This window comes from Saccostrea echinata, unplaced genomic scaffold (assembly GCF_033153115.1).
Source record: "Saccostrea echinata isolate AGI-Se365-2 ecotype Australia unplaced genomic scaffold, CSIRO_AGI_Sech_v1 ptg000025l, whole genome shotgun sequence".
Classification (NCBI taxonomy): domain Eukaryota; kingdom Metazoa; phylum Mollusca; class Bivalvia; order Ostreida; family Ostreidae; genus Saccostrea; species Saccostrea echinata.
This window is the reverse complement of record NW_026889774.1, coordinates 16015001-16892500: the sequence shown is the minus strand read 5'-3', so window position 1 is coordinate 16892500 and position 877500 is coordinate 16015001. Positions and strand designations below refer to the sequence as shown.

At 34.0% G+C, this 877500-nt stretch overlaps 7 protein-coding genes and 3 long non-coding RNA genes across 11 annotated transcripts in view; 6 read left to right on the top strand and 4 right to left on the bottom strand.

Moving 5' to 3' along the window:
* The window catches only part of LOC133192068 (protein-associating with the carboxyl-terminal domain of ezrin-like), a 474471-nt gene extending 413657 nt beyond the window's left edge, over positions 1-60814 (bottom strand). The window contains exons 1-2 of one of the 2 annotated variants that reach the window (XM_061327911.1): positions 60579-60814; positions 8011-8196 (exon numbers count right to left, since the gene is read on the bottom strand). In XM_061327911.1, the coding sequence (XP_061183895.1) occupies positions 8011-8196; positions 60579-60752 (360 nt within the window). In that variant the 5' untranslated portion in view covers positions 60753-60814. The remainder of the gene's footprint in view (positions 1-8010; positions 8197-60578) is intronic. The other variant, XM_061327912.1, reaches the window with a different exon arrangement.
* Positions 60815-95851: 35037 nt separating this feature from the next.
* On the top strand, positions 95852-99450 carry LOC133192663 (uncharacterized). Its single transcript, XR_009721853.1, has 3 exons — positions 95852-96506; positions 97799-97898; positions 98371-99450. It is a non-coding gene; the product is annotated as an uncharacterized LOC133192663 (long non-coding RNA).
* A 136706-nt stretch (positions 99451-236156) lies between these two features.
* On the top strand, positions 236157-743012 carry LOC133192081 (uncharacterized). Its single transcript, XM_061327935.1, has 25 exons — positions 236157-236211; positions 248161-248192; positions 295929-296046; positions 296198-296258; positions 351382-351453; positions 361549-361627; positions 362913-363005; positions 363938-364009; positions 365203-365356; positions 385077-385159; positions 385261-385497; positions 391164-391311; positions 396898-396974; positions 447574-447640; positions 465564-465677; positions 465793-465860; positions 492444-492502; positions 492612-492689; positions 549879-550402; positions 574161-574172; positions 594723-595485; positions 611605-611645; positions 621415-621542; positions 674092-674306; positions 742897-743012. The coding sequence occupies exons 1-25, from the start codon at positions 236186-236188 to the stop codon at positions 742978-742980; spliced, it is 3405 nt and encodes a 1134-aa protein (XP_061183919.1). The 5' UTR covers positions 236157-236185; the 3' UTR covers positions 742981-743012.
* On the top strand, positions 288779-290825 carry LOC133192351 (piggyBac transposable element-derived protein 4-like). The gene has a single exon (XM_061328368.1). The coding sequence runs from the start codon at positions 289350-289352 to the stop codon at positions 290823-290825; it is 1476 nt and encodes a 491-aa protein (XP_061184352.1). The 5' UTR covers positions 288779-289349.
* On the bottom strand, positions 337338-339265 carry LOC133192662 (uncharacterized). The gene is made up of 3 exons (XR_009721852.1): positions 339158-339265; positions 338713-338891; positions 337338-337525 (listed from the first exon to the last, which is right to left on the bottom strand). It is a non-coding gene; the product is annotated as an uncharacterized LOC133192662 (long non-coding RNA).
* LOC133192660 (piggyBac transposable element-derived protein 4-like) lies at positions 355766-358019 on the top strand. Its single transcript, XM_061328655.1, has one exon. It carries the CDS (start codon positions 356024-356026, stop codon positions 357842-357844), a length of 1821 nt encoding a protein of 606 aa, XP_061184639.1. The 5' UTR covers positions 355766-356023; the 3' UTR covers positions 357845-358019.
* On the bottom strand, positions 418738-426420 carry LOC133192350 (tigger transposable element-derived protein 4-like). Its single transcript, XM_061328367.1, has 4 exons — positions 425685-426420; positions 425204-425645; positions 419910-419980; positions 418738-418998 (listed from the first exon to the last, which is right to left on the bottom strand). Exons 1-4 carry the CDS (start codon positions 426249-426251, stop codon positions 418738-418740), a joined length of 1341 nt encoding a protein of 446 aa, XP_061184351.1. The 5' UTR covers positions 426252-426420.
* Positions 588210-589241, top strand: LOC133192349 (tigger transposable element-derived protein 4-like). The gene has a single exon (XM_061328365.1). It carries the CDS (start codon positions 588210-588212, stop codon positions 589239-589241), a length of 1032 nt encoding a protein of 343 aa, XP_061184349.1.
* LOC133192659 (uncharacterized) lies at positions 653537-654448 on the top strand. The gene is made up of 3 exons (XR_009721851.1): positions 653537-653649; positions 653956-654114; positions 654346-654448. It is a non-coding gene; the product is annotated as an uncharacterized LOC133192659 (long non-coding RNA).
* On the bottom strand, positions 670322-671162 carry LOC133192658 (putative nuclease HARBI1). Its single transcript, XM_061328654.1, has one exon. The coding sequence runs from the start codon at positions 671111-671113 to the stop codon at positions 670358-670360; it is 756 nt and encodes a 251-aa protein (XP_061184638.1). The 5' UTR covers positions 671114-671162; the 3' UTR covers positions 670322-670357.
* Positions 743013-877500: the final 134488 nt, after the last annotated feature.

The window sequence follows — 877500 nt, the reverse complement described above, 5'->3', positions numbered from 1 at the left end:
GCACCTCGGGGAAGTGTCCGACTGGGCTAAACAAACACCATGAACACGGTCGTTGATCAGCGACTATGCTGTGAAGCGTGACAATGAAGAGTCAATTAGCTGATGATCAATATCTTGAGAGTTAATTATCCTATACACATTTAATTTCGGGGAATTCCAACGTGTTCACTATACGAAAACCGATTTACAAAAGATGACATAACGAGCAGTAACAACATGATAATCGACACGCATCCGATTCAAGTTTCTGTGCCCAGAAAAAATTAACCCTTTCAAAATTTCCTATTCTTTGTATTTAATCAATTCCTCATGCTTTGTTTTTAAGTATTAACTTGATTACATATATATGTATCTTTCTGATAAAATGTTCATAAGAGCCAATCGTCGTCTTAATTTTAGAGTTACCTCCCGTTTTAGGAAACGTCGCGTGGTGCTGTTTTTAGCACTGGGGCACGTGGAGAAGTAAACAATGCAGAATGCAATACATGTATGTAAAAAAAAAAAAAAAAAAAAACGAATAGAGAAAGCAAAATTACAGTTATGTCAACTACATGCCCCTGGTTATATTAATTTACTTTTACCATGGATGTATCAGTAAGTTTTCATGCAGTTAAAAAGCTTAGACATAGGATGTCGGTGTTCGTTCGTCTGTTTGTTTGTGTGTCTGTAACTATTTTTTTTTCAAAATACTTCCTTTTTATCAGTTTTAGTCATATTTAAACAAAATGTTTCATACAACAGGCAACATCAATTCTGTATATCAGTTTTTCAATAATGTTGCCATGGTTACTCTATCACTGAAATATTTTTTTTTAAATTCCTTCAAAATGTTCCTATAGTTTTGGGCCAATTTTGATACACATTTGTAAAGGAAGATACATAATATTTTATATTATTTTTTTTTAAGCTTTAAAAATTACTGGTTATTTCAACTTTTTGTGTTTCAGTGGTTATTAGTTTTGTGAAACCAATCATTGATTAATGAAGGTTAGGAAGTCTAACACACATTCATGTTTTCGGTCACATTTTGCCTTCACGCAGCTTCCTCCATGGTTTAATTTTCAAATGTGGAGAACCCTGCTATGTATTCCTTTGATTGCCCATATTGGCCCAATTCTTTATTTGAACAAAATTGAATCTACACTATCTGAGGATGCCTCCAAATAAATATGATTAATCATGACTTTACTGTTGTTAAGAAGAATTTCTTCGTCGCCCACGTGGCGCAGTGGTTAGAGCATTCGCTCTAGAGTCACAGAGTAAGAAGTTGATCCTTATGTCACGAGTTTGAATCCCACTGTGGGACGTGGAGACCGGTCCTTTGGATGAGACCGTATAAGCCGAGGTCCCGTGTTGCAGTAAGTGCTGGCAAGAAAAAAAATGATCCCTCACTGCTCAATGGCCCTGAGTGCCTAGTATAGGACAAAATTTGTAGCTCTCCACTGGCAAGTGGTGGCATCTCCATGTGAGTGAAAAATTCTCGAGAGGGACGTTAAACAATAAACCAACAAACAATCAAATAAGAAGAATTTTCAAAATTTTTCCTATATATCCTATGTAACACTTTGATTGTGCATAGTGGCCTTACCCTACCCCTGCGGGTTCATAATTTCTACAAAACCGAATCTACACAAACTGAGGCTGCTTCCATATCAATATAACTAAGTATGACTTTGCTGTTCTTGAAAAGAATTTAAACTTTTTTTTCTATATATTCCGGTGTAAAACTTTGATCACTCATAGTGATCCCACTCTAGCCCTGAGGTCACTATTTGAACAAATTTGAATCAACACTACCCCAGAGAGCTTTCACATGAGTATCTTTTTTTTCTTCCCCTGTGGTTCTTGAGAAGATTTTTAAATAACCCCACCCAATTTTCAATATTTCTTAATTATCTCCCTTTGGAAGAGTGCATGGACCTTCATTTGAAAAGAAAACAACTTTAGTCCCCCTTACCCATGGATACACTTTACCAAGTTTGGTTGAAATTGGCCCAGTTGTTTTGAAGAAGATGAAATGTGAAAAGTTTACAACCCCAACAACAAAGACAGACAAAAACAACAATGACGGACCACAGACAAATTTCGATCAGAAAACACCAGAACCCCTGACCCTGGGACCACTCAAGTTTTAAAAAAATTTTCCTATGAATTCCTATGTAAGATATTGATCACCCATTATGGCACCACCCTACCCTGGGATCATGATTTGAGTAAACTTGAATCTACACAATCTGAGTATGCTTCTTTATAAATTTGAATAATCCTGACTTTGTTCTTGAGCAAGAAGAATTTTAAGATTTTCCCCATGCATTCTAATATATAACTGATCACCCATAGTGGCCCCACCCTACCATGGAGTTTCATGGTTTGAAAAAAAACAAGAGGCCCAAGGGCCTTGAATCGCTCTTCTGATAAACTGTACAACCTATCACTTCTATTGAAGCCTCTAAGTATCCTGTATACTTAGATAAAGCCTTGAAATTCCAAATGTAGTTCATCATGACCTACATTTTAGATAAAACACTCTGCGAACCCAAGATGATTCTAAACCAATCAGTACCTGAGAGTTGGTCATGGTGACCTACTTATCACTTGTCATTCTCTGAGGACCCAAAATGCATCAACTAAGTTTGATGATTCTAAGCCAATTAATACTTAAAATATTTTTAAAATTATAACCATAAAATTTCAAAAGTAGATCACAGTGACCTACTTTTCAGATGCATACTTTGAGGACTCAAGATGCATCAACTGACAAAGTTTAATGATTCTAAGCCAATAAGTACCTGAAATATTTAAATAAAGCCATAAAATTTCAAAAATAGGTCACAGTAACCCCCTTATCAGTCGACTAACTCTGCCGACCCAAGATGCATCAACTGACATTGTTTGATGATTCTAAGCCAATTAGTACCTGAAATATTTAATTAAAGCCATAAATTTTCAAAAGCAGGTCATGGTGACCTGCTTTTCAGTCGATCTACTCCAAACACCCAAGATGCATCAACTGACAAAGTTTGATGATTCTTAGCCAATTAGTACCCAAAATATTTAATTATAGTCATATTAATTGAAAAGTAGGTCACGGTTACCTACTTTTCAGTAGACCTACTGCGAGGATCCAAGATATATCAACTGACAAATTATGATGATTCTAAGCCAAAGGTCACCGTAAAGTCTTGTGTATTGGCCACAATGGTGTAAAAGACGCACCCCCAAAGTTGGGGTGAAAATCCTGAAAAAAATGCAGGTCCTATGTAAAATCCCAAAAACGCATAATTGGATGTGACTTTAATTTTTAGTACAGTAACTTAAGATAAAAGTAGGAAAATTTATGAATCTCAAACGAAAGTAGCAAGTCAGCTTTTTTACTCTACATATTGTAAATGTGCATAATCTTTAATTTAATCTTTTTAATAATTTATTTAACCAGAGATAATAAAAGAAATACCTGATTATTTTCTTTTCAAATTAATTCCAAGCATGTTATGAAGTCATGCTTACCGGTATAATGCACGACAAGCCATGTCAGTATTTACGTAAACAAAAATCATACCCAAGCGATATTAGTGTCAAAGGTTTGGCTTTGGGTAATTAAACAGTTCTTGGTATCCATCGATAATTATTTTAGTTAGCTAGTGCAATGAACAATCAGTGTTGTGACCATGATGACGTGCTTAAATGAACATTTTAATATCTATGTCTTATGAATATTTTCTTGAATGTGCTTGATTGTATTTTACAAATATGTTTTTATATGTGCTTCCGACTGAAATATGTTTTAATAGAGTTCTTTTAAAAAACGTGTTGCTTTCATTGCAGTTGTTGAGGTGATAATTGTTTAATAAACAATGGTCATCCTGTCCTATGTGACAACATAGACTGAAGTTATATATAGCAATGACGTGACAATAGAATCCCTAACGATTTGCACCTCTAACTATCTGAAATTTAAAAAAATAAAAATAAAATACAGAATTAAGGATAATTCAGAATATATCACAAAGATTATAGTTGTTGACTCATTTATAGGTATTAATATATCTATGTCTTAAGCGACATGCAGTTCTTGTTTATGATATAAGTATATGAAATGGCGGAATATGCAATGGAAATAAAACAAAACAAAGATTGTTTTTCATTATGATTTTATTTATGAAACGATTATCTTTTTCCAACAGGTAGGGTAGATGTATATGACTACAACAGGTAGGGCTGATGTATATGACTAATAAACTTTGACGTAATTGGTTACAAAGAGTAATCAATTCAAATGGATCGGGAAAATGGTCCTCAGCACTGAGAAAGTGACCTGGAAAAAAGGGGGTTGTATTTTGTTCCAATGTATTAAGCGCATCCCTAATTTTAAACAATTTGCTGAAGAAAAAAAGTGCGGCCAATACAAGCGATTTTACAGTACTTTTCAGTTGTCGTACTCCAAGGACCCAAGATGCATCAATTGACAAAGTTTGATGATTCTAAGCCACGCAAGTGAGTTAAGGCTAAGTATAGACTTTTCTATGAAAAGAAACTAATAAAAACGCATATGGGCTTTACTTATTATACAGAAAAGGTTCAAACTTATTTTCTAATGCAAACTTGGTACACAAGTGATAGCCAGTACACATTATGACGTCATATTATGACGTCATTGCTCTCTACTACACAAAGTTATAAAGAACATCAAGAAAAAAGCTTCGGCGCAAGGGCATACCCAATTTATTTTTACAGAAACAGGGTCTAATTAGAAGCAGAATATTCCAAGGATTTGTGATATTGCTGCACAAATGTTGACAGATCAATTGTTTAATCACAGTCCAGCGTAAGTTTCCTCAAATTTTTATCAAACGAGAAATTACATAGGATTTGTGCAGCACTTTTATTAATCTTTAGAATATTCTTCGCAGAATTATACATTATTTACTTAAAATTAAATAGGGTATGCCCTTGCACCAAGGCCATTTGCTGGTGTGTTTTATTACTTTGAGTACTAAAGAACAATGACGTCATAATATGCATTAGCTATAACATGCCTTGGGAACTAAGTATGTATAAGAAAATGAATTCAAGCTTACTCTGTATAATAAATATACCTCTTTTGCATTTTTATTAGCTCATTTGCATAAAAACGCCTATACCTAGCCTTAAATCACTTGCGCAATAAGTACCCGAAATACTTAATTATAGTCATACAGATTGAAAAGTAGGTCACAGTGGCCTACTTTTCAGTTGACCTACTCCAAGGACCCAAGATGCATCAACTGACAAATTTTGATGATACTAAGTCAAATAGTACCCGAAAATATTAAATCCAGCCATAAAATTTCAAAAGTAGGACATGGTGACCTACTTTTCAGTTGTCGTACTCCAATGACCCAAAATGCATCAACTGACAAAGTTTGATGATTCTAAGCCAATTAGTACCTGAAATATTTAATTAAAGCCATAAATTTTCAAAAGTAGGTCAGGGTTACATTCTTTTCAGACTTACTCCGAAGACCCAAGATGCATCAACTGACAAAGTTTGATGATTCTAAGCCAACCCTTAATATTTAAATATAGCCATAAAATTTCAAAAGTATGCCACAGTGACCTACTTTTCAGTTGACTTTTTTCGAGGACCCAAGATGCATCAACCTACAAAGTTTTATGATCATAGGCCTTAAAATGTCCAAATTATTCCTCTAAAATGCTTTGAAATTGAATGCCAGCAAAGTTCAAAAAGTAGGTCACTGTGACCTACTTTTTATTAAATATGTTTTATGGCCCAAAGATGCATCATTTTACAAGATTTAACGATTCTAAACCTCTCAGTATTTGAATTAATGACCTTAACTGTTTTGGAAAAGATTAGCCGTAAAATTCAAAAAGTAGGTCAAGGTGACCTACTTTTTAGTTGATGTACTCCGAGGACCCAAGATACATCATCTTCCAAAGTTTGATGATCATAGGCCTTAAATTCTTCAAAATATGCCCCTAAATCATTTTGAAAAAGAATGGCTGCAAAACTTAAAAAGTAGGTTATCATGACCTACTTTTGAGTCAACATGATATGAGGTCCTTAGATGCATCAACTGACAAGATTTGATGATCTAGTCCTTATAGTAAGCAAAATATCAACATTTTAATAAAATGTAATTTTTGGTCAACTTTGAAGTGACCTTGAGACCAAACCCTTTGCCCCAGGGCGATTCCTCATGGAAATTTTAACCTACAGCATATCCTCATCCTTTTGTGTAAGTTTGGTGATAATCTGCACAGTGGTTCTTGAGAAGAAGATTTTTTAGCAACCAGTACTTTTGTTTCTATTTTCCTAATTATCTCCCCTTGTTTAAGGGTCACAACTCTAGTTTTAGTACAAACAGGAGCCCTTGGGCCAAGGATACTCTGTGACAAATTTGACAATAATTGGCCAAGGGGTTCTTGAGTTATGGCCCATGTTCTAAAAAGTTTATGCTCACTGCACACTGCACAAATGGCCATAGCATTAGCTCTTTGAGCCTTTGGCTCAGAAGAGCTAAAAATGAATTTATATTACCTGAGGATGCCTCCATGTAGATATGATTAATCATGACTTGCTGTTCTTGAGAAGAACTATAAAGATTCTTCTTTTTAGATCTTTTCCTAAGTAAAATTTTGAACACCAGTAGTGGCCACGCCACCCTTGGGTCATTGAACAAATTTGAATCAATATTATCTAAGGATGCTTTCACAGTGATTCATTTTGGTCTGCGTCCTGCGAAAATTACGCACAAATTTTGCTCAGGACGCATTATTTCAATAAATGTGCATCCCAATGGACGCAATAAATTTATAGAAGGGCATGTATTATTTTAAATTATTTCGGTATAATCTGATTCAAAACTTGAACGACTGCATCATATCCATGTGCTAAGCGATATGCATGAACAATTTTAACAGGTATAACTATAAGGTTGCCATCAACAGGTCATATTTCACAATTGCAGTTAACAAGCAATTATCAGAAAATATTTGAAAGTTAGACAGCATTATAGTCCAATTATCACTGATGATATCTATACTGTGGAAGATTTCTGAAGCGTATAGTATACCTTTGTATTTAAGCTGTAAACTGTATAATTTTTTTTTTTCGTTTTTTCTTTAAAAGCTAAGAAGCATAAAATTTAATCATTTTTATTTCTGACTATATTTCATTTCTTCTTAAACTTTCTTTACTTCATTCTGCTTCTGTGCATTTTATGACTGATGACTGATACAATGTGTGAGGCCGTATGTACAATCTAAAAATAGAACTGAAGTGCACAGTTGACAATATATTATTTTTATGACACAAAATCATGTACTCTTACTTGGACAATTGATAGTAAAAGTATAAACCACTCACAGCTACAATAAAACATTTGCACTTTCATGCAATACCCTTTATATTTCACCAGAATTTCCTCTGTAATATCTTAGATATGGTACCCTTGGATTTGGATGCATTGAGTTTGGCATGGGACTCATTGTTGTCATTAAAAGGGGTCCTCTGGACCCATGATAACCATTTTCAAAATGAATCACTGCTTTCCTAATAACTATTAATAACTTTGCTGTTCTTGAGAAGAATTTTAAAGATATTTCCTATGTATTCCTATGTAAAACTTTGATTGTCCAAAGTGGTCCTACCCTCCCCCTGGGGTTATGATATGAACAATTTTCAATCTACACTACCACAGGAAGCTTTGACATAAGTTTCATCTTTTCTAGCCCAGTGGTTCTTGAGAAGAAGATGAAAATGTGAAAACTTATAACAATGAGAACGTTGACAACAGCGAGTCAGGGATGACAAAGACAAGACAGGCAATAGAAAATTTTCAATCAAAAAACCTCATTTTAGCCTTTGGCACAGGTGAGCAAAAAACATAAAACCAAACACAGAACAATTTAATCCATTGTAAAGTTTTTCCCATCTGACACCATGCACTGTACATCAGTCAGGTTTGATGGTCTAAAATCTTTTGCAAGGACTGAAAAGCACTGTACCTGTTCATGGAGAAAAGACAATCCTTCCATTACACTGTGAATTCCAGCAGTGATTTCTAAAGGTTCTAAAGTGTCTAGGAGAAATGTAAGTGGTGTGGATCTTTCAATAACTAAGTGAAGTTCAGTGGACAATTCAGCTACACTCAAATACTTCACAATATACGGATGTCTGAGACTCTTCATAAACTGAAAGTACAGCAGTAAGCAAAACATCAAAAGACTGAAAGGCTTCAATGGGGTCAAACATGAAAAACAATTTCAAAAGTTCTTTTAGAATTTGATATAAAATTTTAACTTTTCACAAATTGTGATAATTTCAGTTTTGGTGCCTTATGTCATGGTTCAAAAAGAGTAGGTTCCGATCGAATACACATGTTCAAACATGTTCATGCTGAATATTTAAATCATCTCTTTTCAGTCAGTTAAAAAACTGTAAACGATTTAATGAATTGATATGAAATTCTAATTGTCAATGTCTAAGCACTGATTTAGTAATTGCATCTAAACTAAAACCAAGTTTCTGATGATTAAGTAAGGATCAGGCATGGTATATGGTATAGAAAATGGAGAAATACAGTAGAGAGGTTTTGCAGACCAACGTGTACATGTACATGTACATGTAAGTACAAGGTAGAAATACAATATAAAATATATATATATATATATATATATATATATATATATATATATATATATATATATATATATATATACAGTCAAACTTGTCATAGCGGTCACCTCTATCCAGCGGTCACTTGTCCTATGCGGTCATTTTATTTCCTCCCAATGAAATTTCCTATATTAAGTAACTCTATTAAGCGGTCACCTGCGTAACGCAGTCAGCAGTCATCAAATTTCAAACGAAATTGCCATTTTTCCCTGTCTTTAGCGGCCATTTTGTCCAATCACGTGACCTGATCTAGAGTCAGCTGATTCCCAATTTCTGTTACTAATGTAAATAATTGGTCAAGCATTGCGTGATCATGAATAAAAATTAATAAATGTACTTTATTTAATACCAGTTATATTATTGGATAAGCATATGAATTATTTTATAAATTAACTGCTTCTATATTTTACAAAATTCGAACAACGATGCTATTGACAAAAAAAGTCAGCAGGAAAAAACGAACATTATCGATAACTGATTATGAGGTACTTCTGGATTTAAAATCGAGTTTAAAAAAACAATGTAACAATATCTATCTATTAATGGATATGATATTTTTGTTTCCCATTTACAGTGTATGAATTAATTACGATATCGCATGCCCAACTCTGAGAGCTGTAAATGTTCTTACCCATGATTGGCATTTTAATTTTCACACCTAGGAAACTTGTATCATTTGTTCAAACCATAATTATGGTTTATATACACAATGTGGCTTGAGTTGTCGTGAATTTCACAAAGGAAAATGACCGTAAGGGATTAGTAACGCTTCATTGCTCAGGTCACCTGTGCATCTCTTTGATCAACTGAGAGTAACGTTACAGTGACTTGTCTGTTTATTAAACAATAATTCATGTACATGTATTTAAAAAAATACATGTACAGAGGTTAATTTTAGGAATCAAGTTTAGATAAAATAAAATTTGATTGATTTTATTCATTGCATAAAATAATCATCATTCCTTACACAAGAAAAAAAAAATGTTGTTTTGATGGGGGGGGGGGGGATAATGCAACAGTTACACCCTATAAGATTCAATATAGAGGTATTTTATTTTCTTGGATTCATTAAATTTAGTTTGAACTCATCCTCAAGTCATGCATCTACTGAATAAAATTAAAAAAAATATAAGTGAGACCATTAATGCCCAGTACCTAATTTTCTTCTATATTCTGTAGTGTAATACATAATATAAACACAAAACTGACATATTTGTATATAAATTCCTATAAAAAAGATGAACCTCTATCCAAAGGTCACCTCTCTATAAAGGTCACTTTTAATGCATCCCGTATATATATATATATATATATATATAAGGGATGTCAAATCGGTCAATTTTTGATAATCGGTTACTCGGATGCTTTTCCGATCGAGTACCCAGGTACTCGGTAGAAATAAAAATACAAGTGTGTTAATTTTCTTGAGCCCCATATTAAAGCTAAACATGACTCGTAAATAGTCATTTTCGATATTATATCTATGATACATCAACACCAGGGTATACTCTTCGCATTCGTTACACCTGACTGCTTTATTGTCACAGGTATCGGCGTGGAATGGCGACCCGTGTTCGTGCTGGTTACCTTACATTACCTTTGTTTACATTTTATTGTGGTTACGTGTATCTGCGTTTGTTTTGTATACTGCACTGACCTGTACAATTATATAATTGTTGAGACTTCCAGTTGACAAATGGTGGGGTGAGTGGTATTTTTGAGCTCCTGGGATATTTCCAGTTGTATTTGCTCTTTCACACGTTTGTCTGGCCTATATGTGCACTGTCCAATTATCAATTGTATTTATGTTAGAAATTTAGAGTGATAAGCAGGAAGCAAAACTCTGGTGCTAAATATATTATCCTAATAATTTGACTACTACCCGTCACGCACGATCTCAATGGCGGACAAGGAGTTCACCTTTAGCGACCCTAAAATGGAAGTGGACAAAAGCCCATCTAGTAATCATAATCACGCTTCCCTGGATGAATTAAAAAAACGATTTGAAGGAAAAGATCTTGCGGAATGCTTCACTATCATGTCCATGGACATAAAGGGTGTTCGAGGAGAAATCCAGGATGTAAAGCGACGAGTCAGTGATCTGGAAACTGCATGTGAAAATCTAAATCAGGACATTTCAGACATTCATCAAACATCTTTTCCTGAGGTGAAAGAGGCACTTAAAGGTGAGCGAATCGAGCGACTTAAACTTGAAATATGGGGCAGAAAATGGAATCTGGTCTTTCGCGGTACTGATGGGTCAAATGACGAGCGTCCGAGAGAAACGGAAAAGAAGGTGAGACAATTTTTGAACACAGTTTTAAAGTTTGAGGAGCCGTTTGCTAATGGAGTGCTTTTTCAAGCTGTCCATCGCTTGCCGGGTGGGCCAGAAGGAAAAAGAAACATAATCGTAAGATTTAACAGCCTTATTGAACGTGAGGAGGTACTTGAAGGGGCTAAAAAATTAAAGAGTGGATCAGGATATGGAGTATCGCCGGACCTCCCCCGTGAAATAAGCGACCTAAGGGCAAAACTCTTAAAGGAAAGATTCGCAATGCCGCCAGAGGTTAGAAGTAGGACAAAACTTATATATATCAAAGAATTCCCCTTTGTGATGCTAAAAAAATAGATCGTCCGGTTCAGTGACTCCGATACCCATGTTTACCAGATGTGTATGCACTCAGTTACGTGGAGAAATCTGACCTACATTTTCATTGATAAATATCACTGCTATTTTTAAGAATGACGATTGAGTTGTAATCACCAATGAAAACAGTTAACTTATCTATGAGTTAAACATTATATGCTCATATTATCGTTTTGTTAAGTATAAGAGTGTGAAATATGTAAATTTAACGTATGTTTTTTTTTAATATCCTAGGGCTTCAAAAAGCGGAAGTTTCTTTTTGGATGGGAGGGAGTTTATATCAGAATGCAGGAGGGTTTTACACTATGAAAACTGTCTACATGTATATACAAACAACCATCAAACTGACTGCAGAAATAACTAACAATCTCTTCATCTTCTTCTTGTTATTATATGAATGATTTAATTATTGGTTGCCAAAATTGTCGGGGACTTGCTTCAAATAACATTAAACGTAGAGATATTTTTAATAGATGTCGAGATAAATTTGATATTACTTTCTTGATAGATACACATAGCACGACAGAAACACAAGCCATCTGGAAAACTGAATGGGGATTTAAAGGGGTGTTTAGTTCAAACAGTAGCAGCAGCAGAGGAGTTGCAATCTTATTTAAAAACTCCTTTGAATTTGAAATATGTAAAGAAACTAGAGCAGAGCTCGTTGCAAAGCAATGAGTAGGTCTTCCGTTGGAGCTGCGAACAGGAAGAAGTGACCTTGAGTCAAGGTCATGCCACATTCTAAGGTTATAAGCAATCTTGTAAAGGGTATCAACTTGCAATGTCTCACCAGTAGAAAGACAGTTAAGGAATGTTGTTTCTCCGTTGATGACCTTGAACTCGTTCAAATGACCTTGCATCAAACCATGACACACTCTGGTTATAAGCAAACCCCATCTATGTGTTACCGACTCGACAAGTTAACACATGTTCTTTCAGACCATTCATCCAGTCAAAACATTCTTTCCTTAGTGACCCTAAATTTAATCAACATGGCCGTAGGAACCGAGGGAGGGGGGTGCCCCCCAATAATTTGCCGATATATAGATTACTATAATAGACATAGATACTATAGCTTGTGCCACCTCAATAAAAACGTCTGATAACCTTCTTTTTTTTGCTTGTCAAGGAATTTTTGGTAGTTGGTGACCTTTTTTTTTTTGCTTGTCAGGAAGTTTATGGTAGTAGTGCCCCCTCAACTGTCAACTGAAAATGTATGGCTGTGCCCCCCCCCCCCCCCAAAGAAAAAAAAACCCCTGAATTTGCTTCCTATGGGCCTGATCAAGGCAATGATACACTCTGTATGATATCAGCGATACCCTTTTGTGTGTTTCGGAATTGACAAGTTCACAGTTTGCATTTATTGCATGATAGTGAGGGAGACATGAAGATTTCTTCGCCCATAAAAAATCATATTCCCCGAGGGCAACATGAAGATTTCTTCGCCCATGAAAAATCATACTCCCCGAAGGCAACGCCCGAGAGAAATATGATTTTTCATTTGCGAAGAAATCTTTATGTCTCCCTCACTATTATGCAATAAATTGTTTATAATACCGAATTAACCAAAATGCAGGAATTACAAAGGAGATCCAATGAATAAAGCAAACATGCATTTGATGAGAACGATATGAAAGAGATGTAAGTTACAGGTACACCAATAGCCTCGTTTCATTAAAAAAAAAATCCTACGTGACAAGTTTGTGTGATCAAACCAGTAACATTCAAACACCATTACATTTTTACACATTTAAATCGACACAATCAATCAACAATAATATGTTGACGGTGCGACCGTTGGGCGAGTGCATTGTTCACTTAATTTTAAGATCCGCCTCTTCAAACAGCACGAGACATTTGGAACGTCTAGACTGTGACGTCTCATGACGTATGTTAGCTGTATTTCCATAAACGAATTTTGAAAAGTGCAAACATTTTAACAAAGAACGTTTAATCTACTATCTGTATGCAATTCCATTAATTAAGGTGATTTTTTGGGGGTGAATTTTTTGTTGTTGTTACCGCGCAAACGAAGTTAGCAGCGTCGCTATAAACAATCTAACTCCTCACTCGTTTAATTGTGATGTCACAATCGTGAAACACGACGTTTTGTTGCAGGGCAAACATGATGGACACGTGACTTTCTCGGCCAATCAAATTCTATTTTACTAGTGATTTTTCACTTGTAAGCTAGTTTTCACAGAGGTATAATAAACGTTTTTTAGACCATACATCGAAATAAATTATCATAATTTCTATAGTCGTAATTTATTAAGTTCAACTCACTGCTTTAAAGGATCATTGTAAATGTTTTATGCCCGATTTGGATACTGAACAACGTGTGATTTTTGAAACACTGATGCCCCCGTATGGCATCTTATGGCAAAAGTTAAAAGTTTCTCAAATGCAAGTCAAACTCCATGGTCAAGATCAAACGATAAAAAAAAATGTTATTACCCAAATAAAGGTCTTGAACAAAGAATATACTGTGAAATATATACTAGTATAAAAGCCACAGCAGCAACAGTTTAAAAGTTATGGCCAAGGTTAATTTCTTTAAAAGGTCAAACTCCAAGGTCAAGGGATCATAATTGTTTGTACTTGAGGGAAGGTCTTAATTGTTACAAGGAATACACATGTGGTATTAAAAAAGCCTTAGCACCAACTGTTCAAAAGTTAAAACCAAGGTTAAAGTTTTTCAAAAGTAGGACATACTCAAAGGTCAAGGTAAAATGGTCAAAATTAAAAGTATGCAATGACAGGCCTTGTCACAAGAAAATTACCTATGTAATATAAAAGCCCTAGTACTAGTCATTCAAAAGTTATTGTCAAGGCTAAAGTTGTTAAAAAGTTGGTCAAACTCCAAGGTCAAGGTCAAATGGTCAAACATATTTATACCCAAGGAGGAGACTTATCACAAGGGATACAGATGTGAAGTATAAAAGCCATAGCACCAACTGTTCAAAAGTTTTGGCCAAGGTTATAGTTTGGTAAAATTTTGCGAAAGAGGATCAAACTCCAAGTTCAAGGTCAAGAGGTCAAATATGTTGGTACCTGAAGGAAGTCCTTGTTACTAGGAATACACATAAGAAATATGAAAGCAGTAGTTCCAACCAATCAAATTTTATGGGCATAGTTAAAGTTTTTGCAGACAAAGAGGCTAACACAGTCTAACAGACAAATAGACAGGTGGACAGGACAAAAACTGTATGCCCCCCGGATCTTCGATTACAGTAGCATAATAAAATGTCGGCGTCTTTGGGTTTTCGCATTGGCCTTGAATCTGAAAATCCAAAGGATTACAAGGTGCATTACGATACGCTTTCACATCATGTTCTATAACCCAGAGCATATTGTCTGCAAAGATAAATATTTAATTCAGTATTTAATTAGCTATGCATAATTATCTATGTTGTTTTAAAAAGGAAATATAAAAAAAATATTTGTTTTGTATTTTTCAATGTAGAGATATACAGAAAATGTTTTCCAATTTTAAGTCCTATCGCAATACACATTTAAAAAAAAAGTGTGTGTTGGGGGGGGGGGGGGTCATTACATTTTTGCTGGGATTCGCCTATGTATGACCGTAGAGAAACGAAGAGTGGGGAGGGTGCAAGCAGCAACTAAATCAAAATTTACATATTAAAACTACAACAAAAGAATATTTTCAGAAGGTTTGCCCCCCCCCCCCCCCCCCCCCGCCCCCGTACAATCCGTACAACGGACCTGTGAGAAAAATACTGATCCTACTTTCAGAGTCCCAGGGCACCAGGAAAGAGTGCCAAAAAGAGAATATCGGTTTATTTCAGTCTATAAGTCGAATCAAAATATCTTTTCCTCAAGAGTCTTCTTTCTTTGAGTTCTTCCCAGTGATCGTGTGATTTATTTCATTTAATTTACGTTCTGTACTGGACTTGGAAAATGAGGACATCTTTAGGTTCCTGAGCTGGCCTTGAGGCCCGCAGAACAGATTTTCTGCTTTATGATAAATTCAAGTGATATGTAATTCGGTATTAATTTTGTGTTGATTTTATTAATGTTAATTTCATCAAGAAATATGAAAAATTAATGTTTTAACTATACATAGTGAGGCATTTTTTGTGTGGAACGATTATTTTGGGGTTTTCACGATTTGTTCATATGGTACACATGATGAGTAAGTGCAATAAATATAATTTGTGGAAAAAATGTCCAACAAGCCCCGGGGTTGAATATCGGGGGGGGGGGGGGGGGGGGGGCTGTCCACAAGTACCTGTTGTCAAGCCCGTAGAAAACAATTTCAGTTTTTTTGGGAAGGGGGGGGGGGGCAAATAGAAATTTCCACAGGTACTTGTACTCGATTTTTTCCTATGGTACACATGATGAATAAGTGTAATAAATATAATTTGTGGAAAAAAATGTCCAACAAACATTGGGGTTGAAATTGGGGGGGGGGGGGGGGGGGGATCCTGTCCACAAGTACCTGTGGAAATTTCTTTATACATAAACAGAATTTAAAAGCATGTATTAGACATCTTTTGAAGGGGAGAGGGCACGGCCGTAATTAAAAGTTATATAGAGACTAGGAAGGAATGAACTGTCATTAAATTTTGGTTAAGAACTATTACCTAAACTCTTCACTTTCACATTTTCAATTACAGATTCTTGTTTTTAAAAAGCTATACATGTACATTTATATGTATCTATTAGATGCATAAATTATGTTATTAATCATTTTATCTTAAAGGAAAAGTAAAAATCTCAATCAAACTTGTTCCGCATATTATGCTCTCTGATTCATTACTCAACAGATGCTTCATATACATGTAAGAAGGGAAGACTGCAGACTGCAGGTGTGATAAATTCACAGCATGCAGCTCCAGCCTTAATTCCAACTTTGTTCCAAAATATTATTATTCAACGCGAAAAATTAGAATTAGCCGATAGAATATTTTGAATCACTTCGGAAATGCTGCCGTAACACCAGACTGAGTTCACAATATCGAGTGATTTTGATTGACAGGTGTAGCGCCATTGTGCATGGATTTCGTGTAACTATACATGTACTGCAGGTTGTGGTTGAAAATAATAAACAAACAGATCTAAAGAAAAGATATTGTATACTGTATATATATTTGTTAAGAACCAGTTCATTCATGAAAGGAATTTAGTTGTATTATGTGGGCCCATGTTAGATTTGACAGGTTGATTTTCTAGTAGAAATTCAATGGACCACAGTCATTTACGGTATTCCGAATCACCCCGCACATCGCGACTCTCGGAAATTTACCTTACCGCTGTACCTCGCAAGACACATGCACAGGTGTGACAACCAAACAATCATTATTAGTTAGGTCTATACTTATTGCATACAACAAAAAAAGAGGTAAACATAATGCGTTAACTAAAAGAATTAATTATTTTAATTCATTAACTTCCTATCCTTTTCGAAGAAAATGCCCGTGTAGAAACGTATTTCTCATCGATGTCATGGCGTTGTTGGTGGATGAAACATGGCATATAAGGTATCGATAGAACGGCAATTTTATAAGCTTTTGTGAGTATTATTTGTTTTTTTATAACACCTCAAAAATATACTAGTTATGGCCGCATTTGTAGCCCCCTACAGTTTCGAACCACGTGTGTACATGCCCCTAGCCAAATAAATTGCACACGCTACATGTACATGTATACTTGTTATATGTCAGATTATTATTTTTTTTTATAACATTGTTTTTCTTAAATGCAAGGGGTATGAAAGTAATGATTTGACAAAGCAAGAGCTATAATAAGACTATCCCGGGTACCGGTATACACTTGATCAGTGTTGATCAATGTTCATATGTACGAGTACACGTATGCAAATAATTCGATAGCTTTTGAAGATTTCAACATACATTTTTGTAACACGCATATTTGTAATAACCACTTTATATACAAAACAAAATTTCATTCTCTTATATGGTAATATGGACGTCGTAATAGATCTGACTGAATGCTTGACATGCCTGTTTCAAAAACGTTTCCTAAGTTATCTTAAGATATGCCTAAGTTATAACTTTAGAAGCTCCTAAGATTTATCACAGCTGTATCGCGAAACAATCTTATCTAAAAAAAATTTATAAGTCATTTCTTAAGTTGTGCCTTAAAGGACTAATAAAATAACATTCCCGCTCTATATACAACTCTCAGTATGGTATATATTTTTAGATTCAAAAAGGAAGGGTGCGAGGATTGGGGATTGCCCCCACTTTTAAAGGATTTGGACACAAGTATGCTTAACTTTGCGAAGTGTGTTGCTAGATCTAAGCATTCACAGACATACCCTTTCAAGCCATCTTCCCTTCCGAGCACACGATATTTGTATTTTAATTTTTAAACATTGTTCTAGGTGTTATACATTTACTTTATTTTGTTCTTATAAGGTATCTACATGTAAATAAAATTTTAAAATGAATGCTTCGTAGCGAACACATGCGAGTTTATATTCTTCAAACAATCTTTGCCAATTACTACACTGCATGTACACGTTAGTTGTTTGTGCGGTGTAGAGCAACTATCAGAGTACACAATGTATTTCAACATCGAGGTGCCCGCGGCTCTCTGTGGCCACGTGTATGTAAACGAGGACTGGACTACAACACTTAAAGACACAAAGCGGCAGAGATGGATGAAACTGTTTGCTATATTACAAAGACTTGAATTATAGTACATGTATATTTGAAGGAATTTTTATTTATGTTTAGCTAATGTTTATTTAATTCTATAAATAATAAATGGACATTCACAAGAGTGATGGTAAAAATAATATGTGCGTAGCATGCGTAGTAATTACAATTATTTACCGAAGCCCCCATTCAATTACAATTGCAGATGAATTAAAATACAACAACACGGGATAGAGCAATACTTTTTTTAAATGTATTGTTGCGTGAACAGACAAAAACAGCGATTAAAATTCAAAATGATTTTTATGCACCAGTGTTTGGAATTAAGATTATAAAAGATCGGTAAAGTAATCTTACTGATTCGATATAATTAAAAACATAACTTTCCATTAATTAATAGCTCTTTGTACAAAATTGACATTATACGCGATCACAAATACTAGCTTTGTTTATGGCCACAGGTGGCTAGTACACTGGTGACCTCGATCAACAGCGTGGGATTCGCGCGTTGGGTTACATAACTAAACATCGAGCTGAACATGGAGACCGTAATATGCATACAGCTAATGATCGTGAATTATTCAATGCATACAGTTTAAAATCACTTACAAAGTTTGTTGTAATAATAAACGTAGAAAGATAGATTTAATATTCTCCGCTTTTGAACACTATTAACCTAATTTAAAAAAGAAGAAAAGAAAGACTAGTTGTAATAAATAATTTAATAGTGAACCATAAACCACGTTTTAAACCTTATTAAAAAGAAAATTAACATTAAATACCGCAGGGTATATTATTGATAGCAAGTCTGTTTAAGTTATACACATGAAGAGGTCTGATTTCCTTGCCGAATGAAAAACGTTACCCGTTTACCTGGCCTGCTTTCTAATACGTATTACGCAATACTCATGGTATACTCGAACAAAACAACATTTTCATTAGATCAAAAAGGTGTTAAAGAACAATTTTGTTCCCAAGATCCAGATCGAAATATTTACCGTTTTTGAGTTATAAAGCAAAAACTTTTAAGGGCCCAAGATCCCTAATCATAGGGGCTAGCCCCTTTTAAATAGTATAATATGAAAGCCCTTGCAATTATGCACAACTTTTGTTCTACATGTCTTAACAAAATATTTCTAGTTTTCAAGATATAAAGGAAAATATGTCAAATAATTTTTTTGCTGTTTTCCGCGTTCTAACTTTTGACCCCTCTCTAGCGCCATTTTTAATGCAAAAATCAAAAAACAAAAACCAATGTGCACAACTTCAATGCTTCCTCTTTTCAATTTCAAAGGGTTTTGTGCTCCAATTATAACCATTTCTGAGCCTTTGTCTGGAAATCGGAGGCAAGCAAAATTCAATCAAAGGGGAATAACTCGTGAACAGAAGGTAATTTCCGAATTGTATTACGGTATTCTGACAGTGTTTTGTAAAGTCTAAAAGCTCTGAAAATTTGAACAAAATCTGTTTAAAAATGAGGAAGATATGAAGCGTCAAAGTTGGCGTCTAGGAAAAAAAAAAAAGAATAATAAGAATAATCTTAATCATCACAATCAGTAAAAGGTCTTCCGTTGGAAACGGAAGACCTTAATTATTGACACAAATGGGAATTTCATTATTTTAGATTTAAAATGTTTCAATAAAAATTTAACCTTAGTTGCTTTATACGGTCCGAATGAGGATAATCCAAACTTTTATACTTCAATTCACCGCAAGATAGAAGCAATTGGGAATGACTCTATTATAATCGGGGGAGACTTTAATGTACCGTTAGACTATCAAAAAGATACTAGCAACTACAAACATCAAAACAATCCTAACGCCAGAGAACGTATTTTAGAAATGATACCAGATTTGGATCTGATTGATATATGGAGGGAAAATAACCCTGATATATCTAGATTTACATGGCATGGCCCGAAGAGCAAGCAGGCTAGATTAGATTACTTCTTAATCTCCGCTGATCTCCAACCTTGTACGATGAAATCCGACATCGGGTATGCGTACAAGTCTGATCACTCTTTTATTGAAATTTGCTTCAAGTTCACAAACCAAATTCGAGGAAGAGGCAGCTGGAAATTTAATAATAGTTTACTATATGATCAGACCTATGTCCAAATTGTTAAAGAATGCATTTCAGAAACTATTTCTCAATATGATACAAATAATAGCTGTACAATTAGTGATCAATTACTTTGGGAAACTTAAAAATTAATGATAAGAGGCAAAACCATATCATATACCTCATTTAAGAAACGCAGTAGAGATAAAACAGAGGTAGGGCTTGAGAAAAAATTACAAAGTCTGTATGAAAAGCCCCTTTCAGAGGAAATTAAATTAGAAACCGTTAAAACAGAAAATGAGTTAAAGCAAATAAGAGAAGACAAAGTGAAAGGTATTGTTATCAGGGCAAAGGCAAAATGGAATGTAGAAGGGGAGAAAAGTACCAAATATTTCTGTAACCTGAAGAAACGAAATTATACAGAAAAAATCATCCCCAAAATTATAATTGATGACTTTGAAATCACACAACTTTCGGAAATTTTAAAGGCTCAGGAAATTTTTTATAAAGAGTTGTATACTGCTGGTGATCACATAATAACAAAAGAACATGATGAAATTTTTTTTGACAATAAAAATGAGTATATTGAAAAGCTTACAGAAGATGAAAAAAATGAACTAGAAGGACTAATCACAAAAGAGGAACTTCTTTTTGCATTACAAAATGCAAAAAACGGAAAATCACCGCGACTTGATGGTTTTACATATGAATTCTATTAATTCTTCTGGAAAGATATATATAAGTATTTACTTAACTCTATAAACAGTTAACTATGCATATTCTATAGATTCCCTGTCGGTTTCACAAAGACAGGGAGTGATAACCTGCCTTCCTAAAAGTGGCAAATCAAAACTGTATTTAAAGAATTGGCGACCGATATCTCTTCTTAATGTGGATTATAAGTTAACTTCTGCATGCATTGCAAACAGGGTTAAAAAATACATTTCAAAACTTGTAAGTCAAACACAGGCGGGTTTCATTAAAAACAGGTATATCGGAGAATGCACTCGTCTTATTTATGATCTGATTCAAAAAACAGAAGAAGAAAATATTCCTGGCATACTTTTATTATTAGATTTTGAAAAAGCTTTTGATACCGTCAATTGGAACTTTATTTTTAAAACTTTAGAATTCTTCAACTTTGGGAGATCAATAATTAAATGGTTCAAACTACTCTATCACGATATATCTAGCTGTGTGCTTAACAATGGTCATTTTTCGTCTTTTTTTACAATAGGAAGAGGTGTAAGACAGGGGGACCCTCTTTCGCCTTATCTATTTATTCTAGTGGTAGAGCTCCTCAGCGCCTCCTTAAAAAACAATCCAGATATTAAGGGAATTAATATTAATGATTCAGAATATCTAGTCAGCCAATATGCAGACGATACCTCTCTAGCGCTCGCAGACGATGAAAAATCCCTTAATTTAGCATTAAAATGTATAAACTCCTTTGCTGCTTGCTCTGGACTAAAACCTAATTTTGAAAAAACACAGGAAATTTTAAGTCAACCACTATGGCTTAATAATGATATCAAAGTAGGGAAAAAATACGTATTTAAACGAAAATGGATAGCCAATGGTATTTTTTTCATTAATGACTTAATCATGGAAAATGGCGATTTCATGAATTTCATCCAATTTAAAAATGCATACAATTTAAACATAAATTTCGTTGAATATAACGGACTATTATCAGCAATCCCTAAATATTGGAAGCAAACGATTAAACATCACCAAAAATTGAATGAAATTAAAAGTGAAAATATTTTGAAACTTAAAAAAAATATGAAAGTTACAAAACACTTTTATAAAAAGTTTGTTGAAAAGATAACAGAGTCCCCCTCAATGGCTTTAAAGAAATGGGAGGAAAAACTTTCAATACATATTAATGAAAATAAATGGAAAGACTCTTTTTCTTTACCCTATTTAATAACAAAGGACACAAAGCTTCGATGCTTTCAGTTTAAGCTTTTACATCAAATAATTTTTACAAATAGCAAACTTATGAAATGCAAATTAGCCGAAACAGAACTTTGTTCTTTTTGCCATGATACTAAAGAAACAATTATTCATCTATTGTGCTTGTGTCCATATTCCGTTACTTTATGGTCTAATTTAAGAGATAAACTTCGAAATACATGTGGTTTAATTATTAAATTTACTGCTGAAGAAATCATATTTGGATATAAAAGTTCTAGTGAAACTGAATTCAGAACTTTGAACATAATCATTCTGGTTGCAAAGCAATATATAATGAATTGTAAATGGAAAAATATAACACCGTCTTTTTATGCTTATTTGGAAGTACTTAGATATTATAGAACTATAGAGCTTTTTTCCTCCTTTTCTCTCTCTCATAAGAAAGCAGACATGATAAAGCAAAGTTGGGATTTTTTGAAAACATTTCTCAGTCAGTGAAGGTTTAAATGTTACGAAAAAAAAATGCTGTCTATTTTTCAAAATTGTTCAAATGGATCTCTTTTATCTATCATATAGAATATTTGTTTTTATGCCATTTTATTGTAGTTCTGTAATGTATGTATAAAAATGCATGTTATGACGGAAATAAAAATATGAATGACAAAAAAAAAAAACTATATAATTGTTAGTTTCTTTTGTATCTTTCTTTCCTGCATTAGACGAGGTATTAGTTATTTTTGTCGCTACTGAGTGCTGTATAGCATATGTCCATCTACACCGGTGTTGACTGATTATACTGAACAGTGTCCAAGTCAGGCCCTTTATATAGGGGTCCTCAGATATAGCGAGAATCCAAACAAAAATGGCGGACACATTGCTTTTACGAATCATGTTCAGCTTTAAGCTCTGTTAAACCCCAAAGTTGATTTTATCACATTTATAAATGTATATAAACAATCGAATCCAAGGGAAATGATTTTTTGGTACTAAATTTATTTATAAAATAAACACAAAAGACACAATTAATACATCAAAAATTGCAAATGGTTTACAGTTCTTGTTTAGGATCTATTTCATCAACGCAAAAGGAGGACAATCTGTTGCCCAGGTTTGTGGTGATTAGACTAACGAAAGAGAAGGAACAGTCGTTGTTGGGATCACTAGTCTAATATTATTCTATATGTTTGTCGTTTCCCCCATATACACTAAACTTACTGACTTTCAACATTTTTTGAATCTTTAGTTATTTCTAAATATTTCTTCACTTTTGAAGTGGGTAGCAGCATTTCTATGCATGTCCGATTTCGCTGCCATATATTAATTAAATAATTTAATAATGATTTGAAGATAAAAGACCAATCATTAAAGCCATCCAAAAATTAAGGACCACAAGAGGTGAGAACAGCTGTGTACCAGGTGATTGGTCACTAATTAATGTATATACAAAGCCACAGGCTATAACGGGTGTTTCACAGTTGTAGATGACTAAACGCTAACTACTGTATGCATATTTAAGTTATTTTTTGATAAGTTTTTGATAAAAATATGTATTTTGAAATAAGAAAAAATACACTTCCGAGTAACCAAGTACCATTTTTAGTATTCAACACTCGGATGTTCGATCGATTGACATCCCTAATATATATATATATATATATATATATATATATATATATATACAGGTGACTCTCGATGGCTCGAACTCCGATCTCTCGAAGTGAACCTCTTGTCCCGTTTTTTTCCTTATGTAACTAAGCAAATTTACTCCTGATTTCTCGAATTTCCCATCTCTCGAAGTTCTTTATCTCTCGAACCAAGACCTGGGTGCCGTACACTAATTTCGTTGTTTTTTTACTCTCTATCTCTCGAAGTTTTGATTGCGCATGTATACACGCCAAACAAGCGTAAAATTAATGCAGCTGTGACTTACCTGGATAACAGTGAAGCCTTGGGCTGGCATGGACGTGTTAATTGGGTGTTTATATAGATGGCACTACACCTGAGAGTTGTCCGATTGTTGATATAATTATGTGGTTAATTTGTAAATTGTAAATAAATCGCTTCACAACTTATTTGGTCGAGACAGCAATGATAATTTTGAGAAAATAATTTAGAGACATGTCAATAACTTTCAATAGATTATGAACTTTTACTAGAGTCTACAAAATCCCAGTAAGGCAAACATTATACAAGAAATCCTATCTGAAGATTATTGAATACTGATTACAAGCAATCTGGTGATGGACCCAATCAAGATTGGGGGATAGCCACATCGAAAATTGCTATTCAGATTTCATGTAATCATAAAAAATGAGAACAAATAAATACTGAAACTTAAAGAAATCATTTTAATATTCATTCGAAATACGTTCATTATTGAAATCAAGTGAATTACATGTACCTGTAAAATATGAATGAAAACATGCAATAACATAATCAACTATACTTCCGGTATCTATAATAGTTGGAACAAGGATGATCAGAACTGAAAATTCTAGATATTATTTACTTTCTATCTCTCGAACCCCTTGATCTCTCCAACTTTTCTTACGGTCCCTTGAACTTCGAGAGATATCGAGTCACCTGGCACTGTTTTAATAATTGCATCTAAACTAAAACCATGTCTCTGATGGTTAAGTAAGGATTGGGCATGGTATACGGTATAGGAAATGGAGAAATACAGTAGAGAGCTTTCGCAGACCAAGGTGTTCATGTACATCCATGTGCATGTACAGTACAAGGTAGAAATACAAGTTCCTGTTTACATCACTTTTCTATTTTATCAACATAGCTTGTAGGTGTACTTGTAAATGCTTTAAAGACAATAGTCTTGATCGTTCGGATAATTTCAATTTTATCTTTTATCTTCTTAAATTAATAATATTCATCTCTAATTTAGTTGATTATATGCAAATATTTATAAAAATAAATTTCAAAAAGAATACCTATACCCTTGATTCATAAAATAATGTTTTGAAAGTCAAGATTAGTGTAATAAACGCTTAATAAAACAATTTTTTACCATAAAAACATGAAATTCCTTGTATCAGTACTTGCAATTTAAATCTTCAGGGTTTAATTAGAAAAACACAAAGGAGTTGTCCACTTAAGTATAGTAGCGTGGTCCCTTTTTCACCCTTAGATTTACTGTTTAATATAAGCATACAGTATATTTTATAACTTTTCATTGAGTATAACACAGTATTTCTAATTAAAGTATTGTGTATTTATGATGAATTATTCAACATACCCAAAAATATGTCAATTTTTAACACCTATCACACTTAAAATTCCGGAACATTTTCCCCCAAACAGACTGCAGTTTCTCAATTACATGGAAATGGGCGGAGACATTTAAATTAAATACTATAAAAATAATATTCTTGAAAGTACACATTGCAGAAAAAATATGATTTTACGATCAAAATAAGAGAACATTGTTTATAACTTTGGATCAAAGATTTTAATTTCTTTTCTGTTTTTGTATTCTTTCATATCATACGATTTATTTGTACATTTTTTTTTTTTAGGAAGGGGGTGTTGCACTGTTATTTATAAGTATTTTTGTACATATTATACATTTTAGTGTATTTTGGCAAGATGAATTGAAGAGTCAGGAAATTAACAATAGTCACTGGAATGAAAAATGCAAGGTATATTGAATTACATGACAAAAACAAACAAAGGACTTTTAGTCTGAAGAAAAAAAAATTATGCCTCAAAGAGGAGATGTTAACACAAAGAAATATTGTTGACATTTTTCTTGCAAACAATTATATGTTCAAGATTCACAATCAACTATACAGATACAATTTTCTATTTACAAAATGTTTTGCAATAACATGCTTAATAATGAGATGAACTTAACAACTCCATGCTGACCGATATAAAATTGAGTACGTTACAACTGTGAACTAGCACGTTTACTCTGGGCATTTACCCGTGATGATACAATTTAAATCCATGTGGCTTGTTATGATTCTAAACAGGTCATGAAGAGGTTAATCGCATGTAAATGAAGTGAGGGAAGAGATTCAATTTGAAAATACAATACTTTTAATCAGAAAACACAGAGCACAAGGTTGTTCAACAAGGATATTTCCACTCAACCTTTATACATATAATATACACATTATATTTCGAACTCGACTCTGAACACTCCTGTGCTCGGTGTTTACGAAAGCTTTGAAGTGTGCACCTGTCACCGATTATTTTTGATATTCATGAAAATCAAGGACCCCACCTTCAAAATGCAGCTTCGTTTGTTGTCTATATCTATTATTTAATATTTTCAGATGTTGACTCAAATAATACAGACATACTTAATAATATAATTTAATTCTAAAGGTTTTTAATAAAGGTTCAGAATTTGACCAGTAACCGGGGACCACAGGTAAGTCTTACAGGGACTTGTTCTTTGATTAAAATAAACAGCAAACAAGAAAATATACATACAAGTTCGCTCTTACGGGTATTCAGCGATTTACACGTACGTAGATATGTGTAGAATCTTATCATTAGCAAAATTGATAACGTAATGCACATATTTTACCTCCTTCAAGTACTAGTACACATACACATTGGTTTCTGAAACCTCTCAATAACTTCTGTTTTTATGTTGAAATTGGTTAAAAATTGAAAAAAGTAAGGTTGAAAGTTGGAAATTCAATGTTTTCTTCTAGATTCGCATTTATGTAACTTTGATTATTTTATCACCTCCTGGGTTGTTTCTCTAAAATGTTATTAATGTCATTCGACGCATTGGTATCTTTAGAAATTCATTCGCAACAACTTTCAAGTTTTTTTTTGCCCCAAAATAAGCAAAGTATCTGTGTTTTATAACAGAAATAATTGTAGATGTAATTCATACAATTTTATTAAGGTCTTCCATCTTCAGCGGAAGACCTTCTTGTTAGACCCTTCTATTATTCTTGTTTCTTTTTCAAGCTTCTTATTAGGGTCTTCCGTCTCCAACGGAAGACCCTTCTATTATTGTATTGTTTCTTTTCACTTTTATTATTAGGGTCTTCCGTCTTCTGTGGAAGACCCTTCTATTATTCTATTGTTGATTTTTCACTTTTCTTTTTATTATTAGGGTCTTCCGCAGAAGACGGAAGACCCTTCTATTATTCTATTGTTGATTTTTCACTTTTCTTTTTATTAGTTATTATTATTATTTTTTTTTTTTCCTTACCGATTTTGAGCAGAAGATTTCTCATCGATCGCTTGATCAATTTGCTTCAAATTTTCAGGGTTAATGCGTTACTATCTGAAGATTATAACGGCATGTCAGTATTTGAAAAATCACTTCAGGTCAGAAGTTATCGCCCTTTGATCGATTTTTACATTGACCTTGTGTCTGCACAAAAACTCAAGAACGACAAATGCTAGAGTGTTGAAACTTTCAGTGGTGATAGAGGACATGTTCTAGATGTGCATCTTGGTTTTCAAATTTTCCAGAAGTGGGAAGTATGGAAGCTTGGTTGGGGTCGAAATTTAGGACGTGATTTATGAGTGAATATTAGAGACATTTCTTATAATAACATTTTAAATAGAAGTATTTTGTTAAAACATATTAAACAAAAAGTCTTCAAAATCACAAGACCTTTTATTTGATATCAAGAAAAAGGGGCTGACCCCTCAAATTAGGGGCTCAGAAGGGCCAAAAGTCTTTCATCTATAACTCTTTAATGATCAATATTTTGTTATAAGTTACTGAAGCAAAAATGTTCATCTTAAAATTCTGCAACTATATATTATAAAATTTTGATCAAACGTTACGTAATAAGGGGCCATAAGGGGCCAGAATGCTAAATCTTTGACACTTTATATCTCGAAAAGGGGAAATATTTTGATAAGCAATATTGAACAAAAAATGTTCAGAATAATGTTCTAAACATTATACACCCTTTTAATTTTTGCAAGACATCCCCATTAAGGACTTGGACGGGTGGCCCCTAAATATTTTTATTCTATATATCTCCAAAACAAAAAAAAATTTCTAAATAGTTGTTGAACAAAAAGTCTTTAAAATCACAAGACCTTTTATTTGATATCAAGAAAAAGGGACTGACCCCTCAAATTAGGGGCTCAGAAGGGCCAAAAGTCTTTCATCTATAACTCTTTAATGATCAATATTTTGTTATAAGTTACTGAAGCAAAAATGTTCATCTTAACATTCTGCAACTACAGTACCCGCACCGTTATTCTTTACAGGATACACGATACGATAGGATACACGCACGATACGATAGGATACACGCACGATACGATAGGATACACGCACGATAGGACAGGATACACGCACGATAGGATAAACGCAAAACACGATAAACGCAAAATATGATAAACGCAAAATACGATAGACCTGATAAACGATCTTCATGATAGGATAAACGCAAAACCTGATAGGATTGTTTCAAAATGCGAAACTTTTTTTAACAAGACGAAAAGTTTCCTTTGTGATATACTGTAGTATGATAAATTTAATTACTTACAAAGCCGCAAATTGAAATGATAAAACATTTTAAATTTATCATGATGAAACATCTGAAGTAATTATGCTTTGTAAAAGATACGTTTTTTTTTTTTTGTTTTGTTTTTGTTTTTTTTTTTTGTCAATGAAATTGATCGTTATCAAATTAAAACTGTAATTATTTTAAGATTAATTCCACTCTATGATGGAAATTAGGCGATTTTGTGTGTAATTATACAAATGTCAAAATTCCTTCGAATCGTTAAATTTGAATTTTTAGTCCACAGACAAGCGAAGTTTTACATCTAAGTGCAATAAATTCACGAAACGCTATAAATATATTCATTATTTAAACAAATAAAACCCTATGAAATTCATAACAAACATTGATTATTTTTACGGAAAAACATGTAAAAAAAAAATGAAATATTTGGATTCAATAACTTTTGCTAGAAGTCTGCGAAGTATCCAAATTCGCCTTTAATAGTGTGTATTTAATAATTCAAATCTTACAAAAAAAAAAAATACTAGTTATAATTTGGGAGGGGGGGGGGGGGGAAATTGAAAAATTATTGTTGTAACTATTTTAAGGTTAATGCTTTCTCCTCCAAGTTTTGATGAATATTATTTATATTTTATATAAATTAATTATTTTTTTTTACGTTTTAAAATTGCCGAAATTGCTAGTTGCATTGAGACAGACCGTGCACTGGACTGTCGTTAATTAATCTCTCCTATATATAAATATATATGTCACACATATCCCAAGCATATAGAAATTATTTACATATTCCAAGTACATACATTGTATATGTATATATGGGGAAGGAGACCGGCGAAAGAAATCGAATTTAATAAAATTAATAAACGTCACTAGTTCTGTCATCATCTATTATCCGAAAAAATATCGCATTTCTATTCCTTTGTATTTATTTTGGTATTTTTAATGTTATAGGGCTGTAAGATTAAGCTAGAAGGGAGCATGCAGTCATATAAATAAAAAAAAAATGTAACAGGGTACCAACATGTGTAGTATACAGTAGTAATATAATGCTTATATAATATTGCCCATCGACAATAATAATGTCTTTAGATATTTTTGTTTGCTTTTCAAAACATTTCTTTTTAGATCCCCCCCCCTCCCCTGCCGCCCCCAAAGAAATGATATTGCTTTCTTAGCGTGTACTGATTAGGCAGGTAGGTGTCAGTTCTCTTGTCACGGGAGCGCTTCCACCTGTCACTAACTTATGGTATATATTACTTCATTTCCGCGCCGAAGTAGGTAAGATGTATAATAAAAATTTGTGTGGTTTTGTTTATTTATTCATTTATTTATTTATTTTTACATCTTCTAAATGCAGTAGTTAAATATGAATGGCAAACATCTATAATATAATTATAATATATACTTATCAGATGATGAATTGAATGGAGCATGTTCGTGTATATAAATTGTCATTAAACTTGTAGATACATCATAGAAACGAATGAATAAAAAATAATAATACAAAGGAAGAACAAAACTTGCACGCATAGACAAAATTTATGTTTCCGTCATTGATAAAAAGGATAGACTTAATAAAGATACTGATATTTTTTTATTCATAATTTATTCTTTGCACACATACCTAATGTTTTATGTTTCTATAATTATGAAAACAAAGTTAATAGAGGTATTGCTTTTTTGACTCTGACTGTGTAAAGGGATTATAATATTTCTATCTTTGACAAAATATTTCTTACATATCGACAAATAAAAAAAAACGAATGACTCAAATAGTAGATCGATTATTTCATGTACAAAAATAGAATTTGACTTTTGATTTATGCTCTCTGCTTGGTCCTTGCTGCTTGGTACTTGACGTTTATTTATTTATTAATTTATTTATTTTCTTTAAAAAAATATACAAGAGTTAGAGTATTAATTTCTCTTTCTGTTCAATAGTTAGATTAATACTAAATAAATTAACAAAATGAAAAATGAACTCGGGATATCTCGGGTGTTTCTTTACAAGGTAAAGATAACAAGAGGCCCAAGGGCCACATCGCTCACCTGAGCACTGTGGCTAGGAAAAAAGGAAAAATCAGTTTAGTATTGAAAAGCTTAAATGCATAAGTGGTCCCAGCCTACCCCTAAAAAGGGAGTGGGGGGGGGGGGGGGGGGGGTCATGATTTGAACAAACTTGAATCTACACTATATGAGGATGCTTCCGTATAAATATGACAAACCGTGGCTCTGCTGTTCTTGAGATTTTTAAAGATTTTTCCTATATATTCCTATGTAAAACTTTGATCGTTCATTGTGGCCCCGCCCTACCCCCGGGGGTCATGATTTGAACAAACTTGAATCTACACCACCTGAGGATGCTTCCATATAAATAAGACCAATCATAGCTTTGCTGTTCTTGAGAAGAAGATTTTTGAAGATTTTTCCTGTATATTCCTATGTAAAACTTTGATCGTCCAATGTGGCCCCACCCAACCCCCGGGGGTCATGATTTGAAAAAACTTGAATCTACACCACCTGAGGATGCTTCCAAATAAATATGACCAATCATAGCTTTGCTGTTCTTGAGAAGAAGATTTTTCCTATGTACACCTACATGTATGTTAAACTGATCGTCCATTTTGGCCCCACCCTACCCCCGGGGTCATGATTTGAACAAACTTGAATATACACCACCTGATGATGCTTCCATATAAACATGACCAATCATAGCTTTGCTGTTCTTGAGAAGAAGATTTTTGAAGATTTTTCCTATATATTCCTATGTAAAACTTTGATCGTCCATTGTGGACCCACCCTATCCCCAGGGGTCAAGATTTGTACAAAGTTGAATCTAAACTATATGAGGATGCTTCCAAATAAATATGACCAATCATAGCTTTGCTGTTCTTGAGAAGAAGATTTTTGAAGATTTTTCCTATGTACACCTATGTTAAACATTGATCGTCCATTGTGGCCCCACCCTACCCCTGGGGGTCATGATTTGAACAAACTTGAATCTACACCACCTGAGGATGCTTCCATATAAATATGACCAATCATAGCTTTGCTGTTCTTGAGAAGAAGATTTTTGAAGATTTTTCCTATATATTCCAGACCTATGTAAAACTTTGATCGTCCAATGTGGCCCCACCCTACCCCCGGGGGTCATGATTTGTACAAACTTGAATCTACACCACCTGTGGATGCTTCCAAATAAATATGACCAATCATAGCTTTGCTGTTCTTGAGAAGAAGATTTTTGAAGATTTTTCCTATATATTCCTATGTAAAACTTTGATCGTCCATTGTGGCCCCACCCTATCCCCGGGGGTCATGATTTGAACAAACTTGAATCTACACTACCTGACAATAATTCCACATGAGTTTCATCTTTCCTGGCCCACTGGTTCTTGAGAAGAAGATTTTTCAATAATGCCATTAATTTTTTGCTATTTCGTAATTATCTCCCCTTGGAGGAGGGCGTGGCCCTTCATTTGAACAAACTTGAAACCCCTTCACCCAAGGATACTTTGTGCCAAGTTTGATTGAAATTGGCCCAGTAGTTCTGGAGAAGAAGATGAAAATGTGAAAAGTTTACGACAACAATGACGACGACGCCGACGACGACAGACAACGGACAAATTTTGATCAGAAAAGCTCACTTGAGCCTTCGGCTCAGGTGAGCTAAAAAGCGAGGGTTTCCGAATGCACACGATAAACGCAAAACACTATACACGATAGAACCTGATAAACGATCTTCATGATAAACGCAAAACCTGATAAACGGAAAACACAATACGATAGGATACGATAGGATACATGCACGATACGACAGGATACACGCACGATAGGACACGATGGAATTGTAAAGAATAATGATGCGGGTACTGTATATATTATAAAATTTTGATCAGATGTTACGTAATAAGGGGCCATAAGGGGCCAGAATGCTAAATCTTTGACACTTTATATCTCGAAAAGGGGAAATATTTTGATAAGCAATATTGAACAAAAAATGTTCAGAATAATGTTCTAAACAATATACACCCTTTTAATTTTTGCAAGATATCCCCATTAAGGACTTGGAGGGGTGGCCCCTAAATATTTTTATTCTATATATTTCTTAAACGAAAGAAATTTTCTGAATAGTTGTTGAACAAAAAGTCTTCAAAATTATAAGACATTTTATTTGATATCAAGAAAAAGGGACTGACCCCTCAAATTAGGGGCTCAGAAAGGCCAAAAGTCTTTCATCTATAACTTTTTAATGATGAATATTTAGTTATAAATTACTGAAGTAAAAATGTTCATCTTAACATTCTGCAACTATACATTATAAAACTTTGATGATATGTTACATAATAAGGGGCAATAAGGGGCCAGAATGCTAAATCTTTGACACCTCGAACAAGGGGGAAATATTTTGATAAGCAATATTGAACAAAAAATGTTCAGAATAATGTTCTTAACAATATACACCCTTTTAATTTTTGCAAGATATCCCCATTAAGGATTTGGAGGGGTGGCCCCTAAATATTTTTATTCTATATATTTCTTAAACGAAAGAAATTTTCTGAATAGTTGTTGAACAAAAAGTCTTCAAAATTATAAGACATTTTATTTGATATCAAGAAAAAGGGACTGACCCCTCAAATTAGGGGCTCAGAAAGGCCAAAAGTCTTTCATCTATAACTTTTTAATGATGAATATTTAGTTATAAATTACTGAAGTAAAAATGTTCATCTTAACATTCTGCAACTATACATTATAAAACTTTGATGATATGTTACACTGTACATAATAAGGGGCAATAAGGGGCCAGAATGCTAAATCTTTGACACCTCGAACAAGGGGGAAATATTTTGATAAGCAATATTGAACAAAAGATGCTCAGAATAATGTTTTAAACAATATGCATCCTTTCATTTTTTTAATAGACGAATATCTCAGTCAAGATTTTTACTAATCTCATCCAAAATCAGACGGAAGACCCACTCGTTGCTCGCAACGAGAACCATCTAGTTATTATTCTTTTTTTTTCCTTACCGATTTTGAGCAGAAGATTTCTCAGAGATCGCTCGATCGATTTGCTTCAAATTGTCAGGGTTAATGCGTTACTATCTGAAGTTTATAACGCCTCTTCAGTTTTTGAAAAATCACTTCCAATCAGAAGTTATCGCCCTTTGATTGATTTTTTGATAGACCTTGTGTCTGCACAAAAACTCAAGAACGACAAAAGCTAGAGTGCTGAAACTTTCAGTGGTGATAGAGGACATGTTCAAGTTGTGCACCTTGGTTTTCAAATTTTCCGGAAGTGCGAAGTATGGAAGCTCGGTAGGGGTCAAAATTTAGGACGTGATTTATGAGTGAATTTTAGAGACATTTCCTATAATAACATTTTAAATAAAAGTATTTTGTTAAAACATATTGAACAAAAAGTCTTCAAAATCACAAAACCTTTTATTTGATATCAAGAAAAAGGGGCTGACCCCTCAAACTAGGGGCTCAGAAGGGCAAAAAGTCTTTCATCTATAACTCTTTAATTGATGAATATTTTGTTATAAATTACTGAAGCAAAAATGTTCATATTAACATTTTGCAACAACATATTATAAAATTTTGATCATAGTCAAGTAATAAGGGGCCATAAGGGGCCAGAATGCTAAATCTTTGACACTTTATATCTCGAAAAGGGGAAATATCTTAATAAGCAATATTGAACAAAAGATGTTCAGAATAATGTTCTAAACAATGTAAACCCCCTAATTTTTGCAAGACATCCCCATTAAGGACTTGGAGGGCTGGCCCCTTATTATTCTTATTCTATATACAGTCCCTGAAACATTCTACTTTCCCACTTGAACGGTGAGCAAACGCTAAACGAACGGTGAACAAACGCTGAACGAACGCAGAGCGAACGGTGAGTGAACGATGTGTGAACGCTGAACGCAACTTGGTGAACGATGTGTGAACGGTGAACGGTGAGTGAATGCTGAACGCGAACGGAGCGCAAACGCGAACGCAAAGTGAACAGTGAACGAACGGTGAACGCAAGATGAACGATATATTCGGAATGCCTCTGATCTTTTCCTTGCATTGAAACTATTTTTTTGTATTATAATGTCAGGCGCCAAATAAATAAATAAATAAATAAATAATAAATAAGTAAACCAATAAATGAATGAATAAATAAGTCAATAAAATAAATTCTCCAAAATTGTCCTAAGAAAGACAATGCATGCACATTAAAGTTTTTAATCGCACGATTTTTATCGCATTAAAACATTGCAATTGTTGACGAACGCTGAAGTATAAAATATTTTTTTAGTTGGAAAATAAAAATGTTTATTCCCATTTTATATCAAATCAGAGAAAACTTCTGACTTATAGAATGAATTAAAGCGGTTCTAATTCATTCATATATCTCCGTGTCAAGGCGATTTCGTGTAAAGTTTTGAAAAAAAAAAAATTAATTACAAAGGTCAGTGGACGTTTTGCATTTATACACTCGTATTTTAAATTTTTAATACAATAATATATTATATGTCATTTCTATTTTTCATGATGATTTATTGAGTAGACTTCTACATGTATATGTAGATGGCCATGGTTATACTGGGACAAGATAATACAAAGATACATATTCATATTATTAGTTATAAATTCAATTTTCAGAACTTGGGATTTAAGTAATATGCTGTTATAGTTATTAAACAGACAAATGAGAGAGAGGGAGAGAGAGAGAGAGACAGAGAGAGAGAGAGAGAGAATTATTCCGTTTTAGCCCCCCCCCCCTCCTTTCAGGCTTCACTAAATGTTTGTAAAATAACAAACAAAAACTCTGAATTTTTTTTTCTCCAAATATATCAGACAGTGAAAGTAACTTTTTTTATCAACAAATCATATCCATTTGTTTGACAGTCACACTCGTTTTTATGTTCCTGCTTAAGTTCACCCGAAGTCCACGTGCTTGTCCTGTCAATCAAAATCATTCGACACTGTGCAGGTGTGAAAGTTTCGTCACATCGAAGACAAGTGCGAGTATTTCCAACAAGTTATAACATTTATTTTTATCATTTCTTGATTTGATTCCAACATTTGAATAATAAATGAATAAAATACATTGGGCATTAACACTTGAATTTGAAACATACTCTCTGCCAATTTCAAATACCACCGCTGACACGTGTACATTTTGAACTACTATTGTTTTGTGACATTTATAGACGCATGTTTGTTTTTGAGACTGAAATTTTTGTTCTAAAAAAGACCTGAACTTTTTTTAAAAATGTTAATTAAAATATTCTGGAAATGCAGTACTGACTAAGTAACAGATTTAGGGGGAAAGGGGGTATTAATCATATCGAATGGCAAACATTCAAAGTTACGGTGAAGAGAGAATTTTTTTTCTCTATAACTATAGACTTTACATATTATAGTAGAGAAAATTCTGTAGTGCAGTACATTTTAAACAAATATTTCCTTTAACCACAATATCAATTTAATTCGCTCCAAAGATAAATTAACAGGATATCCGCAGTACTATGTATAACTCTCAGAACTAGTTCTATCATATTTTCTGTAGTAATTGAAAAAAATAAAACGTGTTACAAATAAATATTTTCGTAATTTTACTGCGTAATATTTTGACTTGGATAATTACATCACCATTAACGATTTGTTGTCTTTCATAAAACAACAAATTGTTGCAGTGCTTGAAGTATTTGCACATTGCCCTTAGTTAAATTTAATATTTCAGCATTGTTCTTCATAGGTGCAGAATGTGCTTATAACAACATTTATTGTCCAGAGTAATTTAATAAATAACCTAACAGCTAAGTTGTATAATAAAAATATATATTGTAGATATTTTCCCCCATGAAATAATGATTCTTCAAACACGATATGTTAGTTATTAAATTAAAAAACCTGTAACTCCTTCCTACAAAAAGATAAGTCCTTTCACTACGGAGTTCCGAATGAAATGAAAACTGAACGATAGGTGAACGCTGAACGCAAGGTGAACGCAAGGTGAACGCAAAGTGAACGGAACGAAGAGCGAACGCTGAACGCTTTGTAAACGGTGAACGCAAGGGCACGGTGAACGCAAAACTGTGAACGGAGAGCGAACAGTGAACGCACGGTGAACGAACGGTGAACGCACGCTGAACGAACGGTGAGCGAACGGAAAAATGGGAAAGTAGAACGTTTCAGGGACTGTATCTCCAAAACGAAATGAAATTTCTGAATAGTTGTTGAACAAAAAGTCCTCAAAATCACAAGACCTTTCATTTGATATTAAGAAAAAGGGGCTGACCCCTCAAATTAGGGGTTCAGAAGGGCGAAAAGTCTTTCATCTATAACTCTTTAATGATCAATTTTTTTGTTATAAATTACTGAAGCAAAAATGTTCATCTTAACATTCTGCAACGACATATTATAAAATTTTGATTATATGTTACGTAATAAGGGGCCATAAGGGGCCAGAATGCTAAATCTTTGACACTTTATATCTCGAAAAGGGGAAATATTTTGATAAGCAATATTGAACAAAAGATGTTCAGAATAATGTTCTAGACAACATACACCCTTTTAAATTTTGCAAAACATCCCCATTAAGGACTTGGAGGGCTAGCCCCTAAATATTTTCATTCTATATATCTCCAAAACGAAAGGAAATTTCTGAATAGTTGTTGAACAAAAAGTCTTCAAAATCACAAGACCTTTCATTTGATATCAAGAAAAAGGGGCTGACCCCTCAAATTAGGGGCTCAGAAGGGCCAAAAGTCTTTCATCTGTAACTCTTTAATTATCAATATTTTGTTATAAATTACTGAAGCAACAATGTTCATCTTAACATTCTGCAAATATATATTATAAAATTTGGATGAAATGTTGTGTTATAAGGGGCCAGAATGCAAAATCTTTGACACCTCGAACAAGGGGAAATATTTTGATATATTGAACAAAAGATGCTCAGAATAATGTTTTAAACAATATGCATCCTTTCATTTTTTTATAGACGAATATCTCAGCCAAGATCTTAATCTTATCCAAAATCAGACGGAAGACCCACTTGTTGCTCGCAACGAGAACCATCCAGTTATTATTAAGGTCTTCCGTTTCCCCAACAGAAGACCTTCTACTGATTCTGTTGTTTCTTTTCCACTTTTATTATTTTTTTTTTCTTACCGATTTTGTGCAGACGATTTCTCGAGAACGCCTCCATAGATTTTCACGAAACTTTCAGCAATGATGGCAAATTATCTGAACTTTATGCGTTTTTTTCCATTTTGTCGTCATCACTTCCGGTCGCGAGATATGGCCAATTTTCCATTTTTAAAATGGCATTTTGTCCGTGAGTGTTCTCAAAAACGGTTGGAGATTGAGTCTTCAACCTTTCAGGGATGATAGATTGTGACTAGTAGATTTGAGAAACCTGTATAGTTTTTGTTGCCGTGACGTCCGTTGTCCACCGGAAGTAGTTTAAAAATATGCAAATTTTCATTTTTTTCTTATTGAAATGTTTTTGACAGAGGCAAATAGACTGTTTCAAGTCATATTATTTCCACCGGAAGTTATTTCTTCTGAACCGGAAGTAGTCGAAAAAATGCTCATTTTTCCTCGAAACTTTGAGGGATGATTCCTCCACACTCAGTGAAGAGTTAAAAGTCATTTTGACTACTTCCGGTCATACCGGAAGTGAATAAAAAAGACCGGAAGTTGTTTGAAATTAATAGATTTCACTCCTTTATGAGTTGCTAAACAATTCTGAAGAATTGATATGAAAATTTTTTACATTTAAAGTTGTTTTGCTTTCTTCTTTCAATCAAAATTTCCCAATCAAGATTTTATCAGAAATCTAACGGAAGACCTACTCATTGGTTGCAACGAGATCTCATCTAGTTAAGGTCTTCCGTCTTCAGCGGAAGACCTTCTTGTTATTCTTAGGTTTCTTTTTCACTTTTAATTATGTTCCCCAAACGAAGTTTGGGAACATATTGTTTTTTCTCTGTTTCTTATTATTATTATTATTATTATTCTTTTTTTCTACTTTCTTCTCCGGTACTTTTTTGTCCGGGAGTGTTCTCATAGAACCACTCATCCGATTGACATGAAACTTTTTTAGGGTTTATAGGCATGTTGTGTAGGTGTTCGGAACGAAGGTCATTTTGCGCGCACATGCATGCACGTGCGCGCGCGTGCAATGAGTGAAATGACTGATATACTTGATGAAGCCATAACTTTTGTATTTCTTGATGAATTGCTTTGAAACTCAAAATATAAAGATATATTAGTAGTCTAGACAAGATAACATGGTCAAATTAGCGTGAACTCACGCGCATGCACGTGCGCTCTTCTCTGATTGGCTGATACAAAAATCTCAATAATTTCCTTGTTTTTTCACAAAACACTTTGAAATTTAGAATATAAGTATATATTATAAGGTGCTACAACATGTTATGTAGGAAATTTCTTGAAAACACGCGCATGCAGGTGTGCTGCAATCTGATTGGTTGAAACTTTAAATGTCTATAACTCCCTTGGTTTTCAACAAAACAGGATGAAATTTACGACATGGATAGGCACACAGAGCTAATACAATATGATACTATCAAAATTGAATGCAAGGCCATGCATGCGCATATGCTGATTTCTGATTGGCTAATACTTAAAGGGTTACATCTCTCTTATTTTTCAATGAAATTCTTTAATATTTAACACAAATATATGTATTGTGAGACACTATAAGAAAATTAATGTGAAAAATGTAGAAAACATGTGCAAGCACATGCGCTGAAATTTGATTGGCTAATACCCATATGGCTATATCGGAGTAGTTTTCCAATGAAATACCCTTAAAAATAAAGTATTCATTTATATTACAAAAGTATTGTCTAATTTACTGAAGCTTGTAGGGAATGGGGCATCATAAGGGATTGGGTAGCCGTTTGGGGAACATCTGTAACGGTTCCCGTTACAATTAGCACTAGTATTATTATTGTTTTTTTTTCTTACCAATTTTGTGCACGCGATTTCTTGAAAACGGCTCGATGGATTTCCATGAAACTTTCAGGACATATGTAACATCAGTTGAACCTTATGCGTTTTTTTCTGTTTTGATGACGTCACTTCCGGTCCGGAGTTATTGCCGATTTAATGGTTTTCGAAGGGTCGGGATGTCCGCAGATGTTCTCATATACGGCTTTAGTTAGAAACATGAAACTTTCAGGTATGGTAGACCTATCTCTGTAGATATGCGGAAGGTGTTTCATTTTTATCGGAAGTGCCGCGCGTCGGCGCTTGCTATGGCCCGAAAAAAGTCCTATCAGGAATTTTAAATTTTCTAACACTTTTTCTATAATATCTTTTTACCTGTAAACAGGGTATTATTTAATCTCGGACCTATTATTTGGCTCGGACTTTCAATAATTTTCAACTTTCAGTGTAGAAGATTTATTTAGAAGTTAGAAAAACAAATATTGATGATTTTTTGTGTAGAACTATGTAGTTAGAAATTAGTCTTGAAATTAACTCATATTTTTCTTTGTAGAAACTGGTCTTCCTAGGTATAAAGTTATTATGTGCATGTTTTGATTTAAATTTTGTGTTTTTTTTATTTGTAATAATGTATTCTTGATTTATTTTGTTCTTATTCAGTGCTGTTTTTATGTTTTGGAAATTGGGTTAGAACTTTGAAGTTTGTGTATCAAGTTCTAAGAGGGTTAGTCGTGCGGCGCACGGACTAACCCATTTGCGCATGCGTCGAAATGGTACCTAACCTAGGCCCTTGATTTCTTCATATAAACCGTTTTTCAAGCCAGGGAGTGTGAATATTCCGATCTATAAAGAAATCCCTGGCGCAGTGTCACTAAAATCTGCCAATAATGTCACGATACCGATAAAAGGCCGAGATCACAGCATAGCGTTACCTTGTGCACAAGTCCCTCACTAGACTAGCCCTGCGCTCCATATTTCACGTTTGGCCTCCGTAAAATAGTAAATATTATATTCCGTAACCATAAATTATGGTTCTTTAGTAAGCTCCGGTAAAATAAAACATTGTTTTCAGCTTAAACGTTACGTAAACACAACCTCCCTATCAGCTACCTATCCACTTCACAAGAAAACAGCAGAAGATTCCATGGAGGCGTCACTTCCGCTTCTGTGACGTTATGACATTCGGCAAATCTCGGATGATTCCGTCGCTTTCCGTTCTCAACACAAGCATATTGCTATATTTATTTTTGTCATCTGTCTCACTCCAGTTTATTCATTTATTGTAATAAATGTGAAAATTCAGGATTAGAATATGCATGTCTACATTCTTTAATACATACGTAATAATTCATGTGCATAGCATGCAGATATGTCATAGATCTACTAATCAACATGTATTACATGCCTTCATAATTTTGATAAAAGTTCTCATTAACCTTAGTAAGCAAATGTCACAAGGGGAAATGAAACAAGTAATTGTTCCGTATTGAAATCATGCTGCAAACTTTGAAGAATCATGATCCGCCTCTTTGTTTTCCTCCAGCTAAGAGGTGCATTTTTAGTGTGCAAATCTCGAGTTTTCAAGCCGATGTGACGTGAAATTGTTTGTTACGTCATAATGCCCAAACTGAAGTCGATGTTATAGACAAATCCTCTTCGCTTTATGCAGTGTGTTGAAAGGGGGGGGGGGGGCGGTTGATCTCACATAGATTATATCCGTCTTCTCAGAAGGTAAACCAAATGTTGACCCCATCTTTAAGTGCGATAATACTCATGTAGAGGTGCTGCACTTAATTGAAAAATCCTTCTACACTGTTTCCAAACAACACCGATATCATGAAATGCATTTCACTTTATTTTTATTAGTTTTAAATAATACTGACTGACGTATGAATACTTACTTTAATGTAACGTTATAACGTATTGTCTTTGATCATAATTTTTGTTCATGGTACCTTGAGAACATGATATATATTTCCTACAAAATAATTTGCTTAATAAATATTTTTTCGAAATGAATTAAGATCAATTTATTAGTAGTACATATTTCATGTGAGAAATGATCTTGTCGGGTACAACGCAAGAATTCTTTAAAATTTCAATTATTTGGATGGGATTCCTTGAAAAGTTTTATGTCAACAGATCGTTATTCACATAATAAATCTGAAACATTTCTAAAAGGAACACCTGAACAACCATCGGACAGAAGAAAAAAAGGAAAGAGCACTCTAAAGCTTCAGATACCGCCTACGTACAAACCTCGTTATCTAGAACTTGATCGAGAAAATACTTCGAGATATACGAGGTTTCGATATATTCAGGGTAAAATACTATGGAAATAACGATTTAAACTGTATTCTGTCGACCAATCAGACAAAGCCTAACATATCAAACCTCCTGCAAGGCTGTCAAAAGATAAAAGTTTATGTGTGCAATAAGTCGTCTGATTACAGCATATGAAACACTAAAGATGGGGTTTAGAAATAAACGAGTAGGAAAACATCTCCCCAACAGATATGATAGGTAACACTGTTAGCACCTTGGAAATCAGCCTCGAAGCGGGAAACCCCCTGTTGTTTATAATTTTTTGTTTCTTACCTTGTGTAATTTTATTATACCGTATATGGCCAATTTTTAAACCTTAAAGTACATTGTACAAACCAATTGCACAGAATGACACACAAATAGAATTGACGGAGAAATTACACATTTTCGAGAAAATAAAGACTCCTTATACTTTATTAGTTAGTTGGGAGGGGGGGGGTCCATGCTTCAGGTGCCTGTGATCATACTAGTTGATGTTCAGCAGTCTTATATGCATGTACTAGCTCAGTAACTCAGAACTATTTTATACAATATATGAAAATAATTATACGTAAAAATAGTAAGGGGACGACCATTTGATTCTGAGGGGAGCCTGGTAGATTTTGGAAATAAATAATCTGTCCTCGAAAATGTTGGAAATAAATAATCTGTCCTCGACTTGCAAGAAAATAAATAATCTGTCCTTGACTAGTGATACCCCCCCACCACCACCACCACCACTACGAAATAGAGTTTTGGGCGTTTTCCTTTTAGGGGGGGGGGGGGGCTTGTCAACTTTTTTTCAGAGAAAAGAAGAAAATAATTTGTCTTTGATCATCTTAAAAATAAATCTGTTCTATTGCAAACAGTGCACATGTATGCTAAATAACATAGACTTACCTCTTAAATGTCAAGATATACTGTATATCGGAACTATTTTGAAAAGTAGGTCAAAGGTCACGATACCATGGTACTTTACAAAAGCCAAAGTGCAAGGCAATGTGTGTACAAAATATCAAATCCATACCTCTTATAGTTCTCAAAATATAGGATGTGACAGATGGATACACGGAAAGAAAGACAGACACTGCTTCTGGAGGATAGATGGATTAAAACACACCTACATGTATTTACATGTATCTTGTTTTTAAATGAATAATGAATATTTCTAATACGTAATTTCAATTACCAATTATTATTAACTCTAGCTTTGAAGGTTGGGGAATCATATTTCTATGTGAATGTCAGATTTTATATGATAAATGCTATTTTATCGATCTTAATATTTGTGGATTTTTTTCTTTGCTATTATAAGTCATAATAATGCTAGTAGCAAATAATTAACTGGCCACCCTTCTTTAATGCTATAAAGCAGGCGACACTTGTTCCTTGGCACACTCTAGTTCACTATCGAATCCAGCGCTCTCTACTGTTGCTAATTGGTGGATCAGAATTATTATTGTAATATGCCTTTGAGATTCTAAGTTAAGCGTTTTAATAACATTTCTTCTTGATTTAACTGTTTTTTTTCCTTAAAATAAAAAGTATTTTTTTTTTAAAAAAATCTACCTTTCATGATTTTATTTTCGTAATGTGCTTTATTAAAATCAAATCAATCATCTCCGAAACAATTTTTTAGACAGCTAGGCACGTACATGTAGCATCGGGAAAAAGGGGGGGGGGGTCTGCCCCTTTTCTGAAACCTAAATTTTTACTGTTCCTTTACTATGAAAATGTTCATTGAAAGGCCGGTTGCCCCCTTCCCCCAGCTTTGCAGTTTAGTGAAATCCGGTCATGTTAATCTTAAGAAAAAAAATTATGATAAAAAAATTTGACCCCCCCCCCCTCCCCAACAAATTAGGATTTTCGACTTTGGGAAATTCATCCTATTTCCATTTTTATTTATTTAATTTTTTTTATTTGTCCAAGACTATTCAGATAAGTTGTATTTCGTTTCCGGCTGCCCCCCCCCCCTTCCCCTTTCAAAATCGATACTACGTGTCCGTTAGGTGAACATCCTAGCTTGTGATTTGTCTTAGTAGTATCTTCGCATCTGCTTGCCTTTCTTATTTTTGTATCCTGTAATACCAAATTTTACGACTTTCAGAAATTCAATGATATTAATTGTGGCTTGTACGGATGTCGTAATTTTATTTAAAAATCAACTAACGTTTAACTCAATATTTAAATATCTTATATATCAATATCAACTCAATCTGGATCAACAGCACACTAAAAGTTTTGATTTACGTATTCTTTCGTTTTCTATGATTTGCTCTTGCGCGAGTTCAAATCGCCGTATAGTGTCATTGTAGAAAACAATCATGCATACACTTGTTATAAAAACATTATACACAAAGATAGAACATTTATCAGTTTATTGTATTAACCTAGTAATAAGATTTTCTTAAATTTGGTAATGCACCTGTTTTTCTAGAACATTTAATGCAAAAATTATTCGATACTGGCATAGAAGCAATTGATAAAATGCTTCGAAAACAGGAATCTACCAAGTCTAACTTGATAATATGAATGAGAAATCGCTTTTGTTCTTCAATACAGGCTTGTTTTATATTATGCAATTAGTTGCAGCGTGTGTACACAAACTTGTATAAAAAACCAGAAGTCTCTGATGAGACTGTAGCTCTACTGGTCTGTTTGTATAACAAAAGAAAAGTAGCACTTGGATTTGAAACATTGCAACATGCAACAATAAATAGAATTATGTATCTCAATGTAGTCTACTTTTGTGACAAGTTATATTGAAATCAAATGAAAACTAGGAGTAGTAGCGTTTTGAAAGTATTTCACTAAAATTTCTATTTTTAGTAACCATGACAACACCATTCACCCAAATAAAAAAAAACAGAAATACATATTATGTATCGTAGTGTATTCTAACTGTGTGCCAAATTAGATTGAAATCAGACCAAAATTGTAGGAGGAGTAACGTTTTAAAGGAATTTCAAAGAAATTTCTATTTTAAGTAACCATGGCAACACTGTTCATTGAATTCAAAAACCAATGCAATAAATTATGTATCTTAGTATAGTCTTCTTGTATGCCTAATTATATTAGAAGCAGACTAAAACTGTAGCAGGAGTAGTGTTTTAAAGGAATTTCACAGAAATTTTTATTTTTAGTAACCATGGCAACACCGTCAATTGAATAAAAAAACCGATGCAATAAATTATGTATCTCAGTGTAGTCTACTTGTGTGCCAAGTTATATTGAAATCGGACCAAAACTGTAGGAGGAGTAGCGTTTTAAAGGAATTTCACAGAAATTTCTATTTTTAGTAACCATTGCAACACCGTCCATCGAAATCAAAAACCGATGCACTAAATTATGTTTCTTAGTGTAGTCTACTTGTGTGCCGAGTTATATTGAAATCGGACCAAAACTGTAGGAGGAGTAGCGTTTTAAAGGAATTTCACAGAAATTTCTATTTTTAGTAACCATGGCAACACCGTCCATCGAAATCAAAAACCGATGCACTAAATTATGTATCTTAGTGTAGTCTACTTGTGTGCCGAGTTATATTGAAATCGGACCAAAACTGTAGGAGGAGTAGCGTTTTAAAGGAATTTCACAGAAATTTCTATTTTTAGTAACCATGGCAACACCATCCATCGAAATCAAAAACCGATGCACTAAATTATGTATCTTAGTGTAGTCTACTTGTGTGCCAAGTTATATTGAAATCGGACCAAAACTGTAGGAGGAGTAGCGTTTTAAAGGAATTTCACAGAAATTTCTATTTTTAGTAACCATGGCAACACCGTCCATCGAAATCAAAAACCGATGCACTAAATTATGAATCTTAGTGTAGTCTACTTGTGTGCCAAGTTATATTGAAATCGGACCAAAACTGTAGGAGGAGTAGCGTTTTAAAGGAATTTCACAGAAATTTCTATTTTTAGTAACTATGGCAACACCGTCCATCGAAATCAAAAACCGATGCACTAAATTATGTATCTTAGTGTAGTCTACTTGTGTGCCAAGTTATATTGAAATCGGACCAAAACTGTAGGAGGAGTAGCGTTTTGAACAATTGTTTACAGACAGACGGACAGACAGACAGACAGACAGACGGACGGACGACGGACACCTTACTATCGCATAAGCTCTTCTGGTCTCTGACCAGTAGAGCTAAAAAATGGACACCAGACCGATGCTTGGCCAAAGGTGGGCATGGTAGTTGAGTCAGTATGGTTTCTACAGGAAGAGAGTCGTTAAAACATGACTATTAAGTGATAATCTCGAAAATGATTTAATAATTCGAAGTTTTAACTGAAACATCAATTTTCATAAAATATACTATCATTTTAAATACAGTGTAATTTATGTATTGCAAATCTATAGCAACCGGCAGTGTAGTACACCGGATACGGATGCCAAAGCATTGGCTGGAAGCAGTCACAATGCGTGCTCACAATCATTCTCAGGAAGCCTTGGCATCACTTAAGGAAAATTTGACTTTGCAAAATTGAAGATGTCTCTATACTTTTAAAGTACATATACTTTATATGTGATTTTTTCTCTCTCTAAAAATAGGATGTTTCTTATGCATGTCAGACTCAGTATATATTATTCCTTAGAATTCATTGGGACTCTCATATGGGGTGAAACTAGAATTTATTGAATGACCATGACACCCTCATGTATGTTTTAAAGAATTGTATGTATGTCACAGGTACTTGTGGACAGAATCCCCCTCCCCCAATTCAACCCCGATGTTCGTTGAACATTTTTTCACAAATTATATTTATTGCACTTATTCATCACGTGTACCTTAGGAAAAAATCGTGAAGACCTCAAAATAATCGTTCCACACAAAAATGTATAGTGGGGTATTTTTGTGTGGAACAATTATTTTGGGGTTTCCACGATTTTTTCCTATGGTACACATGATGAATAAGTGCAATAGATATAATTTGTGGAAAAAATGTCCAACAAGCCCTGGGGTTGAATATTGGGAAGGGGGGGGGGGCTGTCCACAAGTACCTGTGGTGTATGTGTCCGAAATGGTTTTAACTGTATGTGCACCTAAACAGCTGCTTTAATTTTAAACCACTGGAAGTCAGTGTTCAAACACAGCTAGTACATGTAATTGTGTTTGTGACCATATTCTTTGGAAGATGAGATTGGTATATAGATTTGAAGCTGACTTTTCACTCCCTGTAACTGTTTGAAGGTTACCAAGTTTACCCCTATTTCACTGACCTTGCAAGTAGTACCAGTTCTTTTAAAGTTTTTTTTTCTTATTTCTCTGGATGTATATGAGGTGGAATAGCTTTATTTCATGACATAGACTGAAGGGAGAGGGTCTAAAAAAAATATAAAAATATTATATAATGGGTAATTATACTCCTTGTTACACATGAGAAGGGTGTAAAGAGATCCGCATTTACCTGCTTCTCAAATGTCTATATTTCTCATTGGTTTGATTTGTTGATTTTAAGTTCTGATCAATGCAGGCCATGGAGGATGTCATCGATGCAAAGAATCAAATCGGCCGCAAACTTGCAACACTAATGCAGATCATGATTCCTTGAATCTGTTCGACGTGAATTTGCCGATGATTTCTACAAATGCTGCTGCACGGGGCGAGAATGGACATCAAAATAACTATAAAGTGTCGAGAAAATTATCGCTGTGTCATAAGCATCCGTAGCAAATTTTGTACCAACTTTACTCCAAATTTGTTTAGTACTGTAATTATCCGTCTGGGGAGCATTTCATGTAAAAAAAAAAAAATAATAATAAATCACAAAACAAACAATCTAATTAAAATGAGGAAAAAATGAAACACATTAATAACAAGATAAACTAGAAAGTCTGCTATTGCAAGCAATAGTTTATGTCACCCCCCGAACTAAACCATAAGCTTTAAGATTATTAAAAGCTTAAAGACGTAGAAATAGCCCCCCCCCCCACACACACACTTTCACACACAAACGAAACTAGTTACGCTCGCTAGGTTTGGTTGAACCAAAGTTAAGGGAAGAGAAAGTAAAGCTTGCAAAGTCGTTCAAGGTTCAAGTCAAAACATGGCTGAAGCAAAATAATTCCTGAATTTTCCTCTTCAATTCGGACATTTCTGCATTGGACAGGGGCTGATTTTTTTTATGAAATGACAAACTATGCGTAAACTTTCTTAGTGTAGCAGAATCATGAAAATTTCCGACGTGCTGATTGTTTTTTCTATAGTAGTGATGAGGCCTTTACCCACCTGCGGGAGCGGATCCAAGGATATTTTCAATTAATAAAAATGATGGAAATTAAGTTTCAATAATTCTAAATATCATTCAATGAAATTATTCACATGAAAGTAATACATTCACAAGAAAACTCAAAATGCTAATGAATTCAGCTAACAGTCGCTACTTTAAAAAAAAAATACATGCATTAAATATAATAATTTTAAATTCTATAGATAAACAGAAGAAGAATGAATGCTGGTAAAATATCAGATCACATCACCGGCACTGAATTTTATTCATGAAACCCTCAAGATCTTCCCTATCAATTATATCTGCATATTCTAGCTCGCTGTTTCGAGGGGGGGGGGGGGGGGGGGGGGGGGGTATTGAAAATTCACATGTAAATTAACCATCATTTTGTAGTAAGTGTGGAGCCTTAGCATTTTGAAAACTTTATGACGAAGGGTTTGTAATTTGAAGGTCAAGGTCATTTTATTTAGAATCCAAGATTTTAAACAAAACTTGCTTTGTTAACAATAAGATAAAAATGACAGAGAGGAAAGGGGGGATGAAATACTAAATATGTCATTGTCTTCTTTATTTGAAAAGAGGTAAATACAAATGCGCCCACTAGACGTATACCATATACAATCCTTTTTATTTACTAGAAACTCAATGCTATGACAATATGAAGGTTTTCCGTGTCTTCTATGTCACCAGAGAAGTCATACATCTACACTTCATACTATGTGTATAACTCCAGTAGAGTCCCCGTAAACTACATAAATGAAAATAAAATGAATAGTTTGTAGTATATTTAAGGAAACGTTGGTTCTACGTTTCTCGGCTACTTTTAATTAAATTCTTAATCAAATCAAGAAATTGGTAATATATAAAAGCTTCATAGATGGGCCTTTACGTACCCTAGGATTATTACGGAAAAAAGAAATTAGGAAGACAAAGAAATTCTTCTTTAAAGTTTTAAAAAATTTAATTAAAAGTAGCCGAGAAAGATGAAATTTAATAAATACCACTTTTTATCAGTTACCATGGGAACGGTTGCTATTTTGAAAATTTTGAAGAAAGATTACACATCTCTAGTTAACGATCATTATGACAGTGGAGTTTCATCAAGATTGACAGAGGCATCTTCGAGATATTGTCTGAAAAACGCTGTTGGAGTTAAACCAAGCTACATTTGTACATCGTGTAACAAAAATAATACAGCCAATCAGTAAGATTGATCTCTCCCAGTCATTTTTTAACTAAAATGCTCGGCTTACGTGATACTGAAATTTTAGTCTGCACACAATCAGGGGCTATCATACATTACAAAGTACATGTACCAGTAGAAGCTATGAGCATACATCGTGGGCAACACACTGAAATGGGGGTTCGTGCAATCGCATCTTCTCGGGCCTTTCCGACAAGCTACGAATCACTTTTTTCCCACTTGTCGGAAAGGCCCGAGAAGTTGCGATTTGGGGTTCGTGTATACAAATGATCCAATGCGGAGATGTTCAAGTGTTTGGATTTGTCCCCAGCTACAGCAGTGGACAGATTAAAAGATGAAGAGTCTAGTATATTTATCATACATTGAATATTTTACAATATCATACGATTTTATAAAACAAAAATGATTGAAGACATCTGAATGTACATGATTTCTGATTCCCGAGAATTATACTAGTAAAGTATGTTTGAATTACAGTAGTATTTATGTAAAATTTATTTATTTTTTGTATTTGTAATAAAATATCTTCAAGCGAAGGATACAGGATAAAAACGGGAAGTCTTTTTAAAAATATATACACGTATACATACTAGTATATAACTTATATGCTATATGTAAATGTTTTTATCTACCGATCAATAAAAAATATTCAATTAGGATGATACTCCAGTCATGTGACTAAAGTGATCCGTGCAGATTGAGTGTATCTTGATATAGACAGTCAACAGTGTGATGCATGGTCCATTGGTGCTGAACATTCTGAAAATAGAATACTACTATTTATTACATTTTCAACAGTGAAATACTGTGATTTATTTATTGAATAAAAGTGATATTCTCTCACAGTGTGAAAGGATACCAAAAGTGATATTCTCTCACAGTGTGAAAGGATATCAAAGTAAGTAAAAAATAATTTCTGGCCTTTCATAAGATAGAGATAGTAACTAAGCATCTTGATAGAGCTAAAACTGCAAATTTCTTCCTAAATATGTTGCTAAAATCCATGCTATGTAATGTTTTCAATCAGACACACAACTTCTAAGCTATGACGTCTCAACCGCTCAACTATGACGTCAAGCCTATGACACTGTGTTAAGAAAAGACAGAGGTAAAGGGAAAATGAAAGAAAATGTAATAAACAGAAAATTCAATGTTTTGTAGATAAATATGGAATTTATTTCACTTGTGAGACAGGATTTTTTTGATATTTTCACTCGTGCTTCGCACTCGTAAAAATATCAAAAAATCCTGTCCCACTCTTGAAATAAATTCCATATTCATCTACAAAACATTGAATATCCTCTATATATGCGCGACTGCATCTTATACCAAAGTGGAATCGACATCGTGAGCAGGACACAGAAATAGAGGTTCGTGCATACAAAAGATCCAATGCGGAGATGTCCAAGTGATTGGATCCGCCCTCGGCTACAGCAGTGAACAGTTTAAAAATATGCATGTATCAAGCGTGAATAAAGAGAAAATATGGAAAATCATTCAAAATTGATCTTACAAACTTGAATAGTGGTTGGGCATTTTTCATCAGATATTTTAAGACAGTATCAAAATATATCAGATTATTTTGCATACGTTTTCTTTTACTTTGCAGTGTGTCACTAAACAGAAAATTGAGAGCCTCTTCTGAACTTGATCAAAGTAAATTTAAACCAAAAAAGTTTGGTACAGTATTATAATGTTTTTTTGATATTGTATTTAAATCATTTTAATAGCTCTGTTTTAGTGGAAATGAACACATTCAGGGCACTAGCAATTCCGGTTTTGAGGCACGTTCAACAGATAATTAACCAACAGAAAGGGTGGGGAAGGGGGGGGGTCAGTGGAGAGCAACTGTTGAGTAGTTTTGTCTTCTATGGAAAAGTTTACATTGCCCCCCCCCTTTCCCCTCCTGCTCCTAGGGGCCTGCATTTACATGTATTTATGAAACCACAACTGACTGACAATTCAAATTGTACAAAATTAACCTGAATTTCAAGTATGTATCATTTACTAAAGTAAATGATGTCTGTATTTGAAATCGAAAATAATTTTTTGGAAAGAAAATAAGTTTTGTAGGTAAAATTCATCCAGAAATCTGCAGTATCAGTAGTAAAGGGCACAGGAGCGTTTTATTATGCAACATTTCCTAGTACCATCTAACATACATCTCTCCAACCCCACCCCCACCCCCTTCCGAGCGTAACTACCAAAATATTTTTCGAGAAAATATTGGCTCATTATAATTTGGTACGGGGGGGTGGGGGTGGGGGGTATGAAGAGATTATGTTATCCATGCTTCGTTTGCCTTTGATAACAATGAAAACATATTGTGAAGGTTGCTGATTTACGATAAGCTTCAGAGCATATGTTTCAGTGTATTGGTAACTTTTAATATTTTTTCAAGTATCGGGCTTTTTTTTTAATCTTACGATATTTCGTCAAAGAGTTTCATTTCAAAATACGGTAAGCTGTTAAAATTTCGAAATCATTTTAATATTTAACTTGTACTCTTACTTATAAATATGTTAAAGTTGATAAAAACAACTTGACTGTGTTATTTAATATCATAGCGAAGTGGCAATTCGGCCGCGTATATATAAAACATGTATAAAGCCAGAACGTCTTATTGAGTTCTTTTCAGTGAATATTGAGTGTTCTGAGAAAATATGTTTTTCAAAGATACTACCATGATAAATCATAAATAGAAAGAGGTTTTCTTTAAAGTCATTGCATGTCGCTGTCCAAATTTCATTTTTCCATCTCTTCTGTTTGACTTTTTATCTATGAGATAATTGAAAAGGGGGTGGGGTGGGGGGTAAAGCTATCTACCTAGAGTTAAAATGCGTGCATCAAAGAAGACACACATTACATATAAAGGTATCTTTCTGAAAAAAAGTATTCAGAATATTGTGTTAGAAAGGCATGGTGTAAGCTGAAACACATATCTAAAAATATATTTTGCAGTATGTTTTATTCAAACAGGAAAGGAAGATCTTCTTCCAATAAAGTGCGACATGAGTATTATCGCACTTCAGATATTGGCAACTTTGTTTTTTTACCTTCTGAGAAGACGAGTATAATTTATTTTTTTCCTTCACATTGCACAAAGCGAAGAGGAGCATCGACGCTAGTGTTGGCATTATGACGTAACAAACAAATACACGTCACATCGGCTTGAAAACTCGAGATTTGCACACTAAAAATGCACCTCTTAGCTGGAGGAAAACAAAGAGGCGGATCATGATTCTTCAAAGTTTGCAGCATGATTTCAATACGGAACAATTACTTGTTTCATTTCCCCTTGTGACATTTGCTTACTAAGGTTAATGAGAACTTTTATCAAAATTATGAAGGCATGTAATACATGTTGATTAGTAGATCTATGACATATCTGCATGCTATGCACATGAATTATTATGTATGTATTAAAGAATGTAGACATGCATATTCTAATCCTGAATTTTCACATTTATTACAATAAATGAATAAACTGGAGTGAGACAGATGACAAAAGTAAATATAGCAATATGCTTGTGTTGAGAACGGAAAGCGACGGAATCATCCGAGATTTGCCGAATGTCATAACGTCACAGAAGCGGAAGTGACGCCTCCATGGAATCTTCTGCTGTTTTCTTGTGAAGTGGATAGATCTAGGTAGTTGATAGGGAGGTTGTGTTTACGTGACGTTTAAAGCTGAAAACAATGTTTTATTTTACCGGAGCTTACTAAAGAACCATAATTTATGGTTACGGAATATAATATTTACTATTTTACGGAGGCCAAACGTGAAATGTGGAGCGCAGGGCTAGTCTAGTGAGGGACTTGTGCACAAGGTAACGCTATGCTGTGATCTCGGCCTTTTATCGGTATCGTGACATTATTGGCAGATTTTAGTGACACTGCGCCAGGGATTTCTTTATAGATCGGACTATTCACACTCCCTGGCTTGAAAAACGGTTTATATGAAGAAATCAAGGGCCTAGGTTAGGTACCATTTCGACGCATGCGCAAATGGGTTAGTCCGTGCGCCGCACGACTAACCCTCTTAGAACTTGATACACAAACTTCAAAGTTCTAACCCCATTTCCAAAACATAAAAACAGCACTGAATAAGAACAAAATAAATCAAGAATACATTATTACAAATAAAAAAAAAAACACGAAATTTAAATCAAAACATGCACATAATAACTTTATACCTAGGAAGACAAGTTTCTACAAAGAAAAATATGTGTTAATTTCAAGACTAATTTCTAACTACATAGTTCTACACAAAAAATCATCAATATTTGTTTTTCTAACTTCTAAATAAATCTTCTACACTGAAATTTGAAAATTATTGAAAGTCCGAGCCAAATAATAGGTCCGAGATTAAATAATACCCTGTTTGTAAATATTTTGTTAAAACATGTAGAACAAAAGTTGTGTAGAATGTTACGATCTTTCAAAGGATACCAACAATAAGGGCCTGGCCCCTAACATTCGGGAGCTAGAGGGGCCAAAAGTGTTTTCTTGATATCTCAAAAAGTATTGAGAATTTGTATAGCTTCGTAGAAGGAAAGTTGTTCAAAATGATAAGTAGCAGCTGAGGAGACTATTAAAAGTCGTCAAAATGACGTCACTTCCGGTCACACCAAGAGTAATGGTAAATGGCTCATTTTTGCACATATGACCGTAGGAGTCTCTCGATCTCAATCTCATCTCCTTCAAATTTAGACGGAAGACTTATTTGTTGCTTTGCAACAAGCTCGTTTAGTTAAGGTCTTCCGTCTTCACGGAAGACCTTATAGTGATTCTACTGTTTCTTATTATTATTATTAAGGTCTTCCGTCTTCACGGAAGACCTTATAGCGATTCTACTGTTTCTTATTAAGGTCTTCCGTCTTCACGGAAGACCTTATAGTGATTCTACTGTTTCTTATTATAATTATTATTAAGGTCTTCCGTCTTCATGGAAGACCTTATAGTGATTCTACTGTTTCTTATTATAATTATTATTTTTTTTACCAAATTTTGTGCAGGCGTTTTCTCGAAAACTGTTCAGTGGTTTTCAGTGAAACTTTCAGGAAAAATGAGTCATTAAATGAACTTTGTTCATCACAAAGAAAATTTGGTAAATTCTCTTTTGGTTCCAAGTTATGGACTATTTCCTGATTTTTAAATGGACTTTTGTCGCTGAATGTTCTAAAGAACGGCTAAAGATATGAACTGGAGACTTATTGGAGAAGATAGATCATGACCTTTAGATTTGCAGAATCATCTTTTTGTGCGTCGTCACCACTTCCGGTTGCTACCGGAAGCGAATTTAAAAAAGGGCATTTTTTAACTTTTTTTGTTTTTCAATTTTCTTTTTATAATTTTAGTAAATTTAAGAGAGACTCTTTTGTAAATGCTTAATATGCAATTTGTTTTAAAATTGATCAATCCAAACTCTAGATATTCGCATTTAAAAATTTGAAGCGGGTCCAAAATGGCGGCTGTCTACGACGAGCAGGTTGGCACTCGGAGCTCCTCGGGTGGATCGTTCCTTGCACACTAACCTCGGACGTCAATGGTTTCTAACATGTTGCTGATACAGTCATGTGATCTTATTTGAAATTCCTCCAAATGTTATACTTTTGAAGTCTGAGTTACTTTGAAACACGCCCAACACTATGTTTTGCTTTCAAAGACTACTTACATGATGTTGTGATCAAAACCAATATCCAAGGAAGAAATAGACAAGAGAAAAAAAAGTTTGAAGAACTTTATGTAGAGTAAAATATGAAATGAGTTACAAGGCAGTTTCCGGCGGGGAAATGTAATCGATTTGATGGATATTTCTCCACCAATTACTTCCGAGGTTTGTATGGAGCGTAGCGGAGTCAGTCGAGGATTGCCGATTGGCAGATTGGAGTTTACAGAGACATCCGAGCGTCTTGTTGAACAAAACTACCATAAGGATCAATGAAATATGAAGGAATTGATGGATCTTTCAGATTATGAAATGGATAATCTGTCTTTGAAAACATAAATACTCTGACCTCAAAATGCAATAAAATGAGTAATTTGTACGGTATATACAATAATATACATGATAACGGAGACCATTCAATAGAGCATAGTCAGCATACATTTCAAAGAAAAGGCGCGAAGATTTACTCGTGACATAATGTATCGTGACTCTTCTTTCATAGTAGAAAAATGTTCCGATGCAGAAGTACAGAAAAAGATTACAAGGACACGTTTGTATGAAATACAGGTACATGGAATTGCATGGAATAAAAAGTTGATACACAAAGAATAAAGGAAGTAAACAGTATCATCAGTTCATCAGTAAAAGATTATTTGTTATTGTTTAAACTCAAGTAATAAATTCCAATGTGAATCTGCTTGCACAAAATTTGGCTAACTAGCTCTCATTCTATAATTCCGCACTATATAAAAAAACTTTTAACCTCCCTGACGCTCGTTACTTCAGGCAATGATACAAAGTTAACATTGATGATGGCTGGTAAAATTGCGCTTGTGCAGTGGCTTCCATGTTGAATTTCCACAAATTTCTTTTATCTCTTTTTCGGCTTGAATTTTCGTGTGTTTTTTCAGAATTGGACGGAAGACCTCTCATTGCTCGCAATGAGTTTCTAGTTATTATTCTTATTTTTAGGACAAATTTTGTGCACGCAATATCTCGAGAACTATTCAGTGGTTATTCATCAAACTTTCAGGGGTAATGCACTTTAAAATGCCATTGTTACATTTGAAAGAATTTTGGAGAAACTCGCTTCTGGTTCCAAGTTATGGACATTTTTCTGATTTTAAAATGAAATTTTATCTGCACGAGATCTAAAGAACGGCTAAAGATATGAACTGGAGACTTGTTGGAGAGCATAGAACATCACTTCTAGATGTGCGGGTTTGCCTTTTCGTGCCTAGTCAGTACTTCAGGTCGCTACCGGAAGCGAATTTAAAAAGGCAATTTTTTCAACTTTTATGTTTTCAATATTTTTCTTTGATCTTAATAGGGGTAATAGAGACTTTTATCATAATGCTTAGTATATAATTTGTTTTTAAAATTGTCCACCAGAAGACATTTTAAAAATAGATTTTTTAGACAAATCTTGTGCACACAATATCTCCAGAACTATTCAATGGTCCTTCATCAAACTTTCAGGGATAATGCGCCATAAAATGCCATTGTTACATTTGAAAGAGTTTTGGAGAAATTCGTTTCTGGTTTCAAGTTATAGACATTTTTCTGATTTTGAAATGAAATTTTATCTGCACGAGATCTAAAGAACGGCTAAAGATATGAACTAAAGAATTGTTGGAGAGCATAGAACATGACTTCTAAATATGCGGGTTTGCCTTTTCATGCATCGTGAGTACTTCCGGTCGCTACAGGAAGCGAATTAAAAAAGTCATTTTTTTCAACTTTTACGTTTTTTAATATTTTTCTTTGATTTTAGTAGGGTAATATTCCTTTTTTAGATGCAAGTTACTGAACATAATAGGTATCAGATTCCTTGAGCGTCATATGGCGAGACGTGTTTTGTTGCGAAGCATTCCAGTCTTTTCATTAATGTGTTACTTATTGGAATAATCCACTTTGGGGATAAAGAGGAATATAAAATGTGTATGAAAACTTAGCGCTGCCTTTGTTACTTGCCCGTATACGATATGTTATATGTACAGTGTGATAAATATACATTCTTAGGCTCGAAAATCAGGCTATAGCAACATATTTTTTATAAATTTCATTGAAGCTATCACGTACACTTATTCAATTGAAGACATATTCCAAAGAAAAGGCGCAAAGATTTACTGATGATGTTTGGAGCAAAATAATGTATCTTGACCCGCCTTTAACAAATGGTCTGATGCAGTAGTGTAGAAGTACAGAAAAAGATTACACAGACATGTCTGTATTTGGAATTGCATAGAATAGAAAGTTGAATGCATAAAGAATAAAGGAAGTAAACACAATAGTTTTTTTTCTTAGTTTTTATCAGTAACAGATTATTTTCTCTGCTAACCGTTATTTTTAAAACTCATGTAACAAATTCCAATGTAAATCTACTAGTACTTGCACAAAATATAGCTGGCTAGTTTTCATCCAATAATTCCGCACTATAAGAAAAAAAAAATTAATCTGCCTGACACTCGTTACTTCAGGGAATGAGCGCATGGTAAACATCGATGATAGCTGGTACATTGCGCTAGTTCTAATTATTTTTTTTCTTACTGATTTTGTGCACACGATTTCTCAGAAACGGTTTGCTCGCATTTTCATGAAACTTTCAGGTCTGATAGAACATTAAAAAATCTTGATACATATTTTTTATTTTGATGACATCACTTCCGGTCCGAAGATTTTTTGCAATTAAGTGAATTTGGGAGGGTCAGTTTGTCCGCAGGTTTTCTAAGAAACCATTCATCAGGGGAATGTGAAACTTTAAGTGAAGACAGAGCAACATATGTAGATCTGTAATACGTAGTTAACTTTCACCAGAAGGCCACATGTCGACGCTCGCTATGGCCTGAAAAAAGTCATATCGAGAATTTCAAAATTTCAAACACCTTCTGTACGATATCTTTTTACTTGGAAATATTTTATTAAAACATATAGAACAAAATTTGTGCAGAATTACAAGATTTTTAAAATGATATCTCGAAAAAAGGGCTGGCCCCTAAAATAAGGGATCTAGAGGGGCCAAAAGTTTGTTCCTGATATATCAAAAAGTATTGAGAATTTGTAATACTTCAAAGAAGCAAAGTTGTTCAACATGACAAGTAGCAGCTTGTGAGATCATCAAAATGCATTGAATGACGTCACTTCCGGCCAAACAGGAATTAGTAGAAAATTGCTTATTTTCACAGATATTGGTATTGAATTGAATTATGCATATTGCAGACAACGTCTGATTGTATTTCCTGTTGAGTATCGTCACTTTTGTCAACTTCTATTTAAACCGGAAGTAACTATAAATGATGTATTTCTGCAGATATCAACATATAATCAAATGATTAAATTCACCCAAGACTTCTGACCCAATTTTCTGTCGATTGGGGTCACTTCCAGTCAAACCGAAAGTAGTCTTGATTTGCTTTATTTAAAGATAATCAGCATAGATTTCAATCATAAAAAAACTAAATACAGATCGACATTATTTTTGGTCTGGAAGCCTTCTTTTTAATGAATACTTTACTTTCATTTATCCATCTTACAAGCAGTCTTCTGAAAATCGGACAGAAGACATACTCGTTGCCTTGTAATGAGCTTTGCTCAATTTATTATTCATTGCGAAAATTTTCGAAAAAATTTATTAATTGCTATTTTCTTTATTTACTGACACTTTTGGTTGCATAACTTCCAGTGGCAATTTAACTGGATGCTGGCTAGATGGCATTTGAGCTCTGCTCGATTCCATAATAAGAATATAATCCACTTTCCTGACTGACCATAAATTTTACCCCTACTTGTCAATAAAGTGCTCCACCACAGCATGATACGCCTGTAAAATATTGTTCAATTATCATAAACATTTTAGAGTGCATAAAAGTCAAGTCAACCTTGATAATTTAAAGATTTCAATGATTTTTCCATTCCTTATAATGTTTGATGTACGCATATCTCCTGTGGTGTAGGTATTAATATGGAGATAACAAACAGTGTTCAAGTCCATATAAACAATACAAATCAGGATCAGAGCAGACACAGACCTCCAAAAACATCAGAGATCGGATCAGGTGCCATGGAGGAGTAAGCATCCCCTGCCGACTGGTCGCATCCACCATGATCAGGAAAAATGGGAAAATCAGTAGACAATTCAGTGTGTACATAATGGCCTAACAATTAGTATGAACTAGAACTGTCCAAAATGGACAAATACCCCTGCTGGGTTTTTCAGAGAAGCTGCCAAGTCACTTATACTAGTATTTAATGGATCTAAGAGGTGTTCATAGTTTGTTTAAACATTTTGAGGGAAAATTTACAGGTTATTGCACATTATATTTTTTTACATTGTAATGAATGAAACCATGTATATTTGAATATGGACCAGACTTGAATTACAAAATGTTTCTTTCAGTGACCTTGAACTTGCCCAAATGATCTTGGGTCAAGTTCATGACACACCCTCAGGTAATGAACAATCTTTGTGCGAAGTAGTAGATTCTAATGTTTCTCCATAAGAAAGATATGGACCTGACACGTTTGCAAAGACATACAAACAAACAGACAAGGTGATTCCTTTTACCTCCCAGACTTTGTTTGCAGGGGTTTAAAAATCATTAGTAAGTCTCAGACACATAATTTTATTTTATTTCTTTAAATCAAAGGGAATACTTAGAAGAAGTCACTTTTAATGTTTTTCATACAAAGTCTGCAAAAGGCATATGGTCTTCTTTCTAACTTTTCTGAGCCACTCCTGAAATTCTGCTAAAAAGCTAACAGTTTGTACTTGCAGACCATCTTTTAATGTTAGATTTTGAAAGTGTCTTTTTCATTTATCCTTAACTTGAAAACCTTCTATAAACGGCTTATACGTATATTGTCAAATTTTGCTGTAAAGTGTGAACTCTCACAAGTTTGTATCCTGTCATGTGTATTTCTAAAATTTCTACATCTGGTATAATTGTCTAGGTTAATATACACTGTTAATGAGAACCTGAAGCAATTAAAACCACAATAATGACTGATAGCACAGTTGACACCTTGTTGATTACCAGTTATCCAGCAGCAATAAACAGATAAATACTGATAAATATTTGAACTGCCATATTTTTACACACAGAAATGCAGTATTATTCAAAGCGGATTGGTAAAAAATCCGGAATTCCTAAAAATAGGTGGAAATGGGATTTTAAAAATATATCAGTAGATAGGGCTCAAAATCGGTAGACTCCTGAAAAAATAGGGAAAGTTGGCATGTATGAAATTGACCTATGTAGCATATTCTCGTATTACATTTTGATATCTTAGCCTTATAAAGTGCACTTATTTATAATAATTCACACAAAACAATAATTGAATATGGTTTAATCACATGTTTCTAATTTATTTTGTGTATTAGAGTAGACAGTCTAGATTTTAATTTTTATTTATAGACAAAAAGTGGACTGGTACCGTCATGAAGTTTCTATATTTTGTGTTTCCAGCCAAGAGGCAATAGCAGTGATATAAACAAGATAACATATATATTTTCTTATGTCTATCTACTGCTGGGATGTATGACTATCTTATAAAACCAAGTTTTTCAAGATCGAGCCCTAGCCCATTTAGTGAAGAGTAATGCAAGTAACAGAGTAATGCAAATCATTTTTTCATTTTTTTTTTTTTTTTTTGAGAGAGAGAGAGAGGCTGCAACAATATACATTTCCTTCTGGTGAATAACAATGACTTGGATATTATATAAGACCAGTTAACATTTCGCACCTTTATATTTTTCTGTAGCAAACTCCATTTCTGCTTGTTGTTTTTTGCCTCCGACAGGACGGTGACGTCGAGTTCCTCATTGTATATCCCGTGTCGTAAAGACCAGGTACAGTTTAAAGTATCTGCTGGTTCGTCTAACTCACATTCTTCAAATAAACTTGTTTCTGCACCCATTTTCTTGGTTAGAATTTGGCTGTCAATTGTCCAATCATCATCATGCTGTGCCTGATAGGCTGATGCCGTTATGGTCATGAAACCGGAAATTTAACATCTTACATAATAATAGAATATTAGGTGACATACATATTCCGGATAGCTATAGTAAATGTGTACTCAGACTCGTAGGAAGCAATTTTTTTTGGGGGGGGGGGGGAGAATTGTCAACTACCAAAAATTCCCCCCATTTACAAAACACGGACAGGTCACAGAATGTACGGAAATATAGAAAATAGTACAAATCATTAATCACGGATTGTTTTTGCACGGATGATAAATTCGTCCGTGCATCTCCGTACATTTAAAAAATTATACCTTGTATCATTTGTGAATATTATTCCGTGAGTTCTATAATTAAAAATAAAACAATGCACGGAATTTATTTATCCGGAGAAAATGTTAACAAAATTACGGAAGTCTATTAGTGCCAATCTGTATATATAAAGGAAAAGCAATATATAAAAGCAAACCGATATATATAAAGGAAATGCGAAATATATAAACAAAACCTGGATATATATATAGGATCTCCCATGATTTGTAGTTGGATATGATTTTTATCCAACGAGTTGTGTGTTTTTTTTTATCCCCGAGCCTTGGCGAGGGGATAAAAACACACAACGAGTTGGATAAAAGTCATATCCAACTACAAATCATGGGAGATTCTTTTTATCCCATGTTTAATACTTCACAACCAATGTTTTACACTGTTTTATATAGGACTCCACTTTATTTTACTTCATCGCGCTAACGCAAAAACCATTGTGACGTCACAACTGTGGATTATGAAAAAATTATCCAATGAGTCATATCCACGGGATAAAGGGGTAAACATGGGATAAATAAAGGAAATGCGAAATATATAAACAAAACCTGGATATATATAAAGGAAATGCAAATATATAAACAAAACCTGGATATATTTAAAGGAAATGCGAAATATATAAGCAAAACCTGGATATATATAAAGGAAATGCGATATATAATATGTTTTACGGTGTGACCGTTGGGGCGAGCGCAGTTGTACCATCAAAAAGCTATATAGCAGCTTACACTTGTAACGTTGATCCGTCTCTTCAAACGTCAAACCTCACGAGACACAGTCTAGACTGTGACGTCACATGACGTCGGAATTTACGGAGACAGCCGAGCGTCTGGTTGAACGAGACTAAAGATCTTGTGCAATAGTAAATGAAATACGTTGTAGAGTAGATGTAATTATTTTTTGTTTCTGTTAAGCTCTCTGCAAAGAAAGAAAAGTAAACGTATCTCTCGGTAATGAATGATTATCCTTGGTATTTTGTATGTTTTTGTAAGAATTTCGCATGGAACCCTGGTAGCGAAGGAATTCTGGGAATGTTGCACCAGAAAATTTGCCTGACGTATGTACAGATTTCATTCAGAATTTTCTCTGTTCTTACACGTTAGTCTACTGAGCTCGCTTCGCGAGCGGCGCTTCGCGCCGCTCGCTGCGCTCGCTATAAACAAAACCTGGATATATAATATGTTGACGGTGCAACCGTTTGGGCGAGCGCAGATACCTTTCAGTTTTAATTTAGATCGGGCTCGTCAAACAGCACGTGACATTTTCTGCGTCTAGACTCTGACGTCATATGACGTCGTATGTATGTTGCATTAGCAAAACGAAGTCTGAACAGTGCTAATTTTAATCAAGAACGTTTGATCTACTATGTATCTGCTTTATATCCATTATATCAAGGTGATTTTAATTTTTGTCGAGTTTTTATTGCTACCGCGAGAACGTTGTTTGCGGCGAGATGCAATTCGCTAAGCATTATGGGACCACAGGTAACTGCGGAAAAAAATTCAATTGGATCAATGTGTAAAGTCCGAATTTTCTCTTCGCCCAGGCGTTGCTTTAAGAGCTCGCAGTGACGAGCGGCGCTCGCTATAAAGGAAATGCGAAATATATAAACAAAACCTCGATATATATTAAGAGAAATGCGATATATATAAAGAAAAAAATTTTCCACTACGTGACCTGTATCGCTCAGCTGTCCATCAAGATTATATACAGATTAACTCTTGACAGGGGGAAATCGTTTTTACAGTACTCTTGTATTGCTTTCCCAGAATCAGCAGAATTGTGCTATTTGATAGTGTTTGTTTATTTATACATGCGTATATCGATGAACTGTACATGTAATTGTAGAATTACTTAATATAATGCATTTAATTGAGTAGATGAGCATTTAATTATATATTCATGAAATATAAGTATGTTTATCGTATTCTCTGTGTATTTATTGGCTTTACATGTATTTTGATCAACTTCCTTTTTACAACTACCTTGTTTACTGTTTTACAAAATTTAGCCGTATTACGTTTGGTTTCACAACCGAGAATTTATGAAAATAATGTTCAACATGGAGTCTTAACAAGTTCAGTTATTTTTTTAATGCCAATTAATTTAAATTTATTATAAAAAATAATATACTAGTATATGCCCATTGATTGTAAAAAAAAAAGGAATCGGAATGGGAGAGAGGGGAAAAATGAAGGTGCTAGTCCCCCCACGCCCTTCATCTGAATGCGAGGGAGGATCGGATTTTGAGAGAAGAAGGCGACAGTTACAACTGTAATAATTTAAGTTTAAGAAGTATTTTATTCACGATATACATAGAAGTATATACAATGAATATAGATTGAACAGCAGGCAAAAATGGCCTATATTAGTTCTCTCCATTAAAGATCAAGGTACAAATCATGAAATAATTTACAAAGACATGTATTTTAAACTAATTTTTAAGGAGGATACAACGTACAAAATACGTGTAATAATTTAAGGATCTTTGGTGTGAAAAATATCATGTATTTGGGAATGAATAAAAGGAAACGAGTTAGTGCACACTTACATAATTATAGTGCGGATTATTGTTCCACGTTTTTAATATTACTAAACATGTAAATAGAATAATGGCGTTATAATTTAGTAACAAAATGTCGGAAACAACCCCTGTCAAAATCTTGTAATGTTATCAATTTTGAATTCTCCATGCAATCATATGCAAAACAAAGTAAAATGTGAACATACTTATATTTACATCCACTGAATATTTTCTCCTTTATTTCTTAAGAAAACCATTGCCGTTTATCAGTTCATGAACAACACTAGGCATATCACATGTACAGATTTCTTGAGCAATGGCTGTTCCAGTAATGAAACGTACTATGACGTACATATCAATAATACAACAATTAATCTTTTTAATCCTACTTTTAAATTATTATTTATACAGATATAGATATAAACAATAAAAATGTCTTTCTTTGGTTGTTAGTACTGAAATTAACGTCGCAGCTATTGCAGAAAAAAATTACATAACCCGCTTACGCTTGTTATGTTTTTTTTTTCTGCAACAGCTGCGACATTAATTTCCGTACTAACATTTTATTGTTTAGATAAAATATGATATCACAGACATGCATTTTTGCACTGAATTATATTTCAATTGAAATACCCCAAAGTTTTATTGCCATGAAATAAACATATCGAGCAAAAAAGTTTTGATTTTATTCTGCCTCACACGTTTGAAATGTAAGAATAACAGCAGTCATATTTATAAACTTTAGTTTAAATCATCATATTAAGACACACAAAGAAAACGCACTACGTACACTGAAAACCATCCTGAAACTGAGCCACATCTACCGTTTTCACTCAAACAGTACCCCAGGGAGCCGCTTATCAGATGTTGGCGAATCACGAAGGTCATTAAAGGTCAGGCGATGGAAATTTTTTCTTTATATATATTGCATTACCCTTTATGTATACCGATGTTTTGTTTATATATTTCGCATTTCTCTTTATATATATTGAGGTTTTGTTTATATATTTCGCATTTTCTTTATATATATCGAGGTTTTGTTTATATATATCGCATTTCCTTTATATATTGAGGTTTGCTTTTATATATTGCTTTTCCTTTATATATACAAGTTGGCACTAATGGGCTTCCGTACAAAATTGAAAAACAAAGATTTATAGGATAAATATCATTTATGAACTCTTACAATCCATACATTTGATTGTTTTAGACTTTCTAATTTGTTCTTCATTAAGTGTCGTATTTTGACATCGTGGATGAAACCACTGGCGGCACTTGGTACAACATTATAGTAGTGAACATTATCCAATGTTGACCACCACTTTTAGGGTGTGTATTAACGATCTGAATATAATTGTCAACAACTGGACGGAAGCACGGTTTTTCAGCATAGACACAAGGCTGAAAGCCGGCAATGAAGGGGAAATTTTTCTTTTTTTAGAATACTTTGAGCAGCATCGATTACGATGTCATCGAGCCATCCGTTATCTACGGTTCCGTTAATCCGTCCAAGTGATTCATCCGTGATTGTTACACCCACGGATTCAACACTTGCACGGATATCACGGACATCAGCTGTTTCCTCTCTCACGGAATGGTCGCCCTGCTTCATGTTTTGCTTTTTTGCCAGCACTATCTTCAGGATAGTCATATTCTACATCCCTAGGCCTTGGCTGCTTCCTACGAGGCTTCTTTTTACCGCGGGCATTTTTCCGTAAAACTGTCAAGTTAACGGATTTTGTAGGAACCTTTCCGTATTCCGTACATAAAAACTCTATCCGTGATTTCTCCGTATTTTGTAACATTAATTTCGTATTTCCGTGCATCCGTATTCCGTGACTTATTTATCAGATTTATGATTTGACATAACTTCATAGTGTCTGTACACATTTTTTTTTAAATAAATAAATTTTTTCTTCTTCTTTTTCACTCAAAAATAGCTTACAAAGTATCCATATCTGACCACCGACATGTGGCATGTGACTTAATATTGCCATTACACATGCAGGGTTCGAAATTAACTTTTGTAAGCACTAGTCCGTACGGACTAGTGACTTCCAGTTTTCACTAGTCCGTAAAGCATTTGACTAGTCCACCTTTTGTCTTACGATAATGATAACATACCCGTGATAAACATTCTTTGTAATTTTAACCCCCCCCCCCCCCGATCTATTTTATTAGATAAAATTATTTTTTTGAATACAAAATTAAATTCTAATTCATCTGTAGCTACTGAAAAAAATGCAAGGTATCAAACATATAAATATTTTTTTAATTACATCATTATAAAAAAAAAATACTTAAACTTAGCAGTGATATACTATAAAAAAATTTCCCAGAAATTTCAATAAACGGAGTATCAAAAAGTGTCAATAAACAATTAAAACAATGAATAAATGTTTTTATGAATTGTTTGTATCACTGAGTGAGAAAGAAAAAATGGAGAAAAAGGTTGGTTGACATTTTTTGGGCATTGCTGGTATTAGTCTAACCCCTGACCTAATTATTACAGATTTACAAATATCTTGATATATAACTGTGATCTGTGTGTGATTAAATAATTTTCTAATAATGTTTATTGCATTTGTATCCTTACAATCATCTGTGATCATTTACCCGATGTGTTGCAACAATAACTTAGTTATAACTTTTTATTGCTTGAATAAACGATATATAATTATATATGTGTTACGTTTTTGGGAACTTGCAGGCTGTAAAAACAGCTTTAAAACATAGGAAATTTTCAATACATTTACTATTTAAATAATTTAAGACGATTTTGTGAATGTCAATAATAATGCATAATTATGCATATTATATTAAACGGCCACCTTCTCGTGAAAATCTGTCGTTTTAATTTTTTGGCAAAATCGTCCCTGGTAATGCTAGCAACTTCAGCTCTCTAAAGCTTGTTATTGTTTACATTGTTTTAATGTGAAACTGCAGACTCTTTTGCTTAAACAGGCATTCATTTGAAAGAAAACATTGAAAAAAGTACTAAGATTAAACTTATAGTCGGATTTTTCACTAGTCCGTACGGACTAGTGCTAGTCTGACACAATTTTTACTAGTCTCGGACTTACGGACATGAGCTAATTTCGAACCCTGGGAGTTAGACAGTGGTAACAGGGGCAAAGTCAGGGGACGTCAGGGAGTAGACAGGATAGTCTGGAACAACGACAGATAGCAGAAAGTCAGGGGGAAACAGGAAACAGTCAGAGACTGACAGGGGAACGTCAGGGATTTTTGTTTTATTTTGTTTTGGGTTTTTTTTTTGGGGGGGAGGGGGGATCTAAGGGGAAAATCATTACAGTAGTGGGTCCCCCTAATGATGTACAACATAAGGTGACCTCTGGTCTCCCTTATGATGTTCACTATAAGGTGACCTCTGGTTTTCCTAATGATGTACACTATAAGGTGACCTCTGGTCCCCCAATGATTAACACAATATAAAGTGACCTCTAGCCCCCCTAATGATGTACAATATAGGGTGTCCTCTGGTATCCGTATTCATATACAACTTTAGGTATCCTCCCTTATGATGAACAATATAAGGTGACCACTCGTCTTCCTAAAGATGTACAATATAAGGTGACCTCTGGTCTCCCTAAAGATGTACAATATAAGGTGACCTCTAGTCTCCGTATTCATATATAACTTTATGTGATCTCTTGTCTTCCAAAAGATGTACAATATAAGACGATACCAAAGGTCACCCTATATTGTACATCGTTGGGGAGACCACAGGTCACCTTATATTGTACATTTTTAGGGAGACCAGATGTCACCTTTTATTGTACATTATAGGGAGACCATAGGTCATCTTATATTGAGCATCATTAAGGAGATCACACGTCCCATAAAGTTGAATATTAATAGAGACATCGTTAGAGAAACCTTAGGTCACCTTATTTTGTACATTATTAGTGAGACCAGAGGTCACCTTATATTTTACATTATTAGAGAGACCAGAGGTCACCTTAAATTGTACATTATTAGGAAGACCAGTGATCACCTTATATTGTACACCATTTTGGAGACCACAGGTTACATAAAGTTGTACATAAATACGGAGACCAGAGGTCACCTTAAATTGTACATTATTAGAGGGACCAGATATCATATAAAGTTATATATGAATACGGAGACCAGGCTCCGGGGCCATAAAACTGAGACGAGCTCACTTTTGTTCTCAGTCTCACTTTTCCACTATATATTCCTTTTATAAAAGTGAGACTAAGATCAAAAGTGAGCTCGTCTCAGTTTTATGGCCTCGGAGCCAGAAGTCACCTAATATTGCACGTCATTAGAGGGACCAGAAGTCATATGAAGTTGTATGTAAATTCGGAGTACAAAGGCCACCTTATATTTTACATTATTAAGGAGAACCAGAGGTCACCTAATGCTGTAGATTATTAGGGAGACCAAAAGGTCACCTGATGTTGTAAGGAGACAATAGCTTAGAAAGGTGGTATATGAAGAATTATTTCCCAAACTCAGACTCTGACTTTGATGACATGCAAAAACAAAAAAGTACACAATTTCTTCATATTCACTAAATTTATTTCGTCGGAATGGGGGTGTGTGTTTGGACAATTTGCTTGTCTTCATATACATGTATATGATTCTAAGAAGCAACTCTCAAGGGGTCCCTGTTTTCTAAGTCTATTTTTGGCAAGTCTCTTTTTGGTTAGTTTTGTTTCCCCATTTGCAGATCTAGCAGGGGTGATGATTGGAGTTCAGCATCTCCCTTCCATTAAAATTTCACTCATAAAATGCAAGGGGAACACCCGTTTTGTAATATCAATAAGGAGGCCAGAGTAATAGCTAGAGTATTATATTAAATTGATAAGGTCGCCTATTGTGGTATGATATATCATTTGGGAGACCAGAGGTCACCTAACGTAATTTACTACCAAATCATTATACCATTATCTTAAGGTATCAGTGAAAAGTTCATTAAAATGATTCCCCCTTCCTGTTAGATCTGCGCTTGCAGAGACAAAAGGACCCATACTCTGACATATTAATAAGGAGACCAAAGTTAGCTAGTGTATTACTTTTATACGGTCGCGTAACGTGGAGACTACGGGTCACCTAACGTAATTCATTTCTAAATAATTTATATATCTTAAAATATAACAGTCAATGTTGCTTGCTTTACCCTCCTATTGCATCTTTCCTAACATCAGATGATTATTCTTTAAAGGAAAGCATTTTCTGTTTGTTGCATTACATTTGTAAAGGCTTCCCGGTAGAAAGATGTATTTTACTTTCACTTTACGATTGCAATGCACTATATTTTGTAGCGGAGTAAACAGGTTTGATAGGTGTGAATGAGCAGGTGACCTTAGGTCCTTGTTGAGCGTTCGTTTTATCCTTCTGCTACTGTAGATTCCTAAATATACACGAGGAATAAATTATCGCGTAATTACGCGAGGAGCACCACTCGCGAAATAAAATTACTCGCTTTTATTTTTATGGTGCTCTAATATATGTAAAATCTCTAGATAAATCACCGATTCGCAAATTATTGTTCCCGCGATTTGACGCCCTTGGGCCATTTCGTGACATTAAGTACTCGCGTAAAATAAGGAATTTACAGTATTCAATTCTGCAGCATAAATATTGGATTATTTCAGATTTTTAAGCTTTTCAGTTTTTATTGGTTTTACTTTCGTTTTCATTTAAAGCATTTCGATCCCGATGTTAATTACCAAATTGGATAATATGATTTGTAAAAATATGCAATGGATAGATCGGGAGAGAAATAGCTTGCTTCGCCTGCTATATTCTTTTTTTTTTAGCTTACCTGAACTGAAACCTCAAGTGAACTTTTCTGATCACCCGTTGTCCGTCGTCCGTTCGTCCGTTCGTCTGTAAACTTTTCACATTTTCAACTTCTTCTCAAGAACCACTAGGCCAGTTTTAACCAAAGTTGGTACAAAGCATCCTTTGCTGAAGGGGAGTTTAAATGGCCCATGAGCATCTTGTCTATATTTGAATTCCTTTTTTGTTCATCTGTCCATTATCAAATTAGAATATCAGGCTGTGAAAATTCAGGTTGGCTTGTAATTATATAGTTATAAGTATGAAAAGATTGGTAATAAATTTGTAAAAGTGTTTTATTTTATTTTCAAATTTTATATTATTTCAAATGTCAAGTAAAGCATTAAATTTAGTTAGGTAAAATAAGAAAAAGTCGATAGACTAAGATATAAAATAAAACGCAAAGTACAGGCTCTAACAAAGCTTAATATATGTTTATGATGTTACAAGCATGATGCTGCGATCGATGTTCAGCAAATATTTATTTTTTATATTCTAAAAGTTACAAGACTATTTTGCAATTGTCATTTATTTATAATTTTAATTAGGGGGTTCAGTATGGCTGTTAAGGATAAAGGTGTCTCCTCCTTTGTCTGGGTGCAGCAGACCGAGACAATCTCTACCAGAGAGCATGCACTTTGCAAGTTTCACTAATACCTGTGTTAGTGAAGTTTGCAAAGCTACTTCTGGAAGAAAATGACGACGTGAATACTTCAACGCTCTTTTTCTAATAATGTAATAAATGACCAGATTAGAGGGCGGATCCAGGAGGGTGGTGGTCCAGGGGATTCAGACTTATGAAAGTCTTAAAATCAACGAAAGTTGTCCAAAAAAAATTAAATAGAAAATTAATTAATTACATGTAATTAAGTAAACTGGCTACAGAATGTTACGTATTAAAGCAAAAGTAGTGTAAATGGGGTGCGAGGTTAGTTTAGGGGGTTTTGAGAGCTGCCTAAACGTCTTTGTGGCGAATACGCCCCCCCTCCTTTCATAAAATCCTAAATCAGCCTGATGTGAGAGACTACTGACTTATAATGGAATTATACTATGTGAATTTGAACATAAATAATGAAACTTTTCGTTTTTGTATTTATTTCACAAAATAATGCGAGAACCTGTATGCATTTGGTTCGTTTTAACCCCAAACTCTCCGCTCCCATGCTGAAAACTGGATCAACTGGCCAAATCGGCTAAAATAATGCTGAAATTATTTTTTCTTACACAAAATTTCGGTTTCCTAATGTACGAAGAGCCTATTAGGATCAATCTATGGAGAAGAAAAATTTTAAAAGGCGTTATAACGCCCTTCAAAAAGGCGTAATAACGCGAAAAAAAGCGTTATTAGGCTTTTTCAAAAGGCGTTATTACACCTTTCCAAAAGGCGTTATTACGTCTTTCTAAAAGGCTTTATTATGCCTTTCAAAAAGGCTTTATTACGCCTTTCAAAAAGGCGTGATTACGTCTTTTTAAAAGGTATTATTACGCCTTTCGAAAAGGCGTTATTACGCCTTTCAAAAAGGTTCGCCTTTCAAAAAGGCGTAATTATGCCTTTCTTAAGGGTGTAATTACGCCTTTCAAAAAGGCGTTTTTACACCTTTCTAAAAGGCGTTATTACGCCTTTCAAAAAAATAAATAAATAAAACAAGCTACATCTGCTTATATCCTGGATTTTCACAGGTAGAGTGTCGACTTCTCGTAATACGCATGCCCCCAGTATTTGGGAGAATAGTCTTGCTATAGTTTAAATATAAAAAAATTATTTATTGGCTGCTTGGTCCCTGAACATTTTGTTGCAGCATGTAAAAAATGACGACACAATCACACTCGTTTACAAACAGCGCGGAGTTTCGTCAAATGTTCAGTGAAAATCTACCGTCTGGTTATTTTTTTAGGGACCATCTCAAAATACAGGTACATTTACTATAGGATTATATAGGAAAATACTATTTTTTCGCACTTCGGAGCAAATTATACGAATGCTACTGTAGACCTTTTGCTCAAATTATAATATTTGATGAGTCATACTATATTGTACATTTTATGCAAGGAACACAAAATTCTACCGTCTTGTTTCCAGAGAGGGCACTTCAAAATGTTAAAATTCATGATATTTTCCAGTTTTTATGGAGTATAACATGCCAGATATCACATATTTATATAAAAAATAATAAAAATGATTGTGAGATTCTCAATTTCCTATGTTTAAAATTTCATTAGTATCTATTTTATACTTTTTATTTTATTACATAATTAATGACCCCTTTAAAGAACTTCGGTTTTTGATAAGGTCAAAAACACACTAAAAAAATCAGTTATTTAAAAACGTAATTAGATTTTTAAACCTGAGATTTCCTACAATGTAATTTTATTAATTTTTATAAATTTTGTAAAAATAGTTGCTTTAAGGTTAGACGACACGTTCCTCAATAATATATAATTTTTCTTGATAATGTGTCATTGAAGTAATTCTACTTTAACAAGTTTCTTCGCAAAAAATTGAGGCACCTTACCAGGCATTTGTGGAAGGTAACGGAGGATGGTGTTTCCTATATAATTCTTTAGAAAATAACTTGAATTGCTTATATCACAATTTTTTAGTCTTTATTTTTAAAAGATATTTTAAAGACAGTTTAGAAATAGCAAGATAACAATAATCATAAATATTTTCGGTAAATTACAAAGATACAAAAAGCAAATATTTGAGGAACGTGTCATCTGACCTTAAAAGAGTAAATACGCTTTATTTTACTATGCTGCGCAAAGTATTGCGCAATGAAAACCACAGTCGGCCCCCTTAAACACTTTGAATCAAATTTCCTGTTCACACGCAGAATTGGACCGTCAGGGTAGCTCAGTCGGTAGAGCGCTCGCTCCGTGATCGGAAGGTCGTTAGTTCGCATCTCGGCCGCGATAGATCCAAGTCGATAAAAAAGGTAGGTAGCAACTGTTCCTTCGCCAATCGCTCGGCACTTTGAAGTGAAAGTTGCGGGTCCTTAGGATGAGACCTTGTAATCCACCATATTTCAAGTTGAAGTCCACACCTTGTATTTCTTATAAATATACATCGACTATTGCTTCAAGACATTTTAATTACAAAAAAAAACTCTACAATGCCTATAGATATCGAACAACTGATACATAATCATCCTACATGTTCATGTTCTTCTTTACCCTTCAACTATAGTCCTGCTGGACACGTCATTACTGGTGATGTAAACATAGTTAATAATGAGGACCTTGTATCCCTTATTTTAAAAGGGCCAAAATTTAGGGAACCCCGTTCTTTCAACTGGCGTCATAATTTTATAAATATTATGAATTCTGTGGAAGATTACGACAGGCGATGGGCCAAACACGAAAAAGAAGACCTTGACACTTTGTCAGAAGGATTATGAACATCAGATGGATGTTGAAATCTCGCATTAACGATTGAGGGGCTGTATGAAAACTATTCTAAGGAGGAAATTCTTCAAAATCTTATGTCCGTTGGAGATATTTTTAAAATTCCCAACAATTAAAGTGAAATTAAATTACCATACCTTTACTGGATTCCTAAACTTCATAAAAATCCTTACAAAGAAAGATACATAGCGGGTTCCAGTAAATGCTCTACGAAGCCTCTTTCTTTACTCCTCGCTAAAATATTTGCTGTAATGAAGGAGAAAATTCAGGAGTACTGTACAACAGAAAATTCGAGAAGTGGTATAAATCAGATATGGATACTTCAAAACTCCAAAGAGCTTTTGGAAAATTTGAAATCACAAAATTTTACTAAAACCAATAGCATCAAAACGTACGACTTTTCAACACTTTATACAACCATTCCCCACGATAAATTGAAGTCCAGGCTTTTAGACATCATAGACAGCTGCTTTTTCAATAAAAATGAAACTCGTAAATATACTTACCTTGTCATTGATCATTTACAAAATTATTTTGTTAAAAAGCACTCTTATTGTATATACAAGTACTCTGAAGTTGATATTTAAAAGATGCTTGAGTTTTTGATTGACAATATCTATGTAGTTTTTGGAGATCAGGTCTTCCATCAATCTGTCGGAATTCCCATGGGTACCAATTGCGCCCATTTATTAGCAGACCTGTTTTCGTATTCATATGAAGCAGAATTTATCCAGAAATTTCTACATGAGAAGAAGAAAACACTTGCTGTGGCCTTCAACTCGACATTTCGATATTTTGACGACGTATTATCAATTAAAAATAGTTACATGTACTTCCATTCATATGTCGACTCGATATATCCCAGTGAGCTTGAAATAAAAGATACCACATATTCTGACACATCCGTTTCATATTTAGATATTTTACTAGAAAAAGACGTTAATGGTAACCTATCAACAAAGCTTTATGATAAACGTGATGACTTCAACTTTTCAATCGTCAGCTTCCCTTACCTATGTAGCAATATACCCTTATCACCTGCATATGGGGTTTGGTCTCTCAGCTGATTCGATACGCAAGAGCATGCTCTACATTTTGTGACGATCGGGCTCGGGGTTCAATTAATAACGGGCTTTATTGTTAGGGGTATGATGGAAGCCGAGGTTAGTCCGGGTGTCGCTAGTATATATAAGAGCGCATCCGAGGTAAAATGGACATTCTGTGTTTGGCTGCCAAAGGAGAAGGTTGCTAACAGGTACGGTGGTTAGAGTTAATAAAAAGAATTATAGTGTTAAATACGACTGCCCAGTGTTGTATTGTGTTTTCTAGCTTGTTACGGAAAATACAGTGGCATTTAACTGTATATACGAACGGTGGATATATATCTAGTACCTGGCTGCAGCCTGTGTAAGATCAAAGGGATACAGCCGTCTTGGGACACAGCCTACAGAACACATCCCTGAAACACGTCCCACGGATAGATACCCAGGACAGAGCCCGGTCCGATATCTTGATCATTGTTTTTGATTTGTTTTTATAATCAAGGATAGATAACCCTAGATATATGTATGTGTATATTTTGAGTCGTTCCCATATTAGCTTTTGTACATAATTCTTGTAATTTTAATCATTTTTATACATCCTCCCAGACTGGTCCAAATCATCGGACCCAAACACGTTATAAAAATTGGCGGCAGCGGCGGGATTTGGATCAGCCATATTAATTTCATTGATAGCATTTAATTACATCCATAAGAATGGCAGATTTACAGCTGATGTTGATTTTTTTGGAAAGGGAAATGATTCGTTTAAATAGAGAGATACATTACTCTGTCATGGGTAGGAATTCCCCTGGTACACGGACTCCTGGCGTCCCGAGACACAGACCAGGCATGAGTACCAGTACTCCACATGAGAGACGGAGAGATAGTGTGAGTGGATATGTCAGTGATGATGTTTGTGAATGTACCGATGATGATGATGGTTCTGTACCTTATGTTCGAGCTCCAAGCCAAGGACGCAAAGAACGGATACAAAACCTGGACAAGCCCGATCCAGAAATTTTATAAAGCCAGCTACATATGATGGGTCAGGTTTGTTGAACGATTATCTGTCGCATTTCGAATTAGTCTGTCTTTTAAATGAGTGGACAGAGAGAGAAGGGATTATACTTGGCAGCATCCCTTAGAGGTCAAGCACAAGGAGTATTAGGAAATCAGCCTAGAGAGGGACGACAGAACTACCGTAAACTAGTCAAAGCCCTTCAAGACAGGTTTGCGCCTCTAAACCAGACAGAGCTATACAGAGCATAGCTCAGAGACAGAAGACAAAAGGCATCTGAAAGTTTGCCAGAGATGGGTCAAGACATAAGAAGACTCATAAATTTAGCCTACCCAACCGCTCCTGATGGCGCCCGGGAAATACTCGCTACAGAACAATTCTTAGATGGGTTGCACAACTCAGAGATGCGTCTCAAGATTAAGCAGGCGACACCTATGAACTTAAATGATGCGATACAGAGAGCTGTTGAACTAGAAGCATACAACAGAGCAGAAAGTCTTCGCATAGATACAGTCAGGGTGATGAGTGAGAATACCGAAGACTCGTCTAAGACCTCGAAACTCCATCATTTCATAGAAACAGTTGAAAAGAACATGCGTTCCTTGAGAGAACTGAAACAGTGGAAGTTTCAGTCACAAAGTCAGAGACGTATGCCTCGTCCAGAGACGCATACAGATGATAAAATTCGAGCTAGGAAATGCTACAGGTGTGGATCTGATAAGCATCTGAGAAGAGATTGCCCACAGCTGAGGAGAGAGCATGAACACAAGTTGAGGGACAATACTAATACCAAGAGGGATGAGCACAATAAACCTGAATCAGGTTTAAAGAAAGATCATACTGTAAATGATGAGTACTCTAGATCTGTAAACTCTATTAACAGGAGAGGGGTTTATGTTGCTGTCCGTATCCTTGGAATGGATGCATACTTGTTGGTTGATACAGGTGCTACAGTATCTTTGCTGTCTACAATATGTTTTGAGAATATTGCAAGGACAGGGAATTATGCATTGACTGAGGTAACGAGAGATGTATTATCAGCTAGCGGAACAACATTAAAGGTGTTGGGGAAAGTAACAGTGGATTTTAAGCTGGATGACGTTGAGTTGCAACATAAGATGATTATAGCTGACATAAATGTAGATGGAATACTAGGTCTAGATTTCCTGGTAAAGCATGAGGCAATAATTGACATGCTTAGGCATCAGATATCAATCTCAGGCATAGAGCACCCTATTCAGCTGGAAGGGTCGGCGAGTTCATATAAGGTAGCCATTGTACATAGGATCACTGTACCACCTAGATCAGAAGTGATGGTAGAGGGACAGATATGTGCTAGTTCGGATGGAACACTTCCAACTAAAGTTGGTTTGATAGAGCCAGCTGAGAAACTTCTTAAGTCAGATTCTTGCTTGCTAGCTAAAGCACTTGTCCGGAGACAGGAAATGGTCCCCATCCGTATCATGAATATTTCAGATGATAGTAGAACCATGTACCCTGGAACTGTTGTAGGAAAATTAACCTCAGTTGATGAGGTTGTGTCTTTGATACCGTGGAAAAACTATCATCCTGATGAGAACAGTGACATGCCATTACATTTGCAAGAGCTTTATAGAAGGAGTACTGGTCATTTAGATGAGGAAGATAGACAAAAAGCCAAACATTTTTTTACTGAAGTATGCATCACTGTTTTCCAAGACTGGTGAAGACGTAGGACGAACTGCCAAAGTCAGACACAAGATAGAAAAGGTAACAATGCACCTATTAAACAGGCACCAAAGCGTCTCCCATTCCACATGCAAGAAGAGGTTCAAGAACATGTTTCTGACATGCTACGTAGAGGTATTATTGAACCATCACAAAGCCCTTGGTCTTCTGCAATTGTTCTAGTAAAGAAGAAAGACGGATCTACAAGATTCTGTGTAGACTACAGGCGCTTAAATAGTGTTACAACAAAGGACGCTTACCCATTACCTCGTATTGACGAGTCTCTAAACCAGCTGCGTGGTGCCAAGTGGTTTAGTACTTTGGACTTAAATGCTGGTTACTGACAAGTTGAGCTAGAGCCATAGGATAAGGCTAAGACGGCATTTGTTACTCGCCAAGATCTGTACGAGTTTAATGTCATGCCATTCGGGCTTTGTAATGCCCCAGCTACGTTTGAACGCTTGATGGAGTCTTCGGAGAACTGGTCTTTGAAAAGCTTCTAGCAGCTGGACTGAAGCTGAAGGCTAGGAAGTGTACTTTGTTTGCCCAAAAGGTTAAGTACTTGGGACATATAATCTCTGAACAGGGGATCCAGACAGATCCGGAAAATATTGAGATTGTAAAGCAGTGGCCTGTACCAGTGAACAAGACCGATCTTTTATTGGTCTTTCTAGCTACTACAGAAAGTTTATAGCCAATTATGCTCAAATTGCCCAAACGTTACATTAACTCACAGAGGCATTGTTCCATTTAAATGGACTGATGAGTGCCAAACTGCGTTTATCTCCTTAAAAGTCGGTTGACTTCTGCCCACATTCTTACGCACCCAGACTTTACTAAGGCTTTTATACTAGACACGGACGCAATTCAGTATGCCATGGGCGCTGCTCTGTCACAGATTCAAAATGGTCAAGAGAGGGTTGTGGCATACGCAAGCAAAGTACTCGGTAAGTCAGAAAGGAAATATTGCGTTACTCGGAAAGAGCTTCTGGATGTTGTTACCTTCATTAAGCATTTTCGACCATTCTTGTATGGACATAAGTTCTTAGTAAGGACTGATCACAGCTCACTCAAGTGGTTGCTTAGATTTAAAGATCCAGAGGGTCAGTTGGCTCGTTGGCTCGAGGTCATATCAACTTATGACATGGAGATAGAGCATCGGGCTGGTAAACTGCATGGAAATGAAGATGGACTCAGTAGAGTACCTTGTAGCCAGTGTGGATACTTTGATAGCTGGGACAAGACGGATATGTCTGCAGATCATTCAAGAGTGATAGAGGATGAAGCTCAAGCAAATAATGAACCATCTGACTGGATTACTTTGCAAGATGTATGCAAGGATATAAGACTTGTAAAGTCTTGGTTACAAAACGAGAAGCGTCCAGAGTTTAGTGATATATCCTCGGAAAGCTATTTTATGAAGTCACTTTGGGCTCAGTGGAGTAGACTCACAGTAAAAGATGATCTGCTGTGTAGAATGTGGGAGATTGAAGATAGTGATATGACCACATATCAGATAGTGGTTCCCCTATCCCACAGAAGACTTATTTTAGAGCAGATGCATGATGCAAAGAATTCAGCTCACTTAGGGGTGACGAAGACACTCAATAAAATAAGGCAAAATTATTATTGGCCAGGTCTACAGAGTGATGTGAGAAGCTACGTGTCAGGTTGCGACATATGTTCCAGAAGGAAAGCTCCTCAGAAAACGAAAAGAGCCCCTATGCAACCTTTACAGATTGGATTTCCGTTTGAAAGGATAGCTACAGATATCCTAGGTGAGTTTCCCAAGACAGAAAACGGAAACAGATACATCTTAGTCATCTCGGATTACTTCACCAAATGGACCGAGGCCTTTCCAATGCAGAATATGGAAGCAAAAACGGTTGCTAAGAATATCACCAACGAAGTAATCTGTAGATTCGGATGCCCAAATATCATGCATTCCGACCAGGGAAGACAGTATGAGAGTCTCCTTTCTACCGAGGTATGTTGCCTTCTCCAGATCCGGAAGACAAGAACCACACCATACCATCCGCAATCTGATGGTATGGTGGAACGTTTCAACAAAACGCTAGCATAATGCTAAGTGCCTATGTGGATGAAAACCACCAGGACTGGGATGAAAGCATTCCCTACGTGATGATGGCATATAGATCATCTCAGCATTAATCCACGGGCTACAGCCCTAACATGCTCATGGTAGGTAGAGAGGTGACGACACCTCTAGATATTATGTATGAGATGCCTGCATCTTGGAAAGAGGTTCCTAGAAATGAATGGGTATGGATCATGAAAGACCGGATGGAGAGAGCACATTCTTTGGTCAGACGTCATGCAGAAGGTGCAATGTTTAGACAGAAACACTACTATGACATGAAAATGTCATATGAAAAGTTCAAAGAAGGGGATTTAGTTTATGTATACTTCCCTCAACGAAAAGCTGGATGCTCGCCAAAATTCACATCTTACTGGCGAGGACCGTTCAAGATATTGGCTAAAATATCAGAAGTTCTGTATAGAGATGACTGTGGTCGCAACGGAAAAGACCAAATTGTACATTGTGATCGCCTCAAAGCATGCAAATCGCAGGTCTTGAGAGGTGAGGACGACGAACGGATTCGTCCTGGGCCTGATACAGAAGTCAGTACAGAACTGCCACCAGATGATCAGTTTGAGACCGAGATTATCAATGACAGTCAGTCAAAAATAGAGATCACGGATGAGTTGGCTGAAAATGTTAAGCCAAAGCGAGATAGACGTGCTCCAGCATGGATGAAGGACTATATCCCAGAACAATTTGCTAAATAAAGCAGTGAAAATAAATCATATGTATATAACTGTTTGATTTACTGATAGGCACCAAACCCAATGCTTTATATAGTAGTTGTTTCTATATAGTAGCAGTTTAATGTCAGAGTCTTAGATATTTGTAGGAAAAGTTATACATATAACTTATATACATATATATTTGTTCTAAAATAGAATATTTAATTTTACAGAAGAAAGATGGCAAACACCAAGCTAACTCCCAGAAAGGCAAAGGAGATATGCCCAGTATGTTTTTTAGGATTGGACAGTAAAGAAGCTTGGACAGAGCACGTGGTTAGTTGTGCAAGCAGCACGTTAGTATGTAAAGCATGCCAGGTATCCTTTAAGAAAAAGGAGTATGTGCAGAAGCATATGCGGACAAAACATCCCGATGCTCCCTCCCAGTCATCAAAGGAAGTAGCAGAAAGCGAGGATAGTGACTGGGATGTGGATCCCGAAGTACAGATTGGGGAGGATGGGATCGAAACCGTAGAGAAGGAAACGGGGGCTTGACCATCTTCTGTCCATAGTGAGGAGTTAATCACAGGTTGCATTGTCCGCAAGAGAACAGTTCCAAGTCCAGTCCAAACTTTCAGAAAAGTTACCCATCAAGAGAAGGAATTGGTACAGAGGAAGTGTGTAGATGTAGGTGTCCAGACACTTTCTACCATACCTGACCCAGTAATAAGGCAGACCAAACTTGTAGATCAGAGTACTCAGACAGAGGGATATATAAGTACAATGAGAACGGACAGAGAATCAAGCGTATTAGAGAAAGTGAAGAACTTTTTGATATGTAAATGGTGAATAGTCATCAGAGAACATTTGTAGACATTCTGTATAATTTCATGTTTGCTAGTTAATGATACATAATCACCAGGAAGGTGATAAATACTAATCACTCATCATACATCTCATGTTTGATCATTTATCTGTTATATAAAAAAAGGGAAAAAAATGTTTATGTTATTATTTTGTCATGTGGGGACACATGATACATTGAGGCGTGGGTAATGTGACGATCGGGCTCGGGGTTCAGTTAATAACGGGCTTTATTGTACATTATACGGGGGTATGATGGAAGCCGAGGTTATTCCGGGTGTCGCTAGTATATATAAGAGCGCATCCGAGGTAAAATGGTGGTTAGAGCTAATAAAAAGAATCATAGTGTTAAATACGACTGCCCAGTGTTGTATTGTGTTTTCTAGCTTGTTACGGAAAATACAGTGGCATTTAACTGTATATACGAGCGGTGGATATATATCTAGTACCTGGCTGCAGCCTGTGTAAGATCAAAGGGATACAGCCTTCTTGGGACACAGCCTACAGAACACATCCCTGAAACACGTCCCACGGATAGATACCCAGGACAGAGCCCGGTCCGATATATTGATCATTGTTTTGGATTTGTTTTTATAATCAAGGGATAGATAACCCTAGATATATGTATGTGTATATATTGACTCGTTCCTATATTAGCTTTTGTACATAATTCTTGTAATTTTGATCATTTTTATACATCCTCCCAGACTGGTCCAAATCATCGGACCCAAACACGTTACAATATGATCAATTTCTAAAACAAGGCAAGCCATTGACGAACAAGTTGAGGAAACAAGGATATCAAGAGTCTTGTTTGAAGTCATCATTTCGCAAGTTTTACGGTCGATACAATGACCTTGTCAGGGTGAAAATGAAAATCCCTAAACCTTATTGCACATCATATTGAGTGAAAAATTCTCAAATGGGACGTAAAACAACATACAATCAATCAATCCTACCCTACCCTACGGCTAATTTGTACTTTTTTAGACAGGTATATAATAAAAGTTACACCATGACAGACAAACGGGAAAATTGACAAAAGTAGAATTTTTACAAGACACATGCAAATTTTATTCAATTCTTGAAAGTATTAGGTTTCAGAAAATTACAGGTTTCAGAACCTAAAAAAATCTACTTTTATGGAGAAAAACATTAGAAAAAATAATTTTAGTTTGCCCCAACACGAAAATATTGCTTCACTTCTTCCTCTTTAAGGTACACATGCGCAGAAAAGTTGAGGTAGTTACCATGGTGTCAATTCCATAGATATAAATGTCGAATGACCGAGGATTTCTATATAATCTTCATAAAAGATGATCAGAACTTATTCCTCACTATGAATTGCTCCAATTCAATGTTGTTTACAAGTTTCACGCTAAAAATAAGACACATGACCTTGACATTGTTGACATTGACGATAACAACCACGCCATAGATACAACTTTTCTTTTTCCGGCACTTACATTTTGCAGTCTTTTCTTGCTTTTACTGTGCAGTTGAGATCTCAAAACTTCGCCTTGTTCATATTTCTCATAAATCTTTAGCTTTGTGATACAATTATCTTAAAAGAAACACATGCTATTGACTCACTATGTAACTTTAAGCCATTATTTGCGTCCGGCCGTAGAAAATTCTATGGTCAAAATTAAAAAAATAACAGGAGGTTAAAGATCAATCATTAAAATCTGACCATAATAATGAACATATTAAAAAAGCTTAAGGAATTCATAAATTTTCTCGGATTTTGCAGTTAAATTGTAAGGAAATTTGATTAATACAGTGAAAATATCAATTTCATCGAAAAACAAGGAAAATTTGAACTATAATGTCCGTGTGTCTGTCCATAAAATTAATTGTCTTGGAGTAGATTTAATTCAGCGCTGATGTACAGTTTTTTTTTTTTTTTTTTTTTTTTTTTTTTTTTTTTTTGTTTGTTTGTTTGTTTGTATGGGGTTTTTTTTGGTCATAAAGTACAATCAGGCAATATTGAGACAGGTACATGTATAAACAGTAATTAGGAAATCAAAAAAGGACCACCATACCCCTTTCACCCAACCCCCAAAATACGGAATATGACCAAATTTTGAGTTTTGTTGCTTTGAAGTAATATTTTTATTTAAACATTAAACATCAATAATTTCGAATATATTGAACTCTAAAAAGACATTTTCTGTTCCTGAAGCATATTAATCATCTATATGACGTCATATACGTTAAAGCATAATAATTAACCTTTTTGTTTTGAACCGTCATTTCGTGACCTAATCACGCGGCGCAATAATATCTACCGATACATAAAATGACTTGCTCTTCTTAGCAACGAGCATGCTTTTTAAGTATAAAAAATGTAAAAAATACAAAAGTAAAATAATAACTGTTTTAATTAATTTGACGTCATAATCTGCTGTTATAAAGTCATAAAACATAGTTGTACTAATCCTTGGTAAGCAGGTCCATTAGACCTTTTAATAAAATCAAGTGTTCCTCTGGAACCTCAGTAACATCAAGCATTTGCCTGAGAATGTCTACTTTGTTCTTACTCCTGTCATTGGTACTTACCTGATAAACTTGATAATCTTTAAGCCGTTTCGGTGGTCTCTTTTCTCTTGTTGATCTTCTTACTGTATGTTCTTCATTCTCATTGGCCTCAGAGCCATTACCCTCATCAGCTTGGGGTTCAGGGATTTCCCGGGTTACCCTATCAGGCTCAGGCCTCTGGTTCTCTGGTCTCTCAGCTCCTTCAGCTCCCTCTATTTCGATGACATGTGGTTCATCAGCTGGAGCTTTTCTAGCTGGTGGTACCGGTACCTCAAAATAAAAGTCAACTTCCGAGTCACTGGAACTTTCTTCTACTTCATGTACTTCTCTAGATTGATCTGTTTCTACTCTTGGTGTGTTCTGTGGCTTCTTTTTCCTGGGTTTTGGTTTTGGTCTGTTAATAATCTTTTGCTGCTCTTCAGGATCAATACATCCAATTGGCAGTAATAGATTCCTATGAAGGGTCTTAGTTCTTCCAATGCCATCTTCCCTCTTCACCACAAAAACTGGGATATCTGGATTTGGCTGGTCATGAATCAAATAGGGCTCCTCTTCCCACCTATCCGCTATCTTGTGCTTTCCATCAAATGTAACAACTTTAACCAAAACTCTGTCACCAACCTGTAAATTTGCACCTCTTTAAACCTTCAAATCATAGTACTTGCCTTGTTTTCTCCTAGCTTTCTCTGCTGTGTCCATGGCCAACTTGTATGCTGTACTCATTCTGGTTCTTAAGTCAGCCACATACTTTGTCAATGACTTGCCTTCACTGTTGTTCAATCCAAAAGCTAAGTCCACTGGTAATCGGGGTTCTCTCCCGAACATCAGGAAATGTGGTGACTGTCCGGTACTTTCATGTCTGGTGCTGTTATATGCCTGGACTAATGGTGACAAATAGATCTTCCAGTTGGATTTCTGTGATGGCTGCAGTGTACCCAGCATATCTAACAGTGTGCGATTAAATCGTTTACACATCCCGTTTCCCATGGGATGGTACGGTGTTGTTCTGGACTTCTTCATTCCAGTTATCTGGCAAAGTTCTTTAATAATGTTTCCATCAAAGTTTGCCCCTTGATCGCTGTGTATGCGGGTAGGAAATCCATATTTGGTAATGAAGTTCTGGTATAAAGCCTCAGCTGTTGTTTTCGCCGTCTGGTTCTTGGTTGGTATCGCCTGCGCAAACCTTGTAAAGTGGTCTGTAATAATAAGAATGTGGTGATAACCTCCCTTCGATGGCTCTAATGTAAGGAAGTCCATACAAACCAACTCCAGCGGATACGATGTTCTGATGGGGATGAGAGGTGCTTGCTGGTTAGTAGGTACCTTTCTTCTCAAACATCTATGGCATCTCTTTATCCACAAGTCGATATCTTGATTCTGCCCATTCCAGTAGAACCGGTCTTTGACAAGGGAGATAAGCCTATCTCGACCAGGATGACCAAAGTCGTTATGTAGACTCTTTAGGATCACTGGAATCAAATCTACAGGTACTACTAACTGCTTCCTAGTGGTTCCGTCTATTTCCACTTTCCTCTTTAGCACTCCATCTTCTATAATGAAAGAGTTAAAGTTCCTGATTAATGCTAATGAATGATGACTAGGTGGTAATTCATCCATCCTTGGCTTCCTTCCTGATCTTACATGGTGTATCCAATTCCTCAGTATAGGGTCTTTGTGCTGAGATGTCTCCCAGTTGATTACCTGAAACTGAAAATTACCTGTAGGAGAATTAATTTGATTCAAAATACTTAAATCTAAAGAAAAATTCTCTACATATGGAACCTGAGCTTGTACGGAATGACAAAAAGCTTTGAAAGAATCTGTGGATATAGAAGAATTTTGAATGTCAGAATTAGTAAGTCGGGAGAGTCCATCTGCATCCGAGTTGTTTCTGCCTGGTCTATACTGGATTTCTAGATCAAAGTTTGCTAATGAGGCTAGCCATCTGTGCCCTGTGGAATCTAATTTAGCAGAAGTTAGTACATAAGTAAGAGGGTTATTATCAGTTAGAACTTTGGTCTTACTACCTAACAAATAGTCCTTAAACTTGTCGCAGACTGCCCATTTTAAAGCTAAAAATTCTAACTTGTGTGCTGGATAATTTTTCTCTGCTTTCGATATCCCTCTACTGGCGTAGCTTATGACCCTCTTCTTGCCTTCTTGCTCTTGATATAACACAGCACCTAAAGCATGATGACTTGCATCTGTGTGTAATTCAAAAGGCAAGTTATAGTTGGCATATCCTAGTATAGGTGGGGTTACTAAAGCCTCTTTAAGTTGATCGAATGACTTTTGTTCTTCTGCATCCCATTTCCATGATTTTGGTGTTTTCTTCTTTGCAGCTCTCTTGCTATCTGTGGGTATTGGCATTAACTGTGATAGTGGTCTTGCTATCTTGCTGAAATCTTTAATGAACTTCCTGTAATACCCTACAAATCCTAAGAATTTCCTTACCTCTTCAGGTGTTGTTGGTGTTGGCCAGGTTAGTACTTTACTAGTCTTGTCTGGATCTGTTTCAATGCCCTCACTGGATACAATATGCCCAACATACTTTACTCTTTTCTGGAAAAATGTACATTTCTTAGGTGAGAGTTTGAGACCTGCTGTTCTTAGTCTGTCAAAAACCTGTTGAAGTCTATCAAGGTGTTCCTGGAAAGTTTTAGAGAAAATAATAATATCATCTAGGAAAATGAAACAAATGTTGAGATGAAGTTCTCCAAGGCAGTCCTCCATAAGCCGTTGGTACGTGGCTGGACTATTGGAGAGGCCAAAGGGCATTCTGTTATATTCAAAAAATCCAAGAGGACCCACCGTGAAGGCTGTTCTCTCCTTGTGGTCTTCTTCGATTTCTATTTGATGGTAACCTGACTTTGCATCCAGTAAGGTGAAGAATGAATTACCTGATAAATTGTCTAAGATTTCTTCTATTCTAGGGAGAGCGTAAGCGTCTTTCTTCGTTCTGCTGTTTAGTTGTCTGTAGTCGACACACATTCTTAGATCTCCATTTTTCTTCCTCACAAGGACTACATTACTGGAAAAAGGAGACTTAGACTTCCTGATTACTCCTGTATCTAGTAATTGTTGCAGATCATCTCTGACCTCATTAAACATTGCTGGTGAGATTCTCCTACGCCGTTGCTTGAATGCTGTTGGATCGGTCAGTTCTATCTTGTGTTTAACTGATGTTACATGTCCTAGCTCTGTATCTTTCCATGCAAAAATGTCTCTGTTTCTAAGTATCATCTCTTTGGCTACTGCAATTTCATCCTCTGTCAAATTATCCTCCGCAATATTTAACACTTCTTTCTCTGTTGTAATTTCTGCAATTGGTTGCTCTGGTAATTCCTGTAGAGTGACTGGCTGAATTTCGGCTATCATGGAATTAGGCTGAATTCTCACTGTTCTTGTTGTTACATTGCTGACTGCTACTGCAACTGGTTCTCGAATCTGATAATCAAAGTCTATAATCTTTGGAATAATGTCCAAGTCCTTTGGTATGGCTGATTTCTCAGTGGCCTGAATAAGAGCAACTGTCTGATGGTAGGGAACTATTCTATCAGCAAAACCTTCTATGGTCACTTCACAGTTTGGTGGGATAGTTATTGGCTCCCTCTCAGCAGATTTGATGACTCCTATTCTGTAGTCATTTTTCAGTAATTCTCTTTCTCGGACTGTCAAACACCTAAATGTTGAGTACCAAGTAGTGTGAAGATCTGTTTTCTGTAGGAACCGCTCACCATGAGTCTCCTTACAACAATCCATAATCATGTTTAGGATATTGGTTCCTAAGAGAACTGGAACATTCCTATGGTAATTGGTATCATCTACGAGGAGGAAGCATCCAGAATGTACTGTGTTGTTTTCCAATCCTGGTGATGATATTTGTAATTCTATAACTCCTTTGTATGGTAAATGACTTCCATCTGCACACTGAAGTTGAAATGTTTCTTGGATACTCTGAATGTCAACATCTTGTAAATATTCATCATAAAAGGACTGGCAAATTGTTGAAACTGTTGATCCAGTGTCCAACAAAGCATTTGTTTTAATGCCATTTACAGTCAACTCTACTTCAGTCGGGTCTCCAATGATTCCTCTCTTGTGACGCTCAGTATTACCCTGGCCTACCGTCTGCGTCTCGAAGCAGGCCTGGTACCATTTAAATGTTGCTGGTGGTCTAGTCTGACTCTACATCCATAACTCAAATGACCTAACTGACCACATCTGTAGCACACTATTTCTCTTTCATCTTTGTTTCTGTTCCTTGGGTCTCTAGGTACTTGTTCAGACTCTGTGTCATTTCTATTGATTCTATATCTGTCAGTGTTTCTTTCTCCATCACGTCCTTCACCTCTGCCTCTGTTACTGAATCTTCCTCTTGATCCAAAGTCTGAATATTGACCTCTTCCTCTCCATGTATATTCATGACCATACTGTCTTGTCCCAGAGGGCTCCATTTCATACTTGTTTCTGACATCATTTATATCATCCTTCATTTGGTTCATCTTTGTGTCCATCCTCTGAATCATGGCTTTCAGCTCATCTATTTGTGTGTTACTTGTTGTTGTTTGTTGTATTGTTGCTTTCTTTCCTTCTTTTCTTTCTAACTTATCTTGTTCAACTTTCCTAATCGCCTTTCTAAGTTCATTAAAATCTGTGCATTGTTTAAAAATATGCCCTGTGATGTCCTTCAGGTTTTCTGTGAGCCCATTCCAAAACATGTTTCTCAACATCTGGTCTGTTTTTGTTGGTGTTATTTCTCCATTCTGTATTACTTTGTTCAATAGGTCTTCCAGACGACAACTCCATTCAGAAACATCCTCATTTTCCTTTTGTGTTGCACTATAAAACTGGGAAAGTAGATTTTCATCATCATCCACAGTACCATACACACTATCAAATCTGTGCAGAATATCTACAATGTGTGCATCTGTTCCCAGTCTCATAAGAACTCGAGCTGCACCACCTCTCAATGAGCGTCTTATACTCTGTAGTATAGTTGAGTCCTTTACTTCATCCTTCCTTAAACATTCCACCTCATAGCGCCATAGGTCATAGGTTGTCTCACCCTTCTTATCGCCTGAAAAAACTGGTAGTTTAGGTGGATTGTTGATGATGTGGTGCTTTTCGCTTGGTGTTTCCTCGAAATGAGCATGTGAATATTCTCCTTGAGACAGCTTTGGTGTCGTCCAATGTGCGTAGCTCACCATCCATGCTTTAAGATCCTTTGCAGTTTTGGCTTTTGGTTTAACACCTAGCTCTTGGAATGCTTTTCCTATTTCCTTAAGTTCCTCATCAGTTATAGTACCCTGATCCTCTGTGACACTCATAATGGTAATGTCGAGTTTGTACTTAAATAGTATATGCTAACTATTCTAAGAAAAATAAGCACTACTTCTTACTTAACTGAGTAACTTATCAACTAAATCTATTCCTGTTGTTGATCAAAAGTAACTGTCGATTCTAATGTACCTTAAATAAATGATCTCATGACCATTAATTAATCTCTATATCTAATTAATCTCTTACAGTCAACCTGCAAAAAATATTAGTGGTAATGAACACTATCAAAATCTACGAAGCAAAGTTGTAATGTAATCTGCAAAAAATTTGTAAAATAATTATCAAAATACAGTAATGAAAATGAACTTCCTGAAATGCAAGTGAATTTCAATTAATATTTTCAGTAATTAATTCTATACCAATAAATAAGTTTGAAAACCAATTTCAGCAAAATTCTAAGTTGAAATCCAATAAGTCTACTAATTAATTACTAAGACTAATTAACTAACTAATTAAGTAAATAATTAAGACTAAGTAACTAAGTAAGACTAAGAGCCTAAATGTATTTATAAATAAATAAACTAACAGTACAGTTTAAGAAACCGACACGTAGATAAATACAAGAAACCGACACGTATTAATGAATGCAGTTATAAAGAAACCGACACGAAAAACAACTGAAATAGAAAGATTTTGTTTTTTAAAGGTTTGAAAATTATGAGCTGAAATTTCACACAAACTTTGTAATAGCAAGAATAAATCTACAATGTGAGTTTATAAACTCTGGGGAAATAAGTGAACACAGTGATGGATAACAATGACCACAGACAAACTTCTCTCAGTGATTCTTACCTGAGGTCTATCACTATCAGAAGTGTTTTCACCAATATAATTCTATTGCACCTTTGCAGAAGTCTTGCACTTGGAAAAAAAAATCACCTACTTAAACAAATCAATACAAATCTATGTAGTAAATCTTCTACATGATAATAATGATGAGTGATTGATGTATGATCGCTGCAAGCAAGCGCAAGTTTAGTAAACACACAAGATAAGACAAAAATATTTCAATGTTGTTGACTGGAAAATTATTTGACCTACATTTTTATAAAAGATGCTAAGTTTGGATTTGATTCTAATCTAATGCAATAAACAATCAGCTGTCAACCTTCAACTAAGAACTAGACGAACAAACCTTATTATAATACTACTGCAGTAAGGAATGATTGAATGAAACAACTATTTTCTTTCAAGACAACGTGTGTTTGTTTACACAGGATGTGGCTATGGAATGTCAAGGGCAAATAATAAAATGTAGTTTAAGACGAAAGCTAACTTCCGGATATAATTGGAATAAGTTAAACCTTTACGTTTAGAGCAATATTTACACTTTCACAACCCGCTCTCAACTTTCCTTCAAATAATAAACAACCACAAAAACAAAATGAATTAGACACACAAATAATAAACACAAATGTAAAAAAAATAAACAATTAAAGCAAAATGACCCAGTTAATCTAAATTTAGAATCAGCTGATGTCAGTCACGTTAGTGGGCAAAATAAATCTGTCACTGCAGTTTCACGCACAAATTTTGAGCTCTTAAGTATGAAATGTCTTACCAGCTGGTGTTTTTGTAATCCATTTTACCGATCACACGTACTGCACATTAAACACAACACAGGAGTCACAGTTTACAGCACATGGGACGAATACACAGAACACGTGCACAACACATATATACACAACCTGTTCGTCGTACTCCAGAATGTTACTTCCGGTGAGTAGTGGGTAGTAGTCCACCAATCGGCCGTCTAATCACGTTGGGCGCCATTTTTTGTAAACGTTTCTTGGGTTGATAAATAACAATAAAGACGGTCTGGGGTGTGGATCCAATGTTGTATTTGGTATAATTATGTATTTCAGGATCAGTATATATATTTATACACCCTACAATAATTACAACAAATAAGCACACACAGACATACACAAAACAATACAAACAAATAAACACATTTTAACACAATTAATTATAGGCCATTTACATTTACACCTCATTTAATATTTAAAATACTTAGGTCGCACATCACTCAGATAATTGATAAACTTATAGCTCTGCTTTTATAACTATTATATTTCTATTCCTACTTTGTAGAAATATCTCATAAGTAATATTTACATTAATTACAAGATTTATATTAATCCAATATCATTATATCTATCACATACCAGTTTATGGAACCAGGTGATTCCTATATCTATCTTGGTTCAGCTCCATATGAATATACGAATGACCTAATTAACAATTATTTAAAATTATAACAAATTCACAAATCCCTTATTTAGGATACATGAATAAATTAAAATGTTACTTGCAATTATAACTCTTGCACATACATATTTTATCAATTCATATATATACATATCTTTCAAACACTCACACTTTATTTAGCAAGTTTAGATTAAAATAAATTATTTAGATTCCTCATTCATAAAGAAATTATTTAGGTGCTTATTTAATAGTTTAATTATTTATTAAATTTACTTACAGGAGTAAGGGTAGTTTCCAGCACTATGGAATATGTATATCTATATGTATAAAGCTTCACACCCTTCAAAACCAGTTCTCAAAGTGTAATAATGAAATCATGAATCTAATTCCCGCCAAAACCATTCAACCACACTGACCAATAGAAATCAGTGTAACAATCAATAATGGAATAACCCATTCTACAATACCTGGTAGTCTACCTGGAATGCTACATTATTTAAAATAGGGGTGTTTAGGTTTATAACAGACACTGAACAAAGACAACATAGAGTGTTAGCATATCGCATTGCGCAGCGCTGAATGAATGAGTGAATGAATAAATGAATAAAATAATAAATGAGAATAATCTACACAATAATTAAAATAAATATCCTAAAAATAAAAAGTACAACTACCACATATTTACAATGTAAACAAGTATTTGATACAGTTTTTGGCGATCGATTTCATAGACAATAGAAAACTAGCCTATGTGTATAAGTTTTATGACAGCTGCACTGTCTCTACGTTTACCCTTATTTTTTGTAGACCTTTACTGGCTTTAGTTAAATTCTCATCATAAACTAAATATTCTTTTCATTTCAACTTTACTCACGATGAAGTTGTTAATCTGTTGGAAAATATAAAGACATGATCAATGTCTTGCAATCAGGCAACGAACAGCTGACAAATATTTCGGCGTTGTCGTAACAATGTAAGCTGTGGCCAGTGTCTCTGTGTCTACATCTGTACATCATAATAAATATTTCTCTAGTTACTGAAATCTTAGATTTGATGTTTTTGATCAAATTTTATACTTGATTTCAAGTTAAATGGCTCGGACAAGTGTCTCCATCCATCCCGTTCAGATCGAAATTCCTCCAACTTTTTATTATCAAACATCGGACGTGTTTCTTGTTTTTTTAACATCAAATATGGGTTCTCATGAATACAAAAATTCCCAGACACCAACCAATATGCTCACTATAATTGATCACAAGTAGCCTTTCAAAAAATATTCCCTTTGAAACAGAATCCTTTGAATTCGAAGCGTAACCGCCTTTCAAGCCGATTGGGTACCATCATAATTGACCTTTTGACCTTGACATTGGAGTTTGACCTACTTTTGCAAAATTTTATGAGACTTTAACCTTGACCACAACTTCTGAACAGTTGGTGCTTGGGGTTTCAAACTTCACATGTGTATTTTTTGTGACAAGACCTTCCTTTGGATACCAACAACCTTGACCTTTTGACCTTGACCTTGGAGTTTGACCTACTTTTGAAAAACTTTGGCGATAACTTTTGAACAGTTGGTGCTTGGGGTTTCAAACTTTACATGTGTATTCCTTGTGACAAGATCTTCCTCTGGATATCAACCTCTTTGATCCTTTGACCTTGACCTAGGAGTTTTACCTACTTTAGAAAAACTTTAACCTTGGCCATAATTTTTGAATGGTTGGTGCTAGGGCTTTCATACTTCACATATGTAATCCTTGTGACATCACGTTCCTTTGGATACCAACCACTTTGACCCTTTGACCTTGACATAGGAGTTCGACCTACTTTTGAAAAACTTTAACCTTGGTCATAACTTTTGAATGGTTGGTGCTAGGGCTTTCTTACTTCACATATGTAATCCTTGTGACAAGACCTTCCTTAGGATACCAACAACTTTGACCTTGTCCTTGACGTTTTACTTACTTCTAAAAAACTTTAACCTTTGACATAACTTTTGAACAGTTGCAGCTAGGGCTTTCAAATTTCACGGGTATATTCCTCGAGAGAAGACCTTCTTTGGGTACCAACGTTTTTTATCTTTTGGCCTGGATTTTGACTTGCATTTGAGAAACTTTAACCTTCGCCATAAGCTGCCATACGGGGGCATCAGTATTTCACAAACACATCTTGTTAAACTTGTTATTTATTTCTTAAATAAATAGCATAAATTTGCAAGAGGAATTACGGATAAGGGATGTCCACCCTAGCTGAGTGTGCAGGATATACTGATGGCCAGATACCCCAATCACTTTAATGACATTTATATCGTTTTTGTCTTTCTATTTCATACAACTTAGCATCGCATTTGCATTGCTTACGATGCAGAAAAGCAATCTCTAATCATGCAAGATGCTTTTTTTTTCAAATAGAAACATGAAGCGAAAGTAACAGGCTTGACCTTTACGTCTTCTTTAAGGTAAATCGCGGGTTTACTGTCTGTCTGAAAACAAACGCTAAAAATATGTCAGCTAAATCCATTCGTTTCAAATTTTTATTTCTGAATTTTTTTCAGATTCGTCTGCGTTGGTATATTGTAATAATATTTCAAATGCACTAATGTTGATGAGAATAAGTGACGCTACCTCAGTGAAGTATTTAGTAAAATGCGCCTTTCACACCGGTATACGCATTTCAAAACCATGCTCAAAATATTAAAATAAATCAGACGAATTTTAATTTACTCAACACAATGAATGTGAAATGAATTTAGAGTCGTTCTAGTAAGAGAAATTAATATGTATTCAAGCTCAATATTTGGAGGGGGGGGGACTTTAAAATTTTACAATTTTCCAACAAACGTATTATATTTTCATCATGACGTTATATAATGTTACTGCGACGTAATTTTTTTGTATGCCTGCGCGACCAGAAAAAAATATGAATCAATTAACAACTCATTCAAAATAGAGCATGTAATCCGTAAATTCAATTTTTATTGATTGATGATAATGTTCATGTAAAAGTTGCCATAGTTTACCCACAGCGTGGCACTATTTCAATGAAACACAGGAGAGAAGTCATTTGATTTTTGTCTTCAATAAACTCAAGCAATGCGGAAAAATTCTACAAAAAAGGACGCCTTATCCAAGGAGAAATTTTGCCAATTTTTGATCAGTTTAGTATGTTTGTTTTCAGCAGATGACTTCTGACTAAATCAAGTATTTCAGTGGCGGATCCAGAAATTTCAGAATCAGAGGGAGCAACTCTTGCCTCTAACCATCACCCATCCCACCCACCCACACGCACAACACCATCAACAGGTCTAAGGTGAATCACTATTGGATGTCATGCAAGATTAGGGGGGGTTATAGATGGCAATTTAGAACATACATATATTTTATTTTATGGTGTTAACAACTTGTAATTCATTTTTAGAATCGATTCCTACACATAATAAAAAAATATCACGATGAACGTCTCCCTTGTTGAGAATTATCTAATTCATCACTAATACCCCTCGCCCCCCCCCCCCCCCCAAAAAAAAGGAATTACATGTAGATATGATAGTTCAAGAAGCATGCTGACGTATCATACTATTTTTCCCCTCATACCTGTCCGTGGCTCAGACAATAGTGTTGATCTTACTGTTGATCCTAGTGTTGATCCGTGGCTCAGACAATAGTGTTGATCTTAAATAAATACTTTGTAACGATGATTTAGAGATGTGTAACCTTATGTGTAAAACAAAGTATCTAGTCACGTAAAGTGGCAGATGAAATGAAACAAAACAACTTTTACAAAAGTACAGAATAAAAAATCAAATTGGAAAGCAGGCGCTTGACACTCCGGCGCTGGATCAACATTATGACATCTTAGAAGGGTACACATGCAGATATCAAATGAATGTGAAAAAGACTATGTAAAAGACCGCCTTGACCTCAACATCGCTGACACGCCATTCCGGGGGTGAGGGGGTTGTTGTTGTTGTTGTTCATGCTTCCAATTTGGGAATTTTAATCCGTATTAAACTGAAACAAGAGGCCCATGGGTCAAACGCTCACCTGAGTAACTTTGGCCTTGCTGTTTTTCACCTGATCCCCCTCGTAGTACTTATTGTGGCCCCGCCCTACCCCCAGGGGTCAGAATTTGCACAACCCCAGGATGCTTCCACATAAGTTTCAGCTTTTCTTGCCCAGTGGTTCTTGAGAAGAAGGTTTTTAAAGATTTTTTTCCTGCATATTTCAATGTAAAACTTGGATTCTCTATTGTGGCCCTGCCCTACCCCAGGGCATCATGATTTGAACAATTTACAATCTACACTACCCCAGGATGCTTCTACACAAGTTTCAGCTTTTCTGGCCCTGTGGTTCTTGAGAAGAAGGTTTTTAAAGATTTTTACTACATATTTCAATGTAAAACTTGGATTCCCTATTGTGACCCCGCCCTTCCCCCGGGGGTCATGATTTGAACAATTTAGAATCTACACTACCCCAGGATGCTTCAACATAAGTTTCAGCTTTTCTGGCCCTGTGGTTCTTGAGAAGAAGATTTTTTGATGACCCCACCCAATTTTTGTCTTTTCTTGATTATCTCCCCTTTGAAGGGGACCAAGTTTGGTTAAAATTGGCCCAATGGTTCATGAGATGAAGTTGAAAATGTGAAAAGTTTACAGACGGACGGACAGGTGGACGGACGGACGACGGACAACGGGTGATCAGAAAAGCTCTCTTGAGCTTTCAGCTCAGGTGAGCTAAAAAAAAACCTGCTGCCAATTTGGTGTTGATATCAAAGCAACAGACTGGTCATTTGCCATATGTGCTTTGGCGTTTTCCTGTGGGCAAGGAATTCGTCTGGGGGTATCTTCCGTCTTTTCTTTGTGTTGTGTTTTGTTATTCAAGCTTGCTCTTCTTGTCTGTAACACAAACTTTCCTTTATATTCATTGCGAAAAGGATTTCATGGTTTGTTGATTGTGACGCAATTTTTCTTTTAAAAATGATATAATTTTTTAATTCCGATAAAATAAATTGAATGACAATTATATATGCAAAGAATGATGAATTATTGCGTTTTACTTTGATAAACAGAATTAGTTTTAACCCTTGCATTTTCCAACAAAATGAAAACTCTTAATTTAATTATTAGTCCATCCTTTATTTTTAATTATATATGATAAAAACATTTGACAGACCACACAGGCTTAAGGACGACGGACCTAATTCGAAATTTCGCGCCACTGCGCAGAAAACCGCGCATATGCCTTGAATCAGATTGACGTAACTATGTATCGCAAAAGATAAAAAAAAATATACATTTCTAATTCTTTTGAAGAGTTTTAAACGTTTCCTCTCAATTCCAGAATATTGTAAACATTTCGATTTATATTCATTTGTTGATTCTATAAATAAATTATTTTTTACGTCATTTACCGAAAGCGCATATCAACAATAGCCTGGACTGGAGGTTATAAAACTTTCTGAGTATGTACTCAGTGCTCAAACTCAATCTCCTTACTCCAAAACCATACTCATGCTAAAAATTCCTCTCTAATTTGTATACAAGTTTTGAGTATGAGTAAGGTTTTAGAGAACGGAGTATGAGTTTGAGCACAGAGTAACCTCCAGGCCTGCCCTGGCTCATCCTTGCAGCGACGCGGAGTACACGAAGCAAAACGGGGACAGGGAACCAGGCTAGGTGTACAAAAACACATATGTATGATGTTAATAAAAAAAAGAAAGAAACGACGAGAGAACGGTTTGTGTATACTACGGCCTAAATGTACGATCCTCTCCCATTCTTGGTTCTATGCCTATGAGCGGACTCTGAATGGTAACCGTGGCTTGAGACGATGATCATGAAGTTCAAGTTGATGTTTCTGACGAAGACGATTAACTGTGGTACCCGTATTATTTTTGAAGACGTTTTAAGACTCAGGGGTATGTCATCGATTTGAAAGAACGATCTTTTCTGAAGAATGTCTAAGATATATTGGCATCTCATTCTGGAGTTTAACTTAATTAACATAAAAAGTTTTTAAGTGCATGTTTGTAAACATGTAAATGAAGTAGAAAACACACCAAGAACCAGGAATGCCAGGACCTAAGCTAAAACTTTCTGATTGACCATGTTGACATCAACACTGAACATTTGGAACAGGTAACCGTATTTAAATATAGGCCTATATATTTTTTCAATGTTACATTTGGTATTATTTATTCATAAATATTAATACAGTTTTTCAATGCAGACAAATCTTATCAATAACTTTTTAAAAAGGATTTTGGATGCAACATAAATTGCATTAAGGACAATTCCTAATTAGGGTAGCCTAGTTTATAAGCATAGTTGCTTCTGATAGAATTTGACCGAGCTGAACTAAGCCAGATAAACCTGGCTACATGCTAATAGAATCAAATAACCCAGCTTATGTTGTGAGCAGTATAAATAGAAATATTGTAGTTCTATGGTAAAATATAACTAAGATAGAAAGGACTGCAAATATATAATAGTTCACTGTCTTCACCAGAGTATCTCCATCAAAAGCTTCTTGTCATAGAATAAACCACTTTCAATACAAATACAATGTATCTCCAAGGACACAATGTCGAAGCCGCCTGACATGCCTGAGCCTTTCAATTTTTTTTTGCTCAGTCAGTCCTCCAGTCTTGATGCGAGTGCAATACCATCTCACAATATACATATATTATTGACTGGGTTCAAAGGAAACGTGTTAAGATGAAGGCAAACAGTTTGGTTTTAGAGTTCAACAAAACGTTTTGCCTGAGAAAACAGTTACTCAATAAATGTTTTGTTACTGTACCTTTTATTTTTTAAAATACATGTATCTTGTGCTGGCTTCCTTAATCTAAATTTCCTTTACCAGCACTTTGATGAAACTCGTGATCGGTCAATTCCGTCACTGTCAAACACAAATGAATGCTAATGAGATTTAGCTGATCCTGTCCATTGTGTTATGTAACCGGTCCAATATCTCATCGGCAGGTCCAATATTTCACTCCGAGCTCAAACATTGATTTTTTTAATGACCACTCAGTAAAATATTGGAAATGTTAGACTTTTTAAGTGTAGATTTAAATAGGAACTGGTCATTCCCTGTTTTACCAAAGTGCTGAATCATCAGAATCAAGTATGCTATTATGTGCCATATTATATAAGTGAACCCTTGAATCATTTGTTTTAACTATGATAATTATATTTATCTGAATTATCTCACAAAACTGTTTCCTCCAAAATTATAAGTTGCCTTCATATCTTTTACAGTGCACAAAGCTTTGAAAAAATTAACATGATTAAACAGCTTTAAAAATGTGTATACTTGAATCACACTGATCATGCTAATTGGTCGTTATGATGCTATCTTGTACATCACAATATTCACATGTATTTTGAATTTCAAATTTAATAATTGATTTTTTTTTTTACCACAGAAAACAATCTACAGAGATACATGTACTGAAGAAATACCTGCTGTTGAAAAAAAACCCTAGCTAAGACATGTTTGTTTTTATTTACAAACAACATGATCAGGTAAGTTGAGTGTGTTGATACTTTTGAAAAATGAAAACATCACTCTTGTTTAAAAAGGGGATAAATGTGAAATATGTTCTTATTTGCTGCTCCTGTTCTTTATACACTGCACATGCTCATTAATCATATGCTTTATTAGGGTTTGAATATGCATTTTGACTTTGAGTATATTCATGTATTTTTTACTATCTATTTATTCACCTAACTTTGAAATGTATGATTGTACTTAATTTTATATATTGTTTGTATCATGTAAATCCTAATTTGGTTCCCATATTGTGATTATATTTAAACTACAATATTTAATAATATGTTTTATATTTTTTCCCTCAGAAAAAATACATAAAAGTCAAAGTTTTGGACAATGAAAAAAATCATCATAACTAGTTACATGTGTAAACTGTATACTTGATAATGATTAAATATTTATTTATCTGAATATCACAATCATTTTTTGTGGATTTCTTTCCAGGTAGAAACAACAATATAACTCAAATTGCTGCATCTGTTGGAGCACCCATCTTTAGCAGAAATTTTACTTGAATTTACAGCATTTCCATCAAGGCATCAAAGCATGAATTGATCGTTGTAACTTACATGTAACATCCCTTGCAAGATTATTTAACCCTTATGAGAAATCACAAAATGCAGTGAATGACTTGAAATTTAGACCTTTGCTCAACACTAAGGCCCAGTGAGGAGTGAAGGTTCTTTAGCGTGCCAATGCCTGCTCTTACATGGGACCTCAACTTTTACTGTCTCATCCAAGACCTCCAACTTTCACTTTATTGTGCCAAGTGCTAGTGTTGCTGTTTGGGCTGGAACCCTCGACCCAAGAACCAGGAGGGAGCGTTCCACAAAATGGGTGATCACAACACCCATACAGTGAAGATTCTGAATTGTTCAAATCATGACCCCCAGGGGTAGGGTGTGGCCACAATTGGGAACCTCCAAGCATAATTAAGAGATGCAATTACATGTATTTTATAATGGCTCGTTGTGTACTTGTACATAGGAAGAACAATGAAGACAGAAAGGTGTATGTAACAAAAGTAAATGAAAACTTAGCTCAAGCAATGTTCGGGAAGAGTGATTTTGTTTTTTCAAATACATGAGCATGTCATAATGATTTAAAAAGCGTTAAAAGCTGCTTTTTTGTACATCTTCCACAAATGTATTGTTACAGCATCAGAATACATGATTAGCCACTGAGAAAACTATTCATATAAAACAAATTGCATATTGTTGTTGTACATTTACACAGCATGTACATTACTCATTACATTTACAGATGTGATGAAATATTTAGGTACTCTACATGTAGTTACTTGTACAGTTGGTGTGAACCGGTTTTACCAAACATGAAAACATTTTTGTTATTTCTCATCAGAAAAAAATAAAACTGTAATAAAATTTTGGTTAAAAAAATTAAAGTTTGTATACCTAATAGGTAAATGAAGTGAAATCATTATAAACAAACACAAAATATTTTTGAATATTTCAGCACATTTTGATACTGATTGGTACTTTTTCAATACTTCATAGTTACATCTTTTATACCTGTCATCATTTTTTCCTGAATTGTGAAATACTTTATGAATAAAGTATTATATCTGTGTGTTAACTCCTTATATTCTTTACAATGAGAGCAGCCTCAGGGTAAAATAACACAGGTGCATGATTGTAAAATGTTTTTTTTTTTTAAAGGTTGTAGAGTTTACTACCCATAGCATGCACGTCCTGTAAAAAGACACATGAATTCTCAATTGAAATAATATCTTTGTAAAGATTTTGGGTAGGAATTCCCAAATGACAAGCTGATGAATATTTTCTTCCCTATTTACATGTATCACTATCAAAAGTCTTGGAATTTGTAGATTATTATTAATTTATAAAGATAAGAAAAGAGGATACTCCTACAATTTAAATATTTATTCTACAGTTTATCATAGTTCATTAACATGATTAAGACATCAGTATTCAATCATAGATTTTATATTTTGTCTTTTAAGTTGACTATTAAAGCATATTTAGTGGAAAATGAGTCTATCAGAGTAATTAAAAATGATTTTGATTATGAATGCCAAATTTTGCCATATTTCAATTTAAAACTCTTAGTCCAAAAAATACAGAACCCTGTACAAAAAAGACTTATATAAGCTCTAGTTTATATAGATAGTAAAGACAGAGTAAAGTGTCAGAACAAGACAGAAACCAAAAAGTCCTATCTTGAAACAATTCCTTAAAATTCACTTGGTCTTTTACCATCTATGCATATTTATAATTTGATAAACACTGTATCATATACATGTACATGTATTAGAGTTTAGTTTGCTCAGAAAACTTTAAACTTCTGAAATGAACAGGCTTGCAGATAATGATTTGTTACATCAGGGACCTATAGGATGCGGATCACGTAAATCATACTTTGAGACCATCTCTAGAGTATTATACGCGCATAAGTCACGTATATCATACTTGGACACCATCCTTAGAGTTTTTTTTAAATTGGCAAACCACTTTAAATTATTATCATTATTTAGTGTTAAAGTAAGTTAAAGAATAAGTACATGAAACATCAGAATTTATTTGGCCAAGGTATTTTCAATGATAATTTTTCCCCAAAATGTGCCCTACACCAGAGTTTGACATGCCCCCCTGAAAAATTAAGGCCGATGACCCATTTATTTTTTGGCATAATTTGCTAGTAAATTGTCTTGTTTACATAATCCTTTAATATGAATAAAAATTCTATTGCAGAATTTTTTTAATGATCACTTTTATATTGTACACTGGCAATTTCCCATTACTTTCTATAGTAATTATTGGTTTCCATCACCAACTTTTGAAATGCTCCCCATTAAAAATCTACATCGATGACCATATAATTTTTTTATTGATTTTAACTCACCAAAAGTCACTTTACCTCATATCAAAATTTAAATAAAAACTCTATTGCAGAAATGAATTAGGTCCGTCGTCGTTAACTGTACATGTATGATTCATTTTATACTGTATACTGCTGAAGATATTTTTTGCTTGCTTGTAGTTTGATACTGTAAACACAGTAGCCTTTCTACGTCCAATCCTATTGTGACGTCAGCAAACCCGCGATATACCTTAATTGAAAAATAAAATATAATGATTACATTCAAATGCTTATTGGTTGAAATCCAGGCTTCGTTTGGTGTCTTTAGGAGAAAATATGAAAGTTTGTCAAAACTTGCATATTTTCTCCGGAAATTGAGTGCTTTCGTTTGAGCTTTCATTTAGATTTGAATTGTAGTGAAATTGCATATGTAAATATATTCCCTATGACCTTTCACCCTGAAATCATAACAACCCACCCGTGCCGGTGTAAAGACGAATAATGACCCCTGTAGAAAAATGACCGGGAGGTCATCGAAAAATAACCCCCTAGCCGTAGAAAAATTTAATTTTTTGTAGAAAAAGAAACCTAGGGGTCAGTTTTTTATATGTGCAACCTATAAGAGATTGACCCCGTTGAAAAATGACCCGCATCCCAACAGAGTGATAGAAAGTTCAAAAGAGATGATTAAAAGGTTTGGATCTCAACGGATAAATCTCTTGCGTTTTTCTGATTAACACCAGGCGAATACGCAATGAAATTTGTTTAAAAACATTGCACCTGTTTCTTTCTATTAGCGAGCGCAGCGAGCGGCGCAAAGCGCCGCTCGTCACTGCGAGCTCTTAAAGCAACGCCTGGGCGAAGAGAAAATTCGGACTTTACACATTGATCCAAATGAATTTTTTCCACAGTTACCTGTGGTCCCATAATGCTTAGCGAATTGCATCTCACTGCAAACTACGTTCTCGCGGTAGCAACAAAAATTCGACAAAAAATAAACTCACCTTGATTTAATGACTATATATAGCAGACAAATAGTAGATCTAACGTTCTTGATTAAAATTAGCACTGTTCAGACTTCGTTTTGATAATGCAGCAAACATACGACGTCATATGACATCAGAGTCTAGACCTAGCAAATATCACGTGCAGTTTGACGAGCCCGATCTAAATTAAAACTGAAAGGTATCTGCGCTCGCTCTAACGGTCGCACCGTCAACATATTAGACCTATTGTGTTCTCAGCACAATAGATGCGTCATAGTAGCTATTGGTTAAGGACATTGGCAAGGTTCCTGGTTATAGTATAGAATTTTTCAAGAACTCTTGAGTAGCTTTAATTGTACTAAACAGGCTATATTCTGGATTGTTTAACCTACCAAGCCAACCTTCTTTTTTAGATTTTGTCAAATCAGTGTTTTTGCAATTCTCAATGCATTTCCTATGTAAAATGTTGATAAAAGGGAGCTACGTAATTTTTCACCATAATATTTTTCAAAAACCCACTTATTTCATATAGTTTTTGTATTATATACATTATTGTATCTTCATTTCCTATGACTTCTAGATATTTTGGCTGAAAACGTATATATAGAAACAGGACAAGAACATACCGGCACCGATCTTTATTTCTGAGTTACTTCCCTTAACAGCTATAATTACATATTAATCATAATGGTCAAGAGAGTCAGACTCGTTGATTGATTCTATCATGTAATTGACTGAATTGATTGAAACACATTGTCATAAAAATATTGGCATGGATTTATTTCAAATTTTATTCGTAGTTACTAAATGCTGCTTCCTTCATACAACCTGAGAACTGATCTCAGTCGGTCTACCTTTCAGCGTATGTCACATCTTTGCCCTTCCCAGCATACTGAGCATAACTATGGTAAATGACAACCTGTTGGATCTTGGTCCCTTGAATACAATTCACAACAAAGCCATTACTAATTTTCTTTCTTGCTGTATAGATGATTCTACCCGTTGAAGGAAGTACATGTGCTTTTGTTTACCTCTGTAAACATATGCTTTATTGGTTTTCACCGCTTAGAGAATTCTACACGGGAGATCACTCTCAATCACTATTTCATAAGTGAAAAAACCCATGTATTAAACCTTTTTTCTCCGGAAAACCTTGACTTGCCAATGTCCTTAAAGGTAAGTCAGGTTATTTACATTTGCAAATATTTTTCTTAGATGACTGACTATGAAATCAGAAAACATTTAATAAAGAATGGGTGTGACCGATATAGAACTAATTTTTGGTCTATGTAAATGGATAGGAGAATCGGGATTAAGAGGGAATCTCTCTCTCTCCCTCCCTCTCTCTCCCAGACGTAAATTGAACATTTCATAATGACAAATCTACCACCGTTCACGGTAGCTCAGTCGGTAGAGCGCTCGCTCCGTGATCGGAAGGTCGTGAGTTCGAATCTCGGCCGCGACAGACCTAAGTTGATAAAAAATAGGTAGCAACTGTTCCTTCGCCATGCGCTCGGCACTTCGAAGTGAAAGTTGCGGGTCCTTCGGATGAGACCTTAAAAACCGAGGCCCCGTGTCACGGCAGGCGTTGGCACGATAAAGATCCCTCACTGCTCAATGGCCCTGAGTGCCGAGTAAAGGTCAAAATTTGAAGCCCTTCACCGGTATATTGTGACGTCTCTATATGAGTGAAAGATTCTCGAATGGGACGTAAAACAATATACAATCAATCAATCATAGATGAACCTACTGAAGAGAAAATATGTTCAATTCTGTATGAACTTATTAGGGGGTCAGAGGTCATGGTGTTACCGAATCACACAGCGAGATGATATCTTGTCTACATATTTCTGTCACGGTGACACTGGTTTCGGAACTTCTAAGCCGTTAAAGCGATGAAAAAGATAAAATTATTGAAACATATGTGTTTTTTCGTTAAAAAAATGATCATTAGTTCTTTCTTCGGTGTGAAGAATGTTTTTATTAGCCTAAAATCAAGCTTACCTCTTTAACCGAGTGGGGTCTGTCAGCTAACATCCGCAACTGTACTCGACAATGCTTGTACCGGTGTAACCGTGATTTCTGTCGCTAGTGCTCAGGGTCGCTCTTAATAGAATATATAGGGAAAAGAGCGACTCAAATCACTGGCCTCTGCGCATGCCTGGGGATTTAATCGCTTCAAATCAAAGCGGTGCTCTACTGGTTTTAAATCCACGGTAATAGTATCCGCAGTCTTAGCTTTTAGTGTTTTATTTATTTATTTTAATCCTAAAAGTATGCAAAACAATTATATATGTTATTTAAAACTTGATATTGAATTTTCTTCGTATAGGATTTAAATGATGTTTTAGATTTCTAAAATCTATTCATTTTCTAAAAGAAAATAAACGACTTCAAATTTAATTAAAAATTTTGTAAATTGAATATATATTTAAAAGGAAAAGAAGGGGGGAAAACATGCTACGGTTAACAATCTCTCAGTCATCTGTTTCAACAGGTGTGAACCATGCCCAGGGCGTTATCTTAGACAGGTGTCAACAATTACCTATATGTTAATAACTCACAAACACAGCTCCCCGTGGTCAATTTTTACCAAAGGTGTGAAGTGTGTTTTTATAACCACTTCATTATATACACTTGTATTTTGTCTTCAATGAACCATAAATACCTGTATTTCACCAGAATATAAAGTGATAATTCTTATCTCATTTCGACCTATTTTTTATTTAACAGATAAATTAAATGACGGGAAAATAATTCTGAACAAATAAATAATGACGACATAATAATTTTAAATACGTTTAGGGTGGTTGGCCACTTGTCCGGCGAAATGATAAGAAAAAGTGAAAAAAAATGGATGTGGTTTTAATTTTATGTAGCTGATATAAATTTTGAGTTTAATAAATCTGAATATGAAGAATTGAAGAAACATTATCTTAAACAAATCAAGAGCGTCGGTGATTCCAGTCGCTCTTCAAAATTACGGTTTCATGTTCAATTGTTTTAAACGAACCGACTAGTATGCCTTCTGTTACAACATTAAATAGTAAAACGGGATGCAGTTTTGATTTAAAGTAGATTATCTGAGTGTAGTTCAATATTTCTAGGGAAAAAATCGGAAAACGTTATTTTAAATTTATTTAGTTATTCGGTCGCTCTTCAAAAGGGGGTTTCATAACCTACCAGAATTATATTTCCATCTCTAACAACTTAAAAAATTGGATGCAGTTATGACAAAGAGTAGATGATAAAAGGTTAGTTTAATAATTCTAGAGAAAAAAATTCGAATAATAATTATTATGAATAAATTATGAGCATCGGTGATTTCTGTCGCTCGTCAGAAATCCATCAGAAGCTACTAGTTCACGGTCTGTACCAACTTAAGGAAATTAAAATGGATGCAGATTTAGCTTCAAAAAGAAAATCGAAGTGTAGTTTAATAATTCTAAATAGAAATATTTGGGGAAAATAATTATTTTGAATTAGTCATGAACATCAGTGATTTGAGTCGCTCTTCAAAATGGCGATTTCAGAATTTATCAGAACTAACATATTTATCGCCTGTAAAACCAGTAAAAAAGTGGAATTTGATGCCGCATTGATTTGAAATAGATAATCTAAGTGTAGTTTAATAATTCTACATGAAAATATTCGGGAAATAATTATTTTGAATTAGTTATGAGCATCAGTGATTTGAGTCGCTCTTCAAAATGGCGATTTCAGAATTTATCAGAACTAACATATTTATCGTCTGTAAAACCAGTAAAAAGTGGAATTTGATGCCGGTTTCATTTGAAATAGATAATCTAAGTGTAGTTTAAGAATTCTACATGAAAATATTCGGGAAAATAATTATTTTGAATTAGTTATGAGCATGAGTGATTTGAGTCGCTCTTTAAAATGGCGATTTCAGAATTTATCAGAACTAACATATTTATCGTCTGTAAAACCAGTAAAAAGTGGAATTTGATGCCGGTTTCATTTGAAATACATAATCTAAGTGTAGTTTAATAATTCTACATGAAAATATTCGGGAAAATAATTATTTTGAATTAGTTATGAGCATCAGTGATTTGAGTCGCTCTTCAAAATGGCGATTTCAGAATTTATCAGAACTAACATATTTATCGTCTGTAAAACCAGTAAAAAAAGTGGAATTTGATGCCGCATTGATTTGAAATAGATAATCTAAGTGTAGTTTAATAATTCTACATGAAAATATTCGGGAAAATAATTATTTTGAATTAGTTACGAGCATCAGTGATTTGAGTCGCTCTTCAAAATGGCGATTTCAGAATTTATCAGAACTAACATATTTATCGTCTGTAAAACCAGTAAAAAGTGGAATTTGATGCCGGTTTCATTTGAAATAGATAATCTAAGTGTAGTTTAATAATTCTACATGAAAATATTCGGGAAAATAATTATTTTGAATTAGTTATGAGCATCAGTGATTTGAGTTGCTCTTTAAAATGGCGATTTCAGAATTTATCAGAACTAACATATTTATCGCCTGTAAAACCAGTAAAAAGTGGAATTTGATGCCGGTTTCATTTGAAATAGATAATCTAAGTGTGGTTTAACAATTCTACATGAAAATATTCGGGAAAATAATTATTTTGAATTAGTTATGAGCATCAGTGATTTGAGTCGCTCTTCAAAATGGCGATTTCAGAATTTATCAGAACTAACATATTTATCGTCTGTAAAATCAGTAAAAAAGTGGAATTTGATGCCGCATTGATTTGAAATAGATAATCTAAGTGTAGTTTAATAATTCTACATGAAAATATTCGGGAAAATAATTATTTTGAATTAGTTACGAGCATCAGTGATTTGAGTCGCTCTTTAAAATGGCGATTTCAGAATTTATCAGAACTAACATATTTACCGCCTGTAAAATCAGTAAAAAGTGGAACTTGATGCCGGTTTCATTTGAAATAGATAATCTAAGTGTAGATTAATAATTTTACATGAAAATATTCGGGAAAATAATTATTTTGAATTAGTTATGAGCATCAGTGATTTGAGTCGCTCTTCAAAATGGCGATTTCAGAATTTATCAGAACTAACATATTTATCGTCTGTAAAACCAGTAAAAAGTAGAATTTGATGCCGGTTTCATTTGAAATAGATACTCTAAGTGTGGTTTAACAATTCTACATGAAAATATTCGGGAAAATAATTATTTTGAATTAGTTATGAGCATCAGTGATTTGAGTCGCTCTTCAAAATGGCGATTTCAGAATTTATCAGAACTAACATATTTATCGTCTGTAAAACCAGTAAAAAAGTGGAATTTGATGCCGGTTTCATTTGAAATAGATAATCTAAGTGTGGTTTAACAATTCTACATGAAAATATTCGGGAAAATAATTATTTTGAATTAGTTATGAGCATCAGTGATTTGAGTCGCTCTTCAAAATGGCGATTTCAGAATTTATCAGAACTAACATATTTATCGTCTGTAAAACCAGTAAAAAAGTGGAATTTGATGTCGCATTGATTTGAAATAGATAATCTAAGTGTAGTTTAATAATTCTACATGAAAATATTCGGGAAAATAATTATTTTTATGGCGATTTCTGAATTTATCAGAACTAACATATTTATCGTCTGTAAAACCAGTAAAAAGTGGAATTTGATGACGTTCACGCTTGCAGGTGGATGGAGATTTCCAAGACAGACATTTCCAATGAGGACCCAACCGAGAGCTAGCCTCCGAGCGAAAGGGGTTCCTCGTGGTCCTGTACGTTGATCCTCTATGTGATGGGCCTCTGGCAGATCCCGACCAATCAACAATAGAACTTGGGCCTTTGGATCCAGAGGAGGAATATCTACCCCACTGAGGTGCGAATGAAACTGAACAATTTCTGGTGTTGCTATTTCACTCTTTTCCTCTGGAATTTGCTCACACTCTGTAACCAGCGGAAGCTGTAAAATACAGGAACTGTCTTTTGACTCCACCATAAGTCCAAGGGCTTGTCTTCCACTTCGTTGAAAGGTACCAGCACATGATTTCAGTGAATATGTAGTAACTGAAGACATCGGAATATCCAATGCATCAAACAATTCAGGCCTCGCGAGTGTATGAGTACTCTGGTCATCTATCAAGGCATATACATTGAGGGATTTTTCTGGATGGTTCATTGGGTAGACCTTGACTAATAGAGTCTTAGAACAAGATCTCCCTGTAAAGTTTTTGCCGCACAGTTCTGTACAGAGTGAACTCATATTTGATCCCTCCCCGTCGTAATGTGACCTGGTTGAGATGTCTAATATCCTGTTGGATTTCTCCCCGCCATGATATGACCTCCGTGCAACATCCGACTTGGTAGACATATCACCAATGTGTAGAGAAGTAGGATGATTCTTGTTTCCACAAATGTCACACTTCACAAATGCACTACAACTTGCATAACCATGTCCTGTGGAATCACAACACTTAAAGCAGAAGTTGTAATCCTTTAGCAGTTTCTTTCTTTCATTTAGAGTCAATTTCTGGAAAGTCTTGCACTGATTAAGTTTATGTCTATTCACATGTAAAAAACAGTTGTTTCCTATGCTGACACTAGTATCTTCTTCTGTCGTTTTCACAGTCGTTTTCTTCACCTGAACATCATTCTTGCGATAGGCGTCCCTTCGTCGTGAATCAGGGTTGGAGCGATTTACGGTGTCAGCAGCTGATTCACACGTGCCTTGGTAATTAAAGCTTGGATCATTACGGATCCTACTCATTTCCGTCACAAACTGGACCAGGTAGGTAAAAGGTGGATATGTGACTCTGTGTTGTGAATTATAACTTGTTGCACGCGTCGTCCATTTTTCCTGCAAATTGATTGGAAGCTTTGCAACAATTGGACGCATGCCTGTGGATAAATCCAAGTAGAGAAGAGATCGATTTAAGGCAGGGTCCTCCATTCGCAGCTGCACTTCGCTCAGTAGATCTGCTAATTCAAAAAGCTTTTTGTTGTCTTTCACTGTCAGTTTGGGGAAATTCGACAACCTCGACTTTAATGATGTTTCAAGCAGGACTGGGCTTCCATACCTGTCATCCAGACGACTCCACAGCTTCTCCAAAGCTTTCTGTGGGTTACTGATATTGGCAGTCCGTATGCTAACTGCATGTTTCTTAGACTCGGGTCCTAGATATCGAATTAATAAGTTCAGCTCTTCTCTCGGACTGGCATTAAGTTCTTTTGTAAGTACATCAAAACTATCCTTCCACGACGCAGCAGGTCTTTCTTATTCATATAGTTAGCAAATTCACTTAGTAAGGCAGGTTGAGTAACTTGTGGCTGTACTGGACTACTATGATTGGTTGGTTCGATGGTAGGTGGGCATCCATTTGACCTTGTGGTTGGTGACATAGCTGGTTGTGTGGATGACGCAACTTGGTCCTCATGACTCGGCCTCACTTCTGACAAAACTTGGTCCTTAGGCCTTGCACTCGTCAGACTAGACTGTTCAGGTGTAAAAGCTTCATAGACTGTCTGTACATGTTGATTGTCTAGGCTCGTATGGAAAACTGGTACACTATCAGTTATCTTAACAGTGTCAGTGACAGCATTGCACTCACTATTCATTGGTTGATCACTAAAGTATTTGTTAAGAATGTCAGTGTTGTCTAGGTCATCACTCACAGAATGATCTTCGTCCCACATTCCGAATTCATCTTTCATTCCAAGGTATTCTGCATCAGCTACTGCAGCTTCCTTTTTCACTGAATAGGTGATATCACCTATTGGAAATGAATAGGTTATATCACCTATTCGTGCTGAATAGGTGATATCACCTATTCGAATAAGTGATATCATCTATTCAGCTTCTGAATTTATAATGAATTATTAAGAAATGGTTTTGTGTTTCAAATATCTATGATAAAAAAAGTATGATATAAAACTGGTATGATAAAAAACGAATTGTACTGTATTACCTATTCGAATAGGTGATATCACTTATTTGAATAGGTGATATCACTTATTCGAATAGGTGATATCACCTATTCAGCACGAATAGGTGATATAACCTATTCATTTCCAATAGGTGATATCTCCTATTCGAATAAGTGATATCACCTATTCAAATAAGTGATATCACCTATTCAATTTGAATGAGTGATATCACTTATTCGAATAGGTGATATCACCTATTCGTATAGGTGATATCACCCATTTGAATAGGTGATATCACTAAATGGCAATACATACCAAAACGGCGCCTCATACTTTGCAGACATAGCTAGAAAAAAAAATAGGCCTATAATTGTTAGTATTTTCGGGGCTTCCTTTGTTTTTAAAGATTGGAGAAACATGTGCTTGTTTCCATATATAAGGTAGACATTTATTACTGAGTGACATATTGAAGAGTCTTGTTAGTGGTTTATAAATTGAGAATCGTATTTCTTATAGGATTCTTGGAGATAATCCGTCTGGCCCTGGTGGTTTTGAGGTATCCAAGATTTCTAGTTGATCAAGAACACCCTGTTCAGTTATTTCAAAACCATCAAAGCAATTAATTGGTGGACCGGGTCCGTGTTCAGGAAGATTATATGTGAGATGTTTACAAAATAAGTATTAAATTCTTCAGCTTTATCAATAGGATGAATAAGTATTCTACCATCACTAGATTTAAGAGGAGGAGGGGAGGTATTCTGTTTTTTAAATCTTGAGACAGATTTTGCAATATGCCACCATTTGCCTTGGGGAATAGTCTTATCTATAAGCTGAGAGGCCAGTTTTATTTTATAATCATTTCGAGCTTTTCGTACTAAGTTGACTACTTCGATATGAATTCCCCTAAATTTTTGCCAGGGAACAGGATTATCTGTACGTTTTGCTTTATAATGTATTCTATTTCTTTTCCTCATTTTCCTACGAATTGCATTTGTAATAAAAGGTTTGTCAGAGGATCAAACAGTTATGACCTTTGTAGGGATATACATATCAACTTAGTTCATTAAATTAAAATTATTACATGTATTCACTTCACTAATATTCTCACAATTGAACACAGCCTCATCCCATTTAACTTGTTTTAAATCGTCGTTCAAGCTTTGGTAATCGGTTGAATTATAGTTTCTTATGGTACGTTTATATGCCTTTTAGTTTGTAAGCCTTAAATGATATATTTATTATAACTAGGGAATGAGAGCTGTATATGGGTGCATTAGCCTTTACAGTTTCAATTTTATTTACATCGTTTGTGAGGGCTAAATCTATACAGGTTCCTGTATTTGAAGTAAAATTGGTTGGTTCATTTAACACATTACTGATATTCAGTCTTTGTAAAAGATGCTTAAAGGTATTATAATCAGAGACTAACATATTTACATTAAAATCTCCGACCAAAAATATTGACATTTCAGTATCTAAAGCTTTTTCCACGGTATATAAAAACTTATTACAATGTTCAGAATATGAATTAGGAGGCCTGTAGATTACTCCTACTAAAAACTTTTGTTTCTGAGTACAAACTAGGATACTTCATGATACATGTATTATACCTGTTAACTATACTAGGAAGCTTTAATTTGCAACTGTAACCGGTGGGGAGCCTTATAATCTTGTACCTGTTACTGACAGGTTGCTATATTATCTATAATTCCTGTGAAACAGGAACTGAGGAAATATATGGCTGGAGCGGGTATCGAACTCAGGACTCTTGCATCACTGGTCAGGCGCTTTACCAACTGAGCTATCCACAAACCACTACATTCCTTCCTCCTTACATTGTCTTCGTCCTGGAAGACACAACCCAAATTCTTATTGCCTCTTGCAGGACTTTCACCTGCAACTCCAGAGATGATCAAAGGCACCAAATTATGTAACAGAAAAGGTATAACTGGACTGGTAATTGAACCCCAAACCCTTGCATCAATAGTCAGGGCATTCTACCAACTGAGCTATCCGTGCCGATATCATGGTCCGAACCAATATACCGGGTACCTTTTACCAATACTTGGGTGCTTAATAAATTGCACCTGTTTCAGGTACATGTATATATGGTGCCTAAGAATCTGATTCCTGTTACAACCACAAGTATTCAGGATTTTTATTTTATTTATTCTGTTATCAAAGAACGAGGGCGCTTTTGGCTGGCATTCCGCAGGAATCTGGGCGTACTTGAAAGTGAAAATTCCATTTATCTGTCACACGAAATTTTAGCATTCTTTTGATGTATCCGATTCCTGCAAAATAGGGAAAGGGGAATATTTTCCCGATATTGTATTTTGATTTGCTAAAAAAGAACTTGAAAATTAACTAGATGAGTCATTTGATACAAAATGCTACATTTTTAAACATTTTTCCCTAAAAACTTGTTATCTCTGGGTTATCTCTCCATGATTTTGAAACGTTATTTGAGTGCATTTTAATTCAAAGAAACTAACAAGCATTTGTTTAAAAAAAAAATCCAACATATAAATGCGGTCCTCGTTTTAGAAAACCCGTATAGTTGCTATAGCGGTGATAGCTCAGTAGTATGCGTTATCCGTCCAGTGCAATGAAAAAGAGAAAAATTTTGGTTCGATCCCCACACGGAGCGTTAATATTTTTTTTGAAGTACAATCAATCATTTTTTTTATCCGTTTAAATTCATGTACTGATTTATTTTCAAATAGATAAATTCTGGTTCTGTTGCACCGAGAGCGACAGTAATTCTTCCAACCTACTGATACTAACTTTAATATACACATGTACTTGTAATTCCATTTTATTATTTATGTGAAGCGTTACTAAGATATATATGTAGTAATTATTAAGATAAGCGGACTTAAATATTAAATTTGACAAAGTATTTCAAACTAAATGTAACATTTTCCCATGTGCTTAACTTTGTAAAGTATGTCCAGCTGTGGTCAGCCGACCAAATCGTAGGCATTTAAACAATAAATGTTCCTGCAGATCACACGCCAAATACGCCCATCTTTTTTTCTGGTTTTAAAATTATTTACTCGTAAATAATGCTAACGGTTGTGGCTGCAAGCTATTTGTTAAGGTGCCCTACAATTTCCATGCATTTCTCTCAACTTAATACATCAAAATCAGGCTGTCGTGCATTATAATTATTACAACAATCTGGCTCGAATCTGGTTCTGAGTAAAATTGCCTCAACTTTCATCTGCAAGCAAAGTCAACCATAAATCAACCTAAGTTCAAGCCATTTTCAACGCCTATTCCACGTTGATATTTGACGTTGAAACAACGGTTGAGGTCTCAACATTGCCTCAACTTTAATATGCAACCAAAATTCAACGTTGAAGAGCAACGTACGTTGGTTCAACGTTGAAATAACTGCTGGGACACCAATTTAATTTTTTTTTTTTTATTAAGACTAACACGTTAACCACCACGCTACAACTTGTGACAAATTGTGGCAATTAATTTAAGGACATAAGCAACGTAGTTCGAACTTCATTGTCTTTTTCCCTGGAGTTGAAGAGTTCCAACACTTGAAGGAACGGTGTGCTACAATTTAATGTCTATATATGCTGTTGTACTTCTTCTAAAACAAGTTTGGATAAACAAAACATATAGAATATATGTTTAGTAATTTTTGTATATTTTTCTTTAAATTATACAAGAATTTTCATCAATTGATATCTTTTCAAGACCCTTGGTAATACATGCTAATTTTTTGTCTACGAACATCTGATGGCACTATAATCTTATATTAAGAACATCTTGAAAAATTATCAGTAGGTAAGGCACGTTGCCTATATCCTTCAATCATGCATGACATTTGACTTAATGGACTCCGAATAATTCTCGGAAATACAGTATAATACAAGTATACAATTATAAGTTTGTAAATGCGACCTTGAACTTGCTAAAAAACTTGATTATAAAAAGAAACACATCTTCTGATCATAAGTAATCTTCTATTGAAATATGGACATTAAATGTTTCTCTGTTAATTATTATAAATTAATCAAATTAATTATAGATCTGTCATGAATTTTATACTTTTTTATACCAGTGACCTAGAATTTGCCACAATGAGCTTGGGTCAAGGTTATGGCACACACTCAGGTCATAACTAATCTGTGTACAATGTATGAGCTTCTAATGATTTGCCAGTCAAAAGTTATAGTCTAAACAAGAATTTTATGCTTTTTCTGCCAGTGACCTTGAACTTGCAGGAATGGCACTTGGTCAAGGTCATGACACACCCTCAGGTCATAAACAATTTTTGTACCAGTTCTGAGCTTCCACTGATTCTCTAAGGGGCAGAGAAAACATTTAGAGAATTTACGCATTTTCAATATCTAAAGAGCCCTGCCCTAACAATAGAACTCCTGATCTAGGGGCCAAGAAATTGAAAATTTTAGTAGGGGCTCAATGCTTATTACAATTATGCCAACAGTTTGACTGCTTGCTGTCTGGGAGTGAAAAAGGATAATTTTTAAAGATAGCACTAATTTTGCCCTACCCCCCCCCCCCCTCCCCCCAGAGCAGGGACACTGAAATTCACTATTTTTGTACCCCTTCACCCATTGAAATCTGGATGAAATAGGTTTTGGGGTACAGAAGAAGGAGCTGAAAATGTTCAAAACAAATGTGAATCTACACTACCTGAGAATGCTTCTGTATTTTAAATATGACTAACAATGGCTTTGCAGATCGTGAGAGATGATTTTTTAAAGATATTTCCTGTATCTTCCTATGTAAAACTTTGACACCCTGTTGTGGCCCCGCCCTACCCCCACGGGGCATGATATGAACAGACTTGAATCTACACTACCTGAGGATGCTTCTATATTAATATGACTGATCATGGCTTTGCTGTTCTTGAGAAGACTTCTTTAGATATTTTCTATATATTCTATGTAAAACTTTGACCCCCTGTTGTGGCCCCGCCCTACCCTTGAGGGTCATGATATGAATAAACTTGAGTCTACAGTATATTAATATGACTTATCATGGCTTTGCTGTTCTCAAGAAGATTTCTTAGATATTTCCTACATATTCCTATGTAAAACTTTGACCCCTAGCCTGTTGTGGTCCCGTCCTACCCTTGAGGGGCATATGATATGAACAAACTTGAATCTAGTACACTTTGTAATGAAGCTCTCACATAAGTTTCAACTTTTCTGGCCAAGTGGTTCTTGAGAAGATTTTTTAAAAAATGGCACCAAATTTTCATGAATTCTTAACTATCTCTCCTTGAAAGAAAGCATGGCACTTCTTCTGAAAAAACTTGAAAACCCTTTACCCAAGGATGCTTTGTGGCAAGTTTGGTTGAAATTGGTCCAGTGGTTCTGGAGAATAAGTCGAAAATGTGAAAAGTTTACAGACATCAGACGACAAACACTGGGTCGCCCACATGGCCTAGTGGTTAGAGTGCTTGCTCCAGAGTCACAGTATAAGGGTCACGGGTTCAAATCCACTGCGGGATGTGGAGACCAGTCCTTCGGACGAGACCATATAAACCGAGGTCCCGTGTCACAGTAGGTGTTGGCACGAAAAAGATCCCTCCATGCTCAATGGCCCTGCGTGCCTAGTATAGGTATAAATTTGCAGCCCTCCATCAGCAAGTGGTGGCTTCTCAATATGAGTGAGAAATTCTCAAGAGGGATGTTAAAAAACAAACAAACACCAAACACTCTTAATTAGATCAGAAAAGCTCACTTGATCCTTCAGCTCAGGTGAGCTACAAAGGAGTGAAGACCCACTCATATGAAAAAATTGACGTGTTAGAGTATGAAGAAATGATCAGCATTTTTGCCCTCTATGGTATGTGTTTGCTACTTCTAGACAAATAATTACAATCTTTGTGAGATTTTCTGTAAATTTTGGAGATTTTACATATAGTATATGTTAATGTTTGATGAAATATCAAGGAGAATTTTGTTATAATTGAGATTTAATTTTTCACCTTCGTATTTGTCACACCATCGTCATTTTGCTCGCTCATCTTCTTAAATTGCATTTTATGTTTTATGAATGCTGAACTCTGCTACACCTAGCCTATTAAAACATCTAAATATTTATTAGCATGTATTTTAGAGTGAAAACTTTAAAATTGCAACCATCTTTTATCTTAGTAAGACAGACATTCTGCACTGTGGTTGTTGATCGAAATACGAAAAAAAAAATTAATTAAAATATTTCATACAATAGCAAATTGATTTTAATAATTCTATACCAAATTCATTTTGAAAACAAGATCTGGGGAATGGTCATCTAGAAGTTTGAGGGTGTTCATCCCTTGATGCATCATCCATGCAAGTTAGGTTCAGATAGGCCTTATAGTTTCTTGGTAATGGACCTGCTAAATAAACTTTAACCTAATTACTCATCTGGAAAATGTAGGTCAAATTCAGCATCTGAAGCAACTCTGGTAGTGTGCATCAATAAATGTATCTTCAGTGCAAAGTTGGTTAGCATAGGGCTTAAAGTCACTTTAGAAAGAAACTGCTCCAAAAACTTTAACCTAGTCGCTCATCTGGTAGTGTGCATCAATAAATGTATCATCCATGCAAGTTTTGTCAATATAGGTCTTAAAATTAGTGTTACTTGGAAATGAGACCTGCTTTAAAAACTTTAGCCTGCTCCAAAAACATTAACCTTGTCATTCTTCAGCTGAAATTGCAGCATCTGAAACTTGACTGGTACAATGAAACACACTAGAAGCATCCTCCATGCATCTCTGATCAATATACGGCATAGAGGTACTTGAAAAGAAATCTGCTCCAAAAACTTTAACCTGGGATGCCTACACCATAATAATACATAAGCCTCAGAACTGAGAGAACTTGAGAAGTGTTACTGGCTGACTTGATATTAGGCTTACATATTACTTGGGAGAATGGCTTTTGTAGAATACCTGGTTTACTGATCTCGAGACCTTTGAACTTTGACCTACTTTCCAAAATACACCAGTGCTGATATAAACTTTGATCCTTTATTGGGCTCCCAGTCTATCCCTGGGGGTCATGATTTGAGCAAACTTTAATCTGCATTATATAAGGATACTTGCAAACAAGATTTAAGGTTATCTTCCTAACAAACACTTGCTAGGAAGGTTAAGGTTATAGGTTATCTTCCTAGCAAATACTTGTCCATATAAAAGAGATCTAAAATTATCCTTTACCTCATTACTTTATATCCTATCTTCACATTAGATGAATGATCCCTTATTGTAGCCCTACAATCCCCATGGGCCATAATTTGAAAAGAATTGAATCTGCATTGTCTGAGAATGCTCTCATATTGTTACCACTTATCATGGCCCTGCTTTTCAGTTTGAGAGAAGATTTTTCTGACATATTCCTGAATAAAGCTTTTATTCTTCAAGAATATTGCCACTCCAACTCTACCCTGGAGATATATTCAAACTGCCCTACTTGAGGATGCTTGCATATTATTTAATATCACTTATAGTCCTGATGTTAATAATGTCTCGGTTTAAAAGATGTGTGAAAGTTGGTCAATATATGGGGTCTCACTTGCTCAGTGGTTAGAGCCAAGGTACATGTATGCCAAAGACCCTGGGTTGAGTCCCTCTTGAAACTTGATTTTTCACCACCTGTTACATTTGGCACCCAATATGATAAGAATATTTAAAAAAAAAAAAATCCTGAATTTTCCTGTATATTCCTCTATGAGATCTTTCATATGCACCTACCATCCTGGGCATGATCTGAGAAGAGTTGAATCCATACTACTGGTAGTGGTACCTGATGATGTTTGCAAATCAGTATGACTAACTGTGGCTCTGCTATTTCTTGATATATTTTTTTCTTAAATATGTAACAGGAAAGGAGAAAAATCTGACAGACCAGACAGGGATTCAAACCCGGGCCCCCTGAATCTCCAGTCAGAAGTTTTACCAACTGAGCTATCGAACCCACCTGACCTCCACAAATATTTCTACTATTAAATTAAAATAAAAATATTCTTTTGGATGTTTTCAACAGTTTAAATTTTTTCAAGGTAAGGGGCTGACATAGGGCTGGTGATTCATAACCAGTTTCTTTAGTGCTAAGCAGATGAAGATCATAGAGTTAGAGACTCCCTATGGAAGGGACATAGATCATCAGAGGTCTATTACTTCCAACTTTCAGTATACCGGTACTCATTTTCAGCTGGGTGAACTGAGACAAATAAGACATAAGAAGCTTTAATTAATTAAGGTGTTCAATTCCTAATTGGACAAAATTCTCTATCTTTAAATATCAATCTGATATAAAATACTCTTGCATTCATCTAAAGTAGGGATTGATATGAGGAGAGAATTTTCAAAAATGTTACTACCTCATAAAGATAATCTCATTTTAATCAATATACCCCTGTAATCTTAAATACAGGTACTAAGAATACAAACAAATGTTGTAGTGAAAAAAAAGTAATTTAATTATTAAATTAGGAATAACACTACAGTTAAACTACTGGATAATGACTCCCATCGTCAGTTTGATTAAGTGCATCAGATTTAACAATTTATGGGAGAAGAGACTGCATCGAACCATTTAATTATTAACATTTTACATTTTCAGGGAAAATTTATTTATTGTATCTGTATTCTTTTTGTGCCCTTTCTTTTACTTTTTTCCCCTGCTTTTGATTTCAACTTTTAAGACATTGGTTGTAATAAATTATCATCTTAAGCACCATGTTTCTAACAGAAATTTTACAATCAAAATGTCGCTTTGTTAAATTAAGCTGTTTTAAATAAACAATATTGGTCTGGATATCAAATGTTCATCAAATCCATTATTCATAGTATGTAGTCTTGACATATAACTTCAGAATGAAAAGGAGGTCATCCATGAATCACAATAAAATGATGTAATCTATTTTGCTTTAAGTGTAGTATAAAATAGCTACAAAGCGCTCGAGTTGTCTGAGAAGGTGGAAAATTGTCCAAACAGTGGCCAAGTTCTTTGAATCAAAGGTGGTTGTCAATGTGAATTGTTCTACAGGAGAGCTGTCTTAGGGGTGACTCGGTGCTAGGAATATCAGGAATCCCGGGATTTCAGGAGAATCCCGCTACAGGAAGAAGAATCCCCCACAAAAAGGTAGAATCCCCCTAAAAATGAATTAGCTGGGATAGATAAAGGGTTTAGGTGCTGATTACTAGAATGATATTGTTATCCGTACACTTTTATAGCCAATTTTACCTGAGAATCGACAAAAATTCACTATTTCTTTAAATAAATACAAAATGTTACAGGTAAGAGAAAGGTAATAATTTAGACTTTAAATTTCCTATACAACCATCTATATGTCTAGCAGAGTAGGAAATAGACAAAATGAATAAGAAAAACAACATGCACATATATTTGACATGTACATGTATACGAAATATCTTTATCAGTCATTCTACGATAAGATTCCAAAATTTAAAAAAAATATCGATATACCTAAAAAAAAAACAACCCTGAATTACAGTTACGGAAGTTAAATTTTAAGAGAGACAACTGACTTTGTCTAATTCATTTTATTATATCGAAAATCTAATGGTCTAAAGTAGCTCGGAAGATGTTGAAAATAATCGATTTTATTCATTTATTTTAATTAGAAAAAAAAATTAATCCCTCGAAAGTTCCAAAAATTCCCGCTATATATATGATGAAAAATGGCAAAAGACTAAGTACACAAATGTTAGAGTATCTTTGGTGTAGTATATGAAAATTGTTAAAATTTGTCTGAAATGATATGGATGTCTGAATTTATGTTTACTGTGTATACACAGACTGCAAATTTCAATGAAACTAAATTATCGATCTTCATGTATACCCGACAAGTGCGTAATATTATGTGGTATTACATAATTAGGTACATGACAAACATGAAGTTTTGCACGTGCGCTGTACACACTCCATGATGGACTAATGAACCATAAAATCAGAATTAGTAAAAAAAATTTTACATATTAAGTTAAATAAATGAATTTAAAGAAAAATAGAGGGATTTAATCATGTTAAATAAATACATTTGCATCTTTTGAAAACTATAGAAAAGATCGCCGATTTACATCCGAATGCTGCATTTTTGACCTGACTGAGATTGTATTTAATCCATTAATAAAATCAATATAGATCAATGAAAAAATTAATAATGACTACTTGACGTACATATATTGAAGAACAAATATAATTAAAAAAAAAATTAAAATCATTCCCATTTTTTTCGACTAGGTCGTAAACAATGGTATATATGTCCTTGTTTTTTTTAAATCTATATCTAAAACTATTGTAGGTTTATTTCAGCAAAATTTATACTAAGCTAATTGAATTTTATTGCATGCTAATATAGCTAGAATATGTAAATGAATCATGTCTATAAAACGCATCCTTTACAGAAAAAAAACAACATTGTCATCAAACATGTATTTACACAATCCATTTCTTTATGCTTCTTTTTACCCAAAGAATATTGTTTTGACTAGTATGTTTAGTATGAAAATTTTCATTCAAGCCCCTCCCCCGGCAAATGTTTTTACCAAAAGAATGAGGAACCACAGTCCCAACCCCAAAACACACACATACACAAAAACACACACACGAACGAACATTATTATGCCTCTTCTTCTTCAGATTAGTATTATAGAGATTGTTGTAATGGTTACACAATCTGTATCGTGAATCAATTTACATATATCTTCATAAATGGTTTCCGAAACTTTCCTTGATTACGATTCGTTCCTTTTTTTTGGGGGGGGGGGAGGGGGGTGAAGACAGAAATGAGAATCAGAAACGTGAAAAGAAATTCAACGTTTATTAACAATGTCACATCACGATCTCATAACTAGATGTTTAGACTAATTTGATTCAACCAAACTTTAACAGTTCAATTGCTACCAGCATGAAACATGAATAATTTATTGCACAAGTTGTGTCTAACAAATTAATGTACACACCATATGAGAGACAATTTTATTTTATTCCTAAAGGTGATTTCCAAATTCTCAAAAAATTCATTAAGTACTTGATCCATCTGCATGAAGTTGATAAACATGCAATCTTCTTGTTCAAATTAATATATATTGCATGTATGATATAACTGTAAATTGTCTCAATTTATTTGTTATGACAATCATATTTTATACACTGTTTGTATAATGAGGAAAGGATCTTTTAAGTTGAAATAACTTGCATCCTATCCTTTTCGAAATTTATTTCATTAATACAAAAAATAAATAAATAAATAAATAGATAAAAACAAAGAACAAAATCCCATTTCCAAATATCGTTTGCGATATAAATTTATCAATTATATATCAATAATAATCCATTGATATTCACAATAATTTATAATTGATAATCATATTTTTAAATCATTTAATCTTTTATTCTTGAGAAAAATATTATATTTCGAAGAGAAGATAATTAATGAGCATTTAGAAATGATTGTTTAATGATTTATTCTATATAATTTCAAATATTTTTAAATGTTTTTTCTCATAAATAATAATAATTGTATAATGAATGAAACATTTATAACAATATCTGTACTTTATAAGACAAAAAACAAAAAACAAAAAAAAAAAAAAACAATCGGGCGTGGTATACGGTATACTATGAAACCTGTCAATGGCGGCTGACTTTCTCCAATATTTACGATAAATGGGCTCTAAAACCTCAGGGGTAAAGATTGACCTCAAAAAGTTTATGTTTTTGAGGTATTAGTATCCGTATCAATTGATATCCACAGTCATTGCAGAATTTCATCAGTCATTTCGGCGCATTCTACTTACATTTCGGCAGAAACCCGACATTTCGGCGTTTCGATGCACCGGGGATATATTAATGAAAATTAGTCGAAGGGAATCCTTCTATAACCACAAAATATGATGAAAAACTGCTTTAAATTCATAATTAATTGCAGAGAATTTTAATTTAATAAACACTTAAGCACCTATTTAGAAAAAATCACCAGTAGTCCTAAATTATATGAAAAAAGTCAGTGCTTTTTAGTGTTATAAACACAATAGAGGAAATTCGCGTCACAACTTTGTTTCGAATTAGCATTAGACTTGTGTGATCAAGATTTAAATTTATTCGTGCTTACAATGAACTTATCGCTAATAAAATAAGATAATTATTCTTATTTTATCTTTTTATAACACTGTCTTACTTACAATAAATCGACTTTACAAATCATAATACATGCCGATTCGTATGCGGTTGCCTATTGCCTAATAAAAGTTGGATGCCGATCTCGACGATTCAAAATATAATTCCTCGTACGATTCTGTTGTTGCCTTTTTTCAATAAGAGGTTATAAACTGTCTAAATATTTAATTTAATTAGTCAAATTGTCCAACTTCTCACGTAAGAGATGAAGATAAACGAAGCCCACATGCCGATCGCGATGTCAATTAAGAAATGACCATACACTTATTTTCAGGATTTTTGAAGTAAATATTGAATAAAACAGAATTGTTCAAGAGTGTTATAACTTTTTTTGCTTCAAAATGTTTCATTTTAAACACCAATAACATCTATATTACGTGGTTATAACTATCTTTGGGTATAATTATACGAGTGGCGAATTGCAAGGCTACCGCTTGGGATTTCTATTTTTAGAGCGACTCTGAGCACTAGCGACAGTTTTCACTGGTACACCGGACATCCATGACTGTACCTGCTCACTAATATCAAAAACGGAATGTCAGAGCAAGATTTTCCGGATTGTTCAAAGTTGTTAAGTATGGATTGTTTTTAATGAAAAATACGAATATGGAGGAAAGAAAATTTCTGATTTCAATAAATCTACTTTATGGAAGGCTGTAATCGCCAAAAGGTACCGATAGCTGTCTTAGTGAATATATCGAGGAAAATATAATGTAAACTTGACTATGCCTAAATCCATTGTATGGATCGCTATAATCTCTAAAAAGTAACATTTACTACAGCGTACATTTTTGTATATCTATGACTGTATTCCTGTGCCTGATATATAACATATGCAACTGTACCTGTGCCGTACATACACACAACCACTGACTCAACCCGCGCTTGATTAATAACATCCACGACACGAAATTCTGTGGATTTCCTCGGATTTAGATTTAGACTGAATTCAATCAACCCGCAATTAACGCTAATCTTTATATTACCCATGGCACTGATACCGAGACAAACGATGTCAGCAGTGATTAGGGAAGGATCCAAACCTTTTACAGATTTAAAATTAAAGCTATAAAACTTTATGTTCAGTAAACAATAAACAAAGTAAAATAAAAAAGGAAATTAAAATAAATATTGGAATTAATTTGTAATCCTTAATTTTATGTTAGAAAGTATAAGTACGTCACAGTATTATTAATTTCACCCATTTCATTGATCACGCAAGTGGTGTAAATGAAAAACACAGGATTCCTCCCATAAATATATGTCTTACGATATATACGGGTGGAATGGGCTGATCCATGCGTTTTCAATGTGTTATATATAAACATCTCAAGTGCACTCTAGGAAGTAGCCTCCTATGCCCTGAAAAAGAATAGTCCCTGACGAAAAAACCTTTATTTATTTACAAAGTACATAAAATTTACTAAGCACAGGTATCAAAGTTGTAAAAATAGGCTGGAATGACCCCCCCCCCCCCAAAAAAAAATCTCAAAAGAAATAAAAATTAATTTTATATGCATGGAACAATTTACATCTTGACTGGTAACCGTGGTGTGATACCTGAAATATGCAGGGTATGGTATTAAAATAATTGATCATATTAAAGGAAATTAATGCTATAATTATCGATAACATCCGAAGAAAATATTTGTATAAGTAAATATTTTTATTAGATCCACCTCTCTAAGATTCTGCAATCAATTGTCTGGAATCAATCTATAGGGAATATCGGTGAATAGCGTTAATAGCACCTTTATTGAGTTCAGGTCAAAGAAAATCATAAGGAATTTCTTGGGATGCAACATCCACAACTGTACCTGTCCTGACAACTCTAGAAATTTTACACCATGGCTGTACCGGTGCCTGATTGACAACATCCACGACTGTACCTGTCCAGTACACACACTTTATTCTACATCCATGACTGTACCTGTGCTTATAAACAACATCCATGACTGTACCTGTCCAGTACACACACTTTATTATACATCCATGATACCTGTGCTTATAAACAACATCCATGACTGTACCTATCCAGTACACACATTTTATTCTACATCCATGACTGTACCTGTGCTTATAAACAACATCCTCGACTGTACCTGTCCAGTACACACACTTTATTCTACATCCATGACTGTACCTGTGCCTTATAAACAACATCGCTGACTGTACCTGTGCAGTATACACATCTAACTCTACATCCATGACTGTACCTGTGCCTTATAAACAACATCCACGACTGTACTTGTCCAATACACACACTTTGTTCTACATCCATGACTGTACCTGTGCCTTATAAACAACATCCCCGACTGTACCTGTCCAGTACACATGCTTTATTCTACATCCATGACTGTACTTGTGCCTTATAAACAACATCCACGACTGTACCTGTGCAGTATACACATCTTACTCTACATCCCTGACTGTACCTGTGCCTTATAAACAACATCCCCGAGTGTACCTGTGCAGTATACACATCTAACTCTACATTCCTGACTGTACCTGTGCCTTATAAACAACATCCACGACTGTACCTGTCCAGTACACAAACTTTATTCTACATCCATGACTGTACTTGTACCTTATAAACAACATCCCTGACTCTACCTGTGCAGTATACACATCTAACTCTACATCCATGACTGTACCTGTGCCTTATAAACAACATCCATGACTGTACCTGTGCATGTGCACATACTTTATTCTACATCCCTGACTGTACCTGTGCCTTATAAACAACATCAACGACTGTACTTGTCCAGTACACACACTTTTTTCTATATCCCTGACTGTACCTGTGCCTTATAAACAACATCCATGAGTGTACCTGTCCAGTACACACACTTTATTCTACATCCCTGACTTTACTTGTGCCTTATAAACAACATCCTCGACTGTACCTGTACATTATACACATCTTACTCTACATCCATGACTGTACCTGTGCCTTATAAACAACATCCACAACTGTACCTGTCCAGTACACACACTTTATTCTACATCCCTGACTGTACCTGTACCTTATAAACAACATCCACGACTGAACCTGTCCAGTACACACACTTTATTCTACATCCATGACTTTACTTGTGCCTTATAAACAACATCCTCGACTGTACCTGTACATTATACACATCTTACTCTACATCCATGACTGTACCTGTGCCTTTTAAACAACATCCACAGCTGTACTTGTCCAGAACACACACTTTATTCTACATCCATGACTGTACTTGTACGTTATAAACAACATCCCTGACTGTACCTGTGCAGTATACACATCTACCTCTACATCCATGACTGTACCTGTGCCTTATAAACAACATCCTCGACTGTACCTGTGCAGTATACACATCTTACTCTACATCCATGACTGTACCTGTGCCTTATAAACAACATCCACGAGTGTACCTGTGCAGTATACACATCTAACTCTACATCCATGACTGTACCTGTGCCTTATAAACAACATCCACGACTGTACCTGTCCAGTACACACACTTTATTCTACATCCATGACTGTACTTGTACCTTATAAACAACATCCCTGACTCTACCTGTGCAGTATACACATCTAACTCTACATCCATGACTGTACCTGTGCCGTATAAACAACATCCCTGACTGTACCTGTGCCTTATAAACAACATCCACGACTGTACCTGTCCAGTACACACACTTTGTTCTACATCCCTGACTGTACCTGTGCCTTATTAACAACATCCTCGACTGAACCTGTCCAGTACACACACTTTATTCTACATCCATGACTGTACTTGTACCTTATAAACAACATCCCTGACTGTACCTGTGCAGTATACACACCTTACTCTACATCCATGACTGTATCTGTGCCTTATAAACAACATCCACGACTGTACTTGTCCAGAACACACACTTTGTTCTACATCCATGACTGTACCTGTGCCTTATAAACAACATCCACGACTGTACCTGTGCAGTTTACACATCTTACTCTACATCCATGACTGTACCTGTGCCTTATAAACAACATGCACGACTCTACCTGTCAAATACACACACTTTTTTCTACATCCATGACTGTACCTGTGCCTTTTAACAACATCGCTGACTGTACCTGTGCAGTATACACATCTAACTCTACCTCCATGACTGTACCTGTGCCTTATAAACAACATCCACGACTGTACTTGTCAAGTACACACACTTTATTCTACATCCCTGACTGTACCTGTGGCATATAAACAACATCCACGACTGTACCTGTGCAGTATACACATCTTACCCAAATCCATGACTGTACCTGTGCCTTATAAACAATATCCACGACTGTACCTGTGCAGTATACACATCTTACTCTACATCCCTGACTGTACCTGTGCCTTATGAACAACATCCACGACTGTACCTGTGCATGTACATAAATACAAAAGAAGGAGTAACGTGTTAGTAATCTTTTTAAAAAAGATTCTTTTAAAATTTCGCAAGACTCTCAAGAATATGTACAACGTATATTATGCAGATAAATTGACTGGCACATAATCTTAAACTTGTAGTATATGAACACCCTCGAATAAAAACATTCTACACAGAATACATGTATAGATAACGTAAAAAAGAATGCATATTACCAGTTGTGTGTTTAATTGTTGGATTTTTTAAAATATGTCATTCCTCTGTATAGCAATTTCTTTTGAAAGTTTAAAACAATGACATATATGCCTAAATAAAAACAAGCATTCTGAGAGTATTGCATTAGCAATACTAGTCCCCTACCGGCAGGTGTAATCTGGTTCCCGTTAAAAATTGAAAAGGCCATAATTCCGTCAAAAATCAATGAAGCGGGACGAAATGCAAACTTGATCTATAACTAATCAAGGTAAAGTCACATACCAAAAATCAGCTCAATAATCTGAAAGCGTTTAGAAGAAAATTGTGGAAAACCCTTAAAAATTGAAAAGGCCGTAATTCCGTCAAAAATCAATGAAGCGGAACGAAATGCAAACTTGATCTGTAACTCATCAAGATACACTTACATACCAAAAATCAGCTCAATATCTGCAAGCGTTTAGAAGAAAAGTGCGGAAAACCAAGTGGGACAGACAGACAGACGGACAGACTCAGAGGAAACCTATAGTCCCCTCCGGTTTCACCGGTAGGGGACTAATAACATGTGATATACATGTAATACAGGAGAGTTAACAACAAATCAAAACTCTTCTCCTCCACCACCCAATGAGTGTACTTTTGGTAATAATCAAGGATGTACATGCGTGACCTTTTCATACAGAGATCCCTCCCTGCTGGTTCTGGAACTAAATACACCTGTACGCTGATCGATTTATAGCTATTTGACACACCAATAATACCTTTTGATTAAAGATTATATTACTAGCTATTCATACGAAGATTTTGAAGCAATGTTGCGATCATCTGGGTTGTGGAATTTGACCGAAAACTTTTTGGGAGTCAACAGTAAAGAAAATCGAGCAAATAATAGTACAACTTAAATTTTAATTTTGAAACGCATATCTCACTTTTTGATATATGTATGTAATAAAGTACATGTAGTCTTAACTTTTGAGCAACGTGTGGTGATTTCATAAAACTACACGAAAATGTAGAAAAATTATACCTTCGTTTTACTTATGTGAATTAAAGCTTAATTTATGTTGTTTTTAATGTACCGGCGGTAGTCTATTTTGAATAGTTAAAATGCATATAAAGGAGTTAAGAAAATTCAAAATTATAAAATACAGGCACGTAGTATCGTTTTTGAAAGGCACGGGTGCAGCCAGATTTTTTTTTTTTGACAACTACCCTGCAAAAAACCTTGACAAGCAAAAAAAAAAAAGGGGTAAAGTGTTCAAACTCAAAAATCCTATTTCGTTGGGGGGGGGGGGGGGGGTTCCACCTTCCACTTTCTTTTCGAAACACATTATACCAAACTACTTTGATTTAAACTATCCTCCTACAACAAAAGGGGGACCAGCTTTTCAGTGAACATTTACAAAAGAAGTAGGTTAATTATGCTTGGAAAAAAGCGGGGGGGGGGGGGGGGCAAGCCCCTACTGATGCTACGTGCCTGATATATTTTCTAAGAATTTAAGGGTACATATAATAGTCTACGGAAATCAGGATTGAAATTCAACTGAACTGTAACGATATTGTAAGACCAAATTCAAGAAGACATACAAGCTTAAGATGAACTTTATTAGCTGGGACTTGGCTACACATGCATATTTATTTTCAATACAGATTTTGTCAATAATAAATTTGCACACGGTAATAAAACAAAGATTTCTTGAGGTTTATATTCATCACATGTTTTCTTATATTTATTCGTAGTCATGCTCGAAGTAAAACAAGACCTGGTTGATGCCATTGATGCACATGTACAATATTGTTATAAACCAAACTTTTTAATTACTTGTACATGTATACGTACAAAATACAAATTGCATAGATTGGGCTTTTTAACTCATAACCTGGATTTTCAAAAACGTTAGATATGCACATGAATAATCTTTTAAAAAGTGGATCTTGTATCAATATGTTCCTTGAATGCTATTGAAGATTATTTTCATTTTATACTTATACAGTCTTGTTCTTTTTATAATGACTATTGGGTAAAAAAAGTGTTATTACAAAAACTTAGTGTTCAGGAAATAATTAAAATTTTATGCATACGAATTCGAAATGTAAAGAGAAATTGTTATCTTGGAAAATATTTGTCAAACCTCGAGCTCCATAAAGAACATGATTTATTTGCATTATTCAAGAGTGATAAAACACATTCTATGTTCTTTCTATTTATTATAATATCCATTCCCATTTTCTTAAGTAACAAAACACAAAACCGCATGTACTACAGCACATAGAGTATATATATTTTCCCTTTATCTGGTCCTTTATAGCCGGGCTCATTGCTCATAGAGCAATAGCCGGCTTTTGTTACGGTGTTTAACCGGAAATGCTGCTTCCTAACCACCAAATCTAATTAAGGAGTAAGAATATAGTACGTACATGTAAGCTCAACCACCTTTGAGGCAATACAAACACTAAACTAAACAAAGGATGAATCTTCATAACACTGCTTTCTCGCCCCTTTTTAAATGCAGAATTTTACCTTTTCAAATCTGAACATGGTTATATTGTAGCTTAAGTCTTCAAGCATAGTCTGTATAGATACTTATAAAAGATTTTTTGGGAAGGAGACTTTCATTATATACATTATATCGATTAAATAAAACCGTATACTTCACTGTAAAATCCCGGTTTCGTCATTACAACTATGTAGGTCACTGTATTATTTGAATGAGAAGGCGGAGCGTCTATCAAGCGTGCGATTAGTATGAATACATTAGCGTGTGTTCGAGGTTTACTAAGTTTTATGATAAATTGACACCTAAAAACCATCTTTTTTCGTGATAGAGACCGTCAAAATATAAGCATACATTTTTAAATTTGGCAGGCTTAACTTTGATTTTTTTTCTGCTTAACTTACGAGTTGTATTTGAAATGATTTACTGGAAATTCGTTAAATTATTTTTGCATTAAATACACAATGGAATTTGTAAACAGAACGTATAACGAAGGATACACTATTTTTCATACTTTAAAGAAACTTTTTTTTTAAAGAAATGATTAATCCATATAAGCTTATTACATAAATAGAATTTATTTCACACATATATATATATATATATATATATATATATATATATATATATATATATATATATATATATATATATATATATATATATATATATATATATATATATAATTTTGCAAAATCTGAGTGTTACAACAAATACACATAGGCGGTTGAATTATGATATAAAACTACACTCTGTGCATGTATAAAAAATAAATCGTTAAGAAAGTGAAGATTAAAACGTCAATAAACGTCAGTTTCATCGCTGGTGAATAAAGAAACATCAGAATCAGTGTACATGTACTTTGTACAGTCCAAATTACATTGTTTCAAAAAATCCTGTTTATTCATGCCAGACAAGTTACATGTAATATGATCTTCCTCAGTTAGAAATTCATTAATTGTCGAAATCTTGATTTTATCAAACTCTCTCCCTGTAGTAAGATAAACAATAAATCGCTCCGAGGTATTTTTAACTCCCTTTTTCATTCGACTGATTTTTTTCCCTTATATCTAAATCTTTAATGATACGTTGATCGGACATGTGAAAGAGTCATACAAGTGCATGTTCTTGCTTTAAAATATTATGCTTTAAAACTACCGGCATACATGGACTTTTTAACATGATCTGCAATGTGTATATATATATATATATATATATATATATATATATATATATATATATATATATATATATATATATATATATATATATATATATATATATATATATATATGATATTTTGTGCCGATGTAAGAAGTTGTAGCATTAGCAGTGTCGTCAGAAGAAATCTGAGGCTTCCCTCTAGTCAAATTAGGGTCGCATTTTGGGAAAATGTATTCATCCAGTGACTTTTCATTCGATTGATTGATTGATTGATTGATTGTATGTTGTTTTCAATCAATGAATCGAATGAAAAGTCACTGGATGAATACATTTTGCATTTTTCATTCGATACACAGGTCCTTTTAGCGCTCCGTACTTCAATTGGAAGTATGCATTTGTGCACTTGTAACAAACAGTTTATTTTTCCAAAGATATGATGAAATGTATTTTTCAAATAACGGTCTATAAAGTTAATGACAATTTTAAGTGAAAAAAATCTTTTATATCTTCCAAGAGTCAATGAACGTAGCACTGAATAAGATGTATATTTAGGAACAAAGGCAAATTCTATATTTATGAGACACAGGCAGTAAGTGCAAGCTATATGCTACAGGCCTTCAATATAAATTGATAGATACAAAAAAACAACAACAAAAAACAGACACGGTGTCGCATAGGTGAGCTCAAAGAGTGAAAGTGAATAGATTTGAGTCACGTGTTCAGTGCTTTGTTATTCATGAGGTCAAAGACGGGTTGGAATTTGTAAACAAGGTGCCTTTACTATAGAGATAAGTACCCGTGATTTTGCACCTTTTTGGAAAATAACATATGAGTGCAAGACTGTTTCAATTTCTTTCATGAATGTAATTGACATATATAACTCTTTACAATGACCGTATTTACGACAACTTGAAACATCCATGCGCTCATATAAAAAATGGGCTTGCAAAATGGGGGTGTGGCCTTAAGTCTACGGGAAATCGATGTATACAACGTACCCCTGCTATATTAATCACATAAATACCTACAGTGCAAGGATGTAAAAATTGAAATTGAATTTAATAAACTACAATGTTTGATGGAAAGATTGAGGCAAAGATATGTAGAAAATCTTGAATTTTAATTTTTTGTAAATTATCGGGGGCCAGATTTGGACGTTTAAACGATTCATTCTTTAACTTAACTAAGAATTTCTCTAAATAAACCAAAACAAAACATTAATGGTAATATACTTTCTCCATTCTTCTTCGATTAATTATTTGTTAGAAATATGCGAAAGGTTTTCATCAGGTCTCCCTGTCTGCGTCACATTCTATAAATAAAGGTTGTGTTACCAGGCTAACACTAATGCGGGGAGCACGTGACCCGATGTACACCTTGATGCAAAACTCCCCGCTGAGGACTCATCTGTACATAAACGTTTGACCTTCTGCATCAATGTTCATTTACTTATGTATTAAAGTGGTATAAGACCCGAAACAATAAAAAAAAAATGTTAAATTCAAACTACGTTTTATTTAATTTTTTTTTTAAACATTTTTAATTTATACCATATGCAATGTATTTTTGTGTTACATATTCTTCCAGTGTCTGAACTTGTTGTTTATCTGTTATCACAATGTGCATGTATGTTTCATATAAAACGGTCTTGGTTCACTATTCTGTAAATGAGCCCGGCTCTCTGTACTTCTGAGTACTTTGATTATCAAAAGTGAAAACATTTATCAAGTAATCGCCATTACGAATGAGAGTAACGCTTACCCTTAGGAATGTCTTGTTTTTTAGTCCCCTACCGGTGAAACCGGAGGGGACTATAGGTTTCCTCTGAGTCTGTCCGTCCGTCTGTCCGTCCGTCTGTCTGTCTGTCTGTCTGTCTGTCCGTCTGTCTGTCTGTCTGTCTGTCTGTCCCTCTGTCTGTCTGTCAGTCTGTCCCACTTGGTTTTCCGCACTTTTTCCCTAAACGCTTGCAGATATTGAGCTGATTTTTGGTATGTGAGTGTATCTTGATGAGTTACAGATCAAGTTTGCATTACGTTCCGCTTCATTGATTTTTGACGGAATTAAAGCCTTTTCAATTTTTAAGGGTTTTCCGCAATTTTCTTCTAAACGCTTGTAGATATTGAGGTGATTTTTGGTATGTAGCTTTACTTTGATTAGTTATAGATCAAGTTTGCATTTCGTCCCGCTTTATTAATTTTTGACGGAATTATGGCATTTTCAATTCTTAACGGGAACCAGATTACACTTGCCGGTAGGGGACTAGTATTGCTAATGCAATACTCTCAGAATGCTTGTTTATTGAGTAGTTAATGACTGAAAATATGCGGTATCACGAAAGGAATTCATAATAGTGTAGGCTGATATCCTCATATTTTATAAGTAAAGATACATTAATAATTAGAAATAAATTTTTTTATGTTTAGGTAATCCCCACTTTTTAATCTTTTTGAAAATAAAAAAAATATTGAATAATTTCCTATTCCTAAATGAAAAAAAACTGCCCAAATGAATTCATAATTAGTACGAATGAGAAGTACCAAAATAAATTATAATCAGAATTAATTCTGCCATCATTTTCATGAAGAATCCACTTTATTAATCGTTTTACTATACATGTGTTAATTTTATTTTATACAAGTACTTTCCGTTAAAGTTGTATCTATCAGCTAGAGATTTTTAAAAGACCATAGAGCGTATATTTGAAAAAAAAAAAAAAACTAAATAATTCTATCATTTTTTTAAAAAGCAAGATATGTTAATCGTTAGGAATTTAGAGTTTGCTGTGTATTACTTTTAGTTCGAAGTCGAGTGCATCATATGCAATGGTACTTTTTTTCCCCCGCATTAACACAAACATGCGATTTCTTTTTTGCCACAATTTATGTCCGGCATCATATAATACCTCCATATTTTGGCTAGGATCTAGGTCAATATAAGAAAAATATATCTCCGAACAGCTTTTAATTTTTTTTTCACACAGTTCACAAGAAAACACATCATCCGTTCGATTGGCATTAGCTAGAAATCAGACCGAGTTTTAGCAAATAAACATGCATATCATCGTCAACGCCATTTTCTCTCGATTACATCCAGCATTCATGAAGAGATAAAGAGTACAGAAAACCAAGAACACAATGAATATTCTATGTGCATAATTATGATATGCGCAGTAAAATTGTTTGTGTAATTTTTAGTTTCCTCTGCTCGTGCAGTTTTTGATTTTACGTTTGTGCATTTTGTACCCCTTAATGGTGTTTCGGATTCGTGTATTTTTCGTTATGTTTGTGTAAAAATCTTTCAAACTATGTGCAATTTTCACCGATACGTGCATTTTTATTTTACTCGTGTATATTTTTCATCAAACTCGTGTATAAAATCATGATCGTTGTGCAGAAAATAATTTTGACGCAATCGGCGTGCCGTATATTTGCCGTATATTTGGACCATCCTACCATAAAACAATTTTATTTCACTCACAAATTTTGATCTTTCAGTGTGTCCTTGACTCTTAAGATTTGACCTTGAAAATCAATTAGAATCAAGTTCGAGACACGAATAATCATCAGTGTACAGGTGGAAAACTCAAAGCTATAAGTCAACTCATAGCCAATTACTATTATTAATTTTAATTAATTTTAATAAACATTTGTCGTATACGTTTGACGTATAATCAGTTGTAAACTATGTTAATAATCCCCGCAACTTTGGGGTTGGCACAGAAGAAGGTGTAAAAATGTTTTCATAGTTGACATTTTAGGATCGAATGGTGCATTTTATCGTGTTAACAAAGAAAGACCTATTGAAAATAATTATTGCAGTACATGTAATACTACATGTATCTACACTTCACAATTCAATGTTTAAATGACATTCAAAAGAATTAAAAAATAACCCAATGATGAAACATGACATAAACAGGAGGGGAAAATGAGGAAAAAGTTGGAAATTTTTTTTTCATGTGCTTAAGAGCCCTCTATACACTGCACACTAAAGAGTTCTGATTTTGTGGTACATTTATGTAAATAGAGTAATCTGCCCTTTCATCAAGAATAAAATAAATTGAAACCGGAGGGGACGATAGGTTTCTCTGAGTCTGTCCGTCCGTCTGTCTGTCTGTCCGCCTAGCTGTCCCTCTGTCTCTCTGTCACTTTGTCCCATTTGGTTTCTAAACGCTTGCAGATATTAAGCTGGTTTTGGTATGTAAGTGTGTATTGATGAGTTACAGATCAAGTTTTTAATTTCGTTCCGCTTCATTGATTTTTGAGGGAATAACTATTTTTTTAATTTTTAAGGGTTTTCCACACATTTTTTTCCAAACGTTTGCAGATATTGAGTTGATTTTTGGTATGTGAGTGTATCTTGATGAGTTACAGATCAAGTTTGCATTATGTTCCGCTCCAATGATTTTTTGACAGAATTACAGCATTTCCAATTTTTAATGGGAACCAGATTACACTTGCCGGTAAGGGACTAGTACTGCTAATGCAGAAGGCTTGTCTTAATAGCTTTAATTAATACGTATGCTTGAATAAACCATATGATAGCAAGAATGATAGTAAAATTCTGCCACGTATCGCAGAATTAATTTAGGAAGTTAACATATTGGAATGATTTTTCATATTTATATACCGAATATTTATGTGAATTTCATCAAAAAACATAACTTATTTGGGAAAACAAAGAGAGACAAGTCATTGATGTAGAGTTAGATGTGTATACTGCACGGGGTACAGTCGAGGATGTTGTTTATAAGGCACAGGTACAGTCATGGATGTAGAGTAAGATGTGTATACTGCACAGGTACACTCGTGGATTTTGTTTATAAGGCACAGGTACAGTCATGGATGTAGAGTAAGATGTGTAAACTGCACAGGTACAGTCGTGGATGTTGTTTATAAGGCACAGCTTCAGTCAGGGATGTAGAATAAAGTGTGTGTACTGGACAGGTACAGTCGTGGATGTTGTTTATAAGGCTCAGGTACAGTCATGGATGTAGAGTAAGATGTGTATACTGCACAGGTACAGTTGTGGATGTTGTTTATAAGGCACAGGTACAGTCATGGATGTAGAGTAAGATGTGTATACTGGACAGGTACAGTCGTGGATGTTGTTTATAGGGCACAGGTGTAGTCAGGGATGTAGAATAAAGTGTGTGTACTGGACAGGTACAGTTGTGGATGTTGTCAATCGGGCACCGGTACAGTCATGGTGTAAAATTTATAGAGTTGTCAGGACAGGTACAGTTGTGGATGTTGCATCCCAAGAAATTCCTTACGATTTTCTATGAGCTGAACTCAAAAAAGGTGCTATTAACGCTATTCGCCGATATTCCCTATCGATTGATTCCAGAAAATTGATTGCAGAATCTTAGAGAGGCGGATCTAATAAAAATATTTACTTATACAAATATTTTCTTCGGATGTTTTCGATAATTATAGCATTAATTTCCTTTAATATGATCAATTATTTTAATACCATACCCTGCATATTTCAGGTATCACACCACGGTTATCGACCAGTCAAGATGTTAATTGTGCCATGCATATAAAATTAATTTTTATTTCTTTTGAGAATTTGGGGGGGGGGGGTCTTCCAGTCTATTTTTACAACTTTGATACCTGTGCCTAGTAAATTTTATGTACTTTGTAAATAAATAAAGGTTTTTTGTCAGGAACTATTCTTTTTTAGGGCATAGGAGGCTACTTCCTGGGGTGCACTTGAGATGTTTATGTATAACACATTGAAAACGCGTGGATCAGCCCATTCCACCCGTATATATCGCAAGACATATATTTATGTGAAAAAAGCTTTGTTTTTCATTTACACCACTTGCGTGATCAATGAAATGGGTGAAAATAATAATATTGTGACGTACTTATACTTTCTAACATAAAATTAAGGATTACAAATTAATTCCAATATTTATTATGATTTCCTTTTTTATTTTAATTTGGTTATTGTTTACTCGTATATTTTCAATAATTATACTAGCATGTTTCATTCTTAAATTCATCATTATTATTGAGCACGTAGGAAATTGAAATCATGCCCCCCCCCCCAAAAAAAAAAAAAAAAATTAAAGACCTGGCTCATATTGTTCTCTGAACATAAAGTTTTAAAGCTTTAATTTTAAATCTGTAAATGTTTTGGATCCTTTCTTTATCACTGCTGATATCGTTTGTCTCGATATCACTGTCATGGGTAATATAAAGATTAGCGTAAATTGCGCTTTGATTGAATTCAGTGTAAATCTAAATCCGAGAAAATCCACAGAATTTCGTGTCGTGGATGTTATTAATCAAGCGCGGGTTCAGTCAGTGGTAGTGTGTATGTACGGCATAGGTACAGTCGCAGTTGCAGCTGTTGTATATCAGGCACAGGTATACAGTCATAGATATACAAAATGTACGCTGTAGTAAATGTTACTTTTTTGGAGATTATAGCGATCCATGCAATGGATTTAGGCATAGTCAAGTTTACATATATTTTCCGCGATATATTCACTAAGCTAGTTATCGTTACCGTTTTGGCGATTACAGCCTTCCATAAAGAAGATTTATTTAAAATCAGAAATTTTCTTTCCTCCATATTAACACATTTCGCATTTTTCATTAAAAAACAATCTATACTTAATATTAACAACATATAGTTTAATACGTTGAACAATCCGGAAAATCTTGCTCTGACATTCCGTTTTTGATATTAGTGAGCAGGTACAGTCATGGATGTCCGGTACCAGCATTTCCGAGTATAGTTGCGGATGATAGCTGACAGCCACTGTTGTTTTAACCCGAAATTCCTTTGAAAGTATGTAAACTGAAGACGATACAACCGCTTTTGACTTCATATATTAAGAACTCATACAATAAAAGTAAGATTATTCTCAGTAGCGATCATTGTTTTTTTTTCATTATGAACAGATATTTCCTGAATGTAGTGGATTGATATTATCTAAGGGAAGTAACTCTGAATGTGTATTGTATGTAAGAGTTTGTGTGCAAGAGTTATGTTTCTTAGTGTTGGTCATGTGTCAGTGTGTATTAGCATGTAGATATGGCAAGAAATTGGTACTGCGTTTTTAGGTGATACTTTTGTACCCTAGGGTACATCCTTATGAAATGTATGGACAAAAGGTTACAAAAAGGGTACGCTATATATTCCTACTGAAAATGAAAGTAGATATTCTGTAGTGTTTTTGTAAACTAAATTATAAAAACAAAGCTGAAGCACAGGGTACAGGGGTTACATAGGGTACACTTGGGTACAGATGGTTACAACACTATTATAAAGGGATACAAGGGTTCTGAAGTCAATATTTTCTAAGTTAAAAAATCAAACAAGAGAGCTGAAGCACAGGGTACAGGAATTACAAAGGGTACACTTGGGTACAGATGGTTACAACACTATTAGAAAGGGATACAAGGGTTTAGAAGTCTAGTTTTTTTCTAAGTTAAAAAATCAAACAAGAGAGCTGAAACACAGGGTACAGGGGTTACAAAGGGTACACTTGGGTACAGTTGGTTTCGACACTATTAAAAAGGGATACAAGGGTATAGAAGTCAAGATTTTCTAAGTTAAAAAATCAAACAAGAGAGCCTAAGCTCAGGGTACAGGGGTTACAAAGGGTACACTTGGGTACGGATGGTTACAACACTATTATAAAGGGATACAAGGGTTCTGAAGTCAAGATTTTCTAAGTTTAAAAATCAAACAAGAGAGCTGAAGCACAGGGTACAGGGGTTACAAAGGGTACACTTGGGTACAGATGGTTACAACACTATTAGAAAGGGATACAAGGGTTTAGAAGTCTAGTTTTTTTCAAAGTTAAAAAATCAAACAAGAGAGCTGAAGCACAGGGTACAGGGGTTACAAAGGGTACACTTGGGTACAGATGGTTACAACACTATTAGAAAGGGATACAAGGGTTTAGAAGTCTAGTTTTTTTTTCAAAGTTAAAAAATCAAACAAGAGAGCTGAAACACAGGGTACAGGGGTTACAAAGGGTACACTTGGGTACAGATGGTTACAACACTATTAGAAAGGGATACAAGGGTTTAGAAGTCTAGTTTTTTTCAAAGTTAAAAAATCAAACAAGAGAGCTGAAGCACAGGGTACAGGGGTTACAAAGGGTACACTTGGGTACGGATGGTTACAACACTATTATAAAGGGATACAAGGGTTCTGAAGTCAAGATTTTCTAAGTTAAAAAATCAAACAAGAGAGCTGAAGCACAGGGTACAGGGGTTACAAAGGGTACACTTGGGTACAGATGGTTACAACACTATTATAAAGGGATACAAGGGTTTAGAAGTCAAGATTTTCTAAGTTTAAAAATCAAACAAGAGAGCTGAAGCACAGGGTACAGGGGTTACAAAGGGTACACTTGGGTACAGATGGTTACAACACTATTAGAAAGGGATACAAGGGTTTAGAAGTCAAGATTTTCTAAGTTTAAAAATCAAACAAGAGAGCTGAAGCACAGGGTACAAGGGTTACAAAGGGTATACTTGGGTACAGATGGTTACAACACTATTATAAAGGGATACAAGGGTATAGAAGTCAAGATTTTCTAAGTTAAAAAATCAAACAAGAGAGCCTAAGCTCAGGGTACAGGGGTTACAAAGGGTACACCTGGGTACAACAGGTTACAGCACTTAAAGAAATGGATTCAAGGACCAAGAGGCCAAAAGTTCTTGATATAAAATTTCAGGGACAGAACTAATGCTAAGGGGTACACAGGTTACACAGGGTACACATGGGTCCGGCAGGGTACAAGCCCTAAGAAATGGGTACAAGGTTTTAGATTAGGCTGAACTTCTCTTAAATATCTGTATTTACATCCAGCTAAAAGTTTTGCACAGAATATGAAATTACTGCCGATTCCTTATTTTACGCGAGTACTTAATATCGCAAAATGGCCCAAGGGCGTCAAATCGCGAGAACGAAAATTCGCGAATCGTTGATTTATCTAGAGATTTTACGTACATTAAAGCACTATAAAAATAAAAGCGAGTAATTTTATTTTGCGAGTGGTGCTTCTCGCGTAATTACGCGATAATTTATTCCTCGCGTATATTTAGGAATCTACAGTATAAGGTGATAAAGAAATACCTTGTCTATTTCTTCTTTGGATATTAAAGGATGATGAGAGATGGCCACCTTAATCCATAGCCAAAGAAATTATATGATAAAATAATTTAATTAACCCATTTATGGATATTGGGTCCAAACTTCATGGAAATTAATTCTTAAATTTGGTTTAAAAATCCATTAAGCAGTATTGAAAGTTACCGGTACCTCAAAATCAATCAATAGGAAAAGACCAAGCATCTGAGACTTTCTTTTCAGTATACTGCATAATATGTCATAAGTTAATCTTGTGTTTTCCCTTTGTTAACCTATAACTTATAGATGAAACCAGTTTTATCAGGACTGATAAGATTATCCAAATATTTGCAACGATACTACAAGCTATTTTATATATAATATTAAAAAAAATAATTAGATGCCAATTTATTGTCTATAGGTCTGTATCCTATAGGTAAAATAGTGATTATTCCAATCATGCCTCTGTGTATGTATGGGTTTTTTTTATTGTTTTACACCCTTCTCGAGAATTTTCACTCATATGGAAAAGCCACCACTTGCCGGTGGAGAGCTGCAAATTTATACCTATATACTCGGCACTCAGGGCTATTGAGCAGTGAGGGATCTCTTTCGTGCCAACTCCTATTGTGACACAGGACCTCGGTTTATTCGGTCTCATCCTAAGGACATGTCTCCAATTCCGCAGTGGATTCGAACGCGCGACGTAAGGATCAGCACCTTACTCCGTGACTCTTTAGAGCAGACGCTCTAACCACTGCGCCACGAGGGCCTCTGTGTGATTGAAACACTATCATTTTCATACATATGGATACATTATATACTAATGGGCCTGATAACAAATATTTCGAGATGTTTCAGAAATTAAAATCTTTAAAAACTCGATCTCCAGAAAATTAAATTAAGCCATCAGTACCACGTGCCTTATTGGCCTTCATTTAGTTAAGTTATAGAAGCCACTAGTAATATATAATTTTACTTTCTATAAAGACTAGATTCCCCTAGCTGCAGAACTGTAGCATTATGGTTTTATATACTTGTATTATAGTCTATGACCATAACGCTATAGATGGTGCAAAGATGGTGCAATTTACGGTGCAACATATTTTTAATGCAAACTGTATATTTTATCCACCTTCTAACCATTTATAGTTGCATGTCATTACAGACCAATTAACTTATTTGTTTTGAATTTTTGTCGGATATGGCAGCTAGATTATTCAAAACAAGCGAGTTTATTGGTCTGTAGAGATGATTGTAAAAGGGTCAGGAGGTGAATAAAATATATACAGTTTGGTTAAAAAAATTGTCCAGAATTAGGGAGTAAAAGGTAGTTGATTGACAAATGCTGGAAAGTAAAGAAATTCTCCCCAACCGTGTGCAGAAAATCTTGTGCCATAAATTGCACCTAACCACAAAATTAATGAGATGGTTTTAAAACTTCCATAATTTCTAATACTATTTTTTTTGGGGGGGGGGGGGGGTCATGAAGAAATAAATATTATTATTATTTAGACTTTAGAGAACCAGAAATTTGATAATCAAACTTTAAAGTTCATTTTGTACAACCATGCTCTTGAAGTATAATTCACTCATGCAAAACTTTTGTTTATTAATTTTTGCCATATCTGAGCAGTATATATATATACGTGATCAAAGTCTGTACATGTAATAATACCCCATGCTAAGGAACATGAAGTTTAGGAATCATATTAGAATTGATATCAGCATGTCCGTCAGAGTGTATGTAAACATATATGATCTGGTCCAGACTAAGTACTACATAGATTTGTCTGAAAATTTATACACTCCTTATTCATGTACTGCATGAAGATGTGCACCTAGTATTTCCAGCTGATTGGACAATTTTTCTTCTTTTTACATTTTTTTTTATTTTTAAAATTAGGTCACTGTAAACTTTTATTAAATTTAATTAAACTTTAATTTTATAAGTTGATATGGCCAAATATAGAAAAAGCTGTCAGGCTCATAACTGGAAAATTATTTGGCTTATAGAATTATCAAACTTGATTCACAAATGCATCTTTAGTAGAGGGTGTGTTGCACCCTACCTGAAGTCACTGGTGACTTTAATTTATAAATGTAAATGATATGACTAAATTTGTCCAAACCCTTTTTTGGGCTGATCTAGATTAGAGAACTAGAAACAAAAAATTTTTTTGTCAGTCAATGGTGCATAATTTGTAGAGAAATGTGAAAATGTGATCTGGCTTGGTCATTAAAACTTAAAAAGTGATAAACTGCTTTTTAAAAATGCAAGTTTTAAGACTGGTGACTTTAATTTATAAATATAAATGATATATGACCAAATTTGTCCAAACCCTTTTTTGGGCTGATCTACATTAGAGAACTAGAAACAAGAAATTTTTTGTCAGTTGGTGCATAATTTGTAATGTAGAGAAATGTGAAAATGTGATCTGGCTAGGTCATTAAAACTTAAAAAGTGATAAAGTGCTTTTTAAAAAGGCAAGTTTTAAGAGACGTAGTCATCAAAGTAACCTTATCAAAAATGCCGTATGATCAATAAATATAATAATGTATTACACTATCGATGCCATCTTTTTTTTATTCCAAGTGAAACAAAGAATAAAGTAATTAATTCATTTAAACTGACCTCAAGCTATTTATCATAAAACATGTTAATAAGGCCTAAAAAAAATATGTACTGTAAATTAGAAATTTAAGACACAACACGTATATTGAGTGGATGGAAGTGGGCCAGGGGTACCCGTTTGTAATGAACAGCTCACGAGCATCTCTTATAAACAGATCGATAGACAGATGAAAATATGTCAGCATCTTTGAAGTCTTGTTTTCTGTGATATGTCGAATCAGAGATTGCAGTATAGCAATATACAGCAATAAAATTACCTGAATCTATGACAACATCATCATGATTCTACTATATGAAAAGAAAATAACAGGAAGAAATTGTTAATTCAAAACAAATTGACATTATGATTATATGTATAATCTGTCATGTTACGGTGCCAAAACTTCCTGCAATTTTGATCAGTTACTGCAATTTTGAGTACTCTAGCTGTACATGCAGTTCGTACACAAACTGATCTGTTAAAAGAAAATCAGCGGCCCATCAGTTGTGAGATTGATCTTCATCATGATGACAGTTAAATTCTTAGAATCTTAATATTTTTTGCAGTTTGTCATTTTGTTATTACATCTTTTATAGAATCTTTGTTAAAGCAAAAACAAAATTATTGTAAAACTAGTGCTAATTGTAACGGGAACCGTTACAGATGTTCCCCAAACGGCTCCCCAAATCCCTTATGATGCCCCATTTTCTACAAGCTTAAATAAATTAGAGAATACTTTTGTAATATAGATGGACACTTTATTTTTAAGGGTATTTCATTGGAAAACTACTCCGATATAGCCATATGGGTATTAGCCAATCAAATTTCAGCGCATGTGCTTGCACATGTTTTCTACATTTTTCACTTTAATTTTCTTATAGTGTCTCACAATACATACAGTTGTGTTAAATATTAAAGAATTTCATTGAAAAATAAGAGAGATGTAACCCTTTAAGTATTAGCCAATCAGAATTCAGCATACGCACATGCAGGTCCTTGCATTCAATTTTGATAGTATTATAATGTAGGAGCTCTATGTGCCTATCCATGTCATAAATTTCATCATGTTTTGTTGAAAACCAAGGGAGTTATAGACATTTAAAGTTTCAATCAATCAGATTGCAGCACACCTGCATGCGCGTGTTTTCAAGAAATTTCCTATATAACATGTTGTAGCACCTTATAATATATACTTATATTCTAAATTTCAAAGTATTTTGTCAAAAAACAAGGAAATTATTGAGATTTTTGTATCAGCCAATCAGAGAAGAGCGCACGTGCATGCGCGCGAGTTCACGCTAATTTGACCATGTTATCTTGTCTAGACTACTAATGTATCTTTATATTTTGAGTTTCAAAGCAATTCATCAAGAAATATCAAAGTTACGGCTTCATCAAGTATATCAGTCATTTCACTCATTGCACGCGCGCGCACGTGCATGCATGTGCGCGCAAAATGACCTTCGTTCCGAACACCTACACAACATGCCTATTAACCCTAAAAAGGTTTCATGTCAATCGGATGAGTGGTTCTATGAGAACACTCGCGGACAAAAAAGTACCGGAGAAGAAAGTAGAAAAAAAGAATAATAATAATAACTAGAAACTCATTGCGAGCAATGAGAGGTCTTCCGTGTGATTCTGAAAATAAAAAAGAAAAGTCAAGCTGAAAAAGTGATAAAAGAAATTCAGACACTCTGGAGATTTAACCCTAATCGTTAGCATGAAAATCCAACGTGCTAACCATTAACCATTCACTTTCTTACATCACTTCCTTTCACGACCGGAAGTAACGGTGATGCAAGATTTTCTCACGATTTAAATAAACTGATGACTGAATATCAGTCCTGAAAGTTTTAGTCCTCAGTCGTTTACTGTTGCCGAACAATATTGTGGGACTAAATTCTAATTCTGAGAACAGGTAAACACACAACCGGAAGTGAATTTTATAAAAATCTCTGACTGGTCTCTAGACATTTGCAGTATCTACAACATGCATGAAATCATTTCAGGTACTTCATTGATACGGGATATTTATGAGAAAGTTAAATATAAGAATAACGTAGTTTATCTCCTAAAACCGGAAGTTGACGTTTTTGTTTCCGGTGGAATCTAACATATTTCAAAACAGCAAAAGAGATGCAATAAAGTCATGTAAGTTTTAATTTTAAAAAGAAAAGTTAAAATTTTTGTTATCTTTGATCACTTCCTGTGACAAGCGGAAGTGACGACTGACGCGTTTAACCCAAATGGTTTCACCTACCCCTCAACGTCCATTACTCTTAAAATTTTGGTGTTTTAATCTTTTACCTGTTTTTGAGATCTCGCTCAGACAACTTCTCATTTTGAGGACAGGAAAACACGCGACCGGAAGTGAATTTTTGAAAAAATAATTAAGATTACTCTAGACATTTGCACTCTGAATAGCACATTTAAAATTCATTTCAAATACTTTATCTATATAGAATATTTACTGGAAATTAAAAAACTCAAATTATTTAGTTTTTCTCTTCTAACCGGAAGTTGTCGTATTTGTTTCCGGTGGGACGAACATCTTTCGAATCTACGAAAAAGATGCAATAAAGTGATGGAATTTATAATTAAAAAAAGAAAAGTTGAAATTTTCGTTTTCTTTGATCACTTCCTGTGACGACCAGAAGTGACGACTGACGCTCTTAACCCAAATGGTTTTGCCTACATCTTAAGGTCTGTTGTTCATAAAAGTTTGGTGTCTTAATCTCTTACCGTTTCTGAGATCTTGCTCACACAACTTCTCATTTTGAGGACAGGAAAACACGCGACCGGAAGTGAATTTTACAAAGATATTTGACGTTACTCTAGACATTTTTAGTCTGAATAACATATTTAAAATTCATTTCAAATACTTTATCTACAGAAGATATTAATGGGAAAGAAAAATACTCAAATTATGTAGTTTTTCTCTTATAACCGGAAGTTGTCGTTTTTATTTCCGGTGGGACCAACATCTTTCGAATCTGAGAAAAAGATGCAATAAAGTGATGCAATTTTTAATTAAAAAAAGAATTGTTGAAATTTTCGATTTCTTTGATCACTTCCTGTGACGACCGGAAGTGACGGCTGACGCTCTGAACCCAAGTGGTTTTACTTACATCTTAAGGTCTGTTGCTCATATAACTTTGGTGGCTTAATCTCTCACCGTTTCCGAGATCTTGCTCAGACAACTTCTCATTTTGAGGACAGGAAAACACGCGACCGGAAGTGAATTTTACAAAGATATTCGAGGTTACTCTAGATATTTGCAGTCTAAATAACATATTTAAAATTCATTTCAAATACTTTATCTACAAAGGATATTAATGGGAAAGAAAAATACTCAAATTATGTAGTTTTTCTCTTATAACCGGAAGTTGACGTTTTTGTTTCCGGTCGGACCAACATATTTCGAAACTACAAAAGAGATGCAATAATGTGATGTAAGTATTGATTTAAAAAAAGAAAGTTGAAATTTTACGATTTCTTTGATCACTTCCGTAAACGACCGGAAGTGCCGACGACGAACGAAAAGGCGATTCTGCAAATTTAGAAGTCACGTTCTATGCTCTCCAATAAGTCTCCAGTTCATATCTTTAGCCATTCTTGAGAAAAAGGGACGACAAAATTTCATTTTAAAATCAGGAAATTGCCCGTAACTTGGAACCAAAATGGAATTTTCCAAATTTTCCTTGTGATGAACAAAGTTCATACAATGACTAATTTTCCCTGAAAGTTTCATTGAAAACGACTGAATACTTTTCGAGAAATCGCGTGCACAAAATTTTGTCAAAAAAAAGAATAATAATAATAATAATAAGAAGAAGAAGAAGAAACAGTAGAATCACTATAAGGTCTTCCGTGAAGACGGAAGACCTTAACTAGATGCGTTTCTTGTTGCTAGGGCAACAAGTGGTCTTCCGACCGAACTTTTCTCCAGATCGCTGTGCTACCTCACTTCATTTAATACTTTATTGAAGGTATTTTTTGTTTGCGTTTATGTAACACAGTCTTTCAACATAGATCATGATTATTAAAGGATTTCTGTAGAATCTCTGTTAAAAAAGCTTTAAAAAATAAGCAAAAACTATCACACATGTCTTCACAGAGAAAAATATCATTTACAACTGAAAAAAAGAGAGAAACAATCTCCCGCCCCAGCAGGATTCGAACCCGCAACAATACGAGAAAGTTTGGATCGGTCATATCTTTGCAATAAATGCGGTCATATGAAAGATATGGAGATAACGAACAGTATTCAAGCTCAAAAGTCCATTAAACAATACAAAATAGGAGCAGAGCAAACACGGACCTCCAAACATCAGAGGTGGGATCAGGTGCCATGGAGGAGTGAGCATCCCCTGCCGACCGGTCACTTCCGCCGTGTGCTCCTTGTCATGATAGGGAAATCACGGAAAAATCCGTCGACAATTCAGTGTGTAAATAATGGTCTAACAATTAGTATGAAAAACGTCAGTCAGCATTTGACTCAATGATAAATTGTATTTGCTGACAAGGTCATTGTATCGACCATAGAACTTACGAAATGATGACTTTAAACGAGACAGCTGATATTCTTGTTTCATCAACTTATTTGTCAATAATTTACCTCGTTTTAGAAATTGTAGATACGTAGAGCATGCTCTTGCGTATCGAATCAACTGAGAGATATATACCCCGTATGCAGGTGATGAAGGTATATTGCTGCATAAGTAAGGGAAGTTGACGATTGAAAAGTTAAAGTCATCACGTTTATCATAAAGCTTGGTTGTTAGATTACCATTAACATCTTTTTCAAGTAAAATATCCAAATATGAAACAGATGTTTCAGACTCTGTGGTATCTTTTATCTCAAGTTCACCAGGATATATCGTATCGACATAAGAATGGAAATAGCCATTGTTAATTGACAATACGTCGTCGATATATCTAAATGTCGAGTTGAAGACCACAGCAAGTGTTTTCTTCTTTTCACGTACAAGATTTTGGACAAATTCTGCTTCATATGAATACAAAAAAAAGGTCTGCTAATAACGGGGCGCAATTGGTACCCATGGGAATTCCAATAGATTGTTGGAAGACCTGGTCTCCAAAAACCACATAGATATTGTCAATCAGAAACTCAAGCATCTTTTTAATGTCAACTTCAGAGTACTTGTGTGTACAATCAGAATGTTTTTTAACAAAATAATTTTGCAAATGACCAATGACAAGGTAAGTATATTTACGAGTTCCATTTTTATTGAAAAAGCAGCTGTCAATGATATCAAAAAGCCTGGACTTTAATTTATCGTGGGGAATGGTTGTGTATAAAGTTGAAAAGTCGTAAGTTTTAAAGCTGTTGATTTTGGTAAAATCTTTTGATTTCAAATTTTCCAAAAGTTCCTTGGAATTTTTAAGTATCCACATCTGATTTACACCACTTCTCGAATATATTGTTGCACAGTACTCTTGAAGTTTCTCCTTTACCACTGTTAATATCTTAGTGAGGAGTAAAGATAGAGGCTTGGTTGAACATATACTGGAACCCGCTATGTATCTTTGTTTGTAAGGATTTTTATGAAGTTTAGGAATCCAATATAAATATGGTAATTCGAATTCATTTTGGTTGTTTGGAATATTAAAAATATTCAAAACTGACATATGATTTTGAAGAAGTTCTTCCTTAGAAAGGGAACTATGAGTATAAGTTGGATTACCACTTGTAGAATTAAATCCAAGTTCCTCTAAAATACATTTAATATAATGAGTCTTACAAACAAAGACAATGTTGTTACCTGCTTTGTCAGCAGGGACCAGTACGTACTGATCATGTAATCTATCTTTGTATTACATATCTTTGCAACAAATGCATCAATCAAAATGATAAAAACAAACTTAGAACTCTTCGAAGACTTTCTATTAACCCTGTAAATCCCAGAGAAAAATATTGAAAAACAAAAAAGTTACAAATTTAACATTTTTGAATTCACTTCCGTTTGCGACCGGAACTTCGAACGACGGTAAATAATGGTCGATCAACATATCTACATTTGATGTTCTATCACCTCAGCAAGTTTCATATTCATATCTTATCATATATATCGAAAGACCTTAATAATAACAAGTAAACTAATTGTTCAGAGAACAATTAGAGGCCTTTCCACCATTTTTAAGTGTTTTCGTGTCGTTTAGGCCGAAAAAAAGAAAAATGCCAAAAAAGCAAAAAAAAAAAAAAAAAAAAAAACCTCCTCCACCTGGGATCGAACTCAAAACCCTTGGTTTGAAAGGCAGGTGTTCTAACCACTGCGCTACACATTCCGATAAAATTGAGTAAGTTAATTGTTTAAGACTATAGAATAAATACAAGCGTATTTTTAGAATCGGTAAGGGAAGAAAGAAGTTCCGTAAAAGGAAATAGTTCCTGAACTTGCAAGCATTATATAAAATAACAAGGGACGGGTGTGCGTGAGAAAACGTTAACACTGTTCCCTTGTTCCCTAATGAAAATGTATTAATGGACTGTAGCCCGATTCATCGATATTGTGAGCATGCTGAATTTTTTGAAAATAGCTTTGTTGTAAGCTTAAAAGATCGGGTTCGGATTTTAACATTTCTGACTGAATATCCTGAAATAAATATGAAACATTTAAATAAAACAGTGGGACGGACAACTTCGGAATGGACATTTTTCCGAACTTGCACACCCTTTTCCTTTAAAGCTATTATCTTAGGATTTTTTTTAAATGGTGGGGTTTTTATATTTAAATTGATTTATGAAATAAAAAATCCAACATTTTTAGCTAGTTTTTGAGATATTAAGTGGCAAAGATAAAAATCCCATGGGGAAACATGTACTTAAAATTACCCCATGAAAAACCCCACAAAAATCCCATGGGGTTTAAAATTTTCCCCATGGGGGAAATAAACCCATATAATCTTTCGTGGGGTTTTTAAACCCATATATGACTAAAATTTACATGTGGGTTTTTTCCCCCCACTTTTTTGTTACTTAGGGTAAAAAAAAACCATGTAATCTTCATTATATATCTTTGATTTCATGAGAATTGGAATGGAGACATTAATCATTGTTTTGTCTTATTTTCAAACTTATTTCCAAGATATAATAATTTCAGACATGTCTGCTCCTCATTTTTTTTTTCAATATTTTTGAAACCTTGTTAGTATAGCAAAATCATTTGTTCTTAGAGATAACAAATTCTGTTTATTAATTAATTCATAAATTATCTTGGTATGTCCCACTTCCCTTGGATCCCCAACTCATAAGAAGAGACCGTTGAATCCACCAATAAATTCTTTGAATCTATGTATGATTCATGTTATATAGATATATTTTCTATATGACTTATTCATATAAAGAATAAACTTTCTTATCTCCCATACAGAAAAGTACCATTGCTATATATATTTCAATATTTATTTCATATTTCTTTTTTTCCTTCAAATTTCTCCTTGGATCCCCAAATAAACTGGATCCTTGGATCCATCACTTAATTCTATGGAGCTATTTAACTCATTCATGTTAAGCTTAAGTTATGTACGTGTACTTGATATCATTTTGTTGAAATAAAAAAATAATTTATATTATCAGATAAAGGTATGTTCCTCTCACTTTCAATCAACAGCCTGAACATAAAACATTTATTCTTGAGACCTGATTAACATATTAAAATCATTTACTTTAAAATAAATATACTTTTAATATCTCAAACTTTATAATTCATAAAATATTCCCCACTCCCCTTGGATCCCCCTCTCAAAAGATTAGACTCCTGGATCCACCACAAAATTCTCTGGATCTATGTTTGAACATTTTTTTCTTCAAATTAAATCAATACATATGTGATTAGATAAAGTTCTTCTTCCTTTGGATCCACAACTTAATTAAAATTTAATTGATCCCTATTATTTGTTATCAAATTGTAAACACATGTTATATCTTTGTTTTCAAATATAAGGATGTGCAAATGCTGTTTATAAATTAATTAAAAAGTTATGTCCCATTCCCCTTGGATCCCCCACTTAAAAGAATAGACCCTTGGATCTACCACTAAATTCTTTGAATCTATATATAATTCAAACCTATATAAAATATATGACTCGATCATTCATATAAAGGATAAATTTTCTTATCTCCCATACAGAAGAGTTACATAGCTATATTTCAAATTTTCTTTCATGAATATCTCTTTCTTTTTTTTTAAATTGATAAAATATTCCCCACTCCCCTTGGATCCCTCATTCAAAAACCTGGATCCTATGATCCATCACTTAATTCTTTGGATCCATATAACTCATGCACTTATATTGAGCTTAAAGTTATGTAACTTTGACATTTTGTTTAAAACAAAACTTCATATTATAAGATAAAGCTACATTCCTCTCCCTTTCGATAAAGAGCCATGAACATTAGACATGCCTGATGTTCTCAATTATTCATAGGTTTAACATATATATCAAAAATCATTTACTCTTAAATATAAAATACTTTTAATATCTCAAACTTTTTAATACATAATATATTTCCCACTCCCCTTGGATCCCCCTCTCAAAAAATTAGACCCTTGGATCCACCACAAAATTCTCTGGATCTATATTTGAATATTTTTTCTTCAAATTAAATCAATACATACATTGTATGTGATTAGAAAAAGTTCCTCTTCCTTTGGATCCACAACTTAAGATTTTTATCCCTAATACCTGTTATTAAATTGTAAACACATGTAATGTATTTTTGATTTTAAATATTATAAGGAAATAAAATTAGAAATTTAAAAAAGGCAGATGAAAGAATTCATTATCATGTACTCTCATTAATTCCAGCATCTACACTTGTTCGTTATGCACTAACAATAGCATAAAATTTGAGAGCAGTATAAAAAAAATTAGGTTAACTTAAAAATCACATCTAAGCCAACAGCATTGATTCAGTTGTTTCCTTGGAACCAGCACCTAAATGAGTGTATGTTGAAAATGGCAGCAGAAGAAATCAAGGGTTAAACAAAACAATTTGTAAAAAAAAAAAAAAAAAAAAAAGATTAATTTCTGGTTCTGTCAGTGGAGATGTTCATACATGTACAGCCTACTAATAATCCTTCCATTTACATCTCCACCTGATAATATTTTATTAATGCTAACTTTTTCAAACAATTTATATTATTAAAAAAAAATTAAATAAAATTAAATCTGCTATCAAAAACTGGATCACTCACAATTACCCAGACTGTTCACAAGTATAATCTGATTGTATGATATAGGTTCTCCTTTCAATGTAAAGAATTAACTTCTGTAAAAAATTTGAAAATTGTTTGACTTATCGTGTAAAAACAAAGTGTTGATGGATGGACAATGTGATTCTAATTGTTTTCCCGCATTCCATGAAAGGCCCTAAATATCACAAAATAATAAGTATACTACTTCAAAGAAATTAAGGCATATTGACTGAATGCAGTTAAGAGGGCTGGGTGGTTGTGGCCATTTTCAGACTACATTGATCTCTTTTAGAAGAAGAGCTCCATATAAAGATATACAAAAATGATCAAATTTTAAAACTAAAATGTATGAAATTTTTGTTTGCCAAATGATAGTTGACAGCTTAAGATATCATATCTAAAAAAAATTAAGTTATATATCTGATGGTCAATTTGTCGACCCCCCAGCCTCCTTAAAAAGTATAGCTGCATGATCAGTTGCTTGATTTCTGAAACTTTTGAGGGTTTGAGATAATGAAGATGACAATCATATCTTTAATTCCAAAAATTGTATGTATTAATCACTTTAAAATATCCCTTGTATATTACATTTTTTTTAACTGACCAAACCTCAACAGCAATCTTTGTACATGTACATTAAAAAAAAACCATGAAACCCAACACACCTAATGACAGTTGACCTAACTAATAAACACCATTAATTTCATTGTATTATAGAGATTGCATGTATCTATTGCTATGTATACATGTGTATATATCTGATGCATGTAGGTCCATTAGAAGCCAGCTAGGACCCAGTCCCAAACAAATCCTTTTAAAATTACCCAAAAATCAAGATGAAAATTCATTGACAAGCACTGTGTAATTCATCAGAAATCTAAATTTTTGTATTGTAATACTTAATTTATAAACTGAGATGTGAATATTAAAAATTAGGATAAACTTTCAATCTATTTTTAGAGTCTTTACTTTGCAGCAGAATGTATATAAGCTTATTCAGGATATAACTTTGGGCAATACAGCCCATCAGTTTACAAAAATAACATATATTAATAACATACATTACAAAATTTAAGACTCTCAGAGAGCCTAAATTGGGGGGTGAAACTTGCAACTTGTACAAGATGTCAATATTTCTCCATTTGTCAACTTTTTGAATCTAAAATTCTAATTGAAATGGTATAGGATTTAATTTGTACTAAAAATTGTCAATTAAATCTTGGTAAAAAATTAGATCAACATGCAGTTCTTAGTTAATGTAGATACCCAGGTATTATAATAGCAATATCCAATCAAGGAAATTGTCTTGCATGTAGCAGAGTGAGCTGTTGAGTTACTTGATATACCTGCAGTCAAACCTAAATGTTATCTCGAACTTGATAGGACCAAATTAAAATCAAACCTAAAAGTATCCAAAGATTTGAGATAACTAAATGTAAAAAAACATTAAGAACATGGTTGGGACAGACAACTTGCTTTGACATATCCCTGGTATTCAAGATATTGGTGTTCGAGATATCAAAGACAACTAAATTAGCCATATAGACCCTGTTTCTTCTTATTTCAATTTACTTTCACTTATTTTTCTTCTTAATCATCAATTATTTTAGTAACAGGTTAATTAGAGTTGTTGGGTTAAGCAGTCAATAATATATTTTTTTCATAACTTAACTTTTGATACAGAATTATAAGGCTTAATCCATGTGCGACATTATGTGTTAGTAAAGGACACACAAATCTTTCCTTACACATGTTATAGATGGACTTTTCTTTGAAATCATTTTTATATCTATGAAATCATTTGATAAGTATGAAATTTGCTTTTATTTCAGTAGAATAAATTTCGTCAACAACCCTAAGCCTCTTACCAATGAAAACGACAGTGAATGTCACATAAATCACATTGTCTTGCCCCATGTATTGGTATAATTTCACCATGATATTAATTATTGACCATTTAATCATGTTTAATAATCTGCACTATATAACTGCCTTTAGAAATATATTTTTATACGTAGGCCCCCTACATTACATGTACTGTCAGTAGGAGCAGTCAATTGACCATATGTTTAAAATCATGTCTGATTTGTACATCCTCCCTCTCTCTCTCTCTCTCTCCCTCTTAAATGGGCCCTTGGCTTTCTTTAAAAGTAGAGGAATTAACCCACACCTGCGTTCGTTTAAAGCAACATGCATGTTTAATTGGTGCATGAATAAACTAATTTTATAGTATACATGTAGATATTTTGTATTTTGTAAGGACATACGCAACGTAGATTGAACTTCATTGTCTTTTTCTCTGGAGTTGAAGAGTTCCAATACTTAAAGGAACTGTGTGATACATTTTAATGTCTATATATGCGGTTGTACACTTCTTCTAAAAGAAGTTTGGATAAACAAAACATCTAGAATATATGTTTAGTAATTTTTGTATATTTTTCTTTGAATTATGCAAGAATTTTCATCAATTGATATCTTTTCAAAACCCCTGGTAATGCATGCTGATTTTTTGTCTATGAACATCTGATGGCACTATTATCTTAAATTAAGAATATCTTGAAAAATTATCAGTAGGTTGCGTATGTCCTTAATAGGTTGTGCGTGACAATGTACTACATGTACATGTATATATCTGTGACTGAGGACCGCGTGTACAGTTCTACATGTAACAGATAGAGTTTGTTTATGTGTATATACACACTGATACTTACATCGTGGACAGCTGGTGAATGCGCACGCGAAATATATCTTGGAACGGAACAGCTGATCACTGAACAGTCGCCTATGACGGCGTCGAAGTAGGGCTTAGTTCCCTATACCAACCAATAAAAAGTTCTTAATCACATATATCACATAAATCACAAGTTCCAGCTTCGTATTTAATCCACTGAGAAAACACTAAGCAGTCTAAATTTTGCATGCTTAGTCGCCAATCTTGGTAGTCGGTGCACGTGTTTTTAATTGTCCGATTCCCGGGTGCGTTTGATTTAATGCAATTGTAAGATTACATTTTGAATGAACGATTTATGAATATATGTTACTGTAGACTTCATACAATTTGATGACAGTTCCTAAAATACTGACCAGGTCTATAGAATTTATTGTATACTAGAAAACAAAGCTACTTTATGGATACATGATGGATATGCCCCTCATTATATGACAATAATATTACATATATTATATAATTATTATATATATATTCATTTTGCTTCTCGACAAGGTATTTTTGGTCGGTAGTGCCCTGAAAATGTTTGGATTCCCCCCTCTTTTCCAAATTAAAATTGCTTCCTTCGGGCATGAATATATGCGCGGATCCAGGAAATATCCGCAGGCACAGATACAATACCGAACTGAAAAATTATTTTGTCAAGCAAACAACTTTCCTTACTATTTCACAAGGGGTCTGTGTTTTCTATGAGGAGGGGGTTTCCAACAGTTTAATTAGACTGGGGTTTCAACATTTCCTTAACCACCCCCCCCCCTTAGATCTGCGAAGGCAAACTTCATCATATTATTATAAATTTTACGTTCTTGACGTTGTTTTCAGGTTATATTGAACGTGCTGGAATAAGTTTTTTTAAAAAGTCAACTCCCCTCCTCACACAATTGTTTTCTTTTTTGTAAAATGAGATTTCAGTCTTAGACTAATTAAAATTAGCCCTTACGTTGTTTTTTTTTTTTTTTTTTTTTAATTATTTAACATTTTAATTGTTATGCCACAGTCTAATTAAAATTAGCCCGCCCAATACGTTTTTTTTTTTTTTTATTGTTGTGCTATAACAAAAATTAAAACAAAGAAAACGGAGGGCTATATTTTAATTCGAGTGAATGAGAGTTTTGTATGCCTGTCAGGTATCTAATTACTGAATAAGTGGTAAATATGACAATACATTGTGCTTATTATCATATAATTGCAATTAATTGATTAAGGGCATTTTGGGAGTGCATGATCATAAGATCTTTTTTCGGATTCACCCCCTTGTAAACGTATTTCGAATGACAGGAAATATGTACTGGATCCGCCTCTGTTCGGGCACCTGCAACCGCTAGATACAGTAATCCTGTGTGATTGTACTATGTATATACCACGGTATACAGTTCCAATCGATAACAATAGAGGGTAGTCTGAAGATGTATACACGGTCCAATTCATTACGGCCGAAACACTGAAAAGGGCAATCATGAACTGAATCTCTCATTCTTTCTTTCAAACAGACACTTTCACATGTTTTAATTTGATGAAAAAGCATACAGATATAAAGTAGTATCTACTACTATATTTATATAAATATGAGCAAATTTGAGTGCGACTGATAATTTTGATAAATTATCGGGGGCAAAGGTGCAGTGCTTGTTTAAAATGCAATTGAAATTAGTTGTATTACTATAATACAACCAGGGACCTATATACTAGTATATAAGTCCCTGATACAACACCATAGTCACCATATTGTTACTTAATGCAATTTTTTGTTAATTTTACCACTTCAACCTTTTTATCGCCATGATCACCACAAGCATGCATTACACCGTGTCACATATGAAAACAATTCCTAACAAATTAATAAAATAATATTCCATCACACAGGAATAAAAATTATGCTATGTGTATATTATTTACAAATGTGTGTAATTAACAATTGTCGTTGTTACTTAGCGGACATATTAGCTTAACAGCCTGTATGCGACTGACACCTAACTTTTCTTCTTTTTTTTTAACTTTTGACGTTTGGCCTTTGTGCTGTACAATGACCCGATGACCTCAAGACTGACAGTGAAAACACTGATACAAGTTTGTAATCATTATCATTAACTGAACCATTTGTAGTTCACCTGGTCCTAACTGCTCAAAGGAGGCCTACCATTTACTGTGAAAACAATACGATACTACTATAGATATGTTATTTTAAAAACGTTACGTCACTGCCAATTATCTTATTTACTGTGAAAACAATACGATACTACAACTATGTTATTTTAAAAACGTTACGTCACTGCCAATTATCTTATAATGAAGAAAAAATAATTTTACAAAAAAAAAAAACAAAAAACTCTCGCTTTGAAGACATGCAAGTGATCATTGGATTAAAGAAAACCACAAATATCATGCAATTATTTTAATTCTACTGGCTAAAGCTTTAATCATGTTAATGAAATGATTAAGAGAAACCTATAACTAGATGTTGACCCCCCCCCCCCGCCCCACTATTATAGTCTTTCGGTTTGGTAAATTTTCATTCAGATGCTGGTTAGCCCCCCCCCCCCCAAACACACAGACACTTCTTGCTGTGTAAGCCCCAACACTGGCAAATTTTCAGGATTTGAAAAACAAGGTACCAAGAAGTAAGAGGAAGGTCCCCCCCCCCCCTCAATAGGATTTAGATTTTTTTTGGGGGGGTAAGTATTTTTGGGAGGCGCCCCTTTTAAAAAGAAACATTAGTACGGATCCGAAGAATATTTAAAGAAGATGAAGTTTTGATATGAACAAAAGGACAATGGCCACCCTGCCAAGCCCCCTTCAGGGCTTGTCTTCTTTTTCACTTCTGGCATATCTGCTAGCCGTGAAATTTTTTAATCGGGTTAATATGTCTCTGATATTAAGGAGTTCGTAAAGGTTCTAAAAACAAATATTAACATTACAGAAAAAAGAGCATTTCAATGACAAATATATAGATGCTTCGAACTCAGAAAATTTAATCCAACCATTGATAAGCTTGGATAATCATTACTAATTATAAATTATGTGTAATTTTAATCGTTGGTTATTTTTATGTAGTATGACCGTGATTTCAAAGTCTGAAATTATACAACATTAATTTTGAGTTCACGTGTACTCTCTTATATTACACAGCCTTCGTTATTTTTGCAATGCTACCGTGCACTTGAATGAATACAGGACTACCAATATCAGGGTTGTCTCCAAGAATTAAAATAGCAGGGAACACTGAAGGGGGTCTCGGGTTCCTCCTCTACATGTAACAGGGATTTGAGTGGGAATGCCAGATTAACCGCGCGGGACATTATGTCTTTAAAGGCGGGGAAATTCCCCGGCTCCCGGGTCTTAAGGACAACCCTGTCAATATTATGTAATGACAGGTATCGATTGGTGTGAAGCCGAATTCTTGAATATTTGTCTTGGTTTCGATATGCCGCTATTAGCCGGTAATTCTATAAGGTGTGAATTCAGCCCTGCGGGTGAATTTTGCAATCGATTTTCAATCAAAGGTGTGAATTAAAAGATCGATAGCATGCAGTATTTTTAATCACTGATTAATTGTACCCCCTATTACATGATTTCCGTTCATTTGCATGGGATGAAATAGTATTTAACGGTTTCAAGAATAAAATACAAATTAATCTACCGAAATGCCAGTATACATGTACGTACCATGTCATATAGTTTGCATATCCCGTACCACAAAAGATTTGTTTTGAATACATTAAATGGATTGGAAACAAATTTATATAACTTCGTAAGTTCCTCTTAGCACAACATTTATTAAAGGCAGATCCCCCCCCCCCCAAAAAAAAAATTAAAAAAAATCAATGGCTTTATGTATTAATGAATCAGTTTAGCCATATAGTTTAATTTTTCTAGTCAACAAAAGAAATTAACGAACTTATTATGAATTATTTCATCATGATTGTAAATCATTGTCAATTCTTAATATTTGTAACCCTGACCTTCTTGGAGAGGACTTATACAGCTGTTATATAGGTCATGCCTGATGTCCAATCCAATTATGTATACTGACTTTACATAATAAAATACTGATTAAATTAATAGTTTAATTTTTCATTCAAAGTTTCTCGAATAAGAATTTTATACATAGCTAGATTATTTTTTTTAAAATATGTACAATTTTGTTTAATGTTTGATGTGTTTAGAAATTTGATATTTCTATCATTTACAAACAATTAAATGATTAAATCCAAAGTCTTTTGGAAGTCCGATTTCCTTGTCTCAAAGTTACAAATAAAATTAATGATCCGATTGGGAAGGGGTGGCAGATCACAGTCACGCTTTCGTGAACTGTGACAATGGCTGATTATCGGGTGTAAACAGAGGTGAACATCGATAGCAGATATATACACATTGTAAGTTCATCGATGTGTAGCGGATGTGTTCATATAGGATAGGACTATACATGCTATAGGGGAAGGGGTGCTTTATGCGATCTAATGCGTTTGCCATGCTGAATTAATTATTTTTTCTTTATTTTCACATTAATTTTCGAACGTCATTTTTCATAGTCTTCAGGTTTCTTCGAAAGATATAGATGTCTTGAACAAATGTGCTGTAAAAACAATGATTACAAAAGAATTCACTGATTAAGTTTTTGTTTGTGTACTTTGGTTTGTTGAAAGAAAAAAAAGAAGCAAATATAGACCAGAACTATAAAGGGTCCAGTTTTTCTGTTATATATATAGTCACAGTCTACGATAATATGAAAAGGTTAGAAAATATCCGAACCCCTTCTTTATCTGTTTATTGTTATGTTTGCTAATTGCTAATTGTTCTACATGTAATTAGGAGCTCTCGAGGATTCAGCCCCGTATAATAAAAGATTCTGAAAGCAAAAATCTATTTAAGAAAGATAATCAAAAAAGGTTGGGGGGGGGGTTAACTTCTTTGGGCTAAATAGCCATGTATGCGGTACGTGCGTGTAAACGTGAATAAATCAAGGCAATTAATTGATAGCTATAGGAAATTGTGTTTGTATAGAAAAAAATTGGATGCATCATTTATGTCAAATTAACAACATATCACTTTTATTGGGGGGGGGGGGGAGAGGGAAAAGGAGGGACGGAAATATTTCGATCTAACTATAAACGATATAATTGTTTTCTCGAAACTTATTAATTGCAAATAAAACTAAGAAGTAAAATCAGAGCTACGATAAAACTGTGTTATGAACGTGTTAATTCAGTTCTTTATTCCGTGGCACTTTATTCCGTGTTATAAGCAAAGTCACCCAAAACATCATCTTAATAGCCCACGCAGCTACTCAATAATCAGATAATTATATAGCCATGCAAGACCGCCCAGGTTTTCCACTTATATAACATTTCAGCATGTAGCTTTCAATGCTTTTATTTAGCTGATCAGGCAAAAAAAAAAAAAAAAAAAAAAAAAAAAAGGGGGGGGGATAACAAAACACAGGGAACGATTTCGCAAGTATCATATTATAAGTAAAAAAACGTACTAAATAATTGTCATTATTCTAAATTAAAAAAAAGGTACCAGAAAAAAATACTTTGGATTCCGATTTAAGATTTCTCTGTGTTGTTCATGTTTTAGTCAACACTTGGTCCAAGTCAGAAGAGCGCTTTATGAACAGAATAGAAACATCACCTGTCGGCTATCCCTATCGTAGAAGTCTATTGTAACAAGGATTAATTCATGCAAGTTTTAAATCAATCTATTTGATTTAGCATGTGTGAATTACTCCACTAACATCACCAGTTGACCTGTCCATTCTGCTGTCATTACAGACAAGCAACTTTTGTTTACATGTAACTGATGTAAGTTATTGGCATGCTATAAATTCTGGCAAGTTGAATGGGGACCTATATAACTTTATTTAGGCCTGTATATACCTGAATGGAACATGACAAAAATATTTAGTTTATTTTTGACACATGTATGTACAATTTGTTGATATTAATATAGTACATTAGGTTGTGAGCATTTTAAATTAAACTGTAAAACACTTTGTTTATTGTACAGTTGCATGATTGACTCTGATCAGTATTTTATGAGGTGAATATTAGGGGAGGGGTGTAATTTATATTAGGTTTCTGTCTTACCGGAGGCAAGTTTAATAGATGATCAAGATCCAAAAATTGATGGTGGATCCAAAGGTTTTGAAGATATTTATTGATTATTTATTTTAAATGTAACCTCAAATATCAAGACTTTAAATCAATATGAATATTTTTAATGAGTGACTGGGATCCAAAATATTGGTAGGTGGATCTTGGGATAATTTCTTTTTCTTTAATAATTATGTCTAATTGACTTCAAAGTCATGTGTGAACAAGATCCAAACTTATGAATGGTGGATCCAAGGGGAGTGGACATTAAAAATTTTAAATATATGTGGTGGATCAAAGGATTTTTATATTTTATTTCAGGGTATATAACTGTATAGGTTTAGATATAAAACATTTAGCTTACTAGAAATGGATGACCATGATCCAAAGTTATGAGTGGTGGATGTAAGGGGAGTGGGGATGAAAATTTGCCAACAGCTAGAAATGATTAAAAAGAGTTAACTATTTTCTTGACTGTTTCATATGAAACTTTTTTAAACACGTTCCCATGAAATTAAGGAATAGATACACAAATAAATGAAAATATATATTTGTAATAACTACTAACTATTATAGAAAGACAAAGAAAAAAATGATGCATTTAAAAAGACAGTCTTTAGGAATTATCTTAGAGAAAATAAATATTGATATATGGGTTTTTTAACCCCTTGATGAAGAAATGTGGGGGAAAAAACCCCACATTACAATATAAGCAACACATGGGTTAAAAAACCCCACACTGAATTGTATGGGTAAATTTTCCCCATGGGGAAAATTTTAAACCCCATGGGGTTTTTGTGGGGTTTTTTATGGGGTAATTTTAAGTACATGTTTCCCCATGGGATTTTTATCTTTGCCACTTAATATCTCAAAAACTAGCTAAAAATGTTGGATTTTTTATTTCATAAATCAATTTAAATATAAAAACCCCACCATTTAAAAAAAATCCTAAGATAATAGCTTTAAAGGAAAAGGGTGCGCAAGTTCGGAAAAATGTCCATTCCGAAGTTGTCCGTCCCACTGTTATAAGCATTTCTTTGGGTTAAATTAAATATGTGTAGCACAAATTAAACTCCCAACATGCATTTTTAGAAGGGAAACACGACAATGAAAGCGAGAATTGTTTTTAATATACAGAAAATCGCTATTTCTGGAAACTGATTAATTCTAAATAAAAATCAAATAAATTCCAAATGTAAAAGAAAGAGAGAATGCTTGGTATTAAAATGTCGTATCATATCAGGAAAATCGAATGCTACTAACGACATCTGAAGAAATAGCCAATAAAAGGTTTAGATCATTTCTTCGTCCACCTGCACTTTAATTTCAAACACAACAGAACTTGTAGTTCTTGCCGTGAAACTTCATGACTTCTATAAACTTATAAGACTCACCGTAAAACTCTCAAGAAAGTTTCTCTGAGGTCTATGCTACATATGTACCAAATATGTTGTCGATCCGAGGTCTGGTTTGAATTTTACAGAAATATTTTACGTGGTTGTTGATGTGATTTTTTTTAAGAAGGGGGGGGGGGGAATGAATTATTTATTTTATGCCTCTTATAAACTAAGAATTGTAACTACTTTCACAACTTTAAGCCTGATTGTGACCTTTGGGTCAAGATCAAAGGTCAAGGTCATTTCCAAAAAAAAAAAAAACCCAAAACAAAACAAAACAAGGAAATCTTTACTTTCTATGTTTTTACCTGATACTGGAGCTGGATGCATGTCCTTACTTTTCATTTGACCCAATGTCAAGGCCAAAGGTCAAGGTCAAAGTTCAAGGTCATTTGGTGAATTGCTATATTTTACAAATATATAAGGAATTTCTTATGTTTTTAAATGACTTTGACCTTGACCTATATTTTAAGGTCAAAGTCAAACATGCCGATGCAGTTGGTCCCATGTCTCTAGGATACACCGTTTTAAAAAAAGTTCATTAAATGTAAGCAGCATAAACTTTCAGGGGCAGTAACTCATACAAGGGACCAAAGAATGCTTTTGCAATGATAGAATGAAGAGAGTATTAAATGAGTCGAAGACACTGCTGAAGGCTTGGAATCTCTACGTTTTACGGTTTCGGAGGAGTAGCGATAACAAGGTTTTATTGCAAAAGGGGTGACAACTTTTGAATGGGTCAAGCTTTGGGGACAAGAATGAAATCCTTAAAATAGTTTTAGAAGGACATATTATAGATGCAAAGATATTCAGTATATGTCGAAAGGTTTTCTACAGAATCTCTGACAAAAAAGCTTTTAAAAATCAGCAAAAACTACCATACATGTTTTTAAAGAGAGAGAAGTCATTAGCAACTGAAAAAAAGAGAAAAACAAAGAAAAAAAATTAACTACCTCCAGCAGGATTCGAACCCCAGACAGTGGGACAAAGTTTGGATAGGTCATATCTTTGCAATAAATGCACGCATCAAAATATTGAATACATATTTAGAATTTTTGTAAAACACTCTATAAACCCTGTAAATCCTAAAGAAAAATATTGAAAAACAAAAAAGTTGAAAAATTGGACTTTTTGAATTCACTTCCGTTTGCGACCGGAAGTGGCGACGACGAAAAATAAAGGTCGTTCCCCATATTGGAATTTGATGTTCTATTTATTCATTTAGTTTCAACTTCATATCTTTAGCCGTTGTCGAGAAAAATTCTGGACAAAATGCCATTTAAAAAATACAAATTTCCCCAAAAATCGCGAATGGAAGTGAATTTTGAAAAAATGAAAAACACGTCTGGAGATATTTACATGATGCATCTTCCGCGAAAAAATCTCTGAAATCTACTCACTCACAGCTGAGATATCGCCATAACTATGAAAAAAAGAATAATAATAATAACTAGAAACTCATTGCGAGCAATGAGAGGTCTTCCGTCCGATTCTGAAAATAAAAACGAAAATTCAAGCTTAAAAAGTGATAAAAGAAATTCAGAAATCCTGGAGATTTAACCCTGGTCGTCAGCGTGAACATCCAACGTGCTAACCATTAACCATTCACCTTTTTGCATCACTTCCTGTCACGATCGGAAGTAACGGCGATACAAGATTTTCTCACGATTCAAATAAACTGATGAATGACTATCAGTCCCGAAAGTTTTAGAATTCAGTCCTTTATTGTTGCCGAACAATATATCTTTAAAACAAATTCTAATTTTGAGGACAGGTAAACACGCGGCCGGAAGTGAATTTTATAAAAATCTCTGACTTTTCTCTAGACATTTGCAGTATCTACACATACATAAAATTATTTCAAGTACTTTATCGATAAGCAATATTTATGAGAATATTAAATATAAAAATAACGTAGTTTATCTCTTAAAACCGGAAGTTGACGTTTTTATTTCCGGTGGGACCAACATCTTTCGAATCTGAGAAAAAGATGCAATAAAGTGATGCAATTTTTAATTAAAAAAAGAAAAGTTGAAATTTTCGATTTCTTTGATCACTTCCTGTAACGACCGGAAGTGACGGCTGACGCTCTGAACCCAAATGGTTTTGCATACATCTTAAGGTCTGTTGCTCATATAACTTTGGTGTCTTAATCTCTCACCGTTTCCGAGATCTTACTCAGACAACTTCTCATTTTGAGGACAGGAAAACACGCGACCGGAAGTGAATTTTACAAAGATATTTGACGTTACTCTAGATATTTGCAGTCTAATTAACATATTTAAGATTCATTTCAAATACTTTATCTACAAAAGATATTAATGGGAAAGAAAAATACTCAAATTATGTCGTTTTTCTCTTATAACCGGAAGTTGGCGTTTTTGTTTCCGGTGGGGCCAACATATTTCGAAACTACAAAAGAGATGCAATAATGTGATGTAAGTATTGATTTAAAAAAAGAAAGTTGAAATTTTACGATTTCTTTGATCACTTCCGTAAACGACCGGAAGTGCCGACGACGAACGAAAAGGCGATTCTGCAAATTAAGAAGTCACGTTCTATGCTCTCCAATAAGTCTCCAGTTCATATCTTTAGCCATTCTTGAGAAAAAGGGGCGACAAAATTTCATTTTAAAATCAGGAAATTGCCCGTAACTTGGAACCAAAATGGAATTTTCCAAATTTTCCTTGTGATGAACAAAGTTCATACAATGACTAATTTTCCCTGAAAGTTTCATTGAAAACGACTGAATACTTTTCGAGAAATCGCGTGCACAAAATTTTGTCAAAAAAAAGAATAATAATAATAATAATAATAATAATAAGAAACAGTAGAATCACTATAAGGTCTTCCGTGAAGACGGAAGACCTTAATAATAATAGAAAACAGACGGAAAACAATAAGGTCTTCCGAAGGAAGTCGGAAGACCTTAATAATAACTAGATGGTTCTCGTTGCGAGCAACGAGTGGGTCTTCCGTCTGATTTTGGATGAGATTAATCAAGATCTTGACTGAGATATTTGTCTATAAAAGTGAAAGGATGCATATTGTTTTAAACATTATTCTGATCATCTTTTGTTCAATATTGCTTATCAAAATATTTCCCCTTTTCGAGATATAAAGTGTCAAAGATTTAGCATTCTGGCCAATTACGGTCCCTTATTACGCAACATATGATCAAAACTTTACAATATATAGCTGCAAAATATTAATATGAACATTTTTGCTTCAGTAATTTATAGCAAAATATTGATCATAAAAAAGTTATAGATAAAAGACTTTCGGCCCTTCTGAGCCCCTAATTTGAGGGTCGGCCCCTTTTTCTTGATATCAAATGAAAGGTCTTGTAATTTTGAAGACTTTTTGTTCAACAACTATTCAGAAATTTCCTTTCGATTAAGAGATATATAGAATAACAATATTTAGGGGCCAGCCCTCCAAGTCCTTAATGGGGATGTCTTGCAAAAATTAAAAGGGTGTATATTGTTTAGAACACTATTCTGAACATCTTTTGTTCAATATTGCTTATCAAAATATTTCTCCTTTTCGAGATACAAAGTGTCAAAGATTTAGCATTCTGGCCCCTTATGGCCCCTTGTTACGTAACATATGATCAAAATTTTATAATATATAGTTGCAGAATGTTAAGATGAACATTTTTGCTTCAGTAATTTATAACAAAATATTGATCATTAAAGAGTTATAGATAAAAGATTTTTGGCCCTTCTGAGCCCCTAATTTGAGGGGTCAGCCCCTTTTTCTTGATATCAAATGAAAGGTCTTGTGATTTCGAAGACTTTTTGTTCAACAACTATTCAGAAATTTCCTTTCGTTTAAGAGATATATAGAATAACAATATTTAGGGGCCAGCCCTCCAAGTCCTTAATGGGGATGTCTTGCAAAAATTAAAAGGGTGTATATTGTTTAGAACATTATTCTAAACATCTTTTGTTCAATATTGCTTATCAAAATATTTCTCCTTTTCGAGATATAAAGTGTCAAAGATTTAGCATTTTGGCCCCTTATGGCACCTTGTTACGTAACATATGATCAAAATTTTATAATATATAGTTGCAGAATGTTAAGATGAACATTTTTGCTTCAGTAATTTATAACAAAATATTGATCATTAAAGAGTTATAGATAAAAGATTTTTGGCCCTTCTGAGCCCCTAATTTGAGGGGTCAGCCCCTTTTTCTTGATATCAAATGAAAGGTCTTGTGATTTCGAAGACTTTTTGTTCAACAACTATTCAGAAATTTCCTTTCGTTTTAGAGATATATAGAATAACAATATTTAGGGGCCAGCCCTCCAAGTCCTTAATGGGGATGTCTTGCAAAAATTAAAAGGGTGTATATTGTTTAGAACATTATTCTGAACATCTTTTGTTCAATATTGCTTATCAAAATATTTCTCCTTTTCGAGATATAAAGTGTCAAAGATTTAGCATTTTGGCCCCTTATGGCACCTTGTTACGTAACATATGATCAAAATTTTAAAATATATAGTTGCAGAATGTTAAGATGAACATTTTTGCTTCAGTAATTTATAACAAAATATTGAACATTAATGAGTTATAGATAAAAGACTTTTGGCCCTTCTGAGCCCCTTATTTGAGGGGTCAGCCCCTTTTTCTTGATACCAAATGAAAGGTCTTGTGATTTTGAAGACTTTTTGTTCAACAACTATTCAGAAATTTCCTTTCATTTAAGAGATATATAGAATAACAATATTTAGGGGCCAGCCCTCCAAGTCCTTAATGGGGATGTCTTGCAAAAATTAAAAGGGTGTATATTGTTTAGAACATTATTCTGAACATCTTTTGTTCAATATTGCTTATCAAAATATTTCTCCTTTTCGAGATACAAAGTGTCAAAGACTTAGCATTCTGGCCCCTTATGGCCCCTTATTACGTAACATATGATCAAAATTTTATAATATATAGTTGCAGAATGTTAAGATGAACATTTTTGCTTCAGTAATTTATAACAAAATATTAATCATTAAAGATTTATAGATAAAAGATTTTTGGCCCTTCTGAGCCCCTAATTTGAGGGGTCAGCCCCTTTTTCTTGATATCAAATGAAAGGTCTTGTGATTTTGAAGACTTTTTGTTCAACAACTATTCAGAAATTTCCTTTCGTTTAAGAGATATATAGAATAACAATATTTAGGGGCCAGCCCTCCAAGTCCTTAATGGGGATGTCTTGCAAAAATTAAAAGGGTGTATATTGTTTAGAACATTATTCTGAACATCTTTTGTTCAATATTGCTTATCAAAATATTTCTCCTTTTCGAGATACAAAGTGTCAAAGATTTAGCATTCTGGCCCCTTATGGCCCCTTGTTACGTAACATATGATCAAAATTTTATAATATATAGTTGCAGAATGTTAAGATGAACATTTTTGCTTCAGTAATTTATAACAAAATATTCATCAATTAAAGAGTTATAGATGAAAGACTTTTGGCCCTTCTGAGCCCCTAATTTGAGGGGTCAGCCCCTTTTTCTTGATATCAAATGAAAGGTCTTTTGATTTTGAAGACTTTTTGTTCAATATATTTTAACAAAATACTTTTATTTAAAATGTTATTATAAGAAATGTCTTTAGAATTCACTCAAAAATTTCGTCCTAAATTTCGACCCCTACCGAGCCTCCATACTTCGCACTTCCGGAAAATTTGAAAACCAAGGTGCACATCTAGAACATGTCCTCTATCACCACTGAAACTTTCAACACTCTAGCATTTGTCGTTCTTGAGTTTTTGTGCAGACACAAGGTCTATCTAAAAATCGATCAAAGGGCGATAACTTCTGACCAGAAGTGATTTTTCAAAAACTGAAATGCCGTTATAAACTTCAGATAGCAACGCATTAACCCTGAAAATTTGAAGCAAATCGATCGAGCGATCTCCGAGAAATCTTCTGCACAAAATCGGTAAGGAAAAAAAAAAGAATAATAATAATAACTAGATGAGATCTCGTTGCGAGCAACGAGTGGGTCTTCCGTCCGATTTTTGATTAGATGAGATAAGAATTTGACTGAGATTTTCGTTCGAATATAATGATATAAATAAATTGTTAAGACAAACAATTTTGCTTTAATAATGTTCAACAAAATATTGATCATTAAAGGGTTATAGATTAAAGACTTTCGACTCTTCATATGCAAAAGAAATATTAAGGGATGGCCCTTCAAGTCCTAAATGGGGACGTCTAGCAAAAATTCAAAGAGTGCATATTGTTCAGAATATTATTTTGAACGTCTTTTGTTCAATACTGTTTGTCAAAATATTCTTCCTTTTCGAGACATATTGCGCCAAAGATTATGCAATCTGGCCCCCTAAAGACCCCTTATTGCGTAAAATATGATATCAACATCATGTTATTTAGATAAAGTGTGTAAAGAAGAACTATTTCGCCTCAGTAATATATTACAAAATATTGATCATTAAAGAGTTATTGATTGTATACTTTCGGCCCCTCTCGGCCCCTTATTTAAGGGGTCACACCCTTTTCCTTTATATCACCTTAAAGCTCTCATGATTTTTTACACTTTTTGTTCAACAACTAGTCAGAAATGCTTTTTCATTTCTAAAATATTCGCGGCCCTTCAACTCCTTAATGGGGACGTTCAGCAAAAAATGAAAGGTTGCATCTTGTTTAGAACATTATTTTGGACATCTTTTGTTCAATATTGCTTATCAAAATATTTCCCACTTTTGAGATAAAAAGCGTCAAAGATTTAGCATTCTGGCCCCTTATGACCCCTAGTTATGTAACATATGATGTGAATATCATAATATATAGTCGTAAATAGTTGAGATAAACATTTTTGCTTCAGTAATGCATTACAAAATATTGATCGTTAAAGAGTTATTGATTAAAGATTTTCGGCCCCTCTCAGCCCCTATTGTGAGGGTCCAGCCCCTTTTTCTTCATATCACTTTAAAGCTCTCATGATTTTAAACACTTTTTGTTCAACAACTAGTCAGAAATTCTTTTTCGTTTCTGAGATATTTACAAAAGAAGTATTTAGGGGCCGGCCCTTCAACTCCTTAATGGGGACGTTTAGAAAAAAAATGAAAGGTTGCATTTTATTAAGAACATTATTTTGGACATCTTTTGTTCAATATTGCTTATCAAAATATTTCCCACTTTTGAGATATAAAGCGTCAAAGATTTAGCATTCTGGCCCCTTATGGCCCCTAATTATATAACAAATGATGTGAATATCATAATATATAGTTGTAAATAGTTGAGATAAACATTTTTGCTTCAGTAATGCATTACAAAATATAGATTGTTAAAGAGTTATTGTTCAAAGACTTTCGGCCCCTCTCAGCCCCTTTTGTGAGGGTCCAGCCCCTTTTTCATCATATCACTTTAAAGCTCTCATGATTTTGAACACTTTTTGTTCAACAACTAGTCAGAAATTCTTTTTCGTTCCTGAGATATTTGCAAAAGAAATATTTAGGGGCCGGCCCTTCAACTCCTTAATGGGCACGTTTAGAAAAAAAATGAAAGGTTGCATTTTATTAAGAACAATATTTTGGACATCTTTTGTTCAATATTTCTTATCAAAATATTTCCCACTTTTGAGATATAAAGCGTCAAAGATTTAGCATTCTGGCCCCTTATGGCCCCTAATTATATAACAAATGATGTGAATATCATAATATATAGTTGTAAATCGTTGAGATAAGCATTTTTGCTTCAGTAATGCATTACAAAATATTGATTGTTAAAGAGTTATTGTTTAAAGACTTTCGGCCCTTCTCAGCCCCTAATGTGATGAGTCAGCCCTTTTTCTTTGATATCATATAAAAGATCTTGTAATTCTACACAACTTCTGTTCAATATGTTTTAACAAACTACTCATAGTTAAAAAGTTATCGTAATAAATGTCTATTAAATTCACTCATGATTCGCTTCCTAAATTTTGACCCCTACCGAGCTTCCATACTAGGCACTTCCGGAAGATTTGAAAACCCAGGTGATCAATTGCAACATGTCCTTTATCATCGCTGAAAATTTCAGCACTCTAGCTTTAATCATTTTTGAGTTCCATTGCAGACAAGGGGGTCCTCTGAATTTTGATTAAAGGGCGATAACTTCCGACCGGAAGTGAATTTCAAAAAAATGAGAAAAACGTATAAGGTTCAGACAAAGACACATCTTCCCTGAAATTTTCAAGTAAATCGATCGAGCCAACTCCGAGATATCTTCTGCACAAAAATTGTAAAGAAAAAAAAAGAATAATAATAATAATAATAAAAGTGAAAAAGAAACAATAGAATAATAGAAGGGTCTTCCGTTGGAGACGGAAGACCCTAACTAGATAGTTATTGCCTAGGCAATAACAGGTCTTCCGTTTTCTTGACTTCTTCGGAAAAAAAACCACAATCTTGTCAATAAGATTACTCTAAATAATTAACAAAAGTTATCTCAAGGTTTCCAAAGATATGTAAATACAATAAAAAAAAACGGAATTACTTTCCTGTTTTCTTTATGTACTACGTCATGATTGAAAGTGCTCCAAATGAATAAAATGTTCATTCTACACCTAAATTATTCACAACTGATCCTCCCTAAAAGTTTCTATGAAAAACTACTCATGTTTGAGACAACTTCCGGTTTTTCGGTTGGGCCTTCCGGTGAAAATAAATTGCATTGTTACAGTCTATCTAACATCCGTATTAGCCAAACATTTCTGTAAAAAGAAAGTAAAACTTTAAAAATTTACTTTTTTCATCGCTTCCTGTCACGACCGGAAGTGACGGCAACGTACGATTTTTACATTATGCAGATGAACTGAGGACTCTCTATCAGTTCTGAAAGTTTTAGACTTCAGCAATGTACTGTTTCTGAGCAATTTGGTGAACAAAATCTCAATTTGAGGACAGAAAAACACGCGACCGGAAGTGCACATTTTTCTAAGATGGTTGACTTCACACTAGACAATTGCAGTCTCAATAACATAAATAAAAATCATTTCAAAAACTTTATCTATAAGCGATATTTTTGGGAAAGTTAAAAATCCCATTTACATAGTTTTGTCTTATAACCGGAAGTTGTCGTTTTTTGTTTCCAGTGAGACCAACACATAGAGAAACTGTGAAAGAGATTCAATTATATGATGCAAGATTTATTTCAAAAGAGAAAAGTTGAAATTCGTGATTTCTTTGATCACTTCCTGTGAAGACCGGAAGTGACGGCTGACGCTATTAACCCAAAGGGTTTTGCCTACTCATTAAGCTCTATTACTCATATAAGTTTGGTGTCTTAATCTCTTACCGTTTCTGAGATCTCACTTTGACAAGTTCTCATTTTGCGGACAGTAAAACACGCGACCGGAAGTGAATTTTACCAAGATATTTGACGTTACTCTAGACATTTGCAGTCTGAATAACATATCTAAAAATCATTTCAAATACTTCTTCTATAAGCGATATTTATGGGAAAGTAAAATGCTCAAATTATGTAGTTTTTCGCTTGTAACCGGAAGTTGACGTTTCTGTTTCCAGTGGGACCAACATATTTCGAAACTGCAAAACAGATGCAATTAAGTGATACAAGATTTAATTAAAACAAGAAAAGTTGAAATTTTCGATTTCTTTGATCACTTCCTGTGACGACCGGAAGTGACGGCTGACGGATTTAAACATGTTCCACAAACATACTTGTCATGATCTATAATCCCTGAAAGTTTGAGGTCTTAATCTTTTGCCGTTTTTGAGAAAACGTCCGGACATGAACTCTTTTGAAAAAACGGAAATCGGACATATCTGACGACCGGAAGTAAATTTTGCAAAATCCTTAATAATGTTTTTAGTTTATTTTATTTGTCATAAACCCTGAAAGTTTCAAGAAAATCCATTGAGCCATCTCTGAGAAATCGCTTGGACAAAAAATGGGAAAAAAAAAATAATAATAATAATAATAAACAGTACAATCACTATAAGGTCTTCCGACTGAAACGCAAGACCTTAAAAAGAAAAGTGAAAAATCAACAATAGAATAATAGAAGGGTCTTCCGCAGAAGACGGAAGACCCTAATAACTAGATGAGATCTCGTTGCGAGCAACGAGTGGGTCTTCCGTCCGATTTTTGATAAGATGAGATAAGAGTTTGAATGAGATTTTCGTTTAAATATAATGATATAAATAAATTGTTAAGACGAACAATTTTGCTTTAATAATGTTTAACAAAATATTGGTCATTAAAGGGTTATAGATTAAAGATTTTCGGCCCTTCTTGGCCCCTAATGTGAGAGGTCAGCCCCTTTTTCTTGATAACATCTTAAAGCTCTCATGATTTTGAACACTTTTTGTTCAACAACTAGTCAGAAATTCTTTTTTGTTTTCGGGATATATGCAAAAGAAATATTAAGGGCCGGCCCTTCAAGTCCTAAATGGGGACGTCTAGCAAAAATTCAAAGAGTGCATATTGTTCAGAATATTATTTTGAACGTCTTTTGTTCAATACTGTTTATCAAAATATGCTTCTTTTTCGAGACATATTGCACCAAAGATTATGCAATCTGGCCCCCTAAAGACCCCTTGTTGCGCAACATATGATATCAACATCATGTTATTTAGATAAAGTGTGTGAAGAAGAACTATTTCGCTTCAGTAATATATTACAAAATATTGATCATTAAAGAGTTATTGATTGTGTACTTTTGGCCCCTCTCTGTCCCTTATTTAAGGGGTCAGACCCTTTTCCTTGATATTACCATAAAGCTCCAATGATTTTTTACACTTTTTGTTCAACAACTAGTCAGAAATTCTTTTTCGTTTCTGAGATATTTGCAAAAGAAGTATTTAGGGGCCGGCCCTTCAACTCCTTAATGGGGACGTTTAGCAAAAAATGAAAGGTTGCATCTGGTATAAAACATTATTTTGGACATCTTTTGTTCAATATTGCTTTTCAAAATATTTCCCACTTTTGAGATATAAAGCGTCAAAGATTTAGCATACTGGCCCCTTATGGCCCTTAATTATGTAACATATGATGTGAATATCATAATATATAGTTGTAAATTGTTGAGATAAACATTTTTGCTTCAGTAATGCATTACAAAATATTGATCGTTAAAGAGTTATTGATTAAAGACTTTCAGCCCCTCTCAGCCCCTATTGTGAGGGTCCAGCCCCTTTTTCTTCATATCTCTTTAAAGCTCTTATGATTTTGAACACTTTTTGTTCAACAACTATTCAGAAATTCTTTTTCGTTTCTGAGATATTTGCAAAAGAAGTATTTAGGGGCCGGCCCTTCAACTCCTTAATGGGGACGTTAAGCAAAAAATGAAAGGTTGCATCTTGTTTAGAACATTATTTTGGACATCTTTTGTTCAATATTGCTTATCAAAATATTTCCCACTTTTGAGATATAAAGCGTCAAAGATTTAGCATTCTGGCCCCTTATGGCCCTTAATTATGTAACATATGATGTGAATATCATAATATATAGTTGTAAATTGTTGAGATAAACATTTTTGCTTCAGTAATGCATTACAAAATATTGATCGTTAAAAAGTTATTGATTAAAGACTTTTGGCCCTTCTCAGCCCCTAATGTGATGAGTCAGCCCTTTTTCTTTGATATCATATAAAAGATCTTGTAATTCTACACAATTTCTGTTCAATATGGTTTAACAAAATACTCATAGTTAAAAAGTTATCGTAAGAAATGTCTCTAAAATTCACTCATGATTCGTGTCCTAAATTTTGACCCCTACCGAGCTTCCATACTAGGCACTTCCGGAAGATTTGAAAACCCAGGTGATCAATGGCAACATGTCCTCTAGCATCGCTGAAAATTTCAGCACTCTAGCTATTATCGTTTTTGAGTTCCATTGCAGACAAGGAGGTCCTCTGAATTTTGATTAAAGGGCGATAACTTCCGACCAGAAGTGAATTTCAAAAAAATAAGAAAAACGTATAAGGTTCAGACAAAGATACATCTTCCCTGAAATTTTCAAGTAAATCGATCGAGCCAACTCCGAGAAATCTTCTGCACAAAAATTGTAAAGAAAAAAAAAGAATAATAATAATAATAATAACTAGATGAGATCTCGTTGCGAGCAACGAGTGGGTCTTCCGTCCGATTTTTGATAAAATGAGATAAGAATTTGACTGAGATTTTCGTTCAAATATAATGATATAAATAAATTGTTAAGACGAACAATTTTGCTTTAATAATGTTTAACAAAATATTGATCATTAAAGGAATATAGATTAAAAACTTTCGGCCCTTCTTGGCCCCTAATGTGAGAGGTCAGCCCCTTTTTCTTGATATCATTTTAAAGCTCTCATGATTTTGAACACTTTTTGTTCAACAACTAGTCAGAAATTCTTTTTTGTTTTCGGGATATATGCAAAAGAAATATTAAAGGCCGGCCCTTCAAGTCCTAAATGGGGACGTTAGCAAAAATTGAAAGAGTGCATATTGTTCAGAATATTATTTTGATCGTCTTTTGTTCAATACTGTTTATCAAAATATTCTTCCTTTTCGAGATATATTGCGCCATAGATTACGCAATCTGGCCCCCTTAAGACCCCTTACTGCGTAATATATGATATCAACATCATGTTATTTAGATAAAGTGTGTGAAGATGTACTATTTCGCTTCAGTAATATATTACACAATATTTATCATTAAAGAGTTATTGATTGTATACTTTCGGCCCCTCTCAGCCCCTTATTTAATGGGTCAGACCCTTTTCCTTGATATCACCTTAAAGCTCTCATGATTTTGAACACTTTTCGTTCAAGAATTATTCAAAATTCTTTTTCGTTTCCGAGATATATCCGAAGGATATATTTAGGGGCCGGCCATTCAATTCCTTAATGGGGACGTTAAGCAGAATATGAAAGGTTGCATATTGTTTAGAACATTATTTTGAACATCTTTTGTTCAATATTGCTTATCAAAAAAATTCCCTCTTTTGAGATATAAAGCGTCAAAGATTTAGAATTCTGGCCCCTTATGGCCCTTAATTATGTATTATATGATGTGAATATCATAATATATAGTTGTAAATTGTTGAGATGAACATTTTTGCTTCAGTAATGCATTACAAAATATTGATCGTTAAAGAGTTATTGTTCAAAGACTTTCATCCCCTCTCAGGCCCTATTTTGAGGGGCCAGCCCCTTTTTCTTCATATCACTTTAAAGCTCTCATGATTTTGAACACTTTTTGTTCAACAACTACTCAGAAATTCTTTTTCGTTTCTGAGATATTTGCAAAAGAAGTATTTAGGGGCCGGCCCTTCAACTCCTTAATGGGGACGTTTAGCAAAAAATGAAAGGCTGCATATTGTTTAGAACATTATTTTGAAGATCTTTTGTTCAATATTGCTTATTAAAATATTTCCAATTTTTAAGATATAGAGCGTCAAAGATTTAGCATTCTGGCCCCTTATGGCCCCTAATTATGTAACATATGATGTGAATATCATAATATATAGTTGTAAATTGTTGAGATAATCATTTTTGCTTCAGTAATGCATTACAAAATATTGATCGTTAAAGAGTTATTGAATAAAAAGTTTCGGCCCCTCTCAGCCCCTATTTTGAGGGGCCAGCCCCTTTTTCTTCATACTACTTTAAAGCTCTCATGATTTTGAACACTTTTTGTTCAACAACTATTCAGAAATTCTTTTTCGTTTCCGAGATATTTTCAAAAGAAGTATTTAGGGGCCGGCCCTTCAACTCCTTAATGGGGACGCTTAGCAAAAAGTGAAAGGCTGCATATTGTTCAGAACATTATTTTGAACATCTTTTGTTCAGTATTGCTTATCAAAATATTTCCCATTTTCAAGATATAAAGCGTCAAAGATTTAGCATTCTGGCCCCTCTTGGCCCTTAATTATGTAACATATGACGTAAATATCATAATCTATAGTTGTGGATTGTTAAGATAAACATTTTTGCTTCAGTAATGTATAACAAAATATTGATCGCTAAAGAGTTAAGGATTTAAGACTTTTGGCCCCTGTTGACCCTTAATGTGATAAGACAGCCCTTTTTTCTTGTTATCATATAAGAGACCTTGTGATTCTACACAATTTTTGTTATATATGTTATAAGAAAATATTCATAGTTTTGAAGATACGATAAAAAATGTCTTGAAAATTCACTCTTGTTTCGTGTCCTAAATTTCGACCCCTACCGAGCTTCCATACTAGGCACTTCCGGAAAATATTCAAACCCAGGTGCAAAATGGCAAGATGTCCTCTTTCATCGCTGAAAATTTCAGCACTCTAGCTTAAGCCGTTTTTGAGTTCCATTGCAGACATGGAAGTCCTCTAAATTTCGATAAAAGGGCGATAACTTCCGACCGGAAGTGAATTTCTCTATATTGAAATGCGGGTACAAACTTCAGATGGTAACACATAAACTCTGAAAATTTGAAGCAAATCGATCAAGCCATCTCCGAGAAATCTTCTGCACAAAATCGGTAAGGAAAAAAAAGAATAATAATAATAATAATAAAAGTGAAAAAGAAACCGAAGAATAATAGAAGGGTCTTCCGCTGAAGACGGAAGACCCTAATAATAAAAGTGAAAAAGAAACAATAGAATAATAGAAGGGTCTTCCGTTGGAGACGGAAGACCCTAATAATAAAAAGAAAAAGAAGAAACAGTAGAATCACTATAAGGTCTTCCGTCTGAAACGGAAGACCTTAATAAACCGTACAATCACTATAAGGTCTTCCGACTGAAACGGAAGACCTTAATAACAGAATGCCGTATAAGGTTCACGTCAAAACATGGCTGACGCAAAACAATTCCTGAATTATCCCCTTCAATTCGAGCATTTCTGTATTGGATAGGGTGATGTTTGTTTATGAGATGATAAACTATGTGTAAACTTTCTTAGTTTAGCGGAATCATGAACATTTTCGGCGTGATGAATAATTTGTTTACAGTAGTGATGAGGCTTTCGCGCACCTGCAGGAGCGGATCCAAGGATTTACGAATTTAATAAAAACGATGGAAATGAAGTTCTAATACTTATATATGTTATTTAATGAAATTATTAATATGCAAGTAATAGATATACAAGAAAATGCTAAGGAATGCAGTTGACAATCGCTACTTTCAAAAGATAAATTAATTCTAAATAAAATAATTATAAATTCTTTAGACGAAACAGAAGAAGAATGAATGGTAGCAAAATATCAAATCACATCAGGGGAACTGAATTTTATTAATGACACTCTTAAGAAGTTCCTTATAAGTTGTATATTTTATATAAGCCTATTCCACCTGGCTGCTTCGAGTGGGGGAGAGGGGGGGTCTAGAACATAAACATGTAAATTACAATTATTATGTAGAAAGAATTAAGCCTTATCATTTTGAAAACTTCAAGAAGAGTTGCTTGTGATATGAAGGTCAAGGTCATTTTATTTATAATCCAAAACATAAAAGCGACATTTGCATTCATTACAATAAAAGAGAAGGGGGGGGGGGGGTCTGTAAAGATGACAATGTCTTCTACAGTTGACAAAATAAGAGAGGGGTGAATAAAATGCGCACACATGATATATATCATATTCAACCATTTTAATTTAACATAAACTTGTTTCCATGGCAACAGGAAGATTTTTCCGGCCTATCTCAATCACCAGAGAAGTGTTACCTCCACACTTCATCCTAAGCGAATGAGCCCTGAGCAGTCCCCGTAAACTATATATACAACAAAAAAAATCAATATTTTGTAGTGTTTAAGAAACGTTGGTCCTACGTTTTCAGAAATTCTAAGATACTTCAAGATATTTAATTCCTTCTTAATCAAATCAAGAAACTGGCAATACGTAAAATCTTCAAAGAGGGGCCTTTACATACCCTGTGAATATTACAGAAAAAAGAAGTTAGAAAGACGAAGAAATTGAAAAAATCGACTTTTAAATCCACTTTCTGTGACGATCGGAAGTATTGACGACGGAAAAAATCTTCATGGTGACATCTACAAGTCATTATCTATGATATTTGACAGAGTTAACTTCCATATGTTAAGCTGTTCTAAAGAAATGGAGCGGACAAAGTCCTTTACAAAATTTCGTCTATACAATAATATTAAGAATACTAGAAACTCATTACTAGTCATGAGAAGGTCTTCCGTTATACTACTTCCTGTTTGCATCATGAAGTCTTTTCCAACGTCGGTATTAGCCTAAAACTTATGTAGAAACAAAATAACTTAAAAAATTTCTTTTTTGCTTGGTTTCCTGTCACGACCGGAAGTAATGACGACACACGAGTTTTACACGATGCAAATGAACTGATGACTGACTATAAGTCCTGAAAGTTTTAGACTTCAGTCTATTACTGTTGTCGAACAATTGTGAGAACAAATTCTAATTTTGAGAACAGGAAAACACACGACCAGAAGTGAACTGAATAAAAATCTTTGAATTTTCTCTTGACTTTTGCAATATCTACAACATATGTAAAAAACATTTCAAATACTTATATATAAGTGATATTTATGAGAAAGTTAAACCACGAAATAACGTAGTTTATCTCTTAAAACCGGAAGTTAAAGTTTTTGTTTCCGGTGGAATCTAACATATTTCAAAACAGCAAAAGAGAAGCAATAAAGTGATGCAAGTTTTAATTTTAAAAAGAAAAGTTGAAATTTTTGATTTCTTTGATCACTTCCTGTGACAACCGAAAGTGACGGCTTACGCGTTTACCCCTATGTGTTTTGCCTACTCACCAAGGTTTATTACTCCAGACCTATAAGTTTGGTGTCTTAATCTCATGCCGTTTTTGAGATCTTGCTGAAATAACTTCTCATGTTGAGGACAAGAAAACACGCGACCGGAAGTGAATTTTACTAAGATTTTTGACGTCACTCTAGACATCTGCAGTCTCAATAACATATATAAAAATCATTTAAAGAAGTCTATCTATAAGCGATCTATATGGGAAAATTAAAAACCCTATTATGTAGTTTTTCTCTCATAACCGGAAGTTGTCGTTTTTTGTTTCCGGTGGAACCAACACATATCGTAACTGTGATAAAGATACAATGATATGATGCAAGTCTCATTCCAAAAGAGAAAAGTTAAAATTTTTGATTTCTTTGATCACTTCCTGTGACGACCGGAAGTGACGGCTGCCGCTCTTAACCCAAATGATTTTGTCTACTCCTCAATGTTTAATACTCATATAAGTTTGGTGTCTAAATCTCTTACCGTTTCTGAGATCTCACTCGGACAAGTATTTATTTTGCGGACATTTAAACGCGCGACCGGAAGTGAATTTTACAAAGATATTTGACGTTACTCTAGACATTTGCAGTCTTGATAACATATTCAAAAATCAGTTCAAATACTTTATCTATAAAAAATATTTATGGGAAAGTAAAATACTCAAATTATGCAGTTTTTCGCTTATAGCCGGAAGTTGACGTTTTTGTTTCCCGCGGGACCGGAAGTGACGGCTGACGTTCTTAACCCATTGTCAAATGGATTTGCCTACTCCTCAAGATCTATTACTCATATAAGTTTGGTGACTTAATCTCTTACCGTTTCTGAGATCTCACTCGGACAAAATATTTTTGAAAAAAAAGAAAATCGGACATATCTGACGACCGGAATTGATTTTCGCAAAAATGAAAAAAACGTCTGGGAGTATTTTCATTCTCCATCATCCCTGAAAATTTCAAGAAAATCCGTCCAGCCATCTCTGAGAAATCGCTCCGACAAGAAAAGGGGGGAAAAAAATAATAATAATAAAAAGAAACAGTAGAATCACTATAAGGTCTTCCGTCTGAAACGGAAGACCTTAATAAGAAACAGTAGAATCACTATAGCAAACTAACTACCTAAATACCTAACTAGAGCAAAGCTCGTTGCAAAGCAACGAGTGGGTCTTCCTTCTTAGCTTGTAAGTTGATGTCGTAATAAAAGGATAAATATTTGTTTAATTTCCACCTAAAGGTTACATGTTTCTGTTTAGATTGTCAACTTTGCTAACATTCTCTTTCTTCTTTGACCAAAATATCAAGAGACCTCATCTCCTGAACTCTGAATCTGGAGTGAGCATGAGGATATACAATTCAACTGTACTCTCTCCAACAGTACTCCTGAAATTGTATCCAAAACACTAATACTCCCAGACCCTCATTTCTTGAACTTTGACTTTTGATTTTTAATTTCTAGACTTTTCTATTCATCTAACATCTCTGATGCAATCATGTTAGTAACATGTGTCATACTACAGAATCATCAGTGTTTTGCTACATCACTGTCATAATAATTGCTTGACAAAACATTTACACAGCATAACTACATAGTAAGTAATCCAAATGTGTAACTGATTGAGGATATCCATTCTTTGACAATCAGAAGAAAGTAGAAAAATACTCTTACAAGAAATGCACAGGGATGATTTCAGTAAGACACGGTGTCACTTGTGGAAAATTTTAACATATGTTTTTTAGCCTTTAACTTAAAAGTTAAACTTCATTATCTCAAAAACCGATATCTAAATACATGTACCATTTATATGGTGAAGTGAGTTGCTACTCCCAACCCCTTATTCTTTAAGTTTTTTACCCTGCATGGTTATCTGGAGTCATTGGATATCTTGATGTTTAATCTTGGTCCAGTTGAAATTGAGAAAAAATGGTTTTACTGTACTTCTTGGGTTCATTTATTCAAATGTTTTACAAGGGGGGAAAAAGACACATGTATTTAATTTTTGTAACATGTTAAAATAATCTTTTACATGTACATGTATATTACACATATATTCAAGTAAATTTTTTTAATAAGAATTCATTAAAAATATTTGAATCCATTGAAGTTGATTGCAATAGATATAATGTGAATTATGAGCCTAAGATACAACAAGCAAATTTAAAGAATAGTGGTCTCATTCTGTCATTTGTCAACTAAAAAAGTTTGATGATAATAGGCCTGAAACTGTTCAAAATATGCCTCTAAATCATTTTGAAAAAGAATGGCTGCAAAATTTAAAAAGTAGGTAACCATGAACTACTTTTGAGTCAACATGATACGAGGTCCTTAGATGCATCAACTGACAAGATTTGATGATCCTAGTCCTTATAGTAAGCAAAATATCAACATTTTAATAAATGTAATTTTTGGTCAACTTTGAAGTGACCTTGAGACCAAGCCCTTTATCCCAGAGCGATTCCCTGTGCAAATTTTAATCTACAATATATCCTCATCCTTTTGTGAAAGTTTGGTGATAATCTGCCCAGTGGTTCTTGAGAAGACGATTTTTTAGCAACCAGTACTTTTGGTTTTATTTACCTAATTATCTCCCCTTGTTTAAGGGTCACAACCCTAAGTTTACTATAAACGGGAGCCCTTGGGCCATGGATACACTGTGACAAATTTGACAATAATTGGCCAAGGGGTTCTTGAGTTATGGCCCATATTCTATCAACGCTCACCTGAGTTACTTTGGCCCTGCTGTTCTTCACCAGACCCTCCCTCCCTTGTAATATTTATTGCGGCCCCACCCTACCCCCGGGGGCCATGATTTGAAAAATTAGAATCTACACTATCCCAGGATGATTCCACATATGTTTCAGTTTTTCTGGCCCAGTGGTTCTTGAGAAGAAGATTTTTGAGATTTTGCCTATATATTTTAAACTTTGATTCCCTATTGTGGCCCCGCCCTACCCCCGGGGGCCATGATTTGAAGAATTTAGAATCTACACTACGCCAGGATGCTTCCACATAAGTTTCAGCTTTTCTGGCCCAGTGGTTCTTAAGAAGAAGATTTTTAAAGATTTTGCCTATATATTTCAATGTAAAACTTTGATTCCTATTGTGGCCCCGCCCCACCCCTGGGGGCCATGGTCTGAAGAATTTAGAATCTACACTACCCCAGGATGCTTCCACATAACTTTCAGCTTTTCTGGCCCTGTGGTTCTTGAGAAGATTTTTTAATGACCCCATCCTATTTTTGTCTTCTCTTGATTATCTCCCCTTGTAAAGGGGGTTGGTCCTTCATTTTAACAAACTCCCCTTCACCCAAGGATGCTGTGTACCAACTTTGCTTAAATTTGGCTCAGTGGTTCTTGAGAAGAAGATGAAAATATGAAAAAATTACAGACGGATGGACAGACAGCTACACAGATGGACAGACAACGGACAACTGGTGATCAGAAAAGCTCACTTAAGCTTTCAGCTCAGGTGAGCTAAAAAGTTTACGTACACCACACAAATGGCCATAGCATTAGATCTTTGAGCCTTTGGCTCACAAGAGCTAAAAAGATAAAAAAGAATTATGTATCTTAGAGTTATCTATTTGTAATCAAAGCTATATTAAAATCAGACCAATTTCTTGAAATAAAAAATTGCACTGTTGTAGTGCAAAAAAATTAATGATATTTTACATGTCGCTACAATATTCAAAGAGGGCATGTTGCAAAATTTTGAATTAAATTAGAGGGGTTATGACTGTTTCTTCGCTAATTATAGATGATCAATGCGAAAACACATAGTTGAAAACTGCAATGTCATTGAAAGTCTTGGAGAACACCGAGCTATTAAAAAATTATTTCTTCAGACAGGTCATTTTTCAAAGTGCACAGTAAATTTTCCTTAAATCAATGTGTCCGCAAACTTTTCTAACAATCCTCGTTCATGTACATGCCCTTAGCACTGAAGTCATTTGAAATATGCACATATGTCAACATTTGTTGTTGTATATGCCAAAATAGCAGTTCTCTCTAAATTTTTTTGTAAAAATACATATATTACAAGTTCTTAATGTATTAAGGCCTGATGTGTCCATAATCCTAGATGGAAGGACTTCTATCCTTGTGTGACTGTTTAAATTTCACTATGCTGCTTATTCTTCGTCATCTCCAAACAGATGCTCTTCTGGCAAATATGGTCATGCTTGGTATCAAATTTCAGTTATCAGATGGCAGTCACACCTATCCAAAAGAAATTGAAATTTCTCATTTAAAATAAAAAAAAAAAACTGTACAACTTATAAATGATAAATAGCGATGTTAATTTTACTCGGACAGCTAAGTCGCACAGTCAGAGGCTTTAGTCAAATGAAAGTCGAGTACTCATTGAAATTTAGATTAATTTTTCATGTCATTTTCCTTTTTGTCTTTAAGAGACTGCTAGCCTGTACAATATTTAAGCTACGTTATAACCATTATACAACAAATTATTGAATCATTAACATTTTTGTAGTAATAAATATATGTATCAAATGTATTTGATTTCAAATATAATTTTTACTGCCAGTGTTTTTTTACAGTACTTTGGGATTGGGGGCTGGGGCCCTCAGAATTGGGAATTTCAGCATCAATTAGGCTAAATTGGGAATCTCCCAGAAAGCCCAATCACTTAAAAAGCATTGTCAAAAAGCTTTGTTTTTGTCTTTGTATTACTTTAACAAACAATTGTTATAACTAATCAAGCTATTCTTGGTATGGATTATCTAATTACCTACTTGCATCAAGAACAAAAGTGGTATGAATTATCTAATTATGAAGAAATCCAACTTGGCTGAGGTGGCAGAGGATAGTTTTTTTTAATGCCAAACATGTGCCGAGAGGGTACACATATACATGCGATCCATAAAAACATGTACATGGGGACAGTTTTCCAGGGGCTAATTAATTACACTTCATATGCCCATGGCTCACAAATTATGTCAACAAATTACATGTAATTTGCTAGTAGAGTGCACATGTACCAAAAATACACCTGGGGTCTCCCCAAATTTTGGCTTGTTTTTCCAAGATTTGGGCCTCAGTCGCACCCATACAACCCACCCCCAGGCCCGAGCGAGCAGGATAAAACACCCAGTAGTCTGTAAATCAATGCATGCCCTAATGAAAATTCACCAATTGATATGGGGCCATTCATCTTCCCTCTGAGATACACACCTTCTTCTAAGGCCTACTGCTTTTCAGCTGAATTTCCTCTGCAACTGACCACGTGTCTTAGGTTCGCATTTACAACTCTGTATATGATAAGCCTCATAGTGACACCTACAAGTTGCACATCATTTTTTTCAGCAAGCACTTTGCTACACTGCAAATGTGTCCCATAATTATTCTAATCATTTTTCTACATAAAATATCACATCAAACAGGGGATATCTCAATTTTTTAAGAAATTTGACCGGGTCTTTAGTACGAAACTATCCCCTGCCACCTTTAACTTTCAAAGTTTGCTTTTTAATTAAAATAACTTTCCATATTTAGAAAGTGCAATCAATTCTGAGTAAAAATATACTAAATATGTCTTATTTCAATGAAAAATAAAAATGTTAGAGGCAAATAAGTGACCCCACCAATTGTCGGTCAACCACCTTAACCCCATATTCTTTGTGTTACTTCAAAAATGACCAACTCCTACAATCCAAAAGAATCTATTTCTTATCCAAACAGTGTTTAATGGTAACTTTGATCAATTTCAAATGCAGCTACATATAAAAAATTCAATAAGAATTGCATGCCTTCATGAAATGTACTCACATGAAACACATACTCTCCTATTTTTGATGTTTTGAGAAATCCCATTTTACCTCTTAATTGCTTGAATTTATACATCTATAGCTTGTTTCCAAAAAGAAAACCTAATCTATTTTTCAGGATATTTATTGTAATATACAAAAACCCCTCTTGCATCAAAGGTTCAAGAAGAAGTGTCCTGAAAATTGCAGTTATCTACCCTGCCCCTCCAACCATTACCTGATTCTATAGAAAATATACTGTGGAAATCTGATTTTACTGAACTGTCCTTTTTCTGAGTATATTTCCATTTAATTTCAATGTACCTGAGTGATCAAATACATGCATTTGATTCCCCTGAATAATTAAAGTGATCATCCTGTCCTTACTTGGCATTTGTGAGTAAATTTCAGGTGTTTAGTAGAATCCAATAATTACATGAAAATGTACATATTTCTGATATTTTGTTCATTAAATATGCAAAAAGACCATCTGTTTTGTTATAATTTAAAGAAAAATATATAATCTATATGAAAATAATGAAAAGTTTAAGTTCTATCACATTATAGAAGACAAATGAGGGGGAAAATGAAGGGGAGGGGGGTATTATTTTTTATGTAATTATCAATAGTAAGATGGGTCTAATTTGAAAAAAAAATTAAAGCACAGCAATTCTTTGAATAAATGTGGTTCTGTGAACTGATATTTTTTGCATACTGACTCATTATTTTCTCAAAATGATGATATTTAGTGAAAATACATGTAAAAAAGAGTAAGTTTATAATTTGTAATTTCAGTGATATGGCAATAACTGAGCCCCTTTAATTTTAATTAATACTAAGTGATTGCATCAAAATTTGATAAAATATATGTGACAGTGCCCAAACTATTAATATCAAACAAATAAATTTTTCTCAGACAAAAATTGCCTTACTCTGTTAAGATTTGTTATGCTGATGCTTCAAACTCTTTGAAAATGTGTACTGGGAAAGGTTTACCCCCCTTGTGTTTAGGTCTCTCTACCTAAATGAATAAGAGTCAAATAAAAGAAATATGGTGAGTTTTGAAAATGGCATACATCAATAAACTTATTTAGAGAAGAATTTACGATGGCCGATATCAGACTGTCTAAAATAAAATACACGGCCTATAATTTTGTCTTTTGTACATGTACATTTCTTACATGTACAAAAATATAAAAAGTTACAATTTCGCGAAAAGACAAAATGTACATATACATTTCTTTAAATTTGTACATGTACAGACAAAAAAATCTGTAGCAGGTGCATTTAGGCAACATCCATCAGCCACGCCATTCAAAATTTAGAGGACCCGACACAGTGCTGCGATTATTTTATTTCCTTTTTTATATTGACTGTATTAATTGTTATGTGACAACAATGTGTTTCGGCGGTTTGATATCGTAATGGTGTATTAAAAATATATATCACGGTTCCGCCTTCATCAGGGATCAAACCGTAATTTCTATATGGCAAAATAGCTATTGTCAGCAAATTACCAATACTTTTATGTATAGCATATGCAATCATTAATTATGTTTGAAAGATTTATTTGCGTGTTTCATCTTTTAAAACCAATGACCAGTATTTTGATAATTTGGATTTCAGACCTTTGATTCTTGGGTCATACTTTGTTATTGGAGCATTCGGTATTTCCTTTGTTTTCTTGGTTTTATGTAGCGTTATGACTCTGTTTAAAGCCAAGGATTCATTAATAATTGGGTCAGTCTCAGTTACCTCCTATTCTCTGTTTGAAGGTGTGATCTGAACTCAAGAAGTTCTTTTATATACCGCTATAGATTTTTTTGTCTGTACATGTGCAATTTTAAAGAATTGTACATGTACATTTTGTCTTTAAGCAAAATTGTAACTTTTTATATTTTTGTACATGTACAAATTTCAAGAAATGTTCATGTACAAAAGACAAAATTATAGGCCGTGTAATTTTATTTCAGACAGGCTGATATCGGCCATCGTAAGAATTAGACTAGATTACATATTTCTGAAAATTGGTGTTTTCTTGAAGGTGGCAGAGGATAGTTTTTTTAAATGCCAAACATGTGCCGAGGGGGTACACACATACATGCGATCCATAAAAACATGTACATGGGGACAGTTTTCCAGGGGCTAATTAATTACACTTCATATGCCCATGGCTCACAAATTATGTCAACAAATTACATGTAATTTGCCTAGTAGAGTGCACATGTACCAAAAATACACCTGGGGTCTCCCCAAATTTTGGCTTGTTTTTCCAAGATTTGGGCCTCAGTCGTACCCATACAACCCACCCCAGGCCCGGAGCGAGCAGGATAAAACACCCAGTAGACTATAAGTCTGTAAATCAATGCATGCCCTAATGAAAATTCACCAATTGATATGGGGCCATTCATCTTCCCTCTGAGATACACACCTTCTTCTATGGCCTACAGCTTTTCAGTGAATTTCCTCTGCAACTGACCATGTGTCTTAGGTTCGCATTTACAACTCTGTATATAAGCGTCATAGTGACACCTACATGTTGCACATCATTTATTTCAGCAAGCACTCTACTACACTGCAAATGTGTCCCATAATTATTCTAATCATTTTTCTACATAAAATATCACATCAAACAGGGGATATCTCAATTCTTCAAGAAATTTGACCGGGTCTTTAGTACGAAACTATCCCCTGCCACCTGAACAACAAAACCTGCTTGAAAAACATGCAATAAACAAACTAAATTTGATCACATATTTTGTAAGTTTTTCTTTGGGAAAACTTCCATTACATTTTGGGAAAATACAGGCATATTTTCAATTGGGACTGGGGCCGAATTTCGGCCCCAAGTCGGCTCTAAAAAAATCACTGACTGCACATTTTATCTATATACAGAACATCAAATGCTCGTATTTATCCTTTCTTTTCCTGCTGCTAGTACATGTACCCGTTATTGATTTCTTACCTGAAGCCATTTGAATGTGTCTTGTCAGTGACCCGTGATTGTTAAACAATTAAAGTGTAACTCATAAAAACAAAAATTTTAATTATGAGATTTTTTGCATTCAATCAATACAATTTAAAAATGATTGATATTAATATCAGAAAGAAACACCTTTGAATTATGCTCATAACCATTCCCCAATTTACATGTATTTATAAAGTTTTATTATTCTTCATTAATTGGTAGTTGCATTATATGAGATCTGAGATCTTACGAAATTGCAGGTTGAAACTTTACAATTTGGATCCGACATCTTTTAAAGTATGCCAATGCATGTTTGTCGAACAACAAAATTCCTTTGAACAATTAACAAAGACTGGTTAAGCCTTTCCCTGAGTTTGAACACTGATACGTTAATAAATGAACTGAGCAGATCCAATTTTTTTTTACATTGAATTTAAGAGTAGCAAATTTTAAACGAACAACCAACTTAACAAATTTTAGTCGATAGTCAATATGATTGAATGATAGTCGAGGACTCGAATATTCATTGACACCCCTAATGAAACCATCAAACAGAGTTCAAAGATACTGTCATATTTTCCGTGTATTATTTGTAAAAAGTACTCTATTAAATAGATGTTTCCATGCAGTCAATTTTGAGGATGTAATTACAAAATATAATATAAATAGGGATTAGTTAGTTTTTTTTTTATGATTTCACAAAGGAAATGCACATAACTTATACATGTAAAAAATTTATTAGGGATGGCAATGGTCAACTTACTAACCATCTAATCAGTCAGAAATATAGTAACCGGTTTAGTATGGGATGACGGGTTATGATTTTCATAACCGGTTAGTCGGTATTTTTTGTATAATATGTACTTTTTAAATAATATACCAGTATACATATTTTTTTTAAAAAAAATTACCACTTAGATCATGTAGATAGCATGTGTAAAACTAGTCTCATTCAAGCAGATGCTCAACTGTCTCCATAAACTCCTGCTCATTGGAGTTTACGGAGACAGACAAGCATCTGCTTGAACGAGATTAATTAAAAACTGAAAAGTTGCTATCGACTTATTAAATTATTCACAATATACAGCCACTGTGAAAACAAATCCCCATTATTTTGTCATTACAGTAAAACATGCTTATAAGTGCCAGGGACAAATAATTTTGATTCATTATAAATGTATTCATTTTTCAGTTTAGTTTTCAGTATGTTTTAAAACCACAGGGAATGAAAATCACTTCACTATATGCTTCAATTCCTTATTTAAGTCTGTTCACAGTAAGCGTGTTTTACTGTATAACCCAAATACCACTCTAAGTTTACATACCCCAATCATAAAAAATTCTATTTTCTAATTTCAAGAACTAATTTTTTACTAAACAATGTTTTACATGGTAATTAATCTAGTTCATTATCTGTAATGGTAGCCTAGTTGTTGGGCATTCATTTTGTAATCAGGAGGCCTGGGCTTGATTCTCATTTGCTGTGTCAAACCTAAGACATAAACATACAGGTAATGAAGGTTCCTTCACCAAGCGCCCAGCATTAGAATGAAAGTCAAAGGTTTTTCAGATGAGACCTTAAAAACCTCACAGTAGATGTTGGGAAAATAAAGAACCCTCACTGCTCAATGGGCCTTAGTGCCAAGTATTAAGGTTTATGTTTGAAGCCCTTCACCAGTATGTGGTAATGTCTCTATACAAGAGAAAAATTCTCAAGTAAGATGTAAAACAACACACAATCAATCAAAGTGTCAGTAAGAAGCTGATCCTTACGTCGCAGGTTCGAATCCCACAGCTGGATGTGGAGATAGGTTCCTCGGACGAAACCGTATGAACCGAGGTTCTGTGTCACAGAAGGTGCTGGCACGAAAAAGATCCCTCACTTCCCAAAGGCCATAAGTGTCAAGTACAGGTCTATATTTGCAGGCCTCCACCAGCAAGTGGTGGCATAATAATATGACTAAAAAAAATTTGAAGGGGCAATAAACAAAACACAAATCAATCCTGCAGTCTTATCACAGAAATAATTCAAACTTTTATGTATAAATATATTTCCAAATTTCTTTTGCAATTTAACTCATAACTGAGTGACATTTTTCGGTGCATCGAAACGCCGAAATGTCGGGTTTCTGCGGAAATGTAAGTAGAATGCGCCGAAATGACTGATGAAATACTGCAATGACTGTGGATATCGATTGATACGGATACTAATACCTCACAAACATAAACTTTTTGAGGTCAATCCTTACCCCTAAGGTTTTAGAGCCCATTTTATCGTAAATATTGGAGGAAGTCAGCCGCCATTGAGGGGTTTCATAGTATACCGCATACCACGCCCGATTGTTTTTTTTTTTTTTTTTTTTTTTTTTTGTCTTATAAAGTTTATAAATGTTTCATTCATTATACAAATATTATTATTTATGAGAAAAAACATTTAAAAATATTTGAAATTATATAGAATTAATCATTAAACAATCATTTCTAAATGCTCATTAATTATCTTCTCTTCGAAATACAATATTTTTTCAAGAATAAAAGAATAAATTATTTAAAAATATAATTATCAATTATAAATTATTGTGAATATCAATGGATTATTATTGATATACGAGGGGTTATCAAAAAGTTCGTGGACTAGCGCCATAAAATTAAAACCGCTTTAGGTACATCAATGAATTTTTACACATTTAGTTAGCGTCATCTTTTCTATCTATAGGATAAACCATAAATCATAAGTTTTATTTTTTAATGAATTGTTAATGTTTTTGTAAGGAATGGTATGTCCAGGCGGCGCAACCTCAAATATGACGTTTTTTCTACTTGAGTGTTACTAAAAAAAACTCTTTTGATATGAGCATTTGTCCTCAAAAAATCCCGTTAATTCAGATATTTGGTACGACGCAATTGTTCCGTAAAATTTGCAATTTTTACCCCATTCTGTAAGTTCTATGAAATTTTATCGTAAGTTTTATATGGAGTGTCTAAACAATCAAGGGCTTGAAAATGACGTCAAAAAGGGGGAGGGGTTTCTTTTTCCTACATTCTATATTGTTTCGCACCTGGAAAAACTGGTATAGACCTAGGGAATGTTTAAACAGGCTACAGAAAAATAAAATGCATCCAAAGTACTCGTTTTAAATACCCAAAAAGATTCAGAGAGATGAAAGATGCACAGTTAATGTCGATTTGTAGTTATTGTGTCAAAAGTCAGTCACGTCGAAAAGTGACGTTGATCATGTGTGGTAGAAAATGAACTCCAACAAGCGAAGTATTCTGGCATAATCAAGTTCGGATATTTCCCTATGTATAGATCCATTTACAATATTATATGCATTGAAAGTAGCTGTTCATGACATTGTAAAGTCATATAAACAAGACGGGATTAAGTCTTACTTATTACTCCAGGTAATTTCATCAAGATAAGTGTATGAAGTAGATAGAGCGGTCATTGAGAAACAATGACGTTGTCGGACGTCATGAAACAAAACGGCGACAGCGCCGGGTGATCATATAATGTCTTTTTTATTTTAGAATAATTTGGCAAATTATCAATATATCGAGCTAAAATTTTCAACATTTCTTAAACTTTTGTTGATTTATGTTCCCTATAAATTTTGTAAGCACAGACTACATAGTATTAATTTTATCGAATCAGTCCACGAACTTTTTGATAACCCCTCGTATAATTGATAAATTTATATCGCAAACGATGTTTGGAAACTGGGGATTTTGTTTTTTGTTTGTTTTTATTTATTTATTTATTTTTGTATTAATGAAATAAATTTCGAAAAGTATAGGATGCAAGTTATTTCAACTTAAAAGATCCTTTCCTCAATATACAAACAGTGCATAAAATATGATTGTATGATTGTCATAACAAATAAACGTTTCTGATTCTCATTTCTGTCTCCCCCCCCCCCCAAAAAAAAGAAACGAATCATAATCATGGAAAGTTTCGGAAACCATTTATGAAGATTCATGTATATGTAAATTGATTCACGATACAGATTGTGTAACCATTACAACAATCTCTATAATACTAATCTGAAGAAGAAGAGACGTATATTCGTTCGTGTGTGTGTTTTGTGTGTGTGTGTGTGTTTTGGGGCTGGGACTGAGGTTCCTCATTCTTTTGGTAAAAACATTTGCCGGGGGAGGGGCTTGAATGAAAATTTTCATACTAAACATACTAGTCAAAACAATATTCATTGGGTAAAAAGAAGCATAAGAAATGGATTGTGTAAATACATGTTTGATGACAATGTTGTTTTTTTTTTCTGTAAAGGATGCGTTTTATAGATATGATTCATTTACACATTTTAGCTATATTAGCATGCAATAAAATTCAATTAGCTTGGTATAAATTTCGCTAAAATAAACCTACAATAGTTTTAGATATAGATTAAAAAAGACAAGGACATATATACCACTGTTTACGACCTAGTCGAAAAAAATTGGAATGATTTTATTTTTTTTTTTTTAATTATATTTGTTCTTCAATATATGTACGTCAAGTAGTTATTACTAATTTTTTTATTGATCTATATTGATTTTATTAATGGATTAAATACATTCTCAGTCAGGTCAAAAATGCAGCATTCGGATGTAAATCGGCAATCTTTTCTATAGTTTTCAAAACATGCAAGTGTATTTATTTAACATGATTAAATCCCTCTATTTTTCTTTAAATTCATTTATTTAACTTAATATGTAAATTTTTTTTTTACTAATTCTGATTTTATGGTTCATTATTCCATCATGGAGTGTGTATAGCGCACGTGCAAAACTTCATGTTTGTCCTGTACCTAATTATGTAATACCACATAATATTACGCACTTGTCGGGTATACATGAAGATCGATAATTTAGTTTCATTGAGAATTGTAGTCTGTGTATACACAGTAAACATAAATTCAGACATCCATATCATTTCACACAAATTTTAACAATCTTCATATAATATAACAAAGATACTGTAACATTTGTGTACTTGGTCTTTTGCCATTTTTCATCATATATAGCGGGAATATTTGGAGGGATTAATTTTTTTTCTAATTAAAATAAATGAATAAATCGATTATTTTCAACATCTTCCGAGCTACTTTAGACTATTATCGATATAATAAAATGAATCAGACAAAAACAGTTGTCTCTCTTAAAAATTTAACTTCCGTAACCGTACTTCAGGATTTTTTTTTTTAGGTATATATATATTTTTTAATTTTGGAAGCGAAATGCTTCATACTTAATTTTGATTAACATCTTAAAACAACAGTTATTTTTAAATAATGTCGAGATTTTTAACTTTTACTGCTGGAAATTAACTTCCGTAACGATTAACTTCCGTAACGATATTTTTCACGAAATTTTAACTTATCGAATTCACGCGAGACTTCATGAATCAAACTTCAGTGTTCTATACTGAACATCAGAAAACAAAAATTGTTCAAAATCAGCTTTATTTAAAAATAATAAGACTTGTTCAAGCATTAACTTCCGTAACATTCCTTGAAATCAATGTTATATTGAAATTGTTGTAAAAAGTTAACGATAGCCGATTTGTGAATAATTTTTTTTTAAGGTAACTGATATGTTCTTTAGAGAATTATGATGTTCATTTTGCTATTTGAAACAATTTTTTTTTCATGTTTTATACCCTGAATTGGTCCTCTTATCGTAGAATGACAAAGATATTTCATATACATGTACATGCCAAATATATGTACATGTTGTTTTTCTTATTCATTTTGTCTATTTCCTTCTCTGCTAGACATATAGATGGTTCACCGTTGTATAGGAATAGCCTAAATTATGACCTTTCTCTTACCTGTAACATTTTGTCTATTTCCTTCTCTGCTAGACATATAGATGGTTCACCGTTGTATAGGAATAGCCTAAATTATGACCTTTCTCTTACCTGTAACATTTTGTATTTATTTAAATATAACTTTGTTGCATTTAACCTGAAATAATAATTATACATTAATGTTAAAAAAAGACTACATTGAATATTTCAGATTCTGATTCAAAACGACTACCCGTAAAACGCATAGCTTTTACTGACATGTGCAAATGTGCTCCTGAGCCTTCGTAATTCTGTAAACGAATATGAAATCAAATACCTTAAGTTTTTATTAAAATGAAAGAAAAACACGAGGTACGTGGTTTACTATTGTCAAGTAAGAGTTATCTCCTTTAATATTGCAAACTCTCGTATCAAACGCTTATTGAATCAAATATAAAAAAAAAAAATATTTTTGGAATTAATGTTTGGGCAAATGTTAACCAAATACTTTATTAAAGTAATATATCAAATATTGTATAATAAGAAGTACATAAATTAATTCCTAAATTCCCATTAATTATTTTCACTTCCTTATAAGACATGTACGAGGGGTTATCAAAAAGTTCGTGGACTGATGCGATAAAATTAATACTATGTAGTGTGTGTTTACAAAATTTATAAGGAACATTAAACAACAAAAGTTTAAGTAGTATTGAAAATTTTAGCTTGATACGTTGATAATTAGTGAAATTATTTTAAAATAAAGAAGATATTATATGATCACCCGGCGCTGTCGTGTTTTAGTTTCATGATGTCCGACAACGTCATTATTTCTCAATGCGCACTCCCTCTGTCTCAGTACACTTATCTTGATGAGATTCCCTGGAGTTAAGTAAAACTGAAATCTGTTTGGTTTATTTGACATGACAATGTCATGAACAGCTGATTTCAATGCATATAGAATTGTAAGTGAATCTATACATAGGGAAAGATTCTCGCTTGATTATGCCAGCATGTTTTGCTTGATGGACTTCAATATCTACCACACATGATCAACGTTACTCTTTGACGTGATTGACTTTTCACACCTTGACTACAAATCGACATTAACTATGCATCTCTCATCTTACTGAATCTCTTTTGGTATTTAAAAACAAGTACTCTGGATGGATTTTATTTCTCTATAGACAGTTTAAACATTCCCTAGGCTCATACCAGTTTTTTCAGGGCAAAAACTTTACAGAATGTTGGAAAAAGAAACCCCTCCCCCTTTTTGACGTCATTTTAAGCCCTTAATTGTTTGGGCACTCCTTTTAAAATATACCATAAAATTTCATAGAACTTACAGAATGAGATTAAAATTGCACATTTTGTGGAACAATTGTGTCCCGTCACATGTTTGAATTAATGAGATTTTTGGATGTCAAGTACTCATATCAAAAGAGTTTTTCTCAGTTACACTCTGGTTGAAAAAACGTCCTGTTCGAGGTTGCGCCGCCTGGACATACCATTGCTTACAAAACCAATACTAATTTATTAAAAATTAAAACTTATGATTTGTGGTTTATTCTATAGATAGAAAAGATTATGCTTACTAATTATTTTAAAATTCATTGATGTACTTCAAGCGGTTTTAATTCTATGGCGCTAGTCCACGAACTTTTTGATAACCCCTCGTATACTAAGTTTTATGTATCTTTGAAAAAGATTGTGTATTGGGGAACTGTGTTTGGGCCCTGGTAGGGCGTTGTGTTTGACACAATAAGAACAATTCTCCAAATACAATCTCATCCTTAGTATTATTAGTAATTCCTATGGTTTTCTTTGGTTTTAATTAAGTTTTAATGTACATATTCTGTGCTATTGTTTAGTTCAATCTTTTATAAAATGCTATTGACCAAATTGACCAAATAACCTAGCTTTATGCATTTTACAAAGTTTTGGTGTTCCTTGTGTATGTATTTCTTTATAGTTTCCATATTTTTTAAAGCTCTAATTCCAACTTTTCCAACTCATTTTTACAAATTTTCTTTATTTTTCTCATTCATTTCTAAAAAGATTAAATGTTTAAGTGGAAAATAACAATATTTTTATTTTTCCCCATATGATATCCAAAATATGTTTGTTTGGCTTTTCTTTAGTGGTTAATTTTCCATTTTCTTTTCTTTTTTTTTTTAAATATTTATTTTTCAAATTCAAAATTACATGTATTTGGGGTGGCCTCCACGTGGCAAGAGCTGGGCAACGTAATCAGACTTTTCTTTTTAAAGTCTATTTAAAACGGCTAACTGTCCCAATATTTGATAATCTAAAAGTATTTGATAATCTAAAAGTACAATTTTTTTCTTATATTAAGTCAAAAATTTTTAATAAGAAACTTATGTTATAAATTTTTCTATTAATATTATTAGTTTAAACATGTTAAATACTTAATTATATGGGGGGTTTTTTCTTAGCTAATATTCTAATATTCATATTATCCTTATGATCAACATCCTCATTAATTTTTTTTTTTTGTTAAGGTATATAATATATCATTTACAATTTTAATAAAAACGTAATACGAGACTGACATATTACAAAGCGGATTTTAAAAAAAAGTTTGGGTCTCAAAGCTGGAGATTTTTTATCGACATTTTTTTCAAATCGCTAAAGACCATCCAACCCCCTAAATTCAGGAAAAAATACCTTCTCCCAGTTTATTACTTTACAAATTTTATTTTATTAAGTTGTTGTCTAGTTTTAAGAAAAATATGATAAAGTTTTTATTCAAATGAAATGAAATTCAGTATTCAAAATAAATTGGTGAAATTACATGCTCTCATGCATTTAAATATAAGGAAAAGCAATGAGGATTTGACAATGTCATGTCAGGACTAACAGACAGAGACTGAACCATAAAATAGATAACATACTTCAGTGTTTGTGCGTACATTTATACATTTGCTGGCATATACATGTAAACATCAGTGCTGTAAGCAGCTGTTAAATTTTAGATAAGAAAAATTCTAACCTTCATTTCCATGGTCCACGCCAATCATATATTAAAATGTCACCGTAAACTCTTTCATCACTCGCTACATTTATCACAGAAAACTCCGACACAAGACTGTTCATCGCTGTTAATGTGATCGTCAGAATTTCCTCGTAAACAATTTGCGCAAGAATATATATATCCCTTTAAAACTAATGCTCCCTGTACGCAACCAAGGATTTTATGTGCTTCGTAGATGTGGATTAAACGTGCATTTCTACATACGGCTCGTACGTTAAGAAAATGTACAACTGTCAACTTCACATATTTTCTGTAATTCCGACTTGCATGGCTACTTCCGGGGACGTACTAAAGACTTGATATACTAAAGAACCTGATATTCGACCTGATGATTTTTCAAAAAATAAAATAATCAGATTGAGTGTTATACATGATTTATTTTTTAAAAATTATTGATTATGAAGCATTATGCTATACTAAACTACACTTTTTTTTAAATATTTGCCAACAAAGCATCAGATCAAATCACGTTTTCCGTATATCGGGTCTTTAGTGTCTTCTTCCCACAATGCCGCTCGTGATTGTTTACATCTAGGTTACAAACAAGAGGCCCCGATTAGGACTTTCTATACGGATGCATTTGTAAATGTTGATTTACCTTTACTTGTGTAAATAACTTGCATTTATAAACGATTTAGATAACAGAAAACAGAGAAATCGAATCAAAACAATTTATTTAAAACACAACAACTATCTAAAACCGTACAAGCATGTGTTACGATGCCCTAAAAGGCGTGGCTGGTTTGTAGACAACTTGTTCCTGTACGATTCTCGAATAATTATTATATAAAATAGAATAAAATATAGCACGGAGCTTGTTTATCTTTATACCACATGACAAGATTTAATATGTTAGAAATTATGTCATTCAAACTTTTTCATAATGTTTTAATATTTTTAGCTATCCAAAAAATACTTTTATGACCTGCTGTCCCCTGAATATAGGGGCCAGCCCCTTTTTCTTGATGTTATCTGAAAGCTCTCGTAATTACACACAACTTTCATTCTATATGTCTTACCAAATTTTTATCAGTTTAAAAGTTATTAAACAAAAAGCAGCAAAATTTCATGGAAAAATAATTCCTAAAACTTGCCGTCACATAGCTTCCAAACCTAAAAAAAATTAGCCTACAATTTTAATGTTCTGCGCATCTGCAATGTATTAGTTACATGTTCTCCAGTGTTCATGCAAATATCATGTGTCGTTATTGAGAATTCTACTGGACAAGAGACCCTCCAAATATCGATTAAAGGGCAATAACTCATGAACGGAGGTATATATCAAAAATTTGAAAAAACCGTTTTTAGGCAATAATACATTGTATCTACCCTGAAAGTTTCATAGCAATCGGACAAAAGGTCTCCGAGAAATCGCCTGCTGAAAATCGGCGGGAAAAAAAAATAAAATAATAAAAAGAAACATTAGAATAACAGTAGGGTCTTCCGAAGGAAGCTCGGAAGACCCTAATAATAATAACAGGGAAAAAGAAACCGAGCGAAAACAATAAGGTAACGGAAGACCTTAATAATAATAGGGAAAAAGAAACCGAACGAAAACAATAAGGTCTTCCGTTGGAGACGGAAGACCTTAATAATAAAAGTGAAAAAGAAACAATAGAATAATAGAAGTGTCTTCCGTTGGAGACGGAAGACCCTAATAACTAGACGAGGTTGTTGCAAAGCAACAAATAAGTCTTCCATCTTAATTTCAAGGAGATGAGATCGAGATCGAGAGACATCTACGGTCATATGAGCAAGAATGAGCCATTTACCATTACTTCCGATGTGACCGGAAGTGACGTCATTTTGACGACTTTTGATGATCTCCTTAGCTGCTACTTGTCATTTTCAACAACTTTGCTTCTATGATGCTATACAAATTCTCAATACCTTTTGAGATATCAGGAAAACAATTTTGGCCCCTCTAGCTCCCTAATTTTAGGGGCCAGCCCCTTATTGTTGATATCCTTTGAAAGATCGTAACATTCTACACAACTCTTGTTCTATATGTTTTCACAAAATATTTACAGGTTAAAAGCTATTGTAGAAAAAGCGGTGAAAATTTTGAAATTTTCGATTTGCCTTTTTTCGGACCATAGCGAGCGCCGACGTGCGGCACTTCCGGTAAAAATGAAATGCGTTATGCATATCTACAGACATAGGTCTACCATACCTGAAAGTTTCATGTTTCTAACTAAAGCCGTATATGAGAAAATCTGGAGACAACCCGACCCTTCGAAAACCATTAAATCGGCAATATCTCTGGACCGGAAGTGACGTCATAAAAACAGAAAAAAACGCATAAGGTTCAAGTGATGATACATAAGTCCTGAAAGTTTCAAGGAAATCCATCGAGCCGTTTTTGAGAAATCGCGTGCACAAAATCGGTAAGAAAAAAAACAATAATAATAATAACTAGACTCTTGTTGCCATGGCAACAAAAAAGTCTTCCGTTCTTCTAAATCTGTAAGAATTTGCTTTTTTCTGTGTCAAAAACATACATATATTAACTGTGAAAGAAAAAATAACTGGAAAAAAGTCCTTTCAGTACTTATGGTACTTTGATTTTCATGATCAATCTTGTATAATGCATTTGGCACCTATGAGAGATATACGTATATCATAGAGCAAGGATGATTAGCAATTTAAAAAAAAAATGTTTGCAATCATTACTAAGACAAACAAACAGACGAACGAACACCGTACTATCATAAACTTCACTGTGTATATGTTCTGGCATAATTGTGATGGTGTTATAAAAAAATATAATGAATTAAGTTAGTATCACATTAAACGTAAAGTCACTGAGTTTTGTAAAGCTATCAAGATTTGACAGCATACCTATAAGAAAGATTATTCAATAACAGCAATTATTCAGCAATCGATTAATTGATTGATTTATTATATGTTGTTTACGTCCCTCTCGACAATTTTTCACTCACATGGAGACGCCACCACTCGCCGGAGGAGACTGCAAATTTTTTTTTATAGTTTGGCAGTTATCACCATTGAGCAGTGAATAATCTTTTTTGTGCCAGCACCTTCGGCGACACGGGACCTCGATTTATACGATCTCATCCCAAGGACTGGTCTCCACGTCCCACAATCGAAGTTCATAATACCGAGATATTTTATTTCTATTTTTTTTTTCACATGTTTGTTGCATCACATGTACTTTAAGATCATACTTCAAGATCATTTCGAACTCAGGCTACCTTTTTGCAGTGCATACAGCGTCAGGTTATTTTGATTGACAGGTCAACACACGTGCACTTCGTTTAATACTTTTTAAGCAGAAAAATATACAGGATGTGACCATGACTGACTATGAAATCAGAAAACATTTAATAAAGAATGGGTGTCACTGATATAGAACTAATTTTTGGTCTATGTAAATGGATAGGAGGATCGGGATTAAGAGGGAAGCTCTCTCTCTCCCTCTCTCTCTCTCAGACATGTAAATTGAACATTTCAGTATCATAATGACAAATCTATCATTATAGAATAGGAAATTCTGTATACATGTAAATGTAATTATAACCACATATTCCAGATTTAAACGAATATATAATTCAAATACCTAGCTGCACGAACATCTCCAAATATTAATCAAGACCGGGGGGGGGGGGGGGGCTTCAAAGGAATTAGATAGTTTTATGTTTTGTAAATTGAACATTTCAGTATCATAAAGACAAATCTATCATTATAGAATAGGAAATTCTGTATACATGTAAATGTAATTATAACCACATATTCCAGATTTAAACGAATATATAATTCAAATACCTAGCTGCACGAACATCTCCAAATATTAATCAAGACCGGGGGGGGGGGGGGCTTCAAAGGAATTAGATAGTTTTATGTTTTATGTTTTATATCGCCTTTTCACATCTTTTATAATTCCTTGGGTATATAGAGTATAGATCATGTGTCATAAATAATTTAACATTTTATCAATTATACATGTAATAACCAAATCTAATCTATAGATTGATTTTCTTTCTTTTCAGTGGCAGATATCAATTTATTTATAAAGGCTTTAAAACAGTACTGTATTACAATTTTCTATCGCTTAATTCCTTTTTTTGAGTGTATGTAATATTTTTTGATATCGAAAGTAAAACTCGGAAATCGGGATAATTTCGCATTCAAACCATAGAGAATAATAAATCGTCTGCATTACAGAAGGCTTATAACTATCGTATTCTGAACTTAATATACGAAATAGATAAAACTGCATGCCTGTCCATCACTATAAATGTATATTCAGTGCTTATATAATATATTTACTTGAATTAGCTACCTAGCACATATATTAATTTTTTTAGATATATTCATGTGTAAATCAATTAACTGTCAATACAGACTTACACTACACTGGCAACTTCAAACTTTACATGCACTGGAAGCGGTAACCAACGTACTCTTAAATTTTGAAGAGTGAATATAGAACGTCTAAATATTTTGATATGGAGAGTGTATATGTCTCTGACGTCATCGATACTATTTCCGCCTTTATCTCGAAAGTTCTATTCTCACTTACAAGTCAGAGTTATCTTTCTTTGCCCATTGTCTACACACTAGGTAAATAGGGAAAATGAGGGTACCGAAAATCTACAAAATGTGGAATCTGATTTCAAAACAAATTATATATTTAGTATTTGTAGAATAACCTCTGTTATACATAATAATATCTTGAAAAAATATTAAAAAACAAAAAAGTTGAAAATTGACCAAACACAAGTTCACTTCCGGTTCGGACAGGAAGTACCGGAAACACACGAAAACAACTTCGAAACAAAGAGAATGTCATGATCTAATACCCCTGTAAATTTCACATCTTTATCTCAAACCGTTTCCGAGAAAAATTCCGGACAAAAGTCCATTTAAAAATTGGAAATTCGGCCGTAACTTCGGACCGGAAGTGAATTTTTCAAAAAACGGAATTTTATATAAATTTCATATATCAGCCTACTATCATGTGAAAAATTGTGAAAATCTATCCAACCATCTCTGAGTAATCGCGCTCACAAAATTTGGGAGGAATAATAATAATAATAATAATAACTAGACTCTTGTTGCCATGGCAACAAAAAAGTCTTCCGTTCTTCTAAATCTGTAAGAATTTGCTTTTTTCTGTGTAAAAAACATACATATCATATTTACTGTGAAAGAAAACAAGAGGCCCAAGGGCCTTAACGGTCACCTGAGTATGATAAAACAATTTCAAGGATGCATAGAGTATAAAATGAACTGAAAGGTGAAGCTTTGTTGCCCAAAAGCAAGAAAAATAGGGTGATCATGATCAACAAAATAATTGGTCTTAATATTCATTAACAGTTCATAAATTAGGTTCTAATCTGTTCCCCATTTATCACTATCACTATACAGTATATTAACAAATTATCAATGCTTCTGTACTATTTTAATCCTTTGTTGAAATCTCTTACATTGGCATCTCTTGGTCTTTGATGAATATTTAATAAGACAAGTTATTTTTATCTCATTTTTATTTATCTACTACATGTACTTACAAGTCTATCTGATCATTAAAACTATGAAAGTACTTTTGTATTATACAATAAAAGTTTTTGCATAATTCTCTATTTACCTTTCAAGTACATTATTTACAGTGATAAATTATCAAAAGTAAATGGCAAAGGGGAATAACTCCTCTCAGTAGAATACAAACTAATAGAGCCCTGGCCAGGACCAGAACACTTGACCAAATGGTCCAGATGTTCAAAAATCTGGTAAAAATTCCCTTCCTTATAAAAACTTTTACTCTGTTTGCCTCAGATATGCCCAGGTGTGGAGAAGATTTTTAAATAAATAATGCATTTTTACTACAGATTCACTATATTATCAATAGAGCCCCCCCCCCCACCCCCCCCCCAACCCGAAAACACCAGAGCTTCTGACCCTGGGACCATATGTTTGCTCATCATCACTTTGTTTATCTGCTTAACACTAAGGAGCAAACAGGATTATTTAATAGAATTAATGCATTTTCACTATATTATCAAGAGCCCCACCCTCACACCAGCACATCTGACCCAGGGGTCATGAAATTCACTACTCTGGAAGAAGCACACTTGCTCATCATAACTATACCCTTAGCTTCTTTGCTTTTTTAACCAGAAGAAGAAAAGAATATTTTCAAAGAAATTTTGCTTTTTCACTTTATAATCAATAGAAGCCCCCCCCCCCCTCACCAGAACCCTTAAATTTGGGGTCATAAAATTCACAATTTTGGAAGAGGCATCCTTGTGTATCATAACAATGTACTTTAGCCTGTTTAAGCAATACCCAGGGGCAGAGAAGAAGATTTTCAATTTTCAAAGAAATAATTCACCTTCACTATAGGATCTATATAGCCCCACCCTAGCACCAGAACTCCTGTCTCCGGGGCCATGAATTTCACAATTTTGGAAGAGGCATCCTTGCTTATCATAACAATGTACTTAGTTTGCTTAAATAATACCCAGGTGCAGAGAAAAAGATTTTTAAAGAATTAAAACATTTTCACTTTATAATCAATAGAACCCCTGATCCTGGGGCCACGAATTTCACAATTTTGAAAGAGGCATCCTTGATTATCATAACTATGTATTTAATGTGTTTCAATAATACCCAGGAGTAGAGAAGAAGATTTTCAAAGGATTAATGCATTTTCACTATATAATCAATAGAGCCCCGCCCTAACACCAGAACCCCTAACCCAGGGGCCATGAAATTCACAATTTTGAAAGAGGCACTCTTGCTCATCATAACTATGTACTTAGTTACTGAATTTAATACCCAGGAGCAGAGAAGAAGATTTTCAAAGGATTAATGCATTTTCACTATATAATCAATAGAGCCCCGCCCTAACACCAGAACCCCTGACCCAGGGGCCATGAATTTCACAATTTTGGAAGAGGCACTCTTGCTCATCCTAACTATGTACTTAGTAAGTTTATTTAATACCCAGGAGCAGAGAAGAAGATTTTCAATGAATTAATGCATTTTCACTATATAATCAATAGAGCCCCGCTCTAACACCAGAACCCCTGCCCCTGGGGACATGAATTTCACAATTTTGAAAGAGGCACTCTTACTCATTATAACTATATACTTAGTTAGTTTATTTAATACCCAGGAGCAGAGAAGAAGATTTTCAAAGAACTAATGCATTTGCAAGTTATATAATCAATAGAGCCCCGCCCTAACACCAGAACCCCTGCCCCTGGGGACATGAATTTCACAATTTTGGAAGAGTCACTCTTACTCATCATAACTATATACGTAGTTAGTTTATTTAATACCCAGGAGCAGAGAAGAAGATTTTCAAAGAAATAATGCACTTTCACTATATGATCTATATAGCCCCACCCTAGCACCAGAACCCCTGACCCTGGGGCCATGAATTTCACAATTTTGGTAGAGGACTCAATGCTTATCACAATGATGCCAACAGTTTGACTGCTTGATGTCCAGGAGTAAAGAAGAAGATTTTTAAAGATTGCATTAATTTTGGTGGTTTTAGCCCCACCCCTCAGGCCCCAGGGGGGCAGGGACCATGAAATTCACAATTTTTGTTCCCCTTCACCCATAGATGCTATATGCCAAATTTAGTTGAAATTGGTTGAGCGGTTTCAGAGAAGAAGCTAAAAATGTTCAAATGTTAACGCACATCGCACGACGCACGTCGCACGACGCACGCCGACGGACAAAAACGGATAGCAATAGGTCACCTGAGTGACTCAGGTGACCTAAAAATAACTGGAAAAAAAGTCCTTTCAGTACTTAAGGTACTTTGATTTTCATTATCAATCTTGTATAATGCATTTGGCACCTATAAGAGATATACGTAATATATCATTAGCAATTAAAAAAAAATTGTTTGCAATCATTTCTAAGACAAACAAACAGACGAACACCGTACTATCATAAACTTCACTGTGTGTATGTTTTGGCATAATTGTGTATGGTGTTATAAAAAAAATATAATGAATTAAGTTAGTATCACATTAACCTAAAGTATCTGAGTTTTGTAAAGTTATAATATCAAGATTTGACAGCAGACCTATAAGACAGATTATTCAATTACAGAAATTCTTCAGCAATCGATTGATTGATTATACGTATGTTGTTTAACGTCCCTCTCCAGAATTTTTCACTCACATGGAGACGCCACCACTCGCCGGTGGAGACTGTAAATTTTTGTCCTATACTTTGGCATTTATCGCAATTGAGCAGTGGGGAATCTTTTTTTTTGCCAGCATCTTCTGCGACAAGGGACCTCGATTTATACGATCTCATCCAAAGGACCGGTCTCCACGTCCCACAGTCGAAGTTCATAATACCGAGATATTTTATTTTTTATTTTATTCTATTTTTTTCACAAGTTTGTTGCAGCAGATTTACTTAAAGATCATACTTCAAGATCATTTCGAACTCAGGCTACTTAATTGCAGTGCATACAGCGTCAAGTGATTTTGATTGACAGGTCAACACAGGTGCACTTCGTGTGATACTTTTTAAGCTGAAAAATATACAGGATGTGACCATGACTGACTATGAAATCAGAAAACATCTAATAAAGAATGGGTGTGACCGATAAAGAACTAATTTTTGGTCTGGATCGGGATTAAGAGGGAATCTCTCCTCTCTCTCTCTCTCTCTCTCTCTCAGACATGTAAATTGAACATTTCATAATTATAAAATATGAAATTCTGTATACATGTAAATGGTAATGTTATTCACATGTTCCAGATTTAAATCTAAAACGAATATATAATTCAAATTCAAGACGGGGGGGGGGGGGGGGGGCTTCAAAGGAATTAGATAATTTTATGAATTACAAGGAAAAGTACGGACGTCAGTTGCATGTACATGATTATATATCATTGCATAAAATTGTGTTCATTCAGATATACTTATCCCACATATCAACAGACTTGTACAATTTTTTTATCATGTTTTTTTTTTTTTTCAAAAGAAACATATAGCGTACCATTATTTCACACACTCTTCAACTCTTTGAGTATTTCACAAAAATCCAAGAGTCGCCTTTTCACATCTTTTATAATTCCTTGGGTATATAGAGTATAGATCATGTGTCATAAATAATTTAACCTTTTATCAAATATATATGTAATAACCAAATCTAATCTATAGATTGATTTTCTTTCTTTTCAGTGACAGATATCAATTTATTTATAAAGGCTTTAAAACAGTACTGTATTACAATTTTCTATCGCTTAATTCCTTTTTTGAGTGTATGTAATATTTTTTAATATCGAAAGTAAAACTCGGAAATCGGGATAATTTCGCATTCAGATCATAGAGAATAATAAATCGTCTGCATTATAGAAGGCTTATAACTATCGTATTCTGAACTTAATATACGAAATAGATAAAACTGCATGCCTGTCCATCACTATAAATGTATATTCAGTGCTTATAATATATTTACTTGAATTAGCTACCTAGCATATATATATTAATTTTTTTTATAGATATATTCATGTGTAAATTAACTAACTGTCAATACAGACTTACACTACACTGGCAACTTCAAACTTTACATGCACTGGAAGCGGTAACCAACGTCCTCTTAAATTTTGAAGAGTGAATATAGAACGTCTAAATATTTTGATATGGAGAGTGTATATGTCTCTAACGTCATCGATACTATTTCCGCCTTTATCTCGAAAGTTCTATTCTCACTTACAAGTCAGAGTTATCTTTCTTTGCCCATTGTCTACACACTAGGTAAATAGGGAAAATGAGGGTACCGAAAATCTGCAAAATGTGGAATCTGATTTCAAAACAAATTATATATTTAGTATTTGTAGAATAACCTCTGTTATACATAATAATATCTTGAAAAAATATTAAAAAACAAAAAAGTTGAAAATTGACCAAACACAAGTTCACTTCCGGTTCGGACAGGAAGTACCGGAAACACACGAAAACAACTTCGAAACAAAGAGAATGTCATGATCTAATACTCCTGTAAATTTCACATCTTTACCTCAAACCGTTTCCGAGAAAAATTCCGGACAAAAGTCCATTTAAAAATTGGAAATTCGGCCGTAACTTCGGACCGGAAGTGAATTTTTCAAAAAACGGAATTTTATATAAACTTCATATATCAGCCTACTATCATGTGAAAAATTGTGAAAATCTATCCAACCATCTCTGAGTAATCGCGCTCACAAAATTTGGGAGGAATAATAATAATAATAATAATAATAATAAAAAGAAACAATACAATCACTATAAGTCTTCCGTTGTGAACGGAAGACTTAATAAAAAGAAACAATACAATCACTATAAGTCTTCCGTTGTGAACGGAAGACTTAATAAAAGTGAAAAAGAAACCTAAGAATAACAAGAAGGTCTTCCGCTGAAGACGAAAGACCTTAATAAAAGTGAAAAGGAAACCTAAGAATAACAAGAAGGTCTTCCGCTGAAGACGGAAGACCTTAATAATAAAAGTGAAAAAGAAACAATAGAATATTGTACTTTTGCGAGGAGCGCTGACTTTTACAGTTGACGACTTACTTTTACACTAGGACAATGTACGGAAGCTCTTTTCCGATATAAATATTTAGCTCAACATTTAATTCAACGAAAATAACGAGTTATTTCAAGGCACAAATAAGTCGTCCTTGAAGGAACCGACAACCACCGTTCCCTCAACTTTCGGCCTTCACATGTTAGTGCCCCTAACACCATACCTATGAACACTAGAAAGGTTTCCTTATCTATTATCAATTCTGTACCTCCGTACATAATACAAGTTTAAATGTCAAAGTAAACCGTCAACTGTAAAAGTCAGTGCTTCTCGCAAAAGTCCAATAGAAGGGTCTTCCGTTGGAGACGGAAGACCCTAAATATAAATCTCTCTACAATATGCCTTCATAAAGAACAAGTGTTTGTACAATAATTGATACAATATTGAGGGTTGACTCTTGTTTCCTATTATAGCAACAATGGTCTAAAAATAGATTCCTCGAATAATCGAGAAAATGTAGATTCTTGCATTTTCTCAGGTAATGTCGGATGGAAAAAAATGCAGACTAATTGTTATAAACATATTGTAACTGACATGTACTGGAAACCATTTACTGAAATACACACTATCTGAAGGGGGTTCCCTTTTTTATTTATAGCACCAGACACCCATAAATAGAAACATCTCAGCATATGAGGAAAATGACAATTTTCCACCAGTTGTAAGCTTCATTGAAAAAAGTATTTACAGAATATACTACTGTCTACAATATGTCATGAACAAGAACATTTGAGCAATTAATAATTACAAAAATATAGAAGATGGACTATCTTTTCTTTATATGGTAACAGTTGTCTAAAAATAGATGCAGTGAGTTAATTAGAAAATATACATTATTGCACTATTTTAGACATTATGGATTGAAAATTTGAATACTCTCTATTATAAACATAATGTGACTGACAAGTACTAGAAACCAATGACTGAAATGCAAAATGTGTCAAGGGGATTCCCATTTCTATTTTTAGCACAAAAATTTAAAAAAAACTTAGATACCTCTTAGTATATGAGGTAAAATAAAAATTTTCCACATACTAGAAGATTCATAAAAAGTATTTACAAACATATTCCTATCTACAATATTTTAACAACAGGAACTGACAAGTACTAGTGACCATTCACTGTAATGACCTGTATTTAAAGGGGTTTCCTATTTCTATTTATAGAATCAAACACCTTAAAATTTACATATCTCAATATATGAGAATAAATAATAATTTCCCAGTAAGAACCTTCACAGAAAAAATATATTAACAAAATAAACTGCTCTTTACAATATGTCATTAACAAGAACAGATAGTCAATTAATATTTTAAAACTATTTATTTTGACACTATTTTAGGGGTGAACTCTCTTTTTTATAATAGCAAAAATTGTCAAAAAATAGCAAAATGTTGTGACTTATTCAGAATATGTAAATTATTGCATTATTTCACACATAACAGATGAAAACTTTGCATCCTAACAGTTACCGTTATAACCATTATGTGGTTGACAAGCACTAGTGACAATTTACTGAAATGTACACTATTTGAATGAGGTTTCTTTTTCTATTTATAGCACCAAACACCTAAAAAAATTCTGTCTTAGCATATGAGAAAAAATGACAAAGTTCCACCAATAATAACCTTCATCTTAAAAAATATTTACAAAATAATACAACTGTATACAATCTGTCATGAACAAGAACATTTTTACTTTCATTTGTTTTTATGGCAACAATTTTCTGAAATTAGAAACCCTGAATTATCAAGAAGATGTAGATTCTTGCACTATTTCAGACATTAAAGATAATTTTACACCAATCAGAAACTTCATAGAAAACGTGTTTACAAATAAATTGATCTCTAGAATCTGTTAACATCAAGAACATGTAGTTAGACAACACTTTGTATATTATTGAAGGTATGTTCTCAATTCTTTTTATAGCTATATTTGTCTGAAAAGAGATGCTGTGAATTACAGTAAAAAATGTCAGTCCATATGTCTGTCCGTCTATCAGTCAACAATTTTTCAAAATGCTACTACTCTTACAGTTTTGGTCTGATTTCAATATAACTTGGCACACAAGTAGACTACTTTAAGGTACATAATTTTATTTATCGGATTTTGATTTCGATGAACGGTGTTGCCATGGTTACTAAAAATAGAAATTTCTTTAAAACACTTTCAAAACGCTGCTCCTCCTACTGTTTTGGTTTGATTTCAATATAACCTAGCACACAAGTAAATTACACTAAGATATATACAATTCTATTAATTGGTTTTTGATTTCGATGAACAGTGCTGCCATGTTTAATAAAAATAACAATTTCTGTTAAATACTTTCAAAATGCTACCTCTCCTACAGTTTTGGTCTGATTTTCATATAACATGCAAGTAGACTACACATAAATACAAATTGTCTTTATCCTTTTTTTTATTTTGATGTTGCTATGTTTACTAAACATAAAAAAAATCTGTATATTTTTCTAAAGGCTACTCCTCCTACAGATTTATAGTCTGATTGCAATAATTCTTGCCACAAAAAGAGACTAAACCAAGGATCATTATTCTACAGAATGCTGTTCCAATGTTTCATGTCAAGGTGCTTCTTGCCTCTTCCTTTGTTATAAGTAAATACCGGTAGAACTACATGTACAGTGTAGAAGTTGAAAATGTGAAAAGGTTACAGACGGACGGGCAAACAGCTAAACAGACAGACGGACAAACGGACGGACGACAGACAAGAGAAAAACCACTGGGCAGATAATCAGCAAACTTTAACATCACCCTGGGGCATTATTATATTGCCCAATATAATGACTGGAATTACGATTTTTTTATCAATTCATGCATCCTATTTTAGATACTGAGAGGTTTAGACTCATTAAACCTTGTAAGTTGATGCATTTGAATTTTGCTGGTATTTATTTTCAAATCATTTTAATGGCATATTTTGGACACCGTGAAACTTAAAATCATCAAACATTGTCAGTTGTTGCATCCCGAGTCCTCGGAATGTATCAACTAAAAGGAAGATCACCGTGACCTACTTTTAGAATTTAAATATTTCAGAGACCAATTGGCTTAGATTCATCAAACTTTGTCAGGTTATGCATTTTTAGTCCTCCGGATGAGTCAAACAAAAGTAGGTCACTTGTAGTTTTAAGGGAATATCTAAATATTTGAAATAGTAAAAGGCTAATAATCATCAATTTTCTCATTTTGTGCATTTGGGATCACGGACTATGTTAACCTAAAAGTAGGTCACAGAGAATTAATTTTGGAATTTCACAGCTAAATCTAAATATTTCTGATAATAAGAGGCTTAGACTCATCAAACTTTGTCAGTTAAAGCATCTTGGGCCCTCAAAATGTGTGAAAAAAATGGGTCACAGTGACCCAGATTTGAATTTTTAAGGCAATATCTAAATATTTCAAATTATAAAAGGCTTACAATCATTAACTTCACAGAGTTGTTATCCAAAAGTAGGTCACAGAGCTACTTTTGGGATTTCAAGGCTTTACCTAAATATATAAGATGCTCAGAAGCTTAGAATAGAAGTGATATGGTTGTAAAATTTATCAGGAGAGCGATTCTGGCCCTTGGGTCTCTTGTTAAATTGCTGTTTCATTGATCCGTTACTGGGTTATTCTCAGATGACTGTTAAAGCCCTCTGGTCTCTTGTATAATTTTGTTGCTATAAATAGAAATGGAAATCCTCACTGATTTTGTGTATTTCAATTATAAATAGAACTGAAAATCCTCATTGTTTTTGTGCTTGTCAGTAAATGGTAACTGGTACATGTACTTGTCAGTCACATTATGTTTTCAACATTCAGTTAGTCTGCAAATTTTCCATCCATGATATCTCAAATAGAGCAAATAGTACAGCATCTATTTTTAGACAATTCTTGCTAAAGCCTAACCTTCAATAATACATGTATTTATGTGGACATTTTTTATTTAACCTCAGATACTAAGACGTATCATAGTTTTTATTTTTTGTGCTATAAATAGAAATGGGAATCCCCTTGAAACATTTTGCATTTCAGTCATTGATTTCTAGTACTTGTTAGTCACATTATGTTTATGATAGAGAGTATTCAAATTTTCAATCCATAATGTCTAAAATAGTGCAATAATGTATATTTTCTAATTAACTCACTGCATCTATTTTTAGACAACTGTTACCATATAAAGAAAAGATAGTCCATCTTCTATATTTTTGTAATTATTAATTGCTCAAATGTTCTTGTTCATGACATATTGTAGACAGTAGTATATTCTGTAAATACTTTTTTCAATGAAGCTTACAACTGGTGGAAAATTGTCATTTTCCTCATATGCTGAGATGTTTCTATTTATGGGTGTCTGGTGCTATAATTAAAAAAGGGAACCCCCTTCAGATAGTGTGTATTTCAGTAAATGGTTTCCAATACTTGTCAGTCACACTATGTTTTTAACAATTAGTCTGCATTTTTTCCATCCGACATTACCTGAGAAAATGCAAGAATCTACATTTTCTCGATTATTCGAGGAATCTATTTTTAGACCATTGTTGCTATAATAGGAAACAAGAGTCAACCCTCAATATTGTATCAATTATTGTACAAACACTTGTTCTTTATGAAGGCATATTGTAGAGAGCTTTATATTTGTTAATACTTTTCTATGAAGCTTCCAATTTGCATAAAACTGTCATTTTTCCTAATATTCAGAGACATATCTATATTTAGGTGCTTGATACTATAAATAGAAATGGGAATACCCCTCAACCATTGTCCACTTCAGATAGGGGTGTCCAGCTGCTGTCATTAATATCTTAAATTTTACTATATACGTCCTATTTATCCAGCAATGACATCTAAAACTTTGCCAAAAATTGATTTTTTACATTTTTCTAAAATCTATCTATTTATAGATACATGTTACTAAAAATAGGATTAAAAGCCCACCGATATTTTTTCATGAGATGACACTTCGTATTCTCAAGTATAAAAACACACATAAGTTTTGTAAATTTTCCACAGACAATTTTTCTTTTTTAGACTTAAAGATTCCAAAAAATACTAAATTCCTCATTTTTCAAATTTTCAGAAACCATGTCAGTTTGCATGACTTTTTTCTTAGAGTGGGGATATTTTTAGAATAAATGATTATATGCCCTGTGTACCTTAAAAGTTCATGTTATCATATGATCCAATGATTTTTGGTAGAGTGTATTAGATAGCGATAAATATTCATTTACATTTCCTCAATTTTCATGTTTTCACTTGGTCAAAAAGGGCCAAAAATGGCCAAATTCAATGGATCCGTCTCCATGGCAACCGCGTGCACGTGTGGAACTTCCGACACCATATTTGCTAGTTTTGTACCAAGACACACCTGTGGTGCAAATTTCATCAAAATCCGAGACATGTCGTTTCCGATTTTTTGGTGCTTACAGAGAATGCGTGTTAACAGTTACTCGCATTATAAGTAATATCTATTACATCTAAGGGTATTCAGTTATTTATCATTACCAGTGTAAATGTTATTAGTTATATTTTAAGACCCATATATATACTTAAATACTTTGCAAAAAACCACAGTTAAACTAGTACATAACTATTAGTAAGCTACTCAGCAATTCTCTATACACTTATGTCATACAACATACACAGTAGTGAAATATATCGCTAATAGCTCATGTACTTATAAGTAAGCTTTTGGTGGTACTTTTACATTTAATAGTGTTTGATATTTACGCAGTAGAAGAATAGTAATTATTAAGAATTTCTTAGTTGTGCAACGCACATGGAATGAAGTTAAATAGTGAACATATATAATTATTGCTCAAGCAAAGCAAATTAAATGTTGATTAAAAGTACTGTATTGTAGTCACAAAGTACAACTCTTTATAAGGTAATACTTAGGCTTTAATTAGTATATCTAGGTCAAAATCTGAGTGAAGCATATTCAGGCAGTAAAAGTCATAATTTTGCAGTGATCTACTCTGTTGCATGTCTTTGACCCAGCTCCTAAGGATGTCCATGAATACTTCAACCAGGACTGGTGTGAGCATGCAACATATGCTTTTCGTTGGATATACCTGGCTGATATTTTTCAGTGATGGTATATCATGGTGGATCGCCTAATGTAAATAGTCCACGCTTTCCGTTAGATACCCGGCTGACCATTCTCGGTGACGGTATTGGTGCGGATTGCTCTATGTAAATAGTCTTCTGCTTTCCGTTAAGATACTTGGCTAAGACCTATTTCAGTGACAGTATTGGGGCGGATTGCTTTACACTTTTTGTATATAGTTATATTTCCTAGTTATTACTTAGACAAGACAATATTTTCTGTGTCATACCTGGCTTACTAATCTTAGAAAGTGACGGTATTGATGCAGAATGTGTTTTGTAAATATGTTTCCGCTTGTTATATTTCAAAGTTAGGTTATTTCTAGTAAGGAATAAAGGATATATACATTCTTCAGTTAATTTAGTACTTAGGCTAGGAAATAAGATAATACATTTTTATGCCCCCGTATCGAAGATTCGGGGATATATAGTTTTTGCCTTGTCCGTCCGTCTGTCTGTCTGTCTGTCTGTCTGTTTATCTGTTTGTCTGTTTGTCCGCAAAAACTTTAACATTGCTCATAACTTTTGATTGGTTAGAGTTATTGCTTTCATATTTCACATGTGTATTCCTTGTGATAAGACCTTTCTTTGGGTATCATCATATTTGACCTTTTGACCTTGACCTTGGAGTTTGGCCCAGTTTTGCAAAATTTTACCCAACATTAACCTTGGCTATAACTTTTGAACAGTTGGTGCTAGGGCTTTCATATTTCACATGTGTAATTCTTGTGACAAGACCTTCCTCTGGAGACCAACAACTTTGACCCTTTGACATTGACCTAGGAGTTTGACCTACTCTTGAAAAACTTTAACCTTAGCCATAACTTTTAAACGGTTAGGGCTAGAGCTTTCATACTTTACATATGTAATTCAAGGCCTTTCTTTGGATATCAACAACTTTGACCTTGACCTACGAGTTTGCCCTACTTTTGAAAAACTTTAACCTTGGCCATAACTTTTGAATGGTTGGTGCTAGGGCTTTCATACTTCACATATGTAATTCTTGTAACAAGATCTTCCTTTGGATACCAACAACTTTGACCCTTTGACCTCGACCTTAAATTTTGACCTACTTTTGAAAAACTTTTAGCTTGGCCATAACTTTTGAACAGTTGGTGCTAAAGCTTTTATTTTTGACATGAGTAATCCTTATGACAAGACCTTTCTTTGGATACCAACAACTATAGCCCATTGACCTTGACGTTTGACCTACTTTTGGAAAACTTCAACCTTGGACAATACTTTTGAACAGTTGGTGCTAAGGCTTTCATTCTTCACATGTGTAATCTTTGTGACAAGGCCTTCCTTTAGATACCAACAATTAAAGCCCTTTGCCCTTGACCTTGGAGTTTGACCTACTTTTGAAAAACTTTAACCTTGGCCATATCTTTTGAACGGTTTGTGTTAGGGCTTTCATAATTCACATGTGTATTTCTTGTGAGAAAGCCTTTCCTCGGGCACTATTAATTTTGACCTTGACCTTGATGTTTGACTTACTTTGGAAAAACTTTAACATTTTCCATATCTTTTCAATGGTTGCTGCTAGGGCTTTCATATTTCACAGGTATATTCCTCAGGACAAGACCTTACTTTGGGTACCAACATATTTGATTTGCGTTTGAGAAAGTTTAATTTTCGCTATAAGTTGCCATACGGGGGCATCAGTGTTTCACAAACACATCATGTTGTAAGTTAGTTTAAGTTAAGGCTTAAAGTTAGTATAGTTATACAGTATTATGCATCGTAGTTAAAGTGACGAAACACATCAAAGTATAATAATCAAAATATAATGTTATTATCAGTATACATCACAACAGTGCAGTAAATTACATATTATTTATATATCTGTTGTAAGGTTCTAACATAGATTGCACTCCTGCACAATTTAATTAGGCAAATCAGTTGTATACATGATTAAGTGATCATATATATTAACCTTGGTACAACTGAATCTCACTAGACTAAACCATATGTCATAACATCATTCGGTTTCAGGACTCTCGTGGAAGTAGGTCAATGTTAGGTCATAGTTAAACAGGATTCTTTTTGATTATATGAATATAATTTAATTTTGTTTGTATTCTAGTCTCTGATTGGTTAATATCCAAAAAGAAACACAAATTATTTCTGTATAACCTGGTTTGGTATGGGGACACCCCCCCCCCCGACAACCAGCTGAATCATCTGTATCCATACAATCCTCTCATTTCCAGTCCTCGGGATTCATGGAAAATTCCAGATTTAATAAATGTACCTTTAACTTAACAATAATTCGATCTTACCACATGTAAACAAACAACAAGGCTGCCGCTAGGCCTATGCATCAGTTTTTACCTCCCCTCGCTTCCCATCACTTCCGTTACTACGGCAAATTTGAACTAATAAAAAGCAACGAAATTTTACACCCTTAGTTATTTAATGATTTTAAAATTAAATTATAAGAAATGACTCTAATTCTTAGCCAAATTATTCGAGTATAACCTGGTTTGGGTCAGTTAACTCTTTTATAATCCGCTTCGCGGATTATAAAGCGTAAACTGACCCAAACCAGGTTATACTCGAATAATTTAGCCAAGAATTAGAGTCATTCCTAAATTATTACAAATAAACCCACTAAATTTATAACAGACAATATGGAATGCGTATGGCTAAAACACGATTATTAATTTTGATCCAATGTGGAAGATGCATGTGAATAATTATGATTCGCAAGTCAAACCATATTCAATCTTGCCACATACATATGTGCGTACATGTTTATCCCGCAGAACTAAGGCGCTAGAAGTAATTCCGGCCAAGTTCATGTGGATACATTGATACATAGTTCAAATAGGACACAAATACATAGTTCATACGTTTTCCATGCCATATTAAATAATAATCATATATTTTTGGTTTGCATTCCTCTAAGTAAATTACAGCATTTGCCCCTTGTTTTATTAAATAAAACGGGGAGGAATGTAGTGAAATTGCATATGTAAATATATTCCCTATGACCGTTCACCCTGACCTCATAGCCACCCACCCGTGCCGGCACGCTTCCCAAGTCAGTCGAGTCCTGCCAGTCTACCTATTATTCACCACGTTGTTTCCTGTTTTGTTGTATGTTGCATGTACCCGTGTTTACCCAACATGTAAACCCGTGTGCCTTCGTCGTTACCTTATACTAGGCGACATTATTAGTAAAATCCCCTATATTTTACTACAGAATTTTGTCTTTTTAAAACTAAGTTAAATACAATGAAACCTTTTAGCTTTTTTTGATTAAGAGAAGAAGACAATTTAATATGTTTAACAAAATTTTGATCGGTAATCAATCGGTGCCATTATCACAGGTGGTGCTGGGATTCTATAATATTCGTTTCCGGTTACATAAAACGTCTACAATTTCAGATCAAGGAGAATAAAAAACTTAGTATGAAAATCTCCATAGATCTAATTTGATCATAAAACATCGTTTGCATAAATACCTTTAAAATATTTAGTAAATGTTCGTAATTTACGCAATCACGTAATCTCTTTTAAAAAAAATCCCAAAACAAACAATAATATTCATAATTAATTTGACAATATTAACTAAGATAGCTATAAGTATCCTATCACGTACAAAGAGTTACTTTTTTATGTAATTCAAATGATAACTTGTGAAGAATGATATCAGCTGACAAAATATACCCCCTTTCACTTTTATTCGCAATTTTATTTCCAAAATTAACTCGAGAAAACTCTACTATCGGGCGAAAATGCATCTCTTTTATAAAATATAACTTTCAGCCGTAGGGTATGTCGGTGCATGAAACTCGAAATATAAGCGTCTTTTTCTAGGTTTGTCACCGCACTCTACACTACAAGACCAGTTTTGCCTTGTTACATGAAATAAGGGCTTTTCAATTTTAACCACATTTTTTGTAAGTCATATTCAAGGATATTTTAATAATAATGCTGGAAAATTAATCATTTATCATAAGTAAATCAACCAGACCAATTCAAGCGTTTTGTTGCATTTATACTCTTCATTAATAAAATAGACATAGAAATAATTATATACGTAAACGTATTTTAAAGTTCAGATGTAAGTGTAGGCAGCGTGGTCGTCAATCTTCATAGAGAACTTTATGTGCATTGAAGCTTTTTTTCCCGTACAATGTAGATTAGTACCTCTCATCATTGTACATTACAGAGGTCTATTTACTATTTCAGTATAAGATTAATATTTACATGGTATTTGGCTCCTTATGTTCTCAATCATTTTCCTTTTAGTTTTTTCCTGTTAAAGCTTTCATCAGTTCGCTTTCCTTATTTTCCTCGGGTTCTTTTTTCTCATGAACCATTACAAGTACCGTAAATACGGAAGCAAGTAATACGGACATGTAAGGACAAATTTCTTTACTTGGGTCGTAGTCTGAGGGATAGAAGAATTTAAAAGTACAGGAAACTTTCCTCTGAATAGGGATCCACATGTTTAGGACGAAAAATACTGGTGTCGTGGCAAACAAAATGATCTTGGCAAAGTTTCTAAATTTTCGGAACCACACTCGTCGAGAAATCTTTAGGTTCTTAAGGAAATAATAATATAGAAGTAGCACCGACATGGAAAATAAGAAGAGTCCATTGTTCAGCTGTCTTACCCAGGAGGAAACATGTCCTCTCACAACTACAATCAAAATCGAGGACCAGACAAACAAACACAGATGCCAGAGGGTTCCAAAACTCTTGACCGCTTCCATGCTTTCTCCAAGTATTGTTGATACAAAATGTCTATATACAATGTATCTCCAAAATATCATTATGATTTGAGAGAGACGTTATTAACGTCACAGTCCATTAATGACGTCAGTTTACGCGAAAGTTTTTCATGTAAACTGCTTCCACTTGACCTAATATCATGAATATGATTATTTTGCAAATAGAGACACATAGTCTATGAATTCTTTTCAAAACGATTGCTTTCTTTTTCTTGCCATCATTGAATGCAAAATCGTTAACAACGTCACACAAAAGGCATGGAATGTTCTTGTTTTGTGAGAAAAATAAGAACTGTAGATTCATTTTTGAACACTCTATCCAAGAAAAATGTGCGATCTCTGCTTAAAAGTGTAACGGGTAACATAATTAAATTATCTTTATTTTGTGCTGTAAAATTCTATATTTTGCATGAATCTGTTTAAATGTTATTTTCTGACTAAAAATGGGTAGTTCTATTCAAAACCTATTGATTCATACCAAAATCATTCATATTGCGAGTATTGTTTTGATACCCACTTTGCGCGTAACGTAACTGCGCTCACCTAGGTAAACATAGCCATGCTGTTTTGAAGATACTCTCATTAAAAAAGCTGAACCCATATTGTGGCCCATCCTACCATCCTCCTTTACTTTTCTGTGCATTTTTTAAAAATACTTTAATTTTCGGTTAATTGTTAACTATTAATAAAAATCAAATTAATTCATGGATATCGAAATCAACCATAAGGAATAGGATAATATCATCGTCAAATTATTTATTACAGACGAATATCTCAATGACAAAAAAAGACGTGCTGTGTCTATGGATCTTTGTCACGTGATGGTGTTTTCGTTGCGATAGACATGTATCACAATAAATGCCAAGTGCAGAAAAAATATCAGTGTGTTATTTGCAACTGTTGCATTTGCTTATATATTTTTTCCCCAATATTTATTAATCATTTTATCACTCTAATTGATATCCAGAAACATTACGCTCTGTGTTTTTTCTTGTACACGCTCCCACGCTGGGGAGAAGTTCATGTGACAACTTTCTATAAATCATAAATTAATAAGTATGAGAAATGAAAAACTAATTGAAACGTAACTAAAACCATTTAGAATTATTAATAAGCAAATTTTAAAAACTATAGCAAAAAACTATACTAAGAAAAAGTCCCCCCCCCCCCCAGCGTTCTTTGGGTCTTATACTAATCAATTAACAACAACACATTATAATAAAGAAACTGATTAGATATATGTAAAATTAAAATAAAAGTAAAATACTAAATTTCAAATTTAAATGTAAATCAGGCTACCTAGCTTTAGTGATTTGAAAATTTGCCCTTTAAAAGCCCAGTATTTTATCTAGATCGACCCGTTTAAGAAGGATGTGTGAAAAATTTTAAAATTTATGTTATTGTAAGTAAATTTCTACCTCGCTACCACATCCTATTTTATGATTATTTAAATTGAGTAGTTCTTCAAAGAGAGAAAAAAAGCCAAAAATAGAAACAAATAATACAAGAAACACTTCTTTTGCAAGCCGAAACATAAGTATGTCCCCTCGACCCCAATTTTTAGAAATAAATAAACCATTTTTTGTTCCACGGCAACTGCAGGTATTTTGGATATTCAAACTCGAGAGTGAGACAATTACATATTAATACAACATGTGCATGTATTATAATTAAAATCAGATATCAATCTCAATGCACTTTCACTATGTAATCAATAGAGCCCCCCCCCCTTTCTCGAAGAACCCCTCAGCATGGGGCCACAAATTTCACAATCTTGTAAGAGGCACCATTGATCATCATAACCATGCAATTAGTTTATCTGCTTTATATAATGGGGGAGGGAAGAAGATTTTTAAAGACTTAATGCATTTTCAGTATATAAACAATAGAGCCCCACCCTAACACCAGAACCTTGACCCAGGGCAAAGATATTCATAATTTCGGAAGAGGTGCCCATGTTCATCATAACTAGGAGCAGAGAAGATTATTAAAGAAATAATGCAATTTCACTATATAATCAATAGAGCCCTCCCCTCCAACAGAATCTCTCACCCTGGGGCCACAAATTTCACAATTTTGGAAGGCACCCTTGATCATCATAACCATGCACCTAATACATCGGCTTAATCAGTTAATGCTCAGATGAGAGATACAGTTATATAAGTATTAGCCAATCAGAATCCAGCACTTATGCATGCATGTTCTTGCATTCAATTTTGATCAAAACATAATGTTGGAACCCATTATCCCTATCAATTTTCTAAATTTCATCTTGCATTGTTGATAACTAAGCATGTTACGGCCATTTAAAGTTTCAGCCAATCATATTGCAGCACACCTGCATGCGCGTGTTTTCACGACATTTTATATATATCATATTGTAGAACCTCCTATTGTATGTTAATGTTTAAAATTTCAAAGAATTATTAAATAGTAAGAGAGATACAGCCTATAAACTATTAGCTAATCAGATTTCAGCACATGTGCATGCATGTCCTCGCATTCAATTTTGATAGTGCCATTATGTACTTATTAAATGTTCTGAACCCTATCCTCTTTTGTTGAAAACTAAGGAAGATATAGCCATTTAAAGACGTACAACACACTGGGGGAAATAACTCTTGGGATTTCAATAAAACGTTTAACATAACGTTAAATTTGACGTTAATTACGAAGCGTCAAAATGACGAACGATACGATCCCGATGTAATTAATGTAAAAAAAAAAAAAAATAGAATACAGGTTTTTACTGTGGTTTCTTTAGGAATACCAAATCCTATCCTTGATCATTTGCGCAACTGCAATAAATCTCCCCCCTTCATAAAAAAGAAAAAAAAGACAGGTTCCTTCTTTAATTCAAATTTAGTTAATTAATTCTTTGATATTGTATTTATGATATACACAAAGGCAATGTTTTAATCTAAAAATGTTAATGCTACTCTACATTGCTTTTTCCCGTTACAATCGGCCGCATAACATTGAGAATAAATATTACCGGTATTACCATATTACGAAAATAAACATTTTCTAGTTTTTCTTTTCTTTGAAAAAAAAAATGAAAATGAGTAACCGTTTTCAGAAGGTCACTGATCAAAGAGAAACAACTCTAAAATGTAGAGGTGTATGTCTTTCCTCCCCTTAGCTGAGTTATTCCTCCTGTTTTCCGAAGAATTATGTTTTTTTTAATTTCCATCACAATATACACAGATACATTTACAGTGTGTTGCAAGGAACACAAAAAAGGAAAGCCAAAGTTTATACAAATTAAAGTAAGTATCAACAGTGAAAAATTAATACAACGGTTGCACCCCATTGAGAAAATCTTTTACTGTAAACAGTTTCAGTTCGCATTTCCTCGAATAAAACCAAAACGATTGATAACAATGTAGATGATACCATTGTAGATGATTCAGACACAGGAATAATTTTAACATTGATAAATAATTTACAATTTGGAACAATTAAAGTTAATATGGACGAATACATCATTTCCATTTATTGAAACAACAGAAGGATACGATATCGGGGGGGGGGGGGGGGGGGGCTCTCGTTTGAAAACAGAAATAATTTAAAACCTATACGTATATATATATTCCATGTTCATCACAAGAAAGCTGTAATACACCACTGTTGGTTCACTTAAAAAATAATAATCAATGCAAGTAGAAGTCAAATAAGGTTTGAAACTGCACCCGAGTGCATGAACTCCAAACCGGACACGTGGTCATAAAATCCTTAGAAAAATAGTTTTACTAAATATAAATCTAAAAAAAAATAATATTTATAGAATAACAAAAAATATTAGTAGTCAACATTTAATCTGTATACACGAATGAATAACATTACTTTAGGAGTTCAATTAATATGCCAATTATATATATTATGCAGACGTAACCGATGTTGTTTTTTTTTTTCAAGCTCGAATCTACTCGAATGTCCTGCATTGCAGAGAATAATGGGGGGGGGGGGGGTCTTAAAATTTCAGATATTGCTTATTCATCTTCATTTAAATGCAGATGTAAAGTTTTATATTTGTGATAAATAATGTACATTACATTTTTTAAGTAAAAGATATTTTCCAGCTAGGAATTTTTATCTGTATTTGTAGATTCATAGCATTACTTTCGTCCCAAGTCTGAAAGACGCTGTGAGAAACGTAACTTACGGAGAGAGGGGGAGGAGAGATTTTCCGCTATAAATTCAAAACGCGTCGTTTAAAAAAATTTCAAAAAATTATCAAGAACATTTTGATCATCAGTTACAAGAAGTAATTATTTTTTTCAAAATTAAACGACAGATTTTTTCATAAAAAAATATTTCATTTGAAAATCACGCATTTTTCAATGCAAAAATGAACCATAGTTTTTCAGTTTAAATTCTTCAAAATCGTTTTTCTCGAAGTGTATCTCTACAAATTCACTTTGTTTGCGTGTTTAATAGTTAAACGAACGATTCGGCAAATTTTGACAGCTAGGTTAACCTTAAATATTTTAAAATAAGGGATTTTATAATAAGTTGGTTGAAATTTTTTTGTACTCGTGATCAGCCAAAGGGGGGTAACTTCAGGAACTTCCTGTCCGAATTCGGCTTCGGCTTTTTATGAGATGATAAAATATGTGTAAACTTTTTTTTTTTAGTTTAGCAGAATCATGAACATTTCCGGCGTGCTGTATGAGTGGTGAGGCTTTCACACACCTGCAGGAGCGGGTCCCAAGATTTTCAAATTAATAAAAAGATGAAAATTAAATTGAAATAATTCTATCAATGAATGAAAGTATTCATATGCAAGTAATCCATTCACAAGAAATGCTAAAATACGGCTGACAATCACTACTTTTCAAAGATAAAAATTCTAAATAAAATAATTATAAATTCTATAGACAAAACAAGAGGAAATTGAATGCTGGGAAAATATCGGATCACATCAGCGGAACTGAATTTTATTCATGAAATTCTTAAGATCTTCCCTGTCAGTTGTAATTTTTATATCTGCGTTTCTACTTCGCTATTTCGTCGCCCGCGTGGCGCAGTGGTAGAGCGTCCGCTCTAGAGTCGCGGAGACCGGTCCTCTGGAGACCGGTCCTTCGGATGAGACCGTATAAACCGAGGTCCCGTGTCGCAGTAGATGCTGGCACGAAAAAGATCTCTCACTGCAACCCATACCTGTCCGTATTCATGCATCTACACCAGAACGGAAACCAAAACAAAGTGAAGGAAAACCCTTTATCCCACTTAGAGTACTAAACCATCACAAACATATAAAACCAGATTGAGAATGTTATAGATAGCTTAAAACCTGATATAGAAATAGCAACGGAGACTTGGTTAGATCCGAGCATCGAGAACAGTCAGTTTTTCCCTACAAAATATAACAAATATAGAAAAGTTAGAACAAACCATGTAGGTGGAGGTCTGCTCAATGCTATTTATAACAAATACCTGAACCCAGAGATGCCGAAATTGGACATTGATAGGGAGATTATAAGGGCCCATATACAGCAAAGTGGACAGAAAAATCTCAGAATTTGTGCATTTTACAATCCCAATCCTAAAGCATCAGAAAACTTAACAGCTTTTGAAACCTCAGTTCAACATGCGTGTAACCCAAACTCACAGATCCCGATTGGAGTGATTTCAATTTGCCAGGACGGGATTGGAAAGGAAGATTTTTAAAATCTGGAACTCAGCATATGAAAAATTGCTACCATCTAGCAGATACATTGGATGATAATGGACTCTCAAAATGGTGAAGATACCAACCAGAAATGAGGCAGTTTTGAACCTATTTATAGCAAAAATTCCTAACAGGGCTGAACAGATAGAAACACACCAAGCATTTCTGATCATGAGATAGTGTACATGGAAAATGACAAAGATATAAAAAGGAAAAGACGAGGCCTAGAAAGATACCACTCTATAAAAAGGCAAATTGGACAAGCATGGCAGAGGAAGTGAAGACTCTCTATGAAAACATCAAAGGAGAAGATGAAAAGGGGGAGATATAGAGAAGCTATGGAGAATGTTTCGATCAGGTTTAGAGAAAGCAATAGATAAACATATATATTCCAACTAAGCAAGACAAAAGGATAGAGTTTAACATCTAAACTAACTTTCTTACATATTGTGGTTTACAAAAATGTATTACAAATAGTCTTAAAAGTGAGGATATCGCTAAGGAAGAAATGAATATTAGACCAATACTAGTGTACCATTCATACAAGATTATTTTGTTCAACTAAAGAGACTATGTATGACACATTAAGTACAGAAAAAATTTCACATCTTTTAACAAGTCAAAATGGGGGAGATATCTCAATTTGTCTAAATTGCAGTAGTAATCTTTTTATCAGGTGCCTTTCATGAGTACCAAATTACAAACCTGCATGGTTATGTATAGGACTAATCATCATATTTTAATTTCTAATGTATTTCTCTTCAAAAAAGATACTAGAATGTGCAGTTTCTGTGATTCAAAGAAATTAATTAGAAAAAAAGCAATAGATAAACAAATATGTAATACATAAAATCATGGAGCACATTGTAACAAGCCATATTATGAATAATGCAGAAAAGAGTAACATCTTGTATCCACTCCAGCATGGATTCAGAAGTAAAAGATCATGTGAAACACATGCAGTTGCTAGAATGTGTGGACGACTTAACTAAAAATCTAAAAAATGGAAAGCAGAAGTGATCTGTTTATTTTTTCTAAAGCCTTTGATAAAGTGTCTCGTAGCCTACTTCTTCATAAGCTCCCTCAATATAATTTCTGAAAAAACACACATCGTTGAATAGAAGCTTTCCTTTCAAATAGGAGCCAAGTTGTGGTGGTTGACAGGGAAAAGTCTGATGTTGAGAGGGTGGAGTCTGGAGTGCCCCAGGGATCAGTCTTAGGCCCAGGTCGATTTCTCTTCTACATAATGATCTGCCAGACCACCAAACCAATACAGTTTGGTTCAGATGATACCATAGTATATCTTACAATTTCTTTGAATTTAGATTGTCACTCCCTTAAGAATACCTTAATTAACAAACTCTCTCTTTGGGAAACAAAATGAAAACGGAATTTTACCCGAATAAGTGTACAAGTACTAACAATTTCAAAAATGGAAAACCCTATTATTTACATCTACACTCTTCATAATAATATATTTGCCCACGAAGAACCAACAAAATATCTAGGTTGACTATAACATCCGAACTAAACTGGGGACTACATATATCTAATATCTGTAAGAAGGCAAACAAAACTTCAGGATTCCTGCAATTCAATCTCCACATATCATCCAGTTCAATAAAGGAGAGAGCATACATGTCTCTAGTTAGACCCCAGCTGGAATACGCTTCGACGGTGCCTATGGGGTCCATGCCATCCATATAGATATGCTGGAAAAGATACAAAGAAGAAAGGCACGATACGTAATGGGAAATTATAGACTTAAATAGATCTACCGTAGGAGAAATGATTGAACTTCTAGAATAGAAGAACTTAAAAATGTAGAAGGACAAATACAAGATTGATTATGATGTATAAGATAATTAATTACAAGTAGCCATTATACCGAAGGATCACTTCACTAAGCCTGTAAGAAGATCGCAGCACACAAAACAGCACTCGTTTCCTATACTATCTGCAACCAAAGATTGTAGAAAGTGGTCATTCTTTTGCAGAACCGTTAAAAAATGGAAAAGCCTGCCAGAAGACACCACAGCAGCAAAATTACTTTTTAATCTCAAATCTCAAGTGACGAAGATTTTGTCAGTTGCATGTGCGCATGTTTAAAAGAAAGTTTTTTTTTTAACTGGATAAAAATCAGTTACTTTTTCCTAAACTTGATGAAGGAGTCCAGACAGAAGAAGATCTTTGTCTGATCTACGCAAATGGTTGGAAAGACGACAGGGATAAAGAACTGCGAATGATAGTATTGTTCTGACGCCTACCTCCAAGTCAAATTTCAAAAGTTAACATATTTGAATGATTTTAGCTCACCTGAGCCAAAGGCTCAAGTGAGCTTTTCTGATCGAAATTTGTCCGTTGCCTGTCGTCGTAAACTTTTCTCATTTTTAGCTCTTCTGAGCCAAAGGCTCAAAGAGCTAATGCTATGGCCATTTGTGCGGTGTGCGTAAACTTTTTAGAATATGGGTCATAACTCAAGAACCCCTTGGCCAATTATTGTCAAATTTGTCACAGGGTATCCTTGGCCCAAAGGCTCCCGTTTGTACTAAAACTAGGGTTGTGACCCTTAAACAAGGGCAGATAAGTAGGAAAATAGAAACAAAAGTACTGGTTGCTAATAAATCTTCTTCTCTAGAACCACTGGACATTATCACCAAACTTACACAAAGGGATGAGGATATGCTTTAGATTAAAATTTGCACGGGGATTTACCCTGGGACAAAGGGCGTGGTCTCAAGGTCACTTCAAAGTTGACCAAAAATTACATTTTACTAAAATTTTGATATTTTACTTACTCTAAGGACTAGGATCATCAAATCTTGTCAGTTGATGTATCTAAGGACATCATATCATGTTGACTCAAAAGTAGGTCACGGTGATTTACTTTTCAAATTTTACGGCCATTCTTTTTCACCTTGACCTACTTTTTGAATTTTATGGCTAATCAAAACAATTAAGGCCATTATTTCAAAAACTGAGAGGTTTAGAATCATTAAATCTTGTAAGATGATGCATCTTTGGGCCATAAAACATATTTATTGAAAAGAAGGTCTCAGTGACCTACTTTTTAAACTTTGCAGGCATTCTATTTCAAAGCGTTTTAGAGACATAATTTGGACATTTTAAGGTCTGTAATTATAAAACTTCGTGAGTTGATGCATCTTGGGTCCTCAAAAAACGTCAACTAAAATGTAGATCACCATGACCTACTTTTCAATTTATATGACTATAATGAAATATTTCAGGTACTACTTGGCTTAGAATCATCAAACTTTGTCAGTTGATGCATCTTGGGTCTTCGGAGTAGGTCGACTGAAAAAAAGGTCACCGTGACCTACTTTTGAAAATTTATGGCTTTAATTATATATATTGGGTACTAATTGGCTTTTAGGTACTGATTGTCTTAGCATCATCAAACTGTGTCAGTTGATGCATCTTGGGTCCTTGGAGTACGACAACTGAAAAGTAGGTCACCGTGACTTACTTTTGAAATTTTATGGCTGTATTTAATATTTTCGAGTACTATTTGGCTTAGAATCATCAAAATTTGTCAGTTGATGCATCTTGGGTCCTCGGAATAGGTCGACTGAAAAGTAGTCGCCGTGACCTACTTTCAATTCATATGACTATATTTTAAAATATTCCGGGTACTAATTGGCTTAGAATCATCAAACTTAGTCAGTTGATGCATCTTGGGTCCTCAAAGTATGTCATCTGAAAAGTAGGTCACTGTGACCTACTTTTGAAATTTTATGATTATAATTTTAAAAATATTTTAAGTATTAATTAGCTTAGAATCATCAAACTTAGTTGATTCATCTTGGGTCCTCAGACAATGACACGTGATAAGTAGGTCACCATGTCCAACTCTCAGATACTAATTGACTTAGAATCATCTTGGGTTCTCTGAGTGTTTCATCTAAAATGTAGGTCATAATGACCTACCTTTGGAATTTCAAGGGTTTATCTAAATATACAGGATACTTAGAGACTTCAAATAGAAGTGATAGGTTGTACAGTTTATCAGAAGAGTGATTCAAGGCCCTTGGGCCTCTTGTCATCTTCTTCTCAAGAACCACTGGGCAAATTTCAACCAAACTTGCCGTATAGTATCCTTGGGTAAAGGGAATTCAAGTTTGTTCTACTGAACTGATTTCTGCTTTTTCCTAGCCGAAGTGCTTAGGTGAGCGATGTGGCCCTGGGCCTTCTTCCAAGGAGAGATAATTATGATTTCGTGAAAAAATTAATGGCATCATTTAAAAATTTTCTCAAGAACCTCTGTGCTTGAAAGCGTGAAACTTATGTGGAATCATTGTTAGGTAGTGTAGATTCATATTTGTTCAAATTATGATCCCTGGAGGTAGGGTGGGGTCACAATATGCGATCAAAGTTTTACGTAGGAATACATTAGAAAAATCTTTAAAAATCTTCTTCTCAAGAACAGCAAAGCCATGATTGGTCATATCTATAAGAAAGCATCCTCAGGTAGTGTAGATTCAGTTTTGTTAAAATCAGGACCCCCGGGGGTAGGGCGGGGCCACAATGGGTGATCAAAGTTTTACATAGAAATACATAGGGAAAAAATCTTTAAAAATCTTTTTCTCAAGAACAGCAAAGCCATGATTAGATATATTAATATGGAAGCATCCTCGGGTAGTCTAGATTCGAGTTTGTTCAAATCATGACCCCTGAGGCTAGGATGAGGCACAATGGGTGATCAAAGTTTTACATAGGAATACATAGGAAAAAAAATCTTTATAAATCTTCTCAAGAACAGCAAAGCCATGATTGGTCATAATAATATAAAAGCATACTCAGGTAATGTAGATTTAAATTTGTTCAAATATTGACCCCCCTGGAGAATAGAGGGGCCATAAACAGGGGATCATAGTAATACAAAGGAATATAAAGAATACATCAATAAAAATTCTCAACTTAAGAACAGCAAAGCCATTATGTGTCATATTAAATCAAAAGCACCCTTAGAAGTGTAGATTCAAGTGTTCAAATCATAACACCCCCCCCCCCCCCGAACCATTTTTGTATTTAAACTTTTCAATACTGAACTGATTTCTGCTTTTTCCTAGCCAAAGTGCTCATTTGAGCGATGTGGCCTCAGGGCTTCTTCATATTTTTATAGATATTTATGTGAATTTTCATAAAACATAACTTATTTGGGAAAACTAAGAGATAAGTCTTTAATTTTGGTAAAAATTGCATTTTCACTATAGAAATCAACGGAAAACAAAAAAATTTTTATAACCCCCCCCCCCCCCCCCCGTGAAATTAAAAAAAAACAAAACTTTTTATGGGTTTTATGAATTGTTATTTGACGAATTCATACCAAAGATTTTGTTGCTTCCTGGAATATATTTGAGCAGGGACCTATATACTAGTATATAGGTCTCTGATTTGAGATTTGATAATTTTCCCTATATAATATGGTTAACTATAATGTTGAACTTTGAAGAAATACCATGGGTAAATTCACGTTACTCTGTGAAATCAGAGACATTTTTGTGAGCATTTTCAATTACTTAAAAGCTGATTTTCAGAACCTGAGGATCGGACTACCTTAATCTGTTAATGAAAGGTGTTTTTACCATGTTTACTAAAAAGCAATCCAACAATGTTTATAATGATAAGTATTTGTTCAATAAAAATCGGTTTGTTCAGAGTGGTTATTAAGCTGTTAAAAATGCCGAGTACTAACGAATTTACGCCCCCTCCAAGATACGGTACGTATCACGATACTTGTGTCACAATTCAATTTTTTTTCGATACGATACATTTTAGAAATGAAACAAATCATAAGGTTAAAAAAATCATGTATTCAGATTTCAAAAGGCATGTAAAAGGTGGTGATACAATAAAGAGCACTACTTGTGCTTCTGTAGATTAAAAGAGCACTTTGTTTGTGTGAATACTAGCAGTCGCAACCTGCTCTGAAACTTTCTCCATCGCAATTTTCTCCCTCGTTTGAAAGAAAAAGAAGAGAAAAAAATCAAAATAAAAAAAGGGGGCTCTGAGGTAGAACCATGTTCACGTCGTAGATCCTGGGAACACAAACATGTTGTGGCAAAGTTCTATAAGAAAAAAAAAGTGGAAAAATGTGCATGCAAATTAACTAGAATGTAAATGAGGTTTCCCTCTTATTTCTTTAAAAATTTATATTTCAATTTGTTGTATTTAATCGTGATTCAACGAGAACGTCTTTGGTTTTCGCATTTATAACAGAGTACCAGATTTACCGCTTTTTGGAAGGTGATACTGCTAATCCAGTATTAAATACGTAAATTTATTAAGGTTTTTATGTATTAATGAATTCATTTAAACTTAGAAAAGGTGCCTGAAAAGTTTGAAGAATTTCTGTGCATCGATAAAAAAGAAATCGCCAAAAAAAAAAAAAAAAAAAAAAAAAAAAATCCGGGACAGTCGGGAGTCGGGAAGACTAGATTTACCGCTTGCCCTCGTGTGTGTCAAACTATAACAACAATAGGTATGGGTTACCCCCATATCCAAGATATTCGACTTTTAATTTATTCGAATTTTCATTGTGCTCAGATAATTTCTAATAAAAAAAAAACAAGTATTTACTGACAAATCGATACTCAAGCTGTAGAAAGTCAACTATGAAAGTGCCATAAATATCCTAAAGTAACATAATATTTAGGCTACTGAGTTTCAACATCTTTTGTTGAATAAAAATATGCATGTACTAGGAAACAAACTGCATGTACATATAACGTTACATGCATGTAGTGACTTTATCACAAAGTTGCACATGCCTAAAAAAATAGTTTTAATTTCACATAGAACATAGACTAAATATTATTAATAGTATAATTTTAAAAATGTATTTAACACTTCACTCATTTTCAGGAATATTTAATCCAAACAGCATGTTACAGGCCTGTAGCAACGTTTTCAAAGTGAAGGGGGGGGGGGGCTCCGAAAAAATCCCGCGTACTATGGGCCTGTGCTACATGTGTACCATCTAACATTCCAATTATAGAATCTTCTGTAAACAAGTCCAAGCCGTTATGGATTATCAAAACTTGTCCTTTTTTTTAAATAGCAAAACTATAGATCTATCAAGGATAGATTTTAATTTATTTTTTAATTTTGTGCTATTTAAGTACAATCACTCAAAGTAAAGGCAGATGTTAAAGATGGGCCCGGTCAACCTGTCACCTTTTAGAGTAATCAATGAACTCGTCCAGAGACGGCCGTTGTTAAACGCAAAGGAAAGCTTGAGATCGGTTGCGGCTGTGGAGCATCATTGAATATTCCTTCGTCATAGAATAGAATCCGACATTTAACACTTAAGGAATAACTGTCTAATTTTTGGATTCATGATGTGATCAATCGAGTGGCTTGCGTGATAATTTGCATAAACGCCGAAGGCGTTTATGCATAAAATTATCACGCAAGCCAATCGATTGATCATCGTCATGAATCCAAAAAATCTGACAGTTATTCCTTATCTTTACATGCTCCTGATTCTGCAAATTCCCGTGCTAATAACCCCGCTTCTGTCTTTATTTGTCCCGCCCCGCACGTGATTTTTTTTTTACCGCGCCTATCAATGAACTAGTAGATTTATGTAGAAATAAAGTATTTTTACAATTTGTAAATTTTATCTCGGACAAAGACATTGGAAATGTAAATATTAAATATAGATTTTGCTGATCGAATATATTAAAAATGAGGTCGATCGAACCTGATCTATTTCAAGGAGTTACCAAACCCGATTATAAAATCAAAGTACTGAAAGTACTGGAAAGCGCTAAGCAATGTTTACAATTTGACATTCATCAGAATTATTTTGAATTTAAATTGCCTATTGTATTGGAATAAGTAATATGTTGACAGTGCAAACGCTAGGGCGAGCACAGTTGTTTGATACACAATTATTTAAACCGCACGAGGATATATTTGAAGATTCGAGACTGTGACATCCCATGACGTCGTATATACGTTGCTATTTAAGGTATGTCACTCGTTAGCTTTTAAGAAAAGTTCAGTAATAACCTCTCACTTCAAAACTATTTATTACAATTTCATTTTCTATAACATATTTGAATTATACAAATTATAAAACATTCAATTTAAAAACTGGCCATAAAATCATAAAGAACAAGATTTATGGGGGACTGTTTCTTGTGGTGGAAAGATATTTAATAGAAAGTTCTACAAATCTACAAAATCTAATATCTTGGAATGTTAGCCCTACATATTTTTACTCGGAGCATTTTCCCGTTATCATACACTAGGACTTTGAAATGCAGGTGTCAATTAATATTTTTGGAACAAATTTTACATGTTCACTCAACAGAATTTGCCAAAAAATGAATATATATTTAAAAAGTCAAGATAAAATTCACACAGTTTTTTGCCTGAGCGTCAAAATTTACTATCTTTCAGCAAATTCGATTAAAGCAACTCAGTTACTTTTTTTTGTTTTTGAAGTTTAATTTATTTATGGCAAGAAAGAGCAATACCACAGTTATGGAAAAACTATCTATTTGTGTTAAATTGCAATTCCGGAATTATTATAGAAAAAAGTTCATTTTGGAGCAATGTGCACAGTCCAAATTTTACTCTTCGTCTCGGCGTTCCTTTAAGAGCTAGTTTGCCGTTATGAGCAGCACTCGCTTCTAGTTTTCTTTTTCTTTAACATCATTAAATCTATGCAGATAGAACAAATCTGACCTCTCTAGGCTTTTCGTGTAATTCCGAGGCGCCTCTACATTTTACGTTATTAAAAATCGTCACATCCGTTGCTTTCAGTTTCAGTTTATTAGACTGAAACACTACAGCACTGTGATAATTTTTAATAATAAATTCATTTCGTGTTCACGAGTGTTTCAAAATGAAGATTTGCTGTTGGTGACATAGGCGCTTGGTTTCAGGTGCATGGATGGTGTATTTTGTTTATTATGTGTTTTTCTAGGTGTGTCTGAATACACTCATTAAAATAAAAATCGAAGACCGCTGAAATTAGCACGTTTTAAATATATCATATAACTGTATATAAAAAAGAACCAAGGTACGACAGTTGCCACCTAAGATTTCAGGGGGTGTCTCGGTTCACACTTGATTTTAATCAATATCTACACTTTTCCTACCGTTGTCGGATGAGATCTAGCTTCAAAAATGATTGAATAACGCCCTTCAATCGTGTGCCGATTTGAACTGAAACCAAGCGCCTATGGTTGGCAACTGTCATTTTATTTGTTAGAAAATGTAGATGTTATTTCTTATTGCATACAATACTGCATATCGATAAAAAAAAATCCTTATTGATAACATTTATCAAAGTTATGAATAAAAGATCTTTAAAATAACGAAAATATTATTCAGTCTGAATTGGTTTTTTTTTTTCATATCTCAATTTATTCTCATATTCATAAGCGATTTATAAATTTACGATTTCATAGAAAGGATTTTACAAGAAGTACATTCAATGGAGTGTGTAAGTTATTTACACAATCGCCGGTATTAATTAATGATAAATAAGACTTAGACTATTACATTTTGTTTTGAATATGCTACAGCTGTGCCTTACACATTTTTAACACTTCACATTCATCGCGCTGTGCAACATATCGGCATCAACATGTGACAAAATCTAGGAAATTAGCACCTGAAGAGTTTTCGTAGTTTTGTCAAAGATAATAGGTATATATACAATTTGAGTATAAGTATATTATATTTGTCTTCTTCGTTTGATGAAAAAACATTCAGTGCTATTCTTTAATCTTTGACTTTCATATACATGATTAATAATGTATTTGCGTCGAAAATTAGTCTTTTCTGTTGATCTCACAATATGTGTAGCTGATTTGTAAATATCACATTTTTAAATAAAAATTTTATACTTTTTTCTTCGGAATAAAAATATGTCATTAAAAACTCGAGTATTTTTTTTTTAACTCTTTCTTGTTAAAATACTTTAAAATGAATCGGTATTTTTTTTTTTACGGACATTTGTTGCTTTAGCTTAATCTTAACTTGTTTAGGTATGATATCAACTACCACTCAACACAAAACATGCTGATAGGAATAAAATAAAATATCCACAGCACTGGTGTGTTCCTTGAAAAGAAATCCTGAAAATAATTGACCAGTAATTTTTGTGCTAGTTCCATGATAAATAATTCAACAACCCAAAAAAGAAAAGATAGTATATTAATCTCAAGTATGAACAAATATGAAACCCTATTTTCTGATTTTCATGAAGATATACAACATTGTTTCATTCTGTTTTTATTTAGTGCTCATAAAGTTGCTAAGCAGACAAATCGGCAACTCAAACATACCTGTCCCGTTACTGAGAACGTTTAAGTAAGGTTTTACATTTTCGACATATCTTGCGCACAGCACACACAAAGCGCCATATTTGTCATCAATATTTCCGAGAAATTAGTTTTCGTCTCGAAGTGGATTCAGCCACTACGTGTTCTACATGTACGTACAGTCGTAAACTGCCTTTCCTTGCGAAACAAGGCTATATTACACGAATATAGACAGTTCATGAATGCATTTACGTCTGTTAATAATTGATACTGAGATGCGAAAATCAACATCATTGATAGCTCTCTGCATGGTGCAATGGTGATAATAGAAAGACTAGTCTTGTTTTTAGTTACATTGTCTGAAATAAGGGTCTAGAAGAAAAAAAAGTTAGTTAATATGGATATGTAGTAGTTACCGTATAAGTTTTTATTGGTTTTCTCTAGATACCCTATAGAGAGGTTAAAAGGTCACGAGAAGGCTCAGCTTTCGAGTGACCTTTTAACCTCTCTAAAGGGTATCTAGAGAAAACCAATAAAAAAACTTATACGGTAAGTCACATGTACCATAGCACTCTCAGATTTCCTAATATGGCAGAGAGATGATGTATAAGTTGCAAATAAATTTCCTAATATGGTTTGTCACCTGACATAATTATAATTTCACGCGCTATACACTGTGCATATATATTACATTTTATTGCACATTTTGTGCACTTGCAATCAAAGAGCGAAAATGGACAAACACAGCGCAATGAGCATGGATCTGTATTTTCTTGAACTTCCGCAAAATTTTGAATGGGACATTTCTATCGATGATCAAGCTCTCTCACAGATAGGCCAGCTGATAGAGGACGAAGTAAACGTGTTTGATGGTACTGTGGATTTATCTCTTACTCGAACGGATTTTAATTTGACCCAGGAGCCGGTTAGACCTGAAAATGTTATACAGCAGTTGGACCATTCTGACGATCGATTTGGAAAGTTTAACGATGACGACGATATGGAAAAACCTTCTAAAGTCTACCGAGAATAAACTAAAGATTTTGAATAAAATTTAATTGATTTTGTATGCAATTTAAGACATGCACCGCCTATAGGTTATGAAGGACCCGCCCATGGGTTATGGTGTATAGATAACCCATAGTTAAAACAATAGAAAATATGGCGGTCTATGGTACATAAATTATATAGATCATAAGAACATTGTATATCAATTTTATGCGAAATTTTCCATTAAATAACTTATTTCCAGTTTAAGTTTTAAATACTTATTAAAATCCCATATGAGTTTTAAACAATCACTATATACATGACATATAATAAACCGTTTTTAAAGTATTTGCACCATTGATGTTTTTTTTTAATACTTCTTCGATACATGTATTATCACTGCAGCAATTGTTAGCTACATGTTACACAGTGCCGACATATTTTTTTAATGAACTACAGTGTATAGAGAGAAGAACCGCCTTTATCCACTAACAGCAGATTTTCGTACAATGTATACTACCTACCTCACTTATTGACACCTATTATTAGACATGTGCGTAACACAGTTTTACTCTAAAATAGCCGAAAGCGAGTTGGGGATTTCCAGTTGCATATTTTTAGAAGACTCGGTGGAGTTATCTTACTTGCTAAGCAGTCTAGACGAACTCTAAAAACGGCGTGAACTCCGAAAATGAAGTCTTCGGCTCCATCATGCATTGCGGCAAAATGGCGTCCGATGTAAACAAACGATGGATTGTCGTTCGCTTTCTCCAAATATACGGGTGCATGATGGCTGTATTTAGTGCATTGTGACTTTATTTTAATTTTTGTTGAATGGATAATTATATTTATTAAATTATTTTGTGGATATTGACTTATTTATTGCTTCAAACTCTTGCATAGTAGTAAATTGGATATACGACATTGAATTCAATACTACCGGTAAGAATTATTTTCTTATTTGATTTATTGTCTCCTTGATTTAAATTTTATGTTGTTCCTACAATATAGGTGCTTTTATTTGTTTTTGAAGACACCCAACTTGTATTTCTTTTAATTAGAAAATGCGTATTTTTCACCACGGAGCAGAGATATTCACAGGTTCATTTTTAGAAGATATGTTGTGACCTTAATTTCTAGAAGAGTGGTTTTTAAAGATTTCATATTGATAGCCAATAGTTTTAAAAATGTTTTCATAATAATATCTGTTCGTATGTGACAAAAAATCGGTAAATAACGATGGTAAGAACTTACGCGTTCAATTCAGATGTCGTACACAAATAAAAATACCGGAATGCTAATTTATGTGTAAAATTCAGTCAAGTTTTTAACAGTTACAATATATATTATTCCATTTTGCATATATATCCCTTTTATTATGCATATTTACTTCTCAAACGTATCATTTTCTCTGTAATTGACCTGACTTCGAACGTCAACTTTGAAAGTAAATATCTCCTTTTTTGCAAATAAAATAAAAAATCTGACAAATACGATCTCTTCCAAAGTCTTTTATTTAGCATTTCTGAGTACTGGCATAATTGCCATACTTTCCAAAACTTTGCACAGACAGTTTTTGTAGACCCATCATTTTTGCCGATAAATCGCCATTTTTTGTGCGTATGCGCATGCGCGGACTCTTTTTTCGGAGTCTTTTTCAGTCTCAATTTCTTACTTCCGGAAACGCTGTTTTTGGAGTTCGTCTAGACTGCTAAGTGGCGCTGGATCACGAACGGAAGTAGTATTAAGATGACAGTAAGCGTTTTGCACTGCGCTTAGCATGCTTAGCGCTTAAAAAACGTACCGAACCGAGATAGTGAATCGAACATTGAACCGAGAAGTAATATTGAACAATATCGATATTTCGGTGAATCGTTTCAGCCCTGCATTAGACTTTTATCAGATTTGTAAATATTTATATCAGCCAAAAACTGTTTTTTTTTCTCTGAGTAACATTCAAGAGTTCTAAATTTTGATAAGTACACATATTGTTTGTATATTGCATCAAGGAAAACCTCTTGATTGTTGCAAATTGTTTATGACATTCGTTCACACGAATTTTATTTCTTGGCGAATTTTATTTCGTTCCCACAAAACTTATTCTTTCAGAGTTATTGTTCGTTCCGCTCTTACATGCTAGGATCGGGATCGATATGCTTCGAATTATTGTTCCGGTAAAAAGTCGAAAGGCGAGATAATATTTCGCCAAAGCAGTTTCAAAGCTAAACATTGTTATGATTATCAAACAATGAGTTCAGTACTTCAAGTTTTGAGGTAAGCAAGAATATAAATGTAAAGATGAATCAGTTAAAATTATTCTGGTTAGTGCTAACTTCTGAAGTACGACTTTCGAGATGGCATCATGGTTCATGACAGACATTAGGCATGGTAAAGGATTTTTTTCATGAAAAAGAAATCACAATTACTTTTACACAGGCTGATTACTTTACCTTTTACAAATCATTTATAATTACAGCTTTATATAGGCTTGGAAAAAAATATGTTTGTTTCCGTTTTCAGCAGGTCCAGGAAAATCACTACATGTATATTTAGCTATATAGCTTAATTTACCTATATAGCTTTATTTACCTATATAATAAAGCTTTATTTAGCTATTTTAGAATAAGTTTCTGTTTTATGAAAAGCAAACAAAAAGTCGCATGGAAAATATGGCTGATATTTTTTTAAAAAGGTTTGATAAAAACAACCTAGGGCATAGATAGTAAAAACATTGCGTCTTTTAAACACTTTTTAACCAAAAAATGCATCTCTATTGTTTGGATAGCTGTCCATTACTGGAAGTGCGATGAGGCATGACTAAGTGTGATTGCCTTGCATTGTGCTGAATTATTACCAATCAATTATCTTGTTGACCAAAACTGCTTTTCTTTGTTAAAGTAGCTGCTTATTCACAGATTAACTGTTATATATAGCCCCAAAACTTTCAGATCTTTGATTGCAACTGCACAAAAGGAGAAACATTTTTAAAAGTGGGTTTTTGGTGAATTGTTTTCAGCCCATTTCAAAGTTGAAAACTAACACTGCCTCATTATGCGACTTTTTGTCTGCTTTTCATAAAACAGAAATTTACTCTGAAATAGCTAAATAAAGCTATATTATATAGGTAAATAAAGCTATATAGGTAGATCTAGCTATATAGCTAAATATAGTGATTTTCCTAGACCTGTTCAGGCTGAAAAAAATAAGGGTAGGTAGATAGGCAATTTTTTTTTTGATTTTTTTTTTACTTACTTCTTTAATCAAAACATCTATAGAAGTAACACTAATGACAAAAGAAATGGTGCTTTCAAGCATTTCTGTGACTTAAATTTATAGTAGAATTTTTTCATACAATTTGGGTGCACAATGTTTTGGGACCCCGATGTTTCGGGACCTGACTAAGACGACGTTTTGGGACTAGCGACAAGACGGTTCGGGACTTGAGTAAAGACGGTTTGGGACTTTGGTTAAATTTTCGGGATATCAACCAGGGACCAACCTAGACCCAAACTTTAGGGAGACTTCACTTCTCCCTCAGAGAAATGTAGGGAGAAGTTTTGAATTCTAGGGAGACTTCTTGGCGCGCGTGGGAAACACTATGATCATTATTAAAGTTTTTAAAAATAAAAAAATTTCATTGTTTATTACTTAAATACATTTCAATAATTTTTTTCCGTATTATTTAAAGATCCTAGTAAAAATAATTAAAAATATTCTTTAAAAAAAAAATTATATTTTTCCTATTAAAAGGTATCTAAATATCTAGCAAAATATATAAAACAATAACAATGTAAAAGTTTCTAATTGATAAACTTGTTTATCAAACTTTTTATAAATATCTAGCAAACATATAAAACAATGACAATGTAAAAGTTTCTAATTGATAAACTTGTTTATCAAACTTTTTTTCATTTCTTGCATAATAGAATGCACAGTTAACTTTTAAATGATTCAAACATTTTTCTCTCCTCTCAGGGTTAGATTTTCAGGCTCTTGGCATAGTCATAATTTTTTTATTTTCTCTTCAAAATTTGTTTTCAATATTAAATTCTTTCTCTAAAAAATCGTTTTGGTGCAACTACTGCATGCTGTTTGAACTAGTTATGTTTATCAGACATGTGTAATTTCTTAGACAGTTGATAACTCCACAATTTAACAGTAAAAATGTGTCTGTATTCACAGCATGTATTAATTATTTGACAATAAAAAGATCTAAAATCATCTTCAACATCTTTGGCATGACATCGATAGCTGTCCAGCTGTTTTGCGTCTTGTTGTGTATAACTTGTAACAATGGACTTTTTCATACACGGAAGCGTAAAGTCTAGAGGAGTTCCGACAGAGTATTCGATGCATTGGTCATTAGTAGCAAAACAGGTGTAAGTGCCCTGCTGTTTCACTTATTTCAGCAGTAATAACACCAGATTTATAAAATAGTGATGATACTACCACGTTTCTTAATAGATTTTTATGATTTTCAATAAAGGAGGTGCAAATATTAAGGCGACTTAAACTTCTCTTTCGTGATAATTTACGGCGAAGTTTGGGGCTCAAAAGCGACTATTTCGCCTCAGTCGCCCCCTAGGTTGGTCCTTGATCAACAAATTATTTCATTATGGTGATATATACAGTATGTTTCTCAAAGTACACATAGCACATAATATATCAAGCTAAATCCACATTATATTTTATTTATATAATAATATGAAGTCATAAATTTCAATGTTTTATTCACAACAGATGAAGAGAAGTAAAACTTTAAATATATTCTCTCTCTCTCTGCACCGAAATTGAATCAAAATTGAAAGATTTCTCACATTCGTGAAAGGTAATTTAATTCATGTTAAATGATAATTAATAATTTTAAATCATTAAGTGATCTCCAGCTACCGTCCAATATAGTTAACACAACAAGTCAGTAAATTGTTAAAACAACAACTGGGATCACACACACATCCCGACAGATAGTTCATAGGGATGTGTTAAATGTATGAACCTGCTGCCAATAAGATTGAGTGTCTCATGGTTTCTCATTGAAATTCTTTAAAAAAAAAGGTTGTAAAAATATGGAGGAAAAAATTATTGCTCATGATTGTTGTTTGGTTATTGGTAAATGAAATAATTCATATGATATTTATAATGGTATTTAACCTAGATATCATAAAAAAATAAACAAAATTAAAACATTTTCAAAATGTTTTAATTGAATTTTTTTTTTGGAAAATGTATCAGTCTTGTGAATTAATATATATATTTTTTAAACGTTTTAAATTTTTTTCAAAATGTTTTAACAAAGTATTGTTAAAAGATCTTCTTCCATAAAATGTAACAAAAATATTTTAGAAGTTTCTAAAACATTTTCACCGAACGTTTTTACAAATGTTGAACATTTTCCTTAATGCTTTTCTTAAAAAAAAAAAAAATTTGTCTAATTTTATAGCATCATTATGTTCCCCAAACGAAGTTGGGGAACATATTGTTTTTAATCTGTTTCTTATTATTATTAAGGTCTTCCGACTTCCTTCGGAAGACCTTATTGTTTTCCGTCTGTTTTCTATTATTAAGGTCTTCTGTCTTCACGGAAGACCTTATAGTGATTCTACTGTTTCTTGTTATTATTATTGTTATTCTTATTTTTCCTCCCATATTTTGTGCACGTGTTTTCTCAAAAACCATTCAGTGGTGTTCAGTGATTTTTTTCAGGGATAATGGACATTATTATGATCTTTGTGCATTTGAGGAGAAAATTCAAAAATTCTCTTTTGGTTCCATGTAATGGCCAATTTTCTGATTTTGAATTGGATTTTGTCTGCCTATCTCCTCTAAAACGGCTAAAGATATGAACTGGAGACATGTCAAAGATGATAGAACATGACTTGTAGATGTTCTGACCAATTATTTGTGCGTCGTTGATGCTTCTGGTCACCACCGGAAGCGAATTTCAAAAATGGATTTTTTTTAACTTTTTTGTTTTTCAATATTTTTCTTTGATATTATTAGGGTTAATAGAAGCTCTTCTAAAAATGCTTAATATATAATTTGTTTTAAAATTGATAAATTCAAACTCTAGTCTAGATATTTGCATTTTAAAATTTGAAGCGGGGTCAAAATGGCGGCCGTCTCGGTAAACTCCGACGAGCTGGTCGGAGTTTACGGAGACAGCCGAACGTTCTTGTTGAACGAAACTAGCATAAGGATCAATGAAATGTACAGGAATTATTGGATCTGGCAGATTTTGGAAATGGATAATCTGTCTTTGAAAACATAAATACTCTGACCTCCAAATGCAATAAAATTAATTTGTACAGTACATACAATAATATATATGATGATGGAAACCATTCAATAGAACATACATTTCAAAGAAAAGCGTGAAGATTTGCTCGTGACGTTTGGAGCGAAATAATGTATTATAACACCCCCCCCTTTTCATAGTAGACAAATGGTCTGATACAGAAGAGCAGAAAAAGATAACATGGACATGAAATACATGTATATGGAATTGCATGGGAAAAAAAGTTATATAAAGAATAAAAGAAGTAAACAGTATCATCAGTTCATCAGCAATACCGTATAACGGGTATTTTCTGTGGTTGGAAATTTTTGCAATTTTAAAACCCCTAAAAGACAGCAAATTAATTTCTGCGTTTTCAACTTCTGCGGTTGCATTATACCGCAAAAAATTGCTTACTGGGTATGATCACCAATCACTAAGAATTATTAGATAGCTGCCATGTTTACATTTTATAAATTCATTGAGACATATTGATCAAAGTTGCATGAGAAATGGTATTAAGCTATTAAAGCTTAATTAAACTACTATCTTTCAGTTAGTCTTTGTAAAATTTTGTTCTCGATCTCTCGAAGTGAACCTCCGGTCCCGTTTCTTTCCTCTGTATAACTAAGCAAATTTACTCCTGATATCTCGAACTCCCGATCTCCCTCGCTTTCTATCTCTCGAACCAAGACCTGGGTCCCGTTACACATATTTCATTGTTTTTTACTCTCTATCTCTCGAAGTTTTGATTGCACATGTATACACGTCAATCAAGCGTAAAATTAATTCAGCTTGGACTTATTTGGATAACAGTGAATGCCTGGGGCTGGGATGGACGTGTTAATTGGGTGTTTACATAGATGATACTACACCTGTGAGTCGTCCGCGTGTTGATATAATTAATTGGTAAATTATAAACAAATCACTTCACAACTTATTTGACTGGACAAGACGATAATTTTGAGAAAATAATTTAGGGACGTGTCAGTAATTTTCCATAGATTATGAACTTTAATATTATTAGAGTCTACACAATCCCAGTTTGGCAAACATTGCACAAGAAATCCTATCTCAAGAATTGTATACCGATTACGAGCAATCTTGTGAAGAACCGATCAAGCCCACGCCCGGGGGTTAGCAAAATCGACAATTGCTATTCAGGTTTCATGTAATCATGAAATGAGAACAAATAAATATTGAAACTTAATCATTTTATTTATTCAAAACACGATCATTGTTGTTGAAATCAAGTGAGTTACCTGTAAAATACGAAAAAACATGTATATAATGACATTATCAACATATACTTCCGGTATGTATAATAGTAGAACAATGATGATTGGAACTGAAAATTCCGGATTTTATTCACTTTCTATCTCTCGAACCCCCCGATCTCTCGAACCTTTCTTACAGTCCCTTGAACTTCGAGAGATCGAGAGTCACCTGTATTTGAAATAAACTTTTTTTTTTAAAACTACAATGTTTTTTGCTTCCAGTAAATTTGTTTTTTTAGGTCACCTGAGTCACTCAGGTGATTGGTATAAAAATTTTTATTTGTGATATATTATGAAGAGATAGAAAAACAGACACATGAGCAACGTGTCGTCAGACCTTAAGTGGCCAAGGTTAAAGCTTTTTAAAAGTAGGTCAGACTCCAAGGTCAAGGTCAAAAGGTCAAAGTTGTTGGTATCCAAAGGAAGGCCTTGTCACAAAGAATACACATGTGAAGTTTGAAACCCCAAGCACCAACTGTTCAGAAGTTATGGCCAAGGTTAAAGTCTCATAAAATTTTGCAAAAGTAGGTCAAACTCTAAGGTCAAGGTCAAAAGGTCAAATATGATGGTACCCAAAGAAAAGTCTTGTCACAAGGAATACACATGTGAAATATGAAAGTCATAGCTCCAACCAATCAAAAGTTATGGGCAAGGTTAAAGTTGACAACAGACAGACAGACAAACGGACAAACAGACAAACAGACAGACAGGACAAAAACAGTATACCCCCGGGATCTTTCGATCCGGGGGCATAAAAATATGTTAGAAGTAGTTGAATTTTTCCAAAAAATTTCAGTTTGGTGGTTATTTTTTTTTAATTCACCCACCTCTCTAAGTATGATTTCTTAGTTTTGGACCATGGAAAAATTGATCCTTACACTGCCTGACACTGTGGCATCAGGCAATTACATGTTACAGCTAATTATAAAAATACAAATTCATAGGCCTACACCTCAAAAATTTTCCACAGTAGCCATAATCTAACTAAGCTATCTAACTTCAAAAGATTTAATTTTCTGATAATTGCATGATTGTTAACTGCAATTTAAGGACCCTCTATACACTAGTGGAAAATATTTGTTGGACATTGAGAACTTTGTAGTGTGTAAAGGTGTAAATATTGAGCTTATCTATCACATTTTCAACATAGGGTGCCTTGCATTTACCCCCAGGAAAAATGTTCAAAGACAATGAAGTACTGATGAACGGAAATCAATGTTGTTTACTTAAGGTCAGACGACATGTTCCTCAAATATATATAATTTTTTTTTGAAGAATTTGTCATTAAAGTATTGCTACTTTAATAAGTTTCCTCACAAAAAATTGAGGTACCTTACCAGGCATTTGTGCAAGATACCAGAGGATAGTATTTACTATGTAATCCTATTGGAAATCACTAGCATTGCCAGTATCACAATTTCTTGGTGTCTTTATTTACTTAGAAATTTACAAACAGTTTAAAAAATCACAAGATAACGGTAATTATGATTTATTTGTGATATATTATGAAGAGATAGAAAAACAGACACATGAGCAACGTGTCGTCAGACCTTAAGTAGACAAAATACCTACAAATGAAGTATTCTATCTATTCCTCTTGGCCTATTAAAGTGTTATGAATGCTTGATTTGATCACAAATTAAGGAATAAACTGTACATTCCAATTTATTTTATTCTTGATCAAAGGGCAGATCACTCTATCTGCATAAAAATACCACAAAATCAGATCTCTTTAGTGTGCAGTGTATAGAGGGCTCTTAAGGAGGGATTCTTGTCTAGTTTCTAACTAGATGAAATATTCAAAGTATATTTGCTTATATGTCTTATATATTTAGATGTAAGGAATTTAAAATATCATATTTTTCTTTCCTCATCATATTTGTACATGTACAACTTTAAATAGAAATGGTAAACTGAACTGTGACAATGAATTTAGTTAAAACTTTTAAACAATCAGAGACTTAAAGAAATTTTCAAATGTTAGTAAAATTAATAATAATGGACTAAAGTTTTAAAATATATCAAATAAATATGATTTGCCAAACAAACTACAATTTTATTAGCTTTTAAAAGCTTCCATTCTAAGGGTAGATTTGAGCAAAAAATCAGAAGTTTTTTTTTCTCTCTTAGTAAACGGTCAAAACTTCTTGTTTTTGTATCATTTTGCATCTTTATATGACTACTTTACCATACGTAAAAATAAGAAAAATTTCAATATACGACACTAATAAAGATAACTAATATATCCTAAAATTTAAGAAAAATAGAGGAAATTCGGATTAGCCAATATCTATTTTAGTTAAATTATTGATGTCAGATAGACCCTATATGTTAAAATATCTTTTTAAGCAAAAAGAAAACATTTAATCTTTTGAAAAAGAAGTAGGCATCCAATGATTGGCAACTGTAATTTTTATTTTTAATGTCAAGGAAAAAGATAATGATCTTGGCCTGACCTTGCTTCTAAAATAAAACGGTCAAATTTAATCTAATTGATACCATCACTTAGTGATGTTGTCTCCTTGAATCTGAAAATTTCATTAATTTTTATGTGAAGAATCTCTCTTTAACAGTGAAGTGTGACCTGTTGCTTGGGACCTTATACCTGTTAAAATCACTCATGCATATCACTTAGCATGTGGATATGATGCAATCAGTGAAGTTTTGAATCAGATTTAAAATAGTACATAAAACTAGACTTTGACCCGTGCTTGCACGGGTTGACATTGTTATGAATGCATCCATGTGCATATTGGAAATTTACAAAATAGATACATCGACACATTCATATTGTAAGTACTTTTGAAATAAACAATGAATGTGAATATAATTCTGTTTTTGTTTTTGTTTTTTTGTTTTTTTGTTTTCTTTTGCAAAATTGTTGCGTAATGGCATAGCTCAGAATGGCTTTGACCACCAATTAGCTATAAATCAAGTCATGAGTTAGAATCATGCCGGAGCTTACATAAATTTCACCTTTCCAAACAAATTTAATAAAAGAAATTATGGATATTTATTTGAAAATATGACAACAACAAAGAGTTGAGCACTGCTGATACATATCAAGCAAAGTAATGAAAATGAAGAAATGTGCCAAGCTGGTATTTTTATGCCCCCGGATCGAAAGATCCTGGGGGTATATTGTTTTTGTCCTGTCTGTCTGTTTGTCTATTTATCTGTTTGTCTGTTTGTCCATTTGTCTGTTTGTCCGTTTGTCTGTTTGTCTGTCTGTCTGTTGTCAACTTTAACCTTGCCCATAACTTTTGATTGGTTGGAGCTATGACTTTCATATTTCACATGTGTATTCCTTGTGACAAGACCTTTCTTTGGGTACCATCATATTTGACCTTTTGACCTTGACCTTGGAGTTTGACCCACTTTTGCAAAATTTTATGAGACTTTAACCTTGGCCATAACTTCTGAACAGTTGGTGCTTGGGGTTTCAAACTTCACATGTGTATTCCTTGTGACAAGGCCTTCCTTTAGATACCAACAACTTTGACCTTTTGACCTTGACTTTGGAGTTTGACCTACTTTTGAAAAACTTTAACCTTGGCCATAACTTTTGAACAGTTGGTGCTTAGGGTTTCAAACTTCACATGTGTATTCCTTGTGACAAGACCTTCCTCTCGATATCAACCACTTTGACCCTTTGACCTTGACCTAGGAGTTTGACCTACTTTTGAAAAAGTTTAACCTTGGCCATAACTTTTGAATGGTTGGAGCTAGGGCTTTCATACTTCACATATGTAATCCTTGCGACAAGACGTTCCTTTGGATACCAACCACCACTTTGACCTTTTGACCTTGACCTAGGAGTTTGACCTACTTTTGAAAAACTTTAACCTTGGCCATAACTTTTGAATGGTTGATGCTAGGGCTTTCATACTTCACATATGTAATCCTTGTGACAAGACCTTCCTTTGGATACCAACCACTTTGACCCTTTGACCTTGACCTAGGAGTTTGACCTACTTTTGAAAAACTTTAACCTTGGCCATAACTTTTGAATGGTTGGTGCTAGGGCTTTCATACTTCACATATGTAATCCTTGTGACAAGACCTTCCTTTGGATACCAACCACTTTGACCCTTTGACCTTGACCTAAGAGTTTGACCTACTTTTAAAAAACTTTAACCTTGGCCATAACTTTTGAATGGTTGGTGCTAGGGCTTTCATACTTCACATATGTAATCTTCGTGACAAGATTTTCCTTTGGATACCAACCACTTTGACCTTGACCTTGACATTTGACTTTTATTTAAAAAACTTTAACCTTCGCCATAACTTTTGAACAGTTGTATCTAGGTCTTTCAAATTTCATAGGTGTATTCCTCGAGACAAGACCTTTCTTTGGGTATCAATATTTTTTATCTTTTGGCCTGGATTTTGACTTGCATTTGAAGAAACTTTAACCTTCGCCATAAGCTGCCATACGGGGGCATCAGTGTTTCACAAACACATCTTGTAACACAATCAGTTATTGAACTAAAGGTGTAAAAATTTTTGTAATAATTTTAACACTGCAGATCTCAACTTGTTCAAAATATGACCTCAACAATAAAAGAGTTAAGCACTGCTAATACATATACTTTATATATACACAGGTAATAGACATGTATATAATCTGTAAAAGCAGAGATGAAAATGGACAAATGTGCTGTACTGGTATTTTTACATAATTTAGCAGATGTGAAGCAGAACAGATTATCTTGCAAGTGCCCCCCCCCCCCCCCCCAAAAAAAAAAAACATACTGGTTGTTCAAGAGATCATAATAAAAATTAAGAATATCAAATGTACTAAGTCTTTATATATGATATAAGAAAATGCTCTCAAGACTGTCTGTTTTGATAAAAATTAATAAACACAAAGGCATACATAAAAGACAGAGGGTAGTGTTGTTGACTACATGGCTATAGGATTTGACTGGTTATACCTGGGCCCAAGGTAACTCAGGGGGTGTTCACCGTATTGTTGACAGACCAGGGTCAGAGGTCATTAGATGTATTTACATAACAAAGCTATAAGCCTACAATAATGCTATTAATTTCACTACACTCTCCTAAGAAATATAATGTGAATTTTTTGCATGGAATCAAATATTTCTTTGCCCTTAGGTTATGTTTCATATTTACCACATTATAAATCTCAGCAGTGAAGGTAATAGTAAACATGGTGAACAAATTCAAGTTGCAATCATTTAGACATTTCAAATTGAAAATATGGGTTATATTGACGTTATTCAATTATTTCGATTTATTTCAAAGTTAAGAATTGAAAATAATGTTATTGTAATTTTTGGCGGAAAAAGAATGCGTACTTCACTAAGATGTGATTCTAGCTGGAGTTGTAACCCCCCCTTCCCCTCAAAAAAGCATAAAAAAAAGGAAGGATAAAATAAAATTGGGTAGTTACATTAATATTGCTCCTACGATCATGAGCTTTTTGCCTCTGTTGAGATGGCCAGAGACATAAATAACATACATGTATAATAAATGTGTCTCCGAGATGGCAAATGATTACCCACGTAGATAAACTCAGAAACGATAATACAAATACGTGTAAATTTTCATTGGAAATTTGCTATATATTCTGTTCATATATATTTATGATTTCTTATTAGAGAAATTATAAAATAACAAATATACATCTACTTAGTAGCTACTTTTCTCTTCTCTGATTTGAACACCGTGATTTAGCATGAATGTAATACGCACGCGCAAGATTGTAGAATCCAAAAAATCCAGATGATTTCCGGAATTTTTTGAGGAATTTTCGTTGATTATTAATTAGCGAAGCTTAACTGAGAAAAAATAAAAACAAACTGGTAATCTTCAAGTACCAATGATGTATAAAATATATAAAACAAAAGACAGTACTCTTCCGATTTATCGGTATTGAAGGCCAAAAATTTGAGTCTATAATTTTAATATAGTAGTATAGATAATCCATTTGAACATCCTTCTATAAATTTATTGCATCCATTGGGATGCACATTGAAATAATGGGTCCTGAACAAAATTGATTCATAATTTATGCAGGATGCAGACCAAAATGAATCACTGTCAGGGCTCGACATTAACTTTTTTTCCTACTTGTCCATTCGGACAAGTGACCAAGACATTTACTTGTCCGAACTTCAACGTCACTTGTCCGAAAAAATTTTCAATAAAGATCTAATACTGTCAACTTGAAAACTAAAATGAATTCCATTACATGTGCTTGATTGATTCATGATGTTATTGATAAATACAACAAACACATAACACAAAATTTTATCTAGACTTTCTGTCCTAACAACAACATAAATGGGACTGTCAACATCAAACAGAATCCAAACTTCATAAATTCCAGGCCTTTGCAGTAGTATGCAATTAGAAAACCTCAATCCCAATCAAGTGTGAACTCAACTACATAGTGATCCATATTGGAATCTAAGTTTGGTATTAGGAACATACTACTTCCGTCTTTGAACTTACCGGTAAACGATCGACAGTCGTTCTTTTTATTACTTTGAGACTTCTTTACATTTAAATGCACTTGTCCAATCAGACAAGCGCCCAGCAATATTCACTTGTCCGTAATTTTTTTTCACTGGTACCAGACAAGCAGACAAGCGTTAATGTCGAGCCCTGACTGTTAATATTAATCAATTTAAATTTATCTTCCAGACAAGCAGATGCACTGAAAGCAAGTATATCAGGTAAGTAAGAATAACTTACTATATCTGTAACTGGCCAAGTACTTTTTATGAAGGGAAAACACCTTTACTTAAAAAGATGCAAAAAAGAAAGTCCACAAATATCATTATTACAATAGATTTTTTTTAGAGTACTTTTTAAAATCTCTTTTCAGTTTGAATATTTTTAGGTTAGGTGACCTATAGTCCGAAATACTATTATAAGTTGTGAATTCAGCATTTAATTTGGTTCGCAAGTATCGAAAATCAACCCCGAGAATGCCGCCTCCAGTTGGAGGCGGCGAATTTCCAGTTTTTGTAATGGCGCCGGTTCTGACGTTTTCCTGGCACGTAAAATATCAAAATCGTGAAAAGAGCCTGGAAAAGGTCAGATATTTCGGACTAGGTGACCTATTGTTATTTGTTTTCAATCAGTGTTATGTGGCACATTGCATCAACTGTCATAAAAATTTATGCCATCTTTAAAAATCTTTTTTACTCCTGGACATTAAGTATTTAAATTGTTGGCATGATTTTGATAAGCTAAAAACCATCTACTGAAATTGTGAAGTTCATGGTCCAAAAATTGACTATGCATTACGTCTTATAAAATCTTCTTTACTCATGGATATTTAGCAGGCAAACTGTTTGCATAATAATATTGAGTACTAAACCTTTTACCAAAATTATGTATCATGTACTTGGATCCATGGTTAATGTCTTAGGGTGAGGCTTAGCTGGCCACAAATATTGAAAATACATTACAATTTGAAGTTTTTTACCTCTTATCCAGTGATTTTCTTTTGCTTTTGCACTTAGCATATGGAACTACTTGGCTGCTTTTTCATGTATATTTCCCACTTCCAGAAAGAAAAATGAAATATTTTAATACTTTAACTCTATTTTCCTGAATTTCAAAACTTGTTCCTGAGTTATTTTCTACTTTCGTTTCTTTTTGAATTATTCACCTTTGCTAAACAAATCAGATCGTCTGCAATGACAACAATGCAGTTGCGGGAAAGAAGGAAAGAAATTGTCATACGTGTGTTAAATGTTTGTCTCAGAGATAACTGGTATGAACAATAGAACTGTGGAGAAATGTTTTTATGCCGTTCATCTGTTAATTCTTAGGAAACAAATGCATGAGAAAAACGACACTGAGTGAGGACGGAATTCTTTCAATGTTAAACGGCATTGGACTCTTCTAGATTTTACAGCATGCTATGTAATGCTTGGACAGGTTGTGATATGTATTCATATGTTTGGTTTGAAATTCAGATGAAGAGATGAGCAAATGAAATCTAAAATTTCTGTGACCTGGAAAGAGTTGTTAGGGTTATGTTTGAGTAGCTTCCCATTATGTAACATTTACGAACCTAAAGATATCAGCTTATCAGGAAAAATATACCCATTGGGATATAGCAAAAATAAATAACACAACAGGTAAGCTTTTTGTGTTAAAACTATTATTGTTAGAAAGAGCTGGTAATGACACAACAATATTTGAGAATGTTGTTTCTTCGTTATGTATTACTCTGCATCTGAAAATTTAGGTAGCATAACTAAAGTATATGTTGGACAGTCATTTGTTTTTAGATTAAATCTCATCATTGAAAAATAAATATTAAATGTAATTAAAGTTATTGCATATTGGCACACCCTCATGGTACAAAATTTGTCGATGTTATTTGTCTTTTCTTTGATGTGGTTTCCTTCCTCCTTGATTTACATCATCTGTATTCTTGCTCACATTCTCTAAATACATGGAGGTGACGTGTTGTAGAATTACAAACATCACGTGAATTCACATCTGCTCCAGCAACAACTCGTTTGAGCAATTCTTCATCCCCCTTAGACCAGTCAATTAGAATCTGCTTTTGTTTTAATGTGATGGCACATTTTGCTGAAAACAGCTTATGATACTCGAAAAACTTGGTAGGCCAGATGTTGTTAATTTCAATAATATGTGCCAAATATCCATCATGTTCATTTTGTCTCCAGGGGTAAGCTGTACTGGGGCACACATGATCCTTTTATAACCACACAATGCTGTGACTAATTCACTTATGGTCAAATTCCTAGACAAATGTTTATCAGGCTTGTCATCCTTTTTCTCCGTTTGAATCTCAAAGGGGGGAATCAATAATGCACACATATTCACATCGTCACCTTTAAGGATTTTCTCACGCAGTTCTGGGGATACCAAATCCACATGTCCAACTTCCTTTTTGAAACCCCTATGTTATTGTGATACATGTTAAGAATGTTGGGAGTACCTGAAATTCCTGGAGATACACTGGTCGTAGGTACAGGCAAAGGATAGGCACTTCCGATTCCATTCCCAGTACACAGAGTTCAGGGATTTATCAGTACCTTCTCAGGGGCCGAAATTCGGCCCCATTCCCAATTGAAATTGAGTTCAGTTTTTCCCAATTTGGCAGTATTTTTTCCCAATTGGTGAACAATGCTTTTATATTTAATTATCTTGTAAAAACACAAGGAAAATTGTCAGATTGTCTGTTATTTTCATCTATTTAAGTCATTTAGCAAAGCTACAGTCATAAAACGTATAAAAACACTGTAAAAACATCGCCAACTTTTAATCCGAATTTCCTCTGTTTTTCTGAAAATGGTGATATTGTGTAATTATTTAGATTTATTAAGTTATTTCTACATACTCAATTGATCTATGAGTGAATGGTAAGGACTGTAGGCATTATTTCAAATAGAAAAATATATTTTCAATGCATTAATACATATTAATTGAGAAAATATAAGAACATACATTTTGAAATTTCATTGAAACCATCACCATTCAATAGAAAATACATTCCGAAGGATATGCACGAATATTTACCCGTGACATTTCGTGTGAAATAATGTATCGTGATCAACCTTTCGTAGTAGACAAATGGTCTGATGCAGAAGTATATAGAAGTGCAGAAAAAGATTACATGGACATGCCTGTATATGGAATTACATGAAATAAAAAGTTGAATACATAAAGAATAAAAGAAAGTAAACAGTATCAACAGAGAATGGCTAAAGATATGAATATGAAACTTGCTGAGGTGATAGAGCATCAAATGTAGATATATTGATCGACAATTAATTTTCGTCGTTCTTACTTCCGGTCGCAAACGAAAGTGAATTCAAAAATGTTAAATTTGCAACTTTTTTGTTTTTCAATATTTTTCTTTGGGATTTACAGGGTTAATAGAGAGTCTTCTAGGAGTTTTATGTATGTTTTCATCTTTTTGATTGAAAAAGTTTGCAGAAATTTTTTATAAAATTCACTTCCGGTCGAGTGATTACCTGTCCTCAAAATTAGAATTTATTCTCACAATATTGCTCAGCAACAGTAAACGACTGATGTCTAAAACTTTCAGGTCTGATAGTCAGTCATCAGTTTATTTGAATCGTGAGAAAATCTTGTATCGCCGTTACTTCCGGTCGTGACAGGAAGTGATGCAAAAAAGTGAATGGTTAATGGTTAGCTTTCTTGGATTTTCACGCTGAATTTCTTTTATCACTTTTTCAGAGTGAATTTTTGCTTTTATTTTCAGAATTGGACGGAAGACCTCTCATTGCTCGCAATGAGTTTCTAGTTATTATTATTATTATTTTTTTCCCCAAAATTTTGTGCAGGCAATTTCTCGAAAACTATTCAGTGGTTTTAAATGAAACTTTCAGGAATTATACGTCGTCAAATGAACTTTGTTCATCAGAAGGAAAATTTGGAAAACTCGCTTCTGGTGCCAAGTTATTGACAGTTTTCTGATTTTAAAATGAAATTTTGTCCCCCCTTTTTTTCAAAAATGGTTTAAGATATGAACTGGAGACTTGTTAGAGATGATAGATTTTTATTTCTAGATGAGGGGAATTACCTTTTTGTGCATCGTCAGTACTTCAGGTCATTACCGGATGCGAATTTAAAAAAGTCGAATTTTTAAACTTTTTTGTTTTTCTATATTTTTCTTTTATATTAGTAGGGTTAATAGAGGCTCTTCAGAAAGTGCTTTATATATAATTTATTTTAGAATTGATTAGTCCAATCTCTATATATTCACATTTCTAAATTTGAAGCGGGTCCAAAATGGCGGCTGTCTTCGTAAACTCCGACGAGCAGGTCGGCACTCGGAGCTCCTCGGGTGGCTCGTTCCTCGCACACTGACCTCGGACGTCAATGGTGTTCTACCATTTTGCTGATACAGTCATGTGATCTTATTTGAATTTCCTCCAAATGTTATACCTTTAAAGTCTGAATACTTTTAAGCACCCCAACTCTATATTTTGCTTTCAAAGACTACTTACTTGATGTTGTGATCAAAACTAATATCCAAGGAAGAGTTAGACAAGAGAAAAAAATGTTTGAAGAATTTTATGCAGAGTAAAATATGAAATGAGTTACAAGGCAGTTTCCGGTGGAGAAATGTAATCGATTTGATGCATATTTCTCCAACAATCACTTCCGAGGTTTGTATGGAGCATAGGAGAGTCAGTTGAGGATTGACGATTGGCAGGTTGGAGTTTACGGAGACAGCCGAGCGTCTTGTTGAATGAAACTACCATAAGGATCAATGAAATATAAAGGAATTGCTTGATCTTTCAGATTATGAAATGGATAATCTGTTTTTGAAAACATAAATACTCTGACCTCCAAATGCAATAAAATGAGTAATTTGTACGGTACATACAATAACATATATGAGAATGGAGACCATTCAATAGAACATACATTTCAAAGAAAAAGCGCTAAGATTTACTGGTGACGTAATGTATTGTGACTCTTCTTTCATAGTAGAAAATGATGCAGAAGTGCAGAAAAAGATGCGTGGACACGTTTGTATGAAATAGAGGTACATGGAATTGCATGGAATAAAAAGTTGAATACACAAAGAATACAGGAAGTAAACAGTATCATCAATTCATCAGTAATACTAGTAAATTATTTGTTATTCTTTAAACTCAAGTAACGAATTCTAATGTGAATCTGCTTGCACAAAATTTGGCTACCTAGCTCTCATTCTATAATTCCGCACTATAAGAAAAAACTTTTAACCTCCCTGACGCTCGTTACTTCAGGCAATGATACAAAGAAAACATTGATGACGACTGGTAAAATTGCGCTGGTGTAGTGGCTTCCATATCAAATTTTCATGAAGGCAATCTGGGTTTAATCCTGAATTTGTTTGCTTAAATTTACGTTTTCAACTTCATAAATGATGTTGAGTGGGGTTTTTTTTGTTAGAGATAATAGAACATCGAATTGATAAATCCAAACTCTTGATATTCGTCATTTTCACTTTGAAGCCGGAGTTGAAATGGCGTCATGGTTAGTACGTTGGATTTTCATGCTGACGACCAGGCTTAAATCTCCAGAGTGTCTGAAATTTTTCTTCACTTTTTCAGCTTGAATTTACATTTTTATTTTCAAAATCAGACGGAAGACCTCTCATTGCTCACATTGAGTTTCTAGTTAAGGTCTTCTGTCTTCACGGAAGACCTTATAGTGATTCTGCTGTTTCTTCTTCTTCTTCTTATTTTTTTCCCGAAAATTTTGTGCAGGCGATTTCTCGAAAACTATTCAGTGGTTTTAAATGAAACTTTCAGGAATAATGCGTAGTCAAATGAACTTTGTTCATCAGAAGGAAATTTGGAAAACTCGCTTCTGGTGCCAAGTTATTGACAGTTTTCTGATTTTAAAATGAAATTTTGTCCCCCCTTTTCTTCAAAAATGGTTTAAGATATGAACTGGAGACTTGTTAGAGATGATAGGTTATGTCTTCTAGATGAGGGGAATCACCTTTTTGTGCGTCGTCAGTACTTCCGGTCATTACCGGATGCGAATTTAAAAAAGTCGAATTTTTAAACTTTTTTGTTTTTCTATATTTTTCTTTTATTTTAATAAGGTTAATAGAGGCTCTTCTGAAAATGCTTTATATATAATTTATTTTAGAATTGATCAATCCAAACTCTAGATATTCGCATTTCTAAATTTGAAGCAGATCCAAAATGGCGGCTGTCTCTGTAAACTCCGATAAGTAGGTCTGAAATTAAGGAGTCAGCCAAGCGTTTGTTTGAATGAAAGTACCATAAGGATCAAAGAAATGTGAAGGAATTGTTGGATTGTCACATCACAATTACATTGCAATTCTGTTTTGAACTAGAGTTTTAATCAGGGGTTTCCTCAAAGCAGGCTTGTGTCAAATTAAATGAACAGAAAAGACAAAAATAAGAAAACCACTTTTTTTTAAAGATTGTTTAATGAAGTTGATATAAATATTTTTTTCTAAAAGATGTTGTTATTGAACATAAATGGTATCAGATTCCTTGACCGTCGCAGGACGAGACGTTTTTGGGCGAAACATTCCAGTCTTTTCATGAATGCGTAACTAATCGTGATAGTCCACTTTGGGGGTAAACAGGAAAATAAAACTTGTAGAAAATCTTACTTAAATCACTGCTTCAGTGTTACTTATCCATACGATATATAATAAGTACAATATGATAAATATACTTTCTCAAACTTGATATTCAGGTTATAAGAACATACAGTGGCTGCAACGTTATTGTTGACAACTTACACGAACGATCACGTTACACGAACGATTTCGCACGATTAACGCACGATAAAATCTGTTACACGAACGATCCTTCACGCACACGATTCTACACGTTACACGATCTTACACGATTGAGAACGCAAACGCACGATTCTTCACGCAAAATAGTTCAAATTCTTTAGGAATGGATATTTTCAAAACGAAATAAGGCTTAATACTTATTTTAGATTTCATATAATTATAGATATTATTTCATCGACTTTGAAAAATGAAAAAAAGAAATGGATATTTCTGGAACTTAATACATGTAAGACTTGTTAATTATTTTAGATTACAAATAATTATTTACGTAATTCTCCAACTTAAGAATTTTTTATTCCGTTATATCAGAAGATGTACATGTAGATGGACATTGAGTTTTGATTTCATAATATGCAGAAAGCGATAAGTTTGAAAAAAAAAATGGCATAAAAAATAATTAAATTATAAGTTATATCCATGTTTCCATTTGTGAATCTCCAAAATCGACAATTATTTTACAAATCATTTCTTTGCAGAAATTATGAAAATAATTAAAAGTAAGCTCCAGAGATAAACGCTGATAAACGAAACCCCGACAATCATGTCGTATACATGTACATTCGCCGACTAAATATAGGTTAGAATTGAGAATTGTTTATTTATTTATTTGTAAAAATATCTATTTTTGATCTATTGATTTGAAAAACATCTTGGCCATAATTAGCAGTAAACATAATTACATATAACATCAGAGAAAAAATTCTTTAACATTCAAGTACGGTTTATCACAAAAAATCACGCTATTTGACGAGAAAACAATATTGTACGAGTTACTATATTGCTTATTTCCAAGCGATAATTAGTTCGTTCTCTTTCAATTATGTAAATCGCGCTTCATTTATTTTATTTGGATTGAAAAAAAAAAACAACAGACAAGCGAAATGCTCGTATAACAAATAACATTCCGATAAAAACTTACAAAACGAAATTTACACGTTTCTTAAGGCACGATCACGCACGATTAAAACCGCAAACGATTGAGTCTGATACACGCACGATCTCGCACGTTACACGAACGATCACGCACGTTACACGAACAATTCTACACGATTGGTTTGTCAACAATAACGTTGCAGCCACTGTACATTTTGAAATTTCATTGAAGCTATCACCATTCAATAGAATACATTCCAAAGGATATGCGCGAATATTTACCCGTGACGTTTCGTGTGAAATAATGTATCATGATCAACCTTTCGTAGTAGACAAATGGTCTGATGCAGAAGTATATAGAAGTGCAGAAAAAGATTACATGGACATGCCTGTATATGGAATTACATGAAATAAAAAGTTGAATACATAAAGAATAAAAGAAGGTAAACAGTATCATCAGAGAATGGCTAAAGATATGAATATGAAACTTGCTGTGGTGATAGAGCATCAAATGTAGATATATTGATCGACAATTAATTTTCGTCGTTCTTACTTCTGGTCGCAAACGGAAGTGAATTCAACAATGTTAAATTTGCAACTTTTTTGTTTTTCAATATTTTTCTTTGGGATTTACAGGGTTAATAGAGAGTCTTCTAGGAGTTTTATGTATGTTTTCATCTTTTTGATTGAAAATGTTTGCAGAGATTTTTATAAAATTCACTTCCGGTCGAGTGATTACCTGTCCTCAAAATTAGAATTTGTTCTCACAATATTGCTCAGCAACAGTAAACGACTGATGTCTAAAACTTTCAGGTCTGATAGTCAGTCATCAGTTTATTTGAATCGTGAGAAAATCTTGTATCGCCGTTACTTCCGGTCGTGACAGGAAGTGATGCAAAAAAGTGAATGGTTAATGGTTAGCTTTCTTGGATTTTCACGCTGAATTTCTTTTATCCCTTTTTCAGAGTGAATTTTTGATTTTATTTTCAGAATCGGACGGAAGACCCCTCATTGCTCGCAATGAGTTTCTAGTTATTATTAAGGTCTTCCGTCTTCACGGAAGACCTTATAGTGATTCTACTGTTTCTTATTATTAGGGTCTTCCGTCTTCAGCGGAAAACCCTTCTATTATTCTTAGGTTTCTTTTTTACCTTTATTATTAGGGTCTTCTGTCTCCAACGGAAGACCCTTCTATTATTCTATTGTTTCTTTTTCACTATTATTAGGGTCTTCCGTCTTCAGCGGAAGACCCTTCTATTATTCTATTGTTTCTTTTTCACTTTTATTAGGGTCTTCCGTCTTCAGCGGAAGACCCTTCTATTATTCTTCGGTTTCTTTTTTACCTTTATTATTATTATTATTATTATTAGGGTCTTCCGTCTTCAGCGGAAGACCCTTCTATTATTCTTCGGTTTCTTTTTTACCTTTATTATTATTAGGGTCTTCCGTCTTCAGCGGAAGACCCTTCTATTATTCTTCGGTTTCTTTTTTACCTTTATTATTATTTTTATTCTTTTTTCTTCTTACAAAATTTGTGCAGACGATTTCTCGGAGATGGCTGGTTCGATTTTATTCAAATTTTCGTGAAAGATGCGTTGATATCTGAAGTTAATTCCGGCAATTCCCTTAAGGGATATCTACTTCCGGTCAGAAATTATCGCCCTTTTATAAAAATTTAGAGGACCTCCTTGTCTGCGATGGAACTCAAAAACGGCTTAAGCTAGAGCGCTGAAATTTTCAGTGATGATAGAGGACATGTTGCCATAATGCACCTGGGTTTGGATATTTTCCGGAAGTGCCTAGTATGGAAGCTCGGTAGGGGTCGAAATTTAGGACAGGAATTATGAGTGAATTTTTGAGACATTTTGTATCATATCTTTTAAAGTATAATTATTTTGTAAAAACATATTGAACAATATTTGTGCAGAATGACAAGATCTTTAATATGATATCAAGAAAAAAGGGCTGACTTATCATATTAGGGGCTGAGAGGGGCCAAAAGTATAAAATCAATAACTCTTTAACGATCAATATTTTGGTATATATTACTGAAGCAAAATTATTTATCTTAACAAACTACAACTATATATTATGATTTTTACGTCATATGTTACATAAATAAGGGCCACAAGGGGCCAGAATGCTTAATCTTTGAAGCTTTATATCTCGAAAAGGGGAAACATTTTGAAAAGCAATATTGAACAAAAGTTGTTTAGAATGATGATCTGAACAATGTGCATCCTTTGAATTTTTCCTAAACAGCCCCTATAAGGACTTAAAGGGACGGCCCCTAAATATTTCAAGTCTACATATCTCGAAAACGAAACGAAACTTCTGAATAGTTGTTGAACAAAAAGTCTTCAGAATTACAAGACCTTTCATCTGATATCAAGAAAAAGGGGCTGACCCCTCAAATTAGGGGCTCAGAGGGGCCAAAAGTCTTTCATCTATAACTCCTTAACGTTAAATATTTTGATATTAATTATTGAAGCAAAAATGTTTATCTTGACAATCTGCAACTATATATCTTAAAATTTTTCTCAAATATTACGTAATTAGGGGCCACAAGGGGCCAGAAAGCTTAATCTTTCACGCTTTATATCTTGATAGAAGGGAATATTTTGAAAGCAATATTGAACAAAATTTGTTTAGAATGATGTTCTCAACAATGTGCATCCTTTGAATTTTTCCTAAACAACCCCTATAAGGATTTAAAGGGACGGCCCCTAAATAGTTCAAGTCTACATGTCTCGAAAACGATACGAAACCTCTGAATAGTTGTACAAAAAGTGTTCAGAATTACAAGACCTTTCATGTGATATAAAGAAATAGGGGCTGACCCCTCAAATTAGGGGCTCAGAAGGGCCAAAAGCCTTTCATCTATAACTTTTTAATGATCAATATTTTGTAATAATTTACTGAAGCAAAAATGTTTGTCTTAACATTCCGCAACTATATATTATAAAATTTTGATCATATGTTACGTAATAAGGGGCCATAAGGGGCCAGAATGCTAAATCTTTGACACTTTATATCTCGAAAAGGGAAAATATTTTGAAAAGCAATATTAACAAAAGATGTTAAGAATAATGTTCTAAACAATATACACCCTTTTAATTTTTGCAAGACATCCCCATTTAAAACTTGGAGGGCTGGCCCCTAAATATTGTTAATCTATATATATCTCTAAAACTAAGTGAAATTTCTGAATAGTTGTTGAACAAAAAGTCTTCAAAATCATAAGACCTTTCATTTGATATCAAGAAAAAGGGGCTGACCCCTCAAATTAGGGGCTCAGAAGGGCCAAAAGTCTTTCATCCTTAACTTTTTAATGTTCAATATTTTGTTATAAATTACTGAAGCAAAAATGTTCATCTTAACATTCTGTAACTATATATATTTTAAAACTTTGATCATATCTTCAAAGTAATGGGCCAAAAGGGGCCAGAATGCCAAATCTTTGACATGTCGAACAAGGGGAAATATATTGATAAGCAATATTGGACAAAAGATACTCAGAATAATGTTTTTTGAACAATATGCATCCTTTCACTTTTTATAGACGAATATCTCAGTCAAGGTCTTGACTAATCTTATCCAAAATCAGACGGAAGACCCACTCGTTGCTCGCAACGAGAACCATCTAGTTATTATTATTATTCTTTTTTCTCCTTACAAAATTTGTGCAGAGGATTTCTCGGAGATGGCTCGTTCGATTTTATTCAAATTTTCAAGGTAGATGCATTGACATCTGAAGTTAATTCCTACAAGTCTGTTAAGGGATATTTACTTCCGGTCGAGAGTTATCACTCTTTTATCAAAATTCAGAGGACCTCCTTGTCTGCGATGGAACTCAAAAATGGCTTAAGCTAGAGCGCTGAAATTTTCAGTGATGATAGAGGACATGTTGCCATTTTGCACCTGGGTTTGGATATTTTCCGGAAGTGCCTAGTATGGAAGCTCGGTAGGGGTCGAAATTTAGGACACGAATCATGAGTGAATATTTGAGACATTTTGTATCATATCTTTTAAAGTATAATTATTTTGTTAAAACATACTGAACAATATTTGTGCAGAATGACAAGATCTTTAATATGATATCAAGAATAAAGGGCTGACTTGTCATATTAGGGGCCGAGAGGGGCCAAACGTATTAAATCTATAACTCTTTAATGATCAATATTTTTGTATACATTACTGAAGCAAATATGTTTATCTTAACAATTTACAACTATATATTATGATATTCACATCATATGTTACATAATTAGGGGCCATGAGGGGCCAGAATGCAAAATCTTTGACGCTTTATATCTCAAAAGTGGGAAATATTTTGATAAGCAATATTGAACAAATTAAAGATGTTCAAAATAATGTTTTAAACAAGATGCAACCTTTCATATTCTGCTAAACGTCCCCATTAAGGAGTTGAAGGGGCGGCCCCTAAATACTTCCTTTGCAAATATCTCAGAAACGAAGAAAAATTTCTGAGTAGTTGTTGAACAAAAAGTGTTCAAAATCATGAGAGCTTTAAAGTGATATGAAGAAAAAGGGGCTGGCCCCTCAAAATAGGGGCTGAGAGGGGCCGAAAGTCTTTGAACAATAACTCTTTAATGTTCAATATTTTGTAATGCATTACTGAAGCAAAAATGTTTATCTCAACAATTCACAACTATATATTATGATATTCACATCATATGTTACATAATTAGGGGCCATAAGGGGCCAGAATGCTAAATCTTTGACGCTTTATATCTCAAAAGTGGGAAATAATTTGATAAGCAATATTGAATAAAAGTTATTCAAAATAATGTTCTAAACAATATGCAACCTTTTGATTTTTGCTAAAAGTCCCCATTAAGGAGTTGAAGGGCCGGCCCCTAAATATATCCTTCGGATATATCTCGGAAACGAAAAAGAATTTTTGAATAATTCTTGAACAGAAAGTGTTCAAAATGATGAGAGCTTTAAGGTGATATCAAGGAAAAGGTCTGACCCATTAAATAAGGGGCGGAGAGGGGCTGAAAGTATACAATCAATAACTCTTTAATGATCAATATTTTGTAATATGTTACTGATGCGAAATAGTACATCTTCAGACACTTTATCTAAATAACATGATGTTGATATCATATATTACGCAGTAAGGGTTCTTTAGGGGGCTGGATTGCATAATCTATGTCGCAATATATTTCGAAAAGGAAGAATATTTTGATAAACATTATTGAACAAAAGACAATCAAAATAATATTTTTAACAATATGCACTCTTTCAATTTTTGCTAGACGTCTCCATTTAGGACTTGAAAATCTCAGTCAAATTCTTATCTCATCTTATCAAAAATCGGACGGAAGACCCACTCGTTGCTCGCAACGAGATCTCATCTAGTTATTAGGGTCTTCCGTCTCCAACGGAAGACCCTTCTATTATTGTATTGTTTCTTTTTCACTTTTATTATTATTAGGGTCTTCCGTCTTCAGCGGAAGACCCTTCTATTATTCTTAGGTTTCTTTTTTACCTTTATTATTATTATTATTATTATTATTATTCTTTTTTCTCCTTACAAAATTTGTGCAGAGGATTTCTCGGAGATGGCTCGTTCGATTTCATTCAAATTTTCAAGGTAGATGCGTTGACATCTGAAGTTAATTCCGGCAAGTCCGTGAAGGGATATTTACTTCCGGTCGAGAGTTATCGCCCTTTTATTAAAATTCAGAGCACCTCCTTGTCTGCGATGGAACTCAAAAACGGCTTAAGCTAGAGCGCTGAAATTTTCAGTGATGATAGAGGACATGTTGCCATATTGCACCTGGGTTTAGATATTTTCCGGAAGTGCCTAGTATGGAAGCTCGGTAGGGGTCGAAATTTAGGACACGAATCATGAGTGAATTTTTGAGACATTTTGTATCATATCTTTTAAAGTATAATTATTTTGTTAAAACATGTTGAACAATATTTGTGCAGAATAAAAAGATCTGTAAGATGATATCAAGAAAAAAGGGCTGACTGATCACATTAGGGGCCAATAGGGGCCAAAAGTCTTTAATCGATAACTCTTAAACAAGCAATATTTTTGTATACATTATTGAAGCAAAATTATTTATCTTAACAAATTACAACTATATATTATGATTTTTACGTCATATGTTACATAAATAAGGGCTACAAGGGGCCGGAATGCTTAATTTTTGAAGCTTTATATCTCGAAAAGGGGAAACATTTTAAAAAGTAATATTGAACAAAAGTTGCTTAGAATGATGATCTGAACAATGTGCATCCTTTGAATTTTTCCTAAACAGCCCCTCTAAGGACTTAAAGGGACGGCCCCTAAATATTTCAAGTCTACATATCTCGAAAACGAAACGAAACTTCTGAATAGTTGTTGAACAAAAAGTCTTCAAAATTACAAGACCTTTCATGTGATATCAAGAAAAAGGGGCTGACCCCTCAAGTTAGGGGCTCAGAAGGGACAAAAGTCTTTCATCTATAACTCCTTAACGTTAAATATTTTGATATTAATTATTGAAGCAAAAATGTTCATCTTTACAATTTGCAACTATATATCTTAAAATTTTCTTCAAATATTGCGTCATTAGGGGCCCTAAGGGGCCAGAATGCCTAATCTTTGAAGCTTTATATCTCGAAAAGGGGAAACATTTTGAAAAGCAATATTGAACAAAAGTTGTTTAGAATGATGATCTGAACAATGTGCATCCTTTGAATTTTTCCTAAACAGCCCCTCTAAGGACTTAAAGGGACGGCCCCTAAATATTTCAAGTCTACATATCTCGAAAACGAAACGAAACTTCTGAATAGTTGTTGAACAAAAAGTCTTCAGAATTACAAGACCTTTCAAGTGATATCAAGAAAAAGGGGCTGACCTCTCAAATTAGGGGCTCAGAGGGGCCAAAAGTCTTTCATCTATAACTCCTTAACGTTAAATATTTTGATATTAAATATTGAAATAAAAATGTTCATCTTCACAATCTTCAACTATATATCTTAAATTTTTTTTCAAATATTACGTCATTAGGGGCCATAAGGGGCCAGAATGCCTAATCTTTGAAGCTTTATATCTCGAAAAGGGGAAACATTTTGAAAAGCAATATTGAACAAAAGTTGTTTAGAATGATGATCTGAACAATGTGCATCCTTTGAATTTTTCCTAAACAGCCCCTCTAAGGACTTAAAGGGACGGCCCCTAAATATTTCAAGTCTACATATCTCGAAAACGAAACGAAACTTCTGAATAGTTGTTGAACAAAAAGTCTTCAAAATTACAAGACCTTTCATGTGATATCAAGAAAAAGGGGCTGACCTCTCAAATTTGGGGCTCAGAGGGGCCAAAAGTCTTTCATCTATAACTCCTTAACGTTAAATATTTTGATATTAACTATTGAAGCAAAAATGTTCATCTTCACAATCTGCAACTATATATCTTAAAATTTTCTTCAAATATTACGTCATTAGGGGCCATAAGGGGCCAGAATGCCTAATCTTTGAAGCTTTATATCTCGAAAAGGGGAAACATTTTGAAAAGCAATATTGAACAAAAGTTGTTTAGAATGATGATCTGAATAATGTGCATCCTTTGAATTTTTCCTAAACAGCCCCTATAAGGACTTAAAGGGACGGCCCCTAAATATTTCAAGTCTACATATCTCGAAAACGAAACGAAACTTCTGAATAGTTGTTGAACAAAAAGTCTTCAAAATTACAAGACCTTTCATGTGATATCAAGAAAAAGGGGCTGACCTCTCAAATTTGGGGCTCAGAGGGGCCAAAATTCTTTCATCTATAACTCCTTAACGTTAAATATTTTGATATTAATTATTGAAGCAAAAATGTTCATCTTCACAATCTGCAACTATATATCTTAAAATTTTCTTCAAATATTACGTCATTAGGGGCCATAAGGGGCCAGAATGCTTAATCTTTGACGTTTTATATCTCGAAAAGGGGAAACATTTTGAAAAGCAATATTGAACAAAAGTTGTTTAGAATGATGATCTGAACAATGTGCATCCTTTGAACTTTTCCTAAACAGCCCCTATAAGGACTTAAAGGGACGGCCCCTAAATATTTCAAGTCTGCATATCTCGAAAACTGAATAGTTGTTGAATGAAAAGTCTTCAGAATTACAAAACCTTTCATGTGATATCAAGACCCCTCGAATTAGCGGCTCAAAGGGGCTAAAAGTCTTCCATCTATAACCCTTTTACAATAATGTTCATCTTCACGATCTGTTACTATAAATATTTTAAAATCTTTATCAAATATTGCGTTTTTGGTGCCATAATGATCAAAATTTTCTTAAACATACCTGAAGCAAATTGTATGTTTTCATTATTTATATATTTATGAACGAAAATCTCAGTCAAGTTCGTATCTCATCTTATCAAAAATCGGACGGAAGACCCACTCGTTGCTCGCAACGAGATCGCATCTAGTTATTATTATTATTCCACTTTTTCTTTACAATGTTTGTGCAGAAGATATCTCGCAAACGGTTCGATCGATTTTCATGAAATTTTCAGGGGTAATGCCTTTTGATCTGAAGATGATCCTTTTTTGTTCAAATCCTTAAAATTCACTTCCGGTCGGAAGTTATCGCCCTTTAATCGATTTTCAGATAACCATTTTGTCGACACAAAAACTAAAAAACGGCAAAAGCTAGAGCGCTGAAATTTTCAGCGATTATAGACGACATGTTGAAGTTTTGCACCTGGGTTTTCAAATTTTCCGGAAGTACCTAGTATGGAAGCTCGGTAGGGGTCGAAATTTAGAACATAAATTAGGAGTGAATTTTCGAGATATTTTTTATCAGATCTCTAAAACTATAGAGATTTTCTAAAAACATATTGAATAGAAATTGTGTAGAATTACAAGATCTTTTATTTGATATCAAAGAAAAAGGACTGACTCATCACATTAGGGGCCGAAAGGGGCCGAAAGTCTTTAGTCAATAGCTCTTTAACGATCAAAATTTTGTAATGCATTACTGAAGCAAAAATGTTTATCTCATCAATTTACAACTATATATTATAATATTCACATCATATGTTACATAATTAGGGGCCATTAGGGGCCAGAATGCAAAATCTTTGACGCTTTATATTTCAAAAGTGGGAAATATTTTGATAAGATATATTGAACAAAAGATGTTCAAAATAATGTTCTAAACAATATGCAACGTTTCATTTTTCTCTAAAGGTCCCAATTAAGGAGTTAAAGGGCCGGCCCCTAAATATTTCTTTTGCTAATATCTCGGAAACGAAAAAGAATTTCTGAATAGTTGTTGAACAAAAAGTGTTCAAAATCATAAGAGCTTTAAAGTGGTATGAAGAAAAAGGGGCTGGCCCCTCAAAATAAGGGCGAGGGGGACCGAAAGTCTTTAATCAATAACTCGTTAACGATCAATATTTTGTAAAACATTACTGAAGCAAAAATGTTAATATGAACGATTTCCAGCTACATATCATGATATTCACATTATATGTTACATAATAAGGGATCATAAGGGGCCAAAATGCCAAATCTTTAAGGCTATATATCTCAAAAGTGTGAAATATTTTGATATGCAATAATGAACAAAAGATGTTCAAAATAATGTTCTAAACAATATGCAACCTTTATTTTTTGCTTAACGTCCCCAATAAGGAGTTAAAGGGCCGGCCCCTAAATACTTCTTTTGCTAATATCTCGGAAGGGAAAAAGAATTTCTGAATAGTTGTTAAACAAAAAATGTTCAAAATCATAAGAGCTTTAAAGTGATATGAAGAAAAAGGGACTGGCTCCTCAAAATAGGGGCTGAGTGGGGCCGATAGTCTTTGATGAATAACTCTTTAAGGCTCAACATTTTGTAATTCATTACTGAAGCAAACATGTTTATCTCAACAATTTACCACTATATATTATAATATTTACATCATATGTTACATAATTAAGGGGCTACAAGGGGCCAGAATGACAAATCTTTGGCACTCTATATCCCGAAATTGGGAAATATTTTGATAAGCAGTGTTGAATAAAAGATGTTCAAAATAAGGTTTTAAACAATATGTAACCTTTTCATTTTTGCTAAACGCCCCCATTAAGGAGTTGAAGGGCCAGCCCCTAAATATTTCTTTTGCATATATCTCGGAAGCCAAAAAGAATTTCAGAATAGTTGTGAACAAAAATGTTCAAAATCATGAGAGCTATAAGAAAATACCAAGAAAAAAGGACTGGCCCCTCAAAATAGGGGCCAGGACGGGTCGAAAGTCTTTAATCTATAATTTTTTAATGATCAATATTTTAATACATTCTACTGAAGCAAAATTTTCGTCTTAATTTATTTTTATCATTATATTTGAACAAAAATCTCAGTCACTTATCAAAAATCGGACGGAAGACCCACTCGTTGCTCGCAACGAGATCGCATCTAGTTATTATTATTATTCTTTTTTCTCCTTACAAAATTTGTGCAGAGGATTTCTCGGAGATGGCTCGTTCGATTTTATTCAAATTTTCAAGGTAGATGCGTTGACATCTGAAGTTAATTCCGACAAGTCTGTTAAGGGATATTTACTTCCAGTCGAGAGTTATCGCCCTTTTATTAAAATTCAGAGGACCTCCTTGTCTGCGATGGAACTCAAAAACGGCTTAAGCTAGAGCGCTGAAATTTTCAGTGATGATAGAGGACATGTTGCCATTTTGCACCTGGGTTTGGATATTTTCCGGAAGTGCCTAGTATGGAAGCTCAGTAGGGGTCGAAATTTAGGACACGAATCATGAGTGAATTTTTGAGACATTTTGTATCATATCTTTTAAAGTATAATTATTTTGTAAAAACATACTAAACGATATTTGTGCAGAATGACGAGATCTTTAATATGATATCAAGAATAAAGGGCTGACTTGTCATGTTAGGGGCCGAGAGTGGCCAAAAGTATTAAATCAATAACTCTTTAACGATCAATATTTTGGTATACATTACTGAAGCAAAAATGTTTATCTTAACAATTTACAACCATATATTATGATATATACATCATATGTTACATAATTAAGGGCCATAAAGGGCCAGAATGCCAAATCTTTGGCACTCTATATTTCGAAAGTGGGAAATATTTTGATAAGCAATATTGAACAAAAGATGTTCAAAATAATGTTCTAAACAATATTTAACCTTTCAATTTTTGCTAAACTTCCCCATTAAGGAGTTGAAGGGCTGGCCCCTAAATATATCTTTTGCATATAGCTCGGAAACGAAAAAGAATTTCTGAATAGTTGTTGAACAAAAAGTGTTTAAAATCATGAGAGCTTTAAAGTGATATGAAGAAAAAGGGGCTGGCCCCTCAAAATAGGGGCCGAGAGGGGCCGAAAGTCTTTGATCAATAACTCTTTAACGATCAATATTTTGTAATGCATTACTGAAGCAAAAATGTTTACCTCAACAATTTACAACTATGTATTATGATATTCACATCATATGTTACATAATTAGGGGCCATAAGGGGCGTGCCATGCTAAATCTTTGACGCTTTATATCTCACAAGTGGGAAATATTTTGATAAGCAATATTGAACAAAAGATGTTCAAAATAATGTTCTAAACAATATGCAACCTTTTGATTTTTGCTAAACGTCCCCATTAAGGAGTTGAAGGGCCGGCCCCTAAATATATTCTTCGCATATATCTCAGAAACGAAAAAGAATTTCTGAATAGTTGTTGTACAAAAAGTGTTCAAAACCATGAGAGCTTTAAGGTGATATCATGGAAAAGGGTCTGACCCCTTAAATTAGGGGCTGAGAGGGGCCGAAAGTATACAATCAATAACTCTTTAATGATCAATATTTTGTAATATATTACTGAAGCGAAATAGTTCATCTTCACACCCTTGATCTAAATAACATGATGTTGATATCATATGTTACGTAATAAGGAGTCTTTAGGGGCCAGATAACAATTTTTTGCGCAATATATCTCGAAAAGGAAGAATGTTTTGATAAACAGTATTGAACAAAAGACGTTCAAAATAATATTCTGAACAATATGGAACCTTTCATTTTTTGCTAGACGCTCCCATTTAGGACTTGAAGGGCCGGCCCTTAATATTTCTTTTGCAGATATCCGGAAAACAAAAAAAAAGAATTTCTGAATTGTTGTTGAACAAAAAATGTTCAAAATCATGAGAGCTTTAACATGTTTAAGATGATATCAAGAAAAGAGGGCTGACCTCTCACATTAGGGCCTGGCGCCAATAAGGGCTGAAAGTCTTTAATTTGTAACCCTTTAATGATCAATATTTTGTTAAACAAAAATTTTCTTAAAGCAAAACTGCTTGTCTTAACAATTTATTTATATCATGGTTTTTGAACGAAAATCTCAGTCAAATTCTTATCTCATCTTATAAATAATCGGACGGAAGACCCACTCGTTGCTTGCAACGAGATCGAATCTAGTTATTATTATTATTCTTATTTTTTTAGACAAATTTTGTGCACGCGATATCTTGAGAACTGTTCAGTGGTTTTTCATCAAACTTTCAGGGATAATGCGCTATTAATAATTACTCTTATTTTAAGACAAATTTTGTGCACGTAGTATTTAGAGAACTTTACAGTAGATCTTGTTGCAAAACGTTCCAGTCTTTTTATTAAATGTGTAAACTAAACGGAATAGTCCACTTATTAGGTAAATAGGAAAATAAATCATTTAGGAAAACATTGCAAATGAAATGCTTTAGTGTTACTTGCCCATAAACGATGCGTATAATTCCATAAATGTACATTCTAAAGGTAAAACATCAGGCTATAACAGCATATTTTTATATTTTATTGAAGCTATCACACCCATTCAAAAGAAAACACTTTCAAAAGAAAAGGCGCAATGATTTGCTTGTGACGTTTGGCGTGAAATAATTTATCGTTCCCGCCTTTAATAGTAGACAAATTGACTGAAGTACAGAGAAAGATTACACGGATACATCTCCATTTGGAATTGCATGGAATAAAAAGTTGAATGCATAAAGAATAAAGAACGTAAAGACATCAGTAGTTTTCATTAGTAACAGATTATGTCTTTTACTAAAAGTTTTTGTTAAACTCATGTAACAAATTCCGATGTGAATCTACTTTCCTAAAATTTAGTTGGCTAGCTTTCATCCTATAATTCTGCACTATGAAAAAAAAATTAACCTTCTTGACGCACGTTACGTCAGGCAATGAATGCAAAGTTAACATCGATGAAAACGTGTACATTGGTGTACTAGTTTCCATATTAAATTTTCATCAGATGATCTGTGTTTAATCCGTCCTAATCCGTTTCCCCCCTTTTTATATTATGTTTCTTTTCTTTGTAAATTCTACCCTATTTTCATTCAATAGAAGTCTTTAAAATCCTGGCATTTAATCTTTGAAAGACCTATATGTATGTTATATTTTAGGTGTTTTTACTAAGAGCATATATAAATGTAATTTTACATGCCAAGAATATCACACATAAGGATAGTTTTTCGGACGGAAGACCTCTTGTTGCTCGCAATGAGTATCTAGTTATTATTATTTTTATTCCTCCCAAATTTTGTGAGCGTGATTACTCAGAGATGGTTGGATAGATTTTCATAATTTTTCACATGATAGTAGGCTGATATATGAAGTATATAAAATTCCAGTTTTTGAAAAATTCACTTCCGGTCCGAAGTTTTGGCCGAATTTCCAATTTTTAAATGGACTTTTGTCCGGAAATTTTCTTGGAAACAGTTTGAGGTAAAGATGTGAAATTTACAGGAGTATTAGATCATGACATTCTCTTTGTTTCGAAGTTGTTTTCGTGTGTTTCCGGTACTCCCTGTCCGAACCGGAAGTGAACTTGTGTTTGGTCAATTTTTTACTTTTTTGTTTTTTAATATTTTTTCAAGATATTATTATGTATAACAGAGGTTATTCTACAAATACTAAATATATAAATTGTTTTCAAATTGGATTCCACATTTTGTAGATTTTCGGTACCGTCATTTTCCCTATTTACCTATTGTAAATACAGAGGGGAAAGAAAGATAACTCTGGCTTGTAAGTGAGAATACAACTTTCGAGATAAAGGCGGAAATAGTATCGATGACGTCAGAGACATATACACTCTCCATATCAAAATATTTAGACATTCCATATTCACTCTTCTAAATGTAAGAGTGCGTTTGTTACCGCTTCCAGTGCATGTATAGTTAAACGATGCCAGAGTAGTGTAAGTCTGTATTGACAGTTAATTGATTTACACATGAATATATCTAAAAAAAAAATTCCAATGTATGCTAAGTAGCTAATTCAAGTAAATATAATATAAGCACTGAATATGCATTTATAGTGATGGACAGGCATGCGATTTTATCTATCTCGTATAGTAAGTTCAGAATAAGATAGTTACTAAGCCTTCTATAATGCAGAAGATTTATTATTCTCTATGATTTGAATGCGAAATTATCCTGATTTCCGAGTTTTATTTTCGATATTAAAAAATATTACATACACTCAAATTTCCGAGTTTTATTTTCGGTATTATAAAATATTACAGACACTCAAAAAGGAACTAAGCGATAGAAAATTGTAATACAGTACTGTTTTAAAGCCTTTGGAAATAAATTGATATTTGGCACTTAAAAGAAAGAAAATCAATCTATTTATTAGATTTGGTTATTACATGTATATTTGATAAAAAGATAAATTATTTATGACATGATCTATACTCTATATACCCAAGGAGTTATAAAAGATGTGAAAAGGCGATTCTTGGATTCTTGTGAAATACTCAAAGAGAAAAAAATATATGTGAAAACGCGATTCTGTGTGAAATAATGCTACGCTATACAGGTGACTCTCGATGGCTCGAACTCCGATCTCTCGAAGTTCTAGATCTCTCGAAGTGAACCTCCGGTCCCGTTTTTTTCTTCTATATAACTAAGCAAATTTACTTCCTATCTCTTGAACTTCCGATCTCTCGAAGTTCTCTATCTCTCGAACCAAGACCTGGGTCCCGTTACACACATTTCATTGTTTTTTACTCTCTATCTCTCAAAGTTTTGATTGCGCGTGTGCACACGCCGATCAAGCGTAAAATTAATGCAGCTTAGACTTACCTGGATAACAGCTGGCATGGAGGTGTTAATTGGGTGTTTACATAGATGACACTATACCTGTGAGCATCCGAGTTTTGATATAATTAATTGGTTACAATTGGTAAACTATAAACGAATTGCTTCACAACTTATTTTGACTTGACAGTGAGACGATAATTTTTAGAAAATAATTTAAGAGACGTGTCAATAATTTTTCATAGATTATGAAGTTTTATTAGCTCACCTGAGCTGAAAGCTCAAGTGAGCTTTTCTGATCACATTTTGTCCGTAGTCCGTCTGTCCGTCTGTCCGTGTTTACGAGAGTGCATTTATTGGGTTCTTTTTATACACAGTTGGTACTTATTGGGTACTTTTTGCTAATTGGGTATACCCAATAAGGAGTGTCGCTAAATTTACTTAAAATGACTTAATTGGGTATTTGCCGGTTAGTACCCAACACGACTTGGACACGATGACTTGTCCAAAAAAATGTCTGAAAAAGTTGTTTCTACGGACTCACCGTATTTCGATCTCAGTTTTATACTCGGAACGCTAAATTTAACATAAGTAACCCCCGAGAGTTCCGAAAATCAACTTCCGTTAGTCTTGATCTTTGCGGCGTTTTGTTTTGACCAAAAAATATGGCGACTTAGAAGCGCTCGAGGTCAACTCAACAAGAGCAAAAGTAAGTATCTTCGATTTATTTACCCATTGATAGATGTTTTGCTTAGGTAAATTTAATTTAAATGTAAAATTGATTAAAATGTACTATTTTTTTACGTAAATGTGTACAACAGTAGGATAAGTATCAGAACAATTAATTTAAATGGTACTTGTATGTATTTGGAATTTCCTCTGTCTTCATCGACCTGATATGGCCCGAGCTGCATTTAGAAAACTATCGTATACATAATCTTTGATAAATCAGAAGTGTTAATTATTAAATTTTATATAATAATAAACTTTTGTATGTTTTGACGAGGTATATAGGAGAAGATAATAAAAATTTTGACAATCGTTTGTCCATAAATTGTTGGGCATCATTTCATGTAGTGTAAAGATAACAGAGATGATGATAGATGGGGGTAATTGACAATAACTAAATAACTGTATATAAGTTAATCACATCTGATATGTAAGGAAATCAAAATTGCTGTATAATTAGTGAAGATCTGGCACACAGCCTCTCTACATTTCACTACATACAGGGGTGTGCAATTAGCATCGCCCGACGCCTGGGGCTACCATTTTTTGGGGTCGGGCTAGTAGTTTTCTGCACAGAGGTAGCCCCTTGGGCTAGTAAAAATTAAAACTACCAATGTGACACATGAAAATTACTATTGGTATTTTCACTCGTTATTTGCTATTAAATTCTCAAAATATGAAAAAATATATTCGGCAGCATGTTCCTACTGTTCGTTAATCTCCATAATCTTATCCATTTTGCAGTGCTACCTGACTTATTTACTTCCAAAAACGATCGTTTTTATCTTATCCGAATTTCCTCTATTCCTCTGTTTATGGTAAATACACATGCAGATATCTCATTAAATTATTTACGATCACTCAATCAACTGAAAGATAAGTGTTATGTGGTTTACATAAAATATATTTCCAGCGTATTTAATGATTTAAGATGAAAAAAAAATGATTTTCATTTCATTGTAGATAATTTATTTGAATTTATTTTTATTTTCTGTCATAATTATTAATTAATACATGATTTAATTTTACTAGTTAGAATTAAACTTTAATTTTAAAAAGAATGACATTAAAACCCTGACTTTTTCAACAATAAACTATTTTCTGTTACCCCCCCCCCCCCCCCCCCCCCTTACATTTGGGCTAGTAACTTTTTACTTGGGGCTAGTAACTTTATTGCTGCCACTAGCCCGTGTGCTAGTATTTATTTTTTTTAATTGCACACCCCTGACATACCTAACATATTCCCAACATGCAATCACAGGCACCTGACTGGCTGAAGTTATTACTTTTCTTTTAATGAAGAAAAAATATACCCCTACCTATTAAGGTAGGGGTATATTTTTCTTAAAAGAAAAATAATGACAGGGCTTCTGCATGTTATGTAGTAAGGTTTATCTAAAAATATAGAGATAAATTTCTTATTTTACCATTGCACAGGTGGATCAATTACCAAATGATGTAGAGATGTGCCAAGGTAAGAGAACTTAATGTGTTGCACATAAAATTCACAACATTAATTTTAAAATGAACAATGACATGACAGAATACCCCTATCAATTACATTCTCTTACCATTTTTTTTCAGTCTCAAAAAATTCTTTCTGTTAGATTTTTACAGTATTGAATGATCAGTTCTTATCAATTCAAGAAATCTATTTGGGATAAGAAAGGAATGAACATTTTCCAATTTTAGGTTATGAAAAGATATTCAGGATATTCATTCATGTAATTGCACAAATGTGGATGAGTGTATCCTAGTCTACTTGGAAGCCTTGGCTTTTTTTCTGAACTTGACATAGAATTGTGACTGAGGGGATTTAAAAAAGTCTGAAAATAGAAATGGTAAAAATTTAAAACGGTAATAAACAATCATGAGGTTGCATACAATTTTTTTTTAAATAAACTAATGTTTTCTATGGTAATTATTAATGTTCTGTCAAGTTTTTATGTAAAGCAGTAGCCATCTTCATAGCAAAATTTGAGTACATAGACTATTTATAAAAATGAAATTTACCAGAAATGGAAGTTAAAACAGAACAAAACACAAGACATATTTCAGAGTGCTTGCATGTAATGTATTTAATAACATGTACTTTATTAGACTTGTGTATGAAGAATACTGTGCATGTAGCTTTTTCCATCTGGTTCATCATTTTGCTTTATCTGACTGTGGTAAAAAAAAAAAAACTGCCAACTTCCGTAGAAATCATTGAAAATCAACTAAATTGCTCAGTGTTTTTGAAAAAAAAAATTAACACTGGACATTCGGACTGACAGTCTGATGCATTTCACAGGTCCAAATGAATTTCTGCAGAACCGAAATTTTTTATCACCAAAAAGCCATTTATTTTTATCAGCTGTTTTCCTAGACTTTCAGAAATTTAGTTGCGTTATGTGCATTATGGTTTGGCGACCTATTGCTGTGTTTATTTTCGTAAACAGGACAAACAATAGTAAAGCAACAAAATAAAATAACAATATCAAATACACTATTTATTAAGTTGTATTACTGAGAAACTTAACCTAATGAATAAAATTTAATGTACACCATGGTCCACCTTGTCTGTAAACTTTAACTTTTCAATCCTATTGTGAGCCATTGGGCAAATTGAACCAAACTGGACAGGAACTTGACAAGAATGTTTCTTTGTGGATTCTACACAGTAATTGTTTTTTTTTTTTTTTTTTGTTGATTTAAAAGTCAACTTGGCTGACCAGTACAGACTAGTATATTTATTTATAGCTTGATACACTTCAGTCTACATAATAAACATATAGCTCAGGAATTCAAATAGTTGTTTGACTTTGATAAATTTCTTTACTTGAAAATATAGGATGTACAATAGTTTCTAGAATCTTGACGAGACTGCTTTTGTGTTTTCAGGTATTTGACATATCACCCCAACAACAACAATGGCTGACAAATCACTTGGGTCATACAGTAGACGTCCATAAAATACATTATAGGCAGATCTCGGGGGTCATTGAGCCTGTGGACATTTCCAAACTTGTGCTGTTAACAGTGTATGGCTTGACTGTGAAAAATGCTTGCAGAAAATTGACAGATATCACACTGGAAGGTAGTGATGTTGAATTTTTTAAGAGCTTATTATAAATTGAATTGTCTGTAAATCTGAAATGTTATGAATACTCCTATTTAATTATATCTGTCTTTGGATGGGGATGAAAATGTCATTTATTTAAAACTTTGTATTATATAAATCTTGATTGATTACATTTATTGAGTGAAAATTTCCATTGTATTCCTCTTGAATAGAATATGTAATTAAGTCTAATTGGTCCCCTTCATTTTTGCATAAGTTTACTGTTTTTTAGGTCACTTGACTCACTTAGGTGACCTATAGCTATTTGGTTCCCGTCCAGTGTCTGATAACACTTTGAAATTGAATCAAGAGTCAAATACAAATGTGTACTGATGATCTAATTGCAGCATGAATAAAGTGGATGGAGGCAAAACTGAAGGAGGTGCATGAATATTTCAGAGAATGTCTGAACACAAACACCACTCCAGGAAGGAAAGATTGCAATATGGCAATAGAGAAGAACAGGGCCAATGAAGGTGCCATACAGTATAGGCCATGGGAGTCCCTGAAGAAGAAAGTATGGAGCATAATCCAGAAACAAAAATTAAACCATTTTGACATTTTTTATTATATAGGATTAAAGCCCTACCTGTGAAATTTTGTCACGGAATGATGTTTGACTCTTCCCCTGCTCTAATTTCAGTGAATATTTGATTGAATATTTTGATGCAGATTTGCAGAAAAGATTTGACATAGTGCATAAGTTTTTAGTTTTTAAACAAAGTAGTTTATTAATTGTACTTGCTGAATTTGAGTTAATGGTGAATATCACAAGTCATTTCTTTTATTACAGGGAATATATGCATTGTATCTGTATTGTACAGGAAGCTGTATGATTTATTTTACAGTAGCATGTAATCAGTTTGAGATTTTTTTTTTATATGACAGAAGAGAATTTTCATTAACCTGAAGAATGTTTGGTTTAGGAAGATGCATGTATATAAACTTTTTTATGGATTTTCTGTACATTTGATGAGAATTTTTTTGTTTTATCAGAGCAACTGATAGAAAATATGCACTCAAGGGTGCAATCTATTTAGCAATGTGGCACTAGAGAATATATAGCAATTTCATGGATTTTCTTCTGTTGATGAGAATTCATTTAATCATAGCAACTGATAGCAAATATTTACAATTAAGGGATCTGATTTATTTAGGGCTACTTGGGCCTTTTGTCATTAAAGAGGCATTGGCACAGATTTGAAGCTAATATTTTTCAAAATTGTCAGTATAATATCATAACTTTAATAGCATTTCAGACTGACATTGTTAAAGCGTGTTATGAAACTTCATTTATCATAAAATTATAAAAGAATGAATTTTGGGTGTGTATGATTGCTGTACATTCTTGCATTTTCTCAAACTGAAATTCATCCTTAGTATTTAAAAAAAAGTGGAAATTCTGTGGCATATCAATAGAACATATTAAAACTGTAATCAAGAAAAGTGATAATAAAAATGTAGAAAGCAAAAACGGATTCACCAGTGTTGTCGGTAAGTGTGCAGTGATGTGTGCAAAGTTAGCAAATCTAACAAGTCCAGTAAAAAGTAAACAAAAACAATAACAGACCTTGTGCCATGTTTACAAATGCAGGTGTTTGATGTAATGTTATGAAGAATATTGTTGTCGCTGAATTTTAAGAATTCCTGCAAGTTCAAACCATTAAACTGATTTTTTTTTAAATTAAATCAGAAATTTAAAATAAGAAACAAAACTGCAATATGAACTGTTGGTTGTATTCTGATGAAGGGATTCAAGTAACCTAAGAAGAATTGGACAAGTGTCCATTACCTGTTGGGTTGTATTCTAAGAGAAGGGATGCAGATAACCAAGAGGAGTTGGACAATTGTCCAATACCTGTTGGGTTATATTCTTATGAAGGGATTCAAGTAATCCAAGAAGAATTGGACAAGTGTCTATTACCCTGTTGGGTGGAAAGTAGGTATCCAAGAGGAGTTGGACAGGTGTCCAATACCTGTTGGGTTATATTGTGATGAAAGGATTCAAGTAACCCAAGAAGAATTGGACAAGTGTCCATTACCCTGTTGGGTGGAAAGTAGGTATCCAAGAGGAGTTGGACAGGTGTCCAATACCTGTTGGGTTATATTCTTATGAAGGGATTCAAGTAACCCAAGAAGAATTGGACAAGTGTCTATTACCCTGTTGGGTGGAAAGTAGGTATCCAAGAGGAGTTGGACAGGTGTCCAATACCTGTTGGGTTATATTGTGATGAAAGGATTCAAGTAACCCAAGAAGAATTGGACAAGTGTCCATTACCCTGTTGGGTGGAAAGTAGGTATCCAAGAGGATTTGGACAGGTGTCCAATACCTGTTGGGTTATATTGTGATGAAAGGATTTCATTAACCCAAGAAGAATTGGACAAGTGTCTATTACCTGTTGGGTTGTATTCTAAGGAAGGGATGCAGGTAACCAAGAGGAGTTGGACAATTGTCCAATACCTGTTGGGTTATATTCTTATGAAGGGATTCAAGTAACCCAAGAAGAATTGGACAAGTGTCTATTACCCTGTTGGGTGGAAAGTAGGTATCCAAGAGGAGTTTGACAGGTGTCCAATACCTGTTGGGTTATATTGTGATGAAAGGATTCAAGTAACCCAAGAAGAATTGGACAAGTGTCCATTACCCTGTTGGGTGGAAAGTAGGTATCCAAGAGGAGTTGGACAGGTGTCCAATACCTGTTGGGTTATATTGTGATGAAAGGATTTCATTAACCCAAGAAGAATTGGACAAGTGTCTATTACCTGTTGGGTTGTATTCTAAGGAAGGGATGCAGGTAACCAAGAGGAGTTGGACAAGTGTCCAATACCTGTTGGGTGGAATGAAGGTATCCAAGAGGAGTTTGACAGGTGTCCAATACCTGTTGGGTTGTATTGTGATGAAAGGATTTAATTAACCCAAGAAGAATTGGACAAGTGTCCAATACCTGTTGGGTGGAATGTAGGTATCCAAGAGGAGTTGGACAGGTGTCCAATGCCTGTTGGGTTGCATTCTAATGAAGGGATTCAAGTAACCCAAGAAGAATTGGACTAGTGTCATTTCCTTGTTGGATGGAATGTAGGTATCCAAGAGGAGTTGGACAGGTGTCCAATACCCGTTGGGTTGTATTCTGAAGAAGGGATTCAAGTGACCCAAGAATAATTAGACAAGTGTCCATTACCTGTTTGGTTGTATTCTAAGAGAAGGGATGCAGATAACCAAGAGGAGTTGGACAGGTGTCCAATACCTGTTGGGTGGAATGAAGGTATCCAAGAGGAGTTTGACAGATGTCCAATACCTGTTGGGTTGTATTGTGATGAAAGGATTTCATTAACCCAAGAAGAATTGGACAAGTGTCCAATACCTGTTGGATGGAATATAGGTATCCAAGAGGTGTTGGACAGGTGTCCAATACCTGTTGGTTTGTATTGTGATGAAAGGATTTCATTAACCCAAGAAGAATTGGACAAGTGTCCAATACCTGTTGGATGGAATGTAGGTATCTGAGAGGAGGTGGACAGGTGTCAAATGCCTGTTGGGTTTTATTCTGATGAAGGGATTCAAGTAACCCAAGAAAAATTGGACAAGTATCATTTCCTTGGTGGTTGGATTGTAGGTATCCAAGAGGAGTTGAACAGGTGTCCAACACCTGTTGGGTTGTATTCTGATGAAGGGATTCAAGAAACCCAAGAAGAATTGGACAAGTGTCCATTACCTGTTGAGTGGAATGTAGATATCCAAGAGGAGATGGACAGGTGTCCAATACCTGTTGGGTTGTATTCTGATGAGGGAATTTAATTAACCCAATAAGAATTGGACAAGTGTCCAATACCTGTTGGGTAGAATGTAGGTATCCAAGAGATGGACAGGTGTCCATTACCTGTTGGGTTGTATTCTGATGAAGGGATGCAGGTATCCAAGAGGAGTTGGACAGGTGTCCAATACCTGTTGGCTTGTATTCAGATGAAGTGATGTAGATATCCAAGAGGAATTGGACAGATCCATACCTGTAGGGTTGTATATGTTTTAAGGGATGTAGGTATGCAAGAGGAGTTGGACAGGTGTCCAATACCTGTTGGCTTGTATTCTAATACAAGTTTATATGTATCCAATAGGAATTGGACATGATTCAAAAGACTTGCTGGGTTTCTCATCAAATGCTTGTTTTAAGTATCCAAGAAGGGTTAAACAGGTGTCTGAGATGTGTTGGGTTGTCTTCGTATATGTATTGCATTTAGGTAAACACATTCCAGTAAGAGGTATTTTTAAATATATATCCTAATTTGCCAGGAATAATGTGGATGATAACAATATTTACTTCTCAAAAAAGCTATATTACAGAAAGTATGAAAAAAGTGTGTTCAAAATCAAAGGTTTACAGTCTTGTCTAAATTTACCTGCAAACAATTAAACAGCCACAAATTTGGTATGAATGAAGAATTATAAGAAAAATCTCAATAAAGTTTTGGACATAAGCATTTATACCCAATAAAATTTAAACAGTTACTACCCAAAGAATGCTCTCTCGTATGTACACTTTTTTTATATCCAATAAGCAATATCCAAGAAGACTTGGACTTGACGTACCCAATATATAACCTAATGTATGTCTGTCCGTCTGTCCGTCCGTCCGTCCGTCTGTAAACTTTTCACATTTTCGACTTCTTCTCCAGAACCACTTGGCCATTTTCAACCAAACTTGCCACAAAGCATCCTTGGAAGAAGGGGGTTCAAGTTTGTTCAAATGAAGGGCCATGCCCTCTTCCAAGGGGAGATAATTAAGAATAAGTGAAAATTTGGTGTCTTTTTTTAAAAATCTTCTTCTCAAGAACCATTGGGCCAGAGAAGTTGAAACTTATGGGAAACCTTCATTACATAGTGTAGATTCAAGTTTGTTCAAATCATGACCCCCCGGGGTCGGGTGGGGCCACAATGGGGGATCAAAGTTTTACATAGGAATATACAGGAAAATTCTTTAAAAATCTTCTTCTCAAGAACAACAAAGCCACAAATCATGACCCCCGGGGGTAGGGTGGGGCCACAATGGGGGATCAAAGTTTTACATAGGAATATATAGGAAAATTCTTTAAAAATCTTCTTCTCAAGAACAACAAAGCCACAATTAGTCATATTGATATGAAATCATCCTCAGGTAATGTAGATTCAAGTTTGTTCAAATCATGACCCCCGGGGGTAGGGTGGGGCCACAATGGGGGATCAAAGTTTTACATAGGAATATATAGGAAAATTCTTTAAAAATCTTCTTCTCAAGAACAGCAAAGCCATGATTTGTCATATTGATATGAAATCATCCTCAGGTAGTGTAGATTTAAGTTTGTTCAAATCATGACCCCCGGGGGTAGGGTGGGGCCACAATGGGGGATCAAAGTTTTACATAGGAATACATAGGAAAATTCTTTAAAAATCTTCTTCTCAAGAACAGCAAAGCCATGATTTGTCATATTGATATGAAATCATCCTCAGGTAGTGTAGATTTAAGTTTGTTCAAATCATGACCCCCGAGGGTAGGGTGGGGCCACAATGGGGGATCAAAGTTTTACATAGGAATACATAGGAAAATTCTTTAAAAATCTTCTTCTCAAATACAACAAAGCCACAATTAGTCATATTGATATGAAATCATCCTCAGGTAATGTAGATTCAAGTTTGTTCAAATCATGACCCCCGGGGGTAGGATGGGGCCACAATGGGGGATCAAAGTTTTACATAGGAATATATAGGAAAATTCTTTAAAAATCTTCTTCTCAAGAACAGCAAAGCCATGATTTGTCATATTGATATGAAATCATCCTCAGGTAGTGTAGATTTAAGTTTGTTCAAATCATGACCCCCGGGGGTAGGGTGGGGCCACAATGGGGGATCAAAGTTTTACATAGGAATACATAGGAAAATTCTTTAAAAATCTTCTTCTCAAGAACAGCAAAGCCATGATTTGTCATATTGATATGAAATCATCTTCAGGTAGTGTAGATTTAAGTTTGTTCAAATCATGACCCCCGAGGGTAGGGTGGGGCCACAATGGGGGATCAAAGTTTTACATAGGAATACATAGGAAAATTCTTTAAAAATCTTCTTCTCAAGAACAACAAAGCCACAATTAGTCATATTGATATGAAATCATCCTCAGGTAGTGTAGATTTAAGTTTGTTCAAATCATGACCCCCGGGGGTAGGGTGGGGCCACAATGGGGGATCAAAGTTTTACATAGGAATATATAGGAAAATTCTTTAAAAATCTTTTTCTCAAGAACAACAAAGCCACAATTAGTCATTTTGATATGGAATCATCCTCAGGTAGTGTAGATTTAAGTTTGTTCAAATCATGACCCCCGGGGGTAGGGTGGGGCCACAATGGGGGATCAAAGTTTTACATAGGAATATATAGGAAAATTCTTTAAAAATCTTTTTCTCAAGAACAACAAAGCCACAATTAGTCATTTTGATATGGAATCATCCTCAGGTAATGTAGATTCAAGTTTGTTCAAATCATGACCCCCGGGGGTAGGGTGGGGCCACAATAGGGGATCAAAGTTTTACATAGGAATATATAGGAAAATTCTTTAAAAATCTTTTTCTCAAGAACAACAAAGCCACAATTAGTCATTTTGATATGAAATCATCCTCAGGTAATGTAGATTCAAGTTTGTTCAAATCATGACCCCCGGGGGTAGGGTGGGGCCACAATAGGGGATCAAAGTTTTACATAGGAATACATAGGAAAATTCTTTAAAAATCTTCTTCTCAAGAACAACAAAGCCACAATTAGTCATATTGATATGAAATCATCCTCAGGTAATGTAGATTCAAGTTTGTTCAAATCATGACCCCCGGGGGTAGGGTGGGGCCACAATGGGGGGTCAAAGTTTTACATAGGAATATATAGGAAAATTCTTTAAAAATCTTTTTCTCAAGAACAACAAAGCCACAATTAGTCATTTTGATATGAAATCATCCTCAGGTAATGTAGATTCAAGTTTGTTCAAATCATGACCCCCGGGGGTAGGGTGGGGCCACAATAGGGGATCAAAGTTTTACATAGGAATACATAGGAAAATTCTTTAAAAATCTTCTTCTCAAGAACAACAAAGCCACAATTAGTCATATTGATATGAAATCATCCTCAGGTAATGTAGATTCAAGTTTGTTCAAATCATGACCCCCGGGGGTAGGGTGGGGCCACAATGGGGGATCAAAGTTTTACATAGGAATACATAGGAAAATTCTTTAAAAATCTTCTTCTCAAGAACAACAAAGCCACAATTAGTCATATTGATATGAAATCATCCTCAGGTAGTGTAGATTTAAGTTTGTTCAAATCATGACCCCCGGGGGTAGGGTGGGGCCACAGTAGGGGATCAAAGTTTTACATAGGAATACATAGGAAAATTCTTTAAAAATCTTCTTCTCAAGAACAACAAAGCCACAATTAGTCATATTGATATGAAATCATCCTCAGGTAATGTAGATTCAAGTTTGTTCAAATCATGACCCCCGGGGGTAGGGTGGGGCCACAATGGGGGATCAAAGTTTTACATAGGAATACATAGGAAAATTCTTTAAAAATCTTCTTCTCAAGAACAACAAAGCCACAATTAGTCATATTGATATGAAATCATCCTCAAGTAGTGTAGATTTAAGTTTGTTCAAATCATGACCCCCGGGGGTAGGGTGGGGCCACAATAGGGGATCAAAGTTTTACATAGGAATATATAGGAAAATTCTTTAAAAATCTTTTTCTCAAGAACAACAAAGCCACAATTAGTCATTTTGATATGAAATCATCCTCAGGTAATGTAGATTCAAGTTTGTTCAAATCATGACCCCCGGGGGTAGGGTGGGGCCACAATAGGGGATCAAAGTTTTACATAGGAATATATAGGAAAATTCTTTAAAAATTTTCTTCTCAAGAACAACAAAGCCACAATTAGTCATTTTGATATGGAATCATCCTTAGGTAGTGTAGATTCAAATTTGTCGAAATCAAGACCCCCGGGGGTAGGGTGGGTCCACAATAGGGGATCAAAGTTTTACATAGGAATAAATAGGAAAAATCTTTTAAAATCTTTTCAAGAACAGGAAAGCCGTGATTAGTCATTTTGATATTGAAGCATCCCCAAGTATTGTAGATTCAAGTTTGTTCAAGGCATCCTCCAGTAGTAGGGTGGGGCCATAATTGGGGATCAAAGTTTAACAAAAGAATATATATAAGAAATATCTTAAAAAATTTTCTTCTCAAGAACAACAAAGCCATAATTAGTCATATTGATATGGAAGCATCCTTAGGTAGTGTATATTCAAGTTTGTTCAAATCTTGAACCCCCCCTCCCTTCCTTCCCCCCAGGGTAGGATGGCAGACATCTTTAAAATTCTGTTTCAAGAACAGCAAAACCATGATTAGTTATATGAATATAGAAGCATCCTCAGAAAGTTTAGATTTAATTTCATTCAAAACATGGCAAATGGGGATAGGTTATGCCTAGAACAGTTGATCAAAGCTTTACGTATGAATATATAGAAGAAGAAATCTGCTGACAAAGAACAGCAGGGCCATATTGACTCAGGTGAGCGTTGTGGCCCATGGGTCTCTTGTTAGAGTTTACATAATCCCAGCATGACAAACACTACACAAGAAATTCTATCTGAAGAATTGAATACCCATTTAATACGAGAAATCTGTTGAAGGAGCCGATGAAGCCCTGGGGGTAGCCATGCCGACTATTGCTATTCAGGTTTCATGTAATTATGAAATGAGAACAAATAAATACGATCATTGTTGTTGAAATCAAGTGAATTACCTGTAAAATACGAATGAAAACGTGCAACGACATTATCAACATATACTTCCGGTATTTATAATAGTAGAACAATGATGATCGGAACTGAAAATTCCAGAGTTTATTCACTTTCAATCTCTCGAACCCCTCGATCTCTCGAACTTTTCTTGCGGTCCCTTGAACTTCGAGAGATCGAGAGTCACCTGTATGTTTCTTTTGAAAAAAAAAAAAAAAACATGATAAAAAAATTGCAGAGGTCTGTTGATATTTGGGATAAGTATACCTGAATGATCACAATTTTATGCAATGATATATAATTATGTACATGCAATTTTTCCTTATAATTCATAAAGCATAAAACTATCTAATTCTTTTGAAGCCCCCCCCCCCCCCCCCCCCCCCCCCCGATCAATATTTGGAGATGTTCGTACAGCTAGGCATTTGAATTATATAATCGTTTTAAATTTAAATCTGGAACATGTGGTTATAATTACCATTTACTTATATACAGAATTTCATATTCTATAATGGTAGATTTGTCATTATGATACTGAAGTGTTCAATTTACATGTCTGAGAGAGAGAGAGAGAGAGAGAGAGAGAGAGAGAGAGAGAGATGCCCTCTTAATCCCAATCTCCTATCCATTTACATAGACCAAAAATTAGTTCTATATCAGTCACACCCTTCTTTATTAAATGTTTTCCGATTTCATAGTCAGTCATGGTCACATCCTGTATATTTTTCTGCTTAAAAAGTATCACAAGAAGTGCACGTGTGTTGATCTATCAATCAAAATCACCTGACGCTGTATCCACTGCAATTAAGTAGCCTGAGTTTGAAATGATCTTGAAGTATGATCTTTAAGTAAATCTGATGCAACAAACTTGTGAAAGAATAAAATAAATAAAAAAATTAAATATCTCGGTATTATGAACTTCGATTGTGGGACCTGGAGACCGGTCCTTTGGATGAGATCGTATAAATCGAGGTCCCTTGTCGTAGAAGGTGCTGGCAAAAAAAAAAGATTCCTCACTGCTCAATGGCGATAAATGCCAAAGTTTAGGACAAAAATTTGCAGTCTCCATCGGCGAGTGGTGGCGTCTCCATGTGAGTGAAAAATTCTCGAGAGGGGCGTTAAACAACATATAATCAATCAATCAATCGATTGCTGAATAATTACTGTAATTGAATAATCTGTTTTATAGGTATACTGTCAAATCTTGATATTATAACTTTACAAAACTCAGTGACTTTACGTTTAATGTGATACTAGCTTAATTCATTCTATATTTTTTTTTATAACACCATCACAATTATGCAAGAACATAAACACAGTGAAGTTTATGATAGTACGGTGTTCGTTCGTCTGTTTGTTTGTCTTAGAAATGATTGCAAACAATTTTTTTTAAATTGCTAATTATCATGCCAGTATACAAGATTGATCATGAAAATCAATGTACCTTAAGTACTTAAAGGACTTTTTTCCAGTTATTTTTTTTTCTTTCACAGTAAATATGATATGTATGTTTTTACACAGAAAAAAGCAAATTCTTACAGATTTAGAAGAACGGAAGACTTTTTTGTTGCCATGGCAACAAGAATCTAGTTTTTATTATTATTCCTCCCAGATTTTGTGAGCACAATTACTCAGAGATGGTTGGATAGATTTTCTCCATTTTTCACATGATAGTAGGCTGATATATTAAGTTTATATTAAATTTCGTTTTTTGAAAAATTCACTTCCGGTAAGATATGGCCGAATTTCCAATTTTTAGGTCACCTGAGTGATGAGTCACTCAGGTGACCTATTGCTATCTGTTTTTGTCCGTCGTCGTGCGGGCGTGCGTCATGCGTAAACTTTTCACATTTTCGACTTCTTCTCAAGAACCACTGGGCCAATTTCCACCTAACTTGCCACAAACTATCCTTGGGTAAAGATGATTCAAGTTTGTTCAAGTGAAGGGCCACACCTTCTTCCAAGGGGAGATAATTAAGAATTAGTGAAAAATTAATGGTATCTTTTAAAAATCTTCCTCTCAAGAACCACTGGACCAGGTAAGATGAAATTTATATGGAAACATCCTCAGGTAGTGTAGACTCAAGTTTGTTCAAATCATAACCCCTGGGGGTAGGGTGGGGCCACAATGGAGGATCAAAGTTTTACATAGAAATATATAGGAAAAATCTTTAAAAATCTTCCTCTCAAGAATAGCTAAGCCCTGATTGCTCATATTTATATGGAAGCATCTAGGGTAGTGAAGATTCAAGTTTGTTCAAATCATGACCCCCGGGGGTAGGGTGGGGCCACAATGGATGATCAAAGTTTACATAGATATTATATAGGAAAAATCTTTTAAAATCTTCTTCTCAAGAACAGCAAAGCCATGATGAGTCATATTTATATGGAAGCATTCTCAGGTAGTGTAGATTCAAGTTTGTTCAAATCATGACCCCGGGGGTAGGGTGGGGCCACAATGGGTGATCAAAGTTTACATAGAAATTATATAGGAAAAATCTTTTAAAATTTTCTTCTCAAGAACAGCAAAGTTGTGATGAGTCATATTTATATGGAAGCATCCTTAGGTAGTGTAGATTCAAGTTTGTTCTAATCATGACCCCCAGGGGTAGGGCGAGGCCACAATGGATGATCAAAGTTTACATAAAAGTATATAGGAAAAATCTTTTAAAATCTTCTTCTCAGGAACAGCAAAGCCATGATTGGTCAATATATGGAAGCATCCTCAGGTAGTGTAGATTCAAGTTTGTTCAAATGCTGACTCCCTGGGGTAGGGTGGGGCCACAATGGGGAATCAAAGTCTTACATAGGAATATATAGGAAAATTTCCTCTTCTCAAGAACAGCAAAGCCATGATTAGTCATTTTGATATGATCAAAGTTTTACATAGAAATACACAGAAAAAATCATTAAAAATTTTCTTCTCCAGAACCAAGAAAGATAAAACTTATCAGGAAACATCCTCAGGTAGTGTAGATTCAAGTTTTTTCAAATCATGACCCCCTGGTGTAGGGTGGGGCCACAATGGATGATCAAAGTTTTACATGGGAATACATTGGAAAAATCTTCTTCTCCAGAACCACTGGGCCAAAAAAGATGAAATGTGGAAACATCTTCAGGTAGTGTAGATTCAAGTTTGTCAAAACCATGATCCCCAGGGGTAGGGTGGGCCACAATGGACAATGAAAGTTTCACATTGGAAAATGTAGGAAAAATCTTGAAAAAATTCTTTTCTCAGGAACAGCAAGCCATGATTGGTTATATTTACATGGAAACATCCTCAGCTAGTATAGATTCAAATTTGTTCAAATAATGACTATGGACTCTGGGGATAGGGTGGGGCGGCAACGGACAATCAAAGATTTACAAAAGCTTCTTCTATGAGTTTATTTTATACTCTATGGATCTTCTATGGATTGTTGTTTTATACTCAGGTGACCGTTAAGGCCCTTGGAATTTTTCTCAGAAACGGTTTGGGGTAAAGATGTGAAAAATACAGGAGTATTAGATCATGACATTCTCTTTGTTTCGAAGTTGTTTTCGTGTGTTTCCGGCACTTCCTGTCCGAACCGGAAGTGAACTTGTGTTTGTTCAACTTTTAACTTTTTAGCTCTTCTGAGCCAAAGGCTCAAAGAGCTAATGCTATGGCCATTTGTGCGGTGTGTGTAAACTTTTTAGAATATGGGCCATAACTCAAGAACCCCTTTGCCAATTATTGTCAAATTTGTCACAGGGTATCCTTGGCCCAAGGGTTCCCGTTTATACTAAAACAAGGGTTGTGACCCTTGAACAAGGGAAGATAATTAGGAAAATAGAAACAAAAGTACTGGTTGCTAAAAAATCTTCTTCTCAAGAACCACTGGGCAGATTATCACCAAACTTGTACAAAAGGATGAGGATATGTTAAGGATTAAAAATTGTTCAAGGCATTACCCTGGGACAAAGGACGTGGTCTCAAGGTCACTTCAAAGTTGACCAAAAATTACATTTTATTAAGATGTTGATATTTTGCTTACTATAAGGACTAGGATCATCAAATCTCAGTTGATGCATCTAAGGACCTCATATCATGTTGACTCAAAAGTAGGTCATGATGACCTTGCAATCCTTGTAGTTGAATTTTTTCACAAAATTTCAATTTGATGGTCATTATTTTTTAATTCACCCTTAGGACTCAAAGTGAAATGCTACTAAAATTGCGAGATTTTTGTGAGAAATGCAGGGATTTAACAAGTGGTAACTGATTAATAGTAGTTGGTTGATTGAATTGTGCATCATCATCGATTTGAAAGAAAAGAATATTTAGGGATTTAACTAGTGGTAACTGATTAATAGTAGTTGGTTGACTGAATTGTGCATCATCATCAATTTGAAAGAAAAAAGTATTCTGATTATGGACATTAGGAGGTTAGGATATTGAGCTCAAGTAAACGGTAAGTCTCTTTTACCAATAACTTGCGTAAACTTAGTGCACAATAGTGGGTATGTTTCAACATTAGATCTAGGCTAATTCATCCAAGTTTCAGTCACAAAACTTTCTTCTTTTTTTTGTAAGCAAAAATTGCATGAATAAGCCCAAAGTGAAGGAGATGCGACAATGGATGCATAAAACAGTTACAATATCCAAGCTATATATATACTTTAACCCTACCAATTCGTAGATCGCATACAACACACCCATATTTAATTAACAGTTTGCTTATTTACATGTTTCATGCTTTACTCCTGTAAGATAATTTGTCTTTTGTAAGCAAAGATTTAAGGATGCGATTGCAAGGTGTCACGTTATCGAATCATGTGATGTTTGAAAAAAGAAAATTTATGGTAATGGTAATGGGGGGGGGGGGGGGGGGGCGTGTATTGAAATGCATGTAGCTTCAAAATGAAAGTGATGACTGTACTTCATATTTTAATCATAAGTCACCTACAATAATAAGTACAAAATATATTAGGTTCTGGAAAATTCATTGGGTAATTTTTTTGTCAAGATGTCGAAAACTGTTCTTGGGGTGAAAATATTACTGTAAATTTACAATGACTACTCCCCAAAGCAACTATGGCATCACTACAACTATGAATAGTTTCCAATACAATTTTTATTTTCAATGAATATAAAGCATATTATTTAATATGTGGTGTAATTTATTTACTTTGTTTCAATTTTGATACCTGTATGGCATACTTAAAATTTCACCACATATATATCAAAATATTGGAAAACTATTGTTACCATGGCAACCATATCATCCTTATAACCCTGATGATCATGGTTGACATTTTCTTATTATGATACCATTAATGTAAGGCAAATTATATATAAAAATGAGAAAAATCTTAGAGCGGATTTTTTTCACGGACCCTTGCAACCTCTTCCTTAACCCTTTCAACACAGTAGACCGAAACATCGGTCAAAAAAAAAAATATCACTGATCACTGTAGACCGGAATATCGGTCTCAGGCACATGGTGAAAGTAAACAAGTTATTCTTAGAAATAGAAAGTTTTCTCTGCGCAAAATCTTTCGCAATGAATTCTGGGTAGATAGACATAACATCCATTACCAAATATGGCAGACCACATGGTAAGAATCGCAGAGAAAATAAGAAATATGAGACGAATCTCGAAGAAAGAAAAGAAGAAAGCAAAGTGGCGAGTGACGGCGAAGAGTCAGATCTTTCTGGGGACGAAAACTTTGATGATGTTGGAAATTTTGACTTAGTCAACCTTCCCAGATGACAACAAAATGCACTCGAAAGGCAGTTCCGAGATTTAGTTGGCGAAAGTGACGAGGATTTGGACTTTGAAGGTTTTGAACCTGAGGACGCATACAGGACCCCCGAGTTTGTTGACTGGGAGAAGACAGAAAACAGAAGAGATATTTATCCATTTCCTGGGTGTGTTGGCCCTGTCTGCGTTTTGGATGTTTCATGCAAAGCTGTAGACTTTTTTCAAATGTTTTATTCCCAGGAATTATTTGAAAAAATAGTGGAATATACCAACCTAAGCGCTGCAACAAAACGAACCGCTGACCCAGAATATCACAATGGGTCTTGGACTGATGTTACTGTGGAAGAGATGAAGGCATATTATGGAATTCTACTACTGATGGAGGTCATGACATTTGAAAGAGATGAACTTTATTGGTATAACAATGAGAAATACTGGGTGATTGGGTCCAAAATTGGAGAAATAATGACCAGAGACCGCTACATTCAAATCAAGCGTTACCTTCACTTTAGCGATGACAGAAACAACAATGATGACAAACTACACAAAGTAAGAATGATTTTAGACACCCTAAGATCATCATTCCAGCAGGAATACATCCCACATCAACATGTATCTGTTGATGAAGCTATGATTCCATTCAAAGGGCGACTTGGCATGAAGCAGTACATGAAAGACAAGCCTATAAAGTTCGGAATCAAAATGTGGGTAGCAGCAGACGCAGTAACAGCCTACTGTCACAATTTTGAAATTTATGTTGGGAGGAATAACGATGTCATAATCAACAGGAAACTGGGACTCTCCTCACGAGTAGTCATCGGAATGACAAAGCCACTGGAAAATAAAGGGTACGTCATTTACACGGACAATTTTTATACTAGTCCGACTTTGGCTGACTATTTGTATAACACTTATCTCTGTGGTACAGTTAGGCCCAGCAGAAAAGGATATCCCAAAGCCATGATTCCTACAGCAAGAGATGCACGGAGAATGCCACGAGGTACGTCGGACTGGCTGATGTGTGGACCGTTGTTGGCACAATATTGGAAGGACATTCGCCTCATGTATTATCTAGCGTCATACCACAGACCAGAAGAAGATGATCTCGTCACCACCAGAAAGAACAAAGATGGCACTGAAGTTGAGATTCCTGTCACACCAACAGTGAAGGGTTATGCTGCATACATGGCTGGTGTTGACAGACTTGATCAGATGTCGAAGATGAACAAGTCCAAGAAATCCCTTCGCTGGTACCGCAAGATTGAAATCCGCCTGCGAGAAATAGCTCTGTACAATTCATATATCTTAGAGGGAACAGTTTTGGACCACAATCCAAGAAACAAAAGGAAACGAGACATGCTCAGCTATCGACTTGATGTTGCCCACCAACTTATAGGGGATTACCGCCAGGAAAGGAGAGGATTCAAACGTGCGCGTTCACTTGATGCACAACCAGAGATTCGACTTGACGAAAAATCCCACTGGCCTGCAGGTACTGGAAGTGGCAATACAGTGTGTGTTTTGTGCAACAAGAAACATGTGTTGTACAAAAACAGTCATCCTGGATGTTCTGTGGCCGAAAATCCAATGAAACGAACAAAAACCACCATGAAATGCGAAAAATGCAATGTTTCTTTGTGTTGTAATGCAAGACGCACTTGCTTCAAAGACTACCACACAAAAGTCTATTACTGGCAGTAGACTATTGCAATAAAAACTTGAAGAAACTAAAGCTAACTAGTGAAAAGTGTACACATTTTATTGACTTGTGACTGGTGATGAAAAACTCTGATTTTTAGAGAAACGGTGACATCATTCATTTGAAATTTTTTTGGACTTGTGTTGATAAAACCTTATCATGTTTTATATCATTTTGTTCAGGAAATATTTGTCTTTCAATTGAGAAAGAATTTGTATATTTTTAAAACTTCATAGCAGCAAATTAATCAAAATTTATTAAAATTTAAATTTTCAAATGATTTTTTTTATAATTACATTATTATTTTAATTTTACTTGTAAATAATTGTTCATGAAATTTACATATCCTCAGAGAGAATTTAATTGCCTTTTAATGCCCCCGGATCGAAAGATCCCGGGGGTATATTGTTTTTGTCCTGTCTGTCTGTTTGTCTGTTTGTCTGTTTATCTGTTTGTCTGTTTATCTGTTTGTCTGTTTGTCTGTCTGTCTGTTGTCAACTTTAACCTTGCCCATAACTTTTGACTGGTTGGAGCTATGACTTTCATATTTCACATGTGTATTCTTTGTGACAAGACCTTTCTTTGGGTACCATCATATTTGTCCTTTTGACCTTTTGACCTTGGAGTTTGACCCTCTTTTGCAAAATTTTATGAGACTTTAACCTTGGCCATAACTTCTGAACAGTTGGTGCTTGGGGTTTCAAACTTCACATGTGTATTCTTTGTGACAAGGCCTTCCTTTGGATACCAACAACTTTGACCTTTTGACCTTGACCTTGGAGTTTGACCTACTTTTGAAAAACTTTAACCTTGGCCATAAGTTTTGAACAGTTTGTGCTTGGGGTTTCAAACTTCACATGTGTATTCCTTGTGACAAGACCTTCCTCTGGATATCAACTTCTTTGACCCTTTGACCTTGACCTAGGAGTTTGACCTACTTTTGAAAAAATTTAACCTTGGCCATAACTCTTGAACGGTTAGAGCTAGGGCTTTCATACTTCACATATGTAATCCTTGTGACAAGACCTTCCTTTGGATACCAACCACTTTGACCCTTTGACCTTGACATAGGAGTTTGACCTACTTTTGAAAAACTTTAACCTTGGCCATAACTTTTGAATGTTTGATGCTAGGGCTTTCATACTTCACATATGTAATCCTTGTGACATCACCTTCCTTTGAATACCAACCACTTTGACCCTTTGACCTTGACATAGGAGTTTGACCTACTTTTGAAAAACTTTAACCTTGGCCATAATTTTTGAATGGTTGGTGCTAGAGCTTTCATTCTTCACATATGTAATCCTTGTGACAAGACCTCTCTTTGGATACCAACCACTTTGACCTTGACATAGGAGTTTGACCTACTTTCGAAAAACTTTAACCTTGGCCATAACTTTTGAATGGTTGGTGCTAGGGCTTTCAAATTTATATTTTTTATCTTTTGGCCTGGATTTTGACTTGCATTTGAGAAACTTTAACCTTCGCCATAAGCTGCCATACGGGGGCATCAGTGTTTAACAAACACATCTTGTTAATGATGTATTACTTAATAAATTTGATGAAGAAATAAAGATTTTATGATGATTTTTCTAACGTACCCATTTTGGCTACTGATGAGCAAAGTTACTCAGTGTACCAGGCTCTGGAGATCTTGAGTTACTCAGTGTTGAAAGAGTTAATAGTGAATTTATAAATAAAACAGTTCCAATCTTAAAACTATATACCCTAACCCTAATCACTCAATCAAATGCATTTTGTTTAAAGTGAGGGGAAAATGGCAGTTTGTTTACATTCTGCCTAGCAACAGCAAGGGAAAAAACCACTCAGTCGTGTGATTCTAGGAACCGACATACTATTGTTAGGCCATTATTTATACACTGAACTGTCTACGGATTTCTCTGTTATTACCTGGTCATGACAAGGAGCACACGGCAGGTGTGACCTGTCAGCAGGGGATGCTCACTCCTCCATGGCACCTGATCTCACCTCTAAATTTTGAGGTCCGTGTTTGCTCTGCTTCAAAGAGCCATAGCTGCCTCTACGACGACACGGCCGACTCAAGAATTTAAAAGGAAATCACCTGTTTCTATTTATAGATATACCTTTTCAATTCAAGATCAAACTATGTAATATGATTTGAGAACGAGTGTTATATTTTCATAGTTGCAAGTATGTCAAATTACAATCATTTAATTTGTTCAGTACTCTAATTTTGAGACAAAAGATTTAGAAAATCAATTAAAATAAAACAAGTAGCTATGAATTTGCAAGCTTTAATAAAATAGTTTAGGACTGTCTTTTCCCGAGATACTTTCAAAGTGTAATGTGTATATTATAACTTTCTGAAATTATGTATATTATAAAACGTAATAAAGAAAAACGTAGAAAAGATGCACAAAAAAAAAAAAATTAAAGAAAAGCATAAATGGAAAAATGTGGGGCTCGAACTCGCAATCACCATATTTACATTCCAGCAATCATACCACTGCGCCAACGAAGTGAATGACGTCGGATGGATAGATTTAAGACAGATTGCTAAATCTTACGATTATATGAGAATTAAGAAAAATTGAATATATATTTTCATCATTTTGAATATGAAGACCACCTTTAACCAAAATTATCTAAATGTAACGAAGTGCAGTCAAATCCAAATAAAATTATCCAAAAGTTGTTTTTCTGGTTAAGGGTGGTCTTTGGCAACAGTGTGTCATCTTTAGGTGGATACCTCAATATTTACTACCGTATATACTCGCCTATAAGTCGGTTTTTTAGCTCACCTGAGCTGAAAGCTCAAGTGAGCTTTTCTGATCACCCGTTGTCCGTCGTCCGTCCGTCTGTCCGTCTGTCCGTCTGTCCGTCCGTCTGTAAACTTTTCACATTTTCAACTTCTTCTCAAGAACCACTGGGCCAATTTTAACCAAACTTGGTACAAAGTATCCCTGGGTGAAGGAGAATTTAAATTGTTAAGATAAAGGGCCAAGTCCCCTTACAAGGGGAGATAATCAAGAAAAGACAAAAATAGGGTGGGGTCATTAAAAAATCTTCTTCTCAAGAACCACTGGGCCAGAAAAGCTGAAACTTATGTGGAAGCATCCTGGGGTAGTGTAGATTCTAAATTGTTAAAATCATGACCCCCGGGGGTAGGGCGGGGCCACAATAGGGAATCCAAGTTTTACATTGACATATAGAGGAATAAATCTTGAAAAATCTTCTTCTCAAGAACCACTGGGCCAGAAAAGCTGAAACTTATATGGAAGCATCCTGGGATAGTGTAGACTCTAAATTGTTAAAATCATGACCCCCGGAGGTAGGGCGGGGCCACAATAGGGAATCCAAGTTTTACATTGAAATATATAGGAAAAATCTTGAAAAATCTTTTTCTCAAGAACCACTGGACCAGAAAAGCTGAAACTTATGTGGAAGCATCCTTGGGTAGTGTAGATTCTAAATTGTTAAAATCATGACCCCCGGGGGTAGGGCGGGGCCACAATAGGGAATCCAAGTTTTACATTGAAATATATAGGAAAAATCTTGAAAAATCTTCTTCTCAAGAACCACTGGACCAGAAAAGCTGAAACTTATGTGGAAGCATCCTTGGGTAGTGTAGATTCTAAATTGTTAAAATCATGACCCCCGGGGGTAGGGCGGGGCCACAATAGGGAATCCAAGTTTTACATTGAAATATATAGGAAAAATCTTGAAAAATCTTCTTCTCAAGAACCACTGGACCAGAAAAGCTGAAACTTATGTGGAAGCATCCTTGGGTAGTGTAGATTCTAAATTGTTAAAATCATGACCCCCGGGGGTAGGGCGGGGCCACAATAGGGAATCCAAGTTTTACATTGAAATATATAGGAAAAATCTTGAAAAATCTTCTTCTCAAGAACCACTTGGCCAGAAAAGCTGAAACTTATGTGGAAGCATCCTTGGGTAGTGTAGATTCTAAATTGTTAAAATCATGACCCCCGGGGGTAGGGCGGGGCCACAATAGGGAATCCAAGTTTTACATTGAAATATATAGGAAAAATCTTGAAAAATCTTCTTCTCAAGAACCACTGGACCAGAAAAGCTGAAACTTATGTGGAAGCATCCTTGGGTAGTGTAGATTCTAAATTGTTAAAATCATGACCCCCGGGGGTAGGGCGGGGCCACAATAGGGAATCCAAGTTTTACATTGAAATATATAGGAAAAATCTTGAAAAATCTTCTTCTCAAGAACCACTGGACCAGAAAAGCTGAAACTTATGTGGAAGCATCCTTGGGTAGTGTAGATTCTAAATTGTTCAAACAGGACCCCCCGGGGTAGGGCGGGGCCACAATTGGTATTACAAGGAGAGGGGGATCTGGTAAAGAACAGCATGGCCAAAGTTACTCAGGTGAGCGATGTGGCCCATGGGCCTCTTGTTGGGAGTTAAATTTTGGTCCAAAACTCTATGTCCGACTTATAGGCGAGTTATAAAAAGATCGGTATTTTAGAGGGTCAAGCCCTCTAATATAAGCTTAAAAAATACAACCCACTTATAGGCGGACCGACTTATATGTGAGTATATACGGTATATACTCCATACAAACTGGATAATTTTCATATTTATCATATGAGGGAACTATTAATACTGAAATATCAATATTGTGTGGTTTGGTTTTATGCATGTGTAAACTAAGATTGTATGACAAAATTTTGGTTAAACAATGAATTTCAGAAATCACTAGTAGAGTAGGCGAAAATGCCTATCAAATGCGCTATGGCTCTTTGTATCGTTTCATTGGACTTCTGAGATTGAATACTGTTCGTTATCTTCATATTTCATACTAGAAACTTCCCTTTTTTACCAACATAAAGGCATGAATGTCTAAACTGAAACTTACATTTATGAAATAAGAAATAACGTAGAAACATGACAAAAAAAATTGGTAAGACCATTATCCATGAATTTTCATATTCTCTAAACTGCATTTTATTAAACCCACAAAAATTGTTGCCCATGAATATTGATAAAACCACCATATTGTCATTCATTTTGAGGATTATTGCTATTCAGAATCTCTTTCGTAATTAATTTATTAGGACAGTTATATATTGAGAGTTAAATTCTTTGCAGATTCCTCTAAATGTGTGTCTGAGACATGGGTTGTGAGACAAAGGTTGGAGGATCTGTACAAGAAATTACTCCTTATGGATTTGGAGTATGCCCTGGATAAAAAAGTTGAACAGGACTTGTATGCTTAAGATTTATAGTATTTTAACATGAATTTATTTAATCTACTCTTTCATTGTTAACTAATAGCATAATATGTCACAATGTCTTTCCTTGCTAAATGATTACAAAGAAAAGATAATTACAGGAAAAATCCAATTTATAAATTTCAGATGGAACTATGCATTCAAGAATCACATCAACATTTTACAGATACAGACAAAGGATAGACAGGTAAATTTAATATTATGATAGAAAATTTCCATTCAGTTTTTTATACATTAATTAACCCTTTGTGTGCTGACTTGTTTTAAGTGAGTGGTAGCCTCAGTACTGAGTTGTTTGGAATATTGACAAAATTGTCACATTGGCATACTTGAATGCAAGTATCTCAAAATTTTGACAACCAATTTGCATGAAATTTGGCAAATATGAAGGAAATATTGTGTTTTTTGAATTAATAAAATTTTTAGCTCTTCTGAGCCAAAGGCTCAAAGAGCTAATGCTATGGCCATTTGTGCAGTGTGCGTAAACTTTTTAGAATATGGACCATAACTCAAGAACCCCTTGGCCAATTATTATCAAATTTGTCACAGGGTATCCTTGGTCCAAGGGCTCCCGTTTATACTAAAACTAGGGTTGTGACCCTTAAACAAGGGGAGATAATTAGGTAAATAAAACCATAAGCACTGGTTCCTGAAAAAAACTTCTCCTCAAGAACCACTGGTCAAATTATCACCAAACTTGTACCAAAGGATGAGGATATGTTGTAGATTAAAATTTGCATGAGGAATAGCCCTGGGGCAAAGGCCGTGGTCTCAAAGTTACTTCAAAGTTGACCAAAAGTTACATTTTATTAAAATGTTGATAATTTGCTTACTACAAGGACTAGGATCATCAAATCTTGTCAGTTGATGCATCAATGGACCTCATATCATGTTGACTCAAAAGTAGGTCATGGTGACCTACTTTTAAAATTTTGCAGCCATTCTTTTTCAAAATGATTTAGAGGCATGTTTTAAACAATTTAAAACCTATGATCATCATACTCTGTCAGTTGATTATCTTGGGTCCTCAGAGTACGTCAACTAAAACGTTGGTCACCTTGACCTACTTTTTGAATTTTATGGCTAATCTTTTTCAAAACAATTAAGGTCATTAATTCGAATACTGAGAGGTTTAGAATCATTAGATCTTGTAAGATGATGCATCTTGGGGCCATAAATCTTATTTATTCAAAAGTAGGTCACAGTTTCCTACTTTTTGAACGTTGCAGGCATTCAATTTTGAAGCATTTTAGAGGTATAATTTGGACATTTTAAGGCCTATGATCATAAAACTTTGTAAGTTGATGCATCTTTGGATCTCGAAAACGTCAACTGAAAAGTAGGTCATCATGACCTACTTTTGAAATTTTTTGGTTTTATTTAAATATTTTGGGTACTATTTGGCTTAGAATCATCAAAATTTGTCAGTTGCTGTATCTTGGGTCCTCGGAGTAGGTTGACTGAAAAGTAGGTCACTGTGACCTACTTTTCAATTTATATGATTATAATTAAATTTTTTGGGGTACTAATTTGCTTAGAATCATCAAAGTTTGTCAGTTGATGCATCTTGGATCTTCAGAGTAAGTCAACTGAAAAGTAGGTCATCGTGACCTACTTTTGAAAATTTATGGCTTTAATTGAATATTTTCAGGTACTAATTGGCTTAGAATCATCAAACTTTGTAAGTTGATGCATCTTGGGTTCTTGGAGTACAACAACTGAAAAGTAGGTCATCATGACCTACTTTTGAAATCTTATGGCTGTATTTAATTATTTCGGGTACTGTTTGGCTTAGAATCATCAAACTTTGTCAGTTGATGCATCATGGGTCCTCGGAGTACGTCTACTGAAAAGTAGGTCACCGTGACCTACTTTTCATTCATATGGCTATAATGAAATATTTTGGGTACTAATTGGCTTAGAATCATCAAAATTTGTCAGTAGATGCATCTTGGGTCCTCGGAGAAAGTTGACTGAAATAAAGGTCACAGTGACCTACTTTTGAAATTGTATTGCTTTATTTAAATATTTTTAGGTAATAATTGGTTTAGAATCACCAAACTTTGTCAGTTGATGCATCTTGGGTCCGCAGAGTTAGTCGACTGAAAAGGTCACTGTGACCTATTTTTGAAAGTATGATTCTCTATAAGTTCAATGATAAAATCACTTAAAAATGACATTTTATATACAGTCAAACTTGTCATAGCGGTCACATTTATCCAGCGGTCACCTGTCCTATGTGGTCATTTTATTTCCTCCCGATGAATTTTCCTATATAATGTAACCCTATTAAGCGGTCACCTGCATAACACGGTCAGCGGTCATCAAATTTCATGTAAAATTGCCTTTTACCTCATATATAGGGCTATTTTGTCCAATCACGTGACCAGATCTCCCAATTTTGTCACTAATGTAAATAATTAGTCTAGTATGGCGAGATCATGGAAAAATAATTAGCCTAATCAAAACCGTTTAAAATATTTGATAATTTATTTATTTTATTTAAAGAAAACTCAGACAAGGGTGTTACACATGTAATGACCGAAATGGTTATCAGGAAAACGAACTTATGAAAATCTTACATTACGGAAATGGAATCTGGTTTAAAAAATTCTGAGTGATATTAAAAAAACAATGCATCCTTATTTATCTATTAATGGGTACAATATTTAGGTGTTTCCTAATTATTAGTTCACATTTGGCATGCCCAACTCAAATAGGTGTTATTGTGTAAACGTATGGCAGTCAGTTTTTAACACCTAGGAAATGTATTATTTGTAGAAACCCTAAAACTGTTTTGTATACACAATGTGTCCTGATTATCTCGTGATTTTCACCTAGGTAAGACGATTGTTAGGATTAGTCACACTTCATTGCTCATAACACCTGTGAATTTGATATCAATTTGTATTGTGCACTGCTTTGATCAACTGAGAGTACATGACTTGTCTGTTTATTACACAATGATTTGTGTATTTTTAAACATATAATTGTTAATTTTACGTAACTAAACGTGATTTTTTAGGATACAGTTTAGATAAAAATACATTATATTTAATTCATGGCATTGCATGATAATTTCTTATAATAAAAGAAAGTTTTGTTGTTGTTTGGATGGAGGATAATGCAATGCCCTATTAAACTCATATATTTTTTGTCTTCAAATTTAGCTTGAACTTAATCTTGAGACTATTAAAAATTTATTTAAAAAAAAAAAAACTTAGTGAGACAATTGATGTCCAAAACACATCCTTCTTTAATATTCTATGATGTAGTATTGTAAAACACGGAACTAACATAAATTGGAAAAGAATTTTCTTGAAAAAGATGAACCTCTCTTCAAAGGTCACCTCTCTATAAAAGTCATTTTTAATGATTCCTGAAGGTGACTGCTTAATACAGGTTTGACTGTAACTTTAATCATTCTATTTTATGATTCTGATGTTTGTTTTTCAACATTGATCACCTAAGTCACGTGATTTAGAAATAATAAATGGTGGTCTAGGAATGAAAAATTGAGGGTATCTCTATAAACATCAGGTTTCTATGCATGTTTCTGAATTTAAATGATCAAAAATTGTCTATTTATGTCAGACATATAACAAATAAAAGTAATGAATACAAAGAATGTTTCATTTAAGGATTAAGATAATTTTTATGACGTGAATTTTGATACATTCACATTTTGCATATTTTGAATGTAAATCTTTATAAAATGCACATCGTGTGGTGTTGAAAAATGTTTAATTATCATTTAATTTAAAAGTATTATTTCATATAAGTTTTATTTGTAATTGTGTATTATTTTCATAGATGTCCTACCTATTTTAAGCATGAAATTCTCATATAAGAAATATGATTTCGTAGTATCTATTGAACTTACACAGTTGTGTATCAATTGTTGAAAACATTGAAGGACTTTTTTTTGTGAAAGAACAAAAATTGAGTTGGTATTAATAAAATAAATTCTAAATTAAAAAAATAAAGACTCCATTAACATACAGGATTAAAATATTAATGCAATTTCATGTTGATTAATCATATGAGTAGTGAGTGTATAAAATTAAGAACAGCTGTATTAAAAATATATACTGGTATATAAAATGAGTTAACATCGTTAGAATTGATTTGATTCCATTTTATTTCGCATGTATAACAATAAATTTAATCAAAAATGCTATGTAAAATAAAATACACAAATGTATATATAAAAGTCAAGTCTCTGCCCCCTTTTAATGGAACTCCATAAAAACGGGGAAGATTTTCAACAGCTCTTTTCATTATGCTTATCAAAAGTTTTAGTATATCCATGGACTAACATCTCATGTATAAAATGGACCCTAAGGGTTTGACGCTCGCTTCGAACTCTTGAGGCCAAAGGGTTTAATTCTCATTCCCAGTGCTGCGCGGCTAGTGACTGTTTCTTTGCTAAGTCTTCAGCGTTAAAATTAAAAGTCATGGGTCTTTTGGATATTGCCTTAAAAAAGGAGGTCGCATCAATAATGAAACCATGCATAAATCAAAATTATGACACTTCACCTAAAGCGGATAATCTCTTTATTTGTGTGAATAAAATCTAAAGTGGCGTAAAGCAACACTCAATTATCTAACACATATAACATTAGGAAACTCCTGGCCCCCTTGGCATTTCATTTTTTAAGACAGAACTGCTGTTCTTGTAGTTAATAAAGTTACCAAAGATGTATGTTCTTCGTGAAATCCAAATAGATTGATTCCTCTCAACACCTAGGTAACACAAAATATTTGATCTTATGTCACTGATACGGAAAAATATGAGGGTCCTTCTGAAAGGTTGAGGCGAAAATTCACATTATGAAATCATCCTATTAGTAATTCCCTATGTATAAAAGTTACGTATGTACCCATAGAAAAATAAGCTAATAACACAAATAGCAAATGGTCGCCGGCGTGGCGCAGTGGTTAGAGCGTCTGCTCTAGAGTCGCGAAGTAAGGAGTTGATCCTTACATCACGGGTTCGAATCCCACTGTGGGACGGGGAGACAGATCCTTCGGATGAGACCGTATAAACCATTGTCCCGTGTCGCAGTAGGGTGCTGGCACAAAAAAGATCCCTCACTGCATTGTTTTTTGTTGTTTTCTCTCTCTCTCTCTCTCTTGTTTGTTTCATTTTTGTTTTCTTTCTTGCTTTCAACATATAAACAACATATACCTTGGTATATGTGAGAGTTTATGTTATTTGATATTTAGAAATAGACAATGAATATCACCAACTCGTCAATATACATTTGCACTATTTTCAATAGCGTATTTAGAATCAATATTGTGGAGTCCTTTGTTGCCACAGTAATCAAAAGAAAGTATTGGGGGTCATCAGCAATGAGGCTACATCGCTGATAGCGATGCGCCTCAAAAATGATAAAAGAAATTCAGACACCGTGAAAATCCAACATGCTAACCATTAACCATTTACTTTTATGCATCACTTCCTATCACGACCAGAAGTAACGGTGATACAAGATTTTCTCACGATTCAAATAAACTGATGAATGACTATTAGTACTGAAAAGTTTAGACTTCAGTCGTTTAATGTTGCCAAGCAATATTGTGAGAACAAATTCTAATTTTGAAGATAGGTAAACACGCGACCGGAAGTGAATTTTATTAAAATCTCTGACTTTTCTCTAGACATTTGCAGTATCTACAACATACACATAATTATTTCAAGTACTTTATCCATAAGCAATATTTATGAGAAAGTTAAATAAAAAAAAATAATTTAGTTTATCTCCTAAAACTGGAAGTTGACATTTTTTTTTCCGGTGGAATTTAACATATTTCAAAAAGCAAAAGAGATGCAATAAAGTGATGCAAGTTATAATTCAAATAAAGAAAAGTTAAAATTTTTGTTTTCTTTGATCACTTCCTGTGAGAAGCAGAAGCCTAATTTGAGGGGTCGGCCCCTTTTTCTTGATATCAGATGAAAGATTTTGTGATTTTGAAGACTTTTTGTTCAACAAATATTCAGAAATTTCCTTTCGTTTCGGAGATATATAGAATAAAAATATTTAGGGGCTAGCCCTCTAAGTCCTTAATGGGGATGTCTTGCAAAATTTAAAAGGGTGTATATTGTCTAGAACATTATTCTGAACACCTTTTGTTCAATATTGCTTATCAAAATATTTCCCCTTTTCGAGATATAAAGTGTCAAAGATTTAGCATTCTGGCCCCTTATGGCCCCTTATTACGTAACATATTATCCAATTTTTATAATACATTGTTGCAGAATGTTACAATAAAAATTTTTGCTTCAGTAATTTATAACAAAATATTGATCATAAAAGAGTTATAGATGAAAGACTTTTGGCCCTTCTGAGCCCCTAATCTGAGGGGTCAGCCCCTTTTTCTTGATATCAAATGAAAGATCTTGTGATTTTAAAGACTTTTTGTTCAATATGTTTTAACAAAACACTTTTATTTAAATTGTTATTATAAGAAATGTCTTTAAAATTCACTTATAAATCATGTCCTAAATTTTGACCCCTACTGAGCTTCCATACTCCCCACTTCCGGAAAATTTGAAAACCAAGGTGCACATCTAGAACATGTCGTTTATCACCACTGAAAGTTTCAACACTCTAGCTTTTGTCATTCTTGAGTTTTTGTGCAGATAGAAGGTCCATCTAAAAATCGATCAAAGGGCGATAACTTCAGACCGGAAGTGATTTTTCCAAAACCAAAATGCCGTTATAAACTTCAGACAGCAACGCATTAACCCTGAAAATTTGAAGCAAATCGATCGAGAGATCTCTGAGAAATCGTCTGCACAAAATCGGTAAGGAAAAAAAAAAGAATAATAACTAGATGCGATCTCATTGCGAGCAACGAGTGGGTCTTCCATCCGAATTTTGATAAGATTAGATAAGAATTTGATAGAGATTTTCGTTCAAATATAATGATATAAATAAATTGTAAGGACAAACAATTTTGCCTCGGTAACATGTAACAATAAATTGATCATTACAGAGTTATAGATTAAAGACTTTCAGCCCCTCTAGGTCCGTATTTTGAGGGTCCAGCACCTTTTTCTTGACATCACTTTAAAGCTCTCATGATTTTGAACAATTTTTGTTCAACAACTGTTCAAAAATTCATTTTTGTTTCCGAGATATTTGCGAAAGAAATATTTAGGGGCCGGCCCTCCAACTCCTTAATGGGGATGTTTAGCAAAAATTAAAAGATAACATTATTTTGAACATCTTTTGTTCAGTATTGCTTATCAAAATATTTCCCACTTTCGAGATATAAAGCATCAAAAATTTAGCATTCTGGCCCCTTATGGCCCCTAATTACGAAACATATGACGTAAATATCATAATATAAAGCTGTGGATTGTTAAGATAAACAAATTTTCTTCAGTAATGTATTACACAATATTGATCTAAAAAGAGTTATAGATTAAAGACTATTAGCCCCTTTCGGTCCACAGTTTGAGGGGCCAGCCCCTTTTTCTTGATATCACCTTTAAGCTCATGATTTTAAACATTTTTTGTTCAACAAATATTCAGAAATTCTTTTTTGTTTCCGAGATATTTGCGAAAGAAATAATTAGGGGCCAGCCCATCAACTCCTTTAGGGGGACGTTTAGCAAAAATTGAAAGGTTGCGTAGTGTTAAGAACATTATTGTAAACATCTTTTATTCAATATTGCTTATCAAAATATTTCCCACTTTCGAGATATAAAGCATCAAAGATTTGACATTCTGACCCCTTATGGCCCCTAATTACTAAACATATGACGTAAATATCATAATATATAGTTGTGGATTATTAAGATAAACATTTTTGCTTCAGTAATGAATAAGAAAATATTGATCTAAAAAGAGTTATAGATTAAAGAATTTTGGCCCCTTTCGGCCCATAGTTTGAAGGGCCAGCCCCTTTTGCTTGATATCACCTTCAAGCTCTCATGATTTTAAACACTTTTTGTTCAACAAATTTTCAGAAATTTTCTTTCATTTCTGAGATATTTGCAAAAGAAACTCCTTTAGGGGGATGTTTAGCAAAAATTGAAAGGTTGCATATTGTTAATAACATTATTTTAAACCTCTTTTATTCAATATTGCTTATCAAAATATTTCCCACTTTCGATATAAAGCGTCAGAGATTTAGCATTCTGACCCCTTATGGCCCCTAATTATGAAACATATGACGTAAATATCATAATATATAGTCGTGGATTGTTAAAATACGGTAAGTTTTGGGGTATATGTCGATGGGATGTATAGGTCGAAAGGCTCATTTTCAGTCGTAATTTTAAAAAATCCTTAGATAGGACGAATTCGGAAGATAGGACGCAGCTTTGTTTATCGATTTCTAGAGATTCTTTCGTAGATACTACGTATCAGAACATGTAAACCTCTTTAACTTAACCCATGATATTAACGTATTGAGAAAATAAAGTAGTATTTTTATGAGTACAGTATTTTAATAGTGTTTCATACAAACGTAGTTAAAACTTCCTTGAATTGTGATATAACGTATTTTCTTGAACTTGCCTGTTCAGTGCCATCGTAGTTTGACTCTGTCGTTAAACACATAAATACGGTAGTATGAAACAGCTATAATATATAACAGCTATAAATAATAACAGCTATAAGGGAAATACCCGAAATCAAACAATAATCATTTCCATTTTAAAACATCGTGGACACATTCTTTTATTCCGACATTATTTACCGGGGTAAAAAATTAACTTTGATGACCGCCATTTTTATATTTTCTTGTCCAGGGATTTGCTAAAACAGGCAAATGACTATTACATGTAACAGTGCGCAAATGAAATTAATCATATTAACATGCTATAATTTTGCATGAGATATTGTTGTAAAAAATTAATTTAATGGAGAGTAATTTAACAGTCATCAAGAATTTCACAGTTTTGTTTGTTCAATGTTGATAGCACTAATACCCCTGTAACGGCACGTGGATCTGTTAATCATGCCCCGCAGGTGTTTTAACCAACACAAGTGTTAACACCTTTGTGTACACAGTGTATATCCCTTTATCTGTCAGACAACTAAAATTCTATTAGAAGCCAATCTTTAATCTTTGTATAATTCAGTGTACCCCATTGGTACGAGGAAGCTTTCAATTCTATCATTTAAAAAAATATTTATTTTGTAAAACAAAAAAAAAACAAAACAAAAAACAAAAAAAAAACTGTGAATAAAAAATAACATATCGTGAATAAATGAATTTATAACTTCCAAAAACGTATAGTATATTCAAGATAAGTTCGTTTTATTATAATTAATTGAGATATAAAACAAAATAATTATTACTAGCGGTATATTTGGTAAATAAATTTAGGAATTTACTGGAAACAATTTACTTCACGCATTTTACATTTAAATAAATATCACAAGACAATGAACAAATATTTAGGCATACTATTTCAATTAATCGTTACAAATAAATGGTAAAAAAAAAGATTACAATTGCAATTGTGAAAACTCTTCCGAATTTTAAATTTTGATACGGCTGCGGTTTTTTTTTTTTTAGTAAACGATTGCAACTTCCAACTTCACAAGATGGACACAGCATGTTGTAAATATACTTTGAGACATTAATTACTAGATGATATACCCGAAATAAGTTTTTTTGGTACATCGACGGATATTTAATGGAACTTATTTTGTAAGAAATCAATGGAATAAATATTTATTTCTATGTTGTTTATTATTTTTTTCTCGGCAAAATGATTTTTAAAAAATACGAAAATGGCACAGATTTGCTTTAAAATTGACGTAAATTTTACTGATTTGGAGGCATTTTTCATAAACTTGAGTCTTAGATAGGTCGATTCGTTAAACAGGATGACCCCAGAGATTCTGAGGAAAAAAAGTATCGTCTTATCTTCCAAAACTTACGGTAAACATTTTTGCTTCAGTAATGTATAACAAAATATTGATCGTTAAAGAGTTAAGGATTTAAGACTTTTGGCCCCTCTTGACCCTTTATGTGATAAGACAGCCCTTTTTTCTTGATATCATATGAAAGATCTTGTAATTCTGCACAATTTTTGTTTTAAGTGTTTTTAGAAAATATTCATAGTTTTGAAGATACGATAAAAAATGTCTTGAAAATTCCCTCTTGATTCATATCCTAAATTTTGACCCCTACCGAGCTTCCATACTAGGCACTTCCGGAAGATTTGAAAGTATAGGTGCACAACTACAACATGTCGTCTATAATTGCTGAAAATTACAGCACTCTAGCTTTTGTCGTTTTTGAGTTTTTGTGTAGACAAAATGGTCACTAAAAATTCGATAAAAGGGCGATATCTTTCGACTGGAAGTGAATTTTCAAAAATTAAAAAAATGAATAAGGTTTAGATCATGATACATCATCCCTGAAAATTTCAAGTGAATCCATCCAAGCATCTCTGAGAAATCGTCTGCACAAAATATGTAAAGGAAAAAAAAAAAAAAAAAATAATAATAAAAGTGAAAAAGAAACAATAGAATAATAGAAGGGTCTTCCGTTGAAGACGGAAGACCCTAATAATAAGAAAAGTGAAAAATCAACAATAGAATAATAGAAGGGTCTTCTGCAGAAGACGGAAGACCCTAATAATAAAGGTAAAAAAGAAACCTAAGAATAATAGAAGGGTCTTCCGCTGAAGATGGAAGACCCTAATAATAATAGGGAAAAAGAATCCGAACGAAAACAATAAGGTCTTCCATTGGAGACGGAAGACATTAACTAGATGCAATCTCGTTGCCAGCAATGAGTGGGTCTTCCGTCCGATTTTTGATCAGATGGGATAAGATTTTGACTGAGACTTTTCATTTAAATACATTGATATGGATAAATTGTTAAGACGAACAATATTGCTTCAATAATGTGTTACAAAATATTGATAATTAAAGAGATATTGCTTAAATACTTCTGTCCCGTCTTGGCTCCTATTATGAGGGGTCAGCCCCTTTTTTTGAAATCATCTTAAAGCTCTCATGATTTTGAATAGTTTTTATTCAAAAGCTTTTTTAGAAATTCCTTTTCGTTTTCAAGATATATGCAAACGAAATATTTAGGGGCCGGCCTTTCAACTCCTTTATGGGGACGTTTGGCAAAAATAGAAAGATTGCATATTGTTGAGAACATATTTTGAACGTCTTTAGTTCAATATTACTTACCAAGATATTCCTCCTTTTGGAAATATATTGCGCTAAAGATTCGGCAATCTGGTCCCTAATGACCCTATCGCGTAACATGATGCCAACAACATGTTATATAGTTATAGCTTGTAAAGAATAACTATTTCACTTCAGTACTGTGTTACAAAATACTGATCATTAAATAGATATTGATTGAAAACTTTTGGTCCCTTTCTGCCCCTTTTTTGAGGGATCAGCCTCTTTTTCTTGATATCACAATAAAGCTCCCATGATTTTGAATACTTTTTGTTCAAAAACTATTCAGAAAATTCTTTCTCGTTTCTGAGATATTTTAAAAAGAAGTATCAAGGGGATGGCCCTTCAACTCCTTAATGGAGACATTTAGTAAAAAAATGAAAGGTTGCACATTGTTTAGAACATTATTTTGAACATCTTTTGTTCAATATTGCTTACGCTGCTAGGACAAGGCTGTCCATAAAATATCAAACTGTTCCAACTGAAGTAACTTCTCTGAACTACCTAGATATGATGGCATACCGGTAATAGCTTATGATGTCAAGTTACCGCATACTTGAGCTGACATGAAGGGGAAGTGTCGTAACTTTCACAATCCTTTCACATGACATGTAAAGATTTTTTAGCATTGTTGTTTGATTCAAGTGTCTGGATTGTTCTTTAAGCTTAAGTGTGATGTTGAACATGTTATTCCTTTAACTTGTCCGATATACATATATTCAAACAATAACAAAAAATTTACTGTGAAATGAGGGGCTAGCCCCCTTTTCTTCATATCACTTTAAAGCTCTTATGATTTTGAACACTTTTTGTTCAACAAGTATTCAGAAATTCTTTTTCGTTTCCGAGATATTTGCAAAAGAAGTATTTAGGGGCCGGCCCTGCAACTCCTAAATTGGGACGTTTAGCAGAAAATGAAACATTGCATATTGTTAAGAACATTATTTTGAACATCTTTTGTTCAATTTTGCTTCTCAAAATATTTCCCACTTTTGAGTTATAAAGCGTCAAAGATTCAGCATTCTGGCTCCTTATGGCCCCTAATTATATAACATATGAAAAGTATTATAATATGTAGTTGTAAATTGTTGAGATAAACATTTTTGCTACAGTAATGCATCATAAAATATTTATTGTTAAAGAGTTACTGATTAAAGACTTTCGGCCCCTCTCGACCCCTATTTTGAGGGGCCAGACCCCTTTTCTTCATACCACTTTAAAGCTCTCATGATTTTAAACACTTTTTGTTCAACAAGTATTCAGAAATTCTTTTTTCGTTTCTGAGATATTTGAAAAAGAAGTATTTAGGGGCCAGCCCTTCAACTCCTTAAAGAACATTATTTTGAACATCTTTTGTTCAATATTGGTTATCAAAATATTCCCCACTTTTGAGATATCAAGCGTCAAAGATTTTGCATTCTGGTCCATTATGGCCCCTAATTATGTAACATATGATGTGAATATCATAATATTTAGTTGTAAATTTTTGAGATAAAAATTTTTGCTTCAGTAATGAATTACAAAATATTGATCGTTAAAGAGTTGTTGATTAAAGACTTTCGGCCCCTATCGGCCCCTATTTTAAATGGCCAGCCCCTTTTCCTTCACATCACTTTAAAGCTGTCATGATTTTCAACACTTTTTGTTCAACAACTATTTAAAAATTCTTTTTCGTTTCCGAGATATTTGCAAAAGAAATATTAAAGGGCTGGCCCTTTAACTCCTTAATGCGGACATTTAGCAAAAACTTAAGGACTGCATACTGTTTAAAACATTATTTTAAACATCTTTTGTTCTACATTGCTTATTAAAATATTTCCCACTTTCGAGAAATAAAGCATCAAAAAGTTGGCATTCTGGCCCCTTATGGTCCCTTATTATGTAACATATGACATAAATATTATAATGTATAGTTGTAGATTGTTAAGATAAACATTTTTGCTTCAGTAATGTAGTACAAGATATTGATTGTTAAAGAGTAATGTATTAAAGACTTTTGGCTCCTCCTAATGTGATGAGTCAGCCCTATTTTCCTGATATCATATAAAAGATCTTGTAATTCTACACAATTTCCATTCAATTTGTTTAAAGAAAATATTCATAGTTTTGGAGATATGATAAAAAAATGTCTCGAAAATTCACTCCTGATTTATGTCCTAAATTTTGACCCCTACCAAGCTTCTAACTAGGCACTTCCGGAAAATTTGAAAACCCAGGTGCACAACAGCGATGTATCATCTAGCATCGCTGAAAATTTTAGCTCTCTAGCTAATGTCATTTTTGAGTTCCAGAGCTGACAAGGAGACCCTCTAAAATCCAATAAAAGGGTGATAACTTCTGACCGGAAGTAAATTTTACACAATTGTTTTGCTGGTCCAAACTTCAGATGACAACACATAAACTCTGAAAATTTGAAGCGAATCGATCAAGCCATATCCGAGAAATCTTCCGCACAAAATCGGTAAGGAAAAAAAAGAAGAATAACTAGACTCTTGTTGCCATGGCAACAAAAAAGTCTTCCGTTCTTCTAAATCTGTAAGAATTTGCTTTTTTTCTGTGTAAAAAACATACATATCATATTTACTGTGAAAGAAAAAAATAACTGGAAAAAGTCCTTTCAGTACTTAAGGTACTTTGATTTTCATGATCAATCTTGTATACTGCGTTTGGCACCTATAAGAGATATACGTATATCATAGAGCAAGGATAATTAGCAATTTAAAAAAAAATGTTTGCAATCATTTCTAAGACAAACAAACAGACGAACAAACACCGCACTGTCATAAACTTCTCTGTGTATACGTTCTGGCATAATTGTGATGGTGTTATAAAAAAAATATAATGAATTAAGTTAGTATCACATTAAACGTAAAGTCACTGTGTTTTGTAAAGTTATAATATCAAGATTTGACAGCATACCTGTAAGAAAAATTATTCAGTTACAGTAATTATTCAGCAATTGATTGATTGATTGATCATATGTTCTTTAACGTCCCTCTCGAGAATTTTTCACACACATGGAGACGCCACTACTCGCCGGTGGAGACTTAAATTTTTGTCCTATACTTTGGCAATATTCGCCATTGAGCAGTGTTGAATCTTTTTTTGTGCCAGCACCTTCTGCGACACGGGACCTCGATTTATGCGATCTCAAAGGACCGGTGTCCACGTCCCACAATCGAAGTTCATAATACCGAGATGTTTTATTTATTTTTTTATTTTATTTTATATTTTCACAAGTTATTTGCATCAGATCTACTTAAAGATCATACTCCAAGATCATTTCGAACTCAGGCTACTTTATTGCAGTGCATAGAGCGTCAAGTGATTCAGCAATCGATTGATTGATTGATCATATGTTGTTTAACGTCCCTCTCGAGAATATATATGTATATGTATTTGATTAACAGGTCAACACAAGTGCACTTCGTGCGATACTTTTTAAGCAGAAAAATAAACAGGATGTGACCATGACTGACTGTGAAATCAGAGAATGGGTGTGACTGATATAGAAATATATTTGGGTCTATGTAAATGGATAGGAGGATCGGGATTAAGAGGGAATCTCTCTCTCTCTCTCTCTCTCACAGACATGTATATTGAACATTTCAGTGTCATAATGACAAATGTACCATTATAGAATATGAAATTCTGTACACATGACATGTAAATGGTAATTATAACCACGTTTCAGATTTAAATCTAAAACGAATATACAGTACAATTCGTTTATTATCATAGTTTATTTGTCAGGCCAAAACTTTATAATAAGCGACTTTTATAATAACCATAGTCGGCTGAAATTCATGTCGGACGGCTGACGATACGACGTTTGTGTAAATTATTGGATGTATTATACATCTTACGTTACATATAATTTCGATTTTTTAGGTTTATTTGAAATACAAGTCAACTGACATATCATTTCACAATATTTACTTACTGTTTCAACTTTTTATTATAAATAAATTCACTTAAATAAAGCTTAATACGCTTCAAACTTAATCTTCTAGATCCCTTGGCATCCATCTTGTTTATTTTGATCTACTTTCATTTTCAATTTATTGTCAATTCAAATTACCAATGTTTCGTTTCGTTTCGTTTTTTTTTTTTTTTGGTCACATATTAAATAAATGAACACAGCAACAAAGCATGCATTCAAACTGTTTCTTTTATTCATCCAAAGTAGACATAAAAAAATTACCTATTTACACTTAATGTCGCCGTATAATTAAAATTAATTGATACACTGATGAGCATATGCATTCAAAGCCGCTTGGACAGACTGGTGAAAGAGTTAATTTCACTTAATTATTCCTTAATTAATTGGGTAGTTTTGTAAACGTAATTAACTATGAACATTGATCCAGACACCAAGCGTAAGAAAGCTTGGGTTAATATTGACACTAAATTTAGTTCCAACACATTTGGTAAAACGTATTTATTACGAACGTACAATTCAGGATTAACATAGGAAGAAAATAAGTTATGAAAAAAAAGAGTTCGTGTTATCCTGTCATGTACTTCATGAAATAAACAGACTCCCTGTCAATCGCTCAGGTAAGTGCACTGAAGTGTGACTAATCTCCCCAGTCTTTCACTATCGGCAAATTTCAAAGTGAAAGTCAAGCCATTGTGTATAGACAAGCGACAGTGCATGAACCACAGGTGTAGATAGGTGTTATCTTTTGTTTTGTTGATTGCCCCAAGAGTGAAAAGGTGTGAAAAAAATATTACAGACGGAAATTTTCTATTATAGTAAGCGAAGTGTATACTTTTACCTATGATAATAACAGACGAAATTTATAATGAATTATTAAGAAATGGTTTTGTGTTTCAGATATCTATGATAAAAAAAGAAGTATGATATAAAACCGGTATGATAAAAAACGAATTGTACTGTATAATTCAAATGCCTAGCTGCACGAACGTCTCCAAATATTAATCAAGACAGGGGGGTTCAAAGGATTTAGATAGTTTTATGTTTTATGAATTATAAGGAAAAGTAGGGACGTCAGTTGCATGTACATAATTATATATCATTGCATAAAATTGTGCTCATTCAGGTATACTTATCCCACATATCAACAGACCTAGGCAATTTTTTTTATCATGTTTTTTTTTTTTTTCAAAAGAAACATATAGCGTAGCATCATTTCACACAGAATCGCGTTTTCACATTTTTTTTTTTTTAACTCTTTGAGTATTTCACAAGAATCCAAGAATCGCCTTTTCACATCTTTTATAACTCCTTGGGTATATAGAGTATAGATCATGTGTCATAAATAATTTAACTTTTTATCAAATATACATGTAATAACCAAATCTAATCTATAAAATGATTTTCTTTCTTTTAAGTGGCAGATATCAATTTATTTCCAAAGGCTTTAAAACAGTACTGTATTACGATTTTCTATCGCTCAGTTCCTTTTTGAGTGTATGTAATATTTTTTAATATTGAAAATAAAACTCGGAAATCGGGATAAATTCGCATTCAAATAATAGAGAATAATAAATCGTCTGCATTATAGAAGGCTTAGTAACTATCTTATTCTGACCTTACTACTATACGAGATAAATAAATCTGCATGCCTGTCCATTACTATAAATGTATATTCAGTGCTTACAATATATTTACTTGAATTAGCTACCTAGCATATAATATAGTAATTTTTTTAGATATGGAAGCGGTAACTAACGTACTCTTACATTTAGAAGAGTGAATATGAAACGTCTAAATATGTTGATATGGAGAGTGTATATGTTTCTAACGTCATCAATACTATTTCCGCCTTTATCTCGAAAGTTCCATTCTCACTTACAAGTCAGAGTTATCTTTCTTTGCCCACTGGGTAAATAGGGAAAATGACTGTACCGAAAATCTACAAAATGTGGAATCTGATTTCAAAACAAATTATATATTAAGTATTTGTAGAATAACATCTGTTATACATAATAATATCTTGAAAAAATATTAAAAAACAAAAAAGTTTAAAATTGACCAAAAACAAGTTCACTTCCGGTTCGGACAGGAAGTACCGGAAACACACCAAAACAACTTCGAAACAAAGAGAATGTCATGATCTAATACTCCTGTAAATTTCACATCTTTACCTCAAACCGTTTCCGAGAAAAACGCCGGACAAAAGTCCATTTTAAAATTTAAAATTCGGCCATAACGTCGGACCGGAAGTGAATTTTTCAAAAAACGGAATTTTATATAAACTTCACATATCAACCTATTATCCTGTAAAAAATTGTGAAAATCTATCCAGCCATCTCTGAGTAATCGCGCTCACAAAATTTGGGAGGAATAATAATAATAATAACTAGAAACTCATTACTAGTAATGAGAAGGTCTTCCGTTATACTACTTCCTGTTTGCATAAACATGTCTTTTCCAACGTCGGTATAAGCCTAAAACTGATGTAGAAACAAAATAACTTAAAAAAATTACTTTTTTCTTCATTTCCTGTCACGACCGGAAGTAATGACGACAGACGATTTTTACACGATGCAAATGAACTGATGACTGACTATAAGTCCTGAAAGTTTTAGACTTCAGTCTTTTACTCTTACCGAGCAATTGTGAGAACACATTCTAATTTTGGGGACAGGAAAACACACGACCGGAAGTGAATTGAATAAAAATCTCTGAATTTTCTCATGACATTTGTAGTATCTACAGCATATGTATAAAAAAAACATTTCAAATACTTATCTTTAAGTGATATTTATGAGAAAGCTAAACATCGAAATAACGTAGTTTATCTCTTTAAACCGGAAGTTTACAGTTTTTGTTTCCGGTGGAATCTAACATATTTCAAAACACGAAAGAGATGCAACAAAGTGATGCAAGTTATAATTTTATAAAGAAAAGTTGAAATTTTCGATTTTTTGATCACTTCCTGTGACGACCGGAAGTGACGGCTGACGCGTCTAACCCTATGTGTTTTGCCTACTCCTCAAGGTCTATTACTCATTCAAGTTTGGTGTCTTAATCTCATGCCGTTTCCGAGATCTCGCTGAGATAACTTTTCATTTTGAGGACAGGAAAAACACGCGACCGGAAGTGAATTTTACTAAGATTTTTGACGTTACTCTAGACATTTGCAGTCTGAATAACATATCTAGAAATCTTTTCAAATACTTTATCTACAAAAGATATTTAAGGGAAAGTAAAATACTCAAATTATGTAGTTTTCCTCTTCTAACCGGAAGTTGTCGTTTTTGTTTCCGGTGGGACTGACATATTTCGAAACTACACATAAGATGCAATAATGTGATGCAAAAAAAAATTCAAAAAAGAAAAATTGAAATTTTCGATTTCTTTGATCACTTCCTGTGACGACCGGAAGTGACGGCTGACACGCTTAACCCAAATGGGCTCGCCTACTCCTCATGATCTATTACTCGTATAAGTTTGGTGTCTTAATCTCTAACTGTTTCTGAGATCTCACTCGGAAAAAATATTTTTGAAAAAAACGGAAATCGGACATATCTGACGACCGGAAGTGAATTTTGAAAAAATGAAAAAAACGCCTCGGGGTATTTTCATTCTCTATCAACCCTGAAAATTTCAGGAAAATCCGTCCAGTCATCTCTGAGAAATCCTGCCGACAAAAAAAGGGGAAAAAAATAATAATAATAATAATAATAATAATAATAATAAACAGTACAATCACTATAAGGTCTTCCATCTGGAACGGAAGACCTTAATAAACAGTACAATCACTATAAGGTCTTCCGTCTGGAACGGAAGACCTTAATAACTAGAAACTCATTGCGAGCAATGAGAGGTCTTCCGTTCGATTCTGAAAATAAAAACGAAAATTCAAGTTGAAAAAGTGATAAAAGAAATTCAGACACTCTGGAGATTTAACTCTAATCGTCAGCGTGAAAATCCAACGTGCTAACCATTAATCAGTCACTTTTTTACATCACTTCCTTTCACGACCGGAAGTAACGGCTATGCAAGATTTTCTCACGATTCAAATAAACTGATGACTGACTATCAGTCCTGAAAGTTTTAGTCCTCAGTCGTTTACTGTTCCCGAACAATATTGTGGGACAAAATTTTAATTTTGAGGACAGGAAAACACACAACCGGAAGTGAATTTTATAAAAAAAATCTCTGACTGTTCTCTAGACATTTACAGTATCTACAACATGCATAAAATCATTTCAGGTACTTCATTGATAAGCGATATTTATGAGAAAGTTAAATATAAGAATAACGTAGTTTATCTCCTAAAACCGGAAGTTGACGTTTTTGTTTCCGGTGGAATCTAACATATTTCAAAACAACAAAAGAGATGCAATAAAGTCATGTAAGTTTTTATTTAAAAAAGAAAAGTTAAATTTTTTTTTATTTCTTTGATCACTTCCTGTGAGAAGCGGAAGTGACGACTGACGCGTTTAACCCAAATGGTTTCACCTACCCCTCAACATCCATTACTCTTAAAATTTTGGTGTTTTAATCTTTTACCTGGTTTTGAGATTTCGCTCAGACAACTTCTCATTTTTAGGACAGGAAAACACGCGACCGGAAGTGAATTTTTGAAAAAATATTTAAGTTTACTCTAGACATTTACACTCTGAATAGCACATTTAAAATTCATTTCAAATACTTTATCTATAAAGAATATTTACGGGAAATTAAAAAACTCAAATTATTTAGTTTTTCTCTTCTAACCGGAAGTTGTCGTATTTGTTTCCGGTGGGACGAACATCTTTCGAATCTCCGAAAAAGATGCAATAAAGTGATGCAATTTTTAATTCAAAAAAGAAAAGTTGAAATTTTCGTTTTCTTTGATCACTTCCTGTGACGACCGGAAGTGACGACTGACGCTCTGAACCCAAATGGTTTTGCCTACATCTTAAGGTCTGTTGCTCATAAAAGTTTGGTGTCTTAATCTCTTACCGTTTCCGAGATCTTGTTCACACAACTTCTAATTTTGAGGACAGGAAAACACGCGACCGGAAGTGAATTTTACAAAGATATTTGAAGTTACTCTAGACATTTTTAGTCTGAATAACATATTTAAAATTCATTTCAAATACTTTATCTACAAAAGATATTAATGGGAAAGAAAAATACTCAAATTATGTAGTTTTTCTCTTATAACCAGAAGTTGACGTTTTTGTTTCCGGTGGGACCAACATATTTCGAAACTACAAAAGAGATCCAATAATGTGATGTAAGTATTAATTTAAAAAAAGGAAAGTTGAAATTTTACGATTTCTTTGATCACTTCCGTAAGCAACCGGAAGTGCCGACGACGAACGAAAAGTGGCGACCCGGCTAGTACCTATCACGAACTATAATCCCTGAAAGTTTGACATTAATATCTCTTGTCGTTCTTGAGATTATCCGCGGACAAAATGTCATTTTGAAATCAGAAAATGGTCTGTAACTTGGCACCGGAAGGGAATTTCCAAATTTTCTCTCAGATAGATCAAGTTCATGTTACAACACACTTTTCCTGAAAATTTCATGCAAATCCATCCAATAGTCTTCGAGAAATCGCGTGCACAAAATTAGAAAGTCAAAAAAATAAGAATAAGAACTAGAAACTCATTGCGAGCAATGAGAGGTCTTCCGTTCGATTCTGAAAATAAAAACGGAAATTCAAGCTGAAAAAGTGATAAAAGAAATTCAGACACTCTGGAGATTTAACCCTAATCGTCAGCGTGAAAATCCAACGTGCTACAGTCCCTGAAACGTTCTACTTTCCCATTTTTCCGTTCGCTCACCGTTCGTTCACCGTTCGTTCAGCGTGCATTCACCGTTCGTTCACCGTGCGTTCACCGTTCGCTCTCCGTTCACTGTTTTGCGTTCACCGTTCACCGTGCGCTCGCGTTCACCGTTCACAAAGCGTTCAGCGTTCGCTCTTCGTTCCGTTCACTTTGCGTTCACCTTGCGTTCACCGTTCACCTATCGTTCAGTTTTCATTGTCATTCGGAACTCCGAAGTGAAAGGACTTATCTTTTTGTAGTTAAGGAGTTACAGGTTTTTTTAATTTATTAACTAGCATATCGTATTTGAAGAATAATTATTTCATGAGGAAAAATATCTACGATGTATATTTTTATTATTCTAACTTAGCTGTTAGGTTATTTATTAAATTACTCTGGAAAATAAATGTTGTTACAAACACATTCTGTACCTATGTAGAACGATGCTGAAATATTAAATTTAACTAAGGGCAATGTGCAAATACTTCAAGCACTGCAACATTTTGTTGTTTTGTTAAAGACGACAAATCGTTAATGGAGATATAATTATTCAAGTCAAATAATTACGCAGCAAAATTACGAAAATATTTATTTCTAATACGTTTTTTTTCAATTACTACAGAAAATATAATAGAACTAGTTCTGAGAGTTATACATAATACTGCGGATATCCTGTCAATTTATTATCTTTAGAACGAATTAAATTGATAGTGTGGTTTAAGGAAATATTTATTTAAAATGTAATGCACTACAGAATTTCTCTACTGTAATATGTAAAGTCTATAGTTATAGAGAAAAAAAAATCTTTCTTCACCGTAACTTTATATGTTTGCCATTCGATATGATTAATACCCCCCCCCTTTCCCCCTAAATCGGTGACTTAGTCAATACCGTATTTTCAGAATATTTTAATTAACATTAAAAAAAAAGCTACGGTCTTTTTTAGAACAAAAATTTCAGTCTCAAAACAAACATGCATCTTAAAAAAGTCACAAAACAATAGTAGATCAAAATGTACACGTGTCGGCGGTGGTATTTGAAATTGGCAGAGAGTATGTTTCACATTCAAGTGTTAATGCCCAATGTATTTACTAATTTATTATTCAAATGTTGGAATCAAATCTAGAAATGATAATAATAAATGTTATAACTTGTTGGAAATACTCGCACTTCGTCTTCGATGTGACGAAACTTTCACACCTGCACACCTGCACAGTGTCGAATGATTTTGATTGACAGGACAAGCACGTGGAGTTCGTGTGAACTTGAAGCAGGAAAATAAAAACGAGTATGACTGTCAAACAAATGGATATGATTTGTTGATAAAAAAAAAAAGTTACTTTCACTGTCTGATATATTTAGAAAAAAAATTTCAGAGTTTTTGTTTGATATAGGTACAAACATTTGGTGAAGCCTGAAAGGAGGGGGGGGGGGGCTAAAACTGAATATTACTCTCTCTCTCTCTCTCTCTTTCATTTGTCTGTTTAATAAAAACTATAACACCATATTACTTAACTATCAAGTTCTGAAAATTGAATGTATAACAATAATATGAATATGTATCTTTGTATCATCTTGTCCGAGTATAATCACGGCCATCTAGAGATACATGTAGACGTCTGCTCAATAAATCATAATGAAAAATAGAAATGACACATAATATATTATTGTATTAAAAGTTTAAAATATGAGCGTATAAATGTAATTATTTTTTTTTTCATAACTTTACACGAAATCGCCTTGACACGGAGATATTTATATATGAATATAAGTTACAACGGCTTTAATTCATTCTATAAATCATAAGTTTTCTCTGATTTGTTATCAAATAAGAATAAACATTTTTATTTTCCAAATAAAAACAATATCTTTTATACTTCAGCGTTCGGCAACAATTGCAATGTTTTAATGCGATAAAAATCGTGTGATTAAAAACTTACCGGTAATGTGCATGCACCGTCTTTCTTAGGACAATTTTGGAGAATTCATTTTATTGACTTATTTATTCATTCATTTATTTGTTTACTTATTTATTATTTGGGTTTTTTTGGTGTGTTTTTTTATTGGCACCTGACATTATAATACAATAAAATAGTTTCAATGCAAGGAAAAGATCAGAGGCATTCCGAATATATCGTTCATCTTGCGTTCACCGTTCGTTCACCGTTCACTTTGCGTTCGCGTTTGCACTCCGTTCGCGTTCTGCGTTCGCTCACCGTTCACCGTTCACACATCGTTCACCAAGTTGCGTTCAGCGTTCACACATCGTTCACTCACCGTTCCCTCTGTGTTCGTTCAGCGTTCGTTCACCGTTCGTTCAGCGTTCGCTCACCGTTCAAGTGGGAAAGTAGAACGTTTCAGGGACTGTAACCATTAACCATTCACTTTTTTACATCACTTCCTTTCACGACCAGAAGTAACGGCGATGCAAGATTTTCTCACGATTCAAATAAACTGATGACTGAATATCAGTCCTGAAAGTTTTAGTCCTCGGTCGTTTGCTGTTGCCGAAAAATATGGTGGGACTAAATTCTAATTTTGAGAACAGGTAAACACACGACCGGAAGTGAATTTTATAAAAATCTCTGACTGTTCTCTAGACATTTGCAGTACCTACAACATGCATAAAATCATTTTAGGTACTTCGTCGATAAGCCATATTTATGAGAAAGTTAAATATAAGAATAACGTAGTTTATCTCCTAAAACCGGAAGTTGACGTTTTTGTTTCCGGTGGAATCTAACATATTTCAAAACAGCAAAAGAGATGCAATAAAGTCATGTAAGTTTTAATTTAAAAAAGAAAAGTTAAAATTTTTGATTTCTTTGATCACTTCCTGTGACAAGCGGAAGTGACGACTGACGAGTTTAACCCAAATGGTTTCACCTACCCCTCAACGTCCATTACTCTTAAAATTTTGGTTTTTAATCTTTTACCTGTTTTTGAGATCTCGCTCAGACTTCTCATTTTGAGGACAGGAAAACACACGAGTGGAAGTGAAATTTTGAAAAAAATATTTAAGTTTACTCTAGACATTTGCACTCTGAATAGCACATTTAAAATTCATTTCAAACACTTTATCTATAAAGAATATTTATGGGAAATTAAAAAACTCAAATTATTTAGTTTTTCTCTTCTAAACGGAAGTTGTCGTATTTGTTTCCGGTGGGACGAACATCTTTCGAATCTGCGAAAAAGATGCAATAAAGTGATGCAATTTTTAATTAAAAAAAGAAAAGTTGAAATTTTCGTTTTCTTTGATCACTTCCTGTGACAACCGGAAGTGACGACTGACGCTCTTAACCCAAATGGTTTGCCTACATCTTAAGATCTGTTGCTCATAAAAGTTTGATGTCATAATCTCTTACCGTTTCCGAGATCTTGCTCACACAACTTCTCATTTTGAGGACAGGAAAACACGCGACCGGAAGTGAATTTTACAAAGATATTTGATGTTACTCTAGACATTTGCAGTCTGAATAACATATTTAAAATTCATTTCAAAAACTTTATCTACAAAAGATATTTATGGGAAAGAAAAATACTCAAATTATGTAGTTTTTCTCTTATAACCGGAAGTTGACGTTTTTGTTTCCGGTAGGACCAACATATTTCGAAACTACAAAAGAGATCCAATAATGTGATGTAAGTATTGATTTGAAAAAGGAAAGTTGAAATTTTACGATTTCTTTTATCACTTCCGTAAGCGACCGGAAGTGCCGACGACGAACGAAAAGTAGCGACCCGGCTAGTACCTATCACGAACTATAATCCCTGAAAGTTTGATATTGATATCTCTTGTCGTTCTTGAGATTATCCGCGGACAAAATGTCATTTTGAAATCAGAAAATGGTCTGTAACTTGGCACCGGAAGGGAATTTCCAAAAAATCTCTCAGATAGATCAAGTTCATGTTACAACAAACTTTTCCTGAAAATTTCATGTAAATCCATCCAATAGTCTTCGAGAAATTGCGTGCACAAAATTAGAAAGTCAAAAAAATTAGAATAATAATAATAACTAGATGTGATCTCGTTGCGAGCAACGAGTGGGTCTTCCGTCCGATTTTTGATAAGATGAGATAAGAATTTGACTGAGATTTTCATTCAAATATAATGATATAAATAAATTGCTTAGTAATGTTTAACAAAATATTGATCATTAAAGAGTTATGAATTAAAGACTTTCGGCCCTTCTTGGTCCCTAATGTGAGAGGTCAGCCCCTTTTTCTTGATATCATTTTAAAGTTCTCATGATTTTGAACACTTTTTGTTCAACAACAATTCAGAAATTCTTTTCTTGTTTTCGGGATATATGCAAAAGAAATATTAAGGGCCGGCCCTTCAAGTCCTAAATGGGGACGTCTAGCAAAAATTGAAAGAGTGCATATTGTTCAGAATATTATTTTGAACGTCTTTTGTTCCATACTGTTTATCAAAATATTCTTCCTTTTGGAGATATATTGCCCTAAAGATTATGCAATCTGGCCCCTAAAGACCTCTCATTGAGTAACATATGATATCAACATCATGTTATTTAGACAAAAAGTGTGAAGATGAACTATTTCGCTTCAGTAATATATTACAAAATATTTATCATTAAAGAGTTATTGATTGTATACTTTCGGCCCCTCTCGGCCCCTAATTTAAGGGGTCAGACCCATTTCCTTCATATCACCTTTAAGCGCTCATAATTTTGAACACTTTTTGTTCAACAACTAGTCAGAAATTCTTTTTCGTTTCTGAAATATTTGCAAAAGAAGTATTTAGGGGCCGGCCCTTCAACTCCTTAATGGGGACGTCTAGCAAAAAACGAAAGGTTGCATATTGTTTAGAACATTATTTCGAACATCCTTTGTTCAATAGTGCTTATCAAAATATTTCCCACTTTTGAGATATAAAGCGTCAAAGATTTAGCATTCTGGCCCCTTATGGCCCCTAATTATGTAATATATGATGAGAATATCATAATATATAGTTGTAAATTGTTGAGATAAACATTTTTGCTTCAGTAATGCATTGCAAAATATTGATTGTTAAAGAGTTATTTTTCAAAGATTTTCGGCCCCTTTCAGCCCTTATTATGAGGGGCCAGCCCCTTTTTCTTCATATCACTTTAAAGCTCTCATGATTTTAAACACTTTTTGTTCAACAACTAGTCAGAAATTCTTTTTCGTTTCTGAGATATTTGCAAAAGAAATATTTAGGGGCCGTCCCTTCAACTCCTTAATGGGGACGTCTAGCAAAAAATGAAAGGTTGCATATTGTTAAGAACATTATTTTGAACATCTTTTGTTCAATATTGCTTATCAAAATATTTCCCACTTTCGAGATATAAAGCGTCAAAGATTTAGCATTCTGGTCCCTTATGGCCCCTAATTATGTAACATATGATGTGTATATTGTAATATATAGTTGTAAATTGTTGAAATAAACATTTTTGCTTCAGTAATGCATTACAAAATATTGATCGTTAAAGAGTTATTGATTTAATACTTTTGGCCCCTCTCGGCCCCTTATATGACAAGTCAGCCCCTTTTTCTTGATATCATGATAAAGATCTTGTCATTCTGCACAAATATTATTCAGTATGTTTTAACAAAATAATTATACTTTAAAAGATATGATACAAAATGTCTCAAAAATTCATTCATGATTCGTGTCCTAAATTTCGACCCCTACCGAGCTTCCATACTAGGCACTTCCGGAAAATATCTAAACCCAGGTGCATAATGGCAACATGTCCTCTATCATCACTGAAAATTTTAGCGCTCCAGCTTAAGCCGTTTTTGAGTTCCATCACAGACAAGGAGGTCCTCTGAATTTTAATAAAAGGGCGATAACTTCCGACCGGAAGTGATTTTTCAAATTTTGAAATGCCGGTACAAACTTCAGATGATAAGACAAAAACTCTGAAAATTTGAAGTAAATCGATCAATTCATCTCCGAGAAATCTTCTGCACAAAATCGGTAAGGAGAAAAAAAAGAAGAATAATAATAAAAGTGAAAAAGAAACATAAGAATAATAGAAGGATCTTCCGCTGAAGACGGAAGACCCTAATAATAAGAAACAGTAGAATCACTATAGGTCTTCCGTTGAAAAAGGAAGACCTAATAAAAAGAAACAATACAAACACTATAAGTCTTCCGTTGTGAACGGAAGACTTAATAAAAAATAATAAAAAGTGAATAAAGTACCCCGCCACAGCATGATACGCCTGTCAAATATTGTTCAATTGTCATTAACAGTTTAGAGTGCAAGAAATTCATGTAAACCTTGGTACAAGGATTTCAATGATTTTTCCATTCCTTTTAATATTTGTTTATACATCTCCTGTGGTTCATTATAACAAATAACAAACGGCGTGAACTCCAAAAACGAAGTCTTTGGCTCCATCATGCATTGCAGCAAAATGGCGTCCGATGTAAACAAAAGATGGATTGTCGTTTACGTTATATATATACGGCTGCATAATGGCTGTATGTAGTGCATTGTGACTTTATTTTAATTTTTGTTGAATGGATAATTACATTTATTAAATTATTTTATGGATATTGACTTTTTTATCTCTTCAAACTCTTGCATAATAGTAAATTGGATATATGACATCGAATTCAATACTGGTGGTAAGAATGGTTTTCTTATTTGATTTATTGTCTCATTTATTTAAATTTTATTTCTTTCCTAAAATAAATGTGCTTTTATTTGTTTTTGAAGACACGCAGCTTGTATTTATTTTAATCAGAAAATGCGTATTTTTCAACACGGAACAGAGGTATTCAAAGGTTCATTTTTAGAAGACATGTTGTGACCTTAGTTTCGAGAAGAGTGGTTTTTAAAGTTTTCATATTGGTAGATTATAGTTTTAAAAATGTTTTCATAATAATATCTGTTCGTATGTGATAAAAAATCAGTAAATAACGACAATAAGAACTTATGTGTTCAATTCAGATGGCGTACACAAATAAAAAACCGGAATGCTAATTTATATGTAAATTTCAGTCAAGTTTTTAACAATTACAATATATATTGTCCCATTTGCATATATATCCCTTTTATTCTGCATATTTACTTCTCAAACGTATCATTTTCTCTGTAATTGATCTGACTTCAAACGTCAATTTTGAAAGTAAATATGTCCTTTTTTGCAAATAAAATCAAAAATCTGACAAATACGATATCTTCCAAAGTCTTTTATTTAGCATTTCTGAGTACTATCATAATTGCCATACTTTCCAAAACTTTGCACACACAGTTTTTGTAGACCCATCATTTTTGCCGAAAAATCGCCATTTTTTTGTGTGTGTGCGCATGTGCAGACTCTTTTTTGGGAGTCTTTTTCAGTCTCAATTTCTTACTTTCAGAAACGCTGTTTTTGGAGTTTGTCTAGACTGGATACCACAAAATAATATTTAAAAAATTGCGAGGAGGACATATATTATAGAACTAGAGTGCACTAGCTAAAAGAGATAATTCAACAAATTTAAGATCATGATTAAATCTTTAAGTTATTATTTGAACCTGGGGTGGGGAAGTCTCAACTAACAGAGCAGATGGAACCCATGTTACTTGTCAAATATTCAGGTTCTCTACATGAAAGTATAATTTTAATTGCAAGCACTGACTGTATTAAAGATGTTTCCTAAAATTTTTAACGACAGTACAAATGCACGCGGAAAAAATTACGAGGTGGGATTTTTTTTAAAAAAAACCTTTGTGAATTAAATTTTTTTTTTAAAAGTACCTGCATAGGTAGAGTAACCACTGCATGAACCCCCCCCCCCCCCCATTTCAGATGTTGACAACAAAGGAGAACTATAAAAATAAAGGAAAACATAAACATTTATGATCTAATTTTTACATTAAGATGTAAAAAAATAATAATAAAATAAAAATAAATAAATGAATAATGAAATGTGAAAACAAATAATTCATGTGACTCTTTCATTTAGAATTTAACTAGTAAGTAGACTGTAGTGAATTTTGTTGATGAAATACTTTCTTTAGAATAATTACTCAAGCTTTTTAGCACCTTCTCAGCTAAAGAACAATGACCTCAGTAAATCTCAGCATCGACAGCACATCAACAGTATTTATCAGTATTTATCAGACTCAACAGTAAAGACGACAGTAATTATCAGTATTTATCAGAAAACTAAAATTATCAGTAACAGCAGTAAGAATAACAGTAAATATCAGTATTTATCAGCAAGAACAGCACAGTATCAGTAATGATCAAACATTATCAGTAAAATTTGGGATTCTCAGCACTTTTTTCGTCCAGTAGTGAAACTATCGTAAATTTACGTCTTGATTGTGATATCATATAATCCTTTACATACATAATTAATGCTTTATTCTGTCATATAAATAATTTATATGATGTTTTATTTTATTCTATATTTTTGATACAAAATATAATTTAAAATATTTGCATCTCAAATACAAATCAGCAGCAGCAAGGAATCTGTTTTTCTAAAATATTAAGATGAAATCTACCTTAGTCAAATTAGAAATTATGGTCAAAATATAAAAGAAATATTTTTATTTAGAAACAGGTATTATAGAAAATACCATAACTCTATGAGAATTATTTTTGTAAGGCAGTTTTCACATCTCTTGCAGAGAAATTATTTACTATGCACTCCCCTTTGGGTCTTTGGGATCACAGCCATGGAGACAAGATAGGTTAATCTTCTTTTTTCTTAATCTTGGAATTATTTTTTTTTCTACCAAGATTTTATCAGTGATTTTGATGAATGTTTTGTTTAATATAATTTCAGATGTTTCCATACATTGCTGGAATTTTGATACTGATCATAAGCTGATTTTTCTAAGCTTCCAAGTTAACATGGATGTTGCCATTCTCGTGTTTTCCTAATAAATCTATGAAATTTTTACACTATATATATTTTCTTTTTTCTGCATAAATGCTTAAAGACAGAAAATAAAAATAGCAGAATCAGAAAGAGCAGAACTTTTTCAGTCAGAGTACCAAGTTTTATCAAAAATCGGCCAAGGAATGAATAAATTAGATGGAAATAACTAATTATTTTGGTATGCCAGGTCCATCAGCAAGCACCTTGACCCCTATCATTTATATAGCAAAAAATTCTAGAAAATGACCAAAATTTCATGACTTTAAAGTGCCATATCTCTTGTTCTAATTAAGATATTTTTATGAAATAAAAAAATTATACAAGTTTTAATAAGCTCTTTCCAATGACATAGAATTTGTATACAGTTTCCAAACAAAAAAAAAATTAGTTAGGTTTGCTAGACTAGATTCAAGTTTGTTCAAACCATGACCCCTGAAGATAAGGTGGGGGGGTGGGGATCAAAGTTTTACATAGGAATACATACGAAAAATCAGCAACAACCATTTGTGTCATATTAATTTAAAAGCATCAGTTCAAATCATAGCCCCCCCCCCCCCCCCCCACCACCACTTTTATATTTAAGGTCTTCTGACTTCCTTTGGAAGACCTTATTGTTTTCCGTCTGTTTTCTGTTATTATTATTACAGTACAAGTCGTTTTTTATCATACCGGTTTTATATCATACTTCTTTTTTTATCATAGATATTTGAAACACAAAACCATTTCTTGATAATTCATTGTAAATCTGTTATTATCATACGTAAAAGTGTAGACTTTGCTTACTATAATAGAAAATTATCGTCCGTAATATTTTTTTCACACCTTGGGACAATCAACAAAACAAAAGATAACACCTATCTACACCTGTGGTTCATGCACTGTCCCTTGTCTATACACAACAGCTTGATTGGGGAGATTAGTCACACTTCAGTGCACTTACCTGAGTGATTGATACGAAGTTTGTTTATTTTACAAAGTAGATTACATAACAACACAAAACCATTCGCAATCTTATTTTCTTCTTTTGTTAAAATCCTGAATTGTACATTGATAATAAATGTGTTTTACCAAATGTGTTGAAACTAAACTTTGTGTCAATTAACCCAGTGACCTATGTACTAACGTTCGTATATATTGGTCCCTGATTAACCCAAGCTTTCTTACGCTTGTTGCCTGATCAATGTTCATAATTAATTACATTTATAAAACTGCCCCATTAATTAAGAAGTGATTTTTTTTTATGTCTACTTTAGTTGAATAAAAGAAATGAATAAAAAAATGAAATATTGGTAGTTTGAATTTATCATATATTTAAAAATGAAAGTAGATCAAAATGAAAATAAACAAGATGGATGCCAAGAGATCTAGAAGACAGGTCAAAGTTCTTTTAGTTCTAGAGAGTTTGAAGAGTATTAAGCTTTATTTAAGTGAATTTATTTATTACAAAAAGTTAAAACAGTAAGTAAATATTGAGAAATGATTTTCAAAAAACCTACAAAAAATTGAAATTACATGTAACATAACATGTATAATATAAATACATCCAATAATTTATACAAACGTCATTTCATGTCAGACCTCTGACATGAATTTCAGCCGACTATGGTTATTATAAAAGTCGCTTATTATAAAGTTTTGGCCTCACAAATAAACTATGATAATAAACGAATTGTACTGTATTATTAGCTCACCTGAGCCGAAGGCTCAAGTGAGCTTTTCTGATGGAAATTTGTCCATTGTCTGTCGTCTTTGGCGTTGTTGTTGTCGTTGTTGTCTTTGCCGTTGTTGTCGTAAACTTTTCACATTTTCATCATTTTCTCTAGAACTACTGGGCCAATTTCAACCAAACTTAGCACAAAGTATCCTTGGGGTAAGGGGATTCAAATTTGTTCAAATGAAGGGCCACACCCTCTTTCAAGGGGAGATAATAAAGAATTAGTGAAAAATTAATAGCATCTTTTTAAAATCTTCTTCTCAAGAACCACAGGGCCAGGAAAGATGAAACTCATGTGGAAGCATCCTCAGGTAGTGTAGATTCAATTTTGTTCAAATCATGACCCCTGGGGGTAGGGCGGGGCCAGAATGAAGATTCAATTTTTTACAAAGAAATATATAAGAAAAACCTTTAAAAATCTTTTTCTCCAGAAAAGCAAAGCCATGATGAGTCATATTTATATGGAAACATCCTCAGGTACTGTAGATTCAAGTTTGTTCAAATCATGGCCCCCGGGGGTAGGGTGGGGCCACATTGGAGGATCAAAGTTTTACGTAGAAATATTAAGGTAAAATCTTTAAAAATCTTCTTCTCAGGAACAGCAGAGCCATGATGAGTCATATTTATATGGAAGCATCCTCAGGTAGTGTCGATTCAATTTTGTTCAAATCATGACCCCCGGGGGTAGGGCGGGGCCAGAATGGAGAATGGTGTAGTTGATAGTGTCCCCAACTGAAAATGTATGGCTGTGCCTCCCCCTCCCCCTAACTGAAATTGCTACCTACGCCTCTGGGATCTATAATAAATTTATGCAATGACCGAGTCACGAAAAATCAATCTTTTTTTAAATAAATTTTTATCAAGGAGATTGAAAAAAAAATGGAAACTGCTATTGAATTTATTTTTTATACTATATATACAAGGACTAATATAATTGGCATTGTAATTTAGTCACTTAACTACTTTCTTGTTTAAATGGCAGCAGTAATTGGTCGAACTGTCCCACGTATTTAATGAGTGAGGGTGGGAATCCCGAAACCCCCCTCCCCTAATAAACCCTGTCTTTTTTTTCCTTTTCTTTTCTTTTTTTCTTTTTCTTTTTTGTAAATGTAATAGATTTTTTTTTTTGCTTCTTATTTTATATCAATGCTCGAATTCCCCCCTTTATGAATTTACACTACTACATGTATAAACATGCTTACTAATCTTGGTTGCCCTCTCTCCCTTGGGCCTGTTACATTTAAGCAGAGTAACTCAAAATAGAAAGAGATAGCAAGTAGCCTTCCTTTGACATTTTTTTTTCATGTGTTGGCTATGTCACATCATGCATGCAATACTGAAATTACTTAAAACCTTAAAGAGTTGTCCCTGCCTTGGTAGAACGTTATTCGTTTATACAATATAGGACATTTTTCTTATAGAGGCCTATCACAAAAATTACACCCGATCTGTAAAATCAATCTATTGTTTATTTGATTTGTCAACTCGAATTTTCTAGGTTCAGTACTTCGTAACATAATTTATGTTAAGAGGTCTCGGATCAGTAAAGGTTTTCACTGATAAATATCATAGGCGTCGGAACCAAGGGGGGGGGGCTTAGCCCCCCTCCCACTTTTTTTGCAAAGATAGACATGATATAGGCATTGAAAATTGGGGCTTACCTTTTTTCATTGGTTTAACCCCCACTTTCAATTAGCCACCCCACTTTCAATTGCTTCCGACGCCTATGAATATTAATTAATCTTTTGTCTTAAAATGCCACTGGCGATTTCTGAAACGCATGTTGGGTATCATGGGTATGGGTTATAATTATAATACATGTAGTTATGATAGACTCTATTAACCATTTGTACATGCTGTCGATGCAGACTTCACGACATTTATGTTTTGTAAGGTGGCAAAACAATCATTATAAATACGTCTTGGTAGTTGCATCCGATGTAATTTGTTTAATATTCTAGGCTATTCCGACACGGCCACTCGGGAGAAAATAAAGATGAAGCCTACATGTTTCTCAGGTGATCTCCCTTTGATTACATAGTGACCATGGTGACGAGGAGCCAGGAGTTGGAAAACAAATTCAAAGCATAAATAAATAGGCTGTCAGAGGAAAAGAGTACACATTATTTTTTTTAAACATTTCAGCATAATGATGAGTTGAATATAGATCAGCTACTTGAAGGAAAAGTCTTGGTTCAGGACTGAGGCATGTAGTACACAAAATGTCGACATTATTGCATCTACATGCAGTCATGCTTAGCGAGAGTTTTTCGTACTTTTTTGCACCACAACACAAAATAACTTATAATAAATATAACAATCGCATTTTGAAACTTTTTAATATTTACAAAAACAATATAGACTAGACCTTTTTTGTCGTTCAACAAAAACGGAGGGCTTTTCGGCGCTTTAAATCTCAAGGACCTTAAAGAGCGATAACTCTAAAAATATGAAAAACATAAAAAAATAATAATCAGACCGGATCGAGTTTTAAGAAGCTTATAAAAATGGAAACCTAAAGAGTATGTAATTCTCACTAGAGCTCTGCAAAGGGGGATAACTCTTACATTGTTATTTTTGAAATTACTAAAAGTTACTATATTTCAGGTCTCTAAAACACCTATAAGGGGTCAAAAAATGACCCCACAGACCATAATTTTTAAATTGTGCCTTTTATGCTGAACTCAGGATCGAAAACTGTTCAAAAATACATTGAGAAATAAAAAGTTACATTGGAAAATCAATTTTCAATATTAGCCCCTTGAAATCCCTTATTTTTCAGAATTTTATTTTTCAGATCCTAATGGGGTTGAAACAATATTAAAGTCATTGCATCACTCAATTTTCACAAGAATATCTTGTTTAGTTTATGAGATATCGTGACATGTGTATTTTTCCATTTAACATGGGAACTCCCATAGACAAATACAGAGATTAATAAAACCGGAAGTACTTGTCATATGCATACCAAACTTGAAACCTAAATAGTATGTAAGCCTACCTACAGATGTGCAAAGGGAGATAACTCTTACTTCATTATTTTTAAAATGAATAAAAATTACATTATTTCAGTCCTCTGTAACTCCTATAAGGGTTCAGAAAGTGACCCCACGGACCATAATTTTCAAATTGTACTCTTTATGCCTAATTCAAAACCGAAATCAGTTTGCATGCTTCCATTTGAGATAATGGAACATTTTCAATTAACATAGAAACTCCCATAGACAATTTTAGGAGACTATTAAAACCGGAAGTACTTTTCAGATGCTTTCCAAAATGGAAACTAAAAGAATATGTAAGTCTCTTAACAGTTGTGCAAAGGGAGATAACTCTTACATGATCATTTCTGAAATTGCTAAATTTCACTATTTTTCAATTCTCTAAAACTCCTATAAGGGGTCAAAAAGTGACCCCACGGACCATAATTTTTAAGTTGCACTGTTCATGCTAAATTCAAAACCGAAATCAGTTTGAAGATTGGTTAACAAATGAGAAAGTTACAGGGAAATAACTGTTTTTTGTACTGGCCCCTAAAACCCTTTAAGTTAAACCCTTTGAAGAATCAATTCCTAAAATTTGAATGAATTTCCATATAAAATAAGAATTTTGTAAGCTCCTAAAGAAATCTGAGTTTTCTACTTGTAAATACCGGAAGTGATGTTTCCCGAAGAACAAAACCTTACATACGCGAGACATTTAGGAATGCAATCTGATGGTTCTAATATAAAATACATGTATCCAAGGGTTCTGCTTAAATCCATGACGAAAAAGTGTTAGGTATAATAATAATAATAATAATAATAAAAGATGAAAACAATAGGGCTTTTTGCCTGAAAGCGAAAAGCCCTAATAATAATAATAAAAATAAAACAAGACGAAAACAACAGGGCTTTTCGCCAAAAGTCAAAAAGCCCTAAATATTTTTCTTTTTAGGTCACCTGAGTCACTCAGATGACCTATTGCTATCCGTTCTCGTCCGTCGGCGTGCATTGTGCGTTGTGCGTTAACATTTGAACATTTTTAGCTTCTTCTCTGAAACCACTTAACCAATTTCAAACAAATTTGGCATATAGCATCTATGGGTGAAGGGGGACAAAAATTGTGAATTTCATTGTCCCTGCCCCCCTGGGGCCTGAGGGGTGGGGCTAAAACCACCAAAAATAATGCAATCTTTAAAAATCTTCTTCTTTACTCCTGGACATCAAGCAGTCAAACTGTTGGCATCATTGTAATAAGCATTGAGCCCTCTACCAAAATTGTGAAATTCATGGCCCCAGGGTGGGGCTATATAGATCATATAGTGAAAGTGCATTATTTCTTTGAAAATCTTCTTCTCTGCTCCTGGGTATTAAATAAGGTAACTAAGTACATAGTTATGATGAGCAAGAGTGCCTCTTCCAAAATTGCAAGAGTGCCTCTTCCAAAATTGTGAAATTCATGGCCCCGGGGTTAGGGGTTCTGGTGTAAGGGCGGGGCTCTATTGATTATATAGTGAAAATGCATTAATTCTTTGAAAATCTTCTTCTCTGCTCCTGGGTATTAAATAAAGTAACTAAGTACATAGTTATGATGAGCAAGAGTGCCTCTATCGAAATTGTGAAATTCATGGCCCCAGGGTCAGGGGTTCTGGTGTTAGGGCGGGGCTCTATAGATTATATAGTGAAAAAGCATTAATTCTTTGAAAATCTTCTTCTCTGCTCCTGGGTATTAAGTAAAGTAATTAAGTACATAGTTATGATGAGCAAGAGTGCCTCTTCCAAAATTGTGAATTTCATGGCCCCAGGGTCAGGGGTTCTGGTGTTAGGGCGGGGCTCTATCAACTATCTAGTGAAAATGCATTAATTCTTTGAAAATCTTCTCTGCTCCTGGGTATTAAATTAAGTAACTAAGTACATAGTTATGATGAGCAAGAGAGTCTCTTCCCACATTGTGAATTTCATGGCCCCAGGGTCAGGGGTTCTGGTGTTAGGTATGGGGCTCTATCGACTATATAGTGAAAATGCATTAATTTTTGAAAATCTTCTTCTCTGCTCCTGGGTATTATTTAAACAAACTAAGTGCATGGTTATGATGCATAAGGATGCCTTTTCAAAAATTATGAATTTCATGGCCCCAGGGTCAGGGGTTCTGGTGTTAGGGTGGGGCTCTATTGATTATATAGTGAAAATGCAATGATTCTTTGAAAATCTTCTTCTCTGCTACTGGAGATTATTTAAACAAACTAAGTGCATGGTTATGATGCATAAGGATGCCTTTTTAAAAATTGTGAATTTCATGGCCCCAGGGTCAGGGGTTCCGGTGTTAGGGCGGGGCTCTATTGATTATATAGTGAAAATGCATTGATTCTATGAAAATCTTCTTCTTTGCTACTGGAGATTATTTAAACAAACTAAGTGCATGATTATGATAGGCAAGGATGGCTCTTCCAAAATTTTTAAATACATGGCCTCAGTTTTTGGGGTTCTTGAGGAGGGGGGGAGGGGGGCTCTATTGATTATATAGTGAAAATGCATGAATTCTATTAATTAATCATTAACTAATCCTGTCTGTTCCTTAGTGTTGAGTTGATAAATAAATTGCTTAGCTATGATGAAGATGGGAGCTTTGAACAGAATTTTTAAATCTTGTGGTCCTAGGGTCAGGGGTTCTGACATAACGAGGAAGGGGGGGGGGGGCTTTTGATAATATAGTGGAAAAGTGTTAATTCTTTGAAGTCCATAGTTATGATGATGAGGGTAACTCTTCCAAATTTGTAAATTTCTTGACCTTTGGTCTTGGGTTCTGGTGTTAGGGTAAGGCTTTGTTGAATCTGTAGTGAAAATACATTGTACCTGTGAAATTCTTCTCTGCTTCTGGGCATATCGAAAGCAAACTGAGTAAAAGTTTAAATGATATAAGTAAGTGTATTTCTACCAGATTTTTGAACATCTGGACAATTTGTCTAAGCATTCTGGTCCTCAACAGGGCTCTATTAATTTATATTCTACTGAGAGAAGTTATTCCCCTTTTCCATTCACCTTTGATAATTAATCACTGTAAATAATGTATTTGAAAGATTAATAGAATAAGATAATTATGCAAGAATGTTTATCATATAATTCAAAAAGTACTTTCTTAGTTTTAATAATCAGGCAGACCTGTAAGTAATAGATAAATAAAAATGAGACAAAAATAACTTATCTTATTAAAAGTTCTTCAAAGACCATAAGAGAGGTCAATGCTAGAGGTCTTAATATGGGTTTAAAAATAGTACAGAAAGCACTAATAGTTTGTTAATAGTCTGCATGGTGATAATATTAAGTGGGGGACAGATTAGAACTTAAGGTATGAGTTGATACTGAATACTAGACTAATTATTTTGTTGATCCTGATCTTCCTACTTCTCTTGCTTTAGGGCAACAAAGCTTCATCTGTCAGTGTATTTAACTTCTAAATTGTTGTATTATACTCAGGTGACCGTTAAGGACCTTGGGCCTCTTGTCTATTAATGTAGGGTAATCCCAGCTATTTTCACTGTGTGAGTCGGTGCTAAGATACTTGAATCGAACGAAAAGTATTAATTTCGATGTGGCAACACCCCTCGAACAAAATAAAAATATACTTTATTTATTCATATTTTAATCCTCTTTTCAATGGTATGAATTTTATTTTGTTCGAAGGGTGTGGCCACAGCAAAAATTTGAACAAAAGACGAAAAAATGCTTTATTTTGATAAAAACTAGCAAAGTGCACTTGTTTAGACGTTTTCTGTACAAATATTACGTCATCAAATAAAAAAAATTGGCATATACTATTTACGTTTGATACCCAAGGATAATATTTCTATTGTTAATTTTCTTCTTCCCCTCACTTTAATTTTCCTGAAAAAATAGGCCGATTTAGCCCCTTCATGGATTTAGCTCTTTCAGTGAGAAAGATTTATATGGTTTTCATTTGCATAAATTGTATTAAATTATTTTTAAAATGCAGAATTGAATTTAAAAGACAATAAAAAGATATTAAAATCTTCAGATATAGAATTAAGCAATTAATTTCTTTAAAAGTATAGATTTATTATGGAGAAAAAGTGACGTCTATCCAAAAATGCAGCATTTTCAACTGCAATTTTTTGTAAAAATGGATGTGGTCGCACTTTTGTAAGGTCATTTATTCTCTTTAATATAAGAAATCAAGTTATATTTGTTCTTTCTGTGAAGTTTTGCATACATACTCGGATGCGGCCATATCGAAATATAGACGAAGAGGTGGAAAACGTCCAAATTAAGGAAATTCCGGAATGTAAGACCGGTTTTGAACGTTATATAAATGAGAGGGTGCTTGAGTTGAGAAAAATTGTTACCAATTTCACTCACAGGGAAACCCCAATGGTAACTTAATACATTTGATAAAATGTAAACCTGCGTTTAATTTTTGCAGATTTTACAGGGCCGATTATTGGGCTTACTGTACCCAGTTCTTTAAGGTCATGAATTTCCTTAACTTAAAAAAGATCCCTATTGAACATAGGCCTTTAGATCACTTTAATTGGGAAAGCTTGGGTCTCTGACCAATTTACACTGAAGAGGAGACAAAACAAATTTTCCTTAGCTAGTTTTGAGTAAAGAAGTATATGTCAATTTTTAATTGATTTCAGCATTTCTTAGGAAGTATTTGGAATTTTAGTGAGATTTTGGTTAAATGAAGTGGATAATTATGCAGCACAGCTAGGAAAAGGTAATGGGGATATGTTGACCAACATTTCTTGACAGCTGTACAGTTAGCTAGTGACCCATTATTAAAAAATACTATGTGTGAAAGAAAGTGCAATTCCGGTGTGGGGGGCTCACACTGTGTATTGAAACTGTTCGCTATCGTGGAGAACCAATTCGAGACAGAATATATAGTCTTTTCATTTTGAGGTCCCATTATAGTCATTTTTCCATTTTTTATACGCTCGTCTTAAGACGGGACGTATTATGTTGTAGCGTTCATGTCCATCCGTCCGTTAGCTTTTTCGTGTCCGGCTCATAACTTTAATACTATTAGGCCTAGAATTGTCAAACTTTGTCAGCTGATACATCTTGGGTAGAAGGTGTGTCGCGCATTAAAAGTAGGTCGCTCTGACCTTTAATTAAGGAGGTTCGGTCCTGAGCTTTTGAGCAGATTTTGGTCTGGAGCTTTATTTCTAAAATTCTGCATTATTTTTAAGTTCTAACATTAAATCTGGATTCTACAATGCAAATTATACTATATCCAATGAAAAAAACGCGATTTAATTCCATTCAAATAGGATTAAGCCAGGAACTACATTTTGTGGCGGAAGATTTTTAGAAGAAAATGATCATTTTTTCCTTTTTGAAATATATACAGTACTGTTAAGTTTAGATTCCTATTTTTCCATGCTGGTTGCACACAGAGCTATTTTGTGCATTGAAATGTTTAATGCTGGTTCTAAAATATTAATTAAATCAGTTTTTGTGAATTCTATCATCATATTGTGACAAATATAAAAAATATATTCTGAAACTCCAGGAACAAAAATGAGCCAATTTTATCACAAAATTAACAGTTTTTTAGTAATATCTAAAAAATAACATAATAGACCTCCACTTTTGATTTTCTTTTCTGAATATATAAGATAACTCTGATCAATCTACTTAGATTCAGCAAAAGTTTAAGACTTTAAAATATTTTTCTTGCTTGTTAAATTTTTAATGCCCGAAAAATGACATTTTGTGAGTGCAGAAAGGTCAAATAATTGATTATGCGAAGCAATTTGAAAATTTTTCTTTGTCACAATTTTAATGTGTCTTTTTTAAGAGAGAATAATAGCATACTTTGTCCCATGATTTATTGGTATAAAAAATATTGGAGGGAAAACGTCGAAGATGTTATTTTTGATTAAGACACAAATTCAGTGCAAAAAGGTCATTTTAAATGTACTGTAGCGCCAAAAGAAGCATATTGACCCCCATATTTTGTTTTGATTTTTAATTAAGCTATGTGTGTACAAGCTAAAAATATACTTGACAAAAAAAGTTTAAGACTTTAAATATCAGGATCCAACGTCGTTAAGATGCTATGGGCAAATATGGAAAATCCTGTCCGGCTCATAACTCGAAAACGATTAGACCTAGAATCATCAAACTTGGCCAATATATGCATCTTAGGTAGAAGGTGTGTCGCAACCTATTTTAAGGTCACTGTGACCTTTAATTTAAGTGAAATTTAAAAAAAAATTATTTCTTTTAACTTTTAAATTACACAATCCCAAAAGATGTAAGAGTATTGCAGTATCCTTATTAAAAAATGTTAAATCAAGAAAATACTTATTTTTTTCATTATATACTTTACAGCAATCTGTAACAAATGTAATGTTATAACAGAAATTCCACCTCTCCCATGGGTGTAATTATCAAGCACTGGTCAAGAAGAAATTTGATAACAGAAAATAGCATGTCAAATTAGAGAGAAATTAGTGAGTTTAGTGTAAGGAGATAACTGGTAGAGCATCTCTGATCAAGCAGGTGTTATCTGCATCCATACCTGTCAACATGGCCAAAAATTTTGGGGGGAGAAAACGCGTGACGACCTTTTACAAATACAAAAAGTCAAGCATTTCACTGTATTATAAAACAAAAATAAACAACTTACAAGATAAAACTTTTTTTATTAATATTATTATTATAATTTATTCATAAAATTTACTTTTTATTCATACATTGTTTAGAAACTTGTACAATGTGATTTTTGAAATTATAAAAATACATATTCTTCAATGTATATTCTGCCTGGCCATAAGAGTGTCATTTGAATAATATTCATGGCAAATGTCAAAGTTTAACTTGGCAATTAGAAAAATTAATAAGGTTCTGCAGACAGTCTGAGTTTCCAGCTTTTAATAGATGGATGAATGGATTTTTCTCACTAAGTCTAAGGAGCAAGAGTTGTGTCCTGGATTTAAGGATCTGAGATTGAAATAATTGTCAAAACTTAATGCTTATATTCTTTAAAATAATGTGTAATCTAGTATAAATGAAATACATGGATTCTCAGACCCTGTGTTTTTTTTTAATCTCATAACATATATCAGAATTTTTATGCCCCGCCATGAATATGGCCGGGGCATATAGTGTTTGTCATGTCCGTCTTCCGTCCTTCTGTCCTTCCGTCCTTCTGTCCTTCCGTCTGTCCTTTCGTCACACTTTGCGTTTAGCTCTGTTCAAAGCTCAGTTTCAAAGATACCATTCAAGATATTTTTATCAAACTTCATATGCTGATAGATATTGATGAGAGCTATGCAACTGCATCAACATTTTTTGACCTTGACCTTTCCTTTGACCTTGACCTCACTTTTCTTAAATTAGTGTTTAGCTCAGTTTTAAAGATACCATTCAAGGTAGTGTAATCAAACTTCATATGTTGATGCATACTGATGTAAGCTATTCAACTGCATCAACATTTTTTGACCTTGACCTTTCTTTTGACCTTGACCTCACTTTTCTTAAATTAGTGTTTAGCTCAGTTTTAAAGATACCATTCAAGGTAGTGTAATCAAACTTCATATGTTGATGCATACTGATGTAAGCTATTCAACTGCATCAACATTTTTTGACCTTGACCTTTCCTTTGACCTTGACCTCACTTTTCTTAAATCAGTGTCAAACTTCATATGCTGATACATACTGATGAGAACTATTCAACTGCATCAATATTTTTTGACCTTGACCTTTCTTTTGACCTTGACCTCACTTTTCTTAAATTAGTGTTTAGCTCAGTTTTAAAGAAACCATTCACAATATTTTTATCAAACTTCATATGCTAATACATACTGATGTAACCTTTTCAACTGCATCAACATTTTTTGACCTTGACCTTTCCTTTGACCTTGACCTCACTTTTCTTAAATTAGTGTCAAACTTCATATGCTGATACATACTGATGTAAGCTATTCAACTGCATCAATATTTTTTCACCTAGACCTTTCCTTTGACCTTGACCTCACTTTTCTCAATTTGTGTTGAAATGTTGCATTACTAATATACCCTCGGCGGGGCATTCATGTCCTATGGACATATTTCTAGTTAAATCTAATGCTTTATTGTAGTAATGTTCTAATATGCTAATTCTATATTTTAATTTAGAAATTTATTACCCTGTTTAGCTATGTAAATTCAAAGAAGTCTTCTAAAGGCACTGTCATGCTGCTCTGTAGTTTCAGGGGCTTTTATATGCTGATGTTGATGCAGGATTTACTAAGATTTTGAATCTCAAAATCTGAGGGGAACTCTTCAGACTCTTCATTATTAGCTTCCATGAAATTGTTCCCCTCTCCTCGTTAAATTAATAATAGAGTACTGTAGTTATATCTCTCCTGATCACTGTATTGTTTATGGAGGAATTGTAATGTCTTGGGTACTTGTAAACTTATTTGCAGCAAAGTATCAAGTACATGTATCCATATCGTTATTTACCGTCATTTTTTGCAAAATTTTTACATCTGGCATATCTGTCTTTGATAATATACACTTTTAATGAGAATAAGGAGCAATTACAACTGCAATTACATCTGGTAGCACAGTTGACACCTTGTTGATTACCTGTTATCAGTGGCAATAAACAGATTAGCTACCGATAAACAGTGCATGACCTCCATTTTTGTGTTGACATGTCGGTATTTTACGAACCCAAGTAGGTAAAAAATCCGGATTTTTTTCGAAATCGGTATAAACGTCAGTCTAAAAAAAATTCGGTAGACAATCGGTAGGGATGGTTAAAAATCGGTAGACTCCCGAAAAATTCGGGAGAGTTGACAGGTATGTGCATCTCTTTGGAATTGGGCAAAGGAATCAGCCTCTTTATTGAATAGTTTTGTTGGCTAGTCTCACTTTCAAGATAAATTTGATGTAAAGTAATTAAAACTAATTTGATATTGTATAATATAATTAAAACAAATTATATACATGTATAATATTTTTTTTAATTTTAAATTTTATACATTGTATTTTAACAACAAATTTCAGAGTGTCATGTCTCACTAAGATGACAAATTTATAGTCTAAAGAATAAACATAATTTGTTTTGATGTTTTATTAGGCTGTAGTATTGTTAATCAATCATAAAATATACAATAAACAAAGCTGCAGATGAGCATTTGTTAAGCTCTAACAAAAACCAGTGGAGAAATATGATGTATTATTTGTTATAATTAATACCTACACCACAGGAGATATATGTACATCAAACATTATAAGGAATGGAAAAATCATCGAAATCTTTGTATCAAGGTTAACATGATTTTCTTGCACTTTAAACTGTTTATGATAATTGAACAATATTTGACGGGCGTATCATGCTGTGGCAGGGCACTTTATTTTTGTGTGAAATGCTTTTCATAAAGCATCTGAACAAAAGGTAACCTGGGTATACATCTGTTCATGAATATTTCTTAAAATTTGATGTACAGTCACACCTGCCATTACAGCCACCTAAAACCAGTGGCCACTTCTTATCAACAGCCATTTTGAACCCTGCCTATTCAATTTTTACGATATTTTAACTCTTTTAAAAGGTCACTTGTCTAATGTTGTCAGTTGCCAGTGTTTTGAAATCTGTCTTGTTCTGACAACATATGACTTCATATCTGATGTGAGTATATTTGTTACACTTAAAACAGGATCTAGTATGGACAAAGCCATGTAGCAACTGCTAATGATAAAATGCCACTTAATGATACAAATATCATTAAGCATTGTAATTGCAACACTTAATGCCATAAATTATGTTGCATTAATAGTTGATATTCTCAACCATTAATGCTAAATCGCCGCTTAATGATAGAATTATATTAAGCGTCACAAATGCAGAGCAACACTGACACTAAATGAAAGAAGCAAATATCTACATAATCTATGGTTAATGATAAACTAGTGTATCATTAAGCATTGCAATCGAACCCTTTAATGATATAAAATTTAGAAATGGCTGCCAATGTCGAAGAGAAACACACATCCATCTTTCCTTCCATTACTTGCCAAAACATTCATATATGCCCTTGTGCTATAGAATATTGTAATTATTGGAGTTTTCCCATGTTTTCTAATCAAGCAACTTCTTAAAGCTTTGAATATCCAAATTTACATCTGCCATGCAGGGTCTTAAATGAAGTGTTTTCATGCAAGGAATTGTTTATTGATATAGAAAAAAATATAAAGTAAATAAATGTCATTGCAATAAGAACTCTTACTTGTGCTTATTTTTGCAAACTACAAAGCACACAGAAAGAAATGTTCAGATATTTCTGTGTTTCTTTTCTTTACTTGCATTTATGCTTCTTTAAAAACATTGAATCAGAAGTAATTGATAAAAAAGTAAAAAATGGGATAGGTCATTTAAAAATCTTCTTCTCAAGAACAACTGGGCCAGAAAAGATGAAACTTATGTAAAAGCTTCCTGACATAGGGTAGATTAAAGTTTATTCTAATCATGAACCCCGGGTTAGGGTAAAACCACTTTGAGTGAAGAAAGTTTTACATGGAAAAACATAGGAAAAATCTTAAGAAATTTTCTTTTTATGTGGAATTCTACTACAGTTATTGCTGAGATCAAAGAAATGCTGCGGACATTATTCTCCAATTAATCACAAATGTCATCAAAAAATTATCAGATCAGAAACACATATCAAACCTGTAGAGTTGAAATGAATATTTTTAGATTCTAATAAATATAAAGATCATATTGATATGTCGTCTTCCACAATCTAAACAGTGTGTATTGCTTAAAGCAGCTGACAAATTTTATAGCTAAATAGGGCTGTTCCACGGACCTCCCCACAACATTTACATTCAGTGATTTTACTGATAAAACAATAAAACAGACGAGTGTTTTAGTTATTTCACATTCATAAAAACTAATCAATATATATGTTACAGACAAATTAATAAATGATTAAAGGATATTTTTAATCTAATGAAAGCTGAAAACGAATGCAATCCTTTGCAATCGATACACAAGTAAACAAATTGAACCTCTGGTGTTAAAGAGAACAGTCTAATCGCGACATGGTGACGTAATTTGTTTCTCTATAAAGGAAATGATCAGTCATATTTTAGAGCTATGAGTAGAGTAGAAATAAAGTTCTTGCATCCTGAATGTTGCAGGATAACCTCCGAGGTCGAGAAATGTTGTTTAAGATATAAAAGCCTTGGCTTTTATATTTCAAACAACATTTCTCGACCTCGGAGGTTATCCTGCAACATTCACAAAAGTGTGAGCTTTATTTCTTAAATAGAAAATAAGAAGTCTAAACATTCAGTGAAAATACAAGTTATCGATAAATGATGACTTGAAGTGGGCTTAATTTATTTCTATAAACTAGAAGATAGTAACCCACGAGACAAAGGCGCAAGTTGCCATTGTACTTAGCATTACAAGTAATTTCTTGTATGCGATGTGATGCAACTAAAATTTCTCCACCCTTGTGGATTGATTGAGTCAATCAGATTAAATAAGAAAGTTATTTTAAAGATAAAACATAAAAAAATATTTTCATGCTACTAATTTAAAGCATTTTAGGTGTTTTAAGGGTCACAGAGATAAAAAATGTCATTTATACATTCTGTTTCAAAATACTGTTTGTCTGATGCATGGTGAATATTGTCTGATCCATGGTGAATTCTGGCTCTTTCCAAAAAATTAGTTTTTTAATGATGTTTTCTCAATAAATAGCATTTAATAGTGTCACAAATTCATATGTATTTTGATCACAGGCTACATGTTAAACTTCATTTTAGTTATTAGCTCTTCTGAGTCAAAGGCTCAAAGAGGTAATGCTATAGCCATTTGCGTAAACTTTTTTGAAAATGGGCCATATCTTAAGAACCCCCTAGTCAATTTTTAGGTCACTTGAGTTTACTCAGGTGTTGAACTCTAATGATTACGTAGTGAAAATGCATTAATTCTTTGATAATCCTCTGTTCTCTTTCTGGGTATTAAGTTAGCTTACTAAATGTAAAGTTGTGATAAGCAAGTGTGCCTCTTTTGAAATTGTGAATTTCATGGCCTCTGGTTTCAAACATGAACAGGTTGGGGGGAAACGTAAATTTCGCTATAATAGTGGTATATCACTATTATAGTGAGATTCCGCTATATTTTCAGCCGTAGTTACTCTCGATTTCATAAATAACATATTTGCTGATTAAAGCGCAACTTATGATGGGTATAAAAATGGACAATAATTTGAATCCTTGCATGTTATGAATTTTATTTAATTTTCTGCCGATGCGTTTTATAATATGAATACACTTTTTAAAGTGGAAGTTACATTTTTAACATAGCAACCAGTGATTGCAGTAGTATTGAACAAAGACTGACTCTTAACCCTTGTAGTGCCGGGGGTGCTATAGATAACAGCATCTCTGAGTGCCGAGCTGATAAAGAGCTCCAGCTGCTGACTGTGCCAGGCTGATTTATAAATTTCTCTCTAATTGCATATGCTGCAGATTATCTTAATTATCACCATTTTATAATAACTTTTTCTGATAACAATCTACACAACTTTTTTTCAGAAAAAACAAAAGAAGAAAATTGTGAAGAAATTTTTTTAATATTTCAACTCAGTAAAAAACTACAAAAGCTTTAAACTAAAATTTTACATTTAAAATGTTAAAAAAGGGAAATTATTGGTATTTTAATGTCATTATTTATTTCATAGTAGATTTTTGCGATTACTATATTGTAAGAGTCCTTCATGTTACTACTGGCTATACTTTCACAGCTTGAAACATAAAATTATGATTGCTACAAGTCCTTTTTTGACATCTGTTTATTGGACATGGAAAACCGATTGTGGCTCTCTGTTTCTTTCTTGTGAAGTATTGAATATATCTGCCGTATAGTAATTTTTTTTAACCAAAACATCTTCAATAAAGTAATCAGAAATAATAAACTTTAAATGTCAATCAGTTTGTGATCATTTGACACAGTTGTATCGATTTTTTCACCTTTGAAACTGGTGACGCTCATCGACGTTTTTTAAATCCATGTGTATTATTCATGTCCATGGAATCAAACCATCAGAATTCTTCATCGGAATCTTAATTTAGATATATTTCACAAAATAAATCTTTTATTTTCTGCAGCTATTGCTGTAAAAGTGTATTTCCATCGAGCGTCTTCACAGCGACCTCCATCTTGTTTTCAAACTTTCCCCAAAGCACGTGATCAACAAGTTTCATTTTCTAAGAATACATGTAGGAATTTCCCATCAAGAGCCAATCGTATCATTAAACAACTGGAAAATCTATCTATTTTTAGTAAACAACATTGAAATAAATGGATTCCCTTTATTTCATTGGTTAAAATACGAAAGAAAACGTCATGTGTGTAAAGTCGATATACTGACGACCGGCACTGAACGGAAAACATGGCGGCTCTCACATTATCGACGACCGGCACTGTGATGGCGTTATCTGGGTCGTCGCTTTATCGACGACCGGCACTACAAGGGTTAATATCTCTCACACATGTGCACAAATTAGTGCTTGTAATAACTTTGAACCCACTTTGGAATAGGTTTGTCGAATTTACAGAAGAAAAGGTGATTTTTGCCTGCATAGTTACTGGTGTGGAAGCCCGTTATGACAAATGAAAAAAAAAGCTCAGCACAAGTTCACTTTAATGGAACCGATTTGTGTCGTCTAAATCGTAAGCAATATATGTCACTTTTACATGTAATCTTAGGTACATTTATAATGTTTCTTCTCTTGATGATGAAACCATGAAATAAAATAATTAATCTTAGCAGGAAAAGGGAAAAAGTTGTAAAAATTACCTGTAGATGTGACGTCTTATAAATTCTGCACAATTTATTGATTGTGTAAATTGCATAAAATTTTCTATTTAACTACGTTATGCACTAAAAAGAGACAATGAAATCCTAATTACCAGAAGTAGATTATTCTGGTATAAATGAACGAAATGCAAGGAGAAACAGATATATGAAGATAATGAAAAAGGCCATTTGAACAATAAAATTTTTCGCAGAGCGAAAAGGTAGGATCAGGTGCTATGGAGGAGTAGGCATCCCCTGTCTATCATGGATTTTGTGAAATTCATTTGTTAATGGTTAGCATGAATTAGTGCATCGTTGTCTGCGCCAAAGCCGCTAAAATATCAAGCCTGCTTTTTTAAGTACACATAAGCCATTATTTACACATTGAATTGTCTACGGTTTTTTCACGATCATGACAAGGAGCACACGGCGGATTTGACCGGTTGGTAGGGGGTGCTCACTCCTCTATGGCACCTGATCCCACCTCTGATGTTTGGAGGTCCGTGTTTGCTCTGCTCCTATTTTGTATTGTATAATGGACTTTTGAGCTTGAATAATGTTCGTTATCTCCATATATTTCACTTGAACTTGTTTTTAGGGGTGCGTGTTTGCTATGTTTAATTTTTCTATTGTTTCAATGGTTTTTTGAGATTGATTACTGTTTGTTATCTTCATATTTCATACAGTAGTTTAAGCTTAAGCAAATTGGAAAAGAAATTGAATCGATTTACTTAATTTTCTGTCTTAGATTGTACGTATTCAAGGAGTAAAAAATTGAGTGAATTACATAATATTTTTCCTTAAAATCTATTTATTTATTTTCTGTACAAAATTAAGTGAAATATATCATTGCATTTTCATCGATTTATTAAATGTATTTTCTGTCTTAAAGTGTATTGAATTGTAAAAAAAAAAACCCACCTAAGTTGAGATGTAATTAACATAATTGTTATAAACACAAATGAACTTTCAACACAAGGCAAGATCAGGGAGGATAGATTATGCGATGTTTACGATACTCATCAAATTGAAGACGAATTTAATTTCATTCTTCAGTGCCATAAATATCTAAATTTAAGGAAAAAATACATAAATAAATATTATTACAAATCTCCAAGTACATTTAAATTACTTCATTTATTCGGTTCACATCGCATATGTACCCTTATAGTTGGCTTAGGGAAATTTATCCATCATGCTCTTATATTACGTTATGATGATCTGTCAGGTTGACCCAATGTCTATTTGTTCAAGGTTAATTTTCAAATGTTTATATATAATACAACAGCATTGCTACATATATTGTAAAAATATTAAATTGTTTTAAAGTATTCTTTCTTCTGCTTTATATTATAGCATATATTATAGTCTTCTATACAAGTGAATGGAACTGTGGGGCTGAGGAACACTTGATCAGGGGTCTCACCCCACTTTTAGACTCTGTGAGAGTCTTACTTATTGTAAAATATGTGTAGGTTATAAGTTATTCTTGTAACTGATGGGCTGTCTGTCCAAAGTTATATTGCTGAATAAACTATATCATTTTTGCAAGTGGAAATATGTGGACTTGTGATTTTTTTTTAAAAAAAAAGTGGGAATAGGTGGAAGACACCTTTAAAACCGAGGCCCTTTGTTGTTCGTATTGTTAATTTTGTTTAACATTCTCAAAAAGAATGTCAAACAATGTGTTTGTAATTACCTGCAGAAATAACATGTTACATCATTGTTCACGATTTATTGCATTTAAACAATAAAAATCGGTTTCATCAGAATAAAGTGAACATGGAATGAGCTTTTTTTCGTTTGTCACAACGGGCCTCCATACCCGTTACCATGCAGGCAAAAATCATCTTTTTTTCTGTAAATTCGACAAACGTATTTCAACGTGGGTTCAAAGTTATTACAAGCACAAATTTGTGCACATGTGTAAGAGATATTAAGAGTCAGTCTTCGTTCAATACTACCGCAATCACTGGTTGCTATGTTAAAAATGTAACTTCCGCTTTAAAAAGTGTGTTCGTATTATTAAACGCATCGGCAGAAAATTAAATAAAATTCATAACATGCAAGGATTCAAATTATTGTTCATTTTTATACCCATCATAAGTTGCGCTTTAATCAGCAAATATGTTATTTGATGAAATCGAGGGTAACTACGGCTGAAAATATAGCGTAATCTCACTATAATAGTGATATACCACTATTATAGCGGAATTTACGTTTCCCCCCAACCTGATGAATCCAATTTAATTGTGGCAAAGTTGTTGCAAGATACTCAGGTGACCTATAAGGCCCATGGGCCTCTTGTTTTTAAATTTGTCCCAGAGTATCCTTGGCCCTTGGCTCTTATTTATCTAAAATTAGGGATGTGACCCTTAAAGAAGGGGAGATAATTAGGGAAATAAAAACAAAAGTACTGGTTGCTAAAAAACTTTCTTAAGAACCACTGGGCAGATTATCACCAAACCAATCTAATTAAAATTAGATGTTCCGAATCCGCTACCGCTTCTCAAACATCTAACAACGTCCCATTCGGGGTCACGTCAGAGCGACCTTTCGATTACCCAATGAAATCGCCGTCATCGATATTTTGGCTTATAGTTCGGATGCGTTTCTTTTTTTACTGCCAAACCTAAACGCCCGAGGGGTTTCGTAGTAAACAAAATATGCATGGTAAAGACCGTGCTATAAATGTATGTGACGTGCGGGAAATATAGTAGTTTGTGCATTTTCGTTTGCGTTATTCAGGTAAGAATGCCAGATTGGCGGACTATACGTTCAATTTATACCAAAATTACTTTAATTCAACGTAAGACAGTCTACTGGGCATCAATAATATAGAGATGCAGCCGTGGAACTAATTTTAGAATTGTATACGGAAGGTTGAATCTGATTGGCCAAAATTTTTATGTTTATTCATAATCGAAAGGTCGCTCTGACGTGACCCCGAATGGGATGTTTTAGATGTTTGAGAAGTGGTAGCGGATTCGGAACATCTAATTTTAATTAGATTGTCACCAAACTTACATATAGGGATGAAAATATGTTTATGATTAAAAATTGTTCAAGGCATCACCCTGGGGCAAAGGGCGTGGTCTCAAGGTCACTTCAATGTTGACCAAAAAATATGTTTTGTTAAAACGTTGATATTTTGCTTACTATAAGGACTAGGATAATCAAATCTTGTCAGTTAATGCATCTTAGGACCTCATATCATGTTGACTCAAAAGTATGTCACATTGACCTATATTTTGAATTTTGCAGGCATGTTTTCAAATTGATTAAGAGGCATATTTTGGACACTTTAAGTCCTATGGTCATCAAACTTTGTCAGTTGATGCATCTTGGGTCCTCGGCGTATGTCAACTGAAAAGTATTTGTAGGTCACCTTGACCTACTTTTTAGCTCACCTGAGCCGAAGGCTCAAGTGAGCTTTTCTGATCAAAATTTGTCCGTTGTCTGTCGTCATTGTCGGAGTCGTTGTTGTCGTAAACTTTTCACATTTTCATCTTCTTCTCCAGAACTACTGGGCCAATTTCAATCAAACTTGGCACAAAGTATCCTTGGGTAAAGGGGATTCAAGTTTGTTCAAATGAAGGGCCACTCCTCCTCAAAGGGGAGATAATTAGGAAATAGCAAAAAATTAATGGCATTATTGAAAAATCTTCTTCTCAAGAACCAATGGGCCAGGAAAGATGAAACTCATTTGGAATTATTGTCAGGGTAGTGTAGATTCAAGTTTGTTCAAATCATAATCCCGGGGGGTAGGGTGGGGCCACAATGGATGATCAAAGTTTTACATAGGAATATATAGGAAAAATCTTCAAAAATCTTCTTCTCAAGAACAGCAAAGCTATGATTGGTCATATTTATATGGAAGCATCCTCGGGTGGTGAAGATTCAAGTTTGTTCAAATCATGACCCCTGGGGGTAGGGTGGGGCCTCAATGGACGATCAAAGTTTTACATAGGAATATAAAGGAAAAATCTTCAAAAATCTTCTTCTCAAGAATAGCAAAGCAATGATTGGTAATATTTATTTGGAAGCATCCTCAGGTGGTGTGGTCCAAGTTTGTTCAAATCATGACCATCAGGGGGTGGGATGGGGCCACAATGGATGACAATTAAAGTTTAACATAGGAGAATATAGGAAAAATCTTCTTCTCAAGAACAGCAAAGCCATGATTGGTCAAATTTATATGGAAGCATCTGCAGGTGGTGTAGATTCAAATTTGTTCCAGTTATGACCCCTGGGGGTAGGGTGGGGCCACAATGGACAATCAAAGTTTTCATGGAGTATATAGGAAAAATCTTCAAAAATCTTCTTCTCAAGAACAGCAAAACTATGATTTGTCATATTTATTTGGAAGCATACTGAGGTGGTATAGATTCAAGTTTATTCAAGTCATGACCCCCAGGTGTAGGGTGGGGCCACAATGGATGATCAAAGTTTTACATAGGAATATATAGGAAAAATCTTCTTCTCAAGAACAGCAAAGCTATGATTGGTCATATTTATATTGGAAGCATCCTCAGGTGGTGTAGATTCAAGTTTGTTCAAATCATTACCCCCAGGGTAAGGGTGGGGCCACAATGGATGATCAAAGTTTAACATAGGTGTACATAGGAAAAATCTTCAAAAATCTTCTTCTCAAGAACAGCAAAGCTTTGATTGGATATATTTTTTTGAAAGCATCCTCAGGTAGTGTAGATTCAAGTTTGTTCAAATCATGACACCAGGGGGTAGGATGGGGCCACAATGAACGTTCAAAGTTTTATATAGGAATATATAAGAAAAACCTTTAAAAATCTCAAGAACAGCAAAGCCACGGTTTGTTATATTTATATGGAAGCATCCTCAGAATGTGTAGATTCAATTTTGTTCAAATCATGACCTCCAGGGGTAGGTTGGGGCCACAATGAAAGTTCAAACTTGTAGAGAAAAAAGTCACAGTCAAAAAATTATGTAAGCAGTGTAGATTTAATTTTGTTCAAGTCATACCCCCCCACTCCCTTTTAGGTGTAGGTTGGGACCATTTATGCATTTAAGTTTTTCAATACTAAACTGATTTTTCCTTTTTTCCTGGCCACAGTGCTCAGGTGAGCGATGTGGCCCCTGGGCCTCTTGTTGAATTTTATGACTAATCTTTTCCAAAACATTTAAGGTCATTATTTCAGATACTTTTAGGTTTAGAATTATGAAACCTTGTTAGTTGATGCATCTTGGAACCTTAAAACATATTTATCAAAAAGGAGGTCACAGTGACCCACTTTTTAAATTTTGCAGGCATTTGTTTTCAAATAGTTTCAGAGGCATATTTTGGACACTTTAGGGCCTATGATCATAAAACTTTGTCAGTTGATGCATCATGGTCCTTAGAGAAAGTCAACTGAAAAGTATGTCACCATGACTTACTTTTGATATTTTATAGCTATATTTAAATAATTCATGATCAGGTACTAATGGGCGTAGAATCATCAAACTTTGTCAGTTGATGCATCTTTGGACCTTGGAGAACGTCAACTGAAAAGTAGGTCACTGTGACCTACTTTGATATTTGATGGCTATATTTAAATATATCTTGTATTAATTGACTTTGAATCATCATACTTTGTCAGTTGATGTGTTTTAGGTCTTCAGAGAACATCAACTGAAAAGTAGGTCACGGTGACCTTTGAAATTTTATGGCTATATTTAAATATTTTCAGGGACTAATTGGCTTATAATCATCAAACTTTGTCAGTTGATGCATCTTGGGTCCTCTGAGAATGTCAACTGAAAATGTAGGTCATGGAGACCTAGTCTTGAAATGTAATGGCTATATTTGATTATTTTCCGGTACTAATTGGCTTAGAATCATCAACTTTGTCAGTTGATGCATCTTGGGTCCTAGGTGAGTGTCAACTTAAAAGTAGGTCACCATGACTTACTTTTGAAATATTATGGTTATATTTAAATATTTCAGGTACTAATTGGCTTAGAATCATCAAACATTATCAGTTGATGCATCTTGAGTTCTCAGAGTAGGTCAACTGAAAAGTAGATCATAGTGACTTACCTTTTGAAATTTATAATGATATTTTAATATTTCAGATGCTACTTCTCTTAGAATCATCAATTTTTGTCAGTTGATTTATCTTGGGTTCTTAGAATGTTTCAGCGAGAATGCAGGTCATGATGACCTTTTTTTTTGATTTTCAAGTCTTGATTTAAATATACAAGATACTTAGAGGTTTCAAATAGAAGTGACCGGTTGTACAATTTATCAGGAGAGCGATTCAAGGCCCTTGGGCCTCTTGTACTCAGTCGGTAGCAATATCACGAGAACTTGTTCAAGTACGAGGGTGTCCGATGCATGGTGAATTCATCCCATATGGAAATTTCCTTAAGTAGTGTAAAATCTATTTTTTTCAAACACTGACCCCTGGGTTAGGGTGGATCTAAAATGAGTGTTCAAAGTTTAAGATAAGAAAACACTTTAAAAATCTTCTTCTCAAGTACAGCATTTTTTTTTCTCAATTTATGGTTTGGATAAAGATCTTAAAACATGATATGTAGGGGTTTTGACAAACAATAGTTCAACAAGAAATGGGGGTCAATGCGCTTCTTTTGGCTCTACGGAGCATTTAGTATGACCTTGTCACACTGAAATTATGTCTAACACAAAAATTAATTTTTAAAGTTTATCCTCCAATATTTTTTTATTCAGATAAATTATGGGAACAAACATAGTCTTATTTCATCTTAAATAGACAAATAAATAGACCTTCAGCCACAAAATATAGTTCCTCACTAAATGCTTTTGGTTTGAAATTTAATCATGGGGTCTTAACTGAATATAGTTTAATTTGCATTGTAGTATCCAAATTTATTGTTAGAACTTAAACATTATGCAGAATTTTTTAAATATAGGTCAAGAGAAAAATCTGCTCAAAAGCTCAGGAATGATCCTCTTTTTAAGTTTAATCGATTTTGTTTAAATGATCTTTGCAGAATACTAAGAGAGGTGAAACACATGCTACCCTCAACCTCTTTCTTGAAACTGCAAGTGGATTTTACCTACAGGTAACAAACACTAACACATTGTTATTGTTGAAAACTGTGACCATTTCTGTATGAAGTAGGAATAGCAATTTGTAATCGGTTAACCGGTTACTTGGTCAGAACGATGGTAATTGGTTAGAAAATCTGTAATCGGTTAGTCAGAAAAAATTATAAATCATTGTAAATTATTTTAGACTCAGTTTCTGTTTATGACAATGCACAATGACCTTGTGTTGTAACAATATCAATTTCTGCAATATTTAAGAGATGTTTCATGGTTTCCTTATTTTTTCTTGCCGTTCGAAATTGAAATAAAATATAATACATAGCGTACTAATCAAGCATTAACACCTTTTTCAGTTTTTTTGTGTATATACAGTCCCTGAAACGTTCTACTTTCCCATTTTTCCGTTCGCTCACCGATTGTTCACCATTCGTTCAGGGTGCGTTCACCGTTCATTCACCGTTCGCTCTCCGTTCACAGTTTTGTGTTCTGCGTTCACCGTGTGCTCGCGTTCATCGTTCACAAAGCGTTCACCATTCGCTCTCCGTTCGTTCACTTTGCGTTCACCTTGTGTTCAGCGTTCACTTATCGTTCAGTCTTCACTGTCATTCGGAACTCCGAAGTGAAAGGACTTATCTTTTTTGTAAGTACGGATTTAAGGGATTTGAAATTTAATGATTAACATATCGTATTTCAGGGGTTCAAAATTCCTCAAGCCCGACGTCCCGGACTAACAAATTCCGGATCCGGACTCGGCATTTAGAATCGCCAAAAGTCCTGGGACTTGGCAATGTTTCTTGTTTATCTTTTATTTAAGTTAAGAAAAAAGTTCGTAAAACTAAAAATAAAGCAAATTCTCAAATGTATTGAATAAAAATGTGGATTTTTTGGCGTTAATATACCCACAAAACATTACGAACGTCTCAAAAATATAATCCGTCTTTTTATGTTCCGTTGCGGTTAGACACCTGCTTTTACGCAATTTCTCATGTTTCCTCCCATATGACATGAGTTTGTTAAATTTTGGTTTTACCTGGAAAGGAACGAGAAATAAAAGACCCCATGAGGAACATGAAGCTGGGGATCAAAATAACAATTCCAAAGACAGAACCTATGACAAGAAGAGAGTTCGCGAATTCCAAAGCCACTGGCGTGATGATAGGCTGTGGCTTGATTAAAATGACGATATGAAAACGATGTTTTGTTCATTTTGTCAAAGTTTTCCGATTACGGCGGACAAGTCAAATGCATTGATATATAAAATATAATTTTATCTATCATGAAAATATGGACTCAGAAATTTCTTCCTCGGACTTGCCTAAAATTTACTCTTTAAGTCCTGGACTTGACCATGATAAAAAAAATTTTGAACCCCTGGTATTTGAAGGATAATTATTTTATGTGGATAAATTATCTACAATATGTTTTATTATTATTCTAACTTAGCTGTTAGGTTATTAATTGAATTTCTCTGGAAAATAAATGTTGTTATAAGTATGTACCAATGTAGAACTATGCTGAAAAATTAAATCTAAATACGGGCAATGTACGGGTACTTCAAACACTGCAACAGTTTGTTGTTATGTTAAAGACAAGTCGTTAATGGAGAGATAATAATCCATGTCAATTAATTTACCAACTGCAGCAATATTACGAAAGTATTTATTACTAACATTTTTTTTTTTCAATTATTATAGAAATACATTATTAGAACTAGTTCTGAGAATTATAAATAGTACTGCGAATATCCAGTTAATTAAATATCTTTGGCGCAAATTAAATTGCTAGTGTGGGTAAAAGATATTTATTTAAATGTAAAACACTACAATTCATATATAAAAGCTATTGTTAGAGAAAAAAATTCCTCTCTTTACCATAACTTTATATGTTTGCCATTCAATATAATTAAGACATCCCCCCCCCCCTTTTCCACATAGATCGGTTACTTAGTCAGTATTTCCAGTATATTTAAAATTAATATTTAAAAAGAAGTTAATGCGTTTTGTTGCACAAAATTTTCAGTCTCAAAACAAACATGGATCTAAAAAAGTCATTAAACAATAGAAGTTCAAAATATACACACACCGACAGTGGTATTTTAAATTGGCCAGGGAGTTTGTTTCAAATTCATTGAAGTGTTTATGCCTAATGTATTTTATTTATTTATTTATTTATTGGAAAAAATTGGAATCAGATCTAGAAATGATAAAACATGTTAAAACTTCTTGGAAATACTACAGCGTAGCACTTCGCCTTTGGTGTGACGAGACTTTAATTCACACCTGCACAGTGTCGAATGATTTTGATTGACAGGACAAGCACGTGGACTTCGGGTGAACTTGAAGCAGTAAAATAAAAACTGACTATGACTGTCAAACAAAGTGAATTTGTTGATAAATAAAAAAGGTTACTTTCACTGTCTGATATATGAAATATATGGAGATAACGAACAGTATTCAAGCTCAAAAGTCCATTAAACAATACAAAATAGGAGCAGAGCAAACACGGACCTCCAAACATCAGAGGTGGGATCAGGTTCCATGGAGGAGTGAGCATCCCCTGCCGACCGGTTACACCCGCCGTGTGCTCCTTGTCATGATCGGGAAATAACGGAAAAATCCGTCGACAATTCAGTGTGTAAATAATGGCTAACAATTAGTGTGAAAAACGTCAGTCAGCATTTGACTCAATGATAAATTGTATTTGCTGACAAGGTCATTGTATTGACCATAGAACTTACGAAATGAAGACTTTAAACGAGACAGCTGATATTTTTAGATAAAAATTAAGACTTTTTTTATGCAGGTACATGTACATGCATTTGTGGAGAGGGGGGCTAAAACGGAATCTCTCTCTCTCTCTCTCTCATTTGTCCATTTAATCAAAACTGTGACACGTATTACTTAAATACCAAGTTCTGAAATTTTAATATATAACAAATAATATGAATGCTTCTTTGTATCACCTTGTCCAAGTTTAATCACGGGGAATTGTCTACAGATACATGTAGAAGTCTGTTGAATAAATCATCATTAAAAAAATGAAAAGACGCATAAATATATTATTGCATTAAATTTTTTTAAATACTAGTATATACGTGCAGTACGTCCACAGACTAGCAAAATATTTTAATTTTTTTCTAATTATTTTACACGGAATTGCCTTGACACGGAAATACATGTGTGGTTGTTACAACCGTTGTACAGTACCGACCAGACACAACCTAACACCAGAGCGAACCCAAAGCGGACCCCGGGTTGGCTCGGGGTCTGCTGCGGGTCCACTTTCAGAAATTTTGGGTTCACTCTGGGTTCGCCTTGGGTGCGCTTAGGGTTCGCTTGGGGTCAGCTCTGGGTCCGCTAGAGGGAACCCGGCGTTCGCTTTCTGGGTTCGCTTTACGCACTCATGCGTGAAGCAGACCCCGCTTTAATCTTGCCGCCAGTAAGCCCCGCCCCTTGTATATTCCAAATACAGTAGTGAAATCGATCATTGTTGTTTGTAAGGCAATCGATACATGTGCATGTACAATGGCTGCAGCGTTATGTGTTGACAACATATAGGAATGATCACGTTACACGAACGATTCCGCAAGATTAATCCTTCACTCGCACGATTCTTCATGTTACACGATCATTCACGACTGTTAAGGCAAACGCACGATTTTTGTACGCAAAATAGTTAAAAATGTTAAGGAGTGGATATTTTTAAGATGAAATTAGGCTTAATTTATTTAATAGATATTTTAGATTAAAAATATTTACTGCTGAAAATCATCGACTTTGGAAAACTGAAAGAAAATAGAAATGAATATTTTTGAAACTACATGTAAATAAGACCTAATAGTCATTTTAGATTACAAATAATTATTTATGTAATTCTCAGACTTAGGAAAATTGTTTTTTTTTTTTATGTTTTTGACATGTAAACATGTAATTTATGATCGAATGCTGAATTTTCTATCACATGATATAGGTTGGTGGTGAATTTTGATTCCACTGGATTTTATGATATGCAGTAAGGGGGTAGACTTTTAAAAATGGCCTAAAAATGAATTAAACTATAATCATCTTTCCATTTATGAATTTCAAAAATCAGTGATCTTTTTTAAAAAAAAACTCATTTATTTGCAGAAATTATATATATAAAAATAATAACAAGTATCAGGGATGAAAAGTAACCCCGACAATCATGTCGTGTACTTTGCCGACTAAATAATTATATGTGAGTATCGGGAATTCTTTTTTTTTCTTTCTTTCTTTTTTTTTTGTGAAAATATACATTTTTGATGTATTGATATAAAAATACCATGACTACAATTAGCAGTTTACCCTTTGACTGCTACGCGCGATTATAGTCGCGCTGTATTTACCAGGCCTCCACTGCTGAGCGCGACTTTTGTCGTTTTCATACCTGAGTAACTTTGGGGAATTTCCATTCGCTCGGGTTGTGTATGTTGACTGAATAAATTTGTTAGAACGTTTCTGATTGGTCATTTTATTCGTTAGGAAGGTTTCTAGAGTTTTTATATCAATATAATGAGAAATACAGAGGTGGAATGTTTATAGAAAAAAATCGATCGAAAGTAAAATGGCAAATGTAAATTGGAGTGACAAAGAGGAAGTATTGCAGTTTTTTAACGATGATAGTGACGACGAAGCAGAGTTTGAGGGGTTCGAAATTGGAGATATACAATTAGGAAACAGAAATACACTTGCTCAAGTACCGATGGGGGACTTTGTACCCGACAATGACCAGGATTTACCCACAGATTTGGAAGAAGGTTGGTCTTGGGATGACGCCGCGCCGATGCATGCACCCTTCATTGGAGAAGAGAAATTAAACATAAACATGGATGATTTTCAGCCTTTAACTTTTCTGAAACTGTTTGTGAATGATGATTTCATAAATTTGTTGGTTGAACAAACAAATTTGTATGCCGAAAGACGTGTAGAAGCAGAAAATGTTAGCCAGTTCAGTCGGCTGAAACAATGGCGTCCTGTCAACATGGCGGAGATGAAAGTTTTCTTAAGCTTGGTTATTTGCATGAGAAGGAATGACGTTCACGACTACTGGGCGACAGAGGATGTTCAGGACACTCCATTCTTCCGAGAACAAATGTCCAGGGATCGTTTTTTACTCATTTTGAGTAACTTTCACATCACAGACAATGAACTCCAGGTACCCAGAGGACAGGTGGGCTTTGATCCGTTGTACAAGGTGAGGATGTTTGTAAACCAAGTTTTGGATGCATTCAGTGATGTTTATTCCCCTGACAAAGACTTGAGTTTTGATGAAGCAACTTGTGCTTGGAAAGGGAGGTTGAGATTTAGAGTTTACAACCCAGCCAAACCTACCAAGTTCGGAATCAAACTTTACCAAGTTTGTGAGGCAAAGTCGGGGTACTGTATTGGTTTCGATATTTACACAGGAAGTACACCTTGCATACAGTATGCAGATGCAATTGGAGTAGATGAAGACTACATTATGACTACTCGAACAGTTATGGGTCTGCTTACAAGATGTGGACTTTTAGATCGAGGACACCATGTTTACATGGACAACTATTACACCTCACCTGAGTTGTTTGAGGAGCTAAGACTTCACAATACCTATACTTGTGGGACACTCTGGAAAAACGGAAGAGGTGTACCAGAAGCTATCAAAAGAAATATAAAACTGAAACCTACCCAAGTGATTTTCAGAAGAAAAGAATCGACAGAAATGCTGGCTGTAAAGTATCATGATAAGCGAGACGTAAACATGCTGACCACCATTCACGAAGCCAACATGTCCGTGCTCAACAAACGTGACAGGGCAACAAATGAGTATGTTGTCAATCCAACCTGTATTGTTGAGTATATAAGTCAGATGGGAGGGGAAGACTTGTCAGATCAGATAAGTCAGTATGACACTTGTTTGCGGAAAACAACTAAGTGGTACAAGAAATTATTTTTCCACCTGTTCAACCTGTGTGTTGTTAACGCCTACCTTTTGTACCGCAAGTTCAACGATGACGAGAAGAAGCTTGACAGTCATGGATTCAAAATGGCATTAGCAACAGCACTTATAAATGAAGCTCCTGATGTTCCTAAACCTAACACCAGCAAAGGAAGAAAGCACACAGGAGACAAAGCAGCCCGCCGTACAGAACGCCACTTCCCAGATCATATTGCAGCAAAGCCAGGTGCTAAACGAGCAAAGCCATGCAGGGATTGCTATGCCTGCAATCCTAAAAAAACCAATAGACAAGGGTTCAAAAGGAAGCAAACAACTTTCTGGTGCCCAGACTGCAAGAAACCACTGTGTGTTCCAGACTGCTTCCGTGCATACCACTCTCTGCAGAATTACAGAGGTGTATTGTTACCTGGTGCAGGTAATGAGGACAGCAGTGACACTGATAGTGACTGAACATTGTCATGTTTGATGATTATGAAAGTGATCAATATTGCATTGATTTTAAGTGAAAAATAACAGTAAAGAGACATTCTCTATGAAATTTTATTTCATGTTCTTAGTATTATTTTACCTTGTTTTGAATTTTGTAACCTGTCTGTCATACATGAATAAACTTGATAAAATGTTGTTTTTTTTTTAACTTGCATATATATAAACAATTTCTCATTCATTGTTGGTTTATAAAGATAAAAATGGTGAATAATTAATCTTTTAATCAACCCTAGTATTTATTTATAGTGTTTTTCACCTTTAGACTTACCTGTACAGGTAAATATAAAAAAAATCTGAGGAAATGAAACTCATAATTGAAATCCTTGACTTTTTCTGATAAATTTTCATATAACTTTTATGTATGTATTATGAAAAATAACTAATATATAAGGTTTTGAAAAAGTCAAGCATTTTTCTGTGATTTCTCTAAATTAATTCAGCAGTAGCAGGCTCTGTAGCTAAATTTATCTCGGTAGCCTAAGGGTTAACATAATTAACATCAGAGAAAAATTGTTAAACTTAAAAACGCTTTATCAGTAAAAGTTACGATATTTTAAGAGAATACAATACTGTACGACTTACTATTTTACTTAGTTATTCCAATAAATTAGATCATTCAATTATATAAAACACGCTTCATTTTTTCTTTTTATTTCAGTTTAAAAAAAAAACAAGCTAAATCAAGATTTACATTATTTTTTGTAAAAGATTAATCAAATTAATACCATAATATAGTAGTTTACGATTGGACATACATGTACATGTACATTTATGCTGTACATTCATTTTTTTGAGGCGCATCGCTATCAGCGATGTAGCCTCATTGGTGTCGACCCCCAATTCTTTATGCGGCGACAAAGGACTCCACAATATTGATTCTAAATACGCTATTGAAAATAGTGCAAATGTATATTGACCAGTTGGTGATATTCATTGTCTTTTTTAAATATCAATGACATAAACTCTCACATATACCGAGTTTTATGTTTTTTATACGTTGAAAGCAAGAGAGAAAACAAAAAAGAAATAAACCCCCAAAAAGAGAGAAAACAACAACAAACAAACATGTGCGCTACGCGGAGTAAGATCTATTTGCATCACAACAGCTCGTACTTTAAATTATTAGGCCTTGTAAAGTGACATTGCTTGTACGAATATCTGAGGAAAATATACAATAATTTTATTTTTCAAAACATCACCAACAACAGGAACAAGACGGTTGGGTTTCTTTTTATAGAAATAGAAGGGATACTATTATTTTTTCACTCGATGAAACGAATAGTAAGATGTCCAACTGAATAAATGATTGCAACTAGCGCCACCTTTCGGGGAAAATCCACGAGGGTGACATGAAATGGTGAAATGGCTTTTTGGTAAAATATCGGTTGAATATGATTTAATGACATATAAAAAACTGCAATGACTGTGGATTTCAAGTTATAGGATTAATAATACCTTATTAACATAGACTTTTTGAGTTTAATCCCTACTGCCAAGGTTTTATAGAGCCAATTTTATCGAAAATATCGGAGGAAATCGGCCGCCATTGATGGGTTTCATAATATACGGTATACCACGCCCGATTGTTTTTTTTTTTTAGTCCCGTATTACATGTACATGTATTTATATGAACATTTCGTGTATCCCACTATGGTTTACGTATTATGCCATTTTGATTGAGAAAACTAATCTAAGACAAAGTATTGATATTAAAAAAGTGCACATAATGAAAGAAACTAAAAAAATTCAGAATACGATATTATATAGAATTATTCAATAATCATTCCTTTCTAAATTCTCATTCATTATTTCATCTTCCTACTATGATAATAATGAAAGAATAAAAATAAAAAATAAAAATATAATTAAAAACAGCAATTATAATTCATTGATATTTAAATTCATTTATAATTGCATTCATGCAATTATAAATTAATTTAAATATCAATGAATTATAAATGATATATCGGACTATCTTAAAAAAAAAATGATTGTTTGAACTCTCCCGACCGACTGGCTAAAAATGCCAAGACTCAAAACGTTTTTTAACCTCAAAGAAAAGATATTTTACATTTTATTTTTATTCCTGATTTACCCTCAACATGTAAGTTTAATTTTACTGAGAAAATTTTTTTGTTGAGTTTTCTATCTTCAATGCGATGCGCCTCTCAGGCCTTCAGGCCTTTGATTTTTTATTTTCAATTAAGAAGATCAATTATTTTGATATTGATCTGGATTTATACGAAAATATACATTAGAAGTATAAAAATAAAATAATTGAATAATAGCACATACATAAACATAATCTTGTACAGTATCTTGAGATGATGAAATGCTGTAATTTGTCAAAAACCTTTTTTTTTGTTTTATTTTTAGTAACAATTGTAATAACCATTGCTTTCTCTTTTTTTTTTCTTTTATACATTAGGGTATGTTTTGTCTGATAAATTTACGCAATGTAAATTAATGGATTTTGAAAATGAAAAAAAAAATAAATGTGTAAATATAATATGCTACCTAGATATTTAAAATATATTAATTAATTTTTTTTGATAATGTTAAAAATAGTTTCACACTGTAAATTTACATGCTTTGCTTGTACAATGTTTTATTTACATCGAATGACAAACTGGCATGCTGATTGGTCGACCCGCTGATTGGTTAACACGTTTTATCACTAATCCTGATTGACAGCTCTGTTACGCAACACCGAACGCGCGTTTGCTCTCTGGGTTCGCTACTGAATTTGGGGTTCGCTTTCGACGTTCGCTCTGGGTCCGCTGCGGGTTCGCTTGGGGTTCGCTCGGGGTCAGCTATAGCGAACCTGAAGCGAACCCGGGGTGCGCTTTGGGTTTGCTTTCTGTTAGGTTGTGTCTGGTCGGTACTGTAATTCATTCTGTAAGTCAGTAATGTATTCTTCGAAAATCATTATTTATAATGGTTTTAAATAACAAATAAGAATAAACATATTTATTTTACAACTAGAATATTTTTTTCTTTTAAACTACAGCGTTCCGTAACAATGACAATGGCAGCGATAAAAATCGTGTGATTAAACAGCTGAATTTAAACATCATACATATGTGCAGAAAATATTGTAAGAAACTTAATTAATAGTTTTACTAAATATGCATGTTTCATCTTTCTTAGGACAATTTTTGAATATTTATTTATTCATTTATTTTCCACCTGACATTAGAATACAATAGAATAGATACAATGCATGGAAAAGATCAGAGGCATTCCGAATATATCATTCATCTTGCGTTCACTGTTCACTTTGCGCTCACGTTCGTGCTCTGTTCGCGTTCTGCGTTCGCTCACCGTTCAGCGTTCACCTTCCATTCACCAAGTTGGGTTCAGCGTTCACACATCGTTCACTCACCATTCGCTCTGTGTTCGCTCACCGTTCGCTCTGCGTTCGTTCAGTGTTCGCTCACCGTTCAAGTGGGAAAGTAGAACGTTTCAGGGACTGTAACTAGAGTTTACTTGAAAAATAAAATATAAGGAAAATGTGTATTTTGATATGATTAACTGATTAATCGGTTGGAACGTCTTTTGGTTGACCGATTAGTAATTCTGTATTCGATTGCCATCCCTAGTATAAAGAATAGCTAATTCCATATATAAAGGGTAATTGATATGCATTTATTTTATTTTTCTAGTTAATACAATTGATTTGTACAACTTTCAAGTTGGATTTGCCATTTAGAAGAAAATCATCATGTTTTGGGATAATGAAAGGTAAATGCAGCTAAAACAGTTGAATGAAAATGTTTATCAAAATACTGTATGTGTACATAAATTGGTGTATTCAAAATTTAGTGCAATCACTGGGTATGGAGTTGTTGGAAAAATCATGAATTAGCGCTATACATGTCCATGCCCTATATTGTATTTATAAATGATTTCTTAGTGGTATTCATGAATTAGCGCATCATTGTCTGTGCCAAAGCCACTGAAATATGTAGGTAGGTTTTTGAAAGTTTTGAAACTTGGAATGGCCTAATTGAGAGCAAACATTGACCTTTTAATACTGACACCATATAGTTTAAAAGGAATGTCTTAAAGATCCATCAAATCAAATAAAATTTTGGTAAGGCATTCCTCTGTAAAACCTCTTCATGAAATATATGGAGATAACGAACAGTATTCAAGCTCAAAAGTCCATTAATCAATACAAAATAGGAGCAGAGCAAACACGGACCTCCAAACATCAGAGGTGGGATCAGGTTCCATGGAGGAGTGAGCATCCCCTGCCGACCGGTCACACCCGCCGTGTGCTCCTTGTCATGATCGGGAAATAACGGAAAAATCCGTCGACAATTCAGTGTGTAAATAATGGCCTAACAATTAGTGTGAAAAACGTCAGTCAGCATTTGACTCAATGATAAATTGTATTTGCTGACAAGGTCATTGTATCAACCATAGAACTTACGAAATGATGACTTTAAACGAGACAGCTGATATTCTTGTTTCATCAACTTATTTGTCAATAATTTACCTCGTTTTAGAAATTGTACATACGTAGAGCATGCTCTTGCGTATCGAATCAACTGAGAGATATATACCCCGTATGCAGATGATGAAGGTATATTGCTGCATAAGTAAGGGAAGTTGACGATTGAAAAGTTAAAGTCATCACGTTTATCATAAAGCTTGGTTGTTAGATTACCATTAACGTCTTTTTCAAGTAAAATATCCAAATATGAAACAGATGTGTCAGACTCTGTGGTATCTTTTATCTCAAGTTCACAAGGATATATTGTATCGACATAAGAATGGAAATAGCCAGACAATACGTCGTTGATATATCTAAATGTTGAGTTGCAGGCCACAGCAAGTGTTTTCTTCTTTTCACGTACAAGATTTTGGACAAATTCTGCTTCATATGAATACAAAAAAAGGTCTGCTAATTTCATTCATTGTCTTCAGACTGTTTACTTTTAGAAATGATCAATCTTGGAGCATTTGTGTTTATCAAACATGGCTTGTTTTTTTTTTTGTTTTTTTGTTTTTGTTTTTTTAGAAAAATCTACTCTTAGAGTAAAGATTGTGCCACCAAAAAAGAGTTCATGCCTGTATGTCTGCCAGTACTGCTTAGTTCACTTAGGTGATATAGGTAAGGAGTATATATAAGATTTCTTCTCCCCAGCTAGATCCTCTATGTCAAATCAGACGTAATTATAGTACCCGCATTGTTATTCTTTACAGAATACACAATATGATAGGATAAATACATGATATTATAGGATACATGCATGACAGGATAACTGTAAAATACAGTATATGCAAAACACGATAGATCTGATAAACGATCACAATAGGATAAACACAGAACCTGATAGGATTGTTTCAAAATGCAAAAACACTTCTGACAAAACAAATTTTCTTTTATGATGTACTGTAGTATGATAATTTTAATTGCTTAAAAAAGCCACAAATCTAACTGATAAATTATATATTAAATGCACCATATGATAAAACAATTGAGCTGCTTGTCTATCCTTTTTTAAAAAGAAACTTGTTTATTTTCTGTCAATAAAGTGGATTGTCATCAAATTCAAACTGTAATTATTTTAGATTAATTCCACTTTATTGCCTTTTTTTTAGGGGTAGGTTGGGACCACTTACTCAATTTTACTTTTTATTACTGAACTAATTTCTGAACTAATCACATGTATATCCATGAAGAAATGGTAAAATTATCTCAATAAAATACGGTAAAATTGCACTAGGTCTAATGCATTATTTACATCAATGGGTCTTTGTGACATCATAAAACCACAACTTCAAGAACGATAAGACGGTAACAAATTTATCAAGTGCACAAGTTTACACCTTCATTTCAAAGTTAAGCAAAGGAAATTTTTTTGTACTAAACGAAATTTGACATTCTTTATTCATGTATGAAAAGTAAAATCCTAGTGTTAAGAACCATTTTGTATGACCTTTAAGCTTTTGAGTACTTACTTGTTCACATACTGACTTAATACCATTGTTCCAAAAAATGTAAGTATAGTTAAAACTTAACAATTGTTTGTTTTTCTTCAGCTCGGTACAGACAACAGGTGGAACAAGCCCAAACATTTTACTGGCATGCTGCAAACCTTGTGCCATTCAATGGTTAGTTCTCAAATGAAGATTGATTGATTGTTAGTTATTTTACTTGTTCAAGAATCAAATGAAAAAGACATGATATATGTTGTTAATCATTGAACATCAGTTCTACAGATTCACTTGGACAGTTTCGAACAAAATTGTCAGGGAGGTGTTTAGCTATTCCACGGTTTTTAGGTCACCTGACAACTATTTTTAGCTCACCTGAGCTGAGGGCTCAGCGCTTTTCTGATCAAAATTTGTCTGATGTCTGTTGTTGTAAACTTTTTATGATTTGATCTTTCTTCTTCTGCATAACCCCTGGACCCTTTTCAACCAAACTTGGCACAGAGTATCCGTGGGTTTAAGGGGATCCAAGTTTATTCAAATGAAGGGCCAAACCCTCTTCCAAGGTGATATAATTAAGAAAAAGTAAAAAGTATTTGAAGTCATTTAAAAATCTTCTTCTCAAGAACCACGGGGCAAAGATTAAGAAACTTATGTGAAAGTTTCCTGACATAGTGTCAATTTAAGTTTGTTCAAATCATGACCAGAAGGGATAGGGTGGGGCCACAAAGGGAGGTCAAAGTTTTACATAGGAAAGAATAGGAAAAATCTTTAAAATTCTTCCTCTCAAGAACAGCAAAGCCGTGATTGTTGATATTTATATGGAAGCATCCTCTGGTAATGTAGAATCAAATTTTCTCAAATCATGACCCCCAGGGCTAGGGTGGGGTCACAATGGGCAATCAAAGTTTTACATAGGTATACATAGGAAAAATCTTCTTCTCAAGAACAGCAAAGTCATGATTGGTTATATTTATATGGAAGCATCCTCAGGTAGCTTAGCTTCAAATTTGTTCAAATCATGAACCCGGGGGTAGGGAGGGGCCACAATTGGCTATCAAAGTTTTACATAGGGATACATGGGAAAAATCTTCAATTTCTTCTTTTAAAGAACAACAAAGCCATGATTGGTCATATTTATATGGAAGTACTAGTATAGATTGTTTTGTTAATTTCTGAGTATCTTATTTCTCTTGCTTTTAGGCAATTTATCTTCATCTATCAGTTTGTTTTACTTTATACTTAAATCTATGAATCCTTTACAATGTTGTATTATACTCTTTCCTAACTACACATTTCAATATTAATATTAACAGATAAAATGTAAAGTGAAAATTTATGATGAATGACTGGTAGAATTTTCTATTTTTTAGGACAACCATACAATCAGCTAGCTATTGTAGAGGCTGCAAGGGGAAACAAGTTAACCACAGTTTTTTATTATATCCGCAGCCTGGCTCTCCGACATCCTTTTCCTGCTGCTGCTACTAATTTGGAAAAAATGTACACAAAACTCACAAAAGACATGTAAGACTGAAGAGGCATATTGTCATATTTGTATAATCCTTCGTAATTAATTTGCATTCAAGAATTTTGAAACAATAGTGCAAAAGTCAAGAAATGCTGTAATGAAAAATAATTTTAAATTTCAGTGTCTTTTTAGCTCGACTAAGCTGAAAGCCCAAGTGAGCTTTTCTAATTGCCCTATGTCCAGTGTACATCCTTCTGTCTGTCCATCTGTAAACTTTTCATATTTTCAACTTCTTCTTAAGGGTCCTCCACACCCTGTGACTTGTGACATATATTGAGAAAAAAATACTTTTACTTCCGGTTTTATATAGTTTGTGCACTGACGATTTGCCTGGCACTGCCTGTAAGGGAGTCTTAGAAATATTAGCGCTTTAGAGATAAAGGTTTCATCAAGTGGAAAGTATGCAGTAAACTGAGAGCAACACCTTATTCATAAACAATTAACACATGGCGTGATCAAGGCGTGAACGAAAGAAAAAAAGGTGTTGATTTTTTCAGTAAAAGAAGCAGACCTTTGGGTTTATGTTGCATAATAATTCGTAATTAACAGGTATATCTACGAGAAAAGTTTTAGATTATTCATACAATCCATTGTGATATCGTCAACAAAGTCTTTAATGTGAAAGTTAATATTTTTGCACACAGATTTGTGCATTTCAATAATACCCATCTTGTTGTGTGTTTATAAATTTTGATAAATAGTGTGCATTTCTAGCTTTGCTCATTTTTAGGTCACCTGAGTCACTCAGGTGACTTATTGCTATCCGTTTTTGTCCGTCGGCGTGCGTCGTGCGATGTGCGTTAACATTTGAACATTTTTAGCTTCTTCTCTGAAACCGCTCAACCAATTTCAACCAAATTTGGCATATAGCATCTATGGGTGAAGGGGAACAAAAATTTTGAATTTCATGATCCCTGCCCCCCTGGGGCCTGAGGGGTGGGGCTAAAACCACCAAAATTAATGCGATCTTTAAAAATCTTCTTCTTTACTCCTGGACATCAAGCAGTCAAACTGTTGGCATGATTGTAATAAGCATTGACCCCTCTACCAAAATTGTGAAATTCATGGCCCCAGGGTCAGGGGTTCTGGTGCTAGGGAGGGGTTATATAGATTATATAGTGAAAGTGCATTATTTCTTTGAAAATCTTCTTCTCTGCTCCTGGGTATTAAATAAACTAACTAAGTATATAGTTATGATGAGTAAGAGTGCCTCTTCCAAAATTGTGAAATTCATGGCCCCAGGGTCAGGGGTTCTGGTGTTAGAGCGGGGCTCTATTGATTATATAGTGAAAATGCATTAGTTCTTTGAAAATCTTCTTCTCTGCTCCTGGGTATTAAATACAGTAACTAAGTACATAGTTATGATAAGCAAAAGTGCCTCTTCTAAAATTGTGAATTTCATGGCCCCAGGGTCAGGGGTTCTGGTGTTAGGGAGGGGCTCTATTGATTATATAGTGAAAATGCATTAATTCATTGAAAGTCTTCTTCTCTGCTCCTGGGTATTAAATAAAGTAACTAAGTACATAGTTAGGATGAGCAAGAGTGCCTCTTCCAAAATTGTGAATTTCATGGCCCCAGGGGCAGGGGTTCTGGTGTTAGGGAGGGGCTCTTTTGATTATATAGTGAAAATGCATTAATTCTTTGAAAATCTTCTTCTCTGCTCCTGGGTATTAAATAAAGTAACTAAGTATATAGTTATGATGAGCAAGAGTGCCTCTTTCGAAATTATGAATTTCATGGCCCCAGGGTCAGGGGTTCTGGTGTTAGAGCGGGGCTCTATTGATTATATAGTGAAAATGCCTTAATTCTTTGAAAATCTACTTCTCTGCTCCTGGGTATTATTGAAACAAATTAAATACATAGTTTTGATAAGCAAGGATGCCTCTTCCAAAATTGTGAAATTCGTGGCTCCTGGATCAGGGGTTCTGGTGTTAGTGCGGGGGCTCTATTGATTTAATGTGAAAATGTTTTAATTCTTTAAAAATCTTTTTCTCTGCCCCTGGGTATTATTCAAACAAACTAAGTACATTGTTATGATAAGCAATGATGCCTCTTCCAAAATTGTGAAATTCATGGCCCCGGGGACAGGAGTTCTGGTGCTAGGGCGGGGCTATATAGATCCTGTAGTGAAGGTGAATTATTTCTTTGAAAATCTTCTTCTCTGCCCCAGGGTATTGTTTAAACAAACTAAGTACATTGTTATGATAGGCAAGGATGCCTCTTCCAAAATTGTGAATTTTATGACCCCAGATTTAAGGGTTCTGGTGGGGGGGGGGGGGGGGGGCTTCTATTGATTATAAAGTGAAAAAGCAAAATTTATTTGAAAATATTCCTTTCTGCTTCTGGTTAAAAAAGCAATGAAGCTAAGTGTATAGTTATGATGAGCAAGAGTGCTTCTTCCAGAGTAGTGAATTTCATGAGCCCTGGGTCAGATGTGCTGGTGTGAGGGTGGGGCTCTTGATAATATAGTAAAAATGCATTAATTCTTTTAAATAATCCTGTTTGCTCCTTGGTGTTAAGCAGATAAAGTGATTAGTTATGATGAGCAAACTTATGGTCCCAGGGTCAGAAGCTCTGGTGTTGGGGGGAGGGAAAGGGGGGGGGGGGGCTCTATTGATAATATAGTGAATCTGTAGTGAAAATGCATTATTTCTTTAAAAATCTTCTCCGCACCTGGGCATATCAGAGGCAAAAAGAGTAAAAGTTTTAATAAGGAAGATTATTTTTACCAGATTTTTGAACATCTGGACCATTTGGTCAAGTGTTCTGGTCCTGGCCAGGGCTCTATTATTTTGTATTCTGAGAGGAGTTATTCCCCTTTGCCATTTACTTTTGATAATTTATCACTGTAAATAATGTACTTGAAAGGTAAATAGAATAAGATAATTATGCAAAAACTTTTATTGTATAATACAAAAAGTACTTTCATAGTTTTAATGATCAGATAGACTTGTAAGTAGTAGATAAATAAAAATGAGACAAAAATAACTTGTCTTATTAAATGTTCATCAAGGACCAATAGAGGCCAATGTAAGAAATTTTAACAAAGGATTAAAATAGTACAGAAGCATTGATAATTTGTTAATATACTGTATGGTGATAGTGATAAATGGGAATCAGATTTATGGAACATAATTTATAAACTGTTAATGAATATTAAGACCAATTATTTTGTTGATCATGATCACCCTATTTTTCTTGCTTTTTGGCAACAAAGTTTCACCTTTCAGTTCATTTTATACTCTATGCATCCTTTAAATTGTTGTATCATACTCAGGTGACCATTAAGGCCTTTGGGCCTCTTGTTATACACTCCTGATCTGTTGCCAGATCTTGAGTATGATGACGTATATGGAGACTTAACAAAGTTTTTGAATCCCGGGCAACAGGAAAGATAACTCTAAAAAGGAACTTCGATACCAAAGATTTTGAAAATAATTTTTCTACATCAATAAATTTTAATTCAATTTCTTTTTGTAAATTAATTTATTAATGTTTCTTCTATACTATCAGGAGTCTTCCTTTATTTTTTCTCCATGATCTTTAGAGAAAACGAGTTTTATTTATTTTTTATAACTTTAATTAATTTCTTTAAAAAATATGTTGACTGATAAAATTAAGTGTTTGTGTTTGTTTTGTGAGCTTGATGATATACGATAGGAAAAAACAAAATTTGTTGCACTACGCAATTTTGAATCTCAATGGAAAAAATATCTTGAAACTTATGACATTAAATTTTTTAAAAATCAGTATAAATTATATTTCAATTCCTGGCCAGATTTTAAAGGTTGATATGCTTGTTAAAAGTAATGCTCAGTAATATGAGAACATAGGCTGGGGGTTTGTGGAAGACCCTTAAAGTTTGCACAAAGCGGGTTAAGGGGATTCTGAATTTTTCGAATGAAGGGCAAAGCTCAGATCCAAGGGAAGATTAATAAAGAAAAGGCAGAAATAGAAATGAAAAATGAAACTTAATTGAAATATCTGGAATCAGATTCTAAATTGTCTAAGTCATCACCCTAGGTAAAGGGGGCAGCATAGGGGATCAATGTTTTACATTGAAATAGGTTAGAAAAATCTTTAAAAGTCTTCTAAAGGACCAATGGACCAGTAACAAAGAAACAAGTAAAAGCATCCTGAGGTAGTATTGATTGTAAATTGTTCAAATTATGGCCCTTAGAATCACAACATGGGAATCAAAGTATTACATTAGACTAAATTTTTTTAAGAACTAGACCCAATTGCAAAAATTGAAACTTATATGAAAGCTTTCTGAGGTAGTGTAGATTTTAAATTGTTTGCATTTTGGCCCCCAGGGGGAAGGGTAGGGCCACAATGGGGGATCAAATTTTTACATTGGACTTTAAAGGATTTTTTTTTAGCTTAACAGAGCTGGAAGCTTATTGAAGCTTTTTTTTCTCACCCATTGTCCAGCATCTGTCCATCTGTACATTTGTCCATCTATCTATAAATTTTTCACATTTTCAACTTCTTCTATAAACTTTTCACACTTTCAACTTCTTTTCAAGAACCATCTGGCCAATTTAAAGTTGGTAGAAAGATCTGCTGGTTTAGGGGATCCTAAATTTTAAAATGTAGGGTCAAGCCCCCTTCCAATAAGATAATCAAGAAAATGCAAGTAGGGTGGGTTCCTGAGGTAGTGTAGATTGTAAATTACTATATACAGGATTATTTTCACCCCATCTTATTTTCGCCCTTTCACGCCTGCAAACAATTTCCCCCTGTTTTGAATTCACCCAGACACAGTTTTGAAGAGATAATGCCATTTTCTTTGAATTCGCTCCATTTTCAAATCATCGAACTGCAACAAGGTGAAAGGCAAAAATAAAACGGGGGCAAAAATTTCCATGTATACATTAATGTAGATTCCTAAATAAAAGCGAGGAATAAATATCTGCGTAAAAATGCGAAAAGATTCACTCGCGGATTCAAAAATCACGCTTTCATTTGCTCCAATATTGATGTGTTCAGTGGAATTATTATGCACGAAATGTATGGTTGATTGAATTAAGTGTTACAATAGATCGACCAAGCTTGTGTAGTTAAACAATTTTAAAGTATATTTCACTTAGATCTATTTATATGAAAATAATTATCTGTTAAATGTTTAATTATGATTATTTACAATTCTAAACTTTCAATGTAATCACAATATACTACTTTAAAAAAATTGATCGACATTTCACAGTTTTAAGAGAGATAACTCCCGATTCAAAAGACAGAAAAATAAAACGACTTTATTTTAATGTACATGCATATATACCGTATATACTCGCCTATAAGTCAGTCTGCCTATAAGTCGGTTGTATTTTTTAAGTTTAAATTAGAGGGATTGACCTGCTAAAATACCCATCTTTTTATAACTCATGTATAAGTCGGATATGGAGTTTTGGACCAAAGTTTTACTCCCAAAAAACCGACTTATAGGCGAGTATATACGGTAAGTAAAACCAATCATGTAAACCATGCAGTGATTTGATAACTTTTTTTTTTCAAATTATTGAAATGAAGTGCCTTAGTCACTTAATAGTACATAACTGATCAGTTGATACCAGCCATTGTCCAAGTCTTTCTGATCAGGTCAGGATTTTTGGCTATTTCTTGGGAGGCTTCTGTTATCCATTTGGCATGCAGGGGTTTCAGGTCAATCAGGTCTGAGGTCAATCTTAAAACTCTCCACTGACACATTTCACCTAATTTCAAAGGACATCCCCTTGAAGATTTTGGTACACTTGTAATTTCAGAATTGATTTTTAGTTTTTCATTAATTTTTTTCACTTTTTTGTAGGCCGATTTCATGACGCGGACTGTGCATTCATTTAAATTTATATCAAGTTTCGCTGGAAAATGACGTGCAGCTGCAGTGTTTCCATGTTCTATTGTGTATTTAGCAATTTTTGCTCGAGAGTTCGCCTGAGTAATTGCCATATTTTTTTTCCTTTTTCTTGATCCACTTGTAGGTGTTGTGGGGGTTGATGGAGATGTAATTATAACCTCTCTTTCGACATTCTGATTTACAGCTTCTTGCAATGGAGAATTAGCAATAGGAATAAAGTTTGTCCTTTGTTGGGTAAAAAACGTCTTGATCGATGGGGTGGTCATTTTCAATACTGAGTTATAATTCTCTAAGTACCTAGTGCTTAACTTGATGAACTATACTCATGTTTCCACATGACTGATCATCTTGAAATAAGACCTTGACCATTGATTTTATAATTATATATTTTTTCATAGAAATCCAAGAAAGATCACTCTTGAATAATACATCTAAAATTTATTATCCGGAGTTGAACCCCCCCTTTTTTTTGACGTGAAATATAAGTCCAAGACATTTTTGATTTGCGATTTTACATTCTTGCGATTTGATGCAAAACGGCTAGATCGCAGAAAAAAGTGCTTGCATAAAATAGGGAATCTACAGTATTCATATCCCTAGTGTAGTATGAGGGAACTTATAGGGGATCAAAGGACAAGATAGGCTAAGACCCCCTTTTGGCCTCTGGTTTGGGGCACTGTCTTTTAGAGAGATGCAACAGTTTACAAATAAAAACCTGTTGTCACCTCTGCCACAAAATGAGCATCTAAGTTAGATTTTAAAATGTATAATCATGTATACAGGATTATTTTCACCCCATCGTATTTTCACCCTTTCACACCTGCAAACAATTTTGCCCTGTTTTGAATTTGCCCAGACACTGTACAGTTTAAGAGATAATGACGTTTCCTTTGAATATGCTCCATTTTGAAATCACCCAACTGCAACAAGGCAAAAGGCAAAAATAAAATGGGGCAAAATTTCCCTGTATACATTATTAAGATCCCTAATGGTAGTAATCAAAGTTTTACATAGGAATTCATGGGAAAAATCTTCAAAGAAATTTTTTTAAAATTTGGTTATTAAGGTTTTACAAAGGAATCCATAGAAAACATCTTGAAAAATATTCTTCTCTAAAATGGCAAACCCATAATTGGTCATATTTATGTGGAAGTATCCTCAAATCAATATCTCTGGGGATAGGGTGCGGCCAAAAAGGGCAGTCAAAGTTTTGCATAGGAATACATAGGAAAAGTCTTTAAAAATTTTTTCTCAGGAACAGCAAAGCTATGATTGGTCATTTTTATATGAGAGCATCTTCAGGTAGTTGTTAAAATCATGACCTATAGGGGTAGTGTGAGGCCAATGCAGCAGATCAAAGTTATATATATATCAATCAAAAATTTCTTCTCAAGAACAGCAAAGTCATGATTAGTCATTAATTTAGAAGCATCCTCATGTACTATAGATTCAAATGTGTTCAAATCATGACCCCATGGATAGGGTAAGGCCAAAATAGATCTAAGATATAGGAAAAAATGTTGAAAAAATCTACTTAAGCCATGGTTAGTCAAAGGATTATGGAAGCATTTTCAGGTAGTGAATATTCAAGTTTATTCAAATCATCCCCATGACCACTTTTTAATTTGTTTTCAATACTGAAACGATTTCTGCATTTTTATAACCAAACTGCTCAGGTTAGCAATGTGGCCCATGAGCTTCTTGTGTATTTATTTTTGGAATTCAAAAAATATTTTTCTTCCTTCTCCTAATTGTACAACTTGAAATAGAAATGGTAAACTGGGTTTGAAATCTAGCAGGTACTATATTTTTTGGCAGAATGGTGATGAAAATATTTCTTTCCTTTTTTTTTTATTTTTGCTTCTCAAAATTACTGCTCAAAAATTAAGTTAAAATTTTTAAGCAATCAAATTAAATTTTTATATTATGGAAATTATTAATTACCTCTTTTACCCTTGTGTGTCTTTATTCCCCCTCCATTAGTTATTTTGATATGGAAGCATCCTCAGATAGTATAGACTCAAATTTGTTAAAATCATGACCCCTAGGGGTAGGGTAGGGCCACAAAGGTTGATCAAAGTTTACAAAGGAATATATAGAAAAAATCTTATTCTCAAGAATAGCAAAGCAATGATTAGCCATATTGATTTGGAAGCATTTTCAGTTAGTTTAGATTCAAGTTTATACAAATCAAGACCCTAAGGGATAGGATTTGGCCACATCTCTAAAAATCTTCTTAAGAACACCATAGCTGTGATTAGTCGTATAAATACGGAAGTCCTATGATAGTTTAGATTCAAGTTTGTTCAAATCTTGACACCTGGGGCTCGTTTCTCAAAAAGTCGTAGATTTGGGCCTAAGTTAGTCCAACTAAGTAAGTTACGATAAAATTTAGATGGGCCTAAATTGCGTTTCAGAAAGCGGCGTAAGACTAGGCTTAAGACTAAGACCTCTCCGCTAAGTACAAAGCATGCGCAGATCGTATTCTATTTGGTTTAGAGACTACAATTACATGTGGCAGATCAAATTACATGTAATATCAAACTTAATCCTAAATACAGAAGTAAGGCATGGAAAGCATCAGCGCGCGTGCATGTTTTCTCTCTTCACCATCTTTCAAACAGATATATTACGCAAACCTATCTGTATTTTCAAGGTCAAAACATTAAAATTAATTAAATAACTATTTTTGTATGCTCAGATAAATTTTAAAAAATCTATATTAAGTACAATTAAATTACATTAGAAAAGCATAAATGTGCATGTATTTGATTGTAATATTTCGATATACAAACATTAAAACCCAAACGATGTACATAGCATACAAACGAAAAATTGGAATGCATTAAGCATGAAGAATTTTACTGAAGTAATTTCCTTTGAAATAAGCCATATTGTCTTTTCACTTATGTTTTACATTAAAATAAATACACATAAGGTAATGACAAAGGCCTTGAACAGGTTCGTGGCTACAGTTTAAAAAGTGGGGGGAGGGGGAGGGACCCCCCAAAAATCTGACAATCCAAAAAAACCCTAAATTACCAAAAATTGGGGGGGGGGGGGGGGGGGGGGGGCAACTTCCCAAATTAATGTGACAAGAAAAACTTCATTATCTGTCCAAGCCAAAAACCTAATTAACTGTCCAAGTCATGGAATTTGCCACATCAAAAAGCTAATCAACTGTCCAAGTCATGGAATTTGCCAGTGCTCGACCTTACAGCGACAAAAAGTGGGAGGAGGGGAAGGGGGGGGGGGGGGCAGACAGCATCTGAAGGAAAATTTAATATAGCAAAAAAACTACACTCAGAGAAAGTGGAGGGCCGGGGCCCCCTGGACCCTTCCCTCTCTACAGACCTGTGGAAAATTTAACAATTATGAAATCATATATTATTTAAATATGGATATGAGGTTTTTGAAAATTTATCAGTTGTATTGAATTTTTAATTTCATGACAGAATAATCAATTCCAACTGAATTAGATTTCTTGGCATTCAAGCTGATACATGTATTATAATACATGTACATGTATACACTTTGGACATACAGTACAACATTGATATCGATATGATAATTTACACAGTCCATGTAAAAATATGCATATACAACATTTCCATTAGCACACGCATTCTCAATAAAGGTTTGCAAAAGCTTATTAATTAGTTTTTAATCAATTTCTTGTAATCCATATTATAGGCAAGCAATCTATTATTAGGGCCCCGCAAGGATTTGCGGGTGCCCTATAGTAATAACTCTGTCTGTCTGTCTGTCCGTCTGTCTGTCTGTCTGTCCGTCTGTCATTCTTCTGTCCACAAATTTTCTGTTTTTTTCTAATAACTTTTTTTGTAGTTGACCAATTAAGTTCAAATTTGGTATGTTGGTTGAAGAGGCAGTAAGACATATTTTGATGCTAAGTTTGGTTCTCTATGTCATCCAATTTGGAGCTGGGGTGGTGGGGTAGATGCCTTAACTTTACATTAGAATGAATGCCAGGGCAAAGAGAGATAACTGCTGAGAATGTTCCTAATGTAAACTATGAAAGCTGCAACTAGTCCCATGGGATTAATTAACTTTCCTCTTGAAGAAAATTCAAAGCATTATCTGTTTCTGTCAAATTGAGATTAATTAACACCTCTGTCTGCAAATGAAGTTTGTTTTGAAGTTAAGGTCAATTATGAATAATGTTTACATTCTCTGAAATGTGGATTTAAATAATGTTCATACTTTATTTTGGTAAAATATACAATGAGTTATGATTTTATTGAATTCTAAAAACAAGATAAACATAAAGATATGGTTTTTTAAAAATTTTTTTTGTTTTATTTATTTTATTTATTTATTCATTTTTTTGGCTGTCATATGTAAATTCAAGAAATCTATTAATTATAATGGGTAGTCCAATAATAATCTCATTCTATCATTACTGAAAGAGTTCTGATTGTAAACTTGGAAGAAAAGGATAAGAGGGCAGTACAATTAATCCCTTGGGATTAATTATCTTGTCTGGGGCAGAAGATTTTCCAGGCTTATCTTTAGTTGTCACTTTAAGATAAATTAACCTTTGTCTGCAACTGATGTTTGTTTTGAAGTTAAGGTCAAGCCTGGGTGATATTCGAAAACACATGCTGTATTCTTGTTTAAATATACATTTAATTGAGTTATTATAGATGTGATGTTTTTTACTGCCTTATGTAAATACAGGGATACTCTTTACAGGTTGTTGGATATTTAGAAATTATCTTGAAATTTTATAAATACAGTTGTTATTGCATATTCTTCTTCATATATTTTAAATTTTTGTAATCATTTAAAATTCTCATTCTTTTAGCTGCACCCTTATATTTCTACCCCTCACGGGGCCCTTGCTGACTGGTCAGTTTTCTAGTTTTTATAAATTTCTGAAATATTTTCATTTAATATATTTCCAATCGGGATCAGATTTATTTAGATCGGGAAATGTACATCAACATCCACATCTTCTTTTAAATCTAGTAATTCCGTTTCAATTTCTTTTAAGAATATGATCATATAATATTTCTTTTATAGATGTAGAATGTTTCTTGAAGATTTTATCTACATTTAAAGATATTAATAGTGGTGGATCCAGGAATCTTGAAAAAAGGGGGGGGGCGACCAGTTTGGGGTCAGAGTAGGGACCCACGGCAACACCGTTAAAAAATTGATTTATTAAATCTTATGTATATTTTGGAAACAAAGTGGGGTGCGGGCCCCCTGGGCCCCCTCTCAATCCGCCAGTGACTAACAGTCATGATTTTCATATTCATAAATATTTTTAGATAAGCAACATTTCTTCTTGATATGTTTTATGAGTATAATGCATTAAATGACAGCAAATTTGAAACTCTGTTTCTCATTTAGTCACAAAAACATTTTTAACACGTTATTGACCACTTTCTTTTCAAATGCATGTAATATAAAGTGTTTATCTCTTCATAAATCCATCAAAAGACATTCTCAAACAAAATTCGTCAGAGAAAAGTACGATAGATTGTAAATTAATTAAAAAGAAGTGCCTATTTTTATAAAATGATATACCCATCTGCACATCTTATATGCAATGACAGTTACTCCTTTGAAATAGGAAAAAACGGTATTACATACAAAATAATTTATTGCTGGAACATTTTACGCATTTATATTTTCTTGTTCTATAAATTTTGTATTGAATAAAAGGGGAAATTAAGGTAAAAGGTTCGTTAACTTGGCATAATTATCAAATTTTTCTTATTACCGAAAATATATTAGATGTATATTGTTTGAGGAGTTTTTTTTTCAAAAACATCATCCATTTAAAAAATTAAAAAATATCAGGAACCCAGTGTGTGGGGGAGATGGGGAAGGGGGTAGGTAATTGAGTAACCAAAATATTCAGCAAACTTTGACATTGCAAGAAAACAAATACTGAAAGTGTAGGTCAGCCTAAATTAAAACGTAATTTTTAACAGAAAACACCATCACTGGTAAAAAGCGGGAGGGTTGCAGCCCCCTCCCGATACTGCGTGTGCCTGCTTTTTTTTTTTAAACTCGGACACTTCTTGCTATCTTAAGCTTAAGTTTCACAATTCAAAATTCTTACTTACAAATTTCTAGCTCATCAAACCTTTTTACGGAAAAAAATCTGCATCCTCGATGGATTTTTGCTACCTTTCTATTTACCTACATAATAATTGTATATATCTCAATTTTTCGAATATCATATATGTACATGAATAGGTATTATATCATTTTCGTACAAAATATTATTCTTTTATCTCTTTATGATAAAAACACTTGCCACTTTTTTCAAGTTGAATATGGATAAGAACTTATGCCTACTCATGAGCAGGCCTAGATTTAAGCTTAACTTTAGTCTCGACTAAGTCTGCACCTTTTTGTGAAACGCTACTTAATCCGATTTTGGGGTTTAGTCACTGACTTAGTCCTGACTAAGCTTACACCTGGTCGTAGGCCTTTTTGAGAAACGAGCCCCTGGTGTTAGGGTGTGGATACAAAAGGGGATCAAAGTTTCACATAGGAATATATAGGAGAAAAGAAATCTTCTGATGGTTATTGGCTCAGTTGGGTGAGCATTGTGGCTCATAGGCCTCTTGTTTTAGTCTCATTTGAATTTATTCAGTGTAAATAAAATAGTTGAAAGGTCAGTCAAATAAAGACTTCATGCAAGGATTTTTTAGTTACTTGAATAATTCAAAAAAGCTATCTGTTTTTAGCTCACCTGAACCAAAGGCTTAAGTGAGCTTTTCTCATAAAATTTGTCAGTTGTCTATTTTTTAGGGCGTCGCCCGCATGGTGCAGTGGTTAGAGCGTCTGCTCTAGAGTCGCGAGGTAAGGAGTTGATCCTTACGTCACGGGTTCGAATCCCACTGTGGGACGTGGAGACCGGTCCTTCGGACGAGACCGTATAAACCGAGGTCCCGTGTCGCAGTAGGTGTTGGCACGAAAAAGACCCCTCACTGCTCAATGGCCGTAAGTGCCGAGCATAGGACAAGATTTGCAGCTCTCCACCTGCAAGTGGTGGCGTCTCCATATGAGTGAAAAATTCTCGAGAGGGACGTTAAACAACAAACAAACAAACAAACAAATTTTTTAGGGCTGGATATCAGCTGGGAAATTTTATTGGTATATACTGCAATGTTTTTAACTGTATTATTTCATTAACCTCCAGTTACAAGTAGGATGTATATTACTATTATAAATACATTGTTGATTTCACTACAGGTTTGCAACCAAATGCAACCATACAACAGCAAAATTATTGTTTGGTAAAATTGAAAACGTTTCTGACATTTTAAATTTCATATTTTACTTTAAAAATCCTGAGCCCAAGCATTTAGCTGGTATATTGGCACTGAGAAAATGTGTTTGCAATACGATTTTTTTTTTCAACAAACCACAATATACTGGAATTAACACGGTTCTTATTGTTTTTCAGTTTAGAAGGAGAATGGAAAAAAATAACACCCCTGAATATATATATATATATATATATATATATATATATATATATATATACATATATATACATATATATATATATATTTTTAAGGAATGACTTTAATGGCAACCTAAGTTACACTGGTATAACCTGGGTTGGGGCAGTTTACGCTTTACAAACCGAGAAGTATAACTTGGGTAGCTATTAAAGTCATTCCTTATAATTTAATTTCCCATCATTAAGTGTAAAAAAAATAAAACAATTTCTTCTTTAAAAATGCCTTTAAATTGTACGTATTTTAAATGTAACTTCAAGCGGATTGATACGTTTTTGACGTAAGTCATTGTGACGTAGGCAACCCAGGTTATACGCTATATTCTAATTTTTTTATCCATTCAAATGACGCTTTACAACCAAAATTAAATTATATATATATATATATATATATGTTTAAGGAATGAAGTTAATAGCTACTCAAGTTATACTTGTATAACCTGGGTTAGGGCAGTTTACGCTTTATATACCGTGAAGCGGTTTATAAAAAAGCGTAAACTGTTCCAACCCAGGTTATACCAGTATAACTTGGGTAGCTATTAAATTCATTCCTCATAATTTAATTTTCCATCAATAAATGTAAAAAAATAAATGCCTTCAAATTGTACGTATTTTAAATGTAACGTCAAGTGGATTGATACGTTTTTGACGTAAGTCATTGTGAAGTAGGCAACAAAGGTTATATGCTATATTCTAATGTTATTATCCAATCAAATGACGTGTTACAACCAAGCCCTTAGTGAAGAAATAATAATATAGAAAGCACAAAGAAATTCCCTTTTATAAGGATACCCACTTCCGCCCCAGCCTGGGGTTGAACTCTCGACCTACGGAATCTGTCTCCTAGCAGTACAGGAACAGCGCGCTAGACCACTCGGCTATCTAGGCAAGTCAAAAAACTTGCTTTTGATGCCGATGGAATTCTCGTGGCGCTGCTCTACACTTCACGGTCATTGAGAATGGAAGTGAGATACAGTTATTTGGACATTAGTTTTATTAGAGGATTGTTACCAATACACGTTGTAATGAAATTAATTTTTATTTATAAAGCACATTTTACAACAACTCTTAAACTAACATAACTGCCCCAAGTAACTATAAGCCCTACCTTGACCAAACTTGCATGGATGATGCATCTTGGGATTTTCATTATATTTTAACCAAATTAGCATGGATGATGTAGCTAGGGATGGTCACTTCCAGACTTGCTTTGGATTCTGAATCTGACCTATATTTTCCAGATGAGTGACCAGGATAGTTTTTTTTGGAGTAGCTATACAAATGTATAACATTATGGCCTGTTATGATTAAACTTGCATAGATGGTGCATCTAAGGATGAAAAATTCCAGACTTATTTTGGATGTTGGAACTGAACAAAATTTTCTTGATTAGTAAACAGGATAAACATTTTTTGAACAGGTCTATTTCCAAGTAACTACAAGTCGTACTTAAACCAAACTTGCATGGATATTGATCTTGGGATGTACACTAACTAAAAAAAGAATATGCTGTGAAATTTGCCTTGCTTAAAGATAACATTCATCGAGGTGAGCTTCGTAATCTTTGATTACCTATGTTTTTTGTAAGCAGAAAGTGTATTGAAAGAAGTTTTTTGAAATGCCTGTGTTCAATAACTTTTTATCATTCGTATATTTGCCTTCTTCATATTGTTCATGATATGCTAAAAAGAATTCGCTTTTTATTTGTATGGGAATATTTATGATCTTTCTTTACATACGTATATTTGTATATTTTTTATAAATAATATTTATACATGTAAATTGACAATGAAATCAGGAACAACTTAATTCTTTGTAAAATTTGTAAAATGTTTTAGTTATTAAAGGAGATAATCTGGTAGTTTAAACGTTGCATCCTAGACTCTGAATAACAACTGTTCTTTCTAAAACAAATAGATATTCTCTCTAGATATGAAGAGTATATATATATATATATATATATATATATATATATATATATATATATATATATATATATATATATATATAGATGTAAATACAAAACTGTCTTCAAACATGTTAATTAAATTTAAATGTATATATTTTTAATTAATATCCAGGAATAAAATCATAGCGGCACAATGTTCATTTTATCTCAAATTATCAATAAATGGCTATTTTATTATTTCTTACCCGAACTCAAAAATGTAGTTATGCAAGACATATATACAGAACAATCCACATATAGGTTTTTTTCCTGTATGTCAACATCACAACTTGAATTTATCCGCCATGTTCAGTGACCTTGATCGATTTTATTTTGGGACAGCCAATAAAAATTCGGGATCTAGGGAGCAGATCTATTTAGGAATTCCCTTGTTTTAAGCATAAATATCGCTGTTTATGAAAAAATCATCACATGGAATGGTTTTATTGCTGTTTTGTTATCATTTACATGTACAACCACCGACATTTGCTTTATCAAGTTATTCTAAATTTCAAGCGCAAGTCTCAGTACATCACACAACAACTGTCATGGGTGCTGAGGAGAATGACTGGTAAACACGCAGATTTATTTTACCTGGTTTTCGCATTTAAAGGGCTATGTTGTTTACAGGGAATAAAAATTTTATCTTATTAGGGCCCTGCAAGGATTTGCGGGTGCCCTATAGTAATCGCTCTGTATGTCTGCCCATCTGTCTGTCCGTCTGTCTTTCTGTTTGTCTGTCATTCTTCCATCCACAAATTTTCTGTTTTTTTTCTAATAACTTTTTTTTGTAGTTGACCAATTAATTTCAAATTTGTTATGTTGGTTGAAGAGGCAGTAAGACATATTTTGATGCTAAGTTTGGTTCTTTATGTCATCCAGTTTGGAGCTGGGGTGGTAGGGTAGATTCCTTAACTTTACATTAGAATGAATGCCAGGGCAAAGAGAGATAACTGCTGAGAATGTTCCTATTGTAAACTATGAAAGCTGCAACTAGTCCCATGGGATTAATTAACTTTTCTCTTGAAGAAAATTCAAAGCATTATCTGTTTCTGTCAAATTGAGATTAATTAACACCTCTGTCTGCAAATGAAGTTTGTTTTGAAGTTAAGGTCAATTCTGAATGATGTTTACATTCTCTGAAATGTGGATTTAAATAATGTTAATACTTTCTTTTGGTAAAATATACAATGAGTTATGATTTTATTGAATTCTAAAAACAAGATATACATAAAGATATGGGTTTTTTTTAAAAAAAAAAATTTTTTTTATTTATTTTATTTATTTATTTATTCTTTTTTTTTTTTTGGCTGCTGTATGTAAATTCAAGAATACTATTAATTTTAACAGGTAGTCCAATAATAAACTCATTCTATCATTACTGAGAGAGTTCTTATTGTAAACTTGGAAGAAAAGGATGAGAGAGCAGTACAATTAATCCCTTGGGATTAATAATCTTGTCTGGGGCAGAAAATTTTCCAGGCTTATCTTTATTTGTCACTTTAAGATAAATTAACCTTTGTCTGCAACCGATGTTTGTTTTGAAGTTAAGGTCAAGTGTATTCACTGAAGGCTGGCATTTTATAAAACACATGTTTTTTTCTTGTTTAAATATACATTTAATAGTTATTATAGATATTATGTTTTTACTGCCTTATGTAAATACAGGGATACTCTTTACAGGTTGTTGGATATTAGGAATTATCTTAAATTTTATTAATACAGTTGTTATTGCATATTCTTCTTCATATATTTTTAAATTTTTGTAATCAATTAAAATTCTCATTCTGTAAGCTATACCCTTATATTTCTACCCTTTGGCGGGGCCCTTGCTGATTGGTAAGTTTTCTAGTTAGAAGTAAGTTGAATGTAAAAACAATTTATTTTGCTTGCAGTTCACCGTATTTAAAAAATCTATTTGCACCATTTAACGTAGATGCTGTGGAATTGTAGCCCTCTCCAGAGAATATCAGATAAAAAAAATTGGAGAGATCGAGTTACATTATTGCAGTCAATTGAAACTAAATTAGCGAAGATGTTTTGAATTTCCTGAGATATGGATAATTTTTAACAGAATTTTTAGGACCCGCAAGAATTTGCGGGTGCCCTATAGTAATCAGGCTGTCTGTCCGTCTGTCTGTTTGTCATTTTTCCGTCCACAAATTTTCTGTTTTTTTCTAATAACTTTCATTAGGGTTGACCAAATAAGTTCAAATTTGTTGTGTTGGTTGAATAGGCAGTAAGAGATATTTTGATGCTTAGTTTGGGTCTCTGTGTCATCCAGTTTTGAGCTGGGGTGGTGGGGTAGATTTCTTAACTTCATATAAGAGTGAATGGGCAAAGAGAGAGAACTGCTGAGAATGTTCCTATTGTAAATTATGAAAGGCTGCAATGAGTCTCTTGGGATTAATTAACTTTCCTCTTGAAGAAAATCCAAAGCATTTATCTTTATCTGCCACATTGAGATTAATTAACACCTTTATCTGCAAATGAAGTTAGTTTTGAAGTTGAGGTCAATTTTGAATGATGTTTACATTCTCTGAAATGTGGATTTAAATAATGTTAATACTTTATTTTGGTAAAATACACAATGAGTTATCATTTGATTGAATTCTAAAAACAAGATATACATGTAGATAAAGATATCTTTTTTATTATGATTTTATTTTTTTATACCCCCCGCAAACGAAGTTTAGGGGGGGTATATTGGAATCACCATGTCCGTCTGTCTGTCCGTCTGTCCGTCTGTCTGTAGACAAGATTTTGTCCAGAGCGTTTCTCGGAAACTATTGCATAGATCTGTCTGAAAATTTGTACACTTATTATTCACCATATGAAGGTTTGCACCTGGTATTTTCATCATGATTGAATAATTTTTCTGCATTTTACAGGTGTTTTTTTCATTTTTATTATGTGGTTTTGTCCTGACCTTTTCTCAAAGACTATTTCATAGAATTGTATGAAAATTTGTACACTCATTATTTACCATATGAAGATGTGCACCTGGTATTTTCAACATTATTTGATAATTTTTCTGCATTTTACAGATGTTTTTTTTTTCATTTTTATTGACTTAGTCATTTTGGGTTTATTTCTAAGGTTTGAGACACAGAATCTAGAACATCTGTACAAAAATGTGAACTACAGCTTAAAACTATTCATTAAAACAAAAAAAAAAAATCACCAAGTATTAAAAACAATTTTTACATTACACAGCAGATAGTGTAAATCCATTTGTCCCTTGGGAGTAATGAGTGGACATGCATCCAGTTAAAGATTAATTAATGAGTTCAGTGTGGGAAGCTGTTAGGGCATCTCTGATCAAGCATGTGTTATCTATATCTCCTGGGAATCTAAAGATCTCTGTTCTTTAATTCTCTTCATTGTAATTTATTGTCTGTCATAGTACATAGTTAAAGGATGACCAGCCTTTCATTTTTAAAATGAATTTGATATAAAGTTATCAAGATTAATTTGATTTTGTAATTAATTGATCTTTTTTTTTCAAAAAATCAATTTGCAGAATGTCATGTCTCAAAAAGATGACAGATAGTTGCAATTTATTTTTTCAATGTATTAAAAACAATGTAATTACAATGTATTGGTATTGATGTTTTATTAGGTTGTTCCTTAGTTTCATTCTTAAAAAAAATATAATGAGCAATTATTTTTTCACTCTAAATGTTAATAAGAAAATTGTGAACACCTCTTTGATCCATAAAATATTAGTGATTTGGCACCTTTGAAAAACCCAGCGGGGGGTATTTGTCCCTTTTGGACAGTTCTAGTTTCTTTTTTGTTTTCTTTTTTCCTGCCTCATGTAAATTCAGGAATACTATTTATTTTAACAGGTATTCAGATAATAACCTCATTCTATCATTGCTGAAAAAGTTCTTATTGTAAACTTAGAAGAAAAGATTTAGAGAGCAGTATAATTAATCCCCTGGGATTGATTATCTTGCTGGTTTGCAGAAAATTTTAGAGGGTTATCTTTCTGTCACTTTAAAATTAATTAACACCTTTGTCTGCAACTGATATTAGTTTTGAAGTTAAGGTCAAGCCTGGGTGATATTTGCATTCACTGAAGGCTGACATTTTATAAAACACATGCTTCATTCTTCTTTAAATATACATTTAATTTAGTTATTATAGATATGAGGTTTTTTACTGCCTTATGTAAATACAAGGATACTATTCACAGGTTATTGGGTATTTAGCAGTTGCTGTTGCTTATTCTTTATATATTTTTAAATTTTTTGTAATCAGGTAAAATTCTCATCCCCTAATCTGCACCCTTATATTTCTACCCCTCGGCGGGGCCCTTGCTAACTCATCAGATTTCTAGTTTTTTTTTAACTTGAGCTTATAATGATAAATACTTGATATTTTTTCATGTTGTTTTAGACCTGAACTGAAAGGAAAGCTCTCTGTGAGTGAAATGATCACATCGTTTCTCCAACTTCATGCATGTATTCATCTTTGCACTGGTTTGTATGATTTTGAAGTAATACATGATTCATTTCTAAAATATTTCTACATTTTGTATTTTTATGTAAGCCATGACATATTTTGATTAAACTTCCTACAGAACTTGACAGAGCAGCAGCATTGAGTTCTAAACTCCTGGCAGCCTTACCAGCCCATGTAACATCCCAGAGTTTTCCATCCCTTATTCTGGTACAAATTGTGGCTATAAATATCTTCTCCATGCACCATGCCCAACGTATGACTCAGTATCAGGACAGTGAGGAACAGTCTGATTCCTTCAATGAAGAACTTGGCAGTGAAGAGCTCAGATCATTTTCTTTGATGTTCAGTTTTACAAGTAATTCATTCCCTATATTTCCTCAAAGAAGTATTCTTGTGCATTGGTAAAATGTCAATTGTCTGTGCAACTATATACAGTTTTATGTGGTACACAAATGTGCTACAACAAAATACATAAATCATTAATGGCCACGTGCTTGTCCTGTCAATCAAAATCATTCGACACTGTGTGGGTGTGAATCAAAGTTTCGTCACACCAAAGGTGAAGTGCTACACTGCAGTATTTCCAGGAAGTTGGAACTTTTTTTTATCATTTCTAGATCTGTTTTCAACTTTTCTAAAAATAAATAAATAAATAAAATACAATGCCTAAACACTTGGAATGATTAAGCTGCATGATTTTGAAACATACTCCCTGCAAATTTAAAACACCATCCCAGGAACGTGTATATTTTGAAATACTCTATTGTTTAATGACTTTTTTAGATGCATGTTTGTTTTGAGACTGACATTTTTGTGTTTTTTTTAAACCACACTTTCAATTTAATTCGCTCCAAAGACATTTAATTAACTGGATATCTGTAGTACTATTTAAATTTCTCAGAACTAGCTGTAATATGTATTTCTTTAGTAATTAAAAAAAAAACATGTTAGAAATAAATATTTTTGTAACTTTGCTGCAGTTGGTAAATTAATTGACATGGATTATTATCTCTCCATTAACGATTTGTCGTCTTTAACATAACAACAAAATGTTGCAGTGCTTGAAATATCTGTATATTACCCCAGGGATTTATCAGCCTATTTTGGGAAACGCCATTTTTTGGGAATTGAGAAAAAATTATCGGCTTTTTGATGAAATTGGGAAAAATTAAAAATGTTGCTTAAATCATGTATTCAGGTGTAATTTATTTAACATTTCAGCATGAACTCTAATTTGGGCAACCAAACAGACAATTAAATCATGATCCAACTTCATACAAGAACACGCAATTATGAATAATAGACTAATAAAAGTAAAATTGACTTCAATGAGTATAAAGTGTTTATACAACTTAGGGTAGTCCAAGTGTGTATGAGATTCCAATTTAGGTCATTATAGAATCTGATTATAAACCTCCTGCAAAAAATTATGAGAAGTACACATTTTTTCAAAGTCCTCTTTTAATATGTATTATTATACATTGAAAATATATTTTTCTATTTGAAATAATGCCTACAGTCCTTACCATTCACTCGTAGATCAATTGAGTAGGTAGAAATAACTTATTAAATCTATATAATAACACAATATCACCATTTTCAGAAAAACGGAGGAAATTCGGATTAAAAGTTGTCGATGTTTTTACAGTGTTTTTAAACGTGTGTTATGATTGTAGCTTTGCTAAACGAGTTAAATAGATGAAAATTACAGACATTCTGACAATTTTACTTAGTGTTTTTCCTAGATAATTAAATATAAAAGCATTGTTCACCAATTGGGAAAAAATACTGCCAAATTGGGAAAAAATGAACTCATTTTCAATTGGGAATGGGGCCGAATTTCGGCCCCTGAGAAGGTACTGATAAATCCCTGTGCCCGTACTTAGATTTAATTTTTCAGCATCGTTCTACATAGGTACATACTTATAACAACATTTATTTTCCAGAGTATTTTAATAAATAACCTAACAGCTAAGTTAAAATAATAATAAAACATATTGTAGATAATTTTTTCCCATGAAATAATGATCCTTTAAACATATGTTCATTATTAAATTTCAAAACCTGTTAACCCTTACTTACAAAAAGATAAGTCCTTTCACTTCGGAGTTCCGAATGACAATGAAGACTGAACGATAAGTGAACACTGAACGCAAAGTGAACGAACTGAGTGCAAATGCTGAATGCTTTGTGAATGGTGAATGTGAGCGCACGCTGAACACAAAACTGTGAACAGAGAGCGAACGGTGAATGCATGGTGAATGAACAGTGAATGTACGCTAAATACGGTGAGCGAACGGAAAAATGGGAAAGTAAAACGTTTCAGGGACTGTAACAAGCATTCATGTTTTTGGTCACATTTCACCTTCGAGCAGCTTCTTCCATGGTTAAATTTTCAAATGTGGAGAACCCTGATTATAATATGTATTCAACTTTGGATTAATTTTGTCTATAGAATTGTACAAATTTAAGAACAAAGGCAACTTTCATGTAGGTATATATTGACAATCTAGCAGCTTTGAATAAGAAATAAAATATTGTTTTTTTTATGTGTTATCAAGGTTATTTGAGTGATTTTAAGAATATTTGGAAATTGAATTTGACACACATATATCATCACATCATCGATGAGTTTAAGTCAACATTGTTTTGAAGTGCCTTAAGGACATACGCAACGTAGTTTGAACTTTGTCTTTTTCCCTGGAGTTGAAGAGTTCCGATACTTAAAGGAATCGAGTGCTACATTTTAATGTCTATATATGCTGTTGTACACTTCTTCTAAAATAAGTCTGGATATACAAAACATCTAGAATATATGTTTAGTGATTTTTGTATATTTTTCTTTGAATTATACAAGAATTTTCATTAATTGATATCTTTTCAAAACCCCTGGTAATGCCTGCTGATTTTTTGTCTACGAACATCTGATGGCACTATAATCTTAAATTAAGAATATCTTGAAAAATTATCAGTAGGTAAGGTACCTTGCGTATGTCCTTAATTATTAAAATGCTCATATAATAGCGAAAAATTGATATATTTTTTTAAGTTATGTATATTTGCATTCAGAAAGTGTTGGGCTATTAAGATTAACAAAAATGTTAATTTGTGAAATTTTGACCTTAACCCATTTTGCTCTGCAGCACTGCCAGATGTTCTTATCTGTATATCGGAGAGTCAGTCTCCTGCTGCTGAGATAAGCCTAGCATTCTGATGCATGTTGATAATTAGGCTAATTACTCTCTTATCACTGGAGTAATGTATGTAAAAGTATACATTTTCTGATAGCATATTAATTTCTCTTTCAGGTGATATAACTTTCATATTGCAATCTGGAGTTTAACCATCCCATAAACATGGATAAACTTGGAGATGTAAAGAAATAAAATTGATTCATTTTCAATAAATTTAATTAGTTGCCATTTTTCTCAATAAAAGTGAATGTAAACAATATAATATCAGCACAAGTTTTTAAAGATCAATTCCTCTTCTTCAAAATGCAATTTACAGAATAAAAAAGTATGCATTATATCTGAAGTTATAAAGAAATGAATGTCACTAGGTATTTCCCTGAAAAAAATGTAAACAAGTCACATTCATACCTGAGGTTTGTGTCAGTTTTCCAGTAAATTATGTCCATTTTTTCCTCACAAAAATACAAAGAACTTTCAATAACACATGAAATATTAAAATCTTCAACTAATTTTCACATTTTAACACTGACAGTAATTACAAATGTTAATGAAAGTCACCATATTTGGAAACATATGAATTTCCATAGAAAAAGTTTTTCAAATTTATTTTGCACACTTCATTGTCTCAGCATTCTCATTATGTGCTTACTCTGGCACTCCAGATGTACAGGAACTTTGCACTGAGTACATCCAAACAAAGTTACACCTCTCCTTTCTCCTGGGCCTTTGGTTAGTGAGCACTCGCGGCACACTTTTTTCTTCTCAAACAATTTTACAATAGTGTGCTCTGTGGCATGGCCACCACAGTCAACCTTTGCTGGCTCTCTTGCAGACCTAGTGTCCCCAATCAAGTCACTGACAATTTCCTCAACAAAATCCTGAAAATTTGGCCACCGATCCTTGATGATGTCTGGGTGCGTGTCCTTTGCTATAATGTACGCGTTGTGTGATGACACCATCATCAAATAGAAAAAAATCCTTCGCCACCACTTCCTTGACCACTTGATTTCTGTCTACAGCTGTCCTCCTTGTCACGTGTCCGACATGCTGTGGATCATGGAAGTTTGACAGAACACAAACTGGCTTTGTGTCCTGCCATACACAATACGTGAGAAGGTCGTTCTGTGCGACTTTGTATTGGTGTCTGTCGAGACGAACTCTCGCTGGCAGTAAGTCCTTGGGTAGACCTTTACGGTTTGCACGAACTGTCCCGCAGGCCATAATTCCTCTGAGATGCAGATCTCGTAGAAGGTCTGGGCTAGTGTAATAATTGTCCATATACACTGTCAGATTGCTTCCAAACATATGGCTGCATAGATCCATAACTACTCTATAGGAGAGCCCTTTTTCTTGCCGACCTTCTTCCTTTCCTGTGTAGACTTGAAAGCAGTGTAGATATCCTGTGTCGCTCTCAGCCATGGTCCACACTTTCACCCCCCATTTCGTCGGCTTTGCAGGTAGATACTGCCTAAATCCTAACCTCCCTTTGTACTTGATCATACTTTCATCAACTGTCACAGTTTCATACGGCATATACAGTTCTTTGAATTTTTTATTTAGAAAGTCTAGAAACCATCTAACCTTCCATAATTTATCTGGTCGCTGGGGCTGTTCTGTGTTGTTTTGTAGGTGAAGATATCTCCATATTTGCATGAATCTGTCCCGTGGCATAACTCTTCCAAAGGAGGTTGTGAAAAGCCATTTATTCTGTCTCCAATAGTCAGACTTTGTAGGCATTCGCATTACACCCATTGCAAAACAAAGTCCAATGAATGCCTTCATTTCACTTTTGTTTACATCTGTCCACTTTGGTGCATATGGAGGGGGTGGGTTTTTTTCACGCTCTTGTCCTGCGTACACATTAGTTTCCTGGACAAGTCTGTCCCACATTTCTTCTGTCCATATTAAATTAAAATACTGTCCTGCCGTTGCTTCCTCTGGATGTTCAATGGTAGCACCTGCAACCTTCCGAAATCTTGGTTTTACACGGCCTGTGAAATTTTCTGTAACCCAGCGATTTTGGAATCCGTGAAACTCGTCATCTTCGTCGGATTCCTCGTCAAAAATATTCAAAATCCAATCATCTTCGTCACCAGGTTGAACTTCACGATTGATACCATCTATTTCTTCATCACTTGCATCTACTCCTTCTTCTATATCACCATTATTCGCCTCAATATCGCTACCATCACTGAAATCATCTTGTCGCGCCGCCATCTTGTTTCTGTTTGTCAAACCACGCTCTCGTTTCCTTTGTTTCAATGCAAATTTTCCCCTCATAAATAAGTATCTAGTTTCACTTTTTATTGCGCATGAGGCAATGGAATTATTCCTGATCATAGTCATGTAAAAGTTTTACTTCATACCCCTATACTTTATTTTGTACAAAGCGTCAAAGTGACGATGTGTGTTTCTACCCCTCTAGGCGAATCCCGTACGATAAGGTAGACTACGCCTGCAGGCGTACCTCGTGAAAAATGGGTTAAGGGCCCTTTTCTCATGACGGCAGTCAGTGATGTTAAAATAACATTGTTAGAAGATGAAGATTGTGTTCTTTGATTTTAATGAAAGAAAAATATATTCAACAAATTGTTTGAAAACTAGCTAATTGATTTTTTGCGCAGATTTGTTCAAATTATATTTCAATTATTAGTCTGACTGAAGTGGTTACATAATGAATTAATTTCAAGCCTTGTTTCAACATGATTTGCTCTTATGAAAAGTTCCAGTACCAATTTCTCATATTGCAGATGTAAATGCATGCTTTAGATGGTTATTACCTCTTAATTGCGTTGTATAATTAAAATTTTTCATATTTTTATTGCAGTTGGCATTTTGGATTTGCTCTTACAAAACACCCCGAAGCAAGAACAGAAACTTAAGGAGTTTTTCACTCTGCCAGCAGTCAAGCTGTTGCTTGACTGGTTCAAGTTAAATCCTTTGCAACTTCAAAACCCAATCCTAAAATCTTCAAGGTAATTAACATGAATTTCAAGAAGAAATAAATGGATTAAATATATATATATATATATATATATATATATATATATATATATATATATATATATATATATATATATATATATATATATTTAAATTATATATATGTGAGACTCAAAATGGACCTCAAACCCTGATGATTTGACATGTCAAACCCTGATGATTTGACAGACCAAACCTTAATTATATGACACCTCAAAACCTGATGATTTGATATGCCAAATTCTGATGATATATGACACCCAAACCTAAATGATTTGACATGTCAAACCCTGATGATATGACAAGCCAGACCCTGTGATATAACTTGCCAAAGCCTGATAACCTTAATTTGTTGGAATGATGATTTGACAAGACAGTCCCTCATGATTTGGACACAAGTGTGATGTTGCTGTCATACTGTAGATTGTATGTCTTATTTTAATTCACTAAAACCTAAACTCAAGTTTAGTGCAGTGTTAACTCTAGTCAGTTGGTGCAAGACTAACCATAATTGGTTAAAGAGTGTTTGATGAACTAACCTTACTTGGATGGGATTGATACTAACCAGTGGAATAGTTTACAAGGACCAACCCTTATCAGTTGGATAGTGTGCGAGATCTTACATTAAATCTCAACTTACCTAGTGTACAAGGCCTAACCCTAATCAGTCAATTGGTATGAAGATTAACCCTTATATAAATATAAATTCAATAATTTAATTTTTATATTCAATTTTTATTTTTAATTTCAATAAATTTAATTAATAAATTTAAATTATTTAATATGTAGATATAAATTTCATTATATCTTGGGTGGGTGTGAGAACTAAACAAAGTCAGCATGGTCAGTGGAGTAGTGTGAAGATTAACCTTAAGTTGGAATTTGAAAGCTGACGTTAGTATTGATGTCAAAATATTTGACATCATAAACATTGATTTTTTTCCCCCATCATTGTTTGTCAGACCGTAGGACTTTGGTGAAACCATTAGTCTTTAGCACAACTTACCAACTTTGGAGTCTTACATATATGTATATGAACAAGTCCATCTAGAAAACATTCTATTGAAAAAAGTATTCATATTTAATTGAGCCTGAAATTGATGTGTTTGTGAAACACTGATTCCCCCATAGGGTATATTAGCTTTATTCCGGACAACAGTGACAGCAGCGCTGTTCGTAAAGAAAATCAACGCGAAACTGACTAATAAGTAACCTAATTTGGAATCAGTGACTGAATTTTATGCGTAATTATTGATATATCAATGTTTTAGATTGTTTTCCTCCAGATTTTATTCAGATATTAGCAAAATAAAACATATTAGCAGAGTGGGGTAAATCCGGACACATCGCGGGTAAATCCTGACAAATCAATCTTGTTGTATGGCGGCGTAACCGTGCAATGTGAAATAGTAGCATGAATAAGGAAATAAATTGTTTGTATGGTTGCAAAGATCCTTTTCACAATTTGCTAAGTTGTTAATAAGTTTTCATCCAGATAGATTTAACAATTAAATTTCCGAGTATGTTACATTTTATATATGTTATTTTTTTTCCGAAGGGACTTCAAAATCTTTGACAATGACCATTTGATTTTGAAAGTGGGCTTGCAAAGAACTAAGCACGCTAACTCTCGATTCCCGCCTACATTTTACACCCATGTAATTCAATACTAATGACAATTTGGCCGTAAAATCTTTGTTGAATGCAAAGAACAGTTCAATGGTAATTGACTGATAATTTCAATACCAGTGTTAAATAGTTAATTACCCCTAATTCCAGCTCTTTAAATAAGGGGGTTAGACGATATTTTTCATTAAAAATCATGCTTTAAAGCATCACCGCATTTTAAAATATTCTTGGATATGAATGAATGTTCCTTAAATCTCTTCTTAAGTTTACTCATGCAAAATTAAACATATATTATTAATAAAATACTATGTTTTAGTTGTAAACCCCTTTGAAATTGGTGAAAAAATAAGCATTTTTGTAGTTTTTTGTCCTGTAAAAAGGAATTTTTGTTTTTGGGGGGGGGGGGGGGGGTTCTAAAAATATTTTCCATTTTCCGTTGATTTCTATAGTGAAAAACACAAGTTTTACCAAAAATTATAGAGTTATCTCTCTTTGTTTTCCCAAAGAAGTAATGTTTTATGAAAATTCATATAAATATCTATATAGATATGAAAAATCATTCAAATTTGTTATCTTTTGAAAATTGACTTGGAGGTAGGCGGGAGAACAATTCTATCGTTCGCAGTTCTTTTGGCATTCAATGAATTATGTCCTTTAAAATATTAAATATAAATCATATGTCCTGAACTGGGAAGGGCATAAATAATCTGACCCTGTGTGATATATTCAACCCCCCCCCCCTTCCCCCCGCAAAACACGTACACATGAATGTACATGATCCAACTGCAGTTCTTCATGTATCCCTTTATTTATATGGTGTGGCTTTGAAGTAATTGAACTTAACGTTCGAGCTTAAATATTTGAATTCTTTTGATAATGCTGAAATAATCAAATATTATAAATATTAACAACTAAGCAATTATGTCAGTAGAAATGGCACTCATATACATTTACATATAGACACAGCTCAAGTGGAGTTGTTTCATGTATTCATATGTAAAAACCTTTTTACATTCAATATATGCAACATCAATGTGTGTATTCTGAATAAAATATTAGAACTATATTAATCATTCTACATATTTTGTGTGGAGTCGATGCTATATATTGAGCCGAAGGCTCAAGTGAGCTTTTCTGATCACATTTTGTCCGTCGTCCGTCTGTCTGTCCGTCCGTCTGTAAACTTTTCACATTTTTGACTTCTTCTCAAGAACCACTGGGCCAATTTTGACCAAACTTGGTACAAAGCATCCTTGGGTGAAGGGGAATTTAAATTGTTAAAATGAAGGGCCAAGTCCCCTCACAAGGGGAGATAATCAAGAGAAGACAAAAATAAGGGGGGGTCATTAAAAAATCTTCTTCTCAAGAACCACAGGGTCAGAAAAGCTGAAACTTATGTGGCAGCATCCTGGGGTAGTGTAGATTCTAAATTGTACAAATCATGACCCCCGGGGGTAGGGTGGGGCCACAATAGGGAATCCAAGTTTTACATTGAAGTATGTAGTAAAAATCTTTAAAAATCTTCTTCTCAAGAACCACTTGGCCAGAAAAGCTGAAACTTATGTGCAAGCATCCTGGGGTAGTGTAGATTTTAAATTGTTCAAATCATGACCCCGGGGATAAGGTGGGGCCACAATAGGGAATCCAAGTTTTACATTGAAATATGTAGTAAAAATCTTTAAAAATCTTCTCTAGAACCACTGGGCCAGAAAAGCTTAAACTTATGTGGAGCATCCTGGGGTTGTGTAGATTCTACATTATTCAAATCATGACCCCCGGGGTCAGGGCGGGGCCACAATAGGGAATCCAAGTTTTACATTGAAGTATGTAGTAAAAATCTTTAAAAATTTTCTTCTCAAGAACCACTTGGCCAGAAAAGCTGAAACTTATGTGCAAGCATCCTGGGTTAGTGTAGATTTTAAATTGTTCAAATCATGACCCCGGGGGTAGGGTGGGGCCACAATAGGGAATCAAAGCTTTACATTGAAATATGTAGTAAAAATCTTTAAAAATCTTCTCTAGAACCACTGGGCCAGAAAAGCTTAAACTTATGTGGAAGCATCCTAGGGTTGTGTAGATTCTACATTATTCAAATCATGACCCGCGGGGTCAGGGCGGGGCCACAATAGGGAATCCAAGTTTTACATTGAAATATGCAGAAAAAAATCTTTAAAAATCTTCTTCGCAAGAACCACTTGGCCAGAAAAGCTGAAACTTATGTGGAAGTATCCTGGGGTAGTGTAGATTCTAATTTTTCAAATCATGACCCCTGGGGGTAGGGTGGGGCCACAATAAGTACTACAAGGGGGATCAGGTGAAAAACAGCAAGGCCAAAGTTTCTCAGGTGAGCGTTGTGGCCCATGGGCATCTTGTTAAAATTAAGATGTTGTTCCTGAATTCATTGATAAAAGATGGAGAATCAGACACAATGGTAGTGTCTAATAGGCAAAAGAACTGAAATCTTTTTAATTTATTTGCACACAAACCCTATACATGTGTATATGTGGTAAATTGTTTAAATGATTTTTTTAATCTGTATATTAAAGATAATTCATTAAATCGGAAAATTGTACAATATTCATTATTGTTCAAACGATGTGTCCAAATTATGATTTAACACAGTTATCAATTTATTGCAAATGATTTGTCCGAATTATAATTTAACACAGTTATAAATTTATTGCAATACAATCTTAATCCTACAAATTTACATTGTTTTAAAAATCAAATAAAAAGTTAAACAAATAAAAAAAACAAGGATGAAAATGATTATAATTTAAGTTTTTGTGCAAATTTTCTAGCATGCCGTCATATTTTTTTATGTCTTGCTGTCCGGCATTACCTGATTGTAAGAAAAAAAAACTGTGGGATAATTCCGGACAGTGTTTTCTTCACAGTTTATCCAATATTTTCAAACATTCTTTGTTTGTTCATCTTGATTTTTTTATTTTCAATTACTTTATGACCTTCTATCAGTCATTCAATACATGTACATCAAAACTAGAAAATACTTGCATTTATAATCGATTTTAGTTTTAACCTTAGAGACATTGCGTACACCTCAGAAATTTGTAGAGTGCAAAGGTCTATAAGTTCAAAAAGGAATGTATTTTTTTTTAAAAAATACATCGATATGTTCAGAGGGTAATACATGTAAAATAACAAAACAAAAACATCAGAAGATTCCAATAATATTGAGTTTATGAGTAAGTACGCAACTGACAACAAGAAAGCAATCGTTATTTATAAAAAGTTCTACACTGTCCGGAATTACCCGGTGTCTGGAATTACCTGGATATACCCTATAGCAGCTAAAAAGTAAAGTTTTTCATACGTAGGTCAAACTACAGTGTCAATAGTTCAAACTTGTTCTTGCCCAAAGAAAGATCTCGTCACAAGGAATACCCTTGTGAAATGTGTATGCCCTAACAACAACAATTTAGAAAATCAACCAAGGATAAAATTTTCCAAAAGTAGGTCACTCCAAAGTTAGGGCCATGAGTTAAAAAATATTGGTACCAAAGGAAAGGTCTTGTCAGAAGAAATACATAGTTGAAACATGAAAGCCACTGAAGAATTTATTCATATGATTATTTCAAATGAAAAATTTGTCAAACTCAAGGTCTTGACTCAAGGGTTTGACACATGGAAAACGTATGCAAAATATATAAGCACTTGCACCAAGCATTCAGATGTTTTAATAGCCCAGGTTAAAGTTTGGTGAAAAATGTGCAAAAATAGGTCAATTTATATTAGGTCAATTATGTTGGTATCCAAAGAAAGGTCTTATCACAAGAAATACCTGTGAAATTTGATAGCCCTAGCACCAGCCATTCCAAATTTATGGGCAAGGTTTAAGTTTATGGAGATAGACATTAGACAGATGGACGGACAGACCAAGAACTATATGCTCCTAAATCATTACAGTGGCATAAAATACTACATTTCAGTGTAATGACAAACTTGAGCAAGGTTTTGAACAACATCAGACTGCCAGATAGTGAAGGAAGTCCAAATATTTCCAAATGTAAGTACAGTTGTCTCATCATACAACAAATAAAAACACTCGAAGTAAAGGATGAAATTTACCATGTCTATTTTGGTCTTGTAAATTTTGTTATTTTTATGCAAATTAAAAATCTGTTGTGACTGAAAAGCTCTTAAATCATCACATGTTTTTAATATGACTAATGTATAAAACAGCAATACCAAAACTTTCCTATTAGCGCCTTCATTATAATGTCACAAATTGAAAGTCTTACAGTAATTTTTTCCAAGCACATAAAAAGTTTCAAAGTGGTTAAAATTTTAAGTGAAGAGATCCACAAAGCTATAACATGGGACATATTACCCCTCAGGAAATATGAGGGTTGTCCCAAAATTCTGTATACTGAGCTCATAGTTTTTACAGAAATTGATTTATCTTTATAAATATTTTCTGAGCGGATAAAGTATGTTTTTGGCAGAAAAATTTCTAAGTTTTAACATGATCATCTGAGAATAATGGGAGTTATTAGATTTTAAGTGTTATCCTTCACCAACACCCAGAGCAATTTCCAACATCAAAAAAAGATAAATATGAATGGTTCAGATTTTAAAGGGAAATACACTACCGGTAATTACCAGAATCAAATTCTTTAATTAACCATAATGATTATAGATATAAATTTGAAATATCTTAATCATTATGATATGATATGAATAGATATTAAAATATATGAAGTATTGCGTGTATAAGTAATAACACCATGGTTCTACGGGGGTTTTTGTCTGTCCTAAAAATTCGTTAAAGGTCCTGCTAAACCATTCTTAGGATTTTACTTTTTACGTCACCTGAGTTTACTCAGGCGACCTATTGCTATCTGTTTTCGTCCGTTGGCGTCCGTCGTCTGTCGTCCGTCGTGCATTAACATTTGAACATTTTCAGTTTCTTCTCTGGAACCACAGAACCAGTTTCAACCAAATTTGGCATATAGCATCTATGGGTGCAGGGGAGAAAAAATTGTGAAATTCATGACCCCTACCCCTTGGGGCCTGAGGGGTGGGGCTAAAACTATAAAATTAATGAAATCTTTAAAAATCTTCTTCTTTACTCCTGGACATCAAGCAGTCAAACTGTTGGTATGATTGTAATAAGCATTGAGTCCTCTACCAAAATCATGAAATTCATGGCCCCAGGGTCAGGGGTTCTGGTGCTAGGGTGGGGCTATATAGATCATATAGTGAAAGTGCATTATTTCTTTGAAAATCTTCTTCTCTGCTCCTGGGTATTAAATGAACTTACTAAGTACATAGTTATGAAGAGCAAGAGAGCCTCTTCCAAAATTTTGAATTTCATGGCTCCAGGGTCAGGGGTTCTGGTGTTAGGGCAGGGCTCTACTGATTATATAGTGAAAAATAATGCATTAATTCTTTGAAAATCTTCTTCTCTGCTCCTGGGTATTAGATAAAGTAAATAAGTACATAGTTGTGATGAGCAAGATTGCCTCTTCCAAAGTTGTGAATTTCATGGCCCCAGGGTCAGGGGTTCTGGTGTTAGGGCTGGGCTCTATTGATTATATAGTGAAAATTCATTAATTCATTGAGAATCTTCTCTGTTCCTGGGTATTAAATAAACTAACAACATAGTTATGGTGAACATGGTTGCCTTTCCAGAAATTGTGAATTTTATGGCCCCTGGGTCAGGGTTCTGGTGTTAGGGTGGGGCTCTACTGATTAAGTAGTAAAAATGCAATAATTCTTTGACAATCTTCTCCTTTTCTCCTGTGTATTAAGCCGATGAACTACGAGTATAGTAATGATGAGTAAGGGTGCCCCTTCCAAAATTGTGAAATTCATGGCCCCAGGATCAGGGGTTCTGGTGTTAGGGCAGGGCTCTGTTGAATATATAGTGAAAATGCATTATTTCTTTTAAAATCTTCTTCTTTGCTCCTGGGTATTTAGCAAACAAACTGAATGCACAGTTATGATGAGAAAGGATGCCTCTTCCAAAATTGTGAATTCCATGGCCCCTGGGTTAGGGGTTCTGGTGTTAGGGCAGGGCTCTAATGATTACATTGTAAAGAATGCAATAATTCTTTGAAAATCTTCTCCTTTTCTCCTGGGTATTAAGCTGATTAATTAAGAGTATAGTTATGATATGTAAGGGTGCCTCTTCCAAAATTGTGAATTTTATGTCCCCTAGGTCAAGCTTCTGGTGTCAGGGCAGGGCTCATGGCAAAGTTGATACATGATACTCAGGTGACCTATAGGGACCATGGGCCTCTTGTTAAACATAAAGATTAATTGGTATGAAAGAATGTCAAATTTCGTTTAGTACAAAAAAAATTGCCTTCGTTTGCTTTACTGAGAAAGGAAGGTGTAAACTTGTGAACTTGATAAATTTGTTACCTGCTTATCGTTCTTGATTTTGTTTTTTTATGACATCACAAAGACCCATTGATGTAAATAACGCATTAGACCTAGTGTAATTTTACCATATTTTATTGAGATAATTTTAGCCATTTTAATGGATATAAATGTGATTATGTTTTCAGATGAACTTTCTGATTCTATAGTGCAGTTGACTCTGTTCGAACTAGTCATAAATAAGGCACAGCAACTGAAAACGAGAGCTTTTCATTCGAAGATGATCTTGATGAATACCTCATAGAAATCTAGATTTTCCCCCTCCAACTATGATTACTTATTGTCTGCCACTTTCACTGAAAGTGGGTGATATTGATTTGAGTCTGTTTGTCCATCCATCCATCTGTATTTCTGTCTGTCTGTAACACTTTCGTTTCCGTGCGATATCTCAAGAACCTTTTGAGCTTTCGCAATGAAATTTTGCATAGCAACTCCCTATGGCCTAAAGAAGAACCTTATCGATTTGAGGTCAAAAGATCAAAGGTCAAAGTCATAAATTCATAAATTCTGTCTGTTTTAACACTTTTGTTTCCGCGCGATATTTCAAGAATCCTTTGAGCTTTTACAATGAAATTTTACATAACAACTCCCTGTGGCCTAAGGAAGACCCCTATTGATTTTGAGTCAAAAGTCAAAGTTCAAGGTTGTAAATTCATTCATTCCGTCTGTGTGTAACACTCATTTCCGGGCGATATCTCAAGAACCTTTTGAGCTTTTGCAATGGAATTTTATACCTTAACTCCCAAGGGCCTCTCTTGCCTCTCTCAAAGTGTCCCGCCCCATTTTTAAGTCACCTGAGTTTACTCAGGTGACCTATTGCTATCCGTTTTCATCCGTTGTCGTCCGTCGTGTGTTAACTTTTGAACATTTTCAACTTCTTCTCCAAAACTGCTTAAACAATTTTAACCAATTTTGGCATATAGCATCTATGGGTGAAGGGGAACAAAATTTATGAATTTCATGGTCCCTTCCCCCCTGGGGCTCTAGGGGTGGGGCTAAAATCACCAAAATTGATGCAATCTTTAAAAATTTTCTTCTTTACTCCTGGGCACCAAGCAGTCAAACTGTTGACATGATTGTAATAAGCATCGGGCCCTCTACCAAAATTGTGAAATTCATGGCCCTAGGGTCAGGGGTTCTGGTGCTAGGGTGGGGCTATATAGATCATATAGTGAAAATGCATTAAATCTTTGAAAATCTTCTTCTCTGTTCCTGGGTATTAAATAAACTAAGTACATAGTTTTGATGAGCAAGAGTGCATCTTTCTAAATTGTGAATTTCATGGCCTCTGGGTCAGGGGTTCTGGTGTTAGGGTGAGGCTCTATTGATTATATAGTGAAAATGCATTAAATCTTTGAAAATCTTCCTCTCCAATCCTGGGTATTAAATAAACTAATTAAGTACATAGTTATGATGAGCAAGAGTGCATCTTTTTAAATTGTGAATTTCATGGCCTCTGGGTCAGGGGTTCTGGTGTTAGAGTGGGGCTCTATTGATTATATAGTGAAAATGCATTAAATCTTTGAAAATCTTCCTCTCTACTCCTGGGTATTAAATAAACTAACTAAGTGAATGGATATGATGAGCATAGCTGCCTCTTCCAAAATTGTGAATTTCATAGCCCCTGGGTCAGGGGTTCTGGTGTTAGGGCAGGGCTCTATTGATTATATAGTGTAAATGCATTAAATCTTTGAAAATCTTCTTCTCTGCTCCTGTGTATTAAATAAACTAACTAAGTACATAGTTATGATGAGCAAGAGTGTCTCTTCCAAAATTTTGAATTTCATGGCCCCTGGGTCAGGGGTTCTGGTGTTAGGGCTGGGCTCTATTGATTATATAGTGAAAATGCATTAATTCTTTGAAAATCTTCTTCTCTGCTCCTGGGTATTAGATAAAGTAACTAAGAACATAGATGATATGATGAGCAAGGGTGCGTCTTCCAAAATGTGAAATTCATGTCCCCAGGGTCAGAGGTTCTGGTGAAAGGGAGGGGGGGCTCTATTGATTATATAGTGAAAATTCATAATTTCTTTCAAAATATTTTTTCTACTCCTGGTTATGAAGCAAGGAACAAGTGTATAGATATGATGAGGAACAATGCTTTTACAAAATTTTTAAAACTTGTGGTCCCAGGGGTTCTGTTGTGTCTGTGAAAGGGGAGGGGGCTCTATTGATAATATAGTGAAAATGGATGAATTCTTTGAAAATCTTCATCTACATGTAATTGCATAGTTATGATGATGAGGGTACCTCTTCCAAATTTGTAAATTTCATGACCCTGGGTCATGGGTTCTGGTGTTAAGGTAGGGCTGTGTTAAATAGTGAAAATGCATCATTTCTTTGAAGATCATCTCTGCTCCTGGGCAAAATGGAGGCAATTTCAGAGTAAAAGGTTTTCATAAGCAAGGGTATTTTTACCAGAATTTTGAACATCTGAACCATTTAGTCAAGTGTTCTGGCCAGGGCTCTATTAATTTGTATTCTACTGGGTGAAGTTATTCCCCTTTGCCATTCACCTTTGATAATTAATCACTATAGCTAATGTATTTGAAAGGTTAATAAAATAAGAGAATTATGCAAGAACATTTATTGTATAATACAAAAAGTACTTTCTTAGTCTAATTGGTCAGGTAGACTTGGAAATAATACATGAATAAAAATGAAACAAAAATAACTTATCTTTTTAAATGTTCTTCAAAGGCCAAGTGAGGTCAATGTGAGAGGTAATAGAAATTTTATTAAAAGTCTGCATGGTAATAGTGATAAATGAGGGACAGAAAGATAGATATTAGAACAATTATTTTGATGATCTTAATCATACTATTTTTCTTGCTTTTTTGCCACAAAGCTTCATTTGTCAGTTTATGGATCCTCAAAATTGTTGTACTCAGGGAACCGTTAAGGCCCTTGGGCCTCTTGTCTTTTTTAATTATTTATTGTATTAAAAGTCGCTTGACACTATTTTTAGCACAGGGGCATGTGGAGAGTTATTACGTATAATACAGGTTGTCGGCGGACTTTATATTGCTATTATATCTAGTAGAACTGTTTAGTAAAGGCTAAATTAGACACCATGTATTGTGTAAAATTTTGACAATATCGAACGTGAATATAAACATTATATGTGACCTAATGTTTGCATTTAATTTGCTATATAATCATGTGCCGACCGTGGTCTAGGGGTATGACTCTCGCTTAACATCTGAGAGGTGCCGGATTCAAATCCCGGATGATCCTTTTTTTTTTTTTTATTGGATTTACTAAATGATAGTATTCAGCATGTGCAATGAAAAACTTATGATGTCTGGCTTGTACAAACTCATAAAATCATTATTACAGTGTGATTTAAATATTCTATATAAAAAGAATCTTCTATACGCATATTAAAGAATAAGCAATCAAATCTTTATATCCATATTGGCATTTTTTATTTGCTTCACTATACATGTATACATTTAATAATTCCACAAATCCAGGGGTGGGGGGGTGGGGTGGGGGTGGGGGTTGGAGGGGGGAGTCGGGGGGGGAGGGGGATTATAAAATTCTGTAATATAAAGATATGGAGAAAAATACCTACGTTATAAGTACTTCACCCCCTCCTTCAAATAAACATAATAATAATAATAATAATACTTTATTTAAAGAAGGTAACCTTGTTAGTGCATGCACTAATCTTCCCCAGGGCCTTCTAGATATTAAGTACAGATACATATAATTGTATATATACAAATATACAAATTAACATATTGCAGTCCATACATGTATGATTACAGTCTCAGAAGTATGAATACAGTGTTTGTCTTTGTCCGATAATAATTACATATAAATAAGAAACAATCATAAACACAAATATTTAAATATAAATTGTAATATATATAAATATATATATATATATATATATATATATATATAAAAATTATTGAAATATTTGCTCAGATATTTATTCGACGGCTAACAATGTAATTTTCTACCTTTGTTAGCTGTCGAATAAATATCTGAGCAAATATTTCAATATTTTTTTTTTTTTATGAAATTTTCTTCCTTACATTTAAAGGCTTGTAGAGACTGAGAAAGCCTGATTTGTTGTGGTAGTTTGTTCCATAGATGTACATCTGAGTACTTAAAAGAGGTCTTAAATATGTTTGTACGGAATTTTGGTAATCTAAGATGGTAGTTTGATTCAGATCGCAGATTATAAGAAGTTGAAGAGTGAAATTCAAATAACTCGCAAAGATATTCAGGAGTCATACCATTGAATATTTTGAATAATAAAATGTACTTGTATAGATCAACTAGCTCATAAACTGTCAGCCAGCCAAGTTTCTCAAACAATGGTTTAGAAGAAGAATCAGCACTTGCATCGAGAATAATCCTGGTGGCCCTTTTGTGTAATTTAGATATTCTTTCAATATTGTTTTTGGGTGCATTTCCCCAAACAGTCTAACAGTAATTAATTGAAGGTAAAATATGTGCATTGTAGTACAGTTTTCTGGTATGTAAGGGAAGAAATTTTTTTATCTTGCGTAATGTAAATAAATTGTAGTTTAAGGTTTTGCAAACTGAGTCTACATGAACAGAGTACTGTAATTTATCATCAATGTGTATACCTAGAAGTTTCTCAGTCTCAATCATCTCAATTGTTTTATCTGAAGCATACAGTTGTAAATTTGGATTGATTAGTTGGATTTTCTTTGCTGCTTGCCCATTAGCATACATTCTGTTTTATCTACAGCATAGTGCCATAAATGAGTCAACTTTTTTAATGGCTGCCAGTTGAATCATATAAAATCAACATACCTGAATTCCTTGCCAGCCTCTTATATGAACTGTAATCACTCTAATATTTTGTGATGTCACCTTTCTGGATCAGTACCTCTCTGCATCTTCTTGGAAGGCTTGCATAAAGTTTTTGAATATAAAATAAAGGGATTTCATTCCAAGCCCTCAGTAACTGAGTTTTCAAGTCATTTATATTGTGGATCAGGTAAAGTCTGTTTTTGACTTTGTTTTTCATTAATAGCCAAACATTCTCGATTGGGCTCAAATCGGGAGACTGGGGAGGCCAACTTATCTGTGGAATTCTGTTCTGATGTTTCCAATTTTCAGATTCATTGGACCGATGACATGGGGCATTGTCATCTTGGAAGTACCATGTACTATTACCAAAATGTTTAACAACAACCTGCCAAATATTGTCATCAAGTGTTTGTATATATTTCTGAGAGTTCATATTTCCATTTATGAATGCTAAACTTCCTACCCCATAGTAGGTAATACATCCCCATACCATTATTTTAATAATAGCAGACGACATTGGTGCGAAGTGGCCCAAACATTCAGGTCTCCATTTTTCAGATGACTTCCTCCATACTTTAAACTTTCCATCAGGTTTAATAATAACCATCATTTCATCGGTAAACATCACCTTCTTCCACTGTTTATTGACATTCCAGTGTAACTTCCCTCTGCACCAAGCTATGCGTTTCTTTTTGTTTACGATCCGAATTCCTATAGACTTCCGAGAAGATCGCCTTGTATAGCCCATTAAGTGAAGGGTCCTTTGTACTGTGTGACGAGAAACTTTAACCGGTGTACTGTTGTTGAATTCTGCCGTTATATCCTTTAAAGTTGTCCTACGAGAATTTTTAACAAGGCGAGAAAGTGTCCGTTCTCCTCTGACATTAACATATCGGGGTCTTCCCTTCCGTGGCTTATTTTCTATGTCTCCACGTTCCCTCCACCGCTTTAAAAATTTCGAAATTGTAGACGTGTTTATCTTTAAACATTTTGAAATTTCTGATGCCCTGTGTCCACTTTCTATTAATTGTACGATCACTTTTTTAGTGTCGTCTGACATTTCATTGCCGTGTTTTTCCATTTTGTAAACAAGGAAGTAGAGTAATAACAAAATCAAATTCGCTAACGAAAATCCGGAAATTAAAACTCAGTAAGTGTGACTTCCCTTTGATCATGAAAAAATCGATACCTTATCGTTTATATTTCTACAACATAACTTCGAAATATTGAAGCGGCGTTTGTAATTGTGCGCCATTAAAAAAGTTGACTCATTTATGGCACTATGCTGTACATTCAATACCATTTGATTCTGAGAGCACCATTTTTCAATTTCGCAAATATCTGAGTTCAACACATTTTCTAGATATTTTGGACTATGATTGACATGGGGGTATTGAAGTTCATGATAAATGTGGTGCAATGAAAATTGTCGGTGTCTTTAAATGCGCACTTTCTGCAATCTGAAACCCGAGGACTGATAAAAAATGATATAGAAATGGACTACCCAAGTTTTTTATGGCATCATCAAAATTCTGCTATAACCAAAAGAAAAAAAAAATTAATGATTTAAAGAAAATATGGCCAAACACATTATGGATATGTACAGTGAAACCTGTCTAATCCGACATGCACTGGGAGACAAATTTTGTGTCGAAATAGACAGGGTGTCGGATTGCACAGTGTAAAAAAATACACATGGAAAATAGTTAAATGGGAACGAATTTTAACATCGGAATTCACAGTGTGTCGGATTGCACAGGTGTTGGATTAGACAGTTTTCACTGTATATACATGCCCTGTAATGTTAATGTTACAGTGGAGATACTTGTAACAGTTTGGCTCAACAACTGCAATTTGAAAAAACTTATACAGTTTGTGCACAAATTGATCAGTTAAAAAATCCATACCCCAACTGATCCTGATCAATTTTTGATATTAATATGTTTACAGTTAAACAAAATTTTAAAATCAGATCTTGTATATAATCCCTGTTTAGGAGGCTGGGGGCTCCAAACAAAAGTTTCTTCAAAATTGATCAAATTGGCAGAAATGCTTGAATTGATATAATCATCAGTTACTGTACAGCAGGAAATTAACTTGCGGAGTTAATATTCGCTATATTCGCAGAATTAAAAATTCCACGAATTCAACATACAGTGAATAATTCTTCAAAAATTGATAAGGATAAATTGAAATATTACCGATATCTGTGATTAGATAAGTTAACTCTATTTGTGTTTCCTTGCAAAGTTAACATAATAGCAGTAATTAATATATAGCGGAGATGTAGACTGTCTTCCTAATTATGCGGGTGTACGGATTAATTACTAATACATAGTTGTTGGGTTTTTTAAAGCTTAATTGATAAATAAACATCTATAACTAACATTTAATTCTGCCACCAAGTAGAGGTGCGATGTAATTATCTACAAAACATGTAATGTTGGATTTCACTTGTGCGTATCACTCAGTCTTATTATCTTTAATCAAGGCACTTACATAGTAAAGACAACACTGTTACACATTAATCCAATTTTATTAACAGTTCAACATTCTGACTATTGATACTGACAACTGATTTAGATTCAGAGGGATTTAAATGTACTGCAGTAAATACTACTCTACTCTACTCAAAACATACCTATGAAAGAACACCTACCAAAGTTCTTCTTTTTTTTCACATGAATGTTTTGGATACGACTTGAAATCTTTTGAATAAATCATTCAAGTATAGACTCGTATGTATTTCAAAAATATTTAATGAAAAGAAAGAAAAGATGAGAAAGAAAGAAGAAAATCTTATCTGAATGTGTAACATTGTAAATCGTACAACATTTTGTCTTCTAATCGGGGTCAGTACAGTGATTTGTTCTATTTAATCGTGTTCAGTAACATGCAAGGAAAATATTTGCAGTGCTGAAAAAATTTTTGTACAGTGAAAACTGTCTAATCCGACACCTGTGCAATCTGACACACTGTGAATTCCGATGTTAAAATTCGTTCCCATTTAACTATTTTCCATGTATTTTTACACTGTGCAATCCAACACCCTGTCTATTTCGACACAAAATTTGTCTCCCAGTGCATGTCGGATTAGACAGGTTTCACTGTATAATTTTTCCTTTCTGTGAATTCAAAATTCAATAGCGGTCCCAGAAAGCACATTTGGTGTTGCGTAACAGAGCTGTCAATCAGGATTAGTGATTAACCAATCAGCGCGTTGACCAATCAACATGCCAAACAGGTCTGTCAATCAGGATGATGATAAAATGCGTTGACCATCAGCTCGTCCATCAGTCAACATGCCAGTTTGTCATCTAAACATTGTACAAGCAAAGCATGTGAATATACAGTGTAAAAATATTAATACTAGAAGAGATCTGGTTGCGAGTGATGAGTAGGTCTTCTGTCTGATTTTTGATAAGATGAAATGTGATTTTGACTACGATATTCGTTAGAAGATAATGATATTAAGACTTCCCTCATTAGATTTCATTCTTTTGATTTATATAACATTATCTTAAACATCTTTTGTTCAATATTGCCTATCAAAATGTTTTCCACTTTTTTGAGATACAGACCCTAAAACATATTACTACACCACTTGCACGGTTCGGTTCGTTTTGCTTTGTGAACGGTACGGTTTGCTTTGTGCACGGTACGGTTTGTTTTGTGTACGGTACGGTTCGCTTTGTGCACGGTACGGTACGCTTCTTGCACGGAACGGTTCGTTTTGTGAACGGTACGCTTTGGTGAATGGTATGTAAATTAAATGGGCAGAGCCTGTATGCTTTAGTTTATGATTGGCTACATCATAAAGTCATTTATTTCTTTATTATAATCTCTTTATTTTATATAAATGGAAGGACGGTATCGCAAGCATTTTTAATAAGTTGTTTTTAAGTTAAAGCTGTTATAATTATTTCCTTTTTACAGCTGTATTTTCGTTTTTACATCTAACTATTCGTCTTATTAAATGTATCTTTTTTAATTTACTTTCTGGATGAACTACTTTCAATTTTTAAAATAAAATAATTTTAGTTGTCTATGTATTATCTTATTTTGTACACCTTATGGTTCAATTACTTGGAAATAAATTGAACATATCAACAAACACTGCATAACAAGGATGAAAAAAAAAATATTTTGGTTGCGTTGCCATAGAGGCCTTTCTGTTTTTTTTTTAAGAATAAGCGTACATATGTTTTTTTTTCCTAATTGAATCCAATTATTATTTTGAATATTCACTTATCACACTTTTGAACAAATGAGTTTAATTTTTTAAATCCCTCATGCTTTCATTTTGTCTATCATTCTTTTTACGTTCTTGTCGCTGTTGCTTCATTAAAAAATAACAAACCAACAAATTTTTAGCTCACCTCGACGAAGTCGAGATGAGCTTATGCTATACCCCCGGCGTTGGCGTTAGCGTCGGCGTCCCGGTTAAAGTTTTAGGAGCAAGTCCCATTCCCAAGTTACTATAAGCCCTACCTGGACCAAACTTGCATGGATGATGCATCTAGAATGGACACTGCCACACTTGCTTCGGATGCTGGATCTGACCTAGATTTTCCAGATGAGTGACCAGGTTAAAGTTTTTGGAGCAGGTCCATTCCCAAGGAACTATACGCCCCACCTGAACCAAACTTGTATGGATGATGCATCTAGGGATGGACACTACCACACTTGCTTCGGATGCTGGATCTGACCTAGATTTTCCAGATGAGTGACCAGGTTAAAGTTTTTGGAGCAGATCCATTCCCAAGTAACTATAAGCCCTACCTGGACCAAACTTGCATGGATGATGCATCTAGGGATGGACACTACCACACTTGCTTCGGATGCTGGATCTGACCTAGATTTTCCAGATGAGTGACCAGGTTAAAGTTTTTGGAGCAGATCCATTCCCAAGTAACTATACGCCCTACCTGGACCAAACTTGCATGGATGATGCATCTAGGGATGAACACTACACACTTGCTTCGGATGCTGAATCTGACCTAGATTTTCCAGATGAGTGACCAGGTTAAAGTTTTTGGAGCAGATCCATTCCCAAGTAACTATAAGCCCTACCTGGACCAAACTTGCATGGATGATGCATCTAGGGATGGACACTACCACACTTGCTTCGGATGCTGAATCTAATCTAGATTTTCCAGATGAGTGACCAGGTTAAAGTTTTTGGAGCAGGTCCATTCCCAAGTAACTATACGCCCTACCTGAACCAAATTTGCATGGATGATGCATCTAGGGATGGACACTACCACACTTGCTTCGGATGCTGAATCTGACCTAGATTTTCCAGATGAGTGACCAGGTTAAAGTTTTTGGAGCAGATCCATTCCCAAGTAACTATACGCCCTACCTGAACCAAACTTGCATGGATGATGCATATAGGGATGGACACTACCACACTTGCTTCGGATGCTGGATCTGACCTAGATTTTTCCAGATGAGTGACCAGGTTAAAGTTTTTGGAGCAGGTCCATTCCCAAGTAACTATAAGCCCTACCTGGACCAAACTTGCATGGATGATGCATCTAGGGATGGACACTACCACACTTGCTTCAGATGCTGAATCTAACCTAGATTTTCCAGATGAGTGACCAGGTTAAAGTTTTTGGAGCAGGTCCATTCCCAAGTAACTATACGCCCTACCTGAACCAAACTTGCATGGATGATGCATCTAGGGATGGACACTACCACACTTGCTTTGGATGCTGAATCTGACCTAGATTTTCCAGATGAGTGACCAGGTTAAAGTTTTTGGAGCAGATCCTTTCCCAAGTAACTATAAGCCCTACCTGAACCAAACTTGCATGGATGATGCATATAGGGATGGACACTACCACACTTGCTTCGGATGCTGGATCTGACCTAGATTTTCCAGATGAGTGACCAGGTTAAAGTTTTTGGAGCAGGTCCATTCCCAAGTAACTATACGCCCTACCTGGACCAAACTTGCATGGATGATGCATCTAGGGATGAACACTACACACTTGCTTCGGATGCTGAATCTGACCTAGATTTTCCAGATGAGTGACCAGGTTAAAGTTTTTTGAGCAGGTCTATTTCCAAGTAATTATAAGTCCTTCTTAAACCAAACTTGTATAGATATTGATCTTGGGGTGTACACTAACTAGAAAAAATATGATGTGAGATTTGCCTTACTTATAGATAACCTTCGTCGAGGTGAGCTTCGTAATCTTTGATTACCTATGTTTTTTTTCTCTTGACCGAATGTACAAACAAATGATTAAAAAATAAGTTATTATTTTCATATTTATTTGCGAGGATTTTTATTATTCTTTTTTTTTTTTACATAGATTGCTTAGGTGTTTGGCTCAGTAGGAATAATACATTGAAAAGTAATCGGTAGAAGTGCACACAATTAGTGCAAAATATTACTTAACTTTTGTGCGCGTAATTGTTTTCCTTTTTACATAAATTTTCCATTAATGTGTAAATGTTAATGTGTAAAATGCTTTTTAAAGGGAAGTTTAAAGGGAAGGTACAATCAAGAAAAAGGTTAAGACAACTTCATTTCCATCTACAATGTATAAATGTTTATAATAAATATTGACTGCAAAGAAAAATTTCCGAAATAAATATGTCAAAATGTTAGAAATAAATAGTCCGTTTTCAATTACCTAGAAAATAAATATGCAGCCATGCATGTCCTCAAAAACTTTGAAAATAAATAATTTGCCCATGCGGGGTGCTACTTTTTGACAGTATGTTATATTAGCGAGGTTGGTCAGAAGAGTGTAAACCAACACATGTTATTTATATATACATCACTTTTATTTATTTTTTTTCCCTAGTGATTGAAAGGTGTTTTAACATTTTAACATGTCCGGTTTCAAATTGACAATTTAGTTCATATTTTTTAAATTTATTTATTTATTTATTTTTTTGCTAAATCTGTAATCATTTCTCCCTAAAACTATTACTTTCATGAATAAAAAATGATTTTAAGGGCTTGATTTCGGAAAATAGCACAGAATCCTAATACATTTTTCAATGTGTCTTAAATTGGTTTCCAAGAACGTCCATAGAGACAAGAATAGGGTATATAAACGCGATAGAAATAAACGATAAAGTATTTAATTCACTTTTATTTATAATAAATTGTACACGAAAATATTACGATGCTGCATTTAATATGGAAAAAAGTTAGTCAAGCGCAACCCGATCATGCATAGCGAATAAGGAATTGCCTCACACTCTGTCGAGTTGTTTTGAAGTCTTAACTAGTTTTGAGTAGTTTCCTTATATTAGCAGATGTAAGTCCAGATGCATGGTACTTAAAGATAATATTTTGAATCTCTAGGGTTATTTTCCATCCTTCTTTAACGGGTGCTGCTTCGAAAGAAATAAAAAAAATACTTACTGTAATTGGTCAAGATCGGGGTGGGGCTTGCATAATTATTTCAAAAATTATTCATGAACAGTACGGTTCGCTTTGTGCAGGTTACGGTATGCTTCTTGTACGGAACGGTTCGTTTTGTATACGGTAGGGTTCACTTTGTGCATGGTACGGTACGCTTCTTGAACGGTACGGTTCGCTTTGTGCACGGTATGGTATGCTTCTTGCACAGTACGGTACGCTTCTTGCACGGAACGGTACGGTTCGTTTCTGAGGTGTAGTAGCACGTTTTAGGGTCTGTATAAAGCTTCAAAGATCTAGCATTCTGGCCCCTTCTGGACCCTTATTACGTAATATATGATCAAAATATTATAAAATGTAGTTGCAACTTGTTTATATGAACATTTTTGCTTCAGAAGTTTATAGCAAAATGTAGATCGTTCAAGAGTTATACATGAAAGACTTTTGGCCCCATTGAGCCCCTAATTTGAGGAATCAGCCCTTTTCCTTGATATCAAATGAAAGGTCTTATGATTTTGAAGACTTTTTGTTCAATAACTATTCAGAAATTTATTTTGGTTTTGATATATGCTGAAGTGAAATTTTTAGGGGCCAGCCCTTCAAGTCCTTAATGGGACTGTTTTGTAAAAATCGAAAGGTTGCATATTGTTTAGAACATTATTTTGAACATCTTTTATTCAATATTGCTTATCAAAATATTCCCCCTTTTTGAAATATTTAGCATTCTGGCCCCTTATTACGTAACATATGATCAAAAGTTTAAAACATATAGTTGCAAATCATTAAGGTAAACATTTTTGCTTTGGTAATTCATAACAAAATATTGGTTGGTCAAGAGTTATACATGAAAGACTTTTGGCCCTGTTGAGCCCCTAATTTGAGGGGACAGCCCCTTTTTCTTGATATCAAATGAAAGGTCTTTTGATTTTACACATCTTTTGTCATATATATCTAACAAAATATTTAAAGGTATAAATGTATGAAAGAAAACGTCAATTTTGTGAGATGCTTGTGAGCCTATTTTTTGAGCCCTGGCAAGCTTTGGTGCCTTTTGTGCTGGGAAGATATAGACACAAAAAAGCACATCTACTATCCTTCCTTTACCTTCACTGAGAATCTCAACTCAATATCTTGAGTCATTTAGGAGTGATTGCCAGGACAAGCCGACCATCTGAAAATCAGAAGATCGTCCATATCTCACGACCGGAAGTGACGTCATCGAGGACTTAAATTTCCGACAAGGTTCAGATGAATGTCTATCAGACATGATCCCACCTCTGATGTTTGGAGGTCCGTGTTTGCTCTGCTCCTATTTTGTATTGTTTAATGGACTTTTGAGCTTGAATACTGTTCGTTATCTCCATATATTTCATCTGAAAGTTCGGTGAAAATCGACTGAGACATTTCTGAGAACTCGCGTGCACAAAATCGGTAAGAAAAATAATAATAACTAGAAACTCATTACTAGTAATGAGAAGGTCTTCCGTTATACTTCTTCCTGTTTGCATGAACATGTTTTGCCCAACATCGGTATTAGCCAAAAACTGACGTAGAAACAAAATAACTTAAAAAATTACTTTTTTTGCTTCATTTCCTGTCACGACGGGAAGTAATGATGACACATGATTTTTACACAATGCAAATGAACTGATGACTGACTATAAGTCCTGAAAGTTTTAGACTTCAGTCTTTTACTGTTGCTGTGCAATTGTGAGAACAAATTCTAATTTTGAGGACAGGAAAACACACGACCGGAGGTGAAACTGAATAAAAATCTCTGAATTTTCTATTGACATTTGCAGTATCTACAGCATATGTAAAAAACATTTCAAATACTTATCTGTAAGTGATATTTATGAGAAAGTTAAACATCGAAATAGCGTAGTTTATCTCTTAAAACCGCAAGTTTAAAGTTTTTGTTTCTGGTGGAATCTAGCATATTTCAAACAGCGAAAGAGATGCATAAAGTGATGCAAGTTTTAATTTCAAAAAGAAAAGTTGAAATTTTCCATTTTTTTTATCACTTCCTATGACGACCGGAAGTGACAGCTGAAGTGTTTAACCCTATGTGTTTTGCTTACTCCAAAAGGTTTATTACTCCTATAAGTTTTGTGTCTTAATCTCATGCCGTTTCCGAGATCTCGCTCAGATAACTTTTCATTTTGAGGACAGGAAAACATGCCACCCGAAGTGAATTTTACTAGGATATTTGACGTTACTCTAGACATTTGCAGTCTGAATAACATATCTAAAAATCATTTTCAAATACTTTATCTTTAAAAGATATGTTAAGGAAAGTAAAATACTCAAATTATGTAGTTTTCTTCTTATAACCGGAAGTTGTCGTTTTTGTTTCTGGTGGGACTGACATATTTCGAAACTACAAATGAGATGCAATAAAGTGATGCAAAAAAAGATTCAAAAAAGAAAAGTTGAAATTTTCGATTTCTTTGATCACTTCCTGTGACGACCGGAAGTGACGGCTGACACTTTTAACCCAAATGGGCTCACCTATTCCTCAAGATCTATTACTCATATAAGTTTGGTGTCTTAATCTCTTACCGTTTCTGAGATCTCATTCGGAAAAAATATTTTTGAAAAAATCGGACATATCTGACGACCGGAAGTGAATTTCTTTTTTACTAATTTTACTAAGATATTTGACGTTACTCTAGACATTTGCAGTCTGAATAACATATCAAAAAATCATTTTCAAATACTTTATCTATAAAAGATATTTAAGGGAAAGTAAAATACTCAAATAATGTAGTGTTATTCTTAGAACCGGAAGTTGTCATTTTTGTTTCCGGTTGGACTGACATCAGGCTTGGGGTAATGCTAAATGTAATGGTAATGCATTGCAATGCATTACTTGGACTCAAAGTAATGCTAGTAATGTGTAATGCCAAAAAATTTGCATTACATGTAATGATAATGTAATGCATTACTTTATCAAATCCAGAGTAATGCTGGCATTTCATAGCATTACAAAGCATTATTTTGTATTTACTTTTTTTTTAAATATTACAAATGGACAAAGAAATTATTGTTTAGATATTTTTTTTTCAAATGATAGAAATGAATGAAAAAAGTTAACCTATTTAAGGTGGTATAGGATACCAAACGAAATTTCTCCTACATATTTATGTACCCAAATTAGAAGGATTTGAAATACCCCCACCTTTCAGTATATTAAAGTGTAATTTTAATAATTCTTTTATTATTTTAATGAGAAATATAAAAACGATTTTTTTCTTGCATAATTCTTTTTTCATAAGCTTAATATTATAGGCAGGCGTTTGCTAATATAAAGTGTTTATAAAAACAAAAATGACAAGAAATATGTCTTAGTATTTTTTTAATTTTCAACAAAAAATAAGCGTAAAAAAAGGGAAAACTTTATTTCTTGAAAACAGACGGATAACATTTCATGAAAGTCTACAATAAGAATGTATCTTAATATGTTAGCAAAGTGAAATAAACAAATTGAAAATATATATATAAATGGAAAATATAAAATGCATTAAAATTTTTTTGAATTAAAAGATCCGAGCGGAAGAGTTATCCTTCTTTATTTTCCAAGGGTTGAAAAAACCTGGGTGCTATTTTAGAAATGATGAGCATTTTTTCCCAACCATAAAAAAATCGCACTTTGTAGTTTTCAACTTTGAGCGGTTTTGAAAACAATGCATGGACAATCGCTTTCCAGGACGTGTCTTGTTCAGAGCAATTGCATTCATCTGAACGTTTTGGGACTATATACAACAGCTAGCTGATTTGTGACCAAACAGTTACTTCTTGAATTGAATAACAAAAAAGTCCAGCTCTGGTTAACGTGATAATTGATTGGTGATATTCAGCATAATGTGAAGTAATTGCACTTATCCATGCCTCACCGCACACAAGGTGCTGTACAGTTACTCAAACAATTGAAATACAGCTTTTGCTTAAAAGTGTTCAAAAGCAGCAATGTTGAAACTACCTTTTACAGGGGTTTGCTTTTTTAAATGTCCGTTGTACAATTATAAGTAAATTTATATACTTGCGATTTTTTTGTCTGTTTTTACTTAAAATGCCGACTTGTGAGAACTTGCATCGAAATAGGCTTCAGAGTGTTCTTTTCAACGGTGTATCTACAAATTTTGACCCGATAATAAGCACTCATGCAAATCAAAACAATACTTCAAACGGAAATACGTCATAACGTGGAGGTATCCCATACTACCTTAAATAAACTCTCTGTATCTATTTAAATACAAATTTTATTCTGTTGAAAGTACAGTTACCACACATTTAAATTTTCATACTTATTTAAGATTAAATATAACTTTCTAAGAACATTTTAAAGAGATTTTTTAAAATATCCTTTAAGAAATAATTCCGGTTTGAGGGGTTTATTCCCACTTAGCCAACATTTTGAAAAATCCTATTCCCACATAGCCAACATTTTTATTTTTACACCTGAGTGATCAACAGACTATAGTTTGTTTTCAGGTATATATGTGATTTAGCTGAGAATTACTCTTTTGAAAAAAATATTGTAAAAATAAATTCAAATGAAAACTTTAGTCAAAATATAAAAATAAAATTTAAATTAAAAAAAATATGAAGTTCTAGAAAAAAAAAAAGAATTAATTTATATAAATGTAGTAAAAAAATAAATATAAATCTGCATTTTTTAAATTAAAAATTGAATATTGATAAAAGAAAATATTGAAAATTAATTAAGAAATAAAGTATTTTAAATGATACAAAAAAAGTGTATATTACATTGTAGAAACAATTTTGAATATTCTAAAATATTTTTAACAGTTGTGATTAAAAATATTTAATGTGTGATAAATAATGTGATGCAAAAAAAAATTCAAAAAAGAAAAGTTGAAATTTTCGATTTCTTTGATCACTTCCATTGACGACCGGAAGTGACGGCTGACACTCTTAACCCAAATGGGCTCGCCTACTCCTCAAGATCTATTACTCGTATAAGTTTTGTGTCTTTATCTCTTACTGTTTTTGAGAATTCACGCGGAAAAAATATTTTTGTGTCTTTATCTCTTACTGTTTTTGAGAATTCACGCGGAAAAAATATTTTTGAGAAAAACGGAAATCGGACATATCTGATGACCGGAAGTGAATTTAAAAAAAATGAAAAAAAAAAACGCCTCAGGGTATTTTCATTCTCTATCAACCCTGAAAATTTCAGGAAAATCCATCCAGCCAACTCTGAGAAATCCTGCCGACAAAAAAAGGGGAAAAAATAAAAATAAAAATAATAATAAACAGTACAATCACCATAGTCGCCCGCATGGCACAGTGGTTAGAGCATCTGCTCTAGAGTCGCGAAGTAAGGAGTTGATCCTTATTTCGTGGGTTCGAATCCCACTGTGGGATGTGGAGACCGGTCCTTCGGATGAGACTGTATAAACCGAGGTCCTGTGTCGCAGTAGGTGCTGGCACGAAAAAAGATCCCACACTGCTCAATGGCCCTGAGTGCCGAGTATAGGACAAAATTTGCAGCTCTCCTTCGGCAAGTGGTGGGGTCTCCATATGAGTGAAAAATTCTCGAGAGGGACATTAAACATACAAACAAACAAACAATCACCATAAGGTCTTCCATCTGGAATGGAAGACCTTAACTAGAAATTTGTTGCCATGGCAACAAGAAGCTCTTCCGTCCCTTCTCCGTCATGAGAGAAGTTGATTCCTCACTTGTTACACTATCTGTATTATGTTGTGCATTCTTTTTAACTCCTTCATACATGAAATACTATAAAACGTAAATTGTAAAATATGTTGCGTAATTCAAACAGAAAATTATACCAGATATCATTTCAAAAATACAGTATTATATTTCAGCTGAGAAAAGGTACAAAAAAATCCAGACATTCTGGGGATTGAGTCCATGTCGGCTGCGTGAAAATTGAACACGCTAACCATTACGCTAGTGGGACCATTTCTTATAAGAATCTCTATTATCCCTAGTAAAATCATTAAAAAATATTGAAAAACAAAAAGGTTGAAAAATTCGACTTTTTTTATTCCCTTCCAGTAGCGACCAAAACTATAAATGATGCACAAAAGGCAATTCTGCAAATCTAGAGGTCATGTTCTATCATCTCTAATAAGTCATTTAGATCTGCCGGGGAAAAAAATTTCATTTAAAAATCAGGAAATTGCCCATAACATGGAACTAGAAGTGAGTTTTCCAAAACTCTTTCAAATGTAACAATGGCTATTTCCCCTGAGAGATGATCATGAATAATTCATGATTTTCCTTGAATTATTCATGAATTTTATTCATGAAGTGTTCATGAAATGTTCATGAAGATCCTATGAACTTATTATTGGACATTTTCAAATCATGAATTTTTATTCATGAAAGAAAGTTGATGAATATTCATGAATATATTTTTTCATGAATAATTCATGAAGAGTCATATTCATGAAGATTCATCATTTTAAGAATTGTCCAATAATAAGTTCATTGCATCTTCATGAACTGTTCATGAATAATTTATAAAATTTATTCAGGAATGTTCATGAATGAATAAAATTCATGAACTATTCATGAATATTCTTGCTTATTTGTATACAAAAAATGCAATATTATTATTCACTTTTATTCATGAAAATGCAAGAAGTCTAATCAAGCAAAAAACTGTAAAAGAAGATATTTTATAATACAGCATCTTGAAAGATTTCAGAAAATATCTGTTTGTTTTCCAACAATGGCAACAAAATGTTTTTTTTAAAGTAAACAACTCTCAGACTGATAAGTTGATAACCATAATTATGTATACATGTATATCTTATTTTGCTCTTATTTAAAGTGACAAACTAGAAAGAGTTGAAGTATCTTGAAACACTGTTTACAGACAGACGTAAAGAACTGATATTAGCTGAATTTGAGCTCCCTCTTCTTTTAATAACAATAAAAAAAACAGCATTCAAATGGCAACACATTTTCATAGTATTGAAGGCTTTGCAATTGCCTTACCACTTACTTGCAACTTTTTGAATGTTTTGAATTTCTCATGTACATGTAGTTCATTCCTGGTAAAATTATGAAAAATTTCAAACACGACTCTGTGCAGAATCCTAAACCTTACTTGGTAAAGAGGAGGGCGGGGTCCTTCCTCAGCATATTTCAAAGCGGGTTTTTTTGGCCAGAAATGGAACAGTTTTTAATTCCAGTCTAGGAGAAAAGTCTGTTTAGCAATAGGGCAACAGCTTTGAGGGCTATCAAGCATTTTCGAGCAGAAATGGTCAATTCCAAGATTCTTCTTGGTTCTCCATTTGGAATTTCCAGAATTTCATCATTCGGATCCTTTGATCGAATATCATTCATATTTTCATTTCTTTCTTTTGTTTTTTCAAGAGCCCGGATTTTTTTGCCGAGTTTCTTATCTTCTGATCTCAACTCATCAACATCATTTACGAACTGCTTCTCTTTTCCCTACAAGAACAAGGATTTTCTGAAAATGCCCATGAAGATTTCTGTTACATTTCTTAACTAATGAGAATCAACAAATCTTAAACTTTAACATTTTTACACTGAAACATGGTATTATAATGAAGGTTGCCAAGAACATTCACCTTAAAAAATTCATCTATAAATATCTAGTATACTCTTTATTTAGCTGAAAAGTGTAGTATTAAAAGCAACTTTTGGTGTGTAATGCTAAAAAGTTACATTTACCAAAACAGATTGACATAAAGTTGCAAATGAAACTGCAAAGGGGATCATAAATTTACCGAGGACTACCGGGGTAGGTCATCCAATATTAAAACAATGATTCTTAAAAGTTTATCATGGCTTAAACACTATAACATAATTAAATATGAAAAATACTAATTTGTCCTTGTCTAAAGATTCCCTGGACCTAAATTAATGGTTCAAATCTTCAGTGTCACTTTCTGAAGAAAGTGTGCCTATTAAAACAGAATTAAAAGAAATTTTCAGGCAATTTATAACAAAAATAAGATTTTTTTCCCTAAAAAAAAAAAAAAAAAAAAAAAATTAAAAAGGTAAGTGCAGAGAGATGCTGCAAACAGTTCAAAGGTTACTAGGTACATTAACCTGCTTGATTTACCTGTAGTATTTAGTGATGTGGCAGGTGGTGACTGCCTTTCTGTTGCTGAATCAGATGATGAAGCTGGTGCTCTTTTTAGGAGCAAATTTGTTTGCCTTGAAAATAGTTTGCTGGAACAGGATGCTATTTAGAAAAAAATATTTTCATTTTTAATGATAGACTATTTGTGTCTGTGTAATCATTTTAATTTGTGAAAGTATAATTATTCTAATAGATTAACTTAAGAGAGTTGAACTGTTTGGCTTACACTTTAAAAGAAACTTTTCATACGTACTGATGCATCCTGAAATGTATGGTTAAATTCTCCAGTTCCTTCTTTTATTTTCTCAAGATGTTTCTTGTCATCTACAAATTTACAATAAAACAATTATATGACTTTTAACTTAGAATTTTCATTTTACACAACTCTTATTAGCATCCACAGTCTTGGGTCAAAACATTTTGTATGTGCCTTATCTAATCAATTAAAGCACCATTAGATTACAAGTGTAAAAGTGGTCAGGACCCCCCCCCCCCCCCTTCCAAAAAAAAAATTCATACTCTTAAAGTTTTGAATTCTTATTGTAAATTTACCAAAATTAGGTTTTATCCCCTTCCCTGCCATTAGCTAAAGATACAGGAAAAAACTTATACTTTTCTTGCAAGTTTTATTAATTTTAGTTTTATGCATCATAAGCAGATCTAGAAGGGGTGGCAGTTCTTCCATAGAGCAGTCTGAGAGGAAGTTAGCCTTTTTCCCTCGGCTGTCATGTTGTACCCGTCAATAGGCCTATGAATGTTTTGATAAACTAGCCTATCTATAATTAATGTATATTACTTTGGTTGGATCCCCACTCAAAGCAAAGTTTGGCAAAGTCTTCATTTTAAAAAAAAACAAAATAATTTAACAAATAGAGTAACATCTACTGACAGATATCTGATTAAATGATTAAATCAGTGATTGCCTACCGTTTTTTGTAACTCACCACAAATCTCTGAAGTTATGGCTGCAAAGTAGATTGATCCTCTGAATATATATATTCTTCCTTCTTCGTATTCTGTTATTTCCTTAAGAGGCTGACAAAGAATGACTACGCTAATTATAATACTTTAATATCGATCCTCCTACTCTATCAATTCACATTTCCAACGTCTTGCGCGTTTCAAGTTTGCGCCTTTCGTCTTGACCAATGGAAACTTGGGTTCTTAAAAATGTAAGGCAGAGCTAGGATGTAGTTTCGAATCCCCACAACCATGCAATCTGTGTTGTATCATTTAAACACGATGCATGGAAAAAGTATGACTTTTTAACTACATCAATATTTTTGTACGGGGATAAAGCGTTTCGACCCAAGAATAGTACGGTACAGTACGGATAAGACACATAATCTTTTAGTTGTAAATAAATATATGACGTGTTTTAACGAAGATTACGAAGTTTTTTCTTAATTGTTTCAGTTTCTCACAACTTGCTTTAATTTTGACTTTAGAGAAAATTCGGTCGAAGAAAGTACGTTGCGTAGTGAAAAATGAGATTATTTAAAGCACATTTTCAATGTAACTGGTTAATTATAATAATAATAATAATAATAATAATAATAAAATAATAAAGGAACATGGGTAATTTAATAAAAAAAAAAATTGCTGGGCTATGCAATGATGATGCAGTGTTTGTTTAATTATAATCAAAACACGAAATGTTTACAGATTTCATGATTTATATTTTTTCAGATAGTAGATAAATGAAAACATGTAATTAATTATCAGGTCCAGTACAAAGACTATTAATAGCTACGTAGGTATTTAAACCTACCCAAAGTAGCTATTTTTACCTACTTTTTGCATTACTTCCATAATGCATAGGCGCTCCCCAGCTTAATTGTTAAAAAATATATAACTACTATACTATAGTAGTTAAATATTTTTTAACATTTAAGCTGGGGAGTGCCTATGGCATTTTTTGGCCAAACTGCGCAACATGGTACCGTGAGTACCAAATTTCTAAATGCAGTCACACTGATGATGAATACAACCAAATTTTGGCCACAAATTGATAACGTCTTAAATTAACAATTTTGCATTAATTACTATGCAAAATTCTTAATTTATGAAGTAATCATTTTTTGGTCAAAGTTTTGTTGTATTCATCATTAGTGTGACTGTAGCAAGAAATTTGGTACTCACCATGTTGCGCCGTTTGGCCATTTGGCCACAAAATGCAAGTAATGCAAAAAGTAGGTAAAAATAGCTACTTTGGGTAGGTTTAAATACCTACGTAGCTATTCATAGCTACGTAGGTAGAAATAGTCTTTGGACTGGACCTGATTATACCAGGGGCTTGTTCAACAGTGCATGTGCATGCAAAAGTTGTATTATGGGAGTTATGAGTGTTTTCTGGCAATCGCTTGTGTCAATTAAGTCTTCATGAAAATTCATGAACATTCATTACCTTGAACTAAATGTTTTTTTTTCTGTTTTTAAACTGAAAATTACCTATATTCATATATATTCATCATTTGTTCATGAACTACATTTTATGAATATATTCATGAATAAAATTCATGAACCATCTTTATGAACCAGTCATGAACCAGTCATGAATACATCATGAATTTTCATGAATGATTCATCAAAGTTCCTGAAATTATGAATTTCATCTCGCAGGGGTTAAAACGCATTATCCCTGAAAGTTTGACGAAAAACCACTGAATAGTTTTCGAGATATGGCCTGCACAATATTTGTCTAAAAAATATTAATAATAATTACAATATTTATTATCAATTTTCAAACAAATTATATATTATGCATTCGGAAAAGAGTCTCTATTAACCCTATTAATATCATCAAAATATATTGAAAAACAAAAAAGTTGAAAAATTTGACGTTTTAAATTTGCTTCCTATAGCGACCGGAAGTAGTGACAACACACTAAATGGCAATTCTGGTAATCTAGAAGGCCTATTCTATCATCTCTCATAAGTCTCCAGTTCATACCTTTAGTCGTTCTTTAGGTTTGCATAGGTTTAGGACAACATTCCATTTAAAAATCAGGAATTTGCCCATATTTTGGAACTGGAAGCAAATTTTCCAAATTTTACTTGTGATGAACAAAGTTCATATGATAACTCATTTTTTGTGAAAGTTTCTTCGAAAACTACTGAATAGTTTTTGAGAAATCGCATGCAGAAAATTTTGGTCCAAAAAAAGAATAATAATGAGAAACAGTAGAATCACTATAAGGTCTTCCGTGAATGCGGAAGATCTTAATAAATAGTGGAAAAGAAACCTAAGAAAAATAAGGTCTTCCGCTGAAGACGGAAGACCTTAATGATAGGGAAAAAGAAACTGAAAGAAAACAATAAAGTCTTCCGTTGATGAAAGACCTTAATAAGGAACAATAAAATCACTATAAGGTCTTCCGTGAAGACAGAAGACCTTAATAACAGAATGCCGTGTAAGGTTCACGTCAAAACATGCCTGACGCAAAATAATTCCTGAATTTTCCCCTTCAATTCGAGCATTTCTGCATTGGACAGGGCTGATGTTTGTTTATGAGATGATAGACTATGTGTAAACTTTCTTAGTTTAGCGGAATCATTAACATTTTCGGCGTGATGAATAATTTGTTTACAGTAGTTATGGGGCTTTCGCGCACCTGCAGGAGCGGATCCAAGGATTTACAAATTTTATAAAAACGATGGAAATGAAGTTCTAATACTTATAAATATTATTTAATGAAATTATCAATATGCAAGTAATAGATATAGAAGAAAAAGTGAAATGGTAATGAATGCAGCTGACAGTCGCCACGTTTTTAAGATGAATTAATTCTAAATAAAATAATTATAAATTCTATAGAAAAAATAGAAGAAGAATGAATGGTAGCAAAATATCAAATCACGTCAGGGGAACTGAATTTCATTAATGAAACTCTTAAGAAGTTCCTTATAAGTTGTATATTTTATATCTGCCTATTCCACCTGGCTACTTTGAGGGGGGTGGGGGGTCTTGAACATAAACATGTAAATTACCATTATTTTGTAGAAAGAATTGAGCCTTATCATTTTGAAAACTTCAAGAAGAGTTGCTTGTGATATGAAGGTCAAGGTCATTTTATTTAGAATCCAAAACATAAAAGCGTTCATTACAATAAAAGAGAAGGGGGTCTGTAAAGATGACAATGTCTTCTACAGTTCACAAAATAAAAGGGGGGCGCACACATGGTATATATCATATACAACCATTTTTATTTAATATAAACTTGTTTTTATGGCAACAGGAAGGTTTTTCTGTCCTCTCTCAATCACCAGAGAAGTGTTACCTCTATACTTAATCCTACGCAAATGAGCCCTAAGCAGTCCCCTATATATACGAAAAGAAATATCAATATTTTGTAGTGTTTAAGAAATGTTGGTCCCACATTTTCAGAAATTTTAAGATATTTAAAGATATTTAATTCCTTCTTAATCAAATGAAGAAACTGGCAATACGTAAAATCTTAAAGAGGGGCCTTTACATACCCTATGAATATTACAGAAAAAAGAAGTTAGAAAGACGAAGAAATTGGAAAAATCGACTTTTTAATCCGCTTTCTGTGACGACCGGAAGTATTGATGATGGAAAAAATGTTCACGGTGACATCTACAAGTCATTATCTATCATATCTGACAGAGTTTACTTTCATATCTTAAGCTGTTCTGGAGAAATGGAGCGGACAGTCCTTTACAAAATTTGGTCTATATACAATAATATTAAGAATACAGTACAAGTCGTTTATTATCATAGTTTATTTGTCAGGCCAAAACTTTATGATAAGCGACTATTATAATAACCATAGTCTGCCGAAATTCATGTCAGATGTCTGACATGAAACGACGTTTGTGGAATTTATTGGATGTACATGTATTATACATGTTATGTGACATGTAATTTCAGTTTTTTTTACGTTTATTTGAAATACAAATTAATTGACATATCATTTCTCAATATTTACTTACTGTTTCAACTTTTTGTAGTAAATAAATTCACTGAAATAAAGCTTAATAGTCTACGAACTCTCTAGAAGAATTTCGAACTATTCTTCTAGATCGCTTGGCATCCATCTTGTTTATTTTCATTTTGGTCTACTTTCATTTTTAAATAAATGATCAACTCAAACTACCAATATTTCGTTTTTTACGTCGCATATCAAATAAAAAACTCAACGAAAGAGCGTACATTCAAATTGTTTATTTCTTTTATTCATCCAAAGTAGACATAAAAATGTACAAACGAAAGAGCGTAAAAATACACATATATCACCTCAAAATCAAACAAAAACTGTACTTACCAATCGGAATATATTAACGGTATCAAAATAATTTTACAACAACAGTGCATGCATTCAAATTGTTTCTTTTATTCAATTTTTTTGTTAAACCAAAGTAGACATAAAAAACATACAAACTAAAGAACGTTTAAATACAGATTCAGCATGTCAGTTCAGCATTTCACCATCTCACAACATACTTACCAATATACGTACGGTATCCAGTTGATGAATTTGGTGATTTTCCGTTGTATTTTCAGGAGTTCAAAGATCTTCTTACACTTGTCCTCTAATTCGTAAAGTTGGTCGAAATCATCACAGCTGTTCTCCTCCATGAATCTTCTAATGATTTTTAGCGCTTCTTCGACTTCACCTCTGGTTACGGGTAGTTGAAATTCCTCGTTCTCCTCAATCTCTGCGTCGTCCTCCGGATCTCGTGACTCTTCTGCCATGATGTCAGCACAGATTTCTTCTTCGGTCGTAACATGATGACAGTGAATATCCTCTTCGGCTCTCAATAACTCGTTGAACTGTTCTTCCGTCACACCCTCTGGAATCTCACTGTTTTCTTCGTCAGAATCTGCCTGGTGTTCATCAGCTGTAAATCCGGCCTTCCTGAAGCAGTTCTGTATAGTGGAAGATTTCACGGCGTTCCAGGCTTTCCTAAGCATGTGAATTGCATCCAGCAGTGTTACACGCTTGGCAAGGTCGTTTGCAGAGAGCTCCGAGTTGTCAATGTCACTGATGATTTTCTTTACCACTTCACTCCTGTAGCTGGATTTTAAATTTCTTATGATGCCTTGATCACATGGTTGAATCAATGATGTAGTGTTGGGAGGCAGAAATTCCAGGCGGATGTTTGATAGTCGCTGTGCTGATTCCTTGGGATGGGCGCTGCAGTTATCCACAAACAGGATAACTTTTCTTTTCTGTCGACACATATCACGATTGAAATCACGAATCCATTCACTAAAAATCTCACCAGTCATCCAAGAATTTCTGTTAGCTGCATACTTCACTGGAAGACTCTTCTTTCCTCGGAAACACCTGGGGTCTTTGCTCTTCCCAATCACTAATAATTTTCTTTTATCCGTGCCTGTCATGTTGGTGGCGATCATGGCTGTCACACGCTCTTTTGCTTTCTTGGATCCGCTGGTCTGTTGATTTTTGAAAGTGAGGGTTCCCTCTGGAATTGCTCTGTAATAAAGACCTGTTTCGTCTGCGTTGCACACATCATCGGGCTTGTATTCTCGTAGAATTTCTGGTAGAACGTTGACTTTCCAGTGGTCTGCAGCGTTGGTGTCAGCATCTTTCTTTTCCCAGTGCATTCGCTTAAATCCTATGTTTCCCTATCCTTTCCAATGGGAGAGCCAGCCGTCTGTTGCTTTGAAGTCCGTCACATTGAGGCGTTCCGCAAGCTCTGTCGCTTTTTCTTGAAGGATAGATCCCGTGATTGGAATATCCCGGTGCCTGGCTGCTTTAAACCATTCCTTCAATGCTCCCCCAACTTCCGCAGTTTTTCCACCTCTTTGCCGTTTTCTGTCGGAATTGCACACGACTCATAATCTTCTTTAATCTTTAATCTGTTCTTTGAGATGAGGCTCACTGTTGATTGGGAAATTCCGAGACGCCTCGCCATTTCTGACTGTGATTTTTTCTGGTCTAGAAGTTTCACTATGTTGAACTTTTGAGAAAGGTACATGTCATTTCTCTTCCTTTTGTTGGCCATTGTCGAAATAAAGCACAATATTATTCACATGTGGAATCATAAACATGAATCACAGCACAAAATAAAAAAAAAAATAAACAAAAGCACTAATCACAAAAAACACAGATACACAGCACTATAGATGGAGAACAATTACGGCAAACTTATAGGAAGTGCCGTTAGAAGATTTTCAGAGAATATGAGAGAAAATAGCACTAGAATATTATTGGGGGGAATGCTCCACGAAGCTTGTGCTCCACGAAGCAACTGATGAAGTGGGACAGTTGTGATCGTATTTATTGGCTGGAAGTGAACACATCCAAGCTAAGTGTCAGGGGAAAAATCTGTTCAGACACAAGCCCAAAGATTTTCTTCTTCTTTGCACCCAAGCAGCTTGCGCCAATTTACACTTAATGTCGCCGTATAATTGAAATTAATTGATACACTGATGAGCATGTAAATTCAAAGCCGCTTGGACAGACTGATAAAAGAGTTAATTTCACATCACTTCTTAATTAATCGGGCAGTTTTATAAATGTAATTAATTATGAACATTGATCAGGCAACAAGCGTAAGAAAGCTTGGGTTAATTGACGCTAAATTTAGTTTCAACACATTTGGTAAAACACATTTATTATCAATGTACAATGTCAAGATAAAAGAAGAAAATAAGATTGCGAACAGTTTTGTGTTGTCGTGTGGTTGTGTAATGTATTTCGTAAAATAAACAAACTTGGGTGTCAATCGCTCAGGTAAGTGCACTGGAGTGTGACTAATCTCCCCAGCCAAGCCATTGTGTATAGACAAGAGACAGTGCATGAACCACAGGTGGATAGGTGTTATCTTTTTGTTTTGTTGATTGCCCTGAGAGTGAAAAGGTGTGAAAAAAAATATTACGGATGAAAATTATCTATTATAGTAAGCGAAGTGTACACTTTTACCTATGATAATAACAGACGAAATTTACAATGAATTATTAAGAAATGGTTTTGTGTTTCAAATATCAATGATAAAAAATGAAGTATGATATAAAACCAGTATGATAAAAAATGACTTGTACTGTACTAGAAACTTGTTGCCATGGCAACAGGGTCTTCCGTCCCTTCTCCGTCATGAGAGAAGTTGATTCCTCACTCATAACTATCTGTATTACGTTGTGCATTCCTTTTAAGTCCTTAATACATGAAATACTATAAAACAAAAATTGAATGTAAAATATATTGTGTAATTGGAGCGGAAAATTATACCAGATATCATTCTAAAGAACCATGTTGTAGCCCGCATGGCACAGTGGCTAGAGCGTTTACTCTAGAGTCGCGAAGTAAGGAGTTGATCCTTACTTGGTGGGTTTGAATCCCACTGTGGGATGTGAAGACCGGTCCTTCGGATGAGACCGTATAAACCGAGGTCCCGTGTGGCAGTAGGTGTTGGCACGAAAAAGATCCCTCACTGCTCAATGGCCTTAAGTGCCGAGCATAGGACAAAATTTGCAGCTCTCCACCGGCAAGTGGTGGCGTCTCCATATGAGTGAAAAATTCTCGAGAGGGACGTTTAACAACAAACAAACATTTCAAAGATACAGTATTATATTTCAGCTGAAAAAAGGTACAAAAAAAAAAAAATCCAGACATTCTGGGGATTGAGTCCAGGTAACCTGCGTGAAAATTTAACACGCTATCCATTATGCTTATGGGACCATTTCTTATAAGAATCTTTATTATCCCTAGTAAAATCATTAAAATATATAGAGGCAAAAAAGTTGAAAAATTCAACTATTTTAATTCGCTTCAGGTAACGACCGGAACTATTGACGACGTACAAAAAGGCGATTCTGCAAATTTAGAAGTCATGTTCTATGCTCTCCAATAAGTCTCCAGTTCTTATCTTTAGCCGTTCTTTAGATCTGCCACAGAAAAATTCCATTTAAAAATCAGAAAACTGCCCGTTACATGGAACCGGAAGTGAATTTTTCCAAAATTTTTTCAAATGTAACAATGTCTTTTAAAAATGCATTATCCCTGAAAGATTGACAAAAAAACACTGAATAGTTCTGGAGATATCGTGTGCATAGTATTTGTCTTAAAAATATTAATAATAATTTTAATATTTATTATCAATTTTCAAACAAATTATATATTATGCATTCTGAAAAGAGTCTCTATTAACCCTACTAATATCAGCAAAATATATTGAAAAACAAAAAGATGAAAAATTTGATTTTTTTTATTCACTTCTGGTAGCGACCGGAAGTAGTGACAATGCATGAAAAGGAGATTCTGGTAATCTAGAAGTCATGTTCTATAATCTCTTAGTCTCCAGTTCATACCTTTAGTTGTTCTTTAGATATGCTGCGGACAAAATTCCATTTAAAAATCAGGAATTTTGCCCATAATTTGGAACCGGAAGCAAATTTTCCGAATTTTCTTTGTGATGAACAAAGTTCATATGATAACTCATTTTTTATGAAAGTTTCATTGAAAACTACTGAATTGTTTTCAAGAAATCGTGTGTACAAAATTTGGTCAGAAAAAAAAAGAATATTAACTAGTGCTTATTGTAACGGAAACGACTCCCCAATCCCTTATGATGCCCCATTCCCTACAAGCTTCAATAAATTAGACAATACTTTTGTAATATAGATGGACACTTTATTTTTAAGGGTATTTCATTGGAAAACTACTCCAATATAGCCATATGGGTATTAGCCAATCAAATTTCATCGCATGTGCTTGCAAATGTTTTCTACATTTTTCACATAAATTTTCTTATACTGTCTCACAATGCATACATTTGTGTTAAATATTAAAGAATGTCATTGAAAAAGAACAGAGATGTAACCCTTTAAGTATTAGTCAATCAGAATTCAGCATACGCGCATGCATGGCCTTGCATTCAATTTTGATACTATCATAATGTAGAAGCCCTATGTGCCTATCCATGTTGTAAATTTCATCTTGTTTTGTTGAAAACCAAGGGAGTCATAGACATTTAAAGTTTCAACCAATCAGATTGCAGCACACCTGCATGCGCATGTTTTCAAGAAATTTCCTTTATATAATGTTGTAGCACCTTATAATATATACTTATATTCTAAATTTCAAAGTATTTTGTCAAAAAACATGGAAATTATTGAGATTTTTGTATCAGCCAATCGGAGAAGAGCGAACGTGCATGCGTGTGAGTTCACGCTAATTGACCATGTTATCTTGTCTAGACTACTAATATATCTTTATATTTTGAGTTTCAAAGCAATTTATCAAGAAATATAAAAGTTACGGCTTCATCAAGTATATCAGTCATTTCACTCATTGCACGCACGCGCACGTGCATGCGTGTGCATGCAAAATGACCTTCGTTCTGAACACCTACACAACATGCCTATTAACCCTAAAAAGATTTCATGTCAATCGGATGAGTGGTTCTATGAGAACACTCCTGGACAAAAAAGTACCGGAGAAGAAAGTAGAAAAAAAGAATAAGAAGAAGAAGAAGAAGAAGAAGAAGAAGAAACAGAGTAAAAACAATATGTTCCCAAACTTCGCTTGGGGAACATAATAATAACTAGAAACTCATTGTGAGCATGTGAGGTCTTCCATCTGATTCTGAAAATAAAAACGAAAATTCAAGCTGAAAAAGAGATTAAAGAAATTCAGACAGTCAGGAGATTGAACCCTGGTCGTCAGTGTGAAAATCCAACGTGCTAACCATTAACCATTTACTTTTTTGCATCACTTCCTGTCACGACCAAAAGTAACGGCAATACAAGATTTTCTCACGATTCAAATAAACTGATCACCTTCTATCAGTCCTGAAAGTTTTAGACTTCAAGCGATTACTGTTGCCGAGCAATATTGTGAAAAAAAATTCTAATTTTGAGGACAGGTAAACACGCTACCGGAAGTGAATTTTTTGAAAAGTCTTTGTCTTTTCTCTAGACATTTGCAGTATCTACAACATACATGAAATTATTTCAAGCAATTTATCGATAAGCAATATTTATGAGAAAGTTAAATAAAAAAGTAATGTAGTTCATCTCCTAAAACCGGAAGTTGACGTTTTTGTTTCCAGTGGAATCTAACATATTTCAAAACAGCGAAAGAGATGTAATAAAGTGATTCAAGTTTTAATTCAAAAAAAGAAAAGTTAAAATTTTTTATTTCTTTGATCACTTCCTGTGACAAGCAGAAATGACGACTGACATGTTTAACTCAAAAGGTTTCGCCTACTCTTCAAGGTCTGTTACTCATAAAAGTTGGTGTTTTAATCTTTTACCTGTTTTTTGAGATCGCGCTCAGACAACTTCTCATTTTGAGGACAGAAAAACACGCGACTGGAAGTGAATTTTTGAAAGATATTTAAGGTTACTTTAGACATTTGCACTCTAAATAACATATTTAAAATTCATTTCAAATACTTTTATCTATAAAGAATATTTATGGGAAAATAAAATACTCAAATCATTTAGTTTTTCTCTTATAACCGGAAATTGTCTTTTTTGTTTCCGGTGGGACCAACATCTTTCGAATCTGCGAAAAAGATGCAATAAAGTGATGCAATTTTTAATTCAAAAAAGAAAATTGAAATTTTCGATTTCTTTGATCACTTCCTGTGAAGACCGGAAGTGACAGCTGATGCTCTGAACCCAAATGGTTTTGGCTACATCTTAAGGTCTGTTGCTCATACAAGTTTGGTGTCTTAATCTCTTACCGTTTCTGAGATCTTGCTCAGACAACTTCTCATTTTGAGGACAGAAAAACACGTGACTAGAAAGTGAATTTTACAAAGATATTTGACGTTACTGTAGACATTTGCAGTCTGAATAACATATTTAAAATTCATTTCAAGTACTTTATCTACAAAAGATATTAATGGGAAAGAAAAATACTCAAATTAAGTAGTTTTTCTCTTATAACCGGAAGTTGACGTTTTTGTTTCAGGTGGAACCAACATATTTCGAAACTACAAAAAAGATGCAATAATGTGATATAGGAATTGATTTTGAAAAAGGAGAGTTGAAATTTTACGATTTCTTTGATCACTTCCTTAAGCGACCGGAAGTGCCGAAGACGAACAAAAAGTAGCGGCCAGGCTAGTATCTGTTACGATCTATAATCCCTGAAAGTTTGACATTAATATCTCTTGTCGTTCTTGAGATTATCCGAGGACAAAATGTCATTTTGAAATCAGAAAATGGTCTGTAACTTGGCACCGGAAGTGAATTTTCAATTTTTTCTCTCAGATAGATCAAGTTCATATTACGACACATAATTCCTGAAAATTTCATTCAAATCCATCCAATAGTCTTCGAGAAATCACTATAAGAATTACTATGAGCTCTTCCGTGAAGACGGAAGACCTTGATAATAATAATAGGAAACAGTAGAATCACTATAGGTCTTCCATTGAAAGCGGAAGACCTAATAAAGTACAGTAGAATCACTATAAGGTCTTCCGTGAGGACAGAAGACCTTAATAAGAAACAGTGTAAAAACAATATGTTCCCAAACTTTGTTTGGGGAACATAATAACTAGATACTTACAGAACAGCTCACAAGGTTTTTCCACCCCACCATGGGAAACACATGGTGGAAAATACCCGTGTTGCATCGTGTACACGGAGTTCCACCATGTGCATCTATTGCGATTACACTAAAGACGCACCGTGTCACACCGTGGACATTACTGTTTCATTGGGTGACCCTCCGTGTTCCACCATGCAAGAAAATTACGGAAGAAAATGGTGTGTTTTTTTAAAAATAATTTTAGAATTGAAATCATAGGTATGTTGGTTTAATTGCTAGAAAGAAATAGTAAATGAAAAATTATTTAATTCAAACAGCTCACTATCATACATGTAAGGTCATAACATAACAGCGGCGTTCAGTGTAGACTTTGGTTCACCGTTGACGGTATACATGTATATATCAATTGAATAAATTTATTTTGATTTCTGTTGAATTCATATTTCATATTCATTTGAAAACAAAAACAACTACATGTCAATTGTGCAAATTAATATATTTCTGACGTATGCTATAAATGCGCAGGTACAAATCCAAGTACAAGTACATTGTCTTTAAGTTTAATGATTATTCAATGCCAAACATAGATACGGATCGATAATTTTAGTTGTTATTTTCTCTGTGAAATAATATGGTATTAAAGGTATTGACAGTAAAGGCATTTACAAATAATACCTATGATATCAGATAACTAATTTAGCATCATCTGATCACTACATCATAAATAATAATAGTGAAAAAAAAATGTCGAGTCAGTGCAATATGATATTCATATGGTATATGAATAAAGTCTTATTTTGTAGAAATAAAATAAAAAGTGTAGACCACTTATCAATGAAGATACTATGTAGCTACATGTGAGGAAGAAAAAGTACATGCAAGAAAAAAAAACCACATAGCATTCACTAAAAAATCTTATACGCAGTTTGGTAGTCATACAATCAGCAAATTCACATGAAAATCAAGCAGTTGTATGCATCCATTGATTAAACTTGACATTAAGAGACATAAATGTAAAAAAAATTCAATGTTTGAACGTTTATTTCTGTCGAATATGTAAAGTGTCAGTATTTCTATCTGGGTATTTTTTTTTATTACTACTTAATCTTCTACGATCAGTACGAAAAATAAAAAAAAAATCGCTTGAACTGCCAATGCAGCATTCTAAAAATTCTTTTACAAATTATATACTATTCACTTTTTTCGTAATAATTAAAAATTATTTTGAATTCCATATTTTGTAATGTTAAGATATGAGAGAGAGAGAGAAAGAGAGAGAGAGATTTTACTTTCAGGTTCATCCTTCTGTTCTTTTTTTTTTTCTCATATACATATAATGTATCTCTCTTATTTTTTTTAAGAAATCATAGTTCACCTCCAGTTTTTATTAATTGAAACGAAATAGAATCGGCACAATTTAGGTACAAGTTCAACGCATCACACATGGAATCCACGTTCAAATACCGGATATCGATGAATTGCAGAAACTTCTCATGTATGAATGAAGTCGCTCCTTGGCTAATATATTTCACACCTGTTCAGAAGAAAAATATATTGGGACATTCAGTTGCTGTGGCCCTTGTGACATTATTCACAAGTTGAAACTCTAGACGAGTGTATACTATACACCTCAACTGGCTTCGAAACTTACACGTGTTGGGAAGTTAATTGGAACTTGAAAAATAAACAACTATTTATTTATTATAATTGTTTAAAGAATTTTTAGTACTGCAACATATTTTTAAAAAACAAGTTACAGTTACAAACGAATATTATTCGAATATTATTCAACTGGATCTAGATTATATAAAGTCGTTATATACTGTAACTTAACTTACTGGTGAAATGAAGAAAAAAAGAAATCATAACTCTCCATGTCGTAAAATTGTCTCTCTTTCGTTGATTTTATTTATCATTAAAATGCTATTTTTGAAAAGGATTAGAATAAATCCTTAAAAAGGACAGGTAATACAATAAATAGGCATATGTAAATATTGTTCTTTTTTTAACATGTCCATGTAGAAATTATCCATAAAACTCATTATGGAAAGGGGGGGGCTGTTATTACATGTAGGGAGAGCACATATACAGTATGCTTGCTTTTATTTAATGGTTTGAAATATCTTTGCTAGGTACTAGTAAAATATAAAATCTTCAATCTAGTTTTTCATGTCTCCTATGCATATGCCTAGTTAGGCAGTGAACCTATTAACAATTATAGAAGACTTTTTTTCATACACACTACGGAAGAAAACTGATTGGCTTTTTACATCATTGTTTAACATAGAACATATTGCAGAAATATCATTTTCATTGAATAGTATCATTGGAAATTTTTTCCATTATCGACGTCATTGACAACTGTTGAGCACAATTATAATGTTTTACATCTTATCGTTTACATATTGTGAATATTCTTGGCGACAAGTTTTGTGAAAAATGTTGTGCCCATAATGCTTTGATCTGTACACAAAATGCAAGTTAAATATTAAGGTCTATATTTTACACATAATTCTGAACAATTACAAACAGACACAGATGAAAAAGGTGGGCATCTTCAATACCTGAATATCAACATTTCATATTTTCTGATGGGCTGGGCAGAGATTTACTCATTACACAGAGACTACATTGGGTCTCATCTCAATATGGGTTCTGTTATGGGACGGAAATTTAAGTCAATCTTTTCATAGCTATTTTTTTTTCATCCGATTCAAATTAAAGTAAACAATATATTTTCTGTGTCGTATTTTGATGTAGTAATTATTTACATATACACCAGTTTCTACAGTAATTTATAATTCAAAAAAAGTACGTCGGATAAGATAATCAATTGACAATTCCACATGGATTTCCTGAGCATAGTACAAATGCAAAATATTCCTTTCTTATTTTTTTTTTTTAAATTTAGATTTAGCTTTTGTTTTACAATCAAAATAATCTTTAAGAAGGTATCTTCCAAATAACACAAGATTGTTGACTGCATGGTAAAATTCCGTCTTTGTTAAATTCATTGACACGTCAGTGCAATATCGAAAGTAGGAAAATGCATAAGGTGGATGATATGCATTTCAATGATTTTTATTCTAAAATCTTCAATGAATTATTTTAAAGTAATTTCATGAGCAAACGCACTGTGTTCCACCGTGTACACACCGTGTTGCACCATGTGCCAGCTTAGCGCTGAAAACGAAACATCAAAGACACCGACATTTTTCAAAGTCCACACAAAAGTGTGGACCAAAGGTCCACCGTGGCCGGTGTTTTCCGGAAGATACTCGTGAGCTGTACTGTATTGCCTAAGCAATAACAGGTCTTCCGCTTTCTTGATTCTTTGAAAAAAAAGAAACAAAATTTTGTCAATATGATTGCTCTAAATGAATAACAAAAGTTATCTTAAGGCTTCCACAGATATAGCTTCCACAGATATATAAATACAAGTAAAAACTGCTAAACTAATTGTCTCGGACCAATTACCGTATATACTCGCCTATAAGTCGGTCCGCCTATAAGTCGGTTGTATTTTTTTATGTTATTTTGGAGGAATTTGCTATTGACCCGCTTATAAGTCGGTGCAGTTGTCAGTTGACAATTTCAGATGAATGCTCTGTTTTAACCTGGTTTCGATTAATATTTTTAGAAATGACACCGATATTTAGTTTTAAATCTTTAAGAAAAATACTAAATGCACACTTAAGATAAAAATAAAGTTATTAAAATATGTAAATACTTGTACTTTATGTATAATCTTAGAATTATTAGAATTATTATATAATTATATATACATAAATGATATAATATATCCAGACTCTGTTCAACGATGATCCTTGGAAATGTTTATAGAATACTTCATTTCGCTGTCCAAAAAGATACTAGGCTAATCTTTTATGACTCGCCTATAAGTTGGAAACAGAGTTTTGGACCAAAATTTAACTCCCAAAAAACCGACTTATAGGCGAGTATATACGGTAGAGGCCTTTCCATCTTTTTAAGTGTTTCCGTGTCAATTGCTTTGAAAAAAAGGAAGAAAAATGCCCCAAAAAAAGTTCTCCCGGCAGGGATCGAACTCAAAACCTTTGGTTTATAAGACAGGTGCGCTAACAACTAGACAATGTATTCCGATGAAGATGGAGGTAGTAAATTAATTGTTTAGGAATAAATGGGAATAAAAACACGTGGAGATTTGTTTGTTATGGAATGTAGTAATGAGTATTAAATAATTTTGAGAAACAAGATTGGGGTATAATACAGATTTTCGGTTTAAAAAATTATTTTAGTTGGTCTATATTTGGAATGCATTGAGTTAATCATTTAGAGTCTATGATGCATAAGAACTGCAGTGTCGAGACTTTATTTACAAATATATGAAAATGTTGGATCGGGTTCGGATGTGACTGAATATCCTGAAATAATAGGTAAGATTAAAATAAGCATCTCTGAGTGGATTGAATTAAATGTAAGTAGCATAAATTAAAATTTCAGATATGCATTTTAGGAAGAAAAAGGTGTCAATGAGAATATGAAAATTTATTTGCTAGGAAAAAACCGCTGTTTTCGACATTCATTCCATTAATATTAATTCTAAATAAAATTGAAATAAATTCCACATACTAGAGAAAGCAAAATTTTTTTTTTGAAAAGAGGATTAAATAAATTATTGATTCTGACCTTTTGGTCAAAGGCCAAGGTCATTAAAGTTCAAGGTCAAATGTCAAGGTCAAAGTCATTGTGAAAATCCCAGAAATAACTCCTAACTTTCTATGTTTTTTTTTACTTCATCATGACCGAGATTACTCCAAACAAATAAAATGTTCATTCTACACCTTAATTACTCACAACTGATCATCACTAAAAGTTTCCATGATAAACTACTCATGATTGAGACAACTGGCATTTTTTTGGTCAGCACTTCCACTGAAAATAATTTGCTTAGTTATAGTCTATCTAACATCTGCATCACCCAAAAATTTCTGTAAAAAGAAAAAAAAACTTGGAAAGTTCACTTTTTTGCATCGCTTCCAATCACGACCGAAAGTGACGGCAACATACGATTTTCACATGATGTGGAAAAACTGGTGACTGACTATCAGTCCGGAAAGTTTTAGTCTTCAGTCGTTTACTGGTGCTGAGCAATTACCGTATTTGGCTGATAAAATACACACTTTTTTTCCAAAATAATTTTCTGTGAGAAAGGGGTGCGTATTTTACACCACAATGGGATTTTGATAGGTTTTTCTTTCATGTGAAACACGGCTATCATATGCACATACCGTAGTATTACCTAGAGACTTACGCAATTTTTTGCTGTTTTTCGCCGTATTTAAAACTTCGGAAAGTTATTGTTGGAATGTAGGCTTGTTAAAAATGTTATATTTATAACCTTTTGATAGTTAAATTAAATTTAAAAGCAAGTTAAAATTAATTTGAGCTGCATATTCATCGTCTCCGTGTAAGCCGCCATTAACGATGTTATTTATAGATGTTGACACATTCCTTTGCCACGTGCTTCCGTAATCATAGTACAACATGTACCTAATCAGTCAGACACTTGGTCAAAAAAGTAATAAGTCATTTTTTTAATGAAATACAAATAATAAAATTTATTTTAGGTTTTAAATAACTCAGAGAAAATTCATTTCAACATAAACATCCCTCTATACGTCCCAATGAATGGAAGCCAATGTTGTGAACACGTGCGCTTGTCACTTGATAATTACCCCTCAACACCCCTCCAGGCAATTAAATTGTTTTCCGACTCCAAAGCATTGTTTTTACAGTTAGAGCACTGATCATTTACTGCCCTTATTAATGGCTTTGATTATTTTCTTTGTTATAAATCGGGGGTTGGTTTATGGTCATCGTATGTATAAGCGTGTGTTGATTAATACACATTAAACAGTTAAACGCTTGTTAAATGTAATTTTATACTTTATCTTATATCGGCCTCGTGTTAAAATGATTGAGATTTAAAAAAGGAAATATGAAGTATGTTGAAACTTAAGTGTTATCATTTACTCGTGCTCTGTAGAAAATAAAATATCCACGAAGATTACCTCGATGTATGAAGACATACATCCCATCTTTGTACATCATTTTTCACAGCTTTGGAGGTGTGTTGATAACTACACTTTACACGCTTGTTAAATTTTGATTTTATTTTTATAACATCAGCTATTTATTTAATTAATTAATTTCAAGTTCAAAAGAGGAAAATCGTAGTCTGTGAATACTTTGATGTTGCAATATCGCTTGCCCTGTTAATTTTACATAATTTTCAACATCATTACCTTAAACTAAAAATAAATATGACAACTGTTAAACTTGCAACAATACCTCGTGCTTTGTTGAAATAAAATTATTTCCACAAAGAATAGTTAGAATACGGCGACGTCTAATTTCAATATCACTGTATGCTAAAAAAATTAATAATAAACTGTTAATACTTTAATTCAACATTATCTCGTGCTCTGTTAAAATAAATAATTTCCTCCGGATTGCCGCGATATGGAAAGTCAAGATTAAGAAATAAAAAAAAACGCATTTGAATAAAATATCTTGTTCTGTAAATTTTCGGCACTTTATCTCCGCGCCGATTTTCATAGAAAATTACCGCGATTTTCAAAAGTTCAGAACACCGCTTGGTAAAATTTTCTTCTGCGTATAATACAACCGAACTGCATTTTTCCCCCCAGTTTCAGCTCAAAAAGGGGGGTGCGTATTTTACACCAATGCGTATTATATTCGGCCAAATACGGTAGGTGAATAAAATCTCAATTTGAGATCAGGAAAATACGCAACCGGAAGTGAATTTTACTAAGATGTTTGACGTCAATCTAGACATCTGCAGTCTCAATAACATATTTAAAAACTATTTGAAGAACTCTATCTATAAGTGATATATATGGGAAAATTAAAAACCCCTACTATGTAGTTTTTCTCTTATAACCGGAAGTTGTCGTTTTTTGTTTGGGTGGGACCAATACATCTCGAAACTGTGAAAAAGATACAATTATATGATGCAAGTCTTATTCCAAAATAGAAAAGTTGAAATTTTCAATTTCTTTGATCACTTCCACGTCACCTAAAAAGTAGGTCACCTTGACCTACTTTTTGAATTTTATGGCTAATTTTTTTCAAAAAATTAAGGTCATTAATTCGAATACCAAGAGGTCTAGAATCATGAAATCTTGTAACCAGTACAAAAAACTGGTCTTCGACAAATTATAGAATTTCATTATCTCAAGATAAAGTATAAGAACATGTACATCATTTAATTTAATTATTTTATTTTTAGCTCTTCTGAGCCAAAGGCTCAAAGAGCTAATGCTATGGCCAATTGTGCAGTGTGTGTGTAAACTTTTTAGAATATGGGCCACAGCTCAAGAACCCCTTGGCCAATTATTGTCAAATTTGTCACAGGGTATCCTTGGCCCAAGGGCTCCCTTTTATAGTAAAACTAGGGTTGTGACCCTTAAACAAGGGGAGATAATTAGGAAAATAGAAACAAAAGTACTGGTTGCTAAAAAATCTTCTTCTCTAGAACCACTGGGCAGATTATCACCAAACTTACACAAAAGGATGAGGATATGTTGTAGATTAAAATTTGCACGGGGATTTACCTTGGGGCAAAGGGCATAGTCTCAAGGTCACTTCAAAGTTGACCAAAAATTACATTTTATTAAAATGTTGCTATTTTGCTTACTATAAGGACTCGGATCATCAAATCTAGTCAGTTGATGCATCTAAGGACCTCATATCATATGGACTCAAAAGTAGGTCACGTTGACCTACTTTTAAAATTTTGCTGCCATTCTTTTTCAAAATGATTTAGAGGGATATTTATACCCCCGCTCCGAAGGAGAGGGGGGGTATACTGTTTTACCCTTGTGTGTCTGTCTGTCTGTCCGTAACAAATTTTGGTCACAGTTTTCTCAGGAACTACTCATTGCAGATGCTTGAAATTTTAGCACAATTTTTGTTTAGGCATGCCATATGGTGGGATTCATTTTTGTACGAATCCGATGTCAACTTCCTGTTAATTTATCCGTGCGTCTGTCCGTTCCATACATAAAAAATTTTGGTCGTGGTTTTCTCAGCAACTACTCATCGCAGATGCTTGAAATTTTAGCACAATCTTTCTTTAGGCATGCCATATGGTGGGATTCATTTTTGTACGAATCCGATGTCAACTTCCTGTTTATCCGTGCGTCTGTCCGTTCCATACATAAAAAATTTTGGTCGTGGTTTTCTCAGCAACAACTCATCGCAGATGCTTGAAATTTTAGCACAATCTTTTTTTAGGCATGCCATATGGTGGGATTTATTTTTGTACGAATCCGATGTCAACTTCCTGTTTATCCGTGCGTCTGTCCGTACCACACATAACAAACTTTGGTCGCAATTTTCTCAGCAACTACTCATTGCAGATGCTTGAAATTTAGCACAATCTTTCTTTAGGCATGCCATATGGTGGGATTTATTTTTGTACGAATCCGATGTCAACTTCCTGTTTATCCGTGCGTCTGTCCGTACCACACATAACAAACTTTGGTCGCAATTTTCTCAGCAACTACTCATCACAGGTGCTTTAAATTTTAACACACTCTTTGTTTAGGCATGCCATATGGTGGGATTCATTTTTGTACAAATCCGATGTTAACTTCCTGTTTATCCGTGCGTCTGTCTGTATTATACATAACAAATTTTGGTCATAGTTTTCTCAGCAACTACTCATTGCAGATGCTTGAAATTTTAGCACAATCTTTGTTAAGCCTTGCCATATAATGGGATTCATTTTTGGAACAAATCCGATGTCAACTTCCTGTTTATCCATGTGTCTGTCCGTACCATACGTAGCAAATTTTAGTTGTAGTTTTCTTAGCAACTACTCATCGCAGATGCTTGAAATTTTAGCACAATCTTTGTTTAGGCATGCCATATATTGGGATTCAGTTTTTACAAATCCGATTTCAATTTCCTGATTATCACTGTGTTTGTCCATAACCGAACTTGTGTATTCACATCAGAGCGGGGGTATTATTAGTGAGCATTGGCTCACAGACTTCTTGTTTGAACAATTTAAGGCCTATGATCATCAAACTTTGTAAGTTGATGTAACTTGGGTCCTCAAAGTACGTCAACTAAAAAGTAGGTCACCTTGACCTACTTTTTGAATTTTATGGCTAATTTTTAAAAAAAAAATAAGGTCATTAATTCGTATACCAAGAGGTCTAGAATCATGAAATCTTGTAAGATGATGCATCTTGGGACCATAAAACATATTTATTAAAAAGTAGGTCACAGTGACCTACTTTTTGAATTTTATGGCTAATTTTTTAAAAAAAATTAAGGTCATTAATTCGTATACCAAGAGGTCTAGAATCATGAAATCTTGTAAGATGATGCATCTTGGGACCATAAAACATATTTATTAAAAAGTAGGTCACAGTGACCTACTTTCTGAACTTTGCAGGCATTTGATTTCAAAGCGTCTTAGAGACATAATTTGGACATTTTAAGGCCTATAATCATAAAACTTTGTCAGTTGTTGCATCTTGGATCCTCAAAAAATGTCTACTGAAAAGTAGGTCACTTTCAATTTATATGACTATAATTTATATTTATGGTACTAATTTGCTTAGAATCATCAAACTTTGTCAGTTGATGCATCTTGGGTCCTTGGAGTACGACAACTGAAAAGTAGGTTATGGTGACCTACTTTTGAAATTTTATCATGGTTCCTTTTGGTTCCTGGTGGAACATAGGGCCTCGGCAACAGTCCTCCATCGCACTCTGTTTTGAGCAGCCTTTTTCAATTGTTCCCAGCTATGTCCACACTGTCTGATTTCCTCTTCACGTGACCTGGGTTGTCCTGGGACGCCCAACTCGCCGTTTGCCTTGGGGGTTCCACTCGAGTGCTTGGCGTGTAATGTCTCCCGATGGTTTTCGGAGGGTATGTCCAATCCACCGCCACTTTCTACGGGCTATTTGTTTAGTGATTGGGTCTTGGTTTGTTGTTTCCCACAGGTTCTTGTTGTTTATATTTTCTGGCCATCTGATGTTTAGTATGTGGCGCAGACATCTGTTTGCGAAGGTTTGTAGTTTGTTGGAGGTGGTGTTGGTGACTCTCCATGTTTCAGACCTGTAGAGGAGCATAGACTTGACATTGGTGTTATAGATGCGGAGTTTTATGGGTGTGGACAGTGCTGTTGATTTCCACACAGGCTTGAGGGTGATGAAGACGTGTCTCGCTTTATTAATTCTTGCTTTTATGTCTTCATCTGTTCCACCAGTGATTGTGACGATGCTGCCTAAGTATGTAAAGGAGTCTACATCTTTCAGTTTGTGCTCTCCAAGTGTAATTGGTGTTTGCTGTTTGTTTTGGAGCCGCATTACCTCTGTCTTGTCGATGTTCACCTGTAGACCTGTCTTTGCTGCTTCCTTTGCAAGCCTATTTGTCTTGAGCTGCATATGCTCATACTTCTGGGACATAAGGCATAGATCGTCTGCAAAGTCGAGGTCTTCCAAACACTGAGTGAAAGTCCACTGGACTCCTGTCTTGCTATCTCTAGTTGTTTCCCGCATGATCCAGTCTACTACCACTAGAAAAATCATTGGTGACAGTAGACAGCCTTGTCTAACCCCTGTCTGCACCTCAAACGCTTCTGTAAGCTTTCCATTGTGGATGACTTGGCATGTAGCCTCGTCATACAATTGTTGTATGAGGTTGATAAAGGTAGGAGGCGTTCCATAATGCTGTAGTAGCTTCCAGATGACTTTTCTATCAACACTATCAAAGGCCTTTTCAAAGTCGATGAAGTTCAGATACAGTGTTGACTGCCACTCCAGTGACTGTTCGATTATTATACATAGAGTGACGATCTGGTCTGTACAGGACTTGTCCTTTCTAAAGCCTGCCTGTTCTGGACGAAGTCGTTCTTCTATAGCATCTTTGAGTCTTTCCAGTATTATTCTTGTCAGGATCTTGCTTGGACAAAGAGGAGCATGATGCCGCGCCAGTTCTTGCATTGTCCCAGGTCTCCTTTCTTGGGTAGCTTCACTAAATGTCCTTTTTTGAAATTTTATGGCTTTAATTAAATATATCAGGTACCAACTGGCTTAGAATCATCAAACTTTGTCTGTTGATGCATGAAATGTATGGAGATAATGAACAGTATTCAAGCTCAAAAGTCCATTAAACAATACAAAATAAGAGCAGAGCAAACACGTACCTCCAAACATCAGAGGTGGGATCAGGTGCCATGGAGAAGTGAGCATCCCCTGTCGACTGGTCACACCCGCCGTGTGCTCCTTGTCATTGTATCGACCATAGAACTTACAAAATGATGACTTTAAACGAGACAACTGATATTCTTGTTTCATCAACTTGTTTGTCAGTAATTTACCTTGTTTTAGAAATTGTACATATGTAGAGCATGCTCTTGCGTATCAAATCAACTGAGAGATATATACCCCATATGCAGGTGATGAAGGTGTTTTCTTCTTTTCATGTACAAGATTTTGGATAAATTCTGCTTCATATGAATACAAAAAAAGGTCTGCTAATAACGGGGTGCAATTGGTACCCATGGAAATTCCAATAGATTGTTGGAAGACCTGATCTCCAAAAACCACATAGATATTGTCAATCAGAAACTCAAGCATCTTTTTAAATGTCAACTTCAGAGTACTTGTGTGTACAATCAGAATGTTTTATTAACAAAATAATTTTGCAAATGACCAATGACAAGGTAAGTAAATTTAGGAGTTCCATTTTTATTGAAAAAGCAGCTGTCAATGATATGCAGCTGCAAAATGACATTATCTTTTGTATACATATAGTACACTGCACAGCGCTGAACAGCAACTGGGTCTTGCTGACGGTAAACAAAGGGAGATGAGCCGCATCAGTTGAAGTTTATTTTTGCAATCAAGTGATTTAGATCGACTCTGCTGCCACTACCTTGCATAAAAAATCCAAAAAATATTTACAGGCTTATTAAAGTAGCTCAGATGAACGCATTTCTATGTATAAATCAAAATGCTCAGGACATTGTTTCGTATGACCTTCAATGGAGTTGCACAGTGTCACTCTTGATCGATTCTTCAGCCAGTCTTTTTTTGTGTTTTCCCTCTTCACATACTTGGAAAAACCATTTCAGTCATTAGCTCACCTGATGCGAAATTTGTCCGTTGTCGTCATTGTCGTAAACTTTTCATATTTTCTTCTTCTTCTCAAGAACCACTGGGCCAATTTCAACCAAACTTGCCACAAAGTATCCTTGGTTAAAGGGGATTCAAGTTTGTTCAAATGAAGGGCCACACCTTCTTCCAAGGGGAGATAATTATGAATTATAAAAAAATTAATGTCATCATTTAAAAATCTTCTCAAGAACCACTGTGCTTGAAAATATGAAAATTATATGGAAGCATCCTCAGGTAGTGTAGATTCAAGTTTGATCAAATCATGACCCCCCGGGGGATAGGGTGGGGCCACAATGGGCAATCAAAGTTTTACATAGGAATACACTGGAAAAAATCTTCTCAAGAACAGCAAAGCCATGATTAGTCATATTTAAATGGAAGCATCCTCGGGTAATGTAGATTCAAATTTTGTTCAAATCATGACTCCCCAGGAGAATAGAGGGGCCATAAGAGGGGATCATAGTTATACAAAGGAATACAAATGATATGTCAATAAAAATTGTCTTGTCAAGAACAGCAAAGCCATTATTTGTCATATTAATTCAAAACTATGAAGTATAGATTCAAGTTAGTTCAAATCAACACCCCCCCCCCCCCCCTTCAAACCACTTTTATATCAAAACTTTTTTCAAGTCTTAACTGACTTCTGCTTTTTCCTAGCCAGAGTGCTCAGGTGAGTGATGTGGCCCCTGGGCCTCTTGTTTTAATATACTAAGGACCAGAAATCATTTCCATATATATATCAAACATTTATGACATGCGTATCTGTAAGCATATCTGTAAGAGTGAATTAAGGATCAAAACATTTGACACAGTCAGGTGCATTGTCTGTGTCAATCAAGCCACTATTTTTAGCTCACCTGAGTTGAAAGCTCAAGTGAGCTTTTTTGATCACCTGTTTTCCATCGTCTGTTCGTCCATCTGTCTTTCTGTCCGTCTGGAAACTTTTCACATTTTAAACTTCTTCTTAAGAACCACTGGGCCAATTTTGACCAAAGTTGGTACAAAGCATCCTTGGGTATAGGGAATTTTAAATTGTTAAAATGAAGGACCAAGCCCCCTACAAGGGGAGATAATCAAGAAAAGACAAAAATAGGGTGGGGTAATTAAAAATTTTCTCAAGAACCAATTGGCCAGAAAAGCTGAAACTTACATGAAAGGATCCTGGGGTAGTGTAGATTTTAATTTGTTCAAATCATGACCCCCCCCCCCCCCGGGGTAGGGGGGGGCCACAATGGGGGAATCAAAGTTTTACATTGAAATATATAGGAAAAATCTTTAAAAATCGTCTCAAGAACCACTGGGTCAGAAAAGCTGAAACTTACAAGGAAGCATCCTGGTGTAGTGTAGATTTTAAATTGTTTGAATCATGATCCCCAGGGATAGGACGGGGCCACAATATATATTACAGGGCCAATGTTACTCAGGTGAGCGTTGTGGCCCATGGGCCTCTTGTTCAACAAGTGGGATTTCAAACTGGTGGATATAAAACATTATAAAATTCATATTCTTTAAGACACATACACCAAAATTTAAAGAAACATAGTTTATAATACAGTTGTAAGGATTTTTATTTCTATTCCCCAAATTTTGAGTATTAAATACTTTTTCATGAGGTTTTAAATATAATATACTAATTTTAATTGCAATTTTGGGTTACTCCTTACACCAGACAATGAACTTTTTTTTATTTAAATAGGGTAAATCAGTGTAATAACTCCGTGTTTGTCCATAAAATTTTTAGTTATTGTTGATTTAATCTTTGTACAAAGTTTCATTAATTTATAACACAGGGTTCCTACAAAATACACTTGTCTATGGAATTTTGGGACAACTCTCTTATGTACATGTAGTTGCCCATGTGGTGCAGTGGTTAGAGCGTCTGTTCTAGAGTCGCGGAGTAAGGAGCTGATCCTTAGGTCACGGGTTTGAATACATTGCGGGAAGTGGAGACCGGTCCTTCGGAGGAGACCGTATAAACCGAGGTCCTGTGTCGCAGTAGGTGTTGGCACTAAAAAGATCCCTCACTGCTCAATGGTCCTGAGTGCCGAGTATAGGTATAAATTTGCAGCCCTACTCTGGCAAGTGTGGCGTCTCAACATGAGTTGAGGGATGTTAAACAACAGATAAACTAATAAACAAACTTACGTACATCTATATAATGAAATGCAGGCTCTGAGGGAATGGTTCCTGTCACGAGTATGATAAAAGAGCCATCCCACTCACAACCAGTAGATAAGGGTGTAATGTAGAAATTATAGTGAGTGCAGCAAGCGGTGCTGCTTGCGTAGCATGCTCTATAGACAACATGTACGAACAGAGGAAATTCAGGTTGAAATTTGCACATTGTTCAAAGAAATTTTATTGGGCCACATGAAAAAATTCTAAATTCCCAGTAACCCTATGCAGTGCATAGCAGCATGGTGGCTTAGGCATAGCAACAACTTACTAGGACAAATATTCAAACAAGAATATAATGCATTTTCCATACAACAAAAGTATCATTTGCATCCTCAGTAAACATAACTTTGTACGTGAGGTCATATTTTTGTCACTTCAAAGGCTCGGGATGTCCGATTTTGTTGGAAAAATTTCAAGAAGTTTGGAATATTGATCCCAATCGATGTATGGGAAGTTAGGTAAAGATAAAAAATATTCCTTTCAAGTTTTTTTAAATAAACTTATGATGTGGAGAAAATGCAGACTAAATTTTTAAGGAGTTTACTGAAGAGTGTAACATTATAAGCAGAATTCAAATGATATTTGAGAGGTGAAGGGAGCTGTACAGTAAATAGATATTTTTACAAAAATGAAACTGGTTAACTACGCTTGCCCTAACTGTTTTACCGTCGGGCATATTTAAAATTACCAAAGTTTTATTTTGATTTACCAGAGGCAAAGGCTCAATAAATATTCTGTTCAAAAAATGTTGCTTTGCCTTTCATAAAATGTCATCTGTGAACTTTTCACATTTTAAAATTTTTCTCAAGAGCAACTGGACTTATTCAGACTTGCCACAAAGACATCCCTGGGTGAAAAGGATTCAAGTTTGTTAAAATGTAAAGCCATGTCCTCTCTTAAGGGGAAATCATTAAGAAGTAAACAAAATATGGTGTAGTCATTACAAATCTCAAAAACAACTTAGCCAGAAAAGACAACACATGAAAGCTTCCTTTATGAGTGTAGATTCTAATTTTTATAATGATATGTTTGTAGATGATGATCTGCCATTACCAGAGGATACTGAATTGAGATGTTTCCAATACTTGGAAAAAGCACATAGGTAAAATGCTAAGCTCATTTTTAGCTCACCTCAACGAAGTTGGGGGAGCTTATGTAATGCCTTTGGCATCAGTGTTGGCGTCGGCGTCCCAGGTTAAGGTTTTTGGAGCAGTTTTCTTTTCAAGTACTTCTATGGCTTATATTAGTCAGAGATGCATGGAGGATGCTTCTAGTGTGTTTTATTGTACCAGTCAAGGTTTCAGATGCTGCAATTTCAGCTAAAGAATGACCAGGTTAATGTTTTTGGAGCAGGTTAAAGTTTTTGGAGCAGGTTAAAGTTTTTGGAGCAGGTCTCATTTCGAAGTAACTATAAGCCCTATATTGACCAAACTTGCATGGATGATACATCTAAGGATGCACACTACTGAACTTGCTTTGGATGCTGGATCTGACCTATATTTTCTGGATGAGTGACTAGGTTAAAGTTTTTGGAGTAGATCTCATTTCCAAGTAACTAAATGCCCTATATTGACCAAAGTTGCATGGATGATACATCTAAGGATGCACACTACTGGACTTGTTTCGGATGCTGAATCTGACCTATATTTTCTGGATGAGTGACCAGGTTAACGTTTTAAGAGCAGATGTCATTTCCAAGTATCTATAAACTCTATATTGACCAAACTTGCATGGATGATACATCTAAGGATGCACACTACTGGACTTGCTTCGGATGCTGGATCTGACCTATATTTTACGGATGAGTAACCAGGTTAAAGATTTTGGAGCAGATCTCATTTTCAAGTAACTATCAGCCCTGTATTGACCAAACTTGCATGGATAATACATCTAAGGATGCACACTACTGGACTTGCTTCAGATGCTGGATCTGACCTATATTTTCCAGATGAGTGACCAGGTTAAGGTTTTTGAAGCAGATCTCATTTCCAAGTAACTATAAACCCTATATTGACTAAACTTGCATGGATGATACATCTAAGGATTTACACTACTGGATTTGCTTCAGATGCTGGATCTGACCTACATTTTCCGGATGAGTAACCACATTAAAGTTTTGGAGCAAATGTCATTTCCAAGTAACTATAAGCCCTGTATTGACTAAACTTGCATGGATAATACATCTAAGGATGCACACTACTGGACTTGCTTTGGATGCTGGATATGACCTGGATGAGTAACCAGGTTAAAATTTTTGAAGCAGATCTCATTTCCAAGTAACTATAAGGCCTATCTGAACCAAACTTGCATGGATGATGCATCAAGGGATGAACAATCTCAAACTTGCTACGGATGCTGGATTTGACTTGCATTTTCTGGATGAGTGACTAATTTTAAGTTTTCAGATAAGTCTATTCCCAAGTAACTGCAAGCCCTATCAGACCAAAATTGCATAAATGTTGCATCTAGGGAAGCACACTCCAAGATTATTAGTTTAGTGTGGGACTTTGCCTTACTTAAAGACAATATTCATTGAGGTGAACTCTGTAATCTCTGATTACCTATGTTTATCTCAAAGATGTGGTAGATAAGGTGAAATGTTAAGCTCATTTTTATCTCATGGATATGGTAGATGTATGTCCCTACCAAAAAAAGTACAGATAAGCCATGCCTGTTTTGGATGATAAAAGGCACAAAAAAAGTATGCCATAGGTATCAAGATTGGAACCACTTGTTCAAGTATAGGTACCAGATTGGTACAAAAATTAAACAGGTATATTTAAAGTATGCCTATATATGTGCCTATACAGTACTTATATTTAATTATGGGCACTATTTAGGTATCAAAAATGCACAATATTGGCACATTATCACATAGGTACCTTTTAGGCATACCTAAAAAGTACCTAAGTATCTAACTTCAAATTACCTTTAAGGCTGTGCCAAAAGTATTCCTAAAATCCTAAAGTATGCTTAAAATGTACCTATGTTTAATAATGGACATAGTTAAGGTACCAAAAAACCACAATATTGGCACACAACTTGAGGCATACCTAAAATGTGCCTACAAGTCTACCTAACTTATGCCTACATGTATACCAAATTTGTACATAAGAATCTGTGCCAAAAAATATATTTCAGGTATGCCTATAATGTACCTATCAAACATGCACATCCCAGGTAGTTATACAGGTACATTTAAGGCAGTTCCATATGAAGAAAGATTTTAACAATAATGATTAAAGAACAAAATAAAAATATATTGCGTGATGTTACATGATAATATTCGAAAGACTGCTTTTTAAAAGGTCATCTCGATGAATGGGGAATCCAAGTTTTACATTGAAATATGTCCGTCAGTCTGCCATCCTTCTGTCCATCCATCTGTCTGTCCGTCTGTAAACTTTTCACATTTAACTTCTTCTCAAGAACCAATTGGCCAATTTTAACCATACTTCGTACAAAGCATCCTTGGGTAAAGGGGAGTTTATGTTATTAAAATGAAGGACAAAGCCCCCTTCCAAGGGGAGATAATCAAGAAAAGACAAAAATAAGGTGGGGTTATTAAATAATCTTCTTCTCAAGAACCACTGGGCCGGAAAAGCTGAAACTCATTAGAAGCATCCTGGGGTAATGTAGATTCTAAATTGTTCAAATCATGACCCCCGGGGGTAGGGCGGGACCACAATAGGGAATCCAAGTTTTACATTGAAATATGTAGAAAAAATCTTTAAAAATCTTCTTCTCAAGATCTTCTGGGCCAGAAAAGCTGAAACTTATGTGGAAGCATCCTGGGGTAGTGTAGATTCTAAATTGTTCAAATCATGACCCCCGGGGATAGGGCTGGGCCACAATGGGGAATCCAAGTTTTACATTGAAATATGTAGAAAAAAAATTTAAAAATCTTTTTCTCAAGATCCACTGAGCCAGAAAGGCTGAAACTTATGTGGAAGCATCCTGGGGTAGTGTAGATTCTAAATTGTTCAAATCATGACCCATTGGGGTAGGGAAGGGCTACAATAGGGAATCCAATTTTTACATTAAAATATTTAAGAAAAATCTTTAAAAATCTTCTTCTCAAGAACCATTGGGCTAGAAAAGCTAAAACTTAGAGGGCATCCTGCAGTAGTGTAGATTCTAATTGTTCAAATCATGACCCCTGGGGGTAGGGCGGGGCCACAATAAGTACTTCAAGAGGGGAAATCAGGTGTAAAACAGCCAGGCCAATTTACTCAGGTGAGCATTGTGGCCCATGGGCCTCTTGTTTCAGTTCATTTTCATGTTCCTATACATCAAAACTTTATTTTATATTTGAAAAAAAGGAAAAAAAAATTATTGTTTCATTTACATGCAATGTGTGCAGGTAACAAAAATATATCCTTCATCGACAAGAAAATTAAAGACCTATTAGTATTCACAGTGATTTCCATTATAAGTATGGATCCTTTTGATTTTTTAGCTCTACTGGTCAGAGACCAGAAGAGCTTACGCATTAATAAGGTGACCATCGTCCATCTGTCTGTTTGTCTGTAAAAAAATTTTCAGAACGCTATTTCTCCTACAGTTTTGGTCCGATTTTTAGCTCACCTGAGCCAAAGGCTCAAGTGAGCTTTTCTGATCAAAATTTGTCCATTGTTAGTCGTTGTCTTCCATGTCATTGGTGTTGTTGTTGTTGTTGTTGTAAACTTTTCACATTTTCATCTTCTTCTCCAGAACTACTAGGCCAATTTCAACCAAACTTGGCACAGAGTATCCTTGGGTGAAGGGGATTTAAGTTTATTTTAATGAAGAAATGAAAGGGCTTAGCCTTCTTCCAAGGGGAGATAATTACGAATTCATTAAAAATTTATGGCATCTTTCAAAAATCTTCTTCTCAAGAACCGCTGTGTTGGAAAATATGAAACTTATGTTGAAGCATCTTCAGGTAGTGTAGATTTAAGTTTGTTCAAATCATGACCCCCAGGGGTAGGGTGGGGCCACAGTAGGTGATCAAAGTTTTACATAGGAATACATAGGGAAAATCTTTAAAAATCTTTTTCTCAAGAGCACCAAAGCCTTGATTGGTCATATTTACATGGAAGCATCCTCAGGTAGTGGAGATTCAAGTTTGTTCAAATAATGACCCCCATGGGTAGGGTGGGGCCACAGTGGGCCATCAAAGTTTTACATAGGAATACATAGGAAAAAGCTTTAAAAACCTTCTTCTCAAGAACAGCAAAGCTATGATTGATCATATTTATATGGAAGCATTCTCAGGTGGTGTAGATTCAAATTTGTTCAAATCATGACTCCTGGGTGTAGGGTAGGACCACAATGGACGATCAAAGTTTTACATAGGAATATATAGGGGAAATCTTAAAAAATCTCCTTCTCAAGAACAGCAAAGCCATGGTTGGTCATATTTATATGGAAGCATCCTCAGATAGTGTAGATTCAAGTTTGATCAAATCATGACCCTCAGGGGCAGGTAGGGGCCACAATGAAAGTTTAAACTTGTAGGAAAAAAGTCACAGTTAGTCCAAAAAAATATGTAAGCATCCTTAGTTAGTGTTGATTCAATTTTGTTCAGATCATACCCATCCCTTTTAGGGGTAGGTTGGGACCACTTATGCATTTAAGCATTGCAATATTAAACTTATTTTTGCTTTTTTCCTAGCTAAAGTGCTCAGGTGAGCGATGTGGCCCGTGGGCCTCTTGTGATTTAACTTGGAACATAAGTAGACTACACTAATAAACATAATACTGTGTATCAGTTTTTGATTTCAATGAATGGTGTTGCCATGGTTACTAAAAATAGAAATTTCTGTGAAAAACTTTCAAAACACTACTCCTCCTACTGTTTTGATCTGATTTCAATACAACTTGGCACTAAAGTAGACTATAATAAGATACATAATTCTATATTTACATTCAGTGTAATTTTTTTTATGAAATCCATTAGAAATTTACGACGTTCAAATTTCTGTAACACACGCGAAACCTTGTCACCACGTGGTAGAATACACCTGTAAGAACTATATGCATTTTCAATATTTGGAACACCAAAATGAATTTTGTTTTGACTCAATTTAATATATAAAAAAAAAAATTTTAAAAAAAAATGAGCGTGTTAAATTACTTAAAATACTGTTCACAACAACTGTGCGTTTAAAATTGATTTGTGATTTTTTTTTCTCTCGCAATGTTCAGTTGCGTTATTTAACTTTCCAATGGCACAAATGGCTCTTACATCAATTAGGCACACAAGTTCTGAGGGGCGCTAAATTCATAATAAAGATTAATGAAATAAACAATTATGAAGTGAGAAAATTAGAGAATGTAAATATAAGCATTGAATTCTTATTTTTGGATGTTGTCGGCCCTGTAACACACCTGGCCGTGCCGACAAATTATCATACCGCGCTAAAGTGGAAGTGTGTTGGAGGACAGACGACATCCAAAAATAAGAATTCAATGCTTAAATATATCGGTTTTTGATTTCAATGAATGGTGTTGCCATAGTTACTAAATATAGAAATTTCTTTGAAATACATTCAAAACACTATTCCACCTACAGTTTTGGTCTGATTTCATTATAACTTGGCACTAAAGTAGACTATAAAAAAGCTAATTAATTCTCTGTATTAGTTTATGATTTCAATGAACGGTGTTGCCATGGTTACTAAAAATAGAAATTTCTGTGAAAAACCTTCAAAACGCTTCTCCTGACCTATGGTTTTGATCTGATTTCAATATAACTTGGCAAACAAGTAGACTATAAGATACAGAATTCTGTGTATCAGTTTTTGCTTTCAATGGACTAAGAAAGGTAATTAAGAATAGAAATTTCTGTGAAATATGTTCAAAATGCTACTCCTTCTACAGCTTTAATCCGATTTCATTATAACTTAGCAAACAAGTAGACTACACAAAGATACATAATTCTCTTTACTAGTTCTAGATTTCGATGAACAGTGTTGCCATTGTTACTTAAAATAGAAATTTCTGTGAAATACTTTCAAATCGCTACTCCTCCTACACTTTTTGTCTGATTTCAGTATAACTTGGCATACAAGTAGACTACACTGAGATACATGATTGTCGTTTTTGTTTTTTGATTTTAATGAATAATGTCGCCATGGTTACTTAAATCCAAATTTCTGTAAAATTGTTTTAAAAGGCTACTCCTCCTACAGTTTTAGTCTGATTGCAATAAATCTTGCCACAAAAAGAGAGTAAACCAAAGATCATTATTCTATTTATTGCTGTTGCAAAGTTTCAAGTCCAAGTGCTACTTTTATCTTCCTTTATAAGTACAACAAGTAGAGCTACAGTCTCATCAGAGACTTCTGGTTTTTTTATTGTGACAGTTTTTTCATCTTTTAATCATAAAAAAATAAATGCTGACTGCGTGTCACTTTAATAAAAATGCACTTTTCTTTTCAAAGTATATGTACATTTAAAATACTAGAAAAAGGCAAACTTAAAATATTGTTTAAAAGAAAGATTCATATACAGACACGTGCCATAAGTATTCGGTCAACATGGCGGCTTGTTTACATATGAAAACGAAAGTATCAATTTTCAAACATTCGCTATAATAAAATAAACTAATAAAAACATAATTTATGTTAAACTTACTTCTTAATACTTCGTTAGATGTCCCTTGAGCCTGATTACATTTAATATGTGGCTTGGTATGGACTTGTAGAGGTTTTGAACATACTCAGGTCTGATGCTTGTCCAAATGCCCCGAATTTCCTCCACGAGATTGTCTTTAGATTTAATAAAGGATAAACGTCCCTGAAGCTTTCTTTTCACCAGTAACCAAAGGTTCTCTATAATGTTAATATCTGGTGACTGGGCAGGCCAACTTAAGCAGTTTATGCCATTCCGAGCAATATATTCTTGGGTAGACCTGGCCCGGTGAACGGGGGCATTGTCGTCCTGGAAGAAATATCCACCCCTAGGAAAATGTCTAGCTATCACTGGCCACAGGTTCTCTTCCAGAATGTCCTGATATTTTGCTGCATTAATGTTTCCATTTACCAGGGTAACTTTCCCCACACCATTCCAAGAGATACAGCCCCATATCATTACTTCGTACCTGGGTTGCAATGTCCGGGGTTGAACAAGATTGGGTCTCCAACCTTTGTTTCTCTTGCGCCAGATGTGAACTCGCTGGTCATGTCCAATCATAATTTTGCTCTCAGAAAATATTACTTTATTCCAGTTATTCTGAACTGTCCACCTCCTTTTCTCCACCATGCAAGTCTTTTTCCTTCACTACGAGTTTCTTCTTACTCACACACCTTCTGTATTCGTGTTTATGTAAATGACGCTGAATAGTCCGATTACTTACAGTTTCAGTCTTGCCTTCGTTAAACTTTGATGTAATGTCACTCAATGATTCCCGACGATGCGTTTTCACGAGCCTTTCCAAACCACGATAATCCCTTTCCTTCACTTTCGCTGGTCGCCCACTTCTTGCTTTGTTTTCCACTGACCCTGTGGTAAAAAACTTTCTTGCTACATCGATAACTGTTGATTTTGGAATTTTCAACATCTCACTGACCTTGTGACGGGAGAGACCATTCTGTATCAAATCTATAATGATATTTTTCGCCTCCATCCCAAGCTCTCGCCCTTTTCTACCCATATTTTCAAATTCGTGATTCTGACAACTTACGTGGAACTACAGACGACAACAAATTATCATGTGATACATCATGTGACTAAAAATCTAAATCTGGAACACTTCGTTATCAATGACGTGTATTACGAAAAACTGGAGACTCAGAGTATGTACTTTTGTTTTCAAACGTAAACAAGATGCCATGTTGACCGAATATTAATGGCACGTGTCTGTATATGCTATATTTTTTTTTCATTTTTAATAATAAATTTGAAAATAAGGAAAATGGTAAAGTTATAAAATAATAAATCTGTTCCATATATTAAAGAAGTCAGTTTGTTTCACACTATGTCCATAAATGATTTCATTGTGCATGTAAAACATCAAATGACGTCAAATATCTCTGTAACAGATGCACGTACCTTATAATGTTCTTAATAAAAAATGTAGTTAAAATGCACATCTTTCTAGTAACAGCATTCATTTTTATTTTATTGTGTGTTGTAATTAAGATAGAACCAACAGAATATAGCACAAAATCAGTCATTTATGCTTAATTTTATCAATTTCCTGCAATGATATGCAATATTCACTTCAAGTTTACGATAATTTCTTAACATTGCAGAGGAAAAAAATATTTAGTTTCTTCTCTAGTTTCAGAAAATATCAATCGTTTTGTTGTATCCCAATTATTTACAAAACGCCAACAGTTAAATATCTGTGATGATGAAAAGGCATCAAAAGGTGTCACTGGGAGTTAAAGGGTTAAACAGTCTTTTGTATACAGGCAAAAAAATAGACACTGTTGAAAAAATATGTTCATTTAACAATAGATCGTAGCCTGCAGCCTTATTATTTTTCATTTTTTAACAGCTAGTAAAATTTCTTCTTCACTAATCTCAGTATTCAAATAATTATCACATATGTGGTTGTTTGTGGGGAAACTTAAGACATCAACATCTTCTTCATCATTATCAGAACATTCATTAATTCCCTTTAGGTAATCAAACATAGCATTAATAATGACGGCACATTGATTTAACATATTTGGGCCATTTAAAATTGTCCAATAATCTCTACTATTTGTAGAGCATAATGATTTCAATTTTTTAGTTGTGTCTTTCTTATAATCTTTTATACAATATCTTTTTATAGTTTTTGCTTTTTATGCCCCCGTATCGAAGATTCGGGGGTATATAGTTTTTGCCCTGTCCGTCCGTCTGTCTGTCTTTTTGTCTGTTTGTCCGCAAAAACTTTAACATTGCTCATAACTTTTGATTGGTTGGAGCTATGGCTTTCATATTTCACAGGTGTATTCCTTATGACAAGACTTTTCTTTGGGTACCATCATATTTGACCTTTTGGCCTTGACCTTGGAGTTTGACCCAGTTTTACAAAATTTTTCTCAACTTTAACCTTGGCCATAACTTTTGAACGGTTAGAGCTAAGCTTTCATACTTCATATGTGTAATCCTTGTGACAAGACCTTTCTTTGGATACCAACAACTTTGACCCTTTGACCTTGACCTTGGAGTTTGACCTACTTTTGAAAAACTCTAACATTGGCTATAACTTTTGAACAGTTGATGCTAGGGCTTTCATACTTCACTTGTGTAATCCTTGTGACATCACCTTCCTTTGGATACCAACAACTTTGACCCTTTGACCTTGACCTAGGAGTTTGACCTACTTTTGAAAAACTTTTAACATTGGCTATAACATTTGAACAGTTGACGCGAGGGCTTTCATACTTCACATGTGTAATCCTTGTGACAAGACCTTCCTTTGGATACCAACGGCTTAGACCCTTTGACCTTGACCTAGGAGTTTGACCTACTTTTAAAAAACTTTAACACTGGCCATATTTTTTGAATGGTTGGTGCTAGGGCTTTCATTCTTTACATGTGTAATCCTTGTGACAAGACCTTCCTTTGGATACCAACGGCTTAGACCCTTTGACCTTGACCTAGGAGTTTGACCTACTTTTAAAAAACTTTAACACTGGCCATATTTTTTGAATGGTTGGTGCTAGGGCTTTCTTTTCTCTCATGTGTAATCCTTGTGACAAGACCTTCCTTTAGAAACCATCAATTATAGCCCATTGACCTTGACCTTGGAGTTTGACCTACTTTTGAAAAACTTTAACATTGGCTATAACTTTTGAATGGTTGGTTCTAGGGCTTTTATACTTCACATATGCAATCTTTGTGACAAGATCATACTTAAGATACCAACAACTTTGACCCTATGACTGTGACTTTGGAGTTTGACCTACATTTAAAAACGTGTATTTCATGTGAGAAGGCCTTTCCTTTGGCACGATTAATTTTGACCTTGATCTTGATGTTTGACTTACTTTTAAAAAACTTTAACCTTTTCCATATCTTTTAAATGGTTGCTGCTAGGGCTTTCATATTTCACAGGTATATTCCTCGGTACAAGACCATACTTTTGGTACCAACATATTTGATTGCATTTGAGAAAGTTTAACCTTCGATATAAGTTGTCATACAGGGGGATCAGTGTTTCACAAACACATCTTGTTAATTTGATATTTGCTTTATTTTCTAAACAGGAGTTTTTGTTACATAATCGCTTTGCCAAATGAAAATTTTTTTTTGCCAATCTGCAGTCTCTATTGAACCAGGATTTATCTCATTTCTTTTTAGGATTAATTTTTCTACGATTGAAACCATATGTTGATTCAATTGTGTTTAAAAGTATACCTCATAGCTTATTAGTAACATCATTTATAATGTTTTTACAAATATTGCATGTTTCCATACTATATTGGTCAAACTATCTAACTGAGTTTCTATGTCCTTAACCTTAGATATATCAACATTATTTTGGAAACTCTTGATCTGAAGACCATAGTTTTACACTTGACAATACCTTCATACTTGAGTTAATTTTAACAAAAAGCAGTAGGACGGAAGTAAAATAAGATTGTGTACATCCATATACAAGTTACAAAAATCAGTGATATTACGGTAAAATCTAGAATAACTTCAAACATATGTGCTGTGGCAACTACATAGTCAACTGTGCTGGTACCTTTGAAAGTTAAACCTCCTACAGATTTATCACTGCCAGCACAACCATTAAAGATATAGATATCATTGTTTTTTAAAAATTCAATCATTTTATATCCAAAGTTATTATTATGAATGTCTTTTACTACCCTGTTGAGAAGAATTTGAGAATTATCAAATATAATATTTCTGGTCTCAATGTTTGTCTTAAAAATGTCTTCACATTTACGTAGTTGTAATTGAAAATAATCAACTTCAAACCAGTCAGGTAAGTTACCCAATCTGGCGTTAAAATCACCCATTAAACAAATATTTACTATCTTAAGATACAGAAATAAGCTCACTCTCTACTTCTAAAAAGCAATCAGGAGATGCGTATTTATTGCCTTCCGGGTGTAAGTACACAATACCAAATATTGCATCTCATCAGTATTAAGAATGCATTTACTAATCTTTAACCAAAAAATATATTTACAAGTAGCATTAAATATTTTCACGTTTTACCAGAGTATCTCTTACGCTAAAATAATTCCACCTGACCGAACTTTTGACAGCCTATGTCTATTTTTCTTAAATAACGTAAAACCTGGCATCTGAATTTCATCAGCATTATCTGTTTTTGTTTCTGTGAAGCTGATAATATCATATTTGGAGGGGAAATCTAGAAATTCTCTATAATTGAGTTTTTAATTCCACAAACATTTAAACTAAGAAATTTGATGGAATTGTTTGCTGACTTCTGGCCCTCCGCGCTCTCCTATTTTATTGGTGTGTTTTCACGAGGCGGTGGTGTAGTGTTGTCTTCATGGACAGGTCCCCCGCGTGCTCTGGACATCCATGGTATGTTTCTTGAGTTCATGGGCATCCTGTCTGTTGAATAGTTCCGGGTGCTGACGTTTTCATGCGTATCATTTGGTTTATAGATCTTGCTATCAATATACAATTTGTCCACAACAAGTATAACATTTGTTTTGTTTTTTCGCTCTCCCTATAACTGGGTACAACTTGCCTTATTTTTTTTTCTACCTCCAAAGGGAACTGTTCATTTACCCAAATGTTGAATCCCTTCAGTTTTAGAGGGGCATGTGGGCGAACAAATTCGCAATCCTTATAAAAACTGAAATTAGCAACAATGTTCCTTGGTTTTGTTCTGAACTCCTCTGGTTTTCCTAAACAGTGTACTCTCTCAAAAGGGATTTCTTCATGAATTTTCAGTTGGTTTTCAAGAAATCTCGTAGGACTTCTTTGCAGTTCTCCGCTGTGTTCTTTGGAATGCCAGTGAATACCAGGTTATTTCATCGATATGCTTTTATAATCAATCCTTGATTTCTGTAATTCACTTTGAGAGCTACTTAACTGTGTAATATAATCTGTTAATTTTTTAGGTCACCAGAGTCACTCAGGTGACCTTTCGCTATGCGTTTTCGTCCGTCGTGTGTTGTGCAACGTGCGTTAACATTTGAACATTTTTAGCTTCTTCTCTGAAACCGCTCAACCAATTTCAACCAAATTTGGTATATAGCATCTATGGGTGAAGGGGAACAAAAACTGTGAATTTCGTGGTCCCTGTCCCCCTGGGGCCTGAGGGGTGGGGCTAAAATCACCAAAATTAATGCAATATTTAAAAATCTTCTTCTTTACTCCTGGACATCAAGCAGTCAAACTGTTGGCATGATTGTAATAAGCATTGATCCCCTACCAATTCATGGCCCCAGGGTCAGGGGTTCTGGTGCTAGGGCGGGGCTATATAGATTATATAGTGAAAGTGCATTATTTCTTTGAAAATCTTCTTCTCTGCTCCTGGGTATCAAATAAATTAACTAAGTACATAGTTATGAAGAGTAAGAGTGCTTCTTCCAAAATTGTGAATTTCATGGCCCTAGGGTCAGGGGTTCTGGTGTTAGGGTGGGGTTCTATTGATCATATAGCGAAAATGCAGTAATTCTTTGAAAATCTTCTTTTCTGTTTCTGGGTATTAAATAAACTAACCAAGTATATAGTTATGATGAGCAAGAGTGTCTCTTCCAAAATTGTGAATTTCATGGCCCCAGGGTCAGGGGTTCTGATGTTAGGGTTGGGCTCTATTGATTATATAGTGAAAATGCACTAATACTTTGAAAATCTTCTTCTCTGCTCTTATGTATTAAATAAAGTAACTAAGTACATAGTTATGATGAGCAAGAGTGCCTCTTCCAAAATTGTGAATTTCATGGCCCAGGGTCAGGGGTTCTGGTGGTAGGACGGGGCTCTATTGATTATATAGTGAAAATGCAGTAATTCTTTGAAAATCTTCTTCTTTGTTCCTGGGTATTAAATAAACTAACCAAGTATATAGTCATGATGAGCAAGAGTGCCTCTTCCAAAATTATGAATTTCATGGCCCCAGGGTCAGGGGTTCTGGTGCTAGGGTTGGGCTCTATTGATTATATAGTGAAAATGCAGTAATTCTTTGAAAATCTTCTTGTATGCTTCTGGGTATTAAAAAAAGTAACTAAGTACATAGTTATGATGAGCAAGAGTGCCTCTTCCAAAATTGTGAATTTCATGGCCCCAGGGTTAGGGGGTTCTGGTGTTAGGGCGGGGCTCTATTGATTATATAGTGAAAATGCAGTAATTCTTTGAAAATCTTCTTGTATGCTCCTGGGTATTAAATAAAGTAACTAAGTACATAGTTATGATGAGCAAGAGTGCCTCTTCCAAAATTGTGAAATTCATGGCCCCAGGGTCAGGGGTTCTGGTGTTAGGGCTCTATAAACTATATAGTGAAAATGCATTAATTCTTTGAAAGTCTTCTTCTCTGCTCCTGGATATTAAATAAACTAACGAAGAACATAGATATGATGGACATGGCTTCCTTTTCAGAAATTGTGAATTTCATGGCCCCTGGTGAGGGGTTCAGGTGTTAGGGTGGGGCTCTATTGATTATTTGCATGAATTCTTTGAAAATCTTCTTCTCTGCTCCTGGGTATTAAATAAACTAACTTAGTGCATAGTTATGATGAGCATAGTTGCCTCTTCCAAAATTGTGACTTTCATGGCCCCTGGGTCAGGGGTTCTGGTGTCAGGGTGGGGCTCAATTGATATATATAGTGAAAATGCATTATTTCTTTGAAAATCTTCTCTCTCCTGGATATTATATAAACTAAGTACATAGTTATGATGAGCATGGCTGCCTCCTCAGAAATTTTGAATTTTTGGCCCCTGGGTGAAGGGTTCTGGTGTTAGGGCGGGGCTCTATTGATTATATAGGGAAAATGCATAAATTCTTTCAAAATCTTCTTCTCTGCTCCTGGGTATTATTCAAACAAAGAAAGTGCATGGTTATGATAAGGAAGAATGCCTCTTCCAAAATTGTGAAATTCATGGCCCCTGGGTCAGGGGTTCTGGTGAAGAGGGGGGGGGGGCTCTATTGATTTTGTAGTGAAAATGCATAATTTCTTTCAAAATATTTTTTCTACTACTGGTAATAAAGCAAAGAAACAAGTGTATAGTCATGATGAGCAAAGTGCTTCTTCCAGAATTGTGAGTTCATGGCCCCTGGGTAAGATGTTCTGGTGTAAGGGGGGGGGGGCACTTTATTTATTTAATAATATAGTGAACATGCATTTCTTTGAAAATCTGCAATGCTTCTGGGCATATTCGAGGCAAAAAGAGTAAAAGTTTTAATATGCAAGGGTATTTTTACCAGAATTTTGAACACCTGGATTATTTAGTCAAGTGTTCTGGTCCTGGCCAAGGCTCTATGAACTTGTATTCTGCTGAGCAAAGTTATTCCCCTTTGCCATTCACCTTTGATAATTAATCACTGTAAATAATGTATTTGAAAGGTTAATAGAATAAGAGAATTATGCAAGAATATTTATTGTATAATACAAAAAGTACTTTCATAGATTTAATGATTAGGTAGACTTGGAAATAATAGATGAATAAAAGTGAGGGAAAAATAACTTATCTTTTTTAATGTTCTTCAAAGGCCAAGAGAGACCAATGTGAGAAGTAGTAATTTGGGATTAAAAATAGACATTTTGTTAATAGTCTGCATGGTAATAGTGATAAATGGGGGACAGATAAATTCTATACCAATTATTTTGTTGATGCTTATCATACTATTTTTCTTGCTTTTGGGCAACAAAGCTTATTTATCAGTTTATGGATCCTCTAAATTGTTGTATTGTACTCAGGTGACCGTAAAGGCCCTTGGGCCTTTTGTTCTCTAACTCGGCTATGTCATTTCTAATTAATATCAGATCTCATTGATTTTTTTAAGGGTCGATTTGGGGCTGAAATTCGGCCTCAGTCCCAGTTGAAAATATGCCTGTATTTTCCCAAAATGTAGTGGAAGTTTTCCCAAAGAAAAACATGTTTTTCAGTGAAGTTCAAGCAGGTTTTGGTGTTCAGCCATGTTGGATTTCTTCACAATTAGATAATTCGTACCACTATTGTTCTTGATGCAAGTAATTTGATAATTCATACCAAGGATAGTCTTGATTTGTTATAACAATTATTTGTTAAAGTAATACAAAGACAAAAACAAAGCTTTTTGACAATGCTTTTTAAGTGACTGGGTTTTCTGGGAGATTCCCAATTAAGCCTAATTAATGCTGGAATTCCTAAATGCTGAGGGCCCCAGACCCCAGTCCCAAAGTTTAAAAAAAAAACACTGGATCTCAGTCTGCATTTGCTTTGACGTCCTCGAACATATCATTCATGTACTGAGCACTGGCCTCAATGGACAACACGGTCTGTCTCACATCCTTGACCTTGCCCTTAAAATTGTTTAGTCTTTCATTCAATGCTGATATAGAGTCAGTTATAGTCTGTAAATGTGTCATTTTATTTTCTATATCACACAGTCTTTTGTTGAGCGCTACATTTTTGTTCTCGATGGTAGCTAATCTTGAGTTTATTTGTAGGAGAAGTTTGTGAAGTGTTCCAAGAGAAATCTCTTTCTGGGTTGTTTGAGACCCATCATTGCAAGGCTTGGTACATAACAGAATGACTCTGAGATAATATATTCACAATATCTGCCATGGATGTTTCTGACATGATTCTATATAGTAGTCTGATCATCAAACACATTATGAACTGTACACGCACAGTACTGATAGCCGGTAGCAGCTAGATATGGTTTATTCTACCTATTCCCACTTTTAGAAAATCAGGCAGGAAAAGGTAAATTTTTATGTGGGAATAGGTGGAATTTATGTGTAAAAAAAATAATTAACTGCATAAACATACAATTACTGTAAAAACAGTGATTAATTAACCCCTGTTGGAATAGATGACTGGTAAATCGGCTTTTTTTCAATTATAAATCTGACTTTTTTACTTATATTGGAAAGAAAAATTAGACTTTTTACTAATATTTGAAAGAAAAAGAAAAAAACGAAAGGCAGATATTTAAGTGAGTTAAATCATATTTTTCCGTTAATCTATTTTATTTTTTAAAATTCATGATATTTACATGCATTTTTACGTAAATCTATTTATTTTAAGTTTTAAAATCAAGATAATAAAATGTTTCTTTTGAAACCCTCTTTATTATATTTTCTAAAATCCATATATTTAAATGAAATAAATTGTATTTTTTTCATGAATCTATATATTTTCTGTCTTAAAATGTACAAAATACAGGTAAATCTAAGATGGGATGTAATTAGCCTAATTACTACAAAAACAAATAAAATATCAAAACATCTATTGTTATTTGCAAGTGGGAATAGGTGGAATTGTGATTTTTAAAAAGTGGGAATAGATAGATTGATTGATTGTTTGTTGTTTAACGTCCCTCTCGAGAATTCTCACTCACATGGAGATGCCACCACTTGCCAGTGGAGGGCTAAAAATTTTGACCTTTACTCGGCACTCAGGGCCATTGAGCAGTGAGGGATCTTTTTCGTGCCAGCACCTACTGCGACATGGGACCTCGGTTTATATGGTCTCATCTGAAGGACCGGTTTCCACGTCCCGCAGTGGGATTCGAACCCATGACGTAAGGATCAACTCCTTACTCCACAACTCTAGAGCAGACGCTCTAACCACTGCACCACACGGGCGGGAATAGATAGAAGACACCCTAGATATATGTATACATGTATACAATTGGAATATGGTCAAGAATGACCACTGAGCACTAATCAGTGTTTCCAAGTGGTTGAAAGTTTGAGATTTGTAATAGAACACATCTGAAACTCACCCCAGAATGTCCCAGACTCCTGTCAGCCTGTGTTGATCTATGATATCTATGATACCTAAATAGTGTTTCCCACAGATTTTCACTTCAGACTGCATTAAAAGCCACAGATTTCACACAGTTTCCAAACATTTTTCAGAGAAGATTCAAAACACTGCCAAACTGCTCGAGTCAGGTGGTTCCACTCAGGAATATAAATGCTTAGATGGCAGCTTGGATCGTATACTACATGTAACACAAATGCAGCTCGATGGATCATGCTATGTAGTCTTTCTTCATTGCATGAACACATGGAATTAAATTCTTCGGACATTAAAAATTTCAATAAGAATTATAATTTTAAAAAAGTAACTAAATAATTTTACAAAATCTGGGTGCACAATAAATTCAAAACTATCTAAATTTTCTGTTACCGGTATTTAATCATACTACATATGTCATTAGTATGATTCAGAGCACAGTCAATGTCTTCTGGATTTTAAAATGATAATTATAGATATAAATCAAAGTGATTAATTGTTTTTAAATTTTAAAGTTTTTTATCAGAACCAAACAATTTTTCTCTGTAATGTTATGGACACGGTGTGGTACGGAGGGAATTTCCTAGGCACGGTGCGGTAAGGGGAGCATTAGCTGGGATTTTTGTAGACACAGTGTGGCACAATGTGCCTACCTGTGTATTTCAAATCCACACACACAGTGCTACACCGTGAACATGTAAATTATTCAGATCATGGGCCTCAGGGGTTGGATGGGGCCACATTAGGGATTATATAATGAAAAATCTTTAAAATTCCTCTTCTCAAAAACAGCAAAGCCATAATGAATCTTAGTATTGTTAAAGCATATGCTGGTAGTGTAGACTTATGTTTTATTTAAATCAAGGCACCTGTGTATTGGCTGGGGCCACAAAAGGGGATCAGAATTTTACATAGAAATGCATGTTTATTAGTAAAAAATATCTGATGCAGAACAGCAAGGCTTTAAAGTGATTCAGGTGAGCATTGTGGCCCATGGGCCTCTTGTTTGGTAAACGTTAATTAGTTTAGTTAACTAACAATTAATTTGTCAAATATTTTTCAAACATGGTAAATCTTTATTATGACAATATATAAATTATCCATTCAGATTTGCACAGGTTTTCATTCAGTTATCATAACCTTTAATATTTCTTGATCTTTAGCTCCTATAGTTACAGTCGATTACCAACAGAAGGCCTGCCATTAGAGGTGGAGTCAATGCTACGATGTTCAAGAATTTATGCCCATGGGAAATGGTTAGCAGAGGAGACAGAAAGGTTGATATCTACTAGAATAATTAAAACAAAAATTATGTTTGTAAATGAATTTTTACTATTATAACCTTATTCACTACATTGGTTTAAAGCTCTTGCTTTCAATGTTGATAAATAGTCTGAATGCACAACCAGGCAAGTCTGGAAGACTTCAGTTTACTGCTCCACTAGTTCAAAGAGTAACAAGTAAGTAATTAACAAAATAATATCTTGTACTACTTAATTTATGCAATTTGGAAAAAATTACAGTTAACAGTCCTCTACATGCAAGTCACTAATTTGAACTATTGTTATTCTTTCTGTACTTTATTTTAGACATATTACATTTACTTTTTAGCTCTTCTGAGCTAAAAGCTCAAATGAATTCTGATCACCCCTTGTCAGTCATCTGTCCATCAGTCTGTCTGTAATCTTTTCACATTTTCAACTTCTTCTAAAAACCACTGGGTCAATTTTAACCAAAGTTAGTGTTGGCATCCTGGTTAAAGTTTTAGGAGCAAGTCCATTCTCAAGTAACTAATATAAGCCTTTCCTGGACCAAACTTGCATGGATGATGCATCTAGGGATGTACCACACTTGCTTTGGATGCTTGATCTGATCTTCAATTTCCAGATGAGTGACCAGGCAAAGTTTTTGGAGCAGGTCCATATGCAAGAAATAATATGCCCTACCTGGTCCAAACTTACATAGCTGATGCATCTAGGGATAGACACTACCACAATTGCTCCCCATGCTGGATCTGGCCTCCAATTTTAGGTGACCTATTGCTATCCGTTTTGTCTTTCGTTGTCCGTCGTGTGTTAACATTTGAACCAATTTCAGAGCTAATTTTAGCATATGGCATCTGTGGGTGAAGGGGAACAAAGTTTGTGAATTTCATGGTCCCTGCCCTCCTGGGGCCTGAGGGGTGGGGCTAAAACCATCAAAATTAGTACCACATTAAAAATCTTCTTCTTTACTCCTGGACATTAAGAGTCAAACTGTCAGCATGATTGTAATAAGCATTAAGCCCTTTACCAAAATTGTGAAATTCATGGCCCCAGGGTCAGGGAATCTGGAGTTAGGTTGGGGTTTTGTTGATCATATAAGTGATAATGCATACATTCTTTAAAAAATCCCCCCCCCCCCTTTAAAATCTTCTCTGCTCCAAGGTAGATAGCAGACAAAACAAAGTATATAGTTATGGTGAACAAGGGTTAGCAAGAGTGCCTCTTCCAAATTTGTGAATATATTGGCCTCTGGGTCAGGGGTTTGGTGTTAGGGCAGGGCTCTATTGATCATATAGTGAAGAAGAACAAATTCTCTAAAAATCTTCTCTCCCCCTGTGAAATTGTGTTAATTCTTTGAAAATCTTCTCTGCTTCTGGGTATTTAGCAGATAAACTAAGTGCATAGTTATGATGATCAAGGATGCCTCTTCCAAAATTGTGAAATTTGTGGCCCAGGGTCAGGTGTTCATGTCAGGGTGGGGTCTTTTTAATATTTAGTGGAAATGCATTTTTTTGAAAATCTTCTCTGCCCCTGGGTATTTAACAGGTTGGAGAGAATACTCGAAATCGGGTATTATCTGTGAAATCGCGTATAGTCCTCGATATCAGGGTATCGCTGAATCCGCGAAATCGGGTATACCGTGCAATTTTCTGTAAAAACAGAAAAATAAAGCAACGGCGCATTATGTCAGTTAGTGTTACTTGTACATCAGTATCTTGGGAGTTTATTTTTATTGAACTCAATTTCAATGGTTGTCTGACAAGTTTAAAATCACACGACAAACACTGCTGGGGTAGCAAAGAAGGCACAGTGGCGTCATTATTTTTCAGTACAAGTTCTAAAAACAAATAACTACATGTCATCTGTGTTTATTTCCCTGTAAATTATTCCCCAAGCTTAATTTCTTAACCTGTGCATTATTCACAAAATGTAAAACTTTGAAGAAATCTAACGACTAACACTGTGTTATGTATTTTTTACTTAAAAATGTATGGCATCCCTTTCACGTTAAATTTAAATTATTCCTCAGTTGGTAAGTACATGTATTTCTCATCGATATAGAATACCGACCTTTTCGTAATTGAAAAAAAAAATAAAATAAAAACAAACAAACAAACATAAAAAAAACAACAAAGGGAAAGCAGGTTGAAAAATAATATAAAATGAAATAAATTTAATATCTACATGTGTACATGCATGTAAACTTAAATACATTTTTAAAAATTAATACAGTGTATATTGATAAAGGTAAAGAATCTTAAGTAAAATCAGCAGTTCCTCCAATGGTGTATGTATACAGTCCTGCAATTCCCGCAGGGAAACGAGGAGGTGCGTATTTTTTAAAGAAAATATTTTAATGTCAGTTTACCATGAAAATTTTCATTCAAAGAAACCGCCAATGTTTTGGTTGCATTTTGATTGATGCAAGCAACGTTATTTTACCTGTGTGTGTTTGTGTGGAAATTGAGAACGAGATGTCTTGTTAAAAGGATTTTCATTTAGCTGAGGTGGGGGTGGGGTGGGGGGCTTGGTTCATATAAATAAATTTTAAAAAATCCAATTCGCACATCTTTTCATGTGCTTATTATGCATTCTCAATAAACAGCTAATATTCAAATATGAATTATATATTAAAGTTTTCACATATTATACTGTTTTTACTTTTTATACATATGAACAAACTGAAGTGGAGTGTTCAATTGCGTCTTAGCTTAAGTCTTGAGCTGCATTGTTTTTAATTAATCATTCATACAGATTGGAGACACTTTCTTTTATTATTATTATAGTATTGGATAGACAGGGTAGATTTTCCCTTCGGAGTCTGTAGTTTATTTTAGGTTACATCGCTTTAAACCTCATTATAATATGCTAAAATACGTTATCTGATTGATTCTAGACAGTACATCACGTGACAGGGAACTAAAACTTCATAATTCCCTGTCTTTTCTGTAATCTGTGATACTTATTACTCATGGTTATCACTTTTTGTTATTATTCATCTATGGTGAAAAATGTGTTAAAAAATAAACATGAAGTTTAGTTATTTTTAAAACTTGTCGAATGTGGTAGAAAATAACTGGTTTCTATTTTAACCTCATATTGTTTCGGTATATAAACAATTATTGCATGAATGTTTTGGAGATATGAAGAATTCTATTCACTCAAGAGGGCAAAATAGGGAATCAATATGATTTTTATTAGATGAATAGATCTTCTCTCTTTATCATGCAATGAATATATACCATTCAGTGACGTTTAGCACAAAACTCTGCAATAACATTTTACATTTAATTTGATTATTTTGAAAGGGGAGGGATGTTTCTCTTGGACACATGCATAGCACATTTGAGGTTAATTTTCGCTTGACCGAGATAGTCCAGACAAGGAATAATTAATGTAAGGCAGCTAGTAACAACCGTTATAGCTATTCGCTTTCGTCCCCTGAAGTCGCCGAAAAATGGTAAAATATTGCCAACTGGGCGAAATTAATTGATCAACAGTTATTTTTTCTCACAAGCTATGTTGCTGAGAACATCATTGTCTTTGCTAAATCGTTGGAGGCATGTTGAATCCAAAGGAAATTTTAATAATTTAAAAAAAAAATAAGAAAGAATATGTCACCTTTTATAACTTCTGGAAATAAGCTTTAATTGTCATTCTCTGTTTATAAATCAACTGATGAAATAGATTCATAACAACAACAACCCCTCCGAAAAAATACTAAATAATATACGTGTTATATTAGTTTTTGTCATAATTTGAAACATTTTAACCATTAAATAGTTTATACATTTTGTAATGAATTATTTTTATGCACAAGATGAATGTTAAAGCAATTAATGACGCATAATTAAATACGATAGAAAACCCTCTGTTTAAATGTCAGATTATTTTGTGTGTGAAATGTGTTTCCGTATAAATTGAATTATTTACAAAATGTTCATGTTTGTCGTATTGATGAGGAAATATTATAAATTCCAGACTTCTGATATTTAATAGTTCTGTTGTGTTGGGTATGAACATGAAGAAGATGCAAATACATTTAACATTATATAACATATAAAAGCAGAATGAACGTTTGTTTGGGTGCAGATCATGAAATGTACTAAGCTCCACGGGCATTTGTTGTCATATGCGCATTAATTCAGACTTCCAAATTGTTATTTGGCTAGTGATACCTTTAGATAACATTTGTCTCTAGGTGAAAGTTGACACGGCAAAATGCGCCATCTCATTGTTTAAGTTTTATAAGGTGATTACACCGCCTATACCCGATTTCGCGGATACAACGATACCCCGATTTCGGGGACTATACGCGATTTCACGGATAATACCCAATTTCGAGTATTCTCTCCAACCTGTTTAATAGAAAAACTAATTGCATGATTATGACGAGCAAGGAATTCTTATCAAAAAGTTTGATATTATAACCCTTGGGTCAGGGATTTTGTTGTTTGGGTAAGGCTCATTTGAATATATAGTAGAAATGCATTATTATTATTACTATTATTTTAAATCTTTTTCTCTGCTCGTTGTTATTAAGGAAACAGACTAAGTGCATGGTTAAGATGAATGAGAGTGCCTCTTCGAAAATTGCAAATATCAGGGGCTTTTGGTATTATGATGGGGCTATATTGAACCTATAGTGAAAATGGATTATTTCTTGAAAATCTTCTCTGCTTCTAGGCATCTAAGAGACAAAGTTGTAATAAGCAAGGGTGTTTTTACCTGATTTTGAAATTCTGTACCCTTTGGTCAATTTATTAATTTCTTCTGAAAGAAGTTATTCTCCTTTGCTATTCACCTGTGACAGTTCATCACTTAACTTAAAATGTCAATTTAATAACAGAATTATTCAAGATTTTTTTTAATATTTAATACAATAGTTTTTAATGGTCAGATAAACTTTTAAAGAATAGATAAACAAAAATGGGACAAAAATACTGTATCTGTACAATAAATAATCTTCAAAGACTAAGAGAGGCCAGTTTGAGGGGGGTATGAAATGTGAAACCTAATTGTGCTCTAGAACTATCGTTTTGGTAAGTCCACATAAGGATAGTGACAAATGGAGGAAAGTACAGGCAAATAAATAAATCAACTTTAAGATTTATTATTGAGTTCTGAATTAATATTTTGCTGATCCCTGATCATCCTATTTCTATTGCTTTTGGGCAACATAGCTTTATTTATCAGGTTATTTTGTTTTTATCTATGGATTGTTACATTATACTCAGGTGATCGTTGAGGCCTTTGGGGCTCTTGTTTAGATAAGTGACCAGGTTAAAGATTTTGAAGCAGGTTCATTCCCAAGTAACTATAAGTCTGTACCTTGACCAAACTTGCATGGATGATGCATCTAGGGATGGACACTACAAGAAGTGCTTCGAATGCCAGATCTGACCTACATTTTCCAGTTGAGTGACCAAGTTAAAGTTTTTGGAGCAGGTTTATTCCCAAGTTACTTTAAGCCCTACATGGACAGGACTTGCATGGATGATGCACCTAGAGATATACACTACCACACTTGCTTTGGATGCTGGATCTGGTCTCCATTTTCCAGATGAGTGACTAGGTTCAGATTTTTGAAGCAGGTCTATTCCCAAACAACTATAAGCCCTAGCTGGACCAAACTTTAATGGATGATGCATCTAGGGATGTACAACACCCAACCTGCTTCAAATGCTTGATCTGACTTATATTATCCAGATGGGTGAATTTTAACCATACTTTAGCCAAATTAGCATGGATGATGTATCTAGAGATGGACACTTCCAGACTTGCTCTAGATGCTGAATCTGTCCAACATTTTCCAGATGAGTGACCAGAGTAATGTTTAATCTATAATTATATGGGCTGTTATGATTAAACTTGCATGGTTCTTGCATCTAAGGATAAAAACTTCCAAACTTGCTTGGGATGTTGGAATGACCAACACTTTCTTGATTAGTGAACAGGTTTCAATTTTTGGAGCAGATCCATTTCAAAGTAACTGTAAGTCCTACTTAAACCAAACTTGCATGGATATTGATTTTGGATTGCACACTAAGTAGAAAAAAAATATGAGGTGAGATTTGCCTTATTTAAAGATGTTTGACAAGGTTAGCTTTGTAATCTTTGATTACCTATGTTTGTAAACTCACTCATTTTCGTGGGGTCAAATTTTCATGGTTAGAAGAAACAAAAATTAAATCCTCTTAAAAATTAGTGATTCCACAGTAAGAGCTGTTGCTGGAGATATTTGTTTTTTCCTATTCTTTTGTGGTTAATTTAAGAAACTAGGATCATATGTGGCCATAAATATTTGGCAAAATTGGATATGTATGTATGTATGTTTATTGTTTAACGTCCCTCTCGAGAATTTTCCACTCATATGGAGATGCCACCACTTGCCGGTGGAGAGCTACAAATTTTGACCTATGCTCGGCACTCAGAGCCATTGAGCAGTGAGGGATCTTTTTCATGCCAGCACCTACTGCGACACGGGACCTCGGTTTATACGGTCTCATTCAAGGACCGGTCTCCACGTCCCACAGTGGGATTCGAATCTGCGGCGTTAGGATTGACTCCTTACTCCGCGACTCTAGAGCGAACGCTTTAACCACTGCGCCCTGTGGGCGACAATTGGATATGTGATAGAATGGTTGTAAATACAAAATTTAACTCTCAAAAGTACAAAAAAAAAAATAAATTTTTGATATGTAGAGCATTTTTAGGTCACCTGAGTGGCTGAATCACTCAGGTGGTCTCATATTGCAATCTGTCTTTATGCCCCTGGATCGAAAGATCCCGGGGGTATATTGTTTTTGTCCTGTCTGTCTGTTTGTCTGTGTATCTGTCTGTTTGTCTGTCTGTCTGTTGTCAACTTTAACCTTGCCAATAACTTTTGATTGGTTGGAGTTATGACTTTCATGTTTCACATGTGTATTCCTTGTGACAAAGACCTTTCTTTGACCTTGACCTTGGAGATTGACCCACTTTTGTAGAATTTTATGAGACTTTAATCTTGGCCATAACTTCTGAACAGTTGGTGCTTGGGGTTTCAAACTTCACATGTGTATTCTTTGTGACAAGGCCTTCCTCTGGATACCAACAACTTTTACATTTTGACCTTGGAGTTTGACCTACTTTTGAAAAACTTTAACCTTGGCCATAACTTTTGCACAGTTGGTGCTTGTGGTTTCAAACTTCACATTTTTAATCCTTGTGAAAAGACCTTCCTTGGGATAAAACCACTTTCACCTTTTGACCTTGACCTAGGAGATTGACCTACTTTTGCAAAACTTTAACTTTGGCCATAACTTTTGAATGATTGATGCTAGGGCTTTCATACTTCACATATGTAATTCTTGTGACATCACCTTCCTTTGTATACCAACCACTTTGACCCTTTGACCTCGACAAAGAAGTTTAACCTACTTTTGAAAAACTTTAATCTTGGCTATAACTTTTGAATGGTTGGTGCTAGGGCTTTCATACTCCACATATGTAATCCTTGTGACAAGACCTTCCTTTGGATACCAACCACTTTGACCCTTGACCTTGACATAGGAGTTTGACCTACTTTCGAAAAACTTTAACCTTGGCCATAACTTTTGAATGGTTGGTGCTAGGGCTTTCATACTTCACGTATTTAATCCTTGTGACAAGACCTTCCTTTGGATACCAACAACTTTGACCTTGACCTTGACGTTTTACTTACTTTTAAAAAACTTTAACCTTCGCCATAACTTTTGAACAGTTGCAGCAAGGGCTTTCAAATTTCACAGGTGTATTCCTCAAGACAAGACCTTTCTTTGGGTACCAACATTTTTTATCTTTTGGCATGGATTTTGACTTGCATTTGAGAAACTTTAACCTTCGCCATAAGATGCCATACGGGGGGATCTGTGTTTCACAAACACATCTTGTTTCCTTTATTATGCATCTTGCCTAGTCTGCCATGTGTCAGTTGATAACTTCTGAAATTTTTATTTTCTTCTCTGAATTGGCAGAAATGATTTCAATCAATTTTGGTAAATAGCATCTATGAGTAAAAGATACAAATTTCATAATCTCTGCTTTTCTGGAGTCTGAGGGAATCAAAGTTTTACATTGAAATATAAGGGAAAAGACTAAAAATCTTCTCAAAAACCACTTGGTCAGAAAAGCTCAAACTTAAATGGAAGCTCCCTGAGGAACTGAAGATTCTTAATTGTTCAAATCATGATTACAGGGGGTAGGGTGGGGAACAATAGGAAATCCATGTTTTACTTTGAATAAGAAGGGATAAACAGGTCCAAAGTTACTCAGGTGAGTATTGTGGCCCATTGGCCTCTTGTTTGAAATATAATACTTTCAGGAAATGAACAAAAATGTGTACATTCATGCTAAAATTCAATTTTTTTCATTTGTATATCACAGTGTATCTTAAACTATGTCTCCCCTTCTACGGAAGACCTTCTTGTTATTCTTCGGTTTCTTTTTCACTTTTATTAAGGTCGCCCTCGTGGCGCAGTGGTTAGAGTGTCTGCTCTAGAGTTGCGGCGTAAGGAGTTGATCCTTACGTCGTGGGTTCGAATCCCACTGTGGGACGTGGAGACCGGTTCTTCGGATAAGACCGTTTAAACCGAGGTCCCGTGTTGCAGTAGGTGCTGGCACAAAAAAGATCCCTCACTGCTCAATGGTCGTAAGTGTCGAGTATAGGACAAGATTTGCAGCTCTCCAACGGCAAGTGGTGTTGTCTCCATATGAGTAAAAAATTCTCAAGAGGGATGTTAAACAACATACAAACAAACACTTTATTAAGGTCTGTCTTCAGCGGAAGACCTTCTTGTTATTCTTAGGTTTCTTTTTCACTTTTATTAAGGTCTTTCATCTCCAACGGAAGACGGGAGACCTTATAGTGATTCTACTGTTTCTTCTTATTATTATTTTTCTAATTTTGTGCACGTGATTTCTCGAAGACTACTGGATGAATTGTAATGAAATTTGCAGAAACAATGTGTTGTAATCTGAAGTTATTTTATCCTAGAAAATTTTTTAGAAATTCTCTTTCGGTGCCAAGTTACGGACCATTTTCTGAATTTAAAAAGACATTTTGTCCGCGGATAATCTCAAGAATGGTAAAAGATATCAATGTGAAACTTTCAGGGATTATAGATCGTGATAAATACTATACAGGATGTTACCTTTCATTCGTCATCAATACTTCGGTCGTTACCGGATGTAAATTTAAAAAGTTGATTTTTTAAACTTTTTTGATTTTCAATATTTTTCTTTGATAGTAGTAGTGTTAATAGAGGCATTTCTGAAAATTTAATATATAATTTGTTTTCAAATTGATAAATCCAAACTCTAGATATTTGCATTTTAAAATTTGAAGCAGTTCCAAAATGGCGGCTGTCTTCATAAACTCCAACGAGCAGGTTGGCACTCGGAGCTCCTCAGATGGCTCGTTCCTCGCATACTAACCTCGGACGTCAATGGTGTTCTAGCATGTTGCTGATACAGTCATGTGATCTTATTTGAAATTCCTCCAAATGTTATATCTTTGAAGTCTGACTTACTTTGAAGCACGCCCAACACTGTGTTTTGCTTTCAAAGACTACTTACATGATGTTGTGATCAAAACCAACATACAAGGAAGAAACGGCATCTTTCGAAAATCTTTTTTCTCGAGAATCAAAGTTGAAACATTGAAAGCTTCGCAATCAGGTCAAGGCGGCCTTTATTTTTGAAGGAGATTATAAGAAAGCGGTCTCGCCACCTACCGGTCTTTTCAAAACAAAGGGCATTTAACTCTTAACTAAACAAAGAACAGAAACTCTTTCATTCAATTTCTTATGTATCTCAACTCTTGCATAAAGAGCTAAATCCACGAAGCGGCTAAATTGGCCTATTTTTTCAAGAAAATTAAACTGTTTGGAAGAAGAAAATTAACAATAGAAATATTATCCTTGGGTATCAAACTTTAATAGTTTATGCAATTTTTTTTATTTGATGACATCATATTTGTACAGAAAACGTCTAAACACGTGCACTTTGCTAGTTTTTATCAAAATAAAGCATTTTTTCGTCTTTAATTCAAATTTTTGCAGTGGCCACACCCTTCGAACAAAATAAAATTTATACCATTGAGAAGAGGATTAAAATATGAATAAATAAAGTATATTTTTATTTTGTTTGAGAGGTGTGGCCACATTCCAGTTAAATGCAAAACATAACAAAGGTTGCTTTGTGAGGAATCAGCTTCCCTGATGACAGAGAAGGGACGGAAGACCTTCTTGTTGCCATGCAACAAGGTTTCTAGTTTGACTTTCTAATTTTGTGCACGCAATTTCTCAGAGACTATTGGGTGGATTGGGATGAAATATGCAGGGAAAACCTGTCGTAGGCTGAAGTTATTTTATCCGGGAGCAAATTCCAAAAATCACATCCGGTGCCAAGTTGTAGACCATTTCCTGATTTAAAAATGAAATTTTGTCCAGGGATAATCTCAAGAACGGCTAAAGATATTGATGTCAAACTTTCAGGGATAATAGATCGTGATAAAGACTTGTCGGGAAGCTTATTTTTGTACGCCGTCGGCACTTCCTGTCGCTACAGGAAGTTGCTTTCAAAAATCGATTTTTTCAACTTTTTTTTTAATACTTTTGTGCGATATTAGTAGGGATAATAGAGCGTCTTATCGGATTACTAAATATTTAATTTGTTTTAATGTTGATTCAAACATACTCTAGAAATTCGCTTTTTTCATTTTAAGTCACTTTCTAATTTTGTGCACGCAATTTCTTAAAGACTATCAGATGGATTTACATGAAATTTTCAGGAATAGTGTGGTGTAAAATGAACTTCACCTATCTGAGAGAAAATTGGGAAATTTACTTCCGGTGCCAAGTTACAGACCATTTTCTGATTTCAAAATGACATTTTGTCTGCGGATAATCTCAAGAACGACAAAAGATATCAATGTCAAACTTTCAGGGATTATAGCTCGTGATAAATACTACCTAGGTCGCTACTTTTCGTTTGCCGTCGGCACTTCCTGTCGCTTACTGAAGTGATCAAAGAAATTGTAAAATTTCAGCTTTCCTTTTTTAAATCAATACTTACATCACATTATTGCATCTCTTTTGTAGTTTCGAAATATGTTAGTCCCACCGGAAACAAAAACGACAACTTCCGGTTACAAGAGAAAAACTACATAATTTGAGTATTTTTCTTTCCCATAAGTATCTTTTGTAGTTATTAATGTCTTTTGTAGTATTTGAAATGAATTTTAAATATGTTATTCAGACTGCAAATGTCTAGAGAAATAACAAATATCTTTGTAAAATTCACTTCCAGTCGCGTGTTTTTTTCTGTCCCATACCTGTCAACTCTCCCGAATTTTTCGGGAGTCTACCGATTTTTAACCATCACTACCGATTGTCTACCGATTTTTTTTTAAACTGACGTTAAAGGCCTACCTAATTGAAGACCTACAGGTAATTGAAGACCTACGGAAGACCTCAATTACCTGTAGGTCTTCAATTAGGTATTCCCTTGCAGTGTTTATCGGTAGCTAATCTGTTTATTGCCACTGATAACAGGTAATCAACAAGGTGTCAACTGTGCTACCAGATGTAATTGCAGTTGTAATTGCTCCTTATTCTCATTAAAAGTGTATATTATCAAAGACAGATATGCCAGATGTAAAAATTTTGCAAAAAATGACGGTAAATAACGATATGGATATACTTGATACTTTGCTGCAAATAAGTTTACAAGTACCCAAGACAAAACAATTCCTCCATAAACAATACAGTCATCAGGAAAGATATAACTACGGTACTCTATTATTAGTCCCCTACCGGTGAAACCGGAGGGGACTATAGGTTTCCTCTGAGTCTGTCCGTCCCTCTGTCTGTCTGTCCCTCTGTCTGTCTGTCAGTCTGTCCCACTTGGTTTTCCGCACTTTTTTCCTAAACGCTTGCAGATATTGAGCTGATTTTTGGTATGTGAGTGTATCTTGATGAGTTACAGATCAAGTTTGCATTTCGTTCCGCTTCATTGATTTTTGACGGAATTACGGCCTTTTCAATTTTTATGGGTTTTCCGCAATTTTCTTCTAAACGCTTGTAGATATTGAGCTGATTTTTGGTATGTGGCTTTACCTTGATTAGTTATAGATCAAGTTTGCATTTCGTCCCGCTTCATTAATTTTTGACGGAATTATGGCATTTTCAATTCTTAACGGGAACGGAACCAGATTACACTTGCCGGTAGGGGACTAGTATTGCTAATGCAATACTCTCAGAATGCTTGTTAATTTAACGAGGAGAGGGGAACAATTTCATGGAAGCTAACAATGAAGAGTCTGAAGAGTTCCCCCCAGATTTTGAGATTCAATGTCTTAGTAAATCCTGCATCAACATCAGCATATAAAAGCCCCTGAAACTACAGAGCAGCATGACAGTGCCTTTAGAAGACTTCTTTGAATTTACATTCATTGCTAAACAGGGTAATAAATTTCTAAATTAACATATAGAATTAGCATATTAGAACATTACTACAATAAAGCATTAGATTTAAAAATTCTGATATATGTTATAAAAGAAAAAACACAGGGTCTGAGAATCTATGTATTTCATTCATACTAGATTACACATTATTTTATTTATTTTTATTTTATTTTCGTCACAGAAAGTGATCAAAGAAATAAAAAATTTTAACTTTTCTTTTTTAAATTAAAACTTGCATCACTTTATTGCATCTCTTTCACTGTTTTGAAATATGCTAGATTCCACCGGAAACAAAAACGTCAACTTCCGGTTTAAGGAGATAAACAACGTTTTTTTATATTTAACTTTTCATAGATATTGCTTATCGATAAAGTACTTGAAATAATTTTATGTATGTTGTAGATACTGCAAATGTCTAGAGAAAAGTCAGAGATTTTTAGAAAATTCACTTCCGGTCACGTGTCTACCTGTGCTCAGAATTAGAATTTGTTCTCACAATATTGCTCGGCAACAGTAAACGACTGAAGTCTAAAACTTTCAGGACTGATAGTCAGTCATCAGTTTATTTGAATCGTGAGAAAATCTTGTATCGCTGTTACTTCTGGTCGTGACAGGAAGTGATGCAAAAAAGTGAATGGTTAATGATTAGCACGTTGGATTTTCATGCTGATGACCAGGGTTAAATCTCCAGAGTGTCTGAATTTCTTTTATCACTTTTTCAGCTTGAATTTTTGTTTTATTTTCAGAATCAGATGGAAGACCTCTCATTGCTCGCATTGAGTTTCTAGTTATTATTATTATTTTTCTGCCCATCTAATATTAAGCACGCGATTTCTCAAAGACTACTTGATGGTATTTAACAAAATTTTCAGGAACAATGTGTTGTAATCTGAAGTTATTTTATCCGAGAGATTTTTTGGAAATTTCTTTCCGGTGCCAAATTACAGACCATTTTCTGAATTTAAAATGACATTTTGTCCGCGGATAATCTCAAGAACGGTAAAAGATATAAATGTGAATTTTTCAGGGATTATGGATTGTGATAAATACTAGCCAGGACGTGACTTTTCGTTCGTCGTCAATACTTTAGGTTGCTATCGGAAGCGAATTTAAAATAATCCAATTTTTCAACTTTTATGTTTTCAGTTTTTTGAAATGAAATTTACAGGAATTATAGAGATTCTTTTCAACATGCTTAACCCTAGTCATGCTGTATATAATACATAGTGAAAGGGCTGTGAGCTGAATATTTTTGCCTGGTTTTGAAAGAAAAAGAGGTGGTTTGTTTAAATGAAATTTATTCAGTAACAGTAATAGTAATATAGACATATTATACATCAAAATGTTCAGCAGACTTTCAGCTACTATTTTAGACATGTTATAAAACAATATAATTGCACAAATTCAGGTAATCATCAGGTGAACACAGGTAAAAACATAAAAAAATAGATTTTACATTATAAATACTAATTTTTAAATCAAAACAATCAATATTTCATGAGAAAATTATAAACTGATAATTAATTGATAATTTTCTTCATTCAATTACAGTACAGGTATGTATTTTCAACAGGTATTTTCAATTTTATCACACAATGAAAACGACTGAATAACTTTAAACATGCAACATAATAAATACAGATAAATAAATAAATAACTTAAAACATATAATACATTGAACACATGGAATGTCATAATAAATAATTTTGGATGGATTTACTGTATCCGCACATAATTTGCACACCTGGACAGGTAGGTTTACTCGTCGATCATCACACGGGTTTTGTAGGCAGCTATGTAGTCCTTATGTGTGTGGAAAAGTTTGAAACAGGGTTCAACACACAAGGCAGTTAGACACTTGTCACATTGGTAACTAGATTCCTTTCCTGTCCTTTTCCTTTTCTCTCCAATGGCTTCAAGTCTCTGCCTCTCGGCCACGGAGCACACAACACACGCACGAGAAATGTTCCTCTTTTTTCCCGTCCCAACGATCTTTATGGGGAAGTGCTGTCCCTGCAATCTCATTATTGGCTCTGCTGCTGTGCTTGGCCTCCCCACAGGTTTGGTACACATCCCTGGAACACAAGCTCTGTTTACGGATTGTAAGAGTTCAGTGACTAGTTGTTTTCGGAAAACTCTGTGAAGCATAGGTTTCCTTGGAGTTACAAATTTGTAGCACAGGTAAGCATTCAAAGTCGCTAGTGAAATCACATGGAAAATCACACGCTTCCACCACTTTAGGGTCCTGGCGTTAAAAGTTGCGTAAGACACCATCTGATCGGAACGATCTACACCTCCCATATATTTGTTGTAGGCATTTACGATTGCAGGATTCTCGATGGGTGTTCCTGTTCTCGGTGCTACTCTTCCATTGGGGGCTTTGGCTGCTTCCTCGATGGTTGACAAAAGATACACAACTTTACGGTCATGGTACTTCACAAGAACAAGTTCATCATTGCACATACTGAACATATCACCTTTGTCCACCTTTTTGTCCTTTATCCGCTGTGGAATTCTTTTCCGGTTTACTCGTAATGTTCCCGTTGCTCCACACCCAAGCACAAACAAGTCCGTGTAAAGCTTTGGTGAACTATAATAATTGTCCATGTATAGAATGTAACCTTGTCCAAAGTATCCTCGCATCATATCCATAACTAAGTCGTATGTGGCCCCATTTGCACTAGCAGGTGTATCAGATTTCCCAGTATAAAGTTTGAAGCGTGAACAGTACCCAGTCACTGCATCGCACAACATATAGGCCTTGATCCCATACTTCTTCGGTTTATCTGGATTGTACACACGGAAAGAAAGATTTCCTCGCCACGGTACCATCCCTTCATCCAAAGACAGATGTTGGTGTGGACGAAACACAGTCCCAAATGCACAAACAATGTTCCTGTATAGGGATCCAAGTTTGTAAAGTGGGTTGTGACCCGCCATTCCTCGACGCACCTGTTCGTTGTTGTCTGCCAAATGAAAAAAACACATAAGGAGCCAAAACCTGTCCCTGGGCATCACTGATGGGAAAAACGGTGTGGAATTCACTTCCGAAGTTGTCCAGTATTCAGAAATGTCCAACTGAACCACTAATCCCATTGCAATAGTCATCGCGATAAACACCTTCATTTCCGCCATTGTTGTTTTGACCCAGTTCCGAAATCGAGAAGATGGCTTCAAGTTTTCCTCATTTCGTTGTAGATACTGCTCCGCATAACGATTAGTTTCGTCTGCCATGGTCTGAAAATCTTCATCCTTGATGAATAGGTTGAAAAAATCAAGTGGCGAACGTTGATCTGCTGGCATATCGACGTTTAGTCCAGGCACACCTGTGAAACCCATGTCGGTGCGAGGTCGGTCGCCATCTTGCCAATTTGCCATGAAATTAACAGGATTTTCGTTGTCTTCTTCATCGGAACTGTCGGCCAGATCATCAGGCTCAAATCCCTCAAACTCCTCGTCACTTTCGTCGTCGTTAAATATCTCGTTGAAGAAGTTTTCATGTTGTGGTAAATACGTCGCCATTTTGGTTCACACCTAATTAAACTTTCAACTTCACACCTGATTTAAATAACAACCAATCGGATTTGAACTACGTCACTGAGCTAGTTTTTACCCCCAATATATTACCAAATAAGGAAAAGGTTTTTATTAGACTTTATTTCCATTGGATGTCTAAAAATACGGTATAAAAATAGGCTATTGATCAATATGTCGTCACCCGGAATATTCCGGGTTCAGCTCACAGCACATGCATTCGATTACCGGAATATTCCGGGTTCAGCATGACTAGGGTTAATAAATAATTTGTTTGAAAATTAATAAATCCAAACTTGAGATATTTATCTGTTTTCAAAACTGGATTGAAATGCTTTTTGAAAGTAGAATTTCAATCCAATGTTTTCGCAGATGTCCGTGTGAAATTAAAGTGTGGACGTCCGAGAAAACATTAAATTGAATTGAATGTTTTCTCAGTTGTCCGCATTGAGTTTATTGCGGATGTCGGAGAAAAAATTGGATTGAAATTTTTCTCTGCAGTTGAATTTCAATCCACCTTGGTCATTCTCTTAGGCAAAGTATTAATGATTCATCTAATGGACAAATGATATTATTTTAATTTTAGTTTACCGTATTTGGCCAAATATAATACGCATTGGTGTAAAATACGCACCCCCCTTTTTGAGCCTGAAATGGGGGGAAAAATGCAGTTCAGTTGTATTATACGCAGAAGAAAATTTTACCAAGCAGTGTTCTGAACTTTTGAAAATCGCGGTAATTTGCTACGAAAATCGGCGCGGGGATAAAGTGCCGAAAATGTACAGAACACAATATTTTATTCAAATGCGTTTTTATTTCTTAATCTTGACTTTCCATATAGCGGCAATCTGGAGGAAATTATTTATTTTAACAGAGCACGAGATAATGTTGCATAAAGTATTAACAGAGTTTATTATTAATTTTTTTTTAGCATACGGTGGTCATATTGAAATTATACATCGCCGTATACTAAATATTCTTTGTGGAAATAATTTTATTTCAACAAAGCACGAGATATTGTTGCAAGTTTAACAGTTATCATATTTATTTTTAGTTTAAGGTAATCATGTTGAAAATTATGTATATTTAACAGGGCAAGTGATATTGCAACATCAAAGTATTCATAGACTATGATTTTCCTCTTTTGAACTTGAAATTAATTAAGTAAATAGCTGATGTTATAAGAATATAATCAAAATTTAACAAGCGTGTAAAGTGTAGTTATCAACACACCTCCAAAGCTGTGAAAAATGATGTACAAAGATGGGATATATGTTTTCATACATCGAGGTAATCTTCGTGGATATCTTATTTTCTACAGAGCACGAGTAAATGATAACACTTAAGTTTCAACATACTTCATATTTCCTTTTTAGCTCACCTGAGCCGAAGGCTCAAGTGAGCTTTTCTGATCAAAATTTGTCCGTTGTCTGTCGTCGGCGTCGGCGGCGTCGGCGTCGTTGTTGTCGTAAACTTTTCACATTTTCATCTTCTTCTCCAGAACTACTGGGCCAATTTCAATCAAACTTGGCACAAAGTATCCTTGGGTGAAGGGGTTTCAAGTTTGTTCAAATGAAGGGCCACGCCCTCCTCCAAGGGGAGATAATTACGAAATAGCAAAAAATTAATGGCATTATTGAAAAATCTTCTTCTCAAGAACCAGTGGGCCAGGAAAGATGAAACTCATGTGGAATTATTGTCAGGTAGTGTAGATTCAAGTTTGTTCAAATCATGACCCCCGGGGATAGGGTGGGGCCACAATGGACGATCAAAGTTTTACATAGGAATATATAGGAAAAATCTTCAAAAATCTTCTTCTCAAGAACAGCAAAGCTATGATTGGTCATATTTATATGGAAGCATCCTCAGGTGGTGTAGATTCAAGTTTGTTCAAATCATGACCCCCGGGGGTAGGGCGGGGCCACAATGAACGATCAAAGTTTTACATAGGAATATATAGGAAAAATCTTTAAAAATCTCAAGAACAGCAGAGCCACGGTTTGTCATATTTATACGGAAGCATCCTCATATAGTGTAGATTCAAGTTTGTTCAAATCTTGACCCCCCCACTCCCTTTTTAGGGGTAGATTGGGACCACTTATGCATTTAAGCTTTTCAATACTAAACTGATTTTTCCTTTTTTCCTAGCCACAGTGCTCAGGTGAGCGATGTGGCCCTTGGGCCTCTTGTTTAACTCTCAATCATTTTAACACGAGGCCGATAAAAGATAAAATTAAATTAAATTTAACAAGCGTTTAACTGTTTAATGTGTCGTAATCAACACACGCTTTTACATACGAAAGATCATAAACCAACCCCCGATTTTTAACAATGAAAGTAATCAAAGCCATTAATAAGGGCATTAAATAATCAGTGCTCTAACTGTAAAAACAATGCTTTGGAGTTGGTGAACAATTTAATTGCCTGGAGTGGTGTTGAGGGGTAATTATCAAGTGTCAAGCGCATGTGTTCACAACATTGGATTCCATTCATTGGGATGTATAGAGGGGTGTTTATGTTGAAATGAATTTTCACTGAGTTATTTAAAACCTAAAATAAATTTTATTTTATTGTATTTCATTAAAAAGATGACTTATTACTTTTTTGACCGAGTGTCTGACTGATTAGGTACATGTGTACTATGATTACGGAAGCACGTGGCAAAGGAATGTGTGATTGATTGATTGTATGTTGTTTAACGTCCCTCTCGAGAATTTTTCACTCATATGGAGACGCCACCACTTGCCGGTGGAGAGCTGCAAATTTTGTCCTATACTCGGCACTTGCGGCCATTGAGCAGTGAGGGATCTTTTTCGTGCCAGCACCTACTGCGACACGGGACCTCGGTTTATACGGTCTCATCCGAAGGACCAGTCTCCACGTCCCACAGTGGGATTCGAACCCGCAACGTGAGGATTAACTCCTTACTTCGTGACTCTAGAGCAGACGCTCTGACCACTGCGCCACGCGGAATGTGTGAACATCTATAAATAACATCATTAATGGCGGCCTACACGGAGACGATGAACATGCAGCTCAAATTGCTTTTAAATTTAATTTAACTATCAAGAGGTTATAAATGTAACATTTTTAACAAGCCTACATTCCAACAATAACTTTCCGAAGTTTTAAATACGGCGATAAACAGCAAAAAATTGCCTAAGTCTCTAGGTAATACTACGGTATGTGCGTATGATAGCCGTGTTTCACATGAAAGAAAAACCTATCAAAATCCCATTGTGGTGTAAAATACGCACCCCTTTCTCACAGAAAATTATTTTGGGAAAAAAGTGCGTATTATATTCAGCCAAATACGGTAATATAAAATCAATACAAATAAGAATTTACTATCCAATTTCAAAAAAAAATTTATGACTTTCTTAGGGGTAATATGACAATTAAGGACAGGGGAGATAGCATATTTGGAAATGAACAATCCGTTTACGAAAATATAAATACTCTGTCCTGCAAAGGCAATAAAATAAGTAATCTGACATTGAATTATGGGCCTTCAGTCATCTGATCTGATTCCAACTCTTTGCTAGAAAAAGAAAATGAAAAATCGAGTTCATGAGTATCCCTCCTCCTTGTTTTGTTTAAATGATAAAATATGTTCCTGGTCATCTCAGGAAAAATTATATTGCCTGCAATGGCATAAAATGAACTTTGAACAATAATTTTGATCCAATGTTTTGTCTGGAATTCTATCCACCTTTTTCATTGTGATATTTTCCTTGATAATTATTTCTTTTAAGGTGCACATTTCCTGTGTGTTACACTATTACAGGCATATATAAATATGTTTAATTGCACACAATAATACAAGGATGGAGGAAAGGACGGAAGACCTCTCGTTGCTAGCAACAAGTATATAGTTAAGGTCTTCCGTTTCAGACGGAAGACCTTATAGTGATTCTACTGTTTCTTATTAAGGTCTTCTGTTTCAGACGGAAGACCTTATAGTGATTGTACTGTTTATTATTATTAGGTCACCTGAGTCACTCAGATGACCTATTGCTATCCGTTTTTGTCCGTTGTCGTGTGTCGTGCGTCTTGCGATGTGCGTTAACATTTGAACATTTTCAGCTACTTCTCTGAAACCGCTCAACCAATTTCAACCAAATTTGGCATTTAGCATCTATGGGTGAAGGGGAATAAAAATTGTGAATTTCATGGTCCTTGCCCCCCTGGGGCCTGAGGGGTGGGGCTAAAACCACCAAAATTAATGCAATCTTTAAAAATCTTCTTCTTTACTCCTGGACATCAAGCAGTCAAACTGTTGGCATGATTGTAATAAGTATTGAGCCCTCTACCAAAATTGTGAAATTCATGGCCCCAGGGTCAGGGGTTCTGGTGCTAGGGCGGGGCTATATAGATCATATAGTGAAAATGCATTATTTCTTTGAAAATTTTCATCTCTGCTCCTGGGTATTAAATAAAGTAACTAAGTACATAGTTATGAAGAGCAAGAGTGCCTTATCCAAAATTGTGAATTTCATGGCCCTAGGGTCAGGGGTTCTGGTGTTAGGGCGGGGCTCTATTGATTATATTGTGAAAATGCAATATTTCTTTGAAAATCTTCTTCTCTACTCCTGGGTATTAAATAAACAAACTAAGTACATAGTTAAAATGAGTAAGGATGCCTTTTCCAAAGTTTTGAATTTCATGGCCCCAGGGTCAGGGGTTCAGGTGTTAGGGTGGGACTTTATTGATTATATAGTGAAAATGCATTATTTCTTTGAAAATCTTCTTCTCTGCTCCTGGGTATTATTTAAACAAAATAAGTACATTGTGATGAAAAGCAAGGATACCTTATCCAAAATTGTGAAATTCATGGCCCCAGGGACAGGGATTCTGGTGCTATGGCGGGGCTATATCGATCCTATAGTGAAGGTGATTTATTTCTTTGAAAATCTTCTTCTCTGCCCCTGGGTATTATTTAAACAAACTAAGTACATTGTTATGATATGCCAGGATGCTTCTTCCAAAATTGTGAATTTCATTGCCCCAGGGTCAAGGGCTCTGGTGAAAAGGGGGGGGGGGCTCTATTGATTATATAGTGAAAAAGTAGAATTTCTTTGAAAATATTCTTTTCTGCTTCTGGTTAAAAAGCAAAGAAGCTATGTGTATAGTTATGATGTGAAAGAGTGCTTCTTCCAGAGTAGTGAATTGCATGAGCCCTGGGTCAGATGTGCTGGCGTAAGGGTGGGGCTCTTGATAATATAGTGAAAATGTATCAATTCTATTTAATAATCCTGTCTGCTCCTTAGTGTTAAGCAGAGAAACAAAGTGATTACTTATTTTGAGCAAACTTCTGGTCCCAGGGTCAGAGGCTGTGGTGTTTCTCGGTGGGGAGTGGGGCTCTATTGATAATATAGTGAATCTGTAGTAAAAATGCATTATTTCCTTAAAAATCTTCTCTGCACCTGGGCATGTCAGAAGCAAAAAGAGTAAATGGTTTAATAAGGAAGGGTATTTTTTCCAGATTTTTGAACATCTGGACCTGGCCAGGGCTCTATTAATTTGTATTCTTCTGAGAGGAGTTATTCCCCTTTGCCATTTACCTTTGATAATTAATCACTGTATATAATGTACTGGAAAGGTTAATAGAATAAGAGAATTATGCAAGAATTTTTGTTGTATAATACAAAAAGTACTTTCATAGTTTTAATGATCAGTTAGACTTTTGAGTAATAGATAAATAAAAATGAGACAAAAATAACTTGTCTTGTTAAATGTTCATCAAAGACTAAGAGAGGTCAATGTAAGAGTTTTCAACAAGGAATTAAAATAGTATAGAAGCACTGATAGTTTGTTTATATACTGTATGGTGATTGGTGATAATGGGGAACAGATTAGAACCTAAATTATGAACTGTTACTGAATGCTAGACTAATTATTTTGTTGATCCTGATCATCCTATTTTTCTTGCTTTTGGGCAACAAAGCTTCACCTTTCAGTTCATTTTATACTCTATGGATCCTCTAAATTGTTGTATTATACTCAGGTGACCGTTAAGGCCCTTGGGCCTCTTGTCATTTTTTTCCCCCCTTTTTCATGCCCCCCTCGATTTCTCAGAGATGGCTGGGTGGATTTTCTTGAAATTTTCAGGGACGATAGAAAATGAAAATACCCCCAGACGTTTTTTTCATTTTTTCAAAATTCACTTCCGGTCGTCAGATATGTCCGATTTTCATTTTTTTCAAAAATATTTTGTCCCAGTGAGATCTCAGAAACGGTAAGAGATTAAGACACCAAACATATGTGAGTGATAGACCTTAACGAGTAGGCAAATCCATTTGGGTTAAGAGCGTCAGCCGTCACTATTGGTTGTCACAGGAAGTGATCATAGAAATCGAAATTTTCAACTTTTCTTTTCTGAATTTTTTCTTGCATCACATTGTTGCATCTTATTTGTAGTTTTGAAATATGTTAGTCCCACCGGAAACAAGAACAACAAACTCCGGCTATAAGCGAAAAACTGCATAATTTGAGTATTTTAGTTTCCCATAAATATTTTTTTATAGATAACATATTTGAACTGATTTTTAGGTCACCTGAGTTTACTCAGGTGACCTATTGCTATCTGTTTTCGTCCGTCAGCGTGCGTCGTCCGTCGTCCATCGTGCTTTAACATTTGAACATTTTCAGCTTCTTCTCTGGAACCACTGAACCAATTTCAACCAAATTTGGCCCATAGCATCTATATGTGAAGGGGAGTAAAAATTGTGAAATTCATGACCCCTACCCCCTGGGGCCTGAGGGGTGGGGCTAAAACCATCAGAATTAATGCAATCTTTAAAAATCTTCTTTACTCCTGGGCATCAAGCAGGCAAACTGTTGGCATGAATGTAATAAGCATTGAGCCCTCTACCTTAATTGTGAAATTTATGGCCCCAGGGTCAGGGGTTCTGGTGCTAGGTTGGGGCTCTGTTGAATATGTAGTGAAAAGCATTATTCTTAAAAAAAATCTTCTCCTCTGCTCTTGGGTATTTAGGAAACAATATGCATAGTTATGATGAGGAAAGGTGTCTCTTCTCAAATTTTGAATTTCATGGCCCAAGGGTCAGGGGTTCTGGTGTTAGGGTGGGGCTCTGTTGAATATATAGTGATAATGCATTATTTCTTTAAAAAGCTTCTTCTGTGCTCTTGGATATTATGAAAACAAAATAAATACATAGTTATGATGAAAGGTGCTTCTTCCAAAATTGTGAATTTCATGGCCCCAGGGTCAGGGGTTCTGGTGACGACATAATTTGGGTATATTACTTTCCCATAAATATCTTTTATAGATAAAGTATTTGAAATGAATTTTAGACATGTTATTCAGAGTGCAAATGTCTAAAGTAACGTCAAATATCTTTGCAAAAATCTCTTCTGGTTGCGTGATTTCCTGTCCTCAAAATGAGAAAATATCTGAGCGAGATCTCAGAAACAGTAAGAGATTAAGACACCAAACTTATATGAGTAATAGACCTTGAAGAGTAGTCAAAAGCATTTGGGTTAAACTGTCAGCCATCACTTCCGGTCGTCACAGGAAGTGATCAAAGAAATCAAAAATTTCAACTTTTCTTTTTTAAATTAAAACTTGCATCACCTTATTGCATCTCTTTAGCTGTTTTGAAATATGTTAGATTCCACCAGAAACAAATACGTCAACTTCCGGTTTTAGGATATAAAAAACGTTATTTCGATATTTAACTTTCTCATAAATATCGCTTATAGAAAAAGTATTGAAATGTCTTAATACATGTAGATACTGCAAATGTCTAGAGACCTGTCAGAGATTTTTTATAAAATTCACTTCCGGTCGCGTTTTTTCCTGTCCTCAAAATTAGAATTTGTTCTCGCAATTGCTCAGCAAAAATAAACGACTGAAGTCTGAAACTTTCAGGACTGATAGTCCGTCATCAGTTTATTAGCATCGTATGAAAATCGTGTGTTGCCATTACTTCCGGTCTTGACAGGAAGTGATGTAAAAAAGTGAATGGTTAATGGTTAGCACGTTGGATTTTCATGCTGACGACCAGGGTAAATCTCCAGAGTGTCTGAATTTCTTTTATCAATTTTTCAGCTTGAATTTTCGTTTTTATTTTCAGAACCAGACGGAAGACCTCTCATTGCTCGCAATGAGTTTCTACTTAAGGTCTTCTGTCTCCACGGAAGACCTTATAGTGATTCTATTGTTTCTTATTATTAGGTCTTTCCACCTTTCTGTGGAAAGACCTATTGAAATTGTTCTGTTTATTATTATTATTATTATTTTTCTTCCGAATGATTTTTTGTTTCATAAGTTATCGAAAAGATTTATAGTTACTGTCCCTGAAAGTTTTCGCTGCTTACATTTCATGAACTTTTTTTTAAAACGGTGTATCCTAGAGACATGGGACCAACTGCATCGGCATACTTGACCTTTGACCTTGAAATATAGGTCAAAGTCAAAGGTCAAGGTCATTTAAAAACATAAGAAATTCCTTATATATGTGTAAAATATAGCAATTCACCAAATGAGCTTGACCTTTGACCTTGACCTTGGGTCAAATGGAAAAGTTAGGACATGCATCCAGCTCCAGTATCAGGTAAAAGCATAGAAAATAAAGATTTTTTTTTTAATGACCTTTGACCTTGACCTTTGACCCAAAGGTCACAATGAGGCTTAAGGATTTGGAAGTAGTTACAATTCTTAGTTTCAAAGAGGCATAAAATAAATAATTCATAAACTTAATTTTTGTATTTAAGGATTTTATGCAAGTCTCTGACATTCTCTATGTTTTCATGTGTTCTAATTGTCTGTTCTTCCAATTTTTTCCTTTTCTTTAATCAACAACTTTTGACATGTTCCATAAGCTTCAAAGTTTTTAACAACTTTGTACAACATCCATAATGTTAATTATCATAATAAGATCTTTGAATTCTGGATACCTCATCTTTATTGTCCTAATCACAAGAACTGGATACATTCTTTGATAAAACAGTTTCAGAATTTCTGATGTTTGCCTCTTATCAAAAATGAAATCATCTGTTTTTAGCTCACCTGAGCTGAAAGCTCAAGTGAGCTTTTCTGATCACCCATTGTCCGTCGTCTGTCCTTCCATCCATCTGTAAACTTTTCACATTTTCAACTTCTTCTCAAGAACCACTGAGCTAATTTTAACCAAACTTTGTACAAAGCATCCTTGCATGAAGGGGAGTTTAAATTGTTAAAATGAAGGGCCATCCCCCTTCCAAGGGGAGATAATCAAGAAAGACAAAAATAGGGTGGGGTCATTAAAAAATCTTCTTCTCAAGAACCACTGGGCCAGAAAAGCTGAAATTTATGTGGAAGCATCCTGGGGTAGAGTGGATTCTAAATTGTTCAAATCATGACCCCCAGGGGTCTGGCAGGGCCACAATAGGGAATCCAATTTTTACATTGAAATATGTAGAAAAAAAATCTTTAAAAATCTTCTTTTCAAGAACCACTGGGCCAGAAAAGCTGAAACTTAAGTGGAAGCATCCTGGGGTAGTGTAGATTCTAAATTGTTCAAATCATGAGCCCTGGGGTAGGACCGGGCCACAATAGGGGATCCAAGTTTTACATTGAAATATGTAGTAAAAATCTTCTTCTCAAGAACTCGGACCGTTCACGGTAGCTCAGTCGGTAGAGCGCTCGTTCGTGAGGTCGTGAGTTCAAATCTCGGCCGCGACAGACGTAAGTCGATATAAAATGGGTAGCAACTGTTCCTTCGCCATGCGCTCAGCACTTTGAAGTGAAAGTTTCGGGTCCTTCGGATGAGGCCTTAAAAACTGAGGCCCTGTGTCATGACAGGCATTGGCACAATAAAGATCCCTCACTGCTCAATGGCCCTGAGTGCAGAGTGAAGGTCAAAATTTGAAGCCCTTCACCGGTATATGGTGACGTCTCTATATAAGTGAAAAATTCTTGAATGGGATGTTAAACAACATACAATCAATCGATGAATCTCAAGAACTCCTGGGTCAGAAAGACTGAAACTTATGTAGAAGCATCCTGGGGTAGTGTAGATTCTAAATTGTTCAAATCATGACCTCTGGGGGTACGGTGGGGCCAAAATAAGTACTACAAGGGGGGAAATCAGGAGAAAAACAACAAGACCAAAGTTACTGTAGATTTCTAAATATATGCAAGGAGTTAATTATTGCGTAATTACGCGAGAAGCACTTTTCGCGAAATAAAATTACTCGCTTTTATTTTTATGGTGCTTTAATGTATGTAAAATCTCTAGATAAATCACCCATTCGCGAATGATTGTTCTCGCGATTTGACGCCCTTGGGCCATTTCGCGATATTAAGTACTCACGTAAAATAAGGAATCTACAGTACTCAGGTGAGCGTTGTGGCCCATGGGCCTCTTGTTCAATGATGTCAAATATGACATCATAATTATTTCAAATGGTAATTATTTCTCAATCTCTTGTTATTGATAAAAATTAAAGCCTTTTTAGAATAAAACTTTTATATGATTCTGTGCGTATATCAATTAAGTGAGGAAAGGTAATGGTTGCATGTTTTCTGAAACATCCTGTATTTGAATTTCAGTAACTTTAACACCATTAAACACCAAAACTTAATACCATGGATATGACCAAGTGATTTTGAAGTCTAACCACTTATTCTTTAAGTTTTATACCCTGAGTATCTTGAATCCTTGGATATCTCTCAGTGTTTTCTTGGTCCCATTGAGTTCAAGATAACAATGTTTGACTGTAATCGTAGCTATTTAAAAATCTCTGATTTCAGTGGACAGTGAAGTGCTGTTTGTAGAAAAGAAACCAGTTCGACAAAATATTGCTATACAGGTATGAGTCATTATTTCATGTGAAAAATAGTGAAACAAAAATTACATTATATGAATCAATATGATAACATTTGCTAAATGATACCCATATTCTTCATTGGATGTTGCAGGCAATAATTCAAAAGAAAGGCCAACATCAAGCTACAGATAAAAGTCCTAGAGTTGTTCCAACTAAAATTCAAGAAAGAGTGGGTATATTTTCTATACGTTTTGTCTAGATGCTTTATAAGCAACCTTTAACAATTAAAAGAGAAAAAAAAACAAATAGTAGTACAGTGGTTCCCGTTTTATCGAATAGTCAAGTTGTCGGCCTAGTTTTATCCGAATAGCCGAAAATTAGAATAGCCGATTGCTCCATACCGAGTCCAAAGATAGATGTATAGAGCTACATGTATTGATAATATATCGTAGCAAATTTCAAGCTTGCACTTTCGTTTTCTTTTGACACGTTTACTTAATGACTTTACTAAAAATTATTTATTTCACTTACTTATGAATTTAATATGAAATTTTTTTTCAAATAAATTGACATATAGAATATATTCTTTGATAGTTCTTGCCATCTTTCTTCAGCACATGTTTACATTCCTTCTTCGATGGTCGCCATTTTGGAAACGGAAGTAGACTAAATGCTTGACTAATAACCGTAAACTATTTTTCCCTGGATAGATTGTAAATTAAAAATAAACAAAAATATTAAATATATGTAATTGTTTCGTTTAATGTGTTTCTTTAATACGGTTACGTATTTTATACTGTGTGTGAGTTTACCAGTCTCGTTCTTGTCTGCTGAAGAGAGATTTTGAGAGCCATGTGGAGAAAGATGGTATGAATTTTGAGACGTATTTTTATAGAACGGGCCATTTGTGATTTTTACCATAAATTTTGCACTGAAAAGTGAATAAATATTAAGCCAATTGACCAAGTTAAATGATTGAATAGGTTTATTTCATTATCCAAGGAAATTGTCATACACAAGCTAATCAGTTCAATAATTAAAATTTCACGCCGAAAAAAATTGCAAATAATTGTCATAATTAACAAGTGCATCATTGAACCCAAGCTGATCACCACAACTGTAATCAAAACATATCTATTTACTATGCCCACTGTTGACACAGGTAAGGTGCCTGTGTGCGTCCAGGCGTAACTAATCCGCTCATTGTCGTACTCAAGCCAGTCAAGGTAATTGGTGTCAAACTGTGTAAACAAAGGCTTCACATACGAAGTTGGAGGTGTGAACAAGGTGCTGATTATCAAAAAACACTATGATAGTCCAAATTTTTGTATCGGATAAAACGAAATTCCAATATTTTCTCATCAGAATATCAGGTGAAATTATTAATAAATATATAAGAAATGGTTTTGTGCTCTGATATTATATTGAAATAGCCGAAATATTCGTTAAACCGCTATCCGATAAAATGGAAGCCACTGTACTATGTGTAATCTTATATTTATGTTTTCTATTTGTCAAAGTTTAATTATTTTAATGGATGAAGTAGGCACATAATACAGCTGAACTTAGGTATCTTGAACACAGATATCTTGAATGCCATGTATATGTTGAATGAAATATGAAGATAACGAACAGTATTCAATCTCGAAAGTACAATGAAACGATACAAATTTGAAGCAGAGCAAACATGGACCTAAAAATTTAGAGGTGGGATCAGGTGCCATGGAGGAGTGAGCATCCCCTACCGATCGGTCACACCCGCTGTGTGCTCCTTGTAATGATCGGGTAATAACGGAGAAATCCGTAGACAGTTCAGTGTATGAATAATGGTCTAACAATTAGTATGAAAAACGTCAGTCAGCATTTGACTCAATGATAGGTTGTATGTGCTGACAAGGTCATTGTATCGACCGTAAAACTTGCCAAGAGATGACTTCAAACAAGACTGTTGATATCCTTGTTTCATCAACTTGTTTGTCAATAGCTTGCCTCATTTTAGAAGTTGTTCATAGGTAGAGCATGCTCTTGCATATCGAATCAACTTAGAGACGTAAACCCAATATGCAGGTGATAAGGATATATTGATACACACATGTAAGTAAGGGAAGTTGACAATTGAAAAGTTGAAATCATCACGTTTATCATAAAGCTTTGTTGTTAAGTCACCATTAACGTCTTTTTCTAGTAAAATATCTAAATATGAAACAGATGTGTCAGAATCTTTGGTATCTTTTATTTCAAGCTCACTGGGATATATCAAGTTGAAATAGGAATGAAAGTAACTATTGTTAATTGATAATACGTCGTCGATATATCGAAATGTCGAGTTGAAAGCCACAGCAAGTGTTTTCTTCTTCTCATGTAGAAGTTTCTGAACAAATTCTGCTTCATATGAATACAAAAATAGGTCTGCTAATAAGGGTGCGCAATTGGTTGCCATGGGAAATCCAACAGATTGTTGGAAGACCTGATCTTCAAAAACTACATAGATTGATTGATTGTATGTTGTTTAACGTCCCTCTTGAGAATTTTTCATTCATTTGGAGTCGCCACCACTTGCCGGTGGAGGGCTACATATTTTGACCTTACTCGGCACTCGGGGCCATTGAACAGTGAGGGATCTTTTTCGTGCCAGCACCTAATGTGACACGGGACCTCGGTTTATATGGTCTCATCCGAAGGGCCAGTCTGCACATCCCGCAGTGGGATTCAATCCCACGACATAAGGATCAACTTACTCTGCAACTCTAGAGCAGATGCTCTAACCACTGCGCCACGCGGGCGACAACTACATAGATATTGTCGATCAGAAACTCAAGCATCTTTTTAATATCAACTTCAGTGTACTTGTGTGTACAATTAGAGTGCTTTTTAACAAAATAATTCCGTAAATGACCAATGACAAGGTAAGTATATTTACGAGTTCCATTTTTATTGTAAAAGCAGCTGTCTGTGATGTCAAAAAGCCTGGACTTCAATTTATTGTGGGGAATGGTTGTATAAAGTGTTGAAAGTTGAAATGATTTGGAAGTCCAAAAACTTTCTTTAAGTATTTTACCCTCATTTTCTCAAACCCTCTGATAATGAGCTTTTAACATAATATGATTATTTGATACAATTAGAAGCTTATCACTAAAATGTTACTCTAATTGCAATAAAATGGGGACTCCTTGTCCCCCACTTTCATGAAAATGAGGGGACATTAAATCTCATTTGTCTGTCAGTCTGTCCATCTGTCTGTCTGTCACAAAAAGTTTGACCTTGGTCATAACTTTTAAATGAGAAGAGATAGGGCTTTCATATTTTACATGTTAATTACCTGTGACAAGACCTTTCCAAATATACTATGATTTTTGACCCCATGACCTTGAAGTTTGACCTACTTTTCAAAAGTTTTATTTGCTTATTACTTCAGAAATATAATCTTATAATCTTGAGAAAAGATAAGGCTTTCGTTTTTGACATGTGCATTACCAGTGACAAGACCTTTCCATATATACTATGACTTTTGACCCCGTGACCTTGAAGTTTGACCTACTTTTCAAAAAATTCAATGTTACTTTAAATTGGTCATAAAATTTGAATGAGAAAAGATAGGGTTTTCATATTGCACATGTACATTACCTGTGACAAAACCCATCCAAATATTTGACAATTTTTGACCCCATGACCTTGATTTTGAAGTTTGACCTACTAAAATTTCATCTTTGCTTATAACTTTTGATTGAAAAAAGATAGGGCTTTCATATTTGATATGTGCATTTTCTGTGACAAGACATTTTGGAGCATGCTATAATTTTTGACTTTTTGATCTTGACCTAATTTTCAAAAATTTTAACTTTGATGATTTTTTGAACGAGATATGATAGGGTGTTCATATTTGACAAAATGCATTACTTGTGTGAAAATGTTTCCGAATGTGCTATCATAATTGACCCCATGACCTTGACCTTCAAGTTTGACCTAATTTTTCAAACATTTTATCAGTATTCCAAACTTTTGAAGGAGTGAAGACAGGGCATTCGTATTTGACACATGCATTGCCTGTGACAAGCATTTCCAAATGTTCTTTAATTTTTAATCCCATGATCTTGACCTTGAAGTTTGACCTAATTTTTAAAAAAAATTGAAAATTGCTGATAGCGTTTGATTGAGAGAAGATAAGGCATTTACATATGACATGTGCATTACCTGTTTCAAGAAATTTCCTATTGTATACTCTTGTTAGCTCACCTGAGCCAGAGGCTCCAGTGAGCTTTTCTGATCACTTTTTGACTAGTGTCCATCTATCTGTCCATCTGTCTGTCTGTAAACTTTTCACATTTTTGACTTCTTCTCGAGAACCACTGGGCCAAATTCAACCAAACTTGCCACAAAGTATCGGTGGGTAAAGGGGATTTGAGTTTTTTTTTCAAATGAAGGGCCATGCCCTCTTTCAAGGGGAAATAATTAGGAATTAGTGAAAAAATAATGGCATCATTTAAAAATCTTCTCAAGAACCACTTGGCCAGGAAAGATGAAACTTATGTGGAAACATCCTCAGGTAGTGTAGATTCAAGTTTGTTCAAATCATGACCATTGGGGTTAGGGTGGGGCCACAATGGGGGGATCAAAGTTTTACATAGAGATATATAGGAAAATATCTTTAAAAATCTTCTTCTTAAGAACAGCAAAGCCATGATCAGTCATATTTATATGGAAGCATCCTCAGGTAGTGTAGATTCAAGTTTGTTCAAATCATGACCCCCAGGGGTAGGGTGGGACCACAATGGGGGATCAAAGTTTTACATAGAAATATATAGGAAAATATCTTTAAAATCTTCTTCTTAAGAACAGCAAAGCCATGATTGGTCATATTTATATGGAAGTATCCTCAGGTAGTGTAGATTCAAATTTGTTCAAATCATGACCCCCGGAGGTAGGGTGGGGCCACAATGGATGATCAAAGTTTACAGAGGAATATATAGGAAAAAATCTTTTTCTCAAGAACAGAAAAGCCATTTGTTATATTGATATGAAAGCATCATTAGTTAGTTTAAATCCCCCCCCCCCCCAGTAAACTTTCAATACTGAACTGATTTTTGCTTTTTTTTCCCTAGCCAATGTGCTCAGGTGAGTGATGTGGCCCATGGGCCTCTTGTTTTTGACCTTGTGACCCTGACCTTAAAGTTTAACCCACAGTCTTATTCAACTTAATTTTTCATTTGAAATAACATTTGATTATGAGAAGATAGGGCTTTCATATTTCTACATATAAATTACCTATGACAACACCTTTCAGAAAAGTTTCATTTTTGACTTCATGACTTTGACCTAGAAGTTCAACCTAATTTTAATCTTGAACATAACCTTGATGCTCCAGAAGGGATAGCGCTTTCATATATTTTTTTCACATATGTATTACTTGTGACAAGACTTTTTGGAATGTATTATGATATTTGACTTCATGACCTTCATCTTGAAGTTTGATGTAGTTTTGAAAAGCTATAAGCTTTGCCATAACTGTTATTAATTTAATAATTTATGTTTTATGCATACACACAAACAAGACAGTTACAATATGCCATAAATAAAGGCATCATATCTACTAAGACACCAAAAGTGGGGGACCACAAAATTCTTTGAATTTGCTTGTTATGTTTACTTTTTACAACATACCCTGGTATGCACATTTATTGAAATGTGCCAAGGGTTTTTTTGACTTAATAATAAATTAAAACTAGTTCTAATTGCAACAGAGACCATTACAGATGTTCCCTAAACTCTTCCCTTACTCCATTTGGGGTCCCATTCCTTATAAGCTTCATTAAGTTAAGCAAAACTTTCTATTATACACTTTAACAACTTTTTTCAAAAGTATTGTTGGAGAAATAACAGTGCACATATAGCGCAATGAGTATAAGCAAATCAGATTAAAGTACACACGCATGCATATGATTTCGAAAATTACATATACATATACATCATCTCAAAGAATGCCATAATAAAGAGCTCCATTTTATAATTCAAAGAATTTCCCTGAAAACTAAGAAAGTTAAAGCAACATGAATATTAACCAATCAGAAATCAGCACACATGCATGCATGTAAGTGTATTCATTTCTGATGATTGAAAAATGAAGGAGCTTGTATTATTTTTATATACTCTGAATTTTCCCTTCTTTCGTTAAAAACTAAGAAAGTTATGAATACTAACAACCTAATCCAATCAGATTTCAGCACATGTGCTTGCTCATATTTTCTATCACATATATATATATTCTTATAGTGGCTTGCAATATATACCAATGTCTTAAATTCCAAAGAATTATATTGAATAGTAAGAGAGATGCAAGCTATAAAGTATTAGCCAATCAGATTTCAGTACACATGGATGCATGTTCTTGCATTACGTTTTGATAGTAGCTATATGTAGGAACCCATTATACCAATCTTTATTCTAAATTTCATTTTGTTTTGTTGAAAATAAAGGTGTTATAGCCATTTAACGTTTCAGCCAATCTAATTGCAGCACAAGTGCATGCGCACATTTTCAAGAATTTCCATAATAATCATATTGTAGAACTTTATAATATATAAATACTTCATAAATTTCAATGTTTCTTGTCAAAAAACAAGTGAGTTATTGATATTCTTTATTCAGCCAATCAGAGCGAAGCATACAAATGAGTTCATGATAATTTGACCATGTAATCTTGTCTATACTACTAGTGAACATTTTTTGGAATCTCAGACATCCGACAGTTGACTTCAGACAGCGGACTTTTCACGTAAGGGAACGTATCAAATAGTGAATAATATAAATAATTTTTGTAGTCTTGATTAATTGTACTCGATAATCACATTTCGTTCTTATTTGTACAATTAACACTACTCTATATTGTACAAGTGTGCACACGCACGTGGTATTGAAGGGGGATGCCTTCCCCAACTTTTCCTAAAATAATGATTTGCCCCCTTTCCCAAGAGATTGTTTGATTGTTTAATTCCAGTTGCACCATTTTCCCAACAACAAATAAAAAGCAGAAATCTCAAAGAACTAAGAAAATGTAAAGGAATTGCATCTTGATATAGGTACGTTAATGAGCGCATGATCTTTAAATAAGAAAAAATCTGTCAAAGTAAGTTATGGGGTCACTGTATAATATGTATTATTTAGAGTACGAGTTTCTTATTGTATGAGAGATACAGGGCGGGGCTTAAGGCGAGAGCGCTAGCTCGAGCCGCACCCCGCCCTGTATCTCTCATACAATAAGAAACGAGTATTCTAAATGACTTGTGACATGACAGTTCGGTTATTTTTTTAGATTTTGAAGATTCTGTATCTGTGTAATTTTACAGCAAATCAGATTTTGTAATGATAACTAATTTGAATAAAGTATAAAAAGTTAAAGGTTAAGTTGACGAAGTGACCAATCAAAACACAATGCATTTTGCGCTAGCGCGAATTGTGCTTATGAGAATCATTTAGATGGTGATGCAATGGAAGTCAGATGGATATGGATGTAATGGATATCGATATTCTTGCTGCGTGGGACAATGATATAGACGATATTACACTATCTCAGATATGCGAAACTTTAGAGAATGAAAATTTAGCATTTGAAGGAATATGTGATTTATCGCTGAATCTGAAAGAAGAAAATGCAATTGCGAATGATTATGGCGCTTTTGATGTAACGTTAGGTATGGACACTAACCCTATCGTCAAATCCGAGATACAGGATGAAGAAAATTCTACGCGCTTTAGGACGCCGGTAACAGACGAAGAGCTAAACAAACTCGTGTCCGACCAGGAGAATGGGAACACAAAAAGCAATACGAAATGGGCAATGAATGTATTCGAGAAATGGCGAGAGAACAGGGATGAAAACATTCCTGAACTTCATGTTATGGACTCCAAAGAAATGGGTTACTGGCTTGAAAGGTTCGTGGTAGAAATGAGAAAAAAGGACGGGACGGAGTACCCACCGAAATCAATTTATCTGATATTATGTGGACTGTTAAGGCACCTACGAGACAAAGGAATATATGACAAAAATTTTTTGGATGAGAAAAATACAGAATTCGCTGGATTTCAGAAGATTGCTGATGCACAAATGAGAAATCTCATTGATAAAGGACTTGGCTGTGACATAAAACGTGCAGACCCAATACTTCCGGAACAGGAAGAGAAACTGTGGGAGAAGGGAGTCTTTGGACAAGAGAACGGAGAACAATTGCAGTTGACAATGTTTTTATGCTAGCATATTATTTGGGCTCAGAGGATGTGATGAGCACCATAGTTTGACAGCTGAACAATTTTTCATCGGCGCTGACGAGTATGGAAAATATATTAAGTTCGTGGGACGATCTTCCAAGACTTATAAAGGAGGATTAGGCCAGTTGAATGTTCAGAACAAAAAACACTACTCTGATCCAGGTATGTTAAAATCTCTCTATCTCTCTCTCTCTCTCTCCATTTATGGCCGTTTTGTTCAATACATTTCCAATTTGAAATAACAGCGAAAATTGGTGCTAGAACTATGTATTATGTTTGTTTATCAACTGTAAACCCCCCTTCTCTCTCTCTATTGTTGGTTGAATTTGTGTTTCAAATGAAAACTAGTTTTTGTTTACTTATATAGGAGAAAGATGCATAATTGATTTCTTCGATGCGTATCTAAAGGCAATTGGAGGGGGATCGTTCTATCGGTGCCCACTGCCACCACTGGGAGATGTAAAAATTCGTTATTCTCACCAAAACGTCGGCATAAACAAACTTAAAAATTTCATGAAGGTGATAGCAGAAAAAGGTGACTTGTCTGGAAATTTCACAAATCATAGCGGAAAACGCACATGTGCAACTCAAATGTACATCGCGGGAGTCCCTGAGCAAGAAATTATGAAAAGGACCGGACATCGATCCAATGCAGTGAGATAGTACAAATATTGCAGCTTGGGAATGCTAAAAAAAGTGTCACAAGTTCTAGATCCGCCACGTAAATCTGAGAAGAGGCCATTGGAACCTGAAAATGATGACCCGCCTTCCAAGCACTTCCATGGTGATTTACAGTTAGGTGTCGACAAACCCCTGTGCAATGAAACCAGGAACGAATCCGCAATGCGTGAACCATTCAAGGAGTTAAGTTCTATGCCGGCATTGTTTAATATGTGCAATTTTACTTTTTCTATGAAGTGATATTTGTCAACAGTATAAAGAAAATGTTTACTGTTTTTCTCTGTTTCTATTTGAGTTTTTATTTTGTAACGAGATAAAAATCTAGTCATTTTGTTTGTTAATTTCTAAAAATAAATTTGATTTACCCTGATACCCTGAGTGTTCTCTATTTTAGTTATTGTACAGTTGGGGTCATTTGCATAAGGACCGCCCACTAAAAACTGTTCTGTAATTTAGTTATTGTACAGTGAACTTCAAAGGAAAACATTACCGGTCATGTCACAAATATTATATGATGAATTTTGTTTAAGGAATTGTTAGTGGACATACAACATTTAATTTTAAAAAAAAGTACTTTCTCTTGAAATAAATAGATTTGGACTATAAAACATTATCGGTGCCTTGAACGTAAATAACATATCACATACAGCTTATTCCGTACTTCACATATCAGGCGCAGATCCAGATATTGTAAAGGGGCACAAGCACTGGGCTTTGACATATAACTACTGATTTGAAACTTTAATTCATAAGCATGTTACCTCTAAAAAAATAAAAATATTGAACATTTACATTCTTGTTGGAAAAGCCGCGTAAAGTGTGATGTAAATTAGTCAGGATACCTGTTTGGAATCTGAGGCCACCTGCTTGGGGTTTCCATTGGGTACAGGTAAAATTTGAATTTGACACCTTGCTGGGGGTCCAGGAAGTTTCTTAATTCTGGGATCTTGAAAGACAGCCTTTTTAATATAAACATATAAATATTATTGCATCGATGAATTTTAATACCGAATTTGTAATTACATCATGGCCATGATAAAAATACAATTTGAATTATCGAGATAATAACATGAAACTTTTAATTCCATATAAATGTATATATATACGCGAATTTATATTCAACCAAGAAGTGGCTTAATTAATGTGCTAAAAATAATTCAGAATTTTTGCACGTACAAGTGTTATCTATATCGAGTATTTTATCTTTTAAAAATGGAGAGAGAATCTTTCTTCATTGTTTACTTTCATTAAATTTTGAGTTCTTAAAATCACTCAATAAAGTCAGATTAGCAATGTACTTTTTGTTATATATTTTTGTCTTTACAATCCTCATTTATTATTTTTTATTTCTTCCAAAATCAAAGGGAGGGGGTTGCATTTCCCATTACCCATCTGAATCCACCATTGCATATTATGTAAAGATACACATATTTTATTATGATCAATAAATGTGGTAATTCAATTGTTTGCAAAATGTGCTAAGAACGAACTATTTTTAATCTCTACAATTCTGACCTATTTAATTTAATTGTTTTTAATTTATTCGTTTTGATAGATATCAGAGATAATGAAAGAAAATTCTCAGGTAAATGTTAACAAGAGGCCCATGGGCCACATCGCTCACCTGAATAACTGTTGTTTACCAGATTTCCCCCCTTTTAATATACCTATTGTGGCCCCGCCCTACCCCCGGGGGTCATGATTTGAACAATTTAGAATCTACACCACCTCAGGATACTTCCAAATAAGTTTCAGCTTTATTGGTCCAGTGGTTCTTGAAAAGAAGATTTTTAAAGATTTTTCTTATAAATTTCAATGTAAAACTTGGATTCCCTATTGTGTCCCGCCCTACCCCCGGGAGTCATGATTTGAACAATGGATGCTTCCATATAAGTTTCAGCTTTTCTGGCCCAGTGGTTCTGAGAAGATTTTTTAACATTTTTCTTATATATTTCAATGTAAAACTTGGATTCCCTATTGTGGCCCCGCCCTACCCTCAGGGGTTATGATTAGAACAATTTATAATCTACACTACCCCAGGATGCTTCCATATAAGTTTCAGTTTTTCTGGCCAAGTTGTTCTTGAGAAGAAGATTTTTAAGGATTTTTCTTATATATTTCAACGTAAAACTTGGATTCCCTATTGTGGCCCCGCCCTACCCCCAGGGGTCATGATTTGAACAATTTAGAATCTACACTACCCCAGGATGCTTCCATATAAATGTTTAGCTTTTCTGGCCCAGTGGTTCTTGAGAAGAAGATTTTTAAAGATGTTTCTTATGTATTTCAGTGTCAAACTTGGATTCCCTATTGTGGCCCTGCCCTACCCCCGGGGGTCATGATTTAAACAATCGATGCTTCCACATAAGTTTCAGCTTTTCTGGCCCAGTGGTTCTTGAGAAGATTTTAAAAGATTTTTCCTATATATTTCAATGTAAAACTTGGATTACCCTATTGTGGCTCCACCCTACCCCCAGGGGTCATGATTTGAATAAATTAGAATCTTCACTACCCCAGGATGCTTCCATTTAAGTTTCAGTTTTTCTGGCCCAGTTGTTCTTGATCGAGAAGAAGATTTGTAAAGATTTTTCTTATTTATTTCAATGTAAAACTTTGATTCCCTATTGTGGCCCCGTCCTACCCCCGGGAGTCATGATTTGAACAATGGATGCTTCCATATAAGTTTCAGCTTTTCTGGCCCAGTGGTTCTGAGAAGAAGATTTTTTAACATTTTTCTTATATATTTCAATGTAAAACTTGGATTCCCTATTGTGGCCCCACCCTATTTTTGTCTTTTCTTGATTATCTCCCCTTGTAAGGGGACTTGGCCCTTTATTTTAACAATTTACATTCCCCTTCACCCAAGGATACTTTGTACCAAGTTTGGTTAAAATTGGCTCAGTGGTTCTTGAGAAGAAGTTGAAAATGTGAAAAGTTTACGGACAGACGGACGGACAGACAGACAACGGGTGATCAGAAAAGCTCACTTGAGCTTTCAGCTCAGGTGAGCTAAAAAACGTATTTGTATACACTCCCCGTAAGTTGTCTTTTGTTCACAAGTCCGCTGTTTGTAGTGCGATATCAGGTGTCTGAGATTCAGAAAATGTTCAATATGTCTTCATCTTCTGAGTTTCAGAGCATTTCATCAAGAAATACAAAGGATGCCTATATCAAATATTTGCTTATTTTACTCTCTATGCATGTGCACACAAGCATCAGACCTGTTTTTGTATGATGGACAGACAAGACTGGACACACAAACAAGAAAGTTATAATTAAGGTCTTCTGTTTCCAATGGAAGACCTTCTACTGATTCTGTTGGTTAAGATTATTCTTATTATTAGGGTCTTCTGTCTCCAACGGAAGACCATTCTATTATTCTATTGTTTCTTTTTATCTTTTATTATTATTTTTTTTTTCTTTACAATTTTTGTGCAGAAGATTTCTCAGAGATGGCTCAATCGATTTACTTGAAAATTACAGGGAAGATGTATCTTTATCTGAACCTTATACTTTTTTCTCATTTTTTTGAAATTCACTTCCTGTCAGAAGTTATTGCCCTTTAATCAAAATTCAGAGGACCCCCTTGTCTGCTATGGAACTAAAAAATGGCTAAGCTAGAGCACTGAAAATTTCAGCGATGATAGAGGATATGTTGCCATTGTGCACTGGGTTTTAAAATTTTCCAGAAGTGCCTAGTATGGAAGCTTGCAAGGGGTAGAAATTTAGGACAGGAATCATGAGTGAATTTTCGAAACATTTTGTATCATATCTTTAGGGATGTCAAAATATTTATTTTCTGTTGTCGAACATTCGATTGCATTATTCGAATGATAGTCGAATATATTCGAAACTTGTTCGGAAAGTAAAATTTTATTTCAGGCTTCAATGGTACATGACATATTTAACCTGAAATCCCCTTTTCTTAAAATTATTAAAAAGTAACATCAAATGTTACACACAGATGTTTACATGGACCTGAAATGTATGATTTCCCCGTCAATCATGTTCATAAATCGATCTGTAAAGTCGGTTTTTAGGAAGCATAAAAAATGACAGTATGATATATATTTTAAAGCTTATTAAAATGATGGAGGGGGGGGGAGGGGGGGGGGGGGGGGGACACACACGGTAAATATGTGATAATGTTGTACTGTTAAATATTTGAATATACTTTTTGTATCAACTATCAAAATGTCTTTAAAATATATAAAAGAATATTAATTTTATAAGAATTATCTTAGTGTCCCAACATGTCACGGCTATAATGGATACATGGTATGAGATCAAGTCCAATTAATAATTTTATAAAGAAAGCGCAGTATAACGAGATAATTTTATTACAAAAACAACACATTAATTGACAAATAATACTCGAGGAAGTAAAGCATTTATAATTACTGTACTTTCTACATATAAACCCAGCAGTTTTTAATGAGGAAAATTATCTTATTGACTGTGTCTGAGGAAACCGGTTTCTCAATTTTAGGATGAGAATTCCATCTCTTTATCACTCTTTCATTGAATTTATTTATTCGAATGTCATTTCGTTATTCAATCGTCGGTCCATTCGACTGATGGTCGAATAGTCGACTATTCGTTGACATCCCTACATATCTTTTAAGCTATAATTATTTTGTTAAAACATACTGAGCAATATTTGTGCAAGATATTTAACATGATATAAAGAAAAAAAAGGCCTAACTTCTCAAATAAGGGGCTGAGAGGGGTCAAAAAACTTTAATCTGTAACTCTTTAATCATCAATATTTTGTCATAAATTACTGAAGCAAAAATGTTCATCTTAACAATTTGCAACTATATATTATAAAATTTTGATCGTATGTTACATAATTAGGGGCCAAAAGGGGCCAGAATGCTAAATTTTGATGCTTTATAGAAGGGGGATATTTTGATTAGCAATATTGAACAAAAGATGTTCATAATAATGTTCTAAACAATATGCAACCTTTCAATTGTTGTAAAAGGGCCCCATTAAGGAATTGAAGGACTGGCCTCTAAATATTTCTATTTCTATTCAGCATATCTTGAAAAGGAAAAGAAATTTCTGATTATACCCCCCGCAAACGAAGTTTAGGGGGGGTATATTGGAATCAGCATGTCCGTCTGTCTGTAGACGAGATTTTGTCCGAACCATTTCTTGGAAACTGTTGGAAGGATTTGTCTGAAAATTTGTACACTTATTATTCACCATATGAAGGTGTGCACCTGGTATTTTCATTATGATTGGATAATTATTTTGCATTTAACAGGTGTTTTTTTCATTTTTATTATGTGGTTTTGTCTGGATCTGTTCCCAGAGACTATTGCATAGATTTGTATGAAAATTTGTACACTTATTATTTACCATATGAAGATGTGCACCTGGTATTTTCAACATTATTTGGTAATTTTTCTGCATTTTACAGGTGTTTTTTTTTTTTTTTTTTTTATTGACTTAGTCATTTCGGGTTCATGTCTAAGGTTTGAGACATAGAATCTAGAACATCTGTACAAAAATGTGAACTACAGCTTAAAACTACTCATTAGAACTAAAAAAAAACCCACAAAGTATTAAAAACAGTTTTTACATTACACAGCAGATAGTGTAAATCCATTTGTCCCTTAGGAGTAATGAGTGGACATGCATCCAGTTAAAGATTAATTAATGAGTTCAGTGTGGGAAGCTGTTAGGGCATCTCTGATCAAGCAGGTCTTATCTGTATCTCAGGGGAATTGGGCAGAAAGAAATAAAGATCTCTGTTGTCTAAGTCCCTTAATTGTAATTTATGTCTGTCAAAATATATAGTTACTAAAACCAGCCTTTTATTTTTAAAATGAGTTTGATATAAAGGTATTAAAATCAATTTGATTTTCTATAATTAATTATGATATTTTTTTTTTCAACAATCAATTTGCAGAGTGTCATGTTTCACAAAGATGGCAGATAGTTGCAAACTATTTTTCAATGTAATAAAAAACACTGTAATTATTAGTGTTGATGTTTTATTAGGCTGCACCTTAGTTTCATTCATTAAATAAAGTGCCCCACCACAGCATGATACGCCCATCAAATATTGTTAAATTATCATAAACAGTTTAGATTCAATTGTTCGAATGACATCTTAGCGAGACAAGGCAGTCTGCAATTTGTTGTAAAGATATAAAAATTCAAATAAAAAATGTACAATAAATAATTAGTTTAAATTATATTATACAATATCATATAAGTTTTAATTATTATATACAATATCAAATTAGTTTTAATTACATCAAATTTATCTTGAAAGTAAGACTAGCCAACAAGAACAATTCAATACAACAAAAGCAATTAATTAAGAGACTGATTTGCTTGATCAGAGATGCTCTGCCAGTTATCTCCTCATACTAAACTCATTAATTTGTCTCTAATTTGACATGCAATTTTCTACTATCAAAATTTTCCTTGACCCATGCCTGATCATTACACCCATGGGAGAGGTGGAATTTCTGATGTTGCAGATTGCTGTAAAGAAAATAATGAAAAAAATAAGACTAGTATTTTCTTGATTTAACACTTTTTATGCCCCCGGATCGAAAGATCCCGGGGGTATATTGTTTTTGTCCTGTCTGTCTGTTTATCTGTTTGTCTGTTTGTCCGTTTGTCTGTTTGTCCGTTTGTCTGTCTGTTGTCAACTTTAACCTCGCCCATAACTTTTGATTGGTTGGAGCTATGACTTTCATATTTCACATGTGTATTCCTTGTGACAAGACCTTTCTTTGGGTACCATCATATTTGACCTTTTGACCTTGACCTTGGAGTTTGACCCACTTTTGCAAAATTTTATGAGACTTTAACCTTGGCCATAACTTATGAACAGTTGGTGCTTGGGGTTTCAAACTTCACATGTGTATTCATTTTGACAAGGCCTTCCTTTAGATACCAACAACTTTGACCTTTTGACCTTGACCTTGGAGTTTGACCTACTTTTGAAAAACTTTAACCTTGGCCATAACTTTTGAACAGTTGGTGCTTAGGGTTTCAAACTTCACATGTGTATTCCTTGTGACAAGACCTTCCTCTGGATATCAACCACTTTGACCCTTTGACCTTGACCTAGGAGTTTGACATACTTTTGAAAAACTTTTAACCTTGGCCATAACTTTTGAATGGTTGGAGCTAGGGCTTTCATACTTCACATATGTAATCCTTGCGACAAGATCTTCCTTTGGATACCAACCACCACTTTGACCTTGACCTAGGAGTTTGACCTACTTTTGAAAAACTTTAACTTTGGCCATAACTTTTGAATGGTTGATGCTAGGGCTTTCATACTTCACATATGTAATCCTTGTGACAAAACCTTCCTTTGGATACCAACCACTTTGACCCTTTGACCTTGACCTAGGAGTTTGACCTACTTTTGAAAAACTTTAACCTTGGCCATAACTTTTGAATGGTTGGTGCTAGGGCTTTCATACTTCAAATATGTAATCTTCGTGACAAGATTTTCCTTTGGATACCAACCACTTTGACCTTGACCTTGACATTTGACTTTTATCTAAAAATCTTTAACCTTCGCCATAGCTTTTGAACAGTTGTATCTAGGTCTTTCAAATTTCACAGGTGTATTCCTCGAGACAAGACCTTTCTTTGGGTATCAATATTTTTTATCTTTTGGCCTGGATTTTGACTTGCATATGAAGAAACTTTAACCTTCGCCATAAGCTGCCATACGGGGGCATCAGTGTTTCACAAACACATCTTGTTCAATAAAGATACTGCAATACTCTGACATCTTTTAGGATTGTGTAATTTAAAAGTTAAAAGACATAGTTTTTTGATTCTAAGTCTAATGGTTTTCTAGTTATGATTTTTCCATATTTGGCCATAGCGTCTTTATTAAAGGTCAGAGCGACCTGGTTTTAATGTGCGACACACCTTCTACCCTAGATGTATCAGCTGACAAAGTTTGATAATTCTAGGCCTAATAGTATTAAAGTTATGAGTCAGACATGAAAAAGCTAACAGACGGACGAACATGAACGCTATAACATAATGCGTCCCATCTTCAGACAGACGTATAAAAAAATATAATGAGTAATTAAATTTTCACTGTAAATGTTTAAGGAAATTGTGAACACCTCTTACATCTAGAAAACATTAGTGATTTGGTACTTTCTCTGAAAAACCCAGCGGGGGGTATTTGTCCCTTTTGGACAGTTCTAGTTAGTTGTTGAACATAAAGTCTTCAAAATCACAAGACCTTTCATTTGATATCAAGAAAAAGGGGCTGACCCCGCAACTTAGGGGCTCAGAGGGGCCAAAAGACTTTCATCTTTAACTCTTTAACAATCAATATTGCTATATATTACTAAAGCAAAAATGTTTATATTAACGATTCGCCACAATATATTACAAGATTTTGGTCATTTATTGCGTGATAAGGGGCCAAAAGGGGCCAGAATGCTAAATCTTTTGACGCTTTATATCTTGAGAAGGGGGGATATTTTGATTAGCAATATTGAACAAAAGATGTTCATGATAATGTTTTAAATAATATGCAACCTTTCAATTGAAGTAAAAGGGCCTCATTAAGGAATTGAAGGACTGGCCCCTAAATATTTCTATTCAGAATATCTTGAAAAGGAAAAGAAATTTCTGAGTAGTTGTTGAACAAAAAATCTTCAAAATCACAAGACCTTTCATTTGATATCAAGAAAAAGGGGCTGACCCCTCAAATTAGGGGCTCAGAGGGGCTAAAAGTCTTTCATCTATAACTCTTTAATGGTCAATATTTTGTCATAAATTACTGAAGCAAAAATGCTGAATGTAACAATATGCAACAATATGTTGTAAATGTTTGATCTTCTATTATGTAATTAGGGCCATAAGGTATGTTGTTTAACATCTCATTCAAGAATTTTTCACTCATATACAGAGGGAACCAGAATGCTAAATCTTTTACGCTTTATATCTCGAAAAGGGGAAACATTTTGATGAGCAATATTGAACAAAAGATGTTTAAGATAATGTTATATAAATCTACAGAATGAAATCTAAGGAGAGAAATCTTTATATCATTTTTTAACAAATATCTTAGTCAAAATCACATCTTATCTTATCGAAAAATCAGACGGAAGACCACTTGTTGCTTGCAATGAGATCTCATCTAGTTCTTTTTTTTCCCTAGATGCAAACTTTGAAGCTTCATATCTTCCTTATTTCTCAATGGATTTTGTTTAGATTTTCAGGGAGTTTAGACTTTACATAACATTTTTTTAAAAATACTGTAGTACATTTCAGAAATTCCTTTCTGCTCATGAGTTATTCCCCTTTGATTGAAATTTTAGGAGCTTTGGTTTCCAGACAAAGGCTCCAAGACTATAATAGATGGAGAACGAATACTATTGAAATTGAAAAGAAGAAACATTGTAGTTGTGCACATTGGTTTTTGTTTTTTGATTTCCGCTAGATGGGGGTAAAAAATTAGATTGTCTAAAAGAGAAAAAATTTAGACATATTTTCCTTTGTATCTTTTAAACTAAAAATATTTTGTTAAGACATGTAGAATAAAAGTTATGCATAATTTCAAGCGCTTTCAGTTGACACCATCAAAAAGGGGCTGGTCCCTGAAATTAGAAATCTAGAGCCCTTGAAATTTTTCATTTAATAACTCAAAAATAATAATATATCGATGTGGCTTCCAATACAAAAGTTATTCTTTAACATCTTAATTATCTCCTGAAAATATTATTTTGTTTGAGCATTGTGTAGTATGGGAGCAAAAAAGCTAGACGTGTACACAAGTAATTGTTTTCATTCGACAAGTAAACAAGAGCCCTTCGTGCATTTAATTAAAATTAACTATAAACTAGGGCTAATTGTAATGGGAACCATTACAGATGTTCCCCAAACGCTCCCCAACTCCCTTCTGGTGCTTTATTCCTTTTGAACTTCATTTAATAAGGCAAACTCTATGCATTTTAGAATTTAATAACATTTTCCCCGAAGTTAACCAAGTATATTGCAAATTTTAGCATTGCATGCGCGTGCACCGCAGCACTGTTAAGGCATACTTCAAAGAAATCAACAGAATATAAACGTGCATAAATACATACCTTTTTAGCTCACCTCGACGAAGTCGAGATGAGCTTATGCTATACCCCCGGCGTTGGCGTCGGCGTTAGCGTCGGCGTCCCGGTTAAAGTTTTAGGAGCAAGTCCCATTCCCAAGTAACTATAAGCCCTACCTTGACCAAACTTGCATGGATGATGCATCTAGGGATGGACACTACCACACTTGCTTCGGATGCTGGATATGACCTAGATTTTCCAGATGATTGACCAGGTTAAAGTTTTTGGAGCAGGTCCATTCCCAAGGAATTATAAGCCCTACCTGGACCAAACTTGCATGGATGATGCATCTAGGGATGGACACTACAACACTTGCTTCGGATGCTGGATCTGACCTAGATTTTCCAGATGAGTGACCAGGTTAAAGTTTTTGGAGCAGGTCAATTCCCAAGTAACTATAAGCCCTACCTGGACCAAACTTGCATGGATGATGCATCTAGGGATGGACACTACCACACTTGCTTCGGATGCTGGATCTGACCTAGATTTTCCAGATGAGTGACCAGGTTAAAGTTTTTGGAGCAGGTCCATTCCCAAGTAACTATAAGCCTTACCTGGACCAAACTTGCATGGATGATGCATCTAGGGATGGACACTACCACACTTGCTTCGGATGCTGGATCTGACCTAGATTTTCCAGATGATTGACCAGGTTAAAGTTTTTGGAGCAGGTCCATTCCCAAGGAATTATAAGCCCTACCTGGATCAAACTTGCATGGAGGATGCATTTAGGGATGGACACTACAACACTTGCTTCAGATGCTGGATCTGACCTAGATTTTCCAGATGAGTGACCAGGTTAAAGTTTTTGGAGCAGGTCAATTCCCAAGTAACTATAAGCCCTACCTGGACCAAACTTGCATGGATGATGCATCTAGGGATGGACACTACCACACTTGCTTTGGATGCTGGATATGACCTAGATTTTCCAGATGAGTGACCAGGTTAAAGTTTTTGGAGCAGGTCCATTCCCAAGTAACTATAAGCCTTACCTGGACCAAACTTGCATGGATGATGCAGATTGGGATGGACACTACCACACTTGCTTCGGATGCTGGATCTGACCTAGATTTTCCAGATGAGTGACCAGGTTAAAGTTTTTGGAGCAGGTCCATTCCCAAATAACTATAAGCCCTACCTGGATCAAACTTGCATGGAGGATGCATTTAGGAATGGACACTACCACACTTGCTTTGGATGCTGGATATGACCTAGATTTTCCAGATGGGCCACTAGGTTAATGTTTTTGGAGCAGGTCCATTCCCAAGTAACTATTAGCCCTACCTTGACCAATCTTGCATGGATGATGCATCTAGGGATGAACACTACCACACTTGCATCGGATGCTGGATCTGACCTAGATTTTCCAGATGAGTGACCAGGTTAAATTTTTTGGAGCAGGTCCATTCCCAAGTAATTATAAGCCCTACCTGAATCAAACTTGCATGGAGGATGCATATAGGGATGGACACTACCACACTTGCTTTGGATGCTGGTTCTGACCTAGATTTTCCAGATGGGTCACTAGGTTAAAGTTTTTGGAGCAGGTCCATTCCCAAGAAACTATTAGCCCTACCTTGACCAAACTTGCATGGATGATGCATCTAGGGATGGACACTACCACACTTGCTTCAGATGCTGGATCTGACCTAGATTTTCCAGATGAGTGACTAGGTTAAAATTTTTGGAGCAGGTACCCAATTATAAGCCCTACCTGGACCAAACCTGCATGGATGATGCATCAAAGGAAGGACTCTACCATACTTGCTTCAGATGCTGGATCTGACCTAAATTTTCCAGATGAGTGACTAGATTAAAGGTTTGGGAGCAGGTCTATTCCCAAGTGATTATTTAAGCCTTACCTTGACCAAACTTTCGTGGATAATGCATCTAGGGATGGACGCTACCACACTTGCTTGGGATGCTGGATCTGACCTAGATTTTCCAGATGAGTGACCAGGTTAAAGTTTTTGGAACAGGTCCATTCCCAAGTAACTAAAAGCCCTACCTGGACCAAATTTGCATGGATGATACATCTAGGGATAAACACTACCATATTTGCTTCAGATGCTGGATCTGACCTAGATTTTCCAGATGATTGATCAGGTTAAAGTTTTTTTGGAGCAGGTCCATTCCCAAGTAAATATAAGCCCTACCTGGACCAAACTTGCATGGATGATGCATCTAGGGATGTACACTAACTAACCTGCTTTGGATTCTGGATCTGACCTAGATTTTCCACATGAGTGAATTTTAGCCATATTTTAACCAAATTAGCATGAATGATGATGTATCTAGAGATGGACAGTTCCAGACTTACTTTGGATTCTGAATCTAATACTGATGGATATTAATCTTGGAATGTACACTAACTAGGAAAAAAATATGATGTGAGATTTACCTTACTTATAGATAACATTCGTCGAGGTGAGCTTAGTAATCTTTGATTACCTATGTTTAAAATAAATTTTAATTTTGTAAGGTGCTGTATTATCTTATGACTTTTACATTCTTTGAAATAACATTGCATACCCTGATCTGTACTGAATTTGGTTTGGTCACATTATTTGATAGTCACGTGATAAATGCATGTAATGTGTACTGTATGTAGGTCACAAACAAATTTCAATATCGCAAGGGCATACCCTGGTTAAAATTAAAAATTAAAGAAATAGATTGTTTCTACATAACTTGTAGTTTATGGAAAGTGCTGCTGTTTTAAATAGAATTCGCATTTTATTAGTTTAAATTTCAAGTTATCTTGCTAATGTCAAAATATGTGTGACCTTTACCAAGTATTTTATGTATTTATTAAGTTATGCTATCGATTTCAGGAAAGCAGCAGCACATTTCAAGTTAAGGAATATGTCCAGTATGTGTATTCAATAAATGGTCAAGATCTATTAAGTGTATGCCCTTGCGAAAAGGCAAATTAATGAGGCACCTCGGCGTGAAACATGCACACCCTGTAGACAAAAACATGGTAGAATTAATTCAATACATTCTCTCGATATTTTTTAAATTATGGCACTAAACAAACATTTCAGATTAATATTAATGGTCTACCTAAGATTTTCAAATAATATTCTGTTTAATAATAAAATGCATTTTTCACTGTGAAAAAATTACTTGATCATCCTCTCACTGCACATAAAATGTGTCAAACTTTACCATGATGACGTCATGTCGACAAGTGCATTGCGATCAGTGACTTGTTTATATCTTGCTGTGTGTGATTTAACTAGCGACAAAAATGAATGCAGTGGTAAGTGTTGATGTAGTTCATAACTCTTATGCAGTTTAGATTCACAAATTATTTCATTTTTTAGCTCTACTGGTCAGAGACCAGAAGAGCTTATGCGATAGTAAGGTGTCCGTCATCCGTCCGTCTGTCTGTCCGTCTGTAAACAATTTTTCAAAATGCTACTCCTCCTATAGTTTTTATCTGATTTCAATATTACTTGGCACACAAGTAGACTACACTAAGATACATAATTCTGTGTATCGGTTTTTGATTTCGATGAACATTGTTGCCATGGTTACTAAAAATAGAAATTTCTGTGAAAAACATTCAAAATGCTACTCCTCCTACAGTTTTGATCTGATTTCAATATTACGTGGCACACAAGTAGACTACATTAAGATACATAATTCTGTGTATCGGTTTTTGATTTTGATGAACGGTGTTGCCATGGTTATTAAAAATAGAAATTTCTGTGAAATACTTTCAAAATGCTACTCCTCCTACAGTTTTTATCTGATTTCAATATAACTTGGCACACAAGTAGACTACTGTATAATAAGATACATAATACCTTCAAAATGCTACCCCTACAGTTTTGGTCTGATTTTAGTATTACTTAGCACATAAGTAAACTACACTAAGATACATAATTCTCTGTACCAGTTTCGGATTTCAATGAACAGTGTTGCCATGGTTACTAAAAATATAAATTTTCTTGAAATACTTTCAAAATGCTACTCCTCCTACACTTTTTTGTCTGATTTCAGTATAATGTAGCATACAAGTAGACTACAGAGATACATAATTGGTGTTATTGTTTTTTGATTTTGTTGAATGATGTTGCCATGGTTACTTAAATCAAAATTTCTGTAAAATTGTTTTAAAAGGCTACTCCTCCTACAGTTTTAGTCTGATATAATAATAAATCTTGCCACAAAAGAGACTAAACTAAGGATCATTATTCTATTTATTGCTGTTGCAAAGTTTCAAGTCCAAGTACTAATTTTATCTTCCTTTATAAATACAACCAGTAGAGCTACAGTCTCGTCAGAGATTTCTGGTTGTTATTGTGAGGAATTGCTATATTTGTGTGATGTCACAGTAAACTTTTCCGGCATAAATTAGGCCCCGCCCCCTTTATGCAGCCTTAACAGAGCTGTGACATGAATGCATACGCATGATGACCATATCATCTTGTCTTCACTATAAATATATTTTAATATACCAAGTATTAAAGCATTTAATCAAAAAGTAGAAAAAATACAGCTAAATCAAGTATATTGGTCATTTGAGGTTTTGCAAGCGTGCACACGTGCATGCATGAGCGTAATGACCATATCATTTTGACAGCACTATTTATATATTTTAATATACTAAATATCAAGGCATTTAATCAAAAAATATTTTAAAATTCGCTAAATCAAGTGTATTTGTAATTTTCGCAATGCACGTGCGCGCACGTGCATGCATGTGCATGATGACCGTACCTTCCTGTAGAAATCGATAATGTCCATCTCTGCTTTAAATTTCATCCTGTTTTGTTGAAAACCAAGAGATTTATAGCCTTTTAAAGTTTAAGCCAATCAGATTGCAGCGCACGTGCATGCGCTTGATTTCATGAAATTTTTTATACATCATATTGTAGGACATCCTAATGTATGACTATATTTTAAAATTCAAAGTATTTTGTCAAAAAACAAGAAAGATATTGAGATTTTGGTTTCAGCCAATTAGAGCAAAATGCACGTGCATGCGCATGAGTTCATGCTAATTTGACCATGTCACCTTGTTTACACTACTAATATGTCTTTATATTATGAGTTTCAAAGGATTTCATCGAAAAATATTAAACTTACAGCTGTAATAAATATATCAGTCATTTCACTCATTGCACGCGCCCGCACGTGCATGCATGTGCGTGCAAAATGACCTTCGACGAGCACATCTGCACAACATGCCTATTAACCCTAAAAAGGTTTTAACTCAATTGGATGAGCAGTTTCTGAAAACACTCACAGAACAAAAAGTACCGGAGAAGAAATAAGAAAAAAAAGAATAATAATAAGAAGAAACAGAGTAAAAACAATACGTTCCCAAACTTCGTTTGGGGAACATAATAATATACCTGGCTACATTAGATATTAACCCTAGTAGTGCTGAACCCAGAATATTCTGGTAAACAAAGCCATGTGCTGTGAGCTGACCCCGGAATATTCCGGGTGATTGCAACGATATTTTTAAACCGCTATTTTAGGCCGCCAATGGAAATTTTGTCTAATAAAAGCACTTTCCTTATTTGGTATTAGGTTTGAATGAATAATGGAATTTTTTCCATTACTTAGATGAAATGTGATTGGTTGTATAAATTTAGACAAGTGAAAAGGTCATTTTTTTTCCGCGCGATTCAAAATGGCGGCGTATTCAAGAAAATATTTTTTCAATGTGCCAGTTAACTTGTTTAGAGACTAAAATCTCGGTAAAAAACTTGATAAATATTTACTACAAGATGTTCTTTGACATTTTCTAAGAAGATGATCATGCTAAACATGTTTTAAATGTGAAATTTGCTAGACGGTGATCGGCCATGCCAAGGTTGGATTCACTGGTGTAGACTTTGATATGTCTGAGTTAAAAACGATCCTAAGTATTTTATTTCATATAAACTCAACAAAAATAAAGGCAATCATATCATGACTAATGAAAACAATAGTTTAAAGAAGCCAGATTAAGAGAGAAATACGGCAAATCTTGAGATTCCACATCAAGGTAAAATCAACAACGGCTGACACCAACGAAGGTATTTCTTAAGATGTGACTACACAAACGTTGAAAAGTTGAACCAAAACTATGACCCTGTATTAAAAATTATATGTAATATTACCGTCAGTAAGCATCTTAGTGAATAATTATGAATAAAAGTTTAGTCCCATGAAGAAAAAGTCGTGTTTTTTATAATATATTCACTTTACCTGTAAATTACCTATTTGTTTACGCAAAGAATGAAAACTGGCTATCAAAATATTGAAGTCCTATCTCTGCTGAACATTTTGATGTATAATATGTTTATGTTTTTTCAATAAAATCTTAATTAAATTGCTTAAACAAATGCACCCCAACGCAGGCAAAAATATTCAGCTCAGAGCACTAACAAGGTGTATTTTATATACCAAAAGTGATAACCTTTTCTTCATTAAATATTTAAAAAAAAACACAATATATACAGAAATAAAACCAAAACTTTTTAGCATAGATAAATCCACAGCCATGAACTGCATGCTTTTTACATTCATCTTGTGTGTTTACAATTATGTAACACCTCCCTTGATAGCACGTGGCATAGGAGGTCACTGGGGATCAATCAAAGTGTGAACCAGTGACCTGCTGTCATACACAAAACAAACCCTAGTATAGCTGTTCCAAATTTATTTTATAAACAGAGCTTTGCATGAAAGGGTACATGGTTTACACAAAAGCCTGCATGTAACGCTTTGTACACGTTTCTAACACACTTTGTACACGATTCTTGCATGCTTTGGCCTCGATCTGGATTTTCTATTCAGAATCTCTCTGTCTTTATTTAAATTATTACGGTAAGTTTAGATTAGTTAAGAATTGCAATCATTCAGATTAATTTAAAATACTCAATGTTCAGTTGTAATTAATTAATAGTTGTTATTGAGTATGTGACCCGGCCAGTGAAATGCCTATCATCGTCTATGTACATGTATTCTAAATTACGCACTGAAAAAAAAAAATTATTTTTGTAATTCTTAATCTTTTACAGCATTCGATGTTTTTACAATTATGGTTTGATGTCTAAAAGTCGTTTTATTACTGACAAATAAACTCAGTTATTGATTTGGAAAAAAAAAATTATTAAATTGCGTATGATTTCTGTAAACGGATTGATTTTCTTTTCTTTATTTTTTAATTATTGATTGATTTATTTATTTTTTGATTTAGTGAAAAATAATTTCATTTGATTAAATTAGGTTATGTTTATAATTTGCAAAGGTAATATGTACACGGCATCAAACAGGAACGTTGTGCAGGAAAAGGGGGGTGTAGATTACCGAGATTTTACTGTTGTATCTTCAGATCTGTACATGGTTAAATATAACAGCCACTTGTTTCAGTAAGTATACTATTGGAAAAAAAATTATTATAGAAACAAGTGCTCGTTCTAAAAAAAAAAAGATATTCATATATCTCCAGGGGGACCAGATACATGTAATTCAATAAATGCGCTTTATTCAGAATAGTAAATATATCATTTCATATCATATCAGAGTTAAACTTTAATTTTTTAATATGTTGACGGTGCGACCATTAGGGTGAGCGCAGATACCTATATTCAGTTTTAATTTAGATCGGGCTCTTCAAACTGCACGAGACATTTAGTACGTCTAGACTCTGATGTCACATGACGTCGCTTGCAAGTTGCATTACCGAAACGAAGTCTGAACAGTGCTAATTTTAATTTTAAAAAAAGGTTTAATCTACTATTTATCTGCTATATTTCCATCAAATCAAGGTGAGTTTATATTTTTCTTTAAACTTCTTGTTACCGAGAGAACGTTGTTTGCGGCGAGAAGCAATTCGTAAAGCATTATGGGGCTACAGGTTACTGTGGAAAAAAATCTATTTGGATCAATATGCACAGTCCGAATTTTCTCTTCACCCAGGCGTTGCTTTAAGAGCTCGCAGTGACGAGGGGCACTTTGCGCTGCTCGCTGCGCTCGCTATTAAAATTTATATGGTAGAGAAATCGGGGGGGGGGGGGGGGGGGGGGGGAGGATAGGTATTATAATTCTTTAGATCTCTTTTGAGGCATTGAGTTCATCAAATAATATATCCGAGTACCCACCACCTGGAGGTGTAAAATCCTTGATTTTAAATGCCGTCTAGATAAAAAAAATGTATACAATAGTTGCGGCTCTTAACAATACATTCAATATACAGGTATACATGTCCAATGTCCTAAAAAACTAAAAATTATGCTCTAGAACTGCGTGATTAATAAAACAACTAAAATATAATTATTCATGATTTATTTCTTTATATTTTTTATTCACGAATACATCAGTCTGGCAAATTAATTCACTGTTTACAGAATATCGGATAAATTTAAGAAATGAAATCCACGGGTATTTATTTGTACCCATAAAATACTTATTTAAAAAAACATTTAATTTCAAAAATTAAAATTCAATCGATATGTATTGTTGGGTGTCTTCAAGAGATAATAGCAGAACAAGTTTTCAGTTCCCGGCACGAGGAGCCCATGATCACTGTTGTAATGACCTTGATCACAGTCGTAAGAAGTGTTGGAAGTGTAAAGAAAATTACAAATAATTTTTAAGGGGTGCTTTGGACGCATCCCGAAAAAATCAGTAATTTTCTTTTAAAAGAAAATAATCTATAAAACACTTGTTTACAACAAAAACTCAAAGTTTGTGTTTTCATTTGAACACCCTCTCCCCCCTCTGGAAAAATTTTGCCAATGCATGTGAATTATATCTCATTTATATGACAATTATTAATTAACCAATTTTCTGCATAAAAAGACTATAAATGACTAATCGTTTCAAAATTATTTGTATCACAATCTTGTAATATAAGAAAATTATGTTCGTTTATAAGGAAAATAAATTAACTGTGCTCCCCGGCACAAAAACGAAAAGCGCACGAAACGAAAAGCGCACGAAAGTCGCGCTTTTTTGGGGTAGTAGCACGTTTCAGGTTCTGTAATTCCTACTAGTGATGGAACTTTTGAAACTTAAATGTACATGTATGTAAACTAGTATATATATGTTCCTTTGCCAATGCCCTTCCAATGTACAAGTGTATATGCAAGAGCGCCCCAAATATATTCATATCAAGCGTTTAGAATACAGAAAAATACAAAATCCCACATGCATTGCTCTGATGTTTAGAGGTCCGTGTTTGCTCTGCTCCTATTTTGTATTGTTTAATGGACTTTTGAGCTTGAATACTGTTCGTTATCTCCATAATTTCATGCATACGCGCTTCAAAATATGTGGAATGAGAACATACATGTATAACTGTATTTGAATATTACAAATTAACTAGACACATTGCCATGAAAAAAATATTATTTTCTACTAAGCGTGTTATCAGGTAATTGTATGCGAACAGGATGATATGATTATTTATAGGTTCCCGTTATTTCTTCTAAAAAAAAATTAGAACACACCATTAACAGCTCTCTTAAAGTTTTTTGGATACATACATACATGCATGGAAGTACAGAACTTTTTAGCTCACCTGAGCCAAAGGCTCAAGTGAGCTTTTCTGATCAAAATTTGTCCATTGTCTGTCGTCGTTGTTGTCATTGGCGTTGTCGTTGTTGTTGTTGTTGTAAACTTTTCCCATTTTCATCTTCTTCTCAAGAACCACTGGGCCAAATTCAACCAAACTTGCCACAAAGCATCCTTGGGTAAAGGGGATTCAAGTTTGTTCAAATGAAGGGCCATGCCCTCTTTCAAGGGGAGATAATTAGGAATTAGTGAAAAAATAATGGCATCTTTTAAAAATCTTCTTCTCAAGAACCACAATGGGGGATCCAAGTTTTACATATAAATATATAGGAAAATATCTTTAAAAATCTTCTTCTTAAGAACAGCAAAGGCATGATTGGTCATATTTATATGGAAGCATCCTCAGGTAGTGTAGATTCAAGTTTGTTCAAATCATGACCCCCGGGGATAGGGTGGGGCCACAATGGGGGAGCCAAGTTTTACATAGAAATATATAGGAGAATATCTTTAAAAATCTTCTTCTTTAGAACAGCAAAGCCATGATTGGTCATATTTATATGGAAGCATCCTCAGGTAGTGGAGATTCAAATTTGTTCAAATCATGACCCCCGGGGGTAGGGTGGGGCCACAATGGGGGATCAAAGTCTTACATAGAAATATATAGGAAAATATCTCTAAAAATCTTCTTAAAAACAGTAAAGCCATGATTGGTCATATTTATATGGAAGCATCCTCAGGTAGCGAAGATTCAAATTTGTTCAAATCATAACCCCCGGGGGAAGGGTGGGGCCACAATGAGGGATCAAAGTTTTACATAGAAATATATAGGAAAATATCTCTAAAATCAGTAAAGCCATGATTGGTCATATTTATATGGAAGCATCCTCAGGTAGTGATTATTCAAATTTGTTCAAATAATAACCCCCGGGGGTAGGGTGGGGCCACAATTGGGGATCAAAGTTTTACATAGAAATATATAGGAAAATATCGTTAAAAATCTTCTTCTTAAGAACAGTAAAGCCATGATTGGTCATATTTATATGGAAGCATCCTCAGATAGTGAAGATTCAAGTTTGTTCAAATCATTACCCTGGGGATAGGTTGGGGCCACAATGGGTGATCAAAGTTTACAGAGGAATATATAGGAAAAAGTCTTTTTCTCAAGAACAGAAAAGCCATGATTAGTCAAATTGATATGGAGGCCTCTTTGGGTAGTGTAGAATGAAATTTGTTCAAATGAGGGCCCCCGGGGGTAGGGTGGGGCCACAATGGGGGATCAAATTTTTACAAATGAATATATGGGAAAAAAATCTGCTGCTCAAGAACAACAAAGCCATTTGTTATATTGATATGAAAGCATCATCAGGTAGTTTAAAATTCAACGCCCCCCTCCCTGTAAACTTTTCAATACAGTACTGATTTTTGCTTTTTTTCCTAGCCAATGTGCTCAGGTTAGCGATGTGGCCCATGGGCCTCTTGTTATAAGTACAATCATGAATGTACAAGTGTATATGCAAGAGTGCCCCAAATATATGCATATCGAGCATTTAAAATACAAAATCCCCGGTCTCTGTTTTTCATTATCTTTGCAAAAAAATATTGGGTAAACTGAAATAGATTTTATTGATTTATAGCTTATTTTTAAGTAAATTATCGCTCCGCTGAGTTGATAATGAGTTGTTTTCATAATGGGTATTGAAGTCCTCCTGCATGGCCAGTCGTCACTGTTGATGGCATCATACTTACACAGGTAGATACTAAGGTGTCAGTCTATATATTTTCACCAATTTTTTTTCATAATAAGAAATAAATTAACAGGAGATATCTCATTTTCTCTAATCATATATTAATTGACAGTCTGTATGCTTTTATATGACTGTACAACACCTGCCTGTGATACTGTAAATGGCTAAATCACAAGAAAGAACTAGAGGTGTCTCAACGCCATGAAGGCAGCCAAAATTTCAAATGCCATATTTACTTTTAAATTTATTTGCACAAAAGATTTTTTTTTTTTGAGTTGTTATGCACAAAATGTGCATTTATAACTAAGATAATAAATAGAAACTGCAAATTGTAAATTGCACATTTGTAGCCGAGATAATGATTAGAAATTGTGAATTTTTAAATCTTTTTCCAAGTTCAAGGGGGATAACTCAACAAGAGGCCCAAGGGCCTTAACGGTCACCTGAGTATAATACAACAATTTAGAAGATCCATAGAGTACGTATAAAATAAACTGACAGATGAAGCTTTGTTGCCCAAAAGCAAGAGAAATAGGATGATCAGAATCAATGAAATAATTAGTCTAGTATTCAGTAACACTGACATACATTAAATTCTAATTTATCCCCCATTTAGCACTATCACCATGCAGACTATTAACAAACTAATAGTTCCTCTGTACTACTTTTTAACCCCACATTGTGACCTCTCACATTGGCCTCTCTTGGTCTTTGAAGAACATTTAATAAGTTATTTTTGTCTCATTTTTATCTTTTTATTATTTGTGTATCTGATCATTAAAACTCTGAAAGTACTTTTTGTATTATTCAATAAATTTTTTTGCATAATTCTCTTATTCTATTAACTTTCAAATAATTATTTACAGTGATTAATTATCAAAAGTAAATGGCCAAGGGTTCCGAATAACTTCTCTCAGTTGAATACAAATTAATAGAGCCCTGACTAGGACCAGAAAACTTGACCAAATGGTCCTGATGTTCAAAAATCTGGTAAAAATATCCTTGCTTATTAAAACTTTAATTCTATTTGCCTTCGATATGCCAAGGAGCAGAGAAGATTTTCAAAGAAATAATGCATTTTCACTACAGATTCAACACACCCCTACCCTAACACTAAAACCCATGTCCCAGGGTCATGAAATTCATAAATTTGGTAGAGGTACCCTCATCATCATAACTATGCACTTAGTTGAAGTTTTTCAAAGAAGAATTAACAGATTTTCTTTTTATTAATAAATATAATTTAATTTAACAGAATGAATGCATTTTCACTATATTATCAATAGAGTCTCATCCTTACACCAGAACATCTGACTTAGAGGTCATGATTCATGAAGAAGCACTCTTGTTCATCATAACTACACACTTAGTTTACTTTACAACCAGGAGCAGAAAAGAAGATTTTCTAAGAATTAATGCTTTTTCACTATATAATCAATAGAGCCCCCCCCCTCCCCAACCCTGGAGCCATAAATTTCACAATTTTGAAAAAGGAATCCTTGTCCATCATAACCATGCACTTAGTTTGTTTAAATAATATCCAGGAGCAGAGAAGAAGATTTTCACTATATAATCAATAGAGCCCCACCCTACACCAGAACCCCTAACCAAGGGGCCATGAATTTCACAATTTTGGAAAAGGCATCCTTGTGCACTTTTACCATGCACTTAGTTTGTTTAAATAATATCCAGGAGCAGAGAAGAAGATTTTCAAAGAATTAATGCATTTTCACTATATAATCAATAGAGCCCCGTCCTAACACCAGAACCCCTGACCCAGGGGCCATGAATTTCACAATTTTGGAAAAGGCACCAATGCTTGTCATCACCATGCATTTAGTTTGTTTAAATAATACCCAGGAGCAGAGAAGAAGATTTTCAAAGAATTAATGCATTTTCACTATATAATCAATAGAACCCCATCCTAACACCAGAACCCCTGACCCAGGGGCCATGAATTTCACAATTTTGGAAAAGGCATCAATGCTTGTCATAACCATGCACTTAGTTTGTTTGTATAATACCCTGAAGAAGAGAAGAAGATTTTCAAAGAATTAATGCAATTTCACTATATAATCAATAGAGCCCCCCCCCCCCCTCCCTAACACCAGAACCCCTGACCCAGGGGCCATGAATTTCACAATTTTGGAAAAGGCATCAATGCTTGTCATAACCATGCACTTAGTTTGTTTAAATAATATCCAGGAGAAGAGAAGAAGATTTTCAAAGAATTAATGCATTTTCACTATATAATCAATAGAGCCCTGCCCTAACACCAGAACCCCTGACCCAGGGGCCATGAATTTCACAATTTTGGAAAAGGCACCAATGCTTGTCATAACCATGCATTTAGTTTGTTTAAATAATACCCAGGAGCAGAGAAGAAGATTTTCAAAGAATTAATGCATTTTCACTATATAATCAATGGAGCCCCCCCCCCCCCAACACCAGAACCCCTGATCCAGGGGCCATGAATTTCACAATTTCGAAAAAGGCATCAATGCTTGTCATAACCATGCACTTAGTTTGTTTATATAATATCCAGGAGCAGAGAAGAAGATTTTCAAAGAATTAATGCATTTTCACTATATAATCAATAGAGCCCCGCCCTAACACCAGAACTCCTGACCCTGGGGCCATGAATTTCACAATTTAGGTAGAGGGCCCAATGCTTATTACAATCATGCCAACAGTTTGACTGCTTGATGTCCAGGAGTAAAGAAGAAGATTTTTAAAGATTGCATCAATTTTTGTGGTTTTAGCCCCACCCCTGGGGCCCCAGGGGGGCAGGGACCATGAAATTCACAATTTGTGTTCCCCTTCACCCAAAGAAGCTATATGCCAAAATTTGTTGAAATTGGTTGAGCGGTTCTAGAGAAGAAGTTGAAAATGTTTAAAAGTTAACGCAAGACGCACGACGGATGACGCACGACGACAGACAAAAACGGATAGCAATAGGTCACCTGAGTGACTCAGGTGACCTAAAAATCATCAGACCAGGATCAAATTTGAACTTGAGCTGTATTTTCTGGTAATATACCTGCATTGCAATATCAACCTTATACATATATCCAGGGTAAAAAAGTTAGAGATCAGAAACTGAAAATTTCTTATTTTTTTCTAAGTTCAAGAGGGATAACTCTGTCAAAAGTCATCGGACCACGACCAATTCAAACTTGACTTTAGTCCTATGACATATCCATATATCAAATGTGAATTGCATGTGTGCAACTCTTGCCGAGATAATGAATGAAAAGTCAATGATGACAGAATGACGGAACAGAGTAACACTATATGCCCCTGTCATTTTATGGTGGGGGCATAAAAACCTGAAAGATAAAAAACATATGTCTCTGGAAATAACATTGTCTTTAGATAACTAAAATTATTTTTTTTTATTCACATCTCTTTTACATTATTGTACATTGAAGTTAATACAATATGATGTGTTTTTTTAAAGAATAAATAGAGAGATAAAGGAGAGAGAGAGAGTTAAGAAAAAAGCTGTTTCCATCTGTTCCACTGGGCATCAAACTTTTCCTTTCCACCATTTTTATAAGACATAAATTTGTGTGTTTCATAATAAAGATTCATTTGTGATATTGCAGCACATAAATTCAAACGTTTCTCAGTACATCTTGCTGTATAGATATAATACTTAAGCCAAAGCATAATAGTATTTTGAATATCAGTATAATTATCTATTTAACCTAAAATAAAGGATTTCTTCATAATATTTATCACTAGACCAGTCTTATCTTCCAGAAACATTACAAATTCTTCTAGAAGTAATTGTGTATATTCACATTCCCATAAAAGGTGTTCTATTGTTTCTTCTTCCGAGTGACAAAAATTGCAGTATTTAGAGTCATTTTTTTTAATTTTAAACAAAAATGAATTTGTTGCTAAAATTCTGTTTATAATTCTATACTGAAACCATTGGAGTTTGCAGTCTTTTGTCACTTTGAAGGGTATTTTGTGAAATTTTTTCCATTCTTAACATCGACCTGTAAAATCTCACTCCACTTTGTTTTACCTGTTGACACAGAAGAGTTTTGATTAAGAATTTCATAAAAACATTTGGATTTACGACATTTCATCACCTTGTAAATATTTGACATAACTAATGGATTTTCTAGCTTTTTGATAGGTTTGTCAAGACCAGAATTTTTTATCCAAAATTTAGTAGCATGAATAATACTACTATATTCTAAAAAAATAATCTTTATTTTTGGATAAGTATTACAAAAAGATTCAAAACTTAAGAGTGAGCCATCTTCATTAATGATATCATTAATTCGTCTAATGTTGCTGTCAAACATTTCTTTATTATAAAAAGGCTTTTTTATAATATGAATCATTGGATGATAAAATAAAGGCGAGTCACCAGTAACCTCAGATGTTTTCTCATGATTTTGTAATATTAACCAGGATTTGAAAACATCTATCCAAAATTTATTTTTCAAAGTTTTCAGAAAAGTTGTGACTTAATCAGTCCCACAGTTTATAAATTTCTCTAAGTTGAAATTTGGGATGAGGTGTTCCATGCCCCTATTTGTAAAAATGAGATGTCTTATCCAAAATAATTTCAAAGAAGATATAAAAGACTTAAGGTTTAACATTTTCAATCCCCCATCTTCATAGTTTTTAACAATAACTTCTTTTTTAACCCTGTGAATTGAATTATTCCATAAAAATGAGAAGAATGTTTTTTCTAATTCTTTACAGTATGATTCAGAGGCATAATTAATGTGTAATCCAGATATTTCTGAAAAACTCTTTAGTGTTTCCAATGTTTCTGTAAGGGATTCTTTACTGCCATCAAGAATAAGAGAAGTGTCATCAGCTAATTGAGAAATCTTTTTTTCAACATTGCTCACAGTTATACCTTTAATATTTTTGTTTAATCTAATTTGGATTGCTAATATTTCTGCACATATAATGCATATATGAGGGGACAATGGGTCTCCCTGTCTGCAACCCCGCTGGATGTTAATTCTATCAGAGAGATTACCACCTTGATTTATTGCAGATGTAATGTCTGTATTAAAAAGCGATACCCAATTCCTAATTGAGGGGCCAAAGTCGAAAAATTTAAGTGCTCCTTGAATAAAATTCCATGACAAAGTATCAAAGGCTTTTTCAAAATCAATAAGTAATAACAACCCAGGTATATTTTCTTCTTCGGTATAATGCATTATATCATACATTAACCTTGTATTTTCACCTATATATCTATTAGAGATAAAACCTGTTTGATCTTGGTTGATAATATTCTCAAGGTATCTTTTTAGTCTATTTGCAATAGTGCCAGATGCAATTTTATAGATGGTATTTAACAAAGTGATTGGTCTCCAATTCTTTAAATATTGTCTTGGCTTATAACCTTTTGGTAAAAGTGTAATAATCCCATGTCTTTATGTGATAGAGAGACTCCCACTCTTATAACTGTAATTAATAGATCTAACTACAAAAGAACCAATATATCTCCAAAACATCTTAAAAAATTCAGCAGAAAAAACCTGGGGATTTATTAGATTTCATTCTGTAATGTGTATCCGAGGCTTCTTCCATAGTAATTTCACCTTCTATAGATTCTGCTTCTTTACTTGAAAGCTTTTGTATTTCTTCATTATTTAACTCATTAAATAAATCAGTATTTGGGTTGACTGCACTTTTTTTATATAGTTGTTCATAAAATAATTTTGCTTCCTTTAAGACTTCTGATTGGTCATAAATAACATTACCATAATTATCCTCCAATTTAGGTATAATCTTACTAGTAAAATTTCTAGATTCTAATGTGCAAAAATAGTGTGATGGTTTTTCACCTTCCTCAACCCATTTTGCTCTACTTCTGATATAAGTACCTTGCAATTTATGTTTTCTAATGTTCTCTAATTCTTGTTTTTTACTATATTATTCATCAATATTATTTTCACAAACATTTTCTTCCAACAATTTAATACTATCTATTAAATCTCTCTCCTTATTTTCTCTTTTCTATATGATGCATACAAAATAGTCTTACCTTTTATTTCTAAAAGCAGAGTTTCTAAAAATAGTGATCATTAACACTGAAAGAAATATTTGTGTCTGGAATATTATCTATGTTGTCAAAGTTATACACTGGGATTGCATATTGTTTCTTAACCTCTAAAATAACATTTTTAATACAATCTAGATAATTTTCGTCATGAAGTAAAGAATTATTAAACTTCCATAACCCCCTACCTTTCTTAAAGTCATTAAAAGCTATAGATAAGGATATTATGGAGTGGTCTGATCTATAACTAGCATCTATAGTGCACTTTTCTAATCCTGACAAGAGGGTTTCAGATATTAAAAAGAAATCTAGACAGCTTTGCTTCAATGGAATTTTCCTTCTCCATGAATATCTATGCTCATTTTCATGCAGTTGTCTGAAAGGGTTAACTAAAATTAATGTCCAACGATTTTGGGATAAATCCGAGATTTCACTGATGTGTACTTGTACAAGCAGCATGTCACTCTTTTTGAAGCCTCCCTCGAAATGAACAATTATTATAAATCTTGAATGAACAATCTATTTCATTTCACTGTTCAAGTGTCATAAATTTAACAGTGTATTTGGGTTGGGTTTGTAAACATGTTCAATATCAGGATTTTAAACTGTCTTCATTGGCCAATATTAGAAAATTTAAAAGCATGTTTCGTCGATAACATTGCACTGATTCTACTACATGTTTCTAGGAGAAAACCTTAATAATCTAAATTAAATTCTAAGGACCAATCTCACTTTAAAACAAAATTAATTGAAATATCAATAATTTAATGACAAAGGAATTTAACATGCATTCTCTGTAAGCACCAACAAATTTACTATAGGGCAAAAATGACATGTCTCGGATTTTGATGAAATTTGCACCACAGGTGTGTCTTGGTACAAAACTAGCAAATATGGAGTCAGAAGTTCCACACGTGCACTCAGTTGCCATGGAGACGGATCCATTGAATTTGGCCATTTTTGGCCATTTTTGACCAAATGAAAACATGAAAATTGAGGAAATGTAAACAAATATTTATCGGTATCTAATACACTCAAACAAAAATCATTGGATCATATGATAACATGAACTTTTAAGGTACACAGGGCATATAATCATTTATTCTACAAATATTCTCCCTCTAAGAAAAAGGTCATGCAAACTGACATGGTTTCTGAAAATTTGAAAAATGGGGAATTTAGTATTTTTTGAGATCTTTAAGGCTAAATAACAAAAATTGTCCGTGGAAAATTTCCAAATCTTATGTGTGTTTTTATACTGGAGAATTAGTAGTGTCATCTCATGAAAAAATATTGGTGGGCTTTTAATCCTATTTTTAGTAACGTCAGGGCTCGACATTAACGCTTGTGCGCTTGCCCGGTACCAGTGAAAAAAAATTACGGACAAGTGAATATTGCTGGGCACTTGTCCGATTGGACAAGTGCATTTTTATGTAAAGGAGTCTCTAAATAATAATAAGAACGACTGTGAAAGATAATCGGTAGTTTCAAGACGGAAGCTGTACATAAAAACCGGACTTCGATCCCGATAGGGATCGCTACTAATTGAGTTCACATTGATTCGGGATCGAAGTTCACTAATTGCATACTACTGAAAAGGCATGGAACTTACGAACTTAACGAAGTTTTGTTCACTTGTGGACATTTATGTTGTCAGGACAGAAAGCCTCGATAAAATTTCGTTTTATGTGTTTGTTGTAAATATCAATAACATCACGAATCAATCAAGCACATGTCATGTGTAATGGACTTTATTTTAGTTTTCAACTTGACAGTATTAGATCTTTATTGAAAAATTTTCGGACAAGTGAAGTTGAAGTTCGGACAAGTGAATGTCTTGGTCACTTGTCCGAATAGACAAGTAAGAAAAAAAGTTAATGTCGAGCCCTGAACGTATCTATAAATAGATTTATTTTAGAAAAATGTAAAAAATCAAATTTTGGCAAAGTTTTAGATGTCATTGCTGGAAAATTAGGAAGTATATTGTAAAATTTAAGATGTTAATGACAGTAGCTGGACACCACTAGCTGGAGTGGACAATGGTTGAGGGGGATTCCCATTTCTATTTATAGTATCAAGCACCTGAATATAGATATGTCTCTGAATATTAGGAAAAATGACAGTTTTATGTTTTATGCTAATTGGAAGCTTCATAGAAAAAGTCTTAACAAATATTAAGCTTTCTACACTATGCCTTCAAAAAGAAAATGTGCTTGTACAATAATTGATACAATATTGAGGATTGACTCTTGTTTCTTTTTATAGCAACAATGGTCTAAAAATAGATTCCTCGAATTATCGAGAAAATGTAGATTCTTGCACTTTTTCAGGCAATGTTGGATGGAAAAAATGCAGATTAACTGTTATAAACCTAGTGCGACTGACAAGCACTAGAAACCATTTACTGAAATACACACTATTTGAAGGGGGTTCCCTTTTCTATTTTTAGCACAAACACCCATAAATAGAAACACCTCAGCATATGAGAAAAAATTACAATTTTCCACCAGTTGTAAGCGTCATTGAAAAAGTATTCACAAAATAAACTGCTGTCTACAATATGTCATGAACAAGAACATTTGGGCAAATAATAATTGACACAATATTGAAGATGGACTCTCTTTTTTTTATAGCAACAGTTGTCTAAAAATAGATGCAGTGAGTTATTTAGAAAATATAGATTCTTGCACTATTTCAGACATTATGGATTGAAAATTTGAATATTCTCTATTATAAACATTATGTGACTGACAAGTACTAGAAACCAATGACTGAAATGCAAAATGTTTCAAGGGGATTCCCATTTCTATTTTTAGCACAAAAAATAAAAACTTAAATATGTCTTAGTATATGAGGTAAAATAAAAATTTCCACATACTGGAATCTTCATTAAAAATTTTTACAAAGATATTGCTATCTACAATACTTCAATAATAACAGGAACAGTTGTTTATACAACACTTTACATATTATAGAAGGTAGCTCACAATTCTTTTTTTAGCAACAGTTGTCTAAAAATAGATGCTGTATTATGTAAATTCACACTATTTGAGATATCATGGATGGAAAATTTGCAGACTAACTGAATGGTGAAAACGAAATGAAATATGGAGATAACAAACAGTATTCAAGCTCAAAGTCCATTTAGACAATACAAATCGGAAGCAGAGCAAACACGGACCTCCAAAAACATCAGAGGTGGAATCAGTTGCCATCGAGGAGTGAGCATCCCCTGCCGACCAATCACACCCGCTGTGTGCTCCTTGTCATGATCAAAAAACAAAAACAAAAAAACCCGGAAAAATCCGTAGACAATTCAGTGTGTAAATAATTTCCTAACAATTAGTATGAAAAATGTCAGTCAGCATTTGACTTATTGATAGGTTGTATTTGCTGACAAGGTCATTGTACCGACCATAAAACTTGCCAAATGATGACTTCAAACGAGACTGTTGATATCCTTGTTTCATCAACTTGTTTGTCAATAGCTTGCCTCGTTTTAGAAATTGTTCATATGTAGATCATGTTCTTGCGTATCGAGTCAACTGGGAGACAAAAACCCCATATGCAGTTGATAAGGGTATATTGCTACATAAGTAAGGGAAGTTGACGATTGAAAAATTGAAATCATCACGTTTATCATAAAGCTTTGTTGTTAGGTTACCATTAAAGTCTTTCTCTATTAAAATATCCATAATAAAACCGACAAGTACATGTACAAGTTACCATTAACTGACAAGTGCAAAAAACAATGAGGACTTCCAGTTCTATTTATAACTGAAATACACAAAATCAATGAGGATTTCCATTTCTATTTATAGCAACAAAATTATACAAGAGGCCAGAGGGTTTTAACAGTCATCTGAGAATAACCCTGTAATGGATCAATGAAATGGCAATTTAACAAGAGACCCAAGGGCCTAGGATCACTCTTCTGATAAATTTTACAACCGTATCACTTCTATTCTAAGCCTTTTAGTACATGTATGTTATATATTTAGATAAAGCCTTGAAATCCCAAAAGTAGCTCTGTGACCATCCTTTTGGATAAACTGTGTGAATTTAATGATTGTAAACCTCTTATAATTTGGAATATTTAGATATTGCCTTAAAAATCCAAAGCTGGGTCACCGTGACCTATTTTTGTTTACACATTTCGAGGACCCAAGATGCTTTAACTGACAGTTTGATGACTCTAAGCCTCTTATTATCAGAAATATTTAGATATAGCTGTAAAATTCCAAAATTAAGTCACTGTGACCTACCTTTAGGTTTACATAGTCTGGGATCCCGAGATGCATCAAATGAGAAATTATTAGCCTCTTACTCTTTCAAATATTTAGATATTCCCTTAAAAATCCAAGTGGCCTACCTTTGTTTGACACATCCTGAGGACCCAAGATGCATCACATGACAAAGTTTGATGAATCTAAGCCAATTACCATCTGAAATATTTAAATATCATCATGAAATTCTAAAAGTAGATCATGGTGATCTACCTTTTAGTAGGTACATTGGGAGGACTCAAGATGCATCAACTGACAATGTTTAATGATTCTAGGTTTCACAGTGTCCAAAATATGCCTCTAAAATGATTTGAAAATAAATACTGACAAAATTTAAATGCAACTTACAAGGTTTAATCAGTCTAAACCTCTCAGTATCTAAAATAATGACAGTAATTTATTTGAAAATGATTAGCCATAAAATTCAAAAAGTAGGTTTCAAAAAAAATGGTGACTTACTTTTCTACTTTTTTGTTGACACATTTTAAGGCCCCATGATGCATCGACTGATAAGTTTTGATGATTAGAGACTTCAAAGTGTACGAGATATGCATCAAAATAAAATGAAAGATGAATGCATGCAAAATTCAAAAAAGGTCATTGTGACCTACTTTTGAGTCAACTTGACATGAGGTCCTAAGATGCATCATTTGAAAAAATCTTAATTCCAGTCATTATATTGGGCAATATAATAATACCCCAGGGTGATGCCTTGACCAATTTTTAATCTACATCATATTTTCATCCATGTTAGCGTATAATTAAGTTTTGTGATAATCTGCCCAGTGGTTCTTAAGAAGAGGATTTTTCTTTTTAGCAACCACTACTTTTACCTAAGCTGATCACCTGTTGTCCGTCATCCGTCTGTTTGTCTGTCCGTCTGTAAACTTTTCACATTTTCAACTTCTTCTCAAGATTGTGTATTGTTTTACGTCCCATTCGAGAATTTTTCACTCATATAGAGACGTCACCATATACCGGTGAAGGGCTTCAAATTTTGACCTTTACTCGGCACTCAGGGCCATTGAGCAGTGAGGGATCTTTATCGTGCCAACGCCTGCCGTGACACGGGGCCTCGGTTTTTAAGGTCTCATCCGAAGGACCCGCAACTTTCACTTCAAAGTACCGAGCGCATGGCGAAGGAACAGTTGCTACCTATTTTTTATCAACTTAGGTCTGTCGCGGCTGAGATTCGAACTCACGACCTCCCGATCACGGAGCGAGCGCTCTACCGACTGAGCTACTGTGAACGGTTTCTTCTCAAGAACCACTAGGTGAATTTTAAACAACCTTATTACAAAGCATTCTTGAGTGAAGGGGAGTTTAAATTGTTAAAATTAAAGGCCAAGCCCCATTGCAAGGGGAGAAAATCAGTAAGGAACAAAAATAGTATGGGGTCATTAAAACATATTCTCAAGAACCAGTGGGCCAGAAAAGCTGAAACTTATATGGAAGCTTCTGGATCGAGGTAGTGTAAATTCTAAATTATTCAAATCATGGCCCCCAGGGGTAGGATGAGCCCACAATAGGGAAGCAAAGTTTTAAATTGAAATATATATGAAAATTTTTAAAAATCTTCTTAGAACCACTGGGCCAGAAAAGCTGAAACTTATGTGGAAGCTTCCAGATGTAGTGTAGATTCTAAATTTTTCAAATCATTTCATGACCCCCAGCTGTAGGGTGGGCCACAATAAGTATGACAAGGGGAGGGGGATCTGGTGAGTAACAGGAGGGACAAAGTTACTCAGCTGAGCATTGTGGTCCATGGGCCTCTTGTTTCCCTAATTATCTCTCCTTGTTTAAGGGACACATCCCTACGTTTGGTATAGCCAAGGACGCTCTGTGACAAATTTGACAAAAATGGCCAAAAGGTTCTATAGATATGGTCCATATTCCAGAAAGATGACGCAGACCACAGAAACAGCCACAGAATAAGCTCTTTGAGTCTTTGGCTAAAAAGAATTATAGAGAGAAAATAAACTTTGAGATGAAAATACATTGCTCAAAGACAAGAATTAGGACAATCAGGAATTGGAAAAATAATTAGTTTAGTAATCAGTAATTAGCAACAACACTGAAAGTAGATGCATATGGTCCATATTGTCTAAAAGAAAATTCCAATGATAATTGATGTTTTCTGCAAGTTTTAATTAAAATACAGAAAAATGCACAGGTTCATGACATCACAATTGGTAATTAGGAGATCATATATAAGCTAGAAGTATCTGATGAGACTGTAGCTCTATCGGTTTGTACTTATAAAAAAGGAAAAGGGAAGAAGCATCTTGACTTGAAACATTGGAACAGCATTAGGTAGAATAATGATCCTTGGTTTAGTCTCTTTTTGTGGCAAGATTTATTGCAATCAGACTAAATCTGTAGGAGAAGTAGCCTTTAGTAAAAAATTTCAGAAAGTTTTATTTTTATTAAGCATTGCAACATCATTCATCAAAATCAAAAAAAGAAAAGGATAGACAATTTGTATTTATGTTTAGTCTACTTGCATGTTATATGAAAATCAGACCAAAACTGTAGGAGGGTAGCATTTTGAAAGTATTTCACAGAAATTTTTATTTTTACTAAACATGGCAGCACTGTTCATCGAAATCCAAAACCAATTTATAGAATTATATATCTTAGTATAATTTATTTGTGTGCCAGGTTATATTGAAATAAAAAAAACAGTAGGAGGAGTAGCGTTTTGGAAGTGTTTTAAAGAAATTTCTGTTTTTAGTAACCATGGCAACACCATTCATCAAAATCAAAAACTGATGAATAGAATTATGTATCTTAAAGTAGTCTACTTGTGTGCCAAGCTATATTGAAATCAGCCCAAAACTGTAGGAGGAGTAGCATTTAGAAACATTGTTCACAGAAAGAGGGACAGACAGAAGACGGACACCTTACTATCACATAAGCTCTTCTGGTCTCTGACCAGTTGAACCAGTTGAGCTAAAAAGTGTATGATCTTTCTGCATGTGAATTTAAATGGTTGAGAAAGCATTTATTTAGTTTCTGACCATAATTTCATATTAAAAAAAAAATACAGGGCTAAATTTGCATTTAAAGTGTACCTTCTTCTTTGCCCTTTACAATATCTGATATAGTGCAAGAATCTACATTTTCTCTACAATTCACAGCATCTCTTTTCAGACAATTATAGCTTAAAAAAGAATTGAGTATCTACCTTCAATAATATAAAAAGTGTTGTCTAGCCACATGTTCTTGATGTTAACAGATTGTAGAGGGCAGTTTATTTGTAAATATGTTTTCTATGAGTTTCTGATTGGTGGAAAATTATCTTTACTGTCTGTAAATAGTGCAAGAATCTACATAGTAAATGGTCACTAGTGCTTTTCTTTTACATATTGGTTATAACAGTAACTGTTAGGATGCAAAGTTTTCATCCATTATGTGTAAAATAATGCAAGAATTTACATATTTTGGATAACTCACAGCATTTTGATGTTTTTTGACAATTTTGCTATTATAAAAAATGAAAGTTCACCCCTAAAATAGTGTCAAATTTTAATTGACTAACCGTTCTTAATTGTTAATGATATATTGTAGAGAGCAGTTTATTTTGTAATTTTTTTTTTCTGTGAAGCTTATTTTCTGAAGAATTGTTATTTATTCTCATATATTGGGATGTAAAGAACTGGGTACGTTAAGTATAACAGAGCGGCCCTGTCTCCAAATTTGATTTCAGTTTTTTACAAACATGCCTACGATGTGTCCTTTCAAAATCATTTTATTTTTTTTAATTATCACAAACCGTTTTTTGTCAGAGGTCTCGAAAAATGGGGAGTTTTCTTTAGAAATTACAAATTTTGACGTGATAACGTCATCACGGCGTTACTGATTTTAATGTTGCGTTAAAAGAAATATGTAAATTCTCTGAACCAGAAACTATTTACTTTAACCTGCCTTATGTTCCAGAAAACAATTCTGAACTTTTATTTCAATTCATCGTAATGTATCTTTGCTTGATAGCTGGAAGGAGCATAATAATTTAAAGGAAAATATAATTTTATTACAAACGATTTCATCAGACAAGTAATGAAGCTTGATTCATCCATACAGACGACACAAGGTAGTACTTCTTTTAAAACTGTGCTCGTATCAAATTTATCATATTTTTATGTAAAAATGTCCTAATGATTTTTTCAATCATTTCCGCATATGAAGTTACATTAAAATTTTTAAACATACATGAATCAGTATAAAAAGAAAATTGGAACGTCCCATATAAAGTTGTCAAAACTGGATTTTTGGCAATGAAAAAGCCATCAACACCACTCCCCTTTTCCATTCCAACAAATGGCAGCGCTATTAATTTCGTATTTTTTTTTTTTTTTTTTGATAAACGTATAAATTACTCGCTATTACGGGGTTACGAGGTGTCTTAAAATGCGTTAATTTTTTTTTTCTCTGATGTTAGGATTTCTTTTATAGATCGTTATTTATTTATTCCAGTGGATCCGCTTTACTGCATGGTTCATGTCAAATACCCTAACCAGGAACAATCGCCAATATACTTACACACAATCACTTTCTATGTTAAAACCCCAAGAGGAGACCGGTTATAAGAGTCCTGATTGATGAGTCCATTCCAAGTTTTTTCTTTGTTTAGCGTCCATCCTAAATTCGAAAACCTATCTTCCTATCCGAGAAAACACACAAACCAAAAGGGGGAAAACGCAGCATTTTCAGAACAGTTCTAGATTTTCTTATTATCATTTGAGACCTCTCCTCGCCATAAAACTTAGTTAAACTATTAGTTTATTGAAATAAAAAAAATTAAAACACCACTTAAAAAGAGAGATGTCAATCCTAAAAGAGTAAAATGCATTTCAGAGATTAGTATTTGTTGATTTTAATTTGAGTTAACTTTGTGTTTGCGTTTCAAAGCTTTGTATCTATCAATTTTAATTTGTGTTTGTTTTTAATTTCATAACCTCAAAACCAATTCGTCCGCGTGCACTGCACAAAGAAAAAAAAAAAAACTTGGAATGGCCTTATCATAACTTGCGTTACAGACCTTGAAAAATTTTGCTTCAAATAAAAACCGTGAATCTCCGAAGGCTTAAAAAAGGGTGTGCGATTTGTTTAGATCAATTTTTCGATGAAATATTTTATATAGCCAATGCTAAAAATTTAATTTTAGAGACAAACACAGTACTTTGCATGTACATACTCATTTTTTGATTAACAAAATCGAAAATTATATGCCCAAATCTGCATAGTGAATTCGACAGGAAATGCACACGAATTCTCGGGAAGGGATTCAGAAGCCTGTAGTACACTCTAACGGGCATAATTCCCTAAAACTAAAATTTATAAAAATAAGGATATAATATTATGTGTATGATTTGCATGTAGAGTTTATCCGCGTCAGCTATGAAAATATGCGCATGTCGTCTTCAAAGCATGAAACGGCAGACACTTGCATTGATATTGATCAGTAAAAGATTGATCAACGGTCACAGTCCAGTGGGGAGCCAAAGGAAATTGGAAAGGGATGTACTCGTATTTAGTTTTAAATCAAATTCTTGATATAATTTTTTTATTGGTACTCATTACAGTACATGTATAACTTGATTATCAGTAACCCCCCCCCCCCTTCTATTTACATAGAGACAAAATACAAATAATCGATACGCAGAATAACAGAACACTTACACAGAAGAATCAAAATTCACTTTCATGTCCGTTTTTATAAGATACATAGAGGTTTTATTTCTAGTTCAGTTATCAAATTATACGAAATCTTATGTTATTTTGTGACTTGTGGGAACAATACGCAAAACATGTCACAGTGCTTCTTTATAGAGTTATCCTTGCCATTCCCGGATTATAACGCTAGCTTGATTATGTTTCTTTTTCATGTTAGTGTCTGATAAAAAAAAATCTTTAAAAATATACTTAACAAACTGCTGACATGAATTGCAAGACGATACATCACGTCATCTACTAAGACAAAAACTGCATTAAAATAGATAAAGATTTTCTTTAGAACTCCTCCCTATGTTTACATGTTACATACACAGCCGTAGGTAAGATACATGTATTTGATATATTTCGGTGACAATGATAATTTTATCACTTCCTTTGGATACATTAACTCTCTGGGGCATTTCCTTGTACATTTGTCCTTGTAGTAACGATAAAATACTTTTATTAAATTTGTTTTGTTTTTTTCTGGAACGGATTATCATCACAGACGGACGTTGAATCTTTAAAATTTAGCGATAATGTGCACCGCCGTTTTCACAGAGGAGATATTGGACAGGACGCTCCTCCAGCCCCGATGAACATCTATTGGAATACTAAACATTTTTCCTATTTCCTATGAAATATATTACTATTATTTTATGGATAATCTGGATAAAATCCTTTTAAATAGATCGTGTTTGTATTTCTTACAGAACTGGGAACAGATAATCTTTATTTATAGACAATAAAAAAGGTTGATTGTATCATGTTTCACCTAAATTTTCGTAGAAAATACCGAAAGCGTACACCACTGCATACGTTTTTTAAGCCTTATAAACTTGGTCAACATAATTACATGTATCTAAAATTCCTTGTAAATTATAAATTAAACCCAATTTTACTTGAAAACACTGATGTCAATATTCCGATCAGCATGATAAATGTATATATAATTAATAAATGTAAATAGGACTTTTTCCATTCCCAGCTGCTGACCTTCAATAAGTAAATGCAGGTCGGCAGTGGCAGATTTAGAAGTATTTAGTCATATATGAAACACTTCCTGATTCTGCGATAGAACACTAGAATCTTTTCTGACATAATTAATCTGCAACATTACAGTGACAAGGATAACAAGTTTTGAAAAGAAATGTTCAAATGGTGACTGCTGTACATGTAAACCAAGCTTCCAATCTAAACCCCCCCCCCCCCTAAAAAAAAACGTTAGCCATTGTCTTTTGGCATTCATGAATCCCAGACATATATAAATTGAAAACATATAAAACATACTTAAAAAAGCTGATATTTTTCAAGAAAAATGTTAAAAATAATCTTTTCTTGAAGTCAAATAAAGTCAATGTCCACTATGAAAGAGACGCGCGTTTTAATTGGAGGTACATTGTCGGATTAAATGTAAATTGATTGTCTGAACCATTCCAACTTATGTCGTTAAATTACTTTTTCACGCTGTAAATATTGATTGAATATTTATCATAGTTGCGAAGACTGAAGACATTGTTTCAAGTACATATTTTCAACATGATTGCTCTTTGTGACGTCATTTTTTTCAGTGCATTGCGTCACTAATTTACATGTAATGTCCCATAGTAAATTTCACTGAGAAAGGTTCATATGGTTTTCATTTGCATAAATAATTGTATCAAATTAATTTTTTTCAAATGCAGAATTGAATTTAAAAGACAATAAAAAATAATAAAGCCTTTAGATATAGAATTAAACAATATCTTTAAAAATATAGATTTTATTGTGGAGAAAAGGTGACGTCTATCCAAAAATGGAGCATTTTTTACTTCAATTTTCTGTAAAAATGGATGTGGCCGCACTTTTGTAAGGTTATTTTTTCTCTTTAATATTAAAAATCGTAGTGTATTTGTTCTTTCTGCAAAGTTTCGCATACATACTTGGATGCGGCCACATCGAAATATAGACTTGAAGAGGAGGAAAACGTCCAAAATAGGGGAATTCCGGAATATAAGCCCGGTTTTGAACGTTATATAAATGAAAGGGCACGTGAGTTGAGAAAAATTTATTCCTATTTCACACACAGGGAAACCTTAACAGTTAATTGATACAATTGATAGAATGTAATCATGCGTTTAATTTTTGCCGATTTTACAGGGCCGTAAATCGGTCTTAACGTACCCAGCTCTTTTAATGTGTTTGATTCTATAAATAGAAATGGGAACCCCCTTCAAATGCAAGGCATTACAAGTAAATGGTCATTAGTACTTGTCAGTTCCTGTTGTTAAAATATTGTAGATAGCAAATTGTTTGTAAATATTTTTTATGAAGCTTCCAGTATGTAGAAATTTTTATTTTACCTCATATACTAAGACATATTTAAGTTGTTTTTTTTTTGGTGCTAAAAATAGAAATGGGAATCCCCTTGAAACATTTTACATTTCAGTCATTGGTTTCTAGTACTTGTCAGTCACATAATGTTTATAATAGAGAGTATTCAAATTTTTAATCCATAATGTCTGAAATAGTGCAAGAATCTATATTTTCTAAATAACTCACTGCATCTATTTTTAGACAACTGTTGCTGTGAAAAGAAAAGAGAGTTCATCTTCAATATTGTGTCAATTATTAATTACCCAAATGTTTTTGTTCATGACAAATTGTAGACAGCAGTATATTTTGTGAATACTTTTTTAATGACGCTTACAACTGTTGGAAAATTGTAATTTTTCCTCATATGCTGAGATGTTTCTATTTATGGGTGTTTGTGCTAAAAATAGAAAAGGGAACCCCCTTCAAATAGTGTGTATTTCAGTAAATGGTTTCTAGTACTTGTCAGTCGCACTAGGTTTAAAACAGTTAATCTGCATTTTTTCCATCCAACATTGCCTGAAAAAGTGCAAGAATCTACATTTTCTCGATAATTCGAGGAATCTATTTTTAGAACATTGTTGCTATAAAAAGAAACAAGAGTCGATCCTCAATATTGTATCAATTATTGTACAAACACATTTTCTTTTTGAAGGCATAGAAAGCTTAATATTTGTTAAGACTTTTTCTATGAAGCTTCCAATTAGCATAAAACTGTCATTTTTCCTAATATTCAGAGACATATCTATATTTAGGTGCTTGATACTATAATCAGAAATGGGAATCCCCCTCAACCATTGTCCACTCCAGCTAGTGGTGTCCAGCCATGTCATTAACATCTTAAATTTTACAATATACTTCCTAATTATCCAGCAATGACATCTAAAACTTTGCCAAATTTTGATTTTTTACATTTTTCTAAAATAAATCTATTTATAGATACATGTTACTAAAAATAGGATTAAAAGCCCACCAATACTTTTTCATGAGATGACACTACTAATACTCCAGTATTAAAACACACATAAGATTTGGAAATTTTCCACGGACAATTTTTGTTATTTAGCCTTAAAGATTGCAAAAAATACTAATTTCCCCATTTTTCAAATTTTCAGAAACCATGTCAGTTTGCATGACCTTTTTCTTAGAGGGAGAATATTTGTAGAATAAATGATTATATGCCCTGTGTACCTTAAAAGTTCATGTTATCATATGATCCAATGATTTTTGTTTGAGTGTATTAGATACCGATAAATATTTGTTTACTTTTCCTCAATTTTCAAGTTTTCATTTGGTCAAAAATGGCCAAATTCAATGGATCTGTCTCCATGGCAACCGAGTGCACGTGTGGAACTTCCGACTCCATATTTGCTAGTTTTGTACCAAGACACACCTGTGGTGCAAATTTCGTCAAAATCCGAGACATGTCGTTTCCAAGATTTTTTGGTGCTTACAGAGAATGCGTGTTAAGATTTACTGAGCTTCAAAGTTAGACTTTTAAGGGTGAACACCTTAGCAGCACGAAGTGCATGCAGTGGTTAGAGCATTTCACTCTAGTACGGAGGAGCAAGAGAATTGATCCTTACATCACTGGTTCGAATCTCAATGCGGAGGTCAAGACTGGTATAAGTCCCTTGTCATAGTAGACAGATGTTTGTTATGAAATAAATCTTTTTCTGTTCTATGTCCACAAGTGCCTAGTACAGATCTAAAGGATCCCTCAATAGGCAGTCAGACGTGTTCAAGCAGCAAACCAACAGACTTGTGCATCGTGTATACATGTACATGTAGCTGACAATATTTCCCTTATACCTAAAAGAATTATCTTTACTTTTTACGAATAGTGGAATAAAATGCATACTATTCAGTATGTCCATCATGTTTTTTTTATACCCTCCCAAAAACGAAGTTTAGGAGGGTATATTGGAATCACCATGTCCATCCGTCTGTCCGTCTGTCTGTCTGTAGACGAGATTTTGTCCAGACCTGTTGTCGGAGACTATTGCATGGATTTGTCTGAAAATTTGTACACTCATTATTCACCATATGAAGGTATGCACCTGGTATTTTCATCATGATTGGATAATTTTTCTGCATTTTAAAGGTGTTTAATTAGGGCCCCACAAGAATTTGTGGGTGCCCTATAGTAATCACTCTGTCTGTCCGTCCATCTGTCATTCTTCTGCCCACAAATTTTTTGTTTTTTTCTAATAACTTTTTTTATAGTTGACCAATTAAGTTCAAATTTGGTATGTTGGTTGAATAGGCAGTAAGACATATTTTGAAGCTAATTTTGGTTCTCTATTTCATCCAGTTTGGAGCTGGGGTGGTGGGGTAGATTCCTTAACTTTACATTAGAATGAATGCCAGGGCAAAGAGAAATAACTGCTGAGAATGTTCTTATTGTAAACTGTGAAAGCTACAACTAGTCCTGTGGGATTAATTAACTTTCCTCTTGAACAAAATCCAAAGCATTATCTGTTTCTGTCAAACTGAGATTAATTAACACTTCTGTCTGCCAATGAAGTTTGTTTTGAAGTTAAGGTCAATTCTGAATGATGTTTACATTCTCTGAAATGTGGAATAAAAAAATGTTTATACTTTATTTTGGTAAAATACACAATGAGTTATGATTTTATTGAATTCTAAAAACAAGATATACATGATGATATCTTTTTTTATTTTTTTTTTATTTTTTTTTTTATTTATTTATTTATTATTTTGCTGCCTTATGTAAATTCAAGAACACTATTAATTTTAACAGGTAGTCTGATAATAACCTTATTCTATCATTACTGCAAAAGTTCTCTTTGTAAACTTGGAAGAAAAGGATGAGAGAGCAGTACAATTAGTCCCCTAGGATTAATTATCTGCCTAGTGCAGAATATTTTAGAGGCTTATCTTTCTTTGTCACTTTAAGATAAATTATCACCTTTGTCTGCAACTGATGTTTGTTTTGAAGTTAAGGTCAAGCCTGGGTGATATTTGCATTCACTGAAGGCTGGCATTTTATAAAACACATGCTTTATTTTTTGTTTAAATAAACATCTAATTGAGCTATTATAGATACGGTGTTTTTTATTGCCTTGTGTAAATTACGATGGCCGATATGGGCCGGACAAAAAGTAACCACGAGTTGTGTTCGATTTGCCGGCAATTCTTAGATACTGGCAAAAAGTAACAACGAGTTGTGTTTGATTTGCCGGCAATTCTTAGATGCCGGCAAATCTTAGATACCGGCAATTCTTATTTTAAATATTTAATTAAAATACTAGAGGATATAGAGGTCTCAAAAGTCAAGTTATCTTAATTGGGAAAACGGTTTGACAAAGACAACAGTTTCACTCGATACGTGGCATTATATATGACATATCAAAACGAAGTCAAGCTATTTAAATGGCTAGAAAGCAGCATCCCCCTCCCCAAAAATTAAAAAAAAAAAGTCAGTAAGGGGGGGGGTATTTAACACTGGTCTGGGTTACATTCACTGTCTTTTTACAAAATGTTTGAAAATCAAGTATATTAGAGTAATGTATATCGGGCCTCTTTTATGTATGAGGTCCTGCAGATAAACATACGCAAATCGCCAAGTGTAAACTGCTCTTCATCCTCAGGGTAACAGAGGTTTCGTTTTCCGGTTTTTCATAATATTTCATTAAGATATGGCAGGGCCTAGATTAAAATGGACAATACAAATTCAGAAGTTTTCTGTATTCTCATATCACCCTCCTAATTGTTTATGGTAGTTTAATAACCAGGCAAGTTTTTTAAAACATATAATCAGTTGACTACGTGTAGCTGGGCCGTCAATCAACAGGCAGAGTGCACAGCGTATTTGGTTTTTGAGGAAACACTGGCTTTGATATTAAAAAAAAATAACACAACTATTGAAGATCAAATAAAATATGGGTTGGTAATGAATTTAAAAGATATTAATATTCGTTTATGTGGAGTGCACAGGTCTGGAAACCCCTTAAACATTGTCTGTATGCGGTTTTCCTCCTCACTTTTCTCAGTACTCTGTGTTTTGTCAAACCTTTTGTCCTGTTCAGTTAACTAGACTTCTGTGACCTCGATATCCTCGGCATTTTAATTAAATATTATATATAAGAATTGCTGGTATCTAAGATTTGCCGGCATCTAAGAATTGCCGGCAAATCAAACACAACTCGTGGTTACTTTTTGCCGGCATCTAAGAATTGCCGGCAAATCAAACACAACTCGTGGTTACTTTTTGTCCAGCCCATATCGGCCATCGTAGTAAATACAGGTATACTAATTACAGGTTGTTGGATATTTAGGAATTATCTTGAAATTTTAAAAACACAGTTGTTGCTGCATATTCTTCTTCACATATTTTTAAATTTTTGTAATCAAGTAAAATTCTCATTCTGTAAGCTGCACCGTTATATTTCTACCCCTCGGCAGGGCCCTTGCTGACTTGTCAGTTTTTTAGTTCATTTTAATTACATGACTTTGTCCGGACCTGTTCTCAGAGACAATTGCATAGATTTGTGTGAAAATTACACCTATTATTCATCATATGAAGGTGTGCACCTGTTATTTTCATCATTATTGGCTAATTTTTCTGCTTTTACAGGTTTTTTTTTTTTTTCATTTTTATTGACTTAATCATTTTGGATTTATATAGGTTTGAGACATAGAATCTAGAACTGCCAGTTGGTACATCTGTACAAAAATGTGAACTGCAGCTTAAAACGACTCATTAAAACTAAAAATAAAATCACCAAGTATTAAAAAAAGTTTTTTGATAGATAGTCCCTACAAATCCAAGAGTCATGCAGTACCCTTATTAAAAAATGTCGCATCAAGATTACACATTTCTTTTTTTTTTCATTATATAAAGCTTTTTAACAAAAGAAAAAATTCTTTGTTTTCAACAGAATGACATAGATATGCCTTTTCTATTGTACACAGTGCATTTCAAAGCAGTTAGCATAAATCCATTTGTCCCTTGGGAGTAATGAGTGGACATGCATCCAGTTAATAATGAGTTCAGTGTGGGAAGCTGTTAGAGCATCTCTGATCAAGCAGGTGTTATACATCTGTTGACCTTGACCATGGAGTTTGACTTGCATTTGAGAAACTTTAACCTTCAGCATAAGCTACCGTATTTGGGCATCAGTGTTTTGCAAACACACCCTCTTCAATATTCAAATTGGGCATAAAAAATTTACAATGAACCTTTAAACCAGTGAGTTGAAGCTAATAAATTATGACTATAGAAATTATGATATTTTTTTTCGATGTATGGTCTGTGTGTGAACTTGTCAAGTTGGAAACACACAAAAGGGTATTGCTGATAACATGCAGAGTGTATTATTGCCTTGATTAAATTCAGGGTCACTAAGGAAAAATGTCATGGTTTAATGCAAGGTTATTTGAACAAGTTCAAGGTCACCGATAGAGAAACTATACATTCCTTAATTACTGTCTTTCTTTTGGTGAGACATTGCAAGTTGATACCCCTTACAAGATTGCTTATAAACTTAGAATGTGGCATGACCTTGACTCAAGGTCACTTCTTCCTGTTCACAGCTCCAATGGAAGACCTACTCATTGCTTTGCAACTAGCTCTGCTCTAGTATTCTATAAACAATTGCATCCCAACCACTAAGACACTGAAAGCAGGGGGCCACAATTCTTTGAATTTGCTTGTTCTAGCCTCTATATATATTCTTCTAAATTGAGTTTTGAAAAGTATTTAAATTACACATTTAATGAGGCATTTAATCATTCTTAGATCAAATTATTCCTTGTTTTAGCTAAATTAGGATTAAAAGGAAAACCAAAGAAAATGCAATAAACTAAAAATTCAATGTTTAGAAGTTGGATGTGGCTTTATTTCAATTTTGAAACAGGAATTTCTGGTATTTTTACTCAAGCTTAGCACTGAATTCTGAAAATAAAAAAGATACTGTCCCATTTGAAAATGATTCCATATCCACTTAGAAAACAATAAATTTGAATATCCTCTACATAGGGTTCATTGGAAGAAAAATTTATTCTACAAAAAGATGTTTCTGAAGTATAGAAAACCAAAAGATTCAAAAATTTCAAGTCTATAATTCTTTTAATGTACATTTTAAACCTAAATTTGTAGTTTGTAAATCAAAATTTCATTATTTTTCAATTTCCAGTTGATAAATTAAATTATTTGTAAACCATTGTCAGTTTTTACAGAAAGTTTATGTTAAATATTGTGTGAAGTTTTATTGAGTGTGCTTTGCAGCAATCAAACAAAAACAGAACCTAGGGAAAATTATCTAGTCTTTACACTACTTTATGATTTTTTTTTGTTCTATCCCTGATGCATTCCTCTGTAAATAGTGAAAATGTCTTATTATTAAAGCTGAACACAATATGTAAAAGTAAGAGATCTATCTTTGTTTACCATATTTGTCTTGATTGCATTAAGTTTTGAGCCCCTATATATATGCCATTCTTTTGGTCTTGGTTCAGTGTTAAACATTTTTTAGTTTTCACTTGTGTGGATGTAGTCATTGTTAATACTGGGTAGCAACAAAAGTAAATGTGTGCTTCTTCCAAAGCAGTACAGTAGAAACAAACACAAATACATGTAAACTGCAATAAAATATAAGCAAAGGTAATGTTAGATAACCAACACATCCACATGTCATCCATTCCATCCAAGTATCTTTGGCAAGAAAGCAATCAGGTGTAACAAATGCAAAGCTAATACTTCAATGCTTATATTGGAGATAGGAAAACTAATATGGCATATGCCTATTTATGAGTCATGTTCAGCTTTTATTTATTAATTCATGGTTTTATTAATAATACTGAAAGGGGTATATATTGTTAGCTCACCTAAGCTGAAAGCTCAAGTGAGCTTTTCTGATCACATTTTGTCTGTAATCCGTCTGTCTGTCCGTCTGTAAACTTTTCACTTTTTTGACTTCTCCAGAACCACTGGGCCAATTTCAACCAAACTTGCCACAAAGCATCCTTGGGTGAAGGGGATTTCAGTTTGTTCAAATGAAGGGCCACACCCTCATTCAAGGGGAGAAAATTCAGAAATAGTGAAAATTTGGTGGCATATTTTAAAAATCTTTTTCTCAAGAACCACTGGCCCAAAAAAGTTGAAACTTATAGGAAACCTTTTGTTATATAGTGTAGATTTAAGTTTGTTCAAATCATGACCCCTGGGGGTAGGGTGGGGCCACAATGGGGGATCAAAGTTTTACATAGGAATATATAGGAAAAAATCTTTAAAAATCTTCTTCTCAAGAACAGCAAAGCCATGATTTCTCATATTGATATGGAAGTATCCTCAGGTATTGTAGATTCAAGTTTGTTCAAACCATGACCACCAGGGGAACGGTGGGGTCACAATTGGGGATTAAAGTTTTACATAGAAATATATAGGAAAAAATCTTAAAAAATCTTCTTCTCAAGAACAGCAAAACCTTGTTTAGTCATATTGATATGTAAGCATTGTCAGGTAGTGTAGATTTAAGTTTGTTCAAATCATGACCCCCTGGGGGTAGGGTGGGGTCACAATCGGGGATCAAAGTTTTACAGAGGAATATATAGGAAAAAACTTTTGAAATCTTCTTCTCAAGAACAGCAAAGCCTTGTTTAGTCATATTGGTATGAAAGCATCGTCAGGTAGTGGTAGATTCAAATTTGCTCAAATCATGACCCCTGGGGTAAGGGAGGGGCCACAATGGGGGATCAAAGTTTTACATAGGAATATAGGGAAAAAAAACTTTTAAAATCTTCTTCTCAAGAACAGCAAAGCCTTGTTTAGTCATATTGTTATGTTATAAGCATCATCAGGTAGTGTAGATTCAAATTTGTTCAGATCATGACCCCCGGGGGTAGGGTGGGGTCACAATGGAGGATCAAAGTTTTACATAGGAATATATAGGAAAAAATCTTTAAAAATCTTCTGCTCAACAACAGCAAAGCCATTTTATATTGATATGGAAGCATCCTCAGGTAGTTTAAAATTCAAGTCACCCCTCCCCCTCCCCCGGCCCCATGTTAACTTTTCAATACTGAATTGTTTTGTGCTTTTTCCTAGCCATTGTGCTCAGGTGAGCGATGTGGCCCATGGTCCTCTTGTTCCTTGTTGGAGGGTCATACATGTGAATTGTGAAGAAAAGGCTTGATTTGAAGTAAAGACACAACTATATGGTTGGACATTCACTTCATCAAAACTATTTTAGGTGAAGGCCGTTTGAATCTGAGGAGTGGGGTGGGCCTAGCAGATTTGGGTAATAAATAAATTGTCTGTGAAATAATATTAGAATGGTGATAATCCTGTATCCAACCATTCTATTTTCAATTGTTTTTGAGACAGCTTAGGGCATATGTACATGAGGGGCATTTTTGGCTTTGAGACAAGATAACTTGTCATCTGTACACTGCCCTCTTTCATCTTAATAGATGTTAGCATAATGTAGCCTTGCATAATTTACAAATCATGAAAGTACAGTTTACTTTCCACAAGTTGGCAAATTGCAAAACTACCAATTAAATTTCAGAGTTGGAAATTTGATCCTGTTGGCTTTCCATACTCAAATCCAAAGTAATTCATTTTCAGCATGTACATGTTATACAAAAATTTTCTCTGAGCTTTTCTTTCTAAGTGACAAGTAGGTTTAAATTCAATTATAAAGTAAGGATTTCCATTTTAACTTCTAGGTAAAACCTCCACTTGATGGTGCTGAGCCTGTAAAAACAACTGTCTTGACTGCAGCTTCAGTTCCGAATTCTCCAAAGTATCTGCTAGGAGTTCCAACAACTGAACCTTTGTTCATGAAGGGCACCAGTAGTGGTGTCACAAGTAGTACACGACCTGGAACTCAGAGTTCAAGAGTACCCGTAACACAACAACCACCTAGACTGCAAAAACAGATAATGGCCCAACAGGGGTCATCCCAGCTATGTTTATGGCAGGAGAATGTAACACCACAAATACTTAGCAAACAGGTGTCAGTAACTCCACAGCAACAGCAAAAATTATTGTGGCCATATTCTGTCCAACAACAGCAAGAACAAAATACATCAAAGTGTGACAACAGCTCTTCTCCTCAGTTAACACAAAATGATGCCAGTCCTAGTAAAGTAGGACAACAATCAATTCAGCAAACAACAGACAGTCAAAAGTCACAGCTTCTTGAAAAGCAGACACAAAATGTTTTTCTGAATATGAATTCTGATTTCAGGTAATATTAATAGAGTGTATAATAGCTATCAATTTTTAGATCACCTGAGTCACTAAAGTGACAACTTGTCATCTGTTTTTATCATACCAATCTGATTTCTGTCCTCTGTAAAAGTTCTAGCATTACTGATTCTTCTACAGTATCACAAAGCCAAAGTAAACTGATCTTCTGATCATTCTTGGGTGAGAAGAAGGTAATTTTTGTCACAATACCTGCCTTCACTAATGCAGATAACTAGGAAATAGAGGAAGTAGAAGATGTTGTTGAATATAAAAATCATTTTGAGAACCTTGAGGCCCAAATTGAAACCATGTAACTGTGGAAAAAGTGTAAAGTGGCAATTAAAATGAACAAAAACAAGTTCATAAGCTCTTCTGGTCAGAGACCAGAAGAGCTTTTACAGTAGTAAGGTGTCAGTAGTCCATCTGTCTGTCAGTATGTAAACAATTTTTCAAAGCACAACTCATCCTACAGTTTAGTTAGCTCACCTGAGCAGAAGGCTCAAGAGAGCTTTTCTGATCACTTTTTGTCTGTAGTCCGTCTGTCTGTTTGAAAACTTTTCACATTTTCGACTTCTTCTCCAGAACCACTGGGCCAATTTCAACCAAACTTGCCACAAAGTATCCTTGGGTAAAGGGGATTCAAGTGTTTGTTCAAATGAAGGGCCACGCCCTCTTCCAAGAGGAGATAATTATGAATTCGTGAAAAATTAATGTCATCATTAAAAAATCTTCTTCTCAAGAACCACTGTGCTTGAAAATATGAAACTTATGTGGTAGCATCCTCAGGTAGTGTAGATTCAAATTTGTTCAAATCATGACCCCTGGGGGTAAGGTAGGGCTACAATGGGCGATCAAAGTTTTACATAGTAATATATAGGAAAAAATCTTTAAAAATCTTCTTCTAAAGAACAGCAAAGCCATGATTGGTCATATTTACATGGAAGCATCCTCAGATAGTGTACATTCAAGTTTGTTCAAATCACGACCCCAGGGGATAGGGTGGGGCCACAATGGGCGATCAAAGTTTTACATAGGAATACATAGGAAGAATCTTCAGAAATGCTCTTCTCAAGAACAGCAAAGCCATGATGGGTCATATTTATTTGGAAGCATCCTCAGATAGTGTACATTCAAGTTTGTTCAAATCTTGACCCCCGGGGGTAGGGTGGGGCCACATGGGGGGATCATAATTTTACATAGGAATATATAGGAAAAATCTTTAAAAATCTTCTCAAGAACAGCAGATCCATGATTGGTCATATTTATTTGGAAGCATCCTCAGGTAATGTAGATTCAAATTTGTTTAAATCTTGACCCCCGGGGGTTGGGTGGGGCCACAATGGGCAATCAAAGTGTTACGTAGGAATACATAGTAAAAATCTTTAAAAATCTATTTCTCAAGAACAGCAAAGCCATGACTTGTCATATTTATGTGGAAGCATTCTTTGATAGTGTAGATTCAAGTTTGTTCAGATCATGACCCCCGAGGGTAGGGTAGGGCCACAATGGGTGATCAAAGTGTTACATAGGAATATACAGGAAAAATCTTTAAAAATCTTCTTCTCAAGAACAGCAAATCCATGATTGGTCAAATTTAAATGGAAGCATCCTCAGGTAATGTAGATTCAAATTTGTTCAATTCATGACCCCCCAGGAGAATAGAGGGGCCATAACAGGGGATAATAGTTATACAAAGGATATATCAATAAAGATTTTCTTCTTAAGAACAGCAAAGCCATTATTTGTCATACTAATTCAAAAGCATCCCTATGAAGTATAGATTCAAGTAAGTTCAAATCCCCCCCCCCCCCACCACCACTTTTATATTTAAACTTTTCAACCTTCAAGAGTGAACTGATTTCTGCTTTTTCCTAGCCATAGTGCTCAGTAAGGGTGCAACGATAAACCGTTTGACGGTATATCGCGGTATATTTTTCCACGGTTCAATTCACGATACGCTAAACTGATATCGCGGTTCGGTTCCATCGGTCCAGAATTATCCGAATCGTTCGTTTTGTTTCCTTTTTTACAATTTCAAAATGGCTTCCGCGCAAAACGTGAGGTCGCCAATATAACGCATTAACGGAAGTTAAACTCATCTCCAGCATCTTACAGACCTCAGATTTAACACTGAGAAGGACTTAATGTGACTATATGTTATAGATGTTAAGACAAATGATAAACCCTTTAGATCTAAACGTATTCTTTGGTAATACACGATATTTCATCACGTGTGTATTTCGATGAAAATTCACTGTCTTGTTGACTAAAACGTGTTAACACGAGAAATATGACAACTGGTTTTCTACGTAAATAAAAGGAATAAAAGAATGAATGTCTTCCTTTTTCATTCCAATTTAAAAGGAAGATTATAAGGAAAGGTTCCCGTAGTTCCCTGTAAATGTTCATCATTGGTTTAGAATATTGTCAAAACTCAAAGATGTACCCAACAATCCAATGCAAGTTAACAAAATTTTATTTTAATTATTATCAAAAAAATATGAACATTTTATATAACCCTGTCAAGTTTAAAAAAAATATGACAAACTTGAAAGTCTTTTTAACCTTGTCATGTATCGTGATACGTATCGTATCGTGAACTGAATACCGTGATACGTATTGTACCGTGAGGTTAGTGTATCGTTGCACCCCTAGTGCTCAGGTGAGCAATGTGGCCCCTAGGCCTCTTGTTTTGATTTCATTATTACTTGGCACAAAAGTACACTATACTATGATACTTAATTCTATGTATCTGTTTTTGATTTGGATGAATTGTACTTGTTGGCATGATTACTAAAAATAGAAATTTCTGTGAAATTCTTTCAAATGCTACTCCGCCTATAGTTTGAGTCTGATTTCAATACAACTTGGCACATAAGTACATACAATGTACTTCATGTATAAGACAAACCAACTGTAAGTCCCCCCCCCCCTCCACACACACACACACCCACAAACACACACACACACAACTTAAAAAAAAAATAAGTACAATTTAAAAAAAAAAAACCATATATAATATTCTTGTATCACTATCTTCAAGTTATACATATATATTAAACCTTGATATTTTTTGTGTATATAACTTTATGTTTTACACATGCTCTGAAGAGCAGAGGAAACTCTGTCGACACAATCGATCTACAGTAAATTTGCTGTGATTTTTGTCAGCTGAATTACAAAACTTGTAAAAAAGAAACATATATTTAAAATATGTTTTTAAATTTTGAAATAATATTTAAAAATGCAACTAGCAATTATACGGTTACATGGAAGTGTTGTCTTTCTTCCTTCATGCATAAAGTCCAGCAAGGGTCTTGGAGATAATTGATTATGCAAGGTGAAGCAAGACAAAGTGCCTTTATCAGGAGATAATTAAGTGCTCTGCCTTAAAATTATCTGATTATCACAGATCTTATTGTATCACAAAATATTTACTGCGTCGCATAAAGTTTGAATCGTTACTGTGTTGGGGAAAATTTTACTGTGTCGGGGTCAACACAGTAAAACAGCTCATGGAAAATCCTGGGAAAATTATTAAATCTCAAATATATTTTCAGGAAATGTAAATCAAAGTACCTGCTATGCATTTTCTAATTGAAAAATTGATCAACGTCATACAGTGTGTTTAGAAACCTCTCTAAGGTCAATTAGAGTGACATTTAAACAAATTAAATTTTTCAAAAAATTTAAATTGCACTGAAATGTTAAACAAAAGTCAATTTCCATATTTTGAAGGAAGAGAACAGCATTTATTGCGTTTTTAGGTTTGTGGAAGCAATTTAAATTTTTTTGAAAAATTTAAATCGTTTAAATTTCACCCTATTTGATCTGTGAGAGATTTCAAAACACATGAAGATTTAAATGCTGTAATAAAAATTCATCAAGTAGGACCTTTCCGCTTTAAACATTTGAGAATATATCAAAATCTTACGATTTTAAAGGTTTTAAAATTTGAAATTATACAGTACAGGCCACGAGTTTTCCCCAAAAAACACGGGGCCCCATGGACCGTAAGGCGTGGACCTCGATCAATGTTGGCGTCTTTGAAGTTAGGATGTCTGCACACCATGTAACACGGTGTGCACACGGTGTATCACAGTGTCCCATTACGATATCACGCAGAACTTTAAAAAACCTTTTCATTTGTCTTTCTTTAATCAATTATATCAATTTCTTTTGAAATAAGTTTTTTTTTTACTTTTTTCTTAAATGTTAGTTCTTCATTATCGATATACAGATGTTTGAACAAATAAGATGCCCTAAAATCTAAGATCCACGTGCTCGTGCCCTGCACTGAAAAGACAAAGTCTTCAAATGTGTAAGCGCATCCATGTAAGTCATGTTTCAAAACCTAGTTAATATGTTCAGTAAACTATTATAATGCTTAGAAGGAATAGTGACTAGACTTCCGTGCCTTTGCTTTCGATTATAACTGTGTTCATTTTAATTACAGTCATTTTCAAAAAAAGATTTTTTTGCCATATGTATGCATTCATATGTCGTATTTATCAGATGCATGGTTTATTTTATAAATCATTTCTACACAAAGAGGATTTGAAGAAAATGTATCTAAAATAAAATTAAAAACGTGTCATATACATGCACATAAACTCTCTGATAATTTAAGGATTATTGCAATCTGTAATCTTGTAAAATATGGAGGTAAATATCACACACACACACACAAAAAGTCGAATTTTGGTAACTCAAATCTGCTGTTCAACTACTGCAGAAATATTATCTTATCCTGAAATTATTTAATGAAAAATGTGTTGTCCAACGGTTTGCGAAAAAAAATCAATTATCGAATGCAGATATATCTGTTATTTACAGTCCCTGAAACGTTCTACTTTCCCATTTTTCCGTTCGCTCACCGTTCGTTCACCGTTCGTTCAGCGTGCGTTCACCGTTCGTTCACCGTGCGTTCACCGTTCGCTCTCCGTTCACAGTTTTGCGTTCAGCGTTCACCGTGCGCTCGCGTTCACCGTTCACAAAGCGTTCAGCGTTCGCTCTTCGTTCGTTCACTTTGCGTTCACCTTGCGTTCAGCGTTCACTTATCGTTCAGTCTTTACTGTCATTCGGAACTCCGAAGTGAATGGACTTATCTTTATTTAAGTAAGGATTTACAAATTTAATAATTAACATATCGTGTTTAAAGAAAATATTATCTACAATATTTATTTTTATTATTCTAAATTAGCTGTTAGGTTATTTATTAAATTTATCTGGAAAATAAATGTTGTTATAAGTACATGTATGTACCTATGTAGAACGATGCTGAAAAATTAAATTTAAATACGGGCAATATACAGATGCTTCAAGCACTGAAACATTTTGTTGTTATGTTAAAGACGACAAATCGTTAATGGATAGATAATAACCGAGGTCAATTAATTTACCAACTTCAGCAGAAATACGAAAATATTTATTTCTAGCACATTTTTTTTCAAATAATACAGAAATACATGTTAGAACTAATTCTGAGGATTATAAACAGTACTGCGGATATCCAGTTGATTTGATATCTTTAGAGCAAATTAAATTGATAGTGTGGTTTGAAAAAAAAAAATTAAAGTGACAGTACGGCGCATCTCATCAAAAAACTGACTAAATAAAATTTTCCGACAAGATTTGGAATTTTTTTACTACTCATAAATGTATAAACTTTCAGAAAATTACAACTTTTACAATTAAATAATTTGGATTATTTCATTAAAATTAATAGTTATTTATGGGACGTAAATATATACATCGCAACGTGTTCGGGGTTCCACATTCCATGCTATGCACGCATGCGTAGTTTTCATAAACAAAACAGCATGGTTAGAGAGGGAATCCCGGTAGGCCTGCTACATTGACCAAGTCGACCAAAAAGAAAAAGAAACTGAAAATAGAACTTGAAAAAGCAACTTTCATGACTAAAATTTAGTTTGGGGATTAATAAAATCGCTGGATAAGGAAGAAACGGGAACTCGGCGACACTCACGCAGGGCTCTCGAAGGTTCTATTCGACAGGTTTGTTGATACTTGTTATCATTTCTCATTTTTTCCGTCGCTTTCAAAGAAAAAAAAATAGTGTAAACTCAACATTAAAAATACATCTTTGACTTATAAACATTGTTGCCATTTGAAATGCTAATTTTTTTTTAACTGTGCAGAAAAATATTTTGTTTGACATTTGCCGCGATAACGTATGATTAGTTGGTTTTCCCTTTCTCGAACCCCAATACACAAAACGTAAACATTTGTACTTTTAATTCTGTTAAATTCGCCTGAATGCAGACTAAAATCTTTACGATTATTATTTTAGATTATTTTATCAGAAAGTTATGATAATTTGTGTTTTTGAAAATTGCTTTCACCTAATATTCATTATAACTGTAAACTCTACAGTGTAGGCACGTGCCGTTTTAGAATTCACGTGGTACAAATAAACAGATCTAAGATTGCTCCACTTCGTACGACCCTTGATTTTCCGGCAGATTCTAATTACGTTAATTTTGTTTGAGTAGAGAATATTTCTGTTTCTCAAACTGCTTACATCAACTTTATACCTTATTTCTTAATGACATATTGGGTAAATTTGGATGAAATAGCACACATTTTGCAGCCGTACTATCGCTTTAATGTAATACCTTATAGAATTTTTTTCCACTTTACATATATAAAGTCTTTAATTAGAGAGAAAGAAATGCCTTTATAACATGATTATCGTTAATACAACCAAAGTGATTCTCCAGAAATGATATTTATATGTTTGCCATTTGATATAAATAAGAGCCCCCCCCCCCCCTTCCCGTAAATCGGTGACTTAGTTAGTATTTTCGGTATGTTTTAATTAACATTTAAATAGAAGTTAATGTGTTTTGTAGCACAAAAATTTCAGTCTCAAAACAAACATGCATCTAAACAAAGTCATTAAACAACAGTAGTTCAAAATATACATGTGCCGGCGGTGATATTTTCAATTGGCAGGGAGTAGGTTTCAAATTCAAGCGGCTTAATCATACTGAGTGTTTATTCCCAATGTATTTTATTCATTTATTATTATTATTATTTTTCTTTAGAAATGTTGGAATCAGATCTAGAAATGATAAGAAAAAATGTTAAAACTTCTTAGAAATACTTAACACTTTGCCTTCGGTGTGACGAGACTTTCACACCTGCACAGTGTCGAATGATTTTGATTGACAGGTCAAGCACGTGGACTTCGTGTGAACTTGAAGCAGGAAAATAAAAACCGATTACGACTGTAAAACAAATGGATTTGTTGATAAAAATAGTTTCTTTCATTGCCTGGTATATTTAGAAAAAAAAATTAAGAATTTTTATTTGATACACATGTAGGTACAAACATTTGAGACGGGGGCTGGGGGGCTAAAACCGAATATCTCTCTCTCTCTCTCTCTCTCTCTCTCTCTCTCTCTCATTTGTCTGTTTAATAAAAACTATGACAGCATATTACTTAAATATCAAGTTGTGAAAATTTAATATATAACAAATAATATGAATGCCTCTTTGTACCAACTTATCCGACTATAATCACGGCCGGGAAATGTCTACAGATACATGTAGAAGTCTGCTCAATAAAGCATCATAAAAAATAAAACTGACTCATAAATATATTATTGCATTAAAGTTTTAATATACGGGTGTATTTATGCAATACGTCCACGTACCTTTGTAAAATATTTTAATTTTTTTTCTCATTATTTTACAAGGAATCGTCTTGGCACGGAAATATATGTAAGGTTGTTACAACCGTTGTAATTCATTCTATAAGTCCGTAATTTGCTCTTCTAAAATCCATATTATTTGTAATGATTTTCTATATCAATTAAGAACAAACATATTTATTTTACAACTAGATTGATTTTATCTTTAATACTACAGCGTTCGGTAACAATTACAATGTTTTACAGCGATAAAAATCGTCTTATTAAAAAGCTTAATTTAAACATCGTACATATGTGCAGAAAATATTGTAAGAAACTTAAATTAATAATTTTACTTATTGTGCATGTATCTTCTTTCTTAGGACACTTTTCATTGATTTATTTATTTATTTATTATTCATTTATTTTTTTAGCACCAGGCATACATACAATAGAATAGTTTCAATGCAAGGAAAAGATCAGAGGCATTCCGAATAAATCGTTCATCTTGCGTTCACCGTTCGTTCACCGTTCACTTTGCGTTCGCGTTTGCGCTCCGTTCGCGTTCTGCGTTCGCTCACCGTTCACCGTTCACACATCGTTCACCAAGTTGCGTTCAGCGTTCACACATCGTTCACTCACCGTTCGCTCTGCGTTCGTTCAGCGTTCGTTCACCGTTCGTTCAGCGTTCGCTCACCGTTCAAGTGGGAAAGTAGAACGTTTCAGGGACTGTATGTCTCTGGCGAATGTAGAGCAGGGATGTACACGTATAGAATAAAGTTTCTCTTATGGTCAAAGTCTTTGTAAAGTTATTATTATGGTTTTAGAGAAAAAAAATTATGAAGTTAATAAAATCCCTAGCCTTTTTCAAGCTGTTGTGTTTGTTACCCCCCCCCCCCTTCTAAATTAATCGAGAGCCTGTAGATTTTTTTTTATATGTTACATTATCAACCATATCTTACAAGTTACATGTTTATATGTGTCTGAAAAGGGATTATTTACAAAGTAATCTTGTAATTAAGCCAAAGTACACATGTGGTGGCATAACCCGGTAGATGAATTTGGCTGGAAGTCAGTTGAGTGTGTTATACACTTGATTTTGTTAAGGACGAAAGAATTTGAAAGGTGTGATAAACACACACCGCCCCGGCCCTCCGGCAGTGTCCCAATATATTTTAAGAAAGGTGTGAACTCCGAACTGACCATAAGAATGTTTCAAATCACAAGACTTTCCGCGTAAACAGACTTTCTGGGCCGTCTAGTGTCGTGCGATTTTGATTGACAGGTAAAGCATGAGGATTTCATGTGTAACCGAGAATAGCATGTTGCAACTGGGATGACTCTGAAACAATGTTACGGAATTTAAGTAGTATTTTAGAGTGGTTAATTCTGACTTTGGTAATGTAAATAAAAAGAAGGGTTTTTTTTGTTTTGTTTTGTTTTTTTAACAGAATTATGTGAAAGGTTATAAGAATCTCTCTCTCTATCTCTCTCTGACATTGTTTTTTTACACACTTTTCAATTAAAGAAAAACTTATTAAGGGGGCCGACTGGGGTTTTCATTGCGCAATACTTCGCACAGCATAGTAAAATAAAGCGTATTTACTCTTTTAAAGCAACTATTTTTACATAATTTATAAAAATTAACAAATTTAGGAAAACTAAGGTTAAAAAATCTAATTACGTTTTTAAATATTAACTGATTTTTTAAACGATTTTTCAAGTGATGGGTAGATACACATCGTAATAGCGTGTTTCTGACGTTATGAATAACCGAAGTTCTTTAAGCGGGGTCATTAATTATGTCATAAAATAAAAAGTATAAAATTGATGCTCTTGAAATTTTAAACACAGGAAATTGAGAATCTCACAATCATTTTTATTATTTTTTATGTAAATCTGTGGTATCTGTCATGTTTTGTTGTACTCCATAAAAACAGGAAAATATCACGATTTTTGACATTTTGAGATGCCCCCTCTGGAAACCAGACGGTAGAATTTTGTGTTTCTTGCAAAAAATGTACAGTATAGTATTACCCATCAACTAATATAATTTGAGCAAAACGTCTATAGTAGCATTTGTATAATTTGCTCCGAAGTGCGAAAAAATGGTATTTTCCTATATAACCCTATAGTAAATGTACCTGTATTTTGAGATGGTCCCTAAAAATAACCAGACGGTAGATGTTCACTAAACTTGGCATATATACTTAAGTCAATGTAAGGTATACAGTGATCCCCCGTTATAACGCCAACATTTGTACCTTGATCATTTTGGCATTATAACGGGGGTGGCGTTATATCGGGGGGAGAGAAGTGACGTGCACAAATAAATGAAAACAAATTATTATCAATGTACTACATGTATTTCAAGATTTTAATATAGGAACACGCGGAGCTTCTTCTTCACTATCGTCCTCTACCTGGTCTGTATTATCGTTTGAGTTCGCCACGGTTGACGATATTTCGTCATCAGTAAGTGATTGAGAGGACTCGGCATTTTTGTCCAAATTCAAAAATTCTCGGACGGTCAACCTCATGTCTGGATCCAAATCTAGCGAGTCTTGAACTTGTGACAAAGACACCGTAAGGTCATAATCGTCGACAGGTGTGCTATTTATAGATCGATTTTCATCCATGACTAACCCGCTGTGGATCCAACAATTTCTAATCGTGTCAGGCGTTACACTTTCCCATGCTTGTTTAATAAAGCGAATACCTTCACTAGCTCTTTTTCCCGATGTTTGAAGAATATCACCTACACTCCGTCTTTTCACATCAATTTTCCATAGTTCCGTAAAATAATTTGAAATTTCTTGCTGCGAACGCTTTGGATTTTTTTCGTGATATTTAATGATTTCCAGTTTTTGTTTCAATTCCAAGATAACATGCCTTGATTTCAGCGAGTCAGCCATATTCAGACTTCAAAAAGAAGAGTAAAGATTTGAATCAAATAATTATGTATGTAACTTATTATCTACTCCAAACTTTGATACCTGGAAGACTAATGGCGGATAATTGCTTAAGACTGTTCACTGAAATTCTCTCCCCGAAGATATAATTGGCGGTAATTATCGGGGGTGATTATAACGGTAATGGACAGATTTGTACCTGAAATACGTTGGTGGATGGCGATAGGCGGGGGATGGCGGTAAAATGGGGTTTTATATAGCGAGAAAATCGGGACTTGACTTTTTTTGGCGGTAGGCGGGGGTGGCATTATAACGGGGGGAATTATAACGGGGGAGCACTGTATATGGTATAAAATTAAAGAGTTTCTCTATAGTAGTTTTCACACAATAAAACCCCAGTCGGCTCCCTTAAATACTTACACTGAAAGAATTTTAAAACTTAAATACTTACTAGTTTATAAAAAGAAAAAAAAAATCTGTTACTATAAATATGCTTCGACATTATTAAACGAAGAATTAAATGGTTTTTTTCTTCAAATTTATGCAAAAGGGGGTTAAGAGCAATCTCTCTCTCCTTTCTCTCTCTAACATTGTTTCTTTACATAATTAAGGAAAAAACGTATTTAATTCTTACAGTGAAAGGATTTTTAAAACATAATTTATACTTACTAGTTTATGTAAAGATTTTATTCTGTTACGAAAAATACGCACATTATTGTACACAGGAATTTCGTGTTTTTGCTTCTCACTTATAAATTCAGAATAATGTAAGATTAAGAAAATAATTGTGCTTTACTCTGGAATATAAATGCTTGGTTTGATACTAAAACAAATACAGCTCAGATCGTATACCACATGGAACACAAATGCAGCTTGATGGATCATGCTATTTCTTCATTACATGAGCACATGGGATTAAATTCTTCAAACATTAAAGATTTCAATCCAAGTAATAATTTTAAAAAGTAACTAAACAACTTTAAGAAATATGAACTTCTGGGCGCATGGTAAATTCAACTCCATTTAATTTTTCTGTTACTAATATTTAATCCTTCTACAGGTATCATTAGACTAAGTACAATTCAGAGCAAATGTCAATGTCTTCTAGATTAGAAAACGATAATTATACATATTAATCAATGTAGTAATTGTTTTAAAATCTTAAAATATTTTGTCAGAACAAAATGATTTTCTCTGTAATATGGACACGGTGCGGCACGGAGGGAATTTTCTGGGCACAGTGTGACACGGGGAGCATTAGCTGGGATTTTTCTAGACATGGTGTGGCACGGTGTGCCTACCAGTGTATTTCAAATCCACACACACCGTGCTACACCGTGTACACAGTGTGACACAGAGCATTTCACACGGTTTGTTTTCCACCGTGCGACGGGAAAACTCCTGGACTGTACTGTAGTATTGAAAACTTTTTTTCAATGATTTAAATTGAATACATAAATTTTCATAACCACAGGTACATTATGAAATCACTATTTCAGACTTAATTGAATGACCTTCCTTTTAGGTCACTGTGTATTAAACGTCGCTGAAGAAAATCAACTTATGCATGGGCCGTCAAAATTCTCTAACACACCTGAGCTCATATTTTCTTTAAAATTGCACCTAAAATCAAAACAAATATACTGTAAGAAAGGTCACAGGAAGACCTATCAGACAGTGTAAAAAGTTTTAAAATCAGTCTAGAAATGAAAGAGTAATGATTTTTTAAAGAAGAAATGATAGGATATCCACCAAAGATCGAAGAGTACGGTCATCCATTTGATATGTTCTGTCAAAAAAAAAGCTAACATACCTGAGCTCATATTTTCTTTATTAGTGCAAATACAAACAAAAGAAATATATTGTTGGAAAGGTCTCGTAAAGAGCTATTTGAGGAAGTAAAAAGTTTTAAAATCGGTCTAGAAGTACGAATAATGATTTTTTAAAGAAATCAAAGGATATCTGCCAAAGATCAAAGAGTACGGTAATACGCAAGTATCCTTGACAATGATTTTGACATGTCCTGTCAAAACAAAAGGCTAACTTACCTGAGCTCATATTTTCTTTATTATTACAATAAAAACAAATATACTGTTGGAAAGGTCTCGTAAAGATCTATTTGATGGTGTAAAAATTTTTAAGATTTGTCAAGAAATAAGAGTAATGATTTTTTTAAAGAAAAGTTCTAAAAGTACACTTGCACTCAAGTGTCCTAACACACCTGAGCTTATATAATGTTTATTAATGTGCTCACATGCAAAACAAATACATTTTTGGAACGTTCTTGCCAAGATCTAAATGACATTTTAAAAAATTTTAAAATTAGATTAAAAAAATTTTTTTTGAAAAATTTAAACACCTTAAAATTTCAAAAGTCAGGTGCACATGTCAAGGTCACATTCTATCATTCCTGAAAATTTCAGACTTCTATTTTTGTGCAGTTTCTTTGGAGTAGGACAGACCAGAATTACAAAAATACGTCAAAAATACGTCATATTTCGCGACCGGAAGTGAAATCATCAAAAATTAAAAAACATCCTGAGGGAACATCGTTCCCTATCATCTCTGAAAGTTTCATAAAAATCCACTGAACTATTACTGAGATACCAGTGTAGAAAAAAAAAATAACTAGATGAGATCTCATTGCAAGCAATGAGTAGGTCTTCCGTCCCACTGAAAAGACAAGATTAGACATGATTTTGACTTAGATATTGAGATATGAAAAATGATATAGAGAATTTGTTTCTTTTTATTTATTCAACATCTATTCAGAAATTTCTTTTCGTTGTGGAGATATGCTGAATAGGAATATATAGATGAAAATCATATTAATGAACATTTTAATTCAGTAATTTATACCAAAATATTGATCGTTAAAGAAGGATAGATGAAAGACTCTTGGCCTTTCTGAGCCCCTAATTTGAGGGGTCAGCCCCTTTTTGTTGATATCAAATGAAAGGTCTTGTGATTTTGAAGACTTTCTGTTCAACACCTATTCAGAGATTTCTTTTCATTGTGGAGATATGCTGAATAGAAATATTTAGGGGCCACCCCTCCAAGTCCTTAATGGGGCATTTTTACAAAAAATTGAAAGGTGGATATTGTTTAGAACATTATTCTGACCATCTTTCATTCAGTATTGCTTATCAAAATATTTCCCCTTTTCGAGATATAAAGCATGAAAGATTCAGCATTCTGGCCCCTAAAGACCCCTTATTACGTAACATATGAACAAAATCTTATAATATATTGTTGCAAATCGTTAAGATAAACATCTTTGTTTTAGTAGTTTATGTTCAACACCTATTCAGAGATTTCTTTTCGTTATAGAGATATGCTGAATAGAAATGTTTAGGGGCCACCCTTCCAAGTCCTTAATGGGGCCATTTTACAAAAAAAAGGAAAGGGTGGATATTGTTTAGAACATTATTCTTACCATCTTTTGTTCAGTTATTTCCCCTTTTCAAGATATAAAGCGTCAAAGATTCAGCATTCTGGCCCCTAAAGACCCCTTATTACGTAACATATGAACAAAATCTTATAATATATTGTTGCAAATCATTAAGATAAACATCTTTGCTTCAGTAATGTTATACAAAAATATTGATCATTAGAGAGTTATGGATGAAAGACTTTTAGCCCCTCTGAGCCCCAAATTTGAGGGATCAGCCCTTTTTTCTTGATATCAAATGAAAGGTCTTGTAATTTTGAAGACTTTTTGTTCAACAACTATTTAGAAATTTGTTTTCATTTTCGAGATATGTAGAATAGAAATATTTAGGGGCCAGCCCTTCAAGTCCTTAATGGGACCATTTTGCAAAAATTAAAAGGGTGCATATTGTTTAAAATATTTAATGAACATCTTTTGTTCAATATTGCTCTTCAAAATATTTCCCCTTTTTGAGATATAAAGCTTTAAAGATTGAGTATTTTGGTCCCTTCTGGCCCCTTATTATGTAATATATGATCAAAATTTTAAAATGTATAGTTGCAAATCATTAAGATGAACATTTTTGCTTCAGTAATTTATAACAAAATATTGATCATTCAAGAATTATACATGAAAGACTTTTAGCCCCTGTGAGCCCCTAATTTGAGGGATCACCCTTTTTTTCTTGACACCAAATGAAAGGTCTTGTGATTTTAAAAACTTTTTGTTCAACAATTATTCAGAAATTTGTTTTTCATTTTCGAGATATGCTGAATAGAAATATTTAGGGGCCAGCCCTTCAAGTCCCTAATGGGGCCGTTTTGCAAAAATTAAAAGGTAGCATATTGTTAAGAAATTTATTCAGAACATCTTTTGTTCAATATTGCTTTTCAAAATATCCCCCCTTTTTGAGATATAAAGCGTCAAATATTTAGCATTCTGGCCTCTTTTTGGTCCCTTATTACATAGAAAATGATCCAAATTTTAAAACGTGTAGTTGCAAATCATTAAGATGAACATTTTTCCTTCAGTAATTTATAACAAATATTGATCGTTCATGAGTTATACATGAAAGACATTTGGCCCCTCTGAGCCCCTAATTTGAGGGATCAGTCCTTTTTTCTTCATATCAAATGAAATATCTTATATTTCTGCACATCTTTTCTTCTAAATGTTTTAACAAAATGTTAACAGATAAGAAGATATGATAAAAAAGTTGTCAAATTTTGTGAGATATTTGTGATCCTATTTTTTGAACCCAGGCAAGCCTCCGTGCCTTTTGCACTGGAAAGATATAGATGCAAAATGGCACTTCTACAATCTATCCTCTACTTACACTGAAAATCGTAAATCATTATTTCAAGTCATTTAGAAGGAGTTTCCCGGACAAGCGGATCCGCTGAAAATTTGAAAATCGTCCATATCTTACGACCGGAAGTGACGTCATCAATATAAAAAATTTCCAATAAGGTTCAGATCAATGTCTGTTAGATCTGAAAGTTTAGTGAAAATTCTCCTAGCCATTTCCGAGAACTTGCATGCACAAAATCGGTAAGAATAATAATAAAAACTAGAGCCGAGCTCATTGCAATGCAACAAATAGGACTTCTGTCGGAGCTCCGGACAGAACATAGCGACCTTGAGTCAAGGTCATACAACATTTTAAGGTTATAAACAATCCTGTAAGGGGCATCAACTTGCAATGTTTCAACAGTAGAAAGACTGTAAAAGAATGTAAAATTCCCCTGTCAGTGAACTTGAACTTGTCCAAATAATCATGCGTCAAGCCAGGACACATTCTGCAGCTGGTTAAGAGCAAACACCATCTGTAAATCATCGACATAAAAAATTCACAGTCACATATTCTTTCAGACTATTCATCCAGAACATCATATTCTAAGTGACCTCGAATTTAAGTCAAGGCCATTACACACTCTGGATGATATATTTATCATCTATTCAGTGAAATGCAAATGCATGCAATTTTTTCTATTACAAAATTATAGACCTTTTTGTTTGTATGTTGTTTAACGTCCCTCTCGAGAATTTTTCAATCATATGGAGACACCACCATTTGCCGATGGAGATCTGCAAATTTTGACCTATACTCGGCACTCATGGCCATTGAACAGTGAAGGATCTTTTTCGTGCCAGCACCTACTGCCAGATGGGACCTCAGTTTATACGGTCTCGTCCGAAGGATCAGTCCCTGCATTCCACAGTGGGATTCGAACCTGCGACGTAAGGATCAACTCCTTAATCCACGACTCTAGAGGAGACGCTCTTACCACTGCGCCACGTGGGCGACTACACCTTTTTGAATTTTACACTTATTATATCAGTGACCTTGAACTTGCCTAAATGACCTATGTTAAGGTCAAAAACAACCTTTGAACAAATTATGAGCTTTCATTGATACTCAATGACAAAGATATTCCTGAAAAAGAATATTGCACTTTTCTGTCAGTGACCTTGAACTAACCAGAAAGACCTTGGATCAAGGTCAAAACACATTCTTGGATCATAAGCAATCTCTGTATCAAGTAAAAGCTTCCAGTGATTTCATATTACAAAGTTATAGCATGGAAAAAAAATATTTCTCTGCCAGTGACTTTGAACTTGCTGGAAAAACCTTTGTTCAAGGTCAGGACAAACCCATCTCAAGCAATCTGAGAAAAAGTTTTCTGTGTTCCTCCCACCCCTTATAAATTTATAATCCAGGCACGAATTTTGCCACTTCTTCTGCCAGTCTAGTACTATGTTGTCTCAAACCGGTGGATCATAAGCAATCTTTGTTCCAAGTATGAGCTTCCAAAATTATAGCACTTACAGTAATCTTACACTTTTCTGTCAGTGACAGAATGAACTTGGGTGAAGGTCATGGCAAACCCTTTTGTCATAAGCAATTCCTGTATCCAGTGAGCTTCCGATGACTCTCTATTACAAATAAATGGGTCGGACAAAACTTTGCTATTTTTTTAAGTGACCTTGAACTTGCCGGAATGATGTTGGATCAAAACCATGACACACCCTAGGATCATTAGTAATCTTTGTACCAAGTATGACCTTCCAGTTTCTTCATAACAAAGTTATATCCTCGGCAAACTATCACGTACAGACGGACAGCTAGGCAGACGGACAGTGTGATTCCAAAAGACTCAAAACACCCCCACCCCAAACCCACACACTTCCTTTGGGGGGATATATAAATTCCTATATTAAATTATGAACACTCTTTCTGACCCAAACCATCTCCCTGGAATCAAGATTTGAAAAATAAAATGAATGTATGCTATGTTGGAAATTTTCTTATTCTAGTCCAGGGGTTCTTGAAAATACTATTTTCAAATGACCCCATGCGCAGATCTAGAGGGGGCTGGGGGCAGTTAAATGTATATACTAAACCAAGTTAAAGTGACCATGGACCCCCCACCCTAGAAAACGTGGACCCTTCCTCGAAAACGTGGATCTGTGTTAAAATGGTATGAAAAGTCTTAGGTATGAAGCTTTAAAAGTCAATGACCCCCCCCCCCCCCCACACACACACACACACACACACAAAATAGGTTTTTCACATTTGTGAAGAGTTTCTTTTTTTAGCTCGTCAAGAAATTTCTGGGTTGAAATATTTTTTTTATTGGGATCCCCCCCCCCCCCCCCCTTGGAAAAAAATTCCTTTATCCATGCCTGGACCCCATCTAATTTTAACTACATGTATCTGTTAAAAGAGGATGTGACCCTTCATTTGAACAAAACTTTACCAAAAATATTCTATGTTAATTTTCGTTGTTATGGCCCAGTGGTTCTTGTTTACTTGGGCCTTTGGGCTTGGGAGTTGAGATACTTATTTAAGAAATAAACAACAATGTTAAAAAGTTCTCTGGGAAATGAACTTGGTTGGTCATGTGATCAAATCCTGTGAATCCCGAAGGGCTTCTCAGAAGATTTGATCACGTACCAACCAAGTTCATTTCCCAGAGAACTTTTTAACATGATTGTTGTTTATTACTTTTATTTACATTTGAGACAAATTTTCTGAAAAGAACTGCATTTATTACACGAACGGCCCGCCATATTGCTATGTTGTGACGCGAAGTGACCTAGAAGCTGTTTGGTCTTGTGAGTTTGCCTCGCACCAACATTTGAATACTTACCTTGATGTTCAGCAGTCCAGTTAAGGAAATATCTATTCATAATGAAAAAAAAAAAAACAATGATCGCTACTGAGAATAATCTTACTATTATTGTTTGAGTTCTTTATATGAAGTCAAAAGCGGTGGTATAGTCTTCAGTTTACATTCCTTCAAAGGAATTTCGGGTTAAAAAGGTAAGCGTGATTTTAGGCTAATTAAAAACATTCTTCACACCAAAGAAAGAACTAATGATCATTTGTTGAACGAAAAAAAAAACATTTATGTTTCAATAACTTTATCTTTTTCATCGCTTTAACGGCTTAGAAGTTCCGAAACCAGTGTCACCGGGACAGAAATATGTAGACAAGATATCATCTTGCTGAGTGATTCGGTCACGCCATGACCTCTGACCCCCTAATAAGTTCGTACAGAATTGAACATATTTTCTCTTCAATAGGTTCATCTAAGAAAAATATTTGCAAATGTAAATAATAAAAATTGAAATTATTTTGTCATTTTCTTACGATCGACAGGCCTGCATTTCAAAGAGAGAGAAAGAATTTCTAGCTAGGTCTTTGAATAACAGTGATATCGGTTAAGAAAACCAGGTCCCTAGGAATGTACATGTATATAAAATAGGCAGTGCCTTTCTCTCGGAATTCATCACCTGCTTCTGTAAAGCTCCATCCTCAAAATATTTGCAAATGTAAATAATAAAAATTGAAATTATTTTGTCATTTTCTTACGATCGACAGGCCTGCATTTCAAAGAGAGAGAAAGAATTTCTAGCTAGGTCTTTGAATAACAGTGATATCGGTTAAGAAAACCAGGTCCCTAGGAATGTACATGTATATAAAATAGGCAGTGCCTTTCTCTCGGAATTCATCACCTGCTTCTGTAAAGCTCCATCCTCACTTGTACTAACATAACCGACTGAGAAGGAAAACATTCTATTTATTTCGGGTATGGGGGTATACGTATAGTGATGAGAGGAAATTTATTCATCTATCCGTTCATTAAATATGAAAGATTGCTTCTGAGTATTTATATATGATCGCACGACTTTCGTGTTAATTTATAAAAGTTAGATTATGTAAGCAAAGAACTAAACTAACATTTGTTTAGTGAATTAAATAATTATTTAGCCGTTTATAAGGTGTTTTTTTTTTAACATTTGTAAGAACCACTTTATTTTAAAAAACAAATAATCGTCCTATTATGGGCGCCCATGATATATTACACAGGATGTTTAATTAAAATATAATTCAGATATCGACATCCAAGAGAACAACACATTCTTTTTCAGTGGCGGATACAGGAATCTTGAAAAGGGGGCCCGACCAGTTTTGGGTCGGGGTAGGGGCCCAAAGCCACATAAAAAATTGATTTATTAAATCTTGTGTATATTTTGGAGACAAAAAGAGGGCAGGCCCCCTGAACCTCCTCTAAATCTGCCAGTGTTTTTTTTTTTTCATTATAAAGACTTGCAGAATAAGCGAAATAATCCAGACATTTAATAAAAATCTCGAACCCGATCTAAAAGGCGTTGACAAAGTCAAACCAGACGGTTTTAGTTTTTAGGGCATTTTTACAGTGATATGAGAAAAGTCTGATAATTGCTGTTGATTTTAAGAAATGAAGTTCGTCATTTTTCAACCTCGTTCGATATAATATAATTTACTGATAATTTTTTCCGTTAAGGAGGAATACATGGACGAATGATTAAAAAAAAAAGCAGTATTCTGCATGTGCATGTACACATCATTGCTATTGTGTACTCAGATTAAACAGAAAATCCTTCGTTACATTGTATTTGGGTATAATTTTCACATGTTCTCAGGCGGATATTCATTTATTTTTATCTGTCTAAAGACAATAATTTCAGTTAATAGAGAATTATTTTTATTTCATCGTTTTTTTCCCATCCTTTTGAATTACGTTTGATTTGTATACAAAAGCGTGTGTTCATATACCACGGTTTCTAGGGGCTATTGATGTGATCAGGGAGAACATGATATTCTCCAGCAATTTACTTTTTATGAAAACACTCAATGAAAACATATTAGGTGAAAATATATATACCGATAGTATCTTAATATCTCAGTATATACCTGTTTAATTGTAATGTCAACAAGCGTAACGATCGCTGGCCAGGACTTGAATATAATTTATTACCATTATTAAAACTTGTCAGCTGAGCGGACCTATGATTTAAACAGTAAAATAGGGAAATTCCAGAGTTCGAAGTGTATTTATTTTGGGCGCTCTTCCACATACACAAATAAACCGCATTTCCACGTACTTACATGCATGTACCAGTAATTCGTATCATGGGTAAATTCAGTTTATTAGATGAAATAAAACAAATGCATAAGATTAATCTTCCTAGACAACACGTTTTTAAAACTATCTAATATAACTGACGGTATAAAATAACAAAGAAAAGAACGGGATTGTGTAAACAATACAATGTTTATAAAACAACAATACAATGTTTATAAAAATAAAATTAATATGCAACTTTCTTGTAATTCAGCGAATAAAATATAAATTGAAATGTACTAGCGACTTAATCAAAGATATTATAAAATAATCTGAAAGATTCAACATATTTATCCACTCATCACTTAGTTTACAAAATGTATTTGGAAAGGCCATTCTATGGTTTGTTTTGTGTATGACCTTAGGTCGCTGGTTCACACGCCGATTGATCACCGGTGACCTCCTTTGCCACGCGCTATCGAGGGAGGGGTTACATAATTATAAATATACAAGATGAATGTAAAAGGCTTGTACTTAGTGGCTGTGAATGGTCTATGTTTAAAGTTTTGTTTTATTTTCTAACTTTATTGTTTGTTTTTATATGATAAGAAGAAAAGGTTATCTTTTTTTCCCTGTAAAGTAGACTGGTTTATCCAAATTTGAAAACAAACGAAATAAAAGGGAAAGTTGTCAGTAAATAATTTGGAAATAAAGCTCAGAACACTTCAAGAACCCGATTCTAAAGAATATTAGCATCTAATGTAGCTAGGTTTATTATTTATAGTAAGTTTATTTTAATTACACGCATGAAGAGCTCTTGTTTACTTGCTGAATGAAAACACTTACAGTGGCTGCAACGTTATTGTTGACAAACCAATCGTGTAGAATCGTTCGTGTAACGTGCGTGATCGTTCGTGTAACGTGCGAGATCGTGCGTGTATCAGACTCAATCGTTTGCGGTTTTAATCGTGCGTGATCTTGCGTTAAGAAACGTGTAAACTTCGTTTTGTAAGTTTTTATCGGAATGTTATTTGTTATACAAGCATTTCGCTTGTCTGTTTTTTTTTTAATCCAAATAAAATAAATGAAGCGTGAGTTACATAATTGAAAACAGAACGAACTAATTATCGCTTGGAAATAAGCAATATAGTAAGTCGTACAATATTGTGTTCTCGTCAAATAGCGTGATTTTTTGTGATAAACCGTACTTATATGTTTAAAGATTTTTTCTCTGATATTGATTATGTTTACTGCTAATTATGGTCAAGATATTTTTAAAATCAATAGATCAAAAATTGATATTTTTACAAATAAATAAATAAACAATTCTCAATGCTTACATAAATATATAGTCGGCGAATGTACATGTACGCGACATGATTGTCGGGGTTTCGTTTATCAGTGTTTATCTCTGGAGCTTACTTTTAATTATTTTTATAATTTTTGCAAATAAATGATTTGTAAAATAATTGTTGTCTTGAGAGATTCACAAATGGAAACATGGAAATAACTTACAATTCAATTCATTTTGATGCCATTTTTTTCAAACTTATCCCTTTCTGCATATTATGAAATCCAATTCAATCAAAACTCATGGTCCACCTACATGTACATCTACTGATAGAACGAGAAAAAAAAACCCAGTTTTCTTAAGTCGGAGAATTACGTACATAATAATTTGTAATCGAAGATAATTAATAAGTTTTATATGTATTTAGTTCCAGAAATATCCATTTCTATTTTTTTTTTTCATTTTTCAAAGTCAATGAAATAATATCAATAATTATTTGAAATCTACAATAAGTATTAAGCCTTATTTCGTTTTGAAAATATCCATTCCTAAAGAACTTGAACTATTCTGCGTGAAGAATCGTGCGTTTGCGTTAGCAATCGTGTAAGATTGTGTAACGTGTAGAATCGTGTGCGTGAAGGATCGTTCGTGTAAAAGATTTTATCGTGCATTAATCGTGCGGAATCGTTCGTGTAACGTGATCGTTCGTGTAAGTTGTCAACAATAACGTTGCAGCCACTGTACCTGTATATGTGATATGCTTCTAGCTCATTTAGAACATGACTCAAACAAAATAACATTTTCTTGAGATCAGTAAGATGTTAACTAACAACTTTAATTATGGCAGCTTTTTCGAAATATTTACCGTTTTTGAGTTGTAAAGCAAAAACTTTTAAAGGGCCCCAGATCCCTCATTTAAGGGGCCAGACCCTTTTTAGTGGTGTCAAATGAAAGGCCTTAAAATTGTGCCCAACTTTTATTCTACATGTTTTATCAAAATGTTTTTGGTTTAGAAGATAAAAAGGAAAATATGTGTAAATTTTCACTCTTTTGGGCGTTCTAATTTTTAACCCCTCTCTAGCACCATTTTGAATACAGAAATTGACAAATAAAAACCGATGTCCACAACTTCAGTGCTTCTATTATTTAAATTCGGTAGAATTTCTACTCCAGCTTTTGTAGTCTCGGAGCCTTTGTCTGGAATTGAAGCCTCCTAAATTTTCATTTAAAGGGAGATAACCCAAAAGCGGAAGTGGATTTTTGAAATGTTACACAGCATTCTGATAGAGTTTTGTAACGTCTATAAACCCTGCAAATTTGACTAAAATCCGTTGAGAAATGAGCAAGATATGAGTTCTCAAAGTTGGCGACTAGGAAAAAAAAAAGAATAATAAGAACTAGACGAGCTTGTCGCAAAGCAACAAATAAGTCTTCTGTCTAAATTCCAAGGAGATGAGATTAAGATCGAGAGACATCTACGGTCATATGAGCAAGAATGAGCCATTTACCATTACTTCCGGTGTGACTGGAAGTGACCTCATTTTGACGACTTCTGATGATCTCCTTAGCTGCTACTTGTCATTTTGAAGAACTTTGCTTCTATGATGCTATACAAATTCTCAATACTTTTTGAGATATCAGGAAAACACTTTTGGTCCCTCAAGCTCCCTAATTTTAGGGGCCAGCCCCTTATTGTTGATATCCTTTGAAAGAACATTTTTCGGGCCTTAGCGAGCGCCGACGTACGGCACTTCCGGGGAAAAAGAAATGCGTATGTCACATCTACACATAATGCTCTATCATCGCTGAAAAATTTCATGCTTCTACCTGGAAGCGTATTTGAGGAAACTGCCAGACAACGTGACCCTCCGAAAATCACTAAATCGCGGAAAGCTCGGAACCTGAAGTGACGTCATCAAAACAAAAAAAATATATATCTAGATTTTTTGATGTTCTATCAGACCTGTAAGTTTCATGAAAATCGAGCAAGCCGTTTCTGAGAAATCACGTGCACAAAATCGGTAAGAAAAAAAAACAATAATAATAAAAATAGTGGAAAAGAAACCTAAGAATAACAAGAAGGTCTTCCGCTGAAGATGGAAGACCTTAACTAGATGCGTTTCTTGTTGCTAGGGCAACAAGTGGTCTTCCAACCGAACTTTTCTCCAGATCGCTATGCTACCCCACTTCATTTAATACTTTATTGAAGGTATTTTTTTTTGCGTTTATGTAACAGTCTTTCAACATAGATCATGATCATTAAAGGTTTCTGCAGAATCTCTGTTAAAAAAGCTTTAAAAAATAAGCAAAAACTATCATACATGTCTTCACAGAGAAAAATATCACTTACAACTGAAAAAAGAGAGAAACAATCTCCTGCCCCAGCAGGATTCAAACCCACAACAATACGAGAAAGTTTGGATCGGTCATATCTTTGCAATAAATGCACGCATCAAGATATAGAAAACATATTTAGAATTCTTGTAAGACACTCTATAAACCCTGTAAATCCTAAAGAAAAATATTGAAAAACAAAAAAGTTGCAAATTTAACATTTTTGAATTCACTTCCGTTTGTGACCGGAAGCACGAACGATGAAAAATAATGGTCGATCACCAGATGCTCTATCACCTCAGCAAGTTTCATATTCATATCTTATCATATATATCAGAAGACCTTAATAATAACTAGTAAACTAATTGTTCAGAGAACAATTAGAGGCCTTTCCACCTTTTTAAGTGTTTCCTTGTCATTTGGGCTGAAAAAAAAAGAAAAAATGCAAAAAAAAAAAGAAAAAAAAGGCTCCTCCAGCTGGGATCGAACTCAAAACCCTTGGTTTGAAGGGCAGGTGCGCTAACAACTGCGCTACACATTGCGATAAAATTGGTAAGTTAATTGTTCAGGACTATAGAATTAATACAAGCGTATTTTTAGAATCGGTAGGGGAAGAAAGAAGTTCCGTAAAAGGAAATAGTTCCTGAACTTGCAAGCAGTAAATAAAATAACAAGGGACGGGCTGCGTGAGAAAACGTTAACACTGTTCCCTAATGAAAATGTATTAATGGACTGTAGCCCGATTCATCGATAATGTGAGCATGCTGAATTTTTTGAAAATAGCTTTGTTGTAAACTTAAAAGATCGGGTTCGGATTTTAACATTTCTGACTGAATATCCTGAAATAAATATGAAACATTTAAATATGCATTTCTTTGGGTTAAATTAAATATGTGTAGCACAAATTAACTTCCCAACATGCATTTTTAGAAGGGAAACATGACAATGAAAGCGAGAATTGTTTTTAATATACCGAAAATCGCTATTTCTGGAAACTGATTAATTCTAAATAAAAATCAAATAAATTCCAAATGTAAAAGAAAGAGAGAATGCTTGGTATTAAAATGTCGTATCATATCAGGAAAATTGAATGCTACTAACGACATCTGAAGAAATAGCCGATAAAAGGTTTAGATCATTTCTTCGTTCACCTGCACTTTAATTTCAAACACAACAGAACTTGTAGTTTTTGCCGTGAAACTTCATGACTTCTATAAACTTATAAGACTCACCATAAAACTCTCAAGAAAGTTTCTCTGAGGTTTATACTACATTTGTACCAAATATGGTGTCGATCCGAGGTCTGGTTTGAATTTTACAGAAATATTCTACGTTGTTGTTGATGTGATTTTTTTTTAAGAAAGGGGGGGATGAATTATTTATTTTATGCCTTTTTTAAACTAAGAATTGTAACTACTTTCACTTCCTTAAGCCTGATTGTGACCTTTGAGTCAAGGTCAAAGGTCAAGGTCATTTCAAAAAAAAAAAAAGATACAAAGGAAAATATGTGTAAATTTTCACTATTTTAAGTGGTCTAATTTTTTACCCCTACCTAGCCGCATTTTAAATGCAGAAATCAAAAAACAAAAACAAATGTGCACAACTTCTATTCCTTATATTCAGTGGTATATCTGAACCAGCTTGTGTAGTCTTGGAGCCTTTGTTTGGAAATCAAAGCCCCTAAATTTTCATTTAAAGGGAAATAAATCAAAAGCAGAAGTAGACTTTTAAATGTTTTAAAGCAATCTGATAGAGTTTTGCAATGTCTATAATCTCTGACAATTTGAGCAAAATACGTTGAGAAATGAGCAAGATATGAGGTCTCAAAGTTAGTGTCTAGGAAAAAAAAAAAAAAATTAGAGCAGAGCTCAATGCAAAGCAACGAGTAAGTCTTCCGTTGGAGCTGCGAACAGAAAGAAGTGACCTTGAGTCACTGTCATGCCACATTCCAAGGTTATAAGCAATCTAATAAGGGGTGTCAACTTGCAATGTCTAACCAGTAGAAGACAGTAAAGGAATGTACAAGTTTCTCTGTCGGTGACCTTGAACTCATTTAAATGACCTTGCGTCAAGCCATGACACACAGTGGTTGTGAGCAAACCCCAGTTGTGTGTTACCGACTTGACAAGTTAACACATGTTCTTTCAGACCATTCATCCAGATAAAACATTTTTCCTTAGTGAGCCTGAATTTAATCAAGGCAATGATACACTCCACATGATATCAGCAATACCCTTTTGTGTGTCTTCAACTTGACAAGTTCACACATGTTTTTTTCAGACCACACCTCAAAAATATGTATCATAATATCTGTAGTCCTAATTTATTAGGTTCAACTCACTGGTTTAAAGGTTAGTAGTAAATGTTTTATGCCAATTTGGATATTAAGCAAGGTGTGTTTGTGAAACACTGATGCCCCCATATGGCAGCTTATGGCGAAGATTAAAGTTTCTCAAATGCTAGTCAAACTCCATGGTCAAGGCCAAGAGATAAAAAAAATGTTATGGTATTACCCATAGAAAGGTCTTGACACAGAGAATATAACTGTGAAATATATATGACAGGTATAGCAGCAACCATGTAAAAGTTATGGCCAAGGTTAATTTTTTGAAAGGTCAAACTCCAAGGTCATGGGCAAAGGGTCATAATTGTTTGTACCCCAAGGATGGTCTTGTCACAAGGAATACACGTGGTATAAAAAAAAAGCCTTAGCACCAACTGTTCAGAAGTTATAACCAAGTTTAAAGTTTTTCAAAAGTAGGACATACTCCAAGGTCAAGGTCAAAATTGTTGGTATACAGTGAAAGGTCTTGCCACAAGAAATACACCTGTGAAATATGAGAGCCCTAGTATTACATGTAGCCATTCAAAAGTTATTATCAAGGTTAAAGTTGTTTAAAAGTTGGTCAAACTCCAACGCCAAGGTCAAATGTTCAAACATATTTAAATCCAAGGAAAGGTCTTATCACAAGGAATACAGATATGAAGTATGAAAGCCCTAACACCAAATGTTCAAAAGTTATGGCCAAGGTTAAAGTTTGGTAAAATTTTGCAAAAGTGGGTTAAACTCCAAATTCAAGGTCAAGAGGTCAAATATGTTGTTACTTAAAGAAAGTCCTTATTACAAGGAATGCAAAAACCATAGTTCCAACCAATCAAAAGTTATGGACAAAGTTAATTTTATGCGGACCAGCTAACAGATAAATAGACAGATGGAAAGGACAAACACTGTATGGCCCCAGATCTTTCGATTATGGGAGCATAAAAAATGTCAGCGACTTTCGGTTTTCGCACTGGCCTTAAATCTGACAGGATTACAACGTGCATTACGATATGCTATCACATCATCTTTTATAATGCAGATCATATTGTCTGCAAAGATAAAGAAATGTTTAATTCAGTTTTTAATTATCTATGCCTAATTATCTATGTTGATTTCATAAGGAAATATGAAAATCAAAATACTGAAAGTACTGAATTGAGGTGACGTCTTCCAGTAAAATGTGAAATCTATCCCCAAGTTAACTGGCATATACAAAATCTTACATCAAGAGAACCTCAAATGAAAACCATTGGAAAGCAAAAAGTGAGCAATACGACAAATGCATTTTGCATCTTTTTTGATCTGTAAATCTAGTTACTTTAAAAAAAATGCAAAAATACTAACAAAAGAATCTTTGCCATATGAATGTGTAAAAAAAAAAAAAAAAAAAATGGGGGGGGGGGGGGGGGGCATGTGTCATATGTCTTTGCCCCAGGGTCATCAACTTACATGAGCTCACTCTTGATCTCAGTCTCACTTTTCAACTAATAATTCCTTTTGTAAAAGTGAGACTGGGATCAAAAAAGTGCTTGTCTAAGTTTTATGGCCCCGGAGTCACATTAATCAATAACGTATATTTGGGATGCTCTTGCTCATACACTTGTACATTGCGAGGAACAAATATTAATTTACATACATGTCATTTAAGTTTCAAAAGTTCCATCACTAGTAGTAAATATTTAAGGTAACATCTTTTTAACTGTATCTGAAATAAAAAAGAAAGTAACCGAGATTGAGAAATTAATTGTTTATAAAAATAATTATGCAGCCTTGTTGTAATTCAGCGAATAAAATATTAACTGTTGTAATGCACTAGCATTTTGGAATAAGACTAAATCAAAGATAAGATAAAATAATCTGAAAGATTCAATATATTTATCCATTCATTGCTTTGTTTACAAAATGAATTTGAAACAATATTTTGTGCAGGACCACAGGTCGCTGGTTCACACTCCGATTGATCCCCGGTGACCTACTTTGCCACGTGCTATTGAGCAAGTGTTACATAATTGTAAACACACAAGGTGAATGTAAAAGGCATGCAGTTCATGGCTGTGGATTAGTCTATGTTAAAAAGTTTTGATTTTATTTCTATATATTTACATTTCCAATATGATTCTTTACAGAATAGAGTACAGTTCATTTTCTCATGAACTACCATGAATGGGCATGAATATCTCCATTGCTATGTCATAATACCTTACTTGACATCAAAACTATAGTAAAAACTGTTTTGCTTTAAAAATGACAGTTGAATTTTGTTATTTGTGGCAAATTATCAGAAAAATAATGTAAATATAAGAAATGAATTTAATTTTTGAAAAGGTACATGAACTACAATGCTTCACGCCGGCATATTTATCATGAAGCGCTAACGCGCTTCATGAAATATGCCAGTGTGAAGCGTTGTAGTTCATGTCCTCATGAATCTTCAAAAATTAAATTCATTTCTTAAATATATTGGGTTTTTTTTAATATTTAATGAAGAAAAGGTTATCTTTTTTCATTTTTTTTTTTTGGCAGACTTGTTTATTTGAATCTAAACAAATAGAAAATAGGGAAAGTTATCAGTAAATAATTTGTAAATAAAGCACAAAACATTATATGAACCTTCTTCTAAAAAATGTTAGCATCTAATGAAGCCAGGTATATTATTTATAGTAAGTATTTATAGTAAGTCTATTTAAGTTAAACGCATGAAGGGCTCTCATTGACTTGCTGAATGAAATGGTTACTCGTGTACAGGTCTAGCTTTTCTGCTCCGACACTACACAATACTCAAACAAAATAATATTTTCAGAAGATTAATAAGATGTTAAAGAAAAATTTTTCTAGTGTAAGTCATGTTGAAATATTTACCGTTTTTGAGTTATTCAATGAAAATTTTCAAGGGCCCTAGATCCTTAATTATAGGAGCCAGCCCGTTTTTATGGCGTCGAGCTCTTGGAACACAAACAACCCAACAGGCGGTAAAAAATAATTACAAAATAAACACGAATACTACAAGACTAAAAAGATTGAATTTCTAAATCTTAGCTTTACTTTTATAATCTTCTAACAACTTTATCCTAAAAACCGATGATATTGACCAGTATTACTGTATTTCTTCATTCCCCAGTATACTATATACTATGCCATATCGTAGCTTGATCGTACTTGTAACAGAGCAGAGTCGTTGTAGTTTAGATGGCATGCAATCACTAAAACAACGCTTTAACATCTGGCAATTAGAAAGAATGTTATATAAATTCATGAAATCCTTCATAGTTCTTCAATTGACTGAAAAGAATTTAGCATGAACGTGTTCGACGGTGTCTGGTCAATTCGAACCCTGCTCCATTCGGACCATGATATAAGGAAACCAAAGCTCCTAAAATTTCAATCAAAGGGGAATAACTGGTGAGCAGAAAGGAATTTCTGAAATGTACTACAGAATTTAAAAAATGTTTTGTAAAGTCAACGCCCTGAAAATTTGAACAAAATCTGGTGAGAAAAAAAGGAAGATATGAAGCTTCAAAATTGGTGTCTAGGGAAAAAAAAGAATTATAAGAACTAGAATCTCATACAAAGGACCTATATTTCAAGGTCAAAGTCAAATATGCCGATGCAGTTGGTCCCATGTCTCTAGGATACACCGTTTTAAAAAAAAAAGTTCATTAAATGTAAGCAGCGTAAACTTTCAGGGGCAGTAACTCATACAAGGGACCAAAGAATGCTTTTGCAATGATAGAATGAAGAGAGTACTAAATGAGTCGAACACACTGATGAAGGCTTGGAATCTCTACAGTTTATCGTTTCGGAGGAGTAGCGATAACAAGGTTTTATTGCAAAAGGGGTGACAACTTTTGAATGGGTCAAGCTTTGGGGACAAGAATGAAATCCTTAAAATAGTTTTAGAAGGACATATTATAGATGCAAAGATATTCAATATATGTCGAAAGGTTTTCTACAGAATCTCTGACAAAAAAGCTTTTAAAAATCAGCAAAAACTACCATACATGTTTTCAAAGAGAGAGAAGTCATTAGCAACTGAAAAAAGAGAAAAACAAAGAAAAAACTAGTAGACTAATTGTTCTCGAACAATTAGAGGTCTTTCCACCTTCTTTAAATTTCATATATTCTTCACATTTAACTCTCTACTTCTTATTTTTATATAAAAGAAACCAGAAATGGCTTGAGAGATGGAAGAAATGAAAATTTTAAAATTTTTGAAACGACCTTGACCTTTGACCTTGAACAAATATTCAAGGTCAAAGGTCAAGGGTCACATTGCAATTAACCCCATGCTTCTACGACTTTAAGTTTTAAAGTTATAAGGTTTACTAGTAAGCGCAAAGACGTTAAAGGGCGATAACTCATATAAGGGGTCACCGGATACTTTCGCACTGATAGATTGAAGTTGTGTCTAAAGACCCTGAAAACATTAGTGAAGGTTTCATGTCTCTGCGGTTTACGGTTTCGGAGGAGTAGCGATAACAAGGTTTTTCGCACAAGGGGCAATAACTTTTAAAAGGGTTAAGCTTAGGGGACAAGATTGAAATCTTTGAAATAGTTTTAAAAGTACATATGAAAGATGCAAAGATATACTGTATATGTTGAAAGACAAAAAAGCTCTAAAAAGAACTTAATTTCTCATATTTGGAGTGACCTTGACCTTTGACCTTGACATAATCTTCAAGGTCTAGGGTTAAAGAATCTAATGCAGTTGGTTTCATGTCTCTACGACTTATCGTTTTGAAAATTTTTCATTATTTGTAAACTTCAAAAACTTTCAGGGGCAATAACTCATAAAAGGGCTCAACAAATCCTTTCGTAATGAATAGATTGAAGAGTCTTCTCAATTAGTCGAAGACATTGGTGAAGGTTTCGTAACTCTACGGTTTACGGTTTCGGAGGAGTAGCGATAACAAGGTTTCTAGTGAAAGGGGCAATAACTGCAAAAGGGGTCATAGGTTATACGCGTTGGGTCAAATTTGTTCATAATTTTTTGTGACCTTTACGATGAACAAAAAATCTTTTCGATAAATGTCGAAACAAAAAATCAGCGGAAGAAAAATAATAATAATAAACAGAAGAATATCAATAGGTCTTTCCACAGAAAGGTGGAAAGACCTAATAAATAACTGCCTCCAGCAGGATTCAAACCCCAGACAGTGGGACAAAGTTTGGATCGGTCATATCTTTGCAATAAATGCACGCATCAAAATATTGACTACATATTTAGAATTCTTGTAAGACACTCTATAAACCCTGTAAATCCTAAAGAAAAATATTGAAAAACAAAAAAGTTGAAAAATTGGACTTTTTTAATAATAATAACTAGAGCAAAGCTCGTTGCAAAGCAACGAGTAGGTCTTCCATCCTGTTTTGACCGGAAGTGACGTCAACAAGAGAAAGGAATGAGTTTAGATGTCTCCAGTGACTTTAAAATTACAATTTTGCATCAAAACCTGCAAAATAAGCTATTTCTGGCTACTTCGGTTTGACCGGAAGTGATGTTGAGGGATGATAAATTTGGTTGGACGCTTCTGGTTACATAAATTAACTAATAACATGTCGAAAATGGCAAAAATATGCATTTCTGACTACTTCCATTTTGTCCGGAAGTGACGCTATTTGACGACTTTCGACAATCTTATTTACTTCTACTTGTCATTTTGAACAATTCGCTTCTTTGATGTATCACAAATTCTCAATAGTTTTGGAGATGTTGAGAAAACACTTTCAGCCCCTGTAGATCCCTGTTTTTAGGGGTCAGCCCCTAATTGTTGATATCAAATTAGAGAGCTTGCCATTCTGCACAACTTTTGTTCTTTATGTTTTAACAAAATATTTACAAGTAAAGAGATATTCTTGAAAAAATGCTAAAAATTTTGATATTCTCAATAAGACTATTTTCGGAGCATACCAAGCGTCAAAGTGCGGCACGTCCGGGAAAAATGAACTACCTAGTGCTGATTTATGAACATTGCTCTATCATTGTTGAAAATATCAAGTTCCTAATTTAAGTGTTTTTTTAGAAAACGAGCGGACAAAGTGACCCTCTAAAAATCACTTAATCGCAGAAATCTCCCCCTCGCAGAAGACACACCCTAGGATTATTGGCAATCTTTGTACCAAGTATGAGCTTCCAGTTAATCCAAAAAGTCATAGCCTGGGCAAACTTGGAGGGACAGACGGGCAGCTAGACAAGCGGACAGACAGACGGACAATATGATTTCTAATCCCCCTCCCTCTGGCCCAGACACTTGGTTTGCAGGGGATATAAATTCCTTTGTTAAATTTTGAACACCCATTCTGATTTGAAAAAAAATTAAATCTTTACTATTTCAGGGAGATATTATAAGTATGTTTTCTTATTCCGGCCCACAGGTTTAGAGAATAATTTTTTCAAATGACCTTTCCAATTTTTACTACTTGTATTTCTTAATTATCTTCTGTTGGAAGAGAATGTGGCCATTCATTTGATCAAGAACGTTTGGTAGATATTGACTCAGTGATTCTTGAAAAGAAAAGCTTTTGGCATGAGAGATGGGGTACTAATTAAAAATTGAAATTATTTTTATATAGTCAATTTTTTTTTTTTACGATCGACGTTTTGAACCCCACCCCCACCCCCCCCCACCCCCCCAAAAAAATGATTGAAAACTTCGCCTCTGAAGGGAAGCATTTTATCTATTTACGGGGGGAGGGGGGATATACTGATGAGAGGAAATTTAATCAACTATCAGTCCTATAAATATGAATGATTACTTCGGAATATTTGGTTACAATTACGTGGCTTTTATATTTATTTATACACATAAGTTAATGTCAGCTAAGAACTAAATTAACATCTGCTATAGACAAAACCAATAAATTTTTAGCTATTTAGGGTTATCTAAATATATAGATCTATTTGTAAGAACCACTTTTTATAAAACAAATTTTCGTCCATGATACTAGTATATTTGGCACTCTATTTAATTACCATTTTATTCGGATGTCAATCAACACATTTTTTTTCAAAAACCCCGGAGTGCAAAATAAGCGAAACTGGCCAATGAATATGTTTAAAAATCCTGATTCTGCAATTGCATCATCTCAGGCGTTTCCGTCAGAGGTTGGAAAAACAACCCCGAATGTTTTAACATTACTGGGTGTTAAAATTTTATACAAGATGGAGTCGCTTCCTATTTATTAAGGATAGACGGAGTTGAAAGTCCCTTCTAGCTAATTAGTATATTTTAGGTAATATCTTTACATTCATTAAACTTGAACTCAATACTCAACAGATAAAATATCTTCGCTCTTTGAGGGAAGATCTTTTATAGTCATTTATTTCAAAGTTTGGGAAAGGGCGGGGGAGTCTACGTAATACAGTCGAAGTTTTTTTTCCGTTAGTTGGAAAGGCTCGTGAAGTTGTGACTGACTTATCTTGGTCTAAAATCACTTTGACAAACCCAAACCACGCAGTTTTATTCAGGACACGTGTACAGTGAAATGAAAAAAGTATATTCAATCCAGTTAATTTGAGAAAAAAAATAGTCCGGCATTTTTTCAACCTTGTTCGGTTAATTTATTATTTAATGTTTTTTCCGTGAAGGAGGAAGGCATGGAGGAAGGATTAAATAAAAAATATTTCCAGGTGTACAAAAGCACCCGTGCATGGACTTCATTTTAGTACTACATATTGTGATTGAAGTTGAAAATAATCAACAAATAGATTTACAGAGTAGAGAGATTATGATTGATATTGTAAATAAAATTAAGAAAATTGAACAATATTTGATACAGGAACTACCTGGTATATATGTACATGAGCAAATGAGTCTCTCTCTCTCTCTCTCTCTCTCGATCGTATGTTTTAAAACTAACCCAGAAAATAATGTACGTAAGTTACAAGTCAATTATTTGAAAGAAAATACTCCATTCTATACGGTAAACGATACAAATAGTTTAATAGTTTATGATACAAAGGCTGCCAATTATGACTTTAATAATTGAAGTAAAGTTGTCAAAGTGTATTAATTAAGAATGATAAATTTGTGATATTCAGTAGCTGCACTGAAGTTCACTGGTCTGAAAAAAAAAAATGGGATGGATGACCAGAGACTCCGATCCGTCAATAAATTATTTTTTTTTTTTCGGAAAGCTACATGTACAGTCCTGCAGTTAGATATTCAAGTGATAAAAAAATCTACCTTTTCCTTCCCAATTGATATTTAAAAAAAAATATGTTATATGCATTCTGAAATTTACAGTTCTGGACATATGATATAGGTTTATTGTTATCTACATGTATAACCCGCTACCGATATTTAATCCCACAACAAAATTATGATGTTAGCTTACTATACTTAAAAAAGATCATTTACGGGTTTTGAATTAATTATAAAAACAAAATTCATTGCTTTAAAATCTTGAGGTATTTTATTAAAATTTTACTATCAACCCTGTAATATAAATAGGCATAGTGCACCACAGAAGTCACTTATGAAGTTCAGACCTTGGCCATGTGACAGAGTTACCTATCAATGTTTAATCCATTTCATTGTTTACTTTTCAATAAAATAACGAATCATTTTTAAAGTAAGACTGGTCACCCTTATGATTCAGAAGATTCTCTTTAAAAGTTTAAAGTTGGTATAATCATGATAAAAACCTGTGATGGAAAAAATATGACTTGAAATATTTGTGTTGAAAATGGATTAATTTACTGTTTTAAAACGTAGAGAAATTGTTTGTGTGCTTGTGTGTTTAATGGTTAAATTAAAGTAATTGCAGATCGCTAGTCCATATGCAATGAATCACCAAATTAAAAGTAAAATTACACACGGTTGGGAAATAAATTGTTGGTAACATTAAAACAATTGAAATATGGAGATAACGAATATTTAAAATTTAAGACTGATTAATGCTTAGCGTTTTGTACTTAAATCAAATCTAAGATATTAAGATAGTTTATTTGAAAGATTCGATTTACTTAAAGAAAATAATATTTTCCCGTAAGTCGTTGTGTTTGTAAATTAGATTTAGAACAACAATGTTTGATGACTGCGCACTGGTTTACATGCATACGATGGACTGCTTTGACCACGATCGAAGGAATGATTAATGGTTGCGTAATTGTAAACAAACACAAAACCTGGCTAGACGTTTTGGATTAAGGCTACATGTATCATGATCAAATTTAAAACAAAGATAAACTAACATAATCTCAAATATTCGATATTAATAATTGTCCATTAATTGTCGTGTTTACAAAATAGACTTAATACGCCAATTTTTATTTTGTTTACGACTGTGGGTCAATGGTTCACACGCAGTGGATCGCTTTAGAGCTTCTCGGCCGCGTGTGATCGAGGGATGGGTTACGTAACGTTAAACAGAATAGAATCTGGGGTTCAGGTGAATGTAAGAATCACGCAGTTAATGATTGTGAATTATTTGACTCTTAAAATTTTTTTGCATTTATATTGTTTGCTTTCATATTTAAACAAAGAAAAGTTACTTGTACTTTCTTCTGTTTCTCTCTCTTTCTCTCTTGGAAGATTCTTTATTTTAAAACACAATATAAAGAGAAAGTTTTCACCAAATAATCTGAATAGGAACCAAAGAGCACGTTTAAAACCTAATTTTAAAAAAATTAGGATACAGCGTTGAAAGATATATTATTTATGGCAAGTTTATTTCAGTTATACACATAAAGAGTTCTTCTTAACTAGCCAAATTAAAACGGGTCATTGTTTACGAGTCTAGCTTTTTTTCCCTATCATACACAAGACTCGAACAAAATAATATTTTCATGAGACAAAGAAGGTATAAAGGAACAACTTTTTATTGACAGCCATGTCGAAATATTTTCTCATTTTTGAGTTATAAAGCAAAAACTTTCAAGGGCCCTAGATCCCTATTTTAAGGGGCCAGCCCCTTTTTAGTGGTGTCAAATAAAAGGTAATTAAATTGTACACAACTTTTATTCTACATGTCTTAATAAAATATTTCTTATTTAAAATATACAAAGGAAAACGTGTCAATTTTTGCTCTTTCATGCATCCTAATTTTTGACCCCTATCTAACGGCAGTTTGAACACAGAAATCAAAAAACAAAAACCAATGTTCACAACTTCATTGCTTCTGTTTCTTATATTCAGTAGTATTTATGTTCCAACTTTCGTAGTCTCGGAATATTTGTCTGGAAATTAAAGACCCCAAATTTTCACTTAAAGGGAAATAACTCGAAAGCGGAAGTGGATTTTGGAAAAATATTATATTATTCTGATAGAGTTTTGTAATGTTTATAAACTCTGAAATTTTGATTAAAATCCATTGAGAAATAAGCAAGATATGAGGCATCAAAGTTAACAAGTAGGAAAAAGAAGAAAAAATCTTGGGCAGTAGCGGACGTTGATGTTTGGTACTTCGGGTAAAAATGAACTTCCAAGTACAAATCTACGTATGTTGCTCTATCATCACTGAAAATCTCAAATTCCTGTGTTAAGTGCTTTTCTTGAAAATGCCCGGACAAACTAACCCTCGAAAATCACCAAATCTTGAAAATCTCCAGACCGGATGTGACGTCATCAAAATAAAAAATATATATCTAGATTTTTTAATTTTCTATCAGACCTGAAAGTTTCATGAAAATCGGGCGAGCTGTTTCCGAGAACTTGCGTGCACAAAATCGGTAGGAAAAAAAACAATAATAAAAATAGTGGAAAAGAAACCTAAGAATAACAGTAAGGTCTTCCGCTGAAGTCGGAAGACCTTGATAATAGAAAACAGACGGAAAACAATAAGGTCTTCCGAAGGAAGTCGGAAGACCTTAACTAGAAACTCATAACAGTGGCTTCCATTTTATCGGATAGCGGTTAAACGAATATTTTGGCTATTTCAATATAATATCAGAGCACAAAACCATTTCTTATATATTTATTAAAAATTCACCTGATATTCTGATGAGAAAATATTGGATTTTCGTTTTACCTTATACAAAAATTTCGCCAGTCATAATGATTTTCATAATCATTGACTTGTTCACACCTCTAACTTCAGTGTGTAAACCCTTTGTTTATTCAGTCTGACACCTTTAACCAGGAGAACGACAATAGGGGATTAGTCACGGCTGAACGCACACAGGAATCTTACCTGTGTTAACAATGGGCACGGTAGATCAATAAGTTTTGATTACAATTGTGATGATCAGCTTGGGATTCAGTGCTGCACTTGCTAATTTTGATTATTGGCTTGTGTGCAATTTAGTTCGGCATGAAATTTTAATTATTGAACTGTTCAGCTTGTGTATGACACTTCGCTTGGACATTAAAATGCACCATAATTAGACTACATGTATCTATTAAATCATTTCGCTTGGTCATTTATCTGAATATGTGTTCACTTTTAAGTGCAAATTTCAGGGTTAAAATCACAAGCACCCCATATAAATATACGTCTCAAAAATTTTATTCATCATTCTCAATATGGCTCTGAAGAGGAAAAGGACAGATCTCTCCTTGGCAGACAAGTATGAAGTGGTTAACCTCCTTGACCAAAAAGTCCCCCAAACAGAAATTGCCAAGAAGTTAGGTTGTTCACAACCTCAGATTAGCGCTATCTCAAAAAATAGAGACACAATACGAAAAGATTACGAAACTAGCGCTAATCCAGAAAGAAAAAGGCACAGATCTGGGAAGGCACCGACAGTCGAGGGGGCCCTTACAGAATGGTTTACAAAGGCCCGCAGCAAAGATCTCCCTGTCTCCAGCGCAGTGCTAACAGAAAAGGCAGAAGACTTGGCAGCACGAATGAACATTGAATTCACCGCAACAAATGGCTGGTTGTCCCGCTGGAAGCAAAGAAACAACATAAGTTATAAGAAGATGCATGGAGAGAAGAAAGACGCTAACACAGATGCTGCCGACCACTGGATCACAGATGTTCTACCACAGCTTATGAAAGATTACGAGCCGCAGAACATCTATAACGCCGACGAAATGGGACTTTACTACAGAGCTCTCCCTGATGGAACACTGACGTTCAAGAAAGATAAATTGGCTGGTTCAAAAAAGGCAAAGAACAGAGTGACAGTGCTAGTGACAGTGAACATGACTGGAACAGACAAGCGTCGGCTGCTGGTAATCGGGAAAAGTAAAGACCCAAGATGTTTCTGTGGGAAGAAAAGTATACCTGTGATCTACAAGAGTTCCGGAAATGCCTGGATGACTGGTGATTTGTTCAAACAGTGGCTCGCAGACTTCAACAGAGACATGGTTCGTCAGAACCGAAAAATTCTCCTACTTGTGGATAACTGCTCAGCTCACCCTAAAGACACTGCCGACCGACTTGCCAACATCAGACTAGAGTTCCTGCCAGCAAACACAACATCCATAATTCAACCATGCGATCAAGGCATCGTTAGGAATTTGAAAACCCTGTACAGATCTCAAGTGATTAAAAAAAATGGTGATCGAGATCGACAGCGGCAGCATCTCAACAGTGACGGACCTTGCTAAAAGACTACTTGACGCAGTGCATCTTTTGAGTAAAGCATGGCGGGGAGTCAAAGAAACTACAGTGGTGAATTGTTACCGGAAGGCAGGTTTCCAGACCGAATGCACAGAAGAAATGCCAGAAGAAGAACCAACTATTCCTGAGTGTATGGAGAGAGAGGAGTTCTTCAACTTTGTTAATCACAACGACGATACCGATTGTCACAGAGAAATAACAGATGACGAGATCTGCACTCAATTCTTAGAGGAAGAGACAACAAGAAAGCCGGAAGAAGTAAGTGATGAAGAAACAAGCTTCACTCTACCAGTGAGTTCAGCAGAAAACAAGGAATCCCTCTCCAACGTTCGACGTTTCTTGGAGGAAAATGGTTGTGAGGACTTTAGTGCTTTTTACGCACTGGAAGAACTATGTGAGCGTTTGGGTGAAAAACTGAAGAAACAGACAAAGATCACAGAGTTCATAGACTGGATACCCTAGGGACTAAATGAAACAGTGACTAAATAGTGTCTACGCTGTGCTCAAAATGTTTGACATTTATCGTTTGACGTTTATCATGTTTATCAGATTTTTTTCTTGTATGTATTTTACCTTTTTGTGCTCTTGTAGTGCTTTCTCATGTGCTTGATAATATGTTTATGCTTTCTTATGTGCTTGATAATATTAAACATTCAAATAAAGATCAAACACTTAAAATAACTTTTTTTGTTTATTTATTTATCAGCAATCCAGAAAAAAAAAAAGTTTACGAAATATAGTCATGCATTCAATCAACTTCCGCTTTCCAACATGGAGACCATCAACGAATGGGATGAATGTTAACAGGTGCCAGGTGCTGAATAAATATATAGAGATGACAATAAGTTTTATAATTCAATTAAATAAATTATTATACATACGAAATCATATTGAACTCTTAATAAGTGAAATAATTCATTCTACTGACTCAGTACATTTATCAATCGAAAACGAAAGTGCAAGTAAGAAAAACAAGCGTGCTTTATTGCTACATGTGTACTGTACATCTAGTGTTTGCACTACAAATGGTGCAATCGGCTATTCTAATATTCGGCTATTCGAATAAAACTAGGCTGACAACTTGACTATCCGATAAAACGGTATCCACTGTACTTGTAATGAGAAGGTCTTCTGATATACTACTTCCTGTTTGCATGAACATGTCTTTTCCAACGTCGGTATTAGCCTAAAACTTATGTAGGAACAAAATAACTTAAAAAATTACTTTTTTGCTTCGTTTCCTGTCACAACCGGAAGTATTGACGACACACAATTTTACATGGTGCAAATGAACTGATGACTGACTATAAGTCCTGAAAGTTTTAGACTTCAGTCTTTTACAGTTGCCGATCAATTGTGAGAACAAATTCTAATTTTGAGGACAGGAAAACACACGACCTGAAGTGAACTGAATAAAAATCTCTGAATTTTCTCTTGACATTCACAGTATCTACAGCATATGTAAAAACATTTCAAAAACTTATCTATAAGTGATATTTATGAGAAAGTTAAACCACGAAATAACGTAGTTTATCTCATAAAACCGGACGTTTAAAGTTTTTGTTTCCGGTGGAATCTAACATATTTGAAAACAGGGAAAGAGATGCAATAAAGTGATGCAAGTTTTAATTTTAAAAAGAAAAGTTGAAATTTTCAATTTCTTTGATCACTTCCTGCGATGACTGGAAGTGATGGCTGATGCTTTTAACCCTATGTGTTTTGCCTACTCCCCAAGGTTTATTACTCCTATAAGTTTGGTTTCTTAATCTTATGCCGTTTCCAAGATCTCTCTGAGATAACTTTTCATTTTGAGGACAAGAAAACACGCAACCGGAGGTGAATTTTACTAAGATATTTGACATTTTTTTAGACATTTGCAGTCTAAATAACATATCTAAAAATCATTTTAAATACTTTATCTTTAAAAGATTTTTAAGGGAAAGTAAAATACTCAAATTATTTAGTTTTCCTCTTAGAACCGGAAGTCGTCGTTTTTGTTTCCGGTGAGACTGACATATTTTGAAACTACAAATGAGATGCAATAAAATGATGCAAAGAAAGATTCAAAAAAGAAAAGTTGAAATTTTCGATTTCTTTGATCACTACCTGTGATGACCGGAAGTGGCGGCTAATGCTATTAACCCAGTTGGGCTCGCCTACTCCTCAACATCTATAACTCCTACAGTACCAACCAGACCCAACCTGACACAAAGCAGTCCCAGAGCAGTCCCACAGCGATCCCAGAGCAGTCCCAGCGGTCCCAGAAAGCACTCCCAGCAGTCCCAGAAAGCAGTCCCAGCAGTCCCAGTGGGCGGGGTTAATAAATTTAATGGGCGGAGCTTACTCAGAAATGAGATTACCAATAAACAATGTAACTATAAAAGGCAGTTGAAATTGATGATCCATTTCTTTCTGAGCAGTATCAAGTCTCATGCGACAGTCATTTTTTAACTGTTAAGAAAATCTCACTACGCGTATAGAAACAAATAATAAATATTGAACAAAGAAGACGTTCACACCTATAAATAACATGAATATTTAAACACAGTTTTGTGGTATATTAATTTTTCACCAAAATAAATCAATTTCTAAATTACTGTGATTGATATTGGTTTCCATATTTATTTATTTTTTTATTTATTTTTTTTGTAGATAATTAAGCTTGAGTAATTTATTTTCTATCAAAACTAGCTTTAAATAGGCCTTATAATTATAGAGCAAGGCCGATTTCCATACTATACTCTGAATGCAGTTTTCTTAAGTACTGGAGCTTTTGAAAAATTCTTTGTATATTATATTTCAGTCATGATTATTTTCACTGACTTGCCAATTTAATTATCGTTAAATTATCTATGTAACAGAAAACAATAATACTTTTATTATATAAACGTTTGAGTGTACATCTGTAAATCACGCTAATGGAACCCTTAGATTATGTTCAAAATTAATTAATCCCGAAATAAATTTATACACATTTATTGAAACGAAGATTTTTTGCAGTACATAGATTGAAATTAGTGTCATTGTTGACCAGCATGTTCAGTGATGTGTAACACTGATACCCAAATAACATGCATTGACTTTCTGCTAATCATGCCCGAAGGCGATTGAAACTTCAGGTGTTGACACCATTTTATACATTTGTATTGCTTTTTATTAATCGGCCAGGAAAACACAAACAAAACAAATAAGAAATAAGTCACAATTCCCAATATCTTAAAATGTTTATAAATTTACTCTTTTAATTATTTGTTTATAAATCAAAAACAAATTCATAAATAAATCCCCCAATAATTGTTCACAAATATAATGTTTTAAATGACTGAAGAATGGTAGAATAATTTTATTTCATGGTCATTTAATAAATTATTAGGTTTTATTTGAGGGCGGTAAAAAATAGCACGGAATGCTCTTTTTTAGCATGCATATGGTTTTAGCTTTTTCAATTTAAAAAAAATCCAGTACAGTACGTCCCTCTGAATGTCTTATTGTAATGACAAGTTCGTTTGTTTTTTTGTTTGTTTGTTTGTTTTTAAATAGTGCTAATGCAAACTTTGAGTACATTCCGTAACTTGACAGCATTAATTAATTAAATAGGCCTCGATATTTTTTTTTTCAAACACCTGTATTAAAGTTTTAATTAGCATGAATTAATTAAATAGGCCTAGATGTATTTTTTTTTCAAACACCTGTATTAAAGTTTAATTTAAAGGATAAAAGTCATCTCCTGACTTCCCTTTTAACTACTTTCATTTTTTAAAATTAATTCTAGACTACAATTGTGTAAATTTACAGCCTCTGAAGACATTTAGTAATTACATGTATATCTATCTCTACTTATTAAAATGTTGTAAAAAAAATCCTTGGTTTTTTTTTATTCTTTATCTTAAACACCTCTCTGCTTAAAGTAAACAAAACAACAACAGGGAGCCTGCAAATTCAGAATTAAAAAAGGGGCGGAGCTATCATGTCACTCAGAACCTTTTTCATGCATAAGCGAACAAAGCAGTCCGAGAAAGCAGTCCCAGGGACTGGTGGGACTGCTGGGTCTGCTTTCTAGAGCAGTCCCAGAGCAGTCCCACAGCGGTCCCAGAGCAGTCCCACAGCAGTCCCGGGGACTGCTTTCTGGGACTGCTTAGGTGTCAGGTTGGGTCTGGTTGGTACTGTATACGTTTGGTGTCTTAATCTCTTACCTTTTCTGAGATCTCACTCAGATAAAATATTTTTGAGAAAAATGGAAATCGGACATATCTGACAACCGGAAGTGAATTTCGAAAAAATGAAGAAGAAAAAACGCCTCGAGGTATTTTCATTCTCTATCAACCCTGAAAATTTCAGGAAAATCCATCCAGGCATCTCTGAGAAATCCTGCCAACAAAAAAAGGGGGGAAAAAAATAATAATAATAAACAATACAATCACTATAAGGTCTTCTGTCTGGAACGGAAGACCTTAACTAGAGCAAAGCTCATTGCAGAGCAAAGAGTAGGTCTTTCGTCCTGTTTTGACCGGAATTGACATCAAGAAAGAAAGGATTGAGTTAAGACATCTCCAGTGACTTTAAGGTTTCAATTTTGCATCAAAACCTGCAAAATAAGCTATTTCTGGCTACTTTCGGTTTGACCGGAAGTGATGTCGAGGGATGAAAAATTCGGTTGGACGCTTCTGGTTACATAAATTAACCAATAACGTGTCGAAAACAGCAAAAATATGCATTTTCAGACTACTTCCGTTTTGGCCGGAAGTGACGTGATTTGATGACTTTTGACAATCTTGCTCACTTCTACTTGTCATTTTGAACAATTTTGCTTCTTTGATGTATAACAAATTCTCAATAGTTTTGAGATATTGAGAAAACACTTTCAGCCCCTGTAGATCCCTTATTTTAGGGGCCAGCCCCTATTTGTTGAAATCAATTGAAAAAGCTTGTCATTATGCACAACTTTTGTTCTACATGTTTTAACAAATTGTGTATCAAATTGTGTAATATGGTTCTTTGGTCATCCTTGAGTATACTACTGACGTATTTTAGGATTTCATAAAGATTATGGAGTCTGGTCATTGAATGATACTATTTGGGAAAATCAGGATCAATATAAATAAGATATAAGCATTATTGAAAAAGGGATTTAAAAAAAAAGAAGGGGATTATAAATTCTGATGTAAATGCATGTCTTTAATTTTATTTTTCCCCTGACCAACTGACCCAATTGAAGGGGGGGCGGGGGGGGGGGGGGGGGGGGGTGAGAGTCTTTCAAAAAGAAGCGAATAAAAAATGCCCAGAACAACTTGAGGGGCCTGTATGACATACAGGTAGATTTTGTCTTGGTGAAAGGTGAAATTTTTTATACCTGCTGACCATCAAGATCAATGGGCCTTATGTTTTAAAACTTACTCTTTGCATAAATTTTGTCCACTAGCAAAGAAGAATTGTTTACATCATGACTTTATATAATTTTCTACTTGTAGATTTCCAGGAATATCTAAAACATCTTCAGTAACATCCAAGAATACATCAATAAATGCCAGGAATCCAATCCCTAGTCAGAGCAACACACTTTCAGGAAATACTACCACCAGTGCAATGTTTAGATTCCCTCCCCCTCCATTTACACCAAACAGTAAGCAGTTCTCTTCTGTGTCATTTGATGTTCCACCACCCCCACTTCCACAGACAATTAACATGTCTAACTTAGAAATAGCTGTGAGACCTGGTTTATCACATCAACACTCTGGTCACCAGCACTCTGAAAAAAATCAACAGAAGCCCTTGGAAGACAATGCTTTCCAGCAAAATTCAACTCTTGTAAATCCTCAAAGGGCATCCCAGATGGCTAATTATACAAACAATCCAAATCAACAACACCCCAAGAACAGTCCACATTCAGGAAATATTGGGAATCAAATGCATGGAGGGATTAGAAACATGTTTCAAAATCCTCCACCACCAAGCTTTCAGCAAATGACACCTAGAAATGAGAGACCACCATTTGGAGGAACTTCAAATGACAGGTCACCCTTTGGGGGAACAAACTCCCAGACAGTGCCATCCCAAATACAAAATTCTGCCTCACAGTTTCACTTGTTAAATCAGTTACTGAATGCTGGGATTGGGAGGATGAATGTGAGGCCTCTGGGCATGCAAAGTTCAATGGAGAACTCTGGAAAGAAAGAGGATCTTCCTTTTGTTCCTCCCGAATTGCTTGGAGCACTTTCACAGCTGGCTATTCAGGTGAGTTTGTATTCTGCAAAGGTACAATTTTGGCTTTATTATGCCCAAAAATGTGATGTTTTTAAAAAAGTTTTAAAATTGGTTTAACTATAGATGGCATCTCGGTATACATTGTAAGTGAAAATTATTCTCAAAAGGGATGTTAAATAAATAAACAATAATCATGAGTTGAATATATGAATGTGAAAAATCTGGCAAAAGGGAGGACCATTCTATCATATGATGTCATTAAATTGTTATATTTTGTTATCTAGACCTATTTTAGTATAAGTCTGGAACAGAAAAAGTCTCAACTGACTCATTAAAAGGGTTAATTTCTTTCAGAAAGTAGTGTCTATAGCCATCACTCACTTCAATTTTTAGCTCACCTGAACCAAAGGCTCAAGTGAGCTTTCCTGATTGAAAGAACTATATGCGGTATATGCATATTAAAATTGCCCCCACAAAAGTCATATTTTGAAAATTTTTTGAAATGTGCTGAATTGTATATATATTGTATGAGAAATCTAAATTAACAAAAATATAATAAATTCAAAGTAGGTTATTGGCAATTTTTGTTTCTATGACGTCACAAACTATTCTGATCTTGTGTTATTTTTCAGAAAGAGGAAAAAATGAACCTTTTTTTTTTCAATTTTTACTATAAAATTTATAGAGCGCAGGTCTGCTCCAAAACAATATTTACATATTTCATTGATATTATCATTCTACACATTATATCAAAGTATTGAGTCGGAGGAGACCTGCGCTCGGTGACTTTTACTCAAAATATTGACATAATATACACCTTTTTCTGTATAAAACATGGAAATTTTGAATTTACGTCATTTTCCTGATGTCATATTAACATATGGCATCATGGCTTATGAAAATATTCAGTGTTTTGAAGTCTGCAGATACCCCCTGTCTTAGAACATAATTATGTATTTCTCTGTCAAAGTTTGATTTTGGGGGCAAATATTAGTCATTACCGAATATAGTCCTTTGTCCATTGTCTGTTGGCGTTGTCATCATTCTGATAAACTTTTGACCACTGGGCCATCTCATTTCAACCAAACTTATCACAAAGTATCCTTGGATAAAGGTATTCACATTTGTTCAAACGAAGAGCCACACATTCTTCCTAGGGGAGATTATTAAAAAATAGTGAAAATGGGTGGGGTAGTTTAAAAATCTTTTTCTCAAGAATCACTGGGCCAGAAAAAAATAATGAATCTTATGTGAAAGGTTTCTGGAGTAGTGTAGATTCAAGTTTGTTCAAATCATGACCCCCGGGGTAGGGTGAGGCCACAATGGGGGATCAAAGTTTTACATAGAAATATATAGGAAAATATCTTTAAAAATCTTCTTCTTAAGAACAGCAAAGCCATGATTGCTCATATTTATATGGAAGCATCCTCAGGTTGTGTAGATTCAAGTTTGTTCAAATCATGACCCCCGGGGGTAGGGTGAGGCCACAATGGGGGATCAAAGTTTTACATAGAAATATATAGGATAATATCTTTAAAAATCTTCTTCTTAAGAACAGCAAAGCCATGATTGCTCATATTTATATGGAAGCATCCTCAGGTTGTGTAGATTCAAGTTTGTTCAAATCATGACCCCCGGGGGAAGGGTGGAGCCACAATGGGGGGATCAAAGTTTTACATAGAAATATATAGGAAAATATCTTTAAAAATCTTCTTCTGAAGAACAGCAAAGCCATGATTGGTCATATTTATATGGAAGCATCCTCAGGTTGTGTAGATTCAAGTTTGTTCAAATAAAGACCCCCAGGGGTAGGGTGAGGCCACAATGGGGGATCAAAGTTTTACATAGAAATATATAGGAAAATATCTTTAAAAATCTTCTTCTGAAGAACAGCAAAGCCATGATTGGTCATGTTTATATGGAAGCATCCTCAGGTAGTGTAGATTCAAGCTTGTTCAAGTCATGACCCCTGGGGGTACGGTGGGGCCACAATGGGGGGGTCAAAGTTTTTCATAAGAGTATATAGAAAAAAACTTTAAAAATCTTCTTCTCAAGATAAGCAAAGACATGATTGGTCATATTTATATGGAAGCATCCTCAGAGAGTGTAGATTCAAGTTTGTTCAAATCAGGATCCACGGAGGTAGGGTGGGGCCACAATGGGTGATCAAAGTTTACAGAGGAATATATAGGAAAAAATCTTTCTCTAAAGAATAGAAAAGCCATGATTAGTCAAATTGATATGGAAGCATCGTTGGGTAGTATAAAATGAAATTTGTTGAAATGAGCGCCCCCAGGGGTAGGGTGGGGCCACAATGAGGGATCAAATTTTTACAAATGAATATATGGGAAAAAATCTTCTGCTCAAGAACAGCAAAGTCATTTGTTATATTGATTTGAAAGCATTGTTAGGTAGTTTAAAATCCCCCATCCCCCCTCTCTCTCCCCCGTTAACTTTTCAATACTGAACTGATTTTTGCTTTTTTCCCTAGCCAATGTGCTTAGGTGAGCGATGTGGCCCATGGGCCTCTTGTCTAGAATATTATGAGAATAATGTGTAGTATATCCCTCCCCCCTTTTTAAATCGACTGTTCTGTGGATTTATCACCATGCATATCCAGTCTTATTTTATTGATCATGTAAATGAAGAACTAACTAAAAAAAAAACCACTGTTTCCCAAACAATATTTATAAAGGTAAAGAGTTTGTTATTTTTTTATGAGTTGATGGTATCAACTCATGTTATGTGACTTGTAAGGGATTCCCCAATGTATCGAAACTAATCACATTTTCGTTTGTGTACTTTGCGTACGGGTTCTTGTATAATATTAGTTTATTTACAGTTTTCATAATCTACAGAACAAGAATATGTTTCCTGATATGCTTTGACGTGTTTATGAACTTAAATATTTGTTATTAATTTTATTGGAATTTGTGTCTATCTGCGAGAGAAAATAGTGCTAGCGATATGCGGTCAACAAAAGTGACACATCATGCAAACAAAGTTTTGATTTATAAATCAATAAATGTTTTATATAATAAGAAGTACTTTGAAAACAGATTTTAAAGAAAATTCACAAAATTGAACATTGTACAAACCAGGTTATTTTTACAAGATTGACGTGCTGGTGGTATATAAATAAACTAATATTCTTGCGCTGTTGAGCAGTTTTCCCGCACTAGTGGATAAATCATTCAACACAGACATGACAGAGAACACTGCCTATGTTTGTAAATATAGCAAGGAGTTTGTAGTAAAGAAGATCGAAGTAAACCAATTACTAATCTCAAACTGCAGAAATGAGCTGTACCAGTTGAACAAAACAATTTTGAAATTAAAGTTCTTATTTACTGTGCAAGCAAAAAAAAATCGATTGCTTAAAGGGTTAGATTTTTTCAGCAGCGGACAACTCTGTGTTCCAATTTCTTTTTCCCCGTTAAAAACACAGTTGAGAATTCCTGTCTTCCACAATCTAGATCTGTTTCATAGCAAGCTTTAAATACAGTAGAGGTCACTTAAAACGCCTGTGATTCTTATCTCATTAATTGTCGGCACTACACTGGAAAGTGTTTTCCTTTAATATGTCCAGCTGTGCTTTGCTATCAGATGCTGACCATGTGATAAAATGAATTAATAGAATAAAAACAAAAACAAAAAAATTAAGTGGGGTGTTATTGGTAAATTAAATGTGATATGCATATTTATAAATGTGAAGAGATTAAGAAATCAAATTAATTCAAGAGTAGACAGATCATGTAAATAGTCAATATCATGCCATTGTGATGAATTTAAAGTCTTCAGTCGAAAAGCCGAAAGAATTGAAATATTAAACGTGCATACATGTATCAATGAAAGTCAATAAGCTGAGTTTCAAGAGAGGCTAAACTGAGGGAAATGATATATAAAATGTGCATATCAATTAAAGTCAAGTAGTTATATCTATTTCAAGAGTGACTAAACCAAACGAAATGACATATAAAATGCTCATTTCAGTTAAAAGTCAAAAAGTTGAATTTCAAGAGAATTAAAATATTAACTGTGCATATCAATGTTCATAAAAGACAGGGGGCTGAATATCAAGAGTGGCTAAATCAAGAGAATTGAAATGTCAAATGTGCATGTTAATTATCAAAGACAAGGAGTTGAATTTCAATAGTAACTAAATCAAGAAAATTGAGTTATGTTTTCTATATATATATATATATATATATATATATATATATATATATATATATATACAGTAAAACTTGTTGAATCCGGATGTTCTGCATTCCGGCATGTTGTTCAGTCCGGCGTAACATTTTAGTCCCAAGAATTTTCTTTATAATTTATGTTTAATAAATGTTGTTCAATCCGGATCTTGCCTATTCTGTAAACCGGCTGCTATTTGAAGAACTAACTGCTCATAATTAGTACAAATTATCTCCTCTAATCCGGCCACTTATTTTTACCTGTGCCCGCTGGTCATTACAGAAGTCTCGCGTGGGGATAATTATTGTCCCGTTAATGATCTATCCTGTATCGACAGTTTAGATTTTAACAAACACGATAAATAAATCATTAATGGCTCAAGTAAGGCGATGGTTGCGTAAAGCATGTCTGTAGTAAAACTGGGAGACTTATTCATGACCTCATTTCTACTTTCGTTTTGCGTGCACGACGTGCAATTCAAATTACTTGCTAGTTTACAACTACCATAACGACAGAAGATCTTGGTCCAATATTAATTAAAACATTTGTAATTAACAAATACAGTGTCAAAATATTCAAACATATTAATTTTAAAAGAAAGAAATTAGCAATCTGTCCCTAACAAAATAATATTTACAGCTACGATGAGGTTTTGGAGTGTGTTTAAAACATTTAACGTTTTTCAAATTTAATAAATGACCAAGAGATATATTTCGTTACTGAATAAAAAACTTTAAATTGAAATGAAAATTTTGAAGAACAAACAGAGTTCAAAACAAGAGAAATAGACGATTTTTTCAAGTGAAACGTTTGATCAAGTATTTCAGTATTTACCACTCTTTGTTTATATCTATGTAATTTTTAACTTGCTATATAACGGTTCAATTTTCTCCAATCCGGATGTTGTCTAATCCGGCCAAAAATTTTGGAACCACTGGGCACCAGATTAGACAAGTTTTACTGTATATATATATATATATAAAGCACTAAAAATGACCAACGACACGAACAATAAAAATTGTCAAATTTTTGCGATTTCCATAATTAAACGAATTAATTATCGCTAATTAATTCCAACCAAGTAGTAAGTCCTACACTGTCATATTCTCTCAATATAGCATAACTATACATGATAAAAAGAAACTAAAGAAAAGTAATATGGAAGGGCAATTTTAAAATATGAATTTGGATATATTATAGATATGGAAATCGGATAAAAGAAATAAACAAAAATGTAAGCTATAAATATTAGCGTAGGTTGTTCCAGAATTGCTAATGCGAATTAACGGTAAAGTTTCACAATATAGAGAGAATGAACTTGTTTGTTACAATCCGGGATTGGGTCTAGTTCACGTTCATCCTGGTGATGTCATTTAGTTTGTTAATACCATTAGGGCGGAATGACTTCAGCCTGTGCATCCAGAACTTTTCCTTGCCTTTCCTCTGAGCGTCTGTCCATCTTTGATTATGGTCAATAACCACTACTGTCATGTCTTCCCATTTGTGACCTTCAAGGTTGAAATGTTCCCCAAGGGGTTCATTTAATTTTTTTGTCCTAATGGTAGAACGGTGATTATTGACTCTCCTGTGGAGATCTCCTGTTTCACCAACATACTGTTTGGAGCAAACTTTGCAACTAATGAGATAAATGCAGTTGTCTGTTTGACAGGACAAATTCCCTAGTATTTTGTAGCTGCAGCCTGTAACAGGACTGTTAAAGCTGTCTGTGTCAGAGCTGTGCTTACAGAGAAGACATCTTCTGTCAGAGCAAGTTTAAAAGCCCCCGTTAGGTAATGGATTGTCCAATCTGGTTCTTACTACCATGTCCTTTAGGTTCCTCGGGCATCTGTAAGCAGCCAATGGAGGCTCCTTAAAGACTTCTGCCATTCGTTTATTTGAATGGAGAATTGGCAGGTTCTTTTGAAGGATACTGCTGAGGTTCTTAAGGACGGGATGGTATGTGATTACCAGAGGGACCCTGCCGCTATTGTCTTTCTCCTTGTAGCGTAATAGGTTTTGCCTGTCAAGTCCCGCCATCTCATCAATAGCAGTTTGTACGGTGCGGGCATTGTAGCCTCTCTTGCATAAGTGGGACTTGAGGAGACCACTTTGTTCCTGATATAAGGCAGGGGATGAACAAATGCGCTGATCTCTGTGACCATTTCAATTATGGTATCATTTAATATTTTGTAAAATTACAAATTACTTTAATTTAAATGCAAGCTACATTTTACAAAAAATCCCAAAACTAATTAGTATTACACTGTATTTGTTTTCTATGTTTAAAGGTTCGATTTTTGATAAATTATTATACACTCCAGTAGATATTTAAAAAAAAAAATAAAATATACGTCTTAAAAATACATGATAGATAAGGTGTAAATAAAATGATATAATTTTATTTCTCAAAGAAAACAAAAAGAAAAGATTTTAAAGTGATAGTTTTCATCATTGCACATAATACATGTATCACATAATCCAAACATGGATTAGAGACCTCAACTCATTTACACATTATATAATCAATACCATCAACTTGTAGTAGTACTTTCAGTACTTTGATTATTGATATCTTGTATAACGTTCACGCGACCACTCACTGCCAACTTCAGTCATGGAATATTAGAGCTTTCCAGTAATTGGACACTTTCAGAGAAATGCTTGCAAATTTATGCAATATAGCAAAATTAATTGTATGAATAATTTGGTAAAAATACAAAAACATGATCAATTTACAGATGTACCTACATGTATATTTTTTCCTCATTGCAACATACAAATTCTATGTCGATATCGTATTGATTTCAATCCTCATCATTACTATTGATTGGAAATACTTGATACCATATGAGATTTGGTGTTATGTTGATGTCGTCGATATTGACAATACCATGATGATATCATATCGATATCGATCCTATTTGTACAATTCATTTTCAAAACAAGGCATATCATAATTTAACAAGGCCACAAGCGAGGTAGATATTGATTCATTATTGACATGAATATGAAAATAAGTTAGGATGACATACAAAGTTTTAGGGGTTGTTATTGTCTTGGGTTAGGCTAAGAGTAAGGTGTTGGGTTAGGGTGAGAATTGGTAAATATGTTTTTAACAATCATGATTCGATATCGATACGATATCAATATCGACGATACAGACAGTAGGTTCAACTTATTAATCAGAAATTACATATGCACAAGTGTTGCTTTGAGAAAGACAGATGTTACTGTCTTGGGTTAAGTTAAAAGTAAAGTTTTGTGTTAGGGTAAAAGTTGGTATAGCATTATGTTTTTACAATCATGATTCGATCAATACGATATTGTCGATATCGATGGCTAGTACAATCTTCGTAAAGGTAAATTATTTAAACATAGACACACATACACAGCAACACAGCACTTACCAAGGGTTGAGCAAACATAATTTGAAATTGAAGCGATATCGTCGATATCGACAATATTGACACTACAGGGAAACTTTATAAGTGATAGTTTTCAAGCAGCTCAAATGTTAAAAAACACAATATTAAGGGTGGAAACCATAATCCTTTGAACAATCATGATTTGATATTGGTACGATATCATGGATATTGACAGTAAGGAACACTTCATAAAACAGAAAGTATTCTAATATACACACAAAACTAGAGAAATATTATAGCAAACTATATAAAAGTAATCTGTCGATATCATAACTACATCGTGTCTTGGACATAACTCCATAGGAATGCTGAAAATTGTTGATTGGAACTCACACTGACTATTTAGCATGTGTACATCATTACTGCAGTTCGCAAATAGTTTAAACAGAATTTTTAGTACTAATATTTTCGATATTCATGTTAAACTCTCAAATGACACAGCTTATGAATAGTTTTCTTGATACAATTTAAACAGATGTTGCCTAGTATTGATATTATACAATTTAAAAAAGTTTAATATTTTCTGGTGAACGGTCTTTTTTTTGTGTATGTTTTTTGTTTTTTTGTTTTTTGAGTATGTTTATTATTAGCTCTTCTGAGCCAAAGGTTCAAAGAGCTAATGCTATGGCCCTTTGTGCGTAAACATTTTAGAATATGGGCCATAACTCAAGAACCCCTTGGCCAATTATTGTCAAATTTGTCACAGGATATCCTTAGCCCAAGGGCTCCCATTGATACTGAAACTAGGGTTGTAATCCCGAAACAAAGGGAGATATTAGGTATATAAAACCAAAAGTACTGTTGCTAATAAATCTTCTCATGAAGCACTGGGCAGATTATCACCAAACTTTCATACAAGGATGAGGATATGTTGAAGATTAAAAATTGTTCAAGGCTTCACCCTGGGGCAAAGAGTGTGGTCTCAAGGTCGCTTCAGAGTTGACCAAAAATTACATTTTATTAAAACACTGATATTTTGCTTACTATAAGGAATGTGATCATCAAATCTTGTCAGTTGATGCATCTTAGAATATCATATCATGTTAAGTCAAAAGTAGGTCACAGTGACCTACTTTTTCAATTTTGCAGGCATTTGTTTTCAAATTGATTTTGAGGCACTTTAAGGCATATGATCATCAAACTTTGTCAGTTGATGCATCTTTTTGGTCCTCAAAGTACGTCAATTGAAAAGTATGCCTTTGTGACCTACTTTTTGAATTTTATGGCCTATCTTTTTCAAAACATCTAAGGGTCATTATTTCAAATACTGAAAAGTGTAGAATCATTATAACTTGTAAATTGATGCATCTTTGGGCCTTAAAACATATTCATCAAAAAGTAGGTCACTGTGACCTAGTTTTTGAATTTTGCAGGCATTTGTTTTCAGATTGTTTTAGAGAAATATTTTGGACACTATCAGACCTATAATCATCAAACCTTTTCAGTTGATGCATCTTGGGTCCTCGAAGAATGTCAACTAACCTACTTTTGAAATTTTTTGGCTATATTTGAATATCTCAGGGACTAATTGGCTTAGAATCATCAAACTTTGTTAATTGATGCGCGTCTTGGGTCCTTGAAGAATGCCAACCAAAAAGTAGGTCACTGTTACCTATTTTGAAATTTTATGGCTATATTTAAATATTTCAGGTCCTTATTGGCTTAGAATAATCAATCTTTGTCAGTTGATACATCTTGGGTCCTCAGAGAATGTCAACCAAAAAGTAGGTCACCATGAACTACTTTTGAAATTTTATGGCTATATATAAATATCAAAGGTACTTATTGGCTTAGAATCATCAAAATTTGTCAGTTGATGTATCTTTGGTGTTCGGAGAATGTGTCATCTAAAAAGTAGGTCACAGTTTCCTACTTTTGGAATTTCAAGGCAATGTCTAAAAGAGTCTTGAAATCATTCAAACTTCATCAGTTGAGGCATTTAAGAGACTCAGAGTATGTTTACCAAAAGGTAGGTCAATGTGACCTTTTTTGTAATCTCATAATTTCATGGCCATATCTGAATATTTAAGATAATAAGTGGCTTCGAATCATCACACTTTGTCAGTTGATTCATCCTTGGTTCTCGAAGTGTTTTAACCAAAATGTAGGTCATCATGACCTTCTTTTGGAATTTCAAGGCTTTACCTAACTGTACATCTATACAGGATACTTAGAGACTTCAAAAAGAAGTGAAAGGTTGTACAATTTTATCAGAGGAGCGATTCAAGGCCCTTGGGCCTCTTGTTTTCTATTCATATTTGCAAAATAAAAGAAAATACTTTCATAACTAAACATACACTTTGGATCGTTTAATTTTTGTGTCGCCTGCAGAGCAGAGGGGCACTTAGGGATCACTTAACCCGGTGTCTGTCCGTCTGTCTGTCACACTCTATATCTTGAGAATTGTAAGAGGTATGGATTTGATATTTTACACATATATTGCTTGGCACTATGGCTTTTGTAAATTACCATGGTTACTGACTTCATGACCTTTGACCTACTTTTCAAAATAGTTCATAGTGCTGATATACAGCATATTTTTGACATTTAAGAGGTAAGTATATGCTATTTAGCATGTGCACTGTTTGTCATTAGACATTATGAAAAATACCAGCATTACAATCCACTTGACCTTTGACCTACTTTGCAAAAAATACCCTGGGCAGTTTAACTTATGACTTTTGAATTTTGAGAGGCAGGATTTTGAAAATTAGCATTTATTTATGTTTATGAGCTCTAGGGTTGGATACCGTTAAGGATGAAACGGTACGATGCCATACCGGTATATTTTAAACGATACGGTATTTTTAACGATACGGTACTTTACCTTGATGAATGAGAATGAGGGTTTATTTTATAACAAATGTGTTTTCACCAATCACCAACCCTTCAATGTTATATTATGAAATGAGCTAATAAACTATGATTCTATTTCAACCTTTTAATAAAGATCAACAAAACAAATAAATTGAATCTCAAACAAATTAATTTGACTAGATACATAATCACAAGTATACACAATCTAGCTTCACTCGTTTGCTATGTCCTGATGACCCATTTTGTTTGGTCACTTTAAACGACGAAACATTAGGAAATTGAAAGAGATGCACGTCACATTTTTGTGACATTTGCCTTTTTAATTTACATTTATTATCAGTTTTTATTTATGAAATTAAAACATGATTAATATGAATGTATTTTAATTATTTTTTTTAAATATACGTATTGATCTACCTCGAATATCGGCAGCCGAAAGCAAGTATCAAGCAGTTGAACTAAGCATCCATTTCGTTAATTAGCCTACCTTTTCAATGCGTGGATAAGTCTGGAAACGTTTTTTTTAAAAATCATTTTGAATGTATTAAAATGTTTTAAAGATTCAGAAATATAATACCGTTATTAGTAACGGTATTAAATGAAACGGTATTTTACCGGTATTTTTTAAGTAACTATTCGGTACGGTACTGGCACCGAGTACCGGTATCCAACCCTAATGAGCTCATCATACTGTACTTTAAATCTGTATGATATTCAGTTATCACATAAACTTATATTTAAATACTATAAATATATATTGGGATCGGTATTCCACAATGGGTCATGTAGACTGACAATTGCAGTAAAGATAGACTGAAATCTCTTTTGGAGGATTGTTGGAAACACATAAAAATGATAAATATTTATTTCAAATAATTTCAATTTAATTATTCATTTGAGGGTTAGGAAACCATATTTTCTTTGATTGTCAGATTCTATTGCAGTCTTATCCTATCCATGGATGCCAATTTTTCTTTGCAGGCAAATGCACAAACTGTCATGCTAATAGTAAATAAAAAGCTGACCACTCTTACATATATATACATCTTTAATGAAGCAACAAAACAGGCGGTACATGCATTCCTTGTAACACTAGATTTTTAATACAAGGAATTTCACAAAATTTCTGTTTGGAGAGATACTAGTTGATCAATGATTTAACCATGGTGGGGGACAGGTAGATGATATGAGATTCCTTTGGTGGGAACTGGTTTACCTGTCTCACCTGGCGAAATCTGGTGTTGTGTTTATTCCGCGACGGGGTGTGGGAAAAGGATGCACATTGGCTGTACTGTATTTATAATGTGTCAGAACTATTGAAACTATTCAAAATGCGTTGTATTTACTCACTCTTGTTTGAAAACTATCAAAATCATTGTAAATTAAATACAATTCATCGTAGAAAGAGGGGCCGCAGTCAGAAATTTTGGCACATCATCCTTTCTGAAACATTCCAGTGAAGCTATAAGACCTAAATTACTAATTAAGTAATTTCACAAAATTTCTGTTTGGAGAGAAATTTAGGGAACCCAGATCCTTCAACTGGCGTAAGAATTTCATAAATATTATGGATTCTGTAGAGGACTACGCCAGGCGATGGGCCAGACATGAAAAAGAAGACCTTGACACTTTGTCAGAATGGATTAAATGTATCAGATGTATGTTAAAATCACGCATTAAAAGATTGAGAAGCAATATGAAAACCATCTATCCTTCTGTATTCAATAATCCAGAAGTGAAAATAGAATTAGATAGATTACATGATCAGTACATGCTGGTCCCTGCTGACAAAGCAGGTAACAACATTGTCTTTGTTTGTAAGGCTCATTATATTAAATGTATTTTAGAGGAACTTGGATTTAATTCTACAAGTGGTAATCCAACTTATTATCATAGTTCCCTTTCTAAGGAAGAAATTCTTCAAAATCATATGTCAGTTTTGAATATTTTTAATAATCCAAACAACCAAAATGAATTCGAATTACCATATTTATATTGGATTCCAAAACTTCATAAAAATCCTTACAAACAAAGATACATAGCGGGTTCCAGTAAATGTTCAACCAAGCCTCTATCTTTACTCCTCACTAAGATATTGACAGTAGTGAAGGAGAAAAGAGTACTGTGCAACAATATATTCGAGAAGTGGTGTAAATCAGATGTGGATACTTAAAAATTCCAAGGAACTTTTGAAAAATTGAAATCACAAGATTTTACCAAAATCAACAGCTTAAAAACTTACGACTTTTCAACTTTATACACAACCATTCCCCACGATAAATTAAAGTCCAGGCTTTTTGATACCATTGACAGTTGCTTTTTCAATAAAAATGGAACTCGTAAATATACTTACCTTGTCATTGCTCATTTGCAAAATTATTTTGTTAAAAAATATTCTGATTGTACACACAAGTACTCTGAAGTTGACATTAAAAAGATGCTTGAGTTTCTGATTGACAATATCTATGTGGTTTTTGGAGACCAGGTCTTCCAACAATCTATTGGAATTCCTATGGGTACCAATTGCGCCCTGTTATTAGCAGACCTTTTTTTGTATTCATATGAAGCAGAATTTGTCCAAAATCTTGTACGTGAAAAGAAGAAAACACTTGCTGTGGCGTTCAACTCGACATTTAGATATATCGACGATGTATTGTCAATTAACAATGGCTATTTTCATTCTTATGTTGATACGATATATCCTTGTGAACTTGAGATAAAAGATACCACAGAGTCCGACACATCTGTTTCATATTTGGATATTTTACTTAAAAAAGACGTTAATGGTAATCTAACAACCAAGCTTTATGATAAACGTGATGACTTTAACTTTTCAATCGTCAACTTCCCTTACTTATGCAGCAATATACCTTCATCACCTGCATACGGGGTATATATCTCTCAGTTGATTCGATACGCAAGGGCATGCTCTACATATGTACAATTTCTAAAACGAGGTAAATTATTGACAAATAAGTTGATGAAACAAGAATATCAGCTGTCTCGTTTAAAGTCATCATTTCGTAATTTCTATGGTCGATACAATGACCTTGTCAGCAAATACAATTTATCATTGAGTCAAATGCTGACTGACGTTTTTCATACTAATTGTTAGGCCGTTGTTTACACACTGGATTGTCGACGGATTTTTCCATTATTTCCCAATCATGACCGTTCATGGTAGCTCAGTCGGTAGAGCGCTCGCTCCGTGATCGGGAGGTCGTGAGTTCGAATCTCGGCCGCGACAGACCTAAGTCGATAAAAAATAGGTAGCAACTGTTCCTTCGCCATGCGCTCAGCACATTGAAGTGAAAGTTGCGGGTCTTTCGGATGAGACCTTAAAAACCGAGGCCCCGTGTCACGGCAGGCGTTGGCACGATAAAGATCCCTCACTGCTCAATGGCCCTGAGTGCCGAGTAAAGGTCAAAATTTGAAGCCCTTCACCGGTATTTGGTGACGTCTCTATATGAGTGAAAAATTCTCGAATGGGACGTAAAACAATATACAATCAATCAATCCCAATCATGACAAGGAGCACACGGCGGGTGTGACCGGTCGGCAGGGGATGCTCACTCCTCCATGGCACCTGATCCCACCTCTGATGTTTGGAGGTCCGTGTTTGCTCTGCTCCTATTTTGTATTGTATAATGGACTTTTGAGCTTGAATACTGTTCGTTATCTCCATATATTTCACCTATCCAGACTAAACTTGCAGTGTTGTTGTATCTAGGTATCCACACTACCAAAACATTCAGTTGATGAGAGACATTTCCTTCACTTATGGATAACAACTGTGCAATCTCATTACATTAAGCTTTGTTATTTTTAGGTCACCTGAGTTTACTCAGGTGACCTATTGCTATCTGTTTTCGTCCGTCGGCGTGCGTCGTCCGTCGTGCATTAACATTTGAACATTTTCAGCTTCTTCTCTGGAACCACTGAACCAATTTCAACCAAATTTGGCACATAGCATCTATATGTGAAGGGGAGTAAAAATTGTGAAATTCATGACCCCTACCCCCCTGGGGCCTGAGGGGTGGGGCTAAAACCATCAGAATTAATGCAATCTTTAAAAATCTTCTTCTTTACTCCTGGGCATCAAGCAGGCAAACTGTTGGCATGAATGTAATAAGCATTGAGCCCTCTACCTAAATTGTGAAATTTATGGCCCCAGGGTCAGGGGTTCTGGTGCTAGGGTGGGGCTCTGTTGAATATGTAGTGAAAAGCATTATTCTTAAAAAATCTTCTCCTCTGCTCTTGGGTATTTAGGAAACAAACAATATGCATAGTTATGATGAGGAAAGGTGTCTCTTCTAAAATTGTGAATTTCATGGCCCCTGGGTCAGGGGTTCTGGTGTTAGAGCGGGTATCTAATGGTTATATAGTGAAAATGCATTAATTATTCAAAAATCTTCTCCTCTGCTCCTGGGTATTAAGCCGATGAACTAAGTACATAGTTATGATGAGAAATAGTGCCTCTTCCAAACTTGTGAATTTCATGGCCCAAGGGTCAGGGGTTCTGGTGTTAGGGTGGGGCTCTGTTGAATATATAGTGATAATGCATTATTTCTTTAAAAAGCTTCTTCTGTGCTCTTGGATATTATGAAAACAAAATAAATACATAGTTATTATGATGAAAGGTGCCTCTTCCAAAATTGTGAATTTCATGGCCCCAGGGTCAGGGGTTCTGGTGTTAGGGCAGCGTTCTGTTGAATATACATGTATAGTGAAAATGCATTATTTCTTCTAAAAATCTTCCCTGATCCAGGGAAAACAAACCGAAGGCATAGTTATGATGAATAAGGGTGCCTATTCCTATGTTGTGAATTTCATGGCCCCCTGGTCAGGGGTTTTGGTTTTAGGGCGGGGCTCTAATGATTACATAGTTAAAAATGCAATAATTCTTTGACAATCTTCTCCTTTTCTCCTGGGTAATAAGCCGATGAACTAAGAGTATAGTTATGATATGTAAGTGTGCCTATTCCAAAATTTTGAAATTCATGGCCCCTGGGTCAGGGGTTCTGGTGTTAGGGTGGGGCTCTAATGATTACATCGTAAAAATGCAATAATTCTTTGAAAATTTAATCTTCTTCTTTTCTCCTGGGTATTAAGCTGATGAACTAAGAGTATTGTTATGATATGTAAGGATGCCTCTTCCAAAATTGTGAATTTTATGGCCCCTGCATCATGGTTCTGGTGTTAGGGCAGGGCTCTAATGATTACATAGTGAAAATGCATTAATTCTTTGATAATCCTCTGCTCTCTTTCTGGGTATTAAGTAAGCTTACTAAATGTAAAATTATGAGGAGCAAGTGTGCCTCTTTCGAAATTGTGAATTTCATGGCCTCTGGTTGAAAACATGAATCCATTGTGGCGAAGTTGTTGCATGATACTCAGGTGACCTATAAGGCCCGTGGGCCTCTTGTTCTTTTACCTATTTTTTTAGGGCTAGGGAGTGACCACAGAGGTTGGCAATATTTCATTTGTGGACTTCTATGAAAGTTCATCAATTTGATAAAATCTTTTTCTAAAGAACACTAGCAAAATTAATTGAATTAATAGGCAAGCTTACCCAATCCTTAAAGTGTATTGATTTATATACAGATTAAAAAATCAAGCACAAATGTCTTCACAATTGCTTAATTTAGCCCTGCATGTGCTCTGTTAAGTTAAAAAAAAAAGCAGAGTATTGATTTACGTGTTTCTTTTTCTTTAGGGAACACCTATACATGAAACAGGAAATTCTCCGAACAGAAGGTAAGCTTAAAACTGTTAAATGTTCTCAGTAAAGAATATGTACCGGTAGTATGTACTCTCAAATTTACTAGTATGTAATAGACAAACTTCATTATACCTGCACTTTCTAAAGAAAGTTCGGGTATATTGTTGTTACTCATGTCTGTCCATCCGTCCGTCCGTCTGTCACACTCTTCTTTCTCAAACACCTCTTACATTTTACACAGTAGCCTAATCATCTTTTGGGTGATGGTTGGTGGTGTCATGTAGAATTTTCATATTCACCCTGAGGGTCAAATGGGGATCGAAAAATGACATTTTTTATGCAAAAAGCCCCTGGTTCCCTGAACTCCTCTTACATTTTACACAGTAGCCTAATCATCTTTTGGGAGATAGTTTGTGGTGTCCTGTAGATGTGCAGTAAGGTTTTGGAATGTTCACCCTAGAGGTCAAATGGGGGTCGAAAAATGACATTTTTTATGCAAAAAGCCCCTGGTTCCCTGAACCCCTCTTACATTTTACACAGTTGTCTAATCATTTTTTGGGAGATGCTTAGTGGTGTCCTGTAGATGTGCAGTAAGGTTTCGGAATTTTCATTTTCACCCTGGGGGTCAAATGGGGGTCGAAAAATGACGTTTTTTATGCAAAAAGCCCCTGGTACCCTGAACTCCTCTTACTTTTTACACAGTAGCCTAATCATATTTTGGGAGATGGTTGCTGGTGTCATGTAGATGTGCAGTAAGGTTTCGGAATTATCATTTTCACCCTGGGGGTCAAATGGGGGTCAAAAAATGATGTTTTTCATACAAAAAGCCCCTGGTTCCCTGAACTCCTCTTACATTTTACATGGAAGCCTAATCATCTTTTGGGAGATGGTTGATGGTGTCCTGTAGATGTGCATTAAGGTTTTGGAATTTTTATTTTCACCCTGGGGGTCAAATGGGGTTCATTTTTTTTCAAATATTTAACATGTTTAAATACCCTGGTTCCCAGAACTTTCCTTATATTTTTTGCATTAGCCTTAAATCATGATCATTTGGAAGATGATTGGTTTTGTCCTGTGAATGTATAAAATGGTTTCAAAATTTGCATTTCCATGTGGATGGCAAATAGGGGCAGGAAAAAAATGGCCCTTCCCTAACCCATAGGGTCATGATTTGTACAAACTTAAATCTACACTTCTTGAGAATATTTCCATATTAATCATGCTCTTGTTGTTCTTGAAAAGAAGAATTTTGAAGATTTTTTTCCCTTTTATTCCTATGTAAAACTTTGATCCCTTATTGTGGCCTGACCCTACCCTTGGAGGTCATGATTTGAAAACTAGAAATATGTCCATAGGACATGAATGCCCCGCCGAATGTATATTACTAATGCAACATGAAAATTTGTATGAGTGTATGAAGTTTGATGAGAATATCTTGAACAGTTTCTTTAAAATTGAAACTAAAATCTAAAAACAATTGGATATAGATGATAAATTCTCACCAAATTATGTATAAGTGCATGCTTACATAAAAATATCTTAAATTGTTTCTTTAAAACTAAGAAAAATACAAATTAAAGAGAAGGTAGGTCAAGGTCACAGGAAAGTGCAAGGTGAAAAGTTTTTGATGCAGTTGAATAGCTCTCACTGATACATATCAGCATATTAGGTTTAATAAAAAATATCTTGAATGATTTATTTAAAACTGAGCTTAACACTTATTTAAGAAAAGAGAGGTCAAGGTCAAAGGAAAGGTTGAGGTCAAAATGTTGATGCAGTTGAAAAGCTTACATCAGTGTGTATTTACTATTAGCTTATGAAGTTTGATAAAACTATCATAAATGGATTATTTAAAACTTAGATAAACACTAATTTAAAAAAGTGAGGACAAGGTCAAAGGAAAAGCCAAGGTCAAAAAAGTTGATGCAATTGATAGCTCTCAGCAGTATGTATCAGCATATGAAGTTTGATAAATATATCTTGAATTGCTTATTCAAAACTGATCTAGACAGTAATTTAAGAAAAGTGAGGTCAAGGTCAAAGGAAAGGTCAAGGTCAAAAAGGTTGATGCAGTTGAAAAGCTTACATCAGTATGTATCATCATATGAAGTTTGATTACAGTAATTTGAATGATTTCATTAAAACTAAGCTAAACACTAATTTAAAAAAAAGTGAAGTCAAGGTCAAAGGAAAACTCAAGGTCAAAAATGTTGATGCAGTTGAATAGCTTACATTAGTATGCATCAATATATGAAGTTTGATTACACTATCTTTAATGTTATCTTTAAAACTGAGCTAAACACTAGTTTAAGAAAAGTGAAGTCAAGGTCAAAAAAAAGGTCAAGGTCAAAAAAATGTTGATGCAGTTGCATAGCTCTAATCAATATCTATCAGCATATGCAGTTTGATAAAAATATCTTGGATAGTTTCTTTGAAACTGAGCCTTGAACTGAGCTAAAAGCAAAGCGCAACAGAAGGACAGACGGAAGGACAGACAGAAGGATGGAAGGACGTAAGACGGATATGACAAACACTATATGACTCGGCCATATTCATGGCGGGGCATAAAAACTTTAATCTACACTATATGAGGATGTTTTCATATCAAAATGACTAACAAGCAAATTCAAAGAATTGGGTCCCCTGCTTTCCGTGTCTTAGTGGATGGGATGCCATTATTTATGGCATATTGTTTCAAATATGCACGCCTATCATATGTCATTCAAAAGTAATCACCGAAGTTAAATTTTTTGAAAATTAGGTAAAACATCAAGGTCAAGGGGTAAAAAATCATGGCATGCTTGGAAACAACTTGTTACAGGTAATGTACATGTCAAATATGAAAGTCCTATCTCTTCTCAATCAAAAGTTATAAAGAAATATAACATTTTTGAAAAGTAGGTTAAACTTCAAGGTCAGTGTCACAGAGTCAAAAGTCATGATATATTTAGAAAGGTCTTGTCACAGGTAATATACATGTATAATATGAATGCCCTATCTTTTCTCTTTCAAAATGATCAATTTAAAATAATGTAAAATTTTTGAAAAGTAGGTCAAACTTCAAGGTCATGGTCAGGGGTTCAAAGATCATAGTATATTTAGAAAGTTCTTGTAGGTTATGTTCATATGAAAGCCCTATCTCTTATTATTCAAAAGTTATGACCAAGGTTAAATTTATTGTGACAGACGGACAGACTGACAAACAGACAGACTGACAGACAAATGAGATTTAATGTCGCCTAGGTCCCTTTCGCGAAAACGGGGGACAATAATGCCCTTGCTGTTCTTGAGAAGAAGATTTATGATGGAAAAAATCCCCTGCATTTTTCTTTGTAAATCTTTGGATCCCCATATGTGGCCCCACCCTACCCCAGTGGGTCATAATTTGAACAAATTTGAATCTACACTATGTCTATGTAAAAGAAAGTTTCAACTTTTTGGGCCCAGTCAGTGGTTCTTGATAAGACTTTTTTAAATGATACCACCAAATTTTCAGTAATTCTTGATTATCCCCCCTTGAAAGAGGGTGTGACACTTTCACCGGCGACAATATGTACCGAGACGAGCCTTATTTTTCTCCTGCATAATGGACGACAAAATGTACAGTAAGCACCAGCACATATTGTCGTCTGCGACAGTATGTACAGTCAAGCACCAGCACATATTGTCGTCGGCGACAATATGTACAGTCAAGGTCGGCATATGTTGTCGTTGATATATTGCTTTGACGAATATTTACTTTAGAAAGGAAAGAAAGATTGACACACACACACACACACACACACACAAGCACGAAGGGAGGCAGACAGCATTCCTCGCAATACTGTAGGAGAAAACTTTTTGGTCAGAAAATTGTGTCCAGGATTGATGTACATCACTATGATATGTCAAGATATCGTGATTCTTAAGATATCTGATAAATCGGCCTTTTCTGTTTTCTTGTAATATATACTTGATGATTGAATACACTGTACATGTATACGGTTTTTTTTGTTCAGTAGTAATGATTATTTGAAAATTATTTTTTGCGTTATTCTTATGTACAATCATGTGCTGATATAATTGGTGTAGGGGTTGACATTTTTAGACCACCTGAACTGGAAGTTCAAGTGAGCTTTTCTGATCACATTTTGTCTGACCATCCCTCTGTCTGTAAACTTTTCACAATTTCAGCTTCTTCCCAAGAACTATTGGGTCAATTTCAAGCAAACTTGCCACAAAGAATCCGTGGATAAAGGGAATTCAAGTTTGTTCATATGAAGGGTCATGCCCTCTTTCAAGAATAGAAGTTAAGAATTATTGAAAATTTAGTGACATCTTTTAAAAATGTTCTCAAGAACCACTGTGTCAGAAAAGTTGAAACTTATGTGAAAGCTTCATCATCAGTTAAGTGTAGATTCAGTTTTATTCAGATCATGTCCTTCGGGGAAGGGTGTGGCTACAATAGGTGATCAAAGTTTTTCATAGAATATTTAAAAAAAAACTTTCAATTTTTTTTCAAGAAGTACTGGATCAGAAGAGATGATACTTACGTGAAAGCTTCGTTGCATAGCGTTAGTTCAATTTTTAGGTGCTCCCTCAAAAAAGTACCTCACTGCTCAATGACCCTGAGTGCCAAGTATAGGTCTAAATTTGCAGCCCTCCACCAGCAAGTGGTGATGTCTACTTACGAATGAAAAAATTCTCAAGATGGACATTATAGCAACAAACAAACAAACAAAAACAAAATCAATTTTGTTTAAATCATGACACCAGGAGTAGGGTGGGGCCACAATGGATGATCAAAGTTGTATATAGAAATATATACAGAAAATCTTTAAAAAGTCTTTTCAAAAACCAGACAGATGTAGCACCCCCCCCCCCCCCCCCCCCAGTGGTTTGATGTTTTCCTGCTTTTCCTTAACATACAAATGGCTTTTTAAATTTTTTTGCTTGTCAAAAAAAAATTCTGAACCACCTTCACCCCTCCCCCCCCCCCCCCCCCCTCCATTCTGAAATTTCTGGATTCACCACTGAGAACAGCAGTAGGCACCTGATTAGTGATATTTATGTGGAGGCATCCTCAGGTAGCGCAGATTCAAGTATCTTCAAATCAAACTGGGCCTAAGGTGAGGCCACAATGGGCGATCAAAGTTTTACTTAGGAATATATGGGAAAATTCTTTAAAAATTATCTTCTCAAAAACAGCAAAGCAATGATTAGTCAGATTTATATGGATTGATTGATCAATTATTAATGTTTAACGCTGAGTAGGCAATATTTCAGCCATATTTCGGCGATCAAATTAAGTGTATATGACCATTTTTGAAGTTTTTGGTTTCTCTTTACATGTGTATGGAGCATTGCCGTGCATTGTCATGTTCTGATGGACGACAATATTCGCAGTTAGGGTAGGTACACATTGTCGCCGGCGACAATATGAACAGGACGACAAAATGTACCATCACAATCACGCTGCATGAAATAGCATGAGACACGTCAGTGTGATTCACACACCAATTACAGTCACAAAACTACCAAAAAATAACGAAAGAAATCTTTAAGCAACAATATTTGTGGGACGACAATATGTACAGTGAGGGTGAGGCACATAATGTCGCCAGCGACAATATGTACATGTGTAACTTTTCAGCCGGCGACAATATGTATCAATGGACGACAATATATGCAGTGAGGGTAGGTACATATTGTCGCCGACGACAATATGTACAAAACGACAGTATAAACCGTCACATCCCCCCCCCCCCCCCTTGGAATTTGCAGAGTTATTCAAATAGGACTATGATTATACTGATTTACAGAAGCAAATAAAAAAATGACTTTGGACACCCTCCCCCCTATAAAAAAAAACGGACCCCACCATCATTGTTTTTTTTTCTTTGTTTGTTTGTTTGTTTTTTTTTTTTTTTTTGTTTTTTTTTTTTTTTTTTGCTTCTAAGGAAATTCTGGGCTGGAAATGTTTTTGACTGAGGTGTGGAACCCCCCCCCCGGAAAAAATTCTGTGCATGTAATTGAATGTTATGTCGACAACGGGAGACAACTCGTAAGAATGTGAAATTCGTCTACTGTGGCATCCGATGATCTTTGATCTTTTTTAAGCTTTAACCTAACCATTTGCATTTTGGTTTATTTTACCCCAATCTATACTTAAATTTGTACATACCGACTGTCAATGAGATCGAGAAGATCTTAATATCCAATTTAATACATTTGCATAATTTACAATACCTTTTTTTACCTATAGCTATTTACTTAAGTGAAGTATACGATCTTTTAATTAAGATAAGAAGACTTGAATAATACAATTTTTTAAACAAGGTATTTTAATGTAATGTTACATTTTCCTATTTGTGTAGCTTTTGTAAAGTCTCTACAGTCAGCTGTGGTCAGCCGACCAATTCTGCTTGATTGGACAACGATTTGTACACATGATTCCTGTAGATTCAATCTGATTAAAATCAGATCCTGCTCCTTTTTTAACGATATGTCGCTTACGCATTGTAAGCATGTATACAGATGTCAATTAAGAGAAAGTCAAATTCTTGAAATACAATGAAGTATTCTATTTTGTGATAAACCATTAGTTTTTGGAATGAATTAAGGTAAAGCGTAACAAAATATTTTTCTCGTCTCTACAGGCACGCAGTATCATGGGAGGTCTGCCCCCCCCCCCCCTTTTTTCAGACATAACCTTTTACAGTTGAAAATGTTCATTGAAAAGCTGGTCCTCCATTTTTTTTGTAGTATAATCAAATAATGAATATGATGTAATGCTTAATATATGTATTTGTTTACCCCCCCCCCCCCCCCCGACACAGCTAGGATTTTCGAGTTCGGACAGTTTTGTTTGTTTGTTTGTTTTTGTTTTTTTGCTTGTCAGTCTTTTCAGGGTGTCAAACATTTCTTTTCTGGACCTCCTCCCCTCCCCAGTTCAAAAAACAAAACAAAAAACGATTCTGCGTGCCTGATAAATACAAAAAGATGGTTACTGCAGGACTCGAACTCATGAACACTCGCGGCTAGCACGTTAATCAATATATTCATAAAAATAACTTTTGGTGGTTGGGTTTTATACGAGATATTTTTCAAGTTACAAAAATAATGCATTCAGAAGTCGGCACATTACAAAATGCAGTCTAAATTATAGCCTGTGACTTTTTATGCCGCAATTTTTAAAAGACCAGTCACATGAAGAATCAGTGTACAAAGCCAAGATGCCTTCCTTAATTCTTACTACTTAGCATTACATGATGCCGAAGTTTTTTTTTCTTTTCTTTTTTTTTTTGTTTGGTGTTTTTTTTTTTTAATTTTTTTTTGTATCAAATCTAACATCTAGCAGCTTGAAGAGCTGTTCGTTTTAAATAAAGTTACATGTAATATCTATCACCCAGCTGCTAAGTTTAGCTGATCAGAGACGGAAATGAACGACAACTCTGCAAAGGAGATCTGCTACGATCTTGGAACATACATCATCAAATAGTCAAATTTTCACCGACACATAGAGAGAGAAAGAGTGGTTTCATTTTTAAGAAATGTTGATAAATCTACATGTATAAATAGTCTCAAATACAGATATTAAGAAAATTGTTACTAATCCTTTGTGTTGGCATTTTATGTTAAAAATCATTACAAGAACAGATCCATTTTTCCCAAAGGGGGGGGGGAGGGGGGGGGGTGGCGCTTTCACACAAACTCAAAAAATTCTGACTTAAGAATTCTTGTAATTAAATAGTCGCAGTAATAAATTTTAACAAATTTTAAAGTTAAAAATTATTAAGAGTTATGTGTACCAGGAGTAAATATTTATTAGAAGCCAATTTCAAAGATCCCATAGGGTAAAGGGGGACCTGCAACCCATCCCTAAAACTCGGGGAAAGAGGGCTTCTTCTATAAACTGTTTAAAGTTCTGTGCTTAGATCCAGTGATCAGTGGCCATGCATACACTAAACAGGCATTGCCGTTCTAAATCTATTTTGCAAACTCAACTATGTACGGATAATTGTTTTTTTTTAATCAAATCGGATCTTTCAAATTATTTCATCTTATCTATGTTGGTCATGTTGGTGATATACTTATTAAATTATTGTGGCCGAAATTACAAAAGATCCATTGCGTGTGAACCAGCGACCTGTGTTCGTAAACAAAACATCTTTTCGCCGTTTAATGTTGAAATATACTGTTACACTATATTAAATTTTTAAAAAAAAGTTAGCAAAAAATAAATCAGTCTTTAACTGCATTTAACTGCGTTTCACATATACCCGGGTTCTGTATTTGTTTACAAGTATGTAACCTAATTATGTAGCCGAGGAAGCAGCTATTAAGTGCTCATACACAAAACATTGTCGTTCTATTTTCATTTTGCTGACACAATGATTTACGGAAAATTATCTTTTAAATCATACCGGACCATTCAATTAAATCATTTATTCTTATCTTAATTTGATTTAATTTAAATCCAAAACATTTTATTAAGGACGTATAAAGGTCCCCGATTTCATGAATCCTAATCTTTAAACTGCATACATGTATAAAAGTACTAATATTTCTGACCTTATGACATTGACTTTGGAGTTTGATCTTCTTTTGAAAAACTGGGTTCTATCAGTTTAATGCTCTCACTTGCAATGTTGGGTGTTGTCAGTGTTTTAAATTTTAGTAATGAATAGGATTTTTTTAAACCAATAAATGAAAATGCTATTTCTTCTTACAGTAAGTATTGTGGCATATTTCTGCCTCCTACATGCAAGAAAAGTATGTCAACATGCAGGATAATTATGTCTACATGCATAATAACTATTTTGACATGGAAGTTATTGATCTTTTTAGAGAATCTAATTTTAATGTTGGTAAACAAACTTACTAACACTGGTATATGACATCATATATGCAAGATGCAACAGGATTATGTTGACATGCGACTTATTTATGTTAACATGCAAGATAATTATGTTAACATGCAAGATATATATGTCAATATGCGACTTATTTATGTTAACATGCAACATAATAATGTAGACATGCGACTTATTTATGTCAACATGCAACTTATTTATGTCAGTATGTGACTTAATTATGTCAAAATGCGAGTTCTTTTTAAACATGCAAGATAAATATGTCAACATGCAAGATAATAAGTTGCATGTCAACTTACATCTCGTGCATGTTGACATAATTAACTCGCATGTTAACATAATTATCTTGCGTGTTGACATAAATAAGTTACATGTCTACATAATTATCTTGCATGTTGACATAAATAAGTGGCATGTCTACATAATTATCTTGCATGTCAACATAATTCTATTGCATCTTGCTTGTATCATGTTATATAATGGCGTTGGTAAGTAATTTTACTAACATTAAAATTATATCGTGTAAAGAGATTGGTAACTTGCATGTCAACATAATTATTTTGCATGTTGACATAAATAAATTGCATGTCTACATAATTATGTTGCATGTTAAGATAATTTATCTTGCATGTAGGGGGCAGAAATATGCCACCATAATTAAGAAACAAGCAATTGCATGCTGTATGTTTAATTTTTATTCAAGTCAGGACTCCCAGTGTTAAAAAGGGGTCAGAATAAGGAGTTTGTATTACCGTAATTGCATCAGTATATTAAAAGAAGGTTTGATGTGTTAGAACTCCAGAATATACCTGTAGCTCCACGCCGTATGTTAAATACTCAATGAACTCAAAAATATATACTCTGGTTTAAACATTCCAATAATTTATATCACTTCACCACAAGAAAATAGATTTAAAATCTGATTTTTAAATAACTGTCATCTCTGTAGCCCAGTGCCTGGACCAGAGGTAGAGACTTGTGCAGAAAGAACAGGACAACAGCCAACCCAACAAGGGACGTACTCACTATTCAGTAGCTCACCCTGGTCTGTACCACTGTCAACAGCAGACAACAAAAGTAAGAATCTTCTTTCTGAAGAAACAGTCAGGCTAAAATTAAAAATATTTTTGTTTGCCCTTCTCCAACCAATCATTTTCAATCTGGGTAGGTAGATAGGTAGGTTTATATATATATATATATTTTTTTTTTGGTCCATATAGGGAGGTTGGCCCATGCTTTCAAAAGTTTTGAGAGTTTTTTTGTCAAGTATGGTATATTTTAAGTATCTACACACATAACTTATTGAATTAAAAATCAAAATAAAACATGGGGATCAATATGCTTCTTTTGACACTACACTACATTTAATATGACCACTTTACCCTGAAATTGTCACTGAATTTCACGTAATCATTTATTTGACCTTTTTGCACTCGCAAGATATCATTTTTCTGGCATTAGAAATTGAATAAGCAAGAAAATTAACTTAGAAAAAAGTCTTAAACTTTAACTAAATTTAAACAGGATGATTCAAATAAGTTGGTGTCCCAGGTTCAAGTTTTTTGGTGCAGTTTTCTTTTGAAGTATTTTGCCCTACATTAATCCGGGGGGGGGGGGGGGGGGGGGGGGTCCATATTTCACAGAGGGGGGGGGTTTCCATATTTCACAACCATAATATCTTGAACCCGGGGTCAATATATTATTGCCATAATATTTTGAATCTACCTGGTTCAATATTTTAGAGGGGGATTCATTATACCATAGCGAAAAGTGAACCCGGGTTTAAAATATTATGCGATATATTGAACCCGGGTTCAATATTTCCCGGTATCAAAATATTATGCTACACCTGTTTGCAATGATGGTTAAATCTTATATTCAAAAGTTTTAAAATAATTGATCATTCTTTTTCAGAATCTTGGTTCTCCTGAAATATTCTTTAAAACTTTAATAACATCAAGGATTGTTTACACAATTTAAATTTTATGCTCACTTGTACAATTATGACCTAACATTAATCTATGTCTAGAGAATATCTCTAATGAGTGAGAATTTAATTGACAAACAATTGACCACATCACCCGACCAATTTGCTGCGTTTTACAACTGTAGATTTTTTTTAAGCCAACAATTACCTGGGATGCTATTGTCTTATCTGGTCAACCTGAGCTCTATGTGCACTGAGGCAATGCATGCGAAATTTTGTTGGCACGTGCCAACAGAAACAAAAGAAACAAACAAGGTGACAAAGAGAACACAAGACATGTCCATAGCTAACTTTTAAACTTGTTCTCTTTAGAAAAGAAAATGTTGATAGTTCTGAAAGAATGATTACATTTAGTGTACAAAATGTGGCCCCCAATAAATTGTGCATAAATAAAGAAAATAGCCCCATGAAATTAATAATGCGACTCTTATATGTCTAAATCGCATTTTTGTGAAATTACAGATATTAAAAGTCAGTAAAAATAAAGAACGAAGCTGTTTTTTGTAAGATGGGTCACTGAAATTCACGAATCTCCATTGATATTCAAAGTTATTTCGATTTTTAAAGCCATCATACTTGGTGAGCGCATTGTTGCCCAAATTTCTCAAAAGGACAGAAAATGTATAACTGTTGGAAATTCAACAAATGCAAAGGAGAATTTTGGGCAAGCCTGTGTCTTTTGAAAAAAGGTATAAAAACACTGGCCGTTTCCTTCAGTATTCATGGGTATTTACATGTCATTGACTTCTTGTGACCTGTTTCATATTCCAGTTTATCACATGATTTGTAGACTCAGGTAACTTTGTGAATACAAAAAAAAATCAATAAACCACGTGGTTCTATCTCCGATAAGCATTTGATCGAAAGAGACCAACTCAGACCATTACATTTTCAATTGATCAACATCGAATAATTTGTTTCTGCCAAGTATTGTTACTACTGCTTAATATTGCTAAAATATTCTTTATTTTGTATGCAGTAACATTTTTGAATATTTCCAAAATGATACTTTTCCATAATTAAGGTCTTCAGACTTCCTTCGGAAGACCTTATTGTTTTCCGTCTGTTTTCTATTATTATTATTATTATTATTCTTTTTTTCATAGTTATGGCGATATCTCAGCTGTGAGTAAGCAGATTTCAGAGATTTTTTCGCGGAAGATGCATCATGTTAATATCTCCAGACGTGTTTTTCATTTTTTCAAAAATCACTTCCGTTCGCGATTTTTGGGGAAATTTGTATTTTTTAAATGGCATTTTGTCCAGAATTTTTCTCGACAACGGCTAAAGATATGAAATTGAAACTCAATGAATAAATAGAACATCAAATTCCAATGTGGGGAACGACCTTTATTTTTCGTCGTCGGCACTTCCGGTCGCAAACGGAAGTGAATTCAAAAAATCCAATTTTTCAACTTTTTTGTTTTTCAATATTTTTCTTTAGGATTTACAGGGTTTATAGAGTGTTTTACAAGAATTCTAAATATGTATTCAATATTTTGATGCGTGCATTTATTGCAAAGATATGACTGATCCAAACTTTGTCCCACTGTCTGGGGTTCGAATCCTGCTGGAGGTAGTTAATTTTTTTTCTTTGTTTTTCTCTTTTTTTCAGTTGCTAATGACTTCTCTCTCTTTAAAAACATGTATGGTAGTTTTTGCTGATTTTTAAAAGCTTTTTTGTCAGAGATTCTGTAGAAAACCTTTCGACATATACTGAATATCTTTGCATCTATGATATGTCCTTCTAAAACTATTTTAAGATTTCATTCTTGTCCCCAAAGCTTGACCCATTCAAAAGTTGTCACCCCTTTTGCAATAAAACCTTGTTATCGCTACTCCTCCCAAACCGTAAAACGTAGAGATTCCAAGCCTTCAGCAGTGTCTTCGACTCATTTAATACTCTCTTCATTCTATCATCGCAAAAGCATTCTTTGGTCCCTTGTATGAGTTACTGCCCCTGAAAGTTTATGCTGCTTACATTTAATGAACCTTTTTTAAAACGGTGTATCCTAGAGACATGGGACCAACTGCATCGGCATGTTTGACTTTGACCTTGAAATATAGGTCAAGGTCAAAGTCATTTAAAAACATAAGAAATTCCTTATATATGTGTGAAATATAGCAATTCACCAAATGACCTTGAACTTTGACCTTGACCTTTGGCCTTGACATTGGGTCAAATGAAAAGTAAGGACATGCATCCAGCTCCAGTATCAGGTAAAAACATAGAAAGTAAAGATTTCCTTGTTTTGTTTTGGTTTTTTTTTTTTTTTTTTTTTTTTTTTTTTTTTTTTTTTTTTGAAATGGCCTTGACCTTTGATCTTGACCTTTGATCTTGATCCAAAGGTCACAATCAGGCTTAAAGATGTGAAAGTAGTTACAATTCTTAGTTTAAAAGAGGCATAAAATAAATAATTCATTCCCCCCCCCCTTCTTAAAAAAAATCACATCAACAACAACGTAGAATATTTCTGTAAAATTCAAACCAGACCTCGGATCGACAACATATTTGGTACATTTGTAGTATAGACCTCAGAGAAACTTTCTTGAGAGTTTTACGATGAGTCTTATAAGTTTATAGAAGTCATGAAGTTTCACGGCAAAAACTACAAGTTCTGTTGTGTTTGAAATTAAAGTGCAGGTGAACGAAGAAATGATCTAAACCTTTTATCGGCTATTTCTTCAGATGTCGTTAGTAGCATTCGATTTTCCTGATATGATACGACATTTTAATACCAAGCATTCTCTCTTTCTTTTACATTTGGAATTTATTTGATTTTTATTTAGAATTAATCAGTTTCCAGAAATAGCGATTTTCGGTATATTAAAAACAATTCTCGCTTTCATTGTTGGGTTTCCCTTCTAAAAATGCATGTTGGGAGTTTAATTTGTGCTACACATATTTAATTTAACCCAAAGAAATGCTTATTTAAATGTTTCATATTAATTTCAGGATATTCAGTCAGAAATGTTAAAATCCGAACCCGATCTTTTAAGCTTACAACAAAGCTATTTTCAAAAAATTCAGCATGCTCACAATATCGATGAATCGGGCTACAGTCCATTAATACATTTTCATTAGGGAACAGTGTTAACGTTTTCTCACGCACACCCGTCCCTTGTTATTTTATATACTGCATGCAAGTTCAGGAACTATTTCCTTTTACGGAACTTCTTTCTTCCCCTACCGATTCTAAAAATACGCTTGTATTTATTCTATAGTCTTAAACAATTAACTTGCTCAATTTTATCGGAATGTGTAGCGCAGTGGTTAGAGCACCTGCCTTTCAAACCAAGGGTTTTGAGTTCGATCCCAGCTGGAGGAGGATTTTTTTTTTTTTTTTTTTTTTTTTTTTTTTTTTTTTTGGATTTTTTTGCTTTTTTATTTTGGCATTTTTCTTTTTTTCGGCCTAAACGACACGAAAACACTTAAAAAGGTGGAAAGGCCTCTAATTGTTCTCTGAACAATTAGTTTACTTGTTATTATTAAGGTCTTTCGATATATATGATAAGATATGAATATGAAACTTGCTGAGGTGATAGAGCATCAAATGTAGATATGTTGATCGACCATTATTTTCCATCGTTCGTACTTCCGGTCGCAAACGGAAGTGAATTAAAAAATGTTAAATTTGTAACTTTTTTGTTTTTCAATATTTTTCTCTGGGATTTACAGGGTTAATCGAGAGTCTTCTAAGAGTTCTAAGTATGTTTTTATCATTTTGATTGATGCATTTGTTGCAAAGATATGTTATACAAACATAGATTACATGATCAGTACGTACTGGTCCCTGCTGACAAAGCAGGTAACAATATTGTCTTTGTTTGTAAGACTCATTATATTAATGTCATCATATCTTACTAGTTGTAACGGTTGTTGATTGTCAAATTTTTGAAAACAGCTCATTGTATAAGGTCGGGCGGGAATTGCCCCATCTTTGACACGTTAAAGAACTTAACATTAAAGAGTTTTGGACAATATAATGTCAAACCATCTTTAGTCATCATTATTGTACTATTCCTTATGTTTTTGATTGTCAAGTCATTGAACACAACTCTGTATATAACTGTTATTGTATGATTTGAGTTATATTGTTGTTTAGCTACATTGTTCTTTCTGTCATTTATTTCCTCAATAAATGACCATTCTAATTCCTAATGAATGTGTTGTGTTAATGCTTGGGTTTTGTTAAGGTAATATGAAGCCACATAACGTGCCAAACAGAGCATCACCCTATCAGTTATCCATAAATGTATTTTAGAGGAACTTGGATTTAATTCTACAAGTGGTAATCCAACTTATACTCATAGTTCCCTTTCTAAGGAAGAACTTCTTCAAAATCATATGTCAGTTTTGAATATTTTTAATATTCCAAACAACCAAAATGAATTCGAATTACCATATTTATATTGGATTCCGAAACTTCATAAAAATCCTTACAAACAAAGATACATAGCGGGTTCCAGTATATGTTCAACCAAGCCTCTATCTTTACTCCTCACTAAGATATTAACAGTGGTGAAGGAGAAACTTCAAGAGTACTGTGCAACAATATATTCGAGAAGTGGTGTAAATCAGATGTGGATACTGAAAAATTCCAAGGAACTTTTAAAAATTTGAAATCACAAGATTTTACCAAAATCAACAGCTTTAAAACTTACGACTTTTCAACTTTATACACAATCATTCCCCACGATAAATTAAAGTCCAGGCTTTTTGATATCATTGACAGCTGCTTTTTCAATAAAAATGGAACTCGTAAATATACTTACCTTGTCATTGGTCATTTGCAAAATTATTTTGTTAAAAAACATTCTGATTGTACACACAAGTACTCTGAAGTTGACATTAAAAAGATGCTTGAGTTTCTGATTGACAATATCTATGTGGTTTTTGGAGACCAGGTCTTCCAACAATCTATTGGAATTCCCATGGGTACCAATTGCGCCCCGTTATTAGCAGACCTTTTTTTGTATTCATATGAAGCAGAATTTGTCCAAAATCTTGTACGTGAAAAGAAGAAAACACTTGCTGTGGTCTTCAACTCGACATTTAGATATATCGACGACGTATTGTCAATTAACAATGGCTATTTCCATTCTTATGTCGATACGATATGTCCTGGTGAACTTGAGATAAAAGATACCACAGAGTCTGACACATCTGTTTCATATTTGTATATTTTACTTGAAAAAGATGTTAATGGTAATCTAACAACCAAGCTTTATGATAAACGTGATGACTTTAACTTTTCAATCGTCAACTTCCCTTACTTATGCAGCAACATACCTTCATCACCTGCATACGGGGTATATATCTCTCAGTTGATTCGATACGCAAGAGCATGCTCTACGTATGTATAATTTCTAAGACGAGATAAATTATTGACAAATAAGTCGATGAAACAAGAATATCAGCTGTCTCGTTTTAAAGTCATCATTTCGTAATTTCTATGGTCGATACAATGGCCTTGTCAGCAAATACAATTTATCATTGTGTCAAATGCTGACTAACGTTTTTCATACTAATTGTTAGGCCATTATTTACACACTGAATTGTAGACGGATTTTTCCGTGATTTCCCGATCATGACAAGGAGCACACGGCAGGTGTGACCGGTCGGCAGGGGATGCTCACTCCTCCATGGCACCTGATCCCACCTCTGATGTTTGGAGGTCCGTGTTTGCTCTGCTCCTATTTTGTATTGTTTAATGGACTTTTGAGCTTGAATACTGTTCGTTATCTCCATATCTTTCATATGACCGATCCAAACTTTCTCGTATTGTTGCGGGTTCGAATCCTGCTGGGGCGGGAGATTGTTTCTCTCTTTTTTCAGTTGTAAATGATATTTTTCTCTGTGAAGACATGTATGATAGTTTTTGCTTATTTTTTAAAGCTTTTTTAACAGAGATTCTACAGAAATCCTTTAATAATCATGATCTATGTTGAAAGACTGTGTTACATAAACGCGAACAAAAAATACCTTCAATAAAGTATTAAATGAAGTGAGGTAGCACAGCGATCTGGAGAAAAGTTCGGTCGGAAGACCACTTGTTGCCCTAGCAACAAGAAACGCATCTAGTTTTGCTTATTTTTCTTTTTTTTCCCCTATATTTAGTTCATTTTCTACTTTTTGCTTTATTTATTTAATATCAATTATGTATTTACCTTGACCTTGATGTCGGGTTTGGACGAAAACAGTCTGAGCCTGCTGCTAAATCCCATTCATTTCCAAGAACAAAATATTCTTTTATTTAAAATTATATCTTTATATACAAAAGAGTTCGGAATCTACTTTTCAAAGGAGTTCTTTCAGTGTGTATACAGGATGTCCCTTGGTAAAACAGATGATGATAGTGGCCATTCTTAACAAATATTTGACAGATGAGAGTAATGGAATTTTGAAATGGACAATATGTTATGATATTTTAGTTTTAGAACGTGGATTTAAGGGCTCACTTAGGGACTCAAAGAGTTTCAAAGACATGATCCACACATCTTATCAATAGCATAATTCCTGAAAATGTTCTTGACTGTATAAGTATCAGTACATAGGGTAGAGGTACCTAGATGGTGAAACACAAGGAAGCTTACTGGGACACTGGTCTACTTCCAAATAAAAAGGTTTAATCAAACAAACACGCACACAATTAAGAAAACTGTGATTGAATGTCACGACAGCATGGTAAAAAATGTTTTGTTTTCGATACACCTGTATTTACTTAGAGTATGGAGCTAGAGAGAGAGAGAGAGAGAGAGAGAGAGAGAGAGAGAGTTTCATAGTATAAAATTCTATGTCACAAATCTCTTTGAAAACAGTTGTTTTCTTTGTTCTTATTTTTATGCCCCTGGATCGAAAGATCCCGGGGTTATATTGTTTTTGTCCTGTCTGTCTGTTTGTCTGTCTGTTGTCAACTGTAACTTAGCCCATAACTATTGCGCTGTCAAGGGTAAGGCTTTAATATTTGACATGAGTGTTCATTATGACAAGACCTTTCCTTGGGGACCACCATATATGACCTTTTGACCTTGGAGTTTGACCCAGTTTAGCAAAATTTTACCAAACTTTAACCTTGGCCATAACTTTTGAACAGTTGGTGCTAGGGCTTTCATACTTCATATGTGTAATCCTTGTGACAAGACCTTCCTTTGGATACCAACAACTTTGACCCTTTGACCTTGACCTTGGAGTTTGACCTACTTTGGAAAACTTTAACCTTTGTGATAACTTTTGAACAGTTGGTGCTAGGGCTTTCATACTTCACATATGTAATCCTTGTGACAAGACCTTTCTTTGGATACCAACAGCTTTGACCCTTTGACCTTGACCTTGGAGTTTGACTTAATTTTGGAAAACCTTGGCTATGACTTTTGAAGGATTGGTGCTTTGGCTTTCATATTTCACCTGTATATTTCTTGGGAGAAGGCCCTTCCTTTGGCACCATTAATTTTGACCATTTGACCTTGACCTTGATGTTTGACATACTTTTGAAAAAAACTTTAACCTTTTCCATATCCATTCAATGGTTGCTGCTAGGCCTTTCATATTTCACAGGTTTATTCCTGGAGACAAGACTTTACTTTGGGTATCAACATATTTGATTTGCATTTGAGAAAGTTTAACCTTTGCATAAGGTGCCATACGTGGGCATCAGAGTTTCACACACACATCTTGTTTTTCATTAAAATAATAAGTGTGTGTTTACATATACAAGTAATTTATTTAGTTCTGAATTTCCATGAATAGATGCCATGCATTCTTTGTGATCGCATCCCTATTAAAAAATCGAAAAAACCAATTTTGAAACAAAACAAAACTCCTTATTCATCTGGGGTTTTTTTTTAGGTCACCTGAGTCACTCACTCAGGTGACCTTTCGCTATCTGTTTTTGTCCTTCGTCGTGCGTTAACATTTGAACATTTTCAACTTCTTCTCAGGAACCGCTGAACCAATTTTAACCAATTTGGCATATAGCATCTATGGGTGAAGGGGAACAAAAATTCTGAATTTTATGGTCCCTGCCCCCCCCCCCCATGGGCCTGAGGGGTGGGGGCTAAAAGCACCAAAATTAATGCAATCTTTAAAAATCTTCTTCTTTACTCCTGGACATCAAGCAGTCAAACTGTTGGCATGGTTGTGATAAGCATTGAGTCCTCTACCAAAATTATGAAATTCATGGCCCAGGGTCAGGGGTTCTGGTGCTAGGGTGGGGCTACATAGATCATATAGTGAAAATGCATTATTTCTTTTAAAATCTTCTTCTCTGCTCCTGGGTATGAAACAGAGTAACTAAGTACATAGTAATGACGAACAAGGATGCCTCTTCCAAAATTGTGAATTTCATGGCCCCTATGTCAGGGGTTCTTGTGTTGGGGGGGGGGGGGGGCTCTATTGATTATACAGTGAAAATGCATATGCATTAATTCTTTGAAAATCTTCTTCTCTGCTCCTGGGTATTAAACAAAGTAACTAAGTACATAGTGATGAACAAGTCTGCCTCTTTCAAAATCGTGAATTTCACGGCCCCTGGGTCAGGGGTTCTGGTGTTGGGGGGGGGGGGGGGGCTCTATTGATTATATAGTGAAAATGCATAAATTCTTTGAAAATCTTCTTCTCTGCTCCTTGGTGATAAACAAAGTAACTAAGTACATAGTAATGATAAGCAAGGCTGCCTCTTTCAAGGTTATGAATTTCATGGCCCCTGGGTCAGGGGTTCTGATGTAAGGGCAGGGCTCTATTGAATATATAGTGAAAATGATTATTCTTTGAAAATCTTCTTCTCTTCTCCTGGGTATTATTTAAACAAACTAAGTACATGGTTATGATAAGCAAGGATGCCTCTTCCAAAATTGTGAATGTCATGGCCCCTGGATCAGGGGTTCTGGTGTAAGGGTGGGGCTCTATTGATTATACAGTGAAAATGCATTAAGTTTTTGAAAATCATCTTCTCTGCTCCTGGGTATTATTTAAACAAACTAGGTATATGATTATGATAAGCAAGGATGCCTCTTCCAAAATTCTGAATTTCATGGCCCCTTGGTCAGGGGTTCGGGGGGGGGGGGGGGGGCTCTATTGATTATATAGTGAAAATGAATTAATTCTTAGAAAGTCTTCTCTGCTCCTGGGTATTAAACAAAGTAACTTAGTACAAAGTGATGAACAAGGCTGCCTAATTCAAAGTCGTGAATTTCATGGCCCCTGGGTCAGGGGTTCTGGTGTAAGGGTGGGGCTCAATTGATTATACAGTGAAACCTGTCTTATCCGACATGCTGCGGGAAATAAAAACAATGTCGGATTAGGCAGTGTGTCGGATTACCCAGTGTTGAATATTTCTGAGCATTATCATTAGTGTCAGACGACTTCATACAAAATTAAAAAAAATCTTTTTTCTTTAGGTTAAGAGTACACTTGTATTTAATTGTCAAAGTGTTTGCATAATTATGTGTTTCTTCGCTGTATAAAATATATCTGATTAGCATTTCTTTGAGAAACAGCGTTTGTGATATAGCATTAGTAAACTTTGCAGTAATATACGATATTTTTTTTTTTTTTAATGGACAAAACATGGAACTGCCGATCGCTTCGAGATTTCGAGATGTTGCAATTTAATTTTTACTTACTGACAGTCGATATAAAAGTAAATATTTCGTCTACCTTCTCTACACAGTGGTATTGTTTTTTTCTACAGATTTTCGCCATTGTTTATTTCTCAACATAGACTGTGCTATTAATACCCTCACGCGACTTTTCATCCAAACGGGACGTAACTCTAAAACTGTGCGATTGAATTTTAATCAAACAGACGTAATATTTTAAAATTAAAGGGCAACTGAAAGCGATATTTTTTGCTTTCGGCGAATCTTTTATGTACACAGCCTCGCTTGATTCAGTGTATATTAACCCGGAAATGAAACGTTTTCTATAAGACAAGATGCTGCCTTTCAAATTGTGTATTGTATACATGTTACACAGTAGTACGCCGAACTCATTTTTTTTTTTTTCATAACATGGCTTTACGAAGGACCCTGACTGCATATTTGATTTTAATTTCAAGCTAAAAATCTTATTTATTCTGTAACGTAAAGGCGATCTAAACACCATGTACTCTTTTTATTTTCTGTCGCGTGGATGCTATTTTTTTTCAATGCGAGAATAAAATTGATAACAACAGGGACGTACGTATATATAACATCAAAGAGAAATAATTGCCTAATTTTTAATTCAAAAACTGTTCATTTATAATTGCTTACATAAACACTTTTGAACTCGTACATGTAATTAACTACTCTCTAAGTAGACCAATCTTGTGACCAAACGTGACATTCATGTTACATGTACCTGGCCTGCGGCTAATTACGGTACACCAGTGTAATTATGTCGGATTACTCAGGGTAAATCATAAAGTAATTATCTACTTCTGTTGACAAAAAATCGCCGGAATTCGGAATGTGCAGTGGTCGGAATATACAGTGTTTTATTCTATATAAATTATAAAGAAATTTTTGGGAATAAAATATTACGTCGGAAAGTCCAGTGTGCCGGATTGCACAGTTGTCGGATTGGACAGTGGGCACTGTACATTGAAAATGCATTAATTCTTTGAAAATCATCTTTTCTGCTCCTGGGTATTATTTAAACACAATAAGTATATGGTTATGAGAAGCAAGAATGCCTCTTCCAGAATTGTGAATTTCACGGCCCCTGGGTCAGGGGTTCTGGTGAAAGGGGAGGGGGGCTCTATTGATTATAGTGAAAATGCATTAATTCTTTGAATATCTTCTTCTTTGCTCCTTAGTATTAAATAAAAAAAAAACTAAGTACATAGGTATGATGAGCAAGGCTGCTTCTTTTAAAATCATGAATTTCATGGCCCCTTGGTCAGGGGTTCTGGTGTAAGGACAGGGCTCTATTGATTATATAGTGAAAATGCATTAAAATGCATTAATTCTTTGAAAACCTTCTCCTCTGCTTCTGGGAATTATTGAAACAAACTAAGTACATGGTTATAATAAGCAAGGATGCTTCTTCCAAAATTTTGAAACTGATGGCCCCGGGTTGGGGGTTCTGGTTAAGGGGTGGGGGCTCTATTGATTATATAGAAAAAATGAATTAATTCTTTGAAAATCTTCTTCTCTGCTCCTGAGTATTGAACAAAGTAACTTAGTACATAGTGATGAACAAGGCTGCCTCTTTCAAAATTGTGAATTTCATGGCCCCTGGGTCAGAGGTTCTGGTGTAAGGGTGGGGCTCTACTGATTATACAGTGAAAATGCATTAATTCTTTGAAAATCATCTTCTCTGCTCCTGGGTATTATTTAAACAAACTAAGGATACGGTTATGATAAGGAAGGATGCCTCTTCCAAAATTTTGAGTTTCATGGCCCCTGGGTCAGATGTTCTGGTGTAAGGGTAATGCTCTATTAATAATATAATGAAAATGCATTTATAGTATTAAATAACTCTGAATACTCCTTTTAGTGTTTAGCAGATAAACAAAGTCATATGATGAACAAGGGTGCTTCTTACAAAATTTTTTAAAGTTGTGTGGTCCCAGGGTCAAGGTTCTGGTGTATTTGGGGAGGGGGGGGGGGCTCTATTGATAATTGATATATAGTGAAAATGTATTAATTCTTTGAAAATCTTCAACAAAGTGCATAGTTGTGATAGTGAGGGTACCTCTTCCAAATTTCTGAATTTCATGACCCTGGGTCATGGGTTCTGATGTTAGGGTAGGGCTATGTTGAATCTATAGTAAAAATGCATTGTTTATGTGATATTCTTCTCAGCTTCTGGGCATATCAGAGGTAAACAGAGTAAAACTTTTAATAAGCAAGGGTATTTTTACCAGATTTTTTAACATCTGGACCATTTGGTCAAGTGTTCTGGTCCAGGGCAGGGCTCTATTTATTATGTATTCTACTGAGAGAAGTTATTCCCCTTTCCCATTCACTTTTAATAATTAATCACTGTAAATAAAGTATTTGAAAGGTTAATAGAATAAGAAAATTATGCAAGAATTTTTATTGTATAATACAAAAAGTACTTTCATATTTTAATGATCAAGTAGACTTGTACTTAATAGATAAATAAAAATGAGACAAAAATAACTTATTAAATGTTCTTCAAAGACCAAGAGAGGCCAATGTGAGGAGTTATAATATGGGGTTAAAAGTAGTACAGAAGCACAAATAGTTTGTTAATAGTCTGCATGGTGGTAGTGATAAATGGGGGAATTAGAACTCAATTTGAGTTGTTACTGAATACTAGACTAATTATTTCATTGATCCTGATCATTCTATTTCTCTTGCTTTTGGACAACAAAGCTTCATCTATCAGCTTATTTTATACTCTATGGATCCTCTAAATTGTTGTATTTAACTCACTTGACCATTTAGGCCCTTGGACCTCTTGTTCCCAAGTAAGGCTGCTAACTTTTGTTTATATACTAAATGACTTCAAGGATCTACCAGGACCCATCAAAATGGTTTCCTTTTTTTTTTTAAATCTGTATTAAGGGGAGGGAGTACCTCTCCAAGATCCTTTACCACACCCCCTCTCCAGAAAACTGACATCCCCTTAAAATTATTACTCGTTACACAGTGACATGTCTTTGATCAATTGATGAAATGCCCCATCTACTCTGTATATTAATGAGACACAACTAAAACCCAACTCGGACAAGCACAACATTCTGGATTTTAACACCCACAAGTAGGTGTTTTTAATTACCTATATTAATAAAACTATAGGGCCATTTTTAATTTAAATTTCCGCAAGTATTGTACCACACAGGCAACAAAGTAATGGATACATGTAAAATAATTCAGCTTTGAATTAATTAGATGATATTAGAGGGGTCGGAAAAAGGGGCCACTGCAATAAGCTTAAGTGGAAACATCCTTTGATGATAGCCAAGTCAATTTAAAATGGTCACCAATTTGGCGACTTACAGAGAAATATTTGGCGCCAATTAAAAATTTTAGTCGCCATGGTAACTAAATTAGTTGATATTAGAGCCCTGTGTATTAATATTATATATTAATAAATATAAACATAAACTATATTTACTTTCAAAAAAATACATGTAGCAGTTAGAAATAGAAGACTTACATAAAGAAGAGGTTTCCATAAGGCTCTTTTTTGGCCCATGTTTTTTGCGAAAAGTAAAATTGAATTGTGTACAATTTAAAAGTTATTTTCATAATTTTCAACATTTCTAATTTTGTGATTTGTATTTTTATCCCGAGAAAAACTTAGGATAGAATTGAAATATTACCCCTGCAAGATGATCATGAATAATTCATGATTTTCCTTGAATTATTCATGAATTTTATTCATGAAATGTTCATGAAGATCCTATGAACTTATTATTGGACATTTTCAAATCATGAATTTTTATCCATAAAAGAAAGTTGATGAATATTCTTTTTATTTCATGAATAATTCATGAAGAGTCATATTCATGAAGATTCATCATTTTAAGAATTGTCCAATGATAAGTTCATTGCATCTTCATGAACTGTTCATGAATAATTTATAAAATTTATTTAGGAATGTTCATGAATGAATAAAATTAATGAACTATTCATGAATATTCTTGCTTATTTGTATACAAAAAATGCAATATCATTATTCACTTTTATTCATGAAAATGCAGGAAGTCTAATCATGCAAAAAACTGTAAAAGAATTACATTTATGTTAATAAATGCATTTTTGTCATGAGCTGTAGTTTGTGTGTTGGGAGAGTTATCTCCCTGCAGAGTATTAAACGGTAAAGGACACTGCCATTAGGTGGCAGTGCAATACATCAAAGTTTGTAAACAAAAGCTAAAATTCTATGGTAGTAGAAAGCTGGCTATTTAGTGTTTTCAAACACGGTGAGTGGTGGATCCATTTTATGTCACAACCCATATCGAAAATGAATACAAAAATAATACAAGAAAAAAATACTAAAATAATACAAAAAAAGTATATTTTTAATGACCAAATTTGGAACCCTCTAAATCTTGGTTCCAATTTAGGTCAAAAATAATAGACTTTTTAAAAGCCAAACACAGAAAAATATATTTTTAATATACTTTATTTTTTCGAAATAATACAGAAATGATACACACGACCTGTAAAAACGTATTGTTTTTGTACTTTTGTATTATTTCTCTATTTTCCTCTCCAAAGTATAAAAATAATACAGTCCATAGAAAAGTATAGAAAAAATACAGAATGTATTAATTTTGTATTAGCATATATTATTTTTGTATTTTTTCACCTTTAAGAATTAAAATACAAAAAAAATATAGAATATATTAATTTTGTATCACATATATTATTTTTGTATTTTTTCATTTGGAACAATTAAAAGTACAAAAAAGATATAAAATATGAAAATAATACAGTACACAAAAAAGTATGAAAAAAGTATAGAATGTATTAATTTTGTATTAATATGTATTGTTTTTGTATTTTTATCAGCATGAAGGATTGTACTTCAAAAATATCAAAAAAGTACAAGAATGATAGACAAAAAATACATTTAAATGCTTAAAATAATACAAAACAGAGTTTTAAAAACTACAAAAATGATCATGGGCAAAAATTGTTATTTGAAGAAAAGGGGCTGGAGATTGAGGTTCTTAATAGCATCTATTGATTGTTATTCAAAAATCTTTTATTTATTTGAAATATTTGTTAAATAACAATTTTAGTAACTCAGTCAGATTACCTTAAATGTACAAATAGCTAATTAAAAAGTAATTAATGTGGCCAGGCTACTGATTCAGCTACCAATTGTAGTCTTGATCTTTCTTTTTACATATAATCTGCTTTTCAATAGTCTTGATATTTTTCACAAGTTTAACTAATCCTGTTTTCTTTGTACTTTTACCAAATGTTTCGATCTTCCCTCTGCTTTGCTGTTTCTTTTGTATGGAAAAGGTAGAGGAGTGTTTACTTTGTTGCAGAAGTCCATCTTCAAATCACACAACCTGTCATCTCATCTGACTTCATCACTGTGAAATATAGAACAGAATGATATAATAATAAAATTTAATGAACCATTACCTCAACAAAACACACATTTTCACATCCAAAATAATTCTATATAGATTTTGTTTAGCTCACACACCTGCAATACTTTCTTGAGAGGGATCTTCTTCCTCCATGTCTAATCAGCTTTTCTTCAATGTTCTGCTGACTAAAATTAACAATAATTATAAATCGAAATTCCAAAAGATCCAGCGGAGTTCACCAAATTCCATACAATTGTACCATTGAAATTACTTTTCTTTAATCTGGGGTTTCTTAGGGGACAACCATTTGATTTGACAATCTGGAGAAGAAAAAGGGGGGGGCTGATTTATAAAATATTTTTAAAAAAATATTTGTAATAAACAATCTGTCCTTGAAAATGTTGAAAGAGTAAACAAAATGTGTGCCCCAATGTTATTCAAATAAACTGCCCCCCCCCCCCCCCCCCCCGAACCCAACCTACCCCCCCCCCCCTTCGAAAAAATTTGAGTTTATACAAATTACAGAATTGTTTTTGAAGGGAAAATAAATAATTCGTCTCTGGTAAACTTGAAAAAATTGGAATGAATTAGAACTAGGAAGCCAAAGCCTTGACAATTATCCCCATCTTCCACCCCTCCCTCCCCAATCAGAATTTATCACAAAAACCCTTGTTCCCCACATGGCCAATAACCGTACTATTTTATCTTTCTACAATACTACAAAATGGGTAAAAAGGCATTCTTTGTTCCTCTATCTTTGTACTAAGTTATTATTTAAAAAACTGAAACTTTAATGTGTTAAAATATACATAATCTTACCGCAACTAGTGTTGTTTACACCAGAAAAGTCCAGATATGATGCCTAAAAAACGTCAGTCTCCTTATGTATTTGCTTTCCTTGGTTCATATATATGATCCTGTGTACCATGATTATGCTGAACTTCTGTTTTTCGATCCATTTTACTAGCGAGCAAATGAGAGTTTATTCAAAATCACCCCCAGCTTTCTCAACACGTCCCGGGAAGAATTTTCAAAATGGCGTGGGTGAAATATTGTTGACCAATCAGAGAACAGTACGGAAGAGTTTTAAAATCTGACCAATCATATTGTGTCATATATACGAAAATTACCGATGTTGAGATCGGAACAGTTAGAGAAAACATATTTACATGGTTTTAAATATCTTGAATCAATTGAACAAACCTAAAATTATGTTAGAAAAAAACGATGTTCAATTTAATCATCAGAATCATTTTTTTATTCCTTACGGAATTTACCGATTACGAAACATCGTTATTTCCGGTCATCATTTCCGCTGCGAGCAGCCATTTTTATATTCAAGTTGACCTGTGAAGTAGACCATAAAGTTCAAATATAATGATCAAAACGAGCGGGAGATCCATAATATATAGCCTTTTTGACGGACAACTTAACTCATACATACGGTACCAGAGATTGAAATAATGTTTAACATCTATCCTTTACACCAATTTCACAACATTTTCTATATTATTTTATGATATTCTTTCGTAATAATTTCTTATTTAATTTTTTTTTTTTAAAGCGGATAATTAAATAGTTCTATTCCATGTAATTGTAATACGTACTGAATTAAATATAATGTATACTAAATTGAGTTGTATAGTCAAGAAAACATCGTAGGTACTGTAATTAGTGCACAGTGGAACTCTCCATGTTGTTTGTTTTTGTTTTTTGTTTTGGTTGGGATGTGTTTTCACAGGTAAATCATGTTATTTCTTTGAGTAGTATAACATGTACTCGTCTATTGTTAACCTGCAGGGGGCCACCTGTGCTGTTGGCGATAGTTGTAAACACTCGGTTGTAAACACGCTGTAAAATTTTCAACACAAAAAGAAAGTCCGAAACTCTGAAACTTCAAAATTTACGGCGTGTTTACAAGTATCATGTACAGCACATGTTTCCCCTTAGACGTATCTATCTCTTTCCAAATGACAATTTCACACCTAGTAAAGACATGTTTTAAAAATGAAATTGTTTAGTTAACAAATTTAAACTACTGAAGTTTTCTGTTCTAAATAGCAATTAAATGTAAATAGTATAAAAGCAACCTTTATAGCAGTGGTCTTAATTAATAAAATCTGAGAAAAAATATTAATTCCAACAGACTTATTGCAAGGACATTCTGTAAATTTTCCTATGTTCAAAGAAATACAAATTTCAGTAAAAGAAAACACTAAGTCCAAAATAAATATAAAAAAAATACATGCTGACTGTATAGTATTTTTTGAAAAATTATTAAGTCCAAATTTAATACAAAAATAATACAGACTAACTGTATGTAATTTTCTGTAAAATTACTAAGTTCAATTTTAATACAAAAATAATACAGATTAACTGTATGTAATTTTCTGTAAAATTACTAAGTTCAATTTTAATACAGAAAAAATACACTTGAAAAAAACTAAGTCCACAAAAATACAAAAATGATATACTGAAAATAATCTAAGTCCCAAAAAATACAAAAATAATACCCTGTAAAAAATCAAAGTCAGATTTTAATACAAAAATAATCTACCTATCTGTTGGTGATACAAAAATAATATATTTTTTCTGTATTAATTTTAAACAATACGAAAATGATTGTATTAAAAATATATTAAAAATATACTTTTATGTATTATTTTTTGATATGGGAATTTAGTAGATGTACTGTAGTGAATTTTTTCTATTGTGTGTGTTCAGCCAAGGTGGAAACGTCAGAAAAACGAATAGAGTAGGTTGCAATGTGAACATCCATTGTGAAAATTGGCACGGGCTGACCATCAACAATTTGGTACAAGAAAAGCATCATTTATATGAGGAAACCCATAGTATATTCATGTAGGTATTTGAAAAAACAAAACAACTGTTTTTATTTATGGTTGAATTGTGTGGACGCTGTGATTTCAGTTTGTATAAGTATACGGGATCTGAGAGATATTGTCTGCCTGTGCTAAAGATATCCTTGATGCTGATTGGTCAGTTACATGACAATATGTAAATGAAGCGACATGACCGATGTTGTGATTGTAGGCGATTCACACGTGAAAAGACTAGCAACTTTCCTTTCTTATCGTGATAAAAAATTTGATATTGAAGACTGTTCCGTTCTTTTTTCAATTCAAAATGTGTTTATCTCTTTGCTGTAAATCAAATGAATCTAGTAGTTTTGCTTGGGCAAGATGACAAAAAAGATATTTTATAATACAGCATCTTGAAAGATTTTGCAAAATTTCTGTTTGTTTTCCAACCTTGGCAACAAAAATGTTTTTTAAAGTAAACAACTCTGATAAGTTGATAACCATAATTATGTATACATGTATGTCTTATTTTACTCTTATTTAAAGTGACTTAAACTAGAAAGAGTTGAAGTATCTTGAAACACTGTTTACAGACAGACATAAAGAACTGATATTAGCTCAATTTGAGCTGCCTCTTCTTTTAATAACAATTAAACAAAAACAGCATTCAAATGACAACACATTTTCATACGAGAATTAAAGGCTTTGTAATTGCCTTACCACTTACTTGCAATGTTTTGAATGTTTTGAATTTCTCATGTACATGTAGTTCATTCCTGGTAAAATTACAAAAAATTTCAAACACAACTCTGCACAGAATCCTAAACCTTACTTGGTCAAGAGGAGAGCGGGGTCTTTCCTCAGCATATTTCAAAGACCTTGATGCTGATTGGTCAGTTACATGTCAATATGTAAATGAAGCGACATGACCGATGTTGCGATTGTAGGCGATTCACATGTGAAAAGACTAGCAACTTTCCTTTCTTATCGTGATAAAAAATTTGATATTGAAGACTGTTCCGTTCTTTTTTCAGTTCAAAATGTGTTTATCTCTTTGCTGTAAATCAAACGAATCTAGTAGTTTTGCTTGGACGAGATGACAAATAAGATATTTTATAATACAGCATCTTGAAAGATTTTGCAAAATTTCTGTTTGTTTTCCAACATTGGCAACAAAATGTTTTTTAAAGTAAACAACTCTGATAAGTTGATAACCATAATTATGTATACATATATATCTTATTTTACTCTTATTTAAAGTGACTTAAACTAGAAAGAGTTGAAGTATCTTGAAACACTGTTTACAGACATAAAGAACTGATATTAGCTCAATTTGAGCTGCCACTTCTTTTAATAACAATTAAAAAAAAACAGCATTCAAATGACAACACATTTTCATACTAGAATTAAAGGCTTTGTAATTGCCTTACCACTTACTTGCAACTTTTTGAATGTTTTGAATTTCTCATGTACATGTAGTTCATTCCTGGTAAAATTACAAAAAATTTCAAACACAACTCTGCACAGAATCCTAAACCTTACTTGGTCAAGAGGAGAGCGGGGTCTTTCCTCAGCATATTTCAAAGACCTTGATGCTGATTGGTCAGTTACATGTCAATATGTAAATGAAGCGACATGACCGATGTTGTGATTGTAGGTGATTCACACGTGAAAAGACTAGCAACTTTCCTTTCTTATCGTGATAAAAAATTTGATATTGAAGACTGTTCCGTTCTTTTTTCAATTCAAAATGTGTAAAGTCTTTGAGGTTCTTTACTAATATTTATTAACAATATATACAAACACATATACAGATCTGTAGGTTCTGGCCCGTGCCGACTCCCTGCTCCGCTGCTGTCCCTGACACGTCCTGTCAGCTCGGCATCCACGTGTGGAAGAGGTTCGTGCGACTGTCCCGCCGTCTGACGTAATACAAACAGTAAGTCGTACCACAGGACAGTCGCACAGATACTACACTCCCCCCTGTTTTCTTTGAAAGGCTGGAGTCTACCACAGGAAAGAGGGTCCGGAACCATCTCCAACGTCGGGGCGCTGTGAACACCCTCCCAGGCTAACTGCCCAAGGAATACAAGTGCCAGAGCAAGCTCCAGGCAAAACCACACCCAGGATTAATCCTAGGTAACAAGTCCGGGATTACTCCCAACCAGGTGGTATGTCCGGGATAATTCCCAGACAATCATCCTACATCTGTTTAACGATAACCGAGTGGGCCAAGGTCATCAGGCCCACTCACTACTGAGAAACTGTGACACCAGTCACACCATCAGGCCCTGGAGGGTAAACTCACCCTCCGGAGTCGCCCAGGCCTCCGCCTTGATCTGTATAAACGACATGCACTGTTCTCCTCTGGTGTCGCACTGTCAGACGACAAGGGACTGCCAGAATCATATGGGGTTGTCCCCACTTCCACAACATGATCCTTCGTGACCCCATGTATATCTACCTCCAGGGTGAGGCCTTTGTCCACAGAACTCAGTGATCCCACAGAAACTTGACCATAGGCCGCCTCATTCGAAGGTTGGGCTGGTCTTGGGGAGAGAGGTGTAACACCGATATCCTCTATACCCAAATCCAATAATGATTCCTCCATCATCTCTTCCACTGGGCCTGGCATACACAGTCCACTTCCGGGATGGGCCAAAGGCACCACACTGCCTAATTCCCTCACTAGGCAAGGCACAGGTATACAGAGGTCTACCTCAGCTGGTGTGCCTCCTGTCAAGGTCACTCTTCCCTCTGACACATCTGCAGACCTCCTAAACTCCATCTTTATTGCCTCATCCCCCAGTGTAAGGATCCCTTTTCCGAAGTCCACCTGGGCTTTCTGGGCACAGAGAAACTCCATGCCCAGCAACATTGGGTCATTCAAAGGGGCAACATAAAGCTCAACCTCATGTGTCTCACTACCCAAAGTCAGGGTCACAGGTCCAACTATGAATCCCTCCAACTTGGAATCCTCCCCAGCCTGTATCATGGTCACATGTTTCCGGATTGGGGGTTTAGGCTTCAGCTGGTCATACACCCTGGTCGACAACACACTGACTGCAGCCCCAGTATCCACTACTGCTTTCACCCCGATGCCTTGCACGTGCAGGCTAATGGTAAAGCCCACAGACGAGCTTGACTGTCCTTTGGGTACAGAGGGTTCCTCCCCTTCAGACACTGGCAACATCAAGTCAAAATCACAAGGGGCAATCCTCCCTAAATCCTGGGATTCATTACCAACCATGGTTGGTCCAAGTGGCTCCAGAGTGGAGTGGGGAGCTACAGGCTTCCCCACCTCCTCTTCCAGGGTATCCACTTCCTCCTCAGCCATGCAAAGCCCTGGTGATGGTGGCATCTCAAAGTGCACTTTCATCCTGCGGCACTTGCGCCGATGCCGCATACAGGAGCGGGGAACACCGATCCCCAGGTCCTTGGGATCCAACCTACGGGACCTCTCCAGTGGATCCTTTCAGCCTAGCCTCGCCCCTCTGCCCATCAGTAGCCACTGTGTTTCCTGTAGCTCGGGTGGGGCAATCTCTACGGAAGTGCCCCACCTCTCCACACTTGAAACATACGGCAGGCTTACGGTCTCGCTCCGTCCATCTGGGTGGCGGGGTACCATTCCTCCGATGTCTCTGAAGGTGGGCAGCTTCCCTCTCCCTAATCAACTCCTCAATCTTCTCGAGCCTGCTCCGGAGGGCTTCAAGCTCCTCCCTAGCAGGGACATTTACTGTCCCGGGATCATCCTGTTCAGTGTCCTCACCAAGGATCAACTTCTGCACCTCTCTCTTGGCTTTAGGCCCATGTAGCCGGGAGTGCTGGTAGTATTGCATTCGCTCCACAGCTTCCTCCACAGTCTGTGGAAGTCCGTCGAGCGCATAAAGGCCAGCATCACGGTTCTCGGCCCCATAACACAGCCGAGGTATAGCGTGGATGTGTACATCAGGCGCACCAGGGAAAGCTCGAGTTGCTAAAGTCAGCACCCTGTCAGCCCACTGACGAAGTGACTCTCCTGGATTCTGATTGGCAGCCTGGAAGTTGAGTTGATGAGTGAGATAGGGGGCAGAGGAGCCAAAACACTTCTCAAACCTCTGCAGAATATCAGCGAGTCAAAGATGACCCGTTTCCAACAGCAGGGTATAATAATCACTTGCTGCCCCCTCAAGGCAGAAACAAAACTGGTCATGCTGCTCCTCCTCGGTCCACAGCTGGCTGTGAGACAACCTCATGAACTTATGCAAAAATGCCTTCCAGCTGGTCTTACCATCATACCTAAGGTCCTTATACCGGGACTTACTCTCAGTGGCTGCCCTACCTGGGTATGGTGTGCTGCCCTGGTAACCAGGTGAGCCATAATGTATTGGTGTACTAAAGTTGCAAGCCCGGTTAGCCGGGACTGACTGACTAGCATAGTATCCCGGATGGGCTGCCCCATACATGTTAGGTTGAACATGTGCTATCCTCTCCCCCTCCCTTCCAAAATGGCAGGCAGGGGTATTGGGATGGGCATGACTACAAGTCATTGACACAGGAACACTATGGTGCTGCAGTGCACTGGGCATAGCCATACCATGGAGTGTGGCTGGAGTACTCTCGCCTCGATACAACAGAGACTGGGCGAGGTCGGGTACTGGGGGTTGGGCATGCCTACCCCCAGGATTGATGTACACTGATGGGGGCACATGGTAAGGTGTGCTTATGGAACTAGCATACAATGATGTAGGTTGGGGTCTGGCAGCAGTCTTTCCAGTGTCTAACGGATTTACTTGTGAATGAACCATTGCTGGGGACACTCCCACATTTACTGGGGCTGGGGCAGATATAGTGCATGGCATTGAGCTCCGGGGTTGCAAATCATCCCCAGCGAGAGAGGGCGCACCAAAATCTGCTAGTCTAGGTTGGCTCTGTATGGGTGCAGGGTCCCAGGTGAGCCCTACAGGATCTACGGGCCTCACATGTAGACGATCATACTCGGAGGTGAGCTGTGCGGGCCTCACAGGCCTCTCGGGTTGATGACTAACACACGGTGTAGGGGACGGAAGGGCGGTGTCAAGTGGGTGTGGTACAACCTCACCCAAGCGGCTTGGTCTATAACCCATGGTAGCAGGGCCCCCCAGGTTAGCTGTGTCTCCCACAAGGACAGGGTGGCTTCTTCTATCTGGTCGCACATGACCTAAGGAATACTGATGGTTTGATCCCGAATTCAAGGGAACCTCCCTATATTCATATTTAGGTGGGCTACAACCCACAGTGCTACCAGTTGAGCCACACCTACACAGGCTACCTAGAGAGGCCTCCAGGGAATCACTGGTCATCATCCCTGGTGAGCCAAATTGAGACTGGGCAAACCTTACCTCTTTTCTTGACTTTCCATGTAATACACTCCCCTCCCCACAGGGGATGCCCGAGTGCAGGCCGGGCATAGATGTAGAGGGACCCCCCAGGGGCAACCCCCCTCCCACGTGGCCTGACATTGACTGAGCAAAAGGTGTGTGACGGGAGGCAAAATGTTCGCTCCCGCTATAAACATATGGTGAATAACTCCCCTCCCCGGGGTAAACCCCCATCCTACACGGAGAACGAAGATTGAGATTGTCTGACCGCCTGTCAGCCAGGCGAGTGCCCAGGCCTAAAGCCGACATGGCTTCCTCTACCAACATATCCATAATAAAATATCACAACAAATCAGATAAAATCACAGACAATACAAATTAATTCTGAAAGTTGATTCAAGAAATACATAAAAAAAAAAACAACACGTGCTCTCACATATCTAGCAGCACCAAAAATGGCGGCTAAAACGATGCCTAAAAAAAACTAACTTTGACAGCAGTACGGGAATCTCCTGGGCCCTGCGAGTTGGGCGCCAGTAAAGTCTTTGAGGTTCTTTACTAATATTTATTAACAATATATACAAACACATATACAGATCTGTAGGTTCTGGCCCGTGCCGACTCCCTGCTCCGCTGCTGTCCCTGACACGTTCTGTCAGCTCGGCATCCACGTGTGGAAGAGGTTAGTGTGACTGTCCCGCCGTCTGACGTAATACAGACAGTAAGTTGTACCACGGGACAGTCGCACAGAAACTACATGTGTTTATCTCTTTGCTGTAAATCAAACAAATCTAGTAGTTTTGCTTGGGCAAGATGACAAAAAAGATATTTTTTTATACAGAATCTTGAAAGATTTTGCAAAATTTCTGTTTGTTTTCCAACCTTGGCAACAAAATGTTTTTTAAAGTAAACAACTCTGATAAGTTGATAACCATAATTATGTATACATATATATCTTATTTTACTCTTATTTAAAGTGACTTAAACTAGAAAGAGTTGAAGTATCTTGAAACACTGTTTACAGACAGACATAAAGAACTGATATTAGCTCAATTTGAGCTGCCTCTTCTTTTAATAACAATTAAACAAAAACAGCATTCAAATGACAACACATTTTCATACGAGAATTAAAGGCTTTGTAATTGCCTTACCACTTACTTGCAACTTTTTGAATGTTTTGAATTTCTCATGTACATGTAGTTCATTCCTGGTAAAATTACAAAAAATTTCAAACACGACTCTGCACAGAATCCTAAACCTTACTTGGTCAAGAGGAGGGCTGGGTCTTTCCTCAGAATTTATGCCCCCCGATTGAAAGATCCCGGGGGTATATTGTTTTTGTCCTGTCTGTCTGTTTGTCTGTTTATCTGTTTGTCTGACTGTCTGTTGTCAACTTTAACCTTGCCCATAACTTTTGATTGGTTGGAGCTATGACTTTCATATTTCACATGTGTATTCCTTGTGACAAGACCTTTCTTTGGGTACCATCATATTTGACCTTTTGACCTTGGAGTTTGACCCACTTTAACAAAATTTTATGAGACTTTAACCTTGGCCATAACTTCTGAACAGTTGATGCTTGGGGTTTCAAACTTAACATGTGTATTCTTTGTGACAAGGCCTTCCTTTGGATACCAACAACCTTGACCTTTTGACCTTGGAGTTTGACCTACTTTTGAAAAACTATAACTTTGGCCATAACTTTTGAACACTTGGTGCTTGGGGTTTCAAACCTCACATGTGTATTCCTTATGACAAGACCTTCCTCTGGATATCAACCTCTTTTACCCTTTGACCTTGACCTAGGAGTTTGACCTACTTTTGAAAAACTTTAGCTTTGGCCATAACTTTTGAATGGTTGGAGCTAGGGCTTTCATGCTTCACATTTGTAATCCTTGTGACCAGGGATGGGCACGATTACTGAAAAATGTAATCGATTAATAATCGATTACTTAGAGGAATTTTGTGTAATCGATTATTACTTGATTACACTCATTTTTGACCTGTAATCGATTACTTTGGAAGATGTAATCAATTAATAATCGATTACTTCCAAGTTTTTATCCCTTCAAATATCAAAGCAATATTTAAATGGTAAATGTTGATGTTATCCACTGAAGTTTGAATGTGTTCTGCAGTTTCAGTGCAGATTCTTTTAATGTTTTATTCTAGCTAACATTCTCACTAAATGCCCAAATGAGAGATTCTCTACCATGGAAAGTGGAGACATGATTCCTGCAATAAAATATGCCAGGGAATGAATTATTCCTTTCAGCATTAGATCTGAACCTCCATATTTATTGACTTGTTGCAAAAATTATTTAGTATTTTATTGTGAATTACTTCATTAGAAGTATTTGGGCTGCCCGTATGTTGACGGTACACATTAAACGTTCCTGTACGTGTCTTTTTCAAAAAAAATAAGTAAATTAGAACTCTTAGTAATAAACATGTAAATTAAATGTGTCTTTAAGTAATTAAACTAATAGCACAATTTCATTCTGTATTGAAGTAAGTGTTTTGAGAGCTATTTATTGTTTTCATAATATCATTTGTCTTCAATGGAATGAAAGTTAAACACTAGGTAGTTCACAGTTTACACCTCATTATCTGCAAATCAGGGATGTCTCACTCAATTAATTAGTCAATTAAGATAAGCAAACACAGTGACACTTACTCCCTCTCTTACAGACACTTCTAACCTTTCACTGATATAAAAGCAACCTTACAATTTTGAATGAAAACATTAGAATGATTTTGCAAATTTTAAAGTTACTAAAACACAAGTTTGAAGTTGTTTAAACATTTTCAGATATTTAAAACAGCACTTAAATCTGTTTTTGTTATTTAAAATTTTCTATTACAAGACAAAGTTTTTCAACATCTGAAATATGAAAAAGGACATGCAGCAAGAGGACAATGGGTCAAATGTAAAATGCACATGAAAAATCTGTATATTTTATTATTAAATACACTTCTGAATTATTTAATACTAGACCAGTAGGCCTATAATGCAAATTTTATTGAGAACATTATTAAACTTATGATAATAAAAGTTAGGAAATCCAAACATTACACTAGGTGGTTTATATTTGATATTTATGTGACTGACTGGAAATAATTCTCCAAAATAACATCCATTTATATATAAAATAATCGAAAGTAATCGAAAAAGTAATTATAATTACATTGATAATTTTAGCTGCAATCGATTAAATTACGATTACAAGTAATCGAAAATCTCTTCGATTACAGATTACTGTCGATTACTTGAAAAAAGGTAATCATTACAATCGATTACAATTACTCGATTACGATTACCCCATCCCTGTTTGTGACATCTCCTTCCTTTGGATACCAACCACTTTGACCCTTTGACCTTGACATTGGAGTTTGACCTACTTTTGAAAAAGTTGAACCTTGGCCATAACTTTGGAATGGTTGGCGCTAGGACTTTCATTCTTCACGTATGTAATCCTTGTGACAAGATCTCCTTTGGATACCAACAACTTTGACCTTGACCTTGACGTTTTACTTACTTTTAAAAAAAAACTTTAACCTTCGCCATAACTTTTGAACAGTTGCAGCTAGGGCTTTCAAATTTCACAGGTATATTTCTTGAGACAAGACCTTTCTTTGGGTACCAACATTTTTCATCTTTTGGCCTGGATTTTGACTTGCATTTGAGAAACTTTACTTTAACCTTTGCCATAAGCTGCCATACGGGGGCATCAGTGTTTCATAAACACATCTTCATTTCTTTCTTTTGTTTTTTTTTCAAGAGCCCGGATTTTTTTTTGCAGAGTTTCTTATCTTCTGATCTCAACTCATCGACTTCGTTTATGAACTGCTTCTCTTTTCCCTACAACAACAACTTCTGAAAATGCCCATGAAGATTTCTGTTACATTTCTTAACTACTGAGAATCAACAAATCTTTAACATTTTTACACTGAAACATGGTATTATAATGAAGGTTGCCAAGAACATTCACCTTAAAAAAATCATTTATAAATATCTAGTATACTCTTTATTTAGCTGAAAAGTGTAGTATTAAAAGCAACTTTTGGTGTGTAATGCTAAAAAGTTACATTTACTAAAACAGATTGACATAAAGTTGCAAACCGAAACTGCAAAGGGGATCATAAATTTACCTAGGACTACCGGGGTAGGTCATCCAATATTAAAACAATGATTCTTAAAAGTTTATCATGGCTTACACACTATAACATAATTAAATATGAAAAGTACTAAACTGTCTTTGTCTAAAGATTCCCTAGACATAAATTCATGGTCCAAATCTTCAGTGTCACTTTCTGAAGAAAGTGTGCCTATTGAAACAGAATTAAAAGAAATTTTTCTGGCAATTTATAACAAAAATAAGATTTTTTTTTTCCCCCAAAAAAAAGGAAAGGTTAAGTGCAGAGAGATGCTGCAAACAGTTCAAAGGTTACTAGGTACATTAACCTGCTTGATTTACCTGTAGTATTTAGTGATGTAGCAGGTGGTGAATGCCTTCTCGTTGCTGATTCAGATGATGAAGCTGGTGCTCTTTTTAGGAGCAAATTTGTTTGCCTTGAAAATAGTTTGCTGAAACAGGATGCTATTTAATAGAAAAAAAAATTTCATTTTTAATGATAGACTATTTGTGTCTGTGTAATCATTTTAATTCGTGAAAGTATAATTATTCTAATAGATTAACTTAAGAGAGTTTAACTGTTTGGCTTACACTTTAAAAGAAACTTTTCATACGTTTACAATAAAATTTACAATAAAACAATTATATGACTTTTAGAGAATTTTCAGTTTACACAACTCTTATTAGCATCCACAATCTTGGGTCAAAACACTTCGTATGTGCCTTATCTAATCAATTAAAGCACCATTAGATTACAAGTGTAAAAGTGGCCAGGAACCCCCTCCCCCCCCCCCCCCTTTTAAAAAGAATTCATACTCTAAAGGTTTTGAATTCTTATTGTGAATTTACCATAGGTTTTTTTCCCCTTCCCTGTCATTAGCTAAAGATACGGAAAAAGAAATTTATACTTTTCTTTTCTTGCAAGTTTTATTAATTTTTAGTTTTATGCATCATAAGCAGATCTAGAAGGGGTAGCAGTCCTTCCATAGAGCAGTCTGAGAGGAAATTTGCCTATTTCCTTCGGCCTCCCTGTTGTAGGTCAATAGGCCTATGAATGTTTTGATAAACTAGCCTATCTATAATTAATGTATGTTACTTTGGTTGGATCCCCACTCAAAGCAAAGTTTGGCAAAGTCTTCATTTAAAAAAAAAAGCATAATAATTTAACAAATAGAGTAACATCTTCCGACAGATATCTGATTAAATGATTAAATCAGTGATTTCCTACCGTTTTTTGTAACTCACCACTAATCTCTGCAGTTATGGCTGCAAAGTAGATTGATCCTCTGAAAACATGTATATATATTCTTCTTTCTTCGTATTCTGTTATTTCCTTAAGAGGCTGACAAAGAATGACTACTCTGATTATAATACTTTAATATCATCAATTCACATTTCCAGCGTCTCGCGCGTTTCAAGTTTGCGCCTTTCGTCTTGACCGATGGAAACTTGGGTTCTTAAAAATGTAAGGCAGAGCTAGGATGTAGTTTCGAATTCCCAATATTTTTATTTTAAAAAATAACAAAGACTATCTGAATAATTTTTCACTGGAATTAAATTTTAAAAATCAATATAATTTTTATCAATTATGAATTCAAAGAATTTTTTTACGTCATCAATGGGTGTCTTCCAGGAACCGGAGGACAATAACTATGAAGAAGTATGGGAGAATAGACGAAAAAAATATGAATGTGGATCATGTCATAGATACTTCACAACCATGCAGTCTGGTTGTATCATTTACACACGATGCATGGAAAAAGTATGACTTTTTAACTAACGTTACGTCAATATTAGTATGGGGATATAGCGTTTCGACACAAGAATAGTACGGTTCAGTACAGATAAGACATATAATTTTTTTGGTTGGAAATAAATTTATGACGTGTTTTAAGGAAGATTATGAAGTTTTTTCTTAATTGTTTCAGTTTCTCACAACTTAATTTAATTTTGACATTAGAGAAAATTCGATCGAACAAAGTATGTTGCGTCGTGAAAAATGAGATTATTTAAAGCACATTTTCAATATAACTGGTTAATTAAAATAATGAAGTAACATGCGTAATTTAATTTAACCCCTTCACTTCCAAACCGGCCAATTTGATCGGTGGTGCGTTAAAACACGCCTTCGCGAAAAAAAGATCTCCGTATCTATTTTATGATAGCATAAAGGTATATAAACTTTATATCATCTTTTTGGAAATTTTCTCTACTTTTAAACTATATAAAAATTTTATGTCTTAATGTCGGTAATGAATAGATTTTACGTTTTGAAGACATACACGGCTTTTTGAAAATGGCGCAATTTTCCAAAGCAATTGACGATTTTCCCGACGATTGACATTTTTTTTTCCTGATTAACTTAATAAAGAAAGTATGATATATTCTAAAAGCATATTTTCTCTGCTTTTAAAATATGTAAAAAATATTGTTATTACTTTAAAATATTTTGTAAAAACAAGAATTTTCTTGCACTTTACGTGTTTTTTCTCGTTTTTATTCGTAATATTTAAATAAATCTCAGCTTTACGTGTATTTCTGTACTGAAATAGGGAAAACAAAATAAAGCTGATCAAAGTAGAGAAAATTTCCTTTTCAACAAGCCCATATAGGTCTTCTTACTCTTAGTATTTATTTAATTACGATAGTTTGAATTTGAGACCTTCGCATAATTTTTGTAGAAATATCGGGGGCGATCAATATTTAACGTCAAGGTAGATTTTGTTGCGTCTTACTAGGAACAACATATTGTTTTATAAGTACTATTTATATATATACTTTAAATGAAATAACTGCTTAATACAAAATAATTGGTTTTAAAAAAACAAATATTTACTCATTTGTAAAGTTTTTTTTTTTAATATAATGAATTTATTTATCTATATTACATGTACAATAATGTTGATAAAAATGTACAGTTCCCTAAACGTCTTTACGTCGTAAAAAATCGAAGTTAATATTGCTGTATGTTAATACATGTAACGTTATATATATTCTCGCTGTATGTTAATATATATATTCTTTAAAATATGAAATTTAATTAGATCTCTACTGACACGGAATTTAATAACTTTGAAATAAGCACAAAAACTCTCATGTACACGACTCATCACTGTAAGAGTTATTACGAATTGAGATTACCACGTGTTTCTGCTGTAGCAGTACACAGCAGCATGATGATGATCTGAACGTCAATTTTCATGATTATTTTACGACGAAGAACATCACATCAATGCATCAAATTATACAGTCTTTCCTTTGGTATTAGAGGTGAGTAAGTATTGACTGAAGAGTTTAAAACTGTCTTTAAAACGCATTAATTCACGCTCAAATGAAAACAAAATGTACACACCTACTACCGTATATACTCACCTATAAGTCGGTCCGCCTATAAGTCGGTTGTATTTTTTTTAGGTTACTTGGAAATGTTTACAGAATACTATATTTTGCTGTCCAGAAAAAGACTTATCTTTTGATGACTCGCCTGTAAGTCGGACATAGAGTTTTGGACCAAAATTTAACTCCTAAAATACCAACTTATAGGCGAGTACATACGGTAGATCTCCATGTATAGGCATTACCCTGTTTCAGTGTTTGTATCTCTCTGAAACTAGTTCAGCCAATTTTGTGTTGCTTTTGAAGTATATGCTTTTGACGACCACTCTTAAGTACCTTTCAAAATAAGATCAAGTTGCCATAATAATGGAGAGTTGTTGTCAGTATGTGTGCAGCTGGTGTGTACATGTAACACTCTGTCACATTGAATTTTTAGGGTGCTGGCACCATATGCTTCAGTACTTTCATCTGTGAAGACCCACTTGCTAACCCTACCATGCACTAGAAAGACCATTATGTGGGGACACAGGTGCTTATTATGACCAATGAACAGGTAAATTTTTGTTTTGGTGAAAATTTCTATATCTATAAAAATTCTAATTAAAGTGAAATTTTAATTGCATTCTCTTGATATTGCATTCACACAAGTTTATAAGAATTTGATTTATATTTTGAAAAAAGTGTGTGATACACATGATATTTATGATGCATGATTCTACATATAAACACACTATTTAAACACACAATATGTATTCGAATTTATGCTCAGATATGGAACAAGCTGTCTTTTATAGACTGCTGTGGTATTTTCAGTCTTGTGAAGTATGTGGTTAGAATTTCCATTTTCTCAATTTTTCAGTCATGTACATGTATACGTGGGTGGTCAAACTATATTCACCGGATGGGTATTTATCAACACTCCCATGTACACAAACAGCCTTGCCCCAGGAATTTTGCCCTGAAGCAACAGTTTTCAATCTATTAATGTGTCCTTTTTCTTAACAACCCTGACAGCCAGGTATGCTATTTCTTTTAGTTCAATAATTCAATTATGATGGTTTACTACTGGCTTGATTATTTTTCAGTCCTGATACATTGACTTAACCAAATCATTTAACTACATGAATCACATAATAAATATACTATTAATTTTAAAAGGAAAATTATATCAGTGTATTATATGTAGCATTCTTAATTTTATATATGTAAATTCACATAATCTGTTTCAAGATATTTAAATCGTTTACAGGATAGAAGCTGATTACATGTACTTGACAGAAAATGATCATGTCTTGGACAAGTCAAAGAAGTTCCTTCAGTCTTTCAGAGAAATGACAGTTGATGAAAGATGGTGTCCAGAAAGTAAAAGTGCTCTGGTCTTCAACATTTTGTGGAAGATTAAATCAGTCTGATTTAGAATTCAGCTTGCAATACTTCCGGATTTGTATATTTGGATAAAAAATCACATTTTCTACTTATTGACTAAACAGTTTTGCGTTAAATATTGCCAATGCCATTTATTATTATTTTTTCCCTCCAAGATGACGTCAAGTCTTTATTGTACCCCTTAAGCACTGTTACCAGAAAAATCTTGTAATGAAATCAATTAGTTTATTTTTTCTTGTTAAATTTAAAGTCGGGGAAAAAAATCCATGAAAATAAAGGTTTCTTTTAAATGGCATTAAGAAAATGGATTTGTTTTTGTTTAACAGAAAGATACTATACATGTTGTAGTTACTGTTATGTAATTTTTACATCACTGTTAAGCCACACCTTTTTGTCATTTTTGCCACACTTTTATTAGCCACATCTTTCAGGAAATGTATAGGGCCAGTGGGTCTGTCAATTTAATTTGCTAGTAAATATGCATCATAAATTTGAACAAAATTGCACTGGTGGAAAGTACTAAAGTACTGGGTTTTTTTTTTTAATTTACTTGATATTGTGGATGTGATTTTTTTTAATTAGAACACAAGAAACCCTGTTTGCAAATTGTACTTCAAATTTTTGACAACATTTTTTTAATAACTTGCATTGTCAATTTATTATTAGCTTAAAAGACCAAGTCAAATGTTTCTCATCAAACATGGCTAGTGAATGCAGTCTTCACCAACGAAGGGATTTGCTATTCTTCTCACAAACCCTTGGTCTATCTTGCTATCAAAAGTCAGGATTTTTTTTCACAGGTTCTGATTGGAGTTTATTGACATCATTTGACCAATCAGCAAGTGCTATAGTAAATGACGATATCTTCATTCAGGATATTTCTTGACTCTATATAGTCTCAGTAATAAAAACCTTTGTAAACAATGATTCATAAGATAACATTCCATTCTTTAAATTGTGAGAAGAGTAGCAGACTAGAATCCTTTGCTTGAAAGGATGAGCAAATGCATGTCACATAAATAAGATGAATGAAAGGATTGTAATGCAAAAGCCACTTATTTGAAAAAGAGATTCCAAGTTCACTCCATTGTCCATCTCATGAGGTTTCTTTATGCTTATCATATTACCATATGATATTTACCATATTATTTTAATAATGTGTGTCACTTAAAGGTTGAATTACATGCAATCGCAGCTTACGAATTTTATTTCAGTTCATATGTTTTAGGTGTATTTTTGGAATGGCAACCAAGATATGCAAAATTAAAAAGATTAATTAATTTTTTCAAATTTCTCTCAGGATTTTGTTGTTCACAACTTTTTACGTCAACTATTAGGTGGTATATCCATAATGATTGCAGCATTTCAAAATTGATATGTACTTGCAATTTAAGGCAGAATTCTGTACTGATCTGACCTTGACCCCACTAAGAACAGAATTTTATAATGTTCTTTACATTATTTTGGCCCATATCTTACTTACAATATCATGGAATACACACAAAGTGTCTAGAATGAGCGATAACAAACATAAAATGTATACAGCCAAAAAATTGAAAATGTTGCTTAGCAACCACTTAAAGGTCATTAAAAAAATATTTGAACTAAAATGGTGTATTGATATTGCAGTTCTGATGCCTTCTTGAGAGTATATTCAGAATTTTCTATTTCAGCATCCATTGTGTAAAATTTTAGCAAGAACATTGAAAAGTATTGAAAAATTGATGAATTTTTTTCACTTATTTGACCTTTGACCTCCAAAAATAGTTCTAATGAGGTCAAACATTAAGACAATTTATCTGCTGTATGTCCCTTTTAATTTTATGACCTCATATTTCACTTTAAAATGTGCTGGAATGCATAAATGTGTCTAGGATGAGCAAAAAACGAAAATTGCTACCCTAAAATTGAAAAATACCCCGTTGAAAAGCAACCCGTTTAAAGTCGTTATATACAGAATTTAAAAAAAAGTTTATGTGATTCATGTAGTACAGTATAATGCTCTTTTGTGAGTTTATTCTAAATTTCCTATTTCAACATACATCATTGTAAATTTTTCGCTTGAAGATTAAAAAGTGTCGAAAAATTCGATAAAATTTTGCACTTATTTGACCTTTGACCTCCATTTCTTCTAATAAGGTCAGTCGTTGGGTATCTGAATAGTCATGAAATATCATCTCTATGAAATTCCCTACAAAATGGTATGCGTTATGTCTTGCTTTCTCCTTGGATAAAAAGGTTAGAAAAAATTTGATAATGCTATGTCAAAAGGTCTCCAAATCACGTAAAATGTGCCGGTAGAGAAAGGGTTAAAGAAATGCTGGCAATGATGATGCAGTGTTTGTTTAATATTATAATCAAAACATGAAATGTTTACAGATTTCATGATTTATTTTTTTCAGATAGTAGATATATGAAAACATGTAATTAATTATACCAGGGGCTTGTTCAACAGTGCATGTGCATGCACAAGTTGTATTATAGGAGTAATGAGTTTTTCTGGCAATTACTTGTGTCTTCATGAAAATCCATAAACATTCATTACCTTGAACTAAACGTTTTTCTGTTTTTAAACTGAAAATTACTTATATTCATATATATTCATCATTAGTTCATGAACTACATTTTATGAATATATTCATGAATAAAATTCATGAACCATCTTTATGAACCAGTCATGAATACATCATGAATTTTCATGAACAATTCATAAAAATTATGAATTTCATCTCGCAGGGGAAACGATGGAAGTATGGTACCCTCAACCACATTAACATTGAGTATATGGGAAAATGTTTGAGAGTTATGTTGTTTAATCTTCTGGTATACCATGTGTTGTATTGAGTACCAAAATCATACTTTGACAGTCAATTACTTATATGTATACAGAAACATTATGCTGGAATATGGTTGTGGTACTCAATGCAACACACACTAATATTCTAATAAGTTTGCTAATTTTGCAATTATGTTGAGTTGTGGTTAATCCATACAAACATTTAAAGTGATCGATACACATTTATATCATATCATAGTCAAATTAAATAAATTAAATAAACATATCAATTAAATAGGTATACTAAGTGTTTTGATATCAAACATGAGAGAAAAATCCTTTTTGTTATAACATGCCTGTGTGTCTGTCTGTAAGGAAAACCACAACTTTGACATACGATACGGAAGTTGCATTCTGTGTTTGAAAATATGTAAAGATCATCAAGCTCAGGCTTATTGTTTCACAGTAAACAAAATAATTGTTTTGTGAATATCTAGATCACAGTTTCTAAATATGGGTTTTTTTGCAGTATCACAAGTTTAATGTAGTTCTTTTTTCCTATTACCAAAACCCATTGCAATCTGTAACCTGCTCTTTTCAACTTATATGTGAATTTGAATTTTACCAGATATTGATGATGATGCAGTCTGTATTTCAAACAATCTTAAATATAAAATGATCAGTGTTCTTATCAACCCTTGAGTCAATTGTTGTTATTAAAAAAGATACTGCTTGTTTCTTTATGCAATCCAATGCACATTCAGATGTCAGGGGAAATTTTCTGAATGGGACACTTACTTCACTGTAGACAGCTTGACACACTCTACATCTTATGTAAGAGTTTAACGGAGTTATGGAACAGTATGTGTTTAATATATATATATATATATATATATATATATATATATATATATATATATATATATATAAAGCACTAAAAATGACCAAGGACATGAACAATAATAATTGTCAAACACTAAATATTTACAATGTTACATGTTTAATTTGGAGTTTATAAACAGTTGTGAACAAAGAAATCCGGAGCGCTATGAATTGCGTCCGGTCTATCGGGTGTAGTCTGGTGAAGTGAGCCAAACAAAGTCATACTCAGAATCATTTGCCTCCAAACTCCAAATGAAACACAGAATCTCTATATATGGTATATAGTAAGAAAATCTAAAATCTAGTTTGTTGTGGGTAAGAATTCAATCATGCCATGTTTCATTATAGGAGATATCTATACTAGTATCCTTCATTCCCCCCCCCCCCCATTACTTGTTAGTATTATCAAAGTATAATCAAGAATTATTGGCAAATGTGCACATTTTGGTACCACAGGTTATAAGCGACATTTTGAAGATACGTTCCACATGAAAATGGGCACAGATTTACGGAAGATTAAAATGATACATTTCCAGAATAAACATTGCATATAAAAATAAAGTTTGATAATAATCAAATTTGCGTCTAATTTCTTGAAACGAAATATGTAATACAAATGCATGGGAATTGCTATTTTTATTGATTCTTCATGCATGAGATACCTGTAAATAATATATACTTGCCTTTTATTATGTGCACAGTATACACTTTCAGCATCAATTCTGAATGCACATTGAATTTTTATTTCAATAATCCTATTAGCCGTGCAAAACAATTTAAAAGATTTATAAACTTTCTATGTATTGAAAAAAAAAAAAGTCTTAATCAAATACTTCGAAATCAATGTGCTTCCGTATAATGTGTTCTGGTCTTTTTGCTACTTGTAAACGCATAAAGGAGTTGCAAGCAAAATTTATGTTAAAAATATGTTACAATATATAATATTTCTTAATATTGAAAGTTTTTGTTTTCATATCTGATTGTTTTTCATATCTTTGTATGTATAGATCTAACAAGAAAGCGTACACAATTTCCTTTGAATTTTTATGGCCTACAATTAAAAAAGTTTCTCTTTAAAAAAAAAAAAAACTATCGTAACAATTAGCCTTTTGAGTTATTTCAGCCTCATCTATGTTCCCTGATGATTTGCTGTTAATACTTCTTTGGTTTTTCACAATAAATAGTCAACAACTTGGTATAAATCGTCAAAACCCTCTTAGATGCTCAAAGAGGGACCCTTTAGATACCCCTTGGTCACATGACTATTATACATTGGTTTTGCATACAAAAATATAAACATATAAATATATATAAACATATAAATATAGAGGAAACATTACTTAACTTTACTAAACAGATGAATTTGAAATTCATCATGGGCCAAAACACAGCCTTATGGAAACCTCTTCTTTAGTTAACAATAAAGGTTTTATACTTTCTCTTCATATCAACAGCCGGCATAGCGTAGTGGTTAAGGTGTTCACCCAAATAAAAGATTTTTTACAAAGGCATTCATCTTGCAATCTGGCTCCATGCAAGACCGTAAACAGAGAACAGACTTAAGTCAAAATTTCAAACCAATATAACTTTTACAATAATTTAAATAATGAAACAAAATTTTCATCATGTATTTGAATGTAAATGTCATATAAACTTGCAATTATTTAAGCAAATCTATAAAATAAAACTCGAGATATTAAAATTTAAATTTTGACTTAAGTCTGTTCTCAGTTTATAGTCTTGGGGGTGGGGGGGGGGGGGTGGGGGAGGAGATCATGGGATCTGATTCATCATGTGGAAGTCTTATTTTCTTTTAAAGTATAGTTGCCAAACTTCATGGTTCTACTTTAAATCCATTCATTACTTTCAAAAGAAAGCACAAAAAACAACACGCTATTTGGACATAGCAACGACACGTAGTAGCTTTATTGTAGAATGTACATATAGCATGTAAAATACGAAAATCCATAATTGTATACATGTATATTGTAATGTTGGATTGAATAAATATAGATAAAATTTAAACTTTTAACGTGCTCTGCATGTTGTCCTATACTGGCATTTAAACAACTATTCACCTCTTATATAGCCTTGCTAATGAGACCGGTTCTAAAGAACCATATGATATTAACCAGGTATTCGAATGAAAACCTTGTAATTCCGAACAAGTAATTCATTAAAACACCAGGTAGAAAATAATTTCTGTCTAATTCGTTCCTCAAACGAAAGAAATCATATTTCTACTTTAAATCCATTCATTACTTTCAAAGGAAAGTACAAAAAACAACACACTATTTGGACATAGCAACGACAAGTAGCAGCTCTAAATATAAAGAACGGGAAAGTGACAGTATAAAATCAATGATTTTAAATTCATTATCCAACAAAATTCATTTAAATTATATCAAGACAAATGAATATTTTAAACCCAGTGGATAGAATAATTCACAGAATTTTACACTGAAATTTTTGGAAACAATTAAACGATTTAATCAAGGAAATACAAATATAGCCATCCTTAGCAAATTTTGTACACCACTGTCCGCATCTTTTGAAAGTCCTGTCTGAAATTCACCGTATGACAACAGATGAATTTGCTCAGCCCGATCGCTGTAATCTTTGATGTTACCTGTATGCACAAATCGTGTAAACACCTCGATAAATGTTTTTTGTACTTGAGTCTTCAGTATAAGAAATGAATTTGACACAATAATGTAAACTATATCCATTATCCGATTTCAAAATTGCACAAATTACAAAGGCCTGTGAAGCACCTAGAATCCCAACTTGATTCCTTGCATATGTGCCCCCATAAAGCTCTTTCATTATCGGTGGGCAGTGAAATACGCTCATGATGCTTGAATTTCATACGGCTATGATGGTAACCAATTCATATCTGGAAGAACAAATATGAATTTAGAAAACCGATAGATATCTTTGAACATATTTTCTTAAAAATATGTAAAAAAAAAACTAATATCTATTTGATAAAAATCAACCTCACCAAATGGCATCACCAGTATGGTTTGATAAACATCCATAAAATCATTTAAAGATAAAAAGTATCAAAATTTTTCAAAAAAAATTTTTAGAATTGCACTAATGATCTTTTGAAAAGGTAAATAATGCTAGAAATCATAAATCAGTAATGATATCTACATTAAAACAAATTATGCATCCATACTATTCCTCTTTACCAGAACTATGAGCTCTTAGTTTACTAAATATGTAGAATTCTTTTTCGAACGAAATCAATCTTGCCAAATGGCAACACCACAAATGTGGTTGGATAAACATCCATAAAATCACTTCGCGATAAAATGTTTCAAATTTATTCAAATTAAATTCAATTTTTTATGCCCCACCATGAATATGGCCGGGGCATATAGTATTTGTGATGTCCATCTTCCATCCTTCTGTCCTTCCATCCTTCTGTCCTTCAAACGCACTTTGCGTTTAGCTCAGTTCATAGCTCAGCTTGAAAGAAACTATTCAAGATATTTTCATCAAACTTCATATGCTGATAGATATTGATGAGAGCTATGCAACTGCATCAACATTTTTTGACCTTGACCTTTCCTTTGACCTTGACCTCACTTTTCCAAAATTAGTGCTTAGCTCAGTTTTAAAGATACCATTCAAGATAGTGTAATCAAACTTCATATGTTGATACATACTTATGAGAGCGATTGAACTGCATCAACATTTTTTGACCTTGACCTTTCTTTTGACCTTGACCTCACTTTTCTTAAATTAGTTTTTAGCTCAGTTTTAAAGATACTATTCAAGATAGTGTAATCAAACTTCATAAGTTGATACATACATGAGAACTTTTGAACTGCATCAACATTTTTGACCTTGACCTTTCCTTTGACCTTGACCTCACTTTTCTTGAATTAGTATTTAGCTCAGTTTTAAAGAAACCATTCAAGATATTTTTTCAAACTTCATATGCTGTTACATACTGATGAGAGCAATTCAACTGCAACAACTTAAATAAGGGGAGATAATTGGATAAATAAAACCGAAATTACTGGTTGCTAAAAAATGTTCTTCGCAAGAAGCAGTGGGCAGATTATCACCAAACTCACACAAAAGGTTGAGGATATGTTGTAGATTAAAATTTGCATGGGGATTTACCCTGGGGCAAAGGGCATGGTCTCAAGGTCACTTCAAAGTTGACCAAAAATTACATTTTATTAAAATGTTGATATTTCGCTTACTATAAGGACTAGGATCATCAAATCTTGTCAGTTGATGCATCTAAGGACCTCATATTATGTTGACTCAAAAGTAGATCATGGTGATCTTATCACCATGATTAAAAAGTAGATCATGGTCACCTTGACCTACTTTTTGAATTTTATGGCTAATCTTTTTCAAAACAATTATGGTCATTAATTCAAATACTGAGAGGTTTAGAATCATTAGATTTTGTAAGATGATGCATCTTGGGGCCATAAAACATATGTATTAAAAAGTAGGTCACAGTGACCTACTTTTTGAACTTTGCAGGCATTTGATTTCAAAGCATTTTAGATAATAAAACTTTGTAAGGTGACGCATCTTGGATCAACTGAAAAGTTGGTCACCTTGACTTACTTTTCAATTAATATGACTATAATTAAATATTTCAGATACTAATTGGCTTAGAATCATTAAACTTTGTCAGTTGATGCATCTTGGGTCTTGGGAGTAGGTCAACTGAAAATTAAGTCACCATGACCTACTTTTCAATTTATATGACTATAATTAAATATTTCGGGTACTCATTGGCTTAGAATCATCAAACTTTGTCAGTTGATGCATCATGGGTCTTCGGAGTAAGTAGAGTGAAAAGTAGGTCACCGTGACCAACTTTTCAATTTATATGACTAAAATAAAATATTTTGGTTACTAATTGGCTTAGAATCATCAAAATTTGTTAGTTGATGCATCTTGGGTCTTTGGAGTAAGTTGACTGAAAAGTAGGTCACTATGACCTACTTTTGAAAATTTATGGCTTTAATTAAACATTTTCAGGTACTAATTGACTTAGAATCATCAAACTTTGTCAGTTGATGCATCTTGGGTCCTTGGAGTAGGTCGACTGAAAAGTAGGTCACTGTGACCTACTTCTTAATTAATATGATTATAATTAAATATTTTGGGTACTAATTGGGTTAGAAGCATCAAAATTTGTCAGTTGATGCATCTTGGGTCCTAGGAATATCTCAACTGAAAAGTAGGTCACCATGACCTACTTTTCAATTAATATGACTTTAATTAAATGTTCGGGTACTATTTGGCTTAGAATTATCAAATTTTGTCAGTTGATGCATCTTGGGTCTGTAGAGTTAGTTGACTGAAAAGGAGGTCACTGTGACCTATTTTTTAAAAATTTTATGGCTTTATTTAAATATTTCAGGTACTTATTGGCTTAGAATCATCAAACTTTGTCAGTTGATGCATCTTGGGTCCTCAAAGTATGTCATCTGAAAAGTATGTCACTGTGACCTACTTTTGAAATTTTATGGATATAATTTTAAAAATATTTTAGGTATTAATTGGCTTAGAATCATCAAACTTAGTTGATGCATCTTGGGTCCTCAGAGAATGACAAGTGATAAGTAGGTCACCATGACCTACTCTCAGGTACTACTTGGCATAGAATCATCTTGGGTTCTCAGAGAGTTTCATCTAAAATGTAGGTCATGATGACCTACCTTTGTAATTTCAAGGCTTTATCTAAATATACAGGATACTTAGAGGCTTCAAATAGAAGTGATAGGTTGTACAGTTTATCAGAAGAGCGATTCAAGGCCCTTGGGCCTCTTGTCTTAATTTAGTGTTTAGCTCAGTTTTAAAGAAACTATTCAAGATATTTTTATCAAACTTCATATGCTGATAGATATTGATGAGAGCTATGCAATTGCATCAACATTTTTTTACCTTTCCTTCGACCTTGACCTCACTTTTCTTAAATTAGTGTCAAACTTCATATGCTGATACATACTGATGTAAGCAATTCAACTGCATCAACATTTTTGACCCTGGCCTTTCATTTGACCTTGACCTCACTTTTATTTATTTGTGTTCAACTCAGTTTTAAAGAAATTATTCATAATATTATTATCAAACTTCATATGCTAATACATACTGATGTATGCTTTTCAACTGCATCAACATTTTTTGACCTTGACCTTTCCTTTGAACTTAACTTCATTTATGTTAAATTAGTGTTGAGCTCAGTATTAAAAATAGCATTTAAAACATTTTTATCAAACTTAATATGCTGATACGTATTTGTGAGAACTATTCAACGGCATCAAAAATGATTGACCTTGAACTTTCCTGTAACGTTGACCTCACCTTTCTTAAATTTGCATTTTGCTTGGTTTTAAAGAAACCATTTAAGATGTATTTATGTAAGTTTATGCACTTGTACATTATTTGGTGAGAATTTATCATCTATATCCAACTTTTTAGATTTCAATTTTAAAGAAACTATTCAAGATATTCTCATCAAATTTCATACATTAATACAAATTTTCATGTTGCATTACTAATATACCCTTGGTGGGGCATTCATGTCCTATGGACATATTTCTATTTTTTAAAAATTAGAGATAGCAGCTCTTAGTTTACTATATACGTACATGTGTATAACTCACTTTCTACTGAAATCAATCTCGCCAAATGGCAACACCACAAATGTGGTTGGATAAACATCCATAAAATCATTTTATGATAAAATGTATCAAATTAGTTCAAATTAAATTCAAATTCTATTTTTTAAATCAAAAATATCGGCTTTTAGTTTACAATATATGTAGAACTCACTTTCTACTGAAAGCAATCACGGCAAATAGCAACACCACAAATGTGGTTTGATAAACATTCATAAAATCATTTTATGATAAAATTAAATATATCCAAGTTATTCAAAATAAAGTCTTCAGACTACCAAGCATGACATTGTGCAAAAGCACTTATGAAATTATAATTCAATAAAATTTAAATTGTGGTACATCATTTTAGAAATGAAAATTCAATGAAGAAATTTTATTTAAACTCGAAAATCAAAACAAACAAAAATTCTAAATTTTTCTCTTTATCAAAACTATCAGATCTGAGTTTACTATATACGTATAACTCAAATCTGAAATCATACCAAATGACAACCCCACAAATATTGTAGGATGAACATACATATGTATATTTTTATATTAACATATTATTCAAAATTCTTCAAAATCAGGTCATTTGTCGCCAAAATATGACACTGCTCAAACATGCTTATGAAATGTAGAGCAATAAAAAATTAGGGATAATACTGTTAGAAATAATAATTTAAACTTAAAATCAGAAACATTATACATTCTTTAATTTTTCTCTTATCAAACTGATACCAGATACGAGTTAACCATACATGTGGAACTCTTCTATTGAAATCAATCTCGCCAAATGACACCACCATAAATAAAGTGTTTTAAACTTCCATCAAATCATATGTATTAATGTATCAAAATTAGTCAAAAACAGGCTTAGGCCTAAATTGTAATTTAATAAATTTCAGTTCCGGTAAACAGTATTAATCATAATTCAAATAGGACTTAAATAAACTCATAGTGAAAAGCAAATGCAAGCATTCTAAACTTTTTATTCTCTTTCTGCAAGACAGTGCCAGTCCTGCGTTTAGCACAAGTAAAACTCATTTTCTTCTATAAAGTCAATATGTAATTAGCACAAATCGCAAAGAACTTCTCTACAGGTCTTCAAGTACCTACTTGTATTTCATTATATACTCATCACGATACCAAACCCAACACTGAAATGCCTTAATACATAAGGATATTTTGCCTTCTCTATGACATAACTTAAAACTTTTAAGTCTAGTAGCACATTTGACCGAAAGGTAAGAAACTGAAATTGAAAAACAATTGAAAGTTTCCAGTGAATCCTTGATATTTTTTATGCTCAGGATTCGTATGCATAAAAATTCTAAGAATTTTCTTAAGTATATTCTTAAATTTCTTAAGCGTATTCTTAGCTAAGTAAGATGCTTAAGTTCCGTTGCATAAAACTTCTAAGCAACATGGTTAGTGATTCTTAGCTAAGCATATCGTAATCTGCCTAAGTACACCGTTGCCATGTCAATAAAGTTACTTCCGCTTTCACTTTCATGTAAATAAACACGTCATGGTGGAGAAACAAAGAAATAAAATTATTAAAAAAAATGTAATTCATATTAATTTTAGGATTCACATTCCTGTTATAACTAATTTTTTATATCTTGATCAATATGATCACAATATTTTGTTTGATATCGATGACGTGTTTAGATTATCGTCTGCTCAAACAAAACTGTCAAAGCAAGAAGGTATAGACTGTACATATGGCCGAAGAAGGTAACGGGGCGAAGAAAAGAAAACCTAACTGGACGACCGATGAGTGCCTCTATTTAAGTCGCCTGGTCGAAGAAAAGAAAGAGGTTCTGCGAGCCAAGTTCGGCGCGGGCGTCACAACTATAAAGAAAAGAGAGGCGTGGCGACACATAACTGACAAGATAAACTCTACCTCCTCTACATTGCGAACTGTGGAGGAGGTAGAGAAAAAGTGGCACAACATTCAAATGAAAGGAAAGGCTGAATTGGCTGATGCACGACGGAGTATCAAACAAACGGGTAGGTCTACACAGTTCGAGTTTTCTCCCTTTGAGTTATGGTCAGAGTGAATCACATATCATTGTCATGCACATATTGCTTAACTGAAACATCTTGTTAAAGGCTATGAGTTGTAATGCACACTTTGCTGATAATATCAAACATAATAAGTAATATTATACATACTTACAATACATGCACCAGCTGCTATACTCCCTAGAATTTGCATGTATGTAGGTCTATACATGCATGTTCGGCGCGGTATACATGTATGTAGGCCTATATACTTTCTTGTACAGTGTTGACAGGAGGAGTTTTCATTTGTGTTTCTAGTTATTCGAAGAATCTAAATCCAACAATCACATGAAAAGAAGTAGGCTAACTGAGAACGTGTATGAAACTGCAATATTTTTGAAAAGTTTACAGCGTGGCGTCGCTGCTTTCGTAATTTGACGTCATATCTCCCAAAAGGAGTGGATCAATGTTTATTTTCGCAACCGTTTAATCCCAAAACACTATAAATACACGTAAAATAACAGGCCCGTAGGAAGCAATTTCAGTTTGGAGGGGCACAGCCATACATTTTCAGTTGAGGGGGCACTATCAACTACCAAAAATTTCTTGACAAGCCAGAAAAAAAAAGGTCATCAGACGTATAAAATTTATTGAGGGCGCACAGGCATATAGTAGCTTTTTTTTTTATATATATATAGTAATCTTTATATCGGCAAAATTATTGGGGGGGGGAGGGGGCAACCCCCCCCCCCCCCCCCCCCCCCCCGGTTCCTACGGCCATGAATAATTATAGCATAACTGTACAGATAAAAAATCCGCTCAGCTGTAATTATTAACTAATAAATTCTAAAGTTTGTTTACTAATAATGATTTCTATCGATCTTATACTTTTTTTTTCAAACAAAATATTGTGTGATTTGTCCTCCTCACTTAAAAACAATGCTTGTGCCTATATTACAAATCTCTTAATTATTATTACATTTATGAAGACGTCCGACAAACATTTCAAAAGATATGCTTCTAGTCACTTTTTATTATCTCTGTAGTGTTTTTGTTGTTGTTGTTGTTGTTGTTGTTGTTGTTTTTTTGTCTTCTTTTTTTTTTTAATTGAAATTAGATGATTTGCATCTAACAGGGGGAGGACCAGCAGGGAGCCAAATAACACCTCTTGCAGAAGCAGTGGGAAATGTCATTGGCACAGACAATGTGAGTATCTCAGGAATTCCTGGAGCCATAGATACCACGTACCTGTTACTGGATGCTGACCCACACCAGACAACCAGCAAGAGGTACGTTTGTTCCGATATCAGAATGCAATTACGACAAGTTTTGAGTGTTTCGTTGCCCTTCATTTTAATATTATGAAAAAAATATATTGCTTATAATCTTTTAATATTTTAAGTCCACAGGTGACCGACTTCATGATCACATGTACCAAAGAAAGCGGTGATCACTGCAGTACGAAAACGCAGGAGTTGGGCCTTCTAGCTATCCCGTCATGTGAGAGATGTTTGCATATAACTGCACTGCAAGAAAAGAGAATGGAACATGATGTTGAACATATTAGGCTCCAAAATGAACTTTTAAAATTACAAATAAAAAAGCTAGAAAAAGAATTAGAACTCTCTGAAAAGTAGTCAGTATCATACAACATTGAAACCACAGTAGTTAAAATAGAGGATATTCAATGTTTTGTAGATGAATGTGGAATTTATTTCACGAGTGGGACAGGATTTTTTTTATATTTTCACGAGTGCGAAGCACGAGTGAAAATATCAAAAAATCCTGTCTCACGAGTGAAAAAAATTCCATATTCATCTACAAAACATTGAATTTTCTGTTTATTACATTTTCTTTTGGATTTTCCCTTTGCCTCTGTCTTTTCTTAACACAGTGTCATAGGCTTGACGTCATAGCTAGTTGAGCGGTTGAGATGTCATAGTTTAGCAGTTGTGTGATTGAAAACATTACATAGCATGGATTTTAGCAACATATTTATGAAGAAATTTGCAGTTTTAAATAGCTCTATCAAGATGCTTAGGACAGGCCAGAAATTATTTTTTACTTACTTTGATATCCTTTCACACTGTGAGAGAATATCATTTTGGTATCCTTTCACACTGTGAGAGAATATCACTTTTATTCAATAAATAAATCACAGTATTTCACTGTTGAAAATGTAATAAAGTATTTTACTTGGATGTTTTTTCTATATCCCTGAATTTGTTATTTATCCCTCAATAAATCAATTCTACATAATTGAAAATAAATAAAATGACATACATTTACGTGAAATGCGTTGAAACAATGTGGTTTCTATATACACGTCCATCGGCGTTCTGAAAGGCAGCAACGATATACTGATCAACATTGTCTTCGTCTTCTCCTTCTTCTTGTGGAAGGGGGATGTTAAGCGATTTGGCAATATTATGGAGAACTCTGCAGGCCGTGATAATTTTGCTTACTCTCTCTGGACTCTGTCGAATTTCCACATGTAAAATATGGAACCTTCTTTTTAGTTGCCCAATTGTTCTTTCTACAACTGTGCGAGTGCACTTGTGTGACCTTAGAACAGGGGAAGGAATTAAATTATTTGTTTTTTTAATTGAAGTGATTTTCAAGGAAAAAAATGTCATAATATAATGTACAATTTTCTTACTAGAATTAAAGTTTCTTTTCGTTTTCGCGTATACAATTACATGTGTAAAAATTTGCGCGATTTCTGAATACTAGGTCGTTAGTACCTATGCCCACACCCCCTCTCTCTCCATTACTTAATAAGTTTTAAGGTACTTATATTTTATTAGTCATTTTATTTTTCTTATTTAAGATTACGTGAAATATGGGATACATGTGGCTCAAAATAAAAATTAAAATAACGAGTATATTACATCCCACTGCACTTCCGATTACACTGATTGCAGTCATTCTATGACAGAGACAAAAAAAGCCATTTGAACAAACAAATTTTTTCTCTGAAAGATATTAAGTGTACATGGGGAAAAAGAATTAATGTCAAGGTAAAATTACAGTGGAAATATCATTACGAAAGTCTCGGCATAATTAAATTTTATTTGGAAGTATTAATCATGAAGTGTTTCACTTCCAAATTAATGAATATATTTATATATATCATTTAAATGCCAAAATGTTCCTTTATTTGTTTGTTGTTATGCATCAACTATTTTTGTATTGTTCAATTTGTTAAATCGGAGATGTAATGGTCCTCTTTATCCGACTCGAAACTAGAAACTATTGGGATAAAAACTTTTCTTGAATACTATTTGCAAATTAATTTGGAACACAAATACAAATGAGAAACCTGTCTTGAAATTTGTAAAAGAGAGACATAGAAATTATTTGGTTACGTTATTTTGCAGAATGACTTTAGTGTCACAGGTGCTGGGTTTTGACAAAACTACGCAACAATCAAATGACGTCATATTTTAAACCGTTACTATAATATGCTTGCGTATTGTGAAAACGATTATTTGAAAAGAATTTTACAAAATAATCAATAATAAAAACAGAAGTCAACAAATGCTTTATACAGTAATCTACTTAATTTCAGACCTATTATACTGGGTTTGTGGTCCATCTGCTGGGTTCAGATAAGGGGTTAATAACCAATCTTTCAATGGATATCCACTGTCGCCTAGAAGATGGCATTTCACGGGCAAGAGGCGTCTGTTAAAGATTTGAAACAACCCACTCTCTCGTAGTATTCTAGCATCATGTGTTGCACCTGGCCATGTGGATACAAGATCTAAAATTCTGTGATGGGCATCTGAAACAATCTGCACGTTGATACTGTGGAAATTTTTCCGGTTTACAAACTCTACTTCATGCTCACTAGGTGCAATAATTCTAATATGGGTACCATCAATGGCCCCTATTACCCCTGGAAATTTAGCTAAACCAAAAAAATCTGCCTGGTGCTTCCTGATGGTCTCTGCTTGCATTGGAAAAGAAATAAACTGTTTCACAATGTGTGGCTGTACGAGAGCAGTTGTAACTCTTTGAATAATTCTGGAAATGGTAGACTGATGCAGTCCAAAATTGTCACCGCTGCATAACTGCATTTTGCCAGTTGCAAAATATCTTAAAGTTACCATAACTTGTACATGTGCTGGCACACTATAATTTCTACCAGTCGAAGGCGTAATGTCATCTCTAATTAAATCTGTAATAAATTCTATTCCTTCATGAGTAAATCTAAATCTTGCCTGTAGCTCAGCAGCTGTGAGTGTAGATAATGGGTCCAGTCTAGGTTTGAATGTCCTCTTCTTTCGCGCAACTTGAATGCCAGCCATATTGAAACAATGCCTTAAGCAATATGCTTAAAAAGTTAAGACAGGTATAGACCATACTTAACTTTAAGCATATACTTAGAATATACTTAAGAGTTAAGAAGTTTTATGCAATATGCTAAGTAAAATTTCAATCTGCTAAGCAAGAAATTAGTACTTAAGAATATGCTTAAGGACTTAAGAATTTTTATGCATACGAACCCAGGAATTATGACTTTATAATGACGTTAATGCACTTGTGACATTAAATGATAAACAAAAAATATTAACTGGATCTGTAAGTGCAAATCTTATATCATCATGCTTGTTAAAAATCCCAAAATCTTATATAAGCCTTCTTTACGACTGAAATTAACTGTAAGAGAAAAAGCATTATTAAAAATGTATTTTGTTTTGAATTCTAGTAACATCAGCTTAGCTCCTTGGACAAACCCATCTTTCTGCAAAGCAAACTAGTTGTTACTGGAAATAACTACTGAGGCAAAAATACAATATCAATATTTTACAACAATCAAGGATTAAATCAATAATGTACTGACGAGAATCAATGAATCTCATAATTCAAAATTTGTTTAAATATTTTCGAATTCTCTCTATTACAAACCTCGTTCTCTACTTTTTACTTACTAGTATTCAAGAAACTGATCAATTGTATTCTCAAATGAATACTTATCTTATAAAAAAAAATTCTAGGAAGGCTGTTCTTTGATGACAATGTTTCCAGGCTTGCTCTCTGTAATTCTCTCTTAAACTGGTCAAATCTCTCTCCAAGTCCAATTTCTGTTCATTCATATCATCTACAATGGCTTAAAGCATGTCGACGTGAGCCCCGTCCGAGGCCACTTCGTTCTGCATTCCCAGATTTAAACTTTTATTGTGCTCTACGTGTCGTCCGAAACTGGCATTTAAACAACTATTTACCTCTTATATAGCCTTACTAACGAGACCGGTTCTTAAGAACCATGTGATATTAACCAGGTATTTGAATGAAAATTTGAATGTTATTCCGAACAAGTAATTCATTAAAACATGAAGTAGACAAATGATTTCTGTCTAATTCATTCCTCAAACGAAAGAAATCATATTGGTTTAAAGGTAGCTTATTGGAGTTTGGACTTTAAGCTCCTATAAGTTTGACTTAATGTTGCATGGCTAAATGAAGACAAAGATTGTCTAAAAGCCATCATTAAGCACATGTAAGCCATCTTTGAGCCACCATTAAGCTACCTTTTAGCATCCACTAAGGACTTTGAGATGGCTTAACGGTAACTTAATGATTGTGTATATATTACTTAAAGATAGCTTAAAGCGACAGTACGGCTGCAAAATGCGTGCTTTTTCATCCAAATTTACCCAATATGTCAATAAGAAATAAGGTATAAAGTTGATGTAAGCAGTTTGAGAAACAGAAATATTCTCTACTCAAACAAAATTAACGTATTTAGAATCTGCCGGAAAATCAAGGGTTGTACAAACTGGAGCAATCTTTTAGATCTGTTTATTTGTACCACGTGAACTCTAAAACAGCACGTGCCTACACTGTAGAGTTTACAGTTATAATGAATATTAAGTGAAAGCAATTTTCAAAAACACAAATTATCATAATCTTAAATAATAATTGTAAAGATTTTAGTTTGCATTCAGGCGAATTTAACAGAGTTAAAAGCACAAATGTAGACGTTTTATGTATTGGGGTCAGAGAAAGGAAAAACCAACTAATCATACGTTATCGCGGCAAATGTCAAACAAAATATTTTTCTGCACAGTTAAAAAAATTAGCATTTCAAATGGCAACAATGTTTATAAGTCAAAGATGTATTTTTTATGTTGAGTTTACACTATTTTTTTTCTTTGAAAGCGACGGAAAATGAGAAATGATAACAAGTATCAACAAACCTGTCAAATAGAACCTTTGAGAGCCCTGCGTGAGTGTCGCCGAGTTCCCGTTTCTTCCTCATCCAGCGATTATATTAATCCCCAAACTAAATTTTAATCAGGAAAGTTGCTTTTTCAAGTTCTATTTTCAGTTTCTTCTTATTTTTAGTCGACTTTGTCAATGTAGCAGGCCTACCGGGATTCCCTCTCTAACCATGCTGTTCTGTTTATGAAAACTACGCATGCGTGCATAACATGGAATGTGGAACCCCGAACACGTTGCGATGTATATATTTACGTCCCATAAATAACTATTAATTTTAATGAAATAATCCAAATTATTTAATTTTAAAAGTTGTAATTTTCTGAAAGTTTATACATTTATGAGTAGTAAAAAAATTCCAAATCTTGTCGGAAAATTTTATCTAGTCAGTTTTTTTATGAGATGCACCGTACTGTCACTTTAAAAGTTCTTAATGGTGAATTGAAGATAACCATTAAGCCATAATGAAGCACCTATAAGCTGTCTTTAAGCCAAGCTTAAAGGAAGTGTTTCATCTTGTGTAGACTAAACTTGCATGGATGATGCATCAAGGGATGAATACTCTCAAACTTGCTTCAGATGCTGAATTTGACCAACATTTTTTGGATGAGTGACTATAGGTTAAAGTTTTTAGTGTAAGTCCAATCCCAATTAACTGCAAGTCCTGTTAGACCAAAATTGCATAAATGATGCATCTAGGGATACTTGCTGCCAGCTTATACCGTATATTCTCGCCTATAAGTCTGTTTTTTTTGGAGTTAAACTTTGGTCCAAAACTCTTAATCCGACTTATACATGATTGATATTTTAGCGAGTCAATCTCTGTAAGTTAAGATTAAAAAATACAACTGACTTATAGGCGGACCAACTTATAGTTGAGTGTATACGGTAAGTTAAGAGAGGGACTTGCCTTACTTAAGATAACATTTATTGAGGTGCACCCTGTAATCTTTTATTAGTTATGTTCGCTTTGGGTTTCTGACAACTGATCGTTTAAAGTAATCATTTCAATAAAATGAACAATTACAGGCCTCTGAAGTAAAGTAAGTTTTGTACATTAAAGATACTGGCTCATCTCCTTTCTCTGAAGAAACAAACAGTGTAGGAAATTCACCACAGTCTGATGTAATGGAGCCAAAACTTCCACAAGGAATTGATATGGGTCTTAGGTTTGGTCCCACTGAGGAAATGTGGCATGATAAAACTCAGAAGATTGCTTCACTTGCAGAACAAACTGCTGCTTCAGGACCAGGACCCTATTTTCCTGGACCATTACAGGTGAGTTCATTTTGCTTTTCACCAACCTTTCAAGCCCCAGTGTTGCAACCACTATTGAAATAACAACCACTATTGAAATAATTATTTCAGTAGTGGTTGAGAGTGCATTTCAAAACCAAACACAGGTTATAAACACTATTGAAATAATGAGCATTATTGAAATAACTACTGTATACAGGGAAATTTTCGCCCCCATTTTATTTTCGCCCCTTTCGCCCTAGACGCAAGTGGGTGAATTTAAGACTCAACGAATTCAAAGAAAACAGTATAATTTTTAAACAAAACTGTGACTGGGCGAAATTAAAATGGGGCAAAATTGTTTGCAAGTGTGAAAGGGCGAAAATAATATGGGGCGAAAATAACCCTGTATACAGTATTTCACTAGTGGTTGGAAGTGCATTTCAAAACCAAAATAAAGATTTCAGTAGTGAATGAAATAATGATTTCAACAGTAATTGAAATAATGATTTTAATAGTTGCTGACAATGATTTCAATACAAAAACCACATTGCAAGCCTTATTGAAATAACCCCACTATTGAAAAAAAATATAAACTAGGTATAAATTCTTCATTATCTTTTCTAACATAATAAATTAATTTTTTGAGTTTAAAATATATGCAATTTCTGTCTAGAAATACTGTTTATACACTTATATCTGTGATTTAAATGATCTAGTAATTTTAAGTAATTTTGGTATATAAGGTTCATCTTTGCTATTAATTGGGGAAAGGTTGTAAATACAGATAGTTGTAGAAATTAGAATATCAGTACATTAAAAAGAAGAAAAAAGATCTATGTGATATCTATACAAACTTTCTGATGAAAATATGGTTATATTTAATCAAAAGGATATAGAAAAAGAAGTAAAATCTCGCTTATATTCATGGGTTTGCCAACACTTCAAATGTGGATAGATAGTAAATCCAATGTTTCTACTCGTCAATACATTAAAATCAACCATTTCGGAAAACTAAGTATAAGCTTTATAACATTAGAGGTTGTTATTTCAATAGAGTTACACATATAAAACCGCTATTGAAATAATTATTCCAGTAGTGGTCGTTATTTCAAAAGTGGCTGCATTGTTCCAACCACTATTGAAATAAGGACCACTATTTAAAAAAAATTTAATAGAAGATATTATTTCAATAGCAATAGTATTATTGCAACCACTATTGAATTAAGGATCACTAATGAAATAATTTCAATAGCAGAATTATTTCAGTAGCAGTTTTATATGTGTGACCACTATTGAAATAACACTCACTATTGTAATAATGCTTATACTAATTTCCCTTGAAGTTTTGATTTTTAACATCTTGATGAGTAGACGTTTGATTTACTATCCGTATTTGTAGTGTAGGTAAGCCCATGAATATTAACGAGAATTTAGTTCCATTCTATATTCTTTTTTATTAAAAATAACCATATCTTCATCAGACAGTTTGTACACATAGATATAGATATCAGTCTTCTTTCTTATTAGCTCACCTGAGCCAAAGGCTCAAGTGAGCTTTTCTGATCAAAATTTGTCCGTTGTCTGTCGTTGGCGTTGGCGTCGTCGTTGTTGTAAACTTTTCACATTTTCTTCTTCTTCTCCAGAACCACTGGGCCAATTTCAACCAAACTTGCCACAAAGTATCCTTGGGTGAAGGGGATTCAAGTTTGTTCAAATGAAGGGCCACACCCTCTTTCAAGGGGAGATAATTAAGAATTAGTGAAAAAATAAATGCATCATTTAAAAATCTTCTTCTCAAGAACCAAAGGGCCAGGAAAGATGAAACTCATGTGGAAGCATCTTCAGGTAGTGTACATTCAAGTTTGTTCAAATCATGACCCCTGGGGGTAGGGCGGGGCCACAATGGAGGATCAAAGTTTTACATAGAAATATATAGGAAAAACCTTTAAAAATCTTCTTTTCAAGAACAGCAAAGCCATGATGAGTCATATTTATATGGAAGCATCCTCAGGTAGTGTAGATTCAAATTTGTTCAAACCATGACCCCCGGGGTTAGGGCGGGGCCACAATGGAGAATCAAAGTTTACATAGAAATATATAGGAAAAATCTTCTTAGGAACAGCAAAGCCCAGATTGTTCATATTTATATGGAAGCATCCTCAGGTAGGGTGGATTCAAATTTATTCAGATCATGACCCCCGGGGGTAGGATGGGGCCACAATGGAGGATCAAAGTTTTACATAGAAATGTATAGGAAAAATTTTAAAAATCTTCTCAGGAACAGCAAAGCCCTGATTGATCATATTTATGTGGAAGCATCCTCAGGTAGTGTAGATTCTATTTTGTTCAAATCATGACCCCCGTGGGTAGGATGGGGCCACAAAGTCTTAAATAGAAATATATAGGAAAATATCTTCTTCTGAAGAACTGCAAACCATGATTTGTCATTTTGATATGGAAGCATCCTCAGGTAGTGTAGATAAAATTTTGTTCAAATGATGACCCCCAGGGGTTGGGTGGGGCCCATTGGGGGATCGAAAGTTTTACATAAGAACATATAGAAATATTTCTTCTCAAGAACAGGAAAGCTATGTTAGTCATATTGATATGGAAGCATCCTCAGGTAGTGTAGATTCAAGTTCAAATGATGACCCCTGGGATAGGGAGGAACCACAATGGGGGATCAAATTTTTACAAAGGAATATATGGGAAAATTTTTTGAAAATCTTCTCAAGTAACCAACCCCCCCCAACCCCCACCCCCCAACCCCCCCAGGGTAATCTTTTCAATACTGAACTGATTTGTGCTTTTGCCTAGCCAATGTGCTCAGGTGAGCGATGTGGCCCATGGGCCTCTTGTTTTTAATGTAGATATTCTAATTTCTACCACTATCTGTATTTATGATCCTTTCCTTTCCAAATCAATGGCTAAGATGTAACAAAATCATTTAAAACTTGCATATATTGATTGATTGTCTGTTGGTTTTTGCTGAGTCGGCCAGATTCAGCAGAAGCTTGCATGTTAATCATATACGGTACCAATTTGATGCACATATAATTATGTACATATTTGATGCATATAACATTTGCATACTTTGTATTAATTTTAGGTGCGTCAGTTAAATCAAAGATGTCTGTGTAATGGTAATTTCTAGAAAGGAAAGGAAATTTAAAATATAAATTTACATATCATATTTTAAACTCAATAAATTAATTTATTATGTTGGAAGAGATAATGAGAATTTGTATCTTTTTATTTTTTTTATACGCCCGTCTTTAGACGGGACGTATTATATTATGGCGTTCATGTCCATCTGTCTGTCCATCTGTCTGTCTGTTAGCTTTTTTTTTCCCTCGTGTTCGGCTCATAACTTTAATACTATTAGGCCTAGAATTATCAAACTTAGTCAGCTGATACTTCTTGGATAGAAGGTGTGTCACGCACTAAAAGTAGGTCGCTCTGACCTTTAATGAAGATGCTATGGCCAAATATGGAAAAATCGTGTCCGGCTCATAACTAGAAAACTATTGGACTTAGAATCATCAAACTTGGCCAATTTATGCATCTTAGGTAGAAGGTGTGTTGCGACCTATTTCAAGGTCACTGTGACCTTTAATTTAAGTGAAATTTAAAAAAAAAACTGTCTTTTTACTATTAGATTACACAATCCCAAAAAATGAGTGTTGCAGTATCCTTATTAAAAAAAATGTTAAATCAAGAAAATACTTATTTTTTCATTATATACTTTACAGCAATCTACTATTATGTAATGTTACAAGAGAAATTCCACCTCTCCCATGGGTGTAATTATCAAGCACTGGTCAAGGAAAATTTGATAACAGAAAATTGCACATCAAATTAGAGAGAAATTAATGAGATTAGTGTGAGGAGCTAACTGGTAGAGAATCTCTGATCAAGAGGTGTTATCTATATCTCTTGGGAACTGGACAAAAAGAATCAGCCATGTTGCATTAAATAGTTGGCTAGCCTAACTTTTAAAATGAATTTGGTGAAAAGGATTCAAAACTTATTTGATATTGTATAATAAATTAATTTGATACTTGGAGGAGTGGGGGGGATATTGGAATCAGCATGCCCGTTGTCCGTATGAATTACAGCTTAAAACCAGTCTGACATTAAATCTAAAAAAATAATCAAGCATTTATAAAAAAATGTTTTAATTATGGTAGATAGTCCCTACAAATCTAAGAGTAATGCAGGAACCTTATTAAAAATGTTGCATCAAGATTACACAAGTTTTTTGTATCTTTTTATAAATCTTTGTTTTCAAATTTAATTTTCAGAATGACATAAATATGCATTTTTATTGCACTACAAAGCAGATAGTATGTATAGATCCATTCATCTGTTGGGACTAATGAGTGGACATGCATCCAGTTAAAGATTAATTAATGAGTTCAGTGTAGGAAGGCTAGCTGTCTCAGTCATTTCTGTTAGAAGATCTCTGATCAAGCAGCTCTTATCTGTGTCCTTTGGGAATTTTACAGAAGAACTGCTTGTCAGTTTATAGCATATGCCATTTGATGGCCAGCCTTTTGTTTTTAATATTAATTTGATATAGATAAAGTTGTTAAGACTAAATTGATATTGTTTAATATGATAATTTTATTTAATGTTTTGAAAATATCAACTAATTCAGAGCATCATGTCTCACAAATCTGAAAGCTGGGGGGGGGGGGGGGGGCAGATGGGCATTTGTGAAGCTCTAACACAACCAGTTGAGGATCTATAATATTTGTTATAATTAATGCCTATACCACAGGAGATGTATAAACAAATATTATAAGGAATGGAAAAATCATTGAAATCCTTGTATCAAGGTTGACATGATTTTGTTGCACTCTAAACTGTTTATGACAATTGAACAATATTTGATGGGCGTATCATGCTGTGGTGGGGCACTTTATTTCAATAATGGGGTTATTTCAATAAGGCTTGCAATGTGGTTTTCGTATTGAAATCATTGTCAGCAACTATTAAAATCATTATTTCAATTACTATTGAAATCTTTATTTTAATCACTATTGAAATCATTGTTTCAATAGTGAACATTATTTCAATAGTGGTTGCAACCTGGTTTAGGTTTTGAAATGCATTCAAAACCTCTATTGAAATCATTGTTTCAATAGTGAACATTATTTCAATAGTGGTTGCAACCTGTGTTTGGTTTTGAAATGCATTTTCAACCACCATTGAAATAATCTTTTCAATAGTGAACGTTATTTCATTAGTGGTTGCAACCTGTGTTTGCAGGTTTTGAAATGCACTTCCAACCACTATTGAAATAATTATTTCATTAGTGAATGTTATTTCAATGGTGGTTACAACCTGTGTTTGGTTTTGAAATGCACTCTCAACCACTTTTGAAATAATTATTTCAATAATGGTCGTTATTTCAATAGTGGTTGCAACACTGCATCTTGGGTAAGAATATATGTCTATCCCAAACAGGGAAAAGCTGTTGGGAGACATTGAAACAAAGAAGTACCAGTAAATACTTTTGATTAGGATGCATATTAATCATTCCTTCATTACAAGTTGCCAAGGCTTATAAAAGTGACCTGAATATACAGTCAGTTCTTGAATTTTGGCCATTCGATCATTGCCGTTCTTGTGAAGATGTCCTGAATTTTCAGGACGTTTTTTCCTGCTATATAAAATTCTCTTTATGACAAGAAATTAGTGTACCACAATTCACCACCCTATTTTCACAACAAACATCCATTGTAAAGTGTCAGTTATCTCAATAAACTGCCACAAGTGCATGTGATCAGTGAAGCAGTTCATTGGTTGTGGCTGTGTAGATCACTGTTGTTCAGCCAGACAAGGTAATTAAAGAATAATTTAATTTTACTATTTTTTCCTTAACATGAACTGTTACAGTATCCACAATGTTATTCTTGATAAACGCAAAACCTGAGAAATGAAAACATAAAATCTGATAAGTGCAAAACCTGATAGGAAACGCAAGTGTGTCAAATCGTGGCATTAAGGGGTAAAGAGTTAAAATAGAGCAAAGCTCATTGCAAAGTAGTAACGAGTAGGTCTTCCAATGAAGCTGCAGACAGGAAGATATGTCCTTGAATCAAAATCATGCCCCATTTTAACATTATAAGCAATCTTGTAAGAGGTGTGAAGTTGCAATGTTTTGCAAGTAGACAGACAGTAAAGGAATGTACAGTTTCTCTGTCAGTGACCTTAAACTTGTCCAAGTGACCTTGCGTCCAGCCATGACACACTCTGCTTATGAGTAAACCCAATCTCAGTGTTACCAACTTGACAAGTTCATTCATTTTTTCACAGGTATTACTAAACAGAAAACTCTAGAGAACTCTAAAGAACCTTAGATAACCCTAATTAATTAATAATTAAATAATTGTCTGTGAAATATTTATGTTTTAAATGACCAATATATTACACAAAAACAAAGTTAAATTTGAAAAAAGAATATTTTGCCACGTTTTATGCCTAATTTCAACGGAATACTAATCCATGATGACTTTATCATACACCTTTTTTGATAAAAGTAATAAGAAAATAATTTTATTAATATGTTTTACACCTGAATAAATTGCTTAGAGTTCCTCATAACTTAGAAATAATGTTATAAAAAATAATGTGAAAAAGAATTGTAAAATCATGTGATTAAATTATTATTTTAAATAAACACCGTTTAAATTCAATCGATATCAGGATGACATAAAATCTTTAACCATCTATTTTGTTACATTTTTCAACTATTTTTGAGGGAAAACATTCAAAAAATGATCTTATTATTGATTTTATACATAGAATATGATTTATAAAGTAAAAATCAACTCAGTTATGCATGAAATTCAATTGAATTCACCAAATAAACATTGAGTTCTCTAGGGTTCTCTATTTAGCAGGACTAATTTTTTTTTTTTTTTCATTCCGTACTTCGAATCAAAATATCTTATCCTCCGTAGTCATAATTTATTAGGTTCAACTCACTGGTTTAAAGGTTCATTGTGAATGTTTTATGTCCAATTTTGATGTTGAAATATGTTAACGTCTTTGGGTTTCTGCACTGGTCTGAAATCTTAAAATCCTATTGTACAAAGGAGTACAAGGTGCATTACAGTACGCTATCACATCATGTTTCTTTCATGCAAACCATATTGTCTGCATTACAACAAGATAAAGAAATGTTAAACTAGTTCTAATTGTAACGGAGACCATTAAAGATGTTTCCCTAATGCCCCCCTACTCCTTTTGGGGCCCCATTCATTATCAGCTTCATTAAGTTAATCAAAACTTTGTATTATAGACTTTTATAAATTATTTTCAAAAGTATTTTGGGGGAAATAACAGTGCACATATAGCACAATGAGTATTAGCAATTCAGATTAAAGTACACACACATGCACATGATATAAAAAATTACCATATTCATGTACATCATCTCACATAGAATGCCATAATAAAGAGCTCTCCATTTTAGATTTCAAAGAATTTCACTGATAACGAAGGAAGTTAAAGCAAAATGAATATTGACCAGTCAGAAATAAGTACACGTGCATGCATAACAGTGATTTTTCTCCACCTAATTTAGGTCCGAATGTCGGCCCTTTCCCCTAACAAAAATTACCGATTTTTTCCCAATATCAGTTGCTTTTTTCCCAAAGTAAAACTGTTATTGTTTTTGTTATATTGAATTTTTTATGTATGACTTATCTAAAATGGAACGCTATTGTTCTCGGTCATTCAAACACTTAAAATAATAGTGAAGGATAGCAGATTATTTTGTGTGTTTACAAGAAATAGAAATAAACATTCATGATGTCAAACTAAACACATCGTAAAAAAGTGTTTAAAGATGCATGTGAACCGGCAAAACATAGCTTTATTTGTAAATCAAAGAACTAGTAGTCCCTGATTCCATGAAATTCAAACTGTTTCTACAATTATTTAGAAAAAAATGTTATAAATCATGTCAGATTATATCATAATTATTCAATGGCTTTTATGAGTAGATTTTCTCTTGTGTCAACCATCATGGCAAAAAAAAAAATATGGAAGTATAGGACAGTCACAATTAATGACAGGGACCAACCTAGGGGGCGACTGAGGCGAAATAGTCGCTTTTGAGCTCCAAACTTCGCCGTAATTTATCACGAAAGAGAAGTTTAAGTCGCCTTAACATTTGCAATCCTTTTATTGAAAATCATAAAAAATCTATTAAGAAACGTGGTAGTATCATCACTATTTTATAAATATGGTTTTATTACTGCTGAAATAAGTGAAACAGCAGGGCACTTGCACCTGTTTTGCTACTAATGACCAATGCATCGAATACTCTGTCGGAACTCCTCTAGATTTTACTCTTCCATGTATGAAAAAGTCCATTGTTACAAGTTATACACAACAAGATGCAAAACAGCTGGACAGCTATCTGATGTTGGAGATAATGTTAGATCTTTTAATTGTCAAATAATTAATACATGCTGTGAATACAGACATGTATATTTTTACTGTTAAATTGTGAAGTTATTAACTGTTTAAGAATTTACACATATCTGATAAACATAAGTAGTTCAATTGGCATGCAGTAGTGCATCAAAACTTTATTTAGAAAAAGAATTTAATACATGTATTGATGAATTTTGAAGAGAAAATAACAAAATTATGACTATGCCAAGAGTCTGAAAATCTAACCCTGAGAGGAGAGTAAAATGTGTGAATCATTTAAAAGTTAATTGTGCATACTATGTAAGATATGAAAAAAAAAGTTTGATAAACAAGTTTATCATATATTAGAAACTCTTACATTGTCATTGTTTTACATATTTTGCTAGATGTTTATATACCTTGTAATTGGAAAAACATATATATATATTTTTTTTTTAAAGAATCTTTTTTCTTTTTTTTTTTAAATATTATTTTTACTAGGATGTTTAAATAATACAGAAAAAAAATGATTGAAATGTATTTAAGTAATAAACAATCAAATGTTTTTATTTTCAAAAAGTTTAATAATGATCAATGTGCGCCACGCGCGCCAAGAAGTCTCCCTAGAATTCAAAACTTCTCCCTACATTTCTCTGAGGGAGAAGTGAAGTCTCCCTAAATTTTGGGTCTAGGTTGGTCCCTGTAATGATAACTTTCAAAAAAAAAAAACAAAAAAAAAAACAAAAAAAAAACGAGGTTAAAATGTAGAACTGTGTCTAATTTGTTATTTTGTAGTAAATATTTTGAATAGATGATGTAACATATACTTATATTTTTTTTTTACCTGTCAATTAAGGTTTATTTCAATCTTATTGATTTTTCCCAATTTAACACAAATGTCGATGATTTTTCCCAATTGTAAAGGCCCAGGCCCCTTTTTAAAAATGTAGAAGAATCACTGCATAACCATGTATTCATCTCTGAAGACTGAAAAATGAAGGAACTAATGTATTATTTACATGTACTGAATTTCATCTTCTTTTATTAAAAACTAAGAAAGGTATGAATACTTATAACCTTTGCAAATCACATTCCAGCACACGTGCTCGCTTGTATTTTCTAGATTTCTCACATATATATTTTTATAGTGACATAATATATACCAATGTCTTAAATTTCAAAGAATTATATTGCATAGTAAGAGAGATACAGCCTATAAAGTATTAGCCAATCAGAATTCAGCGCATGTGGATGCATGTCCTTGCATTCAGTTTTGATAGTGCATGTAGCTAAATGTAGGAACCCATTATACCTATCTATATTCTAAATTTCATTCTTTTTTGTTGAAAACTAAAGATGATATAGCCATTTAATGTTTCAGCCAGTCAAATTGCAGCACACGTGCATGCGTGTGTTTTCAAGAATTTCAATAATTATCTTATTGTAGAACTTTATAATATATACCTACATCTTAAATTTCAAAGTGTTTTAACAAAAAAAAAACAAAAAAGTTATTGAGATTTTTGTTTCAGCCAATCAGAGGAAAGCACAAGTGCATGTACGTGAGTTCATGATAATTTGACCATGTCTTCTTGTCCACACTACTAATATATCATGTTATGAGTTTCAGAACATTTCATCAGAAAATGTAAAAGTTACACTTTTATCAAGTATATTGCTTATTTCACTCACTGCACATGTGCATGCATGTGCATACTAACCATGTCCTCTTGTCAATGCTATTAAAATGCTATTATTATGGCGTCGACCAAAGGTCGAAAGCCAACTAGGGATTGCCACTGGCTTTACGCAACAATCTGCAATCCTTGGTTAATTCCATACAAATGTACAAGGTACGAGCCATGCGAGGAGCTCCGAGTCACAGTTTACGCAACCAAAGGTGTCAGTCGATGCATCCACAAAAGAAAATAGAACATATCAAAATGAATTCAAAATAGAATTGCATTACGTATATCTACAATTAATTATGATAAAAAATAGAGATACTGTGTTTATTGTTACAATAGAAAAAGTGGCAACCTTCCTGAAAGTTGCTGCGGATTAATTTCTACACATCATGTATAGCAATGCGTCGAATTACATGAATCATCGAAAGCCATGAAAAAAAGAAAATAAACAGCAAAGCAGTAAAATAATCACGAAACTATTTTCATGGACAAACAAGAAGTCTAAACTAACTGACTTTTAAAGATCAATCTTTAGCCAAACAATTTTACAACCAGCAAATTTTATCATAAACATCGAAGGGTCGAGCTCCATCACTGGATATACCGTATACCGATCGTACCTCATAGCTAACGTGCAATCACTGTAAATGTTGTGTAAGATAAAACTATGAAAATAATGATGCTTATAGACATTGGCAAGAAGAAGAGTAAAAAAAAAGTAAATCCTTTCTAGCACTTTATCTAACTGAAAAGAGATTATTATTTAACATGAACAAGCTTCCACGTGTGTTTACTTTCGACAGCATCTGGTTAATTCGGACCCTGATCAATTCGGACCACGGAATAAAGCCCACAAACTACATGTATAATTGTGATATTGTGTGTTTACAATTTTTTAATTTCAAATTTAATTCAAAAAGAACTTTTGAAACTGATTTTAAATGTTCGACGCCATTGAAGCCTTTCAGGCATATATTTTATATTCTGAAAAGCAAAGCATTTCATCAAAAAATACAAAAGTTATAGCTATATCAAGTATATTGGACATTTAACGCATCGCACGTGCATGCGCGCCAAATGACCTTGGTTCCGCAAATCTACATAACATGCCTACTAACCCCAAAAAGGTTTCACCTCTATTGGATGAGTAGTTTTCGAGATCACTCATGGACAAAAAAGTTCCAAGAGGAAAAATGGTAACTACAGTATCAACCAGACCCAACCTGACACCTAACCAGTCCCAGAAAGCAGTCCCCGGGACTGCTTTAGGACCGCTCTGGGACTGCTCTGGGACCATTGTGGGACTGCTCTAGAAAGCAGACCCAGCAGTCCCTGGGACTGCTTTGTTCACTCATGTGTGAAAAAGGTTCTGAGTGACATGATAGCTCCGCCCCTTGTGTATTCTGAATTTGCAGCTCCCTGTTGTTTTGTTTACTTTCTGCAGAGAGATGTTTAAGATTAAAAAAAATAAAGAAAACAAGTATTTCTTACAAAAATTAAATAAGTAGAGATACTTATACATGTAATTTCTAAAGATCTTATGGGGCCGTAAATTTACACAATTGTAGTCTAGAATTAATTTTTGAAAATGAAAGTAGTTAAAAAGGGAAGTCAGGGGATGATTTTTTTTTCCCTTAAATTAAACTTCAATACAGGTAGTTGAAAAAAAAAATTATCTAGGCCTATTTAATAAACTAATGCTGTCAAATTATGTATTCAAAGTTTGCATTAGCACCATTAAAAAAAAAACAAACAAAATACAAACAAACTTGTCATTTCAGTAAGGTATTCAGAGGGACGTACTGTACTGGTTTTTTCTTAATTGAAAAAGCTAATAACATGCTTGAAAAAGAGCTCTCCATGCATGCTTTTTTTTTTACCGCCCCCAAATAAAACCTAATAATTTATTAAATGACCATAAAAATAAAATTATTCTACCATTCTTCTGTCACATAAACAATGTGAACAATTATTGGGGAATTTATTAATGAATTAGTTTTTTTATTTATAAACAAGTTATTAAAAGAGTATATTGAAATATATATTAAAAAAAATAAACATCTGAAAATATCGGGAATTGTGACTTATTTCTTACTTGTTTTGTTTGTGTTTACCTGGCCGATTAATAAAAAGCAATACAATTGTATAAAATGGTGTCAACACCTGAGGTTTCAATGGCCTTTGGGCATAATTAGCAGAAAGTCAATGCATGATATTTGGGTATCAGTGTTACACATCACTGAACCCGCTGGTCCACAATGACACTAATTTCAATATATGTACTGCAAAAAATCTTTGTTTCAATAATTGTGTATAAATTTATTTCGGGATTAATTAATTTTGAATATAATCTGAGGGTTCTATTCGCATGATTTACAGATGTACACTCGAACATTTATATAATAAAACACTTAAAACTGAGAATCTTACGATAATTAAATTGGCTTATTGAAAATAATCATGACTGAAAAATAATACTCGGCAATATTTAACAAAGAATTTTTCAAAAGCTCCAATACTTAAGAAAAATGCATTCATAGTGTAGTATGGGAATTGGCCTTGCACTATAATTATAAGATCTTTTTAAAGCTAATTCTGGTAGAAAATAAACAATTCAAGTTTAATTTTTTGTATAAAAAAAATAAATAAATATGAAAACCAATATAAAGAAACGATTTATTTTGGTGAAAAATAGATATACCAAATAATTGTCTTTAAATATTCATGTTTTTAATAGGTTTAAACATCTTCTTCGTTCAATAATTATTAATTTTTTCTACACGCGTACTGTGATTTTCTTAACAGTTCAGAAATGACTGTCACTTAAGAATTGTAAATATTTGTTGATACTACTCAGAAAGAAATGATCATCAATTTCAACTGCCTTTTATAGTTACATTGTTTATTGGTCATCTCATTTTGAGTAAGCTCCGCCCATTAAATTAATTAACCCCGCCCACTGGGACTGCTTTCTGGGACCGCTGTGGGACTGCTCTGGGACCGCTGTGGGACTGCTTTAGCAGTCCCAGAAAGCAGTCCCCGGGACTGCTCTTGGACTGCTTTGTGTCAGGTTGGGTCTGGTTGGTACTGTAGTTATAATTGTAACGGGAACCGTTACAGATGTTCCTCAAATGCTCCCAAACTCCCTTTTGATGTCTTATTTCCTGTAAGCTCCGTTAAATAAGGCAATCAAATGTATTGGTTGTTTTACGCATTTCACGTGCACGCACGTGTATGCATGATGACTATGTCATCTCGTCTATACCATCAATGCATCTAAATTCTGAAAATAAAAACATTTCATCAAAAAATATAAAAGGTACGGCTTTATCAAGTATATTGGTCATATTAGCATTGTGTTTGCGCATGTGCATGCATATTCATAATGACCAAGTCATCTTGTCTACACTGTTAATATATTTTATATACTGAGTATCAAAGGATTTCATCAAAAAGTATAAAAGTTACGGCTATATCAAGTATATTTTTGTCATTTAAGCATTGCAGGTGCAAACGTGCATGTATGTGCATGATGAGCATATTACCTTGTCTGCACTTTTAATATGTCTTTTTATTCTTTGTATCAAAGTTTTTCATCAAAAAATATAAAAGTTACGGCTATATTAAGTATATTGGTCATTTTACACATTGCGCACGTGCATGCATGTGCATGATGACCATATTGTCTTGTCTACACTTTTAATATATCTACATATTCTAAGTATCAAAGTTTTTCATCAAAAAATATGAAAACTAGTTATAATTGTAACAGTGACCATTACAGATGTTCCCCAAACGCTCCCCAACTCCCTTTTGGTGTCTTATTTCCTGTAAGCTTCATTAAATAAGGCAGTCAAGAATATTGGTCGCTTTGCGCATTTACGCGCACGCATGTGCATGCCTGTGCAGGCTGACCATGTCATCACGTCTTGATGCATCTTTATATTCTGAGTATCAAAACATTTCATAAAAAAATATAAAATTTACGGCTATATCAAGTATATTGGTCATCTAAGCATTGCGCGAGCGTGCATGCATATTCATAGTGACCATGTCATCTATCTACACTATTAATATATTTTATATACTGAGTATCAAAGCATTTCATCAAAAAGTATAAAATTTACGCTATATCAAGTAAATTGGTCATTTTACCATTGCAAGTGCGAGCACGTGAATGCATGTGCATGGTGACCATATCTCCTTGTCTACACTTTTAATATATCTCTATATTCTTGGTATCAAAGTTTTTCATAAGAAAATATAAAAGTTACGGCTATATTAAGTATATTGGCCATTTTACACATTGCATGTGCATACATGTGCATGAGGACCATATCATCTTGTCTACACTTTTAATATATCTATATATTCTTAGTATCAAAGCTTTTCATATAAAATATAAAAATCATGGCTATATTAAGTATATTGTCATTTTACACATTGCACACGCTCGCACGTGCATGCATGTTTTTGCATTTAATTTTGATAGTAGCATAATGTAGGAATTCATTATACCTATTTATATTCTAATTTCATCTCTTCTTGTTGAGAACCAAGAAAGTTATAGTCATTTAAAGTCTAAGCCAATCAGATTGCAGCACACGCGCATGCGCGTGTTTTCATGATAATTCTTATATATTATATTGTAGAAACTCCTAATGTACGACTATGTTTTAAATTTCAAAGTATTTCGTCAAAAAACAAGAAAGATATTGAGACTTTTGTTTCAGCCAATCAGAGCGAAGCGCACGTGCATGTGCGTGAATTCATGCTAAATTGATCATGTCTCTTGTTTACTCTACTAATATATCCTTATGTTATGAGTTTCAAAGCATTTCATCAAAAAATGTCAAAGTTACAGCTATTAAAAGTATGTCAGTCATTTCAGTCATTTCACTCATTGCACACGCCCGCACGTGCATGCACGTGCACGCAAAATGACCTTCGTTCCACACATTTATACAACATACCTATTAACCCTAAGAAGGTTTTAACTCAATTGGATGAGTAGTTTCCGAGAGCACTTGCGGACAAAAAAGTATCGGAGAAGAAATAAGAATAAACTAGAAACTCATTACTAGTAATGAGAAGGTCTTCCGTTATACTACTTCCTGTTTGCATGAACATGTCTTTTCCAATGTCGGTATTAGCCTAAAACTTATGTAGAAACCAAATAACTTAAAACAATACTTTTTTGCTTCGTCTCCTGTCACGACCGGAAGTAATGATGACACACAATTTTTACACGATGCAAATGACCTGATGATTGACTTTAAGTCCTGAAAGTTTTAGACTTCAGTCTTTTACTGTTGCCGAACAATTTTGAGAAAAAATTATAATTTTGATTACAGGAAAAACACGACCGGAAGTGAACTGAATAAAAATCTCTGAATTTTCTCTTGACTTTTGCAGTATCTACAGCATATGTAAAAAACATTTCAAATACTTATCAATAAGTAATATTTATGAGAAAGTTAAATCACAAAATAACGTAGTTTATCTCTTGAAACCGGAAGTTTAAAGTTTTTGTTTCCGGTGGAATCTAAAATATTTCAAAACAGCGAAAGAGAAGCAATAAAGTGATGAAAGTTTTAATTTTAAAAAGAAAAGTTGAAATTTTTGATTTCTTTGATCATTTCCTGTGACAACCAGAAGTGACGGCTAACGCTTTTAACTCCATGTGTTTTGCCTTCTCACCAATGTTTTTTACTCCTATAAGTTTGGTGTCTTACTCTTATGCCGTTTCCGAGATCTCGCTGAAATAACTTTTCATTTTGAGGACAAGAAAACACGCGACCGGAAGTGAATTTTACTAAGATATTTCATGTCACTCTAGACATCTGCCGTCTTAATAACATATATAAAAATCATTTACAGAACTCCATCTATAAGCGATTTGTATGGGAAAATTAAAATCACCTATTATGTAGTTTTTCTATTATAACCGGAAGTTGTCGTTTTTTGTTTCCGGTGGGACCAACACATATCGTAACTGTGAAAAAGATACAATTATATGATGTAAGACTTATTCCGAAAGAGAAAAGTTGAAATTTTTGATTTCTTTGATCACTTCCTGTTACGACCGGAAGTGACGGCTGATGCTCTTAACCCAAATGGCTTTGTCTACTCCTCAAGGTCTAAAACTCCTGTAAGTTTGTTGTCTAAATCTCTTACCGTTTCTGAGATCTCACTCGGACAAGTTTTCAATTTGGGGACATTTAAACGCGCGATCGGGAGTGAATTTTGCAAAGATATTTGAAGTTACTCTAGACATTTGCACTCTTGATAACATATCCAAAAATCAGTTCAAATACTTTACCTATAAAAAATATTTATGGGAAAGTAAAATACTCAAATTACGCAGTTTTTTGCTTATAGCCGGAAGTTGTCGTTTTTGTTTTCGGTGAGACCAACATATTTCGAAACTACAAATAAAATGCAATAACGTGATGCAAAAAAGATTCAAAACAGAAAAGTTGAAATTTTCGATTTCTATTATCACTTCCTGTGACGACCGGAAGTGACGGCTGACGCTCTTAACCCAAATGGTTTTGCCTACTCCTCAAGATCTATTACGCATATAAGTTTGATGTCTTAATCTCTTACCGTTTCTGAGATATGACGACCGGAAGTGAATTTTGAAAAAATGAAAAAAATGCCTAGGGGTATTTTCATTCTCTATCATCCCTGAAAATTTCAAGAAAATTCGTCCAGCCATCTCTAAGAAATCGCCCCGAAAAGAAAAGGGGGAAAAAATAATAAAAAGAAGAAACAGTAGAATCACTATAAGGTCTTCCGTCTGAAACGGAAGACCTTAATAACAGAATGCTGTGTAAGGTTCACGTCAGAACATGGCTGACGCAAAACAATTCTTGAATTTTCCCCTTCAATTCGAGCATTTCTGCATTGGACAGGGCTGATGGTTGTTTATGAGATGATAAACTATGTGTAAACTTTCTTAGTTTAGCAGAATCATGAAAATTTTCGGCGTGATGAATGATTTGTTCACTGTAGTGATGAGGCTTCCGCGCACCTGCAGGAGCAGATCCAAGGATTTACAAATTAATAAAATTTAATAGAAATGAAGTTTTAATACTTTTAAATATTATTTAATGAAATTATTAATATGCAAGTAATAGATATTCAAGAAAAAGCGAAATGCTAATGCATGCAGCTGACAATCACTACTTTCTAAAGATAAATTAATTCTAAATAAAATAATTATAAATTCTGTAGACAAAACAGGAGAAGAATGAATGGTAGCAAAATATCAAATCACATCAGGGGAATTGAATTTTATTAATGAAACTCTAAAGAAGTTCCTTATAAGTTGTGAATTTTATATCTGTGTATTCTACCTGGTTGCTTTGAGGAGGGGGGGGGGGGGGAGGTCTTTAACATAAACATGTATATTACTATTATTTTGTAGAAAGAATTAAGCCTTATAATTTTGAAAACTTCAAGAAGAGTTGCTTGTGATATGAAGGTCAAGGTCATTTTATTAAGAATCCAAAACATAAAAGCGAAAAAGAGAAAAAAAAGGGGGGGGGGTCGGTAAAGATGACAATGTCTTCTACAGTTGACAAAAAAGAGGGGCGAATAAAATGCGCACACATATCATATACTACCGTTTTTATTTAATATAAACTCGTTTCCATGGCAACAGGAAGGTTTTTCTGGCCTATCCCAATCACCAGGTAGGTGTTACTTCTACACCTCTTCCTACGTGAATAAGCCCTGAGCAGTCCCCGCAAAACTATATATATGGTGAAAAAAATCTATATTTTGTAGTGTTTAAGAAACGTAGGTCCTACGTTTTCGGAAATTTTAAGATATTTAATTCCTTCTTAATCCTATCAAGAAACTGGTGATACGTAAAATCTTCAAAGAGGGGCCTTTACATACCCTATGAATATTACAGAAAAAAGAAGTTAGAAAGAAGAAGAAATTAAAAAAAATCGACTTTTTAATCCAATTTCTATGACGACCGGAGATATTGACGACGGAAAGAAATATTCATGGTGACTTCTACAAGTCATTATCTATGACATCTGACAGAGTTAACTTTCATATCTTAAGCTGTTCTGGAGAAATGGAGCGGACAAAGGTCCTTTACAAAATTTCGTCTATACAATAATATTAAGAATACTAGATACTTATTGCCTAGGCAATAACAGGTCTTCCGTTTTCTTGATTCTTTTGTCAACTGGTTTGAAAGAAAAAGCTGAGAATGCAAAAAAAAAAAAAAAAAAAAAAAAAAAATGTTCTCCCAGCAGGGATCGAACTCAAAACCTTTGGTTCGTAAGGCAGGCACGCTAACCACTGGACCACGTATTCCGATGAAGATGGAGGTAGTAAATTAATTGTTTAAGAATAAATAGAAATAAAAGCACGTGTTCTTTTGTTTGTTATGGAATGTAGTAATCAGTATTGAATAGATTGAGAAACACGATTGGTGTATAATGCAAATGCAGATTGTCGGTTTAAAAAATTATTTGAGTTTGTCTATATTTGGAATGCATTGAATTAATCATTCAGAGCCTATGATGCATTAGAACTGCAGTGTCGAGACTTTGTTTACAAATACATGAAAATGTCGGATCGGGTTCGGATGTGACTGAATATCCTGAAATAATAGGTAAGATTAAAATAAGCATCTCTGTGTGGACTGAATTAAATGTAAGTAGCATGAAGCAAAATTTCAGATATGCATTTTAGAAAGAAAAATGTGTCAATGAGAGCGTGAAAATTTATTTGCTAGGAAAAAATCGCTGTTTTCGACATTCATTCGATTAATATTAATTCTAAATAAAATTGAAATAAATTCCACATACTAGAGAAAGCAAGAATACTTGGTGTTAAAATATCATATCGTATCAAAAGAATCGAGTGCTATTCATAACAGTTGAAGAATTAACCGAGAAAAGCTTTAATTAATTTTTATGTTCATCGGCACCTAAATTTCAGATACGAAAAAAGATGTAGTGTTTGCCGTTAACATTCATAATTTCTATATACTTCAGAGATTCACCGTCAAATTTTCAGGAAACTTTCTTTCAGGTATCTTCTGCAAAACCCCGAAATTTTATGTCGATCCGAGGTGTTGTATGATTTCTAGAGAAATATTCTAGGCTGATATTAATCTGATTTTTTTTTTTTTTTTTTTTTTTTTTTTTTTTTTTTTTTGATTTTTTTGGGGAAGGGGAGGGGAGAAAGAGCAGTAAATTAATTATTGATTCTGACCTTTTGGTCAAAGGTCAAGGTCATCAAAGTTCAAGGTCAAAGTCAACGGTTAAGATCAAAGGTCAAGGTCATGAGAAAATCCCGGAAATAAATTTACTTTCTATGTTTTTTTTTTACTTCATCAAGACTGAAATTACTCCAAACAAATAAAATGTTCATTCTACACCTAAATTATTCACAACTGATCATCCCTAAAAGTTTCCATGAAAAACTACTCATGTTTGAAACAACATCCGGTTTTTAGGCTGGCACTACCAGTGAAAATGATTTGCATGGTTTTAGTCTATCTAACATCTGCATTAGCCAAACATTTCTGTAAAAAGAAAACAAAACTTGGAAAATTCACTTTTTTTGCACCGCTTCCGGTCACGACGGAAACTGACGGCAACGTACGATTTTCACATGATGTAGAAAAACTGGTGACTGACTATCAGTCCTGAAAGTTTTAGACTTCAGTCGTTTACTGGTGCTGAGCAATTAGGTGAATAAAATCTCAATTTGAGAGCAGGAAAATACGCAACCGGAAGTGAATTATACTAAGATGTTTGACGTCAATTTAGACATATGCAGTCTCAATAACATATAAAAAAATCATTTAAAGAACTCTATCTATAAGCGATATGTATGGGAAAATCCAAAAACCCTATGATGTAGTTTTTCTTTTATAACCGGAAGTTGTTGTTTTTTGTTTCGGGTGGGGACAACACATATCAAAACTGTGAAAAAGATACAATTATATGATGCAAGTCTTATTCCAAAAGAGAATAGTTGAAATTTTCGATTTCTTTGATCACTTCCTGTGACGACCGGAAGTAACGACTGATGCTCTTAACCCAAATGATTTTGTTTACTCCTCAAGGTCTATTACTCACAAAAGTTTGGTGTCAAAATCTCTTACCGTTTCTGAGATCTCACTCCGACAATTTCTCATTTTACGTACACCTAAACGCGCGACCGGAAGTGAATTTTATAAAAATTTTTGAGGTTACTCTAGACATTTGCAGTCTTAATAACATAAGTAAAAATCAGTTCAAATACGTCATCTATAAAAAATATTTATGGGAAAGAAAAATACCCAAATTATGTAGTTTTTCTCTTATAACCGGAAGTTGTCGTTTTTGTTTCCGGTGGGACTGACATATTTCGAAACTACAAATAAAATGCAATGATGTGATGCAAAAAAAGATTCAAAAAAGAAAAGTTGAAATTTTCGATTTCTATTATCACTTCCTGTGACGACCGGAAGTGACGGCTGACGCTCTTAACCCAAATGGTTTTGCCTACTCCTCAAGATCTATTAACCATTAGAGTTTGGTGTCTTAATCTCTTACCGTTTCTGAGATATGACCGGGACAAAATATTTTTGAAAAAGACGGAAATCGGACATATCTGACAACCGGAAGTGAATTTTGAAAAAATGAAAAAAACGTCTGGGCGTATTTTCATTCTCTATTATCCCTGAAAATTTCAAGAAAATCTGTCCAGCCATCTCTGAGAAATCGAGGGGGACACGAAAAGGGGAAAAAATAATAATAATAATAATAATAAACCGTACAATCACTATAAGGTCTTCCGTCTGAAACGGAAGACCTTAACTAGAAACTCATTGCGAGCAATGAGAGGTCTTCCGTCCGATTCTGAAAATAAAAACGAAAATTCAAGCTGAAGAAGTGATAAAAGAAATTATGACACTCTGGAGATTTAACCCTGGTCATCAGCTTTAAAATCCAACATGCTAAGCATTAACTATTCACTTTTTAACGTCTCTTCCTGTCACGACCAAAAGTAACGGCGATACAAGATTTTCTCACAATTCAAATAAACTGATAACTGACTATCAGTCCTGAAAGTTTTAGACTTCAGTCGTTTACTTTTGCCGAGCAATATTGTGAGAACAAAAATTCTTATTTTGAGGACAGGTAAACACGCGACCGGAAGTGAATTTTATAAAAATCTCTGACTTTTATCTTGACATTTGCAGTACCTACAACATACATCAAATTATTTGAAGTACTTTATCGATAAGCAATATTTATGAGAAAGTCAAATATCAAAATAACGTAGTTTATACCTAAAACTGGAAGTTGACGTTTATGTTTCCGGTTGAATCAAACATATTTCTAAACAGCGAAAGAGATGCAATAAAGTGATGCAAGTTTTAATTTAAAAAAGAAAAGTTAAAATTTTTGATTTCTTTGATCACTTCCTGTGACAAGCGGAAGTGACGGCTGACGCTTTTAATCCAAATGGTTTCGCCTACTCCTCAAGGTCTATTACTCATAAAAGTTTGGTGTTTTAATCTTTTACCTGTTTTTAAGATCTCGATCAGACAACTTCTCATTTTGAGGACAGGAAAACACGCGACCGGAAGTGAATTTTTGAAAGATATTTAAGGGTACTCTAGACATTTTCACCGTGAATAACATATTTAAAATTCATTTCAAATATTTTATCTATAAAGAATATTTATGGGAAAGAAAAATATTCAAATTATGTAGTTTTTCTTTTTTTAACCATAAGTTGTCGTTTTTGTTTCCGATGGGACCAACATCATTCGAATCTGCAAAAAAGATGCAATGAGGGGATGCAATTTTTAATTAAAAAAAGGAAAGTTGAAATTTTTGATTTCTTTGATCACTTCCTGTGACGACAGGAAGTGACGGCTGACGCTCTTAACCCAAATGGTTTTGCCTACATCTTAAGGTTTGTTGTTCATATAAGTTTGGTGTCTTAATCTCTAACCGTTTTCGAGATCTTTCTCAGACAACTTCTCATTTTGAGGACAGAAACACACGCGACCAGAAGTGAATTTATCAAAGATATTTGACGTCACTCTAGACATTTGCATTCTGAATAACATATTTAAAATTCATTTCAAATACTTTATCTACAAAAGATATTAATGGGAAAGAAAAATACTCAAATTATGTACTTTTTCTCTTATAACCGGAAGTTGACGTTTTTGTTTCCGGTAGGACCAACATATCTCGAAACTACAAAAGAAATGCAATAATGTTGTATAAGTTTTGACTTAGAAAAGCAAAGTTGAAATTTTACGATTTCTTTGATCACTTCCGTAAGCAACCGGAAGTGCCGACGACGAACGAAAATGAGCGACTTGGCTAGTATCTATCACGAACTATTATCCCTAAAAGTTTGACATTGATATCTCTTGTCGTTCTTGAGATTATCCGCGGACAAAATGTCATTTTGAAATCAGAAAATGGTCTGTAACTTGGCACCGGAAGTGATTTTCCAAATTTTCTCTCAGATAGATCAAGTTCACATTACAACACACTATTGCTGTAAATTTCATGTTAATCCCTCCAATAGTCTTTGAGAAATCGCGCACACAAAATTAGAAAGTCAAAAAAATAAGAATAATAGTAATAATAGCGAGCGCAGCGAGCTGCGCCGCTCGTTACTGCGAGCTCAAACGACAACGCCTGGGCGAAGAGAAAATTCGGACTACTGCACATTCATTCAATAGAATTTTTTTCTGCAGTAATTCTGACCCACAATGCATCACTTCTTGTTCTCGCTGCTAACTTCGTTCACGCGGTGACAACAACTAAAATTTCACAAAAAATAAACTCACCTTAATTTAATGGCTATTGCATGCAGATAGTAGATTAAACGTTCTTTGTTAAAATATTTGCACTTTTTAAACTTTGTTTATGGAAATGCAGCTAACATACGACGTCATGTGATGTCACAGTTTAGACGTTCCAAATGTCTCGTGCGGTTTGAAGAGGCGGATCTTAACTGTTAAAATGAAGTGAACAATGCGCTCGCCCCAACGGTCGCACCGTCAACATATTAAGAAACAGTAGAATCACTATAAGTCTTCCGTTGAAAACGGAAGACCTAACTAGATACACATTGCGAGCAACAAGAGGTCTTCCGTCCAAATAACCATCCTTAACTGTGATATTCTTTGCACGTAAAGTTACATTTATATCTGCTCGTTGTAAAGATATCTAAAAATTTAACATGGTTCTTTAAAAAGATTTTTTATTTATAAGAAAAAAAAATAAAAGAGCACAGAATTCACAAAGAGAAAAACAAAGTTCAACATCATTGATGAAGATGAAAACATAAATTTAAGTGAAAAATTCAGATATAGTCAGGATTAAACCAAGATCGGCTGCCCGAAAAGAACTAGGTTCACTTTTTGCATAAAATGGCCCTGTAGATATACCAATTTATTGAGTAAAAATTTTCTCCTTATAGCCAAGATCTTGGAAAACAGGGCTCATGAAATTGCAATGTTCTTGATTTTAAGGAAAATTAGTATATTTGAGTACTTTCACAAAAGAGAAATAATATGAGCGCACCCTCTGATCTAAAAAATAAAACAGGTTTTGTAATCCCCAGAAATAGTTCTATCATTTTATGTTGCATATTTAAGATCAGAGGTTACGCTCTATATTAAATATCGAAAAATAGCTTTAAAAATTGGCTGTTTTGTAGAATTTTTCACGATATGAGGAAAGTAATGCATTTCATGATGTCATAATGCATTGTCTACCCAGAAAATTACGTCATTTTTGATAGATACGCAGTCATCAAAGGTCTAAATGATATTTGATGCATTGTCAACTAAAACCAAGCAGTTTCAGTTTTTCTGAAATTCACAGGGCCAAAAAAGGCCCTAAGTGAACCTTGTTCTTTAATATTGAAACCACTACGCTAGCGCAGTGTACCAGCCATCACCAATGTTTACCTTGCAGTCATTCCTTGAAGTCACGAGTGTCAGGCAGGTTAATCTTTTATTCTTATAGTGTGGAATTATAGGATGAAAACTAGCCAGGTAAATTTTGTGCAAGTACTAGTAGATTTACATAGGATTTGTTACTTGAGTTTTAACAATAACTGATAGCAGAGAAAATAATCTGTTACTGATAAAAACTAAAAAAGAAAAAAAACTATTGTGTTTACTTCCTTTATTCTTTATGCATTCAACTTTCTGTTCCATGCAATTCCAAATTCAGACATATCCGTGTAATCTTTTTCTGTACTTCTACACTACTGCATCAGACCATTTGTGAAAGGCCGGTCAAGATAATTATTTCGCGCCAAACATCACGAGTAAATCTTCGCGCCTTTTCTTTGGAATGTGTCTTCAATTGAATAAGTGTACGTGATAGCTTCAATGAAATTTAAAAAAATATGTTGCTATAGCCTGATTTTCTAGCCAAAGAATGTATGTTTATCACACTGTACATATAATATACAGTATACGGGCAAGTAACATAAAGGCAGCGCTAAGTTTTCTTACACATTTTATATTCCTCTTTGCCCCAAAGTGGATTATTCCAATTTGTAACACATTAATGAAAAGACTGGAATGTTTCGCAACAAAACACATCTCGCCATATGACGCTCAAGGAATCTGATACCTATATTGTTCAGTAACTTGCATCTATAAAGGAATATTGCCCTACTAAAATCAAAGAAAAATATCATTAAAGTTTATTTTTCTCTCATTTGAAATTGCTATATGTTATTCAATCAACATGAGAAAGTAACAAATTCTACTTTCAAAATACAATTCGGCAACTCTCCAATCTATGATACAATTGCATAGGTATCTAGCTACATACACATTTGTACCAACATGTTTTCCTCGTTTTGTCATATCACAATTGCATCTGTGCACATTAATTAGTGCAAAATTCAACTGCAAACTCTTTATGAGTGAGTAAAAAGACACGCTGATATTTTGCCGTCAAACACCGCTGCTCTGAGGTCGAACGACATAGCGCCCCCCCCCCCCCACCCAAAGATAAAATCTTACATTTCAGCCCAAAAAATTTAAGAAAAAAAATCGGACATTCTTTGGATTGAATCCGGATCGCCCACGTGAAAATTCAACATGCTAACCATTGCGCTATCAAACATCATCGCTTAAAATTGAAAAATGATAAATATTTAGAGTATGGGTTTATCAATTTTTAAACAAACTACATATTTAGCATTCTTGTAAGACTCTTTATTTAGCCTATCAACATCATAAAAAAATAATGAAAAACAAAAAAGTTAAAAAAAATCTCCTTCTTAAATCACTTCCTGTGACGACCGGAAGTGGCGACGACACACGAAATGTTCCCATCACACATCTACAAATCGCATTCTACCATACCTGAAAGTTTCAGGCTCCTACCTTTAACAGTTTCCCAGAACATTCACGGACTAGATTTTTAGTGGAAAACCTGAAAAATCGTAATAATTCCTGACCGGAAGTAAATTTTTCCCAACTTTTTCAATATTTCAGAATGGCTTGAGATAACACATCACTCCTGAAAATTTGGCTGAAAATGATTGAGTAGTTTTTGAGATATCGCGATGTGAAAAGGTCAAAAAAATAAAAATGAAAAATAAGAAGAAGAAGAAACAGTAGAATCACTATAAGGTCTTCCGTGAAGATGGAAGACCTTAATAATAAGAAACAGTAGAATCACTCTAGGTCTTCCGTTGAAAACGGAAGACCTAACTAGATGAGATCTCGTTGCGAGCAACAAGTAGGTCTTCCATCCGATTTTTCGATAAGATGAGAAAGGATTTTGACTATGATCTTTCTTAAAAGATAATAATATATTGACTTCCCTAATTAGATTTCATTCTTCTGATGTATATAACATTATCAGAGAGCTATAGATAACAGAATTTTGGCCCCTCTGAGCCTCTAGTCAGCCTCTTTTTCTTGATATCAATTGAAAGGTCTTGTAATTTTGAAGACGTTTTGCTCAACAACTATTCAGAGATTTCTTTTTGTTGTGGAGATATGCTGAATAGAAATTTTTAGGGGCCAGCCCTTTAAGTCCTTAATTGGGCCGTTTGACAAAAATTGAAAGGGTGCATATTGTTTAGAACATTATTCTGACCATTTTTTGTGCAATATTGCTTATTAAAATATTCCCCTTTTTTGAGATATAAAGCGTCAATGATTTAGCATTCTGGCCCCTTTTGGCCCCTTATTACATAACATATGATAAAAATTTTAAAACATATAGTTGCAAATCGTTAAGATGAACATTTTTGCTTCAGTAATTTATAACAAAATATTGATCATTCAAGAGTTATACATGAAAGACTTTTGGCCCCTCTGAGTCCCTAATTTGAGGGTGCAGCTCCCTTTTCTTGATATCAAATTAAAAGGTCTTGTAATTTCAAAGACTTTTTGTTCAACAGCTATTCAGAAATTTATTTTTGCTTTCGAGATATGCTGAATTGAAATATTTAGGGGCAAGCCATTCAAGTCCTTAATGGGGCCCTTTTGCAAAAATTAAAAGATTGCATATTGTTTACAATATTATTCCGAACATCTTTTGTTTAAAATTGCTTATAAAAATATTCCCCCTTTTTGAGGGGATTTAGCATTCTGGCCCCTTTTGACCCCTTATTACATAACATGTGAACAAAATTTTAAATCATATATTTGCAAATTGTTATTATAAACATTTTTGCTTCAGTAATTTATAACAAAATATTGATTGTTAACGAGCTATAGATGAAAGATTTTTGGCCCCTCAGAGCCCCTACTTTGGGGGATCTGCCCTTTTTTCTTGATATCAAATAAAAGGTCTGATCGTTTCGCACATCTTTTGTAATATATGTTTTAACAAAATATTTACAGGTAGAAGAAAACGTGTCAAATTTTGCGAGATGCTTGTGAGCCTATTTTTGGAGCCCAGGCGACCTTCGGCGCCTTTTGAGCTGGAAAGATATAGATGCTAAATGGCAAATCTACAATTTTTCCTCTATCTTCACTGAAAATCTTATCTCTTTATCTCTATTCGTTGAGGAGAACACCCGAGGACAAGCCAACCCTCTGAAAATAATAAAATCGTCTATATCTCACGACCGGAAGTGACGTCATAAAAAACAAAAAAAAACCTATCAAGATCAACAGAATATCTTTTATATCTGAAAGTTTGATGTAAATCGGTCCAGCCGTTTCTGAGAAATCGCGTGCACAAAATCGGTTGGAAGAAAAATAATAATAACTAGATGCGATCTCGTTGCGAGCAACGAGTGGGTCTTCCGTCCGAATTTTGATAAGATGAGATAAGAATTTGATTGAGATTTTCATTCAAATATAATGATATGAATAAATTGTTAGGACAAACAATTTCGCCTCGGTAACGTGTAACAATATATTGATCATTACAGAGTTATAGATTAAAGACTTTCAGCCCCTCTAGGTCCGTATTTTGAGGGGACAGCACCTTTTTCTTGATATCACCTTAAAGCTCTCATAATTTGGAACAATTTTTGTTCAACAACTGTTCAGAAATTCTGTTTTGTTTCCGAGATATTTGCAAAGGAAATATTTAGGGGCCGGCCCTCCAACTCCTTAATGGGGATGTTTAGCAAAAATTAAAAGATAGCTTATTGTTCAGAACATTATTTTGAACATCTTTTGTTCAGTATTGCTTATCAAAATATTTCCCACTTTCGAGATATAAAGCATCAAAGATTTAGCATTCTGGCCCCTTATGGCCCCTAATTACGAAACATATGACGTAACTATCATAATATTTAGTTGTTGATTGTTAAGATAAACATTTTTGCTTCAGTAATGTATTACACAATATTGATTTTTAAAGAGCTGTAAATTAAAGGCTATTGGCCCCTTTCGGTCCATAGTTTGAGGGGCCAGCCCCCTGTTCAACAAATATTCAGAAATTCTTTTTTGTTTCCGAGATATTTGAGAAAGAAATATTTAGGGGCGGGCCCTTCAGCTCCTGAAGGGGGACGTTTAGCAAAAATTGAAAGATGCATAGTGTTAAGAACGTTGTTTTAAACATCTTTTATTCAATATTGCTGTTCAAAATATTTCCCACTTTTGAGATAAAAAGCATCAAAGATTTAGCATTCTGGCCCCTTATGGCCCCTAATTACTAAACATATGATGTAAATATCATATTATATAGTTGTGGACTGTTAAGATAAACATTTTTGCTTCTGTAATGTATTACACAATATTGATCATTAAAGAGTCATAGATTAAAGACTTCTGGCCCCTTTCGGTCCATAGTTTGAGGGGCCAGCCCCTTTTCCTTTATATCACCTTCAAGCTCTCATGATTTTAAACACTTTTTGTTCAACAACTGTTCAGAAATTCTCTTTCATTTCTGAGATATTTGCGAAAGAAATAATTAGAGGCCAGCCCTTCAACTCCTAATGGGGGGCGTTTAGCAAAAATTGAAAGGTTGCATATTGTTAAGAACATTGTTTTAAACATCTTTTATTCAATATTGCTTGTCAAAATATTTCCCGCTTTCGAGATATAAAGCGTCAGAGATTTAGCATTCTGACCCCTTATGGCCCTAATTACAAAACATATGACGTAATTATCATAATATATTGTTGTGGATTGTTAAGATAAACATTTTTGCTTCAGTAACGTATAACGAAATATTGATTGTTAAAGAGTTAAGGATTTAAGACTTTTGGCCCCTCTTGACCCTTAATTTGATGACAGCCCTTTTTTCTTGAAATCTCCTTTTGTTTTGGAGATATATAGAAAAAAATATTTAGGGGCCAGCCCTCCATGTCCTTATTGGGGATGTCTTGCAAAAATTAAAAGGGTGTATATTGTTTAGAACATTATTCTAAACATCTTTTGTTCAATATTGCTTATCAAAATATTTCCCCTTTTCGAGATTTAAGTGTCATGGATTTAGCATTCTGGCCCCTTATTACGTAACATATGATCAAAATTTTGTAATATATAGTTGCAGAATGTTAAGATGAACATTATTGCTTCAGTAATTTATAACAAAATACTGATCATTAAAAATTTATAGATGAAAGACTTTTGTCCCTTCTGAGCCCCTAAATTGAGGGGTCAGCCCCTTTTTCTTGATATCAAATGAAAGGTCTTGTGATTTTGAAGACTTTTTGTTCAACAACTATTCAGAAATTTCTTTTCGTTTAAGAGGTATATAGAATAACAATATTTAGGGGCCAGCCCTCCAAGTCCTTAATGGGGATGTCCTGCAAAAATTAAAAGGGTGTATATTGTTTAGAACATTATTCTGAACATCTTTTGTTCAATATTGCTTATCAAAATATTTCCCCTTTTCGAGATATAAAGTGTCAAAGATACAGCATTCTGGCCCCTTATGGCCCCTTATTACGTAACATATGATCAAAATTTTATAATATATAGTTGCAAAATGTTATGATGAACATTTTTGTCTCAGTTATTTATAAGAAAATATTGATCGAAAAATTATAGATGAAAGACTTTTGTCCCTTCTGAGCCCCTAATTTGAGGGGCCCCTTATTACGCAACATATGATCAAAATTTTATAATATATTGTTGCAGATTGTTATGATGAACATTTTTGCTTCAGTAATTTATAACAAAATATTGATCATTAAAAAGTTATAGATGAAAGACTTTTGGCCCTTCTGAGCCCCTATTTGAGGGGTCGGCCCCTTTTTCTTGATATCAAATAAAAGGTCTTGTGATTTTGAAGACTTTTTGTTCAATATGTTTTAACAAAATACTTCTATGTAAAATGTTATTATAAGAAATGTCTCTAAAATTCACTCATAAATCACGTCCTAAATTTCGACCCCTACTGAGCTTCCATACTTCGCACTTCCGGAAAATTTGAAAACCAAGGTGCACATCTAGAAAATGTCCTCTATCACCACTGAAAGTTTCAACACTCTAGCATTTGTCGTTCTTGAGTTTTTGTGCAGACACAAGGTCTATGTAAAAATCGTTCAAAGGGCGATAACTTCTGACTGGGAGTGATTTTTCAAAAACTGAAGCGGCGTTATAAACTTCAGATAGCAACGCATTAACCCCGAAAATTTGAAGCAAATCGATCGAGAGATCTCCGAGAAATCTCCTGCACAAAATCGGTAAGGAAAAAAAAAAGAATAATAATAATAACTAGATGCGATCTCATTGCGAGCAACGAGTGGGTCTTCCGTCCAATTTTCGATAAGATGAGATAAGAATTTGATTAAGATTTTCATTAGAAAATAGTTATATAAATAAATTCTTAAGACAAACAATTTCCCTTCAGTAATGTGTAACAAAATATTGATTAATAAAAAGTTATAGATTAAACACTTCCGGCCCCTCTTGGCCCCTTACATGAGTGGTCAGCCCCTTTTTCTTCATATCATCTTAAAGCTCTCATGATTTTAAAAACTTTCTGTTCAACAACTATTCAGAAATTCTTTTTCGTTTCCGAGATATATGCAAAAGAAATATTAAAGACCGGCCCTTTAAGTCCTAAACGGGGACGTCTAGCAAAAATTGAATGATTACATATTATTAAGAATATTATTTTGAACAACTTTTGTTAAAATATTGGTTATCAAAATATTCTTCCTTTTCAAGATTTATTGCGCCAAAGATTATACAATATGACCTCTGATTATCCCTTATTGAATAAGATATGATGAAAACACAATGTTATAAAGTTAAAGAGTGTGAAGATGAACTATTTCGCTTCAGTAATATATTACAAAATATTGATCATGAAATAGTTATTGATTTAAGACTTTTGGCCCCTATGTTGAAGGGCCAGCCCCTTTTTGTTCATACCACTTTAAAGCTCTTATGTTTTTGAACACTTTTTGTTCAACAACTATTCAGAAATTCTTTTTCGTTTCCGAGATATATGCAAAAGATATATTTAGGGGCCAGCCCTTCAACTCCTTCAACAACTATTCTGAAATTCTTTTCCGCTTCCGAGATATATGCAAAAGAAATATTTAGGGGCTGGCCCTTCAACTCCTTAATGGGGGCGTTTAGCAAAAATGAAAAGGTTACATATTGTTTAAAACCTTATTTTGAACATCTTTTATTCAACACTGTTTATCAAAATATTTCCCAATTTCGGGATATAGAGTGCCAAAGATTTGTCATTCTGGCCCCTTGTGGCCCCTAATTATGTAACATATGATGTGAATATTATAATATATAGTTCTAAATTGTTGAGATAAACATGTTTGCTTCAGTAATGAATTACAAAATGTTGAGCATTAAAGAGTTATTCATCAAAGACGATCGGCCCATCTCAGCCCCTATTTTGAGGGGCCAGTCCCTTGTTCTTCAAATCACTTTAAAGCTCTTATGATTTGGAACATTTTTTGTTCAACAACTATTCAGAAATCCTTTTCGTTTCTGAGATATTAGCAAAAGAAGTATTTAGGGGCCGGCCCTTTAACTCCTTATTGGGGACGTTAAGCACAAAATAAAAGGTTGCATATTGTTTAGAACATTATTTTGAACATCTTTTGTTCAGTATTGCATATCAAAATATTTCACACTTTTTGAGATATATAGCGTTAAAAATTTTGCATTTTGGCCCCTTATGACCCCTAATTATGTAACATATAATGTGAATATCATAATATGTAGTTGTAAATCGTTTATATTAACATTTTTGCTTCAGTAATGCATTACAAAATATTGATCGTTAACGAGTTATTGATTAAAGACTTTCAGTACCTCTTGGCCCTTATTTTGAGGGGCCAGCCCCTTTTCTTCATACCACTTTAAAGCTCTTATGATTTTGAACACTTTTTGTTCAACAACTATTCAGAAACTCTTTTTCGTTTCCGAGATATTAGCAAAAGAAGTATTTAGGGGCCGGCCCTTTAACTCCTTAATTGGGACGTTTAGAGAAATATGAAACGTTGCATATTGTTTAGAACATTATTTTGAACATCTTTTGTTCAATATTGCTTATCAAAATATTTCCCACTTCTGAAATATAAAGTGTCAAAGATTTTGCATTCTGGCCCCTAATGGCCCCTAATTATGTAACATATGATGTGAATATTATAATATATAGTTGTAAATTGTTTAGTTAAACATTTCTGCTTCAGTAATGCATTACAAAATTTTGATCGTTAAAGAGCTATTGACTAAAGACTTTCGGCCCCTCTCAGCCCCTAATGTGATGAGTCAGCCCTTTTTCTTTGATATCATATAAAAGATCTTGTTATTCTACACAATTTCTATTCAATATGTTTTTAGAAAATCTCCATAGTTTTAGAGATATGATAAAAAATGTCTCGAAAATTAACTCCTGATTCATGTCCTAAATTTCGACCCCTACCGAGCTTCCATACTAGGTACTTCCGGAAAATTTGAAATCCCAGGTGCAAAACTTCAACATGTCTATAATCACTGAAAATTTCAGCGCTCTATCTTTTCCCGTTTTTTAGTTTTTGTGTCGACAAAATGGTTATCTGAAAATCGATTAAAGGGCGATAACTTCTGACCGGAAGTGAATTTTAAGGATTTGAACAAAAAAGGATCATCTTCAGATCAAAAGGCATTACCCCTGAAAATTTCATGAAAATCGATCGAACCGTTTGCGAGATATCTTCTGCACAAAAATTGTAAAGAAAAAGTGGAATAATAATAATAAAAGTGGAATAATAATAATAATAATAAAAGTGAAAAAGAAACAATACAATAATAGAAGGGTCTTCCGTTGGAGACGGAAGACCCTAACTAGATGAGGTCTCGTTGCGAGCAACGAGTAGGTCTTCCGTCCGATTTTTTGATGAGATGAGATGTGATTTTGATTAAGTTTTTGTTTTCACCCTTAGATTTTTTTTTTTTTTTTTTTTTTTTTTTTTTTTTTTTTTTTTTTTGATTTATATAATTTAATCTTGAACATCTTTTGTTCAGTATTGCTTTTCAAAATGTTTCCCTATTTCGAGATAGGAAGCGCAAAAGAGTTATCATTCAGGCCCCCTATGGCTCCTAATTACACAATAGATAATCAAAATTTTACTACACATTGTTACATATAATTAAGTTAAGCATTTTTGCTTCAGTAATTGATAAAAAATTCTTAATCATTGAAGAGTTACATATTAGTCTTTTGGCCCCTCTGAGCCCCTAATTTGAAGGGTTAGCCCCTTTTTCTTGATATCAAATGAAAAGACTTGTGATTTTAAACATTTTTTGTTCAACAACTATTCAGAAGTTTCTTTTCGTTTCCGAGATATGTAGAATAGAAATATTTAGGGGCCAACTCTTCAAATTGTTAATGGGGCCGTTTTGCAAAAATTGAAAGGATGCATATTGTTCAGAACATTATTCTGAACATCTTTTGTTCAATATTGCTTATTAAAATATCTCCCCTTGTTGAGATATAAAGCATCAAAGATTTAGCATTCTGGCCCCTTTTTGGCCCCTTATTATGCAATATATGATCTTTATATTATAATATATAGTTACAAATCCTTAAAATAAACATTTTTCCTTCAGTAACTGATAACAAAATATTGATATTTAAAGAGTTATAGATGAAAGACTTTTGGCCCCTCTGAGCCCCTAATTTGAGGGGTCAGCCCCTTTTTCTTGATATCAAATGAAAGGTCTTGTGATTTTGAAGACTTTTTGTTCAACAACTATTCAGAAATTTCTTTTCATTATGGAGATATGCCGAATGGAAATATTAAGGGGCCAACCCTTCAAGTCCTTAATGGGGCCGTTTGACAAAAATTGAAATATTGCATATTGTTTAGAACATTATTCTGACCATCTTTTGTTCAGTATTGCTTATCAAAATATTCCACCTTTTCGAGATATAAAGCATCAAAGATTTAGCATTCTGGCCCCTTTTGGCCCCTTATTACGCAATATATGATCCTAATTTTATAATATATAGTTACAAATCTTTAAGATGAACATTTCTCCTTCAGTAATTTATAATTAACAAAATATTGATCGTTAAAGAGTTATAAATAAAAATATTTTGGCCTCTTTGAGCCCCTAATTTGAGGGATTAGCCCTTTTTTCTTGATATCAAATGAAAGGTCTTTTCATTTTGCACATCTTTTGTACTACATGTTTTAATGAAATATTTAGAGGTAAAAAGATAAAAAGGAAAAAGTGTCAAATTTTGCGAGATGCTTGTGAGCCTATTTTTCGAGCCCAGGCGAGCTTCGGCGCCTTTTGAGCTGGAAAGATATAGATGCCAAATGGCACATCTACAATCTTTTCTCTATCTTCACTGAAAATCTTATCTCTTTATCTCTATTCGTTTAGGAGAACACTCCAGGACAAGCCGACCCTCTCAAAATCAGAAAATCGTCTATATCTCACGACCGGAAGTGACGTCATCAAAAAGCAAAAAAACCTATCAAGATCAATAGAATATCTTTTACATCTGAAAGTTTGATATAAATCGGCCCAGCCGTTTCTGAGAAATCGCGTGCACAAAATCGGTTGGAAGAAAAATAATAATAACTAGATGAGATCTCGTTGCGAGCAACGAGTAGGTTTTCCGTCCGATTTTTTGATAAGATGAGATATGATTTTGACTATGATCTTTGTTAAAAGATAATAATATATAGACTTCCCTAATTAGATTTCATTCTTTTGATTTATATAACATTATCAAAGAGCTATAGATGACATGCTTTTGGCCCCTCTCAGCCCCTAGTTTGAGGGGTCAGCCCCTTTTTCTTGACATCAAATGAAAGGTCTTATGATTTTGAAGACTTTTTGTTCAACAACTATTCAGAGATTACCGTTCGTTGTGGAGATATACTGAGTGGAAATATTTAGGGGCAACCCCTCCAAGTCCTTAATGGGGCAATGGGAAAATTGAAAGGGTGCATATTGTTTAGAACATTATTCTGACCATCTTTTGTTCAGTATTGCTTATCAAAATATTCCCCCTTTTCGAGATATAAAGCGTCAAAGATTTAGCATTCTGGCCCCTTGTGACCCCTTATTACGTAACATATGATCAGAATCTTATCATATATTGTTGTAAATTGTTAAGATAAACATTTTTGCTTCAGTAATGTATAACAAAATATTGATTGTTAAAGAGTTATAGATGAAAGACTTTTGGCCCCTCTGAGCCCCTAACTTGAGGGGTCAGCCCCTTTTTCTTGATATCAAATGAAAACACTTATCATTCTGCACAACTTTTGTTATATATGTTTTAACAAAATATTTACAGGTATAAAGATATGATAGAAAACTTGTCAAATTTTGCGAGATGCTTGTGAGCCTATTTTTGAGCCCAGGTGAGCTTTGGCGCCTTTTGCGCCGGGAAGATATAGACGCAAAAAAGCACATCTACAATCCTTTTACTACCTTCACTGAAAATCTCAATTCAATATCTTGAGTCGTTTAGGAGTGATTGCCAGGACAAGCCGACCCTCTGAAAATCAGAAAATCGTCCATATCTCACGACCGGAAGTGACGTCATCGACGACGAAAATTTCGGACAAGGTTCAGATGAATATCTATGAGATGTAAAAGTTTGGTGAAAATCGACCAAGCCATTTCCGAGAATTCGCGTGCACAAAATTGGTAAGAAAAATATTAATAATAATAGGGAAAAAGAAACCGAACGAAAACAATAAGGTCTTCCGTTGGAGACGGAAGACCTTAACTAGAAACCTTGTTGCCATTGCAACAAGAAGGTCTTCCGTCCCTTTTCTGTCTTCAGAGAAGTTGATGTCTCACTAAACAACATGTTATGTTGTGCATTCCCTGTAACACCTTCATACATAAAATATAATTAAACGTTTATATTTTGAAAATATTGCAATACTGGAACGGAAAAAAAATACGAGACATCATTTTAAGGAGGGGGGACCTATGTCCAAAACATCTTTGTGTGAATGTTTTTAAACTTTGAGATTCTCACACTTAATTGTACAAAATATAAAATAATGATAAATAGGATTTGTTTAAATTTAAAATCTATCTACACTGATTTGTTTTCTTTTACCTGATTTCATGCATTTGGTTACCCCCCCCCCCCCCCTTGAGTCAGCACCACACACCATAACATATTGATCGATACTTTAGTGATGTATTACGTGAAAGCATAATTTTTCACATACTGTTTCAAGTATACAGATTTTTTGTCTTTTATTGTGTTAATACACTGTATATCATTAATTAATAGGGCTGTGCAATAATATCGATATTCCGGTATATTGCAATTCGTCTACAAAAAATATTGTATTGCGGTACGTTTTTCCAGTACCGATATACCGGCAAAATGCTTGGGCTTTAAGTTTATAAAGTAAAATATGAAATTTAAGATGTCAGAAACGTTTTCAATCGTACCAAACGGTAAAGGGTTGCATTTCGTTGTAACTGTAATGAAATCAACTAGAACTTTTTTGTTATAACATTCATAAAAGTTTTAACACTCTCTGTTTATAAATGGAGGTTAATAGAATAAGAAAAGAGCATTTTAACTGTTATTAAAAATATTGCAATACATATCGCAATACAGTTCCAAATATCGCAATATATCGCAAAACGAAAATCCTAACTGATACCCAGCCCTATTAATTAACCATACATTTATGCGCTAAGTCGCTTTGAGCTCTTAATTATGACGGATTTTGCTTTGATCTAAATGACATTGAAGTTGTTTTCCCTCTCATTTGAAATTACTAACTGTTATTCAATCTAGATGATAAAATAATAAATTCTACTTTCAAAATATTACTTGACAAATCTCCAATTTGTGATTCAATTGCATAGGGACCTAGCTACATTTACATTTACCTTGTTTTGCCACATCACAATTGCATGTATGCATATTAATTAGTGCAAAATTCAACTGTTAACTCTTTATGAAGGAGCAAAAAGACACAGTGCTATTGTGAAGTCAAACACTATTGTTCTGACGTTGAACGACATAGCCCCCCCCCCCCTTTAAAGATAAAATCTTACATTTAAGCCCAGACAACAGTGTGAAATTATTCGGACATTCTTGGGATTTAATATGAGTCGCCCTCGTGAAAATTCAACACGCTAACCATTACGCTATCAAAGACCATCGCATCAAGGTAGCAAGTAATAAATATCTAGAGTACGGGTTAATTAATTTTTAAAAATATTACATATTAAGCATTCTGATACGATTTTCTATTTAACCTATACATATCATAAAAAAAATGATAAAAAACAAAAAAGTTTAAAAAATTACCCTTTTTAAATCACTTCCTGTGACAACCGGAAGTGGCGACGACACACGAAATGTTTTCATCACACATCTACAAATGACATTCTATCATACCTGAAAGTTTCAGACTTCTACTTTTAACAGTTTCCGAGAACATTCACGGATTAGATTTTTAGTGGAAAAAGTGAAAAATCGTAATAATTCCTGACCAGAAGTAAATTTTTCCAAACTTTTTCAATATTTCAAAATGGCATGAGATAACACATCATTCCTGAAAATTTGGCTGAAAATCATTGAGTAGTTTTTGAGATATCGTGATTTGAAAAGGTCAAAAAAATAAAAATGAAAAATAATAATAATAATAAGAAACAGTAGAATCACTATAAGGTCTTCCGTGAAGACGGAAGACCTTAACTAGATGCGATCTCGTTGCGAGCAACGAGTGGATCTTCCGTCCGATTTTTGATCAGATGAGATCAGAATTTGACTGAGACTTTTGTTCAAATATAATAATAAAAATAAATTGTAAAGACGAACAATTTTGCTTCAGTAATGTGTATTAAAATATTGATCATTAAAGAGTTATAGATTAAAGACTTTCGGCCCGTCCTGGCCCCCTATTTTGAGGGGCAAGTCTTTTTTTCATGGTATCCTCTTATAGCTCTCATGATTTTGAACATTTTTGTTCACAACTATTCTGAAATTCTTTTTCGTTTCCGATATATGCAAAAGAAAAATTTAGGGGCTGGCCCTTCAACTCCTTAATGGGGGCGTTTAGCAAAAATGGAAAGGTTACATATTATTTAAAACCTTATTTTGAACATCTTTTATTCAACACTCCTTATCAAAATATTTCCCACTTTCGGGATATAGAGTGCCAAAGATTTGTCATTCTGGCCCCTTGTGGCCCCTAATTATGTAACATATGATGTGAATATTATAATATATAATTGTAAATTGTTGAGATAAACATGTTTGCTTCAGTAATGAATTACAAAATATTGAACTTTAAAGAGATATTCATCAAAGACTATTTTGAGGGGCCAGTCCCTTTTTCTTCATATCACTTTAAAGCTCCTATGATTTTGAACAATTTTTGTTCAACAACTATTCAGAAATTCTTTTTTGTTTCCGAGATATTTGCAAACGAAGCATTTAGGGGCCGGCCCTTTAACTCCTTACTGGGGACATTAAGCAAAAAATAAAAGGTTGCATATTGTTCAGAACATTGTTTTGAACATCTTTTGTTCAGTATTGCAATAAAAATATTTCACACTTTTGAGATATATAGCGTTAAAGATTTTGCATTCTGACCCCTTATGGCCCCTAATTATGTAACATATGATGTGAATATTATAATATATAGTTGTAAATTGTTGAGATAAACATGTTTGCTTCAGTAATGCATTTCAAAATATTGATCATTAACGAGTTATTGATTAAAGATCTTTGGTCCCTCTCGGCCCCTATTTTGAGGGGCCAGCCCCTTTTTCTTCATACCACTTTAAAGCTCTTATGATTTTGAACACTTTTTGTTCAACAACTATTCAGAAATTCTTTTTCGTTTCCAAGATATTAGCAAAAGAAGTATTTAGGGGCCGGCCCTTTAACTCCTTAATGGGGACTTTTAGAGAAAAATGAAACGTTGCATATTGTTTAGAACATTATTTTGAACATCTTTTGTTCAATATTGCTTATCAAAATATTTCCCACTTTTGAAATATAAAGCGTCAAAGATTTTGCATTCTGGCCCCTAATGGCCCCTAATTATGTACCATATGATGTGAATATTATAATATATAGTTGTTAATTGTTGAGATAAACATTTTTGTTTCAGTAATGCGTTACAAAATTTTGATCGTTAAAGAGCTATTGACTAAAGACTTTCGGCCCCTCTCAGCCCCTAATGTGATGAGTCAGCCCTTTTTCTTTGATATCATATAAAAGATCTTGTATTTCTAAACAATTTCTATTCAATATATTATTAGAAAATCTCCATAGTTTTAGAGATATGATAAAAAAATGTCTCGAAAATTCACTCCTGATGCATGTCCTAAATTTCAACCCCTACTGAGCTTCCATACTAGGTAATTCCGGAAAATTTGAAATCCCAGGTGCAAAACTTCAACATGTTGTCTATAATTGCTGAAAATTTCAGCGCTCTAGCTTTTCCCGTTTTTTAGTTTTTGTGTCGACAAAATGGTTATCTGAAAATCGATTAAAGGTCGATAACTTCTGACTGGAAGTGAATTTTTAGGATTTGAACAAAAAAGGATCATCTTCAGATCAAAAGGCATTACCCCTGAAAATTTCATGAAAATCGATCGAACCGTTTGCGAGATATCTTCTGCACAAAAATTGTAAAGAAAAAGTGGAATAATAGTAATAACTAGAAACTCATTGCGAGCAATGAGAGGTCTTCCGTTCGATTCTGAAAATAAAAACGAAAATTCAAGTTGAAAAAGTGATAAAAGAAATTCAGACACTCTGGAGATTTAACTCTAATCGTCAGCGTGAAAATCCAAGGTGCTAACCATTAATCAGTCACTTTTTTACATCACTTCCTTTCACGACCGGAAGTAACGGCTATGCAAGATTTTCTCACGATTCAAATAAACTGATGACTGACTATCAGTCCTGAAAGTTTTAGTCCTCAGAAAGTTTTGTTCCCGAACAATATTGTGGGACAAAATTTTAATTTTGAGGACAGGAAAACACACAACCGGAAGTGAATTTTATTAAAAAAAATCTCTGACTGTTCTCTAGACATTTACAGTATCTACAACATGCATAAAATCATTTCAGGTACTTCATCGATAGACGATATTTATGAGAAAGTTAAATATAAGAATAACATAGTTTATCTCCTAAAACCGGAAGTTGACGTTTTTGTTTCCGGTGGAATCTAACATATTTCAAAACAGCAAAAGAGATGCAATAAAGTCATGCAAGTTTTAATTTAAAAAAGAAAAGTTAAAATTTTTGATTTCTTTGATTACTTCCTGTGACAAGCGGAAGTGACGACTGACGCGTTTAACCCAAATGGTTTCATCTATACCTCAACGTCCATCACTCTTAAAATTTTGGTGTTTTAATCTTTTACCTGTTTTTGAGATCTCGCTCAGACAACTTCTCATTTTGAGGACAGGAAAACACGCGACCGGAAGTGAATTTTACAAAGATATTTGACGTTACTCTAGACATTTTTAGTCTGAATGACATATCTAAAATTAATTTCAAATACTTTATCTACAAAAGATATTAATGGGAAAGAAAAATACTCAAAACATGTAGTTTTTTTCTTATAACCGGAAGTTGACGTTTTTGTTTCCGGTAGGACCAACATATTTCGAAACTACAAAAGAGATCCAATAATGTGATGTAAGTATTGATTTAAAAAAGGAAAGTTGAAATTTTACGATTTCTTTTATCACTTCCGTAAGCGACATGAAGTGCCGATGACAAACGAAAAGTAGCGACCCGGCTAGTACCTATCACGAACTATAATCCCTGAAAGTTTTACATTGATATCTCTTGTCGTTCTTGAGATTATCCGCGGACAAAATGTCATTTTGAAATCAGAAAATGGTCTGTAACTTGGCACCGGAAGGAAATTTCCAAAAAATCTCTCAGATAGATCAAGTTCATGTTAAAACAAACTTTTCCTGAAAATTTCATGTAAATCCATCCAATAGTCTTCGAGAAATCGCGTGCACAAAATTAGAAAGTCAAAAAAATAAGAATAAGAATAATAATAATAATAATAAGAAACAGTAGAATCACTATAGGTCTTCCGTTGAAAACAGAAGACCTAATAATGAAAGTGAAAAAGAAACAATACAATAATAGAAGGGTCTTCCGTTGGAGACGGAAGACCCTAATAAGAATAAGAAACAGTAGAATCACTATAGGTCTTCCGTTGAAAACGGAAGACCTAATTACAGAAAAAAGAAGTTAGAAAGACGAAGAAATTGAAAAAATCGACTTTTTAATCCAATTTGTGTGACGACTGGTAGTATTGATGACGGAAAGAATATTCATGGTGACATCTACAAGTCATTATCTATGATATCTGATGGAGTTAACTTTCATATCTTAAGGTGTTCTGGAGAAATGGAGCGGACAAAGGTCCTTTACAAAGTTTCGTCTATACAATAATATTAAGAATACTAGAAACTCATTGCGAGCAATGAGAGGTCTTCCGTCCGATTCTGAAAAAAAAAAGAAAAGAAAAATTCAAGCTGAAAAAGCGAAAAAAGAAATTCAGACACTGAAGATTTAACCCTGGTCGTCAGCGTAAAAGTCCAACGTGCTAACCATTCACCATTCACCTTTTTGCATCACTTCCTGTCACGATTAGAAGTAAAGGCGATACAAGATTATCTCACGATTCAAATAAACTGATGACTGACTATCAGTCCTGAAAGTTTTAGACTTCAGTCCTTTATTGTTGCCGAGCAATATTGTGAGAACAAATTCTAATTTTGAGGACAGGTAAACACGCGACCGGAAGTGAAGTTTATAAAAATCTCTGACTTTTTCCTAGACATTTGCAGTATCTACAACATACATAAAATTATTTCAAGTACTTTATCGATCAGTAATATTTATGAGAAAGTTAAATATAAAAATAAGGTAGTTTATCTCCTAAAACCGGAATTGAAGTTGACGTATTTGTTTCCGGTTGTATCAAACATATTTCAAAACAGCGAAAGAGATGCAATAAAGTGATGCAAGTTTTAATTTAAAAAAGAAAAGTTAAAACTTTTGATTTCTTTGATCATTTCCTGTAGCAAGAGGAAGTGACGACTGACGCGTTGAACCCAAATGGTTTTGCCTACTCTTCAAGGTCTATTACTCATAAAAGTTTGGTGTTTTAATCTTTTACCTGTTTTTGAGATCTCGCGTAGAAATCTTCTCATTTTAAGGACAGGAAAACACGCGACCGGAAGTGAATTTTTGAAATATATTTAAGGTTACTCTAGACATTTGCACTCTGAATGACATATTTAAGATTCATTTCAAAAACTTAATCTATAAAGAATATTTATGGGAAAGAAAAATACTCATATTATTTAGTTGCAATAAAGTGATGCAAGTTTTAATTTAAAAAAGAAAAGTTAAAACTTTTGATTTCTTTGATCATTTCCTGTAGCAAGAGGAAGTGACGACTGACGCGTTGAACCCAAATGGTTTTGCCTACTATTCAAGGTCTATTACTCATAAAAGTTTGGTGTTTTAATCTTTTACCTGTTTTTGAGATCTCGCGCAGAAATCTTCTCATTTTAAGGACAGGAAAACACGCGACCAGAAGTGAATTTTTGAAATATATTTAAGGTTACTCTAGACATTTGCACTCTGAATGACATATTTAAGATTCATTTCAAAAACTTAATCTATAAAAAATATTTATGGGAAAGAAAAATACTCATATTATTTAGTTTTCTCTTATGACGGGAAGTTGTCGTTTTTGTTTCCAGTGGGACCAACATCTTTCAAATCTGCGAAAAAGATGCAATAAAATGATGCAATTTTTAATGAAAAAAAGAAAAGTTCAAATTTTCGATTTCTTTGATTACTTCATGTGACGACCGGAAGTGACGCCTGACGCTCTGAACCCAAATGGTTTTGCCTACGACGAACGAAAAGGTGATTCTGTTCACCTTTAAGTCATGCACTATCGTCTCCAACAAGTCTCCAGTTCATATCTTTAGCCATTCTTGGAAGAAAGGGGTGACAAAATTTCATTTTAAAATTAGGAAATTGTCCCTAACTTGGCACCAGAAGCGAATTTTCAAAATCCCTCCAAGATGTATCAAGTTCCTATAGATGCGCATTATTCTTGAAAATTTCATTGAAAACCACTGAATAGTTGCTGAGAAATCGCGTGCACAAAATTTAGGGAAAAAAATAAGAAGAAGAAGAAACAGTAGAATCACTATTAGGTCTTCCGTGAAGACGAAAGACCTTAATAATAATGATAATAACTAGATGTGATCGCGTTGCAAGCAACGAGAGGTCTTCCATCCGATTCTCCATCCTTCAAACATTGACTGCTAACCATTACGCTATTGGAACCTCCCCCCCCCCCTTTCAAAGTGCAATATGACGAATATCTGGAGTTTGGATTCATCAATTTCAAAAGAAATTATATATATTTATCATTTTGAAAAGAGCCTCTATTAACACACTACTAATATTATAAAAATATATTGAAAAACAAAAAAGTTTAAAAAATCGACTTTTTTAATTCGCTTCCGGTAGCGACCGGAAGTACTGATGACGAAAAAAAGGTAGATTTGGATATCTAAAAGTCATGTTCTTTCAGCTCTAACAATTCTCCACTTCATATCTTTAGCCATTCTTGAAAAAAGGCGGCGAAAAATTCTCATTTTAAGATCAGGAAATTGTTCATTACTTGGCAACGGAAGTGAATTTTCAAATTACCTCCCAGACGTATCAAGTTCCAATAGATGCGCTTTATTCCTGAAAATTTCATTGAAAACCACTGAATAGTTGCTGAAAAATCGCATGCACAAAATTTAACCCAGATTTCTTGCGTGAAAAATTAAAATGGAAACCACTCTACCAGCACAATATAATCCAACTATCATGGATGTTTATTTGCACTCATTGCCTGAAGTAAAGAGCGTCGGGGAGGTTAATATTTTCATAGTACGGAATTTTAGGATATTAGCTAACCAGCCAAAATTTGTGCAAGCAGATTCACATTGGAATTTGTTACTTGAGTTTTAACAAGAACTGTTAGCAGAAGAAATAATCTATTATCTATTAATGATGTGTTTACTTCCATTTTTCTTTATGCATTTTTTTTTAATTCCATTCAATGACAAACAGACATGTCCGTGTAATCATTTTCTGCACTTCTATACTACTGCATCAGTCCTTTTGTCTACTATGAAAGGCGGGACACGATACATTATTTCAAGCCAAATATCATGAGTAAATTTTTGCGCCTTTTCTTTGGCAAGCTCGGCTGTCTCCGTAAACTCCGACCTGCTCGTTGGAGTTTATGAAGACAGCCGCCATTTTGGACCACCGCTTCAAACTTACAAATGCGAATATCTAAAACTATTGATGTTTTTACTTCCTTTATTCTTTATGCATTCTTTTTTTTAATTTCATTCAATTACAAACAAACATGACCGTGTAATCCTTTTTTTGCACTTCTAATCTACTGCATCAGTCCATTTGTCTACTATGAAAGGCGGGACACAATACATTATTTCAAGCCAAATATCATGAGTAAATCTTCGCGCCTTTTCTTTGGCAAGCTTGGCTGTCTTCGTAAACACCGACCTGTGGACATTTTCACAAAAAATCTTACGACATATTTTTATCTTAAGTGAAAACTTATGATAAAAATCGTTTTCACAAAAAGTCTTAAGAAATTCGTAAGTGCAAAATCTGTCGTAACTTTACGAGGCCCCAACCCTCTCTTAAGTATTTTAAAATCGATTTTATTATAAAAATATAACCGCAAGACCCAAAATACACGTTAAATTGAACTTTTTAAAGCAACTTCCAATAACATTTTATATTTTTTTCACAATCATTGTCGAAAAATCAAATGAAATACACTACAAAATATTTACGATGTAAGTTTCACTTAAGATTTTCGTATGACCTTCTTTTACGTCAGATTTGTGATTGTGACGTCAGATTTTAAACTTCCTTGCTTCACAAACGCTTGCATTCGATATTTGTTGTCAATAATGTTTGTTATGCTGACAAATGTTGAAAACTTAGCTTTATTTTTATTTTCACCCACTTATTTAAGGATTATAAAGCATATTGAAGTCGTTGCTAGGGATGAAATCTGTCGTAAGTAAAATCTTGAGTTCAATCTGCTACGAATGCGTTCGTGAAACGCACTTAAGATTTGTCGTAAGAGATTGTTAAGTTAAAATCTTACGCAAAAAACTTAAGATTTTTTGTGGAAAGGGCTACTGCTCGTTGGAGTTTACGAAGAGAGCCGCCATTTTGGACCACCGCTTCAAATTTAGACGTGCCAATATCTAGAGTATGGATTTATCAATTTTCAAACAAATTATATAGTAGGCATTTTGAATGAGGTATCTATCAACCCTCTAAATATTATGAAAAATTATGGAAAAACAAAAAAGTTAAAAACTTCCACTTGATGAAGTAATGACGAACGCACAAAAAGGAGATTCTGCATATCTATAAGACGTGCCCTATACTCTCTAACAAGTCTCCAGTTCACATCTTTTACTATTTTTAGCTCACCTGAGCTGAAAGCTCAAGTGAGCTTTTCTGATCACCAGTTGTCCGTCGTCCGTCCGTCTGTCCGTCCGTCTGTAAACTTTTCACATTTTCGACTTCTTCTCAAGAACCACTGGGCCAATTTTAACCAAACTTGGTACAAAGCAACCTTGGGTGAAGGGAAGTTTAAATTCTTAAAATGAAGGGCCAAGTCCCCTTCAAAGGGGAGATAATCAAGAAAATACAAAAATTGGGTGGGATCATTAAAAAATCTTCTTCTCAAGAACCACTGGGCCAGAAAAGCTGAAACTTATCTGGAAGCATCCTAAGGTAGTGTAGATTCTAAATTGTTCAAATCATGACCCCCAGGGGTAGGGCGGGGCCACAATAGGGAATCCAAGTTTTACATTGAAATATATAGGAAAAATCTTTAAAAATGTTCTTCTCAAGAACCACTGGGCCAGAAAAGCTGAAACTTACTTGGAAGCATGCTGGGGTATTGTAGATTCTAAATTGTTCAAATCATGACCCCCGGGGGTAGGGCGGGGCCACAATAGGGAATCCAAGTTTAACATTGAAATACATAGGAAAAATCTTTAAAAATCTTCTTCTCAAGAACCACTGGACCTGAAAAGCTGAAACTTGTGTGGAAGCATGCTGGGGTAGTGTAGATTCTAAATTGTTCAAATCATGACCCTCAGGGGTAGGGCGGGGCCACAATAGGGAATCCAAGTTTTACATTGAAATACATAGGAAAAATCTTTAAAAATCTTCTTCTCAAGAACCACTGGACCTGAAAAGCTGAAACTTATGTGGAAGCATCCTGGGGTAGTGTAGATTCTAAATTATTCAAATCATGACCCCCAGGGGTAGGGTGGGGCCATAATAGGAAATTCAATTTTAACATTGAAATATATAGGAAAAATCTTTAAAAATCTTCTTCTCAAGAACCACTGGGCCTGAAAAGCTGAAACTTATGTGGAAGCATCCTGGGGTAGTGTAGATTCTAAATTATTCAAATCATGACCCCCAGGGGTAGGGTGGGGCCATAATAGGGAATTCAATTTTAACATTGAAATATATAGGAAAAATCTTTAAAAATCTTCTTCTCAAGAACCACTGGACCTGAAAAGCTGAAACTTATTTGGAAGCATGCTGGGATAGTGTAGATTCTAAATTGTTGAAATCATGACCCCAGGGGGTAGGGCGGGGCCACAATAGGGAATCCAAGTTTTTATTGAAATTTATATAAAAAATCTATAAAAGGTCTCCTTTTCAAGAACCACTGGGCCTGAAAAGCTGAAACTTATGTGGAAGCATCCTGGGGTAGTGTAGATTCCAATTGTTCAAATCATGACCCCTGGGAATAGGACAGGGCCACAATAAGTACTACGGGGGTGGGGGGGGAGAAATCAGGTGAAAAACAGCAAGGCCAAAGTTACTCAGGTGAGCGCTGTGGCCCATGGGCCTCTTGTTGAAAAAAAGGGGTGACGAAATTTCATTTTAAAATCAGGAAACTGTCCATAACTTGGCACCGGAAGCGAATTGTTCAAAAAATCTTCCAAATGTAACAATGGCATTTAATAGCGCATTATCCCTGAAAGTTTGATGAAAAAACCCTGAATAGTTCTCGAGATATCGCGTGCACAAAATTTGTCGAAAAAAATAGGAATAACTAGTATTAATTGTAACGGGGACCGTTACAGATGTTCCCCAAACGCTGCCCAGCTTCCTTTTGGTGTCTTATTCCCTGTAAGCTTCATTAAATAAGGCAAACAAGTATATTAGGTTTTTTTTTTTACGCATTACACGCGCGCGAACGGGCATGCATGTACAAAATGACCATGTCAACTTGTCTACACTTTTAATACATCTTTATATTCAAATTTCATGAAAAGATGAAAAAAAATTCGGCTATATTAAGTATATCTGTCATTTTACGCATTGCATGTGCACGCACGTTTCCATGATGATCATGTCATCTTGTCTGAGTGTCAAAGCAATTCATCAAAAAAATGTACAAGTAAAGTCTATATCAATTGTATTGGTTATTTCAATCAATGTGCATGCACGCTTGTGCATGCATGTGCATTCTGACCATGTCATCTTGTCTACACTATTAATATATCCTTATATTCTGAGTATCAAAGTATTTCATCAAAAGATATGAAAGTTATGGCTATATCAAATATATTGGTCATTTTACTCATTGCACGTGCATGCACGTGCGCGCAAAATGACCTTTGTTCCACAAATCTACATAACATTCCTATTAACCCTAAAAAGGTTTCAACTCAATCGGATGTATAATTTCGGAGATCACTCACGGACAAAAAGTACCCAGGAAGAAAAATAAGAAGAAGAAGAAGAAACAGAGGAAAAACAATATGTTCCCAAACTTCGTTTGGGGAACATTATAACTAGAAACTCATTGCGAGCAATGAGAGGTCTTCCGTCCGATTCTGAAAATAAAAACAAAAATTCACTCTGAAAAAGTGATAAAAGAAATTCAGCGTGAAAATCCAAGAAAGCTAACCATTAACCATTCACTTTTTTGCATCACTTCCTGTCATGACCGGAAGTAACGGTGAAACAAGATTTTCTCATGTTTCAAATAAACTGATGACTGACTATCAGACCTAAAGTTTTAGACTTCAGTCGTTTACTGTTGCCAAGCAATATTGTGAGAACAAATTCTAATTTTGAGGACAGGTAATCACTCGACCGGAAGTGAATTTTATAAAAATCTCTGCAAACTTTTTCAATCAAAAAGATGAAAACATACATAAAACTCCTAGAAGACTCTCTATTAACCCTGTAAATCCCAAAGAAAAATATTGAAAAACAAAAAAGTTGCAAATTTAACATTTTTGAATTCACTTCCGTTTGCGACCGGAAGTAAGAACGACAAAAATTAATGGTCGATCAATATATCTACATTTGATGCTCTATCACCTCAGCAAGTTTCATATTCATATCTTTAGCCATTCTCTCTCAGGCAAGTTTCTTGAAAAGCTTTTACTTATAACCATGGTTTAGGATCAGTTTTTCCGTGGTATAAAACAAAAGGTTGTAGTTATCGTATTTCCACTTGTAGTCATGTCGTTTTTCTACTTTGAGATACAGACAAGAACAATTATAGTAGACGTTTGAGGAAACCCCGGATTAAAACTCTATTGCGAAACAGAATTGCAATGTAATTGTGATGTGACAATCCAATAATTCCTTCACATTTCTTTGATCCTTATGGTTCTTTCATTCAAACAAATGCTCGGCTGACTCCATAAATTCTGACCTACTTATAGGAGTTTACAGAGACAGCCGCCATTTTGGACTACCGCTTCAAATTTAGAAATGCGAATATCTAGAGTTTGGATTGATCAATTCTAAAATGAATTATATATTAAGCATTTTCAGAAGAGCCTCTATTAACCTTATTAAAAAAAAAGAAAAATATAGAAAAACAAAAAAGTTTTAAAAAACGACTTTTTTAAATTTGCATCCGGTAACGACCGGAAGTACTGACGACGCACAAAAAGGTGATTCCCCTCATCTAGAAGACATAACCTATCATCTCTAACAAGTCTCCAGTTCATATCTTAAACCATTTTTGAAGAAAACAGGGGACAAAATTTCATTTTAAAATCAGAAAACTGTCAATAACTTGGCACCAGAAGCGAGTTTTCCAAATTTTCCTTCTGACGAACAAAGTCCATTTGACGACGCATAATTCCTGAAAGATTCATTTAAAACCACTGAATAGTTTTTGAGAAATCGCCTGCACAAAATTTTGGGGAAAAAAATAATAATAATAATAACTAGAAACTTGTTGCCATGGCAACAAGAGGGTCTTCCGTCCCTTCTCCATTATTAAAGAAGTTGATTCCTCACTCATAACACTATCTGTGTTACGTTGTGCATTCGATTTAACTCCTCCATACATTACATACTATAAAACGTAATTTGTATGTAAAAATATATTGCGTAATTCGAACAGAAAATTATACCAGATATCTTTTCAAAGATACATTATTATATTTCAGCTTAAAAATGGTACAAAAAAATTCAGATATTCTGGAGATTGAGTCCAGGTCACCCGCGTGAAAATTGACCACACTAAGCATTACGCTAGCAGGACCATTTCTTATAAGAGTCTCTATTATCCCTAGTAAAATCATTAAAAATATTGAGAGACAAAAAAGTTGAAAAATTCGCTTCCGGTAGCGACCGGAACTATTGACGACGCACAAAAAAGGCGATTCCGCAAATCTAGAAGTTATGTTCTATGCTCTCCAAGAAGTTCCAGTTCATATCGTTAGCCGTTCTTTAGATCTGCCGGGGAAAAAATTCCGTTTAAAAATCAGGAAATTGCCCGTCACATTGAACCGGAGGTGAATTTTGCCAAAATTCTTTCAAATAAAATAATGGCTTTTTAAAACGCATTTTCCCTGACAGATTGACGAAAAACCACTGAATAGTTCTCGAGATATTGCATAGCGACCGGAAGTAGGGACGACGCACGAAAGGGCGATTCTGGTAATCTAAGAGACATTTTATATAATCTCTAATAAGTCTCCAGTTCATACCTTTACTCGTTCTTTAGATAGGCCACGGACAAAATTCCATTAAAAAATCAGGAATTTGCCCATAATTTGGAACCGGAAGCGAATTTTCCAAATTTTACTTGTGAAAAACAAAGTTCATATAGTTACTCATTTTTTGTGAAAGTTTCATTGAAAACTACCGAATAGTTCTCGAGATATCGCGTGCATGATATTTGTCTAAAAATATTAAAAATAATTCTAATATTTATTATCAATTTTCAAACTAATTATATATTATGCATTCTGAAAAGAGTCTCTATTAACCCTACAAATATCATTGAAATTGATTGAAAAACAAAAAAGTTGAAAAATTCGACTTTTTTAATTCGCTTCCGGTAGCGACCGGAAGTAGTGACTACGCACGAAAGGGTGATTCTGGTAATCTAAGAGATATGTTCTATAATCTCTAATAAGTCTCCAGTTCACACCTTTAGTCGTTCTTTAGATACACCACGGACAAAATTCCATTTAAAAATCAGGAATTTGCCCATAATTTGGAACCGGAAGCGAATTTTCCAAATTTTACTTGTGATCAACAAAGTTCATATGATAACTCATAACTCATATTTTGTGAAAGTTTCATTGAAAACTAATGAATAGTTTTCGAGAAATTGCGTGCACAAAATTTGGTCAAAAAAAAGAATAATAACTAGATGCGATCTCGTTGTGAGCAACGAGTGGGTTTTCCGTCCGATTTTGATAAGAAGAGATCAGAATTTGACTTAGATTTTTGTTCAAATATAATGAAATAAATTGTTAATACGAAAATTTTGCTTCAGTAGTGTGTATTAAAATATTGATCATTAAAGAGTTATAGATTAAAGACTTTTGGCCCGTCCTGGCCCCTATTTTGAGGGGCCAGTCCTTTTTTCTTGGTATCTTCTTATAGCTCTCATGATTTTGAACATTTTTGTTCAGCAACTATTTTGAAATTCTTTTCACTTCCGAGATATATGCAAAAGAAATATTTAGGGGCTGGCCCTTCAACTCCTTAATGTGGGCGTTTAGCAAAAATGAAAAGGTTACAGTGCAGGAAACTAATTTTGTTACAGCATTGATGCTGATTTGAATGCTTCCTTTGCTTGCTGATTTGAATGCTTCCTTTGCTTGCTGATTGAATGCTAGTAATCCTTATCCTGATGCTGTTTTATAATTAGGTCAATGCTACCGGACGTAGCAACATGCTACCGGAAGTAGATAATGAATTTCAGCATTGCCGTTTAAAGCAATAAAAGTGCCTTTTACGAATTATTTGATCATAATATCTCACTATGTATCGATAATGTGAATACTTTAACCAATATTCTTTCTTTCTTTTTTAATTTTTTACTGAATTAAAACTCATTGATTTTCTGATGCTAGTAGGATAATGCTGATTTTATGTAGGTCAATGCTGGTTTTATCCTTTGCTTGCTGATGCTGATCCTGGTAATGCTGTTTTTTTAATGCTGATGCTGATGCTAGCTCGATCCTGATGCTACTAATGCTTATGCTGATGCTGGTTTATGTAACAAAATTAGTTCCCTGCACTGTACATATTGTTTAAAACCTTATTTTGATTGATTGTATATTGTTTTACGTCCCATTCGAGAATTTTTCACTCATATAGAGATGTCACCATATACCAGTGAAGGGCTTCAAATTTTGATCTTTACTCGGCACTCAGGGCCATTGAGCAGTGAGGGAACTTTATCGTGCCAACGCCTGCCGTGACACGGGGCCTCGGTTTTTAAGGTCTCATCCGAAGGACCCACAACTTTCACTTCAAAGTGCTGAGTGCATGGCGAAGGAACAGTTGCTACCTATTTTCTATCGACTTAGGTCTGTCGCGGCTGAGATTCGAACTCACGACCTCCTGATCACGGAGCGAGCACTCTACCGACTGAGCTACCGTGAACGGTACCTTATTTTGAACATCTTTTATTAAACACTGCTTATCAAAATATTTCCCAATTTCGGGATATAGAGTTCCAAAGATTTGTCATTCTGGCCCCTTGTGGCCCCTAATTATGTAACATATGATGTGAATATTATAATACATAGTTGTAAATTGTTGAGATAAACATGTTTGCTTCAGTAATGAATTACAAAATATTGAGCATTAAAGAGTTATTCCTCAAAGACTATCGGCCCCTCTCAGCCCCTATTTTGAAGGGCCAGTCCCTTTTTCTTCATATCTCTTTAAAGCTCTTATGATTTTCAACATTTTTTGTTCAACAACTATTCAGAAATTCTTTTTCGTTTCCCAGATATTTGCAAAAGAAGCATTTAGGGGCCGGCCCTTTAACTCCTTAATGGGGACGTTAAGCAAAAAATAAAAGGTTGCATATTGTTCAGAACATTATTTTGAACATCTTTTGTTCAGTATTGCATATCAAAATATTTCACACTTTTGAGATATATAGCGTAAAAGATTTTGCATTTTGGCCACTTATGACCCCTAATTATGTAACATATAATGTGCATATCATAATATGTAGTTGTAAATCTTTAATATTAACGTTTTTGCTTCAGTAATGCATTACAAAAAATTGATCGTTAATGAGTAATTGATTAAAGACTTTCGGTCCCTCTCGACCCTTATTTTGAGGGGCCAGCCCCTTTTTCTTCATACCACTTTAAAGCTCTTATGGTTTTGAACACTTTTTGTTCAACAACTATTCAGAAATTCTTTTTCGTTTCCGAGATATAAGCAAAAGAAGTATTCAGGGACTGGCCCTTTAACTCCTTAATGGGGACGTTTAGAGAAAAATGAAATGTTGCATATTGTTTAGAACATTATTTTGAACATCTTTTGTTCAATATTGCTTATCAAAATATTTTCCACTTTTTAAAATATAAAGCATCAAAGATTTTGCATTCTGGCCCCTAATGGCCCCTAATTATGTGATATATGATGTGAATATTATAATATATAGTTGTAAATTGTTCAGATAAACATTTCTGCTTCAGTAATGCATTACAAAATTTTGATCGTTAAAGAGCTATTGACTGAAGACTTTCGGCCCCTCTCGGCCCCTAATGTGATGAGTCAGCCCTTTTTCTTTGATATTATATAAAAGATCTTGTAATTCTACACAATTTCTATTCAATATGTTTTTAGAAAATCTCCATAGTTTTAGAGATATGATAAAAAATGTCTCGAAAATTCACTCCTGATTTACATGTATGTCCTAAATTTCGACCTCTACCGAGCTTCCATACTAGGTACTTCCGGAAAATTTGAAAACCCAGGTGCAAAACTTCAACATGTCGTCTATAATCGCTGAAAATTTCAGCGCTCTAGCTTTTGTCGTTTTTTAGTTTTTGTGTCGACAAAATGGTTATCTGAAAATCGATTAAAGGTCGATAACTTCTGACCGGAAGTGAATTTTAAGGATTTGAACAAAAAAGGATCATCTTTAGATCAAAAGGCATTACCCCTGAAAATTTCATGAAAATCGATCAAGCCGTTTGCGAGATATTTTCTGCACAATAATTGTAAAGAAAAAGTGGAATAATAATAATAACGAGATATAGAGTGCCAAAGATTTGGCATTCTGGCCCTTTTGGACCCTAATTATGTAACATGTGATGTAAATATCAAAATATATAGTTGAAAATTGTTGAGATAAACATTTTTGTTTCAGTAATGAATTACAAAATATTGTTCATTAAACAGTTATTGATTAAAAACTTTCAGTCCCTCTGGGCCCCTATTTTGAGGGGCCAGCCCCTTTTTCTTTATACCACTTTAAAGCTCTCATGATTTTGAACATTTTTTGTTCAACAACTATTTAGAAATTCTTTTTCGTTTCCGAGATATTTGCAAAAGAAGTATTCAACTCCTTAATGGGGACGTTTAGCAAAAAATGAAAGGTTGCATATTGTTCAGAACATTATTCTCAACATCTTTTGTTCAGTATTGCTTATCAAAATATTTCCCACTTTTGAGATATAAAGCGTCGAAGATTTGGCATTCTGGCCACTTTTGGTCCCTAATTATGTAACATATGACATAAATATTATTATATATAGTTGAAGATTGTTAAGATAAATATTTTTGCTTCAGTAATGTATACCAAAATATTGATTGTGAAAGAGTTATTGATTTAATACTTTTGGCCCCTTTCAGTCCCTATTTTGAGGGGCTAATCCCTTTTTCTTCATACCACTTTAAAGCTCTCATGATTCTGAACACTTTTTGTTCAACAACTATTCAGAAATTCTTTTTCGTTTCCAAGATATATGCAAAAGATATATTTAGGAGCTGGCCCTTCAACTCCTTAATGGGTACGTTTAGCAAAAAATGAAAGGTTGCATATTGTTTAGAACATAATTTTGAACATCTTTTGTTCAATATTGATTATCAAAATATTTCCCACTTTTGAGATATAGAGTGCACAAAGATTTTGCATTTTGGCCCCATATGGCCCCTAATTATGTAACATATGATGTGAATATCATAATATATAGTTGTAAATTGTTGAGATAAACATTTTTGCTTCAGTAATGCATTACAAAATATTGATCATTAAAGAGTTATTGTTAAAAGACTTTCGGCCCCTTTCAGCCCCTATTATGAGGGGCCAGCCCCTTTTTCTTCATATCACTTGAAAGCTCCCATGATTTTGAACACTTTTTGTTCAACAACTAGTCAGAAATTCTCTTTCGTTTCTGAGATATTTGCAAAAGAAATATTTAGGGGCCGGCCCTTCAACTCCTTAATGGGGACGTTTAGCAAAAAATGAAAGGTTGCATATTGTTCAGAACATTATTCTAAACATCTTTTGTTCAATATTGCTTATCAAAATATTTCCCACTTTTGAGATATAAAGCATCAAAGATTTAGCATTCTGGCCCCTTATGGCCCCTAATTATGTAACGTATGATGTGAATATTGTAATATATAGTTGTAAATTGTTGAAATAAACATTTTTGCTTCAGTAATGCATTACAAAATATTGATCGTTAAAGAGTTATTGATTAAAGACTTTCGGTCCCTCTCGACCCTTATTTTGAGGGGCCAGCCCCTTTTTCTTCATACCACTTTAAAGCTCTTACGGTTTTAAACACTTTTTGTTCAACAACTATTCAGAAATTCTTTTTCGTTTCCGAGATATAAGCAAAAGAAGTATTCAGGGACCGGCCCTTTAACTCCTTAATGGGGACGTTTAGCAAAAAATGAAAGGTTGCATATTGTTTAGAACATTATTTTGAACATCTTTTGTTCAATATTGCTTATCAAAATATTTTCCACTTTTTGAGATATTAAGCGTCAAAGATTTTGCATTCTGGCCCCTAATGGCCCCTAATTATGTGATATATGATGTGAATATTATAATATATAGTTGTAAATTGTTCAGATAAACATTTCTGCTTCAGTAATGCATTACAAAATTTTGATCGTTAAAGAGCTATTGACTGAAGACTTTCGGCCCCTCTCGGCCCCTAATGTGATGAGTCAGCCCTTTTTCTTTGATATTATATAAAAGATCTTGTAATTCTACACAATTTCTATTCAATATGTTTTTAGAAAATCTCCATAGTTTTAGAGATATGATAAAAAATGTCTCGAAAATTCACTCCTGATTTATGTCCTAAATTTCGACCCCTACCGAGCTTCCATACTAGGTACTTCCGGAAAATTTGAAAACCCAGGTGCAAAACTTTAACATGTCGTCTATAATCGCTGAAAATTTCAGCGCTCTAGCTTTTGCCGTTTTTTAGTTTTTGTGTCGACAAAATGGTTATCTGAAAATCGATTAAAGGGCGATAACTTCCGACTGGAAGAGAATTTTAAGGATTTGAACAAAAAGGATCATCTTTTGGCCCCTAATATGACAAGTCAGCTCTTTTTTCTTGATATCATGATAAAGATCTTGTCATTCTGCACAAATATTGTTCAGTATGTTTTAACAAAATAATTATACTTTAAAAGATATTATACAAAATATTATACAAAATATCTCGAAAATTCACTCCTGATTTATGTCCTAAATTTCGACCCCTACCGAGCTTCCATACTAGGTACTTCCGGAAAATTTGAAAACCCAGGTGCAAAACTTTAACATGTCGTCTATAATCGCTGAAAATTTCAGCGCTCTAGCTTTTGCCGTTTTTTAGTTTTTGTGTCGACAAAATGGTTATCTGAAAATCGATTAAAGGGCGATAACTTCCGACTGGAAGAGAATTTTAAGGATTTGAACAAAAAGGATCATCTTTTGGCCCCTAATATGACAAGTCAGCTCTTTTTTCTTGATATCATGATAAAGATCTTGTCATTCTGCACAAATATTGTTCAGTATGTTTTAACAAAATAATTATACTTTAAAAGATATTATACAAAATATTATACAAAATATCTCAAAAATTCATTCATGATTTGTGTCCTAAATTTCGGCCCCTACCGAGCTTCCATACTAGGCACTTTCAGAAAATATCTACACCCAGGTGCATAATGGCAACATGTCCTCTATCATCACTGAAAATTTCAGCCCTCTAGCTTAAGCCATTTTTGAGTTCCATCACAGACAAGAGGTCCTTTGAATTTTAATAAAGAGGTGATAACTTCAGACCGGAAGTGATTTTTCAAATTTTGAAATGCTGGTACAAACTTCAGATGATAAGACATAAACTCTGAAAATTTGAAGTAAATCGATCAATTCATCTCCGAAATTTTCTGCACAAAAGCGTTAAGGAGAAAAAAAGTAGAAGAATAATAAAAGTGAAAAAGAAACATAAGAATAATAGAAGGGTCTTCCGCTGAAGACGGAAGACCCTAATAATAAGAAACAGTAGAATCACTATAAGGTCTTCCGTGAAGACGGAAGACCTTAATAACTAGAAACTCATTGCTAGCAATGAGAGGTCTTCCGTCCGATTCTGAAAATAAAAACAAAAATTCACGCTGAAAAAGTGATAAATGAAATTCAACATGAAAATCCAACAAAACTAACCATTAACCATTCACTTTTTTGCATCACTGTCACGACCGGAAGTAACGGCGATACAAGATTTTCTCAAGATTCACATAAACTGATGACTGACTATCAGACCTGAAAGTTTAAGACTTCAGTCGTTTACTGTTGCCGAGCAATATTGTGAGAACAAATTCTAATTTTGAGGACAGGTAAACACGCGACCGGAAGTGAATTTTATAAAAATCTTTGACTTTTCTCTAGACATTTGCAGTATATACAACATACATAAAGTCATTTCAAGTACTTTATTGATGAGCAATATTTATGAGAAAGTTAAATATCAAAGTAAAGTAATTTATCTCCTAAAACCGGAAGTTGACGTTTTTGTTTCCGGTGGAATCTAACATATTTCAAAACAGCGAAAGAGATGCAATAAAGTGATGCAAGCATTAATTTAAAAAAGAAAAGTTAATTTTTTTAGATTTCTTTGATCACTTACTGTGACAAGCGGAAGTGACGACTGACGCGTTTAACCCAAATGGTTTTGCCTACTCCTCAAGGTCTATTACTCATAAAAGTTTGGTGTGTTAATCTTTTACCTGGTTTTGAAATCTCGCTCAGACAACTTCACATTTTGAAGCAGGAAAACATGCGACCGATTACTCTAGACATTTGCAGTCTGAATAACATATTTAAAATTCATTTCAAATACTTTTTCTAGAAAAAATATTGATGTAAAAGTAAAATACTCAAATTATGTAGTTTTTCTCTTATAACCGGAAGTTGTCGCTTTTGTTTCCGGTGAGACCAACATCTTTCGAATCTGCGAAAAAGATGCAATAAAGTGATGCAATTTTTAATTAAAAAAAGAAAAGTTGAAATTTTCGATTTCTTTGATCACTTCCTGTGACGACCGGAAGTGACGGCTGACGCTCTGAACCCAAATGGTTTTGCCTACATCTTAAGGTCTGTTGCTCATATAAGTTTGGTGTCTTAATCTCTCACCGTTTCCGAGATCTTGCTCAGAGAACTTCTCATTTTGAGGACAGGAAAACACGCGACCGGAAGTGAATTTTACAAAGATATTTGACGTTACTCTAGATATCTGCAGTTTGAATAACATATTTAAAATTCATTTCAAATACTTTATCTACAAAGGATATTAATGGGAAAGAAAAATACTCAAATTATGTAGTTTTTTTCTTATAACCGGAAGTTAACGTTTTTGTTTCCTGTGGGACCAACATATTTCGAAACTACAAAAGAGATGCAATAATGTGATGTAAGTATTGATTTAAAAAAAGAGAGTTGAAATTTTATGATTTCTTTGATCACTTCCATAAACGACTGGAAGTGCCGACGACGAACGATAATGTGATTCCACAAATTTAGACGTCACGTTCTATGCTCTCCAATAAGTCTCCAGTTCATATCTTTAGTCATTCTTGAGAACACTCGCGGACAAAATTTCATTTTAAAATCAGGAAATTGCCCGTAACTTGGAATCAAAATGGAATTTTCCAAATTTTCCTTGTGATGAAACAAGTTCATACAATGACTAATTTTTCCTGAAAGTTTCACGAAAAACCACTGAATAGTTTTCGAGAAAACGCCTGCACAAAATTTGGTCAAAATAATAATAATAATAATAATAACTAGATGAGATCTCATTGCGAGCAACGAGTAGGTCTTCCGTTAGATTTCTGATAAAATCTTGATTGGGAAATTTTGATTGATAGAAGAAAGTAAAACAACTTTAAATGTAAAAAATATTCATATCAATTCTTCAGAATTGTTTAGCAACTCATAAAAGAGTGAAATCTATTAATTTCAAACAACTTCCGGTCTTTTCTATTCACTTCCGGTATGACCGGAAGTAGTCAAAATGTCTTTTAACTCTTCACCGAGTGTGGAGGAATCATCCCTCAAAGTTTCGAGGAAAAATGAGCATTTTTTCGACTACTTCCGGTTCGGAAGAAATAACTTCCGGTGGAAATAATATGACTCGAAACAGTCTATTTGCCTCTATTAAAAACATTTCAATAAGAAAAAAATGAAAATTTGCATATTTTTAAACTACTTCCGGTGGACAACGGACGTCACGGCAACAAAAACTATACAGGTTTCTCAATTGTACGAGTCACAATCTAACATCCCTGAAAGTTTCAAGACTCAATCTCAAACCGTTTTTGAGAACACTCGCGGACAAAATGCCATTTTAAAAAAGGAAAATTGGCCATATCTCGCGACCGGAAGTGACGACGACAAAATTAAAAAAAACGCATAAAGTTCAGATAATTTGCCATCATAGCTGAAAGTTTCGTGAAAATCTATTGAGGCATTCTCGAGAAATCGTCTGCACAAAATCGGTAAGAAAAAAAAAATAATAATAATAATAGTGGAAAAGAAACAACAGAATCAGTAGGTCTTCTGTTGGAAACGGAAGACCTTAATAACTAGATGAGATCTCGTTGCGAGCAATGAGTAGGTCTTCCGTTAGATTTGGGAAATTTTGATTACAAGAAAGTAGAACAACTTCAAATGAAAATAAAATATTCATATCAATTCTTCAAAATATGCTTAGCAACACATGAAAGAGTGAATTCTATCAATTCCAAACAACTTCCGGTCTTTTCTATTCACTTCTGGTATGACGGGAAGTACTCAAAATGACTTTTAACTCCTCACTGAGTGTGGAAGAGTCATCCCTCAAAGTTTCGAAGAAAAATGAGCATTTTCTCGTCTACTTCCGGTTTGGAAGAAATAACTTCCGGTGGAAATAGTATGACTTGAAACAGTCTATTTGCCTTTATTATCTCTATTGTAAACATTTAAAAAAGAAAAAGAATAAAAATTTGCATTTTTTTAAAGTACTTCCGGTGGACAACGGACGTCACGGCAACATACACTAATCAAGAAATTCAAATCTACTAGTGACAATCTATCATCCCTGAAAGTTTCAAGACTCAATCTCAAGCGTTTTTGAGAGCACTTTCGGACAAAATGCAACTTTAAAAAAAGAAAATTGGCCGTATATCGCGACCGGAAGTGACGACGGCAAAATAAAAAAAAACACCCTAAGTTCAGATGATTTGCCATCATTGCTGAAAGTTTCATGAAAATCTATCAAGGCGTTCTCGAGAAATCGCCTGCACAAAATCGGTAAGAAAAAAATAATAATAATAATAGTGGAAAAGAAACAACAGAATCAGTAGAAAGTCTTCCGTTGGAAACGGAAGAACTTAATAATAATGAGAAACAGTAGAATCACTATAAGGTCTTCCGTGAAAACGGAAGACCTTAATAAGAAACAGTAGAATCACTATAAGGTCTTCCGTGAAGACGAAAGACCTTAATAACTAGAAACTCATTGCGGGCAACGAGAGGTCTTCCGTGCGAATAACCATCCTAATATTGTTAAAAAATATTCAAAAACAAAAAAATTGAAAAATTCGACTTTTTATATTCCCTTCCTGTAGCAACCGGAAGTAATTACGATGCACGAAAAAGTGATTCCACACATTTAAAAGCCATAATCCATCATCTCTAACAAGTCTCCAGTTCATATCTTTTCTCATTTTTGAAAAAAAGGGGTGACAAAATTTCATTTTAAAATCAGAAAAATGTCCATAACTTGGAACCGGAAGCGAATTTTTCAAAACTTTTTTCAAGTATAACATTGGCATTTCAAAGCGCATTATCACTAAAAGTTTGACGAAAAACCACTGAATAGTTCTCAAGATATTGTGTGCACAAAATTTATCGAAAAAAATCTATTTTTAAAATTGCTTCCGGTGGACATTTTTTTAAAACAAATTATATATTACATATTTCGATAAGCATCTCTATTAGCCTTACTAAAATCATAGAAAAATATTGAGAAACGAAAAAGTTGAAAAAAATTGATTTTTTAATTCGCTTCCGGTAGCGACTGGAAGTAATGACGACGCACGAAAAGGAGATTCTGCATATCTAAAAGACATGCCCTATACTCTCTAACAAGTCTCCAGTTCATATCTTTTACCATTTTTGCAAAAAAGGGGCGACAAAATTTCATTTTAAAATCAGAAAACTGTCCATAATTTAGAACCGGAAGCGAATTATTCAAAAAAATCTTCCAAATGTAACAATGACATTTAATAGTGCATTATCTCTGAAAGTTTGATGAAAAACCACTGAATAGTTCTCGAGATATCGCGTGCACAAAATTTGTCTAAAAAGTAGGAATAATAATAAGAAACAGTAGAATCACTATAAGGTCTTCCGTGAAGACGGAAGGCCTTAATAAGAAACAGTAGAATCACTATAAGGTCTTCCATGAAGACGGAAGACCTTAATAAGAAACAGTAGAATCACTATAAGGAAACTGGAATGTAAAAAAATACGAGACATCATTTTGAGGGGGTGACGTCCAAAACGTCTTTGTTTGAAATTTTTAAAGCTTTGATATTGTCACAGTTAATTGTATAAAATATATACATGTATATAAAATCATGATAAAATAAGACTTTTTTATTTTAGGGACTATGTGCACTGATTTATTTCATTCTACCTGATATCATGCATTTGGTTACACACACACCCCCCTTTCCGAGTCCGCACCACACACGCAGAAGAAATTGATTGACAATTTACCCATGTATTACGTGAAAGCATATTTTTTCACTTAATGTTTCGAGTAGTTTTATTCTGTGTATGAACTGCATATCATTAATTAACCATACCTTTATGCGCTTAACCACTTTGAACTCTTACTTTCGGATCTTGCCCTGAACTAAATATTAGGGATGTCAACGAATAGTCAACTACTCGACCATCAGTCGAATGGACCGACGATCGAATAACGAAACGACATTCGAATAAATAAATTCAATAAAAGAGTGATAAAGAGTTGGAATTCTCATCCTAAAATTGAGAAACCGTCTTCCCTCAGTCACAGACGATAAGATAATTTTCCTCATTAAAAACTGCTGACTTTATGTGTAGAAAGTACAGTGATTAGAAACGCTTCACTTCCGCGTGAATTATTGTCAATTAATGTGTTGTTTTTATAATAAAATTATCTCGCCATACTGCGCTTTCCTTGTAAAACTATTAATTGGACTTGATCTCATACCATGTGCCCATTATACGATAATTATTATAAAATTAATATTCTTTTACATATTTTAAAGACATTTTGATAATTGGTACAAAAAGTATATTCAAATATTTAACATTATCAAGGGCACCGTATGTGCCCCCATCATTTTAGTAAGCTTTAAAAAAATATATCACACAGTAATTTTTTTATGCTTCCTAAAAAACCGACTTTACAGACCAATTTATGAACATGATTGACGGTGAAATCCTACATTTTGGAGAAATTAGCAGTCTATATTAAGTAAATATAAATACGCTATCCACATTTTAAGTCCATGTGAACATCTGTGTGTAACATTTGATGTAACTTTTTAATCAATTTAAAAAAGGGGGATTTGGGATTAAATATGTGATGTACCAGTGAAGTTTGAAATAAAATTTTAGTTTCCGAAAAAGTTTCGAATATATTCGACTATCGTTCGAATAATGTAATCGAATATTGGACTAAAGAAAATAAATATTTTGACATCCCTACTAAATATCATTGAAGTTTATTTTTCTCTTATTTGAAATTGCTATCTGTTATTCAACCAACCTGAGAAAGTAACAAATTCTACTTTCAAAATACAATTCGGCAAATCTCCAATTTGTGATACAATTGCATAGGTATCTAGCTACAGATACATTTGTACCAACATGTGTTCCTTGTTTTGTCATATCACAATTTCATCCATGCACATTAATTAGTGCAAAATTCAACTGCAAACTCTTTATGAGGGAGTAAAAAGACACGCTGATATTGTGCCGTCAAACACTGCTGCTCTGATGTCGAACGACATAGCCCCCCCCCCCCCCCTTAAAGATAAAATCTTATATTTGAGCCCCAAAACGTGAGAAAAAAATTTGGACATTCTTTGGATTGAATCCGGATTGCCCACGTGAAAATTCAACATGCTAACCATTACGCTATCAAACACCATCGCTTAAAATTGAAAGATGATAAATATTTAGAGTATGGGTTAATAAATTTTCAAACAAATTACATATTTAGCATTCTTGTAAGACTCTTTATTTAGCCTATCAATATCATGAAGAATAATGAAAAAACAAAAAAAGTTCAAAAAATTACCCTTTTTAAATCACTTCCTGTGACGACGAAAGTGACGACGACACACGAAATGTTTCCATCACACAACTACAAACCAAATTCTATCATACCTGAAAGTTTCAGACTCCTACCTTTAACAGTTTCTGACAACAATCACGGACTAGATTTTTAGTGGAAAAATTGAAAAATCGAAATGATATCAACAATACAGGATGAAATTTAGAATATTGATAGGCATAGTGGGTTCCAACATTATGCTACGATCAAAATTGAATGCAAAACATGCATGCACATGTGCTGGATTGTGATTGGCTAATACTTATATTTCTGTTTCTCTCATTGTTTTCAATTAACGTAGGTCTCGGGTTTGGTTGTCGTAATATTTTCGACGTTATTCTATTGAATTCTATAGAGAAAACGTCATTTTTGACTCGTTTTCAGGAAAGATTTCTTTTCAAAAAATGTCAGTAACTTTTAAATGGTGCAGACGAAATTGTTTCTCTTTTGGTCATTTCACACAGAGATGATTTCAGAAAAATCTATGTAAAAAAATTAATATGTCTTCGAGTTAGTTTTCTCGTAATTTAAATGCGAATAATTGCTTTTACATCACAAGATGTAGCATTTTTAAAAATGACGCTATAAACTATCGCGACGTCACGCTTGACGTCATGGATACGGTCCGGTATAAAGTGCAGAAAAACAAAAAGAAGAAATTTATGTTTATATACATTTAATGTAAAGTTTGTATTTAAAATAAGCACAGATGTATGAGTTATGTAACAATGTATTTTGTCTGAAACACCTTGTTTAAGCTGTAACTAAGAGAGAGAGACAGAGAAGGCTAGCTGGAGGGGGGGGGGGGGGGTTGCAGGAGCAGTACTCCTAGTGTGATTCAGAGACTTTTTTCTTACAAGAATGGGGGAACGAATATTAATTAGAGAATAAATTAGAAAAAAAAGTTCAAAATTTTCTGACAAGTAAGAATATGAGTAATCGCCAAAACGTTAGGGAAGAGAAATGGTGAGTGGTTAGGTACAACTATTATTCAGGAGCAAATGTGGTAGGGGATGAGTATAGTAAATAATCTTTTTTCAACAAATACATATCTATTCTCTGTCGAGTTGAAATGATACATGTTATATGTCCAATATTCTTCTATATCGAAGACTAATTTTTGTTTCATTTTGCTTGATATAAATCCCAAATAAATAATCTTCACGAGGAACAGCTGAAGTGCTAACAAATAAACTTTTTCTTAATTCAATACCAATCAACGAAGTTTGGACCCTCAACACACTTGTATTCTAGATGTAATTTGCTTCCGATGCCTGTGATACGTATATCAAGTGCTTTCAAATGACCCGTTTACGGAATTTTCACATTGGTAATGCTAATACGAGTACACACGCTGCATACAACATGTACAACTGCTCTTTTAACAGGATGTCCCTGAGGTATAACCACATGTCGTCATGCAGCCTTTTTCCATATAAATCAAATTCTGTTTGTAAATAAAAAATAAGAAACAAGAACTACTCGTGTTTTATATGAAAAGATCACAAATTTTCACCGAACTTTGTCATTTTTTGAGCATCCGATTTTTCATTCTTGACACCGTTTGATATTGTTAAAGTATTTGTAAAACATGGTGTTATAATAGTTTAAAGAATTTATTCTTTGATGAGCGTTTTTTTAAAACACCAAGATACACAGGAACATGGGATGTAATTTTTAGTTGGGGGGGAGGGGGGGGGGGCAACCTAACAGATACAGACAAGTTTAGGCACGTAGCAATGGTTTCAATATGGGGGGGGGGGGGGGCAACCTAAAAAAACCTTATAAGCTGTCAGAATCCTGGATTTGCCAGGCTCGACATAACAGCAACAAAAAGTGGGGGGGGGGGCAACCAGCATGCATCTATAGGAAAAATTACTGTAGCAAAATACTATACTCAGAAAAAAAGTGGGAACCAACCCCCCCCCTCCTCCCCCCCCCCCCCCCCCCCCCCCGTGTTCTACGGGCCTGAAGCAGACATTCTTGAGGAGGCACAACCTCAAATTACCTCTGTTTTCTAATATGCATATTATTTTCATGTACTGGCAATATTATCAAGGGGGACAACAACTGTAAATTAGCTCGATTTTCTAAAGTATTTTATATACATTGAAAAAATTATGGGGGCTTGCCCCTCCTCAGATTCGTACCGAATTAATATCCCTGTTTCTTTAGCGCGAATTTTTAATAAATCTGCCAGCAATCTTTTTTAATCAGGCGAAATAACACACAAGTACCTCTAGCTCCGAGACTCTGTTATTTTGGAGCTTTAATTTCTTCGTCGCAATACTTTTACTTTGTTCAAATCTTTCTATGATAATAGATGTATCTAAATCTAGTTAAACATCACTGCCTTAATTCTCTATACATATCTGTATTTATACGGTGCATTTACACTGCATTCCTCACCGTTTTTTTTTTTATTTATTCTTTATTCGGTTTTTCACATACAAATGGGGGATACCTCCCAAACTTTTACCTTGATTTTATATTTAAATACTTCTGAAAAGAATTTTTAAAAAGCCATCAGACGAAACACTTTGAGAGAGGTAAATGGAGATGAAAATCTAAAAATTAATTCTTTCTTGTCTTATCAACAGGCTACAATTTACTACCCAGATTTTTTTTTTAGCGACTTTTCAATTTATAGGGCAATTTGCTTGACCGGGAAAGCAAATTAAATATAATCTGAAGCTAACAGCATTGTAGGCTGTTATTATAGAAGGTCTGTGTCGTTTTTATGTTTTATGCTTCATACTTGAGCAGTTTTTCAATTGTGATATAGATATACTTGGTTTTTTTTTTAAATTTCCTTTTTAAAAATAAAGTTTCAACTTTTGATATAACAGTTGTAACTGCGGTTGTTTATATAATGATGGTTTATCACTGAAACAAACTTTTTATTAAAATACGTCAAAGGAAAAAAAATAATCATGCAGTTTACACTTGTTCAGTTGCTCCACATCTTTTCGTGATACTGTTGTGGCCTCAATTTGATGATAAATAAACGCTTTCTAACGCTTTCGATTTTAGAACATTAAAAAAATCATTTAAAAAAAGTTTTCAATCTGTGATAACTTCAGTTTGTTGTATTGAAGAGTTAAAAAAATGTCTTACTCATTGTGATGTCATAATCAAATGTGCACAAGAAAGTCGCCCAAATCATATAAATTGCGTACTCAGTTTTAATGACGTCAGCAAACCTGCGACCTACGTTAAAAAGTTTTGAGATTCCAGACATAAATATTTATTGTGAGTCTCCTTACGAGAAAGACATGAGAAATATCTAGAAAACGGGCAAGTACGTGCGCTGAAATCTGATTAGCTAATACTTAAAGGACTATATTGTTTTTTTGATGAAATACTTTTGAAAATAAAGTGTAGATTTATTAAACAAAACAGTTGCCTAATTTGATGAAGCTTGCAGGGAATGAGGTCCAAAGTGGAGTAGGGGAGCGTTTGGGGAACATCTGTAACGCGTCCCGTTACAATTAGTACTAGTTATTATTCTTTTTTTCTACTTTCTTTTCTGGTACTCTTTTGTCCGGGAGTGTTCTCATAGAACCACTCATCCGATTGACATGAAACCTCTTTAGGGTTAATAGGCATGTTGTGTAGGTGTTCGGAATGAAGGTCAGTATGAGCGCACATGCAGACACGTGCGTGTGCGTGCAGTGAGTGAAATGACTGATATACTTGATGAAGCCGTATATTTTATATTTCTTGATGAATTGCTTTGAAACTCAAAATATAAAGATACATTAGTAGTCTAGACAAGATGACATGGTCAAATTAGCGTGAACTCGTGTGCATGCACGTCGCTCTTTTCTGATTGGCTGATACAAAAATCTCAATAATTTCCTCTTTTTTTTGACAAAATACTTTGAAATTTAGAATATACGTATATATTATAAGGTGCTACAACATGTTAGATAGGAAATTTCTTGAAAACACGTGCATGAAGATGTGTTGCAATCTGATTGGCTGAAACTTTTAATGTCTATAACTCCCTTGGTATTCAACAAAACAGGATGAAATTTACGACATGGATAGGCACATAGGGCTCCTACTTTATGATACTATCAAAATTGAATGCAAGGCCATGCATGCGCGTATGCTGAATTCTGATTGGCTAATAATTGAAGGATTACATCTCTCTTATTTTTCAATGAAATTCTTTGATATTTAACACAAATGTATATATTGTGAGACACTGTAAGAAAATTAATGTGAAAAATGTAGAAAACATGTGCAAGCACATGCGCTGAAATTTGATTGGCTAATACCCATATGGCTATATCGGAGTAGTTTTCCAATAAAATATCCTTAAAAATATAGTGTCCATTTATTTTACAAAAGTATTGTCTAATTTAATGAAGCTTGAAGGGAATGAGTCATCATAAGGAATTGGGGAGCCGTTTGGGAAACATGTGTAATGGTTCCTGTTACAATTAGCACTAGTTTACAATAAATCCAAGTATTCTAAACATTATATTAGACCAAGAAAGAGTAGTTGAAAAACTTTATTAGCACGCATTTCTCCATTTGAGTATGCAAAAGCAAAATTTCTTTTCCATTATTGTCTTTGAAGATTTTACCTTGTTTAAAAAAAGGCACGCTCCCTTTATTAAAAACAAATAAGTTAATTTCAAAATAAGCTTCTTCATATTATATAATTTTCTCAAACTCCAAAAAACATTTATCATAAGTGTATAGAGGGTCCTTAAGGCTATCAGGACTGACTTCGTGGTGGTAATTGGTCAATTTGTGAGATGTTAATTACTGTTTAAGTGTCATGTCTTTACCCAGCCTGTCCTGTGCTTCTTCAATGATTTAATTTAATGATCATTGAGAACTGTGAACTTAATATGATAATGTACATCTAATAATTCCTTTGAGAATGATTTGAGGGGTGGGGATGGGTGTTAACATCCATCATTGTAGTAGCCAGTATGATACATTGATAAAATTTGACATTTCATCAAGCTATATTGAGACTTTTCCTATTTTTAATGAACTTTTTTGCTCATTAGTATTTATTTGATAATGCAGAACTTTCACAGATAGATGTTTTCATATATCTATATCTTGAAGTCAGAATGTGCTATTGATAAAGCATTTTATACCCTTGGATAAAGCATATTTTTATCTTATGGGTAGTATTAACCACACATATCAGATAAATATACCATATCTATGTATAAATATTGTTTATATCATAACTTTTACTTTGGGTTTAAAGTATATGCTTATTGAAAATGGAAATTTGATTCTGGTGACCTCTGTTACACAAAAAAACGTCTTGTTTTAGTCTATTTGGTCTTCTCCTGGTCCTTCTCCTTTGGAAAAACTTCTGGAAATGCAGAAACAGAAGAAAACCACAGACCCTCACTGAAATATCTGCCACTAAATAGTGGGTCTTCAGACAGCTACAGAATGATTCAAGAAACACAGCTTGTAAAGTAAGCTAGATAAACTTTTGAAAACAAACTGTCTAAGCTGTATGACTTTATTTGCAAAATCTGTTATTTTTCTATTCCAAGCAAAATTTCTGCTTATATGTATTCTGTGGATTGAGGTTCACTGCAAACACCAGATAATGAACCAAGATCATTTTTATACAGTTCATTTGCAGTTTCTGAAAGACATGTAGCATCAAAAGCATTGTAATGTTGCATTTCTGAAGACTCTAATAGTCTTACTGTGTATAGCATTTATTACAAGTGATTTAAATGTTGTATGGAAAAAATGACAGTTAAACATACTTTGACATTTACATGTAAATGTCTAACAGAGTAGATATTTAAATGTTTCTAAAAATCAATCGGTACCTTTTAATTTATATTTTGTAGATTAGAGCATTGCTATACCTGTTCATTACTTTGTACATGCACTTTTGTGTTTGTTTTTTTTAAAAACTAAAGGGAATGTGATTATTTTCAAAACATATTAAGCACAGTACAAAAAGTGCAAAAAAAGCTCATCCTTTGGACATTTCATTATTGTAGAAATGGTGAAAGTTGTGCATTGTAATTGAAAGAAAGAATGATGAATGATATATGTGAAATATAATGTTATAATATTAAACATACAGTTGTTAGCTCACCTGAGTTATAAGCTCAAATGAGCTTTTCTAATCACCAATTGCTGAGTGTTCATCCATCTGTCTGTCCGTCTGTAAATTTTTCACATTATCAACTTTTTAGCTCACCTGAGCCGAAGGCTCAAGTGAGCTTTTCTGATCACATTTTGTCTGTAGTCCGTCTGTCCGTCTGTCTGTCCGTCTGTCCGTCTGTAAACTTTTCACATTTTTGACTTCTTCTCAAGAACCACTGGGCCAATTTCAATCAAACTTGCCAAAAAGTATCCTTGGGTAAAGGGGATTCAAGTTTGTTCAAATGAAGGGCCACGCCCTCTTCCAAGGGGAGATAATTAAGAATTCGTGAAAAATTAATGGCATCATTAAAAAATCTTCTTCTCAAGAACCACTGTGCTTGAAAACATGAAACTTATGTGGAAGCATCCTCAGGTAGTGTAGATTCAAGTTTGTTCAAATCATGACCCCCGGGGGTAGGGTGGGGCCACAATGGGCGATCAAAGTTTTACATAGGAAATATACAGGAAAAATCTTTAAAAATCTTCTTCTCAAGAACAGCAAAGCCATACTTGGTCATATTTATATGGTAGCATCCTCAGATAGTGTACATTCAAGTTTGTTCAAATCATGACCCCCGGGGGTCGGGTGGGGCCACAATGGGTGATCAAAGTTTTACATAGGAATATATAGGAAAAATCTTCAAAAATCTTCTTCTCAAGAACAGCAAAGCCATGATTGGTCATATTTACTTGGAAGCATCCTCAGGTAGTGTAGATTCAAGTTTGTTCAAATCATGACCCCCGGTGGTAGGGTGGGGCCACAATGGGCGATCAAAGTTTTACATAGGAATATATAGGAAAAATCTTTAAAAATCTTCTTCTCAAGAACAGCAAAGCCATGATTGGTCATATTTACATGGAAGCATCCTCAGGTTGTGTAGATTCAAATTTGTTCAAATCATGACCCCCGGGGGTCGGATGGGGCCACAATGGGCGATCAAAGTTTTGCATAGGAATATATAGGAAAAATCTTTAAAAATCTTCTTCTCAAGAACAACAAAGCCATCATTGGTCATATTTATATGGTAGCATCCTCAGGTAGTGTAGATTCAAGTTTGTTCAACTCATGACCCCCGGGGGTCGGGTGGGACCACAATGGGCGATCAAAGTTTTAGATAGGAATATATAGGAAAAATCTTTAAAAATCTTCTTCTCAAGAACAGCAAAGCCATGATTGCTCATATTTACATGGAAGCATCCTCAGGTAGTGTACATTCAAATTTATTCAACTCATGACCCCCGGGGGTCGGGTGGGGCCACAATGGGCGATCAAAGTTTTACATAGGAACACATAGTAAAAATCTTCTTCTCAAGAACAGCAAAGCCATGATTGGTCATATTTATATGGTAGCATCCTCAGATAGTGTACATTCAAATTTGTTCAAATCATGACCCCCGGGGGTTGGGTGGGGCCACAATGGGCGATCAAAGTTTTACATAGGAACACATAGTAAAAATTCTAAAAAAAAAAACAATTTATTAAGAATAGCAAAGCCATGATTGGTCATATTTATATGGTAGCATCCTCAGATAGTGTACATACAAATGTGCTCGAATCATGACCCCCGGGAGTCGGGTGGGGCCACAATGGGCCATCAAAGTTTTACATTGGAACACATAGTAAAAATCTTTAAAAAAAACTATTTGTTAAGAATAGCAAAGCCATGATTGGTCATATTTATATGGAAGCATTCTTAGATAGTGTACATTCAAGTTTGTTCAAACATGACCCCTGTGGGTCGGGTGGGGCCACAATGGGTGATCAAAGTTTTACATAGGAATACGTAGGTTAAATCTTTAAAAATCTTCTACTCAAGAACAGCAAAGCCATGATTGGTCATATTTAAATGGAAGCATCCTCAGATAATGTAGATTCAAATTTGTTCAATTCCTGACACCCCCCCCCCCCCAACCACTTTTATATTTAAACTTTTCAACCTTTCAAGATTGAAGTGATTTCTGCTTTTTCCTAGCCATAGTGCTCAGGTGAGCGATGTGGCCCCTGGGCCTCTTGTTAGGTCACCTGAGTTTACTCAGGTGACCTATTGCTATCTGTTTTCGCCAATTGTGGTGCGATAACATTTGAACATTTTCAGCTTCTTCTCTGGAACCACTAAACCAATTTTAACCAAATTTGGCATATAGCATTTATGGGTGAAGGGAAGTAAAAATTATGAAATTCATGACCCCTACCCCTCTGGGTCCTGAGGGCTGGGGCTAAAACTATCAAAATTAATGCATTCTTTAAAAATCTTCTTCTTTATTCCTGGACATTAAGCAGGCAAACTGTTGGCATGATTATAATAAGCATTGAGCCCTCTACCTCTGTGAAATTCATTGCCCCAGGGTCAGGGGTTCTGGTGTTAGGACGGGGCTTTGTTGAATATATAGTGAAAATGCATTATTTCTTTAAAAATCTTTTCCTCTGATCCAGAGAAACAAACGGAATGCATAGTTATGATGAGAAAGGTTGCCTCTTCCAATATTGTGAATTTTATAGCCCCTGAGTCGGGGGTTCTCGTGTTAGGGCCGGTGTAGAATACATAGTGAAAATGCATTATTTCTTTAAAAATCTTCTTTGATCCAGGGTATTAAGCACAGAAACTGAATGCATAGTTATGATGAGTAAGGTTGCCTCTTCCAAAATTGTAAATTTCATGGCCCCTGGGTCAGGGTTTCTGGTGTTAGGGTGGGGCTCTAATGATTACATAGTAAAAATGCAATAATTCCTTGAAAATCTTCTCCTTTTGTCCTGGGTATCAAGCCGATGAACAAAGAGTATAGTTATGATGAATAAGGGTGCCTCTTTCTAAATTGTGAATTTTATGGCCCCTGAATCAGGGTTCTGGTGTAAGGACAGGGTTTAAATGATTACATAGTGAAAATGCATTAATTCTTTGATAATCCTCTTCTCTGCTTCTGGGTATTAAGTAAGCAAACTAAATGTAAAGTTATGATGAGCAAGTGTGCCTCTTTCGAAATTGTGAATTTCATGGCCTCTGGTTTCAAAACGTGAACCCAATTTAATTATGGCAAAGTTGTTACATGATACTCATGTGACCTATGTTCTCAAGAAACATCTGGCTAACTTAGGCCAGGATCAAAGTTCCACATAATGCATGTATTCTGGAAAAGAATTTTCTTCTCTATAACTTAAGGGCCATGTTAGTATTATGTTACTGAAGCATCTCCATGTGGTGTAGATTGAGATCTGTTAGAGTTAAGGAGGGGCCATAATGTTGGTCACAATTATCACCTAAAAATCAGCAGTGCTAAAAAAATTCAGGTGAATGTTTTGGCCCATGGGCCCTTAGTTTTTAGCTCACCTGAGCCGAAGGCTCCGAAGGACCCGTCTCCACGTCCCGCAGTGGGTTCTAACCCGCGACGTAAGGATCAGCGATACAATGACCTTGTCAGCAAATACAATTTATCATTGAGTCAAATGCTGACTGACGTTTTTCATACTAGTTGTTGGGCCATTATTTACACACTGAATTGTCGACGGATTTTTCCGTTATTTCCCGATCATGACAAGGAGCACACGGCTCTGATGTTTGGAGGTCCGTGTTTGCTCTGTTCCTATTTTGTATTGTTTAATGGACTTTTGAGCTTGAATACTGTTCGTTATCTCCATATATTTCACTCCTTACTCTGCGAATCTAGAGCAGACTTAAACCAGTGCGCCACAGGGGCGACTTTTGAATTCGTGAAAAATTAATGACATTATTTAAAAATCTCCTTCTCAAGAACCACATGAAACTTTTGTGGAATCACTGTAAGGTAGTGTAGATTCAATTTGTTCCAATCTTGACCACCAGGGCTAGGGTGGGGCCACAATGGGCGATCAAAGTTTTACATAGGAAAAATCTTTGAAAATCTTCTTCTCAAGAAAAGCAAAGCCATGATTGGTCATATTTATATGGAAGCATCCTCAGGTAGTGTAGAATCAAGTTTGTTCAAATCATGCCCCCCCTCCTCCCCGGATCCACAATGCGCAAACAAAGATTTACACAAAAATACAGAGGGAAAATCTTTAAAAATCTTCTCAAGAACAGCAAAGCCATGATTGGTCATATTTATATGGAAACATCCTCAGGTAGTGTAGAATCTGGTTTGTTCAAATCATGACCCTTGGGGGGTAGGGTGGGGCCACAGTGGGCGATCAAAATTGTACTCAGAAATACATAGGAAAAACCTTTAAAATTCTTTTCAAGAACAGCGAAGCCATGATTGGTCATAAAAATATAATGGAAAAAAATCTCTTTTCCTCATTGTTAGAGGTAAAAGAGCTTGGGCTGTCGCAGCTGAACAGGCTTTATCGCCTCAAATTCAGAGGAGGTCCACCGCGACCCTGGCTCCAAAATGTAGATTCAAATTTGTTCAAATCATGACACCCCCCCCCCCCCTCCAGGAAAATAGAGGAGCCATAACAGGGGATCACAGTTATATAAAGGAATATAAAAGATATATCAATAAAAATTTTCTTCTTAAGAACAGCAAAGCCATTATGTGTCATATTAATTCAATAGCATCCTTGGGGAGTGTAGATTCAAGTTTGTTCAAATCATACCCCCCCCCCTTCCTCCATGAACCACTTTTATCTTTAAACTTTTCAATACTGATTTCTGCTTTTTCCTAGCCAAAGTGCTCAGGTGAGTGATGTAGCCCCTGGGCATCTTGCTCAAGACTGCCCTGGGAAGTCAATAGTTGATTTGATATAGAGATATGAACAATTTGTAAAATAGGGTTGGCAATCGAATGCAGAACCAATCAGTTAACCATAAGACATTCTAAATTATTAGTTAATGGTATCAAAATATGTATTTTCTTGACATTTTTTTTTCAAGTAAGTTCCATTCACATACACAACATGCCAGTAGAAAGCAATTTCATTTTGGGAGGGCACAGCCATACATTTTTAGGTGGGGTCGGGGGCACTTTCAACTACCAAAAATTCCTTGACAAGATAAAAAAAGGTCATCAGACGTTTTGGTTTTGGTTTTTTTTTTTTTTTTTTTTTTTTTTTTTTTTTTGGAGAGGGCTCAAGCATATAGTACCTATGTTTTCTATAGTATTCTATATATCGGCAAAATTATTGGAGGGGGACATGCCCCCATCCCCCCTCGCCAGTTCCTAAGGCCGTGCACAAGAAAACTGTAAAACAAAAGAAATATACTGTTCATATTTGATCACATCACAATGCTATATATATATATATATATATATATATATATATATATATATATATATATATATATATTATTTCAATTTCAAAACATTAAAAAAAATCAAGAAATGCTAATAATTTGATGTCTTGCCTTGATGTTCTGCCTTGCCGCCATAATCAGAAATAATTCTGAACTATTACGTTAGGACACTTGTTAAAACAAAAACTTGGATGCATCGATATATATATATATATATATATATATATATATATATATATATATATATATATATATATATATATATATATATTGAACTTATTTAGGTTGTAACAGATACATATATCAAACCTCTAAAATATCCACAAAAATGCAGACTTTCTATGAATTGATGTTCAAGTTCCTTTCCATTTTTCCATCACCTTTATAAATCTATTCATTGTTTAAAACTTCATAGAATATTATTTTATCCTTTCAAAAAAATCTAGAGAACCTTAATTACTTCATAATCAGCATAAATTGATATGTGAAAACCCTAACTTATCAAGATGTTTTAAAATTGAATTTTAAGGAAATTATTATTATTTTTTGTGACTTTTTGTGAATATTTTCTTGAAATTGAATGATAAAATCTATGTGCTATTGAAGTAAAAATGAATTCGCATTAATTGTTATTTTAAGAATAAAGGCACTGTGATACAATGATTGTTTTCTTACTCCTGTTCATTTGCACTGAGGTTTACATCACCCATGTCAGTATAGGTTAGATGGGAACCTAAGACTTCTGATTAAGACATTATCAAATTTCTTATTGGGTTATTTCAGTAGTGGATACATCTGCTTTCTCTGACAGGAGCATACCCAAGATTTCAAGTTAGCTTTAGCGTGGCTGCAAAGAAGATTGACCAATTGATTGTATATATTGCTTAACGCCAAGTCGGTAATATTTCAACCATTTTTTGGGCGGAAAATTAATTTTATATGAATGGTTTTTGAAATTTTTTTTAGATACCCCCTTTGAGCCTGCTCTCTCTTTTTTTTTAAAAAAAAAATAGAGAAACGGTCTTTTACGTGCCAAGGGGCTGCAAAGCAGAAGATTTTCAAAGTTGACATGTATTTTCATTTATTCCAACAGCACTGGGTCAAGTTCTAACAAGCTAATTCAGAAACTTTATGTGCCCCACTTAGGGGAAAAAGAAGAGTATGGAAGAACGAGGGAAAAAAATGCAGATGGAAAAAGAGAAAAAGTCCACCTTGACCTTTTAACTTTTAACCATAAGCCAGTTTGAGTCTTTTTTAATGAAACTCATGATCAAAATTTTCATTGCAAAAGCTTACAGAAAAACTAAAATTATTATCTGAAAAACAAATATGTATTTCTGAACTTGACCTTTAACATTTTGATCTCAAAATCAGTATGGCTTTTCTCTAAGGTTATAGAGAGTTCTGATTTAAGGGGGCCGACTGGGGTTTTCATTGCGCAATACTTCGCGCAGCATAGTAAAATAAAGCGTGCTTACTTTTTTAAAGCAACTATTTTTAAATAATTTATGAAAATTAACAAAATTAGGAAATCTCAGGTAAAAAAAATCTATATTTTTAAATAACTGATTTTTTAAACGATTTTTCAAATGATGGGTAGATAGACGTCGTAATGGACTTTTGTGGAATTGCGTACAGTGGACAACAGACTTCAGACTTCGGACTTTAAATAAGGGGAACATCTCAAAGTGTAGAATTTATAAATCACCTTTGTATTTGAATAAATACAATGGCTTTTAATATTACTGTTATCAAATAAACTGCATAATTCTGCGACATTTATAACAGGAACAAATGCGGAACATTTGGATAACACTAATGTTTCAGTCAGTTTCTTCGGAATCGGAATTCGAACTTACATTGAGAATGTATTTTATTTTTTCTCTCTTATTTATTTTTTTTAAATTATTTACTTTTTCTTTACTTTATTTTTTATTTATTATAATAATTATTACTTGAATTTTAATATTTTTCAGCTTTTAAAATCGTTTTCTTTTTGCCTGTCTTAACCCCCCCCCCCCAAAAAAAAAACGAAGGAAGAAAGGAATCAATGTGCCCTAATGTATATCGAATTTGCAATGAAGAGAGATGTACAGTTGACTTTGCAGGAAACATGGATGCAGATTTCTGATCTCCTCAGCTTTTTCAGAAATGTAGCGTGTTATTAATACCGATTTGAAATTCAATACCCTGATGTGATATGTAAGACGCCATTTATATACAGACCTTGCATCCAAACTTAAATACTTATTATCAATTAAGTATGAAAATGTTCATTAATTGTCGGTTATCCCCCCCCCCCCTTCACAAGAACTTTTCATATAGTGAAATTCTCCAATGCAAATGTATGCAAAATTAAGATGGAACAAACTACCCACCCATCCACCCCCACACATACATACACTCCCCGCCCGCTTGATGTAATTTTCGAGTTTAGACAATTCTCCTTTTTCCGTTTGTCAAACATTTTTTTAAAGATAAGTTGTTGAACCCCCACCCCTTTTTTTCAAAATCGATGCACGTGCCTATTCATTACGGATCTTATGAAATAACTGGAGAATTTAATGTTTTGGAATCTTCAACAATATTTAACAAAATGGTTTAAAAAAACGTAACATGGCAATTTTTTTTTCTTTGAGAAACCTTTAATTTATTTTCATTAAATCTTGTTTCAAATTATCTACTGTGTTTAAAATTGGATATTTTTAGTTTTTCTACAGTAAAATATGCAATAAAAGTTTTGATAAATGCTTTCCACTCAATATTCCAACGTTAAATGTCCAAGCAAAGGAGAATTGAAAAGCATGATGCAGGTATGACCCAAAATTGTGCACGCAGAGGGTGAAACTGATGGAACGTCCGTTATAATAGATTCTCCTCATCGAACCTCAACGCGTATTTTATTCGGAATATCGAAACTGCCCTGCCATACATGTTAAAATAACAACTGATACAGTGTAATTAAGGAAGGAAATATACATGTAGACTGTGCTTTTCCTGGCTAAATGATGCTGAAGACAATTGACGACAAAAAAAAGACTGGCCAAGATCTGTACTATCCTGATGATTACTTACTTTTCGTCTTGAGGCAAAATTTATATATTTAATTTTTAGACAATATTGACGTCGTTTTTATCATCATCAAATAATCAACAAACTATGCAGGAAATCTAATAATAAAAAATAATAAAATTTGATAAGGTTTATTCATCACATAGATCGGAAGTTGTACGTTCAGTTTGTAAATTAGAAACGTACAGAATGTAAAGTGGAAATGAAGCGTGTGTACCATTCATTTGAAGATTGTAGTAGTACTTGTATGAACTTCATATTATGCTTTTCAGTTTAATAATTCATACTGATATAATTTAAAATTTATTTCGAGACATTTCGATGTTGGAATTTATATACATCATGTACATGTTTATACACATATACCTGTAAATTCTTTGTAAATTTTCTAAATTAAGCAATCAAAATACGAATTTCAACATCCTTCGATTTAAATTGTATCTATAGATATTAAAAGCCTATACATTTCAGATGATTTGTTGTAATTTGATATTTTTTCAATTTTTTATACCGCTCCCTATGAAAAGTTCGCTTTAAATGTCTGAAGTCCGAAGTCCGCTGTTCGCTGTACGCTATTTCGCAAATGTCCAATAGTGTGTTTTTGACGTTATGAACAACCGAAGTTCTTAAAGAGGGGTCATAAATTATGTCATAAAATAAAAAGTATAAAGTAGATGCTCTTGAAATTTTAAACATAGGAAATTAAGAATCTCACAATCATTTTTATTATTTTTTATATAAATCTGTGGTATCTGTCATGTTTTGTAGTACTCCATAAAAACAGGAAAATATCATGAATTTTGACATTTTGAGATGCCCCCTCTGGAAACCAGACGGTAGAATTTATTGTTTCTTGCATAAAATGTACAATATATTATTACTCATCAAATACTATAATTTAAGCAAAATGTCTATAGAAGCATTTGTATAATTTGCTCCGAAGTGCGAAAAAATGGTATTTTCCTATATAATCCTATAGTAAATGTACCTGTATCTTGAGATGGTCCCTTAAAAATAACCAGACGGTAGATTTTCACTTAACTTGGCATGTATACTGAAGTCAATGTAAGGTACATATGGTATAAAATTAAAGAGTTTCTCTATAGTAGTTTTCACACAGTAAAACCCCATTCGGCTCCCTTAAAATTTCATCGCAAAATCTGTCTTTTTAAGATATAGTTTGAAGTGTTTTACAGACAGAATTTATGAATTTATGACCTTGATCTCTGACCTTTAGACCACAAAATCTATGAGGTTCTTCTCATAGCTAGAGAGTTGTTATGTTAAATTTTATTGAAGAAATTTAAAAGAAAACTAGTTTTTTTTTTATCTGGAATGAATGAATTTTTAAACTTGATTTTTGACCTTTTGACCTTAAAATCAAAAGGGGTTTTATTTAGGCCATAAGGAGTTGTGATATAAAATTTCATTGCAAAATTTAAAGACGTTGACCAGAAACGGAAGTGTTGCGTACAAAAAGAATAAATGAATTGATGAACTTGACCTTAAAAACAAAACTGGTCTAAGTAAAGCAAAAGGGAGATTTGGTATAAAGTAATTTAGTTTCATTGCAAAAGCTCAACGGCTTCTTAAGATATCGTCTGGAAACGAAAGTGTTACAAACAAACAATGTATAAATTTACGACCTTGACATTTGACCTTTTGGACTTAAAAATCAATACAGGTTTTCTTTGGGCCATAGGGTGTTTTAATAAAAGAGTTTCATTGCAAAACCTCAAAGCCTTCTTGAGAAATTACCCAGAAACAAAAGTGTTAAACACAGACAGAATGTGAATACATGACTCTGATCTTCTGACCTCAAAATCATAGCGGTTTTCTTTTGGCCATAGGAAGGTATGATATAAAATTTCATTGCAAGTGCTAAAAGATTTCTTGAGATACCGTCCGAAAGCAAAAGTGCTACACACAGACAGAAGTATAGTTAGGCAGATGGATGGACATACAGAGAAAAGTAATATTCTCTACTTGCAGTGAAAGCTGGGGACAAAAATAGTTTTGGTGAGTGCATTGTATATGATTCAATTAAATAAACCTCAGGTAGAAACCAACCTTTTCTATTTATTGAAAAAAGTATATATTTGTGTACATTAATTTTGGAGAGGTTGATCCTATATATGTATGAGTATTAGTCCATATAAAAATCAGGCCAAATTAAAGATGATACATGAGGGTTTTAAGAATTTAATGGTTTTCTCTTCCACTCTGATCCATGTTTGTAAAATAAAAAATGTTTTGGATATGTTGCCACGGAAACCTGGCCATTCAATGTGGAAGTATGAACACCATAGCTGTCTTTAGGTATGGTACATCATATTACACGGTTTGTTTTATATAATTAAAGGTCGATTCAATATATTAAATGATCACCACTTCTTCCTATAGGGTGAAAGGCACATAATATATGGCGCTTTCTATATATTAAAGGGTCGGTTCAGTTTTTAAATGCCCACCGCGCCTTATTAAATGGTGAAATGGTACATAATGTACATGTATAGTGTGTTCTGTGTAATAAAGGGTTGGTTCATATGGTTTCATATTAAATGGTCACCTCTACTTTTTAAAAGGGAAATAATAAATAGTATAATATATATAATGAAAGGGTCGGTTTAGTATATTAAATGGTCACCGCTCCTGTTAAAGGATGAAACGTATATAATAAATGGTGTGTTCAATATAATAAAGGGTTGGTTTACTATGTTAAAGCAATATGAGCTGCATTTTTGAGAATTTTATTTTGCTGTTAAAATGTGCTGTTATGATAAATCCGTATGTAATTTAAACCTTTATGGTTTTCGAGCTTGAGCCGATAACTTATTTCCTTGTCAATTTTTATAGTCTCCTTCCCCAGCACCCACACATTTAAAAACGTTGCTATGGGTCTGTGTGGCAAGTTAAAGCATTGTATACCGTATAGACATGACCCCTCCTACCATTCCTCAAATACATAAATGACCAAAAAAGAACATGAAAAAAGGATAATTTGTATGTAAAAGTTTGGAGAGGTGTGGTCTTTATATAAACATTGTTTTTCAAAGTCGAAAAATGATATTTTTACAAAGGAGAAATTATTATGTTATAAGTGACTGTGATGTTCTTAAAAGATAAACGTTAAGATGGCACTACCCCCCCCCCCTTTTTTTTCCCAATCTTCAGCCATTTCGTATGTATGTTATTAACTTGAACATTTTTTTCAGTCGTACTTGATAATTATACCAATTTCATATAAAGATACGTGATCATTGTGTACCATAAGCGGGTAACAAAAAAGAGAAATGATTCAGCTCGTATTTCTTATAGCATTAAACGAAAACGCACAAGAACATTGGTATAATAGGGGGACGCCCATTTGATTTTGTTGGTGGGAAGGATGGGAGGGAGGGAGTTTCTAGATATAAATGATATTCCACCACAGGGAAGAAAATAATTTTCAATTACTAAATAGAGAATTTTACCACTGAAATCTTACCATATTCACCAGTCAAACACTAGCTGCACTTCAATTAATTACTTGACGCATTTTTTAAAGTTATTAATAATAAATATTTGTTATGTGCCTTTCAACACATAACAATTGAAAGTGACCATTTAACATACTATACCGACTCTTTATTATAGTGAAATGTGAACACACCATTTATTATGTACTTTTCACCCTATAACAAGTAACGGTGAGCATGTAATATAGTAAACCGACTTTTTACTATATTGAACACACCATTAATTGTGCACCTTTCACCATTCAACATGGAATAGTTACTACATGCCTTTAACATAATGAACCGACTCTTTGTTATATTGAACGCACCATACATTATGTGCCTTTCACCCTATAATAAGTAGCTTTGACCATTTAACATACTAAACCGACCCTTTACTATACTGAACACACGATTTATTATATGCATTTTAACTCTATAAGAAGAAGCGGTTACCATTTTACATAGTAAACGGACAATTTATTATATTTGAAGGCACCATGAATTATATAGCTTCTACCCTATGACAAGTAGCGTTGACCATTTAACATAATGAACCGACCCTTTGAAATATTTAACGCACCAGCGCTCGCTTCATGATCGGGAGGTCGTGAGTTCGAATCTTGGTCGCGACTGACCTAAGTCGATAAAAAATGGATAGCAACTGTTCCTTCCCTATGCGCTCGGCACTTTAAAGTGGAAGTTGCGGGACTTTCGGATGATACCTTAAAAACCGATGCCCCGTGTCACGGCAGGCGTTGGCACGATAAAGATCTCTCACCGGTATATGGTGACATCTTTATATGAGTGAAAAATTCTCGAATGGGACGTAAAACAACATACAATCATTCAATCAATCAATTGCATGCAACATGTATGATGTGTCTTTCACCCTTTACAATTATATATTTGACGTTACTCTAGACATTTGCAGTCTGGATAACATATCTATAAATCTTTTCAAATACTTTATCTATAAAAGATATTAAAGGGAAAGTAAAATACTCAAATTATGTAGTTTTCCTCTTATAACCGGAAGTTGTCGTTTTTGTTTCTGGTGAGACTGACATATTTCAAACTACAAATGAGATGCAACAATGTGATGCAAAAAAAGATTCAAAAAAGAAAAGTTGAAATTTTTGATTTCTTTGATCACGTCCTATGACGACCGGAAGTGACGGCAGACGCTCTTATCCCAATTGGGCTCGCCTACTCCTCAACGTCTATAACTCGTATAAGTTTGGTGTCTTAATCTCTTACCGTTTCTGAGATATGAATCGGAAAAAAATGTTTTTGAAACAAAAACGGAAATCGGACATATCTGTTGACCGGAAGCGAATTTTGAAAAAATGAAGAAAAAAAAACGCCTCGGGGTATTTTCATTTTCCATCAACCCTGAAAATTTTAGGAAAATCCATCCAGCCATTTCCTAAAAGTTTCCATGAGAAACAACTCATGTTTGAGACAACTTCCGGTTTTTCGGTTGGCACTTCTAGTGAAAAATAATTTGCATGGTCATGGTCTATTTAACATCCGCATAAGCCAAACATTTTTATTTAAAAAAAAACTTAACTTTTTTGCATCGCTTCCTGTCACGACCGGAAGTGACGGCAACGTACGATTTTTACATGACGTAGATAAACTGAGGACTGACTATCAGTTCTGTAAGTTTTAGACTTCAGTCATGTACTGTTTCTGAGCAATTAGGTGAACAAAATCTCAATTTGAGGACAGAAAAACACCCGACCGGAAGTGCATTTTCCTAAGATGGTTGACTTCACACTAGACAATTGCAGTCTCAATAACATATTTAAAAATTATTTCAAAAACTTTATCTATAAGCGATATTTTTGGGAAAGTTAAAAATCCCAATAACATGGTTTTCTCTTATAACCGAAAGTTGTCGTTTTTTGTTTCCAGTGAGACCAACACATATAGAAACTGTGAAAGATATTCAATTATATGATGCAAGTTTTATTTCAAAAGCGATTTTTTTATAACTGCCTGTGACGACCGGAAGTGACGGCTGACGCTACTAACCCAAATAGTTTTGCCTACTCCTTTAGTTCTATTACTCCTATAAGTTTGGTGTCTTTATCTCTTACCGTTTTTGAGATCTCACTTGGACAAGTTCTCATTTTGCGGACAGTAAAACACGCGAAGTGAATTTTACCAAGATATCTGACGTTACTCTAGACATTTGCAGTCTTAATAACATATTTAAAAATCATTTCAAATACTTAATCTATAAGCGATATTTATGGGAAAGTAAAATACTCAAATTATGTAGTTTTTCGCTTATAACCGGAAGTTGACGTTTTTGTTTCTGGTGGAACCAACATATTTCGAAACTGCGAAACAGATGCGATAATGTTATGCAAGCTTTAATTTAATAAAGAAAAGCTGAAATTTCCGATTTCTTTGATCACTTACTGTGACGACCGGAAGTGACGGCTGACGGATTTAAACATATTCCACAAACCTACTCTTGTCATGATCTTTCATCCCTGAACGTTTGGTGTCTTCATCTTTTACCGTTTCTGAGATATCGTCAAGACATGATCTCTTTTGAAAAAAGGGAAATCGGACATATCTGACGACCAGAAGTGAATTTTGCAAAATCCTTCAAAATGTTTTTAGTATATTTCATTTTTCATAATCCCTGAAAGTTTCAAGAAAAATCCATCGATCAATCTCTGAGAAATCGCTTGCACAAAAAATGGGAAAAATAATTATAAGTAGATACTCGTTGCCATGGCAACAAGAAGGTCTTCCGTCCCTTCTCTGTCATCAGACGTCATAGGAGAATTCATTCCTCACTCGTAACACATCATGTGTTACCTTTGCTGAAAAGGTTGAAAAAAATCGATTCTCGAAATTCGCTTCAGATAGTGACCGGAAGCATCGACGACGCATGAAAAATTAACTGAACATTTACAAATCATCCTCTAAGATCTTTGACACGTCTTACATCCATATCTTTAGTCGTTCTGGAGGAGTTTGGAAGTCGAAAATCCTTTTAAAATCAGGAAATTGTCCATAACTTGGAACCAGAAGTTAATTTCCAAAGTTTCTTTGTGATTAACAAAGTCCATATCGTTGTCCATTATCTCTGAAAAATTCACTGAAATCCACTTTTCGAGATATCGCCTGCGCAAATGTGTGGGAATAAAAAGAATGATAGCGAGATAAATTAATTTTAAACAAAATTATTTAATTAATTCTCAAATGAAAGTCTCTATTATCCGTACTAGTATCATAAAAAATGGGAAAACAAAAAGGTTGAAAAAATTGACTTTTCAAAATCTGCTTCCGACGGCAACCGGAAGTAATGACGATGCCATAAAAATGATTTTGAACATCTACAACTCATCCTCTATCATCTTTGACATGTCTCCAGTTGATATCTTTAGCCATTCTGGAGGAGTTGCGAAGACAAAAATCCATTTTAAAATCAGGAAATTGGCCATAACTTGGAACCGGAAGGGAATTTTCCAAATTTTCTTTCTGATGAACGAAGTTCATATCATTGCTCAGTATCTCCGAAAGTGACACTGAAATCCAATAAATACTGTTTGAGAAAACGCCTGCATAAATTTTGGGGGGAGGGGAATATAATGAATGGAATATGGATAAATTAAATTCAAACCAAATTATATATTTAGTTTTCAAATGAACGTCTCTATTATCCCTACTAATATCATTAAAAAAAATTGGAAAAGCAAAAAAGTTGGAAAAATTGACTTTTGAAATTCGCTTCCGGTGGCGACATGAAGTAATGACGACGCCAAAAGAAATGACGTTGCAAATCTACAACTTATGTTCTATCATCTTTGACATGTCTCAGTTCATATCTTAAGCCGTTCTGGAGTAGATGCGAAGTCAAAAATTCATTTTAAAATCAGGAAATTGGCCATAACTTGGAACCGGAAGAGAATTTTCAAAATTTTCTTTGTGATGAACAAAGTTCATGTCATCGTCCATTAACTCTGAAAGTTTTAATGAAATCCAACGAATACTGTTTGAGAAATCGCCTTCACAAATTTCTGGGGGGAAAAAATAATAATAACTAGATACTCGTTGCTCGCAACGAGAGGTCTTCCGTCCGCATAACCATCCTTACATGTGATATTCTTTGCATGTAAAATTACATTTATATATGCTGATAGTAAAGACACCTAAAATATTACATGGGTCTTTCAAAATGCAAGGATTTTAAAGATTTGTTTTAAAAACTGAAAATAGCGCAGAATTCACACAGGAAAAAACCCGCTAAATATCATTTATAAAGACGAAAACGTAAATTTAAGCTAGAAAATGAGAAAGAAAATTCAGATATAATCAAGATTAAACTTAGATCGTGAAAATTCAATATGGAAACCACTACACCAATTTTACCATCCATCATCGATTTTTACTTTGTATCATTGCCTGAAGTGACAAGAGTGAGGGAGGTTAAAAGTTTTTTTTATATAGTGTGGAATTATAGAATGAGAGCTTGCTAGCCAAATTTTGTGAAAGCAGATTCACATCGGGATTCGTTACTTGAGTTTGAACAATAACTGTTAGCAGAAGAAATAATCTATTACTGATGAATTGACGATACTATTTAATTACTTTATTCTTTATGTATTCAACTTTCTATTCCATGCAATTCCATATACATGTATTTCATACAGACATGTCCATGTAATCTTTTTCTGCACTTCTGTATCAGACCATTTGTCTATTATAAAAGGGGGGTCAGGATACATTATTTCGCGCCAAACATCATGAGTAAATCTTCCCGCCTTTTCTATGAAATGTATGTTCTATTCACTCATTTCCATCATCATATATATTATTGTATGTACCGTACAAATTACTAATTTTATTGCAATTGGAAGTCAAAGTATTTATGTTTTCAAAGACAGATTATTCATTGCCAAAATCTGCCATATCCATCAATTCCTGTACATTTCATTGATCCTTATAGTAGTTTTGTTCAACAAGATGCTCGACTGTCTCCGTAAACTCTGACCAGCTAGTCGAAGTTTACGGAGACAGCCGCCATTTTGAACCCCGCTTCAAATTTTAAAATGCGAATATCTAGAGTTTAGATTTATCAGTTTCAAAACAAATTATGTATTAAGCATTTTTAGAAGTGTCTCTATTAACCCTACTAATATCAAAGAAAAATATTAAAAAATAAAAAAGTTGAAAAAATCGATTTTTGAAATTCGATTCCGGTGGTGACCGGAAGCACCGACGACGCATGAAAAATTGGCCAGAACATCTACAAGTCATGTTCTATCATCTTTGACATGTCTCCAGTTTATATCTTCAGTCGTTTTAGAGGAGATGCGAAGACAAAAATCCAGTTCAAAATCAGAAAATTGGCCATTACATGGAACCGAAAGAGATTTTTAAATTTTCTCTTCTGATGCACAAAGTTCATATAATTGTCCATTATCCCTGAAAAATTCACTCAAAACCACTGTATAGTTTTTGAGAAAACGCCTGCACAAAATATGGGAGGAAAAATAATAATGATAATAACTAGAAACTCATTGCGAGCAATGAGAGGTCTTCCGTTCGATTCTGAAAATAAAAACGAAAATTCAAGCTGAAAAAGTGATATAAGAAATTCAGACACTGGAGATTTAACGCTAATCGTCAGTGTGAAAATCCAACGTGATTTCTTTCATCACTTCCTGTGACAAGCGGAAGTGACGACTGACGCGTTTAAGCCAAATGGTTTCGCCTACTCCTCAAGATCTATTACTCATAAAGTTTGGTCTTTTAATCTTTTACCTCCTTTTGAGATCTCGCTCAGAAAATTTCTTATTTTGAGGACAGAAAAACACGCGCCCGGAAGTGAATTTTTGAACGCTATTTAAGGTTACCCTAGACATTTGCATTCTGAATAACAATATTCAAAATTCAATTCAAATACTTAATCTATAAAGAAGATATATGGGAAAGTAAAATATTCAAATTATTTAGTTTTTCCTTATAACCGGAAGTTGTCGTTTTTGTTTCCGGTGGGACCAACATCTTTCGAATCTGAGAAAAAGATACAATAAAGTGATGCAATTTTTAAATAAAAAAAGAAAAGTTGAAATTTTCGTGTTTTTTTTTATCACTTCCTGTGACGACCGGAAGTGACGGCTGACGCTCTGAAGTCAAATGGTTTTGTCTACATCTCAAGGTCTGTTGCTCATATAAGTTTGGTGTCTTAATCTCTTACCGTGTTCGAGATCAGCTTGCTCAGACAACTGATAATGTGATATTCTTTGCATGTTAAATTATATTTATATATGCTTGTAGTACAGACGCCTAAAATATTACATGGGTCTTTCAAAATGCAAGGATATTAAAGATTTCTTTTAGAAAATGAGAATAGCGCAGAATTCACAAAGAAAAAAACGCTCAATGTCGTTTATAAATATGAAAACGTAAATTAAAACAAAGAAATGAGAAAGAAAATTCAGACATAATTGGGAATAAACCCAGATCGCTTGCTTTAAAATTCAATATGGAAACCACTACACCAATTTTACCATCCATCATCGATTTTTGTATCAATGCTCGAAGTTACAAGCGTCAAGGAGGATAAAAGCTTTTTTTATATATACGGCGGAATTATAGAATGCGAACTAGTTAGCCAAATTTTGTGCAAGCAGATTAACATCGGAATTCGTTAATTGAGTTTAATTAAACAATAACTGTCAGCAGAAGAAATCATCTATTACTGATGAACTGATGATAATGTTTACTTCTTTTATTCCTTGTACATATATATTCAACGTTTTATTCCATGCAATTCCATATAGATGTATTTCATGTCCATGTTATCTTTTTCTGCTCTTCTGTATCAGACCATTTGTCTACTATGAAAAGGGAGGGGTGTTACAATACATTATTTCGCGCCAAACGTCACGAGCAAATCTTCGCGCTTTTTTTTAAAGTGTTTGTTCTACTGAATGGTTTCCATCATCATATATTTTATTCTATGTACCGTACAAATTACTAATTTTATTGCATTTGTAGGTTAGAGTATTTATGTTTTCAAATACAGATTATCCATTTCCAAAATCTGCCAGATCCAATAATTCCTGAACATTTTATTGATCCATATGCTAGTTTCGTTCAAAAAGACGTTTGGCTGTCTACGTAAACTCCGACCAGCTCGTCGGAGTTTACCGAGACGGCCGCCATTTTGACCCCGCTTCAAATTTTAAAATGCAAATATCTAGAGTTTGAATTTATCAATTTTAAAACAAAATATATATTAAGTATTTTTAGAAGTGTTTCTATTAACCGTAATAATATTAAAGAAAAATAATGAAAAACAAACAAGGTGAAAAAATCCAGTTTTTAAATTCGCTTCCGGTGGTGACCGGAAGCATCGACGACACACAAAAAATTGGTCAGAACATTTACAAGTCATGCTCTATCATCTTTGACATGTCTCCAGTTCATATCTTTAGCCGTTCTAGTGGAGATAGGAAGACAAAAATCAGATTCAAAATCAGAAAATTGGCCATTACATGGAACCGAAAGAGATTTTTTGAATTTTCTCGTCAAATGCACAAAGTTCATAATAATGTGCATTATCCCTGAAAAAATCACTGAAAACCACTGAATAGTTTTTGAGAAAACGCGTGCACAAAATATGGGAGGAAAAATAAGAATAACAACTAGAAACTTGTTGCCATTGCAACAAGAAGGTCTTCCGTCCCTTCTCCGTTATTAAAGAAGTTGATTCCTCACTCATAACACTATCTGTGTTACGTTGTGCATTCGATTTAACTCCTCCATACATTACATACTATAAAACGTAATTTGTATGTAAAAATATATTGCGTAATTCGAACAGAATATTATACCAGATATCTTTTCAAAGATACATTATTATATTTCAGCTTAAAAATGGTCCAACAAAATCCAGATATTCTGGAGATTGAGTCCAGGTCGCCCGCGTGAAAATTGACCACGCTAAGCATTACGCTAGCAGGACCATTTCTTATAAGAGTCTCTATCATCCCTAGTAAAATCATTAAAAATATTGAGAGACAAAAAAGTTTAAAATTTCGCTTCCGGTAGCGACCGGAACTATTGACGACGCACAAAAAGGCGATTCCGCAAATCTAGAAGTTATGTTCTATGCTCTCCAATAAGTCTCCAGTTCATATCGTTAGCCGTTCTTTAGATCTGCCGGGGAAAAAATTCCGTTTAAAAATCAGGAAATTGCCCGTCACATTGAACCGGAGGTGAATTTTGCCAAAATTCTTTCAAATTAAATAGTAATAGCTTTTTAAAACGCATTTTCCCTGACAGATTGAACCGGGGGTGAATTTTGCCAAAATTCTTTCAAATTAAATAGTAATAGCTTTTTAAAACGCATTTTCCCTGACAGATTGACGAAAAACCATTGAATAGTTCTCGAGATATTGCGTAGCGACCGGAAGTAGGGACGACGCACGAAAGGGCGATTCTGGTAATCTAAGAGACATTTTATATAATCTCTAATAAGTCTCCAGTTCATACCTTTACTCGTTCTTTAGATAGGCCGCAGACAAAATTCCATTTAAAAATCAGGAATTTGCCCATAATTTGGAACCGGAAGCGAATTTTCCAAATTTTACTTGTGAAAAACAAAGTTTATATAGTTACTCATATTTTGTGAAAGTTTCATTGAAAACTAATGAATAGTTTTCGAGAAATCGCGTGCTCAAAATTTGGTCAAAAAAAGAATAATAATAAGAAGAAACAGTAGAATCACTATAAGGTCTTCCGTGAAGACGGAAGACCTTAATAATAATAACTAGAAACTCATTGCGAGCAATGAGAGGTCTTCCGTCCGATTTTGAAAATAAAAATGTAAATTCAAGCTGAAAAAGTGAAAAAAAAATTCAGACACTCTGGAGATTTAACCCTGGTCATCAGCGTGAAAATACAACGTGCTAACCATTACGCCATTTCAACTCCCGCTTCAAAGTGAAAATGACGAATATCAAGAGTTTGGATTTATCAATTCAAAAACAAATTTTATATTTAGTATTTTGAAAAGAGGATCTCTTAACCCTACAGATATTACAGAAAAATATTGAAGATGAAAAAATCGATTTTTTTAAATTCGCTTCTGCAAGCGACCGGAACTAACGACGACGCATGAAAAGGTCCCTTCGCCAATCTAGAAATCATGTTCTATCATCTCTAACAAAAAAAACACTGAACATCATTTATAAAGTTGAAAACGTAAATTTAAGCAAACAAATTCGGGATTAAACCCATATCGCCTTCGTGAAAATTCAATATGGAAGCCACTTCACCAGCGCAATTTTACCAGCCATCATCGATGTTTACTTTGTATCATTGCCTGAAGTCATGAGCGTCAGGGAGGTTAAAAGTTTTTTTATATAGTGCGGAATTATAGAATGAGAGCTACTAGCCAAATTTTGTGCAAGCAGATTCACATCGGAATTCGTTACTTGAGTTTAAACAATAACAAATAATCTATTACTTATGAACTGATGATACTGTTTACTTCCTTTATTCTTTGTGTATTCAACTTTTTATTCCATGCAATTCCATGTACTTGTATTTCATGTAAACGTGTACGTGTAATCTTTTTCTGCACTTCTGTATCAGACCATTTTTCTACTATGAAAGAAGAGTCACGATACATTACGTCATGAGTAAATCTTCGCGCTTTTTCTTTGAAATGTATTTTCTATTGAATTGTCTCCATTCTCATATATATTATTGTATGTACCGTACAAATTACTCATTTTATTGCATTTGGTGGTCAGAGTATTTATGTTTTCAAAGACAGATTATCCATTTCATAATCTGAAAGATCCAATAATTCCTTCATATTTCATTGATCCTTATGGTAGTTTCGTTCAACAAGACGCTCGGCTGTCTCCGTAAACTCCAACCTGCCAATCGGCAATCCTCGACTGACTCCGCTCCATACAAACCTCGGAAGTGATTGGTGGAGAAATATGCATCAAATCAATTACATATCTCCGCCGGAAACTGCCTTGTAAATCTTTTCATATTTTACTCTGCATTAAGTTCTTCAAACTTTTTTTTTTCTCTTGTCTAATTCTTCCTTGGATATTGGTTTTGATCACAACATCATGTAAGAAGTCTTTGAAAGCAAAACATAGTGTTGGGGTGCTTCAAAGTAACTCAGACTTCAAAGGTATAACATTTGTAGGAATTTCAAAGAAGATCACATGACTCTATCAGCAACATGGTAGAACACTTTTGAGGTCCGAGGTTAGTGTGCGAGCAACGACCACCCGAGGAGCTCCGAGTGCCGACTTGCTCGTCGGAGACAGCCGCCATTTTGGACCCGCTTCAAATTTTAAAATGCGAATATCTAGAGTTTGGATTGATCAATTTTAAAACAAATTGCATATTAAGCATTTACAAAAGAGTCTCTCTTAAATTTACTAAAATCATAAAAAGAAAAATGAAAAACAAAGAAAGTTTTTTAAAAAATGCCCTTTTTTAAAGTCGCTTCTGGTAGCAACCGGAAGTGGTGACGACGCACAAAAAGATGATTCTGCAAATCTAAAGGTCATGATCTATCTTCTCCAATAAGTCTCCAGTTCCTATTTTTAGCCGTTCTTTAGAACATTCATCGACAAAAGTCCATTTAAAAATCAGGAAATAGTCCATAACTTGGAACCAAAAGAGAATTTACCAAATTTTCCTTGTGATGAACAAAGTTCATTTAATGACTCATTTTTCCTGAAAGTTTCACTGAAAACCACTGAACAGTTTTCGAGAAAACGCCTGCACAAAATTTGGTCAAAAAAATAAGAAGAAGAAACAGTAGAATCACTATAAGGTCTTCCGTGAAGACGGAAGACCTTAATAAGAAACAGTAGAATCACTATAAGGTCTTCCGTGAAGACGGAAGACCTTAATAAGAAACAGTAGAATCACTATAAGGTCTTCCGAGAAAACAGAAGACCTTAATAACTAGATGCGATCTCGTTGCGAGCAACGAGTGGGTCGTCCGTCTGCTTTTTCGATAAGATGAGATAAGAATTTGACTGAAATTTTCATTTAGAAATATTGATATAAGTTAATTGTTAAGACGAACACTTTTGCTTCAGTAATGTGTAACAAAATATTGAACATTAAAAAGAAATAGATTAGTAAAGAACTTCGGCCCATCTTGTCCCCTTATAAGAGTGGTCAGCCCCTTTTCTTGATACAATCTTAAAACTGGCGCTTCAACTCCCTAATGGGGACGTTTAGCAAAAATTGAAAGGTTACATATTGTTCAGAACTTTATTTTGGACATCTTTATTCAATATTGCTTATCAAAACATTTCCCACTTTTGATATATAGGGTGCCAAAGATTTGGCATTCTGGCCCCTTTTGGCCCCTAATTATGTAAATATGATGTAAATATCATAATATATAGTTGAAAATTGTTGAGATAAACATTTTTGTTTCAGTAATGAATTACAAAATATTGATCATTAAACAGTTATTGATTAAACATTTTTGGCCCTTCTCGGCCCCTATTTTGAGGGGCCAGCCCCTTTTTCTTAAACCACTTTAAAGCTCTCTTGATTTTAAACATTTTCTTGTTCAACAACTATTTAGAAATTCTTTTTCGTTTCCGAGATATTTGCAAAAGAAGTATTTAGGGGCCGGCCCTTCAACTCCTTAATGGGGACGTTTATCAAAAACTGAAAGGTTGCATAATGTTCAGAACATTATTCTAAACATCTTTTCTTCAGTATTGCTTGTCAAAATATTTCCCACTTTTGAGATATAAAACGTCGAAGATTTGGCATTCTGGCCCCTTTTAGCCCCTAATTACGTAACATATGACATGAAAATTATTATATATAGTTGAAGATTGTTAAGATAAACATTTTTGCTTTAATAATGAATACCAAAATATTGATTGTTGAAGAGTTATTGATTTAATAGTTTTGGCCCCCCTTGGCCCCTAATATGATGAGTCAGCGCTTTTTTCTTGATATCACATTAAAGATCTTGTCATTCTGCACAAATATTGTATAGTATGTTTTTACAAAATAATTATACTTTAAAAGATATGATACAAAATGTCTCAAAATTTCACTCATGATTCGATTCTTAAATTTCGACCCCTACCGAGCTTCCATACTAGGCACTTCTGGGAAATATTCAAACCCAGGTGCAAAATGCCAACATGTCCTCTATCATCACTCAAAATTTCAGGGCTCTAGCTTAAGCCGTTTTTGAGTTCCATCACAGACAAGGAGGTCCTCTGAAATTTGATAAAAGGGCGATAACTTCCGAACGGGAGTGAATTTTCGAAAATTGAAATAGCGGTACAAACTTCAGATAGCAACACATTATCCCTGAAAATTTGAAGCAAATCAGTTGAGCCATCTCCGAGAAATCTCTGCACAAAATCGGTAGGGAAAAAAAAGAATAATAACTAGATGAGATCTCGTTGCGAGCAACGAGTAGGTCTTTCGTTAGATTTCTGACAAAATCTTGATTGGGAAATTTTGATTGATAACAGAAAGTAAAACAACTTTAAATAAAAAAGATATTCATATCAATTCTTCAGAATTGTTTAGCAACTCATAAAAGAGTGAAATCTATCAATTTCAAACAACTTCCGGTCTTTTTTATTCACTTCCGGTATGACCGGAAGTAGTCAAAATGACTTTTAACTCTTCACTGAGTGTGGAGGAATCATCCCTGAAAGTTTCGAGGAAAAATGAGCATTTTTTCGACTACTTCCGGTTCGGAAGAAATAACTTCCGGTGGAAATAATATGACTCGAAACAGTCTATTTGCCTCTATTAAAAACATTTCAATAAGAAAAAATTGAAAATTTGCATATCTTTAAACTACTTCCGGTGGACAACGGACGTCACGGCAACAAAAGCTATACAGGTTTCTCAAATCTACGAGTCACAATCTATCATCCCTGAAAGTTTCAAGACTCAATCTTTAACTGTTTTTGAGAACACTCGGGGACAAAATGCCATTTTAAAAATGGAAAATTGGCCATATCTCGCGACCGGAAGTGATGACGACAAAATGAAAAAATTGCATAAAGTTCAGATAATTTGCCATCATTGCTGAAAGTTTCGTGAAAATCTATCGAGGCGTTCTCGAGAAATCGTCTGCACAAAATCGGTAAGAAAAAAAAATAATAATAAATAAATCCGATCTCGTTGCGAGCAACGAGTGGGTCTTCCGTCCGATTTCGATGAGATGTGATTTTGATTGTTAAAACAAGGACTATCACTGTATTTTGAAACATGGAGAACATCATACAATGTGTTTTGAAATCACTCAAAGGTCAAATAGAGTGAGATTTAAACGATTTAAATAATTCAAAAAATTTAAATTGAATCCAATTGTGAAAACAAGGACTATCTCTGTATTTTGAAAACGGAGAACATCATACAATGTGTTTTGAAATCACTGAAAGGCCAAATAAAGTGGAATTTAAACGATTTAAATTTTTCAAAAAATTTAAATTAAATCCAAATGTTAAAACAAGGACTATCTCTGTATTTTGGGAGATGGAGAACATCATACAATGTGTTTTGAAATCTTTCAAAGGTCAAATAGAGTGAGATTTAAATGATTTAAATTTTTCAAAAAATTTAAATTGAATCCAAATGTAAAAACAAGGACTATCTCTGTATTTTGAAAGATGGAGAACATCATACAATGTGTTTTGAAATCACTAAAAGGTTAAATAGAGTGAGATTTAAACGATTTAAATTTTTCAAAAATTTTAATTGAATCCAAATGGTAAAATCAAGGACTATCTCTACATTTTGAAAGATGCAGAACATCATACAATGTGTTTTGAAATCTCTCAAAGGTCAAATAGAGTGGAATTTAAACGATTTAAATTTTTCAAAAAATTCAAATTGTATCCAAATTTTGAAAAAAGGACTATCTCTGTATTTTGAAAGATGGAGAACATCATACAATATTGTTTGAAATCTCTGAAAGGTCAAATAGAGTGAGATTTAAAGGATTTAAATTTTTCAAAAAATTTAAATTGCTTTCAAAAGTTAAAATAAGGACTATCTCTGTATTTTGAAAGATGGAGAATATCATACAATGTGTTTAGAAACCTTTTAGAGGTCAAATAGAGTGAGATTTAAACAATTTAAATTTTTCAAAAAATTTAAATTGAATTCAAATGGTAAAACAAGGACTATTTCTACATCTTGAAAGATGGAGAACATAATATAATGTGTTTTGAAATCTCTCAAAGGTCAAATAGAGTGAAATTTTAATGATTTAAATTTTTCAAAAAATTTAAATTGAATCCAAACGTTAAAAGAAGGACTATCTCTATATTTTGAGAGATGGAGAACATCATACAATGTGTTTTGAAATCTCTCAAAGGTCAAATAGAGTTTGATTTAAACGATTTAAATTTTTCAAAAAATTTAAATTGCTTCCAAATGTTAAAACAAGGACTGTCTCTGTATTTTGAAAGATGGAGAACATCATACAATGTGTTTTGAAACCTCTCAAAGGTCACTTAGAGTGAGATTTAAACGATTTAAATTTTTCAAAAATTTTAATTGAATCCAAATGGTAAAATCAAGGACTATCTCTACATTTTGAAAGACGCAGAACATCATAAAATGTGTTTTGAAATCTCTCAAAGGTCAAATAGAGTGGAATTTAAACGATTTAAATTTTTTCAAAAAATTCAAATTGAATCCAAATTTTGAAAAAAGGACTACAGTATCTCTGTATTTTGAAAGATGGAGAACATCATACAATATTGTTTGAACTCTCTGAAAGGTCAAATAGAGTGAAATTTAAAGGATTAAATTTTTCAAAAAATTTAAATTGCTCCCAAAAGTTAAAATAAGGACTATCTCTGTATTTTGAAAGATGGAGAACATCATACAATGTGTTTTGAAATCTTTTAAAGGTCAAATAGTGTAAGATTTAAACAATTTAAATTTTTCAAAAAATTTAAATTGAATTCAAATGGTAAACCAAGGACTATTTCTATATCTTGAAAGATGGAGAACATCATATGATGTGTTTTGAAATCTCTCAAAGGTCAAATAGAGTGAAGTTTAAACGATTTAAATTTTTCAAAAAATTTAAATTGCTTCCAAATGTTAAAACAAGGACTGTCTCTGTATTTTGAAAGATGGAGAACATCGTACAATGTGTTTTGGAACCTCTCAAAGGTCAATTAGAGTGAGATTTAAACGATTTAATTTTTTCAAAAAATTTAAATTGCAATGAAATATTAAATAAAAGCCAACTTCCATATTTTGAATAAAGAGAACATCATTTGTTGCGTTTTTAGGTTTGTGGAAGGAATTTAAATTTTTTGAAAAATTTAAATCGCTTAAATTTCACCCTATTTGACCTTTGAGAGATTTTAAAACGCATTGTATGATGTTCTCCATCTTTCAAAATACAGAGATAGTCTTTGTATTAACATTTGGAAGCAATCTAAATTTTTTGAAAAATTTAAATCCTTTAAATCTCACTCTATTTGACCTTTGAGAGATTTCAAAACACATTGTATGATGTTTTCCATCTCTCAAAATATAGAGATAGTCCTTGTTTTAACGTTTGGGTTCAATTTAAATTTTTTGAAAAATTTAAATCGTTTAAATTTCACTCTATTTGACCTTTGAGAGATTTCAAAACACATCATATGATGTTCTCCATCTTTCAAGATATAGAAATAGTCCTTGTTTTAACATTTGAATTCAATTAAAATTTTTTGAAAAATTTAAATCGTTTTAAATTCCTTTTATTTGACCTTTAAGAGATTCAAAACACATTGTATGATGTTCTCCATCTCTCAAAATATAGAGATAGTCCTTGTTTTAACGTTTGGGTTCAATTTAAATTTTTTGAAAAATTTAAATCGTTTAAATTTCACTCTATTTGACCTTTGAGAGATTTCAACCTTATTGCATGATGTTTTCCATCTTTGGGAGCAGTTTTGAATTTTTTTTTTCAAAAATTTAAATCGTTTAAATTTCACTCTTTTTGACCTCCTATAGACTCCAAATCACTCTCATTCATGTTCTCATGTTTAAGATGCCCTTGATTTCATATTTTAAGTCTTTTAAATTATTCCAAATTTGAAAATTTTTGAAGTTTTAAATGCTGTAATAAAAATTCATCAAGTAGGGGCTCACTGCTTTAAACATTAGAGGATATATCAAAATCTTACGATTTTAAAGGTATTAAAATTTGAAATTATAGTATTCAAACCTTTCAATGATTTAAATTGAATACACAATTTTTCATAATCACAGGTACATTATGAAATCACTATTTCAGACTTAATTGAATGTCCTTGCTTTCTAGGTCACTGTGTATTAAACGTCGCTGAAGAAAATCAATAACTTATACATGGGCCGTCAAAATTCTCTAACACACCTGATCTCATATTTTCTTTAAAATTGCACCTAAAATCAAAACAAATATACTGTAGGAAAGATCACAGGAAGACCTGTCAGACGGTGTAAAAAGTTTTAAAATCGGTCAAGAATTAAAAGAGTAAAGATTTTTAAAAAAGAAATAAAAGGATATCCGCCAAAGATCAAAGAGTACGGTCATCCACAAGTGTCCTTAATAATGAGTTTGACATGTCCTGTCAAAACAAAAGGCTAACTTACCTGAGCTCATATTTTCTTTATTAGTGCACTTACAATAAAACCAAATATACTGTTGGATAGGTCTCGTAAAGATCTATTTGACGGTGTAAAAAGTTTTAAAATCGGTCAAGAAATAAAAGAGTAATGATTTTTTAAAGAAAAGTTCTAAAAGTACACTTGCACTCAAGTGGCCTAACACACCTGAGCTTATATATTGTTTATTAATGTACTCACATGCAAAACAAATACATTTTTGGAAAGTTCTCGCCAAGATCTATTTGACAATATAAAAAATTTTAAAATTGGATTAAAAATTTTTTTTTGAAAAATTTAACTTTAAAATTTGAAAAATTTAAACATCTTCTTAAAATTTCAAAAGTCAGGTGCACATGTCAAGGTCACAATTCTATCATTCCTGAAAATTTCAAATTTCTATTTTGCGCAGTTTCTTCGGAGTAGGACAGACCGGAATTGCAGAAAAACGTCAAAAATACGTCATATTTCGCGACCGGAAGTGAAATCATCAAAAATGAAAAAAAAACGTCCCGAGGGAACATCGTTCCCTATCATCTCCGAAAGTTTCATAAAAATCCACTGAACCGTTACTGAGATACAGGTGTAGGAAAAAAAATAATAATAACTAGATCCGATCTCGTTGCGAGCAACGAGTGGGTCTTCCGTCCGATTTCGATGAGATGTGATTTTGATTGTAAAAACAAGGACTATCTCTGTATTTTGAAAGATGTAGAGATTCAAACAATGTGTTTTGAAATCACTGAAAGGTCAAATAGAGTGAAATTTAAACGATTTAAATTTTTCAAAAAATTTAAATTGAATTCAAATCTTAAAACAAAGACCATCTCTGTATTTCGAAAGACAGAGAACATCATAGAATGCGTTATGAAATCACTCAAAGGTCAAATAGAGTGAAATTAAAACGATTTAAATTTTTCAAAAAATTTAAATTAAATCCAAATGTTAAAACAAGGACTATTTCTGTATTTTGAAAGACGGAGAACATCATACAATGTGTTTTGAAAGCACTCAAAGGTCAAATAGGGTGAGATAAAAACGATTTAAATTTTTCAAAAAATTAAAATGAATCCAAATGGTAAAATCAAGGACTAATTTACATTTTGAAAGATGAAGAACATCATACAATGAGGTTTGAAATCTCTCAAAGTCAAATAGAGTGGAATTTAAACGATTTAAATTTTTTCAAAAAATTTAAATTGAATCCAAATGTTAAAAAAAGACTACCTCTGTATTTTGAAAGATGGAGAAAATCATACAATGTGGTTTGAAATCTCTCAAAGGTCAAATAGAGTGAGATTTAAATGATTGAAATTTTTCAAAAAATTTAAATTAAATCCAAATGTTAAAACAAGGACTTTTTCTGTATTTTGAGAGATGGACAACATACTACAATGTGTTTTGAAATCTTTCAAAGGTCAAATAGAGTGAAATTTAAGCGATTCAATTTTTTCAAAATATTTAAATTAAATCCAAACGTTAAAACAAGGACTATCTCTGTATTTTGAAAGATGGAGAACATCATACAATGTGATTTGAAATCTCTCAAAGGTCAAATAGAGTGAAATTTAAACGATTTAAATTTTTCAAAAAATTTAAATTGAATCCAAACGTTAAATCAAGGACTATCTCTGTATTTTGAAAGATGGAAAACATCATACAATATGTTTTGAAATCTATCAAAGGTCAAATAGAGTGAAATTTAAACGATTTAAATTTTTCAAAAAATTTAAATTGAATCCAAACGTTAAATCAAGGATTATCCCTGTATTTTGAAAGATGGAGAACATCATACAGTGTGTTTTGAAAACTCTCAAAGGTCAATTAGAGTGAGATTTAAACGATTTAATTTTTTCAAAAAATTTAAATTGCACTGAAATATTAAACAAAAGTCAACTTACAAATTTTGAAGAAAGAGAACATCATTTGTTGCGTTTTTAGGTTTGTGGAAGCAATTTAAATTTTCTGAAATATTTAAATCATTTAAATTTCACCCTATTTGACCTTTGAGAGATTTCAAAACACATTGTATGATGTTATCCATCTTTCAAAATACAGAGATAGTCCTTGTTTTAACGTTTGGATTCAATTTAAATTTTTTTAAAAATTTAAATCGTTCAAATTTCACCCTATTTGACCTTTGAGAGATCTTAAAACACATTGTATGATGTTCTCCATCTTTCAAAATACAGAGATAGTCCTTGTTTTAACGTTTGGAGGCAATTTAAATTTTTTGAAAAATTTAAATCGTTTAAATTTCACTCTATTTGACCTTTGAGAGATTTCAAAACATATTATATGCTGTTCTCCATCTTTAAAGATATAGAAATAGTCCTTGTTTTAACATTTGGATTCAATTTAAATTTTTTGAAAAATTTAAATCGTTTAAATTTCACTCTATTTGACCTTTGAGTGATTTCAAAACACATTAAATGATGTTCTCCATCTTTAAAAATATAGAAATAGTCCTTGTTTTAACGTTTGGATTCAATTTAAATTTTTTGAAAAATTTAAATCGTTTAAAATTCACTTTATTTGACCTTTTAGAGATTCAAAACACATTGTTTGATGTTCTACATCCTTCAAAATACAGGGACAGTCCTTGTTTTAACATTTGGATTCAATTTAAATTTTTTGAAAAAATTAAATCGATTAAATTTCACTCTATTTGACCTTTGAGAGATTTCAACCTCATTGTATGATGTTCTCCATCTTTGGAAGCAGTTTTGAATTTTTTTTTTTAAATTTAAATCGCTTAAATTTCACTCTTTTTGACCTCCAGTAAACTCCAAATCACTCTCTTTCATGTTCTCATTATTTTAGATGCCCTTGATGTCATATTTTAAGGCTTTTAAATTTTTCCAAATTTGAAAATTTTTGAAGTTTTAAATGCTGTAATAAAAATTCATCAAGTAGGAGCTTACCGCTTTAAACATTAGAGGATATATCAAAATCTTACGATTTTACAGGTTTTATAATTTGAAATTATAGTATTGAAAACTTTCAATGATTTAAATTGAATACATAAATTTTCATAATCACAGGTACATTATGAAATCACCATTTCAGACTTAATTGAATGTCCTTGCTTTCTTCTAGGTCACTGTGTATTAAACGTTGCTAAAGAAAATCAATAACTTATACATTGGCCGTCAAAATTCCCTAACACACCTCAGCTCATATTTTCTTTAAAATTGCACCTGAAATCAAAACATATATACTGTAAGAAAGGTCACAGGAAGACCTATCAGATGGTGTAAAAAGTTTTAAAATCGGTCAGGAAATAAAAGATTAAAATTTTTTTAAAAAGAAATAAAAGGATATCCGCCAAAGATCAAAGAGTACGGTTATCCACAAGTGTCCTTGATAATGAGTTTTACATGTCCTGTCAAAAAAAAGCTAACATACCTGAGCTCATATTTTCTTTATTGCCTGACGCCACGTGCGTCAGGCAGTATAAGGATTAATATTTCAGGGATCCGAAACTAAGCGATCATTCTTAATGAACTAGATATTGTACAAGCTGATTTACATCGGAATTTGTTACCTGCATTTAAACAAATAGAGTTTGCAGAAGAAAGAATCGTATAACTGATGCAAAATAATGATGTGTTTAATTTCTTTAGTTTTTTTGCATGCACATGTTTATTCTTTGCGATTCTTTGTACGGACATGTCCGTGTAACATTTTTTCTGCGTTTCTAAACTACTGGATCAGTCCATTTGGCTTCTATGAAAGGGGTGACACAATCATTTCGCGCCAAATGTCACATGTAAATTATCTTCGCGCCTTTTTCTTGGGTTGTTCTATTGAATGGGTATAACTTCTATGGAAATAAATAAAGTTTATTCTTTTAAAATGATTCTTAAGCTCCAGACTTTTTATTAACAGTAAATTTTATCTCATTTTTTAAGAGAACACATTATATATGGACAGGCAACACTAAAGCAATGGTTTTGCTGATCATTCTTACTATTTATCCCATAAGTGAACTAGTCTAATCATAAACAAACTCCCTCCACCTAGTAAATGGGACATCCCTTCTTGATTCAGTCTGTTTTCCACCTAGCCTTTCTTTCAATATTACATTTATTAATGATGTACGTTACAAGGTTAGGTTTTTAAAAAAGCTTAGAAAGTCAGCCAGTAGCATATTATTTCATGCTTTGTGATGAACAAGGGTTTCCTTTTAATACAGTGACAAGAGTGTAGGTAAGTACCCGTAGAGGAATGGGCTTCACTCCCGGAAGGTTCTAAGTAAAAAATCGGCAAAATGAAGAAGACATCATGATCTGTGCTGGTTTTCATTTCATAAAAAAGCACGTTATTATAAATATGAGAAAGACCCTGAAATCGATTGAAAAGAAAAACTAAACAATTTCAAAACTGTATATAAAGATGTATTTTAAACTCATTTATAATACATGTATATGGTAAGACCATGAGTTTTGTCGGGGGGGGGGGGGGGGGGGGTGTTATTAGTATCTTGTTTTCCGCTAGCTATAAAGTGTACAGGTCATTTACTTTGATTTCTAGAGCAGCATTGAAGCATTTTTGTCTCAATCATTTCAAGACAACTTTCCCAGTTAAAACTGTTCATAATTTACTTCGTCGTTGAGAACGATGGAAAACAGACCAGTCTATAAATAGAGGCCGTCATTACTGACCAGGGAGTGTGCATGAAGAAGCGCGCCCTCTAGTAAGAAAGTACATGTAATATGAATTTCTTTAAAACGAATCATCTAACTATTTTCCCCAGAATTATCAGTGCCAGATCCAGGAATTTGATAACGGGAGGGCGCAGTAGAAGGCGGGGGGGGGGGCGTCTGGGGGCTGTATTGAAACCCCAGTGGGTCCAGGGCAAAGCCCTGATGGGGGTTCGCTGACGAATTCTTACAAATAAGAGGTGTTTTTTCCTTGATTTTAGGATAATAAACATATAAGTTCTACATACAAAAAATTCAAATGGGGGGTTGGGGAAGGGGGGGGGGGGTTGCGCGCCGGTGCTGGATCCACCTTTGATTATAATCTACGCTAGCGCACTTGCAGTTTCATTCCAACGTAACTAGTCAGCCCGTGGGCTAACTAATAAATGACCAAATATGGCATGTCTTAGACATTCATTAATCTGTAGTATTTGGTTATGACATTTGAGAAAGTCAATTGTACATCTTGTGTAATGAAGTATCGCAACTATGTCGCTCCTTGATGACGGAAACGTTTAGCAGCTCTCTTGCATATACGTTCCATAGATATTGATTGATTAGTCAGGCAAGCTTTTTGAAAAGCTATTACTTGTTAGTGCATTTACAAACAAAAGAAATATATTGTTGGAAAGGTCTCGTAAAGATCTATTTGATGGTGTATAAAGTTCTAAAATTGGTCAAGGAATAAAAAAGTAATGCTTTTTAAAAGAAATCAAAGGATATCTGCCAAAGATCAAAGAGTACGGTCGTACGCCAGTATCCTTGACAATGATTTTGACATGTCCTGTCAAAACAAAAGGCTAACTTACCTGAGCTCATATTTTCTTTATTAGTGCACTTACAATAAAACCAAATATACTGTTGGAAAGGTCTTGTAAAGATCTATTTGACGGTGTAAAAAGTTTTAAAATCGGTCAAGAAATAAAAGAGAAATGATTTTTTAAAGAAAAGTTCTAAAAGTACACTTGCACTCAAGTGTCCTAACACACCTGAGCATATATATTGTTTATTAATGTACTCACATGCAAAACAAATACATTTTTGGAAAGTTCTCGCCAAGATCTATTTGACAATATAAAAAATTTTAAAATTGGATTAAAAATTTTTTTTTGAAAAATTTAACTTTAAAAATTGAAAAATTTAAACATCTTCTTAAAATTTCAAAAGTCAGGTGCACATGTCAAGATCACAATTCTATCATTCCTGAAAATTTCAAATTTCTATTTTGCGCAGTTTCTTCGGAGTAGGACAGACCGGAATTGCAGAAAAACGTCAAAAATACGTCATATTTCGCGACCGGAAGTGAAATCATCAAAAATGAAAAAAACGTCCCGAGGGAACATCGTTCCCTATCATCTCCGAAAGTTTCATAAAAATCCACTGAACCGTTACTGAGATACCGGTGTAGGAAAAAAAATAATAATAACTAGAGCAGAGCTCGTTGCAAAGCAACGAGTAGGTCTTCCGTTGGAGCTGCGAACAGGAAGAAGTGACCTTGAGTCAAGGTCATGCCACATTCTAAGGTTATAAGCAATCTTGTAAGGGGTATCAACTTGCAATGTCTCACCAGTAGAAAGACAGTTAAGGAATGTTGTTTCTCCGTTGATGACCTTGAACTCGTTCAAATGACCTTGCATCAAACCATGACACACTCTGGTTATAAGCAAACCCCATCTATGTGTTACCGACTCGACAAGTTAACACATGTTCTTTCAGACCATTCATCCAGTCAAAACATTCTTTCCTTAGTGACCCTAAATTTAATCAACATGGCCGTAGGAACCGAGGGAGGGGGGGGGGGGCGTGCCCCCCAATAACTTTGCCGATATATAGATTACTATAGTAGACATAGATACTATAGCTTGTGCCACCTCAATAAAAACGTCTGATAACCTTCTTTTTTTTTTGGCTTGTCAAGGAATTTTTGGTAGTTGGTGACCTTTTCTTTTGCTTGTCAGGATATTTATGGTAGTAGTGCCCCCCCCCAACTGTCAACTGAAAATGTATGGCTGTGCCCCCCCCCCCCAAAAAAAAACCTGAATTTGCTTCCTATGGGCCTGATCAAGGCAATGATACACTCTGTATGATATCAGCGATACCCTTTTGTGTGTTTTGCATTTTGCATTTATTGCATGATAGGGAGGGAGACATGAAGATTTCATCGCCCATAAAAAATCATATTCCCCGAGGGCAACATGAAGATTTCTTCGCCCATGAAAAATCATACTCCCCGAAGGCAACGCCCGAGAGAAATATGATTTTTCATTTGCGAGAAATCTTTTATGTCTCCCTCACTATTATGCAATAAATTGTTTATAATACCGAATTAACCAAAATGCAGGAATTACAAAGGAGATCCAATGAATAAAGCAAACATGCATTTGATGAGAACGATATGAAAGAGATGTAAGTTACAGGTACACCAATAGCCTCGTTTCATTAAAAAAAAATCCTACGTGACAAGTTTGTGTGATCACACCAGTAACATTCAAACACAATTACATTTTTACACATTTAAATCGACACAATCAATCAACGATAATATGTTGACGGTGCGACCGTTGGGCGAGTGCATTGTTCACTTAATTTTAAGATCCGCCTCTTCAAACAGCACGAGACATTTGGAACGTCTAGACTGTGACGTCTCATGACGTATGTTAGCTGTATTTCCATAAACGAATTTTGAAAAGTGCAAACATTTTAACAAAGAACGTTTAATCTACTATCTGTATGCAATTCCATTAATTAAGGTGATTTTTTGGGGTGAATTTTTAGTTGTTGTTACTGCGCGAACGAAGTTAGCAGCGTCGCTATAAACAATCTAACTCCTCACTCGTTTAATTGTGACGTCACAATCGTGAAACACGACGTTTTGTTGCAGGGCAAACATGATGGACACGTGACTTTCTCGGCCAATCAAATTCTATTTTACTGGTGATTTTTCACTTGTAAGCTAGTTTTCACAGAGGTATAATAAACGGTTTTTTTAGACCATACATCGAAATAAATTATCATAATTTCTATAGCCGTAATTTATTAGGTTCAACTCACTGCTTTAAAGGATCATTGTAAATGTTTTATGCCCGATTTGGATACTGAACAACGTGTGATTTTTGAAACACTGATGCCCCCATATGGCATCTTATGGCAAAAGTTAAAAGTTTCTCAAATGCAAGTCAAACTCCATGGTCAAGATCAAAAGATAAAAAAAAAAATGTTATTACCCAAATAAAGGTCTTGAACAAAGAATATACTGTGAAATATATACTAGTATGAAAGCCACAGCAGCAACAGTTTAAAAGTTATGGCCAAGGTTAATTTCTTTAAAAGGTCAAACTCCAAGGTCAAGGGATCATAATTGTTTGTACTTGAGGGAAGGTCTTAATTGTTACAAGGAATACACATGTGGTATTAAAAAAGCCTTAGCACCAACTGTTCAAAAGTTAAAACCAAGGTTAAAGTTTTTCAAAAGTAGGACATACTCAAAGGTCAAGGTAAAATGGTCAAAATTAAAGGTATACAATGACAGGCCTTGTCACAAGAAAATTACCTATGTAATATAAAAGCCCTAGTACTAGTCATTCAAAAGTTATTGTTTAGGCTAAAGTTGTTTAAAAGTTGGTCAAACTCCAAGGTCAAATGGTCAAACATATTTATACCCAAGGAGGAGACTTATCACAAGGGATACAGATGTGAAGTATAAAAGCCATAGCACCAACTGTTCAAAAGTTTTGGCCAAGGTTATAGTTTGGTAAAATTTTGCGAAAGAGGATCAAACTTCAAGTTCAAGGTCAAGAGGTCAAATATGTTGGTACCTGAAGGAAGTCCTTGTTACAAGGAATACACATAAGAAATATGAAAGCAGTAGTTCCAACCAATCAAATTTTATGGGCATAGTTAAAGTTTTTGCGGACAAAGGGGCTAACACAGTCTAACAGACAAATAGACAGGTGGACAGGACAAAAACTGTATGCCCCCAGGATCTTCGATTACAGTAGCATAATAAAATGTCGGCGTCTTTGGGTTTTCGCATTGGCCTTAAATCTGAAAATCCAAAGGATTACAAGGTGCATTACGATACGCTTTCACATCATGTTCTATAACCCAGAGCATATTGTCTGCAAAGATAAATATTTAATTCAGTATTTAATTAGCTATGCATAATTATCTATGTTGTTTTAAAAAGGAAATATAAAAAAAAAATATTTGTTTTATATTTTTCGATGTAGAGATATACAGAAAATGTTTTCCAATTTTAAGTCCTATCGCAATACACATTTAAAAAAAAAAGTGTGTGTTGCAGGGGGGGGGGGTCATTACATTTTTGCTGGGATTCGCCTATGTATGACCGTAGAGAAACAAAGAGTGGGGAGGGTGCAAGCAGCAACTAAATCAAAATTTACATATTAAAACTACAACAAAAGACTATTTTCAGAAGGTCTGCCCCCCCCCCCCCCCCGTACAATCCGTACAACGGACCTGTGAGAAAAATACTGATCCTACATTCAGAGTCCCAGGGCACCAGGAAAGAGTGGCAAAAAGAGAATATCGGTTTATTTCAGTCTATGAGTCGAATCAAAATATCTTTTCCTCAAGAATCTTCTTTCTTTGAATTCTTCCCAGTGATTGTGTGATTTATTTCATTTAATTTACGTTCTGTACTGGACTTGGAAAATGAGGACATCTTTAGGTTCCTGAGCTGGCCTTGAAGCCCACAGAACAGATTTTCTGCTTTATGATAAATTCAAGTGATATGTAATACGGTATTAATTTTGTGTTGATTTTATTAATGTTAATTTCATCAAGAAATATGAAAAATTAATGTTTTAACTATACATGGTGAGGCATTTTTTGTGTGGAACGATTATTTTGGGGTTTTCACGATTTTTTCATATGGTACACATGATGAGTAAGTGCAATAAATATAATTTGTGGAAAAAATGTCCAACAAGCCCCGGGGTTGAATATCGGGGGTGGGGGGGGGGGGGGTCTGTCCACAAGTACCTGTCGTCAAGCCCGTAGAAAACAATTTCAGTTTTTTGGGGAAGGGGGGGGGGGGGCAAATAGAAATTTCCACAGGTACTTGTACTCGATTTTTTCCTATGGTACACATGATGAATAAGTGTAATAATATAATTTGTGGAAAAAAATGTCCAACAAACATTGGGGTTGAATTTAGGGGGGGGGGGGGATCCTGTCCACAAGTACCTGTGGAAATTTCTTGATACATAAACAGAATTTAAAAACATGTATTAGACATCTTTTGAAGGGGAGAGGGCATGCGCACGACCGTAATTAAAAGTTATATAGAGACTAGGAAGGAATGAACTGTCATTAAATTTTGGTTAAGAACTATTACCTAAACTCTTCACTTTCACATTTTCAATTACAGATTCTTGTTTTCAAAAAGCTATACATGTACATTTATATGTATCTATTAGATGCATAGATTATCTTATTAATCATTTTATCTTAAAGGAAAAGTATAAATCTCAATCAAACTTGTTCCGCATATTATGCTCTCTGATTCATTACTCAACAGATGCTTCATATACATGTAAGAAGGGAAGACTGCAGAACTGCAGGTGTGATAAATTCACAGCATGCAGCTCCAGCCTTAATTCCAACTTTGTTCCAAAATATTATTATTCAACGCGAAAAATTAGAATTAGCCGATAGAATATTTTGAATCACTTCGGAAATGCTGCCGTAACACCAGACTGAGTTCACAATATCGAGTGATTTTGATTGACAGGTGTAGCGCCGTTGTGCATGGATTTCGTGTAACTATACATGTACTGCAGATTGTGGTTGAAAATAATAAACAAACAGATCTAAAGAAAAGATATTGTATACTGTACATATATTTGTTAAGAACCAGTTCATTCATGAAACGAATTTAGTCGTATTATGTGGGCCCATGTTAGATTTGACAGGTTGATTTACTAGTAGAAATTCAATGGACCACAGTCATTTAGGGTATTCCGAATCACCCCGCACTTCGACTCTCGGTAATTTACCTTACCGCTGTACCTCGCACGACACATGCACAGGTGTGACAACCAAACAGTCATTATTAGTAAGGTCTTTACTTATTGCATACAACAAATAAAGAGGTAAACATAATGCGTTAACTAAAAGAATTAATTATTTTAATTCATTAACTTCCTATCCTTTTCGAAGAAAATGCCCATGTAGAAACGTATTTCTCATCGATGTCGTGGCGTTGGTGGTGGATGAAACATGGCATATAAGGTATCGATAGAACGGCAATTTTATAAGCTTTTGTGAGTATTATTTGTTTTTTATAACACCTCAAAAATATATACTAGTTATGGCCGCATTTGTAGCCCCCTACAGTTTCGAACCACGTGTGTACATGCCCCTAGCCAAATAAATTGCACACGCTACATGTATACTTGTTATATGTCAGATTATTATTTTTTTATAACATTGTTTTTCTTAAATGCAAGGGGTATGAAAGTAATGATTTGACAAAGCAAGAGCTATAATAAGACTATCCCGGGTCCCGGTATACACTTGATCAGTGTTGATCAATGTTCATATGTACGAGTACACGTATGCAAATAATTCGATAGCTTTTGAAGATTTCAACATACATTTTTGTAACACGCATATTTGTAATAACCACTTTATATACAAAACAAAATTTCATTCTCTTATATGGTAATACGGACGTGGTAATAGATCTGACTGAATGCTTGACATACCTGTTTCAAAAACGTTTCCTAAGTTATCTTAAGATATGCCTAAGTTATAACTTTAGAAGTTCCTAAGATTTATCACAGCTGTATCGCGAAACAATCTTATCTAAAAAAAAAATTATAAGTCATTTCTTAAGTTGTGCCTTTAAGGACTAATAAAATAACATTCCCGCTCTATATACAACTCTCAGTATGGTATATATTTTTAGATTCAAAAAGGAAGGGTGAGAGGATTGGGGATTGCCCCCACTTTTAAAGGATTTGGACACAAGTATGCTTAACTTTGCGAAGTGTGTTGCTAGATCTAAGCATTCACAGACACACCCTTTCAAGCCATCTTCCCTTCCGAGCACACGATATTTGTATTTTAATTTTTAAACATTGTTCTAGGTGTTATACATTTACTCTATTTTGTTCTTATAAGGTATCTACATGTAAATAAAATTTTAAAATGAATGCTTCGTAGCGAACACATGCGAGTTTATATTTTTCAAACAATCTTTGCCAATTACTACACTGCATGTACACGTTAGTTGTTTGTGCGGTGTAGAGCAACAATATATTTCAACATCGAGGTGCCCGCGGCTCTCTGTGGCCACGTGTATGTAAACGAGGACTGGACTACAGCACTTAAAGACACAAAGCGGCAGAGATGGATGAAACTGTTTGCTATATTACAAAGACTTGAATTATAGTACATGTATATTTGAAGGAATTTTTATTTATGTTAATGTTTATTTAATTCTATAAATAATAAATGGACATTCACAAGAGTGATGGTAAAAAAAATATGTGCGTAGCATGCGTAGTAATTACAATTATTTACCGAAGCCCCCATTCAATTACAATTGCAGATGAATTAAAATACAACAACACGGGATAGAGCAATACTTTTTTAAAATGTATTGTTGCGTGAACAGACAAAAACAGCGATTAAAATTCAAAATGATTTTTATGCACCAGTGTTTGGAATTAAGATTATAAAAGATCGGTAAAGTAATCTTACTGATTCGATATAATTAAAAACATAACTTTCCATTAATTAATAGCTCTTTGTACAAAATTGACATTATACGCAATCACAAATACTAGCTTTGTTTATGGCCACAGGTGGCTAGTACACTGGTGACCTCGAGCAACAGCGTGGGATTCGCGCGTTGGGTTACATAACTAAACATCGAGCTGAACATGGAGACCGTAATATGCATACAGCTAATGATCGTGAATTATTCAATGCATACAGTTTAAAATCACTTACAAAGTTTGTTGTAATAATAAACGTAGAAAGATAGATTTAATATTCTCCGCTTTTGAACACTATTAACCTAATTTAAAAAAGAAGAAAAGAAAGACTAGTTGTAATAAATAATTCAATAGTGAACCAAAAACCACGTTTTAAACCTTATTAAAAAGAAAATTAACGTTAAATACCGCAGGGTATATTATTGATAGCAAGTCTGTTTTAGTTATACACATGAAGAGGTCTGATTTCCTTGCCGAATGAAAAACGTTACCTGTTTACCTGGCCTGCTTTCTAATACGTATTACGCAATACCCATGGTATACTCGAACAAAACAACATTTTCATTAGACCAAAAAGGTGTAAAAAAAACAATTTTGTTTCCAAGATCCAGATCGAAATATTTACCGTTTTTGAGTTATAAAGCAAAAACTTTTAAGGGCCCAAGATCCCTAATCATAGGGGCCAGCTCCTTTTGAATAGTATAATATGAAAGCCCTTGCAATTATGCACAACTTTTGTTCTACATGTCTTAACAAAATATTTCTAGTTTTCAAGATATAAAGGAAAATATGTCAAATTTTTTGCAGTTTTCCGCGTTCTAACTTTTGACCCCTCTCTAGCGCCATTTTTAATGCAAAAATCAAAAAACAAAAACCGATGTGCACAACTTCAATGCTTCCTCTTTTCAATTTCAAAGGGTTTTGTGCTCCAATTATAACCATTTCTGAGCCTTTGTCTGGAAATTGGAGGCATGCAAAATTCAATCAAAGGGGAATAACTCGTGAACAGAAGGTAATTTCCGAATTGTATTACGGTATTCTGACAGTGTTTTGTAAAGTCTAAAAGCTCTGAAAATTTGAACAAAATCTGTTTAAAAACTAGAGACGAGCTCGTTGCAGAGCAACGAATAGGTCTTCCGTTGGAGCAGTGACCTTGAGTCAAGGTCATGCCATATTCTAAGATGATAAATAATCTTTTAAGGGACTATCAACTTGCAATGCTTCGCCAGTAGAAAGACAATAAAAAATGTACACTTTCTATTTCTTTGAACTTGAACTTGACCCTGAACTTGTACAGATGACCTTGCGTCAAGCCATGACACACTCTGGTTATGACGCAAACCTATCTGTGTCAAGTTCAAGTTCAAAGAAATAGAAAGTGTACATTTTTTATTGTCTTTCTACTGTCTTTCTATCTGTGTTACCGACTTGACAAGTTAACACATGTTCTTTTAGACCACACATCCAGTAAAAGCATCTTATTCTTAGTGACCTTGAACTTGAGTCAAGGCCATGACACAGTCTGTATGATACCAACAATACCAATTCTAAGTGTTTCCAACTTGACAAGTTTACACGTGTTTTTTTCATTCCGTTTCCATATAGTTGTAATTTATTACTTTTAATTCGCTGGCTTCAAGTTTTATTGTAAATATGTTTTATGTCCAATCTCGATATTGAAAAACGTCGGCGTCTTTGAGTACGTGTACAAGGTGCATTACGTTACCCTATCCCATCATGTTTTATAACGCAGACCATACATGTACATGTATATATAGTCAGCGTTATAAAAAGGTTAAAAAAAACCATTTTATTCATCAAAAATATCTGCTTAATTATCTTTGCCGATTTCCTACAGAACTAGAGTGGTCCCAGGAACGCATGTGTCGCCTGCTTTTAGCTTAATTAAAGATGTAACTAAGTCTAAAAGTTATCAGCTATTTATTTGCTACGGCATTGAATATAGTTCATGCCAAAACAAAAACAAAAAAAAAAACAAAAACAAAAACACCCCCCCCCCAAAAAAACAATCCAGGGATAGTAAGACTGCGATAGAATCTAACAATCAAATAGAAATGCAAATCCTTAACCCCTGAAAGCTAAAATGGATATTAATGAAATTTGAATAAATTTATTATAAATAATTATATATAAATTATTTAAGTACGTGATTTCAACAATCCTTCGAAAGAGGCTTCAGTCTATCATATCAGCAATTGTCAGTCTACACCATCCATTTTGGAATACTGACCCCGTTGTATTTTCATAGTACTTAAATTTCAGTTTTTGTGGTTTCTTTATTTTATACAGTGTCAAAATACATTGTCATGAGCTCATAAACATGTAAAACTGTTAATTATCAAACCCTGCCTCTGTAATTTCAAAAGACATAAGTTAAATCTAACCCTCCGCAGTATATTTTACAAAATAGGTCAAAGGTCAAGGTCAAGTGGACTGTAACCCTGGTATTTTTCAAAATGTTTTATGACAAACAGTGCACATTCTAAAAAGCACAGACTTACCTCATAAATATCAAAAAGAAGTTGTATATCGGCATTATTGGTTATTTTGAAAAGTAGGTCAAAGGTCAAGTTCAAGGATATCTAGGTCGGAAGCCATGGAAAAATACAAAAGCCATAGTGTCAAGCTACATGTATATGTGCAAATTATCAAATCCATACCTCTTACTTTTCTCGAGATATAAGGTGTGACAGACGGACGGACAGCAAGACAGACGCCAGGTAAATTGATCGTTTAGTGCTGCTCTACTCTGCAGGCGACACAAAAATGTTTGTTCGATTGTCTGTTTGTTGTTTAACGTCCCTTGAGCTGCCAGCATTTGCCAGTGGAGGGCTGCAAATTCAGACCTATACTCGTCACTCAAGGCCATTGAGCAGTGGGGGATTTTTTTCATGCCGGCACCTAATGCTACACGGGACGTCGGTTTATACGGCCTCATCCGAAGGACCATACTCCACGTTCTGTAGTGAAATTGTTTGTTTGTTTGTGTGTTAACGTCCCCGTCGAGATTTTTCACTCATATGGAAACGCCACCACTTGCCGGTGGAGGGCTGCAAATTCAGATCTATACTCGACACTCAAGGTCATTGAGCAGTGAGGGATCTCTTTAGTGCCAGCATCTACTGCTACACGGGATCTCGGTTTATACGGTCTCGTGCAAAGGACCGGTCTCCACGTCCCGCAGAGGGAGTCGAACCCGCGACGTTAAGATTAACTCCTTACTCCGCGACTCTAGAGCAAACGCTCAAACCACTGCGCCACGCAGGCGACGTGGTGGTATTCGAAACCACGACTACGAATCGTAGGGGTAGAAACATTTTGATAAAGGTACTATCATTATGAAAATCATGTTCTGACTTAAACCTGTAGAAAGCAATTTCATTTTTTTCTGGGACGGGGCACAATCAATCAATTTTTTTTATATCTAAGCAAAAAAAAAAAAAATAAAAAAATAAATAAATAAAAACAATTGCGGGGGGGGGGGGCACGACCATATAGCTTTAAGCTATATAGTGACTAAGAAGGAATAACTTGTCATTTGTCAAAGTCTTTTACCTAAACTCTTCACTTTTAATTGTCAATAACAGATTCTTGTTACAAAGTGAAAAGTATAATTTATATGTAGTACAGGTATCCATCTCATATGCATAATCTATTTAATCAATCATTTTATCCTAAAGGGAAAGTGAAATCTCAATCAAAATTTGTCACAAATACTGGACTCTCTGATTAATTATAATATACATGTAAGAACGGATCGTCAATTAGGACTGCAAGTTTGATAAATTCACAGCATCATTCTTCAGCCTTAATTAAGATGTTTCGAAATATTACACTGTATCTATAAAAGCGTTAAATTAGAATTGACCTAAAGAATATTTTACACCACAGGGGAAATGCTTCCGTGGCACCAGAAGTTTACAATTTTGATTGACAGGTGTAGCGCCGTGCATGGATTTCATGTAACTATGTACAAATAAGAAATGAAGGGATCTAAAGAAAAGAGTTATTGTGATTGACATTGTAATTAAAACAGAGACAATTAAGAGTAGTTTGGCTGTGCTGGCCTTTCTGACATTTGAAGTAAAGTTTAAGAATAACTTATCATTGAAATGAAGTTGTAAAAGCGTATTATCAATTATTTTCATTTTCATCATTAGATGTGTGCTAATAAGTTTGTTATATTCAAGTCCATGTATATGTACTCCTTGTACAAAGTGGAATTAAATTATAAAAAGTTAACATACTTCTTAAATGCATGGATTTTAGGTTATACAGTTCTGGACATTAGAAATAATTAAGCTTTTAGTGTTGGCGATATTTTATCGTATGCTAAAAATATGTATTACATAAAACATGTATTTTAAAAAATTCAGCACAATATAGCCTTTCAGATACTTATACATACAAATCAAATTCATATAATATGAAATATTTTATTGAATATTATGATCTCTTCTCTGTAAACAGGTATGTTTTGAGGAGGACATTGAAGGCGAAAAGGGGCTCTAATAGCCGCCAGGTTTTTTTTTCTTCGGAAAGCTGCACAGTTATCTTGGAGGACATATCGCGTACAAGTACAGTGTACAAAACAGCAGTGAAAATAAAAATAATGAACTCAAAGTTTAATTCTCTTCTCTCAATTATTTTGTGAAATATAATTACCAACAAATATGTAAGTTTTTACCAGAGTGTATACAAAGCGACTTTTCAAGCGGTACATGAAAGCGTTTGACGCGTGACCAGGTACTTGTAATTGCTCTCAAAGCATGCAAACTATGACTACAGTATCAGGTAGCACAGGTTGCTGGCCTGTCAATCAAATCAGCAGCTATTGTTTTATTTTTGTATGATTGTCGGGCGGTATATGTTATCGATCTTAAGCTAGGTAGATTTTGTGGGCGTTAATGGAAAATTGGGTGTTTAATAAAAGCACATGTACTTGTCATACGCTGGAGTTAAAAAACTATAGTCGACAGAGTTTTTCACATAGCATGTTCAGAGTTGGTGCAATCGTAAAGATAGCCATTTTAAAAAGAATAATGTAAAAGTGTTAAGCAATGCGTCTTATTGTTTTCAAAATATATCTCTTTTGAATTCTATGTTTACAAACCTTGAGTTTCAAGTTAGAATTATCTGCAGAATTAACCACACGCAATGAATCTCCGAAATTAAACACATAATAACACATAATTGAGAAATAAATCGTTTATTAAATACATGTATGCAGTTTAAAGATTAGGATTCATGAAATCGAGGACCTTTATACGTCCTTAATAAAATCTTTTGGATTATATTAAATCAAATTAAGATAAGAATAAAGGATTTCATTGAATGATCCGGTATGATTTAAAAAATAATTTTCCGTAAATCGTTGTGTCAGCAAAGTGAATATAGAACGACAATGTTTTGTGTATGAGCACTAATAGCTGCTTCCTCGGCTACATAATTAGGTTACATAATTGTAAACAAACACAAAACCCGGGTATATGTGAAACGCAGTTAAATGCAGTTAAAGACTGATTTATTTTTTGCTAACTTTTTTTTTTAATTTAATATAGTGTATGTTTCAACATTAAACGACGAAAAGATGTTTTGTTTACGAACGCAGGTCGCTGGTTCACACGCAATGGATCTCTTGTAATTTCGGCCACAATAATTTATTAAGTATATCACCAACATGACCAACATAGATAAGATGAAATAATTTGAAAGATCCGATATGATTAAAAAAAAAACAATTATTCGTACATAGTTGAGTTTGCAAAGTAGATTTAGAACGACAATGCCTGTATAGTGTATGGCCACTGATCACTGGATCTAGGTCACGCGTGATCGGGGGATGGCCGGTTACGTAATTATAAACAAAAACAAACCCCGAGACGTATTGGAAATGTGTGACTCAATAATTTGGAATGAAACCACAGAACACGTAAAAACTTATTTTAAAGTAATATTAGTATTTATTTTGGATAGGATTATCATTTATAGCAAGTTTATTTCAGTTATGCGCATAAAGATTTCACCTTCACTTGTCTAATTAAACTAGTTACCTGTTTATGGGTCAAGCTTCTAGCTCATTTATTAAAAAAGACTCGAACAAAATAACAAGTTCATGAGATCAATAATATGTTAAAGAACAACTTTTTAGCGACAGCTATATCGAAATATTTACAGTTTTTGAGTTATAAAACGAAAACTTTCAAGGACCCTAGATTTAAGGGACCAGCCCCTTTTTGGAGGTGCCAAATGAAAGACCTTAAAATTGTGCACAACTTTTATTCAACATGTCTTAACAAAATATTTTTAGTTTAAAAGATACATAGGAAAATATGTGTAAATTTTCGCGCTTTTAGGCGTTCTAATTTTTGACCCCTATCTAGCGCCATTTTGAACACAGAAATCAAAAAACAAAAATAGATGTGCACAACTTCAATCCTTCTGTTATTTAAATTCGGTAGAATTTCTACTCCAGATTTTGTAGTCTCGGAGCCTTTATCTGGAAATGAAGCCTACTAAATTTTCATTTAAAGGGAGATAACCCAAAAGCGGAAGTGGATTTTTGACATGTTTGACAGCATTCTGAAGGAGTTTTGTAACGTCTATAAACCCTGCAAATTTGAGCAAAATCCGTTGAGAAATGAATGAGATATGAGGCCTCAAAGTTGGCGTCTAGAAAGGAGAAGAAAAAAAAAAGAATAATAATCTTAACCATCAGAATCAGTAGAAGGTCTTCCGTTGTGACGGAAGACCTTAATGAGGAAGATATGAAGCGTCAAAGTTGGCGTCTAGGGGGAAAAAAAAGAATAATAAGAACTAGAGCCGAGCTCGTTGCAATGCAACGAATAGGTCTTCCGTCGGAGCTCCGGACAGGACATAGCGACCTTGAGTCAAGGTCATGCAACATTTTAAGGTTATAAACAATCCTGTAAGGGGCATCAACTTTCAATGTTTCAACAGTAGAAAGACAGTTAAGGAATGTAAAATTCCCCTGTCAGTGAACTTGAACTTGTCCAAATAACCTTGCGTCAAGCCATGACACATCCTGCAGCTGGTTAAGAGCAAACACCATCTGTATGTCACCGACATAAAAAAAATTCACAGTCACGTATTCTTTCAGACTATTCATCCAAAACATCATATTCTAAGTGACCTCGAATTTAAGTCAAGGCCATTACACACTCTGGATGATATATTTATCATCTTTTCAGTGAAATGCAAATGCAGTCAATTTTTTCTATTACAAAATTATGTTAAGGTCACAAACAACCTTTGAACAAATTATGAGCTTCCAGTGATACTCAATGAGAAAGATATACCTGAAAAAGAATATTGCACTTTTCTGTCAGTGACCTTGAACTTGCCAGAAAGACCTTCGATCAAGGTCAAAACACATTTTTGGATCATAAACAATCTCTGTATCAAGTAAAAGCTTCCAGTGATTTTATATAACAAAGTTATAACATGGGGAAAAAATAATATTTATCTGCCAGTGACCTTGAACTTGCCGAAAAAACCTTTGTTCAAGGTCTAGACAAACCCATCTCAAGCAATCTGAGAAAAAGTTTCCTGTGTTCCTTCCACCCCTTATAAATTTATAATCCAGGCACGAATTTTGCCACTTCTTCTGCCAGTCTAGTACTATGTTATCTCAAACCGGTGGATCATAAGCAATCTTTGTTCCAAGTATGAGCTTCCAAAATTATAGCACATACAGTAATCTTACACTTTTCTGTCAGTGACCTTGAACTTACAGGAATGACCTTGGATGAAGGTCGTGTCAAACCCTTTAATTTTGCCATAAGCAATTCCTGTATCAAGTATGATATTTGCTATTTTTTTCCAGTGACCTTGAACTTGCCGGAATGATATTGGATCAAAACCATGACACGCCCTCGGATCATTAGTAATCTTTGTACCAAGTTGACCTTAATAACAAAGTTATAATATCCTTGGCAAACTATCACGTACAGACGGACAGCTAGGCAGACGGACAGTGTGATTCCAGAAGACTCAAAACACCCCCACCCCAAACCCACACACTTCGTTTTGGGGGATATATAAATTCCTATGTTAAATTATGAACACTCTATCCGGTCCAAACCTTCTCCCTGGAATCAATATTTGAAAAAAAAATGAATGTATGCTATGTTGGAAATTTTCTCATTCTAGTCCAGGGGTTCTTGAGAATACTATTTTCAAATGACCCCATGCGCGGATCTAGAGGGGTTTGGGGGCAGTTAAATGTATATACTAAGCCACGTAAAAGTGAACATGCCCCCCCCCCCCCCTAGAAAACGCGGACCCTTCCTCGAAAACGCGGATCTGTATTAAAATGGTATGAAAAGTCTTAGGTATGAAGCTTTAAAAGTCAACAACACCCCCCCCCCCCCCCGTACACAGACACAAACACACGCACGAAATTGGTTTTTCACGTTTGGGAAAAGAGTTTCTTTTTTTTTTTTTTTTGGCTCGTCAAGAAATTTCTGAGTTGAAATTTTTTTTTATTGGGATCCCCCCCCCCGGGGGGGAAAATTCCTTGATCTGCGCCTGGACCCCATCTAATTTTTACTACATGTAACCGTTAAAAGAGGATGTGACCCTTCATTTTAATAAAACTTTACCAAAAATATTCTGTGTTAATTTTCGTTGTTATGGTCCAGTGGTTCTTGATAAAAATGAGAAAAATTTACAAGTAGCTTTAGAACAACAACGACGATAACGCTTATATATACACCAAGAAAGCAAACAAAGATGAAGATCGAATTATGAACAGAAAAGCTTCCTTGGGTCTTTGGCTTGGAAGTTGAGATACTTATTAAAAATTGAAATTATTTTGTCATATTTTTTTTTTACAATCGACGGGCCTGCATTTCAAAGAGAGAGAGAGAGAGAGAGAATTTCTAGCTAGGTCTTTGAATAACAGTGACATCGGTTCAAAAAAAAAGGTCCCTAGGAATGTACATGTATATAAAATAGGCAGTGCCTATCTCTCTCGGAATTCATCACCTGCTTCTGTAAAGCTTATTCACCTATACGTTCATTAAATATGAAAGATTGCTTCTGAGTATTTGTATACGATCGCACGACTTTCGTGTTAATTTATAAAAGTTGGATTATGTAAGCAAAGAACTAAACTAACATTTGTTGTAGATGAATAATTAATTAGCCATTTATAAGTTTTTTTTAACATCTGTAAGAACCACTTTAATTAAAAAAAAAACAAATAATCGTCCTATTATGGGCGCCCATGATATATTAGACAAGGTGTTTAATTAAAATATAATTCAGATATCGACATCCAAGAGAACAACACAGTCTTTTTCAGTGGCGGATACAGGAATCTTGAAAAGGGGGCCCGACCAGTTTTGGGTCGGGGTAGGGGCCCAAAGTCACATAAAAGATTGATTTATTAAATCTTGTGTATATTTTGGATACAAAAGGGGGCAGACCCCCTGAACCTCCTCTAAATCTGCCAGTGTTTTTTTTTTTTTCATTATAAAGCGAAATTTAATAAAAATCTCGAACCCGATCTATTAAACGCGTTGACAAAGAAAAACAGACGGTTTTAGTTTTTAGGGCATTTTTACAGTGATATGAGAAGTCTGATAATTGCTGTTAATTTTAAGAAATAAAGTTCGTCATTTTTCAACCTCGTTCGGTATAATATAATTTACTGATAATTTTTTCCGTTAAGGAGGAACACATGGACGAAGGATAAAAAAAAAGCGGTATTCTGCATGTACATTTTCACATCATTGCTAGAATTGTGTACTCGGGATTAAACCCCAAATCCTTCGTTACTTTGTATTTGGGTATAATTTTCACATGTTCTCATGCGGAAAATCATGTATTTTTATCTGTCTAAAGACAATAATTTCAGTTAATGGAGAAATGTTTTTATTTCGTCGTTTTTTTCCCATCCTTTTGGTTTACACGTGTGCTTTGTACACAAAAGCGTGTGTTCATGCACCGCTGTTTCTACACGCTATCGATGTGATCAGGGAGAACATGATATCATCCAGCAATTTACTTCTTATGAAAACACTTAATGAAAACATATTAGGTGAAAATATATATACCCGTTAGTATCTTAGTACCTTAGTATCGACCTGTTTAATTGCAGTGTCACCAACCGTAACGATCGCTGGCCAGGACTTGAATATAATTTATTAACGTTATTAAAACAACTCGTCAGCTGAGCGGACCTATGATTTAAACAGTAAAAATAGGGAAATTCCAGAGTTCGAAGTGTATTTATTTTGGGCGCTCTTCCACATAAACAAATAAAACCGCATTTACGCGTACTTACATGCATGTACCAGTAATTCGTGTCATGGGTAAATTCAGTTTATTAGATGAAATAAAACAAATGAATAAGATTAATCTTCCTAAACAACACGTTTTTAAAAAATCTATCTGATATTAGGGACGGTATAAAATAACAAAGAAAATAACGGGTTTGTGTTTGTATTTAATTTAGAATGAGAACACAAATCTTAACCTGTCAAATCCTTCGTTTTTCAGACACTAATTGCCATGCGTAATCTTCACATGCACTGACCAAGAGGTCACAAGTTTGAAATGTATGGCTTCTCATTGCGTGAGTTTTGTCAACACATGTCGGAGTAAATTATCTAAGCCAATTGATTCCCAAAGAAAACTGCATAGGAATGTTTTTTGGTACACTTTTTTAACGGGTAAAATTCTTTCGACGCTCGATAGAATTTTCAAATACAAGTGAAATATTTAGGTTACTTGCGTCCGACCTAGTATTTTGTATGCAAAAATATTGTAAGTTAGGAAGAAAATAATACAAACTAACAAGTACTTAATTTTATTTTCGATTTTCCTGACAATTAAAAATGTGACCTCTACGTACAATTATCGTGATAATTATATACATGCTGTTTAATGTTCATGAAAGAAATAGCAACTTGTTAAATAACAACATTAGAGAGATAAATAAACTGTTTCTTTAATACGCAAACAAAGTGGTCTTTTCGACATTCAAAATGCATTGAATTTGAAGTGAATAAGTGAAAGGCAGTTAAGACTAGCTGATTAAAACGAGCGAGTGATAAACAGTAAGACGAAATCATATGAAAGATTCGAAATGATTTTAAAGTAATTTTCCACAAAGCGCAACTATCTCAACATCGAGAAATACAATGTTTATAAAAATAAATATGCAACTTTCTTGTAATATATAAATTGAAATGTACTAGCGACTTAATTAAAGATATTATGAAATAGTCTGAAAGATTCAACATATTTATCCACTCATCACTTAGTCAACAAAATGTATTTGGAATGGCCATTCTATGGTTTGTTTCGTGTATGACCTTAGGTCGCTGGTTCACACGGCGATTGATCCTCGGTGACCTCCTTTGCCACGCGCTATCGAGGGAGGGGTTACATAATTGTAAACACACAAATTGAATGTCAAAGGCGTGTACTTAATGGCTGTGAATAGTCTATGTTTAAAGTTTTGTTTTATTTTCTAACTTTATTGTTTGTTTTTATATGATAAGAAGAAAAGGTTATCTTTTTTTCCCTGTTTAGTAGACTGGTTTATCCAAATTTGAAAACAAACGAAATAAAAGGGAAAGTTGTCAGTAAATAATTTGGAAATAAAGCACAAAATACTTCAAGAACCTGATTCTAAAGAATATTAGCATCTAATGTAGCTAGGTTTATTATTTATAGTAAGTTTATTTTAATTACACTTTAATTACACGCATGAAGAGCTCTTGTTTACTTGCTGAATGAAAACACTTACCTGTATATGTGTTATGCTTCTAGCTCATTTAGAACACAAGACTCAAACAAAATATCGTTTTCTTGATCGTTTTCTTCAGTAAGATGTTAAATAACAACTTTAATTGCGGCAGCTGTTTCGAAATATTTACCGTTTTTGAGTTATAAAGCAAAAACTTTAAAGGGCCCCAGTTCCCTAATTTTAGGGGCCAGACCCTTTTTAGTGGTGTCAAATGAAAGGCCTTAAAATTGTGCACAACTTTTATTCTACATGTTATATCAAAATATTTTTAGTTAAGAAGGTAAAAGGGGAAATATGTGTAAATTTTCGCTCTTTTAGGCGTTCTAATTTTTGACCCCTCTCTAGCGCCATTTTGAATACAGAAATTGAAAAACAAAAACCGATGTGCACAACTTCAGTGCTTCTATTATTTAAATTCGGTAGAATTTCTACTCCAGCTTTTGTAGTCTCTGAGCCTTTGTCTGGAAATGAAGCGTCCTAAATTTTCATTTAAAGGGAGATAACCCAAAAGCGCAAGTGAATTTTTGAAATGTTTGACAGCATTCTGATAGAGTTTTGTAACGTCTATAAACCCTGCAAATTTGAGCAAAATCCGTTGAGAAATGAGCAAGATATGAGGTCTCAAATTTGGCGTCTAGGAAAAAAAAAAGAATAACTAGAGCCGAGCTCGTTGCAGAGCAACGAATAGGTCTTCCGTTGGAGCAGTAACCTTGAGTCAAGGTCATGCCATATTCTAAGATGATAAATAATCTTTTAAGGGACTATCAACTTGCAATGCTTCGCCAGTAGAAAGACAATAAAATAATGTACACTTTCTATTTCGTGACCTTCAACTTGCCCAGATGACCTTGCGTCAAGCCATGACACACTCTGGTTATGACGCAAACCTATCTGTGTTACCGACTTGACAAGTTAACACATGTTCTTTCAGACCACACATCCAGTAAAAGCATCTTGTTCTTAGTGACGTTGAACTTGAGTCAAGGCCATGACACAGTCTGTATGATACCAACAATACCCATTCTGAGTGTTTCCAACTTGACAAGTTTACACATGTTTTTTTCATTTCGTTTCCATATAGTTGTAATTTATTACTTTTAACTCGCTGGCTTCAAATTTTATTGTAAATATGTTTTATGTCCAATCTCGATATTGAAAAACGTCGGCATCTTTGAGTACGTGTACAAGGTGCATTACGTTACCCTATCCCATCATGTTTTATAACGCAGACCATACATGTATATATAGTCAGCGTTATAAAAAAAGGTTAAAAAAAACCATTTTATTCATCAAAAATCTCTGCTTAATTATCTTTGCTGATTTCTTACAGAACTAGAGTGTTCCCAGGAACGCATGTGTCGCCTGCTTTTAGCTTCATTAAAGATGTAACTAAGTCTAAAAGTTATCAGCTATTTATTTGCTAAGGCATTGAATATAGTTCATGCCAAAAAAACAAAACAAAACAAAACAATCCAGGGATAGTAAGACTGCGATAGAATCTAACAATCAAATAGAAATGCAAATCCTTAACCCCTGAAAGCTAAAATGGATATTAATGAAATTTGAATAAATTTATTATAAATAATTATATATAAATTATTTAAGAACGTGATTTCAACAATCCTTCGAAAGAGGCTTCAGTCTTTCATATCTGCAATTGTCAGTCTACACCATCCATTTTGGAATACCGATCCCATTGTATTTTCATAGTACTTAAATTTCAGTTTTTGTGGTTTCTTTATTTCATACAGTGTCAAAATACATTATCATGAGATCATAAACATGTATAACTGTTAATTATTAAACCCTGCCTCTGTAATATCAAAAGACATAAGTTAAATTTAACCCTCCGCAGTATATTTTACAAAATAGGTCAAAGGTCAAGGTCAAGTGAACTGTAACGCTGGTATTTTTCAAATGTTTTATGACAAACAGTGCACATTCTAAATAGCATAGACTTATCTCATAAATATCAAAAAGAAGTTGTATATCGGCATTATTGGTTATTTTGAAAAGTAGGTCAAAGGTCAAGTTCAAGGATATCTAGGTCGGAAGCCATGGAAAAATACAAAAGCCATAGTGTCAAGCTATATGTGCAAATTATCAAACCCATACCTCTTACATTTCTCGAGATATAAGGTGTGACAGACGGACGGACAGCAAGACAGACGCCAGGTAAGTTGATCGCTAAGTGCTGCTCTGATCTGCAGGCGACACAAAAATGTTTGTTTGATTGTCTGTTTGTTGTTTAACGTCCCTTGAGCTGCCAGCATTTGCCAGTGGAGGGCTGCAAATTCAGACCTATACTCGACACTCAAGGCCATTGAGCAGTGGGGGATTTTTTTCATGCCGGCACCTACTGCTAAACGGGACCTCGGTTCATACGGCCTCATCCGAAGGACCATACTCCACGTTCTGTAGTGAAATTGTTTGTTTGTTTGTGTGTAACGTCCCCGTCGAGATTTTTCACTCATATGGAAAAACCACCACTTGCCGGTGGAGGGCTGTAAATTCGACACTCAAGACCATTGAGCAGCGAGGGATTTTTTTCATCCCAGCACCTACTGCTACACGGGACCTCGGTTTATACGGTCTCATCCGAAGGACCAGTCTCCACGTCCCGTAGTGGAATAGTTTGTTTGTGTGTGTGTTGTTTAACGTCCCTCTCGAGATTTTTCACTCATATGGAAACGCCACCACTTGCCGGTGGAGGGCTGCAAATTCAGACCTATACTCGACACTCAAGGCCATTGAGCAGTGAGGGATCTCTTTCGTCCCAGCATCTACTGCTACACGGGACCTCGGTTTATACGGTCTCATGCAAAGGACCAGTCTCCACGTCCCGCAGAGGGAGTCGAACCCACGACGTAAAGATTAACTCCTTACTCCGCGACTCTAGAGCAAACACTCAAACCACTGCGCCACGCGGGCGACGTGGTGGTATTCGAAACCATGACTACGAATCGTAGGGGTAGAAACATTTTGATAAATGTATTATCATTATGAAAATCATGTTCTGACTTAAGCCTGTAGAACGCAATTTCATTTTTTTTCTGGGACGGGGCACAAACAATCAATTTTTTTTTATATCTAAGCAAAAAAAAAAAAAAAATAATAAATAAAAATAAAAACATAATTGTGGGGGGGGGGGGGCGCGACCATATAGCTTTAAGCTATATAGTGACTAAGAAGGAATAACTTGTCATTTGTCAAAGTCTTTTACCTAAACTCTTCACTTTTAATTGTCAATGACAGATTCTTGTTACAAAGTGAAAAGTATACATTTATATGTAGTACAGCTATCCATCTCATATGCATAATCTATTTAATGAATCGTTTAATCCTAAAGGGAAAGTGAAATTTCAATCAAATTTGTCACAAATACTGGACTCTCTGATTAATTATAATATACATGTAAGAACGGATCGTCAATTAGGACTGGAGGTTTGATAAATTCACAACATGCATCTTCAGCCTTAATTAAAACGTTGTTTCGAAATATTACACTGTATCTATAAAAGCGTAAAATTAGAATTGATCTAAAGAATATTTTACACCACAGGGGAAATGCTTCCGTGGCACCAGAAGTTTACAATTTTGATTGACAGGTGTAGCGCCGTGCATGGATTTCATGTAACTATGTACAAATAAGAAATGAAGGGATCTAAAGAAAAGAGTTATTGTGATTGACATTGTAATTAAAACAGAGACAATTAACAGTAGTTTGGCTATGCTGGCCTTTCTGACATTTGAAGTAAAGTTTAAGAATAACTTATCATTGAAATGAAGCTGTAAAAGTGTATTATCAATTATTTTCATTTTCATCATTAGATGTGCTGTACATTTTTTTTTTGAACCGGGCGTGCAAGTGGAATTAAATTATAAAAAGTTAACATACTTCTTAAATGCATGGCATTTACGTTACACAGTTCTGGACATTAGAAATAATTAAGCTTATAGTGTGGGCGATATTTTATCGTATGCTAAAAAATATGTATTACATACATGTAAAACATGTATTTTAAAAAATTCAGCACAATATAGCCGTTCAGATACTTATACATACAAAATCAGATTACATATTATATGAAATATTTTATTGAATATTATGATCTCTTCTCTGTAAACAGGTGTGTTTTGAAGAGGATATTGAAGGCGAAAAGGGGCTCGAATAGCCGCCAGTTTTTTTTTCTTCGGAAAGCTGTACAGTTATCTTGGACGACATATCGCGTGCAAGTACAGTGTACAAAACAGCAGTGAAAATAAAAATAATGAACTCAAAGTTTAATTCTCTTCTCTCAATTATTTTGTGAAATATAATTACCAACAAATATATAAGTTTTTAACCAGAGTGTATACAAAGCGACTTTTCAAGCGGTACATGAAAGCGTTTGACGCGTGACCAGGTACGTGTAATTGCTTTCAAAACATGCAAACTCAGACTACAGTAGTAGGTAGCGCAGGTTGCTGGCCTGTCAATCAAATCAGCAGCTATTGTTTTATTTTGTATGATTGTCGGGCGGTATATGTTATCGATCTTAAGCTAGGTAGATTTTGTGGGCGTTAATGGAAAATTGGGTGTTTAATAAAAAGCACATGTACTTGTCATATGCTGGAGTTACAAAACTATAGTCGACAGAGTTTTTCACATAGCATGTTAAAAGTTGGTGTAATCATAAAGATAGCCATTTTAAAAAGAAAATAATGTAAAGGTGTTTAGCAATGCGTCTTATTGTTTTCAAAATATATCTCTTTTGAATTCTATGTCTACAAACCTTGTGTGTCAAGTTAGAATTATCTGCAGAATTAACCACACGCAATGAATCTCCGAAATGAAACACATAATAACACACAATTGAGAAATAAATCGTTTATTAAATACATGTATGCAGTTTAAAGATTAGGATTCATGAAATCGGGGACCTAATTATACGTCCTTAATAAAATGTTTTGGATTTAAATTAAATCAAATTAAGATAAGAATAAATGATTTAATTGAATGATCCGGTATGATTTAAAAAATAATTTTCCGTAAATCGTTGTGTCAGCAAAGTGAATATAGAACGACAATGTTTTGTGTATGAGCACTAATAGCTGCTTCCTCGGCTACATAATTAGGTTACATAATTGTAAACAAACACAAAACCCGGGTATATGTGAAACGCAGTTAAATGCAGTTAAAGACTGATTTATTTTTTGCTAACTTTTTTTTTTAATTTAATATAGTGTATGTTTCAACAATAAACGACGAAAAGATGTTCTGTTTACGAACGCAGGTCGCTGGTTCACACGCAATGGATCTCTTGTAATTTCGGCCACAATAATTTAATTAGTATATCACCAACATGACCAACATAGATAAGATGAAATAATTTGAAAGATCCGATTTGACTAAAAAAAACAATTATCCGTACATAGTTGAGTTTGCAAAATAGATTTAGAACGGCAATGCCTGTTTAGTGTATGGCCACTGATCACTAGATCTAGGTCACGCGTGATCGGGGGATGGCTGGTTACGTAATTATAAACAAAAACAAACCCCGAGACGTATTGAAAATGTGTGACTCAATAATTTGGAATGAAACCACAGAACACGTAAAAACTTATTTTAAAGTAGTATTAGTATTTATTTTGGATAGGTTTATCATTTATAGCAAGTTTATTTCAGTTATGCGCATAAAGATTTCACCTTCACTTGTCTAATGAAACTAGTTACCTGTATATGGGTCAAGCTTCTAGCTCATTTAAAAAAAAAGACTCGAACAAAATAACAAGTTCACGAGATCAATAATATGTTAAAGAACAACTTTTTTAGCGACAGCTATATCGAAATGTTTACCGTTTTTGAGTTATAAAACGAAAACTTTCAAGGACCCTAGATCCCTAATTTAAGGGACCAGCCCCTTTTTGGAGGTGCCAAATGAAAGACCTTAAAATTGTGCACAACTTTTATTCAACATGTCTTAACAAAATATTTTTAGTTTAAAAGATACATAGGAAAATATGTGTAAATTTTCGCGCTTTTAGGCGTTCTAATTTTTGACCCCTATCTAGCGCCATTTTGAACACAGAAATCAAAAAACAAAAATAGATGTGCACAACTTCAATGCTTCTATTATTTAAATTCGGTAGAATTTCTACTCCGGCTTTTGTAGTCTCGGAGCCTTTATCCGGAAATGAAGAGTCCTAAATTTTCATTTAAAGGGAGATAACCCAAAAGCGGAAGTGGATTTTTGACATGTTTGACAGCATTCTGATAGAGTTTTGTAACGTCTATAAACCCTGCAAATTTGAGCAAAATCCGTTGAAAAATGAGCGAGATATGAGGCCTCAAGGTTGGCGTCTAGAAAGGAGAAGAAAACTAGAGCCGAGCTCGTTGCAGAGCAACGAATAGGTCTTCCGTTGGAGCAGTGACCTTGAGTCAAGGTCATGCCATATTCTAAGATGATAAGTAATCGTTTAAGGGACTATCAACTTGCATTGCTTCGCCAGTAGAAAGACAATAAAATAATGTACACTTTCTATTTCGTGACCTTGAACTTGTCCAGATGACCTTGTGTCAAGCCATGACACACTCTGGTTATGACGCAAACCTATCTGTGTTACCGACTTGGCAAGTTAACACATGATCTTTCAGACCACACATCCAGTAAAAGCATCTTGTTCTTAGTGACCTTGAACTTGAGTCAAGGCCATGACACAGTCTGTATGATACCAACAATACCCATTCTGAGTGTTTCCAACTTAACAAGTTTACACATGTTTTTTTTTTTTCATTTCGTTTCCATATAGTTGTAATTTATTATTTTTAACTCGCTGCCTTCAAATTTTATTGTAAATATGTTTTATGTCCAATTTCGATATTGAAAAACGTCGGCGTCTTTGAGTACGTGTACAAGGTGCATTACGTTACCCTATCACATCATGTTTTATAACGCAGACCATACATGTATATATAGTCAGCGTTATAAAAAGGTTAAAAACCCATTTTATTCATCAAAAATCTCTGCTTAATTATCTTTGCCGATTTCTTACAGAAATAGAGTGTTCCCGGGAACGCATGTGTCGCCTGCTTTTAGCTTCATTAAAGATCTAACTAAGTCTAAAAGTTATCAGCTATTTATTTGCTACGGCATTGAATATAGTTCATGCAAAAAAAAAAAAAAAAAAAAAAAAAAAAATCCAGGGATAGTAAGACTGCGATAGAATCTAACAATCAAGTAGAAATGCAAATCCTTAACCCCTGAAAGCTAAAATGGATATTAATGAAATTTGAATAAATTTATTATAAATAATTATATATAAATTATTTAAGTACGTGATTTCAACAATCCTTCGAAAGAGGCTTCAGTCTTTCATATCAGCAATTGTCAGTCTACACCATCCATTTTGGAATACCGATCCCGTTGTATTTTCATAGTACTTAAATTTCAGTTTTTGTGGTTTCTTTATTTCATACAGTGTCAAAATACATTGTCATGAGCTCATAAACATGTATAACTGTTAATTATCAAACCCTGCCTCTGTAATTTCAAAAGACATAAGTTAAATTTAACCTTCCGCAGTATAATTTACAAAATAGGTCAAAGGTCAAGTGGACTGTAACGCTGGTATTTTTCAAAATCTTTTATGACAAACAGTGCACATTCTAAATAGCATAGACTTACCTCATAAATATCAAAAAGAAGTATATCGGTATTATTGGTTATTTTGAAAAGTAGGTCAAAGGTCAAGTTCTAGGTCTGAAGCCATGGAAAAATACAAAAGCCATAGTGTCAAGCTATATGTGCAAATTATCAAACCCATACCTACCTCTTACATTTCTCGAGATATAAGGTGTGACAGACGGACGGACAGCAAGACAGACGCCAGGTAAATTGATCGCTAAGTGCTGCTCTGATCTGCAGCCGACACAAAAATGTTTGTTTGATTGTCTGTTTAAATTTGTTGTTTTAACGTCCCTTGAGCTGCCAGCATTTGCCAGTGGAGGGCTGCAAATTCAGACCTATACTCGACACTCAAGGCCATTGAAGAGCGGGGGATTTTTTTCATGCCGGCACCTACTGCTACACGGGACTTCGGTTTATACGGCCTCATCCGAAGGACCATACTCCACGTTCTGTAGTGAAATTGTTTGTTTGTTTGTGTGTTAACGTCCCCGTCGAGATTTTTTCACTCATATGGAAACGCCACCACTTGCCGGTGGAGGGCTGTTAACTCGACACTCAATGCCATTGAGCAGTGAGGGATCTTTTTCATCCCAGCACCTACTGCTACACGGGACCTCGGTTTATACGGTCTCATCCGAAGGACCAGTCTCCACGTCCCGTAGTGGAATAGTTTGTTTGTTTGTGTGCTGTTTAACGTCCCTCTCAAGATTTTTCACTCATATGGGAACGCCACCACTTGCCAGTGGAGGGCTGCAAATTCAGACCTATACTCGACCCTCAAGGTCATTGAGCAGTGATGGATCTCTTTCGTGCCAGCATCTACTGCTACAGGGGATCTCGGTGTATACGGTCTCATGCAAAGGACCGGTCTCCACGTCCCGCAGAGGGAGTCGAACCCGCCACATAAAGATTAACTCCTTACTCCGCGGCTCTAGAGCAAACGCTCAAACCACTGCGCCACACGGGCGACGTGGTGGTATTCGAAACCATGACTACGAATCGTAGGTGTAGAAACATTTTGATTAAGGTACTATCATTATGAAAATCATGTTCTGACTTAAGGAGGCTGGGGGGTCAACAAATTAACCACAAATTAACCACCAGATTTAACTTAATTTTTTTAGATATGATATCTTAAGCTGTCAACTATCATTTGGCAAAGAAAAATTTCAAAAATTTTAGTTTTAAAATTTGATCATTTTCTATATCTTCAAATGGAGCTCTTCTTCTAAAGGAGATCAATATAGTCTAAAAATGGCCACAACCCCCCAGCGTCTTTAAGCCTGTAGAAAGCAATTTTCATTTTTTTCTGGGACGGGGCACAAACAATCAATATTTTTTTTATATCTAAGCAAAAAAAAGTAAAAATAAAAAATAAAAACATAATTCCGGGGGGGGGGGGGCACGACCATATAGCTTTAAGCTATATAGTGACTAAGAAGGAATAACTTGTAATTTGTCAAAGTCTTTTACCTAAACTCTTCACTTTTTAATTGCCCAAAACAGATTCTTGTTTCAAAGTAATAAGGATATATTTATATATAGTACAGGTATCCATCTCGTATGTATAATCTATTTAATCAATCATTTTATCATAAAGGGAAAGTGAAATCTCAATCAAAATTTGTCACAAATACTGGACTCTGATTAATTATAATATACATGTAAGAACGGATCGTCAATTAGGACTGCAGGTTTGATAAATTCACAGCTTGCATCTTCAGCCTTAATTAAAACGTTGTTTCGAAATATTACACTGTATCTATAAAAGCGTAAAATTAGAATTGACCTAAAGAATATTTTACACCACAGGGGAAATGCTTCCGTGGCACCAGAAGTTTACAATTTTGATTGACAGGTGTAGCGCCGTGCATGGATTTCATGTAACTATGTACAAATAAAAAATGAAGGGATCTAAAGAAAAGAGTTATTGTGATTGACATTGTAATTAAAACAGAGATAATTAAGAGTAGTTTGGCTGTGCTGGCCTTTCTGACATTTGAAGTAAAGTTTTAGAATAACTTATCATTGAAATGAAGTTGTAAAAGCGTATTATCAATTATTTTCATTTTCATCATTAGATGTGTGCTAATAAGTTTGTTATATTCAAGTCCATGTATATGTACTCCTTGTACATTTTTTCTTTTGAACCGCGCGTGCAAGTGGAATTAAATTATAAAAAGTTAACATACTTCTTAAATGCATGGCATTTACGTTACACAGTTCTGGACATTAGAAATAATTAAGCTTATAGTGTTGACGATATTTTATCGTATGCTAAAAGATATGTATTACATAAAACATGTATTTTAAAAAATTCAGCACAATATAGCCTTTCAGATACTTATACATACAAAATCAAATTACATATAATATGAAATATTTTATTGAATATTATGATCTCTTCTATATAAACAGGTATGTTTTGAAGAGGATATTGAAGGCGAAAAGGGGCTCTAATACCCGCCAGTTTTTTTTTCTTCGGAAAGCTGTACAGTTATCTTGGACGACATATCGCGTGCAAGTACAGTGTACAAAACAGCAGTGAAAATAAAAATAATGAACTCAAAGTTTAATTCTCTTCTCTCAATTATTTTGTGAAATATAATTACCAACAAATATATAAGTTTTTAACCAGAGTGTATACAAAGCGACTTTTCAAGCGGTACATGAAAGCGTTTGACGCGTGACCAGGTACGTGTAATTGCTTTCAAAACATGCAAACTCAGACTACAGTAGTAGGTAGCGCAGGTTGCTGGCCTGTCAATCAAATCAGCAGCTATTGTTTTATTTTGTATGATTGTCGGGCGGTATATGTTATCGATCTTAAGCTAGGTAGATTTTGTGGGCGTTAATGGAAAATTGGGTGTTTAATAAAAAGCACATGTACTTGTCATATGCTGGAGTTACAAAACTATAGTCGACAGAGTTTTTCAATAGCATGTTAAAAGTTGGTGTAATCATAAAGATAGCCATTTTAAAAAGAAAATAATGTAAAGGTGTTTAGCAATGCGTCTTATTGTTTTCAAAATATATCTCTTTTGAATTCTATGTCTACAAACCTTGTGTGTCAAGTTAGAATTATCTGCAGAATTAACCACACGCAATGAATCTCCGAAATGAAACACATAATAACACACAATTGAGAAATAAATCGTTTATTAAATACATGTATGCAGTTTAAAGATTAGGATTCATGAAATCGGGGACCTAATTATACGTCCTTAATAAAATGTTTTGGATTTAAATTAAATCAAATTAAGATAAGAATAAATGATTTAATTGAATGATCCGGTATGATTTAAAAAATAATTTTCCGTAAATCGTTGTGTCAGCAAAGTGAATATAGAACGACAATGTTTTGTGTATGAGCACTAATAGCTGCTTCCTCGGCTACATAATTAGGTTACATAATTGTAAACAAACACAAAACCCGGGTATATGTGAAACGCAGTTAAATGCAGTTAAAGACTGATTTATTTTTTGCTAACTTTTTTTTTTAATTTAATATAGTGTATGTTTCAACAATAAACGACGAAAATATGTTCTGTTTACGAACGCAGGTCGCTGGTTCACACGCAATGGATCTCTTGTAATTTCGGCCACAATAATTTAATTAGTATATCACCAACATGACCAACATAGATAAGATGAAATAATTTGAAAGATCCGATTTGACTAAAAAAAACAATTATCCGTACATAGTTGAGTTTGCAAAATAGATTTAGAACGGCAATGCCTGTTTAGTGTATGGCCACTGATCACTAGATCTAGGTCACGCGTGATCGGGGGATGGCTGGTTACGTAATTATAAACAAAAACAAACCCCGAGACGTATTGAAAATGTGTGACTCAATAATTTGGAATGAAACCACAGAACACGTAAAAACTTATTTTAAAGTAGTATTAGTATTTATTTTGGATAGGTTTATCATTTATAGCAAGTTTATTTCAGTTATGCGCATAAAGATTTCACCTTCACTTGTCTAATGAAACTAGTTACCTGTATATGGGTCAAGCTTCTAGCTCATTTAAAAAAAAAGACTCGAACAAAATAACAAGTTCACGAGATCAATAATATGTTAAAGAACAACTTTTTTAGCGACAGCTATATCGAAATGTTTACCGTTTTTGAGTTATAAAACGAAAACTTTCAAGGACCCTAGATCCCTAATTTAAGGGACCAGCCCCTTTTTGGAGGTGCCAAATGAAAGACCTTAAAATTGTGCACAACTTTTATTCAACATGTCTTAACAAAATATTTTTAGTTTAAAAGATACATAGGAAAATATGTGTAAATTTTCGCGCTTTTAGGCGTTCTAATTTTTGACCCCTATCTAGCGCCATTTTGAACACAGAAATCAAAAAACAAAAATAGATGTGCACAACTTCAATGCTTCTATTATTTAAATTCGGTAGAATTTCTACTCCGGCTTTTGTAGTCTCGGAGCCTTTATCCGGAAATGAAGAGTCCTAAATTTTCATTTAAAGGGAGATAACCCAAAAGCGGAAGTGGATTTTTGACATGTTTGACAGCATTCTGATAGAGTTTTGTAACGTCTATAAACCCTGCAAATTTGAGCAAAATCCGTTGAAAAATGAGCGAGATATGAGGCCTCAAGGTTGGCGTCTAGAAAGGAGAAGAAAACTAGAGCCGAGCTCGTTGCAGAGCAACGAATAGGTCTTCCGTTGGAGCAGTGACCTTGAGTCAAGGTCATGCCATATTCTAAGATGATAAGTAATCGTTTAAGGGACTATCAACTTGCATTGCTTCGCCAGTAGAAAGACAATAAAATAATGTACACTTTCTATTTCGTGACCTTGAACTTGTCCAGATGACCTTGTGTCAAGCCATGACACACTCTGGTTATGACGCAAACCTATCTGTGTTACCGACTTGGCAAGTTAACACATGATCTTTCAGACCACACATCCAGTAAAAGCATCTTGTTCTTAGTGACCTTGAACTTGAGTCAAGGCCATGACACAGTCTGTATGATACCAACAATACCCATTCTGAGTGTTTCCAACTTAACAAGTTTACACATGTTTTTTTTTTTTCATTTCGTTTCCATATAGTTGTAATTTATTATTTTTAACTCGCTGCCTTCAAATTTTATTGTAAATATGTTTTATGTCCAATTTCGATATTGAAAAACGTCGGCGTCTTTGAGTACGTGTACAAGGTGCATTACGTTACCCTATCACATCATGTTTTATAACGCAGACCATACATGTATATATAGTCAGCGTTATAAAAAGGTTAAAAACCCATTTTATTCATCAAAAATCTCTGCTTAATTATCTTTGCCGATTTCTTACAGAAATAGAGTGTTCCCGGGAACGCATGTGTCGCCTGCTTTTAGCTTCATTAAAGATCTAACTAAGTCTAAAAGTTATCAGCTATTTATTTGCTACGGCATTGAATATAGTTCATGCAAAAAAAAAAAAAAAAAAAAAAAAAAAAAAAAAAATCCAGGGATAGTAAGACTGCGATAGAATCTAACAATCAAGTAGAAATGCAAATCCTTAACCCCTGAAAGCTAAAATGGATATTAATGAAATTTGAATAAATTTATTATAAATAATTATATATAAATTATTTAAGTACGTGATTTCAACAATCCTTCGAAAGAGGCTTCAGTCTTTCATATCAGCAATTGTCAGTCTACACCATCCATTTTGGAATACCGATCCCGTTGTATTTTCATAGTACTTAAATTTCAGTTTTTGTGGTTTCTTTATTTCATACAGTGTCAAAATACATTGTCATGAGCTCATAAACATGTATAACTGTTAATTATCAAACCCTGCCTCTGTAATTTCAAAAGACATAAGTTAAATTTAACCTTCCGCAGTATAATTTACAAAATAGGTCAAAGGTCAAGTGGACTGTAACGCTGGTATTTTTCAAAATCTTTTATGACAAACAGTGCACATTCTAAATAGCATAGACTTACCTCATAAATATCAAAAAGAAGTATATCGGTATTATTGGTTATTTTGAAAAGTAGGTCAAAGGTCAAGTTCTAGGTCTGAAGCCATGGAAAAATACAAAAGCCATAGTGTCAAGCTATATGTGCAAATTATCAAACCCATACCTACCTCTTACATTTCTCGAGATATAAGGTGTGACAGACGGACGGACAGCAAGACAGACGCCAGGTAAATTGATCGCTAAGTGCTGCTCTGATCTGCAGCCGACACAAAAATGTTTGTTTGATTGTCTGTTTAAATTTGTTGTTTTAACGTCCCTTGAGCTGCCAGCATTTGCCAGTGGAGGGCTGCAAATTCAGACCTATACTCGACACTCAAGGCCATTGAAGAGCGGGGGATTTTTTTCATGCCGGCACCTACTGCTACACGGGACTTCGGTTTATACGGCCTCATCCGAAGGACCATACTCCACGTTCTGTAGTGAAATTGTTTGTTTGTTTGTGTGTTAACGTCCCCGTCGAGATTTTTTCACTCATATGGAAACGCCACCACTTGCCGGTGGAGGGCTGTTAACTCGACACTCAATGCCATTGAGCAGTGAGGGATCTTTTTCATCCCAGCACCTACTGCTACACGGGACCTCGGTTTATACGGTCTCATCCGAAGGACCAGACTCCACGTCCCGTAGTGGAATAGTTTGTTTGTTTGTGTGCTGTTTAACGTCCCTCTCAAGATTTTTCACTCATATGGGAACGCCACCACTTGCCAGTGGAGGGCTGCAAATTCAGACCTATACTCGACCCTCAAGGTCATTGAGCAGTGATGGATCTCTTTCGTGCCAGCATCTACTGCTACAGGGGATCTCGGTGTATACGGTCTCATGCAAAGGACCGGTCTCCACGTCCCGCAGAGGGAGTCGAACCCGCCACATAAAGATTAACTCCTTACTCCGCGGCTCTAGAGCAAACGCTCAAACCACTGCGCCACACGGGCGACGTGGTGGTATTCGAAACCATGACTACGAATCGTAGGTGTAGAAACATTTTGATTAAGGTACTATCATTATGAAAATCATGTTCTGACTTAAGGAGGCTGGGGGGTCAACAAATTAACCACAAATTAACCACCAGATTTAACTTAATTTTTTTAGATATGATATCTTAAGCTGTCAACTATCATTTGGCAAAGAAAAATTTCAAAAATTTTAGTTTTAAAATTTGATCATTTTCTATATCTTCAAATGGAGCTCTTCTTCTAAAGGAGATCAATATAGTCTAAAAATGGCCACAACCCCCCAGCGTCTTTAAGCCTGTAGAAAGCAATTTTCATTTTTTTCTGGGACGGGGCACAAACAATCAATATTTTTTTTATATCTAAGCAAAAAAAAGTAAAAATAAAAAATAAAAACATAATTCCGGGGGGGGGGGGGGCACGACCATATAGCTTTAAGCTATATAGTGACTAAGAAGGAATAACTTGTAATTTGTCAAAGTCTTTTACCTAAACTCTTCACTTTTTAATTGCCCAAAACAGATTCTTGTTTCAAAGTAATAAGGATATATTTATATATAGTACAGGTATCCATCTCGTATGTATAATCTATTTAATCAATCATTTTATCATAAAGGGAAAGTGAAATCTCAATCAAAATTTGTCACAAATACTGGACTCTGATTAATTATAATATACATGTAAGAACGGATCGTCAATTAGGACTGCAGGTTTGATAAATTCACAGCTTGCATCTTCAGCCTTAATTAAAACGTTGTTTCGAAATATTACACTGTATCTATAAAAGCGTAAAATTAGAATTGACCTAAAGAATATTTTACACCACAGGGGAAATGCTTCCGTGGCACCAGAAGTTTACAATTTTGATTGACAGGTGTAGCGCCGTGCATGGATTTCATGTAACTATGTACAAATAAAAAATGAAGGGATCTAAAGAAAAGAGTTATTGTGATTGACATTGTAATTAAAACAGAGATAATTAAGAGTAGTTTGGCTGTGCTGGCCTTTCTGACATTTGAAGTAAAGTTTTAGAATAACTTATCATTGAAATGAAGTTGTAAAAGCGTATTATCAATTATTTTCATTTTCATCATTAGATGTGTGCTAATAAGTTTGTTATATTCAAGTCCATGTATATGTACTCCTTGTACATTTTTTCTTTTGAACCGCGCGTGCAAGTGGAATTAAATTATAAAAAGTTAACATACTTCTTAAATGCATGGCATTTACGTTACACAGTTCTGGACATTAGAAATAATTAAGCTTATAGTGTTGACGATATTTTATCGTATGCTAAAAGATATGTATTACATAAAACATGTATTTTAAAAAATTCAGCACAATATAGCCTTTCAGATACTTATACATACAAAATCAAATTACATATAATATGAAATATTTTATTGAATATTATGATCTCTTCTATATAAACAGGTATGTTTTGAAGAGGATATTGAAGGCGAAAAGGGGCTCTAATACCCGCCAGTTTTTTTTTCTTCGGAAAGCTGTACAGTTATCTTGGACGACATATCGCGTGCAAGTACAGTGTACAAAACAGCAGTGAAAATAAAAATAATGAACTCAAAGTTTAATTCTCTTCTCTCAATTATTTTGTGAAATATAATTACCAACAAATATATAAGTTTTTAACCAGAGTGTATACAAAGCGACTTTTCAAGCGGTACATGAAAGCGTTTGACGCGTGACCAGGTACGTGTAATTGCTTTCAAAACATGCAAACTCAGACTACAGTAGTAGGTAGCGCAGGTTGCTGGCCTGTCAATCAAATCAGCAGCTATTGTTTTATTTTGTATGATTGTCGGGCGGTATATGTTATCGATCTTAAGCTAGGTAGATTTTGTGGGCGTTAATGGAAAATTGGGTGTTTAATAAAAAGCACATGTACTTGTCATATGCTGGAGTTACAAAACTATAGTCGACAGAGTTTTTCAATAGCATGTTAAAAGTTGGTGTAATCATAAAGATAGCCATTTTAAAAAGAAAATAATGTAAAGGTGTTTAGCAATGCGTCTTATTGTTTTCAAAATATATCTCTTTTGAATTCTATGTCTACAAACCTTGTGTGTCAAGTTAGAATTATCTGCAGAATTAACCACACGCAATGAATCTCCGAAATGAAACACATAATAACACACAATTGAGAAATAAATCGTTTATTAAATACATGTATGCAGTTTAAAGATTAGGATTCATGAAATCGGGGACCTAATTATACGTCCTTAATAAAATGTTTTGGATTTAAATTAAATCAAATTAAGATAAGAATAAATGATTTAATTGAATGATCCGGTATGATTTAAAAAATAATTTTCCGTAAATCGTTGTGTCAGCAAAGTGAATATAGAACGACAATGTTTTGTGTATGAGCACTAATAGCTGCTTCCTCGGCTACATAATTAGGTTACATAATTGTAAACAAACACAAAACCCGGGTATATGTGAAACGCAGTTAAATGCAGTTAAAGACTGATTTATTTTTTGCTAACTTTTTTTTTTAATTTAATATAGTGTATGTTTCAACAATAAACGACGAAAATATGTTCTGTTTACGAACGCAGGTCGCTGGTTCACACGCAATGGATCTCTTGTAATTTCGGCCACAATAATTTAATTAGTATATCACCAACATGACCAACATAGATAAGATGAAATAATTTGAAAGATCCGATTTGACTAAAAAAAACAATTATCCGTACATAGTTGAGTTTGCAAAATAGATTTAGAACGGCAATGCCTGTTTAGTGTATGGCCACTGATCACTAGATCTAGGTCACGCGTGATCGGGGGATGGCTGGTTACGTAATTATAAACAAAAACAAACCCCGAGACGTATTGAAAATGTGTGACTCAATAATTTGGAATGAAACCACAGAACACGTAAAAACTTATTTTAAAGTAGTATTAGTATTTATTTTGGATAGGTTTATCATTTATAGCAAGTTTATTTCAGTTATGCGCATAAAGATTTCACCTTCACTTGTCTAATGAAACTAGTTACCTGTATATGGGTCAAGCTTCTAGCTCATTTAAAAAAAAAGACTCGAACAAAATAACAAGTTCACGAGATCAATAATATGTTAAAGAACAACTTTTTTAGCGACAGCTATATCGAAATGTTTACCGTTTTTGAGTTATAAAACGAAAACTTTCAAGGACCCTAGATCCCTAATTTAAGGGACCAGCCCCTTTTTGGAGGTGCCAAATGAAAGACCTTAAAATTGTGCACAACTTTTATTCAACATGTCTTAACAAAATATTTTTAGTTTAAAAGATACATAGGAAAATATGTGTAAATTTTCGCGCTTTTAGGCGTTCTAATTTTTGACCCCTATCTAGCGCCATTTTGAACACAGAAATCAAAAAACAAAAATAGATGTGCACAACTTCAATGCTTCTATTATTTAAATTCGGTAGAATTTCTACTCCGGCTTTTGTAGTCTCGGAGCCTTTATCCGGAAATGAAGAGTCCTAAATTTTCATTTAAAGGGAGATAACCCAAAAGCGGAAGTGGATTTTTGACATGTTTGACAGCATTCTGATAGAGTTTTGTAACGTCTATAAACCCTGCAAATTTGAGCAAAATCCGTTGAAAAATGAGCGAGATATGAGGCCTCAAGGTTGGCGTCTAGAAAGGAGAAGAAAACTAGAGCCGAGCTCGTTGCAGAGCAACGAATAGGTCTTCCGTTGGAGCAGTGACCTTGAGTCAAGGTCATGCCATATTCTAAGATGATAAGTAATCGTTTAAGGGACTATCAACTTGCATTGCTTCGCCAGTAGAAAGACAATAAAATAATGTACACTTTCTATTTCGTGACCTTGAACTTGTCCAGATGACCTTGTGTCAAGCCATGACACACTCTGGTTATGACGCAAACCTATCTGTGTTACCGACTTGGCAAGTTAACACATGATCTTTCAGACCACACATCCAGTAAAAGCATCTTGTTCTTAGTGACCTTGAACTTGAGTCAAGGCCATGACACAGTCTGTATGATACCAACAATACCCATTCTGAGTGTTTCCAACTTAACAAGTTTACACATGTTTTTTTTTTTTCATTTCGTTTCCATATAGTTGTAATTTATTATTTTTAACTCGCTGCCTTCAAATTTTATTGTAAATATGTTTTATGTCCAATTTCGATATTGAAAAACGTCGGCGTCTTTGAGTACGTGTACAAGGTGCATTACGTTACCCTATCACATCATGTTTTATAACGCAGACCATACATGTATATATAGTCAGCGTTATAAAAAGGTTAAAAACCCATTTTATTCATCAAAAATCTCTGCTTAATTATCTTTGCCGATTTCTTACAGAAATAGAGTGTTCCCGGGAACGCATGTGTCGCCTGCTTTTAGCTTCATTAAAGATCTAACTAAGTCTAAAAGTTATCAGCTATTTATTTGCTACGGCATTGAATATAGTTCATGCAAAAAAAAAAAAAAAAAAAAAAAAAAAAAAAAAAAATCCAGGGATAGTAAGACTGCGATAGAATCTAACAATCAAGTAGAAATGCAAATCCTTAACCCCTGAAAGCTAAAATGGATATTAATGAAATTTGAATAAATTTATTATAAATAATTATATATAAATTATTTAAGTACGTGATTTCAACAATCCTTCGAAAGAGGCTTCAGTCTTTCATATCAGCAATTGTCAGTCTACACCATCCATTTTGGAATACCGATCCCGTTGTATTTTCATAGTACTTAAATTTCAGTTTTTGTGGTTTCTTTATTTCATACAGTGTCAAAATACATTGTCATGAGCTCATAAACATGTATAACTGTTAATTATCAAACCCTGCCTCTGTAATTTCAAAAGACATAAGTTAAATTTAACCTTCCGCAGTATAATTTACAAAATAGGTCAAAGGTCAAGTGGACTGTAACGCTGGTATTTTTCAAAATCTTTTATGACAAACAGTGCACATTCTAAATAGCATAGACTTACCTCATAAATATCAAAAAGAAGTATATCGGTATTATTGGTTATTTTGAAAAGTAGGTCAAAGGTCAAGTTCTAGGTCTGAAGCCATGGAAAAATACAAAAGCCATAGTGTCAAGCTATATGTGCAAATTATCAAACCCATACCTACCTCTTACATTTCTCGAGATATAAGGTGTGACAGACGGACGGACAGCAAGACAGACGCCAGGTAAATTGATCGCTAAGTGCTGCTCTGCTCTGCAGCCGACACAAAAATGTTTGTTTGATTGTCTGTTTAAATTTGTTGTTTTAACGTCCCTTGAGCTGCCAGCATTTGCCAGTGGATGGCTGCAAATTCAGACCTATACTCGACACTCAAGGCCATTGAAGAGCGGGGGATTTTTTTCATGCCGGCACCTACTGCTACACGGGACTTCGGTTTATACGGCCTCATCCGAAGGACCATACTCCACGTTCTGTAGTGAAATTGTTTGTTTGTTTGTGTGTTAACGTCCCCGTCGAGATTTTTTCACTCATATGGAAACGCCACCACTTGCCGGTGGAGGGCTGTTAACTCGACACTCAATGCCATTGAGCAGTGAGGGATCTTTTTCATCCCAGCACCTACTGCTACACGGGACCTCGGTTTATACGGTCTCATCCGAAGGACCAGTCTCCACGTCCCGTAGTGGAATAGTTTGTTTGTTTGTGTGCTGTTTAACGTCCCTCTCAAGATTTTTCACTCATATGGGAACGCCACCACTTGCCAGTGGAGGGCTGCAAATTCAGACCTATACTCGACCCTCAAGGTCATTGAGCAGTGATGGATCTCTTTCGTGCCAGCATCTACTGCTACAGGGGATCTCGGTGTATACGGTCTCATGCAAAGGACCGGTCTCCACGTCCCGCAGAGGGAGTCGAACCCGCCACATAAAGATTAACTCCTTACTCCGCGGCTCTAGAGCAAACGCTCAAACCACTGCGCCACACGGGCGACGTGGTGGTATTCGAAACCATGACTACGAATCGTAGGTGTAGAAACATTTTGATTAAGGTACTATCATTATGAAAATCATGTTCTGACTTAAGGAGGCTGGGGGGTCAACAAATTAACCACAAATTAACCACCAGATTTAACTTAATTTTTTTAGATATGATATCTTAAGCTGTCAACTATCATTTGGCAAAGAAAAATTTCAAAAATTTTAGTTTTAAAATTTGATCATTTTCTATATCTTCAAATGGAGCTCTTCTTCTAAAGGAGATCAATATAGTCTAAAAATGGCCACAACCCCCCAGCGTCTTTAAGCCTGTAGAAAGCAATTTTCATTTTTTTCTGGGACGGGGCACAAACAATCAATATTTTTTTTATATCTAAGCAAAAAAAAGTAAAAATAAAAAATAAAAACATAATTCCGGGGGGGGGGGGGGCACGACCATATAGCTTTAAGCTATATAGTGACTAAGAAGGAATAACTTGTAATTTGTCAAAGTCTTTTACCTAAACTCTTCACTTTTTAATTGCCCAAAACAGATTCTTGTTTCAAAGTAATAAGGATATATTTATATATAGTACAGGTATCCATCTCGTATGTATAATCTATTTAATCAATCATTTTATCATAAAGGGAAAGTGAAATCTCAATCAAAATTTGTCACAAATACTGGACTCTGATTAATTATAATATACATGTAAGAACGGATCGTCAATTAGGACTGCAGGTTTGATAAATTCACAGCTTGCATCTTCAGCCTTAATTAAAACGTTGTTTCGAAATATTACACTGTATCTATAAAAGCGTAAAATTAGAATTGACCTAAAGAATATTTTACACCACAGGGGAAATGCTTCCGTGGCACCAGAAGTTTACAATTTTGATTGACAGGTGTAGCGCCGTGCATGGATTTCATGTAACTATGTACAAATAAAAAATGAAGGGATCTAAAGAAAAGAGTTATTGTGATTGACATTGTAATTAAAACAGAGATAATTAAGAGTAGTTTGGCTGTGCTGGCCTTTCTGACATTTGAAGTAAAGTTTTAGAATAACTTATCATTGAAATGAAGTTGTAAAAGCGTATTATCAATTATTTTCATTTTCATCATTAGATGTGTGCTAATAAGTTTGTTATATTCAAGTCCATGTATATGTACTCCTTGTACATTTTTTCTTTTGAACCGCGCGTGCAAGTGGAATTAAATTATAAAAAGTTAACATACTTCTTAAATGCATGGCATTTACGTTACACAGTTCTGGACATTAGAAATAATTAAGCTTATAGTGTTGACGATATTTTATCGTATGCTAAAAGATATGTATTACATAAAACATGTATTTTAAAAAATTCAGCACAATATAGCCTTTCAGATACTTATACATACAAAATCAAATTACATATAATATGAAATATTTTATTGAATATTATGATCTCTTCTATATAAACAGGTATGTTTTGAAGAGGATATTGAAGGCGAAAAGGGGCTCTAATACCCGCCAGTTTTTTTTTCTTCGGAAAGCTGTACAGTTATCTTGGACGACATATCGCGTGCAAGTACAGTGTACAAAACAGCAGTGAAAATAAAAATAATGAACTCAAAGTTTAATTCTCTTCTCTCAATTATTTTGTGAAATATAATTACCAACAAATATATAAGTTTTTAACCAGAGTGTATACAAAGCGACTTTTCAAGCGGTACATGAAAGCGTTTGACGCGTGACCAGGTACGTGTAATTGCTTTCAAAGCATGCAAACTCAGAGTACAGTATCAGGTAGCACAGGTTGCTGGCCTGTCAATCAAATCAGCAGCTATTGTTTTATTTTTGTATGATTGTCGGGCGGTATATTATCGATCTTAAGCTAGGTAGATTTTGTGGGCGTTAATGGAAAATTGGGTGTTTAATAAAAGTACATGTACTTGTCATATGCCGGAGTTACAAAACTATAGTCGACAGAGTTTTTCACATAACCTGTTCAGAGTTGGTGTAATCATCAAGATAGCCATTTTAAAAAGAAAATAATGTAAAAGTGTTTAGCAATGCGTCTTATTGTTTTCAAAATATATCTCTTGAATTCTTTGTCTACAAACTTTGTGTGTCAAGTTAGAATTATCTGCAGAATTAACCACACGCAATGAATCTCCGAAATGAAACACATAATAACACATAATTGAGAAATAAATAGTTTATTAAATACATGTATGCAGTTTAAAGATTAGGATTCATGAAATCGGGGACCTTTATACGTCCTTAATAAAATGTTTTGGATTTAAATTAAATCAAATTAAGATAAGAATAAATGATTTAATTGAATGATCCGGTATGATTTAAAAAATAATTTTCCGTAAATCATTGTGTCAGCAAAATGAAAATAGAACGACAATGTTTTGTGTATGAGCACTAATAGCTGCTTCCTCGGCTACATAATTAGGTTACATAATTGTAAACAAACACAAAACCCGGGTATATGTGAAACGCAGTTAAATGCAGTTAAAGACTGATTTATTTTTTGCCAACTTTTTTTTTTTTAAATTTAATATAGTGTATGTTTCAACATCAAACGACGAAAAGATGTTTTGTTTACGAAGGCAGGTCGCTAATTCACACGCAATGGATCTCTTGAGATTTCGGCCACAATAATTTAATAAGTATATCACTAACATGACCAACATAGATAAGATGAAATAATTTGAAAGATCCGATATGATAAAAAAAAAAAACAGTTATCCGTACATAGATGAGTTTGCAAAATAGATTTAGAACGGCAATGCCTGTTTAGTGTATGGCCACTGATCACTTGATCTAGGTCACGCGTGATCGGGGGATGGCCGGTTACGTAATTATAAACAAAAACAAACCCCGAGACGTATTGAAAATGTGTGACCCAATAATTTGGAATGAAACCACTGAACACGTAAAAACTTATTTTAAAGTAGTATTAGTGTTTATTTTGGATACAGTCCCTGAAACGTTCTACTTTCCCACTTGAACGGTGAGCGAACGCTGAAAGAACGGTGAACGAACGCTGAACGAACCCAGAGCGAACGGTGAGTGAACGATGTGTGAACGCTGAACGCAACTTGGTGAACGATGTGTGAACGGTGAACGGTGAGCGAACGCAGAACGCGAACGGAGCGCAAACGCGAACGCAAAGTGAACGGTGAACGCAAGATGAACGATATATTCGGAATGCCTCTGATCTTTTCCTTGCATTGAAACTATTTTATTGTATTATAATGTCAGGTGCCAAAAAAAAAAAAAATAAAATAAAATAAGTAAACCAATAAATGAATGAATAAATAAGTAAATAAAATAAATTCTCCAAAATTGTCCTAAGAAAGACGATTCATGCACATAAGTTTTTAATCACACGATTTTTAACGCATTAAAACATTGCAATTGTTGCCGAACGCTAAAGTATAAAAGATATTTTTTTAGTTGGAAAATAAAAATGTTTATTCTTATTTGATAACAAATCAGAGAAAACTTCTGACTTATAGAATGAATTAAAGCGATTGTAACATCCATTCATATATGTATCTCCGTGTCAAGGCGATTTCATGTAAAGTAATAAAAAAATTAATTACAAAGGTCAGTGGACGTTTTGCATTTATACGCTCGTATTTTAAATTTTTAATACAAAAATATATTATGTGTCATTTCTATTTTTTATGATGATTTATTGAGCAGACTTCTACATGTATCTGTAGATGGCCGTGATTATACTCAGACAAGATAATACAAAGATACATATTCATATTATTTGTTATAAATTCTATTTTCCGAACTTGATATTTAAGTAATATGCTGTTATAATTTTTATCAAACAGACAAATGAGAGAGAGAGAGAGAGAAAAGAGAGAGAGAGATTCCGTTTTAGCCCCCCCCCTTCCTTTCAGGCTTCACTAAATGTTTGCACCTATATCAAACAATAACTCTGATATTTTTTTCTAAATATATTAGACAGTGAAAGTAACTTTTTTTTTATTATCAACAAATCATATCCATCTGTTTGACAGTATTACTCGTTTTTATTTTCCTGCTTCAAGTTCACACGAAGTCCACGTGCTTATCCTGTCAATCAAAATCATTGGACACTGTGCAGGTGTGAAAGTTTCGTCACATCGAAGACGAAGTGCGAGTATTTCCAACAAGTTATAACATTTATTTTTATAATTTCTAGATTTGATACCAACATTTGAATAATTAGTGAATAAAATATATTGGGCATTAACACTTGAATTTGAAACATACTCTCTGCCAATTTCAAATACCACCGCCAACACGTGTACATTTTGAACTACTATTGTTTTGTGACTTTTTTTAGATGCATGTTTGTTTTGAGACTGAAATTTTTGTTCTAAAAAAGACCTTAACTTTTTTTTACAGGTTAATTAAAATTTTCTGGAAATACAGTACTGACTAAGTAACCGATTTAGGGGAAAAGGGGGGGGGGGGTATTAATCATATCGAATAGCAAACAAATAAAGTTACGGTGAAGAAAGATTTTTTTCTCTATAACTATAGACTTTACATACATGTATTATAGTAGCGAATATTCTGTAGTGCATTACATTTTAAATAAATATTTCCTTTAAACACACTATCAATTTAATTCGCCCCAAAGATAATAAATTAACAGGATATCCGCAGTACTATGTATAACTCTCAGAACTAGTTCTATCATATTTTCTGTAGTAATTGAATAAAAAAACACGTTAGAAATAAATATTTTCGTAATTTTGCTGCGTAATTATTTGACTTGGATAATTATATTTCCATTAACGATTTGTCGTCTTTAACAAAACATCAAAATGTTGCAGTGCTTGAAGTATTTGCACATTGGCCTTAGTTAAATTTAATATTTCAGCATCGTTCTACATAGGTACAGGATGTGCTTATAACAACATTTTTTTTCCAGAGTAATTTAATAAATAACCTAATAGCTAAGTTAGAATAATAAAAATATATATCTTAGATATTTTCCCCCATGAAATAATGATTCTTCAAACACGATATGTTAGTATTAAATTAAACAATCTGTAACTCCTTACCTACAAAAAGATAAGTCCTTTCACTTGGGAGTTCCGAATGGCAATGACAACTGAACGATAGGTGAACGCTGAACGCAAGGTGAACGCAAAGTGAACGGAACGAAGAGCGAACGCTGAACGCTTTGTGAACGGTGAACGCGAGCGCACGGTGAACGGTGAACGCAAAACTGTGAACGGAGAGCGAACGGTGAACGCACGGTGAACGAACGGTGAACGCACGCTGAACGAACGGTGAACGAACGGTGAGCGAACGGAAAAATGGGAAAGTAGAACGTTTCAGGGACTGTAGGTTTATCATTTATAGCAAGTTTATTTCAGTTATGCGCATAAAGATTTCACCTTCACTTGTCCAATGAAACTAGTTACCTGTATATGGGTCAAGCTTCTAGCTCATTTAAAAAAAAAGACTCGAACAAAATAACAAGTTCATGCGATCAATAATATGTCAAAGAACAACTTTTTTAGCGACAGCTATATCGAAATATTTACAGTTTTTGAGTTATAAAACGAAAACTTTCAAGGACCCTAGATCCCTAATTTAAGAGACCAGCCCCTTTTTGAAGGTGCCAAATGAAAGACCTTAAAATTGTGCACAACTTTTTTTCAACATGTCTTAACAAAATATTTTTAGTTTAAAAGATACATAGCAAATTATGTGTAAATTTTCGCGCTTTTAGGTGTTCTAATTTTTGACCCCTATCTAGCGCCATTTTGAACACAGAAATCAAAAAACAAAAATAGATGTGCACAACTTCAATGCTTCTATTATTTAAATTCGGTAGAATTTCTAATCCAGCTTTTGTAGTCTCTGAGCCTTTATCTGGAAATGAAGCCTCCTAAATTTTCATTTAAAGGGAGATAACCCAAAAGCGGAAGTGGATTTTTGAAATGTTTGACAGCATTCTGATAGAGTTTTGTAACGTCTATAAACCCTGCAAATTTGAACAAAATCCGTTGAGAAATGAGCGAGATATAAGGCCTCAAAGTTGGCGTCTAGAAAGGAGAAGAAAAAAAAAGAATAATAATCTTAACCATCAGAATCAGTAGAAGGTCTTCCGTTGTGACGGAAGACCTTAAAAAAAAAGAATAATAATCTTAACCATCAGAATCAGTAGAAGGTCTTCCGTTGTGACGGAAGACCTTAATAAGAATAATCTTAACCATCAGAATCAGTAGAAGGTCTCCCGCTGGAGCGGAAGACCTTAATAATCTTAATCATCACAATCAGTAGAAGGTCTTCCGTTGGAAACGGAAGACCTTAATAAGAACTAGATGCGATCTCGTTGCGAGCAACGAGTGGGTCTTCCGTCCGATTTCGATGAGGCGTGATTTGATTGTTAAAACAAGGACTATCTCTGTATTTTGAAAGATGGAGAACATCATACAGTGTTTTGAAATCACTCAAAGGTTAAATAGAGTGAGATTTAAAGGATTTAAATTTTTCAAAAATTTAAATTGAAACTAAACATTAAAACAAGGACTATCTCTGTATTTTGAAAGACAGAGAACATCATACAATGTGTTTTGAAATCACTCAAAGGTCAAATAGAGTGAAATTTAAACGATTTAAACATTTCAAAAATTTAAATTGAATCCAAATGGTAAAATCAAGGACTATCTCTATATTTTGAAAGATGGAGAACATCACACAATGTGGTTTGAAATCTCTCAAAGGTCAAATAGAGTGAAATTTAAACGATTTAAACATTTCAAAAATTTAAATTGAATCCAAATGGTAAAATCAAGGACTATCTCTATATTTTGAAAGATGGAGAACATCATACAATGTGGTTTGAAATCTCTCAAAGGTTAAACAGAGTGGAATTAAAACGATTTAAATTTTTCCAAAAAATTAAATTGAATCCAAATGTTAAAACAAGGACTATCTCTGTATTTTGAAAGATGGAGAACATCATGCAATGTGGTTTGAAATCTCTCAAAGGTCAAATAAAGTGAGATTCAAACGATTTAAATTTTTCCAAAAAATTAAATTACTTCCAAATGTTAAAACAAGGACTATCTCTGTATTTTGAAAGATGGAGAACATTATACAATGAGTTTTGAAATCTCTCAAAGGTCAAATAGAGTGAGATTCAAACGATTTAAATTTTTCAAAAAATTTAAAATGCTTCCAAATGTTAAAACAAGGACTATCTCTGTATTTTGAAAGATGGAGAATATCATACAATGTGTTTTGAAATCTTTCAAAGTTCAAATTGAGTGAGATTCAAACGATTTAAAATTTTCAAAAAATTCAATTTGTTTCCAAATGTAAAAACAAGGACTATCTCTGTATTTTGAAAGATGGAGAACATCATACAATGTGTTTTGAAACCTCTCAAAGGTCAATTAGAGTGCGATTTAAATGATTTAATTTTTTCAAAAAATTTAAATTGCACTGAAATATTAAACAAAAGTCAACTTACATATTTTGAAGGAAGAGAACATCATTTGTTGCATTTTTTATGTCTGTGGAAGCAATTTAAATTTTTTGAAAAAATTAAATCGTTTAAATTTCACCCTTTTTGACCTTTTGAGAGATTTTAAAACACATTGTATGATGTTCTCCATCTTTCAAAATACAGAGATAGTCTTTGTATTAACATTTGGATTCAATTTAAATTTTCTGAAAAATTTAAATCGTTTAAATCTCAGTCTATTTGACCTCTGAGAAATTTCAAATCACATTGTATGATGTTCCCCATCTTTCAAAATACAGAGATAGTCCTTGTTTTAACGTTTGGATTCAATTTAAATTTTTTGAAAAATTTAAATCGTTTAAATTTCACTCTATTTGACCTTTGAGAGATTTCAAAACACATTTTATGATGTTCTTCATTTTCAAGATATAGAAATAGTCCTTGTTTTAACATTTGAATTCAATTTAAATTTTTGGAAAAATTTAAATCGTTTAAAATTCACTTTATTTGACCTTTTAGAGATTCAAAACACATTGTTTGATGTTCTACATCTTTTAAAATACAGAGACAGTCCTTGTTTTAACATTTGGATTCAGTTTAAATTTTTTGAAAAAATTAAATCGATTAAATTTCACTATCTTTGAGAGATTTCACCTAATTGTATGATGTTCTCCATCTTTGGAAGCAGTTTGAATTAAAAAAAAATTAAATCGTTTAAATTTCACTCTCTTTGACCTCCAATAGACTCCAAATCACTCTCATTCATGTTCTCCTTATTTTAGATGCCCTTGATTTCATATTTTAAGGCTTTTAAATTATTCCAAATTTGAAAATTTGAAGTTTTAAATGCTGTAATATAAAATCATCAAGTAGGAGCTTACCGCTTTAAACATTAGAGGATATATCAAAATCTTACGATTTTAAAGGTTTTAAAATTTGAAATTATAGTATTCAAAACTTTCAATGATTTAAATTGAATACACAAATTTTCATAATCACAGGTACATTATGAAATCACTATTTCAGACTTAATTGAATGTCCTTGCTTTCTTCTAGGTCACTGTGTATTAAACGTCGCAGAAGAAAATCGATAACTTATACATGGGCCGTCAAAATTCTCTAACACTCCTGAGCTCATATTTTCTTTAAAATTGCACCTAAAATCAAAACAAATATACTGTAAGAAAGGTCACAGGAAGACCTATCAGACGGTGTAAAAAGTTTTAAAATCGGTCAAGAAATAAAAGAGTAAAGATTTTTTAAAAAAGAAATAAAAGGATATCCGCCAAAGATCAAAGAGTACGGTCATCCACAAGTGTCCTTGATAATGAGTTTGACATGTCCTGTCAAGAAAAACTAACATACCTGAGCTCATATTTTCTTTATTAGTGCATTTACAAACAAAAGAAATATATTGTTGGAAAGGTCTCGTAAAGATCTATTTGATGGTGTATAAAGTTCTAAAATCGGTCAAGAAATAAAAGAGTAATGCTTTTAAAAAAAAGTCAAAGGATATCTGCCAAAGATCAAAGAGTACGGTCATACGCAAGTATCCTTGACAATGATTTTGACATGTCCTGTCAAAACAAAAGGCTAACTTACCTGAGCTCATATTTTCTTTATTAGTGCACTTACAATAAAACCAAATATACTGTTGGAAAGGTCTCGAAAAGATCTATTTGACAGTGTAAAAAGTTTTAAAATCGGTCAAGAAATAAAAGAGTAATGATTTTTTTTTAAAAAGTTCTAAAAGTACACTTGCACTCAAGTGGCCTAACACACCTGAGCTTATATATTGTTTATTAATGTACTCACATGCAAAACAAATACATTTTTGGAAAGTTCTCGCCAAGATCTATTTGACAATATAAAAAATTTCAAAATTGGATTAAAAATTTTTTTTTGAAAAATTTAACTTTAAAATTTGAAAAATTTAAACAGCTTCTTAAAATTTCAAAAGTCAGGTGCACATGTCAAGGTCACAATTCTATCATTCCTGAAAATTTCAAATTTCTATTTTGCGCAGTTTCTTCGGAGTAGGACAGACCGGAATTGCAGAAAAACGTCAAAAATACGTCATATTTCGCGACCGGAAGTGAAATCATCAAAAATGAAAAAAACGTCCCGAGGGAACATCGTTCCCTATCATCTCCGAAAGTTCCATAAAAATCCATTGAACCGTTACTGAGATACCGGTGTAGGAAAAAAAACAATAATAATAATAACTAGATGGTTCTCGTTGCGAGCAACGAGTGGGTCTTCCGTCTGATTTTGGATAAGATTAGTCAAGACCTTGACTGAGATTTTCGTCTATAAAAAGTGTAAGGATGCATCTTGTTTAAAACATTATTCTGAGCATCTTTTGTTCAATATTGTTTATCAAAATATTTCCCATTGTTCGAGGTGTCAAAGATTTGGCAATCTGGCCCATTTTGGCCCATTATTTTGAACATATGATGAAAGTTTTATAATATATAGTTATAGAATGTTAAGATGAACATTTTTGCTTCAGTAATTTATAACAAAATATTCATCATTAAAATTAAAGATGAAAGATTTTTGGCTCCTCTGAGCCCCTAATTTGAGGGGTCTGCCCCTTTTTCTTGATATCAAATGAAAGGATTGTGATTTTGAAGACTTTTTGTTCAACAACTATTCAGAAATTTCCTTTAGTTTAAGAGATATATAGAATAACAATATTTAGGGGCCAGCCCTCCAAGTCCTTAATGGGGATGTCTTGCAAAAATTAAAAGGGTGTATATTGTTAAGAACATTATTCTATACATCTTTTGTTCAATATTGCTTATCAAAATATTTCCCCTTTTCCAAATATATAATGTGTCAAAGATTTAGCATTCTGGCCCCTTATGGCCCCTTATTACCTAACATATAATCAAAATTTTATAACATATAGTGTGCGGAATGTTAAGATAAGCATTTTTGCTTCAGTAATTTATAACAAAATATTGATCATTAAAGAGTTATAGATGAAAGATTTTTGGCCCTTGCAGGCCCCTAATTTGAGGGGTCAGCCCCTTTTTCTTGATATCTAATGAAAGGTCTTGTGATTTTGAAGACTTTTTGTTCAACAACTATTCTGAAATTTCCTTTCGTTTAAGAGATATATAGAATAACAATATTTAGGGGCCAGCCCTCCAAGTCCTTAATGGGGATGTCTTGCAAAAATTAAAAGGGTGTATATTGTTTAGAACATTATTCTGAACATCTTTTGTTCAATATTGCTTATCAAAATATTTCCCCTTTTCGAGATATAAAGTGTCAATGATTTAGAATTCTGGCCCCTTATTATCATATGATCAAAATTTTATAATATATAGTTGCAAAATGTTAAGATGAACATTTTTGCTTCAGTAATTTATAACAAAATATTGATCATTAAAGAATTATAGATGAAAGACTTTTGGCCCTTCTGAGCCCCTAATTTGAGGGGTCAACCCCTTTTTCTTGATACCAAATGACAGGTCTTGTGATTTTAAAGACTTTTTGTTCAACAACTATTCAGAAATTTCCTTTAGTTTAAGAGATATATAGAATAACAATATTTAGGGGCCAGCCCTCCAAGTCCTTAATGGGGATGTCTTGCAAAAATTAAAAGGGTGTATATTGTTTAGAACATTATTCTGAACATCTTTTGTTCAATATTGCTTATCAAAATATTTCCCCTTTTCGAGATATAATGTGTCAAAGATTTAGCATTCTGGCCCCTTATGGCCCCTTATTACGTAACATATGATCAAAATTTTATAATATATAGTTGCAGAATGTTAAGATGAACATTTTTGCTTCAGTAATTCATAACAAAATATTGATCATTAAAGAGTTATAGATGAAAGACTTTTGGCCCTTCTGAGCCCCTAATTTGAGGGGTCAGCCCCTTTTTCTTGATATCAAGTAAAAGGTCTTGTGATTTTAAAGACTTTTTGCTCAATGTGTTTTAACAAAATACTTTTATTTAAAATGTTATTATAAGAAATGTCTCTAAAATTCACTCATAAATCACGTCCTAAATTTTGACCCCTACCGAGCTTCCATACTTCGCACTTCCGGAAAATTTGAAAACCAAGGTGCACAACTAGAACATGTCCTCTATCACCACTGAAAGTTTCAGCACTCTAGCTTTTGTCGTTCTTGAGTTTTTGTGCAGACACAAGGTCTATCAAAAAATCAATCAAAGGACGATAACTTCTGACCGGAAGTGATTTTTGAAAAACTAAAGCGGCGTTATAAACTTCAGATAGCAACGCATTAACACTGAAAATTTGAAGCAAATCGATCGAGCGATCTCCGAGAAATCTTCTGCACAAAATCGGTAAGAAAAAAAAAAAGAATAATAATAATAAGAATAATAAGAAAAGTGAAAAATCAACAATAGAATAATAGAAGGGTCTTCCGCAGAAGACGGAAGACCCTAATAAGAAAAAGAAACAGTACAATAATAGAAGGGTCTTCCGCTGAAGACGGAAGACCCTAAAAAGAAACAATACAATAATAGAAGGGTCTTCCGCTGAAGACGGAAGACCCTAATAATAGTGAAAAAGAAACAACAGAATCAGTAGAAGGTCTCCCGTTGGAAACGGAAGACCTTAACTAGATGCGATCTCGTTGCGAGCAACGAGTGGGTCTTCCGTCCGATTTTTGATAAGATGAGATCAGAATTTGACTGAGATTTTTGTTCAAATATAATGATAAAAATAAATTAAGACGAAAATTTGCTTCAGTAGTGTGTATTAAAACATTTATCATTAAAAAGTTATACATTAAAGACTTTCGGCCCGTCCTGGCCCCTATTTTGAGGGGCCAGTCCTTTTTTCCTGGTATCTTCCTATAGCTCTCACGATTTTGAACATTTTTGTTCAACAACTATTCTGAAATTCTTTTTCGCTATATATATATATATATATTTAGATATATGCAAAAGAAATATTTAGGGGCTCGCCCTTCAACTCCTTAATGGGGGCGTTTAGCAAAAATGAAAAGGTTACATATTGTTTAAAACCTTATTTTGAACATCTTTTATTCAACACTGCTAATCAAAATATTTCCCAATTTCGGGATATAGAGTGCCAAAGATTTGTCATTCTGGCCCCTTGTGGCCCCTAATTATGTAACATATGATGTGAATATTATAATATATAGTTGTAAATCGTCGAGATAAACATGTTTGCTTCAGTAATGAATTACAAAATGTTGAGCATTAAAGCGTTATTCATCAAAGACTATCGGCCTGTCCTGGCCCTATTTTGAGGGACCAGTTCCTTTTTCTTCATATCACTTTAAAGCTCTTATGATTTTGAACATTTTTTGTTCAACAACTATTCAGAAATTCTTTTTCGTTTCCAAGATATTAGCAAAAGAAGTATTTAGGGGCCGGCCCTTTAACTCCTTAATGGGGACGTTATGCAAAAAATAAAAGGTTGCATATTGTTTAGAACATTATTTTGAACATCTTTTGTTCAGTATAGCATATCAAAATATTTCACACTTTCTAGATATATAGCGTTAAAGATTTTGCATTTTGGCCCCTTATGACCCCTAATTATGTAACATATAATGTGGATATCATAATATGTAGTTGTATATCGTTAATATTAACATTTTTGCTTCAGTAACGCATTATAAAATATTGATCGTTAAGGAGTTATTGATTAAAGACTTTCGGTCCCTCTCGGCCCTTATTTTGAGGGGCCAGCCCCTTTTTCTTCATACCACTTTAAAGCTCTTATGATTTTGAACACTTTTTGTTCAACAACTATTCAGAAATTCTTTTTCGTTTCCGAGATATTAGCAAAAGAAGTATTTAGGGGCCGGCCCTTTAACTCCTTAATTGGGACGTTTAGAGAAAAATAATATTGTTTAGAAAATTATTTTGAACATCTTTTCTTCAATATTGCTTATCAAAATATTTCCCACTTTTGAAATATAAAGCGTCAAAGATTTTGCATTCTGGCCCCTAATGGCTCAATTATGTAACATATGATGTGAATATTACAATATATAGTTGTAAATTGTTGAGTTAAACCAGGCGCGGATCCAGGATTTGAAGTTAGAGGGGGCGCAAAAAGTAGGCAGGGGGTCTGGGGGCCGTCTTGAGGCCCCCAGTGGGTCCAGGGCGAATCCCTGGTGGGGATCCAGGGGGCGAAGCCCCCGGAAGCTCCTGGATTCTAGAGATTTTGTAGGTAAAAATGAGGTTTACCAAGTAGAAATTTTTACATTTTCTCGCCAAAACTATGATTTACGCTAACTTTGACAATTTTAGGGGGGGGGGGGCGCCCCTCCTTAAATCCGCCACTGAGTTAAACATTTTTGCTTCAGTAATGCATTACAAAATTTTGATCGTTAAAGAGCTATTGACTAAAGACTTTCGGCCCCTAATGTGATGAGTCAGCCCTTTTTCTTTGATATCATATAAAAGATCTTGTAAATCTACACAATTTCTATTCAATATGTTTTCAGAAAATCTCTATAGTTTTAGTAATATGATAAAAAATGTCTCGAAAATTCACTCCTGATTCATGTCCTAAATTTCGACCCCTACCGAGCTTCCATACTAGGTACTTCCGGAAAATTTGAAAACCCAGGTGCAAAACTTCACCATGTCCTCTATAATCGCTAAAAATTTCAGCGCTCTAGCTTTTGCCGTTTTTTAGTTTTTGTTTCGACAAAATGGCTATCTGAAAATCGATTAAAGGGCGATAACTTCCGACTGGAAGTGAATTTTAAGGATTTGAACAAAAAAGGATCATCTTCAGATCAAAAGGCATTACCCCTGAAAATTTCATGAAAATCGATCGAACCGTTTGCGAGATATCTTCGGCACAAAAATTGTAAAGAAAAAGTGGAATAATAATAATAATAACTAGAGCAAAGCTCGTTGCAAAGCAACGAGTAGGTCTTCCGTTCGATTTACGATGTTGACTGTGAATGATTTACTCAAAAGAAAGAAAAAAGAGAAGAAGGAAGAACAATTATATTTGAATAAAATAGGCGATTGAATTATTCAAAATGTTTAGAAACACATGAAAGAGTGATATCTTTTAATTTCAATCCATTTCCGGTTCTTTTAAATTCACTTCCGGTATGACAAGAAGTGCTCAAAACGACTTAAAATCCACAGTGAGTGTGTACAAATCTTTCCTAAAGGTTTGGATGAAAAATATTCATTTTTTGGACAACTTCCGGTTTAAAAGTACAACTTCCGGTGGAAATGAAATGATTTGACACACTATATATGTCAAATTATAAATATATAAAAATAAAAAAATCAAAAATTCCATATTTTTAAGCTACTTCCGGTGGAAAACGGAAGTGACGCCGGAAAAAACGAAACACCGGAGACAAATGTACAGGTCATAATCTTTTATCCCAGAAAGTTTCATGACTCCATCTTCAACCGTTTTTGAGAAGAGGCACAGACAAAATTTCAATTTAAAAAGAGAAAATCAAGTATAACTCGCGACCGATAGTGACATCATCAAAATAAAAAAAAAAATGCCTTAGCTTCATGTAATTTCCCATCATTGCTAAAAATTTCATGAAAATCCATCCATGCATTTACGAGAAATCGCGTGCACAAAATCGGTAAGAATAATAATAATAATAAAGTTGAAAAGAAACAACAGAATAATAAGAAGGTCTTCCGTTGAGACGGAAGACCTTAATAATAAAAGTGAAAAAGAAACAATACTATAATAGAAGGGTCTTTCGTTGGAGACGGAAGACCCTAATAAGAAGAAGAAAAGTTAAAAAGAAACAATAGAATAATAGAAGGGTCTTCCGTCTTCAGCGGAACCGAAAGGGAATTTTTAAATTTTCTCCTCTGATGCACAAAGTTCATATAATTGTCCATTATCCCTGAAAAATTCACTCAAAACCACTGTATAGTTTTTGAGAAAACGCCTGCACAAAATTTTGGAGGAAAAATAAAAATAACAATAATAACTAGATGAGATCTCGTTGCGAGCAACGAGTAGGTCTTCGGTTAGATTTGGGAAATTTTGATTAAAACAAAAACGTAAAGCAATTTCAAATGAAGAAAAAATTTATATCAATTCTTCAAAATATGCTTAGCAACACATGAAAGAGTGAAATCTATCAATTTCAAACAACTTCCTGTTTTTTATATTCACTTTCGGTATGACCGGAGGTACTCAAAATGACTTTTAAATCCTCACTCCTCAAAGTTTCGAAGAAAAATGAGCATTTTCTCGTCTACTTCCGGTTTGGAAGAAATAACTTGCGGTGGAAATAATATGACTTTATACAGTCAATCTGCCTCTATTATCTCTATAGTAAACATTTAAAAAAGAAAAAAAAATAAAAATTTGCATTTTTTTAAAGTACTTCCGGTGGACAACAGACGTCACGGCAACATACACTAATCAAGAAATTCAAATCTAAGAGTCACAATCTATCATCCCTGAAAGTTTCAAGACTCAATCTCAAAGCGTTTTTTGAGAACACTTTCGGACAAAATGCAACTTTAAAAAAAGAAAATAAGCCCTATCTCGCGACAAGAAGTGACGACGGCAAAATAAAAAAAAAACGCCCTAAGTTCAGATGATTTGCCATCATTGCTGAAAGTTTCATGAAAATCTATCGGGGAGTTCTCGAGAAATCGCCTGCACAAAATCGGTAAGAAAAAAAAAATAATAATAATAGTGGAAAAGAAACAACAGAATCAGTAGAAGGTCTTCCGTTGGAAATGGAAGACCTTAATAATAACTAGAAACTCATTGCGAGCAATGAGAGGTCTTCCATCCGATTCTGAAAATAAAAACAAAAATTCACGCTGAAAAGTGATAAAAGAAATTCAGCGTGAAAATCCAAGAAAGCTAACCGTTAACCTTTCACTTTTTTGCATCACTTCCTGTCACGACCGGAAGTAACGGCGACACAAGATTTTCTCACGATTCAAATAAACTGATGACTGACTATCAGACCTGAAAGTTTTAGACTTCAGTCGTTTACTGTTGCAATATTGTGAGAACAAATTCTAATTTTGAGGACAGGTAATCACTCGACCGGAAGTGAATTTTATAAAAAAAATCTCTGCAAACTTTTTCAATCAAAAAGATGAAAACATACATAAACTCCTAAAAGACTCTCTATTAACCCTGTAAATCCCAGAGAAAAATATTGAAAAACAAAAAAGTTGCAAATTTAACATTTTTGAATTCACTTCCGTTTGCGACCGGAAGTAAGAACGACGAAAATTAATGGTCGATCAATATATCTACATTTGATGCTCTATCACCTCTGCAAGTTTCATATTCATATCTTTAGCCATTCTCTGATGATACTGTTTACTTTATTTTATTCTTTATGTATTCAACTTTTTATTTCATGTAATTCCATATACAGGCATGTCCATGTAATCTTTCTCTGCACTTCTATATGCCTCTGCATCAGACCATTTGTCTACTACGAAAGGTTGGTCACGATACATTATTTCGCGCGAATCGTCACGGGTAAATATTCGCGCATATCCTTCGGAATGTATTTTCTATTGAATGGTGATGGTTTCAATGAAATTCAAAATGTATGTTCTTATAACCTGAATATCGAGCTTGAGAAAGTATATTTATCATATTGTACTTATTATATATCGTATGGATAAGTAACACTGAAGCAGTGATTTAGGTAAGATTTTCTACAAGTTTTATTTTCCTGTTTACCCCCAAAGTGGACTATCACGATTAGTTACGCATTCATGAAAAGACTGGAATGTTTCGCCCAAAAACGTCTCGTCCTGCGACGGTCAAGGAATCTGATACCATTTATGTTTAATAACAACATCTTTTAGAAAAAAAATATTTATATCAACTTCATTAAACAATCTTTAAAAAAAAAGTGGTTTTCTTATTTTTGTCTTTTCTGTTCATTTAATATGACAAAAGCCTGCATGGGGAAAAAACAATGGCCACGTAATAATTGCTATATATTGATTGCTTTAGTCAGGAAAGTTTCTTGAAAAGCTATTACTTATAACCATGGTTTAGGATCAGTTTTTCCGTGGTGTAAAACAAAAGGTTGTAGTTATCGTATTTCCACTTGTAGTCATGTCGTTTTTCTACTTTGAGATACAGACAAGAACAATTATTGTAGACGTTTGAGGAAACCCCAGATTAAAACTCGAGTTCGAAACAGAATTGCAACGTAATTGTGATGTGACAATCCAACAATTCCTTCACATTTCTTTGATCCTTATCGTACTTTCATTCAAATAAACGCTCGGCTGACTCCGTTAATTCCGACCTACTTATCGGAGTTTACAGAGACAGCCGCCATTTTGGACTACCGCTTCAAATTTAGAAATGCGAATATCTAGAGTTTGGATTGATCAATTCTAAAATAAATTATATATTAAGCATTTTCAGAAGAGCCTCTATAACCTTATTAAAATAAAAGAAAAATATAGAAAAACAAAAAAGTTTAAAAATTCGACTTTTTAAAATTCGCATCCGGTAACTACCGGAAGTACTGACGACGCACAAAAAGGTTATTCCCCTCATCTAGAAGACATAACCTATCATCTCTAACAAGTCTCCAGTTCATATCTTAAACCATTTTTGAAAAAAAAGGAAGGACAAAATTTCATTTTAAAATCAGAAAACTGTCAATAACTTGGCACCTGAAGCGAGTTTTCCAAATTTTCCTTCTGAAGAACAAAGTTCATTTGACTACGCATTATTCCTGAAAGTTTCATTTAAAACCACTGAATAGTTTTCGAGAAATCGCCTGCACAAAATTTTGGGGAAAAAATAATAATAATAATTATAACTAGAAACTCATTGCGAGCAATGAGAGGTCTTCCGTCCGATTTTGAAAATAAAAATGTAAACTCAAGCTGAAAAGGTGAAAAAAAAATTTCAGACAGTCTGGAGATTTAACCCTGGTCCTCAGCGTGAAAATCCAACGTGCTAACCATTATGCCATTTCAACTTACGCTTCAAAGTGAAAATGACGAATATCAAGAGTTTGGATTTATCAATTCGAAAACAAATTATATATTTAGTATTTTGAAAAGAGGCTCTCTTAACCCTACAGATATTACAGAAAAATATTGAAGATGAAAAAATCGATTTTTAAAATTCGCTTCTGCAACGACCGGAACTAACGACGACGCATGAAAAGGTCCCTTCGCCAATCTAGAAATCATGTTCTAACATCTCTAACAAAAAAAACCCCACTCAACATCATTTATAAAGTTGAAAACGTAAATTTAAGCAAACAAATTCGGGATTAAACCCAGATCGCCTTCGTGAAAATTTAATATGGAAGCCACTACACCAGCGCAATTTTACCAGCCATCATCAATGTTTACTTTGTATCATTGCCTGAAGTAACGAGCGTCAGGGAGGTTAAAAGTTTTTTTTTTTATATATAGTGCGGAATTATAGAATGAGAGCTAGCTAGCCAAATTTTGTGCAAGCAGATTCACGTCGGAATTCGTTACTTGAGTTTAAACAATAACAAAAATCTATTACTGTTGAACTGATGTTTACTTCCTTTATTTTTTGTGTATTCAACTTTTTATTCCATGCAATTCCATGTACCTGTATTTCATACAAACGTGTCCGTGTAATCTTTTTCTGCACTTCTGCATCAGACCATTTTTCTACTATGAAAGAAGAGTCACGATACATTAAGTCACGAGTAAATCTTTTCTTTGAAATGTATGTTCTATTGAATTCTCATATATATTATTGTATGTACCGTACAAATTACTCATTTTATTGCATTTGGAGGTCAGAGTATTTATGTTTTCGAACACAGATTATCCATTTCATAATCTAAAAGATCCAACAATTCCTTCATATTTCATTGATCCTTATGGTAGTTTCGTTCAACATGACGCTCGGCTGTCTCCGTAAACTCCAACCTGCCAGTCGGCAATCCTCGACTGACTCCGCTATGCCCCATACAAACCTCGGAAGTGTTTGGTGGAGAAATGTGCATCAAATCGATTACATTTCTCCGCCGGAAACTGCCTTGTAACTCATTTCATATTTTTCTCTGCATAAAGTTCTTCAAACATTCTTTTTTCTCTTGTCTAATTCTTCCTTGGATATTGGTTTTGATCAAAACATCATGTAAGTAGTCTTTGAAAGAAAAACATAGTGTTGGGGTGCTTCAAAGTAACTCAGACTTCAAAGGTATAACATTTGTAGGAATTTCAAATAAGATCACATGACTGTATCAGCAACATGTTAGAACACCATTGACGTCCGAGGTTAGTGTGTGAGGAACGAGCCACCCGAGGAGCTCCGAGTGCCGACTGCTCGTCGGAGTTTGCGAAGACAACCGCCATTTTTGACCCGCTTCAAATTTAGAAATGCGAATATCTAGAGTTTGGATTGATCAATTCTAAAATAAATTATATATAAAGCATTTTCAGAAGAGTCTCTATTAACCTTATTAAAATAAAAGAAAAATATAGAAAAACAAAAAAGTTTAAAAATACGACTTTTTTAAATTCGCATCCGGTAACGACCGGAAGTGTTGACGACGCACAAAAAGGTGATTCCCCTCATCTAGAAGACATAACCTATCATCTCTAACAAGTCTCCAGTTCATATCTTAAACCATTTTTGAAAAAAAGGGGGGGGGGACAAAATTTCATTTTAAAATCAGAAAACTGTCAATAACTTGGCACCAGAAGCGAGTTTTCCAAATTTTCCTTCTGATGAACAAAGTTCATTTGACGACGCATGATTCCTGAAAGTTTCATTTAAAACCACTGAATAGTTTTTGAGAAATCGCCTGCACAAAATTTTAGAAGAAGAAGAAACAGTAGAATCACTATAAGGTCTTCCGTGAAGACAGAAGACCTTAATAATAATAATAAGAAACAGTAGAATCACTATAAGGTCTTCCGTGAAGACTGAAGACCTTAGCTAGATGCGATCTCGTTGCGAGCAACGAGTGGGTCTTCCGTCCGATTTTCGATAAGATGAGATAAGAATTTAACTGAGATTTTTGTTTTAAAATACTGATATAAATAAATTGTTAAGACGAACAATTTTGCTTCAGTAATTTGTAACAAAATACTGATCATTAAAAAGCTAAAAATTAAAGACTTACCGCCGGTCTTGGCCCCTTATATGAGTGGTCAGCACCTTTTTTCACATCATCTGAAAGCTTTCATGATTTTCAATTGCATATTGTTTAGAACATTATTTTGAACATCTTTTGTTCAGTACTGCTTATCAAAATATTTCCCAATTTTGAGATATAAAGCGTCAATGATTTTGCATTCTGGCCCCTTATGACATCTAATTATGTAACATGTAATGTGAATATCACAATATATAGTTGAAAATTGTTGAGATAAACATTTTTGCTTCAGTAATGAATTACAAAATATTGATCGTTAAAGAGTTATGGATTAAAGACTTTCGGCCCCTTTTGGTGCCTATTTTCAGGAGCCAGCCCCTTTTTCTTCATACCACTTTAAAGATATCATACTTTTGAACAATTTTTGTTCAACAACTATTCAGAAATTCTTTTTCGTTTCCGAGATATTTGCGAAAGAAATATTTAGGGGCCAACCCTTCAACTCCTTAATGGGAACGTTAAGCAAAAATTGAAAGGTTGCGTTTTGTTTCCAACATTATTTTGAATATCTTTTGTTCAATATTACTTATCAAAATATATTCCACTTTCGAGATATAAAGTGTCAAAGATTTTGCATTTTGGCCCCTAATGTCTCCTATGTATGTAAAATATGAAGTAAAAATCATATCATATAGTTGTAGTTTGTTAAGATGAACATTTTTTCTTCAGTAATATATACCAAAATATTGATTGTTTAAGAGTTATCGATTAAAGACTTTTGGCCCCTCTCGGCCTCTAATGTGATGAGTCAGCGCGTTTTTCTTGATTTCCTGTTAAAGATCTTTTCATTTTGCACAAATATTGTTCAGTATGTTTTAACAAAATAATTATACTTTAAAAGATATGATAAAAAAATGTCTCAAATATTCACTCATGATTCGTGTCCTAAATTTCGACCCCTACCGAGCTTCCATACTACGCACTTCCGGAAAATATCTAAACCCAGGTGCAAAGTGGCAACATGTCCTCTATCATCACTGAAAATTTTAGCGCTCTAGCTTCAGCCGTTTTTGAGTTCCATCAAAGACAAAGAGGTCCTCTGAATTTTAATGAAAGGGTGATAACTTTCGACCGGAAGTATCCCTTAACAGACTTGCCGGAATTGACTTAAGATGTCAACTCATCTACCTTAAAAATTTGAATAAAATCGAATGAGCTATCTCCGAGAAATCTTCTGCACAAATTTTGTAAAGAGAAAAAAGAATAATAATAATAATGGTAAAAAAGAAACCTAAGAATAATAGAAGGGTCTTCCGCTGAAGACGAAAGATCCTAATTATAAGAAACAGTAGAATAACTATAAGGTCTTCCGTGAAGACGGAAGACCTTAACTAGATATTCGTTGCGAGGAACGAGAGGTCTTTCGTCCGAATAACCATCCTTATATGTGATATTCTTTGCATGTAAACATTTACATTTATATATGCTCGTAGTAAAGAAGCCGTAAGGACATTGGCAAGGTTCCTGGTTATCGTATAGAATTTTTCAAGAACTCTTGAGTAGTTTTAATTGTAATAAACAGGCTATATTCTGGATTGTTTAACCTACCAAGCCAACATTCTTTTTTAGATTTTCTCAAATCAGTGTTTTTGCAATCTCAATGCATTTCCTATGTAAAATGTTGATAAAAGGGATCTACATAATCTTTCACCATAATATTTCTCCAAAACCCAATTATTTCATATAGTTTTTGTATTATATACATCATTTTATTACGACCGTTCTATTACCCTTCAATGAATCTGCATACAAATATAAGACAGTAGCGCTTGTCTAGGGAATGAACGGGGAGTATATGTATAAAATCATAAAACAGACATCGCATCCAAGTTAATGGCCTCTTATATATCTACAATTTATATTTTATTTAATTACAAAGTACATAATTAAACTTGATCCGCCTCTCACTGCATACAAACTGCGTCAAATTTTACGATATGACGTCACATTGACAAGTGCATTGCGATCAGTGAAATGTTTATATATTGCTGTTTTGGATTTAACCAAGGACAATAACGCATGCACTATTTAGTATTGATGTAGTTTAAACCTATTCAACAGTTTAAAATAGCAAATCATTTCATTTTGTGGTAATTTGAAGAACTTATATTTTTGTGTGATGTCATAGTAAGCATTTCAGGTAAAAATTAGGCCCCGCCTCCTCACTGCAGCCTTAAGTGTGCTGCGAAGAAAAAGGGGCTGAACCCTCAAGTTAGGGGCTCAGAGGGGCCGAAAGTCTTTCATCTATAACTCTTTAAATATCAATATTTTGTTATCAGTTACTGAAGCAAAAATATTCATCTTAATGATTTGTAACTATATATTATAATATAAAGATCATATGTTGCATAATAAGGGGCCAAAAGGGGCCAGAATGCTAAATATTTGACGCTTTATATCTAAACAAGGGGAGATATTTTAATAAGCAATATTGAACAAAAGATGTTTAGAATAATGTTCTGAACAATATGCATCATTTCAATTTTTGAAAAACGATCCCATTAAGGATTTGAAGGGTTGGACCCTATATATTTCTATTCTACATATCTCGAAAACGAGAAGAAACTTCTGAATAGTTGATGAACAAAAAATGTTAAGAAACACAAGACCTTTCATTTGATTTCACGAAAAAGGGGCTGACCCCTCAAATTAGGGTCTCAGGAGGGCCAAAAGTCTTTCATCTATAATTTCTTAATTATCAATATTTTGTTATCAATTACTGAAACAAAGATACTCATCTTAAAGATTTGCCACCAAATATTATAAAATTAAGATCATATATTGCGTAATAAGGGGCCAAAATGGGCCAGAATGCTAAATCTTTGATGCATAAGGGGGGTTATTTCGATGAGCAATATTGAACAAAAGATGGTCAGAATAATGTTTTAAACAATATGCACCCTTTTAATTTTTGTCAAACGGCCCCATTCAGAGCTTGGAGGGTTGGCCCCTAAATATTTCCATTCGGCATATCTCCACAACGAAAAGAAATCTGTGAATAGTTGTTGAACAAAAGGTCTTCAAAATCACAAGACCTTTCATTTGATATCAAGAAAAAGGGGCTGACCCCTCAAATTAGGGGCTCAGAGGGGCCAAAGGTCTTTCATCTATAACTCTTTAAATATCAATATTTTGTTATCAGTTACTGAAGCAAAAATGTTCATCTTAATGATTTGCCACTATATATTATAAAATGAAGATCATATGTTGCAAAATAAGGGGCCAAAAGGGGCCAGAATGCAAAATATTTGACGCTTTTTATCTCCACAAGTGGAGATATTTTAATAAGCAATATTGAACAAAAGATGTTCAGTATAATGTTCTGAACAATATGCATCCTTTCAATTTTTGCAAAACGGCCCCATTAAGAATTTGAAAGGTTGGCCCCTAAATATTTCTATTCTACTTAGCTCGAAAACGAGAAGAAACTTCTGAATAGTTGTTGAACAAAGAATGTTAAAAATCACAAGTCTTTTCATTTGATAGCAAGAAAAAGGGGCTGACCCTTCAAATTAGGGGCTCAGAGAGGCCAAAAGACTAATATGTAACTCTTGAATGATCAAGAATTTGGTATCAATTACTGAAGCAAAAATGCTTAACTTAATTATATGCAGCAATATGTAGTAAAATTTTGATTCTCCATTACGTAATTATGAGCCATAAGGGGCCAGAATGTTAACTCTTTTGCGCTTCCTATCTTGAAAAGGGAAAACATTTTGAAAAGAAATATTGAACAAAAGATGTTCAAGATTATGTTATATAAATCAAAAAAATTAAATCTAAAGGGGAAAACAAAAACTTAATCAAAATCACATCTCATCTCATCAAAAAATCGGGCGGAAGACCTACTCGTTGCTCGCAACGAGATCTCATCTAGTTATTATTATTTTTCTTCCAACCGATTTTGTACACGCGATTTCTCAGAAACGGCTGGGCCGATTTACATCAAACTTTCAGATGTAAAAGATATTCTATTGATCTTGATAGTTTTTTTTTTTTGCTTTTTGATGACGTCACTTCCGGTCGTGAGATATGGACGATTTTCTGATTTTCAGAGGGTCGGCTTGTACTGGAGTGTTCTCCTAAACGAATAGAGATAAAGAGAAAAGATTTTCAGTGAAGATAGAGGAAAGATTGTAGATGTGCCATTTGGCATCTATATCTTTCCAGCTCAAAAGGCGCCGAAGCTCGCCTGGGCTCGAAAAATAGGCTCACAAGCATCTCGCAAAATTCGACACATTCTCCTTTTTATCTTTTTATCTGTAAATATTTTGTTAAAAAATATATTACAAAAGATGTGCAAAATGATAAGACCTTTCATTTGACATCAAGAAAAAAGGACTAATCCCTCAAATTAGGGGCTCAAAGGGGCCAAAATATTTTTATTTATAACTTTTTAACGATCAATATTTTGTGATAAATTACTGGAGCAGAAATGATCATCTTAAGGATTTGTAACTATATATTATAAAATTAGGATCATATATTGCGTAGTAAGGGGCCAAGAGCGGCCAGAATGCTAAATCTTTAACGCTTTATATCTCGAAAAGGGGGAATATTTTGATAAGCAATACTGAACAAAAGATGTTCAGAATAATGTTCTAAACAATATACAACATTTCAATTTTTGTCAAACGGCCCCATTAGGGACTTGAAGGGTTGGCCCCTAAACATTTCCATTCGGCATATCTCCACAACGAAAAGAAATCTGTGAATAGTTGTTGAACAAAAAGTCTTCAAAATCACAAGACCTTTCATTTGATATCAAGAAAAAGGGGCTGACCCCTCAAATTAGGGGCTCAGAGGGGCCAAAGGTCTTTCATCTAGAACTCTTTAAATATCAATATTTTGTTATCAGTTACTGAAGCAAAAATGTTCATCTTAATGATTTGTAACTATACATTATAATATAAAGATCATATGTTGCATAATAAGGGGCCAAAAGGGGCCAGAATCCTAAATATTTGACGCTTTATATCTCAACAAGGGGAGATATTTTAATAAGCAATATTGAACAAAAGATGTTTAGAATAATGTTCTGAACAATATGCATCATTTCAATTTTTGGAAAACGGCCCCAGTCAGAATTTGAAGGGTTGCCCCCTAAATATTTCTATTCTACATATCTCGAAAACGAGAAGAAACTTCTGAATAGTTGTTGAACAAAAAATGTTTAAAATCACAAGTCTTTTCATTTGATATCAAGAAAAAGGGGCTGACCCCTCAAATTAGGGGCTCAGGAGGGGCAAAAGTCTTTCATCTATGACTTTTTAATTATCAATATTTTGTTATCAATCACTGAAGCAAAGATACTCATCTTAAAGATTTGCCACCATATATTATAAAATTAAGATCATATATTGCGTAATAAGGAGCCAAAAGGGGCCAGAATGCTAAATCTTTGACGCTATATATCTCGAAAAGGGGGGATATTTTGATAAGCAATATTGAACAAAAGATGGTCAGAATAATGTTTTAAACAATATGCGCCCTTTTCATTTTTGTCAAACGGCCCCATTCAGAGCTTGGAGGGTTGGCCCCTAAATATTTCCATTTGGCACATCTCCACAACGAAAAGAAATCTCTGAATAGATGTTGAACAAAAAGTCTTCAAAATCTCAAGAACCTTTCATTTGATATCAAGAAAAAGGGGCTGATCCCTCAGGGGCTCAGAGGGGCCAAAAGTCTTTCATCTAGAACTCTTTAACTATCAATATTTTATCAATTACTGAAGCAAAATTGCGTATCTTAACTATTTGCCAATATATATTATGAAATTAGGATCATATGTTGCAAAATAAGGGGCCAAAAGGGGCCAGAATCCTAAATATTTGACGCTTTATATCTCAACAAGGGGAGATATTTTAATAAGCAATATTGAACAAAAGATGTTCAGAATAATGTTCTGAACAATATGCATCATTTCAATTTTTGGAAAACGGCCCCATTCAGAATTTGAAGGGTTGGTCCCTAAATATTTCTATTCTACATATCTCGAAAACGAGAAGAAACTTCTGAATAGTTGTTGAACAAAAAATGTTTAAAATCACAAGTCTTTTCATTTGATATCAAGAAAAAGGGGCTGACCCTTCAAAGTAGGGGCTCAGAGGGGCCAAAAGACTAATATGTAACTCTTCAATGATCAAGAATTTGTTATCAATTACTGAAGCAAAATGCTTAACTTAATTATATGCAACAATATGTATTAAAATTTTGATCCTATATTGCGTAATTAGGAGCCATAAGGGGCCAGAATGTTAACTCTTTTGCGCTTCCTATCTCGAAAAGGGGAAACATTTTGAAAAGCAATACTGAACAAAAGATGTTCAAGATTATGTTATTTTAAACCAAAAAAATTAAATCTAAGGGGAAAACAAAAACTTAATCAAAATCACATCTCATCTCATCGAAAAATCGGACAGAAGACCTACTCGTTGCTCGCAACGAGATCTCATCTAGTTAAGGTCTTCCGTCTTCACGGAAGAGCTTATAGTGATTCTACTGTTTCTTATTATTATTATTATTTTTTTTACCAAATTTTGTGCAGGCGTTTTCTCGAAAACTGTTCAGTGGTTTTCAGTGAAACTTTCAGGAAAAATGAGTCATTAAATGAACTTTGTTCATCACAAGGAAAATTTGGTAAACTCTTTTGTTTCCAAGTTATGGACTATTTCCTGATTTTTAAATGAACTTTTGTCGATGAATGTTCTAAAGAACGGCTAAAAATAGGAACTGGAGACTTATTGGAGAAGATAGATCATGACCTTTAAATTTGCAGAATCATTTTTTTGTGCGTCGTCACCACTTCCGGTTGCTACCGGAAGCGAATTTAAAAAAGGGCATTTTTAAACTTTTTTTGTTTTTCATTTTTCTTTTTATGATTTTAGTAAATTTAAGAAAGACCCTTTTGTAAATGCTTAATATGCAATTTGTTTTAAAATTGATCAATCCAAACTCTAGATATTCGCATTTTAAAATTTGAAGCGGGTCCAAAATGGCGGCTGTCTCCGACGAGCAAGTCGGCACTCGGAGCTCCTCGGGTGGCTCGTTCCTCGCACACTAACCTCGGACCTCAAAAGTGTTCTACCATGCTGCTGATAAAGTCATGTGATCTTCTTTGAAATTCCTACAAATGTTATACCTTTCAGAGTCTGAGTAACTTTGAAGCACCCCAACACTATGTTTTGCTTTCAAAGACTACTTACATGATGTTGTGATCAAAACCAATATCCAAGGAAGAATTAGACAAGAGAAAAAAAGATGTTTGAAGAACTTTATGCAGAGTAAAATATGAAATGAGTTACAAGGCAGTTTCCGGCGGAGATATGTAATTTATTTGATGCATATTTCTCCACCAATCACTTCCGAGGTTTGTATGGAGCGGAGTCAGTCGAGGATTGCCGATTGGCAGGTTGGAGTTTACGGAGACAGCCGAGCGTCTTGTTGAACGAAACTACCATAAGGATCAATGAAATATGAAGGAATTGTTGGATCTTTCAGATTATGAAATGGATAATCTGTCTGAAAACATAAATACTCTGACCACCAAATGCAATAAAATGAGTAATTTGTACGGTACATACAATAATATATATGAGAATGGAGACCATTCAATAGAAAATACATTTCAAAGAAAAAGCGCGAAGATTTACTCATGACGTAATGTATCGTGACTCTTCTTTCATAGTAGAAAAATGGTCTGATACAGAAGTGCAGAAAAAGATTACACGTACACGTTTACATGAAATACAAGTAGATGGAATTGCGTGGAATAAAAAGTTGAATACACAAAGAATAAAGGGAGTAAACAGTATCATCAGTTCATAAGTAATAGATTATTTGTTATTGTTTAAACTCAAGTAACGAATTCCGATGTGAATCTGCTTGCACAAAATTTGGCTAGTAGCTCTCATTCTATAATTCCGCACTATATAAAAAAACTATAAATCCAAACTCTTGATATTCGTCATTTTCACTTTGAAGCGGGAGTTGAAATGGCGTAATGGTTAGCACGTTGGATTTTCACGCTGATGACCAGGGTTAAATCTCCAGAGTGTCTGATTTTTTTTTTTTCACTTTTTCAGCTTGAATTTACATTTTTATTTTCAACGCAATGAGTTTCTAGTTAAGGTCTTTCGTTCGGTTTCTTTTTCCCTATTATTATTATTCTTTTTATTTCTTACCGATTTTGTGCACACGAATTCTCGGAAATGGCTGGGTAGATTTTCACCAAACTTTCACATGTGATAGATATTTATCTGATCCTTATTGGAAAATTTTTTCGTTTATGATGTTACTTCCGGTAGTGAGATTTTGACGATTTTCTGATCTTTAGAGGGTTGGCTTGTCCTGGGGTGTTCTCCTCAACGAATAAAGATAAAGAGATAAGATTTTCAGTGAAGGTAGAGGGAGGTTTGTAGATGTGCTATTTGACGTTCATATCTTTCCTGCGCAAATGGCGCCAAAGCTAGGTAGGGCTCGAAAAAATGTCTTGGAAACATCTCACAAAATTTGACACATTTTGTTTCATATCTTTTTACCTGTAAACATTTTGTTGCAATATATATAGAACAAAAATTGTGCAGAATGATACGACCTTTCATTTGATATCAAGAAAAAGGGGCTGACCCCTCAAATTAGGGGCTCAGAGGGGCCAAAAGTCTTTCATCTTTAACTCTTTAATGATCAATAATTTGTACTACATTACTGAAGCAAAGATGCTTATCTTAACGATTTACAACAATATATGATAAGATTCTGATCATATGATACGTAATTAGGGGTCACAAGGGGCCAGAATGCTAAATCTTAGACACTTTATATCTCGAAAAGGGGGAATATTTTGATAAGCAATGCTGAACAAAAGATGGTCAGAATAATGTTCTAAACAATATGCACCCTTTCAATTTTTGTCAATCGGCCCCATTAAGGACTTGGAGGGGTGGTCCCTAAATATTTCTATTCAGCATATCTCCACAACGAAAAGAAATCTCTGAATAGTTGTTGAACAAAAAGTCTTCAAAATCAAAAGACCTTTCATTTAATATCAAGGAAAAGGGGCTGACCCTTCAAATTAGGGGCTCAGAGGGGCCAAAATTCTTTCATCTTTAACTCTTTTACGATCAATAATTTGTTATATATTACTGAAGCAAAGATGCTCATCTTAACAATTTACAACAATGTTTGATAAGATTCTGATCATATGTTACGTAATTAGGGGTCACAAGGGGCCAGAATGCTAAATCTTTGATGCTTTATATCTCAAAAAGGGGTTATATTTTGATAAGCAATGCTGAACAAAAGATGGTCAGAATAACGTTCTAAACAATATGCACCCTTTCAATTTTTGTCAAACGGCCCCATTAAGGACTTGGAGGGGTAGCCTCTAAATATTTCTATTCAGCATATCTCCACAACGAAAAGAAATCTCTGAATAGTTGTTGAGCAAAACGTCTTCAAAATCACAAGACCTTTCAATTGATATCAAGAAAAAGGGGCTGACCCCTCAAATAGGGACTTAGAGGGGCCAAAAGCCTGTCATCTATAGCTCTTTAATAATGTGATATTAATCAATAGAATGAAATCTAATTAGGGAAGTCTATATATTATTATCTTTTAACAAAAGTCATAGTCAAAATCATTTCTCATCTTATCGAAAAATCGGACGGAAGACCTACTCGTTGCTCGCAACGAGATCTCATCTAGTTAGGTCTTCCGTTTTCAACGGAAGACCTATAGTGATTCTACTGTTTCTTATTATTATTATTATTATTATTATTATTTTTATTATTTTTTTTTACTTTCTAATTTTGTGCACCCGATTTCTCAAAGACTGTTGGATGGATTTAAATGAAATTTTCGGGAAAGATGTGTCGTTACATGAACTTGATCTATCTGAGAGAAAATTTGGAAATTTACTTCCGGTGCCAAGTTACGGACCATTTTCTGATTTCAAAATGACATTTTGTCCGCGGATAATCTCGAGAACGACAAGAGATATAAATGTCAAACTTTCAGGGATTATAGTTCGTGAAAGATACTAGCCGGGTCGCTACTTTTCGTTCGTCGCTGGCACTTTCGGTCGCTTGCAGAAGTGATCAAAGAAATCGTAAAAATTCAACTTTCTTTTTTTAAATTAATTCTTATATAATATTATTGCATTTCTTTCGTAGTTTCAAAATATGTTGGTCCCACCGGAAACAAAAACGTCAACTTCCGGTTATAAGAGAAAAACTACATAAATTGAGTATTTTTCTTTCCCATTAATATCTTGTGTAGATAAAGTATTTGAAATGAATTTTTAATATGTTATTCAGACTGCAAATGTCTAGAGTAACGTCAAATGTCTTTGTAAAATTCACTTCCGGTCGCGTGTTTTTCTGTCCTCAATATGAGAAGTTGTCTAAGCAAGATCTCGAAAACGGTAAGAGATTAAGACACCAAACTTACATGAGCAACAGACCTGAAGATGTAGACAAAACCATTTGGGTTCAGAGCGTCACTTCCGGTCGTCACAGGAAGTGATAAAATAAATCGAAAATTTCAACTTTTCTTTTTTTAATTAAAAATTGCATTACTTTATGGCATTTTCTTCGCAGATTAGAAAGATTTGGTCCCACCGGAAACAAAAACGACAACTTCCGTTGATAAGAGAAAAACTACATTATTTGAGTATTTTTCTTTCCCATTAATATCTTTTGAAGATAAAGTATTTGACATGAATTTGAAATATGTTATTCAGACTGCAAATGTCTAGAGACACCTCAAATATCTTTCAAACATCAACTTCCGGTCGCGTGTTTTTCTGTCCTAAAATGAGAAATTGTCTGAGCGAGATCTCAAAAACAGGTTAGAGATTAAGACACCAAACTTTTATAAGTAACAGACCTTGAGGAGTAGACAAAAACATTTTGGTGAAACGCGTCAGTCGTAACTTCCGGTCGTCACAGGAAGTGATCAAAGAAATAAGAAAAAAATAAATTTTCTTTTTTAAATCAAAGTTTGCATCACTTCATTGCATCTCTCTCGCTGTTTTGAAATATGATCCCACCGGAAACAAAAACGTCAACTTCCGGTTTTAGGTGATAAACTACGTTATTTCGATATTTAACTTTCTCATAAATATTGCTTAAGGATAAAGTACTTGAAATGTTTTTATGCATTTTGTAGATACTGCAAATGTCTAGAGAAAAGTCAGAGATTTTTATAAAATTCACTTCCGGTCGCGTGTTTACCTGTCCTCAAATTTAGAATTTGTTTCCACAATATTGCTCGGCAACAGTAAACGACTGAAGTCTAAAACTTTCAGGACTGATAGTCAGTCATCAGTTTATTTGAATCGTGAGAAAATCTTGTATCGCCGTTACTTCCGGTCGTGACAGGAAGTGAAGTAAAATAGTGAATGGTTAATGGTTAGCACGTTGGATTTTCACTCTGACGACTAGGGTTAAATCTCAAGAGTGTCTGAATTTCTTTTATCACTTTTTCAGATTGAATTTTCGTTTTATTTTCAGAATCAGTCGGAAGACCTCTCATTGCTCGCAATGAGTTTCTAGTTAAGGTCTTCCGACTTCCTTCGGAAGACCTTATTGTTTTCCGTCTGTTTTCTATTATTAAGGTCTTCCGTCTTCACGGAAGACCTTATAGTGATTCTACTGTTTCTTATTATTATTATTATTTTTTTTTTTTTTTCCTAAATTTTGTGCACACGATTTCTCAGCAACTTTTCAGTGGTTTTCAATGAAATTTTCAGGAATAATGCGCATCTATAGGAACTTGATACATCTGTGAGGAATTTTGAAAATTGGCTTCCGGTGCCAAGTTATGGATAATTTCCTGATTTTAAAATGAAATTTTGTCGCCCCTTTTTTTCAAAAATAGCTAAAGATATGAACTGGAGACTTGTTGGAGACGATAGTGCATGACTTATAGGTGAACAGAATTACCTTTTTCTTTCGTCGTCGGCACTTCCGGTCGCCACAGGAAGTGATCATAGAAATCGTAAAATTTCAACTTTCTTTTTTTAAATCAGCACTTACATCATATTATTGCTTCTCTTTTGTAGTTTCGAAATAAGTTGGTCCCACCGGAAACAAAAACGTCAGCTTCCGGTTATAAGAGAAAAACTACATAATTTGAGTTTTTTTTCTTTCCCATTAATATCCTTTGTAGATAAAGTATTTGAAATGAATTTTAAATATGTTATTTAGACTGGAAATATCTAGAGTATCGTCAAATATCTTTGTAAAATTCACTTCCGGTCGCGCGTTCTTCTGTCCTCAAATTGAGAAGTTGTCTGAGCAAGATCTCGGAAACGGTAAGAGATTAAGGCACCAAACTTATATGAGCAACAGACCTTAAGATATAGGCAAAACCATTTGGGTTCAGAGCTTCAGCCGTCACTTCCGGTCGTCACAGAGAGTGATCAAAGAAATCAAAAATTTCAACTTTTCTTCTTTTAATTAAAAATCGCATCACTTTATTGCATCTTTTTCGCAGATTTAAAAGATGTTGGTCCCACCGGAAACAAAAACGACAACTTCCGGTCATGAGAGAAAAACTACATAATTTGAGTATTTCTCTTTCCCATAAATAATCTTTATAGATTAAGTTTTTGAAATGAATCTGAAATATGTCATTCAGAGTGCAAATGTCTAGAGTAACTATAAGTATATTTCAAAAATTCACTTCCGGTCGCGTGTTTTCCTGTCCGTAAAATGAGAAGATTTCTGTGCGAGATCTCAAAAACAGGTAAAAGATTAAAACACCAAACTTTTATGAGTAATAGACCTTGATTAGTAGGCAAAACCATTTCGGTTAAACGCGTCAGTCATCACTTCCACTTGCTACAGGAAATGATCAATTAAATCAAAAATTTTAACTTTTCTTTTTTAAATTAAAACTTGCATCACTTTATTGCATCTCTTTCACTGTTTTCAAATATGTTTGATTCAACCGGAAACAAATACGTCAATTCCGGTTTTAGGAGATAAACTACATTATTTTTATATTTAACTTTCTCACAAATATTACTTATCGATAAAGTACTTGAAATAATTTTATGTATGTTGTAGATACTGCAAATGTCTAGAGAAAGGATTTTTATAAAATTCACTTCCGGTCGCGTGTTTACCTGTACTCAAAATTAGAATTTGTTCTCACAATAGTGCTCGGCAACAATAAAGGACTGAAGTTTAAAACTTTCAGGACTGATAGTCAGTCATCAGTTTATTTGAATCGTGAGATAATCTTGTATCGCCGTTACTTCCAATCATGACAGGAAGTGATGGAAAAAGGTGAATGGTTAGCACGTTGGATTTTTTCGCTGACGACCAGGGTTAAATCTTCAGAGTGTCTGAATTTCTTTTATCACTTTTTCAGCTTGAATTTTCGTTGTTTTTTTTTCAGAATCGGACGGAAGACCTCTCATTGCTCGCAATGAGTTTCTAGTTATTAAGGTCTTCCGACTTCCTTCGGAAGACCTTATTGTTTTCCGTCTGTTTTATATTATTAGGGTCTTCCGAGCTTCCTTCGGAAGACCCTTCTGTTATTCTACTGTTTCTTATTATTATTTTATTTTTTCCCCGCCGATTTTCAGCAGGCGATTTCTCAAAGACCTTTCGTCCGATTGCTATGAAACTTTCAGGGTAGATACAATGTGTTATTGCCTAAAAACGATTTTTTCAAATTTTGAATATGTACCTCCATTCATGAGTTATTGCCCTTTAATCGATATTTGGAGGGTCTCTTGTCCAGTAGAAATCTCCGTAACGACATATGATATTTGCATGAAAATTGGAGAACTTGTAACTAATACATTGTAAATTTGCAGAACATTAAAATTGTAGGCTAATTTTATTAAGTTTGGAAGCTATGTGACGGCAAATTTTAAGAATTATTTTTCCATGAAATTTTGCTGCTTTTTGTTTAATAACTTTTAAACTGATAAAAATTTGGTAAGACATATAGAATAAAAGTTGTGTGTAATTACGAGAGCTTTCAGATAACATCAAGAAAAAGGGGCTGGCCCCTATATTCAGGGGACAGCAGGTCATAAAAGTATTTTTTGGATAGCTAAAAATATTAAAATATTATGAAAAAGTTTGAATGACATAATTTCTAACATATTAAATCTTGTCATCTGGTATAAAGAAAAACAAGCTCCGTGCTATATTTTATTATATTTTATAAAATAATTATTTGAGAATCGTACAGGAACAAGTTGTCTACAAACCAGCCACGCCTTTTTGGGGCGTCGTAGCACATGTACGGTTTTAGATAGTTGTTGTGTTTTAAATAAATTGTTTTGATTCGATTTCTCTGTTTCTTTTATTTAAATATATATATATATTTATAAATGCAAGTTATTTACACAAATAAAGGTAAATCAACATGTACTAATGCATCCGTATAGAAAAAGTCTAAATCGGGGCCTCTTGTTTGTTAACTGGATGTAAACAATCACGAGCGGCATTGTGGGAAGGAAGATACTAAAGACCTGATATACGAAAAACGTGACTTGATCTGATGCTTTGTTAGTAAATATTTCAAAAAAAGTGTAGTTTAGTATAGCATAATGTTTCAAAATCAATAATTTTAAAAAATAAATCATGTATTACATTAAATCTGATTATTTTATTTTTTAAAATATCATCAGGTCGAATATCAGGTCTTTAGTATATCAAGTCTTTAGTACGTCCCTGGAAGTAGCCATGCAAGTCGGAATTTACAGACAGAAGTGAAGTTGACAGTTGTACATTTTCTCAACGTGTACGAGCCGTATGTAGACATGCATATTTAATCCACATCTACGAAGCACATGAAATCCTTGGCTGCATACAGAGAGCATTAGTCTTTACGGGATATATATTCTTGCGCAAATTGTTTACGAGGAAATTCTGACGATCAATTAACAGCGATGAACATGCAGTCTGTGTCGGAGTTTTCAGTGATAAATGTAGCGAGTGACGAAAGAGTTCACGGTGACTTTTTAATATGTGATTGGCGTGGACCTTGGAAATGAAGGTTAGAATTTTTCTTATCTAAATTTAACAGCTGCTTACAGCACTGATGTTTTACATGTATATGCCAGCAAATGTATAAATGTACGCACAAACACTGATGTATGTTATCTATTTTATGGTTCAGACTCTGTCTGTTAGCCCTGACATGACATTGTCAAATCCCCATTGCTTTACCTTATATTTAAATACATGTGAGCATGTAATTTCACCAAGACTTATTTTTTCATCAATTCATCAATACACTATCTAACATACTACATGTATAAACATGAAAGTTATTGTTATGTATTCTTCAACAAGTATGAATAGCTGTGAGAACTAGGGCCTTAATTAATATTATACTTTGTTATACCTTTAAAAATTTGTTCCTCATAATATAAATCTCTATACCAGCTGTATACTTAAAATGTCCAACATTTCCAATGTTTTAATGAGCAGTCAAAAAAAAATCGATGTTGATCCGCGAAGTGAGATATTGAACCTGTCGATGAGATCATTGGACCGCTAACATTACACAATGGGTGGGATTAGTTAAATCTCATTTCTCATTTGCATTCGTTGGTGTTCGACAGTTACGGAATTGACCGAGTTTTACCTCAGTGCTGATAAAGGAAATTTACATCACAGAAGCCAGTACAAAATACATGTATGTCAAACAAAAAAAGAAAATAAAAGGTATTATAACGAAACATTTATTGACTGTGTTCTCGCAGGGCTCTCAGTTCTGTATAACTGGTGCCGTTGAACGGCCCCATTCCCAATGCAAAATAGGTACCTTTTTTCCCAAAAGAAAGGTGTAAATTTCCCAATTTTCTATAACAAAATATTTTTGAAAAATCAATTGATGAAACTTAACCACCAAAAACAAACACAAGTGAAAGTGAAACAAACTAGATGGCAGGGGATAGTTTCATACTAAAGACCCGGTCAAATTTCTTTAAAAACTGAGATATCCCCTGTTTGATGTGATATTTTATGTAGAAAAATGATTAGAATAATTATGGGACACATTTGCAGTGTAGCAGAGTGCTTGCTGAAAAAAAATGATTGGCAACATCATTACATGTAGGTGTCACTATGACGCTTATCATATACAGAGTTGTAAATGCGAAACTATTGACACGTGGTCAGTTGCAGAGGAAATTCAGCTGAAAAGCAGTAGGCCTTAGAAGAAGGTGTGTATCTTAGTGGGAAGATGAATGGCCCCGTATCAATTGGTGAATTTTCATTACAGCATGCATTGATTTACAGACTACTGGGTGTTTTATCCTGCTCGCTCGGGCCTGGGGGTGGTTGTATGGGTGCGACTGAAGCCCAAAATCTTGGAAAAACAAGCCAAATGTGGGGAGATCCCAGCACAGGCACTTGTTTCGGTAATAAATTTTTAACCCATAGTATAATAATAACACAAGGTATCGTGTTATTATTATACTATGGGTTAAAAATTTATTACCGAAACAAGTGCCTGTGGTTCCCAGGTGCATTTTTGGTACATGTGCACTCTAATAGGCAGATAACATGTAATTTGTGGACATAATTTGTGAGCCATGGGCATGTGAAGTGTAAATAGTTAGCCCCTGGAAAACTGTCCTCATGTACATGTTTTTTATGGATCGCAATCATATGTGTACCCCCTCGGCACATGTTTGGCATTACAAAAAACTATCCTCTGCCCCCTAGTTCTATGTACGACTGTATTAGTTCATGCCACATATATTCATAAACTGGTTTGGGAAACCAGGTTATTGTTATTAGGGATTTAGGAAACAATGAGCCATTAATGCAAAGTATTACGTCAAGAAAATTGACCAGAAAACATCATCTAGGTGCCAAAATATAGACATTTTAATTATTTAAACAACAATAAGCTGTGCCTAGCACCACGCCCACCAGTCAGTCTCGCACTGAATCTGAAAACCACAATGACCATGTGATCGAGGAAATTCTAGAGGATGTGACTAGCGAATGTCAATCAGAAAGAAAAATAACCGCAGTTTCAACACTCAAAGTTAGAAATGAGCAAAGCCAATGTACTTCCAAAAGTAGACTACCCATGTTTGTTCTGTTTAACAGTTTATTCAAAACCAGAATTAAATTGATGATGAAAAACTAGAAAAGCAAAATTTGGTCAGTTTTTTCATAAATGTTGGTTTTCCCAACTTTCCCGAAAATGATGGTAATTTCCCCAATTTGAACGGCCCCTACCCCTGTCCCAGAAAGTGGTGTGAGAGCCCTGTCTTGGGGTAAAATGCAATTTGTTGACCCCTTAATTGAATCAAACTGTTTTCCTTCGGCCTAATGGCCTCAGGCAAACAGTTTGGTTCTTGGGTTCAACAAAACACATGTTGCCCTCGAACCCAGTTAATAAATGTGTATTATTATTGGAAAATCTAAAAATGTCACTCAGTTAAATTGCAAAAGCAATTTGGAAATATTTTTATGCATAAAAGTTTGAATTATTTCTGTGATAAGACTGCAGGATTGGTTTGTGTTTTGTTTATTGCCCCTTCAAAACTTGACACTTAATATGGCCTTTGGGAAGTGAGGGATCTTTTTCGTGCCAGCACTTTCTGTGACACAGAACCTCGGTTTATACGGTTTCATCCGAGGAACCTATTTCCACATCCAGCTGTGGGATTTGAACCTGCGACGTAAAGATCAGCTTCTTACTGACACTTTGATTGATTGTATGTTGTTTTACATCTTACTTGAGAATTTTTCACTCATATAGAGACATTACCACATTCTGGTGAAGGGCTTCAAATATAGACCTAAATACTTGGCACTCAGGCCATTGAGCAGTGAGGGTTCTTTATTGTCACAACATCTACTGTGATGTTTTTAAGGTCTCATCTGAAAAACCTTTGACTTTTACTTCTAATGCTGGGCGTTTGGTGAAGGAACCTTCACTAACTATATGTTTATGTCTTACCGGTAATTAGGTTTGATGCAGCAAATGAGAATCAAGCCCTAGCCTCCTGATTACAAAATGAATGCCCTACAACTAGGCTACCATTACGGATAATGAACTACATTATAAACCATGTAAAACATTGTTTAGTAAAAAATTAGTTCTTGAAATTAGAAAATAGAATTTTTTATGACTGGGGTATGTAAACTTAGAGTGGTATTTGGGTTATACAGTAAAAACTGCAAACAGACTTATAATGAATTGAAGCGAATAGTGAAGTGATTTTCATTCCCTGTGGTTTTAAAACATACTGAAAACTAAACTGAAAAATGAATACATTTATAATGAATCAAAATTATTCGTCCCTGGCACTTATAAGCATGTTTTACTGTAATGACAAAATAATGGGGATTTGTTTTCACAGTGGCTGTATATTATGAATAATTTAACTAGTCGATTGCAACTTTTCATTTTTAAACTAATCTTGTTTAAGCAGATGCTTGTCCATCTCCATAAACTCCAACGAGCAGGAGTTTATGGAGACAGTCGAGCATCTACTTGAATGAGACTAGTTTTAAACATGCTATCTACATGATCTAAGTGGTATTTTTTTTAAAAAATATGTATACGGTATATTATTTAAAAAGTACATATTATACAAAAAATACCAACTAACCGGTTATGAAAATCATAACCTGTCAACCCATACTAAACCGGTTACTATATTTCTGACTGATTAGATGGTTACCCAGTTGACCATTGCCATCCCTAATAAATTTTTTACATGTACAAGTAATGTGCATTTCCTTTATGTGAAATCATGAAAAAAAAACTCCTAATTAATCCCTATATATTATTTTATTACATCCTCAAAATTGACTGCATGTAAACATCTATTTAATAGAGTACTTTTTACAAATAATACATGGAAAATGTGACAGTATCTTTGAACTCTGTTTAATGGTTTCATTAGGGATGTCAATGAATATTCGAGTACTCTACTATCATTTGATCATATTGACTAAAATTTGTTTAGTCGGTTATTCCTAAAAAAATTGCTACTCTTTAATTCAATGTAAAAAAAATTGGATCTGCTCAGTTGATTTATTAACATATAAGTGTTCAAACTCAGGGAAAGGCTTAACCGGTCTTTGTTAATTGTTCAAAGGAATTTTTTTGTTCGACAAACATGCATTGGCATACTTTAAAAGATGTCAGATCCAAATTGTAAAGTTTCAACCTGCAATTTTGTAAGATCTCATATAATGTAACTACCAATTTATGAAGAATAATAAAAACAGCTGATACATATTTATAAATACATGTAAATTGGGGGACAGTTATGAGCATAATTTAAGGTGTTTCTTTCTGATATTAATATCAATCATTTTAAAATTGTTTTGATTGTTTGCAAAAATCTCATAATTAAAATTTTGTTTTTATAAATTTTTTTAATTTTTCAAGAATTTGTTGTATAATGGTTATAACGTAGATTAAATATTGTACAGGCTAGCTGTCTCTTAAGGACAAATAGGAAAATGACATGAAAAATTAATTTAAATTTCAACAAGTACTCTACTTTCATTCGACTAAAGCCTCTGACTGTTCGACTAAGCTGTCCGAGTAAAATTAACATCCCTATTTATCATTTATAAGTTGCACATTTTTTTTTTAAATTTTAAATGAGAAATTTCAATTTCTTTTGGATAGGTGTGACTGCCATCTGATAACTCAAATTTGATACCAAGCATGACCATATTTGCCGGAAGAGCATCTGCTGGGAGATGACAAAGAATAAGCAGCATATTGAAATTTAAACAGTCATACAAGGATAAAAGTCCTTCCATTTAGGATTATGGACACATCAGGCCTTAATACATTAAGAACTTGTAATATATATGTATTTTTTACAAAATAATTTAGAATGAACTGCTATTTTGGCATATACAACAAAAAGTGTTAACATATGTGCATGTTTCAAATGACTTCAGTGCTAAGGGCATGTACATGAACGAGGGTTGTTAAAAAAAGTTTGTGGACACATTGATATGGAAAAATTACTGTGCACTTTGAAAAATGACATTTTTCTGATTAAATTCTTAAATTTTGTTTATCTGTTTATTAGTATGTAAAAAATCAGGTTTATTTACTAAAATTTTGAAAATATACAACGACTTTTATTGTGGAGTCATAGGATTCATGGAGCAATCATTTGATGTTTTTTTGATGTTAGGTGATGTGACAACCTGATTCCAAACCTGTTAAGCTTTTCATAGCAGTTCTATCATTTACATGTCTTTTCCCTACTTCAAAATTGAATAACTATAGCAAGTCATGTTACTTTTTTCTATTGTTGCGTATCAAATATTAGTGAGATCTTAAAATCTATGTTTACGCAGTAAAGCAATAGGTATGGAAACTTTGCAAAATCCATAGGTGCAACATCCATGCGATAAACGGTGTACTGGGATATCGCATGGACTGGGGCATCAAAAATGTTAATCCTTCCATTAACAAAGCTACTGCTATTTGAACACTTTTGTCCTAGATATGTATAAGAAATCCCTGAAGCATCGTAAAATATTTTAGTTTCTTTTGGGTATTTTCCTGTCTGAAGAAATAATTTTTTAGTAGCTCGATGCTCTCCAAGACTTTCAATGACATTGCAATTCTCGACTTTGTTTTTTTTTGCTTTGATCATCTATAATTAGCGATGAAACAGTCATAACCCCTCTTATTTAATTCAAAATTTTTTTGACCTCTCATGAATACGGTAGAGACAAGTAAAATATCATTAATTATATCCCCACTCCGAAGGAGAGGGGGGTATACTGTTTTACCCTTGTGTGTCTGTCTGTCCGTAACAAATTTTTCGTCAGTTTTCTCAGCAACTACTCATCGCAGATGCTTGAAATTTTAGCACACACTTTGTTGAGGTATGCCATATGGTAGGATTCATTTTTGTACGAGTCCGATGTCAACTTCCTGTTTATCCATGCGTCTGTCCGTACCATACATATTTTGGTCACAGTTTTCTCAGCAACTACTGATTGCAGATGCTTGAAATTTTAGCACACACTTTGTTGAGGTATGCCATATGGTGGGATTTATTTTTGTACGAATCCGATGTCAACTTCCTGTTTAACTGTGCATCTGTCCGTACCATACATAACGTATTTTGGTCACAGTTTTCTCAGCAAATACTGATTGCAGATGCTTGAAATTTTAGCACACTCTTTGTTTTGGCCTACAATATGCTGGGATCCATTTTTGTACGAATCCGATGTCAACTTCCTGTTTATCCGTGCATCTGTCAGTACCATACATAAGAAATTTTGGTCGCAGTTTTCTCAGCAACTACTGATTACAGATGCTTGAAATTTTAGCACTCTCTTTGTTAAGGCCTACAATATGGTGGGATCCATTTTTGTATGAATCTGATGTCAACTTCCTGTTTATCCGTGTGTCTATCCGTACCATACATAACAAATTTTCATTGCAGTTTTCTCAGCAACTATTGATTGCAGATGCTTGAAATTTTAGCACGCTCTTTGTTTTGGCCTGCAATATGGTGGGATTCATTTTTGTACGAATCTGATGTTAACTTCTTGTTCATCCTTGTGTCTGTCCATAACTGAAATTGTGTACATTCACATCAGAATGTACATTCACATCAAAGCGGGGGTATTACTAGTGAGCATTGGCTCACAGACTTTCTTTTTTTTTTTTGCACTACAACAGTGCAATTTTTTATTTCAAGAAATTGGTCTGATTTCAATATAACTTTGATTACAAATAGACAACTCTAAGATACATCATTCTTTTTATCTTTTTAGCTCTTGTGAGCCAACGTTTTACTAAAATGATTGCATCAAAGATGTTAGATAAATAGAAGAGAAAAGTCTAGAAATTAAAAATCAAAAGTCAAAGTTCAAGAAATGAGGGTCTGGGAGTATTAGTGTTTTGGATACTATTTCAAGAGTACTGTTGGAGAGAGTACAGTTGAAATATATATTCTCATGCGCACTCCAGATTCAGAGTTCCGGAGTTGAGGTCTCTTGACATTTGGGTCAAAGAAGAAAGAGAATGTTAGCAAAGTTGACAATCTAAACAGAAACATGTAACCTTTAGGTGGAAATTAAACAAATAATTATCTATTTATTACGTTAACTTACAAGCTAATTGCTAAGAAGGAAGACCCACTCGTTGCTTTGCAATGAGCTTTGCTCTAGTTATTATTATTATTATTATTATTATTATTCTTTTTTTCATAGTACAGGCCATATCTCAGCTATGCGTGGTTTAATTTGAAAGATTTTTTTAGGGAAGATGCATCATAAAAATATCTTCAGGGGTGTCCCTCACTTTTTTGAAATTCACTTCCGTTCGCGATTTTTGGGGAAAATTGTATTTTTTAAATGGAATTTTGTCCGTCAATTTTCTCGAGAACGGCTAAAGATATGAAATTGAAACTCACGGACGTGATAGAACATTAAATGGCGATATGGTGATCGACCTTTATTTTTCGTCGTTCGTACTTCCGGTCGCGAACGGAAGTGAATTCGAAAATGCTAAATTTGCAACTTTTTTGTTTTTCAATATTTTTCTTTGAAATTTACAAGCTTAATAGAGAGTCTTTTAAGAGTTCTATGTATGTTTTCATCATTTTGTTTGATGCATTTATTGCAAAGATATGACCGATCCAAACTTTCTCGTATGTTGTGCGTTCGAATCCTGCTGGGACGGGAGATTGTTTCTCTCTTTTTTCAGTTGAAAATAATATTTTTCTCCGTGAAGACATGTATGATAGTTTTTGCTTATTTTTTAAAGCTTTGTTTACAGAGATTCTACAGAAATCCTTTAATAATTATTATCTATGTTGAAAGACTGTGTTACATAAAATACCTTTAATAAAGTATTAAATGAAGTGAGATAGCATAGCGTTCTGGAGAAAAGTTCGGTCGGAAGACCACTTGTTGCCCTAGCAACAAGAAACGCATCTAGTTATTAGGGTCTTCCGACCTTCCTTCGGAAGACCCTACTGTTATTCTACTGTTTCTTATTATTATTTTATTTTTTTTCCCGCCGATTTTCAGCAGGCGATTTCTCGGAGACCTTTTGTCCGATTGCTATGAAACTTTCAGGGTAGTTACAATGTATTATTGCCTAAAAACGATTTTTTCAAATTTTTGATATATACCCCCGTTCATGAGTTATTGCCCTTTAATCGATATTTGGAGGGTCTCTTGTCCAGTAGAATTCTCAATAACGACACATGATATTTGCATGAAAACTGGAGCACTTGTAACTAATACATTGCAGATGCGCAGAACATTAAAATTGTAGGCTAATTTTTTTAAGTTCGGAAGCTATGTGACGGCAAATTTTAAGAATTATTTTTCCATGAAATTTTGCTGCTTTTTGTTTAATAACTTTTAAACTGATAAAAATTTGGTAAGACATATAGAATAAAAGTTGTGTGTAATTACGAGAGCTTTCAGATAACATCAAGAAAAAGGGGCTGGCCCCTATATTCAGGGGACAGCAGGTCATAAAAGTATTTTTTGGATAGCTAAAAATATTAAATTATTATGAAAAAGTTTGAATGACATAATTTCTAATATATTAAATCTTGTCATGTGGTATAAAGAGAAACAAGCTCCGTGCTATATTTTATTCTATTTTATATAATAATTATTCGAGAATCGTACAGGAACAAGTTGTCTACAAACCAGCCACGCCTTTTAGGGCATCGTAACACATGCTTGTACGGTTTTAGATAGTTGTTGTGTTTTAAATAAATTGTTTTGATTCGATTTCTCTGTTTTCTGTTATTTAAATCGTTTATAAATGCAAGTTATTTACACAAGTAAAGGTAAATCAACATTTACAAATGCATCCGTATAGAAAGAGTCTTAATCGGGGCCTCTTGTTTGTAACCTGGATGTAAACAATCACGAGCGGCATTGTGGGAAGAAGACACTAAAGACCCGATATACGAAAAACGTGATTTGATCTGATGCTTTGTTGGCAAATATTTAGAAAAAAAGTGTAGTTTAGTGTAGCATAATGCTTCATAATCAATAATTTTTAAAAATAAATCATGTTTAACACTCAATCTGATTATTTTATTTTTTGAAAAATCATCAGGTCGAATATCAGGTCTTTAGTATATCAAGTCTTTAGTACGTCCCCGGAAGTAGCCATGCAAGTCGGAATTACAGACAGAAAATGAGAAGAAAATATGTGAAGTTGACAGTTGTACATTTTCTTAACGTACGAGCCGTATGTAGACATGCAGGTTTAATCCACATCTTCGAAGCACATAAAATCCTTGGTTGCGTACAGGGAGCATTAGTTTTAAAGGGATATATATATTCTTGCGCAAATTGTTTACGAGGAAATTCTGACGATCACATTAACAGCGATGAACAGTCTTGTGTCGGAGTTTTCTGTGATAAATGTAGCGAGTGATGAAAGAGTTCACGGTGACATTTTAATATATGATTGGCGTGCACCATGGAAATGAAGGTTAGAATTTTTCTTATCTAAAATTTAACAGCTGCTTACAGCACTGATGTTTACATGTATATGCCAGCAAATGTATAAATGTACGCACAAACACTGATGTATGTTATCTATTTTATGGTTCAGTCTCTGTCTGTTAGCCCTGACATGACATTGTCTAGATAGAACATTCTATCGTTAAAATGATATTGTCCTACAGACCCGGTTTAACGATAGAATTCGTTCCGTGTATTGGCAATGTTGCAAAATAAACACGGGCGATAACTCGAACTCTGTGCATTTTCTATGAACAATCCAGAGAGTTTCGAATGTCAACATGGCGTTAAATTTGAAGCGAGGAAAAAACGTTGAGAAAATTAGTTGAATTTTAGTATTTATATGGATTATTTTTTAGGTTAAAAGGCATATACAATCTCAGAAAGGTTTGTTATGATTAATTTGGTAGTTATTTTCAGTGCAACTCCTTTTGTATTCTTCAAAATCATTCCGGAGTGGATCCACTCCGATTTGCTACATTGCAAGTATATGGGACGTATTCTAACTGTGGTGAGGGCTTGTCCCGAGACACAGTTAGATTATTCTAACTAGACATTGTCAAATCCCCATTGCTTTACCTTATATTTAAATGCACGAGAGCATGTAATTTCACCAAGACTTATTTTTTTTTTATTGAAACAAAAAAATGCAAAAATTCAACAATACACTATCTAACATACTACATGTATAAACATGATAATTATTGTTATATATTCTTCAACAAGTATGAATAGCTGTTATAACTAGGGCCTTAATTAATATTATAATTTGTTATACCTTTAAAAATTTGTTCTTATATAAATCTATACCAGTGTACACTCAAAATGTCTAACATTTCCAAGGTTTTATGAGCAATCATAAAAAAATCTATGTTGAACCGCAAAGTGAGATATTGAACCTGTTGATGAGATCATTGGACTGCTTACATATTACAGTATGCGCGGGATTAGTTAAATCTCATTTGCATTCGTTGGTGTTCGAAAGTTACGGAATTGACAGAGTTTTACCTCAGTGCTGGTAAAGGAAATTTACATCACGGAAGCCACTACAAAATACATGTATGTCAAACAAAAAAAGAAAGTAAAAGATATAACAAAACATTTATTGACCGTGTTCTCGGGGTAAAATGCAATTTGCTGACCCCTTGAACCAAACTGTTTCCCTTCGGCCTAATGGCCTCAGGCAAACAGTTTGGTTCTTGGGTCCGACAAAACACATGTTGCCCTCAAACCCAGTTAGTAAATGTGTATTATTATTGGAAAATCTCAAAAATGTCACTCAGTTAAATTGCAAAAGAAATTTGGAAATATATTTATACATAAAAGTTTGAATTATTTCTGTGATAAGACTGCAGGATTGATTTGTGTTTTGTTTATTGCCCCTTCAAATATTTTTTAGTCATATTATTACGCCACCACTTGCTGGTGGAGGCCTGCAAATATAGACCTGTACTTGACACTTATGGCCTTTGGGAAGTGAGGGATCTTTTTCATGCCAGCACCTTCTGTGACACAGAACCTCGGTTCATACGGTTCCATCGGGTATGTCTTTTTACCACAAGGAACCACAAGGTACCACAAGGAACCACAAGGATACCACAAGGAATCACAAGGAACCACAAGGAACCCCAGGGATACCACAAGGTACCCCAGGGACACCATATACAACCTTAATTATTCTAAATATGGTTTATATGCACTTGTAAATTAGAAAAAAAAAATGTTGAAAGACAAATTAACTTTTAAATTAATTGTCTTAAATGCAGAGCAGTTACCCAAGTTAAAAATTTATAAGTAATATTAATTAATTAAACAATTAAGCTCAATTATGCATGTTTAGTTTTGAAAAACTTAAATATTTTATACGGTGTAAATAAATAATCCTGTTTAAACTATGATTTGTGTATTTCAATACACAAAACCAAAGGGCACTCACATAAATCCAAATAATACTCTTAAGGTACCACAAGAAAATCCCAGTGTACCCTAGGGCACCCAATTCAACATTAATAAATGTACATGTAAATATGGTTTATATTTGCATTTGTAAATGATACTTTAACTGTTTATTGTATATACTTCAATACACAAATCAAAAGGATACTCACTTAAGAACCAAAGGATAGCCTTAAGTTACCACAAGGACATCCCAGGGTAACCCGAAGAATATCCCAGAATACCCCAAGGACACCCATTTGGACCTTTATAAATCTAAAAATGGTTTTATGCTTTTGTAAATAACATAGTAACTGTTTATTGCATATTTTAATACACAAAAAGGATACCAAGGAAACCCTAGCTATCTGAAGAATACCCTTAAGTACCCCAATAATGAGCCATATCACTGACATCCAATTCAGCTTTAATAATTGTAAATATGGTTTATGTGCATTTTTTAATTACATCATTATCTGTTTATTGTTTATTTCAATACACAAAACATTTTTTTTAAGGATTCAAAGAACCCCAAGGGTACACCAATGACACATCATTCAAACTTAATAAATCTATAAATATGGTTCATACATGCATTTGTAATGCATTTGTAAGTTAGATACATGTAAGTCTTTCTGAGGTTTACCGGTATATGTGAATTATATGCCATTCACGGTATACAAGGTAATGACCCATGTATGTATTATGGTCATCAAAAATTTTTAGCCAATCTGATTGCTTAGAATTTTTCACTCACAATTTCAGACAAATTGTCAATTCTCTGCTATAATGAAAAAGTATATACAAATTTAATTTCAATGTCAGTTGTTGTTATTTACCTGAACAAAGAAAATGCAACAATAAATCGTCCTAAAATTTTTGCAGTATGATGACTATAACTTACAAAACTTTATATATAAACATAGGTAATCAGAGATTACAGAGCTCACCTCAACAAATGTTGTCTTTAAGTAAGGCAAAGTCCCACACTAAACTAATAATCTAGGAGTGTGCATCCCTAGATGCAACATTTATGCAATTTTGGTCTGATAGGGCTTGCAGTTACTTGGGAATAGACTTATCTGAAAACTTAAAACTAGTCACTCATTCAGAAAATGTAAGTCAAATCCAGCATCCGAAGCAAGTTTTGAGATTGTTCGTCCCTTGACGCATCATCCATGCAAGTTTGGTTTATAGTTATTTGGAAATGACATCTGCTCCAAAAACTTTAATCTGGTTACTCATCCAGAATGTAGGTCAGATCCAGCATCCGAAACAAGTCCAGTAGTGTGAATCCTTAGATGTATCATTCATGCAAGTTTGGTCAATATAGGGTTTATAGTTACTTGGAAATGACATCTGCTCCAAAAACGTTAACCTGGTCACTCATCTGGAAAATATAGGTCAGATTCAGCATCTGAAGCAAGTCCAGTAGTGTGCATTCTTTAATGTATCATCCATGCAAGTTTGGTCAATATAGGGCTTTTAGTTACTTGGAAATGAGATCTGCTCCAAAAACCTTAACCTGGTCACTCATCCGGAAAATGTAGGTCAGATCCAGCATCCGAAGCAAGTCCAGTAGTGTGCATCCTTAGATGTATCATCCATGCAAGTTTGGTCAATATAGGGCTTATAGTTATTTGGAAATGAGACCTACTCCAAAAACCTTAACCTAGTCACTCATCCGGAAAATGTAGGTCAGATCCAGCATCCGAAGCAAGTTCAGTAGTGTGCATCCTTAGATGTATCATCCATGCAAGTTTGGTCAATATAGGGCTTATAGTTACTTGGAAATGAGACCTGTTCCAAAAACTTTAACCTGCTCCAAAAACATTAACCTGGTCATTCTTTAGCTGAAATTGCAGCATCTGAAACCTTGACTGGTACAATGAAACACACTAGAAGCATCCTCCATGCATCTCTGACTAATATAGGCCATAGAAGTACTTGAAAAGAAAACTGCTCCAAAAACCTTAACCTGGGACGCTGACGCCGAGGGTATTACATAAGCTCCCCTAACTTCGTTGAGGTGAGCTAAAAAATATAACTCGTACCTGAAGGGGTCATAAAAACTTAAAGTAAAAAAAAATTTTTATACCCCACGCAACAAGTTGCATGAGGTATAATGTTTTTAATTGTCCGTCAGTCAGTCCTGTTTTTTTGTCAGCACAATTCCTCATAAAACGCTGCACAGAATTTCATCAAACTTTGTAGATATTTAGTACACAGTGTGTAGATGTGCATATTAACCAGGAAATTTCGATTCCTTTATTTTTCTGGGAATTTCGGCACTTTTCAACTTAGATTTTGGCCATATCTTTAATATAGAAATGAACAGTTTGTTAGTGCAACTCCTCTTAAACCGCTGCACAGAATTTGGTAAAACTTTGCAGATATTTAGTACACAGTGTGTAGATATGCATATTACCAGGAAATTCAAATTCCATTATTTTTGCCATAAGAGTTTTCCCTATTATTGAAGAAACTTTCCAGCTAGGTAATAAGGAAATCCCTTGGAATCAGCTTTTGTAATGAAATTTTATGTGAAATATTTTATGACCTTAAAAGACCCCTATTGATTTTGAGATAAAAATATTATTGATTTAACACACACACAATCTTGGATAGTTCTCACCCCCCCCCCCCCCCCCCCCTCAAATTGGTGCTTTGCCTAAATAATTTCATAAGTACAGTATATAAACAAATTCATATGACTACATCATAATTTGGTTTCCATCAATTTTTTAAATGTTTAAATTGTCATGTGTTGGACATGGACTTACACTCATTAACAAATCGAAATAACTGAGGAATTAAAATAACAGTTTGTTAGCATAACTCATAAAAAGCATAAAAAATCATTTTTTATCAGACATACCATCATGTCAAAAATGTGGATTTTATACAGAGGATACTGAACATTACTTTATCAAATGTCCATCATATATTGTTCAAAGAAATTTACTGGTAAAAAAATTAAATGATATTGATGTTGTCTTTGAACTCGACACTCTGTTAAGAGGCAAAAGTCAATATTCCTATCAAACAAATTGTAAAATATTTTCATATGTACATGAATTTATAAAATTTACTAAGAGACTTAGTTGAGTACACTATAATATTAAATACTCTGTTGAATGTATATATATATATTATTTTTACAATATTCATATGAAAGCTGGAACAGTATGTAAATAATTTGTATACAATTAGGGGGTTATCATTCTTTTTTTATGATACTGATGAATAATACTTGATTATGAATCTTTATTTTGTATTATTAGCAAGTTTATTACCATGTTCAAGTATTATTATTCAATGTCTATGTCTTGACCTATTATACAAGGAGAGGGTGTGCATAGGCCTTGCCTGTTGCCCAATCCTTATTGAATTACTCAATAAAATATGTTTAAATTAAAATTAAATTAAAATTAGTTAGCATAACTCCTGTACTGAATTTCCTGAAACTTTGTAGGTATTTTAGACATAATGTATAGATTTGTATATTACCAAGAAATTTTGATTCCATTTTTTATCTAGAAACTTCAGCCCAATTCAATTTGTAACATACAAAGATTTGAATGTCCTTCTATGCAAGAAGTTTTGATGTGATGATTTTTTGCAAGTAATGCCCCTTTTTGAATTATACTGTGTATTGAAAATGCACTGTGCCATTCATTATGTGTTGCATTGTCGAGTTTTGGGGGAGGGTGGGGTATGTGAGCTTGCTCACTTTTTCTTTTAATTGCAATAGGATAATTTTATCAATTAACATACAGCTATACACGAGAATATAGGTATTATTGCCCAACCCTAGAAGCCTTATGGTGACTTAACTTGCATGGATGATGCATCTCAGGATGTATACACTACCACACTTGCTTCAGATGCTGGATCTGACCTACCGGTATATTTTTTGGTTGAGTGACCAGAGATTTTTTTTTTTTTTGGTGCAGGTCTCATTCTAGCTGAAGTAACTGTAAGCCCTATGGTGACCAATCATTGAACAGATAAAGATTTGGAGCAAGCCCATTCCTATATATTACATATAGTACAACCTTTAAAACATCCTACAAAAACCAAACATGTTTAAATCTTGCACTAATTACTACCCCAATATTTATAAAGGTGAGACTTTGTCGTACTTCTAAAGGTATAACAATTGACTGACTTGTAGAGATGACCTGTGTAATCTTTGATTATAATTAATACTTATATTTTGATATTTCTCAGGTACATGCCAGTTTTGCTACATTTGATTGTGTTATTTATTATAACTTAAAATTTATAATATTAAGTCAATTCTTGTTTGATTCATAATGCATATATCTTAAAACTAATATTTTGGCATCTGTAATGTTTGAATTCTTTATAAATACATTAATACTTAAAGCTATATATGGCATATCTGAGGTAAAAAATAAAAATACGAGATAGAGTGTAGTTGAACATATGATATTTGTTATTTACGTTCAAATTAAAATTTTCACTGATTCTGAACTTGAATAACCCCACGTTTTCATAGTTAAAATGACTTTAAACTGTGTCTGATATTTAAATGCGGAGTCAGTAAATAAATCGATTATTGATTTACCCTTAAATTTCTAATGTCTATGAAATGCGATTGATTTAAATTGTGTAATTTATAGGAAGGTCCTATCCTTATACAGTATAAAGTAATTAAAACAAATAGAAAGATCTTTTTAATTTTAGTTAGTCTGAACTTATCAAAAATATGGCACATATGACTTAAAGAAAAAAAAATCATAATTCGTTCTTATTATAATTCACACATATTGTATTAATAAATTATCTCCTATAGGATAATAAATAGCTTGGCTACTTGTCTCAATCTATTATACCTGGTAGTAACTGCATGGTTAGTTTTGTAGATCCATATTTATTAGAGAACAAAGTTTACCTACTAATAGGACCTTTTTTGGCCTTGTGAATTTCTGAAGAATCAAATCTGCTCAGTCTTCATTGAAAATATGTTAAAATTTCACTTGGAACCTCTGTGACTGCATACCAATTAAAAATGACATAATTTTCTCTCTAGTCCATATTGTATTAATAATTATGAAGTCATGAGCTGCCTCATTTTCCTCAAATCCTGAAAAACTCTTTAAAAACGGTCAAAAATTTAAACTTTAATTGATATTGTTAATTTTACCAATGGCAGGCACCATATATGATTCACTGATGCAGGAAAGAATGGGTTATACATTTATTTTATTTTTTATAAACAATTTTAAAAATTATTGCCCATCTTTAGCAGACTATAGATCTGCATGTAGAAAAGTTGAAAGTACCAGGGTAGTAGAAACAAGACTCAAGTTTGGAAAAAATGTGTCAGCTTCAGGTATTTTTGTAAAACATATTATTTTATTTAACAATTTCCAGCTAAATATAGTGACACTTGTATCCTATGTAAATGGTACAAGAAATTACTTATTAATTTTGTTGATTATATAAAACCCAGGTATTTTATCACCAACCATGCAGTTTTACATTTGTTTATACACCTAAGGTATGGTGTAACCAGTCCTTGTGTACCTTGTGTATACACAAGTTAATCACTGAAAACTGTTGATCATCACTGATGATTACCTGAAATTGTGGATATATGCATGCATGCAAACAAGAAATCCTGTACACAAGAGAGTTCTCCATATGTCATTGAAAATAGATGTATGCTATCATTTCTATATTCCGTAACTTCTCTTAATTGAGATGATCATATTCTGTACAATCTATAGACATTCATACAATGCCATGAATGCATGATGATTTATTTTTTAATAAATGTATCAATCTAATATAGAGAAATTTAATAAGTTTGAATTCATGCATTAATTTCCATAACAAAGAAACTCACAACCTTGGACTTCCTGTTTACATGTACATGATTGTTTTTATATTGTATTAAGGAATAAATGCTATGAAAACAATGAACGAAAATGTTTTGTTGAGAAAAGTTTTTGTGATTATATATTTAGTTTTTCTAGTTTATTTCCTGCGATTTTTACCCAGGAAATTTTTTCAAAAGCAGTGTAGTTTTAGTAAATTAACTGAAATTATTGTTGTTTACTTACATTTGGATATGTAAGGTGCATGAATTCAAAAATTGAAATTTTGAAGAAAATTCAGTTTGTTTTAACATATTTTTCCAATTATAAGATCATAATATGTATATAAACATTCTAGTTGAATACTTTTTAAGTATATCAATAGAATATAAGAATCCATAGAAAAGTTTCAGAATTAATTTTTATTAACCAGTGTTAACAGAATTTTATTTGAAAAATTAGAACTATTTTTTATTTAAAAAGACAAATCTCCAGCAAAAATTTGATCATATACATGCAGACAGTCAGACCATAAATTTAGCTCATGTGGAAAGTTTAATAAATGACGTGCTAAAATTAATTCCCAACAAATTACTTAATATCAATTTATATAAGACAATTCTGAAAACTAAATAAGGCAAAAAAAGAATTTTGAAAGTGTTTTTTTTTTTTTTTTTAATACAAGATTTGGAAGTGATTCTATTTAACCTCATTTTGTTGCACTAGCTCAGCTGACTTCTGATATGTTTACAAAAAAAACATCATCTTAAATTTATAACACACTCATTTTATTTAATTTTGTAATTAAAGGCACTTCATTGTTTGGAAATTGTAAACCATTTATGGGTAGTATTTCATACTTTCTAGACTTGAATGAGGATGCAAGTTTTTTTCCCCCAAATCATCTATATATAGTTGCACTTCTGACATAAATGATTTATTTTATGTGTTAAATACCAGGGGCAGAAGGGGTTTTAAAAGAAATAATTTGAAAATGGCACCGTATGCATTTTCTCAACACAACTGTAAGCACTTTCAAAAGAACATTTTCAAAAAAAATGATGCTTTTTCACTATATTACCAATAGATCCTCACACTACACCAGAACCCTTAGTTTACCCACAGGCCATAAAGTTTCACAATTTTGTAAGAGGCACCCTTGCTATAATTATATGCATCACACCATGCATTTACTGCTAATATGTTTGCCTAATTTAATATCCTAGAGTAAAGAATATTTTGAAAGAAATAATGCTTTTTCACCAGATTACCCTAAAGCCTGACCCCTGGGCCACAAATTTTACAATTGATAGAGAGCTCAATTAATGCTTATTACATTCATGTCAACAGTTTGACTATTGGATTTCCAAGAGTAAAGAAGAAGATTTTAACAATTGCATATATTTTGATGGTTTTAGTCCCATCCTTCAAGCCCAGAAGGGGAGAGGGGTCAAGGACCATGAAATTCAAAATTCATGTTTCCCTTTACCTATAAAAACTTGTGAACTTTACCCATAAAACTGGTTAAAATTGGTTCAGTGGTTCAAAAGAAGCTGAAAATTTCAACATTTTATGACCAGTGAACAACACACATAAACAAATCACAATTGGTAGGTCACCTGAATGACTCAGGTGACCTAAAAAAAATTATCTTTACAATAAACAGTTTACTTTGTAATTAACAAATGAACATAAATCATATGTTACAGTAGATTTATTAAGGTTGAATGGAATGTCATTTATTAATCTAAGTGGTTCTTTGGGTTTGTTTGTTGGGATTTCATCATGATCCTAAATGTCCCTTGGGGTTCTTTTATTCTTTATGTTTTGTATTATACAAATATACAATAAACAGTTATAATTCATAATTATCAAGTGCATTTAAACCATGAAAAGATTTTTTAAAAGTTGAAATGAGTGTCATTTGGATTTTCTTTCAGGTACCTTGGCTTATCCTAGTGGTACAGGGGTTATCATTAGGGTTCTTCTTGGATATCAACTTTTGGTTTGTGTATTGAATACTGCAATACACAATTAACCATTAACTTTTTGTACATCATAAAAAGATACAATAATTTAACTGTTCCTCTGAACTATAAATGCATAATTTAGCTTAAATAAGTATATTTACTTTTAAATTTTTAACTTGGATAACTGCTCTATATTTAAGATAATTAAAGTGTTAATTTGCCTTTCAAAAACATTTTTTTCTAATTTACAAGTGCATATAAACCATATTTAGAATAATTAAGGTTGTATATGGTGTCCCTGGGGTACTTTGTGGTATCCCTGGGGTTCCTTGTGGTTCCTTGTGGTATCCTTGTGGTTCCTTGTGGTACCTTGTGGTTCCTTGTGGTAAAAAGACGCACCCGGTTCCATCTGAGGAACCTATCTCCACATCCAGCTGTGGGATTCGAACCTGCGACGTAAGGATCAGCTTCTTACTGACACTTTGATTGATTGTATGTTGTTTTACATCTTACTTGAGAATTTTTCTCTCGTATAGAGACATTACCACATACTGGTGAAGGGCTTCAAACATAGACCTTAATACTTGGCACTAAGGCCCATTGAGCACTGAGGGTTCTTTATTGTCCCAACATCTACTGTGAGGTTTTTAAGGTCTCATCTGAAAAACCATTGACTTTCATTCTAATGCTGGGCGCTTGGTGAAGGAACCTTCATTACCTGTATGTTTATGTCTTAGGTTTGACACAGCAAATGAGAATCAAGCCCAGGCCTCCTGATTACAAAATGAATACCCTACAACTAGGCTACCATTACAGATAATGAACTAGATTAATTGCCATGTAAAACATTGTTTAGTAAAAAATTAGTTCTTGAAATTAGAATATAGAATTTTTTATGATTTGGGTATGTAAACTTAGAGTGGTATTTGGGTTATACAGTAAAACACGCTTACTGCGAACAGACTTAAATAAGGAATTGAAGCGTATAGTGAAGTGATTTTCATTCCCTGTGGTTTTAAAACATACTGAAAACTAAACTGAAAAATGAATACATTTATAATGAATCAAAATTATTTGTCCCTGGCACTTATAAGCATGTTTTACTGTAATGACAAAATAATGGGGATTTGTTTTCATAGTGGCTGTATATTGTGAATAATTAATAAGTCGATAGCAACTTTTCAGTTTTAAACTAATCTTGTTCAAGCAGATGCTTGTCTGTCTCCGTAAACTCCAACGAGCAGGAGTTTATGGAGACAGTCAAGCATCTGCTTGAATGAGACTAGTTTTACACATGCTATCTACATGATCTTAGTGGTAATTTTTAAAAAAAAAAATATGTATACTGGTATATTATTTAAAAAGTACATATTATACAAAAAATACCGACTAACCGGTTATGAAAATCATAACCCGTCATCCCATACTAAACCGGTTACTATATTTCTGACTGATTAGATGGTTACCCAGTTGACCATTGTCATCCCTAATAAATTTTTTACATGTGTAAGTTATGTGCATTTCCTTTGTGAAATCATGAAAAAAAAAACTCCTAATTAATCCCTATTTATATTATATTTTGTAATTACATCCTCAAAATTGACTGCATGTAAACATCTATTTAATAGAGTACTTTTTACACATAATACACGGAAAATGTGACAGTATCTTTGAACTCTGTTTGATGGTTTCATAAGGGATGTCAATGAATATTCGAGTACTTGACTATCATTCAATCATATTGACTATCGACTAAAATTTGTTAAGTCGGTTGTTCGTTTAAAATTTGCTACTCTTAAATTCAATGTAAAACAAGAGGCCCATGGGCCACATCGCTCACCTGAGCACATTGGCTAGGAAAAAAAAAGCAAAAATCAGTACAGTATTTAAAAGTTTACAAGGAGGGGGGTGTTGAATTTTAAACTACTTGATGATGCTTTCATATCAATATAACAAATGGCTTTGTTGTTCTTGAGCAGCAGATTTTTTTCCCATATATTCATTTGTAAAAATTTGATCCCCCATTGTGGCCCCACCCTACCCCCGGGGGCCCTCATTTGAACAAATTTCATTCTACATGACCCAAAGATGCCTCCATATCAATTTGACTAATCATGGCTTTTCTGTTCTTGAGAAAAAGACTTATATATTCCTCTGTAAACTTTGATCACCTATTGTGGACCCAACCTATCCCCGGGGTAATGATTTGAACAAACTTGAATCTTCACTATCTGAGGATGCTTCCATATAAATATGACTCATCATGGCTTTACTGTTCTTTAGAAGGAGATTTTTAAAGATATTTTCCTATATATTTCTATGTAAAACTTTGATCCCCCATTGTGGCCCCACCCTACCCCCGGGGGTCATGATTTGGACAAACTTGAATCTACACTACCTGAGGATGCTTCCACATAAATATGACCAATCTTGGCTTTACTGTTCTTAAGAAGAAGATTTTTAAAGATATTTTCCTATATATATCTATGTAAAACTTGGATCCCCCATTGTGGCCCCACCCTACCCCCGGGGATCATGATTTGAACAAACTTGAATCTACACTACCTGAGGATGCTTCCACATAAATATGACCAATCTTGGCTTTACTGTTCTTAAGAAGAAGATTTTTAAAGATATTTTCCTATATATATCTATGTAAAACTTGGATCCCCCATTGTGGCCCCACCCTACCCCCTGGGGTCATGATTTGAACAAACTTGAATCTACACTACCTGAGAATGTTTCCACATAAGTTTCATCTTTCCTGGCCCAGTGGTTCTTGAGAAGTTTTTTAGCTCACCTGAGCTGAAAGCTCAAGTGAGCTTTTCTGATCACATTTTGTCCGGCGTCCGTCTGTCTGTCCGTCTGTCTGTCTGTCCGTCTGTCTGTCTGTCTGTAAACTTTTCACATTTTCGACTTCTTCTCAAGAACCACTGGGCCAATTTCAACCAAACTTGCCACAAAGACAAAGTATCCTTGGGTAAAGGGGATTCAAGTTTGTTCAAATGAAGGGCCACGCCCTCTTTCAAGGGGAGATAATTAGGAATTACTGAAAAAATAATGGCATCATTTAAAAATCTTCTTCTCAAGAACCATAGGGCCAGGAAAGATGAAACTCATGTGGAAGCATCTTTAGGTAGTGTACATTCAAGTTTGTTCAAATCATGACCCCCGGGGGTAGGGCGGGGCCGCAATGGAGGATCAAAGTTTTACATAGAAATATATAGGAAAAATCTTTAAAAATCTTCTTCTCAAGAACAGCAAAGCCATGATGAGTCATATTTATATGGAAGTATCCTCAGGTAGTGTAGATTCAAGTTTGTTCAAATCATGACCCCCGTGGGTAGTGTGGGGCCACAATGGAGGGTCAAAGTTTTACATAGAAATATATAGGAAAAATCTTTAAAAATCTTCTTCTGAAGAACAGCAAAGCCATGATGAGTCATATTTATATGGAAGCATCCTCAGGTAGTGTAGATTCAAATTTGTTCAAATCATGACCCCCGGGGGTAGGGCGGGGCTGCAATGGAGGATCAAAGTTTTACATAGAAATATATAGGAAAAATCTTTAAAAATCTTCTTCTCAAGAACAGCAAAGCCATGATTGGTCATATTTATATGGAAGCATCCTCAGGTAGTGTAGATTCAAATTTGTTCAAATCATGACCCCCGGGGGTAGGGCGGGGCCGCAATGGAGGATCAAAGTTTTACATAGAAATATATAGGAAAAATCTTTAAAAATCTTCTTCTCAAGAACAGCAAAGCCATGATGAGTCATATTTATATGGAAGCAATCTCAGGTAGTGTAGATTCAAATTTGTTCAAACCATGGCCCCCGGGGGTAGGGCGGGGCTGCAATGGAGGATCAAAGTTTTACATAGAAATATATAGGAAAAATCTTTAAAAATCTTCTTCTGAAGAACAGCAAAGCCATGATGAGTCATATTTATATGGAAGCATCCTCAGGTAGTGAAGATTCAAGTTTGTTCAAATCATGACCCCCGGGGGTAGGGCGGGGCTGCAATGGAGGATCAAAGTTTTACATAGATATATATAGGAAAAATCTTTAAAAATCTTCTTCTGAAGAACAGCAAAGCCATGATGAGTCATATTTATATGGAAGCAATCTCAGGTAGTGTAGATTCAAATTTGTTCAAATCATGGCCCCCGGGGGTAGGGCGGGGCTGCAATGGAGGATCAAAGTTTTACATAGAAATATATAGGAAAAATCTTTAAAAATCTTCTTCTGAACAGCAAAGCCATGATGAGTCATATTTATATGGAAGCATCCTCAGGTAGTGTAGATTCAAGTTTGTTCAAATCATGACCCCCGGGGGTAGGGCGGGGCCACAATGGAGGATCAAAGTTTTACATAGAAATATATAGGAAAAATCTTTAAAAATCTTCTTCTGAAGAACAGCAAAGCCATGATGAGTCATATTTATATGGAAGCATCCTCAGGTAGTGTAGATTCAAGTTTGTTCAAATCATGACCCCCGGGGTAGGGCGGGGCCACAATGGAGGATCAAAATTTTACATAGAAATATATAGGAAAAATCTTTAAAAATCTTCTTCTGAAGAACAGCAAAGCCATGATGAGTCATATTTATATGGAAGCATCCTCAGGTAGTGTAGATTCAAGTTTGTTCAAATCTTGACCCCCGGGGATAGGGCGGGGCCACAATGGAGGATCAAAGTTTTACATAGAAATATATAGGAAAAATCTTTAAAAATCTCTTCTGAAGAACAGCAAAGCCATGATGAGTCATATTTATATGGAAGCATCCTCAGGTAGTGTAGATTCAAGTTTGTTCAAATCTTGACCCCCGGGGATAGGGCGGGGCCGCAATGGAGGATCAAAGTTTTACATAGAAATATATAGGAAAAATCTTTAAAAATCTTCTTCTCAAGAACAGCAAAGTCATGATGAGTCATATTTATATGGAAGCATCCTCAGGTAGTGTAGATTCAAGTTTGTTCAAATCATGACCCCCGGGGGTAGGGCGAGGCCACAATGGAGGATCAAAATTTTACATAGAAATATATAGGAAAAATCTTTAAATATCTTCTTCTGAAGAACAGCAAAGCCATGATGAGTCATATTTATATGGAAGCATCCTCAGGTAGTGTAGATTCAAATTTGTTCAAATCATGACCCCCGGGGGTAGGGCGGGGCTGCAATGGAGGATCAAAGTTTTACATAGAAATATATAGGAAAAATCTTTAAAAATCTTCTTCTCAAGAACAGCAAAGCCATGATTGGTCATATTTATATGGAAGCATCCTCAGGTAGTGTAGATTCAAATTTGTTCAAATCATGACCCCCGGGGGTAGGGCGGGGCCGCAATGGAGGATCAAAGTTTTACATAGAAATATATAGGAAAAATCTTTAAAAATCTTCTTCTCAAGAACAGCAAAGCCATGATGAGTCATATTTATATGGAAGCAATCTCAGGTAGTGTAGATTCAAATTTGTTCAAACCATGGCCCCCGGGGGTAGGGCGGGGCTGCAATGGAGGATCAAAGTTTTACATAGAAATATATAGGAAAAATCTTTAAAAATCTTCTTCTGAAGAACAGCAAAGCCATGATGAGTCATATTTATATGGAAGCATCCTCAGG

Excerpts from the sequence above, each read along its gene's own strand:
- LOC133192351 (XM_061328368.1), top strand. The coding sequence starts at position 289,350 with ATGTTTTATTCCCAGGAATTATTTGAAAAAATAGTGGAATATACCAAC.
- LOC133192081 (XM_061327935.1), top strand. The coding sequence starts at position 236,186 with ATGAGTTCAGTACTTCAAGTTTTGAG. Across the intron at positions 447,641-465,563 it reads TACTTGGAAAAAGCACATAG|CTCCTATAGTTACAGTCGAT; the intron begins GTAAAATGCTAA and ends CTTGATCTTTAG. Across the intron at positions 611,646-621,414 it reads GGAAATTCTCCGAACAGAAG|CCCAGTGCCTGGACCAGAGG; the intron begins GTAAGCTTAAAA and ends TCATCTCTGTAG.
- LOC133192660 (XM_061328655.1), top strand. The coding sequence starts at position 356,024 with ATGGCAAATGTAAATTGGAGTGACAAAGAGGAAGTATTGCAGTTTTTT.
- LOC133192349 (XM_061328365.1), top strand. The coding sequence starts at position 588,210 with ATGGCTCTGAAGAGGAAAAGGACAGATCTCTCCTTGGCAGACAAGTAT.
- LOC133192350 (XM_061328367.1), bottom strand. The coding sequence starts at position 426,251 with ATGCACTGGGAAAAGAAAGATGCTGACACCAACGCTGCAGACCACTGG. Across the intron at positions 425,646-425,684 it reads AATCCAGCTACAGGAGTGAA|CTCTCTGCAAACGACCTTGC; the intron begins GTGGTAAAGAAA and ends GACAACTCGGAG. Across the intron at positions 418,999-419,909 it reads ATACATTTCAGGATGCATCA|GGAAAAGAGAAGCAGTTCGT; the intron begins GTACGTATGAAA and ends TTGTTCTTGTAG.
- LOC133192658 (XM_061328654.1), bottom strand. The coding sequence starts at position 671,113 with ATGGCTGGCATTCAAGTTGCGCGAAAGAAGAGGACATTCAAACCTAGA.